At 45.5% G+C, this 1,016,172-nt stretch overlaps 1 protein-coding gene and 1 non-coding gene across 4 annotated transcripts; both read right to left on the bottom strand.

The window, feature by feature from the left end:
• Nucleotides 1-41,762: 41,762 nt before the first annotated feature.
• Nucleotides 41,763-544,753, bottom strand: OPCML (opioid binding protein/cell adhesion molecule like). 3 transcript variants are annotated; one of them, XM_060017094.1, is made up of 8 exons: nt 544,050-544,753; nt 268,874-269,106; nt 150,183-150,308; nt 60,889-61,026; nt 60,398-60,518; nt 59,771-59,922; nt 58,836-58,862; nt 41,763-41,998 (listed from the first exon to the last, which is right to left on the bottom strand). In XM_060017094.1, the coding sequence occupies exons 1-8, from the start codon at nt 544,214-544,216 to the stop codon at nt 41,898-41,900; spliced, it is 1,065 nt and encodes a 354-aa protein (XP_059873077.1). In that variant the 5' UTR covers nt 544,217-544,753; the 3' UTR covers nt 41,763-41,897. The 3 variants fall into 3 exon arrangements, with proteins under 3 accessions (XP_059873077.1, XP_059873078.1, XP_059873076.1); XM_060017095.1 differs by lacking the exon at nt 58,836-58,862 and having other exon boundaries at nt 268,874-268,977; nt 269,032-269,106; XM_060017093.1 differs by lacking the exon at nt 58,836-58,862.
• Nucleotides 544,754-740,754: 196,001 nt separating this feature from the next.
• Nucleotides 740,755-740,870, bottom strand: LOC132430401 (U5 spliceosomal RNA). Its single transcript, XR_009520492.1, has one exon. It is a non-coding gene; the product is annotated as a U5 spliceosomal RNA (small nuclear RNA).
• Between the last annotated feature and the right edge of the window lie 275,302 nt (nt 740,871-1,016,172).

Raw genomic sequence — 1,016,172 nt, 5'->3', positions numbered from 1 at the left:
GGTGGCATTGCACAGCCGGCCGTGATTGGCTCTTTGTGGTGAAACAGAACAATGTGGACCAAATGCCCCCCTGACTCTGAAGCACACGTCCTCCTGGAAGGATGATGATAAAGCAGAAGGGCCGGGGCAGAAGCCACTACATTACTTTCAAGTAAAGGAGCTCCGAAATCCCTTCGTGGAGAGATGTTTTCTCTTCAGGGGTGATGGGACCCTGGAGAGGGAATGAGAACCATGGAAGCACCAGGGAGAGGGAAGAGCCCTCACAGCCTGGACCAGGCACAAGTGTCCAGAGTATACTCAGGGCGGAGTTGGGAGAGCCCTGATTTGTTGTTTGTTTATTGTGGTGATGTTTACTAGGGAACCCCTAAAGCCTGAGTATGGGGCGAGAGGCTCTCTCTGCTCTGTGGTAGACAGTGATGCTGGCGTAAAACCCGGAACTGTGAATAAAGAGAACTGGGGCTCGAGAGCCGGCCTGGAAACGATGCCCACCCAGCCGGCCCCAAACATTTCCACGCTCGCTCACTTTGATGCAGAGAGAGCCGCCAGCCAAGAGGGCTTGGGAAGAGCTCTGGGGTGGGACTCGTGGGCAGAGACTGTGGCATCCATGCCAGAAATCCAGCGCCAGGCTGGTGGGGCCCGGCCTGGGTGGCTGGCTCTAGAAGTCCAAGGCTGTGCTAGAGCCCGGAGGAATGCTCAGTGGTTCTGGGAGTGGCGGGCAAGGCGAAGCCTCACCCAAAGCCCCTTCACAACAAGACCGGCTGCCCAGTGGGCAGTGCGGGCAGCAGATAGCCCAGAGCTCCCGTGGGCTCCACCTCCAGGGCTCAGAGCCGCCTGCTGCGGGCCACGCCTCACCAGGAACAGCCCACATGTGGCAACAGTGAAGCAGGATGGAAGCGGAGCCCTCTGAGGGCAGTACTCTCTCTAGAGCCGCGATCAGGCTTTCTGCGGCCTGAATCCTGCTTGTCGATACCAACCAGGGTTCCTGGCCTTCCCCCAGTGAATGGAAATTGACTAGAGGCCAGGCAAGGCTTTACTGGGGCCCCTGCTGCACAGCAGCGTGGCGGGAGAACAGACAACGGGTTCCCACGCTTGCTTGCTCCCTGGGTGGGGGAGGGGAGCTGGTTCCTTACATGGGGTGAGGGTAGGGGCGCGTCCAGGGGTCGGGCTGGAGGGGTGGCTTGGGTGTTTCGCCCACCCCTCTGGTGGTGCTGAGTGCAGGTGGCATGCACAGTGCCCCACTTTTGCTCCCAGCTCTTCAAAATTAGCAGTTGGGTTTTTTTTTTAGTTGTTTTGTATCTTGTATCCAGAATTTGCCTCAGCTGTGCGTGCATGCAGTTATTTTTAGTCCCTTACAGTTTCTGTGTATTTTGTTGCTGAAGGAGAGGTGTGTCTAGGTGCAAGCACTGCAGCAAAGGGTCTCAGGTCCCAGACTGTCTCATTGGGACCTCTCCCCGTGCGCCATTCCTCTCCCTTCCCGTAACAAGCATCGATCCCTAGTACCCAGTTTGGTCTTTACGTAGAAGTCACCTTGCATCAGAGAAGCACGAGCAGCTCTGTCACACAGGAGGTTGGGAGCACAGATGGGCCTGGGCAGGACTTGGTGGCCAGGACGGGCAATGTCCTGAGAGGAGAGAAATCTGGACAGGGGATGCTTGCTCAGAACCAAGCGTCCCGGGAGGAGCTGGCGGTGGCAGTGCTCTGCAGGAAAGCACCTGGGCGGGTACCCGGGACCAAGGAAGCAGTAACTTCAGAGGCCATGCGTGCGGCCCCGCTGCAGGGCAGGCAGGTGTTGTGCCTGGTGAAGGCCTTTCTGTGGCACGGACGAGTGTTGTGGATCTTAGCAGTGAGGCCAGGCCGAGGAGGTGGCAGGCCGGCAGGGGACTCGTGTCCTTTCCTGGCACGGCACTGAGAGAAGAGTTTCCTCCCCTCACTTTCTATTGGGCTGAGTAGGTGCCTGGGATCTTGGATAATTCAGGGTGGGATGCTCTGTAGAGAGGGAGGCACTACCTCCCATTAATGTGGGGCTGAGGGTCACTAACTGCAAATAGAAAAGAGATACGGATGTATTTGCAACCAAAACTGGTAGAGCAGGTCCTAAGGACGTCATTTAGATGTTCAGATTGGCGCCACCACTAATGCGTGACACCAACGCAGTGCTAACACCGGGACTTCCATTTCCCACGTGTGGAAGAAAAGTAGGTATTTCCCTCAGTATGAGAGAGGTTCAAAGATAGAGGACGTAAGTATGCAGAGTGGGGCAGGGAACAGAATGGACTTGAATGTCTTCTCCAGAAAAGAGCATGGAACACTGAGGGAAGACAGACCTTGGGCTTCGGATGAAGGACTCTGGAGGCCCCTCTTCCCTCCGCTTTGTCCCAGAAGCAGGTTGATTACACAAGACCACGGAATAACTATGGGAGCTCAGAGACTGTGCTGTCCACTACTCTCCCTCACAAGTTGTTGTTAGTTAATCTTCTGAGGAAGATTATGTGTCATGAGCCTGCACCACTGGGCACCTAACACAATATGAAAGTCATGGTGATTACTTTTAATATTATCCCTCTAAGATGGGGCCTCAAGAAGTGTGTTTCTCCATGAAGTTGGTGTTTGGGGATGTTTCCACGGAAGCTGTGGCTGTGAGATGGACTTAGGACTTAGGAGACTCTGCTGAATCAAAACTGTAATGAGGTATCACCTCACTCTGGTCAGAATAGCTATTATCAAAAGTCTACAAATAACAAATGCTGGAGACGGTGTGGAGAAAAGGGAACCCTCCAACACTGCTGGTGGGAATGTAAGTTGGTGCAGCCACTATGGAGAAGAATATGGAGGTTCCTTAAAAAACTAAAAATAGAACTACCTTATGACCCAGCAGTCCCAGTCCTGGGCATATATCCAGAGAAAACTATAATTCAAAAAGATACACGCACCCATATTCATAACAGCACTATTTACAAAGCCAAGAGATGAACACAACCTAAATGTCCATCAACAGATGAATGGATAAAAAAGATGTGGTACATATATACAATGGAATACTACTCAGCCATGAAAAAGAATGAAATAATGCCATTTGCAGCAACATGGATGCAACTAGAGATTATCATACCAAGTGAAGTAAGTCAGAAAGACAAATACTGCATGATATCACTTATATGTGGAATCTAAAATATGGTACAAATGAACCTATCTACAAAACAAAAACAGACTCACAGACATAGAGAAAGGACTTCTGGTAACCAAGGGGGAGGGGATGGAGGGAGGGATGGATTGGGAGTTTGGGATGAGTAGATGCAAACTATTATATGGAGAATGGATAAACAGCAAAGTTCTACTGTATAGCACAGGGAACTATATTCAATATCCTGTGATAAACCATAATGGAAAAGCATATAAAAAAGAATGTGTATATATATATATATATATATATATATTATATGTATTATATATATGTATATGTATAATTGAACCACTTTGCTGTACAGTAGAAATTAACACAACATTGTATTAAATCAATCAGCTAGACTTCAACTGGAAAAAAGAGTCCGCAGGAGAGTGCAGGTCAAGGCACCTCACCAGGAAGTGATTCAGACGCAGTGAGACACCAAATTCACCGCATCCAGGTGGGCACCAATCACACAAGCCCCACGCTAACGTGGCACAGACCACAGGAAGGCTGCTCTTTCTCCCGGGAGCCCTGTGTTCCCTGGAGGAGACGGTAAGAAAATGGCATGGGCTCTCAGCTCTGGGGACCTGGCTGGAGTCCCCTCTTCTGTGTTTGCAGGCAAGTGGTTTCCAACAGTCTGTACTAATTAGCCCTGTCACAGTTGGTTTTGAGGCATGTCACAAGTAATTTGTGGGTAATAATAAAGGAGCAAATTTTGCCAATGATTCCTTTCTTTGTAAATTAGATTAATGTGTTAAGACTCCTTTGGTTGTAATGGAGAGATAGGCATATTGAATTCCTTTGGACAAGAAGAGGAACTTATTGCAAGCTCTGTGTCACTCCAAGAGCAGGGCTACAGCTGGCTGTCAGCCTGGGACCGGGAATCCAGTGTCCCCTGGGCAGGCTTCTCTCACCTTTCAAACCTGCTTTTCTTTGCACGTTGGATTTATTTTCCCTGCAGGACAGTCTCCTCGACACGGCAGGAGGCGCAGCAGCGAACAGTTCACAAGCCTCGCGTCACACGTGTTGCCAGCCCAGCATCCTGCATCTCTGCTCCAGGTTTCAATTTGAACATCTCAAAGGGATGAAGGATTCCCATGGGTGTGTCTTGCAGCCACTGCCCAAACAAGGTGTGTCCCATTCCTGATCACCTGACTCCAACCCAGGTCCCCACCTCCCAGAGGTCCCCCACCTCTGTCACCCAGACCCAATCTCCAAATCCCTTTAATAGCTGTTACTCTGGTCCAATCTTCCATCTCTCTCCAACACCCTTGACGTTCTGGTCTAGAATTTAGAGTCTGTCAGTAGAACTCCCCCTGCATCCTCAGTTCCTTCTCTAAAAGTGACATTCATGTGCTTTTCTGGAAGATATTACCTCTTGAGTTCTTCTCTCAAGTGGAGGCTGAATCTTCTCTTTCCCTGCCCCCCCAAACCTCCAGCTCTATACTCCTTGCTCTCTGTTGCTTCCACAGAATCACTTTTTATTCCTCAAAATCGCCAAGGCTTAGGAACCAGGTGGTTAAACTGTACCTACCCCCGTCCTCTCTGTTCACCTCATCGTTGACCTCCTGATCATTTCCCCTTGCTCATTCAAGTTTGAGAACTTGCCTGATTACCATCATCCTCTCTACCCCATCTTCCATTTCTGTGGAGACAATTCATCCAAAATCCTGCTGTTATATTTGCATTATATTTGGGCCAGTGGGGACCCAAGGGGCTGCAGAGAGCAACAGAGAAGGAAAATGTAATTTTAAAAAAAAGTGGGGCCTCAGCTCCGCCTTGAGTTACACGTGATCACTCTAGATGGGGTGCAGGGAAGGGCGTGTCGGGAAGACCAGTGTGAGCAGCCTCACGGGGATGAGAAACAGCCCCATTCATGTCAAAGTCTGGACGTGATTTCTCCTGGGCAGGACACAGTGGAGGGGAAAGTGCAGAGGCTGAGGGAGCAGACGAAAAGGAACATTGGGAGGGCTGCCTCTGCCATCTTTAAGGAGGCCCACCTTTCTCCCGTTTTTACAATAAAGAGCAGTTGAGTAGTTTAGCACCTGTGCACGTCTTGGTCACAGTATTTTGCGATAATTTGCTTCTTAGGCTCTCTCCTTCCACTGAGGACTTCCGAGGATGGAGACCTTCTCCCCATCTTTCTATCTCCTTTATTGAACACAGAGTAGGGGCTCTGTGTTCACTGAATGAAACAGTAAACTTTGTGAGATGCCTCAGCATTGCCTGTTCATAGAATTATTTACAAAGAAACATATAATGAAAAGTGTATTCCAAGTTATGAATGGCAGCCTTAGAGACAAACTTTAGAAACCCAGCCAATCCACAGCGTACACTCCACTGGGATAATTTTTTTGTGACTTTGACATTTTTTCAAACCTAGAGAACTGGGATCAAGCAACTTTGTGTCGAGGAGTTTGTGAACGCAGCTAATACTTTACATGGCTTTATCGGTTTACAGTCTGCAAAGTGCTTTTCAGGAACATTATTTTATTAAATCCTCTCCATCAGGAGTGAGAGAGTAGAAGGCAGGTCTTATTATCCTTGCGAGAAAGTAAGGCAGATATTTTAAGCCACTTGTCCCAGGTCATACAACCAATAAGTGATAGAGTCTGAACTCAAACTGGGATATTTGGTTCCAAGTACATGATCCCTCCATTGCTTTGCACTGCCCCTGGATGACAGTGAGGATGCCTGACATTGGAGAGAGTGTGGGTTACCAGTGAGGTGGTCCTCTGGAACTGCTGTAAAAAAAATGAAAACAAAAAAACAGGTGAAAGCCATCTGTGCTAATAAGTGTGTGAATTGCCTACAAAAGCTGGCAATACTTTCATCCTTTCACTGCTTATGCCATTGGTCAGACCCTTGTATTATGTCTGGCCTGAATCTCAGTCTTTCAAGAGAGATGTGCAGAAATGTAAAAGGGATTCAGTCTATTCTATCTGATCCATGAAAGAATATTATAGGGAGGATTATGGTCACCCTCTCCACAGAGGGCATAGCCTCACAGGAAATTAGCAAGTTGCAGCAATACAAATATAGGTTAGACCCAAGAAAAAAATTACTGATTGTGAGGGCTGTGAGGTGCAGAGAATGTTCTCAAAGCAGGATATGAAATCCCTATCACTACAGATTTTAAGAATAGGAGAGATTCTGTAGAGTATGTTGAAAAGCCTGGAAGCGGAAAGATATATATAACTAGCTCTGCTTCACATCCAGGGGGAGATGTGGCAAAGGTACCCTCGGGTCTTGCCCTGAATGTTTGATTTTCATTCAGCTCCCCTCCCATGTTATGTTACGGTGTAGTTTGCTTACGACAAGTAAATGTGTTTTCCTCTCTTTGTTTTTTATTAAACATGTGAAGTATGATCTAGGTGTCCATTCCCAAGAAAAATCTGCTGTCTGAAAAGTCCAGCCCTCGGATGATAGCAGAGGTGAAAACAGAAAAAAGAAAGAAATCAAACCATCTGTTTTTTTCTTATCTTGTCCTCACCAAACCCGTAACCACGTTAGAAGCAACACAACATGTCTAAAAAGGGTATTAGTGATTCTTTTCACTCTTTACCAATTGCCTTATTCTGCACTCTTCCCCAGACGACCCAAAATAATTATATCTGTCTGTCTTTTTGTTTAAAATATATACTGATATGTTTGGAGGAATGTATATTTATAGTTCTTTAATGATTTTCTTCTTACATCATTACACACTATTGTTAGGGTGTGTGGGAGAGGTTTCAAAAATAACAGGATTCTGCCCCTCCCTGCATCCACATCCCCTTGAGATGCATGACTCTGAGACATCCTCCACGTTGATTAGGGGCTGGGCCTCGGGACTCCTTTGCCTTTGCGATGTCAGCAGTCCACCCTGTATCACCCAGCCCCTAGCCAGCTCACCTCAGTCTCATCAGAGTCCAACAGAGATTAACCAAGACTAAGCCTACAGCCAAAGAACCACCAGCTGATCGTTACCTAAATAAGTGGTTGGTTGAAACTACTCAGCTTTTAGATGGTGTGTTACCCAGTTCTAGATAACTACAGAGTCTGTAAACTTAGAAATGGCAGAAGTTGTTTCTAATCTCTTCCATTTTAGGTTTGCTTTATTTCAGAAAAAAACAAAAAACAAAAAACTAAATATACTTACAGACACTAACCCATCCAAAACCCATGGACACAACACCAAGACTTTAATGTTGTTTTTGTTTCCGATCATTTAATAATACAGAGAGAATTACAAATGAGGTCGACCTCTCTACAAACCTATTCTCCTTTTTACTTCCTTTTAGCAATTATTTTCATGAATTTGGTATGTATTTCCCCTGTCCAAGCTTTTCCACTTGTACTATACATATGTGAGTCCATATTTTCTTCAGATAGGAAAGTTTTCTTTATTCAGTGAGACTAACATATATTAAATTATATATAAAATTCCTTCATGTATGTAAACCTCAATTTATTTTTCCATTCCCCGCTAACAGACATTTGGGGTGGCTTCCCACATTAGAAAACATGTGTCTATAAAGATTCCTGTGCTTATGTCCTTGTGCACATATGAGGGTATTAGCTAGAATCAGTTATTATTTAATAACCACTTAGCGTGCACTCTCTCAATTTTACAAGAAATTGCCAACTCTCCAAAATAGCAATGATAATTTAAACTTTTATTAGCGATGCATGAGTTTCAATTTCCTCACCTGAAACAAATACTTGATATTTTTTTCAGCCAAGGGTAGGGTTAAGGAGTAAAGCAAACATTTTAAAAAGTCAGAAAATTACATAAAGAGAAATGTGCACAAAAGATTTAATTATAATACATGTTAATATATTTTAATAAGATAGGTGAAAATAGTGTCTTGTTTTATTTGCATTTTACTGATTACTGATAAGATATAGCATTTCTTTATATGTTTATTAGTCATGCAGACTTTCTTTTCCGAGAATTTACTGCATGAATCGTTGGCACATTTTTTTATTGTGCTTGTCATTTTGTTATTGTTTTTTAAAAGTTCTTTCTATGGATATTTACCTCTTCTCCTTTATAAATGTTGCAAATACTTCCTCCAGCTGGTTTTTGCATTTTCCTTTGTCCTAGTATCTTAGCCATACAGAAAATTTCACTGTGATATAAATTCATGTAATCCATCTTTTAATTTATCATGTGGACTTCTTTTTTGTTTCACTTTTTGTTTAAAAAATTATTTCCTCTTTCAAGTTCGTAAGATATTTACATATATGTTCTTTAAATAATTTTATGGTTTTGCATTAAATCCATGTGGAATTGAGTTTTGGGTAGATGAAGAAGAGACCATACGTTATTCCATAGGAAGAGGAAATGAGTCTTTCAATTTCTTTTAAGGAATTTCCTTTAAGAAATTTAGCATTTAAAGAATTATGCATTTTTAACCCTTTCACTCTCCATATTGATTTTAAAAACATCTTTATTAAATTATTAATCGGACTTTTTAAATGCTTGGTCTTCTATTCTGCTCTGATTTTTTGGGGGTTTTTTTGGTCTATTCTTACACCTATACCACATTATTTTAATTATTGTAACTTTAAAGTGAATGTTGACAAATGGTAATGCCTCTCCTCTTTGTTCTTATTTTATAGAACTGTCTTGGCTATTCTTATTCATTTACTATTTTATTTTAGACATGATGTTTTAAGTTTCACAAAAAGTCCTTTGAGATTATGATTAGAATTTCATTGCATTTAAAGATCAAATTGGAAGAATTATATATATATATATATATATATATATATATTTTTTTTTTTTTTTTTTTTGCGCGGTACGCAGACCTCTTACTGTTGTGGCCTCTCCCGTTGCGGAGCACAGGCTCCGGACCGCAGGCTCAGCGGCCATGGCGCACGGGCCCAGCCACTCCGCGGCATGTGGGATCCTCCAGGACCGGGACACGAACCCGAGTCCCCTGCATTGGCAGGCGAACTCCCAACCACTCCGCCACCAGGGAAGCCCAATAGTCTTTAGTTTAAAGTTTATTTTGTCTGATATGAGAATTGCTACTCCAGCTTTCTTTGGGTTTCCATTTGCATGGAATATCTTTTTCCATCCCCTCACTTTCTGTCTGTATGTGTCTCTGAGTCTGAAGTGGGTCTCTTGTAGACAGCATATATATGGGTCTTGTTTTTGTATCCATTCAGCCAGTTGTGTCTTTTGGTGGGAGCATTTAATCCATTTACATTTAAGGTAATTATCGATATGTATGTTCCTATTTCCATTTTCTTAATTGTTTTGGGTTTGTTATTATAGGTTTTTTCCTTCTCTTGTGTTTCTTGCCTAGAGAAGATCCTTTAGCATTTGTTGTAAAGCTGGTTTGGTGGTGCTGAACTCTCTCAGCTTTTGCTTGTCTGTAAAGGTTTTAATTTCTCCATCAAATCTGAATGAGATCCTTGCTTGGTAGAGTAATCTTGGTTGTAGGATTTTCTCCTTCATCACTTTAAATATGTCCTGCCAGTCGCTTCTGGCTTGCAGAGTTTCTGCTGAAAGATCAGCTGTTAACCTTATGGGGATTCCCTTGTGTGTTATTTGTTGTTTTTCCCTTGCTGCTTTTAATATGTTTTCTTTGTATTTAATTTTTGACAGTTTGATTAATATGTGTATTAGAGTGTTTCTCCTTGGATTTATCCTGTATAGGACTCTCTGTGCTTCCTGGACTTGATTAACTATTTCCTTTCCCATATTAGGGAAGTTTTCAACTATAATCTCTTCAAATATTTTCTCAGTCCCTTTCTTTTTCTCTTCTTCTTCTGGAACCCCTATAATTCGAATGTTGGTGCGTTTAATGTTGTCCCAGAGGTCTCTCAGACTGTCCTCAGTTCTTTTCATTCTTTTTTCTTTATTCTGCTCTGCAGTAGTTATTTCCACTATTTTATCTTCCAGGTCACTTATCTGTTCTTCTGCCTCAGTTATTCTGCTATTGATCCCATCTAGAGTATTTTTCATTTCATTTATTGAGTTGTTCATTGTTGCTTGTTTCATCTTCAGTTCTTCTAGGTCCTTGCTAAATGTTTCTTGCATTTTCTCTATTCTATTTCCAAGATTTTGGATCATCTTTACTATCATTATTCTGAATTATTTTTCAGGTAGACTGCCTATTTCCTCTTCATTTGTTAGGTCCGGTGGGTTTTTATCTTGCTCCTTCATCTGCTGTGTGTTTTTCTGTCTTCTCATTTTGCTTATCTTACTGTGTTTGGGGTCTCCTTTTTGCAGGCTGCAGGTTTGTAGTTCCCGTTGTTTTTGGTGTCTGTCCCCAGTGGCTAAAGTTGGTTCAGTGGGTTGTGTAGGCTTCCTGCTGGAGGGGACTAGTGCCTGTGTTCTGGTGGATGAGGCTGAATCTTGTCTTTCTGGTGGGCAGGTCAACGTCTGGTGGTGTGTTTTGGGGTGTCTGTGGACTTATTATGATTTTAGGCAGCCTCTCTGCTAATGGGTGGGGTTGTGTTCCTGTTTTGCTAGTTGTTTGGTATAGGTTGTCCAGCACTGTAGCTTGCTGGTCGTTGAGTGAAGCTGGGTGCTAGTGTTGAGATGGAGATCTCTGGGAGATTTTTGCCGTTTGATATTACGTGGAGCTGGGAGGTCTCTTGTGGACCAGTGTCCTGATGTTGGCTCTCCCACCTCAGAGGCACAGCACTGACTCCTGGCTGCAGCACCAAGAGCCTTTCATCCACACGGCTCAGAATAAAAGGGAGAAAAAGAAAGAAAGAAAGAGGATAAAAGAAAATAAAATAAAGTAAGGTAAAATAAAGTTATTAAAATAAAAAAATTATTAAAAAAAATTTTAAGTAAAACAAAAATGGACGGATAGAACCCTAGGACAAATGGTGAAAGCAAAGCTTTACAGACAAAATCTCACACAGAAGGATACACATGCACACTCACAAAAAGAGGAAAAAATAATAAATCTTGCTCTCGAAGTCCACCTCCTCAATTTGGGATGATCCGTTGTCTATTCAGGTATTCCACAGGTGCAGGTGCATCAAGTTGATTGTGGAGCTTTAATCCGCTGCTCCTGAGGCTGCTGGGAGAGATTTCCCTTTCTCTTCTTTGTTCGCACAGCTGCCGGGTTTCAGCTTTGGATTTGGCCCCGCCTCTGCGTGTAGGTCGCCGGAGGGCGTCTGTTCTTCGCTCAGACAGGATGGGGTTAAAGGAGCAGCTGATTCGCGGTTTCTGGCTCACTCAGGCCGGGGGTGGGGGGGGGGGAGGGAGGGGCACGGAGTGCGGGGCGGGCCTGCGGCGTCAGAGGCGGCGTGACGTTGCGGCAGAGGCCGGCGTGACGTTGCACGAGCCTGAGGCACGCCGAGCGTTCTCCCGGGGAAGTTGTCTCTGGGTCCCGGGACCCTGGCAGTGGCGGGCTGCACAGGCTCCCCGGAAAGGGGGTGTGGAGAGTGACCTGTGCTCGCACACAGGCTTCTTGGTGGCGGCAGCAGCAGCCCTAGCGTCTCATGCCCGTCTCTGGCGTCCGCGCTTTTAGCCGCGGCTCGCGCCCGTCTCTGGAGCTCCTTTAAGCAGCGCTCTGAATCCCCTCTGCTCGCGCACCAGGAAACAAAGAGGTAAGAAAAAGTCTCTTGCCTCTTCGGCTGCTCCAGACTTTTCCCCGGACTCCCTCCCGGCTAGCCGTGGTGCACTAACCCCTGCAGGCTGTGTTCACGCCGCCAACCCCAGTCCTCTCCCTGCACTCCGACCGAAGCCCGAGCCTCAGCTCCCAGCCCCGCCCGCCCCGGCGGGTGGGCAGACAAGCCTCTCGGGCTGGTGAGTGCAGGTCGGCAACTAGCCTCTGTGCGGGAATCTCCCCGCTTTGCCCTCCGCATCCCGTTGCTGTGCTCTCCTCCGCGGCTCCGAAGCTTCCCCCCTCCGCCACCCGCAGTCTCTACCCGCGAAGGGGCTGCCTAGTGTGTGGAAACATTTCCTCCTTCATGGCTCCCTCCCACTGGTGCGAGTCCCGTCCCTATTCTTTTGTCTCGGTTTTTTGTTCTTCTTTTGCCCTACCCAGGTACGTGGGGGGGGGGGGGGGTTCTTGCCTTTTGGGAGCTCTGAGGTCTTCTGCCAGCGTTCAGCAGGTGTTGTGTAGGAGTTGTTCCACGTGTAGATGTATTTCTGATGTATCTGTGGGGAGGAAGGTGATCTCCACGTCTTACTCTTCCGCCATTTTCCCCCTCTCCCTAAAACAGTTTTGTAAGACAGGAATTATCTTTCTCTTTCCTGAGGATTTGGTGAAATCTACAAAACTATCTAGAGCTGATGCTTTCCTAGGGAGAAGATTGAGACTAATGATTTAATTCCTTCATAATTATTGGTATACTCAGATTTTCTACTTCTTCTGGAGTCAGTTTTGTGATTTATGTATATGTGGTTATATATATATATTTTTTTTTTTAATTGTGGGAACAAAATTGTTCATAATCATAATATTGTTTTAACTGTACCTGTAAGTATGTTCCTTTTCCAATCTTCATTGCATAGAATATTTAAAAAAATAATCTTATCATGAGGATTTATTTTTACTTACATAGATATATGCAATAAAAAATACTCAATTTTCTAATTCCAAGATAACCTATGCACTTGAGTTTAATTCTGAAAAGGTCTTTGAAGGCTTACTGAGTGACATACATTACAAGGTTTATAAGTAAATTTAACTTTCTGTAACAAATACTAAATGAATAAATATAATTTCCCACAAACCACAACTTAAACATACATTGTACCAATCATAACCTTGAACTTCAGAGTTATATTTTATGAGACAAACGTAAACCATCTCGGTTAGAACCTCTTAGGAGAATTTCTTTTAAATAAACTAGCTAAAAAAGCAATTTTATGGTAAAGTACAGGTGAAAAATAGATACAATTTTTAAAAAAGACTTTTCACCACCTGGCTAAAAAGCACTTGTATCCACAAACACTCTAATTGAACTTTCTCATTATTTAACATTGAAATGAGTAGACTATGATTTATTCTAATTTTAACCAAGGCTGAATCAATGTGTTAGAGACTAACAATTTTCTATTCCCACTTCTCTCTCTTTCTTGAAGTTTTGCCATATATTTTCTATTGTGTTGTTTTAATTTATAGAATTAGCTTTTGGTTTTGTTAAAAATCCCTATAGACTCATTTAGTGTATTTCTGTGTTAGTCATCTTTACTTTTATTTTTATTATTTCCTTCATTATGTTGTTTATTTTTCTTAGTCTGGATTTGTGATTGAGTGTATAAGTCATTATTGAATAACTCAAGTTTCAGATTTTCTTCTTTTTTATTTTGTACATTTAAATCTGTAAACTTTCCTGCAATTACTACTTTAGCTGCAAACTGCAATTTGGATAATATATAGAAATATATTTATATGTATATTATATATTTTTATATATTTTATATATATATATTGTTTGTCATTCCTATCTAGATATTTTATAAGCCTACTGAGATTTCTTTAATTCATGAGTTACTTAGAAATATGTTTTTGCGTTGCCACGTATATGGGTAAAGGTCATTGAAATTGTGTTTTTATTGGTAATATTGCATTGAGATCAATGAACTCAGTCTGCATGATTTCTTTTCTTCTGAATTTGTGATATAAATATGCATGACAGTAAGAGCTTGCTATAACGTGGCTTTAGCTCTAAAAAATTTACTTATTTGCTCCTGGCCTCTACCTAGATGTTTTCTTATAAGAGCTGTGGAGGGGGAATGAAAGGCAATATGAAATCCACTGGGGAATACAGGGGGATGGTGAGTAGGCCTCAGATCTCAGAATCCTCCCTGACCAATCTATCCCTATAAGACCAGTGAAATGGGTGACAACAAACCTGGAGGACCTTGGAATTACTGTTCCTGTTCTGGACATCTCTGCTAGGCACAGAGTCTAGTGTTGTTTCCACGGAAATTTCAAGCAGAGCTGACAACTGCTATCAGGCGGCTCAAAAATGAAGCTGGGACTTAGTTGGATTTGGACTGTACAGCTGTGGCCTCCTAGCGAGTCCTCTCGTTTCAGTTCCCTTTCTTCTCTCCCTGGGGCTCCTCTATGTATTATTCATCCTTGTAGGCAATCCAAGAAGCCCCAAATGTCGAGCCAATTCACCTGCTAAGTGATAGGTTGTATCTTTCTCCTGCCTCTTTGCCACAGGGAAGCCAGCTCAGTAAAGCATTATTTGCATTGCTTTGCATCTCTCCCTGGTTCACTTTCCTTTGTGTCACCTTTACTGGCTTGGGTTTGCACCACTTAAATAGAAGGTGAATGCTTTAATGCTTAATTCAAGTTCTGTTGTCTCGGAATCCCAGACTGAGGCAAATAGATATTACAAGTGAGATCTGGAAAGCATACCCGTAAACATGTTTTTTTGAGGTGGGTGGTCTTCTGTCTGGAAGCAATGTAGACTTTGTTGCTGGTAGTTGCAAAGTAGCAGTGAAGTGGATCTAAGCTTTCCTTGGTGGTTAACTGAACAGCAGGTGTCAGCGTCACTCAGTTTGGAAACCATGAACACTGTAAGGCTTGTGGAGTAGGTGGGTGGTTGTGATGCCCCTAGGCACTTTGAAAAAAAATAGTAAGCTGAGGACAGCTAAAATTCGGGGGTCTCTCTGATAGCTTTAAAGGCAAACCCTTACGTTCAACCCTTACGTTCAACCCTTACGTTCTAACCCTTACGTTAGACGAATTGGATAGTCGAGCACTCACGCAGCTGGGGCTACTCTCCCACCACGCAGGAGTCAATACTTCAGCAAGGACCTGTGGAGTAAATCCTGAAATAACTAGCTTGGAGAGCTTCCTGAAACCCAGACTCAAACATGACCTACACTAAAATAAGTAGATGTGTCGGTTTTGGAAAAGGGATGAGAAGAGTTAAGGATATGGACGTGTTAGCGTGAACTGATTATGTATAACCTGGGACCCTACCGTCTGCTGATTCCCCAGGAAGCTCCAGAAGAGGCACATACCTCCCTAGAGCAGGAAGAAGTGTGTTGGTAACGGGTGTGTGGGCACTGATGAGAAGCTGCATAGCTAGCTTCTGAAAGCCAAGGGAGATTGGGGTGTTGCTGTGTTTGAACTGGTCTTTTTCATGTCAGTATCAATAATGGGATCATGAAATGACAGAAGCCATGTAGCATCACATAACCATCACAGGTGAGGTGAATGTGGTTACTGGGATAGGCAGTAGGCTGCCTTAACCAAAAAGAATATATGGTGGTAGCTAATGGTCGTGGTGTTTTCAAGGACAAGACAGAAGGACCGAAGACTAGGGTATTACTCAGTTTATATAATCAGGAGAAGTAGCAGGCTGATATTAACTGGCACAGTAGTAAATCACAGCACCTCACCTGGTGATCAGATCTAAGCCAGTTCATGGACTCAGAACCTACTGATTGAAGAGGAAGAAATGTCCCTGTCAGGAATTGCCCTGCTCCTCCACTATACGTATTCACAGTAAATATTTCTCCAGTCCTTTCCAAAAAGAATTTAAGAAGAGTCCTCACTATGCAGTGGGTAAAGAGATAGTTCTATAATTGTTAGCTATTGAGTCTGAACTTATACTTATGGGATGGAAAACACCACCAGGTCCTCCATAATTAGGGTGAGGGCTTGTGGAAGTCAGTTGATAAATAGGTTCTGGCCTGAGATGATCTCAGTTGTGGTTTCACTGAGTCAGCAGACTCACCCTGTGGTTATTTCCCTGGATCCCAAATGTATAATTGGGATAAATATTTTTAGCATCTAGTGAAATATTGGCTTTGGTTTCCTGATCTGTGGATATTATACTAATTAGTGAAAACTTCTGAAATGCCTTCCCCATCAGCCCTTCCCTCCCCATTGCCAAGAAGAAATATTGTATTTCTTGAGAAAATGTATATATTCATATTACAACTAAAGACATAAAAAGATGAAAGGGTGTATGGTCTCTACCATATCTCTTTAATTTATCTGTCTGACCCTTACAAAAATGGACCATGGCAGATGATTGTGGAATACAATATAACTTAATGAGATGGTTTTCTAAATCACAGCTGCTGTTTCAAGTGTCACCTTTACTGAGAAGATTAACACAATTTCTGCCACTGGGTAAGTGGCTAATAATTTGGAAAATGCTATTGTCTGTTGTCTTAATATCCGATAATAAAAAAGGGTCAAAAATAGTGTGCCTTTGCATGGCAAGGAAAGCAGTATACTTTAATATCCTGCTTTAAGACATGTTAAATAATATGCTTTATATCATAGTGTAGTCAGTTCTCAGAGACTTTCGTGGTATTGACATTCCCTGGAATATCAGGCTGGTGAGCAGAGAGCCACACGTAGAACCCCAGAGATATGCCACGTGTACTATCTGTGTTGAAAGTCAGTTTAAATAGTTTTTGTTGTGTTTTTGTTTTGTTTTGTTTTAATTCCCAATCATCCACAAACTAATACTGGTATAAACTACAGAGCTAAAAGCTTAGCTGCAGTGGAAATATCAAAATAGTATATGAAATTGTTTAATTGTTCTCACTTTCTGTACTTCTTATCTCTAGGACAGGTTTATTTATCTTTTGGTGACAATAAATAGTTCACAGATCAGCAGCCCTTTGAGTATCAAATTCTGAGCAGCACTGCTCTAAATGCCTTAAGAAGACATGTACACATGTATGTAGGTACACACAAACCTATGTGTGTGTTTTCTTTATTTACATATATATGCATGTCTATGTCTATGTATACACACACAAGCACACATACCAACCGTAGAATAAGAAATTTAAAAGTTAAAGAAATTAGGGGCTTCCCTGGTGGCGCAGTGGTTGAGAGTCCACCTGCCGATGCAGGGGACGCGGGTTCGTGCCCCGGTCCGGGAGGATCCCACATGCCGCGGAGCGTCTGGGCCCGTGAGCCATGGCCGCTGAGCCTGCGCGTCCGGAGCCTGTGCTCCGCAACGGGAGAGGCCACAGCGGTGAGAGGCCCGCGTACCGCAAAAAAAAAAAAAAAAAGTTAAAGAAATTAAAACACATGGCACATTTATCCTGTGGTCTGAAATGCGCTGTGCCGTTGTAAAGTACAACCTGCTGCATTCTGTACCTACTTCAGGTAAGCTAGAGGCAGAGCACTTGGCTGCCCTCTTAGGATTTTTGAGGTAAAACGCGTTCCTTTTCAGAGTATTGCTTCACAGAACGTATTGAGCCATCCAGAGACTTCCATACGAGGGTTTTCTGTAGGTTCAGACTGCACTCCATGCTGTTGTGCTCCCTGGGCCAGATAATTCAGGTGATAGAAGACCCGTCGTGGATAAGGATGCCAGATGAAATTTTTGTTGCACTCTAGTAGAAGTCACAGAGAAAACATCTAAGGTCTGGCACAAAGACATGGTTTACCTATCAGAGAACTACTTTCCACTTGAAAAATAGCTTCTAGTGAGATACTGGGGTATAGTAGATACTGAGCTCCTGCCCATAGAAAACCAAATCATTGTAACCTGCGATAGCCAAGGAGTGAGGGCAACGCCCAAACATAGAGGAGCATGGCAAGCTCTGCCTGCGTTGCCTGCACCTTCTAACATTCCACTGGCCACAGAAAGTCACAAATGTAATCTAGTTTCAAGGGGCAGGAAAGCACGTTCTGGCCACTCTGAGGTCAAAGAAAGTCATCAGTGGAATTGGGACATATACTCCTCCTACGGAGGGAAGCAGGAGAGTGAATATATATGAACAATAGCATAATCTAGCGTACCTACCAAATTATAAAGTCAGGCAGGCTGATCAGAAGTCCATCTGGGAAATGGTACCTTTGGGACCAGCCTCAAACATACCCAAGAAGCACGGATGTGTTATATGAACAGATGTCATCTGCATTTGACATCCTGCCTCTATTCCCTCAGCCATTCTTATGACAACATTGTCACATGAGAAGGTTCCTATGACCAGTTGACTGCAGAGGAAAGGAATTTGACCTGATGTGTTGGTACAAAATATTAGCACTCTCCTGAAAGGAGCTACTGCCTCACGGTCTTGGAGGCATGATGGACAGGAGTAAAAGAAAATGCTTTAGGATAGAGCAAATCCTCCATCTTCTACACAGGGAGGGGCCGGCAGGTAAGCTACGGACAGACTTCTGACAGGATGGCTTTTGCCTGATTCATCAGAGCCCTGCAGGAATACGACCAGAAGGAGAAGGAGAGTGATGTGGGCGGACCTCTGAGAGGAGAATAGAGTGTGGGCATCTTTTTGTCCTGTATCAGTGCCCAGTAGGAAGCACCCACTGCAGAATAGCAGCTCAGTAACCAGGTGGGAGTGTGATTTCTCCAGTGCACGTCAGGCAGCCTCTTTCCTTAGCTACCCGGATGCACGGCCCATGCGTCTGGTGGCAGAGAGGGAGGCTATGAATGGACCCAACCATCCGAGAGTGTCTTCACGGTGGCCTATCTAGCGAGTGCCTATGACACCAGCAGAAAGGACACGTGGCCCTGCTCCTTGGGGCACCTGCCAGCCCTCCTTGCACAGGAAAACCCATCCCCTCTTTGCCCACTTAGGTTCAAGTCCCTGTCTTCTTATTATGTCCACTGTCTCCTGCATTTGTTCCCTCTCTACTGGATCATCCCCACCAGGTAACAAACATATCAATATTCCCCATCTTTAAAATATATCCTGTGCCCTCACCCCTTCCTGCAGCTACTACTTAATGTTCCAGATACCCTTTCTGACAAAGTCCTTTAAGTAACTTTGTCTCCAACACCCTGATCATCTATCATTTCTTTATATGTGCCAGGATTTTGTCCTCATTACTTCACTCATGAAAACTGCATCTCAAAAAATATTTTCCCCCAAATATATCTGTCAAGTCTCAATCTTGACCTTGTTACACTTGTTACACTTTTTGGTGGAATTTGATCCCCTTGACGGCTGCCGCTTTCAAATATATTTTTTGTTTGGTATCCAGGTGTCGCCTCTCCTTTCCCTTCCTGCCTCCGTGAAGCACTTTTTCATTCTTTCATTGATTGTGCTCCTGTTTCTCATCTTTACATATTGGATTTCAGACCTCTTCTCTTCTCCACCTATAATTTCTTCCCAGGTGATTTTTCCAGCCGCTGGCTTTAAATCCCACCTATGTCCTGATGGATGCCAAATCCGTGCCTTCCATTCCAACTCCTCCCCTGATGATGTGTTCAACTATTTGACACCTGGACAGCAGAGAGAATCCTCAAAGGTGTCATGCACACACACGGACACATACACAGCCACACGTGGACACACACACGGACACATACACATATGGACACACACATAGACACACACATGGACACACAGATGAACACACATACACACATGGACACACAGGCACACACACACGGACACATCCATGGACATACACACACAGATACACATGGACACATACATGGAAACACATGAATATGGACACACGTGAACACACACATGGATGCACACACATGGACACTTACACACACGGACACACACAGGGACACACAGACAGGGACACCCACACCGCCACTCTTCCACCTACACCCCATGCAGTGCACCCCTTTCTTCCGCTTGTTCAGGAAAAAATGGGAGGCATCCTGGATTCCTTGCTTTCTCTTTCTCTGTCATACTCTCCTGTCAACACAAATGCTATTAGCATTCACTTAAAAACAAATCCTAGACCCAGATGTTTCTCGTGCTCTCCATGGAAAGCACCTGAGAGAAGCTACCCGAATGTCTAGCCAGCATGACTGCAATAGTCTTCCATCAGTCCTCTCTTCTTTCCCTCTTCTAATCTCCTCTTCACACAGCAACCAGGAATATTACTTTAAAAATACATAAATCGCATCCTGTTTTTCCTAGTTCACAAGCTTCCAGTGATTTTCCCAACTCACTTAGGGGAAAAAAGAAAATCAAAAAATTTTTATCAGGCTTACAAGGTCTACATGAGCAGGCCGCTGGCTACCTCTCTGATTTCACTTGCCAACTCCCCGTCTTCCTTATTCAGATCTAGCTTGATGTCCTTGCTACGTCTTCAACATCCAAGCACAAGCTTACCCCAGGACCTCTGCCCCTGCTACTTCAGCTGTCTGGAATGCTCTTTTCTAGGACCTTTATAGCTTGTTCCTTCACAACATTCAGATCTCTGCTGATGTCTAAAGGTCTGTCTCCTTTAGGCTACTTTATATTTCTTCATAGCACTTATCACTAACTGACAACTTATTACATGTTAACTTTAATATTTTTGTCTTTCCCACTAGAAAATGAGGTCCACAAAGCTGAGACATGTTATTTATCATTGCATCCCAGCTCTTAAGAGAGTACTTGTCTCATTGTTGGTATTTAATATATATCTGTTGAAGGAATAGGTGAGTCAATAAAATGACTTAAGTGCTCTTTACCGTAAATACTCACATATACGTTCATCTTTAGATTTATTTATTTACTTAAGCCTCTGTTTTTTTGTGTGCTTATAGTGTCTTCTTACTTTAGGAATTTCAGGTTTCTCCCAATTGTTGTGTTTTTTATTTTAAATATTGTGATACTGGATTTCCGTCTATATTTTAGCAGTTTGGATCGTGAGCTCATTTCCCAGACATTTTCTTTTCTTTTTTTTTTTTTGACTGCGTTGGGTCTTCGTTGCTGCGCGTGGGCTTTCTCTAGTTGCAGCGAGCGGGGGTTACTCTTTGTTGCAGTGTGTGGGCTTCTCATTGCTGTGGTTTCTCTTGTTGCAGAGCACGGGCTCTAGGCACGTGGGCTTCAGTAGTTGTGGCACGCGGGCTCAGTTGTTATGGCGTGCGGGCTCTAGAGCATAGGCTCTGTAGTTGTGGTGCATGGGCTTAGTTGCTCTGCAGGCATGTGGGATCTTCCCGGACCAGGGCTCGAACCCGTGTCCCCTGCAATGGCAGGCGGATCTTAACCACTGTGGCACCAGGGGAGCCCCTTCCCTGTTTACTTCAGAGACGTTTTCCAGGCTCCTGGCTCTTTCAGCCATGCCCCTCTCCCACCCCAACCCCTGCATGGGACTGGCAACCATCGTCCATCCCACAGAGACATTAGGCCCCTCAGGTGTATGTCCTGGGCATCTTCCTTCACACGTCCTGTGGTCTCACAACCTTCTTTCTACCACATGTTCCATCTTTCCTCTGGAAAATGGAGTTAGTCCCTTTTTGATTTCCAAGCTTTGCTACATATTTGATTTCTTTAAAAAAATATATTTTATGTAGTGTTTTCTGTGTTTGAAGTGGAAGATGGCTTCCCATCATAGTTCAGTACAGCCTGGACTAGAAATCTCTGAGGTCATTGACACACGCCTAGGGTAACATCGCAGGCTCAGAGTTCACAGTGATGGGTGTGGTGGTGATGACCCTGTGATGGATCCTGTGGAGTTGCAGTGAGAATTGAAAGAGGCCATTAGTCTATATTCATTATCCTATAATAAACCATCATGGAAAAGAAAAATAAATGAATAAAGAGGCAGTTAGTATTGGGGAGCACATCCAATTGTCTGAAAAGAAGTCATAGATGCTGGATTGATTTCCTGTGTTTGCTATAACAAACTATCACACACTTGGCCACTTAAAATAGCACATAGTTAGGGCTTCCCTGGTGGCGCAGTGGTTGAGAATCTGCCTGCTAATGCAGGAGACATGGGTTCGAGCCCTGGTCTGGGAGGATCCCACATGCCACAGAGCAACTAGGCCCGTGCACCGCAACTACTGAGCCTGCACGTCTGGAGCTTGTGTTCTGCAACAAGAGAGGCCGCGATAGTGAGAGGCTCGCGCACCGCGATGAAGAGTGGCCCCCGCTCGCCACAACTAGAGAAAGCCCTCGCACAGAAACGAAGACCCAACACAGCCAAAAATAAATACATAAAATAAAATACAGATTAAAAAAAAATAGCACATAGTTATTCTCTTACAATTCTGGAGGGCAGACGTCAGACTTCAGTATCCCTGGGCTGAAATCAAGGGATCGTCAGGGCCCTGCTCCTTCCACAGACTCGCCCCTTCCAGCCTCTGCTGGAGGTCAGTTTCCTTGCTTTGCAGCTGCATCACTGCAGTCTTCGAAGTTGACATCTTCAAATCCTCCTCTGTCCTGTCTTCACACACCTTCTCTGTATGTATCAGATGTTCCTCTGCCTCTTTCTCACAAGGATGCATGTGATGGCGTTTAGAGTCCACTGGATAATCCAGTATAATCTTCCCATCTCGAGGTTCTTGACTGTAAAGGTCTGCTCCTGTTTTACTTTTGTTTGTTTTGTTTTTGTTTTCGTTTTGTTCTGTTTCTCTATAAGGGCAGATTTACAGATCGTAGGAATAGGAGGGTGGGCATCATTTATATGGTTTAGGGGACCGCTTTTCCATCTGCCACAGATGGTGATGATAACTATAAACAAGAAAAGTAGTCCCTTTGCTCCCAGCATCCTAAAGGAACAATTTCAGCAGGAGGGGCAGAAATGATAGAAAGCATGACCAGGAGAACTGATTTGTAGAGAGGAAGCGGGAAAGGAGGTGAACCAGTCACAAGTGCGGATGCATGGCAGAGAGGCGACTGTTTGCAGAGGACTCTGTTCCGTGGGGAAACCTAGGGAGGACTGAGAACAAGATGGTGGAGCTGCCTTTGACACCCCCGGGTTCTCTGTAGCTCAGGTGATTTTTAGGCAACAGAATTTCCTTTGGAATCACAGCAGTTCACATGGCTACGAATGGCTGATGGAATGAAACCGTAAACGTGTGATGTTACGCTCTACTTCTTCAGATTCCGGGAGCATGAGAAGCACGTGGATCGTGAGGGATGGGTCAGACAGATCAGTACATTCATTTCAAGTTCACCAGGGTCAACCGAAGGGCAACGAAAAGTCCCTCAGAATAAATTGAAGCATGTTCTACAGGAAGAGTATATTTCCTAAATCTGGGAAAGGGGAGAGGGGAAGACCCTTGGCCTACAGGTGTCACGTCAAAAGAAGGGTGGAGTCGCACAGAGTTCAACAGACTAAGAAGTCCATCTGGGTCGGGAAAAAAAACTATTAGAGGTCACGCATGTCAAGTTAGAGTCCGAGTGCTGTTTCTCTCCTCAAAATTAAACACAACAGGAGTGTCCCCTGAAGGCAGAGGAGGTCAAAGAGAAGACAGGAATTGTTCCACACGTGCATTAAAGCTCCTTGAGATTCAACATAAAGACTAGGCAAGCTTCCGCTTAGCTGTGAGGATCCAAATAACTGATCGCCTTTCTTCTAATGATGGAAAGGGTGAGAGAAAACCCCACACTCCCAGCGCAACGTGATCTGGGGGTACCTTCTACCCCTGATAGACTCACAAGGTTAGCCGAGCCCATCTTTTTAAAATGCAAACACAGAAAGAAAAAACACCTGGGTCATTACAGACCTCAGTGTGAATATCTTCTGTGAACTCATCCCTTGCCTTTTTTGTGCTCCAGTCTCAGGAATGACATTAAATTTTTAAACTTATTTTGAGGAATTTGGAGGAAAAGTGGAGGCAGGTGAAACTTGAGGGACCCCCCCCCCAACCCAAGAAGGGGAAACCCAAGGAGACGTTAGGGCAGTGAGCTGTGGCCAGCCATAGGGAGGGGAAGGGAAACTCAGAGGTGTGTGGAGAATATGGCCATCTATCATCTCTCGTTTAAATTTCCTCCACGGCCCTGTGGGTGATAGGGCTGTCTCGCTTCACAAATATAAGGGAGACCCTCAGGGTGACAGTGTTTAGAGCCAGAGGGGGCAGGATGTCCAACGCTGGTTTCTTTTACTTCCAATGTCAGGAGAGTTCTGCGGGCTGGGATGTGGCCACGGGTTCCTCACCTGCATCTCGGCTGCCTCAGGTGCAGGAGAAGCAGTCCTTACACTTCCCTTCCAGCTCCTGCTGCCTCTTCAGGGTGGGCTGGGCCCCTCCTGTGTTCCCCCAGCACCGAGCTGAGTGCGGCCCCCTTACACTGATCTCCCCACGCCCACCTGTCCCTGGGCTTCCTGAAAGCAGAAGCTGTGTCTTACTTAGGTTGCTTGACCAGTGCCCCGCACAGGCGGGTTATACATAAACGGCCCGGAAACCAGTGCCCAGTGAGGGCACAGTCCTGACAGTACTTGGATCTGGGGACAGTTATCAGTGCCCTCTGTGCTCCGGCACCTTGCCAGGCACTTAACCAAAACTGACATTTGTTAATCCTCAAAACCACCACGTGCCAAGGCTGTGATTCGTAATTCCAAAGAGAAGGAAACTGAGGCTCGGAGCGGTGAACCAGCTTGCCTGAGGTTACCCAGCAGTGGAGGATGGTAGGGCCTGAGCATGGCCTGTGATGTTTCCCTCACCCCAGGCTCCCTGGAGGCCCCTCTGTGGACACGGCACTCTGGCAGCACCACCAGGGCCGTTGCACGAAGGAGCTTCAGGGAAAACAAGAAAGAGAAAGACCTGGGGAGTCTTCAGAAAGCAGCAAGAGCCATGTACAGCTCAAGGGCCAGCTGGCCAGCACACCGGGCGACACGGGATTGGGAGGCGGCGCTGAGAGGGGCTGGTCAGACCAGGCAGGCTTCCTGAAGGCGGTGGCGTTTGCCTGCAGTGCGCCATCTCTGCTACCTGGGAAGTGGGTGCAACTGTCTCCCTGGCAGCTTGATGGGTCGCCAGTGCCCCCTTGTGCACACAGGGAGAACTGGAGCCACTCCCGGGCCCACAGGATAGGGGTGGTCCCGCGGCCGCTGAGCCCTGAGCCAGGGGCATGCATTGCTCTTCCTGCCAAAATTGGAAAACCACTCCTTCAGTCCCAGGACCAAATAACCAAGCGGGTCTCCAGGCCCAGAGCGGGTGAGGCCTTCCCTTCTGCCTTTCCTGCTGCAGAGGAGCCTCTGGCCCTGGGCCCGCTCCCAGCGTCTCCGGGGTTCCTCCTGGGGCTGTGCAGTGGACAGGTGAGCTGGTGCATCCTCTAGAGGAGAGCAGGGTTTTACCCGGCCCGGGATATCTGCAAGGGGGCAGGTCTGAGTGAAGGGCCCCAGGCTGGGACTCAGGGAGCGTGTCAGCGGATTTGCCTCCCTTTGTTTAATTGGGCAATTTTTTTTCTCTGGATTTCAGTTTCTCCACCTGAAAAACAAGTACTGGATCATATTGGGGTTGACCTGGAATCAAGTGCTGGTTGCCCCCTCCTGGGTCCTTCCTGGCCTCTCCCCGTGCCCTCCTTCCCCCCAACCCTTGGAACCAGTCACAAGGAATGTGGATGGTTTAAAGGGGTAGATAGTCTATTTAGATTAGAAAACGAAGGTTAGGGTTACTGAGGTTCCTCTGGTTGCAGCCGTAGATTCCATGTGAGAATGTCCACTCCTGTCCAGGAGACGAGCAGCAGTTCTGTTCCTTTAATAATTCAGTCGACGCATATTAGTTTAGTGACTATTATATGCTAAGCAAAGTGCTGCCCCCTGCCGCCTAACTAAGGATCTGGAGAGGATACAAACTTGCATCCTGGTGGCTGTAACAGAATTGTATCTCTGCTCTGCTTACATCTCTGTAAAATTGCCTTTGTATGAGGACAAGATTTGGAGAGGAATAGAAACTCAAAAAATAAGACGAGTTGATGGTGTGTCGGAAGGTGGGAATGGGCAGCTTGTACTGCTATAATGTTGTTTATAAAACACAGCATGACAAGGGTGCGCAGACACAGGGGCCATGACACTGGAGGCGGAACAGAGTCACTCTCACGACGGCGGCTAGAACGTCCTGGCACAGATGCCACGTCAACATCAGCCTTAAAGGAGGACCACACACCCAAGTGAAACAGCTACGGAATAAAAATAAATAGATTCATTCATTCCATCAGTCAGTCAGTCATTCACAGCTGAGAATATACAGATAATTAATACACATTTCGTGCCCTGCAGGAGAACAAACAGGAAAGAGTTAAGAAATGCTGGTCGTCAGGTGAACACAAGCCCAAGAGAAGTGTTTTCTCAATTAGCAACTAATGATACCTCCCCATCTTCACAGCTCGCTATCCATAAGCAATCTGTCAGTCATGAGTATTATTATTATTGACATTATTATTCACCCTGTGTCTATGGAGCTTTCTGGGAGAAATGGGAGGGAGCAAAGAAAGTGAGGACATGGCAGAGAGACGTACGTTTTCAATGGATTGAGATGCTATCAATTAGAAAACAGAGCTCTGAAATAAAGTTTGGGAAAACTTGAAGAAAACCCTTAGCATATGAAGTAGTCCTGAGCTCACCCGCAACAGCAGCAGCCTCTCCGGCTCACTCCCATCGCTGTGGCAGCCTAAAGAAGTGTGATGTGTTCTTTGAATTACCTTCCTTCCTTCCAGCAACGAGGACTGAACGCTGGTCCCCTCTGTGCCCTGAGCTGTGCTGACCCCAGGCAGCGTCTACCCAGTGGCCAGATGCAGGGGAGACCTCTTCACCTCCCACAGACACACCCTCTTTGCTGGTGATACAGAAGCAAGGTCAACGCGGAGCAGGGGAAGGAGCTAGGTGCCTAGGAGCTAGGTCCCACGGAGGGACAGCTGGAGATCAGAGCAGGCAGTGCCCTCTGCTTGCCTCTGGTTAAACCAGGGGGTAGCGTGGGAGGAGACAGACCCCAAACCTTATCTGCATTACTGACCCCTGACACCGCGGGAAAGTTCACTGCAGGAGTGGGCCCCACTGGACAGAGGAGGGTGGACTCACCCTTGCCAAGGGGGCCAGCCCCTTGCTGGCCAGCACCCTCTGCCTCATGGACCAGTCTTCCAGGACTGGGTAGGGGCCACATGAACTCTTGAGTTCCTGGCCTGTTAGGCTTCCTACTGGCTGATGAATGGTTTGGTTCATCAAAAAACAAACAAACAGTATCCCCAAACTTTACCCCATGACCATTATCATTACCACCAAAATGTTCCCTCTCCAAAGCACTCTAGGCTTATGTTCGTACGAATAAAGTAACCCCCTTTGCCCTCGCCTCTCCCCCTGCCATACTTAACGTGACATTAAGCCTCCTAGAAAAACAAAAGTATGTCTCCTAAGGAACATTATGGAAAGCCCGTGGATATTTTGTTTATGTGGACCTTTCAAAGCAAGCTACCATCTTTAATATTCTTTTCTCAAGCTCCATCCGAAAGCAAAGTTCCTGTAGCTAAAGTGAATGAGGAGATTTACTGCAGAAGAACTTGACAGAGATCAGACTTTTTTCCCTTTCAAGAATGCATTGAGGGCCTCCCTGGTGGCGCAGTGGTTGAGAGTCCGCCTGCCGATGCAGGGGACACGGGTTCGTGCCCCTGTCCGGGAGGATCCCACATGCCGCGGAGCAGCTGGGCCCGTGAGCCATGGCCGCTGAGCCTGCGCGTCCGGAGCCTGTGCTCCGCAACGGGAGAGCCCACAACAGTGAGAGGCCCGCGTACCGCAAAAAAAAAAAAAAAAAAAAAAAATGTATTGAGGTTAAAATAAGACAAAACAAACAACAAAACAGCCTCTGCAGGATAAAGTACGTCAGAGAAGGCCCTGCACGTTTCTATTCATTTCATTTTCTGAGCAACTTATCTGCCCATTAAAACCAAGCCCAGGGAAATGGATGTGAGTTGGGGTCTGGGGCTGAGAAGGGTTAAACGCCTTTTTCTTCTTGCGCGGCATGCTCTGGGGATGTGAGAGGAGCCCTGGTCAATAGACAGATATATTGACTTGTTATTATTTAAAGTTGTTTAACCAGGTAGAGATAAACGAAAGCTTTCAGCAGCTGAACTATCACACAAATCACAATTAAGGTGGCATATGTGTTTGGGAGACATAAAATCAATTCCCGCGAAGATAATATTTTAGTCTCTATTGGAACTTGAAAACAGAAGTAAATTTTCAGCAGCAACAGCTGGGCTTGTTCCATCCAGGAGGCTCTCTATTAACTATACAAGAAGGGCCTTTATTACCTCTTCTAATGGTTTTCCTCTATGGTTTTGTCTTCTTCAAAAAAGGCAAATTGATTGCGGTGGTGCTGTGTACTGACGTGACCATGGGGGCAGCGGCAGCGGAGGCTCCCCACTTGCACGTAGACCGCCCGCTCCTCCGGGAGGGATGCTTCTTGTTGGGAGGAGAGGGTACTGGAGTCATGGGGGCTGCCGGTGGGCCTGGGTCTGGAGCTGTGGGGGCCTGGCCGTCACTCCCGGGGGTAGCTTTCCTGGCTGCCTGGGAGGAAAGCCTGTGTAGCAAAGGGAGGCATTTGTGGGTATGAAGTAACCTCTGGGGTTTCATCACCTCCAAAGTTTCCCCCAGTGGGATGTGACCTCTGAGGAGTGTGTCTCACCATTTAACATGTTAATCATACGAGTGTGTGTGTGTGTGTGTGTGTGTTGTCCTCTTAATTCCGTCCGTTGCCTGGAGGGCAGGGACCCCATTTAATGTCACTGGATTCTCTATTGGACTTAGTATGATGCAGGCACGTAATATGTACTCCTATAAGGGGGGCCATGGATGTGGGGAGCCCGCCGGTCCAAAGGCCTGGATCTAATTCACTCCCCAGCACCCTACACTCTCAGCCCTTACTCATGGTTGTTCTTGGGAAGTGAGGCTGGGTTAATGTTTCACTCCCGTTGAGTTCTCCCTGTGAGCTAAGATAGGAAGGTACCATGTAAGCAGGGTGGGGCACAGGTGACCCTTTGGTGGTCACAGCACTTGCCTATGAGTAAGAGGAAAATAGGATGAGGAAATTTGGCCTCCTCAGGGCAGCAGGTAGGGGCCTAGGACGCTTTGGTTCTAGAGTGAGAACAGACCAAGTCAAGAGAGGAAAGATGGCCAGTGAAGGGCCAGCAGCCGGAGCCCGGGCCCCGTTCTCGTCTGGGTGCTAACCAGCTGGGAGAACTGGGGCTTGCCGTCGGGCTCTGGGTTGTAGGTGCTTTGTCTGAAAAACATGAACAGTGAAACCCAAGATCCTTAGAAGACAGACACTTATAAAAATGCAAGATGAGCACTCCTGCCAAAGGGAAGCAAACAGACAAGCAAAGCAAATGAAGAAGCAAACAGACACCCTGTTCTGTCCAGAGCTGCTCCCTTTTAGACAAAGAAGTGAGCACTGGGGACCACAGGCATGGGCCACTCAGAGCCCCCTGCCTCCCCCTTCCCACCCTACTGGTGTTGACTCCCCCCTTTCACTCTGCCCACTGCATCTCTACAAGGCCTCTGCTCAAGGGCCGTTTTGATCATGCTTCTCAGCTCAAAAGCCATGGATTCACTTATGTAGTAGTTACTGAGGTTTACAGTGTGCTGGGCACGGTTGTAGGTGTTTGGGACACAGCAGGCACAGCAGCAGTGAGCTAGGGGCAGTACAGGGTGACAGACAGGGAAGTCAGCGGAGGAAGAGAGGCATTTTCACAGACGTAGACACTGCCGTTTATGTAAAGTCAGTTGTCCCCATTTGCCTGAATAGAGTCATGTTGGACCGAACAGAGTCTGAATTTCCATTGTCCACAGTCTGTCTTCCTAGGCGGTGATTTTTGGTGACCTGTCTTGTTTTATCCAAGCTAGGAAACAGAGAAAAGCTATTCCCTCCTATTATAGGATTGTTTTTTGTGTACTGCGGCCTGGAATTAAATTCTCTCCTCTCTTTAGTTCTTTGTAGGATCAGAGTTCCCTCCTGTGTGTTGCTTCTCCAAAGCTCTCAGACTTGTGCCCGTCTTAGGGTCAGACACATGTAAGCCAGCCCTACCAGGGGCTTGTTTCTCGATGGCAAAGCAGAAGGGGCCAGGCTGCAGAGCACAGGCATCTTCTAGACCCAACCCTTGGAGCCGTTTTCAGAGCGGCTCTGCTTAAATACATTCTCAGAGTTGGAGGGTACCATTTTCCTTCCAGAGGTGGAGACCCCACCTTGCCTCTGGAAGCTCACACAGAAGGTCGGCATACACAGGCTGAAGTGGCTGCCCTTGGGTCAGTAGACAGAGCCCTGAGAGCAGGGGGCCATGGGTGCTGCATTGGGAAGAGCTAGAGTATGGAATCAGAGGAACCCGCCATGGAGGTGGATTCCAACCCTGCCGACCTCTGGCCGCGTGAGGACCTCTAGCCACCTGCCTCTGGGCTCCAGGGGGATAGCGCATCATGCTTGAGGCAGTTCGGATGTTGTATGAATTAGTACATGTGAGAGCCCCTAGCTCCACATGTGATTTCAATAAAGATAAATGTTAGCAGCGCTCGGCCCTTGCTCTGCAACTCCCAGCCCGCCTGCCCCCTCCCCTGTACACACATCGTGGTCCGAAGTCTTCACGCTGCTGCTGGGCAAGAGATGGGCCGGCGGCAGGGTCACATCCACCTGTGCACATCACTGTGAACGCACGTCACACTCAAGAGACAGGATTCTTCCCCCCGCCGGGCGCGGGCCTCCTCGTGTCTTACTCTCTTCCTCAGCAATTTCCAGTTTCTTAAGGTAAGAATTGAGAGGAAGGAGAGGGGCAGGTCGAAGAGTGACGAAACTGTCCACAGAACAGAGATCAGTACAGGGAAGAGCTGGGCAGGGACAATGGAGGTTCTTCCAGTAACTCCACAAGGAATTGACATCAAAGTGGGCACATTCAAACAAGCGGATCAGCTCGGGTACCGGAGCACCGTCACACAGTGGAAGATGTGAGCCGGGAGGAATCACAGACGGGGTTGTCCACGCTGCCCGCGCAGCACTGAGACGGAGACTCTGGCTTCATCAAGAGAACAGGGCCTTTGTACCCGAGGGCCTCCGATGAGTCCCTTTACTGTCCTAGCTGACTCTACCATGCAGCCGCTAGTTCTCTAATAAGCTGATTTCCCCCGAGACCTTTACCGAGGAAGACACAGAAACTGCAGTGATTTGGTCTTGTAACCACAGCAACCGTCCTTGCAAATCCGCCTTGCAGGGAACGAGGCCAGGAGCGAACAAGGAAGCAGGCTCCATGGGTAGCGCCCAGGCTGCCTTCCTCCTTAGACAGCGCAGAAAGCACCCCCTACCCCACGGGGTCCAGGCACCGGGGGATCCAGGGATATCCTCTGTGCTGTTGGAGTCGGTCTGCTGATTCGCCCCGGACTGCACGGAGGGAAACGGAAATGGGAGAAGGAGGGTTTCATTTGACACGTAGGGGCTAATATTTTGCCAGGCGCTCTACACGTTTTGTTTCCTGTGACCCTGAGGACCACTCTGAGAATATGATATTTAAGCAGAGCCATTCCTCCCACGACGTCTTCTGGACCATCATGTGGGGTAGGTGTGGGGTGGTTGGAAAAGGGAAGAGACAGAGAAGAGGGTAGAGAAAAGAAACCCACTGAGTGGCCACCTCCTTGTGCCCGGCATCCAGGCCAGGAGCTTGCCCGTCCCTCCCGCCGCATCTTCCCTCATCCACCTCGGGCTAGCGCCATGGCAATTACAGAGACTACCCTACAGTCGAGGAAACCGAGGCTGTAAGAGAACCTGCCGTCAGCTCACAGGCACACAACCCGCCTATGGTAGAATCGGGACTTCGATCCCCGGCATGCAGATTCTGCTCCCTCATCTCAGAGCAGCACACACACCTGGGCTCAGACTCACGTGGCCGTGTGTTGACATGCACCTGTAGGGCCACCTGGACAACCACGTTGCTGGGAGATGCAGTAGACACCATGCTTTCTGCTGAGATGCAGCCTTCCCTAGTTTTAGGAGAGTCTCTGGGATCATTGGGGAAGAAAATTAACAGAGCCAGAAGTACATCCGTATTCTTGAGTCATTCAAGTGGAATGTATTCCTCTTAGAAGTAGCTCTCTGAGGAGGTTTGGCAGCCTACAAACCTTCCTGAAATTTGTTCACGAGCAAATGAGCATCAAGCAATGCGGTAACAAGACAAAGAGGACTTGCCTGACTCTAATACATGGAACAGAAGAAATCTCAGTGCCCGGTCATTCCCCCGCCACCCACTGAATAGAGGCTGGGCCCCTTGCCTTAGACGCAAGGAGTGCCACATCCCATCCTGGAGTGGGGACAGCTGCGCAGGTTTCTCCCCTTCCCGCTTAAATCCTTCAGTATCTCAACTGTCTAATCAGGGAGCCGCTCTCTACCCCTTCATCACGACAAGCAATGAAGGCAACACCTTTGTAAAACAAAATTAAGATGCAGAGGAAATGGGGGGTGATACATGAATCGCAGAGGATCCAAGGAGCTAGAGTTCCTATGGAATTAAAGTGGGAGGCAGAGGAAGGAAATCAGGATCCCTTGTAGAGGATGATGGTATAATTAGATGACTCAGGAAAATACTGATGGTGCTAAACCTCTCCACCTGGAAGTTCTAAGCATGTTTCAAAATGAATAAATCAAAAATTGGGTGGGACCTCATCATCCTCCTAAGTTTTCAGAATCGTAGAATGACAGCATCTCCTACCCAGTTGGCTGAGAAACCTGGAATATTCCTCATACTTCACATTCTCCATCACCCCAGGCATCTAGTCCTTCTTTCTTGATTTACCTCCTAAAACTCACCCCAACTTGCTTGGTTATTACTCCTTATCATTCCTCATCTGAATTATTTTAATTACTTTTAAAGGTAGTTTCTCCTTTGCCAGTCTGACCAATGCCCATTAATCTGCCCTCCTTCTGTGGTGATATTTCTAAATTGCAAATACACTCTAGCCACTCTTATGATTAAATCCTTCTACAACTCCCCTCTCTCTTTTAAGACAAGTCCCAACATCTCAGCATTTCTTGTCAAGATTTAAGGATCTTGTCCCTGTTTACCCCTTCTACCTGCCGTGCCGCCTCTGCCCTCACCCATCTTGGGATGATCAGCGCTTGGAAGTTCTTGACCTTGCTATGCTTCTCATGACCGTGTGGGTTCATCAAGTGTGAGCATCTACCATTACTTAGCTCTTCCCCTCCCTTTTCCCAGCTAATTCCTTCTGTCTCTGCAAGACCCAGCTGAGGCATCTCCTCTTCTGGAGGTGAGCACTGAGCCCTGCCATCTGGCTGCGTGTCCTCTCCTGGGCTCCTCTGGCCTTGACACCACCTACCGTGTCGTGATGTAATTCTGAATCCTCCTCTGGCCTGGGATTTCCTGGACAGTCACTCTGCTTCTCACATTTTTATCCTCCGTACTTGTCACATACTAGCTGTCGATACATGTGTATTAAGTTGAAATGAAATTCAACTCTATTTTTTCAACATTCCTGGGGGGTTCTACCAAAAATCTTCTCACTTTCCAAGCTTGTGTCCTTGAATCATCCAATACGCAGAGATTCCTTTCTTCCTTTTAAACTTAAATAACTTATAAAATATTTTGTTTTCATTTTTTTGAAAGAAGCAAACACAGTTGAGATTCTGCCATATAGAGGATCAGTTAAGTGAGAACATGGAGGGAAGGCTGAGGGAAGAAGAGAAAATAAAACGACTAACGTTTATTTTGCAGCTAATGTGTAACAGGTACAATGTTAAACATCCTTACCTACTCAACACCTAATAATTCTCACGGTCAGTCTTCTGAGGTGGGTGTTATTAGCACCTTATTAATGAAGATGAGACTGGGTATCACACTATGTCTCTGAAGAGAAAATAGAGAACTTAAACTAAATAGAAGGAAATATGTCTCATAGGACAAAGCACATAATGGATAGATAAGAACTGTAAATATTCTTATTTTGAAATAAGAGATGCTGTTAAACACTTAAATGCAAATAAGCCATGTCTTTCATCTTAAATCGTGGAGTTTTAGGCAAGTGGCGGTTCCAGTGGTTAAGACTTCACCTTCCAGGGCAGGGGGTACAGGTTCAATCCCTGGTCGGGGAGCTAAGATCCCACATGCCTCATGGCCAAAAAACCAAAACATAAAACAGAAGCAATATTGTAACAAATTCAATAAAGACTTTAAAAGTGGTTCACATCAAATATATATATATATATATATAAATGTCTTATCTGAACAAACTCGGTTTACAGGAAACCATTCAGCAAGACCATACCCTCTGCCGCTCACCCTTCCACTCTCAGCTCTGCCTGTGCTCCCCAGTCTCTGCTTCCTCTTACCCTCATCAGAAAGGTTTTCAGAGTTTTGAGATCCAATGAAAGACTCTCAACACCCCCCGCCAAAAAAAACCCTTCTATTGCAAGCAGATTTGACGTTCTCTAGATGGTATGTGCTGTGGTCCTGGTGCCCCGTTTATTTGCGTAGTGATCTACCTGTTCACAATATCCCCTGCCTCAGTCAGCTGACTGCATCCCTGGGACAGGGGCAGAGGGAAGAAGCCTCCTAATTATCTCCCAATATTTGCTCCCTCTGCAGCCCCCTTCTCATATCTCTATCCTAAGAGCTGCAATATGACCCTGTATGTTTTCTTTGAATACAGCTGTTTTCACATCTTAGATGTGAGCTCCTTAAGGGAGTTCCTCTCTAAATTCAATGCATGGATGAATAAATGAATACACGGAAAAACATTTAAGGAAAAAAAGAGACTTCCTAATGGACAGATGAACATGTTAAAGAAAGGTAGCATCATCTGTAGCTTGAGGGTGTTGGTTTTTAAAACTGATCATAGGATTTGCTACCAATCAGTCCCATCCCCTGGTCTCCATCAAAATAGGTCATTTATTTAACAGAAAACCAAACAGAAAAGAAGGAACAGCTGCCAGTTGAGGTCTCTCCTGTCTGTTTCCTCAGTCAATTCTCATGTTCATGGCTTGCCTGCCTTCCTAGTGTTAGAAAGTTATACATTAACATCTGCTCCTCTGGGTGTTTCCACCACACTCCCAGCTCTCCACCTTCTGCCTGCTGTCATAATCCTGATAGGAGGAAGTATGCCCTTAATAAATACCCTAAAGCCCTTCTCTACGTATATGTTTTTAACAGGATGCATTGCGGGCAAAGATAATGAAAATGCATCCTATCGTTTAGCTGCCATGCTGAAGAATAACTAGATAAGGCCTCCCTTGCAGAATGGAAAGGTAACAGCAAAGATTTTCATTACCCACTTCAAGTGGGTTGGTAAATAGGTACGTCTGCCAAAGGCTGGTTGGAGGATGCTTGCTGGATGGACTGACAGGTGAAGAATGGCTAGACAGTTTAAATAAATAGGTGGGGAACTGTCATATTAGGGAGGTGCATGAGTGAATAGATGGAATAAGGGTTAGAAAAATGGGGGAATAATATGTGAGTGAATAGGTGAACGGTTAGCTGATGGAGAAATAAATTGGTACATCGATGATTGATGGAGCTGAGTGGCCAGATGAAGTGAAAGACCGATAAATGTCTATGCAAGCAGGCAAGCAGATGGATGGGTAAATGCTGTGGTATGAACAGGAGCAGGAGAGGGTCAGGAGAGGATGGGGAGAGGATGATTAAAAGGAAGAAGAAGGAGGAGAGGGTGGCGGGGAGCACAAAAGGCATTAAGGCGTTAGAACTGGAAATTCATTTCCTCGACAAGTCATGATTTTACAATGAGTCTGAGGAAATTAGAAACGCTCCATCACTGGTACCCACCATGTCCTCCGTACTTTAATTTACAAGGAACATGATCGAGTCTATCAAGTTATCTGTGTTCCATCCCCTGTAGGGGAAACAGAGTCATGAAAGGTCAGGATTAGCCCTTGTCTGTCTAGGAAGCCTTGAGAAACAAGCCTCGTAACTCCAGCTTGAGGTCTTGGCCAGAGAAGTTGTATAGCTGAAGAATCTTCCCCCACTTTCTGCTGCGTGCCCAAATAATCATCGGCCACTGACCTAAGCTTTATTTGGGGGCAGCCTTAGGAATCCAGTGGTTGAAAGGGAAACAAAAACTGTCCAGGGAATTTTGATAGAACACACTGAGGGGGGTAAATTCACCAGTGGTGCAGCTGAGGAAACAAAGATGAGTCCAAGATGAGTCCAGTCCAAGATCACACAGGTAGTCAACGGCAGAGCTCAGAAGGGTTGGTTGACGTATAAATGGTTGGTGAGAATCTGGGTTGCAAGAAAGAGGTTAATACCTGTTCCTTCGGAAGAGCAGATGAATGTGCGACCAAGTGGTGGGAGCTTTACTGAAAGAGAAAGATGTTTTAGGAAAGACAGAGGAAGGGAGCTCGTTCTCCAGATCTCTTTCTCATGCTGTTACCCTATAGATGCTACAGTAAACCTACGACAGAGAACAGTTCCTCCAATGGCATGTGCTTTTAGGAATAAATGTGTTATCACAGTCACCGTATTTTCTTATACTGACTCCTGTCAAAGTGGTGCTTGATCGAGTGGACTCAACCTGCAGGAACTCTTAAGGAGCGCTCAGTCCGAGCAGTGTCTGGTCACTCTTTTTCTGAAACTTCTCTTGTGATTTCATTTTAGCCTAGGTCAATAAATAATTTAGACTTTGAGGCTGCAGCTGCATTTTATAATATTGTATTTTATATTATTTGTAAGTATATGATATAAATAGATATGTGACATACACTTGTAATATGAAATTGCCTAGGCTTCATAGTATTCTCTGTGCATGTGGGTACATACATGCATGAGAGAGAGAGAGAGAGAGAGAAATGCTACTCAGTTTTCTGGTTGCATCTGCTTCCCAAAGCCTAAAACACACGCACGGGAGAAGCATAGCCTGCCTAGTTTTCTCCAATCCTGGATACCCAGTGAGGTGTCCTAATAAACAGCCCCCCAAAAGTTACAAATTTCTTTGAACTTTATTGATACACTGCACAATCACAACCATCTCATATTCATCCTGAATTAGAAAAGGTTACAACTACAATGTAACATGCACAGAATTCAGGTAGCATATTCACCCTTAATACAATTATTGACAGAAATCAAGTCTTCATTGATTTTTGAAAGAAAAAATAAGAAAGAAAATAGAAGGAGAAAAAACTCTAGAAGGCTGACAAAGTTATACTCTTGTATCATGTGATAAAATTTTAAAGCATTTGAACATAGATTTGTTTTAAGGATAATTGTGAAAATGGGCACACCCATGGTCTGACACATCTATAATGGCACCATTGATAAGTCATATATTTTTTTTTTAATCTAGAGGACTCTGAACTTGACAGATACATGTTCGTACACCCACACATTCCTCACAACTGCACTTTACATGTCACAAAAGGTTCTGAATGATTTAAAAAGCTCCCTTTAATTAACACAGGGCAGCTTTTATTACTTATCATTGCTGTGATTGATATCATTATAAATCTGCCAATAGCGTAGAATGCGGCCCCCCAGAAAAAGAGTAGAGGGTTCACCATCTTCCCTTCCCCGCTCAGGGCCATGGAACAACTGAAACAACCCTGTGCCTGTAAAAGGGCACTGTTGAAAGAAACAAAATGGAATGTCTTTTAAAATATGGGAAATTAGGCTTCACTGGCTACTTTCAGGCTGATGACAATCGTGTCTAATTGGGTCCACTCTGCATCCTCGTGGACCGCCAGTGTTCTGCACCTGAAGGCTACATTGCACTGGTTCAGCTCTCTCTTTTTGCCACATCTTTTAATTGCATATCTATTTCTTCCTCCTTTCATTTACTTCTCTTCTCTCAAGAAATGAGGGAAATGAGACTGGCATCTTTATTGTTGGCTGTTAGTGATGATTAGGAGTTCTCATCATACGGTATTTTTTGAAAATGTTGCCTTCCCAGCTACACACCTGTGAAGTTTTACTGCAACCGCTCCAACTTATTTGTCTTAAAATAAAATAAACAAGGTAGTTTTGAAGAGTAGGCGGGGAGGCAGTTGGGCATCAGTTTCTAGGACGAGGGCTCGTGCAAAACGAAGGCAAGCGATCCTCATTTTTGGAGAAAAAGAAAAAAAAATGAATTTTGCCAACTAGAAACATTTTATGCTGCTTCCCCTACTTTCTTGAATTCCAAAGAGATTAAATTTTGTTTTTGTTTTTTGTTTTTAATCCTGTGGAGGTTTTTTGGGGGGGGGAAGGGGGGCTGGTTCCAGGTATGACAAAGCCAGTTTTTCTCTGGTGAGGACTCAGGGTCAGATTGGAAAAGATGACACGGCCCCATCCCTCCCCTCCTACGGATAGCATCCACAGACAGCCACAGAGGAGAAAACCTTCCCTTGGCACTGGAAGTACCCACCAATCTACAGCCACGCCTGATGCACCGCGGTTGACAAGCTCTCCTGGAGACGGGCCGCCCACTTTAAGGTTCTCTACTCTTCTCACGTGACTTTTCCCGGCATAAGTAGAGGTCACCAACTCCTCCATGTGGAGAGCAAGTTGCTGGATTGGTGCAGAGACACATCCTTGAACTCATCCTTGGCTGTGGACTTGTCCCGACTCCCAGAGGACACTTCCCACCCAGGTTCTGAGAACTAACTGACCAACCCGTGAAATGGATTGTCTAGCGTGAGGCATGGGTTTCAGAAGAAAGAGCCCCAGGCCTCTCTGTGATACACAGCCTGCACTTCCCTTCTGTTCAGTTGAGTACAACTAGAGCAGAACAGCCACACGTCATCTCTCTGTATAAAACAGGTGCACGTTTTGACCACCACTCGCCTGTATGGCCTCCCTCCCCCAGTTAAAACAAGAATGAGAAAAACTAAACGCATTTTCTTCAACTTGCAGAAGACTGTATCAGGCACTTGACATTAAACTACTGAGAAACAAGCTTGGCCAGGGCCTTAACACTAGCGCTGGCACTGGAATTACTTTGGTGGGAATACATATGAACTTGGTCTTGGAAGGGGGAGGGTTTCAGAGTACCTACATAGCTGAGTTCCTCTCACCTGATTTCCTGATAAGCCTTATTCGGTTTCCTTCCCACGTGCAAAACCTATGAAGAGCCACACGTCCTCAGAGACTTGATAACTCATTTTTTCCTCCTCTCCCCTAAGCCCCGGCCCCATCACTGGCATCTCGAAAAAAATCTCTCCAGCAGGCCTTATCTATCCGCCTGCCATGTGTACAGTGAGCATGGATACTGTCTTTAGTAAGCGTTTGCTGCTCTCTATGCTTCAAGATGCTGGGTAACAGCTCCTGTCCTATCAAAGGAGCCCAAACAACCCAGCAGCTGGGGCACGTCTGTTGTGCAGAAGGGTTTTCTTTCCCACTGGCCCGTTTCCTTGGGTCTTGTTTCCTTGGCCACCTTTATCCCAGATAGGTGAGGATTAACGGCAGGCGTTTTTCCCTCTGAAACAGGGCTGGAACCAGTAACTACCAGACACGCTTCCCAGTAGCCAGTGGAAGAGGCTGCACGGAGTCCCACAGAGAGTCTGAGACCCAGGCTCATTGTGCTGGGAAGGTTCTGGATCCTCCTGGCTGAAGGAGGACGGGCGCCTTCCTCTAGATCAAGTCCCGGAGTGAGGAATATGCCCAGCTTGTCCATTTCAAGCACCGCGTTCTCCAAGACGGTACCGTCTCCACAGCCTCCACACTTGTTACTCCAAAGGAACAAGCGTATTACCAGCAGAACATTCAAATGACACGTTAAACACTCCTTCAGCGTCTGACACCAGCCCCGCTCCAGGAGCCCCGTGTGGTGACAGGTCTGAAACGCTGATGTCCGACCTGTAATTCTGACTCCACGCCTGTTCTCGACTGTCCCTGGAACTTGAAATCCACACACTGCTTTTGGCACAGCATTTACGTTCCCCCAGTCTGGCTCCTGGCAGCTCCGTGGGAAATGCAGATGTCTATTTACAGCTGGAAAGTGTAATATTAATTTCATTCACACGCCAGCTCTCTTACGGAAGCGCCCAGCTTTTTGTACGCCAAAACAGCCTACGTGTGTGTGTGTGTGTGTGTGTGTGTGTTTCTCCACTGTGTACGTCATGTTCATGTGCTATAACGGACAAAAACAAAGAGGCCACATTTCAGAGGAAGCAGATCAATTAAGCATCGAAGGAACGGAACTCTGTGCAGCTGGTATCTCTCACGTTTTAGACTGTGGAGCTGAAAGAGTTTTCCAGCGGGTCTCCAGCGGGTCTGTGAGACAGTCACTGTCGATGTTCCTTCTTATCCTCAGCAGGTCACTCCCTGCAGCACGGGACAAGGGCACAGCCCTGCAGGTTTCCAATGCCATTCTCTTGCAACCCTGGCACACTTGCCGGCTGAGTCCTTCTTGTCCCAGGAGACAATACAGAAAGATCAGGTCAGCTCTTCTTTGTGTTCTGGAAAGATCTGCTCTGAACATGGAGAGCTGAGGGCATCCTTCCCCAAAGCTCCTGGAGAAGCAGTCTGTATCCGAGGAAATGGTGTGTCACTTTCCCCTTCTGTTTGCAGTGTTGTGTTAATCAAGTGCTTGGAAACTGTCAGTTGCTCAAGTGCCCTCAGCTCAGAAGAGCTTCCTGAAACATATACCAGCGTTGTCAACACACCCGCCATGTAATTGGCTTCCATCAGCTTTTTACTGGATAGTTTTCAAACAGATGAAACCAAAACTGGAGCAGAGAGGAGACAATAGCAGAAGTCATCCCACTCAGGTGGACGGCTCTCTTCACACTGCAGAGACAGAGCTGTGTTTTCTCTCTCACTTTCTTGCTATTAAGCACAGTCCCATAGCTTCCTGACATGCACTTTCTTGAAAGGCTGAGAGAAACATGAATTTTGGCACCTTGTCCTTCCGGTAAGAAAGAAAAAACACGATACTCCTCGAGGCTTTGCCAAGGCTTATCTGCTTCCCAAGAAGGTGTTTCTCAATACACAGTCTCTGCTGGGAAGAGTGAGTGACCGACCATTCGATTGCTACTTTTGTCCATCTCTTACCAGTATCTACTTTGGGTAGATGGGCTAGCACATTCCAGACAGTCCATGACATGTTGCCTTTCTATGTTGTTAGCCTGTGAGATCATTGGCTTTCGCATGAGAAGCTGATATAGGTCATTTTGAAGATGCCAATATCTGCAGAAGGTAGAGGAGACATGAATCCAGTGGAATAGACACAATATGGTTAGAGATTAATGTGGTGATGGATTGAGAGTGAAGAGTGGGGAAAGAAACAAAGACATAGATGTGCTAGATGATTACCTTGACAGACCGATAAAGTAAATAGATTGCTAGAGAAGAAGATGGGTGGGTAGGTAAGTGGATGGAACGATCAATCGGACAGTTGAGTAGATGGATAACCATATGATTACTTTCATAGAGAGCTTGATAAAACCTAAATTATCAGCCATCTACAGATCATTGTTTATGACCTGGACAGCATGTTTTTGAGAGAAGTACCATCCTCAGAATGCTTCCCCCTTTATTCGGTCACATGACTTCTGAATGTTTAGTTTTGGGTTGTGTGCCTATCCCTAAATCCCTGTAGCTGGTAGAGAAAGCAGATAGGGCAGAATGGCTGGAAAGATGGCAATGTTTCATATAGATTTAGAGAGAGACCTTCCCAGAAAGAAAGGATGTGAACCCTCGTGTAGTTAGACAATAATAAACATGGAAGGAGTGATAGGTACATTATAGTCAGGAAAATGGTCCAAAGCTTAGAAGATGCAGCTAATAGGACACTTGGATGTAATTCTCGCTGTGCACTACATCATACGTGAAGTTGTGTCTTCAGGGTGTTTATCACGAGGCACATTTTCTGCCCAGATGGAGCTTATGGTGTACTGGGGGGGGCAGGGCTGGTGGTGATGGTGTCGGGAAGGCAGAGGAAAGGGAAGGGCCAAGGGAGAGGAACAGATTCCATTTTTGGACACACCAATGAATGATTATCCTACACATGGTAGAACCCTGCACACCCCTCCCCCCCAACCCCACTCATTCAAACTGGATAGAAAAATCAAACAAACAGACCAACCAACCAAAGAGAAAATCAAATCAAGAAGAACAGAAACAAACAAAAAGAAGCCCAAACTGGTTTGCTCTCCGCAGTGTAGGTAAAGTCTGTGATATGGAGAAGCAGGCGTTGCTCAGAAGACCTAAGGTTTCTTATCAAAACTTGATGAAGAAGTGGGCAAAGAGGGTCCCTGATAGCCAGAGGCAAGCCAGTGCTCTAGAGGCCGAGTTTACACCATCAATGACAGCTCCAGGCCCTGTGTGGGAGAAAGAGAGACAGACCCATTAGCGCACACCCAGAGGGCACCATCCTTATCCCGTGACAAGCACCGCATAAACATGCTTCTCCGTGGGCAGCTCCCACCCACCAGTGACCCTTCCGAGTCTGCGTAAATGGAAAGCACCCGCCGGGAGAAACGCAAAGGGACTTGTTGCTGGGGTGCCCGGACCACAGCCTGCTCTCAGACTGGGCTTTAAAACTGAAAGAGGCAGACGGAGGGAGTGGTTACACGTGCGGGCCGACAGGGCAGGGCAGGGTCTTTGTAAGCAGCGCCTCTACCTGTGTGCTCTCCTTGGAAATCGTGTCCAGAACAGACAGGGCTGGGAGGGCAGGGAGAGGGATGAGGCTCAGAGTGGAGGGAAGAGGTGGGAGGAGGAAGGAGAGGAAGAGAAGATTTTGTGAAACACAGGAGTCTAGGTGTTGATGTGGCTGGCTTTTCATCTGGTGTGACTGGGATACTGGGGCGGCGTCTCCCAAAGCCGCTGAGGAAGAATGAATACGTACACCCAGAGTTTGAAAGACCATGGTTGGGTTTATCCCAGCAGTCAGAGATGCGTCTCCAGAGGTGACAAAGACGACCCCCGTTCTCAGACCCAACGGCCACCTTACGCCCCTGCCTGGCAGGGCTCTCCCTCAACCTCTTTCTTCTTCCCTCTCTCTGGCCCTTTTACACAGCCCTCGTGAAACCCTCACGTTCCGCTGTGAAATAAGACCACAGAATCACAGGTGCGATTCCTTTCCCTTCATCTGCATCCTTGAGAAGACAAACCACGTGCACTGGGATCGCCTTGCCTGTTCCGAGGGCCCAGGGTGGAAGGCTGAGTGTCCACCTCTGCCCCTGTATTCCTCCATCACCTTTATTTACCAGCATCAGAATTTAGGGTCATAAGCAAGACCAGAGTAGCCAGCGAGCAGGGAGCAGAGAGTATTCCGGGGAAAGCAAAACTAAGTGTTAGTCAAGGGATCAGAAGCAACCCTGTAGGGCCAGTGACAAAGGGATGGAGTGACAGGCAAGAAACAGGGCTTCATCACCTCCTTTACTAGTAAATTGGCTTGTTGGAAATAACTTTACTACTGAAAAAAGCCTCAGTGGTGCAGGGTCTCCTCAGACAGGAGCCAGGTCATGTGGCTTGCTGGGCGGGCGGTGATGCTGTCAGCCTGGGAATGGATGGTCCTCTCACGCCAGCAGCTGGCATCCACCTGTTCCCACCCCAGGGATCTCAACAGGATTCCTTTTCTTCCTCTGATTTACAGTACAATTCTCTGTTTACTAAAAATTCATATTTACTCGATAGGTCGAGAGTCTTGTTCATAGTTTTCTGTACTTTTGTTATAGAGTATTTGCAGATAAGGGCAGAGTCCAGTCCTTAGCCCATTGCTGTGGTCCCCACGACAGCTTCATAAATATTTATAGAAAGTAGCCTGACTCTGAGGCCCCTCAGTCCAGGCATATATCCTAGGAACTGTACTGGCCTACGGAATGTGCTGAGTTGGAAAAGGCCCAGTTTGAAGCCCGAGGTAATTCCCTATGTTGTCTTCTGCAAAAGATGAGTGATTTAGATTTTTAAGTGAGTTTAAAAGGAAATGGGCAACACAGATGTATGAGACCCATATGTTTTTGTAAAGAATATTTAAAGTATATATTATATATATGATATATATTCACTAGTTATATATATATGTATGCATGTGTGTGTGTCTAATTCATTATATTGATATCAACTTAGGAAGCAACTGAATGGGCTCCATTCTAGACAGACAGAGGCCTTTAGTTTAGGAGTCACTTTATTCCAAGTTCTACCAGTGGGCTTAGCATTTCTGGGGATGTCATGCTACCAGCACGCGGAGTATGCGGAAGTATTAGGAGTATTAGGAAGACAAAGCAGTGCGAGCTGCAGGGAAGGAAGGAGGAAGAATCATCAAGATGGGAGGTCGCAGTGCCAGGAAGATGTTCATGCTGCTTAGGCAGGGGTGTTACAGCCTCAGCTCGCTTCAGCTGAGTTCTCCAAGGAGTGGAACTCTGAGGGGCCTCGGTAGGCATAGAGCCTGCTCAGCCCGCTTGGGGGGTGAGATAAGGCATACTTAGATGGTGCTTTCTGTGTGCCAAACATGACTCTAAATGCTGAACATCTAATCCATTTTATCCGTATGAAACCCTATGGCATTCCTGTTTTATAGATGGGGAATTGAGAAGCAGAGCAGGTAAGTACCCTGCCTGTGGCCACATGAGACAGTACACCCAGAGCTGGGTTAGAACCGAGTCACTCTGTCTGCAGGGTTGGTGCCCTTGAGTATCACAACTCTTACTTCCTCTCTGTGGAGAACAGTCCTTTGCGCATGTTTTTCAGAGGCCACGGCATCATGGAATAATGGCCTGGGGATCTGGAGACCCAGTTTCTCCATGTGACTCTGCTGCTTCCTTAGCTGAGTGCCAGCTCCTCTCTGGCCTTGGTTCTCCCACCTGCAGTGAGAGGAGGCTGGGAGGGATGACCTCTGAGCTCTTCTCCTTAGTAGCCTGAGTTACTGAATGGCTGCAAACTCTGCATCTGGTCCCAGAAGGGACAGCTGGGGAGCAGCCAGATGGCCTTTTCCAGTGGTGCAAAGCCATCACACTCCTGCCTTCTGCACCCAGCATGCCATCTCCTGAGACAGCAGGAGGGCCCCAAACATTCCTGGACCCTAAAGTTTCCTTTTCTACAGCCTCATTTTCTATGCATTTTCAGGAAATTTTACTCCTTAGCAGGTATTATAAGCCCTGCTTTAAGCATCAGATGACACGGCAATTTATCGTCAGTGGCCTTTGGCCAATCAGTGTATGAGAAAGGGCTGAGCTATTCTGGCCAAAGCGCTTACCTCATCTACTAGGACAGAGATTAAACTAGCTGTGCTCTCCTCCTGTGGACCCTGGACACACTTGAGATTTGGCAGTTGGGTCTACAGGAAGCGAGGGGTCTACAGGAAGGCTCTCGGGCTTTGTTCAAAGCCGGGAGAGAGTGGCTCACGTCCGTGTACCATATTGCATGTTGGAGGAATGTAAGACAAAGGCCATCAGCGATGAACTGATTCTTTTTTTTTTTTTTGCAGTATGCGGGCCTCTCACTGCTGTGGCTTCTCCCGTTGCGGAGCACAGGCTCCGGACGCGCAGGCTCAGCGGCCATGGCTCACGGGCCCAGCCGCTCTGCGGCATGTGGGATCTTCCTGGACCGGGGCATGAACCCGTGTCCCCTGCATCGGCAGGCGGACTCCCAACCACTGCGCCACCAGGGAAGCCCTGAACTGATTCTTTAATGGCATCTTCAAGGTAAGCCTGATCCTACTGGAGATGAGGGGAAAAAAAGAATCTGGGTTGGGTCTCTCCCATAGGCTTTCTGTATGCTAAGGCCACTCACCTGATTATGCAAATGTTCTTTGTGCTTTAATACAGAAGCAGCAGTGGATTGCTGCTGTAGTGACCTGGTGTGGTCCCATGATTACTGTATGCATCTGCCCTGCCTTGGCCTCGCCGCTCTGTCTTTGCAGCCCTAAACCCTTTGGGGTAAAGCCTCTGACCAATGTAAACGTGCAGCCGACGCTTGGGACTTTGGCTTCAGACCAATTTGGGCTTAAATCCCGACTCTGCGGCTTGCCAGCTCTGTGATCTCAGACAAAGCACTTGCAGTTTTCTCCTTGGAAATGGGGGTAATAACGTGGAGTTTTCAGGATGAAGGACTGGAGGGATTAGGACAGTGTCTGGTAGGAAGTAGTCATGTGATCGTGGGAAGGGCTGCTCTGGTGGGTCCATACCCCCTACCTTCCACTTGTTAGTTGAGGCTAATACTGGCTTGTTTCGACCTTTTCCAAATACGTTGAACCTGAGCTGGGTTTTGGTAGGTGAGAATGAAGAGGTGAGATGGGTGAGAGAGACCTCCAGCCATTAGGGCCTAGGAGGAGGGTGTGGGGCACTGGGCAGGGCAATGAGAGGTCCAAAGCCATGCTCTGTGGCAAGGCCAAGCGCAAAGGACCAGTCTGTGAGGGAAGCAGACCCCACGCTGGCCTCGGAAGCCATGCCGCCCACTCAACAAACGTGTGCTGGTGCTTTCATGTGTCAGGCTCTGTTCCAAAGAGGAAGACAGGCACAGCCTCTGCCTGCACACACCCTATCTTCCATTAGTTGTTTTTTTTTTATTTTGGCTGCGCTACACTGCCTGCAGGATCTTAGTTCCCCGACCAGGGATCGAACCCGTGGCCCTTGAAGTGGAAGCTCGGAGAATTAACCACTAGACCACCAGGGAAGTCCCCCTATCCTCCATTAGGACCTAGAATTCCTCTGTCCTAGTCTAAATCAATAAAGAAACACAAATATGTTTTAAGCCCTCACAGACTCTGAGAAGAAAGTCCTTTGGAATAAAATAATCCAACCTCCCTTTCATCTCAGGAGCACCCTGCCTGTCTAAGAGGAGTGAATTCAGGAATCAGGGAGAACTGAATGTGAATTCTGGCTCCGCTAGTCACTCGCAGGATGACTTCAGAGGAGACGGTTAACTGCTCTCAAACATTTTTTTTTTTTAATGTATAAGATATGTGCGGAGGTGGTTTTCTGTATACTTGCAGGGTTCTCTGAGGATGAGTGAAGATGATACATGAAACCACTGAGTATAAGTAAAGGATGAATAACAGTTGGGTGGATTAGAACCAGGACCATAACTGCTAGTCTCTAAAATCGTACCTTTTGTGGGGCTCCTGCTCTAAATAAAGAGACCCTGTGTATACTGAATTCTTAAAGATAATTGCCAAACACCCACTGAAAGCAAACGTGGCTCTGGCTTAGCAAGTGACTGGTCTCTCCTGACAAGACCTGATGTGGCTCCTACCACAGGTAAAGGCTTCCCAGAGAAGACCAGTTATTCTGAGGAAGCGCATGTAGAAGCCCGGCTCTTTCTGTGGGCAAGCACCACATTCAAGAAATCTTTAGTTATGGTTAACAGTGACTCAGTCTAAAAGAAGAGCTCTTACAAACATCAGCCTTAATTAAATATTTTTCAGGGATAAACTAAAAGTGAGAACGTGTAATTATGCCCTTTCCCCTCATTCCAGCCGCTCCTTTGCCCTTCCTCAACGCTAAAAACGTATTGCTTCCTTCTTTCCTGAAGTGGAGCATCTTTGAAAAGCTCATATGATGACACAAAGCCACGAAACCAACTGTGAATGACAACAATGACAACTAAATACCTTGAGGACCTATGCAGACCAAAATAAGTTAGCCCTCAGCACACAGAAAGAAGAGATAAAGAGACAGAAATGATCAAGAGATAAATTCCAGAAATGGTAAGTGTCACAAAGGTCAATCAATCAGTATGTGTACTCTGGGCCGGAGGGAAGATTTTATGGTATGGCCACGTGTGAGGCCCAGCAGCCGTAAGACAGTAAATAAAGAAAGAGGCAAACAGACAAATGAGTAAAATAAAGTCCGCTTTGTAGAAGCTACTACTTTGTTAAATTAAATATACTACCCATTTTTAAAAAGCAAATTTGGTTGAGGGTTTAGCATAGAATTAACCTGCAGGCCTAGCTCTCCAGGAAGTAAGGGTTTGCTGCTGCGCTCATGGGCTGGCTGGTCACCCTCTGGAAGAACAGATTTTGAAAATCAAAGTACCCAAACTCAGCGCAGAGCTCCCAGAAAACTATATAAGTTTACTGATGAGGCTCCTGCCTCACAAGAGATTGTGAAGCTTAAAAATGGAGGGTCCATAACAAGCGAGAAAGGTATTGAAATGTCACCCTTTTCCTTTCCATGATTGCAACGAAAATAAGGCATGCACAGTTCTTCAGCAAGAAGTTCGAAAGCAGAGTGTTGCTGTAATCCTACTAAAATAGCAGGCGGTAGGGTGATCACATGAAGGAAAGAAAAGAGAAAAATAAAAACCCGCAGCTGAGTTGAACTTGGTGATAGCGCAGTGAGATCAAGGAGGCATCTGAAGTCTAAGATACAGTTTTGTTCTGAAATTTGTATGGGTTTTATAAATATGAATGTGAACTATGTGACCTTCCTAATGAGGAACCAAAAGGATAATGATGTTTTTGGTGATTAAAAGAGGAGCGAGGAAATCTAATTAGAGGATGTGTGTGTTACACTTGTTGGGGAAACGTAAACCTATTTTCAGCAGCGCCGGCTGATGAAGGTGCATCTTTCCCCTTCAAAGGGAGCTTTTCCTTCATTGTCTTTAATTACAGCAGAAAACAGGGCCCTGTGTTGTTCTACAAGGAAGATGAACGGGGCTTCGCAGCTCCAGGAAGGCAGGCGGATAGAGAAGCCAAGAAGGCAGCCATGTCTGCTTTGTGCTCCCACAAAGCCCAAGGCCTAGGAAGTTCACATCAGAGGTTAATTCAAACCAGTCAGCTCATCACAGCCCTGAAAAAAGCAGGGCTTTGGTCTGCGCCAAACCAGAAGCTGGGGCGTGTGCTGACATCAGCACAGCCCGAGTGCTCTGTGTTGAAGTCTAAATGCTCAGGCTAACGGCCAGATGTCAGTGATTCAGACGGAGCAGGGTAGGGGCGCGAGGCAGTGACAAGGGGCCTCATCAGGAACGAAATGTGAAATGTCTGCATATTTTTTCCTAATATGTTGGCATTTCGCAGGTTGGGGAAAACACAAATGATGAGGCTGCTGCCATCAGCCAGAAACGATGGTGTTTCTCTCTGACTCATTCCCTCCCACCTGGATTTAAATTGTGGATTTGGAAAATAAAAATCATATACGTTATCAGCAGGAAATGGACAGGCACATGCAGCTTTTGATGTCTCTGCAAGAAGAAATCATTTGATGAACGCCTTCCTAAACAGTCTGTCAGGATGTTTCTCACAAGGGAGAAAGACCCTGCGGGAGGGGACCCTAAATTTCAAATTAGAACTGGGACGTAAGGGGGGCTGGAATGCAAGGGAAAGTGTCAGCAATGTTGACTTGGCTTCCCTGCGGGGCAGTGGAGGAGACTAAAGACCTTTTGAGTATTTGACCTTCCTTTGGTTAGTGGGGAGTTTTACCCTGTAAGAGGCTGTAACGGATGCCCCATTGACTGGAAGATATATTTATTAATCCAACCAGTGCTTACTGGTCAATAACTATTGCGAGATACAGGGCTATATCCTTTAGTGCAGAAACAAATACAAACAAAATATAAGCCTAAGGGTAAACTACCAAGAGAGTCCAAAAGATGGGTGAGTGATTCTTCAGTGGGGTTCAGAGACACTTAGTGGATGGGGTACCGTTGAGTGGAAGCTTAAAGGGTAAGTACAATTTTATCAGGCAGAGAAGAGGGCAAACGCCTCCCTCTGTGACCCTTCAACACACTGGAAGAGACAGTATACCTATGGGTTAGAAAGAAACATGGGTTTAAGGTAAGACAGACCTGGGTGCAAAACCGGATGTTAACGTGTCCTTCTACAGTGGAATTCCTATCTGCGGGAAGGATTCAGTCACATGGCTTAAATTCTCTGAGCTCCAGGCGTGCTTACCTCAAAGGGTTCTGAGCTGTCTGAAGCCCCTTCTGGCTGACACCTACTAGCTAGTAGCTTCTTCTCTGCTCTAGTGCAGCACTTACATTCTATGTTCTATTGTAAATGTCTATTTACTTGCTTGTAGGAGGTTGGGAAGTCTCCTCTCCCTCTCCCTCCTCCCCCTCTCCCTCCCCCACTCCCTCCTCTCCCTCCTCCTCCTCTGGGTACCTAAATCCTAAATCTAACTCCTGGCACACAGTAGGCTCGAAACAAACATTCACTGAATCAGTGAATTGATGGACAGAAGCAGCATAGTCGAGGCTGGACTGTGCAATAGGATCGGGCATCCCGGGCAGGGCGGGGCGGGTGTTCAGCATGGTGGATGCAGAGAAGGCAGTGGGGAACCTGGGGCCACGAGGGAGGTTGATCTCAAGGCAGGAAAGGCCTTCGAGGGTTTTCTTTTTTTAACATCTTTATTGGGGTATAATTGCTTCACAATGGTGTGTTAGTTTCTGCTTTATAACAAAGTGAATCAGTTATGCATATACATATGTTCCCATATCTCTTCCCTCTTGCGTCTCCCTCCCTCCCACCCTCCCTATCCCACCCCTCTAGGGGGTCACAAAGCACCGAGCTGATCTCCCTGTGCTATGCGGCTGCTTCCCACTAGCTATCTACCTTACGTTTGGTAGTGTATACATGTCCATGCCTCTCTCTCGCTTTGTCACAGCTCACCCTTCCCGCTCCCCGTATCCTCAAGTCTGTTCTCCAGTAGGTCTGTGTCTTTATTCCTGTCTTACCCCTAGGTTCTTCATGACATTTCTTTTTCTTAGGTTCCATATATATGTGTTAGCATACGGTATTTGTCTTTCTCTTTCTGACTTCACTCTGTATGACAGAGCTGCAATGAACTTTTTGGTTTTCTTTTCAGCAGGATGTGAACAGGTTCATTCTGAGTTTGGGAAGGGCCACCTGGCCCTGAAGTGGCAGATTGAAGAGAGATTATCAAAGACAAGGGGACCACCCACCGGTAAGAGAATGTCGTAGCCAGACAAGGCCCCTGCCCCAGCAGTGGCGGGAGGGCTGGTGTCTGCTTGCTCCGACCTGCTGGCTGACAGGTGTGGGGTGAGGGAGAGGAAAGGGTTAGAACGGCCGTGGAGGCTGTAGTGAGGCAGTGGGTGAGAAGATAAGGTGCACGTTTGAGGAGGGAAGGGATGCCAGGGAGAGACAGATGGAGATTCCCCTGGGACATTCAGGTAGCAGAGCGTCTTGTGGCTCAGAATTGAGGCAAGTGCTGGGGACACGGACCGGGGAGCCCCCAGACTGCTGCTCGGAGACTGTCTGGCTCCCGGGTGCCTACGCTTCCCTGGGAGAGCTTGCCTGCAAAGCACATACTCAGGACCATCCCGGGAGGTTTTCATGAAATGGGTCTGGGACCAGGCCCAGGAATCTGCATTTTAAAGCACCCAAAGCGGTGGGCTAAGATACAACTCTTGCAGATGCCTGAAGACACAGAAGACCCTTCTCCTCTTGCTGTAATGCCACCCCCGGGGCAGAAGGTGGAGGGGCTCGAGGCAGATTGAGGCCGAGAGGGAAGAGAAAGGCACAGCGAGTCACATCCTAGAAGCGGAAGCAGGGCGTTGGGGGCCAGGGGGGGCTGAGGGGAGGCTGGGTGTTCGGGGGGACGCAGGCCGTGAGACTGAGGCATGGATTGGGCTGGATTGGAGGTGAAGGGAGGGGAGATTCAACTCCTGCACCCAGCCCTCAGGTCTCACCTGGAGCCACCTGGGGGAAAGGTGGGGCTGTTGGGAGCCTTTATAGAGGAGTGCAGGTGGGGGGCAGGGCGTGAACCAGCTTTCCGTGGGGGACCCTGGGTGAGGGAAGCCCAGGGTGCAGGATGAGAAGAGCTGGTCCAGCTGCCTTCAGTTGAGGAAAATCCTGTCTGAAGAGCCAGCCTGGTATGTATATTTACTCTGGAGGAATGGCCATTAGCAAAAGGAAATATAGATTCTGTCCTCATAGTTTCCAGGGGCCAAGAGGCAGGCCTTCTTCCTGGCTGCTCTGAGGGGCTGAGGCTTTGCCTTGAGGAAACAGTCCTGAGCCCAGCTGTTGCATTAGCAACGACAAGATTCCTAGGAGCGGTGCCCATTCCCGATACTTAACTCTTGATGTAACTTATTTGTGTCGCTGCTGCAACTGCACAGATGACGTGTGAGAAGTCTGTTTGTCTCTCGGCAGCATCCCCCTGCGTTCTGGTTTTGTTTGCCTTCTCTGTCCCTCTCCCCTGCCGGTTCCAGTAATACAGAAATACAGACGTTTACACGGCTCATTACTGCCCCACACTCTCTGCAGTGCTGGATGTAATCAGGTTCAGGATGTTCCCTCCTTGCACCCTAAGGACAGGGGGATGGGGCCTCTTGCTCAAGACCCAGTGGAAGCAGAATGGGCTGGCAAGTCGAGAGAACGTGAGCGGCTTCCGCAAGAGGCAGCTGAGCCCGCCCGCCCCTGCTGCGTGCGGACCTGGCCGGGCTCCAGGATGCCAGGGCCCAGGTGGCCTCCGAGTGCCTCACCCACTCGAGAAAGCTTACGGATACTTCGAGCAAGTCGCTTGCAATAGGCACAGCACCTGCTGCCACTCCCAAGGTTACGGAGGCCAGGTTCTGGAGAGCTGCCTCTTAGCCTAGTTTCCCTTTGTTTTTCAAATTCAGAACAGAGACTTAGAAAGCTGGCAAGAGCCTGGAGTCTGTTTTGTTCTGTTCTTATATTTTACAGGCAACCACGGAACAGAGAGCAGCATGGTTTGTGCCAGTCAGGACTGGAACTCAGTTTTCCCCATCCCCGCGCTGGTCTGTTCTCTACCTTCCGGTGCCTCTCCAGTGCCGGCAGTGGCCCGGGGCTAAGAAAAGTGCACAGTGTGAAAGGGCACTTAGAGTTGGCACACAGCTGGGTGACCTGCTCTGTCTGCGCGGCTTCTGGAGGGGCGGCAACTGGTGACGGGTGAGGAAGAAACACCCCACATCAAGGTCAGCCACTGACTCAGCTTTGCGCGTCACCCACCCCCATGCTGTCTCTAAGCACTTCCCAGCTCAGCCCGCTGTCTCCATGGCCTGTGTCTTCTGCTTCCTTTCGACATTGCTTTCATCTCATTTCCCTTTGTTCTGTGTGTGGAGGTAGGAAACATAGGAAAGACATGTTTGTGCGAGAGGCCTGTCATGAGTGTATGTTGGGATGGGTTCACGGCGCAGAGTCCAAAGGGTCTCCAAAGACCAAGCTTCCAGTCTTTGACGGCAAACCCAGATGCGTGCCTGGGATGCAGGGTGTCTGTCTGTGTGGCTTTGGGGAGATTAAGCAGATCGGTTATAAATGTTCGAATGGTCCTTTAATAGAATGCATAATGGTCCTTTAATAGAATGCATTCAGGTTAGGTGGAGAGGGGAGACAGAAGTGGAAAATGGGTTCCAAAAAGCTAATTGTTCACACGGGCTTTGTGTTGCTGGCTGCGTGGGGACATGAGGCTGCGCCTTTCCTAGGAGCTCAATTGTGTCCTCCAAGCGCATATGCTGGAGCCCTAACCCCCCATGTGTATTTGGAGATGCAGCCTATAAGGAAGTGATTAAGGTCAAATGAGGTTATAATGGTAGGGCCTGATTGGCTAGGATTAGTGTCCTAATAAGAAGACACACCAGGAAGCCCTTCTCCACCCCCCAGCGCTCTCCCTCTCCCTCTCCTTCCTCTCACTCTCCCACTCCCTCTCCCTCCTGTCCCTCTCCATCCTCTCCCACTCCCTCTCATTCTCCCTCACCCTCCTGTCCCTCTCCCGCCTGTCCCACTCCCTCCTCTCCCTCTCCCTCCTGTTCCTCTCCCTACTCTCCCTCTCATTCTCCCACTCCCTCCCCCACTCACTCTCCTTCCTCTCCCACTCCCTCCTCTGCCTCCCCCTCACCCTCCTCTCATTCTCCCTCTCCTCCCTCTTCCGCCTCTCCCTCACCCTGCTGTCCCTCTCCCTCCTCTCCTGTCCCTCTCACTCCCTCTCCCACCTCTCTCCCCCTCCCTCTTCTCACTCCCTCTCCCACTCCCTCCCCTTCCTCTCCCACTCTCTCCTCTCTCCCTCCCTCTTCCTCCCTCCTGTCCCTCCTCTCCAGCTCCCTCTTTCTTCTCTCCCTCACCCACTCCCTCCTCTCCTCCCTCTTCTGCCTCTCCCTCCTGTCCCTCCCTCTCCCACTCCCTCCTCTCCTTCTCCTTCTCCCTCTCGCTCACCCTCCTGTCCCTCTCCATCCTCTCCCTCCCTCTCCTTCTTCCTCCCCTGCTCCCTCCCTCTCCCACTCCCTCCTCTTCCTCTCCCACTCCTCTCCCGCTCCCTCTCCTTGTCCTTCCTCTCCCTCCTCTCCCACTCCCTCCCCCTCCTCTCATTCTCCCTCTCCTCCCTCTCCCGCCTTTCCCTCACCCTGCTGTCCCTCTCCCTCCTGTCCCTCCTCTCCAGCTCCCTCTTTCTTCTCTCCCTCACCCACTCCCTCCTCTCCTCCCTCTCCTCCCTCTCCCTCCTGTCCCTCCCTCTCCCACTCCCTCCTCTCCTTCTCCTTCTCCCTCTCGCTCACCCTCCTGTCCCTCTCCATCCTCTCTCTCCCTCTCCTTCTTCCTCCCCTGCTCCCTCCTGTGTCCCTCCCCTTCCTCCCTCCTCTCCCGCTCCCTCTCCTTGTCCTTCCTCTCCATCCCTCTCCCACTCCCTCCTGTGTCCCTCTCATTCTTCAACTCCCTCTCCCTCCCGTCCACTCCCTCTCCTCCCTCTTCCACCTCTCCCTCACCCTCCTGTCCGTCCTCTCCCACGCCCTCCCTCTCCCTTCCACTCCTTCCCCTCCCTCTCCCACTCCCTCCTGTCCCTCTCCTTCCTTTCCCTGTCCCTCCTCTCCCACTCCGTCTCCTTCCTCTCCCTCTCACCTCTCCTCTCCCACTCCCTCCTGTGTCCCTCTCATTCTCCCACTCCCTCCTCTCACTCTCCCTCTCCCTCCTCTCGCTCCCTCCTGTGTCCCTCTCCCTCCTCTCTCTCCCTCTCACCCTCCCTCCCTCTCTCCCACTCCCTCCTCTCATTCTCCTCCTCCCTCTCCCCCTTCCTCCTCCCCCTCCCTCTTCCTCCTCTCCCCCCTCTCACTCTCCCTCCTCTCTCTCTCCCACTCCCTCCTGTGTCCCTCTCATTCTTCCACTCCCTCTCATTCTCCCACTCCCTCTCCTGCTCCCTCTCCCTCCTCTCATTCTCCCTCACCCTCCTGTCCCTCTCCATCCTCCCCCTCTCCCACTTCCGCTTCTTCCTCTCCCTCCCTCCTCTCCCTCTCCCTCCTGTTCCTCTCCCTACTCTCCCTCTCATTCTCCCACTCCCTCCCCCACTCACTCTCCTTCCTCTCCCACTCCCTCCCCTTCCTCTCCCACTCTCTCCTCTCTCCCTCTCACCCTCCCTCTTCCTCCCTCCTGTCCCTCCTCTCCAGCTCCCTCTTTCTTCTCTCCCTCTCCCACTCCCTCCTCTCCTTCTCCTTCTCCCTCTCGCTCACCCTCCTGTCCCTCTCCATCCTCTCTCTCCCTCTCCTTCTTCCTCCCCTGCTCCCTCCTGTGTCCCTCCCCTTCCTCCCTCCTCTCCCGCTCCCTCTCCTTGTCCTTCCTCTCCATCCCTCTCCCACTCCCTCCTGTGTCCCTCTCATTCTTCAACTCCCTCTCCCTCCCGTCCACTCCCTCTCCTCCCTCTTCCACCTCTCCCTCACCCTCCTGTCCGTCCTCTCCTTCCCCTCCCTCTCCCACTCCCTCCTGTCCCTCTCCTTCCTTTCCCTGTCCCTCCTCTCCCACTCCGTCTCCTTCCTCTCCCTCTCACCTCTCCTCTCCCACTCCCTCCTGTATCCCTCTCATTCTCCCACTCCCTCCTCTCACTCTCCCTCTCCCTCCTCTCTCTCCCTCCTGTGTCCCTCTCCCTCCTCTCTCTCCCTCCTGTGTCCCTCTCCCCCTCCCTCCCTCTCTCCCACTCCCTCCTCTCATTCTCCTCCTCCCTCTCCCCCTTCCTCCTCCCCCTCCCTCTTCCTCCTCTCCCCCCTCTCACTCTCCCTCCCCTCTCTCTCCCACTCTCTCCTCTCTCCCTCTCACCCTCCCTCTTCCTCCCTCCTGTCCCTCCTCTCCTTCTCCCTCTCGCTCACCCTCCTGTCCCTCTCCATCCTCTCTCTCCCTCTCCTTCTTCCTCCCCTGCTCCCTCCTGTGTCCCTCCCCTTCCTCCCTCCTCTCCCGCTCCCTCTCCTTGTCCTTCCTCTCCATCCCTCTCCCACTCCCTCCTGTCCCTCTCCTTCCTTTCCCTGTCCCTCCTCTCCCACTCCGTCTCCTTCCTCTCCCTCTCACCTCTCCTCTCCCACTCCCTCCTGTGTCCCTCTCATTCTCCCACTCCCTCCTCTCACTCTCCCTCTCCCTCCTCTCTCTCCCTCCTGTGTCCCTCTCCCTCCTCTCTCTCCCTCTCACCCTCCCTCCCTCTCTCCCACTCCCTCCTCTCATTCTCCTCCTCCCTCTCCCCCTTCCTCCTCCCCCTCCCTCCTCTCCCCCCTCTCACTCTCCCTCCTCTCTCTCTCCCTCTCACCCTCCCTCTTCCTCCCTCCTGTCCCTCCTCTCCAGCTCCCTCTTTCTTCTCTCCCTCACCCACTCCCTCCTCTCCTCCCTCTTCTGCCTCTCCCTCCTGTCCCTCCCTCTCCCACTCCCTCCTCTCCTTCTCCCTCTCGCTCACCCTCCTGTCCCTCTCCATCCTCTCTCTCCCTCTCCTTCTTCCTCCCCTGCTCCCTCCTGTGTCCCTCCCCTTCCTCCCTCCTCTCCCGCTCCCTCTCCTTGTCCTTCCTCTCCATCCCTCTCCCACTCCCTCCTGTGTCCCTCTCATTCTTCAACTCCCTCTCCCTCCCGTCCACTCCCTCTCCTCCCTCTTCCACCTCTCCCTCACCCTCCTGTCCGTCCTCTCCCACGCCCTCCCTCTCCCTTCCACTCCTTCCCCTCCCTCTCCCCCCTCTCCCCCCTCTCACTCTCCCTCCTCTCTCTCTCCCACTCCCTCCTGTGTCCCTCTCATTCTTCCACTCCCTCTCATTCTCCCACTCCCTCTCCTGCTCCCTCTCCCTCCTCTCATTCTCCCTCACCCTCCTGTCCCTCTCCATCCTCCCCCTCTCCCACTCCCGCTTCTTCCTCTCCCTCCCTCCTCTCCCTCTCCCTCCTGTTCCTCTCCCTACTCTCCCTCTCATTCTCCCACTCCCTCCCCCACTCACTCTCCTTCCTCTCCCACTCCCTCCTCTGCCTCCCCCTCACCCTGCTGTCCCTCTCCCTCCTCTCCTGTCCCTCTCACTCCCTCTTCTCACTCCCTCCTCTCCCACTCCCTCTCCTTCCTCTCTCACCCTCCCTCTTCCTCCCTCCTCTCCAGCTCCCTCTTTCTTCTCTCCCTCACCCACTCCCTCCTCTCATTCTCCTTCTCCCTCTCCTCCCTCTTCTGCCTCTCCCTCCGCTCCCTCCCTCTCCCACTCCCTCCTCTCATTCTCCCTCTTCTGCCTCTCGCTCACCCTCCTGTCCCTCTCCATCCCTCTCCCACTCCCTCCTGTGTCCCTCTCATTCTCCTCCTCCCTCTCCCCCTTCCTCCTCCCCCTCCCTCTTCCTCCTCTCCCCCCTCTCACTCTCCCTCCTCTCTCTCTCCCACTCCCTCTCATTCTCCCACTCCCTCTCCTTCCTCTCCTGCTCCCTCCTCTCATTCTCCCTCTCCTCCCTCTTTCTTCTCTCCCTCTTCCTCCTCTCCCTCTCCATCCTCTCTCTCCCTCCCTCTCCTTCCCCTTCCTCCCTCCTCTCCCACTCCGTCTTCTCCCTCTCCCTGTCTCTCCTGTCCCTCTCCATCCTCTCTCTCCCTCCCTCTCCCTGTCCCACTCCCTCTCATTCTTCCACTCCCTCCTCTCCCTCACCCTCCTATTCCTCTCCCTCTCATTCTCCCACTCCCTCTCCCACTCCTCACTCTCCCTCTCCCTACTCTCTCCCTCCTCTCTCTCTCCCACTTCCTCCTCTCCGTCTCCCTCTCCTCCCTCTTCCTTCTCTCCCTCCTCTCCGTCTCCCTCCCTCACCCTCCTGTCCCTCTCCATCCTCCCTCTCCCACTCCCTCCCCCTCTCCCTCTTCTTCCTCTCCCTCTCCTCACATGCTCAGGGGAAAGGCCATGTGAGAACGATGGTCGTCTACAAGCCAGGATGAGAGCCCTCATCAAAATCAGCTGACAGATCTTCCTGGCTTGATCTTGGCCCTCTGGCCTCCAGAACTGTGAGAAAACAAGTTTTGGTTGTTTCAGCCCCCAGCCTATGCTATTCAGTTACGGCAGCCCTAGCCGGCGAATGTACATTCATCTCCACACACTGTTGTTCTCGGCTGTGACACACTTCTCTCCTGAGTCAATGGTACAGAGGGACAAGCGCCCGGATCACCTAGTTGTCAGTCCTGGAACCCCACTGTCAGCCACATCCCGCCACGGGCAACCCCACCGACTCAGGGGTGACGGCAGGGTCAGTGGCAGAGCAGCAACCCAGCCACACCTCTTCTAAGTTGTATCAAGACCTAGGGATGGACATTCACAGACACCGAAGTGTGGGCAGAGCCAGTGGCCCGTGATTGTCTCGGATCCAGAGCTGTGGGAAGGGCAGCTGCAGAGCTGAGGCCCCATCTGGCACGTGAGGGAGCGTGTGTGCCCATGGTTCACACCCTCATCCTCTGGGCAAACTCGCCAGCACCTCTTCACTAGCTATGCGTACTTCAGTGTCACTTAGCCTCCTGGGTCCTCCTCTTACCCATCTTTAAAATGGGGCTAGTAACCTGTCTTGCACGGAACTAGCATGATGCCTGGAAACCAATAAATACTTGGTAAACGGTAGATGATATTATGATCATTATGAATAATGACCCAAGTACTTCCATTTGAAAATGAAGCTTTCAGAATTAAGTCATTAGCCCTTTCTGCCTTGGGCTGGAGAAATTATACATTCATGCTAGTGTGATTTCCCCATGGAGAAAATCATCTGGTAATCCACTTGGTGTCTAGGCTGGGTTCCCCTCGCTGCTGCTGAGGCCACCAAGTAGAAGTTTATTGTTTGTTTGTTTGTTTGGGTGGGAGGGGGGGAAGCCCTTCTCCGGAAACATATAACGATATTTCATATGCACGTGCTTGCTACCTAACCTGTGCAGACCAACCCCCTGAAGCCTAGCCACTGAGGAGAAATACACCAAGGCGGTGGAGCTGGCGAGCCTGTCCCTGAAGGAGGGTGGGAATCAAAAGCACAGGCATTCAGGCAGGCAGAGGAGGGAAGGAACGTGCTGTACCCACCTGCCACTGCTGATGAGGGGCTTAGTTCTAAGACACACACAGCAAAATGCACACACAATGCAGAGAGAAAACAAAAGACATAGATCACACATTTCAGATGGCTGGTGGACAAAGTTTAGTTCATGTCAATGCTGAAAGCTTGTTCTGGGTCTGAGGTCCACGTGAAAAAGAATACCCTTCCGTCCTATTCACCAGACGCTTCCCTCTAACCAAATCTCAGCAAATAAACATGCACGTACACACACGGACGATCGCCACAAGCTGGGCCTGGCCCGTGGGGTGAAATGTGGCACGAGGAGATGGACACAGCAGCGTGAGAGCTGAGGGAGGGAGGGTGAGGTCCCCCGAAGGGCCACTCTGGAGGCCCCTCCCGCCGTGTGGGAGGGAGAGACCTGCAGAGAAGGGATGGCTGTCTCAGCTGTGGACAGAGCAGTCGTCCCGATGAGGACTCAAGCCCCCTGCTCCGTTCATTTCAATGAATGAGAACGTGACATGCAGTCAACATGAGAATCATGATGGCAGCAGGTAACTTGGTTTAAGATTTTTAAGATGATCCCTGGAGTCATCGACTCTTACTGTAGAGGGTATCTTAAAACTATATCTAATTTGCCCTCCGACCAGTAGACAGTACTACAATCGACCTGCTCCACGGTTCCGTCGTGTTTACGGTAACCACTGTGCAACCTGGTTCAGAGTTAGGTTTATTCCTTTGCTGAGGTGCACAGCTCACCTTGCACGAGACCAGGAGCTATCAGTTACCTTGCAAACACCACGTACCGTGTGCCAGGAGAATGGGGTAGAGGTGCGTTTGCATCTAAGGTGGGGGGTTGAGCCCTATGGATGGACACAGGCCAAGCAGGGTGCGCCCTCCTCCCTCCCGAGTCCCTGCAACCCCCCGCCCCGCCAAGACCCACGTCCAGGCCTCCTGCACTCACCATACAGTGTGATGCTGGCGTTGGTATTCCCAAGCTTGTTCGTGGCCACACAAGTATAGTTCCCATAATCCTTCTCTGAGACGTTGAAGAAGGTCAGTGTGGATATGTGGCCTCTGTTCTCAATCCTCAGGCCGTCCAGGCCGGTGGCCAGCCTGCAAAAAAAGAGGAGGAGCGACGGGTTTGGTTGCACACACACAGTGAGGCAGCAGACAGGAGGGCCCCGGGAAGTCCAGACGGCGCAGAGGGATCCACGCACACACTCTCCTCCTCACAAAGCCCTTCCCTCGGACTAAGCCGGCCCGTCTACCCTCCAGCTGTAAGCACCGCGGCCGCCATCAGGGGCCGAAAGGGAAGGGTGCCCACGCTCCAGGGCCGCATTCCCCTAGTCCTTGAAGACCACCGTGTCTACAGCTAATCTGATTCTGAAACAAGGTCCATCAGTTTTGTCCACTTCCCAGCCCCCTCTGTGTTTTGTTTCTGGTTCTAAAAGGAGACTCTGTTATAACGGAGGCTGTAATCAGTTTGCTTTTGCCGAACCTTCCCCCTGGACTTCATCACCCTCCTTGCACGTGGGGAACGATCCATCAGCTCTGCTTCGGACATGCCCTGTTTCCGCTTTCAAGGTACCTGGTATCTTCCTTGAACCACTGGAACTCAGCCATGGGCACTGCAGAGGCTTCACAGCTCAGGATGCCCTTCTGGCCCACAGAGACACCCGTGTTCCTGGCTTTGGAGATGTAGGGAGGGTCTGCAGGGAGATGCAGAGCGAGTCCGTGAGACAGGTGAGACGCACGTCCGTCACGTGCCGTGCACGTCCCCCTTCCCAGCTAAACGACCATGTATTTTAGGAAGAGGACTTCTTGCTTGAAGATACTGCATTTACCCCAGCATCTCTTCAAGCCTTCACACTAACCCAGAGTTCATGAGTCTCCCCATTAGCTAAAAGTCCTGACAGTCCATGGCCCTGGAGGTGGTGACAAGCACAGCAATCTGATACTGTATTTTCCTGCTGGAAACAACTTGGGTCTATCAGAAAATGACATTGCCATTACCTCTTCGTCCCCTCAGTCCCCATGCCCTCCTTTCCCCTGGAACTCTCTGACAGTGGGGCTACTCACAGTTGACAGTGATTTTTACTTTCCGCACATCAGGGGCAGCAACATCGTTCAAGGCGCTGCATTCATACTCCCCGGACTGGTCACGTTTGATGTCAGAGATTTCCAGGTATTCGTCCTCACTCACAAAGCCCTGGCCGTCTGGGAGGAAAGAAACAGACAGAGACAATCAAGAAACTGTGAAACCAGGGGCGTAACTGTACTCACAGAGCTTGGAAGAGAAGGAATACAAAAAGCCATAGAATGGGGGTTTGAATATCAAGTCAAAGATTCTGGACATTATGTTGGCCCCAAAGTATTTTTTTTTTTTTTTTTTTTTTTTTTTTGCGGTACGCGGGCCTCTCACTGTTGTGGCCTCTCCCGTTGCGGAGCACAGGCTCCGGACGCGCAGGCTCAGCGGCCATGGCTCACGGGCCCAGCCATTCCGCGGCATGTGGGATCCTCCCGGACCGGGGCACGAACCCGCGTCCCCTGCATCGGCAGGCGGACTCTCAACCACTGCGCCACCAGGGAAGCCCGGCCCCAAAGTATTTGAAGAAATTCTCTGCTTGCGTCTTGGATCAATGGATTTTTGTCCAAGTCACTTTAACTTTTCAGACCATTTGATAAGAAGGGCATATTATTATTTTTCTTACATGATAATTAAGAGTACATATGAAATACTGTAGCACATTAGTAAGCTCTGATATTCTTAAACAGAATTGTCATGATCAAAAATGTGGGAATAACTTTAGGGTATGTGAGTATGGACATCTTCATTTTTCACAATGTAGAGATGCCTTTGTACACAGAGTACAAACTACTAACTACTCGTAGAATGAATAAGTGACCATTTAACAGTTTGATACAGACAGACACAAAGCAGCTGGTTGGTTTCAAACTGTCCTGGAGAAGATAAAGTGGAGAATGAATGAATGAGGAAGCCCTTCTTGCCTGCTATGTAGTAGGTGCTCAATAAACATTTGCCAACATAAAATAACCCTGAGATCCCCAGAACCTGGGGTGAGGGAGCTCAGTGGGTGTAATACCCGGCTTTGTAGGACATTCTGGAGGCGTCATTCTCAGGCTTTTGGGAAGCCTGCAATTCATGATCCTGAATACTCTGGGGCTGCAGAATTGGCATTTCTTGCAGTCACCATTACATGCTCCTTCACAATCTGACCCCTCTGCTTGCAAAGAGGACAGACCTTCTGTCTTAAAACACAGATGTCCTGAGGCAGTCAAAGCACCAGGCTCCTGTGAAAACCCAGCCCACCCAAAGGCCGAGGAGAAGGTACAGCCATTTGCATTTCTTTTAAGCCTGATACCTGATTCCTTTTTATGCTCCCGACAAGAGAGCAAAATTAGTTTTCAGGATGATAAAAACACATTGTAACTTTTCTCACACCCCGTAGAAGCATAGCTGATCCAATGGTTGAAGTGTGGGCCCACGATGGGTTTGGCGCAGGAAGTGGGGTGTCATGGGGGTGGGCTGATGGGCAGACATGAGGCCACTGCTGTGGCATCCTGACTCTGCTCCACGTGGAAGCACTGGGGTATCCCTACCACCCTGCCCCTTTCCCAGGACACTGGCTTTTCAGCTCCCAGGGCCTCCCTTGCCCCCATCACCCAGCCCCACCAAGGTCACCGAGGTCACCCAGGCTCTACCTTCAGTGTCTGGATGTTGGTGATCAAGGCCCAACCCCAGAAGGTGTGGGGCTCCAGGCAAATAGGTAACAAACCGAGTCACTAGGAGTCAGCTAGGAGCCCAATCTCACGCTATTCTTTGAAGGAAATCGTGCGTCCGTCGGCCAGCCAAGCAGTCCACTTACCAGGGCACCCTCCTGGAACTTAGGCCGGTTGACAGGCCCCAGGACAAGCCCACAGGTGAGAATTTCAGGATCCTGGGAATCTGGTTGAACCCATGTGAGGACTGGCTGGAAGTCGAGGCGAAGGGGGGAAGTGGGGTTTGGGACAAGTCCACACTTCCCAGCCTGAGATCTGAGTGTCACTCCTGAATGGCACTGCTGGCCTGTGCTGGTCCCAGGCACCGGATGGGAACTTTGAAAATTCTGAGGAAGATGCTCCAGAGTGGGTGCCTCCTGGGGCCCTGCCTGTTGGGGTCTCAGGGTGGTGGTGCTGGTCATGACGCTCGACCCCAGCAGACATTTAATCACCCAGGCTGGTTCATATCTAATTCCTCAGAGCTTCCTCTCAAAGGAAGGATGTCAACATCCTCTCACCCTTTTTTCCTTATTTCTCTTAGACTTAAAGAATCTCAGAGTTGAAGGGGATTCTGAAATCACTTATTTCAGGACGTCTAATAAAGACAAAAATTGCCTCGCTCATTGAAATGATGCTGGTTGACCAATCTAAGTGGTTTTAAGGATTAAACAACAATAAAATCAGACAGACTAAAACGACTTTCCAGATTCAGTGTGCCTTTCTTGCGGTAAATAAATACAGCAGGATGGAAAGGATGGCTCTCTCCTACTAAGACTCCATCATTCTTTCAAAATGTACCGCAGTGTATTTGCCACAGGTAATTAAACCCCCTGCACTTAACCAAACAAATGAGCTGTACCTACAGTGGGGCCGGCAGGGCACTAGCTGTACCTAGTGGGGCCGGCAGGGCACTAGCTATACCTAGTGGGGCCGGCAGGGCACTAGCTATACCTACAGTGGGGCTGGCAGGGCACTAGCTGTACCTAGTGGGGCCGGCAGGGCACTAGCTGTACCTAGTGGGGCCGGCAGGGCACACCCCAGACCCCAGGAAGCACCTGCTCTAGAGCATCTTCCTCAAAACTTTCAAAGTTCTTTGAATTGGGGGAGTTGGGGGGAATTGCTAGACAACAAGGCCACCCTCTGCAATGCGGGAATTGATCTTCACTATCTGTACTGCTGTTTTTATGGACTGTTATGTGACAGCAAAAAAGGGAGGGAGGAAGGAACAGTGTCTCACATAAAATGGGGATCGTTACGATAATACTACCTCATTAAGTGAGAAAATGAATTTTGTCAAGTTCTATAAAGTAAGTGGTTCTCGGGTTTTAATTTGCATATAAATTCCTCCAAGTTTTTACATCTATATCTATAGATAGATTCTGATGTGGTAGGTCTAGGGTGGGCCTAGGGTTTTGCATTTCTACCAAGTGTCCTAGGATTTCCGTGCTGCTGGCCTGGGGCCCACGCTCTCCACCAAGTGCTGTTCTCAGCCCGTTCTTACTCACATGTGCATCTGGGTCTGTGAGGGGGTCAGCGACGTTTCCTGCCTGCCCTTTGCGTTGAGATCCTCGTGGAGCCGGCATCTCAAAAGACACCCTCTCTCTGGAGTTGAGAGCTTTGCTGGGCACACTGACGCTGAGGATGTGGACCCCTGAAGCTACTTTTCCACTGAGTCTTTGTGATCTTACTGCAAAACACGCGCCCACTCGAACCCAGCTTTCTTTGCTAAGAAAGGGAAGATGTTGACACCTGTCCTCACCTCAAGTCCATGGAAGGAGACGGAGATGCTATTTTCTTAATTGCTTTGAATACTGGGTGAGATTTGTAAAGCACAAACAGTCTAGGTTGCTAAAGGCCTGGAGACCTAGGAAACTGCAAGGTGGAATGCTTTCCCTGCCCTCTCCAGTTCTGGTTGCGACGTAAAATCCTGATTCCATGCTGCGGAGAAAAGGGCAGGAGGGAACAAATGTTTGAATCCTGTTTGCTAGGAAGGCAGACTGCTGACTGGGCGGGGGAGGCAGGGGGGGACCACAAGAGGGGGGACAGGAAAGGAGGGAGGAGGACGACGAAGGATGCACTGGTGCAAGGAAGGAAAGAAAGGCAGACGGGGTGCTCTGGGTGCCATGGGAAAGGTTCTGAAGACACATTCAAAAGGGACTTGAAAGAACAGAAAGCTTCAAGTCTGCCCCGCAGTGTTGCTTAATGGTAAGAGGTCCTGTAATAAGCCAGTAACCCAGAGGCATGTCACCCTGCCCTGTGCATTCGGACAGCCCAATATAACATGACTGGAAGCCAAAGCAAGTGGGCTCTGCATCACTGGCTGAAATATATTAAAAAATGCGGGTTCTTTCTTTCCACGGAGGAGCGCTTTGAAGAAGATAAGTTCAATCCACTGTATTAGGAAGATTAAGATCTGCAAGGATACAAATGGGGCCATTTATCAGGGATGGGGGAGGTCCCTGGACTCGGACCCCACAGACGCAGGTCTCGTGCTTGGGGAAGGGCTGAGCCGGCCCCATAGTTCCGTGGGCACAGGGCGGCCTCTTCTGCAGGGACACATATTCCGACCTAACAGTCACGGAGCGCAAGGAATGAGCAGAGTGTCCAAGAGCAGGGTCTGGGCCATCTCAGAAACGGGGGAGCAGGCCACCCCTGGGAAGAAGGGTCCCTGGCCCGGCCGGCTGTCCCCGATGAGACCGGCGGCTATCTTACTCATCCCTGACAGTGAGAGAGGTGATGGGCTAGATGCCGTGGGTGGAGAGGATGTAGAAGGCAAAGTCGTTGACTTTGGGTGGTCCACGATCTCATGAGTCCAGACCTGCAGTGCTTTATGTTTTTTCTCCCCAGGCTCAATTTTTCCATTCTTAATTGCTTTTAGACCCCTTAAGTAAGGCATGGTGGGTCAGAAAGATTTATTAGAGACGGAAAAAAACTAAGCATTCAGGGATGAAGAGCTCGAAGAGGAAGTCCACAGTAAAACCCGGACGCTTCCTGACCCACTTCTTCTTTCTCCCTTTTCATCCTCATCCTTCTGAGCCAGCTGTTTCTCAGCCTTCACTCTGGGCCCAATTTTCCCTTCTTTTTTCCTCAGCCAATTCCTCAGAATTATAGAGCTGGAAGTACCAGGGGGGTCAGAGAAGTTAGCCTCCCACTTTCCTGGATGACTGTCCCTGACAGAGTATCTGCCCCTCCACGGGGATGTCCCCAGGGATGATTCCGGGGGTGGCCTGTTCCTTTGCCTGACTGTTCACATCATTCAAGAAATCCTCCCCAGTTGGAGGCAAACCCTGCCCGGCTTCTCCCTTTGAAATGATCAGAAGTTGCTAGGGAGGTGCCCCATCCCCTCTGCCCTTCCTCATCAGCCACGGAAAAGCTGCCGCTCTGTCTGGGGAAGATGCTTTGAGGTTAAATGCCAGCACCTGTCACAGCTTTTGCCATGAGACCTGTCAGGAGGTGACTCACAATGGCACATGCCTGGGGGCGGGCGGCCTAGAGGAAACGAGCCGGGTGGGGGGACCATGGATGGACAGAGGCATCAGTTCAGGGAGGCGAGAGCATCGGGGAGGAACGGCCACGGAAGGAGAACACAGATGAGCAAGAAAGCGGGGGTAGAGGAGACGCGGCCAGAAGGAAGGCAGTGGGCGGGGGGGGGGGGGGGGGATGGAGGCCCCGGGGGGCAATGGACTCACACGGCAGTGCTTCTGGAAAAGCCAGAAATCCGCTTCCCTGCTGCCCAGCAAGAGGGGCTATTACAGACGATTCCTACTGATGCCGACCTTGGAAACTTGGAATCAAACACCTCAACAACCACGTGCATGCCACTGCCCTGCTAGACCACACCTGGGCTTTCTGGTCGACCCTGGGAAATAAACAGCCTCTCACCCACTCAGCAAGCAGGGCAGCCCTCCGAGTGATCCAGGAGCTGAAACTACTCCTGTGAAGAGTGCACGAGGCTCAGGGAAAAGGGGCGTTCACTGGAAGGCTGTGTATCTGCCGGAAACCCTGCCCCCGGGGGGTTCGGAGCCAGATGAGGCCAAGGGAGGGGAGTGTCTGAAGCCGCCCTCTCCCTCTGCTGCTGTCCCTGAAGGTGTGAGGGACAAGACAGACGTTGTCAGGAGTGCACATGGGGGTGGGCGCCCAAGTCCTGTCCCTCGTCCCTCTCTCTCCAGGATGCTGGCCCATGGAACATAATTGCAGAAAATGAGCTGCAGGCAGATCAAAACCTCAGCTTCGGGCTTCCCTGGTGGCGCAGTGGTTGAGAGTCCGCCTGCCGATGCAGGGGACGAGGGTTCGTGCCCCGGTCCAGGAAGATCCCACATGCTGCAGAGCGGCTGGGCCCGTGAGCCATGGCCGCTGAGCCTGCGCGTCCGGAGCCTGTGCTCCGCAACGGGAGAGGTCACAACAGTGAGAGGCCTGCATACCGCAAAAAAAAACAAAAACAAAAACAAAAAACCTCAGCTTCATGGCTGTCAAGGTGGCCTGCAATCTGGGCTTGGCATCCTAGGCTGACCCAGATCTTGCCCTTCTCCCTGTGAACCCAAGACAGCTGGACTGGTGCAGTGCGAGGCCTCAGCCTGAGTAGGTACTGCCCACAGGCCCCAAACTGGACCTGAGTGCCAGGGCTGCCTTGAAATGGAGAGTCCGGGGTTAGGAGGCCCCCTAGAACCAAGCGGAGTGTCTGGGGAAGGTGATGGGATCAGCAGTGCAGCCCTCACTCGTAGGCCATGGTCTTGTCCCTGCTTAACTGTCGGAGCAGATAACCTCATCCATTACCCGGGTCCCCCGTCTCCCACAGTGAGGGGGCCAGGACTGATGGCATGGGAGAGGAGGTGGGAGCTGCCTCCCCCTGCTTCCTAGGGGTCCCCTGGCGTCCTTCTCCATCACACACCTGACACAGGAGCCTCCTTCTTTCAAAGGACAGAAACCTTAGAACATGCTCGAGGTGGGAACCGGGGTGAGGTTCAACACTGGGGATAGCTGGGCTCACAGGACCTCAGCCGCGAACCTCAGCACTCGCTGCCCGTGTGGTGTCGTCCGCTCTCAGCTGCAGGCACACCGAGAGGGAATGACACCCCTCACTTCTCTGACCTCTTTGTTTCTGCATCTGCTCAGGCTGAACACGCAGCATCTGTCCAGTCAGTACGTGATGGCTCGGGGGTTGGATCCCAGAACGCCCCCAGCTTTCCCTCTCTCCTCGCTCAGTCTCCTGTCTCTGCTGGTCTCCTCTGCACACTCTCCGTCCTCCCCAGCCCCAGCCTCTCCCTACAACACCGCGGGCAATAAGCAACTCTGGGCTCCCCGCCATTAATGCAGGGAATGTGGACACGGCTCTAGCCATCCTTGGCTGCCGCCAACTCCCAGACACATCCCTTCCCCACACCGGACTTCACGAAAAGTGTGATGATGAACCCACTGTCTCATTTTCCCTTAATTAACATGAGCAACTGAACTGTGCTAACTCCATTCTGGTTTGGAGACGGAGCCGCTGGGTCAATGTCTCATTTGCTGGCAGTGACAGAAGCTCTTTGTGTTGGGGTCTGACGACTTTTCTCTGCCTGTGGCCTCAGGGACCTTCCCCGAGGGAGGCTGACAGTCTGCTGGCTAATGACGGGATCGGCGGGTCCCTGTCCCAGTTAACCGGGCGTCTAGCGGGGGAAGGAGTCCCTTAGTACTGCTCCCGGAGCTGGGGCTCAGACGGGGGCCTGGCAGGGGTGAGTTTCCCAGATGGTTCCCATGCTCTGACGGGACAGCGGGGGATAACACGAGGAGGGAAGGACTCTAGTGACTGGGGCTGTCCAGAAGCACAGACTCTGACACTGGGCTCTCCTTACCAGGAGGACCAAAGCCAAGATGCAGAGGATACGACGGCGGGGCGGGCAGGAGAAGGGGGTGTGGAGAGCCTCTCTGAAGGGAGGTCTGGGAAGGAGGGGGCCTGGAGGTATCCAGGGCCACAAGGGCCCATCAGGATGACCAGGGAGCACGTGAAAGACAGGCTGTTGGGCTCGTGCTCACAGAGCAACTGCACTCCTGTGGGCGGGGCCCTGCATCAGCCCCCGGCAACCTTCTAACCACTGGACTGCCAGGGAGGTCCCTTGGCTTGGTTTTCCTTATGTTCTCTCTCTCAGATGCGTTCATGAGATGTAGGAAAAATCAGCACAAATCAGAGATTTTTGGAACCTAGATGATACTGTTGACCCAGAGGGAAGGGACCCGAGTGAGTGCCAGAGAAACAGCCAGGGTACCAGCGGGGATGCGGCCCGTGCTCTTTAAATGAAAGTTCAGAATGTGTGCCGGAGAGAGGGGAGAGGAGGTGGACACAGACAGACAGACAGACAGACAGAGAGAAAGAGGATGCAGAAGGCAGAGAGCTGGGATTTCATGCACAGGCAGACAAATGGCTGAGGACAGAAGCTTGAATCCATTTGGAGAACAGGTTGGCTGACTTGGATTAAAAACGTAGCTAACATTTATATTCTAAAAAGTATCTAAATATAAACAGACATAAATAGTTCAGACCAAAATGTAGAGGTTGAAAAAAAAAATCCATCACTTTCAAAAGCAGAGCTTACACAGCTATGTTATTGACAAAATGTTAAGGACATTTGAAAAATTTCTGTTACATGTTTTCCACTTTTATTACTATTATTTGCACTCTGAACCAACAGGGTTATTTCCGTGTTAACAACTACATAGTGAAATGAGTTATGTGCTTTATTCTAAATAAACTACTGCTTTAAAGAAAAAAAAAGCTGGTAAGCAGATGCGTGAGATAGTGCTTCTTCCATGTATGTATGTCTTCAGACAGTTTGACCTGACCTTGCCGGCATCAGCCTACGCGGGCACCACTAGTATCCCAGACCCCGTTTCCCAAAGAAAACCGTATTTTGGAGAAATGCCAATGCCCCGGGGCCAATACAGCCAGTGGGTATCCAACACCAGTTCCCTGAGGACACTTTAGCCACCTGACTTTTTGAGCCCATGGCAAACCCTCCAGGGTCAGAATCTGTGGGGGGACAGGTGGAGTCCAAAATCTTCAAAATTATTTCTATTTTTTCTTTTCCATTACAGTTTATGAGAGGATAGCGAATACAGCTCCCTGTGCTATACAGCAGGACCTTGTTGTTTATGCATCCTGTATATAACAGTTTTCATCTGCTAACCCCAAACTCCCAACCATTCCTTCCCCACCCCCTCCCTCTTGGAAATTATTTCTAATAATAGAGCAACGTAAGAGCGAATGCTTTACCTCTCGCTTGCTTTGGGGGGAGTTAAAACTTTCCTTCCACGCCACCTGCAACGGCTCAGTTCCCCGGGGATTGATGTATTTGCACAGTAATGCCAAACACACCTTTGTTATTTTTATAGGTGGGCGACTGTATTGTTAGATTTGCCTGAACAGTCCCAGTTGACACCGGTCTTCCCAGTGTAATTACCGACAGTCACCTTCTGCTCTCGGTAGTGTGCTGGTCTGGATGATAAGCCCTGCAGCCCAGTACGCCCCGCTCACAGAAAGGCCCCCATCAGGCCCCAGGGCTGTGCCCACACTCACGCCTGTACATCCAGCAAAGAGGCGGTGATTGGGTCCCAAACAAGGTCCCTTGGCTGTAGGACCCTCCTGGACGAAGGTCAAGAGTGGTCCCTGGGCTCTGCTCTCCTGGAGCTCCAGGCGCACCAGCTGTGTCTTCTCTGGGAGAACAGGGTGAGAGGCCGAGTGAGGGGTCAGCACTGCAGCCCCCGGCGGGGAAACCCAGCAGGGGCTCAAGGGCCCGAAGTCCCGGTGGGTCAGAGACAGGACGTGCACCTTCTGAAATGCTGTGGACAGCCCAGGGCACCGAAAGCAGCCCTATTATTTGCACTCTGAACCAACGGGTTTATTTCAGTGTGGTCATTTCCAGGCTTTTTGGAGGAAGAGCACAGCCGTATTTCCGCAGATGAGGTCCTGATGCAGCCTGACTTTTCCTCCTTGTTCCCTTTCTTCTCTTTTCTTCTCTCCTTTGTCCTCTCCCCATGTTAGCCCCCGAGGGCACGGCTGCATGGCAGTGATGCTAATTATCACTGTTCATTATTAATATTTGTGAAATCCTTATATTCGCTTCCAGGCAAAATGCCCACGAAGCCAAGCAGCCCTCGGCGTGCAGGCCACGCCGGAGTCAGCGCCCACGTCACAGAGCAGGGCCTGGTTCCTCAGCATCAGGGGAGACAGTGCCGCTCAGCTATGGCGGGAGCTGGAAGGGGAGGGCTAGGAGCCCTGCGCTCAGAGGGCAACGCCTCTGCCCGGGCGAGGCAGGAGCGCTTCCTGTGATGCGGGGGCCCTTTGGAAACTTTCTTGTCAAGGACTCTCCGTATCTGCACCTCGAGCTATTTCTAGGCAAGTCTGTCTCCCACCTGCCATCCAGGCTGGACTCTTTATCAAGCTGACCTCTCACCAAAGGCATCGGTCTCCTTGGCCTCCCTTTTTAGCCTCATCACCATAGAGGTCACATTACACGTGACCTCCTATGACTCTGGGCCAATCATAGGAATAAAGGCTGAAAACCACTGAATCAGACATCAGAAGACCTGGGGTCTACCCTCTGTGTTGCCACTAATGGGCTGTGATTTTGAGGAACTGTTTTTACCATTCCAAGTCCCAGGTGTTAGGGTTTTTTGTTTTTTTTTCTATCAAATAGCACCAGATGACCTCTAAGGCCATTTGTAAATCTCATAACTTATCAATATGGGCTATGACAAGGAACCCTAAATAATTCTTTAGTTCCTGAAACTGATGACCATGGTGTTGATGGATAGAGCTCCAACCCCAGGAGCTCAGGGCCACTGGCCCCTAAGGAAACATTAGAAGGTCCCTGCGGCCGGGCACGCGTGCTGGGGAACCGACCTAGCCGCCCGCGCTCCGTCTGGGGTCTTGACGACGCAGACCCAAGGACAGAGACGCCGTGTGACTTCAAGGTGGCCCTCATCTGTCACCATGGTGCGGCTGCTCCGTGATGGGGAGGAGAGAGGTTCTGACAGTTATGAAGGGCTGTGTGTGTCTGGGGGTAATGTCTCGAATTAATGGAGAAAATTAATAATTTCCTTTCCCTGCCAAGACTCCTATTCACGCCAATTTTGACAAGTATCTATTCTTTTTCCCTCCTCTAGATGGGCAGATTGGAATAATGTCTTACAGGTATAACTAATAATCCCCTTAGATGATTTGTGGCCCATTTGCAAAAGTGCACTCCAAATGCAGGACAGCGACGCGCTCTCTGCTTTCTGTCCTCCCCGCCTTCGCAACGAATATCCCTCCTTCGCTACGTGGCTCACCTCCTGACACTTCCCAACCAGGGAACAGATGCTGGGCAACAGGCGCGGGGAGGACCCCGTGCTCGGGACCACAGCCCACCCCTCCCCTGCGCCTGCAGAGCCAGAACCAGCGACGGCTACGCCAGACAGACACAGCCACGGGACCTGAGGGGCCCCACGATGGTTAGTGTACGTGGCACCTTGACATGGCTCCGGGCCGCCCGGATAACTGGTAACTATTGCTGGGTGTGTCTGCAAGGGTGTTTCTGGGGAGATTAGCATTTGAATCTGAAGACTGAGTGAGGCAGACGCCCTCACTAATGTGGCCACCTCATCCAGGCCTTGGAGGACCTGAAAGGAACAGAAGGGCGGAGGAGGGCACATTCTCTGTCCCTCTTCTCCTGCCCTCGGACAGCTGTACTCCTGGTCCCCAGGCCTGCAGCCTCAGGCTCTGGGACTCACACCAGCAGTGTCTCCCACCTTCCCCAGCTGAGGGCCCCCGGATAGGGAGCTACACCATCCGCTGCCCTGGTTCCCAGACCTCTGAATCCCAGACCGGCCTCCGTCACCGGCTTCCCTGCTCCCCGAGCTTACAGACTCGAGACATGGGTCGTCTCGGCTTCTAACTATCCAAGGCAGATCCTACAATCAATCTGGTCTTACCCGTCTCTATGTTTAATCGGTTCTGTTTCTCTGCAGAACCTGATGAATACAGGCCTAGGGGAAGCCAGAGGCTGAGGTTCTGGTCTTGGCTCTGCTACTAATTAGCCCCGAGCTCAGGGAACCCACTTCGCTTCACGCAGCCTCCATTCCCTTATCTGCAAAGGAAACTGGCATCGCAGGTCCTAGGTACTGTGCCATTCCTGACTTTATTTGTGGCAGTCTTTCTAAGTAGGGTTGCTGTGCTCTTAACACCAGTCTCTGGACAGCCTGACGATTCTGGGTCATGCCTTCTGGGTGAAGGCATGGATCCTCTTTCTACCCATGAAAGCTGGGGCTGCCTCTGGATCTGGAAGGCTTGGGACCTGAAGGCTCAGGCACGGGCTCCCAAGCCCCGGCAGGCCCCTCCCCAGGCCCCAGCTGTGCCCTCTCCCTGCCTGCCTTTGTTGGATTTCCTCACACTTTGTGGTCACATATGTGGTCACATATGTTAAACTGTTTCAAGTTTAACACCTCTTACCTGGGAAGGAAGGAGAGTCCTGAGAATTCCTAGATGTTTTTCCTACTGGCTCAGATTCCTGTGTTAGTTTTGTTTTTGTGACCTTAGGGGGCATGGAGCCTCTGCCTTTTTGACAAACAATGTCAGTTCAGGAGATAAAACCAGGGAGGCCTGTGGACTTCCCTGATGGTCCAGGGGCTAAGACTCTACATTCCCAGTGTAGGGGGCCTGGGTTTGATCCCTGGTCAGGGAACTAGATCCCACATGCCGCAACTAAGAGTTCACATGCCGCAACTAAAAAAATCCCACGGGCCGCAGCGAAGACCCAACGCAGCCAAACAAATAAATACTGAAAGAAAAAGAAGTAGGGAGGATTGTAAGGGTGACTGGGATCCAGGGGCAGCACTGGACCGAAGGATCCTGGACAGAAATGGAGAGGTTGGGAGGTGGTCTTTTGTGTCCCTCCACAGCGGGCAGGGCCTGGAGCCTGTAGGTGACAAGTAGCTGGACAGGTGGTGCATGTAGGTTTCCAGGACCACCCTGAGAGGGAGATTCTGAGAACGGGTCAGGATGGAGTGTCAGCTAACCTGTAATGTGACCCTGACTTATCCTACTTATATGCAGCATTAGAGGTTCTTTCAGTTACAGAATATTGTACCCTGATGGTAAGTCCTGGAATCGATGTAAGTAACAGTTTGGTATGTACCTGGTTCACATATCATACACACATGAACACACAGATACACACATGATATGCGTGCATAACAGCAGAGAAACAATCAATTGGGAAAGTAAAATACGGAGCCCTTCCAATTCTGACACCAGGTCCTGACACCGAGCAACTCCGCACCAGCTGGGTGTCCTGCAGTTCAGCCCGCTTCTGACGCTCTCTGCCTGGAGCCCCTGCAGGACTGTCCCCCGACCCCCAACTTCAGATGCCAAATGCAGGTCCAGGTTGTGCTCTGTGCTTCTGACCGACTGGCTCTAGATCGGAGGGTCTCACGACCCCCTCCTTGGGTTTGATTAATTTGCTAGAGCGGCTCAGAGAACTCAGGGAAACATTTTACCGACTTGATCACCGGTTTATTATAAAAGGATATAATTTAGAAGCTGCCAGCTGGGAGACACACGAGAACAAGGTGCAGAGAAAGGAGCCTCCGTGCCCTCTGAGTCACCGCTGTCCCTGAATCTCCACCTGTTCACCAACCTGGAAGCTCCCCGAGCCTCCTTCTCTTGTTTGTTTGCTTTTCACGGAGGCTCCGTCATGTAGGCATGGTTGAAACACTGGCGGTTGGTGACTGAACTCAATCTCCAGCCCCCGGCCCCTCCCAGCCAGTCATGGGGGCTGGGGGCGAAGACTGAACGTTCCAACCCTCTAATCACAGGACTGGCTCCCCTGGCAAGCAGCCTCCACCTTTAGTGTCATCCAAAAATCACCTCATACACATCACAAGAGACACCTTTCCTCCCATCAAAGGAAATTCCAAGGGCCTGAGAAGCTCCGTGCTAGGAACTGGACAAAGGCCAAATAAATATTTGTTGTTATAAATCACAGTACCACAGCCATCCTTTTCAAACTTTCATCATTACTTAGGAAATAGCACTCTACTGGGTCCAAAAGCAATCTCTAACTCTCTGTGTAAGTTACTTACTTAACCACCTTGGGCTTCCTGTTTTATCACCGGTAAAAATTAGGGATTAGATTAGATTATTTCTAAAAAAGTGTTAGCTCCAGGGGTTTCCCTGGTGGTGCAGTGGTTGAGAGTCCGCCTGCCGATGCAGGGGACACGGGTTCGTGCCCCGGTCCGGGAGGATCCCACATGCCGCGGAGCGGCTGGGCCCGTGAGCCGTGGCCGCTGAGCCTGCGCGTCCGGAGCCTATGCTACGCAACGGGAGAGGCCAAAACGGTGAGAGGCCCGCGTACCACAAAAAAAAAAAAAAAAAAGAAGAAACATTAATTTTTCAACCAGCTATTGATTATCAAATATTAGAGCTAACACTTTTTTTTTTTTTTTTTTGCGGTACGCGGGCCTCTCACTGCTGTGGCCTCTCCTGTTGCGGAGCACAGGCTCTGGACGCGCAGGCTCAGCGGCCACGGCTCACGGGCCCAGCCGCTCCGCGGCATGTGGGATCCTCCCGGACCGGGGCACGAACCCGTGTCCCCTGCATCGGCAGGCGGACTCTCAACCACTGCACCACCAGGGAAGCCCTGTTTCTTCTTTTTGAATTTTATTTATTTTTTTTATACAGCAGGTTCTTATTAGTTATCTCTTTTATACATATTAATACGTATATGTCAATCCCAATCTCCCAATTCATTCCAGCACCAATAATGTTTCTTTCAACCACTGATTCAAACCCTGTGTGCGCATGTGTGCAAAGAAAAATATAGCAAAATAAGAAATACACCTCAATCTCATGAGGAAAGACAAAGATATAAACAAGCCCAAAGAGCCTTGAGCTTAGCAAATCAGAAGCCAATTCATCTTGAGAAGAAAACAAGTGATATTTCCATTATTAAATCACAATTACAAAACCAATCAGCTGCAGAAGAGGAGAAACCATTTCCATCAATTATTACTGAACTGAACATAATTTTTCCATCACCTGCAGATTGTAAATTGGGCTACACTCATCCAGGAACTCTTCTATCATAGGAGTTATTAATCAGGTAATAACTTTGTCGAATTAGCAAGGACACTGATAAGATGGTGGGGAAGTAGGACACAGGGAGCCGGGAAGAGGCATCCAGGTTAACTCCTGAGACCAGGCGCAGAGCCCTGGAGAAGACCCATGGTCAGCACTGTCCTCGCAGTGCCCCTGCCCTGCTGAAGAAAGCACTTGGCTCTGGGGTTTTCACTCCAGAGACTCAGCATGGGAACAGGCGACAGTAAGTCAACACTGCATCCTTTACCGGCTGGCTAGTGGCTGCCGCCGGAGGGCTGTGACGACTCCTAGCTATGCGGGTGCCCCAGCTTTGGGGCACACCTCTGTCTACTGGCTCTGCTGGGCCCTCCACTTACATCCCTACGTGAATGGGGGCTTTCAGTCTTGGTGGAAAGTACTGACCGACTGTCTCATCAGAACCGCAAGTAGATCTGCGGAGTATAACGAGGCACAGACTGTCCTGTGTGCTCCTCCGATGTGCTGGGGTGACAGCATGGGTCTCAGTAGAAAGTTCTGTCGATCTGGTGCCTGAGCAGGTTCTCGGGCCCTCTGTTTTCTATCTTCCTCTACCATCCACTTGTTAAAACTCCAGCCCCACGGGTTTTCTATGCCATACAGAGCAGGCTTCCATCCGCCTAAATGGCCATGGGTTCGGTCCCTGCTTTGTAACATGGCAGGCTGTTCTGCTGAGAAATCGGGGTGTGCTTCGTTCTCCAAGCTGTAGGAAACCAGAAGGAGTGAGGGCGTCTTCTCCGCCTCATCCCCCGAAGCCAGGCTCTGTGAGTCCTGGATTCTGAGCTCACCTCAGGATTGTTAATGACTTTTGTGTCCTGGGGTCTAGAGCAGTTGCTAGGCACCCAGAAGATGATTACCATGCAGGCTTTTGTTTAAAAGAAACAGGAAAACAAACTGTCAGGCTGCGGAGGGGGAAGTGGGCCAACCTGGGGGTGGGGTGTGTGGAGGCATCTGCCACCAGCCTGTTGCGGAGGGTGGCTACCTGCGCATTTCCCACCCCAAAGCCAGTAAGTGACAGCAGCACCTCAGACAGGTGACAACGAAGCTGGATCCAGAAGCGGAGATGCACTCGCCCCCCTTCCCGCCCTTTGTTCCTTCATGCAGGGGATTGAATTGTTCCCACCACTGAGGACTGAGATCCAGAGACTGTTTTCTCAGCCTTCGGGATCCTCTAGAGAGAAGAGACAGCCCCCCAAACACGACTTCCACTGAATTCCTCACCAGCCGGGCTGGTGAAGGCTCGACAAATGAACTGTACGTGTAACGACGATTCTTGTAACTGAGTTTCATGGAACAGAGATCACATGGGTTATTCACACGCTGTCTCCCCTCCTCTTTCCCCTGAGTAACTGATTTATCCTTTGGGGCTCAACTTAGATTTTCCACATTTAGGGAAGCCTGTTATACTAGATGTTTCCTCTTCAACCTTCCAGATGCACTGCCCCTTCTTTGTCCTGCTTTCTTGGGCTGTCTGACATACATGAACGGGTCTACTTGGGGTGGCCAAGGGGAAGCCCAGCGAGTGGTCAGAGGGTGGAAAGGAGCTCAGGTGTGTGTTCCCAGCAGGTCACCTCTCACACCTGGGTCACCTGGGTAAAGTGCACCGGTAACTGTGTCCCTCACCTGCTGCCTGTTTCAGCCTTGGGTAGAGCGCTACCCGTGGGCCTCCCCACACCCTCTCCACACCTCGTAATAAGCCCCTTATTAACCTGCCTACAATTGTTCTAAGTGAACAGTTTGAACCATCTGTGTCCTGCCAGGGGGGCCCTGTCCTGGGCTCCAGTAGAGCCTGTTTTGATCCTTACATTTATCACTTTAGTGGAGTGTTTCCCAACCTGGTGACTTTACCCCAAGGGGGACACTTAGCAACCTCTGAGGACACTTCTGTTGCCAAAACTAGGGTTTGGGGAGGAGGTGCTACTGACACCCAGGAAGTAAAGGTCAGGACGAGGCTAAAGGCCCTACTATGCACAGGACAGCCTCCCACAACAAAGAATTATCTGTCCCAAGATGTCAGCGCGCCACTTTGAGAACTCTGCCTCAGAACGTAAATGCCTGTTCTGTCGCCGGCATGTCCCACTTAGAGGAAGCCCGGTGAAGACAAGGACCGTCCACCACGTCCCCAGCGGCATCCCCGTGCCAGTCCTGGCGAGTGATACGGGCTCACAGGGAGCTGTTGGAAAACATGCAAGTGAAAGAAATGAATTCACGAATGAGACCCAGTCCTAGTTTTCCCTCGTCTCACTGTCCAGAGCTGGGGAGAAGACTGATTTATTCACACCTAAATATAAACCCAGCCAGAAATAACGCAATAAATGCATGCCATCTACACCGCGCATCCGGTGGAAAGGAAAGGTTGGATACTGGTTAGCTGGGGGCAATGGTGCAAGGAGATGCCGCTGGGCCTGCAGCTCAAGCAGTGCTGGACACAGGCCTTGAGATGCTCCCACTTCAACAGGCAGACTTGGAACAGCACACAAGGGGGAACAGCAGGGTGAGGTGGGGAGGCGGGAGGATTCTGGAGGGTGTGCGTTAGTTTGCCACAGCTCTGCTGAGGAAAGTTACTGGCGGCTCTTGGTTAGTGAGTGCTGGCTGCAGGGGAAAACCCTGCCCACCTACATCACCTCGGGGGAATCGCAGTCACGAGCCAGCAGATACTTTCATGCTGTGCTTTCCCATCACACTTCTCACTGACGTGATGAGCAAGAAAAGGTGCTCACTGTGTGCGAAGCACATGACAGGAGCAGAGTCTGGGGCCTTTTGGGGGGAGGAGTGGGGGGCAGTTAAGGTGTCCACTCAGTGGACATCTATCGGCTTGACCCCTCCCAAGCACACTGTGTCACCCGGGTCTCATTTGCACGGTCTCTGGTTTTAGACCCCACATGACTGAAGAGCCACTTCTCACTTCTGCTTTTACTACCAGACCCAGCTTCTTCCAGGCCGTAACCTGCTCTTGGGGAATAAGGTCTGAGGAACTCAGCATTTGCTCACGAGTCCTTGGGGAGGCCGGCAACAGAACTCACCTTAGAAGTCTGATCGTGAGCCTCTGACCCAGGAGGTCGAGGACCGGCATGCAGTGAGCCGGGGGCCACCTTCCTGAGGCCAGGCTTCAGCAGGCTGATACCCCATCAGGAGCCGCCGGGCAGTCCCTCCACGATGGGGATACTCCCCTGCCTCTGCCGGGGCTGCTCACACTGAGGCCCCTCAGAGGGGCTCAGGGCTGAGGACAGAGTTCAGACAGCAGGGCACTAGCGCCCAGGGCTTCTGAGGGATGTGGCGGGAGCAGCCCTGCCCCTGGGATGGAAGCGGGTCCGTGTTTCTGGGTAACCAATTCTACGGGCCAGTTGCAGAGAGGTGAGGGGGGCTGCTTTCACACCCAATCAAGAGGCTCTATGGGAAGCAGGATGGACTCACCTGTGGAAAACCCACACCAGCACATAAACTGCTTCACGACTGCAGGGCCGTGTAATATCTGCACACCACCGGCGTGCACACCACCTACAAACGATGTGATTTTCAGTCTAAAATATCAATTTAGTTTTTTTTTTTTCCCCAGTAGGGTATAATCATCATGCCCTGACCCGGACCGAATAAACATGTCAGGGGCAGTGCTGGTATAATGGCTGATTCACCCTCTTCCTGGGAGACACTCGTAATTTTACGAACAGAGTGTAACACCATTATAATAGAATGTATCATATAAACTTGGATATATTACAGGTCGAACCCTTCTCCTAAAACCTAACAGGGACATTCTTAAACGGCCTGATCTAATCCTATGCTCCTGATACCGCCTCTGAAAAGGAGTTTCTCTCGGTTTCCTCATTTCATTTCTACTTTTTTTCTTTTCTTTGGCTGCTTTGGGTCTTTGTTGCTGCACGTGGGCTTTCTCTAGTTGTGGCGAGCAGGGGCTACTCTTCATTGTGATGCACAGGCTTCTCATTGCAGTGGCTTCTCTTGCTGTGGAGCACGGGCTCTAGGCACGTGGGCTTCAGTAGTTGTGGCACAAGGGCTCAGCAGTTGTGGCTCACAGGCTCTAGAGCACAGGCTCAGTAGTTGTGGTGCACGGGCTTAGCTGCTCCGCGGCATGTGGGATCTTCCTGGACCAAGGACCAAACCCATGTCCCCTGCATTGGCAGGTGGATTCTTAACCACTGCACCACCAGGGAAGTCCCTCTACTTTATTTTAAATTCCCAGGACCACAACATCCCTTTATGCTGCAAACGATCGAACTCATCAGGTGGGTGCCTTGGAGATGCAGGAAAATAAAGCTGGAGGGTCCAGTGAACAGCTGGGGGTCCAGTGAATAGCTGGGGGTCCTCTAACTCAGTCACCTTGTTCCCAGAGGAGAGTCCCCAACTGGTGATGGTTCTTCCCCATCTGTGTTCCCACCTTTGGTGGTGCCCTTCGAATAACTGAATATCCTCTCGTGGATAGAACTCAATCAAGGGCTTGGGAGGGGCAGTTAGCAGAAGAGGCGTCTGCCAGCGGAGAAGCAAATTCATCTCTGCATCACACGGTGTCAAAGAGCCTGAACTGGTGCTGTTGATAGCATATTTCATTCCAGCCCCGAAGGAACATTTACCCCTTCTGGTTATGGCCCCAATCTTTAGTCACCCCAACACTGGGAGAAGCGAGTAAAGTACCCTGCAATAAGACCACGGCTGGATGGTCCTGCGAGTAACGATCTCTTCTAATGGGGCACAAACAAATAGGACCTGAAATCCTCTTTGCCAGAGGTTCAATCTTCAAATTTGCCCTCAAGCAACATCCTGTTGAGACCTGTGTCACTCAGTAAGTGAATATATGTCCTGCTCTGCCAGAGGAAGTCATTGACGACAACTGTTGACCTAACAGTCAGCGTCACACCTTTCATTTTTAAAAGGGTCTCCGTGCAGGTAATACAGGATACGGTAACACTACATTTAAATCATCCCAAACTCAAAAGTTCTCTCTGTTTAAACACCTTAAGCCAATCAGATATCCGTCAAGACCATCTCTGTATAACTCCTTCTTTCTCAAATTAATTAGTTCATTCGTCCTACATATGAAATATTACCTACAATACTCACTATACCCCTGTCTCACATGCAGCTTGTATTTTAGTGAAGAAAGAATAGACATCAGATGATATCACAGATCACGTATCTTAGTAGTTAGTGCCTATCAACCTTTTTCTCAAGTAGTGGAACCCTCTCTGCCAATGAAATTCTACACTGAAAATTCACTAAGTTATAAAATGTGGGCTGCTTTTCTGGGGTGGGAGGGAGAGCATGTATAGAAGCCCAGGATGGAGTCCAGGGGTCGTGCTCCCAGCCTCTCCTTCTTCTGTTCCCTCCCTCCGTTCCTTAACCCTCACAGAGGCATGAGTAGAGGTTCCCAGGAACTCCTAGGCCTTTTATGAATTGCAGTTAGGGATAAACAGGTTCCCACTGCTAAGGAGAACACAATGCAATGGGGAAACAATATATAAAAAATATACAATATTAAATAACAATGAACAGTTTTAAGAAGCAAGTCAATCAAAAGAAAAGATGTCCAAGGCTGTTTGAATTAAATAGCTATGAATTCCAATCATTGCTAAAGGAATTTTAAAGCAGGAGAGGTCACCCTCGGCTGGAATCTTTTTAAAATTTATTTTTAGTCAATTATTTTAGCGTTTGTGGATTTTAATTGGAAGAAAATTCTGTATATCTGGTTGAACATCCTCATGTCGCCTCTGGTTCATTCCCAACTGCACTGTTGTCAGTAGCGAAAGAAAAGAACAGAGAGGACTGTACGTCTTCCCATTAGCCCATAGCCACATCATTCACCCATTTATTCAACAAATGATAAATGATTCTACCCAGGTTTCATGCAGAGGGTGGTGAGGGTGGAGGCCCAAATGACGTCCATCAAGAGGCAACGCTGATTCACCCAAGTCATCAAGGGTGAAGGACAGAACAATACCGAACATGCAAAGTGCTTTGAACTTGTCAGGGGAAAGTTACTGAATAAACGTGTGCTATTATTGTTGTACTGTTCAACACAGGCCGCTGAAAATTACTTAACCGTTTAAACAATACCTTTTCTAATACTCTTTTTACAATTCCCTGGTTATAGGAAAGTGTATTATGCAAGACTGTGAGTCCACCAATGCCTGTGTCAGGCAGTAGGAATACAGATGTATAAGACAAGCCTAGTGGGAGTCTTGGGGTCATAAGGACAAGTACAAGGAAGAGTAATGTAAGTGCCTTAAAGGGGGAAACAGGGGGGTGGATGGAACCAGGCAGAGTGCACAGAACCGGGAGAAGCTGAGACTGGACGGGAGGAATCAGCACAGCCAGGAAGTTCAGGATGGGCATTCCAGGCAGAGGGCTGCCCTGTTTGGGGTGCAGAGACAGGAGGGCGTCCGAATGCTCCACAAAGCACAGGAGCAGAGGTGAGGCTGAGACACGGGTGGGCCAGGTGGGAACAGCCTTGAATACCTTCCAAAGGAATGGTCACTTCCAAAAGGCAGCAAGGAAAATAACAAGAGATGTAAGACACATACCCTGATCTTAGGAAGCGTACAGCACAGCCGTTGAGTACGGCTACACACACACACACACACACACACCCTCCCCTCAGATGGAATTAAACAGGAAATGATCCATTCCATCAACAGCTATTTAACTGAGTGCCTGCTATGTTCCAGGGACTGATTAATGACGGATAACATTGCACTGAATGATAAAAGTCCTGTCTTCTAGTGGAGGGACAGATCATAAAGAAATAACCAATAAATAACACACATAACACCAGATAGCAATAAGGGCTATAAAGAAATGTCAAAACAGCAACACTAATAATGATGACGATAGTAATAATAGCAACTAAAACGTATCAGGTAATTACAGTGCGGCATATACTTGCCGTGAGTTTTCTCGTTTCCTGTTCTATGGTGAAGGCCACGCATGCCCACTCAGAGTCCCTCTTCCCCCCGAAACACTCATCTGCCAAGCTGTCTGGATGCTGTGTGCTGAGTCCCCCCTCGGAATATGGGTGACAGGCTGCCCCTGAGCAACGTTAGGTCCCAGCCCAGGGCAGCACTTGCTCAGGGACTGGTTGGGCCCCTCGCCTCCACCAAGGACAGCTGCAAAGGCCTTCTCAGCACCAGAGCTCCCTGTAGGATGAGCCGGGCTTCCGTTACAGCAGCTGTTCAGCTCAACTTCTCCAGCCCCCTGACCCACCTCCTCACACCCTTACAGCATTGTTTCCAAGAGATCTCCCCCCAGAGCTCATACCTCAGTCACAGAGATGACGTACTAGGGGAGGGCAACCTAAGACACTGTTGCAATAGCTCAACAAACTGAGGCTCAGAACGTTTCTTGACCAGAAAGAAGTGCAGCTCTTACCCCACAATGTAGTCCTCCCAAGGAGGAAGGGAAGTTACTGCTACTGTTGCTTGGAGGAGGTCTGTGGTGACGCCTGTGCCACAGACAATACAGTGATACCCAGAACATCTCCTGGAGCGGACTTATCTGGCCAGACCACTGATTCCAAAAAACATCCCAAACATCTCAAGGCATGCATTCTTTTACTCAATAAATATTGACCACCTCCTTTTTTTTAATTGAAGTATAGTTGATTTAGAATGGTTTAATTTCCGGTGTACAGCAAAGTGATTCAAGTATATATATATATATATTCTTTTTTGAATTATTTTCCATTATAGCCTATTACAAGATATTGAATATAGTTTCCTGTGCTATACAGTAGGACCCTGTTGTTTATTCGACCACCTCCTTTGTGCCAGGCAGTTCTATGCTTGGAACACACAGGGAACCGCACAGACACTTAAGAGCTTCCAGCGAGGAGAGCCCGTCAACACACCAATGGGCCAGCGGCGCAGGGAAAACAAGCAAAATGGGCTGAGGGGGTGGGGCTCCCGGAGTGGGCTGCCTGTCCTGGGTGGGCAGAGAAGCCTCTTCGGTATGGCAGCCATTAAGCAGAGACCTGAAGGGAATGAGGAAATGAGACAGGAGGATGTGCGGGTCGGGAAAAGACAGATGAGATGGAGCAGCAAAGAGACGGGTGACGTACCATCTAAGCAACAAGGGGCAGGCACAGCCCAAGACCACCTCTGGAGGCCACTGAGGCCTGACATACACTCCTATCACACACAAGTGGCGTGAATCTGGTTACACCCTGTTCTCCGGGCTAATGAGAGCATAACACACCCTGACCAGGGGCTAGAAGGTGTGGATTCTACTCTAGACTTGCCATAATTAATCATGCCTCCGTGTCCCCTGCAGCAAGTGATGACGGTAATTCCTTATCAGCTTAACTTGCATGGTCGTTGTGAGGTTCTGAGGGGGCAAAGCTATATAAGGAGTAAGAGCTAATTCATCACCACAATATACAAGCTTTTGGGTCTCAGGACTCACTGATCCCTGAAAATTTACTGAGGACCACAAAGAACTTGCTTTATTGTGTTACACTTACCAATATTTACCGTACTAGAAATTGAACTGAAAAACATTTTTACTTATTTATTTAAATAACAATAATAAACTCATTACACTTGAACATAAGTAACATTTCTATGGAAAACAGATATTTTCCAAAAGAGATGTTAATGACAAGAGTTTTTACATTTTGGCAACTATCTTTAATGTTTCCCTTAACAGACACAGTTAGATTCCCTCCTGTATCTGCTTCTGCATTCAATCTGTGCTAATTGTTTGTTGTGGTTGAAGTATGTGAAGAAAATGCAGCTCCACACAGAGATACAGTCACAAAACAAACTATTTCAGTAGTCTTTTCAGATAGTTGCAAATATTTTTCTTTGATATACACCAAAATTTCACCAGTGGTACTTTTTTTTGAAGATTTATTTTATTATTTATTGATTGATTTTATTCATTTTTGGCTGCGTTGGGTCTTAGTTGCGGCACGTGGGATCTTCATTGAGGCATGCAGGATCTTTCATTGTGGCACGAGGGCTTCTCTCTAGTTGAGGCGCGTGAGCTCAGTAGCAGTGGCATGAGGGCTTAGTTGCCCCACGGCATGTGGGAATCTTAGTTCCCTCACCAGGGACTGAACCCACGTCCCCTGCATTGTAAGGCAGATTCCACTGGACCGCCAGGGAAGTCCCAACAAGTGGTACTTTCTTAAAGCTTAATTTCAATATGGAATCTGAAACCACATGCATCAGGGAACGTTCTGTATTCTGTTACTTTAGAGTCCACTGTCCTATCTTTCCCTTTGAATGGCTTTTTCATCCATGCATCATTCTGGAACATCGTTTATTGATTATTTAGAAAATCTTCCTTCACTGATTTGTGTAGATCTTCCAAATTCTAACATACTTCATTATATAATTTTAAAAACACACAGCTGTTAATATCACTGTCAATCTCATCAGAAAAGTCTTTAGGCATTGGGAACCCACTAAGGTCATGAAGTGAATACAAGTTTCCCAAATTCAGGAAAATTCAAACTCCATTTTTGGTAACAAGCGCTATCAGTTGTTTCCTCAGTAACAGGCTTGCGCTATTCATTTTCAAGGCAATGTCTGTCGGATAACCAAGTCTGGATGACCACGGGGTGCCCGTCACTTGTTCTTTTCAAGTGAAAATGTTGTCCTCTACAAAAAGAAGGGGCACTTTAGCTTGCAACTCCAACCGTCTAACAAGGGATTTTTTCCCTTGAGAAAGCACTGTACTTTGTGCTTCAGGTGTGCTTCTATTTCATTTCACAGAGTACTGAAAAGGCAGGTGTTCGGTGATGCGATGTAATAAAATTAAATCTTGCTGCCCCAGCAAGAATCCTTACATTAAACTGGCTTTTCATTCTTTTAGTTTTATTGTTTTGACTGCGAGTGTGTAGTGGTGAGGGATACAATGAAGACGAGCAGACTTGGATTAGCACTAAGATCCAGCATGTACACCCACCACGGCCTTGGTACCATTAGGACAAACGCCCATATATAGGAAAAAGCAAATCCTGTCTTAGTAATGCTATGAGAATAGTTTTGTCCTTACAACCCCCCTGAAGGGGTCTTGGGGAATCAATGGATCACAGGGTCAATGGATCACACTTTGGGAACGATCGCTATAATAGACACTTAGACGTGATGCAGTAGAGAGCACAGGGTCTGCAGTGCTGATGACTGGTAACCTGACAGCAAGGAAGAATAAGGAAATACTATAAAAGGTGGACACATGAACTCAAAAGCATAGCACCCGGGGCAGCAAACAGCCATAGGCTTCAATAGCTCTGAAGAGTATTGCCGAGAAACTCAGCCCTGCTCAATAAACATTGTTCATGATGATGACCTTGAGTCATTAAAACAAGAGTAAGAAATATCAGCTCTACTATATTTAAGAAGCCAAGGAAAGGAAAGATGTCTCTTTAACAGAATCCCTTGGAAATATTTCCATAGCAGTTTTTGAAATTTAAAAATTGCTTTGGGGCTTCATGTAGACGTCTACTTGTGTGGACTAGCTCATTTCTGATGATGGATAGAAGATCTCGAGTCCCACACAGGTGCTACTCCACACCCCTCCCCTCTCCTGAGGCCACCCAGGGGACTGTCCACCACCACCTGCGAAATTAAAACAACTCAGCATCTCTGAGAACTTGAGCCCTGCCCAGGAAGGCCCAGGAAGCGGGCTGTTCAGGGACATTGAATATGAACTCTGTCCATCAGTCATGCTGAGCCAGGAGCTAGGGGCACTGAAGGAGAGAAGGTGATTTATAACATCTAACTAATGCAGCTGGGTTTCCTTCCTGGCCAGAGCTTCCTTGTTAGGGGTCCTGACAGCAGGTTCCTCTACTATGAGATGCAGGAGAACACAGATTCAATCACATGGCAACCTAACCTCTCTGGGAGGGAAGAAGGAACGGAGCATCCAACAATCAAGACACTATATCTCAACCCGCCTGACCCATCTCTTAGGCAAACATGTAATTAACGCAGTGAAGTGAATTTCCATGGAGAGAGGGTAGCTGGTGACCGGGCCCGGGTATTTAGGCTTTGCTGGAAATCAGTGTTGAAGTTTACAGCTGGAAATGATCCCTGAAGGTCGGTCCCACAGCAGGAGGGACTGGCGTAACAAAGATGGCAGGATTTCCAGACCTCCAGCAAAGAGGACCCACGGTTTCAGCAAGACCACGGACACCCTTCTCACCACCTCCTGCAATGTCCGTCCAGTGGGATGAGTGTAAGAAGTGGTTAAAGAACCTCCCCCATATCAATTATCTGGATTAATCAGGTTAAAAAAAAAATCCACTCATCAAGATGGATGAAGCCAGAACTTTGGGGCATTTGACTTATGAGCACAATTGCCCCTCAACTTTCTCCTCATAGCTTCTGTGTAAATATCGTCGGGGAGTTGTACGCTGGTGAACTCATTACACCTTCAACTCACTTCAATTCATCCACTTCCCTCCCTTCCCATTTCGTCCCCTTCACCACCATCTCTTTCCGTAACACCATCCCTGGGCACAGAAAATAGCGTCTTATGCTCACTGTCCCATGAAAGCACGTAGTTTTCTAATCTCTAAGCCTGGGGTTGAGGCTCAGGCAGCTCTAGCAAACCATCCAGGAAACTCTAAGTTCTTGCTCTGAAAGTGTGGTCCCTGACCAGTGGCGGCATTAGCTGACCCTGGAGCCCAATACCGGCTGCATTGAACAGCATCTGAAGTTTAACAAGACCCCAGGTGGCTCCCAGGCAACTTGCCCTTTGAGAAGCCCTGCTCTACTGCACTTCAAAGCTTGAGAAACTTCGAGGGTCAGGGCATCTGGGTTTAGGTCTGCTCTGCCACCCTGTGGAACAGCTCCCAGGGCATTCAACCACGGAAGACGCCCACTTCCTCATCTGCCAAGGACAGGGCTTACACTATATACTCAGATCCTAGAGTTGGCTGATCAATCATCTGTATCATTCAAGTAAATTCTAAAAATACACATAATTGGGCCCTTCTCCTGCGGATTCTGATTCTACAGTTTCTGAAGTGCAGACAGTTTTGGGTCCTACGGCTCTAGAACTGTGCACATTTCCAAATTCGGAGACCTAGGTTCAAATCTAGCTTGGCCACCGACAGCCCAAGTAGCCTTGGGCAAGTGTCTTAACTGCTTTGAATCCCTGTTTCTTCATCCTGAACACAGAAATATTATCATCAACTCCCTGGAATTTGAAAGGTCAAACAATGTATGTAATTTGTAAAAATCACTTAACACATAAACAAAATGCATTTCCTTTTCCCACCCTCCCTCTCATTTGCCTGAACTCCTCACCCTCTTTCCTACTCGGCCTCTCCAACACATCCGGAAGGTTCTGCTTTTGAGGTCTCTGCACTCACTGTCCCTGGTCTGGGAAGTTCTTCTTTCAGAAGGTGCTGGCTTCAGACAGGAGGCCTTTGCTGACCACCCCACAGAAAACCACAGACGATCCCCCCATCGGACCCCAGCCAGCCTCCTCACCTTGCGCATGACTTTTTCAGAGGGCTTCACACCCTCTGGCATTAGATGTGTATCATTTCCTTGTTTATCGTCTGACCCCATCCCCCAATGCCTCCCACCTGGATACTAGAATTTACACTCCATGAGGGCACGAGCTTGGCTTTCTTCATTGCTGGACCCTAGTTCTTAGAACGCTGCTCTCCACTTATTTGTTAAATTAACGAATAGATTTTCCATTAGTCAAATATCTCTATTTTCACTAGTTATCTCTTGTTTCGATGGCCCTTGCCTTACCTAACTTTTATCTGGGAAAATTAAAGGATCACTAATGCTTCTCAGGGTTTTTCAAATTAACTCCATACAGAGTCAACCCCTATGTTTACTAATAACAAATTAACCGTATGGCTGGGATCTGCATTTTTCCCCCCTCTTTCCTCTTACACAATCAATAGCTAAGTAGATTCACTGGTAAAACAGTGAAGAAGTATGTTGTAGAAGATATAAAATAGTCCCTAATCACAACTACCCTCTCCCCAGTCCCTTCCCCAGAGGAAAACATGGTCCACGACCTGTGATTCAATCTAATGTTACACTGTTGGTGCAGTTACACATATACAAGTTTGTGTACACACACTGATCTTTTTATGTAAATGGGATAATAGTATACTTCTTATTCTGCAACTTTTTCATGACATACCTTTCCATGTCTGTATGTCCCTTCCTTATTCTTTTTATTGGCTGCATAAAAAGATATACCAGAATTTCTTTACATGCTCCCCTGTTAGTGGGCATTCAGGTTCTTTCTGTTTTTTCCTCCATTAGCTATGTTGCTATGAACATCCCTCTCCACCTCTACGAGAATTTATTTATATAAGATTCTTAGAAATTCTCAATTAAAATTTGCTCATTGCTCCCACCCTGGTCTGTTCTGGGCTCACCAGCTTTCACTGTCACCTATGGTTCATGAGGTGCCCCCCTCTCTGGTCCTCACCAAAATCAAATGTTATTTATCTCCTTACATTTTGCCTGTCCCATTGTTTTAAAATATCTCCTTGTCATAATTTGTAATGAGTTGATTTCTAGTGAAATAGATCAGTCTTTTAATATTGATTATCTATTTACATTGTTCTACAATATATTTCCTATTTATTTATTAATTTTTTCTATTGGATTTTGTTTTTTTCTTTTATTAGACTTATAAGAAATCTACACATAATCTGTGTATGGTTCACTTTTTTCTTACAGCTATTAAGAATATTTTCTTCAAGTTTGCTATTTATCTTTTCACTTATGAGTCTGTCTTTCATTGTAATACTTTTTAACATCACCAAATCTGTCCACCTTGTCTTTTATAACTTCTGTACTTTGAGTCTTGCTTAAGAAGTTATTCCCAAACTCAAGGTCATAAAAATACCTTGTGTATTATTTAATGCGTTTTCATTTTCATGTTTAACTCCTTTTGGAAATCATTTTGAACTCTTGCAAACACTTTAATAAAACAAAATTCTTTGTTTTATTCACCACTAAGCTATACATGTCTTTCATAATGTATTATTATTTTTCAACACTAACCTATACATATCCTTAATAATGAGAAAATGAGGTTGACTATAGACTAATTTCAAATATCTGGGTCACTGTTCCACATTTCTTTTTCTTTCTTGTGAATTAGGGATAATTTTGACTTGGCCTCCACCAACACACACTCATCTAGAGAGATGAACTCTGATCATCCCAAGAATGCCCACTTGCCTTCCCATCGAGGACCACCCATCTCTAGAGGACGCCTCATAGACGGGAGACAACAGCAGAGGGCAATGTCATGGAGAAAGTCAAGGTGACTTTAATATGAGAAAATAAAACCTTCGTCCAGCCTGGCCAACTCCTGTTGGAATAACAATTGACTTTTCAGTGGAAAAAACTGAAAGGACCAATTGATGGTTTGAACTGAATCAGCAACATGTAAATCATCGGCTTTGGGGGCTGGGATCTTATTTGTACTAAATGTCTCTGAGCTCGTGTAGGAAGTAGCTCCAACAGAGGGTCCGTGGGGTTTGCTGAGATGTAGATGAATCCTTTCCCTGCTCAGAGAGCACAACCCCAAGAAGCACCGGAGCTGGGACCTCGAGTCTGTACCGTAAATATGCAGCAGATACACATTTGGCTATTCCAGATCCCATATTGAACAAAAGAAACTTGAGGCAGGTGATTTTAATTACGCAGGCACCTATGTGTATTTGTATAGAGGCTTATTATAATGCTGGGGCTTCAAACTTGAAAAAAGGAAGGAAAGGAAAAAGGTCAACTAATATCTTTTCCTTTGTGGAAAAGATAAGCCAGTTCTAGGCTGAGAGGTGTAAAACTAAAGGATAATAAAATCCAGCTGATGCAGTTTAAAGACTGTTCTTTACCTGGCCTGAGATAACGGCTCCCACTGTCGCTAGTGGATGGAGACGATTTCTCAGCCTGCCGCCGGCTGATAACAGACCTGAGCACTGGCCTGAAGCCTCACCGTTCTTCGGGTAGAAAAAGTGCCTCAGACGGAAGCCAGCTTGTTCCCAGCCAGCCAGGCTGCCCTGGCCATTCCTCTGTCTTCGCTGGGCTTACAAAGCAAGTCAAGAGTCTGTATCAGCTGAGAGCTGCTCTGAGACTTTTCCAAACCTCCCCCATCACACTGCCATGACCTAGTTTGGATCAGGGTAAGTCTGAAAATGAAATGCTGAAGTTTTCTTTTACTTGAAAACAGTGTCACATTCGTCAACTTAAAAAGACTCGCTCACAGCACAAATTGTCTGTACGATTCGCGGGGCCCCTTCATTATACTGCACCTTGTTTTATTATTTACAGGCACGGTGTGAGTTGAGTGTTTATAGGTATGTCACACGTTGGCACTGGAAGTGGGTTTGGAGATGCGGTTTAACGTTCTCGCTTAACGGGCTGGCGCTCTGCAGCCCAGAAAGCCGTGGAGAGCATGCTCATCAGAGAATACTGCGTGTGGAAATGAACTTCCTCCTTCTGCTCCCATGGCAGCACTGCGAGAAAGGGGTTTCTGGGTCAGGTGGAAAGAGGGCCAAGTGCTACAGAATCACGGAGATCACAGCCTCTCTCAAGTCTTATAATGTTCTATGCAGCGAAATGGGAGCCAAGGATTCTAAACTCCGAGTTCAGACCCTTCCACCCACCGTTCAACCTGCTTCTAAAGGCAGGCGTGCTGATGATTTCAGAAGGAGGTACCTGGCCTCAAGGTGTTTGCCAAGGTCAGGGCAGTGCTCTGCTTTGTGACCTCTGTGCTCACAAACTTATATTTGTCCCTAATCTCCTAACCTCTTGGTCCAAAGGAAGAAGCACTCCTTCATCTGGACAAAACTAATCTCCCCATTGGGCCTCTGACCTGGTGTCACACCCTCTCTGTTGGGACCCTGCTCATCCCATCGGCCCTCTTTACTCTCTACATTGTTCTGGCTCTTTTTCTTCAACCTGCATAGATGCCCAAGGCTTTCCTCTCATTAGAAACAATTCCTTAAACTGTAAATCACCGCTTAGGCAAAGCACATACCTTTCCTGCCCCTACAGTCAAACTAATCGTAAAAAAATGTCCATTTTCTGCCTATGCTTCCCCTGCTTCTATTCTTCACACCTTTGCCAACAGGCTTCTGACCTTATCACCCCATTAAACTGCCTGGGCCAAGGTGACCAGTAGTTTGCTATATAAATGCAGTGGACTCTCTTCAGCCTTGCTTCTCTTGCCCTCTCCAGGGAAAGGTCTGGGACACCACAGACGGATCCATTATTATTATAATTACTACTACTATTATTATTAAAATCCCTTATTTTTTTTAACATCTTTATTGGAGTATAATTGCTTTACACTGGTGTGTTAGTTTCTGCTTTATAACAAAGTGAATCAGCTATACATATACATATATCCCCATATCCCCTCCCTCTTGCGTCTCCCTCCCACCCTCCCTATCCCACCCCTCTAGGTGGTCACAAAGCACCGAGCTGATCTCCCTGTGCTATGTGGCTGCTTCCCACTAGCTGTCTATTTTACGTTTGGTAGTGTATATATGTCCATGCCACTCTCTCACTTCGTCCCAGCTTACCCTTCCCCCTCCCCATCTCCTCAAGTCCATTCTCTACGTCTGTGTCTTTATTCCTGTCCTGCCCCTAGGTTCATCAGAACCTTTTTTTTTTTAGATTCCATATATATGTGTTAGCATACGGTATTTGTTTTTCTCTTTCTGACTTACTTCACTCTGTATGACAGACTCTAGGTCCATCCACCTCACTACAAATAAGTCAATTTCGTTTCTTTTTATGGCTGAGTAGTATTCCATTGTATATATGTGCCACATCTTCTTTATCCATTCATCTGTTGGTGGACACTTAGGTTGCTTCCATGTCCTGGCTATTGCAAATAGAGCTGCAATGAACATTGTGGTACATGACTCTTTTTGAATTATAAAATCCCTTAGTTTTTTTTTTTTTTTTTTTTTTTTTTGGTGGTACACGGGCCTCTCACTGTTGCCGAACACGGGCTCCGGACGCGCAGGCTCAGCGGCCATGGCTCACGGGCCCAGCCGCTCTGCGGCATGTGGCATCTTCCCGGACCGGGGCACGAACCCGTGTCCCCTGCATCGGCAGGCGGACTTTCAACCACTGCGCCACCAGGGAAGCCCAATCCTAGTTTTGACATGATCTTTTCTCTTGGGCTCAACCTCATTACTTTTTCCTAGTTCTCCTACTTCCTAAAATTCTCCTTCCTGTTAGTCTTCTAAACAGACTCCTTTTCCTCCCCTCCTTTCCTCAGTGTGGTAACCTACTCTGTCCTCAGCCCGTCTGTCTCCTGCCACATGAAGTTCTCTTGGTGTTTCAACTACCACCCACTATATAGATCAGAATAAGGCAGCCCTGAGCATAAGATAACCCTACATTTCTCTAATAAGGAGAATCTAAACAGAATTCTGAAAAACCTTTAGGAATAAAGATAAAATAATCCAATGCTTATATATCATATTAAATTATTAAACTTAAATGAGCACACACATTTAAAAGAACATACTATATCAACCAATATACTAATTTAGAAACTTTGCTTTTCCCCCACCAGGGGTCAATCCAACTCTTCCCATGGATCATGACATCAGACTCTTAAATATCCCTCAGTCACCCAACACACCTTTGCAAAGCCTGGCATGTTCATTCCAGTGTTTGAGCTAGAGCACGTTCTGGCCTTTTGAATCATCTTATGAGGCCATCAATGGAAATTAAGCCCTGAATCACCAGTACCTGTTTCCATAGAATGTTGGTTGTTTTGTTTTTCATAGAGTTGTACTGTATGTATGAATTCCACTAGCTATAAAAAATTACTTAAATCAGTGTTAAAAATCTTTAACTGTTTTTTTTTTAATTGATTCTCTCAGACAACCTCCTAAGTATCCCAAAGTAGCAATGACTGAGGTAGTTTCAGGTTAATGTGTCTGCCCAAACATTACTTCGTTACTCTAAATCAGTAATCAAGAGAACATTTTGGATTATGGAATGTTCCATAAGGACTGCAAGGCAAAAAAGCGCTTCCTTTTCCTGGGGACCTATTTTAAGGGAAGTCTCACACTGAATTAGATCATGTATGGTAAATGCAATGGATCCCTAAACTACATATACCTCCCAGAACCCTCCTGCACTCCAGAATCATGGGTCACACCGAGCCAGTCACATCCAGACACCCCACGCCACCCCAAACTCAAGATATCTACAATTATCCTCATTACTTCACATCCAGTTAACTCGTCTTCTATATCTTATTGAAAGCAACCACTACCAAAACCAGTTAGCCAGCAGAACTCTGGAGATCTTCGTAGACCACTGCACTTGTCTCACTGGCATTTATTCTTTAAACGAACTTATATGAGCATCTACTCTGTTCTCAGCTCTGTTTTCAGTGCTAGGGATACATCAGTCAATCAGAGACATAAGACACATGTTATTATGGAAGGTACGGTCTAGTAAGGGGAGTTAGAAACAAAATAAAGAGAAAACGCCAAGAAAAGAGTGTAGGAAAATGAAAATAAAATATATGATGACGAAAATGAAACAAGATGATGCATTAGAGAATGACTAGAGTCTGCTTTAGATCAGAAGGTCAGAGAAGTGGAACCTGAATACTAAGGAGGGGTTTAAGCAAGTACAGATACAGGGGAAGAACACTGCAGAACAAGAGCATGTGCAAAGGCCCTGGTATGGGGATGGGTATGACAAAGACCAGGAAAGAGGCTGTGAGACCAGAGCAGGGTCAGCAAAGAGCAGAGCAGGGCAAGGCAGGGCAGGGCACGCGCGTGCGTGTGTGTGTGCGTGTGTGTGTGTGTGCGTGTGTGTGTGTGTGGTGGGGCACTGCCTATTAGGTGAGGCCAGATGAGGGTGCAATTACAGAGGAGATGCTTGGATTTTATGCTAAGTGCTAATCAGATGACATTTCAGGATTCTGAACAGGTAAGTGATGTGACCTGGTTTATCTTTTTAAAAAGCTAATTCTACTGTATAGAGACTATATTATTGGGGAAGGGATGCTAAAGTGGAAGCAAGAAGACCAGGGCAGAGGGCGCTTCCACAGCTCAGGCAGAAAATGCTAGCGACCAAGATGAAGGGGACGGCTTGAATGATGGAGACACGGGTAGACTGAGGGCGTTTTCTAGAGATAGGGACACCAGGCCTTCCTGACAGGGTGGCTATTTACATGAAGGAACGTAAAAAATTGAGGAAGACTCCTATGTCTTCTATACGACTAGACGGATGGCTGTGCCATTCACTGAGACAGAGCGAACCAGGAGAGGAGGGTGTGGGGTCCGTAGAAGCCAAGCCTTCTGTTCTGGACTTCAATAAATTTAAACATCTACTAGACACCCAGTAGAGATGCCCAGCAGTAAAAGTACTAGTAATAGTAGCAGTAGGAGAAGCTCCTGTCTGATAATAGACACTAGAATTATCCTGACTCAGAAATGAGGACATTGAGATGAAGTAATTTGCTCACCCAGGTATCAAAGGACAGACTTAGGACTGAAAGCCAGGTTGTCTCGTTATCCAGTTCGTGCGCTTAGCAATTATACTAAACTCCCTCTATGAATGTGGGAATCATCATATTGGTGATGTTTAAAGCCAGAAGACTGGTTGGAATTATTTAGAAAAAGGTATATAGATAGAGAAGGAAAGTTACCCCAGGACCTAGACCTCTAATATGCCAACACCCGGCAATTGAACAGAACAAAAAGAACCTCAGACAGAACTGAAAAAGAGCTTCTGCGAAGCTAGGGAGGAACCCATGAAAATGTGGAGGTCCTAAGAGTCAGGAAAAGAATGATTCAAAAGGAAGGTGATGGTTGACTAGTTTAGATAAACAGAGAACTGGAAAGTGGCCAGTGGATTTGGTAAGCCATTATTCAACATTGACCTTGATAAATGTCCTTTCAGCAGGGGAGGAGGCCCAGAAACAGGTTGGGGGAGGAGGTGCTGGGAGCAGGTAACAGGGGAAGGCAGAGTGTCTGGGTGTAGGGGCCAGCTGGATGGTGGTCGGCCCGTCGAGGTACCTGCTCATTAGCTCCTGTTCCTGTTCTTACCATTCAGTTATCCACCGCAGCGTAACCCCAAGCTTGGGGACTTACAATGGCAATAACCTTGTCTAGTCTCGTGGCTTCCATGGTCAGGAGTTTGAGGGTGTCTTGCCTGAGTGTTTCTGGCTCAGGGGTCTCATGGTTGACACTGTAACAAACGTTAACCGGAGCGCACTCGCCAGAGGTCTGCCTGTGGCGGAAGATAGGCTACAAAGTGGCTCACGGGCACGACCCTGTATGTGGGTCTCTCCAGAGGGCTGCTCAGTTGTCCTCACAGCAAAAGACCAAGACGGAATGCCTTTCGTGAGCCAGCCTTGAAATGTACACACCACCCCAGCTGCTGCATCCTACTGGTCAGTGTGGGAGAAGACTGCACGAGGGCATGATAACGGGAGCTGAAGATCATCGGGGACCATCTAGGCAGTGATTACTACACCTTCCTAAGCAAACTCAATTTTATTCAGAACAGCCATGTGCTCAGCTGGAAATACTGAGCAATCCAGGCGGTCCCGCAGCTGGGGCCGTCATGCCACTGAATGAGGATTCCAGGCAAGCTTGAGAGCAGCTCAGCAGACGCGTGCCCTGGCTTTTGCCTTCGTCTTCCCCCTTCTCCCTGCCTGGAATCTGTACGCGGTGTTTGGAGGAGCAGTGCCTCTACACGCTGAGGGCAAACCTACGTGCTAAAGAGGAACGTGAAGTGCCTCCCCATCCTGGCTGGCAAATATCCCACACGCCATCCTCAGCTCAAGGGACGCCTCTTCCAGGGTGGCTTCCTGACAAAATGCCAGCAAGCGTATGTATGTGTGTATATTTTTCCTTCCCTCCTGTTGGCCTCTTTGCCCTTGGTAAGGGGATCTACTGCAACATGTGTTTTTTTACATTCTGTTTGCAGCTCTTTTTTCCTTTACTAGAACATAAGATCTCTGAAGGCAGGACAGTATCGTATTTGTCTCTGAATCCCCAGGGCCTCACACATAGTCAGCGCTCCACAAAAACCTGTTAAATGTATAAACAGTCCTACTTCATATCTGTCTGTCTAGCAGACATCTATCCAGTAGATAGTTGAGGGTTAACACAATCCACTCCCGTCAGCCTTATCCATCCTCGGAACAGCTACGGAGGGCTCGTTACAAAGGACAATGCTCTGTAATGAAGGCTTCTTGCATATCCTCGGTAATAATCATCATAGAGGGAGAAAATGAGCATCTCTGTGTAACAGTTATATTTCCTAGCAGCAGACATTCTCCTCTGTAATACTGCCTGTAGAAGCAGCAAGGAAGCCAAGACTATACAAGTTCTCCATGGCAACTGGGTCACAGCAGCAGGCAGCCTGTGCCAGGGTTTCTGATAAATGGCGCAAGTGGAGGTGAGCTTCCAGCAGCGGCAGGAGACTTGCAGTGGGGCCTGCGCTGAGCCTTCTCTCCCCACTGGAACGCCACAGCCCACAGTGCAGGGCTTGGAGCATCGTTGCTGCGTGGGGCAGTGGAGGCCCATAGCATCCTTCTTACTACCGCCAAGGGCTGCGTTCGGAGCTCAGTCTCAGCAAACCAACAGGCCACCAGTCAATCAACTGTTCCCACACCCATCAAAAAAACAAAACCTCAAGTTCTGAACATTAAAGCCAGAACATTACCCCAAACCACCAGGGAGCCCTTTCCATGTATCCTCAGGCTCTCAGAGCATTTCTTTCACTGCCAGCTAGAGCCTGGTCCCCTCTCTCGGCTTGGAAGGGGAACCAGATGCAGCACCTGGTTAGAGGGAACAGCTGCTGAATGCAGGGCCATGAAAACCTCCCAGTCACACCAGTCAACCTCCCCATCAAGGACAAGAGACGCCAAACAGCGGCACACCAGGGAAGGACCTTTGGCAAAGCCACCGTCAGGGTCCTCAGCCAGTGCAGGGTCCTCAGCCAGTGCAGGGCATTCCTAGAAACTCACACAGAGGGAGAAATCAACTGGAGGCCAGGAAAGAGCCCCAGGGCAACTCCGGATGCAGAGGCCACCTGCTCAGAGCCCTCTCTTACAGGAAAGCCCCACCCTGTGAGTGAGACAGCCTCATGGACCCATACAAATTAAAGGGCTGCCCCTAAAGGAACCCAGCTGGGTCAGTGACCCCACTCCCTCCCTACGGGTGCTGCTGAGGAAGACTTGACCATGTACTCTGGTGCTCGGCACCGAATCATGGCACTGACTAGGAGACCGCACCTTGACAGCGAGGAGTTTCCTAATGGTAGACTACGTGCTTCTCCACCATCACTTAAGTCAAGATCCATAATCTAGAACTATATTAAAAAATAAATTCGGGACCTCCCTGGCAGTCCAGCACTGAAGACTCCGAGCTTGGGACTTCCCTGGTGGCACAGTGGTTAAGAATTTGCCTGCCAATGCAGGGGACATGGGTTCGAGCCCTGGTCTGGGAAGATCTCACATGCTGCAGAGCAACTAAGCCCATGCGCCACAACTGCTAAGCCTGTGCTCTAGAGCCCGCGAGCCACAACTACTGAGCCTATGTGCCACAACTACTGAAGCCAACACACCTAGAGCCCATGCTCCGCAACAAGAGAAGCCACCGCAATGAGAAGCCTGTGCACTGCAAGGAAGAGTAGCCTCCACTCACTGCAACTAGAGAAAGCTCACGCGAAGCAATGAAGACCCAATACAGCCAAAAATAAATAAATAGATTAAAAAAAAAAAGACTCCGAGCTTCCACTGAAGGGGGCACAGGTTTAATCCCTGGTCAGGGAACTAAGATCCCTCACGTCACACAGCATGGCCAAAAGAAAAAAGAAAAAAAAATGCCAGTGGCTCTAAGAGCATGAAAGAGATTCACACCAGACCCTCTACTTTGAGAGGCTGCCGACATGGCAACCCGAGGCCGATTCATTAGCAGGAGCCATCAGTGCGTGCATCAGGCCTCACACGTGCGGCTGACTCATCTGTGGCATGAGCAGCAGGAAGGATGGAGAGACGGATGACCTCAGGTGAGGGAGAGGAGCCTGCTGGTGCCCTCGGGAGGGGGCGTTTTCCAGTGGGCAGACCAAGTGTGCAGCAGCAGTCACATTCCTAGAACCATAATCAAAGAGTCAGAAACGTTAGAGATGGAAACAGACCAACTGGGTCAGGGAGTCCACCTTCTGCCTCTCCAGCTTTGCTCCCCAGGGTAAATTCCTTGGCCTAGTTTTTATTGTTTATAATTTGCAGTGAGAAGGCACTAGAATGCATTCTGAAACATGCGGTCAAGGAGAGATCGAAGGAAGAGGAAGTGGACCTCTTCACAAAGGAGAGGAAAATCCCAGGGGAACAGAGGAAAGCGCAAGGCCAAATACCAATTTGTTCTCAGTGTCCCTGTGGCTCGTCCTCCTCAGCCCCCGCTGCACTTGGTAGCAAAGAACTGCACCCTCGGACTCTGCCTAGCCCAGCCCCACCCTGTCCTGATCAAGCCTTGAGACAGGCTGGGGCCTGGGGTCTGGGACCTTGCTCTGCAGTGCTGCAATGCTTGCACCTAGACAAACATCTCCTTGAGCAACAAAATACAAAGAAACTATAAGGGACTAAAAATAATTGTGTGCATGTGCAGTTGGGGCAAATTCTGGACAACAAGATACAAAAAGACCAAAAAAAAAAACCCACCCCAGCTGCCACTTCTGAAGAGCCAGGGAGCAAAAGCAGGGTACTGTGCATGCCCACTGCCCTCAACACCACCAAAGGGGTGGGCAGACCACCTAAGCCGCCCCCTGGGCCCGACTCCTGGACACACCCTTACCCTCCCCCCATATAAAGAACCAGCTCTAGCCTCCTTTCCAAGTTCGCTGTTGGTATCCTCCATTCAGATGATGCTCTTCTGTCTCAAACCTCATATCCTCACCGGGGTGGACCTCCACTCTGAACCTCAGCAGGTTTTACTGGGACCAGGACGCCTACCTAGCTCCTGTGGGTCCCTCCTCCAAAGCCCTCAGCTGTGGTCCCTGAGGGTGAAAGGAACAGCTGTTCCTGGCACCTCAGCTCTGGCCCACCTGGTTAAGGAGCTTGTGCTGCCCTAAGTGCACAGTGACTGTCCTCCTTGGGTCCCAGCATCAGTCTGTCCTGGTCCACGGTTGTCTGCTGAACCCCATCCCTTGCCATGGCTGGAGGCACTGCTCCCAGTTGCCACACTGCTGGTTAATTTCACCAGCCCTGGACCACTGGAGCTCTTATTCCCTTCTGTCCACCCACCCCTGGGGTCCCTGCCTGAGTCCCAGCAGAGCCTGTGTGATAAGAACACACAATGGAGTTTGGAGGAGTCTGTGAAAGCTCAGGAGGTCTTAGGGCTGCCCTGAATCCCAGAGCTGTAAGATGTCTGTTTCTCCTATGTCTCCTATTGCATTGTACTAAGTGGGTCACTGAGTTTATAGAAACAAAGCTGTTCCTTGGAGGGATTTTGAAATTCGTATTATTCATGAAGCTCTGAAGAGCCAGCTTGAGAAATTTATTAACCTCCTGTGATGGACTGAACTGTGCCCCCTGCCCCAACTTCAAATGTTGAAACCCTAACCTCAGTTACCCCAGAATGTGACTGCATTTGGAGATGGGGCCCTTAACAAGGTAACTACTCTAAAAGGAGGCCTCTAGGGTGGGCCCTAATCCAATCTGAATGGTGCCCTTATAAGAGGAGATTAGGACACACAGAGACACCAGGAATGAAGGTGAACAGAGAAGAGGCAGCAAGAGGACAGCCGCCTGCACGTCGATGAGAGAGACCTCAAAGGAAACCAGCCCTGCCTGCACCTTTATCTGGGACCTCTACTCTCCAAAACTGTGAGAAAACAGATGTCTGTTGCTGAAGCCCCGCAGCCTGTGGAACTTTGCCACAGTGGCCTGAGCATCTCCCTCTTAGCACAGGAAACGGCACCATGCGGTGCTGTCCGTACGTTGTATGCATACTGCATTCACGTGCTATCTTTCTATCTCACACACAGATACTGACACTCATTCCAATACGCATTACAAATACTCAGATAGATACGCAGATCTCCTATAACCTCCAACACAGGAAACGGGGCAGGGGGTCAAGACTGGAGGAAGCCCGTGGGAATGAGGCGCACACGTTTCTGCAGCGTGCTCCTGTTTTTGTTCTCAGGGGCCCGGTGTGGTGGGTGGAATGCAAAGAGATGGGAAGCACGGGCTGGTGAATTCAAGCAATCACTAGCTTTAGGAAAGAGGATTCTATTTTTTTCCCTTTTAATTGTGAATTCTCTTCGGATGCATAGAGTAATTAACTTGAAAAAGTTTTGATTTACAAATGAGGACTCCCTGAAAACATTTCTAAAATGCAAATACTGTAGCAAATGAAGTATACATTTATATCTGAGGTGACATAAAATGATTTGCTGAGACACCATTTTATTCATTTTTAAATGTATAGAGAACTTTTAAGTAGAAAAAAAACCCCAAAATAATAATGTCAGATATTTACAAGTTCAGCCAGCTCAAAATCCAGCAAGTAGAGAGCACGCCAACATATACACTGAAACACTGCCTATATTAAAGTGGACAAAGCATGTGCAGTGAAGAAGCAAACACCATCTTCTAAGTCTAAACTCTGTGTTCTTCCATAAGTTACATGAGTTTCTAATTCTCAACTTGCAACCTGTGAAATGGGTTCATAATACCATTTCTTTTTAACATCTTTATTGGACTATAATTGCTTTACAATGTTGTGTTAGTTGCTGCTGTATAACAAAGTGAATCAGCTATACATATACATATATCCCCATATCCCCTCCCTCTTGCGTCTCCCTCCCTCCCTCCCTATCCCAGCCCTCTAGGTGGTCACAAAGCACCGAGCTGATCTCCCTGTGCTATGCGGCTGCTTCCCACTAGCTATCTACTTTACATTTGGTAGTGTATATATGTCCATGCTACTTTCTCACTTCGTCCCAGTTTACCCTTCCCCTTCCCCGTGTCCTCAAGTCCATTCTCTATGTCTGCGTTAAGACACGATTAAATGAAATAATACAAAAGAGAGTACAGACACTGAGCACTGGGTACACAGGAAGTGCTCTGTACGTGCGAATTGAGGTGATGGCAGGAGGAGGAGGAAGATGAGGAGGGGAAGGAGGGCAGGAGGAGGAAGAGTGGAGAGAGACAGAGAGACAGGGTGGATGTACGAATGCCTCCTGGACACTTCCTCCCCAAAGGACAATCTGGTCAAAGCTTTTGTTGGTCCAAGTTGAGAATCTAAGGGCAACACTGAGGGAATACAGTTCTTTGAAAAAAAAATAGATAATTATTCATCAATTGTAAATTGATGAGTGGACTATGGTTGTGCTCATCCTTCTCTCAGTTTAATGACTTGTTAAATAATAATTGATCACTGCTGCCTTTCTCATCAAAATGATACTGGCAGAAACCAGGAAAGCTATTAATTTTACTTGTGTTTAGTCCTTGATGTCTATGGTTAATTGGTGTTGCTCATAATATCGAGGGGATGCTTTAAGAGTCTAAGGCCAGCAACCAGCAACAAATAAGCAAAATGCCATGCTGAGATAAAGAAAATATGATTGGGGAGAAATATAAGAGTCAGTGATGACCTTAATTTAAAACTAGAGGGCAACTCATCAGCTGATCATGTATCAGAAATGTGTCCTTTCATAAGAGGCTATGCAGGAGCACATGGAAACAACATACATGGAATTGGTTCCCAATATGACCCTTCAGGAGAGCTGTCCAAGCTGATCCACAACTAAGCATCTGGGGATTGACCACTTTCATTCCAAAAGATTACAATGAACACTGTCCCCTGAGACATGACAGATGGGTCATTTGGCATTTCCTGTCCTTTCCGTAGGCAAGCGCTCGTGGGAATTCACGACCGGGATGTGCCAACAGATCTCTCAAAGCTGCTATGTGAGGAAAGGGCTCCAATTATTTCGTTTCCATGTTTTTATTGAGGTTGAATTTACATACAATCAAATGCACGGATCTTAAGTGTTTTGTTTGATGAGTTGTGGCAACTGTAAACACTCATGGAACTACCACTCCAATCGAGAAACAGCACATTTCCTTCACCCAGGATAATTCCTTCAAGACTCTTCCAGTCAATTTCCCCTTACTTCTGCCCCCATGCCTTAACCCAAGGTGACCACTGACCTGATTTCTGTTACCATGCATTTGCCAGTTTGAGAACTTTAAATTAATGGAATGAAATGATAACCTAATCTTTCATATCTGGCTTCTTTTGCTTAACCTAATTTTTTTCCTGAGGGGCATTCACACCCTCTACTTACGGATATTACAAATGAAATATTCTTGTTTAAGTGTTCTTGTGGCCATTTTTACTCATCCCTCTTGAATTCATACCTCGGAGTGAAACCGCTCTGTCACAGTACAGCGTTTAGCTTCCTAGGAAAGTGCCAGTTTTCCGAAGCATCTGCCCTGCGGACACTCCTAGCAGTGGCTCAGCATACAAGGCTCCAGATGCTTCACATGCTCACTGACACTTGGAATTGTCATCTTAGTTATTTTAGCCATTGCAGTGTGCCTCAAGGATTCCAGTTGCTTTAATACTCATAAAAGCATGGTTCTCACATCTTTATACTGCAGTGGAAAAGACTGCCTTCTTGTATCAGACCTTTGCCTGGGTAGCCCCAATGCTGTGGGGATTCCAGGAAGGGTTTTTCCTGGATCCACCATTGACCCATAATCCTTCCTCGACAGTAATAAGGAGGTGTTACCAAGGTTTTGGTGAATTGAGAGGATAGCAAAGGGGTCTGAGAAATAAAATCATTTCAATGGTTAAAAAAAAATCATTCTGAATTTTAGAACAGATTTGCAAAACTGCATTTTTATAGTCTATTCGAGAATGATTCCATGCCCAAATAAGTTTTTAAAAAATCTATGTACTATTTCTCTTTCTTGGTGCTTACAAGGCACATTAACCCACTAAAATCTCAGCCAGATCCTGCAGTACTGAGCATATCTACTTCTGCTGAAACCACTGCTTACAAATTCGTTTGTCTGGGCATCCTTCTTTTTTTAATATATATCATCTATCAACATCCTTCCCATAAAACATATTTTGGGAAATATTGGTATAAAACAGTAATGGCAAGCTTAAAGTCAGATTTCTTGGTTTTAGTCAGTTTAGCAAAGTTTCACCAAAGGGAGCCTCTGAAGCAAACATATCTTAAAGAGATTACAATTTGGGCAACAACTTGTTTGTATTTTTCTTCTTTACCACAAGCCCGCTGGACAGAGGCCAAGTCTAATTCTGTGCTCATTGAATCTCACTGCACACGACTGGTACTCAGTAAACATTAATTATTAGTGGGAGCTGAATAAATGAAAATGGCAATAATGATAATGCAGTATTTTCAACTTTGCCATAAACCAAAACATCTGAGAGGAATCTTGAGACAGCCCGTAAAACCCAAACACAGCTGGGCTCTCTTGTCTCCAGTGGGGATGTTTCACCATGAAACAAATCACGGTTGCTACGTACAGGAAATCAGTTTGTCTTGGGCCATTGAGAGACTACTGCTCAGCATTAGAGACAAATCCCACAGGGGGCGTTTCCTAAAGTCTGCCTGCAATGGTCAACTTCACGGCCGTCTCATAGGAGTCCCCGTGGCATGTTTGCTCATGGACATGGACCCACAGGTCCTCCACGAGGGGGTCCTGCCAGACCTGGGGGCATCGCCTGCTGCACTTTCCCACATACCACCGGGCACCCCCTTTCCTTCATTCACCTGTTCTGCAGAACCATTTGTCAGGCCCTGGACTACAAGGTACTAAGCAGCTGTGATGATAGACGTGTCTCCTGTCTCCAAAGGGCTTACTGTTTCCTGCACTGTTAACCTCATTCTTCCTTTTCTCACCATGCCTCCCTCGGTAGACTCCCCTTCCCTTCCTCTTGGCCTATGCAAGCTCCACTCTTCCCTCAGGAGCCAGTTTTGGGTTTATTTCTTCCAGGAAATATTCCCTGATCACATGAGCTCGCCAGATAGAGTTGCAAGAGGTCTCAGAAATCTCCCAGTTCAGCATCCTCGCCTTACAGCCGAGGACACGCACTCGGAGCAATTAGGGGTGGCCTAGGGACATCACCAGGAATTGTCGTGACTCTTATCTGAATATACAGTAACGTGCATTCCTGTTTTCTAATAATATACATTTTAGTAGTTCAGCCTTCTCATTTAGATGACTTCAATGCTTTGAACACGCCTATCCACGTTGATATATTTATTTCACTCTATTGTCTCTTCAATGCTTCCAGGATAAAATTTAAGCTTCTCAGCTTGATGTGTAGGGGGTCTTGGCAAACTGGCTCAAACCTATTTCTCAAGCCTCAGCTCCTGCTACGTCGCTCACTGACTCTGATGCCTCAGCCTCCCGGACCTTCCCAACCATGTGCCTCTGCACGTGCTCAAGCTTCTCTCTCTGCCAGGAAAGCCTAGGGCTTCTTTACCCAGAAACTATCTACCCTTCCTGAGGGTATTCCTAAAATACCACACCTTGTGTGAAACATCCTTTGATCCCATCCCACCCTACAGGCAAACTCAGTCAAGAACTGGGGCACCACAGTGCTTTCTTCTCACGTCTCTTGTAGAGTTTCTCCTTCTAGACTTTGGTCCTTTTTGCCACGTCTAAGAGCACCTTAGTGAGGATAGGTTCATGCCCTACTCGGCAGCATCCCTCCTTATCATGACGTGATTTCCATGCTCTGAAGAGGGTACTCTTTTGGACTCCCCTCTTTTAGATGCTCTTAGATGCTGCATCTCGAGCAGGGAAACCAGGGGACAGTGGTGGGAGGGGAGGGGAGAGGGGAACAGTGGGCAGGTGGTGTGGGACCTTATGTCCATTGTGAAGCCCCTGGCCTTTCCTCTGGGGGAGAAAGGGGTCCCTGGAGGGCTCTGCACAGAGGGTGGCATGACCAGACTTCTATCTGAAAAGGTTCACTTGGCTGTGGAGTGACCCAGCAGTGGGTACAAGGATAACAGTTAGAGGTGATCGAAGATTGCACTGAAAACTGGGCGTAAATGTAGAGAAAAATGTTCAAATTCTAGATATATTTGGAACCTAGAATCAGCAGGAATGTCCAACGCCCTGGGTGTAGGGTGTGAGCAGAAGCGGGATCAAGGATCACTCCTTTCATTATTTATTTTGGTGTGAAAACCTGGAAGATGGGGTTGTCTTTTTCTAAGACGGAGAAGAATCAGGGGGAACGGGTGGAGGGGGACCAGGACATCAACAGTGTGATTTAGAACACGTCAAGCTTGAGACGCCCAATTTGACCTCCAAGTGGAAATGCCAAGTAAGCCCTTGAATGTATGATTCGGGATTTGGGGGGAGGGTTTTGGGTGCCTTGAGTGTATAAGTAACATGCAAGCCCACAACACTGGGCTGATGCCTTGTCTTTGGGCCCACCATGAGGGTAGGGACTTCATTTGGGGCTGCTCTATCTCCAGTTCCCAGAAAAGTGCCTGGCACACCGTTATTGCTCAATAATGGTATGAATGACGGGATGAACGATGCTCTCTGGGGGGCTTGCATGCTGCCTGGCAGACAGGAACAGACACTCCCTAAATACTAGCTGGATGACGGACAGATTAAATGTGATCCGGGAAAGAATGGGATTTCCTGTTCTCTGGACCCTGTTTGAGAACAGACACTACAAAATGTCATGTTTGGATGTCTACCTTTCTCTTTGAGGTTACTGTGAGTCTGGTTGTGCAGCCTCTGTGTGAACCTTGGCAGAAAAGATGCTGGACCATGCCGGTCATGACACTTTCTGCAGAACCATGGGGGTGATGGCAGATGCCAGGGTCCACCCTCTGGTAAGATGGGCACAAGACAGAGCTGGGACAAGGGAGTCAATCTCTCCCCCAGACCCAGACCACCAGGGAGATAGATGCTCTTCTGTATGGGCAGACATGAGGAAATGTGCATGTCTCCCCAAAGGTACTGCGATGTCTACGCTGACCACCAGGGTGCAAGATCAGTGTTCTGGAAGCGTGACAATGCCTCCTCCTGGTACTCTTGCCTTCTCTCTGATTTTTAATGCAAACTGCTTTCGCCTTTCACCTTCTGCTCCCCTGTCCACCTCCTTCTACAGCTTTTACGGTTCCCTTTCCCTTCCCCGGCATGCCTTGCTGCATCCTCTTTCCTCTCCTTCCTGGATTCCCATTTCTTTGTTCAAAAAAAAAAAAAAAAAAAAAAAAAAAAACCCAAAAAAGTAAAACGGGAGAAAAGAGGCATATAGCATCCCACTGAGAGAACTGAAGAAAAAGAATTGCCAATTTCGAAGAGCCTTTCCCTTTCTATTGCAATGCCTGCCGTATCAAATCTTTAAAAGAAACAGCAACATTAATAATACATCGTTTGCTTTGTTGGAGTCAATTTTACCCTGATCCAAAGGGCTTGGAATGCAAGGCATAGGCGCTGGTTTATCCCCTGCTTCACAAAGAGCGAGATGATGCTCCCGTGTGCCTCTTTTCTCATCTGTTTTGTTTTCTGGGTGCAAAATAGTTTCAGCTGGTTGTGGGAGCAGCCAGCAACCTCAGCTTCAGCTTCCTGAGTGGAGTCCCAGCTGCCGCCAGCTGTGCTCACCGCAGGAGCCCTCCCAGCCTGGTGAGGCCCTTGGCTGCTGGCCAGGCATCCTGACTCGCCGCCCACTTCACCCCCATTGCTCCCTCTGGCCACCTTGGTCGCTAGAAGTGGAAGTGGCTCTTGCCAGCTTTCTTCCAGAGCCGAGAAGATGCCCTCAGTCAGAGTTCTACAGAGGCGAGAAGGAAACTGTGAGCTGACGTGTGCTGAGTTTGCCTCTCCATCCAGCCATGAATCCTGCGCACTCCCATGAGCTGCTACTTACAGTAAAACTGCAACAATTATGTCTTTAAAATAGACACTTTTCTCCTGTTTCCAGTAGCCCTCATGGGGTTGGAGATTTTGCAGAAGTATGAAATAAACTTTGTATTTTTACATAGAGTGAGTTCAAGTAAAAACTGATTTTAGTGTATTTCTTTTTGACAGCAGAAGAGAAACAGGGATTTTTTTTCCCCCTCACTCCCCATGTTCTTTCCCTTCCTGTCTCCTTCTGGATCGATGTCAGCGAAACCCTAATAATTTTCTAAGAAGCTGGTTGTGCATGAAGAGGAGACAAAAAGCTCAACAGCTCATGTCTTCTGTCAGCAGAAGGGAAGACAAACGCCAGCATTTCCATTTTAGAAGAGATCCATGCTTTTTCTGGAGAGAAATTTAAATCCATTGTCGCTGATGTGGCCATTCTATGCAAGGGTCCCAGCCAAAGACCAAACCATCTTGTTTTTTACAAAAGCATTTGTTGCAGAAACACACTTCCTCTCTCTCTAGACAAACACCAGACTTCGAGGTGCCCCATGGGGAGCAGAACATGATACCCTAAGCTTTCCAAGAGCCTTGGGTATTTTCCTTTAGGAGAAACAAGAGGAAGCTCTTAATTGGCTCAGACTCAACTTCAAATAACCTGTGATCTGAAGATGGAACCCTAACTATATAGGGAAAACATTTCTACTGAAAAGAATTTTCCCTCTCAAGCTCAGTGATTGTGGGCACCTTTTTCTTTTTTCTCATTGAGAGTGCTTCTCTGCTGTCCTATGTCACTGTCACTGTCACCTCCTTGGAGTCTCCTGTGCAACTTATCTGGATAAGCAATTTGCATTTGGTTTATTCCAATGCACTCTGTTTCTTCTATTCTTTTCCATTCTGTTCCATTTCTCTCAGCAGATGTGAATTGAGCATGCATCCATCAGGACCTGCCTCTGACTTTTAGGGGTTCTCAATGCAGTCAGAGGGACAGGGGCAATAACACTGATGTGGATGGCTGTCACGAGGTGATGACAACACCAAACAGAACATGAATGCTTTAAAAGAAATGTGCAACGTACTCTGGGGAGAGGAGAAAGTCAAAACAGCTGTGGGTAAAGCTGTGCAGGGAATCAGAATACAGATTTTTGCTCAGAAATCAAACCCACAAACGTGAAGCTTTAATCCAAGAGTGCACCAAACCAGCTTACGTTTATCAACCCCCTTCAAGACAGCTCGAGGGAGGTAAGCCTCACACACTCACACTTTGCAAGGACACACTCACACAGGATTATGAAATTCGCGATGGTGTATATGGGATGGGTATTTGATATGCTGGTTTGAAGTAAGTGTTCTAAGTGATCAGTTAAGCTGAGTGACACCACCTGTATCTCCTTTCATTGAGCCTCAGTTTTGTGCCAGGTACTATGACAGGCACTAGAGGCAGAGCCAGGAAGACTTGAAGGCAGTCTCTTTCCCTGAGGATAAATGTCTTTTTAAGAATGCTCAACATCATTAATCATTAGAGAAATGCAAATCAAAACTACAATGAGATATCATCTCACACCGGTCAGAATGACCATCATCAAAAAATCTAGAAACAATAAATGCTGGACAGGATGTGGAGAAAAGGGAACACTCTTGCATTGCTGGTGGGAATGTTAATTGATACAGCCACTATGGAGAACACTGTGGAGGTTCCTTAAAAAACTACAAATAGAACTACCATATGACCCAGCAATCCCACTACTGGGCATATACCCTGAGAAAACCATAATTCAAAAAGAGTCATGTACCAAAATGTTCACTGCAGCTCTATTTACAATAGCCAGGACATGGAAGCAACCTAAGTGTCCATCATTGGATGAATGGATAAAGAAGATGTGGCACATATATACAATGGAATATTAGTCAGCCATAAAAAGAAACAAAATTGAGTTATTTGTAGTGAGGTGGATGGAGCTAGAGTCTGTCATACAGAGTGAAGTAAGTCAGAAAGAGAAAAACAAATATCGTATGCTAACACATACATATGGAATCTAAGGAAAAAAAAAAGTCATGAAGAACCTAGGGGTAAGATGGAAATAAAGACACAGACCTACTAAAGAATGGACTTGAGGATATCTGGAGGGGGAAGGGTAAGCTGTGACAATGTGAGAGAGTGGCATGGACATATATACACTACCAAATGTAAAATAGATAGCTAGTGGGAAGCAGCCACATTGCACAGGGAGATCAGCTCGGTGCTTTGTGACCACCTAGAGGGGTGGGATAGGGAGGGTGGGAGGGAGGGAGACGCAAGAGGGAGGAGATATGGGGATATATGTATACGTATAGCTGATTCACTTTGTTATACAGCAGAAACTAACACACCATTGTAAAGCAATTATACTTCAATAAAGATGTTAAAAAAAAAAAAGTACCTGAGTGCCCCTCCCAGCCGCGCCCCCCCCGCCAGGCAGTGACTGCTAGGCTCCTTGGGGCCTCTGTGTGGAGCCTCGCCTCCCCGCCAGATTGTGTAAGGGCATGTCAACCAGGAGATGTGAAACGCCTGCAGGGGAAGGCTCACTACAGTCCGTTCTGGAAGCACCACAGAGCACACTAGATATGGCACATCAGCTATAAATGTGTCTTTATTTATAGCAGTACTTCTGAGAAGTGTCAGAATTGTGGAAAATATATATTTTACTTTCTGAAAATTCTTCCTGATTCTTCTTATTGGGAAATAAGTTGGCACCTCCTGAGACCCCTGTCTTTTCCTCTTGAGCTATGAAGAGAGTCAGCTGAGTCACAGCATTTTGGCCTCTGAAAACTCTGAACTGACCAATTAGAGAGTCTTTCTTATCAACTTGGGCCAAGTAGTTCCCAAATCAGACTCTAACAGAGCCTTACATCACTTAATGAGTTCAGAATCACGAAGATAAAATCTGGAAAAGAATTGCAGGCTTTGCTACATTTAGAATTTGTTAATTTAGGAAACCAAGTAAAACGAAGAGTATAGTTGAAAGCTGTACATTTCTAAGACTAAGAGAGTCTCAGTATAATGGCATAAAATGTTACCATGATATCTCAGATGGATACAGGAAACTAAAGTATTCACTATAGGAAAAAGCAAAGAGCAGATCTCTGGATAGATTTGACAGTGCCTTACAGAGCCTTCCCTAATGATAACGAGTTACCTATCATTCCCTCAATTATTATTATGTGCAGATATCTTGTATGCATTGGTCCACTGAAGCCTAACACCGATGCTATATGCATGGGCTTCCTCAACTTGCAATCAGATCCTTTTTCACAAATTGTGCTCCAGGAGGGCAAACACTGGGCATGGCCAGTGGGCCAGGGAGACCCTTCCTCCTTGAATAAAATGACAAAATCCAGGGGAAAAGATCCTTTCTCTTTGTTCCCCTCTCCCCTTTTTCTTATCTTGAATGTGGGCATGGTAGCTGGAAGGGTAGTGGCCATCCTAACAACAGTGAGGTAAGAAGCCATGAGAAGGATGTGTAGCTGCCACCTCAGAGATAGAAAAAGATTTTTATTTCAATAATTCCATTTCAAATCAAAAGAAAAACATTGGTAGCATTACTTAAACAACGTCTTAAACTGACGTTACGATACTTAGAGGTTCAAGGAGGAATAAACTAGGAGACTTTTGTACACAGAGTTAACAATAAAACTGAAATCCTAGACATCAAGAACAAAGGCCACCAATCAGCTTAGATTCTTTCTCTTAAATCTCACAGCCATGATCTACATCCATAGGTGTCTGTATCTTCCATTCCATCATAAGTGGACTCTCACCGTGCATTCATTATATTCGAAGAACCACCAATCAGGACATGAATTTTTGCCACACAGCTTCAGGTTCACAATTTGTCTATTCAATTTAAGACAGAAGAATCAGATGATTTTTACCCAAGAGAGTGTCTAACAACATCTAAGGACGCTGCACCTGTCCAGATTACTTGGCTATATTCATACTCTGCAAAGGAAGTTAGAATGTTCATTTTTAGTACTTTGGGAAAGAATCTGAACAGGGTCATGATGTTTTAAAATGGTGTGAACCAAGATGCAGTGCATTCTTTTAGTGGTAATGGGACACCCTCCAGATTTGAGAAGGAATGAAAATTCACATTTTGGGAAAGTTAGTTGTTCCAAATCTTAGAAAAAATGAAAGCCAGGAGAGGTGAGTACATGCTACACAAATAGATTTGAATTCAAACGTGAGGACAATTCTGATGGTGATACTATCTTGGTCCTTCTGGCGTCTTAAGCAAAAGCCATCCTCCAGAATTCTGTGAGTCTGCTTCCCTCTTGACGGCAGCACGTCTTGAACTGCAGCCGGGGACTTAGAGCAGGAGGGTCAGGAAAGGACAAGAAGCAGAACTAGACAAGGCTGCCATGGGCCAACGGTGGGGATGGGTGGCTCCCAGGTGTGAAGGGAAGAGGAATCTTTCCCTCTTCCAGGCATAACATGGTACAGGAGCAAAAGCAGTGCCCAAGCAAAGAGTAGATGGGCCATCTACAAAAGCAGTTCAAGTTCAGTGGACGGGTGAATCGACAGTCACCAGGACAAGGCATGGCTGCTTAAGACAGTCGTCTGCTTTCCCTCAGAGAAGGTGAGACGGACAGCTTGTCGGGGGCCCAGGGGTCTTGCCTGGGTACCGTGCCGCAGTCACCCTTGCTAAGCCTGGCACAATATGACGACACCACAAATCAAAAGTCCACCAGCTGTCCATGGAGGGCTGAACCAGCTCCAGCTGAAACCATTCATCTCACACAAGTGAGGTGAGCACAGGGATGGGAAACGTCAGGTGAGGCAGAATAATTTCAGGTTTAAAAGCTCAAACCGGAAGCTTGAATTCTTGGATCTGAATCCTGCTGGGCCACTTACTACCTGGGTGATCTAGGGGTCCCTGATTTACCTCTCAGTACCTCAGCATCCTTAAGCAAAGCACCGCACCCGAACAGTAAGTATGCTACGGGGCTGTCCTGAGGACAAAATGGGTTATTATTCTCGAGGACACGCTGGCACTCAGGGCGAGCTCAATTCCTGTTAACTTTTGTTTTAACTGCAGGCAGTTAGCATCAAGGTATACTCTGTCAATAGGCAGCAACATTAAAACCCTAAACCAGCATTCAGGGACAGTATTCTAATTCCTGGGAAGCAGAATGGAAAGAATCAGGCATGGTCTTCGGTTCAGGGACCAAAAGAGCCAAAGCACAGGTCTATTCATCCTGTGCTGTCTTAAAGCCATGTTTGGAAAAGCAGTGGAGGTGAAGGTACTAAGGTGGGAAATGCAGATCTAGACTCGCTTAATTACCTCACACATCACATCAAGGACTCCCCTGGTGGCGCAGTGGCCAAGAACCTGCCTGCCAGTGCGGGCGGCACGGGTTCAAGCCCTGGTCCGGGAAGATCTCACATGCCGCAGAGCAACTAAGCCCATGAGCCACAACTACTGAGCCCATGTGCCACAATTATTGAAGCTTGCGCCCCTAGAGGCCGTGCTCCGCAATGAGAGAAGCCACCGCAATGAGAAGCCCGCGCACCGCAACGAAGAGCAGCCCCCGCTCGCCGCTACTAGAGAAAGCCCGGGCGCAGCAACAAAGACCCAACACAGCCAAAAATAAATAAATAAAAATAAATAAAGTTTTAAAAAAATGAAAAGAAAAGATTGAGTCATAACACGATGTTGTTATGACTGTGTTGATGTTGAAGTGACTACACATGGGAAGACCAAGAGGTTGTTTGGGGAGTTTATGAAAACTATCTACTCATTATATACTGCCTTCAGGGGAGATCCTGTTTTGGTCTTATCATGCCCCTACCTCCACGCCTAAGATTGTTCAGCTCCTCTAAAAACTGGCATTTACCAATCGTGCTGGGCTGTTTATGAAACATAGATTCTTCAGGGCTAGCTCCTGAAAAATATGATTTGAGACGTCTGGGGTGGGGCCGGAAGTGCGTAATTTGACAAGAGCCTGCAAAATCCTCATGATCAGGCAATTTGGAAAACACTACACCAGGAGGAGAGGTAACCCTGCCCTTCCATACGAGTCCAGGGAAGTGTTTTCCAAATCAACCTCCAACAAGGGCCAAAGGGCTTCGAAAAAGTTGACCAAGTGTGGCTTTGGTCTCGCTGCCCAGTCCCTTTACAAACTGTAGTTTGACGTGGTTTTCTTTACCGAACTGGATTCCAGTTCCCTGGTGCCACAGCGCGGGGGCCTGTGCTTCAGCAGCATAATGTCTTCCTTACCTCTCCCTTTTGGACCTATTGCTTGCCAAATGGTCTAAATTCAGTCAGATCTCCCGGCGCTTTTAGTCTGTATCTGCCCAAGCATCTGGACACAAGCAGATGGACAGTCTCGCATGCCCAGGGGCAGGGCTGCCATGATTAACTACAGAAGAAAGGATCACAGTGCCACACGATTGCACTGACACCTACCGTGAACCATGCTTCTCACACGCACCATTATCCACGACTGAGTTTCCCCGTAAACACTGTAATTTCAGAAACAGGTCATCTGTTTACATGAACAGAGTGGGCAAAGGAAGATACTGGGCAGATGCCTTAATTATACTAGCCTGGTCTTGGTGTTCAGGGAAGGGAAAAGAGGGAGAAGGTGCTCATATCTGGTTTTATCTTGAAGATATACACACAATTTCAAGAAATCTGTTTCTGAGTCTTTTGTCTGGACTCTAGGGAGGAAAAACAAAGAAAATCTAGGAGAGAGGATGTAGACTATTATAGGAGACCACAGGAGCTCAGGCAGAGGAGAGGACAAATATTCAAGCAGACCAACAGATTGCCTTTTTGTTGGACACTCTTTGTGGAACAAGCGATCTATTACCTTGAACTACTGCCTTTCTTGGCTGATACCCAGTTGTTCTAACCCCCTTGAACCACTTGCTCCTTTCTCCATCCTGTCATAGGCTCCTTTCCACCCATCACTTTGTCATTGGTTCTTACTCTCTTCTTTCTGGTAAATTTCCATTTTTCCAGACATGCCCTTCCTCATCCTGCCCTCTTTTTAAAAACAATAGCCTCCCCAGCCACTACCTAAGTCCCTCTTCTTCCGCAGGATTTCTCCATTACAATCCCTCCTGTGTTTGCATCCTCTTCCTCTGTTACTCGTCCCCTTGCCCTCCTGCCCCACCCTCCTCTTGCTTCTCTTAAGCTCTTGCTTTCCCTGATATCCTTCTTGGTTGCTTTCCTCAGAACACACAGGGCTGACAGAATGGGGACACTGAATACAGTTACAGTAATGTCAGCAGCTCAGGGGAGAAAAATGAAAAGGGGAGAAAAATGAAAAGGGGAAAAAGGGAAAAAAAAATAGCAGGTTTTAATTAGATATCCGTGCCACTGACTCACACTTAATATGCAAATTTTTCGCCCTTTTATCGTTAAGTGAAATGAGAGTTTTATTTAAATGTAAAAATGGCTGGGAGATGAGGAAGGGTAATTAAGTAGCACTGAAAGGCAAACCTGTGTTTCACGAGGCCTGTAATAACACATGAAAGCAAAAGGATCTGGCTCTATGTAGGGAGTAGAGAGCCACAGCTTAATACGACTCCAGAGATGCTGCTGCTGCTGCTGCTGCTGATGCATGTGTATGTGTGCGCAGTGGACGCTGGTTCAAAAGTACCTCACTCACCTTATATCTGACCCTCACAGAAATATTCTAAGGAATGTCGGGCTGACTGGCTCCATTTCACAGAGGAGGCTTAAAAGTTGTAGTGACTTATTCAGGATCTCCTAGCTGGTAAATAGTAGAGTCGCCTGGGGCCCTTTCTCCTATTCTACATGTCCAGAATTGGGATTTCAGCACTAATGAAAAAGGCTGGGTTACAGAGACAATGTAAAGAACCTGAGCTATAAAAAGTAATGTTTGTACCTCCATTTGCTGATGACTTTTAATTGTAACCTTGGGGAATAAGCCTGGTGGCAGGAAAATTGCTACCCTACCTCAAAGGCTCTTCTTTGTGTCATTATTAGTGCTTTGAACCGCTGTAGGACTTGGAAAACTATAATCTACAGCACTCACTGTGGTAATAATTATCATTACTTCTACTGCCAGGATGTACTGATCATCTATGTATTGTCAGGAAATGTGCATTTCACATAGTCTCCACTATTGCATATAGCATTTTAATTATAAGAGCACAAATCTATTAGCAAATAGAATCTAGCAATGTATTAAACAGATAAAATGTTCCTGAGATTAATTCTAAGAATAAAAGATGCGGCAAGATCATGTGTGAAGTTACAGAAATTCTTAAAAGAATGAATAAAAATTGAACATTTATTTATGATCTCTCAATAAGTGAGATCTCTCTGAAAATAGAAGTGAGCATCACACTTAATGAAAAAACCTAGAGGCAACTGTATAAAAGCAGAAATAAGACACACGATGCCAGTTATAATTGTCAACATTCAACATGTTCTTGAAATTCTAGACAATGCAATGAGACAGGAAAATAAATAAAAGAACTACATAAAGAATAAGACAAGAACCATCTTTACTTAAAACTGATTTTCTATTTCAATAACCAAAGGATTGTACATATTTTACCTTATTTGAAAAACTGAAGGATACACAGATATGTTGGATATTTTTTTAAAGTATCCAAGCATGTTAAAGATATAAAGGTATCGTTTATATACCCTTGCTAAGTGCAAGGAGAGATATCTGGTTCAAAACTATATCAAAGTTTTTTTTTTTTTAATTTAGAAAAAAATTGTACAAGAGTAGAAGACCCAAATGCATCTTCCTTAATTTCTTGCTAAAATTAGTTATAAAAATTTAGAGAAAAATGATACTTACATTTTTTAGGAAAACTAAGATTGAGGAACAATCTATTTCCTAAAATTAACTAGAAATGATACTGCTTATAAGGGAAACTGAATTGGATTGAATAAATAGAGACATTTTCCAATCATGACAAAACTTATCTTAATGAAACAAAGATTGCAAAGGAGGCAAGAAGGAAGTGTATATCCCCATCACTACCTATCTCCTCACTCAGATAAAAAGGCTTCAACCAAGGCAGGACTGAGTATCCATTAGTAATATAAGAGCTAACTTAAATGAAAGGATGCATTGGTTAGTTATCTACTGCTCAGTAACAAGTTACCTTAAAACTCAGTGGCTTAAAACAATAAATATTTATAAACTCACACCATTTTTGTACGTCAGGAATTTAGGAACCGCTTAACTAGGTGGTTCTGACTCTGTTTTTTACAAAGGTGAGGTCAGGGCATCACTTGGGGCTGTGTCAGCTGCAGGCTACCTGGGGCAGGAGGACCCACTCCCAAGGTGGCTGAGTCATATGCTTGGCAGGTCAGTGCTTGTTGAGGCAGGACCCTCCATGACCTCATTCATGGCAGCTGGGATCCATAAGAGTGAGCTGTCCGAGAAAGAGGGCAAGGAACAGGGCAAGGACGTCTTTATGACTTAGCCTTGGGAGCCACATGCCACCACTCGGCTGTATGCTGAGGTCACACAGACCAATGCTGACGCAGTGTGGTGAAGATCTACATAAGGACATGAATATTAGAAGGAGGAGAACATCAGGGCCTCTAGGAGGCTAGTTATCATAATAGATTATCTAAGGAAGCACAATGACTTGCAATACCAATGCAGCTTCAGAGCAGATCAGCAAATAACTATTCCTGAACCTTCATTTATTCAATTTCTTCCATCATGACTGTGTATCAGAAATTCCAGAGGACAATGAAAAAAAGCACCATTTCAATAAGCAGAAGCATAACAGGGAGAAGCCAGTTAGATGCTAGGAAATGAACCAAGAGCTCGACACCTCAGTATATATTTCAGGAACAGAACTAATAGCGCATCCAAACATTACGCAAAGAAAGAGAGTCAGGGCAAGGAGGTATCCACTTACCACAAGATTGTTCCATTTTTGAGAATATGTATTGAAAGAATATTGCAGAAAGAAGGAAAAGAAAGACACTCACAAGAATTCCAGGAAGACTGTACTTAAAAAAATCACTTCCATTGCACAATATTGTGAATGCACTTACTCCTACTGAAGTATACACTTAAAATGACTATAGCATTGGTAAGGCTTATGCTATGTATATTTCATTATAATAAAAAAAATTGACACCCAGGACACTCATAAAAATTTTAGAAAACTATCTGGCAACCTCAAAAGATGGCCTCATGAAACAACTTAAGGAGGCAAAGCTGAAAAATAATTCCATAAGGTCTGAGAAGAAAAGTTCACAAGGTGAACCCAAGAGCCCAAGTAGGTAGATAAGGGGAACAAGCAAGGGGTCGTAAAACAACAGTGAAATTTAAAATCTACTCTGGATTTAGAACACACGAATGTGAAGCTTCAAAACACCAAAGCTATGACATAAAGTCCAACGCTGAGAAATTCTCCCAGGACACATAGAAAAAGACAAATAGAAGAATTTAATGAGAGAGAGAGAGAGAAAATAAAAAGATGACTGATATGAAGGAAGGCACTGGAGAGTCCACTTGGGTATAATTAGGGTTCCTCAGAACAAGCTACCCAGAACCAGCAATAGGGTTTTTAGTGAATATTCACTTCCTTGTGCTGAAGCGAGGCTGTGTGTGCCTGAGAAAGGGAGCCCCTCAAAGAGGAATAATCAATCACAAGACATAGTCCACATCTCCAGGGAAGAGGTTTAAACCCGAAGATAAAGAAAGGAATTTCTTCATACCTTTAAGCAGCGAATGAATTAGTCATAAAATTACGAGAATCAGAAAAGGCTTCAGAGCGCTCTCCTTCCTCACTAAATGCCAAATCCAAAGGGACAGCAACTACAGGAGTTTCGAGGGTAGAGATTGTGGCCTTTGGAGTCCATACTCAGGAAAGATGCCAAATCACATGTGGTGGCAACAGAAAGGTCTTCCTAGATATTCACCCCTTGAAGGATGGTGTCCATGTTTATTATTGTATTTCCAGCACCTACCACAACTGTTGTTGCAAAACGGGTTTTCGATAAACATTTATCACGTGAAAGAAGAAGTATCTCAAGAATCGGAAAAGACGGCACTCACACATCTTTTTGGTATATGCTTGTTAAAATGTATTCTAAACAACTCTGAGAAGAAACAAAGGGACAGACTGACAAATGGCACCTATGAGGGATTTATGAAAGGCCTAGTGAGAAATGGACTTAGAGAGACAAGGCTAAGGAATTGCTGTAAATCGGACAATTAAGCTGAATGGATGTACAAACGTCTCAATATACAAAGTCTTGGGTTACAAGTTCAAACTGTGATTTTGATCAAGCCTGAGAGTGTTGAGGCGGGATGAGGTTAGAGGGGAGGCCCCTGCAATTCTTGTCTCAAACAGGAGTCCAGGACGAAGCATTTCACTCAGCCTGAATAATGAGATTCACAAAGGTTAAAAATGTTTCGGAGAAACTTACATGTAAGTACCAGGATGAACAGAAACAGGATAGATTCATTTCAAAAAAAACTATAGATGATAAAAGGGAAAAAAAATCTATTCCAAATAGTACAAGGTATAAAACATGGAGACTACTAGACAGAACAAAAGCAGAAAACAAAAAGATGACAAGGAACAAACACATCAGCTTTAATAACACCTGCAAGTGGGTTAAACTCCCTATGAAGAAGAAAGAGAGGCTCAGAGTGGATTTAAAAAAAGAAGAAAACAGAATATATTTCTGCTCTGTTTATAAAAGATACACCTAATCAGAATAATACAAGTATTTCTTTTAAAGATGAGCAAAGTACTTTTAATATTAACAAAAGCAAAGCAAGAAATACAATATTAATGTCAGATAATGTTAAATGCAAGATTAAAAATTAAATTCTAAAAAAAAGGGTCATTTATATAGATAAAGGGAACAATTCATAGTGAAGCTTTAATTATTTTTAAACTTCATGCATGAAATATATGAAGCCAAAAATATTAGAAATGCATGAAAACACAATATGAAAATCTGCTATTATCCATTTTTGGTTTTATAAAGTTTGAGGAAGCCAACAATTCAACATGGCTATATACAATCTCAACAATAGAATTATCTCTGTGTGTGGATATAAATGTATAGTATATGGTATTAATGGAGTATTTTTATACTATATAATTATATATAACTAGGTGTGTGTATATATCCAATTATATTTGTGTTATCATATTTATATGATACCTATTGTGTACTTATACATTAACATATATATTTATAAACTTGACAGCTATGTCAAGTGTGTTTCACCTTGGAGTGTTTCAATATAACAAAATATAATATCATTGTTTATATACATGTTGATCAAAGGACAATACATATAATTATTTCCGTAACTTGTCAGAAAAGCTAATTTGATAAAACCTATTCTTGCGGGAACTAAGCATTTTTATTGAAATAGAGAGTATTCTTTTTTTTTTTTTGCGGTACGCGGGCCTCTCACTGTTGTGGCCTCTTCCGTTGCGGAGCACAGGCTCTGGACACGCAGGCTCAGCGGCCATGGCTCACAGGGCCCAGCCGCTCCGCGGCATGTGGGATCTTCCCGGACCGGGGCACAAACCCGCGTCCCCTGCATCAGCAGGCGGACTCTCAACCACTGCGCCACCAGGGAAGCCCCAAAAGAGAGTATTCTTTAATGTGATAGAGGGCTCTTTGAAGCAAGCATCATGCCTAACAGAAAAGCACTTGAAATATTTCTATTGCCAAGATGAAAAGAACATTGATCCCATTGCTCATTACTATTATTAAATATTGCTTTGAAATGCCAATAATGACAATCATACTCAAACTCTTTCTAAAAATAAATTAGGGAAAAACATTTCCCAACAAATTTTATAAGGCCAGAATTACCCTGATACCAAAACTAGACAATAATATTACAGACCAATAGCACTTATGAACAGAGATGCAAAATTTTTAACAAAATATTGGCAAATTCAATCTAGTAATACAACAAAGGATAATAGATTATGAACAAATGACGTTATTCCCAGGAGTGCAAGGTTGATTTAACATTAAAAATAATTCAGTCTAATGATCATGTGATCATCTCAACAGATGCCAAACAAAACAACTGACAAAGTGCAACATCAGTTCACACACAATGAGACAGACAAAAGCAAAAATCCTCTCAGCAGCTGTAGAAGAGAACTTCTTCAATCTGATGAAGTCCACCCATGAAAAACCTAGAGATAACATTATACTCAATGGAGAAACATAAAATCCTTTTCTGGTTTTCTTCTAACCAAGAAGTCAGCCAACATCATTTATACTTAACATTATATTGGTGAAGGACCAAGCCAGGGCAATAAGGCGAGAAAAAGAAGTGAGGCATATTGATTGGTAAGGAAGAACTACAACTGTCATTCACATAAGACAACGCAATTTATATAAAAAATCTTAAATAATCTAAAAATATTTACTAGAACCAATGAATAAATTTGACAATGTCACAGGATGCAAGGTCAATATATAAAAGTCAGTCGGATTTTTATATATTTTCAATGAGCAACTGAAATTTTTAAAATGCCCTTTATAGTAGCATTCAAAAACATGAAACATTTTGGAACTATACACTGAAAGCTATAAAGCATTGATGCCAAAAATTAAACAAGACCTAAATAAATGGAAGAATACATTTTATAGATTGGAAAATCAATACTGTTAAGATGTTAATTATTCTCAAACTGATGTATAATTTTGATGTACTGTATTTCCAATCAAAGTCCCAGCATTTGGGGGCTAGATATTATCAAACTGATTCTAAAGTAATATAAAAATATGAAGGGCCTAGACTGTTACTTTAAAAAAGAACAAAGTTGGTGACTTATACTATCTTATTTTAAGTCTTACTATAAATCTACAGTGATCAAAACAGTATGGTATTGGCATAAAGATAGACATATAGATTAATAGAAAAAAAAGTCCAAAAAGAGACTCAATAACAGTCAATTGCTTTTTGACAAAGAAACCAAGGTAATTCATTTGGAAAAGAATAGTGCTTCCAACAGATGGTGTTGGATTAACTGGATAACCATATAGAAAAAAATGAGTCTCATTTTTTGAGACTGATCTCCCGCCCTGCACATAAATTAACTCACGTGGATTCTGTACCTAAACAAAAAACCTCAGGTTTTAAAACTTCTAGAAGAAAACACAGACAACCTTTGTAACCTTGGGTCACATCTTATTTTTTAGATAAGACATAAAAAGGAAGCACCATTAAAATAAATGAGAAGGCAAGACACAGGCTGAGAAAAAGCATTCCCAACGCATATATATGATTTAGGACTGGTATGTAGAATATATTAATAATTATTACAACACAATAATTAGAAGGTAAACAAACCAATTAAGAATAGTCAAGGGGCTTCCCTGGTGGCGCAGTGGTTGAGAGTCCGCCTGCCGATGCAGGGGACACGGGTTCGTGCCCCAGTCCAGGAAGATCCCACATACCGCAGAGCGGCTGGGCCCGTGAGCCATGGCCGCTGAGCCTGCGCGTCCGGAGCCTATGCTCCGCAAACGGGAGGGGCCACAACAGAGAGAGGCCCACATACCACAAAAAAAAAAAAAAATAGTCAAGGATTTCAAACAACACTTCACAAAAGATACACAAATGGCCAATAAGCACATGTCTTTAATCATCAGAGAAATGCAATTTAAAATCAAAATGTGTTTTGCCCTACATACCTATTAGAAGGGATAACATTTGAAAAGCAGGAACCACATGTTAGCAAGCATGTGTAGTGACTACAATGCTGACAGAATGGAAAATGATACAATCACCCCAGAAAACGGTTCGGCAGCTTCTTGTAAATTTAAGTATAAACTTACTCCATGGCTCACCAACTCTATCCCTAAGTATCTACCCAAGAGAAACATACGTCCATGACAAGACCAGCCACAGAAATGTCCACAGCAGCTTTCTGCATAACAGTCAAAAAGTAGAAACAATCATTGTGCATTAGCTGGCAAATGAGTAGGCAAACATGGGCACATTCACGTAATGGAATACCGCTCAACAATAGAAAGGAAAGAAGCACACACGGTACCACGAATGAGACTTACAAGCTGAGTGAAAGAAGCCAGAAACTAAAGAGTACGTATTCTCCGATTACATACATTTTGTGTATTGTTCTAGAGTATAAATATGTTGTGTGCATATGAAGCGCTAGAAAAAAGTCTACTGTAGAGCAGCAGAAGAAAGATCACTGTTTGTCTCAGGTTGGAGTGGGGATAAGATTTGGGTATGAAAATAAGGAGACTTGTTGAATTGATGGGAATACGCTGTACCTTCATTAGGGTCGTGGTTACAGAGATGCATGCATTTGTCAAAACTCACCAGTTACGGATGGACATAGAGGGTATTATGCTAAATGAAACAGGTCAGAAAGAGAAGGAGAAATACTATATGATCTCACTCATAAGCGGAATCTAACAACAACAACAACAAAAACCACCTCGTAGAAAGTTAGCAGATTTGTGGTTATCAGAGGTGGAGAAGGGTGGGGGAAATTGGATGTCAAAAGGTACAAACTTCCAGTTATAAGATAAGTTCTGGGGATCTAATGTACAACCTGGTGACTATAGCTGAGACTACCGTAAGGTATGTTTGAAAGTTGCTAAGAGAGTAGATCCTGTAAGTTTTCTTTATGAGGAAAAAAAATCTGTAACTCTATGAGGGGATGGTGTTAACTACACTTATTGTGGTGATCGTTTTGCTATATATATATATATATATATATATATATATATATATATATATATATATATGTCTTTGTGCTGTCCACCTTAAAATTAATCACTGTTTTATGTTAATCATGTCTCAATAAAACTGGGAGAAAAAACCCTCACCAGTCTACACTGAAAATAGGTGCATTTTATTTTATGTAAGTTATGAAGACATAAAAGTGGATTTTTTAAAAAAGACCATGTTCTTACCTTCCTTCTATTCACTATTTAACAGCTTATGACTTGCTTCCCATACCCTACGTAAACCTCATCTCGTATCAGTTTCATGGGGACAGAAATACATATATATGTGTAATGAAGTAGAGATGCTGTCTTGGTTCTGAGGCTTTGTGTTGATCCGGAGACTGAGCAGAGCTGCAGAATGAAGAGTTAACAAGCTAAGACAATTGACCTTAGAAAGCTAAGAAAGTTACCACTGCACGGACAGACCAGGTAGATAGTTTAGGTGAGAAAGTAGAGATCTGATCACCTAGAGTTGTCATGGAGTTAAATACAGAGAAAAGACTGGTAAAAAGTGTCACTCAACTATCTTACTATCTGTTATGTAACATATATTGGGGCCACTTTGAAAGATTTTGGTAAAGAGTTAGCTTATGTTAAAATACGTTTTCTCCTTGTGACCAAGCCTGATTCCTTGTAATGCGACATTATAGTTGAACCAGTTACAAGTGGTCCTACGATTTTGTGTTACAACAATTTCACACTCTATGCCCCAGCAACACTAAACTGCTCATATATTTCCAAGTACACCATGTTGTTTCTTATTTCTACATCTTTTATCTTGCTGTCTCTATTGCCCAGGATATTCCTCTTCTCCTCTCCCTCACTCATATTCTTCCCTTTCCTTTGACTAAACCCAAACCGATTTTTGAGTCATATTAGTAGTCACCTCTTCCAGGAAGCCAGCCCTGATTCTCCCATGTTTCCCAGTTGGAGTGAAATGATCTCTCCTGTGACTATGCATGTATCTCACTGTGCTATAATTAGATTATCACTATGCCTGTGTCTCTCACTAAATGTGAGCTCCTTGAGGAAAAGTATCCGGCTATTTATCTTCTAACCCCGGCATCACGCACAGTACCTGACACGTAATTGGCGCTCACTAATTCTTTCTTGAATAATTGAACAAGTGCATAAATAAATAAATAATTGAAAGAATTTTGTTTCCAGCTGCCATCAATTTAACCAGTCTAGGCTCCCTCTGTAAAATGCATAGGGTTGTCCCTGTTTTAATTTATTTTATATATTTTTCTGTCTGCATTTTGACAGAAGACCTTTGTGAACATATGAGAATAAGTCAGAATGGCAAGTGGCTACATTTGAGGGATGATCTTGCTGATAACGGGGAGTTGGAGCTGGAGTTGTGACAATGATGACGATGTCACTGCAGTGTTTTATAGGATCCAATGTGTAGTCAAAGCACACAAACAAGGAGAAGTCTAGAGAGTCCAGAAAGAAGGGAAGTCTTGGCAGGTACCAAAGGACAGACGTAGTCTGGGAGACGTCCAGAGAGACAAAGCTGGAAGGATCAATAAATCTTAAGAGCAAAGGCAAAAAATTAAACAAATAAATAAGTAAATAAATAAATATATGGGAAAAGGAAAAACAAGCAAATAAATACAAAAATAATTAATTTTCTCACATATTTCTGCAATAATTTTCTCCTTAGATATTTCTTCTTTTAGCTTTATTTGATCGTGTGTTTCTATGACAATGCTTTTGTAATATTCTCTAAAGAAAAAATAAAAGGTAATTTGATCTTTAAGTAAAAAAAAGAGTGAAGGCAGGTGAGTTGTGAGCGCACAGGTCGGGTGATTTGGGGCAGCAATGCCACGAGACAGGGATAGGCAGGCGGTCCAGCTAGACGCTTCAGCACAGAGGCTGTCTCCTGGTCCTTTTTATGAACTCCTGCTGGGAACTGGGGTGCCTGAGTTCTCAGGAGGGCAATTCCAGCTGGAGGTGGCTTCTGAGGCTTCCAGGTCCATTTCACCTTAGCTGCCATCAGAGGTGCTGGAAATATCAGGAGATTCTTAAACTACAACTCGAAGTGTTCCAGCTGCTTTCCTGCCCTCGGGGACGGGAAGTGCTCCTGGAAAGGTATCCAGAGGGTTGTGGGTAGACTGAAGCCGAGGCAGGAGTAAGAAGACTAGGAGAGGGGTGCTGGGAGGGGGAGAAGGAGTGGATTGGGGTGCAGCCTGGCCCGGGAGGAGGAAGCTCCAGATATCCTGCCAAGTGATGTTCTGGGACCCCTGAAGCCAATGATGCTCTGAAAATAAGACTCCTTCTTCCGTTAGCTGTGCTGGCAGCATCCTCACTGCTCGCAAGGGAGACATAGGCTTTCCCTGCAGCTGTAATGACTGCATCCGGTTCCAGTGGTGCAGGGACACATAAGCAGGGGCTCCGTAGAGCAGGACGAGGCCCAAGGGAGTCCCGAGAAGAGAAGAAAGCATTTCCAGACGGCAATGGTGTGGAGAGGGGAGGTGAACTGAGCGGAGGGAGGGTAGGGGAAAGACGGCTGGAAGGAGAGGACAGGCAGCTCTGACTACATCAGTTACTTTACTAAACATTACTCTTAGGAAGCAAAATCATCCAGAGTATCATTAAAGGAAACGATTTCCAGCACCCCTGAGGGGTGACTCACCAATAAGTGATTCTGGAGTGGGGAAACTGTTGATAATACAAGAAAGAAAAAAAAAAGAGAGAGAGAAGGAAAAAAGGGAAAAACAAAAAGAAAAGGCAGGAAGGGCTTCAGTGGCCACCTCCTCTCACTAATGAGGTTTTGCAGGGATGGGTTGGGGAGCCCTTGGGCTATGCTTTAGGTGGTCCAGGGGAGATCAGATTCCCTCACCTCCTCCCCACGCCATCTCCTGTGTGTGTGAGTCAATCACGGCCTCCAGCTGGGAAGCCCAGATTCAAAGTGACAACTCTTTTTGCTTAATGATTTCAGTTCCCCTTGATCCCACTCACATCCAGCGGGGGTTCCCTCTCAGAGGCTGGACCATTCGGAAGACTGGAGTGCCCCACTCCAATTAAATCCTCCAAGTGACTTCCTGTCTCCTTCTTGCCCTCCCTCCTCTGCATCCCATATGAAGAGAGGCAGCCAATTAAGCATGGGCACTACCTTTAAGGAGAAAAGGATTTGCCCCCTCCGCCACCTTTTCTAGAGTCACAACTTGACCTCCTTCCTGAGGAGCTAAGACCGGGCACCGTGGAAGCCTAGGATGGCAGGTGCTCTGAGGAACAAGACAGGACAGAGATGCATGCAGAGAGGCGTGGTGCTCCAAGGACAATGGTGCTTCAAGGACAAAGGACGACCCTGCCTGAAAAAGTTTCAGCGTTCCACCCCCTACCGGACTCTTACTCGCCCTCCCTGCCATGTTGAGACGGTTACAAAATTCCTGAGCCCACCTGGGCGATGCCCACCTGGGCAATGGGACCTGTCCCAAATAAAGAAAGGTATCTGGCCTCTCCCACTCCCACCCTATTGAAGGAAGGGTATATGTGCCTCAACCAATCAGTAAATGAAATTTTCACCTCGGACCATTCCTTTGTTTTCTGGCTATAGAAACTGATCAATAGCACATGTTTGGCCTCGACTCTCCCAGACTACTAGGAAGTCAGCCCGCTGTTCTGGCAGCCACCCTTCCCTCTAATAAGTTCTATCTTCTTTACATTCTGCCTTGTGTCTGGAAATTCTTTTCCAGCCCGCGTTCAGACCACAACATTTGGTGGCCTGTACGGGGATCTCCAGGGGGACCTCTTTCCCCACCTCCTCTCCTCATTCCTTGGGACTCTCTGTGAACAGGCAAGTTGCTGTGGAAGCAGCAGAGGAACTCTGGCCAGGGCCACACCCTGGTGTGTTCCGAAGGCTCCACGGCTCACTTTGCCCCAGTAACTGCCGCCCAGAACGGGTGAGGGTCCCTCTGTCTTCCTTCCGCCCGAGGACTGGGCCGATTGGTATCGTGCGGGCACGGGTCTGGCATTTAAAAGCCATTACAGCACCTGCCGCTTGAAGACTCCCATGAAAGGATAAGGGAGTCACGGAATGGACCAGGCTCTTAGAGCGTCTGCCCCCAGCAAGACAGCTTCCCAGCAACGCGAGGCACATCGTGGATGAAGCCAAACACGAAGCCCACAGCCCCTTGGCCACCACCTCCTCAGTAGGGTCAGAAGGCGGAATCCTCAGTCCTCTTTTCTGTCGCTTCCGCTTCTTTCTCCTTGGCTCAGACTGACTGCAAAGGACCTCACCGCCTCTGGATCGTACCAGGAGCTCCTTCCCATCCCTGAGAGTCTTCTGACACTGAGTCAATTTCCAGCTGGCTTCCGGGGATTCCCCTCTATGGTCACTGGTGCCTTAGTCGGACGGAGAGGCCACTGAGACAAAGAGGGACACCTTTTCTGCCCGTCAGTGATTCTCAGTACCCCCCATTCTGCTGCATTGAGGCTAAGAATGGGTTCAGGTACGTCTATTCCCTTAGACTCACCTCTTGGTTGTATTTTCAGGACTTGGAAGGAATTTGACCCAGACAATCTCAAAAAGAGGCTCATTTTCTTCTGAAATATGGCTTGCTTCCAATACAAACTGGGGGACCAAGAACAATGAGCTCTTAACAGGACACTAAATTACAACACGATCCTCCAACTTGATCTCTATTGTCGGAAACTAGGAAAGGATTCCAAGGTTCCATACATGCAGGCCTTCATGGCCCTCAGTCAGAATCTGAGCCTGAGGGACTCCTGTCACGCGTGTCTCTCCATTGCTGCTTTAATGCCTTGTCCTCCCCCCTCTCCTCCTTCAGCTTCACTACCTCATCCCTCCCCATCTCCCCCTCCACCAGATATCTTGGATGACCCTTCTTGTCCCCGATCTCACCAGTCTCTCCCTCAACCTTCTGCATCCCAACGCCCACCTCCACACCCGGAAGCAGATCTTCCCTCCCTTCCCCACACTCCGTCATGAGCAGCCCAATGCTCTGAATCGACTCCCAATATGCTTCCCTTACAAGATGTCGCTAATGGAGACCTAGGTACCATCAGAGTTTCTGTCCCCTTCCCCGTGTCTGATCTCTCTCATATTCAAGGGAAACTGGGCTCCTTTACCAGGAGCCCTCCAGGTTCATCAGGGAATTCCAGGCCCTAACTATAGCCTTTGACTTAACCTGGCCAGATATTCCTGTGGTCCTAACTACCTGCTGCATCATGAGGAAAAGGCCAGGCCTGGGCAGGTGAGGCACATGCCAAAATCCTAATGAGAACCGGGCGGGGGCAGAGGCAGTCCCATGGGCAGACCCAGGATGGAGACACCAGGCAAATGAAGATGGACCAGCAGGAGGGCTCACTAGGAGAAATTACGTGATTACCTGCCTACTAGAAGGTATGAAAAAGGCAATCATCAAAGCTGTCAATTATAATAAACTCAGAGAAGTCACACAGGAACACTCGGAGAAGCCGGCCCTTTTTCAGACCCAATGAGCAGAGGCTATGAGGAAATACACTAACCTAGACCCTGAGACCCCTGAAGGTCAGGCTATACTTGCAGTTCACTTTATAAGCCAGGCGTCCCCAAGCATAAGACAGAAATTACAGAAACTAGAGCAAGGGCCACAGACCCCATTTCCTGCCCTGTTGACACGGCCTTTAAGGTCCTCAACAAGAGAGGAGGCTTCTAGGAACAGACAAGAACTGAGAGAAGGGAAAATTAAAACGGCACGCTCAGTATACGGCTCTTGCCATCGCCCAGTCCCCCCCACGACAGGGACCCACGGGAGCCCCTCTCCCGTCTCGGAGACCACCGCTGAGCTGCTACCAGTGCGGTCAGCAGGGGCACAGTGTCAGGAACGGCCGCACCCCACCACCCTATCCCCCGTGCCCTTACTGTCGCCCAAAGGGTCATTGGAAGAGGAGTTGTCCCTGCCGCCCTCAAGCGGGGAGGCCAACGCCACAACCTCTCAACACCAGGCGTATTTCAGGTCCCAGCCCCCTGGGCCGAGGTCAAGGCCAACTGCCCCTGTCGGTGGTAATTGACTAGCAGGGGCAAGAACCAGACTGCGGTCTAGATCTGGGGCTCCTGCATGTGGATGACTGACGGTGCCCGGGGCTCAGTCTATAGGCATCTATGTTCCCCATAAGACCAGAGGAGCCCTGGGTAACCCTGGATGTGGCAGGGGCTGTTATAACCTCCCTAACTGACACAGGGGCTACTTACTGAGCCCTGACCTCCTCTCTGGTCCCACTCGCCGTTCCTCAGTCCTCTTAACGGGGATAGACGGAAAGCCCTCCCATGGCCATTTTACACCTCCCTTATCCTGTTCCCTTGAAAATACTCTAGTCACCCATTCTTTCCTAGTTCTCCCAGCCTGTCCAATACCTCTGGTAGGCCAGGACCTTTTAGCAAAATTTAAAGCTGCTTTATCATTTACGCCAGTAAATATGGGCTTTAAGAGCTACCGCGAAGCCTACTCTAGACTAGGTCCCACCCCATATCCTCCACCAAGTTGCCCTGGAGATAAGGGACAGCTCCACTCCTGGCAGGTCCACCACCGCCGCCCCAGTAGTCATCCATGTAAGAACCCTAACTCTTTCCCTAGGGAACTGCAATACCCACTTAAGGAAGAAGCCTTGAGGGGACCTACAACCTCTGATTTCTAAATTTCTTCAAACGGGACTACTCGTCCCCTGTAACTCCTCATGTAATACCCCGATCTTCGCAGTAAAGAAACTTGATGGTTCCTACCGTTTAGTTCAAGACCTAAGGGCCATTAATCAGGCTGTGGTCCCTACTCACCTGATAGTTCCTAACCCATATAACCTTTGAGCCAGATTCCAATACAAACCCAATGATACTCTGTCCTGGATCTAAAGGGTGCCTTCTTTTGCATCCCAGTCTATTCTAACTCTCAATTCCTGTTTGCCTTTGAATGGAGAGACCCTAATACCAAGTATGCCCAGCAGCTTACTTGGACAGTCCTACCCCCGGGTTTTTGGGACAGCCCCCATTTGTTAGGCCAAGCACTACCAAGACCTCTCATCACTGACATTAGAAAACAGAGGCTGCCTACTTCAGTACTTTGATGATCTCTTAATTTGTAGCCCAGAAGGACTAACTTCAGAGAGTAATACTATACTTGTTCTCAAACATTTAGCAGAACAAGGGTACCAGGGCTCCCCAGCTAAGGCACAGATCACCTCCCAACAGGTTACCTTCTCAGGACTAGTGTTAGCCCTGGGAAGAGGCATACTGCTCCTGACCGTAGAACACTAATCTTGGATATGGACCAGCCAGCTGCTAAACAACAGCTTAGAAGCTTTTAAGGAATGGCAGGCTTCTGCCGAGTTCGGATTCCTACTTGTGGACTGTTAGTTAAGCCTCTTTATGAGGCCCTCAAGGGACCAGAGGATCTCACCCTTGAATGGACTCCTGACATGGAAGCAGCCTTTAAACAAATTAAAAAAAGCCCTAGTCACGGCCCCAGCCCTAGGTCTACCAGATCTGACAAAACCGTTCTCTCTCTTTGTTCATGAGAAAAAGGGAGTAGCCCTGGGAGTATTAACCCAACCCTTGGGACCATCTTAGCGCCCAGTAGCCTACCTGTCTAAAACCCTAGACGTGACATCTCAAGTGTGGCCCCCCTGCCTTAGGGCACTAGCTGCTGCAGCTGTACTAACAGGGGAAGCTCCCAAACTAACAATGGGTCAGCTGCTTACCATTTTTTTTTTTTTTTGCCGTACGCGGGCCTCTCACTGTTGTGGCCTCTCCCGTTGCGGAGCACAGGCTCCAGACGCGCAGGCTCAGTGGCCATGGCTCACGGGCCCAGCCGCTCCGCGGCATGTGGGATCTTCCCGGACCAAGGCACGAACCCGTGTCCCCTGCATCGGCAGGCGGACTCTCAACCACTGCGCCACCAGGGAAGCCCTGCTTACCGTTTTTATACTCCACATCAGGTCATGGATATCCTTAACTCCAAAGCATTTCATTAGATTTCGGACAGTAGAATCCAAAAATACCAAGCTTTATTCTTGGAGGGATCAGAAGTATCGATTAAGCCACGTACCGCTCTAAACCCTGCCACTCTCTTGCCCAGCCGAAACCCCGACACCCCTCTGCTACATTCCTGCCTAGAAGTAACTGATCATACCTGCAGTGCCAGGCCAGGCCGACAAGACCCCACCTTGCCTAACCCTGATGCAGAATGGTTTACAGATGGCCTCAGCTTTATTCGAGAGGGCCAAAGGATGTCAGGATATGCAATAGTCAGTTTAACAGAAGTAATGGTATCAGGCCCACTTCATGGGGCAACTACTTCTGCCCAGAAAACAGAGATTAGAGCACCAACTAGAGCACTACAGTTGGGAAAAGGACCATGAATTAACATTTACACAGACTCAGCACACGCTTTTCATGCAGTCCATGCCCGTGCGGCAATCTGGAAGGAAAGGGGCCTATTGACCATGCATAACACTCCAATCAAACATGGGCCAGAGATTCTGGACCTGTTAGAGGCCATAAAGGCCCCTGAGGAGGTAGCCATTACCCACTGCAGGGCACATCAGAAGGACCGGTCAGATATGACTAAAGGAAATAATACGGCAGATAGAGAGGCCAAGAGAGCCGCCCAAAATGTCCTACAGGCCCCCTTGATCCCAAGTTTAGACTCTTCAACCCCACAAAACTCACAGTCAGAACTAAAAGAGGGACAAACCCGTGGATTCACTCTAGCCCCAGAGGGGTGGCTCCAGAGCCCGGATGCCGAGCTCCTTCTACCAGAAGCCTCCCAGCGCAAGGTTCTAAACCGCTTTCATCAGGCTACTCACTTAGAAGCTAAATCCCTCTTAAAACTGGTAGGGCCAATTTTCACAGGGAAAGGAATTCTCTCAACCCTCCAATCTATATCCCAGGCCTGCCCAGTCTGTTGCCAGGCCAACCCAGAAGGGGCTATAAAACCCCCCGCCCCACCGTTTCACCCGGTCCAAGGCCGGGGGAACCAACCAGGAGAAGATTGGCAGATAGATTTTGCCCACTTGCCCCCTTGTAAAGGCTTTAAATGTCTCCTAGTAATGACAGACACCTTCACGGGATGGATAGAGGCCTTCCCGACTAAGACTGAGAGCATCCGAGGTTACCACTACTCTTGTGGAGCATATCGTACCTTGGTTTGGGCTGCCACGCTCATTACAATCAGATAACGGCCCCGCATTTATTTCAAGTCTGACCCAAGGGGTTAGCGAGGCCCCTCCAAATCAATCATTATCTTCATTCGGCATGGCACCCTTGCCATCGAGACACACCAGACATGGGTCACCCTCCTTCCCATTGCTCTCCTGAGAGTCCGGATCACTCCAAAGGCCAGGGCTCATTAAGTCCTTATGAAATCCTCTGTGGAAGACCATTCTTAAACACGGACCTTCCGGTGGATCCAGAAACTCACTCTCTGCACAGTATCTCCCAACGTTAGGACTGACCCTTAAAAGTATCTGGGAATACCGGGATCAAAATAGTCCTAAGCCTGACCCCAATTTCACAGAAACCCCTCGCCACTTAACTCCAGGCCACTTGGTATATGTTAAGACCCTTCCACAGGATCAGAGGCCATTCACAGCACTGTGGACAGGACCATATCAAGTCCTACCGACCACCCCCAAAGCTGCCAAAATACAAGGCTTCACTCCTTGGATTCATGTGCCGCGACTAAAGACTGCCCCTCCTCCAGAGGACGAAAATCCTCAACTGGCTGAAGGTTCACCGGACGCCCCCTACAGTTGTGAGCCTCTGGACGGCCTCCACCTCCTCTTCAAAAGACAATCAGGTGATGCCTCTCCAACCCCCGAGTCTCGACAGCCTGATTTTCAGTCTTATCACCGTGTTTTCTTTTCATGGGTTCTCTCTCTCCCCTGCGTAGTTTTATGCTACTCCTGTGGAACTACCTCCTGGCGTTCTTGCTTGACTCAGGCATCCCTAAGGTGGCACAATCATAATTTCTCACACCCTGCCACCTCCTCACTTAGATGTATACGATTAATCAGCTCCCTGGTCTACTTTTTTTGTCGTCTCCATCATCTCTCTCTGGTAGACCACCCCCCTATTACCACCTCAACACTCCACTTTTACTACTTTTTATTACAAGATATAGACCTTCAAAATCCCCACCTATCCATCCTAACCCCTTCCCAGCAACAACAATACGTATATCAGTTAACACGGGACAAAACCCTCCAGGGAGACTTTCAAGATTATACCCCGGATCAACTCTATCAATATCTAAATATAACTTCCCGAGAACTGTTCTGATTCTTCTTTCTTTTTCTATCTTCGCTCATACATGTAACCACATCCATATTTACCGACAGTTCAGGAAGCCCTTCAACTTCTTAATCGGCCGTCTCTGGGTTTATACAGGAACTGCTGGATTTGTGCCATGGTTTCCCCCTGATATGGCCTCGTGGCACTCCCCATTCCACCAGCTGAATGGAGCCAACCTGAATCCTATCTAGCCCCCTCGTATTTCAATAGACCCCAGAGTAAAACCAACTCTAGATCATATACTCCTCAACCACATACATCAAAAACCTCACTATAACCTTCGAGGACCCATATTCCCTTCAGTTTCTATGGTATGATCAGCCCCTCTACGTGTATCCTCCCCCTCTCATCCAGGAACCTCAGTAGGTAGATTCCTCAGTATCTCCTAGTACTGCAATCACACGTTCACTCTTTCCCCTACCCGAACGTGGGTTCCCCTCCTAAGCAACAGAACTAACTACCCCCATTCTTATTATTATGATTCCCCTTTTTACAAAATTTACTTCCCCAAACCCCCCAATATAACTACCGATTGGACTCAAGCTAGCTATTTTGGAACTTCCATCTGCCCTACCCCGTCTCCAAGTTGTCCCTACAAAAACCACAATTTTGGGTTCTAACCCTTGAATATTAAGCAAGAAGAATGTAAGACACTTAGGACACCTGAAGACTATGACGTAGGCTGGTACCCCACTACTCCCTCTTGTAACCAGGCCTATAATTTTTTTACTCATCCCTCAAAAGTGGCTTCCTTTCCCCTTTAGCCAGAATGACCTTAGCTACTACTTATGAGGGAAGAGAACATTCCCACACTCATTTAGGGAAACCATACTTCAACATCACGTTGAATGTATGCTTAGATCCTACAGATTGCTCCTATTTCTTATGTGGGTCTAATGCTTATTTATGTCTTCCAGCGAACTGGAAGGGGACCTGTACTCTTACATACATTATTCCTAACCTTACTCTTGTAAATGACACTATCCCGCTTCCCTTATACTCTCAACCTCATAAACAGAGACGGGCAACTCTCACTATAATCAGTCCTAGGTATCTCACTGGGATAGAAACAGGCTCAGCTGGACTTTTAAACTCCATTTTCACTGCCCGACAGCTCTCTCTTGAACTCACACAACAGATTGTCAACCTAGCAGCTCAAATTAACACGCTACAAGAACAAATAAATTCTCTAGCAGGAGTGGTTTTACAAAATAGAAGAGCTCTTGACCTCTTAACAGCTAATCAGGGAGGGACCTGTGCAATGTTAAAGGAGGATTGCTGTTTTTTTGTCAACCAATCGGGCAAGGTCCAGACTGATCTTCGAGCCATTACTGAAAGAGCTAATGGAGTTTACAAGGAAGGAGTCTCGGGGGATTTGACTGGTGGGACTTCAAGACTAATATCTGGTTCTGGTTCTCTTGGCTAACCCCTTTCCTAGGCCCTATAGTGGCTTTTCTACTTCTACTAATCTTCGGGCCATGTATTTTTAACCTCCTTGTTAAGTTTGTCTCTTCCAGAATACAACAAATAAACCTCCAAATGGCGATGCAACAAGAATACCGGCTAGACAACCCTTGTACAACCCTTGAACAAGCTGCTATCACTTTCCATGGGGCCTGCGCTCCTCCCTATATACACCCTGACAGAGACCAGGCAACAAGGACCCAGGGCCCCACGAGGCCCTGGCTCAGCAGGAGGCAGCCAGAGAGAGTTCGTTGCCCCTTCTTTTCACAAAGGGGTTCCCGAATGCCTGAGAGGGAATCAGGCAGTTAGGTAGCTATGAACAGTGTATCCAATAGGGCCAAGGAATTGGATTGGCCCTATAAATAAAGAGAGGGGGAATGTGGTGCTCCAAGGACAAAGGACAACCCTGCCTGAAAAAGTTTCAGCGTTACACCCCCTAGTGGACTCTTTTTTTTTTTTTTTCCTCCTGGTACGCGGGCCTCTCACTGCTGTGGCCTCTCCCGTTGCGGGGCACAGGCTCCGGACACGCGCAGGCTCAGCGGCCATGGCTCACGGGCCCAGCCGCTCCGCGGCCTGTGGGATCTTCCCGGACCGGGGCACGAACCAGCATCCCCTGCGCAGACTCTCAGCCACTGTGCCACCAGGGAAGCCCCCTACCGGACTCTTACTGGCCTACCCCACCATGTTGTGACGGTTACGAAATTCCTGAGCCCACCTAGGCAACGCCCACCTAGGCAAAGGGACCTGTCCCAAATAAGGAAAGGCATCTGGCCTGTCCCTCTCCCACCCTATAGAAGGAAGGTATATGTGCCTCGACCAATCAGTAAACGAAATTTGCACCTCAGACGACTCCTTTGTTTTCTGGCTATAAAAACTGATCAATAGCACATGTTCGGGCTCAACTCTCCCAGACTACTAGGAAGTCAGCCCGCTGTTCTGGCAGCGACCCTTCCCTCTAATTCGACCTTCTTTACATTTTGCCTTGTGTCTGGCAATTCTTTTCCAACCCCCATTCGGACCAGAGCAAGAGGGAAGCCCCAAACTGCAGCATCACACACATAAATTCATGAGCTTAAGATGGTAAAGTCACTCACACAATTCGTCCAAACTGAACAGCATGGTGAAGGCGAGTCAGCCCAACTCTTGACGTACATCCCCTTTACAAAGCTAATGAGTTTTCCAGCACAAGTCATAGGTTTTCCACAAGGACAGGATGGGTCAGGAATCGAGGAACACCTTCCAGATCACAGATCACCACCCTCTGGAGACCCAGGCTGGTGAGAGCCTATTAGGTAAAAATCTGATAGAAAGAAACCTCGGCAGTAAGACTATCTGGTCCCCGGCATGGTGGACAGTTTTTAGAGAAGGATGGACTAGGAGAGATGGTGGGGAAAACCGGAAAAAAGGCACTTTAGGGATGAAACTGGAAGTGCCCCCAACCGCCTAATGCAGATCAAACTTGAGTGCCTTTGAAACTGAGCAGGACCCTGCGGGGCTCTGCGGCACAAAAGTCTTCCTGTGTCCCCCATTTCCTGATTACAGGAAATAGGCTTCATTCAGCCTCCTTGACCTTCCCTGAGTTCCAATGGACAGGTTCAGGTTCAAACAGATGCTAATTAGGAAAGGGAGGGGATGCAGAAACAAGGGAGGAACAGTCAAGAAATAATACTGCAGCCTTGGGGCAGGTCCTGGTTCTCCCTCAGGGGATGCACATCACAATGTCTTGGAGCTGTTTTGCAGATACTGAAACTCCCACCAGGTGGAAGAAGTTAACTGTCTGCTGCCCACAAGCACACAGACCCCAGACCAGTTGGAACCAGAAAGTTTATGATGCTGACTCCCACTTACCTCCCCACCAACCAGTCAGAAGAATGTCCACCAGCTGATCACGCCCTCTTTGAACCATTACTATAAAACTCCTCACTACCACCTCCAGGTCGGAACACACAGTTTTGAGGGCATTAGCCCACTGTGGTCCCCTTTGCCTGGCAAAGCAATAAAGCCATTCTTTTCTCCTTCACCCAAAACTCCGTCTCCGAGACTTAATTTGGTGTCAGGGTACAAAGGTCGGATTTGGCTTCACCTTCCCCAAACAGCTTCACTCACACACCAAACTCCCCCTTTATCCCCCAGACAATGCTTCCCAGATCTGGAGGCTACTCTAGGCAGACCCCTACAGCCCTCTGCTTTATTTTCCTCTGGCTTCTGTAAGATAGGTGCAAGACTGACAGATAAGCATGCAATCATTCAATAGGTACCTTCTGGTCACAAGGCATTGCGCTAGGTACCAGAGAACATCACAAACGTTTAAGCCGGGTACCTGTACTCTTCTGTGCAGGGAGGGGAGAGGGATCTCCTCTGGCTGGGATGGAGCACACCGTCTCAGGGAAAAGTTAGTGAACCAGTGAGTGAATACATTAAGACAAACCAGGTGTTTGGTCCCGGAGCAGCGAGAGAGCTGGGCGAGCACAGAGGCTGGGTGTGGCCACCCTTGTCTCCTCGGTGCCTCCACCTTGGTCAGCCTGCTCCACAGCCCCTGTGGTCACCTGGATGAATGCTGTGCACCCGATGTACTGGCGTGTGTCCGTCTCGGCCTGATTCTAGCTGATTTAGACATGGAAGCCCCTCAGCAACCCACCCAGAGCTCCCTAGTCAACTTCCAGGGTCTTCCCCGACCCATGATGGAGAACCAGGACCCCAGGCAGCCCCTTCCCTGTCTCGTTTCTATGAGAAAGAGGTTATCTCAGGTGGCGTGGCACCATCCACACCATATAGCAATGTCAGGTTTATGAGTCCTTCCCCTGCTCCGCTCTGGGCTCAGAGCAGGGACCATGCTCTGTTCAACTCATTTACCTGCAGCTTGTCCATCACATGGTGAATTTAACCAGAACTACTTTGTCTGTAAGTGATAGAAACCCAATTTAAAATAGCTTGAGCAAGAAAAGATGATTTATAGGAACTTTGGTTCCTTTTAGAGATGTAGAGGTTTTTAGAAAGAGATGTAAACGGCTGTGGAAAAGCAACACCAAGAACTGCAGGTGCTCGCAGCTGGCCCTGAGGTCCTTTCAATCCACCATTAAGGGGGCTCGTCCAGGAGGTAGGGAGGAAACAAACTTCTCTGACGCTCCTTCAACATCTGTCCAGATGAAGGAGCTCCATGTCTAAATTAAAGTGCATTATCTCCAGAGGTGGCTGCAGTACGTGAGCATGGAGCCAGGCTGCTTATTTTCTATTGAAGCCTACGATTTTGTTCAGAAGCAAAAGTCACTGTGGACCCACTGCTGAGGCCAATTAGATCTACAGTACTTGTAAAGCTGGTCTCAATTTTATCAGTGTCCAGCTGATTTCAATGGCATAATCTGACATCGCAATAGCAAAGAGAAAGATTTACAACAGAAGGCAGGCAGCTCTGGATGCCTTTCCAATTCTGATTTTACTTTTGAGTTAGTTGGGCTTTTCACTTGCTGTGATACATGTTAATATCCCCTTTTACATTATAATCTAAAAAGCATTTGGAATAGATAATTCCATTCTCCCTTCCTCCACAAGGGTACATATTATTACTAACTCCTTCCTGGTTGATTGTGTGAAATTGAGACAGAGGTTTAGTGATCTGCCAGATTTACATAGATAATGAGTAGATCAGACATGCATTGTTCCTGGTTAAAGCCAGACATAAGAACATCACATTTCCAAGCCCTCTTACTCGCAACTGTCTTTGCATTTTCTAGTGACTTTAGAATAAACACCAAATTCTGTAAAGGGCTCTGTGTGACCTGGCTCCTGACTCCCCGACCCCAGCCCATGGTCTCTCCTGCTTTCTACACATTCAAGACACGGTTCTTTCAGGTGTACAGAAAAGTGATTCAGTTATACATACATATATATATATATATTTTTTTTCTTTTCAGATTCTTTTCCCTCATAGGTTTTACAAACTATTGAGTATCCTGTGCTATACAGTAGGTCCTTGTTGGTTATCTATTTTATATATAGTAGTGTGTAGATGTTAATCCCAAACTCCTAATTTATCCTTCCCCAGCCCTCGCCCCTCCTACGGCTTTCCCCTTTGGTCAGTATTGTAAATCAACTATACTTCAATTTTTAAAAATTGAAAAAAAAAAAAAGAATTACTTTGTCATAGGGGAAAATGCAAGTTCTCTGAATAAGCAATTAATTTGGGTAAAATGCAACTGAAATATTTCTGATCTTTCTCTGTCATGTGAAAATAAACTTAAAATGATTTTTCCTCTAATAAAACAAAGATTGACTTAGGAATAAAAAGATGCAGTTCTTTTTTTTCTTGAAGAAGCACACACCCCCTCACCTCAGGTCATTTGCACATGCTGCCTCCCCTCACCTGGAAGGTTTCCACGTAATCTGGCCCCAGCGCATGACCATATCCCCATCCCTGTCCCTACTTAATTCCTGTTCATCTTTTTTTTTTTTTTTTTTCTTTTTCCTGCTGCACCACATGGCTTGTGGGGTCTTAGTTTCCTGACCAGGGATCAAAGTTGGGCCCCCAGCAGTGGAAGCACAGGTCCTACCTCTGGACCGCCAGAGAAGTCCCTCCTGTTCATCTACTATGTCAGTTAAAGCATCACTGTCTCAGGAAAGACTTACGCTTGTCTAGCTCATACTGCCCGGCCACCCATCCTTACAGCAGTTACCACACTCAGAAATTACATATTCTTGGTGATCCGAATAATGACTGTCTCCTTGACTAGACTCTAAGCTCCATAAGGGCAAGAATCCTGTCTGTTTTACACACCCGGGTTGCTATAGAGGCAAGCAAATATTCTTGACGCATCAAAGGAATGAATGAATTCATGCAAAAGAGAGAAATGTCGACACCATCTTACAACAAACATCAGGCAGCATTTCCAATTCCAACTTTACATTTGAGTTAGTTGCGCTTTTCACTTGGTATAGGACATGTTAATATCCATTCTTATTTTTAGTATCTGAAAAGCCGAGGGAAGAAGCTACGTTTCCTTCAGGGCAGCCCTAATTTCTAGCTGCCCCATTTCTGATACACATGGTTGATCAACTCTGTGTAAGGAATGTGAGTAGCATTAAGTACAGTCGCACATCAAGGATAACAGTTCAAGGGCTTCCCTGGTGGCGCAGTGGTCGAGAGTCCGCCTGCCGATGCAGGGGACACGGGTTCGTGCCCCAGTCCGGGAAGATCCCACATGCCGCGGAGCGGCTGGGCCCGTGAGCCATGGCCGCTGAGCCTGCGCGTCCGGAGCCTGTGCTCCGCAATGGGAGGGGCCACAACAGTGAGAGGCCCACGTACCGCGCAAAAAAAAAAAAAGAAAAAGAAAAAGAATAACAGCTCAAGACATCATGACTGCTTGCGCTAAGGTAAGTTATTTCGCCTGGACCCTCAGAGAGAGACCCCTGGGGGATTATTTTCTGTTTCTTAGTGAAGCCTTCTTCCCAGGGAGGAAGAGACTACCAAGGCACATGAGCCCACATTCCTAGTGTCCCAGGGTTTGATTCCCCACTTTGGAGCCAGGGTCAGGGTCATCAGCTCCATCAGCTCCACAGGGACGCTGGCTGCCTGCATCCCTCTGCCAGGATGGCTCGCTCTGCCCTCCCCCTGCTCACACAAAAGAACTTCAGCCTCCCAAAGAAGAGATTCTCAGGAATTTATGACTCAATCAACTCACCCAAAAGGAGCATAAATGGGATTAGTTTTAATATTGTTAAGTTGCAAAAATACAGGCATATGTGCATGCCAAAGCGAAAATGTACGCAAGCAAAAGAGGAAAACATATGGGCACCCATATGGTGAAAAGCGCATTGCTAGACCTTCACACACTTCTCATTTACAACAAGAACCAAAGTTAGTGAACATAAATTTGCTTTGCAAAAATATGAGAGGAACAGCTTGTTTGCCCATAACTGTTCCACTGAACAAGATATGGATAACCTTGATTTCTCATCTCAGACACCTCTTTCTCACACTCTGGGGATTAATTAGGCTCTAAACGCAACTTCAGATTAGAAACAAGGATCCTGGCTGCCTCGCAGGGAGACAAAGAAGTAGGAGTAGGAGTGGGTGAGGCAGCGGGTCAACTAATAGGCAATTCCTGTTAGTGGCCGGAACTCGCACCTGGGATGGCTTAGAGGAGAAATGAGGTTGGTAGGTCTCAGTGGGTTTATTTTAATTGAAGCAGAGTAACAACAGAGACCTGCCGCAGACAATGGCAGGGAAGTGTTTTTCATTTGGAGGTTTTTTTCTTAGCACAGTACTGAGTGGTGGCGAGAAACTGTCCAGACACGGGAAGGTAGGTGTGGAATTAGAGAGGAGAATGTAAGCACATGGGCACCCTTGGGTGCCCCAGATAACAAGCAGAATTTGATAAAATATATCACCTTATATTGTACCTGTTCCACCCTCAAGGGATGGGAGCCATCTTTGTACAGCGGACAGAACTCGAGACTTGAAAAACAGGGATGAGGGTCCTTCCACAGGTCCTTTCACAGTAACCTTAGTTACTGTGAGTCATTCGCCATTAACTTTTTCAAGTCTGTTTCTTTGCCTGGGAAATAGGTAGAGTATTTCTTCTTGGATCTACTTAGAAAGCTGCTATAAATTCACTTGAAACGATGCGTGTGAAAATATTTCATAAACAGTACATTTTTACGTAAGCATGTTATTAGTGGAAACCTAGAGGTTCATTTTATTTATGATTCCTAGTTTGAACTTTTTATTTTGAAATAATTATTGATTCCCGAGAAGTTGCAAAAATAGTAGAGAGGAGTCCCGTGTACTCATCCCCAGCTCCCCCAGTGGCCGGCATCTTATGTAACTAAAGCACATTCTCAAAACCAGGTAACTGATAAGGGCACGGAGCAATTAACCCCATGATGGGGATTAGATCCCACCAGTTTTTGCATGTACTCATTTTTTTTTTTTTTTTTTTTTTTTCAGTACGTGGGGCTCTCACTGTTGTGGCTTCTCCCGTTGCGGGAGCACAGGGTCCGGACGCACAGGCTCAGAGGCCATGGCTCACGGGCCCAGCCGCGGAGCATGTGGGATCTTCCCGGACCGGGGCACGAACCCGCGTCCCCTGCATCGGCAGGTGGACTCCCAACCACTGCGCCACCAGGGAAGCCCCATGTACTCATCTTTTATGTCTTTGTGTAGAATTCGAACACTTCATCACACATTATCAATTCATCTAACTACCACAATAATCAGGACATGGAGCCAGTCTTTCACTGCAAAGCAACTGCTTCGTGCAGCCCCTTTCCCTCCCCGCCCCAACTGCTGGCAATCACTGATATGCTGTGCATCTTTGCAATTTTCCCATTTGGGGAATGTTATAAAAGTGGAATCATGCAGTATCCCCACCCTTTGAGACTGACTCTTTGCGTTTGTATAATGCCCTAAGGCCCACCCAGGATGTCGAGTGCCCCAACAGTTCACTTCTTTTTATTTCTGAAATGCATTTCAAGGTGTAGATGTGACATAGTTTGTCTAACAAGTCACCCCTTGGACTGTTTCCAAGTTTGTCTATTACAAATAAAACTGCTATGTCATTCTGAATTTTTAGACGTACCAGAGAGGTACTGAATCACTAATGAATGACCCAAGACGTTGAGGAACAAGAGACAAAGACAGAGATAGGAATGAGCATAGTGATGGGCATAATAATACATAAAAAGAAAAGCACAATTATAAATATTAGCACTTTCCTTTCAGGGCTGCTGGGACATTAAATTAGTTAAAACATGTAAAGTGTATAACGGGTCTTGACACGCAATAAGCATGATGCTAACATAATGAGTTCTCAGGCTGACTATAAGCTACAAGGATTCTGAGAAGTAATTTAATTAAAACATGGCACAACAGCAATTTAGAAAAACGCTGGGCAACTCATATGTGTGTCCAGTGCCATTACAAGCCTTCCATTCATTTTTTCTTTTGGTCCTTGTAATATCTGAGGAAGTTGGCGTAAATAGCCCCAGTCTGCAGTCCAGGCGACTGGGGATCCTGGAGACGACATGATTTTTCTAAAGTCACTCGGATTGTCAAGGCTCAGGCCAGATTTCAATCCCAGGTCGTAAGGGCCTGAAGTCTAGTTCCATCTAGAAGCTGACCCTGCCAGCCACGAGGAGCCGACACCTTCATACGAGGGAGAGTTAGCGCTTCTGCCAGCCATGAGGAACCGACACCTTCATACGAGGGAGAGTTAGCACTTCCTTTATGTGTAATGTTAAGGACCTGGCAATTTCTTTTAAGACTTTCCTCTCAAGAATTTCTAGCACGAAAAATAAGAGCTGCGGTAGAAACATTCTGGGACCAGTACATCTCCTAACCTCAATACCTAGCACAGTGAGCAGGAGAGAAAGACCTGCTCAGCTAGGTCAGAACCAAGGATGATGATTTTGCTGGAGTTATCCCTCTTCTCTTCTATGGAATTCACTGGTCTAGCAACCTCATACGTCTAGAACAAAGCTGCCCACACTCCCCCCAGCATATGCGCCACGTACCACTTATTCCTGAAAGCTCTCGGCCTTTCCTCAGAGAAGGCTCTCCCCCATACCACGTTCTCACTTAGGACGCATCCCCTTGGTTACATGGATTGTTGCTCACGACAAATTAGAAGTAGATAGAAGAAACACGCGTAGACAGAAGCTGCTAAAAGGCACACGCGTTCTTTAGGAAGCATTGACAATCCTCCGATTTGAGAGAAGGAAGACAAGGTAGAGGAACTATAAAAAACTGAAACAAGAATTTGAGCAGTATTTCAGGGCCATGTTCTTTGTTATCCAGACCTCAAACAGTGAGACACAAACAATTGGTATGCACGATGTTGATATTACATTTTAAAAATGAGGCCAAATGCCATCCACTCTGCTCAAGGCAACAGAGATGAGCGTAATCCATTTTTAACCTGCTTCCATTAAAGATGACTCAAGTCAATGCATAAAGGAATCAGCTTTGGTTACCTGGAAAATTCACTTCTGTGAAATAACTCATTCTCTTGCTCCCTGAGGTATTACTGTATAGGAGTCGATTGTAGCAGCAACTCACTCACAGGTGAGTAGCTGTCATCTTAAAATCTCCATGGAGAGGAAACAGGAAAGAAGACTTTATTATTCTCCCCAAACATCTGGTCTTTCCAAATATGTCATTGGAAATGGGGCCAGGTGTGCAAGCATTGCAGTGGATTATTACGGCGCCTTAAGAAGGAAAGAAGACCCTCCTCCCAACCCAACGGCCTGGGCTGTGTCCTCCGCTACTCCCTCTTCCAACATGGTTTTCACATTATTCATACTTTTGCATTCAACGAATGCTGACCCAGAGCTGCTTCTCCTGTCCTTCAGGAAGGGAAGAGAAAATCATTCTTGGAACCCACCTGTGTCACAGTGTGTCCCAAACACACTGGTTCCTTGCCAGTCCACTTTGGCTGCCTGTGTGGGGACTGCCCACTTTTCCCTGGCCTGGGGTTCCATCATGATCCTAGTTTCTAAGCTGTGGGTCAGTCAGAGCAGATCCTATGTGTGAAGTCTACTAAACAAGAGCCGTATTCTCCAGCAAATCCATGTGAACATATATATATACACACTTTAAAGAGCCCATCATCTGCTGCTGAAAAGAGATTAGATACAACTTTTATATCTAAAGCTAGAGAACAGATACTTGGTCAAATGCAACCCCCCCCCCCCCCCCCCCCGCCGAATGTGTGTGTACTTAGCACTTTGCTTTGAAATGTTCCCAGTGTTACTAATCATGATCCTGTAAAAACCTCCAGCTTTCCTCAGCAGTGAGGCACATGTGCTGTGGGGATGCCTTCCTAGTTTCTGGGAATCCTGGTGCACCTGTCAGTATTGCAAAGGGAACTGGGGGTCAGGGGACTCCAGCTGCACATCTAGTCTGGACAGAAACACTAGGAGGCTTTATATCCACAACTGGAGTCACGGTGATTTTTTTGTTCAAACCTTTCACCCTGCTTTCATAAGAAGGACTTCCTTGGGGTTTGCTTGTTTGTTTTCTTTCTTTTTTTTTTTTTTTGCGGTACGCGGGCCTCTCACTGTTGTGGCCTCTCCCATTGCGGAGCACAGGCTCCGGACGCACAGGCTCAGAGGCCATGGCTCACGGGCCCAGCCGCTCCGAGGCATGTGGGATCTTCCCGGACCGGGGCACGAACCCGTGTCCCCTGCATCGGCAGGCGGACTCTCAACCACTGCGCCACCAGGGAAGCCCTTCTTTTCTTGTTTAAATTGAAGTATAGTTGATTTACAATGTTGTTTGTTTTTAAGAGGAAATAAAAACCTAAAGATACCTAAAAAACCAAGTTACTTCAAGGGGGCTCCAAGGAAAGTGGCAAGGATGGGACTACTGACATCATGGAAATCGGAAAATGCCCTCAGAGCTCCCTTCCCTGCCTACCCTCAGCTCCAATCAGTTTTTAACATTTTACCATGACCTAAAATGCTTCCTTTTTCAACTACCATTTCAGCCATAGATCGTATTCCTGTTTTGTTTTGTTTTTTCTTTAGAGCTGCATTTTTTCCTTCATTATGTCTATGTACTTTTTGTATTTCAGAGATTCCTCATTATTTCTAATCCACAAATGATTACTATTTTCTAGTGCAATCATGGCTTTATGAGTTCATTTGTCTTTACCTTTTTCTATAATTTATAGAAATTGTCATGTGCTTAGTCTGTCATTTTAAACTAACCACTATTCTTAATCTTTAATAATCTGCCCGTTAAAATATTCTTTTTCTAAATGGAAGCCTGTTTATTCACTCCTGCTATACAGATCCCCAAATTTAAACAACAGTTTTCAAATGTTGCATTACTATTATCAGAACACAGCTGTCTAGGGGGCTATGTCCTCTGATGTAATTTTGTTGGAATTTCAAAGGAAATGTCATTACAACTTCTATTTCTTACTCTTGCTTGCTGAACTAAACAGTCAATTGTTTTAAAAATGCTATTTGTTGTTCAAGTTATATTGGCTCCTCTTCTAAACCTTTGAAAGCAACTTCCCAAAGTCGCCCCAACTCCAAGTGAGAAGGTGTGTCCTTCTAAAAATAAATATTAGTGGTCACCCTGCAGGTACAAATTTTAAACGTGCAAATCCTCCAGGTTCTAGTGCTTTTCAAACTCGGGAAATGATGCTTTGAGTTTAAATGTTTAAATGTCACTGAGAGGCGGGGAAGAAAGACAAAAGGGGAAATGAGAGACGGCAAAGTGAAGGCCAGAGCAATGAAAACACAAAGGGGAACTTGAAAGCTGAACACAGGCTGGGAGACTTAAAGAGGAGAGAGGAATGTCAATTTGGGATTTTTTTTGAGGCTGCATTGCAACCATTATGTTATATAAAAGATTAGGAATATGTCTGAATCTTTCTTATTTTAAGAGGGAACCCTTACCATGGAACCATTATAAAGAATTGCTTTAAAACAGTTCCACAAAGTCCAGGCACCTTCCAAAAGATTCCTAGGCTGAGAAAACTATGTGTTTAGGATCACATAAATGCACTGAAATTAGTCTGATGGTTAGACATATTTCTGTGTATAATGTAAATCAAAATTCCCCCCGACTTTAAGCAAACTTTCCACGGATGGAGCTTGTATCTTTGGGAACACAAGCTACGGCTGTGTTTATATGAAAGTTGAGCTTTGTGATATCTCTTATACCTCTTTTAATATTCTTGTTAATATTACTTTATAATATTGACATTTTGGATTTCAAACCTGAGGTCTTTACACAAAGGATGTCTGGTGGGTTTACTATCATTAACAAGGCAGGGGCTGAAATATGTATTCTCAATGTACATAGGGAACATGAGATAGTGAAAGTCTGAATAGCGCTCCTAGTAGCACATCCAGTCTTTCATGTGATGAATGCTTCTCACATAATTAATGTTCCACATTAGGGGCACATTTTCAGGTCATTATTTCCTATATCTCTGTAGGTATAGTTTTCAAATTTTATTGAGATTTAATTCAAAGACAACAAAATGCACCCATTTTTAGTGCAGCGTTGATTCGTTTTCACTAATTTAAGCACCAATATAACGACCACGGTGCTCGAGATTTCCATCACCCCAAAAAGTCCCTTGTACCCTTTGTAGTCAATTATCCAAACACCCCAACCCTATGTAACTACTGACTTGATTTTAGTCACTCTAGATTAGTTTTTGCCTGTTGTAGAATTTCATATAAATGAAATCATAAAGTACCTGGGTTTTTTTTTTTCCGCTTCTCTTATTTAGCAGAATGCTTTCGAGATTCATCCATTTTGTTACATGTATCAGTGGTTTGTTCTTTCTAATTTCTGAGAAACCATCTGTTGCTTAAATTTACCACAATTTAACTATTTACCTGTTGAGGGTTTTGGTTTATTTATAGTTTGAGGCTATCATAAATGAAGCTGCTATGAACATTTGTGTACAATGTATATCTGTGGACATATGTTTTCATTTATCTTCGGTAAATTCCTAGAAGTGGAATTGCTGGGTCATATGCTGAGTGTATGTTTAACTTTATTAACAAAGTGTTCAACTGTTTTCCATAGTACTTATACTGATAGCAACACTTTTGCCCCTTTCCTGTTTGTCCATTTCTGTTCCCCTCTAACCTTAAAAGACCCTAATTATAGGAATGAGATCACTAGGCAATTTAAACTAACTCCTGACCTATGCTCTCCTGAATGCACACCATGCCTAGTCTAACCTGTTGGTTCTTTTCCTAGATAAAAAGAAGTAAGACTAGCTCTTTACCCCAACAGCCCCCCCAAGGAACCCTGAAGGCAGATGACATCCGAGGAGAGAGTCAGCCAGTCTGCATGCAACGGAGAATGATGCAGAACCCAACCTCCTGCCTAAATGATTCACTGAGATTCTTCCCCCCTTTTTCCCTTTAAGAACTGTCCTGGCTGAGCAGAATCTTCAGAGTTGGTCTTTGGACATGAGTCCACCATCTCCCTACATTGCTGGCTTTCATGCTTAAAGCACTTTCCTTTCTACCGACACTTGCCTCTCGAATTATTAGCTTTTGAGTGGCAAGCTACTGAAACTAAGTTCAGTGACAATACCATTCTGTGGTCCCACAGTTAATGTATAAGTTTCAGTTGCTTCACATCCTCATCAACACTTGATATTGTCAGTCTTTTAAATTTTTGTCATTCTAGTAGTTGTGTAGTGGAATCTGATTACAGTTTAATTTTCATTTCTGTGATAGATATGTTGAGCATATTTTCATGTTCTTATTCCATTCATATATATTTTTTTGTGAACTGTCTGTTTCAGTGTTTGGTTCCCTTCAAGGTAGGTGGTTAGAATCATGTTGTAAGAATTCTTCATACAGCACAGATGTAAATTCTTTGTCAGGTATATGGATGGCAAATATTTGCTCCCAATCTGTGGCTTGTCTTTTCATTTACTATTAATGGTATTTTCAATATTGATGAGGCCAGTTACGAGTTGAATTTCATCCTCCACCCCGACGCCCCCAAAAGATACCTTGAAGTTCTAACCCCAGTGCTTCAGAATGTGACCTTATTTGGACATAGGGTCTTTATAGAGGTAATTAAGGTAATATGAGGTCATAAATGTGGGCTCCAATCCAATGTGTTTGCTACCCTTATAACAAGGGAAAATTTGACACAGAGAGATGCACACAGGAAGAAGGCCATGTGACAATGAAGGCAGGGATTGGGGTGATGTACCTACAAGCCAGGAAACACCAGCAGAAGCTCGGGGAGAGGCCTGGAACAGAGTTTCCCTCACTGGTCTCAAAAGGAACCAATCCTGGGCTTCCCTGGTGGCGCAGTGGTCGAGAGTCTGCCTGCTAATGCGGGGGACACGGGTTCGAGCTCTGGTCTGGGAGGATCCCACATGCCGCGGAGCGACTGGGCCTGTGAGCCACAACTACTGAGCCTGCGCGTCTGGAGCCTGTGCTCCGCAGCAAGAGAGGCCCGCGCACCGTGATGAAGAGTGGCCCCCGCTTGCCACAACTAGAGAAAGCCCTCGCACAGAAACGAAGACGCAACACAGCAAAAATAAATAATAAATTAATTAATAAACTCCTACCCCCAACATCTTCTTAAAAAAAAAAAAAAAAAGGAACCAATCCTGCCTACACCTTGATCATGGGCACCTAGCAACCAGAGCAATAAGAAAATACATTTCTGTTGTTTAAGCCATGAGGTCTGTAGTACTTTGTTATGGCAATCACAGGAAAATAAAACAAAAGCAAAGTTATCATTCTTCTCTTATGCTTAGAGCTTTGAGTGAACTAGCAAGTCCTTGTCTAGCTCAACATTACTAAGATTTATTCCTAGTTTTCCTCTGGATTTATATTATTTTATATGTCACACACAGGCACACTCCACACATCTTCCTTTTCACTGGGTTTCACGTTTATATTTTCTAATGCCTGAGAAAGCACTTGTTTCTTGTATAATTTATAGAATTAATCAGTTTCTGTTAACAGGGTAAATACATCAGGTGGCTCTTTGCCCATCTCTCAAGTTCAACTCAGAGTAAGTTTTATTTCCAAAGGGATAAGGTCCGCTGTCCTTTTGGTTCCCTTCCTGTTAAGTTGGAGATGATCATAACTAATGCTTTAATACCAATCACTGAGCGCCCAGCACAGGCACTTGACCATTTCCAGCATCCTTCTTCCACTCTGGGTAAGTGTCCTGAAAGCACTGAGAAGGAGATCCTTTTTCTCCTGGATGCACAAAATAACACCAACATTTTCAGTGCACAGTCTAGCTTTCTAGCCCTCTACTTCAAGAAAGGACAGACAATCCACTGACCCATGCATCCCCACCTTGAGATATTAGTATCTTTGTTGGAAGTTATTCTTATGGCATCTCTGTCCTTCATAGTTGGGAAAACACAAGTCTTCTAAGGTCATAAAAAGGACAGAGAAAATAACTCAGTAAATGTTCTCTACAAACCCTTCTTTAGAACGGAATACCCGGTGACTGATGCATGTAATCTATTTGTTCTTCCATCACTGTGTTACAAATACAGCATTGCTTTCTGAGTCTTGAACTTTTGTTGTGCATTAGAAGCAAGTCTTCAATATACCAACTCTGAAAACTTCCTCCAAGTAAATGACTTACCCTTGACTGACAGGTGTCTCCATGTCACCGTTGGTTCAGGTCTGCCGATAGCAAGACACAGCAGGGTCACACTACTCCCCTCATTCACGGTGACGTCTGAGGAGATATTCATGATCTGGGGAGGAACTGTAAGGAGACAGAGGGGGAAAAGAAATATATGAGAACGATTCTTGGCACAAAAGGAGGTGTTAGCCTATAAATATTCATACAGCATGTTTTGAAAAATAAATATTATTCTCAATAATAAATTTTAGAGTTTTATGCTTGATTCGCCGAGGATGTGACCATTAACACAACATGTATAGGGCACTCATGGAAGCAGCTCTACATAATGTCTGGATGTACCAGGATGCAGGTGTGTGTGTGGGGTGCTGGGGAAACAGTAACTGAAGAGACAGGCATTACTGATGGTTGATGGAAAAGCAGAACCAAAGGGAAAATACAAAGTTTTCTAAGAGTTCCTATCGGACCCGTGTGTTCATTCCTCTTAGTGGAAGCCCTGGCTTATGCAGGAACCACACACGTAATCCCCAGCTCAGCCTTTGTTTCCAACGACTCATCCACAAAGCCTCAACCAACCGCACTGGATTAGTTACCATTTCCTGAGCACTCCAGACTATTGAATTCTTTGACCTCACACAGGTTGTGCGGTCCGGGAATTATTTTCTTTCACATTTCTCTTCCTGGAAATCACATTTCTTTTCCTGGAAATTCTTGCTCCTTCCTTAAAATGTATCCTTTACAACTCGGTTGAATTTTCACTGACCCTCCCACTCAGCCTTAATTGCTTTCTCCCCTAGACTCCACCAGCGATCGTAGCCCCGGCTACTACTGTTACGCTAAGATCACATTGTACAATTTATTTGTAATGGTATCATGTCCGAGTAGTTAGGAGCAGAGCTCTGGAGCCCAGCTCCTCACCTGCTGAGTGATCTGGGCAAGGTGAATTGTCTTCATCTCTTCGGGCTCTGTTTTCCTCACCTGTGAAACAGATGATAGCAGTAGCTAAACTCATGTTATGAGGTTTCAATTAAACCATGGCTGACCAGGGCACCTGGTAGAAAGGAAGCAATCACTGGTAGCTGCTAAGATGACAGTGGTGACAAGGATGACAACAGCAATGATGTCATCTTTCAGAAGAGACTGTTGTCCTCTCATGGGCCAGGTCCACGTCCATTTACCTGTCAGCATCACAAAGGCTGACGTGACCCCTGGTCTTGCTGTCTACCTTGTCCTACCTCCAGGCCTGATTTTTAATTCAATTTGAAGCTGGGCATCGGAAAATACCTAGATTCCTTCTCTAATCTTACTTCTCATCGCCCTCAACCTAGTTGGGTTTCTCTCCAATTTCCACATGGTCAACTGCAACAACCTCCCACCTGGACCATCCCACCTGGTCTCTTTCCAATTTTGGATCCTCCAACCTGCCCCCTCCACGTGACCAGAGTGATCTTTTCAGGCAATAATCTCATCAAACTGTTAGCCCCGCTACTTGCTCCCTTAGCTCACCGTGCCCCCCAGGCTTCGCACAAGCCTATTTTCCCTGACCTGAGCCCTCTGCGTCTAACCCCAACCCAGCGACAAGCCTCTTCCCGGCAGCGTCCTCACTAAGGCCGCTCACTGAACACTCTGGACCCAGCTCCCCTGGGAACACGGCAGAGGCACAGGCCCTTCCAAAACTTTGCTTTTCTTCTTCTTCTTTTCATTTCCTACCTGAAAAGACACGGCTCATCTTTCAAGGGACATCAAAGGTCACCTCCCCTTTGCAGTTTTCCCTAACCTCTCCCCAAATTCTGTAAAGAGAATCTCCCACCTCCCCACCTGGGGTGGAGACTGAACGTGTTGTACTTACAACTGATATTTTATGCCTGTCTCTTTACCTAGAGAGTGAGCTGCTGGAGGAAAAGGATGGAATGACACCCACCTCTCTTTTCCTCAGTGTCTGGCACAAGGCTGACAAGGGTACCTGCTTAATTCCTCTTTGAAAGAAAGATCCAAAGAACAGATCGAACACATCCCAAAACTAAGGAGGGCAAAGCTTTTAACGGAGGATTTCTGATACCTAAAACTTTCTTCTCAATTTTCTTTCAGATTCTCAAAACAAAAGGAAGGGTGGACAACAGAGAGAGGAGGCTCCAAGCTTATAGTTATGCTGATTTATTCCAACTGCCAGTTTAATTATGAATTGTTAATTACCAAACAGGTAGAGTGCTAGTGGATTCCAAACTACCCTGAGTCAGTGGCAGAGGAGAATTGGGACTGATGCTTGATTCAGACAACTCTGCAGTCTGGAGTTTTATGCTGCTGAGATCTTAGAGGAAGTCTTTTCAAGGAGAAGCCGTAAGTAACATGGAGAACACTTGCGATCTTAAGGGAATCCACATGAGCAAATAAATAAAAATTACCTGGCTTATAAATCTGCCCATTTGGGATTATTTCTGCATTAGGAATTGGCCTGAAATTTCTTTGCACATATTTTACCGAAATACACAGTGGGAAAAAATAGTGTACTTTCTAACTACACTGCATTCTCTTGAGAAAACTGTACTACTCGTTTTTCAGTATTTTCCAGCTTGTTAAAAAATTGTTCCGGGCTTAGAAATGTCAATACTTTTTCTCACTTTTTTATAAAGCAACAACTTCAGTGAACCTCCCAGAATATTCTCAGAATAATGTCTGCTTTAGCCAGATGTGTTAGGCCATCTGAAGCTCTCTTTCTCTAGACCCAAGAGTCTCTCTGTTTGTAAGGTGGACACAGCTGCGGTGGGAGGGTTGGGGGCATAGCTGGTCAGTGGAGGAGAATTTAGGACATTGCAGCTTTGACGCCCAGGGACAGATTGCTCAATACGGCTCCCGATTCAGGGCTATCAGTTCCATGTATGTTACGTCTCATCGGATAGTTTAAAAGGTCCTGGATTAGGAGATATTTGTAAAATTCTATAGATATTTGAGGGACATCCTCATTCCCCAGGTGATTTACCCCCGTTAGGAGGGAGTTTCCTGGAGGGGGATAGTGAAGGTTGATGCAAACGTTTCACCAAGCCTCAGGCAGTGAACCCCTCCATCTTCTGCAGGCCCACACTGTCCTCTGTCACTTTCCCCAAGGAGGAAAGGTAAGGACAGTGTCAAAGGTGAGGGTCGCCAGTAAGACAGGAAACACAGAGAGTGACGTGGGAGAAAGGAAAGTTCTTTCTGTTCTCAATTATGACATCATTATTAGTGTGTAATAGGTAATAATATGTATTACTTATTAACATATGACTTGATGACTTTCAACTTCCTTACACATGCATTATCTCATGGATTCTTCACAAATTATGAGATAAACAGAACAAATATTCTCACTATTAAAAATGAAGAAACTGAGGCATGGGGAGGGTTAAGTAAACTGCCGAAAGTCACGTGGTCAGTAAAGGGCAGAATTCTTTCCATTATATTATATCGCCTCTTTGTTTAACCTCCCGTCAATGCCCTAAACACGATATTTGTATTTGCATTTTCTGTCTCCTCTGCTTCGAAGGTCCTCCCTCCTGCATCTTCCCTCACGGCGGTGCCACTGGTCAGCCGGCTTCCCCAGCGCAGCGCCTGCCGCTGAGTGTGGGGCGGCGCAGTCATCCTGGTTTCTCCCGCGCTGAGCTTGCCAAGGGGGGTACTCAACACTTGTAATTCATTTAAATCTGATTTGAATTTGGCAATAGCATCATGATCCTCCCCTTGTTTCTGTGATAACCTTTGAACAAAGGAGCACTTGGAAATAAATTTAAATGCTTCTACGTATTTTGACAAGAGAGCTTTGTTCAATTTTCAGACACATATCTGTGGCAAATGAGTCTATCTATCTATCTATCTATCATCTATCTACCTATCTATTATCTATCTACCTACCTATCATCTATCTATCGCTAGTGTTTATGAATATACAGATAAACATGAAACATGTATAACAATCTTACCAGAAATGCTGAAATTACTTAAAGAAAATGGCAGGACCCACAAGAGTCTAATTAAAGGATTACAAATAGCACAGTGTGTTCCCAGTCGCATCTACAGACACTGGGGACCCTCCCCTGCAGGTCACGCATGCATCTGGTTATCTTCTCATTGACAGTGGTGGGCTATAGTGTGTCCTAACATGGCTGGGCAGATTGATCACTGCACAACTACAAGGACTTCAGATTGTGGTCATTTTATTTTTTTTTTTTTTAAGTATATTTTATTTTATTTATTTATTTATTTTATTTTTGGCTGTGTCGGGTCTTAGCTGTGACATGCGGGATCTTCGTTGTGGCATGTGGGCTCTTTCCTTGTGGCACACAGGCTTCTTTCTAGTTGTGCTGTGTGGGCTTCTTTCTAGTTGTGGTGCGCTGGCTCCAGAGTGTGGGCTCAGTAGTTGTGACACACGGGCTTAGTTGTCCCGTGGCATGTGGGATCTTAGTTCCCTGACCAGGGATCGAAACCACGTCCCCTGCATTGGAAAGCAGATTCTTTACCACTGGACCACTAGGGAAGTCCCAGAGTGTAGTCATTTTAGATGGATGGATGGATAGGTAGATTGATCGACTGATCGATCGATAGATAGATATAGACATATAGATACACATCTATACCTATACAGATATAGATATAGACATAGATAAAATATTGTCTCTCCATACACATACAGAGAGACAGACAAACACAGTTTTATCAGATTGCAATCAGTGTCTTGAGGAAGGAAGGTCTCTTTGGGCTCGGGGTTGCCATGAGGTATTTACACGTTCTCTTGACCCTCAGCATGGCCGAGGGCTCTTAAACATACCAGTGTGTCTTACCCATGGCCCTTCCTCTCCAATCTCGCTGCCACTGGCTTAGTTGAGAAGCTCATCGTCTCTTCCTCGGAATATTACAAGTCTCCTCATTTCTCTACCCACCACCATTTCATAACTCAGACCCCATATGCCCCCCACAGTTACATCTTAAATATTTTGCTTCTGCCTAACGCCCTCAGCCTTTGCCCCTGGCTGAGACTGTGAAGCCCAAACTTCTGCACAGGATCTACAAAACCATTCCCAGCCTGGCCATAGCCTCAGCGCCAGCCCCTCCTCTGACAAGGAGTCCCACATCTCTCTCTGGGGCTACATCGTTCTCTCTTGCCCATGCCTTTACACACCGTATTCCTTCTGCTGCAGAAACACTCCCACTAGTGTGCCCTATGAGCTGCTCACCCTTCAATACTCAACTTGAATAAGACCTCGTTTATGACGCCTTCACTCTTCCTTCTTCCACTCCCAAGGAATTCTTGTTTATGTCTTCATCATACCATTTATCTTTAAAATTGAGCTATTCCATGGACGGGATCTGCTATATTTACCCCTTTTTTAAAAAACCTTTTAATTTATTTACTTTTGGGCTGCATTGGGTTGTCATTGCTGCACGTGGGCTTTCTCTAATTGCGGTGAGCGGGGGCCACTCTTCATTGCGGTACTTGGGCTTCTCCTTGCAGTGGCTTCTCTTGTTGTGGAGCACGGGCTCTAGGCGCATGGGCTTCAGCAGTTGTGGCATGCAGGCTCAGTAATTGTTGCTCACGGGCTCCAGAGCGCAGGCTCAGTAGTTGTGGCGCACGGCTTTAGTTGCTCCGCAGCATGTGGGATCTTCCCGGACCAGGGCTCAAACCCATGTCCCCTGTGTTGGCAGGTGGATTCTTAACTACTGTGCCACCAGGGAAGTCCTGCTCTATTTATCCTTGTATTCCTATTATATAACACCAAGCCTGACATGAAGTAGCATCCTTCCCCCCAAATGTAGTGCATTTATGTGTAAGTTTTTAAAGTGTGTGTGTTGCAATCTGGCAAGTGTTCGCCACTCTAGACCTTTGACATTTGCCCTTTCCTCTCCCTGAAATACTCTCCACCTAATTCTTTTCGTATTTGTTTCCTTCTGGGTTCAGTTTTAATATTATTTCCTCAGAGAAGTCTTCGTTGATGACCCCGGTCCTCTCCCACCCATCAAATTCATGTCCTCTTCTTACAGTCTCCTCTCAACCTTTAAATTGTCTTCAAGAATTCTTATATACTTTTGTGCTTTTATAGACACTTGTACGATTATTTGTTTAAAGTCTCTCTGGCACTGGACTATAGGCTTTAAAAACCACTATACTCCCAGTGTACTGAACTATGCTTGGCACATAGGTGTTTAATAAAAATGTATTATATGAATAAGTGCCTATTATCAAGACTGTGTATACACGTTATTGTATACTTGTGAGAGAGCAAGCCTGAGATAGGAAAATCTTTTCTAAAAGAGAAATGTTTCTTTGTGCAAAGGTAATTGGGGACTGAACTCTGGACATACCAGCACCACCCTACACAAAGCTGATATGACAAGGTTGAAACAGTGTACGAGAGGCCGTGCACCACGGCTTAGGTTCCAGAGTCCAGGAGACTTGTGTAACCCTGGGCAACGCTGGCTTAGCCCCTCTGAGCTCTGGTTCTTCATTTGTAGAATGAAGATGACAGAATTGATCTAAGTTGTTATAAGAATTAAGTGCAAATGTGTATAGCATGCTAGTGCAGAGCCTGGAAATAGGTAAGTACGTAATAAATGGTATCTGTTATTGTTCGTGTTTATCTATGATTGCTAATATACATGCCATTTAGAATCTGATAAATGGCTAATCTGTGCCTAACTGCTCATTTTCTAAATCTCAATTCCTTCCATTTTAAGTCAGCACTCATAAATGACGTTTGCCTTGGATAGCTGGGACAATTCCAGAGTAAAAAGTAAATATTTGATACCTAATTGTTAATTTCTGCCTCTTAATCTGAGCTATCAAACCCAAGTGAAGGCGTAGGGCAAATCGCACATGTTTATATAAAGAAATTACCTGGCTCTTCCTTACCTATTTTCTTTTAGGGGCCTCTGTTTCTGTTTCTAGAAAGAACAGGGTAAAAACTTCAGCACCATGCCCTCTTATTTCAAGGGCAGTAATTCCACCCATTGCAACTATACCCTGTCTCTGTCCAGGCACAGTGTTTGACAGTCACGTTTTAAGTGTTTTATTTAAGACTGAATGGCACAGTTAAAACAAACAGAAAAGAGAATCTTATAATTTGGAGTCATAGAGGCTAAAGTCTGAATACCATTTTTTTTCCAACTACTTTCTGTGTGATTAAGCCCTTTAAGCGTAAGCTTCCTCTACCATAAAATGGGCATAAAAATATTTGCCACAAAGGGATGTGAGATTAGAGATAATGATTTTAAAGAGATTTAAATAGTTATTATTGTCGTTTTCACATTATTATTATTATCACTATTATCCCCAGAGAATAACAATATGTTAAGAGACCATGAGAAAACTAATATAAATATGAACTGCTTTCTACTACATTTTTAAACACTCAAGTCTTGTTTATTAAAAAAATACAGTAACGGGCTTCCCTGGTGGCGCAGTGGTTGAGAATCTGCCTGCTAATGCAGGGGACACGGGTTCGAGCCCTGGTCTGGGAGGATCCCACATGCCGTGGAGCAACTAGGCCCGTGAGCCACAACTACTGAGTCCGCGCATCTGGAGCCTGTGCTCCACAACAAGAGAGGCCGCGATAGTGAGAGGCCCGGGCACCGCGATGAAGAGTGGCCCCCGCTTGCCACAACTAGAGAAAGCCCTCGCACAGAAACGAAGACCCAACACAGCAAAAATAAAGTAATTAATTAATAAACTCCTATCCCCAACATCTTCTTTAAAAAAAAAAAATACAGTAAAGACTTTTAAAGACTCATTGTTATATTCTAGGATTACCTTTTGTTTTGTGTTTTAACAAGGAAGCTTAGTTCATAAACTAGAGTTAAGACTAATCTGGGAACGACAGTATGCATGCTAGGCTTGGTCATGCCGTGTTTTCCATACTAAGTATTATTTTATGGTGCAAAAAGCACTACACCAAATGTCAGGAGTCATAGGTTCGAATCTTGGTTTCTCCATAGCTGTGTGATCTTTTGTAAATCAGTTACGCCCTCTGGCTTTGGGGCGTGTGTGTTGTGTTTGTATGTGTATGTGTTGTGTGTGTATGTGTATTGGTGTGAGTGTGTATGTGTGTGTGGTGGTGATGGTGTCTGATTGTTTATTTGGTTAGTTTTGAGTGAAGAAGTTAGATTGTGAATTTTCAGGTCCCTTCTGGTCTAAATTCTGTGAGTTAATGATCTTCTAGCCACAGTGCAAGTTCAAGGGGGCTGCTCCTGGGAACAAAGTGCTACCACCACCAGGAGCAACAACAAAATAGCTAGCGTTCATTTACTTGAGGCTGGTATTAAGTGCTCTATATACATTATTTCCTTTAATCCTTAACACAGCCCTAGTAAATATTCCCTGTTAAAAAGTCAGCATAAGGGTAGACGTCTACATCAGTTAAATAGAATTAAGTGTCCAGAAATATATCCATACTTTTATGACCAATTAATTTTCAACAGGAAGCAAAAACAATGCCATGAAGAAAGAAAAGTCTTTTCAACAGATGGTGCTGGGGTAATTGTACATCCACAGGAAGAAGAATCAAGTTGAACCCCTACGTCACATCATATAAAAAAATCACCTCAAAATGCATCACATACCTAAATGTAAGAACTAAATCTTAGAAGAAGACAAAGGTGTGACTCTTTGTGATCTTGGATCAGGCAATGATTTCTTAGACATGACACCAAAAGCACAAGCAACAAAAGAAAAGAAATAGATAAGCTGTACAGCATTGAAATTTTAACAACTTTTAGTTCTGTGCAATTTGAAGCAAAGCTTGTGCTTCAAATGTCCCTATTGAGAAAGAAAAGATCCCCACAGAACGGGAGAACATTTCTACAAATGATATATCTGATAAGGAACTAAATCTAAAATATATGAAAACGCATGCAACTCAACAAAAAAATACAAATAACCCGATTAAAATGTGGACAAAGGGATCTGAATAGACATTTATCCAATGAAGATACAGAAATAGCCAGTATGTACATGAAAAGATGTTTAGCATCATTATTCATTAAGAAAATGCAAATCAAAACACAATGAGTTTCCGCTTCACATCCACTAGAATGGCTATAATCAAAAAGACAGATAATAACAAGAGTTAGTGAGGACGTGGAGAAATTGGAACCCTCACGCATTGCTAGTGGAATTGTAAAGTGGTGCAGCCACCTTAAAAGACAGTCTGGCAGATCCTCAGAAGATTAAAGATAGAGGTATCATGTGACTCACCAATTCAACTCCTAGGTACATACTCAGGAGGAATGAAAACATGTCCACACAACAACTTTTACACAAATGCTCATGACAGCATTTTTCATAGTAGACAAAGATCGGACACAACCCCAACAGTCATCAACAGCCGAATGGATAAGCAAAATGTAGCGCATCCTTACAATGGAATACAATTCACCTCTAAAAAGAAACAAAGTACTGATGCTTTAACATGGGTGAGCCTTGAAAACATTAAGTGGAAGAAACTAAACACAAAAGGCGACATATTACATGGTTTCTACTTATATGAAATGTTCAAAAGGGGCAAATCCATAGAGACAGAAAGTATATTAGTTGCCAGAGGCTGGGGAGAGGGGCAAATAGGGAGTGACCGTTAATGGGCCTGGGTTTCTTTTGGTGTGATGAAGATCCTCCAGAACTGGACAGCAGTGATTGTTCTCCAACCTTGTGCATCTATAAAAGCGACTGGATTGTACACTTTAAAAGGATGAATTTTCTGGTGAGTGAATTATAACCCTATAAAGATGTTGTTAAACAAACAAACAAACAAGGTTTGTCAGCTCCTGAGAGGTAGAACCAGATGTTCTTGCACTAAGGAGAGAAGGCAACCTCCCACCGCATAGGGTTCTCAGAAAATATCTTCCTCGTTTATTGACAGTTCCATGCATCTGCTTAACTCTCCATTTCTCATTGCTTGCCTACTGCTTCCCTTCCCTTTTCAAGACAACTAGCCATGCCCAGCCACGTCAGCCTCTCTGCAATGCTCAAAGCGCCCTGTACTCACTCATCATTCCACACTTTGATCTATGCTGTGTCCTCTGCTCATGTGCCTTCTTCTTCTCCCCTCCTCTGTCTGTTCTACTCCTACTCATGCTGGAAAACTGAAATTGAGATATAATAGCCTCCCTCCATCACCTCTCCCCATCCTAGAGGTGAGTATGGGCTCCCTGTGCATAACGATGTACTTTATTCATTCTAAAACATTAGCTGAGTGCCTAACGTGTCCTAGGATTACTTTGGTGGTAGAAGAGTGGACAGACAAGTCCCTGCCTCATGTTAACTGTGGAGCTTAGTGTCTAGAGGAGACACATGTGACACTGACACATTATCATTGACACATGAATCAATGTGTGATGAAGCTGTGGGTGTGCAAGAGACCAGGGGAGCCCATGATGGGGGTCTGTCCTGGCCGGTGGGTCTGGGTGAGGGATTTGCTCTGAGCAGAGCTGGGCAGAGGGATCAGCATATGCAAAGGCTTTGCAGACACAGGAAGCAGGGTGAGCTTGGGGGACTGTGGCTGAAGTGAAAAGAGTAAAACCATACAAGCTGAGGCTGCCTAGGCAGGGGGAAGAACTCAAAGGCTCTTGGAGGAAATGCTAAGATTTTTATCTTTTTTATAAGAGAAATAGGGGGACATTAAAATGTGTGATGATGATGATGACGATGGTGATGATGATGATGGTGATAATGATGGTGATGGTGAGGATGGTGAGGATGATGATGACAGTGATGATGATGGTGATGATGGTGATGGTGAGGATGGTGGTGATGATGATGGTGAGGATGGTGAGGATGGTGATGATGATGATGGTGATGATGATGGTGATGGTGATAGGATGGTGATGATGGTGATGATGGTGATGTTGATGATGGTGATGATGGTGATGGTGAGGATGGTGAGGATGATGATGATGGTGATGATGGTGATGGTGATGATGGTGATGATGATGATGGTGGTGATAGTGATGATGATGGTGATGGTGATAATGATGGTGATGATGAGGATGATGGTGATGATGATTATGGTGGTGATAGTGATGATGATGGTGATGGTGATGATGGTGATGATGAGGATGATGGTGATGATGAGGATGATGGTGATGATGATTATGGTGATGATGGTGATGGTGAGGATGGTGAGGATGATGATGACAGTGATGATGGTGATGATGGTGATGATGGTGATGGTGAGGATGGTGGTGATGATGATGGTGAGGATGGTGATGGTGAGGATGGTGATGATGATGATGGTGATGATGATGATGGTGATGGTGATAGTGAGGATGGTGATGATGGTGGTGAGGATGGTGATGGTGAGGATGGTGATGATGATGATGGTGATGATGATGATGGTGATGGTGATAGTGAGGATGGTGATGATGGTGATGATGGTGATGTTGATGATGGTGATGATGGTGATGGTGAGGATGGTGAGGATGATGATGATGGTGATGATGGTGATGATGGTGAGGATGATGATGGTGGTGATAGTGATGATGATGGTGATGGTGATAATGATGGTGATGATGAGGATGATGGTGATGATGATTATGGTGATGATGGTGATGGTGATGGTGATGGTGATGGGTGCTGGGGGAAGGACAGATTACACTGGGAATAGGGCAGAAGTGCGAACGGGAGAACTGGCTCGGATGTTGCCCAGCAGGAAGGTGGTGGTACCTTGGACAAGCGTGGTAGCAGGAGAGATGGGCAGAGAGGGAGAGGTGTGAGAGACATTTAGGAGTTAGAACAAGCAAAGCTTGGGGATGGACGGGATTTGTGTTAAAACACTTCTCACAGTGTTCTGTTGTCATCTATGTCTCTCTTACCCACTAGGCTGGGAAGGGGTCTTCATAATCAAGGACAGCTATTTGTTCATTTCAGCATCCTTAGGGCCTCTCAATGTCTGGTATCCAATAGATGCTCAACACGTGTGCTGGATTTAACTAATAGTACAAAGAGGCTTCTAGAAAACACAAGCTCTCAGGATCCAGGAGGGCAGCCAGGGAGCTGGGACTGGGTCAACTCGCTTGAGGTCACATCCTAAGTTAAGACGCAGGACGAGTTTACACGGTTTTAGACTCTGAGTGTGAACATGGACTCCCTTTGTGCCCTGGTGTGATGCGGTTTTATGTTTTCCTGCATAAGATTAGACCTGCGGGGCTCCGAATGCTTTTCTCTTCTTGGATCTATTTCGATGCGAGGAACACAGGGAAGGAGAACAAATGGTTCTGAACTACACATGAATACACGCCGGGGACCAGGACATCACCAACCCCCCAGGCTCCACAGAGGCTGTCTGTGATGGCCATCTCCACTCTCTCTTATGGAATCTATTTATAGACACAGACACACATCTCCTATTTTTAATTTGCACAATTCAAGCAACTGACCATGATCAGAGAAACTCCGTTAAGGGTCCCTCTCCTCTGCCTGCTCTTTCTGGGGCAGGGAGACGCCTCCCTCTGGGGCCTCCTTTTGTTCCTTCCTCTCCAACTCCCCACCTCGCCCTGAGGCTTCTGCTTGCCACACATACACTCAGAAGCTCAGGGTTTAATTTACATCATACAATTTTCAAGTCAAAAAGGGGCCTTAGGGATCACCTAGTTCAACCTCCTCGTTTTGCAGCTAAGGAAACACTCACGTCCTAGTTCCAGTTCTGTCAAGTATGTGTTGTGAGGTGACGGGTGAGTCCCATGACATCTCTTCACTCAAGTCTCTCTACCACTTCGGGACCCCCAGGCCCTGGTCTCAGGCCTCTCTCCTTCTCTTCTCTCCCCCTTTACTTGGTCTCAGTTATCTTTTGTTTTGCGATCCCTCTTATTCATGGCATGACCTTGAACAAGTCACTAAATGTCTGTAACTCCCATTTCCCAAACTGCAAAGCAAGGTGGTGATGTCAGTCACTCACAGCGGCCTTGGGAGGAATAAATGGTAAAGGAATATAAAATGCTTTAATCACAGTGCCTGTCACATGATAAATGTCAATATCACAGGCCCTTTAATTCTACTTGTAGATTTTTTTTTTGCCAGCGACTCTCATTTTTTGAAAACTTCATAGGTGTCAGGAGGCACCATACTAATAATTTCCCACACATCACTTATTTCATCCTGTGGAAACCTTACCGGGAAGGTTTACTATTTCACATTTTAACAATCAGGAAGTAAAGGCAGAGAGAGGTCAAAGAAGCGGCCGAATGTCATACAGCAATGGAGGAGAAGCTGACACGCGCACCCAGTTCCCACTGACTTCCGAACCCCAGGTCTCAGCACTGCAAAGCCACATCCAGAAACAGCCCGTCTGCTGGTTCCCAAAGCCATGCGCCCGGCACCCCAGCTCAGGGCCTTCAGCTGCACACAGCATGCTGGTCACGGGGGACTCATGTCGGCTTTGGAGCAGAAGCTGCCCTCCTTTGAGTATCTGGAACAGGAGGTAGTACCAACGACACTGAGCGGTGGCAGGACCAAATGAGGTGGCCCGGAGGATGTTCCAGCATCTTCCTAATCACTGGCCTCTTCTCATTTTCTGCCTCAGATTCCTGGGCCCCTCATTTTGTCCTCCTGGGTCAGAGGATGTCGGTGCAGAAGGGAGTTGGAGGAGGGACGGTCCCGCCCAGGGTTTGCCCGGCCCTGCGCTCTCAGCAGAGTCGCCGAGGCTCCAGTCTTCAGCCTGGGTTCTTCTGGACCGAAGCCCGGTCTGGGGGCTACAGCTCAGAGGAGGACGCCTGGGCTGAAGATTAGGCCACGTGTGTCCACACTTAGGGATTCACGACTGCCACCTCCAGCCCTGCCATCAGCCCCTGGCCTGCCTGATGCTTTTTCTGCCCAACAACCTGTCAGCAGGTGCTCTCTGATTTTACATTTGTGTGTCCATCTTTCTCCCTGTCCCCAGTATTAGAGGTCTTTTTAAAATTTTTATTTATTTATTCCCCCCCCACACACACAGTATTTTATTTTTACAAGGGATAAATAAATTGACACCAAGCATTGTAAATGGATGACCACAACAAAAGCAACAATGATTGCAATTACCAAACACGAAACACACTCACACTACGTCATAATATTGACATTCAGTCCAGGAATCCTCCACTGTAACAGCTCCTTTACTTTGCAGTGAAAATTGATTTGTATATTTTTTGCCTCTGAGTCCTTGTGGGATTTTTTTTTTTTATTATTCAAACAGAAAATCACAAAAATTATAATCATCCTCATCAGTTCACTCAGTCCCATGTAATTATTTTTTTTATCTGGATCTTTTGTTAGCACTTTTATAAATTCATCAGTTTTCCATTCAAGAGGTCTTATCTTGAATGGGGAGGGGGTGGGAGAAATGGGCTTCTTCTATGACCTTCTTCAGAGTTTGTCCAGTAATCCGCCCAGTACCCAGTCTCCCGGGTCTGGAGCTTTGGAAGGCCCGGCAGCAGGGGCAGATCCCCAGCCCTCTGAGCCCTCCCTGGCCTGCTCCATCCCCACCTGGCACCTGTGACTCAGGAGTGTTGATGGGCTCACGCCCTGCTCTGCGCCACCCACTCCCCAATGAACAGGGTGCGCTGTGTGTCCCTACAGTGCTCTACCCACCTGCACAGCAACCTCGGAGCCTGGGTGGGACCTCACCTGAGCTGCCGCCCCTTCCCACACAGCCTCACCCCCAGACTGTCCATCAGGAATCCGTCTGGATTCTCCCCAGGCACTCCCCTGCCCGTCGACTGGACAACCCTCTCCTCTTCTCGACCTGCTCTGTGATGCCATGAGTAGGCCGCTACCCCTCAGCCCTGTGCTGCAGACGTAGTCGTCTGTGCCCAGCTCTGAGATAGAACTGAAGAAGAAATTTGCTGGTATCAGACACAGAAACCCTGCATCTTCGGAGGAAAGGGGGACTTGGAAAATCTTGAAGGAACAGGTCCTTGCCCATAATAATGCCCACGGCTGGATGCTGCCGTAGGAAGAAAGAGGGCAGGGTTTCTCTCTCCCATACAGTAACTGTAGGGAAAGGGCAGCCTCTTCCTCTCCATGACCCCTGCTTCAGTATTTTGTAATGTGCAGATGATAAAACTTTCCTAAAAAAGGATCTAGTTATGAATAAATGAGATCATAAAAGTAAGTATACTTTAAAAACTGCTATGTACTTTTTTTTTTTTTTTGCGGTATGTGGGCCTCTCACTGTCGTGGCCTCTCCCGTCGCAGAGCACAGGCTCCAGATGCGCAGATTCAGCGGCCATGGCTCACAGGCCCAGCCGCTCCGCGGCATGTGGGATCTTCCCGGACCGGGGCACGAACCCGTGTCCCCTGCATCGGCAGGCGGACTCTCAACCACTGCGCCACCAGGGAAGCCCAATGGCACGTACTTCTAATTCGGTATTCCCATGAAAGAAGAGAAAAGCCATGCTCTTGGTTCTCTGGGATTCCACTGGTTCTAAATTCTATGAGTTTTTACTCCGTCTGCTGCAGAGCAGGGGTTGGCCTCAGCATTCACAGTACTTTGATCCCTAGCACATAGAAGGTACAACATGGAAGCTTTCCTTAGTCCAAATATAAGCTTATATACCCCTTTTTAAAAATTCACTACTAGATCCACAAAAGACAAGATTTCTAATGTGAAAGAGCATGCTTGATTTCGAAGTGTGAGGAAGTCCACCAGCAGGGCCCCAATATAATTCTTCATGAGTATTTCTGCAAATCTTTAAAATCTCTCTCAATTCCAACAAATCTGGAGAGTCTGGAAATAAGGATGCTTTGCTTTCATGTTTTCATACACTGGGGAAGGGGGAGGGGTCCATGACTGAACATCGCTGATAAAAACATGATAACTGAGTCTCATTACAGCCAAAGACAAGTCTCATATTTTAGCATTTTTATTAAAGCTTTTTAAATTACTGAGTGTCTGGTATACTCAATACTGGCTTAAGTGATTTATATTAGTCTATCCCTAGATACTACATCTAATAAATAACCTGGCAATCTCCTAACCCATAAATATCCCTGGCCTCAGCAAAAAGCAATTAAAGCATGTTAGGAAAGAAACAAAAGAACGTGGCTTCCCAGTACTCCAGACTTCAGTGACACTGGACGCTCCCAGTGGAATAATTCATGCCATTTATTGCGGGGGTCACATCTCCTGTGCTCACCACTCACCCACCAGAAATTTACATTCCTGTTGTCTTCAAACAAAACACATCCCAAACTCTCTTAAAATGTTTAAAATGTCATAATGATGCAGGTGTTTTAACATGAAAATAGTATTCCCAGCAACAAGTGTTCTACAATATTTTAGACAGTTTAGGCTGAAAATATTGTGCAAAACCTTTTGGGAAAGCAGTTGTGACAAAAATGTTGAAAATGCATTAAGTATTAGAGGCTCCGGTGTCACTAGCCCAGAAAATATTTCAGGTTAATAAGCTTCAACCAGCATACCAGTAAAAAGTCATGGATATTTACAACAGTGGCTTCAAGTTCAGTACTTTTAGCAGTAAAAGGAGGCCTCCTTTTCTGAAAACAAAACAAAACAAAACAAAACGCCTCTTCTCTGGCCTTCCCTAAACCTCCAGGGGTGTATGAAGGAGAAAAATCTGGGTCCTTACTTTCTACTTATATCAATGACTATGCTCTGCATTGCATTCAACACAACGACACCCGGGTAGGAGAGAAAACAGTCACACCCAGACACTTCTTATACTCAGGGACGCTTATAGGAACAATTGTCTTGAATAGTAAAGGATGGCCCCAGTCCAGGTTTTACGGGGATTCTCCAAATTACAATCCCAGTGAGTCCATGGCCTACTCAACATAAATTTCAGAATCTTGCAGGCTTTAAGTCAACTTAATTTGATGTGTCTTCTAATAATGTTTTCCATGATTTTATTAAACATTGTCTATTTTTATGTCCCTCACTTCCCAGATAATGGTCACAAATGGATTGTTGGGAGAGGGGAGCAATTGCCTTCTATAATTTCACAGGAGCCTAATAACACCCTACTTACATGTCTTCTCTCTCCAGGCACATCAAGGAGGGATACAGATGTCAGAAGATCTAAGTAACATGGTGAGGGAGGTGATGGAGAAGATTTATTTTTGCATCAAGAATATTTACATTTATTTCCCAATCCTTGTAAGCAAGAGATATGTTACCACCAGATGCTCAGAGCCCCACAGGATTCTGCAAGCTACATAGTGTCCCATTTCCAAGCTAGTTAATGTCATCTTCTGAAATGTTACTACATCGACATAGTCGAAACAACCACCTATTTTGAAACACAGATAATTGTGGGTCCCATCTTTACTCTCAGGCCCCACTAGCTTACCGGCTCCTCTAATTCATCTGTACTTTGTTTATCCATCCAGCGTTTACTTGTGCAAGACAAGCAAACAAGAATAGATCTTATCATCACCCTTTTCCTAAGACAAAAAGTAGCAGAGGATATACACTGTTGTTCCACATTTATTAAAAGATACCTTATACATTTTCAGAGATGTGTTATATTCCTTCGTATTCTCACATATTATAGTTTATTGAGCTAGTGTCCTATTCACAATTATGTGGCTTAAAATCTATTTCAATCTGCTATTACAATGTCACTCATACTGTGTGTGTGTGTGTGTGTGTGTGTGTGTGTGTGTGTGTGTTTTAGGCTTGTGAATGTGTCTGTATGGGACAGAGCTCCAGGAACAGGTGATGGTTTAAAGTGTAAATGCACCTGTCATTTTCATGGTTACTGACAGATTTCTTACGAGGCTACCTGTCTCCCCAACAGTCTTGTCAGCAGCAACTAAGCTTCTGGATTTCTGCCAGTACGATAAGGGAGAGATGGCATCTCTGTGTGGTTTGACTGCATCCTTTCACATATGTTAGGATGGTGTGCACCGTTTTCTGTGGACTTTCTCTCCATGCCCTTTGCCTGGGCTGGTTGGGCTTCCCAGGGTCCTCTGTAATAAATCATCTTTCTACGTCCGTCAACTAGAGTTAATTCACTGCAGTAGTTAGAGCTTGGCCTATGAAGACAGAGGGCCTGGCCTGCTTCCTGGTGCTACCATTTCCTGGCTGTGTGACCTTAGGGGGTTTATCAACTCATTTGCGCCTCACTCTTTTAGCTATAAAATAGGGACACAATGAGTACCTAAAAGGCAGGAGTGTCGTAAGGTTTGGATGAGTCAGTGCATGTCAAGTGCTCAGGACAGTGCCGGCTGGGTAGTCAGGCCCTCCTGGTCCCGTTACTGCTCATTTCATGCCTCCCAAAGGTATTCCCTGCTCTCATGGCCTGGGGCACACTGGTCTAGGTCTTCACTGAAGGAACTGGCTGGGTGGTCCTACCTGCCACGTCACAGGGAGGGAGAGGTTTGACTGGGGACCAGAGGCACATCCTAAGAGTCAGGCTGATGATCAGTCTCTGTAAACAAACACATCTGTGGACTGGCACCTCTATAAAGCTGCGTGCCCAAGAGAAACGCCACTTTAGGTATATGTCACCAGAGAAATGTCAGGCTTGGGGGCACAGGGAGATGAGGAGGGAAGAAGCACCCCTGCACATGCTCAGTGGGGCAGTGGGACCCTCACTTGAGCTCAAACGGATAAAATACCTCCTTTCCTCTTTGGAAAATGCAAGAGAAGAAATGCTAAAATGCATCTAGGGGAGATGTGATCGTTAAGGGCAGAAAAGGGCGGGGTGGGGATGGCAACATTGATCTGGACACACAGGTGTCTACTGCACCCCAAACTATCCATCTGTCTATCAGATAAGACGGGGTGGGGCGGTGAGTCAGAGAGTAAGTGGCCGGTAGGCATCTTACAGAAAGGAAATATGAGGAATCCAAGGCCTTGCTTTTAGGTGTGTTAGGGTGGTACGCAGAGAAGAAGGAGATTCTTAGCAATGGCAGAGGCAGGGAATTTTGCAAAGTGAACAGCTAGGTTTCCAATCCAATAGAGACAGCATGTAACTTCTGGAGAAAATAAAAATCTCCTTCTAAGCATAATGACAGCCTTCATCATATTTATTCCCTCAGGGAAAAAGTCAGTGTAATACTATGCCATCCTTTTTATTGGAATTTTTTGTTAATCCCTAGATTAGATCTCTCCTAATTTTTTTGAATTGGGAAGTTAAAACCCCTATGGAGAGAGCTTTCTGACACGGCCATCACCCCTAAAGAGGACCCCGTGTTTAGACACTGAGCGCGGACCGTGCCCAGCAATATGTTTTGATGGAAGGAGGAGGGAGATGCAAAGGAGCTCTCAAACGACAGATGATTAATTTCCAATGGATTTCATTTCTCCTAAGGGTGTAAAAATGAAAGCTTAGACCCGGAACCTGCTGGGGTACTTCTCAAGGTGATAAAAACTCATTACAGTTAGAGCCTATACTACTAAATATGCCAGAAGCAGAAACACAGAGCATTTGGGAGGATTCAGAGAAAAGAGAGTCGAGCTTATAAATGGCCACGTGCATTGACAGAGACTCACAAAGGTTATCCTGCTTCCTCCCTCCAACTCTGACCAAGATGATCCACCTGCCAGGCTGGCTGGGGTGGGTACAGGAGCTGGGGGCTGGGCCACAGGGTAAGTGAAGTATGTGGGTGTGGAAGATTGGAAGACGGACAGCAGGCTTGAGAGGAAATAGGACAAAAGAAAAGTGGGTATTTTGAAGAATTGGTCCTAGCTTAAAAACAGGTGCAGAATTCCTACCCCCAACACACACACACACACACACACACACCTGCTCTAAAAACAAAGGAGACTGGAGTGGGCTCCAGGGTGTACCTCAAAGGGCATGCTTCGGGCAGAGGTCCAGACACACACACACACACAAAGTCATTTACATTCATTTGCTCATTTTACCCCTGAATTCAGTGCCATTTCAAAGCTAGATAAGGCAACAAACAAGTACTCATAATCATGTATCAAGCAGCAATATTTCCACAGTGGTTAAGTGTGGAGCCAGGCAAAGAACAGACTCTCCCTATCCAACTCCCTTAAAATATTTTTTAAAAGTCAAGATATCCTGAAATTGAGCAGGACCCTGGGGGGCTCCTGGGCACAAAAGTCTCTGTGGGGCTTCCCTGGTGGCGCAGTGGTTGACAACCTGCCTGCCAATGCAGGGGACACAGGTTCGAGCCCTGGTCTGGGAAGATCCCACATGCTGCGGAGCAACTGGGCCCATGAGCCACAACTACTGAGCCTATGCATCTGGAGCCTGTGCCCCGAAACAAGAAAGGCCACGACAGTGAAAGGCCCGCGCAGCGCGATGAAGAGTGGCCCCCCGCCTGCCGCAACTAGAAAGCCCTGGCACAGAAACGAAGACCCAACACAGCCAAAAATAAATAAATTAGTTTTTTAAAAAAAGCCTTTCTGTGACCCAAGTTTCTTGTTTGTAAGAAATAGGCTTCATACAGCCTCCACGACCTTCCCTGAGCTGCAACGGGCAGGTTCAAACAGTTGCTAATCAGGAGAAGGGAGGGGCTGCAGAGACAAGGGAGGAATGCTCAAAGGAAACAATAGTGCAGCCTTGGGGCAGGTCCTGGTGCCCCCTCAGGGGACACACATCACAATGTGTTTGAGCTGTTTTGCAGATACTGAAACTCCCACCAGATGGAAGGAGTTAACTGTCTGCTGCCCACAGGCACGTAGACCCCAGACCAGTTAGAACCAGGTTGATGAGGCTGACTCCCACTTACCTCCCCACCAACCAGTCAGAAGAATGTCCACCAGCTGATCACACCCTCCTGTTTGAACCATTACTATAAAACTCCTCACTACCCACTCCAGGTCGGGACACACAGTTTTGAGGGCATTAGCCCGCTGTGGCCCCCTTTGCCTGTCAAGGCAATAAAGCTGTTCTTTTCTACTTCACCCAAAACTCTGTCTCCTAGATTCAATTTGGTGTCGGGGTACAGAGGCTGGACTCAGCATCAATCTCAAGGGATCTCCTGGTTTAAGAGGAACACCTAACTCCCAGAGGACAAAGTAAAGTATTTAAAGGCTTGAATTCTGTTAAATTAAAAGCTAAAATCAGTCAGCAAGGTTTTAGTTTTATCCCTTATCTGTTTTCCAAAATATGTCTTTAGCCATGTCAACTTCTTCTTTTGTTTTCTCTCTCCTCCCTCAGCCCTCTGTCCTCATAAGATGTCTAACTGGAATAAAGACATGTTATTAAATACACGTAGATTGTATATAGAGGATGGTATCAGCCCTCTCCCCCCATGAACTTGATAATAACTCCCATACACAACAGGTGAGCTCATATAAAAACAAGCTCATATTACATACACAGAATGGCTCCCCGGGCAGAATGAGATCTGAAACTGATCTATGATGCTAGCACCTCTAAATCTGGATGCAAACAGAATGAGTCTGAGAGAAGGGCTGTGTCAGTTTCACCCATTGCTGCCCAAGGGAAGGGAGAGCCCTGACTGGTAGAATCCACCTGTGTGGTTTCTGTAGCAGAAATAGTTTCTGTAAATCGTGTGGATTATGCCAGAATAACCGGATGCTATTAAACATTTGAACAGGGCAATTATGTCCCATCTACATGATGCTGTCACCTTCTAATTTAAATGTAGTTTCCCATTTAGACTTTGTATAAGAAAAAGGGCTAATGGAGAGATTCCTTGGGCTAGACTAGGCTGTAGGCTTGGCGCATTTGCAAATCAATAAAGTGCTTTTGAGTGCCTGACTGTGAGCCTCCCTCAGAGGCGGGGCCCTTCTCAGCGCCCTACAGAACAAAGTTCCGAGCCTTGGGAACCAAGGGGCACACAGGGCTACCTAAGAAGCTGCTCTGTCCCATGCGGCTGGTCAGATCTTGATTTGTCAAGGTTCCCTCTGAGCCTGGGCCCGCTGACGTGTCCTCTCCGGGCAGTGAGGCATCCTCGTTTCCATTCCTGGAGGGCTGGGAAAGCACAGCGGGCAGGGACCCTCCCAGTGTCCAACTCAGCAGGTCTCACCAGTTCTTTCGGAATTAGATATCCCTCCTAAACGTGGAGATCCCTTGAGATCTCTTGAGTTTTTAAATATTTTAATACTTAATAGTGTTTTCATTGCTAACAAGCCCCCAGGTGATGCGGATGCCAAGGTTCTGGAGACTGCATTTTGGAGACCCACAACGCCCCCTTCTTAAAATTGGTTGGAGAGAGCCTGAGACCATTCCCCCATTCACATGAGAGATTTTGCCACTTTGGGAGGAAATGGAAACATTCCTCCTTTATGAAGTTGAACCCTGTCTCATTCTCCAATATCCCCTGTATTCATCTGCAAGTCCGTTCCTAGCTAATAGCAACTGCAATCGCTTGACATTTCGTTCACAAAACAAGGAAGAGGTTTATTTTTAAAAGCACCCTAAATACAATAAACAGTGCTGTCACCCAACCCAGGTGTTTAATTCTCTGAGAGATCTGAAGATAGATTCAGCATTCCCAAATGTATGGATACAGCTCTTGTTCCTTGTGTCTAGAACATATTTATCTACTTTTTCTCCACTTACAGAACTCCTACTCATCCTATAAAACCTTTTTTTAAGGTAGCACTTCCACTCTAAAGCCTTCCTGGACCCTCTTTAACCAAAATGAATTAAACCCGCCATTCTCCTTCCCCACCTGTGCCTTCTTCTGTTGATGCACGTCACACAATGAATTGGATGTATGGTCCTCACTTATGTGGCATTCCTGATAAACGGGAAGCTTCTGCTTGCCCCCTCTAATGGATGGTAACCACTCAAGGGCAATTTTTTATCATCCCTAGTTCCAAACACAGCAACCTCACTTAACAGACACAGTAATTGTTGATCTGAACTGAATGGTGGACACAGAATCAAGCAGAAAATAAAGCTGGCGACTTAACAGGCTTGGCTATTTGCCTTTCCAAAAGACATCCATTTATTCCTGAGTCACTGTGGACCAAAGATTAGAAGAAGTAGAAAGAGTGCACTAAGCGGATGAACTGACAAGTGACACCCACAGGGAAGAACGTGATAGATTCGCCAGCAAAAAGAGCTCAAAACGTGGGGCTGCTGAGGGCACATCCAGGTGGCATCTCTGGGAGGTAAAGAAATACAATCAACTGCTGTTGAAAATATGATGATAAGTAAGCAAGATATGGTTAACTCATAATGAAGACATTCTATTTCAAGACAAAGAGGCTTATAAATACACTTTTAACAAAATATGTAAAAATAGTTTACAATGTAGGAAGTGTTACTGTTCTGCAAGGAAGTTTCGGTTGTCTAGAAGATTCGCTCATCTGGAGCATCTCATTATCTGACGATGCAGCATGAATAACGCACTCCCATACATTTTCCCGGGATCCGCCATATTCTCCCCTTCCCAAACTGTCTTCTGATGATCTACCGCTGTGGGACTCGAGGGACATTGTTCCAGCTAATGATTAAGAACTCTCCAGACAATAGGGGCTTCTTAGACAATGGGTGAATTTCCAGGATGTCCGGCCCCCTTCCGAGAAGGAGGGAGATAACAAAATGTAAAAAAGGTGTCTGTCAAAGACCAATCAGGCAGCTGGGGAGAAGGAGGGCGATAACAAAATGTAAAAAAGGTGTCTGTCAAAGACCAATCAGGCAGCTGGGGACAAGTTCCCTCTCTGGTCCGAGCCTAAGCCGGGACCAATCAGCAGGAGAACACAACCAAATCTATAATTTACATACGGGGAAGTGGGAACCTATAAAACTGACATATTCGCGCCCAAAAGGGTTCCTTCTTCGACCTCCTGCGTGAGGACCAAGGAACCCCGGTGCACCGGCCTTCAATAAACCTCTTGCGTTTTGCATCGACTTCCGACTCTTGTTGTTTCCTGGGCGAGTCGAAACTCCTAGGAGACCGCGCAGGTCTAACACCGCCACAGATGAAAGTGCCTGGGGCGGAACTGGGTCTCCTGTGTTTGGTTCAAATGCAGAACGAGAAGAGGAAGGGTGTTACTTTGGAAAGAGCACCTCTTCTCCCTCACATCCTCTCCCCAGGTTCCTCGCTCCCCTGCACCTTTGGTGGAGCGCCCAGGACAATGGACAACTGGCCTTGTGGAAGGCAGGCCTGCCAGGGAGCTTTGTGGGAATGTCCTGCCCCGTGTATCTTCCTGGGGCCTGTGGATGTTAGTGCAGAGGAGAGCACACTGGGACCTGAAATTCAGGTATCAAACTAGAGGATGAAACTGCCCTCCTTCCCAGCTGACTGACACGTATCAGCCAAGTTCTGCTTTCCTTGGTTCCAAGTCCGACGGCTGTTCCACAGTCATCCCACTGTGTTTGTAAAGTGTGTCTGGTTTCAATTTGGGCAAAACTCTAGGCCAAAGCTACAAAACCTTTTCTTGGGTCTTGCTTCATCTCAAAGGCATCAGATCCCGGCTTGAACCTGGTATTTATTCTTCAATACTGGGTCAAATCAAAGATTCTCAGGGACAGAACGAGTGCCAGGGCCGAGAGCAAATAAACCATGTCCAGCCAGTTTTTGCCAAAGGCGTCGGAAGCCAGCTCACCCCTGAGAACCTCGGATGCATCCAGAAAGGACGGGGGCAGGGGCTGCTCACGAAGTGCTGACCTGGCCATGCTGTGCCGAGGACAAGGCCCACCAGGTCCATCCTCAAGGGACTGAGGATCTCAGCCTCAGGGCCCTTCGCCACCTGCCAGGCCTGAGTTTTCAACCTGAGCTTTGTGATTCACTGCAAGTCCCAACACTCTGAGCCCTAGCTGAGGAGTTTGGTAAAAAGAACACTGACGTCTCTTTCCATGCGCTTATATTACTAAGTCATGGAGTTTATCTCTGATTGCAAATGATTTTCACTAAAACTAAATACAAATAAAAAGGGGAGGAGGCATGGGCGAAAGTATTCTTTTTTTGCCTCAAACGCTACAGCTAAGACACCCCTAAGGGTATTTCTATCTGTTTGGGAGTTTTCTGTGAACTACTTGAGATGCACCTGGTGAGAACATTATTCCTAACAGAGACCCTTCAGGGGGACACTCTGGTGAGTCCATAAATGCCTACTGATCCATGGCAAAATGGTAGGATCATTGATTCATTTATACCAGCAAGACCCCTGTGAGAGGCCAGAGATGGACCATAAGGAAACACCGTGTTTGATAAATCAGCTAACCCTTGAGAGAAAAGACGTCATTTGTTGATTAGGGGGAACCAGCAAATTTAAATTAACTTAGATTTATCTTGAGAAGTGGTTTGATTTCTAGAAAGGCTTGTACAAGTCTCATGGTTGACAAACCCACAAGCCTGAAGAAGGGAGAGGAAGGTACAGAAACTTCCAAAGGGAAGACAGGGAACAGCCAGAGAACCTCCTCAACCATCTGGTCCTTGTCATTCTGAATCCTGGGCCCCTGTACGCATCAGTCTGAACAAATAATAGTGTCTATGATCTTCTTAACGTCAGTTCTATATCTGTCGCATGTAAGGCTGCATACCAGCTGTTGTCATGTGAGATCAACAAAAGACAGTCTCTTTCCAAAGAGAATATAAAGAACTTTAAAGGACTATATAAAAACATCCCTCGTTCCAATAAAAAATACAGTTATCAATAATAAAGGATCCAGAACATATTCATTCTAAAATGGGCTTAAGAATTTTTACAAGGAACACGGATCTCTCTTGATTTTTCTCCTGGGATTATAACCCTACTCAATGTTCTTCCAAAGCACTGAGGACTATCTGGGCCTTTGCTTTGGTTTATGGAATCATGAAATTTTAGAGCTAAAAGAGACTTTACAAATCTCCTAGGGATCCAATCTCCTATCCCACAAATGAGGACCCTGGGGTCCAGGATGGGGATGCGGGCCTGTCTTAGCCCGTCTGAGCTGCTGTAACAGACACTGCAGACGAGCTGGCTTGCAAGTAACAGCAATGTGTCTCTCCCGGTCCAGAGGCTTTAGTGTGAGACTGGGATGCCAGGGTGGTGGGGTCAGGGCCCTCATCCAGCGTGTAGGCTGCTTGCCGTGTGTCCTCACGTGGCAGAAGGGGCGAGGGGGCTCTCTGGGGTCTCCTTTATAGGATTACTCACCCCACTCAGGAGGGCTCGGCCTTCAGCACTGACCCACTTATCAGAGCCTCACTCGCTAAGAGCGTCTCCTTTGGGGCTCAAAATTCAACATGCGGAAATTTGGGGGGGACACGCATTCAGACCACAACTTTGCCCAAGGTCACAGAAACAGGAGAGCGTGTGGAATTTCGTGTCATTCACCACTTCTGGCAGCTGAATGGAAACTGCCTAGGATATGGAGACAGATCAAAACCCACAAACGTCACCTCTCCCACCACCACCGAGACAACGTGAGGAGGCCCGCCCTCTCTCCTCCCACCATCCCACCCTCCGCTGGCCCACGGTAAGCCTTGTGATGCTATCTCCACGCACCCATCTCCTTCCAGAGCTGCTCCCCATGTGAGCCTTCCCTGCACAAAGCACGGCAGGAAAGAGGTGTGATGTGTGCTGGGCCCAGACCCCCCCGGGTGGACGTCAGACTCCACTTTGTCCTCTGGACTGAACTCCCCTCAACCTGGAATGTTACCCACTGGAAAAACCCCAGGAGGAGGGGAGGTCTGACAGGATCCTTCTCACAAATATGTCGTGAAACTGATGAGGCCCCTGTGAGTTCCTGGCTGAGAATGAGCTCCTCATTTCATTGGTGAAATTAATTTTATGGAAAAGGATATTCCAAACAAAAGCCTATTCTTACCCTTCTGGAATGGCTATCTATAAAAAGAATGGGGACTAAATAACGATACAATAAATAACACCATTCTTACCCTTTTTATTGTCTTTACAGAGGTTATTAAATACGATGCTTGGGGAAAGTGCCAGGTGAGATCTGAGAGAGCGAGAAGCCAATTGAGATTCTGCCCAGAGGCCACTGGGCAGCGGTGGACTCCAGGGTCTTCTTCCCTCAATTGTGGAGACAGAAGAAGCATTGTGTCCCTCGGAAATAAGCCAGACGGGCACCCATACAAACTAAGCCAAGCAAACTCAGGAGTCGAGGACGCCTGGTTTTCCTTCTTCCCCTATTAACTCTGCAGGCAGAGAGAGAGAAAAGACCCCCTAGTTCCCTGTGAAGAGTCATCCCTGGTCAGAGGCTGTTTTCTCTGGCTGCCAAGCCCCCTGCTCTGAGGAATCGCCAGAGCTTGACAGCCCCTGGGCACTTCATGTGTCTTTTGGTAGCTGAGCAATGCCTGTTTCAACCCATACCCTTTGTCAAAAATCCGACTCAGACAGCAGCTCTTCAAGAAAACCTTTCTCGTTAACCTCACCTGACTCAGGGCTCTCCTTAAAGTGTGTCTTTAATCAACAAATACGGAGAACCCTCCCACATTCCAGCCCTGAGCCAGGCACTGAGGTAGCAAAGACACACAAGACCCAATCCCTGCACCGCGTTACTCCTGAGAGAGTGATGTGACAAGCGTCCGATGTGATACACGGGTGTGATGTGTACCCAGCGAGTCCACAAAGATTTCACGAGGAAGATGACAGCATGGCTTTCTGGGAGGTAGCTATAGATAACTAGGTTCAATTCATTACTTTAAACTATCCACTCTTATTTCTCTTCTGAATATTTATATTGGTCTTCTGATTGGGTGGAAGGAATGGAACTAAAGGAAAACACACACACGGAGTATCTTCTCGTCCCACTATGTGCTGGGCGTGCAGCAGAGAATGGGGTTCTCTCACCTACCTGGCTCCCTTGCTCTGATACGTTTTGCTTTGACTTGACTTTTTCTCCTCCATCCCACATGTGCAAACTCTCCTCACCTTTTTACTCCCAACTTAAATTCCTCTCTTGTCCATTAAAACTTTTGTGATGATTCTGTCCCATATTTATGTCTCATTTATATTATTATTTTTTCAATGACTATTAAGCCAGTGACATCGACAATAAGAACAACATGAAACTGACCTCTGCAAGAGATAAGTATGCTTATAGGAATCATCCTGTTTAATTTTCCTAACACCTCTTTTTGGTTATTAGGAAACCTCCTTTACAGGTTAATACATGCAGAGCAGCTAAGAACAGATAGAAAGCCAGCCATAAGCAAGGGCTCGAAATCACATAGAAGAGGTGCAGCCAGGAGCTGAAGTCCTGTCTTTAGATTCCTAATCCATTTTCCCACTGTTGAATTGCTAAGTGTCCTGTCTCTTCAACCAGAGCCTTGATTTCGGTGTGGCTGATACAGATAAGGATAATCTTTTGGACTCTTGATGTTATCCCGCTCAGGCACCCCCATCTCCCACCACAAAGCCCAACTCACGGGTTATCACAAGTACATGCTCAATTAATCCTTCCAACTGTTTGAGAATCACCAATTAAGTTTCAATCAGTGATTCATACGACGATGATTTCCATGTATTTATTTTAGGAGATGGGAGAGAGAAAGATGAGAGCTAAAATAATATGAGAAAGGAGGAGAGAGAAAAAGGGACACAGAGGAAAGAAGGGATGGGGAAAGAGAAGCAGGAGGGAGACAGCAGACAGGGGGAGAAGGACAAACAAGAGGGAGGAGAGAGAAGCAGCACGGTCTCCCAAATCCATCTCAGGCCCTTAAAGGAAGCAGGTCTGCAGAAAACCAAGACAGGTGCTACAAGGTTACGGGTAATAACAGATGTTTCTGTGGGGCAAAAGGAAAAAGGAGGGGTTGAGGATGAAAGAAGTCAGGAGGGAGATGGAAAAGTTTTCAGGGTCACAGGATACATTTATCAGAAGCTTTTAAAGAAGTGTTTAAGAGCAGCTAAGCTGTTGCTATGGAAATAGGTAAAAGCTAATCGGTTATCTGCAACCTCTGGATGCCACCAGCTCGCCGCTGGGGGGCATTCTTCATTTTATGATTATTTCTTTTTCTTTTCTCTCCCTCTATTATTTTTCCCCCTGTCTGAACACATCACTGGAATTATGAGAAACAAATTAATAAAAGCTGAAGAAAAGGGAATTTGACTCCCTCAGAGATTATATTAACACACGAGGGAAACTTCACCCCATGTGTCAACTCGTAAAGAGAGAGATTATTTCAAGAAGATAAGACGGGGAAAAAACAACAATATATGAACACCCGGAGGGATAAACGTCCTGTTCCTCCTAGAGCCACTCACGTCCTTGGCCGCATCTCTTGAGTCTGAGCCACAGAAGGCAGCGTATGCCTCCCGGTTTACACCCAGACTGTGACCCTTGACTGCAGCCATTTAAGAGGCTTTGAAGCTTCAGGAAAGAATCGGCAGAAGCCATTTTACAAGCATCCTTCATTTCACATAAAAGCTATGATTTAGCTATGGGCTAACTCCGAAGCAAATTTATGTAAAGCCAGTGTCATTTCCCACAATATGCGTGTCTGAAATACAGGTTTTAATCAACAGATGTTTTAAATGTGCATATTTGTGGGAAGTGCCAACGATGCTAACATTCCCATTATTATCCCACGACCTTCCCGCCCACGCAGTCTTCCCTCCTCACCATTTCCTGGGTAACAGAAATTTCTGCCGTGATTTGGGGTCAGTACCTGTGACTCCACACAGACAACATGCAGAACTTCGTTATCTTTTTTCCATTTGCCTATAAAGTGATGGTCTCACAGTTATATCAAATTCTTAGTGATTATCAAAACTCACAATGTAATACCTCTTTCCACCCACCCCAATACCTGATCATTCATGTGTACCCCTGCAACCTAGAAGTCCATTTAGTCTCCTCCTCACGTCTTCATTCCAACAGCCAATAGGTCACTGCATCCGGCAATATTCATTGTCTAAAATGACTTGTATTTCTTCATTCTTTTTCCTCTCCATGACCATGATCTTTTTTTTATTGTTTTCAATTTATTTTATTGAAGGATAGTTGATTTACAATGTTGTGTTAATTTTTACTCTACAGCAAAGTGATTCAGTTATACATATATATACATTCTTTTTCATATTCTTTTCCATTTGGTTTATGACAGGATACTCAATATCCTAACCCCAACGCTATGCTATACAGTAGGACCTTGTTGTTTATCCATTCTGTATATCACAGTTGGCCTCTGCTAATCCCAAACTCCCAGTCCTTCTCTCCCCTACTCCCCCACCTTGGCAGCCACAATTCTGTTCTCTCTGTCTGTAGGTTTGTTTCTGTTTCGTAGATAAGTTCATTTGGGTCATATTTTAGATTCCACATATAAGTGATACTATATGGTATCTGTCTTTCTCTGTCTGACTAACTTCACTTAGTATGATAATCTCCAGGTCTATCCATGTTGCTGCAAATGGCATTATTTCATTCTTTTTCATGGCTGTGTAGTATTCCATGGCATATATAGGTACCACATCTTCTTTATCCATCCATCTGTCCATGACAATGATCTAATTGGGGCTCTTATCCCTTCTTATTTGACCTTCCCCAACTACCTCCTAACTGCTTTGCCTGCCTGCCTCAGGGCCTCACTTCCATCCTCCACTTTGCTGAGGAAGCTATATTTCTAAGATGCAAATCTGACCACCTGGCTCCACTTCCTAAAATCCTTCATAGGTTCCCCATGGCCCCCATGAACTCCTTGGGACGGTGAGACCCTAGCCCGTGCCATCTCTACAGACTTAGCAGATGCTCTACTCCTGCATGTGCCCTGGGTTCCAAGTTTGTGTGTCATCCTCACTAGATATATGTTCCTTGATGGCAAGAGCTGTAGCCTGTTCATCTGGGTCTCCCCAGGACCTGGGTCAGTGCCTGAAAAAACAGGCTCTCCCTAAATGCTTGTTGACTGCTGGTGGGGGGATTCATTACCTCACTGCCTAATGGAAGCCATCGTATAGCTCGTGTTCCAATCCACTGTGAAAATTATTCAAGGCATCACGGTAAAATGAATGCATGCCTTTCTTAATCAGTTCTGTGAATTTAAATTCTGAATCATGAGCTCACTTAGAAAGAGACATAACCACTAAACACCCCATGTGACTCAATGGCCAATGACAGCATGGGTGAGCAAGGCCATGGGCAGCTAAGTAAATGTACTGACGCTCAAATTTAAAACAAATTACGATCCATTTTGCAGCAGATTTCCCTTTGCAATTGAAATTACTGGGCTGCAGAGCTACCAGTCTCGTGCCCATACAGCTACATCCTCAGCAATTCTTGGACACCAATGGAGTTCAGAAGGGTCACACTTGGCGTGGGCAAAACTGAAGGCTTCCAGGGTTAAAAAGGATACTTGGAGGAGTTTGTAGTAAACTGTTTCCCCCAGTCATGCATGAACCAAAAGCACTGACTGGGAAAGAGTCAGAGAAGCATGTATCTGGGTTGTAATGTGGGCTCTTGCTTGAAAACGGATGATTAGTGCTCCAAAATGAGGGCCTGGCAACACAGGTCCCTCAAATTGAAAGAACCGAAATTGATGTTTTCAGGGCATGGTCCGTAGTTACTTAGAGCTTGGAGAGAAATGATGGATTAAGAAAGTAGAGACACATAGATATTTCATGAAGCACTATTTGGAGACTAGGACTCTCAGGAAAAAAGAACGGCCAGTATGAAAAAAAAAAAAATCAGTTAGTGCCCAGGAGAGTAATTTTGTTGGCATTTAGGTGGCTGTTGACATTTCTGTGACTAAGAGGGAATCTGCAGGCCACACTGAAGAACTGCCCTTCCTAATCATCCAGAACAACTAAAGGCAAGCTCTGGTCAGAGCTGAAAAATGGAACTGGAAACGATGGTAAAAACCAGAACTACATGCCCGTACTATATCCAATTTATAGATGACTTCCAAGACTGGTCCATTTAATAGCCCAGTGTGCCTGAGTACATGATAAGGGAGAAATAACAAGGAGATGTGAGGAGGGAAAACTATGGTCTGCGAAGCAGAAACTTTCGAGCTGGATGAGTCCTGGCAGGAAGTTATCCAGAGAGGAGTGATGCTGTCTAGAAGACCTTTGGGTTGGGTTTCTCATTTCAGCATAGCGCTAATTATTTGACTCAGACTGAGCAAATTTTTAAAAATTGGCTAAGACTAAAACTGGAAACTGGCAAAGCACAAATGCCATCAAGGTGGCCTCCGACACTGGAAATGCCTTCAGGCAAATGCTGAGCTCGGTGAGTGGACAGAGATGAGATGACACGTTAATAGGCACGATCAGCCCCTGAAGCATGGTCTGTGCGGTATTCACTTTGCTGCTTTGCACGCGTATACAGAGTGTACAGAAAGTGCCCGTCTGTGCTCCTCACTGGCAAACAGACCTCCTCTGGTTGGGCATGACCAATTGTTTCCGATTCACTAAGATACTTGCCGACACGTTATCAGTTTAGTGGTCCTACCCTTCTGAGATACATGGTACTACCCCCTCCCTAGAGATGAGGCTTAAGTGGCCAGTCAATAGCAGATTTAGGATTTGAAGATGGGAGTTTGACCTCAAAGCCTGTGCTCGTTAGCACTCTGCTATGCCCTGGGACAACACTCTGCTGTGATGCTTAGAGTTTAAAGAATCCGTGTTAGGTCTGTAAATTTGTAGCTGTAAGTGAGAAATGAGGAGAAAGAGAGAGAGAAAAAAGAGAGAGAGAGAGAGAGAGAGAGAGAGAGGGGAAGGGAGGGAGGGAGGGAGGGAGGGAAGGAGGGGGGAGAGGGAGAAGGAGAGGGAGAGGAAGCATGTGTGCACTGGGGGAGGGGGCATACCCATCCCCCACTGCCTCTGGGTCCGTTGCTGGGTTTTACAAAACTGACCTTCTCCTTGAAGATTCTGCTTAATGGCTAAGGGGTCTTACCCTGGAGGGTTGGAAATGTTTTGGACCTGGTTAGAGGTGGTGGTTGCACAACACTGTGAATGCTCTAAACGCCACTGAGTTGTTCACTTTAAAATAGCTAATTTCATGTTATGTGAATATCACCTCAATAAATTATTTTTTTTAAACTCACTTTCTCCACAATCCTTCCATAATTAAACTCACTTGATTAAGGTATTTTATTTTCAGTGCCCACTTAATCCCTTCTGAAGGCAATCTGCAGAAGCCAATTTTACACGTTTATTTTAAAGCACTGAAGTGCTATTGTCAGCTTTTGCATTGTAATAAAACTTCACTGATTTGCAGTTTCAAAGTAAGTGAAAGCTTTTCTGGGTGGAGGTGTAACAAGGAAGAACAAATCTGACTCCATATTGAATCTGTTCCTTTTACTGTAACCTTTGTCCTCTGTTGCTGTGCTGGCTCTGCACCTTTTGTAAAAGAATGTTGCCTATAGCCTGAAATATATACAGGTTAACCCATTCTCAAGGCTCTGACCTTTAAGGATATGACACTTTTCCATTCATATACAGATAAAAAGTTGCAGAACAGAGAATAACATTTGTCTTGTTGGAGGTTTACAGGAACATCATGACCTGACCTATGTGGAGAGCTGTAAAAACAGAGGATTCCGACACAAAGAAGTTTGCATCAACCAATCTCACCCCTCTCTCATCTTGCCTTTAAAAGTGCTTTGCTGAAACTCTTTGGGGAGTTTGGAGTATTTGGGGCACCAGCCACCTGTCTCCTTGCATGGCCCTGCAATAAACCTTCCTCTGCTCCAGACTCTGACATTTTGGGTTGTTTGGCCTCACTGTGCGTTGGGCACAAGAACTTGTGTTCTGTAACAGGTGGGGTAGTGGGTGCAGGATTTACCTCCAAAATGTTGATAGCAATGAAAAATGCTGCTACCTCCAGACAGAAATGCCTTAGGTGGGCAAGTTTAGATGACCACATTGTCGTCAACTACTACCATCTAAAGAGGGAGATTTACAACATGAATTCTTGAGGAACATCAATCCACTGATTCATTTTATGGATGAAACCAAGGGTGAGGGATATGAGGCAACTTGGCCAAAATCACACAGAAAGTTGAAGATATTCCAGGTCCTTGAAGCCAGATCTCCTGATGGATCCCTATCTGGGCTCTCTTGATCTGACCACGCTGGTTGCCATGGCCTCTGGCTTCTAACCAATAGAGTCTCCAAGGGTCAAGATGCCCTCCCTCTCTTCCTTGACTCTTGACTGAAATAAATCTCCTGTAAGACACAGCCCTTGCTGCCCTGGCACCTGTGAGCTCCCTGGGAGGCCCAGGCTCAGGGCTTGCTTTAGTGTCACCTTCTAAGAGTGGTCATGTTCTGATGATTCATCCCATATTGTCTGTTCCTCTGCATACAGAGATCTTATATCTTATTTCTTCTAAATCTCTGCATAGTTTTTTTTTTTTCTTCTGTGCAAGAAGGGCTCAGAAAATATGGTTCACAATGGACAGTGGAGGCTGCCATGCACGAGCACAGCATCAACTGATGACACTGAGGAAGCAATACCACTGTACCCCGTAAGGCTCCAGAATGAGTGTGACAGGCACTTAGAAAGTAGGCTACCTAAACGATGTGATGTGAAGGAATTCATTTGCACTCCTCCTAAGAGGTCTTTCCCCTGTGTGCATGCATTTATACATTATGTACTCCACAGTGTAAAAAAAAAAAAAGCAGAGATTCTGGTCTCCATGACTGTGTTTTACGTGCAGGGTTAAACATGCTAAGCTCGGTAGGTTACACAGTCCTAGTGAAGAGCCAGTGGGGTGGAGTAGACAAAATACATATAACTCAGAGACTCCTGACTCCTTCACTTCTTATTAATGAAATCCTGGGCACAGCGCTTAGTACTGTAGAACCTTTCCCTCCATCTGTGAAAAAGGAGTAACGGTAGTACATCTGACCTCGTAATGTTGTGATGGGATTCCAAAAAGCAGATGTAAATGGAGTCGCTTTGAGAGCTGTAAAGCTATTCTGCTGTTTTACAAATAACAATCTGTAAATTGTACAACACAGCTCTCCACAATCTGTTGGAACTTGTACCATTAAAAATCGGAAGTGGAAAGTGTCCCTTAGAAAGTGTAGAAACTAAGCTTTCTGCCCCCTGGAAGCCTCTGTAGGTTATCTTCTCCTTTACTCACCAGATCTTACTTCAACCCCAGTATCCTTTTTTTTTTTTTTTTCACATGGTCAATATTTCCAAAACATATATGCTCACACTCGGGTTAACTCTGGCTTGTATCCATGATATGTGCCATTACGGTCTACTGGTGACCTCCCAGCAAGTCCCACATGTGGACCACATTCTGGCTACATACCACTCTTGAATGTTAACTCAGGAATCATATATACTTGCTCTCATCCCCACAGTTGACCTTCTTCAAACCGTTAGCTCTCCCGTGACCCCACTCACCTTACAGGGGCTCACAGGAACCAGCATCCCAAGGTCTGCTCAGACTCCTGCCTGGGCTGCGTCCCTGCCCAGACCCTCAACTGGACTCAAGCCCTGGACACTGACTAGTGCATAACAGGATTCTCTGGTGCCTCCCACCCACCCAAATGCCTATGACTGGCATTTCCCAGTTATATAAACAAGACTTCCTTGCATTTGACTCTCTAGGTACTTAGAACACCAGGGTGACCTTCACTTTTATTACTTTATCACATTGCCCAGACATGTTTAACTACTCTGTTTCCTATGCCTATTAAACACCCAATACTTAATTTTTTTTTCTTTATTTATTTTTTATACAGCAGGTTCTTATTAGTTATCTATTTTATATATATTAGTGTATATATGTCAATCTCAATCTCCCAGTTCATCTCACCATCCACCCCCTTTCCCCCCTTGGTGTCCATACATTTGTTCTCTACATCTGTGTCTCTATTTCTGCCTTGCAAACTGGTTCATCTGTACCATTTTTTCTAGATTCCACATATATGCGTTAATAAATGATATTTGTTTTTCTCTTTCTGACTTACTTCACTCTGTGTGACAGTCTCTAGGTCCATCCATGTCTCTGCAAATGACCCAATTTCGTTCCTTTTTATGGCTGAGTAATATTCCATTGTATACATGTAGCACATCTTCTTTATCCATTTGTCTGTCGATGGGCATTTAGGTTGCTTCCATGACCTGGCTATTGTAAACAGTGCTGCAATGAACACTGGGGTGTATGTGTCTTTTTGAATTATGGTTTTCTCTGGGTATATGCCCAGTAGTGGGATTGCTGGGTCATATGGTAATTCTACTTTTAGTTTTTTAAGGAACCTCCGTACTGTTCTCCATAGTGGCTGTATCAATTTACATTCCCACCAACAGGGCAGGAGGGTTCCCTTTTCTCCACACCCTCTCCAGCATTTGTTGTTTGTAGATTTTCTGATGACGCCCATTCTAACAGGTGTGAGGTGACACCTCATTGTAGTTTTGATTTGCATTTCTCTAATAATTAGTGATGTTGAGCATATTTTCACGTGCCTCTTAGCCATCTGTATGCCTTCTTTGGAGAAATGTCTATTTAGGGCCTTCTGCCCATTTTTTGACTGGGTTGTTTGTTTTTTTAATATTGAGCTGCATGAGCTGTTTATATATTTTGGAGATTAATCCTTTGTCCGTTGATTCGTTTGCAAATATTTTCTCCCATTCTGAGGGTTGTCTTTTCTGTCTTGTTTATGGTTTCATTTGCTGTGCAAAAGCTTTGAAGTTTCATTAGGTCCCATTTGTTTATTTTTCTTTCTATTTCCATTACTCTAGGAGGTGGGCCAAAAAGGATCTTGCTGTGATGTATGTCAAAGAGTGTTCTTCCTATGTTTTCCTCTAAGAGTTTTATAGTGTCTGGTCTTACATTTAGGTCTTTAATCCATTTTGAGTTTATTTTTGTGTATGATGTTAGAGAATGTTCTAATTTCATTCTTTTACATGTAGCTGTCCACTTTTACCAGCACCACTTATTGAAGAGACTGTCTTTTCTCCATTGTATATCCTTGCCTCCTTTGTCATAGATTAGCGGACCACAGGTGTGTGGGTTTATCTCTGTAAACCCCCGATATTTACAAAGCATGGTGCTAGGCATTGCAGGGAGTATAACCTGGGGGGGAGGGTATGGGAACAGAGATATGTGCAAATAATTTGGAGCAAGAAACTAAAAAATGTTTGTTTCTTTGTTTAATCCTTAGGTGAAAAAATTGGGTCCCAATTCAGACAATACCTATGTTAATGTAAAATTAAACAGACTCAAGCTGTCTAACATAGGATTTGAAATCTGAATTAGTTCGTCTCTGTGAGCATAGCATAGACAGGAAAGGTGCCTGAACACTTATCTGTTACAACCTCTGTTCCCTCAGCATAGCTCTTTTTCTAGGTGTTTTGTCCTGAATCACCCCAATGGTACATCAAGAGAAGTAGACAGCTAGAAAATGCTACTTGTTAACAGACTAACTCACTGGGTTAAAATGTTTCAGATTATCACAGAGATCTAAGGTACGGTCACTTGGAAATGTGTCAACTGTTCACAAATGAATTATTCAATTTAAGTCAACAATTTTTGTGGAGGGATCACCTTGTTCCAGGCATGATATTACTGTTGGGTGAAACAATGGTGAGAAAGAACCCACAAAAAGCTTATGTGCTGCTGGGCAAGCATCACACTGCATTATCATTTTCTGTTTATTGCTGTAAGGCATTCTGATAGGGTGTAGAGACAGTGCTATGGAAGCTCAGTGGGGCAAAACCCAGCCAGTCTTGGGATGTCAAAGTGAAACCGTGTATGAGCCCCTGCATCCTTGTCTCTTGAAGCAAAAGGCTGACTCCAGAGTGAATGATGGGAAATATGAAGATGTGGAGACAAAGAAGAGCTGTTGGGCTGGTGAACTGGGAATGATTAGACTATAAATCTGCCCACAGCAGAATCACCAACCTCCCAGTTTCCTGAAAGATACAGATAATGACCTGACACACATTCCTAAGTTGTTTGTACAGGAAGCGGACCTCCACCAGAGGAAAACTGCTGACCCCAGGAACATAGACCCTAGACTGGCTGAAACCAGCAGGTTGATGATGCTCCAAACTTCACCTTGATGCCAACCAATCCGCGAACTGTGCCCCAGCTGATCACACACCTGCGGCCCTCGCCCTCACACTGCCCTTGAAACCCCCTCCCTGAAAGCCATCTGGGAGTTCGGCTCTTTTGAGCATGAGTTGCCCGTTCTCCTTGCTTGGCTCCCTGCAGTAAATGTTGTATTTTCCTTCACCACAACCCGGTGTCAGTAGATTGGCTTTACTGTGCATGGGCGAGCAGACCCAAGTTTGGATGGTAACAAAAGGAAGATCTCCTGGAAATAAAACCATGTCTAAGTGGAATGCAAAGATAAGTAGTTACTACAGGAACACAACTAGGTTAGTGATGAAGGGTATTGGATGAAGACAGCATCCCAGGTACAGAGACCAGCGTGTGCAAAGCTCAGAGGAAAAGAAGAGACTGGTGCACGTGGCGATTGTACCCACTAGGATTTTTTTGGGGGGAGAGGGGATGCTAAATAATGAGTGGAGCAGGTTTAAGCAAAAGCAGAACTTTAAAATAAGGACAGAGGGTAATTTCACAGATCCCAAGGGCAGAAACAGAATGATGGCCTCAGGGATGCGTGGGATCAAGAGTACAGCAGCAATCCAGGAGGTCCTCTCTCTCACCATCTCTTGCCTCTGCTTCTCACCTCACAACTCTTCTCTCTAGTGATGAAACAGCTTGTACGACTTCCCAGTTGACACACTGAGAAAGCACCACTGCCAGCAGCCACTGGGTTGCCATCACCGTCATTAAAAACAGCTCAGGTACATTTTCGCTCTGATTTCAAATTCTTTGAGAAAAGAGGTCACTTGACTTAACCCAGGTTGGGCAGTGCCTGTGGTGCAAAAACTATAAAAGTGGGATAGAGTTCTATTGAACAAACATGGTTCTCCCACTGTAACCTTGCCACAGGGTTGGGGGCGGGGTGGGCTGGGGACGATGTGCAGTTGGGGTTAGTTTGTTACAAAAGTGGAAAACATCGTGAGCTAGAGTGACCACCAGGTGGTTTCCACCACAGGGGACTTCAAGTTGTCAAATCCGGTTATGATTTGTATCATGAAGCTTAGTACATTACTAGAGGGTAGGCCAGGTCATAAAAGCACTGAAAATTATGTTTAAATGAGTAGATTTTTCCCCCCCTTAAGGCAACGAGAAACCATTCCAATGTAGGAGGGAGTTAGGTAATGTTTTGTTTTCATTTATTTTGAGTTGGATTCAGAAGTAGACAAAATCTGGTTTGGTCTTTAGAAAGATCTTTCTTGCTGTAGTTCAAAGGGTAGGTTAGAGGCAGTTAAAAAGCTTTGGTCTGAAATGATAGTTCTGGTAACTAAGAAACAGGCACTGGGCCTGGAGTTGTACATAGCAGGGCATATTGTTTGATTCTGGTCGTGTATGTGCGACCCACAGGTAAACACCTCAGCAAATGGCAGCAGAATTAGGAAATGTGGATGAGGGTTACCCGGCCACTCATGCAGCACTCGGAAATGGAGCCCAGGACAGAATAAAGGAGGGTTACTTCATTCCCACCTTCCTTTCTTAGTTTTTTTCTTCCATATCTCTGTCTATCTCTATCTCTTTTGTTTTGATTAGTCAAGGGGAGAAAATACAAACTTTCCTATTTAGAACTGAAATGTAATGTATATCTGTACAAATGCCAAGAGATATATACGGATATAAAACCTAAAAGTCACAGCATTAATCAAGTACTTTCATCGTCACGGATTTATCCTAAGGACATAATCAGTGACAGGCATGAAGTTCCTTGAGAAAGGTTGCTTATTATCATGTCATGAATAGAAAGAACCAACCAACCAACAAACGCCCTAGGAGCAATCTATATTTCCAGTGCTTAGGATTGGTTAAATGAATCATTTCCATAAGATAGAATGCTATACAGCTGTACTGGGTTAAACAGGATCCCACCCAAATTCCTGTCCATCCCAGAACCTCAGCATATGACCTTACTTGTAAATAGGGTCTTTACATATATGGTAATACTGGATTAGGGTGGGTCCTAATCCAATGACTTGGTGGTCTGATTAAGAAAGGGAAATTTGGACACAGTAGACACATTCAGAGGAAAGAAGGCCAAGTGAAGAGGGAGGCAGAGACTGGAGTGATGCAGCTATACGTCAAAGGATGCCAAGGCTTGCCAACAACCACCAGACAAAGAGGCAAGGAAGGATTCTTTCCTAGAACCTCCAGAGATAGCATGGCCTTACCAACACCTAGTTTTCATACTTCCAGACTCCAGAACGATGAGAGAATATATTATATATAATATATAAGCCGCCCAGTTGGTGGTGATTTTTCCCAACGAATAGTGCAAGCATTACAATTAATTTACTTAAAAAATTCGCAAAATACAAAAATTATATGTTAATTGAAAAAAGGTTACAGATTTTCATTCATGGCAGTGTGACAAAGATGATACATAAAAATGTTATTAACATTAAGAAACATATAACTACAGGGACTTCCCTGGTGGTGCAGTGGTTAAGAATCTGCCTGCCAATGCACGGGACACAGGTTCGATCCCTGGTTTGGGAAGATACCACATGCCGCAGAGCAACTAAGCCCACACACCACAACTACTGAGCCTGCGAGCCACAGCTACTGACGCCCGCATGCCCTAGAGCCCACGTGCCGCAACTACTGAGCACACGTGCTGCAACTACTGAAGCCTGGGAGCCTAGAGCCCATGCTCTGCAACAAGAGAAGCCACTGCAATGAGAAGCCCACGCACCGCAACGAAGAGTAGCCCCTGCTCGCCACAACTAGAGAAAGCCCACACAGCAACGAAGACCCAGTGCAGCCAAAAAATCAATAAAAATTAAAAAGAAAAGAAAAGAAAAATATAACTACACTGAAAAATAGAAGGAAAACAATTATGGGGGAACAGGAAACATATGGACATAGGGAATGCATTGTGCCCCCGGGAAGGAGCAGGGCAGGCTAGTAGGGATGCGGTGCACGCTATCACAGGATTGGGTGCCGGCTGTGCCCACACTTTTTAGCAACTAGAACTGGGTTCCCCGCAGGAAGCTTAAGGTAGTACGAGATACTGATCCATGACCTGGGCTGAAGGGCCTCTGCTTCGCACTTAAGGAAGGAGTCCGAGTATCTATGTGAGACCCAGAACCAGACCTCAGTGAGTAGGGGATTCATCCAGAGCTGAGAGACCCACATGGGTGACCACCATCCCACACGCAGGACCCAAGAGGGCAGTGCCACCCAAAGGGCCAGGCCTAGGGAACCCCAGAGCCAGGGAGGGGCACGGTGTGGGGGAAACATAAATTCTTATAAGAGGCGCTAGAGAAACGATGAGCAAATCAGAAGACACAACTGAGACAATCAGACGGCAACAGAAAAAGAGATAGAAAATATAAAGAAAAGTGCGAAGGGTGAACTGTATCCTCCCAAAATTTACATGTTGATTTCCTAACCACCAGGACCTCAGAAAGTGACTGTATTTGGAGAATAGGGTATTTACAGAGGGTAATTAAGGAAAAATGAAGTAAGTAGTGTGGGCCCAAATTGAATATGACTGGTATCCTTGTAAGAAGAAGTTAGAACACAGACACACACACAGAGGAGACCATGTGAAGACACAGGAAGAAGACGGCTGACTACAAAGCGAAGAGAGAGGCCTTGGGAGAAAACAACCAGTCGACACCTTGATCTTGGGCTTCTCCCCTCTAGAACTGTGAGAAAATAAATGTCTGTTGTTTAAGCCATAGATGCTGTGTCCTCCCTTGGCAGAAAGGATGAGGGAGCTCTCTGGGGTCTCTTTTTATAAGGGCACCAATCACCTCCCACAGACCCCACCTTCTAATACCATCCCACTGGGGATTAGGTTTCAACATGTGATTTCTGAAGAGACACAAATATTCAGAATACAGAGCAAAGCTAAACAAGCAATATTAAAAACTAGCAGACAGAGAAGTTAGATTCCCTGCTGAGAAGCGGCAATGAGCAGATTTCTCAGCAGCAGCGACAGATACCCTGAGACAATGGGCTACTGCAGACCCAACTCAGGAAAGAGTCACAGCCCATGCACAACTGTGTATCAGCTTAGGTGCCATTCAAGAGAGAGACGAAAATAAAATTGTTTTAAGACATAAAAGGAAGGATAGATTTTACCACCCAGAGACCTCGGTCCTAAAGGATGTAGTCAGTGAAAGAAAAAACAAACCCCAAACAAAAATAATGAATTCCAATGAAAGCGACTGGTATTTAGGCAGAGGTTAAAGAAATAAATCAGTAAAATAAGGCTAATCTCAATATTGATTGCACTCATAATTATAACTTTCACATTAAAAATACCTGAATCTAAACTTGTAAATAAGGAGTTAGCAAATTACAGCCCACAGGCCAAATCTGGCCTTCCTTCTGTTTTCATAATAAAGTTTTATTGAAACATGGTCACACTCATCCCTTTACGAATTGCCTATGGCTTTTTTCATGCTGTAACAGCAGAGCTGATTATTTGCAATAAACATCATATGGCCTTTAAAGCTTAAGTTACCGTTTGCCCTTTAGAGAGTAAGTTCTAGATCACAATGCAATGGAAATATTTGAGGAGATGATGGGAGGTGACACTCTGAGGAGAGCGTATGTATGGGCATGAAAGTTTACTGAAGTCCTCATTTTTGGAAGAGGTATCACATGCTGTTTTTCTTTAATTTAATTGAAAGCTATAAATTTAAGTATGCACGCATATTAGAATCTTAAATTTACACATTAAAACAACAAGAATAAAAGTGTGTAAATTCAATGTAGGAGAAGAATTAACTTTTTAAAACTTTATAAATTAGTAGAAAGTCAAAAAAAGGAAGCAGGGAAAATAAGAGTGAATAGAAAATGCATAAGGATATGATTCATGGATGTATGTACATTTAAAGTATTTTAAAAATATACTGAAAGTGTTGAGGGGAAGGGATGGGGCATGGTAGGAGAGGAAACAGAGGTGTCGTCATCTTTTTTTTATAATCTTTTTCTACACAATTTCAGTTGCTTATATTCGGAAAAGATTAAGCAAAATGTCAGCCGTTGTCAATTCTAGGCATAGGGATTAATGTTTTTGTCTTAAGGTTATCTTTAGTTTTATATACGTTTTAACTTCTCAAAAGTAAATAATAAGACTTAAAAATTACAGAATAGTGTGATTGTAATTCAGCTAGCTCTGTGTGCCCACACACTCACATACGTACACACACAACAGACTGGAAGCGTCAACATCCAACTTTAACAGTGATCCTTCCACACCCCTAGCAAGTAAAACTCAGCCACAGCGATGGATATCCTACCAAGAGGGAACATAAATGCCCAGACTGGTAACTTACAGGTCCGTTAATTCCCTCTGGAAAATGGGTGATGATGTCAAGGGACAGGACCAGAAATGAGACTTTCCCCATAGGGGCCACCGTTTGGTAAGAGCTCAGTAAATGCCATCTCTGCTGTTCAGGCTGCAATTAGCTGTGTAAGTGGCCTCAGTAACTGCTCACGAAGCCTGTTCTATCGTCAACCTATGCTAGAGTTCTGTTTCCTTGTAACTCCCCTTTTCCCCCAAAGTTCTGAATTTAAGGTTTGACCATTTTGTCCCTCTTAACGTTTAGGAAGGGACATTCTTTGGTGAGTTAGCCATGTTCGTGGGTACAGAGATACCAGCATATAGCAGGTGACTGAACAGGTAATGTCCCGACAGCCCAGCAGATTGCTCTGTATGTAGAAGCAAGTATAAAAGATCCACTGAAAAGATGAATATGTACCTTAATATTGGTATTTTATCCAGTCTTTATCTAGCATCTAAGTCTTATGCATGCATGAATTCCTCTTGAGTTTGCATTTCTGGACTTTCCAGAATTAATTAATTACACTGTTTCCACCTGTGAGTGCCCAGCCCACTCAGCTTTTGCTGTGATCCCCCCACACACGTGTTTACACGTGCAATTAGAGAATGTGATTCTCCAACTTGAGTGTGCCAAGTTCAAACTGCAGCCTTCAAGCAATGTTTCTGAGTCTGCAAATCACATTCCAGGGCGGGGGCTGAGGGTTGGAGGAACCACATAAAACAGGAACTCATTTGCAGCAAAGAGGCCGCTGGAAAACAGCAGCAGTAAATTCTACTAGAGGCAGAAAAAGATATTCCATAGCCACCAGCAAGCAGAAAACTGAAAAATACAAACGAACGACAAATACCTCCTGGTTCATTCTTAAGTCCTAATGGTAACTGGTCTGCATCTGTGAAGCTTTGTAACAAAAAGCTTTTGTCCCCCGCTTGTATTCATTTTGGGGTATGTCAGTTCCAAAGCCTTGGTAATATACAAGCCAGCCTTGCTGAATGCAACATATTAAACAGTTCAGTAGGCTTACAAGGTTCAGAATGTTAAAAGTAAAATTGTACCAGTAGCTCTGCCCGTCTTTGTGCCAAAGCAATACAGATGATTTCTGAATAAAGAAAACAACAGTGTTCATCTGAGCTTGCTAACAACACCCAGTGACACGGGCTGCTGTACATTATCCTGACTCTGTCTGGAACACCCATTAGGGAGCATCATCACACACACTATTACATATTCAGGGCCTGACAACTGATGCATGGCTGGGAAAAACAAGCTAGGGCAGTCACACGTGGGCTTTACCCTGTGGAAATCACTCTGCAGACTGGATTCCTGTTCCTCCCTCGGTCAACAAGCCCCTGCCCGCACCCTGCCACACTTAAAGGGAATTAAAAGAGCCAGATTCTAAGTAACAAAATTAGCTACTTATTCCTGAAAGGAGATCAAAGAACCTAAAACGCACCATGACTTTACCTCTGCCGTTTTTCTCTGGCAGATGGCAAGGATGGAGTGGGTTTCTGGATAAACTAAGCAAAGCTGTTAGTTTAAGTACAAATCACAGTGGTGTGGGTGCCCTCGGCATTTCCAGGGTGTCTGTCTCCCCTTCCAATCAAGAGTCTCTGTGTACTTTCTACAATGTGATGCAACTTTGGAATCTTCCAAGAAGAGAGTGTTCCTTACAACAATCAACAACAAATCGATGTGATTTGGAAGGGTGTGTGTGTGTGTGTGTGTGTGTGTGTTCCTTACAACAATCAACAACAAATCGATGTGATTTGGAAGGGGTGTGTGTGTGTGTGTGTGTGTGTGTGTAGAGGGAGGCTGGGAATGGTGAGATTCGTAGCAGACCAGGTAAAATTCCCAGACGTGGCGGTGATAAATAGCCTATGGGCAAGTGACAGTATAGCTGGCAGTACCCGGAGGCTCCTGGCAAAACCCTTGACCGAAAGCCCCTTGGAGGCCAGAGACCTTGCTTGCCCAGGGTCTCGGGGAGACAGCACCCTCTTGTCCCCAAAGATTCCCGGGGCCTGAAGGTTCATCGCACTCATCCCATGAAGAGCTCCTGCTCAGTACGGTGGCACTTGGGGACGAGCTGTTCTGAGAGAGACAATGGAGCTCTGACTGCTGAGACGCAGAGGACATCACTGGATCTCCGCAGTCTAATGGGCCCAGTGAGGCAGTAAATTTCACAGCAACTTGACACATGAATACAGAAGTACAGTCTGTTATATCAAAGGTAGATCGTCTGAGTCCTTAAGGGGACACTGGCAATCCAAAAATGAAAAGTGTGCACTGGTGATTTGCGAAAAATGTAGTTAACACTGAGAGCTGGGGAGCAGGGCTTCACATCTTCCCTGTGGAGTTCTCTTCAAGGGCAGACTCGGCCCCTGCTGGACGCCACAGAGTCCAGAACATCCACATCTGCTGAGCCAGGTCCTCAGAACCGTGCCTGCAGCCCGGGGAAGCAAAGCCAGCTCGGATATCCATGTGTGGTCCCAGGGGACCACACAGGCTCTGTTTTTCTGAAGCTATGTTTCCACTGTATCTGTCCCACCATAGCTGCTTGGAGCACATTTCTGTAGGACTCCACAGAAAACAAGTCAATTATGCAATAACAGGGAGATGGTTTTGTAAATTACAGAATGTCCACAGGACGAAATATGATGACTCCATTGCAGTGATCATTATGAATACCAAATAGAAAGAAACATAGGGAATATTTATATTCAATGTTCAAGGAACATGTAGACCATAACACCATCAGAATAGATGTAAAACTGTGGAATTAACAGTGCTCAGGACTGGAAAGTAATATGTGAGGATGGAACTAGTTATGCTAGAAGAAAGAGATAATGCAGTTTTTTTTTTTTTTTTCATTTTGCAAATTTGCTTTAACAAATTTAATTGTTGTAACATTATATTCTTAAGGCATATATTTTTAACAAACCACAGGCACCAGGAGCTAACTTAATTTACTAACACCTTTTGCCTTTTTTGCTTAGTCATTATCTAATACTGATATTTTTAGCACATGCTTAATTTCCTTCCCCAAAGCTACAGCCCAAATACACCTGGAGAGGGAAGGCCCTTTATTTCAAGATTCACTCACTTTCACCATGAATTTGCTCACTTCTCAGTGACTTAAGAAATAAACCTGGGCCTTGTGCAACATAAGGTTACATCAACCAAGTCAATTACATTGTTCTGGCTGAGAGTCAGCTCTGTAGGGGACCTTTCCATCATGCTGTTTTATTTTATTTTGGTTTTGCTTCAAATAATGCTCTAAAAACAACTATCACAAGGGTAAGTTTTGATTGAATAATTCTAGCAGGCAGGGGTCCAGGGGATTCAAGATGAATCCAGGTGGTTCTATACGTACTTTGGAAGATAGCTGTGATGGACAACACTTTCAGGGTGATGACATTTGAAGTCTCTAAAAGAAAAAGACTTTACTGAGATCTAATTAGAAAGAAGGGATGAGGTGTGACTTGCCCAAATTCAGGAAAATGTTGGTCCTCAAGCCAAGAAGTTATATATTGCTTCCTATAGATCATTACAGAGCCACAATCATTCACTTACATAGCTGTGGAGTTGAGTTATTTACTGTATTATTTCTGATGTATGCCCATCTATATTTTAATATCAAAAATAGTCAAGCTTCAAAAGAACTAAACACATCAACTGTGCTCCCCACATCCTGTCCCCTTGGTCTACACGTGCTCCACTCCAACGAGGGCAAAGGTCTGGCCAGATCACAAAGACGGCAGGCCAAGCCCTCTCCTGTGCTTTGGTTTATCTGTGGTTATGTATGAAGTTACCTCCAACTGGATGACAGCCTCCCAGGAAAAAAAGAAGTGTATCCCACCAACGTGGTTCACATGTAAGGGAACAAAGATTAGTTTGAAAAGTAAACTATTTTTCTGGACTCTGATGGCGAAGCAGTGGAGGTGGGGCTGTAAACTAAAGCAGAGAAGAGAGGCTTGGCATCTAACCCTGTCCGACCTCCCCAGCCCTTACACTTGAACCTGGGCCTGACAAATTCCAGAGAGTCCTCGCGCATAACCCTAATAAAGAGAAAACTGAACGGGATACGGTGAAGCCAGCTCCTTCATGATTTCCATAATCGTATCTCCTTAACAGCAGAGGGATATTTTAAGAACTTATATATATTTATTTAAATATATATATATATATATATATATTCATTTGCACTTAAATTTCTTTTTCTTTCTTTTTTGATAAATTCAAATGAGAAGTGCATTAATACTGTTACTAAAACTAAAATATGGTTCCAATTCTGTAAAGTACAATAGTGATCAATCTATAGGGCTAGCTTCTGTTTATGCATGCACACTGCTCTCTGTAGACCAGGGGTGACTGGAGAAAATGCTGTTACAGACATGGGCTCCTTGATAACAGGGAAGATGATCAGATCCCAGATGATGAGATTCCCAGATAAGAGAAGCCAAGGAACAGTGATTAAACATCAATAGAAAAATGGGGACAATTATTACAGTGAGTGACAAGATTTAAGTGGCAATCGGTGGGGGGGGGTCCAGTTTTGCAAGAGCCATGGAGATGTGAACTGAACCCTGATGCCCTTGCAGGCAAGACAGGGAGGTATTGCTTCACTTGTACACTTTAAAGAAGTCCATTACAAATGATCAGACGTCTAAGGCCAGTTACCATCATAAAGGCATTATCTCTTGCCCAGTTTCTGGAACTTGAATGAATTCAGACTCAGAATCCATTGAAGCAAAGCGATCTGGCTTCCAGTGAGAAGGGTCCCTGCTACATGTGGGCAAGTAATTCCCTGGGTCTTCCCGCAAAGGACCTACAGCCATTTGCTCACACATCCACACGTTTGGAGCAAAGTGAGCTGTTGGACACAGAGTCTGAATTAAAAATGATACTCAGGATCCAAAGCAGCATTACGCCTGAGTCTCAGAGCAGAGGTAAGGGGGGTAAGTGTCCCCCATACCGTGCCCAGCTCCGAGGGGTATACTGAATCCACACACCCACACGATGGTCATTTCACCAGACCCCACATGAGTATAACAGGATGAACACCTGGTAGCTGGCAGAGGCCTCACATTTGGTCTTTTATTTACTAGGAGTTACCGTAGTGGAAAAGGCCAGGTAGAAATCTCTGTACCTCCCCACCTCAAAGAGCAAGTGAAACTGCATCCCAGGTGCTAACAAGAGATTCTCAGTTCCAGAGACTTAAAGAATAGATGAGTGTTCCTTACCGTATCTCCATTTATTTAGAAGACTTTCCCTTACAAAAGCCAGATGGATCAGATCAGAGTGGACTGCCACACAGCTAATCGAGTCACAACCTCCCTCCCAGCCGCTGTACCAGATGTGGTATCTTTGCTAGAACAACTTTAAACAGACTGTCGGGCTTGGTATATGGTCAGGGACCTAGTAAATGCATTATTTCCCTTTCCTGTTGGAAAGGCAAATCGGAAGTATTTGTATTCTTGTGGGAAGAACAACAGTATATATACATTTATGGTTTGCCCAGGGCTATGATAACTCTCCAGACTCCAACATATTCCAAAGGGGCTGGACTTCCTGAACATTCTGTAGAATATCACATCACTATGACACCATGCTCATGAGAACAGAAGAGCAAGGACTGGCAACAACATCAGAGGCTCTGGAAAGATGCATTTACTCCATAGAGAAAGAGTAAACTCTGCAAAACTTCAGAGATCTTCAACATCACTGACATTTTTAGGGACTTAGTAGTTGAACATGGTGAGACAGCCTCTCAAAGGTAACGGACAAATTATTGCATCTCCGATCTTCCACCACTAATAGAGAAGCACAAGTCTTGGGAGCCCTCTGCAGGTGTATATTCGGCACTTGGGCAAACTAGCAAGCCCAGGGTGTATGCAAGCATACCCGCAGGGGCTGTAAGACTGACAGGTCTTACGGGATTAAGCTAACATGGGGAAAGACACCATGTGGAGCTTATGGAAAGTCCCAAGGAGAATCACCACTAAGACACTTAGGGTTTTGGGAAAGGCCAGGCCATTCTGAGACAGAATTATACACCATTCACAAAGCAACTTCAGGAATGCTATTTGGTCCTAGAAGAGACAGAACATCTGCCCATAGGACAGCACATGACCACGTGGTCAGAGCTGTCTATCATAATCTGGGCTCTGCAGACATACCAAGTTATGAAGTTGGGCAGCCCAACCACAATCCATCTTAAGGTCAGGGAAGGGTCAGGGGGGACAGGAAAGGCGCACAGTCTGGTGGCATAGAGCCACAGGTCATCCCTCCTCCTACCATGATAGAACCCTACCATTCTATCATATCCTTGTCGGTCAGCTCACACCAGTGATGATGAGGATGGCACCAGCCGCTGGAGGAAGATGATGGGCTTGCTTGGTTCACAGATGAATGTGAGTATTCGTTCCCCTGACAGAGACCCTACAAAACCTTGCCTTGGACCCACTGTACCACAAAAGGGGGTGCAGCCAAGGGCACAAGGCCCTGGGAACCCTACCTTCTATCATATTCTGCACTTTCCTGAAGCTCCCCATTGGATGCAATGCTGAACGGCTTCTTAAAATTGCAGCTGAGTGTTGATATCTTTGTAACACTGTAAGGAGACCATTTTATGGAGTTGGTTTCTCCAGAGGTGGAGTGCAGGGGTACAGAAACCAAGCAGGAGTGACCCCGCTTACCACCATCTCCTGCGACAGCCTTGGGGAATCGGTTCTGATTCTTGCAACTTTAGGTGTGTGGAGGTGTGAAGCCCTGATTCCCAGAGGTGGAGAGTTTCTACCTGGGAATACAGGAGTCCCCTGGTACTTGAAGCTAAGGTTGCCTCCAGGTCACTTTGGGCTCCCCATGCCAGGACAGCAGCCAACAAGAGAAGAAGTCAGCATACTGACTGTGGCGTTGATTCTGACCACCAGGAAGGGACAGGACTGCTGCCACCCCACAGGGAGATCAGGGAACACTGATGGGGTCCAGTGGTCTACTGGGGCATCTCTGGACGCTTCATGTCCAGTGTTCATGGTAGGTGGACAGTGACAGCAGCCGCAGCCTTAGAGGATCACAGAAACCAGAGTTCAGACACTTTCCTGAGGGTGCGGGTCATCCCACGAGGCCAAGTGTCTGGCCCAGCAGAGGTGGGTGTTGGTGGAGGGAAATGATGAGTAGCAATTACAGCCTCATGTCACTGCAGCAGTGGGTGCTGTAGTCCCTCTAACTCAGGCAAGAAATCCACCCAAAACCTGGAAATAGCTGTCCCCAGAGGGAGGACATTAAGAAGCAAGGGGGTTTCCCTGGTGGCACAGTGGTTGAGAGTCCGCCTGCCGATGCAGGGGACACGGGTTCGTGCCCCGGTCCGGGAAGATCCCACATGCCGCGGAGCAGCTGGGTCCATGAGCCACGGCCGCTGAGCCTGCGCGTCCGGAGCCTGGTCTCCACAACGGGAGAGGCCACGGCAGTGAGAGGCCCGCGTACCGCAAAAAAAAAAAAAAAAAAAAAAAAAAAAAGAAGCAAAGGGATGTCAGCAACACAGAGGTGGTCCTGATGCTCTGCCCAGTTACCCTCTTTCGGCTGCTGGGAGTACCCACTGAGGGCAGCGCAGAGCTGAGTCCCTCTCTGGGAGCTGCTGTCGGATGTGGGACTGTCTGCCCAATGCTGTGTACACTCAGGAGGAGCCCTCGGTCACCAGCCAGGTGACGCAGGAAACAAAGGTCTCACCATGGATGGATGGAGCCCTCAGTGGCAACCAGAGCCTGGGGCAGCTTCTCTTTCTGCCCACTCCCAGCCTTTTCTCTTCTTTATTGACACATCTCCTGAAAACACTCCCCAGTGAGCCCTCTACATGCAGTTCTGTCTCAGAGTGTTTCCAAGCAGCCCAATCCCAGCCCCTGCATGATGGCCATAATTTCTCAGAGCTGAGAAATCAGCCTTTGTTGCATTAAACTGCTATAATGTGGGAGCTGTTCCTTAGCACGACCTATTTGGCTTGCCTTTTATCCACAAGGAGGAACATCTGTGGACCGCTGGAAGTGAATATATCTCCAACAGTTATCAAAAGTTGGTAATAAGAGACAGTCTGAGGGATGTGCAGTCCATCCACTATTGTAGACCTTCTAGATTTTAGAACCAGTCAGAGGAGAAGGCATAGGACCCACCGATTTAACCTCCAGACTACAACTCTCCTCCACACTCTTGTCCCCTCGCCGAGACCACTTGAACAAAGAACATTTGCCCTCAGCCTGCATTGAGATGCCACAGAACATGGCCAATTGTACCTCTCATCTTTGCATTCAACAAATGTGTGTCTACTGTTCATTTTGTGACAAATACTGGGCTAGACACTGGATAAGTTAGCCATTGTCCCTGTCTCGTGAAGAATTAAGGAAGCGAGTGAGTGGGTGAGTGTGGGCTTCCAGACTCTCATCTTTGCTTCGATGGAAAAGAACAGGTTGCCATGAGAGGCCAGAGGATCCAGGGGTTCTGTGAGGGGGGTACCTTCCTGCCGAGACCTGGAGGATGAGGGAGGGCAGCCAGGCAGGACGGGTGTGTGCCATTCAGCCCAGCGGAGCATCTTCAAGAAAAACTTCTCTGTGTGATCCAAGGGGAAAGAGCTTAACCCCGAGGAGAGGTCAGGGAGAAAGGTGAGAGTGACCGAGGCACAGGAAAGGAAAAGCGGGCAAGATGAGGTGGAGAGGAATTCTCTTTCTTCGAAAGGAATTTTTCTTAGGCGTTTTCACCAGGAAAAGCTATGCTTCTTCTAAACCAGCGAAGGGCACATTTTTCTGTCAAAAACCGGAGAATAAATATTGTCGTCTTTGAGGACCACAAAGTCTCTGTTGCACATTCTACTTCTTCATTTTTTAAAACAACACTTTGAAAATGTAAAAGGCCTCTCGACCCACAAGCAGCAGCTGGACTTGGTGCCAGGCTTGGTTTGCTGACCCCTGACCTGACCGACTGGTATGTTTCTATTTATGGGAAACAGATTTTCTAACCATTCACTTTCCCTCTTTGCCTGGGCAGTCAGGATGCTCGCAGCTGAACTGTGTCTCACTTGGTTAGCTGTGAAGAGTCTTATAAATGTATTTTAAAGTATGAACTGTGAATGGTATTACTATTCAAATTTTATTTTTTCTTGACCTCTTGATCTCTTCATCTTTAAAAAAAGATCTAATTTACCTGACATCTTTTTGTAAGCTATAACCAATATTTCTTGGAATGCAGGGCACACAGATAATGATCTACGGATGAAGGGACGATTCTAAGAGTGAAACAAAGTATCTCTCTGGAGACAATGTCCACAGCACGGTGGGTTTGATGGCAGGATGTGATGAAGAGGTGTGAGCGTCCGAGGCAGACTGCTGGACCTTCTATGGTTTTCATTTTGGTAGGAACCCTAGCAAGAACCAGAGCGATCGGTATTTTTTGATACCCACGGTTCACCAGGCAACATGGTAACTGGTTCACATGCACTGTCTCATTGAAACTTCACGAGGACCCCTGAGGTCGGCACCATTCCTGTTTTACAGATGAGGGAAAGGAACTCAGAAGGCTTCCTGTTGCTGTGGTGGAACCCGGCTTCCCGGCCTCCAAAGCCCCGTGCTTGAGCCGACTCTGCGTGACGTGCCCAGACGGCAGCTGCTTTCTCTGCACACGCGATTCCAGCACCAGGCACAAAGCAGTTGGGCCATGGCTGGACCACCGCGTGGTCACTGCCCAGGAGAGCGTGTTCCTTTCTCTGCTCTGCTGGCAGGCCCGTCCTTTGGGGCCTCCCAGAGACTCTGGTTTCCTTGGTAATGTATCAGACAGCTTGCTGAACACTAAACACACTTAAAAAAAAATTTTTTTTTTTTTACGTTTATAAGGCTAAGGAAATTATCTCGGTGCTTTCCGTCATTCTCTGAAGAACCGATATCTCCCGGAAACCTTTAAAAAACAACCTATTTAAAACCAATTTCCTTAGATCACAGATTGCCTGCCCGTCCCCTCCCTTCCCTCTTCTCTCCTATTCATATCTGCACACAGCAAGACTGTAGTTCAGTAGGAATCCTTCTCCGCTAGTTATCCCTGATCACAGGTTATATAATCTCCCGTCTGTGGTGCCGTAATCATTTCCACAGCAACTCAACGGGGTGCATTTGGGAAGCAGGGGGAGCGGCGGCAGGGGCTGAGGCTCTCGGAGAAGGGCAGGTCCTCCAGCCAGGCAGGTGCCCTTAATCCCGAAGAGTGGGAGCCCAGACACGGAGTCATTTTCTCTCTCTCTCTCCCCTTTGAGAAATGTATTCATATACTGAATGGGTCTTAAATTAAACACTGAAAAATCTGTTTCATTACTTGCAGAGTAAGAGAGGGCCTGCTCTTTGTACTTTTTGTGTTTGACCTTTCTATCAGTTTCCTTTAGCAATATTAAACACCTGATTCTCCAAGTTCTAAAAGAGGTCTGATACATGGCATCGTGGTCTGATGATCTAATCACCGGATGAAGGGAGCTTGCCATTCTGAATTTTAATCCTCCACTGTGCTGAGTTTCCATGCTGCCTGAAGCTAGTCAGTTCATCTCTCTGTCGCAGTCTTCTCGGCTTTGAAATGGGACCAGTGAGGACCGTGTCTCTATGGGTATTTTGAGGATTCATTACTTTAAGTATATGAGATGTTGCATAACTGGTAAGTATCATTGACTGTATTATCAGAAAAATAAAAGGAAACATTGTTCCTGCATTTCCGAGAAATGTTAGCACACATACGTTTCGCTGGAAACATTTATGTGTTCATGTGAGTATCAAGATAGGAGAAAGATAGATGGTCCAACAGACCGATGCTCTACAGTGTGGGATGAATGTGCAGGACGCTGTGGTACAGCAATCAAATGTGATACACTCAGGTGGGAAGCAGGCAGCAGGAGAAGATGAACACTTGAAAATAATACAGAGTCTGTTTCTAGGCAAGTGTCCTTAATACTAAAAAATGAGAGAGTAGAAGTACAGAAAATGTGTGTTATATAAACAGCGTTGTTTCCAAATAGAAGCTGTACGAGGAGCAATACCAACTCATCAAACTACAGTGAGAGCGGAGCCTCCCTCCAGGCTTTGTCTAAGGAAGGGATGTCTTCCAAATGCAGCGGGAGCCCTGTGCTGCTTTTAACCGCCTGCATCTCCTTTGTGCATATTCCCACAGTGTGGGGAGCAGTCGGGAGAGATCAGAGCTACCTGGGCCAGCACACTGCTGCCTGGTGGGGCTGGTGGAGGGGAGGCGGGTGGGCACAGGGCTGTGGGGAAAGACCCCGGCCCAGGATGAGCCAGGGGCCTCGTGGGCATCGGGAGAGAAGACAAGAGCATGAGGGCCCAAGTTACCCGTCCCATGGGAGACGTGCACAAAGGCAGGGCCCTGTGCTGCTGAGATGCCTGTTACCACCAGGCCCAGGCCTTGCGGAGGCCCTGAGCTACCTGCTGCACAGAAACTGAGGTTTCCCTCGGCGGGTAAGTGAGTCTTCAGCTGAGTGAGCATCCTGGTCACAAGACCCCTGCAAGCTGGCTGCCCCTCTCAGTCTTCCACCCTGTGACCCGCCTCATGGGCTTTGCTGAAACCTTCTGGATATAGCCTGGATTCTTAGACCAAACCTCCTTCATTACACAACTACCTGCATTCGTTTCATGCTTCTCAAAACAAAGAAGTGGCCCAGAAGGTGCAAAGACCAAGGGAAGGTAGACCAAGGTCACACATCAAACAACTGGTCCAGGATGTAGTCATTCTGATGTGTTCGGCATACAGCACAAAATATTTGCTCATCTTTTTAATCTAACTGTTACCAGCCACCTGCTCTGTTGTAGGTGTCGGGCATACAGCGAAAAACAGAGCATAGTCTTTCCCTTCCAGAAGATAACCTGCTGGTGGAGTTCTGGAGAATGGGAGGCAGGAGACAAGGAGAACACGAAGAAATACATAAAAATGCAATCATTTTAGATAATAAGGGGGCAATTAAGAAAGTACAGGTCTAAAGGAGCATGGTGTGTCTGAAGGCTTAGTGGGAGGGTCAGGGAAGGTCTCTGGGAAGAATGGCATTGGGCAGGAGCCTGCGTGAAGGTCGGGGAGAAGTGCATTCCAGGCAGAGTGAAGAGCGAGGTCAAAAGCCCTGCAGAAGGCAAGAGCTTGGTGGGTCTAAGGACCAGCAAGAACACCGTGTGTCTGTTGGAAATCACTGGAGGAGAGCAGTAGAAGAGGAAGGTATCACTGGCGTGTTGCAGACCGTGACAAGGACTTTGCATTTTGTTTCAAGTGCAATGAATGAGACCACATTCACGTCTTTGATCTACAGCCTGGTTCATATCTAAAGAAGAGATCTACTTGTAGTATCGGGGAGGCACTGAAGTAGGGGCTGGGCAGGAGGAGGTGCAGAGAAAGAAAGGCTAGCCAGGAGGCTGGGTAGGTCAAGGGCGAGATAATCATAAGGACAGACATGGGAGAGAACAGGTCGGGTTTGAGATAAAATTCAGAGGTACAGCCAGAAAGACCAACCACTGACTGGGTGCTGGGGTTCGGGGCTTGGGGAGGGGAATCCAGATGACTTCTAGGAACCAAAAGATTGAACTCATTGGTTAACTATTAAACTATCTAATTGATTCATTAATGTTGCTTGTCTTGGAACCATGAAAAATCAATTCTTGGAGAAAGACAGCTTTATTAGATTAAAGAAAAAAATATGATGATCATAATAGTTAACATTTTAAGAGGATTTGCCAGTGTTAAACAGTGTGCCAACTATGTAAATATATTCTCATCCAATTTTCCATAACACTAATGAAGAAAGTTGTATGTCACTCCACCTCTGCAAGCTTACAGAAATTAACAAGCTTTGTTAAAGCCACACAAATAGTTAAGAAGGAGAGCAAGGATGGGTAACTCCAACCTGTTCTTAAGCATGATTCTATATTGTCTCTCACCTACCACCTATTGGTCTACAAGGCTGCTGAGTACCCAGATGGTGACATGAGTAAGTGCATACTTAGATGAGACTTAATATTTTTCACCCTTGACACAAAAAAAGGCTTATTAAAAGAGACAGTGTCATAAATACTCAAATAAATGGAAGTTAAATAATTTTGAGGTAACAGTTTTCACTTACTGATCTGTCAAAACAATTTTGTAATACCATTCCCTCTTGGCACAGACATGAGACTACTGTAACTGTCCTATGATATTAGTAATTACTGAACTCCTTAAAATATATATGCATAAGAGAAAACATCAAGAAGAAATTCAGCAGAAGTTCTAATAGACGACTGAACTGATTGGGTAATAATATTTGTATACTTTTAAACCATATTGAGATATATGCTTTCATAATTTAAAAATTACCATTTATATTAATTTACCTAACACATTTATAAGAACTTTCACATCTACAAATTTCCAATTCAAAAAATTCTTTGTCGAATCATGAGTATCATATTTCTTTCAGAAAATCTAGTGAACATAAGATGTGGAACAGATACTGCATAGCACAGTGTGGACCAGGGAGAGAAAAGTGTCAACTTCCAAAGGGATGGGCTGACTTAACTCAAGAGATCCTGTTGGTCACGGGTGAGTATCAAATTATATCACCAAGTCCAAAAAAGGTATGAAAGTCTAAGGTGGTCAGGTCTGGAGAAAATAATGCATGATCTGATTTCCTGAACTACCCTACATTTCAGATGGACTGCAACATACCTTCGAGAGGGCATTCTTTAATCAAATGACGGGGATCCTAAAAAGAACTGTCCTTTCACTATTGTCAGCATGTCAGCAAAGACAACAAACTTTGGTTCTGCTGCCCTGCTGTGGGATAAATCTCATGACAACAAATCCCAACACAAAAGAACAGCTCTAAGAATTTCGGAACCATTCTGCTTTGTGCCCTTTTTACACATTTTCATCACAACACTTCATACATCACTTTTGTAATTGTCTCTTCTTCCCCTGGTGAATGAAACCCTTGAGAACAGGACTCACACCTTTGACCTTTATCACCTACTACCTAGCACAGAGCATGGCTCCTGACAGAGCACTAAGCATTTGTTTAATGAGTAAATCAATAAATCCATCCACCCGGTCCAGTGCACTCACTTTACAGAGAAAACCTAAGCCCACACTGCTAGTTAATGGCAGAGCCAGGACTACACGTGATGTTTCTTATCTCTCAGATTTCCCAACCCCCAGTTTACAGCAGCTGTGGTGTCTATTTCAAGCATGTATGCATAATACAAAATTAAATAAAAATTGAAAAAATAATTCCTTCCCTTGAGATGACTGGGATAAATTTGACCTGCATTGGAAAATACCATTTTCAATGTATAATCAGAATTTTGTGTCTCAGGGAACGGAGGAGCTGTTCTTGGTGACGGCGTCCACGTGTGGCTTGAGCAGTGGTTTGTAGGAGGCCTGGGAGAGTGGAGCTGCGTCAGGAAAAGGGAGGAGGGGGGGCGGGGGAAGGAGAAAAGTATACTGAGAGCGTGATCCAGGGAAAGGAGGATTTTAAAAAGTAAATTAAAAAGTATAGCATGTTGAGCAAGCAATAATATTTCTACAAAAGTGATAGTGAAATGGAATGGGGCCCAGCATCACATAATAAATGTGTCCCCATCCTGCTGCATGAAAATCTGTGGGCAACTTATTAACAAGCAGATGGTTCTCCCTCACACCTGTCTCTATCACAACACTTTTACTTCTTTTTCTTTTTTTTGCTGAATTGCAGGTTTCCATTAATGAAAACTCTGAAGATTCTAAAACCTATTTCAGCTCTGGAAGCTGCCTACAGAAAAGCAACTACAGCATTAAAGAGGTAAAGGCATTTGGGGGAGATGGGGCCTGGGCTTACTTCATGGGCACCACAGAACTCTCAGAGCCCCATAGAATTAGGACCTGTGCATACAGAATAAAATGGAAATTTCCTTCCATGTCATTTAAAGGTCTTGGAGAAAATCAACACTAGCGCTTAGGCTCTTTAGGCTTTGAGCTTCGATTGGATGGAGCGGAGGAATCGGCCTTAGAATTCTGGAGCTCGCTTGCTTTCTGGGGCTCTGTCTACCCTGCACCTAGGCTGTTTCTCCCAAGGTCAGGTCAGCCAAGGGCCGTGGATAACGATACATCATTTGATTCGGCTGTGGGTCAAATACAGCTTTTCCTAACAGGCACTGACCCCCTGTTGTGTTTGGCTACAATTTTAGGGAATAGGTGGGTACATTGTTATAGTGAAGAGAAGTGGGTTTGGAATCAGTTGGATCTGGAGATGGTCCTGCCTCACCCATTTGGCAGTGTGACAGCAAGGAAGTGATTCAGCCTCTTGAGACCAGATTTTCATAGGTGTCACACGTGCCCCTGAGTTTTTGTGTAGATTATATGAGAAAATGATTGTAAAGTGCTTATCACAGAGCCTAGCAAATAGTTAAGTGATCAACAAAGTTTAGGTATTATTATTATTATTACACTTGGACAAAGTATTAATTGCAAAAATGCCTAAGAGACTAGAAACGTATGCCTGCCTCTGTCTATACCCTTCTTTCTTTGTGTCTCTCTCTTCCTTGTCTTTCTTTTACAAGAACTACCAGCTTGAGCCTGCACTGCGGGTTTGTTCTTAGACAACGGTGATTCTATTAAAGCAAAACATCTCCCAACTTGTGTGTTGGGGCCAGTAAGAAAGCAACCTAGCAAGAGAGGAAATGAAAAAGAAGCAGAGGAACTTTCCATGCCCATCGTATCCTTCAGTCCTCAAGGGGCAGAGTAACAGCCCCTAAGGGTGAAGGATGGTGTGCGTCGTGTGGCCCCCGGAGAGATGTGTGAGCCAGGTTGTGGGTCACCACGGCTACGAGGTGAGGAAGGGTTCTTGCTCCTGTGATTGGCAGACATGTCACGCAGACTGAACAGGGCTCCTGGTCTTGGGGAAACTATCTCCTTTACTCTGAAGTGCTAATCACCATATCTTTCCCAAAGTGTGTGGAAATGGCGTTTGGTTTAAAAAGTGTAGCAAAATGAACCCATGGGACTTGGCTTCCCATTGAAATCACTGGGTCGTAAATGGACTAGGATATGCTTAAGAGGTATCTGGAGGCTGTGCTGCCCCCTCCCACTGGCAGTTACAGGTGGTAGTTTTGCTCCCACAGGTGTCTCCAGCAAACCCCCTTGAATCATCTAAATTCGGATAGTATCACTACTGAAGCTACCTCTGCTGCTTCTCTCTGATGTATGTCGACAGCATTTAGTATTTATTGAAGCATCATCCTTTTGGTTAAATATAGAACACAAGAAATGTCTAATCAAAGTGTTTGATAATATAGAAAAATCAAAGAAAGAAAAAGAACCAATATGCTATTTAGTCTGTGAAGTCTAACCTGTTATTCCTTCTATTCTTCCAGCAACGTTTCCCAGCCACCCTAGCTTTAAAACAGCTTGATTTGGACTTATTAGTACTATGTCTTTTCATAATATGCCATATGCAAAGATATTTAATAACAGAGGCACGTTTTTTCTTTGTTGAATATGAATAAAGCTGAAATAAAAGAGGATAACATCCAGGCATTTACAAGAGACTATATTTAACCTCCTCTCTAAGGGCTTTCAAAGTCTGGCTCATATGCCAACAGATATGGCTCACATCTGTTTGCCCTGTGATGATTCAAGGGCTTCTACTGGCCTCTTAGTCTTGATTCCTTCCTGCTAACAAGCTTCAAAATCACCCCAAACTTTGTCAAAACCAAGACAAAGCCAAGGAAAAATTTCATTCCAATCAGGGCTTTGAGCTCCTAAAAGATTTTGTGGCGAGGCTTGACACTGACTATAGAGATAAATGATTAACGGCGAGGCCTGAAAAGCATGAGGTTTACGTAGAACACAGTGAGAAGGGAAATGCTGTGAGCAGACGGCATGTGACCGCTGGCAATCATGGCTTCACTGCTACAGAATTTTTGAGTTTGTGTGTATAGGTTACAGTGTGTTTGTATAAAACATACACGGGTACAACAAATATAAATGTGCCTTCTATGTATGCATATGTGTGTTTTTATTTAACAGGTTAAATACATGCACTTTAATGTCACATAGTTTTCTTTCATTCCATACATTTGGTATGAGCTTTTTTAAATGGACTCAAGCCTCTACCTGAAATACCTTCTTGTTCCTTAACCACTTTATTCACTTCTTGTTTTCCTTCAAGACCAAGCTTACAGGTCATGTCTTCCATGAAATGGCTCTAACAAGTCTCACTTCAGTCATGGTTTCTTTCATCCTCCCATCCAACAAATGATTAGTAAGCGTATACCAGGTATCAGGCACATGCTAGGGGTTTAGAGATGCAAGAGAGAACAAGACCCCGGCCAAAGTCTGCTCCTTTTTCCCCTATCACACTGTGCCAGTTTCTCCTATAATACCTGTCACTTTTTATTGCCACTTGTAGTGTGTGTGTCTGTGTCACCTACTAGACAGCCAACTTCTTGATCTGGGGAACAGCTTTTAAAAACATGACCACTGCATTCTAGGCCTTGCAGGCCACCTGGAACATAGGAGGTGCTCAACAAATTTGTTGAAATAAAATGAAAGTTTAAAAAGGAAAGCTGAGGCATGGCAGACACGTAGAAGCTCAATATTTCTGACTACTAAAATAATTTGCCAGTGCACCATTGCTACGAACATGGAACTGAATATGCAACAGTCACCATGAAAACAAGTATCAACACATTTTGTCTAAGAAAAAAACTCCTCTCATTTTGTCTCTAAGCACTGCTTAGAAAATTTCATCAATACATTGTAATATTAATCAAGAATAAGTTGATACACAATGTTTGATGTGCCAAAAAGTACATTTGCACTATCATTTGTTTCTCAGGCCATGGAGAGAAGTGCAGGGAAAATGGTCTGCCTCCGAATTTAATACGAATAACTCCCCAGTTGATCAGCCTTTATATACATTGAAATTTGAGCCACTTAATATTCTTTCTCTCATAGTCTGGTCAATATTCATGTGCATTTTCTAGTTAATGTTTCTTTTTATACTAAAGCCAACCTTTTAAAAGATTTTCTTCAATATAACTTGGCTTATCCTGGGGAGGTTGTTCTCTCTCCTTTAGCTCAGAAACAAGTTTTAAGGAAGGGGCTTTACTAGTTTTGTGATCAATCTTATTGTTAGCAATAAAAACCCTGAGCCCAGCACAAACCAAAGATCTCTGACCCAGAAAAAAACCCAAAGTGACAGGATCCTGTGTCACTTTTCCAGACAGGCTTTGTTGGGTTCCACTCATTCTGTTACCAAAACATCCACTTGAAAGAAGCCACCGAGTGCCTGCACGTAGTTGTATGTAAAGGCATCCGCCGTCTTCATTTATATGCATTCTTACACAAATGGGATCATACTACAAGTCTTGTTCTGCAACTCAGCTTTTCAAATTTAACACTATTACTATGTCTCCCTAGACAGGAGCAGATTGATCTATTTCATCCTTTCTATCTGCTGCAAAGTATCCGCAGTAATTCCGAGCCACGATATATTCAAACATTCCTCTTTAGGTGAGCATTCAGGTTGTTCTCAGAGACGTTTACGGCTAATCTCAATCACTGGTTTCCAAATTTACATAACTGAAAGCAGAAGGCTCTGACTTTCCACAGTTTTATATATGGGACTTGAACATCACAGATTTTGGTATCCGCGGGGGTTTTGGAACCAATCTTCTGCAGATACCAAGGGACAATTGTAATCATTTTTTATGTTCAAATGAAATTTTATAGAGCTCTCCACAATACAGAACACCGTAAACCAAAGGCTTCCTCTAGTCAAAGTTAGATTCAGGGAAGGGGCGTGTGTAGGGTCTGGAGGCCACCTGTGCAGCTTCGGGGTCTCTTGCTGAGCTGCTCTGCCCCCACATGCTACCGCAGTGCCCTCTGAGCCACCCGGATCAAACCTGCTGCTCTCACAATGTGGTTTGGAAAACCTAAAGGGCCAGGACAAATGCCTAATGATTCTCTGTTCTAAACAATAAAACTATCTGATCCACTGGCCCAGAGATGTGAGAAGGCACTATTGCAGTGGGTATCTTCCAGCTTCCAATCTGAGATATTTGCAATCCTGAAGATTATGTATGTGACAACATAATGTGTGTGCGCGACAGGAAACAGACTTCACACGTACATAAACGCGGGAGGACTGAGGGTCAAGGCAAGTCCCCTGGCCCCTCCACATGAAGTTTCCTCTCTTATTACTTAGGGTGATGAGTGGCTGGAGTTCATGGGGTATGAGATGGACTGTAAGACATTTTTTATTGCAACAAATTTGTCTTCCAAATGATGCCTTCTGTGGGCTAAAAATAAAGTGCATTTTCGGCTCCTATGTACATCCACTGAAAAGAAGAGCCGGCAGCCCTGACATAAAACAGCAACAAGATAATTTGGGACCAAAATGTATCTTTAATTCGAAGCGGATAATTCATATTCTGTTAAATGAGAAATTATGAGTAGGTAAACATCCAGGTTATTGTTTTCTACAACAGGTCAATTCCTCGACACAAATGCAGATCATACTCTGTAATTCTCAGGGACTCAGAAAATATCTGCTGAATCAGTTAACTTTTAATGGAATTTGTTTTTCAGTTGTCAGTATACAGTGTATATGCGTATCAAAAGGATAGAAGGGAATTAAGTCACACGCAGAAAAGTAATCAAAAGAGCTGATTGTGAAATGACCATTTGGGCTTAGAAATTAAAACAAAACGTTCTGCGGCGCCAGCTACTGTCTGTAAACCCGTCCCCCATGTGAGCACAACTGTGAAAGCATTCTTTCCGCTCAGACCATCCTCTTCCCTCTTCTGTACCGCTGATCCCCTCACCCCGGCCTCCCAGAGCTGCCTGCTCTGCTCTCATCTGCATCCTCAAATATCAGTATAAAACTCCCCACTTTGAAACTCTGCCTAAGACTTCTTAATAAGACACGCCTCATGGTTATGTGAACATATATCTCAGATTTTCAAGAACTGCCAATTTTAAAGTAATCAATCTTACTTTCTCCGGGAATACACTCGTTTGTCAAAACACATGTCTTGATTAGGAAATACGGCCATTATATTGATGCTACGAAGTTATCCCTCCCTCCTTCACATTACTTTACATCCCATCAAAACTACCATTCATTCCAAAAAGACAACTGAAGAATTATCTGATGCAATTAAAGTGGGAAATGACTTGACTAGCAGTGATAGCTGTTTTTTAGGAAGAGGCTTACTGCAAAGCCATGAGTCTCTAATTCTAGCAGATGCATATTCGTCCATGAGGACTTTTCTATTACCGCCTAACTACACCTTAACGAACCATGGATGCAAACAGCTTACTCATGTTTCTGTTTTGTAAGTTTCCTTATATTATTTTTCTCCGAACGAGGTGGAAGGGATACACCTGTTGATAGGCACCTACGAGAACAGAAGCCGCAAAAGGCCGTGGCATTTTGGTGGCAAATGATAGTTACCTTGGGATGTTACTGTACCAGTGTTTTCCTGTCTTCGTTAATCCCCTTAATCATAAATATTCCATGCATTCCCTGTTCCCTCCAGGCACCGTGAGTCATGTCTGCTCAGAAAGGCACTGTTCTCACAGGCTGCCCCTCACAGCCATCGTGAGAGGAAGACACTTCAGCGTTCCCTCCGCAAGTGTTTACTGAATTCTCAAACAGGAAACGGCTTCGCAGAAACACACATCTCAGAAGAGCCTTCTGCACAGATGTCAGATTTCCGTAGACTCCTCCCAGAGGCATACAGATCCCACAATGGCCTATTTTTAGTCCTGATAATTAATGTTGGAGGAGAAAGGGAGGAGGATGAAAATGTAGCTCCAGCAGAAAAGCAATTACCATTTATGTCACATATTCTCACCTACAAGATGTGCTATTTTCAAAGAAATAGAGAAACCTTTCCCAAACCTACAGATTTTTCAACTACACCTCCCATGAAGTAGACATTTAAATCTTCCCCTTCAGAATTCTAGAAAGAGCTTGGACTCATAGGTTAATATATGCAGCAAGTGTTATACCAGTGTGGATTTTACTACTACAAAAAAAGATGTTTGTTTTGAAGTCCCAGAAAGCAAGAATTTGCATCCTTCGCACACACCGAATAATCATGATCAGCAGTTTCAACAAAAGCTGGCGATGCCTTCATACTCCTTTGCACCAAGTCCCCAGTATCTAATTTTTAAGACATTTTCCCACCGCGTTATGACTTCGTGGAAATTGGTCTTGTCTGTGAAGACTTCCGCATTGTCTGTGGATTCACCCACATCTGTTAAATAAGGGCACTTTTGTCCCACCTCATGAAACCCAGTCCGTGATGAAATACAGCACAACGTAGGGTCCCTCAGAGTCCAGAGACACAGTGAAGGGGGTGGCAGCCACCTCATCACACTCAGACAAGGTTTCCTCTGCAAGCACGGCCATGCTCACTTTCCCTAAACCCACGGCTCAGAGCTGAGGTCCTGGAGGTGGGGAGGGGGGAGCTGCATCACAGAGAACCACAGATGACTTTGACTGTTTTTTAATATTATTTATTTATTTATTTATTTATTTATTTTTGGCTGCATTGGGTCTTTGTTGCTGCACTCGGGCTTTCTCTAGCTGCGGCAAGCGGAAGCTACTCTTCGTTGCGATGTGCAGGCTTCTCATTGCAGTGGCTTCTCTCTTGTTGCAGAGCACGGGCTCTAGGCATGTGGGTTTCAGTAGTTGCCGCATACAGGCTCAGTAGTTGTGGTGCACAGGCTTAGTTGCTCCGCGGCATGTGGGATCCTCCCGGACAAGGGCTCGAACCCATGTCCCCTGCATTGGCAGGCGGATTCTTAACCACTGCGCCACCAGGGAAGTCCCTGACTTTGATTTCTGACTCGAGTTCTCTTTGTAATGAACCTCTCTGCTCTATGCATCCTCTCCTTCTTGGAAATCTGCTCTCCTCACTTCTGTGAATGTTGCACAAAGTTTGGTCTTTTCCTGACAGCTTCCCCTCCGTTTCCATCACAGCCTGCTTTCCTTCTGGCCGCCCCAGAAATGCTGGCATTGCACAGGGATCCACACACCTTCCCAAGTCTAAATGTCCAGCCCAGTCTCTGTCAGGATTTACACTCATGGAGTCACATGTTTTCCAGGCAGCTCCTACTGATGTCACAGAAATCTCAAATTCACCACATCCAAAGTGGCCTTAGTACGTTACCCTCTAAGCCAGTCCCGTCTCCTATGCCTGCATCTCGTCACTGCGGCTGTGGCCCCCTCAGTCACCCGATTGGCCTGCACGTGTGTGTCTTCCACGGCCACTGGCTCTTTTCCTCCACAACCAGTCTATCACAAGTTCCTGCAATATCGTCTCCAAAAGAGTTCTGGAATCCATGCACTCTTCTTTACCTCTGCCATTGTTACCCTGGTGCAAGCCCTCATCCTCACTTGCCTGGACAACCATGGCAGCTTCCTGAAGGGCCTCCCTTTTTCCACATTCTCAAATTCATCCTCCATCTACCAGGGAGATCTTTCCAAAACATCCTCAGAACTATGAGATTGCCCACCTTAAAACCTTTCAGTTATTTCTTTAGCATCTGCAGGATAAAAGCAAAACTCCATACAGTGGTGTAACACCTGGTCCCTGCTTTCGTCCCTAATCTCGTGTATGCCTAGAGACTGCCATCCTGCCTGAAATTCAGCATTCTAGCACACTGAGCTACTTGAAGGTGTTCTCGTATGTGTTGTTTTTTTAAAATTGAAGTATAGTTGATTTACAATATTGTGTTAGTTTCAGGTGTACAGCAAAGTGATTCAGTTACATATGTGTGTGTGTATATATGTATATTTTCAGATTATTTCCCTTACAAGATATTGAATACAGTTCCCTGTATTATACAGTAAATCCTTGTTGCCTATCTATTTTATGTATAGTAGTTTGTATCTCTTAATCCCATACTCCTAATTTATCCCTCCCCTTCTCCCTTTCCCCTTTGATAACAGTAAGTTTGTCTTCTATGTCTGTTTGAGTCTGTTTCTGTTTTGTATATAGATTAATTTGTATTATATTTTAGATTCCACATATAAGTGATATCGTATGGTATTTGTCTTTCTTTGTCTGACTGACTTCACTAAGTATTATATTCTCTTATTTCATTATTTTTTATGACTGACTAATTTTCCTGTGTGTGTGTGTGTGTGTGTGTGTGTGTGTGTGTGTACAATATATATACCACATCTTCTTTATCCATTCATCTGCTGATGGACACTCAGGCTGTGTTCATGTTTTTGGCTATTGTAAATAGTGCTGTTATGAACATTGGGGTGCATGTATCTTTTCTAATTATAGTTTTCTCTGGATATATACCCAGGATTGGGATTGCTAGATCATATGATAACTGTATTTTTAGTTTTTAAAAGGAACCTCCATACTGTTCTCCATAGTGGCTGCACCAGTTTACATTCCCACCAACAGTGCAAGAGGGTTCCCTTTTCTCCACACCCTCTCCAGCATTTATTATTTGTAGACTTTTTTTTTTATATTTACTTATTTATTTGGCTGCACCAGGTCTTAGTTTTTTAGCATGCGGGATCTTTAGTTGCGGCATATGGGATCTAGTTCCCTGACCAGGGATCGAACCCGGGAACCCTGCATTGGGAGTGTGGAGTCTTAGCCACTGGACCATCAGGGAAGCCCCTATTTATAGACTTTTTGACGATGGCCATTCTGACTGGTGTGAGGTGATACCTCATTGTAGTTCTGATTTGCATTTCTCTAATAATTAGTGATGTTGAGCATCTTTACATGTGCCTGCTGGCCATCTGCTAATTTTCTTTGGAGAAATATATTTAGGTCTTCTGCCCATTTGTTGATTGGATTGTTTTTTTTTTCAATATTGAGTTGTATGAGCTCTTTGTATATTTTGGATATTAGCCCCTTATTGTTTGCATCAATTTGCAAATATTGTCTCCGATTCTGTAGGTTTTTTGGTTTTTTTGTTTCTTTTGGTTTTTGCTATGCAAAAATGTGTTGTTTTTATCTCCTCTTTAGTTGGACCATGCCTCCTTAATTAACTCCATAACAACTTCCATGCCAGACTTAAGCAACTCTCCTTATCCTTTAAGACACAGCTCCAGATCCTTCCCTGGTAGAGTTCCCCTAACACCCACCATGCTTTGTGCTCACTCTATCACTGCACTTGCCAGTGATACAATCCACTAGGGAGCAAACTCCACCAGGGCAAGGACATTATCTTGTTCACCCTGGTGTACCCAGAGTCTGGAACACTGGTTGGTGTCCATTTTTGTTTGTCAATGTTCCCAAATATTCATTTAAAAAGTAAGGTCCACCATATGAAGATAAGCAAGAGCTCAGATTCAGGTAGGGTGTTTGCTCCATGCTTCTATCCTCAAGAGTTAAGGAAAGTCCCTAAAAGTAAGAGGGCAAATTGAGGAGCCTTGGTTGGGGAGCAAAATTATTCTCTTGCTTCTTTGTTCTTCTTTTCTTAGAAACGTTGGAAGGAATCTGTGCCTTTGCTTTGAGTTTTCCTTTCATTCCCCTGCATCTATCTATCCACCTTTACTCACAGCAGGCTCTTGAGATCCCTTCAAGATTCCGTCTGGGGTTCTCTGTTCTTCCCAATTCACTGATTTCTCCTGGGTCACTTCCTTCATCCCCAAAGCTGCCCCATCACTTCCTCGTGGAAGATGCCCAAATCCCCATGTCCTGTACTGACTGCCCTTCTGAACTTTGGGTGAGTTTTCTAACTGGAGGCCAGTCTGCTCTCCTGAATGATCTTCTGTCAATTCAAAGAAGGCATTAAAACGAGATTCATCCTTCCCCCTGAAACCACCCCTCCCCATGACTCTCCCGTTTTATTTGACAGCACCAACCTTCTAAATCACTCAGCCTTGAAAATGCAGAATCAACTTTGTCATCTTCTTCTTCTATACCTCCCACATTTAATCAGTAACAACAGCCTTTTTAATTAATATGGATGTGGGGAAATTAACGAAGTTTTCAGATATGACAAGTAGTTTGGTTTAATTGATGTAGAGGGTATATTACAGCATCAGTGGAATGTAAGACCAAAATGATAGCGTAGAGCCTGATGCTGCGGGGCCTTGCATTCTAAGCTAAGGAACTGGGAATTCACTTAAAAGAACACTTGGAAGGTGGTGAGTATATAGTATAAGAAATGAGTTTTGGTAAACATTAATCTGGTCTTGACATCTGGGATGTTAGAACGGTGGTGGTGGGGATGCTATTTAAATTAAAACACAAAGGAGCATCGCTCAGTTACACACCAGCTGTGTGACCGTTAAGGTACTGAGCTTCTCTGAGCTAAGTATCCTCCCTAGAAAAGAAGTTTAATAATATCTATCATAGGAGCGTTTTGTGGGTTAGAGATAATGCACACAAAAGCACAAATAATCATGCCAGCACATCTGGGGCATTGATCAACTTGCTGACGTGGTTTCCAGAGTGATTGCGACTAGGCAGGCACTTAGCTCAATCCCAAAGAATGTGGAGACTGTTCCTGGAAACCTTCAATCAACCCCCGGTAGGGACCTGTGTCCTAGCATCCTTTAGACCACACGCTCCCTGGGAGCACAGCCATGGCTAGTTCATCTCTACATCACCTACACATAGGAAGATCTCAACAGTGTTGAATAGATGAATCAGTTAATGAACGAACCAGAGTCCATAGTGACTAGCTTTCCTTCAACTCGAGTGAGGTTCCCAGCTATTTGAACAACAGCATCTTTCTCAGGTCTATGAACACTTTTGATTTACCCTTGGCACCTGTAAGTGATATTATCAGGTACTTGGGTCCTTTTTCTTCTTCCAAGTGCTCTCAAGTACACTTTGAAGCTGTTGAAATTGACAGAAGGAATTTCCTCTTATATCTTCAAGAAATAAGGTATAATAAGAATGCTTCAGTCTCACTGACATTAAAAGTTAACGTGTTTGGGCTTCCCTGGTGGCACAGTGGTTGAGAATCTGCCTGCCAATGCAGGGGACATGGGTTCGAGCCCTGGCCTGGGAGGATCCCACATGCCGCGGAGCAACTGGGCCCATGAGCCACAGCTACTGAGCCTGCGCATCTGGAGCCTGTGCTCCGCAACAAGAGAGGCCGCGACAGTGAGAGGCCCGCGCACCGCGATGAAGAGTGGCCCCCGCTCGCCGCAACTAGAGAAAGCCCTCGCACAGAAACGAAGACCCAACACAGCCAAAAATAAATAAATAAAAAATAATAATAAAAAAAAGTTAATGTCTTTATTTATTCATCTACTTTGATGGACCTGTTGTGCCTTCCAACATCCATCTTCCTCTCTTTGGGTTTCTCTCTGGACAGTGTTGCCCTTGCTCAAGCTGGATATACGTATAGAAATGGGCAACTGGCAGCCCTACAAACCGCCGGCTGGGGAGCCACTCTTCCTGCGCCGATGCTGGCAGCTGTCCCAGACCTCCCAGACGGGCTCTGACTTCTCTGACCTCCACCCTGCTCTGTCCAGACCTTTGCCGCCTACTTTCCCTGCGTTTGTCTGAGCATCTCCTTTCACAGGCCAGTGTCTGGCTGATTTGGCTTTGTAATTTGGGGGATAAGGTACAGAGTCAAAGGCTTTTCCCGGAAAGGCTGACCCCAGGAGGCCTGCCCTCACCAACCCCCTTCTGTACCTACATAAGTAAAGCCACCCTACAAGTGTCATCACAGCAATCTACAAGTCTTTCCCTTTTTCCCGTTTCTGGAATGATGTGATTCCATTCAGGGGGCAATTAGGAGACATTCCTGAACTTAGGAGTTGAAGAAAAGGAAGGCAGAAAGATACAATGAGAACTGAAACGAAAAGCAATTCTGCAAGTGAAGTAAGGGAAGATCCCTTGGACTTGGAAGTGGGCTCAGTAAGTGAACGAGCAGCCCTCCCTTTTATTAGTTCTTTCTGTTAATACCTTTAGAGCCAGTTCTGCAGAAATCGCTGCTAGGGGTTTCTATCTATCGGGCTTTAGCTTCATAAGGAACTGTGGCGTAACCTGGAAGACAACGGTTACTTTTTGACTTGTGATGGAATTTTATTTTCAGGCAGACCTGAATTTTAATTCCACTTCCATCACTAATTATGTGACTAAAGTTACCGGCAGAGTGCCTGAGTCACCAGAAGATGCCCAACAAATACTAATTGTTATTATTAACATTGTGCTACTGTGATTGTTATTATTTTGAAGATTATAGCATGACGAGGAATGGAATATCTCAAAAGTCAACTTGGCCCCTCGTCTTCCTCCATTGCTGCCAGGGAGGAGAATGCTCTCTGGAATGAGGTGGCACCCAGGCCGTAAAGGCTGGTCATCGTGTGACCTCGGGGGGTACTTCTAGGGCTAATCCATTCCTAGATTGTTAGGTTGCTGATGCACAAAGTATGGGGCTCAGAATGTTTCCCAAAGAGCTGCTCTCCCTGAAGGGCCAAACGCTGTCTTACGAGCAGCAGGAAGGACTCGATGGATACTGATTGAGCTGAACTGAACTGGGTCAGGTCCATGGTCTCTCCATCCGAGTGTTCTGTCTCTGATGCTCGTTATAAGGAACTGGTAATAGAAATTCACCATTACCTGCTTTACTCACACAAAGAATAGAGACATAGCCTTGAACAACTTCCTTCTCTAAACAGAGAACACGCTGCACAGCGGTGAAGAACTTGGTTCTGGATTCAGACCTGGGTTCCAGCTCTGGATCCAGGATCTCACTAGCTGTGTGATCTCAGGTAACTTATCAAATCTCTCTAAATTCCAATCTCCTTCTACGTAAATCAACACACTGATGGTATTACCGGAAACATTAAAGACTTATCAGAAGGCTTAAATAAACCAACTGTATATAAAACATGGGCCACAGTGCCTGGCAGGCAGCACATGTTCCAATACATTGTTTGTTTGGCTTGTAGACACCATCGGGGGTCCACACGCCCTCTGAGTAAGGAGCCGGGTCCTCGTGTCTTCAGATCTGCATTCTGCTCTGACACACAATGCCGCATCTCTTTTTTCTAATTCTGACCAGTCCAGGGATGAGGGACTGCTATTTTTATTTCGCCTTAACATTGGAACCAACCCTGCCAGTGGTGCCTGTTTTCTTGATTTTAATTAAGTAAGGCTTTATGGTACTTGCTTCAGTAAAGCCCAGGTAATAGAGAGGAGGTTAGCTGGATGAACCCAGACCCCAGGGTGTTAATCCCAGCCTTGCCGAAGATGCTGGGCAATCTAGCTTGGCGTCTTGTTGTGGAGGAGAATTAATTTAAAAAAATGATTATGCTGCTCTTTGCAAATATGATTCACAGCAGAAATAATCAATGACAATAACGGAGGAGCAGGGCCCCTGGGGAGTCCCCCACCCCTTGCCCATGGGTGTGCTCCTGGAAAGCAGCCCCTCCTGGGCCCTCCTAAGGGCGGCCCGTGTTCAGTAGGTGTCCAGGCATTCCAAGTGAATGTGCACCATTACTGCAGGGAGGTCCCTGGATCGCTGCAGAATAAGCCCATCTTCCATGATCCTTCCTGCTCCATCATAGCTCCCCATTTTGTCGTGAATGCTAAGAAGTCTGAAATCTTTTTTTTTTTTTCCTGTTACCACCACTAGGGCTTTGCTCTAAGCCCTTACCAGTTCTTTTTCTGCAATATCGCAGCAGGCTTACAGTGGTCTCCCTCGTCTCTGGTCTCGTGATAACGCAAGCCTTCCTTCACACCTGTGTGCAGGTGATCTTTTTAGGAGCCGAGTGCTAACCCTGGGACCTCTCTGAATCAGGGCCTTGCTGCTGTGCGGAATGAGCTGCAAACCCGGATGCGGAGGCACAGGACAGGAGGGTCCCGGAGAGAACCCACACCGAGGACTGTCTCCTGGGTCGGGAATTGAATCCAGTGAGGTAGCAAAACAAGTTTCATTATTGTTCTCCCATCCATGTTACAGAAACAGAATCAGAAGCATCTGGCAACTTGTCATGGGCCTTAAAGCGATTATCTGAACTCATACTGTCTGACTTCCAAGACCATCCTTTTTCCACTAGACCATCACAGACTACCCACGGCAGGCACCGGGTGCCACGTCCAGCCTCAGGGCTGCCTCTGCCGACCCTCTCAACCCCCGTGAGGGAGCCGTCCCAAACCACCCACAGATGCCCAGGACACAAACAGTCAAGCTTCCCGCCTTGGCCGCCCAGCACACCACAACCCCAACTCCTCATCCAACTTCCTTCTTCCTTTAAAGGAGCAGCTGGAATGCCACCTTCCTTTTGTCTTGGGCATATTTCATCCTTCCCTCCTCTGTGCTGTTTTACAGTGGAGACCACCCTTCCCTTCATTCTTCTGTATTAATACTGCATCATCACTGCCTTTGTTTACATACAGTCTGCCCTCATCTATTCAATGCCTAGGACTGTCTAATGCTTACGTGTACCTCTGCTGCCGGGCACAGTACCGGCTACACAGAAGGTGTTCAAAGCCACCTCACGGAATGAGAACAAACAAAAAATAAAATATTAACACCAGAAATTCTTCTTCTCCTTGTACTGACATTTGTCTATCTCTGTAGTAAACATCACAAAAAATGCTTTTTCATCTTATGAATTCAGGTGAGGGTAACATGTAAAAAATAAATTTAACAAGGAAAATGCTAAATCAGCTCTGTATGAACCAGGCATCCATACATATGCATGACAATCAATTACTTGACATCTCAGTTTCAAGGGATAATATTTGTCCTGGCACCCAGCTAAATTCTAAACCATCTTGGGTACACCTATGACCACATCCTCAAGCATCTGCTCAATAATATAACAGAGTACCAGCACTCAGGGGATGTCTTAGCTCTTTCTTAGATCAGTCAGGCCCAATCTGCCAAAAGCACTGAAGAAGGTCACATTTCTATACAGATATCTGGTTGCAACTCCCTTGCCAGGTACTTTTAAGCCAAGTTTTCCCCAAACAAAGTGACAGACAAAAGTTCTGCCAGTTTCACCCTTCCGTTGCACAACTTGGACTCCTCTTCTCACTGATGCCATAATTTATAGCAAAGGACTCTGAAGAGGAGGGGGTGGAACCATGGCAAAACGCCGGTGTTTGTACCACACTAGCTCAAGAGATAGTCAGCTCCCAAAGGGCTCTGGGGCAAATGAACTCGAGCAGCGTTTGCTGTTTGCTGAAGGCTACGGCTTGGGAGTGGAGGACAGGGCGAGCAGGACAGCCTCTCGGCTCTGTCGTCTGTGTCATTACTTGCAGCCAAAGAAACCACATCGTTATTCCTAAAGGAGACTCTGGCCAGGCATTTCATTTGAAAACTGTCATTTTACAAATGTTTAATTACTTCTCAAATGCAAAGGATGACTGCAAATGTGCGATCTGTCCTGTAAGAAGCTATCAACCTTAACCTCCTTGAGTCACTGGCAAGAAAAACATTGTACGTAGAAAATTAAAGTGGTTTGATCACTTTGCATTTAAAATGGTATTTCTGCCTTCCCCGTGGCTTTGCTCTCTGACCTCATCTCTACCTCCGGGGAGATTTCCCAGTGTCAGGCCCATGGCTCCGTGAGAGCTGGCTTCTCTCTTCCTGGGTCTCTCACGCGAGGGATGCAAGATTGATTTTAGTTCCAGGTGCATAGCTAGGAAATCACCTGAAAATTAGGCTCTCATTTTAATTAAAAGAGGCCTCTATGGTGTTTCTCTGGGCCTCTTAGAAGACCTAGCTCATTTGATTTTCATATGTGAAGTTTGAAGCTACAGTCATTTTTAGTGGTGGTGGTTGTAATTTCTAAAAATGCCATGTGTTCATTTTAATTTGACAAATATAACTGAGTAATTTGGGGCCCTTGATTGAGCCACAGAGAGGACCCCAAAGTGAGTGTGGTGAAATCCCTGCTGCTCTGGCTTTGCCGGTCTCTCCCCACCAAAATACTTATTTCCCTCACCCAAATCCGCTGTGTTTCAGCTCAAATCCCCGCTTCTCTACACCGTCTCCCATGATACCCGTAACTGGAAATAATCATGCCCCCCACTGAATTTCCTAAAGTCCTTTTTCCAGAATGTTCTTATAACATGTATGGCTAATGACCATGTCATCGCTTTTGTCTTCTCTGCCCAAATAGACTTTAAGTTATTTGAGGACAAGTTTCTTATGATAAAGCATGCAGCAGGCACTTGAAACCCACGTGTTATATTGATAACAATTCCCTCAAGGTGTTTATATTGTGATGGGAGTGTGTATAGGTAAAGGCAGGGCTACAACTTGAAGTGGGGAATGATCAGTTTTACAAGGTAAGAGCCAAGTGCTCCACAGATACAAATGAGAGGAAGGTGGTAATTTAATTGGAGGACCAGGACCATGTCAAGGCTTGGTGGTGGGGGACAACTGTCTGGGGCTAAAGGATTTCCAGGACAGGGGATTTTTGTGTTAAAGCTAGGAAAGTCTCGGACAAACCTTGAGAGCCGGTCACCCAACTCAAGGCTGCCGCTTACTTCCAACAGCGATGGGAGGTGGAGAAACAGTCCGCACAAAGCCAGGGCTCCTTTGAGGAAGGATCCAGTAGCCTAGCGTCACTGGCATGAAATTTATTCAGGAGTGTAGTGGGGCACGGGCTAGAAAGGAGGACAGGGGCTTTGTAGGGAGGGGTCAGGGTGAGAACCTGGCAGAGTGTGGATCCGAAATGGGAGACTCCCATAAACACTTGGTCTGGGTATGTCTGCAGCCTCTGCCACTTGGTTTCACTACCCTCGTGATGCCCACTCCGGACCCGTCCTCTAAACAGTTTCCCGAGAGCGGCAGTGGTTCACTGTAAGTTGTCAGTGAAACTGGCTTCCCTTCCTGTTCACAAAAGTTTCCAGTCCACTAAGTAATTTGTCATGACCAGGAGGTAAGAGACCTTGAGGATGACAGTAGATCTCATAGGAAGCACATTGTTTGGAAATCCAGTAGCCTGGGGTCCATTGTAAATGGCCCTTATTCATCCTACTTGGCTGCTTTCCAAAAGGGCACCTCTGAATACACCACAGGCGCTATTTAGGAGGCCAGGGTCCCTAACTTGAGGGCTACCCAGGGAGTCTGGGGGGGCTGGACAGGAAGCGGGAAGTATTGCTTATGCAGAGTGAAGAGTACCCTTTCATGGAAGCGCTTCTGACCTTGACATTTGATTATTTATACTGTTGAAAAAGTGTATAATTATTTCTTCCAAGTTTCTCTATGGCATTAAAGGATACGGTAGCCAGCTGTTTATGTGTTTACTGAGGGCAAAAGAAGAATTAATTGGATTGATTTATATTCCATCAAGAAGTATTTAGGCTGCAGTTCAGAAAAACTGACATTACATTTTCTAGAAAAGAAAATATGTCATCCACATTCCCAAATCTTTTTCTTTCAGTCTTGTGGTATTAACTTTCTACATAAATTCATTGTGTTCTCACTAATGAACACACACTTATTAAGTACAAATTTGTAATCTAAATAACTGATAGTAGCCAGAGAACTTAATACAGCTTTTAGTTTTGTGCTCCAAATCAAGTCACAAACTGAGCCAACCTCCCTCATCTCATTTTTCTCAAGCTTTGAGTGACCAGCAGATTCTGAGACCTGATTTATCCTGGGAATCTCCTCAATGTGCTAATTCAGTCACGCTGCATGCACTGGAACTGGGGAGATTTGGGAGGGGAGGTTGTAACAGAGACTAGAAGCTGGGAGTTGCTAACAGGCAAGGGCAGAAGACAAATGCTTGGGAGATAAAAGGAGTCACGGTGGGAATGACTGGTCACTGCAAAAGCAGAGACTTCAGAAGCCAAAGTAAGTAGAGCCAGAAACACAGGAGCCCTGGGAGGGCTGAGGGCTGCAGCAATCCAGATCACAGCCAGAGCAGCCGGGGTTGCACAGGGCCCGGTGCAGTCCTAGTAGGTAGATGGTTGGGTTCTGCTGTCTGGTTGCCCATTGTTTGTTCTTCCTTGTGTAGGAAACCCCCTGCCCCTGCAGAGCCGCATATGTGCCTGAAGTTGCTTCTCACTTCAAGGTTTCAAGGATCAGCCTCAGCTCATCCTAGACGGCCCACCAGAAGATGGCCAGAGGAATCGTGACTAAGCAATGCATTGAGAAGCTTACTCCTGGGCCATATCCCATTTCCCAAGGGGCAGAACAGAGGAAAAGAAATTGGAGAAAAATAACCCCCTTTTCTTGCCGAGGAAATGGCATGGGGTGGGCTGCTGCCCCCGGGTGCATCACTCTGTGCACATCTAGGCCTCCCAAAGAGGCGTGCAAGCCCCGGCCAATGGCTATCATCCCGGAGAAAAGCAAAAAACATTGAAATCCCTCTCTTTAAAAATACGGCACATTAGGTAAACCTTTACCACTTACATACAGGATACAAACCCTTTTACAGAAGGAGGAGCTCAGAGTTCAAATCTAAATCGGAGCATCTTCCTTGTGCCTTGAATCAAGTCCAGCAAACCTCAAAGAAGGTGGCATTTTCAGGGTGTGGCAAGAAGCGCAGTAACTCAACACAGGCAACAAACAAGACAACACGGCTCCCTGACTCTTACGCACCTAAGCATTCTCCTACGCGGGCATTCTCTTGGGAACCTTCTCTGCGGAACTGCTGAAACTGTCCCTAAACACCCTAAAGAAAGTCAAGGAAATAGACATTGGAATCCTGGGTGTTTCTCCCACTTCTTTGTATAACAAATCTTAGGGATACCTGCAAATGTTGAAAGATAAACAAAGATAAATGGCCTTTTAGGGGGCTGGAGAGGGCGCAGCAGATAACGCCTTGCACTGAATTTAGAGAACAGACCTATTTTTCACTTTCGAGAAACAGAAATAGTTAATAGTATCAAAGCCTGCTGAAGAGCTGGTCAAAGAAAGACTCTGGGAAACCAGATGATGGATGCTGGAGAAATTCCGGGTGGCGTATGGTATGTGGGGATGCTTGCATGGGATGTGAGAGCCAGAAGTCTCCGGAAATCTCTTCTGCGGGTGCACTGATGTCTTTGTTGAGTTCTCAGTCGCTTATGTTTAGAAGTCAAGCCTGTTACCAAACACAAGGTTTCCACCCGGTGTCCAGATCAGCAGTCAACAAAGTCAATGCTCTTTAAAACTGACCTGATAAGAATCGAGGTTGTATTCCATTGACTGTGACCAAGTTAAAAACAAACAAAAAAAGGCATTGAAGCCTCCAAAATATGACCCCAAGCAACTTCCCCCTTCCTCGCCCCACACTGCCCTCCTCACAGACCCTCTGTTCACGTGGCTAAGCTGACCTATGTGTGCTTCCAGGCAGTTCCTGCTTTTCTACCTGCCTGACTTACTCTCTGTTCTTCTTTCCGTGAACACCCATCCTCTCTCCGTGTCCTCCCACTAGACTTTTTCCAATTTGAGCTCTGCTTCCTGGATGAAGCTCTGTCATCATCAGAGTCATACTGCTTTTGAGATAAAAGCATTCTGAGTGACTCCTAACCATACCCCTCATTTATCTTTAAAAACTAAAACCCAGAGAAACTGGATTTGCTCAAGGTGACCCAAGTAGCTAGCAGTGGCGACAGTTTCCTCTTCTGACCCTCCCTGGTCCTTTGCACTGATGCGTTCTTACTTTATGCCTGTTTGCATATTTGCCTCATGATTTTCACAGGCAGTGTTTTCTCACCACAAATGATGTGCTCTTTTAGGACAGGGTCTACCGGAAATGTTGAATTCTTGAGAAACTTAGAGGAAGGTTTTACACATTTGAATCTATTTAATTGAGATGAATAGAGAGAAAAAAAAGATCTTTCCCTCAAATTCAATCTAGAGTTAAAGGTGAAAGCTTTAAAATGGCATGGATAATAAGACAGGCATTTCTCCGAATACAATCTGATTCAAGATCTTCAAAGCTAGAGGTTAGGTCTAAGAGAAATTAGGCATATGGAAACTATTTGTTCATTTTCAGAAGCTGGAAAGTCCAATTATGTATTGAGATTTATATTTCTATCTCTATTTTAAATCTGATTACTTTAACAAGCATTTCCTAATTTTCACCACTATACTGAGTGTTTGACAGTTTTTATTGCCAAGGGGCTGATTAACTGGAGTGTTCAATTCAAATTAAATATGACACATTTATTGCACATATGAATAATGTTCATATATTTTATTCAAATAACCCCTAGACTCTACAAGGAATTAAAAAAATGGGGAAAAAAAAAACAGACTTTGAGTTTCAAGGAGCTTACCCTTTTTTTTTTCCTTTCTTTTTTTGACTGTTTATGATATGGGACAGAGTAGATGAGATAGGCCAAAAATAACATTTTAAAAAGAGTAAGAGGACTACTGCCTTCTGCTAAGGTTCTAGGAAGTTGATATCTGTGGGCTCTGAGTGAATCATTATAGCAAAGGGGAAAAGATCACAAGTAATAGGGTGTGTTGGAATTTGCATATATCCTTCCTCTGCCATCTTATTAGTGGTGAAATCATGGGAAGATTGCTTCATCTCTCTAAGCCCTGGTTTGTTCATCTGTAAAATAGGGCTAATAATGGTATTGTCCTCAAAGAATTGATGTGAGGATTAAATGAGGTACTGCACACAAAAGGTTTAGCAAAGTTCATTGTAAAAACTCAGGACCTCTAAGCTGTTACTAGTTTTAGGACTAGAGACTACAGAGAGGTAAGCTGTTATTAGTTTTAGGACTAGAGACTACAGAGAAAACAAACTTTAGGCTAAGTCTATGTTTCAGGAATGGGAAGATGAGCAGCCAAGATAAGAAAAAAAAAAAAAAAAGGATCGGTGACAAGAAAAGCCACAACAGCAGGGTAAAAGCCCAGAGACGTGAGGACGGAGAGAAAGAATACAGGCCACACCTGAAGAAGCAGGTCTGTTACACCCAGCTGGTTAGAAATAAAGAGATCACTTAGCAAATTACTTCTGGGACATTGACCAACGCAGAGTAATTCCATTTATGCTTCATAAAGATGCTTTGTGTTACTTACCATGTCTCTACCTGCATCTTTGGAGACATGACTTCCAACATGCTTTAAAATCGGATATGAACCATTCTTATTGAGAAAAGGCCGTAAGCAGCAAAAGGAAACTCACCCAGTCATTATCCAGTTGACCGGATCCTTATGCGTACACATTGGCCAAGTGGATGCACAGATTGATAAGACAGTTCATAGTTTCCACTACTGAAATACAGCTCTGTCTTGACCTAAGGTCACAGAACATAACTTTTCTCTCTGTGACCAGCCATGATGATTTCTGCTATATCTACTAAATGTAGGGATCTGAACACAGAAGGTACATCTATATTAATTAATATATTAAATGATTAATAATATACTAAAGATCTGCTTGAGCAATTTGTAGTCCTACAATATAAAAAAGCGGCTTATAACTTGCCTGCTCACTGTATTTCCCTCAATTTAGAAAAAATTGTGTAGACGGGGGCCACTCACATGCATCACAGGTATACCCCTTGTAGCCTTTGAATGCGGTCCTATAGCTACACACAACTATCTCCCTCACTACACTGTTAGTAACTCGAACATAGTTTTCTTTTTAATTTCTGTATTCCTAACCACCTAGTCCATGCCAGGCCAGCAGGAGACACTCTACAAATGTTTGCTGAGCAACCAAACATCCTCTAGCCCATGTCACACTCTGCATTGTACAGCTATTCCATTTTCTTAAGAAAAGTGGTCCAGGTTGAAACTTAACTCTACATCACTCTGCTTGTTTCTCAACACGAATGGTTCGTATCCAAGTTTACATGAATGTGGAAATTCATGCTCCTTCATGACACATTGCACCCTAGGGTCCCACATTATCAGCACCCAAGACCCAGGCCCTTCGCCAGCATCATGTCCAGTGAGGTGGGTGGGACAAAGAGCTTTCCCAGTCTTCAAGCCAGATTATTATCTCCCAAGTGGGCTTTCCTAAGCTGGACTCAACAAGGACAGGATATGGAGAGAAGGCCAGTCAGACCAGACCAATTTACAGATCAGATCCTTGATTCTAAACACAGGTACCTGATCCACCACTGTGGATCTAGATGCAGGCAGTGCTGGTCTGTCCTGTGTACTGCTGGCACCAAATATGTGCCTGGAACATAACAGGCACTCCATAAATGCTTGTGGAAATATGAGGAAACAAGCAAACGAGTAACTTATTTAAGAGGAAAAACGGCAAGTGGAACTTAAATGCCATAAACAAGGATCTGAGCAAAGGCCCAAATGTAAGCTGTCAGTCTAGAAGTAACAGGTGAAATACCACAATTGAGCAGTGGGAAGACCTGGCAGCAGGTGCCAGGGATGCAAATCTGCTGAACATGGGCAACTAAGGCTGCAGGCTAAACTCTCTTTGAAGCTGAGGTTCAAGGGCAGTATCTACAGCCACTAGATTGAGGTTCCCCAGCCCTGAATACCCTCAGCAAGGCTGGTTTGACACTGTCTCAGATACAGCCTGGCACACGATTCCAGATATTTCTTCCACTTAATGTTAGAACTGGGCATAAAATATGGAGGTGGACTGTTCTCAAAAATGTGGCTGAAGGAGGACATATCTGCTAGGATTAGGAAAAAGCAGAAATAAGAGGGAAGCAGGAACATCATTAAAGGGACTATTTTGTACATCTTGTAAACAGAGAGGTCCACCCAGATAGAAGAAATCAGCTTCAAATGCAGTTTAAAAAGCTGATTCTTGGGCTTCCCTGGTGGCGCAGTGGTTGAGAGTCCGCCTGCCAATGCAGGGGACACGGGTTCGTGCCCCGGTCCGGGAAGATCCCACGTGCCGCGGAGCGGCTGGGCCCGTGAGCCATGGCCGCTGAGCCTGCGCGTCCGGAGCCTGTGCTCCGCAACGGGAGAGGCCACACAGTGAGAGGCCGGCGTACCGCAAAAAAAAAAAAAAAAAAAAAAAAAAAAAACTGATTCTTTTTCTAGGTTTAACAACTACAGAGATAAGAAATCTATGGCTGTAGAGCACAAGCCTGACCTAGTCATCTGTCTGGGCGCTGGAGTGCTTGCTGGTGGGTGGTATGTTGACGAAGCCAGGGTTTGATATAAGGGATGTTCAAACAATCTTGCCAAGAAGGCGGCTAGTAACTCAGCTACATTTTTCTACTAAGGTATTAGAACCTTTGGAAATTGGTTCTGCTCTTTCCTTTTTTTTTAGATTGCAAGATTGGATCTTTTTTTAGTTCCTTTCAGGAGAAGGGAGAAATATTTATGAAGCTTATTAGCGAGCAGACAGCACTTTACCTGATAAATATAAACTATTCCCGAGCCTCCCAGGGTCTCCTTTACTATCTCCCAGAGGAACAGAACAGGGTTTTTACACATTAAAATAAATCTTCAGTGCTTTATCACCACGGGCCCTGAAGGGGTTGAATGCAGTGTCAAGAAAATTATTCAGAGATTTTTCTTCTCCACTCACAGTAGCCTTAATTTAGTGTATCCTCACGTCTGCTATTTCTTTTCCGAGAAAAGCCGGAATAAATGCAAGTCAGGAAGCATTGTATGGAAAGCTTATTTGTTTGGACGTATGATCATGGTGAGGCTGTGGATCCACTTCTCTTCGCCAGAATATATTCTAAGGAGAGGCTCAAGCTGCCTTGTATTCCCAGGCCCTGGCTGGGGGTGGCTGGCCTGGAGCCACACGCCCTGGACAATCGAGAGACTTTCTTCTACCTAAAAACCAGAAGAGCGTGGCAAGTATATGCCTGTTGGTACGGTTACCTTGAATCACCCAGATAATTGCTTTAATTCTGCATTTCACTTCCCTAACACAGATCTATTCGTGGAAAGGTTTTGGAGGGGCTTGTTTACGTCTGGATTTTAAAGGAAACAACAATTTTCCGAAGCATCACTCATCCGCAGACAATTTAGAAAAATTTTATTAAAAAATAATAATAAAAGCACTTACAGCTACCCTAAAAGTATGAATATAACAAACAGGTAACTGGGTGCACACTCATTTGCATACACAGTCAGGCATTGATGGGAGAATATGCCCAATTGTGCATGCAAAGGAAGGTTTCATTTGGGGACACCTGTCTCCTGGGGGTCTGTTTTCAACATGCAGCTTTTTCTAAATGCACCATTTTGGCTTCCTTTTCCTTAAATGTGAATGTGGTCTGAAAGCTGCTAGCTCCAGTTCTGTTTCTGTTTGGGGAGATTCTACGTGACGACTTAGCATCTTAATTGTCTTGTAGACTTTGCTTAGGCTTCCAAGGGCAGTAGGGTGGGGTGACTAGAAGAAATGTTATAGGAGTCTCAAGAAAGTGCTGCTGGTTGATGGCAAAGATGATCTTGCTGGATAAAATCAATTTGGATGACAGCACAGTCTGAGATCTTTCTTGAAGTTGATATTATCAAGATAATAGATTAAGTATGTCTGACAGCTAGATTTTGGTCAACACATTTAATTTTTTTTGTCAATTTCTCTGCTGGGCAAGACCTACATTGTGAAGTCTTGCTTCTATTCTTTTAAATAAAACTCCATTTTAGAAAGAAAAAAAATCATGAAAAAATATACTGGAAGAAAAAAATGAGTCACTTTTCTTTCCAAATCATGCGCTTCAGAGAAGACTTTTCACATGAACCATTAATCATTCCTGAGCCTTATCAGCATTTAACTAAAGTTTGCGTGTGTGTGTGTGTGTGTGTGTGTGTGTGTGTGTGTGTCTTCCCTCCTCAAGAACAAGGGATGTGAGAATGGATTGGAAATAAATTAAATGTTCTTAGGACTTTGCAAATCTACACTAGTTTTCATTTTGCAATGACAGGAGCTGTTTTATTCCATTTGTAAAATAAGTAGACCCCATGGTTTTAGACAGGGGAATCTGGGTTTTCTGTATCTACAGATGTTCAGAGGTAGGAGGACTTCTAATCAATTGTTCATCACTATCCTACACTCAAATACTGATCTGAAAGAGGGCTCCATACTGCAGTACTTGTGCGCAGTGTTTCTCTCTCAGAGTTAAAAATGATGCTGGATAAATACAACCTTTTGGATCTTAAAAACCACTGCGATCTCCAGCAAAGTGTTCACCTTTGAACACGAGCTTCTCTGCAGAAAATCTTATATACGTGTAAGAAGGTATTATATTCTTAACTTGCACATAAACCTGAATTAGAATTTTATGTTCTGGCCCTGAGTGTATGGCCCTGGTTAATCCTCACTAAGAAGCTGGGTGACAGTAGAGAAGAATGATTTAGTTCTCTGGAAGCTGGTTTGGACATCTTTAGTGATGAAGAAGCAGGACTAACTAATCATTGAGGTCCGGATCGAATACTCCACCAGCCTGTTCCAAGTATGATCCCACTCTTGAATCAAGCAACAGGGCACAGGTCCAAGAATGACAATAATATTTAAGTCTGGATCTCCTTGTGTCTTGTTTTATTTTAGAAAGGTAATGAGAACTCAAAAGCATATTAAGTTATTAGGAGCTCTGTATGTCCCTCATGCAGTGACTTTCATGTTTGCGGATGCTCTTTGCATAACGTTCGCGTGTAATTAAGGTTGGCATTGTTGCTTACCTACTCGATAGCTCTTCCAACCACCACCGACTGTTAACAACCTTCTTCCTGTATGACAGAGACCACCTTCCTCTAAAGAGCCTCAAGTACCAGAAGCTCATTTTCTGAGCCTCTCTTGCAGCGAGCAGTATGTGGCAGACCATCAAATCTTCATTTTAATTAGCAGGGTCTGAGGGTAAGTTCGAGGGAGTATATCTAGAGAAGCTTCCCTCCTTAATGAAAATGGACATAAGAGAAAACCCTCCTTCTTTTTTCTTCTCCTAAATATTGCTGTGTCTCCATGTTTGTCTGCAAATCCCAACACCACTTTTTAATTCTGATGGTTCAAACCTGACGACCAAACCCACATACTGAGAAAAGACAGAGTCTGGGTGCTGAGGCTACAATCGTAGTCCTGATTTCCATGCATCTTCTGACTGCTCCTGGGAGATAATACATGTCTTTATTGTTTACGTCCCTTTGAACTGATGTGGGGGAGGAGAGGCTTCTTCACCATTACAGATTTCCCTTTTATCTGAGTGACCCTGTTGGCCTTTCTCAGAGCTTCCAAAACACCTGTCACCACCAGGGAAGGAAGAATATCTTAATCTGATGAGTGATTTTTGGAAAGATAAAGTAGGACATATCAGCCTTTTCCTTTCTTTTGGGAGCGGACCTTCGCACAGAGGTCCTGCACTGTGCAATAGGAGAGGCCAGGCCTGGCCCGGGGTGGGGGTGGGGGGGCTGGAGTTTCCCAGTATTCCCTGCAAATGTGGATATGGACCGCTAATACTTAACATTCAGTACCGGAATGCCCATTTGCCTGAAGATATAAACCACATTACCTGTGGTCAATTTTTGTCAGAAATATCAGAAACGAAGGTGCTATTTTTATCTCTATTTTCTCCTTGTCTGACTTTTAAGTTTTCCTGAAGTTGGGCAGGGCAAAGAGACATTACTAATAGCCCTCCTTAAACACCAGGAGTCGGTGTTTTGTTACTTACAGCAGAAAACAATTTATGCTGTTTATACAGATTTTCTGATTAGATTAGGACCAACTTTATAGCTGGGACAAGGCCACTTCCTTAGGTCTTCCTGTCATCCAAGCTCAGAGCTCAGCTCACACATAATCCTAGTTGCTGATGAACTGACTGACTTGTCACGAAGGCTCTGGACATCAATTCAACGTCTTAGATGTTTTTCTAATATGGTGAGAATATCATTCGTTAGGTATCTGGTAGATGTATGAAGAAGGCTGAGTAGTTATGCTTCTTTATATCCTCTGGTGGTGAAACTCCCTCCCCCCACCGCCGCCCCTCTGAACAGTTGGAAGGCGTCCAGAGTTGAACAATAGCTCCGCTAAAGGAAAGACTTACACGGAGGGAGGGAGATGGTGAGATCTGCACAGTTTGGCTAAGTGACAGCTGAGAGGCAGTTACAACAGTAGATATATGTTTCACATACTAAGAAGAATGATTACGCAGGCCTGCTGAAGGGGGGAAGCAGAAAGAGACAGAAAGAAAGAGACACATTCAGGCTGAATATCATGGACTCGTTCAGGAGGAGACTTCTCTGAGGCTAGGCCGTCTTGTCCTAGAGATAGAATGGCGCACTGAAAATAATACAGCCTCAGAGAGAGACAGACCTCCATTTAAGTCCCAGCTCTATTATTTAAATGATATCTGACCTTACAAAGATGACTTTGTCTTTCTGAATATCAATGTTCTCCATCTTTTACATGGACATGGTATTTATTACCTGTTCTTCTTAGGTTGCAGAGTTGTGAAGGTCTAATGTGTTAATGAATGCAAAGGAAAATTTATAATCATAAAGAAGTATATAGATGTCATAGATTGCTTTGATGGCAGGTCCACAAATTTATGATCTCATCCCACCCTTTCTTCACCCTCTCCCCAAACCCCACCAGCAAAGCTGCTGGAATGGGACTCGGAGTGTCCCTCAGGGGCCTCCAAGAAACCGTCCACATCTCTACCTGGCACAATCATGCCAGGATTCCCTTCTGTTGTGTTCAGCTGGACCCAGATTCCCTATCCTGGGGATGTTTACAGGAGGGACTCATTCTGGGTGGAAATCATTCTAACAGCCCAGCCCAGATAGATAAGCATGACCCTCCCATGTTCATTTCCAGAGACGTGCTTGGTCACCAAGCCGTAAACCTGAACAAACATTATGATTGAGTGCCCTTCTGTAAACAGACCTTCAGCAGCTCAGAGATGACCTGGTGTTAACAGAAAAACAGCAACAACAGCAACAGTATTGATTCGACCTGTGCTCTTAACAGACATTCTATGATAGATTTCCCTATGTTTTAATGCTAGACATTATGTTTTATACTTTTTTGTTTGTTTGTTTGTTTTTGTTTGTTTGTTTTATACTTTTAAATACAGTTCTTTCCCTTCTTCGTCTACTGACTTTTTAATACTTTTGCCATAGGGTAATTATTTAATAAGCAGAGTCAAATATGAATATTTATTTCCTTTTTAAACTAGTTTTTAGGTTTCTTCTCTTGGGTTAAATAATATGCACCCTAAAACTAGAGAGATATATAGTCTAGGCATACATATTCATACATTTTCCTTTGAGGTTATTTTGTTATTTTAACATTTAAGTATTTAATCCATTTTTAAAATTTAGCTGGATTACTTTATGGAGATAAAAATTACATATCATAGACCTTAAGTGTATAACTTGATGCATTTTGAAAAAGTTATATTCTTAGGTAACAACCATCTAAAACAAGTAATGGATATTTCCTTATAAAGTTCCCTCATAACGTTCTTGCATTAGCAGTCAGTATTTTGATTTCTATCACCATAGACTAGTTTTACCCATTTCAGTGTCATCTATATGGCCTCAGAGAAAATGTGCCTATTGAGTCTGATTTCTTTTGCTTAACCTAATGCTTCTGAAATCTTCCTAGATGATGTATATACTGCTAGTTCATTCTTTTTAAATTTTTTGCTGAGTAGTATTTCACTGGATGAACATATCACAATTTGTTTATCCATTCTCCAATTAATGTATATTTGGTTTGTTTCCAGATTTTTGTTATAATGAATGAAGCTGTTATAAACATTTTCATGCAAGTCTCTTCGCAGACGTATGTTTTCATTTCTCTTGGGTAAATACCAAGGAGTGGAAATGCTGGGTCATGAAAGAGATGCATGCTGAAATTTATAAGAAACTACCGAATGTTTTAAAAAGCACTGTACTTTTATCTACTCTCACCAGCAATGCATGAGCATTGCAATACCTCTACATCCTCACCAATACTTGGTGTTGCTAGTCTCTTTACTCTCTGCCAAGCGAGTAGGTGTCTAGTGGTGTGTTCCCTCAACTCAGAGAACACACGCACGCGTACATACACACACGTGTCCTTTTTACCTATCGTTGTAACACACACATTCTCTCATATTACAAATGTTCTTTACAAGCACAAGGACTATACGTAAGCCATCATCTCTCTACTAATCAGAATAACACGTTTTCTACTATCATAAATAACAGCATGATGAACATCTTTCAACACTGACATTTGAGTTTTAGTCATTGCTTTAGTCAAAATTCACAGGTGTGTAATCACCACCTTAAAGAACAAAACTGTTTCAGAGGTCTTGGGTACAAACTGCAAATTGCTTTCTAAATTAATTTACACCCTGATAACCTTTGACAGTGACTTTTTTACCATAACTGTCCCACAAGTTTTTAATGTCAATGTAATAATTGAAAAATGGCATTTTACTGTGTAATATCTTCCTAAGTGAATTAGTTTATTTTTGTGTACCAACTTGTGTTAATAATTTCATATCCTCTTAAAATATCTATTCTTTTTTTACCTATTAGTGCCTTTTATTTTCCTTAATTCAATTATCACTGCCTATTTAGAGAATAATGATATTAACCCTATGCTTGACATAGATGCAGTCAATAATTTTTCCAGTTTTCTTAACTGTTTGATTTTGCTTTAAATAGAACAACTGGGACTTCCCTGGTGGCACAGTGGTTGAGAGTCCGCCTGCCAGTGCAGGGGACACGGGTTCGAGCCCTGGTCCGGCAGGATCCCACATGCCGCGGAGCGACTGGGCTCGTGTGCCACAACTGCTGAGCCTGTGCTCTAGGGCCCGCGAGTCACAACTACTGAGCCTGTGCACCACAACTACTGAAGCCCACGTACCTAGAGCCTGTGCTCCGCAACAGGTGAGGCCACTGCAGTGAGAAGCCTGCGCACCGCAAGGAAGAGTAGCCCCCGCTCGCCTCAACTAGAGAGGGCCCGTGCGTAGCAATGAAGACCCAGTGCAGCCAAAAATAAATAAATAAATAAATTTAAAAAAAAAAATAGAACAACTTTCTACAGAGCAAAGATGACAAGATGACATGAACTGAAGAATATGATGAACCCAATGCCGCACCTGGGGCCAATTAAGAAAAAGCAAAAGAAAGCGCAAAAAATAATAATCATTTTTAGGTGTTTCTGACATTTAAAAAGGATTTTGTTGGTGTAATTTAAAAACATGTGGTTATGTAGCAGTGCTTTGTTACTAATTCTTAAATTATCTTCAGAGTAATCCCCGTTTTTAAGACATCACTAATGCAGATAAAACTATACTAGGGATTAAATATAAGTTAGCTGATCCTGTTTAAGGGCATGTCCGTATACAGGCATAACTCGCGTTACTGCACTTCATTTTATTCTGATTTGCAGATACTGTGTTTTTTACAAACTGAAGGTCTGTGGCAACCCTGCTCTGGTGGCATTTTTCCAAACAGCATCTGCTCACTTCACGTCTCTGTGTCACATTTTGGTAATTCTCACATTTCAAACTTTTCCATGATTATTTTTCATGATTATTATATTTGTTATGGGATCTGTGGTCAGTGACCTTTGATGTTACCCCTATGACTCACTGAAGGCTCAGATGACGGTTAGCATTTTTTAGCAATCAAATATTTTAAATTAAGGTATGTACTTTATTAGACATAATGCTATTAAACTATACTTAATAGACTACAGTATGGTGCAAGCATAACGTTTATGTGCACTGGGACACAAAAACATTTGTGTGACTTGCTTTATTGCAATATTTGCTTTTTGGTGGTGTGGAATCAAACCCCCTAACATCCCCAAGGTTGCCTGCAGTACAACTGGCAAGTAAAAGCAATGATTTAGACATGTAAATTCTCATAGGTATTCATGACCTTCTTCTGGTCAGTTAGGTTACATAGACAGGCCAAGGGTTATCAACTGCATTCAGTGTGTTGTTTCAGGCAGGTACCTGGGACCTGTTTTGATCAGGTATGGTAACACACAGAGACGTGAAAATGACTGTCTTGAGGGAAGAAGTTTCTTCTACTTACAGATCCTTAGAAGCAGGGGGCAGAGCACAGCACAGAGGCCACATGGGGCAGGACCAGGGCAGCTCAGGAGCAGAGCGCGTGGGGAAAATGTGGGCAAGAGACTTTGTAGTGGTTTCCATGGGAAGGTCAAGGCAAGCAGGGCATGCAGGTTTAGGACTGGCTAGTTTAAATAATTTCTGTAGGATCTGGAGTGTAGATGCTGTCCTAGTTGCCTGGTCCCTGGCCCTGAGGTGAACAGGGCAGGTACAGAGTGGCCCTACGTAAAGGAAGTGGTAGGGAGCTTGGGCTCTGGATAGGTTTGTTTGCATATGAAAGGTATGCTTGCTTGCTAGCCAGTTGGTTATTATCCTGGAAAATGGTTAATCTTGGGAAGGGCAGTCCCTCCAGGGCCAGCAAGGCTCTAGATGCCAAGCATCAGAACACAGAAAATATAGACAGAGTTAATACATATGTTAACAGAAACACCCTTCTCTTGCGAGTTTGGGATTAGCAGAGCAAACTATTATATAAAGGATGGATAAACCACAATCCTACTGTATAGCACAGGGAACTATATTCAATACCCTGTGATAAACCATAATGGAAAAGAATGAAAAAGAATGTATATATAGGGGCTTCCCTGGTGGCACAGTGGTTGAGAGTCCGCCTGCCGATGCAGGGGACACGGGTTTGTGCCCCGGTCCGGGAAGATCCCACATGCTGTGGAGCGGCTGGGCCCGTGAGCCATGGCCGCTGAGCCTGCGCGTCCGGAGCCTGCGCTCCGCGACGGGAGAGGCCACAACAGTGAGAGGCCCGCAAAAAAAAAAAAAAAGAATATATATATACATATATATATATGTATGTATATGTATATATCTATGTATAACTGAGTCTCTTTGCTGTACAGCAGAAATTAACACAGCATTGTAAATAAACTATATTTCAACAAAATTTAAAAAAAAAACTTGTCAAATTTCTTTATATTGCAAATAGAATTTGAAAAATATTCTTTTCCACACAATTTCCAAATACTATAATTATTTTTTTCTCCTAAACTTCTTATCCAAACAATTGTACACTCCAATCTTTTTCCCTTCGGAATGTACCCTACATTTCTTCTCTCTCCTTCCCTTCTCTGCTCACCTCTCTTTCAATCTCTCCTTACTTTTGTCACAGTGACAGCAATGCCCTCCCAGGAGACCTTCCCGACTCCTGTCTTTTCTCCCCCAGCTCATCTGCATATCTGGGACAGCGTAATCTTTAAATACTGCATTTCTCAGGCCACTCACTTAAGTGGCCTCCTATTTTCCTCCATATCAAGTCAAAGTCTCCAACCTAGATTAAAATAGTCTTTCTCTGTAATTCCCTTTTCCTTAATTACCATCATCTTTCCAAATACTACCCATTATTCAAGGCTCCATCTCTATTTCAAAGCACTATCTTACTCTTATCTAACTTCTCTTCCCAGGGACAGTTATAAAAATGAATTCTGATTGGATTTGATCTAGGACTGTTCATTTTAAATGCATCAGCCTCCTATTCCAACTGGATGTTCCCTGAGGGCAAACGTTTCGTTTTGCACCTACTCCTGGGCTAGTACAGCACTTCCCCACTGCTGTGATTTTGCATACTTTCCTCTCTACAGAGAATGCTGTTCCCAGGACTTATCCACAGGGAAATCATCTGTTCATCATCAGAAACTCAGCTCAGTAAAGACCTCCGTGACCATACCAGACAGGCACTCTCTCCTCTATGAAGCCACGATGTTTGCTTGAACACATCTGTATTTTAGCATTTGATTATAGCTGTTTACTTCCCATGTCTGCCTCCACTACCACAGTGTGAACTGTGGAAGGACGGAGACCACAACTTACACACAGGCACGTCTCCACAGCCAGGCAGCTCATGTGTATACAGCAGGTGCCCTTTACCCGAAGCATGAATATTTAGATAGTGAGTATACAGGAGGTGCTCTATAGTTGAAGCATGAACATTTAAGACTAGGAATCCTGAATACAACACCTGCCCCCAACACCCCTGCTGTAAAGACTGCTGTAAGTAATTGGGTTTGAATTCTTTTCTTTCCCCCCCTTAGAGGACACTTAACATTTTACCTTCAGACTGAGTAAATCCAATCAATTCATCTGGGATGGTAGAGTTATTAGATAATTCACATTGCCGCCATAATAATCCTTTCAGTAGATAATATAGTTTTTTCTGGTCACTATGTATCATATTTCCTGTTGCTAAGTTATTTGAGCAATTCAACAACCATTTCCCTGTAGTCTGACACCAAGATACTCCCCTAATTGCAACAGATATATAATGGATCTGCTTATTTTTCTTTCTAGATTTATGCTTCACTCTCTATTTATAGCCTTTCAGTGTTGGCAGGTGTGATGTCTCATCATCTGAATATATTGTAAAAAGAGTTGTTTTTAAAAGAGTGACTGTATCTATATATAGAATGTTCCCTTTAAAATGTTCTGTATATGAGAGATATTTTCAGCCGAAGAACAAATGTGAAAGAGCACATAATCCAGAACCCAGGCAGCTTGATCAGTAATCCTTTTTTAATATATATATCTCACATCACACAGCACTGAACCAGTTTATTTGAATCCTAGACCTACTCCTACTTCTTCTGGTAGAGTCATTTATTTAGGCCATGTCAAGATGCCCTTAGTAGATCATTATTCCCAAGAGGAAAACCTATTCATACAGAGAAGTGGATTTTTCATTCTTTACCAGGCCTTTCCCATATCTTCTGTACACTTTACCTGCATTCACGATAAGGCACGTACATTTTTTAAAATCAAAATCTAGTGACATTAATCATATTTCTCTCCCGGCAGAAAGTCCTTCTGTGGTTTCCAAATTCCTTATTTTTGTATCGAAGTCCCCACAGCACCTGACTTTGCTTTTCTGTCCGGCTTTATCTCCCTCCATATGTTCCTGCCATGCAAAGCTCCTTAGATTTTCTCGAATAGGCCACGCTATTCCGCAGGCCCAAGCCTGCCACGCCTGTTCTCCCTTGTCAGTTGGGTTTAGTTTTAGTCATCCTTCCAGAATCTTAGTGTCAACCCTTCTCTAAAATGTTCCCAGCTGTCCCTATAAGGGGATGACTATTTCCTTTTCTAGGCTCTGTTACACCCTGTTCATACACGTATCAAGATGCCTGAGATTCATTGTCTATTGACATCTTTATTTGATTTATACCAAAGACTATACGGTCCTCAAAGAAAGGAACTGCATAGGGCCTGGTGCCTACCTCATAGGAGGAGCTCAATGAATGTTTGCTGAAGAAAACAAATGCAGACAGGTAATTAAACATCTAAATACAATACAATGTAGTAAGTGCTACAAGAGAATTGTTCCTGATTTGCAGGGAGAAGATAGCCTACAGCTCCAGCGGCCCTGTTCGGGGCACTTTAAATGGCCACGAGGACTCCTAAGGTTGGCAACAGTTAGGAGTTGTGCAAGATGCCCCGTTTAGTATTCACGCCACACACACGTGTTCGAGCTCCCCGATGCCAGGCACCATGCTAGGTGCTGGGCTTAAGGAGATGAAAGGCCCTGTGTCTGACTCCAAAATCAGACCAGACAGAATACTAAGCAGACAATGGCACACATGGGCTCTGGAATAGTGGCGTATGTATGCGACGCGGCAGCACACAGGAAGGCACCGTATTTAACCTTCCAGTTTCAGAAAGGCTCTCCTGAAGAGATGACACCTGATCTGCATTCTGAGGGGTGAGCAGGGGTGTTTCTGCAAAAGGCACAAGTGCCTGCCACAGCTCAGAGGTGTGAAGATCACGGTGGTGATTCAGAGGCAGTACAGGAGCTGGCTGATCTTAGAGCTGGTGGAAGAGGAATCACGGGAGCTGAGAGAAGTCATCAAGCCCCACGCAGATCACAGAGGACTTTCTAAAACGCACATCTTTTCACACTCCTGCTCTCTGTAAAAGGCTACATGAGCTCTCCCGTGGCCATCAGCGTTCATACAACTTAGCACCGTAGTGAAAGGTCACTGACGTCTTGTGAGGCAGAGACTGAAAAAGGTGAGGCACGAGGGAAAAAACACGGAAACTGGGGGAATCCGGGTAAGAAGAAATAACTTGTCTTGAAGCACTGGTTTCAATTATTTAAAAAAGTACTCAGGTAATTAAAAATACTAGAAACATGGACTTAAATACCTAGGTGATTGTATTTGGAGGAGCAAGAGAGAGAGGGACGTGTGAAAGATGGTCCCCTGGTTTCAGTAGGGGTTATGACTATCAGATAAATTACCTATTAAATCTGAATTTAAATGTCAAATAGTGTTGGTCAACGGATATAATTTTCAGTTATTTATAAATAAATAAGTTCTGAGAATCTAATGTACAGCATGGTGACTATAGTTAACAATTTTGCATTGTAATAAAACTATATTGTATACTCAAAATTTGCTAAGAGAGTAGATCTTAAGTGTTCTCACCGCAAGAAAAGAAATAGTAACCATGTGAGGATGTGTTATGTATATCAAATCATCACATTGAACTCCCTGAATACACACAATTTTTATTTGTCAATTATACCTCAATAAAGCAGGAAAAAAATAAAAAGACAAAAACAAAAAGCACTGAGCAGACATACTTATACTAAAAAAATGATCTGTTACTCATCTGGAATTTAAATGTAACTGGTGTCCTGTTGTTTCTGTTGCTAAATCCTGCAGCTGTACTTGGAGCTTGAATGATAATACGGACCAGAAAGAGGAGGAGGGTGGGAGAGCTAAGGGGGTCACGGGGGGCTGTTGAGAGCCAGCTGATGGACACTCAGGGGTGTGTGTCTGAGACAGTCACTGAGGAGTTCAACAGAAACATGCAGACTGTGGAGCTACGACTAAAAGTTGGATTAGTGAGATCGACCTGGGGCCGTGTAGACTGCACAAAGGTGGACCCTGGATGGAATCTCCATGCAAGGTTATACAGAGGCAAGGCATCCTTGAGAGAGAATGAGAATGTTAGAGCAGGCAGGTAGCTAGAGATGAGCAGAGAAGGGGGGTCACAGGCCAAAGGGCAAGAAGCCACACATCTTTCAAACGACGGGGGTCCATGGGCAGACAAAGAAAAGCAGGGGCCTCCAGATTGACAGGAAAGCACGCATTTTGGGGGCAATAAGCGTCATGGAGACAGACAAAGAAAGGTGGGAAAGGGCAGGAATCTCTGGCATCTGAATGTAACCCGTTGTTCATTACGCCCTCATTACAATAAAATTAGCTTTGTAGATAAGAAGTACCCACCATGCGCTGACGCCATGACACTTCCCATCAAGGCTAAATGAGGACACAAATCCCTCCTCCCCTCAGGAAGATGGAGCTGGGATGAAAATCAGGGAATATGACCCCAACCCCCTCCTTCCCCAGTGAACATTCTGCCCCTTCATTTCCGTGCCCCACATAACCAACTTGCCAAAGAAACTCAGGGCAGCTACTCATGTGAGACTGGCCATTCTCCCCTTGAGAGTGTACTATTGCTTAAATAGATCCTCACTTTACTTTCTTGACCTGCCTATCTTGTTTCTGAATTCTTTCTTCAAAGAGACAAGAACCTACCTTCTGGTGTCAAGAAGGAGTGAGTAGGGTTATGCAGACAACGGGGAGTGAGTGACCTCACAGAAACAAGAGAGTTTCTGTCAGGAGAGAGTGGCAACCAGCTTCAAAACCTATTGAGGGGTGAAGTGTGAGAAGAAACAGGGCCAGCTACTTGGATGTTAATGGTAACCTTGACATGAGCGGTTCCTACAAGGTGGGGCAGAAGCCAGTTCTACCTGCTCTTTCCACCGCCTCAGTTCTCCTAAACACGTGAACCTACTTGCTAAACTCAACTGCCTGTAGTTGCCTTTATGGAAATAAGGTTATTATTTCCATGACAGGGTAGTTTTCTTAATTGATATGCTCAGCCTTGCACATAAATTATGAATAACAGTTGGAATGGTAAGTTGCAAATATTTATTGAGCGCCTGCTATAATCTAGCCAAAATGCTAAGTGCTACAATTATGCTAAACAATGCTGAAATAATTCCTAGCTTTACAGAGTTAGGGATCTATTATAGTGCAAGTACCAATATATGTTAAACTGAAAAGAGCAATCTGTCCAGCACAACTAATGTTCATCAAATACCAACTTTTTAGTGTCTATATAAACTCTGAAATTTGTTTTGTCCTTGGCAAGGAACACTGCGACAGATCATTCAGTGAAAAGAAATCTTAAATCTTTTTTTTTTTTTAAGCAAAAGAATAACTATAAAAAAGTGATTTGTTTTCGCTGTCCCGTCTTAACGTATTCTAACCAGTCACAGCTGTCCAGATTGACCCCGAGTGAGGGAAACCAGACCCAGGCGTATGTGAGGAAGCGGCAGCCTTGGGCTATGCCTACCCACCCACGCATTTTCAGGGTACATCCAGTGATATATGGTACCCAGCCCTTCCAGATTTTCTCGTTAAAACAATGTACACAATAAAATGAAATAATGATGTTACACCTGTGTCGCCACCTGTCAGTAAATTTATGAACAATTAGAAGATGAAAGTACTTTCCAGGGAGCAATTTGTAGAAACAATAAAATGCTCACTTTTCAGAAATATAATAGAACAACAACTTTTCTCTCCCCCCACCCAAAAACAGCTTTTGCAGTAATTAATCGGTTCTGTTTTGTTGTTGTTTTTAATGTTTCTGTTGTTCAGAACGCACCAGGCAGGCACAACTGCAGGTGCCCAAGGAGCCATTTCGCATCTCCAGACGATGATGGGAAGCTTGGGGCCAGCTCTTCCACTTTCCACAGGCAGCCACGCCTCTCAATAAACCAGGGTTTATGTCCGCTGTCTCCGGGGTTTTACCACTCAGACACGGATGCCAGCGTCTTCCCTGTGGAGCAAACATTAAGCCCAAGACATCCCCTACACAATGCATGTGCTTTTCCCCTTTGACTTTATTCACAAGTGACCTGAGGTCTCCATCCCATGTCCTCCAGTAACAAACCTGGTCATAACAACACCTGAAATGTCTATAGTGCTTTGTGTTGGAGGAAAAGTCTTTCTTCTAGATTAGTCCATTCAAAGGACTGTCAGAGTGAGCATTATCTCCAATTTACAGCCGAGGAAGTCGAGGCTCAAAGTGAGACAATGGGTTGCCTGCGCCTCCGCAGGACGAGACATCACGCCTGGGTTTCTGACTCTGCTCCTTGCTCCATGGTATGAAGAGACTCTCCCAACGCCAATTCAATCAGATTCACTCTTTCAACCTTGATCGACAGCAGACAGAGGGCACTGCAGACCCCAAACCAAAACATGGTACCTTGGAGAGAGAAAGAGGGCTCATCCCAGGGCCCCAGAATCTGAGAAGCACTTTGGTCACCTCTGTGGACGTCCTGGGCTGGACCTGCCAGAGCCGTCCCGGCCGCAGCTGAGCAGGGGGTGGCCCAGCCCACTGACCCTCTGCCCGTGAAAACATCCATTTCCCAGCACAGCCTCGTTTCTCTTCAGAACAACGGTTAGTCCATTTCCTTCTATTTCACCCCTTCCTTTTCATCTTCTTCATTTTTATTTTCCATCTCAAGTCCTTCCCTTCTCGTGCTTTCCCTCCCTCAGTGGCTTGTTACAGGTTACGTGCTTCTCTCTCCTCTTTTCACGTTTGGCCCTTTTGTAAGGGGCCCTCTTTCTTCCTCGTCTTTGTTTGTCTGCCTCCTCTTTCTAGGCTGCCTTTCCCTCTATTCATTGCTATTCTCCCCTAGATCCTTCTCTTGTCACTCCAGGGACGTGAATTTTGATCTTTTCTGCTGGACTAAAGCTTTGTCATCCTTCTTTGTGTTTTCTTTGTGAGTCAGTATTTTTCCCTCATCATTTTTCTTGGTGCAAAAATAAAATCTCTCTTAGCCGTCTATCTGATCCATTCAGTCGCTTGTGTTTTGACCTAAATGTTTGCTCTCCCTTTGATAATTCATTATTTTAATTGTAGCTGTTAGGGCTCTAGGGCTAGGAGGAGACAATGGGTTGTCCCTTTTCCAGTAACTGAAAATGCTTTCTTGTAGTGTCTATAAATTCCATGGAGGACAAACTTATTCCTAAACAAAAGGTTTTATTGGACAAATCCCAAAGCTGTGGGTTTTAATGCTCCAGATCCATATGTTTTCAGAGCAGTCGAGATTTGCTTCATAAAATCTCAGGAAGGGAGAGGTTTGGCGTGTGCGTAATTAAAGTATAACTTAGATAAAGCAGAGAAGAGAGATTTGAAATGCACAGGTAGGTGAACCTGTACATGTGTATTCAACCATGTAGTCACCATACAGAACAAGACATAAAACATGGCCTCATTCCAGAAGCTTCCATCTTGCCCTTTCCTATTCAGTACCTCTCCAAAGACTGCCACTATTATGACTCTTGAATTCCACATAAATGGAATTCTATAATAGGTACCGTTTTGTGCATGGCTTCCTTCATTCAACATAGTACCTTTGAGATTCCTCCATGTTTTGGGAGGTCTTAGGAGTTTGTTTTCTTTATTGCTATGCAGCTTTTCATTATATTTGTTCCATAATCTGTTTATCCATTCTCTTGGTCAACACTGAGTGGTTTCCAGTTTTGGGGGTATTCTGAAGTGCTGTGAACACTCTTATTCATGTCTTTTAATGTACACATATACAAATCTCCATTGGGAAAATACCAAGATATTTATTTTGGGGGCCATACAATAGATGCATGTTTATTTTTTTAATATTTTATTTATTTGGTTGTGCCTGGTCTTAGTTGTGGCAGGTAGGCTCCATAGTTGTGGCTCTCTGGCTCCTTAGTTGTGGCATGCAAACTCTTAGTTGCGGCATGCATGTGGGATCTAGTTACCTGACCAGGGATCGAACCTGGCCCCTTGCATTCGGAGCACGGAGTCTTAACCACTGTGCCACCAGGTAAGTCCCAATAGATGCATGTTTAGATTTAAGAGAAATCATCTTAAGCAATTTTCCAACATAATTGAGCCAACTTCCAGCCACAGTGATTGTTTCAGCTGATACCCATCTAGTGTCCTCAGTCTTCTTCAATTGTTGCCCTCTGGCCAAGTTAGAATTGAAAAGGTAACTATAACAAATACTCCAACCTTTCAAAAGCTGTGCCTATTAGGCACCTTCCACTGCCCCTCAAATTCTCGTGGCCTCCTTAACTCCTACACCTTCAGCTGGTTAACTCACCTCCCCTGCTGCCCTGGCTGACCAGCACGTGTACCCTTGCATAGCTACACCTGCAGCTGACCAGCTGAGCCCTCGAGGTCTCTGGATCCTCTGCCACTTCCAACCTCAGATGAAATGCCGGCCTTCAGGGCATGGGGTCTGCTTCCCTGGTGGTGGCTGCAGGGGACACGCAATGCAATCCTGAAGTCTGGGGAGCTCACTCCCTTCAGAGTAAACTTGCAGCAAAGGACGGCAGTGGTTGAGACAGGGAGGAAGTCAGGTCAGGAAATCCCTCTCCATCCTTCCTGATGATGGATAGTTTCACGGCACAGGCTCCTTCTGGAGCTGGTCTGTGGGCTTCCTGCGCCGCTCAGCAGAAACACCTGCCGAGTCTCCAGCTCTGCCTCTGAACTGCTCATCATCGATCTGTATCCGACATTGATCAGGCACCACCTTGTACTGCTTCCCATACTTTTCTTCCTCATTCCCTTTGCCTTGATTCTCTCTGCCCTGGGATTTCGCCACAAAATCAAACATCAGTGTTTATTCTCGGTCCCAGGATCTGTTCCCTAGGAACCCAGAACTAAGGTAGCTTGGTTAAAACATTTCCAAAGATTTTAAATGGGTTTGGTTGACATTCTCAATCCATCCAATTTCTAGAGCACTGAAGTATGAGGGTATTAGCCGGGAAACCAGGACCAAGAGTGAGACAAGAAACAAAACAAAGGCAAAAAACAAGCAAACAACACTTAGCTGAGAGTCTGGATGACTAAGCCCAGCCCTGGCTTTCCCAGCTGCGATTTCAGTGCATTTACTCCATGGCTCCGAGGCACAGTTTCCTGTCTTCTTAAGCTCCCAAGGATGTAGTATAGATGTCAAAGATACTCTATTTAGGGAACTTGAATATCAAATATAGTATCATGTGAAATTGTTTGCCCGGCACTTATTACTCAACAATATTGTTTTTTCTTCCCATTTCCTGCAAACGAGGACATACTCTAGAATTAAATATTCTTCTTTTTCATTATCCTGATCATCATACCATCATCACTAACATTTAGAAAGAAGTGACATCCTAAAAGAGATTTAATGGGAAATGAATAAATTATAAAATAGTAAACTAATTAGGCTGTTTCATTCAGTGGGGAATGTCTTCCTCTTTGTCTTAGGCTGATTTTGCCAATGTTTTCACGCTCCTTTCTTCCAAGCCACCTTCTGTATAACTCTGGTTCAACCCTTCCTGATGCCGATAGCATTTGTCTGTTCATTCATCATTTATTCATCAAGTGACTATTACATGCTAGGCACTGCACTTGGGACCAGGAATGGAACAGTGAACATAAATGGTAGTCTCCACCCTTACGGAATTTAAGGCCCAGTGGGAAGATATATATTTATTATAAAATTAAAAGAAAAATATGTGTAACAATGCAAGAAGTGTTCTGGAAGGGGCAGGCATGGCATGGTCAGGAGGGTGAGAGAAGACAGAGGGAGTGACGGATGAGAGGAAATCTGATGGATGATGGAGGAATGGGGAGGGGAGAACACCGAGAGAAAACAGCCGATGCAGAGATCCCGAGGAAGGCGGGAACGTGGGAAACACGTGGGCTGAATGGAGAGTACTGTGGGTGCCTGGAGAACAGAATCTGAGGGGAGTGTGTTCTCCCACCAGCCAGGGAGGCAGCTACAGACACGAGCTCTCAGGGTATGTGGGCCACCGTAGGGACGTTTGTAATCTTGCTGGAAATAGTGGAAAGTCATGTAAGAGTCTAAACAGTGTGTGTGTGTGATGATTAGACTCTCTTAGGAGATCATTCTGGCTGCAGGGGCAACTGAGCATGATGCAGAGTAGAAGCGGAGGGGGTTACAGAGGCTGGCGGGGAGGAAGAGATGGGGAGTTATTGTTTAACGGGTACAGAGTTTGGGACGATAAAAATGTTCTAGAGGTTGACAGTGGTGCTGGTTGCACAACACTGCCAATGTATTTAATGCCTCTGAATTATACATTTTAAAATGGTTAAAATAGTCAATTTTAGCTTACATGTATTTTATTACTCTAAAAAAGTTAAAGAGACTATGTGGATAAAAACCTAATAGGATTTTGTAATGATTCAAGTGAGTGACAATGGTATCTTGTCTTAGATTGTTGGATTGTGGAGGTAGAAGGACGTGGACAGATCTAAGACGTACTTTTGGTGACTGGTGAATGGGACTTGGTATCTCAGAGATGGGCTAGCTATTCACCACATCTATTCTTCTCTTTCTGGACACACAGCTGGACTGTATTTCCAGCCAAAGGAATAGAAGTGAGTGTAAGTACTGTGCACACTTCCACGAAGCCTGGCCCATACAACAAACAAGCAAGCAAATAAATACAAGCCCTTCCCCCGCAAAAACCTTCATCTTTTTATGCCCATCTTTACCCTCTCCTCCAGGCAGCCGGCTGGATGTCTACAGCCAGAGTTGACACTGTCACCATGTTCTGAAGGGGGCAGAGCCTCAGTCAACTTTTATTCCTGAACGATGGCATGGAACCTGGCACTTGCCCTCCCCTACCTCCCAGGTAATTGGAATTTCTGAACAAGCAGTACCATTTTATTGTGTTAAGCCACTAAGATATTGAGGTCTGAGAAGCTGGGATTACCCTAGTTGGTATCTGTAATGGAATTCATTATGCCCCCGCCCAATTCATGTGTTGAAGCTCTACCACGCCCCACGTCACTGTTTGGAAGTGGGGCCTTTAAGGAGGTAGTTAAGGTGAAATGAGGTCATTGTATAGGGCCCTGATCTGATAGGACTGGTACCCTTATAGGAAGAGGAGGGGACACCAGAGATCACTCTCTACACACAAACACACACACACACACACAAAGGGCCATGTGAGGACACAGCTGGAAGGCCATTTTTCTACAGGCCAGGAGGAGAGCTCTTGCCAAAAGCAACCCTGCTGGCACCTTGATCTCAGACTTCCAGCCTCCAGAACTGTGTGAAAATGAATGTCTGCTGTTTAACCCTCCCAGCCTGTGGTATTTCATGAGGCAGCTTGAGGAGACTAAGGCAGCACTGTTGGCTAAAGCGACTGAGGAGAGAGGTCTCTAGAAGGATGGTCATGTTTCTGGTCCATGGAACTAGATCACGGTAGTGCCAAACCCCAAGAGAGGGGACCCTGGTGTAGGACGATGTGAGTTCAATTCTGGACATGGCTGACTTTGAGGTGCCCCTATGACATGCTGGAGAAAACATCGGGTCAGTCTATCGGCAAAGTGATGAAACACTGACCAGCCAAACTGAAATACGCTTTCCCTGGTGCTCAATTTAAATAGTTGTCTCTAATTGCTTTAAAGGTGTACATTCTGTCTCCCCTCAAGAATGAAACCTTCCGTGGAGTTTTTTCCTCCTCTGAATAGTTCCTAATGTATCATGAATATAACTGACATTCAATAAATGATTAGGTAGGTTTACTGATTTTTTTTTTAAGGAGTGACTGTTGGTTTCCAGGGGATGCAGACCCACCCAAGCATCTTAGAATACTTAGGGTAAGACCGGACTAGTGGTTTAGCCATTCACCGGCCTCAACATTCCCCAGAATATTCTTTTAATTAATAAAAAAGAAAACTCCATAATTTAATGGTGACTATTCTTAGCGGTCAGTATCTTCTTTCTCCACTAAAAACATAAAAGTAGGGAAAACTTCAGAATGAAAGAGGGATTCGATTTAATTCTATTCAGCAAACATCGTTGAGTGCTAGCAACCCCATCACACTTTTTGGGTGTTCAGGTTGGCACAAGCAATGTCTAACCCCAAGGACTTAGAATACAGTGGGAGGAAGTATAAACATAACCCTACCAAAGGCAGACTTATGTTATCCTCCATCTGAAGCAAAGTGCCTAATACAGGTATGATCCTCGAGACATCACTGAGTACGGTTTCACATGGCAGGTGTTAAATATTCAGTGTGTGAACAAGTGAAACAGTGGATAGACTACAATATAAAACCATCTGTGGAAGAATAAAAAAAAATATATAGAAAAATACGTCATCCCGGAAATAAAAACCTAGAATTTTAGAGTGGGAATGAACTTCAGAGACCATTTACTTCTACTCCCCTACTTTACAGAACGAGAAACAGATCCAGGGAGGTGAATCCACACACCTCAGAGCATAAGTCATGGATACTGAGGTTGTTTTCTAGATCTTTTGACTCACCACATGGTGTTCTTATGATCACAGGATTATTTTCTACAAATGGATGCTGGCAACGTGGCCCTACCTGAAGGTCCTACCTGGCTCAGAAGAAACAGGATAGATCAGGGCCCCAGTACAGCTTTCAACACGTGATGAAAGAGCAGGCTGGCCTGAACACTTATTTCAGCAAAGAGATGTGCTGAATTTGCCAAAAGAGAGAAGCTGAGGACAGGAAAGTGGGCTGAGTGGGAGACTGCTCAGACAGCTGGCCAGAGGGCATGCTCTCTACCTCTTCCCCTAACTGGGGGCAAGGTGGCATTCCCGGAGATGTGGACAAGTCAAAGCAGGGGCCCGGCTGGACGGCCGCTGTCCTTGGAGCTGTGCCACTGACACCTGGTCCATCAGTCACCCCCATGCGTTACACCCACACCCTCCTCTGCGGAAGCGCAGAGGCGACCCAAAGTTCCTGAATCCAAACAGAATCCTTTCACTGCTCGGAGGAGGAGGAGAACTTTGCATAATCATCATGTTTGCAGGCCAACGAGATGTAAATGTATGTAGATGTACTGGCTAGGCTGGCTGGTCCTCAGGCCCTCCCTGCTGCTGGAAGCAGGTGAGCAGCCCTGCCTGGAGGGGGAGGACAAAAGCAGCAGAAGAGAGGAGGGGGAACAAGGCACAACTTTAGAAAGCGGTAAAGTGGGGAAAGGAGACGTAAGCATGGAAGGAGGGGAGAAATGACGCAGCCACAAACCCTGCTCAGCCAGCACCGGAGTGGCTTTGATTCACGGTAGCTGCAACCCAGGGAACATTCACTGCCAGAGACAGAAAATCACTGCAGGGCAATAGTTTCTGAAGAAAATGGGAGCATGTTACAAACTGTATTATACCCAGAAATGATTTTCCCTTTCCTAACGTTGGAGGAGTCTGTAAACCCCTCTTGCTGCAGCCATCATGGGCACTTCGCAGCTGATGTTTCTGCTAGAAAGCTTCCAGGAACTTGCTCAGGTGGCCGGGTCATGGCTTCCCGGACTCCAGCAGATGGGAAATAGAAAGGCCTGGCGCCTAAGCGCCCCGAGCACCCTGGAAACCTTCGGCAATGAGCAGGCCACCTCCAGCGAAAGGCAATGAGAACGCGGTGTGGGACGGTGGCGTGCGATGCAAGAAGGAACCTGCGGCCCCAGCACACAAGAGAGATGCGCCAGGCTGCAGGGGAGATGAGCACTGCCTCACCCACTCTTGACTCAGGAATTCACTTCCGGGCTATGGAGGAAGGAAGAGCTGCTGGTGAGCACCGGCCCCGCAGGGAAGCTGCCTCTGTTCAGTGTGAGACTGGAGTTGATCTGTGCACACACGTGCCAACACCACTTTGCTCCCCTCCACTGAACATTCCCATCCGTCTTATCGCCTGATACTTATTTGATTGCTTATTACATTCCAGACGCATTTAATAAATATTTTTAGCGTCTAATCTATGTGAGGCCCTGCTTCCATGAGAGGTAAACGTCTGTGTCAGCAGGGAGGTGAAAACTTTGTCCCTGACTTCACGGCGCTTATATTTCGGTGGGGAAATCAGACGTGTGACCAGTGAAGACAGCACAGTGCCACAGAGCTATACCCAGGCGGTGTGACCCTTGGAAGGTCCGAGCTCCTGTAACACCTCCAGGTCTTTGGAGTGGAGGTCCCCTGAACAGGGCAGGCGTGGGTGGGGCCCTGGGGGTGCTCTGAGAGGGAGGGAGCAGGGCCAGTCACCATCACTCTGTGCTTTCTGTGAGCAGCCGGCCACACCGCATGCCCAGCAAAGCCCGAACCCAGAGACAGCTCTGAAGTACACGGTGTCTCTGGAGCTTCCAATGGGAGGCCAAGCTCTTCATTCGCGGATCTGTTCAGCCCAGCCTGGTCCCTCCGACCAAGCGGAGGCGGGGGCATGCGCCCCATCCGGGCTCACCACCTGCCCTTCTCAGTCAGCCGGCAGATGTGGACCTGGGCCTGTCTAAGGAGAGGAAGGGTGACCGCGGGCCAGAGTGATGCCACGTGATGGTGTACCTGCGGTGTCATCCCCTGCTGACCATGAATGTCCTTTGGAGACACATTATCCTAAATGGTGCTGCGGGCACTGGGGCTGAAGGAAGACAGGACTGGGAAGGACTGGGCTGGGGCCACTCCAGCGGGCACTGAGGAGACGAGGCAAGAATTCCCACCTCCGCTTTCCTCCTGCCTCTACTGGGACCTCACTTCAGGGCTGTCCCATCGGAGGCCCTTCGCCCCGCCTGGCACTTTTTGGAAGTGAGTACCCTGAGCTCCTGCAGACAGCCCCCTGGTCTTGCACAGAGCTATCCTTGGGCACCTTTTTAATGGCCTGACCTTAATTGCATTTTCTTGTGTGTGCCATGGCAGTCAGTGTGCAGTTTAATAAAAGACTTTCAAGCTGCCGGACCCGTTCTTCCCTCCCCACCTGCCTCTTATGTAGCAGAAGATTTTAAGCCTCATTTTTAAGGTGATTGATTTGGTGTGTTTTCCACTTTCTTCCCTGCTGTGGGGACATTTTGTCTCGATGTGTGATCACTGTTTCTGAAGGGACTTTGATTTTCCTGTCCCCTCACTTTCCACCCCGCTGTTGCTGAACCAAGGGGCTGGGAAGCTTTATTCCTCCAGCAGCTATTTTGCACTCTCTGCTTCTGTTGTGCGTCGCTGGTGCTCTAGATTAACCACGGCCAGGGCTCAGGGCCCTTCGTTTCGCACTCCCGTCGGTGGGGCACTTAAAGCGGGCACTTGGGGATGTGTGCGCGTCAGCCTGACATTTCTTTTCGTTTTCCTTTTGAAACTGGAGCACAGGCTTTTCTTCTTTTATTTTGTATGCGATTGCAGTCAGGGGGATTCATTTGAAACGAAGCTATGCCTTTCAGTATACGGTAGTGGCCCCTTAAAGATGTGGTTTTAGAAATGTCTCTAAGATTCGCGTATTTATGTGAGGATGTAAGGTTCTTAAAGGAAACAGACCTTTGATGATGATTTAGTGCTATTTCTCTTTTGACTCAAAGTTGTCTGCTTAACCTCAATTCTCCATCAATAAGCATAACTATAGATATTTTTCACAAGTACCTTTTGGACGTGAGACTATAAAATTATGACGACAATATAAAAATAGAAGAATATTTAAAAATAATAAGAGTGACATAAAACTTCAAGGATGGGGATATCGCACACATTCAGATATGTTCAGAAGTTGCCATGGTTCTTCCATTATTATCCATAAAATCCAATAAAATTTACTAGAATGTAAGGGGCCAGTGGCTATATTTTAATGTGAAAACTGTACTAGGATGAGTAGACAGTTCAGAGTTCTAAGTATTAATGAATCACCCCAGCATAACACCCGTCACGCAAACTCAGAGGGTCGGTTAATTTCTAAAGTTAACCTAGCAGCTTAAAACAACAAACGATTTTAGTATTTTCTATTGTACAGGACCTAGTTTAGAGTGCTGTCCGCTTAATGTAGAACAACCATAAGAAGGAGGTAGGACAGCCTTTATTTCCCAAAATTTACAGATGAAGACTTTGAAACTAAGTAACTCATTTAAGATCATACAGCAAGTAGCCAAACCAGGAGTTGAATTTTTCATGCCTCTTACCTAGAGGCAGCCTGGTAAATGCATTTTGTTCTGTATGTGTTTGAATTAAGGCTTTGCTTATCAATAACACTGCCTTTTCTGTTGGATTAGCCTGGATACGACGGCACCGGGAAAACACAAGCCCAACCATGAGTCTGCAGAGATGGGATCAGTTCTCACTGGTAAGGGGGGAGGGGGGAGGCGGGAGGGAGTGGGGATCAGGAACCTTCCAGAGTCTGAGTTCCACACCAGTGACTGCATCAGTGTCTCCCGGCCTCGCATAGACGCCAGGCTGAGCGAGATGCAGCAAAGCAGCAGGGGAGCAGTGGAGAGAACCCCAGGGTGTCATGGGCACAGAGGTGCTTGCACGGGAGCAGCCTGGCCATGGTTCCCCACGTCCCTGAGGGGAGGCGTCCTCCGTGCACTGAGCCCTGGGCTGGGCTTCCCTGTCTCTTCTTCCCCTTCCTTTCAACCCCTCCCCACCTCCTCTGCTCCCTTGCCTCCCATCACATCCTCCATCTGTAGCTCTGCCCTTCTGCAGGCATCTTCAGTCTTCTGCCAGCTTTTCCTTGCCGCCTTTTTTTCTAAATCGTCCTGGCCCAAGCCCCAGGCTCCTTCCCTCCACTTCCCTGGGCCACTTAGGCTCCTATCAAGAGAAACAGCAGGTGTCACACCACCGCCATGCCCCTCTCTTTCAATAAGCTCAGTGTAACCTGCTTTGCAGAGCTCTGTACCAAGAAGTGCAAGGGGCACTGTTCATAGTAAATTAAGTATAAAAATCTCTACCCTGAACCAAAAATTGACTGTTCACTCTGTATCTGAGGGAGGGACGCCAAATTTCTTGTCCTGGAGCAACCTGCGCCTTGAAAATGGCCAACATCTGGACTATTATTAGATCTCAGGCCAAGCAGGACCCTTGTAAACACTCCGTCCCATTTAGATGTCCCCTTTGGCATATCTGAGACACACAGGGTCTCTTCTGCCAACCTATAAATTCACCTAAAATCTGTGCTTCTCCCTGAAAAATTCTAATGACTGAAAGAGCCGATAACAATACTGTAATTCACGATTATCTCTACTATAAGATAGGGCTTATTCTTTTTCAATGCTGACCTCAATTAAGGTGACATTACGAGGGCAGCCTTTCTGCAGCTCTGTTAATCACCATTCACACATCAAGCACAGGGAACTCCCCTCTGCTTTCAGCTACCAATAAACCAATAATAAAACTCCAGCTCCTGGGGGACACATGGCTCCCTTACCTAGGGATTTTAGATCACCCAGGTAGCTGTTACGTTGTTTTTGAGAGGGGAAGAAAACCTATCTGAACAGAAACTAAGAAGGAATTAAGAAGATAACAAAGAAAAAAAGTGAGAAGAAGAGGAAGAATTGGAAGAGAGGGTAAAAATCTCTATTCCAACAGAATCTTCTTCTAAAGCTGTTGATGATTAGGAGAGGATTAGGCAGCTCACATTCCAGCTATATTAAATTAAATCCCAGGCCCCTTTCCTCAGACACACACAGGCCTGAGAACATCAATCCTATCATGACAAAGTAGCCCTCGGGAAAAGGAATCCTCCTGGCAGCGTGCCATCCCGCTCTTATAAACTGTTAGCCATGGTAATGAACCAGTCCAAGAGGCATATTAATAATGACACGAAGAGACACATTTATTGTTGATTGTTGAGATGGTGGCAGATTTATTGCCAGCGTGCCAGGAGGGAGGGCCTGGCCCAGCAACGGTGCAATTAAAAACAAATTGAATACAAGGACAAAGAATCAATAATCTAACAGGGCAACTTTTCGTTTGCAAAATACAAATATAAATTAATTGACCTGAACACAGTTGCTAACTGGTCATTAATGTGTGCTTGCTGGCCAATCAGGGTGTGTCATTGATGCCATCATGTTGATTGCAGCGGGCTGGGGGGTGCCCTTCTAGCTGCCTGCCAAGGCTGTCCTCTGGGCCATCCTGTTTGGGGTGATTTCCAATGTCACTAAAAAACGTGGCTGTGTCGGATCTTTCCCCTGAGGCTCTAAATTACAGAATTTTAAAAAAGGTTTCACTAAGAACTTCTTTATTCAGTAGAAATAAATGCTTTTGGTGCCTGCCTATACAGTGATCTGTCCTAAGCATGGGGAGAAGGCAATAAATCCAAGGTGGATGACACGCTCTGTGGTACGGTCTCCAATAACCTCCAAATTAGGACATTTGCCATTATTGCCATGGATTAGTAACACTTAATGTGTTAAAGAGCTATCTACATGGTCTTGCCAATTCAGACTGCAATCCCTAAACTGTGACCATATTAAGAATGACAGAGCCAACTCTGGCTCTTGCTTTCAAGGAAAAATCTAGGTGTGGGAAAAAGTTAGATCCACCAATAGCTGAAATATGAAATGAGAAGTTACAGGTAGCGTAAGGAAGTGCAGGTAAAGGTTTGGAATTCCAAAGAAAGCCTTTGGCTTTGGGGATTTAGCCACTCTAAAACTGTACTGTTCAATATGATGGCCACTAGCAAGTGTGGCTATTTTTAATTAAATTAACTAAAATGAAATAATACTGACAATTCACTAGCCACATCTCTAGTTCTTTTTTTTTTTTTTTGCGGTACGCGGGCCTCTCACTGCTGTGGCCTCTCCCGTTGCGGAGCACAGGCTCCGGACACGCAGGCTCAGCGGCCATGGCTCACGGGCCCAGCCACCCCGCGGCATGTGGGATCTTCCCGGATCGAGGCACGAACCCGTGTCCCCTGCATCGGCAGGCGGACTCTCAACCACTGCGCCACCAGGGAAGCCCACATTTCTAGTTCTTAATAGCCGCTTATGGCTAATGGCTACCATGTTGGACAATGCAGATATAGGACACTTCCATCATCACAGAAAGGTCCATGGGACAGCCCTGCTCTAAAGGGTCCATAGAACTTGGATATCCAGAGAAAAGAACATTCAAGACAGATTGTTTGAGAAATGGAAAAGAATGCAGGGCACTGGGGGCAGAGGTTTTACAAGGACAAGTTTGGCTAAGTTCTGTGTAGGATATAAAAATGGAAGAATAGAAAGTAAGAGTGAAAAAGGAGGTCTGACCTTGAATTGTTGAGCACTTGGAAAAGTGATCTAAGAAGTTTTGACTTTACTGTGTTGTCAAAAGGGAGTCATTAAAATTACAAGCAGGGGGAAGTGATGTGATCTGGTGCGTGCATCAGGAATATTTAGACAACAGTGTTAAAATGAATTATAAGGAGCCAGAGACTGAGGACGGGGTAGCAATTAGGACGTGGCAGTGAAAAGTCACCAGAGTGTAAGATGTCGCACTTTTATGGTTGTGGTTGTGGGAACAGAAAGAGAATGACTTACTGGACATGACATCTGCTTTGACAGAGAAGCAAGAGAGAAAGAAAGTCAACGCTTAAGCCATCATTTTATACAAGGCTGGTGTGTCCATGAATATAAATGTGAATTAAAAGAGGAGGAATGGGTTTTGGAGCGAAGAAAAGTCCAGTGTGGGACACGTGAAATACACCCACCTTGAAGGTTGGGACACCCACCTTGAAGAGTTCAGGAAAGAATCGGAAAGAAGAGACTAGAATTAGGGAAGAAATTAAGAAGTAGAAATGTAGATTTCAGAGTCACTGATACAGACTTGATATTAACTCCAAGGAGGAAGTCATAATCACAAAGATACATAAAGTAGGAGGAGAGGAAAAGGTTTAAGGAGGACAGATCCTGACTGCAGAGATATTAGACTGAAGTCCTTTAAACAGAGATAACCTGACAAGGCAAGCATGCACCTTGTAAATGAACAGGTGTGTCAGTCTGGCCTGAGACTTATTTAATATGGAGGGAAGGAAGAGGACATTCCACGTAGAGGTTAAGTGCTGGCTTTCCCTATAGACTAAGCAGAGCTCGAATCACGGCTCTGTACCTCTCAGCTTGTGACCTAGGGCAAGTTCCTCAGCCTCTCTGAGCCTCAGTTTCCCCATTCAAAAAATTAGTAAAATGCATCTCACCCTCTTGGGTTAATTGGGAAATAGAATTAGATCGTGTCTGTAAAGTGACTGCTATGCGTGGTACTCAGGCATGACGACCACGGTTTATAATTATTCTAAGACACATCTCTGACTGCTTTCCTTGTGATTAGCTTACTTCACTTCTATTGCTCTTCAATTTCTGAACCTACAGAGGAGAATGATTAGTGAAGAGAATGATTAGTGAAGAGAACAGTCAAAGGCTTTCTGATACCTTGATGAGAAGCCAAAGTAGGAATAAGTACCAATGATAGGTATTGGTGCTAAGACACTGTGTTTCAGGTAAAACTTGTTAACGAGGGGCTCACAACCAGGCTTTGGAATGCAAGTCAGACTCTTCAAGTATGTGTCTACATGCTGCATGTAGGAAAAGAGCACCACTCTAAACTCGCAGATTACTCTGATGCTAAGCCAGGGCTGTAACTAAACCTGTGGGTGGTGAAGGCTGAAATCTTAGGTGGGATTCTGACTACATGAGGGTCATGATGAACTTTAAACTACTGGGAGAATTTATGAACATTTACTAACTTACCCTTCTTCAAAAGTGTGACTGCTTCCCCTGCTGACAGCACTGGGAAAGCTCTCTTTGTATTTACTTGCGCTGTTGACAGATGAGGCTTTTAGGACACAAGCTGAGATCACCATGCAAATTGACTAGAACGTAACAGGCATTTCATTTCCTCCTGCATCTCCACATCAGTTATGGTTTTGAGAACAGACTCCATGACTGTTCTGTTTATTTAGTTCTATGGCAAATAAGGCAAATGACAGCTCCAGACCCCACCACTTCTCTTTCTGGCTCCTGTATGTATCCCAAACCGGGTGCCAGGACTGACAGCACCATCTTGGATCATGCCAAGAGTCTCTGCTGTGGCCTCCCAGCAAGCTCAGGCACTTTGATGCACCCACTCAAAGCCAGGACCCTCACACAGCCCCTTACTAGAGGGAGGATGGACCTGCATATTCAATGGAGAGAAGGATGGAATTCCAGGGGCCACAAAAGAAGGCGTTATGGAAACTGCAAAAGCTGTGTGTGTGTGTGTGTGTGTGTGTGTGTGTGTGTGTGTGTGTGTGAGTGAGTGTGTGTGTGTGTGTGTGTTATTAGTTTCTAAGCAGAGCAGAACAAAGCCCCATATCTCTCCTCACAATAATGGGAGTAGAGGCTTGATAAAAGGAGAAATATTCTTCCTACAAAATCTGTTTCGTACTGTGTTGTCAGCAGCTAACTACACAGGATGTCATGAAAGACATGATAACCTAGGGGACTGGGGAGAGGTGAGTACCAATCCGATTTCAGCTACAGGACATGTCAAATTCAGACAATGTCTGAGTAACACAATCTGAGGGAAGGGACAGGACAGTTGCACGGAGAGTGTGAGTATGAGTGTGGGTCTCATTCCAAACCCGAGGCTGGGCTAGAGGGAGCCTGCAGGGGGACACCCTTCTTGGGAAGGGCGACTCATGAAGTGCTTTCCTCGGCTGGGTACAGAGGGCATTCTGAGGGCACCGACTTCAATCCTGATTCCTTCTAAGCTGTAATTGCTTTCTTAGTTTACCCAACCCTGAAATTAGGAATCTTAGTATGATATATACACCATCGGATGTGGGTTGTGGAGTTTACAAATATCACGTGAAGCAGGAAAGGAAAGGATGTCTTTCATATATATCTGTTAATAAACACACATACACACACACACAGGATTAAGATTAAGGTGTGCATGTGTGTACCTGAAGGAAATCAATTACATTCAATTGTATTCTTCACCCCAGAATAAGAAGCCAGGAAGGGAACGTCCCAGAGACACAGGTCCGGATGTGAGGAGCAGAGCTCAGGCTGCGGAGGGAGTGTTTTGACGCACAGTCTTGTTCTTTTCCACATTCCCACCCTGCCTCTGTGAAGAGCAAGTGTGATTATAATTTAAAATAGAGGCCGAATAAATGAAATTTATTTCAGGTTGACTGCCTGCTTTTCTTTAGGCCCACAATTATGCATGTTAAGTTAAATAATTATTTAAAGAATATTTGGGAAAAGAGGGGAAAACAGCAGAGAAAAAGAGCTGAGTAACAAAGGAAGGGTTAGAAATAGGTAGGTCCGGGCTTCCCTGGTGGCGCAGTGGTTGGGAATCCACCTGCCAATGCAGGGGACACGGCTTTGACCCTGGTCCGGGAAGATCCCACATGTCACGGAGCAACTAAGCCCATGCACCACAACTACTGAGACTGCACTTTATAGAGCTCGCGAGCCACAACTACTGAGCCCGTGCGCCACAACTACTGAGCCTGCGCTCTAGAGCCCGCGAGCCACAACTACTGAGCCCGTGCACCACAACTACTGAAGCCCACGCGCCTAGAGCCCATGCTCCATGACAAGAGAAGCCACCGCAATGAGAAGCCAGCGCACCTCAACAAAGAGTTGCCCGCGCTCACCACAACTAGAAAAAGCCCGCGTGCAGCAACGAAGACCTAACGCAGCCAAAAGCAAGTAAATAAAATAAATAAATTTATTTTAAAAAAAAAAAGAAATAGGTAGGTCCTTGCAAAAGTGTGACACGTGGGCAGGTGTGCCTCCCTTACCTGCTGGGATGCTCCACCAGGTGCCTGGCCCCCATCCGCCCCAACCAGCCTTAGCCAGGCCCCCTCTACTCCTCAACCATCTTCTCAGGAACCACCCTTCTCAGTAGCACCTCAGAACTTCTATATTTTTTTCACAAATAGTAACATCCACCTGCCCTTTTACTTAGCTATGAGTTAGCAATCTGGCCTGTGAACCCAACACTGGGTCTAGAATTAAAACCCCTTCACTGCAGCACTACTGACAATCACCAAGACATGGAAGCAACCTAAATGTCTATCAGCAGATGAATGGTTAAAGAAGATGTGGTACATACATACAATGGAATATTAGCCATAAAAAAGAATGAAATAATGCCATTTGCAGCAACATGGATGGACCTAGAGATTATCATACTAAGTGAAGTAAGCCAGACACAGAGAAAGACAAATATCATATGGTATCATTTATATGTGAAATCTTAAAAGAATGATACAGACGAACTTATAAACAAACAAAAATAGACGCACAGACATAGAAAACAAACTTATGGTTACCAAAGGGGAAAGGGGGGGGAATAAATCAGGGGTTTGGGATTAACATATCCACACTCCTATCTATAAAACAGATAACCAAAAAGGACCTATTACATAGCACAGGGAACTCAATATTTTGTAATAACCTGTAAGGGAAAAAAAATATATATGTATAACTGAATCACTTAGCTATACACCTGAAGCGAACACAACATTGTAAGTCAACTATTCAAGTTAAAATAAAACTCCTGGTGTTAAGGAGTGCTTCACCACTTGCTAGCCAGTGTAACTTGGACAAATCATGTGAGCTCTCTGAATCTCAGGTTCCTTTCTTGGAATGTGGTGATTTTCTGTTCTGTCTCCCAGGGCTTCAGTGAAGAACAATCAGGAGAGACCATGCACTCAGAGGGCTTCAACTGTGCGTGTTTTGATAGCTTTTCCTAGAGATAAGCCCAGTGAAGGGAATTTAAAGCTTTTCGTGGCTCTACCATCTCTGGGCAAGCTTTCACTCTTCCTGAGGTTCAGTTTTCTTATTTGTAAGATGTGACTGTGGAGCAAACCTTTCAGGGATGTTGTGAGGATCAACTGAGATCAGTTTACACTCAATGTGCCCAGTGCAGAGGTTGGCTGACACTCAGCGAAACCTAGGGCTGGACTGGGTGGAGAATCAGACTTCTCTACCTGCTAAACTAAACCTTGGGTACCAAGTAATCTCACCTGAACTGACTCCAGGCTCAAAGTCCCAAAGTCTTTGAAGATGTAGAAATTGCGTAGCCTTGTTCACAGCATTCATCCTTTCTAGCCCTTTGCCTAAAATTGGGCTCAGCAAGAGTAGTTTGCTCCATGAAAGGAAGTGTCTGGCAGTAAACAGATTTTTGGACTAGCCAAGAGAGCAGACAGAGATACCAACAGCCAAGGAGAAAGGATGCCAGATCTTCCTGTCTATCGCTCCCTGACAGTGACAACTACTGTGACACGACGATACCCCTACATTCCAGAACGCTGAGGAGTTCATGACAATCAGAGTGACGATGAGATCCTGGATTCTCAAAGGGCCCAGCGTTCTCAGTACGTACATAGGGGAAAGAGGTAACATTTGGAATGTGTGTCCCTGGAGGGATGAGCTACTGGTAAGTTAATTATCTTCTTCTTTGCCTCTCTACATCATCTCGTGGGGCTCTGGCACCCCATTCCTGCTCCCCCGCTGCTCATTTTCTTTCTTGAGTTTTGTCCACAGTTTCTGCTAGTACAATGAAACATCAGTAGCAGGAAAAAGAGGGAAGTAAGAAAGGATAACTGGCAAATTCCCATGGATCTACATTAGAGAAACCACCTTGGACGTGGCTGGCAGTGGGGGGTGGCCTGTGGTGGAGTCGCACGGCTGGGGTACAGACCCAGAACAGCTGCTGACTCACAGGGCACCCTGGCCAGTCTCTTAACCTCTGTGAGCTGCAGTGATCTCATGCAAAATGGAGATAACAGTCACTGCCCTGAAGCCTCCCAGGGCTTGTTGTGAGGGTCACATGAGCCAGAGAGTGTGACCAGTGCTGTAAAGTACTAAATAAACACACGGAAGTCATGTGATCGCTGTTAGAACATATCTCTTGGCTTGTCACATATCTCTTGGCTTGTCACATCCCTCTAAGGACCTTTTCCCAATTACTGGCCACTCCAAGTCATCTGGCCAGCCTGACGCATCCCCTGCCCCTATCTGCCTGAAGAGACTTTATGATCACTGCCTTCTTATGCCGCTTCACTTGCTGTATCCATCTGTCCTACGTTCCTTTGACAAACATTTGCTGAATGCCTAGGATCCCTCAGACAGCGTGCTGTGTGGGGCTCCTGCTGGTCTCAGGTAGGAAGAGTTAATCTCACAAAACTTACCTCCTCTCATGCTAGTAAATTCATGATTAATCTCAAACAAACCCCTTCTTGTCTTGAGTTACACCTGTTTCTTAGTTCTATAACACGTGTGTAATGTCTGTGTCTTCTTTATCCCTAAAGCTCACAAGCCTAACACGTTCCTCTCCCAGCGGCTCAGGATCCTAGCTCTGCAATCACTAGTGGGAACATCTAACATTTCCCCAAACTCAAAAAGGGAGGTGATATCCTTTTAATTCTTCCTATTTCAAGATATGGGGATTAATCCTCTCAATGTCCCTTGGATGATACCTCTTGAAGGAAGCTTCTCCATTCCTACAGGGAGACCCACAATCTGCTGTCCTCACACCTTCCGAGTGACGGGCATGACCTCTTGCCCAGCCCATGCCTCCATCTCCTTTATGGCACTCCCTCCCACACAGGGCTGCCAGATTGGTTTTCCTGCCCTGACTAACCTGAGCCCCTTGTTCTGGATTTCCTTAACACCTCGGTACACAGTCACAGGCTCGCCGTCACGCACCAGGGACACAGTCACAGGCTCGCCGTCACGCACCAGGGACACAGTCACAGCCTCGCCGTCACGCACCAGGGACACAGTCACAGCCTCGCCGTCACGCACCAAGGACACAGTCACAGCCTTGCCGTCACGTGGCACCAGGGCCACAGTCACAGCCTCACTGTCACGTGGCACCTTAAAGTTATCCCTTCAGTGGCCAAGATGTACCCTAGGGACCAGTGATGCTATTTTAACGAAAGCAGCTTCTTCCCTCAAAGAGAAGGACTAGGAAACTAATCCCATCAGATACGTGGAAAGGCCACCTTATAAACCAGGAAAGGACAGGCTTTGAGGTAGTGTTAGAGCAGCTCTCACTTACTCACTTTGCAGGAAGAGGGAGCAACAAAGCCTAGACCCCATGGGATCGCCCTTCTGCTAATGACACTTGTCTGGCAGAGGTGATGAGATTGTAACATTCTCAAATGGACAGAAGATAAATAAATACCATACACACACACACACGCACACGCACACGCACACGCACACACATATGCAGATAGACAAGTTGCAGCTTGGAAATTTTTCAGTTTTTCTCATTGCAAAATCAATACCCATCAGCAGTTTGAAATTAAAGGCAGGATTAGACCTCAGTTTTATACATGCCTTATTGTATTCCAAAAGCTTTCTACTCGGTCAGATAAATCTTCTTTAAGAGGATTAGGAAACTTTCATTATCTTTAACCTGAACTAACACTAAGTCTGAAAAATTAATCTATAGACTGGACAAAAGCCGACAGCTGCTGGGAAAGAGGAGACTTCTGGGCTTTCTTCTAATTGAGCCGCAGGGTCTCGGCTTCCACCCACTGGAAACTCAACCGATTCCCAAAGGAAGAACAGCTCCCTGAGCTCCTTATTTTAGCCTCTCAGTAAATGGAAAGCCCAGTCTGCTAAGATTTCCAGGAGGAGATGCTCCCCTTCCTCCTTTGCCCTCCTGATCTCTGCACTGGATTGCCTGGAGCTACAGAAGTTGCTTGGCCTAAAGCGAGACTTGAGGACGTCACCTCTGGAATGAGGGACTCCACTGCCCTGCTTCTTGCCTCTTCCTAGAGTCTTTCTGACCCAAAGCTCTGAGACCCCACTGGCTTTCACATCCAGCCCCAGGAATTACTCCAAGCTTCTTACGAAGAGCATTATCCCTGAAGCTCTGTGCCACAAGCCCTTTATGGCCTGTATTGGCTTTGACATGCTTACACCGTCTGTCTTCTTCCCTGAAAAGTGATAGCCCTGTTCTGCTTGAGTCTGTTTCTGTACAGAGCCTGACAGTTCTTTTTTTCTTTCAGTGACGAATTTCCTGAATTTGAAGATAACGTTGTTGTCAAGGCCACGGAGGTGCCACGGAGGCGTCACTTCCCATGCCGAGAATTTCTGCTCCTCTGGAGCCAAGCCCAGGTGGCAGGCGGGTGGTGAGAGCTTGAGCTCCCTTGTTTTCTGCAGACATCCCCGCTCATCTCAGACGACTGATCTCAGCGAGGGCCTCCACCAGCCTCTGAGGAGAAGCATCAGCTGTGACACTTGTCTTTATCTCCAGATGGCAGCCCGTCTTGTAGCTCCCAAGCCATACCCCTAGTGGGACATGGATGGAGAACAGACGCAGCGGAGCAGGCAGATGTGGGAGTCTGGGAGCGTGCGGGTGAGAGAAGGGCTTAGAGGCTGAACGGAGGCAATGTTTCAGCACTATGGCAGCACCAGGGCCTGCCGGGAGCCAGGGCTGTAGCAGACAGACCTCGGGCCCAGCTCAGGCCATCACCACGCTGTGCAGAGCCAAAGCCCCTGATGCTCTGCTAGCAAAGGACTGTTCCAGACAAAAGAAAAGAACGGCCGCCTTGATTTGCACACGTGACCAAAGCACGAAAAGACTCTAACCCCTACTCAGACTTCCCATGCAACCATCTGAAATGAGCAAAGTTATATTTTTTAGAAAGGCAGGGATGAGGGAATCCATATTAGCTAAGCGACAATGCCATACACATTTCAGAAACTGAAAAAATATAAAACCCATTGGATCAACTGCAGGTGGGATCTGATGAAAGGCAGTTACTGACACTAAGTCACACACAGGGACGCTTTCTGAGCTCAAGGCATGGCCACAAGACATCAGCATAGGGGACACTGAGAAAGGTCCACTCAAACCTCTCCTTTGGTGGAGGAAGGATATGTCGTAGGGGGATGGGAGCTAGTCTGCTCAGCACCTCATTGCTACCATGAGTGGATACCTGATAGGACTTGCTTTACATAGTGATGGGGGCAGTTCGACATAAGGTCATTTGCAGAGCTGCCTTGTTTTAAGACGGTTCCTCAAGTCTCTTGACTGCTCTCTGCATGAGTTTTTAATTCTTAACACTTAATAGCTGATATCTGAGATTCTGACATTTCTTCAACCCCAGTTTTCTCCTACAAAGTAAAATTCAAATGAAACACTCTTAACTACTATGCCTGGGTTATAGTAATTCAGACTTTTAAGGGAGAATGGGAGAGAATGTTAGGGATTCCCCCTTTTAATTATATAGACTTATTTCCAACATAGACCTGGAGATAACATTTTGACTAATATCCCTCTTGACTTCAACTCCATTGTGGGGCTAAAAGGGTGTACACGGACTCAGCAGCAATGCCAAACGGCGCACAGAACCCCTTCTGGTACAGACACAACCACCAGCTATGCAAGAACAGTCATGTCACACGATTTCACATCAATATTATTAACGCTTTATCATGAAATAAGCCTCTGAACAACAAGAGGCGCGGAGAGTAGTACCGTATCCATTTCCTAATGTATCTTTTCCCAACTGCAGAGTGCTAAGTAACTAATGTCTATATAATATAACACAGTATAACATAACATCATATAACATCGTACAACATAATATATATTTCTAATATATCTTTTCCCAACTCCAGAAAGCTCAAACATGCCGAACAACCCATTAATGGCAGAAGGACCAGAGAGAAAACGGAGAAACTCCGTAAAGATACTCAGCACTTAGTCAAGACCCCAGCAGGTGGAAGGAATCCAGGACAGACACTCAGTCTCTGGATTCTACAGAGGAAACGGCCTTTTGTGTCTTTCTACAGGAGTAGAAGGACAAGCTGAGATCATGCTTCCCCTGACTCACTGAGGGGAACGTGAGCCCGCTGGCCAGGCCGCCTACCTTGCACGATGAGGTGCACCCGGGAGGTCTTGGGGTGGTTGTCCGTCTGCACGGAGCAGGTGTACGGGCCCTCGTCGTACACGTCCACGTTCTGGATCATGATGCTGTACTGGGTTGGCGTGTTAACCAGGATGATCACACGAGGGTCTATGGACCACTTGTCGTTCCCGGCGTAGAGGATGGTGCTGCGGTTCAGCCAGGCCACCCGGGTGACCCGGTCATCTATGGTACACCTGTGAGTGAGGGTCGGGGAGGGGAGGGAGGGAGAAAGTGTTCAGAGATTCTGTTATAAACACAGCTGCTGTCACTCAAAGGGTAAATGAAATAACATAGCCCAGTGCTAAAGGGAACGAATTATTGATAAAACTTCCTAAATAGAGGGCAACAGTGGCCTGAATCCTCCTGAAGAACCGATGCTACAAAATCATTTCTATTTGATTTAGGAACATGTTATGTGAATATCTTTGCTGTATATTTGCTTTCCATCTTATTTTTTCCCTTAGGCTTCTATGAAAGTTAGTTTATATTTCTCGAGCACAGTTACCACCTTGTGGGAGAAGTGGCCCAGGGCCAGAGGGGAGAGAGAGTGCATCAGTATTTCAAGTAGGTCACCAATAATCCACACAGCAAATGCTTAACTTGTTGTTAGGTCAAAAATGGGACATATTTACCTCCAGACCTCCCTCGTGTTCATCATCTCCTGTACCCCTAAGCCGCCCAAAGCCCTCCAACTGCAACTAATAACAGAGTCTTGAAAGTCACGGTACAATGCCAGCAGTCTTTGAGGCACTCATGGCTACCTCTTAAGATTTCAGGAGAGGGAAGGAGAAAGTGGCCAAGCAGACCACTACCCCACATACCCTAACCTACTCTTCCCAACAGTCAGAGGCTATGAATGGAGGCTACGAGCAAATGGAATTTGCTTGTCGGTGTGTATGACCTGCAGGTTATCAGGTTTAATGCAGAAATAAATGTGCCTGCTGGTCAGGAAGAAAATTTGCAAATGTGTCCCAGGAACTTAGAACGTGTGGGTGGAAAACTGAGAAAAGGAAATCCTTGAGAAAACGGAGCTGTTCAATGAAGGGCATGGTTAAAGGGCCCCAGGTGTGTCTACCCCAGTACTCAGTGCTCTAGTCAGAACCTGAGTTTCAGTATCTTGGCAAATGAAAAGGTGAAATGACACCTGCTTCCCCGAGATGTCCCACCAGAGGGGGTATGAGCAGTGCCTCCTGAGGACCGGGAACGTGAAGTCAGCACCTTCAGGTAGGGACACAGGGAATAAACATGGCCACACCTCACCAGGTCTGCTCCCACCTCGACCTGGACCAGGACTCAGGAGGTGGGAGCACCAAGGACACCAGCCATGGGGAGACACGTGTGTTTCCCTTGGCAAAGTGAACAGCCTGACATAGCCTGAATGGTCCAGGGAACAGAAGGATACTGGAGCACCAAAATGACAGCTGCCACTGAAAGGGGTGAGCGCCCAGTCTCGAGAGGCCCTCTCTCTGATGGGGAGGAGGGATAACAGTAAAACTAGCTTCCGATCAGAGGGGTCTGCTATGCACACGTCCACCTGTCATTCAGCAGGTGCGGGCAGCCTCGAGGTAGGGGTGGGGTGACCACTGGGTGCAGGAAGGAAGAGATTTTTCTCTTCTATATGTTCTTTATTTTTTACAACCACAGAAGCAAAATAAACATGTATAAACATGTAAACGAATACAACACAAAGATGCCTAAAGGCCGAGCTAATCTTTCTCTCCACCCAACTCCCTGCCTGGATGTCGCCATTTCAGTGACAGCCTGTTATGTCTTCCTCACCTTACTCCTTACAGACATATATTCACATACGGAAAGGTTGTGTTGATTTGGTTTTACCTAAAACAGAATCATACTCTAATATTCTTACAAAGCTTTTATTTTAACTTGGCCACAGGCATCCCTGCATGCGTCTAAGATCAGTGAGGTGAGTTTTGGGGACCCAGCTGCATTTATCTAATGGTCCCTGTATTCAGGTATCATTCAATGACTCCTTTCCACCTTCACGGATGCCTATTTGGCATAAAGAAAAACTGAAGTCATCAAAAAGTCTACAAATCATAAATGCTGGAGAGGGTGTGGAAAAAAGGGAACCCTTCTACAGTGTTGGTGGGAGTGTACACTGGTGCAGCCACTATGGAGAACAGTATGCAGGTTCCTTAGAAAACTAAAAATAGAGTTACCATATGACTTAGCAATCCCACTCCTGAGCATATATCCAGAGAAAACACGAATTTGAAAAGATACATGCACCCCAATGTTCACTGCAGCACTGTTTACAATAGCCAGGACATGCAAGCAACCTAAATGTCCATTGACAGAGGAATGGATAAAGAAGATGTGGTATGCACATACAATGGAATATTACTCAGCCATAAAAAAGAATGATATAATGCCATTTGCAGCAACATGGATGGACCTAGAGATTATCATATTGGGTTGGCCAAAAAGTTCATTCGGTCAGTGAATTTACATTGTTCGATGAAATTCTTGGTGAAAATGAAAAATATATCTTTTATTTTTACTTAAAACCGAATGAACTTTTTGGCCAAACCAATACCAGGTGAAGTAAGCCAGACAGAGAAAGGCAAATATAAGATACCACTTATATGTGGAATCTAAAAAAATGATACAAATGAACTTATTTACAAAACAGAAACAGACTCACAGAAAATAAACTTATGGTTACGAAAGGGAAAAGGGGGGGGGATAAATTAGGAATTTGCGTGTAACATATACATGCTATTATATATAAAATATATAAACAACAAGGACCTACTGTATAGCACAGGGAACTATACTCAGTATTTTGTAGTAACCTATAAGGGAAAAGAATCTGAAAAATATATATATGTATGTATAACTGAATCATTTTGCTGTATGCCTGAAACTAAAACAACATTGTAAATCAACTTCACTTCAATAAGGAATAAATTAACTAAAAAAAAAAAAGAAAAACTAAGGTCATGTTGTCTCCTCCACATCCTTAGGGCCCTAGCTTCACTTTCTGTGCATTTTTGTTCCTTATACAGCAACTGTGGGCCCTCTCTGCTCCCCACTTTCAAAAGCATTTCTTAGGGGAAAAAAATATGATAAACACATTCATTCACTCTCAGCTGCAAATCACTGATAAGAATTAACGTGCCAACTTTCTTAATAACAGCTGTATTTCCATGAAGATTGAATCCCTGTTTGAATGACTCCTAAAGGTTAAATTCCTACTGTACAGTTTGGCCAGCCTGGAAGTAGATGGTAAACTAGACAGAGTGAAGGGTGTTGTCCCCCAGACCCTGGAACCACACACACCCAGGTGACAGTGCAGACAATATGCTTGCTTTTATTTTGGTCAATTATGTAACCCTTTGCACATTTTAAGTTGACATAATATTTTTAAAGTTTAGGTAATAGTTGCAAAGGATGCATTTTTGGTCTGTGGAGATTATTCACATTTTAAAATTAAAATGTCATAATGGGGCTTCCCTGGTGGCGCAGTGGTTGAGAGTCCGCCTGCCAATGCAGGGGACATGAGTTCGTGCCCCAGTCCGGGAAGATTCCACATGCCGCGGAGCGGCTGGGCCCGTGAGCCATGGCCGCTGAGCCTGCGCGTCTGGAGCCTGTGCTCCGCAACGGGAGAGGCCACAGCAGTGAGAGGCTGCGTACCACAAAAATAAATAAATAAAATGTCATAATGTCCCTTTATATATATATCTCTGTGCGACTTTAAATACCAGAGCAATTTGATACTCATGGTTGTCTACTTTCAAAATTCATGAACAAGCTCTTTTTTAACAGTCATAAAATGTGCATTGTTCCTTTTCTAAACTTGAACTTGTGTATCTATTATATATCCTCTGCAGGATTTTATCCTGATATAATACTTCAAGCATATTTTATGCTTGAAAATCTTTTATTGATCAGCTATCATATTTATTTGCAACAATATATATAAAGTATAGAGACTGAAATTTAAATTTCCTTTCATGTTCTGTGACTGTAAAGCTCTGAATAGTATTTTCTTTTAGAATGAGTTATCATTACAAGGATAATACTGATAAAACAACATAAATACATTATACATGTGGTTAAGTAATAATTAAACATAAGAAGTAAACTTTTACTGGAAATATAGCTCTCAATGGGATAGATGAGGCTTTTCTGTTCATTATACCATCGATAAATATCATTATACTAGAATGAGAGCTCAGGATCAATTCTATTCCTATTTTGCTTTGAAAAAAACAAGTTCACATAAGCAAGGAGATAGAAATGAAAACCTTGTATAGCAATGTCACTCAATTCTTTGAACCTCTTCCAAGATATATGCCAAAAACTGCATAGTAATATAGCTTCAAAAATTATTTTAATGATCTCACAGCTGACAATTCAATTAATTCCTCCTTCAATTTCTTTTAAAGCAATGAATTGGAAAATACCTGACTTGCAAAGGGCTTTGTAACCCGGTATTAAATTCATTCAATTTCTCAGTATCTGGACAGTATATTGCTAACATTTTACTAGGCCTTATCAAATGACTGTTAAAGATGTGTTATTCTGTCACTTAGAGGCACTTTGTTTAACCCAATGCTGAGAAAGGTGGGGAAAATTGAAATACTGTTTATTTTGATATGCCAAATCACCCTGCCCTCTGTCAGAAAACATCTCTCTCTCTCTGGATTCTAATTCCAAGATAGAGAAGGTACGAGTTTTGCCATGAATTCATTACTGACGAAAAACTGTGCCATTTCCTTGAGGACTTCTCTGCTTTACTTTGGTGGGACTCTCCCTCAAGACTGATACTCTGTCTGATGACAGATCGGTAATAGCGGTGGAGGTCACAACGAAAGTAAAGGAACATTCTCTCCCGGACAATTAAAGTGGGAGCAGTCAGAAAGGACAACCAGAACTACAACTCAAACACAGGTCTTTCTCAGGCAGATCCATTTGAGGACATTTTAGATCTTGAAAATGTACTTCTTTAGATGCATTTCCTTGTGTTAAGACCTACAACTGCAGGTTGGGGGTGAATCGCACCGGTTCCAATTGCCGCAGGGTCTGGGAGGGGCTGACTTTGAGGCAGGGCAGTCCAAATCCACCCTCTGGTCAGCACACACTCTCAGTGCCCTGCCACACAGCCCTTGGAAAGCCTTGTGTACCTCTCGGTGGACGTACCCCGGATGGATGACTAAGGTCCAATTCACCTGCTCTCAAGCCTGGGCCTCATTAGTGGGCATGGAAAACACATAGAGGGAAGTAAGTCCATCTCTCTAATGGGGTAGAGCTGCTTCGCTGAGTCTACACAGCCCTAGAACCTAACAGATGACAGACACTTAGCAGAAGGATTCTGTCGATTGAGGACAGTTATCTGCCTCTTAATGCTTCTGTGCCCCAGAAGAACGCGTCCTTTCAGTGCTTCCAGCTTTCCTCCATCACGATAGGGCCCTTTCACCGTCCTCTGAACAGCAGGAAGAAGAGCTCAGAAAAGGACTTAACATTATGCTTAAGTATTGTTCCAAACCCCGCTCCTGCCCTGCTGGCTGTGGCTACGTCTTGGACTCTCTTTAACCAGAAGCCCACGAAGGAGGGTTTTTAATGTTAAATAAGGGGGAGCCAAGAGGAAAGTTAAGAAATATTAATGACAGCTTTCCAATTTCTTGAAAACCCTTTCAGGTATTTAAAATTCTTACATTCCAAGCTAACCCTGCCTACTGGCCCAAATACGATAGAACTCAAGGCACCTCTACTGGAACGTCTACAATTACACAGTGAGTGTTCTGTGCCCAGCACAGTTTAAGAAACATCCGTATATTAAATCACTTGATCCCACAGCTACCCTTTGAGAGACACTCTATCACTGTCCACATTGTACAATGAGGAACAGACAGAGACGTTCAGGACTCCTAACGTCCAAGCCTGGCACCATTGTAACCGAGCAGGGCCCCATGGGGCCTTCCCAGGAGGGCCTTCCCCCATCCTCTGCTTTGCTCCGCTCTGAAGTACCTAGATAATAGTGTTTGATGCACATTTCCTGAGTTGTTTTGCAGATGTAAACCTACCCCCCTCCAACAAATGGCAGATGTTAACTCCTCGGGGACCTTGAGCACATAGCCCCAGGCCTCCTGTTGCCTAAGGACTGATCATGTTAACCCCTGTGACACCACCCTGCTGCCTCACCATCAGACAGTTGGAGAATTGTGCACAAGCTGATCATAAACGTTTCTCTGCTCCAAACTCCGAAGTTTCAGTTTGTTTGGCCTCACTGTGTGGTGGGCCCACAAACTTGCGTTAACCATCAGGCAGGGGATTCAAACCTGGGCAGCCTGGCACGGGCGGTCCCTGTACTTCAGGGCTTCTTCTTAATAATAATAATAATAAAAAGTGCTTGTGGTTTGAGAACCCAAGTTATTAGGCCAGCCAGAGTTTCCCTCAAAGTTATGGTACTTATTTAATCTTCTCATAAGTGATAAAACAGCTTTGGGGAACAGGAAGAACATTTGGAAGTGATTTTTTCACATCCGTAAACCACCTCTAGCTATGTGTGAGGAGAGGTGTGGAGATAAGAATCAGAAAGAGCAAAGGAACACCTGAAAGACAGTGGAGGAAAGGGGTCTTGCTTGCAAAGCGTCATGTCCAGCTCCGCTGAATATGCAATGTGGGATTAAGGTGCCCAGATTGGTTTCACAGTTAGGGGAAACCCATGCCTTAAAGCAGTGGTTTTCAAACTTTGCTGTGCATCAAAATCACCTAGAGAGATTTTTAGAACACAGATCGCTCAGCCCACCTCCCAAGACCTTCCGTTCAGTGAGCTGGAGGTGGGCTGAGGATTTGCCTTCCTAACCAGTTTCCAGGTAAGGTTAGAGATGCTGGTCTGGGGACTGCCCTTTGAGAACCACTGCCTCAAAGAAACAAGACAAAAGACACGCAGGAATTCAATCAAGATAACAAAGTGAACTTGGCCGGCTTTCTTGGTTTTGTTTGTGGTCGTTATTTTGTTCTCATTTTTATATTTTGCCTCTGAAACTACAAAACTAAAAAGTGCCACGATTCACGCAACAGTATTTAATGAGTGTCTCATGTGTACCAGGCGACGCTGTAGGAGCTGAGATGCCTGAAAGAGGCAGACAAAGGTCATGCCCTTTGAGGCTACAATAAAAACACCTAAGTAAATAGGTATGTTGTTTTCAGAAAATGGTAACTGGTGAAACTGAAAGCAGGGCAAGGAACGGAGAGGGCCGTGGGGATTGGGAGCATCCTTGATGGAGAGAGAGTACTCCAGAATGCCCCACTGTGCCTGCTTGCTAGATGCTCATGTCTTTATCATCCGAAATCTGAATGCAATATGACACGTGTCTGAAGATCAAGTCTGCATTAAAAATAAATGTCACATACACAGATCAAAAATAAATCTCACTTACACGTACAGATAGCTGCAGGAACATTTAGATAATCTGGAGAGCTGGAGAACAAGTCTTGGAAACCAGCCTAACAAATGGTGTGTCTCCTTTACAGATAACTTTACAGATTCTGTGTTCAAAGAACTGACAATTGGCATTTTGAGAAACTGAAGTTAACTAGAAAATGCCTTGGTATTGGGATAATACCTAAATTATATCGCATGCCCCTCTGCCTTCATGAATAGTACACAGTGGCAGATAGAATTTAATCACTAATACAGACACATTGGTCTATACCTCTTTGTAATGTGACGGTCTTCTTCACAGAATTTACAACACTGGATTTAATCATATATGTACTTATTCGTTAGGCTGTAAATAACTGTCTCAGTGGTCTTCACTTTGTATCACCAGCACTTCCCAATGGTCCACCTGGCAGCTAGGAGGTGATCAGCATATACTTATAATGATTAAAAGATGTTGGGACTTCCCTGGTGGTTAAGAATCCACCTGCCAAAGCAGGGGACAGAGGTTCGAGCCCTGGTCCGGGAAGATACCACATGCTGCGGAGCAATGAAGCCTGTGTGCCACAACTACTGAGCCTACGCTCTAGGGGCCGTGAACCACAACTACTGAAGGCCGCATGCCTAGAGCCCGTGCCCTGCAACAAGAGAAGCCACCGCAATGAGAAGCCCGCGCAACACAATGAAGAGCAGCCCCCGCTCGCCGCAACTAGAGAAAGCCCACACGCAGCAACGAGGACCCAACGCAGCCAAAAATAAATACATAATTAATTAAATAATTAAAAAAAAAAGATGTAAGATAATGTGTTTCAAACTGACATAGAAAGAACCCACATAGGATTATAGCTAATGATACTGTATCATATCCTTGAAATTTGCTGCGAGAGTAGATCTTAAATGTTTTCACCACAAAAAAGAAACGCTACGTGATGGGATGGAGGTGACAGCTTATTCTATAAAGGTAATCATCTGGCAATAAATAAATGCATCAAATCAACATGCTGTACACCTTAAACTTACACGGTGTTATATGTAAATTCTATTTCAATAAAGATGGGAAAAAAGGACCCACATAGGTGAAGTAGATGTCCTTGGAGATACACGTATGTGTGTATCTCTCTACGAGTCTTTGTAAAAAATTTTTTATTGGAGTATAGTTGATTTACAATGTTGTGTTAGCTTCAGGTGTACAGCAAAGTAAATCAGTTATACATGCATATATATCCACTCTTTGTTTTTCAGATTCTTTTCCCATATAGGCCATTATAGAGCACTGAGTAGAGTTCCTTGTGCTATACAGCAGGTTCTTATTAGTTATTTATTTTATATATAGTAGTGTGTATATGTCAGTCCCAGTCTCTCAATTTATCCCTCCCCCGCTTATCCCTTAGTCTATGAGTCATTTATACACACAAACACACACACAAGGTCCACAGGTCCTCTGCTGTAGTTTTTAATTCACTGTTTTCATTTTTATAATACTCTGTACAAATATCACATATGCATGTTGTGGATGTGGTCTGACCACAGTTAGATTTCAGTGTTTGGCCTCGTGTCTGTCAGTACAAGGGCATCAGTAAGTACTTCTTTCATTGTCTGAGGCTAATGAGAAACGTATGAGGTAGACTCAGAGTGTCAGCAAGGTGTCCCTGCCAAGGAAAGCTGCGTGATGCCAGAGCAATGGGGGTCCCCAAAGTTTCAGTGAACCCAAGTGGAGGAGACCTTCGGCATCAAGGGCACATGCTGAAGTCAGAGGGGTCCTTACAGCAGTCAGCACATATCCACACGCAACTCAGAAACTGATTTGAATAAAGCATCACCTGCCCCACTGACGCTCAAGACTTTAATTGTATTAGTTTATATGTGTGTGATCTATAATTTTAGATTTTTGAGTCACAGAAGGGTATAAGGTTAAGGCATTTATATCTAGTTTCATGATTTTAGGTACTTAACATATTAAAAATAGTATTACCACTGGGAATCCCTGGTCACCTTGTCTCTGCCCACCCCTGTCCCCTGCCTGAGAAAATGATCTTCCAGAAAGTTTTCAAGTTAAGAAATGCTGAAAGACGTAAAAGGGTTGAATGGTAAAACCCCAAAATGCATTTCTTTGAATTTCATTTTTAAATTTACACACAATATTAGTTTTGGGTTTTTTTGCTTTTGTTTGTCAATTGCCTTTTTTTAAATAAATTGAGAGTTAACTGATTTTCATTTAAAAACCTTACATGTATCAAAATATATTAACAATGCTAGTTCAAAAAATGGGAAGAAGGCAATCTTGCTTTAGAGAATTCAAGGACCAATAATAAAGGAACGTTTTAAAGGCAAGGAGAGGAGGGAAGAAAAAATGAAAAAATTTTAGACCAATTCCTAAGGTATGCTAAATTGCACCAAGCTGTTCTCCTGGGAAGCTTTAATGACTCAGTTATTTCCTGAGTTACGAATACAGCCAAGTCTAGAACATCAAGAAGAACCCTAAGTTACATAAGGGGAAATTTTACGATTCAGAGGGAGTAATAACTCTGCTAGAGCTAATATGTAGGGATAGGGTCCTGGTGGAGAATATATAGGAGAGCCTCTGCAGAGGATGGGGCGGGGTCAGAGCTGCTTAGAGGGTCTTCAGGAGTGCAAGAGATTGACTTTGAAGGCTGCCAGATACACGGCATCCTCACATTGTTCCTAATTGGGGGATGGTGCCTTGCTCACAGCAGCTGGAGTGTGGAGTCACATTAATACACAGGAAGGGTGTGTATGTGTTGTGTGCATGTGTGTACGTGTGTAGTTGGGGGAGGGATGTTACCCAGAGAAAAGTAGGAAACATATACCAAGGCATGCAGGATGAGCGTCCTGGAGGACATAAAGTATTTAAACAAAACCAAGGAAGGTGTGGGGTATCCTGAAAACAGTGTCATTGGAAGCAGTCCAGGGCTCTCCAGAGTGTTTTTCTTTGTTTATATTAGGATTGGAAACACTGGGAATTTATTTACTCATTTTGTAAATATTTACTGAATACCTACTGGATGCTAGGGCTTTTGAAACTTTTAAATGCCCACAAGTTACCTGTGCACGTCATTAATTCACTAGGTCTGGGTGGGAACCAACATTCTGCATTCCTACCATGCTGATGGGGAGCGGGGAACGACACTTTGAGTAGCCCAATGTTACTGTGAACCAGAGATGCAACTGTCAATAAGACAAGGACCAGCCTTCTTACATTATGATACTTACACACTATGATACTTAATATATAAGCATATACCGATGGGATCAATCTTATTGAATAGGAGCAACTGATGACGTAGGAGAAAGCAGATGACTCACAAGGAAAAATTACGGTAAAGGTGAAAGAGTGTGGGATCTAAAGCACATGAAGGAAGGGTGCTTCAGCTGTTGTGCCATAAGAGAAGGAAAAAATAATAGCAACGCACCTCGATTTGTGGATCTGGCTAGGGGAAAGCAAGGAGGCTCCCGAGTGATGGTTTCTATCTTTTCCTAAGTAGACGGCAAAGTTATCAGTTGAGGGTAAATGGGAATGTAAGAAAGAGGGGAAGGTAGATGCAAGAAAAAGTGAAATAGCTGCTACAGAAAATGACAGCAAAATTGCTAGGGAACTATACTAGGATTCACAGGCGGTGCTGAGGCCCCACTTACAGCTGATGACCAAGAATTTACAGCGACACTACTCTGCCGGCTGTGAGGATATTCTCCAACCAAGAATATCTGCTGAGCTGCTGAGCTGCAGGCAGAGACAGCGTGGATGGCTGGGTTCATCCAGTGTTAAAGAGTGCCAGGTGGGCCAGGGAAAAGAAGCCAAGCTTTAAAGAAACTGGAAAACAGATGAGTGAAAGGAGACATGATGACAGGGACCCTGATGGACAGAGAGAACCCGGTGGGTTCCATGCACTGGAAGCTTGAATGAGGTCCTTGAGCAAATGAGTTGGCACGAAAGAGGCTGGACGTGATGGGAAGTAGGATACATGGTGACCACACAGTGGTGGCCCTCGTCCACAAAGGATTAAACCCATCTCAGGCCAGATGGGTCATCCAGATGACTCTTGACAATACTGAGAATGACGCAGGGCAGTCTAGAGTTCTTTATGAGCCTTGATGACATATGTAAATTGGACACTAAAGAGACAGTATGTTGCGGTGCTGAGGAGAAGGCCTTGGCTCAGACAGGCAAGGGCTCTGCTATTGACCAACAGACGGCCTCAGGACAGGCTCTTTGTTTACCCCCTCAGAGCCTCCCTTTCCCCGTCTGTGAAGTTGGATGTACACACTCACCTACCTCCCAGGGCTATTATGAAGCTGAATGAAATAATACTGATACATGAACCAGAGTCAGAATTGTACCTGCACATAGCAAACATTCCTTAAACAGAACCTGCTCTATTACTATTGTCAGAGAGCTTGTTGCTGCATTTGGAAAAACATAATTCAACTGCTTTTATATGGGAGTGTATGTTAGTTTAACCAAGTGATACTGAATGCATTGGTTTATCATTTCCCAAGGACTTCTGAAGCCTTCTCTTTCTGTATTTTCAGATATATACAGAATGGAGTTCCACTGAGGGTTGTTTGAGCCCGGTTTCAAGACAGGTTATTCCACTCACTAATAGCTCAGAAAGAAGGTGAGATTTACATTTTTACCAAAACCCAGAACACTGGTTCAAGGCTTTCTCAGTCCACCTATAGACTCTTTCACGTCTAAGATTTTCTCACTCTTGAGAAGCATTCTGTACTTCACCTATGCAGAGCTCTGCAGTAGGATTTCACTTCCACCTAAGGTTTATTTTCTCAGCTAAAGCCACTGAGACAGCTTTAAGTTTGTATTTGTATCAGGCTTCGATCACAGCGTGTTGGCACAGTGGTTGACGGGCTGGTTTCTAGATTGATGGCCGGTGGCTGGTAAAATGCCGTATTTCTTAAAATACATAATTGAGAGATCAATCAGTACAGCTGTGCGCACCTGAAGGCGAATCCCCGTTGGCCCGCAGGCCCGACAGCTTATGCAGTGGTGTCCTTGTCTTGGGCAGTTTCCGTGTACACATAGGACAACGCTCACCCTAGACCAGATACTCAGAACATTCCATCCTCAAGCAGATAGAGGCATTGCTCAAAGCAAACACTAACCGTGTAAGTGCTAAAGAGCAATGGGACAATGGGGACAGGATCACAGTCGAAGGGATTACTTCAGGTCAGGAGTTTCAGAGCAGCATGTTCAGTTCTAAGAGATGTTTACTGCACACGTGCTGCAGGGCACCAAGGAGAAGGGAAAATTATTCCAGGAGTCTCACTCCCAACCCAAGGAGACACCGTTAGCTGGTGAGGCAGTGGTAAGGGTACATCTCAGGGCAGGTGAAGGAGAAGCATAGAATTTAGCCGAGGGTCTCCCCACAGAACAATGCCCAGGTTAGTCACTGGTGGATGGTCCCCTCACATCTGGAATTACAGGTGGCTTTGGAAGCCACCTTTTCTCCACTTTCTTCCTTTGCAACTTCCTCTTGAAAGGTATAGCATAAGGCAAAGCCATTTCAGAAGCAGTGAGCCCTTGGGGAAAGAAGAAAAGCATCTTTTAAAGATAAGAATGATGAAAGCTTCTCCTCTCCCGTCATCCAGGCCCAATTCCTTGCCCTTCTGGTGCAGGCCGGTGGTGTGGAACTCCAGGGGGGTTGTAAAAGGCGGGCGGGCTTTTCCTCTCAGCCCTGACTCCTTGTCTCAGACAACAGCTGTCGCAGAAGCTGCTCAGCGGGCCGGTCGGGAACGCCTTGAGAAGCCACCCCAAACGGTTCACATTATTTATTTGTCCCTGGCTCCCACTCCACCGTCCCTGCCACTCCACCCTCAACAGCTTTAAAACCCAGCCTCCCAATTTGTTCATTATAGTTGGCAAAGAAGTGAGCAAGATGAAATTAAAGTGTTTCCCAAGCACACACCATTTTCATTCCATTCAATACATTATCCTGACATATTTACTCACGGCCATGTCTGTCTCCGTATCATCCACGGAAAAGTATAAATTAAAATTTTAAATTAAAAGCAAAGAGTCTGGGGAGCTTGATATCTTTCTGAAGAATGGAGAAAGTCAGCCACGGGCTCCCAGCATGAGTATCATGGGAGCAAAGACTCTGGCAGTACAGAAATTACAGCCCACGGATTTCCCTACAAATACCTTCCCACATATAACGTGAGAAATCATGGAATCCCAAAGTCAGGCAAACCCTCAAAAGTCATTCTTCTTCCTGCAGAATTAGGTATAAACAAACCCGGCTCCTTCTGGGTTCAGGTGAAACTTATCAGAAACTGGTAAAGCACTGATTTATTTATGAAACAAAAAATATGCTGAAAGTTGATGAGCTTTTATCCCATCTGTAGAATTTCTGTGTAATATTCTGGTTAAGAGAATAAATATTTTAATAAGGGGTACACCAGTTCCAGTCACAGATCTGTCATTTACTATACTCCTGATCCTTTGTGAGCACTAGTTTTTCACATTTATAAAATAGAAACAATATTTTAAAAATCATAGACTGGGAGACTGGTTCAAGATGGCAGAGTAGAAAGACATGTGCTCACTCCCTCTTTCGAGAACACGGGAATCACAACTAACTGCAGAACAATCATCAACAGGAAGACACTGGAACTCACCAAAAAAGATACCCCACAGGCAAAGGCAAAGGAGGAGCTGCAGTGAGATGGTAGGAGGGGCGCAATCACAATAAAATCAAATCCCATAACTGCTGGGTGGGAGAACTCACAAACTGGAGAACACTTAAACCACAGAAATCCACCCACTGGAGTGAAGGTTCTGAGCCCCACGTCAGGCTTCCCAACCTGGGGGCCTGGCAACAGGAGGAGGAATTCCTAGAGAATCAGACTTTGAAGCCTAGCGGGATTTGATTGCAGGACTTTGACAGGACTGGGGGAAACAGAGACTCCACTCTTGAAGGTCACACACAAAGTAGTGTGTGCATCGGGACCCAGGGGAAGTGACCCCATAGGAGACTGAACCAGACCTACCTGCTAGTTTTGGAGGGTCTCCTGCAGAGGTGGGGGGTGGCTGTGCCTCACCGAAAAGACAAGGACACTGGCAGCAGAAGTTCTGGGAAGTACCCCTTGGCGTGAGCTCTCCCAGTGTCTGCCATTAGCCCCACCAAAGAGCCCAAGTAGACTCCAGTGTTGGGTCGCCTCAGGCCAAACAACCAACAGGGAGGGAGCCCAGCCCCACCCATCAGCAGACAAGCAGATTAAACTTTTACTGAGCTCTGCCCACCAGAGCAACAGCCAGCTCTACCTACCACCAGTGCCGCCCATCAGGAAACTTGCACAAGCCTCTTAGATAGCCTCATCCACCAGAGGGCAGACAGCAGAAGCAAGAAGAACTACAATCCTGCAGCCTGTGGAACAAAAACCACATTCACAGAAAGATAGACAAGATGAAAAGGCAAAGGGCTATGTACCAGATGAAGGACAAGATAGAACCCAGGAAACACAACTAAATGAAGTAGAGATAGGCAACCTTCCAGAAAAAGAAGTCAGAATAATGATAGTGAAGATGATCCAGGACCTCGGAAAAAGAATGGAGGTAAAGATCGGGAAGATGCAAGAAATATTTAACAAACATCTAGAGGAATTAAAGAACAAAGAAACAGAGATGAACAATACAATAACTGAAATGAAAAATACACTAGAAGGAATCAATAGCAAAATAACTGAGGCAGAAGAACAGATAAGTGACCTGGAAGACAGAATGGTGGAATTCACTGCTGCGGAACAGAATTAAGAAAAAAGAATGAAAAGATATGAAGACAGCCTAAGAGACTTCTGGGACAACATTAAACGCAACAACATTGGCATTATAGGGGTCCCAGAAGGAGAAGAGAAAGGACCCGAGAAAACATTAGAATAGATTATAGTCGAAAACTTCCCTAACATGGGAAAGGAAATAGCCACCCAAGTCCAGGAAGTGCAGAGAGTCCCAGACAGCGCAAACCCAAGGAGAAACATGCCAAAACACATAGTCATCAAATTGGCAAAAATTAAAGACAAAGAAAAATTATTGAAAGCAGCAAGGGAAAAATGACAAATAGCATACAAGGGAACTCCCATAAGGTTAACAGCTGATTTCTCAGCAGAAACTCTACAAGCCAGAAGGGAGTGGCATGATATACTTAAAGTGATGAAAGGGAAGAACCTACAACCAAGATTACTCTAGCCAGCAAGGATCTCATTCAGATTCGATGGAGAAATCAAAAGCTTTACAGACAAACAGAAGCTAAGAGAATTCAGCACCACCAAACCAGCTCTACAACAAATGCTAAAGGAACTTCTCTAACTGGGAAACACAAGAGAAGAAAAGGACCTACAAAAACAAACCCAAAACAATTAAGAATATGGTGATAGGAACATACATATCGATAATTACCTTAAACGTGAATGGATTAAATGCTCCAACCAAAAGACACAGGCTTGCTGAATGGATACAAAAACAAGACCCATATATACGCTGTCTACAAGAGACCCACTTCAGACCTAGGGACACATACTGACTGAAACTGAGGGGATGGAAAAAGATATTCCATGCAAATGGAAATCAAAAGAAAGCTGCAGTAGCAATACTCATAGCAGATAAAACAGACTTTAAAATAAAGAATGTTACAAGAGACAAGGAAGGACACTACATAATGATCAAGGGATCAATCCAAGAAGAAGATATAACAGTTATAAATACACAGGCACCCAACATAGGGACACCTCAGTACATAAGGCAACTGCTAACAGCTCTAAAATAGGAAATTGACAGTAACACAATAATAGTGGGAGACTTTAACACTTCACTTACACAAATGGACAGATCATCCAAACAGAAAATTAATAGGAAATACAAGCTTTAAATGACACAATAGACCAGATAGATTTAATTCATATTTATAGGACATTCCATCCAAAAACAGCAGATTACACTTTCTCCTCAAGTACGCATGGAACATTCCTAGGATAGATCACATCTTGAGTCACAAATCAAGCCTCAGTAAATTTAAGAAAACTGAAATCATATCAAGCATCTTTTCTGACCACAACACTATGAGATTAGAAATCAATTACAGGGAAAAAAACGTAAAAAACACAAACAGATGGAGGCTAAAAAATACGTTACTAAATAACCTAGGGATCACTGAAGAAATCAAAGAGGAAATCAAAAAATACCTAGAGACAAATGACAACAAAAACACAACGATCCAAAACCTATGGGATGCAGCAAAAGCAGTTGTAAGAGGCAAGTTTATAGCTATACAAGCCTATCTCAAGAAACAAGAAACATCTCAAATAAACAATCTAACATTACACCTAAAGAAACTAGAGAAAGAAGAACAATCAAACTCCAAATTTAGCAGAAGGAAAGAAATCATAAAGATCAGAGCAGAAATAAATGAAATAGAAACAAAGAAAACAATAGCAAAGATCAATAAAACTAAAAGCTGGTTCTTTGAGAAGATAAACAAAATTGATAAACCATTAGCCAGACTGATCAAGAGGGAGAAGACTCAAATCAATAAAATTAGAAATGAAAAAGGAGAAGTTACAACAGACACCGCAGAAATACAGAGCATCCTAAGAGACTACAAGCAACTCTATGCCAATAAAATGGACAATCTGGAAGTAATGGACAAATTCTTAGAAAGGCATAACCTTCCAAGACTGAACCAGGGAGAAACAGAAAATATGAACAGACCAATCACAAGAAATGAAATGGAAACTGTGATTAAAAATCTTCCAACAAACAAAAGTCCAGGAACAGATGGCTTCACAGGTGAATTGTATCATTTACAGAAGAGCTAACACCCATCTTTCTCAAACTCTTCCAAAAAATTGTAGAGGAAGGAACACTCCCAAACTCATTCTATGAGGCCACCATCACCCTGATACCAAAACCAAAGATACTACAAAAAAAGAAAATTACAGACCAATATCGCTGATGAATATAGATGCAAAAACCCTCAACAAAATACTAGCAAACAGAATTCAACAACACATTAAAAGGATCATACACCATGATCAAGTGGGATTTATCCCAGGGATGCAAGGATTCTTCAATGTATGCAAATCAATCAATGTGACACACCATATTAACAAACTGAAGAAGAAAAAACATATGATCATCTCAATAGATGCAGAAAAAGCTTTCAACAAAATTCAACACCCATTTATGATAAAAACTCTCCAGAAAGTGGGCATAGAGGGAACCTACCTCAACATAATTAAGGCCATATATGACAAACCCACAGCAAACATCATTCTCAATGGTGAAAAACTGAAAGCATTTCCTTTAAGATCAGGAACAAGACAAGGTTGCCCACTCTCATCACTATTATTCAACATAGTTTTGGAAGTCCTAGCCATGGCAATCAGAGAAGAAAAAGAAATAAAAGGAATACAAATTGGAAAAGAAGAAGCAAAACTGTCACTGTTTGCAGATGACATGATACTATATATAGAGAATCCTAAAGATGCCACCAGAAAACTATTAGAGCTAATCAATGAATTTGGTAAAGTTACAGGATACAAAATTAATGTACAGAAATATCTTGCATGCCTATACACTAATGATGAAAAATCTGAAAGAGATATTAAGGAAACCCTCCCATTTACCATTGCAACAAAAAGAATAAAATACCTAGGGATAAACCTACCTAGGGAGACAAAAGACCTGTATGCAGAAAACTATAAGACACCTTTGAAAGAAATTAAAGATGATCCCAACAGATGGAGAGATATACCATGCTCTTGGACTGGAAGAATCAATATTGTGAAAATGACTATACTACTCAAAGCAATCTACAGATTCAATGCAATCCCTATCAAATTACCAATGGCATTTTTTACAGAACTAGAACAAGAAATCTTAAAATTTGTATGGAGACACAGAAGACCCCGAATAGCTGAAGCAGTCTTGAGGGAAAAAAAACGGAGCTGGAGCAATCAGACTCCCTTACTTCAGACTATACTACAAAGCTACAGTAATCAAGACAATATGGTACTGGCACAAAAACAGAAATATAGATCAATGGAACAGGATAGAAAGCCCAGAGATAAACCTATGCACCTATGGTCAACTAATCTATGACAAAGGAGGCAAGGATATATAATGGAGAAAAGACAGTCTCTTCAATAAGTGGTGCTGGGAAAACTGGACAGCTACATGTAAAAGAATGAAATTAGAACACTCCCTAACACCATACACAAAAATAAATTCAAAATGGATTAGAGACCTAAATGTAAGACCGGGCACTATAAAACTCTTAGAGGAAAACGTAGGAAGAACACTCTTTGACATAAATCACAGCAAGATCCTTTTTGATCCATCTCCTAGAGTAATGGAAATAAAAACAAAAATAAACAAATGGGACCTAATGAAACTTCAAAGCTTTTGCACAGCAAATGAAACCATAAACAAGACAGAAAAGACAACCCTGAGAATGGGAGAAAATATTTGCAAACGAATCAACGGACAAAGGATTAATCTCCAAAATATATATACAGCTCATGCAGCTCAATATTAAAAAAACAAACAACCCAATCCAAAAATGGACAGAAGACCTAAATAGACATTTCTCCAAAGAAGACATACAGATGGCCAAGAGGCACATGAAAAGCTGCTCAACATCACTAATTGTTAGAGAAATGCAAATCAAAACTACAATGAGGTATCACCACACACTGGTTAGAATGGGTATCATGAGAAAATCTACAAACAACAAATGCTGGAGAGAGTGTGGAGAAACGGGAATCCTTTTGCACTGATGGTGGGAATGTAAATTGATACAGCCACTATGGAGAACAGTATGGAGGTTCCTTAAAAAACTAAAAATAGAATTACCATATGACCCAGCAATCCCACTACTGGGCATATACCCAGAGAAAACCATCATTCATTCAAAAAGACACATGCACCCCACTGTTCATTGCAGCACTATTTACAATAGCCAGGTCATGGAAGCAACCTAAATGCCCATCGACAGACGAATGGATAAAGAAGATGTGGTACATATATACAATGGAATATTACTCAGCCATAAAAGGAATGAAATTGGGTCATATGTAGAGACGTGGATGCATCTAGAGATTGTCATACAGAGTGAAGTAAGTCAGAAAGAGGAAAACAAATATCGTATATTAACGCATATATGTGGAACCTAGAAAAATGGTACAGATGAACCGGTTTGCAGGGCAGAAATTGAGATACAGATGTAGAGAACAAACGTATGGACACCAAGGGGGTAAAGTGGTGGGGGTTGAGGGTGGTGGTGGTGTGATGAATTGTGCGATTGGCAATGACATGTATACACTGATGTGTATAAAATGGATGACTAATAAGAACCTGCTGTATAGAAAAATAAATTAAGTTTAGGAAAAATCATAGACTGTGGTGATTATTAAACAAATAATACTTTTAATACTATTATCATCACAATCTGAGAGCACAGTCAACAGTCAGTAAATGTTTGCTATCATATTTCTGTAATTATCCAAAACTAAAGAATAATGATAACCCAAACATTATAACAATGTTGACCTTCCCTTCGTGCTCATTTTCCCATGTGTGCATATACCAGTTATAAAGTTTGGAAAATTAAGTAAGGAATCCACCTTTTGGTGGATCCAACCCACAGACCACGCTGTCTCCAGTTTGGAATAGAGAATGTGTGTGTTCACATGATCGTGGCTTCATGGGGGATTCGGAGGCTGATAATTCGGCTTGATTCTTCCTGTACCCCTCCAGAACAGACTACACAACTGAACTAAACCTTATCTGAGATTTATTTATTTTTTTTTTAATTTTAAAAAAATATTTATTTTTGGCTGCTTCGGGTCTTAGTTGCAGCATGGGGGATCCTTCGTTGCGGCCAGCAGGCTTCTCTCTAATTGTGGAATATAGGTTCCAGAGTGCATGGGCTCTGTAGTTGCAGCACACAGGCTCTCTGGTTGTGGCACACAGGCTTAGTTGGCCTGCGGTATGTGGGATCTTAGTTCCCCAACCAGGCATCAAACCCGCATCCCCTGCATTGGAAGGCGGATTCTTAACCACTGGACCACCACGGAAGTCCCTTATCTGAGTTTTAAAAATAAAGCCCTCATTAAGCAGACAGATGGTCAGGGACAGATGGAGGGCGAGAGATGGGAAGTGATACTTGCAGGAATGCTCCCCAGCTCCTACAAGCACTGCTCTTGCAGAATGTCAACCTGACCTGTTTAAAAATATACGTTATATATTTTTAATAAACCAATCATCTTTTCCAGAATAGCGGCTTATTTTACATAGATTATGCAAACTATCTCCCCTTAAAAAAATAAAATAGAAGGCAGGGAAAACTCTGTCCTTGGGTCATAAGAGGCCTAGAGGGGGATATTCCCTGGGGGCAAGAAAGTCACAGGGTAAGTTTTGCAAATGTTTCTACTTCAGGCCCAGGGAGTTGCTACTTTTGATTTATGTCATCTGGAGTCCTGGCCACCTGTGTCTGAGAGGACAGGGCTTTCTCTGCTCCTGGATTCTCCGTCTCCTGGGGGGACCAAGGAACAGGAAGTCTGCCTGGAAGCCTGCATTTCTCCAGCTCTCCCCCATCTCATTGCGCTTGAGTGAGGGCAGAAACATGGCGATACCGTTCAGTACTCCCAGCATGCGGTTGAGCATGTGTGGCTCTGATCAGAGGTGATCTCCTCATAGAACTTGTCACTGAGAGGTTTGAGAAGACAAACCATGAAAACCCAATTATTCATCATAACATGGGAAGGCTGGGTTTCCTTATCATGCATTTAACTTTTAAAAAACATTTAAAAAAATTCTTATCGGAGTAGAGTTGATTTACACTGTTGTGTAAGCCTCAGGTGTACAGCAAAGTGAATCAGTAATACATACATCCATTTGTTTTTGTTTTTTAGATTCTTTTCCCATATAGGCCATTACAGAGTACTGAATTATGCATTTTAAAGAAATAAATGGACAGAGTAAGAAAGGAGTGGGGGAGGGAGAGAGAGAGAGATGGAAGGAAGGAAGGAAGGAAGGAAGGAAGGAAAGAAAAGATTAAAAAAGAAAGAACAAGAGAAAGAAAATAAACCTTTAGCTTGGGTGAAAATGTATAATTCACACATTTCAGCGGATGCCTGCGCTTTCTTAATCGTGCTCTATGCAGGTGAATATGGACAATAATCGCGCACTTCCCGAGCACACACTGACTACCAATTCCTGTTATCCTTTGACGATTCCTTTTTAATACTTCGTTACCTGGCACCCAACAGACCTGCTGCCAGTGCTCTTAGCACTTGCCTCTGCACTGTCCTTGCCATCCGTCTGTCGGTTTGGGCCTCCCCATCTCCTTTTCCCACGTGCACCTCAACCAACGCAAGCCCTGGTTAGGCCACATGTCCAGGAGGAAAAGGCTCCTTCCACCCAAATTAACTGTGGGAGAGCACGCCGAGTCTGGGTAAGTTATAATGAACTGTCTCAGTTCATTGTAATGAATAATATAGAGATACTTACATGTGCTTTTGGGTAAATTATTCATCTTGTGCGCTGAAGGATCAGGGCAGTAATACGTAAGAGAGACAGCTGGTGCATCTGGGTGCCTAAAAATACTCACACCCGAGCGTTTCCAAAGACCCATCCCCTCCCCTCATTAAAGACTGAAGTGGTTGGGGGGGCGGTCTTGGAAAGAAGAGGCTCAGATAGACATTGGCACCGCCCCCCTTCGCTCTGTGTGTGTGCAGCTCCCTGTAAAGCGGAGGCTGTTTCTAGCATATTTGTTATTTTATTGCAGCTCCAAGTCACTTACGCAACCTGAAGAGCTCAGCGGGACCTCCACTTGGCTTCTGCCATGTCCTCAGGAGGTAAAGAAGACAGTGAGACTTGCTTCCAAAGCCCCTCCACGACCCCACCACCACGTTCACTGTGCCTGATCCCGCTGCACTAAAGGTGGACCCGAAGGGACAGCACACTTAGCTTGCTCCTCACTGCCTTCCGCCAGGTTTCACGGTCATTGCTCATGCTCAGGATGAAACCCACTGCGACATTCTGAAAACCCTCACGGGGAGTCTTACCATCACGTGTGTGCCCAGGCAAACAAACACGGGAATGAGAGAGCCCGTGGCCTTAGATTTCACCCCTTCGAGAAACAGGAGAGTTTTGTCCTTTCTAGGCCTGTATTTGTCAAGTTTAAAAAAATAAAAAGTCCTAATTGCCATTTTCCTGTTGCTACTTCTAATCATTCACATCCACTGGCAATAAGGTTGATGTTATTCACCTTAAATATGACGTTTTGCACAACACACTCACCCCTCTTTCCTGGTGAGCCGTGCTGTCCTTCCTTACATGCGGCACAGTTAACTGTCTGCTCACGTGTTTGGCCTGACCTTAGAGAATGGGGACAAGCCTCAGAACTGAGGCTCATGAAGAAAACAGAACAGAACAAAACAAGGGAATGGATGGTGATGGTGATGAAAAAGTAGAGCATATAGTCAGAAAAAAAGAGCAGAGAGATGGGGGTGGGTGGGCCCTTGGATGTCTGAAAATGTCTATATAACGGATCTCAAAACCCAGGAAAGATACCAACCGAGAGTACTTTGCAAACAGCAGGAATCACAAACCCGAGTTCTAGATGCCCCTCTTGAACAAGAGCCAATATTCAGCTAAGCCGGGGCTTCCCTGGTGGCACAGTGGTTGAGAGTCCGCCTGCCGATGCAGAGGACGCGGGTTCGTGCCCCGGTCCGGGAAGATCCCACATGCCGCGGAGCGGCTGGGCCCGTGAGCCGTGGCCGCTGAGCCTGTGCGTCCGGAGCCTGTGCTCCGCAACGGGAGAGGCCACAACAGTGAGAGGCCCGCGTACTGCAAAGAAAATAAAAGTAAAAAAAAAAAAAAAAAAATTCAGCTAATCCACTAAATCCAGGATTACCAGCTCCATGCACACTCTGACAGAGGTGAGGGAAAAGAAGGGGAGCCCTGTTTTACAAGGCGGGGGTCCGCAGGGTTTCCTAGGAAAATCACATTCGGCTGTGGCCATTGGTTATTGGGACCTGGGCTTCAGACAGGAAGGAACATTTGTCCCCAACTATTTAGAACTCCACAGTGAGAATTTTTCCACCTATATTTTCTCATCTTGTGATGACTTGTCAAAACAGCAATCTTAAATTTTCCCAGAATTGGGGCCAAACACTGAATAGTAACTAGGTAGGGCAAGACCCCAAGGGTAGTGGTCTCTGCAGTTTGGTAAAGTTTCCCTCTCTCTTCCTCCCCACTCCTCTCCTTCCCTCCCTCCCCAGCTTCTCTCTCTCTCTCTCTCTCTCTCTCTCTCTCTCTCTCTCTCTCTCTCATTAGCAATTTACCCTTATCTGCACTGCCTACATTCTACTCTTTTCCAATTCGCCAGTATTATGAAAATCTATATTGTAAGCGTACAGGCGGTGTAAGGGGGAAAACACTTCTTCAAAGTGTTTAGATAAAGCAGACAAGCTCTTACAAAGCTAGATAATAAACCAGGGCAAGAGGTTTTCCCCTGAAGGAATCTAATTAAGAACAAAGGCAAATGCACATTAACGTTCTCCTCAGGGCACTGCATTCACCTCTGAAGAAATTTTATTGTTGCAAATCCAAAAGAGAAACCTTAGTGTCAGAGCAGAGAGGGAGAGAAAAGACAGAGATGGCTTAGAGAGGCTTGTGATTTCCGTGTGGGTGGAAGGGCTGCCTAGGGAGTGGAAAGAGCAGATACTCAAAAGCACCTGAAACAGGAAGTATTAGAATTTGCGGGAAGCTAAACCAGGCCTGGCAGATGGCTTGGGAGGAAACCTGGCATCATCGTTCAGGGCTGAACTTTTTTGGCAGGGGGATGGCCCCAGTGAATAATCAGATTTACTGTGTTTTGTGTTGTTTAAATGGAAAATAGGCCAGTTTGAGTTGCTGATCTCTTGACAAAGAGGAAATGTCACCCCAAATCCATGTGTACTCTTTGAGAGACCCAAGGTGGGGTTGCCTTATAAAATTAAATTACTTTCAAAGACACCTTTTGGTAACTTTGAGGGGTGATAATGGCTGCTTTTTTCATTAGAGTTTAATAAATTCTTAAGATCATAATACTTCTGAGTGAAATTTTTTACTTCCTATAGATGATTTTGGAAGCTTACGAAAAGTAGTTTATTAAACCAACAAGAAGTCTGTTCTAACGTGGAGTAGTTGGGTTTTTGTAAGAACTTCTTACGCTGAATTGCAGTCTACCTTTAAAGCCTGCCCACTGGTACGGGGAATTCCCTGGTGGTCCAGTGGTTAGGACTCTGCGCTTTCACTCCTGAGGGTGTGGGTTTGATCCCTGGTCAGGGAACTAAGATCCCGCAAGAAGGCTGTGCGGCCAAAAAAAAAAAAAAGTAAAGCCCACCCACTGGTACTAGCTCTTCCCCTTGGAACACAGATAAATCCAGTGGTTTTCCCCCATGGTAATCCTTCATGAGGATGAAGAAAATTGTATTATTCGCTTTAAGTTATCTCATTTTGAGGTTGGGCTTTTCTGTTTAGCATCTTTATATAATCTACTTTTTATCTATCCATTCCTATGTGTGGTTACAAACAACCCTCTCCAAGAAGAGAGCTGAGACTTGGAAGGTGAGTCACATTAGGACAAGACTAGCAGGTACAGCTCAGTGGTTTAATTTTTGCCATGACTAGAAATATGACAGCACGTACATGTGCCGTATGTCACACGTGCTCTACCATACGTGTAGCCAAGACACAAACTTAGCTACCTACATAGAAGATTTCACCCTGACGATTTACAAAAAGCTTGGTGGTACACACACACACACAAACCACATGTGTATAATGTACACCTCGAATTACACCCTCACCCCCAGTACTAAGTTTAGTTGCGTAGTTAAGTGCATTATGGCTAAAATGGATGCTTCAGGAGTTCTCTTCAACAGCGGAGGTTGTCGCCAGGGCAACTATGGAAGAAAATGACAAAAAATGCATACAGATTGGAAAGCAAGAAAGGAAGAATTAAAACTATCTCTAGAGGTGACGAGACCTTGTACATAGACAATTCTAAGGAATCCACTAAAACACAATTAGAATGAGTAAAGTTCAGCCAGATTTCAGGGTACAAGGTCAATATAGAAAAATCAACTGCATTTCTATACACTAATAAAAAATCTAAACGTGAAATTAAGAAAACAATTCTATGTACAATAGCACCAAAAAGAATAAAATACTGTAAACTAAATTTAACAAAAGAAGTGTGAAACTTATACTCTACAAACTAAAATGTTGTTGAAAGAAGTTAAAAGAAGACCTAAATAAATAGAAAAAAAAAAGGCAATGTTCATGGATTAGAAGATTTAATACTGTTAAGATGGTAATATTCTCCAAATTGATCTACAGATTCAATTAAATCCCTATCAAAATTCCAGCTGGCCTCTTTGCAGAAACTGACAAGCCAGTCCTTAAGTTCACATGGAAATTCAAGGGACCCCACATAGCCAAAATATCTTGAAAAGAGGAGAAAAAAGTTTGAGGACTCACACCTCCCAACTTCAAAACTTCCTACAAAGCTATGGTAGTCAAGACAGTGCCATACTGGCATAGGGATAAATATATAGTTAAATGCAATAGAATTGAGAAGTCAGAAATAAACTCAAAAATCAATCGATTTTTGACAAGAATACCAAGACAACTGAATGGGAAAAGAAGACTCATTGCAACAAATGATGCTGGAACAACTGGACATCCTCATGCAACTGAATAACACTGGGCCTCTACCTCACACCAAACATAAAAATTAACTCAAAATGAATCAAATACTTAAATATGAGTTAATGTTATAAAATGCTTAGAAGAAAACACAGGTGTAAAATTTTGTGACCTTGGAATAGGCAATGGTTTCTTAGACATGACATTGAAAGCACAAACAACAGCAACAACAAAAAGATAAACTGGACTTCATCAGAATTAAAAACTTTTGTACTTTAAAGAACACAATCAAGAAAGGCAAAAGAAAGTCCACAGGATATGAGAAGATATTTTCAAATCATATATCTGATAAGTGACTTGTTTCTAGAATATGTAAAGACAAACAACTCAATTTAAAAAATTATCTGAAGAGACAGTTCTCCAAAGAAGATATACTAATAGCCAATAGGCACATGAAAAGCAGCTGGGCGTCATTAGTCATTAAATAAATGCAAATCAAAACCATAATGAGATATTACTTTATACCCCCTACGGTGGCTATAATTTGAAAAAAAGAAAAAGGAAAAAGAAAATAACTAGTGCTGGCTAGGATGTGGAGAAACTGGAGCCCTCACGCACCGCTGGTGGGGATGTAAAATGAGGCAGCTGCTTTGGGAAACAGCATGGCAGCTTCTCAGAAGGTTAAGCATGAGTTAACATATGACCCAGCAATTCCACTAGGTATACACCCAAGAGAAATGCAAACATCTGTCCACACGGAACCTTGTACATGAATGTTCATGCAGCATTCCTCATCATAGAGAAAAAGCAGAAACGGCCTAAATGCCCATTAGATATAATACAACGCATGTCACTCAGCAACATAAAAGAATGAAGTTCTGGCACCTGCTCTAACACAGGCGAACCTTGAAAATTAAGGGAAGGTTCTAAGTGAAAGACGCCAGTCTCTAAAGCTCACTTACTGTATAACTTCATTTACATAAAATGTCCACAATAGGCAAATCTAGAGTTGGGAGGGGAGTTTAGGGAGACAGGTGGAATGTCTGCTAATAGGTACGGCATTGATTTTGGGGTGATGAAAATGTTCTAAAATTGATTATGGAGGTAGCTGCTTAATTCTGTAAATACACTGAAAAGCATTAATGTGTACATTTTAAATGGGTGAACTGCATGGTGTGTGGACTGTATCTCAATAAAGCTGTTATTTAAAAAGGGGGGCATGCTTAAACCATGAAGGAGGGATTACTGAAAGAGATATCCTCATTGCTTCTTAAATTTGATCTTTAGGTGAGAGAGTGGTAGTTTATATATGGACATATATACACTACCAAATGTAAAATAGCTAGCTAGTGGGAAGCAGCCGCATAGCACAGGGAGATCAGCTCGGTGCTTTGTGACCACCTAGAGGGGTGGGATAGGGAGGGTGGGAGGGAGGGAGATGCAAGAGGGAGGAGATATGGGGATATATGTGTACGTATAGCTGATGCACTTCGTTGTACAGCAGAAACTAACACACCATTGTAAAGCAATTATACTCCAATAAAAACGTAAAAAAAAAAATTTGATCTTTAGGTAATCAGAATCCATGCTGTGCTTGTGAACATGTAAGAGTCTTACCCCAGGGAACTGTTTGGGGATGCGGTGGAGGTGCAGGCGGGCGGGGGAGGGCAGGGGGAGGTGACTTACATCCTTGGAGGAAGATTATTTTAGTAGACATGACAGTAGAGTTTATCTGAAATTCCAATTCTTCCAATTTTTCTTTTCTTTCGTGGATTCAAAATGCTGTGTAAACCCATGTGCATTACAGAATGTACTGGGTCTGTGGGCTGCAATCTCAAAGCCGTCCATGGTAAATCTGGAGTGCTGTGAACCACTATGCTTCATCCCTGGAGCTGAATGGTCAGGGTCAAGGCATCGCGCACTGGACACGCCTCTCACCCACCCTCCTAGGGCTGGGTTGCAAATCCTCCAATGATCCCAATCCAAGCTAATGCTCACCCTAGTATGGGGCTCTCTCATTAACCCGCCTCCTCCCAGAGAACCTGTATATTCCAGTCGTGATCTTCTCCGGGCAGTTATCAGCATTACCTAGTGTAAAAGAATGTTACTAACGGGCGGGATTTCCTCCCAAGTAGGAGGAGAAATCAGCCCCTTGGTGAGGTGCTAAAAAAACACCCTACCGTGGAGGCAGCTGCTCCCTTTGCCCATATAAAGACAGGCCTCATGCATCTCCCTCGGGGCCAAAGGACAAAAATTTCAGGTTCAGGAGCCTTAAAGAGACAAGGGCTGTGGCTCCAGGTGCATTTAGGTGAGAAGATGTATGAAGGACGGAGCTGGGGGCAGCAGCGGCCACACTACCTCTGCTCTAATTGTAACGATTCTTCATTCTTAAACGCTAATTTTCAAGTTTTCCAAGGAATTATTTTACTTAGTGTCAACAATACAGATAGCACGGCTGATAGGCTCTTTATACTCCAGGAGAGAAGGTGGCCCGCATCAGCTCTGGGGGACTGTTAGCCAGGCTCCCACCTGAATCACTCTGGCAGGTGTGCCCAGCTTCCTTAATGATATTGACAAGCTTCCCGGACGTGGACGAGTCAGCAGCAGAGACGGCCTGCTTTCTCTCGCGCGCACTCTGCTTCCTCCTTCTCCAGGCCCTGCGGCCCCTGCTCTCAGGCCAGCACTGAGCCAGCCTGCTGTTAGTGACCGTAGATGGCCCACGATTCTACTAAATGATCTCCCAAACTATCGGGATTCCTTGCCAGAAAGGCAAGGCAGTCAGCAGGTCCTTCCCAAGCCCGAAGGACAAGGCAACCCGAAGAGAGGCTGAAGGACGGTCCATCAAGTTTTGATGTTGAAGGACTTGCTCCCAACGTCTCATCCTCCGGTGATGCTTCCTGCCTGAGCCGACAGAATCACTAACGGGACGGCGGAGACCACAGGAGCTCACGCTACCCAGAGCAAGTGGCCAGGAGGAGAACCCAGCATCTCACGTAGAGTTCATCACATATCTTTTCTTTCCTAAAAATTTTTCCTCCCTTTTTTCACATTTGTGAGGTATAAAAACGGCCAGCCTCTTTAAACACTGGTTAAGCGAAAGCAATCATCTTTGGGATATAATTAAGCACCAGCACCTGCACATTGAGGAAGTGTGTCCCGAGCCAAGGCCGGTCCATGCGGTCCTGCTCACGGAGCCACAGACAGTGCCGAGAAGGCAATTATCCTTCCTAGAGAGAAACCAGAAGAGAAGGGAGCTTTCTGGGACGGGACCTATGGAGAGGACCTAAATGGGCCGTAAGTAAAAGGAGAAGCTGATCTCTCCCCAGCAAGACCTTCTTCCCCTTATGGATTCAGCAAATGAATGTTAGATGCTCATTTCTGTTCCAAGGCCCTCAGGACGAGGGGACCCCTTTCCCACTGTGCCCTGAAGGTGTCCTTCCCTGGCACGTGGAGGCCACTTACCTCTTCCACGCCTCACTGACTTACACTATCCTCAGAGGTTCCCCATCCTACACACCGGGGAGCAGAGGAAAAAAGATGCCTTCAAGTTCACTCAGGAGAGCTAAGCCTCAAACATTTCTTCTGGTTCCAGACAGGATGTTCTTATCAGTTTAACAAACAGCTTAGAGCTAAGTAGCCGAGGAGCTTCTATTGACCTTATACTAAGCTTCAACTGCACGACTTGTAAGAAAAATACAAGTGGATAGGTCTGCTACTGTCTTAGAAAGAGAAGTCTGACTGCTCTTTAAAGCTGAAGAGAGCCCGTATCTCCTGAAACACAGTCTATACTGGGAAAAGCAGGCCATTCAGAGTCACAGAACCTGGTATCCAGTGCAGGGCCTGTCACTCACCAGGCGCACCACTCAGGGTGACTGAATTAACTTCGAACCTCAACTTCCTCACCCTTAAAATCGTGATGACTCCACCTTGGACTGTTGTGAGGATAAAATGAGGAGTCTGTGAAAGAGGTGTGGGAGCCATAACTCGTGAATCCAACTGGCTTATTACTGTGGCTCAATGTCCCTGTCATTCTCGTTCCATCTTTAGGAGACAGAACACAGCATCGGTCTCCCAGAGTGAAAATCAACACGTTTGTGCCAGTTCGCGGCTCTGGCTGCCTAGCTGTCCCTGTGAAAACACGAGGCAGATCTCTGAGGGGTCCTGGCGGGGGGGGGTCACCGTCTTGAAAGGATGTGATGGCGTCACACTGAATCAAAGGCCGCTCTCAGCCTAAACCGTCTGTGCCTCTGGGGCCTATTTACTGGTCCTTCATAATTTGCCTTCCTGAGTTGCTCCTTTCTGAGCGTGTGTCTCTAATTTCATACTAGCATTAACCCTTTTTAATATTCTATTTTTTAATTTTACGTTTCTATTGGAGCATAGTTGCTTTACAATGTCGTGTTGGTTTCCGCTGTACAACGAAGTGAATCAGCTATACGTATACATACATCCCCTCCCTCTTGGACCTCCCTCCCACCACCCCCTCCACATCCCACCCTTCTAGGTCACCACAGAGCACCGAGCTGAGCTCCCTGTGCTATACAGCAGGGTCCCACTAGCCATCTATTTCACACAGGGTGGTGTATATATGTCAATCCCAACCTCCCAATTCATCCCACCCTCCCCTTCCCACCCCGAGTCCACATGTCTGTTCTCTACGTCTGTGTCTCTATTCCTGCCCTGGAAACAGGTTCATCCGTACCATTATATTTTCATCAACTTTAATTAAAGCACAACTAATTCAATGCTGTTTATCTCTATTTTTCAAAACCACTTTTGTAAATAAGTATGTGCTCAGTAGCTGTAGAATGCAGAGCAACGACCTGTGAGCTGAGAGACTGCAAATAAAGAACTTACCGAACCTGTCTGTTAATGAATTTATAAACTAGGGGAGGAGACCAGCTGCTTAATACTGATGATAATAAAAATCAAGGTAGCTACTGTCATTATTTGTTTAGTATGTATACTCCAGACACAGTGTTCGGATCCTCTACTTCTATTCTCTCAACATCTATGAGAAAGGTGACATGATTCCCATGTGACAGAATAATAAATAGTCTCTGAACCGTCAGATGTGTTGCCCAGGTCATACAGTTAGTAAGTGGTAGAGCTGGTTTGACTAGAAGACTCATGCTTTTATCCCTAATTCATATTACATCTCATAACTTTAATATAAAGCAAAATATGTTGACACACAAGAATATAAAGCCATTTCCACAGGGGACAAAGATAGTCAACCTAATTAACTTTCCTCTTTGGCTTCCATGGACTTTAATTCATATTTTTCTACCTCAACAGAAAAACAAAACCCTAGTCCTGTTATGAAAATAAAGATTCTATTTAGAAAACCAATGGATTCATTAATTCAACAGACATTTTTTGAGCGCCTACTACGTACTACATACCATGTACGCACAGAGGATCACCAAAGGAAAAATGGGCAGAAATCTCTGCTCTTGTGGCACTTTGCTGTTAGTATTTTCTCAAAACCTGCCAACAGACAGACAAATAAATAACTCTGTGGCCGCTCGTATAGGATGATGAATGCCTCCCACGGGTTGATTTTCTTCACTGGAATTTCTCATTCGTCTTAAAGCAATAGGGAAAAACTAAGTTTGGGCTCAAGACTGGTTCAAATAATAAATATTTAAGAGCCGTAGCCTCGCCTGTACTCAGTAACAACTCTCTTATTTAGTCTGTCTTATCCTAGCAAAAGATAATGAACTTACGTTCCTAATAATTGCTTATATGGAGTTATTTTTAATTCTATATCAGGATTAATGCCCAAATCTGATTGAATCACCTATTCTCAATGGAACTTTAAAATGAGTGCTTTGGGGTGACACTTGTTCCCAAAACCCTCCCAGGGAGGTTTCACCTGGTCCTGCCACCCCCATACAGGAGTCCACGGGAACAGTTGAGAAGCAGGCTTCCCCTTTCAGCTTCTGTGGTCACTGAAATGGCTCTGTAGTACTTCTGAATGGTGTCAGTGAAATACATTTGACATCTCTCCCTTGCTTCTTTGACAAACCTTTAAAATTAGTCAACTTTGAGAGTTTTGCTTTGGTTTTCTGAGCTCTTCGAAGATAAATCAGAAAACTTCCTTATCAAATTTCAAGTCTAGGCTTTAGGTCTTTCTGACCTACATTTCCTTGGTTCCATCATCTTTCATGACACACCAGTCATGACTTCCTGATTTGGAGTCACTGCTCCCTGTGGTGTAAGTTTCTCTTAAACAAGCTGCAAGAAGTTACAAAGAAGAAGACAAATGCTTCAAAATGAAACTTGGCAACCATTCTCTTTGGGAAGAAAACATTAATTATATTTTTGAAGGAGTTATAATTGGATTTTACTTCTCTCTGTTTTGATAATTATTCCAGCCATGGAGTTAAGATGCTCCCAACATCTTTTATTCAGTCAGTTTCAGAAAAGGAAGGAAGATTTATTTGTAATTATCAGAAATAAACACAGTCCTACAAAATAAACACGAAGGGACAGAACCTGGCTTGGATCCCATCTCGTTAAAGATGCAAATTAGCAACAGACCATCAAAATGGGAGGTTTTGCTAATCCTTTTTAAACAATGTAAGTCATTAAATTAGCCCTGGGTTCCGTGGCATCTGCAGTGTGCATCTTTGGGTTTTATACAAGGGATCCCAAAAGGAGCTTAGCAACTTCCTTTGGGCCCCTCTCATTGTTCTAGTTGGTATTTATTTTGAATCTTGGGCACGGGGCATGGTCACTGAAGGACGGTTCCTGCCTGCCGTCATTTTGTCAGCTACCTAACCTATAGAGCAGTCCATTCCTTTATCCTGGCCCATCTGTGATCTCTCTCCAAACCTTCTGGTCTATTTCCAGTCAATCAGCATCAGGCTGTCCTTCAGGTGTTGGCCCCAGGTTCCCTGAAGCAGATGTGTGCACATCATCAATTCTAACTCAGACTGTGCACCTTGCCTTTGGGGAACAGGGCAGCTCCAAATACAACAACACTGAAAATGACAGAACTCTCAAGGCCTTGCACTGGAAAATGGAGTTTTAGCAGTGATCTGCCAGGCTTTCCCAGCTGGAGAAGGTCTGATCTGTCCTCACCCAAAGAACTGATGAGGAAGGTGGAGAAAAACACACTATAGGCTATAGAAACGGACTCCATGTTAGCTTTGCAATGATGGGATATCATGGACTTCACTGAACAAATAGTCCTCCACTGCTACAACCCCTGCTCCAGCTATGAAGTTGTTGCAGACACCAAACTCTTTATACAGAGAGTTTCAGTCTATGGCTAGCACAGGAATTCTCTAGAATGAAAATGTAGATACCTCTTACTATTCCAATTCCTTTGCTATGCAAAACACTCCAGGAACAGCATTTCCCATTGCTATTCCCCGGTGTCGCAAGGTTATTTAAGTTGTCCATTTATCCTAAATTTCTAAGACGGTTACCAGTTTATATTTGTCTCACTGTATATTTTATTCTCATCTATTTATGTTTAGGACACTAACCTGGACACATCACCCACAGGTCCATCAGAAATGTTTCCTTCCCACTGAAACCTCATCTCAGAGGGAAACACTTCTTCTTGAAGGAGATCAAAGTCAAAAGGCTGTGGAAATCAGACCTACATGCAGGTTTGCTGAATACTCAGATACCCATCCTGGATACTGCGGGTATTTTTTTTTTAACACTACCAAGTTGTCCCCCAAGATATGTCTAGCTAGCTGAAGCCTATATTTTAGGTTCAACAATCACACAAATATTGTGGGTTCGTTGGGCAGAGACTGTGACTAATTCTATTTTAAGCAGGATCTACGGCAAAAGTTGTAGGCACTTGATAAACACTGAATAATAGGAAGAATAACAATTTCCTTAGGAAATTATTTTATTGTCTCTTACGTATCACTGTTAAGAATCCCCCCCCCCCCACTATGAGACACATTTTTCTTCATTTAGCTTTATTCCATTAAGGCCAGTTTTGCTATACTAAGCATTATGTTGATTTGAATGCTCTGCTAAAGGCTTAGTCTTCTATTTCTCAAAATCTGTAGTTCTTATAAACTGCTCTGCCTTAAGCTACATATATAGATACTTTTTTTAAATCCTGATAGCAAGAAGTACCGTCGCATTGATTTGCGATTTGCGATTCCTGACACAAATCCTATGTTCTTTTGCAAAACTTAAATCACACCCTTTCTTTGGCATAAAAAACTAATTATTTAAATCCCTTTCTTTTCTATTCTTTTCTTTTTAATCTCTCAACTACTCAGGGAATTAAAAGTCAAACTCATATTTAAATCAGCTTCCCCCGTCTTAATCCCACCATTTTATGTCATATCATAGTGTTTTCCATCTGAAAGCAACTCTCCTGTTTGTCACAAAATCAACTTCCAAATTGAAGCACTAAGTACCAAGTGTTTAGAAAGTGATTTGGTTCTTGCAATATCTTCGGTCTAATTTACATGAGTCACTTTCCTTTGCATTCCACTGTTTCCGCACTCTCTGAAAAGCAGAAGGCTGGACTTTTTCAAGTTAAATGTTTGATAGAAAACAGATATTCTACTAATTTGCTTTGCAAATTGAGTTCTCTGTGATTTAATGTGTAATGCACTGTAAGAGACTTCAAAAATCTAGAGATAACTTGCTGTGCCATTCAAACAAAATCACTTAACCATTCTGGTGTTCGCTTTCCCCATCTGGGAAATGATGATTCTACCATCTATTTCTTCGGCAGAAGGGAAGTTCATGAGGGTTCCTAAAAAAAGTCTGAAAATGTTGCCCTTTTTCTATATAGAACATATACAATGATTATCGTTATTGCTTTTCTCTTGAGGAATCATATAATATTTTCCATAGCTCTTATTAAAATCTAAACTTAAAAAAAACCTCCATTAAAGATACAACATAAACTTTTTTACCAAGAAAAAAGGCTGAATGGATAAGCATATTTCTCATTACTCATCCTCTCTGACCAGCAGTAAGTGATGAATTGAGACCAGACCACTGAACTGTTGGCCATAATCTGGTCCTGACTTTGCCCAAATGAGCTGTGTGCCCTTGGGAGACCGAACAGCCTCTCTGGGCCTCAGATATCCAATCTGAACTATCAGGGGGTTAGATGCCATGATCGCCAAGGCCTTTTGAATTAGAGGCTTTAATTTAGAATTTGTCTTTTTGACCTCTTTCAAGACACGATACTATATTTCATGCAGCCTGAATATAATGATAGTATCACTATTTTGATGGACTTGGTAGTGAAGAGCCTTACATCAATTACAACCAGGCTTCATTCTCAGCAAGAGAACAGATCGTCTAATAGATTTGATATGTGAAAAAGAGTTCCTTTTCGTACATTTGAAAACGAAGGTGTTAGTAAAATGAGTCAGCTCTTCTCTGAGCTCCCGAGTTGTCCCACGGATTATACACAACGTGTAATAAATGCTGAGGCTGCAGTAAGGTAGGTCTCCATAATTATTTTTTAGTACATTTCTAGGCCTATTTTCAGAATATACAAAGAAAGTACTCAATAAAGGCGTGTAAACTGTGAAGGGTAGTTTGACTGTTACTTTGGGATTTTCACTGGATTATGTGGTGAGGCTTCTCACTTGGGATCAGGCCCCTTTGTTTTTCTCATCGATTTGGAATGATGAGTTTATGAAGAGCAAAGATGTCTGGATGACTGACAGTCCAAATCTGGGAGTTAACAGCAATGGTTTGGTTCTGCAGAGTGGGGCAAAGACGTGTTTGTATTGATACAAGTGTGATTCTAGAAGGCAAACCTACGATCCTCTCCCTAGCTACCTAGCTAGGGGTATCGGAAGAGAAAAACAAACGCGTGCAACTTTCCTTATTCAAAAGTAGACTCAGAGCCAGGGACAGCTCAGGGGAAAATTTTCTCAGCTCTATGTGACCGAGATGGTTCAATTTCACGAACTGTCATTTAACCACCAGATTCTGGAAGGTAGCAAGTGGGTATCACGAGGCATGGGGAGCAGAATCACACAGAATTTGAGAACACAGTCTCTGGGGTCAGAAGAACTACAATGAAACTCAGCTCATCCATTTACTTACCTATGAGACCTTGTGCAAGTTTCAAACTTAAAGGGATTTTTAGCTCATGAGAGAAGCTATGTACATTCCCTCAATGGAAGGGGGCACTTTCCTTTTGCTCAGCTAACTTGATAGACAAGTTAGGGGAGAATTAAAATTTGCACAGTGCCTCCAGGAAACATTTGAGGGAAAATGAGTTACTTGTGGGAGTGTTCATATCTACTGCTGAGAGAAAAGGATGTGTCCTGTGATGTGTGACGGGTTTATAAACAGAAGCAGCCTTCTAAGCACGTTTCCTGGGCCTTCCAGGCAACAACACTGGATCACACTGGCCCAGGGCTCAGAATATCAGTCAAAATGTGGGGTTAGATTCCACTTAAGCCAGTGGTTCTCAAGGCTCAGTGAGCATCAGAACCGTCTGGAGGACCTGTTAACACAAGACTGCTGGGTCCACCTCCAGAGTTTCTGGGTCGGCAGGACTGGAGTAAGGCCTGAGGACTATTTCTAGCAAGTTCCCAAGTAATACTGGTGCTGCTGTGATGGACACAACTTGAGGACCAGTGCTTTAGACAATGCACTGGGCTCTCCCAATGCCTCTGAGTGTAATAGCATCACTGCAGGGGTGTGTCAGAGGACAGATGAGAGAGAGATCCTCCTGTGGAATGATTGACTTCCTTATTCTCTGAGCACCAGTGCTTGAGGCAGAGGGAGAGAAATGGAGTGAGCAGTAGACCAGGCCATTCTTTCCTCCTTCTACTGGTTATGCACGTATCTACTCAATCATTCATTCAAACACGACGTGTGCATGGCATGTTTGATTGTGTGTGTGTGTGTGTGTGTATACCAGGCACAGTGCTGGATTCTGGGCTATAGCATGGAGAAAGAGAGACAAGGGTCGTGGCATGGGGGTGATGATGGGTCTAGCTTCATCTCAAGCCCTGCCCGGCAGGAGTTTGGTCTCTGCTGTAAGACAGCTGGAGAGCAACTGTTAGTTTAGAGGGAGATGCCATAGGAAGTCATGAGGCCTCCATGTGGAGAAGTATTGATACATCTGTACAAAGACAACACGGGGAGTCGGCATTACAGAACCTCTCAGGTTGACCCATTCTCTCTTCAGAGCACTAATAAGGTTGAAATTTGTACAGGGCTCACCATGCGGCAGATACCATTCTGCACAGATTAGTCCTTTGAGCCTCACAGCAACCCTGTGAAAGGTGCTATCAAATCTCCGTTTAAATATAAGGAAACTGAGGCACAAATAATTCTTTACTGCTGAGGTTATTTTATACGCTACACAATATATAATTGATGAAGAACACGTGAATATGTGAAATACGAAGGAGGGAGGGAAGGAAGGAAGGAAGGAAGGAGGGAAGGAAGGAGGGAAGGAGGGAAGGAAGGAGGGAAGGAGGGAAGGAGGGAAGGAGGGAAGGAGGGAAGGAGGGAAGGAAGGAAGGAAGGAAGGAGGGAGGGAGGGAGGGAGGGACGGAGGGAAGGAAGGAGGGAAGGAAGGAAGAAAAGAAGGAAGGAAGGAAGGAGGGAAGGAGGGAAGGACCAGCATGCATTCCATGGCGGGAAGCTATTTTTCTCACCAGTAATTATCCCTCATGTAGCTGTTCTCCAGCCAGAACTGCTCATAAGCCTGCTGGGGACCCTCTGAGCCAATTTAAGACTAAGTGATTCCTTGCGGAAAATGGTCTGTTGGTTTTCACAGGATTATCTGAGTCCTTTGTGCAATCGCGCCCACCTCCGAGTTACTTCTCCCAGCCACCAACTCCATTCCTTTCGCAGCAGCACAGCCTGTGAAGTGTCACAGAGCTCACATAAGGTGCATTTTGAAAATATCAGGTAATGGTCATTTAGCGTCTCCTCCATGTCCGTTTTGGTGCTGGCCAGACCATCCCAGGGCAGCACGTGGTGCACATGCAAGGGGAGTTTCAAGTCTTTTGTGCCAATAACTCAGATTTTTTTATCCTGTGAGCAAACTGGATGCTGTGAAATGGAGAAGAAAGCCCACGTCCATCCAGTGTCATTACCAAGTCTGATGAGCATCTGATTATTTTCAGGATTTAAATGTTCATCTACTCAGCATGACAAGGAAACAGAATCTGAAACCGACTCTCCCCTTCCTCCAGAGACCCATTTTTGTGTTTGGTGGCCAGCCTAGGGTGTCACTGCACAGAGTGGGCCGAGGCATCTCAGTTCCCACTGGCAGTATTGATGGATTGGCGGGTGTTGATTAAGCGACATGATATGGCAAACTACCCTCCTGGTTGCAACCTAGTGTTGGCAGAATCATAAGCTTGCAGAACACGTGCTTCAATCAGCTGGCTGCATAAGAATTCAATCAGCGTTAATCTAACACAATGCAGCACCTGCTCCCCGACTGATTTCTAGTGTTCTTCAATCAAAAGCAGCAGAAGAAAAGCATCACTTACTGCAAAGCAATGTGAGCAGACCTGAAAATTCAAGAACCTGAAGTTCAACAGGAAGATCAGGTTCGCACTTTGCTCCTCTTCCCCTGGCCGGGATGCTACCGAAGGAGGGAGCTGTTGTTGTCCAAGAAAGTGGGTGAAGGTTTGGACACGTCCAGAACTACAGTTACTCTACAGAAAATGAGTGCAGTAATTAGGTGCTGGTGATCAGTATTCACTGCCCCTCATCTGCTGCATCTATAAGATTAGCTGTCTTGGGGGCTTGGCTGGGTTCCCTCTAAGCTACAGCACGGAGCCCAGAGGACAGATGAGACTCATAGGATGTATTAAAAAGGGCCTGACCGTGTCACTCCCTATTCAGGCTGAGACCCAGAGCCAGCTGGACACCTCACCAGAAAATTAGTAAACCATTCACCCGAGGAAAATGTTTTCACTGCTACAGGAAAGAAACCACAGAAACATCATCCCTCCTAAATTGTAAACTTCCTGAATGCATAAGTCTTATTCACAACTTCATCCCAGATGGCTAGGATGGCTGCTGGCTCATAATAGGGGCTCCATGAATGTTTGCTGAATGAATTATTAAACAAAGCAGACACCATCAACATTTATGCACCAAGATGCCTTCTACTACTCAAATGAATTAAGTTTTTAAATTAAACAAAAATGCCCATTGACTACTGCATTAAAATTGACTTTGAATCAACTTTTTCCCATAGACTTTAAAGGTCCCCCCAAATGGAAATAATAAAAATTTCCTAAAGCAGATACTTAGCAACAATGGAAACTGTGCTTTATAATTCACACCCTTGACTTGATAGTTCAATTCACAGTGTTTGACTTGAGGTAGAAAATCTGTGACTCTTACAAGTGGTGGAGAATTTGGTTTCCCTGGAGAATATGTCCTCAGTTCCCAGATCTTTGCCCAGAAGGATTATTTTACAGCAGGTTGAATTCTTGACTAATTATCTTGAAAACAGCTGGACTAATGGATAAACTCTATCCTAATGCAGAGTACAAGAACAGATCAGGATAATTAAACTTTGATTTCAGATGAAGTTGACAAGGAGAGTGGGTAGGGAAACTGTGTTAAAAGTAGAAGGCAGGGGGAGACAGCCTAGCAGTTACCTCATAAAATCCCTCATCGGGACCAAAAAAGTATAACTTATTGTTACTATTCTGCAACTAATTTTGATAAATTTCTCTCTCAACCTGATTATTCAGTTTGCTTCAGGGAACACCTAATCAATTCTACTGGACCCTAAGTGATTAAAACAGATTGTAAAAACACAACCACTTGATTTCATCAGAAACATGCAGCTAACAGAATTAGCACCTAAACTTCCTGTGGGCAAAAGTAATAACATCCTCCAAATGAAGACTATATACAAAAAGGAAAATTCAGCAGAAAGATGATGAAACCATACTTCATGGGAAGTGTTATGAAGCGTCCTTGCCAAATGAGGTATCTGTAAATTACCTGGATAAGCAATCGGCTCCAGATTATAATTGCCAATTTGAGAAAATTTCACCAACAATTAAGCAAAATCAAATAACCCATTTGAGGAAGTGGGGTGGTGACAGGCCACCACCTTCTTCTTCTTGTTAAGGTTTACTGTAATTTGTTTCTATTTTCCTTCAGAAATGGGAATTTCATTCTCTTTTATTGGGCTAGAAATAATGAAAGGCCAGCAGGGAGGGAGCCAGACACATCTGAAGGGTAGTCTCTGAGTGATTTGTTTTCAGTGTGAAAATAGGAGTCATGTGCATCTGGTTGGAAATTGTTGTGACCCAATAATAAGAATCTTAACTTCAAGCTAGAAAGCCCACAGGATTCATTATTCTAACTTATCATACCATATTAGTTTCATAAATTAGAATGCAAACCAAACTCCCTGCAAGAAGGATGCTAGAGGGTCAGGTTCGTTTTCTCCCTAGAAATTCTCAGAGCTCTGCCACACATAACAGTGGATTTTTGGGAGGTCATTTAAGCTCTTCGGAGCTCAACTTCCCTCTCCTGCAGAACCAGGTTCGTTCCATGACTTAAAATCAACATCTTTTTCTATAAATATTGAATGAGTGCCTGCTACGTGCCAGATGCTGTGCTAAGTAAAGAAGGTATAAAAATAAGCAACCACTGTGCTAGGTTCTGCTGTTTCCTAATATCCTTACCCCTTTCTTCCTGAGAGAATCCCAGTGCTACCCCAGCTGGTGATGTGCCTAGCTAAAGCACTCATCTGCCCAGACTTTCTGGCAGCCAGAGATGACCACATAACTCAATTCTGTCTAATGAGAAGTAGATAGAAGTCAGCCAAGGAATTCTGGCATTCTTGCTCAATGTATCTGAATTTTATATGAACGTCTACTTTCCAGACACAGATGCTACCACTCTCTGCCTTCCTTCCTTGCTTTTGTTCTGATCTAGAGGGAAGATAAAGGTTGGATTTGGAGCAGGCATTTTGAGACCGCGAAATTACAAGAGTTAGTAAAAAACTATAGACTCTAGGTGGCATAGAGGAAAATAGGATTGTATCTGGGACATTAATGACCAAAAAAAAAAAAAAAAAAAAAAGGCTCTGCCTAGCTCTGCACAAAGCACACCCTCAGAATCTGTTTTTGAGAAAAATCAAGTCCAACCTGATTCAGCCATACAGTATCTGGGCTTCGTTACTTGCAGCCAGATACAACCTCGACGGATGCAGTGAGTCCACGACCTGACCTGCTTAGGGAATGACAGACACACGCAAATTGACTAAAATAAATGTGGTGACTGATCTAAAGACGTAGAGAAAAAGAGAGACTGAGAGACAGACAGACAGAAAAAGAGTCTGTGCTCTTCACTAGCACAGACTCGAGCGCTTTGCCTGCCCTTCCTGGGTGGGGCAGTCACGCCGGTTTTCCTGAAATATGATTTGCTGCCTGATCCACGAAGGATGACCCTGTTAGTCGTGGGAAGAAGTGGGGAAGGGTCGGTGTGCTCTAGGCATATGATCAGAGACACGGAGGCAAGCGTAGTCTTGGGAAACCATGCAATTCAAGGTGGACCACGGATGTCGACGCAGGAAAAGATGGAGGGGTGGGGCTTGGAGTGAGAAGAGCTTGTGTCACACACCAAGACTGGGCTTTATGTTGGAGTAGACAGTGAGATGCAGAAAGGTTTTCATGCAGGGGCTGAATAACTTCACTGGCTGAATCCAGGCTTAGCTGATGCACGGGAAAAGCACTTCTAAGACCTGTGTCCAGAGCACATTTATTTAATAACATATAGAATGAGAGGGATCGATCTCTTGGACAAGCTAGGAGAACCTGACCTAGGCGCTTCTGAATCCAGGTGATCTCACTAGAGCACAAGCGTTGTTGGTTACTTCTCCTTCCTGACACCCCATTAAAATGATAATGAAGAAAACATAAAAGCAATAGTCACACCAGATCAAAGAAAACAGGAGAGGGCTCATCAGCAGAGCAGGGATGTCAGCACATTCCTGGAAGCAGGGAGGATGAACCCAAGAGCAGAAGCCACACCTCAGGGGATTCGGCAGATGTGTCAGCTTGTTGAGCAGAATTCCAGAGTGGTGTGGGATTGAAGGCAGAGTTATGGAGGGCTGGGATAGAAATGGGGCTGAAAACGGAGGAAGTAAATTTTTCACCCGCAAAGCAACTGTGCTAATTGTTTCCCGAACCTCTCCCGCACTTCCCTGTGCACACAGAATGCAAGCATCTTGATATTAGGCCCGGCAAATAGAACAAATTGCTTCTCTTTAAAAAAATTAAACAAGCGGGCTTCCCTGGTGGCGCAGTGGTTGAGAGTCCGCCTGCCGATGCAGGGGACACACGTTTGTGCCCTGGTCCGGGAAGATCCCACATGCCGCGGAGCGGCTGGGCCAGTGAGCCATGGCCGCTGAGCCTGCGCGTCCGGAGCCTGTGCTCCGCAACGGGAGAGGCCACAGCGGTGAGAGGCCCGCGTACCGCAAAAAAAAAAAAAAAAAAAAAATTAAACAAGCTGCCAGGGAGCTTGCCCTATTCTGGTAGCGGGAGTCCTAACACTAAAGGTCAGTTCCACATCTGTAGTAACAAATGTGTGACCTGCCAGTAAATTAGCTTAATCACATGCAGCACCTGGACTTAGGATTTCGTGGAGAAAGCTAATGGGAAGGAAATCTACCTTTGCAGTAGCAGAGAAAACCCACTCTCGTTATCCTGCAATATCAATCCAGTCCCTCATAACCATGTATGTCCCGTTAAGTGTATATGACAATTACAAAAAGAAAATCAATATAATTAAAAAACACAAATGCCAAGATAAATAAAGAGAACTGGCTTCAGGAAAAAACAGGGAATAAAAGAGAAAGTATGTCTCTAAGCAACTCTAATTTGTAATCTCAGAGAGTTAAGATTTAAGATACTATACTAATAAAATTAAGATACTATGAAAAACTAATCATCAGGAACAATAACAAACACATGGAAATTAAAATATTATTGTTGTATTAAAACGAAGTTAATAAGGTATGAGACAGAATCTTTCAGAACATAGAGCAATAAAAATAAAGCAGCTCATGCAGCTCAATATCAAAAAAAACAAAACAACCCAATCCAAAAATGGGCAGAAGACCTAATAGACATTTCTCCAGAGAAGACATACAGATTGCCAACAAATACATGAAAGAACGCTCAACATCACTAATCATGAGAGAAATGCAAATCAAAACTACAATGAGGTATCGCCTCACACCGGTCAGAACGGCCATCATCAAAAAATCTACAAACAGTAAATGCTGGAGACGGTGTGGAGAAAAGGGAACCCTCTTGCACTGCTGGTGGGAATGTGAATTGGTTCAGCCACTATGGAGAACAGTATGGAGGTTCCTTCAAAAACTAAAAATAGAACTACCATATGACCCAGCAATCCCACTACTGAGCATATACCCTGAGAAAACCATAATTCAAAAAGAGTCATGTACCACAATGTTCATTGCAGCTCTATTTGCAATAGTCAGGACATGGAAGCAACCTAAGTGTCCATTGACAGATGAATGGATAAAGACGATGTGGCACATATATACAATGAAACATTACTCAGCCATAAAAAGAAATGAAATTGAGTTATTTGTAGTGAGGTGGATGGACCTAGAGACTGTCATACAGAGTGAAGTAAGTCAGAAAGAGAAAAACAAATACCGTATGCTAACACATATACATGGAATCTAAAAAAAAAAAAAGGTTCTGAAGAACCTAGGGGCAGGACAGGAATAAAGACGCAGACAGAGAGAATGGACTTGAGGACATGGGGAGGGGGAAGGGTAAGCTGGGATGAAGTGAGAGAGTAAAAAAATAAACAGAAAAGAAAAAAAAATGTGTGTGGGGTGGCAGGACCCTGAAGGGGTTAAGAGAACAGACAGAATTCTGCCCACCATTTAACAGCTGAGACCTAGAATATTCTCTGTAGCTCTTGTGCCTCAATTGCCTTATCTTTGAATTAGGATTATTGTAAAGATGAATGAGTTAGTATACGTGGTTTGGTTAGAATAGTTCCTTTTATATAGCGAGTACTGTAAAATTTTCACACACACACACACACACAGAGTCAACCCAAGAGTCCAACACTGACTCATGAAAGTTACAGAATTAAGGGAGAAAGTATATAAAAGGAAATTATTCTACAAATAATGGAAGAAAATTTTCCAAAAAGTTAACTGGCTAACTACCCAGCAGGACAAATAAAAAATGACTTATAAATAGATAAATCATGTATGTCAAAGATCAAGACTAAAGCAATACTCTGAGGTCTTCTAAAGAAAAGTAAACATCGTTGCCTGCTCGCATATATAGGTCCTCTACAAAACATCAACACCTGGCTGACGGCAGTTTTCTTATTTTGAATCCAGGATGAAAGAAGCTAAAGGTGGCAAAATGATTTTTAAAACTAAATTTCTACATGCAATGAGAGGGTAAAAAAAACAGATATACATTCAAGGACCCAGAAAATTTAACTCACATATACATTTCTTGAGGAAGTTACTTGAGTATGTACTAAAGCCAACTTAGGGTTGAAACAAAGAAAGCCTGCCTAGAACTAAATAAAGATGAAAACAAAGAAAAAGGATAATGTGGGATGAAAAAAATGCTGTAATTAAACTAGGAACTAATGGAGATAAGTCTTAAATTAACAGCAGTATGAGAGGCTTAGAAAACAGGTAGTCCAAATAAAAGCCAGAAGCCAGTGGGTCCCCAAAAATGCCTTTAAGAAGAATAAGTGGATTCCAACATTTGAATGGAATATGTAGACAAATGGAAGGCATTAAGGATCTGCTGAAAATGCATATATTTATTTTCTTAGAAAGAAAAAAAGAAAGTCATTTAGAAACTCAACAATAGACAAGCAAAACTGAAAAGGTTCAAACACGGAACAAACTGAAATGTGGAATAAACTTAGCAGTTGACAAAGAGTAGGAAAAGACAATCCATTTGACCGTTTGATAAGAACATTTCAAGTGGCCAGAGACTATCACACTGAAGCCATCAAGAAGGAAAGTCACCCTAAAGAAAAACACCATTTACAAAACTATAAGGAAGATACTCTCTATTGGCTTGAAATCTTTAGAATCAACTTAGAGACAAAGCACATAACGTGAAATGTGGTTACAAAATGGAAGGCAAAGTCAGTGAGGTTAATATCCACCGATAGAGGTTGGGAAAAGGAAGGAGAGAAGGATGCTAAAAGGCTGACCAGGTGCTTGCAGTTCCATCTTATAAGTCGGGAGTAAACAGACCGTTTATTTTACCTTGGGCATGGATTGCTTTGATAAAAAGGAAAAAAAAGGGCTTCCCTGGTGGCGCAGTGGTTGAGAGTCTGCCTGCCAATGCAGGGGATGCGGGTTCGTGCCCCGGTCCGGGAAGATCCCACATGCTGCAGAGTGGCTGGGCCCGTGAGCCATGGCCGCTGAGCCTGCGCGTCCGGAGCCTGTGCTCCGCAACGGGAGAGGCTGCAACAGTGAGAGGCCCGCGTACCACAAAAAAAAAAAAAAAAAAAAAATGTGGAGCACATTGTACGTATCTTGTTAGAGTCGGTCACTTGACCCCATCTGCACTCCCAGTCTTTCCAGCACCCAGAATAAGAATGGATGAAAAACCAGTAAAGGATTGGAATAGCAGAGCCCCTGGGCTCTCAGCCCTCTTCCCCGCACCAGGCACAGGTGCCCTTTCCTGCTTTTTAGAGTGAGTGTTTTTTTTTTTTTGTGGTACGCAGGCCTCTCACTGTTGTGGCCTCTCCCGTTGCGGAGCACAGGCTCCAGACGCGCAGGCTCAGCGGCCATGGTTCACGGGCCCAGCCGCTCCGCAGCATGTGGGATCTTCCCGGACCGGGACACGAACCCGCGTCCCCTGCATCGGCAGGCGGACTCTCAACCACTGCGCCACCAGGGAAGCCCCCTAGAGTGAGTTTTTCATGCTACTTCCTTGCCTTCTCCCTAGATGTCGAAAATTATGCCTCCTTAAGAAGAGATATTGTACTTGAGGAGGCCAGCAGAAGTCAAGTCTCTGATTACGAGGTAAAAGATGTAAATCTACTTAGAGGTGTTTATATTTAATAACATAGTAAAATTCCATCATGCAAGTCCCCATACCCTGGGAGCCCCCTCTTTAATTCTGCATAGCCTTAGCGCTCACCCTCCCTCTCAGGGGCCTCTGAATGAAGTGTGTAGATTTGGGGTGCCAACCCTGGTACACCGGCAGTGTGTCCATGCAGCTGAATGAGTTCATCTAATTAGAGGTTTATTTGTTTGAGTTGTACATGAATATACCAAATTACACTATCAGATCATAGCCCTGCTTCTGATTTATTCCTTCTTTGTTCTTCAAGACTTCGTACATCTAAGCAATTAACCTCTCAAAGAGCTGGAGAACACATAATTATCCTCATTTGTCTAAACGTCACCAAGATGGCTGCCTTTCAATTAACCTTCTGGGGATGGAAGAAAGTTGGAATGATATAGTGATCATTTTTAACCTACTGTATGCTTTTTTAATGTAATTTAATTGAAATAGCCAGATGATAAAATAGTCAGATACTGTTTCCACAGGTAAAAAGATCAAGGGGGTTTTGAGGGAGACACGAGCGGAAAGTTGACACAGCTAATGGAACAGATGATGCATCGTCTGAGGGAGAACTTGGGCTCAACAACATATGCAACTGTATCAGTGCTCTTCACAGCCAAGGCCCCTGGAACGTCAGCACCAGGCAGCAACAGACACAGATGCTCCAGCATTTCCTTAGCTCCGGCAGACTGCAGGAGATGAAGGAATGAATGGTACTACTGCTCAAGACAGAGAGCTTAACGAGGTGGACAGACTTACTGTTACCGAATAGCTAGAATCTGCCAGCATTCTTTTCTGCACTCTCGGGGCAGAGTCTCATAGAGCAATTTTAGTTGTACTTAAATGCACCAAGTAATATCTCCCTAGTCTCCCTATGCTGATGAGGACTCCCTGTATAGCTACATTATTGCATTATTTAGGTATAAGGCTGAGAAATGGTTCAAAGGGGGATTGTTTCAACCAGCCTTCAGAATTATTTAACGAAGTGAGATCAGCTGTCCTGATACAGCCACCTGCAGCACACCTTACAGGTCTTTTCCTTATAGGTGCTCCGAGTGTGTATCTGTCCCTCGATTCTGATATGTACAGATGTATGGCACACTGACTGACGATGATCCGGATCACGTTCAGTTCTGGGTAGCACTTTCAAAGGGGGATGTCAATAAACACTCTTTCAAGAAACCGTGTTATAGAAGGAAGCAGAAAGGGACTGGAGATGTTGAGCCTGCACTTCAACCTGGGGCAGGTACCACAGTTCTCTTCAAATAGAAGACTCTTTCCAAGCAAGTAAGTAAAACCAGTAGGTAGAGCTTCCAGGATGACAGAACGTGCAGATTGAGGCACAGCCAACATCTAACTGTTGAGATGTGTCTTGACGGAATGTGCCTCATATTTCGAGACACTATTATTTATAGTGTGCTCCTGTCACAGTGAATATTTAAAGGGGGTGCTAAATGAATGTTTGGGCAAAAAATACTGAAAAACAGATTTCCAGGCTGAATGGGCAGACTGAAGAACTCCTCTAGTTCCTTCTGACTCATAGGTTATAATTCCATGACCCCCAATCCTCACAATCACAAGGCTAACAGTTTCGCTTAGAGAAATTAACATTTTCTGTTTTTGCCAAACATGCCATCTTTCTTCCCTTTGTAACTCAAATCCCTTTAATAGAGTGGGACAGTAGAGTGCCCCATTTGCACATGAGTACCATGAAAAATAGGGGAAAAAACCCTTCTTGGAATCAACTTCACTTCAGTAGGTGCAGATTTCTCTATTTAGGACGTAATTTGGAATGCTAAAACAATCATCATGACTTCCTTATACTCAGCTATGCCCAAAAGGCAAAATTAACAATTAGCCAGAGAACTGAAAATTGGACACAGTAGGTGACAGAGCTAAAACTCACCTGGATCTCTCTTAGTTTAATCTAACTAATCTAATCTCTTAGTTAGATTCTCTTAGTGTCATTGGGGTACAAGTGATTTACGCAGATTTTATCCATAGAAAAGGGTTAGAGAAGATGCATATGTTTTTGCTCCGCAGGTGACATTGAAAGTTCATTATTGGAAGATGGAATGAAACTAAGAGTGGCAAGGATAGTACAGAGTGCTCCTATAAACCTTTCGCTTTACCATCCTTTATAACCATGGTACCATAATCAAAACTAAGACATAGCGTTGGTACAATGTCACTAACTGACCTATAGACTGTGCTCCCATTTCCCCAGCTTTCCCACTGATGTCCAGGACACCATCCCCTCCCTGCCCCCCTGCATTTAGCTGTCCTGTCTCCTAAGTCTCCTCTAATCTGTGATGGTACTTTGGTCTTTCCTTGTCTTTCATGACTTGGGACTGTAGTGGCCGGATATTTTGTAGAATGTCCCTGCATTTGGGTTTGTCTGATATTTCCTCATGATTAGACTGAGTAAGGACACCACAGAGCTGATGTTCCTTTTTATTGCATTGTATCGGGGGAACATGAAATCCACATGACATTACTTGTGATGTCAACTTTGGTCACTTGGTAAGGTGGTATCTGTCAGATTTCTCCAGTTACTTTACTGTAACTGTAAAGTTACAATGTTTCCCTTTATAAGATAGTCCCCATGACCAGACCACACTCAAAGGGAGGGGTATTAAGCTCCACTTCTTGGAGAGAGGAATAGCACAGAATTTGTGATTTGTTAAAACTAACACAGTGGTTAATATACATTGGGGAAGGATGCATTGAGCCTATGCAAATATCCTGTTTCCCCTTAAAGTTTTGCTCTTAAAGTCTTGATTTGAGCTTTCATCAGTGGATCTTAGCTCAAGCAGGCATTATTTTTAACACAAGCTTACTTTAATGTGATACATAGGCACTTTTAAAATAACTTATCATATAATATTATGTCAGTGAAGAAACAAATGCTTAGTGTTTACTAAATATCTGTAATAGAACCAGTAATCTCTCAAACATCCCTACTTGCAACCTAGGACATAATGAACAAACTGTCGTGGTTCTCTAACTCTGGCGTGTCCACTGGTGTCACATGTGGAGCTTATTCAAAATGTGAAGACCTGCGCTACAAATATTTTTACGGAACATGTACTCCATGTAGAACATACTTAAGTGGATTAGTATCTGATGTAGACCAAGAGTGAAAAGCAGTTTTCTATTAGAAAGAGCCCACTTTTTATCAGTTAAAAATTAATCAGTGACAGAATATAAAGTAGTACAGTGCTTTATAGTATAGGGTTTCTGATATTTATTTGCATACAAACTTCCTGAAGGTAGGAGCTGTCTATCACTCAAATAATAAGTAAAACACCTGTACTATGCTTCGTGCAGTGGCAGACGGTATAAAGGAGATAGGGAGCTAGTTAAGACTTGGCCCTGCCCAGAGGTGCATACAGTCTGGTTGGTAAAACAGTTAGCTCATTAATTGTTTAATAGTTGTCAAACGGTCAATTTTAAAAGTAACTGAAGAACCAAGAGGGAGAGACAAGAGGAGGCTCCATGAAGGACACACAACTGAAGATGGACCCTAAGTGTGGTAGAGGGTGGCGAGTAGACAGAGGTTGAAGAGGAGGGAAAGAGCCTGAGTTAAAGGGTCAAGACGTGGTCAGCACCAGGGACAGAGGCGTGGGCAGATGCCTGGGAGGACACAGAAAGCCAGACAACAAAATCTAATTTGATGTGGATAAGACAGGAGAGCATCAAAGGGACAGCCTGCGGACCAGGGATGTTTTAGGAAGGCCAGTCCATCTTCTACTGTTCTCATCTCAACAAACCCTCAAATGTTTCTCTGCAGATGAGGACATGCAGTTAATACTGACGATGAACTCACGTGACGACTCAAAATGATCTCGGCAAATGGAAAAAATGGAAAGAACCCAAAAGAATGACACTCAAATAGGACAAAGACAAGCAAGCTCAGTTCAAGGATTGATAAAAGTGCCCCAAACACATAATGGGGATTGATCCTTGCATATGAGCATTAGAAAGGGTTCTAGATCTTGACATAAATTTATAAATCAATTTAAAATGATTCACTGGATTCTGATTCTCACATAAGTCCCTTGAACTAGATATTATGTTTGTTTTACCGTTTAGGAAATTTAGGCTCAGAGAATATCAGTGACTCCAGAAAAAACAGAACAAACAATTGGCAGAATCAGGTTTTTTGAGGTCATATCCAGTGGGAATCAATGAACCACGTAGCATGACTCTGTGTGTGTGTGTGTGTGTGTGTGTGTGTGTGTGTGTGACACACACACACACACACACAGAGAGAGAGAGAGAGAGAGAGAGAGAGAGAGAGAGAGAGAGAGAGAGAGAGAGAGAGAGAGATGATGTATAGGTATATATGTGAATGTGTATGTAGACCACATCGTATACACGTGTTCACAAGCAAAGAGATCTTCCCTTCTTTGTCACCACTTCTCCCCTAAAGTAACAGAATACATATACAACAGTGGTTTACATAAGGAGTAGCTTAAAGAACAAATATTCAACCAAAATAGCAACAACTGTCTGCCTTAAATACACAAGATCCCTCTGACTCTCACAAGTGGCAGAGCCTACTGGAAAAAATCTGGAAGAATTATATTGCTTATAATGTAACTACCCTGAGTATTCCCTCACTCTTAAAGCCCTCGGCCCATAAGGTGGTGGAGTGGAGGAAAGGGTTTGGAGGGCAGCTCCATCTCACAGAAATGTACTGCGGAAAATGAGACTGGATGTTGTTTGCAATTGATTTTGTGGAGGAGAATGGGAGGATGAATCTAATTAGTGGACCTGCAGACAACTCAGGACTTCAGGGTGGTTTTCTCAAAACCCGTAACATGTTCCACAGGTGCCCGCACCTCTCCTCCCCAAGTGGTCAGGCATGAGCCTGCCTGTTTTCATGGAGAGAACGAAGGTCACCACTTAATAAAGCTCCCTTTTGGTGGATGAGCTGTCATAGTGAAATGATCTGTATTCATTTTAATAAAAAGAAAGGTCCGGTTGTGATAGTGTCTGATGCTGGGCACACTCTTCTCTCTCTTTTAAGCTGCATCATCTAATAAATATGTTATCATTTCTAACGGAAAGGACTGGGTCAGACTCCCACCCCGAGAACATAGGATTAAGAAGACGCCACACCAGCTGCTCTTGCCAGCTCTGCGCCGCATGTCAATAAAAGTCTGAGGTTCATCACATTTCATTCCTCACAAGCGTGGCCTTCCAGCTCATCTCCGAGCTGCCGCTTCCCATGCAGCATGAAATTGGGCCCCCCCAAAAAGCAATTTCAGCTCCTGTTCTCGCAGGGTTTCCAGATGTGATGGGGAGCCCTGGCACTGGGCAGCCTGGCAGTCAGAGAATGAGATGAGAAATGTCATGCAATTTACAAAAATAAACAAATAAATAAAAGATATAAAACAAAATTGTAGATCCTACTGGCCCAAATCAGCTCAAAGCACACCTCTCTCCACTACTGGTGTAGGGGAAGCTAGTCTCTCAAGGTGCAGGCTTTGAACAGCTCATCTCTGCATCCACCCAGGGCTGTCCTGGGCCGGACTAGGTCCTCATGTGCTTCCCACACCCCAGTGTGTTCTCCCTTAAAGAGGCCTGTGCTTCTCCTCTGTCCCTCCCGCACTCCCACCCCCTTTGTTCTCTCTTCCATCTGAAAGAGACTGGGAGTTCCTTTAAGGCTTGGAGAAAGTCAGTCACTATTTCATTCTGAAAATGTAACGTCGCCCAGAACAAGATGCTTTATCATAAAATGATCATGACACTGTGCTTCGTAATTCATCATGCGTTTTATTTGCCGATTCATTAATGAACCCATCCAAGATTCCGGGATAATGGCCTCTAATTCTACAGGTGCAACAGTATGTGGTAATTACTCTAAATTATAATTACCTTTCCCGGTTTCCCAGAAGGGTTTGGTAAGGAATCATCCCGGTTATCGGTAACGTGGATGTTCTTATACTCTTTTAACCAGTATGCCATAAGAAACTCTAAGAATTAACAAAATAAATATGCTTTCTCATCGTTTTGCGAAGACCTAATGTGCAGCTTTTCCTTTAAAAATATTTTAAATTATCTTACACCATTACAGAAAACTTAAAACATAGGGGGGAAACAAGTGCTCCAAATCTCCTGTCCTAAAGCGAAGTGGTATTCTTTGATGTATTCAAACCTCAGACCTCAGACCCTAGATGGCCTTAGCCAGAAATCTGGAATTGACTGGAGAACTGGTGGCTATCCCATCTCTTTTAGGGTCAACAGCTGAGTCCATAAGTTACCAATATGAACATCAGGCAGGAAAAAGAGTCATTCAGGTGCCCTTTTGTGTATGTGCTCCAGCTTTGAAAAGCTGTTTCACAACAGCGATCAAAACACGACTGCTTGAGCCAGTGATTCCACGGCAGGGGAGATGGCCTATGGAAGTGGTCCTCCCTCCTACCCCCCTGCAAAGGTCTTACAGAAACATCATTGTTAAAGCATTACTCGTTGCAATGGAAACAATCTACGTAAATGGTAACAGGAGACGGGTTAGTTAACTCACGTTATATCCTCAGGACACAATATTATGTAAGTTATTTGGAAATGTTTACCAAAGCTACAGATTATATGTGAATAGTTAAGTTACAGCATAAAGCGTAAATTCGAAGCCTATAAAAGTCCAAATTTTGACTGAAAGAATATCCAGCGGAATGTTTTCTCTCTCTCTCTAGCTGGTATGGCTAACAGTGACATCTCTCTTTTTCTATGCTTTTTCTGTCCTTTGTTGAAGACATTAAAACATATCAATTGAAGGCATTTCTAATTTTTAAAAAATCTGAATAGAAAGCATTGCAAAGCTGTCCACACCGAGTATCACCCCTGCTGAAAGGCTATCCGCCTATAAATTAGTCTATATGTGAACAGTGTGCTAGCCACACGGCAGTTTTCACACTGAAGACCCGGGAAGGTGCTTCAAGACCCCACCTTCCTCTCCGTCAGCTCCAAGCACAGGAATAAGACACCTGCAAACAGTGGAACACTGCAGCTGGGCTCACAGTGCAGCCACCCAATCAAACTGTGTTAGTTAAGTCCAAACATCAATTGATAAATCTTGACTTTGGGCTCTGAAGCTTGACAGGAAATGCTGGTGATGCTGGTGCTGGAATGGAAACAGGCCCAGAGTACTGGCTTATCAAAGACTGTTTTAATGTTTTATTTGAGTAATGGGCCTTTGCAAATTAGCACCCCTGCGGCCCGAAATACATATCTTTTCAAGGACACACTGGCTTTCAATTCGACAGGTGATACAGAAAAAAATCCCCAAGGGGAGCTTTGATTTCTGTACTTTTCAGACACAGTTATATTTTATTTCAGCTAGGATGATGTGGAGGATAGCAAAGCGCTCTGGGGGTGAGCTGAGGGCTTGGAGAGGAAATGGAGCAGAAAACAGCTCTCAGAGCAAAGGAAGGTGCTGTTCCTGGGCTAGGAAGTGGGGCAGGGAGGCTGCTCCCACCCTAGTGACGCTGCTGAATGGGGTCCAGTCTCCCTGCCCCTGGGGAGGGAGGGGCGGGCAGCCGGCAGACACCTGGCCCTTTACTCCCACCAACCCCTCTCTTATTCCCCCCTCCACCGCAGTCCTCTTGATCACAAAACAGTAAGACAGAGTCTGGCTCAACAACTAGTTGAATTTACTCACACCCACCGATCCAGTCAGCACATACTTACTGTGCATCTATTATGCACCCAGCACCATGTTAAATGCTACAGGAAAGTGGGGGAATTATACACAACCCCTACCTGCGAGCTGGTCACCAAGTGGCAGTCTGCGGGGGTGACACAACACAGACTTTGCCACTGCGGAGATTTACACTTTATTCCTGGCTCTGCCACTTAGCCTGGGGAGCTTGAACAATTAACCCTGCATTTTCCCATCTACAACACTGGGATAATGAAACCTGCTTTACATACTAGTGAGAGCCACAGAGGTCAGTGTATGTGAGGCGGATGAGACATGGCTGGGTTCTCCACAGAAAGCATTTTTTCAAAAGGACAGGCCCCTCTGACTCCTCAAAGACATTTATGTTTCTTAGAAGAAAAGTCGGTGCCAATTAATTTCCAGATATCTATCTTCTAGGAGGTTTGCCCCTGATGTAGTTTATCACACCAAATGTATCTAGGGATGGACATAACGAGTGAGGGGAGGGGCGTGCCAGGTCTCTGCAGCCACCCTCCCCCGTGCAGGGGCCACGGCAGAAACCTCTAACTGCACCCTGGCCCTAGTGTCCCTAACCTGCTAGTCCCAAAGGCTCACGAGTCCTGTCCGTCCTGGGAGTGGGCTGCAGACTTACATGACCCTGTGTTTCAGTGGAAGGGTGGGGAGATGAAAACTATCTATCTATCTATCTACCTACCTACCATCTATCTATTATCTATCATCTACCTCTATCTATCCATACATTTATCTATCTACAATATCTGTCATCTATCTAGCTGTCCATCTTTCATAATCTCTATCATCTGTCACCTATATACTACCTATCATCTATCTATCCATCTATCATATCTGTCACCTATATCTATCATATCTCTATCATCTATCACCTGTCACCTACCCATTATCTATCTATTATCTATCAATCATCTGTCTACCATCTATCTAGCTATGGTATCTGTCATCTATGATCTATCACATCTCTGTCATCTATCACCTATCTATCACCTACCCGTTATCTATCTATCATCTATCTATCTATCAATCATCTACCTGTCTGTAATGGCTTTAATACCAATTCTGAAAGTCCCTGGAAAAGTAAGCCCTACAAAGAGTTGTAGATGGATAAAAATTTTATCAGGAAATTTTAATTTAAATCACTTCTCTAGAAAATCCAATTTAATAGAGTTTCCCTACAAAATGCTCACTCTTCTTAATTGACATTTAATACCTAGTTTTTTAAAACACAGAGGTAGATGTAATTTCTATTAAACAAAACAAAACAAAACTCCAGCATTCTGAAGTTTAATTCCATGATTTAAAATAAATTTTTCAGGTAGATATAAAATCAAGTGCTCATTTATCAAGTACCTAGTACAGGCTTGGCATTGGTAATTACAAGGTGAGTCCCTTGCCTAAACAACATTTAAAATGTCCCCAATATATAGGAAGAGTTATCTCTTATAAATAGTTTTTAAGCTACCTCAATACAAAATGGATAAATTTATGGCATGAAAAAACTCCACAAAAAGGATTTACAACTAGTGAACATACCTAAAAACATCACATGTGAGTAAATAATTGAAATGAAAACATTAAGATACTTTGGGTATCTATCATGTTATAATAATAAATAAAAATGGACAAATCACACACACACACACAAATCATAATCCTGCACAATATTCAGAAGGGTTGTATGAAATTGGCACCAGCCTGCACGGCTGGCAGACACATGAACAGTCAGGACTAGTGTAAGCCTTACTGGATGCTTTTGATACAATGGTCTTACGTTTTGAAACCTATTATAAGGAAATAATCAGAGATGAAGATATAGATTTATATTCAAGGATGATACTGGAGTATAATTTCTAATCGTGAAAAAAAGGAAACAAGCCACTAATCAACAATAGACACTAAAGACATCACGGCACTGTTACAGAATATCACACAGCCATTACAAGTCAGGGTTCTAAGAATATCTTATGACCTGAGAAATGTTCACAGAATTAAGAGTGAAAAAAGCAGGATATAAAATGGTATAGAAATATCCATGACACCTTGCAAGAGAAATAAACGTGCATAAAACAAGACTGGCAGGATATATATAAAAATTTTAATAGTGGTTTGTTTCTGGGAGGTGGAATTATTGGAAAATTTTTTCTTCTTTACATTTTGAATGTTTTCCAAATTCTGCAAAAGTAATATGCATCACAATATAATTTTAAAATCACGTTAAAATCTTATAAATCCTCCCTCATCCAAAACAAATAACAAACTCAGAAAATAAATAGAAAGGGAGAAGTCTTAGAAAATATAACACTTTGAAAGAGATAGCTCCACAAAATGGATTATTTCCTCAACAAATGTTTGCCTGCCTCTGTGTGAGGGAAACAAAGTTCGAAGTGTGGAAGTCTGGAACTTTCAAAGGATGATAAAGACCAAAGTCTATGAGCTGTGGTGTGTGAAGAGCGAGGAGGGTGCTGGCTGAGCACCTTTAATGGATCCAGTTTACAAAGAACAGGTGGATGCAGTCCCCAAAGATGCCACATCCCAAGGTCCCCCTGCCTTCTGAACTGCAGGGAGAAAATTCACCTCTCTGTGCCCCCCAGAAGGGAGAGTGACAGCCCGTCTCATCTCTTAGCCTAACTGGAGAGACAGAGAAATGAGACACAAAGATCACTTCAGGCTCAGGGATGTTTCCAAGTCCACATTTCTGAGGGCTTTGCGGTTTCACTCTAATTTGGTGACACACTTTATCTGCTCCTCCCTGGGTCCCTGGACGTGGCTTAGTGCTGAGTCTCTGTTAACTCAGAAACAGAGTCCTTTACCTTGAGGAAAGGAACAGGCCAGAGTTTGTCAACTATAATCCCTAATGCCAAAGGTGGGATCAAGTTTTATGATGTCTGACATGTTTGAAATTTGGGGGGAGTTCTTTCAAGAAAAGAGAATCAAAAAGTCTACAAACAACAAATGCTGGAGAGGGTGTGGAGAAAAGGGAACCCTCCTTCACTGCTGGTGGGAATGTAAACTGGTGCAGCCACTACGGAGGACAGTATGGAGGTTCCTTAAAAAACTAAAAATAGAACTACCATACGACCCAGCAATCCCACTCCTGGGCATATATCCAGAGAGATCCATAATTCAAAAAGATACATGCACCCCAGTGTTCATAACAGCACTACTTACAATAGCCAAGACATGGAGGCAACTTAAATGTCCATCAACAGAGGACTAGATAAAGAAGATGTGGTACATATATACAATGGAATACTCCTTGCCATAAAAAAGAATGAAATAATGCCATTTGCAGCAAAATGAACGGACCTAGGGATTATCATAGTTACTTATCAGAAGTAGTAGTTACTTATGAACGGACCTAGGGATTATCATAGTTACTTATCAGAAGTACTTATCATACTTACTTATCAGAAGTAAGTCTGAGAAAGGTAAAAATCATATGATATCACTTATATGTGGAATCTAAAAAATGATACAAATGAACTTATTTACAAAACAGAAACAGACTCACAGACATAAAAAACAAACTTATGGTTACCAAAGGGGAAGGGTGGGGAGGGGAGGGATAAATTAGTTTTTGATTAACAGATATACACACTACATATAAAACAGATAACTAATAAGGACCTCCTATATAGCACAGGGAACTCTACTCAATATTCTCTAATAACCTATAAGGGAAGAGAATGTAAAAAGGAATATATATATATATATATATATATATATATATATATAACTGAACCACTTTACTGTACACCTGAAACTAACACAACATTGCAAATCAACTATACTACTCCAATATAAAATAAAAATTAAAAAAAGGAAACAGAATGGAAAATTATGAGTCCTAAATGAAGTACGAAATTGGTATTGAGAATAAAAAAATAAACCACCATATGTCAAAAATGTTAAAGCACTGTAAGGTGTGTTTATATTTTTACATGCTGCATTATCACGTAAATTCCCAACAGGAAAGAAATTTCATTTTGACTAGTGTCTGTGAAAGCGGGTTCCTCCACTCGTAAATTTATGCTCATGAAGACTGGGTGAATTTTCCACAGACTGGCCTGTTTCTCCTACCCCCTCCTCCAGCAGGATGGGGGAGGACACTCCTCGGGGTCATCCCTTCACAGGACAGTGGTGACCTTGCCGTGGGCAGAAAGGGCATGGGGACCACGGAAGCGCCTGCTTATTAAGCTAAGCTCCGTTTTCCTCACTCAGCTTCCCCTATCCTGGTCCACTCCTGATGGGCAGGAAGCAGGAGGGGAGAGAGGGGCTCTGCGGAAGCATGGGGAGGTGATGCCCTGGGGGGCCCTGAGGGTCTTCTCAACCCTGAGGTCATGGGAACGAGCAGCCCTGCAGGCAGAGACCCCAGAGTGTAGGGCAGAGGGTCCTGGGTGACTCGTAGGCTCGCTGTCCTGGGGGCTCTGCCAGACCCTCCATCTGCATACTCTCGGGTCCTCAGAGGGAGAATTCTTTTTTTTTATTTTTTAACATCTTTATTGGAGTATAATTGCTTCACAGTGGTGTGTTAGTTTCTGCTTTATAACAAAGTGAATCAGCTATACGTATACATATATCCCCATATCACCTCCCTCTTGCGTCTCCCTCCCTCCCACCCTCCCTATCCCACCCCTCTAGGTGGACACAAAGCACCGAGCTGATCTCCCTGTGCTATGCGGCTGCTTCCCACTAGCTATCTACTTTACATCTGGTAGTGTATATACGTCCAGGCCACTCTCTCACTTCATCCCAGCTTACCCTTCCCCCTCCCCGTGTCCTCAAGTCCATTCTCTAGTAGGTCTGGGAGCAGAATTCTTCTCTACCTTTTTAACGAGACAGAGGAACAGGCCACACTCTATGTGTTGTCAGGGTATATCCTGGGCATAAATGCTTTGTTTCTGGTCAGTGTATATGTGTGTGTGGCCTGGGTAGGTGGGGATGTATAAGTAACATCCTCCTCTCCCGGGTTTAGAATTAATTGAGAGATTGACAGAGAGGCCAGAGATGACTGTGTCAACAGTATTCCTGATATAAGAGCAGGTCGTTTGGCTGTAGCTGCAAGGGGCCTTCTCTTACCTTACCCCAGACTTGAAATAGTATCTGTGTCACGTATACAATACACAGTTACAGGCAGGCCTCTCGTGGTGTAGCCGAGATCAGGCTGCTGCACACCAGAACCAGGAAGTGTTACATTTTCACACAAAAGATTCCCTCTCACCAGTTTACCTGTGAACAGAATAGCACCTTTTTCCATGGGGAGAAGTAAGAACGGCATAGGGAGCAAGGCGTGCAGTGAGGGTCTCTCAGAAATCCTTTTCCATTGACATAAAAAGCCAGAAAATGGGTGTCTTCTCCTAATAAAAGCTCATCAACACACGACTATATATAAAAGAGATAACTAATAAGAACCTGCTGTATAGCACAGGGGACTCTACTCAGTACTCTGTAATGGCCTATATGGAAAAGAATCTTTAAAAGAAAAAAAGAGTGGATATATGTATGTGTATAACTGATTCACTTTGCTGTACACCTGAAACTAACGCAACATTGTAAATCAACTATACTTCAACAAAAATTAAAAAAAAAAAATCTCATCAAACTTTGCCAGATGGGACAGAATAGACAGGAACAGGGTTATACCAGCTGCTATAAAACGAGTCCCATCCCCCAGAGCAGGCTTTGGACTGGAACGGTACTCTCTTTCACAGGCAGCTCTAGAAAGACTCAGGGTACACACGTCTTCTGTGGTCAACTGGATGGGACTGGCTGGAATTATGTGGACATCACCAAGGACGAGGCATAGCACAGAGAGAAGACATCATGGGGGGCAGGGGTGGACAAAACATTCTATGCTAAATGTGACTGCGGGAAAGATATCCCAAGATAAACAAATGAATTAGCCCTTTGTGAGTTCAGAACATGTGAGACACACTGATTAGCTCTTGAGTCGTATTGTTAAAATCAGGTTTTGGCCCCAAAAGGCTAAAGATCAGACCCTGAACCAAGTCCATGGTCAAAATGCATGACCCGGTCCCATATCCCGGAAGCTAGCCTGTTAGCCAACTCTGCCCACGACCCCTTCTCCAAAGTGGGCTGTGGACTGTCTTCCTGGGAGCTCTAACAAGCCTTCCTCCGGCCTGCCTCTGTTTGTTATTTTTACTTAGTGCCAGAAAAAGATAAATGATCATCCATTGTAAACTCTGAACTGATTTCTCTAAAAATTCTTCTTAAAATCTCTGGAAGAAGCTATTTACAGTTAAAAGTTGGATTTGCCGAAAAGAGCTGTCAATTCAAAGTTCCTGATGGATCCAGGCATTTAAGAGTCTCCACTAGTTCGCCGCTGAGGCTTTCAAAGCTCATGAGCACACATACCTCTCTAATTGGCTCACTGTTTACCTGGGAATTCATTCTGGATGGAATTACGGAGATTCAGCTTTCTAAATGTCCATTTTATTGCAGCGGTTCTTATGGCTGAAGACGGACCTAGGATCCAATTATTGAAATAACTGGTAAGAAAATGAGCCGGAGATACAGCATAGTCAGAGGTGAATTACTTATAAAATTCTTCATAAAATGTCACACAATGGTATTATTACCTTGTATATGTGACCTATTTTATAACTACAATTCAACACACGTCTTTTTCTTCCTAACAGCATTATGTACAGTTTTTAAACATAAGGCAACATAACATAATTCTGGATAAATTAATCAAAGTTATCTTCGTGGATAATTTAATCAGCAATCATTTAAAAAATTCCAAATCCCTCCCGTATAATCCCTATTTCTTTGACATTATCCCACACAGATTAACACCTTAGGGTCTAAAATGTGGTTTGGGCACTTCTCTGGTGGCGCAGTGGTTAAGAATCCTCCTGCCAATGCAGGGGACACGGGCTCAAGCCCTGGTCCGGGAAGATCCCACATGCCATGTGGAACAACTGAGCCCGTGCGCCACAACTATTGAGGCCACATGCCACAACTACTGAAGCCCGCGTGCCTAGAGCCCGTGCTCCACAACAAAGAATAGCCCCCACTCGCCGCAACTAGAGAAAAGCCGGCGCACGGCGACAAACACCCAATGCAGCCAAAAATAAATGAACAAACAAAATGTGGTTTGATTGCTCATCCATTTACGCATCCACTCCTTTGTTGAACATTCTATGCCAGAGACTTGGTCCAGCCCTGGAGACACAAAAGTAAAAATGAACACTGTCTAGACTCTCATGGAGGCCACAGCCAACTGGAGTGTGTGTCTGGCGGGACACTTAGTGCAGTGAGATTGTACAGTGGATACATGTTCAAGGTCCGTATGTCCATGGGTGGTGGGTGAGGTTGGGAAACTTCACAGAAAAGGTGATGGTTCAGGTGGCTTAAGCTCACCAGCAACGGAGTGGAGCAAGTGAACACCACGCGGAGTCAGAAAGCAGGGCGAGGCCTGGAGGGGGCGAAGGAGACCAGCTTCCGAAGGGACTTACTGCAGCTCAGGCACTGGCAGGTGATGGTAGAGCGAGCAGGACGGGGACGCTTGCAGAGAGGGGCGGGCACCTCAGATGCCAAGTCAAGGGCAGCAAATGCATCCCTGGGTGCCAGGCACCCCACGCGGAATTTTCAGCAGAGAAGTAGCATGATCCAGTTTGCATTTTGGAAGGATTCTTCTGGAGGTAGGAAGGAGGGTGGCCACACAGGAGAAATGTGGGGACTGGAACAGGGAAACCCCCCTTTGCAATGGAACGAGGAGCCCTTAGCCAGCCTGTTCGTTGGCTGGGGCGGGGAGGGGGTGGAGTCCGGGTTGCAGTAAGTGAAGACTGAATAGGAAATAAGAAAGTGGAGGCAAGAAAAACAGCCTAGGCTCTCAAGAGGTAAAGGGAAGGAGAGAGAGACCGGTGACTGAAAAAGGGTACCTGTTTGAAGCAATTTGGGGATTTATTTATTTATTTTTAAGATGGGAGACATTTACGTACGGAAGCAAAGAGAATGCATCTTCCCTTTCATCTTTTTAACAAGTATCTAAAGGCATATCACATCCATTTTATAAAGCTGTTTTTCAGAGGGGGTACATACCGGTGAAGAAACTTCCTGCATTTTAAAAAGGCATGCTAATCTACAATGGTTGGGTTTTTCTTCTCTTGTTTAAAAAAAAAATCTCAAAAGATAAAAACACAAGCATTTCAAGAAACGATTCCATTCGTCTAGTAGGTTCTCGTGTCTGAAACGTAGGGAGAGCCACACAATGACAGCGGAGCTGGTGGAGGACAACAACAGGCCAGCCCTGGAGAGGTCCAGACTCAAGAAGAAATAGAGTTCCTGGTGCAGAGCCCACTGGTTTATTGCAGCAGCATAGCTAACTGATGCACTTGCCTTTTATGGCAGCTATCCAGCACACCACTGCCTACTCCTCAGGAGTCATCATTAGCCAAGAGGGAGACCGGCGAGTTGGTTCTGCTCTTCAGCAAGAGCAGAAACGGGAGGCAAGTCCCCAGTGCAGACCCCAAGCCTTCCCCTCGCATCCAAGGTGGAGAGTTTTAACACCACGCTTCTGGTGTCACTAAAATGTTCTATCCTTTTATTTACTACCTGTCTCTTCTTGCAGATTTCACAGCTTGCTCTCGATATCCTGAAATTACATGAAAACGCATCAAGAGGACCAGGAGGGACAGAGGCTCATTGGATCACATCAACCTGCCCCCAGGGATGATGTTCTGGAGCCGCTGCCACTACAGTACAGAAATCAGAACGTTCTAGACCAAAGAGGGAGCCTGGAAATGCACCTCTTCTAAAGAAAATCTCATACACAAAGTCTACTGAACCAACAACAGATCAAACAGCCAGGTAATTAGGAAATGGTTCTTTGCCCTTCAAAGGAACCCATCACAGGACGCTTTTATGTAAAGAATGACCACAGCACACTTAAAATACGCATTTATTTACCAGGAATATGTATTAATGCCAAACTGCTCGACGATACTTTGAGAACTTTCCTCTGCTTTCTCCGTGAACACATCACATGTTTATAGCAGAGCAGTCAAGAACATGGGCTTCTAGCCAGAGATCTGGGATGGGATGCAGGCTCTGTCACTTACTACTGTATAACCTAGGACAAAGCAATCTTCTTCTAAACCTCTCCATAATGTACCTGCCTCTTACGATGTTTATAAAAAATAGAAATTATAAAAAACATTTAGCACAGACTGGCTTTGTCATTCACATTCAATAATTCTGGTGCTGTTTTTGTTATGAAAGTTACGGCAGGATAGGGTTTTAGGATATTTACCTCTCTTCCATATTAAACCAGGCAACTTTACCTCCCCTTCTCCTTCCTCTTTCTTCCTCACCAGGCTCTTCCTGAGGCAGCAAAGGCCTTCCAGGTTCCCTGCCCTCAGGGGATGCTTGCTACCAGCAGAAACGCCAAGAGAAATACCGTAAGCTAATTCATGCTTTAGAGTTTCTGAAGTGGACAGACTGCATAAAATATTTGTAAGACCACCTGCGGCACAGGGGATGCTCCCAGCCCTTTCCTCCAGTCCCAGAGGAAGTGAAAATTCCGTTGGCTGGAGAGCGGCTGGTGGGGAAGCGGCAGAGAACGGAGTCATGGCTCCCCAGGCCGTGGGATGTGGGAGGCTCAGGGACTCGGCTGTGTGTGGATTTAGGCAGATGGGGTGAGACAGTCACACAGGGCTGCCCAGACCTGCCCCTTCATCCTGGCCTGCAGCCAGCCTCCGGGACGTGACGGGTCCACAAGTGAAGGCCACGCCAGCACAAGGACATTTCAGGGCGTCCTTCCAGGGCAGCGGACGTCCAGGAACAGAAGTCTCCTCCCAAGCCCACCCTCCCCAACGCCCAGGAAATGCCTCAGAACTTCAAGGTCACCCTGGAAGTGTGAGAATCCTGAGAGGACAGGGTCGACTCTGAATGGACTGTGTTCGTGCTCCGGACAAAGTGGAGACATCATGTCCAGTTACTAAAAAAGTAATAACGAAGTGACATGTTTGCAGGCTTAGCCCAAGTTGTGGCCTGTGAGATTCTTCCCAGCGACAAAAGAAATACTGAGTCGATTCCTGGCTGGGTTGAGTATGAGTGTGGGCTGGCCGGCCGGCTGGAAGAATCAACTGTGGGACCCAGAAGCAGAGTCACGTGCAAGGAAGTGGCCACTCCTGCCTCTTTAAGCCAACTTCCAGGGCCTGGATGCCTTCGTTCCCTCCCCACTCCTTTCCTCCCCTAGGTCTTCAGTATAAAAGAATCCTACACTCATTCAGTCTTCATGTTCCTTATCCAGGAACCTTCCTGACTACTGGTGAAACAGCAGGGGAGGGGGCAGGGCACAACCTTTAAAAGAATGACATGGCCATGGTACATGACAAAAACTAGTGAGAATACAGCCACTATGGAGAACAGTATGGAGGTTCCTTAAAAAACTAAAAATAGAACTACCATACAACCCAGCAATCCCACTACTGGGCATATACCCTGAGAAAACCATAATTCAAAAACAGTCATGGACCACAATGTTCACTGCAGCTCTGTTTACAATAGCCAGGACATGGAAGCCACCTAAGTGTCCATCGACAGATGAATGGATAAAGAAGATGCGGCACATATATACAATGCAATATTACTCAGCCATGAAAGAAATGATATTGACTTATTTGTAGTGAGGTGGATGGACCTAGAGTCTGTCATACAGAGTGAAGTAAGTCAGAAAGAGAAAAACAAATACCGTATGCTAACACATATATATGGAATCTAAGAAGAAAGGTTCTGAAGAACCTAGGGGCAGGACAGGAATAAAGACACAGACGTAGAGAATGGACTTGACACGGGGACGGGGAAGGGTAAGCTGGGACGAAGTGAGAGAGTGGCATGGACATATATACACTACCAAATGTAAAATAGATAGCTAGTGGGAAGCAGCCGCATAGCACAGGGAGATCAGCTCTGTGCTCTGTGACCCCCTAGAGGGGTCAGATAGGGAGGGTGGGAGGGAGACGGAAGAGGGAGGAGATATGGGGATATATGTATATGTATAGCTGATTCACTTTGTTATAAGGCAGAAACTAACACACCACTGTAAAGCAATTATACTCCAATAAAGATGTTAAAAAAAAAAAACTAGTGCGAACCAACTAGGTCCACGATGACGGAAGATCTGACTTGCAGTGGCCCTTGAGCCTCATTATATGCTCATGGTAATATATTAGCTAAATGATACACCCACCAGCGCCATGACCGTTCTCAGGCTAACCTAAAAGGCCAAAAAGTGGGCGGTGGCCCAATTCCTGGAAATCCCTGCCCCTTCCCCAAAGTAATTGGTATAACCCGCCCACTCATTAGCCTATGAAATCACCAGCCCATAAAAACTAACCACGCCATATTTGGAAGCCTCTTGCCTCTCGCCTTCCGAGATGGCGGGCACTCTGTCTGTGCAGTGTGTTTCTCACTCAATAAATCTCATTCTTACCTATTACTTCGTCTCTGAATTTTTTCGCGACGAAGAAAGACGCTCAAATTCACCGGGAACACTGGTGGAATTAGCCCCATTCTCCCCAGGGCTCCTGAAGCCCCTCGGACATGCTGCTCATTTATCAGGACTCATCACGACACTGACGGCTCACAGTTCCTGGGACTCACCTTATGCCGGACGGTCCTGAGCGCTTTATACGCACATCAGTCAACTGATACACTCATCCTCCTGAGGGAGCTGCTATGAGAGCTCCTTTGGCAGGCGAGGCAATAGGCACAGAGCGGTGGAGTCAGTCCCCTGAGGTCACACAGCTAGGTCAGTGGACTGCAAGCCCAGGCAGCCCGAGTCCGGAGCCCGCTGTTCACCTCCAGGTGCATCAACCTCCCACCTGCACTTAGGGCTCTGTTCTCCTAGGCTTTCCCCATCCTGTGGCTCCCAGGGACTTGTGAGCTCCTTTGCTGATCTGTCCATTCACTCAACACACAGGAATTCTCGAGTTCTAGTAGGTGCCAAACACTGTCCTCAGAGGAAAGACCTCCCTTGTCATCCTTATGATGCCACAGGCTGACCCCAGGCCTTAAAGCCCACGACACTTGTCCTCAACCTTGACCTCGACCCAGGAATCACCTGGGCATCTTTAACGAATGCTGACAGTGAGTCCACACCCAAGAGCTATGACTTCATTGGCAGAGTGTGACTCAGGCACTGGGGTTTAAAGCCTCTCCTCTAGAAATCCAATCTGGAAAATACTTCATAAAATGAAATATTCTTTGACAACCACATAAAATTATTTCCTGAGCAGGTTCCCTTTTTTGAAATATCTCACCCCTTAAGAAGAAAGATAGATGCTGTGCTGAAATAAGGAGTGCCGAGGCTGAGAGCAGGAGTCTGCGGACCAAGGGAGGGTCCAGAATCAGCCCCCCTGCGCACGCAGCCTGGTCCCTCGTTTCTGATGGGGAGACAGGACCTCTGAGCTGGAGCGGGACAGAGTTCGTTCTTCAGAGCCTTCCTGCCAGGACTCAGAAGGAGGAAGAAGCAAGTTCACCACATGGCTTGCCTGGGATCTTTAGGAACAGGACCAAAGTTTGATTTTCAGGGAAAACTGGTGAAAGACTAAAGCATGTGACCTAGCAGACGCCCCCCCCCCCCCAGGCTCCTTCAGAGACCCCAGGGCTGTAGCAGCCCTGTTGCGCCCTGCATTCCCGGCCCCCAGCTAGGCTCCTTGAGCCCTGGGCAGAAAAGGGAGCGAGAATCATTTGGGAACATGCTGAGGGTGTCCTGCTTGGGCGATAGAGCCTCATACATCATTCCTTCCAGGTACTTGATCTCACTTTCAAGTGGAGTGATGTCAACTCACTGGGGGACCCGGTTCCCTGGAATCAGTGTGAAGACCAGGTGTGGGCACGCAGTGCTACAAGAAGAAACAGAAGGATGAACCAGGAAAGTGAGAGAGGGACCAGCACGAAGATAACTGAAAACAACCACCACTGATTACTTTTCTAACTCGCACTTTTCATCAACCTGACAACATGATTTTTTCTCTCCCCACCGGAGCACAACATCCATGGTGACAGGGGTGAGACGTGTCCCACTGTAACCCCAGTGCCTAGAATAGTACCAGGCATAGGGTAGGTGCTAATAAATATTTGCTGAGTTAATTAAATGAAATATTAATTTCATTTAGCACCATACATTTAGCTCACTTTAATTCATTTAATCCTCATAATAACCCTGAAAGGTAGACATTACTAATGCCATTGAGAGATGAGGAAACATGCTTAGAAAGTTAGGTAAATTCCCCCCAAATCCAAAACACACAGGACTACGTAGCAGAGTAGGGATCTCAATTCACTTTCGTCAGCCACCCAGCCTGTGCTCTTTCCACCAGCCCAGTGTTGTGCCCCAGTGAAACAAAGAAAAAGACTAACAAGGCAGAGGTGATGGTGGAGGATGGCGAGGAGATAAAAGACAAGCAGAAGGAAAGGGACCAAGGTCAACGTGAAAGGAGCAGCTGATTAGGGAATTAAAGGAGGCCATTCTTCTCAAATGCCGCTGGTGAAAGAGACAAGAACGGTCTCAGAGAAAACACGAGTAAAGACGGGTGAGCGTTCTGCTGACCCACTCGACCTGTTTGTCACTACACATTGCACGAAGTGAATTTTAAATAACAGTATTTTCACCCAGCTCAGGTAAAAGCAACCACACCTCATGCCCGCCTAGGTACCTCTTTTCAAATTTTTCCTGTGTTGACATTTGACAAATCTTAAATACATGTTAATAATACCCACGTAATAAACACAATTTACAACTATGCTCTAATGTTAATTACCTCGACAAGGGTGGAAACAACTAAATAAAACCAAAACAAATAATCTGTTAATAAAAAGGCATACATTGACTAACATGCTCTAAAAGCACACACAGTATAGCAGCTATGGGAAAATGGCTTTGATCCTCCCTGGATAGATATTATGTCAATTACTTTCTCCTCTGCGAAATGTAATTTTGATAGTATGAAAATGTGGTGATGGTACTCAGGAAGACCACTCCCTGCAGAAGCACCTGCGTGATGAATTGTCACAGAGAATCTGCAGAGAAGAGCCTATCTGGGAAACGGGACTAGGGAAGGAGGGATGTTTTCTGGGATCGAGAGCTGATGTTATCTTTGCTTCTAAATTAAGCTAGAAATATGAGCGTCCCTTGGTCCAAACTGCGAGTCAGGCACAGACAGAAGGTGGCTGAAAACCTGTTGGACCAACAAATGAGAGCCTCAGGACCCAGACACCAAGGTCCACCAGGAAGATGGAGCACCTAAAGCTGGCTGAGAGCATCCCAAGAAGCCCATATTGGCCAAAAGAGAGGATCAGTTGGTGAGTATGAGTCTGGAAAACCCAACAGGTCAAGGAAGAGTTTGGAAGGATTAACTCAGGACAGTTGAAACCTAGGGAAGGAGCCTCTGGTGGAAGACACAGGTGTGATTTTTGGTTTGCTGTGTTTGCTTTGTCGTTGTTCACATTTCGAGCTGTGCTGTCCGTGATGATGAGATGCTCTGTAGTCTACATGGGGCCATGCGGATGTTGGGTACCTGAAATAGGGACAGTGTGTCCAAAGAATTGAATTCATAATTTTAATTAATTTAAATTTAGAGTCACCCATGTCTCAAAGCCACTGTATTCGCACACGTAGAGGCTCAAGAACCGGCATAGTATCCAAGAAATGCAGGACAACTAGGGGTTTAGAGATAAACATGGACCAAACACAAACAGGCACGAACAATTCTAGAAGAGTCTAACACTCCTAATAAAATCCAGCAGTGACACCAATCCAAGTCACCCTCCGTCTAAAGATCTAAGAATCTTGGTTTTCTTAGAAACGCCCAAGACAAAGGATGCAACACAGTGCATGACCCATACACTACAAAAGACAAGCCAGTCTAAGATTGAAAGTTGAGTTACCTTTATACATGGGAACTCATTCACTAAAATCAGCATGTTTATTTGATACAGCTGCCACGTACCAGGCAGAGTATGAGGCCATGATAGGGTTATATGTCTTCATGTTATAATAGCAAAGGGCTTAGGAGGCAAGGGAAGTAGAAAAAGTGAAAGTACTGACTGGAGCATGGCTGCAGGGAGACACACTGCGTTATAGAAGGTAGTTTCTCTGGAAAATGAGATGGGGCCATAAGAAGGAGTGAGTAGAAGGCTTTCATTCAGTATAAGCTTTTCACTTTTTCCCACAGTATCTCAATAACACGTTGTACTTTATAATTAAAAACACAAATAAAGATAAGCATAAATAAGGTTAAGAATCACCACAAAGATAAAATGGTTCTGGGAGCACACACTTGAGATGGACAGATGACTAAGAAAGAAAATAGAAGCCTCTGGTAGAACTTCTTTGAAAGAGCGACTTGAAGTCACAGGAGGCACAGGACACGAGCCTCAGGGATAACAGAGAGTAAGAAGGTGACAAGATGGACAGAGAAAAGCAGGGCAGGTGACTGACAGCGCAGTGGCCCATTGTGGACGAGCAGGAAGAAGATGAAAAGAACAAGTGGAAGCACTGGTCCTGCATGGTGAGATATACATCATTTTCAGAGACTGGAGGAGAGAAGGTGGATGGAGATAAATTTCTTGGCATGGGTATGCAGGTGAAAGGAATTAGAAGATGATTCCACTTGCTGAGATTGGAGGTCCTAGGAGTAAAGTGAAGGTTTGTGATGGTAAATGAAGCGTGGGAAGGAGATCTGGCCCAGGATAAGAAAGAATTGTGAGGGCCACACATTTGTAGTGGCAGGAATCCAGAGTGCTAGGGGCTTTTCTTCAGCTGCGATCAGTGATCTGCATTAGGTCAGATAATTGTCATATTGAACCACTGTGGTTAATGAAGCAAGAGGAGAAGGTTACAAAGGGAGAGAGGGATGTTGAGAAATAGCTGAGGTGATCAACCAGTGGATCAGCCTAAGCAGGAAAAAGAAATGAGCCCAGGAGAGGCTGACAGATTGAAAAATAAATGTAAGAAACTTACGGTTACCAAAAGGGAAAGGGGGGACTTCCCTGGTGGTGCAGTGGTTAAGACTCCATGCTCCCAATGAAGGGGGCCTGGGTTCAATCCCTGGGCAGGGAACCAGATCCCACATGCATGCTGCAACTAGGAGTTTGAATGCCGCAACTAAGGAAAGTGCGAGTCGCAACTAAGGAGCCTATCTGCCACAACTAAGACCCAGCACAACCAAATTAATGAATTAATTTAACTAAATTTTAAAAAGTTTTTTTTAAAAAGGAAAGGGGAAGGTGGGGAGGGATAAATTAGGAGTTTGGGATTTATATATACACACTACTATATATAAAATAGATAATCAACAAGGACCTACTGTACAGCACAGGGAGCTCTAGTCACTATTCTGTAATAGCCTATATGGGAAAAGAATCTGAAAAAGAATGGATATATGTATAAGTATCACTGCATCACCTTGCTGTACACCTGAAACTAACACAACATCATAAATCAACTATACTCCAATATAAAATAAAAAATTAAAAAAGGAAATGAAACATAAGAAATAGGAAAATTTGACGGTAAAGATGCAACAGAGGGTGTAGCTGTGAAAACCTTTGTTAAGATCGCAGAAACATCTATGTTGGCGCCTTAGAGAACCATTCAGTGGAACCACAGGGCTTCCCTGAAGCTTGAAGGTGCAGCTCCCATCAAAAGCCCAAGGTTGACAGAGCCTTGTCTAAAAGAGATTTTTGAGCATTACTTTTGTCCAATAGAATGAGCCCAACAACATTCACAGGGACCCACACGTTTTCAAAAGAATTGTATTGACAGGACCCCTGCCAGGTTGGATTGTAAAGGACAGAGACGGTACAAAATGAAAGAGGCCTTTGGATGCCTAAACGTCTACAGGCAAGAAGCAGGCAGCGAAACAATACTCAGCTGCCAACATAAGCTACCTTTATGGAAAAAGGAAGGATAACTCAACAGGCAAAACCAAGAGCCTCAAGGGCACAGCCAAGAACCAGAGAATGATTCCTAGGTCATGAGTCCAAATCCAGGATCTGTCAACATGTACTCTGCTAAATTCAGAATTGCTGTGAACCAGTAACTCCTATGCATACCCTGATTGAAAAGGGCAAGCTATGACCATCATGCTATGCCTAAGCCCATCTGTGGAAGGTATGTGAGCGTGTGTGTGCGTACGGTTGGCGGGGAGCAGATAACTCTCTCTTTAGCTCACAGGTCTTCAGGTTGAGAGGAGCTTACTCAAGGAGTTAACCACAAAGAAACACACCAGAGGATCGTCATCCCCACATTATCTGTGGGATGTGGATGATGAGATTCTGGATTTCCAGCTGATGCTGTAATTGGGTGACACTGTTCAGTGCTTTGTGGTGAGTATATTTTACATCTTGGAGGGATGTGCATCATTAAAGGGCTGGAGGGTGAACTGTGTAGCAAACCTCTGAAATGTCCCCAACCATTCTTGCCTCCTGGTAATTATGCCCTTAGATAGAACCCTCCCAAACTGAATTACGGTTGGCCGTGGGTCCAGTGGGATGCAGCAGAAGTGACACTGCATGACTCCTGAGGCTAGATCATAAAAGACGCTGCAGTTTCCACCACGAGCTCTCTCTTGGATGGTTGCCACGTTGTGAGGACACATAAACAGCCTTGCAGAGAGCTCCACATGGTAAGGCAATGAGTTCTTCTGCCCATAGCCACCAGCAACCTTCCAGATCCCTAGTGAGCAGATCCACCAAGCCCAGTTGAGCCTTTATGATTCCTGCTCTAACCAATATCATGACTACAACCTCTTGAGAGACTCTGAGCCAGAGCCACCCAGCTAAGCCACTTCTAAGTGCCTCTCTCACAGAAATTGACTGAAATGATCAATGTTTACTGTCACTTTAAGATGATAACTTTCATAGTAATTATTGTTCAGCGATAGATAATGAATGATAAAAGTGAAATAGATTTTGTTCCTTGGAACTGAAGACAATATGGCAAAGTCAAGAGTGTGGCATGGTTTCCACGTGGATGCTGAGGTCTCTTGGATGGCGCTATGACCTGGAATAGGAGATTACACTTGCTAAGTTCACAAATTCTTCAGTCAGTCTGGCTGGCTGGCCGCAAGGAGGTCAAGGTTAGTAGAAATGGGGATAGAAAGCACAGTGAAATAAACTTCAAACAATATTGACCCCCCCTTTTATTTTACAAGGGCAAAAGGTTAATTCCATTCATGAAATTTTGTGCCTCCTACTTACTCACTTCAAGTTTTGCTCCTTCACAATATAACAGCAATCATAAAGACAAGGATAAAAAGTCACACAGGCTCAACTTTTTAACACATCGTGTACTCTTTTAGATCTGACGTAGTTTAGTATTTGTGGATACGTGAATGGAATAATCACCTAGTTACAGCATCAGCAACACTTATATTTTCTTGCTTGAACTGATTACTCTGCTGTAATCATTTACATAATATGTTCTTCATAATTTTTATTTAAAGTAATTCCTTGAATGAATGTAGAATAATTCGCTTAGCTCTCCTCATATTGCTGACTTTGACTTTGACTTTTTACCCAATTAAAAATCATGCCGTGTAGAGAGCACCTTCTTAATTTTGAGTTAATTCTTCATGAAAATTTTTCTTGGGTGAAATTACTGGGTCAAAGGCCCTTGGCCATTTTAAACAGTAACAAAGCAAGTTTATTCCTCTCAGTCTAGACTAAGAATGAACTATGAGATGTTATGGGGATTAACTAAAATGGGAAAGAAGAAAAAGAGAGCTGGGCATCAGAAAATGACTACCTGCTAAACTGCTATCCCACAGATCAAAGGTAGAAACCATGTGACCTTTGTTGGACCAAAGCCATTAGTGTCTCTATGCTCAGTATGTAGTTGGGGAGCCTTCTTATATTTCATCTCTATAAACTGTCTCCACCCTTCCACTGCCCCTCCCATCATCTGATTGGTTAGCATTAATCAGAACTTAAGCCACATCCTACAGGATACCAGGATACCTGTACTGGACACAATTTAGAAGAAGAGAGCTTGCACTTAGCATCACACAGGCATCATGCTGCAGTGATACCTGTTATCATCCTGCCTGTAAAGAAGAGGACATGAGCTGAGGAGTGTAGCAGGTAGCCTATTTTGCATATTAAAGAACTAGTGAAGTCAGATGCAGACCTCAAAATTCATGTTGTTCTTTCAGCGCCCATCAAGTTTGTGGGGCTTAATGCCTTATAATCAAAACTAATCCACACCACTTACTGACTCCTTTCCAAATTAAAAAGACAAGTAAATGTTTCATGTCAAGTTTGTTTCTAGTGTCAATTATTTAACGTTGGGTCAATTTTCCCATCTTTCTAGCGAGTATGATTTTAAGTATACGTTAGCACCTCTTATCTCATGCTTAGGACCAGAAAATTCCTAAGTGTCAGAGGTTACAAGCTGGTTTGCTGACGTATAGATCTTAGTCTTTGGTCTCAGAAGATTAAACGCCCTTTGCCCCAACCCTCTCCACTAAATAAGAAGAAGTCTTCCTCTCATTTTGTCCTTCAGACTAGAGGTGCCCAAAGAGTACTTTGAATGACTATTCAGATTCTGTAGAGGATGCTCCCCAATCCATGAAGGGGTTCGCAGCTTGGCGTGTGACCTATGTCACATGTGAAGGGCGTGTGACCCACAGAGAGAAGCACGCAGCCTGCCCTCCGCCAGCCTGGTGAAGCCCCCTCTTGGTCTGTGCTACCCCCTCCAGTGTGCTTCCCACAGATTATGAGCTCATTTGTTCTACTGTAGTTGTTTACTGCTTCCAGTGTTTTGAAAATAACAGATGTGTCCTTTATTGAAAGTGGTCTGGTTTTAAGCCCCTTAATTATTTTTCAGTTGGATCAGCTATTTTACATTAATTAAAACACACACACACACACACACACACACACACACACACACACTACCATGGCAAGTGGCGCCTCAGTCTTGTGCTGTAAACTCTCAGAAAGGTGAAAATGCTGAGAAGGGTTACTGCTATCCTGCAATCATCACAAACAGCTGTGATGGTCTAGAAGAGAACTTCCCACAGGCACGGATGCACCAGCTACTGCCAAGAAAAATGCTGCCGTGGATGCAGAAAACGCTACGGTTGGAAATAATACAAACCTAACAGCATCTCCTGGAAAATCCCAGGAACTTGTAGCCAGAGGAGACAGACGTGGGGCATGGGCATGTGTACCAGCGGTAGGGCAAGGGGAAATGGTCGTGTGGTAAGGAGACTGAAGGATGCTCCCTCTCAAGTGTACCAGAGCCCGAAGCTGGATTCTCATCAAAACCAAGAATATCTACTGAGTCTCTGTAAGCTGTGTGGTACCATCAAAATCAGAGGTCCTGGATGGCGGAAGAGTAAGACGCGGAGATCACCTTCCTCCCCACAGACACATCAGAAATACATCTACACGTGGAATAACTCCTACAGAACACCCACTGAACGCTGGCAGAAGACCTCAGACCTCCCAAAAGGCAAGAAACTCCCCCACGTACCTGGGTAGGGCAAAAGAAGAAAGAAACAACAGAGACAAAAGGATAGGGACGGGACCCGCACCAGTGGGAGGGAGCCGTGAAGGAGGAAAGGTTTGCACACACTAGGCAGCCCCTTCGCGAGCAGAGACTGCGGGTGGCGGAGGGGGAAGCTTCGGAGCCGCGGAGGAGAGCACAGCAACAGGGGTGCGGAGGGCAAAGCGGGGAGATTCCCGCACAGAGGATCGGTGCCGACCAGTACTCACCTGTCCGAGAGGCTTGTCTGCTCACCCGCCGGGCCGGGTGGGGCCTGGAGTTGAGGCTCGGGCTTCCGTCGGAGCGCAGGGAGAGGGCTGGGGTTGGCGGCGTGAACACAGCCTGCAGGGGGTTAGTGCACCACGGCTGGCCGGGAGGGAGTCCGGGAAAAGTCAGGAGCTGCCGAAGAGGCAAGAGACTTTTTCTTCCCTCTTTGTTTCCTGGTGCGCGAGGAGAGGGGATTCAGAGCGCTGCTTAAAGGAGCTCCAGAGACGGGCGCGAGCCGCGGCTAAAAGCGCGGACGCCAGAGACGGGCATGAGACGCTAAGGCTGCTGCTGCCGCCACCAAGAAGCCTGTGTGCGAGCACAGGTCACTCTCCACACCCCCCTTCCGGGGAGGCTGTGCAGCCCGCCACTGCCAGGGTCCCGGGACCCAGAGACAACTTCCCCGGGAGAACGCTCGGCGTGCCTCAGGCTCGTGCAACGTCACGCCGCCTCTGACGCCGCAGGCCCGCCCCGCACTCCGTGCCCCTCCCTCCCCCGGCCTGAGTGAGCCAGAACCCGCGAATCAGCTGCTCCTTTAACCCCGTCCTGACTGAGCGAAGAACAGACGCCCTCCGGCGACCTACACGCAGAGGCGGGGCCAAATCCAAAGCTGAAACCCGGCAGCTGTGCGAACAAAGAAGAGAAAGGGAAATCTCTCCCAGCAGCCTCAGGAGCAGAGGATTAAAGCTCCACAATCAACTTGATGCACCTGCACCTGTGGAATACCTGAAGAGACAGCAAACCATCCCAAATTGAGGAGGTGGACTTTGAGAGCAAGATTTATGATCTTTTTCCCTTTTCCTCTTTTGGGGAGCGTGTATGTGTATGCTTCTGTGTGAGATTTTGTCTCTATAGCTTTGCTTCCAGCATTTGTCCTAGGGTTCTATCCGTGCGGTTTTTGTTGTTATTTTTTTTTTGTTTTTTTTTTTTAATTTTTTCTCTTAATAATTATCTTTTTATTTTGATAAATTTATTATATTTTATCTTACTTTATCTTCTTTCGTTTTTCCTTCCTTCCTCCCACCCTCCCTCCTTTCTTTCTTTCTACTTCTACTAATTATTTCTTTCTACTTTATCTCCCTTTTATTCTGAGCCGTGTGGATGACAGGCTGTTGGTGCTGCAGCCAGGAGTCAGTGCTGTGCCTCTGAGGTGGGAGAGCCAACTTCAGGACACTGGTCCACAAGAGAACTCCCAGCTCCACATAATATCAAACGGCAAAAACCTCCCAGAGATCTCCATCTCAACACCAACACCCAGCTTCACTCAACGACCAGCAAGCTACAATGCTGGACACCTTATACCAAACAACTAGCAAGACAGGAACACAACCCCACCCATTAGCAGAGAGGCTGCCTAAAATCATAATAAGCCCACAGACACCCCAATACACACCACCAGACGTGGACCTGCCCACCAGAAAGACAAGATCCAGCCTCATCCACCAGAACACAGGCACTAGTCCCCTCCACCAGGAAGCCTACACAACCCACTGAACCAACCTTAGCCACCGGGGACAGACACCAAAAACAACGGGAACTACAAACCTGCAGCCTGCAAAAAGGAGACCCCAAACACAGTAAGATAAGCAAAATGAGAAGACAGAAAAACACACAGCAGATGAAGGAGCAAGGTAAAAACCCACCAGACCTAACAAAAGAAGAGGAAATAGGCAGTCTACCTGAAAAAGAATTCAGAATAATGATAGTAAAGATGATCCAAAATCTTGGAAATAGAATAGAGAAAATGCAAGAAACATTTAACAAGGACCTAGGAGAACTAAAGATGAAACAAACAATGATGAACAACACAATAAATGAAATGAAAAATACTCTAGATGGGATCAATAGCAGAATAACTGAGGCAGAAAAACGGATAAGTGACCTGGAAGATAAAATAGTGGAAATAACTACTGCAGAGCAGAATAAAGAAAAAAGAATGAAAAGAACTGAGGACAGTCTGAGAGACCTCTGGGACAACATTAAACGCACCAACATTCGAATTATAGGGGTTCCAAAAGAAGAAGAGAAAAAGAAAGGGACTGAGAAAATATTAGAAGAGATTATAGTTGAAAACTTCCCTAATATGGGAAAGGAAATAGTTAATCCAGTCCAGGAAGCACAGAGAGTCCCATACAGGATAAATCCAAGGAGAAATACGCCAAGACACATATTAATCAAACTGTCAAAAATTAAATACAAGGAAAACATATTAAAAGCAGCAAGGGAAAAACAACAAATAACACACAAGGGAATCCCCATAAGGTTAACAGCAGAAACTCTGCAAGAAACAGCAGAAACTCTGCAAGCTAGAAGGGACTGGCAGGACGTGTTTAAAGTGATGAAGGAGAAAAACCTACAACCAAGATTACTCTACCCAGCAAGGATCTCATTCAGATTTGATGGAGAAATTAAAACCTTTACAGACAAGCAAAAGCTGAGAGAGTTCAGCACCACCAAACCAGCTTTACAACAACTGCTAAAGGAAGTTCTCTAGGCAAGAAACACAAGAGAAGGAAAAGACCTACAATAACGAACCCAAAACAATTAAGAAAATGGGAACAGGAACATACATATCGATAATTACCTTAAATGTAAATGGACTAAATGCTCCAGCCAAAAGGCATAAACTGGCTGAATGGATACAAAAACAAGACCCATATATTTGCTGTCTACAAGAGACCCACTTCAGACCTAGAGACACATACAGACTGAAAGTAAGGGGATGGAAAAAGATATTCCATGCAAATAGACATTTCTCCAAAGGAGACATACCGACTGCCAACAAACACATGAAAGAATGCTCAACATCATTAATCATTAGAGAAATGCAAATCAAAACTACAATGAGATATCATCTCACACCAGTCAGAATGGCCATCATCAAAAAATCTAGAAACAATAAATGCTGGAGAGGGTGTGGAGAAAAGGGAACCCTCTTGCACTGTTGGTGGGAATGTAAATTGATACAGCCACTGTGGAGAACAGTATGGAGGTTCCTTAAAAAACTACAAATAGAACTACCATATGACCCAGCAATCCCACTACTGGGCATATACCCTGAGAAAACCATAATTCAAAAAGAGTCATGTACCAAGATGTTCATTGCAGCTCTATTTACAATAGCCTGGAGATGGAAACAACCTAAGTGTCCATCATCAGATGAATGGATAAAGAAGATGTGGCACATATATACAATGGAATATTACTCAGCCATAAAAAGGAATGAAATTGAGCTATTTGTAATGAGGTGGATGGACTTAGCATCTGTCATACAGAGTGAAGTAAGTCAGAAAGAGACAGACAAATACCGTATGCTAACCCCTATATATGGAATTTAAGAAAAAAAAGTGTCATGAAGAACCTAGGGGTAAGACAGGAATAAAGACACAGACCTACTAGAGAATGGACTTGAGGACATGGGGAGGGGGAAGGGTAAGCTGTGACAAAGTAAGAGAGAGGCATGGACATATATACACTACCAAGCGTAAGGTAGATAGCTAGTGGGAAGCAGCCGCATAGCACAGGGAGATCAGCTCGGTGCTTTGTGACCGCCTGGAGGGGTGGGATAGGGAGGGTGCGGGGGAGACGCAAGAGGGAAGAGATATGGGAACATATGTATATGTATAACTGCTTCACTTTGTTATAAAGCAGAAACTAACACACCATTGTAAAGCAATTATACTCCAATAAAGATGCAAAAAAAAAAAAAATCAGAGGTCCTGTGTGTGCCATCAGCTTTGCTATTGAGTGATGATGCAACCCAGTCATTGTGGCTCTTCTCTGCTTCTTCAACTGATCTCAACAAATAGTGATTCAGCTTTCACTACAGGGGTACAATCCTGAAGAAGGCAGGTATTTTTATTTGATTTTTATTTGTTGCCCCGCAAAAAAAAAAAAAAAAAAAAAAAAAAAAAAAACTGGATAAGTGTTTGGATATAAGGTTTCACTCCTACATTTTAATCGTGTTTAGAAGAGTCAGACGTAGAAAGAGATGAAAGATGTGTCAAAGGGAAAGAGGCTATAAGTAGGACAGACACTGCACTACCTGCATTTTAACTGAAGAAGTAAAAAGAGTAATAACACATGTATTATATAGTTAGGTAGGTGTCTGCCCAATTAGTGTCTGTTACGCCCCTGCCCCTTCACTATGGGCTCCACGCGGGGAGGACCATATAAGCTTGGTTCACTGTTACTTCCCCCAAACCTTACCTTGTGTCTGGCACATCATACATATACACATTCCATCAGCATATTTTTGTCGAATAAATAAATTTTGTATTAAATAAAATAACTTGAATATGGGTAGAAAAAGCAGCCCAAGGTGTTAAATTTTGTCTGCCCTGAGATTTTCTTCAATGTTTCTTCAGACTATTTCTGTACCATCTGCACTAGTAGGAAAGAAAGGCCTAGGGACCCTCTCAGTATCATTTATTATATTTATGTTGCACCTATCACCTTGGTACTGTATCTAGGTCAGCAATTTCCTAAAGTTTGTTTCATAATATGCGGGAGTATCTCTCTGGGGCCATAATGTCTTAAAATAGTCCCTAAATAAAATTAAGTTTCATACCACTTAATTTTTAAAAATAAACATGGCCCATGAAAGGAAAGCCTTATAATACCAAGAATATAATTCAAAAATACAATATTACCTGGGAAGTTGGCAACCAGGGACCTATTTTCATTCCAAGGTAATTACCAATTCATTTATTTGTTCATCTTTCCAACAAATATTTATTAAATACTTTGTGTCAGCCATTATACCAGGCTCCTGAGCTATAACGATGTACAGCCCTAGTCCTTGCCCTACTTAAAGGAGCTTGTTTAAAGGGCAGTGTGATGGGGATACAATAGGGTATCAAATCCAAATATTCCAATCCAGCATTTCCTGGATGTCAACGTAAGTTATATAGAGTGTGTTATCCTATATTTCTTACCTTTTCCTGATGGCTTTATTCCTCATAATGAACAAAACCTAAGGAAGACTCTGGTATAAGCAACCCTGTATCTCCTGAGTCTTAAAGAACTTGCCCTGACCCATGGATTCTGTTCTGTAGCAAAGAGTCTGAAATTCAGGTGACCAGACCAGTCAACCTTTGGTTAGGTACCTGAAGCTTCTGACTCTTTGCGTACCTCAGAATCAGGTACTTAAAAGCCCAACTGAGCATCCCCATCAGTGAACCAAGTTCTTCACCTGAATACTTTTATTTCTCCCACGCACACCTAGGTCAAAAATCTGGAAATATTTGTGATGCTTTAGGATATCAAGAAAAGCATAATCCTTGAAGTCATAAAGATGTGAATTCAAATCCCAGCTCTGCTACTGGTGTACACTGAGTAATGTGGCTAGATTTCTCCTCCCATAAAAGGATAGTGCTAACCTCTTAGAAGTGTTATGAGAATTAAATGAGAACACATAGGAGGCTCTTAAAATAGTGCCAAAGACAGTGAAGTTATTCAATAAATGTTCTTTCCTCCATTCATATAATAATGTAAGCCATTATGATATTATGATTTTGACTTTACTCACTAAAAGTATGCAAACAATGGCATTGTTCTCCATATATTTTAAGATGATCATCCGCTTAAAAATCATGCCATGATAATAATTAAAAAATGACTTGCTTTAGTGAATGGTGCAAGATAATGGTGTGATTCTCTGGGCTGTGAATGCCTGGCCAGTGATACTACCAGAGTGCTACGTGCAGGTGTAGATCCCAACAGATCATTGCAGAGACAAGACAGTGATCTTACTGGTAGTGCAGAGGCTGTCATGACTGTCAGTCATATGTTTTATAGACATATGTATATATACATATATATGTATATGCATATATATTTAAACATAATTCTTTGACAAAATTGAAGTAAAATGCAATATTGCAAGAATATTATGCAGTAAGACACGTATTTCCATCGTTAATCCAAATGGAGTCACCAGTGTGACTGATCAGATTGCAAAACACTGATGGGTCATGTTTCTAATGGGCAGGGTTCTGGTACATTCAGATGTCATGCACGTGAATGGGATTTCTTCCACTCTGTGTTCAGGACTTGGTAAGCTGAGCTTTGTGCTTTTCTTTTTTTTTTTTTTTTCAGGCTCTGTCTCTCCCTGCTTGAGAATGCTGGTTATTACTTTCAGTTGCTGAACCATAGGGCAAATAGCAAATACTCAAGATTTACGTTCAAAAGGAGGAAGGAGGCCCCATTAAGGACGTGCACACCCCAGCTTAACTCTACCCGATTCTGCTTGGGATTCGCTGGGAATTGGAACAGCCAATAATAAAGTGATACTTCCCACTTCATGCCCTACTATCAATCCTCTGACATCTCTCTCCAAGGAGCGATTATAGGAAGGGTAAAATTGGGCATTTCTGGGTTCGTCCCGTCTTACCCTACTTTTACTTACGACATCACTGTGCATCTTACGGGTTGTTCTGACCTTTCGGATAGCAAAACTGGGCCTCAGACAAGGAGCCAGATCCTAGGAACAGAACATTTATTGTACTAATGATGGAACAGAAAGGTTATCACTCGATTTGCAATTCAAGATCACAGCCAGATCTTTCCACCTGAAAATATTTTCAGAAATTGCACAAAAATTATTAGCGGCGTCACAGAATTTTCTTTCCTGAAAATGTTTCTCAAAAGTAGATTATCCTTCCCATCTCCTTGCTCAGGTTAGAAGGACATAAATACTTTTCTTCCTGGAATCAAAAGGAAAACGCAAATTTCTGTACTAGAAAACAAAATATGACATGCATTGATCACACATGTTGGTCTAACATCTTACTCCACATTCCTCAGAATGGGGGTGTCTTCCGGAAGTTAAATCATAATTGCTGCCCATGGAGGTATTCCTCCATGTTCATATGAAAAGCAGCCTTAAAAATGCCCCACTGTGCCACAGGAGCACCTACATGACATATAGGGACACAAGATGTTTGTGTGTCACTTCTGTCTTGCCACAAGGTCAGCTCATATTCCAGGAGACAAGAAAAGACTCTTCTTTAGGCAGAAGGTCTTTGCAACATAGTGTACAATGCAGATACTGTTTTTGTGTTATGTTCTCCCACTGTGATCACCTCACACCAAGCGATCTTTGTAACTCAGTATCTGCTCTGGTCTGGGGACTGAAACTTCATTTGTCTATTCTTTCCATTGTTAATATTCACTACTTTTTAAAACAGTGTGGGTCTGCAGAGGTCGTAGAGCATATAAACAGATAATTTAATGATGGAAAATGTGTACCTGTGATGGGTCTCCTCTCTCTGCCAGTCCAATGGGCTCCTGGCCCATCTCTTAAAACTTTGTCAATCCAAGAATTACAGCTGGAGTTTTCCAGAAGTCACTAAAGTTGCCCCTTGTTACGTTTGTTTAGAGGCTTTGGCCTCCCTGCTTTGAACTTCGAGAACATCAACCCTCTGTCCACCTGCAGCTTCTTAAACTTGTTCATCCTGGTACTTGGACTCAGCCTTCTCCTGTGTCTCCCTTCTAAGCCAGGCCTGACGGCAGCCAGGCCATGAGTACAGGGGCAGCATGATTGTGTGGGAGGTTGCAATGCCAGTCAGTTAGGTTGACTTTCTTTTTGCTATTTCTGAGGCAGCAGCGAGCACCCACGGTCGGTGGATGGCACACAGCAAGCACTGCTGCTCATTGCTGGAAGCTGAGCTGCGTGAGACACTGCCGGGGAGAGCCACACGTGACTCGCTCTGGGAAATATATGGAGGTTTGAGGGCCCAAGACAACAAACAGGCATGTGCAAGTTAACACAGTACAACTTTCACAAATAAATGTGGGGACACAGAAAATATAAAGTGGGGCAATCCTCCAGAGAGTGGGAGCTATAAACACTCACTAGAGGCCACAGTGGAGAAACTAAGCTGGAAGGAGAAGTCACAAGCGAGCTCACTGGAGTGAAGGAGCCCTCATAAATATTCAGTGCAAACAGAACAGTGATTCCCAGAGGAATCACAACCTCCCGGATAAGTGTTCTTGGGATGACCGGCAGGTGTACACACAGAGCGTTTCTTTCCACCAACTGTCTTCACACACTCACACTCACAAGGCCATGCACACCTTCTGAGGTTGACCAGGAAACCCAGACTTCGTGGAGTGTTGCTGTACTTCAGGGACTGCACACTTGCTTACAGGAGAAAGAAGCTAGAGATTTGGACTCAAACTCCTTTTAAGCCAAGGCCTCTGGACCCCGGGCCCAGCGTAGCAGACACTTCATTCCCAGGAAGCCATAAGAGCTGACTCACGGGCCACGCTCCATGAAACCCATCAGCACAAGTCTTTGATGGAGATGAATCATAGTTGACAAATGATTAAAATATGGTTAATGATGATAGCAAGGTACTCGAGGCTCTGAAGGGGAACCTTGAACATGAGATCTTCCCAGACCCTCCAGAGTCTTGAGCACTTGTGAGCTGATGTTTTTAAAAAGTGCATTAGCTTTATCCGGTGCCCATATAACCTTCCTCATCTCCTGCGCTCTGTTTCCCTGGCAACCATTTAGAAGTCTGCAAAAGGCACTGCTGTCTTGAAAAGAAAAGGACAATGGTCTGCAGCTTTCTCTCTTTCTTCAGGGTTTTCCTCCATCTTCCCAACCACTTTCCTGGCTCTTGGAGGCTTTGCAGGCTCCAGAGCCGGCTCCCCTCAGATGCGCAGCTGTGGGGTAATAAAGGAGGTGGGTGCCGGCCAGCCTGCTAGAAGCCGCTTCTTTGAGATGATAGGTCAGGGTCAGCTCAAAGGCCCTGTGGCTGCGGTGCAACAGTACTTAAAGCAGACGTACAGCCACAGACGCTTTCAGTAAGGCTCCCAGACTGCCTTCAAACCGCTCATCTCAGGAAGAAACCTGGGTAAAGGCAGTGATGCTGGCGGCCAGTTGCCGGGATAAGGGAGCCAGCTCCTGGAGATAGAGGATGAGGAGGCTCTGGCCCCGGGGACGTCCGCATAAACCAAGCACGAGTAGCTGTTCTGAGGGGCCACGGAGCCCAGCACCTTCACGTTTGTCCTGCCTCCCCCGCACCTTCCGTGAAGTTTTTTACTAACAGAAAATGTCATTGTCTCACAAAAGCCATGCTTCTCAGCTCCAGGAAGCATACAGGAGAAAAGTGATGTTTTACAGGAATCCCTGTCACACTCGGAACAAAGCGCAGCTAACAAAGGTCGGAGCATTTGTCGTTCTTTTTTTTTTTTTTTTAAGAATTTTTTTTTTTTGATGTGGACCATTTTTAAAGTCTCTATTGAATTTATTACAATACTGCTTCTGTTTTGTGTTTTGGCCCCGAGGCATGTGGGATCTTAGCTCCCCGACCAGGGATGGAACCCACACGCCCTGCATTGGAAGGCAAAGTCTTAACCACTGGGCCGCCAGGGAAGTCCCAGCGTTTGCCATTCTTGAACTGATCACCAAAGACCCTTTTCTACGGAAGGACAGGCAGATAAGAGGCAGCAACAGTGTGTCAGGAATTGTGTCAAAAGGCGTCACAGCCATAGCATTTGATCCACAGACAAGTCTGTGAGTTGGTATCCTTCCTATCTGTACTTGCATTTACTCCACCCACACACCCCCGACTCTCAGAGGTAAGTTTTTCGGCCGGGTCCATCAGCTTCCTGGAGCTGGTTCCAATCCCAGGTCTGTCTAAGTCCCTGGCATCCCCATCAAAGAGCTGACATGGCAGAGACGGCCAGGGATTGGGATGAGGTCTCTCATGTGAGACAGATCTGGATTAGTAAGTCTTCTGAAACCCACCCATCTCAGCAGTACTGACCTAAGAAAGGGGATCCCACAGAACCTCCTTCTGACTGATTTTATTTCAATTATGTAGCATCACAGAAGCAGGTTTTTAAAATGTTTGATTCACGACTATGTATTAAGGTCTTCCGAATGCTTGGCACCCTAAGAAATAAAAAAGGAACATGAGATAAAGTGCTGCCCTTCAGGGCAGGTGTAGATCAAGCCCTGTGGACTCTCCCTGCAAGTCTCAGGCCTGGGAATGCGTATCTGCTCTTAAGCAGGGCACCTGTGACCTTGGACCGCTTCTCTGAGCTTTAGTTGCCACACGTATGAAATGCAAGTAACAGTAAATCCTTCAAGTTACTATGACGATTAAGTGAGACAAGATAAGCACAATGAATGTCAGATAATAAAGTAGCCACTATTATTCGCTTATATTGTAATTGTGGTGGTAATAATTAAAAAGGCAAGACACAATATGATGAAGTTCTACAGTAAGAGGCTTATTTTACAAAACCAGCAGCGAAAGAGAGATGAATGTGGGCTGGTGTTCAGGACAAATTCATAAAGGCATTGAGTTTGACCTGGGATGTTTAGAGGTAGAAAAGAAAGGTATTCCAGGTGACTATGGAATTCATGAGCAAAAGGGTGAAGCTAAGAATAAGTAGGTTTAGAGATGCCAGTTTGGTCAAAGGAGAGTGGCCCCGTGGGACAGTGGAAGGAAAACACGCTGTACTGGGAAGACGGGCTGGTCTTGGGAGGTCTTACAGGTGGCACTTGTTCCCATAGACAAGGTTAGTCACTGTAGCTTCTTTGTCAGTTGGATCCCAATAGGTAGGACCCTTGGTGACTCTAGTAATCTGAGGAAGTCAGCACTCCCAGTTACAGAAAACGTTGGGACCACGAGCACCCCACGGGAGCCGATGCAGGCGTGTGCAGTCAACCTGATGCATCTTCGGTCCTCAAACTTCTACGTTTGATGACATCTTTTAATCAGTGACACAGCGAAAGACCAACAGGACCTCAGAAGACAGGAGTCTGGGAGGGAGGGGCGTTATAAAGAGATAAAAAGATAACTAGATCAACCTAGATAATAAAGAGGCATTCTGTCAAGAAGAATTCCTTCTCAGAAGTAGATTTTGGTCAGACTAATTGAGGCTACAACATGCTGTCTTGATGACTTAGTGATATTTCAATAAGATTAGTAAGCAAATGCTTCAAGAGTGTGTACCTTTCTGCACCAAGCCCTTACCTTATTCCAAGAGGTTCTATTGTAGCCATCCTATCAGTATTTTCCCCCCTCCAACTGCCTGTTTTTTGGGGTTTTGTTTTTTTAAAGAAGAGACTGAAAGAAAAAGCGAACCTGAGATTATTCAACACTGTTTCTTCCAAAAGTGTTATCAGTACAGAATGGTGTTAGGATGGGATTAATACTTAGGGAACTGTTAAAACACCAACACAAGGTTTTGGAATTCTGTTTATTTCAATGAACCCCGTAGATCCAGCTCCTGGCTGGCTTTATGGAATTCTGTTTGGTTTATTGCATCTCCTTCTCTTTCTATACCCTCAATCATCTCAAATATTTTCAAATGCCTGATATCTACAGGGTACTATTCTAGGGGTTAGAGATATGGCAATGACCACAACAAACTCCCCAGCTTCGTGGGAAACTTCCTTCTTCTGGGGGACTGAGGTTAAAAACAATAAAATGAAAATGTGTTTGTCGTGCTCCGGAGACAAATAAAGCAGGGGAACAGAACAGAGTGGTGCCAAGGGCCTGAGTTCGGACGGTGCTCGGGTCAAAGCAGAGACCAGGTGGCCGAAGGAGAGAGAACATTGCCGAGAGAGAGGGGAGGTGCAGGTGTGTCAAAGAGTAAGGAAAGAAGGGCTGCAGGGCCTGGCAGCCCAGTGCTGTAACTCTGGCTTTTACTTTGAGGGAAATGGAAAACCATTGGAGAGTTTTGAACAAAGGAGAAATAACGAGCAGCTCTGTGTTCTACCAGGATTTCTCCCCTGCTCTGTTGGGAGGATCTATGCTGAAGGGGGTTATGAGTGGAAGCAGGGAGGCCAGATAGGAGATGACCACACACTCCAGGGGTGAGACTATGGGACCTTGGACCAGGGTGGCTGAGGTGAGACAGCCGAGACGTGTAAAGATGCTGGATGAATTTTGGAAGTAGAACTGGAAGGACTTGATGGATTAGATATTTGGATATACGATATAAAAGAGGGGTCAGAGATAGAACAAGCCCTTCGGACCTGAGAAATAAGATGAATAGAGCTTCTGTTGAAGGAGACAGGGAGACGGAAGGAGAAGCAGGCTGACGGGGTATTTGACTGGGTGGTAGAGGTATGAAAATCTAGACACCCAAGAGGTTAGCTTTTGACAAGCTGGGAAAACCTGTTAGCCATTCACACAGAAAGTGGTGGAGGCAGCTGAATATACAAGTTTGGATTTCAGGACGTACTTCAGGGCTAAATCTATAAATGTGGATATCCTCAGCATACCAATGGCATTTAAACTCACGACACTAGATGAAGCCCCCTGGGGGCTTGCAGAGAAGACAAGTGAAGAGAATCAGAACTGAGCTCTGAGAACCCCATGTCTGAGGACTCTGGGAGGTGAGAATTCAGGAAAGAAAAGCCAGAAGGAGGAAGAGCAGGGGCTTGTGGTTGATGTTCCAGAGACCAAGTCATGAAAGTTTAAAAAAACTGAGTAGGGAAATCATGTAAAATGGGACCATGGGGTTTGGTAAAGTGGGAGTCATTCGTGTCATTGTCAAGTGCAACTTTGGGAAAATGACAGAAATGTGTTATGGGCTGATGCTTGTGTCCCCCAGAAATTCATATGCTGAAACCCTAATCCCCCACCCCGTGATGGTATTAGGAGGTGTTAGCAGATGGGGCTTTTGGGAGGTAATTAGAATTAGGTGAGGTCACAAGGGTGGGGTCCTCATGATGGGATTAGTGCTCTTTGAAGAGATGGTGGGGTGCATGTGAGGACACAGCAAGAAGGTGGCCGTCCACAAGCCAGGAAGAGAGGTCTCACCAGGAACAAAATCAGCCAGCACCTTCATCTGGGACTTCCAGCCTCCAGAACCTTGAGAAAGTAAATTTCTGTGTTTGAGCTGCCCGGTCACTGGTATTTTGTTATGGAAGCCTGAGCTGACTACTATAATATGGAAGCTGGATCTGAGTATGTTTTAGAGAAAACTGGAAGAAAGAAATTGTAAATAGCAAAGACAGAAAATTCTCTTTAGGAGTTTTTCTATAACGTGGAGCTGAGATGCGGAGTGGTAGCTGGAAGACAGTTATGAGATCAGGAAAGGTGTTGCAAGATGGAAGATATTAGCACGTGTGTCTGCTGAAGGGAATAATCCAGTACAGAAGGGACTGATGATGTAGGAGGGGCAGGAGACAGGAGCCAGAGCACAGGTGACGGCTCAGCCAATGATTAAAACCAAAGCCTTTTGGGGATCATCGATTCAACAGAAAGGAAGGCAGAGGACTGGGCTGGAAGGTTTGGTGGCAAGGGTGTGTGCACACTCTTTTGTCACGGCAGCCACATTCTCAGGGAAACAGCAACAAGCCAAGAATGAGGAGGGAAAGGGATTCTTGGTGATCTGAGCATCATTTCATTGAATTCCACTTATGCATACACGCCTATTTGTCTAGCAATGGATTTGAATATTCTGTACAAATCCAGGTACAATGTTTTAATGAAAAAAAGGAAAATAAGAGATGTGAACCTGCTGAAACAATAATTCTGCCTCGCTGACGGATACCCACCTTGGCAATACAGAACGTTCTTTGCAAGGAAAAGTCTGAGCCCGTTCTCCCTCCCATCCTCCCAGGCTGGCCCTAGGAGTGTTAACACAGTATATCCTAAGCTTCTGAGGGGATAGTTCACATCCCTTCTGAGGGCAACATAATGGACCAAGCGGCTTTAGCAACCCACCAGTTGCTTAGAAGATAGAGCACACGTTCTCAAGTGCCATCTCTTTGCTGGGGGTCCCAAGGCAAGAACAGAACCAGAGCCTGTTTGTCCAGTTGGGGCCAAAATCCAACCCGCATGTGCCTTCCTTTACCAAGCACAGCTCCTCTACCTCATCTCCTTCTGGGGCCCCCTTTTCTGGCTGTGTTTGCAGTTCCCTTTCTGCACGTCTGGGTAGCATTCACGGAGTGGTTCCTGAGATGCTTGGCATGTTCCCTAAGGCTCTCTGACACAAAACCGCAGCTATGCATCTGGAAAAGGGGGCACAGTACAGAGGAGAGTCCACATTCTCGCACTTAGAGATGGTAGGATCTAATACAATCCGCAAAACTCAGGGAGAGGTCAGTCAGATATGAGATTCATTGTCTTGTTATCTGTGGACCATGAGCTGAGGATCTGCTTATAGCATGAGCCTTTTTTGCCCTTTTTCCTTTTGCCAGGAAAGCACTTCAAATCCATGATCTCATTTAATTTTTCACCCCAAACTCCAGAAACAGCAATTATTAACCCCATTTTCCAAATGGGGAAGCTGAAACTTGGAGAGGTGGTATAACTCGGCCAATGTCACGCAGCTGTGAAGTGGCAGAGCTGGAATTAGACCAGGTTTGGTCCGCACTGGAAGCCCTACGCTCGCAGTCACAGCTCACCTTCTGAGTCTGTGCGCCTTCCCCTGAATGTTGTTGATTCAAGCTGGTGTGTGAAACAGGAGCTCTGGTCAATACCTGAATTGCTGGAGGTGGAGGGTCCCCCAATCCTGTTTCTCAGCATCTGTGCTGACAACTGTTAAGAGGAGAAGCCAACTGTCTCAGAAGCAAAGCCTGGTGATACCATCTCTGCATTGCAGTGGGCAGAGTGGGAATTGGGCACACGGTCTAAACAACCTGCACGTGTGCACAGGATTGAAAAGGCCCACGACGCTGCAGAACAGTACCCCTCTAGAGACAGGATATTGGCAACGAGCGAGGGGCTGAACAGCTGAAGCGAAGGGCCACAGCCTCCAAGCAGTCTCTGTGTGATCAAGGATTACTTGTGCTTGGGGGAGGCGTGTTTCTGTGCAGTTTGGGTGATAGATTGGCTGTGTTAATTAATTCTGCATTTTGAAGTTTGTTACCACTTCACACCAAGCAGCTCCTTAAAATAAAAGAGAGAGAAGCAAAACAAAAAACCTAATCTAATATTCAACAAACATTCTGCACCCAAACAGCACATCTTTGTCTGAAACCTTAGTTCCAGAACCACTTACAGTCTTTCATCAACGCATTATAATATTAATCAAGACTCATAATGCAGAGTGATTTGCATGCCAACAAATATATTTACACTGTAAATTGTTCGTTGAGGAGCCTTAGAGAGATGCAATTCACTGCCATGGAACTGAATAGGAAGAAAAGTCCCCCGCTAAAATCCAGAGAAAATAAAGAATCTGTACGACCTGATCCTCTAGAACCTTGGGTAAGAGATTCATTAGCATTCTCTCGAATTCCTTACAAAGAGTTTAGCTCCCAACCTACTGAATGCATTAAAAAAATCAGCTTCACTGTAAAGCTCGGATGGGATTTTGTCTTTTTCCTGGTATATATGAAATAATTTGTGTCATAATCACAGCTTTTACAGGAAGACAGAGATTAGACCGGTAGATGGATGGACAGATACCCACCTTCCTGAGAAGCACCTGGGAATTTTGTTCGGGTCTCTTGACTGTGCCTTGTTGATGTGACCTTCTGACGTGTATCACATGTGTCTGCTTCTCCCTGGTCCCATCACTGCCTCTGCAATCATGGCCACTCATCATCTCCCTCAGGGACCACTGTACAAGCTGCCTCACCTGCTCCCTGCATCTATTCTTGACTTGTGTTCCAGTGTCATAACTTATAGCACCCAAATCCCATTTATATGATGTGAGACTAGCTTGTATAATAAATGGCATGTCACCCTCCTTACCAGTCTCTCCATCCTGTGTCCCACCTGCCCTTCCTCATCCCCCACCTCACTCTTGGCCCTTCTCACACTCCACTTAGAGGTCACCCTCTTCCCCTTCCCAGGCTTCCAGTCTGCCTCCGGGACCCTGCTGGTATACCCTCCCAGCTCTCCATACTTCTATTTCAGGGCACTTATCACAGTGAGCAATTAAATAATTATTTTAATTCATTTAATTTAAAGTCTATTTCCCTCATTCCCACTCATTTTCATAATGTATTCCTGAATATTATGAGAGATGCAGTACAATATACTAGAAGAGTGCTGTTGAAAATATAATGTATCGTCTTCATTCATCTCCTTTTCTGGCCCATATAAATTTAGCGTCCATTGTACACAAATACTGTTCAGTGAAATATATACACGTCTAATAAACCTGTCTGGCTTTTAACTCCACCTCTACCCCTTTCTAACTGAATCACAATTTGGGGCAAGTTGCTAATCTTTTTGTTTTTTTTACCTCCTTAATATTCTCATCTGTAAACTGTAGCTAATAATAGTGACTGACCCATAAGGAATATGAAGATTAGCTGAACATCACCATGACCATCATCACATCACCATCATCACCACCACCACCATCACCATCACCATTGTAAGACATGAACAAGGGTACCTGGTACATGGAAGTGCCACGTAAGTACCGGCTGCTCTTGTTACCTTTACAATGATCACTACTCGAGACAGACAATGCACTAGGCACCACGAGAAATGAAATTTAGCAAATTGTAAGCCCTGCCCTCAGGAAGCGTGCAGTCCAGTAGGTAACAAAGAGTGTAGACACCAGTGCCCAGCACATTTGTAAGTTGAATGTGCTGTGTGTGCTTGGCACACGCAGCTCTGTATCTCAGAAGGTCAAGTCATTTCGGGTGGTGTGATTAGTGAAAACTCCTATCCCTCCGATCGAGGAAGGGGAAGTTGAAGAAGGACTCAAGAACTCTATTGCTTAACTGTCAACCCACCAGGGTTACGTCCACTGAGTGCTGACACAGCTCAGACACAACAGGGAAGGAGAGGTCTTTAATCCCCAGGGACCTTTGATTACACGTTTACCTCTCTGTCCTCCTGGCCTTTGTCCCCATGGTGACTGCTGGTTTTAATTTTACTTCCTAGCAGCAATAAAAGAGACTTCTTAAGAAGCAAGTGGAAAGGAGACCTCGCTGGAGTCAGAGCCCAGCCTGTCCATACTCATCCGACAAGCAGGCCCCCATCAGGGTCCAATCCCGTACCTGCTGCTGGGCGTGCCAGCTCCACGGAGGGCAGCCGGCCGGCTCCCGGCAGGTGGAAACTCAGCCCTTCAACCTCCTGACCGAGGACAGTAAGTGGCCTTTCCCTAAGACACGGATACTGATGAGGGTTGCACTTGCCTCTGGGGGACTTAGTCTTGAAGACATTCCTGAAAGGCTGCCTCTCAAGACCTGGGGAATTGACTGCGGGAGAGGCTGAGGGGTGACCGGGTGAGGAGAGGAAGGACAGAAGAGCAGTGGCAGACTCAAAAGAGGCTTCACAGTTAACGTGACCCGTGAGCTGAGTCTGGAACGTGAGGAGTTGGCAGAGGGGTAAGTGGAAGTGTGTTGTTCTGGGCAAAGGGAACACTTTAAGGAAAGACACAGGAGCAGACTTGGCGCGCTTAGGAAAACCAAGCCATCCGGAATCAGGCGGTTCTACCAAAGTTTCATCGGACTGTGCTGGAGGGGGAGAGGGTGGCAGGAAAAGAGGTGTGTGGGACAATTAGGGTGGAGACCAGGGCGATGACGGTCTTCTGTACCATACTGAGGTCCCTGGAATTTCTCCTATAGACACACGGAAACTTTTTGTTATTAACAAAAAATTAAAATGCACATAAAATTAGAGACGAGTAAAACTCGAAACCATATGAAATTGTTGTTTTGGGGTCAAAAATGATCTAATACAGGCAATTTCATGTGGTTCGGCGGAAACACAATGAATACGTCTATATCCATCACATCGGGCTAGCGGTTACTAATACTGTACCATATTTGTTTCATCATTTTTCCCAGAAATATGTTTGCATTCCAGCCATATGGCGCCTCTCCCATACTTCGTGTGCATCCCTAACACATGGCTATGCGTCTACAGAAACACAATACACTTATCATGCCCGGTATAAATCAACCCATGGCCACACCACCTAATACTCTGTCCACATTCAAATGTCTCCAGTCGCCTCAAACATAGTATACACGTGAGTTATTCAAACTTGGATCTTCTCAACAACCAGCGTGTATTTGATTATTATATTTCTTGAGTAAATAGGGTTTTAAAAACAGTAGTTTCAGGTGAAGCCTTTTGGGCCACTACATTTTATTTATATAATAAGGATCTTGGTGTATTCTAAACGACCAAATAATTCGTATGATTAATGGATTCATTCATGAAATAAGAACTGCACATAGTCTAAATCTACCCTCATTTTCAGTTAGATGAGCTGAGATATGGAAGGTTCCTTGATTTGTCCTAGACCACACAAGTTGGCCAGTAAGGCAGCAATACTTTATAGGTCTTTGGCACAATTAAATTAAAACCACAACCACCACCAACAAAACAACAAGATCGGTATGTAAGGTACTGTCAAAAGACAGTCATTCATACATCTCTGGAGCATAGGTGCTCCTGATGAGGAACCCATCACGTTTCCACTGGAAACCGGTGGCCTGGAAGTCTGCCCAGCTGCCAGGCAAATGCAGGGGATACCTTGCCCCCAGTCCAACCCCTCAGTTGAGAAACCGACTCTCTGCCTTCGGGGTCCTATAAATGGTCTGTTAGAAGCCCTGCTTGGGGCGTTAGCTTCAGTCAGATGCTGGGGTCCAAATGCAGGTCGTGACCGATTCCCCATGACCATGGTGGGGAGGGCTTATGGCTCGAGAATCGATTGCATGAATCCACTAAGTGACTGTGGTGCCCTAATAGCACTGCCTGTGACCCTCTCCTCACTGGGTCACCTCATCCTACCTACTAGGGAAGTAATCTTCCCTAAAATAGACACCAGGACTAATACAGGACTTTGCAGACACACCTGAGTTTAGACATTATTTTCAATGTGTGAGCCATAGGATGTGCTTTAACCTCCAGGGGTCAGGTTCCCCATCTGTAAAGTGGGGATATTCATTCATGAGATTATACTTTATACAAGTATCATGAAAAGTATACCAAGTAATGTATATAAAGCTCTTATCATAGAATTGAGGGCATAGTAAGTATTTAGGAGAAATACTTTTTCTCTAATTCTACCCCTTCTTTCCACAGAGGACTTCTGTTCCACTTAGCAGGAGAAAGCGGATTCGATCACACATATGGTACCTCTGCCCAGTCCCTCGCTCAGTCCTCTCTAATGAAGGAGGAGTGACCTCACTGCCTGGTAAGAGCCTGGCATTCCTCGGGCTACATTTAAAGGCAATAAAGCTCCAATGTGGCCTGGTGCTTCCCCCTCGCTCTGCCAAGTCCACATTCCACCAGGGCTTCTGCTTGGCCAACACTGCAGGGCAGGGCCCAACACCCGCCTTCTAACGCTGGTTGGGAAGCCTCCTTTGCCTTTGTGCCCACTCTCTCCTTTGCACTTGATGGCCTGTGAAACAGGACACAACCCTATATTCAGAGGCAGGAGTGAGGGCGCCTAATCATTGCTTTACTGGCCCAGCTTCTCCCCAAGGAGGGCCAAAGGATCTAGGATCTAAATACAGTGGAGGTGGCATAGGGCCTAAGATGTACTTCCAAGAGTTTGCCAGGAGCCCTGGGTTCCAGTGTCACGCAGCTGTGACTGTACGTTGATGCATACCCAGTCTTGCATCTGTTCTCAGCTGTCACAGAGGAGGGCTGGAATGAGCAATAAGTGGAACAGAAAGCAATGGGTGAGTGCAGCCTTCCATGTAATTATTAATATCAATATCTAACAATAATGTTTTTATTAACCAAAATGTTTCCTAAAGAGTCCTCCAGGAACCTCTGAACATCAATGTGGGATCTCTAAACCTGGGAAATCGGATGGACCACAGCTCACAGGAACCGATGATGGTTATAAACACCTTCTGTCAAGGCTCCCTGCTTAGCTCCTCCACATTGCTCCTGGCATGAGCACCCTCTTACCCTGATTGCTCCTGTGTCCTTGGGTCAGTCTTTTCTTCTGACCTCTCAGAAGAGTCAGAACAGTGGAGTTTTCTTTCTAGGCTTAGATTGGAGCAGAGTCCAAATTTACAACAAGTTTTCTTATAAATGAGGAATATGAGGCAAAAAGCAGGCTTATAAAAGAAGAAAAATATGCCAGAGAGAGATTTTAAAGGATATCTTGTATTTCCCGCTTTTCACTTTCTAGAAACAGTGATGCCCCACTGGCATCAAGCACAACCATTACCCTGATTTGGGTTTCTAAACACCACACCCCACTCAACAGAAGCAGGGTTCCTCAGAGACATGTCTGACTTCAGGACTGGGGCAGGGAAAACAGAAGATGAGCCCAAAATGTCCTGTTCCTGAAGGAAAGGATGTGTACAAAGAACGAAAAGGACATGTCAAAGGACACAGGGACAGCTTGATGGACACAAACTGGCCAAATCTAGGATGATTTGAACATCAAAACAAACAATAAACCTTATAATCCTTGGGCCTTCCCTGGTGGCGCAGTGGTTGAGAGTCCGCCTGCCGATGCAGGGGACGCGGGTTCGTGCCCCGGTCCTGGAAGATCCCACATGCCGCAGAGCGGCTGGGCCAGTGAGCTATGGCCGCTGAGCCTGCATGTCCGGAGCCTGTGCTCCGCAACGGGAGAGGCCACAACAGTGAGGGGCCCGTGTACTGAAAAAAAAAACAAACCCTTATAATCCGTTGAATAAAACACCATGACTATACTAATAATTAACAAGCAAACAAAGAAATGGGGAAGGGAAAGCTCTTCCTTGTACTAGAACACCAACTAATAAACAAAAATGGATGGAATTTTTAAAAAATCACCACTTTGCACCCACACTAGTAACAATTAACTTAAGTGGGAATCATCAATGGACGTGAAAACCAGTGGGTAAACATTTGATGAGGGCAAATTACTGACACAGTCTCAAAATATCTTGCTGGATATTACTTACTATTTTAAAAACAATTTGAAACAAATTTGAAAAATAACAACATTTCGGTGGAAAATCCTGGCAGATACAGCCTTAACCAGATGATTACACTAATAAAGAGAAGCACCAACATCACGTGCTTCCCAACACAAGAAAAACACATCATATATGTGACGTTCTTGCCAAAAATTGCATCACCTGAATCTGGGCATAAGGACACATCACACTCTCTAATTGAGGGACATTCTACAAAAATGTCAATGCCTTGAAACAGAAAGATAAACTAAACAGACTAAAGAAATATGACAACTAAATGCATTGTGTGATCCTGTACTGGTTCCTGGATGGGGAAAAAATGTTATAAAGGACATTATTGGAAAAATTGGAAAATAACAGTGTGTCAAATAATAATATAGTATCAAGGTTAAATATCCTATTTTTTATAATCGTATGAGAACATTGTGCTCTTTGGAAATACGCACTGAAGTGTTGGGGTAACAGAGCATGATGTCTGTAGCTTACTCTAAAATGGTCAGAAAAATGTTAATTCACATATATGTACCCTAGCTAGCTAGCTAGCTATCATCTCTGTCTCTATCTATCACCTTTCTATCTATCTCTCTATTATCTATCTCTCTATCTATCTATCTCTCTATCACCTATCTATCTCTGTCTCTATCATCTATCTATCATCTCTATCACCTTTCCATCTATCATTTATCTATCATCTGTCTCTACTATCTATCATCTATCTATGTATCTATCATCTATCTATCAATCTTTCTATCATCTCTGTCTCTATCTATCATCTATCTATCACCTATCTATCTATCTATACACCCACATAGAAGATGGTAAAATGAATGTGTCAAAATGTTAACAGTAGGCAAATCGTTTGCTAAGTTAGAGTTTTTGTTTTTTCTTGTAATTTTTCAGTACGTGTGAAATTATTTCGAAGTAAAAAAGTGAAAAAAGTTTATATTTGTAGAGTAGGTACAGTTACCAGCGCAATCATACATATTAATGTGATCTCAAAGGAGCCCTTGGTGGAGTGTGTGTGTGTGTGTGTGTGTGTGTGTGTGTGTACACACTCAAACAAGTTAACAATATCCTCATTTTACACATGAATAAGCTGAGGCCAGAGAGGTTATGTGATTTGTCTGAGGTCAATAACTAATACTAGCACATGAATTCAGAAATCTGGAGTCCAAGTTAAGCACACAATGTAAGTGCTCTTAACTAATTTCTGCTTAATGTCCCTTAGCTGGCACGCTGAGTTAACCGGCCCTGTCCATTCTATGCAGGTCATGCCTTCTGATGTCCAGCTGAATCCCCGCCCTCCCCTCTGAATTACCCAGGCTCCCACCAGCTCACGAGCTAAGACACATGCTTACCAAGAGTCAGTTGCGTCTTTTCCCAAATCTGTTCTTAGCAGATGTACTTTTTCGTATAATTACATAATTTCCCTAAATTCTTCATAAACTGATACAATATGAGTGGGAAAAGAGAACTGCTGTTTCTATGAAAAGTAAGTAGAATATTGTAGAAAGATTCAATAACTGCAAGTAGATTTTAAAAAACTGCATTAAATGTGGGAACAAACTGTAATTGATTAGGGGAAAAATCATAAAAGACTGAAAGTGTTTTGTACTCAGATGTTTCACAAGAACCTCCGCCCTCACGCCTGCTCTTGAATAAACCCAGAGTAGGAATCATGAGCAATGATGACGCATGAATATTGTCTTGGGAAGAAGACACCAGTTTCCCATCAGCCAACTCACTCTCAAAGAAAAGGATGAGCTCCGTCAAAAGTCAAATGAAGGGACATTGACATGTTTCGGTGTATTTGCAATATTTCTATGTCTTCATTTATGAATCACACTGTGCACAGCTTTTCCTGATTACAAACCACCTGCTCTTCCTACCTGAGATCAACAGGGCTGGACAATTCCCATTCCCCACAGGTCCACTCTCATGGGTCTAGATTACATAAGAGACCACCTATGGTTCGGAATTGGGAAAGGCCAGGTCCCAAATCTATCACATATGATGCTATTGACTAATACGTAGTAGGACTCGATGTGATCCATTCTCCTCCTCTCCTGCTTCCAGACCACTGAACCATCCCTGTCCCAAACTATGAGTTCCATTAAATCAAGCTGGGAAGCACTGAGATCTCTACAATTTGGGTCTCTGTTAATTAAAATCATATAACTAGACAGATATACAGTAGGTCCTCTCATTCTCCAGCCTGGGAGACAACTGACGTGTGTTGCTATCGTTTGTTAACGATTTGGGGGCTCTGAAGACTTGTACTAGATTTACTCGAAGTGTTGGTCTGAGCTGGTGACCTAGAAAATGCCAGGTAAAGTTGATGCATCTCAAGGTGGAGGAAGCTTCATTATCCATCTTCCCTCTCACTCACTGCTGCCCAAGTAAAGGGAGAAGAAAGGAGAGCACACCCTCTGCTCAGGACCCCAGCCTGGCCCTCACCAAGGGGATCACGGGCTTTCCGGGGGATGGCCCCTGAGTTTTGTGCTCTGCCCCATGCAAAGCCACAGGTAGATGGGAGCAGCAGGCGGCGTGAGGAAGCCCGCAGGAGAAAGTGGGGCGCTGATGAACGAAGCACTTTATTTGATAAAATTGTAAAGAGCAGCTTGTACTGTGGAAAGAATCTCCGAGTAATAAATGTCAGGCTTATGAACAAGCGAGCCTCTCTATTCCTGCCTGGAATTGCTCTCTAAGGTCAGCCCCATAAGTGCTCCCTTGGGGAGCCAGACTGTTCTGACGAGTGGGTCTGTGGCAGCTGCTGTGCTGCTGAGGACAGGAAGGGGATGCAGGGGTGCTGGGTCTGTGCGTCTTGTGATTGGGGTCTGCAGTGAAAGAAGCGATGAATAAGCCTGGTGGTTTTCATAAAGGAAAACATCCAGGCATCCGTACAAACTACAGTCTATGAGTGGAGCGGCGCAAGTGGTCAGCTAAGGCTAGAACCACACTGTCTCGACATGAGAAAATACCCTCCTGGCGTCAGGCTGTGGCATCTCTCATAGCAAACCTGCTACCCGTCACCTAGATGGAGTTCTCGTTTCAGCATCTGCCCCTACCCCCAAAGCAGACATTGCCTCTGGTTGTTAAAGTCACGTAGTCTGACCAAGCAACGTAAGTCCTCAACATCTCAATGGGGGGAAACCCAATGACAGTGTGCATGTGTGCACGTGCAAATTGAACAAGCACACCCCAAAACTGACAGTGAAAGGTCAGAGTGTTGGATCCCCTCTTATCTTGTCCCTATGCCAGGGACAGACACTACTTTCATCCCATTTCCCCATCATCTACAGAGAAAGAAAGTAAGTGGAATTGGGTTTGTGGACATTTACAAGATTCCAGCCTGTGGAAACGCTGCCCGTGTGACCACAGCACCTGGCTGATGTGTTTCTGAAGAAGTTTGCAAAGGGAAGGCAGGGAGAAGACTAGAATAAACCTTGAATACATGTCTCACGCCGGGCAGGTGTGGTATTGAGAGTTAAGGTAAGGAAATTACAGCAGTTTTAGATGATTTTGAAGCAAGATCTTTCAGACTTGATTTTTGGGAGAGCATTAGAGAAAGGAAAACATTCAGAATCTGAGCTTTTGTTATCAAACCGTATGCAGTCATTCAGACACCCAGAGACATTTACTGAACACATATTATGTTCCAGGCACTATCTTAGATACTGGAGGTACTGCAGTACAACACAGATACACATTCCTGCCTTCCCAGAACTTACGTTTTAGCTGAGTGCATAGAACCTCATTATAGCTTTGTGGGGAAAAAAAAAACAAACCAAAAAACCCCAAGTATTTGAAGTCAGTTAGCTTTGTGCTAGAATAACTGCCTTCAGAATAAGAAATGAAAAAAGGAAGAAAGAAAAAAGACAAGAATAATAGATACTGAAATAAGTCTCTACCCGCTCAGGGGCTCTGCGCTCAAGTTCCCCGTATTGTGGAAGAGGTTTGCGAGATTGCCAAGCACCCGGAAACGGTAAGGTTTTCATTGGTGAACTACTGCACACCAGACTTTCCTGCCAGCGTGGCTGAGGCCCCACTGTGCACACCACCTGCTTTCATGTTAGGCTAAAGCTTCACCCTTGAATCTGTGACCTGGGAGCCCTCTCTGCCCATGTGGCCGTTCTCAGCCACTTTCCCGAGGAGCTTGCTAGAAACTGCGGCTGCTAGAATCAAACCAGTGACTGCAGAAAGAAGCCTCTGGTAAACATTCGTGGAAGAAGGAGTGGGGAAGGGGGGGCTCTGAGGTACAGTGACGGACGCAACAGGAAAGGGAGGTGATGCGCGGGGCTGCGGGTTGATCTGTATTTCCTGGGGTTATGGCAGCAGGACCTTGATAGACCATATGGTCTGGCCTTGACCCTTACATCTCAGCACACCCTCCGAGCAGCAGCCCTCGCTGCGGCTGGCTTCCACTTCTTGTTATTCTTGACACTAGGAGTTCTGATCACAAGTGGGTTCAATATCATAATGCAAAGCATCAGATAGAAACCATCTGGAAGAGCAACCAACTTTAACCTTGGGGGCTACTTGAAAATAACCTTCATCCACCGAGCCCTGTGTTCACATGGAAAATAGGTTATTTAGAGCACATTTCAGAAAGCATCAGGGGCTTGGGAGCCATCCACCTGAGAAGGGACCAACATTTAACCAGGAAGCTTTGATATCTATAGAATGCATTTTCCCCCCACCTGCTTAGTGCCAAGTTTCCAGTTACTTGCGTGATGCAGGTGCAATAAATAGGGCTGAGAAGGTAACAAAAATCACTGCATGTAAGGATGCAGGACAGAACAGAGGGCACAAAGGCCACACCTGCAATAAATCAATGAGCCGACTGTTCATCAGAAGAGAAATACAGTTAAAGAGAGTGGTGGTTCTTACTATGGACTCCAAAGGCAACAGGTGAGATGTGGAAGGTGGGAAATGAACCCCATCGTTAGTATTTCTTCTTTACGCTGAGGCTCCCTGGGTTCCTGACTGACGTCCCCAAGGGACATGTTGGTAGCTATTGATGTGTGTCTGGCATCTTTCACGCACACAGTACTCTCTGTGAGACTTCAATTAACAGTAACACCAAGGAAATGCAATTCTCCGAAAAGCCACGGAGAAAGTCGAGCCTGTGCCAATGCACGGAATGGAAACTCAAGGGTTTGGTCGTATGGTTCTCTGACTTAACTAGGCAGCCAGTGATTCTACTAGAGACCACGCCTCCTCAAGGTGACCCTCCTGGGGAAGGAGCCTGGTGATGTTAGGAGACAGGGTTACACCTCGTGTCTGTTTAACGCCCCAGGAGAGAGGAGACCGCACCGCCTCTTCTTGTGAATGAAGCATCGCTACGCTCAGCTGGGCAGGATGTCGGCGCTGCTGGAGCCTGAGCCCAAACAGCCCTCACCCCCAACCCGCCCTGTCCTCTGGACGCAAGCCAAGCAGCCTGAAGCCCACGATTCTACCCAGGGCTCGGCCATGGGAGGGCACATGCCATCTTCCTGAACAGGGATCCTTAGGGCAAAAATGCTTCCACTCTTCCCATTGCTGGGAGATGAAATACCGCTGAGGATACTGGGATCAACTCACCTTTTCTGCCATCTGATGTAGCAACAAGAGGATATTGCTCACTAGCAACTACTTCATTTGCCAAAATCCTTACCTAGAATAGTATGAACCCAGGTATGAAAGCTCTGAGATCTAAAACTGGGTCCTAGTTATGGCCTGCCTGGCAAATTCATGTAAAATATACACAACAGAGCAGTGCCTGGCCCATCCTGGTGACTAATAAATGTTTACTAGGAGAGTGAGTGGCTCTTTGTTTGTTTGTAATGCTTTGCCTCTGCGGATCCCACACTCCCAGTCCATGAGCACTTAGTACGACCCTACCTTTAGAGCATGGGGCTGCAACAGTCCTAGTGGAACCAACATGAGTTTCAGGGACCCCAGGGCACCTGACACACCACATGCACAAGCGTAAGCGCGTGGCGGGCCCCGGGGTCCCCGGAGGTAGAGCAGCTCACTGAGCTGAGGCCACTCTTCCCCTCGCCTCCCTGCCACCCCCATCACAACCCCAGCAGCTCCACTTCTGTTTTATGTCTCGACATTATACATGACATTTTCTTTTCCAAGAAATGACTCTGCTGCTTAAATAAAATCATGGAGGTCCACGGTGAGCGATCCGGTTGTCCTACATTTCAAATTGATCCCCGAGGGCTATTCCCCGCAGCATGAGCTAATTTGAGAAAGACATCTGCAACACCTGGGCAGAGCCTGGGCTCAAAGCCGGGGCGTGATCAAAGCTCAGCTTAGTCCCCCTTAGTCACTGAATGCCGGTCTTGGAGTCGGACCTGACTGGCATCTGAGAAGGGCTCTGTCATCAGAGACTGTGGCTGTCTCGCTCTGATGGGGGTTGGGGATTCAGGGCACAAAAGCCCATCGTGGAGCAGGATGGCAGGCAGCCCTGATGGGCAGGGAGCGCAGAGCGACAGACAGACAGTGGCGGAGACGCAGAGAGAAGTGACATATGATGACACGTCCTTTTTTTCTCAGCCTGCTGCTCCCTTCTAGGAAGGAGGCCAACATAAATTCTTCCACTCAGCAGTGCCTGGATAGACCCGAAAGAAAACAAAAAGGGGATTAATCTCGGCATTGCAGGTGCCCCTCAGCCTCGCCGCTAATACCCACCTTCCGTGACGGTCTGATCTGCAGAGGGCTCTGCCAGCAGCTGAAATGCCCACCTCAGGCCCTGCCCCTCCTCCCCGGAACATTTCATTTTATTTCTATCAAGCAGCGCTTCTGATTGTCTCAGTCTGGAGGGCTGGCAGTGCTGTATTAACCTGCCGGGTCCCGGCGAGGGAGGTGGGCTGCCAGCTCGGCTATCAGAGGACCTTTTCTGTACTTGCAGGATCCTGGAGACCTGACAAAAAGCGGCGATTGAAAAGCCCCGGACTCCTGGTGGCATTTTCTTGCCTCACCATTAACCTTCACGTTGGTAAACACGCCACGAGCTTTGCATCAAAAACTATTCCTCACCCCCTGCGCAGGGTTTCTTCACTTTGGAAAACGGGCGCCACGCAGGTTCCAAGGACCCACTTGCATCCTCTCCCATTCTTGCAGGCCACGTGCAGGACATTTCCCTGCACCCCCTGTCTTCGGGAAGTCATCTGCCTCCTCTGGCTTTTTACTTTTTATCACCTCTCCTTTCTCACCTGCGCTGTCCCACAATGAGTTAAGCGCTTCCACTGCACCTAAACATGCTTGGAGATAACTCTATCAATCACCACAGGAGCTCTGAACGGGCGAGAGGATTGCACACGCACATTTTAATTGAGTTTTGTAGAGAGCAAAAGCTCTGTTCTTAGCAGCCACTAAGGAGCCACTATGACTCCACTAGGAGTCATACTAGAATAGTAAGGATTTGACTTTCAAAGATTTCTGTTCCCAAATCGTGTCCTACCGCACAGTCTGGATGAATCTTGGGTCGCACCTTCCAGAAGGTCACTTAACACATGCAAATGCAGTGCTCACGGGTCCCGAATATGGAGTCTCCTCTACTATTCCCCGCTGTTATGGTCCACGTGCTGAAATAATCCCCCACTCTGCTTAACTTTACTAATCTATTACAAATGCACTAAGCGAGATTCCAACGGCTTAAAAGCACTAAACTACCTCTCCAAATACCTTATGTCAACCTCCTGGATGGGGGCTGGCGTTTCATCCTACAGGCTCTGGCCAATAGGAATGGAGAATGTAACAGATAGATGATGCGGAGGGACATTTGTGCTGGAAATTCCAAAGCCTAGCTCCTCTGCAGCTCCTCTTTTCCCCTGGATTCTAAGTCTGCTGGCCAAAGGGAGCTCAGTTTCACCGGGGACAACTCCAAGGGGCAGGGAGATTACCGATGGAAATCGGTTGCACAAGCACGTTGCACACAATTCCAGCTTTTCAGAGATGGATTTCCGGGATTCAGAATTAACTGGTCCCCCCTTTCCTAGACTTCACCTGTGTTCCCTTCCTCGTAGCCTCACCACCTTGCTCTCCACTGTCCTACTTCTCCAGCAGGCTCGGGTTCCTTTGGGACAGGGGTGGTTGTTTTCTGTTCTGCCTCCGTGACTGCGTGCATTGTAAGGTAATTAACAAATGCCTACTGATTAATGTATACACGGCATCACGTTGACCGCACCGCATTTCTGTTTGCTTTTGGCATGGCATTTATCCTCCCATTCACTTTAGCATATGCAGAGACATATCCTATAGTTCTTGTGTTTCCTCCAATCTAACCCCACTAATGTGGTTTCTGGCACATGTGAAGAATTATCGGCAGAATGGATATGAGAGCATTTCATTTACACATACAATTGGTAGTTTTTCTTCTCATTCACAGATGATCTTGGAATATTACTAAGTGGCTAATGTAATCAACTGACTTGCTAAGTAAAGACAGTAGTTAACTGGAGCAGCATCTCTGCAGATGCTGACTCACCTACCTCAGTGTGGAGAGCACATCCAAGGCTACTGTCGCTGAGCACAAGAGTTTAAGAGCTGATTTAAGGCTATCAGAGCTACTTGTAAGTTGGAGTTTTGCTTGACGACAGTGAAGCTCTGCTTGCTTATTGGATTTGAATATTTGCATTGTGTGATTATAAGGTGTATCACTCCCAGACTTGATTTGATGTGTTGTGACTACACCAGCTTTTTGTTATGTGACCTGATAACCGATGGGTTCAAGTGAACTCTGCAGAATTATCTACTCATCTTCCTTCAACAACCACCAAAAGCACACATTCAGACTCACCCAGAGGAACAGTGACAAAGTGTACACGAGCAACATCTGTCCCCCAGGCATCCCTAGCTCTCTGAGATGAGACGGCATCGCCACCCTCAGGAGCAGGCCACCAGCCAAGTGCCACTGCAGAATCTCCCGTGGTGTGTGCGGAGAATCCCGCCACCAAGCTCCCCATCACTGCTAAGGCGGCTGCTTGCCAGCATTCACCGAAATGCCGCAGAGTGGGGGCTTGTGTATCTTGCAGAGGCCCACGGAGTACAGTAAAGCTGCTTGGCTTTTGTCCAAAGTTGCCAGTACGTGGTTCCACAAAGCGACGGAATATGGCATCTGGATGTACCAGAATCGTTCACCACAGTATGCTGCTCTTTTAAGTACACAGATTTCTTCAGGGAGAAACAAGTACAAAACAGAAAAACGGAAGACAGTAGAGGCTGAAGGTGACCTCATCCTGTGTCTTTCAGGAACAGCTCTTATAGTGTTATTTAGCATTTTATGATATAGCTGTAAACAGCACACTCGAGTCCTTTATGCATATGCATACCTCCTATATAATAAACCCTGGCGGGGTTATTGTTCTATTCCCCACAGACTATGGCTGAGAAATGTTACATAAACCACCCAAGACCAAACGGCTATTTGACAGCACTGGATCCCAGGTCTGGGACAGCAAAGTGCCTCCTACTGCACTTCATTGAGTCCTGCGGATTCAACATCATCATCAGAGGGACCTGCGGTCCAGGCAGGCAAAGCAACAACGATTAGCTGGGAAGCTGGAAAGACTTCTCACATTACCCTCAACCATGTTCCTTTGCTGAACTGAAGCCTTGCTTTCCCAACTGAATTAGAAGCTCCCTAAGGACTGGAAGCCACTTTGCTGTGCTGTACGCTCGAAGTACCTAGCAGAGCACCATGTGCAAAAACACTCACCAATCAACCATGGGTTATTTATACTCTAAGAAAAGGAGACCCATTCACTGAGAGAGCTCGGTCCAGAAAGTGTCCCCTACAGACCTCAGCTGGCTCTGCTCCATCACGGGTCCCATTTATGTTTCAGAAAACCCTGTTTCCGGGTTTTCTGGCTCAGGTGGTCACCTCCCAGAGATGGAGCCAGAATGCACACAAGGAAGGCTTAACGAACACCAGTTTTCGATGTCCAAAAAGATGGTACACTGACCTGTAAGGAGAGTGGAATAAAACCAGCAGGTCATTGCCCTGAGAGAGACTGGGACCTGCAGCTCAAGGAGCGTGCGGTCATCCTGGGGCACGTGCCAGCCACCCCGCTGAGTTATTAATATATGAACTTTGCCACCGCTCACCCACGCTGCCTGCTGATTTTTATACTATGTTGCATAATTAATCTGTCAACATTCAGTGATACGGTATAAATATTAATAATATGATCACACGGTGAGCTGTTCCCTTTACAATTCAGCGCTGAGGAGATAAATCGGCCACATAATCTTCCTAGATTCAGAAGAGGGGAGGTAAGGGCGGGAGAGGAGAAGGGCAAGCTCATTGGGAAGCGGGGCTTCCTGATCTGAATCTGGCCTCACGCTTGACGGTTTCATACGGGTGTTTAAAGGCACACCACTTTGAAGCCAGCTGAGTTCTTTAATTCCCAAGTAATGAGATAAACCTTTTCTCTTCTTTTGTTTTTACTCAAGGGACAGAAAGCTCTTGTCTTTCCATGTGGCATCCCTCTCCTCTGGGTGGACTGAGCAGTAACTTCCAGGGGGAGACCTAAGCCAACCGTCCTCTCTGCTTCCTGAAAGGAGAGACATCTGTGTGCTCCTGGAAGGCTGACCGGTAGTTGTTGGCGAGATTCAGCAGGACAACAGCGGCACTGAAATGCGGCTGTGACTAGATAAACCAAGGAGAGAATCATGTTATACCATTACAGCTTTACACGAAGTGTCCTTTTCCATTCTGCTTGCCAGATGATCCCTGTCTGTGTTCATCACAAACACTAAAACCTTACAGTTTCCAAGAACTCTACTGAATTGGCCTTCCAGGAGCCACTGTTGGCCCCAGGATTCCTACACTGCATGGGAGCTCACTCAACCCTCTCCCACCTTTCCTTCTAGGCAACCATAAGTCATCCAAGGAATACTTCTTGAGCATCTCCTTGGCGGTAGGAACCATACTAAGAAACACAGGAAATTAAAAAAAAAAAAAAGAATCCAATGCAAATCATAACCTCAAAGAACTAAAATTTAGTGCAAAGATAAATCATGAAGAGCAGCAACTCTTACACAGATAACAAAATTATTCGTACAGTAAGAAGACTTCAGATGCATTTTGCATCCTCGTGCTTCTGTGGAATGTTACAGTCTCACTGTGGTAATTATATTTTTGTTGTGCCTTTTATTTCTATATCCATTTTTACTGTCACTGTAATTCTCTCTATGGCGCCCCCAGCAAATAAGAAGGTGGGAAGGAAAAGTGAAATGGATCTTTGCGGTCCTCCAGCCCCACCAAGTAACCTCACAGATACGAAAACCAAGGCCCAGAGGAACCACATGTGTCCAGCGTCAAAGTCTCAGTTATTAGAAGAATGGGATTAGATCTAGGCTCCCCAAGTCCCCGACTTAAGGCTTTTGTCATCAGTGTATATTTTGGTAAAAAATAGAAATGATTTTTAATTGTATCTTTTTTTCATCTAATTCTGTTATACAATTAGTAACACTGTGAATTGCACTTAAATTGTATCTTTCTTTAAATTGAAATTTACCAAATCCCACTGAAAGGATCTGAAGATAGGAATTTCCTACAACATTAGTATGGCTATTGAGATGACACTGACTTTCCCTTACCCTTAACGTCAGAGTCCACGGATGGGATTCTGGGGTTCCCTGCACACCCTGAAACTGTGCTCAAAATTTGAATGGTACTTTTTTTTGGGGGGGGTGGGTAAGAAGCTCTTCAGAGGTTGTATCACATTCTCCAAGTTATGGGTGGAAATTGACAGATAAAGGGGAAGACTCCTCTTGGTGGTTTATATCAAGCTGGGAGAGATCTCAGGGCCCCCAGACTCTCCCACTCCAGTGTTCAGCCTGAATGTGTGGTCTCTGACTGCAGCAGAATGTTAATGAGGCCAGAACACCCATCTGTGTAATACAAATAAGGAGCAACGGCAGATCCCGCCGACAACTTTCCATCACTTTGTTTTACAGGGTACAGAAATGAAAGGGATATTTTAGATTAAAAGATCTGTTTAATGGTCTGATTAATTCATTCCAAACAGACCAAAACTGTTCAAGGATTCTCCTTTTGCTCCTAACCTTTTCAGCTTGTTTTCATGCATGCCGGCTTTCCTTTCTTCTTCTTCTTCCTTCTTTTTTTTTTTTTCTTTTTTTTGGAGTTTAATTTAATATTCAGTAACTGCTACTCTGATTCTGGTGTAGATCACGTGATGTATGAAAAAAATAGAATGCGTGTGTGTGTGTGTGTTTCCCAAGAGAAGTCCAAATGCTTCTAAAACCCAAGCCTGTTACCCAACACTCTTCAAAAAGCATTGTCAGGCCTTAAGCAAACACTGTGAAGCTCTGTGAACAACAGAGGGGCGTGCGCTTCTCCAGGCCGCCGGCACCGTGGCCGTGAGCTCGTTGATCGCCACGTTAATTAGTGGTAAGATCTCTGCCCCACATTGTCTGCGAGACACTGGGCAGCATTTGCTCTGATGAATGAGGGGGTTTAAGTAGGATCAGCAGGTGCCAGGAGGAGGAAGACCAAGTACAGAAGCTTTTTGATAGGACGTTCGGGGCTTTTCACTCTAAATAGTGGGTTGTTTTCCTTCCTTTCACATTGTTTTTTGCTAAATGCCCCTTTCATACCCCTTTCTAAGCTTGATATCTGGAAAAGTGTTAGAACCAGGGCTTGACGCTGTGGGATTTTTAAAGCAAATGACAGGAAAAATATGGATTAAAAATCATTAGTGTCCACCACAAATTCATTCGTCCCAGATTTCAATGGACTCAGGATGGGCCTGAGCCGTATCAGATTGCAAGCAGGTAAGGATTTTGATGAAAATCTACAAGCTGTCCAACTCCATGTAGAAGATGTGTGTACGTATGTGTTTAGCCCCATTTTGGTTTTTACTGCATGCTGGCAAGTGTGGAAGGGGCTGGATCATTTTACTGATTTCATTTTGGAAACTCTTAAGAACTGGTTAATTGCAAATGACATTCTCTTAGCTGGGAAACAAGGAAAGAGCTACCTACTCTAGGTGCTCCTGACTATGGGGCTTGTAGACAAAGACTCATTCGGCAAATTATATACACAAGCCGTACATATTATATATATATATATATATAAACATATAAAAATATATATATTTTTTCCATTTATTTATTTATGCTCTGTCCCTTCACATAAAGGATTTGAGGCAGTTTATCAGCCACTATCTACTAATTGGGATTATTTTAGAAGTTAAAACTAAAAGGTGCCCAAGAAGAATAGGGAAAGTAACCATGGGGTCTTCACCCCCAGTGGGGTCTGGGCTCGAGCAGCAGGTATTTCTTCAGAACATAATATAGGAAGGTTTTACAGAAAATAAGGCATCTGGGAAATTTGTTTGAAACCAGCAGGAAAATAATCTTTAGGTTAAATAAATTTTAAAGCCGGCCCTCAGTACAGATTTAACACACCCCAGAGACCACAAACACACAACTGAAGTGTCCAAGGGTTTCTTCCGTCAGTGACTTAAATGACAGAAATAGTCAAGTTAGCTTGCTGTTTCTGCTATATTTTTTCCAGGGAAGGAACAGCCGGAATTATCAAGTCATTCAATTCAGAGAGGGCAGCCACATCTCTAGTTTCATCTACAGCAGCTCCTCACTACTCTGTGTCTCTGCAAATTTTTGAACTGGAAGTTTTATTTTTCCCTTAGATCAGAACCTTGGGCTACTGTCTGAGAGAGTTGGTGGTGACAAATCGACTCGTTTAATAAAAAGATGTGAGTGAAGTAAGGGGGAGGAAATAAATGCACTGAGACTTAAGAGCTGCAGGTGTGTCTCCTTGTGAAGTCCTGGTTCCCTGTTGCCAGCCGAGTTTCCATGGAGACGGCTCTGCACACTGGTACCCAGGCCAGTCCATCAGCCCCTCTTCTGGCATCTCCATACTCACCAGTGGAGATGGATTATGCCAATGAGGGCTGACTTTTCGGCAGTTCTCACAGGTTCAATTTTTCCTCTCCTTGCTCCAGGATGGATGTTTCTTAGTAACGTGAGTGCTCAGCAATGAGTTGCCCAGAGAAGTGCTAATTCTGGAAAGGCATTTAATTAGACTAAGATGTGACATCACTTATACATGAGATCACGGTTCTGGCTTCTTCACTCTTTGTCTTTTGAGGGGCCGGGGCAGTTAGTGGTGAGACTCAAGAGATATAAAGAGCAAATGCCTTGTCAAATTCCCCCCTAGCTTCTTCTCAGAAGGAAAAATCACTTTCTCCTGAAGATTTTTCCCTTAAGGATGGGGGAAAATGCTTCTTTTCTTGTCTGTATAATAATAGGTAGGCTGAAACAAAAGGTCAAGGGAATAATTTCATTGGGGTGTGTGTGCATGCGTGTGTGTACGTGTGTGTGTACGTGTGTGTGTACACATATTTACTACATGAAGTTCATTTATCTTCAACTTCAGCATTTTGGAAGAATTTGTCCTTGCAATCTCTTTCCTTTCCAAACGTCTCAAAGTCCCTTCTTATATAATGCAAGTTAGAGGGACAGAGCCAGACAGGGGAATGCAGAGCTTAATACCCTATGACAACAGGTCACTTAGCCCAGCCTTGTTTGTCCTCATGATGACCAGAGCCATAAACTTTCCACGTGACCTACTTCTTCATGCCTTCAGCATATCAAGCCTTCTGCCTTATTGGAGTTAAGCCATATGCATAACAGACTCATACCCCAAAGGCAACACTTTGTAACACTAGAAGCCACATTGAAATATCATATCATAACAATTCCATGACGGATCACAGTATCAAAACAACTAACTCTTGATTTTCCTAGGTGGCTTGTATCTTGCTAAATTTTACTCCTAAACAAGTTAATCTCTATCAATTAATACATTTTTTAAAATAAATTTATTTATTTTATTTACTTATTTTTGGCTGCGTTGGGTCTTCATGACTGCGCGCGGGCTTTCTCTAGTTGTGATGAATGGGGGCTACTCTTCGTTGTGGTGCGTGGCCTTATTGCGGTGGTTTCTCTTGTTGAGGGGCACGGGCTCTAGGGTGCATGGGCTTCAGTAGTTGCAGCACATGGGCTCAGTAGTTGTGGCTCGCAGACTCTAGAGCACAGGCTCAGTAGTCGTGGCGCACAGGCTCAGTTGCTCCACGTCATGTGGGATCTTCCGGGACCGGGGCTCGAACCCGTGTCCCCTGCATTGGCAGGCAGATTCTTAACATGGCGCCTTCAGGGAAGCTCTTATCAGTTAATACATTTTGAAATTCTCTTTCTACCCAAGTTCTCCAGGAATACCATTCAACCATAAAATTATCCTGTAAATGCAACCTGAACAGAAAATCTAGGTGAAAAACAAATAAATAAAGATACAAGATTCCCCAAAAGCATTAGAAATTATTTCCTAAAAATATATCCTTTCATATGATCTATTTTTACCACCATTCCCCCACTTTAAGAGTATAGACGTGTTGGCTAAATTTATTAAAAATCCAAGTGAGCCTAAGTAAAACTTGAAACCCAGTGGGGGATAGACCACCATGCATTAAAATAAGCTCTGAAATCAGCCTGAAATGCTTATTCATTTAGCAACTGCTATGGGAATATGTTTTTAAAAATCAATACAACTTTATTATTTTTTTAAAAAATCTTACAGAACTTCTAACTAGACGTTTTAGCCACTCTGACTTAAGGGTCAGTTAAGCCTGTGAAGCAAAAATCATTTGCATACTAACTGAATATGGTGGGAGATAATATCCGGACTGTGTATGAAAGTAGAACCCACAACCTGCAGCCACCTGCCTGGGGAACCAGCCTGTCATGTCCAGGAACAGCCCGGGGATCAGAGCGCTGTAAGTCAGACTCGTAAGAAGTCAAACTACTCTCCCCGCCAACAACGCAGGAACCCCTGCCGCAATCGGCCCCATGTGGCCAGAACTAGATTCATAATTGACAGCTCCCCGAATTCTCACTCCTGCTTCCAACTTTGGACCAACCAGAGAAAACCAAACATGTACCCCTAACCAATGGCATAAATGCCCCACTTCTGGCTCGCCCACCTACAGCCTCCCCCCACCAGCAGCCTCCAATCGGCCCCCGTTTGAAGCCTTCCCTTTTTTCCACCGTAAAGCTTTCCCACGCCTCTGCTTGCTTTCAGTCTCCGTCAACTTCAAGTGATAGAAGGGGACTCCCCCGCTACACCAGGCTCTGAATAAACAGCCTTTGTTTGCTCTCATTTGGCTGTCTTTATTTCCACAATAATTTCTTTTAAAAAGTTTGTTTTCTTTTAAGTGGGTTACACCGTATCCTTAATATCATGTACACGTAATTTCTTTGCTTAGAAAAGCATTTCTTCTTATAGCGTGCCCAAAGAAACGATTTGTTATTTTATTTTCATAAATAGCTATGGTGATGCTGATGTCATAATGGTGACGGCCACCCAGCAACACAAAAGCCATCTTGACCCACGCGTGCCAAGGACCAATCAGAGCACTTCACACATATTCATTCATTTACTTCCCCAGGGCAGCCCAGGACAGGAGCTCCTATTGGCTCCATTTAACACAGGCGGGACCCGTGTGGTGCTCCGTCTCACCAGGGCAGACCCAGGCTTCTAGCAGCAAATCCAGGAGACTTGTCATGGCTTCAATTATGAGAAGCCCAGAGGAGGAGAAACTTTGCAGAAACGTTTCCATAAATTAGAAGCAAATACCTCTTTTTCCTATTAAACAATAACAACAAAAACCAGACACAATATAATATTCCCCATTAAATATATAATAAGCAACGAAACATCTACAGAATACAGGATGTTTTTTTAAAGGGTAAAAAGAAAGGTCGTGGCAGTATTCTAGTACGACCAAATCTGGCCGCAGAAACACACCGCTGCTCTGTAAGCACAAAGCACGCCTGCCTGTGCCTTGACCTCCAGGGTTTAGCTTCTCCCGTGGAGTATGTGTCAGGTGGGTACAATCTGAGGAAAAGTTCCATAGATGATTCTGACGTGCACCTAGGGATGGGGGGTGGGGGGGCTCAGATCTAAATGTTCCAAATAGCCCGAAGTTCCTGACCATATAAAGAAAGCATAGAGTGGGTTGATAGAAATTGTAAAAACTATTTCAGCCGGGGAGTTCGGAGTTGTACAAACACAGGGTTCCCAGCTCAAGTGTCATGTCTGATAGAATCCTGGGTTTAGGGTGGCGATCACTGCTCACATGGCTGATGGAAGAGGATGTAAACACTGGAAACGATATTAAACGCAATTAAACCTCCCATCCTCCAATCCCTGAAATGGGATTTGTCCCATTCCATCTCCGTCTGCTCGCCTCAGACCGGCAGGACCCGTAGAATCTTTCCTTTATTGGATTTTTCCTCTAGCTCTGAAAGCTTTCACTATGTGGTGGCCACGGAAGGGAACAGGAATGAAAATTGTCATTAATGGAGGTAAATACTGTTCATTCACTTCAGCTGTAACTCATCTAAAAACTAAAATAACCTCATAATTAAAGTGCTAACCAAAGTTAGGCATTAGAGTGTAATAATTAATTTTAAATTGCACACAGTAGTACAAATCTAAGGTAATAACTAAAATGAAAAGAAATGGGGAAATGATATTAAAGCCGGAGATATCGTTTGGATAACTCAAATACAATAAGTGATTTCATTGTCACTTCCAGAGAAAATGAACAGCTTTGACTCTGACACCTGGCCATTTCCCAGTGTGATCCCTTTACCTTTTCTTACCCACCTGGAAGGTAAAGATAATAGCGTTTACCTTTGTGCCTCTCAGGAATATTAATATTTCAGAAGGAATTTCAGATCACTATGAGAAAGCTGTACTAAGAAGCAGACATCCTCACACTATCATGAGGCAGATTTCAGTGCTATCACTTGTGAACTTCAGTTGTAACATAGGTGTTTCTGTATTTAGTCACTAGACGTGCGTACAGCAGGTATTCAAGAGTGTCTGCTAGACTGAACATACTTCACTTCTTACATATGAACAGTTTGTCTATCATTCTTCAAAAGTGGCTCCCCACCACGTAGAATTACACGGACAAGCTTTAAGGCCTTTGAATCCCAAGCTCCTCAGAGCGTGTCTGGGCTTGTCCCATGGGGTGTGGTGAGTCGACGGAGGGAGAGGGTGGATGGAGCCTGCAGAGTGGAAGTTCCTCTGGTCCAGACTAGTCTAGCCTCCCATGTCAGCCAGCATCGGGACCACCTGGAAGTCTTGCTAAACACACGTCGCTGGGCCTCACTGCAGAGTTTCTGACTCATTAGGTCTGGGGCGGGGCCTGGGGATTTGCAATTCTGAGAGGTGCCCAGGTAATACTGATGCTGCCTGTCTGAGGACAGGACTTTGAGAACCAGGGATCTAGATTAAAATAAAGCTCCAGCATTCCCTGGTAACTAGGGATATTTAGCTTACATTATGCTATCTACAGATTGCTTCAAATTCAACACGAGTGTCAGCCATAAAAATGCTCACTGTTTCACTGGCTGTTTGACTGTGAGCAACTTCTCTGAGCTAACACGTCTTTATCCGAAACAAAAACATACACCTAGTTAATAAATGTACATAACCACAGAATTTGTTTATTTTATGAATAATAAACAAAGGATGAGAATCCTTTCGGATGCAAACAAAAAACACTTCATGAATACTTTTTACAAACAATTTAACGTCTTTACTGATGGCAAATCACACAGCCAAATTCAGTAAAATGAGGAGAGATGGGGCTCACCACAGGGTCATTATGAGGATGAGTCAGCTGTGCTAAGAGTCATCTGAACACTGCAAGCACTGACCAAGCTTCCTAGGGTCCCTGGTGATGCTGTGTTATGCGCCTCTTTACAGCTGACCAAAGACATCCCTACCCTTGCAGACTCTTGTAGTCAGCCCCCAAATGCGAAAGTTCTTTAGAGCTTCGTCCTGGTTTATAGCTCTGCTCCTCTGATTATACTCTTATCATAGGTGAACTTAGCCAATCCAGTGTCCTTGCTAAAAACCCAAGTGTGCTTCCCCAGCCCAGGACTCTCCTTGTGTGCCTGACCTGTCTATCTAACAAGCTCCTTCACACTTCCACTTAGAGATTTCAAAGGCATCTTTTTTTTTTTTTTTTTTAGCAGTATGCAGGCCTCTCACTGTTGTGGCCTCTCCCGTTGCGGAGCACAGGCTCCAGACGCGCAGGCTCAGCGGCCATGGCTCACGGGTCCAGCCGCTCCGCGGCATGTGGGATCCTCCCGGACCGGGGCACGAACCCGTGTCCCCTGCATCTGCAGGCGGACTCTCAACCACTGCGCCACCAGGGAAGCCCTCAAAGGCATCTTTAACTGAATATGTCCCAGACTGACCGCTTGCTCTTTTCTCTGAAATCTACTCTCTTTCCAGGAAACAGGGCTTCCATCCATCCAGGTAATCTCACCAGGAGCTTAGGAATCACCCTCAACAGCTCCCTCACCGTCACCGTCACATCCAATCCATCAAGTGCACTGAGTCTGCCTCTCAAATGTATTTTTAATCTATGCACTTCTCTCTCCATCTCTGTTACTGCCACTCTGATGTAGGCCACCCCGTCTGTCTGCAGACTTCCCCTAACTGGTCTCCTGACTTCCCCTCTTCCCCACAAACCTGCCCTTACAATCTCACCTCCTCCGCACAGCAGAGACTTGGCTCTCCTTGAAATATCGCCATCACCATCATCACTGTCATCCAACATTTACACGACAATTTCTCCAGGACACACACAAAGAACATTATACCTATTAACCTACAGAGCTACAACCTCTGAAGTATCGTCATCATGCTTTTCAGAGATGAAGGAATGAAAGCACAGAGAGGTTGAGTAACTTGTCCAAGGTCGCACAGCTTGGAAGTGGCAGAGCTGTGATTCAAACCCAGATAGTTGACTGAATCCAGGTTGTATGATACTTCCTCTCAGGTCACTCCCTGGATTGAACTCTGGATGGCTTCCCATTACCTTTGGGATCAAGCCTGTGGACTTAACCAGGAACTCTGGGGCTTTATCCAGCCTGGCCTTGGCACCCTTCAGTAGCTTCACCTTCACACATCCTGTCCTCTACGGGCTGAGCCGGCCACGGCCGGCTTTATTCATCTGTGTGCACACCTGTGCACATCAGGTGTTCTCCAGGGTCTTGAACACGCCGTTCCCTTAGCTGGATCTCATTGCTTCGGAGAAGCTTTCTCTGACCCTATGAATCTAGATTAGGCTTTCCTCGTTCTGTTTATCACATCCCGTCCCTTCTTCAATAGCACTCAATATGCTGCCTGAGCAGTTATGTGTGCAACGGTTTATTGCATGTCTGGCTTCAGGAGTACATGGCCAAGACTGCCTCATCCACCACGGTCTAGACAGCGTCTAACAAACCCAGCGCAATATGAGAACCAATGTCCTAGCAAAAACAACGACTATGAAAACAGAAAAGCAGGCTGCCAATATACTGGGAAGTAAGGAGATATGAAAGGCAATGGAGGCCCAGAAAAAGTTGGAAATGAGAAGAGGCTGACCTGACAGCAGAATCCGTCTAGTTGGTTTAGATGAAATATGATGAGGACAGAATTTGATACTGACCTCAGCTGGGGGCCTAGGGAAAGGGAGCCACAGAAGCTATTTCTGGACCAATGGCCCAGGAGGAACAGATGGTCCCACAGACGCGTCTAGGCCCAACCCTAGAGACAGTACTTTGACAACCAAACAATATTTCCCGTGGGGAGGGAAAGAAAGAATGAAAACTGCGGGGAAGGAGGGAGTCTGAAATGACACACACACAAGGAACCTGAAACGCCTCTTCTGTGCTGTTCGAAGCGCGGCTGGCAGCTGCAGCCCGTGTGTTCTCAGCCAGCAGTGGCGTCAGCCCTCCCGGTCTGGTGAGGGTTGGCGCGGCCGCAGGCATGTTGTCCACAAGGCACCCGTCTGAGCACTGCCTTCTTCAGTAGCTGTGTTGGCCCACAGCAGCCATTCCCCCGGGGGTTGCCTCTGATACCTCGTAAAACACCTCAGTGGGCTTGCAAGCAATCCAGACCACAGGGTCCAGAGGCCTTCCTAAGTGTGAAGAACAGGAAAGCAGTCAACCTAAAGGCCGTGGAGCACCAGGGGTGTGTTCACGTTCGCTGGGGCCTCACTGGTTCCTTAAGAGATCCTAGCATCCCGGCCTTGATGGGGCAGTGCGGCGGCACCTGTGAGAGCTGAGCTCTGCCTCGCGGGAAGCCCCGTGGGGCATCGATCTGCAGGAAAGCCTCCGTGGGAAAGGCCTGCTGTGAGCAGCACAGGCTAGGAGAGCTCTGTCCCCACTTCTTCAATCTAAGGCTCACCCACACACAGCCCCCTACACGCCATTCAGTCAAGGACCAACTTGGATGGCTGAGTGGACAGCTACCTTCGAATATTGTGGTCCTACTGGAGGAGAACAGAGTCACCCACCATAGAAAGGACACCAAACCAGGGTCAGGGAGAAAAGAGACTGAGCTCCTGCAGCTGCTGTGAGGACATCCTGAAAATCCCACAGCCATAACCCTAAAACAGTAATTAGTACCTACATCGTAGAGGCAGTGCAGTAGTAATAATTATTCACATCTCCTTATGTTTACTTGATATATTATGGTTCTCAAAACCCAGCATTTCCTGGGATTGACTGAGAGGCGTTGGAAAGCTCCAGCCTATGGGGAGGGATTGGGGCTCTCGTGGACCCTGAGCTGGTGACAATGACATTTTGCAGACAAGAGAAGCAGGGCTGGGCTAGATTAACTTGTCGAGGTCACGCAATTGCAGCTGTGCTACGCTTTCTTTGGGCGGCGCACCTGTGCCGAGTGTACTTGCTGCTCTACATGCTGCCTGCGTTACGTGTCTTCCTGAGATGCCCTCACCTGTTGGGGTCTGAGCTCCCCGGCAGGCGACGAGGCGATGCGTGTACTCACGCCCCCTTCCTGTGCGCAGTGCAATCATTATCACATAATAGCACCCATTTTTGCTAAATAAAGGGATGAATGAGCAAATGAGTCATGAACAAAAGCCAGACCTGGATCCCGAGTCTCTCCATGAGAGAGCACCGCCTCTCCGGGAGCCGCAGTCTAGGTTATAAAAGCTGGATGGTGGGAAGCCTCATTATCTCCTCTGGCTTTCTCTTTGCATTTTCTTTAAAATCAGGCTTTGTGACTTTTGCTTATTCCACCTTTACAGTATAAGAATGAAGGGTATTGGTTTTGTGGAGCAAGAGACAGTGATCTGCTATTATTGCAATTATTGCTGTTTTCTTTGCCAAAACTACTCACTCCGCTACTTCGGTCTGCACTACCCCAAAAAAGGGGGGGGCGATTAAAATAAACTTTGATCTATTTATTGTGAACACGTCATCATGCTGAGAACTTTAACCACCTCTTTCAAAGCCAACTCAGGTCCGAGAAGAAGTGATGAATTTAAAGCTTGGTATAATTAAGGCCTTTCTTTAGTGGTTCCCACCCCGGCTCTCCCCAGACGAGGGAGATGGCTGACCCTCCACAGGCCAGCCACCCATTTCCAAGAGAAAGGGTTTGGGCATTTGTCCACGCTTTTCTTTCTGCTGTTATGGTTCCACAGGTTCTATTAAATGCCACCTTTGCTGGGTAGGGGAAGTTGGAGAGAAAAGCGGGCCAGGATGGAAGGGAGGAAGGGGAGGAGAGGAGGGGATTACCACTGCCCCTGGCCCCCAGACCGCGGCCCTGGCGACTGAAGCAGAGTGCCTTCCAGGAGCTCAGTGGATGCGTCCCACTGAGCTGAGCAGAAGGGTGACTCCAGCTGCCTTGCCAGTTGTGTTTGTCTCTGGCCCGTTGAATTTCCATTATTCATCTCTCGCGGGCTATGGACAGCGCAGTAGCACCAGCCTCTGTCTAATCCCCACTTGATAATGTATTTCTGATAAGCATGACGGAGCCCAGTGCACCTGACAGGACTCACATTTCCAGCTGGATACAGTGCCAGTTACATGACGCAGGCACTGTGAATTTAGATCAGGAGATAAGGGTGGGGGTGGGGGGACTCAGGGCTGAGCTGCACGGGACTGGGGGGGGGGTGTTATCGACCAGAGTCTGGGGGCGTCCCTGGCTCCATCACTCCTGTATCCCAAGCACAGGGGCCACGAGACGCCCTGAGTGTTGGCACGAGGGGGACCGAGGGGTCAGCCTCCTGTCGCCCTGCCTGCCCTGACCCAGCCCCTCTCACCTGAGATCCTCAATAGGTGAAGCAGCCCCACAGGCCCAGAGACTGCAGTGGCCCCAAGTCAGAGGGAATAGAGGCGGCCCCTGTGCCTTCCCCCAGGTCAGGATCCATCCAGAGGTATAACCAGCCCTTTACTCCCAATTCATAGTCCTGTATTTGCATGTTTTCTTGCCCAAGAAAATAGTGATATGGCTTCCTCACTAAATATTAAAAGATGCCCTAGGGCAGGAGCCTCTTGAGGCCTCTGATTCTGTCCCTGTGTCCTGAAACCCAAAGGGAACGAGGCTCAGGCATCTGTGAATGGTTCAACCTCGTTCGTGGAAGAAGCAGGGTTAGCACCCACCAACATGCTCATAGCAGATCTGATGAGTTGAGGGTGTTGACTGCTCTTTGGGGCTGATGTCAATTCTCTTTTTCTAACTTCGGTGCGGCCTGAAAGGTGAGCACCTCTGAGGGCACGTACAGCTTTCCTCCCGATGAGGGAAGCACACGCTGGTGATGCGGGGTCACCTCATTGTGCTTCTCAGCTCTGTTCCCGCCTCTCCATCCCCAGGTCAGGCCTCCATCCCCTCCCGCCGTTGCTCAACGATGACTTTCTAGAAAAATCTCCTGGCCTCAGGTCTTGCCCATCACAGTCTGCCTCCTGCTGCCCGACAGCATCAGGTGACACAGGGGCTGCAGTGGCTTCCTCTGCCCACAGGGAATGGTCAGCTACGGGACCAAGGCCGCCAAAGCCCCTCAGGTGCGACCACCTCCCACTGCAGCCTCCTCTTCTGATTCCGAACTTCTTACTTATGTATTTAGCCTTAACCACGCAACTCCTCTTGAAATCCCCTCACGTCCCCTGCGCCGCTTCCACTGACAGGCTGTTGTCTGCACCACTGCATCTGCGGTCCTCATCCCCGCCCCACCCCAGGAAAACCCCAGTCCTGATGTGGAAGCTGCTGCTGAATTAGCGTTCTACCTCTGTAGAGTAAGTGCTTCCACATGGCACTCACCATGTTTTATTCTAACGCTTTCATTAAGAGTCTGTTTCTGATACTAGAACTGAATTCTGTGTACTGCTAACAGCTGCAGAGCCCAGGGCAAGAATTCACATGGAGGTCCACATGCCAGCTCTAAATATTTTAAGGTTATAAATCAAGGGATCAAATTGTTAATTAAATATATAGTCTATATTCAGACCTTGAAAAATATTCCTTCATAATGGCATCCAAGGCCAGGTCCAGATTTAGACTCTCGCAATTCCTCACGGCTCTTTGCCAGAATGTGGACCCACCAGGAGAGCTGTCCTGGTTCATGGAGTCTCCTAACCCCCCTCCACTGGCTCCTAATCTGCCTCGCCTGGATCTGAGAAGGACCTGTGTACATGTATGGGGACACCTGAGGCCACACCTAGAGGCTCTGCCCACAGATTGGTTTGCTCTGCAACCAATCACTGCTTGAGCCTGGAGGTGCACACACGGCTGGTGTGTCTGTCTAGGAAGGACAGCCTTGGGGGACAGGCAGGAAATAATTCTGGCGGGGAACCTGTGATCTCAGTGCTTGGGGTACTTTATAAAGGGAGACCTCAAGATCCAGGTGACCTTGGATCCATATATTCATCCCTTCAAAGGAAATGATACAACTAGAGGGAGCACAGCTGGGGGCTCAGGGCTGGTGTCCCTCTTGCCCAGGCAAGGGCAATGCTGTCTCTAATCCTAGCCCCCTGCTAGCAGCCAAGACACGCTCAATAATTATTGGATGAATGAACAAATGAAAGATTGAACAAATCCTTTTTTACAAGTATATATAAAGTTGTACCTTGCTGGACACCAACAGGTAATGCAAAGCCAACTGCACCATTTAAGGACAATGAGAATGGGCTCTGAGCTTGGAAAAGCATGTGTATTTCAACATCATCACAGACTTTACTTTTTAAGTTTAGTTGGATTGTTAGATATCTTATTTGGACCGTGAGTTCATTTTGCACTAAGGTGATACAGAATGACAAAATGGGAAGAGCACGGAGTCTAAGTCAGGCTTCATCTTTATGGGCCTTTGTTTCCCGACTTGGCGGGAATATTCCTAATATTATTTATTAAAAAGATAAGTAGAGCATCTAGCACTGGGCCTGGCACGTGAATTTTGTTCTCGTTTCCCCATTCTTCTGAACCTCGGAGAACAATTTCATGAGTTGCAGAAAGCTGTAGGGCTAGTTGAGCAGACACCCCAGTGTTCGTCGAACTTCAGTAAACTGAAACACAAACATGAAAGGATGGAAGATATGTGGTTCGGCAAACTCAGATCATACAGACTCGGGTCCTCTTTCGTCAAAGCCATAGAAACGTCAGATACAATACAATACAGTACGACAAAAATAATTAAATATATTCCTGATTCCAAAGGAGAAAATAATCCCCTAGTCCCAGGAAAACAAACCAAGAGGGAACTCAACACCAGAGCGCTCCAGTGAGCTGATACTGTGGGAGGTTATTAAGCCTAGATACTGACACTGGGGCTGGACAATAAGGTTTAAGGACCTACACAGAAACAGCCGGGGCCAAGGGTTCATATAAAACTGGAAGCTGAACTCAGAGACTTGTAAGAAGATACTACTCTCAAACATCCATCAATGTCATAGGGAAAAAAAAGAATTAAAAAACTCTACCTCTGAACCCAGAGAAGAATAGAATCTGTCTGCCCTGGACTCTGTGTAAAAGTAACTGAGAAATCATATCCTTAAAAACATGTCACATGTAGATGTAGTGTCTGAAATCACATGGTGCTAAAATCTCACATAAACTCTGGTCCAGGAACTTTGAAACACCTGAGGCTCCCATAAAACAAATGTGAAATATGTCCTTTAGGAATAGACACAACCCAGGGTGCATGAGTGAGACTCCCATGGGAAACAGAGAAACAAGAAAATAAGAAATACCCATTGAAGCATCAAAATGAGCATACCAGGGAAAAATCCACTCTTAGGTATAAATCCAAGAAAGATGAAAATATATGTCCACACAAAAATGTGTGCATGAATGTTCTTGGCAGCATTATTCATAATAGCGAAAAGGTAGAAACAACCCTGATGTCCATCAACTGATGAATGGAGAAACAAAATTTTAAATCCATACAATGGACTATTATAAAATGAAATAAAGTACTGATATATGCTCCAAGAGGCTAGTCACAAAAGACTATATATTGTATGAGTGTATGAAACAACCCACCCTGCCACGAACCAATGGAAGAAACAAAAGGGATACCATAATGTTATCCCATACCATTTTGTTATCCCATAACAAAAGGGATACCAAGGGAAGAAACAAAAGGGATACCATATGGCATACCATAACCAGAGATGAAAGACAATACAGTTGTTAGGTTTAACACAATTAAGACAACAAAAGAAGAAATAGAAAGAATGGCAGGCTATTTTAAAAAGAATATAGAGAGCTTTGTTAAAAACATAGTTTAGCATTTATTAAATGCTAGGCACTGTGGTAAGCATTTCATCTAATCATTTTAACATTTATAGCAATTCTCTGATATACATACTATTCTGCTTTTTTTCAGATGAGGAAACGAGGACACAGAGAGATTAGATATTGCTCAAGATTATACAGCTTTTAAGCAAATAAGTCAAAATTTGAAAGCAGGCTGTCTTGCTCCTGACACTGTTCCTTTCATCCCCATTAGCAGCAATGGAATTTCAGAAATAAAAAGGGAGAGTCATGAAAATTAAAACTCAATGATTAAGCAGAAGATTAGATACAGTTAAAGAGAACAGTAAGGAAATGGAAAATGCATTTGAGAAATTCATCTAGACTGCATTATGAAGAGATAAAGATACAGTAAATATAAATAAATCATACTGGATATTAAAGGCATTAATGAATGAAATTAAAATATCAAACATATTACCAACAGGAATTTTCAGAATTTAAGCATGAGACCTTAGACCCATGAAGGATACTCAATCGAAGTAGGAAAAAAAAAATCTAAACATGGATATATCATAATGAAACTACATTACAGCAAAGACACGGTGTTTACCTTAAAAGTAGCAAGAGAAAAAAATATAAAATATCTTAAAGAACAAAAGTTAGACTGATAACAGCAGATTTCTTATCAGCAAAAACAGAGGGCAGAAAACCATCACATAATATTGCCAAAATAGTAAGATAATTTAAAAACAAAGTAAAATTGTCAACCTAGGATTTTTACAGTCAGTGAGCTATATACATGAGAGAAGCCTGAATAAAGTTCCCATTATCCAGCCAAAGAATAAACTGGTGAAATTTAAGCGTTATTCTAAAATTCACATATGGAATTTCAAGAGACACAGGCAATATTAAAAAAAAAAAAAAGAATAAGAACAGAGTAGGAGGGCTCACACTCCTCGATTTCAAAACTAACTACAAAGCAGCAGTAACCAAGAGAGCATAGTACTGGCACAAGGACAGATATACAAATAAATAAAATAGAATTCGGAGGACAGAAATAAACCCCTACACTTACAGTCAACTGATCACAGTCTCTTCAACAAACTGTGCTGGGAAAACTGAATAGCTACATGCAAAAGAATGAAGTTGGACTCCTACCTCATATCATATACAAAAATTAACTCAAAATGGATCATAAACCTAAATGTAAGAGATAAAACTATAAAACTCTTAGAAGAAAACATAAGGGTATATTTTCATGACCTTGAATTTGGCAAATTAATTTTTAGGCATGACACCAAAAGTACAAACAAAAGAAAAAATAGCTAAATTGAACTTCATCAAATGTAAAATGTTTGTACTTCAAAGGACACCATCAAGAAAGTGAAAAAAGAAACCCTACAGAATGAGAGAAAATATCTACAAATCATATTTATGATAATAAGCTTGCATCTGAAATATACAAAGAACACTTACAACTCAATAATCAAAGGGAACCCAATTAAAAAAATAGGCACAGGATTTTAATAGACATTTCTCCAAAGAAGATATATCACGGGCCAATAGCATTAGAAAGGATGCTAAACATCATTAATCATCGGGGAAATGAAAGTCAAAACCACAATGATATACCACTTTACGATTGTAAAGGTGGCTGTCATCAGAAGATAATAACAATTGTTGGAGAGCGTGTGAAAGAACTGAAGCACGTATACACTGCTAGTGGAAACGTTAACTGATTCTGCTGCTTTGGAAAGCATTCCGGCAATCCCTTAAAGAGTTAAACATAAAGTTACCATGTGACTCCAAAACTCCACTCTTAGGTATAAATCCAAGAAAGATGAAAATATATGTCCACACAAAAATGTGTGCATGAATGTTCTTGGCAGCATTATTCATAATAGCGAAAAGGTAGAAACAACCCTGATGTCCATCAACTGATGAATGGAGAAACAAAATTTTAAATCCATACAATGGACTATTATAAAATGAAATAAAGTACTGATATATGCTCCAAGAGGCTAGTCACAAAAGACTATATATTGTATGAGAGAATATATCATACAGAATAATATTACATGATTCTATCCATATTCAAAATTCAGAGCAGGGAAATCTATAGAGACAGAGTACAGATTAACGGTTGTTCAGGGTTGCGGGGGTGATGGTGGAGGGACTGAGAAAAGAGGGATACAGGGCTTTTTTGAGAGGTAATGTTCTATAATTGACTGTGGTAAAGGTTGCACACATAACTGTGGGTAGGCTAAAAAAACCATTGAATTGTTTTTAAATTTTAAATAGATGAATCATATATGTGAATTATGTCACAAAAAATGTTGCTTAAAAAATAAAAATAAATACATTTGTTACTTTTAGACCATTACTAAATGTTATACTTAAAAAAAATGGAAATTGAACCCAGAATGTAGATAGAATACATACAAGATAGAATGTAGGAAGCAGTAATCAAAGAAAAAAATCTGTAACCATGCTGGTATCTATAGATAAGGATTGATTACAAAAGAAAAAAAAAAGGATGATGAGAATTGAAATGTTCTGTGGTCCTAAAATTGTTTAGGAAAAGAAGGAGGACATCAATTAACTTCAGAATTTCAGTCAAATATTCACAGTAATTATTATTTAATATAATTAATAATACATATATATAAGAACACCTTGTGGTCAAGAATGTGGTTAGCATTTAAAAATGTGTTAGATATGCTTGAAGAGAATATACATTATCTAAATTTTGGGTAGAAGATCTTAAATATGTTCAGTAGAAAAAGATTTTACATGCGCATAAACACTCACATACACATCCAGTAATAAGCTTTTGCAAGAGATGTAGATGAAAAAGAGATATTAAAGGTTTTTTTTAAGCATGGAAACAGATAAGTTTTAAAAGGTAATCTGGTACAGAAATGTTAATCTAAGTAAAATAACTAAACCAGCTAAAACAGCTAACATTTCTGCGTGTTGACTGTGTGTCAGACATAACATTTAGTCAGGTAACTAACTCATTAACTCAAGGCACCCTTATGAGGTACATCCTAGCAGAACTGCAGGATGAAATTGAAAAAGTTCAAAATTGCAGTGTGAGTTTTTAGTTCATCTCTCCCAGAAACCATTGCACCAGGCAGACAAAATATAATGAAGATTTGACCAAACAAACATATCTTAAACCCCACACCCCAAGTGTAGAAATTGCTTACTTTACTCATACACATCTGACGCATTTAAAAAGACTGACCATATCCTAGGGCATAAGCTTAATCTCAAAAACCACTACAGAATCACTATCATACAGACCATATAGTGTAAACAAAATGAAATAAAATTTCTAATCAATAAGTAAAAACTGGTGAGGAAATCAACCACACGCTTATGTTTGAATATTACAGAACTTTGAATAATCTATGGGTCAAAATAATTAAAATAAAAGGTATAAAATGCATAGGCCCAAATGACAATAGAAATTATACATATAAAACTACATGCGCACTGTATAAAATGAAAGGTATAGCCTTAAATGTATGCATTAGAAAAGAAGAAAGAAAATTAATGATAAATGTTCAATTCAAGAAATTAGGAGAAAAACAGTATAGTAAACTTGAAGAAAGCAGAAGGAAGGAAATTAAGGTAAGAACATGATTTATTTATATGTCATTCATATTATAAATACATAATAAATATATTATGAATTTATTTCTATATTATGTAATGTTACTTAATATAATAATATATATTATATTTATATTAACTTATACTTAATATATTATAATAATATTATTATATGTATATTATACACATCATATAACATAATATGAATATTATACATAATATAATATATTATCATGTCAATATACTATTGTAATAATATATTATTATTAAATTAATATGTTAATATAATATAATATTATATGTATTATATTATATAATGCATATTTCTAGAAATATATAATTATTATTTATATAATAAAAAGTAATAAACTAGAGGATCAAAGGCATATCCTTTGATGTAAAAGGCATATCCTTTTTATTCTCTTCAAAGAAACCATTTATTTGAAGAGAATAAAAAGGATATGCCTTTTACAAGACTGATCAATACTAAAGATAAAGTGAAGGTAAGCAAATTAGTAACTAAAGATTGTCTATAGTAGAAATTCAGTATTGATTTTTCAAATCATAAGAAAATACCATGTTTGATGCCTATGATGCAAAACATATAATAAGCAAATTTTATGTAAATATTAAATGATCAATATTGACTCAAGGAAAAATTTAAAACCTGATTAGCCTTATCAGCGCTAAAACATTGACTAAAAAGACACATCGTTTTCACAGTAAAGCACCAGATGCTTTGCCCGGTGAGTTTTAGGGACTCTTCAAACATCAACAACTCCCATGTAATGCCAGCTCTTCCGGGTGATGAGAAAGGGGCACGTGCATTGCATGTGGTCACCAAGGCACCAACCTAGCCTCCAAGATGGCCTGCGGTCCCTCATCTCCCGGTGCTCAGGCCCCTCCCACATGAGTCATGGCTGGTCTGTGGCCAATCGACCAGCATGGAAGTGTCACTGTTCACTGACTTCTCAGGAAGGCCATAAAACACACTGAGCTTCGGCCTTGGATTAGTTCTTCTGGTGGAAGCCAAAAGCCGTCATGAGGACACTTGAGCCATCCGAAGAGGGGCTCCTGCAGAGAGGCGCTGACACTCCCTGCTAACACAGGCTAACACTGTCACAACCAGCAGTGACAGCGGCCCTCCAGGCCCACTCGAGCCTTCAGATGACCGCAGCCCCAGCCAACATCCTGATGGCAACCTTGTGAGAAGCCTCAAGCCAGACTGTCCAGCCAAGTCCCTCCCCAATTTCTGACTTACCGAAGTTTAGAGAGATTAAAAAAAAAGTTTATGTTCTTTTAAGACACTTGGTTTTGCTGAGTAACATACGCAGCAATAGACAACAAATGAATTAGTATATGCTTGATACGCGAACTCATAAAGGACAACACAGAAAAATTAATCATATAGGTCATCTTTACAAACAAAAATGAAAGAATCCTAAGTAAAGAATCAGTGCATCAAATTCAGCAATATATATGTATGTGCGTGCATGTATAAGTAAAACCAGTCATAAATAAAAGAGGTTTTATTTGGGGAATGCAAAGATAATTAAATAGCAGGAAATCTTTTTTTTATGTATTTCACTATATTCACATAGTTATCAAAGAAAAACATAAAAATCCCAAGTGGTACAGGAAGATAATTCAATAAGAATAAATTCCAATTATTTATTAAAAATAAAAATACACTTTAGGCACTTAGAAATACAAAGAGTCAGCCTTAAATGACCCTCCACCCTCAATAAAAGCATCTCTATCAAGAATCTACAGTAAATGTCCTACATGGTGGTGAAATATTAAATGCAAGGTGTTTTTCAAAGTAAGGACAAGAAAACTATGATTGCCATCACTTCTGTCATTAAACAAACTTAAAAATAAAGCCTGTACAATAAAAACACCAAGATAAATGGGGGTATAAGAAAAATTTAAATGAAATTTCATTAATTATAGTCATATGGATAATAACATAAAAATTCTCAGAGAACATATGAGATAATTAATTTTATGTGTCAACTTGGCTAGGCCACATTAACCAGATATTTCATCAAACAATATTCTAGATGTTTTCATAAAGTGAATTTTTGCAAAAGATTAACACTTAAATCAGTAGATTTTGCATACAGCAGATTACCCTCCATCATGTGGATGGGCCTCGTCCAATCAGTTGGAGACATTAAGAAAAGGACTGACCTCCCCTGCAGAAGAGGCAGTTCTGCCAGGAGACAGCCTTTGGACTCAAAATGCAACCCTTCCCTGGGTCTCCAGTCCGCCAGCCTACCCTGCAGAGTTTGGACAATTATGTGAGCCAATGTCTTAAAATCTCCCTCTCTCTCTCCCTCTCTCATTCTCTCTCTCCTTCTCTATTACATATATTCCATATATAATAAATAAAATAATATAAAGACGTGGGCTTTTTTATGTGACTGGTTTCTTTCACTTATCATGCTGTTTCAAGGTCATCCATGCTGTAGCATGCATCAGTACTCAATTTCCTTTTATGGTTAAATAATATTGAATCGTATACCTAAATCAAATTTTTTACCCATTCATCATTTGATGGTCAGTTAGGTTGCCCCACTTTTTGCCTATTATGAATAGTGTTGCTATGAACATTAATGTACAAGTTTTTGTATGGATATATGTTTTTGGTTCTCTTAAATATATACCTAGTAGTGAAATTGGTACGTGATATGGTAATCTATGCTTAACCTTTTGAGCAACTGCCAGACTGGTTTCCAAAACAGGTTAAACCGCTTTACCATCAGCACCGTATGGGTGTTCCAATTTCTCCACATCCTCGCCAACATTTGTTATGACCTGTCTTTATGATTATAGTCATCCTAGTGGGTGTGAAGTGGTATCTCATTGTGGTTTCGATTTGTTTTTCCCTAACTCAAGGATCTTTTCACGAGCTTATCGGCCATTTGTATATCTTCTTTGGAGAAATATCTACTCAAGCTGTTTGACCATTTTTTTAATTGGTTATTTGTCTGATTGATATTGAGAAGTAAGGGTTTTTTAATATATTCTAGATAAATGTTCATTACCAGTACCTTATGATTTGCAAATATTTTCTCCCTTTTTGTGGGTTTTCTTTGAACTTTCGTGATGGTATCCTTTGAAGCACAAAAGTTTATAAAGTTAATAAAAACCCAACTTACTTTTTTCTTTTGTCACTTGTGCTTTTGGTGTCATATATAGGAAGGTTTTGTCTACATATGATATTGTGATAGAATGAGAAATATATGTATTTTTTTCTTCGTACATGGCTCCCCCTGGCACACAGCTCCTAAAACCCGTGTAATTTCCCAAGTGATAAGAGCTGGAGAACATCTTTTGTTATACCTTAGTTTTTGTTCCCAGCTCCTGAAATAGCTCCAGAGGATAAAGGTAAAAAGAGTGTCCTTTGTTATTCAAAGCAAGCCCCTTTCAGTCACACCTGAGTTTATGTCAATGAGGTGATTTCTGGAAAGCCCCTAGATAACCACTGGATGGAGGGCTGGTCACCAGGGGAACCAACACACTGATTAGAGGATTAGAACTTTCAGTCCCCACTGCCTACCTCGAGGGAGGGGAGAGGGGCTAGAGGTGAATTAATATCCAATGGCTAATGAATTAATCAGTCATGCCTATATAAGAAAGCCTCCATAAAATCTCTGAAGTACAGGGTTCAGCGCTCCTGTTCTTGGGACCCTTCCAGACTTCCCCTTTTGTAGTCTATAATATATCCATTGTAATAAACTGGTAAATCTAGTAAGTAAACTGGTTTCCTGAGTTCTGGGAGCGGTTCTAGAAATGATCAAACCTGCAGAGGGGGTCACGGGAACCTCCAATTGGTAGCTAAGTTGGACAGAAGTTGGGATTAACCTGGTGACCCACCACTCGCACTTGGCTCTGAAGCGGGGGGCAGATTTGTGGGGGGGACTCCTTAACCTGTGGTGTCTGTACTAATTGCAGACAGTTTAGTGTCAGAATTGAATTTAAAGTGTAGGATATGCAGCTGGTAAGGGAGAATTGGTTGGTATGGGAAACACCCACACATGTGATGTCAGGAGTGTTCCAGAAAGCGTCGGGTATGAATACAGCGGTAAGTAGAGAAGAGAGTGAATTTCTCTTTCACTACCCAGGGTTGTGAAGATTTATTCCCCATTTTCTTCTAACAGTTTTATAATTTTAGCTACTAGATCTAGGTTTATGATCCATTTTTACTTAATTGTCGTGTGTGATGTGAGAAAGTGTTTCGACTTCATTATTGCCATTTGCATATCCAGTTGTGCCAGCCCCATTTGCTGTAAAGATTCTTCTTTCCCCCAATGAACTGCCTTGGCATCCTCGTCGAAAATCAATTGAGTGTAAATGTGATGCTCTCTTCCTGGACTCTCAATTATACTCTATTCATGTACTGCCTATCCTTAAGTCAGTATCACACTTTCCTGATTATTGCAGCCTTGGAGTAAGTTTCAAAATTGGGAATTGTAATTTCTCCAACTTAGTTACTTTTAAAGATTATTTAGGCTACGTTGGGGTCCCTTTTATTTCCATATAAACTTTATCTTGAGCTTATCCAATTCAAAGAAAAGCCTGCTGGGATTTTGATAAGAATTGTTTGGCATTGGGCGATCAATTTGGAAAAGACTGCCTTCTTTGCCACGCTAAGTCTCCAAATACAGGAACATTGGATATCTTTCTATTGATTTAGGTGTTCTTTAATTTCTTTCAACAATGTTTTGTAGTTATCAGAGTATAAGTTTTGTACTTTTAAATTTTTTCCTAAATATTTAATTTTTTGATGTTACTAGATATGGAACTGTTTACTTTGATTTCATTTTGTTCATTGATAGCGTATGTTGATGTTTTTATATATTGATTTATCCTGCTATATAGTAGTTATAATAGAGGTTTTAGTGGGTTCCTTCGGATTTTCTGAGGATCATGCTTTTTGCAAATAGAGCTCATTCTCATTACTTTCTAATGTGAATGTCTTCATTTGTTTTTCTTGATGAACTTCCTTAGCCAGAACGCACAGTACAATGTTGAGTAGAAGAGGTGAGAGTGGACAGACTTGTCTTGTTTGTGATTTACAGGAAAAGCCTCCAGCCTTTCATCATTCAGTATGATATGAGCTATAGTTTTTTGTAGATGTCTTTTAACAAATTGAGTATGTTCCCTTCTATTCTAATTATTTCAGTGTTTTTATCAAAAAGTGGTGTTGGATTTTGTCAAATGTTTTTCCGTCTCAATAAGATGTCCGTGTACTTTTTGCCCATTATTCCATTAATATGATGGACTGTATTAATTGATTCTCAGATGTTAAACAAACTTTACTTTCTTGGTCATGGTATATCCTTTTTATATATCATTGTATTTGGTTTGCTTGTATTTTGTTGAGGATTTTTGAATCTATATTCTAAGACATATTGTCCTGTAACTTTTTTGCATATGATGTCTCTGATTTTGGATTAGAAAAATAATGGCATCACAGAATAAGTTGAATACTATTCCCTGATCTTCCATTTTTTGGAAAAGTTTGTGAAGAAATGATGTTATTTCTTCTTTAAATGTGTGGTATAATTCACCATAAAGCCATCTGGGCCTTAGATTTTCTCTGTGGATAGTTTTTTTCATTACAAATTACATTTATTTACTTGTCATAGGTTTACTCAGATTTTCAATTTCTTCTTGAGTCAGTTTTAGCAGACTCAAGACTCAAGGAGTGTTCCTTTCTAAGAATTTTCCCACTTAATCTAAGTTATCTAATTTGTAGACATACAATTGTTTATTATATTCCCTTATACTCCTTTTTATTACTGTAACGTCTGTAGTAATGTACACTTTTTCATTTCTGATTTTAGTAATTTGAGTCTTCTCTTTTTTTCTCTTGATCAGTCTAGCTAAAGTTTTGTCAATTTGTTTAACTTTTTAAAGAACTAACTGATAGTCCTGCTTTAGAAAGATTTTTGACAAAGATTTCCACTTGATCTTTTTTTATACCAGAACTGAGAAAACTCCTAACGATTCATGCTTCTAGAGAACATTAGGTCTTCCAGAATGAGAATGCCAGTTCTCTTTCCTCTCATTATGCACCAGAATGATGTATAACCAATCCCTAGTACAACCAGAGGAACACTAATTAAGTTGTTCCTTTTTAAAATTCTAGGAAACTTCCTAATCCAAATAAATAAATTGCATTGAATGTGAGCATTTAAGAAAACTCTGAGATTATAATTTGAAACTGCTTTTTAAAGGGAAGGAACAGAGACAAATAGATAATTTTCTCTTATCTTGAGCTTCCTTTTTCCTGTGTTTAGAATACATGCCGATGTCCTCACATTCAGATCCCAGCCTCTTGTCTCAGCTCTGGACTCACTATTTCAGGGAACATTTATTGTGTGTTCTTATTTGCCACCCAGTACTCCCTGCCCTCAAATCAATTACATTTTGCTCTGAATCAAATTTCCAACTTTGGAAACTCCCCTTCTTTGTTCAAAGGCGCTTTAAAAGTAACATATCCCCAATTCTACCCTTGATTTCTCTGTGTCCAAGCCTATCTCCTCACCACCACCACCCCTGCTGCCCTGAACCCAGCCTTCACCATCTCAATAAATAGCACCACCAATCACCAAATTCAAGCCAAAATCCTAGAAGCCATTTTTGATTATTCCCTTTCCCCCGTGACCATCAGAGAATCTCTTCACTTCCGACTCAGATTTATATCTGGAATAGGTCCACTTAACTGCACCTTCACTAGTCGAAATCTCCACCTTCTCTGATGTCTTAACTCTTCTTTCCTCCCTCTCTTGCTCAAAGTCCATTCTGTACTCAGAACCCAGAGTGATCTTTAGTTTGTAAAGAAGAGCATGTCTCTCCTCACCACCCACCCCTCCGCCACCCTCCTATTGTATGTGAAGTTAAATCTAAAGTCTTGTTTGCTAGGTCCTTTTGTTGTCTCTGCAGCTTCATCACGAGTCAGCCCCTTACCTCCTCAATATGATCTGTGTCACTAGCCTTCTGTAGGCTGTGCACCTTTGTTCAAGGAACGTATGAAGAACTGATCCTTAAGAGTTTCTCAGAAACGACTTCTAAAATCTTTGTGATCCAATTACAAAACCTTAATTTTTATCTCCCCATTAGAGCGATTTTCTGAACCGTATACCCTGAATATCATAAAAACCAATGGCAGAAAATAAATATGAATTTAGGATATATCCCAGAATTGGATTATTCTCAACACCAGAAGATGCGATTTCAACAAAGGGTGTACCTTCCTGTCCCGAATACTAGAGCAGTACATCAGATCAAAGACATTTCAGAAATTAAACGTTCTCTCGGTTCCAGAAACAATTAGAGCCAAATCCCTCAACTCCCTCTAGAAATAAAGTCTGCTCTCCACAGGTGGATGGGAAGGGAAGAGAGTGGTCTCTGAAGCAATTTATTGTGCCATCCCCTACTTTCTTTTGATAGTTAAATGCTTTTTCTTCCTAGCACTTAGACATGACTTAGAAATAAAGGTGGAAGAATACGAACCATAACTTCTCTCTTCAAATGATAACTGCTGGATAGAAGGTATTTAACAAGCTCCCACTCTAACAAAGCTGCTGTTTTCATGTTTTGCACTAGCTTGATCCTGTACATGATAACATCCTCAAACAGCACGTGCATTCAGCTGTGACAGCTTTCCACTGACCTAAGCCATTACATTAGGAAGATGCCATTAGCAGCTCCCTTTCTTCATCTGTTCTCCCCTCCTCCTTCCCACCAGTAAAAGCTATGCTCAATACTACTATTAAGTTACCCTTAGAAATACGCTCCTCAAAGAAAAATCAATGCACATGTGTTTTAACACTTGTCACAGACAGATCAAACGACCAATCTAACATATATTTTTCCACCCAAAGGTTTACATTTTAAACGAGCTTCTTTGGGTGGCACATTTATGAGCCCACATCTACACTCAGAAAAAGAAAAGCAATGAGAGAGAGTGTGGGCAGGAATACAAATGAGTCTCACTATTACTCCATGCACTTTTTCTGGATGTGTGTGGTCCTCAGTGGTGAACACAGAACAAAATGGTAGGATGGGGTAAAAGTGGCGGCACGTGGTAGGATTAGCTAAAGCCCTAAGCTCAAATGTGCTATGACTCAACTGGTAATACTCACCCCCTAGTCATGAATTTGAACGTGCTTTTCATTATGATCCTTTTCCCCTGTTTAGTCATGACCCACTTTCTACCAGGAGACAGAATGTACAGTTGTTAAGGTACAGGAGCTAAAACCAGGGGAGTGACTCAATAATTTTGAAAATGTATGAATTTTGGCAGTTTATTTAATACATCTGTGTTTCATTTTCTTTGCTTAGAAATAGGGACAATAATATTACCTAACTGAGAGAGCTGCGGTAGGGATTAAACGAGTTTAAGAGGTCAAGCATTCAAAGCAATGCCTTTGCATACAGTAAACCGCCTTAACTACTAACTGTTGTTATTTAGTATGTTTATTAAGAAGAAAAATTACCATTCCTAATAAGGATACTTGCTACAGATTATACAATTAAGTTCCACTTCCAGCCATAGTGGAGTTACTGTATTAGACAAGCACTATGGCTATAAACAGCTATAAAATACATGACACAGCTGTTTTCAGACAATGAAGAACAGGCAGCATAAGACTGCTGAGAGGGCTGAGCGGGAGTGAGTCCCAAAGGCGGCCAGGTTTCTATCTCAAGGCAATTTCCCAAGCTCATTGCATAAAGACAGTGTCACAGCAGAGAACCCTGTTCCTGCTGAGCTGAGGTGGCAGAGATCACAGTTTGGGGCAGCTGGAGATGCTGGGGTCTACAGGGTGGGAAATTGAAAAGGAGCAGATTGTGCGAAGAGGGAGCCTCAGAAGTGTCTCTGGGAGTCCCTTACAAGTTTGTGGCTGAGGGGACCCTCCAGTGAGAAAGAGAGCCAGAGGTCTGTGGATAGCAGCTGCAGCAGACTTAAGAATAGAACATGGGTAACACAGGCACTGCTGGGGGAAGAGCAGTGCCCAGGGATTATGGAGTTTGGACCCTGCCAGAATAATTAGCACTCCTTAATACACCAGGCTCCAGCCAAGACAGCAAAAGGTTGCCCTGAGGAGTAGTGACCACATATACATGACCAACCCTCAGCCCTTTCAGCAAAGCCTAAAATGAAGCCCTAGCAAGGTCCAAAGTGGACTCAGAGTTTGGAGGTTGAGTCTTGGCAAATTATATCAGTGTGATCATCCAGTGAATGAACTGCCTGCCAAAAGAAGAATTAATAGTCTTCAGAGCAAGGTTACAGAATCCAGAGACTCTACAGTGTATTAGCCATTATTCCAATGTTAAATCAATAGGCATTAAAAAGCAGGGAAAAAAAGTGATCTATACTTAAGAATAAAAAACAAACAAAAAAAACTGAATTCAAGATACCCAGATGTTGGGCTCATCAGCCATATTTAAAGCAGCTCTTATAAATATATTCACGGAATTAAACAAAATGTGTTCACAAAATTATAGGAAAACATGGTCTAAATGAGTAAGCAGACAGGGAATCTCAACGTACAAATGGAACCATTAAAAAAAAAGAACAAAATGGATATTCTAGCACTAAAAAGTTACCACCAAAATGAAAGACTCACTGGATGGACTCAATACCAGATTCCAGATGGCAAGCAAGTCAGTGAATCGTTGGTTTGATAAATAGAAATTATCTAATTTTAAGAACAGAAATTTAAAAATACGTATTAATAAAAGTAAATAGAGCTTCTGGGACACAGAGAACACTGTTAAATAGGCTAATTTATGTGTAATCAGTGTCCCAAAAAACAAGACAGTGATAGTGGGCAAATGTTTGAAAATATCATGGCAGAGAACTTCTCAAAATGTATTTTAAAATCCCTGCCAATATACAGATTCAAGAAGTACAGCAAGCATCAAAAAGGACAAATATAAAAGCAACCACACTAGACAGATCATAGTCAAACTGTTGAAAACCAAAATAAATAAATAAACAAACAAACTAATTAATTAAAACATTGAATAAAAATACTCTGACTTATCAGAAAACTAGTGTGTGGAAGACAGTGGCACAAACTCTCCAAGTCGCTTAACAGAAGGGAAACCTCTACCCAGAATCCCATGTCTAGAGAACAGTCCACAAGCTAGAGTGAATAAGACCTTTTCTATAAATGAAAACTCAAAAAATTTGTTGCCAGAAGACTTGCCCTACAATAAGTGTTAGAAGATAGTTTTCAATTCAAAGGACCAGAAAGGACAAATGTGTAAGCAGACATAAAGGACTATGTTTGCTTACTTCTCATAATGTGCTTTCAAAACCACCAAATGTTTAAAGTAAAAGAAGAACAATAATAATAATAGCCGCTGAGCCTGTGCGTCCGGAGCCTGTGCTCTGCAACAGGAGAGGCCACAACAGTGAGAGGCCCGCGTACCGGAAAAAAAAAAAAAAAAAAGAGCAACTTGCCTGGGGGGCACCCCAACTGTCAATAGGAATTCATCCAGTACCAGAGTATTTAAATACATAAAGGAAAAACTGAGAAAATTGAAAGGGAGAAATGAACAAATGCACAACTAAAATTGAATGTTTTGATTCTAGTCACTTGGTAATCACTACAAAAGAGTAGGCAAAAATGAGGAAGGACATGGAGTATAAAGGACAAGCAACTCGACATAATTGACGCTTACAAACACTACACCCAACAGCAGCAGAATATGCTTTCTTTTCAAGTGTCTGTGGGACGTTCACCAAATAGACCATCTTCTTGGCCATAAACTAAGTCTGAATAAATTCCAAAGCCTCAGTTGGAACGTTAGTACAGTAACAAGCCAAATGAAGTTCTCTACCTAAGGACGTTCACAACTCAGAGAAGGTAGACAGACATCTACAGAGACGTTTACAAGAAGGTGAGATGCTTCTCACAAGAAGGCGAGTCATGCTCTGACTCTAGCGGGATGAGGTGCTATAATGGCACCGTGGGCGCGTGGATGAGGAATCCCTCCTTGCTGTCTGGACGTGATATGTGAGTGGGCATTCAGCAGGCCAAGAGGAAAGACACTTGAAAAGACCAATAAACGTACATAGAAATAAACAAATACAATGGCGATGACCAAGAACGGTGATGGGATCATGACACATGTGGTAAAACTGGAGACTGGATCCAGAAGGTTACCACTTTCTTTTTTCAAAGAATTTTAATGATAAGTTTTTGATCTTACGATCCTATTTCGGTAAAACCCAAGCAACAACATATGCACTTCACTAGTCAGTAAAAACCAGACAGGATGGTGAATGGCATGATCGTCTTCTTTTCTTACTTTGTTCTCTGTTTCAACACACTTGCTGCTGAATAATTATTGAAACAGATTTGAAGCAATTTGGGAGGCACAGAATTTCTCTTGGCAAAGCACACAGAAACACAGAGCCGAAAGGAACTCTCCTAACACCCGCTAACATGTCATTGATTATCCTATTAATACGCTTTCGATCCCGCATTGAGAAGGTCTCTGAGTGATGCCAGGGCCTCTGGCCAAACCAGGGTACTCAGCTGTCCAAAGCGCACACTTTCAGTTATGAATATAATTCAGCTGCCAATACCTCGTTCTTCTAGAAGTCCAAGGAGAAAAGTCTCTCTTTGCCCGCGCCACCAACTGGTAGCCTCGGGAAGGCCACACCAGAAGAAGCTCTCCAGAGAGCTTAAAGAGGAAGTGGTACTCACTCTTGGGATTTCAAAGGAAACACAGAAGAAGCAAAAATGAGTGCTGAAATGATTTTAGTCAATAATGTTAACCATTTTCTTGACTAAACTATTCACTGAAGCTAAGAAGCCACAAAAATGACTAATCAGTCATTTTCCCAGGTCCACTGGTTGTGTTGTTAACAGGCAGTAAATATCCAAATGAGATAGGGGGAGGGGGAAAAGCATGCGTGTGAAGGGACCCGGTAACCCAGCACTAGTCACCTACTCCAACCCCACGGTCCAGAGGTGACTTAGGAACCTCATGTGGACAAAGCAGGTACCTGCAATTACCACTTCAGTCATAGTCACTGTGTGCCAGGCACTGCCCTAAATGCTTTACCAGGATTATTTCATTTAAGTTCGTGTGAGCTTATTCCTGTTTTTTTTTTTTTTTCAGTTTTCCTTGCTACAGATTGTAAATCTTAACAACATTTTAATATTATGTTCCTAAATGTTCCCTATGGTTAATACACTGATAGCCCATTTATTTGAAATGTCATCTTAAAAAATAAAAACTTTAATTAAAGAAAATGCCATCTCTGGGTATCTGTTTATGATTTATAGTTCAATTCTACGAAAACTGGTCTCTGAGTGGTGCAAATTCGTCCCCATTTAATGCACACTGATTCCGGCCAAGAAGCCAGTTCTTCAAGTGCTGAGTTCCTTCAGCTCTGGTAGCAGGTACACAGCCCTCACCTCCATTTTCTCAGATGGGCTTCTGAAGGCCATTCCTTTGTGTGGGCTGCCCGACGTGAAGGAAGAGAAATCAGGAAATCATGGAAGGACAATGGCATGTCAGACCTCAAGAATGGTTTTGCCCTGGGAACCCTTTCTGTTAGATTTTCAGAATTCCTGCTCCCAGGAAACCTGGCCCAGGTGGATCCAGGTGTGGAAAGAAAGGAAGGGCTCTAGCAATGGAGATTTCTGAACACCAGCATGTCTGGACTCAGGTCGGAAGAAAAGACCAGAGAGCAACGTTGAATGGAGAACTGGGTGGCTGGACTTTCAGAATGTCTGCCCCTGGTACCTCAAATGCATAGCATCTGGTGATGGAGGGCCACCCTTCCTAGGGGTTGACTCTATACAGCCAGTTATCCATCTCAGCAAGCCAGATCCTTAACCTCCGTTGGGTAGATTTCTTTCTTGTTTATAAAGACCTTGAATGGGGAGGGAATTATGTAGCTTACTTGGGAATTCAGTCCAGCAGTTAAAAATCTTCAGAGTACTTCCTGGAACCTCAACTGATCGATTTGGCATCAGTGGGAAGGGATTCCATAGCAACATCTGGCACGGTTTTAGGTACCCCCAAGAGTTGTGTACTAACTACCTACCGACTCTTTGAACGAGGTTTAGTATCTTGTAACAACCCCCCAAATATTAATTAGGCAATCAGACTGCTCCCAGCTGTAATCTAAATGCATTTCCTCTGTAGTTTGGGAAACGGAGAATGTGGTCATTATTCTATTAAAATCCTACCCAGACACAATGACAATTATTATATGTTCTTCCTTTTTTCAACACCCAGGAATTTCAGGTCTTTTCACCTCTCCTTAGACTTGCTATTCACAGAACTGCAGGTTCAGAAGGGACTTCACAGTATAAACCAATCAGTAATTCTTTCCAGCGCTGATCTAGACCCCCTGAGACTTTCTCCCACTCTGTGCCATCCATCCCATCCACATGCAGTTTTCTAGAAAAGCCTGATTGGGCCCCTGGAGAGTGTGAGGGAAAAAAACAGGGTGGTTATTTTGACTTAAAGATCTTCCCTGGACATGTCAACACCTCTTTCTTCCAGTTACAGTTTTATGTTTGTTCTTATATGTCTATATTTATAGCTTCGTTAGATATTGGAATGAAGACAGAAACGAATCCTGTGCCAGCTAATTAGAGCCCTACATGTTAATGAACTCCCACCACTCCACTGTCTTGGAGTGCCAGCATCCCTACAGGAAATTAATAAGAGCTTTAATGACTCAGTGGCTGGAAAGGTCAGTGCCCACCAAGGGTTCAAACTCAGAGACGGCAGCACAGTCATCTCCTATTTTACAAGCATCACAACAAGAACCCATGGGTTTAAAGAGTAAGACAGTCTATCGACATGCAGGTGGATGAAAGCATCAACCTGGTCACAGGACTAAAGGAACGTAATCGCAGAACAATTAGTTGCTGATGCTTATGCAGTGATGCTGCCATCTCTTCTACATTTTAGTTCATTTCTCCAACTTAGATGCACTGGTTTTCAGCAAAGAATACCTGCACTAGAATGGATCCCCACATTGACCCTAACATTCTTCATTGCTAGCTGTATATCAGCTTCACTGGTGGCCCTTTTAACTCAGCCTTATGGATTTGGAATCGTAATAAGTGAAGGAGATTGGGAAGAAGCATATCTGAATTTGTGCCATTCCCCTGAGCAGCCAGGACGGAGGACCCCTGCTCTGCTCCATCCTCCAGCACCCTAGTAGGACAGTCTTTACACTGGCCATTGCAAATTGCAGGTTGGTTTCCTCAGTTTTACTACCTGTGTCTGGGAGGTCAACCTGAGCTGCAGAAGACAAGAAAAGGAATAAGCCATAATACAGATCTGCTGCATTAAATGGTCCTGACCACTGTACAGGCGGAAAAAAGTCCAACCAAAAAATACACCATTCCATTGGCACTCAGAAAATTAACATCACAGAAGCCAGGGAGGGAGGAACTTTTAAAATCAAATTCTGCAGAAAGGGTATGAACTGAAAGCTGAGGAAAGATCATTAGAGCCAGCAGTTAGTGGGTTATTAGAATTGTTCCAGAGTATCATTTCAACAGCATGATGACGTAGAAAACCAGATGGTCTCCCTCCTTTCCTCTGACTATTAAAAGTAAACCCAAGATTTAGAAGTCAACTACTATTCCACTTCAAGCCAAATTAAATTGCTCACTCCTCAGAACTACAATGATCTTGACTATCTTATCACTCATTCATTTCCTACTCTGTTATTACAAAGATTGTGTTACAGTTATCTTTTTGAGTATAGCTCCCTCACTAACTTAAATTTTTCTTGAGGGCAGTAGTCCATTTTCACTAATACTTTTCTATGTTTCTCTTGCACTTAATATAGTGATTTGCACACAGTATGTGCTCAAAAAAATGTTTGTTGAAAGCAAGATAGATTCGATCTTCAAGGAAGCTCTATAATTAGAAGTCGCCTGTCAGTTAATAAATGAGATCTCCCTGAAAATGCTAAACTGTTCTATGTAAGATATTAACTCTCAAGTTAATATAAAACTTTTATGAAAATCAATAAAATATTCCCTTTTTGACTCATATTGGTTCTCTTTTTTTATAATTTCATTGTTTTTGGATTTAATTTCTGTGAATTTGATATATGGTTCATTTTAGATAACTGTACATTTTGTTGATGTCTTAAGGAAATACTGGTTCTGACTTTATAGAGTTCAAAGATCATGCCCATCTGTATATTTATTTTTTAAGCCTATAACATACCTAGAAATAATGCGTGAATTCTGAATTACAATTCCATGCTACCATTTCTGAAATCCATTCTTAAGGTGGTAATTAGAACTCTTGAACATATTTTCCCATAGAAATATTATTAAGAGACCTGATGGATTTACCAGGTGAACCTATAAAAGCTTCTTCAATCCTGCAGAATTATCAGGACATTGATAGACACTAACCACATGCCATAATAACTTTACTGCATATCATACACTAAAAATCCGACCACCATCGTCAGAAGCCCACACCATCAGTATCACAGTACCACAGTCTGCAGTAGGAGCTCTCCCTCCTCTTCTGGATCCTTATCCTAAACCTCACTCTTATCTGAATCCTGTCTGAATTGGAGGGAACCTCTTTAAAGATTCACTACTATGGGTCCTCAGTATCAAGTCCAGACACCTCAGTATAGAAACTCTTCATGACCTGTTTCTTCTCCAGCTTCATCTCTCACCTTTGAACCCTTCCTTCCAGCAACACTGAACTATTAATACTTACACTTGTTAACTGCCCCCGTTTTCTCTATGGCTTCCCCCCTTTCATTGCTCTCCCCCATCCTACCTTCCCGTGGCTAATTCACATTTGTCCTCAGCTTCACCTTAAACATAATCGCATTCTGGAAGCCAGCATTCCCTCCCTCCTCTGAAGTAGGTTCTTGCTTTATGTGAACCAATAACACCCTTTCAAAGAATGTCTCTGCTGTATTGGCATTGCATCTCTGGTAGTCCCCTCCACAAACTAGACTTTAAACCTGCAAAAGAGACTTTAAAACCAGCAAGTTAGCAAGTTTGTCTTCGTCACACTCAAATCCCAGTGTAAGAACAGTTCTGACTACCACGTACCTGTTTAATTGATAATTAATACATGTTAGATAAATGACCACAGTCATTTCCAAGTTCACAGCTTCCTTTGTTCATTCACTCACTCAAAATATTTTTGAATGTTTACTATGTACCAAGCGATGCTAGGCCCCGGAGTGGTGTGTACCAGGCACTGGAGAGCGATGAGTTGGATCCGTTGCCTGCCCTAATAGAGTTTATCATGATGGGAACTTGCTATGGGGTGTTACGGGAAAATCAGGATTTTAGACTTCAGAATCCAGTGGAATAGAGGATCCTCGTGGCCACAGCTCCACAAGAGGCAAGGATTCTCACTGGAGTGATGTGGAAGGAGCTGAAGACACTGCCTACAAGACCACAGAGTTACTCATATATGTTCCGAACTGAATGGAATGTGCACCTTTAGAAGTGAAAAGGTTATACTTAATCACTGTGAAGTCTTTATTGTAAACTTAAAACAGGCATCGTTCCCCAGGGTGCTCAGTTTCATTTCTTGCCTGATTTTAGTGACTCTCATAAAACCTCTGCTGTAAGCAGAAGCCCTTGACCCAAGCTATCATTACTGTCCAGCTGGACTATAGTAATCGTTTCCTCACTTATCTCTTTGCTTCCAGGTTCACCAAGTTAAATTTATGCCTCATTCTTTCATGAGTCAGTTTTCTAAAACATCCTATCAGATTATGTCTTTCCTTTTGAGGACCCACCAGGATTTTCAAGTCATTCTAGGAGAATACAAGGCTCATCATCTTGACCTCCTGGTTCACTGAGTATCTGCAGGATCCTGTCTTATACTTCAGATGAAAGGGACTCCTTATGAAGTATGTGAGGATGTGAGGAGGGTACACAAACATGGAATCCATCAGAAAAAAAAATAGATAAGAGATGAAGATTGAAATGTTCCAGTGACTCCCTTCACTCTTAGGATCAAGTTCAAAGTCCTTAGCAATGAAATTTAAGGTCCTTTTAAACCCGACTCCTGCCCTTATCTTAGATTCTTTTCCCCCAAATATTTCATGTTTTTTTATGTCTCTCTAAGATTTCACAGGTTGAATAGGGGATGGTTAACAAGAGTGAATATAGGGCCCTCTTTCCAGTAGCTTAGTTGTGAGGAGAATGAGAGAGATGATGGTGGTTAAAGGAAGACACGGAGTTGACAATACACGTTTCTATGTTTCTATGTTGTGACATAGTTGAGCGTGGATGTCTAGAGGAGGAAAACAATATTTGATGGAATAAAATCCTGGAGGAGAAAGAAATATATATAAGTAAAGGGATATGTGTTAAATGCTCACCTAAGATGTATGGAAGGGAGACAAGATGGGTACTAGATGCAAATAAAAGAAGGAGAGGAAGAAGCAGCTTGAGTTAGGTCACACCTGATGGCCTAATTGTCCACTCTGAGGAGCAGCAAATGAGGTCAGTCAGCTGGTAAGAGTATGAAGGGTGGCCAGGGAGTGTGGAATCTGGAGGAAAATGAAAAGGTTTGGGAGAGCTGCACTGTCAAATGAGAGAGATCGGACTAAGGATCCAGAGGGTTTCCAAACATCATGAGAAATCACACTGGATGGTATTGATTCAGCCTTCATGGTATTATGACTTAACATGACCACAGACAAGCAGTCTCTCCTAGGTCAGTTCTGCTCCAGAGCAGGGCTTGGCAAACTGTTTACGGAAAGGGCCATATATAAGTCTTTAGGCTTTGCAGAACATACGGTCTGTGCTGCAAATACTCCATTCTGCCATGTGAAAGCATCCATGGACAATATAAATGAGTGTGCATGTATCAACCAAATTTTATTTACAGACACTGAAATACGAATTTCATATGATTTTCATGTATTATGAAGTATCCTTCTTCTTTTGATTTGTTTTCAATCCTTTACAAATATAAAAAAACATTCTTTACCCATGTGTGATACAAAAACAGGGAGTGGGCAGCATTTGGCCCACGGGCCACAGATTGCTCACTTTTCTCAGGAATCTGACCAATGATTTTCCTATTCGTTCACACACTTCTACCGTCACAGGTATTTAGTCACTGTGCATTATATCATTTCTCATTCAGTTCTCACGGCTGAACTTTCAAATAAGAGCTATGTGCATTGACCTCCACCTGCAGATAAGACTTCTTATTTACAACAGGAAGAGATACCTGGTGCCTGGTGTTCAGGGAGCAAGGGTACCACTCATAGGAGACGAAGAAAACTAAAAATCACAAAGTGAGTTCGAGAGCCTTGAGAGAGGTTTTGGTCCATTGTGAGACTGCATTATAGCATTTCCACGACCCAGATAGAACACAGATACACAGCCTGCATTTTCCTTCATCCTCAGCTACAATCTCCTCCCTCCAGAGCCATAGCCATCGTTTTCAAAATCAGCGGGACTGGGGTAGATCGGTGTAGTGAGTCAACAAATAAAGTAGGAGAGTTTCAGGTCTTTATTGATGTTATAAAAATCATAGGTGAGTAGGGATCTGGCATCAGGAGACTCCGGGACTGGAAAGAAATAGTTTCCCCTCACAAACGTATTTCTGTGCTCCTGTTCTCTCCCAATAAAGGGACTAAGACCCTTTAGTTGACCTGCAAACTCACTGAAGATGGGAATAAGCAACAGTGGATACTGGCTCAGGTGGTATAAGATGTGGGTACCACTTGTAAAGATGATGGATGTTGCCAAATGGTAATTTTCTCTGTGTGGCAGCTATGACTGATCTGTGGCTTGATGCAATGGTCAATCTTAAAGAAAAAAAAATCATGTCATCATACAATGGAAGTTTCAGATGACTGGGGTGGGGGTGGGAGCTGGGCTATTGCTTTGCTTTTGAAGATGACTCACTATAAAAAAAATAATGTTTATCTAAAACCCAAATCCACCAAGCCAGTAGAGGCCAGTATATATAATTGTATTAATGGAGAATTCCCAAAGAAACTTACTTTGTCTCTTAATTGGCCCTGAAGTCCTTGGTAGGAAACTGAAGGACTTGGGACCACAGGTGGTATTTTCATCTCTTCCTTCTTTTTGTCTTTAGAAAATAGGATTTGTAGAGCAGACAGCTGGATAGGTAGATGATACTAAAGGAAAATAACATTTGCTTTTTCTGGAAAGATGCCTATGCTCTCACATAGGTGATCTCATGACAAGGGCAGAGAATATCTCATAATTCTCTGAAATACAATAATGAATCTGGCAGGAGACAACTCAGCTTTACCAGGAGGGCTTCGAATTTAAATTTCAGGGGCAAAGGCAGCAGTGAAATTAGATATAACTATATTTTTAGAAGATAAGTGCAATCTAACAAAAAAAAAATTGTAAGAAAGGAAGTACCTAGTAATTATCAGGAGAAAATACTTAACGGCTACTGAAGTCTATATATCAATGTGGGGAGTATTTGTAAAACACAAAATGAACTTTAAAATTTACTCTAAAGAGTTAAACTAAAATAATTTAAGTATCACCAAGACATGATGAAATAGTGACCATAACATAGCGGTACAAGTGAGGAACTCATCCTAAAGTAACCTCTGAAGAGGTAGAAAGAGGCATTTTATATTAAGAAAGCATCAACTTGAGAACAGCTATTTCATGATTATTGGAGCCCCTTTAGCAGGTTTGGACCATGCTGAGAACTAGGAGAAGAGGGCCAAGGACCCAAACATTAACAGATGAAAACTATGAAAACTCTGAGCCTGGAAAAATACCACCAAAATCAATCTAAAAACATGTATTCTCTGCAAAACTTTCTTTTCATTTCCCATCTTCACCCATGGCTAGATTTAGCATGTTCTCCTGCATTGCTGTTCTATCTTATACATCCAACTAGTACTCTATTTTAACACTCTACTTTGCGATCACTAGTTAAACAGCCATCTCCTTAGCTAGACTGAGTTACATGTCTTATTATTATTTTGTTCCCTTAAACCAATTGTCAAGGACATTTGTAAAAAGTATTCATAAATGTGTGTTAGACAAATGGACAAGGGAAAGGAATGGACTAAGAAACAGAGCCAAGCTGGAAATAAGAAAGCACTGATTTGTGCATCAAAATTTTGGGAAACATAAAGCATTGGTGAAATGCAACAGTAAATACTTTTTGGCTCTCTCCTTTGTTGCTAGAGCAGCCCACAGAATGTGGATGTAGGGAAAGGAGAGTAGGTAAGACAGGACATGAATTTATACATGAAATGGATGCATATAGAGAAAAGAAGTTGGAAGTAGTAAGTCATTGGTCAGGTAAGCTGAGGGCTCTAAATTGGGTAAATTGCGTATGTGAAGCCCCTTGCATTTTTCCTATGTTTCACGTACATGGTTTTGATGAGCAGTCATATTCAAGAATCATTAAACTAGATGAATAAAAAATGCATAAAACTCCTGTTTCTGTGTACAATATAATAGTCATAATGGACTAATGTTCTTCCTAACATAATTTTAAAAGCTGTATAAATCACAAAAATAACACTTTTAAAGGTAATCAGAGAGCTGCAGACATAAAGACGAGATAAACTCAATTCCAGAAAGGAAAGACCATTCAGGGCTCATCAGCTTCTGTCTCCTTGCTATCCCCACCTGCAACTGGGCTGGAAATTGGGTTTGGTTCAGGCAGAACTTTATGCAAAAAAAAAAAGAGACTCAACAAAGCTTTTACCAGTAGTGTAAGGCTGGAATGACAAACTGAAACCTTCAGACACCTGAAATGCATGGCTAGCTTTCACTATGAGATATCTGCTGTGTCCTCGGGCTGCACAGGAGGTTGGGGCACTAACCAAGTGAAATGATGTGCAGTCTTGTGGTGCCCACCAATAAAACATCTCCCTCAAGGTCCTGGATTCATTTTATGGATTTAATTTTCCATTGAGCTTCTCCACCCTTTCATCTGTTTAATCTAATTCTTAAACACGTGTTGGTTGATTTTATGTCAACTCGGCTGGGCCATAATGTGCAGTTATTTGGTCAAACATTCTGGATGTTTCTATGAGGGTGTGTTTTGGATAAGATTAACATTAAAATCAGTGGACTTTGACTAAAGCAGATTGCCCTCCATCATGTAACTGGGCTTCATCCAATCAGCTGAAGGTCAGAATAGAACAAAAAACTCACCTCCCCCAAGCCAGAGGGAACTCTGTGGCTGATGATCTTTGCACTTGAATTGTAATACTGGTTCTTCTCTGAGTATCTAGTCTGCCCGCCCACCCTGCAGATTTTGTACTAGCCAGCCTCCATAATTGTGTGAGCCAATTGATTAAAATGAATCTTTCTCTCTCTCTCTTTCTCTCATATATATATATATATATATATATGATGATACACATCATATTGTTTCTGTTTCTCTGTAAAGCACTGACTGTACACATGTTAATTACAGTTATTTAAAACTACTTGTCTACTAAATCGTATATTGGTCTATTTCTATTATCTTGTTTTCTCTTTACTATCAGTCATATGTCCTCACCTTTTCACATATCATATATATTATATACAATAGATATATGTATAATGCAGATATTTTATGCATAACAGAGGATATAGAAAACTTCTCTAGAGGAAGATGACATCTGTAGCCTCCATAGTTCCTTTATGTGTCATGTCAGTTATTCAGTACAAAGTCACTCGAGGCAAGAAAACATGACTGATAATCAATAGAGAAAAGAAGACGGCATAGAAACGGACCTACAGAGAATACTTATATTGGCACTAGCAAACAAAGAGTTTAATAACTATGGCTAGTAAAGAAAATACAGAAAACTGGATAAAATAGGTGGAAGAATTGAGAATTTTAACAAAGTATTTTGATCTATTAGAAAAACATCACATGGAAATTCTAGGACTGAAAGATACAATATCCAAAATCATTAATACAATAGATGGATTTAATGGTGGTTGGCACAGAATTAGCAAAATAGAATATAGGCCAATAGAAAATATCCAAATTGAAGAACTGATATGAAGGAAGAGTGTTATATAGCATGCTACCATTTGGGCATATAAAAAGAAAGATATAAATTTTTTTCTGGGACTAAAATATCCCTGTTAATACACACCAGACCAAAAACTAGGAACATAGATTGTCTCCAGGAACTAGGTTGCTGAAAGACAGAGGTGGGAGACAGTCGTTTCACTATTTTCACTGTGTTCCTTTTGAACTTTTACTCTACTGTCTATTGAAGTAAAATGAAAATCTAAGGTAAAAGTAATAAACAAACAAAAAAAGCTGATGTACTTTGTTAGAGGAGGGAAAGGGCCCTTAAGAAAATTAAGGAGGACAGGATAATGAAAACGTTAGGAGAGAAAACAAAAGTGGTAGTTTTGTGGATGAAGACTAATGTCACCCACACTGACACAGCCTGTGTATGATGTTTTGCTAAAACAAGTTGACAAACTGGCGCTGGTTCATTCATTCAACCATTAACTCAACAAATATTTACTAGGTACCTATCATGTGCCAGACACTATCTGAAACACCTAAAAGACAGAGGTGAAAAAGATGAGCAGGTCCCTGACCCCCAGAAGAGAGACAGGCATTAAAAAGGCAATTATAAGCATGACAGGTATTTAAAGAGACAGAGACAGAGAAAGAGAGATGTACTGCATTAGGGAGTGTTAGAAACAGTACAGACATGTACCTGCAGCTTTGCCATACTAAAACAGGCCCATATGATACACTTCAGATTAATCCTGAAAATTTTTTATCTCTTAGAAGAAAGAAAAATAATGAGAAAGTTATATTTGGATAAAACGAAGTTATTACGTGATTTAGAGAACAGAGACTTTCCCACTCTACTTATTTATGACATTCCCAGAATAACAGGGCAGTGTAGGCACAAAATCAACATTTGTAGAATAATGTAATCGATAAGAATGCTTTAAAATATGCATTTGAAAAAAAATTCTGAAACTTTCATTACAAATGTACATTCCACCTATTTATGTGTTGAGTAGGCTTTTGGATATGCAACATGTAATTTGATGTTAGTCATAAGGCTGTTTCTTGTAGAAAAAAATACTTAGGAATTAATTAAATGAAATACAGTACAGCATATGGTGAACTACCCATTGCAAATTACTTGGTAGAAGAATACTTAAATGACCTCCAAATATATATGATCTAAAAAGTGAGTAAACTGATTACAAACAGTTGTACATGATAGTCTCCATTTTTGCTAAGACACAATATATGTATGTTTGTAATTAAGATATCAGAGATTAGTTCGAGTCATGGGATGAATGAGTTGTACTTTTCTTCTTTTAATTATCTATACTTTCCTCAAGAAATATAATAAGGGACATCATCAGTGATTTTGTTAAATGTATTTTAATTTCCAAATAACCGACCAAACAACTTACATAACATAGCATGTTTGTAACTGCAGCCTCTGCTGTGCTGTTCATAATGGTCTAGAGGAAGAACAGGGTTCAACTTCCTTTAATGCCCTTTGTTAACCCACAGCCTGCGGAGTGTGGGGCTTATTCTTTTTTTTTTTGCGGTACGCGGGCGTCTCACTGTTATGGCCTCTCCCGTTGCGGAGCACAGGCTCCGGACGCGCAGGCTCAGCGGCCATGGCTCACGGGCCCAGCCGCTCCGCGGCATGTGGGATCTTCCCGGACCGGGGCACGAACCCGCGTCCCCTGCACCGCCAGGCGGACTCTCAACCACTGCGCCACCAGGGAAGCCCAATGTGGGGATTATTCTGAATGCTTACACTCCTCTTCTCATTCCAGGGATATCCCTGCTGGCCTCCCCACCTATGGAAATATTAGGGGGTCTTACACATAGCCTGCACACAGTAAAACCTGAATAAATAGATGAATCAAACAAAGGAAGAAATAAGGAAAAGCAAGTGTGGAGTATGAATTTCCTTCCTGCTGTCTTGAGTTCTCAGGGGCCAATAACAGGCAGGACCATTAACCTCTAGATAGTGAGGACCCTGCTTTCACATGCAAGTTCTGTACTACCTTCCTTGTCATCATTGCCGTGAACCACAAAAGTGAGAGAAGAAGCAAAGCATTTCTTATTCCACTTACGGATATTTGAGGTTGAATCTAATCAGGTCATCCGGTGTCTTACAAATACCTAGCCAGACATTTAAGCTCCTACTTCAAGGAAGCAAAAGACTTAAAAAATGAGAGATAGAGAGATGATAGATAGTTGTTAGATTAGATAGATAGATAAATAGATGATAAATTTTAGATGGTAGATAGGTAGATAGATACTGTAGATAGATGATAGAGCGATAGATGATAGATGTTAGATATTTAGACAGGTAGATGAATAGATGATCAAAAGATAGATAGATAGATAGACAAATAGATAGATAGATATGTACATACATACATAGGGTCTGGTTTGAGAACATGCTGATCAGTGTTGCACTCTCCTTTGCCCTACACTAATTCACTGGGATGAGTTCCTTGGAAACCAGGGAGTTTAATGGGATATGGCAGGGTGGGGATGGGGCAGGGTTCCAGAAACTCTGCTGAACTCACTATATACATCTAAATAGTTAAAGTTCTATCTCAGACCAGTTGGTGAAAGGAGGTGAGGCTGACAATAGGCCAGTTAAAGCTTTCCCCAAATTATAAAGAGCTCCCCTTTGGCCTGTCCTTGCCTTACCAGGACATTCACAATCTGTAGCCGGTGAGTTCTTTCCCCTCCTCTCTTCCCCCAACCTGTCCTTCTGAGCGGGTCCTATTACAGATACTTAGCACGTATGTTCAGCCCAGACCTTTTAGGCTTCTGGACCAAACAGCATTAAACATTGAATAGAAAAGCCTACACTAATCAAATCAATCAACTTTCAGGTCACTTAAACTTATTGTGAGCCACGAGCCCCTGGATACTGGGATGACCCAGCTGCATGGGCTAGAAAGGGGTCAGGGCTGCTGCTTCGCACTGCTCTTTTGCCCAGGCTGACATGCAAACCCATCAGGGTCACAGGTAGGTGCTTCACATGCATTTTTCAGGGCAAGCGTCCTGTTCCAGTGATTTCTAGTGGCATCTAGACCGTTAGCATAACACAGGGGCTGGTGGGGGGCCCTGGAGTCGCTTCTCTCCTCCCCTGGGAGGAGATGCAGACATCCCTCAGCACCCAGTAAGGCAGAGCAGAGGCCCCTGCTCTGCCTCGATGTCGGTTCTGGAAGAGGATCTGCTCCCAAGTGCCAGACAGAGCAAGGCCTTTGGACAGCGACAGGCAAGAACAGCCGATTTAACGTGCTCTGATTCCCTCCTGTAAAGACGGGGAAATTATCTGCCTGCCTCGAATATCTTCATTAAAAATGCATTTAAGCTGTGAAGTTCTACGAAGGAGAGACCTGTAATACATGGAAGATTAGCCCCAGACTGCTGATTGGCCTGTTTTACATCATTATGGTAATTAAGCTCGCGAGTCTGTTGTGCTGACTTCAACACTTTCCTCCCTTTGCCTTTGTCTCCAATTCAAGGTATTTCCCTCTCTTTCCGTCTTACAACCTTGCAGCCTTCTTCCAATCCTCCCCTTCCCTCACCCCCATCTCCAAGCATCTCCTCAGAGCCTGGCTGGTCCAGCCTCATGCATATGCATCTGACTTCAGCCTGATTCAACTTCTCATGGCTTCTCTGCCAACTTCGTCCTGACTCTGCGCAGAGGAAAGGGAAGAAATTAATGGTAATTACAAGGTGTGAGTGGGTATTACAGCTCTCTATCTGATTGTCAGTGAAACCAAATAAAAATGGACCATAATCAGCCAATTATTAGAATGCAGAGTAAACAAACGAAGACTTATCTCTCTCTTTTTTTTTTTGCGGTACCCGGGCCTCTCACCGCCGTGGCCTCTCCCGTTGCGGAGCACAGGCTCCGGACGCGCAGGCTCAGCGGCCATGGCTCACGGGCCCAGCTGCTCCGCGGCATGTGGGATCCTCCCGGACCGGGGCACGAACCTGCATCCCCTGCATCGGCAGGTGGACTCTCAACCACTGCACCACCAGGGAAGCCCCGAAGACTTATCTCTTATTCACCTTTTCTTGCTTACTTTCCATCCTCAGGCCAAAGCCTGGCTCAGGGAGGGATCAGAGACCCCAGGACAGTATTTTGCACAGCCCCCTGGGACTCCACTGGCCCTGCACTGCACAGATGGTGGGCAGGGCGTGGGAGGTCTGGAGAGCCAGTTCACAGCTGCACAGCCCCGAGGACCCCTCGGCCTTCCAGGGTCTCAGGGATCACCCCCACCCTCACCCCTGCCACCTGCCGGAGTCACGGGTATCCCTAAATTTCCCCACTGGATGAAGAGGTTCCATATTTCTTCCTGCCTTTTGTAAATACCTTGGACAGTTTCTTGCAATGGATGGGAACTCTGCTCTCAGGGACACCAAGCAGATCTGGGACATTCCCCTGAGAAATCAGGACTCTCCGAGGCAGCGGATGGATTACAAGGAGAAACCAGAGAAAGGCTTTTCATCTGTGACAGAGAGACCGGGTGTGTGTCTGTGCAGGATGCCCGGTGCAAAAGCAGTACCTAGGGCCCAGCCGGCCGCCTCCCATTTCCTGATGACCCCTAGTTCCAGATCACTGCTGGCAGAGTGAAACACACAACAACCAGACCCAAGCCCTTCTCTTCCCCTAATGCCAATTTGTGGTACACAGCTGAGATTTTTAATAATAGAAAAGCACTACATATGTGTGTTCCCATCTATGTGCAAGCCTCACCCGTCAGCAGCTTCGCTGTGCTCTAGGATGCAGCAGGGAGAGGCAGGGCACACCTCTGTCCCTGAGGAGACCGTTTCTACCCTGCCTGTCCACGTTCCCTGTCAGGGGACTTTCTGTAGCTCAGTTCACTTCTCCAAGTCTCAATCACCTCATTTGTAAATGAAGACTGTAACAGTCTCCATCTCATGAATTTGAAAGGATTATATGAAATAATGCACGCCAACTGCACCTAGTGAATATTCATTATCATTGTACCACGATGTATATAAGTTGTCGGCTTTTAATCTCTGAATGTATTTCTTCATAGATGATACACCTTGCCAATGATCTTGAGAGAACGTCATATCTTATTTTTAGGACTCTGATGGGCACCCAGCTCTGCCGGGTCATCCTTCTCCATTTCTCCAGTCTGTTTGCTCATTTGCTCACTCAGTCTCCACACCATCTTTCTTCCTGGGTTCCTCAAACCTTCACACCTCCACGCACCCTGCCATCCCTCCCCTCCCAACAGACCCTCAACTTCAGAAGCTAATGAGAACACAGGAACACTGGCATGGGGACAAACCTTTTCTTCCCTTCAGCATATTTAAGAAACTCTGAACACCTGTCCCCAAGCTCTCTCCCCTCTACTTCTCGAAAGGGACATCGTGTCTCAGCCACTCTCAGTGGCAGACCCCTTCTTCTGAGATTCCTAGAATCTAGATGCCCTAGGTTCCAAACCCCTTGCCTGGTGTTCAAGGTCTTCATGACATGGTCTCTGCCACTCTACTGCATCATCCATGTGCTTCTCTCCTGGTCTCTCCCTGTCAGCATCCAAACACTACCTAGGATGTCTCACCTTACAAAGAAGCCAACAGAAGAGACAGAGGCTCTCTACTTACCTCTCAGCTCTCTCCTTGACCACCTCAGTTCTTTGCCCTGTCACAGAGGGATGTTATACACTCCCAGCCTTCACTTGCTCTCAGTTCATTTTCTCCTGAACACACCCCATCAGGCTCTCTTTACCATTCCTCTGAAATTGCCCTTTGAGGTCTCAGATGACCTCCACATTGTTGAAACTGGCCCACGATGGGTTAGTAGCTTCCCACACAGACAACCACTGTCTTCTTGAAAAACGCCCTGTGTTTCCTGTGACACTGGCTTCTGCCTCATTCACTGTTCCTACCCTGTGTCGTCCTGTTGGATACGACCTGGAGAGTCTTAGGATTAAGTCTTCATGTTCCTCTCTACTTGCACCCTTCCCTCCTTGAGCTCATCAGTACTCTTAGTGGACATTCTGTATGCGGGAGACCCCCAACTTAAATCTTGGCCGGGATGCTGACCACTTCCTGGACCTCCCCCATTTGATATCTAATAGCAATCACCAGTTCTAGCTAAAGACGTGCTCTCTGTACCATCACCCACCTTCCTCCAAGAATAACTAGTCTTCTTTCTCTGGCTTTCACTTTCTCTTCTGAACACAACTACCGTTCATGTAGCTGTTCTAGATAAAAACCCAATCATCACCCTTGATTGCTTTCTCTATTTTTTTTCACATCCAACCCATCGGCTGCCTCTGTCCATTCTGGCTCCAACATATACCTAGCGTCTGCCCACTTTCTCCATCCCCTCTGCCCTCCTTCCCAGGCCAAGTCACTCTCAGGTCTTCCCTGGACACTGTAAAGGGACCACCAGCCTCACTGCTTCTACTCACCTCTGAACATACATTCCCTACCCAGCAGCCTCCTTTCTAATCTGAAAATCAGAGAGCACTTGCCTTCAACACATCTACCAATGGCTTTAAACTTCAACTGGGGAAAAAAATCAATCACATTTCTATGTTTCCCGAGCCTCCCTCTGGAGCCCCCTGCTCACTGTGCTGCCGTCACGCTGGCCCAGGTGGTCCCATCCGTCTAAAGCTGCTGTACTTTCTCAGCCCTGTATCGGGAAGGCTTCTCCTGCAGACCTTTGCGCAGGAGGATGCTCTGTCCTCCAGGTCTCAGGTCAGAGAGGGCTCCTCAGATATGTCATCCAGAGACACAGCTCACCCCACCCCCTCAGGCTCTACCACGTTGCTATTGTTTCCACTCTTTGCTGCCTTTATCATTATTTGATTTCTCCTCTTATTTATACACTTGGTTATTATCTGTCTCCCCCTATTAGACCCTGAGCCCCATAACAGTAGCCACCAGCCTGTTCCATCTATCTCCACAACCCCAACAATTTTAAAAGTACCTGGTGTACAGTCTAATTTAAGACATATTGATTTATTTAATGAATGAATAAGCTGCTTAGAGTCTACCACTAGGACTATAATGGGCCTCTAGATACCCTGACATCTAAGGATGCCCGTAACCCAACCTCAACAGTGCCCTTCCTGTGTACCTTCAGGAGCAGCTCCTTCTTCCTTCTCCCCCATCAATGCTCCCACTCATGACCAGCACAGACCTGGATTTAAATCCCACGTCCTCCACCTGATGGGTATCATTGGACAAGTTTACACCCGTGTAACGCCTCCACTTTCTCCACAGTAAAATGAGATAAGAGTTCCTACTTGGAAAAACTACGTGAAGGTTAATGAGATAAAGTTCCTAGAATGACCAGGCTTTGCTCTCAGTAAATGGTCATTCCTTTCCTCTGCCCTCAGTGTACATGAGTTCGACTTGCCCCCGGGAAAGGGGGTTGGAAAAGAGGAGTCTAATTAAACTAATTTACACCAATGTGTGAATGACGCTTAGCCCTTCGGCCATTCCAGAGGAAGCTTATTAACCTAAATGCATTACGAATTGGTAGAATCTCTGTTAGTTTAATAGAGTGAAGGGAACGTTCAGGCAGACAAGGCATATACCTTTGGGCTAGGATGGTGGGCCAGCAGACGGGATACACCTCTGGGCCAAGGGGGTCTCCTCCCATGGACTGTTCATCCTTTTCATGTTATTTTTTCCCCTCTTCGTCCATAATGAACCTACCACCTCCTGGAGCACTCAGGTTTTTTATTTGTTGGTTTTATTCTTAGAGTATTTTTTCATCCTCTCCGAAAGGAGGTTTCTACAAATGCCCAGAGATGTGGCTGTCGTGTGTCTGGAGCAGCTCCATGGGGTGTAAACCTGTCTCCTTCTGGGAACGGTAGGTGTGGATGTAGGTGATAGATGGGCAATTAGATGCACAGGTGTGCTTTCCATGCGCCTGCAGACACTTAAATATGCGTGACTGTCTGTTACACCGTCAGCCAACCGTCCGAAATCTCAATACAAGCAAGCTCTTTCGGGCCTGGAAACTATGAAAAATGCATTTGAAAGAGCAAGTTTTCGATGACAATTGTCATTAACAACTTTATTTTCGAACACATTTCACAGTGCATTTCATGCAGAGAAGGGTTTCTAGTCTTCTGAAATTCCAGTCTGCCAGGCTGAGTGGAGAGGTGACACTTCCCTTTGAACACAGGTAGCGAAGGAAGCCCCAGAGAATGGCAACCGCAGAGGGAAAATGCGGACTTGGGGGAGAACACAAGAGGCATCTGTGTTTGCCTTCACAGACATGACCAACACCCACGCGACTTTGTCCCATGATTATTGCAAAGAGCAGAAAAGGCTGGTTTATAAAGCATGGCCAGAGCATTTCCCCAAATGGTCTCAGTTGTTTTAATTATCAATTGTCCGTTTGTCTGGTAAGAAGATATTTCTCTTAACTTACCCCTTACTGCATTATACCCACAGAACTTATCTTACTCAGGCCTCATGGCTCTGAGTCTTGGTTATAGATAAGAAGGTTGGTAGCCATAGGAAAGGTGGTATTTGTGGCTACTCTCTCTCTAATAAGAGGTAGGGTGAGGCAAGATTCCCTTGTATGAACACACACAAAGAGGACTTATCTGAATACTTTCAGTAACAGTAAATAGCCTATACCAGGAATCACCATGCTTGAAGCGGAGCTTCTAAGGAGAGATGGAGGCCAGAGGAGAAGAAAGACGTGAGGAGCAAACGGTAAGTCTCCAGGTGTTGATCTGTTCAGCATCAGATTCATCTCAACATTTTGTAACTTAAGCTAATAAAAAAATTTCTTCTTGTTCCACTTTTATTTCCTTTTTAAGGATGGAAAATTACTTTTGAAAGTTCCACGAACCACCCAGAGAATAAGAAGACAAGCCACACAGAGGGGTAGAAAACATCCGCCAAAGACACATCTGATAAAGTGCCGCTTCTCAAACTACAAAAACAACTCTGAAAACTCAACAATGAGAAATCAACAACCCAATTAAAAATGGGCAAAAGATCAGACAGCTCATCAAATATGACATACAGATGGCAAACAAGGATATGAAAAGATGTTCAACATCATTTCTCATTAGGGGATTGCAAATTCAGACGACGAGATAACACTGCATACCTATTACAATCGCTAAAACCCGGAACGCTGACAGCACTAAATACTGACAGGGACATGGGGCAACAGAAGCTCTGATTCATTGCTGGTGGGAATGCAAAACGGTACAGCCGCTCTGCAAGACAGTTTGGCTGTCTCGCACAAAACTACGCTTATTCTTTCTATACGATCTGGTACTTGGGTACTTGCCCAAATGAGTTGAAAAGTTATGTGCACACAAAAACCTGCACACAATGTTTATATCAGCTTTATTCATAATTGCCGAAACTTGGAGGCAATCAAATGTTCTTCAATAGCTGATTGGATAAATAACTTGTATATCCATAAAACGGCATATTATTCAGTGCTAAAAAGAAATGAGCCATCAAGCCTCATCTGAAAAGGCTACATTGCTGTACAATTTCAACTGTAACACATTCCGGAAAAGGCAAAATTACGGAGACAGTAAAAAGATCAGTGGTTGCCAGGGGACGGGGGAGGGAAGGGTGAGTGGGTGGGGCACAGAGGATTTTTAGGGCAGGGAAACTATGCTGTGCGCTACTATAATTGTGGACATACACCATTATTCATTTGTTAAAATCCATGGAATGTACAATACAGAGCATGAACCTTACTGTAAACCGTGGACTTTGGCTACTAATGATGTGTCGACATAGGTAAACCTAAAACTGCTCTAAAATATGATGTCCATTAATTTTAAAAAGTTCTATGAACAAGAAACTAAAATTATTTTATTGTTTACCAAGAGAAGAAAAAGTAAAATTTCTCTACGGTGTACCAGTTTTTCCTCATGTCATGCGCAAATGGGAAACTTTAGACATAATATCTAGGCTGGGAAAAACTCTGTCTTGCCCCAAAGAAAGCTAGTGTTAAGTTTGACGTTATCTAGAATATCTGACTATTTATTACCGATAGAGTGCTGAATTCCCTAACAAATGACTAAGTAGGCAGGAAATTCTGGACAGAGAACCAGATTTCAGTGGCTGGCCATATGCTGGACCCCTGGCCAGACGCGGAATGGAGCAGGTGGTCTTGCCGCCATCAAACTACCCTGACGAGAGCGACCTCCTTTAAAGACAGGGAAACAGAGGCACTGGGAGTTCAAATAACTTTCCCAACATCATAGCAAGGAACTGGAATGACTGACATTCAAAATCCAGATTAATCCCACTTTGAAACAATTACTTTCATCAGAAGGTTTTAGTTAGGACATTATTTGTTCTGGTTTCCAAATAATTAGGTCAAGCTATACCTGTTCCTGCTAGCCTAAGTATAATTTGACATTTCCGGAGGGGTAGCATTAGCCCCAAAGGGTGATTACACTGAGCTACACAGATGGAAATTTGGTTTAAAAATAATAGCAGCTGGAAACTATTACCTATAGGATGGATAAACAACAAGGTCCTCCTGTATAGCACAGGGAACTCTGTTCAACATCCTGAAATAAACCAGAATGGAAAAGAATATAAAAAGGAATATATATATATTATATATATATATAATATATATGTATAACTGAGTCACTTTGCTGTACAGCAGAAATTCACACAACATTGTAAAGCAACCATACTTCAATAAAAAAAAGTAATAGCAGCTGGTCTACACTGGCTGTTTCTCATGCGCTACATGCCTTATATGAATTAGCTCATCTAACCCTTACTGGGACCCTCTGAGGTAGATAGGACTGTTATCTCTATTTGGCAGGTAAGGAAACTGACGCAAAAAGAGGAGCACTTAACAAAGTGTATGTATCTAGTAAGGGTTAGAAAGCATATTTGTAAAGTCCAATGACGGGGTAGAATGTGTAGTAAACGGCGGCTTTGATTATGAATAAATGAGTGAATATTACTGAATGCATCAGTGAACGAATGATGGGAAAGTGGGACAGGCCCCGAGAAAAGCACGAGACTGGAAACTCACATACAAAAGAGCTACCCTGTGCAGGTCGTATTTGAGGAAGCCCTCTGCTCTCCCCTGTTGACTAGTTTTCCTAAGGAGAGGCAAAAAGATCAGAGGTATGACAGCATCGGACCCTGCCTCTCACCTGCTGTCCAGTGACGGTCAACGTTCAGAGCCTTACCGCTCAGCCCTCATGACATGCTTCACATCTGCCTGGTAGAGACCTTCCTGCCCGGTATCAGGGCTCACAAACTTCATTGTTCTCATGTATGTCTCACAAACGCTCGCAATCCCTGCATTCTGGGTCCCTGCCGGTCTACATCTGTTAACATTAACTATATACCGATAATATACATTTAAAATTAAGTATAATATTAACTGTGTATTGATAATCCAGACTTCAGTCCAGGGAATATAGGTAGAGAAATAAAACACCCTCTATTAACATTTAAAAGGGCATAATGATTCTGGAGATGTCAGGGTGTGTGTAACCCTCTGGTCTGAAATAGCAGAAGAGAATGTATTAAATGCCCTTTTTCCCAATCCGCACTATTTTCATATGCGTACGTTGCATTTATACTGGCTCACGCGCTGATCTTCTTCTTTATTCACTAATTTAGCCTGTGTAATGCTTTCCGTCAATTGCCTGTGAGGCAACTGCACATCTGGTGTTCCTTCCAATTACGGCAGGGCTGGCCTGAGCTTCACAAACCTCTGTGAGCTTTTAGTCTTCCCCAAAATGGCAAGCACGTGATTTGTAATTTCATCTCAACAGATCCACAAAGCTGGTTTGGACTGTATCATCTACTTAACTGGAATCACCTCTACCTTGACCTGTGAGGCTGGGACTGGGAGAACACGTGAAGTACCAGACAGGAGCCTTGATTTGATTAACCAGCTCGCAGCTCAAGCCTTTCCTGCACCCGCGCTGTCTGCCCTGGAATGCCGGTTCACCAGAATCCCCTGAAATTCTCACTTTATCACCAGCCCCTTTATCCGTGCTCTCCCCTCAAAGAATATCAGATCTCAAATCATAATGCCCAACTACAGACAATGCCAGGGGTGCTGGCTTGTGGACGGAACCCAGACAGATTTCTAAGAAGATGCGTCTGTAGGGCATGACCCACGAGAAACAGAAGGCTGGGGTTACCTTTCTCTGATGGATTCTGCCTCTCTTCCTTTTCCCTTAAACTGCATGTGTGTCTTGCCTTTCTAAGGACAAGAACCATACATGGGCGTTATCTTCTCAGCGAAAAGTGGAAATATGTTTTAATTTAAAACTACAAGGGAATGCACCTCTTTACACCCAGCAATCCTGATATTCAGCAGTATTGGTGAAAGAAGGGGCACAGGAAGCATAACTAAATTCGATAGGTTTGATGCAACAGTATATATTTAGAATATGTCTGTGTGAGGCAAGGTCTCTTTAAGTTCAGAATCAAATTTATTCCACCTGCAATTTTTTTATCATCGAGCTACAGTCATAGACTCAGATAATGAAGGCTTAATTTTGCTCACTGACTCGTATATCCCAGTATCATAATCCAGCCTTACTACTTGTACATGAACTCAATTGGGCAAATCATAGCAATTACATTCGGCATTAAAAAAAAAGACCCGCACAAAATACAAGAGGAAATTTTGAAAGCATAAGGTTAATACACCTCACTATCACTCAGTCAACAGAGGTCCAAACTCCAAACAACAAATTGGTGTTTAAATACTCATTTAGCGGACAACGGAAGGCAATGATTCAACACCCTTGGAAGAAAGCAGATAGAAAGGATTTTCAGTCAAAGGGGAATAATCTACATTCATGAGCACACAGGTGATGACGCGCTACCACAGCTCCATGACGGGAGGAGGAGAACTGCTATTTTCAGCCACATTAATGCAGCTGTGTCAGTTTGTAGGTGAATCAGTCCTGCTTCATCAGATACATCAACAGCCAGAATCGGAACTGCCATTCTCCCTCGACTTCGACATATTTTCTTAATTGCCACCTTTAAACAGACACTGTTCCTCTTGCCTCTCCTAAGCCATCCATCATCATTGGTAATAGGGCCAGAAATGACCACTCTAGTCATTTTCTCTTGACCTTCTCTCCCGACTTCCCCCCGCCCCCACCAGGCAACATCCCCTACACAGCCGCTCCCTCTCTGCTTTCCGCCCTTCACATTCTCAACACTTCAAAGTCAGGTTGTCAAATCTGTGTAGGTACCAGAAGCCCTGCACAAACCTTGTGGCAATGGAGACCTTCATGGCTGTTTTACTTTCTTGTCCTGTCCTACAAAATATGGCCACCGAACAGCAACTGTTTTCTCTCCAAGTGCACCTCCTGTCTGCACTCTTCATTTTCCTTTCTTGCTTCTGCCATCTCTTGTCTCCATTCAAGGAGAAGCAGGCTTGCCTCAATCCTTCCCATGAAGCTTACCTCTCCTGTGGGACCGTGACAGCCTGACAACACCGTCTCAAAGCATGACCATGGATCTAGTGGTCCTGGTGAACCAGAGCCTCCTTCTGCAAGGCTCTAAGTGGCTAAAGAGTCCCTAGTCACGCGCCCTAACTCTACAACCCTTAGCCTCATCAAAAGGCAATTAAGCATCTAATTGCATGTTCATTGCCAACCTCTGTTTTGCTTGCGATGAAAAAAAAGATCATACTACTTAAAGTTCCAGAAAGAACAATCCGAAATAAAAGAAGGGAAAATCAAACCAACGTTCTTCAAAGCTGGAGACGCAAACTTCAAAACAAAACTGGAGAGACCCAGACCATGTTAAAATGTAATGTATGATTTCTCGCTGACTTATTTATCCCAGTCAAAGAATAGATACCCTCCACGGATGGACGAGCATTCAGCCCATATAGACCATCAACAGGCTTCAGACAATATTTGTTAACCTCCTGAGATGGTACACAACTTACACTTACATACACATACACACACACACATACCTCTCACACACAAAACACACAAATATATATATATACATATATGTTACATATATATATATAAATCAGCATTAATCAGATTCTCAAAGGAGTCAACACTTAAAAAAAAATCAAACAAAACCCTGAGAATTAGTGATTCATACCTATTCCTTCATGAATGGTTTTAACAATTTGTAATGAATAGGAATTTTCAAATATTTAAAGGCAACCCTATAAGAGTATTTAGGATGAACTATATAGTTTGGAGAAAAAGCATCAAATCCAAAAAATAAACGAAGAATATAAGGCAAAACTGCCTATTTATCCTGGCACAGCCAACAGTTTAGAACAAAACACAGTTGCTCACTCTTGACCTATTGGTGCCTTGATTCCAGATCACGTTTGAGTCAACTTATGAGATTAAATGAATTGTTATTTTACATTTCTAGGTCATTAATTCCTAGCTCATAGCTCCCTTTTCTGAGAAGTCATCTGATGTTGGGTTACATTCCACTCAATAAACAATAGCCCTTCTTCGTAAACAGGCGAAGGATGGTAGGAAGATAATGAAAATTACAGGAGTTAGATCCAAATGCCTTTGGGTCTGTAGGATTCAACTTTAACCTCTGCCTTCTTCAGAAAACACACGTGGGGTAAAAACTCTAGGTCCAATCAAACCCTAAGTGAACTCTAAGTCCCGGTGAAAGCTAGCCAGAACCTTTGGGCCAGTTTCCCAAGTGTGCTACAACAAAGTACCACAGCCTGGGGCTCCAAGGAAGAGAAGTTGACCTTCTCACAGTTCTGGAGACTAGAAGTTCGAAATCGAGGTTTTGGCAGGACCCTGCTTCCTCCAAAGCATCTTGGGGAGGGTCTCTCTTTGCCTCCTCCAGCTTCTGGTAGCCCTAGCCATTCTTTGACTTGTGGCAGCAGACCTCCAGTTTCCTCCTCTGTCCTCAGGGAGTCGTCTCCCTTCTGTGTCTGTGTGTTCACATCGTGCTACCTCTCTGTGGGTTTGTGTTCAGATTTCTGTCTTCTTATAAGGGCACCGGTCATTTTGGGCTAGGACACACCCTAATGACCTCATCTTAACATGATTACATCTGCAAAGACCTTATTTCCAAATTAGGTCACATTCACAGACAACAGTGGTTAGGCCTTCCGTATGTTTTGGGGGGAGGGATGAAATTCAACCCATAACATCTTATTAGCTTGAAATTTTACCAGTGCAATGACATTAATATTAAAACAAGAAATCTGAAGTGGAAATGTGCTGCAGGGATGTTGGAAATTATGAGAAGAAGTCAATTAGCCATTTGAGGCCGGGTGCCCTGGCTGGCAGCTCTTGGAAAGGGGGCCACCAGGACACAACCGCCTTTCCAGAGCCAGGGTGCCCAGGCTGCAGGATCATAACGTCAACTTCATCAGCTCAACCAAAGGCGATCAGGCTGTGAAGGACTGCTTCATGCCCACCTAACCGGGAGAAGACGGATTTGTAAACCACCATGACAGCATTTATTACTAATGAAGAATGTCCCCGGCAGGAGAGTAGGAAGGGCACACGCTCTGGCCGTGCCCCTTCCCTGGGCAAATCCACTTGGGAGGATGCATATTACAGGTGAGCAAACTAGCAGTTAAGTGTGGGAGTAGTACCGAAGGAAGTAGAAGTGGCCTTAAAGAACACAACTGCATTATAAAGTATCAGAAGTTGCCGTTCCCCATTTCAGGAATATGATAATTAAACACCTAAGTACTGGGTGCAAAAGAAGTACTTAATGATGCCTGCTGATTAGCTTAATCAGCTAATCAGACAGAGACCCGTGATCTCGAACCAGAGTCTGTTTCTCCCTGGACAGAACCAGGGAATTGGTAACGCGCTCCTGTTCTGGGCTTACTTTTTGTAGATTCCAAACAGCACTCTCTATTTGCACTTGTTTGCATAATAGCTGGAAGTTTATGTACCTCTGACAGATTTTAACCCCCTGTGAGATGCCCGTGTATTATGCTCATTTGTCAGACCCAGACCCGAGAAGAGGCCCAGACACACAGAAAACATCTGTGCCACCTTGCCCTTGGGGGCTGCATCCAACTCCAACGCAGGATGTTGACATCCAAGCGAGCTGTGGTCCTCCCTACACCTCCTCCGTCTCTGTGCTCACTCTCTCAGAGGTGACACCACTTACAGACTAAAGCACCCATCCTAAAAAAGTCTCAAACGTTCTCCTTCATCCCTCTCCTTTGCCTATCAAGAAGCGGGAGGACTTTAACACGCACTGTCTACGTGCACGCACTCATCCTTCTGTTCCAATCCTCCGCCCTCTTTGGTTGGGAGCATACGTTGAAGGAATCCATTCTATATAACTGGGCCCTAACACACTCATATATGAGACTGTACGCAGGCTCCTGCACCCGGGTGGGTCATAAGGGGTGTATTTCAAAATGCAAAACGAAGCAGGGAGAACACTGTTTATATTTTTAATAGGAAACTTAGGCAGGAAGATCTAAAAGGCTTATCACCTGTATACATGGTGTCTCATCCGCAAATAAACATTGTGTTGGCCTTTCCCAAATAATGAAAAATGCACACAGGAGAACGCTGTATAGAATCTCATGAGCGTTAGGAGAAGGAATGCCCTGTCTGCTCAGCGCCGTCGGCGGGGTCAGGTCCCGGCCGAGGACTGTTTGTGCAGGAGGGGACACGCGGAGGCGGCACCACGTGACCCTGTCCCCTCGGGATTCTCTGAGAAGTAACAGATCTGTTTCAAGGCTCTGAAGTTCAAGATCCGTATGATGTGTGTATATGAGATTTTAATGGCAGTAATTAAGATATTATAACTTTTAGGGGAACCTCTGATGTTACTCCATCTATTTGAGGATAAATTTAGCCTCATGGGATTCTGACAGTTCAAATCAAGAGTTTTACGAATATTACCCAAGCGTGAGACCTCTTTTCATCTTTTGGCCACCAATACATTATCTGCTAATATTTGTTCTATATTAATACAGACATCAAAAGACAGGTTTACCACTGAGAGCTGGAAGCAGGGATGTGCATGCCAGGACTGAATAAGACTTGAAATGTATTTAAGCCCTAGCAGGAAAATCAATGGGGAAGGAAAATCTAGACCATCGTACGGAGCACAGCGGGGCGTGCATGTGTGTGTTGGGGGCAGGGATGGGGACTCTAGAACAGTCAAAGGTGGAAATACGTTCAAGGCATTTTTAAAACTCACTTGATGAGGACTGTGGACCAGTTGTCACAGACACAAACACAAAAGGAACCACAGAAAATAAAAATGCTTACGGAAGGAGAGTCTGTGAGACGGACAAACAGAGAAGGCCAAGTTTTTAAAATAGGAATCATGAAGTCCTAAAAACGGAAAAAAAACCTTTCAGTGGCCTTCTGTTCTCTTCATTTATACATTTACCTATTGTCACAGGTACCCACCTGGCCATTCATCTAATAAATAACCACCAAGAAGCTAAGGTCGGGGTCTGTGCTAAACTTTAGACATAAAGGGGGAAATCACAGTACCTGCCTTCAAGGGACTTATTGCTCAACAGAGGAAACACGTGAACAAATGAGAGAGAGAAAGGTTAGATGACGGATACTAATGTAAATATGTGAAGGGGACAGTGTGTATATCACAAAAGGACATCAGTCAGTTCCCTTGGGGAGACGGGACCCAGGGAAGGCTTCACCGAGGAGATGATTCCTGACCTAAGTCTTGAGGACAAACAGGCATCCACCAGGAGGGAAAGTGCATTCCAGGGAGAGGGGCCGTGTGGATGGAGGTCAGGGCTATGAACCCCAGAGGCTCCTAGCACGTGCCTCCTTCGGCTCTCCTCACCTTGGTGTTCTGGGAAGGCTCAACCTCCCCAACCTGGCATTTGAACCTGGAGCACCCCAAGTGCAGTGAGGGGCCACTGTCACATCGCCCTCTTTTATTCTGTCCTCAGGATGCATGTTGTTTTCTGACGTGTCTCTGGTTTATTTCCTGTTCTTCACTCACCTGACTGCACGCTGTCCCCTTGCCCTGCCAACTCGTGCACCTGATGAGAGAAGGGGCCTCGTCTGGCATGTTCATGCCTAGAGCAGTCTGGCCAAATGGGCAGTCTCTAGAAATACTTATCAAATGACTAAACAAGCATTTATTAAAAGCCTACCGTGAGCCCAGCACTGGGGATACGGCCCCTGCCTCTGACCTTCAAGAGGGACAAGGCAGCTAACAAGCAAATAAAATGCATGACGATTTTAAACAGTAATACATTCCATGAAGAAAATAAAACTAATGCGGTAAAAGGGACAGGGGTGGTGGGGACTAAATTACACAGGGTAGTTAAGGAAAACAGCCCTAAGAGAATGTGTGCTGTGCTGGCATTGGTCCTGAATGAATGGCCAGATTCTGCTTACAGGGAATTGACTCTGTTATAGAACAACTGCCTGTCCAGTGGCAATGCTGGAGACACAGGTACCAGTTGTGATCCTGGACTAATAACTATATTATATAAGACTCTTGAAAGTATGATTAGCATAATTTTATTTCTGATGGCATATAACACGATCATGATCTGCTCGATTAGATTTATTTTCAGGCAGCAGACTTCTTAACATTTCTTTTTGTATTATGCAAGTATTGCATTAATGCATTCCGCCTGCAAGAGATTCAGACGCCATAGACGTATACACAGAGCAAGAGAGAAAGAGAGAGAAGCTTCAGAGATTAGAGTCATTAACAGCGTGACCTCGCTTTGGGGGCCCTGGGGGACGCTGCCTTGCTGTGCAGAGCATCTGAAGGAGTGACTTGGTTCCAGGATGCAGAATAATCACCTCTTCAGCATCCTCTAAGACGGGGAAAGAAGTCTAGTCCAGCACACGGTTGTTAATTTGACAGGAAGGGGATCCTTGAGAATTGATTCAAAGACATTCCCGACCACATACAAACAGAGAAAAATGTTGCTGAGAGATTTTCTGTGACACACTATTCCGTGAACAGAAAACGGGTCTCTGGAGGGAACGGGGGCATGAGCTCCTTAGCTTCCCAAACACCACATTTTCCTCAAGAGAAAATGCACGGAAACGTCCACTTGTATTTCCCCACAGGGAGAGCATTTGCATCAACTTCATAGCCTTGGAAAACCTGTTTTGCCTTGTCAGAAAAAAAAAAAAAAAAGAGAGATCTTGAACGGCCCTGGGAAATCAGGTGGGAGGCAGGTGAGTCCCCCTCGGGGTGCGCCTGACGTTTTTTCTCAGCAGCAGGTCACGGGGAGGACCCCAGAGGGATGCTCCTCAGTAGAAGCACAGAGGCTGGGACCCGGGAGCTCTCAACTCTGAGCTCCAGGACCTAGTGCCCCTCTTGACTCTCCCTAAGGCGTCTCCCTCCACGCTCCCAGGGCTGCAGTGGCTGCTTTCCCTAATGGTCCAATGCTTGCGTTACAGTTGCTAGAGCTCTGTTAACAAGTCTGTGCAGGCTGCTAATTAAATGCTTCCTGCCACCCCTCCCGTGTTAATTCCACGTGAAGTGGGGGCGGGGCGAGGCTACACAGGGCTCTTCCTAGTTCCTCCACAGACCCATGCTGCTTTTGTTGACTCTGATTATTTCATCTGAAATCTCCCCTCCCCCCACCAAGCTCGCTTCCTCCCTCTCACCCTCTGAATAAAATATGGATCAGATGCTGCAAAATCGCTATTCTTAGGAGGAACAGATGCAAATATGGTTGCTTTTTCAATTATTTGGCAACCGATCCAATGGTTCCAAGACAGAAGCTAATTAAAACCTAATTGAAATAAAATCATTTCCCATTCTGCTTCCCTCCATCGAACTGCCTGAGTAGAGGGCTCCTTGCTTTGTGGACAGAGGCTCCTCCGTCCTATTCCTTCCTCCTGCATTGTAAACAGCCATCCGTGATTCATCCCAGGGCATCCTGGCTGCTGGGAGGAGACACTGGCAGGGATGGGGGAGCCCCTGAGAAATTAGAAGCGGGTGTTTACCATGAAAATGGCCACCAAGAGGAGGGTACAGATGAGACAAGAAAGGGAAACGACAATAGTCAGAGCAGTCACCAGACACTTAGGAGAAGGGACAGTAAAGGGAGGTGGGGGTCTAGGGTCTGGTGGAAGGCTTGGGAGCTGGGGCCAGGGGACAGCATCCAGCAAGCACAAGTGTTACATGGGACCCTTGGGGTCTTATTCAGATATGTGGAGTCACTGAAAGACCAGGACATTTCATTTAAACATTCAGATTTCTGGCCTCCCTGGAAACGTTAGAAAAACCCTGCAACCCTGTCTCCTTCCTGCGTGGCCAGCGCGGACTGGGGAAGGTCCACGTCCCAGGTTCCCAGTTCCCTATGGGCACCTTGTGCTCTTTCTCATGGCCGTTGGTCCCACAGGACTTTGGTTTCGAAATTTCCTGGTGAGTGAATGCCCAGCAGAGCCCAAGGGTACAGGCATGCGCTGCACCTCTGTACTTTAATGTCCCCAAACCTCATTTCCCTCACCTGTAAGAAAGGGTGGAATAAAATTGTTGTCATGGGGCTGCTCAAATCAAAAGCACTCATCTGTCTTTAAATGCTCAGGACACTGTAAAATGTTATTCATGTGTTTTTACAATTGTACCTTTCTTCTAATAAACAAGAAGAGTTCTTTCTAAGGCGGACAGTAGAAAATATAAAGAGGAAGTAGGGGCTGGAAAAGGGCAGTGACAGAGTATAGGACAGCCACAGGGGAAGGAGGGAAGTGTGGAGATGCAGCAGGAAGCCCACGGCTGCCCCTCACTGGCTGTGTGGTTCTCGTTCTCCAATCTCTCGGACCTCAGACTCTTCACCTTTAAAAGGGGGAAATAAAACCTATTCCATAGGGCTGTTTGAAAATGGAGGGAGAAAATCTCCTATAAATTACCTGGCAAAGTAAGGGCTCCCCAAGCATCAGCCATTAAACTAGCCATTAACGAATGCTGCATGCAATTATCTAAGATTACACACTGCATTAAGGGGAGAGGGATTTTCTTTTTTTTGGCAAACCATAGTGCCATATTCTTGTCCCTTTTTAAATCTAAGGCAGAAATTTGAATTCATCTACCCAGCACCTGCTGACCCCTTGGCCCTGCCCAAACAGCACCACTAACGATGCCCTTCACTAAAGAAAATGGGCAGAAGAGGTCCAATGGGGACCCTGAGTATAAATAAAAATGTGAACTCAAGGATCTGACGTGATGGGCTGGCTGGACCCATCACTACTCCTGCAGCCTGTGGCAGGGAGCTGCCTGGCCCAGAGGGGTTTCATTCAAGTGACGACAAAGCTTTTTTTATAACTGTCCTCGAAAGTATTCAAAAATCCCCCCAGGTCGGGAGAGGGGCTTGAGTACCTTAGGAAAAGACTGTCCCTCAAAAATACAATACACCTTTGGAGGAGGAGATGCAATCTGCATTAACAATTTATAAAACCTATATTTTTACCTAACAGTCTCAACAGAGGACAAGACACCCAGGCCAATCTATCTACGTCCTGTAGAAAGAAAACGACATTTGCAATTACATCGTCAGGGGAAATTTTAAGGAGACAGCCTCTCACTGATACAGAAAAAATTTGAAGAGCCATGGTAATGGGGTGGAAGTCTAAGAATCAAGGCAACTTCTGCTTTCCTATTCAGGAAGTCAGCTTCATCCCCTGAGCCAGGGCCCCTAGAATGTCCTGTGTTTTTCTGTAGCCCTATTTACTATCTTTCCCTTTCTTCTCCCCCTACAAGCAGCGTAGTCGCCTAGAGCTCCCCTTGCCCATTGCCAGGTTTCCCTCTCACGTGGGCCAACATTTCCCTCGAGTGAATTACTCCCCATTATTAATCTTTGCAAGAGGTCTCCAAGCCTCATGCTGACGAGGTGCTATCTGTGTTCGCAGGATCTCAGGGAAGCTGTCAAGCATTACTCGGCAGCTCTGACCACAGCTTTGCCTTCTTCCCAGCAATATTCACAGTAGCTTCAGGGCTAAACAAACTTGGTTTGAGGACCAGGGAACTGAAGCAATTTGACTCTCTGTCACTGCTAACCAAGGGATTTAGGAAGACAGTAGTAGCCCTCTCAACCCAAGGGGGAAACCCTGATCATCACAGAAGGTAAGGAAGACTCCTAACCGAGGGATGGATAGTTCAGGGATTTCATGTTTGCCCCCTAGAGTTTTTCCACCTCTAGGGTCTGTCTCCAACTCCTGGTCTTATAAACAGAAAGGATTCCTCCCTCCAAACCCATTCAAGGGTCCCAGGCATCCACCTGGACACGTCGCCACAACTTCCTGTGAAAAGCAGACAGGCTCAAAACCAAACCCTCCTTAGATGTTCCTCCTTCAACCCTCTCAGTCGATACAGAAGCCTTATATCCACCCTGAAACGTTAGGTGATGTTGAGACACGGAGGGTTAGAAAAGTTGCACGATCTGCTTACATTCATCAGTCAAAGGTACTGGATTTCCCAGCTACTCACTCACACGTGGCTGGTTCTTGGCTTTTCAAAATCTGTTGATCCGTTAATCTAAGACATTACATTGATTTGTAGAAATAACTTACCAAAGACCAGCCCTACTCTTTTAGACTTCTAACGTTGTAAACTGTGATTTTAAATCAGGAGTGGGCATCAAACTCAACTGAGAATCTTTTTTTCCAAGATAAATAAGTTCTACCAGCAAGATTCTGATGCCACAGAACTATTACAGGATATTTTAATGAAGCTGATACACACCCCAGAAGGAGAACTCTGTGTAAGACACAGCACTGACATTATTTTAAATGCATGTGTGCATGTGTGTCCATGTAGAACACGTTTGCTGGGCACTTAGAACAGGCCCTGGCACAAAACAGATGCTCAAGTGATACTTGTTAAAGAATGAGCAATGACTTCAGAGAAATACTTTATGAAATGTTGAGCACAGTCATTCAGATTGTAGTGGACGGGTCTGTATGAATGAGAAAAAAATCTCCCACAGATGTTAAGGACAGAGGTGTCGTTCTAGATTACGTTGTACCTGACCACTCTTGTTTAGGCTTTGCTGAACTCATGAATTTAACATGAGTGTGAGGTACTGATGACTAAAATGAAATCATGCCAAGCAATAACTCTCAAGTCTATTTACAACGCAACCTACCTCCTGGTCACGTTTAGTTTTAGAAAAACATATAGTTTTAGAAATACATATATATGGAAGGATTAAAGAAGGGCTGCTCAGTATCTGAAGACTAAACCACTGCATGGAAATCTTCACGTATGATGTAACTATGGACAGAGTTTCCTCAGGGACACACCTGGCATATTGGGACGAACAGTCATTAACTGATTGATTTCATACATATTTCTTTGGCCAGCGGCAGGAACTGTGGTAGGAAAATACGGCAGGGATCCAGTTTTCAAGAACTTATCTACTGGTCGAAAAACAAGTAAGCAGACAAATTACAACATGGTGTCATAATGATGAACACTATTGTGCAGATATACACGGGGCGATGGGAACAGAGACAGTGAAATACGGTGCTTAGGAAACGTCCCTGGCAGGCTTGTACCTGGACTGGGTTTCACAGATGGGATGACCCAAGGAAAGGAAGAAGGAGTCATTCCAAACAAAGGAATCCCTGCTTGTGATAGCACAGGTTTGGGCAAAGGGAACGCAGCCCCTCTAGGGAGAGGAGAGAGTTGACTGGAAGGGAAGCAATGAGAAATGGCTTTGGAAAGGCCGCCGTGGGAGGGAGCTAGATTTCCCTTGTGGGAAGAAAGGGAAGGGGAGTGGCAGATTCATATTTAAGTTTTAGGAAGATCCCTGCAAAATATATATGTAGGTCAGAAAGATGAGAGATCAGACCAATTTGGGAACTTCTGTAATCAATCCAGATGAGAATGGCGAGGCTAGATCAGGTGCTGACACATGTTTTCTGGAAAGCGTTAGACAGGAAATACTTTAGGGTTTGCAGGACTCTGTCACCTTTAGCACAGCTACTCAGCTCCGCTGTTGTTGCTGGAAGGACCCCATGGATTTTTTTTAGTTGAGCAAGGCTTTGTTCCTATAAAACTCCAGTTTCAAAAACACATGTGGAGCCAGATTTGGTCTCTGGGCTGTAGTTGGCTACCCGTGGTCTGGATCAAGGAAATTATCTGTTCTGACACCATTTATAAACTACATTATTCACAAGAGGGTGGGCCTACATAGTTGATTAACTGCTACCCCCATTAAGAGATGTAAGAAAGGTGTGACGAATAAAAAGGAAATGTTAAAAAAAAAAACAAGTTCACTATAGTTTTGGAAAGAATATCAAAAAGACATTTCCCTGTATAGACAACAACCCTATGCCCACTTCCACACTCCCCGCTCCTGACTCCTTTGCTCAGTGCTGTAGGACCAGGGCAAGGGTGCGGGGACTCTTCAAAGGCCATTGCTGAGAAACCAGGAGGTAGGTCACTGTAAATAGACTTGAGAATCACTGCTTGGCATGATTTCCTCTTAGTCATCAGTACCTCATTCTCATGCTAAATTCATTAGTAATTTCTTTCTCTTGATAAAGTTAGCACTTGAATTTCTACAAATAGGATAGACCTTCACCACCACTCACCATGGGCTGAGGCCACCTCGGTTATCTGGAACTGACAAAGCACACTCCTTTTAACAACAGCTTAAGGAAATAGAGTTAGGAAAGAAAATATGGAGCAAAGCATCACATTTCAAACCCACACAACCTTTAAAAGTGTGTGGAAGATTGCAGGACAGGGTCACAGTCCTGACTCTTCTCTTTCCTGTAGACTTAGAAGGGATTAGCTTGAGGTAGCCAAGTGCCCTCTGGCTCTCGGGGTGGGGTCTCCAGGAGGTGGATAATACTCATGTTTCCTAGTGGGCCCTGTACCCTCTCATTTCGACAGAGCCTTCTTGAAACTTCTTCGTATGTTCTGTTCCATAGAGTTCCTCTGTGCACCACTGGTAGACACACTGAAAGCTCCTCGCCCCCTCCCCTCTCCCTCCCTCTGCCCTTCTGCCTTACTGTTTCTTCTAGACCTAGTAATGATTTGGGTCCACACACCCCATTCCTCGCACAGCCTTCCATGTCATGAACACCTTCCTGATGACTGGCTCACATTCAACACGGCAGACTGGATGAAGCCAAGCCACCTGGCTCAATATGGACACTTAACTTTGATCCCTTCTGTTTTATGCTTCAGAACACTGAGAGCAGTAGCTCTGTCACTATCACTCCTTCACAGTGTCACAGAAATTAAAAATTCATTAAAGAAAAGGACAGAACACATTTTCATTAAGCATCACAACACTTAAGGGCAAATCCACTTACAGAATCCTCTACAGCTACTGTTGATCGGGGTTTTCTTCACCGGGTTTCAGTGAACTTCCTTGAAATAGGGTCCAAGAGTCTAAGATTTACAGCCAAGGGCTTCATTGTCTCAACGTACAGAGACAAGGCCAGACAAAATTTAACCAGCTGCAAAAGATAAACCCCACACTTGGGATTGTTCTCCTAAGCCTTTCTCACTGGGGCCTGCAAACACTAAGGTTAAAATGGTTCCCGAGGTCTACTAGTCAACTCTACCGGCAGTAGAGAAATAAAGTCAGAAGTGTTTGGGAAGAACTTCTTTCAGCTGCTGAGTACCAAGTACTTTTCACTTCCCTCTCATAAATCTGTGCTTGCTCATAGCCACTAAGAGGAAAGAATAATTTTGTAAAATCTCTCAAATAATCCAGAAATAGAGCAAAGACTAAACTTTACTAATAGCAAAGGCTTTCTAATTCTACCACCACATGATTCACATTGGACAAAAAATAGTAAATTATAGAATCTGAGGACTACAGGAGCCTTAGCGTCAGTCTAGTTCAATAGCTTGGCATACTCTCCTAACCTACCAAGGGGACACCTGTCATTGGGCCATAGCTGATTGTTGAGAAGTTGCCATTTGCCAGGCACTGTGTGAAACACTAGGGGTACAGGAATGAGACTCCCAGCAGCCCCTTCTTTTTACTTTGAAAACTTCTAGTGATGGGGACCTTCCCACATACTCCACTCTTACCTGGAATAGCTCAGTGTGTCTGAAGTTTTTATTTACGCTACTCATGACCCTAATTCCATCCCTTGAGATTCACGTGGTGCACTTTCTCTAATTGTAATATAAGCCTCCCCCCAAAGGTCTCATTCTCCTTCTTCATAAATGAGCAGAAAAATTAGAATATATAACTGCATCCCCCAACGCCAGTAAAAGCATGAGATGATACCCTTCTTGATGGGTCACAGATAATGTGGCCCATCTCGGATAGTCTGGCCACTCATCACCCTGAACTGTCTCTGGGAACTGAGGGTAAACCCTAAGTCAGGTTGTGGACCCACATGGCTGAAGGTGAACAGGTGTGTTCTCCTGGGCAAGCACAGGGTAGAAAGACCCTTCCAGAGCCAGCAAGCTCGAGCTCCTCATTATTTTGTTAAGTATTTTATGTCTTTCTTATTAAAATGTTTCTTTGGCTAGCCTAAGGTATATCTGTTACATGAGAATAAGAAGTATATCTTCTTATCAAAAGATATGAACAAGTCTTCTTGGTGTAAGACTCCAGGATTGTGCTAATTTGTACATTGTTATTAGGATTAAAACCAGCTAAAATGATGCAACTCACATTTCTTAACTTGGACCTAAGAGAATGCCTGGGCCCCGGCTTCTTAAATGATAGTAAATGTTAGTGTTGCTGATTTCTAACACTTATTTTTTCTTCTATGTGCATCAACTGTTCTCAGTAAGTATTTCTCCTAATTCTTAGAGGGAGACGGGAGAGTAACATAGGGAATTCAAAACTCTTTTTCACTCTTTTTCAGGAATCTCAGGTACCACTAAACACGCTGTTGTTTTCATCAGGTATTTGAGCCTGAAATTAAACTTCTGAAGTGTAGTCTTCAGAGGATTCCTCTCTTTCCTTCTCCCCTTTGGTGTTGATTTCTCTCCTCTCACTAGCTGATGTTACTTCTTTTCTCGTTGCTGGGGATTTGCTGGAGCCACGTCTGTACATGATTTCTTATTTATGTTTGTTTTGTACATAACCACCAGATGCTCCGACTTCCAGCTGAACTCAATCCGTCAGGAAGAGTTCTGCAGTAGAAGGGCAGGCTATCGGCAGACAGACTGAGGAATCCGCAGCGCCCCTGCCCCCAACCCAGGGCAGGCTCCTCAGAGAACAAACCAGACTGTCCTGCGTGGTGTCGATCACGCACGTGTTGTGCTGAGAAGGAAAATGGTAAAAACACACAGCACTGAGTCGCCAACACCAGGATCCGTGGGCATCAGTAGCAAATAGGCAGTAGGACATTTCAAAAACTTTGTAAATATTCCCAGGTGAGATCGTCTCTTCCAAGGGAAAGCACTGACTCCAGGCCTCCTGGGGGAGCTTGCACTCACTCCTGTGACTGCACCGCTATCTCACGGGTGTGATGCCACCTTTAAGGGATAGTCTCCCTGTGGGAAACGCGGCTTATATGGTCCTGCAAAGGTGATGCATGATGCTCTCCACTGCGGCATTTTACATACTCACACACCTTTCCACTCACCTTGGAAAGGAACAGTCATCCCTCAAGACCTTCCAAGTAAGCTCCCCACCCGAGATTCTCTGCTTCACGTGTGTGGAGCGCGTGGTGTTTCCTTCTGGTGTTGAGGTTACTGTGGACTTGTGCTCTGCCAGCAGAGTCTCTGAGAAGATGTGACAGCTGCAGGCATTCCCCTGGCCTTCCTGTGATTTTTGTGAACATTTCCCTGACCTTCCTGTGATTTCTGTGAAGACCAGAAGAGGCGGACATTGTGATGGGCGCAGATTTGGATGAGGTATGGAATTCTGTGAGTATAATATACAGTGACCTGGACATGAGACCTTTCCCAATTTAAGGTAATAAGATATAGTAAATAAAATATTGGGATGGACTTAGGAAATCCAAAGTATTGTCCTTACTCTGCCTCTTATCAGCTACGTGATCAGCAAATCTCTTACCTTCTCTGTCTTCCATTTCCTATAAAATGATAATAAAGACACTTCCTTTTTTTTACAGAGTAATTGTGAAAATCAAACTAGATCACGCCAGCAATAAACTTTATAGCGTCCTCTACAAGGTAAGGGGGGGGCTGCAATTGGCAAACCTGGTAAAGATGAGCCCCAGGCACCGCGGGTAGTCCTCACACGCAATCACGACCTCGGCAATGATACTGCTCCCTGGGGCCACACACAATGGTGACCAAGCAAATAGGATCAGAGCCTCTTGGGCTTTGTCGCTTGTCTACTAAACTACAGCTGGCAGAGTGCTAAAGAATTAGCAATGTTCTTTGACTTGCATTATCCTCTATCTCAAGGCATCAATACTACTTTCACCATTTGATAGCCAAACTGATGTTGAAAGAGGTTAAGAAACGTGCTCAGTCTCAACATGGGTCATGAGAAGAACTGAGGGATACGTATCAAGCTATCAACTGTCTATCTGATTCATCTATATAAGCAGCATGTAGGTACTGAGCACCCACTCTATGCCATGGGGCTCTTCTAGGAGACGGAGATACGCCAATGACTAAAAGAGGCAAAGCTTTTGCCTTCGTGAACTTATCTTCTAGAGCAGGGGTCCCCGACCCCCAGGCCACTGACAGCTACCCGTCCATGGCCTGTTAGGAACCGGGCCGCACGGCAGGAGGTGAGCGGCGGGCAAGCGAGGGAAGCTTCACCTGCATTTATAGCTGCTCCCCATCGCTTGCATTACCGCCTGAGCTCTGCCTCCTGTCTGCATTATGGTGAGTTGTATAATTATTTCATTATATATTACAATGTAATAATAATAGAAACAAAGTGCACAATAAACGTAATGTGCTTGAATCATCCCAAAACCATCTCCCCCCCCATGCCCCGCCCAGTCTGTGGAATAACTGTCTTCCACAAAACCGGTCCCTGGTGCCAAAAAGGTTGGGGACCTCTGTTCTAGAGGATGGTGACCATAAACAAACACATGTGCCAAACACTTGTTAGTGCTCTGAGAAGAACCGAGCAGAGAAAGGGGAATAGGGATGGCCGTGAAGAGTGACAATGCTATTATTCAATCCATCTACCAGGGGAGTCCTGTGTGAGGAGGTGACGTGTGTGCAGACACCTGGATGAGGTCAGAGATTGAGCCACGCGAACGTCTGAGGGAAGGATGTCCTCAGCAGAGGGACCGGCAGGCTCAGGGCAAGTGCACGGCCCTCAGGGAGACCAAGCAGGCCTGTCTCAGGACCGGCAGGGACGACAGGGTGGCCGACATGGGTCACCTGACCGAACACGGTCATTGCTGGTGCAAGTGAGGCAGCACATAAATGGAGACACAGATTATGTAGATCTTTGTTGGCCTAAAATTTGATGCTGAATGATGCTTCAGGAATCTCGGGAGGTATCTGCTGTTGTCACTTGAGCAGGTGAGATGCTGGCTCCATCCCATCTTCCAGTTTTAACCTGTGCATTCTAATCATTTCCCTAAACACGTTCATCTTTAATCTTAAAGTTAATGGGAAGGACAACTTTTTCTGTCCCTACTAGGAAGTTCAAACTAGACTGTGTGCATTTCATCTAAAATCTTGTATTTAACCCTCCTCCCTTTTTTAGTGAAATTATTCTCCAAAGAGGCATCCTCATTAATAAAGTCTCAAGTCCTTATAGGAAAGCTCCCTTCTCCATCAGGGTCTGCTTCTCACAGAATAAAAATAAGCCCTTCTTCCCCCCAATGGTTATAGATGACTGTTCCTACCTCATCCCAGTACACCAATCAGGTGCCACTTAACATATTCCCCAGCCATCTTGAGAAATTAGATCGATCCCCCTTTGCCCATTAAAAGGCTCATAAACAGTTGCAGCACGGAATTAGTGCTGGTAGATTTCTCCAACTTAGAACACGGTTAAAATGCACAGCTGAGTAAGAAGAATCAATTAGGGCCAGACAGGGTGTTGGAAGCTAAGCAATTTGTCTTATGATTCTGCACCGTGGAAAGGGTGTGTGCATGTGTGTTTACATTTCAGTTCAGATTTAAAATCACTCGTGTATAGTATACCTCAATCCATGATTGGAGCGGAAACTACCCATAGAGCGAGAGGTGATTGTTTGAAGAGTCACAGAAGCCTTGTATTTGTAACTTTGTCATTTGTAAGTAAGCATTTTGTAGCTTTCCCATAGTCTAAACCTGGGGCGATGGTAGTTATAGGGGAGATGAATAATTATTTTGCAAACAGGCTTTGCATCTAAATATTCATGATCCAGGTAAAAACATAGACCTGGCTAGTTAGTTGCCTCTGCTCCCAATTTCACCAGACAACTGACAATTCTCCAGCGCTTTTCCCCTCCTGCCTTTAATATTCTTTCTAACTACAGGCAAACAAATAAGTAAATAAACAAAACAAACAAATAAAAAGCAGATATTATAAAGGTTATTAATCTAGGATCCTCTCCTCACCCCCGAGAGGTCTGTGTATAGAATTCAGGGAGGTCCATCAATTCCAGTGGGGAGGAAATGTACATCTTTATTTCCCTGCCCTCTAATTGCAATGCAGCATATCCTTTATTTATTTATGAATATTCAGAACCTGTCACAGCAGTGTCAGTAGTGCCTGCGTGTCTATCACTAAGAGAAATCACAATTACTCTCATATGTTATACTTGTTACCAATATCTTGAAATATCCTTTATCACTCCACACTTCTTCAAACTTATGTTGGACTCACTCCTAGATTTTATTTAATGCATTAATCATGAAGCATGTGCTCCATCACATGTTAAAATATTTTGATAGCTGCATCCTAACACACTTGGTTTCCTTTGTAATCCTAAGCATATGTCAAAGGGGTCTAGAGCTTAAAATACAATGGAGGTGCCCAGGTCTCGAGGGACGTGGAGCTGCTGTTCCTAAGGAGCTCTGTTGGAGGGTCCAGTGTGGACAGGCTCCAATTCAACAGACCTCCCTGGCCTTGGGTGCACAGTGCCTAAAAGTACACCAACAAGAGAGTTCACGTTGAATACAATATTTCCTCTGTGCACATAAGTAACAGCATGAAGGAAATTCATTCGTAACATAAAAAGAAAAAATTACAACCGACAATAAAGTAGTTACTATCCCAGCATTCTGCTAAGTATTTTGCTTAAAATCTCATTTAATCTTAAACAAACAAACAAACAAACCAACCCAAGAGTGGGTACTGTTATTTTCCCCATTTGATGGGTTAGGAGACTGAAATTCAGAAAGGTGAAGTACCTTGCCCAAGAACACCCAGCCAGATCCTTTCTGAACTAAAGTCAATAGATGCTGGGAGTTACTTTTATGTGATGCTGTTTCACACTAGGAACATGATGGGAAGGAAGGATGGAAAAAAACATCTAGACAAGCAGTTTTCCAGGGTGGTCTGCAGGCCCCTGGAGGTCCCTTAGGCTTTTTCAGAGGGTCTGTGAGGTCACAGCTCTTCTCAGAATAATTCTATGACATTCTTTCTCTTTTTCATTGTGTTACATTTGCACCAAAGGTGATAAAGCAATGGTGGCGGGGCTTCCCTGGTGGCACAGTGGTTGAGAATCTGCCTGCCAATGCGGGGGACACGGGTTCGAGCCCTGGTCTGGGAAGATCCCACATGCCACGGAGCAACTAGGTCCGTGAGCCACAACTACTGAGCCTGCATGTCTGGAGCCTGTGCTCCGCAACAAGAGAGGCCGCGACAGTGAGAGGCCCGCGCACCGCGATGAAGAGTGGTCCCTGCCTGCTGCAACTAGGAAAACCCTCGCACAGAAACGAAGACCCAACACAGCCAAAAATAAATAAAGAAATTTAAAAAAAAAAAAGCAATGGTGGCTAAAACTTCTGTGCCTTGGCAAGAAGCAAAGCACTGGCACCCAACATGCCTGCACGGTAAAAAAAAAGAAAAGGAAAAAGGAAAAAAAATGTCCATTTCACTTAAGAATATCATTGATAAAGCAGTGAAAGTTAATAATTTTAATATATTCTGATCCTCAACTGTATGTATTTTTATTAGTCTGTGTGGAAAAGAGGAAGCATACATACAGCACTTCTGCACACCCAAGAATTATGACTGTCTAGGCATAGGTGTTGGCAGGCTATGGCCCTGGGCCACATCTGGCCTGACCTTATGTGGCCCACCAAGCCTAAAACATTTACTCACTGGCCCTTAGCAAACAAAAACCTGCCACCAGGAGCAAAGAAACTGTGTGACTGCTTGAACTGTGAGCTGAACTTACTGCATTTTTCAAGACACACTATTTTTCCTTGAATAGTCTAGAGACAGACAAATGATGGCTATTCAGAATTGGTATCTTGCAGACATTTTCTCAAAAATGAATGAAGTGTCACTTCAAGGAAAACAATTGGTATTATTTATTGCCAGTGATACAATTTGAGCTTTCATAGGGAAAATGAGGATTTTGGAAAACTTGAATTTGTCACCTTGAGCTTGACAGCTTTCAAATATTTAAAGAGACTTTTATGAGATTGGTGGTGTTCAAACAAGTGTTACTTTTTATACTGTGTAATGAAATGTGTCAATACTTGTGAGATCTGCGTAACTTTTGAATCAACGTTTTCCAAATGACCACTGTGCAATTTTATAAAATTGGGCATGATAAAATATCCAAGTGCAAGATAGATCAGTGGATGGATTGTGAGATAAAATTTACTTATTACAAAATTCACCCTTTTAAAGTGTACAGTTCAATGCATTTAAGTAGATATGCAGAGTTAAAGCGACTATGACCAAAACCTCGTTTTAGAACATTTCTATTACCCCAAAATGAAACCTCTTTCCTGTTCAAAGTGACTCTCTATCCCAGTGCTGGGTAGCCACGAATCTACTTACTGTCTGTGGGGTGGCCTTCTCTGGGTATCTCCTTCAAATAGAATTATGTAGCATGTGTACTTTTGTGATTGGTTTCTTCCACTTGTTATAATGTTTTCAAGGTTCATATTTATTGTAGCATGTATCAGTACTCCATTCCTTTTTCTTGTCAAATAGTATTCTTACATGGATAGACCACATTTTGTTTATCTATTCACTAGTCAACAGACATTTGGGTTGTTTCCCCTTCAGGCTATTGTGAATAATGCTGCTGTGAACATTTGCACACAAGTCTTTGTTGACAGATGCTTTCATTTCTCCTGAGTGATTGGACAGGAGTAGACTTGCTGGGTCATATGGTAACTATGTTTAACATTTTGAGAAACAGCCAAAGTAACTACACCATGTTACATTCCCATCAGCAATAAGTGAGGGTTCAATTTCTCTACATTCTCCCCAACACCTGTTATTGTTCAAGTTATTATAGCTATACTAGTGGTTATGAAGTATTATCTCACAGTGATTTTGATTTACATTTCCCTAATGATTAACGATGTTGAGCACTTCTTTTGTAATACACCTTTATTGGAGTATAATTGCTTCACAATGCTATGTTAGTTTCTCTTGTACAACAAAGTGAATCAGCTGTATGCATACATATTATCCCCATATCCCCTCCCTCTTGTGTCTCCCTCCCACCCTCCCTCCCACCCCTCTAGGTGGTCACAAAGCACGGAGCTGATCTCCCTGTGCTATGCAGCTGCTTCCCACTAGCTATCTATTTTACATTTGGTAGTGTATATGTGTCCATGCCACTCTCTCACTTCGTCCCAGCTTACCCTTCCCCCTCCCCGTGTCCTCAAGTCCATTCTCTATGTCTATGTCTTTATTCCTGCCCTGCCACTAGGTTCATCAGTACCATTTTATTTTTTTTTAGATTCCATATATATGCATTAGCATATGGTATTTGTTTTTCTCTTTCTGACTTAACTTCACTCTGTATGACAGACTCTAGGTCCATCCACCTCACTACAAATAAGTCAGTTTCGTTTCTTTTTATGGCTGAGTAATATTCCATTGTATATATGTGCCACATCTTCTTTATCCATTCATCTGTCAGTGGACATTTAGATTGTTTCCATGTCCTGGCTATTGTATGTTGAGCATTCTTCATTTGCTTATTCACCATTCATATATCTTCTATGGAGAAAAGTCTGCTTAAATTATTTGCCTAATTAAAAAACTATTTTGAAGTACTTACAGATTCACAGGAAGTTGTAAAGATGGTACAGAAAAGACCAGTAGATTTTAATGTAACAGGGTAAGATTATGTAGTTGATATGGTTTCAGATCTCACATCGTAACTACTCTTTCAGAAATTACCACTTGTTGAGTTCTGGTACAGCATCAAAGAAGAAAATCCACAATTTTCTTAAAAGTCTACTCAAATGCTCTTTCCCTCACAAGTACAATCTATGTGAAGCCGGACTGTCTTTAAATACTTCAAATAAAATGATATATTACAACAGAATGATCATCGAAGCAGATATGGGAATGCAGCTCTTAGCTAAGAGATTTTCAAAAATGTAATGTTGCTTTTCTCATTAATTTATCAGGGGAAAATAAAACAGGTTTTCGTAAAAATATGTTAAATTAACATGGAATGGGCTCTTATTTTTAATTTTAAATGAATGCATAACCATTGATTTTTTCTCAGCTCTCCAGGATGGAAGTATTGACAGATACAACCCACGTGAACAAAAGGTCTTCAGGATCCTCAGACATCTTCAACGTGTAAAGGGGTCCTGAGACCAGAAAGTGTGAAAGTTGCTGATCTAAGCCCTGGGAAGGCAAGGTGGGTGGGCCCAGGCCCCTGAGGAGGTGAGGACAGTGCTACCCTTCTGAGGAGAGGGTGTGGGTTATGTGAAGTGAGACAGAGCCTGATGTCTTTGTGTGCATATATACACATGTACACAGACAGCCATTCACTGAGGGGAGCTGGAAGCAAGGGCATGTGTGTCTTCTTTTCTGTGCATTAAATGCAGAGCAGCACACACTGTGAACATTCACATCCATAACTTACCCCCGCAACACTCAGGCTCTGGGCTTGTCACTGAACTGCCTCACTAGGGCCCTTCTCCAGCTATTCTGATGTCCCCTCCCAGCTCGGTCTGTGTCCCCGGATCTCCTTCTCCTCATCTACAGTGGCCCCAGACACTGGGCCTTCTTCTTCTTCTCTTGAAACACCTGCACGGTCTCCTCCATCTGACAGCAGATGTATGCAGCCTCCTCAGCCATCCCTTCCTTCTCCTGCCTAAAGGAAGCACAGGTGCCCTTGAAAGTGATGGCTTTTTGCTAAACACTGCTGGGAAATAGGGAAGGGAGAATAGGGACTCACAGGTTGTGAGCCTCCACTCAGGGCTGGAGAGGCCCCACCCAACCCAGAAGGATTTCCTGTAGAGCCTTTCTTCACAATGAAAGAAAGAATATTGGCTTGGGTATCAGAACTCTGAATCCAAGCCCTGACTCTGTCACCTTCACTGAGCCATTCAGAATCTCATTTTTATCGTCTACTCTATGGGGGTTACGGATTCTTTTCATATTTATTGAAGAAATCCATACACAAGTGCTTTTTCAATACAAAACTCTCATCAATGTAAATCTAAAAGCACTCATACCTGACTCAATGGGTCACTGTGAGTATTTCATAAACTAACATAAATCTATTTGACTACGGGTTAATGCAGCATAGAAATGCAAAAGACTGTAAGTAGCACTGTAAACATATATATACTTGCAATTCGAAAGAGAACATTCTATATCCTCTTTATTTTCTGAGCTGAGAATACTTGACTTTGATTAATTTAAATATCGTATGTGTTCCCTTTTTCCCCTCTATTGGGTTGGATTTCTCTCTGAAATATGAATATTTACTGTCTCTATTTCATTTTTCAATTTGTGTAGAACCAGAATAGGAAAAAAAAATTAAATAAAGGAGCTGACATTCTTGTGATTTAAAATAATAGTGATGAGAGGGGCATCAAGATGACAGATTAGGAAGACCCTAAACTCACCGCCTCCTGGGACACAGCAGAATTACAACCTGCAGAGCAACTATCTATGAGAATGACTTGAAGACCAGCAGAAAAGAGTCTCCACAACTAAAGATATAAAGAAGTGTATAAATGAGGTGGATAGGAGGGTTGGAGATGTGCTTTCGTCAGGACCCATATCCCTGGGTCAGCAACCCACAAACAGGAGGGAAATCCCAACCGCAGAGGTCCTGCCCAAAGAGTGAGGGGTCTGAGCCCCATATTAGGCTCCCCTGCCTGGAGTCCTGCTCTGTGAAAATGAGCCACCAGAAACTTGGGTTCCGAAGACCAGTGGGGCTTACACTTGGGAGAGCCAGAGGGCTATAGGAAACAGACTCCATGCCAGCAGCCTCACCTACCAGCATGCCCACAGAATTTGGCCCTGATATAGGGGACATTCCTGGAGCAAGCAGCTCTGGTGGCCAGCTTAAAGCATGCTGCTGGGCCCATAGGAAGTCTCCTACACAAGGCCACTTCTCCAAGCTCAGTAGAAGTAATGTGCTTCCCTAAACATAAAAATAAACACAGAGAATTAGGCAACAGGAAGAGACAGAGGAATATGTTCCAAATGTAAGAACAAGACAAAACCTCAGAAAAAGAACTAAACAAAGTGGAGATAAGCAATCAGCCTGATAAAGAGTTCAAGGTAACGATACCAACAATGTTCAATGAACTCAGGAGAGAAATGTATGAACACAGTGATAGGTTTAACAAAGAGTTAGAAAATAGAAAGAAGAACCAATCAGAGCTGAAGAATAAAATAACTGGAAAAAATCCAGTAGATTAAATGATACAGAAAAATAGATTAGAGACATGAAAGACAAAGTAGTGGAAACCACCCAAGCTAAAAATAAGAAAAGGAAAAAAAATTGTAAGGGACAGTTTAAGAGATCTCTAGGACAACATCAAGCACAGCCACATTTGCATTACAGGGGTCCCATAAGGAGAAGTGATAAAAAGTTTTACAACAAAAGCTAAAAGAGTTCATATCACTAAACCAGCCTTACAAGAAATGTTAAAAGGACTTCTCTAACCAAAAAAGAAAAGGCCACAACTAGAAACAAGAAAATTATGTCAGGAAAAATCTCACTAGTAGGAAGGTTAAAAGACAAAAGCAGTAAAATCATCTAAACTCGCAATAAGAAGTTAAAGAGACACATGCAATTAAAACGTGATATATGGTGTCAAAACATAAAATATTTGGGGGACAGTGAAAATGTAGGGTTCTTGAAATTTGTTCCACCTTGAGAGATCAACTCAAAGAATATCTATAACACATATAGATATATATGTTGTTATGTATGAACTTCATGGTAACCACAAAACAAAAACCTATAATAGATAAACAAAAAGTAAAGAGAAAGGAATCCAAACATAACACTAATGATAGTCAGCAAATCACAAGGGAAGAGACCAAAAGAAGAAGAACCAAGAAGAAATACAAAAACAACCAGAAAGCAATTAACAAAATGGCATTAAGAACATACCTATCAATATTAGTTAAAACATAAATGGACTAAATGCTCCAATCAAAGACACGGAGTGGCTAATGGGTAAAAAATCAAGACCCATATACCTGCTGCCCACAATAGACTCACTTCAGATTTAAAGATACACACAGATTGAAAGTGAGGGGTGGAAAAAGATATCTAGAGTAGCAATACTTATATCAGACATAAAAGACGTTAAAAAAATAGGACCCATAGCCCTGGGTCAGCAACCCACAAACAGGAGGGAAATCCCAACTGCAGAGGTCCTGCCCAAAGAGTGAGGGGTCTGAGCCCCATATTAGGCTCCCCTGCCTGGAGTCCTGCTCTGTGAAAATGAGCCACCAGAAACTTGGGTTTCTGTCTCTGTAAAAAGAGACAAAGGAGAGCACTGATGAAGAGATAAATCCAACCAGAAGATATAACACTTGTAAATATATGTGCACCCAAAATGGGAGCACCTAAAACATAGAGCAATTATTAACAAATCTAAAGGGAGAAACTGAAAGCAATATAATCATGATGAGGGACTCTAACACCTGACTTACATAAGATCATCCAGACAGAAAATGAATACGGAAGCATTGGCTTTAAATGCTACATTCAGCCAGAGTGACTTAATAGATATATACAGAACATTCCATGCCCAAACAGCAAAATACATATTCTTTTCAAGTACATGTGGAACATTCTCCAGAATAGATAACATGCTATACCAAAAAACAAGTCTCAGTAAATTTAGGAATATTAAAATCATATCAAGCACCTCCCAAACCAGAACAGTATACTATAAATCAACTATACAAAAAAACTGCAAAAACACATGGAGGCTAAATAATATGCTACTGAACAACTAACCAATGGCTCACTAAACAAATCAGAGAGGGAATAAAAAATACCTGGAGACACATGAGAATGGAAACACTTTGTTCCAAAATCTATCAGAAGGAGCAAGGGAAGTTCTAACATGTAACTGATAGTGGTTCACGTCTACCTCAGGAAACAAAAAATTCAAATACACAACCTTACCTTACACCTAAAGGAGCTAGAAAAAGAAGAACAAAGAAAACCCAAAGTTAGCAGAAGGAAGGAAATAATAAAAATCAGAGTGGGAATAAATTAAATAGACACTAAAAAAAAAAAGATCAATGAAACTAACAGCTGTTTCTGTAAAAGGATAAACAAAATTAATAAAACTCTGATCAGACTCATCAAGAATAAGGAGAGCAAACCCTAATAAATAAAACTATAAATGAAAGAGGACAGATTACAATTTGACACCACAGAAATACAAAGGATCATAAGCCAGTAGTATAGTTATGTACCAACCAATTGGACATGCTAGAAGAAATGAATAAATTCCTAAAAAAATACAATCTTTCAAGACTGAATCAGGAAGAAGTAGAAAATCTGGACAGACCAATTACCAGTAATGAAATTAAATCAGTCATCAAAAAAAATTCCTAAAATAACCCAAAAGTCCAAGACCAGATGGCTTCCCAGGTAAATTCTACCAAACCTTTAAAGAAGAGTTAACACTTATCTTTCTCAAACTATTCCAAAAGATAGAAGAATTTTAATAACTTTATTTTATTTTACCTTACTTTATTTTATTATACCCTCTTTCTTTTTTTCTTTCTTTCTACTTTTTCTCCCTTTTATTCTGAACCGTGTGGATGAAAGGCCCTTGGTGCTACAGCCAGGAGTCAGTGCTGTGCCTCTGAGGTGGGAGAGCCAACTTCAGGTCACTGTTCCACAAGAGATTTCCCAGCTCCACGTAATATCAAATGGTGAAAATCTCCCAGAGATCTCAATCTCAACACCAGCACCCAGCTTCACTCAACGACCAGCAAGCTACAGTGCTGGACACCCTATGCCAAACAACTAGCAACACAGGAACACAACCAACCCATTAGCAGAGAGGCTGCCGAAAATCATAATAAGTCCACAGACACCCCAAAACACACCACCAGACGTGGACCTACCCCCAGAAAGACAAGATCCAGCCTCATCCACCAGAACACAGGCACTAGTCCCCTCAAGCAGGAAGCCTACACAACCCACTGAACCAACTTTAGCCACTGGGGACAGACACCAAAAACAACGGGAACTACAAACCTGCAGCCTGCAAAAAGGAGACCCCAAACACAGTAAGATAAGCAAAATGAGAAGACAGAAAAACACACAGCAGATGAAGGAGCAAGATAAAAACCCACCAGACCTAACAAATGAAGAGGAAATAGGCAGTCTACCTGAAAAAGGATTCAGAATAATGATAGTAAAGATATTCCAAAATCTTGGAAATAGAATAGACAAAATGCAAGAAACATTTAACAAGGACCTAGAAGAACTAAAGATGAAACAACCAACAAAGAACAACACAATAAATGAAATTAAAAATACTCTAGATGGGATCAATAGCAGAATAACTGAGGCAGAAGAACGGATAAGTGATCTGGAAGATAAAATAGTGGAAATAACTACTGCAGAGCAGAATAAAGAAAAATGAATGAAAAGAATTGAGGACAGACTCAGAGACCTCTGGGACAACAGTAAACGCAACAACATTTGAATTATAGGGGTTCCAGAAGAAAAAGAGAAAAAGAAAGGGACTGAGAAAATATTTGAAGAGATTATAGTTGAAAACTTCCCTAATATGGGAAAGGAAATAGTTAATCCAGTCCAGGAAGCACAGAGAGTCCCATACAGGATAAATCCAAGGAGAAACATGCCAAGACACATATTAATCAAACTGTCAAAAATTAAATACAAAGAAAAAATATTAAAAGTAGCAAAGGAAAAACAACAAATAACACACAAGGGAATCCCCATAAGCTTAACAACTGATCTTTCAGCAGAAACTCTGCAAGCCAGAAGGGAGTGGCAGGACATACTTAAAAGTGATGAAAGGGAAAAACCTACAACCAAGATTACTCTACCCAGCAAGGATCTCATTCAAATTTGATGGAGAAATTAAAACCTTTACAGAAAAGCAAAAGCTGAGAGAGTTCAGCACCACCAAACCAGCTTTACAACAACTGCTAAAGGAACTTCTCTAGGCAAGAAACACAAGAGAAGGAAAAGACCTACAATAACAAACCCAAAACAATTAAGAAAATGGGAATAGGAACATACATAACGGTAATCACCTTAAATGTAAATGGATTAAATGCTCCCACCAAAAGACACAGACTGGCTGAATGGATACAAAAACAAGACCCATATATATGCTGTCTACAAGAGACGCACTTCAGACCTAGAGACACATACAGACTGATAGTGAGGGGATGGAAAAGATATTCCATGCAAATGGAAACCAAAAGAAAGCTGAAGTAGCAGTTCTTATATCAGACAAAATAGACTTTAAAATAAAGACTATTGGAAGAGACAAAGAAGGACACTACATAATGATCAAGGGATTGATCCAAGAAGAAGATATAACAATTGTAAATATTTATGCACCCAACATAGGAGCACCTCAATACATAAGGCAAATACTAACAGCCATAAAAGGGGAAATTAACAGTAACACATTCAGAGTAAGGGACTTTAACACCGCACTTTCACCAATGGACAGATCATCCAAAATGAAAATCAATAAGGAAACACAAGCTTTAGATGATACATTAAACAAGATGGACTTAATTGATATTTATAGGACATTCCATCCAAAAACAACAGAATACACATTTTTCTCAAGTGCTCATGGAACATTCTCCAGGATACATCATATCTTGGGGCACAAATCAAGCCTTGGTAAATTTAAGAAAACTGAAATTGTATCAAGTATCTTTTCCGACCACAACGCTATGAGACTAGATGTCAATTACGGGAAAAGGTCTGTAAGAAATACAAACACATGGAGGTTAAACAATACACTAATTACTAACGAAGTGGTCACTGAAGAAATCAAAGAGGAAATCAAAAGATACCTAGAAACAAATGACAATGGAGACACGACGACCCAAAACCTATGGGATGCAGCAAAAGCAGTTTCTAAGAGGGAAGTTTATAGCAATACAATCCTACCTTAAGAAACAGTAAACATCTCGAATAAACAACCTAACCTTGCACCTAAAGCAATTAGAGAAAGAAGAACAAAAAAACCCCAAAGTTAGCAGAAGGAAAGAAACCATAAAGATCAGATCAGAAATAAATGAAAAAGAAATGAAGGAAACAATAGCAAAGATCAATAAAACTAAAAGCTGGTTCTTTGAGAAGATAAACAAAATTGATAAACCGTTAATCAGACTCATCAAGAAAAAAAGGGAGAAGACTCAAATCAATAGAATTAGAAATGAAAAAGGAGAAGTAACAATTGACACTGCAGAAATACAAAAGATCATGAGAGATTACCACAAGCAACTCTATGCCAATAAAATGGACAAATTCTTAGAAATGCACAACCTGCCAAGACTGAATCAGGAAGAAATAGAAAAGATGAACAGACCAATCACAAGCACTGAAATTGAATATATGATTAAAAATCTTCCAACAAACAAAAGCCCAGGACCAGATGGCTTCACAGGCGAATTCTATCAAACATTTAGAGAAGAGCTAACACCTATCCTTCTCAAACTCTTCCAAAATATAGCAGAGGGAGGAACACTCCCACACTCATTTTACGAGGCCACCATCACCCTGATACCAAAACCAGTCAAGGATGTCACAAAGAAAGAACTCTACAGGCCAATATCACTGGTGCATATAGATGCAAAAATCCTCAACAAAATACTACCAAACAGAATCCAACGGCACATTAAAAGGATCATACACCATGATAAAGTGGTGTTTATCCCTGGAATTCAAGGATTCTTCAATATACGCAAATCAATCAACGTGATACACCATATTAAAAAATTGAAGGAGAAAAACCATATGATCACCTCAATAGATGCAGAGAAAGCTTTCGACAAAATTCAACACCCATTTATGATAAAAGCCCTGCAGAAAGTAGGCACAGAGGGAACTTTCCTCAACATACTAAAGGCCATATATGACAAACCCACAGCCAACATCGTCCTCCATGGTGAAAAACTGAAAGCATTTCCACTAAGATCAGGAACAAGAGAAGGTTGCCCACTCTCACCACTCTTATTCAACATAGTTTTGAAAGTTTTAGCCACAGAAATCAGAGAAGAAAAGGAAATAAAAGGAATCCAAATCAGAAAAGAAGAAGTAAAGCTGTCACTCTTTGCAGATGACATGATACTATACATAGAGAATCGTAAAGATGCTACCAGAAAACTGCTAGAGCTAATCAATGAATTTGGTAAAGTAGCAGGATACAAAATTAATGCACAGAAGTCTCTGGCATTCCTATACACTAATGATGAAAAATCTGAAAGTGAAATCAAGAAAACACTCCCATTTACCATTGCAACAAAAAGAATAATATATCTAGGAATAAACCTACCTAAGGAGACAAAAGACCTGTGTGCAGAAAACTATAAGACTCTGATGAAAGAAATTAAAGATGATACAAATAGATGGAGAGATATACCATGTTCGTGGATTGGAAGAATCAACATTGTGAAAATGACTCTACTACCCAAAGCAATCTACAGATTCAATGCAATCCCTATCAAACTACCACTGGCATTTTTCACAGAACTAGAACATAAAATTTCACAATTTGTATGGAAACACAAAAGACCCCGAATAGCCAAAGCAATCTTGAGAACGAAAAAGGGAGCTGGAGGAATCAGGCTCCCTGACTTCAGACTATACTACAAAGCTACAGTAATCAAGACAGTATGGTACTGGCACAAAAAAAGAAATATAGATCAATGGAACAGGATAGAAAGCCCAGAGATAAACCCACGCACATATGGTCACCTTATCTTTGATAAATGTGGCAGGAATCTACAGTGGAGAAAGGACAGCGTCTTCAATAAGTGGTGCTGGGAAAACTGGACAGGTACATGTAAAAGTATGAGATTAGAACACTCCTTAACAGCATACACAAAAATAAGCTCAAAATGGATTAAAGACCTAAATGTAAGGCCAGAAACTATCAAACTCTGAGAGGAAAACATAGGCAGAACACTCTATGACATAAATCACAGCAAGATCCTTTTTGACCCACCTCCTAGAGAAATGGAAATAAAACCAAAAATAAACAAATGGGACCTAATGAAACTTCAAATCTTTTGCACAGCAAAGGAAACCATAAACAGACCAAAAGCCAACCCTGAGAATGGGAGAAAATATTTGCAAATGAAGCAACTGACAAAGGATTAATCTCCAAAATTTACAAGCAGCTCATGCAGCTCAATAACAAAAAAACAAACAACCCAATCCAAAAATGGGCAAAAGACCTTTATAGACATTTCTCCAAAGAAGATATATATATTGCCAACACATGAAAGAATGCTCAACATCATTAATCATTAGAGAAATGCAAATCAAAACTACAATGAGATATCATTCACGCCAATCAGTATGGCCATCATCAAAAAAATCTAGAAAAAATAAATGCTGGAGAGGGTGTGGAGAAAAGGGAATACTCTTGCACTGCTGGTGAGAATGTGAATTGGTACAGCCACTATGGAGAACAGTATGGAGGTTCCTTCAAAAACTACAAATAGAACTACCATATGACCCAGCAATCCCACTATTGGGCACATACCCTGAGAAAACCATAATTCAAAAAGAGTCATGTACCAAAATGTTCATTGCAGCTCTATTTACAACAGCCAGGAGATGGAAACAACCTAAGTGTCCATCATCGGACGAATGGATAAAGAAGATGTGGCACATATATACAGTGGAATATTACTCAGCCATAAAAAGGAATGAAATTGAGTTATTTGTAGTGAGGTGGATGGACCTAGAGTCTGTCATACAGAGTGAAGTACGTCAGAAAGAGAAAGACAAATACCGTATGCTAACACATATATATGGAATCTAAGAAAAAAAATGTCATGAAGAACCTAGGGGTAAGACGGGAATAAAGACACAGACCTACCAGAGAATGGACTTGAGGATATGGGGAAGGGGATGGGTAAGTTGTGACAAAGTGAGAGAGTGGCATGGATATATATACACTACCAAACATAAAATAGCTAGTGGGAAGCAGCCACATAGCACAGGGAGATCAGCTCGGTGGTTTGTGACCACCTGGATGGGTGGGATAGGGAGAGTGGGAGGGAGGGAGCCGCAAGAGGGAGGAGATATGGGAACATATGTATATGTATAACTGATTCACTTTGTTATAAAGCAGAAACTAACACACCATTGTAAAGCAAATATACTCCAATAAAGATGTAAAAAGAAAAAAAAAGAAAAGAAAAAAATGATTGAAGAGTATGCTTTTGATCTCATTCTACAAGGCCAGCATCACCCTGATATCAAAACCAGAAGAAGATACCACAAAAAAGAGAAAATCAGGCCAATATCACTGATAAACATAGATGCAATAATCCTTAACAAAATATTAGCAAACCAAATTAACAATACATTAAAAGGATCATACACCATGATCACGTAGGATTTATCCCAGGGATATACGGATGGCTCAATATCCACAAATCAATCAACGTGATACGTCACATTAACAAACTAAAGAATAAAAACCATATGATCATCTCAATAGATGAAGAAAAAGCTTGAGAAAATTCACCATCATTTATGATAAAAACTCTACACAAAGTGGGCACAGAGGGAACATACCTCAACATAATAAAGGTCATATATGACAAACCTATAGCTAACATCATACTCAATGGTGAAAAGCTAAAAACATTTCCTATAAGATGAGGAACAAAACAACGATGCTACTTTTATTCAGCATAGAACTGGAAATCCTAGTCAGAGCAAAATCAGAGAAGAAAAAGAAAAAAAGGCATCCAAATTAGAAAGGTAGAAGTAAAACTGTCACTGTTTGCAGATACATGATACTATATATAGAAAACCCTAAAGACTCCACCAAAAATCTATTAGAAATAATAAATAAATTCAGTAAAGTTGCAGGGTACAAAATTGAAGTATGGAAATCTGTTGTGTTTCTAGACACAAATAATGAACTATCAGAAAAAAAAAAAATTAAGAAAGTAATACCCTTTACAATAGCACCAAAAAGAATAAAATACATAGGAATCAATCTAACCAAGGAGATAGAAGACCTGTGTTCTAAAAACTATAAGACACTGATGAAAGGAATTGAAGAAAACATAAACAAATGGAAAGATATAAAGACATACCACATTTTATCATACTTTGCTTTATCATGTCTCACAGATACTGTGTTTTTTGGGTTTTTTTGTTTTTTTTTTTTTTTACAAATTGAAGGTTTGTGTCAACCCTGCCTTGCCAGTTGATACTTAGCATTTTCTATCAATAAAGCATTTTTAAATTAAAGTATATACATTGTTTTTAGACATGATGTTATTAGATACTTAATAGACTATAGGATAATGTAAGCATAACTTTTATGTGCACTGGGAAATAAAAAAATTTGTGTGGCTTGCTTTATTGTGACATTTGTTTTATTGTGGTAATCTAAAACCAAACCTGAAATATCTCCAAGCTCTGCCTGTACTTTGCTCTTGGATTGGAAGAATTAATATTGTTAAAATGTCCATACCACTCAAGGCAATCTAGAGATTCAATGCAGTCCCTATCAAAATACCAGTGGCATTTTTCACAGAACTAGAACTAATAAACCTAAAATTTGTATGGAAACATAAAAGACCTTGAATAGCTGAAAAAAATCTTATGAATGAAGAACATAACTGGAGGTATCATGCTCCCTGATATCAAACTCTACTACAAAGCTACTGTCATCAGAACAGTATGATACTGGCACAAAAACAGATACACAGGTCAATGGAACAGAATATAGAACCCAGAAATGGACCCACACTTATATGTGCAATTAATCTACAGCAAAGGAGGCAAGAATGTACAATGGGGCAAAGAGAGGCTCTTCAGTAAATGGTATTGGGAAAACTGGACAGCTACATGCAAAAGAATGAAACTATACCAACTTCTCCAATAATGCACAAAAAAAAAAAGCTCAAAATGGATGAAAGCCTTAAATATAAGACCTGAAACTATAAAACTCCTAGAAGAAAACATAAGCAGTATGCTTTTTGACATCTTAGCAATATTTTTTTGGATCTGTCTCTTCAGGGAAGGAAACAAAAGCAAAAATAAACAAATGGGACTACATCAAACTAAAAAGTTTTGTCACAGTGAAGGAAACTATCAACAAAATGAAAAGGTCATCTACTGAATGGGAGAAGATATTTGAAAACAATGTCTCTGGTAAGGGGCCAATATCCAAAATATACAAAGAACTCATACAACTCAATATCAAAGAAGCAAACAACCCAATCTAAAAAGGGTAGAGGAGCTGAATAGACATTTTTTCCAAAGAAGACATACAGATAGCCAACAAGATCATGAAAAGATACTTAATTCACTAAGTCTCTGGGAAATGCAAGTCCAAATCACCTTACTCCTATCAGGGTAAGCTGTGACAAAGCGCGAGAGAGGCATGGACATATATACACTACCAAACGTAAGGTAAAAAATAACCAAACGTAAGGTAGATAGCTAGTGGGAAGCAGCCGCATAGCACAGGGAGATCAGCTCGGAGCTTTGTGGCCGCCTGGAGGGGTGGGATAGGGAGGGTGGGAGGGAGGGAGATGCAAGAGGGAAGAGATATGGGAACATATGTATATGTATAACTGGTTCACTCTGTTATAAAGCAGAAACCAACACACCATTGTAAAGCAATTATACTCCAATAAAGATGTTAAAAAAAATATCAGTATGGCTATTAACAAAAAGACAAGAGATAGCAAGTGTTGTCAAGGATGTGGAGAAAAGGGACTCCTCATGCACTGTTGGTAAGAATGTAAATTGGTGCAGCCACTGTGGAAAACAATAAGCTGGTTCATCAAAAAATTAAGAGCAGAACTACCATACTATCAAGCTATCTCAGCTGTGGGGATTTATCCTAATAAAAGAAAAACACTAATTGTAAAAGATATGTGCACCTCCATGTTCATTGCAGCATTATTTACAATAGCCAAGATTTGGAAGCAACCTAAAAGTTTATCAGTAGATGAATGGATAAAAGAAGAATTGGCACACACACACACACACACACACACACACACACACACACACAATGGACAGTTACACAGCCATAAAAGAATGAAGTCTTGTCATTTGAGAAAACATGGATGGACCTAGAAGGCATTCTGCTAAGAGAAATAAGTCAGACAAAGAAAGACAAATACTGTATGATCTCAATTATACGTAGAATATAAAAATCAAAACAAATGAACAAATTAAACAAAACAGAAACAGACTCATAGAAACAGAGAACAAATAGGTGGTTGCCAGAGAGGAGGGAGTGGGGGATGGATGAAATAGGTGAAGGGGATTAAGAAGTACAAACTTCCAGGTATATAAGAAATAAGTCTTGGGATGTACTATGCACCATAAGGAATATGAGCAATAATAATGTATTAACTTTGTGTGGGGACAGATGGTTATTAGACTTATTGTGGAGATCATTTTGAAATGTATTTAAATGTCAAATCACTACGTTGTACACCTGACACTAACATCATATTGTATGTCAACTATATTTCAATAAAAAATAAAATAAAACAAGAAGAATAAAGTAAAATACTGATGATGATGATGATGATGATAAATGAAAGCTCATATTCCTTTGGGGAAAAGCAGCCTGGACGAAGGAAAGGAAGGGGAGAAACACCCCAGGCAGCCACAAGAAACAAGCAGACCTTGAATGCTATGCTCTTCTCCAAACGCCCCTGGAGCAAGCATTAAGGACTAAAGGTAGCAGATTTTCAGAAATGTGACTTCTTAAGGGAAGAATTTAGGTCACCATGCCTTAAAAGTGGGTAACTGTATTTGGAAGAAAACCTTCAACTTATTTCAATTGTCTGCACTGTGCAGAGGAAGAGAATCAGTTTCTAAGTTAACCAGGTCTCAAACCATACACAGCTGTGCAGATTAGATTTTATATCCTGACACACATTCTTTAGTAATTGAGGAAACTTGTTTGGACTTCTTCAGAAGTGAGAGAAATCTTCACCATCCAAGAAAGCTCCTCGGGTAGCATCTGTGTCCCAGGAAATAGCTGGACTGGACCAGAGCAAGCAGGGCTTTGACAGTTATGGATTGATCCCTACCTTGCCAGACAGAGCTTCTTGAACCTCCCCAGGAAGTTCTAAGGTTAAGGGTCAGAAACAGGCTTACTTTTAGTAAGAGGTGATTACAAGAGAAAGCAACACAAATATGATCATGTTCCTAATTACACGTCACACTTCAGAGACAATTTTCAACATTTTATTTCCAGTATTTCACATTCTTAATTTTGTAAAGTTTGCTATTTCTTGCATGCCTGTTCATTCCCGCCCCCAACTCTCAGCTGAACTGTGAGCTCAGGTACACATAACTGTGTGTCAGCCTCCTGACACTAATCCAGATGCTTTCATTTTCCACATTCCATTCATTTAAAAAAATAAGGGGAAAATGCAATAAAACACTCAAATAACTGTACCAGCAAACACTGCTATACGAAGATGGAAAGACCGCTGGCTGCCAGACAGCACTTCGTAAGACTCCTTGAAAGGTTCATTCATCAGTTGCATTAACTCAGAAAAGTCTGAATTTGGCATATGCAGGGCGGTGTAGGGGAGTCAACACTTGATCATGTAAGTAAATATTTTAAAGAGCGAACTCTAGGAGAGTAGGAGGGGCCTCACCAGGGTTGTCTGATGATGTCATCCTACTTCAGAGACCTTAGTCACATGCAGACATACATGAGAGGCTTCCATTCCTGAACCTGACTCAGAGCAAAGACCTGCAAGGCCTGGTGTCCACCTGCAAACCTGGGTTAAACTAAATGTCCACTGATTCATGACTCACTTGCCTTGTTTGGTAGCTGAATTTTAAATGGAACAGTATCTGACATGCCTTTTATAAAATAGTGTTCTTGAGTCATTTTATAGAGGCAAAACATAATAACCTTATTAAATTCCCTGCCCTTGTAGACAGGGTAATGTGACAGGCCTGTCCCCCGAAGGCCTGGATGGAGACAGGACTCCTGGCAAAAGCAACCACCATCTATTTTGTCTAGATTCAAGGTGAGTCTGACCAGAGGAAAACTTTCGCTTTCAAAGCCCCTAGAGCAAGACAGACTCTTAAACTAGGGGGATGAAGGCCTCGGGCAAGGCAAGGGTTAGGGATATTTTTAGTTTCCAAGAGTTCAATTTAACAACAAAGCACTTTGAACTCCTGGGAACATTAAAAGTCCTGGGATCCACATCACTGAACTTGACAGTTAACCATCAGAGTCCCACAGGGAAGATTTCACAATGATTATCTCAACCAACTTTGAAGTTTGATACATAAAAAGTCATAACACAATAGAAGGCATTCAGTTAAGTATTTTCTTACTTCTTTGAGGTAGTAAGCATGATTTACGTTTTTTTCATGTTTTTCCAACATGAAGAAAAAGATCCAAGTCCAAAGGGAGTTGGAGAAGGTGCAGCTGATACACTGCACCAGCCGATGACCCGCCGGGAACTTTGGCGGAAAATGTTGTCATTCCTGAATGGCACTGAATCCTGATGACAGCCCCCTGAGGGAGCTCGTTCTATTCCTCCTTTTACAGATGAAGAAATCAAAGCTCAAGATGGTAAGTAACTTGTGTAGCCTATTTAAGTTAAATTTAACTGTTTATAAACATCAGGCCTCCAGGATGTTTTACAAACAGGCTCTTCCTTCAGAAAATGGGGTATAATGTAAAAGTAATGAACTGGCTGCTTCCTTTACTAGTTTAGGGGCACCTGATGATCACTTCTGAATCTGTTTCTTTAATTGAAAAATAGGAAAATAACTCCCATATGTTAAGATTGTATTGACTACGCAAAGTATTCATATATTCTTATTTATATACATATAAACACAAACATACACTCTCACACACACACATGTACATGTTTATATGTATGTGTAGCACAGAATCTGGCACAGAGTAATCGATCTACCAATTAAAACTATTTTGCTAATCTTACACTCTCCCTAAGCTAGCTAAGTTGGTTTTGAAAATGAGTTTAATCCTTCTAGATACTACGATGTGTTTATCTATTTTTTTTCTTTAAATAGTGTCTTCAAGTTAAATTATATTCATCTGAATACAGTAAGTCCCCTACATACGAACGAGTTCTGTTCTGAGAGTGCTTTCGTAAGTCCAATGTGTTTGTAAGTCCAACCAAGTTAGCCTAGGTACCCAACTAACACAACTGGCTATATAGTACTGCACTGTAATAGGTTTATAATACTTTGCACACAAATAATATATAAAAAACAAACATAAAAAATAAAGAAAACATTTTTAATCTTACAGTACAGTACTTTGAAAAGGGCAGTAGTACAGTACAGTAGCTGGCATCCAGGGGCTGCCATTGAGTGAACAGGAAAGAAGAGCTACTGACTGAAGGAGGGAGAGGAGGTGGGAGGCGGTAGAGCTGAAGGATTGTCAGCAATAGGAGACGGAGGGCGAGCTGCAATGTCACTCACGCCTGACGCTGATGGCACAGGTTCTGGTTCCTTGCTGGATTCAATTCCATCTACCCGCTTGAAAAAACGATCCAGTGATGTTTAGATAGTAGCTCTTTTTTTCTCATCATAGATGACACGATAGCACTGGACTGCATTCTGAACGGCTGCTGCAACCTTCTGTGTTCAGGTCCTGTGCCTCTAAAACTAACAGTGCCTGCTCAAAGAAAGAAAACCCCCTTGCCATTTCCTGCGTCATAAATCTCTTCGCTTCCTCAGTTACTTCTTCCTCTTGTCTCTCTTCGTCCTTTACCTGGGCCTCCTCAGGTCTTCATTAGTACGCTCCACGTTCACATCTATGAAAGTTCGCAACTTGAAGGTCCGTATGTAGGGGACTTACTTATATACTCTTAACCTGGATGAGTAATCATTTCTAGTTCATATTCTTACCTATTTTGAAACTTAGAAGGAAAAACAAAGGCAGCCAAGAAACTAGAAGAATCCAGTCTTTACAGAGCTGGCAAGGGGCACTGTGATTTCAGGAAGTAATAATGCACCTCAGACATGATAACTTTTCTAGGTACTAATTATTACATTTTTTAAATTAATTAATTAATTTTATTTTATTTTCTTGAGGCACTGGGTCTTCATTGCTGCACGGGCTTTCTCTAGTTGTGGCAATTGGGGGCTACTCTTCATTGCGGTGCACGAGCTTTTCAGTGCGGTGGCTTCTCTTATTGCAGAGCACGGGCTCTAGGTACATGACCTTCAGTAATTGTGGCACCTGGGCTCAGTAGTTGTGGCTCACGGGTTCTAGAGCGCAGGTTCAGTAGTTGTGGTGCTCAGGCTTAGCTGCTCTGCAGCATGTGGGATCTTCCCGGACCAGGGATTCAACCCGAGTCCCTTGCCTTGACAACTGGATTCTTAACCACTGCTCCACCAGGGAAGTTCCTACTTTTTTTTTTTTAACATCTTTATTGGAGTATAATTGCTTTACAATGTTGTGTTAGTTGCTGCTGTATAACAAAGTGAATCAGCTATATGTATACATATATCCCCATATCTCCTCCCTCTTGCGTCTCCCTCCCACCCTCCCTATCCCAGCTCTTTAGATGGACACAAAGCACCAAGCTGATCTCCCTGTGCTATGCGGCTGCTTCCCACTAGCTATCTATTTTATATTTGGTAGTGTACCTATGTCCATGCCACTCTCTCACTCCGTCCCAGCATATCCTTTCCCCTCCCCGTGTCCTCAAGTCCATTCTCTATGATTGCGTCTTTACTCCTGTCCTGCCCCTAGGTTCTTCACAACCTTTTTTTTTAGATTCCATATATACGTTAGCATACAGTATTAGTTTTTCTCTTTTTGACTTACTTCACTCTGTATGACAGCCTCTAGGTCCATCCACCTCACTACAGATAACTCAATTTTGTTTTTTTTATAGCTGAGTAATATTCCGCTGTGTATATGTGCCACATCTTCTTTATCCATTCATCTGTCGATGGACACTTAGGTTGCTTCCATGTCCTGGCTATTGTAAATAGAGCTGTAGTGAACACTGTGGTATGTGAGTCTTTTTGAATTATGTTTTTTTCAGGGTATATGCCCAGTAGTGGGATTTCTGGGTCGTATGGTAGTTCTATTTTTAGTTTTTGAATGAACCTCCATACTGTTCTCCAGAGTGGCTGTATCAATTTACATTCCCATCAACAGTGCAAGACGGTTCCTTTTCTCCACACCCTCTCCAGCATTTATTGTTTGTAGATTTTTTTGGTGACGGCCATTCTGACAGGTGTGAGATGACACCTCATTGTAGTTTTCTCTATTTCTCATTAGAGAATCATTTTCTCTAATGATTAGTGACGTTGAGCATCCTTTCATGTGTTTGTTGGCAATCTGTATATCTTCTTTGGAGAAATGTCTGTTTAGGTCTTCTGCCTATTTTTGGATTTGGTTATCTGTTTTTTGGATATTCAGCTGCATAAGCTGCTTGTATATTTTGGAGATTAATCCTTTGTCAGTTGCTTCATTTGCAAATATTTTCTCCCATTCTGAGGGTTGTCTTTTTGTCTTGTCTATGGTTTCCTTTGTTGTGCAAAAGCTTTTAAGTTTCACTAGGTCCCATTTGTTTATTTTGATTTCTATTTCTCTAGGAGGTGGGTCAAAAAGGATCTTGCTGTAATTTATGTTATAGAGTGTTCTGCCTATGTTTTCCTCTAAGAGTTTTATAATATCTGGCCTTACATTTAGGTCTTTAATCCATTTTGAGTTTATGTTTGTGGATGGTGTTAGGGAGTGTTCTAATTTCATTCTTTTACATGTAGCTGTCCAGTTTCCCCAGCATCATTTATTGAAGAGGTTGTCTTTTCTCCATTGCATATTCTTGCCTCCTTTATCAAAGACAAGGTAACTATATGTGTGTGGGTTTAACTCTGGGCTTTCTATCCTGTTCCATTGATCTATACTTGTGTTTTTCTGCCAATACCATACTGTCTTGATTGCTGTAGCTTTGTAGTATAGCCTGAAGTCAGGGAGTCTGATTCCTCCAGCTCCATTTTTCTTTCTTAAGATTGTTTTGGCTATTCAGGGTCTTTTGTGTTTCCATACAAATTGTGAAATTTTATGTTCTAGTTCTGTGAAAAATGCCAGTGGTAGTTTGATAGGGATTGCATTGAATCTGTAGATTGCTTTGGGTAGTAGAGTCATTTTCACAATGCTGATTCTTCCAATCCAAGAACATGGTATACCTCTCCATCTGTTTGTATCATCTTTAATTTCTTTCATCAGAGTCTTATAGTTTTCTGCATACAGGTCTTTTGTCTCCTTAGGTAGGTTTATTCCTAGATATTTTATTCTTTTTGTTGCAGTGGTAAATGGGAGTGTTTTCTTGATTTCACTTTCAGATTTTTCATCATTAGTGTATAGGAATGCCAGAGATTTCTGTGCATTAATTTTGTATCCTGCTACTTTACCAAATTCATTGATTAGCTCTAGTAGTTTTCTGGTAGCATCTTTAGGATTCTCTATGTATAGTATCATGTCATCTACAAACAGTGACAGCTTTACTTCTTCTTTTCTGATTTGGATTCCTTTTATTTCTTTTTCTTCTCTAATTGCTGTGGCTAAAACTTCCAAAACTATGTTGCATAGTAGTGGTGACAGTGGGCAACCTTGTCTTGTCCTGACCTTAGTGGAAATGCTTTCAGTTTTTCACCATTGAGAATGATGTTGGCTGTGCGTTTGTCATATATGGCCTTTAGTATGTTGAGGAAAGTTCCCTCTATGCCTACTTTCCAGAGGGTTTTTATCATAAATGGGTGTTGAATTTTGTTGAAAGCTTTTTCTCCATCTACTGAGATGATCGGTTTTTATCCTTCAGTTTGTTAATATGGTTTATCACATTGATTGATTTGCGTATATTGAAGAATCCTTGCATTCCTGGGATAAACCCTACTATATCATGGTGTATGATCCCTTTAATGTGCTGTTGGATTCTGTTTGTTAATATTTTGTTGAGGATACTTGCATCTATGTTCATCAGTGATACTGGCCTGTAGTTTTCTTTCTTTGTGACATCCTTGACTGGTTTTGGTGTCAGGGTGATGGTGGCCTCGTATAATGAATTTGGGAGTGTTCCTTCCCCTGCTGTATTTTGGAAGAGTTTGAGAAGGATGGGTGTTACCTCTTCTCTAAATGTTTGATAGAATTCGCCTGTGAAGCCATCTGTTCCTGGGCTTTGTTTTGTTGGAAGATTTTTAATCATATATTCAATTTCAGTGCTTGTGGTTGGTCTGTTTCTATTTTCTGTTTCTTCCTGGTTCAGTCAGAAGGTTGTGCTTTTCTAAGAATTTGTCCATTTCTTCCAGGTTGTCCATTTTATTGTCATAGAGTTGCTTGTAGTAATCTCTCATGATCCTTTGTATTTCTGCAGTGTCAGTTGTTACTTCTCCTTTTTCATTTCTAATTCTGTTGATTTGAGTCTTCCCCTTTTTTCTTCTTGAAAAATTGTATCAATTTTGTTTATCTTCTCAAAGAACAAGCTTTCAGTTTTATTCATCTTTGCTATCGCTTCCTTCATTTCTTTTTCATTTATTTCTGATCTGATCTTTATGATTTCTTTCCTTCTGCTAACTTCAGGTAGTTTTGTTCTTCTTTCTCTAATTGCTTTAGGTGTAAGGTTAGGTTGTTTATTTGAGATGTTTCTTGTTTCTTGAGGTAGGATTGTATTGCTATAAACTTCCCCCTTAGAACTGCTTTTGCTGCATCCCATAGGTTTTGGGTCGTCGTGTTTTCATTGCCATTTGCTTCTAGGTATTTTTTGATTTCCTCTTTGATTTCTTCAGTGATCACTTCGTTATTTAGTAGTGTATTGTTTAGCCTCCACGTGTTTGTATTTTTTACATATTTTGTCCTGTGATTGATATCAAGTCTCATAGAGTTGTGGTAGGAAAAGATATTTGATATGATTTCTATCTTCTTACATTTACCAAGGTTTGATTTGTGACTAAACATATGATCTATCCTGGAGAATGTTCCATGTGTATTTGAGAAGAAAGTGTATTCTGTTGTTTTTGGATGGAATGTTGTATAAATATCAATTAAGTCCATCTTGTTTAATGTATCATTTAAAGTTTGTGTTTCCTTATTGATTTTCATTTTGGATGATCTGTCCATTGGTGACAGTGGGGTGTTAAATTCCCCTACTTTGATTGTGTTACTGTCGATTTCCCCTTTTACGGCTGTTAGTATTTGCCTTATGTATTGAGGTGCTCCTATGTTGGGTGCATAAATATTTACAATTGTTATATCTTCTTGGACTGATCCCTTGATAATTATGTAGCGTCCTTCTTTGTCTCTTGTAATAGTCTTTATTTTAAAGTCTATTTTGTCTGATATGAGAATTGCTACTCCAGCTTTCTTTTGATTTCCATTTGCATGGAATATCTTTTTCCATCCCCTCACTTTCAGTCTGTATGTGTCCCTAGGTCTGAAGTGGGTCTCTTGTAGAAAGCATATATACGGGTCTTGTTTTTGTATCCATTCTGCCAGTCTACGTCTTTTGGTTGGAGCATTTAATCCATTTACATGAAAGTAGTCATCAATATGTATGTTTCTATTACCATTTTCTTACTTGTTTTGGGTTTGTAGGTCTTTTCCTTCTCTTGTGTTTCCTGCCTAGAGAAGTTCCTTTAGCAATTGTTGTAAGGTGGGTTTGGTGGTGCTGAATTCTCTTAGCTTTTGCTTGCCTGTAAAAGTTTTAATTTCTCTGTCGAATCTGAATGAGATCCTTGCTGGGTAGAGTAATCTTGGTTGTAGGTTTTTCCCTTGCATCACTTTAAGTATGTCCTGCCACTCCCTTCTGGCTTGCAGAACTTCTGCTGAAAGATCAGCTCTTAACCTTACAGGGATTCCCTTGTATGTTTTTTGTTGTTTTTCCCTTGCTGCTTTTAATATGTTTTCTTTGTATTTAATTTTTGATAGTTTGATTAATATGTGTCTTGGCATGTTTCTCCTTGGATTTATCCTGTATGGGACTCTCTGTGCTTCCTGGACTTGATTAACTATTTCCCTTCCCATATTAGGGAAGTTTTCAAGTATAATCTCTTCAAATATTTTCTCAGTCCCTTTTTTTTCCTCTTCTTCTTCTGGGACCCCTATAATTCGAATGTTGTTGCGTTTAATGTTGTCCCAGAGGTCTCTGAGACTGTCCTCAATTCTTTTCATTCTTTTTTCGTTATTCTGCTCTGCAGTAGTTATTTCCACTATTTTACCTTCCAGGTCACTCATCCATTCTTCTGTCTCAGTTATTCTGCTATTGATTCCTTCTAGCGAATTTTTAATTTCATTTATTGTGTTGTTCATCATTGTTTGTTTGCTCTTTTGTTCTTCTAGGTCCTTGTTAAACGTCTCTTGTATTTTCCCCATTCTATTTCCAAGATTTTGGATCATCTTTACTACCATTACTCTGAATTGTTTTTCAGGTAGACTGCCTGTTTCCTGTTCCTTGTTTGGTCTGGTGGGTTTTTACCTTGCTGCTTCATCTGCTGCATTATTTTTCCATCTTCTCATTTTGCTTAACTTACTGTGTTTGGGGTCTCCTTTTCACAGACTGCAGGTTCATAGTTCCTGTTGTTTTTGGTGTCTGCCCCCCGTGGGTAAGGTTGGTTCAGTGGGTTGTGTAGGCTTCCTGGTGAAGGGGACTGGTGCCTATGTTCTGGTGGATGAGGCTGGATCTTGTCTTTCTGGTGGGCAGGACTGTGTCTGGTGGTGTGTTTTGGGGTGTCTGTGAACTTATTATGATTTTAGGTAGCCTCTTCTGCTATTGGGTGGGCTTGTGTTCCTGTCTTGCTAGTTGTTTGGCATAGGGTGTCCAGCACCCTAGCTTGCTGGTCGTTGAGTGGAGCTGCGTCTTAGTGTTGAGATGGAGATCTCTGTGAGAGCTTTTGCCATTTGATATTATGTGGGGCCAGGAGGTCTCTGGTGGACCAATGTCCTGAACTCGGCTCTCCCACCTCAGAGGCTCAGTCCTGAAACCCAGCCGCAGCACCAAGACCGTGTCATTCACAAGGCCAGGTACATGGGGAGTTTCTTGCCTTTTGGGAAGTCTGAGGTCTTCTGCCAGCGTTCGGTAGGTGTCCTGTAGGAGTTGTTTCATATGTAGATGTATTTTTGATGTATTTGTGGGGAGGAAGGTGATCTCCTCATCTTAATCCTCCGCCATCTTGAAATTCTGGAAATCCTACTTTTAATAATAGCATTTTTTAAAGCACCCAACGATTTTTAGCACTTATCCATGTAAGATGCTTGTTTGTCTACATTTGCACACAGATGGAAGCTGAAGGTTGGATAATCCAGCTCATTCTCAGTTTCTCCTCTGGCTTTGTTTTGAAATATCCCCCGGATCTGGGTTTCCTACCAGTGAAAGCAGAGTAGCAAATTCCTCGTAGATTCACACAGGGAAGGGCTGCGGAAGATCTGAAAGCCCATTACATCTAACTGCTTTATCTACACATAAAGAAACTGAGAGAGAGAGAGTGAGAGAGAGAGAGAGAGAGAGAGAGAGAGAGACAGAGACAGAGACAGAGACAGAGACAATGGCTTCTCAAAGGTCAAATTGCTAGTTGGGATAAATTCAGAAAAAAGTGCCGAGTTCAGGGCTCTTTCCATTGCTGTGTCCAAGTACTCCAGCTCGGGCAGAGATGGCTGAAGAAGGCAGTGGACTGGGAGGACATTTTGGACATGGTGATACTGTGACTTCAAAGCATGTTAATAAGATTTTAATGGGGTCCATCTCCTGGACAATGCTATCCTTCCCTTACCTCATCCCTGACAGGTATGGAAAAAAAAGAAAAAAAAAAAAAAAATCCCCTGACAGCTAAACTCTTCCTGAAAGCTTTTCTCTTTGGATTAAAATATTTCAAATCCTTAGACATGAGTGACCTAAATGTTCCAGGCTATTCTTTTATAAAAGAGGATTATACATCCTAAAGCTAACCTTTTATGCAAAACCTTATCTTGCATGGTTACACTAAGATATTTCTTTGAGGTTAAGAACATATTTTCTCTATAGAAAGCATTCCTCTTACTGCTTTTAAGATGACTCCCAGCATACGATACATGCACTTCTGCTGGGGGCAGGATCAGTATCTGTTTCACAGGATACTCACTGTAGGTCAGAACATATACATGTTGTTAGGCTGCAAGGGGCACTCTTGGGCCTTTAATATGTTTGCAGCAGGCAATCCTCAATTCACTGGGCTTATTCTTGCAGCCAGTCTGGTTGTTGGTGATGATCGGAAATACAGTTGCATAAATTAATAAAGTCATCCCTAAGTATTCGTGGTGGGTTGGTTCCAGGACCCACCACAGACACCAAAATCTGCAGATGCTCAAAGTTGCATAGCTGACGCTCCTTACACTTGGGTTCTGCATCCTGGGATTCAACCAACTGCAGATGGAAACAGCATGCAAGTTGTTGTTGGTTGAATCCACAGATAAGGAGGACCGAACGTATATTGATTTGAAAACATCCACGTATAAGTGGACCCACGCAGTTCAAGCCGTGTTCTTCAAGGGTCAACTGTGCACAGGAGCTTTCGAAAGAGGAACAAATGAACACATTCTATTTGGTGGAAATTAGAGAACGGTGGTGAGGATGCAGCAGTGGGTGTTTGTTCACGTCTATCCTGCAAGTGGTTTTGGGTCCCGACAGAGAGCAGTGTTAGGTTTGAATGAATCACGTTTATGAGAAGTTGTATAATGTTCTGGCACTAGAGGTGTGCTTGGGGCCCAGGTGATAAAGTGGGGTAAAGCTCCTTCTTTCCCATCTCCCCAATTTTTGCCCTCATAGGAGAGGGGGGACCTTGGCACTCTGGAGCGACAATCAACCACTAGCAGAGAATGGCTGTGGCCATGGGATCAATACGGCAACATGTCGATGCGTTAGTGAGATGGGCCAACAGAAGTACAGGCCCAGCTCTGCTCCAGAGCAAGTGCTTCCACTGCCCTGGGCTGGTTCCCAGGAACCTGACACCTGTACACGGACTCTGATAGAACATGGTCTCCTGTATCCAGAGGCTGGGGGACCTGTGACCTTGGATTTCATGTCCAAACACAGGAAACAGAAAATGGAATTGTGGGCCACCCTTCTGTACTAAACAACAATAACGACACCAGAAGCAACTTCAGTTAATTAACACTCTTCAGCTGTTTCCACATTTTAAGCACCACGCATCTTTGATTATACCCTTTTTGTTGAGTGGATCCCGTTCTAGTGAATGTGTTTCCTATATCCATGCAGAAGTGAACTCTAACCTTCCTCCACACCTGTCAGTTTTCCTTCATCCGTCTCAGGCCTCTCCTGTCCCCCTGTCCCCATTTCTGCATGGCACCTCTGTGATCTCCCAGGGATCCTCACTCACTCGAGTTTGGTTCCCTCCATCTGGATATTCCCTGTGTCCCTTTCCCTCGTCCATCCCTCCTTTGCTTAGTCCCTCCTAAGGCCCCCGGGCTCTTTTTCTCAGTGTTCAGAGGACACAGCATTTATAGCTCCTGGATTCAAGCCCACTGACCATCACAGGAGCCCCTGATATCTAGATTATATTCACTGACAAAGAGCAGAAAGACCCCAGTACCTAGTGGGTGTCCAATAACATTTCTGAATTGGCTTATTGACTGAAAGGTAATTTCACACATTTTGAGCTGGGGGCCCGTCTAAGTCAGAGCAGTGCAAGATGGCAGGAACTTCAAGAGATACTGAGCTCTCTGCCATCCAGACTTTGGCCAGCTGGTGGCCCACGTATAAATACTGGGTGACATCTAAGAGTCAGAAACTGCCCTGCAGCAATTGTGGTGTTGCAGAAACAGGACTGGATTTGGAGTCAGAATATGTGTTTCAGGCTCCTATCTGTCACCAGCTCACATGTAACTTCAGTCAAATCACCTAAACATCTCTGAACCTCGGTTTCCTCATCTGTAAAGTAAAAGTCACAGTACCTGGGCTTCCACCTCACAGGGTCCAGGTGATGCTGTGGATGATGCAAATAAAGGCACTTCAAATGGAAAGTATTATGTAAAGATCAGGTCTGAAAATTCTCTGCCATCAGCAGTCTATAAATCGTAGGATCTAACAGAAATTACAAACAGGAATTCAATAAATTTGAACGAAAGTATGATCATGATGCAAAATAGGGAAGTGTACTTCGGATTAAAAGGACGTAAAGACATAAATCCTAAGTCTCAAGGTAAGAATGAACCCCAGATTTCACATCTCAATTCAAAATGGTTCTCTGGTTTAAAAACTCTACAGAAGGCTCTTTGAGATTCTCTCCTAGAATGCTTTTTTAAAAAATAGTTGGAAAAGCCCTCAGAGCTTATTACTTTAATAGACAATTACTGAACCTCTGCTGTGTGCCAGCCACTATGCCAAGAGCCAGAAGTACCAGGATGGGTGAAGCCAGGCCCGGCCTCCGAGAGTCACACGCCAGTGGGGATGGGCAGCGTGCCCGGCTGCTACGGAAACACGAGGAGGGCACAGAACAGGCCAGTCACTACCTCCTTCTCGCATGATTCATCATTTTAGTAAAATAGGCATAGTTACTTTTTTAAAGATAATAATCATAATATTTGTAATTCTGAAAGTGAGGGGTTTTTTTTTGGCAAGTCAAAGAATGGGATATAATTCTACACATGGTATTTCTATCTTAAAAAACACCACACGGGAATTTCTAACATCTTCCTAGAGCCCAGCCCCAGAGTTTAGCTTTAGAAAGAAAGAAAAAAAAGTATGTATATATTTATATACATATATCTTCTTACAAACAGAATTTAAAAACCAGTAAAAAAAAAACCACATTTGCAAATATCAAATATGGTTTGTTTTGGGAGAAGTTCATCATTCTTCCGTAAGTTTTCTTTTCTTTTTTTTCAATTCAATAGGTATATTTCTGAAAGCCGTACAAAGAAGAAAGTGTATTTTTCCTATTTTTGCTTAGGAGGCATTCTTGCAAACACTGTGAAAAGTCCGTGAAAAATGTTTAAACAAATAGGAGAAACTGAATCATATGCTCAACTCAGCAGAGGCACTAGGGCTCCAGTCAGGCACCATCCCTTCTGGGCTGCAGCATTAACATTTAAACAGCCTTCCTGGTGTTTCTGAAGCTGCCTGAACCCAGTTCATTGTTTAAAAATCACAGTGACTCAACACTGTTAAAAGCATGTAATGCTCCCGTTCAGACTCTGTTAATGTAGCCCTCTGTAGATGCAGACCTAGCCGCAAATAGCCTGCAGGAGTTGCCAAGACCAAGGCCAAATGGAGAGTAATTATTTGAGGACATGGCCAGCCGCGATTATGGTGCAGCTAGAAACCTATATACGTGAGTGATTATAGCCTTGTAGCCAATTTCAGCTGTTTTATTATTATTAGAAAAACTCATCGATAATGTAGAAGGAAATGGCAAGTCATCTGGCCCCTGAGAGTACTTTATCCAGTTGGGCAGTAAATGTTTCTACCACTTCCTGAGAGAGGCAATTCCACAATCTAATAATGGCTATGGCCAGGAATCTGTTTATTCCTGGTGGTCAGCTGACATTTTTCATATTTCACTTCATCCTGTTACTCTTAGAAATTTTGTGTCCTTGGAGTACTCTTAGGTTCAGCCCTAGCCATCCTTCTCTCTGCCCTGCAGGAAGAAAATATAGCCTAAAATGATAGCACGTAAAAAGCAAGAATCAACCTTAACGAGACCCTAAATTACAGTGAGCATTTCCAAATGCTTGCACGTATAATTGCTTTTGATCCTTACCACATTATGCAGTAAAGATACCAAAGGGTATAAACTGTTTTATTCATGAAGAAACTGAGGCAGGAAAAGGTTAAAGCCACTTGTCCACATAAAGTCGCTGTCAAGCTGGGAATTCTGCAAGACCGAAGGGGATGCTATAAAGTTCATCACTAAATTATCAAACGCTAATTCTCATGGTGTGAAGCTTTGGATTCACCTTTGCTGTCACTCAGATAGCGCTTTCTAAGCGCCGCAGGCATCCCTGCTAAAGCCTTGTGTCAAGGAGTAATCCCGATTGGTCACCTAGAGGTCTTCCTACTTTTCCTGCCAATTTTCAACTGTTTCACTTCAAATTGTACCAAGAGAAGAGAGCCATCATGATGGACAAGGGACGATTGTGGATTGCCAAAAATGTCGTTTCTGTTGGTGCGTTGGCTGCCTTCCACATTTTTCACTGCGGATTTTCCTTTGTGGTTAAGTTCGGTTTCGAATCACAATGTTAATGAATATTTGCATATTAGAATATGCAGAGGCCTTTCAAATGTTGTCTTACAAGTTATCACTTCCACAGGGTGAGGCAGGTGAGTCAATTTCATTCTCCTCAATTCAAAGGTGAGTAAAACAAGGTTTGGGGGCCTTAAGCAACGTTCTCCCAGTCACACAGCTCTGAGCCTGAATCTATGCTTTGGGACTTCAAATCCCTTGTTCTTACTGCCATATTTTGCTACTGCTCATTTGTATTCACTGATCAGCTTCTAAAGGTGCGAGGTAGGAGCCGAAGCTGGAGCCCAGGCTTCCATATCTCCTTCGCACAATGCCACACACATCCTATTTCCTTCCACTCGCTTAGGTCCTTTGAGGTTTAAAGGCCCTGTAGTAATTGGTGATAACGTTGTTCCAATTAGAGGGAAATCTCCAAAAGTTAGAGATGAACAAAACGATCCTGCAAAGTCTTTCCAGCCACACGATTCAATGATAATCTGAATGGCCTTTTGCACTGTGCAATATTGCAACTGGCTTTATTTTGCATCTGACACCTTGATGGTTATGGAAATGGACTGTTTGTGGGAAGAGTGGAGTTGGAAGAGACCCGCATTCATTGAAATGACAACAGCTTCCTCTGTCGTGGACTCAGAGTCACGCACAAGAGGCAATTGTCAAAAAGTGCTGAGAACAAAGGTGGTCCAACTGGGGACCGTAGATTAGCTAGGATGGGAACCATACCAAGATAAACAGAAAGGACTCTGATGGAAGATGAAATAAAATGGTTGTTTTGTTTTGGAGCTGTGCAAGATGATATAAAGTTAAACCCTCTGCCAGCAAACCTTTAGGAAAAGCAGACTGTCGGACAAACTTAACTGATTTCTTTAAGGAAGTAGCTGAGAACAGAGCATCCCCGGGAACCCACTGCAATTTTCTTACCTTTTAGACGGAGCTTTCAGGAAGCAAGGATGGGGAGGCCCACAGAGCTGAGGAGGGATTATAGCTTCGGGGGCAGGATGTGAACCCAGTCGGTGGGGTGGTGTCGGCTCAGGAGAGCAGACCTCCCACCTTTCCATCCCTCTGACCCCCTCCCCACCCACCTGCTAAGTTGACGGCACTTGTAACACCTCACCTCTGGGTAAGGATGCTTGACTCAACAGCGCCACTCAGGCATCTGGAGTTCCCTCAATGAGAGGCACAGTACAGAGTGGTGTCATTCTCTAGGTTGTGGAGCACGTTGCTGGCGGCGAAGTGAACGTGGTCGTGGAGAATGAACCCACTCCGCAGGCATGGGGGTGACAAGGGCTTCTCTGGGGGCTCCAGGCTCAAGCCAATAAGAGGCACAGTCCCACTTCGACATCCCCAGTGAAAAGGACTCGAGGAGAGCAGAATGCTTTGCTAGGCTTGACCTACTAAGCCTCCCCGCTGCTGTGGGAAACCGGGAGGTGTCGTGTTATTTTCTGTTTCACAAGTGGAGGAACTGAGGCACCAACAACGGTGTCTTCTCATTCTCTCAAAATTGGGCTATAAGGCCAAGGATACACACAGTGGAGGGAAGGGTATTTTTAGCCAATGAGATCATGCTTATTTTCTCCAGTGTTTTCCCTGCTGTGGCGATTTTAGAAAAGAAGAAGGCGTTATACATGCTTAGGGTCATGGAACGCATCCAATTCAGTGAAAAAGAAGTGTATGAATGATCAGATAATTTGGACACAACACTGCCAGTCTTAGAGGCACCACGTGGCTCTGGGTAAGTTACTAACCTTTCTATATATCAGTTTAACTGCCCTCACCTAAAGGGGCAGCTGTGGTTGAGGGCGTCTGCAGAGGATCTTGGGGGCATCAGTGGGCGTGACCTTGGTGCGCAAGGGCACCGTGTCTGTGGGACCAGAGGGGGTGCTCCTAACGGGCTGTGGGCACAGGGCACAGACGCCTGAAGGACAGCTCCCTCTGAGGAAGAGGGGATGAGGGGACACCCCCCTCCCACGTGCCCCAGTGTGTTTGAACTTCTTTTCCTGCGGACTGGGCTCTGGATCACAGTATTTGACCTTGTGCTGGCGGCTCCCTGTCTCTTTTCCATGGAGGCCTCCCCAGACTCTCAGTTAAGTCCTTCATATCTGTCCAGCCTTGTGATGGAAAAAGTAAAAAATTTGTGTCCTGGAGGCCGGGAGGCGATGACTGCTCGGCAAGGCAAAGGCCTAAACTAGACACGTCCACTGTCACAGGAAGGGGACCCAGGCCTGGCCCCGTGCTGCCCAAGGAGCGGGCGTTGAAAGCAGGCCCAGGGGAGGGACAGAGAGGAAGAGGAGGACTTGGGGTGTGTGTGGGTAACACAGGGCATGTAACCGTGTGCCCAGGGGCAGACACCAAAACCTCTGAACAATGCGTGTATAAATCTATACGTGCACCTTTGCACATACCGGAGAGGAATGACCCAGAAATGGTAAAAACGGGGTGGTGGGACAATGCGTCTTTCTTCTTTAAATAAATTTGGTAATTTGCTAGTAATAGCACCTTCATTACCATAAAAAGAAGGAATCCTGTGCGTGTATCTCTAGCCCTTACTTGATAAAGTGCACTGCCTTGTATCAGCGCTCTTAGGAGGACTGACATTCTCTCTGGTAAATTCTTTACGGGCAGAACTGTTTGGCTAGTTTTGTGCATCCCTTGTAGTGTCCGGAGCATACTTGGCATAAAGGAGGCCACCATGCATACGGGTGACTCGACTGCCTCAAAGAGTCAGAGAAGTACTAGACAATGTCAGCAAGTCTGAGCACAGACATACTTCTCATATGTTCTTTACGTCCAGTTCCAAAGTGTGTCCAAAAAGCAATGATAAATGTCTGAGGAAATAACAATCGAGCACTGTATGTTTAAAGTACTGTAGAAATCATCGCTATGACCATTCTATGTTATTAAGTTAAACAATATGTGTGAATGGCCCCCTCTCCCCTGCGGTCCCCTCTCTCCTACCTACTGCGTGCGAGACGCTTCAAACACATGACAGTATTCCAGCAACTACATAAGAGAGCCATCATTAATGACATTATGAACGCCATTTTAATAAGAGAGCTGCCACGGGAGAGTGTTAGTAACCTGCTCCAGGATGCAGAACTAGTAAGTAGCTACCAGGAGTCAGCCTGGTCTCAGAGCCCACGGGAACTCCTTCCACCCAATGTGACAACACTGCCTCCATCCTTGAGGGCAATGAAATGAAGCCCATAAATACTCTGTCATTCACTTATTTGCTATGTCCAGTGTTCAGTGTCTGTCTCCCTCCAAGGGAATAAGCACCAGGAACGCAGGGTGCTTATTGCTTGGATTACCTCAGCAGCTCCTGGATCAGAACACACGCCCAACAGCGTCTTTGGATCGAATGAACCCCGCTGCCATTGCTGGAGTCCCCTTCGGCACGGCAGAGCATTGCAGATGAGTGACGATTCTCCTTACTTTGCAGACACGTCTCATTAATGCACGTGTGTCTGTGTTTTGCTTGGCTGTTTACTGGTAAACAAAACCTGCTTCCCCTGGGGGTGATTATCAACTCCCTTTGCCAAACCTGGTTCTGGCTGTGGTTTCCAAATGCAATCTCATCCAAACTCAAATTTCATCTCCTCTTTCTGGAACTTTCTGCCCCCCTTCAACACTTTATTTTCCCTCATTAGCATCGTTTACTTTCTAACGTATTACATGGTTTTAAATTACTTGCTTCCTTCAAGGGCAGGGATTTCACTGGTTGGTTTGCTCTTTATTCCTGAGCTCCTACAACAGTGCCTGGCATTTAGTTTGTGTTCAAAATTATTTGTTGAGAGGATGAACAGAAGGTTCAATTCTTTTTACCTTTAAAGAATGAATGTAACCTGTACTCTAAAAGCATTTTGAAAGAGGAATTGTTTTTCCTTACTATTCTGCTACGCCACGAATTCAGCCTTCTGAAGGTGACGGCTGGAAGCCTAGACACTCTGAGCTGCTTTGTGTCTGCATGTGGGCAAACCAATCACGGGTCTAAAAGGCTGCCAGGTACATACTCATCTCTGCAGCCCCTGCCCACCTGGCGAGCTGTGCGGAGGAGGCCGGGCACCACGTCACACCCTCTACACGGGACGAGCTGAGACTCAGCAGGTCCATCTGGCCCAGTCTGCAAAGCTGGAGCCTGGCTGGGCAGAGATATGCAATCCTGTCACGCAACCCCTGAGGAGGCATCGTGCTCATTCCCAGTTTATAGGCAGGAATCTGAGGCCCAGAACTGCTAGGGAACTTGCCACTAGTCAGGTGCAAAAGACAGGAGATCCCCGTTAGTCTAAACTGCTCTTCCTGGGAGCTAAAGTTACATCTGTAAGAGGATAACGAGTGAATAAAGGAACGCATGAAGAGGGCTCCGTGTTCCTGATTTTGCCACCATCCTACCTTACTCAGTTTTTCCTCTTGCCATGCCACCGTGCCTGCTCCCATCTGCCAGTGCCGTTTGTCACACCACAGGACAGACCTCTCCCTACCAGGAAGAGCTCTGATGTCTGAGAAGTCCTGTGGCCGGCAGTGCAGAGGCAATTAGCCCACGGGCATCTTCCTGCAAGAAAATGCAAGCTCTGCTGGTCATCCTCAAAACCACACCCTGCAGAGCAGAGGGACCCCCTGTATAACCTTCCACCTTGTTGTCTTGCGGAAGCTGGGACCACCCTGCAGGCTGGGGTGCTTCCTCCCCTGTCAGGAAGGAGACTCACTCTTCCTTCTAGGAGTAGTCAGAAGTCCAACCAATAGCCTCTGAGGATCCTTTTGCGAGCTGAGCTGAATTTAGATTTCATGAAAATTCCATGTTAACCACTTTGTGATTCGACTTCTTAGTTTCCGTCTCTTCTCCTTTTGATCAGTGTTTCCGTACATGCAGATTAAAATGAAGCATCCTACTAGATTTAAATAATATTCTGAAGATGAGTCTGGAACCGCGTTGGAGGGCATGCTTTCCTTCGAGTAAACCATTTTACTTTCTTCTGAGTCCAAGGATCCTGCAGCTGCGGGTGTAGCCGTGCCTCCAGGGCCGCCTGCTCCACACTGACGGCCTCCCTTTTGGACAGAGGAATCTGTTACAAGTCCACGCTTCCTTCTTGAAATGAAAATCCTGGGACAAAGGCTTCCTTATCACCAGTGTAGAGGGTGTAGCGCTGGGAAAGGGCAGGGGATGTGGAGGCCAAGGCCAAGGAGAAAGAAACCACAAGAGGAATCAAGAGCAAGAAAAATAACAGAAGGGAGACAGGAAATTAACCTGGAGGCTGGGGGAACAGTTGCAAAGGGAAAACAGAGGGAGGAAGGGTGATATGTATTTTTAAAAAGCCAGTGAAAAGTAACAAAGAAATGTCAAAAGAGGTGGAAAGTGACTAAAGCAAGTAAAAATTTTCTTAAGTGAAAGGAGAAGGTGACTGAGAGACTGAAATGTAGTCCAAGCATGTGTCACTTGGTTTTGTATGCTTGTTTAAAAAAATAAAACGGTGCCCAGATACAGCAAATCTACCTCTCCTGCTTGCCCCCTTGGTGTTTTAACAAACTGGTAGCTGAAGAAATAAGTAATTGCCCTGCCACTCTCTGGATCAGGCCCTGGTTTGCACACCAGCCCAGGGTCAGGTTTCTGGTTGTTTCCATTAATAGAGGGGTGTGTCCTTTCAGGGTACTGCTCCCCTCCCACATCCCTACCTGTAGTAAATGACTACAATCAATTATACCCTCCCTTTCTCTGTAGGACGTTTTACCAATCATCATCAGGTGGGTGTTTTGTTATTATTATTACTATTATCATCATTATTATGTTCAATGACAAACTATCCAAGCCTGGCTGCGTTGATAGAAAATCTATTGCATTCTGGGTGTCAGGGCAGCAGTAATTGGTAATTACTTTGAAGAAAACTGCAGCAATGTTGAGAGAAAATTATCACTGAAATGATCCAAAGGAGCAACTAAGAAAAATCTTTTTTTTGTTCTCCTAATCTTCCTAAAGAACAAGCTAGCTTCCTTGGGAAAATGCATTTCAAGTGCAGGCTGTTTGGGAAGACTCCCAGGGTGACTGCCAGATGGTTCTTAGGAAATAGCACCCCACCCTGGCTCTTGCCGCTGGGTCTTGGGAGGGACCTGAGTCCAGTTGTCACTACTGATCAGAATAGACAGGTGAAACCAATAGATGGGCCCTGGTTAAGCAACATGGACCTGAAAGAAGCTTTATAAATGAAGCCCTAAGGCGGATGAATGAAAAAAGCTGCTCTGACAATCTGTGTTCAGGTGAAGTACCTGGCGCTACGTAGGTCTGGGGAGCAGGGGTCCGCGAGGAGCCCGGGAATGCTTACTTGGCCAGTGAGTCACAGTGCAAACAAAAGTGGACAAATACGGGTTCAACTCTTAGCACAACTAAAAACACCTTTCTCAGTCGACATAGAACCAACCTCCCCCTCACCAACTACCAGAAAAGACCTAAGATAAATTGCAACCCAAGCAAATATTTAAGGAACAGTCTCAGATCCTAATGGAATGTTAGGATCATCTGATATAGAATCTACGTAAGCTTTTCAGCGTGCCAAGTATTATAATTTGAATATTCCCAAAGAACAGAGGACATGTACTTTGAAATCCACGAAACTTTCCATTTTTGCAAAAATGTATAATTATTCACTTTATGTAAAGTGGAAAATGCAATGTACCCACGCTACACACTGTTGAACCCATTCCTTCTCCGGGCTACACTGAAAAATGATCAAGTCTTGCATTTAAACCCTGTGTCTATCATCTTGGTCAAGTCACTTCTGAGTCTTGATTTTCTCTTCTGCACAATAGGAATAATAATATCAAACTTGTCCTTTGTTACATAAGTCAGTGACCCAGGCAACATTATGGGTGCTCAGAAAATGGTAACTTCCATTCATCCAGCCATCCAGCCATTTATCCATTCAGCTAATAAATATTTACTGAAGTGACCTCGCAGACACCACTCTGTGTGGTAGGGAGTCACCATTTATCAAGACAGCTGGGCTCCTCTGATTGCTTTGCTGGAGGGAGTGGGTTAGATTTTCAAGCGCCAAAACGCGAATTGATATATGTGCCACGGTACTGCAGCCCGGGTGTCAATAAGTAATTGTTGGGAGTTGCACTCATGAACACAGATGAGATTAATTTTAACAAATAAAAAAAACCTGAGAAATTATGTAGAGTTTGAAGGGCTTTGTGTAAGATTCTGTTAAGTCCAAAAAAAAAAAAAAAAAAAATGGCAAACACGCAGTCCTGGCAGGTCCTGATAGGGAGGTTGTAGCTCTCAGATGTTTACCACTGTCCAAGTCCAAACAAGGTCCAGTGCAAGGGAGGCAAAAATTCACACGGGTTTCACAGAAGTTGGGAATTGACATACTTGACCATCACTTCTTCCCAAAAAAGCTTAAGCCCAGCAGGTCCTCACGGAGTGGAGACTCACGGCTCACAGAGGGAGAGGCGTTTGGAGGGCAGATAGAATGTCTTTCAAAGCAGGACCTCTGAAGGATCCCAGCAACTCCTTGGCACAAATCCTTTATGATCTGAGTTCAGGGCCATCTAGTTCTGTCCCTTTAATACCGTCAGTCAGGACTACAAGGGAAACATCATCACTCAGGGTTTCACCTTGCAAATAAATAGCTCTGAACCGCAGCCAGAGCAATGGAATCTCTCAAAGACATTATCTGGAAATAGTCGGTGGATGGTACCTCCAGTTCCATTAATCATCCTCACGCTTACAGGACTTCTTAATGGCTTTTATGGTCTATCCTTTGAACGCCAACAAAGAGTGTGATTTTTCCTGGCTTATTCTATTAAACAGAAATCAATATCTAATATAAATGTGCCGACGGTGGGATATTTGGAAAGGCTGGGAGTGAACTAGTGCCCCCGTTTTATCTTGCCCTGTGCAGAATGGAAGGGGGAGGTTGAAGATGAAAAGAAAGGGTACACACGCCTGGCGCTTTCTAAGGAATCAGACACACCAGCTTCAGGAAGGGCGCTTGTACTGCCGGTCTGGATCTTTGAGGGTAGAGGATGTGGGTTTTGCTTTTCAAGACAGGTAAGGTTGGGGAGGCGTCTGAATCACAGACTGTTAAAGTGAAACACAAAGATGCTCAATATTCTCCAGGGTGTGATTTTACATAAGGAGACGTGACTGGCGTGGTTGTTCCCGGGAGAAGAGAAACAGGGCTTTGCGTCCAATTTCTGACTCCACACGCGCTGGGAGCCGAGTGAACGACCCACTCACTTCTCAGTGTGCCAAGAGGCAGCAGTAGCCTCTTAAAAGTGAGGTATGTCCCACGAAGTGAGAAGCAGCAGCTGTATTCTGCAGACATGGACGTGCAACGTGTGAGATCCATCTTTTCAACCTGCAGAGAAGGTTTGAACCATTCCGTTCTGAAACCCGTGGTCAGCGTTTCTGATGACAGTCGTTGACGGGAACTGAGCCGACCAGCAGAGAGCAAAACAAACTCTTAGAACAGAAAGGCTTCACTGAAAAGGTGGTTTTTCTAAAAGGTGATGAAATCTTCCCTTGAATAAGGGTGAAAGAAAATGTGACGTCTTCAGGAAATGAAGGATTCAAGCCTGGTACAAAACCATGAGCAAAGAGCAGCCCGTAAACCAGACCCACCGGAGCCTGGACCCAGCTCGGCCACCCATTAACCACGTTAACGCCAGGACTTCATCTGACTTCCCAGTTCTGAATTCCTTATTTGTAGAAAGGGGCATCAGTGGCTGTCCTGCTTATTTCAGGCCTTGCTCTAAGAGTCTTGATAGATAACATGTAAACAGCTAAGAACAAGGAAGGACCCTTCACTCTCACAATCCCCCGGGGGCCCCCTAGCTGGTGATCTCAGTCTGGAGGGAATTTGGCTGGAAGGGAGCCATGACCTGTTTCCTTCACCAGACTCAGGGTGGACGGTCAGCATCTTCCCTAATATTCTACCCCAGATTTCACTCCTTACCCAGCCTCAAAGCTACGGTCATGCAAAGAAGCTCTTCCTCAAGAAGGCTGAGAATGTAAACACTAGTGACCAGACTAATGTGAATGATTATCAAGTGTGGACATCCAGCCACAGGAACATCACCTAGAAGGTCCTATTTTTAACTGTTTGCATTTTATCTTATTCTTTGTTTCTCTGACAAATATAAATAATGACACTAACTCATGCACCATTTCCATACAATCATTTTTACTGGCTGGTGGTAGCTCTGTGATGATGGCTGACATAGGAAGCACTGACCATCACCTTCAGAGCTGGAATGTTCTGACATTCTGTACAGGTATCGTGACGAGGACACAGTAGAACATGATTGAAATTCAAGGATCTGGTCCCTAAGTCTGCACATTCCATCTTGCAAACTCTGCTTAAGAGGTACACTCACCAAAGGCTCACAGGCAATGAGTGACCCCTGCACTGGGCTGTGATCACTGCTTAACAGTTACGACAGGAGGTGTCAGAATCACGTTCTTCAACATACCTCACTTCACATGGCTCAGTGGCAGGAACCTTATACAAATAAAATTAGCATAAGAGAGCTACTCTCCTCATTGACGTCAAGGGTCTAAAACAAACAAAATGGACCTTGCTGGTTCTGTTTTTACTACTGTTCTATAGATATTTACGGAGCTTCTGCTACAGATTGGACATGGTACTGTGCAGCTAGATAAGAAAAACATGAAACGCTGGTAGTCAAAGTATGGAAAGTGCACAGCCAACGCTACAAAGCCCTCAATGAACCCAAAGACCAACACGGCATAGGGTGAACGAACTAAAGACCACTGAGCTTCTCCACGCATAGCTTTTCAGAAATCAACAAATTAAACATAGGCAAAGAGACACAAAAGTTTCTCTAGGTTTCAGAAAACAAAGTGAGGTGATATTAGAAAGGAAGATTTAAAATAGAATTCAGACTTTGCAAGTTCTTAGTAGCAGCCCTTGAACCAAATTACATTTTGCAAGAATTAAAGTGGGAAAGATACTGGGAAAGTTAGCTCCTGCCTCCGGAGTGACATTTTTGTGATAAAAACATGATGGATGAGAATAACAAACTTCAGTGTGAAGTCATGCTGAACATCTATTAGAACTCCTGCACTGAGGAGCTATACAGCAAGCCCCAGGTAACCGCTATCCTGAACGAGATGAATAAAAGACTAGTTCAGGGTTAATGGGTAGATTCTTCTTCATTATGCATTTGTAATAATAGTGGAAAATATTCTAAGAGCCTATTGCATGCATGGATCGTTTTGGGGAAACAAACAAGCGAATAAACAAATAGAAACACACACGGTCCCATCATACCTTCCTTATGGTAACTCTGGCATTTGGGGTATCCTGAGATCTTTTTCATAGAAAGATAATGTAAGATTTCAAATCAAATCACATGCAAATTACATGATTTCTCCTCTCCAGAATTAATTTGCATCCCTAACCTGCAGAGTTAAAATCCAGCTCATTCCCAGATGGTATCAAGTACCTTTTGCTCTTCCGTGCCTCCTTTACTTCCAAATCCTAACTCACCATCTCAATTTATCCCTTAAACTTTTGATTGTTTCTTTAGTTCTCTCCTTCAGCCCCTTGAGCTTTCTCTAATCAATCTGTAAAGGACATGACATTAAGTAATTGGGACCTGTGCATGCACGTCCATACAAAACAAACACAGACTCTCTTTTGAGAGTGTATCACCTATTGTGAAAACTCTTACAAATCTAAGTGTGTCTGTGCCTATGTCTCTCTTCTGATTGCAAACCCAGTTGACCTTATCTTTTGATTAACTTGGTATCTTATTTTCCCCCATTATAATATTACAAAGATATTCAATGTTCAAAAAAAGCCTTAGTTGATTATAACCATAATTGAGACACACAGGGATTAATTTGAATTAAGCAGCAACTCTACAGATGCTCAAAATAGAACTCAGAATACTGGCTTACCAGTTCTCTCTCAGCCCTAGGTAAGGCCATAGAATGTAAAAACACTGTGAGCACATTTTACAAAAAGTCGATTGAAATGTACAAAATGAAGTGAACACCTCAAAGGAAATGTGATTGAGGAAATGAACTGATTAGCATTCACAGTAATTACTAGAGATTACTACCAAATTACTAGCCAAATTACTGGTAGAATGGTCATATTACTCTACTCCTTCTAAGAACGTTGCATACCAATTTCAAGTAATTGTACATCATTCCCTTGCCAGAGTCCAGACAGTAATTTGAAACTGATACCCATTCAGGGTCTCCATACCACCTTCCCCACCTCTGAGATGGAGCTGGATTTTGCTTTAACCTGCACACAACACTCCCTGTCCCCGCTAGCCATCCCCAGCTTCTTGCCACTTTTGGCCAAAGTAATATCAGGATGGGATACAAGGCTACATAAAAATAGCCTTGTTATAAGTCTGACCTTACCACTGTGTGGTCATTCACATGACCTGACTTGAGAGGGGCTCACATAAGCTGTCCTTGCCACTGGGGGGTCATGACCACCTGAAATGTCACCATTTAAACTGAAGCTAGGATGAAGTATTAGGAAGAATCTACTGGATCCACCTACATGGACATTTCCAAGAAAAGGAGATCCCTAGCTCTAGAAAACAAAACTTCTAAAATGGGGGAAAATAGGTAAGGGAGGAAGGTCTTCAAAACAGACTTGGTTTTGGGAAGCAGATGCTGAATTGAAGTCTGGAGTTCAAGATGTTTATGAGGAACCCACACCCGGGACAGGAAGCAGAAGGAAGCAGGATCAGGGAGAGGAGGAACTGGACCAGGGCTGCCGGCCCAGCGCAGCTCAGCTGGGATGCAGGCTCAGCTGCCGGGTGGGAGCTCGGAGACAGTAATGCCCATCCCATCACGGTTATCTCACCAGGTGTCAAAACAGCCTGAGGTTGATACCCCCAACCTGCCTTGGTCATTGATATGAGCTGCCCTGGGAAGGGGGACGAGAAGCCACAAAGGAGCAGTTTCACTGAAGCTGGGAGGACGCGGATGGGGGTGACCAGCAGGGCAGGGACCTATCTGGGCAAGTAAACCACAGCCAGATGGAGGGATCCCCCATAAACGTCTACTCCGCAGTTCTGGCTGGTCCCAGACCTTGTACTATAGAGCTGGGCAAGATCCCAACCTAAAAAATACATAAAAATAAAAACGCTATCTTCAGAAAATGAGAAATGACACGACCAGCTCTATCATAAAAGATACACCAGTGACTGCAAAAATGTTGTTGTCTTTTCAAATCAGCCTAAACTGGATTTCCAAATTAGCAGCCCCAACTGTGACTGTGCAGTTACTTGCATTCAGAGTGCTGAAAAGTCGTGTTCACAGTTAAGAGAGAACCATCTGACATAAGGCTACCACATTTCCCCCTTCTCAGAATCTGGGAAATGTGGCTCATTTGCGTATTTAGCATACATTTGCATTTCTGTGTTCAATAGCCCCTAACTCTAATTATGTAAAATAATCGTGCATTTTACTGTCATTGCATTCCAGCCCTGCGGTTAGGGGCTAAAGAGACTTAACCCAGCTTCTTCCTCCTCCTTCTGGCTTATTCCCTTTGGGATCTGAAGTCATTTGGTGTTCAGGCTGGAGACATTTCAAGGAAAACCCCCAACTATAGTGGGCGGGGGTGGGGGGAAAGAGAGCACGAAAAAAGGAACCACCAGCCATATACAGAAATAGGGTTGTGCGTTTCCTACCTTCAAGTACCTTTAAGTGCCAACTTGATAAAATAGGAAATAAAAAATGAACCACGTAAATATTTTTACAAGTAAATATAAGGCAAATTGCTTTTAAACAAAACAAAAAGTAATAGAAAACCAAATCCAGTGCATCATGCTTTCAGAGGCGTGCAGATTCCTATCAGGGTGGAAATGATGTGTTTGTAGACGGGAAGCTGGCCCAGACGGCAGCAGGAGCCTTGAAGGAAGGTAGCCAGTGGCCAGCGAAGGTTGTCTCTGCCCTCCGGCCTTTCGTTTTCATCCCACGCTCTCTGACTTTGAGTGGTCTTCATATCCCCTTGGAGACATACTTGATATTTCTAGATCATTCTGGAATCTTGACATTTATTAACATGCCCATCGTACCTCACTAACTCTTCCACCCCACTCCTTTACCCGATCACGGTAGGAAGCCCACCTGGGGGGAGGGTATAAAAATGAACAAGAAATACAGACCCAGATTGCTAGGGAGACACATGGAAAACTGAGAGACAAAGTAATTACAATATAGTGAGTTCTACAAGTGCAAAATGTAACGAGTGCACACAAAACCAAATGCCCAGACCTGCTTGAGGAGTGACAAAGCAGGGGTGAGTAGGCCATTAGAGGTTTCCAGAAGGAGAGAATGTCTCACCTTGCTCAGACTAAAGAAGTAAGGAATTCACTAGGACAAGTGGGAGGAGGACTTGTAGGCAGTGGGGATTACACATTTAAAAGCATTTACAACCACAAGTCTGAGTGTCCAGTGAATGGATCCAAAAATAGTCCATGTGTTTATGGAAACAAAGAGAAAGGAGCTCGGCCGTGATGGTTGGGACAGAGGGCACAGGGAAGGTGAGACCTCCCTGTTAAAGCCAGAAAGGTCAGGTGTGAGGACTAGCTGCCTTCAGAAGGAAGAGCCGGCACATACAGAGCCCTGACCATGGGCTGAGTGTGTCTTATGCTAGAAACGAGCGTACCTCTTTAACTACAGCCATGGGAAGGCAGCAGTAAAATACAGACCAAGGTGTCTAAGAAAAACGTTTTATACATGATGGAGGCCATTATTTATTTATTTTAAATAAAGAGGAGGCAGCAATCGCATTAATTATTTTTTAGGTCAGGCACTGTGTTTGGCACACACATTTGGTGGTTCTTTGTAGAAAGCACAGACAGATGAGTTAGGAAGATGCCTGAAAGGTATACAGGGTTAATCAGCCCTGTAAACTAGGAGGCTGGTGTAGAGGCTGTTACAGAGCCTTTGTAATGTTACAGATGTGAATGGAAGAAGCTCACAGGTAGGTGGATTCTAATGGGATAACTAGAAAGGGTGGGCATAATGGCATTTTGAAGGGAGACTGACATCACATGATTTGATTCAGGTTGGATTTGATTCAGGTAACACACAAGAATGGTACTTGGGACTTCCCTGGCAGTCCAGTGGTTAAAACTTCGCCTTCCAATGCAGGGGATGTGGGTTTGATCTCTAGTTGGGGAACTAAGATCTCACATGCCTCGTGGCCAAAAAACCAAAACACATAAAACAGAAGCAATATTGTAACAAATTCAATTAAAAACTTTAAAAATGTAAAATGGTCTACATCAAAAAAATGGTCTACATCAAAAAAATCTTAAAAAAAAAAAAAAGAATGGTGCTCAAGTTCTGACTCTGACTAACTAGGATAATGACAGGCACAGGGGAATCAACGAGATGGGGGAACACAGGGGGGAGAGAACTAACTTTTATTACATACCAACTTGTATTTCTAGTATCGACCTATCAATTTTACATTCTTTAGCTCATTTAATCTTTATGAAACCTTTATAAGATAAAAACCATTCTTCCGGATAAAGAAATTGCAAATCAAGGAGGTTGTGCAAATTTCCCAAATAAACTGGAGAGCCCAAACTGAATCCTGGATCTACCGGGCTCCAAGTTCCGTCTCGGCTCTTATCAATATGTTGCATGTGTTCTGAAGAGAAACATGGTGTGTTTAGACTTAGGCATGGTGAGTTTGAGATGCTAGTGGAACATCTGGGAGGAAATATCTAGCAAGCAGTTAGCCATAATAGGATCACAGATTTATAAGGCTGGAAGGAATCTTTAAAATTACATAATCATGGAACCTAAATTCCCCAAAGAGATTAGAGCCGAGGCTCTCCACTTGGGAAAATTAACACGCTAGGGCACGCAAGAAATCACTACAGGAGGGAAAGTGTATGTTAGAAGCCTACTGACTGTCCTTTGGCTGTGCCCACCTTTCTGGGACAGAGGGAAGGAATGAGGCTTACTGACAACAGAGCAGAGGCTTCTTGAAAAGGGAGGAGATAGTCAAGGTAGCTCTCACGTCGGGACTGGCAGACTGTTAGGAAAAAAATGGGTAATCAAAACTGCTAGATATTTTAGAGAAGTCAAAGAAAACAAGGTTATTGTCAATGGCTGTTCATAGTTCCTTGGTTGCCTTAGAGAGAACCTGCCAAAGAAACAAGGAAAATAATATAAAAGGTGACAAATACCAGGGGTGAGAAAGACTGCCTGGGTTTCTTTCTTTGACTCGATCTTAGAGGAGAAGATACAGTTTATGGGGAGCCATGTAAAGTGGGGATTCTGAGAAAATGTATTTTGGTTTGCTGTGGTTTAGAGAGGATATCACATGTTACAAAATCACTTGGGCTTTGTTGAGATGAAAAACTGCTGACAGCTACGTACAAATTCAGAGCAATCCTCATAATTTTGTGCAAGATTTCAATAGTGGCTACAACTAAAGGTCTACCATATTTGCCACACGTACCTACACGCACACATACAAATAATTCAGGAGCATTACAAAATTATTTCTACTAAAATTATATAGATGGAATACCCAAAGGTGCTTTTTCAGGGCACTAAGAAATAGTTGCTCAGATCAGTGTTGACACATTAGTTAAAAAATTGTGGTTTCCAATGGAGATCGTTTCCTAAGGGAAAAAGCTGAGCTACAGAAATCTATGCCCAGCTAATCACTGGTGAAATGACAGAGAAGTCCCAAGCCTACCCCAGGCGTTTGCTGTGGGCAATGGACAGCAACTACCCAGATCGTTGTCTGCCCCTCCCTTCCCCATCTTCCCTCCCACCATACAAATCAACTTATCAAAGAGCCACAAATGCACCCCACCCCCAAATGCCATGGATCCCCAGGTAAGCCATGGCATAAGATCATTTCCTAAATGGCCTCTGACATTATCTGCAGGGCACTACCGTGTGTGTCGCTTGAAAGAGATGTCTAAAATAGGAGGGACTGGGGAGGTCTACATTCCAATGGCTGCAAAACACATGTGGATTCCTACTAGAAACGGGCAGGCGCGTCCAGTAATCTAAAACCACATCTTGCTAATTACCATTCTCTTCGGGTGACTGAGTTCATTTCTGCCTGTGGTTACACATGCTGTTTATACTGCTTTAGTTGGGGGTCAGGAAGTGTAGAAAGAAAATACAATTAATTCTTTAATAATATCGTCTGTTTCACAGACATCACATTTTATATTATTCTATGCGTGACACCTAGGGCTGAGCTATCCAAAAAATAAAGTCAGTATTAGGGTTAAAAGGTCTTTCTGAAATATTGCAAAATAATTCAATTCTTCTTTATCGTCTTTGCACGGTAGTTGAAAATATGCAATTTCAGCTGGTACCTGCAATAGATATATATTTTTTTTCTCTTTGGAGGTGATACATAGAATTTTCATGGCCTTAAAATTTGGGGAAGTGTCAATTTCAGTAGAAATTTATGGTAGAAAATCAAACAGTAGAGAACAGGGTAACATGAAAAGAAAATTTATCTTGGCACTTAACACTCCCCTGACCCTGACTCCTCATTCCCACTGTCCAGAATTAACAGCTCAAGAGTTTCTTGAATATCCTTCCAGAATGTTCTTGTGCATCCGTAAGCCTCACTCAGACACACACACACACAATTTCCTCTTCCTTCTTCATGCAAACAATGACATAGTATACACACTGCTTGGCAAGAAGCTTTTTCACCTTTTAATATGTCTTAAGACATCCTTTCATAACAGGTATAAATCTATCACATTTCTATAAGGCTTACAGAGTATCCCATTATGTGGGCTATAATAATTTACATAACCAGCCAGTCCCGTATTGATGGAACTTTTGAAAATTATTTGTATTTATAAACAATTTTTATTTTTTTATTGTAAACATGTATTACTGTCCATTCTATTGCTACATAAGAAGCCCCCTCAAATTTAGTGAACTTAACCAACAACCATGCTATTCTGTGCATGAACTCTATGGGTCAGGAAAAGGGACAGGACGGGGACAGCTTGTCTCTGCTCCATGATGTCTGAGGAGCTCAGATGACGAGGTGACTAACACACCTGGGCCTGGACTGTCCCAGAGGTGTCACCGTTCACTTGTCTGGCATCTTGGCAGGTGGCTGGAAGGATTGGCTCCACCTGGGAGCCTCCAGCAGGTCCCTGTTCTGAGTCAGCAAACTTATTCCAGGGTGGGTGGCCCCTCTGGGTGGCTGAGGGTCCTTCTGGACCTGGCCTCAGAGTCATGCAGTCACTCCTACCACATTCCACTGGTTATGAGCAGGTCATAGGCCAGACCAGGTCCACAAAGAGGGGAAGGAGACCCCTTCCGTTTGCTCAGGGAGCAGCAGCCAGGTCAGCTTGTACAGGAGCATATTGGATGGAAGATGTTGGTGCAGCATCTTTGGAAATCAACCTGCCACAATTGTCTGAAAAGCACGTGCCTTTGCCTCTATCCTTTGCAAAACCCTTCCTGCCATCACAAATAAGGTCTCCCATGAAAATGTTTCCCGATTTCTCACATAAGCATCCCAGAATGTCGTCAGGCCCTGTTAGAGAACATAGACATAGTGGAAAGAGTACTGGCTCCATGGTGAATGGACATGGGTTCACGGCGCCGAACTTCTTAGAGCCCCAGTTTTATCATTAAAAGGAAGGGACTGAACTAGATTAGATCCAAGCCTCCTCGATTATAAAACTGTATCCATCTAAGACTCTACCTATATATTTCATCTTACAATTCCTTACTCTGAGAAGAAGAAACAAAGGGTAGAATGGATAGAACTCAGCTCCAGTTTCCCAGACTTTGTTGCCTTCACCCCAAAGACGAAGCCAAACCGAGAAGAGTGAACCGCAGTGAACATCGCACAACCTGAACGTGACTCTAACCCACCCACTGCCACCTTACAAGGTGAAGGGTGCTGTCACTTCTCTAAACTTGTACACGAGATGATGATGCCCATGCAGGGTATGTCCAAGGGAGAAAAAGGGGTAGAGAGTCCTTATGTCCCCCCTCCTTTCAGAACAAGGGATGGCAAATGAGAGAAACAGGTAGGGCTGGTGGGATAAGAGATGCTTTCCCCCTAAGGAAGAAGGCTACAATCCTAAGGCCCTGTTGTCTTAAGGCCCTGCCCACATGCCACACCTCCACCTCATTGTCTGCTAAGCCTTAGCTTTGTACTTACTCTGCCTAAGTTGTATCATCTAAGATAGAGTTCCAATCCCACGATCAATTTCTCTTAGGGATTTAGGGCTGGACTTTATTGATCCTACGACCAGGATGGAATGGTCTCTTCCCCCACAGAGTAGGACTGGGGGGACATTTAGAGGAAAATATAGCCCTTGCATAGCACCATAGAAGAGAAACTGCTGGCAGAGATAGAAGGGCGGATAAAGGAAAGAGGGAAGAAGGAAAAGCAAGGTGTTGGAGCCGATGACTCTGAGCACAGGCAGAGCGGCCTGGGTACCTGTCCTCTTTTTTGTCTCTGCTACCAGATCTGCCCTGAAAAGGCCACGCCCCCAACACAGGGGCAGATGAGCCAGACCAGGGCCCTTGGCCAGATGGGAAATATTCGAGGCTTCTCCTTATTTTCCTGGCCCAGAGTAAATTTATTATCTAGGTCAGAGTAAGTGGAACGGATAATATTCTCCGGAGATCGGTGGCTATGCTCCGTCTCTGACGTGTGACGGATGGAAGGAAGCACAGCCATGCCCTTCAGCTTGCTCGGTGAAGGATGGACAGTGACAAGGAATGAGGAGGGGTCTGGGAATGCCTTTCTTTTCATTTACTTCAGCTTCTACCCGCACCCAGCTGCTGTCCTTGCAAAGCAGGAGCGAGGAAAGGAAATGTCATTTCTCCGGAGATGCGACAAAGGGTTATTTGCTTCTGAAAGAGGCTCTGTCTTAAATAAATGAAAGTTGTCTATACTGTTCATTTGTTTGTTTGGTGCTTTTTTTTTCCTGCTCCTTCTCAGTCACCCCATAAATCACTGAAAATCACCTTAGCATTCCTTGAATTTGGAGTCTCTCGCTGCTGCACAGAGGCATAAGCACGGGCCAAGGCAAACCTCTCTAATGTCTTCTTTCAAAACCAAAATGCATTTTAATAATTTAAAGCTGCAGCTCTTGCAGTTACTTGATAAATTATTCACAAATTTTACAACAAAAAAAAAAAAGAAAAAAATCTGTTCCCTTTACAAGTTCTGGAACATTAAATCATGTCAGAATAGATGAAAAGGACAAATCAGTCCTAAACTCTTAGAAATCATACATTTTACTTCTTTATCCGAGAGCAGTGCCACGGTTTGTAGGGCACCTGGCAGCTAGCGAGGGCTTTTCAGGAAGTATGTCCGGGCACGAAGGGAGGATGACAATATAAGAACGAAAGAAGGTGGTTGCAGGGGGTCTGTGGAGACCATCTCCCCGTCTGCCTCAGGACTCCATCTTTAAGCACCATTTCAGAGAAATCCTCAAGGGTGGACAAATGAAGAAAGCTATCCATTCAAGACGATTCACATTAAGTTCTGGGCAAAGGAGGAGGTTGCAGCGATGCTAGCTCTTGATGCCCTTGAGTTCTAAGCCCCGCACCCTCCTCCCCAGGATGGTCAAGGACGAGAAGGCGGCCTGTTGTGAAATGTCCATCTGGCACTACCTTTAGATGCTCAGCAAGCAGGTGCTTCTGACTCCACGAGAAGAGGCTGGTGACGAAGCTCCACCACCACCATCACCTTCCAGCTGAGGACCCTGGGATCTGTGCCAGCAGCCCCCTTCTCATTAGGAACATGTGGTTACTGAAAGGTTCAAGTGATCAATAGCGAAGGGCAGAGGAAAACTCGTAGGTTTTCTTTCCTGATGTTTCCTAGGAGAGAAGTTTCCTTCCTGTAGCCAGTGACCAGGATGTAATGGGCATTATTACATTTTGTCATCAATACATTTGCCCTCCAACTCCATGGTTACTTTCTGCTCTGCTGGAGCTTAGAGGGGGTGGCAGTCTTGTAGGGAACCTTTAAGATGCCACACTTCAATTAAGATGGGGATGAGGCTCATCTGAATACATAAATAGAGGCCTAATATGATGCTGGTAGAAACTGTAGGCATAAGTCAAAAGTCTAGCCTCGGGCTTCCCTGGTGGCGCAGTGGTTGAGAGTCTGCCTGCCGATGCAGGGGACGCGGGTTCATGCCCCGGTCCGGGAAGATCCCACATGCTGCGGAGCAGCTGGGCCCGTGAGCCATGGCCACTGAGCCTGCGCTCCGCAACGGGAGAGGCCACGGCAGTGAGAGGCCCGCGTACCGCCAAAAAAAAAAAAAAAAGAAAAGAGAAAGAAAAAGTCTCACCTCATGTATGCAAAATGGGAGTAGACACTGAGCTACATACCATTTTAATAGGCAGAAATGGACTTTTTTTTTTTTTTTATTTCAGACTGGCAAAACCTGAAATTTCACATTTTAGGCAAGGGATTCTGGATGAAGTTTCCATCCTCATTAACAAGGCAATATTTTTATCTTTGAGGGCTTTTGTATTATTTTTTTCTACCTTATACCCCCTCTTTATTTTATAATCTAAAAATTTTAATGCTCTGAAATCTATCTTAAGGAAATTCTAAAGTCAGCGGTATTCTTGGAAGCATCTGAGTTTTGATTAAAGTATTTTATCTTGCACTTCAAAGAAGTCCTATAATGCTAGAACCATCTCTACTAACAACACCTTTCTTCATCCTTCCAATCTCACGCTCAGCTTCTGGGGAAATCAAGTTACAAAAGAGCCAACCTTTTAGAAAGCCATGGTTCTTTCATTTTAATTCAACAGGATAGATGCAGACCTCCACATCAGTATTTGGAGATCACAGAAGTGAAGAGGCAGAAGAGAAAGACAGTTGAGTTTCTAGCGTACGCTATTTATTTATTTACACACACAATCTTTTACCCTAAAGAATTTAAGGGGGTTAGAAAAGATGCATACAAAAGGGCAAGACACAATGACTTAAAAATAAGAAAGAAAAATGTCCCTAGGATAAGACACAGGAAAGATGGATTCAGAACTTGGTGATCATCTCAGCATAATACTAACGTTCTTTACATCTCCACCCCTCACCTTCTCTCTAAAGACAAGGCAGCGTAATATTACCTGTGTTTTGCCCCACTTGGTAGGATTATGCAATTTATAAGCAACATCCAAAGTTAAGTGTCTTAAGAGAAATCAGCATACATAATTTAGAACATTTAAATGAATCAGGTAAGGTAGTTCTAGGTGTCTGTTGGTTACTTTTTGGGAAGTCTGTGTTATCAAAATTATTTTAGTTTCCCAAAGCGTCTAGGCCTCTTGGTTCAACTGTCAGCTTCAAGGACAATTGTCTTTACATCTTAGGGGCACAGAAATGGTGGATATTCCTCTTCTAGCTCAGATCTGAGCTCATATATCATCTCAGGGAGATGTTCTCTGACACAGGAGCTAACTAACCTGCTCTCATTCCCACCGTGACCTCTCTCCTCCCATCACCTTGTATTATTTCCCTTAAAATGTGCACCACTATTAAAACCGACTTTGTTTATGGGCAAGTGGTCTCCTTCTACCCCACACTCAGAGGCTATGAGCTCCATGAAAGCAGAGACTTTGTCACTCTTATTTACTTTTATGCCTCTGGTGTCTAGAACATGGCCTGGAACAGAGTAAGGTGCTCAATGAAAATTTGCTGAAGTAATAAAAAAATGAATGAATGAATGAATGACTATTTGGGGTAAAATCTTATTTCCACTAATTCGGTTCAAACATCGTCTTCACAACTTTTATTAGCTAGATGAGTAAATCAGCTGTGTGAAAGAAAGTCCCTTATAATCCAGACTCTTCAACTTTGACCTGCAAAGATCTTCTCTCTGTCCCTCCCCGCCCCTCCAGCTGCCATCCCTGCTGCAATGAAGGAAGTGTCCTCCTCCTGTTTGAGGGTCCTCCTCTCATCTTCATCCATGTTTTGAGTCAAACCTTCCTTCTTCTCAAGGACCTGCTGTATCAACCCTGCTAGTGCCGTCTCCTCTGACTCTTTTCCAGCAACATTTAAGAATATTTACATCCAAAGCAACTCTAAAAACACAGATTTGCCTATCTGCTTATGTCCAAAGCAAATCTAATAAAACACAGATGTTCAAGGCTTCTCCTCCATCCCCCCTAAGAGGTAGGAGCATTTGTCACCAGATCATCACCCACAAAGGATCCATCATTCCATGGAGTAGTAATGGGCTGAAAGGAAGCTGAAGAGGTGGAGAGGCTAGAAAGGGCTAAATTTACAGTGGAAAAGGCAGAGTTCCCCTTGCGGAAGAACAGACTAGATCCTAACGGCATACGGAGGAGAGTGGAGAATCAAGATCTTACTCTGACCTGGTTGAGAAGAAGAGGAAGCTGTTTGGAGTGAGGAACAGATACTGGGCATGGAAGATATTAGGAGAAATGTGGAAAAAATTAAGATACTTTGACGTGTGTCATAAAGAGAGGCGCCCTTTTCTGGTTTTCAAAAGTAAAGATTCATTTGCTTTTCAATAATATTGATACATGTTATTGTTTTGGCAGGACCGCCGTTTATTTAGATGGGATATAATATAAGGGCAGGGCATAAACTGGAGGCAAGAAAACCCAACCTTATCTGGGTTACACTCTAAGTTTTACATTCTTGAAAATAAAACAGAACAAAACAAACAAACAAAAAACCTTTCCTGTAGCTGACATCATGTACCTCTCTCCTTTTCCCCACTTCTGTGAAAGGTTGCCCTCACCCAGTGCATACAATTCCTCAATGTGCACTCACATTTCACTCTTCTGCCATCAACAAACCACCCCACTAATCCACTCTTCTTAAGATCACCGATCGTGTTGGCTAATTCCACTGGCTACTTCTGGACCTTTATTTTTTTTGAAGTACTGAATCACGTGGCCATCCCCTTGGACAGGATCTAGGAAAAAACCCAGACTTAAGCATTTTAGCATAGCTCATATATCATGCTCAGGAAACACAGACCTTTGAACCACCACTGCTAGGAGGGCAGTTACCCCCCAAATGCAGCCTATTATCTGTTGCCACGGAGGACTCATCCAGCTAGGGACCTGTGTTCCTGTTTGGTCCTCTGGGACCATCGAGCTTTGTGTGTGGCTTCTTTGCAGGTGCTCTATCTTGAGGTGAGAAAAGTACTTTCCACAACACCTCCCCCGGGGAAGGGTGCAACTCACAAACCCCCATGAGCTCTCTGTCAGAGAAGCCACAAGACATCTCCCTAATTCTCAGCTCTCTCTTCACCAAGGTCTAGCTTTCAGAGGCTAGAGGTGAGCCGTTAGCAAGACTGTAAAGCCAGTTTTACACTGGCTTAGTCAACTCTTTTGCAAGTACTGCCACAAGTCCAGCACCTCGCTTTGCAGTATGAACAGAGCTGGCACGCATTGCTTTGGGGCCTCAGTCAAAACTGAAAGAAAATCCCATGATAAACGACAGTTTCCAAAGACGCTGCAGCCTGTGTCCTGCCTCCTGGCTCCATACACTCCAGGCACAGCGAGAGGCCACCTTTACGTACCCCCATTTATCAAAGTGTGACACACTTGTTTCTGTGCCTGGCTTTCTCCATTAACTTGCAAGTGTCTAGAAGGTAATAAGGTCTTTGTGTTTATCACACACACAACAATTACAACAACAACTTGGTCCCCTATTCATATTCTCTCCATCAGAGTTCTGTTCTTTCCTCCTCTAAATGTTGCAGGAAGGGGGACCCCTTCCAGGGCCCGAGAGTGGGCTCTGGTCTAACACTTGAAAATGACTTGTTCGAGGAGACACACGTGCTGCCGAAGCAAGACAGTTTATTGGGAAGGGGCGGCCGGGCGGAGCGCAGCAGGCTAAGGGAACCCAGGAGGGCTGCTCTGCCACGTGGCTTGCAGTCTCAGGGTTGACGGTGGTGGGATTCGTTTCCAGCTTGTCTCTGGCCAATCATTCTGACTCAGGGTCCTTCCTGGTGGCACACGCATCACTCAGCCAAGATGCATTCCAGCGAGGATTCTGGGAGGTGGGCAGGACTTACGGACTGGCCTCTCCTCTCTCCTTTTGACCTTTCCCGAATTCTTCCGGTTGGTGGTAGCTTGTTAGTTCTGCGTTCCTTACCAGGACCTCCTGTCGTAAGATAACTCATGCAAATGGTTACTGCGGAGCCTGGCCAGGACGCGCGGTTTCAGTCAGCGGTTCCCCTAACATAAACAGTCGAGTGTTTCATAAGAACGGTCTGTTTCCTGTCTCCATTTTTCCACCTGCCACTTGGTGTTCCATTTATTCAAATCTAAGTTCCAGTCTCATCTTGGACTGAAATACTTTTCATTAACGTCACCAGTGATGTTATTGAATCCAATAGGTCTTTGGTCTCTACTTACCAGCAAGCATTTGGTTCTTTGAACAGTTTTCTCCTTCTTGAAACAGTCTTTCTCAGGCTTCTCTCATCTATGAGGAGTCTGGCTTTCCTGTATATTTTCTGGTTGATCCTTGCCTTTCTTTCATCAAATCTCAAGCCACTAAGCACCAAAGCTCTACCAGGCTCTGTCCAAGGCACTCTTGTGTCCTTAATTTCTCCCTTCTCCTCCGACGAGCTCTTCCATCCACGCACACGTCCCTCACCACTTCTGACCAGCAGACCACAGGCCTTGCTTGCCTTGAAGCAACGATTCGAAGTAGCCATGTCCCAGGAAGCTCATGACAGGCTCGCGATGTTCTCCCCCTACTGGGTCTTACTTCTGTGCTATTTCAGTGAATGGCCACGAGCCATTCAATAGGCAGTTGAAACACTGGGTGTTAGTTTTGATGTCTCCCTTTTCATCCTCTCTGGTATCTGGTCTACTCCGAAGTCTTACTGATCTTTACCTCCAAAGTGCTCAAAACTCTCTCTCTCTCCCCCATTACTCTAGTCTACGCCAACATCATCTCTCAACCAAACATTGGCATTGCGTCCCAAAGGTGTCCCCAGGTGCAGTCAGGCCCCCTCACACCGATTCTCCACACTGCATCAGAATGATCTGTAAAGAAATCAACCTTACCCCTACCCTACTCCTACTCATTGAAGCTCTGAAGTATGCCCATCACACGTGCCATGGTCTACCTGTCCTCTGCTGCATCTATACTGCCTGCTTTATGCCCTGCTGCACGTTCTATTTCTCCTGTAGAAAGCCATCCCGAGACAAATTAGCTCCACCTCCTCCAGCTCTGTGTTGAAGGGATCTTCTCCTAGCATCCCTAACTAGGCCAAGTCTTCCTCTCAAATCCCTCTCCCCTAGCACCAGGTCCCTCTCCACTGGATCCACCTGTGCCACTGCAAGTCCACCTTGGTCTGTGTGAATGCTCAAAGTCCGTCTTCAGTCCTTGGAGATCCTTATCGCCCGCCCAGCGGACAGCACAGTATATGAGACACAGAGGAAGTAAAACGAATGTGAGGTAAACAACGAAAACCTCACCCAAGTAAATGAACAACACAATGTCTTATTAAAGTACTGTAAATAAATGACTGAGTACATTCATTTTGCTTCTCTGAGCCTCAGTTTTCTAAAATATATGAGAGGAAAATTTCACAGAGCTATTTTAAGGCCTAAATAAAATACTATATTCAAATAGCCCAGCTTAGTGCTTGTCATGTAACAGACTCTCAACAGAGATGAGATGACCTTATTTCTCTGCAAAATAAACACACGTAATGGCATGGAGCCAGGTGGTAAGGTAGCAGTAGCCATGGTTTGAAACAAGGGCAACACGTCTGGCATGCAGACTCCCCACTACTACACGACACTGACTCCATTTTCCCCAGGAAAGCCTTTCTCAGTGATGGGCACTGTGCATCCTCAGTTTCTACCTTGCCTTCCTATTTCTCTGTGACAGCAGAAGAGCCGTCAGGAGCAGAGAAAGCGAAAAGAGGAAGAGACAAAAAAGAAAAAGAAACGACAGTTTTCGGGAGGGTAGTGGATTATTCAAATGCAGCTTGATGTACACGGGACAGATGTGTTCCTGAAAAACACGTGCAAACCGAATCATACTTTGAGTTCACAAGGGAATCTTGGTATTTCAAGGAACCCACTATTGAATTCTCTTGGAAAAAGAATCTCCAGCATGAAGACTAACCTCTCCCCCTTGTGTAAGTATCATGGGCATTGTGTAATCCTTTTTTGCTCCAGTCTGGGGCAACTTTATGTATGACTTATATAAGTGAGGATACTTTTAAATGTTAATTTCCGATGGAAAGCCATCAACTGGGACGTCAGCTCAGAGGAAGCGTTCAGTCACAGCTGCAGCCCCAATATCTGTGAGCCTTCTTCACTGTAAACTGAATCAGAAGAGAAGCAGTTGTCCTAGAGGGGATCAGGCTAAGAAGCCAGGGCTGGGGAAGGAGCTGGTTAACAGCTCAACTGGCTGGTAGGAAGTACAAAATAAAGGATTTCTTCACGAGGGCCTGTGTGGGTGAGAAGCTCCGTGTGAGCGCTTTGCAGAGTGGCTGGCACTTGTGGCGGGGGTGGGGGGGCACCGGGGCCATTCCTGTGACTCAGCTGCTCAGCTGCTGCGATGCAGGAATGAAGCAAGATGCAGAGATCAGAGGACCAGGCAAAGGCTCTCACCCAGGGCAGGGGGAAGAAAACAGGAATTTGCAAACAGATAATAGACATTTTATTGGGCTGCAAAGAGAAGCCCAGTCATCAGACGTTTCACATGTGACTAGAGAACAGGCTCTCTTTAGACCACGTTTACACGGCAAACTAGACCGGGCTGATCTCTGTAACTACACTGAGTAGCTGTCAGTTCCCTCTTCTTATTTATCGAATACTCTAAGCAGCCTGACATTGCAGTCAAATGATATGTGGCTTCTCAAAGGCAGTGTCAGCGGTGGAAAGAAGAACCGGCTAGAAAACACACCCTGGGTCAGAGGTAGGCCTGGCCGTCAACACCAGAGTGCCCTTGGTCTCCGGGCCACAGTTCTCTCCAGCTAGATGGACTCCCAAAACAGACTGCAAATGCATTTTCCAGCTCTAAGAATTTTAGGCATTTCAGACACACTGCCCAGCACCACAGACATTTTATTTCAAAATGAGTGATGATTTCTTACTACTGAGAAAAATAAGAGAGGAGGTAAGGGATAAACTGGGGCGTTAAGGTCAACCCATCTTTGCTCTCCCAGCCAAGATGAAAATAATGGAACGTTACCGCAGTGAATCAGGAAACACCTTAGAGACAGCGTTCCTCACCTCTCCATCACTGCTACTCTACCTCCTCCTTCTGTGATGGAAGGGACACAGAGGGTGTGCGTGCGTGCGTGCGTGCGTGCGTGCGTGTGTGTGTGTGTGTGTGTAGTTTCCAGTGGCAGTGGTTAATGAAAGCGGTGTTGAACTGCAGCTCAAAGATGTGTCTCTGATAGATGGTATCCTCCATCTGAAATCAGAAATTGGTTGTGTGGCTTCAGGAAATACAGTATCTTATAACACTCCAACGCCAATCTATAATCCTAGGTGACTGGACCAGGGGCCAGTACTTGGAAGTCCTGCCCTGGGCTGGCAAACACAGATTGGGCCTCCTGAACAGGGTGGGGAGGGAGGAGAAGGGAGAAGAGGTGGGGCCACACACAGTTGGACAAAATCTTGGACAGCTGAGCCCAGCAGAAATCTACCTACCCACGCATTCGGGAAACATTTTTCAGCCATTTGGCCATTAATACACCACGGACATCTGACCAAGGAGGATGCATTTCTATTGGATTGAGTGACAAATGCCTTGAACTGCCCAGCATTCCACAGCCAGCTCCCTGACTCCAACCAATGGTGAAATAATAATAAAAAACCTGACTAACAACAGCCACAGCTAAATGATTTCTCCATCCCAACTGATGCTTCAGATGGAATGTCATCCTGATAGATCTCTTTTGATCAAGGGGTCTAATTGAATAGCGTTCTCATTGCTCTTGAATCTGTGACCTCAGACCACTGTGAGATAAAGGCAATTTGGAGAATTATTTCCAAACAACTGCTGCTCCTCTAGGAACTTACTATTGCTTCTAGTTTTTGAAATTGTTGTGGAACCACCTACTGCCTAAGCTATTAACACTGGGTGTTTTGCTTGGATCGCAGGCTAATGGTTCTATAAATTCAAAAGCAAGAAATACCACAAAAGCCCGCAGCAGGCTGTGCACTCGGGAGCCGCAGACCCCTGGGCGGCAGCTGCCCGCACACAGCTGGCACGACTCCGAGGACCCTGACCCACTTAGCAGGCTGCTCCCCTGGGCCATCTAAGTGCCGGCAATTAGAGCTGCGTGCGGGAAACTTGTCTAATGAAACCCCTTCGGAGGTGGCGAATTTCTTTGGAGTTTTTCTGTGGACCTAAAACTTAGACTGAGTTTGCCAAAAGGTTCAACAATCAGACAAAGCTTTCTGGAGACCCGACAGAGCTCCAGGTGCATTCAGAAACACAGGGCATGTGCTGTATCAAGCCGGTTCCCTTCCTGTTCAGAACTTCAGCTACGGCTTCATGTGCATTTACTGAGCCGTGCTGCTTTGCACCGGGTGAGTGCTAGGTGGCCCATTTCTCCTAGTTTTAACAACACTGCTACGGAGCCAGGGATAATGCCACACCCAGTTTATAATCCTTGAGGCCCAGAGACATGCTCTAACTTGCCCAGTGTCTCACAGAGCCCAGGGCAGAGCTGGGACTGGACTCCGAAGCCCAAAGTTTAACCATCATGCTATGTAAATAGCTTCCAGAGATGGAAGGTTGAGGATCAATGAGACATACGGACCTTCGTGATGCAAAATGAGGAGACTGCTACTGAGGCCCTACTGTAGAGCACAGGGAACTCTACTCAGTGCTCTGTCATGGCCTATATGGGAAAGAATCTAAAACAGAATGGATACACGTGTATGTATAACTGATACACTTTGCTGTACACCTGAAACTAACACAACACTGGAAATCAACTGTACTCCAATAAAAATGTGTGTGTATGTATATATATAAAGGTACAGTGGGAGAACACAGAAAAAAAATAGGAGACTGATTTTGTTTTAGGAAGACTTGAATAGAGGCAAGATAACCTCGAGGTTAAAAAAAAATAAGTGCGTCCTTGGGTCAAAATGACTTTTGATAAATCCTAGTTCCAGCACTTTCTTGTAATATAAGCTTGGATAAGCTAGCAAATGTTTCTAAGCCTTATTTGTGACACCTGTATGATGGGAATAATATCACGGTTGTTTTGAGAATTCAATCAATCAATGTGTGTAAAAGCAGGAAGTCGTCGCCTGGGACAGAGCCGGTGCTCAATGGAAGGGAAGTATGCTTTGATGAAAGCACTCACAGGCTTCAACAGCTCCTCGAGGGCACACGTTTTCTCAACTACAAGATGTGTCTCAGAGAGGGGCCTCTGTATTTGGGGAGGGTTCTTGCAATGCGACCTAAAGCGTGACATTTTCACACCACTGTTCCACTCTTTCTCCTTCCTGCTGCCTTTCCACACGATCTTTCCCTCTGCCCCTCCCACAGCAGGGGCACCTTTCATCAACATATCCGTCCATGGATGAAATATGACTCATGTTAGGCAATGAAAAGAGATATGCTGTCCGTGTAGCCTGCAAGGGCCCGTAGGGCAGACTTGCATTAGAATGCTTTGCAATAATATCAATCAGTATTAAAAATGTATGTTCTACTGAATTTTTAAAACATCTTAAATAAATCTTTAAATAAAGCTATTTTGTTTTATCTTTAGGCTCTGTGTTCAGTCAGCCTTGGGGTCGTGGTTCCCCCAAGTGCAGCCCCGAAAGTGCTTTCTAGGAAAGCCTGCCTCAGCGCACGGCTTCCTGAGGGTCTCTGTGTTGCTGCAGTCCAGTCTGGGTGACGTGAGTGCTTTGTTCGGTGGCAGCACAGGACGAGGGGAAGGAATACCATTGCATCAGGCTCATGTACCATTAGGAATCGCTTCAGGAAGCAGCCCTTGAGGGGCAAGCACTAGCCTCCAAACACCATCACAAAGGTCGGTGAGTCTACAGTAAAGACGGTCAGGCAGGGCCCTGGTTATAAGGCTGGGAGGACTCGGGGAAGGCTAAAAACTGAGCCAGATATTTCCAGAAAGGAGCATGCTGCCTCCTTTATAAATGCCTCTTGTGGTGGCAAAGATTGCTTTCCTAGGCATCCACACTAAAATCTCCTTGGTTGAAACCCAGGAGCCAGAGTGAGACTGGCATCATGCAATAGGGAGGAGTGAGGACTGAAGCAAATGGACAGGATGTTAAAAGATACTCACATTTACTTAAGCAATAACGACAATAACAGTTCTATATACGACACCTTGAATATGGCTCCTTCCTAGAACTAATGACCATTTCCCATCCCAGCCATTGGGATTGACACATACGCTACTGTATATAAAACAGATAACTAATGAGGACCTACTGTAGAGCACAGGGAACTCGACTCAGTACTCTGTAATGGCCTATATGGGAAAAGGATCTAAAAAAGCGTGGATACATGTATACGTATAACTGATTCACTTTGCTGTACACCTGAAACTTAACACAACGTTGCAAATCACCTATCCTCCAACACAATTTTTTTAAAAAAAATCCATCCGGAGTACAATGGTCTCCTACCAACCAGATTTTCCTGTTTATCATCTCACAGGCCTCTGACATGTCTTAGGAACTGCCACCCATTTTACTTCAAGAGCTGTTCTCTATTCACGTCACTGGCTCTCCACAGGGGCATGTGGTTCCTTTTGCAATACGATCCCGACATGCTTTTCGTTCCGTATTTTATTACCCTCTCTAACCAGTGAAAGCATTTTCCCATTCTCGGGTCATTCTGTGGGTTTTCCTTCCTGTTATGTATTTCCTTCTGCTGCTACCTTTTCCTGGAATGCTCTTCCTGCCGCTGTGTTCCTTGTCAAGAAATTCAACTTCTTGTAACTCTGACTCCATCTGCGTGATCTCCCCAAAGGACCTCCTGCCTTAGCCCTGCCCCGACCCTGGCAGAATAAACCACTGGCCCGGCCACACTCTGGCTGCTCTCTGCCTATTTCTTCACTACACCAGCAGCACACTGCAGCCTAATCAGTAGTTTACGTGGCTGCCTCTCCCGTTAAACTGTGACACCCCTGCGTGTGGAGGCCTCGTCTGAGTTCCCTTAGTATTTCCGTTCCCAGCACGTCTGCTGGCCCACGGGAGGCAGCTAAAAGATGTGGAATGAACCAATGAACCAGTGAAAAAACAAGCTTGAAGAAATAAGTTCCAAAACACGCAGTGCTCCTAGAAGCTATTTTGTGTGGAACTTTAAGTTTCTCTTGAAATCTTCTGTGGTCAAGGTTCTGATACCAGGATTAGCTATTTTCCAAAAAGAGGCTGGCGGTTACAGCCCTCAGCAGTGGTGACAAAAAGAGCAACGAAAATATCCTGTAACAACCTAAATGGGAAAAGAATCTGAACAAGAATAGCTACATATATATGTAGAACTGAATGGCTTTGCTGTACACCTGACACTAACACAGCATTGTTCATCAACTATGCTCCAATATAAAATAAAAATTAAAAAAAATAAAACAGCAATACAGGGAAACACAAATAAATAATTAAGTAAGTAAAAAAAAAAAAAGCAACCATGGGAGGAAAATTAAGAGGACTTTTAGAAAGAGGATGGAGGCCTGTCCTTCAAATGTAACCAGGAGATGACAAGAGGGGCCTGGTGTTACCAAAAACCAAAATGAAAGAAAGTAACCCTCTCCCAAGAAACATACAGTTACACAGACACACACACACAGAGACAGACACACACACACGCAGCCTGAGGCCAGAAGCCCCACACACATCTGGGGCTCCCTGACACTAATTAGCTGTTTAACCTTAGGAAAGTCACTTGACCCCTCTGGGCCCTTGTATATACATTATTTCAGAGTTCAAAAAACTAAGTGTATACGAATCGCAGTTTCATTCTCGCTGTAAAAGTCTATGCTTGTAGCCCCTCCCCCAAGGTTTCCCCGTCAGCCTTCTAGACTCTTCAATAAAAGCCCCTGTGGTGGTTCAGTTTACGTAGACTGAGGGTCACAATGACCAGTGTGCTCACCGTCCCTCGTTTGACCACAGTCCCATCCAGTCCCACCAGCCAGTCTGTTTTCTTTACTGTAACACAGACACAGGATGCTGCTCTGAGTTTGAAAGACTTAACTCATTGCTCTGTACATACAGTAACATTGCACCTCATTTTGCACATTCATATCAATAAACGAAGATAGTGGAGCCTCTTAGACCAGGATCTGCTTGGACGGTCTAGACATCACACTTTGGGGACACAGCTAAGAAAGGTCAGCCTCAGGAGGGAAGAGGCCTGGTGCCTGACGCCCACCATGGGGGCCAACCTGCAGAATCCCAGCCTCACGCACTCCCTGCCACGGGAATCGCGGGTTTCCTGAGCCCATCACCCCATTAGAATATCACTCTGGTGTCACCGTAAGACGTTCTTCAAAAGAGCAAACTCGCCTCAGCGAGAGAAAGGTCGTGCAAGACGCCTGGCAGCCACACACCAGAGTCCAGACACGCACCCCTTTAGCTGAAACCCTTTGGAGCCCCTCCCGGCTGTACCATGCGACCTATCACAGCAGGGAGCCCTACTTGGGGGCACGTCTCCCCACCTCTCACACACCTGTGCTTTTTAAGAAACAGCCAGTTTGTTAACGATTCTGGGTGCCACCCTAGACCCCAAGTGCTGAGTGTCACAGAAACTTCATGGAGGTCAAAGCCCTTCCCTGTGTTCTTTAGGTCCAAAATAGAAGTGAAGTTCAGGTTTAGTTAAAAATCTAGGAGGAGGGGCTTCCCTGGTGACGCAGTGGTTAAGAATCTGCCTGCCAATCCGCCTGCAGAGGACACGGGTTCGAGCCCTGGTCCGGGAAGGTCCCACATGCCGCGGAGCAACTAAGCCCGTGCGCCAAAACTACTGAGCCTGCGCACTAGAGCCCGCGAGCCACAACTACTGAGCCCGCGAGCCACAGCTACGGAAGCCCGTGCGCCTAGAGCCCGTGCTCCACGGGAGAAGTCACTGCAATGAGAAGCCCGCCCACCACAATGAAGAGTGGCCCCTGCTCGCTGCAACTGGAGAGGGCCCGCATGCAGCAACAAAGACCCAACACAGCCAAAACATAAATTAAAAAAAAAAAAGCTAGGAGGAGGCATGTGTTAAGAAAGAAGAGTATTGGGCCAGCAGAGTATCTGCACCTCTGCACCCCAAAGGTTAATGGATATAGCATCATCCCTGTAACCCCTCAGGACATCTGGCAGCAAGGTCACCAGCCCTCCATCATTGCCGACCAACGTCTGTTCCACGGAATTCGCAGGAAGCGCCTCCCTGCTGACGACCTAGTCCCACTTCAATCCCTCGTGGGACAGTGAGGGGTGACCCTAGGAGGGAACTGCTTCACAGGACATTCCTTTCAACCGTCAGCTTGTCACATCAGGGTTGCCTATTGTCACTGGGGACAGGAAAGCCTTGGGGACCAAGGAATGCCAGGGAGATGGCGGCCAGTGGGCAGGGCCATCGCCAGCCTTCTCGCACTAATGTATGCAGCAGATGTGGCGTTTGTGACAACATTGCTTCTGCCTCACTTGCCATCTAATGTTAAGAGGCTTCTAGAGTCTACTGCGTTTAAAGCGTAATGACTGTTTTCAGGGTAAATGCTCTGTTAAATAACCCTGGATTATTGTGTCGTGTTATTACATTTATAAAATGGCATTTCAAAAAATAATAATTGTTTTAGAGTTAATTGATGTTTTTAACCATCACTGTGTGGAGGATTTTTATGCAGCAGACAGGGAGTGAGCAAGGGAGAAAGATTTCCAGTGAGACAGAGAGTTGCTTCTGAAAATAGAAACAGTCCTGCCCGTGAAATCCTGATGGAGATGGCCCTCCTTCTTGGAGCAGTGCTTTCAATGAGCTCTTTTCACTGCAATTAAAGCAACCACAGGACAAAGGTATGCCTCAGCCGCATTCCTGATGCAGCCTGCGGGCGCTGGGCCTGGCAGGGGGACGGGCCGCGGGGGCCTTGGAACGGTCTCCTGGCCATTCTGCTCCATGTGGGCAGGCCTGGCCCCCGAGCTGCCTGAAGCAATGGCAGGGACCTGAGCTCTACAGAGCAGCGACTTTTCAGGTATAACGTTAATTACACGGCCTGCGGTCTTGGAATTTCACACCACTGGAGGCCAAGCCGAGTGCAAGGATATTACAGAATAAAACTTGGAGATTCCAAAATGTCCACCCTCGGGAGAGACAGCAGGCAGTGGGTCGCCCTGAGCCGCCCCCTGGTGTGGCAGGGATGATGTCACTTCCCTCCTTTTTATTCAAATTCCTCCATCACTACCCTTTAAGCATGTCTCTAGGGGACCAAGCCCTCCTGTGTAAGAGATTATCTCATCACATGATCTCCTTTTAGGTATTTAATGAAGTCGGAATTGGGTATGATGATGACGACAGCTTTAAATATAAATATATGCACACATGGAGAAGACAAAGCTCAATTTTACTATGATGGAGCTTAATGGAAAACTGACAGCTTTATATCTGCAGTTCATTGCCGTTCCTACCATATATTCTATCACCCGCTATGTCCATGCACCTCAGGACTACTGTAGCTGCATGGCAGCAGCTGATAACAGTAGGAAATGGACAAAAAGCCAGGCTAGCTCCGGGAAACACAGAAGGATGCAGCAACGTAAAGGTGGAGATCATCCAGGGCAAACCCCTCCCTAATTTCAAAGATGATAAAATTGAAGCCAAGAATGTTAAGCAACTATCCAAGATTATACATCTGGATATAGAGCTGCACCAGGAACCTGTATCTCTGACTCCGGAAACCCCACATTTCTCTCTAACAGTCTTCCACCAGTTCTTACAGAAGTCCGCATGGAAACAGAAACATCCTCACTTCTACCCTCATTCTGAAACCAGCACCATCGATCATGAAAGGGCTCAGCCTTCGCGGACAATTACAGGGGAATTCTGATGACCACCCCCCTCCAGCCCAGCTGGGCATCAGTCACTTGAGCAACGATATGTGTCTCCTCTCTTGTCCAACACTTAACCAGGAGACGGTGCAGGAAGGGACGCAACAGAAGGAGGTTGGAACCTAGGACCTCCTCACCAAGGCACAGTGGGCAAAGTGTCCTGATGACTCACACATTCAGCAAGACATCCAGGAGAGTTCTCCTGATTATTTTGGTACCTCTCCTAAGAGTAAGCAGACATGATACACAAAGAGAGCCAAACCCAGAGATGAGTGGATGCCACCGGGCAGCAAAGACACCAGGTCAAGTGACTGTCCAGCCATACAAGGGGCCAGGAGCCTGGGGGTCCTGTGTACGACGTGGGACCCACCACCTCCGTGCTCACACTCGATGGCCTCCTAGCCACAAGGCCATCCAAAGGGCAGAACTACGGCACAAAGACTGTTGACAGAAAGCTTTCCCCTTTCTCCTCCCAGTGTCCAAGAAGGATAACGGGAGCAGCTGTCTCTGTTCACTTAAATATTGAGCGTGTTTAATATTTCTGTTCTTTTTTAGAAGGTAAGCAGTCTACCCTCTCACCACACAGGATCTTGGGCTCAGAATGTACAGAGCTGAAGGCATCTGGTGAGCTATCCTTTGTTCCGCTTTGGGACACACAGTAAATGGAGCTTGTAGAGCTGAATCAGCTTGAAAAGCTAGAACACACTGAGACGCACCGGTTAGGCACCACGGATCAGGCTCTGAGGACCCTTAGAACCCTTGGGGTCTTCACCATCCCCCCCAAAGCCAAGGAGTCTTTTTCACACATAGAAGAAACAGAGGTCCCCAAAGCTACAGCAAGTAAACAGAAGGGCAAATGGGTAAGCCTGCAGGGTTCTCAGCTGTAAAATAAGATTCTGACTTTATTTCACAAAGCTCAAAACTACAATGGTAAAGTACCAGTAGGAAAATATTTACACAATATGGTGAGCCATGAACTCAGCAGATGAGCAATATAGTTTCGACTAATAACGGAATCATTATCTTTAGACCAATATACCTAAGTCACTAGGATGTGATGAACTTCTTTCCACAGCTTGGTTATGAGATCAGCGAAGCACAAGTAGTAATTCACTTCATCTTCAACACCATTATCAATGTCATTGTTATGAAAAACGTATATTTTTATAAAGCACTTCCACAAAACAAATTAAATAAATCTTTGGAAACTAGTAATCAATATACTTTTAAAATTTTTAAAAAACCCAAAAACTAGAGTTGATTTAAAAAATCATCCCCAAGACAGTAAGTCAGCTGGATGAGTATTTTCAGGTACTGCCAAGAGAAAAAAAGAAACTTATTCCATCACTCTTTATTTTATTTTATTTTTTTGCAGTACGCGGGCCTCTCGCTGTTGTGGCCTCTCCCGCTGCGGAGCACAGGCTCCGGACGCGCAGGCTCAGCGGCCATGGCTCACGGGCCCAGCCGCTCCGCGGCATGTGGGATCTTCCCGGACCGGGGCACGAACCCGCGTCCCCTGCATCGGCAGGCGGCCTCTCCACCACTGCGCCATCAGGGAAGCCCCATCACTCTTTAAATATTGTGTTTGGATCCTCTAAGACTCAGTGAAGCCAATATTCCTTCATCATAATCTTGTCCAGGGTGCTTATTTGTCTCCACAACCTCCCTCCCTGCTTCCTTCTCTCTTGCCTTCTCTCCCTCCCTCCATCCTTCTTCATGTACTTGAATAACTTCCATTGTGAATATCATTCCTAAAGCTGAAATGCAAGGAGTGATTTCCGGGAATGGTGAGGGAGATGGAGAGAAGAAAAATCAAGAGGAGAGGTTCTCCTGAATTGTATTACAGACACTTCGGAGGTGAAGTATCAGAACCAGTATCAGACCAGTTGCTGGCCACAAGGTGGGCTGGGTTCTCTCTTTACGGGGAGATCCAGTCTGAGAGCCAGGGTGGTAAATCCACCCCTAGAACAGCTTTGAAAACAATCATCCTTGACTTATACGCACTAAGACGTTCCCCAAGTTTACGCCTTTATCTCTTGCATCCTCTATTTGGACAGCCCTGCTGGGGTGGGTTGTTTCTTTTGCTTTTCACTCTCCTCTCAGCCCACATCACTCTGTCTTCCTTATGCTGCTGCCAGAGTGATCTGCTGAAACATCGTGACTTTGCTTAAAACCTTTCAGTGACTCCCCAGAGGATAAAATCCATGCCACATCTTCCTAGGGCCTCCTGGAAACGAATAAATTAGACATCATTTCACCTCATGCCAAATACATGTCAGGGACTATTGGATGATTTCATGTTTATAATCTTAACTGATCCTTTTAGAGTAATCCTTTAGAAGAGGTACCAATGCAGTTAGAGTTGTCTAAAGATACAATTTGAAAAATGCTTTATGCAACTTGGAAAATGTTCTACCTATTACTGTAATCTCTTTTTTTTATTTCTATCCTTTCTTTAATTATTTAAAAGTAAAACATACACGTTACCAATCGTCATAGCTACATTGATTGAAATTGATACATGGCAACATTATGAGACTTTATGCATTTGTGTTAGCAAAAGTAACTTAAAATCAATGGTTTGGAGAGAAATTATTCAGGAAATCTTAATGACTTATTATAGTAAAAACACTTATAGGAGCACATCCATTAATGGAGGACAATTACTGGAAAGTAAATTTATTATTCAGGAAATCAATTAACTTGTATTTAATTACTTAAAATGATGATCCGTTAGTAAACATTTGTACATTTTGCTTACAAATATCACTTCTGATTATGGTGCATCAGGAAACAGAATGACTAACGTTATATCGTTGAAAGTAGTTTGGTTCACTTCCCATCCCCCACTTTCTGTCGCCCTCTGAGTTACTATTGTGAAGAACCAGAGACCTTGAGAACTGAAAGATGGGCTGAGGGTGCCGGTGGTCCCCTCCTCACTCCATGGGGGAGGCTTTCCGGCTCAGTGTGGTTAAGGGGCTGTCTCGGGCTGCCCAGATGATAGCAGGTGGCCCTGAGGCAAGAATCCCAAAGCTCCTGGCATCCTTCTCTGACCACGGTTCCCTCTGGAAATAACCCACAACTCAGAGAGAAGACCCAAGGACACGCGTCTTCTCTTTTCATCTTTTCTTTGGCGACAGCAGAAACCCACGGCTGCTTTAGAAAGTCATGGGACCTGAGCCATTCTCTAAGCTACACCAGAGGGTGAGTCACCAAGCACGCTCTGCCAGTCCCCCACCCCACCTCCCCTCCATTTCACCAGGCATCCTTTGGACTCATTTTCCGGTGTTTTCTGCATTGCTATTGGCATAACATCCTGTCAGTGCAGTTAATTACATCCACTTGGAGTGTGAAGGACGACCTGATTGTCTCAAAGAGCCCGAGGCCATAGCGAGCATCTCACTGCTCCCAGGAAGCAAGCTCCCAACAGTCTCTCCTGCAAGCAGGTGAGAGGGACGACCCTGGGCAACCTGCAGGCATCCTGGACCCTGCTCCAGGTCCACACGGGGGCTCGTCCACACTTCCACACCCTTAGTGCCCCCCCAGGTATAAGGAAACACCGTTTTATCCCTTCTGAACTTGGTGACACCTCGATGTGGCTAAGTGTGCACATCTGACTGCACATCCTCATAATTTCTGAAATTCTTCTGAACAAAACATTGACTGTTTACCACATAATTTACGTGACCATAAGTCTCCTGTTCCAGTATAATGTTCATGTTACTGTTTAACTATACTAAATGCTACCCAATTTTTTGCTTCTGTGTGTGGAAGAATGAAATGAAATTCAACTCAGTTATCACCACGGCCTCAATGTCTGTATCCCATCGTCCTGATCTTTGAACTTGAGAGCAGGAGCTGCTGTTCGGGAAGGTGGGTGCCCCGCTGGGTCTCAGGAGACTGCCAGCCGGGTCCTACCTCACCCAGAGTCCCTGCAAAAGCAGGAGAACTAAGTGCTTGTGGTCTGGCTGATCCCTGTGCAAACCCAGAGCAGCCACCGCCTGAGCTGTGCTCGTGGTCTGAGAAACAGTGAGCTTCTCCCCAGAGACTGATGTCTCTTTATGAGACAGACGCTGCGAAGAAGGACACAGCTGCTCACGTGGCCCTCTGGGCTGCACAAGCACGTGGTCTGTATGTCGGCTTTGTTCTTACCTTCTCTTTCTGTGACTATCCATTCACCTTTCTTTCTAAAGACATCGCTAGATGAAATCTAGGAGAGTCACACAATAGAGAAGCATGCAGGACACAGGGACCTGACTTTCCCTTACCTCCCCCTCCTCAGGGGACCTCCCTAACCCATATTCCGACATTATAGATGTGAGTGTGTCTACACAGGTACCTCTTCTGTAAACGTATTACATGCAGTGTTCTACACTCCGCTTTTTTACCTCCCAGTAAGGCGGGTAAGTTAATGATGTCTAATGAGCCGTGATACCTCGCTCTTTGTGAGAGCTGCAAGGCAGGTTATAGAACGGCTGGCAAGGCTTCCGCCTACGTAGCCATTTAGTTTGTGTCCGAATTTGCATCCAGCCACCGTTCGTTCGACATGGGGTTGGCTCATCAGGGTTACCTCTGGAAGAGTTGTCTAAATCCCTCCTCCACAGGCTGGGACTGTTGCTTTTTCACTTTCTAATTTTCAATGGCCTTCTACCAAAGAGTCACAAATTTGTACCCTCACCAATAATGTCCACGACTTACCTTTTCCTTACGTCCTCACTGACATAAACTGCTATATTTTTTTTATTAGATTTCGAGAGGTAATTTGTATTTTGTGCTTTAATTTGTGTTTCCCTGATTACTCACCAGGTTCAGCACCTTTTCCCAAATGTATGCACGACTTTATTTCAATACATTGGTTCATATTCTTTGTGTATTTTCTGTCGGGTTATTTATCTTTTTTGTTGGTGATCTGTAGCTGTTCTTTATTTAATCCAGATATTAACGTCATAAATAATAATGTCATAAATAATAATGTCATAAATCCACATATTAATGTCATAAATATTGTTTCCCCCACTCTACTACTTGCCTTTTAACTGCTTATGTTATGTTTTCTTTCCTGTTTGGAACTTTTGGGCTTAATGAGACCAATCTATCAACATATCTATCTTTTCCTTCATTGCTTTTGGATTTCCCATCTTAATTACGAAAAGTTTCCCCACTCTCAAGCTTATGTGTATGTGGAAAACTCTTTATTTTCCTGATGCTGTCAGGATATTTATATTTATATTTATATTAATACTCAGCTCCCTGACCCACCCGCCATTTATTTTTTATTGCAGTATGAGGTGTAGTCTTACCAACTTTTAATTTATGATAACATGATATTCTTACATCCTTATAAGACTCCTGAATCTTTTTTGAAGAAGGATACTATAATCATCTTTACCAATGTTATCACTGCCAAGGAAAACAGCCCCTTATCAAATGTTCGTGCTGACAACCCCCCAGGGCCCCTGTTCTCCACAACTCTGGGTTTCTAGGGCCGATGCAGTCGTGCCGACGTGAACCAGGAAAACCAGGATCACGTGGCTGCTCCCCTTCAACTGTGCACATGCCAACATTCTGGACCGTTGTGGACATCACTGAATCTCTATGAATAGTTGTCAAGACAGGGAAGGGCAAATAAAATTCAGTCCCTAACCTTGAACACACCATCCAAGCACCCAAGACAACACATCTGAAAAGAAAACAGGAGAAAGGTGTACCGTGAGGATGAAGAGCCTCTGCTTAGGCCTCGGGAGCTGAAGGAAAGTGATGCATGAAGAGGTGCGAACTGGTAGAAGAGAAGGGGAAATACACCCTGTGCGGGCCGAGTGCTGCCTGAGACTGTGTAGGGGCATCCGAGGGCAGCGGGGGGGACAGCAGAGCTGCTCCCTCCACCTGCCTCTGCCCTTCACATCCAGGTTCAGGGTGAGGTGGTCAGCAAGGGAGACCAGACACCAGGCCCTTCCAGTAGGTGGGAAATTGGACTGTGACTAAGGCAGCGTGATTCTTCTCACTTATATCTTATTGTAAATGTGCTGCGAGCTGCACGTCAGGCCCTGGAGTTGTTTTGCTGACCCTGGACTCTGGAGATGGGTCCCCAGTGCACAGAGAATGTACTCCCACCCCCATAGTCAAGTCTAAGGTACCATAACCAATCCATCATCTGTGGCCAGCAAGTCTGGCTCCCAAGTGCCGACGTGGAGTTAATTAGACAAATATTGTACACTAAAGTCCAATTGATTATTAAGACGCCATAACGAGGATGTAACATCACGGCATGGAGTGGAAGTGCTGTGTTACACCTGGATCGTGCCTGCTTACCCTCGGAAACTGCGTGGAGTCATCAGCTGACAGTTAGCATTCAGTAGCAGCTCAGACCTGTTTTATCACTGCTGATTTAATAAGACAGTTATTATTCTCTGTTAATTAATAACTATCGATTAAAGTTTAAGGCTGGGCCTCAGACATGTGTGCTGCCGGTTAACTACAGGGTAATTAGCACGTCTCCCTGCTCAGCCTGACTTCTCCTTCCTCTCTGTGCTACAAAGGAGCATCTTTCTGCTCCTGCAGGTGAGGCTGGACCAAGAACATCACAGCTGATGGAGTCCGGAGGGGGGAGCTGCTTCCAGGGGGGTGTGTGGGAAAGAACAAACCACCATCAGTGATGTGAGATGCCTGGTTTCCTCTAAACACCTTCTAAGTCTAGAAGCTGTGGATTCTCGTGTTGCCATGGTACCTGGGACTGGGATAGCCATAATCCTTCCCTGGAATGTGAGTGAAGAGCTTACCTCTCTGCCCTGGAGCCATCTAACTTCCTTACCATGCAGGAGAACAAGGTTACTCTCATCAACCTCTGCCACACTGAGCAGGTTTTGTGTGGTGGTTGTGGTGGTGACGGTGATGATGTTGCTGCTGATGGTGGTGGTGATGTTGCTGCTGATGGTGGTGGTGATGTTGCTGCTGATGGTGGTTGTGGTGATGTTGGTGATGATGGTGGTGGTGATGTTGGTGATGATGTTGCTGCTGATGCTGGTGGTGGTGATGTTGGTGACGATGGTGGTGGTGATGATGTTGGTGATGATGTTGCTGCTGATGGTGGTGATATTGGTGATGATGTTGCTGCTGATGGTGGTGGTGGTGATGTTGGTGATGGTGATGGTGATGGTGAGGTTCGTGATGGTGAGGTCGGTAAGATGCACAATAGACAGACTCGGTAGACGTGGACGGTGGCAAGACTCAGTACCTCGGAGTTGATGTAACTGGCACAGGGGAAGACCACGAAACCTAGAAGTAGGCAACGTTTGAGACTATAAGTGGGCAGGTAGGACTTAGAGCCTTAAGCCTTGAGCCTGGATTTAACTGCATGGTGTGGGTCCTTGGTAAGAGATGAGCAAGAGAAAAGAAGAGGCTTAGCCCTGGAAGGATTAATTTACTAGCCAGGCTACCAGGACACAGACCAACAAGGAAAAGGACTGTTCTAGGACCAGGTTATCAGAGTGTGACATCATCAGCGCCACCAGGGAACCTGTAAGAAGTGCAAATTCTCAGACCTCTCGCCACACCTACTGAGTCAGAAACTCTGGAATGAGGCCCAGGAATATGTTTTAACAAACCCTCTGGTGTGGAAAAACAAGGAACCCTCCTACACTGCTGGTGGGAATGTAAACTGGTGCAGCCATTGTGGAGAACAGTATGGAGGTTCCTCAAAAAACTGAAAATAGAGTTACCATATGATCCAGCAATCCCACTCCTGGGCATATATTTGGACAAAACTCTAATTCAAAAGCATACATGCACCCCAATGTTCACAGCAGCACTATTCACAATAGCTAAGACATGGAAGCAACCTAAATGTCCATCGGCAGATGAATGGATGAAGAAGATGTGGTACATATATAAAATGGAATACTACTCAGCCATAAAAGAATGAAATAAAGCCATTTGCAGCAACATGGATGGACCTAGAGATTATCGTACTAAGTGAAGTAAGTCAGAAAGAGAAAGACAAATACCATGTGATATAACTTATATGTGGAATCTAAAATATGACACAAATGAACCTATCTATGAAACAGAAACAGACTCACAGACACAGAGAACAGACTTGTGGTTGCCAAAGGGGAGGGGTGGGGGAGGGATGGATTGGGAGTTAGGAGTTAGCAGATGAAAACTATTATATATAGAATGGATAAAAAAGAGGTCCTACCATGTAGCACAGGGAACCATATTCAATATCCTGTGATAAACCATAATGCAAAAGAATATGAAAAAGAATGTATATATATATATATATATATATATGACAATCACTTTGCTGTACAGCAGAAATTAACACAACATTGTAACTCAACTAGACTTGAGTAAAATAAATTAAAACAAAACAAAAAACCCTCTGGATGATCCTGATACTGGCTAAAGTGTGGGAACCAGCGGTCTCAGAGGTGAGCATGAGGGTTCTAAGCAGAGCCTGCTTCTCTGGCATTGGGGAGCGGTGTCAGAGCTGGGCTACAATTATGAAAAACAGCGCTGAGTCCCAGGGCAAGAAGCTGCTTCAACAAAGTCAGTCTCCACAGGCCCTGGGCGTGAAGACACCGCTCGGACAGAACTCACAGGATCCAGCAGAGCCTGACAACACACGCAGCTTCTCAGAGGACACGGGGACGGGACGTGCTGAACTGCTTGCTTTTACCTCCCCCGTTCCAAAAGTCCAAGCTTCTAAAAGCTCACTCAGCTCCGCCCACAGTTCCTAACAAAAGACAAAAGTGCAAAAGATGATTTTGGAATGAATGAGGAAGGGAGTGAGGGAGCGAGAGAAAATAAGAAAAGGAGAAGTTAAACGTGGAGTCTGTGTATTGAATGAACCCGTGTATGTGAAATGTCCAGAATGGGCAGATTCACGGAGACAGATAGTAGACTGGACCTGCTGGGGGCCGGTGGAGGGCGTGGGGAGGGTGCTAACGGGCATGAGGTTTGGGGGGGATGCAAATGTTCTGGAATTATATAGTGGTCACGGCTGCACAACCCTGTGAATATACTAAGATGACTGAATTGTACACTTTTAAAGGGTGCATTTTATGGTATGTGACTCATACTTCAACAAAAGTAATTACATTTTTATTTTTAACATTTTTTAAATTTTTAATTTATTTAATTTTATTTTTTTGCGGTACGCGGGCCTCTCACTGTTGTGGCCTCTCCCGTTGCGGAGCAACAGGCTCCAGACGTGCAGGCTCAGCGGCCACGGCTCACGGGCCCAGCCGCTCCGCGGCACGTAGGATCTTCCCGGACCGGGGCACGAACCCATGTCCCCTGCATCGGCAGGCGGACTCTCAACCACTGCGCCACCAGGGAAGCCCAATAATTACATTTTTTAAAAAAGCCAAATGTGTGAATATCAAACAAAGCGTTTTGGAAGAAACACTTCACAAATTCCATTCTGGGAAATCCATTCTGGGAAGACATCAGGAGTTTCGTACAATGAAACTTAAGGAGACAAAACTGCAGACACAAGCCGAGACCACAGCAGTTAGACTGCCCCACCCCCCATATGCAGGAGGCACTGCACCCAGACATCAGCTGCAACCACGCTCCTGGCAGGTTTGCGGCAAGCGCACCAGATGCATTATTGTTCCCAGGTTCATGTTTACGAAAATGGTTACCCTAGGGGACTTCCCTGGTGGTCCAGTGGTTGGGACTTCGCCTTCCAGCGCAGGGGGTGTGGGTTCCATCCCTGGTCGGGGAGCTGGGATTCCCCCATGCGTCGGGGCCAGAAAACCAAGGCACAGAACAGAGACAACACTATAACAAATTCAACAAAAAGACTTTAAAAATGGTCCACATCAAAAAAAACAAAAAATCTTTTAAAAAAAATGGTTACCCTACCAGCAGCCCAGAAAAGGGCACAAGACCAAAGATGCTGTCAGGAGAAGTGGTTATAGGACCTCCCCACTAACTCAGGCTCCTTGTATGCAAACGGGAGAAAATAATCACTGTCAAACCCCTCCCCTAGGAGTTGTGTGCAGATCCACGGAGCAGCTCTTGGGGAAATGCTTTGTTAATTCTAAAATGTAAGCAATCCAAGTTGTTAAAGGGAGAAGGAGAGACAGCGTGAAAAGGAGCCGGGCTAAGGTGGGTGTGCGCTCCTGGTCAGCTCTCTTGGTTCCAGGACTGCTGGGGGAGGAGCAGGGAGGTCTCTGGGGTCCACCCTACTCCCTCCAAACCTGGAGGCTGCAAGCAGGGCCCCAGCGCAGGCAGCAGCCTGGTCCAGGGCAGAGCTACCTGCGAGCTGGGCCTTTCTGGAATGCAGCTCCTTTTATGAGTCTCCTGGTTATTGCCACCTATTTCTTTTTATGCCGCTGCCAAAATACCACCATTAATCTCTCGCACTCCCTGAAGGCAAAACACGGGTAATTGGATTTATCCGGTTTTAGAATTTGTTAGGTTCCATTACAAAATAAATAAATAACTGACTTCAAAAGAGAGGGGAGCCGCGTGGCCCATCCTCATTAATCTCTGCTCTCTTCTCCCAGCACCCTTCCCTCCTGTCCTCCAGCTGGGTTCCTGGTCCACCCTGGCTTGATTTAAGAAGTTACCGCTCTGACCCCTTCAGCTCCAGAAGCTTCCCGCTGTGCATTATTTTCCCGGAGGTTTTCTTCTCCCCGTGACTCGGTTCTCTCTCTCCATCACTCTTTCCTTCCCCCCAGCTCCTTCCACCGAGGCTGTTTTGTTTCTAGGGTGTGGAGCTGTTTAAACTTCCTTTGACTCTTCCTGTTTCTCATCCTTTCGGCTTTTGTTTTTCAAGCAGGGACGGATTCAGACATCATGAGTGTTTGTATAAAGTCAGCTCCTTTCAAGGTACTTTCCTTCTCGTCAGGCTGGACGACCACAGTGGGCAAATCAGACGCACACTCTCTGGTCTGACTCCCTAATCCACGTGTGTTAACTTCTGTAGAAAAGCACCTGAGGGACCTGCTCAGGCCACACCTACTATTCTCCGAGAACTCTGACCACTCCACCAGCACCGTCCCTCCAGCCACGTCAGGAAGCCATGCTTATTCCATGGGTACTGTGTACAGTATTAGCTGTCGACCCAGCAGCAACTGCCCACCAGGACCTTGCTGATGGAGCCTGCCTCCCACTAGAGGGGCTAAAAAAGCCAGAAACCCACGTTCTAAGCCACTCTTCCATCCAGAGACTGGGCATATAATGCGATCCTGGACAATACACAACGGGGAAATCGCTGGAAGAGAGCTTCTGGAAAGTATTTTCAAAAGAGACACCCACCAGCCCTTAATGACTACTTTTAGACTTTGTTGTGTGAGGATTTGATGTCTGGACCTGCTGGAGCCATGACAGGTGATGATCTCAGCACTTTCACTGATGGAAACCAACCCTGAAACTGCACCCCTCTAGCATGGTCATTAAGTGAGCCTATAAATGCTACCACTGTTTACATCACTTTAACTGTTGTATTTTATTACTTGGAACTAAAACCATCCTATCTGATACACGATTTTTCCTCCCAACCGTGGCTTGATTGGACTAGGGGTAGACATTCAACCCAAGTGGGACACTCATATTTATCTCCTAGAAATAAATTTGGAAATGGGAAATAGCGATGGAAAAAATCTGTGGGAACTAGCTTGAGCGGAGAACCAGTGAGCTCAGAAGACCCAGGATGGCTCTTATACCCTGTGGAAATGGAGAGAGCTGATTGGTAAAAAGACAAAGAAAGCAGATGTGCTGGAAAGGTTCCTACTTTTAGAATAAAAGACCATGTGGCCACATGGAAAGAGGCAGATGACAGAGTGGATGCCTAGTTCCCCTCCTTACAGAAGCCAACGTCTCCACTCCTCTTGGGTTCCATGGTGCATAGAACACAGCCTACTTCTTCGTTCAATAGTTTGAGTGGGTTTTTATAAGTCTTAACGACAACAACCACCACCACAAAAACTAAGGCAAAAAATTAGGTTGTATTCAGAATTAGAGATACAGAGATGAATGAAATATTTTCACTGCCTCCTTGAAACTTAAGTCCTGTGAATGGAGATCCACGTAAACCCTATTAGGGAACTCGACAGATTATGTTACAGTTAGTGATATAGCAGTGATGGGAGAGTAAGGAGAGGGCCAGTCTACTCCCTCTGCATGTTTTGCAGGAAACATCTGCAAAAATCAGATGCAATATTTCCAAAGAATGGGGCAAAGAACCAGTTTTGGTTGCATGAGAATCAGATTCTTGAGTATATGTCTCAGCATTCTTAACTCTGTATGTCTGTGGCTGGGAACAGGAATCTGTATTCGAAACAATCTTCTGGGCTAACTATGATCCCCAGCCAGGTTTGCCAAGCTCAGAAACTGTTAAGATAAATGGGACCAAGGAAAACTGGGAAAGATTGATAGAGGAAGTAACATTTGAGTGGGGCTTGGAAGATACATAAGATCTGCTAGGTGTACAAAGAGGTTGGAAAAGAACTTCTCAGGAGGAGAAAGAGCAAATTGCAAATCACTACACAAATAAAAGTTGCTTGTGTTCATTATTACTGTCACCTTTGCTATCATCACAGATATATAAATGTCTGATTGCATCTACACTCAGGAAGGAGATGAGGACCGAGAGATAGATGCAATCTACCTGCCCCCTGTCAAGCAGAATTTATTAACATGCTCTGTTTGTAGAGTGTCACAGGAGGTGCTTGAGACAATTAAATTGAAATCCTATTCCTGTTCTCAAGGAACTAACATCCAATTGAAAATAAGTGTGTGTGTGTGTGTGTGTGTGTGTGTGTGTGAGTGAGAGAGAGAGAGAGAGAGAGAGAGAGAGAGAGAGAGAGTGCAATAGTGAACAAATCAATTGCGTACCAAAGAGTCAGCTATACCTGTAAAGACTGGTGGTTGGAGTAACTATTTCATTCCACTGTCTTCTTGCTTGCATATCTGAAGTCTGTATAATTCTTATCCTTGCTCCTCTCTCCCAACCCACCCCAGCTTCTTTCAACGATCTTTGCCTTTGGCTTTCCTCATTTGAATATCACATGCCTAGGTGTAGTCGTTTGGGTATTTATCCTTCTTGGGAATCTGTGAGCCTTCTGGATCTGTGGTTTGGTGCCTGACAATTTTGAGACTTTCTGTCATTATTGTTTCAATTGCTTTTTTTCTTCCTTTCTCTCTTTTCCTTCTGGTAATTCCCACTACATGTGCATTATACCTTTTATAATTTTCCCATAGTTCTTGAATATTCTGTTCTTTTCTTTTCCCAGCCTTTTTTCTCTTTGTCTTTTCAGTTTGGGAAGTTTGCATTGACATGTCATCAAGCTCACTGATTCTTTTCTCAGTGGTGTCCAGTCTACTAATGAACACATCAAAGTCAGTCTTCATTTCTGTAACAATTTTCGTAGCATTTCTTTTTGTATTTTCTCTTAGAAATTCCATTTCTACGCTTACATTACCCATCTGTTCTGGCATGTTGTCCCTTTTATCCATTAAAGCTCTTAGCATATGAATCACAGTTATTTTAAATTTCTGGTCTGATAATTCCAGATTCCTGCCATATCTGAGTCTGATTCTGATTCTCAGTTTCTCTTCAAACTGTGTTTCATGCCTTTCAGCTAAAGGAGGCTGCAGCTGGGCATTTCACTTGCCCCAGCAGTTCAGGCTCCAGCAAAATCCACCGTGGTTTGACTCTGGTAAAATACTTTCCTTGAGGGCAGCCTTCTGTTAAACAGAGGAGAATGCTCTGGTATATCTCAGAATGGTCACCTCCTCCTGCCAGTTCTCGTATTCTCACCCTAGAATGCTAGGGCTCCTGGACGAGAAACACAGAAGCGTGAGCCCCCCAACCCCCAAGGCTCGGCCATCCGGACTTATTTATCAAGTTAGTCCACACTGGATCTCTAGGGATCAGTTTCCCTTGAAATGTCGCCAGCAGAGTCTGATGATGGCTGTGGTTTCTGCTCACAATAAACTGTGATTCTTTGTATTTCACCTGCCTCCAGGTTTCAGGCTGGTGGTTTAGCTTGTGGTCTCAATTCTCTGATGGATGGAAGAAGCACTGTTGATTTTCAGTTTGCTCAGCTTTTCTTCTGGGAGGAGACTGATATTCCAAGCTCCTTATGTGCTGGACCAGAAACCTGAATCTTCGTCCATGACTCTCTTGTCCTTTACCACCACTCTCTTGCTTTCTCTGCTGCAGCCCCTCCTTACTGTTCTTGGGCACATGCTTGCCCTCTGCCCTCACTGTTCCCTTTCCCTGGAACTCTTCCCCCAGACATTTGCCTGGATCACTCCTGCACTTTGTAATCAGTTTTCTGCTCAAATGCCACTTCATCATATAAGCAGTTCTCAACCACAGTAAGGAGAAACAGAGCCACCTGTCTGTCTTGATTCATTTATTTACTTCATCATTCTTCAAAGCACATATCATGATATAATATTACATCCTATCTTAACATGCTTATCATGTTTGATATTTGTCTTTCTGCCTTGAAATGTAAGCTCTACGATGTCGGAGGCTTGGTCTCTTTTGCTCACCACTGTAAACCTGCTTCTATATCACTCCCGGGAAAATAGCACATGGCATATAGTGTCCAACAAACAATTGTTGAATAAATGGATGGATAAACACATCAATCAGCCATGGTCTGAGGGAAGATATATAACTGGCTAATGTAAAAAAATTTAAAAAATTAAAAAATGAAAAGATGCTGAATGTTAATCCCCACAGAAATGCAAATTAAAATTTCACAATGATACGCTACTTCATATACACACTAAAATGGCAAAAAACAGAAACAAAAACAAAACAAAAAAACTAAAAAGACCTACAATGACAAGTGTTGGGACTGTGGAGCAGCTGGAGCTCTGAGACATCATTGGTAGGGATGTAAATTGGTATAATAGTGCTGGAAAATGGTCTGGCTGTTTCATTAAAGTTAAACCTACACATATCATGTCACTCAATAGTTCTATTCCTAGGTATTTCCTAAAAAAATGAAAATACATTTCCTTATCAAGACTTATACTCAAATATTCATTAAACGAGAAACTATCTTAATATCCATCAATAAATGGGAAAAGAAACTGTGGTATATCCATAAAATGGAATACTACAGAGCCATCAAAAGGAATGAACTACAAGGAATGACTTGCATGTATCTCAAATACATTATCCTGAAGGAAAAAGAGTCATATATAAAGAAGTACTCTGCAATAAGGTATTATTCCATTTATATGAAATTATAGAACAAACAACATTAATCTATGGTGTCGGAAAGGAGACAGATGTCTGCCTAGGGCTGGAGGCTTGACTTCAAGAGGGCACAGCAGAAATGTCAGCAAGATGACAGCCTAGGAAGCTCAAAGCCTTTGTTTACCCATAGAAACACTTAACAAACAACTAGAAACTGAAAATAATAACTTTACAGGGGCTCTGTAAATCAGTCAAAGATTACAGAACCTGAACAAATGCCCAATCCAAAAAAAGAAAAACGCATCATTTAAAATGACAATAAATTTCATGGTATTTTTACTCCACCCACCTGCAGTGCAGTGCAGTTTGGGGCAGCAGTAGCCTGGACCTCTAACGAAACCAGACACAAAATCAACAGAAGGAAGAAAATAATAAAGATTAGAGCAGAGATCAATGATATTGAAGATAGAAAAAATAAAATCAACAAAACCAAAAGTTAGTGTTTAGAACAAATTAATAAAGTTAACAAACCTTTAGCTAGGTTTACTAAGAAAAAAAGAAAAAGAAAAAAGAAAGAAGACTCAAAGTAAAAATGAAAGAAGGGACACTATAGAAACTGAAAAGATTATAAGAGAGTACTATGAACAATAGTATGTAAGTAAATTGGATAATCAAGGTAAAAGAGATAAATTCCTAGAAAAACACAACCTATTTAAACTAAATCATGAAGAAACAGCAAATCTGAAAGTGATAGATAACCAGTAAGGAGATTGATTCAGTAATCAAAAATCTTCCAACAATGAAAAGCCCAAGAGCAGCTGGCTTCACTAGTGAATTCTACCAAGCATTTAAAGAATTAACAACAGTCATCCTCAAACCCTTTCAAAAAAATTGAAGAGCTGGGAACACTTCTAAACTCATCCTATGAAGCCAGCATTATCCTAATACCAAAGCCAGAGAAAGACACCACAAGAAAAGGAAACTACACACAATATCCTTTAGGACCATTGATGCAACAACCCTCAAGGATATACAGTTGACTCTTGAACAACAGGGGGTTAAGGGTGCTGACCCTCTGTGAAGCTGAAAATCTGCATATAATTTATAGTCAGCCCTCCACATGTAAGGTTTGATTCCTCTGTACCTGTGGTTTGCATCTGTGGATTCAACCACCCACAAAAAATCATGTCGTAACTGTAGCATTTACTATTGAAAAAAAATCTACATATAAGTAGATTTGTGCAGTTCAAACCCGTGTTGTTTAAGGGTCAATTGTGCTAACAAACTGAATTCAACACGATATTAAAAGATTATATAGCATAAACAAGTGGAATGTATTACTGGAATACAAGGATGGTTGAATACATAAAAATCTATCAATGAATATATCATATAAGCAGGATGAATTTTTTTTTAATTAGTTAATTGATGGAGAAAAAGCATTTGACAAAATTCAACACCCTTTTGTGATAAAAACTCAATAAACTAGGAATAGAAACAAACTACATCAATGTGATAAAGGCCATATATGAAATACCCATATCAATGTTGAAAAACTAAATATTTCATTCTAATGTCAGGAACAAGGCAAAGATGCCTGCTTTCATCACTTCTATTTATACAGTACTAGAAGTCCTAGCCAGGGTAATTAGGCAAAAAGAAATCTAAAAGGTATCCAAATTGGAAAGGAAGAAGTAAAATCATCTCTGCTTGCATATGACATAATCTTAAATTCAAGAACTCCTGAAGTTTCCACAAGAAATTGTTAGAACTAATAAATGAATTCAGCAAAATTATAGAATAAAAAATCAATACATAAAAATCAGTTGTATTTCTATGCACTGGCAATGAACAATCCAAAAAGGAAATTAAGAGGCAATTCAATTTATAATAACATTAAAAATACTAGGAGTAAACTTAAACAAGGTGAAAGACTTGTACACTGGAAACTACAAAATGTTTCTGAAAGAAATTAAAGACAAAAATTAATGGAAAGACATCCCATGTTGATGGATTGAAAGGCTTAATATTATTAAGCTGTCAATATTACTTTAAGCTATCTACACCTTCAGTGCAACCCTTATTAACACTCCAGTGATTTTTTTTTTGCAGAAATAGAAAACTTCATCCTAAAATGCATATGAAATCTCAAGGGATCCCAAATAGCTAAAACAATCTTGAAAAATAAAGTAAAAAGTCTCACACTCCTGATTTCAAAGCCTGCTATAAAGCTGCAGTAATCAAAACAGTATGGTTCTGGCATAAAGACAGACATAGACCAATGGAATAGAATAGAGATCACAGAAATCAACCAGGTATATATGTTCAAATGAATTTCAAAACGAGTGAGAAGCCCAATGAGGAAAAGATAATCTTTTCAACAAACGGTGCTGGGAAAACTGCATATCCACATGCAATAAAATTAACTTGGACTCTTTCCTTACACCATATACAAAAACTAACTCAAAAAGGAACAAAGACCTAAACATAAGGGTTAAAACATAAAACTCTTCAAAGAAAAAATAGGGAAGAAGCTTCATGACATTGGATTTGGCAGTGATTTCTTGGATAGGACACCAAAAGCATAAACAACAAAAGAAAAAACTGATAAAACGGACTACCTCACAATTAAAAATGTGTGTGCCTCAAAAGACATTATCACCAGAGTGAAAAGGCAATCCACAGATAGAACACATGTGCAAATCATATCTAATAAAATATTAATATTCAGAATATATCAAGAATTCTTATAACTCAACAACAACACAAAAGACTAACAGCCTGATTAAATATGGACAATCAATTGAATAGACATTTCTCTAAAGAACATACATAAACAGGCATTAAAGCACATCACTAATCATTAGGAAAATGCAAATCAAAACCACAATGAGATAAAACACTTCACATCCATTAATATGGCTATTATAAAAAAATTTGAAAATAACAAGTGTTGGCAAGGATGTAGAGAAATTGGAACCCTTATGCATTGCTGAAGGGGATGTAAAATGGTGCAGCCACTATGGAAAATGGTATGGTGGTTCCTCAAAATTATACAGAATTACCACATGATCCATTTCTAGGTATACAAAATCCCATTTCTGGGAATATACCAAAAGAATTGAAAGCAGGCACTTGAACAGATATTTGTACATCCATGTTCATAGCAGTGTTATTCATAGTAGCAACCCAAGTGTCCATTGACAAATAAATGAATAAATGGTGGTATAAGCTTACAGTGGAATATGTTTCAGCCTTAAGAAGGAAGGAAATCCTGACACGTGCTACACTGATGAACCTTGAAGACATTAAGCTAAGTGAAATAGGGTAGCCATAAAAGGACAAATACTGTATGATCCCACGTTTATGAGGTCTCTAGTGCATTCAAATTCATAGAGACAGAAAGGAGAATGGTGGTTGCCAGAGGCAATGGGGAGGGGAAGGATGGGGTGTTAGTGTTTAATGGGAACAGAGTTTCAGTTTAGAAAAAATGATAAAGGGTCTGGAGACGGACGGCTGCTGCACATAACGTGAATGTATTTAATGGCACAGAACTGTATACTTAAAAGTGGTGAAAATGGTGAATTTCATGTCATGCCCATTTGACCACAAAAAAAGAAAGGGCATAGAGGAACTCTTTGAGGGTGATAAAAAATATTCTATACCTTTCAGAGCGGCGGTTACATGGTTGAATGTGAATGCCCCAGTCTAAGAGGACACAGAATATAGTGCATTCTATGTAAATGCCCTCCTCCTCTCCTCCCTCTTCTCCCTCTCCCTCCTTTCTCCCCCACTTCCTGATCTATGGGCCCTTTATTCTGCTAATATATTCACTAGATGTGAGTGTTTAAAGAGGAGACTCTGGTATTAATTCAACTTTATAATTTCCACGCCACTTAGAACAGGGCCTGGCATAGAGAAGTCAATAAAAGCTGGTTGTTTAAATTGTGAATTCAGTAACTTACAGTTTTTAAAGCATTAATGCTATTGTTTATCATGAACTTGCTACATCGGACTTTAAGCTCTTACAAACTTGATGCCATGTATTCCTCCCCAACCACCCAGCGAAGTGAGCATATAGCGACCCAACCCTTTCTTTCTAAATCAGGAAATTGAGGCTTAGAGAAACTTGTTCACTTGTCTGACCACGTTCAGCCAGTAAGTACCAGAGCTGGGATTTGAACAGTCTTCTTGACTGCAAAGTCTGTGTCTTAACCCCTTGACAGGGGTTATACTTTATCTTACATTTCACTAAGCATCCATTGAATAGCCAGTTGTAAACTAAGCATGTAATCAAGAGGCTCCTGTAAACTGTTCCCACCGCACAGGTACAGCATGATACACGCTCCCAAGATGTACTCAACGACCTCACAGTGAGGGCTCATCACAGAAACCACCGCATTTCACACGGCCAAGGAAACGAGTCCACAAATCCCTTCATCCTGAGATGCCCTCTGCAATTTTAGAAGACTGCTCTCATTGATTTGTTTCCATTCCCTAGAGTTTGCAGATGTACTTCCAGAATATGCCATCCCCTATTTTGTAACCTTAATAAAAAGGGAGGAGGCTGGTATACCTCCCTTGGCACTGCTCAGCATCTCCTGGCAGTGGCTTTAAGAATAGTGTGAAATTCACAAATACTGCAATTATAATAAGCGGGAGGAGACAGGACAAGTTAAATACCAACTATCTAGGGAGCGATCATTATCTCAACTAGGACTCAAATGCCAGAATCTCTGGCTGTAATGTCAGTGACTTCCCAACTGCTTAAAAATGGGTGAGAATATCTTCATTAGAGAAAGCAGGGGTGTGTGTGCGTGTGCATGTGTGTGTTTATGTGTGTGAGAGAGAAAGAGGGGGACACACGGAGAGATAGAGATAAAGGACACACATCTATCTTTTCAACAAATTTGGAGCGCCCACCATGCGTTAGGTGTTGTACTGGACGCTGGGACACAAAGATGGAGAGGAGGCATTAATGCATTTATCAAAAGGCATGGAAGCAGTGCAAACAGCAGCAGGGAGAGGGGTATTTTTAGGGATGGCCCAGAAAGCACAGGACAGCACAAATATGAACCCCATTATTCCCTCCTCCTACACAGGTGCCTCACGGTCACGTATGTGAACGTGAGCATGGCCTCTCCAATAACACACCTGACACATTTCCTTGTGAAACACATGCTGGCTTTTTTTTTTTTTTTAATCCATCATGGTGAGTTCCAAACAGCAAGCAAGAATCCCTATGTTGTGATGGCTTCAGTTGTGATCAAGCCCAGTCAAGGTGGACGATATCTGACTGGGCAGCCCAGATACCTAATGACGAAGAATAAATGGTTCAATGGCAGAGGAGCAAGTGTGACTTGACTGAGCCCTCACCTGCTGGCTGCACATGAGGCGGTCTCCTAAAGGGACATTCCGGTGGGCAGGCAAAGATTAAGCTCTGGAAAGTCCATGAACCCGGAGGTCGAGAGGAGTGGCGTAAAGGGTGGAGCTGGGCTCTTGGAGAAGAGGTTCTTACAGAACAAGGTGGGACTCCGGATCACCCAGGTCCAACACAGAGGGGCAGGACAGGGACTAGGGTTCAGTGACAAGAAGGGGGGTCTCCGGCTGCAGGGAAGGTGGGAACCAAGGGTCAGAAAGAGCCCAGTTCCAGCAGCAAGACAGAACCTGAGCCCCAGACTGCTTGACTTAGGGTGGACGCTGCAAGCCTGTGCATGTGCGGTCCCGTGATCCAGTCAGGGGTGGAGAAGACATCTGCATAGCAGAGCCTGGCGGGTGGGACACGGTCACTTCCTTCCCCCTCTCCTTCCTCTACCTTGGAGTCAGGGACGCCACCTTAGGCTACTTTGTCCTCACCTGTGCAGAGCCTTTGTCTTCCTTCAACTCTTCCTGATGCCTTGGGAAAGTCTCTCTCCTCTTTGCTTTCAATTTTTGTCTTTCGTTTCCTTAATCTGTCTTCCTTGCTTATTAATACTTATGAAACTATCCCGAATCATTAGCAAGGAGGCAAATGCACACTTGAATCAAATAAAACGGAAGCCCTGCATCTTAAAATTAAATTTGGCAACAACAGAAACAATAATAATAGACTCTAAAACTTTTGAAAGTACTCAGAAATGTCTTTGGGAAAATGTTTCCATATTATCTTCCTGTAATTATGCCTACTTTTCTTTAGCACCGGCATTTGCGATAAATAGAAAATTATAGTATTCGGTTTTTTCCCTCTTTTGCGTAATTACTTCTTCTACAACAACATTGTTTTCTATTATTCTTCATTGCCGGTCTATAGCATTTTGGGTAATTATGAGTTAAATTATCTTCTGTAGGCTAGCCAGAAAAGTTAACAACCACTTAAAACATGCTGTATTTCTATTATGCAATGGAAACTCGATTAATCGAGATGCCATAAATCTTCAGACCCAGTGGAAATGTTTAATATTCAAAACTAAGTTTTAAACATTGTATTGATCAGCACTCTTATGGAAGCCAGGTCAAGTCCTTCAGCATATCTTTGATTTAAGCAAAATGTACCATCTCCAGGGAAGAGGAAGCCACAAGGGGTCAGGCAGCTTCCTGTAGAGTAGGAGTCAACCGCAAGGTAAGCAAGAGGGTCTGTGCCTGCTGTTGCCACAAGCTTGACAGTTTAAACTAAAACATAAGCATAAAGATGGGGAGAGGGGATTACGGAATGACTTGGATTTTAGGATTTAAAACCACACGGCTTCTCATCTTTCCATCCTTCCATGCGGATCACTCGATGCCTTACAGCCCTCGGAGAAACGTTTTGGCGCTGGTGTCCTTGTCATCATTTACCTGCTGGCTTTGTCTTGTCTGCAGGGTCCTTGGAGATACTGCACGTGCTGTGAGAGGTCACACACACACCCGGAGGGCGCAGCATTTAGGACAGGGTCAAAGCTAGGGGCACTGTGATCTTCCGACAGCGCACACGGTGGGCAGGACCCTCCCGAGGCTTCACTTTGTTTGAGGTTCGCAGGCGCATGATTTCCGGCCCCAAGAGACAGAGCAGCATTTGCTGGCGTGCAAGTGAGGGGAGTGAAGCACTGCTCAGGGCAGGACAGCAGACAGCTACAGCCCTCAACCCACTGCGGATTTCCTGACCTTTGCTCAAATACAGGTCCCAGGAACAGAGAGGGGGCGTTTGTTTTTTCTGCTTGCAGCTCATGGAAACCTTCTCTGTACTCTCTATCTGGGAGGGGGTACTACAAAACTCGGAAGAAGAAAAACAGGCATTCTAAGGACAAATGCAGACTCTGACACATAATAACCACGTGATCAAAAGGCAAGCGTCTTAACTTTCTAAACCTCAGTCTCCTAGTCTATTAGCTGGGGATCATATGGGAACAAAATTCGCCACCCCACAATGTTTCTGGCATGTGGATTATGTCAAGCTGAAAACAGTCAAGGCCCAGAAGACTCAGGAAGAAACTCTGCCATTCTGCCAAACCGCCTGAAGAATCTACAGATAGAGGGCCTGTTACAGGAATAGAGCATCACAAGAGATGTCTGCCAGGTGTGGTGGGGAAACTCCCAGAGATCAGAGCCCATTCTGTGTCCATCTCTGCCTGGCCCAGCAAACATTTGTTTACCAAACATTTGCTTTGCCATCTCCATGTGAATTGCATTCCTCCACTTAGAAGTCCCAAACCTCTACCCCCAACACCCTCTTTTCTCTTCAGCTGAAGATGGTATTTAGGGTGAGGGTTTTGGCCATTTTGTTGAGTTATTCAGTTCTCCTGGGTCTCTTCCATATATACAAGTTATTAAACTTTTGTTTGATTTCATCCTGTTCATCTGTCTCAGTTAAATTTAATTCTTAGACCAGCCAGAAGACCCTGGAAGGGTAGAAGAAAATGCCTTCCTCCCTGACAGGACCATAATATTCTGAAAATTACATGAAACAATAAGTAACTGTCCTGGAACCTGACACACAGTCAATCACGGATAATAGAGTTTATGTGTTTAAACCTCTGCCCCAATCCCGCCGCCCCGCAGATTTTATCGAAGGGTCTGTGGTGTGATCCGGTAGGAAAGGTGGCACCAGGCTCAAACACCTCCTTTCTCTAACCTTCTCTACCAAGGAAATGGCACACAGACAGAGGCAGGGTAAGTGCTGAGCTGCAGAAACATCACAACTTCAGTTTTCACATCTTAAAAAAGATGCACCAGGTGGTACCAGAAGTTCCAGGAAGGTGTCATTGCTGGGGGTGGGGAGGGACTTAGCGGGCAGCCTCCCCCCACAGCCATGCCACCTTCCTCCCCAACTCATCTGGACCCAACATCAGCAAAAGCATCTTCCTGCAGGGAAAATAATAAATAAATGAATGAACCTGAAATAGTCTGGGGCTGTCTTGAGCAGACTGAAAAAAAAAAAAAATTCAAGAAAGGTTAACACTTAGTTCCTAACTTAATGGGCAACGCACATTTCTGCCAGCCCTAAGCGTGTCACTCCATAATTCCCTCTTCTTACCTCAGGACTGTGAAGATGCTTCCCATTAATAACAACGTTAAAAGTCCTCCCTTGGGAAGGTCAGGTGGGACCTAGGTGGCCCCTCCTGTCCGCTGCATCTCGCCGCTGGACCCCATCAGGTCTGGGACACACGCTGTTCAGTCCTGCTCATTCCAATCCCCCCCCCACACACACACACACCGCCAGAGGCAGCTGCACAGTAGGAAGACCAAGGGCACGGTCCCTTTTTAGAATGACAGGACTAAACTGAACCCAAGGGCCAAATTTGCTTAAAGGCCAAAAAATGAACAAAAGGGCTTACATAAGAGCTGTTAAGTTGCCTAGAGCAGGGGTCCGCAACCTCCAGACCGCAGACAGGTACGCGTCCATGGACCGTTAGGAACTGGGCCGCATGGCAGGAGGTGAGCGGCGGGCGAGTGAGGGAAGCTTCATCTGTATTTACAGCCGCTCCCCATCGCTTGCATTACCACCTGAGCTCCGCCTCCTGTCAGCAGTATGTATATGACGAGTTGTATAATTATTTCATTATATATTACAATGTAATAATAATAGAAATAAAGTACACAATAAATGTAATGCGCTTGAATCATCCCGAAATCATCCCCCCCCCCCAGTCTGTGGAATAATTGTCTTCCATGAAACTGGTCCCTGGTGCCAAAAAGGCTGGGGACCGCTGGTCTAGAGCAATGCAGAAAGTCACTGAGCATGTATCCTGACTGCTTTAAAACTCCTCCTCCCATCCCTGGCTCCGGCACGTGGCGGGTGGCATGTGTGCAGGGGAGGCAAACATATTCCTACCGATCAGTGACTTGACAGTGTCAGTCGAGCCAGTCAGGCCTGCTGACCCCCGCCGTTCCCAATCCAGGACACGCCAACTTCCCGGTCTGCCCCACTCGTTCCTTGCTCTGTGTCTCCTCTCGTCTACAGGAGGCAGGTCTCTGCAGGAACGCCCTCACTTCCAAGTCCGTTACTCTGCTGCTGCTAAGAAGACTCCCTTGGCTCTGCTGCCCCACTCCTGCCGTGCCCTCAGGGATGGTGAAACCTTCTGCATAGTTTCAGATCAGATGGGGACCGCTGGTGGGCTCAACTGTTCCCCGTGACAAGTGATTTCAGCAGAATTCAAGCCCCTCAGGCCTCCAAGGGCTCTAAGCGACCACCTGCCTCAATGGCCGGCACCATATTTTGAAGAAAATGAAACCCTGTAGCTGTGAGCACTTCCTCACTGCAGAGGTAACTCCATTGTAAGAGACTGAGCCCCTTTTTGATGGATTAAGGCATTCAGCTGAGACTTGTTACCTGAGTCCTCAGTAGGCGTGATGACGTCTGTACCCACACCTAGGACGTGGCCGCTGACCCCCAGAAACTCACAGTCCAGCCACGCCTACTCATAGGTCACAAGTCCACGGTGTGTACCCGTCAGAACAAAGATCTACAGCAGGGGTTACCGGGACTCAGATGAGGGTGAATCCTGACCAGAGCAGGAAGCGGGATGCTGAATGGAACTGGGAAAGGACTAAGAATTCTAAAGGTCCGTATGGGGGCGGGGGGAGTGGGGATGAGAGAGGAAACTGGAAAGAATGGAGAGTATTACGGGTTGTCACTGGGGTTCTCTTTAGCTCCTGTAACAACCTGCATGTGTGTTTTGCTTTATAGCCAGCTGAATAATGCCATCCACTCATCTCCCAGATGCCACAGACGGAGCAGATACTGTTCCCAAGTGTACACAAAGGAAGTGAAGTGCTCGAAATCATGCAGCTAGTGAGGGATGGAGTAAGAATCAGACCCAGGTGAGTATTCAGGCCCCTGAGCCTGTTGTTCTTTCTCGGGCACTACGGCAGCTGTGAGTGGTAAGGTCCACGCACGCAAGTAGGGGACACGTAAGTGTGGGCAGGGCCACTGGAGACCAGCTCAGATGCTCTGGGTCAGGAAAGGACTCTGGGGCAGTGGTTCTTAGCATGAGAAATAGCGGAAGAGATCTTTAATACATCCACACCTATGCCCAACTCCAGACATTTTGCTTTCATTGGTCTGGGATCCTGACTAGAACGTCTAAAAAGCATCTCAGGTAACTCCAGTGCAGCCCGCGTTAACAGTGCAGCTGGAGGGGCCCCGCAAGGACTTGCGCCTGGTTCGGTGTCCGTGTCTCCATCTTCCCAGGCCAAGAGCGAAGCCTGTGCACTAATGCAAGTCCGTATTCAGGTTAGGCAACTTAAACGCTGAAATGCACATGCTGTGGCCTTGTTTGGATAACCTGGCGGCTAGTCTGAATTTTCTAATTTACACAAAAAGAAAAGCTGCCGATGGCGAGTGCAGAAGACAGAAAAACACCCAGGCCAGTGACAGGACGCCGCCCCTGGGAGCCTGACGACCCCGGTAGCTTTGGCAACACCCTGCTGCTCAGCTTCTTCCTTGGTAGTAGTTAACCCTCAAATACTTGGTTTGAAGGGATTAGCTCACAATTCCAAATGAAAACGCACGGGTATTTTAGAACAGAGTCCCTAAGCATAATCCCAGATCAGCAAACCTGGATCAGCAAAACTGATTATCCTGCCATACTAAAAAAAATAAAAGGAAAAAAAAAACCACCCAGGCTGCTGGTGGAAACTTTTCCCATTTAGTGGAACAATTAGAGCAACAACTCTCACCTCCACGCTACTGCACCCCCCTCAGAATGCTCGTGGACATGCATGATGCGGCCCCACTGAGGAACCAAAGTCCATTTAGAGAAGATGGAGGTCCAGGAAGGAAACACATCTGGTGAGATCGTCATGTAACTGAAATAGCCTAATAGACACCAGCTGAGCACACTGAACATTCCGGGCTCCTTTCCTGACGCGGGCAATGATTCAGACACAGGACTTCTAGATACTTGTCATATCTAATCTAATGGAAAGGCACAGAACAGTTTGAACCCAACAGCAGATGACTGTCATGAAATGATTCTGGCCAAGAGGGCCCGTTTATAATAACGAATCCAAACCCGATTCACAGGAGCTATAATTCAGACACTGTGACTATCACCTTCATTTTCCACATCATCTCTCTTCCAAGAAGGCAAACAATTCCAGAGTCACGTAATCATTTCTACTTTTCAAGGGGCCCTGTGTAGTTATGAGGAAGATAATATGGCCTCATTTACATAAACTGAGTTTCATCCACATTCAGAACTTCAGCGTCGTCTCTGGCACCTCACTTCCCAGCATCCCTCAGTGCCATCAAGGACCCAGCACCACACATCACGCCTCCGAGGAAGGAGAGCATCCTTCCCTAGGCCGGGCAACGTCTCACTGTGAATTTCAAAGGAGGACCCAGCTTCCTCCATTCTTTTGCTTCTCCTAGTCGGTCTCCGGCCTCCTACGCGACTTCATTCAAGATTTCGAAACAGGCTCGGGATACTTGGATCCAGGGCAGCCACGTTTGAAAAGACTTTCTGTGGCTGACGAGCCTGGCGATCATTCAGTTTTTTCAACGCCTTCTGAACGTTTGATGCATTCAGAACACTGAACTCCCGAACGCTGAATGCCCAAACGTGTACCTTTCGGGAGACTGAAGAGTGGCCACCGTTAAGGATTACAATTTTTAGAAGCAAAAAAAGAACCCAAAATGATACATCTAACTGGGGTTGAGGTCATGGACTTCCAGAGACGGGAAGCAGCGGACGCCCCCTCTGAGTCCTGACGAACAAGGTTTTCATTGAGACGGGCACACAGCTGTGGAACCAGAAAACCAAAGGGGCAGGGAAAACAGAAGGGGAGAGATGGAGACCCCCAGAGATCTGCAGGAGCTAGTTATGTTATTTTAAGAAACACTGTGATAGTAGTGAAACTAGGACCTTAAAAATCAGGAAATAGTAAGAATTAAGCAATTAAAGCAAAGACAGAAAGATGAGAATGAACAGCATGGAAACATATATAAAATGGAGGTATCTGATGAAAACAAAGCAAAACGTAATAAAAGAGAACATGAGAGGTAAAAGAAAGAGGATAAAGAAGGATCAAAACGGGAACGACGCACTGAATTTCTCTATTTCGGGGCAAATTATACAGAAGTTGAGAGGCAAAATCAACATAAGACGCGCTTACTTTTTTTAAAAATAAAGCATGCCGTCAGGTAACAGATAACAGTTATCCTCAAATACGTAAGGCTCTTTTTTTTCTCCACAGAGGACAAAAAAGCAACTATTCAGCTTTCCCTTTTTTATTCCCATTCCCATTATGAAGCCCAGCTGCTACACATGAGAACTGAAGACCGTGAAAACAGGCCAGCAGCTAATAAAAAAAAAAACAGCTCAAAGCTGGCCCTCTGCTGGTGGAACTATCTTATTGCATCCCGTACAGCAGAAAGCGCCAGGTTTTAAGTTTCTGGTTTAACTTTCAGAGGCAAGAAGAGGACAGAGGATTTTGGAAAGTTCAGCACTGAGGCCTTATTCAATGCTGGGCCTCTCTGTCCCTGGTAATAGTTTGGAGGATGAAGAAAGATGCGTGGCAGCATCAAAATCCCTTCACACCTACCACCATTTCCCCACATTTCCTTAGTTAACATGCACTGTAGCCAGGCTGCTACTCCTCTCTTTGAGCAGACTGGCCCTCTGCACATGTGCCTCTCAGGGCATGGATCCCCAGGATTTCTCTAAGGCAAGGAAGTAGGCATTTTACGTTCCCTCTAGTCTGGGACCGGCTGAGGGGTGCCCACATGCCCAGAGGGTTTCCCTCCTGCTGTCTAGAGAGGAGGTCTGTCTCCATCCTCTGTTTTCTCTCTCCTCCTGGGTGCCCCATGCACCAGCAGACAGACAAGGCTCTTGTCCTCAAGCTCAAAAGAAGACTCAACTGAGGACCACCTTCCAAGTGGCAAGAATCAACCCTAATGCCTGGGCTTAGCTAGGAAGCGCAGGAGGCAGGAGGCTTTCTTTCCTTCCCCAGGGAGAGGCTTGTCCAGATGGAGAGGGTTCAACCAAGGAAGTCAAGGGACGAACAGGAAGGCAGCCCCACCCTCATGCATTCCTTGGAGAAGCCAGGCTTCCTGGTTGCAGAACCCGGGGCACGATGTTTTATTTCCACCGTAACCATCAAAGTCACAGACAGGGCAAATGCATTCACCCTGTGTACACTGTGAGCAGAGTTAAGCTGGGATGTCCCTGAATCGGTCTCCCAGGGCCAGAACTGCCTCATTAAAGAGATAAAAGATGGTATGTGCTGAGCTGGTGGAAAGTGATGGCTGCATTTTTATTAAAGTCTCTGCCGCAGCAGGCCTGGTCCCCAAAGGTTCATATTCCGAGAAGCTCCACCCCTCCGCCTGGAGCATGTAAGTGATTCTCTGTAACTCATTAAGGTAAAACAAAAAGCTTTCCGTACTGTGCTTTTCACATAGGAGTGTTGTTGCATAAAAGCGACATGTTTCCTCTCCCGGGCCTGAGCCTGCAAAGATAAAACTGCCCTCATAATTTATAATTGGGGCCCCAGGAGCACCACACCGGGTTGGCGAGGATGCCTGCCTCTTAAGCAAACCCATAAAAGGCCACGCGGCCCAGCAGCAGCAATTCCAGAGCCTGAAATTTCAGGTATCTCTCCGACAGAGACCAGCCAGCCCATTGGGAGGACTACCCTGCCTCATCACATACCTTCCGGACTGTAAGACAGCCACCAGGGTACCAGTGATCTTGGGCTAAAAACCCCCAGTATATGTCAATGCCAGGGCTCTCATCCCGGGGCCAAGGCAAAAGTGAGTCTAGCCACGTCATGGCCTCACAGATAAATGGAGCTCCAAGCATGGACTCAGGGCTCACTCCTAAGATCCGGAACCAGAAAAGCCACAGCAAATGACAAAGCTGTCCAGGAGAATGGGTGCCAGCTGCCACAGAACGCCAAGTGGGCACCTCTTGGGCCTGCAAAAGGCCCTCTCCCACGCTCCAATCCCCCACGCAAGTCTCCGGTTCTCTCGCTCGCCCCTTCCCACAGAATCACATCAGAGGGGCTCTCAGGCCCCCGCCGAAGAACAGCTCCCTACCTGAGGGTGGCGCTCTCCCCCTGCCGGACCGTCACGTTGTCCATCGCTTTGGGGAAGGTGGCATCTCCGCTGCGCACGGGCACTCCTGTGGGTACAAGGAACAGCAGCCTGAGAGACACGACCACGAGGCACTTCCAGGGCAGGAACAGGTACCCACAGACCCCCATCCTCGACGGCCACAACTTCCCAGAACTCCGGCAGCCGCTCGGTCCTCGTCCCCCGCCCCGCACACCGGCGGGTCTCAGGCAGCCGCGTGGGGAGGGAGGAAAGGGCTGGAACCAGCCAGAAGCAGAGAGGGGGAAGCAGAAGCGGAGTCCAGGCTCTCCCGACTCTAATGATTCTTCCTCAAATCCTGCCTCAGCTTTCCAGCCTGGCAGAACCAGAAGCCCCCTCCTGCATCCAAAAAGAGCTTTCTCGACGCTCCCCTGGGGAGGAGGGAGGCGGCCGGGAAGGGAGAGGAAGGAGGAAGGTGCAGGGATGAAGGTCACGGATTGCTCTTTCTCTGCCTCTCTCCGAGATGCTACTTTAACATTCAGTTGGGCACGTCCTGCCGAGGTCTGGCATCAAAAGTTTATAACCCAAAGAAGCCAGGCAAGTGTCTCTGACATAAAGGAGATGTCATAAAAAGCTGCCGCTTCAAGGAGAGGAGAGAATGTTTTATTAGATCACACATATGTACAGTTGTATTTAGAAACCAGCCCGAGTCTCCAATCTGGAACGCAAAGGCGGTAAAAAGTTCCACCGCGGGGACCCGCGGCCGCCGCCGAGCCCGAGGATCCTCCTGTGCGGTGGGTGCCTGGCGTCCTCGCCGCAGCCCGCGCGGCGACTGGCGGCCAGCCCGGCCCGCGGAGCGCCGGCGGCGCAGGCTCGGGGCCCACGGGGAGCTGGCGGACGCCGCGCCCGCCTCTCCGGGGACGCGGCGCGGGGCGCGGGGACGCGCGGACGCCACGCTCAGCGGCCGCCCCCGGCCTCCGCGCCGCCGGCCTCCCGGGAGCAGCTCCAACACGCGCGGGCCCAGACCGCCGCGGTTGTCATGGCAGCAGCTCCATCACTGACCGCAGCTCTCCGCTGGGCCGGCGCAGAGCGAGCTGGCGGACCGCGCGCCACGCGGCGGGCGCTGGGCGCGGGCGCACACCGTAACCCCAGCCGCGCCGCCCACTCGCGCCGGGAGCCGCGCGTGTCGGGCCGCCACGTCCCCCGCTCTTCTCTCCCCCGACACGGCGCCTGCCCGGGAAAGCCGCGCCCCTCTCGGCTGCTTCTCTGCGTGCGGGCGGGAGGGGAGGGCACGAGAGGGAGCTCGGGACCGCAGCAAATTGGAAACTGACTCGCACCTTCCTTCCCCGGATGCCGGATGCCAAGGCAGAAGTTGCCAAACCCCGCCCTGGAGAGCTCAACTAGGTTTCCCACGCCGGGATTCTGACCCCGTGTGCGCGTCCACCGCTCGGCAGCCCCCTCTCCACGTGGCCGAGCTACAGTCCCATCCCAGGCAGAGCTCTCCTAGGCCTTGGCGAGAAGGTGGAGCGCTTTCTCCTCTGGTGACCCACCTTGGAAATACTCCTGGCCCTTGAGTTGAGCGCTCTCGCTCTCCAGCTGGCAAATCAGAATTTCTTCCTACTGCGCCACGAGCAAAATCGTCCCTGTTCTACTCCACGCTTATTACCCAAGTATCTTGTTGTAAAAAATGCAAAAACTGGGAAAAACACGTAGAGATCCTAAAAAGTAATAAGACTGATTCTTATAAAATCCATCTGTGGCTTTATGATCACGACATAAAGTGGCACCATCGCCGTGTCCGGAGGGGACCTGGTGATAAGGCATTCTTAGAGCCCAGCCTGTCGGTTTGGAGTATGGAGGCATTTCCTTTGGTTAAGAACTGAAAATCTCAGGCTTTCCTTGGGCCTGTCAAGAGGCTTTCTTTCTGCTCCCCCTGACAAAAGCCATCCCTTATTATGTGGCTTCTGCCCTTGTATCATAATTTAATAGTTGCTACATGCATTTGCTTTACTGCATTCCTTCTCAAATCCTTTTGTAAAATTAGCCTGGGCTCTGAGCAACTGGTGCAATGAAGTGTAATTCAAAAATAAGCTTTAAACTTACACCATTAATTGTGTTCGTTGCTGAAGGGCACAAAAGTGTGCTACCTGTTCTCAGTTATAAAAGCTGGGCACAAATAAATACTGTACTACTATATACTATACTATGATAAATACTGTAATATAAATAAATACCGCCCATCCCCTGCCCCCTGTAAAAAGAGAACCACATACATCTTAGGTCTAAAGTTTTTAATTAGAGCATCGTACCTCAGGAAGAAAGAGTACTTGTCACTAGTTACGCCACCTGTTTTATAAGTTTTATTAATAGAGTGAAAGTACGTGGCCTCTCCTTCCCAGAATGCAGACATTAATAATGCAGGGACGAGCAGCACACTCTCCAGTGAGCTTCTGGCTGAGAGGGTCATGATGCTGGGAGGAGAGGCAAGGCCTCAGAGAGCAGCCCGACAACTTATTTTGGGATCACCCACGAGTTTTCATGACACACATCTTTCCTTAAGACCTGGGTTTTCTGTATACACATTGTACATAATCCTCCGAGATGCTCCTGTCCACCATCAACAGCCTGGAAGGACTTTTTTAGTGCTTTAATCTGTGCAAAGCTGAGAACTGGGGCTGGGCTTATGAATTTCTTCAGTGACAGAGTCTGTCTCGTGAACACCAAGGATGGGAGCCGTGGGGATGGGTCAGGCTGCCGTACAAGCCACGCAGCTCCTGCTGCTTGGTTGCCGGGCACACGGGTGACACGGCCGACTCACGCACCTGCTGGTTCTAGGGCTTCTCAGGAGGTGCAGGTGGGCTGTGGCCAAAGGCTGAATCAGCCCATGAAGGATTACTTGAGATGCAAGGAGTTACTGGAGAAGAAAGGAAAGCAGGAAAGAACATGAGATTCCGGGTGGGAGGAGAACAGGCAGGGCAAGAAGAGAGGCAGAGATAGGATGAAGCGAGGCATTATATATTCTTAATAACATGTGACAAATCCTGCCCTTGGGAAAAGGATAAACTTTTTATTTTTGCAGGGCTGACTTCCCCCCCCCCCCCCTAGGTATCCGGAGTCCTAGAGAATGGGGCCGTTATCTTTCTCTTCTGTAAGTCGGCTTCCTGGTTCAATATTTGTGGATGAATACATGAACTGAAGGGCTAGGGAATCAGAGAAATAACTACAGAGGTCTGATTTTTGTGTGAATCTATGCCTGTCTACAGTTTGGTGGGGGAGATTTCATTCATCTGTAAGGCTAGGGACCAGTATATCCATTTAGAGACTGGAAGGCCAAACCAGATTGAAATGGGAAAGTTAAAAGGGGGTGAGCTTTGCAATGGACAATGAACAAGAAGTTTATAGCAGGAGGTTTCTATGAAATTCTTGACTGAGTACTATGATAGGGAAACCCCCGGTTAAACCTCTTTTGGGTATTTGATGACACATATGAAGACAAATTAAATGAGGACGGATTAGAGCACTAAGCGTATTGCTTCTGCAGTTGGACTGTCCAATCAGATACTGACTCCTTGATCCTTCAGCTGTGTGACTGGTATCTAATAATACCCGTCTCACCTATTTCATAGGGTTTTGGGGTTTTGTGAAACGTCCCCAAGATTATGTTGTAAGGTCTGGTGAGATGGCAGACATGGAAAAAACTGTCTTGAAAGAAGAGTTCATTCCTTGGCATTCCCCAGAGGAGGGGGCACACCACACTATGCAGGGCCACATGAGAGAGGAAGCAGAAAGGACAAGGAGAAAGCAAGGTCCAGAGAACTGATGGTGGTTTCCAGGAGAAGGAATTGGCAAGGTGGGGAGGGCAAGCTTGAGCAGACTTAGGGTTGGAGTTTTTGAATAACTGTGGCAGGCCCGGACTCTGGATGTGGTCTCTAGTTGTCCAGTACCTGGCCCTGGGGTGACTCAGGGCAGGGGACACATTGGCTTGGCGCGTGACAATTGGGTAGAGGAAATGGTTAGGGATGTGGGCTCTTACTGGGTTGGTCTGCATATGAAGGACGTGCTGAAGGCAAGTTGTTTGCTATCTCTAGAAATTAGCTATAGCCCTGGGAGAGACAGTCTCTCCAGAATTTGCAAGCCTCCAAGATGTCAAAGCATCTTAAAATACAGAATAGAAAACCTCAAAACTTGATTAATACAGGGTGACAATTAATGAGATAATTGCCAAAGGACTCGGCACAGTGGAAGCGCTTAGTAATCATAAATTATGACTATATAGCAAAACCCCCACTTTCCAGTGATTACAACTTGTGACGTGTAAAAAGTCACAAATGAAAGGATGTAAATGCCCTACGTGCCAACTAAGGCTCCGATCCAGACCTACAGACGTCTAGATATTTAGGGCGATTTGTAATAGAAAATGCAAGTTGGATCCAGTGCAATGTAGTAGTTTTAGGAAACGTAAAGCAGGGAGGTTACCTGATCTGATGAGCTTTAAAATATCACTTTGTCGTGAAGAGGAGGAGTTGCAAGGGCACAGAGTGGGATTCAGGGAGAGCGTTGGGAGCAGAAGAGGGAAGAAATGATGTCGGTGACAATGGTGATGGAGAAACAGGGAAAGGTAAGGGGCGTATTGTGGAAGTACAGTAGTCAGGGCTTTCTGAGGGTCTGGATGTTGGGATTGAGAAAAAGAAGGGGTTGAGTCTGGGGTGGCACAATTCCCTGTGATGAGGCTGAGTCCAGAAGAAATAGGTTTCGAGAGGCAGAGGTTGAAGGAGTGAGTGAAGCGCTGTAGGAGACCGTCAAGTGGAGCCGTGGGCTGGCAGCAGGAGGAAGCAGGCTGAAGCCGCAGCAGAGCACTGAAGACAGCCCTAGCAGCTCACCTAGGCTCACTGTTAAAGGGAAAACGGTGATAAACGTCTTTCTCTTTCTGCTCTGCGTGTGTGGCGAGGAGATGTTATCCATGGAACCCTCCCTCCAGATCTAGAGGCTCCTCTGCCTTTGTTTGTAAATTAGAAATAAACCCCATCAGTATAAACTTTAGAACCTAAGCTGTTCTGAAGTTTAGTGATTCCACTGTTTTCAGTTTGTCTCTTAATATACTTCCTCTGCTTGGCCGTATCTTAGCTTTTGACAGTAGATTCTAAAATTGTTTGGGGATGAGACTGTGAATTATATCGGTATGGTTTTTAAAAAATGCTACTCACTTACCCTTAATGAATCCAGGGGGCCCAGGTTTAAGTCCCTGTTTCTGCTGTAACTTACCAGCTATGATATAGTTCAATCAAAAGCCCTTGTTTTATTGGGTAGTGGGTCAGACCAGAACTTGGACACTGGAGTCCACCTGAATCCCACCTCTAAAACCTACTTCAGGGTGATTTTATACAATATCCTTAACTTTGATAATCCTTAGTTTCCCCATCTGTAAATAGAGGCAATGATAGTAATGAATGTGTACAGTATTTTTGAGTGTTAAATGAAATACAAGTTGTCAGCACCCTGCTGGGCCCTCCGTAAGGACCCAATAAATGTTTTCTGATTACCTAGAGGAAGAGACCTAATTCCCCCCACCATCATAGGTTTTTTTCTCTGAAGTGGCTCTGGGGGCAGATAAGCTGTACAGAGCAGGGCAGGCAAATTTCCCAGTTGTCCAGAGGTTGTGTGTGTGTGTGTGTGTGTGTGTGTGTGTGTGTGTGCGCGCGTGCGCGCGCAATATGTGAAACTGAACAAGTCTCTCTCTAATTTTAAAGAGCCAGTTTTAGAACCAGAAGTCACCTAAGGATCAAAGTGGTTGTTAAAATGGTTTCCTTGTACCATGGAGAGGCTGCCTAGATGAGGTTGGCTATGGGGAACTCTGGATCCAACAGAAATATCTGAATTTATCTAATGAAATTTATATCCAGTTGTAAAAGCAATTTCAAACTGTGTGTTATTTATAAATAAGGAAAACTTACAGCTTGTGTTTATCTGAGAGAAGATTGTACCCAGCTGCTCTGTGTGTGCATTAGAAAGAAATAAAATAAGAAGCCTGTGCATGATGCATATTTATATTCCAGAAACCGACCTAAATCAGGAGGACCCAGTGGGGCGGGACGATTGAGTAGGCATCGTGGTTTAGCTGGGGGATATTGTCTGTCTTGGGCCCTCAGGACCTGCAGGTATTACCAGCTAGAAATGTTTGCTAGTGAATAGAGAGGTAAGAATTCAAAATGAACTGAACCAAAAGCCTTCAGTTTTTAGGCTCAAGGAAGTTCCAAGACATGGAAACACATACCAGAATGTAATACTTGAGATGAGACACAAGTTCTGTTCAAAATAAAACTCAAAGCCATCCCTGTATAATAACTGCCTACAAGATCAGTGCTAAAAAGGAATGAGGGACTTCATTTCTCTTTGTCTTTTTGCACTCTTGATAACCGAGCCAAATATATATGTTTTTTTAAAATTGAGGTATAATCGACATATAAAGCTATGTTAGTTTCAGGTGTACAACATAATGATTTGATATTTGTATATATTGCGAAATGATCACCACAGTAAGTCTGGTTAACATCTGTCCCTACATAGTTACCATGTTTTTTCTTATGATGAGGACTTTTGAGGCAAATAGTTGTTCAGTGGTTTTCCTAGTCCACTGCTGACCTGAGGCCAGACTTCAGGTCAGTGGAATCTTGCTCTGCCCCCCGCTTCCATCATTGACCAAATCACACCCTCTCTGTCAGGCCCCATGTGCTCGGGCCAGTGAGAAGCACCGATAGGGGGCAGCAATTAAAATCCATGCTTTGCATCCCAGCCCTGCCTCTTGTAACTCTGTGATCTGGGGCACATTTCTTATCTTCTCTGAGTCTGTATGTTCTCATCTGTAAACAGGGTTAACAGGGGCATCTTGGCAAGTCTGCCCTGAGAATTAAGACAGCTCACTCCTCTTGCCATGCCTGGCACAGTGACCGCTATCAATGAACATAAAATTCCTCTTCTCTGCTCTATTCCAAAATAACTGAAATTGACCAAAACAAACAAAACTGCAATAGAAAGGAAACAAAACATAAGGCACACACGATTCGCTTTGTAAAAAAATACAGAGGCGATATTCCCCAAGACCAAAGAAGTGATCCGCCGATGGCCTACAATCCAGTTGCTGTAACATCAGCCTCCTTACCCTACACCCTGCCCTTCAAAGCGTCGTGCACGTGCCTGCGTGTAACTGTCTCTCTCGCGTTAGTATTGCAGGGTCCCTGAGAGCAGGTACTTCTTCTGCTCATCCCTGATTCCTCTGCCATGGACTAGAGCCTGGCATGGAGTAAATACCAGAAAATATCTGCTGCACGAGAGAACTGATGTCCACTCTCCACGATCTGTAGAATGTCAGTGAAGCCGACAGCCAAGAATGTGCTTCTTCCCATTCTCATTTCCTCCCTGGCCCCCAAACTCCTCAATGGTGGGACATCATGAGGCACCAACATCAACTGCACTGAACATCTCCTTCTAGAAAACCTGGAGACTCCTGCAAAGAGGCCAGTTTCCACAAACCATACAATAAAATCCGCCTCATTGCTTTATAGCCACACCACATATAGTTCTATAAATCAAATGACAAAAAAAACCTTTATATTGAAACCTACAAGCCATAAAATGTGTTTTTTTAAATGCTCAGTAGGAGTTATTACAGTCTACCCCTCCAGAGTCTCATTACAGCTTCCACTATGACAGGCGGAAAGTGGATCATTCCACCCGAGAACCAGGGTGTGGAGGAGAGAGTGCCCGTCAGGAGCCAACCTGCCTGGCTCTAAACCTGTACTTGCCACCCAGGACCATGTGGGCAAAGGACCAGACTTCTCTGAGCCCAAGTTTACTCATTGGTTAGATTAGCAACACTGTGCTTTTTCTTCCTTTGAAGAACTGAACAAGTTGTATATGAGACCCCAGCAGAGGGCTCAGCACACAGGACGTGTGCTCTGATGCTTCACCTGCCCTCTCTCCCCTTCCTGCTAAAGTAAATCTGAACTCCCTAGGTCTTAGAGAGGATCTAGGACTTGCATTTTATATTATACGTTGATTACTTGAAATCTTATCTCGTTTGCCAAGCTTTAAAAAATATATTGTTCATTTATTTTGTTGACTAATTCGTTCAATCTTTCTCTTTTTTTTCTGACGAAGACTCATTGAATATATAGGCAGTTTGCTGGGCTGGGGGATACAGAGAACATGATATATCACCTGCCTACAAGGCGTTTATAAGTTAGTAGGGCAAATGAATCAGATATTGGAATACAATATGGTAAGATTTAAAATAAAAACATGAAAGGACGCTACAACATCTCAGAGTTGGACCATCTAAATTAGGTGAGGATTCTTGGAAAGCTACTCAAAGGAAGTGACTCTTAAGAGCATCTTTAAAGACTGAGAGTGATTTAGGCTGCTGCTGGGTTTCTGATGTTGGCTACTGAGTGGATGATTGATAGAACCAATCGCAGAGAAATGGTAAGGAGAGTGGATACTGAGTGGAGGGGCATAAATGGTCAATGTGGAAGGTAAGGCGAGTGAAACCTCCAAGGAGAGCTTTCTGTTGGCATTTGGATGTTTAGGTTTTGAGTCTGAGAAGGACACAATGTTTAGAGCTATGGATTCTGTAATCATCTTTGTTTAGGTGGAGCTGAAGCCCTGGGTCCTGTGGCAGTTGTTCAGCACAAGATTCAGGGAGGGGAATGAAGCCTTAGATGTGAGGTCTGGGCAACAGAAATGCTGAAGGGGTGTGGGGAGATCTCATGAAGGAGTCTGTGCAGTGGCCAGAAAATCAGAAGGGGAATCAGGGATCAGTGACCTCCTAGACTATTAAGAAGAGAGTGGTTAACGGTGTCTGCTGCTAGGGAATTCAGGACAGTGAAGGATGGTCTGCCATGTGTTCAGTCTTCCCAGTGGGAACAAAGGTGGCTTTGGCAGAAGAAGTTTCACTGTGGGGGCAGCAGCAGAAGTCAGTTGGTGAGCTGAGGGATGATGGAGAGATCAAACGGTGCCCAGGCTTTCCAGCTGAGTGTGACAGAATAAGAAGGGAGAAAGTGAGGCTCTAACTGCACAGAGATGTGGGTATGAGGGAGGCTGGCATTGGGTTTTATTTTATTTCATCTGTAGCCTGACAGCCCTCAATACTGATATATGGTGTCTGAAGATAAGAGTTTCGTGGACTTGTCAGAGACCTGCATGTGCTAATCACAGCATTTTGTATGTGGCTGATGAGTAACGAGTACATGTCAAATGAACTGTTTCATGTCAGAAGTTCCATCTCTGGACCCACTCAGGGACAGACCAACCAACCAACATTTAAAGAACCATTACAGTGACCATTGTCATCACCATGATCACCACCATAATCATCATCATAACCATCATCACCATCATCACCATCATCACCACCATCATCACCATCATCATCACCATCATCACCATCACCATCATCACCATCATCACCATCACCATCACCATCACCATCATCATCACCATCATCACCATCATCACCATCATCATCATCACCATAATCATCATCATCACCATCATCACCATCATCATCATCACCATAATCATCATCATCACCATCATCATCATCATCATCACCATAATCATCATCACCATCACCACCATCATCACCACCACCACTGTTATCATCATCATCATCACCATCACCACCATCACCATCATCACCATCATCACCACCATCATCATCAGCACCATCATCACCATCATCACCATCATCACCATCATCATCATCACCACCATCATCACCATCATCACTACCATCATCACCACCATCACCATCATCACCATCATCACCATCATCACCACCATCATCATCACCATCATCATCACCATCATCACCATCATCATCATCACCATCATCATCACCATCATCACCATCATCACCATCATCACCATCACCATCATCACCACCACCATCATCCCACTATGTGCCAGATGCTAGGGTACACGCCTCACAGGTATCACCTCATGTCATCCTTTTAACATCTCTGTGAGAAAGGTATCATTATTATTAGATTAAGAAACCAGTGCATAGAGAAGAAAGATTGTTTCTAGTCACTTCTAAGAAGTCAAAGTAGAAAATGCTGTATCTTTTCCTGTCCCCATCACAGTTCACTGCTATATCAATAACAACCATAACAGTTCCTGGCGAATAGCACATTCTCAATAAATATTTACTCAATTAATAATGAAGACCAGTTATGTATCTCCATTTCATAGCCTCCAATTTCACAGATATTAGAGCTATTCAAGATACACATTCCAAATATTAGATAATTGAAGAAATTTGGCTTCATTTGGACATTGGATGATATTTCATTGGTAGCAATTTAGCTTGAGGTGGAGAAGAATTAAAGTAGTTCAGTGTGTGTCAGTCCAGACTCCCTGTGCCCACACAGCACTGACATTGGACCACACCGGTATTTATCCTGGAGGAAGTTCCTCATGGTGGGAGAGCAGGTGGCTGGGTTAACACACACTGTGTATGGGCTCTAGATATTAGTATTCTAATTAATGAGATATAACCATGCTAATCAGAAGCATAGCTTGGGATGGACATGATCATTGTGATGTAAAGAGGAAGCCTCTCATAAAGTGTTATCACATCACAGAATCCAGCTCTTATGTGTTTATTTATACATGTTCTCAAGCTCTCACACATGCACTTGTGCTCTGGTCACATTTTAACATGTCTTTTTATTGTGGGTTTTGGCCAATAAGTTTGAGGTGCGTTGGCCTGGACAGTCTCTAAAATTCTGCTAGCCTCTAAGCATCATCACCACCACCACACTGACATCCGGGATTTGTCTCTGAGCAATCTCTTTTCCTCACCACTAATGCCGACCCCCCACCTCTCAACTGAACACCCGTTTTTCTCTCTGATGTGATCCCAAAAGTTCACTCTCATCTCCTCCCAGCTGCTTGAGCTCCCAGTCACCTTGCTGGATGGATTCAATATTACAGAGATCAATACAGGGAAACAGAAGAGAACAAAACAAAACAAACGAACGAAAAAAAACCACACACACTCTGGGTCATGAGCTCTCCACTGCCCGTGCTGGCAGGAAATGCAGGCCGAGAACTGGGAAGGGGGGGAAATAGAATACACTCCTGACACTTCCCCCTCCAAGCATCAGGAAGTCTTGGGCCAGAGGAAATGGCAACAAGAAAGTAGAAGAAAAGGAAGGAAGGGAGCATTACAGGAGAGAGAAAGATGCATCCAAGCATCTTATATTAGAATTCTCCAGATAAAAGGAGCCAGCAGGATCAGAGAGACAGACAGACAGGTATATATATATGAAGATAGAAGCTAGACAGGATATAGAGGGAGAAGATATATAATCCAGTATCTACCTACCTATCCATCTCCCTACCTAACCTATCTAGCTAGCTAGATTTATTTCCAGTACCTGGCCTCTGCAGTTGTGGTGTGCCATGTCTGCGGGGCAGACCTGAAGACAGGAGACCCGGGGAGAGTTCATGCTGCAGTTCACATCTGAAGGCTGTGTGCTGGCAGAATTCCCTCCTCCTCTGGGAAGTCAGTGGTTTTCCATTAAGAAAACTTTCAACTGCTTGGATAAGGCCCACCCACATGATGGAAGTTAATCAGCTTCACTCAAAGTCTACTATTTTATTTTATTTTATTTTTTGTTTTATTTTATTTTATTTTGCGGTACGCGGGCCTCTCACTGTTGTGGCCTCTCCCGTTGGCTCCGGACGTGCAGGCCCAGCGGCCATGGCTCACGGGCCCAGCCGCTCCGCGGCATGTGGGATCTTCCCGGACCGGGACACGAACCCACGTCCCCTGCATCGGCAGGCGGACTCTCAACCACTGCGCCACCAGGAGAGCCCCAAAAGTCTACTATTTTAAATGTTACTTTCATCTAAAAATACCTTCACAGGAACATCTAGAATAATTTATCCCAAATACCTGGGTGCTGTGGCCCTGCCACTTGGACACATAAAATTAACCACCACCCATCTCAATTCCCCTTTGCAGCAATCCTCCTAAAAGAGTTTAAACTGGTACTGCTTTCCTCAGGAACATCCTAGAAAAGGGACGGGAGGAAAACCTCTCTACCCTCTCCCAAGGTAGTTTATCACAAGCAAGCTAATACCTGATGTTTCCTTCTCAAAAGACAAAGTCCAATTCGTGCTTAAAGAATTCAAATTGTAAAACACTCGGGAAGAGTGCGTGCATTGGCGTGAGTGGATTTTATGGAAAGTTTGTTTTGTCGTTCCCGTTCATAGGTGGGGGAAGAGGTCCTAAAGCAGTGGTACAGAAACCCGGGGTTAGATGTCATTGAGAACGGGAAAGAAATCAGGATGCAGAGAGGCTGAAATAACCTTGCAAGAATCCTAAGAGTGCACACACTTCAGTTTATCTAGATCTACTTTGGAAAAAACTCAGGATCTCCCCACAGTAAGACTACAGGCAGGTGCTGATTTAGAGACGGTACCTTGAATCTGGGGAGGCAGAAAGGGGCTTGAGGGGAGGAGATAATTCAGGGCAAACCCTTGTTATAGAGGGAAGAAAATGAACCCAACCGTGTCTGGTCTCTCATGCGGTGATCTCAAGCGTTCTCTCAAAATGGGATTGGGTGATGGCCTGTAGTCTGTTCCAGAAAGGAACATCATCGAACAGACGCTGTGTCACGTGGCAAGACTCCAACCATCAATTAAGGAATGGAAACAGAGTAATGTGTGTCTGTCCTGGCCCTAAAGCTGAACTTAAACACAGCGCTTGGACCTCTTACCTCTACTAGAAAGACTGAGCTACTAGGTATAGGACACCAGAGAGAGAATTTAGAATCTGGCACTTGTACTGCTGCTATGAATAATAATAATAACAATAATAATAACTGAATGCATACAGCACACCCGATTCTAAGGTAAATGACTTCTACACATAATTGCATTTAGCCTGCCCAAGAATCCTGATTTTACAGGTGGAAAACCGAGGTTAAAAGAGGGTGACTTGAACAAGATCAGAGCATCAGGAGAGAAGATCTCCCCCTAAAGGCCCAGTCGTTTCCTCTTAGCATGGGGACATCAGAAGTTTGGTGCTCTCTGCAGAGAGAGAGAGTCCCCTCATCAAAAGCCAGGAATCCCGCGTGTGTGAAAAGCACAACTGCTGTGGAGGCAGGAAGCTGGGGTGAGGCCAGGATCAGGGGTTGAGGATGGCAGAGGTTAAAAAGGGGAGAAAACACAGGCGAGGCAGGATCGCTGCAAAAGCACAGGCTGCTTCAACGGAGGGTAAAGCAAGACTGAGAAATAAAGCTGCATCTTCTGCTCTATTTTCCACCCTCTCCCTCCCCCTCTCCATCTGTCTGTCTCTTCCCATTTCTCTCCCCCTCTGTCTCTTCTCCCCTTGCAAATCTTCATCTGCTAATTTCCATCCAACACGTTTATGAATTAATTCCAACACTTCTCTCTCTGTGTCAAGATATGCTGCTTTCTAACCTCCCCACCCTCTGGCAAAGTGTGCATTTTGTTCCACAGACGTTTTTTCTGACAACTCCTGGACTTAGTCATTTGCTCTGACACCCACCCCAGTCACTGAGGGTCTGCAGAGAAGAGAGACCAGGTCTGCAGCTAGAAAACCTTGTCATCAGGCGGTGAGGCTGAACGAGAGTGAGGCTGAGGACACCGGGGGCCTGCGGGGAAGAGAAGCAGGAGAATTTGATAACCTGCCCAGACTCTGAAATAGGGCACAGGTGACTGTCTTCTGCAAGAGGCAGGGTCTGTCAGAAATGAACCTCATCATACTCATTTTAATTAGCACAAACCAATGGTGCTGGGCAGGGGATTCTAAAAATAGTTTTCTTGGAAGTGTAGAAACTAAGACAGACACATACAGCACGCCAAGTTACATCCTGGTGTCTTTTCAGCTCTGAAATACCTATGCTTCTAGGCATGTTGAAGCCACTAAAGAAGAGATTCTGAGATCTTCATGTCTTAAATCAATCAAGAACAAGTTCATTTTAAAGATGAACAACACAAAGAGACGGGTAGCTCTAAAGAGCAAAAGAAAGAAAGAGCGTAGAAAGGGCCAGACATGGTAGTCTGTATATATATATATATATATATGTTTGATAGATAGGCTGATTGATTGGTCCGTGGATGGATGCATTTAAGGGGAAGAGCGAAGAGAATGCTATTTGCAGACTTGGCGAGGGGAAGAAAGCCAGCGCCAGGCACAGGGATATGAGATGCAAGTAACTCCAGAGCATAAATATGTCCCAAGAACAGCAGATACAGATACACACGGGGGGCTGGTGCGAAGGCGCTGAAGAGGTCAGAGCTTCAGACTCCGGAGAAGTTACTCCCACTCTCTTGCCTTCGAGGTCCTCACCTGAAAACTAAGTCACTGAACCAGACGATCTGCAAATCCTGTTTCAGAGGTAACAGCCCATGGATCCATGCCCATTGTGGGAACACGGGCCTTTCCACTCACATCTCTTTCGGCTTCAGCCCGTGCTGTTTGTCCTTTTCAAAGTGCCCTCCTCCGCACATCCAGTTCCCAAGCTCACCTCTACACCCAGCTCACAAGTCACCTCCTCTGGCTACGTCCCCAGTTTCCCGGCATGAGTATTCCTGCCTCCTCGGCACCTCCTCAGAATCATATCCTTTCTTACTGTCATCTTACTGCAGTGGCTTTGGCCTAGGTAAGTACAGGACACTTTCTCTCTTCTGTCTGATGGAGGATCAGTCAGTCTCTCTCCTCAGCACCAAGCACAAAGCTTGGCAAGAAGTAGGTGCTCAATAAACGTCTACTAAGTGAACGGCTATGACACTTTTCCACAGGAGGGTCATCTTCCTAGCAGCCTTTGTCTTTAACTGGACTGTGCAGCACTGCACAGCAGACGGCCAAGGATGCTTCTTGATGAATTGTCTCAGGAAGAAAACCCAATAAGAGAAAAGCCAAGCACAAAAACTAGTCCAGTTATCATCCCGATTCCAGGTCTGGACTCCCCATGCCTGCACACCCTCCTCTGTCGCGGCAAAGACAGCTTTTCCCAGACAAAGGAGCGAGCCTGGAACTCACGTTTCTTTGCAATTAGCAACCTCCCACATGGTAAACAGGCTCATTTTGCTTGTACATCAGCAGTTTGCCTAATCAGTGATTTCCACTCAGATCTGGAGGAAAAGATTTTGAGTCTAGACCACAGTGTGAGTGAGTGGAAGATGGTGGCTCAGAGGAAAACCTGACTGTTATTCTTATATTTGTCATAGAGGGGGCACCAAGTTAAGGATTTGCCTGTTTGTTTCTTTAGAGATGCTCCTTCAATGTGCAAATCCACCTTGAAAACGGCTTTTCACACTGGCTCTCGCTTGGGCTGTTGCGCTTGTGTGGTCCTAAATTTAAAGACAGCCCACCTTCCGGAGAAGACCCAGCCAGCTGGGATTGGGGCGCCTGGGGAGATTGGGGAGCTGCTGCGTGGATCCGACCACCGGCAATCACGTAACTGCGTTCGTTATTTGAGCCTTTGCCTTATTTTGTGCTAGATTTGCTTTAATCAGTAGCTGTCCCCCAACGTAGGTTTTCACTTCAGCACCTCTGACCTCAGAACATCAAGTCCCCACCAGTCTGCCTTCCCTGAGTAGACGAGAAACAAAGACAGAGACCGTCTTATCTGCCAGACAGAACAGCAGCCCTGCTCGGCAGAGCGCCCAGGGAACCATGAATGTGGACGCGCAGCTGTGACACTTCACCTGACCCCCATGCCAAAAGCATGGGACCTTGGCGGGCCATCACCCACCCACACTCAGGACCTCACAGGCACGACAGGGCAGCTTCAGGTTCCTTGGGAAATGCCTGATCCCTGTGTCCTAGAATTTTGGACTAGGGAGGAATCGCAGACATTGTTTGCGTTAACCTGTAGCTAACGCTAGAACCCTGTGTGCGACCCCTGGCTCGTGGTACCCAGGTTTTTGGGGGGGCACTTCCATGCACACGAGTTATCACTACATCACAGATGGCCTTGCAATATCGACAGGCAGCTCTTGCTGTTAGAATGTTCTTCCTATTTCCATTCATTCAAATTTCTGACCTAGCAGAAGAGAAATGGGAGGCAGGAGAGGATGCCAAGGTCAAGGGTGTCAGTAAATATTAGTTCTTCTTCCTATCATAACGACAATATTATTATGACTAATGGTTGCATTGTCCCCATCCTAGCTACAGGGCCACCAGCTGTGTGTTGACCCCCTCTGGCGTTACACACCTGCACCTGAGTTATGAGTTATTTCCCCCCTGGATGTCAGCTCAGGCCAGTGAACATACGTGGCAGGATCGGGGCTCTGCCCATCCCGTGAGCAGCAGTTATTGGGAGGGGAAGCCTTCAGAAACTGGCAGAGGAATCTTTCTGCGCTGAGCCCAGAGGGCAAGACACATGCATACAGCTGTGAGAGGAAAGGTACAGTCCAGGAAACACCCCAGGGCGGGCAGCAAATGGCAGATGAAGCTGGAGAACGTGGGAACACAGGTAAAAGGAAAGAACCCTTTCTGCATAGACCTTGTCTGAATAATGCTGACTCCAAACACACATGGAGCTATGACTTGAACAAGAAGAGAATCACCGGAAACACCTGATTCCCCATCTCCTTCGACAGAGACACGTTATGGACACATGTGCAGCAGACATGAGCACGCCATCACGGTCAGAGCATGGACTCTGAATCCTGCAGATTGGGTCCAAATCATGGTCCCACCACTGAGTAAGGATATCCCCTGAAGGCATGTCTCATAGACCCTCAGAGCCCACGTCTCCCATCTGGAAATTGAGGGGGTGATGGTACCTGTCCGTTTGGAGGCGGGAGGACATCATGAAACGGCGCGGGGAACATCAGGGTCTTTGTTAAGAGTACCGCTGTCCCTTCCGTGCCTCTGCCCTTCTCGCCAGCCCTCCCTGTTCCCCATGCTCCTCCTTCCTCACCCCCATCAGTACTTTCAAAGCTCAGCCAAGCTCCCATACTTCCATGATGTCACTGTCCTCACCAGGCTCCCCTGGGACACCCCAGAAGACACTGCAGACAACACAGTTTAACATGAATGTCATGTGACGTGACCATCTGCTAGGCAGACTCCACTGCCCCTTTTCTGAAGGCCAGAGAGGAGGGTATGCTCAGGCTATCTTGATGAGAAGACTGAGGCCTGGCAGGTGTGTGTGGCTTGGTAGGAGCCTCACAGCCAGACAGTGGTGGATCCAAACTCAGGTCAACGTCCTTCCAGTCCCTGCTCTCTTTACATGGCAACGTGCTCTGTTTTGCATTCTTCTTTCCCAGGTGTTATTCCTACCTGTACAAATAATTTGTTCAGGATATGAGCATTTCCTATACTTTTCTCTGTCACTGCTCGTGCATGGCTGACAGTACAGGCAAGGGGAGATATCACAGTTCAGATTTGGACCCTGTGTGACTAGGCGAGTTCCTTATCTTCACCAGCCTCATTTTCCTCACCCAGAAGGACTAGCCGTCCAACCTTATAGGGTTGCTATCACGATTAAGTTCATTAATCTTTGTTAAGCACTTAATACATTTTAATTCCCACGATTGTGGTGGACGCAGAGATGAACTGTCCTGGTTCTTCAAGGGAATGCTCACTGGTCCAGCTGCTGGCAGGGCTGACAGACGACGGCCTCTGGGATCCCTCATTTGCAAGGCAGGGAAATCCCTCCCCAGTATAGCCCACCTCCAGTGACCGATCAAGGCTCAGAGTAAAGGCCTAGTCATTTCCACCCAGCGAGAGAGGATCCTGACTGAGCTGTGTCACCCCCTTGACCTTGACCTCCGACACTCCTCTTCCCGCTCCTCCCCCCGCCACAGCTGTTGATTCCCAGGGACTTCCCTAATAAACAACTTGTGCCCCAAACACCGCCTCAGGGGACCCAGCTTAGGACAGCTATAATCATCACCACCAAGACCGTTATCCACTTTTCCCAGCCTCTTCTTAACGTGTAACCTTGCCTCACAGGGTTGTTGTGAGAATTTTTTAAATGGTGTGTGTGGGTCCCTGGCAGAGCACCCCACAACTGGGACGGGGCTGACACAGCTGTGGACATCTCGCAGAGAGTTCTGTGCATACTTGACAGTCCGTTGACCCTTACGGGCTAGAGAAAGCAGCGGGCAGCAGTGATGCTCTTGCATGCTCTGAGGGACGGACCACGTGATGGGCAGCCTTTCTAGATGCCACGACAGCGGACGCATCACCCGGGAATCCTTGCTCTTAAAGCCACGCTTGACAGCAGCCTCCTTGCTCTCAATGCCCCGAGCAGTACATAGATATTTGTAAAGATCCTGAAACTATTTCACATCCATGGGTTTTAAATCTTTACTACATATTATTATGGAATATGATATGTGACGATATAGTAAACAATAAATAGTAATAATATAATAATGGCCGAAATGTTCGCTTTTTTATAGCTATTATTACTATATCTTCATCCCAAGAACAATGTTTTAAATACTTCCTAAAAGCTTTAGTGAAAAGAGGAAGCACAGAAATAAATGAATGAAAATGAATCATTGAGCCAGAACAGGTCCTTGGTCCTTGGTTTGGGTGACAGTTGTCACGTGTGTCTATCTGATTTTGGCCCTGCCAGGACCCTCCTAACCCTGTGCGTTCAAAGGGAGAGCAGGACATCACATCTGCAAAACCCATTTCCCGGCGTGCACACCTACCCAAACTTCACCCCACTTTACCTGACAGCTTTTCACAATTTGTCTCAACCCTCCTGTCTCCCCTAGAGAGATATGTAGCCCCTTTAAGGTCTGCTCACCTTCACAATGAAAGGGAAAGGCAAGAACTCCACCAGATCCTACACGCAGACTGAGCTGACTCTGAGCTCTGCCTAATGGAAACGACCCGACAGCCACTGCCAGGGACGAAGCAGCCAGATGGAAGCCCGGTCAGCGTCAAGCATGGGAGCTCAGTCAAGATGCAGCGGGCTTGGGTCGGAGACCGTGGGAACCAAGGGAAGGAGCGAGACAGGAGACAGGAGACTCCATCATCAACAAGGGGGAGAGAGAGAGGTACGACTCATCCATTGCTTCCATGTTCAAGGCTGACGATGCTGTCAGACAGGAGAGTGGAGGCAGTCGTGGCAGGAGTTGGTTTTAAAAGAGTTTAGCGGGTTGTTCATGGTACCTTGAGTCTGAACTGTCTTCAACAGGAGGGAAGTGAAGACAGAGAGGTCATCTGGAGATGCCGGGATTAGAGCTGGTAGCTGATGAATGACACCCTTGCTAATAATAACGCGCAGGGAGAGAGGAGGTAGGAGACAAAGCCCTGGAGGGCAGCTGGATCCAGGGAGTGAGGCAAAGACAGGAACCGGTGAGGAAGGGAAAGTCGAAGACACGTGGGCAGCTCTGCCCCATGATGCAGAATCAGATCCGAAGGAGTGTTGGCAGTTAGGCCAGATTTGTGACCTTGGAAAGAGGAGATAGTGCTGGAGGGAGAAGCCAGTCCCAAATGAGCTAAAAAGTCAGGAGGTGGAGCACAGAATATCATCTAGACTACACGCTCAAGGTTTTACAACAAAAGAAACAAAGAAATAGAAGCACATGAAAGTGAGGGATGCTGGGAGAAGTTTGTGACTGCTATCACGGCTGCGTGTTTGGATATTAATGTATTTTGGGACTTGCAGGAAGGAAGTTACAAAAAAGATGAAATAATACTGCTGTGACGCAGCGGGGCAGGGGAGCCGTACATGGCATCCAGGTAACCCACTTGGCACCTCTCGCACGCCCCTGCCCAATGGTGATGACGGACGGATGCCTGTGCAGCAGCCCTCGCCTGAGGGATGACAGCCTTGCTCACACCCCCAGGTACACCATGGGGAGCAGCAGAGGGGCGTGCTGCAGGGTATCCAGATGGAGAGTGGAGGAAAAAGAGGCTGAGTTTCAGTTGCGATCCCCAAACCAGCTGCAGAGTTGGGGGCAGTAGTTCATCCCGCTAACATTCCTCTACTAAGTCTCCTCTGGGAAGAACACCCCAGTAGAATCCTGAAGACACGGGAAGAAATGGGTCTGGGTGGCACAAGGTGAGCTATGGTGGATTTGAGAGGCCCGCGTACCGCAAAAAAAAAAAAAAAGACGTATGTTCTCAATACAGGGTCCAAATCCATGATAAAGGAAAACCATGTGTTAATTATTTTATGTCATCACCTTTCCTCTCACCTGATAGCAGAAATTGTTACTGCCCCACCCATACACCTACCATTTCAGTGTGATCTAAATGATTTCCTGCTTCTAGTTTCTGCATCTCTGTGCCTGAGGGCCCTTGTAGGATGACAGGAAGCCATTCCCACAATGCATGTAGCAGGTCAAAAGTGCCAAGGGCAACCTTCAATCAAAAATTGACAGAAATGACTATATAAGTAAACCAGCTCCTAATCTTTGTTGGGAATAATTCACAAGCACATACACCGCACCATCTCCCAAAGTTCAGTTACACAGTCTGGGAGCTGTCTATTTCATCTGAGTTATCGAATTTATCAGCATACAATTGTTAATAATATTCTCTTACAATTCTTATTTCTATGAGGCCATTCGTTATATCCCTTTTTTATTTCTGAGTTCAGTATTCTCTACTTTTTTCTTGTTTACTCTACCTGAAGGTTTGTCAATTTTGTCAATGTTTTTAAAGAACCAACTTTTAGTCTCATTGATTTTTCTCTTTTTTAGCCTTTATTTCACTAACTTCTACTATAATCTTTTTTTGTTTGTTTGTGGTACGCGGGCCTCTCACTGTTGTGGCCTCTCCCGTTGCGGAGCACAGGCTCCGGACACGCAGGCTCAGCGGCCATGGCTCACGGGCCCAGCCGCTCTGCGGCATGTGGGATCTTCCCGGACCGGGGCACGAACCCCTGTCCCCTGCATCGGCAGGCGGACTCTCAACCACTGTGCCACCAGGGAAGCCCCTACTATAATCTTTATTATTTCCTTTTTCTGCTTGCTTGAGGTTAAGTTTACTATTCTTTTCCATTGTCCTAAGGTGGAAGGTTAGATTTTTGATTTGATGCTTTTCCTCTTTTTACACATAGGTTTTACACCTATACATTTTTCCTTTAAGCAATGTGTTAGCTGCATCCCGTATGCTTTTCTTGGTTATGTCTTCATATTGATCGTTATTTTCATTTCATTATGGGTGGATGCCGCACTTTGTATGATTTCAATCCTTTAGAATCTGCAGAGGCTTGTTTTCTGGCTCACGTGTGATCTATCCTGGAGAATGTTCTGGGTATATTTGGGAGTAATCTGTACTCCTCTGTTGTTAAGCTGAGTGTTCCATAAATACCTGCTGGTTCTAGTTGGTTTATAGTGTTGTTCACGTCTTCTCTTTGTTGATCCTCTGCCTGGTTTTATATCTGTTATCGAAAGTGGGTTATGAAGTCTCCAACTATTATTGTTGAATTGTTGGTTTCTCCAACAGTTATGTCAGTTTTTCTTCATGTATTTTGTGGCTCTGTTGTTAGATGCACATATGTTTATAATTTTTATATCTTCCTAATGGATTGGCCTTTTGTCATCATAAAATGTCTCTCAATCTATATTTTTGGACTATTTGTTTTCTTTTAAAGTCTATTTTGTGGTAAAGCCAGTCTAGCTTTTTTATTCCTGTTTGCATTATATATCTTTTCCATGTCTTTACTTTCAGTCCATTTGCTTCTAATGTGCGTCTCCCACAGAGAGCATATAGTTGGATCTTGTTTTTTATTCAGTCTAACAATCTTTGCCCTTTGATTGGACTGTTTAATCTATTCACATTTAATGTTATTATGGATAGATTTAGATTTTTTGTTTTTTACGTCTCTCATGTCTTTTTGCTCTTCTACTTTGCCTTTACTGCTTTCTTCCACATTAAGTGAATAATTTTTAGTATAACAATTTCTTTAATAAGTTCCACTCTACTGTTTTTTAGATATTAGTGGTTGCTCTAAGCTTATCATATACACCTTAACTTATCAGAATCTACTTCACATTTATACTAACTTAATTCCAGTGAGATATAGAAACATTACTTCTATATAGATCTAGTCCCTCTTCCCACTTTTTGTGCTATTAGTCTTATACATATTACTTCTGTATATGTTACAACCCAACAACATATTGTCACAAATCATAATTTTAGTTAACTTTATGACTTTTACAGAGCTGAGGAAAAAGAGCACAGGTATATTTATAAATTTTGTTGTATTAACCATTTAAGTTACTATTTCTGGTTTTGCTTCTATGTTCTTGTGGATTTGAGTCACTGTCTGGGGTCATTTTCTTACTCCAATACATCTTTGCTCCCACTCACCTCTTATGCTATTACTTTCAAGTATATTACATTTCTATATGTATGGGCACAACATTTTAATTACATACATATTGTTTTATACAAGTGTTTTACTTTTTTAAAATCAGTTACCAGAAGAAAGAAGGAATAGGCATTTGTACACTCTTTTATAATTATATAACTACCTTTATCAGTGATGTTTGCTCTTGGTGTAGATTTGCCTCACTGCCTGGAGTCTCCTGCTTTCAGTCTGAAGAACATTCATCTGCAAGCAATGGAGTCTCTCAGTTTTTATATCTAGCACTGTCTTTATTTCACCTTTATTTTTTGAATGTTAGTTTAGCTGGATATAATTGCTTAGGTTGACTTTATTTTCTTTTTTTTTAAAAAAAGCATTTTGAATATGTCACCCTACTGCCTCATGACCTTCACTGTTTGTAATGAAAAGCCATGTGATAAGTCATTTTTCTCTTGTTGTTTTCTCTGTCTTTTGACATTTTTACTATGGTGTGTATGGGTGTGGATCTCTTTGTATTTTTTGTACTTGGAGTTTGTTGAGCTTACTGGGTATGTAGATAAATGTTCTCATCATTTTTAAAACGTTTAAGCCACTATTTCTTCCAATATTTTGTTCTGCTCCTTTTCCTCTCTCCTCTGCTGGGACTCCCACTTCATGTATGTTGGTGTGCCTCATGGTATCCCAGGCATTTTTAAGGTTCTACTCATTTTTCTTTATTCCTTTTTCTCTGTTTTTCAGATTGCATAATTTTTATCAATCTATGTCCAAGTGCAATGATTTCTTTTTCCTTTTTTCTACTTGAAATCTACTGTTGAGTTTTTTTAGTAATTTTTTAAAAAAATGTCAGTTATTATAGTTTTCAACAACAGAATTACCATTAGGTTCTTTTTTTATTTTTATTTATTTTTTTGGCTGTGTTGGGTCTTTGTTGCCGCGCGTGGGCTTTCTCTAGTTGTGGTGATCTGGGGCTACTCTTCGTTGTGGAGAGCGGGCTCTAAGCGCGTGGGCTTCAGTAGTTGTGGCACGCAGGCTCTGTAGTTGTGGCTTGCAGGCTCTAGAGCACAGGCTCAGTAGTTGTGGCACATGGGCTTATTTGCTCCATGGCATGTGGGATCTTCCTGGGCCAGGGATCGAACCCATGTCCCCTGCATTGGCAGACGGATTCTTAATCACTGTGCCACCAGGTAAGCCCTCTTTTTTACAATTTTTTATTTTATCTTCTCTATTTGATGAGGCATTGTGATAACACCTTCCTTTACTTCTTTTTGCCTGGTTTTCTTTAGTTCTTTGAACATATTTATAATGGCTGCTTTGAAGTCTTTGTTTAAGTATAACATCTGGGCCCACTCACAGGTAGTTTCTGTTGCCTATGTTTTTTTCCTTGTATGGGCCACTGTTTGCTGATCCTTTTCATGTCTCATTTTTTTTTTGGTGATAACTGGATATTTTAGATAATACATTGTGGCAACTTTAGATACTGATTTCCCCAAGGACATGTTTTATTTTCTTGTTTGCTTGTCTGTGAGTTGTCCATTTCCCTCTTTATAGTTTCTAGTTCTTTGTGCCCCTCACCTTCCATCCTAAAGGGGCAGGTGTACCAAAGCACCTTGTCTTCGCATCCATCATGGTTCCAAGACATTTTTCCTTTCAAATTTATCTTATCTTTGAAAAATTCTCAAGACTTATGTTTATATAGGCACATAAGAATATTTTATTCATATTTGGAGGTGACTTGCCTAAAACAGAAGCACTATTTGGGGTGGGGGTGTTTATAATAATATATAATATTATATAATATATTATATAATATTATATATAATATATATAATAATATTATATAATAATATATAATATTATTGTCAAGTATACTGCATACTTTATTAATTTTAATATTAATATTAAAATAGAGAATTAATATAATATTACTATAGAGAATCATACAGTTAAAAATACAAAGGGGAGGAAATTTAAAGCAAAAGCAAAAACAAACAAAAACTAGCTCTTACTTCAGTTTAAAAAGAGATCAAGTGGTTACCATGGTCCTGAAAAGTCCACAGTCATATACACTTGATTCTGGACAGTATCAAGCTGATCTCCTTTGGAATGCCTACAGAACGTATTTCAAATTATCTTGGCAGTCATGGCTCTTTACAATAGAAACCCAACTTTTTCCTCCCCCGCCAGCTATTAAATGTTTCCTTTTTAATGAAATCATTTTTCCCATGAGTATCCTATAAACCCTCACTTCAAACATCACACATGTCTCCCATATATGCATTTTCCTGTAAGATTTAGCTCAAATCTTACCTCCACTATAAAAACTTCCTCCAGCACTCCAAACTGAAGGGACCCTTCATTTCTCTGAGCTGCTGTAGCTTTTACTCTGTGTACCTTTCCTTTGGCAGTTAGGAACGCACTTCTTTGTGTCCTATATTCTACTAAGTCTTTGCCAATCAAAACGTGTACTGTTATTTCCTCGGTGTATTCTAGCTCCTCAAATTGACTCTCAGCTCCTTGGGTGCAGGGACACAGTCTTTATTTTTCTTTCTATTCCTTACAGCACAGTGCTATAGGGTTTTTAACCCTTTACACATAGTGACCAGCTATAATAAAGAAGTCTTTTCCTCCAGAGGTTGAGAAAGAAGCCAAGCTAAAAAATCTCTATCTTTTAGATTCCTCCTGGTAATGGCTCTGACAAGATCAGCGGATGTCTTAATTCCCTTGAGGACACAGACAAACTATTATTTCCCTCATTTTGATAACTTGCACATGGCAGGTGATCAGAGTATATTGGGTAAAACTCCCCAATGGCTGAAATGCAGTTTGCTGTGCCGTTCTCCCTTTATTTTGTTCCTTTCCACTAACTACCGCTCATGTCCTTAGTGTGCTGAAACAAACGGGAGCAGCCCTTCATGACTTTATCGGTGTCTAGGCGGTCCTTGAAGCCCCCTGCAGACACTGCCTTTCTTCACATGACTTCATATGTTCACCCCCAGCCGCCATTCCTGCTGCTTCTGTGCATTCATGTTGCTTTGGGGCTTTTCTTCACTCGCCACTTCTACCTCTTTACAATATGAATAAAATATTTTTATGTGCCTTCATTTTCCACTTCTATCTGACTTGAAATGGCCCCTCTGTGGACTTTTCAGTGGCTAAGAGCTTCCCCCCTTACGTGTCTGTGCAGAGGTGACAGGTAGTGAGTGAAGCGTAAGGACACGAGGCTATGGAGACCCCAGGGAGGCTGTGTCCACTGCAGCCCCAGGCTGAGCACAGGCTGCTCTGTCACCGTCCTCTCACTTTCCCAGCCCTCTCTTTTACTCTGTGTCCTCCCTCCTCTAAAGTACACCCGTAGAAGAGTCACCGCCATCTGTCCCCAAATTCGGATTTGTGGGATCCTAAAACCACCAAACAGCACCCCGTGTGTGACTCACTGTACTTCTCGCACAAGAGCACCAGCGCTGCTGCCACCACAGCTGCCATTCCTCCCGGTGAGCATTATCGTGGAGGAACTTGCTTTTTCTGGGGTTCGAGGGCCCAAGTACTTGCTTCCCCAGGTACCCAGAGACAGGGAAAGGGCATGCCCGTTGGCGCTGGTCCCCTAGGCAGGGCTGCTGTGGCTTCCTGTTCAAGGCAGTAGTTTCCTGGCAGCAGTGGCTTTCCAATTTTGGTGGCTTTGATTGGGGGTGGGGACAGCTTCTTGTGTGTAAAACAGAATGCGTCGGTGGCCCCAGTTCTGCAGCGTGCCTTTCTGAGCGCTCAACCTGCTCCGCCATCCCTCTCAATGAACGGGCATGCCGTTTCACGTCCCACGCTAAGTACCTCTGTTCAAACCAGATGCCACGTATTCTGCTCTTTGCAGCCGGAACCTGCCTGACACCAGGGCTGGCCACCTACCAGGGACTGTCTGAAAGGCACTGGCAATGCACAATTCCCAAGGTCCTATTCATCGCTGGGTGTATGCCCCCCGCCCCACGACATGTCGGGGAGAAATCTCCTTTATTCATTTTCTGCGGCTGCATCTCCTTGTGTGCGTTTTTATTAAAGCCATTGTTTGTCATGGTAAGCAGCTGTTGCCCCACGAAGAGAAACTGTCAAGTGATATGACGTTTGGAAACGGTGACATTTTCCTCTTAATGTCTTTTTCCTCCTTTTCCCTCCAACCTCTCTCAAACTATGGCTGCAGTGGCCACGGGCAGCCCAACAGACAAGAGGCTCTGTTTGCTGCTGAGCAAAAACAGAAGCAGAAACAGGCCCTTCCTCGTTGCTCTACAGTCTTCGTGGAAACCGTGGTCCTCTGCTCCCTCTGCTCAAGGCCCAAGTACTCACATCACAGGTTAGAGGTCGGTCACGTTTGCACGTAATTTTGATGATGGGCAAGAGCGCCTTTCACTCCCCAGAGCGTCCTGCCACCTGGAACCAGGGATCGGGAACCTCTGGGTGTCCCCAGGTCTAAGGAGAGCCTCTCCCAGCCCTTGCCCGGCACTCATCCCTCAGCTGATCCTCTGCCCGAGCAGTGCCACAGGATGACCATTTTGTGTCTGCTGCTTGTTTGTTTTTAATCAGCTTGTCCGCCAGAGCCAGTGCCTGCCTTGGCGATGGCTTTTTACTCCTGCAAGAGGCTTCTTCAGCCACGCTTTGGGCTCAGTTCTGGCCTAGATTTAAAGACAAATGTTGTCCTCATTCTAAGGGATTTCATGCATTTTGTGCATGATGCCAGCCTGGCTCTGAGCAGGTAAGCCTCGTCAGGAAGTAGAATCGCCCACCTCCCTGCAAATCACTAACTCAAATACGCCTGCTCTCATGAAACCACACCCTCTGCCTCCAGGCGCTCATCTAACTACTAGCGTCTCTTCGACAACTCTGGGGCCCTCACCATGGGCTCCTCTACTTCCTCAAGAAAGACCTCTACTGTCTTCACATCCCCCTGAACCAGCTTGGATTTCATGGTCTGTGGTCCACTTGGTCCAACGCCTTAAACTCCCTTGCTCCTTTTACTCTTTTTGTCACAAGCTTGTCACCAAATTCCAAGCCTGGAAGAAGAACCCAGCTCCTCTAAGCCTCAGCTGAGAAGCACAGCACAACAGCATAGGCTGATTTCTCCATAAACTCACGCTGGCCCAAGCTAAGGGGCCTCACAAGCCTGTCCTACATGTTTTCTACCATTCATCCTGCCACCCCAGGGCGCCTTTTCACCTCTCCGTCCATCTCCATCCTCGAGTCCCACTCACATCCTCTTGCTCTCAGCTCACAGGGCTTCCACCTTAGAGACAGTGAGAGGCCCTGGTGGGACCTTCGCCATCTGAGCACACAAGCCCATCCACGGCCGGGCTCTCCTTCCCCTGGTTATGACGAGGTGCTATCCCTCTTCCTGTCTTGCCTGATAGCTCTGCCCATGCTTTCGATCCATCCGTCTTGGTTTCCCAGGCAAATAATCCTAATGAACACTCCCTGAATTTACTGTACATTCCGTCTCACCATCTCGAGTTTATCTTCCCCACTGGCTTTTAAATACATGAAAAGTTAAACGTAAAAAAAAAATTATTTGGGCCTTCATCTTCTAGCTATTTCTCTATTATTCTCGCCCCATTTTAGACAAGTATCTCAAATCATGCTCGTTCTCAGCTCTCATCTCCCAGTCACACTTCTACACACACCGGTATCTCCACCACACAGTCCTTCCTGTGGCCTCTGGGAACATCAAAAACACTATTTCCACTGGATACTCTTAAACCATCCTCTTGATATCTCTGTATCTTTCAACACTTTCTCCTCGTACACACTCTACTTTGCCTTGATTTCCTTTCTTCCTCTAAGTCTGTTCCTTCTTTGTTTTCACTGCGAGTTCTTCTACCTGGCTTTTGAAGGTTGGAGCTCTTCAAGGCCCTCTTATCTTTTGATTCCATACTTCCTCCAGAGTCTGTGGCTTCAATGGTTACTTATATGAAGATAACTCACTAATTGGTTTCTTAAGCCTACAGTTCTCTCTCTCTCTCTCTCCATTGCTTCTGGGACAAACCTGCTCATTTTCTCAAACAGTTACAAGCACCCAGCAGGAGACGGGAGCCGTTCTAGTTATTGTTTATACAGAAGGGGACAAAATACACAATGGCATTGCCACATCAAACCTAGTGTGGCACACAAAACAATACGTAAAAGATAAAAACAAAATACAGTGATAGCAAGTGATAAGTGCTCTGAAGGAAACTAAAGCCGGGTAAGAGGATAACAAGCAATAGAAATCCTATTTTAAATTGTGCCCTTATGGAACTCCTCTCTGATGAAGAGACATCCAATCAAAAACTCAAAGTGAGGGGATGAACCACGTGACGTTTCGGTGGAAAATAATTTTGGGCAGAGAAAATAGCGAGAACGAAGACAACCAGGTGGGAGCATATGAGGTAAGTATATAGGAATATAAACATCATAAAAATGAAACTGTAGGAGTCCCCTGATTTATCCAACTCCTCCAGCCTGGATGTCTACCTGAGTTTTCAGGCAAGAAACCACACTTTCCAGATCCAATCCACTACTAAGTCCTATAACGTATACGTCTCTGAGAATTCTCCTCTATTCTACCTGGTGAGATATTTCCTGTTCCCAGCAGCCTGCTCTGCTTCCCAGACTCCAGCATCTGCACAAACACAGTAGGCTTATCTTCTACGTGGTGGCCTCTCCTGGTTTCCCCATCAGACTGCACCTAAGCCATGCCTGCCCAGCTGGCTCCTGAAACATGAGTTAGTGATATCGACTACTTGTCCAACATAAGGTGTTACTGATCTGGTCATGGGAGAGTGAATCCTTGGAGGTAAATTCCGTTGTGAACATCAGGACGCAGGGAAGAGCTGCCAGCAATTTCCAGCTGATTTATATGCAGCTGCTTCTCGGCTCTGCTCTTACACGGGGGGATGGGTACTGGATTCAGGCGTCAGGCTGGGTAGAATGAGTGAGGGGGGTGCTCAAATTCAGAACATGGGATTTGATGATGTCTCAGTCTGTAGTCTCTTAATGAGGTGGTGTTCATGAGGGAAGCTGTTTCTCCCATCAAGAATACCTCCTATAAAAAGTAGACAGTCATTTATTAATCCCTAACAGTTGATGTGGCCAATGGCATGCTACCTCTGACTTGTGTTTATTTCCTTTCTGGAGGCCACGGATGAGGTTAGCACGGAGAGTAACAAGCGGCTCCAAATTCCCATCAGGTGTTCAAGTTGATTTGCAGGGAAATGGGATGATGGTTTTATAACAGCTAACAGAGCTTCTGATTTAATGCAGCTGCTAGAAATTAGCAAGGACTCCACTGAAAGCTTCCCAGTCACTTATAATAACAGGATAATAAATCATCCCCAGTACTTTCTGGCATTTATGATTCTATTAGAAACCGAAGACCTGGTTCAGCTACTCTTCTCAGTTTATTTTTCATTTATTTACCAAATTACCTTTTAAAGTTCAAGGGGAAAAATAAAGCATTGTTCTCACTTTGCTGTCAAATATATGAGTGACTGAGTGTCTCCATGGTATGCCTATTGCAAAAGGGAGTAGGGAGAGAAGAGGTAGAATCTTTACATGAAGCCATCTAAGCTTTCTGAAACCTTCATTGTTTCGGGAGCAGGGTCATGCATCGTGGAAAGTTGCCAGACGTTGTGTCTGAAGACACTTGTTCTGTATCCCTGCTCTTCTGCAACCTGCCTGGGTGACGCTGGACCAATCTTTCAGTATCTAAGGGTTTTCATTGTCTTATTGGTAGAAGTGGGATTTTCATCTCTCCCCTTTATCTATTTGCATGGTAGTTGGCGTGTCTAATAAAACAGTAAATGTGAGAGTGTTTCGGAAATTATCAGGCTTGATGGATGTTAGTTATTTCCGTTTATGAAGAGCTTTGTTTTGGTTTTTGGGTTTTTTTTTTTTTGCTTGTTGGAAACACTTATTCAAAATAGGGAGAACCGATTGCTAAGCTATTTACAGCTGTTTGTTCTCCCTGCCCTAGGCTCCTAAGGAAGATCTGTCTCTTTCTCTGTTGGATCTCTGAGCCGAATTCTCCACTGTGTCAATAACAACGAAATAATACCCCCAGAATACCCAGTCTGGAAATGAGCCAGCTTCCTTCTCAGTTTAGCTCCTAGACAGCTATCTATTCATCTGCATTTTCCAAATCACAAGAAATCACGTGTCGCTCTCACTATCGTGAAGTCACACACTCACACTCACGCGGCCATATGTTTTCATATTCTTATAAATACACCTTGGCAGAACCTATGCCATCTAGTCCTTGAATTGTAAGTATTAAAAGAGATATTTAGGAGCCATGGGAACTGTTGTACCCAACAATAGCAGACATAATTATTTAGTGCATATATAGGAGTCTTTGGTGACCTACCTGATCTATGAACTTGTTAACATAGGAAGCCGTTTCAATGTACGTAATTCAGTTCAAAGAAGTATTTATTAAGATGTCTCTCTACTGCTTAGTGCTATGGTGCCTAGAAAGAAATATGGTACAGTTTCTTGCCCTAAAGGAGTTTATAATCGCATTGGAGAGATAACAGATGCACACAGGAGATCACCGGAGGAATCGTGAGATGATACACGGTTAAGAGTTGAAATGGACCAGGGTACCCATGGGAGCCCTGGCAGAAGACGTAGGAGCTGAGCTGAGCCACAAATGCTCGGTGGACACGGAGGGTCTCAGAGGAGAGAGAAGGGATGGAGAAATGGCTTTGCCAGGCTGGTGGCGGCAGAAACGAATGCCGGATGCAGGACGCATAACTGGGGCTCCTGGCTGACCCGGCAGGCAGGACCATCACACTCAGCGAAGGCGGTACGACGAATTGCAGTAGCTGGTGAACGTGAGTGGTCAGGCCGGAGAGGAAGGTAGGCCTTCACGAAGGGCCAAGCCTGGAAGGCTGTAACAGGATGAGACCTTTAACATCTACTAAGCAAGAAGCCCCTGTAGTTTTTAAGAAAGCAGAGGTGGGTGTGATCAGATTTGGGTTAAAATCGTCACTCTGATATCACAGCAGAGAGGAGGGATTGGTAGCAGGGAGACCAGTCAGGAGGCTTTTGCCATTAAAATGACGAGAGCTTAAACTAAACCAGCTGTAAGGCAGGCACAGCCATTTGCAAAATAGATACCCTTCCTGCAGTTGTGCTCCAGGGAGGTTCCCTTTACATAGGCTATGTGAGTGGTGTCCCCTGGAGGTGTGAAGCGTGTAGCTCTGAAGAAGGGTTAATAAAAGATATTTCTGGGATGGAATTGACAAGGCTTTGTAACTACGGACATTTTCAGGGTGAGGGAGAAGGATTCAGTCCTTGGACCTCCATTCTCTACGTACCTGCTCTCCCCTGGAGACCTCATCTTGACCTCTGGCTTTAAGTATCATTGCCATGCTAATAACTCAGATTACACCTCTATATCTTTCTCTGAATCCCAGAATTGAATATTCTTCTGCCCACTTACCCTCTCAATTTGGATTTCAAGTAAATATCTCAAATTTGAAGAGTCCAAACCCAAACTCCTTATCTTCTCGCATTTCAAATTTGTATCTCCCACGTTCCACATCTCGGCAAATGTCAACTTGATCTTTTCAGTTGTTCAGAACCAAAACTTTGGAATCATCCTGATTCCCATCCTTTCACACCTCACATCCCACCCATCAGAAAATAATGCCAGATCTACCTTCAAAATACATTCAGAATCCCATCCCGTCTGCCCACCTCCACACATGCCAACCCGCACTAAACCACCTGCATCTCTCACTTGGTCACTATGAAATCCTCTGGGTGGTCCCCCTGCTGTGGCACTGTCTGCCCTACGTCAGACTCTCAGGACAGCAACAGGGACGGTCTGTTGAAAACAAGCCAGATGATGTCACAACTCTGCCCCAGACCCTGCACTCTGAAAGCAGAGCCTCCAGTGGTCTGTCTCCTCCTCCCTCCGACCTTCCCTCTCATCGTGTGACTCCAGACTAGCCACACCCTCTCGTTCCTGGGCCGCTGGGCACACTCCTACCTCAAGGCTGCAGCTTCACCTGCACGAGAAGCTCGTCCTCCAAACATCCACATGGCTGGCTGTCATGAGGCTTCCAGGCCACGTCAGCTTCTCTCACTGGGAAGCACCCACCCAGTCTCCCACCCCTTCCCCGCCTTGTCTTCCTGGTGCATATCGCCACCTAGCATACTGTGTTTTCCTTTATGTATTTATGAACTGATGCATGTATTGTCTCTTCCACTAGGACAAATGCTTGCTTGAGGTCACTGCACTCAGAAAAATGGGGGAGTTGGAAATGGAGACTTGATCAGAATGGAAGTAACATTTGAGGCCGTGGGACTGGATGTGTTTCATCAGGAGAAGCTTAGGGATGGAGAAACCAACGTTGAAGAGAAATGGGAAGGGAGAAGGAGATTGAACACTTATAAAGCTGGGAGGAAGACTGGCCATTGAGAGTGAAAGCGTGAAATTTTGAAACATAAGACTTAGCCATTTCGTCAAATGTCATTAAGAGGCTAAGTAAGATAAAAGTCAAACATGAAACACTGAGTCTGGACTTGGGGAAGAGGTTGGCGACCTTAAGGAAGCGTGTTTCAGCTGAGCAGAGAGGGCCCATTAGAGAGGCTTGAAATGAGAGTGAGAGATAAAGAAATACGGATGGCAAAGATAGCCCTTCTCTTTCCTGAACTTTCCGAAAGGACAAAGGAGAACAGTATGGATGCTGAGTAGAGATCAGCTCCATGAGCAGACGCGTTATTTCCTGAAGTCTCACCAACCATTAGCGATGATCCAGAAGTAGGAAAAGAAAGCCAGAGAGAGCGCCTACCGGGATAATCAAAAGTTGACATAGAATGTCAGCAAGAAACTCCCCTTCTTCTCTTAATTACCAGTTTATATTAAATTCCTGTAAGAGGAATTAGAGAAAACTTTGGTATTTTGTGTGATTAATAAAAATACTACATTTATAATAGTCTGACATCTTTAATCAATTCGATTAGAAATGACATATTTCATCTAGAACAGAAATAGTTCCAGGATGAGAACAAAGCAGGGTGTATTTATTTGTGCTAAGTATTTCTTGTTTTCTTTAAAGCACGTGGGCCCTGTGGATTTATTAGTGATAAGTACCTTATAATGAAGTGTTAACAAGGAATGCACTTGAAGTGCCTTTAGCAAATTTAATGTTTAAGCGCATAATATGGTCAGAAAATTGATTCTAAAACAAGGATGTACGTTTTCCTCTCTGTTCTCCCTCGGTGAGGTCTGGGTCATCTCTGCTCAGTTCACAGGCAAGAGAGAATCTGGTAAAGGACACATCCCCAAACTCTGCCAGGAGCTGGGAACACAGGCCCAAGGGTTTCCCCGCAATTTACCACGTCCCTGTGGGCAAGAAAGGAGAGTCTGCTGTGAATGCTGAGGTCAACAGTGACTTTATTTCACAAGCATTTATTAGGCATTTATCTAGTGCCTTGCACAGTGCCAGGCACAGGGAGGCTACACAGGGAACTGAAAAGGTTTTAGTCTGTAAAGTATGTTCAGTCCCATAGCAGCGCTGAGACAGACACAGTGTAGTGGAATGATCAGGACACGGTTTGTTATACCCAACAGTGTAAAGCTGCGACACAGACAGGCCATGCTGTGGTCATGGCAACGCCCAAAATGATGGAGATGGCCTGTCCTGAATGGCTGAGTCCTACCTGGATCGCAGAGCATAACAGATACACAGGTGTCCACTGCATCTGAGGACAAACTGAAAATGTCTGACATACACTAGAGGACACGTTTGAGGGAGCTGGGAGGGATGTGGAGGGCTGGTGGGAGTGGGGACAGGGCCCTGAGGGAAGAGTGTGGGTTTGGTGCAAGGAGCACAGACAGGGACCACCCCCCTCCCCCATTTATAAACAGTTGACAATTGACTATTTGCTGAAGAACTGCTTCCGGAAAATTAATCTGACAGTTACACGTAAGAATAATTAGAGAAGAGAGATTTTTACAAAAGGAACCAAAAAGACAGTAATTATTACGGTCTTGGTTTCCGAGGTGCACTTGGACTTGGCCAATTCTAGAAAGAGGGTTAAAGGTAAAAATAAGTGACACCAGCACATAAGAACCAACAGAAAACCATGATAGCTAACTCTAATTTCCAAGCCAAGGTAAAGAAGGAACAATCGGAAACTCTTATTTAGGACATGTCAGGTGTAGGTACTGTGTTAGGAGTTTTGCATTTTTACCTTATTTTATCTTCACAATACCCTTATAAAGAGGAAAAAAAAAATGAAGGTTTAGAGGTTTAAGTTACTTGTGCAAGATCACTTATCCAGGCATTGGTGGAGGGGGTTCTTTCCATGACAAGAAGTACTGCCTAGACTCAGCCCTGATTTCACTGCTCTGCACACACTTTCGTACTCGCCTGCCTCTCCTCCACCCTCCCTGTATCCCAGGCACATCCAGAGGCTGCAGCTCCGCCCACAAGCCCGGTCTGCACTGCTGCTACCATCCCCACCAGCTCCCGTATCTCTGCTCCCTTCCTCTTAAGATTTAAAGCCTGTTTCCTAACATCCTCCACCCTCTGAAGTTTTCCATTTCTCCCACAGGTACGTGATCGCTCTCCCCTCAACTTCCTCTACCTTCCACTTATTACTGCAGGTATTTGTCTTGTCCATAGTAACAGACTGTGGCTTCTTGAGAATAAAATAAGACCTCTTATCTGTCCAGGGATCTTCGTGATTCCTTTAGAATAGAAATTTGTTGGACAGGAAAAGAGAGACGGTGACAAAGGACAAAAGACAAGGCGTAGGGCTGGAGAAAAAGCAGACGGTGTTGCAGCTACACAGGTTTAAGGGGTGGCGGGCGGGTGTAACATGACCCTGAACTTGGAGGCCGGAACGCTGCGTTCTTTGGACAAATCGCTTTCCCACCCTGGACCCACTTCTCCTCCAGATTGTGAGGCATTTGGACACCTGGCAATCCCTGAACCGCGTCTGATTTTATCATTCTGTTTCCCATATTTGCAGGCAGGAAGCAAAAATCCTTATTAAACTCAAATATTTTTACTTTTTAAAGAATCAGCTTCCCTCCAACGGTCAACTTTAATAAACCAGTTCACCAGAAGCCCAGCATCAAGACAGCACAGCCAACCCCCAGGGCAGGATCCGTGCCAGCGCTCTCCTGGGCCCCCGGTGCTGATATTCCTGTTCCCAGCCTGGGGAACTCTGTGGCTTATCTGCATAACAATTACACGCATTAGGAAGGCTACTGATTGGCGTGCTCCTTGCCAAACCCTGATAGCTTTCTGAATGAAGCTGCCTTTCTTGTCTCTGAACAGCTGCTGGTGTCCTGCTCAGTCTTCCATCACCACCAGAAGAATGGCACCAGCTCCCTCCAGCTTCCAAAGTTGCTTTTCCAAGAAGGAGAGTCATCCGGCGGCATCTCCCCGTGTCAGAATCTCTGCTAAGTCACGGCCAAGGGACCTTTCCAGGCAGCGCAGCAAAGACTCCGACAGCACCACAGTCTTGGAGGCAAAACAGCCAGCGCTGGCACCCTGGAACGATGCCGGGTAGATGCCTTCTGGGTTGACGGAGACCTGCTGCCTGCTGGGTCGAGTTTTCACTTTAACAGAAGTCACTCAGCTACTCAAGAAATAAGCTTTGAGTTCTCACTGCGCCAGCTTTGCACCAGGCAGCAACCACCCTGGATGAAAAAGCCAGGATTCCTGCCTTTCCCGAATTTCAGGTCTCTGCAAAACTCAAAAGTTCCTGCCTCATCTGGCGATCGGGTGGGCGATGCCAGTGATGCCTGCCACACGTTGCCCTTGCTCTGTGCGCGGCGTGTCCTGTAACTCTGCACTGTCCTATTTACCGTGTGAGCCCCTGCAGAGCAGAGATCACGTCATATTTCTCTACCACCTCATCGCCGAGCAATAGCTGACCAGCTCAAGCACTTGGAGAGCGAAGCCTGTGTCTTATATTTCTTCTTCCTGGTCCCCCCGTATTACCAACAAGATTCTCTGTTTACACCAAGTGTTCCACAAAGCACTATATACATCTACACATATTTTTTAAAACAAAAACAGCATCTCTTGCCCACACATAGCTGTGTGTATTTCTAAGGCTAAGTCAATTATGTTGATTGCCCATTGCTGTTCTATTGGTCAGTTTGAAGGAAAACAAAGAAAGGGATTAAAGTGAGCACTGAGAAATTGCTTTCTTAAGAAGTATGACTACTGTGTACCAGCCACCTTCCTGGGTTCCTGTCCATGGCACTTGGAATTCTTTGGATTCCTCAGAAATTTCCTGGAGGGCCCTGGCCCTGCATTGATACCAAAGCGTCACTCAGAGCTGAGTTTTGCAGAGACCTGAAATTCAGGAAAGCACCGTTTTTCCAGTGGGTCTAACGCCACCCTCTAGGTGACCCGTGTCATGGGCAGAAAATTGAGTACCTATTGCATTGTCCTGGATTCTGATGGGATGATGCCACCATCGCCACCTTCGGCTTAGATCTGCTGAGCCACCAAAACAACTCGAAGTGACAGCCAAGTTTTGTTTTGTTTTTGGTTTTTTTTGCGGTATGCGGGCCTCTCACTGTTGCAGCCTCTCCCGTTGCGGAGCACAGGCTCCGGACGCACAGGCTCAGCGGCCATGGCTCACGGGCTCAGCCGCTCCGTGTCATGTGGGATCTTCCCGGACCGGGGTACGAACCCGTATCCCCTGCATTGGCAGGCGGACTCTCAACCACTGCCCCACCAGGGAAGCCCGCGACAGCCAAGTTTTATTGAGCACTTACTATTCTTCAGAAATGGAGCTCTTAGAGTCCTTACAGCTACTCAGTTATAATTTATTCAAGATACATTTCACAGATGTTTACTAAGTACTTATGATATAATCTCGATAAATCCGTTACGGCCCTCAGTGTGGGAACCTTGGGGAACGAAGATGTAACACTTATTAATGGGCAAACTGAATAATACATACTAATAAATAATTGTATTACAAAACTTCACAAGATTTATGATCCTATTTAATCCTCATTATATTTAGCAATTGTTAACCATTATTTTCTCCTTTTATAGATAGATAAGAAAAATATGGCTTTAAAATGTTAAGTGAGTTGTCCAGAGTAAAGGGACCAGCTGGTTAGAGCCAGAATAGGCACTCTGGTCGTCTAAGTACGTAGCCCCAGGTGCCCCATCACTAGGTATTCTGCCTTCCAACCTACACCAGTGGGCTTCTTAGGCCAGTGACCACAGGCTGGACCCCAAGCAGTGAACAGGAGCCAACTTCAGCCATCACTATTGCCTCTGCCTACCCTGGCTTGAAAACATTATGTAACATTTGCAATAAGAGTCCCGTTAATATCATCGAGTATCTAACCTCTGCCACCTTGCATCATTGCTGACTTTCAAAACCCCTTTTATCTATACTTTTTCAAAGTCTCAACCCCGTAGTGTTCTGGACACCCTGCCACCCATTCCCTCGACTCCTCTTAACCATTGTTCCCTTGTTCTGTACATGGTGCATCTGTAATAAACACTCTCCCAATAGACTTGACCTAATTACGAGTATCTCCCCACCTTCCTGTCGCTGGTACTTCCAATTAGACACCTGCTCTTTCCATCCCATCCAGGGACAGCTGTTTGTTTTTATTCTTCTCCACCCACCGTAAGTTCATCATCTTCCACTTACTCCTCGTTACATATCAGCTGGTTTCCATTCTCACCATCCCACGAAATGTCCCTGGCACAGGACGCCCATGGCCTCCCGTATGAGACGCCTATTGCCGTGTAACAAACAAGCCCACATTTAGCAACTTCAAACAACACACGTATGTTTTCTCACAGTTCCTGCGAATCAGGGGTCCTGTTACAAGTTATTTGTGTCCCCTGCTCAGGGCCACATCAAGCTGAAATCAAGGCATGCATCGGCCAGGGCTGTAGTCTCACGTGAGCCTCTATCTTCTTCCAAGCTCACTGGCTGTAAGGAGAAGAATTCAGTTCCTTGTGGTTGTGGGACTGCAGCTCCCATTTTCCTGCAGGCTGTGGGCAAGGCACCCCTCTCAGCCACTAGAGGACGCTCTCAGGTCCCCACCATGTGGATGCTGACTATGAGAGGAGCCTCCCTATGCAGCTCACAAGGGGGAGGGTTGCTTCTTCAAGGCCAGCAGGAGACACCTCTCACTCTGAATCCCCTTTCAAAGGGTTCACTTGAGTAGGTCAGACTCATCCACAGTAATCTCCCATTTGATTCACTCAAAATCAACAGATTCTAAGGACCCTAATTACATACACAAAATCCCTTCCCTTTTCCATTTACTGTAACCTGAACCTGCGCATAAAATCCTGTCCTATTAACAGGCCTTACCCACCCTCTGGAGGAGGGGTTTATATGGGGCATGTTCAGGAGGAACTCTTAGAATTCTGACCACCACCCTCCATATGTCCAAAGGCTTCTCCTAATAGGCCTGTTCTTCTCTCTTCATCAAAATAAAAACCTTACCCTGCTAGTCTGACCATGCTTTCTTTTCTTTTCCCAGTTATCTCCCTGGCTTTTCTTTTCTACCTTCTTCACAGGTTTTGCTTTTTCGTGGTCAATCCTGAGCTACCCATTTTTTCCAAAAGGATCATTGTACATCACACCTCAGACTATTTACGCACATGTTCATTGCTGCCTGGAACGTCCTTCCCATGCTCTCTTCATCCTCTAGTCAACTTTCATTCATCCTTCAGAAATCTCATTAAACGCCAACTCTTCCTGGAAACTCTTTTGGACTCCACTTCCCCTCCATCTAATGGAGATTCCTGGCCTCTGTTTTTCCCATAGCATTCCTTGCAAATTCCAACCCAGCCCTTCTTTCACTGTAAAATAATCATGGATTGACTCACCTATCGCTGTGGCTCAATTCTTTGAGATCATAGACTATATTTTATTTGATATTGAAAAAGAACGCACTACCTCAGGAGTTACACACTTTCTACATGAATTCAAGTATAATAATCATTCTACAGATGGAGAAACGGAGGATAATTAAGGTTAATTAAGCCACTGAACATCGTGCATTCAGTAAGAGTCAGAGTAGGGAAGAGAAGCACATCTCCAACAGACTTCGGGACCGTCTAGCCATTCAGAACTGCACATTGGAGATCATGCGTTTAGGAATCTGGCATGACTATTGCCAAATCCAATCCCCAAATAAGAACAAACACCTAGCATTTTGCCTGGGTCACAATAAGGTGTCCATGTGATAAAAGTTTTGGAATGAAGTCAAGGATTGTTAAAAAAAAAAAATTGAATTCGGAAATCATATAGGTAATTAGGCTTATAAGGGTTCTGGATCTATATAGCTTTAGGAAGTTCTTCTATTATATGGAAATGGAATCTGTTTAGGATTTGGAATATCAAAACAAGAATGGGCAATAGAGAGTTAATTGCAATCAGGGAAAAAGAAAAGTCCAGTAAACTACAATAGAAAATTCCCTATAGAGCCCATGACCTTCTGGAGGCAAATTAAGCAAATCTACTGAAGATGTAGAAAGAATTCCAATAACAAGCCTTGTAAAATTTGAACCTCTAAGCTCTATCTAATGAATAATCTTACAGGTCATCCAAACCAGCACCCTTAAAGTAATGAACCAAACATGAATCCAGACGACCACGTGAATATTTGAGAGAACAGGATTTCAAGATGGGTTTCTAAGTCTTCCTCCTCTAAGTGACTGTGTGATCCACCCACACTCATTCATTCATCCTCTCACTCGTTCATTCACCCTTTTGACAACACTTTATTCCGATTAATGTGCGAGAGTGGGAACCTTACGGTCAACAAGGACTGACCCCTGTCCTCTAGAAATTCTATGTCCTGGTAGAAGACTGGCTAGTAAATGAAGGACAATAGCATACTGGGAGGGCTCTGGGAAGAAAATTAGAGAGTTTTTTGAAAGCTGTTTTTGTAGGGGAGAGGGTCAAAGGAAGGCATCTGGGAAAGAACGGCTTCTGCACAAATACACCAAGGAGCCAGGTGATGGAGCACAGAGGTCCTTGCACGCACCTGGAACAGCCAGTAGTTCCCTGTAGCTGGAATGTGGAGAAATAGAAAGTCAAAATGGGGCGGATCTGAGGCAGGATGCAGAGACCCATGAGGTTGGTTTGGGAAAGAGTCCTGTGTGCTAGACAGTTTGGGTCAAGTCTGAAAGCAAGGTTGAACTACCAAAAGGTTTATAGCTGGGTTGGGGCAGCCCAAGCAGATGTGTGATTTCAAGTATTGCTCTGGCCACAGTTTGGAGGATGAATCTTAGGGGCCTAGAGTCGAGATGAGGATGGTGGCTGGAGCTAAGCCAGTGGTCATGGAATGGACATGGAGAGAAACGAATGATGGGAGGACACAGGGGCAAAGGATTCAATGAAGAATGGGACAATACTAACACTTCACCCCATAGGCTTGTTGTAAAACCTGAATAAGATAACGGATTTGAAACTGCAATATGAACAACCATGTTATTATTATCAACAATGTGGGAAAGTATGGAATTTTCTTTCGAGAAGTCCAAATAATAAAGCAAAGAGTGCTCCCCCATGACACTGAAATGTGTCGCCCTCTCTTTCTATTAAGAAACTTTTGATAGCAGAAAAGGAACAGGATCCTCCAGGGTGGGTGAGGCTGGCCATGGTCCCAGCAAGCAACCACGTCCATAGTCTCCACTCCAGTCAGACCTGTGCTCTCCGCTACTTCTGTTCTAACCTCAGGGTAAAATGGCAATTTTATTCATATTAATACACTTGCATAAAGTGCTAATTTACTCCAACATTTTCCTAATTAGCTCCATTGAATTGTGAGGCTCATCTGCATGAATAACGAATCCCCACATGCCTTTTCCAGTGTCTGCCTTGTCTCTGCCAAGGGAAGCACGGAAGGAAGAAACGCTCATCCGTAATGCTTTGCGCATCCTGGAGAAAGACAGCCTGCTTTCTGAGAAGATGGAAAAGTCATCGAGAAGGACCATTGCTTAAAGCTGGAGAGACACTGGGAGGGCAGCCCTGCCTTTCTTTTAGGATAAATAAAACGAAGCCTTTGTTCTGGGCTTGACCAGCTCTGTCATTTCCTCTTGGAATGTGCTAATGAATGTCGACTCCTTCCCAGCTCAGACTCAACTCCGTTCAATCTGCTCGTGTCACGGGGAAGAAGATCGAAGGCGATGAGGTAGATCAAGAATAGTGGGTTTATTTGATCAAAGAATAAAAGAAATTCATGCTTCCTTTGTTCTCTGGACTAGTTATCTCAATTGGATTGGAAATGGAGCTATTCATAAAACTGACAAAATTAACGTCAAGAACCTTTAACAAATTCCTAACAATAAGTCAATGAGAAGAGTACAGCAAACCAATAGAAAAATGGGCAAAATAAATGAACAGGCATAGTAGAGAGGAGAAAACACATATGAAGAAATTATAAATGAAGACTAAAATGACATAGCTTTTTATACAGAATCAATCTGCAAAAATGAAAATGTCTGTCCCTACTCGGTACTTGGGGAAGATGTGATTCCTCAAGCTCTTTAGACATTGCTGGTGGGAGTACAAGCTGGTGTTTCAGTAGGCAGGTTGGCAATACCTTCTATATTTAAACATTCCCAAACTCTGTGGCCCAGAAATTTCTCTCCTTGGCATATCTGTTCCTAGTAGCCTTGTTTATGAATAGGAAAAAAATCATGGATTAAGCATAAAAACTCATCAGCATTAAGTGGGTAAATGAACAGAGGTATATTCACAAGTTGGAATAATATACAGCAGTCAAAGCAAACGAACCACAACAAAGCACAAAAAATATGATCTTAGGAGTACAAGAAGTGAAAAAGTTTCTTCAACATTGCACGTATCAGAATATATGTCCTTTTCATGAAGATGAAAAACCAAAACAAACAATTCATTTTATACCCACACACACACACACACACACACACACACACACACACACACGATGAGACTGTATAAAAATGAAAGCGTGAGATGGACACAAAATCCTCGATGCTGGTTACCTCTCGAGGGAGGCGGGAGGAGGAATTTTGAGGGGGTCATGTGGTTGATGACAAGGTCTTAGCCTTTGCGTTTTTTGGAAGGGTTGTGAGTATGTGTTTGCTTATTATATTATTTTTAAAAGAGAAAAATAAGAGGTTGGTCACTCACAGAATGCTGATGAGAGGGTTTCGGGGACCAATGGTGATAAATAATGCGACTCTGTGCACCTGAGTTTCGTTTAGAGAAGGTAAAACTTCAGCCGTCAAACATCTTTTTCTTGACATGGTTCGTTTTTAAAGAAAAAAAAAATCCTTCCACTCTATCATTACTCTAGGTCGCTCCTTAACAAATGTCTTCATTTTATTACCCTTGGATGACTTTCCTGATTTACCAAGGTCGTAGCGAGTGAAGAAAGGCAGAAGGAGGAAGAGCAGGAAAGGATGTGTGTGAATTAGAGCAGCTGAGGCTAAGGATCTCTGGAGATAAGAGACTCTGAAAGCAGGCTGGGGGATTCCAGAGAGATGTTGTCCAAGAATCTCAGGCACCGCTTGCTGGGTGGAGGGGTAGCGTAGGTGCAGGCACCTGCATTCATCGTTAAGTCCTAACTCACCATAAAGAAACGCCCTGGCGGCAGTGGTCTCAGGCACCTCCTGTCCTCGTGTTTCTGTCAGTGCAACTCAGCACAGAATCCAGGGAACAATCCCCTGTACTAAGGACCACACTTTCTATTTGTACGGCACCTGTGTGCTGCTCACAGGAGTCTCTCGACAGCCTCAGGGGCAAGGGCGGGCTTGCTTCCCTTTCCTTATTGTCATAGGAAACAGCTGCAGTCTGGAGAGACGTTACTTGGGCGACCCAGAAAAGAAAATTCTGTTCACCAGCCTGCCATGTCCTTTCCAAGATTCTATCCAGAAAGGCAGAGGCTGAAACAGGGAGCTCAGACTCACATGTATTGAATACATGTCTGCGCACTGAAATCTTTACCTCATTTAATATTTACAACACCCCTAGGAGGTAGGCAGTGTCATCATCTCCCTTGTAAGGATAGGAAGATGGAGAATTCAGAGAACCCACGTTATTAGCTGTGTGAACGAGAGCAACCAGCTCAGGCACTCCGAAGCTCCATTTCCTTGTCTAAAAAATGAAAACTATAAGAGTAATGAACAGCATGGAGTTATTGGGAGAAATAATGAGATGAGGTGTGTTTAAAAAAATAGACTGCACGCAGTTTATCAATGGTGTAAGTATGACTGAACCCATGGGTATATGATCCCAAGTCCTGCCCTTTCTCGGAACACGTAATGCAGACAGCTAAGCAGAGCACAGTGCCACCCAGTTCTGAGACCCACTGCTCAAAGTACTGCCATAAGAGAAAAGGCCACAAGTAATTCACACCAGACACCCTTTTTCACACCTGCCAGAGCTCCAGAGAAGTCATCTCTCCACAACTTGGTTATTATTAGAACCACAGATGAGAAAATATTTTGACTGGCAAGAGACTAAGACATCAATTTCCGTCCGGCATCTGCTTTAAAGAGTTGGAGTGAAGTCAGATTATCAGTGACATTTTCTCAGTGGAAAGATTGCCGGGATCATATTTGTATTCATTTTCATAAACGCAATATATAAGCCACTAATAGAACAAAATCTACTAATTCAATTTCATTCAATAATGCATTTTTCACCTTACCTTAGCGGTGTCCCTGTACCTTCCTGCCAGTAGAGTGCTAATGTCTTAGTTAGCTTATAAATGGGGCTTATCATTAAATTTGAAATATTAGCAAGCATCAGTGAGCCCAAAGTGACAGCACAGTAAATAATTTGAAAGGGTTTTACACTGCAGACCTATTTTTTGCTTAATTTATTTATTAACAATTAAACATATGGATTTGGAAGGATGCTAGCTCAGCTGCTCTGGCAGCCCGGTCCTTCGATATTTGCCTAAAATAGGAGAAAGAGAAAACAGCAGCAGAGGCTCACGCCTCTGAAGCAAAGGCTCTTTTTATAATCCCTTCACGTCCTGGGATGGACAAACTGTTTATTTCCTACCCCAAGACTGATTTCTGATCCCGTTTTCATTGTAGTTTACCTTGACAGTTAAGGCCTTTGTGTTAAGTGAATTATTTGGAAAAGGTTTATAAATTCCATATTCATATTTGAAAAAGGATTATAATATCTCTATTATCAATAGGAGGTTATAGAGCTTCGGTTTCTAGCATGTATGTGGAGGGCTGGGGAGGACCTGGTATATATGAGTTAGGGAAAAACACGTTGTGAACTAACACTGACATTCCATCTGATACAATTCTCAAAGGGTGGGTGAGGCCAAAATTATCACGATTATCCCACTGTGTTGACAAGGAAGCTGCGGCTCGGCTCGGGGCAGGGGTTGGGGAGCTGCCTTTCTTCCAAGTCCACAAAACAAGGTAGAAACAGAGCTATGATTAAACTAGATGAACCCGCACAGGCTTGCCTCGAAGTCTCTGCCAAACCTGCTATTCTGTGGGTTCAGGCATCTGCCTCTGTGCCCCTTTCTCTAGCCATAGAGACATCACTCAGAAAAGAAAACAGAACATCCACTGGTACTGAGATAATGTCTCTGTCTGCATTCGTATTTATTGAACGAATCTCATTAATTCACTTATTCATTTATGTATTCCAAACCAATATTTATTCAATACCTACTTTATGCCAAGCGGTTTTTTAAGCATCAGGGGTACCATACGAGAAACAAAGATAAAATCTCCCTGTCCTCATGGGGTTTATGTTCTAGCCGGCGGGAGAGGCAGGCAGTAAGTAAAACAAATGAGCACATTATGTGGCTGATTAGGAAGTGTTAATTGAGGGGAATAATAAATGGGGAAAGGGAATACGGAGCGTTGAAGAAGTTGGTGTTTGTGATGAGAAGAAGACGAATTTAGAATCTGATCATTTTCCCTTTCGGGCTGTATCAGAGAATGGGTGTCCAACACCCACCCCCATCCTCACCCCCCGCCCCAGGTATACTCACACTCTCAGCACATCAACCTTTTCTTTTGCCAGACAGAGGATATCGGGATTTCTATTTGTTCCCTAATTGGCTAGAGCAATGTTGACATCCAGTGGCGAATTAGATTAATCACTGGTGCCCACACTTGTTTTTTAAACCCGGTGCATGGGAGGGACAGTGGGGTATGACGACTGGCCTGTCAGCACGGTTGGGTTCAGCAGGGTTCCTCTGCAGGCACCCACCCTCACCAGCTCCATGTACACAGTCAGGACACTGGTGTGACTGGGTTTCAACAACATGCATGTTACCCAGAGTGAGTGTGCATGCGTATCTGTCCTCTAGATGTGCATGTTTATAGGTATCTATGAGAATCTGTGTGTACATGCATTTCTTCTGTTCCCTACACAGGAGTCTGACGCTGTGCTGTTCTACCTGGCATGGAACTGTTTCTGTCCTCAGAAGCATGCTACCAGGAAGGTGGAGAGAGAACGACCCTACGTCCTGATTCTGTCCTTTTCCATCAGGCTGACGCTCCATTGTCTGTTTCTAATGACGCAGGGCAAGCGTGGCTGCCTTGGGCTTGCTTCCTTCCCGGCTGGGCTGGCTAATGGCAGCTTGGGTGCCACCAGGAGGACTGTCCTCCAGGAAGACAGCCGTCGGGAAGCTGCCCTTCCCTTGTCATCATTCACTCTGGGGAGAAGACACCCTGTCCCGACTCCTTACTAGGAAAGGGCCGAACACCCCACATACAGCCCCTGCTCTCCAAGAGACTAGAGTCTAGAAATACAGCAGACTAGCAGAAAAAGACTGAAATACAACTTGGCACCCAACTTTTTCTTTAAATTCAGCATCTATCAAGACCGCATGCCACGACTTATTAAGTCATACCTTTACATTCGGATCATTTTTATTCAGTACTGACAGCCTGCAGACAACTTTTGCACTGGATCTGAGGCTGAGGCCACCCCGCAAACCTGCGTTTGGAAATCCTTTCTACCTCTGGGTGTGGGAAAACAGAAGGAAAAAGAGGCCTTCTAATGAGTTTAATACACTCCGCAATTAAATATTGATTGGAAGTTCTCTCCAAGTATTCTTCCCTCCATGTCTCTGCCGCCACAGGGACATGTCTAGATGTGATTCCTAAGCTGTCCCCATCCAGTGATTACGTTCATTAGGACACCAGCCTTGTGGTTAAAGCACTTTCCTTGCTGCTACACGTTTAATTAGACAACTCTTCCCCAGAAATTATTTATAGCCAGGCTCCAGAGCTATTGTTAGTCCGAATGTAAATAAGATTCAGGGCGGGAGTCCCAGTGCGTCCCAGCGGCTGGTGCGCTCCTGCACGAACAGCCGGCACGCACCCGGGACTGTGGCCAGGGCTGTGCGGCCAGAACTCAGGCTATTAAAAAGCCCAGGAGCGATTTTCTAATTAAACTTTTGATACAGAACCACACAAAAGACTAAATCTAACAGGTCAGCCTGAGTGCACTGGAGGAGGAACAAAGGAGAGAAGAGGGAAGGGCCGGAGCCCTGCTTGGGAGAAGGGTGTGCACGAGGGGGTGGTCCCCATGCGGTAAAGGCGGGGCAGGGATTTCCTTCCGTCAAGGTGCACTTGCAATCCCTGATGGCCCCAAGGGAAATAAGGAGGAGACCTGACATCAGCCTCTGTACTCTGTGCTGGAATGGTAGCAGCTGAATGGAACAGGGTCCCTGCCCTCGGGACACTCACATTATTGTAAATGATACAGACACGTGATCAAACCAAGAGAGCAGAGTAAGAAAGAGCTTTAATAACATCAACAACCACTATCCATTGAGCACGTAATAGACACGGGCACTTTACATGCCTTATTTCATTTACCATGCACAATAAACAGGGGAGTTGAATGCTGTTAATTTAATACCAATTTTCAGCTGAGAAAACTGACTTTGAAGAGACAATTCTCTGTAGATCACACAGTTAGTAAGTAGCTGCCTATGAGACCCAAGCCCCTAAGTAACCATCGCTTTACTGTCTACTGGTGCACGTGATGCCTGCAGGAAATTGTGGTCAGAGGGAGCTTTGCCAAGGCGACCAAGGATGAGTTGGGTATTGAGGCATGAAGAGGAGTTTGCTAGGTAGACAGTAGGAGGAAGGAGGAAATGGCAACCCAGATGCGCTGTGACTGTCACGTTTATAGAGAGAACTTGGATCTAGGGGCTAAAGCTCTTACCAAATGGTAGCAGTAGCAGTAATAATAATACAAGAGAATGTGGAAAGTCAGAATTAGAATCCAAAATGCTAAAAAAGCTAAAAGCTCTTGGGTTTTTTTTTCTCTTTTTCAAATATTGGCTGTGTTCATATGATTAAGAAAGGGGGTAGGGGAGTAGAGGGGACAAGACGGAAGAATGGGATTAGGTTTGTTCCTTCAACCAACACCCCAAATCTCTCTTCACTGCTACACATTCATTCTGGATGATTCTACCTGGACCTTGGCGTATTTCTAACAAACATCAATCCTCATCATAGATTAGGCAACTACGCGTGTTGTACTCCTGGAAAAAGAAAGGCATGGAGAAATGCCTTGCCCAAGACCTCCTTATCCACCTGGTTCGGTCCCAGCACACGGGATGGGAAGACAAACTCCACTCACCGGGGGGAGGGGGCTTAAGATGAAAACTCAGCTTGCGACGCTCAGTGTATTTTCCTTCCCTTTCACCAAAAAGCAGACAATCTGGCCGGAAAGGTCTGTCTCGGCCGTGCTTCCCATCCACCCGTGTAGATGGCATCACGGAGTCATCCTTCTGTTACTACCGCTGAGGCCAGTTCAGGCAATCACACTGGCAGTAGAGAAGCCGGGATGTCTATTATTTTAAACATGTAATTGATTCTAATTCATCACTTATCGCTCGGTGACGGATTTTTATATAGTTTATTATCTCTGCAGCAGCCGGAGGGCCGGCTCCTATTATCCCTCGGCTCCTGGTGTGGCCTCAGCCGTGGCGCCGCCTTTATCTGTCTGATTAAGTTAGGGAATCTGGTGTCTCAGGGTCCCCAGGTAACTGTCAGCAGGACACGTCCTCCAATGGCAGGATTAAAGGAGCCTTTCACCCCTCTCCTCCTTGACCTGCCTGTCACGGTTAGTCTTCCTGTTTGCTGATTAATTTGGGACTCTGGGTCCCCAGGACCTGGGAGATAGCTATCACTCCTGCACTCTCACCACACACATGCCGGCACCTGAGTGACCCCAGGGCCCCAGGAAGGCGACAGACACAAGACGAGGCAGGGCAGTCCCCTGATACCACCACTTTCTGGCTTTTCTGCGGCTTTGCTATCATCCCAAGCCAACAAACATCCCATCAGACTCTCCCTTCCGGTGGAAGCCTTTTGTTCTGTCCTGGTGAATCAATGCATTTCCCTCTAAGGCGAACACCAGTGAATGGCTGTCCTCCTGGGAAAGGTTGTTCTTCTCATCCGCTTCTGCTCAGCACAGCCCGGACTTGACTGGGGACTCCGGTGCTGGGCTCGTGCACGTGGCATCCGCAAGGGACCCTCCAGGCTCTCTGCTTCTCAGACAGCAGGGAGCCAGGCAGGATGTCAGCAGGAGGGGTGGGGGGACCCGCCTCACCATCCCACCCTGGGATCTCAGGAGAGAAGGCTCCTGGCCAGTCTGGCCCACTGGAGGCACATCAGGTTCCTCCTGTTTTGTTTGCTTCAAAGAGCCTGTGTGTTCCCCACAAGTTTCAATTCATCCCTCACAAAGTTGCCTCCTTCTCCCACTCTTTTTTTTTTTCTTTTTTGGCCGCACCGCAAGGCATGGGGGATCTTAGTTCCCCAACCAGGGATCAAACTTGTGTCCCTTGCATTGGAAGTGTGGCATCTTAACCACTGGCCTGCCCGGGAAGTCTTTGCTTCTCTCACTCTTGAAATCTTGCCCTGTATCCACCACAGATACTTTTTCCAGGGTGACCCTGCCCACAAATGTTGTGTCTTCAGATTCACAAGGAAACAAAACAGTTCTTCTCTCCACGGTCCCTTTGAAACCTAGCTGGTTTTAGCGCACACCAGAACTCCGCCTTCTATTCAAATTGGGACCCAGAACTAGCGTGCCCATGACCTCTAGTTAGCCCCTTCCTCCTGCTTCACTGTGAGTCCACAGAGCTGGGCTTGGGCACAGGTCCATTCTCTGACCCGAATGTCCTGTGGCCACATGTCTATCCTTCACGACATGGGTACAATACCCACTCTCCTTGGTGATCCTCCCTGTGTCCCCAAGGAGGAGGCCCCACCCCTGCTCTGCCACTTTCCTTCCCTTTCGGAACTCTCTCACCATCACAGGCTGCTGTGCATCACAGGCAGGCTGCTGATGCCTTCCCCAGCGGGCTGCGGGTCAGGAAGTGCTTGCTAACTCTAAATGACTTGAGGGCACTCACTCAACGGTACCTTAGACACAGGTTGGTCATTTCTCCCTCTCATCACGGGAGGGAGCCTGTGTTTACTGGTCCATATGGCCACCTGTTCACAGCCCCCCAGTGGAGATTTTCTGTCTACTCCAAGGGTTCTTCATTCACCTTAGTGTCTACACAGCCTCTCAGTCTTTGTCAATTGTCATGGGTATTAATAACCATCAGAGCAAAGCAACAGTCCTCCAAACAGTGCACTTTACGGTGAGGAAGGATAAAGCACTTTCAGGACAGAGCCCCGAGCCGCCCATGTGCGTACAAGTTTTATACACACGAAAGACCTCTGAAGGCATCCAGCCATCCCCCTCCTTCTACAGAAGAGGAAACTACAGGTTAACCCGTAAGAAACTTGTCCCAAGCCAGCTAGCCGCCAGTTGGCAGTGAAGGAAGTCCATATTTCTCTAAAATGCCGTGGGATAGCTTCTTGTTCCCACCAGCCCTGCCTCGCCGGGCAGCAGCTCTTCTCAGTTCATCCCAGGAATGAGCTTTGCCTCTGGAGAAGGAACGCATGGCTCGAAACCTACTATCGTTCCTCTTCCAGATCACACCCTCCCCAGGTGGGAGGACCCCTCTCATCCTCCGCGCAACCAGCAATGGCACCGCTGTTTTCTACGGCAAGCGTACAGCACACACAGACTCAGTTTAGGGACGCTTAATTTCCAGTTCTTTCCAGATGGGTTGGAATAATATCCCCAGGTGGTAAATACATTATTAAGAAGGCAGTTTGGTGTGAAATTGGCTATTAAAATATAGATAAAGTTTAATATATTGAGCTCCTTGTCAGAAAAATCACTTTACAGGGAGCTTATTATTTGTTTGATATTAAAAGAGTCACAGCTCTGCTCCAAGTGACAAATGGGGGGGGGAAATGCCACCAGTAATAAACAAAAGTTCTTTAACATTTAAATTTAGGTTTTTCTTATAGCTCTGCACGCTGCCATGAGCCTGCCAGTGCGGTGCAGACAGAGGTGGGCATCAGAAACGGCAGGAACTCGGGAGCCAAGGAGGCTGTCAGCTTGGCTTTAAACAGCTTGAGTGTCCCCCCAAAGAAAGAGCTACCAGATAGCAGAAGTGGAGCTTGAGGGTGGTTCCCTTGGCAACACAGTGGAAAGGAGACAGGGGTCCATATCTGGGCAGACATAAGGGAAGTCTAAGCCCCTCCCTCCTTCTTCCAAAGTATCCTGACCTCCTAGAACAGAACACCTACCTCACATGCAACCATTTGGGAAGCCTGACTGTACTCAGTCCACCAGCTTGGGGAGCCACCTTCCCTGTGTGGGTACTTCACGAAGCCAGATGAATGAAAACTGAAGTTGGCCAGCCCCAGAAAAAGATGCTCAACATTGCTAATTATTAGAGAAATGCAAACCAAAACCACAATGAGGCACCACTTCACACCCATAAGTACGGCCATCTTGAAAAAACCTAGAAACAATAAATGCTGGAGAGGGTGTGGAGAAAAGGGAACCCTCTTGCACTGTTGGAGGGAATGTAAATTGATACAGCCACTACAGAGAACAGTATGGAGGTTCCTTAAAAAACTAAAAGTATAACTACCATACGACCCAGCAATCCCACCACTGGGCATATACCCTGAGAAAACCATAATTCAAAAAGAGTCATGTACCACAATGTTCATTGCAGCACTATTTACAATAGCCAGGACATGGAAGCAACCTAAGCGTCCATCGACAGAAGAATGGATAAAGAAGATGTGGCACATATATACAATGGAATATTACTCAGCCATAAAAAGAAACGAAATTGAGTTATTTGTAGTGAGGTGGATGGACCTAGAGTCTGTCATACAGAGTGAAGTAAGTCAGAAAGAGAAAGACAAATACCATATGCTAACACATAAATATGGAATTAAAAAAAAAAGGTTCTGATGAACCTAGGGGCAGGACAGGAATAAAGACGCAGACAGAGAGAATGGACTTGAGGACACGGGGAGGGGGAAGGGTAAGCTGCGACGAAGTAAGAGAGTGGCATGGACATAAACACAGTACCAAATGTAAAATGGAGAGCTAGTGGGAAGCAGCCGCGTAGCACAGGGAGATCAGCTCAGTGCTTTGTGACCACCTAGAGGGGTCGGATAGCGAGGCTGGGAGGGAGGGAGACGCAAGAGGGCCGAGATATGGGGATATATGTATATGTATAGCTGATTCACTTTGTTATACAGCAGAAACTAACACACCATTGTAAAGCAATTATACTCCAATAAAGATGTTTAAAAAATGCAGATTTCTAGACCCATCCCAGAACCAATGAATCAAAAATGCAGATTTCTAGACCCATCCCAGAACCAATGAATCAATCCATTGCATTATTTAGCAAAATTTGAGAGGTGCTGTCCTGAGTTCATAAAACTCCAGATGAAATAACCGCACACACTGCCACATCACTGCAACCTTCAAGAGTAGCGTCTTCAAATTTCTCTGCTCTGTCTTCAGATCACCTTCCCCTCTGTGTCATCACTAATGACACACAAAAAGAAAACTAAAGTTGGCAAAAGAGAAAGGTGTGCTAGCACTTCCAAATACAAACCTGGAACTACAAATTTGCTATAAAATATCCCTGACCAAGGTAAGTACTTGATAGCAGCCCATGTTGGACTATGTCAGCTCTCAAGGTGTCTACGGGGGGTCATCCATCATCTACAATTGCAGGGGGCTTTGTCACTCCTCATACTAGCAAAATCCTCCAGGAAATATGCACAACTCCAGAAAAGAGAAGAAGTCATGAAGATATGTAAAAACCACAGTCCCATTTCATTCAAAGAAAAGCCAATGGCATGCAATTAAAATTTAAAAAAAAAATGTTTGTGAGGATAAAGAGGGTGGAATCGTTAGACAGGGATCCTTAAAAAGAAAACAATGAAAAACTAACGACTATGGTCAACAGAGTGGAATCCTTATTTTAATATTTAGCACACGCATGCCTGCATTTACACACGGACGCACACACACACGCACGGGGCACACAGGCACACACACACCGATGCTCCTGAGAGGAAACATCTCCCTTTTTTCCTAAGAGTGAACCTTTATAACAAGAAAACCAGACTGGCTTTTAGGCTGAATTGACAAAAGGGAGTTTCAGCAGAAGGTAAAAGTGAGGGCTATGTGTTTCATCTGGACTCCGCTGTTGTGTGGATTAAACTTCAGTCTCTCCCTAACACCATGGCCGCTGGTTGTAACCAAACAGGAAATAGCAGCAGCCCATGACAAACTCTCCCTGCTGGCCAACCCCGAGCCATCATACCACTTGCTCGGAGGGTGGAAGGGTGGCCACGACACGGACTTAGTGTCATCAGTGAAGAGCAAGTGCCCGGGGCCGTCTTGAGTATAAGTCTCCAGGTGTGCTTCAATCAAACATCGTCCAAAGATATTGCAATCAGAGCCTGGGGTCCACAGTCACCTCATCCTCAGAGCACTACACTGTTGACCCCCGGTGTCAGCTGACCTCCAGGGGGAGGTTGACGTGAGCAAAGGGACCCTCAACATCTGCCCATTGGTGTTCCTAATGCTCTTGCTTCAATGTGGTGCGATCATTGTCATGAGAGTCTTTTTAGTCATAAGTAATGAATTCCATCTTTTAAGTGAGAAGTAGCTGGGATTGCAACTTTACTTTTCACAAACAGAAAGAGAGAAAACTTGATACAAGTTGTTTGAGAGGGATGAAATAAATAGGTCAGAGGCTAAGCCTGGGGTTGAACTCTTTCAAACAAACAAGCAAACAAACCTGTATTTGTGAAAGGAGAATTGTGGGGACCAGGAATGGATCCAGGGTTTTTCCCTTAGCTTATTCTATCAAATATGCACTCAGCCTGATGAAGTATGTACTATTATCTCAGTTTGATAGAGGAGGAAGATGCCACAGAGGTTAAATAACTGACCAACGTCACACAGCTACACAGGGAAGGCAAGGATTCGATTCTGGTCTGTAGGAATGTGAAGTGCTCATTCGGGGGTCAGTGGATTGGGGCCTTTTCAGTCCTTCATTCATGTCCTCATGAAGATCAGTATTTGAATGCTGGCTTACCACGTTATTCTACCGTAGCCTTCTGACACGCCAATGGCGGAGGCCTTTGCTTTCTTCGCCTACAAAATGAGGATGGTGATGCCAGTTCCGTGTACCCACAGGGGTGTTTGTTGTGAGGATTAGATAAGATGGTGGATGTGAAAGTTCTCAGTAAATGACAAAATGTTATTCAAATATAAGACATAATTATAACGCCATTGTTCACCTTTATATAAAATTATTTTCCATAGGTAATTGTATGTGTGTGGAGACAGAGAGAGAGAGAAGGAGATGAAGAAGTGAAGAAGGAGGAGGAAGGGAGATTGACTGGTTGATTGTAGGTTATTCCATAAATTAACCGACCTGATAAGACCTTATGCTCACACTTTGCGTGGTGCTGGACAGAGTACTTGCAAACACCTGATCTCATCTGAATTAAAACACCACCAGGAGTTGCAGGTATTATCTTCTCTACATCCATGGGAGAAAAGGAGACCTGCAAGTCACAGTGCCTTTTTTGATATTCATAAAACATCGAGTACAATTTCTCCATTCATCTGGGGATGCCAGAACATGCCAAAGATGTGAGAAGAAAAATGCAATAGAAAACAAAGAAAATTTTGTCTATTAACTCACTTTTTCTTTAAATTGGGAAAATGTCTCTGCTGATTCTTGTATAAGTTTCCTGCAGCTGCTGTAACAAATGAGCATGCACTTGGTGGCTTAGAACAACAGAAATGTATTTCCCCACAGTTCTGGAAGCCAGATGTCTGAAGTCAGCATCACTGGGCCAGAACCAAGTGAGCCCAGGCTCTGTCCTGGGGCTCCAGGGAAGAATCCTTTCTTGGCCTCTCTGAGCATCTGCTTGCTGCTGACATTCCTTGGCTTGTGGCCACATCACTGCAACCTTCAAGAGTAGCGGCTTCAAATCTCTCTGCTCTGTCTTCAGATCACCTTCCCCTCTGTGTCGTTAAAATCTCTCTCTGTTCCCTCTTATAAGGATGTGTGGTCCTGTTTAGGGCCCACTTCATCCAGGTTAATCTCCAATCACATTTGTGCAACACTTTTTACCATGTAAACTAAGGTCCCTGGGTCCCTGGGATTAGGGTGTGAATATCTCTGGGGGGCATTTTCAGCCTACCACTGTCTTCTCTTGTTTCTCGGGGGCAAACTTGGAAAACACTGAACACTCTTGCTTCTTATAGAGAATTAAGGTCTCTAACTCTTGACTATGTTTCTGGAGGCCACAGCATAGACTGAAGTCTGAGTAGGGGGTCAACGGAGAGTGTCCTTTGCTCTGCTTACAAAACAAAAGTTCTGCGAGAGATGGACAAATGAACACAGCAGACCTCTGCAGGCGCCTCGTGTCCGTGCCCCCCACCTTTGACAGGCGTCAGCATCATTCTGGATGTACAGGTGGGTGGCACCCGTTACCTGCCCCATAGGAAGTAGATCACTCCACGCCCTTTCACCTCCTGATGAAGCTGGCATACAACCCTCACCCCACTGAGGCTGGGTGGAAAAGCCAGCTGGAGAGGAGAAGACGAAGGGGCAAAAGACCAGGGGCGCTCAGCGGCGTTCCGGTTTGGAAGGAAGTTGGGCGCCAACGCATTTCCATAGAGCAGGCGTCCCCCAGAGGGGGTCCTTCTCTCCTCTGTTGTCTCATCTGAAGCCTCCTCCATCTGCCGCTACTGAAAGTCATTCCCCATAGTCAACACCTCTTGGGGCATAACTGTCTCCTTAGAGACCCCAGGGAGGCAAGAAAGTGTGATTCTGCTGTAGCTCTGACTTGTTGTTTAATTTTTATTTTAGTTGTTGGCTCCTTCGGATTCCTGTGGTGTTGATGTTTTATTAATGGCTCTGCGCTCTCCTCAGAGGCAGTTGGAATCCTGTCCATCATTTGCAATTGACAGCCAGGTAGAGGGAAGAGGCAGCGGCCAGGCTGGAATTGCCCTCTGTGGCTACGGATGCCTGACTGTGTCATGCTGCCTGCACCTCGCAGCTCCTCTAGGACCTTCCCGTGGGAGCCACACAGGCATGGTGCATGCCGGACGGAGGGTCAGCTCTGCTCCACCCGTCAGCGGGTGAGGGCACCTGTGCTCCCACCTTGCTTCAAGGCCCCCTTGATGTTAGCTGACGTTAGCCTTCCATGGATTTGGTCCACACTGGAGCCTCGAGTGGACAGGCACCCGGAACCTAGACCACATCTCCTTTGTTCCACTGCACCCGTCCTTTGTCTGGGAGTAAAGATGGACTGAATTCCATCCCCGAGGCAGGAATCATGGGTCTGTGATGTTTCTGTCTCCTTTCTGCCCTCACTAACGTCTATGGGCTCTCTCTGCAATGCCTGGTCCTTCCCATTCCCTCCACTGCTCTGAATCCATCGAACTCTGCCCTCACCCCCTGCCTGGGCTGCTGTGCTTCTCCGCTGCCTTCTTCTGCCCCCCTTCCTCTTTCATCCATGACGTGCAGAGCTGCCTTCCACATATGCTTTCCCCTTGCTTAAAACCCTCAGTGGCTTCCCGTTAAGCTTAGAATGAAATCACAAACCCGCCGTCGCTTTTCCTACTGGAATCGTCCCTATACCTCTTTGCACTATGAGGTGTGAAAGACTACATTGTCCTGACAGCACAACACGGGGGCTACTCGTGTCCCCAGGTCCTTCCTTCCACCCAGGCCTGGGCAGTGCCCTGCAGGTGGCCAAACACAAAGTGGGCCAACATCCCTGGACAGGGGAGGGGAGGGGAGGACCCCAGGCACGTGCGTTTACCTGTCGAGGGGCCGCCCCGGGGTGGGGCGGGGCTTGCAGGCTGAGCAGGAGACCTGCCTAATAATTGTCTGCAAAATAGCTCAACTATGAATCCTTCACTCTCAAAAGCAGTCATATTCACTTAATTTCAAACAGGAGGAGGCAAGGCAGGGGAAGGAAAGTCCTTCACTTTCCCAACTTTCAGATCAGATGTCACACCAGTTCAAGACCAGACATATCCCAAAAGCATTTCTCCCGAAATTATAAAGCGCCTCTAAGGGCGCGGCCCCGCAGATGGGGGCCTTGTGGATTCTACCCCGCACAGCACAGCGCAGCTTATTTTAGAGTTTGGGGCTGCCTGCCCTGCCTTCCTCCCTTTCTTTGAGCTCATCCCTGTTATTATATTCGAAAGGCCTGCATCCTCTAGCCTCCGCAGAGCACAGCTCCAGCCGTAAGTGACCTCAGCAGAACTCTGGATTGATTTCACCTCCGTTATCTGCGTGATTAGCTCCGCCAAGGAGCAGATACTTGGCGCTTATCAGCCCATTAAAGAGTCAAAGAATGCTGTTACCAGTTTTTTATCTCTAAAACGCACACAAAGCCCTGCTGATTATTCTATTAATTTGCTAATGAACCTGTCCGGCAGACAGATTCTCTGCTCCTTTGGAAGGCAAAGTAGGGGACTTAGCATTTAAAGGAAGGGGTTGGAGCCCCGGTATCGCTAAAGCTTAGAATTTCGGAACTGCTGGGGGAAGCTGCAACACACATGCTTGTTTCGTTCTGTGTTTTTCATCTTTTACTGAAATAAAAGGCACACAGAAAGACACAGAAATTAGGCTGGAAAAAATGTCAGTGTCTGATAGAAACAGACTCACGCCCGTGCAGCGTGAAGCAGAGGCGCTCGGCATGGACATTTTAGCACTCACAGCAGGTCTTCTCAGGTCCAGATCTTCTCTTGGATTTTTACCTATTGGTACACGGATGGCAATTCTATCCAAGAACAAAGGATTCTGGGGAGAATGGGTTATAGTTTTTTGCATATGTTGGCCTATACTCGGGAGCTACTGCAGTTGTATGTTTTTTGAGCTCCGTGGCAATGCAGAGCGTTCCACGAGGGCAGACACGTGCCCATGTGTACCTCAAGTGCACAGGGCACTGTATCAATAGAGTTATTGAAACAGGAGGGAAAGGGGCAGGGCACAAGCTTTAAAAGAATGACATGGCCATAGGACATGACAGAAACTGGTTAGAACTAACTAGATCCAAGATGGCAAAAGATTCGACTTCCAGTCGACCTTGAGCCTCATTACACACTCATGGTAATATATTAGCATGCTAAATGACACGCCTACCAGTGCCATGACTGTTCAGAGCTAACCACAAAAGGCCAAAAGTGGGCAGGGGCCCAAGTCCTGGAAATCCCCACCCTTTCCCCCTGAAATAGTTGGAATAATCCTCCCACGCATTAGCCTATAAAATTACCAGCCCATAAAAACTAACCAGGCATAGTATTTCCAGGCCTCTAGCCTTCTGAGACGGCCCACACTCTGTCTATGGAATGTGCGTCTCTCTGAATAAATCCACTTCTTATCTATCACTTTGTCTCTCCCTGAATTCTTTCTCCACTGAGACCCAAGAAGCTGAGCTTCATTAAGTCCTGACACCAGGTGTGTGACCTCAGTTAAAAGGTTCAAGTCCCAATTTGAGTTGCATGGTTTCATCATCACATCACTGGGATCCCATAGTATGGCCACATGCTCTCTGGTCTTGAGTTCACCAACTACTGAAGCTCTTCAGTTTCCCAGTCTTTGGGAAGGAATACAGCTCAAAAACAGCACCAGTGTCCAAGGAAGCCCTGGGCCATCCCACTGGCTTCAGAATTAAGGTCAGATTCTAGATCAGCCACTTGTAACTCACGGTGAGAGAGTGGGTGCATCACAGGGAGTTGACAATTGATTACCTTCCGTCTCTGCTGGCTGGTGAACAATTAGGATGGAAACGGGAAATGGGTGGTGAAAAAACATTCCAATCAAAAGCAGAGCAGGATTTCAGAAGAGCTCCGTGAGCTCTTGCTCTGAGGATATCCCCTTTCTGCTTTCCTTTCCTGGTGTGTGGATGCCAGGAAGTGTTAGTCTCCCTTCAGGACACAGACAGCCATTTCCCAGCTGCCAGAAGTACCGGCTGTAGAGGCTCCCACCTGCTGCCCCCTGCCTAGGCACTGCCCCAGGGGAACGGAGCCACCTTTGTCCATCCAAGGTCGCTTTGCTTCATCTGAGGTCATGCTGTCTCATCTAAGGTCACCTCCCTTCAAGGGGGTGGCCCACTCCCAGGGCCTGGGCTGTGTGGGAACACAAAGATCTGTCACACTTCCCTCATCTGCGGGGGACTCCAAAGGGCCATCTCAGCTCCAGGGTCTCCTTCAGGATTGATGGGGGTCTCTGTAGAAATACAGTAAAATCCATCCTTCTCTTCAGCCATTCCCGATTCCCTCCCTTCCTGCAGGTTTTGCTCCCGGGAGCGCTCTCAAATAAACTCTCTGCAGAGTTCCACAGAACCCACCCTAAGATATCCGCAACACGAATGATCTGTACACAAACGTGCCTGATTAAGGAGTCACAGCAAGAAGACTAGATGAATTTTCCTCATTGCTAAGTACACTGGTATGGATGATTTTCTGACATGGACTGATGGCTATCTGGACATCTCCATCAAAAGTTCTGGTTATTTAACCAGAGTCAGCATGTCTGGAAGTTTCTGATGAGATTAAAAGCATGCTCTGATGTGTTCTATTTAATACAGAACAATGATTTAGATTACTATTTATTTACTTTTTACCCTTTTACAAAAAAAGGAACATTGTGTCTACCATATATAGATATAATCCCTGATCTCACAAAACTTCAAATTTTGTAAGTAAACAGAAGAGACGCACTTGTCAAAAATGTAACAGTACATACACATTTGCAAGAGCTGGTTAAGGTGAGAAACACTAGATACTGGAGTAAAAAAGATGCTCACTGGGCTTTCCTGGTGGCGCAGTTGTTGAGAGTCTGCCTGCCGATGCAGGGGACACGGGTTCGTGCCCCGGTCCGGGAAGATCCCACATGCCGCGGAGCGGCTGGGCCCGTGAGCCATGGCCGCTGAGCCTGCGCGTCCGGAGCCTGTGCTCCCAACGGGAGAGGCCACAGTGGTGAGAGGCCCGTGTACCGCAAAAAAAAAAAAAAAAAGATGCTCACTGTCTGTCCAAATGTAACCATTTGCTATTACCAGCAGCACACGAAGGAAGTCTGGTACTTAAACTAAAAGTCAACTATGCTGATACAAGGTCGGTGAACTGGGTTTAACAGTCAAAGTGCAAAAAACCCAGTTGATTGATTTCAGCCAAGTAACGTCCAGCCCCAGAAAGGTATCAGCCCACTCTGTCCTGTACCAGGCGGACAATACGAAGTGCTGGTTCAGGGCCAGATGCCAGCATCCGAGGACACTGAGAGCAGCATGCCCAGAATGGCAAAAGGTCCAGACACTCAGGTGCTTGAGAGCTAATGCCCACCAGCCCCTTTTCATATCCTGCAATGCACACTACCGCGTCACATGGCCTTGCCCCTGCTTCAGTGTTCTTGTATATTTACTCCACCCTTTCTACCTGGAATACTCTTTTTCACTCTGCAAGAGACAGTTTGAAAGTTACCTCCAATTCCCCCCATCCTGGGGCTTAGCAGTTCCCCTCTCCGGGCCCCATCACAGCCTTCCTCACGCCTTTTCTACCCCTCGGGACGCTAACTGACAGGAGAGCTGCCAGTGCACCGTGTTGTAGGTCCACATCTAGAGGAGCATCTGATGTAGGGTAAGTATTCTTGGATACTTGCTAAATGGATTAGGCGAGTGACTGACTCAAACAAAGAAGAAGCAGATTCTAGGCAGACGTGTAAGAGGTGGAAGAGCCTTCAAATATTTAAAGAGTCATTAAAGTATCCTTGTAACACAATAAAGAAATACAGACTGGATCATCATTTAATGGCATGAGTCTGTTATTAATTTAATAACCGTGACCATAAGTTTCTGATGATTGACTTACTGGCAATCTGGAAGGAGGTCTCCAGTGATGACTCTGATTCTAGCCTTATCCTATTCAATACTTTCATTAGTGTCTTGAACAAAGATACAAAAAACACACTTGTCAAAATCTGTGGATGACACAAAGCTGGGTGGAAGAGTAAATAAATAGGAAGACAAAAACAGGAACCAAAAATGTCTCAAGAGGCTAGAATTATGTGCTGAGTTTACTAAGTTGACATGAAGGAGAGGGAAACAGAAAGCCAAGCCCTAGGATCCAAAGCAACTGCAAAATAGAAGAAGAGAACAGAGTAGCTAAGCTGCAGCTTTTGTAAAAATCCACGGGGGGTTTGGTGCAGTATAAGTTCATAGTGAGGTCACATCCTGAATTGACTTAAAAAAAGTCAATGCAAATTTAGGAAACATGAATGGTAGTGCTGTATCTGGACAATTTTAGAATTTAGAAATATCTAAATTTTAGATAAACTGCTACTGGTTGTGTTCAGAACAGAGCAGCCAAACACGGAGAGAGTTCTTGAAACCATGCTGTTAAAGGAAACCGGAGTCTGGCAGAGTGAGTATGGAGATGAAGGAAAGCAGAACAGGCCACCCCAGAAGGCGCCACTTGGACATAGTGATTATTTTGAATTAAAGTGACTTAAAGAATAGTCAGTGCAAGAAAGACACTCTGACTGTCCTTTGTTCCCAAGAAAGCAGAAAAGAGTCTCCCATGTGAATGTTACCCTCCCCTGTATAAGCTACAAGGATGTATTGTCCAACACAGGGAACGTAGCCAATGTTTTATAATAACTATAAATGGAGTAGAACCTTTGAAAATTTTGAATCATTAGGTTGTATACATGAAACTTCTATAATATTGTACATCAACTACACTCAATAAAAAATAAAAATAGGGCTTCCCTGGTGGCGCAGTGGCTGGGAGTCCGCCTGCCGATGCAGGGGATGCGGGTTCATGCCCCGGTCCTGGGGGATCCCGCGTGCCGCGGAGCGGCTGGGCCCGTGAGCCATGGCCGCTGAGCCTGCGCGTCCGGAGCCTGTGCTCCGCGACGGGAGAGGCCACAGCAGTGAGAGGCCCGCGTACCGCAAGAAAAAAAAAAAATAAAATAAAAATAAAATAATGAATAAATAAATATTTTTTAAAAAAATAGCATGCCCTGAAAGCTTCTAGAGAAGTTGACCAAGTTCCGTACAAGATTGATGTGTTTGTCGCATCGTTGTTCGTGCTGCCAGGGATCTCCTTGCTCCTCCACTCACCTCCATCCCCTGCATCCCTCACTGCCCCCTAAGGAGCTATACTTTATTCCTGCCAGGTAGGGAAAGCACTTGCCTCCTTGTATTGCTCGGAGCAGGGGCTGACGAGCCTTTCTGTAAGGGCTGGATGGTAAACATACAGGCTCTGTGGGTGATGCAATCTCTGTTACAACTACTCAGCTCTGCTGTTGTAGCATAAAAGCAGCCGGAGACAATCTGTAAACAAATGGGCATGACCATGTTCCAATAGAGCTGGCCGGATCTGGAACACAAGCTAATAGTTGGTTGACACCTGGTCTTGGACAAATGGTTCTCTGCTGGGAGCAATTTTGACCCACAGGGGACACTAGGCAACGTCTGGAGACATTTTTGGTTATTACAACTGGGAGTAGAGATATAATTTCTCTGGCATCTAGAGGGTAGAGATCAGGGATGCTGTTAAACATCCCACAGGACACAGGACAGCCCTCGACAATAGAGAATTATCTGCATCAAAATAACAGTAGTGTCATGCTTGAGAAACCCTGGTCTAGACAAAATCATCATCACCATCATCACCATCATCACCATCATCCTCCTCCTCTGTGTTTATCTCAGGCCTTCAGCATCAACCTCAACCTCCTGCTTGACTTCTAGAGCCCACACACTACAGAACCCGAGAAGATTGGGGGTGGAAGCACTTGTAAGACAAAGAGGGGAAATGCGAATCTGTCTGTTTATTCAATTCAATGTAAAACAATTCAATGTAAACATCTCTCAAAGAAGAGTTTTCTTTAATACAGCTGCATGTTGCACATGGCAGAAACTAACTCATAGTTTAAATTAGTTAAATTAAAAATAAAGATGGAATTGAGAGATCTTCTAATCCTGAAATTTTGCAGTCGGGCTTTCCCATAGCATCGTGGGCATCTCAGCATCCTGACCGAGACTCACAGATGGCTCACTTCTGGTTGGCTAGCATGTTTATCTGCATCTGAACTGGGCTGGCAGCTCCCACAGGAATTTGCACCAGTGTTACGTAACCCACCCCCTCATTGTACAAACAAGGGAACAGGCACATGGCTCCTGGTCACATAGCTATTTGGCGGTAGGGCTGACACTAGAACCATTTTTCCCAGCGAAGCTGACTTTGCTTCCCCCACACTGTTTGAGCCCTGCTGCACAAAGAAAAAGGCAGTCAGTTATGCAAGATAAAACCTCTCTTGAATTTGGGAAAAAATACAAGAACCTTCCCTTTTGTCATGACCTAAATCACTTTTTGGTGAGTGTACAATGCCTCAAAAATTAAATGTTTAAAATAATGCAATGGATTACAAAAACCTAGTTTAAATGAGCTACGCATCCAATTCAGGCCAGCCCCACAAGGAGGCCACATTTCATTAAAAAGAAACTCAGTATGGCCCAGCACCTCTAAGCATTCTAACAAAGCTTTATTTAAACATTTTCTTTGAAGATGAGGTATTTTAGGAGGACAAAGATAATTACTCATTGTAAGCATAATGGTCCACTTGACAGAAGAAATTAAATGTATGGATAACTTCTAATAAAAATTAAAACCCTCTCTTCTACCACCCTTTTTTGTAACATATTTTTAAAGAGAGATGTTCAGAAATGCCCCCTGGTCTACCTCATAAATTCACGTAGCAGCGCGTGTCAGCCTCTGCAGCATCCCTCCGGAGTCAGTGAGGCGCCCTGTACCCTTCTGAAACCGCAAGGGGATATCTGCACCTGCAGCAGTTGATGAGCTGGTCGTACGGTGTCAGAAAAACCCAGTGCTGTATTCAATTCTTGCCCGTTAGGCTGCAAAATTTTCCGTTCCTGCCGCTTCTCCATCTCAAGACGGTTATCCCATCACAGGCCTCTTTCCCATGGAGGGGGGTGTGAAGCAGCGCTGGGAGGCTCACAGTGAATCCGAATGCCACCGTCCGTCCACCAGCAGGATGCTGAGGGCGTCTGTATTTCCATGCAGGAGATCATTGCTTTCCTTCTGTGATGCATGGAATGCACTTGCACTTTGAGATTTCGGCCCTGCTCTGTTCTCTCGGACCGCATGGCTCAGGGAGATGAGGCTTCCTTCTGCGTGGGCACAGGAAGTCCGGTGGGAGAAAAGAGTCTAATATTTCAACCTGAGTTGAAGGAAACTCTCCTACGCCAGCCATTCTGAACGCTGATCACGACCAATTTATCTGTCCGTTTCCAGCCTGACCTCTTCCCCAACCCAGTTCTGGTGCCATGTTTTCTACTAAGAAAACTCTTGCCCAAACCTCCCAAATCCCCAGAACTTGCAGAATAAAAGTGCGTTCACTTAATGGAATAACAGGCAGCGATCAAAATGAATGGGGTATATAGCTACAGACAACACATGGGATGAAACTGAGCACGGCAATTACAAACACAAAAGATGACAAAGAGGATGATGCCATCTTCTAAATTAGAAAAAAATCTAAACCATATTATACAGTTGAAAAACATGCACAGATAGGACAAAACCATGTAGATATGTTGCAAGATAGATCAATTGACAGAATGATAGAGTAATGGATTAATCAATTGATCAACAGATAGAAGTTGGAAGATAGGAGAGGATACACACAGGTAGACCAAGGTCAATGTTCTGGCTTCTGTGTTGGGGAGATGCTCAAAAGTTTGCATTGTATCAAGAAGGTGGGAAAGAAGGAAAGAAGGAGGGAGGGAGGGAGAATGAGGACAAAGCCATGGTCCTAACAGCTGCGAGAGTGTGGCAGGGGTCACAATTATAATTAATTCTGGTGCCTGAGTTCCAAGTAGACACACCTATCAGTCACTCTGTGCTTCCCAACTTCCAGCTCCCCGCAGCCAATGCAGGGTACTGCCTGATCTCTTTGGCAGGATGTGTAAATCCTCTCCACCAACCACTGCCTAACTTCCAAGGGCACCTGTGTGATTCTCCACCTGTTCCAGGCTATCGCCGCAGGTGGCTCTGTCTTCCTTCCCACCCCTCACAGGTACTTTCAGACCACTCTGCCTTTGGTCCTGTGTCTCCTCTGTCTGTGTCCTTCCCCACTAATGTCCTCCAAGACCCAGGCCCTACACCACCTTCTCTGTGACACTGCCTCCCTGCCTGAGTCACTCCTGCCACACTGAGCACGTAGGACCCCTTCCTGCTTTCCGTAGTTCTGGGGGCTCCTCCTTCCTAAATGCTCAGTACATCATATTTCAGTTGGTTGTGTATCGCTGGCCTCTTGGTTTTGATGAGATCCGGAAGCACAGGCAGTATTTTCTTCATTTCATATTCCCTGCGTATAGTAATTTTCTATTGCTGACAAATTACCAAAAATGTGGCGGCTCAAAGCTGTTTGTCATCTCACAGTCGTGAGGGTCAGAAGTCCAGGTGGGCTGGTGAGCTTCTCTGCTCAGGGTCTCCCAAGGTTCAAGTCAAGGTGTCGACCAGGCTGGGTTCTTACCTGGAGGCTCTGGGGAAGAATCTGCAACTATGCTCACTTCAGCTGTTGTCTGAGTTCAGGTCCAGGTGAGACCGAGGTCCCTGATTCCTCGGGCTCCTGGCTCCAAAAGACCACCCGCATTCCTTGGCAGGCGGTACCCTCCGTCCTCCAAGCCAATCTCCCCTGGTGCCTCTAATCTCCCTGACGTCTCTTTCTGACCAGCTGGAGGAAGTTTTCTGCTTTAAGGGTTTATGCAATAACACTGGACCCACCTGGAAAACCCAGGCTGCTGGTCTTATCTTAGGTCAGCTGTGCCATGTCACATTAACACAACCACTGGAGTGCTAGGCGTGTCCTCATATTCACGGGTACCTGGAATTAGGATGAAACCTCACACGGAGGCCATTTTAGAGATTTGCCCTGCCACCTGCGGTATCTGCCACAGTGAATAAAAAGGAAAGGGAGAAAGAGGAAGCCTCTAAAACCTATTTCTGCACGCCCCGTGTGCCCCACGCCTGTACACACAGACACGTCACGTACGACGACACACACTGAGACACACTGGCAAGCACAGCCCATTCGGATCCTTTATACTTGGGCCTGCAGTCGTGGTTCACGCTGGCCTATATGGGAGAAATGTCCTCAGAGGAGTGTTGCTAACGTCTGTCCAGGTAAGACCCGGGAACCACTTAGAGAAGAGTCACCGCAGTGTCCTTGTGCAAGTGCAGATGTCTGGGCTCCACTTCAGAGCTAATCACTGAGAATCTCTGAGCGTGGCGCCTGGCGATAGGCGGGTTTTTTTGTTTTTTTGCGGTACGCGGGCCTCTCACTGCCGTGGCCCGCCCCCGTTGCGGAGCACAGGCTCCGGACGCGCAGGCTCAGCGGCCATGGCTCACGGGCCCAGACGCTTCGCGGCATGTGGGATCTTCCTGGACCGGGGCACGAACCCATGTCCCCTGCATCGGCAGGCGGACTCCCAACCACTGCGCCACCAGGGAAGTCCGATAGGCGTTTTTAATAAGCTTCCCAGGTGATTCATAGGGAATTCAGTATCTGAGAACCACACTCTGGGTCCCTCTCCTCTTAGAGGATACTTTTGTCCTTTAGTCCTTATTTATGATACCAGTCAGTTTCAGTTGGGCAGTCGTCGTCCCTCTTTTCTTTATCCCTGGACCACCGCAGATGGCTGACCCCACCCGTCTCAGCACTGCCAGCAGAAGGAGGAATGACATACCCACTCTTGGAGCGATTGATGAACGACGGACCAGGAGTCTTCTTGAAGAACAGTCTTCCGTTTCCCAGAAAATATAAGACTGGTCCAAAGAAAAGGAGAGAAGGGTGCCGGACTCTTGACAACTGTAGCTGTGACAGGAGGGGAGCCAGCTGGCCCTGAGATCTCGCTTCCTTGGGACCCACTGTATTCCTGCTAAAACTGTCTTGGGTAAAAGTAATTACTCTCTTATTGAAGAGTCTAATAACTAGGGTTGCTTTTGAAAAAATTCTAAAAGGAATGGAACATGCAGGGAATAAGAGAAAAAAATGTGAATAATCGCATTCTTTCTTTTCTGTGCTTTCCCCTTTTCTTTCCTTTTTTGCCTGTCTTTCCTTTTTTCTCTCTCTTTTCTTGTTTTGATATGTAGATAGAGCATAGCCAGAAACACTACAACCAACCTTCAAAACCCATGTCGACTCAGACATGCCCTTCTGCAGGTCAGAAAAGTCTGACCCTCTTTTGAAGCCAGATTACCAGTGAGATCGGAGGAAGAGAGACAGAAATTGTGCTCCGAACTGTATCTAGAGGTCAGACAGTCCATTGTGCTGCTGCTGGCTCCACACCAGCCCCTGAGAAGCCAGACAGTAAAGAGCCCCAACTGGGCTTGTGCCGGAAACGGCCTCTGCCGGATCCCAAAGGGCGGGCGCGTCCGGGGACACAGGGCATCACCCGGCCCTGTATGCCCGAGGCACACTGCTCTGTCCCCCAGCAACAAGCCTCAAAGACAGGGCGGCTGAAGTCATGCCGCCGGCGTCAGGCCTTGAAGGAGGACTGACAAAGCCAGACTGCGTCCAGCTCCCGGGAGCCCCAGCCTGGCCCTCGGCCTCTGCGGTTTGCTGAGTAAGAGTGCGCGGCACCCCAACCCCTGTGCCCCCCTGCAGGCCCCACGTTCGCCGGGCTTTGTTCTCAAAGATGTTCCTCTGAGCGATTATGACCCACAGGCTCGTGAGACAGAAGGACCAGCGAGGGCTATCCCACCTTTGTTGTCTGGACATGGGCATCGGGCCTGTGCCTTGGTTGCCTTCTGAACGCACGGCTGAGAAGACCCCAAGGATGGACTCCCATAGGCCAGCGCTAGTACTCAGAGCTACAGAGAGGACTGCAACAGTGTCACCCTGTGCTGGACGCTCTCGTGACCCTGAGGATCTGAGGAGAAACTCTACGTACATGAGCAACGTTTGGGTGGGAATGGGGATGGCCCAGTCCCAAGGTGACCTCTGAACCAGCCCCTGGCTGAGCAGAGATGAGTGTGGTCGGACAGCCCCTGCCCAGCCTCCCCATGCAGACACCACTTGACATTTGAATCTAAAGGTTAATTAAGTGCAGCTGCCACAGGCAGAAAGGCCACAATCAATTACCACGCCTTCTTGTCCATTTCAGCCTATTCTTAATTATGTTCCTTGGGTTTGGGGAAGGAGGCCTTCCAGCCAAGTTTTAGAAAAGACCAGCTCTTTTGTTTGGAAGGCAGATCTGCCCTCCTGGACCGCAGCATTCATCTTCATCATCCCGGGGAGGGGGGGTGTCCCACGGCTGTCTGTCGCAGCCAAGGGGCACTGGGCAGGCTCTGGACAGAGTGTCCTGGACAGCATCCCAGGCAGTCCTACGGGCATGGAGTGAAGGCCACATCCTCCAGCGCTTCCCTTAAGGGATTTCCTTGAGAGCAGGGCCACTCTTGCTCCAGCCACCAGCGGCTCAGGGCTGCTCTCCGGGACGTGCCACAAGGCTCATGGCCCAGCACTGGCCTAGCGCCGCCCCCGGCCATCTGTGTGTCAACGTCCTCACACACCCACGTGCCCCCCGGTGCGCATGTGGGCACATGCTGAACTCTGTCATCATTAACTGTTTAAAATTCCAGTGTTGTTCATCGAAGTGGTGCGGGCTGTGTTCTCATTAAGGAGATCAATTCCTGTTGAATATTCACCTCCAGGGGCGGATGTGGTCGGAATGAGCTGATAGTTTCTGTCTGGCCCGCCCGAGCTAATGAGTGGTCGCGGCCACTGCAACATAATCACTGGCCTGCAATCAGTCAAAATAACAAGCCGCAGCGCCTGGCAGGGATGCTGGGTGTTCCACGTAAACATACACAGGAAGGGGGTCTCACAAACGGCCTGTCCATCTCAATGAGTCAGGCCAGGTGGGAGATGGATGGGTAGATAGGTGGCCAGTCCCCCTGGGTTGAGCCCCACCTGCCTTTCCTTCTTCCCCATATGACTTCCCATCGTCTCACCCACAAACTCTGCACATGGCTGCCTGGAAAAGCCCTTAAAGCCCTTTGGCTGCCTCTAACCCGACGCGTTCCTACGCTTTAGTCCTAATTCAAGAGCCCCGTCCCATCAGAGTCTCCTGAGAAGGAGCCCGCACCCCCACGAGGGGCTGGGGGCTCAGAGCCCTGGGAGCGCCCCAGCACGTATTTCCTCTGCCCTGAGCTGTCTGCACCGTGGAGCAAGCAGCTGGGGTTCTTCCTCCTCCTCTCCTTCCTGGGAACTCAGCGTTAGAGGGTGGGCAGAGGGTGGCGTTCAAGACCGACCGATAGAAACAAACCAGCGCCCAAAGCTCTTGCCTGGCCACTGGGAATGCTAGCGGGTGGTTTTTCTGAGCCAAGGGAATGAGACCAAACAACTGCAGAGTTAAAAAATTAGTTCATAGTACGGAGAGGCAAGGCTCTCCTGTTAAGATTTGGGTTCATGCACGCCAACTTCAAGAAATCCCATTGAGAAACTGTCTTCTTTTACCTTTTCTTTTCTTTTTTCCTACATCTTTCAGAAAATTTTGCATTAGTGGACCTGAGCAAGGAATGGATTTTAATCTCTTTTTCCCCAATCCCTTCCCCTCTGCTTCACATGTTTCTTGTGTGGATTGTTCTAACCGACATCACAGACACTTAGCCTACAACAACCGCACCCTTGCAGCCTCACTGAGGGAGTCACACTGTGGACTCACCCCCGCCTTACTACCCCGCTGCAGTCTTCCTACAGCCGTCCAGCAGCTGTCATGGACCAGAGGCTAGGCATTGGGAATACACGGCCCTTACAGTCTAGTAAGAGGGCACGTCCGCGTAAATGAACGACTGCAAAAGAGCGAGCAGGCCCCTGACTTTTGACGCTGAAATACATTATTTTCCTGAATTTTTAGGCCAGAATATTTTCTTAGACATAATCACACAGGCACACCTCGCTTTGTTGTGCATGGATTGCTCACACTTCACAGATACTGCATTTTTTACAAATTGAAGGTTTGTGGCAACCCTGTGTCTAGCAAGTCTATGGGCGCTATCTTCCAACAGCTTTTGCTCACTTCGTGTCTCTGTGTCAAACTTCGGTAATTCTCGCAATATTTCAAACTTTTTCATTATTATTATATTTGTTATGGTGATCAGTGATCGGTGGTCTTCGATGTTTCTACTGCAGAAACATTACAACTTGCTGAAGTCTCAGATGATGGTTAGCATTTTTTAGGAATAATGTATTTTTAATTAAGGTATAGACATTGTTTTCTTAGACATATGCTATTGCACACTTCATAGACTACAGTGCAGTGTAAACATAGCTTTCACATGCATTGGGGAACCAAAACGTTCATGAGACTCGCTTTATTGTGATATTGGCCTTATTGAGGAGGTCAGGAATCGAACCTTCAACATCTCCGAGTTGTGCCCGTGACTCCAGGGATGAAGACACTTTATTAATGACCTCAAGAGGCAAATGGGGACTCCAAGCGAGAGACTTCAGTATACCCCTCTGTTCAAGAAGATCTGTTAGTTCCTAGTCCAGAATTTCTGTAATAGATCCTGGGTCACGAGCTGAGGACACAGTTGCAGATGAGATTTGCTCAACAGCAGTCGGGTTCCTGTGTCTCAGCTGGACGGAGGGTCACCAGGGGAATGGGGACCACAGAGCTTTCTCCCTCTGTCACGTGGAGGAAGGAAAGACACTTGCCCACTCACAGGTATGAGCCACATGTCACTGGAGAAAAGCGGTGATAACTGGATGTCATTTCTAATCTTGCCTCTCGTGGACAAGGCTGGGGACAGTAAGGAAATGGGAAGTGGCAGCTGGTGCCACTCAGCATTCCAGCTCACCTGTCCTCTGACCCTCATCAGCTATTAGGAGAGGTAATTAAGCCAGTGTCCTGCTCATACAACCGCCACTGAGCTCGTGGAACGTAACCTACACCCAGTGCACACAACAAAATAGCACACCCTGAACCACGGGCACCAGGGGACATGTGAGCATCCGCTCGCCCATGACAGGACAGCGTGCTGGGCCTGGTGCTCGGGAAAAAAGCAGGCAGAATGCTTACGCTTTGAGAGTCTGCTTTCTAAGCACAGGCAGTGATCTGAATACACACAGATAGTTCAAAGCACAGTGAAGTAAAGTCACTGAACGAAGCCATAAATGAGAGGGGAGCATTGACACCCTGCACAGGACACAGTGGATGGGCTGCTTGGGGTGGGAGGAACCTGGGCTGCTAATTAGAAGTGGGACCTGCGAGACTCATCATGGAACCTCCCGATATGGTTTGGAAGGGCCGGCGATTTCCTTGCTGATGGAGACGGAAAGTTTTCCTGGAGAAGGTAGATTTTGGAACGTCCCAATGATCTGAAAAATTACTTTATACAATACACACTTACAAGAAATCGCTTGTAAATCCTGACGGCAAACGCCTGGGAAGGGAAACTGAGCTTAGCATTCTTTCCCTCTCATGCTTTCCTCTGCTCTCTTATTTTGCTTTTTAACCAACCAACATGTTTTTAATACCTATAAGGTGCTATCCACCAATGAGGAGGAAAAGAGCCTGATAAGAATTAATCCTAAGGGGTTCAAAGATGGCTCTCCGACTTCTGGATGGGCTTGTAACCTCATCTATAGAAGAGTAATGGTACTGCTGGCCTTCAGGGCTTCCTGTGAGGCAGGTGCCATGATAAACATGGCTTGCACTCTCCTGTTCAGTGGTCCAACAGCCCTAAGAGATGGGTCCTATTGTCATTCTCCTCATACAGATGGGGGAACTGAGGCTCAGAGGTGAAGCCACTTGCCCAAGGTCACACAACTGATAAGTGACAAGTGACCATCTGACCTCAGCCTCCTCTTAGAGGTTGACCTAATGAGCCCAAATAGTTATTCTTCCATATTGACTCTTTGCAATTAAGAGACACAAAGCGAGAGCTTTGCAGAGGAGATGCTTACAAGCCTGCCTGATCACAGCACCACATAAAACGCTATCACTTTCCCCGCTGCCCAGGGATGAAGGGGGAGCACACGCTTGTAGACACAGCACAACCCAGCAGACTTGCCTAGTTAATGTTTTACCTCCGATTTTTTGGGGAGGGGGAAAGTAGACACTGTTCTTAGACGGGTCGTCTCTTGGAGAACACAGGATCCGTTGCCACCCAGACCTGGTGCAGTGGTCGGGGACTCAGGGCCACTGGAAGGTGCAGAGCCCATCACCACGCGGGTGGCTGTTTGGTCAAAGGGCTCAGCCCCACTCCAGTCTCAGCACCTGTAACCGTCTCCCTGAAACAGCTGCGGGGTCGCGAGCTGTGGTCCAGCCGAGCAGTGCAGCCAGACAGCAGCTGTGTTTCTCCCCGGGCTCGGGGATGGATGGCTCCACACAGCGTTATTATGTCTGCAAAGCACTTCACGATGCTCGAGGATGAAAGGAGTTATAAATGAAAGATATTATTATTAATAAGAATGTAGATGAACAAAGGGAAAATGTACGCGCCCTCCCTATCCATCACCTTCCACACTTCACCTACGGAGCATGGTCTGCGGGACGCTCCAGGAAAGCCCATTTGCAGAAATCAATAACTAGTTTAAAAAATAGATCCGGGCTCCACGGGAGCTGACTGCTCAGGGCTTTCTCATAATTCTCTGCAATAGTCAATATGAGCCATCACCGCCTCAAATAAAGATTGAATTCAAATTCAGTTAAGACTGGTTTTATATGCTAATCCACCAACTTGATTATTAAATGTCTTTACCGAGGCTTTTGAAATATAGGCTGTGAGGGGGGAAAAAGGGAAAACAGAAAGCCTGCATGAGTTTGTGCGGTGGGAGCGAAGAGGCTAGCTCACACTGATGGACTCACGGCAGCTTGGTTCTCCTGGGTTTATACAATTAACACTTGGGGAAACCGAGTTCCATTCTGTGGGTGGCAGGAAGCACTTCAGGTCTACCCATCAGGAGGTCAAAGAAGAAGAAGGGTCACAGAGCCTGGCCTTTGGCAGCATTGATGGTGCACAGGCTCTGAACAGAGGCCTGGCGTTAAGTGTGCAGAATGTTGAGTGGGCAGCATCAGGGTTCATGCCTTGGGATCGCGTGGTCCATGGGGAAGCCAAGACAAACACCAACTCACAGCAGCACGTGTTACAGAAACCTGTACGCATAAGCTGGCGGCATCCCAGGCTGTGGTACAGGAGACAGGGGATAGGGAGAATCAGATGACCCGCCAGAGACTCCAGGAGGCTGGGTGGAGGAGGAGAAAGTAAGAGAAGGCTACTGGAGCAAGTGTGCTGAGAGCTTTTTTTTTTGCAGTACGCGGGCCTCTCACTGTTGTAGCCTCCACCACTGTGGAGCACAGGCTGCGGACGTGCAGGCTCAGCAGCCATGGCTCACGGGCCCAGCCGCTCCGCGGCACGTGGGATCCTCCCGGACCGGGGCACGAACCCATGTTCCCTGCATCGGCAGGCGGACTCCCAACCACTGCGCCGCCAGGGAAGCCCATGCTGAGAACTTCTGATGGAAGTTAGGAGCTGCTTTGAGAGAGTGAAGCAGTATACCCACCGGCTGGTCTTAACTCATTAGCAGGTGAAGCGTCTGGAAACGTGTAAAAATGGAGCAAATGCAGGTAAAGGATGCATGCAACGAAGAGAAGCAAACACTCACGGGGCAGAATGGGTTTGATTTCACAGTCAAGAAGACGTGCAGTTTAAGAAACACTGTTTGCCGGCGATAATAGACCCTTTGCACGTTAATTCGTGTACAACAAAGAACTACGTATGAATTTTTGCCCTGTGAATATTTAATCGCAACTTGCAAAACATGTCAAGCAAGTCACGTACTTTCCCTGGACGATTCTGGTAGTGGTGAAGAGATTCATCAATAAAAGATTGGGGGGGGGGGACAGTGCTTGTATGTTGCATTTTTGCCTTCCCTCTTGCATTGGAACTTGGGTTGGTGAGGCCGTGTTGCAAAAGATCTAGAGCAAAACGAGTCTTCCAGGACTCAGTGCTAGCACGGCCATGGGTGAGCTGCTGAGAAAAAGGACCTGTTTTCTTGCACCTGTATACCAGTGAGCCTCCCAGCCAGAGTGCATGAAGACCCCCGGAGAACAGATCTTCCGTGCATGAATCCCTGAACTTATGCACTGTTCAGGTCCTGCGAATCTGCATTCTGATACACAACCCCGATGATTCTGAAGAAGGATATCCTCCAATATAAGATACACTTGGAGGCTGAAGAGCTGAGATCTCTCTAAAGATATGCACAGAGGAGCCTATAGCTCTTTCCCCTCCATAGAGAGGAAAATGGGATTGATTCGGGAGTAGTTAGAATATCAGGCTGCAGTGTACAGCCCAGCAGTAAACATAAGTACATAAATATGGGGCAACTTATTCTATAGTTCACAGAGGTGTAAATTATTTTTCTTTGTGCAAATGTATGCAGTCTTCTCACTTGTGAATTGCACCTCCAAGTAACAGGACTGTCTGTTTCTAAGGCTGGCATTTCCTTGGGTGATTATGGCTGTGATTAAGTCCTTGATTATACAGTGTGGTGTCTCTTGGCTTGAAACGCTGCTGGGCAGAAGCACGCCCACAACTGGAGGCTCCGGTGGGGTCTGGATAACTGCATTTAAGAGACTCAAACCTTATAGGCCTTAACTCTTTGGCATGTCAGTCAGGAGGGGCTCTCAGGAACACGGATTCTCAGTTGAAAGCAAGACTGGAAATCGGAAAAGAGGGGGTTGTTTGGGTATTTGTGTGCTATTTTAATTCGATTTTTATTATTATGTATTATTATTTCCCTCATCACGACTTGAGTGGTTTGGGCAAATGTGTTCAAATTGTCTGCTGCACATAGTAACGTACAGGAAATACTGCCTATCTGAATATTGTTATTTTTTAGTAGCCTTTATAATGGTGAAAAATTATAATTTATAAAGTTTAAGGAAGTGGACTGTAGAGACTCCCCCCAAACACCCAAATACATACATGTGAAAAATGTGGACACGGGGGGAAAGGGAGGGTGGGATGAATTGGGAGATTAGGTTTGACATAAATACTCTACCATGTGTAAAATAGATAGCTAGCGGGACCCTGCTGTATAGCACAGGGAGCTCAGCTCAGTGCTCTGTGATGACCTAGATGGGTGGGATGGGGGTGGGGTGGGAGGGAGGTCCAAGAGGGAGGGGATATAGGTATACACACAGCTGATTCACTTTGTTGTACAGCAGAAACTAACACCATTGTAAAGCTACTATACTCCAAGGAAAAAAAGGGGGTCAAAATGGACTTGGAGTTCTGGCTTGTCTGAGGGGTAACCCACACCCTGCGTGTGGGCGTCTGACAAATGATGAGCACGGGCGCCCTGCACCCCTGCTCTCATCCCCTTTCCCAGCCTTTCCCAGGCTCCCCTGGAACACCTGGATCAGTAGGTTTTGTCCTGCCTGCCTGCCTGCCTGCTTTTTCTCCTACTGCTTTTCTACCTAGAAATCTCTCCTTCCCAATTTTCTAAATCTGATCTGGGAAAAACTGAGGTTCCTTCCAGCTCAGGTCCCACATTCACGGTGCTCTCTCTCTAACCTGCCCCTCGCCGCTTTGCCTGTTCCCTGTGTGTTTAGCGGTCATTAATTTTAAGTAGTCTGATCAGTTTTATCTTTTCAGAACTATTATGCCTGCATATGTAGTATTTATGCTTTGTATTTAAATTTTTTGTTAGATTTTTAATACCTTGCTGTTTCCTATTCTTACTTTACATGTAGTTTGGACAAATATATGAGAATGTCCTGATGTACATAATTTATGAGATACATCATTAACCTTGACACATTTTTATTTTATTTGCATATCGTTAACCTTGAAAAAATTTCCCCATAGTGGGGATGGTGAGAACTGAGCCAGGTTACGGAGCTCAGATGGGAACTTGAAGCTGAGGGATGTATAGCTGACATGCTCGGGTAGCTTCAAATCCCAGCTCTGCCACACTTCCTAGCTGTGTGACCCTGAGAAAGTGACATAGCGTCTCTCTGCCTCACTTTTACGGTGTCACGGTTCTAAGACGGCAAGTCTCGTGCTCCTAGAACGATCTCGGTCCCCGGCAAGCCGAGGTTACCCTAGCCGTTTCCTCTCCTGTACTGAATGCAGGAGATATACTAAAGGTATATTCCATGTGTGGCTGTTATGAAATAATTCGGGAGAAGAGCTGAGTAACGTCTCTCTTATTACGTGACTGAGGTTCAGTGCAGGTTAAAAGAAGGCGCTGGCACAGACTTGCTGGTGGAAGCACAATGCAGACTAGACGGCGTCTAACTCACAGGTGCCTTTGGTGTAGACGGCCCGGGGGGAGATGGCAGGGGCCTGGACACCCCAGTGGGGGTCTGAGGGGAAGACCTGCCCGCCGTTCAGTGAGGAGCCCCCCCGCCCACAGAGCATCTTCCCACGTGGCAACCGCCCCTACATGGATTCTGTGCCAGAGGCAGGAAAGGTGATAACACGCTAAAGTCTCAAGGACGAAACCAAGGCTCAGAGGGTCCAATGGCTTGTGCGGTGTCACAGCAAGTGACAGTGTGGAGTCAGGGTCTACAGAGGCGGGGTTCCTTCCTCTGTGTGTGTGGGGGGGCACGTGTGTGTAGTACACAGTGTATAGAGTGTGAGTGCGGGAGTGGTGCATGGTGTTATGTATGCATGGTGTATGTGTGGTATATCGTGTGTGTGTGAGGTGTATGGTGTGTGGGGTGTTGGGGTGTGGGGGGGTGTGTCTCATCTCAATCCCCATGAGAGCTTTCCTGCGTGAAGGAGGTTGATGGGAGATGGATAAAGCCTGACTCAGAACTCAACCAGGTGTCAACATGCTTTTACAAATCCTACATTCAGGGCACGAATTTAAAAAAGAAAGAAAAAAAGAAAAAGCTACTTTCGAGGTACTTGAGGATTTAGCCCCTCCTTCAGGTACAAAAGTGAAATTTGAAGAATGGATCTTTGAGCGTGAAATCTCCCACATCTTTCCTCAACCAGTGATATTGCAACTCGTATCTCTGAATTTCAGCACCGTTCACTTGTGGAAAATCGGTTTCTCAGAAGCATTGCACCTCAAGTGTCCTTTAGAGAAAACAGTTCTAAGACACAAGGAACAGTGGACCAGTGATGGAATCTCCAGCACTGGCTAGGCTGGCAAAGACAAATTTGGCAGGACGAATTTCCACACTGCTCACTCCTCAAGGTACTAGCTCTCCTCTCCTCTGCTCATGTGAAACTTCCCGAGATAATTATCCAAATTCCATCATTTGATTCATTCTGACAAGTGCACCCATCACTTCTTGTGACACAAAAGTTTACAGCCTGTTTGTAATATGTATACACGTGTGAGTTATTTGGGGGGTGTGTGTGTGTGTATGTGTGTGTGTGTGTGTGTGTGTGTGTGTTCATTCTTGAATGAACACCTTCACCGCCCACTCCCCACATAGCGGATAAGGCTCATCCAGAATCCGTAGCAGCCTAAGCAGGGGGTACCATTCCCTTCCTGCTGCAGAGGAAGGAGGTGAAATATGGTGGGGCGGTAGGAATCCCTTGGTCAGTTTCCTCGTAATCTTAGGAGGAGGCACTGGGATCTGGTCTGGGTTCCTGACCTCTGCTCCACAGTCCCCGTCACAGAAGGAGCAAATTTGGGGAGTGGGGCTTCCTCAGTCCTGCCCGGGTAGACCAACTTCCTGGTTATTACAGCAACATGACACCAGGTTAAGGCTATCACGAAGGTCTCAACCCTAAAGACAGCTGAGACACCACTGACAAGGTGCTACAAAGGCAAAGGCAAATCTTTGAAACACTGGGTTAGAGCAGCACATTCAAAGGTCCACGAAGTGCGTGGAAATGTGTGCTCCCATCGCATGCATCCTGCTGTCCACTCCCGACCCCCAGGTGCAACAATGGCAGATTAGAAACAATGTGGAGGAGACTGGTTCAAGATGGCAGAGTAGAAGGACGTGCTCTCACTCCGTCTTGCAAGAACACCAGAATCACAACTAACTGCTGAACAATCATCGACAGGAAGACACTGGAACTCACCAAAAAAGATACCCCACATCCAAGGACAAAGGAGAAGCCACAATGAGACAGTAGGAGGGGCGCAATCACAGTAAAATCAAATCCCATAACTGCTGGGTGGGTGACTCACAGACTGGGGAACACTTATATCACAGAAGTCCACCCACTGGAGTGAAGGTTCTGGGCCCCACGTCAGGCTTCCGAACCTGGGGATCTGACAACAGGAGGAGGAATTCTTAGAGAATCAGACTTTGAAGGCTAGTGGGGTTTGATTGCAGGACTTTGACAGGACTGGGGGAAACAGAGACTCCACTCTTGCAGGGCACACACAAAGTAGTGTGCGCATCGGGACCCAGGGGAAGGAACAGTGACCCCATAGGAGACTGAACCAGACCTACCTGCAGAGGCAGAGGGTGGCTGTGTGTCACCTTGAGGACAAGGACACTGGCAGCAGAAGTTCTGCGAAGTACTCCTTGGCGTGAGCTCTCCCAGAGTTTGCCATCAGCACCACCAAAGAGCCCAGGTAGGCTCCAGTGTTGGGTCGCCTCAGGCCAAACAACCAACAGGGAGGGAGCCCAGCCCCACCCATCAGCAGACAAGCAGATTAAACTTTTACTGAGCTCTGCCCACCAGAGCAACAGCCAGCTCTACCCACCACCAGTGCTGCCCATCAGGAAACTTGCACAAGCCTCTTAGATAGCCTCATCCACCAGAGGGCAGACAGCAGAAGCAAGAAGAACTACAATCCTGCAGCCTGTGGAACAAAAACCACATTCACAGAAAGATAGACAAGATGAAAAGGCAGAGGGCTCTGTACCAGATGAAGGAACAAGATAAAACCCCAGAAAAAAAAACTAAATGAAGTGGAGATAGGCAACCTTCCAGAAAAAGAATTCAGAATAATGATAGTGAAGATGATCCAGGACCTCGGAAAAAGAATGAAGGTAAAGATCGAGAAGATGCAAGAAATGTTTAACAAAGATCTAAAGGAATTAAAGAACAAACAAACAGAGATGAACAACATAATAACTGAAATGAAAAATACACTAGAAGGAATCAATAGCAGAATAACTGAGGCAGAAGAACAGATAAGTGACCTGGAAGACAGAATGGTGGAATTCACTGCTGCAGAACAGAATAAAGAAAAAAGAATGAAAAGATATGAAGACAGCCTAAGAGACCTCTGGGACAACATTAAAAGCAACAACATTCGCATTATAGGGGTCCCAGAAGGAGAAGAGAGAGAGAAAGGACCCAAGAAAATATTTGACAAGATTATGGTCGAAAACTTCCCTAACACAGGAAAGGAAATAGCCACCCAAGTCCAGAAAGTACAGAGAGTCCCATAGAGGATAAACCCAAGGAGAAACACACTGAGTCATGTAGTGATCAAACTGGCAAAAATTCAAGACAAAGAAAAATTATTGAAAGCAGCAAGGGAAAAACAACAAATAATATACAAGGAAACTCCCATAAGGTTAACAGCTGATTTCTCAGAAGAAACTCTAAAGGCCAGAAGGGAGTGGCATGATATACTTAAAGTGATGAAAGGGAAGAACCTACAACCAAGATTACTCTGCACAGCAAGGATCACATTGAGATTCGATGGAGAAATCAAAAGCTTTACAGACAAGCAAAAGATAAGAGAATTCAGCACCACCAAACCAGCTCTACAACAAATACTAAAGGAACTTCTCTAAGTGGGAAACACAAGAGAAGAAAAGGACCTACAAACAAAACAAAACAAAACAAAACAATTAAAAATATGGTAATAGGAACATACACATTGATAATTACCTTAAACGTGAATGGATTAAATGCTCCAACCAAAAGACACAGGCTTGTTGAATGGATACAAAAATAAGACCCATATATATGCTGTCTACAAGAGACCCACTTCAGACCTGGGGACACATTCAGACTGAAAGTGAGGGGATGAAAAAAGATATTCCATGCAAATGGAAATCAAAAGAAAGCTGCAGTAGCAGTACTCATATCAGATAAAACAGACTTTAAAATAAAGAATGTTACAAGAGACAAGGAAGGACACTACATAATGATCAAGGGATCAATCCAAGAAGAAGATATAACAATTATAAATATATATGCACCCAACATAGGAGCACATCAATACATAAGGCAATTGCTAACAGCTATAAGAGAGGAAATCCACAGTAACACAATAATAGTGGGGGACTTTAACACCTCACTTACACCAATGGACAGATCATCCAAACTGAAAATTAATAAGGAAACACAAGCTTTAAATGACACAATAGACCAGATAGATTTAATTGATATCTATAGGACATTCCATCCAAAAGCAGCAGATTACACTTTCTCCTCAAGTGTGCATGGAACATTCTCCAGGACAGATCACATCTTGAGTCACAAATCAAGCCTCAGTAAATTTAAGAAAATTTACATCATATCAAGCATCTTTTCTGACAACAATGCCATGAGATTAGAAATCAATTACAGGGAAAAAAATGTAAAAAACACAACCACATTGCAGTTAAGCAATACGTTACTAAATAACCAAGAGATCACTGAAGAAATCAAAGAGGAAATCAAAATATACCTGGAGACAAATGACAATGAAAACACAATGATCCAAAACCTATGGGATGCAGCAAAAGCAGTTCTAAGAGGAAAGTTTATAGCTATACAAGCCTACCTCAAGAAACAAGAAAAATCTCAAACAATCTAACCTTACACCTAAAGGAACTAGATAAAGTAGAAAAAACAAAACCCAAAGTTAGAAGAAGGAAAGAAATCATAAAGGTAAGAGCAGAAATAAATGAAATAGAAACAAAGAAAACAATAGCAAAGATCAATAAAACTAAAAGCTGGTTCTTTGAGAAGATAAACAAAATTGACAAACCATTAGCCAGACTTATCAAGAAAAAGAGGGAGAAGACTCAAATCAATAAAATTAGAAATGAAAAAGGAGAAGTTACAACAGATACCACAGAAATACAAAGCATCCTAAGAGCCTACTACAAGTAACTCTATGCTAATAAAATGGACAACCTGGAAAAAATGGACAAATTCTTAGAAGGTATAACCTTCCAAGACTGAACCAGGAAGAAATAGAAAATATGAACAGACCAATCACAAGTAATGAAACTGAAACTGTGATTTAAAATTTTCCAACAAACAAAAGTCCAAGACCAAATGGCTTCACAGGTGAATTCTAACAAACATTGAGAGAAGAGCTAACACTCAACCTTCTCAAACTCTTCCAAAAAACTGCAGAGGAAGGAACACTCCCAAACTCATTCTATGAGGCCACCATCACCCTGATACCAAAACCAGACAAAGATATGACAAAAAAGAAAGTTACAGACCAATATCATTGATGGATATAGATGCAAAAATCCTCAACAAAACACTAGCAAACAGAATCCAACAACGCGTTAAAAGGATCATACACCATGATCAAGTGGGATTTATCCCAGGGATGCAAGGATTCTTCAATATACGTAAATCAATCAATGTGATACACCATATTAACAAATTGAAGAAGAAAAACCATATGATCATCTCAATAGATGCAGAAAAAGCTTCTGACAAAATTCAACACCCATTTATGATAAAAAACTCTCCAGAAAGTGGGCATAGAGGGAACCTACCTCAACACGATGGAGGCCATATATGACAAACCCACAGCAAACATCATTCTCAATGGTGAAAAACTGAAAGCATTTCCTTTAAGATCAGGAACAAGACAGGATGTCTACTCTCACCTCTCTTATTTAACATAGTTTTGGAAGTCCTAGCCACGGCAATCAGAGAAGAAAAAGAAATAAAAGGAATACAAATTGTAAAAGAAGAAGTAAAACTGTCACTGTTTGCAGATGACATGATACTATACATAGAGAATCCTAAAGATGTCACCAGAAAACTACTAGAGCTAATCAATGAATTTGGTAAAGTGGCAGGATACAAAATTAATGTACAGAAATATCTTGCATGCCTATACACTAATGATGAAAAATCTGAAAGAGATATTAAGGAAACCCTCCCATTTACCATTGCAACAAAAAGAATAAAATACCTAGGAATAAACCTACCTAGGGAGACAAAACACCTCTATGCAGAAAAATATAAGACACCTTTGAAAGAAATTAAAGATGATACCAACAGATGGAGAGATATACCATGTTCTTGGATTGGAAGAATCAATATTGTGAAAATGACTATACTACCCAAAGCAATCTACAGATTCAATGCAATCCCTATCAAACTATCAATGGCATTTTTAACAGAACTAGAACAAAAAATCTTAAAATTTGTATGGAGACATAAAACACCCTGAGACTTGCTGAAGCAGTCTCAAGGGAAAAAAAAGGAGCTGGAGGAATCAGACTCCCTGACTTCAGACTATACTACAAAGCTACAGTAATCAAGACAATATGGTATTGGCACAGAAAAAGAAATATAGATCAATGGAACAGGACAGACAGGCCAGAGTTAAACCCATGCACCTATGGTCAACTAATCTATGACAAAAGAGGCAAGGATATACAATGGAGAAAAGACAGTCTCTTCAATAAGTGGTGCTGGGAAAACCGGACAGCTACATGTAGAAGAATGAAATTAGAACACTCCCTAACACCATACACAAAAATAAACTCAACATGGATTAGAGACCTAAATGTAAGACCGGACACTATTAGAGGAAAACTCTTAGAGGAAAACATAGGAGGAACACTCTTTGACATAAATCACAGCAAGATCTTTTTTGATCCACCTCCTAGAGTAATGGAAATCAAAACAAAAATAAACAAGTGAGACCTAATGAAACTTAAAAGCTTTTGCAAAGCAAAGGAAACTACAAACAAGATGAAAAGACGACCCTCAGAATGGGAAAAAATATTTGCAAACGAATCAACAGACAAAGGATTAATCTCCCAAATATATAAACAGCTTAATATTAAAGAAACAAACAACCCAATCCAAAAATGGGCAGAAGACCTAAACAGACATTTCCCCAAAGAAGACATACAGATGGCCAAGAAGCACATGAAAAGCTGCTCAATATCACTAATTATTAGAGAAATGCAAATCAAAACTACAATGAGGTATCACCTCACACCAGTTAGAATGGGCATCATCAGAAAATCTACAAACAACAAATGCTGGAGAGGGTGTGGAGAAAAGGGAATCCTCTTGCACTGATGGTGGGAATGTAAATTAATACAGCCACTATGGAGAACAGTATGGAGGTTCCTTAAAAGACTAAAAATAGAACTACCATATGACCCAGGAATCCCACTACTGGGCATATACCTAGAGAAAACAATAATTCACAAAGACACATGCACTCCAGTGTTCACTGCTGTGCTATTTACAATAGCCAGGTCATGGAATCAACCTAAATGCCCATCAACAGAGGAATGGATAAAGAAGATGTGGTACACATATACAATGGAATACTACTCAGCCATAAAAAGGAATGAAATTGGGTCATTTGTAGCAACATGGATGAATCGAGAAACTGTCATACAGAGTGAAGTAAGTGAGAAAGAGAAAAACAAATACCGTATATTAACGCATACATGTGGAACCTAGAAAAATGGTACAGATGAACCGGTTTGCAAGGCAGAAATAGAGACACAGATGTAGAGAACAAACGTATGGACACCAAGGGGGAAAAGTGGCGGGCGGTGGTGGTGGTGGTGTGATGAATTGGGAGATTGGGATTGACATGTATACACTGATGTGTATAAAATTGATGACTAATAAGAACCTGCTGTATAAAAAAAATAAATAAAATTCAAAAAAAAAGAAAAGAAACAATGTGGATTTTAAGCCGAAAAAGTTCTGGCCCTGCGACTCCTCGCCCACCACCCCTGCCCCAGGTATCTGAGTCTGGTTCCCTAATGTGTAACATAAAGGCAGGCCGCTCTGATACACCATGATCAAGTGGGGTTTATTCCAGGAATGCAAGGATTCTTCAATATACGCAAATCTATCAATGTGATAAACCATATTAACAAATTGAAGGAGAAAAACCATATGATCATCTCAATAGATGCAGAGAAAGCTTTTGACAAAATTCAACACCCATTTATGATAAAAACCCTGCAGAAAGTAGGCATAGAGGGAACTTTCCTCAACATAATAAAGGCCATATATGACAAGCCCACAGCAAACATCATCCTCAATGGTGAAAAACTGAAAGAATTTCCACTAATCAGGAACAAGACAAGGTTGCCCACTCTCACCACTCTTATTCAACATAGTTTTGGAAGTTTTAGCCACAGCAATCAGAGAAGAAAAGGAAATAAAAGGAATCCAAATCGGAAAAGAAGAAGTAAAGCTGCCACTGTTTGCAGATGACATCATCCTATACATAGAGAATCCTAAAGATGCTACCAGAAAACTACTAGAGCTAATCAATGAATTTGGTAAAGTGGCAGGATACAAAATTAATGCACAGAAGTCTCTGGCATTCCTATACACTAATGATGAAAAATCTGAAAGTGAAATCAAGAAAACACTCCCATTTACCATTGCAACAAAAAGAATAAAATATCTAGGAATAAACCTACCTAAGGAGACAAAAGACCTGTATGCAGAAAATTATAAGACACTGATGAAAGAAATTAAAGATGATACAAATAGATGGAGAGATATACCATGTTCTTGGATTGGAAGAATCAACATTGTGAAAATGACTCTACTACCCAAAGCAATCTATAGATTCAATGCAATCCCTATCAAACTACCACTGGCATTTTTCACAGAACTAGAACAAAAAATTTTGCAATTTGTATGGAAACACAAAAGACCCCGAATAGCCAAAGCAATCTTGAGAACGAAAGAAGGAACTGGAGGAATCAGGCTCCCTGACTTCAGACTATACTACAAAGCTACAGTTATCAAGACGGTATGGTACTGGCACAAAAACAGAAAGATAGATCAATGGAACAGGATAGAAAGCCCAGAGATAAACCCACGCACATATGGTCACCTTATCTTTGATAAAGGTGGCAGTAATGTACAGTGGAGAAAGGACAGCCTCTTCAATAAGTGGTGCTGGGAAAACTGGACAGGTACATGTAAAAGTATGAGATTAGATCACTCCCTAACACCATACACAAAAATAAGCTCAAAATGGATTAAAGACCTAAATGTAAGGCCAGAAACTATCAAACTCTTAGAGGAAAACATAGGCAGAACACTCTATGACATAAATCACAGCAAGATCCTTTCTGACCCACCTCCTAGAGTAATGGAAATAAAAACAAAAATAAACAAATGGGACCTAATGAAACTTCAAAGCTTTTGCACAGCAAAGGAAACCATAAACAAGACCAAAAGACAACCCTCAGAATGGGAGAAAATATTTGCAAATGAAGCAACCGACAAAGGATTAATCTCCAAAATTTACAAGCAGCTCATGCAGCTCAATAACAAGAAAACAAACAACCCAATCCAAAAATGGGCAGAAGACCTAAATAGACATTTCTCCAAAGAAGATATACAGACTGCCAACAAACACATGAAAGAATGCTCAACATCATTAATCATTAGAGAAATGCAAATCAAAACTACAATGAGATATCATCTCACACCAGTGAGAATGGCCATCATCAAAAAATCTAGAAACAATAAATGCTGGAGAGGGTGTGGAGAAAAGGGAACACTCTTGCCCTGCTGGTGGGAATGTGAATTGGTTCAGCCACTATGGAGAACAGTATGGAGGTTCCTTAAAAAACTACAAATAGAACTACCATATGACCCAGCAATCCCACTACTGGGCATATACCCTGAGAAAACCAAAATTCAAAAAGAGTCATGTACCAAAATGTTCATTGCAGCTCTATTTACAACAGCCCGGAGATGGAAACAACCTAAGTGCCCATCATCGGATGAATGGATAAAGAAGATGTGGCACACATATACAATGAAATATTACTCAGCCATAAAAAGAAACGAAATTGAGCTATTTGTAATGAGGTGGATAGACCTAGAGTCTGTCATACAGAGTGAAGTAAGTCAGAAAGAAAAAGACAAATACCGTATGCTAACACATATATATGGAATTTAAGAAAAAAAATGTCATGAAGAACCTAGGGGTAAAGCAGGAATAAAGACGCAGACCTCCTAGAGAACGGACTTGAGGTTATGGGGAGGGGGAAGGGTGAGCTGTGACAGGGCGAGAGAGAGTCATGGGCATATACACACTAACAAACGTAGTAAGGTAGATAGCTAGTGGGAAGCAGCAGCATGGCACAGGGATATTGGCTCAGTGCTTTGTGACAGCCTGGAGGGGTGGGATAGGGAGGGTGGGAGGGAGGGAGACGCAAGAGGGAAGACATATGGGAACATATGTTTATGTATGACTGATTCACTTTGTTATAAAGCAGAAACTAACACACCATTGTAAAGCAATTATACCCCAATAAAGATGTTTAAAAAAACATTACTGCCACCCTGAGGTGGTGGTGGGAATTACAGCGTACTTGTTTTGATAAAAATTGAAACTTTCAAGTATGTCAAGGCATATTTTTGAAAAAGTGGATTCTCCTCTGGACCAGAATTGTTGAAACCATAAAACTTCTATTATGATGTTATCAAAAAAAAAAAAAAAAAGACAGGCCGCTCTGCCCTGTCCAGTTAACAGAATCATCATAGGCTCCGGGAAAAGAGCCCACGTTGAGACCACAGAGTGCACGCTGTTATTAATAGTCACGACCGTCATAAAATAACGCAGGATATAAAATACAGCCCACTGCTTCATAAATTTTACCTAAAACTGATATGCCAGCTATAATATTCACTAAACATTTAATTAACAAGACTGTTCTTTTTAGATTTAAAAGGGTTATTTGGAGATGATTTCAATGGTCAGGGCCTCTTACAAATCTATCCAGGAAAGTCTGAACTCCTGCCTTTTTTTCCCTTCATGAATTTCTCTCTACCAAGCAGAGGAATCCAAAATCGTTCCATTAACCTTTGCCCTGTGCTCAGAGTTGGGACTTCTTCTTTTTTCCAAAGAAGGCATTATAGCAACTACACATGGAAAAGTTTCACTGACTTCCATTAGGGAGGGTCTTTTGCCTGTTTCTCCCCTCTCCACCCCCCCAGTCTACAAGATCGCTGAAATAGGATTTGAGATCTGAAAGGCTACTCAGAATATAGCTCCACAAGGCAGGGACTTTATTTAAAACACGGCTGTATAGTCAGTTCTTAGCTCAGCATCTGGCTTTTCATAGGTGCTCAAAAATACCTCATGAAGGAAAGGAAGGATGGATGGACAGACAGATGGATAAGAAGCAACCAGCGAGCATGCATGTAAAGGAAGGGGTAGCCATCGTTTTTGCCCCAGAGATGGTTGCTGAAGGGCACAGGAAAATTCTGGAATTACTGGGACTTCTATAGGGCAATGTGGCAGAAGAAATATTTCTTCTCCTTGTTGCCTCCCTGATTCCCAGCCCTGTCAGAAGCATTAGAACCAAGCTTTCAAATTAGCACTCCAAGACCTCTAAAAAAGAATTCCAATGCAGGTATTCATTTAGTACACAGAGAATGAACATTTATTGGGTGTCTACTCTATGCCAGACACAGCACTTTGTTTTTTATGTATGCTAGCTCATTTAATCTTCAACCTTATGACGGAGAAATTATGATCGCCATTTATCTTGAGCTAAAAGACATTACATTCGCTGCCCACATCACACGGTGAAAGACGGCGAGAGTGGTGCCTAGTGGCTGTATTTGCCCGACATTCCTTCCTTCAAGCTGCTCTGAAATGGACTTCTTCTTGCCCTTCCCTGCTCCTTGGGTGCTGGTGGGGCTGGTCCTCCTCCAGACAGATCGGACCTCGTTAGCATGTGACCTAGAACTAGTGAGTCATAGCACCAGTTGCTTTGGCTCCAGTGACTGACCCAAGTCTGACCCATCGGACAACTCCCATAATTTTCCCCGTCTGTAGAGCCCCAGCTGGGGGGGGCCATCCTGCACCTGCACCAGGGCAGTGAGGTGCAGATCAGTGCACCTGTCCTGAGACACACACAGTCCTCGTGCAGACTGTAGCTGAGCCCAGCTCAGCACACACGTTCCCCCTGCAAATCAACAGGGGACTCGGGAAAGAACTGAAGTTGTCACATACTCCTGTTGGCCGTGATTGCAGAAGCTTGGGGGTCATCATTTGGTGGCTGAACTCTCAAGTCTGTGTGAGAATCTGGGGCAGCCAGTCCGGAACTCACTGCAATAAATGGCCAGAGATTCTACTGAAGCATCTTCTTCCGGCAACGACCCTCACACAGGTCCCTGGTGGGTGTGGAACCAAGAACCTAATGCAAGATATGAATTAAAAGTGCTCCCCCTGGACTCTGCCAGCAGCTGGTAGTTATCCGCTGCTGCAGGCTCCTTAGTGGCCAGGGCCCTTTTCCCACAGCATGTGGTAAAGTCAGAGGCTCAAATGCGGGTATTTCTTTGATTTTCAGACAGCTGCCATTTCCTAAACACCCACCTTGTAGCCTACATCTTCACTCACCTCACCAAGTCCCTCCTGAAGAAACATTTATCTCAGATCTGCAGTGGCGATATGGTGCATAAATATATATAATTACTCTACATTAATATAATTAGCCTGTCCCTCTCCTGATCCAGAAATGGTTGTCCATTTTTAGCTGCTAATGGTTGGAATTATTTATGTGCATTTGTTCAAGGACTAAAAATGGATTCATAAAAAAAGAAAGCAGAGATGTTAGGACAGAAAGGTCCTTTCATCTTTTCCATCCCATTGTTCCCGTCCGGGGCCCACCTCCTGCCTTCTTGGGAACTGAGTCTGGTAGCTTAGGGGAGATGAGATTCACACAAGGCACTCTGTCCACTTATTCTCTTTGATGAATTACCAGCAAGCTGACAAGACAAAGTGCTTTGGCTGTTTTAAAGCCGACAACTCCATCTCCACAGCACCACCGGGGACCCATCCTTGGTAAAGGGCAGGGCCACATTGGAGAAGAAAGGCGCTGACTCAGCAGCTTCCACTTCTTACATCTTCTCTACCAGCCTAGCTCCTCCAGCTACTGTGAAGCCTCAGACACCAGAAAGTACAACCACCATTCATATCCATATATTCTGAAATTAAAAACAAAAGTAGATACAAGAAGATAATTGCATATAAATATCTTCTTCTTTACCACTTGTAGGGAATAAAGCTTTCCTTGTAGCCTGTATTTATCTTTCCGTAATAGCTGCCGTGTTGAACCCCATGTGCCCAGCACTGCGTTATTTTTTATGTACGTCATTTCACTTCATTATCACAAATAAGTGAGGTGAGAATAAGTATGAATAAGAATAAGTATAAAAAGGAACACTGAGCCTAAGAACAGTAGAAGAACATACTCAGTTGGTGGTCACGGATATGGAAACAGACAAATCTGGATTTGAATCCTATCTCTGCATCTTCCTAGCTGTGTGGTCATCATGGGATCAACTTCACAGCGATACTGAAGCAGACATGATATTCCCACTTTAAGATCAGGAGACTGTAGTTCAGAAAATAATTAAATTATCTAATTTGCATAGGGCCGGCTCGTTGATACATGCGAAATGCAGGATGGCCAAATCTGTTTGTCCTTGAAAACAGTAGTCTTAATTGTCATCTTTTATTGCTTCCTTGATGCAGAAAAAGAAAATGACTTAGTTGTGATTGAAACAAGCATAGCTGTTCATTTAGGCATAGATCCTATACAATGGGTGTGAAAGGGCATTCTTGCCAATGTTTGATTGAACAGTGGTATTTTGAGAGAAGGATGGAGAAGATGCTCTTCCAGGACGGAAGCCCCCTTTGGTCAGTCCTGGGGGCCTAGCATGTCTATGTCACTCACTCCCCCTAAGTCTGGGGTTCTCTTTGGAGGAGTAGATCCCAAGCAGCTACCCCAAGACCAGTAGCATCATTCTAGCTAGAAGAGCAGCAGAGCGTGTGTGTGCGTGTGTATAAGGGAGTGAGAGCGAGAGTGAGAGAGAGAAACAGAGAGGAAGCAGCAGTTACTAGCTACAAGTCCTTAGACCACTGCTTGCCACACATCCAGTGCTTAGTAGATGCGAGCTTCCATCTGCCTGGGGTGCAGCCTTGAAGGAGCACAGGATCTGGAGTCAGATTCCTTGGGATCGATGCCGGCTTTATCTCCTTCTGACTCTGTGAGCTTGAGCAAGTTGTGTAACCTCTCTGTGCCTCTGCATCCTCCAAGGAAGAGCGATGCCACGTGGAGAGTCGGGAGCGTTAAATGAGATGCAAAGAGCATTTAGAGCCCAGGCTGAGATAGAGTAAGCGCTTGATGAAGTTGGGGGAAGGAGTTGTGTGTTCTTATCGTCACTAAGGCATGAGGACTGAGCCTAGGAGAGGTATAGCCTGAATGTTTAACTTGGAAACACTCCATTCTGGACCCGGGATCCTGTGTTTTCGTGCACCTGTCACTCACACTGGGACAGTGTGAGTTCCCACCAGCACCAGCAGAGGCAGGTTCTCTACCCGGTGTGGGTGTGATGAAGCAGGGTTGGGGGAGGGACGCTTTGCAAGGAGGATTATCCCTTCCGCCCTCCCCTGCCAACCCCGCGCCCCGCCCCCATCAGGTTGATGGGACCTTCAACTCCAGATGGATAACGCCCCAGGCGGAAGCAGGGATGCACCGGAAGCCTTGCTTTCATAAGCATTACACCCCTTGTGATTTATACGGAGGGAGGGTGATACTGACACGCACTTCTGCTCATAGGGTATCTGCACCCAGCCTGCCGTCAGTCCCACAGGACAGGAGCGTGCAGGGCGGCCTGGCACCCTATCTCTCAAGGTCCCAGAGCTGGCAGCAAAGCTTCCTCTTCCTAGAGAAAGCATCTACTCCATCAACTACAAACATCATATTGCAGGGGCATGTTCATAGATCTCTCCAGAAAATCCCATTTGCAGACTTAATCTTTGGATCAAGGGTACCGAGAAAAAGAAAATGGGCCCTACAGTACTTCCCGGCTCAGGCTGATGGAGGAAACGGAGACCAGTGACCCTCCTACAAAAAAGGCCAGTGGTGAAAAGTCAGGAAACGTACCAGAATAGGTCTAGGCCGCATCATTTAGCTTTTCCAATGTTAATGCCGCTTCACAGACATCAGCGCCAACCCGGACCTCTCCGCTCACGTGTGCTATTTCGCTTATGTACCCTCCCGTTGTGGATCGTGCTGTGTCCGCCCGAAATTCATCTGTCGAAGTTACAACCCCAGTATCTCACAATATGACTGCATTTGGAGATAAGGTCTTTAAAGAGGTGATGGAGTTAAAATGAGTCTGTTACGGTAGGTTCTGATCGAAACTGACTTGTGTCCTCATAAGAGAGCCACTGGAACACACACACAGAGAAAAGCCCACATAAGGAAAACGGCAAGAAGACGTCCATCTGCACACCGAGGAGAGAGGCCTCGGGAGATACCAACTCCACCACCACCTCGGTCTCGGACTTCCAGCCTCCAAGCTGTGAGACAGTAAATTTCTGATGTTGAAGCCACCCATTCTGTAGCATTTTGTTATTGTTTGAGCAGACTAACACACCTAGCATGAAGAGCAGATGTGCTCAAGGAAGCTGAGATCTTGATAAACAGAAAATTCAAAATCTACTGACAAGGTCAGATTGGAAAGAGGAGAGGCCCATCACCAGGGCTGGTTGAGAGACAATGAATCAGGGTGGCTTTGCAGACTCGCTGCTGAAATGCAGTGAAACAGAGTTGAGAACGTGTATGGGCCCCATTCTCTCCCAGGATAATGCAACACTGTGTGTTCATTAAAAGGAAATAAGCACGCAACGAATTCTTATGATGTGCCAGGCACTGGTCAGCTACCGAGACTGCAGAAGATCAGTGAAACGTTCTCCATGGTCTAGCGAGAGAAGTGTTAACTTTTATTGTTCACATTTCTCTCCATGCCCACATGCTGTAGTTAGATGATCTGATACTTCCTTTACGTTGTTCTCCTTCCTTTAACCCACGTCCACTCACTAAACATTACAACAGGTACATTTCAGCATGTCCAATGCATGCCAAACACAGGGGCGTGTTTCAGGGTTCTGTGCACGGCCCTGTCTTACTGGATATTTAATTTAAGCCATGACCTGAGAAAAGATATGAATGCATCCTAATGTCTTCTATGGACCATACCAAGCTGAGAAAAGTAGTTAACACCCAAAGAGGCAGAATCAGGAGTCAAAAAGATCTTGACCTCTGGGAAGTATGGTCCAGGATTAATTTGGTGAAATTGATTCAGGATAAAGAACCAGCAGCTTAAGTCTATGTAGAGGAGGGGCCTCATTTACCAGCATGAGAACAAACCTAGATTTTTTTTTTTTTTTTTTTTTTTTGCGGTACGCGGGCCTCTCACTGCTGTGGCCTCTCCTGCTGCGGAGCACAGGCTCCGGATGTGCAGGCTCAGCGGCCATGGCTCACGGCCCCAGCCGCTCCGCGGCATGTGGGATCTTCCCGGACCGGGGCACGAACCCGTGTCCCCTGCATCGGCAGGCGGACTCTCAACCGCTGCGCCACCAGGGAAGCCCCAAACCTAGATCTTTGAGTCATCCTATGACTCCTCCTCTTTCTGTCCATTTGCTACACTTTCTCCCTCGTGCTTCTTTGCTTGCTTCCTCGGGTGCTGACAGTCTGAGTGATCTTTGTGGCCATGACCCAAGTGCTCCCTTCCTGCATGTAAGGTTTGTCCTGGGCACCCTGCCTTAGGGAACAAAAGGTTAGAACTGACCGCTGTGCATGCCCTGATGGAAAACATTCAGACAAGGTTTACCCAGCGCCCTAGAACAAGGCACTGAGGATAGAGAACAAAAGGCCAAACATTTTAAGGAATGACTAAACAAATGAAAAATGAACAAAAGTGAAGACGAGAGAGTTAACCTCAAAATAAGTCAGAGTGCCACCCTGAGGATGAAGATATATTCGTCCTGGGAAGCTACTCCAACAGGTAAGAGCTACAGGAAATCAAAGATGAGATCCAGTTTAAGCCAAAAAAAACAAAGGCTCAAAACTGGATTTGGTGATCTTTTCGGTTCCTGAGCTCTCTGTTCCCGGAAGTGGTCAAGCAGAGGCTGCAGGGCCTTCTGTGGGGTCTTGCAAAGGGAACCCTTGCACTGGGTGGGACGTAGGTTGGAATGACCTCTAATGTTGAGTCTGCATTCTATATTTTCTTCTAACCCCGTTGGACTCTCTTTTATCAGGGGCTGGGCTGGGGTGGAAAGTGCAGCTCCTATAAATGGGCTCATTTTGCCACCTTTGTTGAGAGCTAGTGAAATTTATACTTAGCGCAAATGTCAATTTTAGGCTCCCACAGCTGCTGGGTAGGAAATTCAGATCCTGCTGAAGAAAAAGGAGCCCCAGCTGTCTTTCACTCATCACTCTCTCATGTTGTCAAGGTTTCTGTCACCTTGCAATTAGCCCTGACCTTAAAGGAAAGCAAGCTGGCATCTGCGCTGTGCAGGCTGGAACTCCCAGTGGGCAGGAAAAGGGCCATGGCTCTGAAGGGGCTGCAATTTGGGTGAATTCAGACAAACTTTGGCCTTCACGGGGGATTCTAACTGAGGGTCCACCGTGCTGGTACCCAGCCCAGCTTCCTGGGGGGCAGCCCCTTGAGAACAAGCCCCCGCCGTGGACAGCAGTTCACTAGCCCCCTTCAGCACCAAGTGAATGCAGACGACTGGTATGGGGGCGTGAACTCTTCCTCCATAGCACATTTCATGTGTCAGCAGAGGGATATCACCGTCGGCCCATTGTCCCTGCAAATCAAGGCTGTGGCCGCCTCTCATTTTCACATCTGATGCTTTCATGGCCCGATGTGAAGGAGAGAGGAAGTAGGAAGAGCTCTGGGAGGAGAGGTAGGGGCCCGAGCACCGGCCATGTGGCCTGCACATGCAAGGGGCTGAGTCAGTTTCTCCGGGGTGGCATTTCTCCCGAGGTCCGTCCCAGTGCAGGTGGGACACCTGTCTCCCAGCCTTGCCTGCCTCCATCTCTCACCCTCCTACACAACATCTTTGGGCTTTGGCTTCTTTATCTATAAAATGAGGGGAAAATAATAACTTCCCTGCCTCAAGGTGGTTGTTTATTATCAGTAGACCATGGTTATCGACATATACAATTTTACCTTTATAAAAAGATTTATAACTTAAAGATTTTTTTTTCTAAATAATGGCAACTAAAATTGAGCTATTCTATATTGCCAGGCACTCTGGCCAGAGTCTAACTTAACTTTCTTGAAAATCCCTGTGTGGGAGGTACTATTATTACCTCTCATTACAAATGAAGCAACTGTAGCCCAGAGAGGTTAAGCATGATCCCCAAGGTCACACAGCTAGCCAGTGGCAGAGCTGGGATAGGATCCCACATCCTTCTGCTGCTGTCTGAAGAAGTGAGTGCAGACCAAGTTTAAAAAAAAAATTGGTTGTAATAGTTAGGGCTGGTCTCCTTCTTATTCTTCTGACTCACTGTTGCCTCTAAGTTGCCAAAAAAAAAAAAAAAAAAAGAAAGAAAAGAAAAAAGAAACAAAAACAAAAAACACTGCTGTTTTTGGCTGAAACAGCCCTTCCTCCAGGTCTCTGTGATCTTGGCAAGGGTGCCAGACTGCACTCTCCAAAGCCGTCCTGCCATTTCATGCTCCTTGTCATCTGTGACAGTGTCGGAATCGGCAGGACCCACACCTGTCCTTCTCCTTTCAAAGCAGTGAGCAGGAAAGTAGCAAGTGACCCGCCACTTCCTCACCGGCTGGTGTTCCTTTTCTCATCCCCATGTTCAGGGATTTCAGAATTGCAAGCCTCTTCAGTGCCTTCACAGGCAGCAGATCAGAAGGGAGACGTCAGGGAGGGGACCAGAAAACAGACTCTGTTGTCTCCACAGCCTCATGTGCACTCTACGCACCTGAGCAGGTGAGTGTAGCGGGCAACGCCACCCCCGCACCAGCTGGCAGATGCCACCTCCTGCCCTGTGGCACCATCGTGTCCAAGGCAACCTCAACGGGGGTTCTCGGGAGGGACAGAGGGAATGAAGGAATAGTTTCCATGCTCACTACATTTTCCCACGGACCCCTCAGGCCTTCAAAGCCCTACAGCGCTTCTTAGAGGTGTTCAGGTCAGGGGAACCCTGACCATTAAAGTGATACGCCTACACTCACTGCCCGCTCATGCAGAGTCACGTGAGAGGCGGGACTATACCACCCAGGCGCTGACCGGCCAGGAGCATGAAAGGGTGGAGGGGGCTTGCTCTCGGTACAGGAAGAGCTCGGAGCACCGGGGCCGGGCTCTGCGGGAAGCGATCCTCGGCTGGCGGAGTCCAGGCCACCAGTCAGGTCAGCCTCGGCGAGCTGGGTGGTGCGTCTGAACTGCTGGAGGGCGGACGTCACAGACCGAAAGGGAGGCTTGTCAGTCACTTGAGGATCTGGGAGGGAAGAGCTTCCCTTTCCTCACCTCGTCATCTGCCCAAATGAAACATGTCCAGATTTATCGACACTCTCAACTCCTTACTCCTGAAAGGTGGCTAAAAAGGTGTGAGTTTCCCTGTTTCCTTAACGTGCTGTTTGACACCCTCCCCCATGTTAGTCTCCTCTCCGAGGATGTGCTCCACATCACCTCATCCTCACACCTCAGCCCCCCATCCCCGATCTGGTCTGCTTCTTGCTCAAGTCATCCATCCCTAACATTCACCCAACCTGCCCCACAATCTGGAGCCTCAGCCCGTCCCCCTGGCGCGCTGCTCTCTTCCTCAAAGATCCTCAACCTGCTTCTACTGCCCGTTGCTTCCAGGCCAAACTGTTCCGTCCATCAGTTGAAGCCCTTCCCCATCCGGTGCCACCTGCCTTTCTAAATTGACTTTTGAGTCCTCCCCTGCAGGGATGTTTCATTTAATTCCTATGCGTGTGTGGAGAGAGGAGCTGGCTTTGGGATGAGTGTGGAGAGACGCGGGGTGGAATGCCCCCCGTGTAGACGCTGCGGGTGACGTGCAGACCTGCCGCACCAGGAGCAATGCCCAGTGCACGAAGGGGGGCCTTGCCTGCTTGGTGGTGGGGCAGGGAGTCACCCTGAGCATCACTGATATGATGCTCTCTCCCCACAGAAACTGTAGGAACTCAGGAGATGCTGTCATATTAATACACAGGTAAATACTGCAGGACGGGGGAGGGGGAGGGAGGCCCAGCCAACGGCCTGGGGCGGGATTTGTGCAGTAAAACACCACGCTTTGCAGGGGGGCGGGGGGGGGGGGAGGGCTTGGGTTATAAACGGCTGAGAAATACTGCGAGTTAGCCGGAAAAAAGCCAGATGAGAGTATTAACTACCGGAGACAGTTTGAGTTCAAATCCCAGCTTCTTACTTAAGCCACAAGACTTTGTTAGCCGGTGACCTCGGGAAAGTTACTTAGCCTCTCTATATTGCAGTGGCTTATTCATGTGTGTGTGTGCTTTTATAAATCTGTGGGATGGGAAGGAACAATGGCACTACTTCCTAGGGCAGGTGTGAGGATAAAATTAGACAATGCACCCAAAGCGCTTGGCATGGCTTTTTTTTTTTTGTGGCACCTGGTCAAAGGCTCAATATATCCATAACCCTTAGGTGATGACACGGTGTTACTATCGTCGACTGAGCCGACTCTCCGATAGCGGTGAGCCCTACGGTTGGGCTCTGCCTCCCATTCTGTACCCTCTTCTTTCCCCTGCGCTTGCCACCTCCACGGGCTCCGACAACCTCTCCACCATCTGCAGCTCCCTTTCGTGCTTAAACTGCCTTTAAACCGTTTAGTCAAGAAGCAGACGAGGAACAGCTTCTGGGAAAGGTGAACGACATCCTGTCCTGTGTCTTCAAGCACCCTCACCTGCCCTCTTCCACGAAGTGGGCCCCGCATACCCTCTGCTATTAACTCGATGCTGCCATGTCAGTGTTATTCAAAGAAAACACAGTGCCTTGCTCGGATGGTTTGATGGACACGCTCTTCTGTCTGCACAGTGGGAGGGCGTCTCCTGGGAATGCAGCGGCATGGGCGAAGAATGGAAAAGTGGAAGAAGATATTAAAAAGCCAAAACACTCTGGACCCTGTGGCATCTGTGGCATCACACTATACAGACACAGGCTGATTTGGGTTGGGTTCAGGGGTTTTCTTGGGGCCTCTCCACCCCGCAAAGGACAGTGGTCCTCCTGGCCCCCTGGGTAGGCAGAGCCCTCCAAGAAGGCATAACTGCTCGAATTGCACAAGAAGGAGCTGTGACTCGCCTCTAAATCCCAGGACCTCACTTCTGGATCAATACCCGGTCCTGCTGGCTAATGACCTTGCACCCTCCCATTGGATGCATTGCTCGGCATGCTGTGCTAGCGTGGGAGCAGGGGACCCCCTCGTTCCCTCACGGGGCACCGACGAATCGCCACCATTAGGCCCACGTTCACAGGTGACACGGGGACCCAGAGAGGCCCCCACGCCTGCTTAGTGAAGGCAGGCTCCCGGGGCTGGCGGTCTGTGCGGCTCCAGGAGTGCCCAGGGTCACGGCGACGGGACTGTCCCTTCCAGTGTTCGTCAGAGAGGCCCCAGGAGCCCGACGGGGAGGAAAGGCCTCCTGTGTACAGAGCAGACAAATACACATGCTGCCACCGTGCGCCCAACTCAGAAGGAACCAGAAACCCTTTGACAGGCACGTTCTCCATCTTTCTGACAACTCTGCCAGGCAGGCCATCATGTCACCGCCTCAGGGACGTGGCAACAGAGCTGCCAGGAGGACCAGAGCCACAGGAGCCCCTGGCAGCGATGCACCACGTGGGGCCAGTGAGCCTCAAGAGAACGCCATCCCCGAGCCGTCTCCTTAGCGCAGCCCCACCCCGTCCCTTGGCCATTTTGCCTGGGGCCAGCCGTGCCGTTCAACCCTTCGGGGACCCGAGCGGTGGGACCTGGGCTCCTTTCCCAGCCTGTCCGAGGGCCCTTCCGCTGCCGAGGTCACGCTGGGCACCTCAGCGACTCACCAGAGCAGAAAGCCTGGGTCTCGCCCAAGCGTGCTTCTGGCCCAGGATGAGTTTAATTTTGAAGACATTCAATCCACCCCCTCTGTTTTCGGTGTCAACCTGTTACTGTAATTTAATTATCAAGGGAAAAAATTAGAGGATGAGGTTCAGAGAGCAAAGAAATCCCCTCCCGAGCAGCGCATCACAGGAGAAGGCTTCCTGCAGAGCACGTGCGGCCACCTGGCCTTTTCTCTGGGGGGACAGCCCCGCACAGCCTCGACTCCCTCCCCTCCCGAGCACCGCATCACAAGGAGAAGGCTTCCTGCAGAGCACGTGCGGCCACCTGGCCTCTTCTCTGGGGGGACAGCCCCACACAGCCTTGACCCCCTCCCAGCCCACGCAGCACAGACCAGCCGGACCCCTGAACGGCCAGGACGGCTCCAGCAAACCCCAGATGGATTCCCTTTCATCTTGCACATCATCTCAACCCTCTTCTTACCCGGGAATCTTTATTACCGGGAAGGATGCAAGGGGCTGGGACTGTGGGTCCAGGTGCAGTGTTCCGTTCTGGCTGTTGAGAACCCGTATCTTGACTTGAAACCTGCCTAAATTTCCCTTGGAATTGATCATGAGAGAACACAGATGAACCCCCGCCAGGCATCCTCGAGGAGCCATTCTCCTCATTACTTCCTCCTCTGAGGAGGCCAAGGCGGCCAAGCCTCCACCTCGCTGGGCCTGCTGTTCCTCGGCCTTCCCTTCCTGCCTGCTTCCTGAACCCCCCGCCATTCCCCAAAATGTGAGGCGACAGCTGTGCACACCCAGGAAAATAGATTTCCGGCTCGGCCGTGATATGGCTTCAGGAGGACCCGAGCCCTGGTCCACAGCGCTGGTGCGTGGGTTCTGACAACATGCCTTCTGACGGAATCGGTCTCAGCCCGTGCAGAGACCTTTCTCTCATGCATTCTCATCCACCCATTGATGCTCCCATTGTGAGTGATTGCATGCGGTTGTCTGTATTATGCATCACGAAAGGGACAGAGAAAAAAGGGGCAGAACAACAATGGGAGACATGCAGACAAATCGTTCCTAGCAGATAGATCTGGCATAATTGCAAGCCAGTTAACACTGGGAACAAAGCAAGCATATCTGAGAGTGAATTCATCTGCCGATACCATTGTCTCTTCATTCATTTGGGCCTGCGTTCAATTAATAAAGAAACACTTGTTGGTCACCTTCTGGACGCCGGGCACTGTGCTGGGCAGGGGATACAGGGTGCGTCTCCCCCTCAAGCTTGCCCTCCTGTGGGAAATGCAGAAGCATGGCTAGGCTTCTACAGTGGGGTTTACATGATGTGATGGCAAAGTCCCAGACTTCTGCCGCCCCATGGAGGGGAGCGGGAAAGGCTGCCACAAGGAAGCCGAGTCTAAGCTGAAACTAGGAAGGTCAGCAGAAGCAGGTCGGGGAAGCGGGGTGGTGTGTGCAGGTGCGTGTGTACAGGTGGGTGTGGATGTGGACACATGGGTGCACACCCCTAGGGACCCTCCCGCTTGGGGTGGGAGCTGGAGAAAAACGGTGAGAAATATGTGTAGAAAGACACTAAGAAGTGAGACAAGCAATGCTTTATAAGCTGTGAGAGAGTCTGTAAAAAGCTATCTGCGTCTAACGAATACGTGAGGAGTCTCTGGGGGAGGAATGGTGAGCAAGGAGTGCCGCGCTGGGGTGTGTGGTCCTGAAAGCATCACACCAGCTTCAGGGTGTAGCCCTGATTAGAGGTGCGTCGGCAGGGAGGCAGCGAGACCTTCTCGGAGGTTGATAACGTCAGCCTGGCAATAGATGAGGGCATCCCGAACTCGGGTGGGGGCAGTGGAAGGGAAGAAGACAAAGAGAAATACAGAATGAACATCAGTAGGATTGCAGGCTGGCAGGAGGTGAGGGAGAAGGAATGGCCACGGGTGAGCCAGGTGGCCACAGGAGCGTCTGGGCGCCATTTTCGAAGAAGGGACTCAAAGGAGGAACAATAAAGAAAGCAAATAAATTAGGACTAAATATATTGAGCTCTGAGTGTCCACAGAACACCTAGTGGACACATCATTTAAGCAGCTGGATATGTGGGTCTGGAGCTCCAGGGATGCAGAGCTGGTAAGTGTTTAGCAAGTGCCTCTGGGAGAAGGAGAAAAGCCTGGGTTTCAGGGTTGGCCCACTTCTGTGGTGGGTATCCTCCCACCAGGGCCCACTTCAAGCTGCCAATGCGCGGTCAGTGAGTACGGTGGGCACGTCTGCCCTCACGCCGCCACTCAGCACACCACTGGCTGCAGGTCAAGTGTTGGGACCCTAGTATGGGGGGCAAACTGAGAATGTGAGGGTAGATAACATCACAGTCAGGTTGGAACAAGAGGGAGGAGCGAGGGGAAATCGGCAAACTCGTTCAGGGGACAGAGTCACACCAGTGATGAGAAGCCCATCCGAGGAGGAGCCCCCAAAGGGAGCTGAGATGGAGCCTGTCTGTTCAGCATTTACTCCCTTCCAGGCTTCTTATGTGTTACCTCCTTTAATCCACGTTCTATACTAGGAGTGGGTGCCATTGCCAGCCTTATGTTATAGATGGGGGACTGAGGCACAGAGAGGTTAAGTAACTTGCACAAAGTCACAGAGGAAGCCCAAACTGGGCCCTTCAAGTTCATTTTAGAGCGGGTAGTGTGGAAGGAAACTTTAAAGTTCTAAGGAGTGGAATAGTCACAAAATCACAAAGCACTAGTCAAAGAAGGGCCTTAGAAATAAGCCTCTCACTTCAAAACGAGGACCCTGGAGACCAGCCCTGAATCTCAGACGACGATCGGAAAAGGAACCTCTCCTGTCTCAGGGCTTCTCCACCCTTTTGTGAACAAAATAACCATCATGGATTTAGGAATCCACCTACGTTGTCTCTAAGGAAAACACTTGCCACGGTTCAAGGGCTGATCCCACTCAGCCCCCCGGCAGAAAGCCCACCAGCAGGTCCCACCCCGCCTCTCAACACCCCGTCTCTTTTGGCTGGTGGACTGGGGTCCCTCATGAAATTACGTCGTCAATTCTGCGCTGTGTTCTGTACCTGCCTATAGGTTGGATTCTGATTCTCTGCCCATCATTTCCCACGTGCATCTCCTCCACTCAGTGGTTGGTTCTTCCCATGGCCCTGCATTCCAGCAGGAACTTAGCATTTGTTGAATGAACAAAGGACCCACCCACCTCAGAGGGACAGTCACAGGTGGCTTCACCTCATTCCTTCCTGAGACCCAGTGGCTGCTGGGCTGGTTCCCTGAAACGGGGTGGCAGCTGCTCAGTGAAGCAGACAGTCCTCTTGGGGGGACAAGTAGGGGAATTCCCTGTTTCTACAGTCGCTAAGGAGCCGGGTCCCAGCGCTCGGCCAGGGCACGACACAGCCTCCCCACGAGAGCTGTGCCCTGTGAGTCGGCCTCTGCCGCTTCTTCCCTTTCCCCAGTCAGAAGCATCGCCTGTACTCAGGCACCACATTTTCTGAACAAGGCACATCCAGCATCCTCCTGAAGGTTAGAGAGTCAGTTACTCTGGGCTTCCGTAAGTCAGCTGAGAGACGAGCACACGGGTGCTACTGCAACACAGCTTCCTAATGGCAGACAGCCTGCCGGGGGAAGGCGTCTTCGCAAAGAAACTTGAAAATGGGGGCACAGTAATGGCGCAAGAGTCACCTGCTTCAGGGCTTCCCTGGTGGCGCAGTGGTTGAGAGTCCGCCTGCCGATGCAGGGGACACGGGTTCGTGCCCCGGTCTGGGAAGATCCCACATGCCGCGGAGCGGTTGGGCCCGTGAGCCATGACCGCTGAGCCTGCGCGTCCGGAGCCTGTGCTCCGTAACGGGAGAGGCCACAAGAGTGAGAGGCCCGCGTACCGCAAAAAAAAAAAAAAGTCACCTGCTTCGATGGCCCCGTAGCCAAGCAGGAGGCGGGCCAAATCCCTGATGGTCGGTGGGAGCCGCTCCCCCAACAGACGAGCGTCAAGACGCTCGCCTGCAAGGGGCTACGACAGGGAAGACAGCCGCCCCTGCCCTCCTGCTGGACGAGGCACAGGAACCAAGGCTTCTGTCATGGTCACACTTTGGAGACGCAGCCCCGAGGCTGGCCCGGAGACGACTCGGGGATCGCACCGCCCTATCGTTCCCGACTTGCTGTGTGTTCTCAAGCGACTTACTTAGATTCTCAGGGAAAACTAAGAGCAGGGCGTCGGCCCTACTTTGTACCAGGTCAGTACCTTTGACGTGTTTCCAAAAATGTAAATGTTCAAGTTCCTTGGAAGGAGACGGTGTGTATGTGCAGTACGGAGCAGTAGTTCATGTCTGACAGCCTGAAAAAGACTGATCATTCAATTCCAGAGTAGCTGGTTGCCTAAAGAACATCACGTCCTAACGCCCTTTCCGCCCGACACTCAGGCGGCTGCCTTCCTGCCTCACGCTCCGCTCCCGTGTGAATGAGCCTCCCCCCTGCCCCGTCCTCTGCTGATGGATTCCGACGCCTGAAACATTTAATCTAACACAGGAAAGTGTCGGATGAAAAGGAAGCTGAGGGAAGGCAGCATGACCCCAGGGGTCTAGAGCCAACACCTCACCCATCCCTCTCTCTCTCTCACCCACTGGCATTTGGGGGTCTGCAGTGCAGGCTTTGGGGGGCCCACATAGGGGTCCCTCTTCCTTTTCCTTTTTGCATTCCCCCCTCTGCCTATTTGTGGTCCACAGCACTTTAACATCACGAGAGAAGATTTAAAGAATTTTTTTAAGAAAGTTCTACTTAACAGCACTCTCCCCTGGGAGACGTAAATATTCATAAATATATCAACTCTTCCGGACCCATCGCAAATAGAACTGCCGATGACACCCCTGCTGCCTTAGGCATTGTTCTAATAAGTCAGGAACAGGCAAGTGGAAGGGGATATTTTTAACTTCATTTTTTTTCTCAAAAACTTTCATTATTTTTCTTGATGTGCCCTGTTGGGAACAGAGCTGGAAAGAAACCGTTTGCTAGCAATTGAGGATGCTCCGGAGTCCTAGGTGGGATCTGGAATGGTGATTGAGACAGGTGGCCCCAATCTCCCATCTCCATCACACGGAGGATGCTCGGGAAACAAAACCCAATCACGGCTTCACCTGGCCCAACGTGAAGACGTGTGTCCACCTACTCCGCCAAAGCGCAGCCTCAGCCTGAACAAAACATGCCTTTTAGGGGAACCCTGGGGCGTCGGCAGCATGAGGCAGAGCCCTTCTTACCATCACTGGAGGATTTTTTTCACAGAGATGCAGCTATTAATACTCTGGCTTCTCAACTGGTGCAGCCACAACTGCGTTATCTGGGCACGAGTCCTTGATAAATATGTTTCCTCGGTTTGTTTTTTATTTATTATTCAATAACTGTCCTGCTAAACTTAAATTAATGGGGTATTTGGAGACAGCCCTGAATGCTGCTTCCACTCGCTTCTGTCAAGGGAGACCTGCCACATCCTTAACAACCCCTGGCTTGTGGATGACTCCCCAGCCATGTGCTTCACTTGGGGTCTCGGCCACGAGCCGCTGTGGCCGCAAACAGAGAGCTGGGTGCCTGCCAGCCACCGGCCTCAGTGGTCACTGGGCTCCCCGTGGCCGCCTCCCCTTCTTCTCCTCCCCCGCTGCGCCCACTCCTGGCAGATTACAGCTCGGAAGCAGACCAGGTGGGAAAACGGGAAGGGATTCGAGGAAAATAGATTCATGAGAAGACAGATAACAGAATTGTTGGGCTCTTTTAATTAAAAAGCAGTAATTTGTCCGAATTCTGAATGTGAAGGATCCCCTGGGAGGTATTAGCCAGCTTCCTCTGAGAACAGGAGGTGTTCCATCTCCATGGTATAACTTGCTACCCGGGGGCTCTGTGTGCGTGTCGGGATGGGGGGAGGCAGCGTGGTCCTGCCATCTTTGTTCTTGTTCGGAAACCCCAACACCTCTGCTGGACCAAGGCCACCGGGTGGCTGCCCTCCCCGTACGCCCCCAGCACCCCCAGACTTCTCCCGGGCTTGAGACCCCAGGCTTCGGAAAGAGGTGGAGACTCACCTCTTCCCCCAGTAGAATGTCCCGCTGATTCAGTGAGGGATACCAGCACCATACCAACACTGCACATAATCCCCCGAGCGTCCTCCCCGCCAGGCCCTGTTCCAGGTGCTTCGCATGATTAACTCATTTTAATTCTCACGACAATTCTATGAGGCAAACACTCTTACCATCCCCATTTTATCAGGAAAGACACAGAGACCCAGGCAGGTAGACTAACTCCATCCACTGATAAATGGTGAAATAAGTTTCAAAGGCAAGCAGAGTGATGGCAGAGCAGATCTCATTAACCACCAGCCTCTCTCGGCCATCACAGCACGAGTCACCGCTCAAGAGAGGGTCCTAAAATCCCCTAAAAGATAGCAGCCGACGCATACCACTTAGAGCCAGAAACTACCCACTGTGGACAGACAGAGCCTGCTGGAGACAGGGCAGTCCTCCATTTACTGCAGGTTAATTCATCTTGTGCCTTCAGAAGTGAAAGTCCTCCTTTGTCCGGCATTTACTTATTTGAGAAAAAAACATTCTTCTGATGGGCTCATGGCTCCTACCAAAAAGAGACCCCAGAAAAAGGAATTTTCTAGCATGCTGGGGCTGAGAGCCTTCCTATGATGCCACACTGTCTCTCAAGATCAAGGGAGGGCACTCTGTCTTCTCCTGGATTCATCCAGGCCCTGGTCTTTGAAGGTTTAGAACCCATTTCCCAGGACTCCCAGCATCAATAATGTGCATTTTGCCCATGAAGTGGCAAGTAAGCTAGTATGCCTGATAACCCAGTCAGTTTAAAAGTTTAGATGATCTGACTTCACAAAAACTCAAGAAGAGATAAGTGCTCCCCATTGATTCAGGATTCATAGCTTCATTAAAAATTCATCTTTATACAGAAGTATATATGGAAGCCTGCGATGTGACAGCTTCTACTCTGAGCGTCCTGGGTACCGTGGTGAACAGCACGGGTAAAGGCTGCTGCCCTCGTGGGGCTTGTCATCCAGAGGCTTTTGCTTGGATACAGAGCCTTCCGTGAGAACAACATTGCATTCTGTGTGATTTCCAAATTTCCGAGGCTGTCAGTTACAGGGAGCAGGATTTATCTGCAGGCAGGAGGCCTGCAGCCGAAATCTGGACACAGGCCCCTAGGATCATCTCCTGTTGCTGCAAAGACTCAGTGGTGACGTGACGTGTCATCGCAGAGGTGGTGCTCCAGACGCTGAGGAGCTGGTGTCGTCCGGCCAGACTCGGGCAGCGGTGTGAGCCCTGGACTTGGGGTCAGAAGATCTGGGCACACCTACCACACCCTGACCCTGGACTTGACTTCCCTGGCACCTCGGTGTGAAATAAGGGCAGGTAGGACCCAGAGCCCCTGTTTGAAAGGGTGGTTTACAGCTCGAAGCAAAACAAAACAAAGTGGAAGTGGATTGCACATGTGAAAATGCTTGGAATCCATGAACTGGCATGTAAATGGGAAGTGTTGATATCACTAAAATCATGCTGACTGAGATGTGCATAGGCCATCTTGTAACCTGGTCTGCTTCTTTGACAACCTGCAGGTCTAAGTAATCCCGGGAGCTCATTTCACCCTGCCCTTTGCTCTCCATCCGGGGGGAGCTGTTTGATGGGTCAGCTCGGGAGGTGGAACTCCAGCTCCCGAGATCCCCTGCTGGTGTGTCTCCTGTTAGCTGGGCTGCAGGGCAGATGACCTCAGGAGAACCGGGGGACAGAGGGAAGAGCTGCGTGTCGTAGCTCACGTGCATCCTCGCCTGGCTACCCAATCACACCATCATCCTGGTGCCGCAGTGCAGGGATTTTGCAGATATGACTGAAGTTCCCAATCAGTGATGTAAGTTAGTCAAAGGGAGGCTATCCCTGTGGGCCTGACCTGTCCGGTAGGAAGGCTTCAAAGGAAGGCTTCTTGAGAGCAGTGTGCTCCCGCCCTTCTGCTAGCCACGTCTGACGACCAGCCTGAGCTCATGCCAGTGGGGTTCCCATCCATTCCTGACTTTTCCTACTGGGATGCCTTCCCTAAGGACTCTGGACTTAGCCAGCACCCACCATGGGGCAAACCACTCCTTGCAAAAATCCATCACTGGACGTAGCTTTCTCCTCCTGGTTCCGCTGCTCTGGCGAATCCTCACGGACACTCCATCCTGCCGGCCCGTCTAGCGGTTTGCCTGCAATGCCAACATCACTTCCACCCATGGGTGTCCTTATACTTGAAGAAAAGTTGGCGTCAGTGAATTTGGGAGGCCCAGCTGCCTCTGACTGCTGCACATCACGTGCTGGAGGAATGAGCTGAGCTACGAAGCCCATCTTCACATGAGAATTAATAAACACAACAAAGGCCAAGACCAAAGATGCCTTCCTTAGAAATCTCTACCACTGAGGACCCTTCCACGGGCTCGTGGTTTCCTAGGTGCTGTGCTCCCTTTACCTGCCAACGCTTTTCAGTGTGAAATTAGGGGTCCACCAGCTTTATTTCTTTATTTTTGCCAGTGCAGTTTGTCCTGAACAATCAAGATAGATGGCCAGCTCAGGTGAGTTTATACGACAATCCCAGCAAGAGAAACACTAAATCAATCTATTGGGGGAAATATTAATGCTTTCATTAGGAGGCTTAATTATTCACATCAGCCTCTGGTTTTTCCAGGACATTAATCCATTTCTGACTTCAGAGCAATTGCCCTTCTCAAACTTGCAAGACACCCAACAGGTGCTCTCGGTTCCTGGAGTGTTAAACTATTCTGCCCAGAGCCTGGAGAGACGGTCTCAGAACCAGCTCTCCCCCAACTCCCTCCACAGGCACACACACACACACACACACACACACACACACACACACACACACACTGCACACACACATACATGGACACACACAGACACACACATACATGGAGACACACACCACACGCACAAAAACATGGACACACACACACTGCACACACATACATGGACACACACAGACACACACATACATGGACACACACAGACACACACACAGACACACACATACATGGAGACACAGACCCACACCATACACACAAACATGGACACACACACACTGCACACATACATGGACACACACAGACACACACATACATGGACACAGACACACACCACACACATACATACATGGACACAGACACACACACATACATAGACACAGACACACCACACACACACTCACACACACTGCACACACACATATATGGACACACCACACACACACAGACACACACACATACATGGACACAAACACACAGCACACACAAAAACATGGACACACACACACACACCACACACACAGACACACACACATACAAGAACACACACAAAGACACACAGACACACACCACACACACATACAAGGACACACACAAAGACACACACCACACACAAACATGGACACATACACACACACACACCACACATACATGGACACACACACAGACACACACCACACACACATTCACACCACATACACATGCATGGATACACACAGACACACGGAAACACACACCACACACACACACTGCACACACATATACATGGACACAGACACAGACACAAAGACACACAGACACACACATACTCACACCCAAACACACACACAGACACACACACGCACACACACCGTGGCTGATTTGGACCAAACTCATCATTTCCTCCACACTCATACTTACATTCCCATCTTTTTCCCATTCAAAATAATAACAATAGAAATAAACACACACATATTGATTTCTATGTGCCAAGCACAGTTTTAAATGCTTTAAACACATGAACTAATGTCTAGCACCTCGGAAGTAGCACTATTTTGTTATCTGTATTTTACCGATAAGGGAACTGAGAAGCAGGCGATCAGCACCTTGCCTGCAGGCATCTAAGGAAGGGGACAGTTAGGGTTTGCACCCAGGCGGTGATGCTCTGCAGCCCACACTCTCTATCTTTACGGCAAACTGCCCCTTTCCATCCACGTTCTATGTACTGTGTCATGCTTCTCTTCCATGTCCCTTTCATAAGGTTTTACCATGAAAAAAAGTCTCTAAACGACTGGGAAGAAGGCATTAAGTTCATGCAGGACAAGACTGACCTTCCTGATTTCTTTTTTTATTATAAGCCTTTCCCTCACAATCATTACACAAAATTCAAATTTGTTTTTATGCAATTAAAGGCCCTTCAGCATCCTCACCTAGGCACTCCGTACATGCAAAATTTCACATAGTCTACGAGGATAGTGCAATGTTCCTCTCTCCACCCACTTGAGAGCTTTCCAGATAGACAGTTCTGCCACAGGCACTGTCGTCAGAAGCAAATACACCCAAACAGCTTTTTGTCATGTACCTGTCTTTCCCAAGAGCTCTACCCTCCAGAGTCAGCGGGGAGGAAATAAACCCCGGGAGGGTCAGACAAAGCAGAGCTTCATTAGAATTTGTGGGGATTTCAGTTCTGGCTAAACCAGCAGGTTCTTACCCTCAAGGGACATCAGAGAGACTGCTGGGGTTTTTGTACCAAGGTAGTTTTTCCCCTTTGAAAAAAATAACATTAAAAACACTGTGCTGAAGACTAGGACATTAATTGAATACACTATTTCCATATAAACTAAGAGCTCGGGAAAGTTGGAGAACTACAGGTCAGAAACGTAATGAGTTTCAAATACAATGAAGAGCTCTCCAACTAAAAATAAAATAATATAAACAAGTCAAATGAAAGGGGGCGGCATTACAGATGAATCACTTAGGGTCACTCATTCATTCAGTTAATGCACGTTTAAACCCAAGCCTATGATGTGTCATTCGCTGCGCTCGGAACTGCATTTGGTGAACAAGCCTGGAAAGGCCTCTGTCCTCACAGAACTCATCTTCTGGTAGAGGATTTGGAAGCATACCCTGATGCTGTAAGAGTGAACATCTGAACACACGATGGTTTAGTGGACATCTGCCCTTTGCTGCCTGCCCAGTATCCATTTCTTGGTTAATAGTGCCTAGCTGTTTCCCTTGGAGAGTTAGCTCTACATCCACGACAGCCCTTGTGGCTCTGGAGGCAGGCATGAGGTCATCAGGTGCCCTCAGGAGAGATACTGTTTGAGATGGGCAGGTGACAGTGACACAGGTCGTGCACTAAGAACCGCCCCTACCTGTGACTTTGACCCTGGATTTTCCAGACTGTTGGAAGTCAGCCTCGAGCTGCTAGAGACCAACACATGGAGAAACCTGCTTGGGAATCTTGAAAGGAAAGCAGAGCCCAGTGGTTCAGAGATAGAGACTAAATTCTAATTACCCTGTGTGTGCCCCTGGATCCTGCTATACCTGAAGTGAGCTCTACTTCTGGATTTCTGGGATACATGAATTAATCTCCTTCACTTCTCTCTCTTCAGCCAGTTTGAGTTGGGCTTCTATCCCCTTGACTAAGTCCAGTTAAGAACTTCACTCATTTTCAGCTGATCTCTTAGAGGGAACATACCCATCTGCTGTGTTGAAGACACTCTGATTTGGTGTCAGACGCAGCTAGGTTGAGCTCTCAGGTCTATCAGCAGACTTAGGACCTGGTTCCTCTGTTCTCACACCTCTAAACTGATAACAGTAGCAGAGCCTTCTCCACAGGTTTGCTGAAAGATGCAATAAGATTACACATGGGAAGCGCTTGGCACGGGCCCGGCACGTGTTAGCTACACAATAAACGGTGGTCCTTGTGATCGCGATGGTAATGGCTATCATCACGGTAATCACCGTAAACATGACCATCTTTCCTGGGCTCCACACCCATCCCCCTGGCGATCACCCCGGTTCCCTGCCCCCCTTCACAATAAAACTCTTTTTAAAAAATCACGTATTCTCTCTTTTGCACTTTTCACTTTCTAGCCCCTGATTTCCACTCACTCCAATCAGCTTTGTTCCCGTTATACTCTTGAAATTGCTATTGTCAAGGTCGCCCATGAACTGCTTTGTGCCAAAAACCATGATTACAATTTCTCTCATCTTCCTCAGCCCTTCAGTACCTGCATCACGGTGGACGCGATCTTTCACCTGAAGCCGTCACCTCACTTGCGTCTTCTTCTCCCTGGAAGAAGAGGCCTCCGCTGGCTCTTCCTCCTTTTTGTGGATCATCTATCTCTACATCCACTCCTGGGTCTTCCTGTTGAGTCTATAGCTGGGAAAATGCCTTTGAAATGTGTGCCTCTAGTCGCAGATCTCCCTGGGGGTCGACTGCTCCATCGTCCATTGTAGGACAATGTGGCCCAGATGTCTAAAGGGCTCTTCCATCAACAAAACCGACCTGCTCATTCCCCATCCTCCTCCACCCCGAAATCTGCTTCTCCTCGGGGAGCTTCCACCTTGGTAAAGGGCATTTCCATTCCTGCTCTCTTGGGGCAAAACCCGAAACGGCATCGTTGGTTCCTCTCTTCCTTATCTGCACATCCAACCCACTGGCAGGTGCAGTCTCTGACTTAAACTTATCCTGAATCTGATTCTATCTCATCTGCTCCACGCCTTCCACATGAGTCCCAGCACAGGACTGTGTAGCGGCCTCCCACGGGCCCTCATGCTCACAGCTGCCCCTTAACACAGAGATCAGGTCACACCTCTGCCACTGCAAAGCTTCCAAGGGCTTCCCGTTATGCCTAAAATCCAAACGTCTTATAAATGCCCCATGCGACCCTGGTTTGTGGGTGTCTGCATGCTGCTCTGATCACCACTGGCACGCTCCGTTCCTCTGCCCCTCCCTGGGGGCTCCGGTCACACCCCACGCGCTCGGGCATCCTCACACACACCACCCTGGCTCCTGCATCTCCTTCTGCCTGGAGCACGGCTCTCCTGGGTCTTCCCAAGGCTGGCTTCCCATCAGTTAAGCCTGTGCTCCATCGTCACCTCCCCAGAGAGGCCTTGCCCGACAGTGCCACCCAAAGAAGTGTCTTTCCCACCCCCGTTCACTCCCTTTCTTGTATTCTGCCTTATTTTCTTTAGATTCCTTATTTTTCATGTTCACCTACTGGCTGGCTGCCTTCGTGGGCTGGGTGCACATCCCATCAGTGCAGGTGGAAGATGTGCGGGGATTTAAAGGAACAGGCATGGACTGTTCTCACCTGCCCATCAGCAGGGGATGTCAGTGGGGACGCCAGAGTCTCCCCTCTACTCATCACACCCTGGAGAGTCCCACCAGCCCCTTTAGTCGGCTCTGGGAGCTTGGAGTGGAGGAACGTACTTCCCGGTGGTGACGACCCTGGGGTAAGCTGCCTTTATTGTAGAAGAAATAATAATTTTTTAAAACTTGGCATTCAAACTACTCAATAAGCCCAACTATCATGGACTGAGCGGGGAGGCTGGCAGGTGAGGGGAGCAGAGGATGAGTTAGAAATAATTTCATGCTATATTTGGTATCTACTAAAAAGTCATGTGGTCATTCTCTAACATCTGATATAAAATTGTCATTTCATAACCTAACTCATGTCCTAATAGGAAAAAAGACAGGCAGAGCAAACATGACGACAGAATGATTAGCTGCATAAACATCTCAATCAATACATGTTGAGAGTCTCTGAGGAATTGGAAATCGATGGGGTAAGCCAGATCAATGCCAAATCTTCCCCCAGACTCAGTAAATTTCTGAGAGTAGAGAGAATATCTCTTCCAGTGAAAATGGAAATGAACGAGGACACATTAAAGAATAAACCTACTATGAAATTATCTTGTAATTTGAAGAATTCCCCCAAATATTAAATGTTTGGGGAAGATGTCTGTTCTTACGGTGGGGCAACATTCCTTCAAACTCAGTTTAAGTGGACTTTATCTTACAGCTAAGACGTTAATACCTGATTAACTTAACCTGGTTCTGATCGCCCCTAATCTCTGCCAAGCCCTCAGGCATGTGCAGTATTCAGATAACTGTATGTTAATCTCTGTCATATATGACATACCGTGAAATCTCACTCATGGACATTGCTTTCTTCCTAAAACAGATTGGCAATGCCTCCAGGGGAGAGACATGAGGTCTCATGTTCTTTCACTCCGTCTTTAATTGTACGTGACCAGAGTTCTATAGCCTGCACACAGGTAGCCACAATCCTATGTCAAGTACTTGGTCCCAGGTCCTAAGGGAATCCCCTTGTACAAACGCTGTCACCAGAAGGACCAGTGCAGACCCCAAGGTGGCGGGAGTTTGATCCAGAATTATGCAAGGCTGAAGGCTGCCTAGATGTGATGCACGCTCACCTAATCACGCGTGCTGGTTGCTCTGCTTCTGGTTAGACTCCCTCTCCAGCCCTTCCCCACTCTTCCTGACCCGACCCGTTCTGTGCCCTCGGAGACCAACCTCTACTGACACATCAGCCAGGTTCCCTTGCCCTCAGCTTCTGGTTGGGTTTGGCCAGTGGATGCCCCAGCAGATGATGGGAGGTGGTGGAGGGAGAAGCCGGAGACCCGCAGCCCAGCTCCTGTTGGGTAGTTGCTGTTCCAAAGCCACCGCCCACACCAGCCTCATCATCATGTCTCCTTCCTGAACTTGGGTTCCGTAGGGCCCTGTCAAGCCTTCAAGTGCACAAGTAGGATATATTCACGAAGCAAATGTGTTGAACTCCTACCTTGTATACGGTAATGTTCCCAATGTCTGTAACACACAAACGCCTATCTTCTCTAACACTGTACGCCTGTTACCTTTTATAACACATCAGAGTACACTTTATGTTTACTGGTTACTATCTGCCTTCCTTTCCACTGGAATATCTCGAGTGCTGGCAGTACATCTGTTTTACTCAGTATTGACCCAACACCTGGCCCATACCCGACCCAAAGCTCACTTCCATTTGGGAATGTTCTCGAAGAATTTTAAGCTGAGTAGTGAACCTAGGTAAATAACTGAGTATAACATAATGGGATAAATGATTAAACACAGTATGACTGAAGTTATCAAAACATAAAGGAGGAAGGGCTTGATTCTGAGTTGCTCAGGTAGGATGAGGGCTATGATAAGGGACCTCTGACAGGTGGTGACATGGCATGAGGTGTAAAAGGATGAGTACGAGCTTCTCAGAAAGAAAGAGGCAACGGGAGAGCGTGTTCCAGACAGAGGGAAGGGCTTGGACAGGAGGATGAATGACGTGGAGCGTGCTAATGTATCTGAAACTGAAGAGTAGAAGCCAGGAAGGCGGCAAAGCCACACTCCACGGAGAACACGGTACGCTGGGTAACAAGTCAGGGAACCTCCTCTTGCCTCCATTTCTGTCTTATGGTACAGTACCTGGGCCTTCCCATCTCAGCAGGAAGAAGCCAGTCCCCTACCCCACAGTCACTGCAGTTACCCGGTGCCAGCACCCAGCCCCACCCCGTCTGTGCTTCTCAGTATCTACCAGGAGGGGGCAGCAGCACACCCATTCCCACTTTTAGCCCACGTTGATGCAGATTTCTGAGAGTTGTTGACATACGACCTAAGCATTTTAAAAGCTAAAAATGAAAATAAAATGGCAAGAAGTCTTCACATTCAATAGACATAAATAATTAATCGCACTTCAGGAGACAAAGGAAGCCTGGTGCTTAAAGACACCCCCGGGGTGGGTTCCAAACTGGTGGCAGCCTCACTGACCCGGGTCACCTGGGGTCACAGCTGAACCAGGAACGAGGGCGCTAGGGGAGCTGTGCTGTAGGCGTCTGGCCTGCGGTAATTTTGCAAAGACCTGTATCGTTTGTCATTGAAACTAACCAGATTCTCCTCCAGGACGGTCTGGTGGCTTTCTGGGTGAACGACTCAATGGTAGGCACTAGTGCTTCTATGTTATATCATTCAGAGATCAGCACAGTAATATCATAGGTGAATACTACGGACCTGTCTGGAATTTGTATTGCCGCACTAACACCTCTTGTTTTCCGACAAAAGACACCTAAGAGTTTCTGGGCCCAGAGCCTTGGTCCCCAGAGGATCCTGGGATTCTTTAATTTAGTGGTTCTCAAAGCCTGAGCCCTAGATTTCCCAGGGTCTCCAAGGACTTCTCGGGTTCTTGTGAGGTCAGACTATTTTCGGAATAATATTAAGATATACTTTGTTTTTCACTGTGTTGATATTTACACTGATGATGTGAAAGCAACGGTGGGCAAAACCGCCAGCGCCTCGGCACAGATCGAAGCATCTGCCGTGCAGCGCGCCGGCTGCCACTGCGCCGCACCCCAGACAAAGCCTGTGGCACTTACGAGCATCCTTCACTAAACAGGAAAAAATATACTAAATCTCAGCTCTCGAGTACAAAGTTCACAATGTTAGGAGTGGTGAGCGGGGACATTCCCTGACCCTGGGCTGTGGGCGCCTTAGGGACCTGCCCTTGTGTGCGCGTTGCCAGCCATGCCAGCGGCTGCCTTCCTGGGGCGTGATCTGTACTTAAATGAAGCACAGATCACCTACGGTTATTCAGACGTGGGTCCTTGACAGTCACCTTCTCCAAAGCATCACCTCATGGAAAACACCTGCCAGTATCTGCTGTCAATGCTAAAATTTGAGCTTTCAGGTAAAAACGATCATTTGGGGGAAACTTGCATCAGCCACTACTGTCTTTACAGCTTCTAATATGCCGACTCTTCTGATGAGAACTTTGGGGATATTCACAGTCAAGAGACATGACTTTGAATCTTAGATTTGCCACCAACATTCTATAAAACCTCTGTTAAGCTATTCCTCTCTTTGGGTCTCTCACATCCTAAACTTCAAAAAAATCTGAATTAGGATAAAGGATTTTTGAGGTCACTTTCAGTTCTTCCATTTCTCTCCACTCTCTCCTCTCTTTTCTCCTTTTCTACTCTCTTCTTAGGTTTCATTTTTTCTTTTCTTTTTTTTTTTATTAACGGAAGTATAGTTGATTTACTATGTTGTTAATTACTGCTGTACAGCAAACTGACTCAGTTACGCACATATATACATTCTTTTTCGTATTCTTTTCCGTGATGGTTTATCCCAGGATATTGAATATAGTTCCCTGTGCTCTACAGTAGGACCTTGCTGTTTATCCATCCTAAATGTCATAGTTTGCATCTGCTAACCCCAGCCTCCCATCCTCTCAGGCTTCACAGCTTCTAAGAAAGAAGCAAGGACATCCACTACTGGGATAAAGAGAGACCACAAAGCTGTTAGACGGGAACCATCCCTCCACTCCCTACACTGGGCTCTGTGTCACCTGAGTCTGAAAGCAACGATTCTGACACATCACAATAGCCACGTGTTGTCAGAGCCGCGCACGGAAGGCGCTCCCCTCCACTCCTGAAATAGAACCTAGCACCAGTGTACAGGTTCGTGCTCGGAACTGCCCGCTCTGTGCCCATCACCCTGAGGGAGGAGGGGATGCTGGGTGACAGCAGGTGTGGAGGCGAGGAGGTGGTCAGCCTGCTGTAGCCCCCTGGTCCCGCCGGGCCAAGGCACCTGCAGCCATCCTGCGGTACAGCTTGAGAGGAGCGGCTGGGCGAGAAAAGCAGGCATCCTGCTGGGAGGAAGCCTCCCCATTGACGATGCTGAAGGACGCCCCACGACGTTTAAAAGCGCCCCTCTTCGGGTCCCACACAGAGGCCTGGGCATCTGCACGCAGCCGTGTGTTGCTAAACGCTGTCGAGGGGGACTTGCTGCTTGCAGAGTTGGCATATGCCAAACTGCCTGCCTCCGAGCTTGAATCTGCCAGTGTGCACCTGGGAGCAGAAGCTGCTTGTACCAAGCTGGGTCTCCCCAGCAAGGTCAGTTTTGCCACCGCTTGTCTTTCACTGTGGCTGAATTCCCGTCAAGTGTGTGTAAGAGAAATAAAGGCTGAGGAGAGAGAGGAGGAAGATATTCCTGCTTGCTTAGCTCTTTGGTTGATTTTCTGCAAAAAAAAAAAAAAAAAAAAAAGCGCTCTCTGTCCTAATGTCTTGTCTGTTTAAAATTGTCTGATTAAGTCTCCAGAAAGCGAAGGCATTGCTGGCAGTGTCCAGAGGGTTCTACCTCCTCCTATTTTTTCCTTTATAGCCTGTAAAATGGACACATTTACGGCCACAAAGAAGGAATCACGCTGTGGATGTGTTTGCATCCTTATACCTGGATCTCGGGAGGAAGGAAGCGGGCAGTGGATGGACAGTGGGGTCCTGGCAGGGATGGGGGGCTCCCCAGACACAGGAAGGAAACAGCCTTGTGGGACTAAACTGCACTCGGCCTAACAAACTCTCATCTTGAAAGGAGTGCTCCAATTGAGTTTTGATGTAAACACTAATATTCCGTCTACTCAGCTCTTCTCAGGCAAGCTCATGTATATTTCACTGTGTGTCCTACCCACTATTACACTCATACATCAAAGGATCTAAGGGCAAGGAACCTGATTTTGAAAACATTATTCTTTTAAAGATTGATCCTCTCATCTTGACCACTTCCTTAGCTGGAACGGAGAGGTTCTCCATATGTTATTTTAATGTGCTCTATGCAAAAGAAACCTGCTCACCTCTCCTGCCCAAACTTTTCTGCAAGTATAATTAGGCAGGACTCTTGATTGTATTTCCTTTCTTTTTTCCATCCATGGACACTTGGGCACATCCATAAATGGCACAAGAAAGTAAAATCAGGAAGGGAGGTGGGAGCTAGAAAATTTGAGAAGGTTGGTGGAAACTTTGAGAAGCTCAGTGAAAGGGGACACGGGGTCTCCTTTGGCAGCAAGAAGGGATGCTAACAAGAATTTTAGAATAAATTTCTTAGAAAAGGGTGTAAAGATGATTTTTAGAGGAGGCCCTTCAGTCTGGCCTGTGCTCAGTGTAACCTCCAGGGTGTGTGTTGTGCTAACCTGTGTGGTGCTCGGGCCCCAAGTCTCCACTCAGAGCCCCATCAGGATGCAGGAAAACCCCTCAGTCCAGACCCCACCCGCCCCTTGCCCTCAGCCCACCCGGCTGCCTGACCTCGGTTCTCCCACACTGCCCACACCCTGGTGAAAGGGGATCCGTGGTCACCCGCTGAGCCATCACTGTCTTGGGTCCCACGGGTCCTTGTGTGTAGGTGGAGGCAGAGTCAACGCCACCTGTGTCTAGAGCCTTCTCTCCTACCCTGAAGGATGCCGCCGCTATCGCCAACAGGCCCAAGAAGTTTCCCAGAACAGTTAGCCTGCAAACACGAGGACCTAAGAAAATGGGGGCTGAGAGTCGTCCTTTCTTAGAACACGTCAGTTTCCAGTTGAGGATTTCCACATAGAGGTTCACGTAAAGCTCTTGGCCAGGTTGTTCTGCCTTGCCGGGTTTCCTGCCCTGCGTCCCTGCTTTCCCAACAGATGAGGTCTCCTGACCCCTCGCGTATATTCGCACGTCACTAAGCCCAGGACCGACCACGGCATCCCAGGAGGAAGCGCCACGCCCCCCTTGTGGCTGCTTCAGCTCGGATCGCCCGGCCCAGTTCTGAGTGGGGGCTGTCTTAGCAGCCGTGCCATTGGCACCGATTCTGAGAACGGCACCAGGTGTTGCTCCCGTGCCCTAGACGCTGCCTTGCTTGGCTGCAATCCATCCATCGCGTGGGCGCTAGGAGTGGACTTCTGCTGTGCTCCCGTCCCCACCGCGTGCAGCCCGCCGGCAGCCCAGGGGCTCGCAGCGCCCCTGCAGGACCCGCTGTCTGTACAGACAATCTCACCAGCCTTTATCTGCCTACTGCCTGTCACTGCCTGCACCTGTCTGGGTTTGTAGGGATCGTGTTGTCCTCTTGTTTTTATCCGAGTCACTCACTCAGCTCATAGCGTGAGATCTGTTCATCCAGACACTAGCCAGGCCAGTGGGCAGATCCATCCTTCCTGCCCCTTCCTGGCCATTCCGTCTGTAACAGGCAAGCAGAACGGGATGGCTCTGAGCCAGGACAGACGGTTCACATCATACAAAAAGGGAGAGAGAAATAACCAAGTGGCTGCCCCTCTGGGCCCCCCGCTACCCCCAGGGGCTCTTTCCACCTTTCAGGTCTCTTTGTCAAGTCCAGCAGGCAAGACAGCCTCCCGTGGTGTCAAAAAAAGGAAAGGTACACTGTACTCTCATAAAAGGTCTTTGGAGCACATTCCCCGGGCTCCGCGAGATTCTCTGTGCCGTCCGTGCGTCCTCACTGGGAAGCATGTCTGCACTAGTGCTCGTTTTAATAGAATTTGTATGATGACTGGGTCCTATACATATGCTGTAAGGTTTTCCTCAGTCACATGCTCCAGAAAGGTCATTTACAGAGCCGTTTGTGATCATTAATACAAGACAGATTTTCAAAGCAGCTTCTGAGCTGAGAAAAATTTCCTGGATGTTTTTGTCAAACTGGTAACTGTGAACAGGATCTGATCGCTTGATGTGTCAGTTGTAGATGGGCTGGGAAATACTGCTTTCAAATCTTAAAACAAAAGAAAAACAAAAACCTGTTTCCTGAAGCCCCTCGTCTCTGGGACTATTGCAGGGCCTGAGGCAAAGGAAAGAAGCGGCTCTGATCCAAAGGAGGGCGAGGACAGACAGCCCCGGAGAGGGTGGAGGGGACCAGGGACAGGGACCAGGAAAGCAGGGACTCCTGTGAGGAAGTCTGGGGGCCGAATAAGTGATGCTGTCTCAGCACCCAGTCTCAGCTCGCTCATGGAACACTGTCTCCACTCAGTGGGCAGTTGTCAGCACTGCACGTCACCCCGCAGGCTCCCAGCTGAGGCCCAGGTGTAGACGGCCTTCCTCTGTGGGAGGAGAAGCCAGTGGCATCAGCTGAACAGCGGGCGGCAGGCTGGCCCCTCAGAAGGGCAGGGTCCCCTGTGTCCCGTGGCTGCATCACAGTGGACGGCGTGGCCTGTGTGCAGGCCCGACGGGAAGAGGAAGCCGCACGCTGGGCCAAGCAGGGCCCGTGTCTCTCTCTTGGGAGTCCCTGTGCGGCCATGAGAGGCCGCTTCTCTTTAGTCCCCAGCCCCCCGCCTCGGTTCTAGATGGGTCGTGGAGGGAAATGCACTGCCAGCCATGATGAGCCTCCAGAAACCCTGCTCCCGGGTGGGCCGGCACCAAAGCTGGTCCTTTCCTAAGAGCCGGTGGGTGGGCGTCAGGGCTGCACTGGAACGTGGAGGAGACCCCAGACCCCGAGCGTGCAGGGCAGGGAGCTCCTCTGCCCCTGTGACCGTGTGGCCTGACGTGCGGTACGTAGTGGGTGTAAGAAAGGGTGTGTTTATCTACTACAAAGCCATTATCGGAAGCTGAAAACACAACATTGAACACAACAGATACAGGTCTCCGCCATGGAGCCTATATTCCATCCCGAGGCCCACGAATACCACGACCCCTACCTAACATGTGCCACGTGTCCAAGAGGGACAAGAACAAAGAGGAAAATTAAACCAGGGAGGGAGAGGGGCGTGGCCAGGGGTCAGAGGTGATGGGCACACCAGGAGGCGCCACGTGGACGAGGGCAGGATGCGCGAGCTAAGGAGCCGTGAGGGCCCCCTGGGGAGCAGGGTCCTTGCTGGGAAGGGAGGTGGTCCCTGTGCCTCGCCCCAGGACACGCAGCTTAACTGGGAACACGGATGCAGGACAAATCGGGAAACTGCACTTCTAAACAGTGTATGTGACGCCCACGAGGTGGAGAAGGAGGGAGGGAGAAGCGGCATTAAAGAGGGGCCCACGGAGGTGGAGGGTGTGCTGTGTCCCGGGGGCACCGACCTGCCCTCCGGCCAGGCCTTCTTCCCGAGATGGGCCACCTCCAGGGCCTGCGCACAGCTCCGAGGGCGCGGGGTGTGCACAGTGATGGAAACAGGCGGTGTGTATGCGCATATCATTGCTCCCGCGGAGGGATGCTGTCATGCGTCCTCTGAGCACAGCGGCCACAGCCAGGCACGTGGGACGCACCTCACCACGGGCCCTGGGGTCCCTGACAGTGCGGCTCTTGTCTGCCGTCTCTCCAGACAGGCAGCTAGATCACAAAGGCCCCCTGCCAGCCTCTCCCTGGAGGTCCCCCGTGTGTGGACACTAGGACCGATATGGACGACGGCAGAGCTGAAGTCCAGCCACGGCGTGGTCACCCGGGCTGGGATGCCAGGGTCTCAGCCCGGCTGAGCCCCTCCCGTGGGTGCTCACAGCCGTGCTGTTTCACCGAGAGCCCTGCTCTCTCCCCTCCAACCACCTAAACTCGCACCCCTCAAATTCTAGATCAAGCCTTCCTGACTCTCCCCTGAGGGGTAAGGCTCAGGCTGTGTCCCACACTCACAGCCGGGCGCCGTGCCGTCCTGTACTGGGTATTCCCTTCCCTGTGGCTGCATGCTCCCCACACTGCGTGTGCAGCCCGAGGGGAGCCTCCTTTACCTAGTCCTTGCCTCCTGGCAGGAAAAGCCATCCTCTCCGGGCACAGGGGCCAGAAAGGCCCTGCGCCCCATCCCTCGGGGGCTGGAAGAAGAGCTGCCGTCTTGGGACCGTGGTGCCCGCGGCTCTGTCTATACCACTGCCCACCAAGGAGGGCACCATGTACAGGGGAGCGAGCGGCTGAGAGGGCGCCCTGCTCGCCCCACCTCCACGCATGCTGGTAGCCTTCGTCCTGGGCAGAAGCCAATCTTACAGCCGGTGAACACACCGGGACTCTCAACTACAGCCACCTCCCAAATGTAGAAATGTTCTGGGAACACTCAAAAAAACAGCGCTGAAAAGAGCCTCCGAAAAATGCCAGTTCTGGGCCCACTGCATCATTTACAGAAGAGGCCCCCGGGCCAGAGTATCTGAGACTTGACTGAGGTTCTCGTCAGTTCAAGGAACCAAACTCAGAGCCTGCTTTGAGCCTTTTGCAGTGTTTACAATACAACAGGATAAATCCAGTTCTGGGATCTGATGGCGGAACCATATGGAAGGGAGGCACTAGGTAACCCTGTGCAAACCGTCGGGATACCCCGGGCCCCTTCATCCATCAGATAAGCCTGCCACTTCCGGTTCTGTGTACCACCCCCCATCCTTGTAAAGCTGTATGGAGATAACACAGGTGAAAGTTATCTGAAAAGTAAAACCACCAAACAAAGTAAAAAAATTACTAAAAGAAGCCATTACACTTGTTTCTAAGAAAGCAGTTCTTATCCTTTACCTTGTTACTCACTTATGGCATAAAGTGCTTTAGAAACTGTGGAACACGCTGTGTGGATGTACTTATACATTTCTATAACAATAATTTGAAGTCTGTATAATTGGTGCTATTTACCAGGAATCTGAGGCTCACAGAACTGAAGCCATTGCTGTTTGCTCAGAGATCTACAGCAGGAAAGGGTGACCTTGAACTTGAATAGGGCTGTCTGGGTCCAGAGGCCAGGCTCTTCCTCTTGTAAATCGTCGCTCATGTTTCAACAGCGACAAATACTCATCTATCTGGGGAGACTCCCTGGGGTTTGGAATGAAGAACTCTTGAGTCTGGGCACTCTCGTGCTTGACTCTGACCAAACCCTTGAAAGAACTGAGGGCCAGTAGAATTTCAATTCCTTTCTCAAGTGGAACAAACCACAGACGGAAGGGAAGCTCACGAGATGTACTAGTCTGCCAATTTACCAAGGAGCAAAGGAAGACGCAGAGAGGAGAAGGGATTTGAGTCAGTCGTACAAACACGTTTCTGTGCCTGAGCACAGCTTGCAGAGTGGCGAGGTGGAGAACAGGTGCAATCTGGAACCACACCCTCACTGCCTCTGCCACTGCTCTGTCCTGCTGTCCTGTGGCCTCTTCCCCCGGGGTCAGCACGGCCACCCCTGACCCCTGTGTGGCTCATATCCAGGTCCACCCACTTCCAGAGTGACATGCTGTCCATCCTGCTTTGGGAAATGTTCCTGATACATTCAGACAAAATCCTCCTCACTCTGTCCCATGGGCCATAGCAAGGTTTGAAGGATGGTTATGTTCGAGGGTGGAGTTATACGTAATTGCTATTCCCTTCTTCATATTGTTCACTATTTTCGCATTTTTAAAACTTTTAACAGAGAAATATATTTCCTTTCTAAACATGAAACAATACACCTTTTCAAAGCCTTTTCTCAGCACACTGTCACAACTAAAATTGATCTGATAAGCTTATTTATGTTAAAGTATCAGAGACCGATATGCACAGACTGTGTTTTGGTTCCAGACTCAACATTATAACCTAGTTTAGTTCCTTAAGCCGAAGTTTGAACCTCTAAAGTGGAATCAAGACGTTCTGGTTTACTGGGGACAGACTTAGAGTTGGGGCCGGGTCGGGTACAGGGAGGTGAGGAAGCCCCTGAAATCTGCTTGGATAATTTTCCCTTAAATTGCCACAAAATGACTGTTTCCCTTAATAGATCTGAACCAAAAGATCCTTATTAGTTGGGTTTTTATTTCCATATGGGAAATGTACAGCAGCAGCAATCTTGTCCTATGTCCAAATGGTACAAAACAAAGCCAGTTCTCAGCCTGTGTCTTCATCAGAATCCACGGCTCTGTTCTCTTGGTGCTTTTAGGCTCTGGTGTCTGCTAGGTACACGTCTCTGAATTACCTGCACAAACAGCTGACATACTGCCCCGCGTCCTGTGAATTCACATGTTCACAGAGGGGCCTGCCAGGATAAACTGATTCATAGGAGGTATGCTAATGAGGAAAATTTTAGGTCCCTGACATTTTGTAACAGGTGGACACCTTGGCAAGCCCTGAATCTATGTATACCTGAATTAACACATCTGGTCTGCATCTTCCTGTGTTCGGTCAGCCCAGATTCTTTACAGGTCCATTTGTCCACGCTGGGGTCAGACAGAACAACTGAGGTTCAGGGGCCCTCGAATCAACACACAGCAACAGAAGAGGTCGGCGGCCTCAGCCATGGATCTTTGCACAAGTCACTAGCTTAAGCTTAGTTCACGAGAAAAGACGGAAGGAGACAATCACGGTCAGGAGATGATCACTTACATCACCGCAGAATCATATCATTGGGAGCTAGAGGGATCAGAGAACTTTTGAGACCATCAAATCCAACTTCTTAAGCTACAGAGGAAACAAAAACTCAAATTTGCTGAGATAGTAGCTAGGAAACAGAACAGGGCCATGAAAAGACCATGAGCTTTGGAGCCTGATAAACATACATTTGAATTTTGTCTGCTGTGTGTAGCAGCTGAACCACTGTGGGCAGGTATTTAACCTATGAAGCCTCAGTCTCCTAGTCTCCAAAATATCGGGTTGGCCAAAATGTTCGTTCTGGTTTTTTCCGTAACATCACTTTTTGGCCAACCCAATAGCATCGCCAAACCAACATACCGGTCACTACCGAGTAAGGGACAGTGCGAGTGAAATGCTTCACACTGTATCCTGACACACAGTAGGCACTTTATTTTTTAAAATGTGACAGAACCAGAACTAGAGGATCACTCATGGTTTAGTGCCATTGTTTCCTCGCCCAGCGGTGGAATTACCTGCAGGAAACTTTTCAAGCATACGCTGTCCCCTTCCGTTCCTAAAAGAGTCGGGGGTACTGCAGGACCATAGCTGGGGGCGCAGGGCGAATGGAGGTTTGTGTGTGTTTGAGCTGAGTGTAAACACCGAGAGAGGACGTGTACAAGGCGGTCAGACTAAAGACTATCAGAAGAAAAAGTGCCGGAGTGCACACACGTGTGTGAGCCTGCCTGGGGAGGGCGTGAAGATGTGCGTGAGGGTGTGTGTGAGCTTCCCAACGCGACAGCTGGTGCCGCCTGAACCCCACGCCCTTCCCTGTGGGCAGGAGCAAGCTTCTGCAGCTCTGGGCAGTACCACACACGCAGATGCAGAGGTGACAAAGACTCTTACCTCCAGAGTTGCCCTACAATAAGTACCGTCATCGGACAACCCGCTCACGGCAGAGCCTGACTTGACAGCAGGCTCAGAGGAGAAGGGAGACCCAGGAGCGGTGCTGGCATCACCCAAGCTGATGGCGGCTCTAGCTGGGAGAAGAGAAAATTCCACCCTCTCCTGATAAGCAAGCGCCAATCCCAGCTCTCTGCTCAATTCCACTTCTAACAAGTAGTGGGGTCTGTTTAGTTGGTATCCTTAGTACATAGTAACAATAAATAAAGCTTCAATAAATATGCAAAGCAAAAACTAATTTAAATTGACGTTTGTGTCGGGTGGGGTGAGAGAGAGTCCTTTACACCATAAAGTGATTTAGGATATATTACCTCGGGCATCTGCATTACAAATTTACCTCTCATTACAGCTATGTTAACGGGGAAAATGCAGCTTCTCAACAACATTTGAGGCTGAGTGTATTAGCATAAATTTGCATAATAATTAGCTCTACAACAAGCAAAGGCTGTCGTGTCTTTCAAACATGCAACTTTCAATGTCAATTTTCTGTGTTTTGCTGTTCCTTGTCTTCCCTGTTTGTCTAAAGCTCCTGGAACCCCTGGCCCTGCTTTTGCTAGTTGCTAAATTCTCTCCTACGGGTCCATTTAGGCTCAAGTTTTCACAACCTCAACCCAGCTCCCCTGGGGAGAAAGTGGACGCAGGTCTCCACCTGGGGATGTAGGTGAGGAGAAGCCCAACAGGGGGTTCTCCTGTGTGTGGACAAAGGGACAAGGTTACACAATCTCCACTCTCAGATGTCAAACCCTAGGGACAGAACAGCAGTATGGTTAACCCCTAAAGAGGATACAACCCAAGTAATAGTCAGTTGATTTTGGGAATGCATAAATCCATGTTGTTTATCAACAGTTTCCTTTATAATTAGGTTGTGTCTAAGCTAATATTATAATTATCTCCCACTGCCTGGGCTCCTGCTGTCTGGGTGGTCAGGGCAGGTAGCTGAAAGCACAAGGCTGAAAACTGTGTGGGATGATGCTAAGGGTGCGTGGGCTGAGGGTTGACTGATGTTGGTTTTTTGGACTCTGTCAGGACCAGGCGGGCAGGTGGGGTCACACCCTGAACTTCGAGACGTTTCTGCAAAATTAGGGGCAGCCACCGGCCTCCTGAGATGCACCACATCCTTCCCTGGTAAACTGAGCTCCTCTGCACTGTCAACTTAAAAAAAAGTGCACAGTGTGAGAGTTGTCAGTTAAGTTTTATTTGGGGCAAAATGAGGACTATAGCCTGGCAGGCAGCATCTCAGACAGCTCTGAGAAACTGCTCCAGAGAAGTGGGGGGGGGGGGGGGGGAGGTCAGTATGTATGTGATTTTGGTGAGGGGGGAATACGTGTAATCAAGCACATATTTTTTGCAGAAGGTTTCTGCTAGTCTCGTGACGGTTACTCGTCCGAAGGAGCAGACGTCACCACGAAGGATTTTAGTGCTTTTCTAGGTATGAGGAGGTACGAGGATTGGGCTCGTGAAATCAGCTCCTGAAAATATCTGAACCATCTGACGGCCTGTTCTGCCAGTTTTCCCCCCGCCGAGCACAGTGCCTCATTCCTACTCTCCACCCTGAACTCCTTTCAGGGGGTGTTGAAAGTCAGCAGCTGCAGCAGCACCTGGTTTAATCCTTGTAGAGGGAGATGGCAAATGCCAATTTGTAGCCGACACCACCCATCAAGATGAATATGGAAGTTCACCCGAAAAAGGAGCTCAGAAGAAAGAACGTGGGTTCTCAGCGCACCTTCTCAAAGGGCCAAATGACAGAGAATGTTTGTACACATACCCCAGACACGTTTCATCTGCCAAAAGAAAATACACCGTGTTGGTGTGTGTGAAGCATGAAGACAGGCAGCACATCCACAGCCCCTCAGATCTCACCGAAGGGCATGGGTTTGCCCAGTCCAAGCAGTGAGATGAATCAGGACAACCAAAGGTTTTGCTGTGCTTCAAGGAGACGGAGGTAAGTAGAGCTGAGACATGCGGGCAATTCCACTCAGCCAGAAAAAAGTGATAGATATATATAGATATATAGAGATCTCTCTCTCTCTCTCTCTCTCTCTCTCTCTCTACCTATCTATATATGTACACACATATAAATATTTGTACTGTGTATTTTGTAAAAGACTTAGCCATGATCCCTTCTCACAAGTCGAGTGAGTGAGGATAAAAATGTGATTTACTGAGTGTTTACTGTATCTGGGACCCCTCTGGAAAATCCTCATTGTCCCAAGCCATTAGTATTATGAGCTGACTATTTTGATGTGTACATGAGACTTGAAGACCCTTCTGATTCCAAAACACACATTCTTTCAAAGCCATAGCAGGGGCTTAAAGACGCATCGCTGGCCCGGGAATCAGACGTCTGCCGTGTGCCGCTGCTCCCTGCCCTGTGATGTGGGCAAGTCATGCCCCCAGACTGTTTCCTCAAATGGGAAAAGTGGACAAAAATGAGACGCTAGAGCTGTAACAGTGCTCTGTTGTCACTTCCGTCAGTTGCTCATTTTTTAAGTGACGGGGACGGTGCCAGGCTCTTTTATAGTCTTGCTAAATGTTTTGGACTCCTCTCCAGAAAAAGGCACCAATCAACATTCATTCAAAATTCTGAAGACTTAGCATTTATGGGCCTCCTGTAAAGCCTTCTATTCCTAAGATCCTGCAAATCCAAGAGTAAATCTTCCTGAAAGAGCCCAATCCTCTCCTTTCATAAATGGGAAACAGCCTCAGAAAGGATAAAATGCTCGTCCAAAGTCACAGAGTAGGTAAGTAGTTAAGCCAGAATGGTGTATCCAGGACAGCCCTGCGTCACCCTCCTCTATATTCCTAGAAGAGCTGATGTGCTGATCCACAGCACTTAGACCGGAACAGGCAAAATAAGTAAAGAAGTAGGAAGACAAAAACTATTGATGTGGGGGGGGGGGGCGGGGGGGGGTATAACGATTAAGGGTATGGACTTCCTCAATGGTGACAAAACTGTTTCAGAATTAACTAAGAGTGATGACGCACAACCTTGTGAATATGCTAGAAACCACGTACTTCAAAGTGATACAGTTTATGGTATGTGAATTATAGCTTCATTTTAAAAAACCTACTATGATAATCATTCAAAATGCTATTAAAGAACTTTATATTGAAGGACATAAATGAGAGACGAAATAGTCAAAGTAATTCGAAGGTAATGGCGGCATAATCACCTGTGGGCTTTAGGGAGGGGTAACAGCGTTTAGAACGAGAAAACCGAAAAGTGGACGTGGTTAAGGACACCACAAGGAGCCTATCACGAGTTACAGCTATGGGGTATCACCCGAAGGACCACTCACTCTCATACTGACCCTACTTAACTCTAGGGACTGCCTGATCATCACAGATGACATCAGTGTACAAAGCAGAAGCTGTATTTTGGAACTGCTATCTTATGACCCATCAGAAAAGTATATTCCCTGCGTATTAGACAGGAGAGAACTCTGAGCACAGCCCTGGTCTGACGAGGTCACAGAGAAGCCTGCACTGAAGTCACACGACAAATCTCCACTGTGGGACAACCACTGACACACCCACCCCCCTCAACAAATATCTGGGTTCTCAGGACCAGAGGGCTAGTTACAGAGACTCAGTAGAGACGCTGACTGAGCCTTGTGCTACAGACTTGCTGATGAGGTGTCACAGCCAGGAGAGCAGAGCCCGAGACAGGGTTTGTGCAAAGACGGTTATTTGTGGACGTGACCCCAGGAGCCTGGGAGGGGTGCACCGTGGCAGGAGGAAGAGCCGGTAGAGAGGGGAGATCTCGAGTGGGCCTGCAGACCCCAGCCGAGGACCAGGTGGGTTCAATCCTGCAGAGCCCTTCCAAAGAGCCAGGTAAATACACATCCGCATCACCTGCCCGAGGGCTGGGGCGGAAAGAACACATCCTCCACCTCTGCTTCCCCACCTGCCCGGTTGCACCGTGGCTTGTCAACTGCCTCACACTCAGGTTAGTGCCTGAGCGCCTAGAAGGTTCCTGCAGCCACCTGCCAAGCCCCGGGGCAGGGAAGACAGGCGCAGCTGAGGTGAGAGGCTCCCCATTCACATCTATGAGAAGCTCCTCACTGCAGCACTGGCTGGAATAAAAGTTGGGCAGAAAGGAGGCGAGCGGGGACACAGCAGGTGTGAGATACGGTACCTTTTCATAGTCCTTAGGGAACCCAAAAACAGTAATGCCAGGGTAGAGTATTACTAGCAAGGTTCCAACAGTGGAGACCCAAGACCTCACGGGAGCGGTATGCAGCGAGGGGAGTTCCAGCTCCATTCAGTGTTTGACCCTAAAGTGAAGTCAGTACCTCTCTTGCCACTTAACCCCTCACAGAATCTGGATGCCATGAAGGTGCGGGTGACGTCAACTCCATTTACCTGTGTCCTCAGTGGGCGTATCAGGGTTGGCCACAGAGCAGCTTCTCTGCCAACACCTAGTGAGTGTGGAGTCACAGCACTGCCACGAAACTAAACCACCTTCTGGTCTTGGCATCTTTATCCTCAGCAATGCTACCGCCAACCAAGTATAAACAGCCAAACAATTATATACATTATCTCACTGAAAAGTCACCAAATCCCTCAAAAGAAGAGCAATGACTTACCACATCTATTTTATAAATAAAGAAACAGGCTTAGAATAGTGGCCCAAGGTCACACAGGTGGTATACAGCACAGCCAGAATTCAAAGCCCATTTGACTTACTCAAAACGCATATTCTTAACTATGAATCTACCCTCCATCCCATGCCATCCATGCTCTACACGAATGACTCCAGTAACGGGAATCTCATTCATTATTTGCCGAGAGAGCTTGTTCAATCTTTAGAGCGCTCTTGGGGCTGTACAGAACGAGTCCATCCACATTTCTTTCTCTCAGTATGCAAATCTACTTGGAACATCTACATAGGATTCATTTCAAAGGATAATCTTTCATTTTTCTAAGACCACCAAGTAAAAGAGCTACTTGGCTTCCCTGATGTCTTGCCTCAGAGGTTATATGATGGAATCGTGCATATTGTTTGAACTAAACTAGAAAACCAGGTCAGAGGTTTTATTCTTCCAGTGCTGGTATAATGGCGGCCCCTCTTTACTCTGTCCACTAGGAGGCTCAGAGTTCTAGTAGTTCTCTTAACCATATTTCTGGTGTTGGTTTGTTATAATATATCCTGTGTGTTCCAGTTCCCTTTTAGGTGGAGAAGAAAGCTGACGAGAGCACACACAGACTTTCACCATCAGACTTTAGAGAAACTTTAGTCCAGCTCCCAGGAGGAAGGAAGCTGAGACCTGGGGGAAGAAAATAATACCCAAGCGTCAGTCTGGACCCTCAACTCCAGGATCCCTGATGAAGTTAACAAGACAGATGGCTCACAGATGCTGAGAAGCAGGACTTGCTGGTGCTAATCTAATTTCCCTATTTACTTTTGCAAAAATATGAGTAGCAATGAATCTGGCCATATCCATGGTCATTCATCATTATCTAATCCCTTTGCAATGCGAGCTACTGAGCACTTAAAATGCTTAAGAATAGGTGGAAAGAGAGCCATCTTTCAGCCCATTTCAAAAACTGTCCACAGCGAGTCACAGAGGTGAACAGCCACGCACAGAACCCGGCCATTCCTGGGCACCCATGATCACACTCTCTCTCAGGCATCCTCAGCTCGTGAGGAAATGGTGTCTACACTTCAGGGCTGGGGAGTCAGAACAGAGGGAAGACAGTGAGTGGAGCAGATGTGAACCACTCACGTGCCCCCCACTTCCATCAGCCTCAGCTGCATTTTGTCAGAAAAGTAGAATGTGGACTCTCTCGCTCTCTCTCCCCTAAAGTAGCTGCAAGGATGAAAAATGTTGGCACTGACAGATATCAGAGATGACTGTAGGATCCATATTTCTGTGACATTGTAAGGACTGCTTTGGCAATCTGGTACATGCTCACCAGCCTTTCATCACTGGGACGTACAGAAGCCAGGTGATGATGATGATGGTGATGATGATGATGGTGATGGTGATGATGGTGATGATGATGGTGATGGTTATGATGATGATGATGATGATGATGATGATGATGGTGATGATGATGGTGATGATGGTGGTGATGGTGATGATGGTGACGATGGTGGTGATGGTTATGATGGTGATTATGATCGTGATGGTTATGATGGTGATGATGGTGACGATGGTGGTGATGGTGATGGTGGTGATTATGATGGTGATGGTGGTGATTATGATGGTGATGGTGGTGATGATGATGGTGATGGTTATGATGGTGACGATGATGGTGATGGTGATGATGGTGATGATGGTGATGGTGATGGTGATGATAGTGGTGGTGATGGTGATGATGGTGATGGTAGCCTGCATTCACACATGGTTTTAAAAGGGTGAGCCACTGAAGATGATAGCTTGGAGGTCTACAGAGCACAAGGAAGTGGAGAGTTACAATAATTCATCCCAGAAATGACCTTTTCCTCAAAAACCTGAATCATTCAGGTAGAAACATTTTTGGAATTGGGGAAGGGGGGCAAATTATTTGAAAAAGTAAATGTATAATTAGAAGTAGCTAATTGTTCACCAAATATATGCATGTATTGACTTGAAGGGATATATACAAAATATTAAGTAAAGTATAAAATGTTATATGTTCCATTAACATGTCTATAAAAAAGAAATCTGCACAGATTTTATAGACATTTATTCATGTACTCTTCCAAAATAAACCATGGAAGAATACACAGTGTATTTCTAAAATTCTAAAAATTAGTAATGTAGGTGGGAGAGGCAGAAACTATGGATTTGACAAGAGGTGTTTTATATATTTCAAGATATTTCAAAGAACGTGCATAACTTTATAATTCAAATAACTGAAGAAATAGACAAAGAAACTAAACGATGATTGGGATTTGGAGGCAGATTTGATCACTGTTGTTCCTTTCTGGTTCCAGAAGTGCCCATGCTTTGCGAGGGCCCAGCTCTCCCCAAGGTAAAGAATGTCTCAGACCCAGGGGAACTGGGAGTATCCCGGTGTCCTGGGCTTGCCCTAAAGGATCTCCTCATCCTGATTATGTGCTGAGAGTCCCCAGACAGATAGGTTGCATTTTTTCTTGGCCAGACCTTCTTTATGGGCCTCAGGTGTGAGAGGCAGCAATAAAGTGGTCTGTATGTGCAAACGGGAGCGTCCAGCCTCAGAGCTGAAGGACCTGCAGCAAACAGCAGCACACTAAGGCCTTCCATGCAGCCTCTGAACATCCCACACAATTCAGCACCATCCCACACCTTCCTCTTAATCCCTCCAGCAGGGGAAATGTCATCCTTTCTTTACAGAGGCACAGGAAGAATGAAGGGATTCACCTGCTACACAGCCTTGTCTCCGTCTATGTCTTTATTAAGGAGAAGGCTCTGAGATCCAAGGACCCTCTTCTCAGGCTCAGTCTTTGCAGAAAGTTGGCTTCATCACCACCACCATCATCATCCTCACCATCATCACCATCACATCATCACCATCATCATCCTCACCATCACCATCAGAACCACCATCACCACCGTCACATCGTCACCACCATCACCACCACCATCACAGCCATGATATCATCAGCATCGTCATCACCACCACTATCACATCATCACCATCATCATCCTCACCACCACCATCACCACCATCACATCATCACCATCATCATCATCGTCATGAAAATACTGAAGCTTAGAGAAACTAAGTGGCCCTGACAGGCAGCCCTCAGGGTGGATTAGAGCTGACGAAAACCTACCTCCTGACTCAACTGTTGGGGTTCTGGCACAAAATTCACCTGATTCTCCTTCAAGCAGGTGAAGGCCGAACAAGTAGATTTCAATTCTTACACCAGCTCTAGTGGCACAACATGTAAAATGTAGTGTGGGGACACAGCTTGGTGATCAATCAGCGATGGTCACTGCTGGACTGAAGTTAGCACGTGTGACTTACTTTGCTCTTTCCTATCAACCTAGCTACAGCAGGTGGTTGAGACCTTTTCCTTGAAGGAATTCTGCAACAGACAGAATCACTGGTTTATGGACACCTGGACCTAGTTTCTGAGTCCTGGGTTCCCTAGTGTGACACTGAGGAAATCCAACAAGGCCATCTTCCAAGCTTCTTAAACAGCTCGGTGAACTTTTTAAAGACCCTAACCTGTGCTGAAATCAGGAAGGCTGGGAACACCCTGGAATGTTTGGAAGAGATCCTGTGCCCTGTCCATCCTGAGGAAAAGCCACTGGGATAGTTCCCAGGACTCAAAAAGCTAAGCACAAGGAATGAGGTTCAAGCTTTGCCGATCTGCCCCAAGTTTCCTTGGGGGCTTGGTGTGACACCTTGTGTAACTGAGAAGTAGAGGTCTGAACTCAAAAATAAAATAAAGCAAGATCCCTACCTCATGTTATTTGCAAAGCTGGATTCTGTATGATTTAAAAGCTAAATTGTGAAATTATATAATCAATAGAGGGAAATGTCAAAGCAAGTCTCTGAACTAGGACTGCGAAGAACTTCCTGAATTTCTATAAATAACTTCAAAGGCAAAAAGCACAAGGAAAATGTGATGACTCTGAGTATGTCAGAATTAAGACTTTCTGTACAATGAAGGAAACAGTATATGCTTTAAACACAGTTGACTTATTGGGAGAAAATATTTGCAATGTATAAAACACCAAGGAATATGACTTTGTTTCTGCAAAGAAAATTTTCAAATCATCAAGAGAAAAAGAAAACAGGGCTTCCCTGGTGGCGCAGTGGTTGAGAGTCCACCTGCCGATGCAAGGGACACGGGTTCGTGCCCCGGTCCGGGAAGATCCCACATGCCACGGAGTGGCTGGGCCCATGAGCCATGGCCGCTGAGCCTGCGCGTCCGGAGCCTGTGCTCCGTAATGGGAGAGGCCCGCATACCGCAAAAAAAAAAAAAAGAAAAGAAAAGAAAAGAATTTTAATGGAATATAGGCAAAAATATATGAATGGACAATTTTTTTAGTTGGAGTATAGTTGCTTTACAGCTTTACAACATTGTGTTTTCTGTTGTCCAACGAAGTGAATCAACTATATGTACACATATAGCCCCTCTCTCTTGGACCTCCCTCCCACCACCACGCCCATCCCCCCCACCTAGGTCATCACAGAGCACTGAGCTGAGCTCCCTGTGCTATACGGCAGGTTCCCATTAGCTAGCTATATTACACACTCAAATGGCGATCTGCCACCGAAAGACAGCCCTATCTCACAGGTGATCAAATAAAGGCAGATTAAAATGATGAGAAGGTGGAATCAGCTCACTTTACACATAATTGACTGGCAAAGATTGGACAGCTGGAGATATCAAGGGTTGTAGGGGACACAGGAAGTCTAGTGAGGGGTCGGGTGGCACTTAGGTTCAGGAAGGAATAAATTTAATAGTCCTACAATCCAACATTTTCACTTCTGGGTCTATGTCAGCCCCCAGTCCTTAAGGGACATTGGCAGGGATGTCCCCTGCAGGGCTGTTGTAGTGAAGGGGACTGGAAACGTTCAAGCAGCACGTCAGCTGGGTGATGGCGAGCCCACAGGTGGTGGGCACATGGATGGAGACACTGCAGGGATGAAAAGCCACAGACTCGGCACACAGGGCACAGGGCGAGGCGCACAACCTCAGAACCAGAGGCCGGTGGTAAACGTGAACAAGGAGGGGTCAGAGCATCACTGACCTCAAGTGACAACAGCCCACGACTGCACACAGTTTCCACGCGACGCGTGACCGGAGTGGTAACAAGACTCATGGCCCGTGTGCAGTGACCGGGGTGGGGAGTGACATCACAGGACACGGATGGAGGAATGGAGCGTCCTGTGAAAACCAGCAAGGATAACCAACCCACTGTGAAACAGGCATAAGATTCACTCTCTGGCCTGTGCCGGAGAAAGTAACAGGCAGTGGGATTTGGAAGTTGAGGGCCTTCCACTATCCTGTCCAGGCCCCCAGCTCCTCTTCCATCCGGAGAAGGAAGTAGGCGGCCCTGGAAGCTGCCTCTGCTAAGGAGCCCTGGTCCCCTGAGCGGTTTCTTTGGTGCCGCCTCCTCTCCCGGAACTGCACTGGCGCTGCTCAGACACCAGAGGGCGCTCCCTGCCCGTGGATTTTAATAATCCTGGCGGTCCCTCCAAACTGGAAGAGTGAAACCAGAATCTCTCATGGGAGCCTGAGCTCCACCACAACACCCCACATCCTTCATTCCATGCTCTTCTTCCACTGCTTGAGAAATGGGAAGCACACACATTTTGGGGGTGTGGATGGCAGGTTGTAGAGAAGTCCAGAGAGAAAAGCCTCTTACCTGGTGGGCCGCCCCCCTGGGTTCTTCAGACGGCCCCTGTCCATCCTCCCTGGGGTTCATCCTCTCCCCCCGGCTAGTGCTCTGTCTGCCCAGGCACAGCCCCGCCCCTGCCTCACCCAGCTTTCCTGAACTGTGCCCCCCGTAAAGACATCTGCTGTTGACGAGTGTTATTTCACGTCACTGCAGATACCTTTCTTTGATACACACTTTGTACCAGAGTAAAACCCAAAGGAGTCATGTTTCTGCTCAAGAGAAGGAAGGAATGACCCATCAGAGCTCATCGCGGGGTTATCTCACGACAGAAGAGCCCCCTTTTCCGGCAGTGCTCGAGGTCAGACATCCACAGTGCAGGGATGCTCTAGAGAAGCCCACCTTTTTGACGGGTAGCTGGGATAGATGGTACTGAAGATCATTTCTAACTATTAATTTTTCATTTTTGTGAATTCAATTTGTGATCTCCAATCTGACTTCTTTTAAAATACATTTAGGGACTTCCCTGGCAGTCCAGTGGTTAAGACCTCGCCTTCCAATGCAGGCGGGTGCGGGTTCGATCCCCGGTCAGGGAGCTAAGATCCCACCTGCCTCGCGGCCAAAAAACCCAAACGTAAAACAGGAGCAGTACTGTAACAAACTCAATGAAGACTTTAAAAAATGGACCACATTAAAAAAAATCCTTAAAATACCTTTAAGTTCCCTCTATACATGGGGAGAAAGAAAACATCTACCTGGAATACTCCAATCTTGCCCTGGGGTGACAGGAAGGTGACTGTGGGGACCGTGTGAGAGCACAGCGGGGGCGACCTCGAATGACCAGGACTGAGGGCGGCCCCGGATGGGCAAGTCTGGGTTCACGTCTCATCTCCTGTACCAGGCCATCGTGTGATCTCCTAAATGCGGTCACCACCCTCTGTTGGGAATCTACCAGATCGCTCGCCAGGGCCCCAGGCACCATCGGCACTCGGGGGCCAGCCAGGCCGCCTCTCCGAGGGGACCAAGAGTGGGCTCTGCTCTCCCCCCTAAATGAACGGCTCACAGGCAAAGCCTTGGAACTTCAACCACGTTAGCAATACAATCTGATAGAATTAATTCGACACGAGGACGAGCATCTTACCAAGGGTGTAAGGGAAAGGAAAACTCATCCCAGGGATATGAACAGGGCCTCCACTCACCCGCTCCCCGCACCAAGACCCACTGACCAGTCTGTAGGCAGAACTACAGCACCCCAGCCAGACCTACGGACAGCCAGACGTGCAGAGCTGACCTTGGATCTACAAAAACGCGGCCACAGGGCAGTGCCTCTCACGTGATGAGGTGCCCACCACCCGCCCACAGGGGGCGTCCAAATGCAAGCTCTGCTTCGGTGGGTCTGAGACCCTTCACTTCTGACAGTGCCCTGAGCAGAGTGTCTGCAGCTGGTGTGCGGACCACACAGCACACATCGTTGGCAGGGCCTGGGGGGAGACGAAGCAGGATGCCCACGAGTCCACACGCACGGGGGACTCCTGAACGCCTTTTCCCTCTTCTTGTGGAAACTGCTTTCCTTAGAACAGGCTTCACCCTCCTCTGTGGAATGTTTCGGGTGCAAGGCTGCCTGAGACCAGGGGCTTGTCTGACAGGACCTGGGGTTCCAGTCATATATTTCATGAAACAGTTGCCTCCCTGCCCACACACCAGCAAAGTACTGAACCCACTTTGCTGGGGTCTTCACCCAGGCCACTGAGGAGCCCCTGCGTGCCTGGAAGACGGAGAGAACATTAGCACCAAAGCCCATGTTGTCATGAAGGAGCTGGTGTGTCACGCTTCTAACCCTTGAACGCCTTGCAGATACTCACTTGCTTATTTGTTCATTTCTTTCTTTCTCATTGGGGGCTTCTACTGCACGTCAAACTGTGCCCTAGAATCTGAGGTGTCGACACAAACAGGACTTGTTCACCTCTGAGTTCAGGGGAGACAGAGGTGAAGGGGAAGTGCATGGGCCCACGGAGCAGAGAGAGGCACACAGCTCCAGGCCTTACCCAGCTTCTGGGTAACATTTGCAACATTACATTCAAAGAAATATAAATCAGAAGTTTTAGCACTGGAGGGGACCACTGAAAGTTCATGTCTCTCCCAGATTCATGTTGAAGTTCTAACACCTAATATGATGGTCTTTGGAGGTGGGGCCTTTTGGGGGGGATGAGGTTTCAATGAGGTCATGAGGGTGCGGCCCCCATGATGGGATTAGTGCCCTTCTAGGAACAGACCAGAGAGCTCGCTCTCTCCAGCTCACTCTGCCACGTGAGGATGCCACGTGAGGATGCAGTGAGAAGGTGGCCATCTGCAAGCCAGGAAGAGAACTCGCCCATAACCTGACCATACTGGCGCCTCCACCTCGGAACTTCCCAGCCTCCAGAACTGTGAGAAATCAATGTCCATTGTCTAAGCCACCCCATGATAGAGCAACTAGGAGAAACTGAAGTCCAATGTGGGTGTCCTTTGCAGGACCCTCCTGCAGTGTCCTCATTCGTGTTCATGATTTCAGGGCTCACTGGTGGGGAAGGAGGAGCCATACACAGGAGGGGAAGAGATGGCAAAAAGCATACTTTAGAGAACTTCCACCTGGAAAGAGCAAGCCTACCCAAGGTACTATCTCTCCATGAAAGCCTTCCTCCAAAACTCCCTGGCGTTCTATGAAGAGTTAATCCCCCTTTTTCCTCTGGGATTCCGTCACACCGGTTAGACCCCTAACAGACATCTCTGTGGATGCTGCGTTCTGTTTATTTAAGTGAATGACTCTCCGCTAGATTGCAAGTTCGACGACTGAGGAACCGAGTCTGCTTTTCTGCGCTTTCTCAGTCCCTAACCGAGTGTCTGCTGTGAAGTACAGGCTTGGTGAAGGTTGGCTGAGTGAGTGAGGGAGGGAATGAAGTGTTTTGTGCACAGTCATGCATTCCACGTTCACGGGTTGGGTAGATTTGCCTCTCCTCTTGAGGTCACAGAAGGTAGCTTCTATCAGAATCTCCCAGGTAGAGTGAGAAGTTATGCAGTGCATTCCTGCTATGGGACCTGCCTAAGAATCCTCTTAGCCCCAAGGGGAGGCAGAGTGTGGGGACCACAGGCCCTGAAGGTACCTCGATGTGCTGAGCACCCAGTCAAGAATCTCATTCCCAGGAAGAGAACTGAGGTCAAATCCCGAATATGATGCAGCCATCATGGGCTGCCCTCCGACACACCCGGGGCCACCCCCCCACTGCACACACATCCTGTCAGCGGCCGAGCCCACCTCCCACTGGCCCCCACACACCCCCTGTATCTTTGTAGCCGTCTTTCCCCTTCACTGGAATGTCCTAATGTCCGTCCTCCACCCCAACTGGAGTGCCACCCCCAGTGCCTCCAGGGAGAAGTTCGGGCCCCTCCTCCTGAGTGTCACAGAGACCTCCACTTGGCTCTGACGTGCTGTGCCCAGTTACTTACTGGAGCTCATTGCCCTGCTGAGAGCACCTGGAGGTCTAGGGCTTAAGTCTGGTCAGTCCTGGAACGCCCAGGCCTAGCGCAGTGCTTCCGGGACAGGCCAGGGGAGTGGCCAGCCTGGCTTCCGCTCAGCGCGCAGCACTCAGCTCCCCCCGCTAGAGGGATGCCTGCGCCTCCGCTCGGCCAGTGGTGCCCAGGACCTCTCCACCCACGGAACGCAAGAAGTTCTCCCAGAGCAGGAGGTCAGAGCACCCGCAGAGTCCCAGGGGCAGCTGGGAGCCAGTCCTCTGTCTGCGGGTTCTGAGAGAAGGCGCTTGGGCCCTGAAGGGGTCCGTGATGCAACACTGCCAGCCCCTCCTCAGCTCCAGCTCTTGCCCTGGGGATGCTGCATGCTGAGTCCTGCACAGCCCTGCATCCTCCTGCCAGACTGTCCCCTGGTCTGGAGGGCCCCTCCCTCCTACTCCGACTGTGTAGCTGGAGAGAGCACAGTCCCTCCGCCAAAGCCTCAGTTACCGCGTGTCCAACCAGGCCTGCGGGAGTGGGAAGGGCCGCCTTACACCTGTGAGACCTCCGTGGGTGACAGCCTCCCGCCAGCCCGTCACGGGCTGTGGCTGAGGGCCTTGCTGTCCCGTCTACACGTCCGCCATCCTCCCCCGGCCTGGGCGCCTCCCCAGGTACCCTCTTCTGGCCAGTGACCCAGAAAGTCTCCATATTGGCCTTGAGCTCATCCTGGACCAGCCTTTCCTTTTATAAATGAGAATCTGGCCAGAGCACAACACGACCGTGGTCAAGGAGTTTAAGGACAGCCCTGCCTGGACAGTCATCAAGCAGATGCCCGAGGGGGGAATGCCAGTTAGGCTGGGGGCTCCCGTGCCCGCGCCCCTGCTTCACGCAGCTGGGTCTGCTTCAACCTGCCCGGCCACCCAGACTGCTCCTAACCTGGAAAATTCAAGCCCAGCATTTCTTTACGACACGGCAGGGATTGAAGAAATGATAGAAAAACGCCTCCATGCGTTGATGGCATCTCTTCCTTTTAGGACTTTGAAGCCTGAGGGGAGTCTGTGCCTCAGGGGGGAGGTTACCCACCAGCGCTGGGGCCCATCCCGCTCCCGCCTGCTGCACGCACTCACGCACGTTCACTGATACATGCACACTCATGCATATGGACGCACACCACACAGTACACACACTGTCGCACGCCACACACACGTGCACACGTACCAAATGCTCACACACGTGCATGCACACCCCAGTGAGCTGGTGTGCACAGTCATTAAAGCACAACTTTCTCTGCAGCTTTTCCTCTCTCTCCGTTGATACAGACAATATTAAGATGCTTAGAATTTACCAGACCTGGACTTGTACTGCTACTTTGTCTGCCCTGGATCTTCTCCTTTGGGGAACCCCCTCCCCATACACTGAAAGGACAGTCATTCACGTGGCGCTACCCACCCAGCCACACCATCCTGGAAGGGACTGTCCTGAGGCCGGGGAAACGGCCTGTACTGGTTCCCGGCGGTCATCAGCTGTCGCCCTTGGGGAAACTGAGGCCACTCTGCCTTATGCAGAGACCATCACATCCCCCCACCCATGAGGAAGGCAGACCAAAGGGCGGGGAAAGGCAGAGTCCTGATGGGGTCACTTGGCCCCATGGAGCCAGGGGGGCCTGCAGCCAGGAGGTGCACCCCTGGATATTTTCCGCCATTGTGCTGATAAATTCACATTTTAAAAAGCTGGATTGAGTTTAGCTGTACCTTTGACACTCGTAATCAAAAACGACCTGGTGACGCACTATTAATGGAACAGATGTCTTAGATTCTAGGTGTTCTGGAGGATATTAGCCTGAACGTGCTCTTGTCGCTGTGGGAGATGAGATCATGAACCAACAAAGGGGAAGCCCAGGTCGCTGCCCGGTGCTCCAGGAGGAGGCTGGCGGTCCACATGGGCCGTGAGAGGCCGGGGGGGGCCTGCTGGTGTGCAGGCAGGGTTCCCTCACATGCGGGGAGGAAGGAGGGGCTGATGAACTTGGTAGACTTCCCAATCTTAAAGGATTCCTCCTTTCTTTGAGCTCCTATTGTGTAAAGAATTCATTCGGCAATTAATCTTATACAGCCTTGTGACATCTTTTCTATTGCTGTCCAGAACTGTTATTTTAATCTTTGTTACTAATTAACTTTTTCATGCTCCTGCCTTGTCTCCCTAACTAGATGGCAAATTCTTTTGAGAGCAGAGACCTGCTTTGGTTATTTTCAACTGGCAGGAAGGCCAGATTCCATGTTGCGTCCAATGCAGAAGAAACCTGGAGAGGAGGTTTTATTATTTTATTATGTATTATTATTTTATTGTTCTCACTTTATAGGCAAGGAAGGTGGCTAACTGAGGGGAATAGCTGGTCTAGAACAAACAGCTAATAAGTGGCAGAACCAGGACTCACACCTGGATGGTTCTAATCCAGAGCCCGGCACACTGACAAGCACACGCAAGGCACTCAATAGACACCCTTCAAGTCTCATCCTTCTTAGCCATCAATGTTTTAAGATGCACAGTTAAGATTTGATGAAGGTCAATCTTCACATTCATGTTGTAGTTTCCCATAAATTGGCCTTAAGCTTCAGCTGAGAGACTCAGCTTAGACACAGAGAACTTCATGCCTGGGAGGCAAATATCGACCCAGGCATCGCTTGAGAATGTCTGGGCTTGAAAACTTGAAGCACGCTGTTCACCTTCAGGATGAAATAGAAGATGAGGCTCTGCTGGGAAGCCCGCGTGGGGCTGGGTGGAACATCACTGTAGAAGGACGATGGGGTGTCGGGGCAGTCGGGGGACGGTGCTTGGCCTGGAAGCAGGAGACGGGGGTCCTGATCCCAGCTCTCCTGCTGAGCCCCACCTGCTTCCTCGGAGTTCCACACGGTGAGTGTGAGATTACCTCTTCTGTCAGTGTTTTTTCTAAACATGGGTCTTATATTTTCTACTTAAATCATTGCCATTTTTTGTTAGAAGTCAAAGAGCAATTCCGGCCCTAGTGAGCCCCTACCGTGCAAAGCAGATTTACTGAGGAATCGTGGTACAAAACGCTGAGATCAAAACCTCCATCACATCATTTCTCTGCTCGACATCCACCTGTGCTTTTATTAGTGAAGAGTAGAGATTAAACGACATACTGTGTCATCAAGGACTCAAATAGCTTGTTTCTACCCACGTTTCCCAGTTTATCTCCTTTACCTTCCCTTCAGGTAAAGGCCAATTAAACAGACTCCTTGTTTTTGAACGTTCATGTTCATCCCTGCTTTTAAATTCCACTCCCCTTATGACACTGTCTGTCAAAATATATTCATCTCTTCATTTGTTCCTGCAACCAAACGTATTTCATGAGTACCTACTATGTGCCAGGCGTTGTGCTGCATAGTAGGGCTATTAATCTGCCTTCACGAAGCTTTCCCTTGTTTTCTCCCACATAAAATATCTTCCCCTCTCTCTCCACTGCCCACGTTCCAGGTTGCTCTGAGTTCTCCCCAGCTGCACGAGTGCCGTTCCCCACTGATAATAAGCTCCTTGAGATCAGGAATGGGGTTTCCTTTATCTGTATGATCCCTTCAGTACCTAGCACAAAAGCAGACACTCTCTTTGTTAAGCAGGTTTGGAAGAGCTCTCAATCCATCCGACAAGACAAACCATGCCCAGCAATTAACCAAGAATTCAGTGACTGCCAGCCTACTTAACTCTATTTACATACACAATAAAGTTCCAAAACATATGTTATTGATGAGTAGAAGAAAGAGCCATATGTAACAGTTACATAAAGTAGAGAACCCTCTGTATAAAAAACATTTAAAAAAAGAGAAAGCTCTATGGACACCTCAAAGAATTGTTGGGATTTGGGCAAAGACATAAATAGGTATTCCAGGTTGGGAAGGGAGAAGGAAAAAGAGACTCATTGGGTCCTGTTTGGATCTAGGAAATCAGGTACACGTTACATGTGCAGTAGTCAAGGCACCCTTGGAAGCTGGTTGCCTTGATGCACTGTCTAATTAACCTGGAGGTCCATCTAACATCTAACACAAATCCTTGCTGCTGTTGTTGAAATCTCTCTTCTCTTTATTCCGTCCTCACAGAAAACAGAGGACAGTTAATGATGCTCCTCTGTGCACTTGAGAAGATGGTGTAAAACCGTGCTAGGAAAAGGCTTTTAATAATAGATTTCAAATATGCAGATCCAAAGGTGATAATTCAAGTGCAGCTTTAAGATTTTTCAAATACCTTATTCCATCTGTCTTGCTCTGATGGTTTCTGTGAACACATTTTCATTTTCTCAATCTGGAATTAGTAGAATCTACTTGAAAAGAGATATTACAGTCAAACACTGTTCTCAGTTCAAGGTGTAATTATTGTTCCCCCATTTTAGAAGCCTAACATAAAATGTGATGTGATTTTCCTTTTTCAACTTTGCAAGGGACATCAGCTTTTTCTTGTCTTTTTTTCCCCCTCTGAGCTGCCTACAATTTGGAGAACATTATAAACAGGAAAAGAAATGCAGATAAGTTCCATTTTTCCCGTCTGAAATAAAAAGTCAATTTAGTGTCTGATAAAGATCTTCCTCTTTACTCCATCTTCTTCTTGCAGCTGGAAATTCTGCCCAAGGACCTGTGCTTCCCTTTCCATTTGGGAGAGGAGGATTCTACACTGTCCCTTGTGTTCCTTCTGCCCCACCCCTCACTGTCCCTGTAACTGGTCTATGACCGTTTTCTGTTGTTGCCTTTTGCTGTTGAAGTACTGCCTTAGTATATTTCGATGAGCCAAATCTTTGCTGTTTTCGAGCTTACTTCTGCACGCCACAGGAACCCTCAAGCCTAAGTACACACTTGAACCTGCCTCAAATGAGATTGCACTCAGAGTCAGACATCAAAAACGTTAGTGCTGAGAAGGGCAATGCAGAGCATCTAGTCCAGGCTCATAAATTAACACAGGATAAACTTATGACCCAAAGAGGGTAAGTGAGTGGAGGAAGGTCGTGTACTGGTTAGCAGAGCGCTCGGGCTAGCATTTAGATGCTGCTTGGATTTCTGTCTTGACATTTTTATTTCATTTACCAACATCTTCCAAGCCGTGCTTTTTAAAATAGCCATCTCCAGGAAAATGTTAATACATGTTTCAAATGAAAAGAAAAAAATGTTCTGGGCCAAATAAACTTATAGAGCACCAGTTTAACCTGGTGTTTTAAAAATTTGTTTAATAGCTTTATTTACTGCAGGGCTTCATAGAGAGTTTTAAATGTTCATTGTTTTGCAACCCCCCCAAGACAGATATGCTATACACAATCTGGCCAACCTATTTGACTACAGACCTTTTAAAATTACTTTTATGAGCAACTACTACTACATCTCAGGCCCCAGTGCACCGGAGAACAGTGTTTGGGAAGTGCCTCCTTCTGCTAGAATGCTGCACAAGTAGGACTAGGTTTGACAGACTGATGTCACAAGCTCTTTCCCATGCTTCCTAGCTGGGTAATCTTGCATATGCAGATCTCACTCTGTGAGCCTGAATTCTCATTTGTAAAATGGGAACTCACCTATCTCACTAGGTTTTAGGAAATGGCATAGGTCAGTAAAATGTGTAAACCAAAATTGTCAAATTGGGTTTGTGACAGCTTGCAAAAGTATCCATGATCCAGCATAACAAAATAAACATATGAGAAAATGTATGTGAAGATAAAAGTGAGAAATAAAACACAACTACAGAGAAAGTGCAAAGATATGTGTTTGAAAGTCTTACGTGAACAGTGGGAAGAGAACTGGACTCTGTGCTGTCAGCCTAAGAGAAGAGAGCTCTCACTTCCTATAGGCAAGCAGCTGGTAAGGTAAAAGTGAGTCCATTTCCCAGGAGAACCACAGCTTTTCTCAATACTGAAACCCAGCATAAAACTCCATATTTTTCCATCAATTCTCAGGAGCACAGACCTGGGCTGGAGACCCACCTTTGCCTCTTACTTGGTTACTTTAGCTAATGACGTAACTTCTACAAGCCATAATTTCCTCTTCCACACAATGGGCGGGTTACAGGTGCCCACGAACAGAATGCTGTGTCCCTGAGGTGGGAGAGTACATGAAACTTCCCTGAAAACTGTGCCCAGAGTGGATGGGAGTTACAGTGCACACTCCCTCGACGATACCCTTCAACGAGAAACGACAACTGTTATCATCTGTTTCTCTTGCTGACGGCTTACGGCAAACTAGGTAATAACACCAAAGGGGGTTACTATACAGATAATTTGATAACAAGCTAAAATGTGCAGTTGCCTTAGTTTAATTCAAGTAATGGGTTAATTACATAACCGGGATAAACGACTGGTTTTTAATGAGAGTGGAACAACAGAAAATGACAGAATATGTTTGTGGCAAACACCTGGAATGCAGGTAGTCTATATACCTCCCCGGAATGATCCAGATGCTTTGACCACCATTTGAGTGAAGGGTACAATCGCCAACTCTTATAAAACAGGGAGGATAGAAGATCAGGTCCCCATGTTTGAATATGTATAGCAGAGCTACTATCATTTTATACTAGAAACATTTTCAAGCAAGTGATATCAATCGTCCATCACAACAATAAAAACAATCTCTGAAAGTTCCCATAAGAAAGCTAATATCAAGTAACGTGTCTTCTGGGTGAACCTGCTGATATACACTGATTGCCAAATGTATCATGATGTAATGGACTGATGTGACCCACTATATAGAACAGTTGGATCTAAGCCAATTAAATTTTGAAGGACAAGTGTCAAAAAAAAAATGAATAGGTGATCTTGAGCCATTTTTTTCTGATAATAGTAAGGGAGTAGGACCAATTGCCTGTTGAGATCATTGCTGCTATGTGACAAGTACAGATACAGAGACAGCATCTGGGAATATGTCAAGCAGGCAGGCGTTCCGATCTAAAGAGGGATTCTCAGTACATCCTGAGCAATGGATATGTTCTAACAACAGTGGTATTGTCTCCCAACATAATTTCTTTGAAGGGAATTTTACTTACCTAGAGAGATAAGCTATATTATTTTTTGTAAATAAAATGAGGATTTATCCTATGCTCTTTATCAATTATAAACTTCTTTAAGGCTAAGCATCAATTGTATTAATTAATGAATTCACGTACTTGTTTGAAGATACTGACTGATCACTACCAGGTGACAGCAACACTCTCGGCCCTAAATGCAAAACATAAGGCTTCTCACAAGAGTCTTTTCTCTGAGGATACATAACCCAGTTGTTTTGGAATCACCTATTTGAAGTACTTAAGAAATAAGGAAGAATAGGATTTAATGCCTGATAAATGAAGTAAAAATAACTACTTATACTTACAGAAGCTCAGGAAAAACGGAATACAGTTTCCACAAAAGCTATCAGAGAAGGCTCTGTGGAGAAGGGGGCTTCAAGCAACCCCTAAAAAAAGCCCAGTGGCTTATGGTTGGACAGAGACACAGGGGAAGGGGACTGAAGAAGGATACTGTGATAGAAAGTTTTGATTAAGGCCCCAAATCTTATCATGTTCCACGGTTTTAAAAAACATGTTTATTGCACCCGTACTGCTGACAGAATCTCTACGCTTATGGAGCTGCCATTCTAGTAGGGGACGTAATAATCGTCAAAAATCACCCATATAAAGCGGCGAGAACCCCTCCTTAGGCTCCGCGGAGCCCCTTCTCAAATAGCCCTCATTTTTGGCCCCTGCCCTTGACCTGCTACGTCCAGTTGTAGCAAAGGGTCCTGTTGAGCCAGTTTGTCAGGAATCCCCCCCTTGGACACCAAACCAAGCTCCTCTTCTTCCACCCTTGATACCTAACCAAGTTCCTCTTAGTCATTTCCATCCACTCCCTGAGCTGCCCATTGGCTCCAAATCCCCACCTGGCCCTGCCTGTGTTCAGAGCTGAGTTCAGTCTCTCTCCTGTTCCGACGGTCTTGACCCCTGTTTCAGTCATCTTGAATCAAGTCTTCCCTTTGCTGTTTTTAACAAGCATTTAGCAAAATCTAAAAATCATAACTGTGATACTCTTGCAAGGAAGAGGTACCTGTGGGCAGAACACCATAGGATAAGGAGAAACAAGAAGGAATTTCTGGAGGGAACTGCAAATGATCAAATTGCAATTCAGGGATGGATGAGTTGTCCTTGACTTGGTGAGAAATAGGGGAAAGAGCCCTGCAGTCAGAGGAAGCAGTGTCTGTGCGCGACTCCACGGCAAGTCTAGAGAACTAATGGAGGAAGCGTCATCTACGGTAGGGGAGCAAAGAGAGGTGTGGGTGGGCTGAAGCCATGTTCCACAAACATCCCAAAGTCAACACATTCAAATATGGGCTCCACAGCCTTCTCTCCTAAACCTGGCTCTTCTTCTCATTTCCTATTCCATGCAGCCCACGCCTGAGCCACACTTAGCTTCTGTCTTCCCCCTGAAGTCTTATCAACAAGCCTTATCATTTCTGCTTCATTACTGCCCCTGGAATCACTTTTCATAGTTCAGATTCTCATTTTATTCCACCTGAGTTAATAAGATGACGCTAGGTCTCTCCGCCTGCTCCCCTCTGACCTATTCTCCACGCTTTCAAAATGATCTTTCTAAAAAGTACATCTGATTGTGTCGTTCTCCCAGTTGAGATCCTGGAATGGATCCCAGCATCTATCATCCAGCATCTAGCATCATCATGTCTCATAAAAGGCATCTCAAGGTGTGCACCCTCCTGTGCTTTTCAGGCTGAGATTCTTCCACGTCCGTAGGGCCTAAGAGATCGTATAAATAGCCACAGAAACTGCCCAGGAGTTTCGCAGGCTTTCCCATGTTTCTGTACTTTTGCAAATGGAGCTCTTTCTGCCTGGAATATCACCATCCCTGATACCTCCCTCCTGCACATTGTGTGCGCTCGCACGCGCACATGCATACACGCACCGTATCTTTCAGCATTCCGCTCACGTCCCGTGAGTCATGACCCCTCCGCCTTCTCCGACCCCACAGAGTGAGGAGTTCCTTTGTCTACACTTTCAACTTTTTACCTTTCTCAAACACAACCCTCAACACATAACTTTAAGTAATTTGAGGGCAGGGATTTAACTTTGCTATTTTTACATGCTCAGGTTCTAAAATCATTATAATGGATAATCCTTGGCACGTCCCATCCAATGACAATCCTTTTCTCTGTGGGATGGACTCTCAATACACAGTTGTGTCTTACTGCCCGTGTGTATACTCCATGACTCTGCCACCTGGCCGCGGTTCACTGGTACAGGGGTAGGTATCTAATACAAGTGGACAAAACGGAAACCTTCCCTGAAACTTTACCACTGAGATTCACAGAGAATGTAAGTCAATTACGAAGTAAAGCTCAACAGCCATCAACTATTGTGTTCTTTCCACGTGGAGGAGGTTAGTCTACAACATAAGATTAAAAAGAAATCCAACACGCAGGAAGTAATAAAGGAAAGAGAAGGTGAGAGAGCAAGAGAGCAAAAGCAAAAATCAGGGAGAGGGAGAAGGAAAGAGAGAGCGAGAGTTCTGTGTGTTCTAGTAACAGCACTTACGTTCCTAATGCCAGTTACTTCTGAGATCTAGATGCATACTTTCCCATCTTATAGTCTGGTTATAAGAGATATCCTTCTAATAAATCCCACTATTTTTCTAAGCTAGTTTGAACTGGATTCCATAACTTGCAACCAAAATTCTTTGATGCCTGCATAGTGACTAACGACTCATTTATTACCTATTATGTATCCAGTAGAATCTTAGATAATTTATGATTAGGACCCTATTTAATCCTCACAGTGATCTATGAGATTACTATTATTCTCAGAAAATGATGGGGCCTGAATTCAAATCCAATTCTATCTATCTATGTATCTCAAAAGCCAGTGAATAATACGCATGCATTTAATATAGTTTTAAAACACTGGAGCAGAGGGATTATTTCCAGAGAAAGTGGTAAACTGATGTCGAGTAGGGTCTTTTAGGCCGAAGTTAGGAATCTGCACTTAACTTTCTTAACAACGGCCATCAGAATTCTTGAATGTGGTGTCGAAGAAAGACTCAAGGCAAACGCCATCTCAGCATTAGCTTCAGTAAATTCAATTCACTTCCAACAACAGGATAGACAAATCTTAATTTTTCTCTTACGGGAAATATAAAATTAAGTCAAAGTCAAGAATATGGGTGCAGGGCTTCCCTGGTGGTGCAGTGGTTAAGAATCCGCCTGCCAATGCAGGGGACACAGGTTCGAGCCCCGGTCTGGGAAGATTCCACATGCCGCGGAGCAACTAAGCCCGTGCGCCACAACTGCTGAGCCTGTGCTCTAGAGCCCACGAGGCACAACTACTGAAGCGTGTGTGCCTAGAGCCTGTGCTCCGCAACAAGAGAAGCCACCGCAATGAGAAGCCCGCGCACCACAATGAAGAGTAGCCCCCGCTCGCCACAATTAGAGAAAGCCTGTGCGTAGCCACGAAGACCCAACGCAGCCAAAAAATAATTAATTAATTAAAAAAAAAAAAGAATATGGGCGGAGGAATAAGTCTGGTGGCTGCCAGGTGGTCTTCATTTCTGCTGGTGTGATCTGAGTGATAAAAGTCAGGAGCCCTAGTGTGTCTACATATTAGATTAATTTCTTTTAGAATAACATCATTCTACTTAACTGGATCTGGGATAAACTGTTTTGGAAAAAATACAGGTGCTGCTATAATTACCTTCATGGACTTGGTGATGTGAGAACTGTTGTTAACTGCTTTGCCTTTGAGGCTTTCAGATCAAAGTTTCTTTAAATGGAGAAGTGGTACTTGTTTCCATCAAGGAGGCCAGTCACAGGAGAACACCGAACACCAAACACCCAGGCAACAATAAATGCCCTTGGCGGAAGTCAGTTCGCTTATAGCCAAATGTGCCAACACAAGGTTTAGGAGGCTGAAAACTCGAGAATAAAAATCCACGAAACTAGGGGCAAATGTTCAGATATTAGTTTCAGGTGTACAACAGGTGCTAATTCCCCCAAGAAGCTCAAGACAACTTTTCCAGTCTGCAAATCACCCTCGTTTGCTGGCCCTTGCAATGCCTCCATCTCCATGACCTACAGCAGATGACACACAGCATTGTTGATGCTTCTACAAATGCAAGTTTCTCAGAAGCATTTTTGGAGTTGTTTATCTTGCTAGTAATGATGTTCTGCTCTTTTTATCGTGATGCAAGGGGCTGGATGAATGCTCAAATCACAAGATCTAAGGATGATTCCTTGTTTGTTCGAATCTCAAGAGAGAGCAAGATGGTACCAAATGACAACATATTAGGGAATCAATGTCTGGAATGAACTATATGCTTACACACTCAAACACCTGCCTTAAAGTTCTCTTGAGATGCTGGAAATGAGTTAGCAACAGCAGGGTCTTGAAGCAAGTACAAAGCAGATGTTTGAGCTTGGGAAGGGGATTTCATGAGAACATAAATATAAAGAGATGTTGGGATGTCACATGAATATTTCACCTTAGTGATGCTAGGCATTCAAATACTACCAGGTTTGTGCAAATATTTCTTTATCTGGTTGCTAGTATGTAGTACAAAGCTCATACAATGCATTATATTCCCAGGGGAAAATCAACAGTGCCATAGATACTGGCGATCTACATGTGATGCTGTGTCAATGTTCCAGCTGGCACCCTACTCATCCAGCTGTTCCCCTGGGGCCAGACGGCATCTCACTGAATCAATATATAATGAGTGGTATACATTTCTTCCTCTAGTCAGTCAGATGTTTCCTAGCCATGCATTCCCATAAAACAGCCCTTTTCACCCAATTTGCTGAGGCTAAGAGGATTTTTCAATGTGAATCGTACTTGAAACTTCACATCTATTTCTCGCCAGGGGGAACAGGGCAGAAGAAAGACCAGGGGACCAAAGAAGGCAGAGGGAAGGGGTGAGATTGTCTCAGAATTGGGTTATGGGGAAGACTTAGTGGGGGACTCATGATGTTTATATCATTAGTGTCTTGCAAAATATCTAGTAGTGAGTAGGCATTTTTTAGGGAGGGAGCAAATGAGTAAACACTTGTGTGGTAAAATGAAGGGCTTAATAGCATCAAAGGAGAATCCAGAAAAGTTCATCTGTTTATGCATCTGACCTTGCCCTAAGTCTCCTGAGGCAGAGAAAAGTTCAAAGTTTACTTCCCGGATCCAAGGGCAGGGATAAAATGTATCTGGCATTTACTTGGTAACTAATAACGCAGTGGCCTTGAATTATAACCAAATAGGCTAAACCACTGCATCAAAGCCAAGAGAATTGTTCAGAGAGCGATGAAGACTCAAATATGCACTATGTAGAGAAGTGTGTGCTCTATGGTTAAGCCGATTTTGATTTGGACTATCTGAGGCTAAGTGTCTGTACAGGTGGACACTCTGAAGTCTCTCTAAATGAGTTAAGTGTATGACCCATGGGCTGTGGAGCAGGGGTAAAGCCCCAGGTGCCATTTGTCAAGTTCTCAGCAAAGAGCCAGCATCCGCTCTCTGCGGGGGTAGAAGAGCGAATGATCAGTGACCTCTGGGGAGACTGTCCCCGTGAAGGTGCCTTAATCACTGCCATAAACTTCTCATACTTGGATAAAAAAACAAGGACACCATGCAAAGTCTTGCTCTATCTAAAATTAATTAAAAACCGCAGCACTGCTTTATTCCGATAGTGATCTAGGGACTCCTATTTTGAGAATACATAAGTTAAAATGAATAGTCATTTCCTTATGTATTGATATTTGTTTAGGCTTATATTAGATAATCATGAAACTATAGTTTTACTACTTATTCTACTTGATCAAACTTTACACATCTACTGTGTATCACACAGAGTACTTGAGGAAACTGAAAGCATCTTCTTTTTATTGAAGGAAAAACCAAGTCACCAAAATTCACGTTGTATTTGGAGATTGAGTCAAGAAAAAAATCTAGGATGTCTCCGTCTAAAAATTGCCCTCTCTTATCAGGAAACCTAAAGGTTAATCACCTTAACAATACTTTGCATTCAACTTCTAGATTTGCAGCCAACTTTGTGAAAGTGCGGATCAAAGGAGGAGAGCCAGGTAGGGAGGGGTGGATTAGAATAAAACAAAATGTGACAGGGAAAAATTATAAGGTGAAAATGCCCTTTGTTCATACAATGGAACATAATTTTGTGGTAGACATTTTTTAAGCTTGTATTGTATCACACAGTGTTCCTTTGAAAGATTTCATGTGTCGTGTTAAAATGAATTTCATTTTGTCCCAATCAATGAATCTCCCCACTTGCTATTACCTAAAGCCCTTCCTAGCAGCCAGGGTTCTGGCTAGACTCCAACACCAGGCTGGCATTGAAGTAAGTAAAGTTGCCGGCTGTCCAACTGTTCAATCGAGGTAGCTGGAAAATGTCATCTACACCTGGATAATTTTTAAATTCCTTTTTTTTTTTCTTTCTCTCTCCCCATGCTATGAAATTACCTCCAGCCTATTTGTCTGGCTAGAGGTTAATGGAACACTAATGATGTTAATGAGCCTTTCACGGTGCAAGTTTTTTCAAGAAAGAGATATAATAGCTGTTTTCCTTCCCTTTTAATCTTTTTCGTCATTCAACAGTTACAGGCTGAGACAATTAGCAACTTGGGCAGCTCTGGCTCCTTGCTCAGTTGCAGCCCAGTGGGGCAAAAAGCAGGAAGCCGTTAGACAGCTTCATGTGTCCACAGGTGAGACCTCGGGATGGATGCCACACACTGCTTCTTGCCAGAAGGCATAATGCTATTCAGGGAGAAAGGAGGGAAATTAGCGATCTGTTGATGAAGCTTTTCCATGGCAGGCAGGCAGGCAGGCAGGCAGCAGGAGCTGTCCAAGGTACTGAAGAGTCATCATAAATTCCTCCCCTCTCCCTTCATTAGACGGAGGGCTGGGGCTGCCTGAGAGAGTCTAGTTCTCCAATGCATCCAAATGTTTAGTGACTTACAGTAAACTTACCCTAACCTCAGAGGATCCTGGCAAAAGAAGGACATTTTCATAAAACAAGTTCTTTAGCAATACTTTCCAATTTCTTGGGCGTTTGTCCATTTGGTGGTGGTTCGATATTCTGTCTCTCTATGCTTTGGAAAGTATACATCCTAGATGCCCATGGTACTTAAAACATGCTCTCATAGTGCTGCTAAGATGGAGAGACACTGAAAATAAAACAAGTCCAAGATCTGAACTAATCTCCAGTCTGACTCAGCTGCTGTTAGGTTTTATTTCTGGTGAAAAGGCCCTATAAATGCCTTCAGCAAATGCTTCAGGAAGACATTCAGAGCACTCAAGGGAGAGAGCTGAAGAATGTGACATTTCACTCTTCTTCAGATTGCTGACTTCTTTTGTATCTAAAAGTGGATTTTAATTAAATGGATCACGGTTCACAACCAAGGTATAGAGAAAAATATTAAAGTTCCAAATCAAAACCAGGAACTGTGAGCATGATTCTCCCACAAAGGTCACTCTCAGTCAGAACTCAGCCATTAATGCCAGCTAACCGAAGACGTCATGTAAAGCAAAATATTAATAGGCCAACACAATTTTTTAACAAATTATATGCTATAGATATATAGTAGGTTGTTGGGCACATTAAGAATTTTCTGTGTATCCTCAGAATTTATGGTTTAGAGATATGCCTGGAAAAACAATCAAAGATTTGTGGCCCACCTACTACGTGTGTTCAATTAACTCTATGCTTGGTGAGGTGGTAACTAAGAATGAAATATAAGACCTGGAGCTAAAATATAGGGGGAAATGCATATCTGAAATAATCGAGAAAGCAATTAATTATGTAACTGTGGTGCTGACTAGAAGCTCAAATCAAGGCAGAGAAAGTCTTATTCAGACCAAGTGTAGCTGCTGAGGGCTTGATCGAAGGGGTCATGAGGCGTAAATATGATTTATATCATTGAATGTTAAAAAAAAGGGAATTTCAGGTTCAGGAAGTGAAGAAAGGATGGGGATGCATATAATCATTGATGACACTTGCATGTCAGAGCCATTCTTTAGTGTCAGTGGGCAGAGGGATTGAAACGATCAGGAACCAAAGGCAAGGAGGTCTCTTAAATGACAGCTGCCCAAGTTCAGAAACAGGTCCAAAATAGAGATGAAAAGAATACGAATGTTAAGACACACTGTAAATGGAAATATTGAGACTTGATGACAGATTTGATTTAGTAGAAGAAAAAGAAGCAAGACTCAAAGAGGATTTGGAGATTTTTAGCCAGGGCAACTGGAATTATTGGGTCATAAATAGAAAAGGGATAGTTTTGTAGAAAAATCAACGTGCTCAATGACACTACTTTCAAATAGCATAATACTTTTTCTAGATCCACATGGGTCTGGCCAGTCTGAACTATTTTAATGTCTTAAATTCCTTATTTCCCCATTCTAACATTTGCTCCAATTGCTAAACAGCGCCTATATTCTCTTACACCAATTTAACACTAATTTTACCAATTTACTTCAGACAAAAACTCATTGGAGAAAAAGATGTTTTGTGCAATTGGGTATCATTACCAGCATGTGCTCAGACCATCCATTTGGGACTGCAGGTTTCTAGAAGGCCAGCATTGCACCCATTTAGAAAATTCTGTCACAGCCCGTAGAGCGCCACGGAGATACATAACAGACTTTCCGCAAGAAATGATGATGGCAACTAGAAATAGTCTCAAAGAATTCATCAAATGCCTTAGATGGTAAAATCAAAGCGAAAGCTTTTATGCACATCACATCCTTGTTTTCTAAAGAAATAACGAACACCCCAGCAGTGTAAGGAACTACATAATTGTGTATATGGGGCTACAGCGCTTATAGCAATGTGCTCCATCCAGATGGCAAATGGGATGATGGCAAAGCCAGGATGAGGAAGCAACTAATGATACTTCAAATAGCAAACCGCAAAGCAAATGCAAGCACAAATGACATACCCAGGACCAGACAATGGAGCACATGTCAAAGTCAGCTGCTTGGGATGGGGGAGGAGGAGACAAAAATAAAAAGTAAATATGCCCTCCATAAACATAAATACAAATGCATGACACTACTTCAGAAGCACTCAATGCTTTGCAGATCAGCCTCCGTTCCCCACTCTTGCCTCCAGACCTCCCTTGGCCTGAGCTCACTCAACAGGCAAAAGCCGACAGACCACCCTCTGCACTAGAGGAAGACACGGGCTCTTTATCCATTGCCCTGAAGAGAAAACTCTCTCAAGAACAGTTACCTTTAACTAGTAGGTAATAAAATCCTTGTGATATGTTCCAGTCTTAGGCATCCCGTTTACAAATGAGGGGGAAGCAGGTGAAGTGTCTCCAGGTGAGTCATGCTTGGATCAAGACTTAGAACTCCCTGTAGCCTCGGGCATCCCTCTTTTCTCCACTGGAGAGGTGGGTTGTGATGGACACCTACCCCATGGTAGAACTGTGACCACTTTTGGAATGTCGGTGGTACACAAATGGCTCTAAATTTGGATAGAAATGCCAAGGTACATACAAGTAAATTATTAACCAGAACTTACAAGGATTGAAGACTTCTGCTTGCATTTTTATTAGAGGGTATCTATCTGCATTTAGAGCTGTTGCTCTCTGATAAAGGGGAGGGAGGGAGCCCTTCAATATTGTCTGGACAAAAGCTGAGATAAGGCTCTTCAAACAGACAAAATGCCCTCATCGAATTCTACAACCACTGCTGTCCTTGTCAGTGTTTCTGGAACTCCTGATTCAGGCTGTAAGAAACTTCTCATCACAAATGAACATTTCTGGCCCTAACCTATTTATGCAGACAACCTGTCAGCCGACTAGAGCTAGGCTTTCTGTTGATGTAGACAAGACAGCAACACAATGGCGGGAACCCCTTTTCCTCATTGTCATTGCTCACCCTTCGCTCTTCAAAGTCACAGATGCTTTGTTTAAAGGATAATAAAGATTATTCCCAGTGACTCAGTTTCCATTTTCATGTTATCATTTCTTTCACTGGCTGCTTATTTATGACTAACTGCAAGGGAGTGCTTTCAGGAAAAGATGCCATTATAGCAGAACGATGCTCTCTTGACATTGAAGACTGGAATCTACACAAATGTTCTGTAACAACTCATTTTAATGTTTGCCTACTTGTCTTAATTTATTTTTTATTTCTGATTCTCGATGTACTCGAGACAGAGGGAGGCTTGCTTCAGCTCAGGGAGACATGCCACAAATCTAGCTGAGACCACAGATGGTGTGGGCTGGCTTGACTACCTCCTCTGCAGGCTTGGAGTGGCTATTGGTATGCAGCAGACAACCCCACATGCTCATCAAGATTGTTCAAGGAAGAGGTGCGGGACGCGCAGAAGCACAGCAGCCAAATTGTCCTTGTTTATGGCAGGAGAGGGTTCACTTCAGATCAAGATGGAAATACATTGACAGAGAAATAAGCCCTGAAGAATCTTTCTTTTTTTTTTTTTTGCCTTTGAATTTCAGAGAAAATACTGGTATACATTTGTTGATCAGCGTCGAGGTATATTTTCAGGTTGGGCCAAGAGGCAGATTTGCTGTGAGTTAATACGCACCTCTCTCTCCAGACTTAGGCCTGAGAAGGTCGTTAATTCTTCTAGGTGGTCATATATCACTAAGTTGTAAGATTAACAGTACACAGACATGTGGCCGCACATTTACTTGATGGGCTATTGTCAGACTTTTGGTCTAAGAATCCATAAGGAAAATTCAATCCTTCCTACTAAAATTGCAGTCAACGATCTATCACACCTCAAGGAGGAAAGATCCCTGCAGTCTCCTGTCCCAAGGCTGGGTCGGAATATTCTGCACTAGAGCCTTCCAGCGGGGCAGAATTGAAACACCGGTGTTCTGGCTTTATGTGTATGACTGGCTCCCCATAATGAACCTACACTAAGCACCTGCCAGCCCTTCCTCACGCCTCCACTTAACTCTTCTATGGACTGAATACGAATGTATCACCTTCACTAGATCTGAAGACCCTATGAGACAAAGACGGTATTTCATTCATCTTCATATCTCCCATGTTATCAAAGTCAGCACTTTGCAAGCTGTAGTGAATGAAAATGTGTGTTAAATACACAATGCAACACATCCTGTCAATCACCAGGCGGGGAAAAGCTTCTACCAAGCCTTTCCTGCACGTGTGTCTGCACGTAGGAAGTCTTGTGGTTGTGCTGCTTAGACCCTCCACAACCCTTGAGGCCTCGTGGAGACTCTCACCCAAGCCGACTCTTTTCCCAAGCCTGTGACTCATCTGTTCCTTCCTCTGAATTTCGGATCATTCTTCCTCTCTTTTGTCTGCATTAACTGGTTCCTTTAGCTCATAAAATTTCCCTTCTTGTGCTCTGGTCAACTCCTTATCTCCTACCCTCTTAGCTGCAAAAGAGGGCTTTGCGTTAGTACACCCAGTAAATGGGCCTCCTTGGAATCGCCTAGGACTCTCCCCTGAGTTTGCCCTGGCAAGAAGCACTGGGGAACCCTAGAATATCAGACCAAGAAAGGGAGATGTGTCATCATAGGGACTCTCCCAAGGGACAGTGGGAAGGCAAGTCAGAGTTTATGTCACCCAGCCCTTCTACTTTACAACTGAAGCAAGTGAGACAGGAACAGAGAACAAATGGGACGCACGGTACTTAACCTCAGGAAGCCTCTAGCCCGGTGGTGCTCAACCAAGGGCAACCTGCCCTCTGTGGAACATCTGGAAATGTCTAGAGACAACTCAGAACCATCAAGACTGGGCAGGGCTTGCCACTAATGAGCAGAGGCCAGGGAGGTCATAACACTCTACAAGGCACAGGGCAGCCCACACCTGAGAAGAATTATTCCGTCCAAAAGCCAAGGGTGCTAAAGTTGGAAAACCCTGTTCTGGTCCATTAAGGCAACATAAAGCCAATAGGCAAGGATCGGATAAAAAAGGGAAATTTTGCATGTTGGGTTCTGACATAAGTATCCTCCACAGAGCAGGAAACTTAGGATAATGGGTGTCCTCAGTAGTGAGCACTATGTGACTGAGCTTACGGGATGCCGAGGAAACCTTCTATTCACCAGGCACTGAAAAGATGTGGCCCCCACTCACCAGCTTTTGCCTCTGCCTGGCATTGCCACGGCATGAGTTCAGTCAGGCTCTGAGTACATAGCAGAGGCGACAGGCCCTCGTGGGTGATCCTACGTTAATCCTGAGACCATAAACTGGGTTTTGCCGTATTAGGAAGAAGCGCAGTGTTTTGAGAAGGGCCTTGACTTGAAGTCAGGACGTCTGGCTTCTACTCCAGCTCAGCTGCAAGTTCTTCACGTGGCCTGGGATAACCTATGTCTTCTCCACCCTTGGGCTCAGATTCTTCTTGGTCTGTTGGATGTGATGGTGATCTTTGACTTCAAATGTAGTGGCTTCCGGCTCTGATAAGCTATAGGATTTTTTTTCCTTCCCTGATGCCCCTCTCCCAGCTCTGACTTAGGTGGGAAACAAGCTGTGTTACAGCATTTCCCTTTATGAACTGGGGTATTGCCAGTAAGGCTAAGTAAGAGGGGCAGAGGCAGGGTGGAACGCAGAAACCGATCGGGGGAAATCTGGTGCAGTGGTATAGACCCTGCACTCTCCAGTCCTGCTAGGATAGACTCTCGAATGCTGCCACTCATCAACTTCACGCTATTACGTAGTTATGGACCCTCTCAAGCCCTCCGTTTTCTCATCTGTGTGGTGGGAATCATAATAATACCTACCCACATGTTTATTGTCAGGAAAAACTGAGATCATGCAGTAATGCAAAGAGTGTTTAGGACATACATCATGGGCCCACCAATGTGACTTGGTTTCTGGGTCAAAGGTTAGGGATATTATTTTCCTCCCTAAGTCAGTCTGCTCTCCGTAGAAAAGAGAATGCTCAACATTGTTTGGGGTAATATATTTAAGTCTATGTGAGTGAGAAAAAAATACACAAATATGCTCTAACCTCAGCAGAATACCGTCGTGCCATTTACAACATGATACTGAAACAAATCACTTACCCGCTGGCACAGCGGCTGTGCCTCTGTCTATTCTAGTTCCAAAGCGTCCCTTCCCTGTGATTTAGATGAAAGCTCACCGTCCCTGAATAAATCTCGTTCCCTTTCTTTGCTCGTGGCTGGGCAGCAAGGCTTTCCAAGATCGTACTCCCCACGTCCCCACCCTCCCAGAGGTCACTTGGCGTGTGTCCCTGTGTTAGTTGGGGCAGGGCTTTCTCAGATGCCAGCCCTCTCATTAGCCCTCTTGGTTTCAGCAGCCCCAAGACACAGCAGATGCACCATTTCACGCCCAGGGGGGAAGGGCTTTACTCGGGTGGTTCTCTCATCATCTCTGCCCATCTGGAGCTCCCTTTAAACTCAGGGGGCACCGCCTGCCTGGGCGAACAATGAACTTAGGTGACTTTCCTTTCCTGTGCTGACAGGGCTCCCGTAAAACCCAGTTAGTGCCAGGAAAGGGTTTTTGCTTTTGTTTTCATGCTTGTTTTTTGGAGAGAGGGAAGAGCTGATCCTTCATAGATGATACTGGGTCTATCACTTCTTACGAAAATACACTGATATTTGATTAGATTCCCACCTGTGACTGACACCTGTTAATAACCTGCAGGAAGGGGAGAGGATGCTTATGCTGTCAGCCAGAGTTACCTGTGACTTTGTTTTTCATCAGCTTTGTCACTCAAGGGCAGTAGTGAAGGATATTATTTTTTTTCTTAAGATGTTGTTATAGATCTACAGACACTGGGTGGGGGAAATTGTCCTGCACGTCCACCTTCATGCTGGTTCTTAGGAAATATATTGCCAAGCTTGCAGGTAATATTCAAATAACGCCTTTATGAACTTTTACTACCCTAGTTTCCATATGGTGACAGGCAGCTTTGTGACAAAGCCATTTATTCCTTACCTTAATCCTAGGAGTATGGCTTCATTCCACCATTTTTTACAATTATACTTTGTACTCTTTAAAAAAAATTGAATACGTATCAGACCTTTTGACCTTCTAGTTCATGGACTCCTGGCTAAAAAAGGGGAAATATTCCTAAAACAAAGTGTTTCATATCCCTTAGAAAAGCAAGTGGAATGTAAATCTACAAAAATGAATCTTGATCTTAAAAATCAGTTACTATGATGCTGAGTATGTAACACATAAGAAATGAATTCAAAATGAGTAAAATCAAGAGAAAATAATTAAAAGTACAAAAAAGAAGACAACAGAATCAGTCTTGTTTTTTCCTAAATCAGAAAATCTTCAAACAATTTTCTCGACGTGGGCCAAAAGAGCTGTCATTTAGCTGTCAAATGGTATCTTATTTTCTTAGAGGAAAAAGGAGATTGGCTTTTTTCTTAGAATAAAAGATATCCCAAGAGCAGACCTGAGATGAGGGGTATTTGCCTTATTTTCTTTTTTTTTGATAGATCAAGGTCCCCAGGTGTAGTGCGTCCTAGCTAGGGAGGAGAAAAAGTGCATTTTCCTCTCCTGCTGACTAGTTCAGCATCACCTCCTGCTCTCCCACACAGTATATTACCCCATCACCAGCATCTCGGGAGAAGGGCAAGTGTCTAGGAGATCCAAGGGCAAGCGAGTTACAGGACACTAAGGAACTCCTTAATTATTCAAGGCTCGAGGAATAGAGAACTGTCATCCGCCTGCCCTTTGGGGGACTTCACTGTGCCTGCCTCAGCCAGCAGCCCCTGAGGAAAGATGCTGTGACATATGTCTTCCTTCCTCCATGCCAGACCCGGGCAGATCCTGGGATTTACAATTCCCACTGGCGGCTTATCTGCAATTACAGAATATATATGCCTGTTTCATCCTCTAGATCTCCTGGCTAAATTGAAAAACACACCAAATGTATCTGTAAACCTCATTTAAAGCCCAATGACAGTGCAGAGTCTGCTCCCAGTCACCACACAGAAAAGAAGCCCATTTACTCTGTCTGCCCAGAGCTAAACTGGATGGGTATAAAATTTTTTATAGCTCTTTCATTTGCCTTATTTTGGATCTGTTTTGCCATCTTTTGTTCTTGGAATTACCCTTTAAGTGGAATGGAGATTTTTCAGAACATGGACCTCATTAAAGAATCGCTTAAATCGATCCGTATATCACACTCTCTTTTATTGGCCTAGAGCATCATTTTAGACCTGAGGATTTTGACACTTGAGCAGGAGAGGGAGGACCAAGGAAGAAGGAGAGAAAAATAATAGAACTATTTTCATTCTATGTGCATCCTTATTTAATTCTTTCAAAACCACTCGGGGGTAGGCACATTAGATTTTATCCTACCCAAGAAAGTGACGCTCAGAGGTCCTTCAGAGCCAGGACATAAACCTGGATTTTCTGACTCACGGTTCATGGCTCTTTTCACAATGGGATAGAAACGTCGCTGAAGAAGAAACAGGAAACCTTAACTGAGGCTCAAGCCGAATACTGACAACAGCTTGTTCTCTTAAAGGGAAGGTGATTTCGCTAATGACTAAGGGCAAAGAGTAAACCAACCCTAAATAAACCTGAGGGTATTTCTCAGTTGCCTCACCTCAGATAAGAAGTATCTGTGACTCTCTCCCCTGCAGTGTGAATATTATTATCCAGTTTATTGCTCTGACCTCTGAGCTTCAGATACATATTGGAGTCTTTCCTCGTCAGCATAAAACTAAATACATTACCCCTTTCTAAAATACCTATTTTTATAAAAAACGGTATGAGCATTTTAGAGCAAGTTGTGACGTTTGTGGGAATTTGGACCCATGCTTGGGAAGAGACCATGATATACCCTGCTGTCTATACAAGCTCCCCTCTGCTTTCATCAGATAAAAAGAATAGTAATTCCTGATCCTGGCAGACGTTGAAGAATTTCCACGTGCTTCACACCCTGCAGTTCACAGAACTCGCGGGACAGGCTCACACCGGCTGTGCACACAATGGCAGCTCCAGCGTGAACTGCTCACTGGACTTGCACGAGTTAAAGGCACCCCAGCGGGGCTCCTGCCCACCCGTGCCCCAGCTCCTACCATCACCTCCCCAACCTCATTCAGTGGAAATAGGATCCTTCCAGTTGCTCTGACTGAACTCTTGGGGTTCTGATGACTTTCTTTTTTCACATCTCATTCCATATCCATAGCAATTCCTGCCAGCTCTACCTTCAAGATTTATCTAGACTCCACACTTGTTACCTCCACTGCTACTGTCCTGGACCAAAACATGGTCTCCCAGCTCTCTTCTTGCTTTGCCTCCTATTCTTTTTTTTTTTTTGCCATGACGAGAGGCTTATTGATCTTAGTTCCCCAACCAGGGATTGAACCAGGGATTGAACCCAAGCCCTCGGCAGTGGAAAGTGCCGGATCCTAACCAGCGGACTGCCAGGGAATTCTCTCCAAGTCTAGAGTTGACGTGACCTGGCTCACATGTTTAAGAGATCACTCTGGTGCAAGTCCGTTCTTAACCCAAGACCAGTGTGATCTTTTAAAGGTGTGAGCCGTATCACCTCAACACTTAAAACAGTTCCTCATTTCCTTCTCAGTAATACATGGTCTGCCTGCTCTCTGCCACCCTCTACATAACACCTGTCTTTTTACGAGATATAAAATCCACAAGGACAGAAAATTGCTTCTATTTCTTTCACTACTGTATCTCCAGGGCAAAGAATCATACTGGACATGAAGTCGGAGCTAAATAAACACTTGCGGGATGAATGAACAAGGAGGTGGGGCCAGGAGCCTCAAAGACTAGAGAGGGAGTGTTAGAGAGAGAGGTGGCTAGGGGTGAAGAAGTTAAGGTGCTCTGTGGCACACTAAAAAAGATACTCTCTTTTCTTTCATGATTTCTTGGAACTGAATAAAACTTGAAATTGCTTTCAGTTCTGTTTTTTTTCTGTCAGTCCCTGTGCCTTTGACCTGAGTTTCTTCAAAGGCTGGATTATGGAGGGTCCCAGTTAATCTCTGGTTACAGATTGTTTATATGTCATTGGGTGGGGGCAGCCAAAGAAGATACCGGAAGGCCACCCTGACCTGTGCCCGTATACCCGTCACCTGCTTGTTTGCAGCTATTCAGTCTACAGCCCAGCTCGGAGGCCTCCCAGCCAGGTCACATGCTGTCCTGACCCCGGTCATGAGCGGATTGACTGTCTTGGTCTAAGATCATGAAAGCTCACTGTCACGGGGCTGGGCGGGCAGGTGCACCCTGCCTGGCTGGCAGCAGTGCCTCCCGGGGTCTGCTCTGAGCCCTCTGCAGATCCAGCCAATAGTAATAGAGAACGAAGCAACTGAAGGGGCCTCAGAGGGTGACCTCCCCTGGGATAGACTTGCAATGTGCTATTCTGCAGCCATCCTGAGAAGGGAACAGAGCCATCTGGGGTCTAAGGCGGTAAAAAGTGAGCAGAGTTTTGTACACGTCCACATGCATCTATGAGGCCTCAGAAACTCACTTCTTTGCAACACTTTGAGAAATATTCCATTTCCCACAAAAATTCAGTGATGAAAGCAGCCCTTTATGGTGGCTGAAAATTAAAGGACTCCACATTCAGCTGAATTGTCATAGTATTCCAATATTTCGAAGTATATTTTTATATAATTTTGAATTTAGAGAAAAAATTACAGAATCTCCCATATGCATTTACCCAGATTCACCAGTTGTTAACATTTTGCCTAATTTTCTTTACTATTTGTGCTCACATACTTACTTTCTTATATTTTTATTAATATTTGAGAATAAATGTGAGTTACTGTGCCCATTTACCCCTAAAATACTTCAGTGCTTATTTCCTAAAAGAGAGAATGTTCTTTACTTAACCACAGTACAACTTTCAAAATCAAAATTTTAGCATTAACATAGTGCTGTCTAATTTATAATTTACATGCAAATTTAATCAGTTTTTTCAATAATATCCTTACGGCTTTCTAGCCTCCTGGTTCTTAGGAGCCAATCCACAAGCATTCATCACATTTAGTTGTCAAGTGCCTTCAGTCTGCTATAGTCTGCTTTCTTTCTTCCAATCCTTAATGATTTTCAAGATGCAGGCCAGTTAGCTTGTAGAAGGGTGCGTAATTTAGACATCTGGATGCGTTCTCATTTTATATTCAGGTGATGCATCTGGTGCAGGAATACACAGCAGTGGTCCTGTACCCTGCTCAGGGCATCTCAGCACGAAGGTATGTGAGATACAGGTTTGGCTCACTCCTGGTTAACTTTCACTATTTGGTTACTTGGTTAAGGTGTTGTCTGGCAGGTTTCTATTATGCCAGGTTACTATCCTCTTTTCTTTGTAATTCATAAGTGATTTGTGGGAAGATGTTTTAAAACTACGTACACAGCCTATTCTTCATCAAACATTCGTCTGCTAGGTTCAGTACCCACTGATGATCACTGCCTGCATCAGTTATTGCTAGGGTGGTTGCAAAATGCTGATATTCCAATTTCCTTTTTGTTTTGACTTTCTCTTGGCTATATTTATTTTTAACTTTTTTATTGAAATATAGTTGATTTACAATATTATATTAGATTCAGGTATACAGTATAGTGAGTCAGTATTCTTACACTCCATTTAAAGTTATTACAAAATAATGGCTATATTTCCCTGTCCTGTACAATATATCCTTGTTGCTTATTTATTTTATACATAGTAGTTTGTACTTCTTAATCCCCTATCTTGCACCTCCCACTTTCCTCTCCTCACTGGTAACCACTAGTTTGTTTTCTATTTCTGTGAGTCTGTTTTGCATATACATTTGTTTGTTGTATTTTTTTTTAGATTCCACAAATAAGTGATATTATGTAGTATTGTCTTTGTCCGACATTTCACCAGGTGAAGTATTCTCTAAGTCCATCTGCATTGCTGAAAGTGGCAGAATTTCATTCCTTCTTATGGCTGAGTGATATTCCATTTTACACACACACACACACACACACACACACACACACACACACACACATCACATCTTTATCAATCTGTCTGTTGATGGACACTTGGGTTGCTTCCATACCTTGCCTATTGTAAATAGTGCTGCTGCTATGAACATGGGGGTGCACGTTTTTCTTTTATTCTACATTACTGGTTAGAATTATACTGTGGGAGAGATTTTCCCCACTCATTCATGCATTAACTTATTCATTAATCTATTACATTCCATACAGACTCACTGACTTTATTTTACTCAGTGGATTATAATCTATTAGTTCTGTTATGATTTGTTAAGTACCCCTTTGTTATTCTGATGTTCAAATTGTCCCAGATCATCCAATGGGTGTCCCTTCAAGCTAGCTCCAGTGTCATTTTAACTGTTCCCATTGTTTTTGGAGTCCTTCTTTATCTTGTAGCCCATGAAAACGCTCTAGGCTCATTTTGCAGACCCTATACCCCAGTCCTGGACCATCCCCAACAGCAAGGAGTTTGGGGTGCTTTTGAGTAGCTTGTATAAGCTCTTTTCCACCTCGTATATCTCATTAACTTGAGAGTTTTAGAGTTCTGCTTTCTTTTAAAGAGAGCCTAGGATGAAACAGAGTTGTCACTGATCTTTCCCATCCTTTCTTTCTTTTTCTTTCTTCCTTCCTTCCTTCCTTCCTCCTTCCTTCCTTCCTTCCTTTCTTCCTTCCTTCTTCCTCTTTCCCTCCCTCCCTTCCTTCCTTTCTTCCCCCTTCCTTCCTTCCTTCCTTCCATCCAGTTGCAGCACAGTCTCCTTCTAATTTAAGCAATTTCTGTAGCTTAGTTATAGTACTTCCATTTTTGTTTTATTTCCTTTATTCTCTCCCCCCTCCCTTTCTATATGCCCGTTTCTAGCACAGATTGCTTTCTCATGTTATGCTCCCATGAAAAGTAGTTTAAACAGATAATTGCTCAGGTGAGAGCCTGACTGTAAACCTAGCATGTGGGCACACACTAGATAATTTACCTTGTCGTTGGGCTCAGAGTGACCAGACTGATAATCAGTTTCAAAATCAAATGTGACTACTATCAATTGCAGAAAATAAAAATGGAAGCAATGTAATACTAAGCTAGGGAAAGTGCTCAGCTCAGAAGCAGGCTGTGCTCTGACTCCTGAGTAACTGTAATAACAGCGATGATAATGGATCGTAAAAGCATCACTGGAAAGTTTTCCAGGACTTTATCAAGTCAAGTCTCCAAATAATATGCAAGATATAAGCGTTTCCAGAAGGGAACTGGCGTCGTCCATGTTTTCCCGTCCCTGGAGAGCTGAAGTGGACTGAACGTCAGATAGTGGCTTTTGTTTTCCGCCTGAGCCTGTGCGGGCACAGGTGAAAACACTCCTCAGAAAGAATCACGTCGCAATCTGAGTCCCAGCTCCCATTAGCTACCTGGGACTCAGGTGACAGCCCTGGATTACAACCCATGACTGCTTTTGAGTATGTCTCTGAAAGTGGGCCGTGGCCTCTGTCTCCTTGTTTAAGATGCCTGTTCCTCCCGAAGACCACATCTGCCATATCCGGGAGATGCCTCTGTCCTGGGCTTGGTCCACATCATCAGAGCTGAAGGGAGGCTCCTCTGAGGCAAAGTCTGTCCTCTCAGGACTCAGGGTCCAGGGCTGGAGCCACGGCATTTAGTTTGCTTAATAGTGAGAGAAATAAACGAGAGTCTTCATCAGCATCAGGTGGTTTTTCTTCCAGGGCGTTTACCCGGTGGCCCTGACTGAAGCCAAAAGGGGACCGGAGAAGAGACTGGAAGGGACATCCCCTTATACCATCTCGTGGCCAAAGAACCAGGATGGAGAGAGGAGAGCTCGGCTGCAAGAATCAGAAGAGCTGGGACGCAGGGGTGGGGGGAGCAGCCCTCATGGCCTCTGTCTTCACGAGCTGCTCCCTTCTCACATGAACAGTCTTCATCCCCAGTCAACTCCGTTTCTGAGCACTGGACCTCTCCTCTCCCTGCCGGCAGCTCTGTCCCTGGAGAACTGAGAAGGGGGAGATGGGAGGCGGCTGGGTGATCCTAGCCCTGCCTCTCCCCCCAGCAAAGTGCTCGCTGCAACCAGGAATCCAGCAAAGTGGCCTCCCAGGCGTGGACGTGGTCCAGTAAAGACCCTCTGCCGAGCAAATGGCTGGTCTTGTTTTTAATTCAAGTATGAAAATAGCTGTCATTTGGTCACAAGCAGCGGCGCTCGCCTCGCAGGCCAGAGGAGCCTGGAGTTCAACGTGAGGCTCTAAGCAATTCCTTCCCTCAGATAATCCCTTTCTTAGAGGCCAACCTGGCAGATAAACATCACACATCACACCACGGCTTGGCAAGTTTCTATCAGCATCAACTCGGGCAACCTCTAGCACTGCTGTGCCCCAGGCCCTGGAGAAACGGCTGGTGGCTCCCGCCAAGCCTGAGAAGCCCAGATGGACAGTGGACTCAGAGCTGAGGCCTGGCTGGTTCAGGCTCGGCCCTTCCTCGGAGGTCCCTGTTCCTTTGCTCAGCCAGCAGGGGCCCCCGTCTCTACATCTCCATGTCCTCGAAGAGAAACCCGGAATTATGTACTCCTCCTGATGTGTAGGAAACGATGTTAGGAACCGGACTGGCTAGGGCACTAAAGGGGCAACCATCACTGCATTCACGTGTTTCCTCAGCAAAACAAGAGCCAACCAAGCCTTTCTGAGCACTTCCTACGGGACGCAGGCACAGTTCTAAGCAGTTTACATGAATCGACTAACTTGATCCTCACCATTCTAGAAGGTAAACATTATCGCCTCCACACTAGATAAGCTGAAGTGTGCACAGGTTAATAAAGACACAAGGACACCCACCCAATGCATTTTAAGCAGGAAGAGAGTCTGTCTCACAAAGGATGAAATCAAAGCTCAGAGAAGGTTGAGTCACTGTGTTAGCATCACTCAGTAACTCTGATCGGTCTCAGACTCTCATGCTTTGGCCATTCTACTGCAGCCACCTACACCCTAGAAGTTGTCCCAGTGGGCGCTAGATGGTCTATCCCAGGACCAGAGCTTCCAACTACCAGATAGATTCTAACCACCATCACTTACTGCCCACAATTTCACTTATTTACTGTCATCCACCAAACACCCCCCTATATTCATCTATATGCGGGATTTAAGGACCACACCACAGCATTTCAATTAGTCTGTAATTACAGAGCATTTCCTCTGGCTGGCAAGACACTTTCTAGAAAGGCTCTCCACTTTGTTAAATCATCAGATCCTGGGCTCTTCACTCATCTTCCCCTTCAGTGAGAGCCTGGCAGGGGTTAATGGTCCTTAGGTTGCCCTGAAATACCTGGGCGGGGAGGGCTGTGGTAGGGATTCTGGGGCAAAGTCAACAAGAAGCAGTTATCCGTTGTGTCTGTTTATCGCCACTCACATAATCGCATTCTTACCCCCAAGGCTGGTGAGATCTGGGGGAACGGTTCACATAGATTAGATTGCACTCACCTAAATCTATTAATTTACACTTTATTTTTTAATTAACCTTTTTTATTGGTGTTTAGGTGATTTACAATGTTGTGTCACTTTCTGCTGTTCAGCAAAGTGAGTCAGTTATACATATGCATGTATCCACCCTTTTTTAGATTCTATTCCCATATAGGTCATTACAGAGTATTGAGCAGAGTTCCCTGTGCTGTACAGTAGGTCCTTATTAGTTATCTATTTTACATATGGTAGTGTGTATATGTCAATCCCAATCTCCCAATTTATCCCTCTCGCTCCCTTTCCCCGCTGGTAACCACAAGTTTGTTCTCTATGTCTGTGACTCAACTTCTGCTTTGTAAATAGGTTCATCTGTACCATTTCTTTAGATTCCGCATATAAGCCATATCATATGATATTTGTCTTTCTCTGTCTGACTTACTTCACTCAGTATGATAATCTCTAGGTCCGTTCATTACATCTATTAATTTACACTTAATCACAGTCAAGTTTGTTTCTTGCCTACCCATTCATTCCAGGCCCTTGAAATCTGCCAGCATATTTTCCAGATGAATACCATTTCATTTCTTGACAATCCTTAAGACCTAAAATTTTCAAGATTAAAAAATAATCTTTTATGTGAGTATAAATATTTAATAAAAGTAGTCTCAGAAAAATGCCCCAAGGAACTTCTAACACTAACATTTTTGTTTCCAGGGACATGGGACCATGTATAATTATGTTTTGTTTTGACCCTTAGAAATTACAAAATACTAGTGTCATTTCCTTACAATTATTTTAAGCCGTCTTTCTTGACGTAGGGCCTGATCAAACGTTTACTGAAGATCCCTACTGTCAAGGCTCCTGGTGCCCTCATATTTATCCACACAACATCCGCAAAAGCAACTGGGGACTAGCACGGCTATCATTCCTGGTAAAAGTCGAGGTAATCCTAGCGGATTATAGGCAGCCGCCCTTGTTCATGGTGGTGCTTTTGATGAGAGCCTGTACGGCGGTCATCGTCACAGCACGAACGGAGTTCGGTCCCGGCTGTGCTGCGGACTGGCTGCCTGACCTTGGCGTCCATCCTCTTGGGATCTCGGTTCCTGTCCACATTAGGAGGGCAGGAGGATGTCATCTCTGCACAAAATGGGCTTTGCAGGGTCATGCTGCTGGTTAGTAACAGCTACAGAGCAGGAGTCCTGACTTCTGATTCGATTCTCGAGCTCCAAAATATTAGCGCTGAGTTCCTCCTGCATTTCTGGGCAGGAGGTCTCTTTTTTGCTGTTATTGACTTACTAGGTCTATCACACTCCTGTGCATTTAGCATAACTGGGCGGTGGTTCTCATGGAGTGGAGATAGGGGCAAACAGCCCACCAGAGTCAGGTGGTTTCAGCCCATGTGGACTTGCTTTCCTCCACCCTCACCTTCGCCCCAGCTTGATGCAGCCCTGATTTACCCAACCAGTCACCTGGTAATTCTCAGATGATTCTGGCATCTCTCAGTCACACCGTAAAGAAGCCCAGCTAGGACCTCCAACAGACCTGCCTCCAAAGGTAAATGGGAAATCAGTGTTTTCCACAGTGACGACTTGACAGAAGGCTCGACATGGCTGTGGTTTTCTAACCACGGACCAGCAAGAGGCTTTTCCATTTTCCACCTGCTGTCTTCCCTATAAGGTATTTAAATCGTCCTTTCATTTGGAAATCACTAGCAAAGTGCATCTAGAATACTGTGAAGGAGATGTTCGACAATTTTCCTAGAGGCTTCGTAAAGCAGACATTGTTTCTCCATGACCTCTTCCTAAGAAGTGACCTGGAAAAAGTATTTCAATCCGTACAATCAATTTCCTCTCAGACCACTGAGCACACTGTGACAACCCCAAGGACATGGGTTTGAAGAACCTTCTCCCAGGACATCATTTGGCAAGAAATTCCCTCAATTCCAGATACTCTATTGATTATATCGTGTGGGATCAGCCGGCTCATTTAGGTGACAGACGATTCTTGTCCTTGCATTACCCTTGCATTTTGCAGGCTTCAAAAGATTTTGGCAAGATCCTGAATATTAAACAGACAGAGACCAGCAGGGAGAAATTCTCATGCTAGAGACCACAGCCTTGTTCAGCCTTGTCTCTTTGTGTTTTACTCAGACGTGTATTTGCTGGGCACTCTTCTTATTGTTTGCCCGGGTGGAAATGACAACACATACACACACACACAAACACCAAACTAAAACGAAAGAAGAGCTTTGCTTTTAAGATTTAAACAAGGTTTGTGCTTCAGCCGAGGACGGCCGCCTCTGTGAACAGGAGCCGTTGTGGATAGGCTCCCTGCCTCCCCCTCCAAGGCCACCTTATCAAGGGCCATCCGGTCAGTGCGGCGCGCGTGGAGAAGTAGTGCAAGGATACAGAGGGATGGGTTCTTGGAGAGTTCTTTAAAAATCCATGCATCCCACCCCTGAGTCGCCATATGCTAAAAGGTCACCTTGACCCGCGAGGCAGCCTTCCTGGTTTTCTCTCTGTGGCCTTTCATTTGGAGTCAGCACCCTGGTGCCTTCCGGGGTTGTGGGTTTTAATGACTGCGTTATTATCATCCTTCTAAATACTAATATCTTTGATAGCAGCCTTGCTACCTCATCTGAGGTTTTAGAAAACAAAACTGAGAGGCGGGGTGGACCATGCTGGGTGGTCTGCGCCAGAGGAAAGCAGAGCAGTTCCCGAGGCTCAGACGGTTCCCATCCAAGGTGCTCAGTGTGGCCCCTGACCTCCAGCAGAGATGCCCATGACGGCTGCCAGGCTGATCAACACACAGAGAGTGGTCTTATCTCTGCTCTACAGGCGAGTAACCCAAAGGCTTAAGGGACTCAGAGGGGAGGAAATGCAAAAAGAAGAGTGCAAATCAGAGGGAGAATTAGTCATTTCTCCCCCATACTTAAGTCACCCTCAAGGAATAAAGGAGACATTTGAAGGCAGTGCATGGCTCCTCGGGTTCTCTTAAAGCGCCGCATTTCATGAAGGCGAAGGTTAAGCCTCGGTCACTCACAGCTCCCTCGGCCCCAGTTCCCACTCCCGGGCTCTCTGCAAAGCCCTCAGCAGATGCCAGGGACGGCCCAGTACGAAGCCTGGAGTCCCACGGCTCCTGTGCCCAGGGGCCCTGGGCCTCTCCACGGCTGATCGGCCTCATCGCGGGGTCAGTGCGCCTGCGCCGAGTGGCAGGTGATGGAGCCTCCGGCTGGCGACTTGCTGCAAGAGGCGAGCGCTGCACGAGCATCTCTCGACTGAGCGGGAATCTCATTAAGGCCTGACATTTGCTGAGCATCCCCAGGGGGCAAAGGTCCCCATTCCAATTACAGCATCCCACCGCAGGCCCGGCGGGCAGCCTGGTGGCCCTGAGGCTGAGCCGCCATCCTCAGCGTCACGCGGCCCCACCATCTCCTGCAGCCCTGCAGGGTGCGTGCGCCTCCACGGAGCCGTCCCATCCCGGGGCCTGGAATCCTCCCCTCACCTCTGTCCTCCCCACCGCCTTCCTCCCCAGCATCTCCTGCACAACAGTAACTTCGCCCACAGTCTGTCTGAGTCCAGCATGGAAACCTGAGAAATCCTCCCATTCAATTCCTGTTGCCCTGGCCGCCCCTACGAGCCAGGCGACACCAGAGGAAGCAAGGTCATCCCCGAGGAGACCCAGTGAGAGCCATCGCATACCTGGACGCACCTGGACGTACTGGGCAGGCGTCTCTGCCTAGACCCGCCCCTGTGGGCCGGGAAGTGATGCAAACAAGAGCAACTATGCCCAGAGGTCTCCGTTCTCTGTTGTCTAAGCAGCCTCCGGGGAGGGGAGGTGGTAACCTCTGAGATTACAGCCTCTGGTTACGTCCGTGGTTACCAGAAGCACAGTGGGGATCAGCTTCTTTTGGTTGGCTGGTTTGGCCGCACGGCGCACAGCGCATGGAACTTCCCCCGACCAAGGATGCAGCTGGCGTCCCCTGCAGTAGAAGCACCCAGTGGGAACCACTGGACTGCCAGGGAAGTCCGAGCAGCAGCGTCTCTCTTAATGCTCAGGATGTGTGTAGAGAGCATCCCATCCCGGAGGTCTAAGGCTCAGGCCGTCACAAGGTTTTCTTTATACATTTTAAAGATACACGATATATCCACTGTCCCTGAGTGAAACAAGCCCTGCCCCTGGGTTTATCTGAGGTTAAGGGAGCAAAGCTGTCCCCAGGATCTCTTGAGTTTTACCCACCTGAACTTTTCATCACTCAATCTCTTTCTCCAGCTCCCTAGCCCACCAACGCTACATAAATACTGACACCTACTGTGTCAGCTAGGTATTCACGTGTTAACCCTCATTTCCACCAAGCTCTGCAAGGTATTTATATATCACCCTATCACCACTCCCTTAATGTTTGTATGTATAATTACATACAAAAAAGTACACAGGGCAATGGATAAATACTCATGTACCCACCATGTAAAACTAATGTTTTATATTTTGCCCCTTCTACTTCATATTTTTTTTAACAGTGAAAATCTTACAGATAGATTAGAAATTTTCTTTGAATTTCACCCCCTAATCCTATAGAGGCAGCCACTATGCTGAAGGTGGTATGCATCCTTCACGTATATATGCATATATATTTTTTTCAGGGAACAGTGAGGCTGTGAGAAGCTGAGTACCTTCCCCAGGGTTCACCCAGTGAAACAGAGGAACTGGCACTGGGAGGCCAGCTCCCTCCTGGATTTCTGAGCTGCAGGCACATGCAGGAGGTTCACAGAAGGTGGGAAAGGAGAAGATGCAGAATTATCATTAAAAACGTCTCTCAAAGAGAAGCAGGTAAGGAAAGACATGGTTCATTCGCAATCAGCACTCAGGCAGGGAAGTGACTGGACTGAGCTTCCACATCTTCACAGGACTTCTGACCCTACTGGCACGTCTTTTCCCATCTCCAGACTTTCTTTAGAATACGATAGTATCAGCGAAACTAGGAAAGAAGATCACCCCGAGCTGTCCTTAGATGCTCTTTCTCTCTTTCCATCAAGCTTCTTGTACTGCTAAGCTCAAAAGGGGTCTTGGCATGTCCTGCACTGAACATGCTTCAAAATCACCAGTAATTTCAAACATTATTATTCCAAGGTTTCAGGACCCAGCCATTCGGGGCCTTTTTTGCCTATCTGTCAAACGATGATATTACAGGTCCTCTGCCTCTGTCACAGAGTCATACCTTCTTTGAAGGAAACGATGAGTCACATGCATTCATTTAAGGAATATTTACCAGTTAACGGCAATGGGCAGACCTGTGCTCATAGTGGAGATGCAGCTGTGCACAAAACAACTGCTGTCTTCATAACACTTATAATCTAGTCAAGAAATAAAAAAGAAGAGCCAAACAAAGTAGAAATATAGGTTCTATGCAAGCACCAAGGAAAGGCACCTAATGGAGACCCAAGACAGAAGCCTCCAGACTGAGCCCTCGGGAATGGGGGGAGTTGGCCAGGAGAGAAAGGGATGCCTTTGGGCTCTGCTCCAAACTGGACAACAGTGCGACTCCTAGGACATGGTGTGCCTGCAGTGCGAATAACTGTCGGTCCACACGAGCACAAAAGGACTCATTCCCCTTGAATTTTTCCAGAAACCCTGTCAACTCTGCCCTTTTGTGCCCTGACTCCTGATACTTTCTTCTGCCCCAGGTTTTCTCATTTCTTTATCTCCAGCATCTCACAGTGACGGCAGGATGTCAAAGTACCATGAAAACTGATAGAATGAAGAAATGAATGAAGAAGGTCAGTGGACAGGGCGCCCTCCCTCCTTGTACCTGAGGGTGTCAGCAGACAACCCCACGGAGATGGACTCCAGATGTCCTGCTGTTCCGACAGCTGTCCTAACTCTGGCCTTGCAGAATCTGCCTGAAGGTTCTGGCAGAGCCCTTTCTTGGCCTCCCCATCTCTTTCAAATATAAAAAGTAGAAGAGAGGAAAAGGAAGGGAAATATTCCCTAGAGAATGCCTCCTTTTGTTCCTTTGAAAGTCAATTTTCCTGTGTAGTTGTCTAGACTAAGCTCTCTGCTACACAAAATGAGCTTCTCCCTCCTGCGGAGGGCATGGCTCAGACTCTCCAATGCTGTCATCCTGGCAGAAAAGAGAACCACCGAGGAAGGTCTCTCAGAGGGGTCGAGGAACAGCCTCACCCCGGCTCCACTTCTGAGCAGACTTCCCAGGTGCGGGGTTCTTTGCCAACTGACTGCCAACTCCAGGGCGGAAAAAATATAAATCCTGGGTCTATCCACACAGCTCCTGGGAGAATCTGCATCTTTGGATCCAGCTTTTCGTTGACACAGGAGACGGGGAGCTGTCAGGAGGGCCAAGAGAGTGGACAAGCAGAGCCAACCAAGATGAAGTGGCACAGCCCACCTTTTTCTGGAGGGCCCCAAGCAGTCTTTTCTGGACCAGAGGATCTCTGCTTCTGGACACAGTGGAGTAGCAGGGACCAGTTCTGCCCTCCTGACCAAGACAACCAATAACAGACGGGATGTATGAAACAATGATTGCCAAGGCTCTGAACATCAGGAAACGAGAGACAGTGATCCATGAGGGATGGGGAACAAAGATCGCAATCTGTGCAGTTACTGCGGTTTGCTACCTTAAAAGAGTACCCGGGCTACGGAAACAGATGGAGCCTTCGGGTCTCACTGAGTTGAAGAAGTTGAGAGTTTGGGAGACCCCAGCAGCTAGAGATGAAGAACAGAGAACTAGAGAGGAGACAGCCAGCTACATGGAGACAGAATTTCAGAGATCTGCAGGGCTCTCCTCAGGGTCTCAGCTGAACACAGGAAACCATACATGTAAGGAACCCAAGTCTCAGGGAAGAATTACTGAGAGGTTAGCAGTAACCACACGGCGGGGGGGTCGGGCAGGAAAAGTGCCTCTTCCTATTCCAGACTGATTCACAGGTTACGGGGCAGAGGACACAGGACAATATTTAGTGCTAGGGAGTAATTAGTCCTAGAGTGAGCAGGACTGCGGGTCAGCCTAACAAATTTTTTTTTTTTTTTGCGGTACACGGGCCTCTCACTGCTGTGGCCTCTCCCGTTGCGGAGCACAGGCTCCGGACGCGCAGGCTCAGCGGCCATGGCTCACGGGCCCAGCCGCTCTGCGCCATGTGGGATCTTCCCAGACCGGGGCACAAACCCGTGTCCCCTGCATTGGCAGGCGGACTCTCAGCCACTGCGCCACCAGGGAAGTCCAGCCCAACAAATTTTAAAGGCAAGACCCAAAAGAATCAAATTCAAATTGATGAATATAAAACAAGAAAGAGAGAGATGGCACACATTATAAGAAGTGACGTCACTACAGTTTCTACAGATAGTTAAAGGATAACAAAGAAATATTATCAACAAGTTTATGCCAATAAAATTGACACCTTAAATGAAAAAAAAAATCCTCAAAGACACAAACCATCACAGGACCCTCATGAAGAAATAGGGTACTTGAATACGTACTATATCTATTAAAGAAATTGAAACTGTAGTTAAAAATCTTTCCACAAAGAAAATCGCAGTCTCAGATGACTTCCTTAGTAAAATATATCAAATATTTAAGAAGGAAATAATGCCAATTCTATATGAAATTTTTTCAGAAATTTGAAGAGGAGAGAATATTTCCCAACTCAAGTCATGAGTCGAGCCCAACACCAAAACTAATCAAAGACGCCAGTTCTCCCCAGACTGATCTACAGATTCCATGGAACCCCAACGAAACTTCTGGCAGGTTTTTTAGCAGAAACTGACAAACTGATTTTAAAATTCACATGGAAATGCAAGACCTTGCATAGCCAAAGAACTTTGAGAAACGAGAGCAAAGTTACAGAGTTAACACTATCTAATTATAAGGCTGTAATGAAGTTAGAGAACTCTATCTAATTCCAAGACTGTAATGAAGTTAGAGAACTACCTAATTTCAAGACTGTAATGAAGTTAGAGAACTAACTCTATCTAACTCCAAGACTGTAATGAAGTTAGAGAACTACCTAATTTCTAGACTGTAATGAAGTTAGAGAACTAACTCTATCTAACTCCAGGACTGTAATGAAGTTAGAGAACTAACTCTATCTAACTCCAAGACTGTAATGAAGTTAGAGAACTACCTAATTTCTAGACTGTAATGAAGTTAGAGAACTAACTCTATCTAACTCCAGGACTGTAATGAAGTTAGAGAACTAACTCTATCTAACTCCAAGACTGTAATGAAGTTAGAGAACTAACTCTATCTAACTCCAAGACTGTAATGAAGTTAGAGAACTAACTCTAACTCCAGGACTGTAATGAAGTTAGAGAACTAACTCTATCTAACTCCAAGACTGTAATGAAGTTAGAGAACTAACTCTATCTAACTCCAAGACTGTAATGAAGTTAGAGAACTAACTCTATCTAACTCCAAGACTGTAATGAAGTTAGAGAACTAACTCTAACTCCAAGACTGTAATGAAGTTAGAGAACTAACTCTATCTAACGTCTAGACTGTAATGAAGTTAGAGAACTAACTCTATCTAATTTCTAGACTATAATGAAGTTAGAGAACTAACTCTATCTAATTCCAAGACTATAGTAAAGTGACTGCCATCAGGACTGTGGTCTTGGTGTAAAGACAGAGAAATGCATCCACGGGACAGAAGAGAGAATCTAGAAGTAGACCAACACATATATGAACAACTGGTTTTTGACAAATGTGCTAAGGAAATTCAGTGGAGAAGGGCTACTCTTTTCAACAAATGGTGCTGAAAAAATTGCACATCCGTATGCAAAACAATGGACTTCAAACCCTATCTCATAAGACATACAAAAATTAAAATGGACTGTAGACCTAAAAACAAAACCTACAACTATAAACTTTTAGAAGGATCCATAGAGAAAAACTGATAAATTGGACTTTATTAAAATTAAAACTGTGCTTTGACAGACACTGTTTAGACATTGAAAAGACAGCTAAATACTGGTAGAAACTATTTGCAAATATCACATAGTCACCAGCGGGCTTTTACCCATAATATACAAAAACACTCATAATTCAATTGTAAGGGAACAAAAACCCAATTTAAAAGTTGGCAGAAGATTTGTAAAGCACTTCACCAAAGAAGATACCCTGATGGCAAACAAGCACATGAGCAGATACCTAACATCATTAGTTGTTAGGGAAAATGCAAATTAAAACCACAATGAGAAACCACTGTACACTTATTCAAATATATAAAATTAAAGGCACTGGTTATATCTGGTGTCTGCAAGGATGTAGAGGGACCGGACTCTCCCACGCTGCTGGTTCAAATGTAAAATGATGCAACCTTGGGAAGCACTTTGGCAGTTCCTTCAAAGGTTACACATACAGCAGGATAGCAAGTGATCCAGCTATTCTTCTCCTAGGTATTTGCCCAAGATAAATGAAGGTGTATGTTTATAAAGACCTGTACACAAATGTTCATCTCAACTTTATTTATAACAGCTCCAAATGGAAAGCAGCCCAAATATTGACCAACTAGTGAATAGAGAGCCCGACTGTGCTATACCCCTGCAGTGGAATACTATTTGGCAGTAAAAAGAGGAACATACAGATACACACATTCGGCTGAATCTCAAAATAATTATGATGAACGAAAGAAGCCAGAAAAAAAGGCAGTATATTCTCCATGATACCATTTATAAAAAATACTGAAAGTATAAAGCAATCTACTGTGATAGAAAGCTGACCAGAGGTTCTTTAAGATCGAGAGGAGGATTACAAAGTGAAATGACAAAACTTTTGGGGGTTCTATGGCCATTATCTTTTTTTTTTTTTTTTTTTTTTTTTTGCGGTACCCGAGTCTCTCACTGTTGTGGGCTCTCCCGTTGCGGAGCACAGCCTCCGGACGCGCAGCCTCAGCGGCCACGGCTCACGGGCCCAGCCGCTCCGCGGCATACGGGATCCTCCCGGACCGGGGCGCGAACCCGCGTCCCCTGCATCGGCAGGCGGACTCTCAACCACTGCGCCACCAGGGAAGCCCTATGGCCATTATCTTGATGGTGATGGTTGGTGGGTATACAACTGTACCCTTTAAATATGTGTGGTTTCTTGTACATCAATTATATTTCAATAAAACTGTAAAAAAAAATAAAACATAAAAACAAAAACAGACCACGAAGCAACCCCATGGGATTTGCACTGGGTTAGCTGTGGAGGTGCGTAGGGAGAGACAAAGCTGTATAGACTAGACACGAGGGTGCTCAGGGGCCAGTGACAGGGCCCTGGGTAGCGGGGCTGGCGCCTCTGGGGCCAGCAGGAAGGACGAGAGCTTTGAAGAGGCTCTGTGAGGCTGAGAACAAAAGTCAGGGAAGTCAGAAAGTTTATTTCGGGTTTGGCAGCTAGCAACTCAGACATTGAAATTCTGCTGGCAAAGTAGGTCCAACACGCCAGGCCAGGAAGTTCTCTGCCTTGTTAGCACTCAGAAGGCACTGCCCCCAAATGCTGCCTGTGCTAATCAGGGCTGAGTCCTCTCTATGTATCCGCTCCCAGATCTGACATCATTCTCAGGTGGCCCCAGCCCTGGGGCTGGCGGGGCGGGAGGCTGGTTTGGAAGCAGGATCCTGATTGCGCAATCAGAGATAATTGGCTTCTAGCTCTGATCTGTTTCTCCTCCGGCCCTGCTAGGAAAAGCTGCCTCCTTTGTTTCTAGCCCCACATTCCCTCACTGTCAGCTGCGGCACATTTTCGTCTCCTCCTGTCCCCTTGCCTCTTCCCTCCCCGACTTCACATAGCCCTTCACTCAGCTCAGGGCTGCTGACCGTCCAGTTTCCCTGCCTGGCCCTCTGCCTCGCCATGGACAGCATGTTCTCGAAGTGCCCCCTTCCAGATGGGCTGCTGGTCACCCTTGGAGACTGTTGCCCCTTCTGCTGTCCCTGGGCCATGCACTGGCTCCTCTTCTGTTTCCCTTGAGGGGCAGCTCCAGAGCACCTCCTGCTCCAGACTATTTCTTTAAAAATCTATCACCCTGTTTTCTCCTAAATCAGACGGTCAGCTTCCTGGGGGCTAGCCTTACAGCAGCTCCTGTCTGAGCCCCAAGATCCCTGAATCACTGAAAATGTCACTAGGATTTCTGCAGAATCCTAAGCAAAGCAGAACTCACTCATTCAGAAAAAAAAAGAGAGAGAAAGAGGGAAAAAAGCCTGGGCTGTAATGACTTTGCACATCAATAAGACCTATGTATGAAGCTGTTTGAGTTGTTAATGATTCTCTGTGAAACATCCAATACCACCCGGGACAAAGCACCTTACTCACCGCTAACGAATAGGTATACACAGAATACGAGATGGCTCCCAACCCTTTTCAGCTGCCTTTGATAACACAGGCTCCTGTATCATCCCCGCCGTATAATGAAAACCTCAGCCTGAATTGTATCAACGCAAATCACAGGCGCTGCCTGCGAGCTTGTATATTACAACTGATCTGTTGGGCCAATAAAAAGCTACCCCATTAACAGCCTTGTCCACTTAACTATTAATAAGGCTCCCCAGGCCTCTCCTCGCCCCGCTGCGGCCTCCCCACGCCCCTCTTCCACTCAGCCCACTTAACCTCCCGCATGCAGACTCGACTAGGAAAGGGGCGCGGGTCGGCCTGAGGGTCTAGGAAATACAATTCACATAAAATAATACAAGGATGCTCTTCTGTGGGGAGCTGTGGTCCTTCAGGGAGGCCTCCCCCCGGAGTCTTGGGTGGGTGGCCTCAGGGCAGCGGAAGCAGGAGGAAGAGAAGGGCTGGGCGATCCCCCCTGGGCATCCACTCTTAGCCCTGTCTTCCTGCTCTGTCCCACCAGCCCTTAAGCTCCTGTCCTGACATGTCCTCCACATTTGCTCCAGCTCCGGTCCTCTGCCTTCTCTGCTTCACTGGGAACCCGGGGGGACCCTCACCAAGACAAAGGGGGACGAGAGGGCATCCTGCTGCCAGCACGGCCCCAGGTCACCCGGGCTGGGAGGGTTCAGGGAGCCCCCAGTGCTCAGACGGGGTAGAGGATACCAACCAGGGTCTTTGGCTCAGAGCTCTGTGCTTTCAGAGTCGCTTTCCTTTACCCGTATTTTCTGGAGTGTTTTTTCTGTTTCCAGACCCACCTTGGTTTCTTGCATATAGTTCTACTGCACATTTTACCTAAATGCACCAGTTCTCTTCCTTTATTGAATAACAGCCCCCTGTTCACTTTAGAAACAAGTGAAATGTACAGAATTGCACAATCACTAGAAGGAAACTTCTGGAAGAACCGCTCTGAAAGGGATTGCTCTTGCTAGCTAGCCTGACTTGCTGTGGCTGGCCCTCCTCCTGGTTATGGAACGGCATACGAGACCCGTGTTTAATAGTTGTCCACACGCTACTCATAATAACAAATACCAGCTGAAGTACTATTTACTCCTGCTTGTTACTGAGGGCCTTAGGACGGGCACAATGACCTTATGACCAGAGAGTGGTTGGCTGGTCGGTAGCCGGTTGACCAGAAGCCCACCCCAAGACCCCTATTCCTGTGCTGTTTCCCTTCCATAGTTTTCACCCCCATCTTGGAGCAGGAGGCGGTCGTGAGGTCACCCCCTCGCCCTCCACAGCGGTGCTCTTTTCTAACAGCTGGTAGAGACCGGCTCAGCTTCCAGAGGGAAGGAGGGATTCCTCTCTTGCATGGAACACTCTGCTAAGGTGGTCCCTACCCAGTCACCCAGTCACATTTTCCATGTGGCAGATCACCAGCACTATCCTATGTAATTCTGGCAACAACTCAGGGTAGAGAATAAGATTCCCAAAAGATGGATGCAGAACCACTGAGGCCCTGTGGAGCTAAGGGCCCCGCCTAGAACGCGGCGGGCGTGCTTCCTAAGGTGGTCTTCCTCTTTCTCTGCTCTGCTGCCTTGCCCCGTCCCTGTTGCCACTGCAAATAGCAACACCAAAATCAGGCTTCTTTGTTTTATTTAGGAAAAAACCATGAAGAATAAGTTATCTTCAAACTACAAGAGAAACAAAGGTAAGCAGAATGTAATCACCCAGGCTGGAGGCTTGCCATCTAACAGCTGCAGAATTCCATGGTGGAAAGTGGCGGGTGTGTGTGTGTGTGTGTGTGTATGTGTGTGTGTGTGTGTGTGTTGAGAGATTGGGATTTAAAAAAAAAAAGCAATATTGACCAAGAAATATCATTACCCTTCGCAGGACCACTGTGATACTCTGCTTCTCACCCATATTTATTCAGAAGACCTAAGAGTCTATCCACTTAGGATGAGAAACTCATTCCTGGCACCTGCAGGTGCTCGGGGATGCGGTGTCTGAGGCTGAGAGGAGGACACAGGTGAGAAGAATTAGTCCTGCATGCAATAAGATGCGTCTGGTTTCTCTCTGGGCAGAAGGGTGCTGGGGAGAAACAGGGCAACAGCAGGAGGGGATCAACTGCCAAACCCAAACCCACCCTCAAACAAGACAGGCTGAGCTCTCGGCGCTGGGCAGGCTCATCACTCTGTCCTCAAGCTTCCAGAGGGTAGTTTGCAAGCACTGCAGGGGCCAACTGGGGAAAGGGCCCCGCAAGCAGGATCCAGATCGCTACGCAAGGCTTTGCAGCACAACTGTGGAATCTTCCAACACTGAAAATAGAGCTGTTTCCTTGTGGGCCGGGTGGGTTTTCAACATATTGAAGGAGGAGTGGCACATAGGCTGGAAAGGGTAGGAGCTCTCAGGGGAGAGGGAAAGAGAGGATAATGGAGGGAGGGGTGGGAGGACATGCTCCACTGGAAAATAAATTGGAAATTTAGGGTGTGGCTGGATTTTGAAGGATCTGGAATGTGTAGCCTTTAGGTATTCGTTAAGGAAAGCCAGTGCACTCTGTGTGTGTGTGTGTGTGTGTGTGTGTGTGTGTGTGCGCGCGCACGTGCGCATTTGGTGCAGAGGCTAATATTTTGCGGGGGTGTTTTAGCCGATATCATTTTTTAGCAAAAGGCAATGGTCATCAGAAATCTGCCTTTAAAAAGGCAAACTATTTTGGGAAAACAATTGTAACTGATGCCCTCAAAAATTTGCATATTTCCAGGACCAAAAAAGGCCAAAAGTACCATTAATGTGAAGGATGATTTTGTCATCACCGGTACACAGGGCTCATTTAACAACAGGGAGCTTTTATGTGGAAATAGTCCAAAAAAAAAAGAGAGACAGAGAATTATTTTTTACAGAGCATTTGTCTGAGCCTCTCTTGGAAAATGTTTCTAATTCTTGGCTTTTCCTAATGAGTTCAAGCTAGACCAACTATTCTGTCTGGAAAAAGCATTCATTCTTTCGGGAAGGTAAGGAAGCTTCTTTGGGGTAAATGGTGTTCTTACACTGTTTATTCAGTTATTGTTTTAAACTCTACTTAAAACTGAGGTTTACATTATTCTGGAATCTTACTTAGGCACAGAGAAGAACAGTAATTCAACACTTTTGCTATTAAATATTCTGACATGTTTTGCTTTTTTGTTTGTTTTAAATAAGGAGGGTTGACGGATACATAAAGAGTGTGTCAGGAGTTCCAGATGTCTTTCACCGGTTAGGCGCTTTGTAGGAGTGAATACGGTGCTGGCTTCTGATACCTGCCGGATTCCTAGCACCGAGCTTGGTGTGTCCCCAGCTCCCATTTCATGCCGCTTTGTGACCCTCTCTGAATGCCAAGGGGGCACGAAACAGGTGCCGGTCCTGGCCTGCAGTGAGGCCCACTGCAACTTTGCATCCTTTCTCCTGCCCGGAAAACAAGTGTGTGCTTGTTTCCTATTCCTCCCCTTTCCGTTGAGGGTGAAGTTTCACACTTTAGCAGCAAATTGCACTTTCTAGGAACATCAGAAGCTCTTAGCAGGCCAGAAAAATCGAACTCCAGTCAAAGTGGGGACAGTCTAGAGAGGTTTGCAGACAGCAAACTAAATGCACCAAGAAGTTAAATCACAGGTTCTTTTGAAGAACCCTTTGTTGGCAGAGCCACTGTTCAATGGAGGTAGCTATGTGGGGAAGGGGAGATTTGGGAAGCCTCATCGTGGATCCTCTAGGGTGGCTGGACAGCCAGAATTTGCTTCTAACTTGAAGAGAGTCTCCTAACCTCTCAAAATCAAGTTTCTTCATCTGAAAAGTAGGACGATCTGCTGAGTTCTCTGCTCGTGACTCCACGGCACAAAACTCGTCTTGCATCACCATTCCTCCTCGTCCTGGATCACCACATCCTACAAGAGAGACTCCCCCTCCCACAGGTGGAAGGGGTAGCTCTCTCCCACCCAGTGGTGCTATCGGTTGTAATGGCTCCAAAGCCATGCCTTAGGGGATCCCTTCTTGTCCCCTCCTGCACAGCCTCCCTTGAGATGCCTCGTAAGGGACTTGCCTTTCCTGGGCTCCCCACCATCTCCAGGGATGTTCCAATGGTAGGAAGTCCCTTCTCATTCATAAACCCACAGAGTGTCACAGGACATATGAATCTCCTCTCCGGCCAAAGGCACAGACCCTGAATGTTAAGTGCATGATGTGTTCCCCAGCTCACAGGAGGACGCATCTCCTAGGGATTTGTTCATTTGATTGTGTGGAGCTCAGCATGGGTTCGTGCAGATATAATGCTGTTAATGGTTGGCAGTGTCCTCCACGGGCGGGCTCACAAAAATAACTTTAACCCTTCATGTAACTAAACTCCTCTCCTATGGTCCTGCTACACTAATAATTAAGCAACATATGAAAACAATGAAACAAAACATTCTCCCTTTCATGAGAGCTCACTGAGGATAGAGATGGCGTCGTATCCATCCTTGCATGGCTCACCAGCATCAGTGGTCCCTGCCAGCACTCACGGGACCTACCGTGTGCCAGATACTCTTCTAAGGGTTTCAATATAGTAACTAACGGAATCCCCACACGAACCAAGTGAGGTACGGGCTCTGGTGCTATTCCCACCATACGGCTGAGGTCACCTGGTGTTAACTGGTAAGAGGTGGGGCTGGAATTTGAACCCAGTGTGTTGGCCTCCAAACACACCCTCTTCTGAAAGAGCCCTGCAGAGGTGCTTGTTGAAGACAGAGGTGTAAAGAGATGCAGACGATTAATCAGAAGAGGCTAGGTGTGTTAGGCTGATTCTCTAACGGAGCCTCTGATACTTCAGAGGCTGTAGGAGCGGGGATGTTATTGCTATTGGTCTGATCTCCCATGTGAATGTTGGCTTGAGTTTGCAGGGAGATGAGAAGGGCGAAGGCTCTTCTCACTGCTCAGTTAGGATAGGTCTTTTACATTTTCCCGACAAATGGAAATAAAGACTAGTGTGATTTTCCTGAGGTGACTGGGGAGTCTTAGCAAGAAGGAGAGGAGGAAACATGAATATAAAATAAAACATAAGATGAGAGTGTGTGAACTGGAGAGAGGCTGCCCTGGGAAGTGAGATCCCGTGACTGCTGGAGGGGACAGGCGGGGGCAGCAGGAAGGATGGTCTCCATCCAGGGCTGGGCTTTTCCCTGGAGTTGCACTGTCCGCTCTCCATTTCTCCACTGGCATCCTCCACTCCTGCCTGTAGACCCAGCCCCACGAAACACACATGTTCTTCTCTCTCTCTCTCTCGCTCTCCCTCATCGTCTGGACCAGAACCTCTGTGTGTACAGAACTGGACCCAACAAGTATTCAGATGCTACTGGAGACAACGGCCGTCCTCTCACTGGGTCCCTTGGTGCTCTCTTGACAAGGTCCCCCCCAGCTCTCTTCTGCTCTCCTGAAGCCCTAACCCTCTGTCGCTCGCCCTCATGTCTTCATGTCTGTAGACTGTTGTACTTCCTAAGGGTTGCCTCGACATGGTGACTCCATATCTTTCCCTGATCCCATGCTCCCCTGCCTCCTGGGCACTGCTCCGGGGTCTTCCCAGCTGAGAACTGAAATCTGCTTTCTCTGCTGGAGGAGGATAAACTCCTGGACCATAGCACAGCTGCCCCCTTCATCCACTGTCACCTGAACCTCAACGTATCTGAAGCCAAAATGACCTTCTCGCCCTCCTTAAAATCTTCTCTTCCTAATTTCCCTAACAGTATCCCTTTTCTAGAATCATCCAGGATGAAAAGGTGGATAAACATTCCACATTTCCTTTATCCCCTGAATCCGAGCCATCGGCACATCTGACCATCTTCGCCATCTCTGCCTCATCCCTCTTCCCGGCTTCTCATCACACCCCGTCGACTTCCCAGCTCTTCCGATCACTACACCAAGTCCCTGGTATTTAAGGGTTTGGTGGGTGAGAGCCCACACTCTGGCTTTTGTTAGGGCAATTAAATAACATAATAATAGTACAGGCCACACAGAGTGGTTGATAAGATCAAGCAAATAGTCACATATTGAGTAAATTCTCAATAAGTAGTAGTTATTATTAATGTAACTTTTCTCTAGGTTCACCTCTGTTCCAATCCATCACGTCCTCTACCAAAAGAATAATTTCTCAACATGATGTTCTGACAGTACAACTTCACTAAGTTAAACCACGCAAGTTTCCAAAATGGTTAATAAATAAAACCAAAACTCTGTAGCCTGGCACTCAGTGTCTTCTTGGTTTGTCCCCTAATCTAAGAATCTTTCTTCTGCTCTGGTCAGAACAATTGGTCTGTGGCTCGCAGGACCTGTGTCCGTGCCATCTTTGCTGTCTGCAAGTCTGTGCATCTTCGGATGGAAGCCTAGAGCCCACTCAAAGCACTGCAGCCAGAGTCCCAGCTCCTTAACCTCCTCTGCCCCCGTTTTGCGTTTTTGCGGGTACTGCTGACTCAATACTAACTACACACTGTCTCTTGTTTATTATTTTTATCTCTAGACTCTAAAACCTTAGAGCTCTGAGATTTGACTTTACTCACAGCTGTCGTCCTGTCCGTACACAGCAAACACTAGGTTCTCAGTGATTTGTGTTGAATGTAAGTGATGCTTATCTCTGCTGAAACCCTAAGTGGTTGATGAGTCAGGCAAAGCTGTGGAGGGGGCATGGACAGGAGAAGCAGGGGCTCTCCGTGCATAGGTGAGCATGGTAGGCAGAGACAGAGCTGTCGATAACGGCCATTCCGATGGCTTCAGGCCAACATCTGAGCCCTTTCCCTCCATGACTGTCTGTGTGACACAACCTGGGCAGAAACTGCCAGGGACCTGTTCACACTCCTGGACCACCCACCCTTCAACATGAATATAATTGTGCACCTCAGACATGGCCAGGGACCACGTGTCAGCCACATGTGTGCTGAATATCTGCTCCATGGGGTGCCCTTAGCAGATGAGTCTGACTGCAGAGCACAGCTGATCTTGGAGGGATGCCTGGAGGAAGAAGACCCTGGACTATCTGTTTGCTAGACAGAATGACAGGTGGCATTTGAGCACTAACCTATAGTGGCTGAGCCAGGCAGGGGCTAGCTGGTCAGCAGGCCCATTTCTCCCTGTGGGGCTCACACAGACCACATTGCAAAGCTACCTTACATTTAGAATGGACACTGTCAGTGTTTCTCCTGAGTGGAATGTGGGCAAGGTAACGTGCAGTTCCAGGCTGAGGGCAAGCTCTCTCTCACCCTCTGTGGTCAGAACGGCCAGCATGGCCTTGAAGCAAGCTGTCTGAAGACGGCAGAGCCACAGCATGGGGAGATCTGAGTCCCAGGATGATCTACAGAGGACTGTGACCTGAGAGAGGGAAAAGATGACTCTTTCTGCATTAAGTACTAAGATCTGTGGGTTGTCGACTGTAACACGTAGAAATTATTAGCGTAACAGATACACCGTTCAAAGCACGTCCCCAAGTCTCATCTCGGCTGAACCCCAGAGCAAATGTGGGATAAAGGAAGGATGAATCCATCTGTGCCCTTTGCTTTGTGAGGAAAGGAATGTTTCCTTGGTCTGTCCTGAATCTCACAATCAGAAGCTAGGACTCTTGGAGAAATTGTGTACTTATCTTTCCACTTTGCCACACTCTCATAAGTGTCAAAACTGCTGCTGAATACTGTTGCTGTAATTTTCTCCCACAGACCTACATATTCCATCTCTGTAGCGGTACCTGCAACTCGGGTTTATAGACCACGTCGCTCTTCTTAAGAGGCAGGAAGCGGCAGGAGAGGAGGGAGGCAGAGGACTCTTGAGACCCTGCCACGTGAAAATGGAGGAGGGCTCGGCTGGCCCTTGAGCGCATGCTGTTTTGTCTGGTTCTTGTTTTCTATCTCAGAGTGAAGATATGACTACTTAGTCAGGGTCTGCCTGCCTCCTTGTATCCTGTCCTCCTCTCTCTCCTGATGAGAGGACTTTAAGGGGAATTTCAAGAAGCGGATGAGTGGAGGAGTGACCTCCTTTTCCTTGCACGAAGGACCCTTCAGTTGCTGGAAGAACAGGGGAGAAACAGCAGCTCACCTCTGTTGGGCTGTGCTGCTCCTCGGGGTGGTTGCCAGGGATTAACGAGGGTCCAGTCTCCGCCCTCCTCACCCCTCTCCCTCCCACCTGCCTGACACAAATCCTGAGTTGAGCCTGGTTCGTGCCCAAAGGGATAAAACACGCCAACGCCATCCAGAGACACGGTGCCTTTCTTTCTGTCCCTCTTTCTTTCCTTTTTACCTTTCTCAGCAATTATGAGTTTTATTTCTTCAGTTGGAGGGTGTATCTGTTTCAAATTCCTCCAAAGCCAGAAGCGATGGCAACTTGAATGGACCTGATATGAGTGGACCTACGAAGAGCATCCTCCCGTGAGCTCAGGGAAGCCCTTGCTCTGCCTTCCTATCCACCAACGGCCTTCGACATGGCGGCTGGCACACAGTCGGCACTTCACAAATGTTCATTGAGTGAACGGATGATGTGATTATGGTCTTACTTCCTATAAATGTATATTTAGCAGCTGATATCCAATCACACTACAAATAGATTGGACAAATGTCTATATTCTAACAACTGCAACTAAGTTTACATGTTCTTTGTTAACAGGCAAGTAAGAGATGCTTCTATCATTTTCTAGTGGAAAAAAAAGGAGCTGTGGGTCTTAATTCAAGCAATAACTCAAAGACAATACTCAGACATGTGGGTGAGAGACAAAGGGACATTAGCAAAAGGAGAAGTGAATTAATTCAAGTTTCTGGGAAGCAGGAAACCACTCCTTCTTGCGTATCTAAGCAAGAAAAATCCTGGACTCTTTAGAAAAAACAGGACCAGATGGGAACTGAGTCTTCAGGTGGTCTAGGAGACTGGTAGGAAATGGAGGTGAGATCAAATGAGAATTCATTTCAACAAATATGTTTTGGGCTCCTAAATTATGCTTGCCTGATTCTTTGGGGGGAAAAACAAAGAGTGATCAGAGCTTGTTCACCAATTGCTGTGAAAGAAATGGGAGAAATAGAGGTATCTACCACTAATTAATCTAAGGCTGACTGTGACTCATGGTGAGTGGTCCACCACAGTTACAGACTGCACTGGAATTGGAAGGGAAAGACATATTTTGTCAAGGTAGGGATGGTGGTGTATATGACAGGACAGTTAAGAGAGGCAGAATTTACTTAAGCTTTGTAAGTTATTTATCATGTTGGCTGGCAATTATGGAAGCAGATGAAGCTAGGAAAGGAAATTACAGCAAGAAGGAATGTTTTAATGGTAAACCAGAGAAAGGTAATTATGAAATTGGTCAGTAGGAGAAGTAGGTATAGAAGGAGAGAAAAAGTTTTGCTGGAAAGAACACTGGAAAGGTTGGTAGGCTCACGTTGTTGAGGGTTTTAAGTGCGCGGCTTAAGCGTTTATGCTTTGTTCTGAACGCAGCAAGGAGCCGTGGAAAGCCTGTGAGCATAAGAGTGAATGAACACATCTTCTTCAGCCATTCATCTGTCGATGGACATTTAGGTTGCGTCCATGTCCTGGCTATTGTAAATAACACTGCAATGAACACTGGGGTGCATGTATCTTTTCGAATTATGGTTTTCTCCGGATATATGCCCAGGAGTGGGATTGCTGGATCATATGGTAGCTCTATTCTTAGTTTTTTAAGAAGACGTGGTACATATATACAATGGAATATTACTCAGTCATAAAAAAGAATAAAATGATGCCATCTGCAGCAACATGGATGGCCCTAGAGATTTTCATGCTGAGTGAAGTCAGACAGAGAAAGATAAATATCATATGATACTGCTTGTATGTGGAATCTGAAAAAAGGCTACAAATGAACTTATCTACAAAACAGAAATAGAGTTACAGATGTAGAAAATAAACTTATGGTTACCAGGGCGTAAGGTCAGGGGAGGGATAAATTGGAAGACTGGGACTGACACATACACATTGCTATATATAAGATAGGTAACTACTAAGGATCTACTGTACAGCACAGGGAACTCTACTTAGTACTCTGCAAGGCCTAAATGGGAAAAGAATCTGAAAAAGAGTGGATATATGTATATGTATAAAAGATTCATTTAGCTGTATACCTGAAACTAACACAACATTGTAACTCAACTATAATCCGATAAAACTTAAAGAGGGAATGGACAAAACCTGTATTTTAGGAAGATAATGCTGAAGGCAAAGGGCAAGCTGCAGTGTGCAAAGAAGGGTCTGGACATCAGAAAACCACACTGAAGGTGAGGCAGGACCAGGAGGCTCTGAGACAGTGCAGCGCTGGTAGCTGTGTGTCAGAAGGGGTCCGGGCTGACGGGCAGACCAGATGGGCAGGCTGTGGCTGCTGACCGAACGTGAGGAGAAGAGAAGCAGAGGAACATTCTAGGAGTTGGAGCCACAGTGACAAGGAGGAGGAGGATGGTGTCAAGAAAGTCGGGGGACGTAGAGAACAAATGTATGGACACCAAGCGGGGAAAGTGGTGGGGGGGTGGGGGGGATGAATTGGGAGATTGGGACTGACATGTATACACTAATATGTATAAAATGAATAACTAATAAGAACCTGCTGTATAAAAAAATAAATAACACAAAATTCAAAAATTCAACAACAACAAAAGAAAGAAAGTCGGGGGAGAAGAAAGAGTGAGGTTGCACTAGATGGACTCAATTTTTCTATATAAAGTAAGGCAGGAGTCTTGAGCGAAAAAAAGGGAAACAGAGATGGATTTGGGAGTATTAAAAATGGCAAATATCTGAAGGAGCTATTGTGAGTTTAATAGGGGATTAATTAGAGAAGAAAAAATAATGAAGTGTTGTCCTCTGCTCTAAAAGACCTGGTTAAGTCTGAATTTCAATTATTGATAGTGATCTACATTTGCTGATGGACCTTCCCTCCAACGGTTGGCTGGTACCCTACCAGGAGAATGTTGATCCCTGGAGATACGCCCTCTCTCCTCCAGCATCCGAGCGCATCATGGCCCATCTCAGATAGCCTCACCAACTGTACCTCACTGGGTACAGCCTCCCCAGAGTTCGCAGCTTCCCACATAACTCCTTTCAATTTGTAAAGCTAGGTTTAGGATACGGGCAATTGAAAGAATGAAAAGATTCAGTACCAAGGTCAACACCTTAATTTCCTGACCTTTATATATGTCAAGGAGTTGGTTTCCTAGACCCCAAGAAGTTAGAGGCCTCGGCACTAAACTTCTAATGTATGTGGTAAGGAGAAGACCAGGACCAAGTGACACTAGTAAATACCTTACAAGGTGTTAAGGATGCTGATATACAATTCTAACGATGTCAGCTCTGTGAAGAGGTTTTATTATCCCCATCTGCAGGCGCTAGCATGGACCCACGACTGGTGCAGTGGACTAAAAGTCTGCGAGCTTCACTCCAGGCTGACCGTTCACTGGCCATGCACTGCCAGAAACATCCCTCAGCCTTTCTGGGACTCTGACTGCTTGACAGAAATGGGGCTAATGATGGCCAGTAATGGCCCACTTGATAAGGTCGTGGGGATGATGAACGTGCTGGCCTCTAGGTAAGACCCCTTGGGCTCCGGGAGGAGGGGCCACGACCAATGAGGATGCAGAGACGTTCCCCACCGCAGCTCCATCCCCCACCCTGGGCTGTCTCTACTAACCCGGAGGACTCACTGTCCAGACCTCCTAACGTGACAGGGCTGGTGCCGTATGGACAAGGGGGGGAAATCACACTTGAGATTAAACTTCTAAAAAGAGCTGTCAGATTTGTCAGCCGTTCCCCTCCTGACCCCTGTGGAGTGCTGAGAGGCAGCAGTACCTCCCCCGGCATGTTTCTCCTCGGCAGGAGCGGGATGGACGGAGCATACTTAACTAAACGTCTCCACGGCAGCCCCATCAAATATTGAAAGAACAGACTCCCTCAGTCAGCAACAGGGCACAGGACCCAAGCCCTGAGTGTCAGGACTCCCAGCCTCCCCCCCACATGCACTTCCAACAGCTTGTCCGAGGCATGCTTTTTGTTTCTGAGGTTGTAACCCTTTGCCTGACTTGCTGCGCCATTTTCCATAAGCAGGCTCTGGCTTCAGCACCTCGGACAGAGCACAGAGGGCAAAGCGAGTCTGCAGACCATTCAGAAGGGAGAGGGGCTGATGGTCAAGACCAGGGTGGCAGTAGGACACGGGGGCTTTGAGGAGCTATGAGATTTTGATAGGCTGGAGGACAAGGCTGAGATGGGCTAAATCTAGGCTGACCAGCCACTGGCAGGGGCAGCACCTGGGAGAAGGGAAGTACCATCTGAGCAGACAGGTAGATGAGAAACGCCCGCCTGCTTCACAATATAGAGAACCCACCACCCGAGCAGAATGAAAGCCAATTCTGATTATAAACAGCATTTACTTGGACAGTAGCAAGTGAGTGTGGTTTGTGAAACGGCATGACAAAGCTTACCTGGGATGGGTCTGTGGGAATTAAATGAAGGGATATACACATGCGATCAGGTGGTTTGCCCGACACTTCCTTAAGTCTCATCAAATGCTATGCGGTGCACCAGACGCCAGCTCTCCACGTCTTGCTTCTCCCATTTATTTATTTTTAAATCAGTGCTACCGAGCGCCAGGCACCAGAGCAGGCAGGCCCTGGCTGTGTGAAACTGTGGAGGAAAACCCCTGTCCTTGAGGAATTCACAGTCTGACTCCCCGTATGTATCAGTTGTGCAGACTCAGCTAGTTTATAACCTCCATCCCTTCATCTGCAAAAATGGAATGATGGTCCCATCTGACTCAAATCCCCCAGCTCACTGCCTGTCCGCAAGTGGCCACTCAACAAGTGCTTTCTCCCTTCTGCTCATCTGCTCCCTCCCTAGTTACCCATCTGATGGAAGCAGGAGGGACACACGTGGTGTCAAAGGCGAGGATTTCATCCTATGGGACCAGGGCTCTGCCACAGTCCTTCCCCAGAGTAACTGCCCTTTAGAGGCACTTAGTCACCCTTTAGAACCAGGGGTCTCATTTCCCTCTTCCCTTGGGGAGATGCACAGGAAGATTCGATTGCCTCTCCTTCTCTGCCAACTGAAGGCCCCCTCTGTGGTCCAGGTGCTGTGAAGTGAGGTTTGCCCACTGCCTCACTCCATCTTTGACGGACCTTGTGGCCCAATGATGTGGGTCAGGTAAGTTGTACAGGGAACGTCCCGGGGGGGGGGGGTGGCGCTGGGAGTGAAGCCTGTGGATGCCCCCACCTCTGGACCCTGCCCTTTACTGCAATCAGGAAATGGAAATGGCTGTTTCACTCCAACCTCCCCCAGAGGAGGAGGGGAATCACCACAGGGCATTGGTTTTCATAGCCCAGGGGCACTGGTTTGGAAGCTCTGCCCACGTCTCCTGAGACTGGCCTCCAGGCCTGCAGGACAGAGGGCTGGTATGGCCAAGGAGACCACAGCAGTCCTCATTCTGTTCCCACCACCCCCAGAGGTGGAAATCGGGGGCGGTCCTGGTGCCCCAACCCTACAAATGGCAGAGACAAGGCCCGGAGTTTAAGTGATCTGTTCGAGGTCAGATAGGCAGGAAGCATCGGCTTGGACAAGGACACAGCTCAGATCCTGACTCCAAGTGTGGAAAACACCTGGCACCCGGTCGGGGGGCGGCTGCCCAAGTTGACAGCTGACAAAGGAAAGGAGGCAAGTTCTTAGAGGATGACACGGCAGAGTAACCACCGAGATTCAAGATCAGGGTTCCGACTCCCAAGGGGCCTGCTGCCTCCGTCCTGGGTGGGGAGAGAGGGTGAGGCCAAGAGGGGTGGGGAGAAAAGTCCCTCCCCACTGCCAGCCTGTTCTCCTCTGTCGGAACACCACAATCCACCTGTTCTCTGAACTGGGGAAACCAAAGCACCCAGACGGCTACCTCAGTTCTACTGAGCAGCTGAAATATCTAAATCGACGGCCCCCCTCTTCCCCGGCGAAGGCCTGTTATTTAGGTTTTCTGTTCACCCTAACTCCGCCATTCACCATGATACTTGCAAATGGGGTCACAGAAATTAAGAATTGGCAACGACAACATTTGCAGCAGGTCCTACGAGAGACTAAGGTGAACCCTGATGTGTGGCTATGAGAAAATCTTCCAATTCGACACTGCAGAATAAAACACGTGTGTTTTCCCACCACAAATCCCATTTCTTACTCTTCCCAGCCTACCTGTGAGGGAAGGCAATGGGGGCCCCAGGCCATCTCCTGTCCTCCCCGCTCCACCTACAGCAATGCAAATTTCATTGCAAAAAAAGACACAAAATTTAAGTTTCCTCTTTTCTCCCCTCTACTATTCCATATTTTACCGATAAACCAGTTGCCCCCTCCAGATGCCCTCAGTCCCCACCGCCACATCTGTCGCCGTCATTGAGAGAATAAACGCCAGTTTTCGGTTTAACAGTCAGCTGCGGACGCCTTGTCCCTTTCGTTGTCAGAGCGTCCTGCAGGCTCCCAAAGCCCCTGTCTGCTTCCTGGGGCTGCACAGGTGACCCCTGAGGCTGCCCTGAACACATCCCTTAGCTCGGTGAGCCTGCGGTCTGGACGGCAGACCCCCAGGTCAGAGGAGGCTCCTGTGGTGAGATCAAAACAGAGTCACCACGGGGGCAGTGGGGATGGCGATGCTCGGGAAGGTGGAGACGTGGACGGTGAGTAACTAACAGTAATGCTTAAAGGGACCGAGGCGCTTCCACTCAGCACGGGGAAGGGGACCACCCAGAGCCCGTCTGCTAAGAGAACCTGTCCCTGCCCACAGAGGGATGCCAGCACGTGGCCCTGCAGCCCGCGCCTCCAGGAAGGACTGAGGCTGCCCACCTGCTCACCCTGCTCTCGCCTCAGTCCGGGCCCCAGGGGAGCAGCCTCCTTGGTCATCTCACCAGACCGTCAAGGTGGCCTTGGGAAACGGACATTTTCACCCTCCTCACCCGCCCCCGCTTCACAAATGAGGAAATAGCTTCACAGATCTATCAACTTCACGTTGGAGGCACAAGGGCAGTAATGACACCCGCTAAAGCTGACTGGACCCTCGCCGTCTGCCCGGCGCTGTGCTAACCCTCTGTGTGGATGTCACCTGACCCTCCAACAACCCTGAGATGCTCTATCATCAGCTTCAGTTTACAGGGGAGGAAGCCCAGGCTCACGGAGGTTGTGAAACCTGCCCACGTTGACACAGATACTAAGTGGCGGGGTTTAAGCCCGGGACTGCAGAGCCTGTGCCGTCAGCTGCCGCGTCAGTAAACACCAGGGCTTCAGTTACTTGAACCCATAGCTGTGCTTTTTAAATTTCTTGCTCGTTAAGCTCTGTCACTTGATGTGTGTGGCGACGGTTTAAAGCGCCCTCTTTAAAACGTGAAGCCATGTGATGTCTGGGCACCTGGCTCTCTCCCTCCCCCCCTCCCCAGTTCTTGCAGGGCCACAGGAGCCTCCAATGGACCCCAGGGTCCTAGTCATGGAAGTGAAATGGGCGCTTCCATTGGAAGCATTTGTGCCAGATGGGGGCAGAGCTGGGCCAGCGGCTGCGGAGAACAACGGGGCATGCCATCGGGAAGCCACACGGTCCCCTGCCAGGGAAATGTCTCGCAGACAGTGGCTTCTGAAAGTATTTCAAAGACATCAATAATTCATCAACCCCAGAGGGGAGAGAAAACAATTTTTTAAAGAGGAAAACAAAGATCTAATGGGCCTCAGAGACTCCCACATGATTGGCTAAGTTGTTTTTGCATTCAGCTGCTGGAGTGCAGGAAGATGGGAGACGGGGGGCGGGAGGAAGGATGTATTGGCTTGAAAAAAAAAGCACACCTTTTAAAGGGAGAGCAGCCTGCAGCAGCACATCTGTACACCCTGAATCTGTACAGCTCTTCAGAGTTTACCAAGAGCTTTCACACATACACTGTGATCTTTAAAAGAAGAATGGGGGGAGAACACTGCAGTTTCAATTAACCTAAGTTTTCAGATGAGGAAACTGAGTCTTCAAGCGCTCAAGGGTCTGCCAACCACCCAAACCCAGTCTTCGGCCCCTCACCCAGCAGGCGGTGCAGACGCCCCTCGTGCCCCTGTGTCTGCTCCATCACAGGAGGTGCCAGGACGTCCAGAGAGAAGAGCTGGGAGACCAAGCAGGGAGCTCTGGTCTGGAGTTCTCTGGATCTCAGCACACATCTCAGCTGAGCTTCCCAGGGGTGAAGAAAGACCACAGAGCCATTGAAACCTCTCCTTTCCCACCAGGACTAGAAGCAGCTGTGAGGTCCCCAGGGAACAGATTGCATCTACTCTTGACCTTCCAGAGGGCCTCAGGAATCCTTGCATGAAGCAAAACGGCATCCTTGTTCGCAGTTACGAGAAACAGAGACAAAGATTGAAAGTATAACCTGCTAAGTTATACTTATACTTAGACTTTTTTCCCACGCGTTGTTTCTACCTCTGTGTTCAGGAGTCCTGTGCTACGTGACTTTCCCGAACTTTCTTCAGAATCCGATGCCATTCTGCACATTTGAGGAGCTACTTAAAAGGGGGCTCAGACTCCCCTTCCGATCCCTTCCTCACCTCCTCTGCTGTGATCCTTTCCTATCAGCGCCACACAGGAAGAGGAAACGCGTGTTTGCCTTTTGTTCTGTGATTCTTGTTGACAGCCAGAGGCTCTATCCTTATCTGCAGCTTTGCAGTATTATTGCACGCGAATGCCCACTTCATTACTGCAGAGCATGGAGGTCCTTTCAGAAGTTGCTTCATCAAAATATGTCATCATTAGACGCTTCTGCATCAACATACAGGACATCTACTTGCCAGCATCCTTTACATTGCCAGCAGCCCCCCCTTCCCCCCAACTGCGGACCCAGGGTACCCCTCCCTCTCCATCCCCCACCGAGTGGTCTGTTTTGACTCCCTTCCTGTTACAGAGACATCCCTTCAGTAATCTGAGGGTGTGAATGCGTTAACGCAGGTAAATTGTAATTAATTTCCCTCTAATTGATGCGTAGGACTACCTAGGCCCCTCATTTTCTTCCCTTCATTCCTTTATAAATATATGATTTGACAGGTTAATTTGAAAGCAAAAGTGAGATTCTTTACAGCCATCTAAGCAGAAGCCCCAGAACGCAATTTGCTGTCTAGTTGGGAAGCATAATAAAAGGGTTGAAGTCAGGTTATCCTTTTTTTATCATCATTTTACTAATTTAATCTTTTTCCCCTTCCTAAGGTAATGAAATATTCATTTCACAGCCTGAAAACCTTAGCAGCCGTTGGCGGGGAAGCAGGATGCCGAGAGCTGTGGCATCACGGGGTGACCTTTCTTGGCAGGCCCTGCAGTCGGACCCTGAAAGGGCAGCGAGAGGGTGATGCGGGCAGCTCGGGGGGAGGTTCCGTGTTGGCAGCTGAATCGGGATGGCATCAAGTCTCCCACTTCCTGCTGCAGCTTGGAGAAAAGCACGGAGAACTCCTGCAGCTTCTGGGCCGTGGGAGAGCCAGCCAGCCCACAGCCAGGAGCCACTTTCTGAAGAGGGGCAGGGAAAGGCCATGGCTCTGAGCTCCAGTGTGAGCTGCAGGGAGGGCTTATGGCAGAAGACTTCTCTGCAGGGGAGCCAACCCCTCAGGGAGAGAGAGGACCCAGCTGCCCAAATGGCAGGCTCAGCTATTACCTGGCGTTTTGCAATTACACTGAAGCGAGGGCTGGGGGCTCCCACGGCGCAGAGCCTTTCCACAGCCAACGTCCCTCGGTGATTAGATCACATTCCAAACCACCCGCGGCATCGCTTCCTGGTGGTTTTCTAGAAAGCTCTCAACACCCAGGCCTGCCCACGTGTGGGTCTCTTTCTTCCTGGGAAGCTGGCCCTCTGCTAGACCATCCACTGAAGGATCCAAAACCACCTGACTCAGTTCTTTTCCCCCCAGCGTTGGTCTAACAGCGGGAGGCAGATGCCTGATGGAAGCATCTCTAGGCTGTACCCCGGGTACCTTTCTTCTTAAGCCTTCATCTTTTCCTCTCCTTATTGCGAGGTTAGAAGCAGGAAGCCAAAGGGGAGAACACTGGTTTCTCCCTGCTGGTACAGTGAGGTGACTGCCCCAGGGATGTCCAATATCACACACCTGGTTCCATCTAGATTCTGAAGTTAGAGTCCCTTTAAGAAGAGCACATACATACAAGTAAGCCCAGGAGACACGTTCGCACCAGCTGACACTCTCCTGCACTCACAGAGAAGATGAAGTGCCTACTCTTTGGTTGGAGGACCCTGGGGGAGAAGGAGGGGGTCTTAAGAGGCAGGGGGTTGATTAGGGCCCTGCAGAGAGGATGCCTAGAAGCATCTCATCCAGAGAGCTCGGATCCAAGGTCCGTGCTCCACGCTAGCAACATTTCAGGTCCCCATCCGACAGGTTCCTTCTCCACGGGAGAAGAGGCTGAGCAGACTGAGACCAGAAGGGAGATGGGTGTCATCGTCACCATCTTCACAAGTGTGTTCGTGCCCCGTGTAGTTCATTTTTATTTGTCTAAAGATGTTGCCATGTGCAGGTTGATCTGCCAAAAAATGTGACAAAATAAGTGATCTGATAAATGTCTCCTAATCATGAATTTTTTCTCTAAATTTTATAAAATTGTGTGTTTTAGTGGTTCTAGCCCTTCTCTGCTTCCTCATGTCACTGGGAACTTTTAATTTTTTTTCTTTTTTTTTTTGCCTCACAAGAGTAAGGCCTCAAAAAATTGGGTAAAGACTCAGAACTGTTCCTCTCCACGGAAATCTTTAGTAAATAGCGAAAGATTTATACGATCTGAAGAGAAACCAGAGTATACTTTTATTTTTATAACAGATTATGCAATTATGACTATTCTCCCACATAGAATTTAGATTTAATTTTTCATGTCCAAATACTTGGGAAATTTCATCCATTGGGGAAAAGGTGTCTTTCACCTACTGTTGTTTTTAATTATCAGCATGAAAAGATCTTAAAAGGCTGCCTGAAAATTAAAGAGAAAAAACATTTGTCAGGGAAGCTACTCCAACACGTCAGAGAAAAAAAGTACTATTGAAAATGTAGGGAGCAGAATGAAGAATTCACAGTGGAGAACTGAGGACGAATCCAGTTTGAGAGATGGGCGATGGACAGACAAGAAGGAAGAGAAGGGAAGTCTGAGGAAGGAAGAAGAGCCAGAAGGATAGTAAAATGCTAAACTTTGCAAAAGAAAGAACCTAGGTTTCTGGGAGTAGACGACACAGGCATTGCATTGCCTTGAATCGTGATTTTCTCATCTCAGAGAGCTTTGCACCAGCACCGTTTCTTGGGTCTTTCCAGAAGATTGATACAAGATGAGATCAGATCTTACTCTGTTTATCCCACTATTTGCTTAGCATAGGTTGCTACGGGTTTCTATTTTAAAAAGGCCTGTTGTGAATGTGCCCTTGAGGAGAAATTTGCCTCTTTTACTACTGGGAAGGCCTCTTAAAGACAGAGTAGAGGATTGGATGAGAATGAGGAAATTTTTACTTTGAGTAAAGACCAAGAGGCTGAGAGCCAGGCTCTGCCTCCTTGTGTGTTTTCCTTTGTTTTATCATCTCAAATGCATCACCTTCCTCCTTCCCTGGACAGAGACATTTCTCAGTTTCTACATTCAGTGCTATCTTTTCTTCCCTCCCTCACCCTTCACTCCATCCCACTGCCGTCCAGATTCCATTCCTACACAACACTAACCTTCAAGGAGCTCTGGTTTGTAAAGTTTAAAAGATAAATTTTTACGACCTGTCTTCTTCTTAGTGATCATTTTGACCCCTCTGTCCTTGAAACCCTTTCCTACTTTGGTTTCCATGAAACCATCTCCTAAAATGTCTCCCAGTTCTTTGGCCACGTCCTTCCTTTCATCTCCCTGGACTTGTACAGTTTCATGTGTGTGTGTGTGTGTGTGTGTGTGTGTGTGTGTGTGTGTGTGGTCCCCAACACGCCCTGCCCTACCCTCAACTCTGCTCACTTCACACATCACTGTTCATTACCTGCTCCACACCCTTGTCACCAACTGCATGGACCAGTCTACTATATATAATCTATACATCTATATCTGGGCCGGAGGTCTTCTCTGAACTCAGATTTATTCAGCTGCCTACTAGACATCACCATAGATCCAAATTTAAACCTACATCTTCCCCCAGAGCCTGCTCTCAGCTTGTTCCTCTTACCCCGGTCCCCATTTTGAGCATGGCTCTTCATCCACCCAGCTTCTAGAACCATAATCCTGGGGACCACCTCTGCCTACATCTCCCTCCCTCCCTCCTTCCCTCCCATCTCCCAAGTCTCAGGTATTAACAGATCCTGACCTTTCTACTTGTTGAGATTCTCTCAAACCTCCCTTTTCTATGATCCCATGGTCTTAAGGTCAGTCCCTCATCATTTCTTTTTTCTTTTCTTTTCTTTTCTTTTTTTCCTTAAATTCAGCTGCACCATGCAGCATGTGGGATCTTAGTTCCCTGACCAGGGATCCAACCTGCACCCCCTGCAGCAGTAGCACGGAGTCTTAACCACTGGACTGCCAGGGACGTCCCCTCTCATCATTTCTTATTTAATTTATCAGAATGGCTACTAACACACTGTGCCACCAGTATTCATCTCTTGCCAGTCCATTTTCTTGGCTATCAAAGCATCTTTACAAAATGCATATCTGATCATTTCACTCTGCTGCTTAAATATTTTTCTGTCTCCCTTTGTTTTTGAGGATAAAATCCTAATTCCTTAGCATGGTAGACAGGACTCCACATTTATAATATCCCAACTAATGTCCATCCTCGTCTCTTTGCTCCCCGTCTTACCTGTACCCTTCGCTCTAGCCATCTCAAGATCCTGGCAGCAACCTGAAGGCATATATTCTTCCAGGAGCCCCCTTTCCAGCCTGCACAGACCAGCTCTCCCATCACTGCCTGCGGGAAGGGATAGCTCCTTTGGTTCTCCTTCTCCACGTCCCTATAATTCCCAGAAACTAGCTCTAGGACAGCACTTGCCATGTGCATTCAGACACCCCTGTCTGCTCATCTGACTGTCCCACTAGGCTGAGAGGTTCTTGGGAACAAGACCCCTGTTTCTGTATCCTTTGTAGCATGTCTGCCACATCACAGGAGCTAATAAAAAGTTTGCTGAACTGTTTACAAAATGAAAACAATATGTAGTAGTGTACCACAAAACTACCTATAAAGAATTATGAAGAAATCCAATGTTTATTTTAAAAGATGTCTTCCAAATAATATTCCTTGGGTAAATGGTTATTTTAATTCCCAAAGGAAAAAAAAAATCTAGTATCTAATTTAAAAGACACACATACACAAAACAAAACCAAAACTAGAATGAGTTTTTTGTTGTTGTTGTTATGAATATTTTGCCCAAAAGATCTGACCCAGACGTCAAGCAATTGATGTCACCCTGGAGCCCAGACCAAGAAATCGGGAAACTCCATGTCTCTCCATCCCCTTCAGCAGCTCTCACCTCTAGCCTGTTCCCTCTTCACCCCTGCATCTCTGTCTGTGAAACCACTTAGCAAATGCACTCCCACAGCCGTGTGGAGGTTTCAGATGCCGGTCTCCAGCTACACGTGCACATTTGCATTCTGCTTATCAGGTCACCCAATGGCAAGATCTTCACAGGAGCCGGCAATTCTTCCCTCGTACTGAAGCTGATGAGCAAAATAGCTCTTGCTGAAGGATAAGAAAGCCGGGGCGTGCGCGGCATGCCGCAGACACCACCGGCAGCCTGTCATCACTGTGGAGAACTGGCACACAACCTTATGGAGGAAAAGCTGCAGAAGAAACTTCTGCCTTATCGGGTGTGCAGGAAGCACCTCACAGGCCATGGGGACCCGGGGACTGTCGCCGGCCCAGCCCTTCCACAGGCTCCTGGAGAAGCGTCAGCTGTCCACTTCTAAGCAAAGGGAGGATGTTTTATATCCACTTTGGGCTCCCTGTTCATCTCCAGACCTGCCTCACGGAGCTGACTTTTATCACCTGGTAGACCAGCAGCAGGCCTGGCAGGGCAGTCCTTAGCAACTCCCGGCCTTCCCGCCTTTTCTCGAGGCCCCTCTTCCCGCCTCCCCCATCTCTCCTCCCTCCCTGGTTAGCAGGCCTTTCCTGGCTGCTGCTAGATGCAGCGTCTCAACCAACTCACGCAGGGGGTGAAGGAAGCTCATTTCAGAGCCAGTAATCAACTCCCCTTCTGGATCAAACTGCAAACTCAGATTGCACCAATCTGTCTAAACAACCCAAGGAAAACGGGACCTAAATTGCAATTTTGGTGTGTCCACCTAGCTCGCTAATTTAATTTTATTTTCTAAAAACCTGAGACCCGGTGTGCCTCCTCTGCACTGATCCAAGAAACTGAGAAAAGAGAAAAACACATGTCCAAAGCCAACTCATACTGCCAGCCCCACGGGCACTGGTCCTGCAGGAGGCTGCACATCCAGGATCCGTAATCAGGTCTCCAGTGAGGGCCAGCAGGAACTGCAGAGCCCAGGAAACTGAAAAATAATAGAGGAGAGGAGAAACAAACACTTCTGCCTTGTCTTAAGTGTACATCTGGAACTCGGGAGAAAGAAAAAGGTGGAGACCAGCCCTTCCAAGCAGGGGCAGGATGCTGGGTCTGGTTTGGAATTTGCCAACAGGGCCTGGAGTATCAGAGTCTTGTGTCCTGCATGCTTAGTTTGAAAAGGTGGGACAAGTCTCTTCTCATGTTTCAATTTCTCTTGAAATGAGGGCCTTCCCTGGTACCCAAAGATGTTTGTGTTTCAGAACAAAATATAAATGAGAGGCTTAGATGAGAAAACCGAAACCAAAACCAAACCTCATCAGCAAATGATAATGATAAGGAAGGTGTCAGGAATACAAATACCATATTCCTAAGTGTCTCAGATTCATTTCTGAAAGCAAGCTCCAAGAGGTGTGAAAGTCCCTAATTAGAAAGGGAGGAAAGTCCCAAAGAACCCAGCACCGGCAGGCGTGCCGCTCACTCCATCTGGACAGCAGGTCTCTCCCAGGGCCTGTGAGAGCCAGGAAGGCTGCCCACCTGATTTGCACCAGGAAACGATGCCACCCATGTGACACACCGACTGCCACGTGCCATTCATCACAGACTTGTTAAAAATAGTGGCTTTATCGCCTAGTTTCTGAAGTGACCCAGCAAGTCCTGCTGGCCTTTGCCTCCTGTCTTCTGAAAACACTCCCCAGCTGACCGAAGGCGAATTAAGGTATCTGCCTGACCGCGGGTAAGACCGAGGCCACGGGGGATATTTTTAACAATCTTCACCCATCCAGTCACTGGAAAACACAACTGGCCCATTCTCTATGTTCCGGCAAGCGCTCTGCACGTTGCTGGCTCCTGTGGTCGGAGATCTCTGGGGTTCAAGGCAGTCAGGATGGGAGAAGTGAAGCTGCAATAACAGATGACCCCAACCCTTGAGCACACTTGGCACTTCCTCTGCACCAAGAGGCAGCCCCTTGTTGGTCTAGTGCCTGTCTCCCATTCCAGGGACAGGAAAGGTCTGGTGAATTAAAATTTCTCCTTGGAATTGACACCATTGTTTCTGCCCTTGACCTGCCCTGCCCCTGACCTTGGCTAAAGCAAGTTCTACAGGGAAGCAACAATCCATCCTCCCACAGAGAAGGCAGGCGAATGTCTGCAAACACAGCTGCAATCTCCTCCAATGCTAGTCAGTGCTTTGTCACTTTGGGGGTAAGAAACGGCCCCACTGTTGTGGGATCTCTCACAAAAGCACTGTCCTCCAGTCCAGTCACAAAACGAGCTCAAGACGGTGTCCCCACCATGACCACTCCAGCCACAGTGCACCACGCCAGCCGGGTTATCATCAGAGGGTTTTTGTTTCTGTGAAACACTTGCTACCTGGCCTTCCTCGTGGTACCCTGTGGTTTCAGCCTGGTCTTGGGGATAGAGAGTCAAAGGCAGGGGCCACAAACTATGGAGAAAGAACCGCTATCATAAGCCCATCTTGGCCGAGTGAAGGCTGGAGGACATGGGTTTGCTGCATTTTATCTTTATGAAACAAACCCAACAGGAGGGAGGATGTGTTCTATTATGTTTTATTTTCTTCAGGAATTCAAAAGTACCCTCACCAAAGACCTTCTAGGAACCTCTACAATGAAATGTGCAGCCACACCTCATGTCTTGTCCCCAGATCTCTGGATTTATGATAAACGGAACTGATCCTGCCCAGCCAATCTGGGAAAAGGAGCTGAGGGGGTCGGCCCAAGGGGAGCAGACACTCCCCAGCCTTGGTGCCCTTGGTAGGAGGAGAAGAAACAATACATAATAACCAAGCACTTACTGTAAACCAGGCACTCATGTCCGGCCCCACTTCCTGCCCCAAGAATGCACAGATCGCCGCCCATTAGCACAAGGCTGCCTCCTCTCATTGTGTCTGTCCGCTCCCGGTCCCCGAGGCCCACCAGCCTGACGGATGGTCCATCTTACGCATTTCCTCCTGACCTTCTCCCCCGATTCCCAGCTCTACGTTTTCCTGACCTGGTGCTGTGTCGCCATGGACCCTCCCAGACTTGGTCTAGGACCCTTCAAGCCTCGCCAGGACTTAGCCCCATCTTGATCTTGGCAGGATGTGCTGAGGCCACGAGAAGCAGAGACCGCATTCGTTCCTGGAAGAGGTCTGGAGAAGTCGGTTGAAGCACAGGAAGAGAGCGCAGGGAACGTGTAGAGCTCTGGCTGACACAGGTTGACCAGCTGTGCAGACCTGGGGCCTGCCCTGGGCACCGCCTGGCCCCTGGGTGATGCAGGCTGACCGGCTGTGCAGACCTGGGGGCTGCCCTGGGCACCGCCTGGCCCAGGTGCACGAGCCTAACGGAAATTCAGCAGCCAGAGAGGCTATGGGTCTGGGTATTGTGCCACTGCTGGCTTATGTAGGAATCCTCACACCAGCTATACGAAGCCCGATCCGATGGTAAATGATAGCTGCCACTCCCGTTCTGACAGTATCCACATGCGGAACCTTTACAGCTACAGCCAAAAGGGGATAAGGAAAGGGTCAGTGGTCGGGTCAGCTGGGAAGCTATCCCAGAGGCTGGCTACCTTCTCTGTCCTGCCAGGGACTTAATTTGCTTAATGCACATGCCCTTGTTTCTTTGTGTAAAATCAGGAATTAATCTGTTTCACTGGTACGTATACTAAAAACCAAGAAGCATCTCCCAGTCGTGAAAGCGTTTTCGACTGAAAAAAAGAAAGCGGAGTTTGAGTCCCGACCCTGTTAATAACTAGCCTTGTGATCTCGGCTGTACCACCTTGAGCCTCTGTTTACAGTTTTAGGAAATAGGCATGTTGATAAAGGCCCTCCCAAATCCCGAGGTTGTGAGGAAGATAAACTGATAATGTGAGCTACGTCCGTGATAACTCTTTGAAAACTGCTCTCCAAGTGTGAGACAATACCCACGCAGTAATACTCATTGTATTTATTTGTACGCTACTTCTTCGCGTGTTTCTTTTATGTGTCTCGCTATTCTTGTCACTTTAGAGCACCCTGGCCAAAAGCCAGGCTATCCTTAATTTGGGGTCTCCTTTTACAACACGGTACAAATGTCAGAAGGTACTCAGCACATGTTCCTGGAAGACCAGTTTATAGGACATTCGGGAACCACTGTTAAGGCCAAGGTTAAGCCCATAATGTGACCACTATAGGGTAAAATTTGGGTAGATAGAAAATGCAATAAGCCTGAAAGCTACTGATCCCAGAGCACCTGCTGACGGAATGTGACCCAGTGCTCAGGAATGAAAATTCTCTCCCTTCAGTCCCACGAAGGAAGCAAAAGGTTCATCCTATCAGCGCTCAGGGCACGTCAGGGAAAGTTAACAAGGCCGGCGTGATTAAGGAGTAACAGTTTGTTTGCAGGTTACAGAGGATCGTCGCACTGTATCTGGAGGATGAGCTTCTTCCGGATCTCAGCGCAGGGTCCCTTCCCTCCATCTCTCTGGCTGCCCGGACTGCGCCCTCTAGTGGCTCCTCCTTCTCCAAACATTTCCGCACAGGTGTGGAAGGAAAGATGGGATTTCATTTCCCACCCGATTTTCCTCCTCAGTGGTCCAGGGAAGTGCCCCTGAATCCTTTAACTCTGTTATATTAGCAGAAAAGTAACAGCTCCAGTTCAAATGAGTAGGCACCATGCCCGATCCCGAATTTCATTCTGCTTTTGCTACCACAGACATTCAGCCAGACTTGCATTAAAAACCTATCATATGGGGCTTCCCTGGTGGCACAGTGGTTGAGAGTCCGCCTGCCGATTCAGGGGACGTGGGTTCGTGCCCCAGTCCGGGAAGATCCCACATGTCGCGGAGCGGCTGGGCCCGTGAGCCATGGCCGCTGAGCCTGCGCGTCCGGAGCCTGTGCTCCGCAATGGGAGAGGCCACAGCAGGGAGAGGCCCGCGTACCGCAAAAAAAAAAAAAAAAAAAAAAACCAAAACTATCGTATGGCTTTCAACTTAATGTCTGTGGGATATGGATAAATTCTCTTCTGTTAGTGAACCGAATAAGGTTTCCCCCTTCTATGATTGCATGTTTTATACCAACATCTCTACTCAACACAGCAGCCATTGTGCTGGTTCCGTAAAGGGCAGGGCTTCAAGCCGCTAACCCATGAGCCAACATGCCCTGTGTTAGCCAAGTTGCTACTAAAAAGAAGTCACCCAAATCAGCGGCTGCAGTGTGGTAATACAGGCAGCCCCTTGCCTGGGAGGCACTGGCACAGTGACAGAGGCTTTCCAGGTTAGATAAGTAACTAAACCTGCCTGTCTTCCCAAGCCCCATGCCCCTTCCTCATTTATGGAACGAAAATCTTAATGCCTATCTTGCAGATTATGCTAAGTATTCACTTAGTGTCTGGAACCGAGGCCTGTGACAAATATTCCTCGAATGAATGAATAAATATTGAATCCATTATTTGGTAAAGTTCCATTATTTGTAAGTGCTTTAAAAAGCCAGCTGGAGCTCTCATCCAAGGAAAATGTCCAAGATGGGCAGAATGAGAAAGAACCTCACAGGTGAAATGGTTGACTCAGGGCAACCAGCTGAGATCTAGGGTGACAGGACCCATTTCTCTAAGTTTCATTTGAATAAGGGGACAATTGCTCCCTTGCAGTGCTACAGGGGTGAGGGACATTCAGTGGCTCAAGATTTCAGGGGTAAATACAAGACCCTTTCCTTGACTCCCAGTTGGTAGAAGGAGTGCAATTATGTTTACATCCCCCTGTACTGAGAGGCGTGTATATTTCATTGGCTTTAGGGTCCCTACCCTTACATAAAATGTTGATTCAGAATTCCAAGGCAGACTCACATCCTACTGAACCCCATGTGCAGGCATCCATTTGCTGCAGATGAAACTGTTGCTAAGCAGAGAAAAGAGTCTTTCAAATGCTTATGAGAACTGGCTTGCAAAGCTCCTTGGATGCCTAGTGTTCTTTTTTTTTTTTTAACATCTTTATTGGAGTATAATTGCTTTACAATGGTGTGTTAGTTTCTGCTTTATAACAAAGTGAATCAGTTATACATATACATGTTCCCATATCTCTTCCCTCTTGCATCTCCCTCCCTCCCACCCTCCCTATCCCACCCCTCTAGGTGGTCACAAAGCACCGAGCTGATCTCCCTGTGCTATGCGGCTGCTTCCCACTAGCTGTCTATTTTACGTTTGGTAGTGTATATATGTCCATGCCACTCTCTCACTTTGTCCCAGCTTACCCTTCCCCCTCCCCATATCCTCAAATCCATGCTCTAGTAGGTCTGTGTCTTTATTCCCACCTTACCCCTAGATTCATGACCTTTTCTTTCTTTTTCTTAGATTCCATATATATGTGTCAGCATATGGTATTTGTTTTCTCTTTCTGACTTACTTCACTCTGTATGACAGACTCTAGGTCTATCCACCTCATTACAAATAGCTCAATTTCATTTCTTTTTATGGCTGAGTAATATTCCATTGCATATATGTGCCACATCTTCTTTATCCATTCATCCGATGATGGACACTTAGGTTGTTTCCATCTCCTGGCTATTGTAAATAGAGCTGCAATGAACATTTTGGTACATGACTCTTTTTGAATTATGGTTTTCTCAGGGTATATGACCAGTAGTGGGATTGCTGGGTCATATGGTAATTCTATTTTTAGTTTTTTAAGGAACCTCCATACTGTTCTCCATAGTGGCTGTATCAATTTACATTCCCACCAACAGTGTTCCCTTTTCTCCACACCCTCTCCAGAATTTATTGTTTCTAGATTTTTTGATGATGGCCATTCTGACCAGTGTGAGATGATATTTCATTGTAGTTTTGATTTGCATTTCTCTAATGATTAATTATGTGGAGCATTCTTTTCTTTCTTTTTCTTTTTTTTTGCAGTACGCGGGCCTCTCACTGCTGTGGCCTCTCCCGTTGCGGAGCACAGGCTCCGGATGCGCAGGCTCAGCGGCCATGGCTCATGAGCCTAACCGCTCCACGGCATGTGGGATCTTCCCGGACCGGGACATGAACCCCTGTCCCCTGCATCGGCAGGCAGACTCTCAACCACTGTGCCACCAGGGAAGCCCATGTTGAGCATTCTTTCATGTGTTTGTTGGCAATCTGTATATCTTCTTTGGAGAAATGTCTATTTAGGTCTTCTGCCCATTTTTGGATTGGGTTGTTTGTTTTTTTGTTATTGAGCCGCATGAGCTGCTTGTAAATTTTGGAGATTAATCCTTTGTCAGTTGCTTCATTTGCAAATATTTTCTCCCATTCTGAGGGTTGTCTTTTGGTCTTGTAATGTTCTTAAACAGCATTTTAATGATTTAAGGATAAATGAACTAAAAACCCATGGATTTAATTTCCCTTGAAATACATTTACATTTACAAATTAAGGGGGAACATACTCGGAGCAAAACCTATTTGTGATTTGGTGGCAGCCGGAGCATTCGGAGTGAACTGAGTCCAGTCCAGCAGGCCTGCTGCAGCCATGCAGTCTGACTCTCAGCAAAGCTGGCAGAGGCTTCTGACATGGGTGTCCGTCCTCCAGCTGCTGGAGGACAGGGATTTGCCATCCCAGGGCTGTGCTACTGAGGCTCTGCATGAGGGTCTGCCTGCTCAGACCACAAGGGCCAGGTTACGGTGAGCTCAGGGGAGGCCCCTACTGTTCAGCCAGAAGCCCTGATGTCCAGCGTGGTGGCCACAGCCTGGAGCAAAAGGCTCCCCGCATGAGGAGTCTTGTTTAACCGAATTCCCGGTGCTCACCTGGGTTTTCACAAGTATAGTACAGAGGTTTTGTTACACAGATTCCACCAACAACGGAGGTAATATATTTCCCCCGAACTCCAGAAAGCTCCAGGGAGCAAAACTCGAATTTACCCTGCTGCGGAAACTATTTACAAAGTGTTTACACTGTACTGGGTACTGTAAATAATCTAGAGAGGAGTTAAAGTGCATGGGAGGGGCTGTGAGGAAGACGGAGAAGTAGGAAGACCCTAAGCTCACCTCCTCTCACAGGCACCCCAAAGTTACAACTATTTGCAGAACCACTGATGAAGAAGACCAGAACCTACCAGAAAAGATCATCTACAACTAAAGATATAAAGAAGGGACCACAACAAAATGAGATGGGTAGGGGGGCAGAGTTGTGCTGTAGTCAAGTCCCATAACCCCGGGTGGGTGAGCCATAAACAGGAGAATAATCACAATTGCAAAGGTTCTGCCCAAGGAATGTAGGGTCGGAGCCCCACATCGGGCTCCCAGCCCAGGGGTCCTGCTCAGGGAAGATGAGCCCCCAGAACGTTTGGCTTTGAAGGGCAGCAGAGACCCAGAGGGCAGTGGGAAATAGAGACCCCACTCTTAAAGGGCACACACAAAAGCCCACGTGCTCTGGGACCCAGGGCAGAAGCAGTAATTTGAAAGGAGCCTGGGTCAGACCCAACGCTGATCTTGGAGAGGCTCCCAGAGAGGCAGGAGGCCACTGTAGCTCCCCTGGGACACAGGCACTGACAGCAGCCATTTATGGGAGCTCCTCCTACCACATGGACACTGGTGCTGGCGAGTGTCATTGTGGAATCCTCCCTCTCGGTTATTAGCCCCGGACCCAGCCCCATCTCCGTCAAACAGCCTGTAGCTGCCAGTGCTGGGACGCATCAGGCCAAGCAGCTAACTGAGCGTGGACACAGCCCCACCCACCAGCAGACAGGCTGCCTTAAGATACTCTGAGCCCATAGCTTCCCCTGGACACAGCCCCACCCACCAGCAGACAGGCTGCCTTAAGATACTCTGAGCCCATAGCTTCCCCTGGACACAGCCCTGCCCACCAGAGGGCCCAGGACCCTGCCCCAAACACCACTGCACAGGCACTAGACCCAGGAACACCAGGGCCCTGCAGCCAGGTCCCAGGACCCAGCTCTGCTAACCAGTAAACTAGCAATAGACCCAGGGGCTGGCTTCAGCCAACAGGTCTCCTGGACACTGACTCTACCCACCAGTAAGCCAGAACTAGCCCCAGGGCCCCCACGGGTTCTGCAGCCAACCACCTTGTGACCCAGTCCCACCAAGCAGTAGCCGCAGCCTCAGTACAAGGCAGGACCTGGCGACTAACCAGAACAAGTACCAGCCACACCTAGCAGACCACCCACATAGCCAGCCCATCACAACAGAAAGACCCCAACAGCCCTCATAAGGGGAGCCCCTAGAGCAGTGGTCTAGGGGCTTTTGGCACCAGGGACCGGTTTCATGGGAGACCATTTCTCCATGGACCGGCAGTGGGGCTGGTTTGGGCATAATGCAAGCGATGCGGGGGATGGTTCAGGTGGTAGCATGAGCAGTAGTTTAGGTGGTAATGCAAGCAATGGGGAGAGTTGGGGAGCGGCAGATGCAGCTTCGCTCACTCGCCCGCCGCTCATCTCCTGCTGTGCGGCCCAGTTCCTAACAGGCTGTGGACCGGTACCGGCCCGTGGCCTGGGGGTTAGAGACCCCTGCCCTAGACCATATAGCCCTGGTGACAAGAGGGGAGTGCACTGCTGGGACACATAGGACATATCCTAAAAAAAGGCCACTTCTCCATGGTCAGGAAATGTAACCAACCTATCAGATACCAGATACATAAAAAAACAAAACAAAACAAACAAAACCCCCCAGCAAGTTAGGCAAAATGAGGCAACAGATGAACATATTCCAAATGAAGGAACAAGATATAACCCAGAACTAAGTGAAGTGGAGACAGGCAATCTACTCAAGAAAGATTTCAAGACAATGATCATAAAGATGATCAGAGAACTCAGAAGAACAGATGAACAGAGTGAGAAGTTAGAAGTTTTTAATAAAGAGATAGAAGATATAAAGAACAACCAGAGATGAGGAATACAATAACTAAAATGCAAAGTGCACCAGAAGAAATCAACCGTAGACTAAATGATACAGAGGAGCGGATCAGCAAGCTTAAAGACAGAGTCGTGAAAATCACTGAAGCTGAACAGAAGAAAAGTAAAGAATAAAAAGAAAGGAGGACAGTATAAAAGACTTTGAGACAACATCAAGCATACTAGCATTCATATTATAGGGGTCCCAGAAGGAAAAGAGAGAGAGAAAGGGGCAAAACTCATATTTGAAGAATAAATAGCTGAAAATTTCTGTAACCTGGGAAAGGAAACAGCCATCCAAGGCCAGGAAGCACAGAGTCCTAAATAGGATCAACCCAGAGAGGAACATACTAAGGCACACTGTAATTAAAATGGCAAAAATTAAAGCTAAAGAGAGAATATTTAAAGCAGTAAGGGAAAAACAAAGAGATACATACAAGGGTGTGTAAGGCTACCAGCAGACTTTTCAGCAGAAATTCTGCAGGCCAGAAGGGATTGGAACAATATATTTAAAGTGATGAAAGGGAAAAACCTACAGCCAAGAATACACTACCTGGAAAGTTTCTCATTCAGGTTTGTTGTAGAGTTCTAAAGTTTTACCGACAAGAAAAAGCTAAAAGAGTTCAGCATTATCAAATCAGCTTTACAGGAAATGTTAAAGGGACTTCTTTAAGTGAAAAAGAAGAGGTCAAACTAGAAACATGAAAATTATGAAAGGAAAAAGCTCATTGGTAAAGGCAAATATACAGTAAAGGTAATAAGTCAATCATGTACAAAGCTAGTAGGAAGGTTAAAAGATAAAAGTAGCAAAATCAACTACATCCAGAATAAGCAGTTAAGGGATACACAAAACAAATAGGGGCAAAATATGATGTCAAAACAGTAATCGTGAGAGGAGGAGAGTAGAAATGCAGGGTTGTTAAAATGCAGTTTAAAATTAAGAGATCAGCAACTTAAAATAATCACGTACATATGAAGATTGCTACATCGAGACCACATGGTAACCACAAACCAAAAATCTATAATAGATACACATACAAAAAAGAAAAAGGAATCCAAACGTAATACAAGATAGTCATCAAATCAGAAGGAATTGATTTGAAGAAAAAGGAACGAAAATAACTACAAAAACAAGCTTAAATTTTTTTTAAATGGCAATAATTACATACATATCAAAATTACTTTAAAAATAAATGGACAAAATGCTCCAATCAAAAGCCACTCTATAGTGGCTGAATAGATACAAAACCAAGACCTGTATATATCCTGCCTACAAGAGACTCACTTCCGATCTAAAGACACACACAGACTGAAAGTGAGGTGATGGAAAAAGGTATCCCATGCAAATGAAAAGCAAAAGAAAGCTAGGGTAGCAATACTTATATAAGACAAAATAGACTTTAAAACAGACTGTTACAAGAGAGAAAAAGTACATACATAATAATCAAGGGATCAAACCAAGAGGAAGATGTAACAATTGTAAATATATATATGCACCCAACATAGGTATATCTGAATACATAAAGCAAATATTAAGAAACAGAAAGGTAGAAACTGACAGTGACATAGTAATACTAAGGGTCTTTAACACGCCATTTACATCAATCAACAGATCATCCAGGAAGAAAATCAATAAGGAAACACTGGCCTTAAATGGCACATTAGAACAGATGAACTTACTAGATAGTTACAGAGCATTCCATCTGAAAGCAGCAGAACACACATTCTTTTCAAGTGCACCTGGAACATTCTCCAGGATAGATAACATGCTAGGTCACAAAACAAGCCTGGATAAATTTAAGAAAACTGAAATAATATCAAGCATTTTTTTTCCGACCAAAATACAACAAGACTAGACATTGACTACAAGAAAAATCACTGCAAAAAACACAAACACGTGGAGGCTAGACAATAAGCTACTAAATAACCGAAAGATCACTGAAAAGAATCAAAGAGGTAACCTAGAGACAAGTGAAAACAAAACCACAATGATCCAAAATCAATGGGATGCATCAAAAGCAGTTCTAAGAGGGAAGTTTTTGTTGATGAAATTTCACCTCAGGAAACAAGAAAAATCTCAAACAAACGATCTACCTTACACCTAATGGAACTAGCAAAAGAAGAACAAACAAAACACAATATTAGTAGAAAGGAAGAAATCATAAATATCAGAGCAAAAATAAATAAAATAGAGAAAAAAATTTTAAAAATCAATGAAATTAAGATCTGGTTATTTGAAAAGATAAATAAAATTGATAAACCTTTAGGCAGGCTCATCAAGAAAAAAAGAGAAGCCAAATCAATAAAATTAGAAATTAAAAAAGAAGTTACAACTGACAACACAGAAATACAAAGGATCACAAGACATTACTGTGAACAACAACACGCCAATAAAATGGACAACCTAGAAGAAATGGACAAATCCCTAGAAATGTACAATCTCCCAAAATTGAGCCAGGAAGAATAGAATATATGAACAGACCAATTACCAGTAATGAAACTGAATCAGTAACAACAACAACAACTACAACAATAACAAGAAACCTCCTAACAAACAAAGTCAATGATCAGATGGCTTCACGGTGAATTTTACCAAACATTTAGAGAAAAGTTAAGAGCTATCCTTCTCAAACTATTCCAAAAGAGTTGCAGAGAAAGGAATGCTACTGAACTCATTCTACAAGGCAAGCATCACCCTGATACCAAAACCAGATAAAGATACCACAAAAGAAGAAAATTAGAAGCCAATATCAATGATGAATAGATGCAAAATCCTCAACAAAACATTAGCAAACCAAATCCAGTAATACATTAAAAGGATCATACACCATGATCAAGTGAGATTTATCCCTGGGATGCAAGGATGATTCAATATCTGCAAGTCAATCAATGTGATACACCACATTAACAATTAAAAAAAACCCATATGATCATCTCAATTGATGCAGAAAAAGCTTTTGACAAAATTCAATATCAATTTATGATAGAAACTCTTCAGAAAGTGTGTATAGAGGGAACATACCTCAACATAATAAAGGGAATATATGATAAGCCTACAGGTAACATAATACCCAATGGCGGAAAGCTGAAAGCATTTTCTCTAAGATCAGGAACAAGACAAGGGTGCCCATTCTTGCTACTTTCACTCGACATAGTATTGGAAGTTCTAGCCTCAGCAATCAGACAAGAAAAAGAAAAAAAAATGGAACCCAAATTGGAAAAGAAGTAAAACTGTCATTGTTTGCAGATAACATGATACTATACATAGAAAATCCTAAAGACACCCCCAACAAACTACTGGAGCTCACCAATGAATTTGGTAAAGTTGCAGGATACAAAATTAATATACAGAAATCTGTTGCATTTCTATACACTAACAAACTATTGGAAAGAGAAATTAAGGAAACAATCCCATTTACCATTGCATCAAAGAGAATAAAATACCTAGGAATAAACCTACCTAAGGAGGTAAAATACCTGTACTCAGAAAACTGTAAGACACTGATGAAAGAAATTGAGGACCACCTAAACAGATGGAAAGATATGCTGTGTTCATGGATTGGAAGAATTAATATTGTTAAAATAGCCATACTACCCAATGCAATCTATAGAGTCAATGAAATCCCTATAAAAATGCCAGTGCATTTTTCACAAACATAGAGCAAACAATTTTAAAAATTTCTTTGAAAACAGAAAAGACCTTGAATAACCAAAACAATCTTGAGAAAGAAGAACAGAGCTGAGCTGGAAGTATCACACTCCCTGACTTCAGACTAAACTACAAAGCTATGGTAATCAAAACAGTATGGTACTGGCTCAAAAACAGACAAATAGGTCAATGGAACAGAATAGAGAGCCCATAAATAAACCCACTTACTTATGGTCAATGAACCCAGGACAAAAGAGACAAGAATATACAATTAAGAAAAGACAGCCTTTTCAATAAGTGGTGCTGGGAAAACTGGACAGCTACATGTAAAAAGAATGAAATTAGAACATTCTCTAACACCATAAACAAAAAGAAACCACAAAGGATTAAAGACCTGAATTTAAGACTGGAAGCCATAAAACTCCTAGAAGAAAATATAGGCAGAACACTCTGACATAAATTGCAGCGGTATTTTTTTTGGATTTTTCTCCTAAGTCAAAGGTACAAAGAAAAAGTTAATAATTAACCTTAAAAGCTTTTGTACAACTGAATGGGAGAAAATATTTGCAAATGATATGACCAACAAGGGGTTAATATCCAAAATATATAAATATAGAACTCAGTATCAAAAACAACCTGATTAATAAGTGGCCCGAAGACCATTTTTCCAAAGAAGACATACAGATGGCCAACAGTTACATGAAAAGATGTTCAACATTGCTAATTATCAGAGAAATGCAAATCAAGACCACAATGAGATATAACCTTACACCTGTCAGAATGGCTATCATCAAAAAGCCCACAACTAACAAATACTGGCGAGGATGTGGAGAAAAGGGAACATTTGTACACTACTGGTGGAAATATAAATTGGTGTAGACACTATGGAAAACTATATGGAGGTTTCTTTAGAAACTAAAAATAGAACTAGCATATGACCCAGCAATTCCACTCCTGGGTATAAATCCAGAAAAAGCAAAAACACTAATTTGAAAAGATACATGCATCCCAATGTTCATAGCAGCATTACCTACAATTGCCAAATTATGGAAGCACCCTAAATGTCCACCAACAAATGAATGAAGAAAATGTGATATATATATGCAGTGGAATACTACTCAGTCTTAAAAAAAGAATAAAATTTTGACATTTGCAATTATATGGATTGACCTGGGTAGTACTGTGCTTAGTGAAATAAGTCAAAGACAAATACTGTATGATATCACTTATATGTGGAATCTATAAAAGGAAACAAACTAGTGAATATAACAAAAAAGAAACAGACTCATAGATGTAGAGAACAAACTAGTGGTTACCAGTGGTGAGAGGGAAGGGGGGAGGGGGAATACAGGGGTAGAGGACTAAGAGGTACAAATTACTATGTATAAAATAAGTAAACTACAAGGATATATTATACAGTACAGGGAATATAGCCAATATTTTATAATAACTATAAATGGAGTATAGTCTATAAACGTTTTGAATCACTATTTTGTATACCTGAAATGAATATATTATAAATCACCTATACCTCAATTGAAAAATAAGATAAAGTACCTGGGAGTATGTGACTAGGTTATATACAAATACTATACCATTCTATATACAGGACTTGAGTGTCTGTGGATGTGAGTATCCATGGAGGTCCTGGAACCAATCCCCCAGAGATACTGAGGGACAACTGTTCTCATTCCCTCTTTGTCTCTGAACCTGGAGCTTCACACTTGCAGAGTTTTAAAATATTGTCTAATTTCTCATTTTTAAAGAATCCATTGGAATAAACTTCCTCCAATTTCCTGCCTAATTAATGCAATGGCCTTTTCAGTGAGGGTGGAGGTTGTGCCCTCAGGTCTTTGTTCCTTGGGTTTCATGCTTGTTTTACCACACAGCACCAAGTGAAGGACAGAAGCTTCATGGCGGGCCCCTCCCCTCCTTATGTATCTGATACTTGTCTATCCCTCAAGGTTCCCCTCCACAGTTTCCTCCAAGATGATTCTTAGATAGCTGTGGACCACAATGGTCCCTGGACCCTGAGATCCAACACCAGAGCCTCTGACCCATTGTTCCCCAGCTGCGTACCACCTAGACAAAAGGAGTTGGAAGACGATGGAATCCATCCATAAAGCAGGTGGATGCCTTGATGATAGCGACAAGGAATCTTGAGAGATTTACTGAGTGCCCACTCTGCATCAGCTACTAGCCCACAAGCTTTATGTTCTCTCTCTCATCACTGAATTCATTAATCGTCAGACACTGACAATTAGATGAGTCTCTCTCTTCTTCCAACCAGTGGTAATTCTCTTTTTCACAGAGTGCTATGGGGGAAAATATAAAATAATTCAGGACTGACCACTGCCTAAAAGATTCTCACAGGTCAGTGAAACAGGGAGTGTTTTAAAGAAATGAATGATAATAACTAACATTTATATAGTAATTCCTAGGTACCAGGAGCTGCTATATGTTCCCTACGTGTATTAAGTTGTTTAATCCATGAAAGAATCGTATGAGGTAGGTATTATTAACATCCCATTTTACAAGTGATGGAACTAGGACAAAGAGATTAAGTGACCTTTCCAAGGTCATACAGCTAACAATGGCTGATCTGAGTCAACCCAGGACGGGTTTGCACTTTTAACTCTTCAGACTACTGTGTGTGTGGTATAGTTACTAGTATAATATTGGCATATGCAATGGGAGTACAGAGGAAAATCAATGACTTCTGCTGGGAGCAGAAATGGGGGTGACAGGAGATTTGGGAGAAAGATGGTATTTGAGTTGAGAGCGTAGGTGTGCAATATACCCCGGCTTTATGAGCAGACTGGCTCCAAGCTGTGCCTGCTCTTCATCGGACCTACTCTCCCTTGACAAGGGAGAGTGTGCAGGAGGCTGACCTGACAAACTCGAGAAGCAAACCAATTTGGATACTAAGCCCAGGATAATTCAGATGTGAAACAGATCAAACTCATTTGCAATTACCAGAACTGCTCTCTTTGGGGGGAGCACGCAAACCTTTTAGTAATCCCGTTCAGTGCTTATCAGCATTGTTTTGGATCACTGCCTTTGCATCGTCTGCATGTTATCTAGAAGGACAGTGTGTGATTAATGGCAAATGAACTTGCATTTTCCCCCCGTGTTTAGTTGTCCCTGCCCTCTTACTAGGATTCTCATCAGAATAGTGAAATAGCAGCATATAGAAGCAAGAGGTAAAAAGAGTTATACTAAATAGCCACAAAACGATTTAGGAGAGGTGCTGAAAAAGCAGAAAAATACAGTGTCTTCTTTAAAAGTGATAAGATTTACAGCTGGGTGGTTAAAGCCGGAAGCCTGCCTGGGCACTAACTGGGCATGTGTCCTCTCCCACTGGGGCTTTGTTTGTTTGTTTCCCTCTTCCGTAACAATGGATTCATAATACCTAAATTGTAGAGTTAATGAGAAATGCAAAATAAATAATATAAGGGAAACCGTGTTGGGGGTTACTGGTAAACACCATCCTATTTTCATGCTGAACTTTGTGAAATTCCAAGCAGATCTAAAAGCTGGTGGCTTTCTAATTTGGGTCAAGAGGTCCAACTACAGTGAACCTTGTATAAGGCCCATTCTACAGGCTCACAATGTTTTGGGGAATTTCTTTTTTTTTACTTTATTTTTTATAGAAGTATAGTTGATTCACAATGTTGTGCCCATCTCTGCTGTACAGCAAAGTGACTCAGTTATACATAGATATATATATATATATATATATATATATATATACACACACACACACATATATAAATTCTTTTTCATCTTTTTTTCCATTATGGTTTATCACAGGATATTGAGTTTATTTCCTGGTGCTATACAGTAGGACCTTGTTGTTTTTACCCATTCTATATACACCGGTTTGCATCTGCTGATCCCAAACCCCCAATCCATCCCTCTCCCACCTCCCTCCCCCTTGGCAACCACCAGTCTGTTCTCTATGTCCCTGATTCTGTTTCTGTTTCATAGATAAGTTCATTTGTATCATATTTTAGATTCCACATGTAAGTGATATCATATGGTATTTGTCTTTCTCTGTCTGACTTACTTCACTTAGTATAATAATCTTTAGGTCCATCCATGTTGCTGCAAATGGCATTATTTCATTCTTTTTATGGCTGAGTAATATTCCATTGTGTATATGTACCACATCTTCTCTATCCATTCATCTGTCGATGGACATTTAGGTTGTTTCTATGCCTTGGCATTGTAAATAGTGCTGCTGTGAACATAGGGGTGCATGTATCTTTTCGTCTGGATATATGTGCAGGAGTGGGATTGCTGGATCACATGGTAGCTCTATTTTTAGTTTTCTGAGGTCCCTTCATACTGTTCTCCACTGTGGCTGCGCCAACTTACATTTGTTTTGGGGAATTTCTTGCAACAAGGTTCTTTCTCTACCTTTCTCCTCAGGCTATAAACATGCCTGAGAGTTTCCATTCCTAACAAAATCCCAGTTCAGTGTTAACATTTCCTAGATGTCCTTCTGCATAACCTGCAGGAGGACAGCATCCACTCTGGGGTTCTCAGCGATCACCCACACACTGGAGACCCCAATCCCGTCTCAGCACAGACCTTTCTGCCACAGTGAACCAAACACAGTAAGTCTCCCTCTTCACTCCTCACCTGACCAGCTCTTTCCCAGTTTTCCCATCTCAGTCGACATCTACACCATTCACACAGTCACCTCAGACAGAAATTGTCTTTTCTTTCACACCCCATCTATCTGGGTAGATACTGTTCTTGATCCTTTATCCACGGAAATGACAGAAAAGAGTTCCCCCCTTAGGGTATTACATTCACTTATCTTTCTGTACTTTTAAAAGACTATATGCAAACTAGAAGGCATGCCAACCAATTCCCATGGAAAAGGGACAGAGGTGCTTCAGCTATGCAGCGCTTCCCAGTAAGGAAAACAGGAAGAGACCTCACTCGACTGGGGGTGGGAGCCAGAATGTTCTAGGTCACTTTTAGTGTCCCTGAGCCAGCAGGTGAATCACCTCCCTGGCTTGCACGGCAGCAGCGATGACACTAGTGAGAAATGCCAGGGCTGTCCATTCCCCCTGGAATGAGGAGGCTTTGAAGTTGGGAAAGAGCTGTTAGCAAAATGGCCTCCAAAAGGTCAGATGCAGGAAAACTGGGGATGGGAGGAGAGTCAGTGAGTGAAAAGGGAAGCGGAGAAGATAACTCTGGCAGCATGGTCCTGTGTCTTCCAACTAGTTGGTTGGAAAGAGCCAGGCACGATGGTTTTCATGGGGTCCAAGTTTGGGGTTGGCCAGAGGCCAACAGCAAGTGACAGAAAACTGTGTCCTGAGAACAAAGGAAGCTGAAAGCCAAGAACAAAACTGAGGTCAAGCTGACAGAGCTTTAAATAATAAAATAAGGAAATATAAAATGTGGTACAGTTGAGGAAAGTTATGGGGAATTGCTTGATAGCAAACTTTGGTTTGTTCCATTTTGCACAAGAACACACGGACCACATCTTTCCAGAGGCCTCCAGGAACCAACAGCTCTTCTAAAAGTAAAACTCAATGGTGCAAACGTGAGTTGGACCACACAGACCTGTCCACCCTCATCTCATGCACCATGTTCACTTTACGTTCTAGGAATTGTGGTACATTCCTCACACTTCCTAATCCGTCTCCTTACTGTCTGACCCCATGGGAAAGTAACTATGACTATTCCATCTTTACAGATAAGGAAACCGAGACACAGATACATCTAGCAACTTTCCCAAGCCACTCAGCTAGAAAGTGACAGAGTGTGGATTTGAACTTAACCAGTCTGGGTCAGAGGCTAATCACTTTATCACTTTGTCACATTAGTTCACAAAAACTACATGAAAGAGGGAACAGTAAATCCTCCTTTTCTGGAGTTTAAAAAGGAAACAAACACATAACAAGCAGGGATGAGACAAGTCTGGTGACTCTTTGGCACTACTTTCTGCCACCTTTCAGTCAAAAAACCTCTCTTTGGAGAGTTGCTTGTTTCTTGCTCTGGATGCAAGTTTAGCTGCTGTAATATCCCTCTCCACTGTCCTCGTAATGCTTTATTAGTAAGGTCGTTGAACGCACATATTTACTGGATTTTCAAAGGACTGGAAACATAGAAGTGAAAACAAAACATTCTGCCATGAGCATCTCAGTGCCCAGTTGGTCCCCAGACGCATAGGTGGAATATTTCAATAGGTGGGGTGACGAGTGGGACAGAAGGTGCCCTGTGGCCCAGAGGATGGAGATGAACTCTCCCGGAGGGAGCCCGGGACGGTTTCTTGGAGAAGGTACCGTTAAGATTTATTTTTAAAGAATAAGTTTGAGGCTCATCTTGGTAGAATGGTAGATATGTAAATTGAAGAAAACTATGCCGTAATAATTTTATATTTGGAAAGCAAAACAAATACTATTTTTACTTTGGCACCAAACATTGAAACAAAATAAAATCACTTTTGCTGGTGGGACATGAAGAAGATTAGGAACACTGTATGAGTTTTTCTGTTTATAAAGAGGGAAAGAGTTACAAAAGGTTGAGGAAACACTTTTTATGAACATGAAGTGAACTTCTAATTAAAGCAGTACAGTGAATCCACACTGTGACCCCTGCCTCTACTCTGAAGATCCAGCAATAATACATATATACATATATATATATATATATATATATATATATATATATATATATAATTACTCTTGAAAACAAGCCAGATATCCTGTGGGATCAGAAAGGAACACAAATACACCAGTGAGCGTGTGTGGGGATATGGTCTCCCCATTTAGCAAATGAAAATATGAGACATACAATTAAACTTGAGTTTCAGATTAAATGTGTGGGACATGCTTACACTAAAAAATGATTTGCTGTCTACCTGAAATTCAGATTTAACCAGGTGTCATGTATTTTACCTTGCAGCCTAGAGGGGGTGGAAGCCACAGTCTGACGAAACTCTGAGACTGGGAACAGCAGCAGGGGTCCCTGGGGCCACAAGCCTCCACCCCCGCCACATCTAGAAGGAGCGAGATCCCAGTGAAAACTTGGAGGTCGCGGCCAGACAGCTTGCCCTGAAAAGAGCAACAGTCAGCTGCCCCCAGGAGCAGTGCCGGAGTGAAAGGGACTTGGACACAGACTCCCCTGGGGGCGGTCCTGGCGTGGTTGCTGGGCGGCTGAGTGACCTTGACAGTTAGCTTAATACCTCTCTGCTCTGTGTCTTCATCTGTCATCAGGAAATATTGGCACCCAGCTCATTAGGGTTATTGCAAGGGATAAGTGGGAAATAGAAAGCACTTAGGGCTTTTAACTATTATCTGAGAATTTTAAACACAGATAAACTAAGAATTATAAACACAGCTGATCTACTGTTTACAGGAAGAGGCAAAATAACGGTAATTTAACACGCAAAGATATAGGGACTGGTTAACTAACCAATCAATTAACTGTCCAGCTATTTATTAAGTACCTGCTATGTGTAGGCACTGGGAGTACAGTGCTCGGCCAGGCTGTCGAAGGCCCTGTTCCCTTGGAGCCTCCATTTCAGTGAAAAGAAGCAGGTAATTCAAAAATAAATAACGAAGCAAGATCTTTTCAGAGAGCAAGGCATTCTACAAAGAAAATAAACTAGGTTGATGAGAAAGATGTTGCTCAGAGAAAGGCTATGGATTCAGGTTGGTTCATCAGCGCTTACTGGGATGGCGCATTGCAACTGGGGAGGTCTGGGTGCAGGTATTCCAGGCAGGGAGCAGAGCAAGTGCAAAAGCCCTAGGTGGGCACAAGTATGGCATGAATAAGAGAAGAAGACCAGGGTGACTAGAGCCTAGTGAGGAGGTGGGTCTGAGACAAAACTGGACACTGCTGGCCAGACTTCATTTAAAGTATACTTCAAGGTAATAGGAGGCTTTAAGGCAAAGACTGATAGTATTTCATTTCTAATAGGCTATTCTAGCTGCTGAATGCAGAATGGATGGTGGACAAGCAAAAACGAAACAAAGGCACGCGTTAGGAAGCTATTTCAATAGTCCAGGTTGTAGTGGTATTTGGGTTTGGGTTGTAGCAGTGGAGATGGAAAGAAGAGGGCGGGTGCTGGATATATCCAGGAGAAGAATCAAGGGGATTCGCTTGGATTGGATGGGGGAGAGAGGGGTATTTTTAGGCAGAATTAAAGGTAGCTCTAAGAGGTTTGGTTTTAGGCAATGTGGTGATGCCATGTGAGATGGAAGGAGACTGTGGGGAGAGCAGGTGGGTGTTGGGGTTGAGAGCGAGGGCTCTGTTTTGAATATGTTAAGTCTGAGATGCCTGTTAGGCAGGTATCCACGTCAGGTGTGGAGTGTCAAGTAGACACACACACATTCTTTTTCATTGTGTTTTTCATCTCGTTAAAATATGGATAATATTTAAAGCTGCGGGATTCCCTGAGGTCACCGACGGTCAGTACACAGACATGCAGGCATAGAGAACAGAGGATAAAGGGGGGTGAAGGGAAAAGGTGAGTCCAATTTGACGCCCAAATTTCTAGCTTGTGTTAAGTGGTCAGATGGTGAATTCATGAACCAAAAGGGGATGGAGGAGGAGAAGCCCATGTTGAAGGAAAGTGACACAGTCAGACTTACAAACGTGGAGTCTGAGTTGCCTTTAATAAATGCAGATAGAGGTGTCCAGTGGACAGTTTAAAACACAGGTCAGAAGATAACGTGCAGCTGGACTAAAGGATCAGCTGGAAAAGCAGAGAAGACCAATGTCAAAATGTCCAGGTACATCTACTTAGAGCAAGAAGAGAATAAAATCTAGGATTAAATCCTCCACTGAAGTGACCATGCACTGGTTGGGAGTCTGGTACGACCTAAAGACAACTATCTATGGAATACAACAGCAAGCAAGTTGTTGGCTCAGGTAAGTTGCAGGCAATGGAGTTGGAGGTTAGGACAACAAAAAGTAGTCCAAAAATGTCAACCAGTAGGAAGAATGTACAACCAAGAAAGGAAATAAAATCTAGGAGAAGCTAAAGCATTAGGGGAAGTTTTCAATGTAGAGATTCAGTTGCCAAAAGTAAGAATCCAATTCAATCCTCAGAACTGGAGGGTAGGGTGAGGAGTGGTGTCTGAAACAAGACTTCTCTTTGCTTTTTTGGTTTTCTTTTTTTTTTTGGCCAAGCCATGCAGCTTGACGGATCTCAGTTCCCTGACCAGGGGTCGAACCCAGACTCCCTGCAGCGGAAGCTCGGGGTCCAAACCACTGGACCACTGGGGAATTCCCAAGAGTTCTCTTTGTTAATTGAAGTGGATGCTAAACTAAAGCCAGTCGGGCGGCAAACGGGACTGCAGACAGAGTTCCTGAGCACTCAGGGAACGCTCCCTGAATCCCTCCCTCCATGGGGTAGGGTTGAACATGGACAACAGGGATGGAGCTGAACCGTGGCCACAGTCGATCAGCCTTGACCACGGAGAGCTCAATGTCATTGATGGCACAGGCTAAACTGATAAGCAGATTTTCGGGGAACACAATGGGTCATCTCGCTCATTGTTTTACGGACCAATCATCCAAACTCACCTTCTCACCTATATGTGGTCATCTACACTGCTGCTACAAGACGAACCCAGGAAGGCATTGCCTGTCCGCCTCGTGGGGCCATAATCCTGGTCTTCCATTATCTCCCTAGCTCTGCTTCTTTACACTCTCCCAGCCCAGTTTTCCAAGAGGCTTTAATCTTGCCATTCCTAATACCTGTTATTTATCTCAATTTGCTCCACAGTCTAGAAGTGCACTTGGTGACCCCTGAAGGGCAACGGTGCTACCTCGGTCCTCTCTCCACTGGAACTCACACACTCACGATGCTGGAACAACTGTCACTTCCAGTATTTTTAGTTTTGCAAATCTCATGCTTTATTTTTGCGGAGGATGCCAAGAGGATGAGGAGAATGCTGCAGCAGAGAGGGGAAATCAATATCCCACAGGAAGCCAAATGCTCTGCTTGCTCTTGTGTCTGATGCCAGGTTGTGTAGGGAAGATTCTGCAAAGTCTAAGACTGCTTATCTTCTCCCAAAGGCTTAGTGAAGAATCCTTCTGAAGGTCTGGTCTCCCAGGGAAAGAGGTCATCATGTTAAAGCGTCCTTTGCCACTTGAAATTCTTGAAAGATGTCCAAGAAATAGCAAAGGTTGGGGACCATGAGGAATCTTTGTTCTTCCCTCCCTTTAAGAACCACCTCAGGAGAGAAGAGGTGGAGGAGGCATAATACCGAGGAGAAGGCCAGGGGCTAGGATAGAGTACTACCAATACAGTTGGCTTATTTTATCGTTCTTGGAAAAATTCATGGAAATTGATTTAATGTTGGTCTGCTCCTTCTGTAAAATGTGAGTCCTGGGACTTATCTGAATGCACAGCATCAGCCCCTGTGTGGAAATAGCATGTACAGGCAGAGGCTTTGAACTCAAATGGAAGATCACCTCTCCCTTCGTTTAAAACATCCTTTAAATTATTTTCAAAACGCCACTCTGTTAGAATTGACTTTGAAGACAGACTCATGCATCCAGCAGCAGTGCCAAGCACTTCCTCCTCCATCTGTGGAAGGCACGGGGATTCAGTGGGATGAGTATGACAGTCAACCAATCGTAGAGATCGTGGACCAGTACAAAAAATAGTTACTTACTGTATAATATGCCAAGTGCTATGATAGCAGTAACACAAGACATTATGGGGCACTTAGAAGGAGCCTGTGAGAGAGATACGCAGGGTTAAGAAGACTTCTTGGAAGAAGTGACTTCTACTTGAGACCTGAAGGATGCATAGGAAATAAATAGCTGAAATGAGGGAAGACAGACTGATTCAGGCAGAGGGAACTATGTGGGTAAAGGCTCGAGGGAGGGAGAGCATGGCGGGGTGGAAGGAGGGAGAGCTCAGTGTCACTGGAGCCCAGATTCCGGGGATGGGGTGGGTGAGAGACTGCACCAAACTTCTGACTTGGCCATCTATGTAGAAGGTGGTGGCTGTGTGTTAATCTAGGGCAAGCAGTGGGAGCAGAAGATTTGTTTAATTTTCTGATTTTGAAGGTAACAGGCTATCCAATTGGTGATGTCTAATGCTACGTGAATCCGAAACACAGATGGGTGCTAGAACTAAAATAATAACAGGTAACCAAAGACGAATAAAATAATAATAGACATGCCAAATACTTACTAGAGGCCAGGTATTGTACTAAACATATTAAATACACTATTTCATTTTAATAATAACTTCATGAGGTAGATATTATTTAAAAATAACAAAAATGAGTTTTAGAGATGTTGTCTGTTTTCCTGAGATACAGATTTGGAAATTATAACACTTAAAGGTTAATTAAAAAAAAAAAAGACTTCTACGCTTTGATAATCAAACATCGTTTAGACAATTTCAAACCAAAGCTATTATTAGTGAATGTGATTTTCCACCTTACCATGAAGCTTGTTTCTAAGTAACATTAGTCATATCCAATAATCAAGTCTATGTTTTAAAAAGTCGTCTCCTCTAAATACATTTAAAAGAATGTTTCACATGAATTCCAAAGATAATAACCTTTCCATGTTTGCTTAAAAAAATAGACATGCTCTGTGTAACTGTGAATTCGCTTATCAGAGCTGTCATCATTAGCAACCACACATCTATAACCATATGGTTATTTATTTGATAATACATTTTATGTCTTTATCTCCACAAAACCCTTGAAGACTGGGACTCAGAGAGAAAACATAGACAGAAGTACAGGAATCAGTACATGACACAGAGAAAGAACTTGAGAGAGAGAAAAAACAGAATAAGCCCATGAGAAAAATGAACATCCTCTAGGGCAGAGCTTTCTAGAATGAGCAGCCAAGTGTTCACAACAAACTTCTTCCTACAAAGAAATGTTGCAGCAGTATTAAATAGGTTCCCCAAGGAGGAAGCCACCAGCGCACAAATCACCCCCAGGCCCTCTCATTACAAAAAATAACAGTGACTCGAGGAGGCTAACATGGGGCGGGGGGCACTTCCTGCAGGTCACCACGAGGCACACAGGCACGGCCTTAGCTTCATCCCACCTGGGTGGGAGAATCTCTAAGAATGAGCAAGAAAAAAAAGGAAGGATTTTTTTCTTCTGTCACCAGCCCATCTTCCACCGTGATGTAACAGAGCCTAAGGATGCAGACATAGAGTTTATGAGGCAAATACTGGGGCTGATAGATGGGGCTGCACTCTGAGGGGTGGGATGAAGACTGGATCAGGGCGACCGGCACGGGAGCGGCCCTCGCCCCTCCGTCCATCCTGCAAGGATCCCTAGTGAGCCAATGCACTGAGACTCTGACATAAATCAGGGGCAACAACGGATGAGCATGAAGAAACGGCCTCGCAGCCGAGGCGCCGCAGCCAATCAGCAACTAATTCAATCCTGTGAGATGATTCTTTTGATTAATTTATGTCAGCATTTTCAGCGTTGTCAGGCTCCGTCCCTGGAACCTCCCCCTCGCCTTATTCTCCACCTTCTCTGGCACAGAGAAGGGCCCCTGCCTACCACCACGGAAGGAAGAAGGAAATGGAGCACGAGCGAAGATTCTAGAAGAATGAGCACAACGACGGGCACTGTCTTCTCCCCAACTCAGGGAGAAAAATGGGGACAGGGGTCCCAGGTGCTGGAAATAACCACTTTCCGGTTCCCGGAAGCACGATTCCCTTTACTTCACAGTGAAAGAAGGTAACAGACCGTCACCCCAGTGAGAGAGATATAATGGTTTTCTTAGCGACATCAGAAAAATACATCAGTGCATAATTCTCATGATGCAAAAGTTATCATGAACATTACCACGTACAATAGTGGAGAGCTAGCAACAACCCGGATACCCAAGAACGGCAAAAGTAATTATGCTGTGTCAATACAGTATATAAATAGAGGTGTTCACTTGTATGGAAAGTAATTTATTTATATGCGAGAAATGCTCATGCAGTGCTGTTTGGTGGGAAAAAAGTTAAATAACTGAATTTTTGTGTTTCTGTTGTTTTCTAGAAGAAATATGTATGTTTTCTACATTTTTCTCTATCATTTTAGTCTATTAAACTCTATGTTCTAAGTATTTATGATAAATACCTATTTCTCGTGCACTAGAAAAAAGTACTTTGAGAATAGCCTTAACAAAGACGGGAAAGTAGAATTCCAAAACCCTGGAAGAAGAATTTAGATCTGTTTGTCACGAGCTTGCTAGCATTATAAAACCTTGACTTGGTTTTATAGGATCAGTCTGAGCAGGTGTAAAAGGAGACCAGGTTGTACCTGAGAGGGCCAGGATCTCTGTGGGCAGACAGCAGAAGACCACAGCTCGATTCAAACGGAAGAGGCGATGGCCAGAAAGGATGCGGCTGGGAGGAAGGGCTCTTGCCTGCTCGGGACCAGGGGAGTCATTCTATTTCAGGGCTGATGGTGATCAAGTTCCTCAAAGCCCGATGAGTCATCTCCTCTGTTGCTTATTTATTCTTCTTATTAAAAGCATTTAGGGGCTTCCCTGGTGGCGCAGTGGTTGAGAGTCCGCCTGCCGATGCAGGGGACGCGGGTTCGTGCCCCGGTCCGGAAAGACCCCACATGCCGCGGAGCGGCTGGGCCCGTGAGCCATGGCCGCTGAGCCTGCGCGTCCAGAGCCTGTGCTCCGCAACGGAAAAGGCCACAACAGTGAGAGGCCCGCGTACCGCAAAAGAAAAAGGAAAAAAAAAAAGTGTTTATACCTTACTTTCTCTGTTATATAGGTTTACAAGTATAACAGGAGGGAAAAAAATAAAACAGAACAACCAGGTTTTCCATTATGGACTACAAACCATGACAGGTAACATCTATTAAAAATACAGTTTCTCTGTTCATACACTTAATTAGGCAACTTGAAATGGAAAGGAGAGGATGATGAGCCCTAAAAGAAAATTCTGTAATTCACTGACTGTGCCTACCTGTGTGTGCTCTTTTAAGGGAGTCTGGATTTAAAGTGTATCTAGATGGTCACTGTTAGGTATGACCACCCCCGCTCAGGACAGGTATAAAGGATGTAAATAGATACACCCAGAGTCTAAACTCTGTCTTCCTTTGTAGATGCAACCTGTGAATCGACACACAAGGCCAGTGAGAAGGTGCAATGAATGAGATGTGCATACTGGAGGCCTGGTCCTTGGGTTATTAATAAATGTTCAATTAAGCTAGAAGAGTTAACTACCAGCTGAAGATTACGGGAAATGTCCCAACCCTGGCTGCCCACCAGCAATACCCATGAAGGTTATAAAGATACGCATCATCTGGGAACTTCTGCGGGCGGACGATCTTGCCGTACGATCCGGTGGACAGCCAACTCTGGTAAACACCGAGTTTGACACATTTCTTTCTATTCCAGAAACAGAACACAAACTCTTGGGTGGAAGGTACCGAGAGCCAGGTTGGTATAAGCAAGTATCTTAATATAGTCTGTCCAAGACTGAAGCTGTGCAAAACTAGAACAGACTGGAACAGACTGGAACAGACTGCTCCATGGGGAATGAGCCTCCAGCCTGAAAAGGGCCAACACACTAGCCCTCAACGATTTTGTATTCCTGGCATTATTTTAACATGAAACCTTCAAGAGAGCATCAGGCAAGTCAGCAACACTCACCACACACTCTCTACTGTGGTCTAAAAATAAGTCGCCCCGTCCACAAGAGGGTCCACGGTTGCCTCACAGCCTCCTTGGCCACCTTGCAGCCCTGGCCCCCCGGGTGAACAGAGTTGGCCGCCTCAGGACCCCGCCCTCCAGAGCCTTGGCATCTTCTGGAGGCGATGGAGGAGAAAGTCCGTGTCCACGGCCGTCTTCTCGTTCTCCTGTGTTCCCCCAAAAAGAGGTGGCATCACACCTTCCCGTTTCAGGCATCACCACAGCCCTGCACAAGCCGGGTTTTGTGAAAACAAAGTTCCCTCCTTTATTAATATTTAGGGGCGCAGCTGTGAAGGGCCCCGGGAACACGGCTGCGGCTGTGCACCTGCTGAGAGCCACTGCTCCAAGCAGAGCGGAACGCAGGCCTGCTGCATATCTACCAAGGGCGGGCAGGGCGCCTGCCTGACTCCCGGGGCCTTTTGAAGATTCCGTAGTATGAGAGAAGGAGGGAAGATGTCTGTTAACTCTGCCAGAACCCGAGGAAATCAGTCATCTTGAATCACTGATGCTAATTTATGTTTTGGACAGGTTGCTTGAACTTTATTAAGCTTAACTAATCCACAGAAATGAATGAGCAAATAAATCAAAATCCTGCTACCTTCGGCCAAGAAAGACTACACGAGAGCCCAGCTCTCACGGGGAGAGAAACTCCAGAACCTCCACATTGAGGTAGCAAAGGGAGAAGTGAACACAGCTCCAGTCCCTCCCCGCTGGCCAGCACGTCCGTGACTCAGATCTCCCGGGGAGCACGTCTCAGAGCTGCCCACTGGCATCTCAGTTTCGGGGGGCAGGGGGGCACCCCACTATCGCCTGGGATTCTCCCAGCTACTCCAGTCAACACAGAGCCGCATGATGGAATCGGAGCCTCACGTCACAGAAGTGGCTCCAGAATTTGATATCAAAGCACCGAATTCCACGTTCAGAATCACTGCCGGCCGACTCGCATTCACTGTGTGAGGAAGGGAGAGCGGAGGGAAGACGGGCGTGGGGCTCTCGGGCCGTCTTCCAGACGCCCCTGTGCTTCTGAGCCGCGTGGAGTAAACGAGGGCAGGGCCAAGGCTTCAGGCCGACTTAAGGCCGCTTTGCAGCTTTGTTCACACGCACGCTTTAGGACGCCTTTGGATCACCCGGGTGGTGTTATTTTCCAGGGACAGATGACAACACATGAACAAATTCGTTCGCTCTTATCAATACAAATCCTGATTCAATACTAATACACCAAGGCCACGAGATGTTTCTGAGCCTCACTGGCCTCCAACGCAAAATGGGCATCACGGCCTGGACTGTGCAGGTGGTGGTGAGAAACGGCCTCTGGAAGCACAGCCTCTCCGCCCTTGGTTCAGGCAGGGGCTGCAGGGCTGCTAGTACGTGTGCGTGATGCCTCAGATACGAAGATGGCTCTATGGCCATAGGCAGGCTGCCAGCTCTGAGTGACGTGGGTCCCGGTGACCTTCCCAAGTGGCCTGACCCAGCCTCTGGGACCTTGTGCAACCCAGAAGGCTGTTCTCTTAACATGAATATCATCTAATATATATATTAGATACTTGCTGGGTGCAAAGTGCACAGTGGACTCGGCTTTCCTATTGCCCAGAGATCAGACACACTCACGGTTGGGAGACATAAGATACACTCCCTGAAATCACAGCAAAGCACGGAAGGCTGGTACTTGGCCTGGAGGCCAGCACACTGCAAGCACAACGTCACACACACAGAGCAGTGTGCTCTGAGCAACAGTCAGAGGACGAACAAGCGAGACAGACATGGCGAGGCCAAGAGTTTCAGAGACAGATCAAGTTAGAAGAATATTCAGCCACAGCAGCTCTTCTACAGAGACCTGGATTCATAATTTGGGGGGAGTTTAATAAGCATAATTGACATAATTATTGTTCAAATTCTGAGAAAAGGAGACTCATGTAAGCACACGTGGCCTTCACACACACATGCACGATATGCAGGTGTTTTAAAGATAAACTATTTCTATTTCGGATTTTTTAACTGTTTTGCCTTGCTGTCTCTGAAGAGGGGAAAGACTCACCTAAGTCCCCTTGAGTGACAAAAGGTGTTTTTCTAAATGGCTGTCGATCTATTTCTACCTCTTTTGCTCTCGGCCACACCCATTTCATTTACTGTCCTGGGGGTGTGTAGGCTCGAGTCCCCCACTCCTCACATAAACAGTAACCCTGGAGCAAATGTCTAATTTTTGTCCCTGGGGCATTGGCTTAGTGATGTGTTTGAAAGATACAAATGTGAGGTTAAGATACATAAATAAGACAATTAGAAGTCACTGTACTAATAATAATCATGACAACAGACACTCCAGGGCTTGGGTGGCATTTCAGGGGGTTGGAAGGTACCACCGAACTGAGCCCCATGGGTGGGACAAAGCCTCTTCTCCGTGCAGATGTCCACATGGCCTTGCAGGGAAGAGGGCTCCCTGCTGCTGTTCAGAGGAAACAGTGAGCAAAGACCGGGTCTCCCAAGTCCAGGGAGACCCACCCGGCAGACCAGCAAACGTTCTCTTTCATCGCCACCCTTCATGCAGCAGTAGCTGTGACATGTATTAGGTGGTGAAGGGACACTGGACACCAGCAGGTCAAAGGGGGCATGGTTCTACTGTCAGAGAGCTCAGCATCCTTGGGGACTGAGACCCACAGAGAGACGGTGACCATGGATATGGGCCACAAGCAGTGTGTGGGACATAAGGTCTGACCCTGCCCGGGCAAGTCACAGAACAGGAGGTTGAAACTGTGCCTTGAAGATGACCTAGAGATTTGCCAGGAAGAGCAGAGAAAGGGGCGTTGCAGGCAGAGAAAGAACAAGACGTGCCGGCAGCTGTGGGGAGTTTGGCAGCAGGAGTGCAGGTGCCTGTCGGGGGCCATGAAGGGTGGAAGGTGCGGGAGATGGAGGGCCTTGGACAGTAGAACAGTTGTCTAGGGCACTGGAAGCCCACAGATGGTGACTGGAGGACAGACCATGACCTGTATCCCTGCTTGGGAAAGGCAGCAAGAACAAGAGGGGAGGGGAGGAGGACAGCAGTGATGAGCAAGGTGTCCCCATGCCTATCTGAGCATTGCACCAGGCACGGCCCTCAGGCCAAGTCATCCCTCCTGGCCTCACTCTGAATGAGAAGGGTCGTGTGAATCAGGGAGCCAGGGCCAGGGTTTTGTACACCCTGCCCAGGTGGGTCCTCACACCTGCCAGTCCCTGGGCTACCCTCTTGGCTGCTGGTGGGAGGGAGAGACAGGCAGCTCCTGTCGAGGGGAGGTGAGCATGTCCCCTCGGAAGCTGATGACAAATGCCATCAATGAACTGCTCTTGCTTCATCCCAGAACCTCCCTCCCTCCCACCGCCCCACGTCCCTGCTCAGTGTCAACCCCACTAAAATCAGAACAAATAAGTATGGGCTGCATGTGAACCGCCCACAAGAGGAGCAATGTCATTGCAAGGACACGAGGACCACATCCCCTCCGCTCTCTGCAGGTGGGCACGTTTAACCCAAAGAACGGGAAGGGAGAAGACCCCTGAGAGGAGAGGCAGGGTCTCCCCAAGGATGATGGAGCTCAGGCTGGATCTGATAGGAGGAATGGCTGGGTTGGGGGGGGATGACTCGTTCCCTCCTTTCCTTCTTATGATGTAAGCATGACCTTGCTCACCCTCGTTGCTCCAGGAAAGTCCTGACAACTTTCTGTTAATGCATCGTAATTAATCTCGGAAGTTGTGTGCTGCATCTGTGAGCTGTGATTGTGGAGACAAGTAGTGTTCAGAGAAGCAAAAATGTGTGAGGGAAGGTAGGACTTAAAAACCTTTCCTTCCCAGAGGTTATTCTGTCCACACCACCTGCACACAAATATCTATAGCAGCTTTATTCATAATAGCCAATAACAGGAAGCAACACAGGTGTCTCTCAGTAGGTGGACGGTTAACCAGACTGTGATACAACCACATCCTGGAAGACTACTCAGCATTGGGAGGGGATGAATTATTGACAAGCTACAACCTGGATGAATCTCAAAACATTATGCTGTGAAAAAAAAGTCCACCTCAGAAGGTTATATACGGTATGATTCTGTTTATGTCATGTTCTCAAAATGACAAAATTATAGATGTGAAGAACCCACTATAGTGTTTGACAGGGGTTAGGGATGAAGGGCGGGGGCAGGAGGGAGCTGGGCATGGTTATAAAAGGGCAATGGGAAGGTGCTGATGCTGTCAGAATGGCTCAGAATCTTGACGGTGGTGGTGCATACAGGAACCCACCCATGTGATCAAACTGCATAAAACTAAACACGCACGCACAGCAGTGTACGAGTGAAACGAGGGCAATCTGGATGAGATCGCTGGGTTGCGTGTTTGTCAATTTCTTGGCTGTGATATCGCACTACAGCTTTACGAGGTGTTAACCACGGAGGAAACTGGGTAGAGGGTACGTAGCATGTCTCTGCATTATTTCTTACAACTGCATGTGAATCTATAATTAGCTTCGTAAAAAGTGTAATAAGAAAATGATATGGGAGAGAAAACCCTTCATCACTTACACCATTGTTCAGGAGAAGCAATGCTCACTGGGGTCCTAAATCATGAGTCAAAACTACACTCCAGGTGGTCCTTCCTCGTCAGAAATAACTCTCCTCTGGTTTGGAATCAGCTACCGACGCTGCACACGTATCCCCCTTGGAGTCGGCCAAGGTGCCTTCAGTCTCCAGTCTGGAGAAAAGATGTAACTGGCGAAAAGCTGCCATCAGACAAATTACTAACCCGTGTGCTCCCGTGGCTGGCAGGGCTTTACATAATTAGACATATTTCACACTCCCTTCACCGGCCACTTCCTCAAAGCCCCATCTTCAAAAGGCAGAGCGTGATACTGATCCCTCGGCACGGCAACCGGAGGGCAGCCCCGAGGCCCAGGCTCCCTTCGTGGCCGGCTACGCTCTCTCACAACACCCTCCTCCCCGGCGTGGCCACTCCTGCGATCTACCTTCAAGAGGCCTGCAACCAAGAAACAGGTTTTCCCAGCAGAGACGCTCCGAAATACACTCTCCTTGAAAAGTGCTGTTCCTGCTCTTCTGTATCTTTCCTTTAGTTGTTTGACACCGGGAGCCTTTCCAGACAGAATGTGGAGTCACCCCTCACGCTCAATGATTTTACTGCTCTCAGCCGATGGCACGTCTTCCGTGACTCACAAAGGAAACTCCGCGGAGCAGGAAAGAAAAGAAGGCTTTTCCTCTGCAAGATGCCAATCTTCTGAGAGACGGCTGATCTCCTGTACCTGAAATCCACGCTAAAGAGGGGCCGCAAGATGAGCCGGTCCCTTGATTTCTTATTATTTGGGTGATAGGAAAACATCTTAACCTTTCTAAAAGGTAAAGAAAAAATACAGCAATGCAATCTGTGTGGTTATCTAAGCTGAACAGATCTCTTATTCTTTCTTATTAACACCAGCCCGAGGCTAGCACAGCTGCCAGCTGACTGGCAGTCATGCCCTCCAAGGATGACAAAGCAGGAAGAAAGGAAGAGACAATCCTTTTGCTAAAGAAGGCGGCCAACTGAATGCTCGGAGGAGGTATGTGAACCTCCCGCCAGAGGTACCAGGTCCTAGGAATTTCCCAGGAAGGCCAAGAGTGGCAAAGCCACGTGTCAGAAAGGGAGGAAGCCCGAGCCAAGATGCCAAAGGCATCGCCTTCAAGAAGAGCAAACAAAATAAAAACCCAAGTTCCTGATTAAGTGCGTGTACAAAGAGGTGGTCAATAAGAGTTCCCATTGCAAGTGTCCAGGAAGTTGGTGGAACTGAAGCAGAAGAAGGTGCGTGGCGGATACCGAGACCCCTGTTGTCTTGAAGCAGAAAGCAACCCCTTCTTCCTAGAGGACCGTGGGGGAGTATACTCTCGACTCAGTTAGCTGGCCTCGCCCACAAACTGCCAAGGTGAGGACCCAAGTGTGTCCAGGAAATTGAAAAGTTGCTAGTTATGTCCACCCCACCAGATGAGGAGGGCTGGTAAAGAGGCCATATGGTGCCCTTTTTAGCTCAAAATAAGGTCTTGTTATAACTTACTGTGGGTCTATATCTCTGATCGTAGGTATCTACAGAAAAGAAAACCTCAGGAGTCCCGATCTCATGGGACTACTAGGTAGACAGGAAACTCTAAGAAATAAAACCTGTTTCGAGCTAAATCTTTCTGAACTCTGCCAAAAGTCAACAGGAAGCATCCACTTGCCGTACGGTTTCTGCTGGATAAAGCAGACAGAGGGAAAACTCGTGATAATTTCAAACTGTGTCCTGAATCCAATCTCATCCTGCAAAGCCACATCTCACCATCCAGGAAAACCTTTACTCCACCTGGGAGTCTGGAAACCTGTAGAATTTCCTAAAGAACAAAACATTCTGGTTGATGGCAACATTCTGAGCTGAGAAATAGGACTCTGCTAGTATTACTGAATTACAGTCTCATGACTGCAAAATATTTTCTCCCAACTACTGTGAGATAAGTAACATCTCCATTAAAAAAAGTCACAACCTCACTCTTCTACTCATTTATTAAAGATCTATTATCCTGGCAAAATCCCACCTTAATTTTTTGAGACTATATCATATATGAGACCATGGTCATATTACTTTAAGGGATACAAAGAGTCATATGGCTTGAGTTTTTTGCCTTCAACGTGCTTATAATTATTTGGAGATACCAGACAAGTATTCAAAACACATAAATAGAAGTGAAAGGCAGTGTATAGTTAGTGCCAAAACGAACTCCTCAGCATATGGGACCTCAGAGAAACCTGTACCCTGAAGAGAAAATCAACCCTTAAAGATTCCAAAGGGCTGCAAAGCACTTCCTGCACATCTCACCCTCTGAGCAAATGGCTTGGTTTTCAATTACCCTCAAGCCCACTTCTACACACATTGCAAAATGGTTAACTGTCACCAGGGCCCACTTATTATGCAGCACAAACCATTGCTGCGTTTGATAAAATTCAGTCTGGTTGTCTACCTCAGCAGAGGTGATCTGAGATTGAAGAAATGAGGGGAGGAAGTAGGGTCTCAGCTATTGACCCTAATCCTGGAGCAGAAGGAAGAGGTTAATAAGACAGATGCTTTACGTCAAGAGCAACCAGAGACTGTGGTCTGAGGTTCATTCATTAGTCTGTTTACTCACTCATTCATCCTTTACTGAGTGCCCTCTTTGTAACAAGACATCACTAGAGAGATGTTTGGGGAGATACAATGATGAATACGATGCAGAATGGGAAGACGGGACGACTGCTGTAACAGAGGACAAGAAAATGGGATGAGCACATTCAGCGGAGGGCTTGACTTCTTACGGAGGTCAGATGAGGCTTCCTGGAGGACGCGGCCTTTGGGCTCTCTGCCTCGAAGGACGAGGAGGTTGTGAATGCGATACAGCCTGGAAGGGAGGCGGAAGGACAGCAGGCTTCCCATGAGGAGGGGAACAGGTGAGCAAAGGCAAGACTGGGCAGGGCAGGTACCTGCCCCTCAGACAGAAGTGTGTTATGCTAGGCACACACAAAAATCACCATCGGCAGATTTACAAAAGCCAGGCCCATTAAATTAACTATCTAGTTAAAGTAATTAAGACAGGGGACTCCAGTTCAGTAGGGCAGCAGATCTTTGTTACCAAGGAGGCGGTTACTCTCAGAAGACACCGATTGCAAGGTTATTAAATCTTCACAAATATGTTTTCAATCATATGTTATTTAATATACATAGAGCAATGACATTTTCCAGGATAAATGGGCATCTTTACCTAAGCAGGTACATTATTTCCTACTGACAAGCAGAGATTGTTTCCTACAGCACATTTCCATCTCAGCCTGAACAGTTCCTTCATGAATGTGGATTCCTTCACTTCTCTCGGGAGCCAGAGTGAGGGATAAGCAGACTTTGCATATGGCAATTCTGTTTGATGACCAGCTTGATTTTTTTCCCCCAATTTTGACTCTATCATGTTTCACTGCAGAAAATTTCTGGAAACATCTGCAAAGCCAATGCTGCAGAGCTTTCAAACCTCACACTCAAAAAGTCTTGGGTATAGAGAAGCCAAATATAAGAAATGCAGCATATTAATGATAAACTGCATACCTTACAAAGAGTGCCAGTCCGGCAATCGCTAGATTAGCCCTACAATACCTTAGGAAAGGCAAGAACTGACACCCATAATCGGAGTTCTTTGTGCAATTACGTTGAGATAATCATGGTCTGGACCCATTTATGTTTGTATAAGATGATTTGATTTCTCACACTAAAAGGTCTTTTATTACCAGCCATCAACACCGTAAGAGCAGTCCTAAATGTGAAGAAAAGACACTCAAATTAATCCAGGTTTCTGACTTTATTTCACTGTGTAGGCAGGGCCTCCCTGAGAGACACTGCAGGCTTCAGCCAATGGCAGGAAAGGCAGGAAAGGCAGATGCGTCCACAACGGGTCCCAGAGCAAGGAGGGAATGGTTGCACGGTGGAGATGGGCAGTTGGGAGGAACTAGGGAAATGACGGTGCCTAGAGAACAACTCTGAAGGTTAAATCTAAGAAAACTCGGTGAGAAAGGGGGAGGCAGAGGATGCACAGAGGAAAGAAAAGCAAGACAAATAGTGTCTTGTGGTTCTCTGCCCCCGTGACTATTTTATTTCAGGATTAACACTCTGGCTCATGGCTGATATGACGCCTTTCCTTGGTGGAACTCTGATCAGTTTACACCTTCCTTCCCTTCCTTGTCCTCCTATCCTCCAGAATAACAAGGAGAGAAGACAGTCTCAACTCCCATTCTACAGATGTAGTGACTTAAATACAGACAGCTTATGAATCCTATAAAATGCGTGAGGTGCGATGATAGAATAATGATTTTTAAATAAAATTCTCAGAAGACAGACGTGAGTACTGTTTTTCAAAGTAGTCACTTTGAGAGCATTTGTACTTACTGCCAGGATGACATGACCACGGTTCTGGGCATTTATAGTGTATCTTTGAGGACTGCCACTTTATTTTTAAAACCAGAAATCTAGCCTCGAGGCTTTGTAGTGATTTTGGTTCTGATCCAAACAGATACCATGCAGGTTGATCATTTAGCTCATTCATCAGACTTGAATTTCCGTGGCACTTATTTGATTCGCAAAAGTGGTCCCACTCTGCGGGAAATCGGCTTCGTCACCGCAGACCACGCGCAAAGAATGGGCCGAGGGCTGTGCATGTAATTCCAAGAGAGGAGTTTTCTGAGAGTGACACAGCGAAGAGGAAGCACCGGCCTCCCAGAGGGTCGCTCTTTAATGGCACACAGCTGGTCTGCCTGCACCAGTTTGGGATGCTTATTTCTTTATAAATATCACTTAAGTGACCCAACAGTGAAGTTACGTAAGTTGAGGCTCACTGCCTGCCTCAGCTGAAGTGGGTGCTCACATCAGATGGGGAAAGTAGGATACGGGACAGGGAGGGAGAGTAGAAAAAATGGAGGAAGAAGAAGAAATAGGGAAATGGAGAGCAGGAAAGGAGGACAAAGGAGAAGGGCCTTGTCACCCACGTGCCTCCTCGCCACCCTCACCTCTTTGCCAGTTATTCCGCTCTCCGTCATTCAGCAAATATTTGTTGTGTCTACGATGCCCAGGTGTCCTAGAGGCTTGGGGCACATCCCTGAACAACCCAGACAAGGATCCTCGTCCTCATAGAGTCTACGCTAAAAGGTGCAGGCGAGCAATAATCAATAACGTAACAGTCAATTATACAGCGTCTTAGATGGTGTTAAGTGCTGGAGAAAATTTTCACATATTGGAATATATCAGGGACCAGGGCTGGAAGGAAGGCTACGATTTTAAACATGGTTGTCAGGGTTGGCTTTTTCGAGAAGGTGACAATTAGGCAAGGATCTGAGGCAGGTGAGGGCATTACCCTGCAAGTAGCTAAGAAAAAATATTCCAGGCCGGTCACAGAAAATGCCCTGAGGCCAGAGAAGAGCAAGGCAGTCAGTGTGGCTGGAACAGTGAAGAGGGCGGAACAGGGAAGGGAGTCAAAGAAGACTTGGTGATGGCCATGGTGGTGACAGTGGTGGTGGAGTGCGTGTGGGGGTCAGGAGGAGGTGTGTGCCTGGGGGGGGGGGTGAGTGCGTGGCGGGGGTGCGTGCGTGGCGGGCGGGTGCGTGGGTGGCGGGGGGTGCGTGCGTGGCAGGGGGTGTTGCGTGCGTGGCGGAGGGTGAGTGCATGGCGGGGCGGGTGCGTGCGTGGCAGGGTGTGTGTGCGTGGCGGTGGCGGAGGGGTGCGTGCGTGGCGGGGGGTGCGTGTGTGGCTATTCAGATTTCAGATGATGCAGAGCCCGGTAGGACCTGGGCGTTAACTCTGAGTAGAACATGGAGCGTAGCAGCATTGCCAGCAGAGGAGTGACGAGACCTGATTCCTCCTGTAAAGGGCTCTGTTTTGAGAACAGACTGTAGGAACCTGGTTAGGAGCAGGGAGCCAGTGAGGAAGTGTCTGCGGTAACTGTGCGGGCAGGTGACGGTGCAGGCAGGCGTGGTGGCTGGCCCTGCCCTCTGACCTGTACCCAACGCCGCATTTACACACTGGTGCTCAGGTTCTCCCCTAAAATACCCGTCCCTCATCTTTCCACTCAGGTGTCGGTCTCTCCAAGGTTGCCTCTGCTTGGATGGCGAGCAGGGATTCCAGAACAAGTTCCCGGATGGACCGCAGCCAAGTTTCAGGAAGAGCTCTGCTGTGTGTTGGTTTCCGCCCTGGTACTTTCTGTTGAGAGTTCTGGTCATCAAATGCCGTCCCAGCCAGCTGTCTGCCCAAATTAGATATACCCGCAGTCACTTATGTTTGCCTGATCTGGCTGTTTCCTCTACTCAGATACTCAGCTTCTCCCCCAAGCCACACTCCCTTTCTGCTTCAGCAAGAGAGGGGCGTGGGCAGGTGCCAGGAACACCAGAGGTAAGAGAAATTGGGACTTCACACGCTCTCAGGAAGTGAGCTATCAACTATCCAGTGTGGTCTGCTGGTGTACAGAAAATTTGAAAGGCCATCTCCTTCCCCAGTGTCAGGTACACTATTATGCATATATTGTGTACAACAACTTCCAAGGGCTGTACTATCCTTTATTTCACATGATTTTGTAATGTCCCTGTGAAGTAACTTGTACAGATGGAACTGTCATGGGTTTTTATATTTTTCCCAACTTATAAAGAAGAAACTGGAGATAAAACGGATGAAATAAACTGTCTCAGACCACACAGCTGACAAGTGATGGCGTCAGGACACGGTTCTGAGACGTTTTACTCCTGGTGCATGATGCCCCAGAATCTGAGTCAGCTCTGGTGACAAGAGAAGACAGGTTTTCAAAATGTCTGTCCCAGCTGAAGGTTCAAGAATATCTTCCTAGCTTCCAACCTCTAAATCTCACTACCCCTTTGTTCTCAAGAGGAAAGGACACCAGTCAACAAACAGAAGGTTTTAAACTGGACAGCTACATGTAAAAGAATGAAATTAGAACGCTCCCTAACACCATACACAAAAATAAACTCAAAATGCATTAGAGACCTAAAGGTAAGGCCAGACACTATTAAACTCTTACAGGAAAACATAGGCAGAACACTCTATGACATAAATCACACCAAGATCCTTTCTGACCCACCTCCTAGAGAAATGGAAGTAAAAATAAAAATAAACAAATGGGATCTAATGAAACTTAAAAGTTTTTGCACAGCAAAGGAAACCATAAACAAGATGAAAAGACAACCCTCAGAATGGGAGAAAATATTTGCAAATGAAGCAACTGACAAAGGATTAATCTCCAAAATTTACAAGCAGCTCATGCAGCTCAATATCAAAAAAACAAACAACCCAATCCAAAAATGGGCAGAAGACCTAAATAGACATTTCTCCAAAGAAGATATACAGATTGCCAACAAACACGTGAAAGGATGCTCAACATCACTAATCATGAGAGAAATGCAAATCAAAACTACAATGAGGTATCGCCTCACACAAGTCAGAATGGCCATCACCAAAAAATCTACAAACAATAAATGCTGGAGAGGGTGTGGAGAAAAGGGAACACTCTTGCACTATAGGTGGGAATGTAAATTGATACAGTCACTATGGAGAACAGTATGGAGGTTCCTTAAAAATCTAAAAATAGAACTACCATACGACCCAGCAATCCCACTACTGGGTATATACCCTGAGAAAACCATAATTCAAAAAGAGTCATGTACCACAATGTTCATTGCAGCTCTATTTACAATAGCCAGGACATGGAAGCAACCTAAGTGTCCATCGACAGAAGAATGGATAAAGCAGATGTGGCACATATATACAATGGAATATTACTCAGCCATAAAAAGAAACGAAATTGAGTTATTTGTAGTGAGGTGGATGGACCTAGAGTCTGTCATACAGAGTGAAGTAAGTCAGAAAGAGAAAAACAAATACCATATGCTAACACATAAATATGGAATCTAAAAAAAAAAAAAAAGGCCAAGAAGAACCTAGGGGCAAGACAGGAGTAAAGATGCAGACCTACTAGAGAATGGACTTGAGGATATGGGGAGGGGGAAGGGTAAGCTGGGACAAAGTGAGAGAGTGGCATGGACATATATACACTACCAATGTAAAATAGCTAGTGGGAAGCAGCTGCATAGCACAGGGAGATCAGCTCGGTACTTTGTGACCACCTAGAGGGGTGGGATAGGGAGGGTGGGAGGCAGAAGCAGGAGGGAAGAGATATGGGGATATATGTATATGTATAACTGATTCACTTTGTTATAAAGCAGAAACTAACACACCATTGTAAAGCAATTATACTCCAATAAAGATGTTAAAAAAAAAACCCAAAAAATAACAGAAGGTTTATTTCTGGCCAGGATTAACTAAGTGGCAAAGAGTGAAGTTAGCTCCCCAGAAACCGGCATCACCGTTTCCATTAGGAACTTACTAAGTTCCTTTCTGGGTGCTGTCGCACACTACAAGGGTTACACGAGCCTCACCCACCTCCAGGAGCAAACGTTTGGACCATATCTTCGAGCAAGCCTCTCTTCATGTCTGTCTTTATCACTGATTCTTTCCTGAAAGTCACTGGTCAGGAGAAAATGATTTCACCATTTACTCTATGGAACAGTGGAAAAGGTGTTCAAGTCTGCCTTCCTGTTCTCAAGTCCATAGTTATCCTTACTGCCACCAGGTTCACTCAAAAAGGAAAAACAAAATAAGGGAAAGAAATCTTCATTTCTTCTTCCATAGAAAACAGAAGACTGAATTTGAAAAATCATTTAAGATTTGTCTTATGTGAAAGATAACAGGAAAATGTTACCGAGGCAGGGGATAGAAAAAAATTGTACTGTTGTACAATGTGCTTCTAAGAACACATTTTTAAAATATGGAATATTGAGCATTCAGAGTTTGGGAAAAAATGTAATAACTGGGAAGTAATGAGAATCTTTTTACTTTCTATTTTTAACTGTAGGTACTTGATCTTCTCCAAAACCATAGAGGGAAAGTCTCTAAATTACCCTCACTAGTGAGGTTGTTTGTGGCATCTAGATGTGACTTAGCGTACCTACCCTGCAGGCATTACCTATCCATCTCTCACTCCTTACGCAGGCCTGATTCTATACTCCGGCATCAGTAGAAAGCCATTTTAACAGGGGACTTGCATATAGAACTACCCATGTGATACCACACTTGTAATTCTAGTGCTGTCCCAGCACAAACTCAGTACATCCAAAATGAGCTCTTGGCCTCTGGTCCCCACATTCCTCACCTTTCAAATAACAGGCTTCTCCCGGGTCTCTTCCATCCACCCCGTCGCCCAGGTCAAGGGCTCATCCTTGTTTCCTTCTCTCCCCCACCCCTGACTTCCCACACACCACCATATCCCATTTGTTCTCCTATCAACATGTTTTTAATCTGCCTCCTCCCAACTCTGCTGTCACCGCCATTGTCCAAGCCACCACCCTTTGTCACCCTGACTGATGCCACAGCCTCCCAGCTGGTCTCTCTGCCCCAGTTTCACCTTCCAAATTCATCATCCACAAAATAGCCTGGGGAATCCCACTTCACTGTAAGTCAGTTCACATCATTCTCCTGGAATAAGGGTCTACCTGCCTACCATGGTACCCAAGAGTCACTACTGCCTGCACCTCCCACCTCCTCCCATCCCTCTGACACGGTGACCAGGCCCACGTCACACGTCTTCTTCCTGCTCCTTGAAGTTCTCTTCCACCCTGGGGCCTGTGAACTTGCTTCCCTCCTGCCCTTTGCATCCCTCAAAGCTCTGAACAACAGGCTTGTTCTTTCTTCAGTGTTGATTCAGACGTCACCTGTCCGGAGAAGCCTCCCCTTACTAACCTGTCCTGAAGTAGAGCCTTAACTACACCTCAGTTCCACTCCATAACATCACCCTGCTTATTCCCTTTGGTGCGATAATCAGGCTCTCTATAAACAGTCTGTGTATTTGTCTGCCTACTTATTCACTAGTGTCTACGTCATGAGGGCAGGGACTTTATCTATCATTTTTATTTCTGTGACCCCAGGTCCTGGCTCTGTGACCAACAAGTAGGAAGTGTTCATTGTGTATCGCTAAATAAATGAATGGATCAAGACCCGAATAAAGAAATAAAAGATACTATGATTTTCCATAGACTTACATTAACTTCTGAATATTAGGTGTGTAATTGACCTCAAAGATTATCTGGCCTAAATCCTCATGTTTTAATAGATGGGAAAACTGAAGATCAAGGAAGAAAGCTCTAGGCTACATATATACTCGCGACCTCTGGCACCTAATGACCCTCTGATATTCTTCTCTTGTATTTTAACACTTGCCTAGTGTTTCTAATTAAGTGGACTCTTAATTAGAAAGTACTGTATACATAATACTAGCTAAATCTCACCTGATTAATAAATACGGTATCTATTATTACAAACACTGGACTATTGAAAAGTCCTGTGGTCCCCTTCTCTTTTTTCTTTTCTTTCTTATAAACAAGAGTCCTTCAGAATATCCCAGCATCTCAGGTATCTGGTCCCCCCGAGGCTGTGCTGAGTTTCACAATCCCATGTCCCCTCTGCCTCCCTCACCCATTATATCTTTTTACTGTTTTATGTTTTTTGGGGGTTTTTTTGCGGTACACGGGCCTCTCACTGTTGTGGCCTCTCCCGTTGAGGAGCACAGGCTCCGGACGCGCAGGCTCAGTGGCCATGGCTCACGGGCCCAGCCGACCCGCGGCATGTGGGATCCTCCTGGACCGGCACACGAACCCGTGTCCCCTGCATCAGCAGGTGGACTCTCAACCACTGCGCCACCAGGGAAGCCCTTACCGGGTTTTTACGTAATACACTACCAACTTCTTAATATAAATTAGAGGATATTCACCAGGTAGGGCTACAATCAACTCATGGCTGATTCCCGAATGAACCAGTTTTCTAAGTAATTGGGAAAAAGCCATCATTTCTTCACATCTGTCCCTGGGGGCTGCTTGCAGTGAGGGCAGTTGAACATTCTTCTAATTGAACAGCAGAAACAAGCAGGGGGGTTGCTGTCTTGTGTTGAACAGACTCTGCACACATGCTTCACCCTTCCCTAGTGAGACCTGTTTATGTTTTCACCAGATTCTGAATTTTCATTCCAAAGGGCTTCATCATTTCCACATAGTTCCCACTGCTCACAGACAGGCAAGATCAATAAAGATATAATCCTACAGACAGAAGCAAACACAAAAGTTCCTGATGAATTCCAATCCCGAAAGCCAGAATCCAAGCATGTTGTGACCAACTGGGAATTGGTGGTAAGCTATCATCAGGCCCCGCCATCTAAAACTTCCCCACGGACACAAGAGATGGGGCAGCTGTACGGGAGCTTGGTTCCATCTTGCCAGGTGGCACGTGCAGACATAACTGCTGCCTTTGCCAGAGCCGATCTAAGACAGGAAAGAGGAGGAAGAAGGGGACCAACGTGCATCACAAATATTCTGGTGATGCTTGGAATGACCACTGCCCTTAATTCTTGTTGCTTTCCTCTTTAATTATTTTCATAACAACTTTGTTGAGATATAATTCACATAACATATTCATCCATTTCAAGTGTATGAGTCAGTCGATTTTAGTCTATTCACAGAGTTGTCCAATCATCATCTCAATCCATTTTAGAACATTTTAATCACCCCCATCCAAAAGAAATCCTGTACCCTTTAGCAGTCATCCTCCAATCTCCACAAACTCCCTTCCCCCAGCCCTATATAATCACTAATCCACTTTCTTTCTCTATAGGTATGCCTATTCTGGACATTTCAGATAAATGAAATCAGACAATATGTCGTCTTTTATAACTGGCTTCTTTCTTTCAGCACCATGTTTTCAAGGCCCATCCATGTTGTAGCGTGTATCAGCACTTCATTTCTTTTTGTTTCTGAATACTATTGCATTGGATGGATTCACCACATTTTATTTATGCATTCATCCATTTATATATGTATCCATTCATCAGGTGTATATTTGGGTAGTTTACACATTTTAGCTATTAGGGAGAATGCTGCTGTAAACGTTGTATAAGTTTTTGTGTGGACATAAGTTTTTAGTTCTCTTGAGAATATGCATAGGAGTGGAATTGCTGAGTTATATGATAACTGTGCTTAAACTTTTGAGGAACTGCCAGACTTCTTTTTTGAAAGCAGTTGCACCATTTTACTTTCTCATTTATATGAGGATTCCAACTGCTCTACTTCCTCGCCAACAGTGGTCATTAGCTCTCTTTTTGTTATAGCCATCCTAGTGGGTATGATGTGATATCTCATTATGGTTTTGGTTTGCATTTCCTTAATGATCAGTAATGTTGAGCATCTTTTCCTGTGCTTATTGACCATTTATTTGTATATCTTCTTTGGAGAATTGTCTGTTCAGATTCTTTGGTCATCTAAAAATTGGGTTCTGTGTCTTGACATGAAGAGTTATGAGAATTCTTTCCCTGAGTTTTCTTGCTAATGATTTTAGATGGCCATTTAGAAAGTTAAATGTGTATTTCACAACATTAAAAATCATTGGAACAAAATAAATTCCACTTTCTACAAGAAAATGAAAGCATCTATTTATAACATTTCTCATCTCCTACAACCTCACAGATTCCTACTGGCCCAAATGTATATCGCACATTGAATCCTGTGCATGGTCATTTGTCATATTAGTAAATGGGCAAGGCTTTGGGTGAATGGTCCATTTGTTTAACTCCACTAATCCAAAGAATAGAAAATATTAGAACTGTACAGAACCATCTGAAGTGTTCACTAATTAGTCCTGAGGCAAATTTGAAGTCATATCCATTTGAGACAGGTACAGTAAAAAAAGAGCAATAAACATCACTGCCTGTAGCAAGTGCTCACTGAATGTTGGTTGAAGGAATACAACACACATAAGGCCTTTGTAGAGCATTGGGTTTTAAGTGCTTGGCTTTGTTTATTTAGAAAAGAAGATGAAGGGAAAGACTTAATTCCTTCTTGGTCAAAGAGCTGCCGATCATCTGAAGCCAAAGCCAATAACCCTAATGTCTTGATGGCCCTGATGCTTTTCCAAATTTGGACAGGGACGGAAGCTCATTTGCAGATTGATAACCCTATCTACAAATGGGTCCATTTCCCAGGGCAGGTCATGATATGTACATGAGATGGTTTTTATCTAGTTCTGGGAAGATAAACAGACCTGAGTTGTTTGTGATTATCAGACCAACTGCTTACTCATAGCTCTAGAAGGATGTTTAAAGTCATTCAGACAGCAATTCCATTGCCCTTGCCTTTAGCAGGAACTCTCTGAAGATTAACTCATTCCTTGCATTTCTTTTGTTTCTGCTCCCTGTTTCCTGATCTGTGGTCCTTTCTTTGTTATATTCAATTATAAATATTAAAAAGGGACAAGTCTTCAGTTTATGCAACACATTCGTTGTTTAATTGCAGGCAAGTTATTTAACCTCTGAGTCTACTTAGTCTTGTATAGATCTGAGATGCTAACGATAACATGCTGTTCCCCTCCGTCCCAGTGTTGTTGTGAATCTCAATGCAGATGACAGACAAAGTTCCTTTCAAAGTGCAAAACCCAAAACAAATATTAGTTGTGGCTGTTCTAACTGTTGTGTGACCTCAAATCAACAGATTAGTTGATTCTGCTTTTTACTTTTTTCCTTCATAGCTCTTGATAAAATGACATTTGTTAAGAATTTTAAACAAATAACTAAAATAAAAGTTGGAGATAAATTGCATTTTTTTGTTCTGATTTCTTTCTTTTTTAAATGACTATTTCTTTTGTTTTAACTGTTCTTTTTTAAACATTTATTTATTTATTTACTTATTTGTATTTTTGGCTGTGTTGGGTCTTCGTTTCTGTGCGAGGGCTTTCTCTAGTTGTGGCGAGCGGGGGCCACTCTTCATTGTGGTGTGTGGGCCTCTCACTGTCGTGGCCTCTCTTGTTGTGGAGCACAGGCTCCAGACACGCAGGCTCAGTAGTTGTGGCTCACGGGCCCAGTTGCTCCGTGGCATGTGGCATCTTCCCGGACTGGGGCATGAACCCGTGTCCCCTGCATCGGCAGGTGGACTGTCAACCACTGCGCCAGCAGGGAAGCCCTGTCCTGATTTCTTTACTGCTAACACAGAACATAAGAAAATTTGAGGGAACATGACTGTATGGATACATAGCTATTGCTTAACCTGACCCAAAAGAATGGAGGAAAATGTTCTTGCTGATGGTGGTCCTTGAGGAGGTGGCAAGATAAAGGGCCTACTTCAGCGTCCTCTAAGAGGCACATGATAGAACCTGTCTCTTTCCAACTTCCAGTGGGTGGAACCAAGAATTCTGAACCTGTTTTTTTCAGGCCGGACTCCTTCCTCTCCTCACCGTTGTAAATGGAATAAAAAAAGGCAGCTCCTGAATGGGCTGGGTTCCTTGTTAGCTGGCCAAGAGAAGAAACCCAAGAGATAAGTGAAATGTTTTGTCTTGAAGAAGTGATCTGGGCTTTGTTTAAGTCACTAATGAAGAGAAAATCTTAGACGCTATCAGGCCAAATGACCCAATTAAATCAAAGATAACTTTCAAAAAGCAGAAAGTAATTCCCAACTTGGAAACAAGCCAGAAGAGAGAGACTGCTTCCATTCATTCCACTAGAAATGCCACAGGAGCTGAATGACCACAAAGACCACATTTTCCAGGAAATGAAAACCACTGATGGGAATTATTTTGGTAATTCAAATACTTTCTTTCATGATAAACACCTGCTCCTTTTGGAAACGGACTTAATGACGATGTTTATCCATTTATATTTGTATACTGCTGACCTCACTGACAGCACTCATTATATAATAAATAATGATAATAATAATCCTGATCCAAAGTCTTCAGGAGGAAGAATGAGCCCCAAAGGTTTACTGTTGGCAGATCCTGTGAAAATCGATCTGCCTCTTTAAATAGAAGTATCTTGAGGTAAAGATAATCTATTGATTTATGGTTCAAAGAAAATGTAATTTTAAGAATTACCATAATAACAACAGTAATCAATGTTCTATATGGCCCATAACAAAAAGAAAGAAAGAAAGAAAAATAAAACAACACCCAGAATAATAAAAGTTATGATTCTAGGAAAAGAGGAAGATTTCATGAGTACTTTTAAACTACTAGATTCAGAAACAAGATTTGTCCCAGGTATAAATGTCTACTTCTGTTTGCTCCTTGAGGAGGTAGGTTGCCCAGCTCAGTTAGGAGAGGAGCTAATGCACCTTCATCCAGCTCTCTTGGTCCATCCACACCTAACACCTTCCGCCAGTTGAAGCTCATGTCCACTGTTATCAATAGTGACCACCCTGGATTTACTTCCGGCCACATCTTCCCAGAATGACGAGATTATGAGTTAGAACCTTCTGACTCCTCCACATGAATCCAGACTTCATTTTGCCTCCTCAAGTAGGTTCAGAAAACACAAAAGGTCCCCTCTCAAGATCCTTCAGTGATTACATAGTCCCTGCTATGGAATGAAATTCAAAATCTGTACCGATGACCTGTCCCCACCTTAGCTTGCCAGCTTCACATCCCAATGCATTTTCTCGCGGAATCTTCTTCCACTGACTCATTCATAACAACCCCACACTCCACAGCTCACCTGTGCCTGTGGCTTGGCTCAGGCTGGTTCCCGTGGGGAATTCACTTCGCTACCCGCTCAGACGGATGCGTCTTTAAGGTGAGGTTCAAATGCCTGCTCCTTCATGAAGCCTTTCATTGTTCCTTTATTTAGTGTTGCTTCCTGACTCCTTTGTATCCCAGCGGAATCGTAATTGTAGCATTTTTATAACATGTTTTAGTTTTTCTTTGTATAAAATTAAATGTATACACAGTTCTCCCCTAGAAGTTGGTAAGACTCCAGCGTGCACGTGTTTTGCATGCAGTAGGCGCTTCGTACAGACTTACTGAATTCCATGGCTACAGTGAGGAGGACACCCATAAGGAAAAATGCCAGTATCTTGAAATTTTATGATGATGTCTTTTAGAAAAATCCTGAACATGTTATTATTTAGTTTCATCCCGTTAATCAACAATCATTTCTCAAATATGTAAAAGTCTCCTCATGAATTGTTCATGGCACGTTGTAGGTGATCAATAAATGCTCCTTTGAAAGGCCATCAGTAAAGTGGGGTGAGCGCCCCTGAGCAAAGATGCTGGCAAAGATGCTGGCGTCCTCAACACATGCCACCTGTGCCCTCTGCAGAATCTGTCTGTCCTCACTCACCCCACCCTCACCTTGACAAACTCTTCTGTGATACACTGAAGCTCTTCTGGATTCTACTGCCAGCACTCATCACGGAGCCCAATCAAGTGTCACTGACAAAATCAATGGTTATGTTCTGTCATCAATCACACAGTTAACAACACATCTCCAACGTATCCATATACGATTAAATTAGTAAGGGAAGAAGAAGTATAGGATTAAAAGCTATCATGAAAACGGTCTTCACCTCCAAAAGGATGACATTTTCTACCATCTATTAAAATTGCCTATCATGCATCTTTATCTTCCCTTTAGATTATAAACTCCATGAGGACAGGGGCTACATCTGTTGTCTGCATCGTCATATTTTTCAGCACCAAGCAGAGTCTTGATACATAGTACACGCTCAATAGATATGTTACATGAATGAAGTATACTGTCAGATTACATTAGCAATGGCCCCTAGGGGTGGCACAATTATAGGCCAAAATACTTCTTTTATCTCTCTAAGTTGAAGCAATCCCGAAGACTTCCTTGAGCTTCAGTGATCAGACCATATAAATTTAAGGCAGTGATCTGTGACTTTAAATTTACTTGCTAGAAAGTTTAGTTATCAAATATTCATGGGCTGCTTTTATCAGCGTACACCTGTGTCTTAGCAAATTGAAGAAAGAACTAAATAGGATCAGGGAAAATAATCGTATGAGGAACAAGGGGATTTGACTAATTCTTCGTAATGACTTTGGGGTTTACTGCACCATGTGTGGAACTTCCTGAATTCCCCAAATCGATTCTGCCCCGAGCCTCACAGGGTGTGATTCACGGATTTCTTAACCACCTCATGGTTTTAATATCAGCCTAATGCATCCACTCAGGCAACTTCTCACTCTGACTCCTCATCTCTCCTCCGTGGGGACTCCAATGACTGGGCTTCCACCCTCCACCCAACAATTCTTCCAGAGGCTCCTGGAAATACCCTTGCATGCTAATCTTTGCAAAGATGGCAAGGCAGAATCTAATCCTTGGTGAAGGCTATTTTCTAACTTTCTTGCCAAGCAGACTGTTTCTTGAGCCAGAGGGGAGAGCACGGTAACCTAAGCGCCAACTCTGAAAAGCCTCCATTGCCTGGAACCAGACTTTCAGGTAAAAATACTTTGCCCCTTAGTAGCACTGCTCACTGAAACATTTATTGACAATCAAATATCATTTCCTCCTATTCATGAAAAACCCAGAATACAGTAATGGAAGAAGGGGGCAATGCTGGCAAGGAGAGTGAAGAACAATGGGGTCCCTTCCAGGGCTGCAGCAAATAAAAGAAAAACAAGTTTGTGAGCCAAGACGCGTGGTCACTCGCCCAGTTACACTAGGGTGGGGAGGGACTCATAACTGAGGAGCTTCTGAAATACTAAAGGACTATTTATTTACATGCCTGAGGCCTAAGGCCTGTAACTGCAGTGACCCCGAAGGCTTCCTGGAAGCAGGCATGATTCTGTGTGCAATGTGACGTTACTCAGAGACATGGAATCTCGCCCTTTCTGATCAAGACAGGCTGCAGGGACCACACAGCCAAGGAAGCCAGTCAACTGGTGATGACTTGTGTTGAGTGTGTCATCTTGATGCAAATCAGATGCTAACAGAAATGTGCTGTCTTACATTAAATTGAGTTCAGTTTTTCCCACAGTGGAGGTTGGAATCCATCTTCTACACAATACTTTACACTCATTACAAACAAGATAGCATTTTGGCAGAAGGATTTGCCCCTGCCAGAGGACCTTTCCCCTTACTAGCCTCCTAAGTGATGCCATCGGGGTGTAAGGGATCCTTGGAATCTTGCTCCATGAGAGCTGAAAGGGTTTAGAGGTGAAAAAAAACTATAACTTCTAGAGTGATGATATATTGGTCCTTTATCTAGGAAAGGATCAGCTCTTTGTTAAAAGGTCATTAGACTTTCACCTGTTCACTGACATTTCAGAGTTCTGTGCCACGTTCGGTGCCTGGTACCTGCCTAACAAACGTGACACTGGGATAGGAGAGCCACCGTTAATACCAAGCCCACTAGTGCAGACTAACCTCCACACCTTGCTGCTTCCTGGGAGTGACTCCAGTCTGGAAATGCCGAGAAAATAAGCCATTCGCTACAATTAGATGAGAACAGCTAAGAAGCCAAGGCCTTAGCATAGCCTACAGAGGCACGCGCACCAGACCCTGAAGGGATTTCCTCCTCCAGGCTTCGGGGCACAGCTGCAGGGCCTACACCGAAACACCCTTTTCACCCCACATACAGCACACGTCAGCGGCTACTCCCCCTCCCGAGAAGGGAGCCACACTTTTTATACCAGTAGAAAAATGAAGGAAATTGGCATTTTTCAACTTTCCTGGAACAAATGAAAAATCACTTGAGTACCTTTCCAAAATGAGTTCAAAAGATTTCTGTCTCATTCAATAATCTGTATATTGATGGGAATGATGAAACTGTTTAACCACTATTCTCTTTCGATTGTTACAGATCCTTGGATGATAACTTAAAAACTCAGCAGGGAGGTGTGTTGTAAAAGCAATATGTGTGCAAAATCCTCAAGAGTTTTATAGCGTTCTCCCAAGCCCTGAGTTTAAGAAATGAAATGACTGTTTAAAAGGTAAATATCACAGCTTTACTTTAGTTTACCTAGTAGGGGTAAGACAGTATGGGAGGACCTTCAAGACGGCAGAGGAGTGAGACGCGGACATCACCTTCCTCCCCACAAATACATCAGAAATACATCTACACGTGGAACAACTCCTACAGAACACCTACTGAACGCTGGCAGAAGACCTCAGACCTCCCAAAAAGCTAGAAACTCCCCCACGTACCTGGGTAGGGAAAAGGAAAAAGAAAAAACAGAGACAAAAGAACAGGGACGGGACCTGCACCAGTGGGAGGGAGCCATGAAGGAGGAAAGGTTTCCACACACTAGGAAACCCCTTCGCGGGTGGAGACTGCGGGTGGCCGAGGGGGAAGCTTCGGAGCCACGGAGGAGAGCGCAGCAACAGGGGTGCGGAGGGCAAAGCGGGGAGATTCCCGCACAGAAGTTCAGGGCCGACCAGCACTCACCAGCCCGAGAGGCTTGTCTGCTCCCCCGCCGGGGCGGGCGGGGCTGGGAGCTGAGGCTCGGGCTTCGGTTGGAGCGCAGGGAGAGGACTGGGGTTGGCGGCGTGAACACAGCCTGCAGGGGTTAGCGCACCACGGCTGGCCGGGAGGGAGTCCAGGGAAAAGTCTGGACCTGCCGAAGAGGCAAGAGACCATTATTTCGGGGTGCATGAGGAGAGGGGATTCAGAGCACCGCCTAAATGAGCTCCAGAGACGGGCGTGAGCCGCGGCTAACAGAGCAGACGCCAGAGACGGGCATGAGACGCTAAGGCTGCTGCTGCCGCCACCAAGAAGCCTGTGTGCGAGCACAGGTCACTCTCCACACCTCCCTCCCGGGGAGCCTGTGCAGCCCGCCACTGCCAGGGTCCCGGGATCCAGGGACAACTTCCCCAGGGGAACGCACGGTGCGCCTCAGGCTGGTGCAACGTCACGCTGGCCTCGCCACCTCAGGCTCGCCCCGCATCCATACCCCTCCCTCCCCCAGGCCTGAGTGAGCCAGAGCCCCTTAATCAGCCGCTTCTTTAACCCCCTCCTGTCTGGGCGAAGAACAAACGCAAGAGGGTGACCTCCATACAGAGGCGGGGCCAGATCCAAAGCTGAACCCCAGGAGCTGTGCGAACAAAGAAGAGAAAGGGAAATTTCTCCCAGCAGCCTCAGAAGCAGCGGATTAAATCTCCACAATTACCTTGATGTACCCTGCACCTGTGGAATACCTGAATAGACAACGAATCATCCCAAAATTGAGACAGTGGACTTTGGGAGCAACTGTAGACTTGGGGTTTGCTGTATAGAACTGACTAGTTTCTGATTTTTATGTTTATTTTAGTATAGTTTTTAGCGCTTGTTATCAGTGGTGGATTTGTTTATTGGTTTGGTTGCTGTCTTCTTTTTTATTAATTACTTTTTATAAAAATTTAATATATTTTTTATTTTAATAACTTTATTTTATTCTTCCTTTCTTCTTTATCCTTCCTTTTCTTCTGAGCCGTTTGGCTGACAGGGTCTTCTTGGTGCAGGTGGGTGGCAGGCCTGAGCCTCTGAGGTGGGAAGGCTGAGTTCAAGACATGGAACACCAAAGACCTCCTGGCCCCACGTAACATCAATCAGTGAGAGTTCTCCCAGAGATCTCCATCTCAACACTGAGACCCAGCTCCACTCAACGACCGGCAAGCTCCAGTGCTGGACACCCCATGCCAAACAACTAGCAAGACAGGAACACAACCCCACCCATCAGCAGAGAGGCTGCCTAAAATCATAATAAGGGCACAGACACCCCAAAACACACCACCAGATGCAGCACTGTGCACCAGAAAGACAAGATGCAGCCCAACGCACCAAAACACAGGCACCAGTACCCTCCACCAGGAAGCGTACCCAAGCCACTGAACCGACCTTACCCACTGGGGACAGACACCAAAAACAATAGGAACAGTGTACCTGCAGCCTGCGAAAAGGAGACCCCAAACACAGTAAGTTCAGCAAAATGAGAAGACAGAGAAATATGCAGGAGATGAAGGAGCACGGTAAAAACCCACCAGACTAAACAAATGAAGAGGAAATAGGCAGTCTACCTGAAAAAGAATTCAGAGTAATGATAGGAAAGATGATCCGAAATCTTGGAAATAGAATGGAGAAAATAAAAGAAACATTTAACAAGGACCTAGAAGAAGTAAAGAGCAAACAAACAATGATGGACAACACAATAAATGAAATAAAAAATCTCTAGAAGGAATCAATAGCAGAATAACTGAATAAGAACGGATAAGTGAGTTGGAAGATAAAATAGTGGAAATAACTACTGCAGAGCAGAATAAAGAAAGAAGAATGAAAAGAATTGAGGACAGTCTCAGAGACTTCTGGGACAACATTAAATGCACCGATATTCAAATTATAGGGGTCCCAGAAGAAGAGGAGGAAAAGAAAGGGACTGAAAAAATATTTGAAGAGATAAGAGTTGAAAACATCCCTAATAAGGGAAAAGAAATAGTCAATCAAGTCCAGGAAGAGCAGAGATCCCCATACAGGATAAATCCAAGGAGAACCATGCAAAGACGCATATTAATCAAACGATCAAAAATTAAATACAAGGAAAACATATTAAAAGCAGCAAGGGAAAAGCAACAAATAACATACAAGGGAATCCCCGTAAGGTTAACAACTGATCCTTCAAGCAGAAACTGCAAGTCAGAAGGGAGTGGCAGGACATAATTAAAGTGATGCAAGGGAAAAACCTACAACCATGATTACTCTACCCAGCAAGGATCTCCTTCAGATTCGATGGAGAAATTAAAACCTTTACAGGCAAGCATAAGCTAAGAGAATTCAGGACCACCAAACCACTTTACACCAAATGCTAAAGGAACTTCTCTAGGCAGGAAACACAAGAGAAGGAAAAGACCTACAATAACAAACCCAAAACAATTAAGATAATAGGAACATACATATCGATAATTACTTCAAATGTAAATGGATTAAAGGTTCTAACCAAAAGACAAAGACTGGCTGAATGGATACAAAAACTAGACCCATATATATGCCATCTACAAGAGACCAACTTCAGACCTAGAGACATACAGACTGAAAGTGAGGGGATGGAAAAAGATATTCCATGCAAATGGAAATCAAAAGAAAGTTGGAGTAGCAATTCTCATATAAGACAAAATAGACTTTAAAATAAAGATTATTACAAGAGACAAAAAAGGACAGTACATAATGATCAGTACAAGAAGAAGATATAACAATTGTAAATATTTATGCACCCAACATAGGAGCACCTCAATACATAAGGCAAATGTTACCAGCCATAAAAAGGGAAATCAACAGTAACACAATCATAGTAGGGGACTTTGACACCCCCCTTTCAGCAATGGACAGATCATCCAAAATGAAAATAAATAAGGAAACACAAGCTTTAAATGATACATTAAACAAGATGGACTTAATTGATATTTATAGGACATTCCATCCAAAAACAACAGAATACACTTTCTTCTCAAGTGCTCATGGAACATTCTCCAGGATAGATCATACCTTGGGTCACAAATAAAGCCTTGGGAAATTTAAGAAAATTGAAATCGTATCAAGTATCTTTTCTGACCACAATGCTATGAGACTAGATATCAACTACAGGAAAACAACTGCAAAAAATACAAACACATGGAGGCTAAAATATTTGCTGCTAAATAACCAAGAGATCACTAAAGAAATCAAAGAGGAAATCAAAAAATACCTAGAAAGAAATGACAATGAAAATACAATGACCCAAAACCTGTGGGATGCAGCAAAGTCAGTTCTAAGAGGGAAATTTACAGCAATACAATCCTACCTCAAGAAACAAGAAATATCTCAAATAAACAACATAACCTTATGCCTAAAGCAATTAGAGAAAGAATAACAACAAAGCCCCATAGTTAGCAGAAGGAAAGAAATGATAAAGATCAGATCAGAAATATATGAGAGGGAAAAGGGAAGATGGTGGAAGAGTAAGGTGCGGAGATCACCTTCCTCCCCACAGATACATCAGAAATACATCTACTCGTGGAACAACTCCTACAGAACACCTACTGAACGCTGGGAGCAGACCTCAGTCCTCCCAAAAGGCAAGAAAGTCCCCATGTACCAGGGTAGGCAAAAGAAAAAACAAAAAACAGAGACAAAAGAATAGGGACGGGATCCGCACCAGTGGGAGGGAGCCATGAAGGAGGAAAGGTTTCCACACACTAGGAAGCCCCTTCGCGGGCGGAGACTGCGGGTGGCGGAGGGGGAAGCTTCGGAGACGCGGAGGAGAGCACAGCAACAGGGGTGCGGAGGGCAAAGCGGGGAGATTCCCGCACAGAGGATCAGGGCCGACTGGCACTCACCAGCCCAAGAGGCTTGTCTGCTCACCCGCCGGGGAGGGCGGAGCTGCGAGCTGAGGCTCGGGCTTCGGTCAGAGCGCAGGGAGAGGACTAGGGTTGGCGGCGTGAACACAGCCTGCAGGGGGTTAGTGCACCACGGCTGGCTGGGAGGGAGTCCGGGGAAAAGTCTGGAGCAGCCGAAGAGGCAAGAGACTTTTTCTTCCCTCTTTGTTTCCTGGTGCGTGAGGAGAGGGGATTCAGAGCGCTGCTTAAAGGAGCTCCAGAGACGGGTGCGAGCTGCGGATAACAGCGCGGACCCCAGAGAGGGGCGCGAGCCGCGGCTAAAAGCGTGGACCCCAGAGACGGGCGCAAGCCGCGGCTAAAAGCGCGGACGCCAGAGACAGGCATGAGACGCTAAGGCTGCTGCTGCCGCCACCAAGAAGCCTGTGTGCGAGCACAGGTCACTATCCACACGCCCCTCCCGGGGAGCCTGTGCAGCCCGCCACTGCCAGGGTCCCGTGATCCAGCGACAACTTCCCCGGGAGAACGCACGGCGCGCCTCAGGCTGGTGCAACGTCACGCCAGCCTCTGCCGCCGCAGGCTCGCCCCGCATCTGTACCCCTCCCTCCCCCCCCCCCCAGCCTGAGTGAGCCAGAGCCACCGAATCAGCGGCTCCTTTAACCCCGTCCTGTCTGAGCGAAGAACAGACGCCCTCCGGTGACCTACACACACAGGCGGGGCCAAATCCAAAGCTGAGCCCCTGGGAGCTGTGAGAACAAAGAAGAGAAAGGAAAATCTCTCCCAGCAGCCTCAGGAGCAGCGGATTAAAGCTACACAATCAACTTGATGTACCCGGCATCTGTGGAATACATGAATAGACAACGAATCATCCCAAATTGAGGAGGTGGACTTTGAGAGCAAGATTTATGTTTTTTTCCCCTTTTCCTCTTTTTGTGAGTATGTGTATGCTTCTGTGTGAGGTTTTCTCTGTATAGCTTTGCTTCCACCATTTGTCCTAGGGTTCTATCTGTCCGTTTTTAGTTTTTTGTTTTCTTTTTAAAAAAACAAAGTAAAAAATTTTTTTTAATAATTATTTTATTTTAATAAATTTATTTTATCTTATTTCATTTTATCTTCTTTCTTTCTTTCTTTCTTTCCTTCCTTCCCTCCCTCCCTCCTTTCTTCCCTCCTTCCTTCCTTTCCTTTCCCTTCCTTCCTTCCTTCCTTCTTTCCTTCTTTCTAATTTTTCTCCCTCTTATTCTGAGCTGTGTGGATGAAAGGCTCTTGGTGCTGCCACCAGGAGTCAGTGCTGTGCCTCTGAGGTGGGAGAGCCAACTTCAGGACACTGGTCCACAAGAGGACTCCCAGCTCCACATAATATCAAACGGCAAAAATCTCCCAGAGATCTCCATCTCAACACCAGCACCCAGCTTCACTCAATGACCAGCAAGCTACAGTGCTGGACACCCTATGCCAAACAACTAACAAGACAGGAACACAACCCCACCCATTAGCAGAGAGGCTGCCTAAAATCATAGTAAGTCCACAGACACCCCAAAACACACCACCAGATGTGGACCTGCCCACCAGAAGGACAAGATCCAGCCTCATCCACCAGAACACAGGCACTAGTCCCCTCCACCAGGAAGCCTACACAACCCACTGAACCAACTTTAGCCACTGAGGACAGACACCAAAAACAACGGGAACTACGAAACTGCAGCCTGCAAAAACGAGACCCCAAACACAGTAAGATAAGCAAAATGAGAAGACAGAAAAACACACTGTAGATGAAGGAGCAACCCACCAGACCTAACAAATGAGGAGGAAATAGGCAGTCTACCTGAAAAAGAATTCAGAATAATGATAGTAAAGATGATCCAAAATCTTGGAAATAGAATAGAGAAAATGCAAGAAACATTTAACAAGGACCCAGAAGAACTAAAGATGAAACAAGAAATGATGAACAACACAATAAATGAAATTAAAAATACTCTAGATAGGATCAATAGCAGAATAACTGAGGCAGAAGAATGGATAAGTGACCTGGAAGATAAAACAGTGCAAATAACTACTGCAGAGCAGAATAAAGAAAAAAGAATGAAAAGAACTGAGGACAGTCTGAGAGACCTCTGGGACACCATTAAATGCACCAACAATTAGAATTATAGGGGTTCCAGAAGAAGAAGAGAAAACGAAAGGGACTGAGAAAATATTTGAAAAGATTATAGTTGAAAACGTCCCAAATATGGGAAAGGAAACAGTTAATCAAGTCCAGGAAGCACAGAGAGTCCCATACAGGATAAATCCAAGGAGAAATATGCCAAGATACAGATTAATCAAACTGTCAAAAATTAAATACAAAGAAAACGTATTAAAAGCAGCAAGGGAAAAACAACAAATAACACACAAGGGAATCCCCATAAGGTTAACAGCTGATCTTTCAGCAGAAACTCTGCAAGCCAGAAGGGAGTGGCAGGACATATGTAAAGTGATGAAGGAGAAAAACCTGCAACCAAGGTTACTCTACCAAGCAAGGATCTCATTCAGATTTGATGGAGAAATTAAAATCTGTACAGACAAGCAAAAGCTGAGAGAGTTCAGCACCACCAAACCAGCTTTACAACAAATGCTAAAGGAACTTCTCTAGGCAAGAAACACAGAGAAGGAAAAGACCTACAATAACAAACCCAAAATAATTAAGAAAATGGGAATAGGAACATACATGTCGATAATTACCTTAAATGTAAATGGACTAAATGCTCCCACCAAAAGACACAGATTGGCTGAATGGATACAAAAACAAGACCCATATATATGCTGTCTACAAGAGATCCACTTCAGACCTAGAGACACATACAGACTGAAAGTGAGGGGATGGAAAAAGATATTCCATGCAAATGGAAACCAAAAGAAAGCTGGAGTAGCAATTCTCATATCAGACAAAATAGACTTTAAAATAAAAACTATTAGAAGAGACAAAGAAGGACACTACATAATGATCAAGGGATCGATCCAAGAAGAAGATATAACAATTGTAAATATTTATGCACCCAACATAGGAGCACCTCAATACATAAGGCAAATAACTAACAGCCATAAACGGGGAAATCGACAGTAACACATTCATAGTAGAGGACTTTAACACTCCACTTTCACCAATGGACAGATCATCCAAAATGAAAATAAATAAGGAAACACAAGCTTTAAATGATACATTAAACAAGATGGACTTAATTGATATTTATAGGACATTCCATCCAAAAACAACAGAATACACTTTCCTCTCAAGTGCTCATGGAACATTCTCCAGGATAGATCATATCTTGGGTCACAAATTTAAGAAAACTGAAATTGTATCAAGTATCTTTTCTGACCACAACGCTATGAGACTAGATATCAACTACAGGAAAACAACTGTAAAAAATACAAACACATGGAGGCTCAACAATATACTACTTAATAACGAAGTGATCACTGAAGAAATCAAAGAGGAAATAAAAAAATACCTAGAAACAAATGACAATGGAGACACGACAACCCAAAACCTATGAGATGCAGCAAAAGCAGTTCTAAGAGGGAAGTTTATAGCAATACAATCCTACCTTAAGAAACAGAAAACATCTCGAATAAACAACCTAACGTTGCACCTAAAGCAATTGGAGAAAGAAGAACAAAAAACCCCCAAAGTTAGCAGAAGGAAAGAAATCATAAAAATCAGATCAGAAATAAATGAAAAAGAAACAAGGAAACGATAGCAAAGATCAATAAAACTAAAAGCTGGTTCTTTCAGAAGATAAAAAAAATTGATAAACCATTACCCAGACTCATCAAGAAAAAAAGGGAGAAGACTCAAATCAATAGAATTAGAAATGAAAAAGGAGAAGTAACAACTGACACTGCAGAAATACAAAAGATCATGAGAGATTACTACAAGCAATTCTATGCCAATAAAATGGACAACCTGGAAGAAATGGACAAATTCTTAGAAATGCACAACCTGCCAAGACTGAATCAGGAAGAAATAGACAATATGAACAGACCAATCACAAGCACTGAAATTGAAACTGTGATTAAAAATCTTCCAACAAACAAAAGCCCAGGACCAGATGGCTTCACAGGCAAATTCTATCAAACATTTAGAGAAGAGCTAACACCTATCCTTCTCAAACTCTTCCAAAATATAGCAGAGGGAGGAACACTCCCAAACTCATTTTACGAGGCCACCATCACCCTGATACCAAAACCAGACAAAGATGTCACAAAGAAAGAAAACTACAGGCCAATATCCCTGATGAACATAGATGCAAAAATCCTCAACAAAATACTAGCAAACAGAATCCAACAGCACATTAAAAGGATCATACACCATGATCAAGTGGGGTTTATTCCAGGAATGCAAGGATTCTTCAGTATACGCAAATCAATCAACGTGATACACCATATTAACAAATTGAAGGAGAAAAACCATATGGTCATCTCAATAGATGCAGAGAAAGCTTTTGACAAAATTCAACACCCATTTATGATAAAAGCCCTGCAGAAAGTAGGCATAGAGGGAACTTTCCTCAACATAAAAAAGGCCATATATGACAAACCCACAGCCAACCTCGTCCTCAATGGTGAAAAACTGAAAGCATTTCCACTAAGATCAGGAACAAGACAAGGTTGCCCACTCTCACCACTCTTAATTCAACATAGTTTTGGAATTTTTCGCCACAGAAATCAGAGAAGAAAAGGAAATAAAAGGAATCCAAATCGGAAATGAAGAAGTAAAGCTGTCTTTGTTTGCAGATAACATGATACTATATATAGAGAATCCTAAAGATGCTACCAGAAAACTACTAGAGCTAATCAATGAATTTGGTAAAGTAGCAGGATACAAAATTAATGCACAGAAATCTCTGGCATTCCTATACACTAATGATGAAAAATCTGAAAGTGAAATCAAGAAAACACTCCCATTTACTGTTGCAACAAAAGAATAAGATATCTAGGAATAAACCTACGTAAGGAGACAAAAGACCTGTATGCAGAAAATTATAAGACACTGATGAAAGAAATTAAAGACGATACAAACAGATGGAGAGATATACCATGTTCTTGGATTGGAAGAATCAACATTGTGAAAATGACTCTACTACCCAAAGCAATCTACAGAGTCAATGCAATCCCTATCAAACTACTACTGGCATTTTTCACAGAACTAGAACAAAAAATTTCACAATTTGTATGGAAACACAAAAGACCCCAAATAGCCAAAGCAATCTTGAGAACCAAAAAGGGAGCTGGAGGAATCAGGCTCCCTGACTTCAGACTATACTACAAAGCTACAGTAATCAAGACGGTATGGTACTGGCACAAAAACAGAAATATAGATCAATGGAACAGGATAGAAAGCCCAGAGATAAACCCAGGCACATATGGTCACCTTATCTTTGATAAAGGAGGCAGAAATGTACAGTGGAGAAAGGACAGCCTCTTCAATAACTGGTGCTGGGAAAACTGGACAGGTACGTGTAAAAGTATGAGATTAGATCACCCCCTAACACCATACACAAAAATAAGCTCAAAATGGATTAAAGACCTAAATGTAAGGCCAGAAACTAACAAACTCTTAGTGGAAAACATAGGCAGAACACTCTATGACATAAATCACAGCAAGATCCTTTTTGACCCACCTCCTAGAGGAATGGAGATAAAAACAAAAATAAACAAGTGAGACCTAATGAAATTTCAAAGCTTTTGCACAGCAAAGGAAACCATAAAAAAGACAAAAAGACAACCCTCTGAATGGGAGAAAATATTTGCAAATGAAGCAACTGACAAAGGATTAATCTCCAAAATTTACAAGCAGCTCAATATCAAAAAAAAACAAACAACCCAATCCACAAATGGGCAGAAGATCTAGATAAACATTTCTCCAAAGATGATATATAGATCACCAACAAACACATGAAAGGATGCTCAACATCACTAATCATTAGAGAAAGGTAAATCAAAACTACAATGTGGTATCACCTCACACTGGCCAGAATGGCCATCATCAGAAAAACAGTAAATGCTGGAGAAGGTGTGGAGAAAAGGGATCCCTGTTGCACTATTGGTGGGAATGTAAATTGGTACAGCCACTATGGAGAACAGTATGGAGGTTCCTTAAAAACCTAAAAATAGAGCTACCATATGACCCAGCAATCCCACAACTGGGCATATACCCTGAGAAAACCATAATTCAAAAAGTGTCATGTACCACAGTGTTCATTGCAGCTCTATTTACAATAGCCCGGACATGGAAACAACCTAAGTGTCTATCAACAGATGAATGGATAAAGCAGATGTGGCACATATATACAATGGAATATTACTCAGCCATAAAGAGAAACGAAATTGAGTTATTTTGTAGTGAGGTGGATGGACCTAGAGCCTGTCATACAGAGGGAAGTAAGTTAGAAAGAGGAAAACAAATACCGTATGCTAACACATATATATGGAATCGAAAAAAAAATGGTTCTGAAGAACTTAGGGGCAGGACAGGAATAAAGTCGCAGACATAGAGAACGGACTTGAGGATATGGGGAGGGGGAAGGGTAAGCTGGGATGAAGTGAGAGAGTGGCATGTAGATATATACACTACCAAACGTAAAATAGATAGCTAGTGGGAAGCAGTCGCATAGCACAGGGAGATTAGCTCGGTGTTGTGTGACCACCTAGAGGGGTGGTATAGGGAGGGTGGGAGGGAAGGAGATGCAAGAGGGAGGATATATGGGGATATATGTATAGCTGATTCACTTTGTTATACAGCTGAAACTAACACACCATTGTAAAGCAATTATACTCCAATAAAGATGTTAAAAAAAAAAGCTAAGTATGAAAGTGAAGTGTGAAAACAAATAAAACTCGCACTCCTTTGAGACTGGATCTGCGGACAGCGCATCAGAGAGGCCTGTGCACACCAGGAATGCTGGGCACAGAACACGCAGAGCCGAGAAGGGCCCCACCCCAGGTTCTGGACGGAGGCAAAGATGCGCAGTGTCAAGAGAGACAGCACAGTTGCCCTCGAGTAAGCGCAGAGGTCTCATGTAAATGTGGAATCACATTTATTTTACGTGGCCTCCAGGGTAGAGCTAACATTAGTGGGTGGTCTTCCCTGGGAGATGGTGGAATTGCAACAGAAGGAGGCCCATTCCCAAAGCCATGGCTACTAGAGCAGCAGAGATGTCCTCAGGGACGTTCGGACAGAGGCCACTGGAGGACTTGATGGGACGGCTGCAGAAGACATGCACGTTGGATCTGGGGCACATCAAAGATGAGCTGTAAGTTTTATTCTAATAACAACAGTGTGTGAATCTCTGAAATTCATCTCTTTTTATCTTAAAATCGCTTATATGCTTATTTAAACTCAAGGCATTTAAATAAAGAAACTACTCCCCCATACACAATGTACAAACAACATGATGGATAGGAAAACAGCAGGATGTCTTTCTCAGAGAAAAAAATAATGCATCTAAAAATGGAGAAGAGAAAAAAATCTTAAGCTGGCTACTTGAAAAGAACAGGAGGCTCTAGTTCATACAGTTCGGGGCACACCTAAGTCTTCAAGCACAGAAGAAATTCAGGAAAAGAATGAGAGTAGCTTGACCTTGTGCAGGAGGTTGTGAGGGGGGCGGTGAGAGACAGGATTTTTAGCAGAATTCTTTAGAAGATCTGAGGACACTTTCTTGCTTAAAATTAGCTCTGGGGGAAAACAGAGAGAAGAGTTTATTTCTTTGTTGCCTTTAGACATTATCTTTGTTTCCATTATTGTTTTACAAAGAATCAATTGTTTTCTTATTTTTAGTTTTAAGAGAATTATTTTTTACAATAGGAAGGTTCACAGGTCATTGCTCCAACACAGACCCATGACTCTCCTGTCACCTAGTGATGGAAATACGATAACACAGAGGAGAGGGAAACAGCTAGCCAGACACACGAGCTCAACAAATTGACTCTGCCTCTAAGACAGTAGAGAAAATAAATGCCACAGCAATTTCAGGTTGATTTCAAGAAACCCTGGCTCTCCTTACACATGTTCATCCTTCCCAAGTATCTCACAAAGTACAGAAAGTCTAAGCTGCTTTTTTTTAAAATTAACATATCCATCACTTCTAAGGCATACTTTTTCCTTTAAAAATTAAAAAAAAATTTTTTATTGTAAATATTTTTAAATTGAAGTATTGTTGATTTACAATATTGTGTTAGTTTCAGGTGTACAGCACAGTGATTCAGTTTTGAATATATATATGTATATTCATTGCAGTGCTATTCATAGTAGCCAAGACATGGAAGCAACTGAAATGTCCATCAACAGATGAACAGATAAAAAATATGTGGTATATATATATATATATATATATATATATATATATACAATGGAATACTACTTAGCCATAAAAAAGAATGAAATAATGCCATTTGTAGCAACTTGGACGGACCTAGAGATTATCATACTAAGTGAAGTAAGTCAGAAAGAGACAAATATATGATGTCACTTATATGCAGAATCTTAAAAAATGATACAAATGAACTTATTTACAAAACAGAAAGAGACTCACATAGTCCAAGCTGCTTTTAATTGCAGGTTTGAAACACTGGTTTTTACCAACACCTTAATTTCACCTGAAGTCCTCAGTTCTTAATTAACGCTGACTACTAACCAATTTATCTCTTGTCTTTTTTGAGAAGGAAAAAAATGCTCTAGCTAGGAAAACAGCTTCCAAGAAGGCAAGGCCCCTATATTTCTTGTTTATCATTAAATCCCCACACTTAGTAAAAATCTAACATCCAGTAGATTTATAAATAAACCTACATTTTTATAAATAAAAATTTTTTCTGAAATTAAAGAATAAAGAGACTCCATCTCTGCCCTGACTCTGGAGAGCCCCCTGAAAAGATGAGTCCTGTCCAGTCTGGACCCAGCCCACCTTTCCGGCCTCCTTGGTGCTCTGTCCAGTTCACACCCTGCCCTCCCTCCATGCTGAGTTCCTCCTTGCTGCTAGGACAAGCTCCACCACCCACAGCCTGTACACCTGCTCCCAGCTGTGTGGAAAGCCCGACATGCCTGCTGACTCCTACTCATGCCTCAAGACCAGCTCGAGAACCCCTCTGAGACATCGTCCATGACTGCTGCAAGGAAAGCCCCTCCCCCTTCCTAACCCCACACGACTCTAGGTGCGTCGTGCGCGCACTGGTCTGCACGTGGGTCTGCAGTTGCTCTCAAGTGCTTGTCTCCCTAAGGAGAGGCCGTGGCTTATTTGGAGGCGCACGGGAGCAATTTTATAGATGTTCACTGTACAAACTTTTTCCTGCTGCTATCTCTTGTTTTAAAATTATAAATGATTTTATCATTACGTAAAATGATTGGAAAAACTACCAAAGTACAGAAATCCACCCTCAGCAATCCCATTCTTTTAGAGGGATTGTATCAAATCAGTGTTTTCTTTCAGAGCTATTTTTCTGTATGTGCAATCAGTCAAAAATCCCTGGGTATATACTAGTTTATAGATAGAGACATAGATACGGACATGGACAAACAGATATGGATATAGATATATTGTGATTTTTTTTTAAGTTCTTAGTATATGTATACCAAATTGCTACTTATATTTTCCACTTAACTATGTGTCCTGGATATCCCCCATCAGTGTATATAGAAAATAGCACAGGTTTCTTTACAGATCAACAGGATTCCATAGCAAGGACATATATTTTATGCAATTTAATCTACTTCCCATTCTTGGGACTTAGCGCAATGCCTGATACCTAATACGTGGCCAGGTCCTACCTAGAATTCAAGGTGGGTGAACATTTTGATGCATATTTCTCTCCAAGTACTCCAAGCTTTTCCTGCAATAAATCAGGCAACCATATCTCGTTCTAGTTTATCACAGGTGAGCAGGTACGTAGCATGTGAGCAGGCTGATGATGACCCAGAAGATACATTAGCTGGAAGTTGTTAAATTCTCATCCAAGAGCAGACAGCGAGGAAGGTGACAGTACAGGGAGCAAATGAGGGAGACCAGGGAAAGATAGGTTTTTCTGGATTTCCAGAAAGTTGAGATTGCAGAGTAGCAGGAGATGAGTGATTTGGAAAACTTCTCTCCTGTGCTGTGTCTGCAGCTCAGAAAAGCCCAACATCCTCTAAAGCCATTACTCCAGGGCGACAAGGATGCAAGTCTCTCCTGTCTTCTCATTGCTGCCCCCAAACTTAACTCCCCTTATCTATGGGACCTCACACACCATCAATAAAATGGTGATGCAGACCTATTATTATATTTACAGGTCGGTGTTTCACATCATTCATTGATTCAAGAAACATCTGGTGAATGTATGTTAATTACTACGCTATGATACCATTCTGTGTGCTGGGGATACAGCTGTTATCAAAACAAAGCCTCTACCGTGATGGACCTTATACTCGAGGGAAACAGCAGGTGATCCATACATAATGAAATACGTAATCCCCCATCAGCTACTATGAAATAGCATGAAAAAATGCCTATGCTATGAAAAAATACAGAAATGTAAGGAAATGGGGGGGAATCATTTCGGTAGAACAATCAGGAAAGGGTTCTGTGGGAGGTGACGTGTGCCCAGAGATCTGAATGCAGTGAGGAGGTTGGCTGTGCTAGTATCTGGGAGAAGCCCTCTTCCTTCACTCGGTAGCTGGGTGCAGAGACCGCTGGGATTTTGCCTGCCCCCATCTCCGTCAACAGAACCCCTCCACCATTCTCTCCTCTCTGACACCAATTAGATGTATCATCTTGGGCAACTGTTTCTACTCTGTGTCTTGTTTTCATTATCTGTACTATAAGGAATTGAACCAGAGGCTTCTAGGGTCCCTCCACCAATAACAATAATCTACGGTGTCATGTTTCTGCACAGCAAGAGTGCTGTCAGAGGGACTTCACTATCTTTACAATCTACCCCTCCATGCACCCCTTCCTAACATAAAAAGAGCCACGTGGACCACACAGCAGCAGAAGAAGGTATAAGGGACTCTGTCACCTCTTGTTTTGCCCAAGTGCCTGAGACAGGGAACAATGGTCCAGCAGCCTCATCATCTGTTTTGATGGCCTCAAGGGAACGTTCCTTGCAGAGGAACGTCTTCCAGTAACAACCCGCTCGGTTCCTCCTCTGAGTTGGGCGCTATAATCCATGTGGAAACGCAGATGCTCTGTAACACCTCCCAAGGGATTCTGCCAGGACCCGGCCTTACTGAGCACTGCTTTATTTCACTGGAAAGCCTTAGAGCCTGGGGGTAAGTGTGTATGGGTCAGGGGGAGGTTGGGAGGGGAGAGATACAGGCTCTGGAACCTCCCTCCTGGTCTTCCACCCTGCCTCCTTCTCTTACTAGCAGTATGATCTTGAACAATAATTACAAATCACTACCATCATTAAGTACTCCCTATGCGCCAGTGCCGAGCCTGTGACCCGAATTTATGTATGTTTTATCACAGGAGCTTCTACTATTACATATGAGGTCCTACTATGTCCCCATTTTATTTTGTTTTATTTTATTAATTAATTTATTTTTGGCTGTGTTGGGTCGTTGCTACACACGGGCTTTCTCTAGTTGCAGCGAGCGGTGGCTACTCTTTGTTGCAGTGCGCAGGCTTCTCACTGCGGTGGCTCCTCTTGTTGTGGAGAACAGGCTCTAGGCGCACGGGCTTCAGTAGTTGTGGCGCATGGGCTCAGTAGTTGTGGCTTGCAGGCTCTAGAGAGCAGGCTCAGTAGTTGTGGCACACAGACTTAGTTGCTCTGCGGCATGTGGGATCTTCCCAGACCAGAGCTCAAACCCATGTCCCCTGCATTGGCAGGCGATTCTTAACCACTGCACCACGAGGGAAGCCCCTATGTCACCATTTTATAAATGCAGAAAATGAGGCTCCAAGAAAGATGGTAAGTAACCTGCTCAAGACCACAAGCCGGGTGGTAAACTGGTGATGGAGTCAGAATTCAACCCCAGGTCTAACTCCAAACCTCATGCTTTCAATTACACACTAAGCAAGTTACACAACCTCTTTGGACCTCAGTTTCCTCATCCGTAAAACAGGATACAAATACCTTCAGTACTGAGAAGAAATGCACAGAGCACTGGTGGGTTCTCAACAGACTGTAAACTTGCTGTGACAGGAAGAGGAGCTGGAGGTGAGTTCCCTTTGCTGCTCTTTCCTCCCTCAACCACCGCCTTGGAGTGTCTCCTTGGCCAAGAGTGAGTGTTCTCGCCTTCAGGTGAAGGCCACGAGGGGCCTGGAGGGCTAGGTAGGGAGAAGATGTCAGTAGTTACTCAGTTCACAGAAGTTCTGCACAAGACTTCCCTCTCTCAAGATACAGCTGATAGGTAGTTGTGAATTACACAGATGAAGATGTGGGATTGGGACATGAACTACCAGGAGGGGTAAATTGTCCAACCTTGGGCTGGACCTGTCTGTGAATTATTTAGGAAACTCTGAATTCCTGGAGGCCATGTTGGCATAGTACATGTACAACTGTCAGACTGTACCACGTGTTTTTAAATAACATGACTTCTATTTACCGCAGCACAATTTAAAAAGATGCCATGGAAAAGGAACTCTTTTCATCATAACAGAATTGGCATCATCAATTAAGAAGTATTTCAACTATGCAAAAATACATATTCTGAAAATAAAAGGACAAGCAGAATTAAGGCAAGGTAATTATCTGAATGTCATAATGGTTCTGATGATCCTAGGGACAGGACGGGAATAAAGACACAGACGTAGAGAATGGACTTGAGGACACGGGGAGGGGGAAGGGTAAGCTGGGACGAAGTGAGAGAGTGGCATGGACGTACGCACACTACCAAATGTAAAATAGATAGCTAGTGGGAAGCAGCTGCATAGCACAGGGAGATCAGCTCTGTGCTTTGTGACCACCTAGAGGGGTGGGACAGGGAGGGTGGGAGGGAGACGCAAGAGGGAAGAGATATGGGGATATATGTATATGTATAGCTGACTCACTTTGTTATAAAGCAGAAACTAACACACCATTGTAAAGTAATTATACTCCAATAAAGATGATAAAAAAAAAAAAGAAAAATGATAAACTGGTCACTTGATTTACCATGAAAATGTTTGTAAACCCAAACTTGAAATGCCTGTTTTGATACTGACACGAGTGGGTGGCTTTTCCCCAACCTCTGAAGCCCATCCTCACTCTCCATTCTCTGTTCCTCTAACCCACGAACAAGGCCTGGATTATACGGCTTTCAAATCATGTGATGTACAAGGCTTCATACAGAAGGGTATTATGACATCTGGGCACCAAGGAAGATGTACAGGCTGCCAATGGGCTGACACTTCATCATATCACATATATAATTTTTGTAGGGGTGATATTTGGTGGTTTGGTAATACAATGATATAATCAGTTTCATGATTCTTTAGGATTGCAGTAACTTCCTAAAGAACAAAAGCAATCTTAGTTTTCCAAAGGACAGGACAGTGAAGCCCTAGCGACCAGAGAGAATGCTTGATGTCCTATAGCTGTTGTTTCTCAGAATTGTGAAAATCAAAGTTTGTCAGTTGATTTTTTTTTTTTTTTTTTTGGTCGGTACGCGGGCGTCTCACTGCTGTGGCCTCTCCCGTTGCGGAGCACAGGCTCCGGACGCGCAGGCTCAGCGGCCATGGCTCACGGGCCCAGCCGCTCCGCAGCATGTGGGATCTTCCCGGACCGGGGCACAAACCCGTGTCTCCTGCATCGGCAGGCAGACTCCCAACCACTGCGCCATCAGGGAAGCCCCCTGTCAGTTGATTTTGACTTTAGATTAGTTGAGAATAAAGAAATATCACTGTATTATCTTTTGTGATTACGAATCCCAAGAAGATGCCCTGTGGTACAAGTCATATTTTGTGTTTATGCAACTTAGAAAGAGTAAAGCACTGTGAGGTAGAGCAAGGGGTCTGGATTCTAACAGACTTCCAGCAAGATTTGAGTTCAAATTCTGCCTCATGCTGTCATGGTGTGAAGTGAGATTAAGTGAGGGCTCTAGTACAGACCCTGCCTCCAAATGCCCACTAGCTGTATCATCTTGGACAAGTTACATACATTTGCTTTGCTTCCATTTCCTGTCTGTGAGATGGAGATTCTAGTACTGTTGCGAGGAATACAAGGAATAAAGGATTTCAAAGTGGCCAGTGCCTATGGGAATCATCCCCAAACTGTCACCTCTTACTCTGTAAAACAGGGATGGCAATGATATTAGCTACACTTCACAATGTTGTTTCAAGGCTTAAAGGAGACAAGGCACAAAGAATGCTTCATATGGTACCCAACACACACAGCATATGTGCTCAGGGAATGGGGAGAAGGTATTATTATTATTAAAGATCAAGACAACTAAAGACAACGAGTACAGCTGGCCACACTTCTGTCTGTCTGTGCTGCCCTTTCAGGAAACCGCGTAACTTCTGGGGTCCTCAGTTTCCTGAGCTATAAAATATAAAAACTAGATGATCAAAGGCCCTTTCACCTGTGAAACAGCTGGGTGCCATGATTCTTCAGAGCGCTGAGGGTGTGTTAAGAGAGGAAGAGAACAAAGAGAGCTTATGTTCTCCATCACTCCTTCGGGGACATTTCATGCTCCTGGAAACACTTCCAATTCTAAGCCATTAAGTCAGTAAGGGCTGGTGGGTTTGGAAGGCCATTTAGAGGCCGCCCCAAAGCAAGGGCCTAGTATCACTCTGCGTGGTCACCAGAGCTGACAAGGATCCCGAATTCTCGTACCTTATGCACCTTGTGTCCTTGTTCACCAGCCGTCATCCTCTGGGCCAAAAGGAAACAAGACACACACTAACTCAGAAGATTCTTCTGGTCAGCAAATTTGCGAATGAACAGAGAGGCACACGTTTTGACCCTCTCTGCTCCCCTTTGTGTTCCCACAGCCGCGGGGACCTCTTGATAGGGTCGAGGATGGGAAAGCTGGGGTTAGGGAGGGCGGGAATGGAGCCTGGGACCCAACGGTCCAAAACGGCGCCCCTGCAGGGGCCCACCGCCTCCTCCAGAAGGGCTGCCGGGGAAAGCCGTGAGGAATCTCAGACGAGACGGCAGCTGTGCCACTGAACAAATTAACAGGCCTTCAGTCAGACATCAGCAACCGAGTATCCACATTTTAGACACTCCTCCTAGCAATGAATAATGATGATCGCCCAGTGTAAAGGCTTTGGACCGTACAACTGTGCTTCCAACTTTAGCTCTGCCTGTAGCTCTGCAACCTTGCATAATTCATCACTAGACCTCAGTTTTCTCACCTGTAAAATGGCAGGGGCTGGGGTGGGGTCAGTAGAACTAGCTGGCTTCTGACACTCCAACCATATATTCACTCAAAGAAAGCTATCTCTGAGAGGCAGAGGCAGCAGAGGTGTGTGGCACCCTCTCGGAAGACGATCCCAGCACAGAAAGCAGGTAGACTCTCAAATGCAATTTCCAGGCCCAGGTGTCTGGACGCATCACTGTCACTGTGATTATCGTGTAACGCGAGAAAGCCAGACACACCCAGGGACGTCCCCGCCTCTTGTCGTTACCCTCTTCGCGCTCCACTGCAGCCGTATTGAACCTCGCGATGCACTCAGCCTTGGCCGGCCATCAGGTCCGCACTCACGCTGTTCTTTTGCCTTGGAAACTATTTCCTTGGCTTCTTACCGGTCTGCTTCATACCTCTCAGCCGTGTAAGTAACACCTCAGCCGCATTTAACCACCCCGGGCAGGTGCAGGGCCCCCGATTCTGCTCTCCCGCGTGCTCTACTTTCTCTGTGCAGGGAGCACCCACCACCCTGTATCCTAAGGGCTCGTCTGGTGGCTGCTCTTGCTGACTCGATTATAAACTCCACTGGGGAAGGAACCCTGTCCGTCTTGCTCAGTCCTGTATCCCAAGTTCTCAGCACATTGGTTGGCACTCGGGAGGCGCTCAACAAGCGATTACTGTACTCTGTTGTGTTGTGTCATGTTGCATTGCATTTTGAGTTGCATTTTGTGTTGCACTGTACCGTCAAGCGTCAATACATGAGTGGGTGAATTAACGTAGGGAGGATCTGTACCTGTACCGTACGTATCTTGCTACAGTCAGTATCATTGTGGAGGCGCACCCAGGCCACAGCAGAGAGAGCTGTGCACCTCTCTGGAGTCAACTCTAGGCATAGGATGCGGAACAGTGCAACTCATTAAGCCTCCCTTAACCACTCCATTTGTGCATGAATAGATTGGGATGATAAAGTTAAGTGAAGTAGGTTGGCTCGCGCTGGCTATCCGTACATCCATACTAATGAATGTGAAGTAGGAGAAGCCTGTCTTTGATGCACACCTGATGCACATCTCACCTGCTATTCCCCCTTTTCCTGCTGCTAAGCTCCAGGCACCCTGCTTCTTTACTGCAGGAGTTTGTGAGTGCTGGCCATCCCAGAAGAATGCCCATGTGAATAAAGGATACTATATGACTGAAATAAAACGTTTTATATAAATCACTGGATTTTTCTAGGACCGAAGGTGTATAGCAAGGGCTGGAGCAGGTTAAAGTTCAAAGGATGGGGCTTCCCGTCCCCTACAAATCATGCCACCTTGTGGTTACCTGTTCTAACCGCTCCCACAGAAGCCCTGCTTTCACATCTCGCATGGATGTCTAAGAAACAAACCCACCCACACTCGGAACAAGACACACTTACATGAGAACAACAACAATAAAATATTTTTTACCTGAAAAGCTGTCCTATGTCCTCTCCACATGACTAACTCATATTACAGGTTTCATTTATCAAGAATGCCATTCTTGAACACTGTCTTCCTACAAACTATGCCAGGTCCTCACTACACACCCTTACAGCATTCTGCCCTTTTCCATCATATCACTTAATTACAGCTGTAATTAAACAATTACAGTGCAATTCTTGGTTTAATGCCTATTTCCCTTGATGGATTAAAATCTATAGGAGGGTAGGGACTGTATAAAACATGTTTACCCCTAGAATCCCAGCATCTAGCATGACACCTGGAATGGAAGAGACGTCCAACAATTATTTGTTGAGTGGTTAAGTATGAAATGATATAATTTTTCAGTGTTGAGAGGTTTCAGGATGAAAGGCTCACATCACACATAAGAAAACGCACAGTTGTCAGCTAACCTAATCTACATTTTAGGATTAAAATAGAAATGTGAGTGTGTATACTTTGGGATAGAGCTTGACAAATAGCACACCCACCAAAAAATATATGGGGCAAATATTAACAATCTGAATTGGGAAGACACCATCTTATTCTTCAAAGGGAATGTTCTAGTAGAATATAATACAAACTATCTTCTATATAGTTGACTTTTGGTGTGTCTGTCTTCCCCAGATCAGGAGTTCTTGTAGAGGGAACACTGATGACCCAGCTTTGTAACCAACCTACACCTACCACAGTGCATGGCAGAGAGAAGACGTTCATGAAGTATTTGTTGAATGAATGAATGAATGAACCAAAGATATATAGAGAAGTAACTAAAGAAACGATCCCAGATTGTGAAGTCAGTTGTCCACTGGTGCCTTCACATTAGTTGTGGGGAAACAAAGTATGCCTGTTTCTGAGTTTCACCTCTATTTATTATTAATACATGACTTCCATAATAAACATAACTTTTCTCAGAAACCTACTAGATTTTCAAGTGGCAGCGACTGCTGTGACAAATTGAGGAGAAAAAAAGTAGCAGCTTTCCCAGGAACAGGTGTCTCTCAATTTGGTCTAAGCATGCATGCACACGCGTGCCCGTGCACACACACACACACAGTTGGGGGTGCCGCAGCGACAGTCCACACAGCCTCCCTCTCTCCTCACGTGCCTACAGATGAAGAGAGCGTGATGTGCCTCATATGGCCAGGCTGCCACTCACCATTTGGTTCATTATGGGAAATGAATCCATTTCCAAGCAACTGGGGGGGACACAGTAATTGGGCTCTCCAAAGCCTTTTCCCTTAATTTGCTCAAGTTGTATTTATTTTTGAGAGAATTAGGTATTATCAGCTGATGGACAGAACATCAGAAAAACGAAGGCAAATGGACAGGATAATACAGAAATGAGGTAGCTCCCCCGTTCTCCTCCCGACTTCCTCTTCCGCCAGCCCCTCCCTCTCTCTCCCTCTTTCCAGCTGTTTCCCACTGGGGGCTTTTGAGGCTCTACCATCACTGACACAGCAGAGCTCCACGGATAAGCCTCCTCTGCTGGCTGTCCTCTCTCTCTGCTGAACTTCCGAAATGTGGGGTGGAATGAAGCTTTCTTCCTAGAAATCAACCAGGACCCTAACTCAGAAAGATTAGAATTCGAATTCCACTTCTACTTCCTAATAGATGTATGATCTCGGTAAGTTAAGTTCCCTGAACGTACTTTCCTGGATATACTACTTTTGTGAAACTTCTGAAGATGAACCGAAGGGCCTGGTACAGAACAGGTGCGCAGTGATACGGTTTTGGTCTCACGCTGTTGGTGTCCTCTAATTGCACGTCCCTCTCCCACACTGTGAATCATCACCATAACCTCTTTATTCCCGTAAGAAGAGCGGATGTCGCTAAAAGCAATAATAGAAGAAGATGTACGGGAGAAGTCTCTCTATGCACTACAACTACCTCCTATCGGAGATGAAATGAAGTTCTGTTCTGAATGGAGACCTGCCCACTGCAACCTCAGCTTTCTAGTCACTGACTGGTTGATGAGCTTCCCAGAAGGAGTCAAATACCCCTGTAGGTTCTGAGAATTCAGCGAAGATCCCTTCAGGTTCTGCCTTCTGATGATGGTTTTCTGGAGCCCGGGGAGCAGGGTGGTTGTTATTTATTATTCTGAGGACTTGTGAGACCACAGCACCTAGTGTCCACAACTCCACTCTCCAAGCCTGGTGTCCCTTTGGCTTCTTTGGTGACTGAACCCTCGCAAGTGCCGAGTCCTCTGTCACACGGAGCAACGGAAGCTCAACACTTTTCACCTGTGATGGTTGCACTTCCCATGCTGCAGCGAGACATTCTCAATAACCAGCCTTGGGCCCTACAGGTAATGTTTTTTTCACACGTAACCTGCCTGTAAGCCAGAAGAGATGTGAGTGTATTGTGTGTGTCAGGGGCTGTGAAAACCTTGAACTGTTTCAAGGATTTTGTGACCATGCCCTGATTTGCCATCAACAGAGTGGAAAGGAGTTTCCCAGGAGGAAGCTGAGGGGCTCAGAGGTCCCCCCCTATAGCGGCAACTGTGAATCTTGCACCGAAAGGCATCCCCGGGGCCGGCACCACCAAGCTTTGCAGAAGAACAGACTATGTGGATTAAATCATGATCATCATCATCACATCATGCTTTTCACACAAAATCTCTTCTAAGTCTCACAAAAACCCAATGAAGTAGACAAAGCTAAGGCTTAAAGCGTGTAGGCATCTGACCCAAACTCACCCAGGAAGGGAGTGAAAGAACGCAGAGTAAGTCTAAGACCTGTGATGACAAATACTGTAAAGTAGTCCAGGTACCCAATCCGAGCCATGGACTCTGGGGCCTCAGATGACAAGCAGACTGACGATGAACACCTGGCCGTGCCCACTGTCACCTTTACAATACACGTCACTGTAAGCAGAGGTTTTCAGAGGAGTGGAGCCTGCCGGCCCAGCAGGACGGGGGTCGGGGTTCTTCACATGCTTCAACCCCACATGACAACAGCCACGCCACCAATCACCATCAGGCGAAGCAGCAAGGACAACAAGAAAACAACTCTGCCTTGCGCTCCACCTGCCCCAAGTCAGGGAGCTGTGTGACGCTCTTCCCATGGACCACGGGGCTGGGAATACCCTGCCTTTTCCCCTACCACGTCTCGCATCTCACCTCCTTCAACGCTCCTTCAGTCCAGCCGCTCTGACTGCTCTGCTCTTCAGCAAGTGTGTCAGCTGCGTTTCTCCACCGAGACCTCTGCACACCCTGTCTCTGCTTTTGCCATGCGTGGCCAACCCCTCACCTTCTTCAAGCCTTTGCTCAGCTCTCTCCTTTCCCAGGAAGCTCCTCCCTGAGCACCGTGGTGAGACTGCAACCCACCCTCCCTACCCCACTGTACTCTTGATCCCCCTTAATCTTAATTTGTTTTACTTGTTTGGTTTTTCCAAAGCTCTTGTCACCAAACAAACCCTATGATTTACTTCCTTACTATAAACATTGTTTTCTGTCAGTCCAGAAGCTCCATGACCTTATGGCTCTATGTCTATTTTATCCACATGTCTAGGGCAGCGTCTGGATGAATGGACTAAGGAATCTTGCTTAACTTTTTTCTGAAAGATTCGGGGCTCTAAATAATAAAATGAAAAATCCAGCTGCGATCTGAGATGAGTCTGAAGTTGCAGTTCAGGGAGCATTTGAATGTTTTAATAAATAGAAAGAGATGACTAAAAGGAACTTGGGAAAACTGGGCTCTGAGAATCTATAGTCTAGAAAACATCCAGGTCTTGGTTTGATTGTATACATTTTCTAAAGCATCCTTCTCAAAAGAAATGTTTACAGTTAATTTGCAAAAGACAGCTTCGAAAAACAAAAACACCTTAGAAAATAAAAAAGATAAATTTACACTATCAAAAAAAAAAGATAGTTCGTTTTTATTTGAGTTGAAAGAAAATCTAAAACTGAAAAACAATGCTGTAATAATAAAATTAGGAGCAATCTTAACGATGCAGTAGTTGACGTGTGATTCCAGGAATGCCGGCTATGGCGCAGGCTTGGCCTCTAACCGGAGCAACGGAGTCTGGTTTTTTCTCTCCTCTGTGCTCTTGAGCCCTGATTCTCCATGTGTGTCCTTCCTGACCTAGTTCTTCTAATCAGATTTCTTAAAGAGCTCACATTTATCCTCTGAAATATTATGCACAGCCCATCAGCTCCACCAAGTCTTCCTCAGTCCATCAAGTCTGATTCCCTTTTTAAGTCCTTGTACTGATTACGTCTCTGACGTGTTCAAAGATGTACTATGTGGTAAGGTTAAGGTGATGTGGTAGATTACAAAAGTGGCCACAAATTCCTCACACCCCTGTAAGCAAGCAACTTTGTAATGTGACTCTTCTCCCCTCCGGAGAAAACGTGTGGTCTGTTTCTTCACTCCCTGAAACTCAGCTTGGCTGCGTGACTCGCTTTGGACAATGAGATGTTAGTAAACCAGGCCCTAGAGAGGCTCCTATTCACTGTTCACTGGGGCTCATGGTCTTACTGCCCTTGGGACGCCTGTGGCTATCACCGTGGGAATGAGCCCTGCTAGACAGTGGGACAACAAGAGATGTAGGGCCAAGTCTCCCAATCACCCCAGCTGACACTAAGCTGATGGCCAGATATGAGTGAATCTGTCCAGCCCAGCTAAGCCTCCAGTGGAGCTCAGAGATCAGCTGGCCCGGCCCGGACTAGAAACACCACTCAGCCCATCCACAGATTCCTCAAGAAATAATAAACATTTGCTGCTTAAGACCACTAAGCTTTGGAGGTTATTTATTATGCACGAAAAGCCAAATGATATACAAGATAGTTGCTACTACCAGGATATAAGGAGGCACTGAGCACCTCCAGTACAGAAAATGGGTATTTTTCACCTTTGAATCCCCAGGGGCTATTGGGATCTTACCCCACGGCAGACCAATGTCTGTTGATTTTAATTTAATTTAATCGAAGATATTCTATCACACAAATAGGCTAGATCAGTGTCTTAAAAATTATGGCCTAGAACACTTACACCACAGAAGCCCAGCCACTGGAGTGAAGGTTGTGAGCCCCACATCAGGCTTCCCAACCTGGGGGTCCAGCATTGGTAGGAGGAATTTCTAGAGAATCAGACTTTGAAGGCTAGCAGGATTTGATTGCAGGACTTTGACAGGGCTGGGGGAAACAGAGACTGCACTCTTGGAGGACACAAAAATAATGTGTGCATCGGGACCCAGGGGAAGGAACAGTGACCCCATAGGAGACTGAACCAGACCTATCTGCTAGTGTTAGAGGGTCTCCTGCAGAGGCGGGGGGTGGCTCTGTCTCACCGTGAGAACAAGGACACTGGCAGCAGAAGTTCTGGGAAGTACTCCTTGGTGTGAGCCCTCCCAGAGTCCACTATTAGCCACACCAAAGAGCCCGGGTAGGCTCCAGTGTTGGGTCATCTCAGGGCAAACAACCAACAGGGAGGGAACCCACCCCACCCATCAACAGTCAAGTGGATGAAAGTTTTACTGAGCTCTGCCCACCACGGCAACAGCCAGCGCTACCTACCACCAGTCCCTCCCATTAGGAAACTTGCACAAGCCTCTTAGGTAGCCTCATCCACCAGAGGGCAGACAGCAGAAGCAAGAAGAACTACAATCTTGCAGCCTGTGGAACAAAAACCACATTCACAGAAAGAGAGACAAGATGAAAAGGCAGAGGGCTATGTACCAGATGAAGGAACAAGATAAAACCCCAGAAAAACAACTAAATGAAGTGGAGATAGGAAACCTTCCAGAAAAAGAATTCAGAATAATGATAGTGAAGATGATAAAGGACCTCGGAAAAACAATGGAGGCAAAGACTGAGAAGATGCAAGAAATGTTTAACAAAGATTTAGAGGAATGAATGAACAAACAAACAGATATGAACAACACAATAACTGAAATGAAAAATACACTAGAGGGAATGAATAGCAGAATAACTCAGGCAGAAGAACGGATAAGTGTCCTGGAAGACAGAATGGTGGAATTCACTGCTGCAGAACAGAATTAAGAAAAAAAATGAAAAGAAATGAAGACAGCCTAAGAGACCTCTGGGACAACATTAAACGCAACCACATTCACATTATAGGGGTCCCAGAAGGAGAAGAGAGAAAGAAAGGACCCAAGAAAATATCTGAAGAGTTTATGGTCGAAAACTTCCCTAACGTGGGAAAGGAAATAACCACCCAAGTCCAGGAAGCGCAGAGAGTCCCAGACAGCATAAACCCAAGAAGAAACATGCCGAGAAACATAATAATCAAATTGGCAAAAATTAAAGACAAAGAAAAATTATTGAATGCAGCAAGGGAAAAATGACAAATAACATTCAAGGGAACTCCCATGAGGTTAACAGCTGATTTCTCAGCAGAAACTCTACAAGCCAGAAGTGAGTGGCATGATATACTTAAAGTGATGAAAGGGAAGAACCTACCACCAAGATTACTCTACCTGGCAAGGAACTAATTCATATCTGATGCAGAAATCAAAAGCTTTACAGACAAGCAAAAGATAAGAGAATTCAGCACCACCAAACCAGCTGTACAACAAACACTAAAGGAACTTCTCTAAGTGGGAAACACAAGAGAATAAAAGGACCTACAAAAACAAACCCAAAACAATTAAGAAAATGGTAATAGGAACATACATGTCGATAATTACCTTAAATGTGAATAGATTAAATGCTCCAACCAAAAGACAGAGCCTTGCTGAATGGATACAAAAACAAGACACATATACACGCTGTCTACAAGAGACCCACTTCAGACCAAGGGACACATACAGACTGAAAGTGAGGGGATGGAAAAAGATATTCCATGGAAATGGAAATCAAAAGAAAGCTGGAGTAGCAATACTCATATCAGAAAAAATAGACTTTAAAATAAAGAATGTTACAAGAGACAAGGAAGGACACTACATAATGATCAAGGGATCGATCCAAGAAGAAGATATAACAATTATAAATATATATGCACCCAACATAGGAGCACCTCAATACATAAGGCAAGTATTAACAGTTATAAAAGAGGAAAGAGACAGTAACACAATAATAGTGGGGGACTTTAACACCTCACTTACACCAATGGACAGATCATCCAAACAGAAAATTAATAAGGAAACACAAGCTTTAAATGACACAGTAGACCAGATAGATTTAATCGGTATTTATAGGACATTCCATCGAAAAACAGCAGATTACAGTTTCTTCTCAAGTGAGCACAGAACATTCTCCAGAATACATCACATCTTGGGTCACAAATCAAGCCTCAGTTAATTTAAGAAAACTGAAATCATATCAAGCATCTTTTCCAACCACAACGCTGTGAGATTAGAAATCAATTACAGGGAAAAAAACGTAAAAAACACAAACACATGGAGGCTAAACAATACGTTACTAAATAACCAAGAGATCACTGAAGAAATCAAAGAGGAAATCGAAAAATACCTAGAGACAAATGACAATGAAAACACGATGATCCAAAACCTATGAGATGCAGCAAAAGCAGTTTTAAGAGGCAAGTTTATAGCTATACAAACCTACCTCAAGAAACAAGAAAAATCTCAAATAAAAAATCTAACCTTACACCTAAAGGAACTAGAGGAAGAAGAACAAACAAAACCCAAAGTTAGCACAAGGAAAGAAATCATAAAGATCAGAGCAGAAATAAATGAAATAGAAACAAAGAAAACAATAGCAAAGATCAATAAAACTAAAAGCTGGCTCTTTGAGAAGATAAACAAGATTGATAAACCATTAGACAGATTCATCAAGAAAAAGAGGGAGAGGACTCAAATCAATAAAGTTAGAAATGAAGAAGGAGAAGTTACAACGGACACCGCAGAAATACAAAGCATCCTAAGAGACTACTACAAGCAACTCTATGCCAATAAAATGGATAACCTGGAAAAAATAGACAAATTCTTAGAAAGGTATAACCTTCCAAGACTGAACCAGGAAGAAATAGAAAGTATGAACAGACCAACCACAAGTAATGAAATTGAAACTGTGATTAAAAATCTTCCAACAAACAACAGTCCAGGACAAGATGGCTTCACAGGTGAATTCTATCAAACATTTAGAAAAGAGCTAACACCCATCCTTCTCAAACTCTTCCAAAAAACTGCAGAGGAAGGAACACTCCCAAACTCATTCTATGAGGCCACCCTCACCCTGATACCAAAACCAGACAAAGTACTACAAAAAAAGAAAATTACAGACCAATATCACTGATGAACATAGATGCAAAAATCCTCAAGAAAATACTAGCAAACAGAATCCAACAACACCTTAAAAGGATCATACACCATGATCGAGTGGGATTTATCCCAGGGATGCAAGGATTCTTCAATATATGCAAATCAATCAATGTGATACACCATATTAACAAACTGAAGGATAAAAACCATATGATCATCTCAATAGATGCAGAAAAAGCTTCTGACAAAATTCAACACCCATTTATGATAAAACCTCTCCAGAAAGTGGGCATAGAGGGAACCTACCTCAACATAATAAAGGCCATATATGACACACCCACAGCAAACAACATTCTCAATGGTGAAAAACTGAAAGCATTTCCTCTAAGATCAGGAAAAAGACAAGGATGTCCACTCTTGCCACTATTATTCAACACAGTTTTGGAAGTACTAGCCATGGCAATCAGAGAAGAAAAAGAAATAAAAGGAATACAAATTGGAAAAGAAGTAAAACTGTCACTGTTTGCAGATGACATGATACAATACATAGAGAATCCTAAAGATGCCACCAGAAAACTACTAGAGCTAATCAATGAATTTGGTAAAGTTGCAGGATACAAAATTAATGCAAGAAATCTCTTGCCTTCCTATACACTAATGATGAAAAATCTGAACGAGAAATTAAGGAAACCCTCCCATTTGCCACTGCAACAAAAAGAATAAAATACCTGGGAATAAACCTATCTAGGGAAACAAAAAGCTGTATGCAGAAAACTAGAAGTCACTGATGAAAGAAATTAAAGATGATACCTACAGATGGAGAGATATATCATGTTCTTGGATTGGAAATATCAATATTGTGAAAATGACTATACTACCCAAAGCAACAGATTCAATGCAGTCCCTATCAAGCTACCAATGGCATTTTTTAGGGAACTAGAAAAAAAAACTCTTAAAATTTGTATGGAGACACAAAAGACCCCAAATAGCCAAAGCAGTCTTGAGGGAAAAAAACAGAGCTGGAGGAATCAGACTCCCGGACTTCAGACTATACTACAAAGCTACAGTAAACAAGACAGTATGAGACTGGCACAAAAACAGAAATATAGATCAATGGAACAAGATAGAAATCCCAGAGATAAACCCATGCACTTATGGTCAACTAACCTATGACAAAGGAGGCAAGGATATACAATGGAGAAAAGACAGTCTCTTCAATAAGTGGGGCTGGGAAAACTGGTCAGCTACATGTAAAAGAGTGAAATTAGAACACCAGACACAAAAATAAACTCAAAATGGATTAGAGACCTAAATGTAAGACTGGACACTATCAAACTCTTAGAGGAAAACATAGGAAGAACACTCTTTGGCATAAATCACAGGAAGATCTTTTTTGATCCACCTCCTAGAGTAATGGAAATAAAAACACAAAGAAACAAATGGGACCTAATGAAACTTCAAAGCTTTTGCACAGCAAAGAAACCATAAACAAGCCGGAAAGACAACCCTCAGAATGGGAGATAATATTTGCAAATGAATCAATGGACAAAGGATTAATCTCCAAAATATATAAACAGCTCATGCAGTTCAGTATTAAAAAAACAAACAACCCAATCCAAAAATGGGCAGAAGACCTAAATAGACATTTCTCCAAAGAAGATATACAGATGGCCAAGAAGCACATGAGAAGCTGCTCAGCATCACTAATTATTAGAGAAATGCAAATCAAAACTACAATGAGGTATCACCTCACACCAGTTAGAATGCGCATCATCAGAAAATCTACAAACAACAAATGCTGGAGAGGGTGTGGAGAAAAGGGAACCCTCCTACACTGTTGGTGGGAATGTAAATTGACACAGCCACTATGGAGAACAGTATGGAGGTTCCTTAAAAAACTAAAAATATAATTACCATATAACCCAGCAATCCCACTACTGGGCATATACCCAGAGAAAATCACAATTCAAAAAGACACATGCGGGCTTCCCTGGTGGTGCAGTGGTTGGGGGTTCGCCTGCCGACGCGGGGGACACAGGTTCGTGCCTCGGTCCGGGAGGATCCCGTGTGCTGCGGAGCTGATGGGCCCGTGGGCCATGGCCACTGGGCCTGTGCGTCCGGAGCCTGTGACCTGCAGCGGGAGAGGCCGCGATGGTGAGAGGCCTACGTAACGCAAAAAAAAAAAAAGACACATGCACCCCAATGTTCATTGCAGCACCATTTACAACAGCCAGGTCATGGAAGCAACATAAATGCCCACAGGCAGATGAATGGATAAAGAACATGTGGTACATATATACAATGGAATATTACTCAGCCATAAAAAGGAATGAAATTGGGTCATTTGTAGAGACGTGGATGAATATAGAGTCTGTCATACAGAGTGAAGTAAGTCAGAAGAGAAAAAGAAATATCGTATATTAACGCATATATGTGGAACCTAGAAAAATGGTACAGTTTAAGTGGTTTGCAGGGCAGAAATAGAGACACAGATATAGAGAACAAATGTATGGACACCAAGGGGGGAAAGCAGCGGGGGGTGGGGGCAGTGGTGGGATGAATTGGGAGATTAGGATTGACATGTATACCCTGATGTGTATAAAATGGATGACTAATAAGAACCTGTTGTATAAAATAAATAAATAAAATAAAATTCAAAAGCAAAAAAAAAAACTTTATGGGTTTTCTATGTATTTGCTTCCAGACAACTCCATGATGCCAAAAGCATACCCACTACTACTTTTTAGGTATGCCGCGTCACTAGGCCCAATTACTGTTATGTTAGGCACATTAAAAAAAAAATATGGGGTACTTACCATGCACAATAATTTTAGATGGTATATGCATGAAGGGAAATTTAAACCATATCATATATATATATATATATATATTTTTTTTTTTTTAACATCTTTATTGGAGTATAATCGCTTTACAATGGTGTGTTAGTTTTGGCTGTATAACAAAGTGAATCAGCCATACATATACATATATCCCCATATCCCCTCCCTCTTGAGGCTCCCTCCCTCCCACCCTCCCTATCCCACTCCTCTATATGGACACAAAGCATCGAGTTGATCTCCCTGTGCTATGCAGCTGCTTCCCACTAGCTATCTCTTTTACGCTTGGTAGTGTATATATGTCCATGTCACTCTCTCACTTCATCCCAGCTTATCCTTCCCCCTCCCTGTGTCCTCAGGTCCATTCTCTACCTCTGTGTCTTTATTCCTGTCCCTATGTACATCAGAACCGTATTATTGTTTTAGATCCCATATATATGTGTTAGCATATGGTATTTGTTTTCCTCTTTCTGACATACCTCACTCTGTATGACAGACTCTAGGTCCATCCACCTCACTACAAATAACTCAATTTCATTTCTTTTTATGGCCGAGTAATATTCCATTGTATATATGTATCACATCTTTTTTATCCCTTCCTCTGTTGATGGACACTTAGGTTGCTTCCATGTCCTGGCTATTGTAAATACTGCTGCAATGAACCTTGTGGTACGTATCTCTTTTTGAATTATGGTTTTCTCAGGGTATACGTCCAGTAGTGGGATTGCTGGGTCATCTGGTAGCTCTATTTTTAGGTTTTGAAGGAACCTCCATACTATTCTCCATAGTGGCTGCATCAATTTACATTCCCACCAACAGTGCAAGAGGATTCCCTTTTCTCCACACCCTCTCCAGCATTTATTGTTTGTAGATTTTTTGAAGATGGCCATTCTGACTGGTGTGAGGCGATACCTCATTGTAGTTTTGATTTGCATTTCTCTCATGATTAGTGATGTTGAGCATCCTTTCATGTGTTTGTTGGCAATCTGTATATCTTCTTTGGAGAAATGTCTATTTAGGTCTTCTGCCCATTTTTGGATTGGGTTGTTTGTTTTTTTGATATTGAGCTGCATGAGCTGCTTGTAAATTTTGGAGATTAATCCTTTGTTAGTTGCTTCATTTGCAAATATTTTCTCCAATTCTGAGGGCTGTCTTTTCATCTTGTTTATGGTTTCCTTTGTTGTGCAAAAGCTTTGAAGTTTCACTAGGTCCCATTTATTTTTGTTTCGATTTCCATTTCTCTCGGAGGTGGGTCAAAAAGGACCTTGCTGTGACTTATGTCATAGAGTGTTCTGCCTATGTTTTCCTCGAAGAGTTTTATAGTGTCTGGCCTTACATGTAGGTCTTTAATCCATTTTGATTTTATTTCTGTGTAAGGTGTTAGGAAGTGTTCTAACTTCATTCTTTTACATGTAGCTCTCCAGTTTTCCCAGCACCACTTATTGAAGAGGCTGTCTTTTCTCCATTGTATATTCTTGCCTCCTCTGTCAAAGGGAAGGTGACCATATGTTTGTGGGTGTATCTCTGGCCTTTCTATCCTGTTCCATTGGTCTACATTTCTGTTTTTGTGCCAGTACCATAATGTCTTGATTACTGTAGCTTTGTAATGTAGCCTGAAGTCAGGGAACCTGATTCCTCCAGCTCCGTTTTTCCTTCTCAAGATTGCTTTGGCTATTCCGGATCTTCTGTTTTTCCATACAAATTGTAAAACTTTTTGTTCTAGTTCTTTGAACAATGCCATTGGTAGCTTGATAGGGACTGCACTGAATCTGTAGATTGCTTTGGGTAGTGTAGTCATTTTCACAATGCTGATTCTTAAACCATATCATATATTGATTTAATGAATATTTTTAAAGGTGTAACTTGCACATTAAATCCACGATTTCATAGAAATTATGGTTTAGGATGGCTTAACTTAGTGCCGCCATAGTAATCTACACAGGTCCCCTGATCCATCGGCCTGAGCTTCAGGGATACCGAGCAGGTTTCAGACCCTTTGGGACTGAATCTGGCCCCACAGGTGTTAAGAGACAGTGATCTCATGACACAGTATCCTCAGCGTGGATTTCCACACTCTAAGATTCCATGCGCATATCCGTATCATTCTTTTCAACCTCACCTCAAACTGCTACTCTGATGATATCTCCAAAAATCATATCAATAATATTGGGCTGGAAAACTTAAATTTTAGTGGCATACTACAATGGAACACTGGAAATAGAAAGAGTAGGAAATCATTCTTTAGCCAAAGACCTCCCCTAGCTGCCTCTGCAACCTAGGCCAAGGTCTTGGGCATTTCTGTGCCCCAATTTTCTAATCTCTCAAACTCAGTTCCCTTTCCTTTTGAACCCGCAGCACCCCGATGAGTTAAGAAAAAAGAAAAGTCACCATATTCTAAAAACCAGAGCAATAGAGAGCACGTGATATTCATGATAAACTTTCTTTTTGCCAAATGTTGCTCATAATGTTTGAATTCAAGAGAAGATCACATTAAAATCAAGAAAAAATGGCTTTAATAGAATAATGATAATAATAATGATGAATAATTAAAAAGATACGTTTTCATGTGTAACTTCTCTGCATGATGAACACAATGTAGAAAGACACAGGTTATAATTAGGGTTGAAAACTTGGTATTTCAGAGTAACGTTATTTCCAATATGAGTATACTTAGAAGGAAGCACAGACATTCTTCACAAATTAATTTGGCAAAGTGAGGAACTTCAGTCATAATTTTGGGGCAAAATATACTATGAGGGTATAATATTACAATTTTAACCATAAGAATAACAGTACGCAAAAGGATAAAATGAACCAGTATATCAAACTATAAAGTTTTTTCTAATCTACAGTTTCAGATTCACAGGTTGAACTTTTGCATATATATATATATGTAAATATATATATATATTTTGCATATAAATATATACATATTTCTTATCATTTCTGACAGAAAAAGGTTTTTAAAGCTTAGACTATATCCGTACACTTCATGTGGTGTGTGTATAAACACATGTACTTATTTCAATGTGGGTATAGGTATTACTGAATTGTAGCTTTTAATGGGGAAATCATGAGGGGCAGTTAAATCCAGCTGCATTTAGCTTTCGTTGAGACTTCGAAATAATTTTTTCAAAATGTTCAGGTTTTGAAAAAAGGCAAACTGTGTTTGTCTCAAATAGTCTTTCCTTAATTTTTCAGACTGGTATTTTAAGGCAAATTTAATCCATAGAGTTCATACTCATTTACACTTAAATTATCCATCTAGAGCTTTTAACAGCTATTTAATGTCCCAGACACTTTTGAGCTTTTAAAGTGAGCTTCTAAAAGCCTTTTCTCTCCCTTCCACCCTGCTCTCATCAACTTAAGAGGCTGCATTTGGCTCGGAGTAAACAAATTGAATACTGAAACTTTTGGTTATTTTTCCTCTCGGTTTATGACCTATGAATGTAAAGTGGCTTTCAGATGTGACATAACTAATTTTCCCATCCCTGTGAACCAATCTAGGGTGTGTGTCACATTACACTTACTTATGAACAGCAGTCCCGCCTGCAAATGAGGCAATCTCTGGCCTCCTCATCCAGCCTCCACAGCGCATAAATAGATAATTACAGAATCTCAAACTCCTGTGACATTTTTCATGTGAAAATTACCAAGGCTGCCTTTAGAAAGGCATAAGCATATATCTTTGAACCTGCCGTAGACACAAAAACACCTAGTTCTCTCTCTAAATATTTCTACCTTTTTTTACAGATGGGAAAGACTTCAGCTGCCACCAGGATCTTCCTTCCAGGCTGATGGTTCTGAAGCACAAAGGAGTTCAAGAAAAGGTCATATTTTGAGAGAGTGTGTGTGTGTGTGTGTCTGTGTGTGTGTGTGTGTGTGTGTGTGTGGCGGGAAGATAAAGAGACAGAGTGACAGGGACAGAAAGAGAGACAGGGACAGGGACAGGGAGGTACAGTGACGGAGGCTTTAAGGACTCCATTGGCACCATCTCTTTGGGGTGGTGAGGTCACTGGGAGCCAGGCTGGAATCTCAGGACCCCAAGATCAACTTCCAGCTGCTGCTTGTGCTGTATCCCCCTCTCCTAGGTCACTCACTGTCTGTCCTCGCAGGCGGCAGACATGGTCTTGGGGATGTTCCAAATGTACATCATACGTCACTTTCCTAATGTCCCTTCACCACCATCGGCTCTAGGCTCAATGCTCAGTGTAGCCCGTGTTCTGTTCCCAGGGCCCTCGGAACACGCTTTTCTATCTCCAGGCTGGTTAAGAGACATATCTGTCAGAAATGGCCCGGGTGAGGCTTAGAGGGGCGAGAGGAGAAATTCACCTGGAAGGAAGCTTCCAGAGAACAGACTGCGGGGCCGAATGGCATCGGCCCGTCCGGTCTGCTCACCCGGGGAGCTAGCCTGGCAGGGGGGGCCGGGCCTGAGCGCAGAGGTCCCCTTGGCCTCCTGCGGCAGCCGCCCGCCCCCGCTGTCACCAGGAGAGCAGCCCAGCCTCGGTTCTGGATCGCTGCCTTTTCCTAATCAGACTCTGCTCAGGCCGCTAAATGAAGCCGGCTGCCCTGTTGAGTGCAATCCCAGCTCCATTTCGGCTCACCCATTTCCTCAGAATGCAATCTCACCTCCTCACTACTGGGTCGCTCCAGGGCCTTGTAACTGAGGAATACGAGGAACAGAGCCGGCGCGGAGCGTGTCGCCGGGGGAGGTGGCAGGTAACACAGAAACCAGAGCACACCACGTGCAGAAGGCAGCGTCTTAAAAATCCAGAGCATTGGGCTTTCCTGCTGCAAGGGGACCTCAGAAAACACGCAGTGTCCTCGTGGGACGCGTGAACTCCCACACAGCCTCGCCCAGCCTCTGCGGAAGCACCTTTTGTCACGGGGGACTCACCCCCTCCGGGGGTGGCTTTCTTAGGAAGGTCTCCTTTGTCTGTCATCAACACCTCCCTGAAACGGTTCTACAAGCTGTCACCTACACCCCGTGTTTCCTGGTAGGACACAGAAATGAGTCATTCCTGCAACAGAAGCAACTTGATTAAAAGAAAAAAAATCCCTTATGCACCCTGTGGATGGTAGAAGACGGACGGATTTGGTAGGAACGACGCACACGGAAAGGCCGCCTGCTCTGCCCTGATGTCCACCATCCGCCCAAGAGAACGAGAGATGAGCTCTCCACCCAGCTGTGGTAGCGGGGATGGTAGTGAAATAAACAGCTGTGTCTACCACTTATCACCTACTTGGTTTGTTTTATATTCGCTACCTTATTCCTCATAACTGTATGAAATTTATATGTATTATTATTCCTAATTTCAGTAAGAAAATTAAGGCTCAACTAAATAATCCACCCAAGGGAACACCTTCCCTAAGTGACAGAACTGGAATTCAAGAGAACTATTTGAATGCAAAGACTGTGCCTTTTTGATTATCACGTAACAATCTGTACATATGCTTATTTATATGTACAAATATGTATACGTATATATTTTACAGTCAAGCCTTTTTATTGTGTTATTAATATATGAATTTATATACAAATAAATATATGTGCTCATATGCACAGATGTGTGTATATAGGTAATTGATATACAAATAAATATGTCGTCTATGTATAAATACATATTGTACAAATAAATAATTACATAAATATGTATGTAGCCAGAAGTAAATACTCTGTGTGTCTCAGAAATAAAGCTAACCAGGGCACGTGGCTTAAGCCAGTTTAATCTGCAGATTTTGTTGAAGACTCACTTTTTCACCCACATGAGCTGATTACACACATCCCTCCTCTTCGCAGGAACTTGGTCATTTTCTTTCAGAGAACAGGAACAGCCCCTCACCTTTAGGTCTGTAGCCCACTTTCACCAAACACGCTGTCCCTCTGGATTCTAGTCAACCTTGACAATCTCTCCTGCCTATACTTTTCCAGGGCCCGGTCTGCTGCCCCAGGTCCCTTGCTGCCCCCTGACCTCCCCCATAAACAAATAACCGGTTAGTGAACCTCATCTTTTAAATTACTCATCTTTTCTCCCCTTCCCACGGGTAGAATTAGGGGCCCAGTATCTAGTTCTCAACCCGTGGACCCCGAGGGCCCCTGCAAAGGAGCATACCGGAAGTTCACTCCCTGTTCTTATGCTTTCAAATACTTCTAATTTAAGCGCAATGGAGCACGGGGTGGCAGGGGAAGAGGGGTGTCGAGAGGAGGATGTTTTTCACAGGCCCGGGGAACCCGAGAACTGACCAGGGGAAGGAGTCAGACTGCGGTCACCTCGCCGGCCCAGCTCGAGTGCCGACAGCAGCAGGAGGCATCATCCCGGGGGTGGGTGCTGGGCTAGCTGGCCGGGCAGGCGAAGAGGGTCAGCACTCTTGCATCTTCTTGTTCAGTGAAGCCTTTGCCCAGCGTGTCTCGGGGAGATGAGCGAGGCCAGGACAAATCCCTGCACCTGCCGGGCTTTCTGGCAGAGGCTTAAGCTTTTCCTCACCATGCCAGTTTCACCCAGGACTGTGTACCTGCCAAGGAGGTTTTGCTGAAACCACCGCAGGCTGGGGTGGAAGTGTGTTTTTCTTATGTTTTATTTTATTTTTAGTTGAGAATACATTCTAGACGATTCCAGGTTTGGTATAATCCAAATTGGAAGCAAGTCCAGGAGCACTTCTGACGGTGACTTGTGACTGATGACTTCTCAGGGAGGGCAAATTACATTTGTGCTGAAGTAATACAGGGTTTGATGACTGAGAAGGAGCAAGGACAGTAGACATTAAGTGACTGCCTCAGGAAGCCAAGAAACACTGCCTGAGTCACTAAAGGAGAACTGCTACTGTATGGAAAAGGTGTCCAAAAGAAACAGAGGCCAGGAAGAGAATCTGAAGACAACAGTGAGCTGGTGTCCTCCTGTGGGTGTAAACTAGAGTGACTGGCACTGTCTGCCTCCAAGCGAAAAGATCCAAGGGAAGCAGTAGGAGGATTAACTAGTGATGTCTGCAGCTGGCACAGCAGAGGGCAGAGAAGTAGTAGCACGTGTGGAACAGCCTGCCCTACTCCAAGGATGGCCTGGAATCTTGGTGCTATCAGGATCATTATGTTTTTCTCTGGAGCTGCTGAACTCAAAGAGTTTGACAGAGTAAGAAGCCTGCAAAGACGTCCTCAGGGGTCTTCCATCTGAGTTCATCAGTTGTCCATGGGCTCTTAGTAGAGGCCACAGAAGGAGCGAGCCTCCATCATCCCACCATAAAGCCCGGTGCCCCCAGCGAAGTACCTGACGCCCCAGCCTGTATCTCTTTATTATCCATGCAGTAGGAGTGAACCTGTGATAGCTTTTATTTCCCCACCTAATGTATTGCCTTAAAGTAAGATTTAGGCCTGTTCTGTGTTATGCATTTTGCCCCAAACGTTACGTTTCTCTACCCAGTTGCCTTGCCTGTTTCCATAGATAGATTAAAGCGCTTAGCTCCCGGAGCCTATCTTATTTGCAAGTCTAAAGCAAGAAATGTGCTTCCCTCAATCTGCTTCTATATGTAGCTGCATAGCCATAAGGTAGCGAGCGCACACTCCAGGAGACTTGGCTGATAGCAAAAGTGACGGCTTATGATTCTTGGAGGCGTCCCCATTTTGGCAGCACCTCACTGTGGTAGAAAACAGTGAGTCCCACCGAACTTTCGGCAGTGATGAGCATGTTCTAGAAATGTCCCAGCTGGGATTAATGGCCACCAGTTGTATGTGGCTACGGAGCACGTGAAACATGGCTGCAGAGGCTGAGAAACTGACGTTAATTCAGTTAACTAAAACGATTCAAGTGGCCACACGGCAAGTGGCTACCGTGTAGTGTTTCTCATATTCCAGCCCAAGTAAGGATCACCTGCCCAAAAATAAACCCCCGGGTCCCACAGCCAGACGTGCTGATTCAGTCGGTCTGGGTCTGATGTGAAAACCTGCATTTCTCACAGCCCCCAGATGACCCCGCTGTGGCATATATGAAGATCTGGCTCTAAGTCACCCTGATGGAGACACCTGGGGTTGCATGGCTCAGCGGTCAGCAACCCGGGACAACCGTGCTCATGCAGGACAGGGGTGACGCCTGGAGAAATCGATCACTGGCAGTAACAATTGGGGGCTGGGGCTCTACTGGCACCTACTGGGCAGAGATCAGGGATGTTGCTAACATCCCATGCATGGGACAGCCTCCCACCCCCAGCAAAAAATTACACAGCTCAGAATTCCAAGTGTGCCAGAGCTGGGAATCAAATGAGAATCTGAACTCATTCAGCAACTATTGTCATGGCCTGAAACTGCTGTCTAGTTTTAGACCCTGCACAAACCAGTCATGTTCTGGCCACAAAAGTGGCTGCAGTGACAGCATTTCTATTCAGTGTCACCCTGCACCTTGGCATGCTGTGGCCTTATTCCTTGACCAAGTATTAGAACGCTCATGCATTTCTTCTTCCCTGAGACTGTCCCAAGCTGGCAAGTTGAAGCCAGCAGTGGAGTCTGAGAAGAGATGATTGAGGAGAAGCTGAAACAGCTGGAGCCCAGGTGCGAAGGAGAAAACGAGCAGCAGGGTGGCCATAAGGGCAGGGGCTGGGGGCCTCCCGATGGGGGGTAGTTGGCACACCATTTACTGCTTCTGTGGTTGTGACCCCCTCGGGCTGCTGCTGGGCAGGGGGCCTGGGTCCACACCAGGGGCGAGCATACACCTCCAGGAAGAGCCTCTGCACCACGCACCCCTGAACCTGGTGGTTTCTAGCCTGAAGGCTGTGAACACCGGCCGGCCGGCAGCCGTAAGCGGCTGAGGAGGGGCCACGGGCTTCAGCACAGCCCCCCCGGCTCTGTCTGGCTTCAGCGTTATAAATTATGTAGCTGTCTTCATCTATTATTCAGCATAATTTATTTTGGACATTTGCATCAGCAGTTTATATACAAAATAAACTAGATGCCAAAAGGAGGAGGAGAGAATTAAAATGGACATGCATGGAGGCGTGGAGGGCCGGGGACGAACGGATGCGCATCATTCGTCAAATGCGGGCTGTGCGGTGACACCCGCGCGGTGACAGGAGGGACCACAGCGTGGGGTGGGAAGGACTCGGGACTGTGTGGGGGTCAGAGCACCGGATTGGTCCTCCCCGGGCCCCAGTGTCCCGTCCCCTGGGGAATGCCAGACCTCCCCCTCCCTCGAGACCACAAGCGTCGGAGCAGAGGGCAGTGTCCTGCCAAGAGGTGGGCAGCGCGGCCCGAACCAGCTCAGGTGGGAGTTAGTGACGGCACCTCGCAGGGTCGTCTTCAGGGAGCACCAGACCAGGCCCGGCCCCTGAAGGAGGTTCGCGACCCTCCAACGCCTGTTCAATGAGCTTGGTAGCCTAACCACTGTCCTTGGTCCCCACCCGCCTGGTGCAAGGGCTTCAGATGTGGGAGTTACTTCAGGCAGCAGCCTGCTTTGTGCAGGAAGGTCTCTAGGACTAGTTCTGGGGCACCAGGGGGCGCCGAAAGGAGTAGGACCGGCAGCAGGAAAGGAAGGACAAAACACTCCGTCCAGGTTCCAAGAAATGGCAATACTTGGGAGAAGGCGCAGTACTTCTGTTCTGTTGTGCTCATTTGTCTCTTTCTCCTGCTCAAAGCCTCTGATCCTTCCCCCATTCACATCTTGACGCAGAGAAAACTACTGGGTGGGAGAAGGATGCAGAGTCAGGAAACCACGGAGACAGGGGTCAGAGGGAAGAAACGGCACCAGGGAGCACTTAGAGAAAGAAACGACGGTTATTTTTCAACAGAATCAATGAAAGGTTTGGTTTTGTGTTTCTGAAACCTGCAGGGTACGACTGTAGACAGTTATGAAGTACAAGTTTTTCTGCAGCAGAAAGATGTTTCCATTGTCCAAAAAAAAAGGATCGCCTGTACTTACTTACAGAGCCAGGAGCCCACCTAAAACTGGAGCTCCAGGCTGCTAACTCGTGCCATGTCGATTTGGAAGGCTGTCCCTCTGCCACATCTGACCCACCAGTTCCTGCCATTAGCATCCAAGCGTTAAGCCAGAGGAAGTCAGTCTGGGAACACCACCGTCGTGGCTAGTAAGCTGCAGTCTAGATAACGTGCTCCACTCGTAGGCCCTGGTCTTGGCCCGCGCTCATTTGGGTAGAGGGTAGGGTGGCGGCAGTGGGGACCGGGGGGGGAAGGGGAGGGTGAAGAGCTCATTTGCAAGAACTGCCCAGCTGAGATAACATTTACAATGAACACGAGAAGGTCCAAGGCTTTGTAATCCTCCAGCAGCTGCTACTTTGGGTTGAGACGGGGAAGCAGCCTTTTGCTATCAGTCCCTGAGCCAAGAGTGGCCGGAGGCGGCTTCTGGTCTCCCAGGGCACCGCCGAGCGGGCCACTGGGCTGTGTCCTAGGGAGGCTGGACAAGAGGAAAAGGACAAGGGGCTGGTAGGTGCCCTCTGTGTGTGTGGCCCCTGGGAGGCCCACAGGTCGGCCTGACTGGAGGCAGCAACGTCTTGGCCAACTCACCGCAGCTCCGTGCCCGGAAAGGGCAGCTGGTGAGCTCGTTCTCCTGTTCCTCAACCTGTTACTGCACAACTCCGAGCACGTCGCCATGTCCCAGAGACACAGATTATCCCTCAGCTCGGAGCGCCTCGCTGCCCTCCGAGTGACCAAGCCTGCCAGGGAGCCGCCAGCATCCCCGGGAGCCGGCCCGATCCCGCCTGCCCAAGGAGCTGGTCCAAGGTCACTGTTCCAGCCCAGGGAGCACCCACGCCGGACACCTTCCTCCCCCAGGCCTGGGTCTCTCCCACTCGAGGAAGAAGGAGCTTTTTCCTTTTGCTGTAAAACTACAAATAAAACCAAACTGACTTTGAGCATATTAATGATACCAGATGGTTTCATAAAATGTAAATATAGCAGTAAAAATACAAACGGAGCCCTCCCAGTAATTACCTGTTGATTTACACATTCCAGAGAGAACTGGACCAAGTGCTGCCTTTCCGCTCACGAGGTGCTCGTCCCTATCAGCCAGTCTCCTGGGCTCGGCCTTGCAGCTTTCCTGTACCTCTTCCCCGACCCTCCGTCCCAGGCTCAAGGCACTTCTAAGTTTCATGGCAGTGAGGCATTGAAACAAACGTCTGCAGTCATCTCTCTGGGATGCTGTCAACAGGCGGCCTAATTAGGACGGCTATGAAGAGCTTGGGGGACATGAGTGCTCTGTAAACGAACATTATTCTTGTTATCATCATGGCATCTTCCCAGGAGCAAATATTCCCCCCTTTATTTGGCAGTCATGTGCTTTGCTATTTATGGCTGGAAAATATTATTTGATACCAAGGTCAGATCACTGCATAAAGCCAATAGAGAAGAGATACTCTGATTTCTAGATTCACCCTGCGTTCAGGAAGATTCGTAAAACCATAGTAACAGAAAACCGCAGAAGTTCTGATTCTGCTCCATAGGCTCAGGGGGTCTCCTCTAGGTCCAAATACTGGCTGCTCCACTTACTGGCTGGGCGACCTTGGCAAGTTGACCTCTCTGGGCCTCAGTTTCCTCATCGTTAGGGTGAAGACATGAATATTAACTTCCTTAATGGGATTATTATATGAATTAAATGAGTTAACGCAAGTAAAGCAGGTAAACCAGCGCCTAGCAACAAAATACGTGTCCTGTGATGTGACTGCAGCCACCGTGGACACAACTACTGCAGGAGCTGAGAGCCCTCTAGAGATGGTCCAGTTCAGCCTCTGCATTGTACACAACAAAGCAAACCTCGGTCCACGGAGGACAGACACCTATCCACGGCCACCAGGGCAGTTTTGATGGAGTAACTGACGGAGTTCAGTATAAGAAAAAGTACCTTAAGTCATAGCAAATAACACTTTATAAGGTAGAGTTTCACATCTTTATTAGGTGTGAGGTTAGAATAATGAAAAGCAAGATGGAAACATCACTTAATAACAACAATTAACACTGGAGTCTGTAACTAAATATTCTACAGCTAGATAGATATTAAATACTCTTGTGTCTATAACTAAATAGATATTAAATAATCTTCAAAGAGCTTTCATGCAAAAAGTCATTTACTCCACAATCAGCCCTATGAAGTATGTACTATTAGGACATTTTCCAGATGAGGAACTGCACAGAGAGCTTAAGTTACTTGCACCAGGTTACACAGCAGTTAAGCGGCAAAGCTTGGATTTGAAACTTTGTGGGTTGTCTGCAGAGCCCTCTACAAGTAGGATAATAAAGCTGAGGAACAGATAGACTGGATATATCTAAAATTCTCTACCAACCCTATGGTTCCTTCAACAAACACTTCCAACTCTCTAGCCCACTCCCACCCGCTGCCTGTCCGACAGCCACTGGAATGGACCCTGAGGGTAGGCAGTCAACCGGGCAGGCATGGCTCTTGCCCCACAGAGCTGGAGGCTTCGGATCTAAAATGCTGCGATCTGTTTACTCCATTCCAGCCAGGACTAAGCTCCCTTCTGTTTATTCTTGAACAGTGATGGTTGAAAAGAGCCAGCTGTGACAAACTCTCTTCCCAACCTTTTCCTTATACCCCTGAGGGAATTCCATCTGGACTTGGTGACCATCTCCCCTTAATTAACCAGCTATTTCACAAACAGGGCCTCCAGTGACCTGCAAGGCTGCCCATGCCCCTAGCTGTATGCTTCCTACTCGTGGCAGTGATGTAGGTCAACCATACGCAATATTTTAACGTCTAGATTAAATGCAGCAAGGCTGGAGTCCATTACCTTCTCCATGGCTACTAAAATCAAGCTAATGGGACCAATTCAATTTTCCTCTTATGGATGGCGCTTGGGAAGGCATCAGAGCCAATAACAAGCGAAGAAACTGTCTGCTCTGGGGGGAAGTGAGGGAAGAAGAGGCTGGATACATAGTCACCAGGGCCCGGGGAGCCCACATCCCATCAGGCAGTGAACAGGGCCTGGGTCTGGGGATGCCCCGAGGGTCCCCAGCCTCCACACTTAGACATTCATATCTCAATACATTCTTGTCGTGATGCCACCTCACCAGGATGGACAGTGGTTCCAAATATATTTCATTTTATCAATTCCAGTTAAACTATTACATTGGAGGCAAAGGAAATTTACCTTGGCTACTCCGCCTGCGTCGGCCCAAACCCGTGTCAAGGAGGCTGCGGCGTGAGCAGCGGTAGGGGTTTGGGGGCGTCCTCATAAGCTCTCCCCAACCCCGAGCCCGCTTGCTGTCTGTTTCGTTGCCTGACAGATGCCCCGAAGGGTTTCCGTGACCTGGGGGTCGGGGGGCAGCCCTGGGTCACGGTGCCGGGATCGCCCACCCCCGGCTGCACCTGGAAGAGACACACTCTTCCTCGTGACATTTCAGCACATAAATCACCTGTCAGCTGTGCACCCAAATATCTCCATTCTTGTGATTTTGTCAGATCATCACCGCTAATAGGATGTTGAAATTCATAAATGCGTCTATTTCCAGTGATAGGCCTCTGTACTGCCAGCTCCCAGTTGGAAAAGAGAGGGGTCTTTGCTGGGACACGAATCACACACATCTCGAGCGGGCACCTGCCTTACTTGGATCGCGGAGGTAATTCCCTCCTGGGAGACGCTGCCGAGATTTTTAATATCGAAAGTTTAAATATATCGGTGGCTGTGCAGCTTGGCCAGCAAGCTAAGAACTGCTCAGAAAAGCACAGGATTTTAAAGCAAGGGGAGAAGACAAAGCAGTTCTCCACCCCACCACCCCTCTCACTGTAGGCCAGGATCCCCGTGGCCTTGTCTGGATGTCTGTGCCCACCAGTGGAGCAAAGCCAGACAGTAGCCAGGAAGCCGCCTGCCTCCCCCGGACAGCTTTCTTCTCACCACGGGGAGCAGTGAGGACAGTTTCATCAGGATCCAGGCAACGAACTGGACTTAATCCCTCCATCTACGGCTTCCCGAGGTGCAGGAGCTGGGATTTGCAACCACTGCAAAGGGAAGTTGGGTCGGAGCCCAATGCCCAGGGTCCATTTCCTGCCAGGACCCGGGGGACTGCGCCTGCAGAGCTGGGCTGGGGGATACTCAGCTCCTTAGCTGAGGCTCTCATCATTATTAGGGGGCCTTTGCCCTCGGGATGGGAGGGACCCCATTCATTAATTATGGTCACAGCTCTGAGTAAGCGCTGAGGAGTCTGGCGCTCACTGTTCTGCTGTGAGAGGAGCAAATTAGCTGAGTATGACCCCATCACCGGCTTCCACTTCTACAGTTGCTGTGGTGACACTGCAATAAATGCCGCTCATTTGTACGGCCCTGCATTGTACAAAACACTTTCAGACCAGCCGCTGGCTTGTCCCTCCCGAGAACGCTAGGAGGTGATCGTGGCATCGTCGCCCCCAGTCTACAAGCAGAAACAGCCCGGGCGAGATCTGGTAAGGCTGCAAAGGTTAAACTTGAAGGGTCACGCAGCAGAAGCACTTTGGGAAATGGGACTAGATCCCAGGCTTTCTGCTTCTAATTCCAGTTCTTCCCACCGCACCTCACGGAAACGGAATCTCAGACACTACTTTCCTCTGCATTCACAGGGTCCGCCCTGCTCCTGGGGTGGGCGGGCCCCGATCCGCCCACTGGCGCCCAGCAGCACCCAGGCGGGTGTGCATGGAGCCCCAGGGTGCCCTGCCCAGCGGGGCCTCCCTTTCTGGGTGCTCCAGCCACTGTCTCGCTCCCTCACCCCGTCGGGCAGCCCCTCCTGCTGCCCGCTGCACCAGGCTTCTCAGGAATTTATGGAGGGAGACTGGATCCTGCGGGGGCCCTCAGCACGCACTCGGGAGGCTTCCCATGAAAAATGACAGTGGCGCACGTGTAGAGGCTGTTTAAACCCGTCCCCGTGAAATATCCCTTCTCCTCTGCCTCTGGCCGAGCCACAAGAACAGGCTCAGGAGGAGGAAATCAAGGTAAAGTGACAGCCCTTAATTTCTGAAGCCAAACCTCCACATTTCAGCAGACTTTTATGTGCAGGGGTCTCAACTGAAAGCCAAAGTGTCCTGGGGACACCCCATAACTCTCAGTAAGTTTCTGCACCTCATCCCCAGATATCTTCCTCTGAGAGAAAAATCCAGAAAGCTAGAAGAGGCTTCATCCCTGGCGAGCTGGGAGTGAGCCCAGGGGACTAACGGGGCAGCAAACGGTACCCCAGGGACTCTGACTGGGCCTGTTTAATTGCTTTTCTTTTTTTTTTTTTTAACATCTTTATTGGAGTATAATTGCTTTACAATGGTGTGTTAGTTTCTGCTTTATAACCAAGTGAATCAGTTATACATATACATATATTCCCATGTCTCTTCCCTTTTCTTTTAAAAAAGAAAAAAAAAAGTTGCTGTTACCATTGTGCCTGGGCAAGGTCACGACACTCAGCATCAGTTAAAATTATTCACTATCTTCACTTTCGGAAGACTGTTCTGACCCTAAAGCCTGGGAGATGGTGAATAGAGGTTTTCACATCCCTAAGGCTCCTCCTTGGTCTCACTTCCTCCAAGCAGCCTTCCCAGACCACCCCACCTCGCATGCTCAATCCTGTTAATAAACCCCCAAAACCCTTTCCTGCGTGCAGTGCACGTATCCTGAATCGCCAGTTTTGTTGTGTGAATATACAATTTCCTCACCTAATGTGCACAGCCACTGCATGGATTCTCGCTTGAGTCCCCAGGGCAGTGCCTTGGCTATATTCGATATTTCATAAAAATTCCCTAAGATTTTTATCCAAAATGGGGGGAAAAAGGTCAATTCACAGGATTAGAAGATGCATGTGACCTGCAGTGCCACTCACAGGGTCGTGGGGTCCAGCAGGTGCTGAGCACACAGTCTTTGCAGGGGGGGATGGCGGAATGAGGAACACAGTGGATGTTGGCAGGAGGATGGAAAGGGAGACCCTCGTCCTGGTGCAGGTGTGGCACGGAGCTGGCGGGGCCTGGAGACACACGGGTTCTCAGTGTCATCCCAGCCCGAGGCCTGGCGTGTACTGGGTTGGTCCCTCAGGGCGGCTACTGGGCTGCATCCCCTCCCTCCTCCCTGAGGTCTCCGGGGTGGGAGGGTGCTGACCCAAGCACGAAGCACAGACTCTGAACCAGAACTGGAGCAAGAGGCTGACCCCACTGGGCACCCGCCCCACTCAAACCTGCTTAGGGTATGAGATCATGAATTTAACAAGCACTCGGCGTGTCTAGAGTGCTTGGCATTAACTCTGTAAGTTAATTCCACACGATCAAGGGCATCATAAAAGTGGATGGTGTGCACACAATCGCCCCACCTCAGCCCAACCGCCTGTCTCAGTGCACCCAGAGGAGGTGGAGCCCCTTTCACAGAGTGCCCCCTTCTTCATGGTGGCATGTCCCGGGGCTGCAGGGCACCGCTCCACGGCTCTGATGATCTGGGATCATTATCATTACTGTTTCTGAAATGTTGAAAAGTTAAGAAAAGAGAGAGGAAAGGGAGAAGTAAGTCAGTCTAGGAGCCTCTGATTCATATCTGCGACCTGCCTCTGCTCAGAGTGTGGGTGTGCAGGCTGCGTTCACACCTTTGTTAATGGAGTTACTAACACGGGGCTGTCTGCCTCGACGCCACAGACTCCCTGCACAAGAGGATATCAGGAAGGCAGTGCAGTGCGAAGCAAGGCAAGGTCACGGGCTTTCTCCTCGAGGTCCTAACACTTTAGATGGTTTTCCTTTAAATGGAGGTTTCGTGGAAGGATAATGGACCACATAGAGGGTAGTTAGGGATGGAACATCTGAGATAAAGAAGCTCCCAGGAGATGGGTATAGCAAGCTGTCCCCCTGTCTTGATGACTACAGACAGCGGGAGCAGTGAAGTGAGGAATAGATTGGCCCCAGGAGCCCCAAGACATGGGACCAAATCCACACACCACATAAGTCAAAGCCACTTAACCTTCCTGACCTTCAGCTAAAAAAGAAGGTCTGAGGGACTTCCCTGGTGGCGCAGTGGTTAAGAATCCGCCTGCCAATGCAGGGGACGCGGGTTTGATCCCTGGTCCGGGAAGATCCCACATGCCGCGGAGCAACTAAGCCCATGCACCACAACTACTGAGCCTGCGCCCTAGAGCCCGCAAGCCACAACTACTGAGACTGCACTCTAGAGCCCGCAAGCCGCAACTACTGAGCCCATGCACCACAACTACCGAAGCCCACGCATGTAGAGCCTGTGCTCCGCAACAAGAGAAGCCATGGCAATGAGAAGCCCGTGCACCGCAACGAAGAGTAGCCCCCGCTCGCCGCAACTAGAGAAAGCCCGCGCACAGTAACAAAGACCCAGCGCACCCAAAATTTTTTTTTAAATTAAAAAATATTAAAAAAAAAAAAAAAGAGAAGGTCTGAGAGCTGAGATCACTCCTCACTCGGGCCGGGTTTTGAGATTCCCCAGTGAAAATGTGTGATGTCTTGACATGCAAACATTACACTGTAATTTAGAAAAGCGCTCTCCTTCCGGGATCTCAAGTTAAAACTTGTGTATTTCTCTTTCGGCGTCTCTCATAGCACCTAGCTCAGTGCAGACCATGGCACATACCTACCAGCAATAAGCTGATTAACCCAGGTGGCGACGGAGACCTCAGGCCCTGAAGTGGGATTTGCAGCCCCTCTACTGACCACCCTGTGACCTTGGGGGACGCTTGTAACTGGCTGACAGGACGGCTTCCCTCAGGTAGTACTGTGCCTCCACTACGTGTAGGTTAAATGAAATGGTACATGTAAAGACCATGCAAGCAGTAAGCTCTCATTGGAGATTAGCTAGTGCTACTGTTAGTAAAAGTAAGAAGAGGGCAATGGAATCAGATCAGCGGGACACACAAGGCACGAGGCTCCAGACCCGGTGAGAGGAGACCAGGCAGCACCGTCACGAAGAACAGGGTGTAGGAGCGGGAGATGGAGACAAAGCACAGCTCACTGGGTGCCTGGATTCACCTGGGAGTCTGGACTCTTAGTCACCTTCATCACCTTCTGCTGCCACAGCAGAACACGTGACCCAGGAGGTCCAGGAACTTGGCTGTTCCCTGGATGTCCTCCAGCAAAAGCAAGTCACCAGTGCCAGGCAGCCCCATGCTTGGTTTCCAAGGAGAAAAGACAAAACTCCTCTTTGAAAAGGTGCATACAGCCTGGTAGACAAAGCCCAGGACTTACTCTGAGATTTGGTTTTGAATTCCTGGTTTACTGATGAGGGACGGGGTCCCCAGGACCGGTGCCTAATCTCTTAGTTTCAGGTCCTTCAGCAGAGGCATGATTGTCTCATGGGCTGACTGTGAGACGTAAATGAAATAAAAGAACATGGAACCCATTTGCAAAATGTGACGTGTGTGAAGTCACGTCAATAATTAGGACTTGGAATGAAGAGAATATTAGGCTGTGAAAGAAGAGATTCCAGCTGTGGACCCCAATGAGAAAGATGAGAAATTAGAAAAACTCTTCACTTGGTTCCATCACATACACAACACACACACAAATACACATGCAGGCTGGTGTCGAGGAGACATGGTGACATTGCTTTGTAGATTTATTTCCTTACTCATTAGACAGTTTGGGACACCATAATTTTAGAAATGTTTCCGATGGGAGAGAAAATGTAGGGAAAGAGGAAGGGAAAGAAACCCTCACCAAACAGGTCCAACTGCCACCCGGTGAATAAAATTACCTTCTAATCAAATGCATCATTAGAAGTACAGACATTAGAGCCCAGTGCTGACAGCTTGATGAGCAAGGCATTTGCAGTTAATTAGGATATATTGCCTTTGTAGTTGGGACTCATCAGGGAGGCTGTTGACTCCTCTAACTAACACCTGCTTCCACTGTCAGGGCACCTGGGTACGTGGGCCATTCTTTGTGCCCACCCCTGGCCTGGTCTTGCAGGTGACCATGGGCAATGCCACCTTGGACTACATAGCAGCTGAGATTCTTTTACAAAAGACCAACAGCAACCTTTGTGGAAATATATTTAGAGAAACTGTGGACCAGAAGAGATGCTGAACTTCCTTCTGGACTGGGGAGACAGGGTGGAGAGGGGGGAGGTGCAGCTGTGTCCCCCAGCTGCTGCACCATCCTTTGTAGGAAGAATGTGAAGGGGTTCAGGACATGCCACCCCCAAATATGCCACTTTGGTATATCAGCTACTTTGAGCTGAAGGCACTTGAGAAACAGCAGGTGCAGGCAGGGATCTCTGCCCTCCCTGTTTCTACCTAAAAGCAGTACATGACATTTCCCTGAGAAAATTTCCATGTACTAGGAGGGGAAGAATATTCTTATCACCAGAGTCTGGGAGTTGGCACCGAAATGACCTGTACAAACAGACCCACTAAAACCACCTTGATCTTCCATTAGTTTCCCCCAAATGTTAGCTTCCTTGTCCCTGTCCCACAACTTACTGTCCCTAGCCCAAGTCCCCTATTACTTCGTTTTATCATGTCTCCACAATTTATCATTCTTTGTTAAAATGATATATAAGCCCCTGAGTCTAACCATTTTTTCGGAGTTTTCACTTCTATGAAGCCCCCCAGTGTCACATAAAAGTATTAACATCAAGTAAAATGCGTATGCTTTTCTCTTGTTAACCTGTCTCTTGACAGCTTAATTCACAGGCCCTAGTCACCACACTTAAGAGACAGTGGAAGTCTTTCCTCCCCGGCAGATAAGAACCAGAACGCCTGGGGTGTCACCTACCCAGCCCACTGGCCTGCCCACTTTAGACAAGCATCAGAGCCTGGACACCCTGCTGTCCAGTCCCGGCCACATGTTGGATAATTTAAATGATTGCAGAGCTCAACTGCCATCAGCATTGACCTGGTGATGGGCCACGTTCCCTGATAGGTGCTCCCTGATGGCGAGAAGTCAACGGGAATATTGTCATAAGAAAGAGCTCAGAATTGTTGGCTGCCTGTCCTTCTTAATGGAAGCGGATATCACTCCTAAAATCCAATTCTTTGAAGACTCCAGTTCCTCAGTTTCCTCAAAAATATCCCAATTTCCAACTTTTTATGACTAACCAAGATCTTTGGAACTTGCCCTAAAAGCCCCTTTGGAGGAGAACTCAGCAGCTTCTCCTGTCTCCAGGCAAAATTACACCAGCTCGTGAAAACTTGCCCTTTTTCAATCTACCCAGCATTTTAACCTAATGACTCATGGAATCATAAAAAATGCAGGAAGTGAAGCAGCCCACCTGGTGTGAAGCAGCCCCCCTGGTGTGAAGCCCTGAAAGCTAAGGGACGTACCCAAGGTCACACAGATCACTTAAGGGAAGGGACGGAACTGGTGTCTGGATCACCCAGCCCGGCCGTTGTCTGCTGCACTCGGGGTGCACAGAGCAGCTGACTGTCTCCCTCCTCCTAAGTCTTCTGCACATTTGGAAACAGTCATTAAGTCGCCCTCAGCCTTATCTCCTCCAAGCTAAATGATGCTACTTCTTTAGCCTTTCTTCGCTGGTTTTATTCTCCAAACTCCTTAATCACCTTGGAATCTCTCCAAGCCATTCTTAACTCTCTGACCTGAGGAGGGGGCCCACAAAACCTGACAGTAGAGGGAGACATCAATCATCTGATGGGAGCAATCAGAGCACCCAGTGGTCCAGCAGGGCCAGTTCCCAGGACGGATGTCCGCTGCCGTTTCGGAGGTCCTGCTCAAGGAAGGCTGCCTTCCACCCTGACGCCGTGCTAGGGGCCGCTGCTGACATCTGTAGAGGTTGCTGGGTAATTGAATGACCGGCAGCAGCTATCAGGAGCTGTGCACCAAGATAAGAGTCATCAAATTTCATGCTTCAGGGGCTCGCAGCTTTAGCTGGCCACCTCAGGGCTCCCGAAGAATCCTTCTCCCCTCCCCACCACACTATCTTTCCTGCACAGAGTTCTGCACAGTGGGGCAGCTGCATGTCGTGCTTTTGTGTTTTCCTCTGAAAAGGCTCCCAAAGGAAATTCCTGGAGGCAAAGAACCCTCAGTGAGAGACCAACTTGGGCCGCTGACCTCACAAAAACTGAGGCAGGTGACTTATTTATGTCGCCCTAGCACCCGACATTCACACAGGGGGAGGGAAATGAGAACCAAGACAGGGAAAAAAGATGCAAGAAGGGAAGAGGAGGAGCAAGGAGGGGAAGGAATCCAACGTGTTCACTCAAACCCGATGCGGAACAGGGGCCCCGCGTCAGCACCAGCACGAGAACAGCCGGCATGCGGCGCTCAGAAGCACCGAGACAGACAGCTCTGTGAGGGCGCCAGCCCAGGCTCAGCTGCCCCTCACGGTCTCATGCTTGTGCTTCTGCAGGAATAATGACACCCACTGGGGACCAGAAGGACCCCCTCCCTCACCCACGACCGGATCGTCCGGCCACGGTCCTTTTCGGTGCATCCTTCAGAGAACGATGCCAAGCCCGGGGGGAGTCGGGAGCCAGGCAGGGGCGCAGCACCAGCTCAGGCTGGAGGGGCCGATGTCTGGGGAGTGGGGTTGTCACACAGACCCGCACTGGGATGCCTGCTGCACTAGACTATCTGGGGTTACAAGGAAGGAGCCCACTCCTCGAGGTGAGAAGCTTTGAGGAATGCCATACAGCAGGTCCGGAGGAAAGCTGCTCGCTGAAAAGATGTCTCCAGAAGTGATGCATTTAAAGATAAGATGGTTTACGCTTCCATTGTTGCTTAATTAAAATGGCATAAAGTGAAGGAACTGTTGGTGTCAATAACCTTTGGAGTCGCTGCGCTTCAGGATGGAGAGTCGACACCACCCAGGATCTGCGTGTCCTGGGTCTGTTGGGGGGGGGGGTGCCCAGAGGCCCCCGGCCGCTGTATCCGTGTCACCAACTCCCTCCTCCGTGACTTACAAAGACGCGGGAGCATTAACTGAGGAGCTGGTACACTCCAGCTGCCGTGCCGTGAACGACTAAGACAAATGAACCCGTACAAGTGCCGGGGTTAAAGCTGACACGGGGCCTCTGGGTTGAGGGTTGAGGGGGAACGAGAGGTTCTCGACAGAGGGACTGGGGTGAGCAAAGGCCCGGGGATGAAGGCACTGTAACTTGTTTGGAGGATGGCATCCTTGGAGGGAGGCTAGGCTCCAGGTAGGCAAGTGTTACTGGGGTGGGATGGGGTTCATAGTTCCTGTCACATAGACAGGAAAGTAACTGAAGGACCAAGGCACTTGCAGAAGCAACCTTCCGATTCTAGACCCCTTTGTCCTTTCCCTCCTACAACCACGTGACCCTACAAGGGCCCCTGGCCCTGGGCACACAGAGCCGTGAGCCTCCATCCAGGGAGAACAGGGGTCATACACGGGTGAGGTTGAGAGAACGCATCTATCAACCCCACTGCCAAACCCAACCAGACGCATGAGGACCAGGCGGTATCTGATGCCGGAGGACGGAATGGGATGGAGGCCGGGCCCGGAGACAGGAGCTCATGCTTTCTGGTGAGGAGAGCCACCCTTCATCGCGCTATGCTAGGTCCTGTGCTCTGTGCTTCACAGAACAGCTTGATTGAGTCCTTATAAAACCTACAGTGGGCCTACTAACACTCCTGCATGACACATGAGGAAACAGAAGCCCGAATGGGTTAAACAACAGGTCCAGTGTCGCAGAGAGTGCGTTTCTGATCAGGATGTGAGCTTGGTTCGGTCAGACTAGGGCTCATACTTGACGACTGCCCCACTCTGCCCTGTGAGCTACCGTGTCCTGGGCTTTCCTTCTCAAAGACCGTCTTTTTAGCAATTCCTTTATTGGAGTAGAGTTAATTTACAATGTTCTGTTAGTTTCAGGTGTACAGCAAAGTGACTCAGTTATGCACACATACATATATTCTTTTTCAGACTCTTTTCCATTATAGGTTTTTACAAGATATTCAGTATAGCTCCCTGTGCTATACAGCAGGTCCTTCTTTATTTTTGAATTTTATTTTTTTTTATACAGCAGGTTCTTATTAGTTATCTATTTTATACATATTAGTGTATACATGTCAATCCCAATCTCCCAATTCATCACACCACCACCACCGCCCCCTGCTGCTTTCCCCCTTGGTGTCCATACATTGTTCTCTACATCTGTGTCTCTATTTCTGCCTTGCAAACCGGTTCATCTGTACCATCAGTGGGTCCCTCTTGTTTATCTAATTTATATATAGTAGTGTGTATATGTTAAGCCTAAACTCCTAATTTTTCTCTCTCCCACCCCACCCTCTCTATTCCCTCTGGTAACAATAAGTTTATTTTCTATGTCTAGGAGCCTATCTGTTTTGTAACTAAGTTCATTTGTATCATTTTTTAAAGAGGCCACATGTAAGTGACATCAGTCTTTAGGTTCATCCATGTGGCTGCAAATGGCATGATTTCATTCTTTTTTATGGCTGAGTAATATTCCATTGCGTATAGGTACCACATCTTCTTTATCCATTCATAGCCATGCAAAGACCATCTTGATCAGTGCTGTTCTCTGTTGTGGCCACTATCCACATGTGGCCACAGAGCCCATGAAATGTGGCCAGTGCACATTGAGATGTGCTCTCAGTGTGAGACATACTCTAACTTCAAAGACTTTGTACAAAAGAATGTAAAGTATCTCAGTAAATTTATGTCACTTGTTGAAATCATAGTATCTTGGATATACTGAGTTAAATAAATTATTAAAACTAATTTCAGCTATTTCCCCTTTAAAAACGTGGCTCTAGAAAATTCGGGATCATGTATCTGGCTCACATTATACTTCTACTGGGCTGCACTGGCCTGGCTGGAACATGCAGGCTCGCAGGCTGCCTGTGACTGGCTGGTCCCTGAGGGACTACACATGCTGCCGAGAGATGGGGTTTTCTTTGCTCCACATCAAGGAGCAATGTTTCTATTTAAGTGGAGACTCTCATCTGCGTCTCCCCCTCCCAGTCCTAGAAGGGGAAAAAGACAGTACTCTGTGTTCATTAGTTAATATTTGCAAAGTGCTTTGAAGATGAAATACAGTACATAAATGCTAATAATGGCCGTGCACCGCTGTGGGCCTTTCATCTGGAGATTTCAAGGTCCCCATCACAGGCAGACAGTATTGTTCTATTACGTTAACATTAATTGTGCCTCGTCGGGGCACTGGGTCATTATCTTTCCTGCCATCAGGCACAGGGAAGCTGGGTGGAGAGAGAGTGGCCTGTGGCCTGTGGTCAGGGAAGAGTGGCAGCCACGGGGACGGAGCGCTCCTGTCCCGGGCCCCAGGCCAGGTCTCAGGGGCTGGGCTCAAAGAGGCACAGAGAGGGGGCGTCCTGCAGGAGAGACCCTGCACACTGCCCTATTCCACACCTGCCCCTGCACTCTGTCCTCCCTGTGGGATTTCCATAGAGCCCTGCCCCCGCACTCTCTGCGCTCCCTGCGGGATTTCCACAGAGCCGAGCACACTCCAGGCTCTCAGTACGTGCTGGTGAACAGAGCAGTTTGGTGGAGGAGGGGTCTGTCCTGAATCGCCAGCATTGACAGTGGACGCCACAGTCTGGGCTGGGACCAACCACAGCGCTTGGATGCGGGGTTCAGTGCAATCCAGAGCAGCCCTCGCTGGGCCCCCTGCCATCTCTGCAGGCTGACATGAGGACAGTGGCATGTGACCCTGTGCTTAGCCAAGCAGAGCCGGAGAGCTGCAGAAGAGAGGGGCTGTCCCTGCAGCCTGGCCTCAGGTGCACGGTGCCTCGGTGCCCGGGGCAGTGTCACAGCCAAGGATGCTCAGGGTCCCCTCCAGCAGAGCCCCCCCCCCAAGTGTAAAAGAGGGTTGCCCACCGGGTGGTGCCCCAGTGTGACACCACCTCTGAGGAGAAGTTCCTTTATGCTAATTAAAGCCACCAGGAAGTCAGACAGTATGAGATGACACAGCTGGAGTCCCCCACTCAGGAAGGGCTGCTGGAGATGCCTAATCCCTCGCACCAAGGGAGAAAGGGGGCCATGCGGAGAGAGAGCTCGGGACACAGGGGAGCCCGGAGTGACGGGCACCTCACCACTGGCGGGGGCCGGCTGTGTGCGTGTAGGCTTTTATAGAAGGAAGAGAGTGTGCCATTTCAGATCGGGTAAGTTGAACATTACTAATTAAGAAATTACTTAATTATGGAGAGGAAAATAAAATGAAGGTAGTTTGCCCTGGAGGGAAAAAAGATCTTTGATTTGCTAAATCAAGGAAATGATTAGATTCAAACATTAAATAACTGGAAATGGCTGCAACAAAAGCACTGGACCGTGCACCCCACCCAGGCCTCCGTAGAAGCCCTGCCTTTGCCTCTACAGCCTCTGCCTTGTGCCCTTCCTTCCTAGAGATGAGTCTGGCCTGAAGGGGTAGGGCCCCCTCACCCTCTGACGCAGAGGGGCCAGAAAACCAGGCTTACTCGTGCGCACCTGTCTCATGCTATGGGTATCTCTCCATAATGTTTTATTCCTCATCCCTCGACTGTTTTTAATCCTGCCCCCTAGGGGTGCACTCTCCCCAGGCTCAGTCACCTACTTTCTTATCCTCACCCACCACTCTTCAGCTGTTAGGTCGCAAAGCCTCCCCCGTCGGTTCCCTAGACCAGGCATCAGCGGTATGGTGCCTCCCTTCCCTACCTGGCCTCAACTCTGCAGCTCCGAAGAGCACCGTTACAGACCAAACAGCCAGCAGCCAGCCCGCCAGGATGGGACTGGACACACAAAAGTTCAGCACCCCAGCATTCTTTTTAGAAATGGGATGGGGAGAGTTCCCTTGCATTTCTTTATTGCAACATTGATCTGGCTCTAAGACTCCCCTTTATACAGACAATTCCTCTTGCTCCAGCTAAGCCCTACCTTGCGGGTCTCTACTTTCAATTGCCCCCATCTTATATTCACAGAGCATCTCAAAACTCACATCGCCCTTACCCCCATCCCCTTCTCCTCACCCAGCAAGCATCACATCCCAAACCATTACACTTAATTTCACAGAATTTGAAGGTACCCCAAATCTTTAATTTCTCCAGGTTGAAAACTAAAGCCTTGTACCTATGTCTTTACCTTTCTTTGGCATCCAATCTATCAACCTCTTTCCTTAAAGCAGAAGAACCTGTTTTTATGTAGCACTTAGAGCATCTAGATGTTTCCCAGACATTCATCTTATTTGCTCTCTTAGGAAACTGATGAAGCAGCAGGTGAAATACACCCCCTCCTTTTTTTCCAATAGGTGGGGAAATAAAGTTCATGTACAGGTGCACATTTGACATCATTTTTTTGGGAAGCCTTGATATCCACAAGGCATCCCAAGGATGCCTTCCCTGAACCCTGAAGACTGGTTTTGTGCCTCCTCCAACTCCTGTATCACTCAATACTTTATCCATCATTAACACTGGACCGTCATGTGTTTGAGATCAGTAACTATTGGCCATCACTCCCACGTTGCTCAACACCACACCTGGGAGACAGGAAGCACATAGTACGTTATCCTCAAAGAATGGATGCATGAGAATAAATGAATGAGATCTCGTTCCCACGATCACACAGCTAGTAAATGGTGGAGCCAGAGACAAGAACCAAGGCTTTTCTTTCCTACTGTGTTCCTAACTAGTTTCCTTGACAGATGCTACTAGCATAATGTCAGATTAACTGTTTCAGAGCATGTTTCATTATCATATATCATACCATAATAAAAATATCTTCACTTGATCCCAATTACGCAACAGATATACTCTGAGCTTTTCACATACCAAACTAGTCCTCAGTTTTTAGCCCTGTTCAGGAATCTGAGATTTGAAAGAGGTCATGGATAATGTAGCGCAACTTCCTTCCCAATGAAAAATTCTCCTCTGGGCCACACTTTCCCCAAAATCCAAAGAGAAGAGCACTGACCCTTCCCACTGGCCCTCTGGAGCATCTTCACGCTCTGGGACACGGCCATCCTCTGACCAGGACCCCTCGTGGCCACCCGCTAATGTGTTGCCATGCCTGCAGCTCTGAGTCTGTTCCCTCCTCACGTAGTCTCTCAACCCACCCGCCCTACAGGGTCCAGCTTAAGGCTCAGCTCCAGAAGGCCTCTCCCTGGTGCCCCAGAGAACACCATCCACCAGCATCCTTCCTGGCGATTGGCAGAGATCTATCTATCACCACTTTCGCACACACAGTCATACCTTTTTAGTTAGTCCTAATAAATGTTTATGACTTATGTCGTGGCTAAGTTATAAAAAATGGATCCTGTCTCCCCCTCCCACGCTCTGAAAATAAATCACCAAATATATATTAAGCACCCATGTGTAAACCCTGTGTGCTGGGTATCTTTGTGGGCGTTTGGTAAATATGTCATTTCACCAGGGTTTAGGAATCAGATCCTGAGAGACTAAGTGATGCTCCTAAGACTGGAGAGTGGGTGAAAGGACGCAGCTGTGGTTCTAACCCAGGGGCCCTGGTTCACACTAGACATTTATGTGATCCTGCAGGGCTGCCCAACAAAGTACCACAGACTGAGTGACTCAAGAGCAGGGATTTATCTCCTCACCGTTCTAGAGGACGGACGTCCAAAATCAACGGGTCAACGGGGATGTTTTCCTCTGACGCCTCCTTCTTTAGGGTGCAGATGGCCACCTTCTCTCTGCATCCGCATGTGGCCTTTCCTCTGGGTGTGTCCCTGGTGTTTCTCCCTCTTCTTATAAGGACATTAGCCGTGTTAGATGGAAGCCCAACCTACATATCCGTTATTTACCTCTTTGAAGACCCCACCTCCAAACACAGTCACACTCTGAGGAGCTGGGGGTTAGGGCTTCAACATTTGATTCTGGAGGGGACACAGCCATCCTATAACAGAATTCTCACTGCACTTTGTACATAACCGCACTGTATGTACAATAAATACCGGCTAAGTGTAGTTGACGCCTGACCTACTAAGTTTGGAGAGAGAATACAGTGCATACTTTTTATACAATGTTCTATTTTTTCATTATTTATTTATTTGTTATTGTATTTTCTTGCCCAATCTTGAAGTGACAACAAACATTTGAACTTCTCCCAAGTTCCAGACTCAAAAGAAATAAGAATACATTTCTTTAAAAAGTAAAAAAAAAAAAGGGGGGGACCTTCAAGATGGCAGAGGAGTAAGACGTGGAGATCACCTTTCTCCCCACAATTACATCAGAAATACATCTACATGTGGAACAACTCCTACAGAACACCTACTGAACGCTGGCAGAAGACCTCAGACCTCCCACAAGGCAAGAACCCCCCCCCACCCCCACGTACCTGGGTAGGGCAAAAGAAAAAAGAAAAAACACAGACAAAAGAATAGGGACGGGACCTGCACCAGTGGGAGGGAGCTGTGAAGGAGGAAATGTTTCCACACTCTAGGAAGCCCCTTCGCGGACGGAGACTGTGGGTGGTGAAGGGGGGCAGCTTCGGAGCCGCGGAGGAGAGCACAGCAACAGGGGTGCGGAGGGCAAAGCGGGGAGATTCCCACACAGAGGATCAGGGCTGACCGGCACTCACCAGCCCGAGGCTCGTCTGCCCACACGCCGGGGCGGGCGGGGCCTGGAGTTGAGGCTCGGGCTTCGGTCGGGAGCGCAGGGAGAGGACTGGGGTTGGCAGCGTGAACACAGCCTGAAAGGGGCTAGTGCGCCATGGCTGGCCAGGAGGGAGTCCAGGGAAAAGTCTGGACCTACTGAAGAGGCAAGACACCACTGTTTCAGGTTACGCGAGGAGAAGGGATTCAGAGCACTGCCTAAACGAGCTCCAGAGACTGGCGCGAGCCGCAGCTATCAGCGGGAACCCCAGAGACGGGCATGAGATGCTAAGTCTGCTGCTGCCGCCCCCAAGAAGCCTGTGTGCGAGCACAGGTCACTATCCACACCCCCCTTCCGGGGAGCCTGTGCAGCCCGCCACTGCCAGGGTCCCGGGACCCAGAGACAACTTCCCCAGGAGAACGCACGGCGCGCCTCAGGCTCGTGCAACGTCACGCTGGCCTCTGCTGCAACGTCACGCCGCCTCTGACGCCGCAGGCCCGCCCCGCACTCCGGGCCCCTCCCTCCCCCGGCCTGAGTGAGCCAGAAACCGCAAATCAGCGGCTCCTTTAACCCCGTCCTGTCTGAGCGAAGAATAGGGGCTCTCTGGCGACCTACACGCAGAGGCGGGGCCAAATCCAAAGCTCAACCCCAGGAGCTGTGCGAACAAAGAAGAGAAAGGGAAATCTCTCCCAGCAGCCTCAGGGGCAGAGGATTAAATCTCCACAATCAACTTGATGTACCTACATCTCTGGAATACCTGAACAGACAACGGATCATCCCCAAATTAAGGGGGTGGACTACGGGAGCAACTGTAGACTTGAGGTTTGCTTTCTGCATCTAATTTGTTTCTGGATTTATGTTTATCTGAGTTTAGTATTTAGAGTTAATTATCATTCGTAGATTTGTTTATTGATTGGGTTGCTCTCTTCCTTTTTATTTTTAATATATATATATATATTTTTTCCTTTTTCCCTTTTTGTGAGTATGTATGTGTATGCTTCCTTGTGTGATTTTGTCTATATAGCTTGGCTTTTACCATTTGTCCTAGGGTTCTGCTGGTTTTTTTTTTTTAGTATAGTTTGTAGCACTTGTTATCATTGGTGGATTGATGTTTTGGTTTGGTTGCCCTCTTCTTTCTTTCTTTCTTTTCTTTTTTTTAAATTACTTTTCACATTTTTTATTTTTAATAATTTTTTTATTTTTTATTTTAATAACTTTATTTTATTTTGTGTTACTTCTTTCTTTTTTGTCTCCCATTTTTCTGAACTGTGTAGCTGACAGGGGCTTGGTGCTCTGGCCAGCTGTCAGGCCTGTGCCTCTGAGGTGGGAGAGCCAAGTTCAGGACACTGGCCCACCAGAGAACTCCTGGCTCCACGTAATATCAAACAGTGAAAGCTCTCCCAGAGATCTCCATCTCAACACCAAGACCCAGCTCCACTCAACAACGAGCAAGCTACAGTGCTGGACACCCTATGCCAAAAAACTAGAAAGACAGGAACACAACCTCACCCATTAGCAGAGAGGCTGCCTAAAATCAAAATAAGGTCACAGACACACCAAAACACACCACCAATGTGGTCCTGCCCAACAGAAAGACAAGATCCAGCCTCATCCACCAGAACACAGGCACCAGTCCCCTCCACCAGGAAGCCTATACAACCCACTGAACCAACCTTACCCACTGGGAGCAGACACCAAAAACAACAGGAACTACGAACCTGCAGCCCGCGAAAAGGAGACCCCAAACACAGTATGTTAAACAAAATGAGAAGAGAAACACACAGCAGGTGAAGAAGCAAGGCAAAAACCCACCAGACCTAAAAAATGAAGAGGAAATAGGCAGTCTACCTGAAAAAGAATTCAGAGGAATGATAGGAAAGATGATCCAAAATCTTAGAATGGAGCAAACAAATGAAACGTTTAACAAGGACCTAGAAGAACTAAAGACCAAACAAACAATGATGAACAACACAATAAATGAAATTAAAAATTCTCTAGAAGCAATTAATAGCAGAATAACTGAGGCAGAAAAACGGATAAGTGAGCTGGAAGATAAAATAGTGGAAATAGCTATCACAGAGCAGAATAAAGAAAAAAGAATGAAACAAATTGAGGACAGTCTCAGAGACCTCTGGGACAACATTAAATGCACCAACATTCGAATTATAGGGGTCCCAGAAGAAGAAGAGGAAAAGAAAGGGACTGAGAAAATATTTGAAGAGATTATAGTTGAAAACTTCCCTAATATGGGAAAGGAAATAGTCAATCAAGTCCAGGAAGCACAGAGAGTCCCATACAGGATAAATCCAAGGAGAAACATGCCAAGACACATATTAATCAAACTATCAAAAATTAAATACAAAGAAAAAATATTAAAAGTAGAAAGGAAAAAGCAAAAATAACATACAAGGGAACCCCCATAAGGTTAACAGCTGATCTTTCAGCAGAAACTCTGCAAGCCAGAAGGGAGTGGCAGGACATATTTAAAGTGATGAAAGGGAAAAACCTACAACCATGATTACTCTACCCAGCAAGGATCTCATTCAGGTTCGATGGAGAAATTAAAACCTTTAGAGGCAAGCAAAAGCTAAGAGAATTCAGGACCACAAAACCAGCTTTACAACAAATGTTAAAGGAACTTCTCTAGGCAAGAAACACAAGAGAAGGAAAAGACCTACAATAACAAACCCAAAACAATTAAGAAAATGGGAATAGGAACATACATATCGATAATTACCTTAAATGTAAATGGATTAAATGCTCCAACCAAAAGACACAGACTGGCTGAATGGATACAAAAATGAGACCCATAAATATGCTTTCTACAAGAGACCAACTTCAGACCTAGAGACACATACAGACTGAAAGTGAGGGGATGGAAAAAGATGTTCCATGCAAATGGAAATCAAAAGAAAGCTGGAGTAGCAATTCTCATATCAGAAAAAATAGACTTGAAAATAAAGATTATTACAAGAGACAAAGAAGGACACTACACAATGATCAGTACAAGAAGAAGATATAACAATTGTAAATATTTATGCATCCAACATAGGAGCACCTCAATATATAAGGCAAATGCTAACAGCTATAAAAGGGGAAATCGACAGTAACACAATCATAGTAGGGGACTTTAACACACCACTTTCACCAGTGGACAGATCATCCAAAATGAAAAAAATAATAGGAAACACAAGCTTTAAATGATACATTAAACAAGATGGACTTAACTGAAATTTATAGGACATTCCATCCAAAAACAACAGAATACACTTTTTCGCAAGTACTCATGGAACATTCTCCAGGACAGATCATACTGTGGGTCATAAATCAAGCCTTGGTAAATTTAAGAAAATTGAAATTGTATCAGGTATCTTTTCTGACCACAACGCTATGAGACTAGATATCAATTACAGGAAGAAGTCTGTAAAAAATACAAACATGTGGAAGCTAAACAATACACTACTAAATAACCAACAGATCACTGAGGAAATCAAAGAGGAAATAAAAAAATACCTAGAAACAAATTAGCATGAAAACACGAGGTATCAAAATCTATGGGATGCAGCGAAAGCAGTTCTAAGAGGGAAGTTTATAGCAATACAATCCTACCTCAAGAAACAAGAAACATCTCAAATAAACAACCTAACTTTATGCCTAAAGCAAGTAGAGAAAGAAGAACAAAAAACCCCAAAGTTAGCAGCAGGAAGGATATCATAAAGATCAGATCAGAAATAAATGAAAAAGAAATGAAGGAAACAATATCAAAGATCAATAAACTAAAAGCTGGTTCTTTGAGAAGATAAACAAAATTGATAAACCATTACCCAGACTCATCAAGAAAAAAAAGGGAGAAGACTCAAATCAACAGAATTAGAAATGAAAAAGGAGACGTAACGAGTGACACTGCAGAAATACAAAGGTTCATGAGAGATTACTACAAGCAACTATATGCCAATAAATTGGACAACCTGGAAGATATGGACAAATTCTTAGAAAAGCACAACTTTCTGAGACTGAACCAGGAAGAAACAGAAAATATAAACAGACCAATCACAAGCACTGGAATTGAGACAGTGATTAAACATCTTCCAACAAACAAAAGCCCAGGACCAGATGGCTTCACAGGCGAATTCTATCAAACACTTACAGAAGAGCTAACACCTATTCTTCTCAAACTCTTCCAAAATAGAGCAGAGGGAGGAACACTCTGAAACTCATTCTATGCGGCCACCATCACCCTGATACCAAAACCAGACAAAGATATCACAAAGAAAGAAAACTACAGGTTAATATCACTGATGAACACAAAAGCAAAAATCCTCAAGAAAATACTAGCAAGCTGAATCCAACAGCACATTAAAAGGATCATACACCATGATCAAGGGGGGTTTATCCCAGGGATGCAAGGATTCTTCAATATACGCAAATCAATCAATGTGATACACCATATTAACAAACTGAAGGAGAAAAACTATATAATCATCTCAATAGATGCAGAAAAAGCTTTCAAAAAAGTTCAACATCCATTTATGATAAAAAAAACTCTCCAGAAAGCAGGCATAGAGGGAACTTACCTCAACATAATAAAGGCTGTATATGACAAACCCACAGCCAATATCGTTCTCAATTGTGAAAAACTAAAACCATTTCCTCTAAGATCAGGAACAAGACAAGGTTGCCCACTCTCACCACAGTTATTCAACATAGTTTTGGAAGTTTTAGCCACAGCTAAAAGAGAAGAAAAAGAAATAAAAGGAATCCAAATCGGGAATGAAGAAGTAAAGCTGTCACTGTTTGCAGATGACATGGTACTTTACACAGAGAATCCTAAAGATGCTACCAGAAAACTAGGACTAATCAATGAATTTGGCAAAGTAGCAGGATACAAAATTAATGCACAGAAATCTCTGGCATTCCTATACATTAATGATGAAAAATCTGAAAGAGAAATTAAGGAAACACTCCCGTTTACCACTGCAACAAAAAGAATAAAATACCAAGGAATAAACCTATCTAAGGAGACAAAAGACCCATATAAAGAAAACTATACGACACTGATGAAAGAAATTAAAGATGATACAAACAGATCGAGAGATATACCATGTGCTTGGATTGGAAGACTCAACACTGTGAAAATGACTCTACTACCCAAAGCAATCTACAGATTCAATGCAATCCCTATCAAAGTACCAATGGCATTTTTCACAGAACTAGAACAAAAAATTTCACAATTTATATGGAAACACAAAAGACCTCAAATAGCCAAACCAATCTTGAGAAAAAAAAAACAGGGCTGGAGGAATCAGGCTCCTGGACTTCCGACTATACTACAAATCTACAGTAATCAAGATAATATGGTACTTGCACAAACACAGAAATATAGATCAATGGAACAGGGCAGAAAGCCCAGAGATAAACCCACAAACATATGGTCACCTTATTTTTGATAAAGGAGGCAAGAATATACATTGGAGAAAAGATAGCCTCTTCAATAAGTGGTGCTGGGAAAACTGGACAGCTACATGTAAAAGAATGAAATTAGAACGCTCCCTAACACCATACACAAAAATAAACTCAAAATGGATTAGAGACCTAAATGTAAGGCCAGACACTATAAAACTCTTCAAGGAGAACATAGGCAGAACACTCTATGGCATAAATCACAGTAAGATGCTCTTTGACCCACCTCCTAGAGAAATGGAAATCAAAACAAAAATAAACAAATGGTACCTAATGAAACTTAAAAGCTTTTGCACAGCAAAGGAAACCATAAATAGGATAAAAAGACAACCCTCAGAATGGGAGAAAATATTTGCAAATGAAGCAACTGACAAAGGATTAATCTCTAAAATATACAAGCAGCTCATGCAGCTCAATATCAAAAAAACAAACAACCCAATCCAAAAATGCGCAGAAGACCTAACTAGACGTTTCTCCAAAGAAGATATATAGATTGCCAACAAACATGCGAAAGGAGGTTTAACATCACTAATCATAAGAGAAATGCAAATCAAAACTACAATGAGGTATCACCTCACAGAGATCAGAATGGCCGTCATCAAAAAATCTACAAACAGTAAATGCTGGAGAGGGTGTGGAGAAAAGGGAACACTCTTGTACTGTTGGTGGAATGTAAATTGACAGCCACTGTGGAGAACAGTATGGAGGTTCCTCAAAAAACTAAAAACAGAACTACCATACGACCCAGCAATCCCACTACTGGGCACATACCCTGAGAAAACCATAATTTAAAAAGATCATGCACCACAATGTTCATTGCAGCTCTATTTACAACAGCCAGGACATGAAAGCAACCTAAGTGTCCAACAACAGATGAATGGATAAAGAAGATGTGGCACATATATACAATGGAATATTACTCAGCCATAAAAAGGAATGAAATTGAGTTATTTGTATTGAGGTGGATGGACCTAGAGTCTGTCATACAGAGTGAAGTAAGTCAGAAAGAGAAAAACAAATACTGTATGCTAACACATATATATGGAATCGGAAAAAAAATGGTTCTGAAGAACTTAGGGGCAGGACAGGAATAAAGTCGCAGACATAGAGAACGGACTTGAGGAGATGGGGAGGGGGAAGGGTAAGCTGCGATGAAGTGAGAGAGTGGCATGTAGATATATACACTACCAAACGTAAGGTAGACAGCTAGTGGGAAGCAGCCGCATAGCACAGGGAGATCAGCTCGGTGCTTTGTGACCACCTAGAGGGGTGGGATAGGGAGGGTTGGAGGGAGATGCAAGAGGGAGGAGATATGGGGATATATGTATATGTATAGCTGATGCACTTTGTTATAAAGCGGAAACTAACACACCATTGTAAAGCAATTATACTCCAATAAAGAGATGAAGAAAAAAGAGTAAAAGAAAAAAATGTCAAACAAAGTCTGGCAGTATGATCAAAAATTTCATACCACTGTCTTTGCTTTTTCTTTCCTTTGTCTTTGTCCCTGGCCTCCCCTTACTCTGGGAATGGGGAGGGCACCTTGCGTTTGCTGAAGGCAACTGCTTGGAGCAGGGAGATTCCTGTGAAACTCCAGGGTGCAATGAACTTGCAGGAGTCCTGAGCTCAGGGCAAATAAGACATTCTTGAGAGTAGCTGATTTCTAACGGTAGTTGCAGGTCAGAGTGTCTAGAATAGCAACCAAACCCGAGGGGCTCAATAACTACGCGACCTGGCATGAGTTGAGGGGGTCTCTCCTGCGGAGTGGAGCGAGCCTCCCTTGGAAATGTGTGGGCTGGGCTGCCAGGCCGTCTGCACTTAACCGAGGGGGCTGATTTGCCACTTTCACCTGCAGTTACTTTTGCTGCAATAACCAGCTGGCAAATGACTCGGTCCAGGGGACAAGAGGTGAGAATCGTTTATCCTCCCATGGGCAGTGGAGCGTGGCGGGGGCGGGAGGGGGGCAGCGTCTTACTGCGGATGTGAGAAGGCCTCGGCAAGGACCAGACACCTGCTGAGGAAGGAGGAAAGCAGGGGATGCTGAGAGGTGGGGAAAGACACAGCCAGGCCTCCAGGTCCGCAGGAAAGCCGGACCCTCCCACAGGCTTCAGAGCCCCCCATCGGCCTCTGCGTGACTGCTCCTGGCCAGTGGGGCTACGTCTCACTGGGGACTCAGGATCCCGTGTAGACATACACCTCTGGAGGTTAACCCTCTGGAGGCGGGACAGGGCAAGGACAGGTGTGCACACTGACTCCCGTAACCCTTGGAGGAAGGCTGCTCTGGAGACAGCAAGGGCGCATCAACCACGGCCCTTCTGACCTGCCTCCTGGGCACAGAGCGGGCTCCAGGCGTAAGAGGGCGGGCCGCCTCCACGCGGAGACAGCCAGGGCTGGCGGTGGGAAGTCAGGGGATGAGGGCAGGGTGCACGGTGTCTGCTAGCCCATCACAACCCGACGGACAGAGAGGATGGGCTTCAGGAGGAGACTGCCGGGCTTCGAGCTCCAGCTGAGCTGTGGAGTGCCCTGAGCCCAGGTACTGAATCCTTCATGTCTCAATTGTTTCATCTGAAAAAGCAGAAACGGCGATGCAAGACATGCCTGAAAGGGTCGAGGCAGGACTGAGTGACACCATTTGTGCGCTGCTCTGAGTTATGTGCCAGGCGCACGGCAATGTCAGCTACCAGTTCCGTTAACCACCACCGTCGTCAGGACCAATGAGTTAACCTACTAAGGCAGCAAAGTGTGCTCCTGAACGCATGGCACCTAGAACAGGTCTGTCCTGGGATAACTGTGCTCTGTGAAGGTCTGAGGGAAGAGATCATGAAGCCTGTCAGCTGGGGACTCTGATCTGCAGTGATTCATGAGGACGTGGGACTTGCCCACATGCCTCTCCTCATGATTTTACGTGGTTGATCCTAAGTGGATCTGCCGTTGTGTAAAAGGTGACACTGAAAAGCGGTGTCACAGCTTCAGGACGCACCCCTCCTGCCGCTCTTTGGAGTACTTGGCTTTGAATCTCAGCCAATTCTCAACTGGCTGCACCCCAGGCAGAGACTCAAGCTAGGAATGCACACACTTCTGGATAATTCGGAAGCTTTGACTGTTCCCTCCCAGGTAGTCTCAGGCACAGCAGGCTGTCTCAGGTCAGTGTTGAAATGGGTCTCCATCCCTAAGCACATGCCCCCTGGCAGCTGGAGAAGACAGGTCGAAGCCTCTGGATGGTAAAGGAAACCGTCTGGGAATGACACTCCTGCCAGCAGTGCAGAAAAACCCACACGAGGACCCAGTGCAGCATGTAGGTCCCAGGAAAGAACAAGGGTCCCAGGCCTGAGTGGAGGCCTCCCCGAGGCCCATGTGCAGACTTTGACAGCACTCCCTCCCCGCAACTCAGCGGCGGCAGAATATGCATTCATTCTTTTCCTCCAAACCACAGCAGTAGTTCCAGGATTCAGAAGCTTAGTGGGAAAACAGCCCAATTCTTTCACAACAGGAACACTAATGTGAAGGGTTCAACATTCATTTAAGGTAGATTCATGAAACCCTTATTATATGATGGATACCATGTGTACCATGCGGGGATATGCAGTCACTGCCTTCACACTGCTGACAGTCTAGTGAAGGACAGAAGGGCAAACACGCTTAGACAACATGACTGTCACTAAAGCAGAGGGTAGCAGGCGTCTCTGCAAGCTCCGAGGAGGGCACTTAACATGCAGTGGTTCAGAAACGTGTCCCCTGAGTTGATGATGCAGGAACCAAACTATGAAGCAAGAGAAATGCTCCAGTAGGAAAGCTGGGTGGGGATGGTAGGGGGCACACTTCAGGTTAATGAAACCTTCTGTGCAAGGCAAGGACGCACGAGGGCCTGTGAGCAGCCCAGGGCAGGGAGAGGACACAGTGCAGAGTCGGGCAGGGAGATTCATGCTGGCCTTGAGAGTGATGAAGTGTTGGATACTTCTTACACAAACTACTCAGAAGTCTTCCCATTTTTTTTTCAAGGTTTCAAAGCAAGTAATTATAATATTATAATTTTGTTACATAAAAAAAAAAAAACCACTTAACGGCATGATAGAAAATAGACTGACAGTGGTAAGTTTGAAAACAGGAGAAAGACCAGTTAGGAAAGTGTTTTCCAAGCAAGAAGTTATAATGTTGGTACCACTGGGGATGGTCAGGAGAGGACAAGTTAAAAATCCAGGAAGCAGGTAGCATCGCTGGGGTACAGTAGTCGGCATAGCAGTGGTTGATGTGGAGGACGGCAACAGGTAGTAATTTGAAGTGACTACCAGGGGTCTTGGGTGGGACACTGCACACTGTGCCAACGGCAACGATTTGGACCAAAACATAAGACTAGAACGAAACTAGACGGAGATGATGACATCAGCTTCTGCAGACATGTATTTAAGGTACCTACGGACATTCAAATGGAAACATCTAGTAGAAAGATGGTTATGTAAGTTTAGAGTTGAGGACAGAGCAGGCACTTGAAACCACAGTCACAGAACAGATTCTACAAGCTTGCCATCAAGAGTGAGAAAAGAGAGGCTGAATGACACTCTGGAAACACCAGGAAGGAGAGCCTAGAAAAGTAAGAGAAACACTAGGAGAAAGACTGGTGCTACATTTCCCATGGAAGCACTCATTTAGTCAATATAAATTGTACACCTAGTACGTGTGCTCGGCGCCAGGGTTAAAATGTTTAGCACAAAGACATGATTTCTCCTTCCACTGAGTATACAGTACAAGTGAGGAGAGGAAAATTTATCAAATAATTACATAAATGTACAACTTTTTGCTAACAAAGTTATGAAGAAAACTGTGGAGCTCTGAAGAGAAAACAGAAGGAATGGTTGATAATCTCCATGCCGGAGAGATGTAAAGTCGCGCAGGTGATAGGCTGGGCACCGAGAGCCCATTCTGATTTTGGTGAGAGGAATGTGTGAACGGGGCATAAGGCAGTGAAAGGGCTGTGTCTTGAGGAGCCCCTGAGATGTGGGGGGAGACTCCTCTCTCTTCAGTCGGTTATGAAGGAACAGGAATGGACAGTTGGAGGAGGAGACTTTTGCAAAGATGGGAGAGACCTGAGCATATTCTTTTTTTCTTTTTTTCAAGAAAATGTCTGAAGAGATGATTTTGAAAATAAAATCATGGGTTCATTATGATTGGATTCATGAATGGGGTGAGGGTCCCCTGTAAGCAGAATGCGGGATGGGTGGATGAGGTTACAGACACATTTGTAAGTAGGAGGTAAGTACAAAATTGGAGAGAATTCATACCTGATTATTTCATCTGTAACCGTGGGGCAGGCCACGTTGAGAATGAAAAAGGATACGTAGGAAGCTTGAAGGGAGTGGAAAAGTCCAAACAGTCAACGCAGAGAAATACCAAGAAATACCAAGGGCACGTTTAACCTAAAACCAGTCTCCGTGGGTGAATAATCTCCCTGCAGCGGTGCTCGGTCCTGGCTGTAAGGAAGCTCGACGATGGGGAACTCAGAGACGAGGCTTTTCATGCCATCTGTGTAAAGGGACAAGTGGTAGGTCAGCCAAGATGTTCTGAGACAGATGGAGAATTAAGTGAAGCTAAGAGGAAACCCACAGATTGGATAGGATGGGAGTTTTAGGTTTGATAGAAGATCAAGGGCCCTAGAAGGAGGGAATGACAGTATCAGAGAGAAGGAGCTGAAGGTTGCAGAAGCTTCAAGCAATTTTAAACCCCGGGGTGTGGCCAGGAGAGGGAAGGTGAAGGTCTCTGGAATCCAGGAGACATCATTCAGGTGCTCTGTCACCTGCTTGGCTGTGAATGTATCTTGGGAAACGGCAGGGTCTCATTACCTAATGCTATAGTGTTGCTTGGGCATAAAATCAATGATACCTTCTAGTTCCTTTTGTGGAGCCACCTGGAGTCTAGGCAGCCAGACCACAGCAGGCGCAGCTGCCGGCTGGTCCCCACCAGACCCTGGAACGGACAGACCTTTACGGTGTCCTCCACGCTCTGGAAGAGACATTTTACAACAGGGTTGAGGTAACCCAGACAAAGGCAGAGGAGGACGAGCCGACAATGTCACCACCCACTTCTGATCTTTTTATTTTCATATATTTTAAACTTCACCTCCCAGAGCTGTCAATTCAATGCAGACTCCCTCTGAAGATGTGACGGCAACCAGACAGCTCCATGGTGATTCGCTCATCATTAAGCAGCTCTATAGCACTTTAGAATGTCAAAGCACTTTAGGACTGTGCTTATTAATTTTTCCATGTAACAATGCCAGGAGGTAGTCCAACCGTCTGAGCACGAAGCGTCGTAAGGGCGATGAAGAGGACATGGACCACGGGGAAAGGCTAGCTCAGGACCAAGCCAAGAAGCAGCAGCGCAAACCGGCCTACCAACCATGGGCCTGGGAGGAGGAGACTTCTGCAAAGACGGGAGAGACTTGAGCATGTTCTGTCTTTTCTTGTTTTAAAGAAAATGTCTGAAGAGATGATTTTGAAAATAAAATCATGGGTTCATTATGACTGGATTCATGAATGGGGTGAGGGTCCCCTGTAAGAAGGATGAGGGATGGGTGGATGAGGCTACCAACCCTACCACCCCCAGCTTCCCTTGTCAGAGCCAACAGAGGAACCAACCAAGTCTCCCAATTTGGCTTAAAGAGCATCCTCATACAGGACAATTTTTCCTGCATATAACAGGTGCTCAAAAACGTAACAAAGTAGCGAGCATACCCACGTAACCCCAAGTCCCTCTGAGTTGATGTGAGTATGTTTATTCTTTTAAAAAAAATTTCTTTAAGTTTTACACTCATAATGTGTGCCCTTTTCTGTGTCTCTGTTACAGTTCAATAAAAAGTTTTTATAAAGAAGAGGTTTACAAAACAGCGACGCCTTCCATGTTTTGTACAATAACCCATAATTCTATATCAACCAAAGGAGCAATCTTGGGTTTCGGGGAAAGAAAGAAATTTTCAGTCAATGGAAGTAGGAAAGAAGAAAGGCAAAGAAGGAAGGAAGGAATTAAACAAAAAGTATTTTGGAAAATGCATTTTTTAACATAGCTCATTGTGACGGTAAAGGAAGAGAGAAAGAAAAAGAATCACCCTAACCTTAGCTTCATTAGACTGAAAGAATACAGTGTTTACCAAGGAGAGATTTCCTTAATTAGAACTTTTTCAAGCTCATAAAAAGGAGGAAAAACATTTTTCAAAGAGCAAAGAAAGAACGGTAGTTGACAGGTCTTCTTTAATTTAATCTCTACGACTCTCATTAGCAACGGACCTCTGAGATTCAGAAGGACCAGGGGCCCTGGAAGGACTCCCTTCCATTCTCCATCCCTGGCACCCCGGCCACCACGGCAGCGCTGGGCAGGAGCGGGCCAGATTCCTGCAGCACACCTACCGCTGCTGATTGAGACGCCACTGGGAATTAGGGGGGTTTTTGTCCTTCAAGTAGAGGACCCACTGGCACTCTGTGACCCTACCAGGTTTATATGAGGAATTCTATATTCAAATATTTGTTGCTAAAAGGTGATGGGCAAGGAATTTCCTCACCAAAGGCAGGAACTTTCAAGGGCACACAATAAAACATGTTTCCAGAGACTGGGCCCCTACAGAAGACCCTCAGTAGAGATGGCTTAAGACACCCCGAATTTGAACACGAGCTGCTCTGCAGGGCAGAAGAGGAGGGTCGGGAGGCAGAGTTAGGGATACAGCAGAGGCCCCTGCATCCCAAACAGACGAGCATCTGTAGGTACTGAAATAGAGGCCACTGTGCGCTTTCAATGTTACATGACGTGAACTCCTGGTCACCACTTCTTTCCTGGCACTTTTTAGACGTACAGAGAGGAGCACGGCCTTCCAGAATCTGTTAGAAAACAGCAGGACACTCCTGATGAGAGGACCACGTCCCCCCTCTGCAAGGCGGGAGGGTGATAGATGAAGGCAAAGAGCCCCAGCTCTGATCGTCTCCCTCCACCCTCCACCCTTCAAGTGCCCACAAGAACCAGACCTGGTTTTATATTTTTGGAAACCTTGGAAGAGTTTTCTTAGGAAATTTGTGCCAAGAAGGCAATGTGATGACTGGACTCACAACTTCCCAGAAAAATCAGTATCGAAGAGTCTGCTGAACTCCTCTCTCGAAGAATCTAAACGCACGGGGCACTGGAGGTGCTAAGCTCTTGGTTCCTTGTGTCTCCTTGGCATGGAGGTGATGCCTGTCTGCCTGCCTAGAATAGCAACATGCCTCTTGGTTGCCCCAGGATGTTTGCAAGGCTGTGCTATTAAAAGACTAAGTCATTTCAGACTCTGCAAGGGGGTCAGGTAGACGCCAGTCCCATCCTTGGAGAGAGATTCTGCTCAGAAGCACTGGCCTGTGCTCACAGCTGTTGTGCGGGCAAGCTTCCCACCCGACTCTGTGGGGAGAGCGCCTTCAGGAAAACTGCAGCCTCAGGCAGGGAGATTTCTAGAGGGAAACCAAGAATGCCTACCCATTAAAATCTGCACAGTGGTAGGAATTTCATTTTTTTTCAATTAATTATATTAGGTACCAGCAAGGTTAATCTATTAAGACATCAGAATTCATTCCCAATGGAAAATTTTCAAGTACACACACACATATGTACATATATATTCTCTATGAAAATAAGAGAGACAAGATAGACCAGAAATATAAATAGGAGGTATGGTACAATCGCCAGTAAACTTCTCATAATATTTAATATTAACGTTTCAGACAGTCTAGGTAGCATCTAATTACGGGGTTGGTGACGCTTCAGGGGAACTATGCAGTGGAGCTCAGAATCACATTTCCCTTTTCTTACAATGTGTATATGTGGTTTATTTTCAAATTTGCTGTTGCTCGGCACTCTTGTAAATTAAGCTGTCACCCATCAGCAACAAAGTCACCTGATCAGGGGCTGGAATGCTGAGCTGGAGGTGGGAAAACCTCTGGAGGTGCTGTTTCTCATTAACTCTGTTCTTTCAGAAGGACCTCGGCATGGCCCCCAATGTTTACAGTCCCAGGGATTTCTTCCAGGAATCTCGTTAGTATTAGCTATTGGGCTTTGCTCCACCAAGCCTCCCATGTGGCTTCTGCCCACCCTGCACATGCTGGGGGCTCAGCCTTTTCTCCTTTCCCTTAACCCTTTCCCTGATTCCTGGGAAGGAGACCAGGTAGGAAGGAGGTGGTGGATTTCGTAGTGAAGCAAAGGAAACAGAGAGCATGCTAACCTGGATTCTATGCAAGGGTCCTTCCTTCCTCCTATATTTAGTGCACATTAGAATCGGAGCTGGAATTCATACAGGTAGAAGTGATAACGTGATTAAAGATGAACATAACGATATGTAATCTTTGGGGACGCCTGCTATGTGTCTGATATAGTGCAAGTCACTTCTCGAATCCTCACAACAAGCAAAGCTTGTAAGCTAGTTGTATCATTTCAAACAATAAGAAAATAAACAAGTAAAACAAAGCAGGGGAGCAAGAAGCAAAGGAGCTAATGGTGGCCCAGGGAGGTACTTATTTAAGGTCACAACATGTTTGCTTCCTTCCTTTCCGCCCTCCATCCTTCCCACAAACTTGCATTGAGGAACAACTGTGCTCCATGTGCTGTGGGCAAAAGTCACCAAGATGAACATGATGTTGGCTCTGCCTACCAAGACGTGTGATCAGGCCAGCGACAGCAAGACCTTCATCACTAAGAATTAGGGTATTAAAAATTACCAAGGAGCATCAAAGAAGGGGGGGGATTAATTTTCACTAGGCTATTAGGGAAGCTTCAGACAGGAGGTGACAGAGAAGGGGGAAGGACAGTTGAGGCCACGGGAGGGCAAGTGCGGCCCATTCAAACCAGAACGGCGACAGCAGGGCCTGAGTTTGGTCCATTTCACGCCTCAACCTACACTCATCGCACTGGGGTATTTTTGGTTGTTTATGGAGGATGGTGTCGATGAGGGTAAGATTGCATGGGCAGGTTGGGGTCAGGAAACAAAGGTATCTGGGTGCCACGCCAAGGAATCTGGGTCTCATCTCCTAAGGATTCAAGATTCTTCAAAGGGGAAAGACAAAGATGTGTTCTCCAGAAAAGATGCTTTGGCAGCAGAGAGAGACTAGGAGAGAGAATTGTCTGGGTGCGAGGGAGAACTGTCTGGGCGCTGGTGCCTTTCTGATACTGGGGTCAAAGGAGATGAGGGTGAGAATGAGGGATCCTCACAGGGAGGATGGGGCGGGGAGACGGCTTACACATGTTCCTTAGACTGTATGATGCCTAAGTCCTGTTGGGGCGGGAGGGACAGGAGTCTGAGTGACCTGACGGCTTCACTTGTGCACGTGGGCATCTGGGGACGCTGGAGGGAGGCAGATTTGCCCGGAGACAGCCATAAGCAGAGGGGATGCAGTCATCTTCCGCTGCCCCAGGGGCCCCAGAGGATCTTCATGAGAAATATGAAATTAACTATATGTCTGACAATCCCCTTAAATACTGCATGGAGTTCAAAAAAGAGAAGACTCCAGCTCACAGATAAAATAATGGGCAGGAAGGCCAAATTAAAAATCTACCTTGATTCAAAGCCATGTTGGATTTTTTTAAATCCACAGTAGTAATGGGATATAACGAAGATTTAAGCTTTAAATATAACCTAACACCCATCTAATTAGGGTAATGAAATACGAGGAGTGGTTGTGCCATCAGTATGCTAATGGAACTCAACTCTGCTACCTCCTCTCCTCTCTCCAATTCTGAAGCTTATCTGTGAGGGACTGCCCTGGTTACTAACCATCCAGGTTTCGAGCCTGGATGGAAAAGTGAAGCACACAGTTGGGGCGGAAAATGCTTCAACGGTGAAGTCTTCATCTCCTGCCCTGGGGTGAGGGGCGTGGTGGTGTTACACTGGGGGAGGCAGGACACTGCACCAACGGCGCAGGTAGGGGACTCACTGTAGGTTCTGAGTCTTGTTCGGGAGAAGAGGCCCTTCCAGCCAAGGTTTTATTTGGGTCTGTCTGGTTTTCCTTTCCCCCACTTTTGACTTGAGACGGAACAAAACAGAAGCTTTATAAAAAAGACAGAAGCAGAAGCTTTATAAAAAAGACAATAAATATATCTGACTACTTAAAAATCGGAAACTTCCATAAGAAAGACCAAACACAAATAAGAGATTTGTTTAAAAAAGAAAGAAAGAAAGAAAAGACATTTACAGTGAAGAGGCCACACTTCAAAAAAGCAAAAAGCAAACAAACAAACAAACCTAAAAATCTGGAACTCTTGCAATATAAAAAGAGATGATTAATAAACAAATGAAAACGTGCAAAGGATTATTCACAGAATACAAATGGCAAGCAGACATGGAATGGTGTTCATCTCAGCAGTTGTGGGGAAATAAAAATTACACAGCTGCAGCTCCACACTCATTACAAGGCAGACACTTTCAAGCCTGCCATCACCTATGGCTGCCAGGAGAACAGATCATTTTAACGTGTACTTTATAAAACTAGGATGACTGCACATTTTTTTGTCCACATCTTCCTTTTCTTATTCAAGGAAACCCAGTGGAAATTCCTCCAAATTACCTGACGTAGTCTGAATTATTCTTTTTGAAGACTGCACAAATTCCCAGTGTAATATAACCAAATTTATTCTACCATTCACCCACCAGCAGGCAGTCTTACTTTTTGCTACCAAAGCTGTAATAACTTAATCACAAATATATACTCTTAAGTATATGGCTTTTGTATCTACGGAATAGCTTTCAAGGTCTTTCAAGGTTTAGGATTACTGGAGCAATCCCAGTATTTATGTACTTCTAGTTTTAACAGGAGTTGCTGGTTAGAGGTGTGACGTATAGCTGAGAAGAGCAGAGCTGCCTGGGCTCCATCCTGGGTTTGCCCCTCATCCTGGGCAAGTCATTTAAACTTTCTGTGCTTTGGTTTCCTTCTCTGTAACATTGGACTATGATAACACCTTCCTCATAGGATATTTTTACAATGATCAAGTGAGTTAGCGTACATAACTGATGCACTTGTATATGTAATTATATGTATACAATGTATACATGATATAGTGACGCCTCATTCTAGTAAATGTAGCATAATCTTTGCAATTATTATTCCTTAAAGAAAAGACACTGGAAACTACCATGAGAACTCATTTTATACCCTTCTTGCTGTCCACTGTATACACCTCTGGCAGTATGTGGAATGATTCTGAGTAATATCTAGATGAGATTATTTTAATGTTATTCATTTGTTACAACATATTAGAGCAAAAGATACGTATTTACAGCAGCAATATAAATTCCTTTTAAAATAAGTTTATTTAAGTAAAAACATGAATAGCATTAAATTAGAAAATAAGTGTACTGATATAGGTTATACACAAATATGGCAAAAAATGTGAAGGTTGGGAATGACTGTTATTCTGTATTTTTTTCATATATTTTTCCAGTATTGTTGAGATAAAAGTGACTACAAGTTTAAAGTGTACAGCATTATGATTTAACTTAAATCTCTTGTGAAATGATTACCACAATAAGTTAGTTAACATTCATCATCTCATGTAGATACAAAAAAAAAGTTTGTTTTTTGTGTGTGGTAAGAACTCAATCTACTCTCTTAACAATCTTCAAATATATCACACAGGAGTGTTATCTATAGCTATCAGGCTGTACATTACATCTCTAGGACGAATTATAACTGGGAGTTTGTTGCTATTGACCGTTTTCATCCAGTTCCCCTTCAACCTACTCCCTGCCTCTGGTAACCACAAATCTTATCTCTTTTTCTGTGAGTTTTTTCTTCAAAGCGTCTACATATAAGTGAGATCACATGGTATTTGCCTCTGAGTTCACTTAGCATAATGCCTTCAAAATCTATCCACCTTGTTGCAAATGACAGGATTTCCTTCTTTTTATGTCTGAATAACATATATTTTTTTCTATAATATAGAATTCTTTATCACAACTTGTTTATCCATTTAGCTGTCAATGGATGCTTAGGTTGTTTCCATATATTAACTATTGTGAATAGTGCTGCAGTGAACATGGGCGTGCAGATACCTCTGCGACATGTTTTTGTTTCCTTTGAATATATTCCCAGAAGTGGAACTGCTAGATCACACGGTAGTTCTATTTTTAATTTTTTGAGAAACTCCATACTCTTTTCCATAGTGCCTGCACCGACTTATATCCCTACCAACAGTGCACAAGTGTTCCCTTTTCACCACATCCTCACCGACACTTGTTATTTCATGTCTTTTTGATAACAGCCATTCTGACAGGTGAGAGGCGATTTCTCATTGTGATTTTGATCTGTATTTCCCTGATGATTAGCTATGCTGAGCACCTTTTCATCAACCCGTTGTCCCTTCATACATCTTCTTTGGAAAAAATGTCAATTCGGATCCTTTGCTCATTTTTAATTGGATTATTTGTTTTTGGGGTTTTTTTTTTTTTTGCTATTGAGTTGTATTAGTTCTTTATATATTCTGAATATTAAGCCCTTATCAGATACATGGTTTGCAAGTAGTTTTTCCCATTCTGTAAGCTGTCTTTTCATTTTGCTGATTATTTCGTTTGCTGTGCAGAAGCTTTTTAGTCTCGTGTAATCTCACTTGTTTATTTTTGATTTGGTTGTTTGTGCTTTAGGTGCCGTATCCAAAGACATCACTGCCGAGACCTATGTCAAGGGGCTTTCTTCCTATGATTCCCTCTAGGAGTCTTATGGTTCCAGGTCTTAGATTTAAGTCTTTAACCCACGTCAAGTTAATCTTTGTGAGTGGTGTAAGATAGGGGTCTAGTTTCATTCTTTTATATGTGGATATCCAATTTCCCAGCATCATTCATTAAAGAGACCGTCTTTTCTCCGGTGAATATGCTCAGCTCCCTTGTCAAACAGTAGCTGACCACATACACATGGTTGGTCTCTGGGTTCTAGTATTCTGTATTATTATCATGTATTGCTTCAATTATTCTCCATATATTTGTTGTGAAAAATTCCTCTGGGTAAATTCTATCAACTAGTACCTGCACCAGGTGGGTTCCACCCAGTGGTAGGCTGGTCCACCAGCTCTCTGAAAAAAAAAAAAAGAAAAAACGCTCTGATGTGTACTGTTTGCTGATTTCTGTGAGGTAAATACTCCCACCAGGGCCAACTTGAAGTTACCGGTGCTGTAAACTGACCTGCAAAATCCCTGAATGTCTAACACTCAGCTCCCCACACACTCCTACCAGCCAGCCCCTCAGCACCATGGCGGGCTTCGCTGCTAAAGCCAAGATTTGGGTAACTGAAGTGGACAGAACCGGCTATGAAAAGAGCATTCAGGGGCTTCCCTGGTGGCGCAGTGGTTGAGAGTCCACCTGCCGATGCAGGGGACGCGGGTTCGTGCCCTGGTCCGGGAAGATCCCACATGCCGTGGAGCGGCTGGGTCCGTGAGCCATGGCCACTGAGCCTGTGCGTCCGGAGCCTGTGCTCCGCAGTGGGAGAGGCCACGACAGTGAGAGGCCCGCGTACAGCAAAAAAAAAAAAAAAAAGAAAAAAAAAAGAGCATTCAGAATTCTGTAAGTTGCATTTCTATCTCAGTGATCTACAATTTCAAAAACGTGCCAGAAGTGATTAGTCCTGAATAGGGGTCCAAGTGTTTAGGAAGGAGTGAGGGTTCTTAATGAAAGAACTCTGGGTAAAGATCACCCCATGAGATGATTCCTGCTTTACTGTGCTTTGAAGCAAAGCCAGAGTTTCATGGAAACATACCTTTCTGATACCAGGAATGGCATGCATTATCATCAGGGGTTTGGTACGTGCAACCTGTGCCAGGTGTGTGTGAGACCCATTCTCGGAAGCCCAGTCCTCTCTGCTCTGATGCCAGCTGAGCCCTTGCGCCCTCAGCTGCAGTGTCCACGTGGCTGAAGTTCCTTCCACTCCTCAACGCCTCTCTCCTCGAAGCCCAGGGTCTGGAAGACGTACACACTCAGCAGATGCTTGCGAGGTGGATGCATAAACCGCTGCCTCTTTACTTAACGGGACTGAAGAGATGCTCGTTTGACTCCCTAATATAGCAGACGAGAAACCTGAGTTCCGACGCAGGTGGCGATGTTCCCAGGCGTCCCACCCCATCAGACAGCAGCAGAGACCAGAATCCGGACGTCCAATTCTCAGTGTCTTTTCCCCCACTGGTTACAATGTGGGGCTTGTTTCTACTTTGTGACCAAGGAGGGCCAACGAGGTCCCGCTCCTGTGTCAGTGACAACCTTGCTGTGACTTGTGCCATGTGTGCGCTCAGCCATCCAACCACCGTGATCTCCGGGCACCTATTCTCCACCAGATGGTCTATCCTTTCCTCTTTCTCTCCTTCCTTCTTCGCTATTTCCCTTTTTTCTTCTTTACTTTCCTTGTGGAGATCAATCTACCTGAACACCTTTGGGGCAACTTCTGGAAAATACAAAACCAGGACTGTTAAACCCACTGATTACTGGGAAAGCTCCTCGGCCTTTAGATTTGCTGTAGGATCGTATCTGGGCTGAGCTGAGATGGAGTCAGCTGCTGAGAGCTTCAGGTGGATCAGCCTGGCCCACGGGTCTCTGTTCTCCTACTAGCATGACAGCCTCCAAGAGCCCCATGTCCTCGAACCCCTCTCCGGGGTCCTCAGGCCTTAGTGCACACATGCTGGTCACCAGCATAGCCTGACAGCTCCGGTCCCTGCATTGGAATACCTCCAGCCTTGGAAGGCCACACACGTCACAGTCAGCAGAGTCACAGAGATCCTGGTATCCCCGTGCATGGGGCACGGAGGAAAGAACACATGCGTTCTCTAAGGAGGAGGGACTGGCTGGCTGAGGCCAGCTGTGTAGACAAGCACACGTTTCAACACTTTGTGGGTAGGGGCTCCTGGGAGCCAGGGTAGGAAGTTACGGTCACGCCTGTGGGCACCTGAGTTATAGGCACAACTCCCTTTTCATCACCGCAGGGAGGGACAATTAATTCCTGTCACCTTGAGGAGGAGGCCCACCCAGTGTTTCAATGTCCTCCCGAGGAGGTCACAGAGAGACCGGACAGACCTTCCGGCTCTGTTCCTCCTCACCTTCGCTCAGGGGTCCTGGAGACAGTGGACAGGTCACTTCTGGCACAACTTCTACGAAGTCCTGCTGAGGCCCAGCCCGCCCTGTCCCCCTCACATGCACAGTTCTGGTGATGCAGCCACGCCAGGATGCCCCCAGCCACAGGGGCCAGGATGCTGGGGAAGCCCGTGGCTCCATCTTAGCCCTTCAAGGTCCCTAAGAACACTTACTAGGTGTCCACCCTGCGTATGAGGAAAGAAACTTCTGGGGGAACAGAAGGGCTTGGCAGGCTTTGGATTTGAAATCTGGATAATCCATTTGAAACCTGAAGACCCGGACAGAAGTAATGTAAAAATTAAATTAAAACAGAAGCATGAAATCTGTCTTCCTGGCACTGAGACAACCTCACCTTCGATTTCACATTTTAGAGCAGATAAAAATCACAATTAAAAGTAATTCAACCTCTACTATCCCCTCCATTTTATAGCTGGAGGCCCAGTGACAGGAAATGATCTGCCCATCCTAGAGACAGGAAGAGGAAGTGCCCTGTGATGTTTTTGTTTTTTCGACAGACATCTTCATTTGCTAGGCCTGGCTCTAAACTTTTCAAGTATAAACACATTTAGTTCTCAGTCCAAATTTATAGGCTTATATAATTGATATCATCATTACCTTCTCTAGTTTCCAGAAGTGGAAACTGAAGCACAGAGAGGCTAAGCAACATGTTCAATGTCACACAGCTTATAACCATCCAAATTGGGATTTGAACCTCAGTCATGAGGTTATAAAGTCAGTGCTTTTCACCACTACCAGGCTTCTGACCAGACTACTGTATTCCTCCATGTGATGTTCTGCCCTTCATGGTAAGGCTAATCCTGGAAATCTGAGATGCGAGAACACTTAGTGTAAAAAAACCTCATGTATCTCCATCTAAGCACAAGCGTGTCCATCTGTTTGGTAGAAACAAGCTAATTCTCCTCAATCTTTGATGCAAACGTGAGAGGAAGAAAGTAGAAAGGAAATCATAGCTTTGAAATGCAAGAATTACATTTAAAAGATAGAATGTTAATTATCAAGCAAAATTTATCTTGCCTGAGAGAAAACCAAAAGAGAAGGGCAGTTAGGGATGAGATGAAGAGGCCAAAACAACTCTTTACACCCTAGAAAATGCCTTTGTATTTACTCAAGGAACAAATATTGATTAATTAGTTATTAAATTCCTTTATTAACCCACTTATTATTCTTTATGAAGCATCTTCTCCATTCTGGGAATGGAGTAGTGGACAGAGAGTTCCCACCTTCACAGAGGCTATATTTTAATAAAAAATGACAGGCAATAAGCAAAGAAAGAAAGAAATCAGAATATATAGTATACCGGACAGTGATAAAGCCAGGCAAAGCGGATGGGGGCGTGATGGGGGTGATGTCATCGGGCAAACACGGAGTGAGCCGAGGCTCCGGGGTGAAGACCAGCGGAGGGAAGAGCACGGCAAAGGCCGGGTCACGGAAGCACCTTTGGCAGCTTCAGAGAAAGCTGGAGGCTGGGGGCCCCGGGGGTGCAGCTGGAAGGAGTAGGAAGCAGTCAGAGAGGTCCTGGAGGCAGATGTCAAGACTGGGGAGTTTACTCTGAATGGGAGCCGGGGAACGAGTTGGGGGCATGTTTGGAAGAGCTCTCTCTGCCGCTGTGTTGAGACTAGACTAGAGTCCGGACGGGGCGAGACTGGGCAGCGGGGCGGCTGCGCCGGAATCCAGGCAGCAGAGGCGAGGACCCCAGCGGTAACGGTGTCGGCGCTGAGAAGGGCCCGTATCCTGGAAAGGTTTTGGAGGGAGAGGCACTTGGATTCGCTGCTGGGTTTGCGGGGAGGGAGGTTTTTGCAGGGACTCAATGAACAATTTACATAAGGCAGCCAACACCCCCGGAGGTACAGATCATCACTTCTTTTTTGTGATGGGCCGGGCGGGTGTTCCTCACCACCTAGGCGGTTCCCATCGCGAGCGGACGGCAAGCCAAGGACGTGGCTTGGAGACAGAATATATGCTTTCAGACCTTCCTGGGGCGAGAGAAAGATCTACCCAGGAGGACAAACCAGAAACCAGAATATACATAACGGTGCGTATTCCCTTCTACTTCTCACACAGAGACCAAAAGGCTGACAGATATTTTAGAGCTGGTGCTCTCCGAGCTGCACTGGAGTCATTTTGTGAAAGTGTGACAGGATTTGGTTTGGGAGGACACGGCAACAGCTGCCTCACCCGGGCCGCCTCGAGACCCAGCATCACGTTCAGAACGGAACGAGGAAGAGATGCTGTTTTATCCCGGATTCCCTCCTAGACTCTGGAAGGCATCACAATACAACATTCCACTGAAAATGAATATTTTGACACTAAAACCAGACAGAAAATCCACCATGTGAGCTGTTGAGAATGGAAAGTGGAGGAAACGGGAGGAAGGAGGATGAAGGCAAAGACCAAGGAGGATCCACACCCAAAGGGCAAGAATCCGCATAAGCGCTGGTGCTGAGGGAAAATGACTCCTTCCCAGAGACGCAAGCGCCACACTGCAGGTTCTTACGCGTGCGTCAGGATCTTATCATTTCAAGAACGAAAGCACATTCTCATCTCCTGGACTTGATGAAGCTGACAAACCCAATCAAAGCCGTTCTCAGTGAATTCTCACGAGGGAAGCGTTCAGAAGGTTTTCTCTGTCTTACAAGTGAGGCCGACCTGAGAATTTCCACCTGTCCCCGTGCACCAATGTCAAATTGTGGGCTCCTGGAATGGAAGGGTCCTTGTCTGATCTAACCGGGCAAGGCACACGTGGTCACTGCACACCCAACCTCCTGGGCACCGCAGGTGAGCTAACACCCCATGCGACAAACAGGTAAGGGCATTTTGGAAATAAAGCGCAAGCCTCAGGTTCTTCAACTGTAAAATCAAGATGATAATAATACCTTCTTCTCCTAGATCACAAGACCTTCTGCAAATCAACAGGAAAAATACACGTGATGCCTTTTTATAAAAATGTACACAGCTATATAACTGTCATTGATACACTATAATTAATTATAAATAATGCATAAAGCGTTCAGCAAACTAAGCACTTAAAAGGGATAAGATTCTAATATTTGCACATGTAACAGACTGTTTAAGTTAAGTATACCTTAGAATTCCTCCCCCACCTTCATGGGTTTACTGCTCTTATCTTCATTTTGTGTGGGAGTGAAGCAAAGCTCAGAGGTTTTACGCTGCCCAGGGCCCTGTACAGAGAGAGCCATCCGAGGGCTGACAGCTGGGCTCAGGTATGCTCTTTGCAATCCATCCACTGTACAAAGTACACTAGGGGGTGGGGAGAGACTGAATGACACGACTCAAGAGGACGTTCTGGAAGAGATGCGCAACACGCTGCCATTCTGCGACCAGCAGATGAACAGGAGTGGAGAGGATGGGCATTCGGGGGACGAACAGACACTTCCTCCCTTCCTGGTCCAGCTCCTCAAGTATCTGACTCTCCTGTCGTTTGCACTGACATCCCCCATCCCTCACCACTGAGCGCAGTGTGTCTTCAAAGTCTGACAGGCATTTGCCTATCTCTGAGGCTGCCACTTTCTGTTTTCCATCTTTGCAGAAAATGTCAGGAGAAAGGTCTGAATATCAACCATTAATTTCTCCTCTGAAAACAGGTAGGGGAAAAAAACTCACTGCTAATTGTTTCTGACAGGTATTGAAGGATGTAATATCCCAGAGAGCAAGAGAAAGCAGGATCTGATGACTTGGAAACAGGACAGGGAAGCCAGGGTTGGGGAGGAGGGGAGGTGATTCTGTTCTTACACAAGAATCCCAATGTGGGGCTGCATCCCCCTCCTGGTGGGGAGGGGGGGTCAGGTTCCCCCCTCCCGTCCGCAGGTGCAGATCTGCCTGAAGGACTTGGGCTGGAGTCAGAGATGCGGCCAGCGCTCCTCCCAGCTGCCAGATGATCCCTGAGTCACAGACTGGGAAAACAGGCGCTGGGGTAAATTGCTGCTGCAGTCCCACAGAAACAGAAGGGAGGCTTGCCGGAAGCAATCAGGGCTCTTGAGAGGCAACGCGACTCCTGGGCTTGTCTCTCAGCCAATCATCTCACGTGGCTTTACAGGCATCAGATAATGAGTCCCAACAACTTCACTGTGAATAAAGTATTAATAGAACTCCGTTTACAAGACCAGTAGAGAGTGGAGCAAAACGAGGCAACCTGGCCAAGGATCAAAATCACAATTTGACAGCAGCACAAAAAAGAAAAAGGAAAAAAAAAAAAGCCAAGAGAGCAGACACCAAACACCAGACGGGAGGAATGAATCCAAAGCCTTTAAAAACCAACCAACAAAGAAAACCAACGTGCAAACGCACACATGGGTCCTTCCGCATGCCCCACGAGGAGGGCACCAGGCCGGCCCACACGGTGCCCCTCCTCCAACCCCTCCCGGCCCAAGCACTCTGGATCCCCACACCGAACTTTCAATCAAATACCCGACTCGCTTCCTCACTCCCACCCCTTCAAACAGTGTGTTCTTCCTGTCCTGAGCCCTCGCCAACTGCCGGGACCCCCAGACTTCGCAGCTGACTTTGGCCCATCCTTTGGGGCTTCTCTTGGACATCCCCTCGAGAACCCGCCCCCGGTCGCTAAATATGGATTAGATGTGTCCCCACAACACGCTGCGCTGTCCCGTCACTATCTTTATCACACCAGGTTGTCGTCATTGCCTGTGGGTGCCCCCACTAAAACGTGCAAGCAGGGACCGCGTCTGTTTGGCTCAGGAAGAAACACAATACCTGGCCTGAAGGAGACTCTCAACAAGTACGTGTGGAAGGGCTAACTGGAGACACGCTCCTGACCTAGAGGAAGCTTTCCATCCCATGGGTGTACAGACACACAGCCCAAAGGAATGAGAAAGTGTTGAATGTAAAGGAAGAATAGAAGGAGCAAGCTTTAACATTCCAAACGGGAACCTCCCGGTTGCTGCCACGGCACACGCTGCTGCTTTTAGCTGAGAATCTCTTCCAGTAGAACCTTTCAGGCCGGAGAGCGTCCCCAGGTGCCGGGGCAGCCGAGATGCTCAATGCAGAGCCCCTTTTAAATTCCGAGACCTGCCTGTCAATCTTTGGATAGATGAAGACCTTGAAGATACATCTACCGTGTTGTCTATCTTAAAAGCAGAACTAGGATTCTGCACCTTGGGCAGAAAAATAATTGTTTGTTTCCCTAGAGAGGCTGTTTAGTGTAACAGAAAGGACATCGTGGGTGGTGGAACGCCATGTGTTGGAAAGAGCATAAGTTTTAGAATTAAAATGACCTTGGCTCCTGTCCCAGCTCTGCAGTTTACTAGCAGTGTGATTTGGACCCAGTTCCAGTCTCTCTGAGCCTTACACTCAGCATTGCTATAGAGCTGTACAGATTAATATTACAGTACAGACTTAAGCCTCAACCATTTTTATCAACAGTGTATAAAATAAAGATCCCACACCCTATCTCTACCACTTTCTAGCTGTGGGCTCCCGAGCAAGTGTTCTGATCACTCCAAGCCTCAGTTTTCTCATCTATAAAATGGAGGCAGTCAAACCTTCTTTGCACACATAATGTAATGATTGAATGACGTATGTTTATAAAGCTCTATATTTGGTACCTCCATCATAACAGACACTTAACAAATAGAAATCTTTATCATTTATTTTTTGTACTGACTACACTGAGATTTTGTCAAATACTTTTTTGCCCTGACCCATGGAAGAACATGACTGTTTTCTGCCTTTTGACATTTATCTCCCTCTCTGGTCCATCCAGTAGATGTACTGGCTTTCATGTGGTCTGCAGCTCCTCCAACCACTGATGAGATGATGAATGACCCTGGCATTTTCCCTGGACTGTGTCCCCTCCGAGACCAGCCAAGGGTTTCCAGCAAGCACTTTAGGCCAGAGTGAGAGCCCTGGATATTCAGACCATATTTAAGGTAATGGCTTAGATCCACTGACTTTGCAGTCTTGAAATTAATTCAGAACACAATCACCAAACAGTTGAATAAAATACTTCTTTCTCCATTCAACTGATGGAATAGTGTTACAATGTAGAAGGTCTTATAAACTGAAAGGGGCATTTCCCTAAACATTCAGATTTTGTTCCTAACTGTAGGAGGATATTAAGTTGTTAACATAAAATTAGTCTTTTCAGCTTTCTGAGCCTTCTTTATGGAGGAGACAGCCAATTTCGTTTTCCGATCCAAGTGTATTAAAGTTCACAATTAATTTAGATAACATCATGTGAGCTGGTAGTAAAGTGTCTAGCAATTAAATAATGAATGTCAGGAAGCCACAGTCATCAGAGATATCAGAACACACCTTTATTATAATGATGTAAAATCAGTGTTTTCATGTGATTTAATTATAGATAGGAAAAAGCGCAAACCCATAGATTTATAATTTTTAGGTAATGCATATGTTAAAAAATGTGTTTCCAAAACTGTAATTAGTATTAAGCAGGTTGAATTCATCATCTTTATAAAAGAGAATTTTAGATTCCAAATATAATAACTTGGCATGAATAGAGATAGAAGAGCTTGGAGTATGATATGATTAGATAATGTCTCCTATAACAAGGAAAGGAATGAAACTGCTAAGTAATGCATGCATTTCTCTAAAGGCAAATGTTGCCCACCACGCTGTTCAGGATTCATAGTAGGAAGTGTTGGCCCTAATGACATGCATTCAACACAAAATGCAGAACCAACTGGTACTGCAACTTTGCACAATCTGGAAGATGCTATTTACACGGCAGTACATGTACGTGGCATCTCTATGTGGGTGCTCCAGGGAAGCTGGTGGCCCTGGACCCAGCAATACTCTGCCTCTTCATAGAGACAGTTAAGATCTATGGACTCGGATGCAAGAAGTCTGAGGCTCAGAAAAGACCTATGGGTTTCTTATTTTTTTAAACCATTTTTTAAATTGAAGTAGAGTTAATTTACAGTGTTGTGTTAGTTTCAGATATACAGCAAAGTGAGTCAGTTATATATGTGTGTGTGTGTGTGTGTGTGTGTATAATTTTTCATATTCTTTTCCATTATAGGTTATAACAAGATATTGAATATAGTTCCCTCTGCTTTACAGTAGGTCCTTGTTGTTTATCTGTTTTACATATATTAGTGTGTATACGTAAATCCCAGACTCCTAATTTATCTCTACCCTGGGCCCCCCTCCCCACCCCAGCTATCACCTGTGGTAACCATAAGTTTGTTTTCTATGTCTGTGAGCTTATTTCTGTTTTGTAAATAAGTTCATTTGTATCAATTTTTATATTCCACATATAAGTGACATCATATGATGTTTGTCTTTCTCTAACTTTCTTTACTTAATAGGATAATCTCTAGGTCCATCCATTTGCTGCAAATGGCGTTATTTCATTTTTTATGACGAAGTAATATTCCATTTAATATATACATATATATACATACATGTATCTCTCACATCTCCTTTGTCCATTCATCTGCTGATGGACATTGAGCTTGCTTCCATGTCTTGGCTACTGTAAATAGTGCTGCTATGAACACTGGGGCGCTTGTATCTTTTTTTTTTTTTTTTAATTTTTATTGAGGTATACTTGATTTACAATATTATGTTAGCTTTAGGTATACAACATAGTGATTCAATATTATTATAGATCATACTCCATTTAAAGTTGTTACAAAATAATGGCTGTATTTCCCTGTGTTGTAAAATGTATCCTTGTTACTTATTTATTTTATGCTTAGTAGTTTGTATCTCTTAATCCCTTACTACTATCTCACCCCTCCCCTCTGTGCACTGATAACCACTAGTTTGTTCTCTATATCTGTGAGTGTGTTTCTGTTTTGTTTTTTGGGTTTTTTTTTTTTGTGGTACAAGGGCCTCTCACTGTTGTGGCCTCTCCGGTTGTGGGGCACAGGCTCCAGACGGACGCGCAGGCTCAGCAGCCTTGGCCCGCTGGCCCAGGCGCTCCGCGGCATGTGGGATCCTCCCGGACCGGGGCACGAACCCGTGTCCCCTGCATCGGCAGGCGGACTCTCAACCACTGCGCCACCAGGGAAGCCCGTGTTTCTGTTTTGCTATACTCATTCACTTGTTTTATTTTTCAGATTCCACATGTAAGTGATAACATATAGTATTTGTCTTTCTCTGACACTTCACTATAACTGTAGACTTTTTGAAGATGTCCTTTATCAAGCTGAGGAATTTCCTTTTTATTCTTATTTTCCTGTGAGTTTTAAAAAACAGGAATTGAAATTTTGTTTTGCCAATTGCTACAGTATCTATTAATACGATCATATGATTTTTTTCTTCATTTTGGTAATATAGTGAACGTCATTGTTTGGTTTTTCCATGGCTCCTCATTCCATATGCAAGCTTTTTCACTCTCATGACTTTTTACTATTATTTCTAAGCTATCAAGTCCCATCTTTCAAGTCCTGTACTGGAAAGCCATTAAAGAAAGAGTTGAATTTACATGTGTGAAGACAGTGAGAGAGAATTTTGTACCAGTGGAAAAATTTCAGTTGCAAGCCCCTCTGAACTCATCCTACTTATCTAAACTTATTTCTTAGACTACTCTCCATCACAAAACATTATATAGAGAGATCACCAGATGACTTCAGTTAATACAGACAGATGATAAATTAGATAGATAGATGATAGATAGATAGATAGATAGATAGATAGGTAGGTAGATAAAGGGCAAAAACAAACAAAATGGGCCCAGTGGGAAACCAATTAAAAATCTCAGCACAGGAAATCCTTTTAAAGGAGGGTAAGGGAAGCATGTATCTTTTCTAATTAGAGTTTTCCCCAGATATATGCCCAGGAGTGGGATTGAAAGATTATATGGTAACTCTACTTTTCGTTTTTTTAAGGAACCTCCATACTGTTCTCCCTAGTGGCTGCACCAATTTACATTCCCACTAACAGCGTAGGAGGGCTCCCTTTTCTCCACACCCTCTCCAGCATTTATACTTTTTGATGATGGCCATTCTGACTGGTATGAGGTGATATCTCATTGTAGTTTTGATTTCCATTTCTCTAATAATTAGTGATGTTGAGCATCTTTTCATGTGTTTTTTGGCCATCTGTATGTCTTCTTTGGAGAAACGTCTACTTAGGTATTCACTCATTTTTTGATTGGGTTTTTTGTTTTTTGATATTAAGCCGTATGAGCTGTTTGTATATTTTGGAAATTAATCCCTTGTCAGTCACACTGTTTGCAAATAATTTCTCGCAGTCCACAGGTTGTCTTTTCGTTTTGTTTATGGTTTCCTTTACTGTGCAAGAGCTTTGAAGTTTAATTAGGTCCCATTTGTTTATTTTTGTTTTTATTTCTATTACTCTAGGAGATGGATCTAAAGAAATTATTGCTGCAATTTATGTCAAAGAGTGTTCTGCCTTTGTTTTCCTCTAAGACTTTTATAGTATCCAGTCTTATATTTAGGTCTTTCATCCATTTTGAGTTTATTTCTGTATATGGCATTAGAGAATATTCAAATTTCATTGTTTTACATGTAGCTGTCCACTTTTCCCAGCACCACTTATTGAAGAGACTGTCTTTTCTCCATTGTATATTCTTGCCTATTTTGCTGTAGATTAATTGACCACAGATGTGCGGGTTTATTCCTGGGTTTTCTATCCTGTTCTATTGATCTATATCTCTGTTTTTGTGCCGGTACCATACTGTTTTGATTACTGTTGCTTTGTAGTACATACAGTCTGAAGACACGGATCAAGATTCCTCCAGTTCTGTTCTTCCTTCTCAAGATTGTTTTGGCTACTCGAAATCTTTTGTCTTTCTATAAAAATTTAAAAATTTTGTTCTAGTTCTTTGAAAAATGCCATTGGCAATTTGATAGGGATTGCATTGAATGTGTAGATTGCCTTGGGTAGCATGGTCATTTAAACAATATTGGTCCTTCCAATCCAAGAACATGGTGTATATTTCCATCTGTTTATGTCATCTTCAATTTCTTTCATCAGCGTCTTATACTTTTGGGTATACAGGTCTTTTGCCTCCTTAGGTAGGTTTATTCCTAGGTATTTTAGTCTTTTCGATGCAATGGTAAATGGGATTGTTTCCTTACTTTCTCCTTCTGATCTTTCATTTTTAGTGTATAGAAATGCAACAGATTTCTGGGTATTAATTTTGTATCCTGCAACTTTACCAAATTCATTGATGAGCTCTAGTAGTTTTCTGGTAGCTTCTTTAGGACTTTCTATGTATAGTGTATCTCATCTGCAAACAGTGATGGCTTTACTTCTTCTTTTCTGATTTGGATTCCTTTTATTTCTTTTTCTTCTCTGATTGCCGTGGCTAGGACTTCCAAAACTATGGTGAATAAAAGCAGTGAGAATGGGCATCCCTGTCTTGTTCTTGATCTTAGAGAAAATAGTTTCAGCTTTTCACCATTGAGTATAATGTTACTTGTAAGCTTATCACATATCCCCTTTACTTTGCTGAGGTTTGTTCCCTCTGTGCCCACTTTCTGAAGAGTATTTTTTATCATAAATGGATGCTGAATTTTATCAAAAGCTTTTCCTGCATCTGTTGAGATGATCATATGATTTTTATTCCTCAATTTGTTAATGTGGTGTATCACATTGATTGATTTGTGGATATTGAAATTTGCAGATATTGATTTGTGGATAAATCCCACTTGATCACAGTGTATCATTCTTTTAATGTACTGTAGGAGTTGGCTTGCTAGTATCTTGCTGAGGATTTCTACATCTATATTATCAGTGATATTGACCGGTAACTTTCTCTTTTTGTGATATCTTTGTCTGGTTTTGTTATCAGGGTGATGGTGGCCTCATAGAATGAGTTTGGAAGTGTTCCTTCCTCTGCAATTTTTTGGAATAGTTTCAGAACAATAGGTGTTAACTCTTCTCTAAATGTTTGGTAGAATTCACCTGTGATGCCATCTTGGTCCTAGCCTTTTGTTTGTTGGGAGTTTTTAAATTACTGATTCAATTTCAGTACTGGTAATCAGTCTGTTCACATTTTCTATTTCTTCCTGGTTCAGTCTTGGGAAATTGACCCTATCTAAGAATTTGTTCATTTCTTCTAGGCTGTCCATTTTATTGGTGTATAGCTGCTTGTAGTAGCCTTTTATTGTCCTTTGTATTTCTGTTATGTCAGTTGTAACTTCTTTTTCATTTCTGATTTTATTGATTTGGGCCCTTCTCCCTTTTTTTCTTGATGAGTCTGGCTAAATGTTTATGAATTTTCTTTACCTTTTCAAAGAACCATTTTTAGTTCCTTTTTTTTTTTTTTTTTTTTAGTCTCTATTACATTTAGTTCTGCTCTGATATTTAGGATTTCTTTTCTTCTACTAACTTTGGGTTTTGTTTGTTCTTCTTTCACTAGTTGCATTAGGTATATGGTTTGGTTGTTTAAGATTTTTCTTGTTTCCTGAGATACGCCTGTACCACTATAAACTTCCCTCTTAGAACTGCTTTTGCTGCATCCCATAGGTTTTGGATCATCATGTTTTTGTTTTCATTTGTCTCTAGGTATTTTTTTTAATACCCTCTTTGATTTCTTCAGTGATCCATTGGTTGTTTAGTAACATATTGTTTAGGCTCCACATGTTTGTGTTTTTTGCAGTTTTTTTTCCTTGTAATTGATTTCTAGCCTCATAGTTTTGTGGTTGGAAAAGATGTTTGATATGATTTCGGTTTGTTTTTTGATATTTACTGAGGCTTGCTTTGTGGCACAGCATGTGATCTATCCTGGAGAATGCTCCATGTGCACTTGAAAAGAATGTGTATTCTGCTGCTTTCAGGTGGAATGCTCTATAAATATCAATTAAGTTCATCTGGTCTAATGTCCATTTGGTCATGTGTTTCCTTATCGATTATGTCTTGATGATCTGTCCAGTGCTGTAAGTGGGGTGTTAAAAAGTCTCCTACTATTATTGTATTACTGTCAACTTCTCTTTTATGGATGATAGCATTTGCCTTATATATTAAGGTGCTCCTATGCTGAATGCACATATATTTACCATTGTTAAATCTTCTTGGACTAGTCCTTTGATCATTATGTAGTGTCCTTCTTTGTCTCTCGTAACAGTCTTTATTTTAAATAGTCTTTAATGTCTATTTTTTTCTGATATAAGTATTGCTGCTCTGGCTTTCCTGGAATATCTTTTCCAACCCCTCACTTTCAGTCTGTATGCATCTCTAGATCTGAAGTGAGTCTCCTGTAGACAGCATATATATGGGTTCTGTTTTTGTATCCATTCAGCCAGTCTGTGTCTTTAGGTTGGAGCATTTAGTCCGTTTACATTTAAAGTAATTATAGATATGTATGTTCCTATTTCCATTTATTAATTTTTTTGGATTTGTTACTTTCTTCTTTTGTTCTCTTCTCTTGTGATTTGACGATTATCTTTAGTGTTATGTTTGTATTCCTTTTTCTGGTTTGTGTGTATATCTATTATGGATTTTTTTGTGTGGTTACCATGAGGTTTTTGTATAGCAGTCTACATATATTTGTGCTTGTTTTAAGTTGCTGATCTCTTAATTTCAAATGCAGCTTAGATACCCTGCTTTTGTACTCTTCTCCCCTCATGATTACTGTTTTTGATATCATATTTTACATCTAATTATTTTGTGTGTCCCTTAACTGCTTTTTTGTGGATAAAAATGATTTTACTACTTCTGTCTTTTAACCTCCCTACTAGCTTTGTGTGTGGATGATTTCCTACCTTTATTGTATATTTGCCTTTACCAGTGAGCTTTTGCATTTTTTAAATTTTCTTTTTTCTATTTGTGACCTTTTCTTTTCCACCTAAAAGGTTCCTTTAACATCTGTTGTAAAGCTGGTTTGACTGTGCTGAATTCTTTTAGCTTTTGTTTGTCTGTAAAGTTTTGGATTCCTCCATCAAATCTGAATGAGAGCCTTGCTGAATCAAATATTCTTGGTCGTAGGTTTTTCTCTTTCATCATTTTTAGTATGTTGTGCCACCCCTTTCTGGCCTGCAGAGTTTCTGCTGAAAAATCAGTTGATAGCCTTGTGGGAGTTCCCTTGTAAGTTATTTTTTCCTAGTTGCTTTTAATGTTCTCTCTTTATCTTTAATTTTTGTTGTTTTGGTTACAATGTATCTTGGTGTGGTCCTCTATGGGTTAATCCTGTATGGGACTCTCCATGCTTCCTGGACTTGGGTGACTGTTTCCTGTCCCAGGTTAGGGAAGTTTTCAGCTACTATCTCTTCAAATATTTTCTCAGGTCCTTTCTCTCTCTCTTCTCCTTCTGGGACCCCTATAATGTGAATATTAGCACACTTGATATTGTCCCAGAGGTCTCTTAAACTGTCCTCATTTCATTCTTTTTTCTTTTTGGTGGCAGTGATTTCCACTACTCTGTCTTCCAGCTCACTGATCCATTCTTCTGCCTCATTTAGTCTACTATTAATTCCCTCTAGTGTATTTTTCATTTCAGTTATTGTATTCTTCAATTCTGTTTCGTTGTTCTTTATATTTTCAAATTCTTTATTTAAAACATCTAATTTCTCACTCTGCGCATCCATTCTCATGAGTTCTGCAATCATCTTTACGTTCATTATTCTGACGTCTTTCTCGGGTACATTGCCTATCTCCACATCACTTAGTTGTTCTTCTGGGGTTTTATCTTGTTCCTTCATCTGGAACATATTCCTCTGCCACCTCATTTAGTCTAAATTTGAATTTTTATGTATTTGTAAGGTTAGTTTCATTTCTTGACCTTGAAGAAGTGGTCTCTATAGGAGGCGTCCTATGTGTCCCGGCAGTACACTCCCCTCTCGTCACCCAAGGTCATTGGCCAGCTGGTCCCAGGGTAGTGTCTGGCCTGCATTTGGGACTCATTCTGCAGGCTGCAGGACTGTAGTTTTCTTGCTTCTGGTGTCTGCCCCCCTGGTGGGTGGAACTGGTCTCTGTCCTCTGGTGGGCAGGGCTGTGTCTAGGGGGGTATCTAGATGGGGCTTGTGCAGGCTTCCTGGCAGGAGGGGCTGGTGCCTGCCCACTGGTGGGTGGGGCTGGATCTCTGTCCACTGGTGGGCAGGGCCGTGTCTAGGGGGGTATCTAGAGGTGGCTGTGGTCTCAGAGAGTCTATAGGCAGTCTGTCTGCTGATGGGTGAGGCTGCATCCCCACCCAGTTTGTTGTTTGGCCTGAGGTGTCCCAGCACTTGAGCCTACAGGCTGTTGGGTGGGGCCAGGTCTTGTTGCCAAAATGTCAGCTTCCCGGAGAGCTCACATAGATGAATGCTCCCCGATATGTCTGCCACTGGTGTCTACGTCCCCAGAGTGGGCCACAGCCGTCCCCAGCCTCCCCAGGAGACCCTCCAAGACAAGCAGGTAGGTCTGGTCCAGGCTCCTGTGAAATCACTGCTTTTGCCCTTGGTCCTGGTGCATGTGGGAGTTTCTGTGCACCCTTAAGAGTGGAGTCTCTATTTCCCCCAATCCCGTGGAGCTCCTGCAATCAAGCCCCACTGGTCTTCAAAGTCAAACGCTCTGGGGGCTCCTCCTCCTGGTGCCCGACTCCTGGGCTGGAGGTCTGATGTGGGGTTCAGAACTCTCACTCTTGCGGGAGAAACTGTGTAATATAATTAGTCTCCAGTTTGTGGGTCACCCACCCTGGGGGATATGGGATTTAACTATATGGTGAGTGCACCCCTCCTACCGGTCTTGTTGTGGTTCCTTCCTCATGTCTTCAGCTGTAGAAGGTCTCTTCTGGTATGTTTCAGTCTTTTCCAATGATGGTTGTTCTGCAGACGGTTGTGACTTTGGTGTGCCCGAGAGGAGGTGAGCTCAGGGTCCTTCTACTCTGCCGTCTCAGCTGCTCTCCTGCATGCCTGCTGAGAGGCTCCACACGGCATCAGGACCCAGCATCCTCACCAGCAGTCCCCACTCTGGGGCTCTTTTTTTCCTTTGTACTTAGTCCAGGTTCACCTGCTCACAGTTGGCAGGCATTCCATGTCCCAACAGCCACTCCAGACTTTCACCACGCTATAGACTGGATTCTCTTTACCAGTTTTTTTTTTAAGATGATGATTAAAAATAAATAAAGAACACTGAGAATTTCATTTTAAACCCACCTGCTACCCGTTTCAGGCAGTGGCAAAACTAGCATAAACAGGCTAAACGAAGGTGCGCACGGGTCTGAATTCCATGCCAGGCGCGGACGACGTCGTTAATATGCACTCAGACCAGCAAACCATTCCCAGCAAGGGGAGCATGTTGGTAAGATTACCTTTTTGTAAGAGCAAGAAAAATATCCTGCCATTCGGTGGTGAAGAGAGCACTGGGCAGGGGATTGGACAGACCTCGGAGCCCCTGCAGGACGTTCTTGATAATGAGAGGAACAGATCAAAGGAAAGTACCTCAAGGGGTGTGATTCTGTACATTTTATTTCCAAAGCTGGATAACTATGAGGTATAATATAAAAATACAGGGAGGTTGAACTAGAGATGGTACTTAGGGCTTCCTGAATGCAGACACTGGAATCTGCTTCTCACAACTCACCCCGTGGTCCTTTCAATGCAGAGGTGCTAGGAATTACAGGAAAGACACCCAGAACAGACTTGCTACTTTGTTCATTTTTGTGTCTAATTTGAGGTTTTATTTTGATGGGGGTTTTTTGTTGTTGTTGGAGTGACTGATTGATGATAATGGAAGGACTGACTGAAAGAGGAGAGAGTGCAAACGTCCCCTCAGAGACAACTTGGTACACTGTGGAATGCCTGATGCTCTCAAAGCTTTGCGGACCCCACCATGAGTGTTAGCCCAACGGAAAATGATGCCACCAGGGAACTTAAAAATATTACACAATTGGGGAAAAGAATCTCCTCGCTCATCTGGAAAATGAGAGGGCTGGACAAATGCCTCAGGTCTCCTCTGGGTCTGAACTGCTGTTTCCCTGATTCCTAGAGACCTACCATAGGGAGCATTTTAGAAGAGAAATGCTGAGTACCAACAACATATTTTTGGCTTCCATTTAAAACAGATATCTGGGTATCTGTTTATTCTTTCAGACGTGTGCGTCCCCATAGCAATTTCTTGTTTAATTCAACATGGCTGAGAGACTGAAAACATTGTAAATGGCTGATTTCAGTGGTTTAGGTTTAAATAATGCAGGGCTCAGAGAGACTCCGATGGCCAGGAAAAGGAGAGAGAACACTTCCCCCCAATGGGATGGCTCCTGTTCATTCACCTTCTTCCCACAAATGTGCCCATCCCAAGTCTGGAGTCACAGGTCATGGAGGACAAAAAGTCCACCGGACTCAGTCCGCATTGCACACTAACCCTGCGGAAGACGCAGAGGAGGCCCAGGGAGGGGACCAGAAACCCCAGCCTGAGGAGGCGCATGCCCGAGAATCAGGGCTGCTGCGTCCTGGTTAAGATCTGTGGTTTCGGTTCCAAGCCGCCTCCTGGGACAGATGCACCAATTCGCCAGTCACCCCGAGGCTGATGAGGAAGGGCGCTGACAGCACACAGCATGGAGAGAGTGATCCTGCACCCAGGGGTGCCTGAATTCACCCTTTTCCTAATCTAAGGTTGTAATGAGTTGTGTGTGCTTTCTGTGCCTAAATTTCCTAACCTATAAAATAAGGGGATAGTAATACCTACCTCAAAATATTTTTATAGAAATTAAAGAGGATGACATAGACAAAGGATTTCGCTATCCCAGAGCCTAGCACAGAGTAGGCACCTGATAAATAGTAGTCCTCTCTAAGGTTTTATTGAGGTATTATTAAGGTTTTAAAGAATCACACACACACACATACACACCTGTCTCTTCCGTTCTCACAACCCGGGTCATTGCCTTACACTGATATACATTGCCTGAATCTAAACCAAAAACATGAAGGTAGGGCTTCCCTGGTGGCGCAGTGGTTGAGAGTCCGCCTGCCGATGCAGGGGACATGGGTTCGTGCCCCGGTCCGGGAAGATCCCACATGCCACGGAGCGGCTGGGCCCGTGCGCCATGGCCACTGAGCCTATGCGTCCGAAGCCTGTGCTCCGCAATGGGAGAGGCCGCAACAGTGAGAGGCCCGTGTACCGCAACAAAACAAAACAAAACAAAACATGAAAGTAGATAGGCCCTAAACATGTTAAAGATAAAAACATTAGTAGGTTTAAATGGTAAGAATAGAGGATATCATCACAGGCATCAAAAATTATCATAATTCCAGTTAGCTTTCATTCGAGCGGTACCTACTATCTCTGGGGCATTTTGCTGACTACTTTACATACATGTACAACACTATGAAAGAGCTAGCCCCCATTTTACAGAGGCAGACACGGAAGATTAGAAACTATAATTGCCAGAACTGGTATTCTTACCCTTATGTAATGTTACCACTCTACAGAAGTGCTCCAGAAACTACTGCAAGTACAAAACTGCCACCAGAATTAAACACCTTATGCCTGAGTCAATTATGCACTGATACACGGTGCTGAGTCCAGAATGACTTTCTAATTCCTTTGTTTGTGCACCAATTTTTCTACAAAATTAGGTGAGCACTCATTATGCACTGAGTGGTTTGCTAGATGCAAGGGCTATGAAGATAGAAACATACAGTCTCTGAACCCGGGTTGCTCAGGCAAACCAAGAGAGCAAATCAAGAAGAAGAATGTGGGCCTTCCCTGGTGGCACAGTGGTCGAGAGTCTGCCTGCCAATGCAGGGGACACGGGTTTGTGCCCTGGTCTGGGAAGATCCCACATGCCGCGGAGCGGCTGGGCCCGTGTGCCACAACTACTGAGCCTGCGCGTCTGGAGCCTGTGCTCCGCAACAAGAGTGGCCACGACAGTGAGAGGCCCGCGCACCGCAATGAAGAGTGGCCCCCGCTTGCCACAACTAGAGAAAGCCCTCGCACAGAAACAGAGACCCAACACAGCCATAAATAAATAAATAAATAAAAATTAAAAAAAAAAGAAGAATGTGGCAGGTTTGGGTGGGACAACCACCCACGTCCCATCCGTGGTCACCATTGTGGGTGTTTATCTAGGTCCAAGCTCTCCGAGCCCAGGGACCACTCCTGAGGGGGGGGGGTGCTTCATATTCAGTCCCCACCTGCATCACAACGGTACCCTGTCCACAGATTAGCCTCCTCTTACAGACTCCTGTCTCTTAGCTCTGATACTCTTACTAGGATATTTAGGATTAGTGATAAATGGCAATTTGAACTGGTCTAGATTTAGGCAGTTGTAGGGTCTTTGAGCTGGGGGAAAAAAAAGAAGAGTGAAAGATAAATACAATTTGCTAAGTAGAACAAGAAGAAAAAAACCTAACATCCCAGAATGTCATGCAAATTACAGTTATTTATTATCAGACAGTGTTGTATAGGATTATTGATTAAATAAAATATATCGCAACCAGAACCACAAAGCATTGTATCTATGGGGCATCCATCAGGATGTAGATTTTCCACACACAGAGCACTCCTTAGGAGCAGCATTCCTTGTCATGGAATTGTACTGGTGTTTCTGACCCCACCTGCCTTCTGTGGTCACATGAAAGTCACGGCCATTCCCGTCATCCCAGCAAGGTGATGCTCTGGTACAGAGGAAGAGAGGTGAGGGGCGGGTGTGGCTTGCAGGGGTGGCAGGTGAGCTAGGTCTGAACGTGCATGATCACACGCTGAGAACACATTATTTCTTGTTTTACCAAACTCACAATCATCCACCAATTTGTTCCCTTCAACAGCTTCAATGTATTTCTTGTTAAAGAACATCTCTTCGTGAAAACCTTTGACAAAATATTCGAGCACAAAGGAGTGAGCGGGACTCCGCGAAGCCCAGTTTCCCTAAAGTGGTGAGTCAGCAGGGGGCAGGAGAAATGTTATCACTGCCACTCCTTGTTGGAAAATTAAGGGCCTTCCTGTAAGTCAAAATTTTCCTTTGCTCTTAATAAGATGACAGTCTGGAACACTAGGACTGCCGCTGAGATAGTGCCTCCTCGCTGGGCTTAGATGATTCAAGAGCTCGGCGCTCACTCTCAGAAGGCTGCCAGGGGTCTCAAGGAGAGCCAGGCAAAGCAAGAGCCAGCAGTGGACTCCTGGAAGTGAGGGTCGCCACGCGAGGAAACGACAACTTGTTGATATGCAGGGTCATCCTCTTTATCTTATTCTAGCTGGAGCCAAAGAACAGACACAAATCAGCATCTTCTCCCTTCAGCGCCTACGTGAACAACGATGGGGTGGGTTAAAGGGGAGAAAGCGACCTGAGAACAAATTGGAAAGACTAACAGGCCCCCGGGCTCTGGGAGGACAAGGAAAGTGACACGTGGGCAAGCATGAACATCAGAGCGAGTTCCAGGGTGGGGGACAGGGTATCTGGGGACCGAGGATCAGCTCCCCTGACCACACCTCCCTAAGCTGTCCCGGGAAAGGTCAGGGTTGTAACCATGGGAGGACCTGCTGTTCTTTCTCTTGCAGAACTGGCATTCAGGAGACAGAAGATTTTTTTTGCAGAAACTTTTTTTTTTTTTTAATTAATCAGTAAAAATTCTTCTTGGGCTTTAAATAGTCCCTCAAAGGAGCTGCTAAGCCAGAAGCCAAAGAGATGGTCTTCCTCCTTCTGCAGGAAGAATGAGCCCTGTTGCCTAGAAAAAGAACCACTTTCCTATCTGGAGGCCCCCCCCGCCTCAGGACTGCTTGATTGTTTTAGGAGGAAAGGGTTCCACCGCATGCTGATTTCTCTCAGTATAAATGGACTCTTTCAATAAGGGATAATCTCAGGAGTGAGAGAAATTGCCGGACCAGGGGTGAGATCTGCAGGTTCAATCATTTCCACTTCAGAATCCATGTGCTGGGCCTTTCTAAAGCACCTGCCCCCATTTCAGTATAATGTTAACTATTATACACAGGTGCTATACAAATGTATCTAAGTACATTTACGTACACACACGCGGACACGCATCCACATTCAGCACAAAGGAAAGAACACACTTCTCTGCTCATTGTCATGCCCACGGCCAAGTCCTAACTGGTGGCAGTTCCAAGAACTGTTTATTCACATGTTCATTACTGAGCACCTTTGGTGGGGTGAACCGTATCTCCCAAAAAGAGGTGTTGAAGTCCCAGCCCCCGGTACCTTGGAAGGGGACCTTTTTTGGCTACAGGATCCTGGCAGATAGAAGTAGTTAAGCTGAGGTCCTACAAGAGAGGGGTGGGTCCTTAATCCGCATGCCTGGTGCCCTTATATGAAAGAGAGGCGATACAGGGACAGAGTCACAGGAGGCAAGAAGGCCTCGTGATGATGGAGGCGGGGATGGGAGTACGTCATCTGCAAGCCAAGGAACACCATGGATTTTCCAGCACCAGGTGCCAGGAAAAGGCTCAGAAGAAATCCCCTCTACGGGCCCCAGAGGCACATGGCCCTGCCAGCACTTCCGTCTTGGATTTCCAGCCTCCAGAACCGAGGCAATACAATTCCGTGGGTTTAGGCCATCCAATTACGGCACTTTGTTAGGACAGCCAAGGAAGTGGATCCGGCACTGAAATGCTAGGCTGGGGAGGACACGTGATCAATATGATTACCCCCCGAACCCCGTTTCCAGAAGCTCAGGGTCCATCCTACAGTGGCCTCCACCTTGCCATGACACATGGAGTCATCAAGCTTTTCAAGAAGAATCTGTCCAGTTTAACCCCAACTTTCCCTTTCCCCTTGGAATTTCCACTTCAAATACACCAAAAGACAAAGCGATAAAGGGAAAATGTAATTTGGCTGGAAAGCTAGCGACCTTCTCTTTCCCAGAAACCCTGGGTATCGTTTATTTTCATTTGCCCTGGGACACTTAGCTTAGATCGTGTCTTTCAAACTTACGTCTCCCACCCTTAGGGTCAGAAAGGCATCTGCGATTTTAGATGCCTCAAGAACATTTCTGGGCCCAGGCGACATTAGCAGTTAGACTCAGTTACTGAAAAGCACCCTTCAGCTCCTGGTGAGTTTGCCTGGCTGGAGCCACACTATCAGGTGAAGTGAAGCGGGGTGGGGGGAGGGAGCTGCATAAATACTGGGTAAATCAAGTCAATTGTCAAGATCCACCCTGGATTTTGCCAACTGAGGATTTTATCTGTATCAAAAAACTACATATTTCTTGCATAACCTGGATCATTTTGGACAAAAATCCCCAGACTCCTGGATTTTACAGATCAGTAAAATTTAAAAGAAAAAAGAAGGCGGAAATTAGGTGGAAAATCTTTCATTTTGCCAAGTAAAATGTCTATTATCTCTTATCATTAAATTTTAAAAATAAGGGGGCCATTTCTATTCCACAAAGACAGGGGGTATCATCGCACTTCGAAGGACAGCTGTTGACATGATGGGACGCTGGCAGACTTCCCCGGACTTGGAGCCCCTTATTTTTCTTTCCTGCACAGTCTGGGGTCTTCGTCACGGACCAGCGCCAGCTCAGGGGTCAGCCCTTAAGAGACCCTTGGCCTCAGGAAAGTCCTCACTGTCTACCTTGCTTTGCGTCTACAACCCGGTTATGGAACCCAGCCCCTGCCTGGAGAGGGGCCATGTGAGATGCCCCTCCCCCCCCCCGCTGGACGCTGCGAGTGTCGGGAGACAAAGCTCTGTCCATTCCCCAGGTTTCTCTCCCATAGCCACAGCCCAGCACACGGGCGTTTGGTAAACGTTTGCTGGTGAAAGCAGCGGGCAATGTACAGAAACTGACCCCGTGGTTGCTCCTCCCTGACATCAGTGTCACACCAGCCGAACTACTGCCTTTTTATCCCTAGGGCATATTTTTTATTCCCGAGATATCCCCACCAAGGGATGTCCAAATGGAAAACAAAAAAGGTGAGAGGTGATCAGAGAGGGAGTAGGGGCAAAGCCTCAAAGATAAAATTAATCCCACAATTCAGGACAAGAAATGACTCCCTAAAAGAAAGAGTTTCTGGAAAAATACAAAGCCTGGAAGCAAGACTATAGCTCTGTTACAGCAAGTTTTAGGCATGGCAATGATGACATCAGAAAACCCACCCAGGAATGTCCACATGGTTAGGAGCCTGTTCATTAATAAAATGCAGGTGGCTCCTTACACATCCCAAAGCGTATCCCTGGAAACCAAATCCTGGAGTCCGCCTGCCGATGCAGGGGACACGGGTTCGTGCCCTGGTCCAGGAAGATCCCACATGCCTTGCGGAGAGGCCACAACGGTGAGAGGCCCGTGCACCGAAAGGAAAAAAAAAATAAAACAAATCCTGGCCTGGGCAAGCCCAGCGTGCTGCACACGTAAAGTGAAGAGAAGAGTAAGGGTAGCTGAGCAGTGGTGACGCTCCTGTGTCTCCAGCATCGACCAAGCCCTCGCTGCTTGTGTTCCTGGGACTGTTCTCAGGAGCCTCCAGATACGCTCCCCGCATGGCTGTGCCCACACCACCTTTCCTCTCCCTCTGTCTCAGAGACGCCCCACTTCCTGCTACTAGGGGAAAATTCCCTTCAGGTGAGCTCTTGTCACACCTGTCCCCCTGCCCCTCCTGCCATCCTTCCAGATCCATCAGGACCTGGATCCTTTCCCACTCACAGCTCTTCACCCTCTTCCACTCTCCACTTCTCCCAGTAAACATGCTCAAGTCTACATTTTTTCCTCATAAAGAAGAAACAAACAAAAATCTCCAGAGCCTTCTCGTTCTTTCATTTTCCACCTCAGTCTTTTTAAATGAGCATTAACGTCTCTATGTCCACATCCGTCCTCTCCTTCCTCCCTAACATACCGGCATGTGAAAATGTCCTAATCCATGATGCCTCCCTAATCCTAACCGAATCTGGAGACCTTTTCTCAACTCCCAGTTTCCTCAGCCTCTACAGTATCTGACACAACAGATGATCCCCGTCTTTGTGAAATGCCCCTCTCCCAGATACCAAGGCCCTCAAGCCACCCAGTTTATTGTTTACCTTCTCTCACAGGCCTCTCTCTTGCCATCTCCTCCCTCTCCTAGTAATCTGGGCTATGACCCAAGAACTTTAAATGGCCTCGTCCATTTCGATGGCGTCCCTTGTTTCCTCTGTGCAGAAGACTTCCAAATCTCACGTTCGAGACACATTTCCAATAATTTATACCTATACCTATCTATATCTATCGTCCATCTTTCTGTAGGTGTCTTATAGGTATTTTAAATTCATCTATTCCTTTACTTTACCCACAAATTCTGCTTCCTGACATCCTCACTTCTGTTCATTGTAATTTGCTGCAGAACGCTAACTCCCCACCACCCAGGCCAAGACACACAAACACTTATTATTCATCCCTGACCCTTCTCTGCCCTTGACTGACTTTGAGTCCAGACCTCTCCTTTAAGCCATTGCCAGCCTCCTAACCAGGTCTGAACAGATGCAATCAGTTTGCTCCCCTGTTCAAGAATCCTTGTTTCCTTAATAGTTTGGTTTTCATGAAATAAAATGTGCATGAGGAACTGACAGTCAGACATTTTGTATCAAATAAGACACACCCTTTCTTTCTGATGTAAAAAGAGAAGACAGACATTTTACATAGTCATTAATTTTGGTATTCATTTAGGCATTTGGGTCACTTCTAGATAAAGTTATAATATCATGCAAAAAAAGAAAATGCATCATAAATATTGTCTAGCCATATGATCCTGGAAAACGACCCGTCTTATGATGTTCTCAAATCCCTCTCCTTCAAGTTACGGGGGGTCGGCCAGCGTGGTGGGGGGATGGGGGCAGAGCGGGAGGCAAATCGGATGATTCCTCGTTGTATGTTTTCCTCCTGGACCCAGCGTATATGCATCTGAGCACCTGGTTTATCAAGTCCTTCAACATAATCACCTTATTTGATCCTGTCGAGAGCTCTATAGGATAGAATATGTTGTCCCCACTTTATACACGGGGAAAATGAGATTAGGAGAGAGGAAGTGACCAACTGTCAAAGTTCACTTAGCTGGGGCATGGTAGAGGTGGGAGTCAAGCCCCATCCTGAATCCCGGTTTCAGGTTATTTCTGGAGCGTCTTTTAAATCCTGCAGCTTTCTAAGTGTGATTCTATGGGCCCTGAGAGGAAGCCCACCACACCTCGGCCTTCATATCCGCTGCCCGACAGCAATGCACACCCAGCCCTGCCCCAAGCAGCTCTCGTAAGCCTGCTTAAGTATCAGGCTTGGACCTCTTAGCACAGAACACAGCAGATGCCACGACTACAGAGATAGAAACCGTGAGTATCCGTTTCTGCTTTCAGGGCCCTATGAAAACCAGCACGAAGGCGGCAGGAAGGGAGGGAAGTGTGCAGCGACTAGGTTTCGTTGCTATTGTTTTGTTCTGCCTTCCCTGAAACAAAAAAGTGTTTAATGAATCCATTGCTTTAGAGATACACGTGGGTGAAAAGAAATCAATAAAATCAGACCACAAATGTTGGGGGTCGGTAGGTACTGACTCACCTTCATCACTGTGAACCTGTATTCCCTCTCGTTCTGTTCCCATGAAGGAATTCCTGCTTCCTGAGGGAAATACCCACAAAGGGTGTGTGCGTGTGGGCGCGCGTGTGTGCGTGTGTGTGTGCGTGTGGGCGCGTGTGTGTGCGTATGCGTGTGTGTGTGTGTGTGCACCGAGGGAGAGCTGAGACAGGAGGCCGTGGTTCCAGGTGGGTCAGTTTCCTTCTGAGGATATTAGGAAGCCCACTTGTAGCTGTAGGTCCAAGCTATGTCCTCTAGTTTAACACTAACAGCAAGAAAACTAATCTTTTTGCTGGTCCAGTTCTTTAAAAATCTATCATCTACTTGGCTGACTCCAAATTCACTGTGGAGGAATCAAGGGGTATGTTTACTGTAATGTCCCAAACTCAACCCACAGAAATCCCCTGCAATCTATATTATCTTCCTGTTTCAGGTGACAAAACTGAGGCTTAAGCCTTTAAGTAACTTATTACTTTCACTGCCTAGTTAACAGTAAATCAGGAATTAAACCCGTCTGTTCCACCCCGAAGCCTGTGCGTGCACCCACTGAATCTCAGGGCTGGCACACAGCCCTGGGTGGCTTCACAGAACCAAGGTCAGTTCTCCTGACTTTGCCACTGTAGCCAGGGGTCAACAGGAGAGGCTGAAGCAAAAACCTCAGCAGTTCAAACCTTGCCTCAGTCATGTGACAGTAAGTAAGCAACAGCCCCCCCTCTTCAATCCCTGCACACAGAGAATCGTGCATGTCACGAATCTCTCCTTGTTGAAAGTAGGCATCACATTATGGCTGAACCATTCCCGAGGCTCTGACCCACTCAGGACAGACCACTTCTCTGCCAGGTCTAAATTCTTGCTCCAGAAAGCCTGGTGCAGCTCACTGCAAGCCCAGAGATGTGGCCTCCCCGGAGCAGCTCTGGGCACTGAGCACAAGGCCCCGTCGTCCAGATTCATCCCCTGCCTTCCGGTCTGAGGGCTCCTGACAAGCAGCTGTCGGGCCCAGGAGCCCGAGGAGAAGCAGGCCCTGGTCCTGGCAAGCTGCTACTTTGGTCCCCTGCCCAGCTCCTCCCTCCAGCTGCTGTCGCCTGGAGCTCGGGGGACTCCCAGGGCAGTTTTCACAAGGAAGCCCCTCTCGCCCCCCACTTAGTCAGCCGCTTCTGCTGCTGCCCCCGCCAGCCTGGCCACAAAACACCTCAGAGAACCCCCGTTGTTACTGGAAAGTGTCCTTCCACAGCAGGCAGAGAAACGAAAATGTTTCCCCATTTCAATCACTTCCCTTTCTCAAGCAAAGAAATGAAAAACAACTCTGCTCCTGAAAAATACAAAGGAAATCCAGATCTTTTCAGAATTTCATTTTCTCTCAGATTTCAGGAGAGAAGCTGAAAGTGTTTGTGTACATTCTGGTACATGATGCGTTAATTGCTTATTTTGGAGGAAACAGGGGTCTGTCTCTCTCTTCCAGCCACTCTCCCATCCCTCAACCCAGATAAAAATAAAAGAGCAGGTATAACGGGGAGAGACCAGAATAAGACGTGGGTTCTGACAGGACAGAAATATTTATCGAACCTTAACAGTTGAGATGTGTGCAGGCATTGGGAGTGTAGGGTATAGACATACAAGGTCTCTGTTCCAAATGAGTTTATGCTCATCAGACAAAAGAGGTACGCCCGCCCATATATGCATGTGAAATCACCTATCAGTTTCACTGCATCCTTCCGTTTACTTAAGCCCTGCAAATAAATCCCCTTTTTACCAGCCTGTCCTTCTCCCTCCTTAGAAACAGCATCTTCAGAACTTTTCACAATGTTAGAAGTATCCATGGCAGCAGTGATTTAAGAATATAAACATCATCTGATGCTGCAGTAGAAAAGATTGTCGAGCAGAAACTTCTCTGAATATCCTTCACCCGTGAAAAGGGAAAAAGTAGCTTGAGGGAACGAAGGGGTCTTGTCACCTTAGCTAAAACATCAGTTAGCAGATGGCTTTGTGGCAGCACTTCATCGGGGAAGCCACTTCTGCTCCCCACCACAATGTTCAAGACAAAGTCAGTCCCCCAACATCCAGGCACACCTCTACAGCCCCCCCCACCCCCCACAACAGCTGCTCCGTTGGCCAACAGCTGCTGGAGGGCCCATGCTTGAATAATTGCCTTCTCTGTATCTTGCACTCTGTTAAGTGACCGATACGTATTTCAGGAAGGAAAGAGGGGTGCAAAAGGATGACAGTGCACATGGGAGACAGGTTTGTTGATGTAACCTTTTAGCCCTAGTTACAAGAAAACAAGGAGGTGTTTTAGATCTTTTGTGATCCACTCTACCCACCAGGGATATAGTGCAAAGAGTGCTAAGTATTTCAAGAGAGTCAGGACTCCATGTGACTTGGGATCAACTGGTAATCTGAGCTCTCACCACAGGCAAATGGGCAGGTGCTGCCCTTTGGAAACTCAATCTGCCTTCCTGAGCATGTTGGGTGTTGTTATGACCCGTTAGGGAAGCTCACCCCAGCCTGGTAGCTGAAGGGTTTTCTACAGAGGCAGCAGACCAACTGTCTGAACAATCCTGTCCACTGTGGACTGACTGTCCTGCAGATCCTGCCTGCTTGGGGTCACTCCTAGCTCTGGAGATCCCTGCAGAAAGCTCGGAACTGGGGGTCGGGGGGGCCTGCCAGGAGGGACCGGCGCCCACAGGTGCATTTCATATGGTCACCATCACAGCCACATTCCAACCATTCTTGGATCCTGACGACTCTGCCCTTTAGTTCAGGTCTAAGGAGAGCACTGAGTCTCAGACTCCAGCTAACTCCACCCAAACATCCTGAAATAGAAGTTGGGGGAATGAACCCGCTCGCTGTGTACGAGGTTCATTTTGCTGGGGCGGCGGTTTGGGCCTGTGCTGTGGGCACCGCCCGACGCCTTAGGAAGTCCAGGTTCAGATCCGATCCCAGCCCTAAACCCCCGTGTGCCTCGGGAAGCTCCCCAGCTTTGCAGAGCATTCTTTCCTCGTCTGTAAAGTGGGTCAGGGCTGGCCCTCGCGCAGCCCTCTCCCACCTCTCCCACCCAAAGCTGAGTCCGAAAGCACCGCCTCAGCCCTTCACCACCTGCCATCAATAAGCAGCAGAGCTCTTCCCCCAAAGCGGAGAATCACTGAAAACGTGCACAGAAGAGGTCAATACACTGAGCTGCGTGGCCTCTTCCTGTTCTGAGAGTATTTCATGTCTTTATGCTCTTACACCGAGAAAAACCTGGTCTGTGCCAATCTACATCAAATGGCGAGGGAGGCCACGGGGGAGGAGGGACCCGCTCAAAACCTGCGATCCAGGTCTTTCAAATGGCAAACTCGTTACATCCCCGCGTCCTGACGGGCTCAGTGAAGGCGTCTCGTCGGAGGCCCTTCTGGCGGGTCAAGCCCACACACAGGACTGCTTGTCACATGGATCACATCAGGGCTTGGCAACAGACAACGAACATGTCAGAAAGCAGAAGGGGTGTTTGAGGGATGTCACTGAGGGCCGGGGAGCGTCACGAGGTTTGCAGTAAAAACAAACGATGACCAACTGGAAAAATGGCCTGTGTGGTGAGCAAGATGGAGAGGATGAAAGGGAGGGAAAGGGGGACAGAAGACAGAGCTGGGACCAGGAGCAGGACAGGCAGCTCCCTTCACTCGGGGGCTGCCGAAAGCCGGAAGCCGGCCTCATCCATGTAACCACCATCTCACTGACTAACAACTCTCCGTTCGTTCGGCACGGGAGATATAAATTTGAATTAGGGAAGGTAACACTTTGCGGGGAAGGCCACAGGCTTTACAACGAATCGTGGCTTTTGTGGTGATTTGGGGAAATGACAAGGATCTCAGAGCTCAGTGTCGTTGTGTCTAAAATAAGGACATTAGCGTGGTCCAGGAAAACAGCTGAGATGTAAATGCGACGTTAGGGGTAACAGGCCCGGCACAGAGCGGGCACGCACCAGACGGAAGCTGGGAGACAAGGCCCCTGCTGGAGGAGAGCCCCGAGTCCCCGGGGAGGGGGACGCCTGCTTGCAACTCGGTGCTGGAGGGGTGCCTAACAAACGGATGAGACCACGGGGAGTGTGAAGGGCAATGCTCCCCGAGCACAGAGAAGGGCACTAAGGATGGGCTTCCCCATGAGCATCCAGCAAACGGAAGGGCACGGGTGACCTCAGAGAGGCAAGTCCACCGGGATGTGTCTGTCCAGTTGAGACGTCTGCGGCTGAGCAGAGGGTCTGTGGGGAGCAGGACAGAGGCCAAGGCACAGAGGGCCCCGCACGCCGAGTTAGGTGATCTGGGCCTTTCCCAACACAGGCACTGAGGAGACACTGAAGTCTTGTGTTTTTTTTATTGAATTGGTTACAATATTGCTTCTGTTTTGCGTTTTGGATTTTTGGCGGCGAGGCGTGTGGGATCTTAGCTGCCTGACCAAGGATCGAACCTGCATCCCCTGAATTGAAAGGCGAAGTCTTAACCACTGGACTGCCAGGGAAGTCCCACCACTTAAGTTTTTTTTTTTTTTTTTTTTTGCGGTACGCGGGCCTCTCACTGTTGTGGCCTCCCCCGTTGCGGAGCACAGGCTCCGGACGCGCAGGCTCAGCGGCCATGGCTCACGGGCCCAGCCGCTCCGCGGCACGTGGGATCCTCCTGGACCGGGGCACGAACCCGTGTCCCCTGCATCGGCAGGCGGACTCTCAACCGCTGCGCCACCAGGGAAGCCCTTTTCTTTGGTTTTGATTTTTCAAATCTCTGCTGTGATTCTCGTGAGCAGCCAGAGTTGAGACTTCCGCTCTAGACCATCCGGCCAGCTCACGGGAGACTGACCGTGTCAGGGTTCAAGCCAAAGAGTCATGGAAATGAAGAGTGTGCACCTGCCTCCCTCTGCCCCTTAGCCTATCTCTCTTGGGGGTTTTAAGGGTGGGCACGGGGAGCAGTGTCAGCCCTGGATGCCCTGAACCTGGAGGTCAGCTAAGCATCACCCCACAAACAGGCGGGCGCATCGCGGTGCACTTTGCTTTGGCTGAACTCTTCCCAAGGACGCTATCAGCGATGTGTGGGAAATGCACTGGATGGGCGGGACACCGCAGCAGTAATCTGGATAAGGAATAACGAGGACCAGAATTTTCCTAGCTGGCGGTGTTTGCTTTTGTTGAAATGAGGGTATAACAAATAGAGGATTAGGTTGACACTGTTTGTTTGTTCGTTTGTTTCGGGTAATGGACACTGACTAGAGAAACTTCAGTGAATGATTAGATCAACGTGCGTTGCTGCAAAGCTTCTTCTTTCCATTTGGATGGCAACTTCACTTGACCTGAAGTGATGTTCATTTACACATTTTTACCATCAATTCAATCTTAACGAGCAGGGTCAGTTTTGCTACCCTCTGTTCATAGTTAGAGAAAGGGAGCCGGAGTTAGTGATGGGGGCTGGCTTCCCCGAGGTCCCCACGGTGAGTTAACGTCCTTGTTCCCTCTCCCTTGGCCATTCCCAAATTCTAGGGCCCACAGAAGCCTGCTGGCCACTCTCCCCGCAAAAGACAACTGTGGGAATGCTGCGTCTCCAAGGGCTCGGGGTGGGGGGGAGGTTTCCATCCACTCACTCTGTGCTGTTCTGATCAGGCCACCTGACCGCCATGCAGGTGTGGGAGTTACCTGGGAAGACCTCAGAGACCCCCTGTTCCGGTACTCTGGCTCCCAGAGCCTTCCCTTCCTGACCCACCAAGGCGACCTGCTCTCCCGCCACAGTGACAAAGGCCGCTCCTGGAACAGAAGCCCCAGGAAAGCCTGCTGACTGCAGCATCTCAGCGTTCTACCGCGGCGCGCAGGTGCACGTGGGCACCCCCGGAGACCTGCAGGGGCAGCACCTGCTGACAGACGGGGAGCACTGCCACAGCTGGGTTCAAAGGGAGGGAGTGGTGAGTGCCAGAGGAGGGAGGGTAGAGCCTGTGACTCGAGCCACCTGCTGGCCTGTCCCTGCGGCCTAGGGTGATTCTGACTGCAATAAATCAACAAACAAAAACTACAAGAACCAGTTCACTCTGCCCTGTGTAGACTGCCAATAGGAGGAGGCCAGCGTCTTAGCAGCTGCGGGGGCGGCCGGATGATGAGTGATGGGCAGCGAGGGCCGCCCTCTGCATCGGCTCCCCGGCGGCTTCTCTGAGGCAGCTGCAGATGCCAGCACACATGCCGGGTGGGCTTCTGTGGCCGGTTTGCGGTGGAGGCACCAGGACATGTGACCAGGGGTAACAGAAGGGGCAGAGCGGTTAACAGACAGCCCCAAGAGGCCATGGAGGCTACCCCACGCGTGCACACGCACCACGCCTTGAGTTCCCAGAACCCTCCGCAAGGGCTTTCGAAGAGCTTCCACTCTCACCAGGGTTTGAGAGAGACTGTTCTCAACTACTGCTGTGACTAAGGAACGGACTTTTCCGAATAAACAGCAGCTTTCTTGTTCTCTCTCGGGACACTTGAATTTTCATAAGTCTCGAACCCTCAAACTCGAGGTGTTTTCTGCCACCAGCCTGAAATGCTCAGGTGTTTGGAGCGGTGGGGACCCAGGGCAAGGGTACTGCCCCAAGTGTGCAGACTCACGCCTCATCGGCAGCGGCACACCGAGCTGGAGTACAGCACCACGGCTCCTCAGCCACACGGGCTCAGACGCAGCCCGGTCCTGCCCCTTACCAGCTGCAGCGCTGCAAGGCACGTGTTCGGGTTTTGCTGCTGTTGTTCTCTCGTGTTTGTGTTTTGTTTGCTCTGTAAACCTCTCTGAGGCCACTTCCTTATCTGCAAAATCATGATACTACGTGAGCATTAAACAAGATGCTGCATGGAGAGCTACTGGCACGGCTGTGGTCCCAGCAAAGATGCTCCCAAGGTCAGGGGTGAGGCGTGCTCCACCCAGACCCCAGAGGCACTCCACCCATCCAGGCCTGCACTCAACTGTCTCAGTGTCCTCACCCCCGCCGGCCCCCCCCCCACCCCACACCGCCACCAGGATGCTGCCATAGGGCGTCCCCAACGGGCACAGCCTGTCCTTCCCCAGAGTGCCAGCATCCACCGCCTCCGGGCCCTGAAAGGCACCCAGGCCCCGCCTGCCCGTGAGGGGCCCTCCTCTCCATCACCGCCCACCGCCTCTGCCCCAGCACATCTCATTCACCATCTTCCCACCGTCCCCCTGCTCCCTCTTGATCTTCTGGCAAATGGTGAGATCACAGCAGCTTCAAGCGCCCTGGGAGGGTTTGCCCCTGCTCTCCTGAGCCCCAGCCCTCCTGGCGGCCACGACATCTGAGCGCAAATTGAACAACGTGGATGAAACGCCCCATCTCGGCATTTCACTCCCGCTGCTCTTCTGAAATGTTCACAGGAAAGTGCCGGTGGCTCTTTTGAAGGCCCACGAGCTCACACACCCCCAGTCTCCTCCCCTGGCCTGTGGCCAGCTGTGGGCAAGAAGCCAGCTCTCTGGACTTTCGGTTTTCAGTCGGGGAAGGCTCAGTGGTGGATCGGCCCAGAGAATGGCCTTGAGGCTCTAGAAACTATTTATTAGGCCCATCCTGGAGAGCCACATCAATATGGCCATCGGTGAAGCAAAGCAGAAGCTACAAAAATATCATCCATCCCAAACAAGCCTCCTAATCAAATGAAACCCCGTGCTGGCTGGGACAGGCTTGTGTTCTGACACATAAGGGCCCTTTCCATCTTTAAAACAGACCATTAAAACACGGAACACTTTGGCTCACAGAAGTCTAAATCAAAAGGGAGGGGAAAAAAGAGAGAGCTCTTTTCTCCAAGAGTAATAATGCCGCTTCCAGCTCCTAGAAAAGCTCATTGCGATAGAGATGCAATATCGTTTTTTCCCACTGTGGCTTCTCCATTCCTTTCCAACACCCAGAAAATCTCCTAGAGGTTCAAAATTGCCCTACCTCCCTCTAAGAATCCCTGTCTTTTCACTCCACGTGTAACACAGTGACCATGCTGTGATGCTTTCAATATTATTTTGTTGTTTTTGCAATAAATAAAAAGATAGAGTTTGATACATATGCCAGAAGGGAAATCATCATAGTAATCACAGCCTGAATTGGAATGACAGCAGCCCGGTGCCCTGCCCCAATTCCCCAGGGCTGAGGAGGAGAGGAAGCAGGGCCACACAGCCGCGGTTACTATGATGCTCATTTCCACCAGGGCCCCTCCAACTGGCTCCAAAATGCGACTTAATAGACTGCTTTCCAAATGCCCTGTTTTATTTCTACCTCACTGCACCTGCTGGACAGAGTTAATATGTGGACTCGAGGAAAAGGGCCATTCGGTGAACGAGCCACAGAGGGTTACAGAAGGAGCTCCGGCTCACTCCCCACCAGCTGGCAGACTGCGTGCGACTTCGCATCACGGTTCTAGGAATCAATGGGCAGCTAAAGCTTGCACACGGGGCTGTTCTTCTCTGGACTGCAGGCTGGGGAGGAGGGGATACTGAGAGGGCAGAGGGAGACAGGAAGGCAAGCCACGGGGACGGGGCATGCAGCGGCCACCCCGAAAAACCTGTGTCCCGATCTCGGAGAAGTCTGCTCTGAAACTCAGCTGTTTTTCGATCTGGGTAGTCTTTGGGGACAGGAAGGTAGGAAGGACACAGCATGACTGACTCGGCCCAGCAAACATGCACGAACAACAGTCACGATAAACACCCCGTGCTTTTCTCCTTTGCCGCCTATTTTCAACCCCTACTTTTTTACCATCATCTTGGAGTCACACACCCTCTGTGATCCAGGTGGGTGCACAGGGGAGAGGAAAAGGTAGCAACTGTGGTCATATATTTTTTTTATTTACAAAATGTATTGTTTATAATTTAAAGCCAGAAAGCTAATTATCTCAGAACTCCATGAGCCCTTAAGAAAGTGAACAGATTTCAGGCTGATGGGTCCTCATCCTGAGGATGTCTGATAGGTAATTCTTAGAGATCTGGGGCCTATCATGCAACTGGCAGTAAAAATCAGCTACTAAACAATAAACAACTAATGTTCAGATTCTTTCCTTCACATCACATGTGCCACGGAGAATCAAAGAAATAAGAGTAAACAGATCTGAGTTAGAGTGCACCAATGGCCATCTTTATCATCTTAGTCAAGTAAACTAAACCTTCTGGTTCCACTTTAGCCAAAGAAGGAAAGCTCACGGCTGAGATCTATTTCACGGCGGGTCTCCAGCACCCCAACAGAAGCCCGCGTGGTACATCCGGCAGCACACAGGTGCCCATCGGGGTAGAGCCCAGTGGGACGTCTCAGCTGAGGAGTCCGCTCTCATTGGGAGCTTCCTCTTTACACCCTCAAAAAACTCTCAAAGAAAAAAAAAAGAAACATCCAGATGGTTTGTGCACAAGAAAAACATTGGAGCAGGTCTTTCCCTTTCAAACTTCTCTCAGGGGCACAGCTGCATCTTCTATGTGACGGGAGTTAGGGAAATCTCAGTGAACGCCGCTGACAGTGAAAATGACACGATTTTCTGGGAAGTGGCGGAAAGAGGCACCGCCTCTCCTGAAAAAGCCACCGCCTGGGTCCGTGTGCTGCCTCAGCTCTGGACACTGAGGGCGATTCTCATCAGTGATAACAGCGTGAGGTAGGGTCTGCAGAGGCAAACGGGCTCGCAGGGAAACAGCGCTCATGCATCTGCAGGAGGCGATCCCACCCGCGGACTGGGGCAGACCAGCCGACTCCCCCGGTGCTGGCGACTGGGGCTGAAGCCATCGTGCCCCATGGAGGAGGCGTCCCGCCAACCAACCTCGCCTGGGTGATGCCTGCCCTCTCCTCCCCGTCAGACTGAGCACTTTCCCCCTCTGGTCCCTGCTCGCTTTGGGAGGTGCCCCCAGGTGGGTGAATGAGACCCCTTGAAGCATGTCCACACTTGGAGAAAGCCATCACTTAGCTAAGATAATGTGCAGTGGCCACATCATACTCCCGTCGACATGAACCCCACGTGAGATCCGCGGGATGCCACCACTTAGGAAGATGAAGTAACATGGACAAAACGTGTTTCAAGGGCAAAGGGATTGCAAACGGAAAGTTTCAAATCCAGTTACTTCCACTGGAGGGGCACTCTGACAACAATCCCTTCATAAATAACCAAAGAATAAACAACATCTAACTAATGCATAACTTTCAAGATCTAGTTCATGGAGCAAATGTTTCCTCAGAATCTGTACTTTTTTTTTAGGGAAATACTAAAAGCTTCTTTTATAGCAGTGGTAAAGCCAGGCATTTCAGGGAAGTAAGTCACAGAAAATGAAGGTAGGCATGTTTCCAAAGTCGAAGGCAGGCTGTACCATCTGAAGTTCCAGAATCGGCACAGATCTGAACTTTAATAAATAGGAACATAGATAGTCAGAATCTGAAAATGGGGTAGATGATGACTTCCTATTTTAAAATCCACACTCGAGTATGCAAGGAAATTAGAAATAAGCAGAAAAGATCACTAGGTGTCTCTAATGGAAAGCAGAGCACCGTCTCGAGCACACCCCACTGGGTTATCTCATCCCAGCCTTTCATTGCCTGTGAGCTATTTTACAACTCTGTAAATTATAGATAATTGATAGCCAAGCAAAATAATTCTGTCTATAGACATGGAAATAAATTGTCTGTTGCAGTTTCAGTCAACTCCCCCTTCCCAACACCTCAGAAAAAGCCAGTGTCCCGTCCATTTGGAAACTGGTTTCAATATTCCTTTAACCTACATACATTTGTATGTCTTCGACTTCTCTTTCAAAACATATATAACATCGCCTGGTTTCCTTATGAATAATGAGTTAAATAAAATACTGTTCATTTTGTATCTGTATATGAACCATCATTTTACCTTTTCTGAAAACTGCCTTTTAACAAGCAGGCAGGGATGCTCCGTATAAAGAGAACAACAGGCTATCGCGAAACGTAAAAAGCGTCTTCCACTGATCGAGAATTAGTGAGACGAAGAAAGAGTGTGTCTCCTTCTTGATTCAGCGTCAGCGATTTCCTTTAGCCACACCTAAAGTTTCCATCAGTTCAGCAGACCAGGGGGATTTCTAGTAGAAACACTCAATACACTGCAATTACATCTGTATTCTATGTAGACTGAGGTCTGTAGTTAAGCGTTTGTGATACCATCATGGTTATTCCTGGTACAGAGTTAGTCAGTGTCATCAGCCCATGTTTGACCTTCACAACCTGAAGAGAAGACCCCTTCCAGGTGCTCTGAGCTGAGACTGACGAGTCTAATGACCCTCTCAACAATTCCACTAACGATTCTGACCCTACAGTTGATAGAACAACTCTGCAGTACATTTTACGGAGCAATGACTCAATGCACCAAAAGTTACAGACACAAGGAATATGTATAATTTTCGTCCTCAGAACTGCATCAAACGCTGCCCCTCTGTACTTTTATTTTCTTAATATTTTATATGATATTTCAACTATATGCTCAAGCACACTGAATGCCATCATCTGGGAATAGGGAATAGATCAGCTTTCCTCAAAGCCAGTCATGTACCCAACCGGTATAGCAACAAAATATATTTCAACCCTGTGTTCTTCTTTTAACAAAAGGCAAAAATTATTTGTGAAGCCCTTAGTAGAAATGAAATTGTTATAATTCACTTATTTTATGAAGTCCATTTTTAGAAAATAGAGTATCATAGAATTCACGAGCACTCATAAAACGAGATGACTTCCAGAGGTGAAACGACCATCTTTTGGCACTCAGCCCCCAGTAATTTCTTTTAATTGTATCGTTGACGCTGAGCCAACACCCACATTCCCTTTACCACGAGCAGACGCAAACCCAGCAGCAGCAAACAGCCATACCTCCGTGCACCCCACGTGCTGCAGGAGCCACCAAGCAGGATGGCCAGAAACTGCCCAAAGACTTCCTTCCCATGAGACCAAGAACTGGGCCGGCCTTGAGTTCTCTCTTGAAGATGCTCAAAACAATAATCAAACAGCACTTACCTAGGGAGAGACAAAGGGAGAAGGGCAGAGAGAAAGAAGAGTTAGTGTTGACAACCACACTGTGTTCCATACAGATGATCTATTTTAAGCGAAGGGATGTTTCACACAACTCAAATTCCCCACAAGCTCTAAGTCGGACTCGGATTTCAAATGCGCCCAGGTAAAGGTCGGTGGGGAGAAGGGCATACTGTTGCAAAAGCCAAGCAGCTCGCTGTTTGCTTTCTTTTCCAACCTGGCGTCCTTAGCCAGGTGCATTTAGCAGCCAGATGTGGGCCTGGTAACAAGAGACTGGCTGGGGACTCTGCTATGTGCCAAAAGCCAGGGGAAATGCAGGCAACCCAGCTGCCTTAATGATTACGGAGGTTCTGGAGCTATGTGGTTCAGATGCTGAGAAGACTGAACTAATAAAAAAGAAATGAGAGAACTGTCATTGCCGATTACATGGTATTTATTCCCAAATCTGTTCATTATAGAAATTTGCAAGACAAATGGCTTTTTAGCAAGGAAGGGCATCATTTTCCTCCTGGTAAGTGCAGAACGAGAAACACAATTTGTCCAGAGCATGGCTTCTGTGTTCCTTCTTTTTTTTTTCTTCCAAATGTGCCTGGCTCTAAAGCCTAGTAAAATTCCTGAAAATATTTATCGGGAGGTTAGCAGAAACAAGTGACGTGACATTTGTAGAGTTCTATACCATTTGCAGAGGCCTTCGTGGATGCTACCTCTTCAGAGTCTCAGCGCCACATTTTATTGTAGGAAGGACAGGTATGATCACCTCCTCTCCTCCCCACTCCTGCGCCCTTGTACCCCTCCTCCCACATCCTTCTTCTTCCTCTCATTTTACAATAAGTAACCTGGGTCCCAATTTAATTACTCAGCTCGCCCCAAATCACGCTCATGGAGAATGACGGCTCCAGGACTGGACTTCATATTCCCTGGTTTCCCATTGCTTGCACTCGATTGAATCTCAGACATAACATACGGGCAGCTAAGAAGAATTGCAGAGAAAGGGGAACACAAGGAGGCAGGAAGAGGGAGAGAGTAAGAGGAATACGATGTAAGAACGGCAGGAAAAGGTAAAGCTGACCACAGCTGTACCTTTATTCAGCAGCGAGCTCCTCGTTAAATACACTTGTACAAGGAGAGAGCATAGGAAAGTACCCGACACTCGAGAAACTCCATAAAAGGAGCAGCTATTATTCATTCCTTTACGTCTGCTGATCCAAAGAAGACTTGATTAGAACGGCAGACATCATCCCTTTTGTGGCTACCGTTGATCCGTCTGCCTTAATAGCTAAATAACATTGGTCAGGGGAATAACTGTGTTCGAGAAATGTCATTTTACAGGAAAAAAGAAACAAACTCTAAAAGGAGCATTTTCTGGTCATGTGTAATATTTTAATCCCCCGGTATTGATGGATGGTTAATTCCTGGCCTGCTCACCCACAATGAAGTGCCCGGCATGCTGCCGCATCCCAGCACTTCTAATGACACCTTGGCTTTCTTCCCGGGTAATTCCAAGAGTCTGAAGCTTACCTGACATGTACATTGCACGTCTGACTCCTTGCGTGACAACAAACGCAGCTAAAATAAATGGCACAAAACAAGCTACACCTTGGGAGTTCAGAAAGGCCACGGGATCTCAGAAAGCGGGGGCCATCCACCTCCACGCAGACCAACACCTGTCTCAGGCCGCGGCGGGCATTTGACCAGGGAAGGAAGTGCTTTGACCCGCAGCAGCAGAAAAAAATAGAATGCGACTTTGGGGTAGTATCATGGGATCATCATGTTTATAGCTTTTTATTAGAAGGTAATTATAGTCTTATTCAATTTATGACCCAGAATGCACCTAATCCCCTCATAAATGCTTTTTCACCACCCAGCACTTTCCAGCTCTGCTGGCCAAATAAATGGTGGCTGTTTCTACCTGGGTGATGGCACGGCTGTTAATTTCAACACTCCATGAAACTTAATTATGCAAAGCAGAGCGGCAAGTCTGGGGCTATTAATCTGAGGTTTGATTCAGAGGTAATTTGTTGTTGGGACCCAAGGAACTGTCTCTGGTTCCTTCCACGGCGCTGCACCAGCGGTTAATCCCCTGCTTTAATGGAAGCTGCTGGGGTCGGATCTGGGCGCCTGACAGAGGCAACGCAGCTTACGTGCATCGCCTTGCTTATTAATGGGCAGACAGCTCATTTCTTCTCCTGAAGTCACCTTTCGTCACGGCAACCAGAAGCCATAACACTTGCAGGCCATCGAGACCAAGCAGCCGATCTCTTATTTCCCAACTGCCTGAAGGCAGAACGAGAGGAAATGGGTAGATTATGGAAGTGGCTTAATATGAAGGAAGAAGTGAGAAAAATATGCTTGAGACTGACAGAGGGAAAATCATCTCTATTGCCTCTGAATACCTTTAGGAAGAACGTACTGTATATAGCTTCTAATAAGGATGATTTCAGTATTTGCTCCTAAGTAGATTAAGGGGTAAAACTCTTAGGCCCCAGATGGGGTCTAAGTAGTTCCAAACTCATATTTGATAGATGAGAGGGAATCACTACCTGACAAAAACCAAATACCACCACTGCTATTGCAATCACCAAAGACCTTTGATGGAGTCTCGTGTCCTTGGTATAAATCTGTACGTCTCTTCACTCAAAATGCACCTCCTGCAGGTCACTCCCTGGGCTCATGAGGTACTGGAGACACAGACGCACGTCAGGGCCCTTTCTTCCAAGAGCTCACAGTGGAACACACAAGACCTGCAAAGTGAATCTAGTAAGAACAGTCATGCAGAGATACAGACATCATCCCAGCAGGACAGGATGGGTGGGACTCGGAAAGGACGCAGAAGCAAAGTTGCAAAAACGATCAAAGGGAAACAAAGAGATGAATCATGGAGATTTAAAGAGGATGAACTGAGAGGGTGAAGGGAAAGAGCTTCAGGATGAATACAATAGGGGAGTGTGGAGAGCTTGGCGTAAGGCGGGACCACCATCCTGACATCAGCCTAACTCCAAACGCACCCCCACTGCTCCAAAGACGGACTCTGCTTTCCAGCCAGCGCCCCTCTCCTTTGTGTTTCCCAGACCTGGACGATTGTCCCCTCCCCCGAATCTCTGCTCAGGCTGCGTCTGTCTGGAACGCATTCTCCCACCACTTTCTAAATCCCGTCTATGCTTTACGGTGAGGCTGCCCCAGGCTCATGTGATTTCTGCCTCTTCCACACGCAGCACTGCCCATGCCCTCACGCGGCACTGAGTCGTGTGTACTTCCTGATATGGTTCTAGTTCCTCGAGTGTGTACTTTCACTCTTAGTAATATCATAAAGACTGGAAGGGCAGAGAAGGTGAGCACACAGAATAACGGCCTCCAAAGATATCAGGTCCTAACGCCTGGAATTTATAAATATCACTAGATATAAGGGAAAAGGGTCTTTGCAGATGTGACCCAGGTACAATTCTGAGATGGAGCGATTATCTTAGATTATCCTAGGGTCCCTAAATGCCCTCACAGGTTTCCTTCATCAGAGGAAGGCCGAGGGAGATTTCATAAAGAGCAAAAGGAGGAGGCCTTGTGACCACAGATGCAGAGACTGGAGGGACACCGTCCCAAGCAAGGGATGCTGGTGGTCACCAGAAGGTGGCCAAGGAAGAAACAGCCCCTCCCCTACTGTCTCCAGAGAGCACAGCCCGTCCAACATGTAGCTCTCGGCCCAGTATTACTGATCTTGGACTTCTCGCTTCTGGAATAGGAGAATATATTTCTGATGTTTCAAGTCACCAGGTTTATGGTACTTTGTTACAGCATCCATAAGAAACTAACACAAATGTATAGGGTAACCATACATCCAGAATTTCCCTGCAAGTCCCAGTCTATGCCTATCATCCTGGCATAATTATAACAGTTCCCCTTTCACTCTCAAAACTTCTAGTTTGGCCATAAGTTATGTAGTCACCCTTGATTGGATGGTATTTAATCTCTGTCCCTTCGTACTCAGTACAATGAACACAATGCCACGCCTACAGCAGGCAAGCAGTACAGAGTATTTGAAGTTGAGAAGAAAAATTCTCCGTCATTTTAGAAATAATTTGCTCACAATCTTTTGTCCAAATTTGGGAAATAAGGAACTGCTTCGGTTGGCTGAAGCAGAGAACTTGTGCAGAGACATATGTTGTTTAAAAATGAGGTTTTCGATCTGGCCTCACCCACAAAATACTGATCTGGGGCTTGTCTTGAAATTAACAAAGATCTTAATTCCCAGCCCAGATTTCCAAAATTGGTACACTGAGAACTTTTGGTAGGTATGAGGGGTATGTTCCATATGTTTAGGTTTCAAATGAGGTTTTATTTCAGAGGAAATATCTACCTGAACTTATTTGATGAGATTGGAAGAGGGAAGCTGGACGCTCATTTAAAACGATCTCTTGACACAAGCTTAGCGTCCATGGGTTCCTTTAGAGAAAATAACTGCTTGTTTGTGCACATTTATATCGCCGGGGTTGGGGGGTGGATAGGGAAACAATCGATCAGGAAGCAATTCCATCCGGGTGCTGAGTATGAATGGAATAGCAGGAAGATGCGTTTTGAAAAAAAACAAGTTAATCATTCCAGCCAATAATATCCTTAGGATTCACAGCCGGCAGTTACATGAATCAAGTAGCAAATATGCTTGAGTATAAATCAGTACATACTACGCAAGTATGTATGGAGATCTCTTCCACATGTGGAAATTCGTTGGGGACACAGAAGGCTTGGAAAGCTGTGGAAGACCTCAACCGATCAAAGGACAAACCAAGGCTTTTTTGTGCTGAATTGTATGATACCGACTCTAAGTGCCAGAAACATTAAGAGAAGGGACAGTCCATTGTGAGCTGAGATAATTGTTAACAGCTTCATAAAGAGACGGGATTTGAGCCGGAGTTTGAACCTAGTGAAGTGTTCACACAGGTACTAAAAGGGGCAGGATGGGAGAATACACAGGGATCAACTAGGTGAAGAGGACATGACAGGAACATTCCCTTGTCAGCTGGAAGGACGATCTCATCTCACCTCTGCCTTACTCCATGTTAACTGCTAAATTTGGTTTAAAATATGTGCTACAGTATTTCTGAAATCCCATGGAACTTAGAACTCCTGACTATTCCTTGGGCTAATAGGAAAACGTCCACCTATCCTCTGAATGTAAATTCTTGTGAGTTGAGCTGAGCAGATGAGATTCTCACAAGTTAAAGGGATCTGAGTTTACACACTGGGATGGAGCACTGGAAATTCATTTAATAAATTTAATTAGGAAAGATCACCCAAAGCCCTTCCCTTCTCTATTACTACTGAACTGTAAGCAGCTTAGGAACGATTAGACAATTTGCGAGCACACGAGAATTTCCAGCTCCTCGGCGGAGGAACACTCCTCCTCACGAAGGGAGTGTGCTTACACACTGATTACTGTTCCAGGTACCTAAATACTGGATGACCTGGTCTGATCTTGGTTATGAAGTATTTGCAAATAAGTAAGCAACTGGAAGTAAGCAAAAATAAAAAATAAAGCAAATGCAATGCAGAAGCCAATACACTGATGTCTGTTTTTGGATAAGGAAGTTGGAGCAAAGAGGGGAATGGACGTGAGGCCCTTCGGTGCACAGGAAAGACAATTAAGAAACAGAAGTGGAAGCTGGCATAGGGGAAAGTGGCTCTTGGAAAGAGTTTAAGCAAGTACCACTGATGTCCTTATCAGGAGGCAATCCTACATACGGCACGAGAAGACAAAACGAACAGAGATGTGCCTGTGCTCACATGGTCTCCGCCTCCATGACCTACTGCACCCAGAGTGCAGAGGATGAGCTGGAGGGTTTCCTGACTGCCAGTCACCTGTGTCATTGCAGGTGGCCTGTTGGTTCTTCAGAGTTTCACGAAATAAAAGAACTAGACCATCTACCAAGAAAGCAAAGAACACCTGGGTCCTGTTAATAACTGCATCACTATCATATCATTTTCTTAATAATTTCTCAATAATTATGATTTTTCCCTCACCAAGAACACTTTGACCCACAAGCTATCAATAAAGATTTTAAGTGTGGATGGAGGTGAGTGGCATTTTTCAATCTATATTGAACCCTTGAAAAACCATTAAGAAGAGTAAACAAAATAAAGCCCTTTCATTTTATGATAGAAGTTTTCCCAACAAAGAAAGAAAAAAAAATCACTGACAAGGAAGTTCGGTTTTCTTTAATCTTTGTGAATCAGTAAGATGAAAATGCCATCTGTACTAAATCCAAGGTACACGTTGTATTTCCCTGCTATTTCTCCTGTGGACTCTGTTTATATCTTTTGGCTCACATATATTGGTATTTGCTTTGTCTAAAATGGCAAACATTAATTATTAGCAAATAAAGCATTTCTTATGTTAAAAAATAATCGCATCACAGTGGATGTGTGAATCCCGCAGGATGCTGAATGAGACTTTTCGAAAATATGCTACCATTTGTGTTCTGAGATTGACCCTGCCTGATATTGATGAGCTGGTATCAGTCATGCACAGTTTAGCACCAATTATTGGTCAGAGAGCAGCTTGGAATTTGGGGAAAAGGAGAACTCTAGAAGGTATGCAAAACAGGAAGAGGGCACTGTTGAGCAAAAGGAAAGTTGCAGAACAGAGTCGCCGAAGAAGATAACGCTGTGGCAAGATTCTCTGTGTTATCCCTGAAGTCAAAGTGAACAATAAGAGACTGAAAACATCACTGTTACCATCCTGATAACTACGAGAACAACGAGTGTGAGGATGAGTCTTTCTCAGCCAGGTTTAGGTGTAAAATTTTTAACTAATAGAGGTGATAGATTTGAGGGCTGTCATTTCCAGTTCACAAAACTTTGAAAATTAGAGATGTTCACACAAAGAGGCACGGCATGTGGACAGCTGAGCCCACAAGTGAGGTATGACTCTGCAGCCCAGCAGTGTGACACATTTTACTCACAAATGCAGCAGACGTCTGTTGGGAAATGAAGCCCATATGCACTGTAATCTAACCCCTTCATCATTAAGATAAGAGGAGGGCAACAAACTACCTGAAAATGAACACGTTAGTATTTACGGAACTCAGTGTCCTGGCCCCTCTCCTTGAAGAACACCAAAGACCTGACGAGCCACAAAACTCACAGAATAAACTCAGCACACAGCCGACACCACACAGAGCACTTCACAGTGGGCTGGGAACTGGCAACTGGTAGGATTTTCATGTTTCAGAAGCAGAAGCAGAAGCAGCACCCAGAGAGAGTGTGTAACTAACTCCACAACTTGCACTTGGATTCCAGAACCGTTCACTTAGCCGTTCAATGCCAGGCTTTCTGGAAAGAAAAGCAACCTGAAATCCCTGAACCCACTGCTATAGTGGAATCGACGAAGGGCGCAGACGTCGCCATGAGGGTGAACATCAAATTCCCTGAAGCACCTTCCTGAACCCTCACCCAACTCGGCCCTCATCCAAAGACCTGTGAGGGGTCTTTCCTAGTAAAAATGAATCTTAAATTACGTAATGGGAACTGATAGAAAAATAGGATCCACTTCTCACAATTTGCTTTACAACCAAATTTCCTACACTCTGTCTTATGTGGAAGGAGACCCCCTACACCGAGACCTGGGCTAGGAATTGCCAGCCAGTAACAGCCTGGAGGCCCTGAAGCTCCAATGGACTCACACCCGCCTCCAATGGGAGCTCTTCCTGCGGATGGTAATAAGCAGAGCCCGAATCCTAACTCTGCTCTCATTCCCTCTTCCTCCTGTTCCCATCCAGAAAGAAAAGTCCTCCTTGTGAGAATTAAGTAAGAGACATGAAGCAAAATGCACAGTCACTGTCTTGGAGGGAACTCAAGGAATACTTATTACCATATCGTTCTCCGGACCCGTGGGCCCCCGTGCCCTCACAGAGGACCACACGGTGCGGGGATGCTGACTGTGGGGACGATGACCAGCTCAGAAAGTTTCTCTGCAGGTGAAATGGGCAAAGCCCTCCAGGAGGTGCAGAGCCTTCCCTTCCCTTCAGCTGGGAAAGCAGAGAACGCAAACAGAAGTGCCAGGAGGTGTGGAGGCTGAGTGTGAGAATCATTTAAGCGCCTTTTGCACACGGACACACAGTTACTTTTAATTAAATCAATCATTTAAGTCGGTGGTCCCCAACCGTTTTGGCACCAAGGACTGGTTTGATGGAAGACAAAGTTTCCACTGACAGGGGCAGGGGAGACTGTTCAGGTGGTAATATGAGCGGTGGGGAGCAGCTGTAAATACAGGCGAAGCTTCGCTCCCTCGCCCACCGCTCACCTCCTGCTGTGCAGCCCATTCCTAAGAGGCCTCGGACCGGTACCGGGGGTTGGGGACCCTCGTTTAAGTGATTGTCTGTTACACCACGCTCATCATCTTCCCTCATCTCTCCTCTACGGCCAAATTTCACCACTCTCCACGCTTGGATTTCCTGATGTGTAGACGGACCTCGTGCCTCCCGCCATGTGTGCACTGGTGTCTGCCTCTCCTACCCCCTGATAATTAGTACCCACACACTTCCAGGGCATCCTGGGGACTCCTGCACGTGTGCTCCTTGGAGCTGCAGTCCTTTTCTGTTGATCATAAACAGCTCCTCTTAGAATTACATGAGCACAGCCAAGATCAATGGCAACCTGATTTACAGCAGCTCTTACCAACGGCTTGTGGAAATTAGAAATAAATATGGGGTCAAACAACTCACCAGTAATTTGACATTGGTAAATCTGGCTTCTTTAGAAGTCTTAAATAATAAGGACCTTCACATCTTCGCTTCAACTGCAAGAGCATCAGCGCACTGCCTTTTAGGGCCGAAAAGGTGCTTTAAAGTTTACCACTGTTGGAGTATTTTTCTGCTCTCTCAAATATTGCAACATAACTGAATCGGCAGCACTATAGTATAACACGGCCTTAACTGGCACAGGCATTGGAAAGAGCTGTAGGGGAACTGCCCTCGGTCTTGAAATCACGTCTGCAGGTTGTATTACAAGTCAGTAGAACAGTATCTATATATCTGAGTATACTAGGAAAGCTGTAAATGCTACCAGGAAATGATTCAGAAGTTTCCTGGACCTAAATAAAAAAGAAGCAACGCAAAATATCAAAACAAGGACAATTCCTAAACACAGCTATTTTAAGAAAGTGACAATGGTGCCTAAGTTTAATGATGATTTTGATTCAGCCAAAGCTGACCTTGACTTCAATTTATAATGAAAATTTTTTTGTCATGGAATTGCTATAAAATATAAGTTTTGAACATACAGGACAGGTTACAAGAGGCGGTAGTAAATACGTGTGAGCTGTGGTCCCCATTTCCCTGAGAGCTTAAGAGAGTTTTTTATGAACACGAAATGGCAAAATTGCGAATGTTATATAACTGTAGAAAAATCTGATCTAATAAAATGTGATAACGTGCCTTAAGGGGGTGATCTAGTCTGTCTTGCCTCCTAGCAGTTCAGTTAAACGATGAAAGGGAAAAAGAAAAGGATATCCCACAATTTGATGCTGGTTCATGATTTGCCTGACATCAGAGTTTCTCCCCATGATTAGCACAGATTTTTCCTGCCACAACTTCATTCTATTCCTTCTGGTTTTATCCTTAATAGAGGCACATACAGGTGGCCACACAATAGGCAGTCCTATAGTTGAAAGGTGTCTGGTCAACTTCAGGGCATATTTGTGTGCACTGCCACACCAAGGATCAGCTGGGATGCCTCTCCGAACACTCGGTGGCCTGGGAATGATACAGACTTGAAGCTGGGGTGGTTGGTCACCGTCGCCAAGTGGCCACAGCTGCGACTGCCTCTATGTCACTCCACCATCCTTCACCTCCTCCATCTCCGAATCGGCACAGCATCTCACAGCATTTATAAGTCCAACTTGCAAGTAAAAATAAACAAATGTCAGAGGCAGCAAAGGAGGATGAGCAGGGGTAGGTGAGGCTGGAAAAAGTGCATCATGGTCCCCAAGGAAGGAGAAGGAAGTGGGGTGAGATCAGCAAATTCCGCTGCTAGGTTTTTGGGTAGGAAGAATCAGATTCAAGGCGATGAAACGGCATGACCAAGATTACACAGCTTGTCAGGGATGCAGCTGAGACTAGAATGAAAATTCCAATTCTGATTTCTATTTCCTTTCCGCTACATTATATTGCAAAGTCACTTTCCACATGGCGCACAGGTACATAACAACTATGTACAAGAGTAGCCAGGGAAAAGACTGAAATACAGACTTTGTTTCATAGGTAATCCCCTTGCCCTTTCCTGAGCATTTCTTTCAGCTGCTCACGTGCCCACAGTGGAGACTTTGTTATCCTTCCTGACTCAGGTCAAATGCCACCTTCTCTGACCCTCCACCTTAACCTCCTCTGAGGGAAAGAGCATGGGGTAAGGGCAATAGCACCAACTTTGGTTTCACAGGTAGTTAGCAAGTGGCCAACTGGGATTGAAGTCAGGTCTGCTTTGATTCCAATACCTGCACCATGAACTGTGCCACCTTCAGAGTGACCAGGAAGGCTGAAGGAGACAGCCTTCAGAAAGTGCTGGGACCATGGTAAACACTCAACCTCAACTCTCTTTTCTCTCTTTTCCAAGTTCCCTTTTCTGTTTTGTCTCCCAGGAAAACGATCATAGGCTTATTGCTCTCAGAGCATTTTTATTAATCAGAAGACTTTATCCTTTTTTCAATCAATAAACACACAGGGAATTTGGAGTCAGGTTCAATGCAAGGAGCTAGAGAACTAATGAGCAGATGACAAGATAAAAGCTGTATTGGGAAGGACTTACATGCAATACTAAAACCTTGAGCCTTATTCTTATGAGCTCAAGGGACATACTGAAGAATTTTAAGCAGCAGAGAATTATAATCTGATCTTTATTTTAGGTGAATCAGTCTGACTGTCTTGTGAAGAATGGATCAGAGGTGGAAAAATTAAATCCAGGAACTCCAGGTTCACTGGTCTAGCCACAGAGAAACGAGGAATTTAAGCAGTAGCCTATGGTGAGGATAAAAACAAAAGAACTATACCTAAATATTATAGCCTAGTTGGTACTTGTTTTTCCTCATAGGGGAATGGATCATTTCAATTCTGAAATAATTTTATTTGCATAATAGGGTTAAATGAATAAGTAAACATATTGTAGGTAATGAGAGCCAGGTTTGTCACTGTTGGAAGAAGTCTCAAAGAAAGAAAGAGGGAGACTAGAATAAACCCTGTGGTATTGGTTAGAATCAGAGGTATCAATATGGACTTATGGGATCCTAAAACATATACACAGAGAGAGAGAGAGAGACAGCTGAGCCCACGCAGGAGTCAGTGCACACCTGTATTCCCCAGCCCCACCCACTGCGCAGGACCAGATGCCGTCACCCCTCAGCAGCAGTGAGCACACTGAGCCCTGAGACTTGCTTTCTAAACACCATTCTCCAATGAGAATAATCTGGGCTCCCGAGAGAACAGCTAGGTTCCAGGGAAGAGGAAACATAAGATGAGTCTGCAGCACTTTCTGGCACCAGAAGCTAATAAAGGGCTTACAAATAGAGAGAGAGGGGAACGCGTCCATATTAAAAAGTTAGAGGGGCCAGCCTGACTCCTGTCAACAACCAATGACTAAAGCTGGAACAACCTGAGAAACAGAATAAGTAACAAAGATTAAAATAAATAGCCATGAGTACATATCGACATAAATAAATAACTGAACGCATCCACCAATGGAGGAGGAGGAGGAGAACAAATGAGGGAACAGAAAAGTCACTGTTAGAAGCCCACAGTAATAACTGCTTCCACAAGAACTGTCGATTGGTGCTAAAATTAACGGGCAAAAGTTTAAGCGGAAACAGGGTACATCTCTCCCTCCAAATGCTTAAAGGGAAAAAAGTAACCTTACGACAGGGACTGCCAGCAGATACTACGTTAACACCACACGCTGATCACGTCACGGGTTACTGACACATGGTGACAGCATGTACCTGCTAATATCATGAACGGTGAGCGGCACGTAACTTCTCTGGCATCTGCTGCAGTAATTCTCATACTAATCATGAGAAAACATCAGTAAAACCTAAACTGTGGGATATTTACAAAATAATGAACAGTGCTCCGTCCAAGGGTCAAGGTTACAAAAGACAAGGAAAGGCTGAGGAACTGTCAAGGACTGGAGGAGACTAAGAAGACACTAAAGGCAACATAGGATCCTGGATTGGATCCTGGCGCAGAAATAAGGGGCTAGTGGAGAAATCGGTGAACTCTGTGTTCTGTACATTAGTCAGTAGAACTGTACCAAGGTTAATTTCTCAGTTTCGATAATTACCTAGTGATGATGCAGGATGCTGGAATGAGAGGAAACTGGGAGAGGGGTGTTTGGGGCCCTCTGCACTTCTTCGGTAAACTTTCTGAAGTCTCAATTTATTTCTAAAAGAAAGGTTAAGCCAGATTGTAGGCAGCGGACTGGAGATGGTGGAGGACGGGTGACAGAGTCGACAAGACCAGCATAAATGAGATGCAGAGCATCAAGGAGAGGCAGGACTGGGCCGAGCGGCATCCACCCACCAAACGGGGCAACGAGTTGGGTCCACAGGCTTGGAGGGCAATGAGGACTTCACCTCGTGAGATGCTGAGCGTGAGGTGCTTCCGGGACATCCAGATGGACACAGAACGTGGGCAGTTTGATGATCGTGTCTGGAGTCTAAGCGAGAGAGATGAATTGGACGTGTAAACTGCAGAGCAGTCAACGTCTAGAGGTTTGTCAGAGGCGTCACGCCTCTAGGACGTGAGTCATAGAGAAAGTCATGACTCTCTAGGACGGAGTCATAGAGAAAGACCACGGACGAAGAGAAAGGGGTTGGGAGGATGAAACCCACATTTAACGCTGTCCACATTAGCCATTTTTATTCCACACATTTTTGTGGATCGGGGATATGGCTTACTCACTTCCGTGTTCTCCCCACTTAGAGTCGTGCTGGGCAAATAATGTTCACATAAGTGGATGGAGGACAAAGTGACTCCATCTCCATGGACGCCAGGAGTCCACAGGCGTTTACATCTCTCATTAAGCATATTTCACTCACCATCCCTACATCTCAGGTTTTATTTGAAAGGTATTTCCCCTAGTTTAAAAATCTAGGGAATTGATAGCAGTGAGACCTCAAATATGGTATAACATCAGGTTATAGCTGACCTATTACTCCCCTCACCACTTCTAAGAGAATAGCAAAACAACCAACAAATAGTCTTAGAATTGTTTTTATACATTTATTTCATTTTTATTTACTTTTGGCTGCGTTGGGTCTTTGCTGCCGTGCTCGGGCGTTCTCTAGTTGCAGTGACCGGAGGCTACTCTTTGTTGCGGTGTGCGGGCTTCTCAACCCGGTGGCTTCTCTTGTTGCAGAGCATGGGCTCTAGGCACACAGGCTTCAGTAGTTGTGGCGCATGGGCTTAGTTGCTCCAAGGTATGTGGGATCTTCCCAGACCAGGGTTCGAACCCGTGTCCCCTGCACTGGCAGGCAGATTCTTAACCACTGTGCCACCACGGAAACCCCTAGAATTTTTTAAAATTAGGAGATGCATTGCTTGGGGCCCCATGCTCTGCCAGGGGACCTCATCTAGAACAAAGAGGAGCTCGCTTCCTTCCTACTGTCCTTGCTGAATGTGCAAGGGTCGTTCTTCCCTGAGAGGACTGTTTCCAGCCAGGATCCAGGTGGAATGACTCAATCCAGGTTAAATGAGAATTCCCAGCCCAACCTCTAGGCTCTAACAGGAAACAGGACCTCACTCCCATCCGCAAGTCCTCTGCGTGCAGGGTCCCCAGTACGTGCCACGTAACTCCCTGCGTGCTATGCAAATATCCTGCTAACACAGTTTGTTCTGGAAAACAGTAGAATATAATGATATTTAAAAAGACAAGCGGCTGCTGAAATCCCCATAACCTCGCACTATTTGGAAAAATAGAGTTTACCTGAATATTTGAGGCTTAAGAATTGCCGGCCAGATGGCAGGCAGCAATATAAAAGGTATTACAGAGCTCCAACTCCTTCTGTGCGTCATTTAGTAGGATATTGTGCTCACAATCCTGTTCTGTCACTGTTGGGTTACTTTCTCCCTCCCCGCTTTCAGTTTTATTTTCTCATGCTAACATTTCAAGGAAAACAATCATTTTAAAGTATTACTGCGGGTTACTGGTTTATACTCTTTGCACTTACTGGCACTTTCCCTGAAGCTCTTCCAGGGGTGGACACAGGGAAGGAAGGGTGGTTAGCTGCGAGGGGGAAAGAAAGGATGCCAGGCAGAGTGTGATTCTTCTTGTTATATAATGCGCTGCCTTTCCTTCAGTTTGTTGGAAGTGCTGAGAATTTGGCCCAGACTTTCTAGAAGTTGTAAACAAGAACACCGCATCATTAGTGGTGGAGTCAGGATTCTAAAAGCGATGGGCCCAGCTGGTATTCAGCGGAAACTCAGGGACAGTGGGGCCGGGTGTTTGGGCCAAACCCAGCAGCAGGAGGTGAAATGTACTCTAAGGAGGAAGACAGGTCACAAAACCAAGTATGGTTCATAGAGCTCCAGAAAGAGCAATTTTGCGGAGTTCAGGAGGCTAGGACAGGACTGCAATGTGGTCTGTCAGCAGATGCGAGGGTCCACACCACGGGACTGGAGTCCAGTGTCTGGGGGCAAGTCAGGGCCAAGGCCAAGCTTCGGAGCAACTGGGGCATTAAAGCAGAGACACCAGACAGGGCAGATGGGGGACAGTGTTACAGCTGGACGCTGGCGACAAACATCACAGGGCTTCTCCTCCAAGGTCTGGGCAGAAGGCAGAACAGGACTGGCACAGAAGTAGAACTGGGCTGGCACACATTATTCACTGCAGCGGGTTCATTAACTCCCTGCCGCAGCCTGTCCCAGCACTCGGGACCCAGCCTGGCAGAGTGACCCCCGAAATACAGAAACCAGATCACAGGAGGAGAGAACCCGGAGGGGGAGGCTGACTTGACACCCACCTGGCTAGGTATCTTTACCTTTCCTCGTAGAGACTGAGAGCGCATTTATACCCAAATTCTCTCCAAAATATGCTCTGGCAGGTGTGTTCAAGTAATCAATGTACCTAGCTAATGAGGCACACCTAATTAACCTAGAGAAGACCCCCCGCAGCATACCCACCACCACCGAAGACGTCAACAGCCACAAAACACCCCACGGAAAGACTCTGGTGAGGATTCTCAGATCGTTCCTCTTGCTCACCTCACCCAATGTGTGTGTGCTCAGCAGCTGTATCTGAGCAGAGAGAATGAAGTAACGGAGGATGAGCAGAGCCCTGAATACGCTGTTTAAATTAGTTCCAAGGCCTGGGTAATTGTCCAGATCTTCCCTTTGCTCGGCCTGTGTAAACACAGACTTAAGTGATTGATCAAAGATGGAACAGTCACATAATGACCTAAAGAAAACCAGGGGAAGCACAAAGAAATCCTATTATCTCAGGTCTGGAGAAAAACAAAGTGTTTCAAACCCAAGCCCAGGCTTTCCTCTCCAGTCTACAACCTACAAGCAGGAGACACTACCTGCTTAGGGAGAAAATAAGGAGAATTCAACAAACTTCAAGATTGCCGACATCCTAGAACTCTGAGTCCATTTTACTGCTCAGCCACATGATAACAAGTCATGTAGCTTCTTTGATTCTGTATTTTCTCATCAACAAGTCAGAAAACACAACCTCTCAGGCTCATATGGACGATAAAAGGGTCAGATGTATATTCAAACCCTTTTCGTAATGCTTTATACACAATAAAAATGTTCCAGTGACAAGTCTGATGTTGACATAAGTGAGTGAATGAATGAATGACTGAACACATGGCTACGGTCACTGAGTAATTTCTATACATGAACAGCGTAAGCGTTTATACTACCATGTATCTTTATAGTGTTTGTCACTATCTGACATTACATATTTCTTTATTTACATACTACCTGCTTCCCCTACTAAAATATAAATGTCTCATGGGCAGCAGATTGGCCTTATTCACTGCTATTTCCCCAGTGACCAGAACAAAGCTTAGCATTTAGCAGACATTCAGTAAATAGGTGTTACGCGAATGAATGAATGAACGAGGCAGTCGGGTGTTGAACCCAGACCTGCCTGACTCCAAAGCCTGTGCCCTTAACCACAAAGCTAAACTAACTGCTCATGAATGAATCAACTCCAAAAATGAGGGAGGCAGATTTCACTCAACACCATGCCGGGGCTTTCTCACATAACTTTGGTAGGAAGAATAACGCCCCCAAACACATCCACATCGTCATACCCAGAACCTGTGAATACGTTTCCTTATATGGCAAAAAGGATATTGTAGATGTAATTAAGTTTAGAACAGAAATACGGGGAGGTCATGCTGGATTGCCTGATTCATTCTCATGGGTCCTTAAGAGCAGAGAACTTTTTGAGGCCGTGGTCAGAAGAAGAGTTGTGAGAGTGAGGCAGGGTCAGGGATGCTGTGATGCTGACCCTGAAGATGGAGGAGGGGACCACGGACGAAGAAATGCAGGCACCTCTAGAAGATGGAAAAAGCATGGGAATGGGTTTTCTCCTAGAATTCCAGAAAGGAACACCCTGCCAACACCCTGATTTCTGCCAGAGACTCGGGCCAGACTTCTGACCTACAGAACCATAGGAGAGCAAATTTGTGTGGTTTTAAGCCACTAAGTTTGTGGTAAGTGTTCCAGCAGCGATAGAAAACCACTGCCAGCTCGAGGACGTCCACTGCTTGCTTGCTACCAGAACTGGATTTTAGACATCAAAAGAAACTTCCACTCAAATTAAGAAAAATATTAACTGGATTCGATACACTATCTTCTAAACATCCCCCTAACCCCAATTTAAGGCCAAGATTAGATTTAAAACTTGAGGCCAACTGTAAAAGTTCTTCTCTCGACATAACGCTCATAAGAAAAACCTTGAAACCTCAATTGATTTTCTTTGTTCCAGAAATGTGGGCTGGCTTCCACATATTACTCATTACGCGGTGGGGGGCACTATTTTTCTGAGCCAAAACCTTCCTTTGCTGCTGCTTTCCACGCTGCCTTCCATTATAAGAAAAAAGAAAAAAGTTCATGGTGCCGCCATTCCATGTGGTCCGCACCTCCCTGACATTTTGATTGTTAGAGCCTCCCTAGCCAAGGGCCCTGGAGGTGTGTGGTCCTTCCAGCAGCACCCTGGGTCTCCTGTCCCCAACGCGGAGCCATCTGCCTGGCGTCCTTGACACCAGTGCCTGGGAGCCCTCAGCTCCAGTGACGAGCATCGCCGCAGAAAATCAACGTGTATCCATTCATCCCTGCAGACGGCAGAGCGGGCTGTAATTTTAGCTCCTATCCATCAAATAAAATTTGTTGTCATGCTGTAATCTTGGCAATCAGTGGAACAGATGAACATATCTGAAATATTTGTTAAACATGATAGGACCTTGAAAACCACACCTCAGCCTGTGTGTGTGTGTGTGTGTGTGTGTGTGTGTGTGTGTGTGTGAAGAGACACCATGTGTGCTGGGTAGTCTACAGAATTAAAAATGGAGTCAAGTAGAAACTAGCTGAATAAGGTAAAATGGGGAGCCTTGCAGGTTCATTAAAAATAAATTAGATGCCTGTCTCCTAAACCTTTTGCTAGCACTATTTCACTTAGCGTTTATTTAACCTTAAAAAATGAAGGTTTCAAATGAGTCCAGAAAAGCCATGCATCTACCTTTCCTCTTTTAAAATATGAAACTTAATGCATGTGCAGTTTCTAAAGCGGAATCTAATGGCAATGAAAGTCAATGGGCTCAGCCAGTACTGGACCTATTACTCTTGTCATATTATATTAACTCAAGTGCCGCTAAACCCATTTGCTTATACAATAGCCTCGACTACTGAAAAAACTAAGAGTGGACACACTGGCACAGATGCTGGATTGACACTCGGGCAAAGCCCCACCAACATCGAGCCAGGAAACTCTTTCTTTCCAAAGTCACCCCCAAGGTGAAACTCACATCTGAGGTCACTGCTAGAGCAGCGACTTCAAAACCACTTCATCTCTCTCCTCACCTTCCTCTGTAATATAAATAACCACAGAACCAATCTCTAAACTCATTAATGAACTAATTCAACAAATATGTATTGAATTTATACTGTGTGGCAGTACTGTCTTCGGTTCGGGGGAAATAGTAAGAAGAAAATATTCAAAATGTCTTGCTTTCATCTGAGCCCGCATCTAATTTGGTGATACTAAGGATGTTCCCGATAGCAATAAATGCTACATGGAGAAAATTAAGTGGAGAGTTGGGGTGTGGGTGTGGGTGATGGAAAATGAAGGGAGAGGATGAAAACGTGACTGGGGAGAGCGTTCCAGGCAGAGGGAACAAGTACAAGGTTGGTGAGGCTGCGGCCTGTTCCGTGGGCGGGGAAAGGAGAGAGGAGACCCAGGAGGCTGAGCAGAGAGAAAGGAGCGGGGAGAGGCACCGTCAGCCACAACAGCATCCTTGCAGTGCCGAGGCAAGTGCTCACCACGGACAACACACGTCGCTGAGAGAACGCCTGCATCGGCCCTTTTTATTCTGATCAGAGGATCATAGAACAGGAATCAGCAACTGAGTTTTACGATTTAACCACTGGTCCTAAACCCCTGGCTTTTCGTTTCTGTTTATATTAATACGTGTGGGTGTATGATACGGTACCAGTGTATGTATGGTACAGATACAAGGATTCAGTACTAGGAAAACGAGAGAAATTAGAGAAGTAAGGACTCATCACCAAGCCCCACGAGAATATTTTTTCAGTGTTCAATGACTACTTTTCCCTAAACTCAGTTCAATTACTATATTTAATTGAATCAAAATGTCACTGTTTAGTAATATACCACAGTTTACAATCCTCTAAGAAATAATGAAAATTTCCAATTAACCTACAATATGCTATCAAGGACATATCACAATCTCAGAGATGCTTTTCAATTTGAAAACTTGTGTGTTGTAGAATGAATAAGATATAGTACATTCACCCCTCTCTTGACCTACAAAATGCATAAATTTTGACTCACTTTGATGTACTATTTTTACAAGGCTTGTTTGTTAACCTCGACTCAAAGCAAGAAATTGCATTTGTATTTCCTTTTCTTTGGAACCTACCAGCTGAGAGACAAAAGGCTTTTAATCCCGGGCACTACTCAGCCTCAGATGTCTATATTCTTATAAGCAGGAGGAGTAATTTAACTGTAGTAGTGGCGGTAGAGCTAGAAATGAGGAGCACGTCATAGTGATGGAATCTGTCACGTATTTATGGAGTATTTATGTTTCTCTGTCTACTGCCCCTGCCTGACCACATTCCATGTGTACATTTGCACCTGGGTGAGCGAGGTCGGCAACAGTCAGCATGGCAAGTGATTGTCCCTGCAATGTCTGCTTTATTTCATATCCACATTAGTAGTTTCAGCAGAATATCCAAATTCTGTGTCATTTGCTTCTCTTGCATGTGTGATGCGTCAGTGTGTCAATGCCAGTGTGTTCATCTAAAATTGTAAGTTCGTGGTGAGAACAGACAGTTCCATGTAACCTTTTCTTATAAAAATAACTGCTGATGTTATAGGCCTGTTTATAAGCACTTTGTGTGTATTTAAGCTTCAGGACTCACCTGTGAGTGAGATTCTGTGATTATTATTTCCATTTACAGATGAGGAAACTGAAGCACAGACAGGTTGTGTTATTTGTCATTGGACCAAAAACTATGGCAAGAGCCTACCTGTCGTGGTGGTCAACAGTGCCGCACTTTCTATCAGATGCTCCTTTCTAGCTGTTCTATGAGGGTCACATTGTGGCACCAGCACACACACACCCTCTCTGCCGGGCCACCCTGCCTCACTGAGTGCACGCTTGTTCACCAGCCCCATCCCATGAGCCTGCAAGCTCACAGACTAGACAGCCGAGCTGACTCTGCTGCAGGTATGCACACTTGCTTTGTCACCGCCTCAGCGATCCCCACTGGTCTAAGATGCTGAGACTCCTCTATTTCAAATCTGATCATTTTAACCTAGAACAGTAATCAGAGTCTGTCCCTTGCAGAGCCTTCTCTTTAAAATTCACAGCACATCATGTTGACAAGTCAAGACATTCAGGCGGCCCGTCTGGTCGTGTGCCCAGGTGAGAGGCATGTGAATGGGAAATCTGGGCAGCCTTTCTCACCAGCCCCGCCTCACAACTGACCCACAGCCCCTTTCACGTGTGCCCAGCGGCTGCTTACCCGGCCTGACACCAGCAAGAGGCTTCTTTTGGGCTCCTGACAGGGTGAAAATTCTTTATTCAAAACCACTTGGAATTTGTTGCACTTGGTGGCAACCCCGCTGTGATCTCCCAAAAGGGAAGATCACCCATGAATTAAAGCAACCAACGTCACTCCAACACTTATTTTTCAGGATTCGCTCTGGACTCATCTCTGCCACAGTTTCCATTACTGTAAGTCTGAGCCTGTCTGAGCATTAAATGCCACCATCTGGGGAGTTTAAAATAGAGGTTCACAGAAAGAAACGCAGACGCCAGTGTCACGAGGGTCCCTGACGGGAGAGCTCAGCCCTAGAGGCAGGACCGGGACAAAGTGACCCTGTGACCCCTCAGTGCTGACAAAAGTCTTCCGCCAGATGTATTTAATTGAGCAGTTCAGAGAAAACTGCATGTTCTGAAATTCCCGAGGCATTTGCATTAGGTTGGTGGAACCACACTCTTTTACGGTCGGTCAAAGCTTTCCAGGAAATGCCTCGCAGAGATTGGTTTTGAACATTCGCCTTGTCCTTGAACTGAATGAATGATGCCAGGGTTGGGGGGTGACACCCAGCACCCCGAACGCGTGTGCTCCCCACTTCCTGTCTTCCCACTGCAGCTGGTTGCTCTAGATGTTTAACACGACTCAAATTGGACTCTCCCCTAACAGGTACAGAAACTCACTGAATGACACAATTTTTATAACTTGACCAAGCGTGTGGTTAATTTAATCAATAGAGACAACCTACTTGAAAGAGAATTCGGACTAGTTCCTTTATTCTCCTCCCCCTCTCCCATCTCTTTAACAGCAGCTCTTTCTTTCTTGATCCCATGGACTTGAGGTCAACTTAATGGAACTGTGTTATTTCTGTTTTTTCCACTCATTTGATCTGAGATTTTTGAGATGTTCACTAATTATCTATTTCTTGCACATAAAATGGAGATAACAGCCCCAGCTAACTCAGAGATTCTTGCTGTGATTAAATAACACAATTTGCGTGCAGCTAGTATCAGAGTGCTGAGCCCATAATAAATGTCTGTAAACGTCAGTTCTCATCCTCATCTTCCTCCTTCATATAAGTTAAAAAATTCTGTATTTTCACCAATTCCAGAATGCTGGCATCTTATCAATATCTTTCTGTTTGTTTATGAAGTATTTACTTAATAGTTTAGAATAAAAATTCTTAAAAATTATGCTCTTCTCTGGAAAACAATCAACTAACTCTGCCAATGGGTAAAGAAACGGCACTGGTCAGCCCACTATTTAGAACTGGAAGTTGTATCTGGCCCTGTGTCATCTCGTCTTTCTCTCAGTGTTTCTGCTGGATATAAAGTCTGTAAAGGAAACTGTTCTAACGGGGCCTAGCAGCCTGTCCAGGTACACGGAGCACAGGGGCAGCCACCTCGGGCTGGCTTGGGACTGGACAGGAAGAAATACTGTGTAAAAGACAAAACCCACAATTTATTCACTTTCTGCCCATCCTCTAACCCCTTTCCAGCTCCTGGAACAAAGGTGCTGGGCTCCCGGGGACGAGGAAGTTTCCACAGCTCCCTTGGCCATCAAAAGCTCAGTTAAGTGCTGCATTTACAGAGGGAAGGCAGCTTCAAAGGTTTCACTTCCACTTAGATTTTAAACAGCTCTACAAAAGAGCATCAATTTTGGTTAAACTGATTTTTTTCGTAGTTGGTTTGGATGGTGATTGTATCAGGCTGTCAGCACATAGAGGCTGGGAGAGCAGATCCACGTGTGTGTGTGTGTGTGTGTGTGTGCGTGCGTGCGTGCGTGCGTGCGCGCGCGCATATGTGTATGGTCCTAAATATTTCCTCTATTTATAGTTTGGCGGGATTTGGCCTCTAAGGCGACTGAAAAGACATTTTCCCAGCATGGGCCACTCAGGATGGAAGTAGTATACTGCAATTCTGGTTACATCAAAAGCATAGAATCAGGCTTCTCAACACTGCTTCTGATTTCCTGTGCAGGAATACCTGTTTGTCTCATTACCTTATATTCATGCAGATTAGCTACTGATGCTAACTTAGCTGAAATATATAATAATAGATATATGCACCAAGTGCCCGCTGCCTCTTAGAGACTCCAGTCTGATTCCATGGGTTCAGGGTGGCATCGATTGTGGAACATACCTGTCTGCCTATTTCAAACATGCGAGTTGGTGTGTGTGTTCATGATTGCAGCGTCTCAGTGCAAAGTGAGTAGCACAGCATCTCAGAAACCATGTAGTCTTAAAAAAAACTGTAGCACCAAACAGAAGGCTTCTGCTGAAAAATACTCAACATTCTAATGTGATTTTATATTAACACATATCAACTTTCAGTTATTTATCTGAATGAAAGGTACTTGCTAATTTAAAAAATAAGAAAGAGAAAATACGCCCAAATTATTTCAAGACGGCTGATGGCTAGTGGGTGCGGCCTACAGTCTCTCACTCAGCACATGGCTCACTTATTTATGCTCCAATATTGCTTTTCAATATTTAAGACCAATATTGAAATCAACTGTCATTCTCTAAACAGTCACTGACGGATGGTAATTGGGAAGAGTTTAATTAAAGACAGGTATTTGGAGAACTCATTTTGGGATTTAAAACATATCATAGTTGAATTATATAGACACACATGCACAACCATACACAAACACATAATACCCACATCTGTTGATGGTATTATTTTTTGTTGATGGCAGTATTTTTTTAAACCAGGAATATACAAAAAATCACCTAGGGGTCTTCTTCAAACACAGATGCTTAGGTCCCACTATCCAAATAATCTGATTCAGTAAGACTGGTATGGGCCCCATGCAATTGCATTAAAAAAAATACTTGTTAACCTTATAAATTAATTCTTATAGGCACTAGCAACTGCATTAAAGAACAGATGTTTGGGCTTCCCTGGTGGCGCAGTGGTTGAGAGTCCGCCTGCCAATGCAGGGGACGCAGGTTCGTGCCCCGGTCTGGGAAGATCCCACATGCCGCGGGGCGGCTGGGCCCGTAAGCCACGGCCGCTGAGCCTGCGTGTCCGGAGCCTGTGCTCCGCAATGGGAGAGGCCACAACAGTGAGAGGCCTACGTACTGCAAAAAAAAAAAAAATAAGATCAGATGTTTTTACAGTGTCAGTTGTTTAGGAACTTGAGAAGAGTCCTGTCTTTCCCAAGACCCACTGCGTCTGTCACTGGGTACCACTGCTGACCCAACTGCTAACCCCAACAAGACAGGAATAATCCTTGACTCCCCACTTTCCTCATCCAACTAGCACCCAGCGCTCCTGGCTCTATCTCTAAAACACTTCTCAGATATGTCCATGTTTTCTCTACTTCACCACCATCAACTTAGTCCAAGCTGTCACCCTCCCCACCTACCCTCTGCTTTTATTTCTTGATATCAGCACAGTGCCAGACACATAATGCCTGCTCTATAAAAATTGGTTGAAAGAATAAACAATTGAGCAATTATAAATGATATATTTTTCAACAACTACTTGCACAAGACCTGGTATATACCAAACTGAATTAAAGAGTAACAGACATTGCATTAAAAAGAAGGCTGACGAACATGAGAAGATGCACATCATTGCTAATCATTAGAGAAATGCAAATCAAAACTGGTGTGCACCACCTCACACCAGTCAGAACTGAAAAATCTACAAGTAATAAATGCTGCAGAGGGTGTGGAGAAAAGGGAACCCTCCTACACTGTTGGTGGGAGTGTAAATTGGTGTAGCCACTATAGAAAACACTACGGAGGTTCCTTAAAAAATTAAAAATAGAGTTACCCCATGATCCAGCAACCCCACTCCTGGGCATACATCCTAAGAAAACTATAACTTGAAAAGATACATGCAACCCAGTGTTCACAGCAGCACTATTTACAATAGCCAAGACATGGAAGCAACCTAAATGTCCATCGAAAGAGGAATGGATAAAGAAGATGTGGCACATGTATACAGTGGAATATTACTCAGCCATAAAAAAGAATGAAATTATGCCATTTGCAGCAACATGGACGGACCTAGAGATTATTATACAAAGTGCAGCTAGTCAGAGAAAGACAAATATCACATGCTATCACTTACATGTGAAATCTAAAAATGATACAAATGACTTATTTACAACACAGAAATAGACTCACAGACATAGAAAACAAACTTACGGTCACCAAGGGGAAAAGGAGGGGGGGGATAAATAAGGAGTTTGGGTTCAGCAGATACAAGCTATTATGTACAAAACAGATAAACAACAAGGTCCTTCTATATGGCACAGGGAACTTTATTCGATATCTTGTAATAATTTATAATGAAAAATAATATATATGTATGAAACTGAATCACTTTGTTGTACACTAGAAACCAACACAATACTGTAAATTAATTATACTTCAATTTTAAAAAGGCTGATGATATGTCTAACTATAAGGCACACGGCATGGGTTGGGCTAAAAGGCAGGCAAGAGAACTAGTCCATTGGCACGTCGGTCACCTGAGCACCCGGAGACGTGGCTACCGTGGTCCACGCCTGCAAGTCTCCTGTGTCTCTTACTCACAACAGACCAGCTGGGCAAATGCACGCACGGAGCTGTACAGCTTCCCCATCCACACAGGGGTATCCGGTGGCAAAACATCAATTATCACCTCCTCATCTGAGAAGGAGAAAACTGGACTTCTGCAGGGTCTCCACGGCCCCCTCGTACTCCACTCAATTCGAATCCTTACACAAAACACCCTTGGTTGCTCGCAAAGGACAAAGGTGATGAAACCACTGCTTGAAGTGAAATAAATCTGAAGGTAAATGGAAAGATAATATGGACGGAACTGAAAGGCAGACACAGCATAAATAGGCATCTCAAGTTCACAAGCACCCAAAAGGCACCCAAGAAGAGCAACCATTGTGACCACCAAGAGGAAAACGCTCCGGGGTTGAGGACATCCTTCTGGGTGATGCGACTTATGACCTTCAGGCAGCACCAGAGGTCAGGAGAGGAGCTAAAAGAACCAGCCTCCTCTCCAAATGGGCGGGGGCACCAACCAAGCCACCAGGCACAGGAGTGGACGTTACACTCCAGACATCCGGTTTATTATGATGGATGCCTCCCCAACCCAACACCCAAGCTTGTGGCATTGAGACCTATGAAGAGAGAATAGGAGCAATTAAAGGGAGACACAGAGAAACAAGGACGGAGGGGCCACTGAGGGGTGGTCCTGGGATGGTAGGCAGTGGTTCCACCTTTCCGCTTCCCCCTAACTTGTCCCCCCATCCCATCAGGGACAGGTATTTGAAGCCAAACTGGTTTGGATCTCTCCAATTCAGTTAAAATGAGTATTGTTTGTTGTCCAGGATTCTAAATCCCTCAGAAGGGAGCCCCTGTGTTCTCTCAAGCTCTCCATCGCGCCGTAGGGGATCGGGGAGGGAGTACTTTGAACACAGAAGCAGCCCTGGCAGTAATTAAACACAAAAGGCCGCCTAGCGCCTTCCTTGTGCTGGTGTCTGGCAGCCTGCTCTCGCGGAGCAGAAGGGGGAAGATTTGATTTTAATCACACAGATTTCATATTTTATTTTGCTCATTAAAATTCCTGATAAGGATTTACTTCAGCATTTTGTAGCTCTCCCTGAATATTTGAAGAGGGTCCTTTTTTTTGCCCTTTTTAAAATGCAGATGCTGTCTGACCCCCACCTGGTCCACAGTCTGAGGAGACTGCCTCTCCATCACTCACGTCCAAGGTGTGAGCCATTTCTGGGAGAATTTAAAAAAAAAAAAAAGGGAATTTAGGGATGGCATGCCACCACTCCATAATTACAGCCATGCTGCCTCTGCTCAGCCAGAGTGAAAACATCAATTATCTAAGAAGTCAGGGCTGGAATCAAGATGAAGAAAAACTTTGTTGTCTAAAGTTCTACAGAACTTCTAAGAAAATGAGGAAATTCTGGGTCTGCATGAAATGGAAGAGAAGGAAATGATTTCTAGAAGGAACTGCTCAGAAGCCCCACAGTCCGGCCACACCCCAGCCAGCCTGTCTCCGGGGCCGTCACAGCTGCCCAGGCACAGCTCCGCCGCCACGGCCTCACTCCTCTGCCTCTGCCGGCCAAATCCTCACCAACCAGCCCCAAAGCACAGCGAAGCAGGCATTGCTTTATTCTGCAACAGGGCATTAAAGGCTAATCCTTTCTTGCTCACAAAATACCAAATTTTAACTTAGAAATAAATTTTTATATATTTTAAAATATACATTTATACATGTACATATGTTCAATATACAGAGAGAATTATATTGATATTATAAGTAGATGTGGAATAGTATATAGTGTTATAGATATAAATACATATGGATACATTCCACATATAGTATTACATATACTCCCCATCTATACCTCTACACACCTAGAATTTCTAGTATTAAAAGCATCAGAATTTTCCAGTATGCACTGCTTCAGATGCGCTGTGTTCTGGTAGGAAATATTAGAAGTTCTGACCTGGCGTAAATACACACCAAGGCATCCTTTTTTGCCCTCTATGTTCACCCATCCCACCCGTATCAGATTGTTAGACTGTGTTATTTGGGGTCATTCTCAGCCCCACCTGCCTTTCAATAGCCCAGTTCTGCTCAAACACCTACAAATGTAATTACAGTCATCCCTAGTATCCGCAGAGGCCTGCTTCCAGGACCCCACATGCATACCAAAATCCGCGGATGCTCAAGCCTTACAGTTGGCCCTCCATACTTCTGGATTCCAAACCCACAGATTCAACCAAGCACAGATCGTAAACACAGCACAGATCCGCTAGGGGCTGCATCCGCAGATGCAAAACCCGGGATCTGGAACCCGTGGATACGGAGGACCAACTGCACTCTGCGCGTTAGCTTATTACCTTGAGCTAGCAGGATGAGACGACTTAGCTTTGCCTTTTTACTCCAACCAAACTCCATTCCCACTGAAGTAATTTTAACACCTATCAAAATGCAGAAAGAACCAAAAATAGTAAGATTATATATATATATATATATATATATATATATATATAGCTAGACATATATATTATATATATGCATATATACATGTATATTTCCTACTTTTAGCACATTAGAATGTATTTATATATAATCTTAAAAATTATATTAATAGGTAATAAATGGTAATGAAATTTTTAAGACGTCCCAGAAACCCGTGATTGGGAAGTCTATCAAGTTACTCTGGGGAAGAGAGAGAAGATTCCTTGCCAAGATCCACAGCATCTTTCACGTGCTCACAGTGCTCATATGCAAGAAAAACAGGAATTACTGAGCGAGAAAGGCATGTCCTTAACCCACCTCCCCAGAGCTCGTCTGGGAAGAAAGCGGGGCCTTTCGCGCCTGCATGGCCGACTTCTGCTTTGCGCTCTGCATCCAGCATTTTCTGTCTTTCAGTCTTTTGTGTGCTGAGGCTGTTTCCTAAGGAATCAAGCCTTGTCCATCACATAAAACGCGAGGCCCTGCTCTCCTTGGAAGCCGTGCAACCCCACTTCCTGAGAATCTCTCTACTCGGCAGCAAATTTCCCTTCATTAAAGTGAAGCCTCATTTCTATCTCATCTTTTCCTGTTTTCCTCAGCAGAGCTGAATGCAATCCTGAGCCTGTTTTTCTCACAGCTTTATTTTCTTGTCATTTCATAACTAAATCTTCTTTCCCTCAAAAAACAATTAGGAGATTTTGTCCCTCCTTTCTGTGGGAAACAGAGGAAGAGAAGTGTCTGTGTGTGTGTGTTGCCAGGAGGGAGGGGGATAGAGTGTGTCTAACTTTACTAAGTCCTTATACGTACTAGAAGATCCGTTTGGTACACTTGGCATGAGGATTCTGCCTAGACTCTGAGATCTGTGCTTATGCTCCCATTTGTGCTAACTGCGGGGATAACATGGCCTTATATTTCCATCTGGAGTGGTGGCAGTTCAAAGCAGCTCTCCAGGGCCAGACTCCTAGACAGGGAGGTCGGAAAGAAATACTGTGGAGTCAGCACAAGTGCCCGCTTACCCCATCTTCGCTCCATGCTACTGAAAACATGGACACTCATTAAGTTATCGTTAAAAACTCAAAACTAGGTAGGTGGCCCTGAGCAAGTTACTTAATTAACTTCTAAGCTCAAGGTGCGGAATGGGATATTAATATTACAAACGTGTGTGTGTGTGTGTGTGTGTGTGTGTGTGTTATAAAGCTTAATTGAGAATCAAAGTAAAATGCACAGCATAATTCCTGGCATAGAGTGATGCACTGCTAAAAAAAATCAGCTTTTATATTATCAGACAAGCATTGAACACTTCACACGTGCTTGGCAGTGTACCAAGTACTGAGGATACAAAGGCACTTCAGAAACGGATCACAGCCTTGACTAGCTCACAGTCTAGAAAATAATTCATTTGCGTAATTGAGAGAGAAACTTTCTTTAATCTCCCTCTTTTTTCAAATGAGGCAACTGGAGTTCAACGAAGTTGATACATTTGTTTAAAAGTTACATAGCTAGTAATGAACAAAGCTAGGAGTGAACCCAAGTCCAAGTTGTTACAGAGCATTTCCTCTATCTGCTTTCCATGACAATTCATGTTAGGTGAGGATCCAGGAGTGAAAACCAAAGAGAAAGGGGATCTGGTCACTCAGGACCCTTTCTGCTATCTTATTTTTACAGAAGGTTATAGATAAGCAGAACCGGGCGGGTGGGATCAGAACTCCTGAAATCCCATGACCTCATTGTCCCTTGGCAAGGTGGTACGTTCCACAGGAGAGGTGGTTGCGGGGTCTGGCTTGACCCAGCTGCCCGGGTTACCCCACATCTCTGGCCCGCACCGGCAGGCCTGATAAGGATGACTGATGTGGGGCACGGCCTGCAGGTGTGCACACAAGAGACCAGGGCCCCATACCACTCCCCTGCCGTCTCCCACCCAGGAGGGATGCTGCCCTTTCTATGCTTCTCCAAGAGGGGGTCAGAACCCCCCAGGCCTTAGTCAGCCTTTGCCTCATGTCTACTTCTCAGTAGAGTGGCATGTTTTTTTCCTTCTCATTCTCTCTAATGTTCAAGTACTAGCCTATTTCCTTAAAAAAAAAAAAAAAAAAAAAAAAAAGATAACCAAACCAAAAACCTCCTCATTTAAAAAAGTACTACAATAGTTTCTAAATTTTTTAAAATTTGTTTTTTAGTTGTTTCCTCTTCTTAATCCTATATATTTCTCTGTTTTAGGACTTTTTATGAGTTTAGCCTTTTGTCTTAATTTTTTACTCCTTTGCTGCACTGGCTTCCAAGGCGCTTATATCTTTAAATCTCATGTAGCGTTGTATAACTCTTAACCTTCTATTTCTATTGTGACCAGAACTCCGTTATTTTAAAATTCTACTTTATTTCTAGTTGCAGTTTTAGCAACTGTAAAGAATCCCCTCCTATCTTTCTACTTTTTTTAAAATTTTATTTTTGGCTGCGTTAGGTCTTAGTTGCTGCGCGCGGGCTTTGTCTAGTTGTGGCGAGCGGGGGGCTACTCTTCATCGCGTTGCACGGGCTTCTCACTGCGGTGGCTTCTCTTGCTGCGGAGCATGGGCTCTAGGCATGCGGGCTTCAGTAGTTGTGGCGCGTGGGCTCAGTAGTTGTGGCTCACGGGCTCTAGAGCACAGGTTCAGTAGTTGTGGTGCACAGGCTTAGTTGCTATGCAGCATGTGGGATCTTCCCAGACCAGGGCTCAAACCCATGTCCCCTGCATTGGCAGGCGGATTCTCAACAACTGCACCACCAGGGAAGTCCTCTACTTTTTATTATATGTTTTAAAAATTATACATATATACACATATATTTACACACACACGTATTATCTTCCCTTTGCTTGTTTACTGAATTTTTCCTATATTTGATTTGTATTTACAATAACAAAAAGAAGCATGGTCATGGTGGTAATTTCATCAGTCTCCTTCCAGATGTCAGGATCAGGAGTAAAGAGACGGAGCCCTGCTCCCATGGAGCCTAACCAAGAGGCAAGGGCAGAGGGTGACCTATGTGATCAGAACTCTTCCTACTGCTCTCGGGCTCCACCCTAAGGCCACCCAAACCAGAAAAGCAGCTTCCACAAACCCTCTGCCACAGAGACTGGGAGGCCTCAGCTTAATCCTTAGGAAAGCCCTAAGCCTCTGCAGACGGTACTTTTAATTTACTGAAACAGGTGACTTCACTCATTCATTAAATAAATTGGTTAGCATGAAGTGATGTAATCTATAAAGTATAATGTACACAGGAAGTTAAGTCACGGTCATCACCAACAACTAAGATGGACTCCAGCAGACAAATGACGGGGCCTCTTCTCCTGCTTCATCTGCTCTGAATTTCCTCTAATAACTGGGGGGCAAGCCGAGAGGTGCTGCACACCCAGAGGGTCTCCTCTGAGCCTGCTGAGGAAGGAGGCCAGACAATGGCATAGAAAGGCTCCAGGACTTGGAACAGACCCCTACGCTGCCTCTCCCCTCGTGTCCGTCGGAATATTCAACGCCACCTGGGTCCTCGGGAAGGTTAGGCCAGGGGTACTGCATAAAACAATCCGTTTTCAACCCTGGTTACTTATTAGAATTACCTGGAGGGCTTTAGTGCAACAAAACCAAAAACAGCCTGTGCCTCGCCAGGCCTCCAGGGAAGTCATTTGAATGGGCGTGGGCTGGGCGTCTATATTTTAAAAAAGACTTTCAGAGGACTCTACTACATGTAAGGGTTGAGAATCTCTGGAAATAGGGTCTCCGTCTGAGCAGATAAAAAGATACCAGTTTGTAGCATGGTGATAAAAAATAACCATATTAGCATTACCAGTAATAATAATAATAATTAAACCAATTGCTACATCAACAGCTACTACTACCACCATTCAGCCCTAACTCGTGTCAGGGACCCGCTGAACGACTCATCTTCTGATTTACAGGTCAGGAATCCGAGGCTCGGCATCAGACAACTAGTCCACGTTCAGTCGGGTGGTAAGAGGCAGAGGCAGGGCTCAGGCTCAAGTCCATGGGCCTCGAAATCTAACCCTCAACCTCCTGGCTAAAGCAGCTTCCCCCAGTCCAGTGGGTGTGGACGTCAGGGACCAGGGTAGGCCTGCAGCACACGTGCTGGTAACTCCCACGTGCCTGCCTTTCAGAGACTTAGGGCTTCGGTCAAGGTTGCCCAGGCCTCCAAGCCTCCGAGGGAGAGGGTCTGTGAGGCCGCCCCTCCACTGTCTAGGGTGACCTTGGGGTGGAGGCCGTGCGGGAGTGGCGGGAACAGGTCTGTGGATTCTGTGCCTCTGTGCCTACCTCCTGGGGGCCCCTTCTGAGCAGGGTTCAGCCTGCTTAGTGCTGGGCCCTAACATCCGGGACACATTAAATGAATTCACTTCTCAGCGTGAACTCCTGACATGTGGGGCTGGAAGGTTCTGCTGCGTTTGGTGGCAGCTCTGACCTCTACCCTCCAGATGCCGGTAGCAACTCCGTGTCCGGCTGTGAAAACCAAGCATGGCTCCAGACGCTGTGAAATGTCCCTGCAGCAAATCACCCCCGTTGAGAAGCAACAATATTTAATCCTTAGAGCCGTCTTTCCTGAAGGGCAAGATAGCCATTATCCTCTTCCTTTTACAAAAAAGGCAGCTCAGGCCAAGACGCTGTGATCTGTGCAAAGTCACACCGACTGCAGAGTGGCCTAGGTACCCTGCTTTCTCGACTCCAAATCCATGCTCCTTTCAGTACTTTGTGTCTGCACTTCACACCTGACAAGTGGTCAGGACACGGCCCTCGGATAAAGAAAAGGAACTTTGGGCTTCCCTGGTGGCACAGTGGTTAAGAATCCACCTGCCAATGCAGGTGACACGGGTTCAAGCCCTGGTCCAGGAAGATCCCACATGCCACGGAGCAACTAAGCCCGTGCGCCACAACTACTGAGTCTGCACTCTAGAGCCCGTGAGCCACAACTACTGAGCCTGCGTGCCACAACTACTGAAGCCCACACGCCTAGAGCCCGTGCTCCACAACAAGAGAAGCCACCGCAATGAGAAGTCGCGCACCACAATGAAGAGTAGCCCCCGCTCGCCGCAACTAGAGAAAAGCCCGCGCGCAGCAGCGAAGACCCAACGCAGCCAAAAATAAAAATAAACTTAAAAATTAAAAAAATTGTTTAAAAAGGAACAGGGACTTTTCACTCTGTTGCCTTTTCAATGTGTTGATCGTTTTCTTTACTGTGCAAAACTGGTTTAGTTTGAAGTAGTCCCACTTGTCTTTTTTTGCTCTTGTCTGTGGCTTTGGTGTCATATCTAGGAAATTCTTGATAAGATTAATGTCATGAAGATTTTCCTCTATGTTTTCTTCTAGGCATCTTACAGTTTCAGGTTTTACATTTAAGGCTTTAATCTACTTGAGTTTCTTTTTGTGTGTGATGTAACACAGAGATTGAACTTTGTGTTTTGCAAGTGGTTACATCCAATTTTCCAAACACCATTTTTTTGAACAGGCTATTCTTTCCCCATTGTGTATTTATGGCAACATGTCAAAGATTAATTGGCCATATATGCATGTTGAAAACCGTTATCTGATAAGGGGTTAATAGCCAAAATATATAAGGAACTCCTTCAAATCAATAACAAAAAGAAAAAAACAAGTAACTCAATTAAAAATGGGCAAAATACTTGAATAGACATTTCTTCAAAGAAGACATATAAATGGCCAACAGGTATATGAGAAGATGCTCAACATCACTAATTATTGGTGAAGTGCAAGTCAAAACCACAATGAAACATCACTTCACATGTGTCAGAATGGCCATTATATATAAAAAAAATACAGAAAATAACAACTGTTATGAGGATGTGGAGAAACTGAAACCCTTGCGCGCTGTTGGTGGGAATGTAAAATGATGCAGCCCCTATGGCTAACAGTATGGAGGTTCCTCAAAAAATTAAAAATAAAACTACCATATGGTCCAGGAAAAAAAAAAGAACAGGACTTTTCTTTGCAACGTTCATCCCAGGCTCCTCACCTCCTGGATGCCCAGCGACATCCGAGCCTCTGCGGACAGGCTGCGCTTGGGGCTGACAGATGTGTGGGGCTGGGTGTGACGGGGAAGAGAGGAGGTCCAGGGTCTGCAGCCTCTGCAGTGTCGGCTCTCCAATAAGGGCCTCTGGACTAGAGGGCGGGCTGAGTTTTAATTAGAAGAGCAGTGAATTCAACCACTGAATAGCACCCTCCGAGTCTTCAACACCGTCCTCACTCTCGTTCTCAATCTCCTTAAGAGGGAGCACCTTGGACCAGCACAGGAGCCAGGCCGCAAACGCAGCCAGCGGTGCGGGCTAACCGTGGAGCTCCTGCCAAATGCAAGCGCCGCTCCCAGGAATCCAGCTAATGATCTGCTGACGCCCGAGCAGGAAGCTGACAGCTGGCGTGGCCCAATGAAGGGGCAGGATGTGCCCACTATCCAGTGAAGAGAACAATGATGGGGATCCCGAAAGAAAGGACCCTCCAGCCAGGGGCTGTGTATGAAAGTAGCAGGACCAGCCAGGGAGAGATGCTGGTACTAAGGGGACCAGTAAGGATGCTGACCCCAGGATGAAACCGGGGACCAGCTCAGGGAACAGAATCAATACTGTTATGGAAACGGACGCTGGAACAGAGGGGAGCCCTGTTATCCGGACTGAGGTACGCATCAAAGTGAGATACACACACGCTTGATGGGGTGCCCAGAGCGTAGGGCCTGCCTCAGAGCAGCGCTGACTGTAGGAGCAAAGGGAGAGCGCAGGGGCCCCAGCGGTATGAGATGCGGATGCCCAGAGCCAAGAGGACCTTCAGAAAGCACTCAGCCTCGCTAGGTCTCACGGAATTTGTAATTCTTCGTAATGGAATAAAGAAAGAAATAAACTCACATAGGAGGAGCTAGTGGCTCGGAGCACAGGAGACAGGATCAGACGGATCCAGGTTCAAGTACTGAAGAGCTGTGTGGCCCTGGAGAGGTATTTAGTGTCGCTAAGACATTGTCATTGCATTTAAGATGGGAGTCGATACAGAATCTCTTCACAGGGTCGGGAAATTTAAATGACATAGTAGAAATAGGAAAGCCCTGTTCCATGAAACAGTAAAAATTCAGTGAAGAGCCGCTTAAAAGAGAACAGCTGGCTTCCCAGCCCCACCTCAGCATCTAGCTGGCTCGGAGGGGAGGACGGAGCCTGCGGGGCGGTGTCGAGCTGCCCTCGCTGTCAGAGGTTCTAATTTTAGTGAACCTTCTTGCTGTTCGCTCCCCTCCTTCCTCGCTTCCTCATACCTCCACACGCTATTAAAAGACCTTTTGCCCCACCTTTTGGTGACATCCAAGGATTTCCTACACCCAGAGATATTTAACATTCTCCAGGTGCTCAAGGCAGGGCTTCAAGGTAGCACAGCTTCACCTGGATTTGGATCGGGAGGCAAATTGCTTCTTCATTATGGAACCAGTGAGAAGCATCCAATTTTTAAGGTGGTTAAACTTGCAAAAGGGCAACAGAGGACCGAATGAATGTGTAATGAAGAATTACCTCACATGGGGCAAAGCATCCTCGAGGGGAAAACAGAAAAACCGCCATACGTGTACACAGCCCTCATACCCTGGAAAGATGTTCTGTGACAGTAGAAATAGCTGGAGTGAGACTACTCTCCTAAGATATGACGAACAAGACAGGACGTATGGGCAACCCCTCACTTTTCCTAAGGCAAGGGGGGCCTAGGGGTCAGGCACCATTTAGCGAGCTTTCCTGTCCCCCCATCACCGGCACAGGTCTCTCTGCAAGTCACAGAGGTGCAAAGACTCCCGTGGTCTCTGAATCCCCCTGCTGGCCTACTCCCCCACCATGCTGCTGTTGATAAACACCCTCAAAACAGGTCTGGACAAAGAGAGAGAGAGGCATGGACATATATACACTACCAAACGTAAGGTAGATAGCTAGTGGGAAGCAGCCGCGTAGCACAGGGAGATCAGCTCGGTGCTTTGTGACCTCCTGGAGGGGTGGGATAGGGAGGGTGGGAGGAAGGGAGACGCAAGCGGGAAGAGATATGGGAACATATGTATATGTATAACTGATTCACTTCGTTATAAGGCAGAAACTAACACACCATTGTGAAGCAATTATACCCCAATAAAGACGTAAAAAAAAATAAAAACAGGTCTGGTCTTACAAGGCACCAGAAACAATAGCCCAGTTGCCTGGGGAACCAGGGATCCATGCACAAGGCTGGCAGGTGCCTCTGGGGCCCAGGTGACAGGGGTGGAAAGGCCAGCTGCCCTAAGCCTGTGACACACGCTGTGGGTTCCTGGGCTACTGGGGAAATCAGTAGCACTCAGTGCCTTTATCTGCCGTGAGGAGAGGCCGTGGACATTCCACAGCCAGCTGACCTCTGAGGGAGGGAATCGGCTCCCATTCCTGCCAACTCTCACTCCTCAGCTTCTCCAGCCATTCTTCATCAAAAATTCCATGTCAAAGTGGCCTCCAAACAGAACTCAAAGAAGTCCACCCAGGCTGGGTTTCAACCCAGGGCAAAATCCGGTGCACAGAGATCCACGACATCCCTTCAGAACCCTGCAAACACCGACCTTAAACACAAAGGGGGGATGTTAAATCGATATAAGATGATAAGAACAGCAAGGCTTTCTTCTGCAGTTGCAGAGTCCACACACAAGTCCCCACCAGCCACTTCCGGACCCTCCACCGTCTGAGGCATTTTCTTTCTCCTACTTGCCAGAGTTTCCAGCTGCTCTGCCCGTCTCCTGTGCCTTTAATGCATACACAGCTGAGCCAATCCACACGCACCCCTCCTCCCTAGAATCTCTGGTCCTCTGCTTGCATCTAGAAATAAATGGTTTTCTTTTCTAGCTCTGCAGAATACCCAGGTGTGCCAATCAACACTGTCTTTGTTTATGTGGCAGTGAGATCTCTGTGGGTTGCAACAGGACACCATCCCCCCTGATCTGCTGGCACTGATCTCCGGGTATATGAGAAACAGAAACTGGGAACCGACTTTCAGGCCCCAAAGAGCGTCATTTTACCCTTCAGATAATCCAGATGCACACAGTGGGATGCCGGCCAACTCCAGCTATTAGAAACGCATGTCTCAGCTCCCTGACCAGCCTCCCCACCCCGAGCGGACCAAGGATGGAGGGCTGAGTGACAGATGCTAGAATCAGCTCCACCTCCGGTCCACTGACCGTCTGCAAATCCTGTACATTTCCACCCACTCCCAGTTTTTCATAGTTGATCCCTCTATAACCACTCTAGCCCACTAATTAAGAGTGTGTTTGTATATATGTGTGTGTGTGTGTATGTGTGAGAGAGAAAGAAACAGAGAGAGGCTTAAATACATGCATAAGAAAATATATACATTCTAAAAACTTGTTTCTGTGATGACGGGTAAAAAAATCATGAATTCAGGACCTTTGCAGCTGCAATCCCTCCGTCTCAGAGGCCCACACCGCTGTCCCTCGCCTCCCGCCTGGCCGTGCCGAGCACAGTTGTTAGCTGCCTCCCCAGCACTTCCTGTGCTATAGCCCTCCCACCACTGTCTGTCCACCCCCATCTTCCTCACAGCACCAACGCTGCTGACACTACGAAGGTATTTACGTACTGATTTCCTGTCTGCAGACAGATCCCAGAGTGTAAGCTCCATGAGAGCAGAGATCCTGTCTATTCAATTCATGTCTGGATTCCCAGGGCAGAGCTCAGCCTGCCTAGAACATGGTGAATGCACAACTGTTCATCAAAAATTGTTAAATAAACACATGAGTGAATTCTAACAAACAGAGGTCCTGAGTCTCACCCTAATTTAATACTAACAAAATCTGGGACCTCAGAAAATGACTTCGTCTCCGTGGGTCTCACCCTTCTTGTCTGTAAAGCGGGATCCGGAGACAAGACAAGCAAAGTACCGCTGTCTGTTTCTCAGTCTACCTGAATCCCCTTGAGGTCAACAGGTGATGCAGGGGGCCCACCCTCCCAGTGACTTTCAGGTGACCCTGGGTGATGCTGTTTCCCGTGCCCAGGAGTCAGGGTGGAAACGCAACCCTCTGTGGAGCTTCCCACAGAAAGGCCTGCCTGAACGCCTGCTTGCAGACAATCCCAGGTTGCGTCCTTTGGTTTTGCAGGAGAAAGGCGAATTGCCTTTCCTAATGAAGCCAGCCACTAATACCGACAAACCGAGAGTCAGGGCTCTCTCCTGGGTCCCACAGAGAAGAACTCGTAAGGAGAGGGAGAGGCGTTTCCAGGGAAGGCAGGAGGATGGCTTTGAGGCTCCTGTGTCTTCTCCAGGCTGAGCAATGCCTTCCTGAGGCACCAGAAACTAATCCCTCGGTTTGGCTGTTGTCCTTTCAACCATCCCTCGAGGCCTCCGTATCTCAGAGACCCCGAGGAAAGAGAACAAGTGTGCTCACGGCCTCCACGTGTGCCCACCCTGAGCCACGCCTGCTCCTGCAGCCCCCCGCTGGCGGAGAGCGCTGCCTGGCCCTGGGAACTGAGGCAGCTATGCTACCTGTGCCTGCGAAGGGAGAATCACCTTCGACTCCTGGAGAGGCTTCCACAGCAGAAAGATTGAGAAGCAAATCTCCCTGCCGCCTCTGGCGCCAGATGTGTACACCAGGGGGGCTGCACCCCATTCCCCAGGAGCGGCTGAGGCTGGGGAAGATGTGCGGGGCTTGGGGAGGGCCCAGGAGGGGTGGTCCAGGGCAGAGGACAGCTCAGGGCCCCTGCCCTGTGTTCGCAAGGACAGAGGCCCCTCAGCTGCCCTGGCCTGGCTCAGGACGATGCTGGCTTGTGAGAAGGCAGCTGGTGTTGTGAAGGGTGAGGACCCAGAGTTCAGGTGGCAGGGGGAGCCTGGAGGGGTGCTGGTGGCACCTTAGGCCTTCCTGAAACTTTTGCTGAGTCATTAGTTTGGGGGCCTCACGAGGAGGAAGGATGGATCCCTGAAATTCGGCACTACAAGGGGACGATGAACCCCAAGCCCTCTCCAGGGAAGAGTGCCGTGGTCATTGGTGTCTTCGCCTGTCCCTGGGGACTGCAGCTTGCGGGTTCTCTGTGCTCACCCCACCCCCAGCCCCTGCAGGGCCCGGGACATCCTCGCTCCCCCAGACCCCATAACCACAGGGCCAGCACTTGCCATCTTGCCAGCTACCCGGGTCACACCCAAGTGTCCCTCACTAGATAAAAAATTAAATTGTGTTAATTAAAGTAATGGAAATCAAGTACCCTAATGGGGCCACAGGGCCCACTGAGATGGGGCCAAGCCTTGTGCTGCAGTGTCCTTCTGGGCACACAGGGGTTTCATCCCCCCAGAGCTAGAGCAGTTTCTCAACTGTTGGCGACCAGGATATTTACTTCAAAACGATGAGTCATCGGATTACACTTCACTAACATTTAAGACTCAGTTAACTTATTTGCAGCTCTCTGCCTAGCACTGTAATGGATTTAACAAAAATCACGCAGGTTTGAAATCAAACTCAGGAACTTCACAAGAGGACTAAAGACCAGCTACTGTTGGGTGGCTGGTGGGTTTTTTCCTACTCTCCTCCTGGACCACATCTCCTCAGAACAGCTTGAAAATTCATCACTTTTATAAATATCGCTGTACAATTTAAATTACACAGTCATGATTTCACTTTTTTAAAAAAGTGCTGTAAACGCAGAGGCTAAAGTCTCCTTAGCAATGTCCCTGCAGTTTTCTCAGTTTATTCTGAACTGCCAAAGCAGCATGGGATGAGATCCCTAATAGCCTTCACCGTGAGAGACTAAACCCCGCAAGGAAACACTTCCTTAAACCCCACTTCCTTCTCTATCAGTCAGGATCCACAGAAGTCTGCGCCGTCATCAGCTCGCTCTACCCCTCCCTAATAGCCTTCACCGTGAGAGACTAAACTCCGCAAGGAAACACTTCCTTAAACCCCACTTCCTCCTCTATCAGTCAGGATCCGCAGAGGTCTGCGCTGTCATCAGCTCGCTCTACCCCAAACCCGGGGCGGGGCTCACGCTGACACAACGGCAGCCCAGGTGCGGGCCTGGGGCAAGGGACAGGATCTGCAGTCCCGGGGACATACCTCCTACTGAGTCACCGTGGGAAAAATGAGTCCCCTGACCGGCCCCTGGAGCCCTCGAGCCACAACTCGGCCCTCGGCCCCTGGAGCAAGTGTCTCTGACTTGGAGGCTGGCTGCGGTACCTGCTGGAACGGCCTTGGCTCTCTGTGCTCTGTTAACCTCCTCCGCTTGTCCACTGGCATCTGGAATCACCTTTATCCACCACACCCTTTCCTCACCCAGTGGGACAAATCCCGGTCCGTGGGGATAGTCAAGACCTTCCTTCCCTCCCATCTCTCAGGGTCACTGTGCACCTTGCCCACTGTACCGCTCAGACTGAGCAAAGCCACCCATGGCGTGCTGGCCATCACCTGAGACCCAAATGACTCAAGAATCCTGACCTTCCTTCTCTCTTTTTGCAAACCCTCTTCTACACTCTGCCTGTATTAAAAGGCCAAACTCTACATACACATCAGAATTCACTGTCAAATTGGAAGTTCTCCTGTCCTTTGTTTTAGTGAAAGTATGGAAGGTCCAGCGAAGAGAAAAACCACTAATGATGCTACCTCCGTTGACGAGAGTCTCGTCTAAGTCTCAAGTTGCAACCTCAGCAATGGAGCCGTGTGTGGCATGCTCGCTGAGGGCCGCCCTGAGAACCACGACCCTCTGGTCAGCTCTCAGAGACGCCGAGGACCTGAAGACTTGCCCGGTGTGTCCCCAACAGACTTCCTCAGGCAGATCAGTTCTTCAAACCTGTGCCCCTCCTCACCATCAGGATCTGTTCCACATTAATCTAGATACGCATATTTATCTCAAATAACATAAACCAGCCAGCCTGGCACCCATCGCAGAACCCTCGAATAACAGCACAGCATCTAGAAGTGTTGTCATCACACCAAAGTCATGTCTGTTCTAAAGAACGTGGAATTTCTGGATACATCAAATCTCAGGGTAGGTATTATTTAATTCAGTTTATCCTCTCCCTCACCCCCGAATATTATGAATTCCAGTACCCTTTTAAAACAGTGTGAAGCCATTCCTTCTGCAGGGCTACCAGAAGTAAGGAAAGATGGTCTTCTGTAGGATGGATCATGATAAATTATAGAACGTCGGCACCGAAAAGACCACAGCTAGCATCTGGTTCAAACTGTGATTTTATAGATGAGTTTTTAGAGAGATGAAGTGAATGATCAGAGCTCACATAGCTATTAAGTGGCAAAAAGCAGCCTGAAATCAGGTTTTTGGATGTACATTTTCACGTTCTTTCCACTGCCACCATTTTGTTTTGAATCTTCTTTAACGCCGACTTGAAAACGGATGTGGTGAAGTTCCCATCTAATCTGCAATGGCCATTCTGTAATTAAAGAACTTACAGGAAGGTATTCAAAGGACCCTTACAGTGTTCAAAGGATATAAACAGGGATTACTTTAAAAATAGGCAGTCACGATAGCCAAAATGTATTTGCGAGATTAAGCTAATTTAAACAAACTTATTGGCTGTTTTTACCCCAACGTTAATAATGTACCTCCAGGAATAACTGCTGAGTGACTATTCCCCCAACGTATCTGCCTGGCCACCCACCCCCTGGAGCAGTAGTGCCCCGTGAAGCACGCTCCTCTAGAATCACCCAGCCCCAGCCCTTCACTGAATGCTCTATTCTCGGCTGCAGCATCACTTCTGGGGTCATAACTGGTTTCCCTTTGCTCATCCCACCGCTAGAGAATGTACTGCTGGTGTAATTTCCCCACCACCGTGTGCTTTGTGGCATGGAACCAAAATGTGCTTCTTTATAACTTCCTTCTTGTACTTTCAGATTTGTCATCTAGGGCCACCTGGAGCAAACCTCATCACTCTCCAAACACATGAAGAAAGTTCTCAGGGTTCTGCTAATTACATCCCCCCAGGCTAAAATCCAGCCAGGCCTCCCACGATTACTCTGATGACATTTCACATTCTAGCACCAGCCTGGTCCCTTCTGCTTAATTCTCTTCAATTACCAACATGCCTCATAAAGCTCGGTGGCTGCGTGAACACAGACACTCTACATCTGGTCAACCAATATAAACGAAAGCAAGGTGGCTGTGTTCCTGGCTCTGGACACTGGTACACCAATAAGAAGCCAGGAGATTTTACTAGAATAAGCGGGAATTTTATCTATTTTAAAGTAGTTCTTGACCCAAAGTTGAGGTTATTTAGCTCATCCAGATAGATAAAATGTGGTTATTTACATGAGAATGATGACCTAAGTGTTGAAACCTTGGGTACTTTGGAACAGACCCAGAGAGAACTAGACTGTGACTTAGATCCCCCTGCTGTGATGGATTTCAGTTGTCAACATTACCATTGTTGTGGGCAAGGAGTCAGGGTCCTAATGGGAGTTGACAGGCCTGGCACAGGTACGTTCCTCCTCTACCCTCAGCAGGAACGGTGCCCCGAATGCCAAGCAGAACGCTCCACAGTGAGCCAAAGTCCCGCTGAAAAATAAGCCTCAGCGTGTAACAGGCAACACCCGTTACTGTGCTGGGTAATTATTCCTTCCAAAAGCAGAAGAGAGAACAGAGGCCAATATTCAGATATGCGAATAGTACTAGAGGAATACAGAAGAATGGACACCCTACTAAACGACTCACTGAAAACATGAAGGCCTAGAGGAGGAAATGCAGCCGCCGGGGTGTCTAGTCTCTGTGGGACCCCATCACCTTACAGAATGGCCATTGCAGATTAGATGGGAACTTCACCACATCCGTTTGCAAGTCGGCGTTAAAGAAGATTCAAAACAAAATGGTGGCAGTGGAAAGAACGTGAAAATGTACATCCAAAAACCTGATTTCAGGCTGCTTTTTGCCACTTAATAGCTATGTGAGCTCTGATCATTCACTTCATCTCTCTAAAAACTCATCTATAAAATCACAGTTTGAACCAGATGCTAGCTGTGGTCTTTTTGGTGCCGACGTTCTATAATTCATCATGATCCATCCTACAGAAGACCATCTTTCCTTACTTCTGGTAGCCCTGCAGAAGGAATGGCTTCACACTGTTTTAAAAGGGTACTGGAATTCATAATATTCGGGGGTGAGGGAGAGGATGAACTTAATTAAAGACCTGTATTTTGGGCTGAACACAGAGTTGTGTTGCTGTTTATCTACTCTGGACGCTGCTGTTGCCAGAGAACTAACTGCTTGTGCCATTTTGTCTGTGTGTTCTTCAGGACTCAGTGGTTCACTGGTACCTTAGCTTCTATTTTTAAGCCACTTGGGAAGCGACTGTGGCCAGAAAGAGGCAGGCGGCTGCCATGGCTCTCCATGGCTGGGCTCACTGTTTCCTCCCCCACGAGGGCAGCCTTACACGACTGCAGAAGTTCTCCCGGGAGCTGCACCTACTTTGCTTTGACGTGCAAGAGTTACAAAGATAAGCTTTCTGGAGGCCACTAAACCAGGTGGCATCTCCTTGGACATACCCTCTGAAGATCAGAGGGCCAACGGGACTCCAAACTGAGGCTATGGTTATTGCAAACCAAACGCAGGCTTAAATTAAAAGCAGCAAAACAATAAGACGTTCAAATGCTCTTATGAAAATTTCATTCTACATCCGATACGTGACTCGCTCTACACTGAGGCTGACCTCTGAAACTAAGGCTAAAGATGGAAACCAGGGGCTTCTAGTAGAGGAAGACCCCATCTGCATTTGGACACAGCAACAAGCTATTCATTTCATTTCCAAATTAGCAGGGAGATTATCTTGACATGGAAAAGAAAGCTCCTGCTGGCCAAATTTCTCTTCCCCTGATGGGGCTGGAAGTTGCATAGCATTTATTTCAACATTAAATGTACTTGGGGGAGAAATCCAGAATCAGGCAAGAAAAGAAGGATCCTCGAAGCGCCTGAATTATTATAATCCCAGTGTGTGTGGGTGTCCATAAAACACAACGATGAGCTGAGAGAAAAGGCGGCAAGAGCAGAATCCTAGAAGAATGTGGTGGAGGATGGGGGAGCCTAAATTAAAAGCCAAATACACAGATAAATGTCATCCTGTTGCATCTGACCAAGAGCCAGTGGTACGTGTGTCCTGTTGCCCAGCTGACAAAAGCTATTCCTTCTCCGGCAGGGAGAAAGGACTCGGGGCAAAGAATGTGTCTTCTTTGATTAGTCAGTTTGACTAAAGTCTCTGCTACTGAACTGTGTGTGTTCAATGACCATTCATGGAATGTTCCGTGATTGTGTAGAATAAGTTCTATTGCAAGTGAGAGCCACTGATTGCCCAGAGCCCAGATGCCCACGGAGTCTCCTCCAGCACCTCTCAGCGGTGAGCTGCTTGCGGGCAGGGGCCATGCCTAATTCCAATCCCCCACGGCACCCAGTGGGACGCCTTGCCCAGGGCAGGTGCCGGGTAACTGATAGGAGACGCTTTCCTAACTGAAGGGAGGTGTTTGGCCACACAATCCATGAACTAACCACAGCGAAACATACAGAAGGTTTACTCAGGAGATGCTCAACCCACTGGAGAGGCGTCAACTTCCCCCTGCCCCTCCATGCTGCTAAAAGAACCGTTTACAAACAGACAAGCACACCATTTCTGAGAGGCTGTAGAACTTCGTTACCAAGTTCTAAGGTTTCGTGGTTGATGCGGCCTTAATGGCGATAACAACTGATGGCAAGATGCTATTCCTTATCTGACCTGTGTGTGTTTCCTGATGAAGAAATCACAAACTCCTTTTTGTTAGTAGAACAGCCCTGATACAAGAGGAGAAGTCAAACCATGTCGAGGAGAAGCACACAATGTGGACAGATCCAATCCATGTTTGAACCGGAAGTAAGAAGGACCTACCACGAGCTGGATGCAAAGATGAAGACGACATGGCCTTGACCTTCAAAGAATTCCGTCTAGTGAGACAGAATCAGCACCAGGAGGAGACAAGGGGGCAGAAAAATTCAACTCGTACACCTTGAAGGCAAGGGGCTCAGGTTCTGGTCCCACGCGTGCACCTCAGTAACCCAGATACCTCAGCAGTAGCCTGGCTTCTCCCAGCTCCACTTTCTAACACCCAAAACAGCATTCATTGTATCCGCTTCATACTCGGTGAATACTGAGGCTTTAGGCAGACCATGTACATGGTAACCACTCAATAAATCTAAGCTCTTACTTCTATGAGAGGCTAAGAAGGTGGCAGAAGGGCAGGACAGAGTGCATTCCCTTCACTAAAAGTGGCTGAATATTTGCTGTCTCCTTCTTGAGTGCGGACTGGATGAACACCAGCATGTCCATAAACTGTGCTGTCCATTTATGACAGTTAACTCTTCACTTAGCTGTCTGCAGTTTTGAGGAAATCTTTAACTTTTTTCTTTAATTAATTTATTCATTTATTTTTGACCGCGTTGGGTCTTCGTTGCTGCGTGTGGGCTTTCTCTAGTTGCGGCGAGCGGAGGCTACTCTTCGTTGTGGTGCGCGGGCTTCTCATTGTGGTGGCTTCTCTTGTTGCAGAGCACGGGCTGCAGGCGCGCAGGCTCAGTAGTTGTGGTGCACGGGCTTAGTTGCTCCACGGCATGTGGGATCTTCCTGGACCAGGGCTCGAACCCGTGTCCCCTGCATTGGCAGGCACATTCTTAACCACTGCACCACCAGGGAAATCCCAAAATCTTTAACTTTTTAAGTGCTGGTTCCTTGTGTAGCAGTGTCTTCATCCTCAACTCTTATTTCGGTTCTAAGGAAAGAACTCCTTCAGGTATCACAGTGGAAGTACCCGAACGAGGGGGTTCCATTTCACAACCTGTAAGTGGCGTTCAGAGTGCAAGCAAACAGGACTACTCACAGGATGGACTCTGAGCCTGGCTACCCTGTGTGAGAACACCCTGCTTGCAAGTGGAGAGTGGTACCAGCCAGAGATGCACCAGTGTGATCTCTTCCTATCCAGGGATAAGAAGACCCACACCTCCAGGATCTTTGTAGAATCTGTTTAAGATGCCTGGGCCACTCCAAACACGGCACCTTCCTTCCCTACAGATTTTGTGCCATCTGTGGCCACATTCCCCTTGGAGTTTTCTTTTTGAAGGTGAGGAATGAGACAGGAAGAACACAGCTGTGCTTTCCAATCCCAAATGGAAATTATGGAAGATGCTAAGTAGTCAGAAAAAAATATTTTGACTTATGCACAGAGCACACATCTCTGGAAGCGAGCAGACAGAAAGAACAATTTCTCTGCAGGAAAATCCATGTCTTCCCTAGACACTGACCTTCTCGTAAGAAGCACCCTTTTGTTGACACACAGGTGGTGCCCAGATAGTGGGCTGCATTACACGGGCCGCACTACGTGGGCCACCTGGTCTACCCAGCTCAGGCACAGCAGTGAAGAAGTTCGCTCCACAGCAAGAGAGCAGTGGAGCCCACAGAACCTTCTTGTCCTTTTAATTCCATGAAGATCTGCCGAGAAGAGCCGATCCTGTGTTGATGGCTTCATTTCTTCTCCTCAGTCACTGCAGCAGTGCTGCTTCTAAAAGGGACAGCCCCCTCCTCTAGGGAACCAATGGCCTTGGAATTCTACAAAATGGCACTAAATGTCTTCAAAATCAAAGGGAGAATGTAATTTAAGTGACACTCGGATCTTCCCACAGCTTCTCTGTACCTACACGCTGGAACGCTGCCTGGTGACAGGTCTATAGTTTAGGGTAACACACAGTAGGGAAAAAAATGATGGTTTTTCAACCATGTATTTCAGGAAATTGACAATTTTAATAGCACACTTCTAATGGAGAACCATCCAGATCTCCTTCCCCCAACTCTTTTTAGGTTGAAAACATCCGTAGGACGTGAGCACGCGAGGTATTTGTAAAGAAATTAGCATCTGTCCTCTTTCCAGAAACGGAGGCGGCGATGTGAAAGCAGAACAAAGGAGGGCATGGGAGCACCACCCTTAGCAGCAGAGTAAGGGCTGGGCTGAGAAACTGGGGACGGGGACGGACAGAACATCACACCCTCCGCCCCAAACTACTGTTTTTATGTGAAACGTTGCAGACTCCATACTTAGAGGCCTAGACCATTATTCTACCTTAAGAACCAAGCAAATGAATGTAGATTAAAATGACCAAAAATCAATTATTTAAAAAAATTCAGTATCTACCATGTACGAGGCACACCCACTTGACAGCAGACACTTCTCTTTGGGAGGACACATGTGAGTGAGAGAGTCCAGCGCACGCACGAGCAGACGCACACAGCACCATCTGGAAGCTGCACGGGAGTCTCGTGGGCCTGTCATCATGGAGAGTTGGGGGGTGGAGGGACCAGTGGAGAAAGGTAAGGGCTGTGGAAGCCTGAGTGAGGAGTAGTGCACGAATGCCCTTAGGGTGTCTCTATCTCCATCCAATCAAAACGGATAAAAACCTCTCAGGTCGATAGATGGATAATTTGCTGATAGTGAAAGCTGTTTAAAAACGGACTGAGTCACAAAGAGAGACCACAGAATTGGCTTTCCCCCACTCGCCATGGCTATTTTAGGAGCAGCAAATGGTCTTTCAAAGTCTTGTCAATATCTAGCTTTTGTGGTTCGGGGCTGAGTGTAATTAGGACTGGATTCAGGATGGTGTTGTCTGTGTTCCCCATCTCCCCCCTTTCTCACCTCCCATCCCCTTCTCAGCCCACCACAATTGAGCTTTCAAATTCATCCATTCCAACAAAATGTCTTATCAAGGTCATCAACGACTCCATCTTACCAAAGTGCCAAGAGCCTTTCTCTCTTCCCTGCAGCATTGAATAGAAATGCTCTGTCTCCGCACCTCTGTGACACTGCACTCTCCTGTTCCTTTGTTGTTTATTTGTCATCTACTAGGTAGTTAGATCACCTACTAGGCAGATCCTTGTTATCTGCTGGACAGTTGCTCCTTCTGGGTCACCTCCCTGACCTCTGAAAGGAGGGTCCAGGCTCTGTCCTCAACCCTCCCCTCCCCCTTCCTCACACTCTCTCCTGGCTTGACCTCGTGCAATTGCAAGGTTTCAAACGCCACCCATATCCTTCTTACCCCCAACCTACATCCTCAATCCAGCCCAAGTTCCAGAGCACAAAATTCGTACATCTAAGTGCCCACAGCAGGCTTCCCAGACTTAACACACACACACACACAAACAGAATTTCATGCCACACTACACCCATCACACACACACTTCCTCCCTTGAGATGCTTCCGTCTTAGCAAAGGGTACCACCGCTTACCTATTTGTTGAACCCAAACCCAAGAGTCATCCTTAATCTCCCTTTCCCTCTTACGCTATATTCAAACCATCGGTCGGTTTTCATTTTTCCACCGCCAACAAATATCTCAGCTCTTCAATTCCTTCCATCTCAGTGACTACCACCCAAGTTTATGCAGCTGTCTCTCACCTAGATGACTAAATTCTAATCCCTTTCCCTCTTTCTCTCCTGAAACCCATTCTCCATCGATCAGTCAGGATCATTTTAACATTCTAATCAGATCACTGCATTCCAATGTTTAAAACCTTCAATGCCTTCCCACTGAATTTAGAATAAACTTCAAATTTCCTATGATGCCTATAATGACTTAGATGACCTGGTTCATGTCAATTTGGGGGCCCCATCTCCTGAAACTTTTCCACCGTCACCATGTTTCCACTTCACCGGCTCTCTTTCTGTTCCTCCAAATCAGGCAATGCTCAATGTTACCCCTGCTGCTGCCCCTTGTCCCTTGTCTCTTGTCATCAAAGATGCTCTTCCCCAAAAGCACCAAGTACTTTTCTTCTCAGAGTAGCTTTCACTGAGCCTCCTCTGACTGCCTGAGCTGAAGTCCCTCAAACGCATCACCAATCACTTTTTCTACCACTGCCTTGTTCACAGAAGAAATCTATTCATGTGTTTTGCATGTGTATCTTTCACGTGAATAGAAACGGGAAATCTCTGAAGACAAGGACTTTGTCTTACTCACTGCTCTGTCCTTGTACTTAATATACCCATAGACCAGTAGATGATCACAAGTTACTGAATGAATAAATGAATGAGTGAATGACTGAACGAATGAATGAATGAGGTTTCCCTGGACACAAGAGCAGTGAGGACTGGAGGACTGGGAAAAGTCAGTTTCCATTTCTCTCCCCCAAAACGAATATTTCCAACGGCCTGGATGGGGATCACTGTCAAGGTGGACTGGGAATCAGTAGATCCAGGTTCATGTCAAATTGTTTGATGGTGGGAAAGAATGGGCTTCATTATTCCTGAGAAGAATAATCCCTACTGTTACCATGAAGATTAATTAAGTAATCATTGCCACAGTCTCTAAGTTATAAGAGGTGCTAAAACGCTTTTGTCTCATGTATGGGCTGTATGTCTAAATATCTATTCCCATATTACAAACATTTCCAACGACAGAAGCTTCATCCCCTTCCCTAGAAGCTGCCTCAGAATCACATGTGTCCAAAAGTCTGCCTTTTTACTGTGAGCCCCCCTTTTGGTCAGTTCTCATTAGGGATGGAAGGGAGCATCTGGTCTGATTGCATATTTTAAGTGCTTAGTCTCCATGTGGATGGGGGTGGTAAAAACAGATGATGGGGAAGAAATCAGTCTGTGCCAATCCTCTGGTCTCTTCTCTCCAAGGAAATCAGCGAACTCACCGTCATCTGCTTCACCACCACCATCTAACTGGTAAGATCCTCGCTTGGCAGGCAGGAGCCTGCTCTCTGCTTCCAGCTCCTCTGCCACCAAGCCAGATTCTTTCCAGACTGACTTTATCCCAGGGCGTCCCAGGGGTGCAAACTTTTGGATGATGTAGATAAAACAAAATTAGTGGCTTCCTGCCCGTTGTTTCCTCAACTTCCCAGGAAGGAGCCTAGGAAGGTCTCAAGCTGTAAGAATTTTACCCTTCCTGTGGGCATGGTGACTTAGATGACATCCTCCATCCACCTGCTCCCCACAAAGATTTAAAAAATTATACCTTGTATCACATTCCTGTCCGTTTACTATAGGCTGTGGAAGCAGACTGTCTCCTTTTCTCCCCATTGAGTGTAAGCAAAGTCTCTCTCTGCTACAGCCCAAAACCTGTTTTCAAAGTCTGTATCTGCCACGTCTATACAGTGCTCCAGATTTACGTCTGGAGGACTTGTAGTCCAGGTTTTCAAAATTTAAGTAGCTACTTATGTCCTTTGTATGCTGTTGCCATTCACTGACTGGATGATAATGGTGATGGTGGGAGTGGTGGTAGTGGTGGTGGTGATGGTGGTGATGGTGGTGATGGTGATGATGGTGATGGTGGTGATGGTGGTGATGGTGGTGATGGTGGTGATGGTGGTGATGGTGGTGATGGTGGTGATGGTGATGATGGTGATGATGGTGGTGACAACGGTGACAGTGATGGTGGTGATGATGTGGTGGTGGTGGTGGAGGCAGCAGTGACAATGATAAAAGGAAGAAAAAAAGAAGAACTAACACATCAGAATGCTTAGAATAAAACATAATTCTTACAACAACTCTATGAGGGAGGCATTACCATCCACACTTTACAGACACAGTAGAGATCAGCACAGAGATATTCTATGACTTGCTTGGCTGGTAAGCAGCAGGACTGGATTTTAGTTCCACTGGATTCAAATCCATGCAGTCGAACTCCAGGATACTAGCTCCTGACTAACAGACTGTTTAAACTTTGGTCAACTTTTAAAAGTACCTCTAACTTGTCATTCGTTAACCGTAAGTAGTAATAACTGTCATCTCCTACCTGCTGTATCTTTCTGTGTCCTGGATATTTTGAGAGCTATGGAAGAAAGATGCAGAGTAAGTAGGGATATATTATTAGAGTGCAACAGTTTCTAAATCCAGGATCAGTGTTTGCAGAGTGAGGCAACATGCATATTTACAGAAGGAAAGGTACTCTAAGAATTTGACTTTGCAAATGCCTTAGCAATAAAAATGAGATGACATGCACACAGAGCGTGGAGCTGTAGAAAGATAATGTCTCCTCAAATAAGTTGTTTAAAAAGTAGATAAACTTTTAGGCCTTCTTAAAGAAAACTGAAAACAATCCCAAGTGAGTTAGAGAAGGACCAGGGTGTGGAGTGGAAAGAAGATGACTAGCTACAACACTGCACAAATACGTGACCAATCTCGTGGTTCCATTTACCTGTAAGAGAAAGGTCGTAAGGTTTACCCTGCCTAACAAAGGTAATAATGCTGAACACGAGGTTAAGGACTTTGAGTTAACGGACAGAGCGCTTCTGCAAACTCAAAGTCAATGCCAGTGACTTTTCAAGTTAGGTCTAATAGCAGCTGTCCCCACGGAATAGATACGGAAGCCTCGGTCCGCTTTCTAATTGACCAAACATAATGAGGTCTCTCTCGCAGCGCTTCCTTCCAGCACTTCCTGCTTTTCTGCCCCCAGGCACTGTTAATGCAGTTCACCCATTTTAACCACAGACACTGAGCCATAATTCAAGGCTACCTGGCAGAACGCAAAGAGCACTGGATTAGGAGTTGGAAGTCCAGGATTCTATACTCAAGCCATCCATGAACTCAATTTGTAACTGTGAACTAGAGTTAGAGAAACATAGAGCGGGAAAGAAACTGCTGGGCCATTCAGAGCAAAGCCGGCACTCAGATGAAGGGCTGGCACTCCGGGAAGTGCTCAGCCTGAGGACGCGTGGCTGAAGAGGCGGCACAGCTGGGTCTGGAAGGTCAGCCCTCCTGACCCCCAGCCCAGCGCTCTCCCTGCCTCACCGCACGCTTTAATGCTTTCTCCTAGCTCAAGGAATCCAAGAAAGACTTGAAGTGGTTCGATCTGCCGCCGCAAAACAAGATGGCAGCCGATAAAAGTGGTTAAGTGGCTAACTCTTCTGTCATTTAAAATACGGTTCCGTCAAATTCGGTACAGGTCCCTAAAGGTTACAGAAACACGTAGCTGAAGTCAGTCTGCAATTCACAGAATCCCTGGTTGTGCACGTGGGAAGCACGTTCCTAATGGCCATACAAATCAGCTTTCTTCTTCTCTGTGTTAGAAGAGGGACCAGGGGGATTTAAATGGAGTGTTTGTTCCGTCTGATGCGGTTGGTTTTGCCTGTAAGTAAAGAACATCTCCGCCACCTTCTGAAAGCAGGTGGGGGGTCAGGGGGAGGTCCATTTGTAGAACTAGGCAAAAAGGGAGCCATTAGTAATGACAGAAATGACTGGGATCAGGTGGAATTTCTCTTCTCACCAGTAACTTAAAACTATGTCATAGGTACTTCCCTCGTGGTCCAGTGGTTAAGAATCTGTCTTGCAATGAAGGGGACACCAGTTTGATCCTTGGTCGGGGAACTAAAATCCCACATGTCTCGGGGCAACTAAGCCCACGCACCACAACTACTGAGTCCGCTCGCCTGAACTACAGAGCCCACACACTCTGGAGCCCAGGTGCCACAATTAGATAGAAGCCTGTGCACGCACTGCAACAAAGCAAAGAGCCCACGTGCTGCAACAAAAGATCCCGCGTGCTGCAACTAAGGCCCGATGCAGCCAAAGAACAAATAAACTAATTAATTTAAAAAAACACAAAACACTGTGTTATATGTTTGACTTCACCACCATTAAGTTTCTTTTATTAAGAAATATAACTGGACACCTCTAAATGCTGGGGTTAGGACACAGACCTGACGCCCCAGTACAGGAGGAAGGGTGTTTGTGTTTCCTGGTTACACTCCACGGTTTGTGCTCTAAGCACCGAATTTCCGAATGTCGGCAACAAGTTGTGTTGCAGCAGCTTCCACAGCACATTTAAACCAGAGAGATGGACGGGAAGGACTCCACACTGTTGCTGTTGCTCCACACCCAGGGTTAGCTCTCTCTCTCCTGCTCCGACCAGGCGAGGAGGACCTTGGGGGGTTTTCAGGTGACCGTCCCCATGTGGACAGAGGGGACATCAGCTTACCTTCCCCTGCTATTTTAACTCAAGCCAATTAAGCCCTTCACTATCATTAATTGTCAAACTAGCACTTTTAGACTTGAGAAACCCCTTTGGCAATCACCTTTAAATTAGCCTTCAGCCCTCCAAACAGCTTTAATTAAAGTCACGGCTGGCATGGAGCCTGTCCAGGTTTTGTTTGTGGTTACAACTTCACAGTGTCACAGGTGTGGCAGGAGCAGGACATGTATTAATTCTGAAACCTCAAAGTCTCATTCAGGTCAGGTTCAGATTTTTTCTTTTTTAAGCAAACACCCGTGCAAACAGTCAGCTGGCCAGACTCGGCTGACAGTTCATCTTAAAGGGCCTCCTGTAGAAGGAATCAACAAACTTCCTTGTCATCTTAGGAGCTGGTTCTACCAAAGCTAGACCAGGGGCCAGTTCTACTCAAAACAAAGGGCACGCTACGGCCATACAGAGATACGTCGAGAAATTCGGGTTATCTACCGGAACTGTCATTCGACAGTTTGCCCTAAGAAACGGACATAAACTCACGGCCACTCCTTGCAGGGCTCCTGGAACCAGCGCAGACTTGGTGACGCTAAATAATCTCTACATTATAACAACCCACACACTCCTCTGGACAAGATCACGGCTAGGAGAACCGCCATCTCAGGTGGGCTCCTTAGGGGAGAGAGGAAGATGATGAATCAGAAGCCCGGACGTGAGCTCTGCACCGATCCTCCTTCTCAGTAGCCACCTAACTCTGCTCACGTTACTCTACGTCTCTAGGGCTTCCTCATCCATCTGCAGGATGTAGGTCATGACCCTCATCTTCACAGGGTTGTGGGAGAATTCACAGAAATAACGCATGGACAGTCCATGGCAGACGCTGGGCTAGTAAGCGGATGACGAGCCTGAGCTCTTCTAAGAAGGGAGCGTGGCAGGTGGGGGACCCCTTCCTGCGATGCAGACTCATGGCAGATGCTCACCTCAAGGACACCACCCCTCAGACACCATCTCCCAATTTCTCTTCAAATCTAATCTTCTCAAATCCCATCTTCTGTTCTTCGACAAGAAGCAAACTGAGAAGATTTTACAAGGGCCCGGAGCTCTTCCTTAAATGAAGACGTGTCCACCACTTAAATCATGCCCTGTGTTGAGCCTGAGAAGGAATGTTCTTCCTCCTTTTGGGGGGATAAACGTTCCTCCTTAAGAAACATTAACAAACATTAGCCCCACAATGCCCTGTCTCCTCCATGGTCTTCCATCAAATCTAGTGACTCTTTGGAATCCTTTTTTCCACCCCTTTCCTGCCAGATTACAAATATGCCCAAATCCCCCCGAAAATAACAACCAACACAAATCAGAGCTAAACCACAACCTCCCCAGTAAGCAGCCTTGCACTCACTCTCCCTCGATTCCCTGCCAACCCTCAGGGAAAAAGCGCACCTGCCGCTACTTCTCCCCTGTGCCCGGCCCGCCACACACCCTGGACTCCTACACGAGGGCTCCCTCTTCCCTAGCCTCTCTGTGGGTCACACTCATCTCACATAACAGCACTGCCACCTTCACAGGCGGCTCAGGTGGAAAGGGGTTTTCCTTTTCCTTCTCCTTCATCTCCCAACTGATGAACTGAAAGATGAACGAATGGATGAAAATGCCTATCAGGTTAATCTCTCCTCCACCACACCCGAAATCCTGCAGACCTCTCATTGTTCTGTCTGGTGATCACCTGGTCTGTTGGCCCATCTCCCCTCGAGAGTCAGGCAGGGACCCCATCTGTCTTGTCTTCTCAGCACTCTCTGTGGGGCTTCGACAAGATACCCAAGAACAGAGTTTAATGTACGAGAAGCTGAAACGCTGACCAATCTTCACTCCCACAGCTGCCGTGTTAGGGCCTCTTCTTCTCTCTGTGCTGCTGGAAGACCCTCATATTTATTCAGCACGATCTAGATGATTCACTCATTCGACAGGTACCTATGGAGCATCTTTCTGTGCTGGGCCCTGATCTGGGTGCTGGGAAGAAACAAAGAGAGGCTTTCTGCTCCCATGTAGCTTATATTCCAGGTGAGGGAAGCAACAACCAGGTAAGACACAAGTGCGTGTGAGCTGGTGATCAGGGCTCTCGAGGGGCCACGCTATTCAGACAGGTGGTCGGGAAAGGTTTTCCTGCTTCGCTGACCTCTGAGCAGAGACCTGGGTGGAAGGAAGAAGGGCCATCCAGAAGCCTGATGGGAAAGCAGCCCACACGGAGGGAACAGTGGGGCAAAGGCCCCAGCCCTTGACGGGCTCCTAAACAACATGGAGACCAGTGCTGGGGGGACCAGGGAGACAGGATGGGGGATGATGTGAGGAGGGGACTGGTGGGCCATGGCAAGAACAGTGGGGTTTATTCTGAATTGTAGGGGAAGCACCAGAGGAATTGGAAAAGGGACCTTGGTTTACTAAAGTCCCTTAGTAAACTAAGGTCCCAACACAGTTCTGATCACATTTCTCCCATATTAAAATTTTTATTTACTTGCTCTTTCCTCTAAGGTAAATAAGTAACTTCCAAATGCCTTTGCTTGGCATTTAAATTCCTCTGTGATCCAGACTTTCATCACCCCCCCACCATCTCCTCACTTCCTTCTCAAGCCAAGCTCGACGCCTGTGCCTGTGGACTCGTGCCGGATCCTCCTGCCGTCGGGAAAGGCTTCCATCCTCTTTCATAACTGTTCCCAACCGTTAGGGCGCCACACAACGAGCAACATCTTCTTGGAAGTCACGTCCCCCCGACACAGTACTGATGACTATATCTGGGACATCACCGTATCAGCGACTGTTTATTTAGCATCTGCTATGGGTCAGGCTCTCTGCTGGGCACTTCTCACTTAATTCTTGCAAAGATCCCACGAAGCAGAGTAATTAACGTCTCACGTCCATCTTGCAGAGGCGAATACAAAGGCTCAGCTATGTCAAGCAAGTTCCCAAGACTGCATCCCAAGCACCTCAAGCAGCCAAGGTCAGGCCCAGGTGGCTCAGATGCTCGAGGCCGTTCATGCGTTTGTACCATCGATGGAGGCTCCTGAGTAACGTCTCCTCCACTGAAGCCCCTTCACTGCATGGACTGTATTTCACTCATCTTTTTAGCCTCAGGCTTTGAGTAGTTGCTTAATGATTACCTGCCAATAAATGAAACTTTGAAATGACAACCAGGGGGATATCTCAGAGGCTTCTTCCTTGAATAATCTTTCGTTTGCTCGCTTTTTATTTAGTCTCTCATTTCTGTATCTATGTGGCCCGCAACCCTATGTGACCCCAACATGCGAAACTGTGTGCTTGAACTACAAGCACTGAGCCCAAGGAGCTGAGAATCCAATTACAGCAAATGAAAGATGGGAATCCACATTTATTCACACCCATAACGTACCAGGGACTCTGCCAGAAACTTAACATCTCTTTTCTTATTTAATTACGCATCAGGATGCATTATCAATACCAGGAAACTGAATCTCAAAGAAGGTAAACAGAGTTCTTGAAAGCACACGGTAAGGAAGCAGCAGAGCTGAGATGTGAGTGTATGTCTGACCAACTCCGTAACCCCTTCTCTTTCCATGACAGCAACCTGGGGCCAGATGTTATCATTCTACCCACACCATTACAGCACACGAGGAGGTGCCTGCACAACCAGACTTCACTGCAAGGCACAGAAGGCTTTCCAGAAGCCCACAGAGCGAGGGCTTGGGAACGAGGATAAACGCAGAGAGGCCCAGGCAACCTTGTTGCTGTGAGCGCGAGAAAAGGGCCTCGGCGCCTGGGAGCACATGATTTTGACAGTCATTGTGGAAAGCACACAAACAGGAGGCTTTTAACACATGTTGGTGGGGGGGGGGGAGGAGGGGGAGGGAGGAGGGGAGGGGAGGAGGGGAGGGGGAGGGGAGGGGAGGGAGGGAGGAAGGAGGGAGGGGAGGGAGGGAGAGGGAGGGGGAGGGAGGGGGAGGGAGGGGGAGGGAGGGGGAGGGGGGGGAGGGAGGGGGGAGGGAGGGGGGAGGGAGGAGGGGGGAGGGAGGCAGGCAACCTGTGATGCTGAATTCTGATCAACAACGTCAGTCTCGCCAATGCCTTTTCGTTCCTATTACTTGCTATGTCTGTCCTACCCACATGCTGCACTAGGGGAATGTTTAGTGCCCTGAACACTATACTCAGGCTCTCCTGGGTTCAAGTATCAGCTACGGCTCTTATCTAGCTTGGCCAGAACTGAACACCTCTGCACTCCCATTCCTTCTCGGCAGAATGGGGATCATAGCAGCCCTGCTCTAAGGGCTATTGTGCAGGTCCAGTGATTTGCTCCAGTGTCTGTGACACAGGAAGTGCTCAAACAACAGTGGCCTTAAAACCTTACACGTCCAGCTGCAGACTGCTACCCCCTCACTCTCCTTTTCTGCCCTGGTTGGTTGAGTTCCATTCACACTGCTGCCCGGGTCCCTGGCTTCAGAGGATGCTTCTGTGGCCTCCGCTTATCATAGGGGCTGGAGCCTGCAGCCTCCAACCATTTGGGCCACCAGGCTGTCAGCGCCCAGCATCTGCCCCAGACAGACGGTCTTATGTCAGCCTGAAACGCTGGGAGTTTCCTGAGCCAGACAGAGCAGGATGCTGGGGTGACGGTGACTCAGAGGAACGGCCCTTCCGGGGTGACGCCCACCAGCGGAGGTGACTGGCCCACCGGCAACAAGGGTGACGTGTCCCAGGTCCTGCACAGGCAGGCAGACGAGAGCCCGGAGGGCCCCGCGAGGCTGCGGTCACCATGCTGGGCCCTCAGGCAGGACCCCTGCCAAATGAGGCGCCGAGGACTTGGGGACAGGGCAGGGGGGATGGGGGAGGAACCCAGAGCCAGTCCCCTGCCCCGTCCTGGTTGTGACCAGAGAAGAGTAGACACACACTTCAGGAGTCAGTCTACGTGAGTGTGATCTACAGAAAACCGCACACACGCCGTGCACGCGAGGGTGTCAGACTGGGATCCACCAGGCGCCCGGTGCCCCCGCACCCCCGGATCGAAGTGCGCAGTCCACCCTGCGGGGGCACATCACTCCCGGTCACCCAGCCAGACGCCTGGAGAGCCGTCCCCTCGTCCGCTCACCTCGCAGCCCGCACCCAGCACAGGGCTCTGACGGCACCACTGCTGGTAGAAGGCTGACGGGCACACTGTACTCCTCCTGCAAACCTCTCACCGCTGCTGACAGGAATCCAACACAAGAACAGCGTGTTCAACACGGGAGATGGCAAAGCATGAGGAGGCTGGGCCCTGGCTCTCAAGGGACACATGCAGCTCCTACAATAACCCAAAGATGCTCTCCGGGCAGGGAAGCCGCTGGGGGTTCGGGCACTGTCTGCACAAGGCCCCTCTGGACAGGTCAACAGCGTGTTCACACGCAGCCTGAACAGGCGGGGTCACGGGAGGGGGTCCGGGGAACGGAGTCTTGAACTTAGATCATCTACTCCCTCCCCAGTGCACCCTCCTCCCACTGTCCACAATTATCCCCCGGAGGGATAGAGCCCACCTAACAGGGTCTCTGGGAAAAGGCACAGTTAGTTACTTGGGATTCTAAAAAAAGACACTGACGGTGGTGAGAAAGGCCCTGTGCTGTGCGTGCTGGGCTCAGCGAGCCGAGCAGGTGCTTTGAGATGCAGCTGTGCTGCCCACAGCCGTGCCCCCACGGCTGGGAGAAACGGCCTGTCCCCCACTGGGAACGCTGGGTGCTCCCATCTCCCCGCGGAGCCTGCCTGCCATCAGATAGGACCGGAGCCCGTACTATCACACCAAGGGAAGTTCCGCTCAGGGGGTGCGAACCATTCCCTAGATGCCCCCCAGACAGGCTTATTCACTCAGAAAAGCAGAAGCTTCTCTAGCGGCCACAGTCGCAGGGGAAGACCCCACCTCTCCCTGATGGGGACAAACGTAACAGCAGCCATGGGGCCGAAGAGCACGTGCTGGCTGCACGGACCGGGATGAGAGACGTCTTGGGCGGATATGAGATTAGCCGCACGTGTTAACCCTGCCTTAGGCGAGGAAGCCAGAGCCGAGCAGTAAAGCAGGCCAAGATGACAGGATACCAAGAGCACGTTTCCAGACTCCCGCAGGGCCTGATAGCATGAAGACTGAGGACCCGAGGCTTCGTCCCCCCTCCCCAAGGCCTCCCCTCACTCCCCTCCCCAGCCCCCAAGCCAGGCTGCACACGACAAAGCCATTTCCTATCAGGGAGACGGTGACAGTGCCCACGGTCCCAGCACATGGCCCGAGCTCTGAGGATGCGCAAAAGAGGATGGAGAGAAAGCAGCTTGTCCTCTTTCTTTACATGGGGCTGAGCTGTTACATGGCAGCTCCATTCCTCAGGGAAGAGCCTGAGGACGCTGCAGTAGGCCAGCTGGGCATCCCAAGAGCGGGCAAACTCTGCCCCGGGAAGGACCGCTCGGGGAGAGATGAGGCTAGTCAAGTGGCCCGTGGGGAAAGCGGCAAGTCATGCATCTCTCGTGGCTGAACGAGGACTGAAGGGGACCCGAGAGACACTGGGCTCCCTGCCGTGCCCGTGAGCAGGGCTCCACTGGGCTCCTACCAGACAGGGCGAGAGAGCTCTTCTCACACCTGCTTCAGGAGGCTTCCGGGGCTGAACAAAATAGGATCATGGAAAAGAGACACCCCAAACCATCAGGGAGGGCTGAGGGTCGGGCGGGATTATGCCATTCTGGGGAGTCCTCTCAGTAAAGGTGCCGATGTGCCCGGGCTCACCTGGTTTAGGGTAAATTCTCCTTCTAGGAGAAGGTCTGTCGCCCTTCCCACCTCCACACATGGATTTTTGGGTCATCTTCTCTCTGCTTCTCTAATACCTCTTGAAAGCAAAGCCTTTGGCTATCACTGTAATAGAGGAGCCCATCAGAGCTATTTCCTCCCTAAAAGATGCTACTGTGACGGGGAGAAGCAGAGGCTCACGCTTCCTACCCAGGCGTGTTCTCACACTTGCTTAGAAAAGCTACACCTCAAGTAGCTGAGCTATGGAGGGAGGCGTGGCAGGTGGCATAGAAGGAGGGAACAGAATCACCCTTGCCATGCGGAGTCAGAACACTGTGGCTTCCGGCCGCCCCCCACCCCCACCCCGAGTCCACTGGCTCCTGGAAGCTGTGTTCTGGGGCAAACAGAAGGCTCTCCACTTCCCCCTGAGGACGAGCTGACAGCAGCCTCACTGTCTCTGTTGCTTTAATACAAACCCAAGAACCTTCATAGGCCGACCCCAAGCACACTTTCCCATCTCACCACGCCCTCCCCATTCCTCGAGCCACACCCAGGTCTCCTGGTGCCCGAGGCTCTAACACCTGTGCTGCATCACATCTCCAGGTGCACAAACGCCTGCCCAGAGGGCCTGCCGTCCCACTCCTCCGGATTCTGACTAGTGAGGGCCGGCTGTCCCAGCTCACGTGGCCACTCTTCCATCACGTTACTGATTTCCCTCAGTTATTCAGTGCCCACTTCTATGTGTAAATAGCACTGCTTTATAAATGCCAATAATATGGCTATCACATTTCATTTCAGTCATTTAAAGGTCTGTTTCACACACACACACACACACCCTGTACCATCAGCTATCACGTGGAGCCTCTGCTAAATTCCAGGCAGTGAAGTAGATGCTCATATACCCACTTCCCAGAAAAGAAGCTCAGGCCAAGCTGTGCTCGTGCACACAGCCAACCAGTGGTGGAGCTGGGCATCCAGCCCTGGTCCCTGTGACTCCAAAGCCATGCTCTTCTTGAATACGCTTCCTATCCCCACCCCACCCATTAGACTGGGGACACCTAGAAAGCAGACATTAATAGCTCAGTTAGCGGAAAGCAAGCAACTCCGGACTTAGATGTGGTTGCCAACACCGGCTCCAACAGTGATGAGTCGTGTGCTCTTGGGGAACTTACTTAACCTCAAACGAAGCCTCAGTTTTTCCATCTGTAAGATGTTGTTTAAAGAACAACTTATTTCATAATATTATTTTAAGCATGAATAGAATACAGTCAACAATAGTTAAATACTGCAAAATACATGGGCCTCATACGACGCGAGCTGTCGTCCTCCTTTTTACCTTTGCTCCCCCAATCCTTAGAATAACACGGCGTGCTGAGTGACGACTCTGAATTTTGTGGAATGAATACGTTTTGTTAAAGTGGATGAGGCCTCCTGAAAGGAGAAAATGGCTGGTAGGGGAGCCTTGTGAGCCTTAAATGCAGTCAATAGAATTGAGACTAAGTTACTGTGACTCCTACTCTTAAGCTACATCTTTTCCAAATATGTGGTTTCGGTAGATATTCCCAGGATTTGAATCTTTCTTCTTCTTCTTCATGGCCATGCTTCTTCCCCCACCCGTCTGCTCCCCTCTCTCTCCTCCCCCACGCCTCTCTCACTCACGTGCATACACACGCATGCACACACAGACACACACATGCACACAGGCACACTCAGCCTGTGGAAACCACTTCTTTGCATTGGCTGGACGTGTCTGGATGCAGAGCCTGCAGGACCCGCCTGGGCTGCACAGCCTCTCAGATTCGGTTGCACCCACGCTCCCAGAAGCGCCTGCAACCGGAAGGAACACCCTCAGGTACAGTGGGTTAAACGAGCAGAGATTTCTTCTCACAGAGCGGGCGCCTAGAGGAGGAGGGGTCACCACTGTTGCGATGCTCAGAGAGGGCCCCTGGGGTCCGAGCCCGGCTCCCTGCCCACAGCGTGTGTGCTCGGCACACGGCTGCTGACATTCAATGCAAAAAGGAGGGAAAGGCTGATGCCAGAGATAACTGAGCTTTCATGGGGCTGGAAAAGCCTTCTTGGAAACCAACGTCCACTGACATCCCACTGCCCAGCACCGGGTCACGTGGCCAAGAACAGCTGCTGAGGGATGCTGGGCAATCAGGGAAGCGGCCGCCCCAGACGAGGGGTCCTGTTAGCAAGGAAGCCCTGCACACGCCGTGGCTCCTCTTCACTTCAGCTTCACTTCACGTGGAGTGGGCTGACCTCTGACGTGGGGTGCGTTACCTCCCCCCCTTTCACTCTCAACACATGCTTCACAAATTATTGGCAGGAAGAAAAATGTGTCAATCAGACCACAAACACCAACCCTACCGGGAGAGTCTGGAGGGCAGGGAGCCCAGGCCGCCCTGTCCGCTGAGGACAAAGGGGGCTGACCAAGCGCCATCAGCAGCAGAGACCTGAGAAGGGCAGCGTGACCCAAGCTGAGGCTGAACTCTTCACCCCTTCCCTGTGGGGAAGGACAGTGCTCAGCGTGTCTGAAGAACAGGATAGAAAGTGTCAGGACCAAGGCTGAGGTCATCCTGATCCCGGGGCTGGAGTCCGGGAGGCAGACGTACATCTCCACAACCACACCTGCCTAATGGCGACGAGGATCCAGGGAACCTGGGGTTCCAACGACACAGAAACGTCTCTAGCGCAGGCGTCACTTGCCCCGGCTCACGTGGAACAAGCCTACCGACCCCTGAGGAAGACCCGACCCCACTCCTCGGCGTCAGCGACAACCAAGTCTGCTCTGTTTGCAATGTTTAGTTTCTGGAGCAACTGGGCATCCACTGAGATGGCTTGGGCCTCCCACCACCCACACGTAGGAGCGGCCCACGCCAGAGATGAGCATAACGCCACGACCCGCTCAAAGGTCCACCCTCCACACCTCCCACCCCCCACACAGCGAGCAGTGCCAGACCCCCAGGGGGATGCGCTGAGTCTGCATCATCCACCTCACCTGTCACAAAACGCACTTTCTGATTCAGGAGGCAAGTTCTCCAGGTATCCAAAGACATGGCATGGGCGTTACTCTCTCCTGCAACTCCACGACCCCTACACACACACACAAACACACACGCCATCAGCTCATGGGGGGAACTCAGGGTGGAGATGACTCTTCCAGACCCAGAATCTCACGGACACCACTCTGTAAACAGGAAGGAAAAACAACCTCCGCCATCCGAGCCGGCTGCTGCCTCTTTGAGAAGGTGGCTCCTCTTTCAGCAGCTGACATTAAAATAAAAAAGGACAATAAAATCAGACATCTTGGCTCATTCAACTTATCTCTGCCAAAAGCCACAGAAACACAGTCAGGGCTTTCTGAGTATAGCGGTGCTCTTGAGGGAAGGTAGCAGAGTTAACAGTGGTTCAAATTTAGCATCTAATGAGCGTTCAATTAAGGCATGGATCCCATCTGTTTCTGTGCAAAGAGCTTTGCAGAACCCGAAGACTAGTTATTTTCTGTTCCTTTAAGTTGTGTGCAGGGCCCTTCCTCCACCACATCACAAACACCCACAGAGAACTTGCCGGTCCCCTTCGGGGCTGACCTCTGTTTCCTGACTCAGCACCCATTAGCCACTTCTCCGGCAGAGAGCAGCCCAGCCTCTGAGCACCAGAGCGTGGGGATGTTTGGGTGTGAAAACGGGCCTGTTCCCTGACTCAGCGTGTGTCTCGGCAGCACCGCAGCCTGCCTCTCTGTCGAGCTACGAAGAGGGGAAGATGCAGTCTCTGCAGCCCCCGCCCTCCCCGGCCCAGGCGATAATTAGTGCAAAGCCCCTGGGCAGTGCTGGCGGAACGTGCTGCTCCTCAGGACTCTCCTCACTGATTTCTGTGATGCTACTGGAAGTGGGGAATTGATGTTCAGCATCCTCACACTACAGTCACTTGGTTCTTATTAGTCCACTTATTAGTGAGAGCAGGGGAGGGGCTGGGGGAGGGGGAAAAAGAATTTGGGTATTTGGGGGATGGCAGCAAGGGGACGGGATCAACCATTAAGGTCGCAGGGAACCTGGCACCACGCTGTAGAAGGACCTGCAGCCCAGCCACTTTGGTCTCCCCAAGCCAGTGACAGAAGAGAACTGAAAAGGCCCCTGGACCTTCGTGACCAGCTCTAACACTCTGAGGCGGGCCATGAAGGGCAAGACACACAGTCTCCGTAGGACAGCGCCACCCAGCTCCTTGCTGGACTTCTTCTCTTCTTTACCCACTCGTTCCAATAACGATCCCATTTCTATCAAAACAAACGATCTTCCCGTGACCTTTCCTATGGCCCTGCATCCAGATGATAGGTCTGTGCCCTGGCAGCTGTGCCCATGTGGAGCCCTGGGGTCCTGGGATCAGGAGGGGCTCTACCAACAGATTTTATCTTCTGGGCTCAACTGAGACCATGCAATCAACCACCAGTCCCCTGGTAATCTCCAAAGGGTCCTTACATAATCACAAGAGAGAAGACTCACAGAACGTCTATAATCTTCAGAAATCCAGAACCCTTGACATTCATCAGGAGAACTCAACATGCAGATACAGATACAGTGATGGGGTGCCCAGTTTGGATATGACACAAGGTTTTAGGAGACTGCTGTAACCGTCCAGCATGCTATCAGCTTGGCAGAGCGAAGAACTGAATTCAAAGACTCAAAACTCTGTCCTAGATATCTGATTCCTCACTTGACTTCTCTCCATCAGATAAACATAGCTATACAATTAAATGAATTTAGAACTTCTGGAAGAATCCCTTTTAGATGTTTGAAAGGAGGGTGATGCTAGAAATCAGAGGCATTCTTAATCATGGGCAGAAGGCCAGGAAATCCCATCTAGGAGCATTCAGTCCAATCAGATCTGGTGCAACCAAGTCTCAAGTGATTGAAAAGACAAACTAACTCCAAGGGCACTCATCTGCCCTCTTGTTTACAAGAAAAGGGGAACATATGGGTCCTGGCTTAGCTTGTAACAAAAGTAATAGTTTGTTGTGCAATAATTTAAATGGATTATCATGTTAGCATAGAAATGTCTTATCCTTACAGAAAAAGAATACTTAGGAGTAAATGCGAATGAGAAATTTTTACTAAACACTTAATGTTAAGCCAGTAATTTTACTCTTAGCAGGTAATATGGCAATGAACATGGGGCTCGAACGTGTCAATGTGGAGAAGCTCCCCCAAAGGAGGAAGAGGCAAGTTGTTAGCATTATTGAGACATGCCATAGAAGAGGAAGCTTTTCAGCAGGATAAGAGTGGTAGAAGTTAACAATTGAATCAAAGCACAGGGCCAGCTGGCATATCTACACTTTTCTAAACACACACACCATATTTCATCATGACATAAGATATTGCCACAAAGTATAGGGAGTCATGAGCTGTAATGGAGCAATACATCATCTCACAACCCCACGCCGTGCACTCCAAACTCCATGGGTTTGGAAAGAATCCCCAGTTCTACACCATTCAAAACACACACACACACACACACACACACACACACACACACACACACACACACCCCACGCCGTGCACTCCAAACTCCATGGGTTTGGAAAGAATCCCCAGTTCTACACCATTCAAAACACACACACACACACACACACACACACACACACACACACACACACACACACACCCCTATTGACTTCTTCAACTTTCTGCCACAGTAAACAGAATAAAGATAAGTAAGGAAGACATGCACTAACAGTCACCTGACCACGTGGTGTTGGGTAAGGAGCGCTCGATTTAGTCAGAAGTTAAGCACTGGCTCCTTATTCGCTAGCATGGGATTTTACACAGCTCAAGGCTGCAGAGTAAACTGAAGAATGGTGGCTGTAGGACTTAAGTCTAGGTTTACATCTGCTATCAACCAGTTCCCCATCTGTGTCTTTGTTCACGTGATTCAGTCTAATTTAGCTCAATTTCTCCATCTGGAAAATGGGTGAGGAGGAAGCAAACTGTCCCTTTACCTCTTTCCTCCTGAGACTGTGGTGAGGATTAAATGAGCAGATGCACATGCAAGCTCTAGAAGCATCTTTAAGCAGCAAGCCTAGTACTTATTGTTAATGTATTCGACTTCTATGGACCTGACCCTCCTCCTTTCTGAAATGGGGATTAAATTAAAATTCCTCTCCGGCCTGCTGACAGGGCTTCACAGGACTAACTAAGCAAGAGAACGTACATCATGTGTTTGGGAAACAACGAAGCACCTCATGAATGTCTCTCACTACGTTTGGTTAACCTTGAAATCACCTACCACAAGGAGCTGGGTCTTCTCAAAGTGAAAGGTCCTTCATTCCTCATTTCGGTGGCCTTGTACCGAGGAGCCTGCCTGACACATCAGCAATCCCGCAAATATCGCCATTCTCAACAAACCATCCTTCCTCTTCCAATGTAAATAATTGTTTGCATAGATCTGCATAAGTTATACATCAATTGTTGCTTTACTTAGGCATTTGGGTTGAAAATAATCAAGCTATTATTAACACCCATTCCTTTTTTTTTTCTTCTTCTATACCAAAAAATAAAATGTTCTTCTCTTTCAGGGAAAAGTACATAGTTCACAATAAAAAGTAAAAACAAAAACAATAGGGCTTCCCTGGTGGAGCAGTGGTTGAGAGTCCGCCTGCCGATGCAGAGGACACGGGTTCGTACCCCGGTCCGGGAAGATCCCACATGCCGCAGAGCGGCTGGGCCCGTGAGCCATGGCCGCTGAGCCTGCGCTCTGCAACGGGAGAGGCCACAACAGTGAGAGGCCCGCGTACCACAAAAAACAACAACAACAACAACAACAACAATATAATGCAGTTATGGTTCACTTCCCATTCCACACTCCAAAAACTGCCTCTACTTCCTATGACAATTTGATTGCTTGAACCAATGTAACTTTCCTTTACAATTTCGAATATTAGAAGAGCCTTATTAGTTTGGGGGGAAGGTTGTAAAAATGTTTTTGCTTAAAATGAAAACAAATTAAATAGTATCTGACACTACCAAATGTAAAATAGCTAGCTAGTGGGAAGCAGCCGCATAGCACAGGGAGATCAGCTCGGTGCTTTGTGACCACCTAGAGGGGTTGGATAGAGAGGGTGGGAGGGAGACACAAGAGGGAGGGGATATGGGGATATATGTATATATATATAGCTGATTCACTTTGTTATACTAACACACCATTGTAAAGCAATTATAGTCCAATAAAGATGTTTAAAAAAAAAAAGGGAGGGATATGGGGATATATGTATACGTATAGCGGATTCACTTTGTTATACAACAGCAACTAACACAACATTGTAAAGCAATTATACTCCAATAAAGATGTTAAATAAATAAATAGTATCCGAAAGTACACACAAACATCAAAATTAAGTAAAATAAAACAAATGCTATTGATATTTTGGTAAATATGTATATGAAAGTCGACAGCCTGTCTTTTTTATGCTGTGGTCATATTTTTGTTAAATACAAATCCATAATCATTTTTAAAAGTCTTCTTCTATCAAATGAATGTATCAGAATACATTTAACCATTTAATGTAAATTACTTCTGATTTTTCAGAAGTATATTTTTTTACTTTATTTTTTTCAATAAAAAAAGTGCTGTGCAGGTTATTTAAACATACGCCTACTATATGATGCAGCCGTTCTACTCCTAGGTGTTTATCCAAGAGAAATAAAAGCACATTCTATAAAAAGACTTGTGCACAGATGTTCACAGCATCTTTAGTTGTAAAATCCCAAACTGTAAGCAACCCAAAGTCCATCAACAGGTGGACGGATAGATGAACAGTGGTGCATCCACACAACGGAATTCAAAGGCATGGAGACGATAACGTGAATGAATCTCAGAGTAATTATTATCAATGACAACAAAAAAGCCAAACAAAGAGGAGTACGTACTTCATGACTCCTTTTACACAAAACTCTAGAAAATGCAACCTAATCTAACAGAAAGTAGATCAATGGTTTCCTGAGGGGGGGGGGGAGGGATCACCAAGGTGCAGGAGGAAACATTTGCGGGGCACAGTTATGTTCACACACTGATTGTGTGACCTTGTGCATAGCTCAAAAGTTACCAATTTGTTCGGTTTGAATACGCATCGTTTACTGTGTGTAAACTGTATCTCAATAACACTGTTTAAAAATGGGGAAAAAATGCTGTGTGGAACATTCTGTTCATGCATCTCTGCAAAATGGTGGAATTCCCTCCTTAGAATCTTTCTGCTTTGGGTACTAACTGTTAAAGTAACTTCTTAACAGATCCCCCTGCTACCAATCTGACCTTCCTACGGACTGTTGCTTTTGCTGGATTAGTCCTCCTAAAGCACAGTTCTGATCAAAACTTTTCCTTTGGCCATCATTTCCTCATGCATTTTTATTTCATCAACTCTCCACATAAACTCCTCATCTTGGCATCCAGGTGCCACCTCTCTGGCCCCTTTCTAAGCTCTTTATCTACTGGAGCTCGTGTGTCACTTGCAAGCTGGAAATGGCCCTGAAGCACAGCACTTCAAGTGCAAGACTCAATTTCCTCATCTGTAAAATGGGACAATAATTATAATCTACCTAGAAAGCTGTTACAAAAATCAAATGTTTCCAAAGAATGTAAACTGTCAGTTCACACCACATCACTTTCTCCAGGTACCAACGCTCTCTCATCCCTGACCTCTGTCCAGGCTGGTCCCTGCCCTGTCTTTATACCCCAACTTTGCCCCCCCTTCGCGACCAACTCCTGCACAGAGCCTTCCTCTGAATTCTTGCAGCCTGCCAGGTGAACAGACACTTAACCATTAGCTTGTCAGGTACCAAGCTGTCTGCTCACCCCGTAAGCACGCACTTTGCTCCCCTTACACCAGTCGGTGAGCTGCACAACGGCAGGGCCGCCTGGTTCGTCCACACCTTCTCCATCCTGCCCTGCAGACAATGGGCCACAAGTTCTTATTCAGGGTGGAGGGAAAGAGGAACCCGGGAGTCCTGCCCTTGGGCAAGAGTCATCATGACTTAGGCTTCATTTCTCAGCTTCTGAGGAGAAAATAACTCAGGAGCCATTTTTAGAGATGACCTGAGAACTGAACTTGCAAACCTGACATGCACAGGGACTGGCCTGGCGCTGGGACCATGCCCCAATGTGACCACTTGTGTGGCCTGGCTAGCAGGACAGGACCCGGGGTCTCCCAAATGTCCTTGTAAGCGCCGCCTCATCCTCTGAGCTGCTGCTGCGGCTTGACCTCTATTACATCCATGTCACGTCTTAAGTCTCCTGCCTGTTTTCTGCGTACGGAGCTGTCAGTTCTGAGGACAGACACCGCACCTCTCTGCTCCCCCCGGCTGGGGCGGGGCATGGCAGCGGTCCCTAGACGAAGCCTCGGGAACCTTGAGACCAAAGTCTTGGCTCCTTGTTGCTCATTTCCAGGCCCTTCCACATTTTAAAAAGGATATTTTGATTCAAGAGTTGGTGCTGGGGAGGGGAAAGTATATTGCCAGGGACATATGCTAAGACTTTGCCAAGCGGAGAGTGTGTGAAGGAGGCAAGAAGGGACAAGGGAACAGGCTGGACTGACTTCCTATCACTCAAGAGCAGAGGGAAGGCATTGGGTCGGGCTGCGGGCAAAGGGTCAGATTCAGCAAAAGATCAGGTTTACATAAGAATTAAAAATCGCAAGAGTTGTCTTAGTGTGTCTTTTGCAATAAGCAGATACGTAAATATTTTTGGCAATTAAAAAGTTATAAGTGAATTAACTAGAAAGAATTTATTCTATGATGATAATTGAAAATATGCACAAATACTTAAGACTGCAACCATCCTAAGCAACCCACGCCCAGTGATGGAGGATTGGTTAAATAAAATATGATACAGCCACACGCTGCAGTCCTGGACAGACAGGAAAAATGGTACATGGATCATCTGTGGAAGGAAGGATGCCCAAATACATTAAAAAAGGCCCCCAAATTACCAAGAAGATTATAAAACTACTTGTAGTTAACAATACAAATACCTCTATATATAATTGACGAGTAAAGAAAAATGCCTAGAAGGATATTTACCAACATCTGATCAGTGACAACTGCTCCGAGTTATAAGCTTTGTAGTCTTTTTGTTTACCTGCACTTTCTAAATTTTCTCCATTAGATATGAACTCTTTGATAAAGACAGTAATTGAGAAGAGATATACATGGAAATCAGTCCAGATATAAGATATCCAGTGGCACAAAAGACCTAATGCAACACAACTAGCTAATGCAAAATAATAACAATCTGCTTATATTTAACACTTTGAACATTTTGCCTTGAAGGAGCATGAAAAATAGTTTGGTCTAACCTCTCACCCACTACAGGAACCCCCCTACAACACCCATCTGGGTATTTTGCAGGGTAATAGGAGAAAGGGGGGAGAAAAAGAAAAGAGAAATGGTGTCAGGGTTCGGGGGGGAGCTGCCACAGTGTTTCCACGTCCACTAGTTCACGTCAGTGGGAAACAAGCACCGGCCAAAGCAGGACACACCGTTGAGGAGTGAAGATGTGAGTCATCCCAGCAGTTAGGAAACTAACCAGGCCCAGGTGCTGTCTGAGGGCAAAGGGTGTGTGATATGGGCAGTGAATGCAGGAGTGGAGGCTGCGGATGAAGCAGGGGTCTGTCCTTGCTGCTGGGGTCCCCATGCAGGCAGAAGGGTGTGTGCGGGTTCCCGGGAGCCAGAGAGTTCGGCTGTGGTGGACTCCAAGTTCATTGACCACATGCTGCCCTGCGGCTCTGAGGCCGCAATGCTGAGAACCCCGTTTCCAGATGTCCTGTCACTCGAAGAGCCCAGAGTAAAAGTGAAGGGTGGTGTGGGGAGGACGCACCCCTCTGTTCTTCTGCTCCTGCCTGGGGAACCCAGAGGTGGCTCCCATCTCTTCCTTCTGTCTGGAAATCCCAGAGCTGGTCCTGCCAGGCTCTCAGAGGTGTCCCCTTTTCAGAAATCTGAGCACTGACTCCCCAGATCTCTGCCCAAGCTCCTCCGCCCTAAGGGTCCCCCTGGTCCCCTTCATCCCCCATCTCCAGGGGTGGTGGCACCCTGGACAGTTACCTCTGGGCACTCAGGGATTCTCCCGGTCTGTTTAGTCCCCAGACACTATTCCTTGTGTTCAATCCTTTCTGTTTGAAACACCTAGTATGGTTCCTGTTTCCCAAGTGGACCCGGATTAGTGGGGAGGGAGAGAGGGAAGTGATGGGAGCCCTGCTGCCCTGGGTCTTTGCTGAGAGCCAAGAGCACATCACTTCACTGAGAGAACAGGTCACTCACCCAGGCCTTCAGGGTGAGCCAGCTCCCTGATGAGCAGCACTGGTTGTTAAAACGTTTAACGTGCCACTTGGAGCTGAAATCCGCCTCCCGGCAGTCCTAGGCATTACTCTCCACTCTGACACCAGAAGCCATCCAGTTTCCCCAATTTTCCTTCTTATGTTTCAGATGTTTGGAGGAAGCTATGTCTCCCCAAAGTCTGTTCTCTTCCAAATTAAATATCGCCAATGCTCCCAACCATTTTTCTTCAGATGAGATTTTTATCTTTCCCTTCACTTTCCTAAGCCACCTCCTTTGAATCAAAGTTTTGTGTCTCCAATCATGCCCAAAACAGAACAAAATACTCCACAGTTTGTATGGCCTTTAAGGAGGACAGTTAAATAACCACCTCCTTTACCTGAATATTACACTGGTATTAAATTTAATATTTTTACTTATATATTAGCGGTAGGCGGCGCATATTTCTACTTTTTTGGCATACTGTGCTGCCAATACTCTTGCAATTTTCTCCTCTCCAAAGGCAATGAAATCAGACCCCACAACCCTGCAAATTTTAGATTAATTTTAAATATCCAATTTTAAATTGGATGAAGGTAGTCAAAAGTACAAACTTCCAGGAAAATGAAGTAATTTTAACTATTCCTCTTTACTTCCACTTACTTTCATTTTGCAGTTGTTTTGATCAGTGATTCTCAGCAGTTGTCATCCTTCTAATCCTGACTCCCTTGTCTCTTGTGTTGACTATCCAGATTTTTGCTTTATGCAACATGCAAATTTGATAATCCTGGCTTGTAGCCATTTAAGTCTTTGAAAAAGGCAGAACCAAAAACAGAGGCTATATTCAAACTCTGGATGATGCATTTCCACACCAGTCATCCGAAACAGGTTCCTCATGGGCTCATAAGGGTCCCCCGTGCCTTCTAATTAGTTCACGCCCTAATGATTTGTTCCAATCACCCCCCTTCACTCCTGGCTATCACTGTCTTGCGTGCCAAGGTGCTACCCTTCGACATTCCTGTATCACCCAACAGATTTCCATCTCTACTTCATCCTTTGAGCCAAGCTCCTCAGAGAGCTCCCTCTGTGGTCAGAAGAAACTGTGGTTTCTTCAGCAGCTTCACTTATTTTTCTCCTCAGGAAATTCTGTGACCTATACTGTATCCCAATCTTTTCTAGCTGTCATCATGGCAAACTTTTCTCTCAACTTTTCGATATATATTTTCTTCAAGTCTAGAGCATGTGTTTGTCTAGCATCTCCTTCTTTTGCCTTATAAGGTGTTTCTGGTTCTTAGACTTTTACTTTAATTTCCAGCACTTATTGGACAGGTTACGTGCCATTTCTCTAAAAAAAAAGACTTAGCTCAGCATTTCTCAAACTATGCTCTATGAAACATTAAATGGTGACACATAAAAGTTGCGTTCTATAGTCAGATGATTTTGGTATATCCTATACATAACAGCCAACTTTTGGTGATTCACAGGGTACATAATGTATTAAAGGTTCCACAATGTCCTATAGTAAAGAAGCCAGCTCCACTATATTGAACCCCAAATCTCCCCAACTTAATTAGCCATAGAACTCTTCCTGGAATATGTGTTAATAGTTTGAAACAAGGCTTCTCTGAGAACTTTCAGAAACAGCTAGAACAGAGCTCACAGCTTGAGTAATCCTGGTTTAAAGGACAGTTTTGTCTCTGTATCCGAGTTTGTTCAACATTTACTGATTATGTGCTAATGTCTGAAATACAAAGATGAGTACAACAGAGTCCTTGGCCTGATGTTGCTTAAAATCTGGTGGCAAAAGACAGAAATGTAAGCAAATGGCCAGAATATAAGTAGAAAATCAAGTGAAATTCAATGGGATAATCAAAGAGGATACAGTGAATTCACACGACATGCATTAGGAAGGATTTAAAGAGGTGACATTTCATTTAGATCAAAAATAAATAAATAAAACTTCGAAGGGCCTCAGTGTGGGGTTAGAAAGGTCATTTACACAACTTCATCTTGGAAGAGATACTGAGACAAAGAATTCACATACATTTAGGGCTTTAACTTCTCCTAATTAACATTCATTAAGCAGGCCTTCTGTCTAATTTCTTCATGAAGCATGTTACTCTGACTGCAATATCATATTCCAGTTGTAAAATGCCTAAAACTGAAAAATGAAGACTCTCACCATCCTTCTGGTAGATTATTTCACTACTGCCTGAGATTCTGTTATCTTTTTTGATAACTATATTCTGTGTCTTAAGTTATACTTACGAGTAGAATTTTTTTAGTTGGTACTTTAGCTAAACCATACCTTTCCTACTCAGAAGCTTTTAGATATTTCTTTCTTAAACCTCAAAAGGTGATTTGGCATGTATCCTTATTAAATTCAATACTGAGGCCTTCCTTTGTGATTCTGGTTTTGACATCCAACACACTCCGTCTCCCTCCAGATTCCTGCCCTTCCTGATCTTTTAGGTTTACTTTCTGTCACTACGTACATCCTCACGTGAGTCAGCCGTGAAAGTTTCAGTTTCCAGGACGAGGCTGAGGATGGAAACCTGAGCCCTGCAGACTCACAGCAAGAACACGGCACGACCAGGACATTTAGGAGGATGGGAGTGGCCTGTCAGCCAGTGCAGGGCAGAAGGAGGAAAGAGGGGAGCAGAGCAGGACACGGGGTGAAATATCAGCAAAGCCCATCTGGGGAGTCGTGGGTGACGTTTGGGAGCCTACGGTGGGGCTTGCGCCGGAAGCTCGAAGGGAGAGCGGTCTGGGCTGGGTCGGGGAGGCTCATCGGGGAACGAGGGGTACTGGAGGAAAGCCTGCGCAACAGCCTGGAGGGGAGGGTGGGAGCGGCAGAGACGCGGAGAAACACCGGAGGGAAGTGGAGGGGCGGCGGCAGAAGCAACGGGCAAACTCAAAAACAAGCCTGTGTCTCTGCATCATCGGGGAGCAGGTGCGCGTGTGCTGTGACCCACACAAACCAGGGGACAGGGAGGAACGTTCCGCTTGCCACAGTGAAGGAGGGACGCTCTGGAATCTACAGGGGGAGGTGCTGGGCGGCATGCCCCGGGGGAGGTGGGAGCTCAGGGGACAACCGTACCTGGACACACACCTTGGGGAGGCGGCTCTGGTGGCTGACGCCGTGCAGAGGGACCTCCCACGTGGAGAAGGCGCCGCGCAGGAGGAGAAGGGGCAGAAGGCAGAACGCAGGGAATTTCTCAATCCAAGGGGGTAAGATGGAGGAGGGACCAGCGGAGGAGAGGCCACAGGACATGTGGGCAAGCCCGGGGCAGAGCGAGCGGTAACCCACCTGCTGAATGAGCTGAGATTGCCAAGGAGGGGCTGATTCTGGATTTGTGTGTCCAAGTTCACTTCGGCGTTTGGACACAAGGCTTTATGTGGACATGCTCATGGTGAGTCTGAGCACACCCCAGAGCGGCCCGCCCAACCCTGAAGCAAGCTTGGGCCCGGAGCCCCTCGGACGGTCCCCGTGGACGCCATGAGCCGGGGTGAGCGCCTGGCTGATGCGCCGACCACACAGAGATGCCTTTCCTCAGGTGCCTGCAGCCGCCAGCTGATTCTGGGAGGCCGGGGAGGCAGGGAGGTGGTATTACTGCTTTTGACTCGGCTCACTGCTTTGACCCTTTACACAGGGCTGCCACCCCCAGCCCCGACCCGACATTAGCACGGGGCTCATTCATCAAGCGCTGGCTGCCAATTAACAGCCAGCCGTGTGGCTGCCGCTCGTTTAACAGCTTCTGCGTCAGTTGGGCAAAAGTTTGGTCAAATGAACTTGGCGGGAGGGGCGGAGAGCATCCTAGTCCTGAGAGCGCCTGGGAGTGGCCACCCCTGCAGTGAGCACGTGTCATCTCACCTGTGAGTGATGGAGGAGGGGAAGCAGGCCTGAGTGGCCCCAGCGACGCCCTCCCGGCGCACCCCGCCCCCACCCCAGAGGGACTGCAGCCAAGGTTCTCTTCCATCCTTCTGTCCTGGGGCTGGGCACCCCTACATCACTGCCCAGGCAGCCGGCCAAGGAAGAAAGCCCTGATTCATTGCTCCTGGCCGTGTCTAGGCTGGGCATTTCTATCAACCCAGGGCCGTGGCTCATTAATAAAACACACACTCAGATTCACCCTCAATAAATGTCTTTCAACCTTTAATCCCATTTGTTGCAGTCTTTAAGGGAACATTGATTCAGCGAGGGCTTCGCCTCCCATCTATCTCGACCCGATCAATGTCCTGTCCCCCCTCTCCGTCCAGCCCGACACAAGAGGGGCCCCTGAGGGGACAGGACAGTATCTCTCCACATTTATTTCATTGCGCCTGAAAGGAGTTTTTAAAACCACCATGGGAGACCCGCTCCTAGGCAGTTTATCTGATCCTCAGCTGCTCAGGTGACCTTGAATTTGGGGCAGGGAACCCAGGTCACAGTGCAAAACCACAGACACTTGGGAGCCCTGAGTACAACGCAGCCAGAACGCGAGTTCTAAACTTCTTCTCCTTGCCATCTTCTGCTCTTTCTCCCACTTTCCCCCCACTAGTTAGTAACGCCAGCATCCAGTCGCCCAAGCGCTGGCCCTGAGCTATCTCCCTCCCTCCCCCTCCTCCCCCAAACCTTCTCTCTCTGCCGCTCCGTGAAACCTGCCTCACCTCCATCGCCCCATCATCTCGGTCCAGACTCTGGACGCATCCCATCCAGACCCGGGCAAGAGCTCATCCATGACCCTGCCACTCGAGTTCCCCCTCAACAACCGCCTGAATCCCTGGGATGACGCACCTGCTAAACCACGAATCCCATCTAAACACTGTTCCCTGACTCTCAAGAGGGCGTGACGTGCTGCAAGTCACACAGCTGGCAGATATCTGAGGGGGGATGCGAGTGCAGCCCGGCCACCTGTAACCAGCTGCTCGCCCACCTGAGACGCCGCACCCCGTCCCAACCCCCAGTGTAGATGGACTGAAGGCAGCGATCCAGTCTTGAGTTGTTATCACCACTGTCTCCAGAATAACCCAGTGGTGGGCATGACAGCTGACGTTCAGTTAACGTTTGCTCACGGAAGGTACCACAAGCTCCCTCCTGAGAGGACGTCAGGTGTGAGCGAGTCCATCTTCACGGGTGCTTCTGGGGCATTTCTTTGGGATCCAGCATCCAAAAAACTATAGTGACTGAGGCTCTTAGAGAGCAATCTGTAAACTTCAATAGGGTCGGAATCAGTTATTCATCCCTGAGCCATAAACGCTCACGGGATCCATCTGTCACCTGAGACTCCGCTGTGTCCTGACCTCTACACTGTGTGGGACCGTGGGCGAGCCAGGTCTGCACCCCGTGAGCAGAGGGGGCACATGCGGGCCACGGAGTAAGCCTGTGGGCGGCCAGTGTAAGAGCCCCTCTTCCCAGCCGCGTGACAATTCACACTGCGTCCAGTTTCCATGGAGACTTCGGATGGAATTTTTCCCACGGCCCCAAAGAGTAACGCACCTGCCAAAGGCAATTCTGCTGAGGAAGCGAAGGACCCAACTTGACCTCCCCGCTTCCCGCCCTCTGCTCCCCGGGCACCATCTTCTTCCCCTCTCTCCCGAGCCTAAGGCCGGAGAGCAGGAATTGTCAAGAGTCAGCTGAGACTCCGGCCTTGTGTTTACAGTGTTAACCTCTCTGTCAACAGTTGGCAAGGAAGATGCCAGTAAAGAGAAGGGGCCACCCAGGCAGATGAGGAATGAAAGGCTATTCACTCCACGCTGCGTACGCTCTGCGTTGCCTTCCTGGCACTGAGAATCCAACAGGGATGCAGGTGCATTCGTTCTCATCCGCCCCTTTCTATCAATCCCAGCTCTGGAGGCTTATCCCCAAAGGAAGCCCTATGCTACTGGGAACTGCCCAGGCCGCGAGTATCCTCAGAGACTCGGCCTGGAGCAGACGGGGTCTTCAGGAGACGACGCCTCTCTCCACCCACCTTTGCCAGCCCTCTTCCAAGTCCTTCTGTCATGGAAATGGGTGGGGCCTCTCCCAGGACAGCGGGGTCCAAGCACATCCCCGGTGGCCCTGGCAGGACAGCAGGTCAAGGGCGGGACAGAAGCTCAGCCACGGAAGGGCCTGAAGAGCCAGGCTCTGAGGAGGGGAGGGTGAGACAGAGCTAAGCACCGTCAGGCCGGGAAGTGAACCCAAGAGGCAGGCAGGCCTCCGACAGGGTCCTGTGGTCGGCCTCCCGGGGTTCCCTCCCTGCTGTGTCACCCCCTCCTGCGCTGGCCAGAGGACTTGGGGCCTGGCAGTGGGTAGAGGAAGGGGATGAGGGTGTGGAGTGGAGACGGGGGTGAGAGGCAATGTGCTGCCCCCTCTTCGTTCGACCACTTGCTCGGGGAGCCAGTGCCTGTGCAGACACCCTGTGCTGGGGAGCTAAGCTTCCCGCCAGTAGCCCATGAGCGAGTGTGGTCCTCGGTCCTCACGCCTGACGTGGCTGCAGCCATGGCTGGCGTGTTAACGGTCAGGTCCCTCTAGGGCCTCTGAGCCAGAAACGCCCGGAGAAGCCTCTCAGATTCCTGACCCACAGAACCTGTGAGATCCTAAGTGTTTGCTGCTTTAATCTACTACGTTTGGGGGTAACGAGTTAAGCCACAGTGAATAGCCGACGCGTGCAGCTCCACGTGGTTTGCCGTAACAGGAGGCAGAAGCTAACTCTTCTCTCCCTTGATCACCCTAAGCCCAGAGTCCAAGCTGAGAAGGAAACTCCAGGCCTATTTTCCAGTCGGGGCTGCAGCCTCAGAATTAGGACACGGGGAGAAAGGGGCCACCTAGGCAGCCTGCTACGCTCCAGCCATGCGCTGGGAGCTTTCATAAGCTTGAGTGCCTTTAATCTTCCCAACAACCTCCACGTGGCTGATGAGGAAGCTGAGGTTTGGGAGGTGACCCGTTTAGCCCACGTCACGGAAGTGCACAGGGGTCACCAGAGTCCCATCCCCGAGCTCAGACCAGAAGCATTAGGCACAAATGTGGCCAAGAAAAGTCATCCTCTTTCTTGTAAAATATCATAATCTCTGTCTTCTATAAAATACCCAGGCTTCTGGAGAGGATGGAGAAAAAGCTGGAGTAGCAGCAACTGGGCTCCAGAAACTGGTTACGAAGCAGAAATCCAGATGTTTCCTTTTTCTCTAAGCATCAAATCAAGCGGCAGCTTGCAGCACTCTGTGTGACCCACAGCTGAAGAAACTCTTAAACGTTGCTCCAAGGACCTAACTCACACCTCATCTTAATCCAGCACAAGAAAACTCCCATGGGGGAGAGGGCAAGTGTGTGTTAACAAGCTGAAGTGTGAGGACGGCTAGGAATAAGTAGAAGCATGAACACAACAAATGAAATAATTACCCAGCTTACCGTTATTACAATGCAATAAATTCCATGTGATTCCTAAAGGCCAACCCAGTTTTTTCTTCCTTTTATTTCTAACCTCTTTTTACATTTTCAGAATTATACTTTAATTAGCATAACATTTAAATTAGCGAATGGAATCTTAATTAGAGGAAGAAATAGACTTTTGTTGGAGTGGTAACTAAAACAAATAAATCCACTTCCTCTTTCAAGAGCAGTCTGCTTATGGCGCATTTAATAGCTTAGCGTACCATAAACAATTTGAGGGAAAGATAAGTAATTAAATTAGAAGACACACGGGCCAGCTCCCAGCTCCGAGGAAGTATTTTTCCTCCTTCTCTCTCAGAAAGGCCCCCTCCCCTCTCTCTCCCCTCACCCTGGTGGGTCTCCGCGCTCCCTGAACAAACAAGAGTCTCGCGAGACTTCACTGGGTGTTTCCCACCATTACAATTTCCTGATAATCAGCAGGATAGAAACATTGCTTCCAGTCCCCCTGCTCTGTTTTCCCTTTGAGATGTCCCCTTTTAATTAACTGGACCAAGGAAGGAACCCAAGAGACCAGACTGAAACAGTGGCTGGCGGACAGGCACCAACCCCTCCCCACCATGGCCAGGGCCCTTTGCAGAATGACTGGGCTCCACCTCACACTGGGCCAGCACCGGCCCGCAGCATCGGCAGGAACAAGGGCAGAACCAGGTGGACACCCGAGGGTCCCTCAGAGCTGACGGCATTCTTGCAGACCACAGACGGTCCGGTCCTGCCTGCCCAGCACATCTCAGCTGAGGAAGCTGAGGTTCAGGAAGATGAAGGACTTCTCGTAGTTTGGCCAGGGAGGCGGCTCCCCTCAGTTCAGACATTCTGGCCTCAGTCTGTGCTCTTCGCACGGCCTTCTATCAGATGCTTGTCAAGCACGTGGCGAGGATTTCTGGTCCCCCACCACCCTGTGCTCACCCTCCATCCAGAACCAGCCCAGCCCCACGAAGAGGCAAGACGCGCCCCCGAGCCTGTCTGCTGGCATCAGCATCTGGTCCCTTCACGAAAAGACCCGAAGGAGAGGGGAACCACCACAGGCCGGGCGTCAGGAAACCTGCATCCTCCACCTCTGCAACAAGAGGACCGGACAAAACAGCCTCCTGGCGCATCAGCCAGCTCCTCCCAGGAGAAGCTGCCCAACCAACACCAGAAGTGTGAACTTAGGAAGTTAATCAATCCCTCTAAGCCATCCACTTAGTTGATTCATTCCTTCATTCAGGGTTTGTGTTTATTCAGTAAATATTTATCCAGTGCTTGCTCTATTGCAAGCATTTCCCTAGAGAGAAACGCAGGGTGAACAAGACACACACAACCCCTGTCTGCATGGGCTTGCGATCCTAACAAAGAAGTTAGATTATGAGACAAACACATGAAAAAGTGAAAAGTGCTGGGAATAAAATGAAAGGGCTAATTCACAAAGTCTGGTCAGGGCAGAACTGCCCCAGGACCCAACTCTCAAAAGAAAGTAAGACATTTGATGGGCAGGGAGAACCCTTTCCAATGAGAGGGATTCCCAGGGCAGAGCTCCTGAGGCTGGAACAGCTCTGTATGTTGGAGGACAGCAAGAAGGTGGCGGTCAGAGTGGGTGCAGGAGGCCAGCAAGGGACAGATACACAGGGGCCGTGGCCTCTGTCCATGGTCCTGACTCTGAGTCTTGAGGAAACTCTGCCACAGATGTCCTTGCCTCATAAGACGGTTGGGAAGCTTCCTACCCTGGATCAACCCACCTCACACTATGACTGGCACGTAGCAAATTCCAATAAATTATTATAACTACAAGAATTGCATTTATAATTAAGACCATTATGTCGTGACAATGGCTAGAAAGAGATGGGTTTGCTCAGCACACAGAGGCACAACAGGTGTAAGGACCTATTTTGAATTCCCTCCACTTGTTTCATTTTGCCAGTTTAACCCTCGTCAATAAACCTAGAAAGTATAAAAGTTTGAGAGCTATCAGGAAAGTGGGCCAACCTCCCCTGCTCTTGGCCGGTGGGACGTGTGAGGGGAGAAAGGGGATGGGTACTCAGGGCTCTGGGCCCACAGGTGTTCTGCATGGTTAACCTTGTCCCAACAACTCTGGGGATGATTAGGTGATGAGGGAAAGCGTCTCTGCCACAACACAACCAAACTCTGTGCTTCAACTTAGTTCCGAAATCAGAAGGGCTACTCAACCAGGACTGCTGACCATCTGACATCTGTAGTAATAAGAAGATGGGTTTCTTCTAGAGAGATCTATATCGAGGAATTTGAACCCTCTGCTTTGCCTTCGGTTCATTTCACTGAATTCCAGTACCTGTCATGTGTCTTTCTTACTAAGAGCACCTCCTTAATTGATTTTATAATGATAGCTTTTACCCTAGATTACGACGCTAAATGTGACAATAAGTGTGAATGGCTTTAGATGCTTGAAAAGAGAAATATCAAAAATTAAAATTTATTGAGACTTTATTATGTGCCAGGCATCATCCTAAGTGTTTTAGACGTATTGGCTTTCATTCTGCCTCCTAGAAAGCATGTGTGGTAGGGTTTTTTTTGTTTGTTTGTTTGTTTTTTTCCATTCCTATGACACAGATGAGGAAGCTGAGGCCCACAAAAGGTGAAGGTCACTTAACACGTAACAAGCTGCAGGGCAAGAAGGGAACCCTGAACTCTGACCCCAGCGCATGGCTCTCAACCACTTTGCTACATTGCTGACAACCCCCAGTAAAAGCGGAGGGTCCTTGGTGCCGTAAGCACTGGGATGACACAGCTGGTAGAGCAGGCCTCTGAGGGGGTGACCTCGTACAAGGCACTCACATCAAAATTCCTACCCCTGAGGGTAAAACCATCTAAAACGGTTATTCTTGAAATGCAGATGCATAAGGAAGAGGGAAGCAGCTTGACACGAGTACAATGACTACGAACCCTTCCCAGAGCCAACGGGTGTGAGTGAGACGGGAGACAGAGTGCAGGGATGGTGTGGGTCCCCTGTCCGGCTGCCAGGCCCAGCTCTACCCACTGCCAGCTGTGCCACCTTGGGTCCATCAACGAACCCTGTTTCAATGCTGGTTTTCTTATAGAGAGCACACAGCTGAAACCCATCTTGGAAGGGTTCTTATCAGAATCAAAAGGAAATGATTCATGTATTTAATGTAGCACCTGAATAAAACAGATGCTCAGAAACGGCCACTGTTGTCACCCTTCTACATTGCATCGTACTGCACTGAAGATCGGGTTTGCTTGCGGCTTGGCCCTCAGGGCTCGATAAGTGACCACAAGACACAGGCCACCCCCTCAATTCCAGCTGCTGTTCAGGGGACAGGATTTAAGGTGTCTCTGATGCACGGCGGCCTGCGTGTCTGTTGTCCAGGACCTTCCAGGGTGCCTGGCACATGATAAACATTCAGTACGTGTTACTGATGGACAGTGAATGAGGATGTCTCCCTCCTGTAGACACCAAGCCATGTGTAAGCATTTCATCCAAAGGCCTAACGAGAGAGCGGGAGCAAGGTGAAGTCATCGCTGGAATACTTTTCCTTTTTTCAACCTGCCATAAGAATATACCTCGCCAACACGCTCTCTTGAGGACAGGCATAAAAAGACCTCAGTCACTGCGTGAACCTGAGTAACTTCATGTACGGCTTCAGTTGAACTGAAGAATTTCTAATACTTCTTCCAGATTTAGGATTCTACAACTTTAAGATTCAGGAGCAGAGCACCTGTACACTGAAAAATAATACGAGGCAGCCACAAGTCTGGAGGAAAATGGATCTCAAACTCTGGGACCAAGACCGTGGCAATGAAAAAGAGACTGGGGTCCAGCCGAGAGAGAGGGGAGAGGAGTATCAGGGAGACTCTTGGCCTTCACTGGATCACTACAAGACTTCCTGGAAGAGGCGGGACCTTGGGCAGGTCTTGATCGAGGGGGAAGGCTTAGCACGCAGTGCACATTATATGGGGAGTCATCCCGAAAGTTCAGTGCAGTTTGGAAAAGGATTGGGACCAAAATGAGGGTTCTGAACACAATAAGCACCCCTTTTATTCCCTCCCCCGCCCCGGTATTGCCTGTGAACAGGCCAACAGAAGCAAAAGCTTTTCCAACTGTAGGCCCCCTCGGTTCCACTCTGGCCAGGCAACTGCAGAGAGCAATAAAACTTTAATGGCTCCCAGTGGGTCAATTCGGCAAGAAGAAAAGTGCTATAAATCTCACCCGATGCTTATGTGCAGCTTAAAAACAAACAGCTCCAATCACACTTAGCAGAGCCAGCTGATTTCCCCATCATGGGATGTAGCAAAGGCAGATTTACCCACCTACAGGGCCCATGGAAGGAGAGGTTTGGGGAAAGAAAGGTCAGCTGTGGAATGATGTCAATGACTTTGCAATGGACGGTTTAACGCAAAGGCACGGCGTGAGCAAGCCTGTCCCGTCAAGCAGCCGTGGACGAGGCAGCCTGGTCGAAGCATCCCACAGTGGGGTGTACTCACAGAGACACAGGACGACGGGCCACAAAGAGACCTACTGACTCTCTCCAAGCCCACAGGAGACCCGCCTGCTTCCAGGGACTCCTGCGATCACGGCTGGCACCTTACTACTCAGTGACAGACACGTGATGTAAAAACACGGCTCCTCCCCAGTGGCTGTCCTCCTCCACAAGCCCCAGACACAGGAGAACTGGAATTTTAAGGAGCAAAATGCCTTCTCCCAGCAGAACTCCTGCTGTCTCACCAGAACCCTCACTTGCAGCTCCAGCCATCCTCTACCCGTTGAACCCTCAGCCCTCGCCCATCCACAGCCTCTGCAGGACCACGCAGCAATCCCCCCATCAAACAGCAGGTGCGTTCCGGTGATGCACCTGGTTGGAAGAAAGTCTGTTCACAAAGATAAGAGATGAGCCCCAAATCTACAGAACGAATTTCAATGCACTCTCAGAAATGCAGTTACCATATTATTGTTAATAATCATAATCTCCACAACAGCAAGGCTCTATCAAGGCTCACCGTGAGTCAGACCCAGTGCTAGAGTTCTCCTAAATACAGTGTATTATTTAACATTCTGAATAACCTGAGACTGAAACAGATTCCTAGACACAGAGAACAAATGGATGGTTGCCGGAGGGGAGCCAGGTGGGGTGGGGGGATGAGCGAAATAGGTAAAGGGGATTAAGAGGAAAGAACTCCCAGTTATGAAATGACTACGTCTTGCGGATGTCATGTACAGCATGGGGAATACAGTCAACAACAGAGTGATAACCTTTGTATGGTGAGAGATGCTTACTAGACTTATCCTGGTCATCATTTCACAATGTACAGAAATAGCAAATCACCATGTGGTACACCTGAAACCAATATAATATTATAAGTCAATTATACTTTAATTTTTTTTTTAAATCTGAGACCTAGACTTTTTCCCCTCTTGAACAAATTATGAAGCTGAGATGCAAAGAATCAGTAATTTGCCCAAAGTTATTCAGACAAAAGAAAGGAGAAGACAGGAGTAGAATTGAGATGATCTGACTCCAAAGCCCATCCTTCATCCTGAGATGGTATACAGAAAAAAATCAGAGGCTAATTTTTTAAATTACATATAAAAGTCTAAAAGCTAATGCTTACTGAGTATTTCTCATTCTGCAGACACCATGCTAAGCACTTCACATGAGTGAATGCATTTAATCTTCACAAAAAAATCTAAGTAGATATAGTTATTGCCCTCATTTCACAGATGGAGAAACTGAAAGTTGAATAGACTAAGTTACATAAGATCACACAGTGGGTTAAGGACCAGAACCTGGGGAGAACTTCTCTCTCTGTGGATCTAGGAACTTGAACTTAAACCTGCAATGTTCTGCAACAGACCAGGAGTCACGAGTAGCCACATGAACACGAATGTGAGCTGAGCATAGCTGTCCTGACTCGCACTACTGTCAAGCCCCAATGAGAGATCAGGCAGGTAAATAAGGGCCCGGAAACCGCAGGAGGGGGCCAGAGGCTGCTGGATGCCCCCATCCTTCACACGGCGGGCTTCAGGAGGTCCTGGGTCCCGGCCTGACCCTCTGCCCAGGGCCACCCGCTCTCATTTAGGGCTGCCGACGTCCTCCAAGGAGGGTTCTCTTTGAACGGGGGTGGCAGGGAAACGCCGACCCCAAGCTTGAAGGGAAAAAAACACAAGAGCAAGCGAGATGTATTCCAGTCCCTCCTCCCCAGATTCTCCCAGAAATGCATGAATTGTGAGAAACGTGCCTTTGGCCTGAGATACACGTGATCCTCGTTATTCAGAGTCGACATCTACGCGTTTGCCTACTCACCAAAATTCACTCGTGACCCCCAACATCAATATGTGTGGTGCTCTCAGAGCCAGCCGCAGACACGAGCAGAGCAGCAAACACTGAGTCACCCACACGTGGCCCCAGCTGAGGGGGACAAGCGTCCCTCTCGAGGTCTACTCGGTGCCACGGATTTTGCATTTTTTGCTTTTTGTTGGTGGTTTCACTGCGTAAAATGCCTCCCAAGAGCAGTGCTGAAGGGCCGTCTGCTGTCCTAAGTGCAGGACAGCTGTGACGTGCCCTTACGGAGGAAGTGCGTATGTTAGATGAACTTCTTTCAGGCGTGAGTTACAGGGCTGTCGGCCGTGAGTTCAGGGCTAATGAGTGCACAGTACAGATTAAATAAGATGTCTTTAAACAGAAATACATGGAAAACAAGCTTACATATTGATCAGCTGACAGAGATGGGACCAGGGGCTCCCAGGAACCTAACTCCTCATCTCCCTTAGGAGCGACGCTTTGGGATCCCACAACTCAGGCACTGCGATGCTTCTGTAGGCCACAACTGCCACAAATTATGAGAATCGGCTGTAATTTGGTCTCCAGCCCAGAGAATGCCTGTCTACTGCTTCCTGGCTTTGGAAGCTACATGCCATTGAGAAATCCACTTAAGCCTCATTTTTGCTCTTTAGAGAATGAGGGTCACCACAGCCTCTGCCTCACGTGACAATCCGGTGAGGCCAAGTGTGTAGCATGACGCTTGGCACACAGTACGTAAGGTCAAGGGACGGGAGCTGCTGCCACTGTGCTCATCACCAGCACCTCTTGCTGGGTGGGGGGCGTCTCACGAAGCCTGTCAGGACCCCTCCACCCTCTCAGGCTAATTCCAGGAACCACCCAAGCTGTGGTGTGTCCTGTGGTTAACACAGGTGATGCCACGGCTACAGCTCTGTCAGGCTCGGGAACCCCAAAGAGCCTGGAATCACCTCCAGGAGAAGGCCCTCTGCCTCCCCCACTTCACCCCGGCTGGGGTGGCCCGTGCTGAGAACTACAAGGTCCCTGCCCCGCCCTCCTGTCTCCCGCCCCTGCCCCCACAGCTCAGCTCGCCTTCCCACGCTTCACCCTTGCCACAACCCTGCCAGCCCTGCCTCTGCAGCCCAGGCAGTCCCCCCTCTCCAGGCCCCTCCATCCACTTCCGCCCGGCCCCTCACCCGTCCTGGATGGCATCACGCCCAGCTCACGCAGCGGGCACGTTCCTCCACACGTCACCAGTCACCACGTTATGTTGTCGACACGCTCTTCTCCATCCGCCTCCTTCATTCTTATCCCTTCTCATTGCCCTGAACAAACCCTGAGCAAGGGGTACAGTTTACGCTCTAGGTCACTGGAATAAACTTTCACCCAGGCTCCCAACTGCTGGCATTTCTCTACCCCGAGGCTCAGTTCAATTTTTCTGAAGCACAAGCCTAGCAACACCACTCCTGCCCAAAACCCTCACTCGTTGCCCTTTGATCCCAACATCAAGTACACGTTTGTCAGGGGATGCGGCCACATCCCCTGGCCTTTCGCGGCTCCTCCCCTGCTTCCTGCAGATGGCGACTAGACAAACGGCCTTGCCTCCGTCCCCGAGCACACTCAGCACCCGCCTGACATCTCTGCTGGCTCAACCTGTCACCTCCTTCTCTGAAGCCTTTCCTGACGCCCCAGTGACAACAACAGAAAATGATGCCTTGCTCTCCTGGGTCACCACTGAACCCTGTTCCTACTTCTGCTGAGGAATTTACATTCTGCCCTAATAGAGAAATGTACGGATTGTTTTAACACCTATCTGGACCATCAGACCTTGAGGATAAGAACTGAGTGTGACTTGTCTTCACTCCTCGATAGTGAGCACGTAGTAGGGCCACATGTCCATGTGTTTAAAGAAGTGGTTCTGGAGAGTTTTCTTGGTCACTGAAGAGTGACTGTAATGACTGCTTATTTTCAGGTCGGTGGTGAATGTTGGGAGGTCAGTTCTAAGTGACTGTGAATGGAGAGGGGATGGAGTGTATGTGGTCCCCCACCCAGTCGGGGACCTTCCAAGCACAAGGCCCCCATCTCTTCCCTCCTCTAGGCTCCTCTTCAATACCTGGACTGGAGATGTGGAGTCTCCAATATCCAAAAACATTTCATTTACTATGATTTTTATCCTCAAGGATCAGAAAGATGTCACCCTATCGCCCAATCACTCAAGAAAGAGTGATTTTCCTTTGTTATTTGCTGCCCTTCAGATAGAGAGATGAAGAGAAAAACAGGTCAAATACCAAAAAATCATCATCACTGTTAGATCTGTGAGTGGACCTCAGGTGCCCGGCTGGGTAAAGCAAGGCTTTTGGGGCGGGAGGTCAAAGCAGAGGTCATCTGGAGGCAGGAGAAGGAAGGGCGCCCAGGTACCTGCGCCGAGCAGGTAACACCTGGGTAACGCATTTGGCTCCAAGCTGGGGCCAGCTAAGGTGAATGGAAAGGACACTGGCTTATGCCGTTTGCTCTCTAAAAACAGAAAGCATGCAAATTCGTCCGTCAAGACAGCATTTTCCTTGGAACCAAACTTCAGCAGAAATCTACTGTGAGAGATAGTGTGGAGCTGCAATTTACAGGATTTACAAAAAAGACTCCAAGTGGCACCACCGCTAAAGGAAAAATGGCTTCGACCCCATTTTTATAAGCGGTAGAAAAATGCCGTTCAATTGCCAGGTCTCGTATTGACCCTACATAAAGGCAGAGGACATCACATTCATTTCCGGTGAGCGGAAGGCATTTCTTCATGGAAGATGATGTCATTTACCTGTCATTAGTATGGCATGCGCTCTGAAATGTTTCTCCAGTGGTCGCGATGGATTTGAACCTAGCCAGCCCCATACTCTTAACTAATCCCCTTGTTGCCAAGGACAAGCTTCTGCAGAAGCCTGTGTGTGACGAGAGACCCCACCTCCTGCCACTGAAACAAAGGGAGCCCGGCCTGCCGACCTGGGGGTCCCAGGCTGAGAAACACAAACCCCTAACAAAACTACATCGGTCAGCACAAAACTCAGACCTCCCTCATGGCAAGCAGGATTTATCTGACCAACATTTCCCAGTTTTGTCTCTGATCTTCACCTTTGAAGGGGTCTCCTGGATGTCCCAGTGCAGTTCAGTGTGGCCGTTTCTGAAAGGAGCTCCTTCGTCAAGTCCATGTTAACCATTTCCTGCCTGGCTTAAGACAGGACAAGCTCAAAGAATCGCTTGAGTGCACACTCCTCACAGGCAGTGAGAATATCTGTCTTCCTGACACCCTAGCCCACAGGAAGGACTCACTTAATATTAGTTCAATTAATAAGACGCTTCTTCTCTGTTGCCCCAGGAAGAAATTTAAGAACAATTTACTAATGTGGGACCTCAAGACACATATTCCTTCTTTCTGTCTAACGGGAAGGACAAGACTATAAACGTCTTCTAAATAAAACAATCTAAACAGATGCAAACAGAAAAGATGCATGTTCAGAACTGAGCTTTAAACAACTACAACATCTCTGTCGACACATCCTAAGACATACATACCGGCACCCTCAAGGGTACGGCCCTTTCTTCAGACGCTCACCTAATATTTCTCAGTCCAGGTCCTTGCCACTCGCTTTCAACTACATGAAAAGCAAACGCTAACCAATTCCTTCTCAGCTCTCCCTCCTGTGACCCCACCCTCACCAAACCCAAGTTGCTATTAGCCCTACTTTCCCATGTGAGTTGGGAATCACTGTTCTGAAACTTCCCAAAGAATACAGAGCTTAAGTCCATCCTGCATAGGACTTACTGCTGCCAAAGAACAACCTCCTCAAGAGAAGAAATGCCACGTTCATCGCGTGGATCACGCCGGGGTCAGGGCGCCACTGGAACTGCCACGGTGCTTGTATTCTCATTCCTAAACTGGGAATCTTGGTATCTATTATGTAATTCTTTGCTTCTTTTTGATATCTGAAACAATTTCAGATTCATTTTTTCATCCCTCTTCCTGGTAGGGAGAGGCTTAGGAAAGGGACTATAATATAAAGGAGAAAAGGACAGAAGGGCACTTGCCCTGTTCTTCAAACTTGTGAAATTTCTCAGTTGTCATCTCCACTGGTGGCACGTGGTGGCACTGGGTCTTAGGAGTAAGACGGGTCTGAGTTTGAGTCCACTCTTTCCCTCATCAGTTCTATGACCTTGGGCACTTTACTTAACTTCTTTAAGCTTCAGTTAACTCAATAATTAAGTGGTAAAACAGTTAACACGATTAGCAGAGTGGTGGGTACTAGTAAGCTCTTAATAACCCCAGCTGTCATCTTCATAATCCTCATAGCCAGCTCCTCCTCTGGTTCCTCCCATCGTGCATCTGCAAACCAACACCACTGGTATTAACCCAACCACGCGGTGAACCCTCAGGACAACAGGAGCCCAGCGATCAACACAGATGCACACAGCCCCCCTCCACTCTCCTTGTGTGGATGAGTAAAGGACACGGCGGCTGGGTGCAAACGGCCATTAGCCCTGTTCTCTCTACAAATTCAGTTTCCACAAGAGAACGGCACTTCCCAAAATAACCCAAGCAGACAGAGGCCCACGCCTCTGGATTCTGACTCCCTTAAGCGGCATGTAATTTCTAGATTTGTCTTCTCTTTAATCTAATTTTCTAAAGCTAAACAGATTAGGAAAGTATCTCTATTGTTGAATGAATAAATGCTTTTCTGCATCTATCTACTCATGAATGCACAGGTCTCCCTCGCACTACATTTGGCAAGTTAGAAAAACCTTTCTGTGAATTTAGGGCAAAAGACCTGGTTTGGATAAAGTTAGAAGGCTGTCTATCATCTACAAGACCACGGAAACTCTGCACTTTATAGAGTTCTTCCCCCAAATATTTCTAGACCTATGCACTGGGCACCACGGGCCCCTTATCTGACCCACAAGGGTAAATGACTACATCTCATCTGGACTCGAGTGAAGAAGCGATTGCTGCGAACCTGTAGAAAGTCCAAGCTGGACATGAACCATGTGTACAGGTGGTCCCAGCTTCCCCTTAGCAGTAACTGCGTCCACACGACCCTGACCTCGGGGCATCTCCACTCACTTGAAGCCTCCAGGGGGATGGGGGCACAGCCTCCTTGAACCAGTTATAAGTTAAGCAACCCTTTTAAGCTCACTTTGTCCCTCTTGCTGAACTACTGGGCAAAAGGAGTCACAACGTTTTTTTGCATTTCTCTGGTGTGTTGCGCTCTAAGGGCTTTTACGGAAATGATCTTATTTTGCTCTAAAAACAACCCTCTGCAGTTCTGGAGATGGCTGCTGGCGACAGCTGCACAACATGAACGCACTGAACGCCACCGAAATGCGCTAAAAATGGCTGAAATGGTCAATTCTATGTTATGGATATTGTACCACAATAAAAAATATTAATTAAAAATAAAACGGCCCTTTGAGGCAGCTGGGAAATACTGAGTACAACGCTCTTCCCTTGAGCATCGTGGCCTCAGACCCTGACATGGCCCCACTGGCGAAGCCTGGTCTCACCAGAACTCAGGTTGGGCCCCAAAGGGAGCGAGTTCCTAACAAGGCTGCCTGATAAGGATGCTAGTCGGATGGCCTGGAAAAGTCACAAGTTCAGAGAAAAAACCAGCTGTGGCCACGTAGGACAATGTGGTACTTTTCTATCCAGCACCCAACTGCTTGCCTACTTACAAATATTCAGAATCTGGAGAAAAGGTTATTCCATAAGTCTATTCACTCTAATCAGCAATAATCCAATTATCCACCCTAAAAATTTTCCCGAGTTCATATCAGAAAGTTAACTAAAAACTAAATACCAAGGGCTCTAGGAGTCAGAGCCCAACTTATTTTAAACGTTAGACAACTCAATCACACTCTGCATTTTGTAGGGAAGAGAGACATGGTGTGAGAGTGAAATAAAATAACTGATGTGAAAGTATATAGTTCCAAGGAAGTAAGATAAAAATCAAACACCCCACTGCTCAGACCACTAGAAAGAGACAGAAAATGAATAATCCAAAAGGGCAGAAAATCCATATGTATTTTCTGTAAAAAGAGCTGAGCTTTGTACAGTATTTTACCATTTGCAAAACACTCTCACACACATTATCTCATTTGACTTTTCCAAACACCCTGTGAAATAAACTATTATTAATGTTATTATTCTCATTTTATAATGGGGCGAACACAAGTGCAGAGAGTGTGCATCGTGGCCCCAGGTCACCGAATCCCTAAGTGGCAGGGCTGTGTCCTGCGCCAGGCTTTCTGTTGTGAAAAGCTGGGCTGGTGCTACTGTAAACAACAGTAACCCTCTTCATTCAAGTTGCGTTTTGATGGGATTGGTCTTAATGTGACTGAGGTTTGGAGGATTCACTCCAAACAACAGATTAACAACAACAAGAAGAAAAAGCCCAAGGGAAGATGCAAGTCTCCCTCAGGCTGACTCTCCCACTCAAGGAATCTCCTTACAAAAACAGCCCTTCTCTTGCAGATGGGTCCTCTTTCAAGCCTTCAGTGAGTGGGAAACCGGTGAGCACGAGGTTTTCAAAGGCAACCTCTGGGAAGTGCACCGAGGCTGCACACGATACTCACGGCAGTGAGTTCTCCGTGCAGCGGCCAAGCAGATTTTGTGCTGGAGTCAGTGCTGAATCCCAGCCTCCAAGTCAGTAGGGCCACAGGAAAGCCAAAGGCACAGACTCCACGAAGGTGGGAAAAGATCCCGGAAACAGTACATCACAAGCGTTTTAGCATCCTGAGAGCTACAGCCAGAGCAGGCAGGCAGCTGCACCGGGTGGGTGGTCGGTCTCTCCAATAGCACACACTGCATCTCATCTTGGATCCCCATCTCCTTGCGAAGACAAGAGATATTTTCCCATTTACCACTACTTGCCCGGAGTTATGTCAGCACCAGATCTCCTGGGTCTGACAAGGCAGCGTGAGCCAGAGAGAGCAGCCAGACCTGGGATGCGCATGGGGGGCTGACCCAGCAGCTCGGGCCCCTGCCCCACCGTTGGCTCATAAAAGGAAAACTGCTGAGACGCCCGGCCCCGTGGCTCCCGCCCAGCAGGCGTCCACAGAAACCCTGAACCACAGAGCCTCTCGCCGGCTGGACATCTGAGGCCAAAGCAGGGTAGGATTTGTAAGGATCAACCAGCCTCTCCCCTCTCTACCCAAGCTGGCGTGTGGTTCGACTCCGGGAAAATCCTGAGTTCGGGTCTCCACCCCAAGCGCTCTCATCCACGCTCTTTCCCACAACTCTGGCAAGTCTTTGCTTGCCGTCTTTGCTGCTATAGTCGAAGCTCTGTGGGGATGAGAGGTGCCTAATTTTGGTGTGGTGATTGGCGAGCTCAAGTGCCAGACCGCCAAGGCACAAAGCTGGGTCTCTACCATTTACTGTGACCTTGGGCCATGGTCTGAATCTCACTAAGCATTTTTTATCATCTGTGAAATGGACTTACCTAACTGAGTTATATGAAGGATCGAACCAGATAGTGCCCTTAGTATGCTGCCTGGCCCAAAATAAAGACCTCAAAAAATGTTCCTCAGCGCTGTTCTCAATCTGTCTCATCCTCCATTGTATTGTCTCTAGCACAGGGCCAGACACACAATTAGCCGTTTGAAAAAAGTTTACGAGTGAAACTCTGTTCAAGACCAACATAATCCTATACATACAAATTACCTTGATTGGTTTGTTTTAAATGTTTCTACTTGGAGTTATCAGTTATCTTTTAAGGGGCCCCTAAGGTCACAGGAAGAAACCAGAATCTGCAGTAGGCAGCACTGGATGGAATAAACTGAGGACAGGTCCCCATAGGAGATCAACCTCTTACGGTAGCCCCCTTTCCTTTATTATATTTCCAAAGGTAATTTTATATGTAATATCATCACACCAATAATAAGTGGAATTGGACGAATATGCACCCTGTATTAGTTTCAAATAGGTGATACTTAGAATGAGCTGGTAAACACTACTTCCACTAAAACTACTCTATAATTCTAGACTCACGTTAACGATATCCCACGGCTGATTCTGTCCACCTCCACAAATGTTTGCCGGCCCAAATCTTCTGCTTTCCAAGCATTCTACTAGGTGCTGTGTTGGATGCATACGCAGAAGATAAAGCACAGCCATCCTGTAAGTGACCACACACTGGGTGTCTTACAGCAACAGACGTTTCTTCTCTCCCCATTCTGGAGGCTCAACTCTGAATCTGGTTTCTGGCAGGGATGGTTCCTGCTGGAGGCTCTGAGGGAGGGTCTGTTCCCTGCTCTCGAGCTGCCGAGGGTGGCTGGCAGTCCCTGGTGCTCCCTGGCTTATAGACACATCCCTCCAATCTCTGCCTCCGCCATCTTGGTGCTTCCTGGGTGTCTGTCTGCGTCTTTACATCTTCCCTCTCTGTGTGCCCCTGAGTCCAGATTTCCCTCTTCTTCTAAAGACACCAGTCACTGATCAGGGCCCACTGTAACCCAGTATGGCCTCATCGTAACCTGATTACTCCGCAAAGACCCTACTTCCACGTAAGGTCACGTTCTCGCATACTGTAAGTCAGGACAGGACATGGGCGCGTGTTTTCAGAGGACACAGTTCAACCCATGATAAATACCCTTCAGGACTGTAATAACAACAAGAAAAGCCAGCACGTATGTAACACTCTCCGTGTGCCAGGCACCACTCTGGCTCGTGGGTCACTCATGTCATCCTCGCTGGGATTCTGGGAAGTAAATATGACTGTCATCCTCCACACTTTACAGGCAGGAAAGACGAGACAGGAAGTAACTCAGTCAAGGCCGCGCAGCCTAGTTTTGAGGTCTGGCCAGCCGGTCACTCCTCTGCCCCATGTCCCGCAGCGGGGAGCGGGGAGCGGCGCAGGCACACACTGCTCTGGTCGGTGCGCTGGGATTAGGCATTTACTGTATTCAATTCAAAGGTAAACAAATACCGTGAAATGCCAGAGGCAGTACTAATTTTTGGAGATATAAAATTAAAAACAGAACAAAACAAAGGCACAGGCCCTGCTCTGATAAAGCCTAGTCTAGAGCAGAATAATAAGATATAAACACACAGTAGCAATGCAACGTGTTAAGATGAGCTGTAAACATATGCAGAAATTATGGAAATCACCGTGGGAGATGGAGCCTGCCATTTTAGAGTCTCTACGCACGTGTGTGTTTCCCGCCCCCAATCGGATTACAAACGCCTTGAGATGATCTCTTCTGTTCCCTTGCATTCATCCTAAAAGGCTTTTACGGTGCTTGCTGCACACGGGACACTCAGGAAAGGTGCTCATCAGGGCTGCCTGCTCAACCAAGGGTGCAAAAAAGATGACAGAGCCTCAACTGTGTTGTCCCCCAAAGACCCTGCTGCCCCAGCTGCCGACACCCCTGAGAGAGATGGGTGGCGCCTGGAGGTGTGAAGCGCAGGGACACAATTTGTCCTGGAGTCTCAGATACTCGGCAGAGCTCTCAGGCAAACCTGTCTGGTCTGAGGTGTGTGGGCTATGCTTCGGGGCTCGGGGGATGCCAGGCAGATGGCCCAGAAGCCTCAGCCTGGGGACGGCAGCGCCCACGCTCCTTCCTCCTGCTTCGCTTTTCCCTGGCCGACTGGGTAAGCAGACTGGGGAGGTTTTACGACCTGCGTGTTTCCCTTCAGTCTCCATCAGCATTTGGAGCTTCCTATTCAGCAACATGGGGTATGAGACAAATCCAGTCAACGTGACAAAAAAGACACCCCTGGCTACAAGGTCGGGGGACTCCTCGTGTCCAGGCGCCCCCCCGCCGCGGCCCGGAACTCTGCGTCCAGTCTCTCTCCTCACCTGTGTGCCCTCCACGTGGTCCGGCCCTCATGCTGGGGGCAGCAGAGCGAGGGTGCTGCCGGGGGCTGCCCTGGGCCACGGGCAGGGACCACAGCATCTGTTTTGTACCGACATCCCCCAAATTCCGGAGCCTTTCCTAGACCAGATTGTGTCCGTCCCTGCAGAGGTGTGAAGATCCAGTTTCCTGCCTCTTCACCTGATGCTCTTCTTCTTACGAACCCTCTAACCCCAGGCCTAACCTGCCACCAGCTAAAGGGCTTCACACAGAAAAGAAGGCCTTGTCGAAGCACAACCCAAGCAATGCAGCCCTGTCAAGGTAGAGACCTGACCTCCACCATCAGAAGAAACCACGTTTCCACCTTTCAGGGCAGTTCTATTGTTCCCTTCGTTTGGGTCTGGTCTTGCTTCCTAGTTATGTAACAGGTCCCCTGGGCAGGGCCTCTGTTTAATTGTGTGCTGTCTGCACTGCCCGGCACATACAGTCCTCGATAAACATACTGTTATGATAGATCATGACAGTAATCACAATTCAGCGCACATTCCTCTAACGTCCGGCAGCCTCGAGCGCCTGGCACACACACACCGTCCCCTGGACCTCCCTAAGAGCTTAGGGTAAGGACCTACATTTAACGGATGCATATCTGAGCTGCACCTCCAAACCTGCAGAGATTGGAGGGTAATTATCTTCTATCCTCACAGGGAGCAGGACGTGAGACCATGCTCTCTCCCTGCAGAAAGAGTGAATAAGAGCTGGGTAGAGATTAAAACGATCGAGGAAAGAGAAACAGTATTAAGACCGTAGTTTTCTCAGAGACGGCAAAGACCACCGCAAGGGCTGACCCAATGGCAGAAAACCTGTTCAAGCAAAGATAAGAAAAATCATTTACTGGGCACAGTAATTTAGGCTGTGGGAGGTGAGCTCTCCCTGGGTTGTCCACTGGATAAATGCTGTCAGGATATGCTGTGAGCTGTGCCAGTGAGATGTAATAATTGGATTTGTTTTCATTTAATTTGGAGGGCCTTTAATTAAAAGCCAGGCTTGTGTGTGCAGAGAGATAAAGCTGGGCCCATGGACACTGTGGGTGACTGGGGTGTTGAATGCAATAATTAATCGTGAATTCAGAGGTCAGGAGACAGCCACTATCTTTGTGAAATCAGCACAGCGAGCTGCCCATCCAGCTGGAATAGACGCAGGAGTGGCGGAAACATAACACTGAAGTGATTTTTCGAAACCTTCATCACAATTACAGAGTAGCGTAGAGGTTAATTTGTGAAGTTCATTAATCAGAGAAATAAATACATCAGTGATCACCTGGTGGAAGACAACCTGGAGAAGTCTGGTTTTCCAGCCACAATTCCCCAAAACCTTCACTCAATTTCAAAATGGAGTGGAATCCAAACTGAGGTTGGTCCTGCCTACCTTCACTCACCTTCAGACAACTAAGCAATCTATTTCTCCCCATCAGGTCTGAGGTTCAACCCATCCACCTGTGACCGCTTCAAGATAATGCAAACTGTCTTAGAAGGATGGATCTAACATCGAGAATAAGCCACAAGATAAATTCTAGGACTTACGGTTTCTCTTAGCATTCAAGAAGTCAACATCTAGAATTAGTAGCAAAAGACAGAGTTTCAGTTAATGCCCAATAGGAATCCAAGGAATTAGGATAAGAGGGTCAGCACGAGTCACCAACCTTCAGATACAGTTGTATTTCATGATGTAAGGCAAGCAAGTACGGATTTTATGCTTACGTGTGAATGTGCTGCCCTGAAAGACGACATTCCATTAGAGGCACATTTTGTGCTCGAGAGAGCTTTATATGGGGACCTATCCCAGCCTGTAATGTGGGCTGGTAGAAGGAAGCTTCCTTCCCGTCCTCAGTGCAGGGGGCCATGGCTGGGTCTACATCCCTGTGTAGAGCTGCCATCATGCCCAAGGATCTGCAGGTGTGAGCTCCCCACTGCAAAAGATGGGCTGCCCTCTAACACCCATGCAACCAGGCCCGTGCCCAGACCTATTCTGGAAGGTTGCCGCTTTCAGCTCCTTTCTCTCTCCGTTATAACTGCTCCCTAGAGTAAGGAAGTTTTACATGTTGGAGGATTTCCTCAGACAGGGGAAAGAGAACTAGATCAGAGGGTGTCCAACAGAATTATCTGGGGTACTTTTTAAAATCCGTGAACTAATATTCTCCTCAGACCTCCTGAACCAGGATCTCAAGGGCCTGAGGCTCCTGGTAATTCTCAATCACCCTCAGGGAGGAACCACTGGACAGGATAAAGCCCAGGGTCCCTTTCATGTATAAAGCCGTGTTATTCTGGGCGTTTCTAGAGGCCGTACACTCACTGTGTGCTTAGCAATCTGCTGTCCTAGAAAATAACCAGAGTCAGAGGATTGGAAACTTTAGTTCAATCATCTCTCTGGTGACTGAACACCCTCTAGTACATCCTTCCAACCATCATCCATCCTCTGTTGATGTCTTGGTGTTTGACCAGACTTGGCTACCAGGCCCCTTGCATGTCCCTGGCGCTCCTGGAAGACAGAAGCAGCCACTTGTATGTCCCTGAGCAAAGAACAGGCAGTTCTGAAGACAAATCTGGGTTGCAGAAAAAGGAAGCGGTAACAGGTTAGAACACGGGTCTCTTCCCAGAAGAACCAATCAATACATCACGATTGCTGCTTCACCGATGAGGAAACCAAGGCAGAGAAATACGACTGCTCACAGATCTAGGAGCTGTGATTCCAGACCTGAGTGCTAACCTGTGTCACAGAGGAACTGCCCCCAGCTCTCACCCCAGTGCTGTTTACTGGCTAAGTAGGAAGTTTATAAAACCTGATCGAGAAACTAATGATATGATTAGAGGAAAACTTTAAAAATCTTTGGGGTAAGGTGATAAGAGTTTAGAACTGTCAGTGAAGGTATTTACTCCATAAATAGAAACTAAAAGCACCTAGTCTGCCAGTAGGAATAAAGATTTCAACATCAACGTTTCTTTAACATTAGCTCTAAGCATCATAATAATTGCTACCGTAGAGGTCCTATCATGTGACAGATACTTGGTGCCTTGTGTATATCTTACCCTTCGATTTTTCTGCCAATCATAAAAGGTATTCTCATCCCTGATTTACAGCTGATAAAACTGAGAGTTGGACAGTCGTCCAAGGCCCCGGAGATAGTCGTAGGTCTGAGTGTCCCCTCAGCCTGTTCAGAACAAGGAATCTTGTTTCTGGAGTTAACTTCTTAACCAAGAAACTGCCGAGTGCCTTCTAGGCGCTGCAGACACAGACGAAGAAACTAGAGTAGCATCTGCCCTTGTGGGTCATACAGTCCAGGCAGGTGGGGAGAGAAAAAGAGAAAACTCAGTAACATCTGATTTCATCCCTGAAAAAATACTGTATGCTATGGGAACATACAAGGACAGATGTCCACCTGCAGACCTGGCCCAGGTAACAGGCAAAGAAAAGATGCCCTGGACAGTGAAGGAGGAGAGGAGAATGCATGAGGTCGAGGGGACAGCACCTGTGACCCCTCAGGACAAAGCAGAGTGCAGAACCTGAAATAGTCCGGGTGACAGGGACACCCCCTACAACACACAGGAAAGTGACGGGAGGTGAGACAGCAGTGGTCAGTACACAGCTGACAGTATTTCTGGTTACATCAGGAGCACCCAGCACAGGGCCTGCAGAGCCGCTCCCAGCCCTGTGGGGTGGGCGGACATTGGGCCACATCTGGACTCGAGTCCTACACCCAGGCTGGCCTGGCCTCGTGAGTGTCCAGAGTTCTCCTATCGGTCTAAGACTCCCACCTCCTTAGGGTCCCGGGAAGCACGTTTTTCGGGCAAGAAACCCTGTGTCTCCAGGAGCTCTGTAGTCCTGTGTCTTTCTCTCTAGGTTATAATTGTTCCCTCGAGGAGGGTTGTGGAGTATGCTTTGGTTTCTCTTTCTCCCTGGCTCTATTTTGGGAACTGGTTTAGAAGTTGCAGGGTTTTTGTTGCCTTTTTTTTTTCCCCTTGACTGAAAGCACACATTAAGGAAAAAAATGCCATTCTCCTCGGCTCTTTTGATGTTGCCAGGAGACAAAGCAAGTAATAGCAAGTCTCCAAATGGGCTTTACGGAAGAAACATATTTTAAATAAACCCTTCAAGCAGAAAGCATCACTTGGAGATGGGCTGTACATTCTCATCCGCCTCCTCCTGCATGAGAAGGACTCTCTTGGGCCAGTAAGCAAGTAATGTAGGAATCGCGCTTAACTCTTAGAAACGGCAGGACCGCCCATCCCAGTGACCCAGACTCAGAGGCACCCAGACCAGGCACGGTCCCCAAAAGTTACCCCAACACTTTCTATTCCTTCCCCAAGCTTCCTTGCATTTTGACCTTCCTTGGTTCAAGACAAGCAGCCTCCAGAAGATAACTGTTTCGCCAACTATTTAGGATTTATTCTCCCTGTATTTCTTCTTACCTGTATTCCAGGAAGGCCACCAAGCTTCTGCATCCTTGCCTGAGGAGGACGTTTGTGATTTGGGCCCAGTGATTCAAGGACAAACTCTTGCCCTTCCTTTTCAGAGGCCTAAGCTCACGGGGCATCAAGGAGCGGGGAGGGGAGTGACGAGCAGCAAAGCGGGTGGGAGATCACCCAAAGCTAACAAGAGGACGGATGGCTTCGAATTCCCCGTGTAGTTAGACCCACGGCCAGGAGGAGCCCCCTCACAGGGCCCCGTGGACTTGGGTAGATATCAGAGCGGCCATGGAGGGAGGTCAGGCAGACTCCAGTTGCCCGAGCTCAGCCTGGAAGCTGCAGAGCTGGTCGACTTCAAAGGCCATAGAGGACATGGGTGACGGGGCCTCAGTGATACCAAGGTGGAATACACGCTACAGCCCTGTGGCCCTGCCTGAGACTCCGGAGGCCTTGGGACCCTGGGGACTGGAGGTAGAGGGTGGAGGATGGGTTGAGAAAGCCTGTGTTGAATTTCCCATCACCTTGGGAAGATACAGCAAACTTGGATGTAGTGTGACTTAATTTTTTAAAGCATAGGCCATAGTTGTTTCATATCTGAGTTTTTGGAGCAAGAGTCATACCAACTCCTTAGCCCTGACCACTTTTTTTAAGGAATCATTGAAAAGGGGTTTGATGAAAGAACCAGGTAATTCTGAGATCTCCTCTGAAAGCAGCCTCGGGCATGTCAGCACAGTCCCATAGTGCATTCCCCAGACACCGGGCCCAGGATGAGACAGGAAGAGGAAGGCCATGGCCCAGACAGGATGCAGCTCACCAGGCCCAGAATGCTGGCTCCCAGTTTAGGGGAGATGCTCCCTGACTTCAGTCTAACGCTGCTCCTTGACTCCGGGCCTGTCACCCCGCAGTCTCAGGAGCACCCACAATGGCTTTCTCAACAACTTAGACGTTATTCATGTGATTCTCACAACAAACCTGAGAGGAAGGGCAGACAAGTATCATCTCAACTTATCAACGAGGAAACACTGGGCTCAGCTGGTGGAGCCCAAGATACAGCTCAACATCTCCCAGACATGTCTATGCTTCTACGTGGCTGGAGGTGGAAATAAACGAAAGCCCACGTCCACCTTTACCGAAACCTTCTCACATCGCCTGTAAGTGGAGTCATCACACCCGTTGCCTGGAACTTCATCTAAGCAGCTACCCAATGACCAATCCCTCCAGCTCTATCCTTTTACCACTGACTCATTCAGGGCCCCAAGAGGAAACACGTGGCACATTCAAATGGGTTAATTTGAGGTGAATGTAATGGAGGAACTGTCTGCAAAAGCAAGGGCTGGTTGTAAGGAAACCCTAATATGTCGTGCATGCAGCTCCCTTGAACGCGTCACTCCAAACACTGTCACCATCCCTAGCCCTGAAGCAGGGGAAATTACTGGAAAGTGACCTACAAAAAGGAATGATTGGAAAGGCCCATCGAAGGGCAGCTGTGATCCCACAGCTGGGCCAGAAGAAGGAACCAGAAGAATCAATACCCAGACCTGACTCTCACCCTCCTACCTCCTGCCCCTCATTGGCCAAACCAGCTGCAGACCAGAGGGTCAGGGAGCAGCAAGACGCGGCTCCTGCAGGCCAGCGGTTGGGCCACTGGTACCTGGAAACACCTTACCTCCATCTTCAATACCGTGATGTCGGTTCATTATATCGAGGGACCCTACCGTTTTGGAGGTTTTATATTTGAGAACTATTTGCTAAAAATAAGAAACTGTCTCATTACCAGCAGCCCAGCTTATAAGACAAGGAGAGAAAACAGTCCGGTTTTCTCCATCCGTCCCCCATAACCCAACAACATTTCCCTGTGTAGTTTGCTGTTTGTGTCTCATGGTTGCTTCGGCCTTGATCTTGGGAAGGAAAGGAGGTAAATGAGATTGGGGTCAAGTAGCCTGCAAGGGGGATGGAGAGTCTGAGCAGCTTTTTATTGAGTGACTGCTGTATACAAGACACAACATTCTAAAACTAGTAAATGTGCCTTGATTTGAGGAGTGCCAAAAGGCTGTTTTCAATCAAAACTCTCTCCCCTTAAGGCTAAAATCCTTTCCTTTATCCTGGAGAACCTGCAAGAGTTCTTTCAGAAGACGTGTTATTCACTAAAATCGAGGCATGACTTAGAAGGACCACCACTCAGGCCACAAACAGAGGCAGGGACTGGGGAGAAAAGGACCAGGATGGCACATTTTGAGGACAGTGGCCCTGGGGAGGGCCGCGATTTCTGGGGAAATTAGAGAACATGGAATGGTGCGTAGAGTTGGGACGATGTTGGCAGGGGCGTGGTGAGGCTCTGGAGACCATGGGAAGACCGGAGGCCATTCCACAGGGACAGGGGGTGAGGGGTAAAAGCAGGGACAGAGGACTATGGAAGCCACAGTTCACTCTTTCTGAGGCTGACCTGAAGCCAGGCTCAAGGAAAGAGCAAACTAACCATCTCTCCTCGCCGCACCACGTAACGTCCCGTGGCTGCAGGAAACCGGAGGTCTCTCCTGGGCCCCTACCAGGACCTCCACCTTCTTCCACTTGCGCCTGGGGATGTGGCCAGGATGAGAGCTGACTTTCTCTGCTAGGACTGTGCTTAATTAAACACTGTAATTAAAACCTACAAGAGCAATGGCGCCTGTCAGGGTGTGAAAGAAAAGCTAATACAGGTCCTTTCATCCAGCCCCAGGGAGGCCCAAGGACTTGCTGCTGAGGGAAACGGGTCTCGGGAAGAGGGGCTTCAGCCACGCTGCCTCTAAGCTGCAGATGAATAGACAGGGAAGGGCCCCCTCCTTCTCCTTCTCCCCGGAGCCGCTTCAACGTGTCTGCTTAGAAGCATGGCGGCTGCAAGACGGCAGAAACACAACAGTTCGCAGCCATTCTCGTCTGTGTGTCTTTCTTGCGGCAGTTCCTCACCTGGAGCCGACTCTGTACCAAATGGTGGCACCGGCCCTGGGCTGAGCATCTGAACCATAGGGACAAGGGACCCAGGCCTACAAAAGCCTCTGGCACTTACAGTGGGACCTCTCACCCTAAGACCTGGATCTAAAAATATCCTTGGCGAGAATGACCTTCCTAGGGATTTATCAAAATCACGTTGATGCCTCTTTGGAATTTAGCCCCAGCTTCTCAGAAATGTTGCTACACCATCCTGTGGTTTGCAGGAGGAGGGGGTGGGGGATGGGTGGTGGGACGCACAGGGGAAAATCTCAAGGTCGCTACATCGCGTTCAGCTGTTCTGCCATCCACACACCAAGCTGAGAGCCTGTGGGCCGCTGTCGGTTATAGACACGTGTCTGGGTCCTCGAGTTTGGTAGAGACAGAAACAAACCAAAGATCGCTGCCCTAAAATAAAGCCTGCTTCACACAAAGCCTCCGGCAAGTCAATCTGGCCCGTGAATTTAGGGACGCGTCTAACCCCATAGACTTTCAGAGGAAGCCGATTCTCCGGGCTTTGAGAACCCCCGCCACCACCCGTGAAACCCAGTTAACAGCCTGGATTCACCAAACACTAGTTCCCTGCTCTTTGCTGCCTCATCAGCATGGTGATTTGAACAGACTGTGTCATTTAAAAGCACTTCCTTTACCCCCCAAGATTCTCTGTGCCTTCTACCCCTCGCTGGGAGTGACATCCTGACCTTGGAGATGTTGTGATTCTAGAGATGCAGACATAGATACGGGACCAGAGAGTGACATCAGTTGTTGGTGGGGATCATTGGCAAAAGGACAACTGGGTGCTCAACACAGGGGGATCAGCCCAATCAAACCCCTCAACAACTCAAGGCAACAGGACAACAAGAATTTAAACCGTCTAAGGAAAGAGATGAGAACGTGAGTTACTTACAGCAGTGCTTCTCAAACTTTAACATCCGTATGAATAGCCTGGACTCAAATGCCCATCTTCACTCTCTAGATTTAGGATGGTGTCCAAACGTTCCATGTTTCTGATCACCCTTTGGGGGGCAGGAATTTAGAGATCAATCAAGATATAGGTACCAGGAGCCACAACAGCACTGCAGGGAATGAAGGTCAACCAGGGGGAAGAGACAGGAGGCCACTGCCTGCAGCAGGCGAAAGCCCGAGGAGACAGACAGACCCACAGACTAGAGCTGTGGGGAAGTCGACACCAAGCGGGGCAGATGGGGGCCACAGGACAAGCTTAGCCGACACTGAAAGAGGCTGAAGCAAGGAGCGGGGGGAGGCAAGGAGCAGAATGCCGGAGGGTGTCAGGAAGCGACCCCAACCTACTGCAAGGGACAAAGGCCTGTCTGTGAGGGCCTCAGCCTCCCACTGGATCTGCTTCGGCCTAAGCCCTAAACCCTGCCCCTGACTCCCAGGGTCTCACAGTTCCTCTGCAGGGAACCTCAGATGCACATCTCCCGTCCCCCTCCTATTGCTGTCAACCTTGCGCAGTGTGTCAGCTCAGGCT

The sequence above is a fragment of the Delphinus delphis genome, chromosome 8 (genome assembly GCF_949987515.2).
Source record: "Delphinus delphis chromosome 8, mDelDel1.2, whole genome shotgun sequence".
Classification (NCBI taxonomy): Eukaryota; Metazoa; Chordata; class Mammalia; order Artiodactyla; family Delphinidae; genus Delphinus; species Delphinus delphis.
This window is presented reverse-complemented; position numbering and strand designations above follow the sequence as displayed.

Bases quoted from the DNA above. Each gene is read 5' to 3' on its own strand.
- OPCML (XM_060017094.1), bottom strand. From the start codon at position 544,216: ATGGGGGTCTGTGGGTACCTGTTCCTGCCCTGGAAGTGCCTCGTGGTC. The intron at 59,923-60,397 runs GTACCTTGAAAG...CTTTTTTTGCAG, and splicing joins TGGTTCAAGGAAGATACCAG to GCTGGCCACCGGCCTGGACG. The intron at 41,999-58,835 runs GTGGGTACAGCA...TCTCCCACACAG, and splicing joins CCCCTCATCAGCAGTGGCAG to GGCCTGGAGCTGTCATTGAT.